The sequence below is a fragment of the Bufo gargarizans genome, chromosome 2 (assembly GCF_014858855.1).
Source record: "Bufo gargarizans isolate SCDJY-AF-19 chromosome 2, ASM1485885v1, whole genome shotgun sequence".
In the NCBI taxonomy this organism is placed as follows: Eukaryota; Metazoa; Chordata; class Amphibia; order Anura; family Bufonidae; genus Bufo; species Bufo gargarizans.
This window is the reverse complement of record NC_058081.1, coordinates 414,421,605-415,412,495: the sequence shown is the minus strand read 5'-3', so window position 1 is coordinate 415,412,495 and position 990,891 is coordinate 414,421,605. Positions and strand designations below refer to the sequence as shown.

At 44.5% G+C, this 990,891-nt stretch overlaps 1 protein-coding gene across 5 annotated transcripts; it reads left to right on the top strand.

Moving 5' to 3' along the window:
• Positions 1–16,447: 16,447 nt before the first annotated feature.
• LCP2 (lymphocyte cytosolic protein 2) lies at positions 16,448–543,494 on the top strand. Of its 5 annotated transcripts, XM_044280884.1 has the most exons (21): positions 16,448–16,697; positions 17,235–17,297; positions 77,238–77,284; positions 173,115–173,180; positions 173,511–173,581; positions 205,336–205,376; positions 277,564–277,738; positions 282,178–282,266; positions 313,709–313,766; positions 334,775–334,849; positions 356,732–356,757; positions 384,141–384,166; positions 386,687–386,764; positions 455,843–455,873; positions 462,032–462,044; positions 470,985–471,090; positions 476,816–476,877; positions 477,983–478,065; positions 500,393–500,470; positions 516,748–516,897; positions 542,813–543,494. In XM_044280884.1, exons 1-21 carry the CDS (start codon positions 16,620–16,622, stop codon positions 542,939–542,941), a joined length of 1,545 nt encoding a protein of 514 aa, XP_044136819.1. In that variant the 5' UTR covers positions 16,448–16,619; the 3' UTR covers positions 542,942–543,494. The 5 variants fall into 5 exon arrangements, with proteins under 5 accessions (XP_044136819.1, XP_044136821.1, XP_044136824.1 ...); XM_044280886.1 differs by lacking the exon at positions 173,115–173,180; XM_044280889.1 differs by lacking the exons at positions 173,115–173,180; positions 173,511–173,581.
• The last annotated feature ends 447,397 nt before the right edge of the window (positions 543,495–990,891 follow it).

Genomic DNA, 990,891 nt, shown 5'->3' with positions numbered 1-990,891 from the left:
TAAGAAGGCTTTATTGAAAATCAAGCTGTCAGGCAAAAGTCCAAACGGATGGCTAAACCGAAGCAGGGTCTTGCGAAGCCAGAGGTCAGGAACCAGAAGGGTAGTCAGACGAAGCCTGGATCAGGAACCAGCAGGGTAGTCAGACGAAGCCAGGATCAGGAACCAGAAGCAGCAGCAGTCTTAGAAGCATGTGAACACAGGAGGACCAAGCAAGGAACTGAAGCCACAGACCTCCTATATATATGAGCTAGGCATCCAGCTCCTCCCAGTGGGAAGGAGAAGCCGCAGGGTGGGAGGTTACAAGAAACCCAGAAACCAAGATGGCCGCCAGCACATGTCAAACGAAGGAGAACAGCAAGAAGGTAAGACCATGACACCTGGCCTCTGCTGTTGCCAAAAACCTCCCTCTGAGTCACTTCGAAGAGACTGGCCTGAAAGTGCTAAAAATGACCCCTCTTCCTCCTCCTCCTCCTCCTCCTCCTCCTGGGCCACCTCCTCTTCCATCATCGCCCTAAGTGTTTTCTCAAGGAAACATAGAAGTGGTATTGTAACGCTGATAACGGCGTCATCGCCACTGGCCATGTTGGTGGAGTACTCGAAACAGCGCAACAGGGCACACAGGTCTCGCATGGAGGCCCAGTCATTGGTGGTGAAGTGGTGCTGTTCTGTAGTGCGACTGACCCGTGCGTGCTGCAGCTGAAACTCCACTATGGCCTGCTGCTGCTCGCACAGTCTGTCCAGAATGTGCAAGGTGGAGTTCCACCTGGTGGGCACGTCGCATATGAGGCGGTGAGCGGGAAGGCCGAAGTTACGCTGTAGCGCAGACAGGCGAGCAGCAGCAGGATGTGAACGCCGGAAGCGCGAACAGACGGCCCGCACTTTATGCAGCAGCTCTGACATGTCGGGGTAGTTGTGAATGAACTTCTACACCACCAAATTCAGCACATGCGCCAAGCAAGGGATGTGCGTCAAATTGGCTAGTCCCAGAGCTGCAACGAGATTTCGCCCATTATCACACACCACCAGGCCGAGCTTGAGGCTCACCGGCAGCAACCACTCGTCGGTCTGTTGTTCTATACCCCGCCACAACTCCTGTGCGATGTGGGGCCTGTCCCCCAAACATATGATTTTCAGAATGGCCAGCTGACGTTTACCCCGGGCTGTGCTGAAGTTGGTGGTGAAGGTGTGTGGCTGACTGGATGAGCAGGTGGAAGAAGAGGAGGAGGAAGCCGAGAAGGAGGAGGTGGCAACAGGAGGCAAAGAATGTTGCCCTGCGATCCTTGGCGGCGGAAGGACGTGCGCTAAACAGCTCTCCGCCTGGGGCCCAGCTGCCACTACATTTACCCAGTGTGCAGTTAGGGAGATATAGCGTCCCTGGCCGTGCTTACTGGTCCACGTATCTGTGGTTAGGTGGACCTTGCTACAGATGGCGTTGCGCAGTGCACACTTGATTTTATCGGATACTTGGTTGTTCAGGGAAGGCACGGCTCTCTTGGAGAAGTAGTGGCGGCTGGGAACAACATACTGTGGGACAGCAAGCGACATGAGCTGTTTGAAGCTGTCTGTGTTCACCAGCCTAAATGACAGCATTTCATAGGCCAGTAGTTTAGAAATGCTGGCATTCAGGGCCAGGGATCGAGGGTGGCTAGGTGGGAATTTACGCTTTCTCTCAAATGTTTGTGAGATGGAGAGCTGCCGTGGAACGCTGCCGTGTGACATGGTTGAGACGCTTGGTGACGGAGGTGGTGGTGGTGTTGGTGGTACATCCCCTGTTTGCTGGGCGGCAGGTGCCAACGTTCCTCCAGAGGCAGAGGAAGAGGCCGAGGCGGCAGCAGCATAGGAGGTAGCAGGGGGAGCCTGAGTGACTTCCTTGGTTTTAAGGTGTTTACTCCACTGCAGTTCATGCTTTGCATGCAGGTGCCTGGTCATGCAGGTTGTGCTCAGGTTCAGAACGTTAATGCCTCGCTTCAGGCTCTGATGGCACAGCGTGCAAACCACTCGGGTCTTGTCGTCAGCACATTGTTTGAAGAAGTGCCATGCCAGGGAACTCCTTGAAGCTGCCTTTGGGGTGCTCGGTCCCAGATGGCGGCGGTCAGTAGCAGGCGGAGTCTCTTGGCGGCGGGTGTTCTGCTTTTGCCCACTGCTCCCTCTTTTGCTACGCTGTTGGCTCGGTCTCACCACTGCCTCTTCCTCCGAACTGTGAAAGTCAGTGGCACGACCTTCATTCCATGTGGGGTCTAGGACCTCATCGTCCCCTGCATCGTCTTCCACCCAGTCTTGATCCCTGACCTCCTGTTCAGTCTGCACACTGCAGAAAGACGCAGCAGTTGGCACCTGTGTTTCGTCATCATCAGAGACATGCTGAGGTGGTATTCCCATGTCCTCATCATCAGGAAAACATAAGTGGTTGTGCGTCAGTGCATTCTATGTCTTTCACCGCTGGGGAAGGGCTAGGTGGATGCCCTTGGGAAACCCTGCCAGCGGAGTCTTCAAACAGCATAAGAGACTGCTGCATAACTTGAGGCTGAGACAGTTTCCCTGGTATGCATGGGGGTGATGTGACAGACTGATGGGGTTGGTTTTCAGGCGCCATCTGTGCGCTTTCTGCAGAAGACTGGGTGGGAGATAATGTGAACGTGCTGGATCCACTGTCGGCCACCCAATTGACTAATGCCTGTACCTGCTCAGGCCTTACCATCCTTAGAACGGCATTGGGCCCCACCATATATCGCTGTAAATTCTGGCGGCTACTGGGACCTGAGGTAGTTGGTACACTAGGACGTGTGGATGTGGCAGAACGGCCACGTCCTCTCCCAGCACCAGAGGGTCCACTAACACCACCACGACCATGTCCACGTCCGCGTCCCTTACTAGATGTTTTCCTCATTGTTATGGTTCACCACAACAACAAAAATATTATTTGGCCCAATGTATTGTATTCAAATTCAGCGGGATATAAATTTGAGGCCTAGTATTTAGGCGCTGGGTGACCAGTATGGATTTAGTGACAGAATTTGACTTGGAAATGCACAGTAGCGTGTGTGTGAAGTTATTCTGAATGACCCTATGCGCACCTTGAATATTATATACCCTTTTAGGGATAGATTTCAAATAGCTCTGATATAGCAGAAACCACTAAATTATGAAATTGCTAAATTGGGAATTGTATTTCAACCCTGAACAAAAAATGTGCTTTGACGGACACTAAATAACTTGCCCAGCCACAACAGTACAGCGGTAACGACAGATGTAGCGGGATATAAATTTGAGGCCTACTATTTAGGCGCTGAGTGACCGGTATGGATTTAGTGACAGAATTAGACTTGGAAATGCACAGTAGCGTGTGTGTGAAGTTATTCTGAATGACCCTATGTGCACCTTGAATATTATATACCCTTTTAGGGATAGATTTCAAATAGCTCTGATATAGCAGAAACCACTAAATTATGAAATTGCTAAATTGGGAATTGTATTTCAACCCAGAACAAAAAATGTGCTTTGACGGACACTAAATAACTTGCCCATCCACAACAGGACAGCGGTAACGACAGATTTAGCGGGATATAAATTTGAGGCCTACTATTTAGGCGCTGGGTGACCGGTATGGATTTAGTGACAGAATTAGACTTGGAAATGCACAGTAGCGTGTGTGTGAAGTTATTCTGAATGACCCTATGTGCACCTTGAATATTATATACCCTTTTAGGGATAGATTTCAAATAGCTCTGATATAGCAGAAACCACTAATTTATGAAATTGCTAAATTGGGAATTGTATTTCAACCCAGAACAAAAAATGTGCTTTGACGGACACGAAATAACTTGCCCATCCACAACAGGACAGCGGTAACGACAGATTTAGCGGGATATAAATTTGAGGCCTACTATTTAGGCGCTGAGTGACCGGTATGGATTTAGTGACAGAATTAGACTTGGAAATGCACAGTAGCGTGTGTGTGAAGTTATTCTGAATGACCCTATGTGCACCTTGAATATTATATACCCTTTTAGGGATAGATTTCAAATAGCTCTGATATAGCAGAAACCACTAAATTATGAAATTGCTAAATTGGGAATTGTATTTCAACCCAGAACAAAAAATGTGCTTTGACGGACACTAAATAACTTGCCCATCCACAACAGGACAGCGGTAACGACAGATTTAGCGGGATATAAATTTGAGGCCTACTATTTAGGCGCTGGGTGACCGGTATGGATTTAGTGACAGAATTAGACTTGGAAATGCACAGTAGCGTGTGTGTGAAGTTATTCTGAATGACCCTATGTGCACCTTGAATATTATATACCCTTTTAGGGATAGATTTCAAATAGCTCTGATATAGCAGAAACCACTAAATTATGAAATTGCTAAATTGGGAATTGTATTTCAACCCAGAACAAAAAATGTGCTTTGACGGACACTAAATAACTTGCCCATCCACAACAGGACAGCGGTAACGACAGATTTAGCGGGATATAAATTTGAGGCCTACTATTTAGGCGCTGGGTGACCGGTATGGATTTAGTGACAGAATTAGACTTGGAAATGCACAGTAGCGTGTGTGTGAAGTTATTCTGAATGACCCTATGTGCACCTTGAATATTATATACCCTTTTAGGGATAGATTTCAAATAGCTCTGATATAGCAGAAACCACTAAATTATGAAATTGCTAAATTGGGAATTGTATTTCAACCCAGAACAAAAAATGTGCTTTAACGGACACTAAATAACTTGCCCAGCCACAACAGTACAGCGGTAACGACAGATGTAGCGGGATATAAATTTGAGGCCTAGTATTTAGGCGCTGGGTGACCGGTATGGATTTACTGACAGAATTAGACTTGGAAATGCACAGTAGCGTGTGTGTGAAGTTATTCTGAATGACCCTATCTGCACCTTGAATATTATATACCCTTTTAGGGATAGATTTCAAATAGTTCTGATATAGCAGAAACCACTAAATTATGAAATTGCTAAATTGGGAATTGTATTTCAACCCAAACAAAAAATGTGCTTTGGCGGACACTAAATAACTTGCCCATCCACAACAGGACAGCGGTAACGACAGATTTAGCGGGATATAAATTTGAGGCCTACTATTTAGGCGCTGGGTGACCGGTATGGATTTAGTGACAGAATTAGACTTGGAAATGCACAGTAGCGTGTGTGTGAAGTTATTCTGAATGACCCAATGGGCACCTTGAATATTATATACCCTTTTAGGGATAGATTTCAAATAGCTCTGATATAGCAGAAACCACTAAATTATGAAATTGCTAAATTGGGAATTGTATTTCAACCCAGAACAAAAAATGTGCTTTGACGGACACTAAATAACTTGCCCATCCACAACAGGACAGCGGTAACGACAGATTTAGCGGGATATAAATTTGAGGCCTACTATTTAGGCGCTGGGTGACCGGTATGGATTTAGTGACAGAATTAGACTTGGAAATGCACAGTAGCGTGTGTGTGAAGTTATTCTGAATGACCCTATGTGCACCTTGAATATTATATACCCTTTTAGGGATAGATTTCAAATAGCTCTGATATAGCAGAAACCACTAAATTATGAAATTGCTAAATTGGGAATTGTATTTCAACCCTGAACAAAAAATGTGCTTTGACGGACACTAAATAACTTGCCCAGCCACAACAGTACAGCGGTAACGACAGATTTAGCAGGATATAAATTTGAGGCCTAGTATTTAGGCGCTTGGTGACCGGTATGGATTTAGTGACAGAATTAGACTGGGATATGGCCAAAAAATAACCACACTATTGCTGGTTAAATGCACTTGGTGTGACATCTTGACCAATCACACTACTGAGGGTTAAATGCACTTGGTGACGGGCGCAGCTTGCCCCTGATGTAGTATATGGCCAAAAAATGAACAGACTATTGCTGGTTAAATGCACTTGGTGTGACAGCTTCACCCTGATGTAGGCTTTAGCCAAAAAACAACCACACCATTGAGGGTTAAATGCACTTGGTGACAGGCGCAGCTTGCCCCTGATGTAGTATATGGCCAAAAAATGAACAGACTATTGCTGGTTAAATGCACTTGCTGTGACAGCTTGACCAACCACACTACTGAGGGTTAAATGCACTTGGTGACGGGCGCAGCTTGCCCCTGATGTAGTATATGGCCAAAAAATGAACAGACTATTGCTGGTTAAATGCACTTGGTGTGACAGCTTGACCAACCACACTACTGAGGGTTAAATGCACTTGGTGACGGGCGCAGCTTGCCCCTGATGTAGTATATGGCCAAAAAATGAACAGACTATTTCTGGTTAAATGCACTTGGTGACGGGCGCAGCTTGCCCCTGATTTAGTATATGGCCAAAAAATTAACAGACTATTGCTGGTTAAATGCACTTGGTGTGACAGCTTCACCCTGATGTAGGCTTTAGCCAAAAAACAACCACACCATTGAGGGTTAAATGCACTTGGTGACAGGCGCAGCTTGCCCCTGATGTAGTATATGGCCAAAAAATAAACAGACTATTGCTGGTTAAATGCACTTGGTGTGACAGCTTCACCCTGATGTAGGCTTTAGCCAAAAAACAACCACACCATTGAGGGTTAAATGCACTTGGTCGCAGCTTGGATGCACTTGGTCGCAGCACCGCAGAAGACACAAAATGGCCGCCGATCACCCCAGAAAAAAGTGACTGACAAACGGTCTGGGCAGCCTAAAAACTGTGAGCATTTGAATTTCAGCAGCTCAATGATGCACAGCTGCAGATCGATCGATTAATCAAGTCCTTTGGAGGAGTTAATCTGCCTAATCTCGCCCTACTGTCGCAGCCGCAACCTCTCCCTACGCTAATCAGAGCAGAGTGACGGGCGGCGCTATGTGACTCCAGCTTAAATAGAGGCTGGGTCACATGGTGCTCTGGCCAATCACAGCCATGCCAATAGTAGGCATGGCTGTGATGGCCTCTTGGGGCAAGTAGTATGACGCTTGTTGATTGGCTGCTTTGCAGCCTTTCAAAAAGCGCCAAGAAAGCGTCACAAAAGCGCCAAGAAAGCGACGAACACCGAACCCGAACCCAGACTTTTACGAAAATGTCCGGGTTCGGGTCCGTGTCACGGACACCCCAAAATTCGGTACGAACCCGAACTATACAGTTCGAGTTCGCTCATCCCTAGTTATATTGTTACGTCTTTTTAAGAACAGTTATGTATCTGCTATCATATATGTTTTAGGGACATATATTCCTATAATGTATTCAAAACAGCTTAAGTATGGGCTTTGTTAATGAGTATCTGTGAAGATGTGGTACCATTGGTATAGCAGGGGAGGCAGGGATATCTCTGTGAGAAAACAAAGTTTATTCATATTATTATCAGTCTTATAAGTCAACAATGTGGGAAACATTCAAAAGGCGTCTAAGAGTCTGTCTCTAATTGGTAAGAAGTGTTAATATTTATCAGTTAGCTTTAATTTAGGCTTCCAAATACCAGGTGTGTATAGTGAAATATAGTCAGATTTACATAATTAACTCTTTGGGGCATGAAGCGTGTGACTTATACAACAGTGCCACCTTGGTATGAGTAGGTAACACTACACCAGTAGCAAAAGTGCATTCTGGGTGGTGTCATGACGTCACACCCCTTATCAATGTGCACGCCCATCCAATAGTGATTGGAAAGTTCCAAACTGGAGGGGTGTGTTTATCTGATAAGTTTTTGGTTAAAAAAACACATACGAGAAAAAGGAGGGGGGGAGAGAGAAAAAGAAAAGAAGTACAAAGAAAGAAAGGGAGATTCCTGGAAAAAACTCTGGATTATCGGGAAAACTCTTGAGAGCAGACTCTGCACATTACTTGATCCTTGGGTAATGTATATTTTGTTTCATGTAGTATTGGTATAGATTAATTGGCTTAGTCAAACCCCGCTTATTGCGGACGAATAGTGTTAGTACCTCATCAGTATCAGCAGATTCAGTGAAGATGCATATCACTGAATACAAGATCTGATATTGGTAACAATAGAGCTTCTCTGTTGGGAATCTTTATATTCCCTAGTTTGATATCAAGCTGATAATTTATAAGTTTCGTTGCAATACTACTTATACAATCTGAGATTGGTCATCGTTTTGGGCAGAGCAAGGGCTTGTATCTCTCATTTTCATAAGTGATTTTCTGTGTATAATCAATTCATATATATATCTCTCTCATAATTTTAAGCAGCATTGCATTCTTGTACTGATTGAATAATAGATTGTGAGACACTGGTCTTGGTGTTAAAGTTGTGTTCTGTTGGCTCCATCTAGTGGCAGATGTGGGGTGCTACAGTTTTCTTTTATAATTGGTTTTCTATTCATTGTTATTGATTGTATTTTAAATTATTATATGATAAATCATTTTTGCATAGACGCTTGTACCCTGTTTTACTGATTGCACAAAATAATTAGGTTCTCAATCGAACTCTTGGAGGAGGATCAATATCATTCATATAATTTTTCTTTTGATCCGTTATTTTTTTTTAAATATAAAGCATTTGCTTTATATACCTGACAAACCTGAACCCCATTGAAGTCAGCTAGAGGCTAGAGGGCTGCAAATGGCATCAAAATGTGGTTAAGAGCATGGCAAGTGCTCTGCAACCAAATGTGGATAGGGAAATGACTTTAAATAACATAAAATACGTAAAAATCAAAAATAATAATCTTGATCGAAGAGGACGAGGTCAATATGGAGTAGGGAGTTGAGGATGCAGTGGATGTGGCAGTGTAGGTGGAAGCGGAGGTGGAGGAGGAGGTAGCGTACACTAGTTTTTGGTTTAAATTTTTATTTTATTTTTAAATTAGGGTACACCCCAAAACATTGGGGAATATAACCTGTGATAACCCCCTCCAGTCGTGCTAAACACACATTCAGACAATACAATACACTGGCTGCAGGGCAGGCCAGCACCTCCAAGGCGCAAAGGGCAAGCTCAGGCCATGTGCCCAATTTCGAGACCCAGAAGTAGCAGGGGGCAGACCCATCAGTCAGTTCGTGTAGGCGTGTGCACACACACTGCCCCACCATGCCGCATGTCCGCATGATGTTCATGATCCAATTGGATATCTGCTCTATCAATTTTCGATATTCTTTTCTGCACCTACCATGTTGATCACGGATAGGGTTCCATGCCGGAGAGGGAGCATGAAAAAGAGAGACCACATCCAAGGGAGGTTCATTTTTTTAAATTAAATATCATCAAGCGGAAAAGTGGGACAAATTATTAAAGCGCAAATGTGGGACAAGTTGATAAAGTTTAAGCATTGAATAAAAGGAGAGGGCGCACATCAATTAAAGAAGAATTTTTTACATTTAATTTCCTGTCACCTATGCAGAGCAGTGGTTTGTATACGGCAAAATTAGTAAAATGTCACCTTGTAACAGACGATTTTTTTAAATTTATGTCCCTATCACCTATGCAGAGCAGGGGTTTAATCACGGCAAAAATGGTCAAATGTCACCCAAGAATGTAACAGACAAATTAGTGAAATAATTTTACCTGTCTACTAGGTATAGCAGGGGTATATCACAGCCAAAAATTGGTGAATTTCACCCGAGAATGTAACAGACAAATTAAATGTTACCTGTCTACTAGGTAGAGCAGGGGTATATCACTCCCAAAAATTGGTAAATTTCACCAGAAAATGTAACAGACAAATTAGTGAAATGACATAAAATAAAATACGTACAAATAAAAATAAAATAAACTTGATTTATGAGGTGGAGGTCCATATGGAGTAGGAGTTTGAGGAGGCGGTGGACGTAGCAGTGTAGGTGGAAGCGGCGGTGGAGGAGGACGAGGAAGCCAACACTGGTTTTTGGTTTTAATTTTTTCATTTTTAATTAGGGTACACTCCAAAAGAGTGTGAAATATCCAAAATACAACAATGAGCAATTGCGCTGTAGTATTACAATGGCTGGTAAAGGCCGGTATACATGTCTATTCTGCACAAGGTATAGACAAGTCCTGTGGGAACAAAGCATAATTCATTTTAATGAACGTGAGCTTGTCCACATTGGCTGTGGACAGACGGCTGCGCTTGTCTGTGATAACGCCCCCTGCCGTGCTAAACAAATGTTTAGACAATACACTGGCTGCAGGGCAGGCCATCACCTTCTAGGTGTAAAGGGCAAGCTCAGGCCATGTGCCCAATTTGGAGACCCAGAAGTTGAAGGGGGCAGACCCGTCATTCAGTACGTGTAGGCGTGTGCACACATACTGCTCCACCATGTTCCTGAAATGCTGCCTCCTGCTAAGACTTTCCCTATCAGCTGGTAGTGCTGGTTGTTGTGGCGTGCTGACAAAGCTTTTATACATTTCGGCCATGCTAACCCTGCCTTCTGAGTTGTTGGCGGTGCCCCAGCTGGCAACCTCTTCCTCGTCCTCTGCCTTCACCTTGTGCTTCCACCTTGCCCCCGCTGTGAGGTGGGAATGCCACCAACAGCGCATCTACCAGCGTGCGCTTGTACTCGCGCATCTTACGATCACCCTCCAGTGATGGAATTAAGGATGGTACGTTGTCCTTGTAACGGGGATCCAGCACCATGGACACTCAGTAATCAGCACAAGTTAGAATGTGGGCAACTCAGTGGTCGTTGCAGAGACACTGCAGCATGTAATCACTCATGTATGCCAGGCTGCCCAGAGGCAACAAAAAGCTGTCCTCTGTGGGAGGTGAATCATCTGTGTCATCTGTATCCCCCCAGCCATGCACCAGTGATGGCCATGAGCTGGTTTGGGTGCCACCCTGGTGTGAACATGGTTCCTCCTCCTTCATCTCCTCCTCCTCATCCTGCACCTCGTCATCCTCCAGAACTGTGCCCTGGCTGGACAATTGTGTACCTGGCGTTTGTGGGTGCAGGAACCCACCCTTGGAGCCACTTGTGAATGACTGGCCGGAAACCCTATGAAATGATCCCTCTTCCTCCTCCTCCTCCTCCTGTGCCACATTCTCTTCCATCATCACCAGCAGCGTTTTTTCAAGGAGGCATAGAAGTGGGATAGTAATGCTGAGAACAGCGTTATCTGCACTGGCCAAGGTGGTGGAGTACAGCGCAACAAGGAACACAGGTCTCGTATGGAGGCCCAGTCATTGGTGGTGAAGTGGTGCTGTTCCGCAGAGCGACTCACCCATCTGTACTGCAACTGAAACTCCACTATCGCCTGCTGCTGATTGCACAGTCTGGCCAGCATGTGCAAGGTGGAGTTCCACCTTGTGGGCACGTCACATATGAGGTGGTGAGCGGAAAGGCCAAAGTTACGCCGCAGCACTGACAGGCGAGCAGCAACAGGATGAGAACACCGAAAGTGCACACATACTGCCCGTACTTTCAGCAGCAGCTCTGACATATCGGGGTAATTTTTAAGGAACCTCTGCACCACCAAATTCAGCACATGCGCCAGGCAAGGGATGTGCGTCAAACCGGCTAGTCCCAGAGCTGCTACGAGATTTCGCCCATTATCGCACACCACCAGGCCGGGCTTGAGGCTCTCTGTCGCCAACCACTCATCGGTCTGTTGTTCAAGGCCCGTCCACAGCTCCTGCGCGGTGTGGGGTTTGTTCCCCAAACAGATACGTTTAAAACTGCCTGCTGTCATTTACCCCTGGCTGTGCTGAAGTTGGTGGTAAAGGTGTTACGCTGACCAGATGAGGAGCCGGGCCCAGGCCCCAAAGGTTTTGTCCCAGGCCCTGAATGTCCTGCCTGCCTGCTAGATACAACTGTATTGCCGTACACAGAACGGCAATACAATTGAATCTTACACTGGGAAGAGGTGAAAGACCTGTGGTGACATCACAGGTCATGTGATCAGCAAAACAGGCTGTGATAGGATGACCTGGATGATGTCACCATCATGTGACCAGTGCAGGATTGGACCGAAGTGAAGAGGAGAAGGAGCCTAATGGTGATGTCTGTACATGAGGAGAGGTAAGTTAAGGGGGAGGCAGATGCTGGGAGTTGTAGTTATTTAACTGGGATGTATGTTAGGGCTGAAGGGAGGGATGTTATTGACATGGAACTGTGTGCTTGAGGTGGCTGGGGGAGGGAGTGATGTTATTTACATGGGACTGTATGTGGAAAGTGAATGGTGGGGGAGAATGATGTTTATGTACAGGTGTGAAAGTAGCCTTAGGGGGTGATGTTTAGATGGGATTGTGCATTGGAGGCGGCTGGGGAGGAGGTGATGTTATTTACATGGGACTGTATGGTGGAGGGAGGATTACAACTGCAGGGGGCACTGCAGATCCAGGAGACATTATAGGCAGTCTTATTACTACTGGGGGCTCTATAGGAGGGTCTTATAGATCCGCCTTATTTCTACTAAGCGCACTATGGGGGTCTTATTACTACTGAGGGGTCTGTAGGGAGCTTTATTACCACTGGGGGAACAATAGGGGGCCTTATTTCTACTGGGGACTCTGTGAGGGTATTATTAATATGGGAGGGCTCTTCTACTAATGGGGGCATTGTTGAGGAGCATTATCATGGTTGGGGCAGTGTTACTAATGAGGGCATTCTAGAAGGGAATTACTATTGGTGGGACTATGAGGAGCACTATTACTATGGGGGGCAGTAATGTTTTTTCAGGATAGTATTTGGGGGTATTGGGGGGCAGGGGTGTAACTAAAGGCTCATGGGCCCCGGTGCAAGAGTTCAGCTTGGGCTCCCCTTCCTTCAGTGCTTTATGTGTCTTCTTATGCGGCACAAGTGTCTTTGGGCCCCTTCAGGCTCCTGGGCCCGGTAGCGACTGCTAGCTCTGCACCCCCTATAGCTACACCCCTGGGGGGGGGGAGGGCGCAGCAAGCAGCAGGATAAGACTATGGGGACTCCAGTTGGGGGATAATGATAGAATGTGAGGAAGCTAAGATATCTGTGTGTCACACTCTGCAGAGACGAGGCGGCTGAAAGAAGTGTCCAGACCGAGTGGAGAAGATCTACAGAGAAGATGATGACAGAGAGGAGACGTCACCTGGAGGCCCTGGATATGACAGGTAAGTACTGCTGTATAGCAAGTACAGCAAAGTGTGTGTGTGTGTGTGTGGGGGGGGGGGGCAACATATTTATTGGGGCTTGTGCCCCGGATCTTTTGAGACCCTAGCAATGCCCCTGCAGACAGGAGATACTCACCAAGCTTGGCTGAGCTATGGCATTTTTGGGCCTAATGTACCTGTAAACCGTGTACCGGGGTGGGCTCCCCAGGATACAGCGGAGTCATAAACAAGGAAAGCAACTCCAACACCAGCTTTTGCCAAAACAGAATTTTACTGACATGTGATATAAACACAACCACAGATGCTGAGAACATAAAATTAATTTACATACACCCAGCCTAAAGGCTGAAACCCCTCTTTTGCACAGCATGGCTCCCTCTGATGGATTCCAGCAGAAATCTTGTGGTATTTTACCTACTGGCGGGCACAAGTAAAACTGCCTCGCTGTACCTACTATTACCCTGAAACAAACACGAACAATTGGTTGGGTGCTTAGTATGAGCTAGCCTGTGGTGTAACACAACAGTTCACAATCTTACTGTGCTCTATATTATTCCCCCTCCCATAACTAGTCTGGTAGCACGTGCCTGATTATTACTCCTGAGCAAAATGCTAAAGTGGATAGAGTTCGTGGGGGTGTTTATCAGCTCCCAAATGTGCAATGTCCCTTTTAGTAATGGAGTCCTTGTACTACCAGTAGTAACTCTTTAGACCTGACACAAAGCAGAGACCCTAACTAGCTAACTAGAGGCCTGGTCTAAGTCTCTAGGCACCAACACTGCAGTGCGATGCGTGCACGACATTACCGACCCAGGTCTGCTCTTTATCCACTGATGTCTCTGAACAGAACAGCCAGTCTCTCCAGAAAACATGAGGTCCCACAGGGTATGCAGCTTGTTCCTTAGATTTTGTCAGCCTTTCTGGAAACAATCCTCCTTTCCCCGGACAGGACCTGGGTCTTAGACAATGATCAGCTTCACTCAGCTGCAGCTGTGGTCACAGAGGAGGTCCTCTCACTCCTGGATCCATTAGCTTCTCTGCTCACACACCGTTCCTTAGCTCTCAGCTCGCTCCTAAGATGGCTGCAGCTCCTTCTTCATGCTCTGAAGAATCACACCTCTCATGAATATAAAAATATACATGCAGTCAGTCAGCTGTGCCTAGGAAACAGCAGCATCTTGTGGCCAACAGTAGTGATGAGCCTCAGGGGCAATATTTGCAAATATTTGGTAGAATATTCGTCATATATTCGCAAATTCAAGAGTATTTTCTTGATAATGAAAAATCGGCAATATAATATTCGAGTAATGCGCACTAAATACAGGTGCGCACTAAATACAGGCGTGGGTCACGATAGCTAAATTTTTCAAGCTGCTAGAAGTTTCCCGAGACTGGAGAAAATGGTTGGCATGGCAGAACATTACAATAGCTTTATATGCAGATAGAGTGCTCCAATATATTTGCTATTGCGAAATCGGCACTAATGATGCGAATATTTGCAATACATGCAACTTCACATTTTAACAGGTCTGACTACTTATTAGTGATTGGTGCAAGTATTGTTGTGAACTTGTGACATCACAGCACTATGTATGTATGTACAGTATGATAGACCTGATTGCGGTTTTTGTTCATTTTCTTTTCTATTTTTAATTGCTACCTTATAATCCTTTTTTTATGGCTCAGGCATACAAATGTGTGCGGCCTGTGCTGCGGACCGCAATGCACGGACACCAACTGTGTGTCCACCGTTTGCGGACATGAACCCATTCACTTAGGGACACATTTATTAAGATCAGTGTTTTAGATGTTGGTCTTAATAAAGCCCTAAATAGGCGGTCGATCCTCCGAAGTTTTGAAGAGGAGCAGGCTTCTCCATAACTTTGGTGCATCCAATGCCAGTTCTAAATGTAGGACAGCTTCCGAGCTGTCTTACATTTAGACCCTTTTCTATGCCTAAACAGGCATAGAAAATGGTGAATGAGATGGGTCTGCCTTGCTGGTCTGTCCCCTTCCCGTCCACAATTTTATATCTGGCATGAACTGGGCGAAGTCGTAGATAGCAGCGCAACTAACTGTTTTAATTTAGTAAAGACCCCATTAGTTTGTTTTTAACATAGTTTGCAAGGCTGAAAAAAGATGTCTATCCAGTTCAGCCTGTTACTGTAACTTGAATCCGTAAGATTCACTCCACACCACAAAGAAATACATGTTCTATTTTTTTGTAGTGTGGAAGCATGGACCGAAATCCCCCAGAGGTGCTCCGAAAATTTAGACTAGCACATCCATAGTCACCGGTGCACATCCATAAAGCTAGCATGCAGACAGCAAACAAAAAAGTATGGCAGCACACCATTACACGTACAAACAATAGAACTAGGGATTCGGGATTATTCTGAATTAAAGTGATACTATACCTACCATCCATAAAAAATGGAAGCTCTTTGCGCACATTTTTGATCAAACCTGTGTTGGGCCCAGGAGAGGTAGTTCTGTTAGGTACCCATCTGCGTAAGCCACCTTGATGATGGTAGATGGGCCTGACACACGTTTGATAAAAAATGAACGCAAAGAGATTCCATTTTTTATGTATAGTAGGTATAGTATCACTTTAATCCAGAATAATCCCTAATCCCTAGTTCTATTGTTTGTATGAGTAATATTGTGCTGCCATACGTTTTCACTTGCTGTCTGCATGCTAGCTTTATGGATGTGCACCTGTGACTATGGATGTGCTAGTATAAATTTTCTTGTAGTATATATTGAGGGTAACTCCCTCCATTAGATTGAGCACTCCCCGTCAATCTGCCCAGGGCTTTTGAGTAGAGTATAAATATAGCTGGTTCCTACACTGCCCTGAACATTGTAGGCTTAGGTTAGGCCCAGAAGAGGCAGTTCTGTTAGTGTTAGGTACCCATCTGCAGAAGCCACCTCAACACCTGGTAGACAGGCCCGACACACGTTTGATCAAGAATGTGCGCAAAGAGCTTCCATTTTATATGTATAGTAGGTATAGTCCCACTTTAATTCAGCATAATCCCTAGTGCTATTTTTGCATGTGTAATGGTGTGCTGCCATACATTTTTGTTTGCTGCCTAAGGTACTCTGTTATAAAGTGCTTGTCATATTTTTTTGAAACCCAATAAACATATTAAAATGGCAATGTTGCATATGCAAATAGTCACGAAAATAGACATGTCCGCAGAGGTGACAGGTTCTCTTTAAATGTTTATTAGTACATTAAATCAATTGTGCTACTTTAGTTCTTCTAGTTCAACAAGTTGAGCATATAAAGAAACAGTTATACTTGCAGTTTATTCAGCAAATGAGGAAGTGGTAAAGGAAATATGCTGTTGGCTTTTTCTGAGAACTGTGAACCAGTAAAGTGGAGGAAGTTGCAGCTTTTTTTTTAGAAAATGTGTCAACCTACTACTGTTTTTACTACAGTTTTTAAGCCTATATCCTGGGTACTTGTATAATCTCCATACTTCATCGTCCTACTAAATAAGCAATTCAAGATTACACAAAGAAAGTTTTAGTTTTGGAACTTATTACTTATTGTCTGTTATGAACTGAACTTCAAAGCTTTTTATTAATCAAAAGTCAAATGGATTTTCGGAAGGTGCCATCATGCACTGAAGTGAGCTTGTGGAGTCCTGAGGTTCTTATTGATTATTTTAGAAGGGTAAGTACTTTTTGAATATTGCTAATATTAACATACTGCAGTTGCCCAGATGTTTTAGCTCATTGTACTGTATCCCTATAAATCACATAGCAATGCTAGAAAAGTGTTAATTTAGTTTATTGCCTCATCTAAATTTTTTCAATGTTTTATTTGGTTGACAAAAGGAAAAGCATGACTAGCACCCTACGCAGGGAATACTTACAAATCATATCATGATATAGTGCATTCAATAAACAGGGTATAAAGAGGAGGGTGACATTACAAATATAGTAAGATATATAAACATTCAGAACGTTTAATTTAAACTTAATTCATGGGTTAAAAAAAGCCAGAAAATATAAATTAGAGTGTAAAATAACTGAACAACAGCTCCTAGTTTTAATATACATTTTCTGAATAAAAAGCTATTTTATAAATCATGAATTTTATAAATCAACACGATCAAGTATTTGAGTGTATTTTCCCCTTTTTTCATGTACTTTCTCAGCATTTTTTTTGTGTGAATAGTCTGTACTAAAACTATGTTTTTTTTTCTAGTGCAACCTTAAGGATTGTGAGAAGTTGGTTAAAAAGCAAGGAATTGATGGAAAAAGGTTTTTGGTAAGCTTTTAACCTAGTGTGGTCTAATATACAGTATATCAAACACAATAGAACATGGCAACTTTAATCTATTTTTGATACGCTCTGTTTGCATACCTTTTGTGAACTACAGTACATACGTTCAGCATATGCTGGAAAATATTACTGGTGGACATGGTAAAGAAATCCATATGGCCCAATTCTTCACTTGTACTTGACCCATATACATTGGCAACCATTTTTTATTTTTTTTTACTATATAGAATTAATCAATTCTATACCTTCATTAGAGGACTCAAACAGTAAGTAGACAGAGACTAAAGCAGAAAAAATTGTTTTCTAACTGGTTAAGCTTCTTTTTTATGTTATGAACAGAAAATAGTGCCATTCAATATGAGAATTTACCATGCTGTAACTTTGAACTTTGGTAACAGCCTGGGGTAGCCAGTATACTCCCAAAATTTTGCTTACAGAACAGTAGTAAACCAGGTTGAGCAGGGAGCTCAGGCCAGCAAAGTTTCTTATAAAAAAATAAATAAGAATCAAATAAAATATACATAAAAGTATACAGCGCCAATGATTGTTTCAGCTGCAGGCTGTTGCCTTCGTCAGGCACATGCAAACACTAGCTTGGCGGGAAGTACAGCAACCAGGAAGTCAAAATAACAAAGTGACAATTTTACAACAAGCAGACAGAGAGGATCAGAACAATAACACAACAAATGTATAAATGTATGTCTGCAAATAAATACATAATAGAAATAAGGGTAAAAGAAAATAATAATAAATAAACTAGTTGTTCAAAAGCATATAGTTAACACCCTAGATGTGTAAAAGACTATGAAAGGGGGGGGGGGGGGGGATAATATCTGATCTCAAAACATGATTCATTCAGAAAAGGGAGGGGTAAAATAATGATCAAAAAGTGAAGGGAAACCTATATTCAATAAAAAGATGTAAATGACTAAAGCCTCATTCACACATTGGTTGCTATGACGCTGTGCGCTTCGTCCCTCAGCTGCTGTACAGTAATACACTCGTATGATCTATATGAGTGCATTACTGTACAGCGGCAGCTGCACGAAGCGCACGGCATCATAGCAATCAATGAAGCTGTGCACTCATTAGGATGGTCAGTGAAAATCCATGTATGTGAGAGTTCACATCAGATCTGAAAAACTGGAAAAAAAAACAGGATCATGTAAAAAAAAAAAAATGGAGTGCTCTGCTTTTAAGGATTACTACAAGTTCATAAGGGATACTGAAGTTTAAGGCACTGAAGTGACTTAAGTGTTACTCTAAAACTTGTCTAAAAATTGACATGGAAATTTTTGGAATACTGAAAAAAGGGGAAGCTAGTAATCACCTAATGTGAAAATGAAACCAAAAATAAAAGCAAAAATGTTAAATTAAAACAATTGGTTAAAGATCAATTTAGAGAGAAAAGGCAATACCCTAAATGAAAAAAAAAAAACACATTTAAAACCCCCAAAGTAAGGGAAAACGTTAAATAGGCACAGATACTGTAGGTGTTTTGGTGAGGTGGCAAAGGTGGTATGAAGGTACATCTCTCACAATACCATATATTAAGGAAAGTCACGTAAAGCTGTTCAATAATGAAACCAAGTTCGTCTGTTCCGTGCATTGGGGTCCGCAATTTGTAACGGGCAATGTCCGTGCGGCGGTCAGGTCAGATCGATTCAACTTGAATGGGTCCGTGATCCGTCCCCACTGCAAAAAAATACTTCTATTTATTTGTGGTGCGTAGGCACGGACAGAAACACCACGGAAGCACTCCGTAGTGCTTCTGTGGGGTTCCGATCTGTGCTTCCGTTCCGCATCTCCGTGATTGCGGACCCATTCAAGTGAATGAGTCCACATCTGTGATGCAGAGTATGCGGGCCGCAATTTGGCCACGGGCACACAACGTTTGTGTGCAAGAGGCCTTATAAGGCCTCTTTCACACGGGCGTCAGTTTTTTTGCCCGGATAAGAGGCGGGTGCGTTGCGGGAAAATGCAAGATTTTTCCGCGCGAGTGCAAAACATTGTCATGCGTTGCACTCGCATGAGAAAAAACGCGCATGTTTGGTACCCAAACCCGAACTTCTTCACAGAAGTTCGGGGTTGGGATTGATGTTCTGAAGATTGCATTATTTTCCCTTATAACATGGTTATAAGGGAAAATAATAGCATTCTGAATACAGAATGCATAGTAAAACAGCGCTAGAGGGGTTAAAAAATAAATAAAAATCATTTAACTCACCTTAGTCCACTTGATCACGAAGCCGGCATCTCCTTGTGTCTCCTCTGCTGATGAACAGGACCTGGGGTGAGCTGCTGCATTAAATAGAGGTTAAGGACCTTTGATGACGTCACTCCGGTCATCACATGGTACGTCACATGATCTTTTACCATGGTGATTCACCATGGTAAAAGACCATGTGATGACCGGAGTGACGTCATCAAAGGTCCTTAACCTCTATTTAATGCAGCAGCTCACCCCAGGTCCTGTTCATCAGCAGAGGAGACACAAGGAGATGCCGGCTTCGCGATCAAGTGGACTAAGGTGAGTTAAAATTTTTTTTATTTTTTTTAACCCCTCTAGCGCGGTTTTACTATGCATTCTGTATTCAGAATGCTATTATTTTCCCTTATAACCATGTTATAAGGGAAAATAATAATGATCGGGTCTCCATCCCGATCGTCTCCTAGCAACCGTGCGTGAAAATCGCTAAGCATTTGTACTTTCTTGCGGATGCTATGCGATTTTCACGCTTCCCATTCACTTCTATGGGGCCTGTGTCGCGTGAAAATCGGACAATATAGAGCATGCTGTGATTTTCACTCAACGCACAAGTGATGCGTGAAAATCACCGCTCATGTGCACAGCCCTATAGAAATGAATGGGTCAGGATTCAGTGCGGGTGCAATACGTTCACCGCATGCATCGCGCCCGCACGGAAAACTCGCCCGTGTGAAAGGGGCCTAAGGATTTAGATCTTACTTAGTATGTTTATTAGTTTCATTAAGCCCACTGGAGTGCAGTGTCTGGAACTTGAAGATCTAAAAAACATTTATAGCTGTGGGTAAACGTATGGTTGACATTGTTAACTAAAAGCGTGTTTAAAAACATACTACACCATCTCATGTGTTATGCTTTTTTCATATTAGAAAGCTTCCAAAAATTGTGCCTTATCAGAGGTAGATGTGTTTTTATACATATGGTGTTATGGAAAAAAGACACTGTGGACCCACTGTGCGAACGAAGCAGTTTGGCTTTGGGCTAAATCTAAGGGCGTTGTCCTGGCAGTTCCCTGTTATTCACCCTTTAACCCCTGTACAGGAAACAGGGTTTGGCCACAAGGAACTAACCAGGCAGCTATCTCCTGTAGTAGTCCTGGTATCAGTGGCGTACCTACCATGGTGCGTGGCATGGGGGGCCCAAAGCACATAAAAAGCCCCGTCCCCTACATCTGCAGACAGTTTATCGGGCATTGAGGCAACCTGCACACTTGTCCTCCATTCAGTCCTGGCCGGGCCCTGTTTGCTTCCCCTATGCTCAGTCAGGGCCGAACCTCCCTCGTCCCCCCCATTCTGTACACAAAGGGAGCACATGCTGCGGATGTCCCGACCGTCCCTGTCAGGCTCAAGAAGACAGAACTTGACCGGCCACGTCCACATCCATGAAGCCCCGCCCTGCCCTTGAATTCCCGCCCCCACCGCCAGACGGGAAAGAATCTCAGGTAGGAAACTAGATGTCTGCCACCTCCCTCTATCCTGCTGTTGTTGCCTATTATCTCCCTCCTGGCCCCCCAAAAAACTCTCTTGTATGCCCCTCTACTACTCTCCCCACAGAATAGCTGCAACCATCTATGGCCTCCAGCCACTATCATCTTCTATGTTCCCTGAAATTCCCAGAGACTACTTGCCACCTTCTGTGACCCAAAGAACCTGTACCAGTTTCTGTGCCCCGTTCTCATAACAGAGCCCCTGCCACCTTTTGTATTCTTGGTCACCACCACCCACTCACAAAGCCCATGGAACCCTCTGTCCTCCTCCAATCTGTTTCTGTCCATCCATCTGTAACTGAGCACCTATCACCTATTGGACTTGATGTGCCCAATCCCTTAGCACAAAACCCATTTCAACTTCTGCCCCCTGATCTAACAGAGTCCATGCCACCTGCTTCTTTCCCCTTTCATATAAAAGAGCCCATGCCAGCTGCTGCTAACCTCCCTCTAATAACAGATCTTCTTCATCTCCCTTTGTCTTTTATGTTCACTCCCCTCATAGAGCCTCTAGCAGCTTCTAATCTCCCACCCACAGCAGTGTCCCTGACATCTGCCTCCTCTAACAGTGGCACTGTCTCTGTGGCAATTATGGGACAAAATTGCTAATAGCTGCCCTGTTCCACTGTGTACAGGATATGGTGGCTTTGTCTGTGCACATTGTATAAGGGTCCATTCAGGTGTCCGTTGAATGGGTCTGGATCCGTTCTGCAATTATGCGGAATGGTTGCAGACCCATTCCTTTTGAATGGGGCTGGAAAAGATGCAGAAAGCACACAGTGTGCTTTCCGCATCTGCATTTCCGGTCCACTGCCCCGAACTTCTGGTCTGCGGCTCCGGAAAAAAATATAGCATGTCTTATTTTTGTCCACAGCTGCAGACAAGAATAAGAATGATCTATTAAGTGCCGGCCATGTGCAGCGTCAGTGTTTTGCGGTCCGCAATTTGCGGACCGCAAAAGACTATGGATGTCTGAATGGACGCTTAATAGGATTATTTATCTGTATAGCATATTATGTTATTATTTGTGCATAGTGTATGGGAGAAGCACTATATGGTGGAGTTACTGGTGTGTGCAAGGTCTAACAACATTATTGGTGTGTAACGTGTAATATATCATGTTTTTTGTGTATAAAGTATGACGTTCACGCTTTTATTTCTTGCACGTTATGACAACAATATCAACTTATACTCTAAAGTCATTATTCATGATAAATGGCTATTTTTTCTCATGGTAAACTAAGCATCAGCAGCAAGGAGTTAAAGGGGTTATCCAAACCCTATAATGCCTCCCAAAATGCCAGGGAACCTCATACGGCTAATACTTATCCCAGTCCCGGCACCCGCGTCATTGATGTTCACACGGCTGCCACTGCATCCACCCCGTCACATGAATTAAAACATCTAGAGACATGGGGGGCAGCTAATAGCAGGCCAAAATGGGAACGAGCCTCCTTAGCATCATGGGTGACGCTAGGGAGGCTTGTTTCCTTCATGGCCTGCTATTGGCTACACCCCCCGAGCATAAGTATAAGGCTGCGTTCACACTTCAGTTATTTGGTCAGTTATTTCGATCAGTTATTGTGAGGCAAAACCAGTAGTGAAGCCTACACAGAGATCAGGTGTAATTTTTTGACCTGCACCTGTTCTGTGTTTTTGACCCACACCTGGTTTTGGCTCACAATAACTGATGGAAATAACTGATCACATAACTGAAGTGTGAACGCAGCCTTACCTGTATGCGGTGGCCAGACATTTTAGGGGGCATAATAGGGGCTGGATAACCCTTTTTACAGTTAGGATACCAGAGGTTTTTTCATTTTTGCATTTTCATTATTCTTTCCTATCTTCCTTGAGCCATAACTTTTTTTATTTTTCCGGTCACATATCCATATGAGGGCTTATTTTTTGTGGGACAAGTTGTACTTTCTAATGCCACCATTTAATATGGCATACAATGTTGTGGAAAGCGGGCAAAAAATTCCAAATGGAGTTGAATTGGAAAACTAAAAACCGCAATTCCTCCACCATTTTACGGGCTTTGTTCCTACGGCATTCCCTTTGTGGCAAAACTGACCTGTGCCTTTTATTCTCTGGGTCAGTAGGAATACAATGGGGATGTGGCAGGGGAGGAGCCAGGGCAGGTGGTAGGATGGGCCAGGGATGGGTAGTGGGTGGAGTTAGGGGTCCCAATTAAGATTCTTGCTATGGAGCCCAATGATTTCTATGTATGCCTCTGCCTGGTATAGTTGGCTGCTGACTCATGGGGATCAGAGACTCTGATGCAAAGCACCAAGGACACAGGCAAAAGCGTAGTCTGAACACAGTCCAATAGTCAGGGCAGGCGGAGTACTTGTGTATTCCAAATAGCAGTACCAAGGTGAGGGAAGGCTGAGTACATGTGTAATCCAGGTCACAGTTCCAAGGTCAGGGCATGCAGCAAGGAGCGGAATCGGAGGATAAACAAGGTTTGGTACATGTATATTTAGACGATCACCTTCACTGGTACTAGCAAGGAATAACCTCAAAGTTCAGGCAAGGCGTTGGAACCACAGCCCAGCTAAATAGGGAGACTGATCAGCAACTTAACCAGCACATGGACAGGGGCAGGGAGCATTAACTCTCTCAGTACTGGAAGAAAATTTACTCTAATCCCAATTCACACAGGGAGAGCAGAGCGATGTCCACGCCTGCCCGGGACAGCAAGACCGCGGCTGTCACAGACCACCAGCATATCAACAGCACAGTGTCATCATGGCAGCAGTAGCAGCCATGCACAATAGAACATGGTGATAGGAAAGCAGACAGCACAGTGGCATGATGGCAGCAGCAGCTATATGGTTTGGAACATGATGGTAGGCAGGCAGATAGTGGCAGTGGCAAGATGGGGCAACATCACCGAGGGCAGATCTATTTCTCAGCCACACCCTGAGGAAACAGAAAATCCTTCCTAATCCCTGCCTTGTTCTTTTTTGACAAGAATTCTGTTTTGGACACTGGCGGATGATAACTTGGTCCATTTGGGAGGCACAGCGCCCTTTGTCGTGCTGAAAATCCCCTTTGAGATGATACTGGAGGCTGGGCAAGAGAGAACAGAGAGAGCATACTGAGTCAGTTCAGGCCACTGTTCAAGTGTAGCTGCCCAGAAGCCCATGGGGTCAGGGAGCAAGGTATGCACTGGAGAGACTGAACTTGCGCATTGAGGTGGTAGGTCTCTGTTTGCTAATTTGCCCCCACCTTGCACAGCACATTGAAACATTTCTCTATCATGTTGATGATAATGAACTGCTTGCTGCTGCTTCTGCTGTTTTTGGTAGTGAAGAAAGCAAGAAAGCAGGAGGTGGGTGACCCTGTAAAGGGGGAGGGGAATGGGGGGGGGGGTGTCAGGCGCCTGCTCACCAAAAACTGTGACTAGCTGCATTCAGAATGTTTCCTGGTAACAAAGTGATTTGGCCACCCTTTTAGCAGGAGGGTAACATTCCCCCATTTTGCTTTTATAGCGAGGGTGTCACGGAAGGTGTACAGAAAACTAGAAGACACAACATGAAGATCCGACTGACTGGATCCAAAACTAAGGAACCAAAGGGTAAGCCCTGTAACAGACCTGGCTCTCTCCCTAACTGCTCAGCCTATGCAAAAATCTCAATGGTAGATGATCGCATATCCTCGTTCCTCGACTGTATAACACCTGAACACCCTATAATAGTGAGGGGACACGACCACCGGCTCCCTACACTTGATACGGAGGGAGTCAGGGTCACCTGGGATCCAGCAAACAGGAAAACACAAATGAATGAACAAAACTTATCTGTAGAAGACTCAGTAGTAGCATCCAGCATGCACACACTCCAGGAAGTTGCATAAACCGCAAAGTGATGCAGTATGGGAAGGGATTTAAAGGGATGCAATCAGTGCAACTACATGAAAGATGAGAGATGCTAACGAGATGAGAAAACGAAAGCAAAAAAAAGGAACCTCAAGGAGGAGGTTCTGAAGAACGTCTGTCAGAGCTTCTCAGATGTCTGGTGGTGACAGAGGGTCCAAAAGCATGGCTGGCCTATAAACATCAAACTGCTTCTTGTAAATGATAAGTCTGTGAGGACATGAAGGCATACAGCTTACCATTCTGGCCAGCATGCCTGGGGACCCAGTTCATTCATCCCCACAAAGAGAAGCTGTCATCGTGGTTGGTGTTATTATCATCATTATCTCCCTGCCCCTCCACCATCAACTCCTCCATTTCCTCCTCCAGTGGCAGCTCCTCATCCTATTCTACTTCCATGGGACTTTCTCCTTGTGTGTCCCCAACATATACAGGATGGACAGCAAGGTACATACGTAAGCTGTCCCTTTGTCGCATCAGTATGGAAGATAGGAGGGATGAATGCAGCATAAACTATCAACATTTTTTGGCCTCTTCAATGGCTTCAGTATGAAACTGGTGTCTCTGATGAGCTGCCACTGCCTGACCTTGAAGAAATACATACACCCTGCTGAGATGGTCTGGTGCATGTGCAACGGGCGACCTCCCCCTAGGGCCCTATATATATATTATGACATGTCCCAGGTGTAGGAATGCCAAGTGCTATATTGCGGCCTAAAATGTATTTTTGTGTGTGTCATGGTGCTCCTACCTGGATACGGCTGGACCTCAGGATTTGGCTCCGAAGCAAAAAATAGGAGGAATAGCTGAGGGTTTTGAAAGAATAATTGAAAACTGAGGGATTTGAAAGAATAATTGAGTCAAGACCCTGTATAAAGTTGAACATCAGCTTTACTTTGCATAAACATTAATCAGAAACAGTCTTCAAGCCTTGTCTTGGTCCCAGCAGGATTTAGCATTAAACTTTGCTTTCTCTCTTACACTGCTGTACTGACAGGCTTGCTGAATACTCTGCTTTCTCTGTATGCTGCATCACACTTTGTAGTCTGACTCTAGGCTAGGTCAGGGAATTTTCCTCCTGGCTCCTGAGGCTTCAAGCTTTGGGCTCACTGGCCAGCAGAGCTAAAGGTGCCCTGGCTGGGGTGGGCACGTTCAGCAGAGATGTGCCCTGCCCACTTTTCTCCTAGCAGGGGTAAGCTAGACTAACTAGAAACTGGGCCCCACCTTTCCTGTAGTAAGTGTTACAAGCCCACTCCCCTACAGAGAGGGGTTAGAATGGAATGGAAAGCTCAATTGCACCTAAGGATAGCTCTGCCATTTACGCTGCCACTTGCTGGTGAACCAGGTGCATTACACGAACAGTTACATAACAGGATTAGGAATGCACATTGTGGAGGACCTGGAATACATAACATTACTTTTTGTTAGCCAATTAAAAACAGTAGCAAGGTGCAGAATTGGTAACACCACTCATGACAAAATCATTCATAGCTTTAAGCTGCTCATACATATATAGCAAGTGGAATTCAAGAAAGTTAGGACGTCATGGAGTTGGTGGGGAGACAGCCAGCAGGTAGTTTGATGCGCTTTAGCAAGTGATCAGCTGTGCAGCTACTCTTGCACATGCAGAACAACACTGCATGGCAACACTTCACTTTACACGTGTGAGAGGAGGGAGGAGAAGTGGGAACAAAGCTCTGCTCTGCTGCTTTTGAGGACAGGAGCATGACCATGGAGGAGGAGGTGAAGAAGGTAGTTAAGTGGCAAAATCACAGTTCTGATCGATACGGATATCAGAAGTCCAAATTTTTCACTAGTGTCATTTTAATCAAAGAAGTCACAGAGCACCTTCACCAGTAAAAAAACGTAACCTTTAGGCCTCATGCACACGACCGTTGTTTTGGTATATATCAGAGCCGCAGTTTTTACGGCTTGGATGTGGACCCATTCACTTCAATGGGGCCGCAAAAGATGCGGACAGCACTCCGTGTGCTGTCCGCATCCGTTGCTCCGTTCCGTGGTCCGCAAAAAAAATATAACCTGTCCCATTCTTGTCCGTTCTGCGGACAAGAATAGGCAGTTATATCAATGGCTGTCCATACCGTTACGCAATTTGCGGAACGCACAACACACTACGGTCGTGTGCATGAGGCCTAAATGGTATTTGTTAAAAATACGTGGATGGTGATTTTATTTTTTAAACTTAACTTTTATTTAGGTATTTATATAGAATATAGTCCCTGAATGTCCCTTAATGAAAAGAGAAAAAAAGGGTGTATGATGACACCAGGGATATGGATAAGTGCGCTGCGACGCCTTTGATATATACAAGAACAGATGTGCACAGCAGCACTTTACAGGCAACCAATGGTCCTACCATGTGAGTCAGGAACCTCTTGTCACCTAGAATGTTCAGTGGCTTAAATAAGCTGAAATAAGGAGCGGTTAAACCTGGACGAGGGGTATTGGTTAGAGTATGGACCCTAGACAGCCCTAATATAGCGGTGCTGGCTCAGCCCTAACATCCTAACACGGAGCACCCGTTCTGATAAGAACGACCCCGTCCGGAACCTTGCCCTTATTTTCTACTTGGCCCTATTGTGCCTTAGTGTAGCTAATCCCTACACGCATGTTTCGTTTACAGTACTCGTCAGGGGATTTTAGGCATATACAATCGGGCAATATATTGAAAACTATGGTGTTGACTTTCTTGTCAACAGTCAACACATATAGATATATTTATACACAGTTACTTTTAGCCGTGTATGACACAAGTGGTACCTTAGCAGCGGAGGCCCTTTGTCCGGGCTCCTCTGGCGTACCTGGGCGCAAATTCTGCCTGATGGTATTCTGGCAGTCTGTAGGATCCAATCTGGGTGATGTTCGGGTTCAGGTCCTGGAGCTCAGCGTTGTGTCAGGAGGCCGTGATGTGACCTGTTATCCCGTTAGCGCTGGCTCCTATTTAAACATCCTCTAGCCTCAGATTGAGGCTTGAGACGCAGCGCGATGACGTCAGACGCACGTACGGCGTCATCGCGCATGCGCCAGTGTTTAATGAATACACTTAGCCTTTTGATATGAGTCTACTCTTGTGCGCCGCATCGGTGACGTCAGCGGAGCTGCCAACGTCATCGCGCATGCGCAGATTGTGCTGTGGATAGACAGCAAGTCAATTGATGTGATCAGGGATAGGTACGTCATTTTTAGTGGCCGAGTATTGGGTAATAAGCCCAGGACCTTGTTGTTATTGGCGGCCATTAGTTTACATCGTTGCCTGGTTACCGGGACATCGTCAGGCAGCCTTGATATGTAGTTACCGTTTATAGCAAAATACGGTTATATTAATTAAAGTGGCATTTTTTTGCAGTCTTATCGCAATAAAATCGATATATTCTGGTTGGTTTGTCTTGAACACGGGTGCATGTGGAGGCATATAGATAGTTAAATACTGCTCTTAGTTTACATGGTTGCACTCTTTACATACTTTATTATGAATCTATAAGATATGTATAATGAGGAATTTTTGGAAAAAGGGTGCCTACTGGCTGTACTGCCTCTTCTAAATCCCAGAGATACATTTATTAACTGGGGTTAGATCAAGATATAGCCCCTTATGGGTAGAAGCCTGTTCTTACCTACTTGGGGGGCTACAGGCTATACTGCTTTTTTTACATCCAAGAGATACTGTTATTAGCCAGGTATGCATCAGGATGTTCTCCTTTGTAGGTAAAGGCCTGAAAAGTGGTTTCTAGTCCTTTTCAGGTAAAGGATATCTATGACACAATTGGTCAATACATCCAGTTTTTTAGGGGGGTTATTCATAGATGTAGGCCATAGCCTTATTCCATTTTTGCCTGCTCACCGGAGTGATCAGTATTCTTTTGTACTAGGGTGTGCAGAGACTGGATTATGGGATGACAAGGATTATTGCTTTGACGTTCTTGGTCTATGTTGGTGTCCTTGATCCAAGCTTGTGTGGGTCTAAATTGGAGCACATGACACTTAAATGGCTGAATCTAGGTATCCCATGTAAGTGGGTCTCTCCTCTTATGTTTTCAGGAGGCCCAGGCAGCCCTCAAATGAAGCAAGCGAAGCAGAGTTGTTCGTTAAGACCCTTTGGTGCCTCCGTACGCAGGGTATGGATCCAGCGTGCTTCATGTTGTAGGAGAGTTCGATCCCAGTCTCCTCCACGTGGTGGTTGTGTGACTGCCTCAATGCCCATGGCTTTAATGCTTCGTGGGTTTCCCTGATGATATTCGTGCATATGATGTGACACGACTGTGTCCCTTTTATTTTTAATGTCCCCGAGGTGTTCTCCCAGTCGTCTGCGTAATTCTCGTTTTGTTTTACCGATATATTCCAAGGGGCAGTCACATGTGAGTCTGTAAATGACACCACAGTTTATGAAATCGTTGATTTTAAAGGTTTTTCCCAGGTTGATGCTCACAAAGGTTTTGCCTGTTTCTATTGTGTTGCATGCAATGCATCCGCTACATTTGAAGCACCCTTGTGGTCTTCTGTCCAGCCACGTTCCCTTTGCCGCTGTTTTATGATGGCTGTGTACCAGCATATCCTTTAGGCTGCATCCTCTTCGGAAGGTGATCTGGGGGTAATCAAAGATCTTATCTTTAATATCTGGATCCATCATCAGGATCGGCCAATGTTTCTGAAGGATATTTCTCACATCATTGGCTGCCTCGTCATACGTGCCAATGATTCTTGTCTTTGGATTGGTGTCTGTTGGTTTGATTTTGGGTACCAGAAGTTCCGTCCGTGAGGATCTCATAGCCTGTTGGTATGCTGACCTTAGTACTCCATCTGGATAACCCCTGGAGAGGAATCTGTTCCTCAGTATCCCTGCTTGTTTCACAAATTCTGTTTTGTTGGAGCAGTTGCGTCTCAGACGTAGATATTGTCCTCTTGGTATTCCTCTCTTGAGAGGTAGAGGGTGGCTGGTGCTCCAGTGTAGTACAGAATTTGTTGCTGTAGGCTTACAAAATATTGTGGTGGTGAGCTCCTCACAATCATTTCTCTGAATCCTTATATCAAGGAAAGGTAACGTATTTTGATTAGTCTCATATGTGAAGTGGAGGCCCAGGATGTTGTCGTTCAGTTTGCCCACAAATGTTGTGAATGCTGATCCCGAGGCATTCCAGATGATAAATATGTCATCTATGTACCGAGCCCACAAAGCAATGGGCCCGGTACATGACGACATCTCCTCACTGAACACATTATTGGTCTCCCACCAGCCCAGGAGCAAGTTTGCGTACGATGGCGCACAAGAGCATCCCATCGCGGTGCCCCTGAGCTGGTGGTACCACTTCCCATTAAAGACAAAAACGTTGTGTGTCAGAATGAATTTGAGGAGTTTGAGGACAAACTGGTTATGCTCCCCAAATTGTTGACCTCTCATGTTCAGATAGTACTCCACTGCTTGAAAGCCTGCCTCATGCGGTATTGATGAGTACAGAGCCTCCACATCTATACTCGCTAAGAGGGATTGTTGATCTAGTGTAATACCGTCTATCCTTTTTAGGAGGTCCATACTGTCACGTGTGTAAGAGGGCAGAGAGGTAACAAAGGGTAATAGTATCTGATCCACATATTTGCTCAGGTTTTGACATATGCTCCCTATCCCTGATACTATTGGTCGTCCCTTCAGGGGATTTGTCCCTTTGTGTATTTTAGGGAGACTATAGAATGTTGCTGTCAGCGGGAATTTTGGATACAGGAACTCATACTCGGTTTCAGAAATAATCCTATTTGATTTTGCCTCCAATAGGATATCTCGGAGCTCAATCAGATAGGGGGCAGTCGGATTACATGATAAAGTGCTGTAATTCTGTTTATCTTTCAAGAGTTGTAAACACATTTTAATGTATTCCTCTGTATCCATAATAATTATGTTACCCCCTTTGTCCGAGGGTTTGATGATGACCGTTTCATCCTTTTGTAAGTTGGAAATAATTTTCTGCTCTTTGTTAGAAAAATCATTAAGTGACCCAGCACCTGCTAGTTCACGTAGGTCCCTCGTTACTAGTTGGGAAAACACATCTAGGCAAGATATGTCCCCTGGCGGGGGCATCTTTTTGCTTTTTGCCCTTAGGGAGGTAAAAGGTCCTTTTCCTTCCTCTAGATTATTGCTGTCGGATAGACTGTATAATAGTCTAACGTCCTCCAGTATATCTACAGGCATTGGCATTTGTCACCTAGTTTAAAGCATTTATGCCATTTCAGCTTTCTAATAAATAGGTTCAGGTCTTTTACCCATGTAAATTCATCGAAGCGTTTATTGGGGACAAAGGACAGGCCTTTACTTAAGACCGCCATTTCTAAGGATGAGAGTGGCCTTTTTGATAGGTTAATTATTTCTGTTGTTCCCGTTGTTTGGAGCGGGTCCTCACGGGGTAGGAGATCCCCTGATCTAAAAAATTAGATGGAGCCCCACCTGATTGGCCTCTTCCTCTATTGCCTCTGCCCCTCCCTCTTCTGTAGGAGTTTCTGGATTTGTTTCTGTTCGGCAGTTCGCGGTCGCTGTCAGAGACGTCTGTCTCTGTGGTTGAAAGGTCTGAGACTGCCTCTCTTGTGGTGGGTTTCTCCCTTAGGACGCAATATGCTTTATTTTCTTTAAACTCCGCCAGATCGTGATTAAATTGTCTGTGTTTCCTATCTCGTAGGAAAAACTGGAATTTTTCCACAGACGTCTGAAGTAGTTTTTCGGAGTTGTTTTATTGCGATAAGACTGCAAAAAATGCCACTTTAATTAATATAACCGTATTTTGCTATAAACGGTAACTACATATCAAGGCTGCCTGACGATGTCCCGGTAACCAGGCAACGATGTAAACTAATGGCCGCCAATAACAACAAGGTCCTGGGCTTATTACCCAATACTCGGCCACTAAAAATGACGTACCTATCCCTGATCACGTCAATTGACTTGCTGTCTATCCACAGCACAATCTGCGCATGCGCGATGACGTTGGCAGCTCCGCTGACGTCACCGATGCGGCGCACAAGAGTAGACTCATATCAAAAGGCTAAGTGTATTCATTAAACACTGGCGCATGCGCGATGACGCCGTACGTGCGTCTGACGTCATCGCGCTGCGTCTCAGGCCTCAATCTGATGCTAGAGGATGTTTAAATAGGAGTCAGCGCTAACGGGATAACAGGTCACATCACGGCCTCCTGACACAACGCTGAGCTCCAGGACCTGAACCCGAACATCACCCAGATTGGATCCTACAGACTGCCAGAATACCATCAGGCAGAATTTGCGCCCAGGTACGCCAGTGGAGCCCGGACAAAGGGCCTCCGCTGCTAAGGTACCACTTGTGTCATACACGGCTAAAAGTAACTGTGTATAAATATATCTATATGTGTTGACTGTTGACAAGAAAGTCAACACCATAGTTTTCAATATATTGCCCGATTGTATATGCCTAAAATCCCCTGACGAGTACTGTAAACGAAACATGCGTGTAGGGATTAGCTACACTAGGGCACAATAGGGCCAAGTAGAAAATAAGGGCAAGGTTCCGGACGGGGTCGTTGTTATCAGAACGGGTGCTCCGTGTTAGGATGTTAGGGCTGAGCCAGCACCGCTATTTTAGGGCTGTCTAGGGTCCATACTCTAACCAATACCCCTCGTCCAGGTTTAACCGCTCCTTATTTCAGCTTATTTAAGCCACTGAACATTCTAGGTGACAAGAGGTTCCTGACTCACATGGTAGGACCATTGGTTGCCTGTAAAGTGCTGCTGTGCACATCTGTTCTTGTATATATCAAAGGCGTCGCAGCGCACTTATCCATATCCCTGGTGTCATCATACACCCTTTTTTTCTCTTTTCATTAAGGAACATTCAGGGACTATATTCTATATAAATACCTAAATAAAAGTTAAGTTTTAAAAATAAAATCACCATCCACACCTTCTTATACAAATATTTGAATTTCTGGTGATTAAGTCATAAACCAAATAGATAGCTCTCCTTAGCTATTTGTTAAAAATACCCAAATTCGTGCCTAAAATCTCTATCCACTTAGGCTGGGTATATATGGACTATTGCTGGGGAAAGTAAAATTATCTGACCCTCCAGCTTGCCCTATAATCTATTAACCCTGTCTACAAAACGGAATAGCTGCCCGATAGGGGCGATCCCGTGTCAGGATCCTCCTAATCACCCTGTATGGCCCTGACAAGGGATAGATACCACCACCTACAGAGACCCACTGTATAACTGTCAGGTGTCAAACATAAGTGGTCTAAATGTACATCAAAAACAAAACAGATGAATAATGATGTTTCATCAGAAAATTATAGTTTCACACAAACTCCATATATATTGGTATGCCCAGTAACTTCATATATATAATACTGTGTCCATGATGTAACAGTCTATATCCCGACGCGTTTCCTTGATACGTTTTACAGGTATCAGTTAATCAGTTAATAAGTTTGTGTTGACCTCACTGATTATTTTGCCCTTCCTCGGAACTGTCAGAACAATAACCCCCGAAAAACGGATCCTGTCTGTTGGGCATCCGCCTTCATTCGGTCAGAATTTGGTCAGTAATAGAGATGGCTTTGCGGTTCGCCCAGCGGTCGTTTCGCGGTGATCTTTGCTCGTTTACGATTCGCCCGACATGCAAACATATGGCGATATTTGCACACGCCATTTCTTTTTGCATAGAGCCGAACTTTGACCCATGACACATCCATCAGGTGGGACAGAACAGTCAATTGAGACATTTCAGTACATGGACACACCCCCTACCCTAAAAATAAACCTGATCTGGCAGCCATTTTACATTCAGTTTTTTGCCAGTGTAGGGAGAGGTTGCTGTGTGGAGCAGGGACAGGCTGTTAGAGACATCAAACGCTAGCTCATAGGGCCATAAAAGTCCTTTTAATAGGTGTGCTATCGATAGGTGTGACATACTGAGGGGTGTGATATACCTATAATATACCTTCTAACATAGAAAGTATATTATAGTGCATTTGTATTGTACAGCAGTTGCGTGCGGTTCTGCTAAGATGCTGCAGCTAGATAGAGGGACAAACGCTATTGGAATAACTAATTGCAACTGGTGTGATATAACTGTCGCCCCAAAAATGCTAATTAAGGGGTGCGGTATACCTGCTTCCACAAAATAGTGATTAAGGGGTTTGATATACTTGCTTCCACAAAATACTGATAAAGGGGTGTGAAACACCATCTTTCACTAAATATTGATTGAGGCCTGCGAAACACCGGCTTCCACCAAATATTGATTAAGGGGTTTAATAAACCTGTTTCCACAAAATACTGATAGAGGGGATTGATATACTGGTTTCCACCAAATATTGGTTGAGGCCTGCGATACACCAGCTTCCACAAAATATTGATTAAGGGGTTTGATTTACCAGCTTCCAGCAAATACTCATTAAGGGGTTCTATATTCCTGTTTCCACAAAATATTGATACAGGGGATGGATATACCAGCTTCCACCAAGTATTGATTGAGGCCTGCAATGCACCGGCTTCCACAAAATATTGATTGAGGCCTGCAATACACCAGCTTCCACAAAATATTGATTAAGGGGTTTGAATTTTCGGCTTCCAGTAAATACTCAATATGGGGTTCTATATACCTGTTTCCACAAAATACTGATAGAGGGGATTGATATACCAGCTTCCACCAAATATTGATTGAAGCCTGCGATACACCAGCTTCCACCAAACATTGATTAAGGGGTCTGATGTACCAACTTCCAGCAAATACTCAATAAGGGGTTCTATATACCTGTTTTCACAAAATACTGATAGAGGGGATTGATATACCGGCTCCAACCAAATATCGATTGAGGCTTGCGATATATCGGTTTCAACCATATATTGATTAAGGGGTTTGATTTATCGGCTTCCAGCAAATATTCATTAAGGAGTGCTATATACCTGTTTCCACAAAATATTGATACAGGAGATTGATATACCGGCTTCCACCAAATATTGAATGAGGCCTGCGATACACCAGCTTCCACCAAATATTGATTATGGGATTTGAATTTTCGGATTTCAGCAAATACTCAATAAGGGGTTCTATATACCTATTTCCACTAAATACTGATAGAGGTGATTGATATACCGGCTTCCACCAAATATTGATTGAGGCCTGCAATATAACTGCTTCCACAAATACTGCTCTTCTATAGGGACTTTGTCACAGGGGAAAGTTGGATAAGGTGCGTGCTATTACGTCAAAGGATGCACCAGTTGGTTGAGTGGCTCGCTCAGCCTTCTGTTTCTGCACCCTTCTCATCCTCTGCATCTGCACCCTCCTCACTCTCTGCTGTGTGCACCCCCAAAGATACCACCACCACCACCACTATAGCCCCTCCACTTGAGTCAGAGGAATTATTTTCCCATCCATTCCCAGACCTTACCAATGCGCAGCAATTTTTGGCATCGGATGAGGAATTTGAGGTAGCAACGGCCGCCACCCAGTGGTCTGACGACAGTGCCCAGGTCAGCCCAAGGAGGGGGGGTCCCCACTGTTGCTGCCTACTCTGAGATCTCTAATGTCAGTGGTGATGAAAGTGAAGATGATGACGTGTCCATGGATGTCATGTGAGTGCCCAAAAAAGAGGAAGAGGAAGGGAGTTCAGAGGGAGAGACAGAGCAGCACATAGGGGGTAAAAGGATGAGAAGCAGGCAGAACTCGCATTGCACAGGAGGCAAAAAGCAGACTGCAAATGTATCTGGAGCTAGCCATCCACTATGCGCGGTCACATCTGGCGCTCCCAGGACGCTGGCACATGGCTCCGCAGTGTGGGCTTTTTTTAACGTATCAGCTGCTGACAATAGTGTTACCATCTGCAGCCTGTGCCGTCAACGCATAAGTCGCGGTAAGCCCAACACTCACCTAGGGACAACCGTTTTACCATGCAGGCCTGCCTCTTCTTCTCCTACTCCATCCTCCATCTCCTCCTCAGCTGACTCCTTTTCCACTGCTACCGCCTCTTTCGCTGCACCCCCTAGCTCCCCAGAATCTATTTGACAGGCCAGGTGAGACGTTGCCAAGCTGTGCTGTGGCTGCTGTGCCTTGAAGACAAGAGCCACTTTCAGATCTGCGGTCACAGGCTGGTTAGTGGCTAACCCTGCTCAATTTGACAGTTAGCAAAGTGGTGTGTGACAACGGTGCCAATCTGCTGAGCATGCTGAAACAGGCACACGTGCCGTGCATGGCTCATGTCCTGAACTTAGCCGTGCAGCAATTCGTTGCCAAATACCCCGGGGTCCAGGACATCTTGCGGCACTGTGGAGGTCACTGTCAAAGGGGCGGGCACTGTGGAAGTCACTGTGAAAGGGGCAGGCACTGTGAAGGTCACTTTTAATGGGGCGGCCACTATGAAGGTCACTGTTAAAGGGGTGGTCAATTTTAAAGGGGTGGCACTGTGGAAGTCACTGTTAAAGGGGTGGGAACTGTGGAAGTCACTGTCAAAGGGGCGGGCACTGTGAAAGTCACTGTTAAAGTGGCGGCCACTATGAAGGTCACTGTTAAAGGGGTGGTCAATTTTAAAGGGGCGGCACTGTGGAGGTCATTGTTAAAGGGGGCGGGCACTGTGGAGGTGACTGTTAAAGGGGCAGACAATCTGGAGGTGGCTGTTAAAGGGGTGGGCACTGTGGAAGTCATTGTTAAAGGGGGGTAACTATTAAAGGGATGGGCACTGTGGAAGTCACTGTTAAAGGGGCGGGTACTGTGGAGGTCACTGTTAAAGAGGCAGCCACTATGAAGGTCACTGTTAAAGGGGTGGTCAATGTTAATGGAGCGGCCACTGTGGAGGTCACTGTTAAAGGAGCAGGCACTGTGGAGATCACTGTTAAAGGGGTGGGCACTGTAGAGGTCATTGTTAAAGGGGCGGTTACTGTAGAGGTCACTGCTATGGGGGAAAATGTTTATATCTTTTTACGACACACGGAAAGCCGGGTCCTTCTGCTAGTATATTTTTATGTATAATTATACATATATATATATATATATATATATATATATGTATAAAAAAGTAGACACCTTAAAACTTGTACTATCAGGCCACAATTTCACACCAACTCCATAATTTAGCATTAATGGATATATGTACATGTAATAGAATTTGAGCACCCTGTATTTATCAGGCTGCAATTTCACTCCAGAATCAAGGATGAATAGATGTAGTTAAATAGAAAAATATTAAACACCCGCCAAAACATGTAGTATCAGGCCGCAATTTATTTATATATAATACAACTTGAGCACCCTTAAATCTGTAGTCTCAAACCTCAGTTTCACCCCAATTAGACAATCAAGGATTAACGTATTGAATTATATATAAAAGAACATGAAGACTAGGGATGAGCGAACTCGAACTGTATAGTTCGGGTTCGTACCGAATTTTGGGGTGTCCGTGACACGGACCCGAACCCGGACATTTTCGTAAAAGTCCGGGTTCGGGTTCGGTGTTCGTCGCTTTCTTCGCGCTTTTGTGACGCTTTCTTGGCGCTTTTTGAAAGGCTGCAAAGCAGCCAATCAACAAGCGTCATACTACTTGCCCCAAGAGGCCATCACAGCCATGCCTACTATTGGCATGGCTGTGATTGGCCAGAGCACCATGTGACCCAGCCTCTATTTAAGCTGGAGTCACATAGCGCCGCCCGTCACTCTGCTCTGATTAGCGTAGGGAGAGGTTGCGGCTGCGACAGTAGGGCGAGATTAGGCAGATTAACTCCTCCAAAGGACTTGATTAACTGATCGATCTGCAGCTGTGGATCATTGAGCTGCTGATCCTCAATTGCTCACTGTTTTTAGGCTGCCCAGACCGTTTGTCAGTCACATTTTTCTGGGGTGATCGGCGGCCATTTTGTGTCTTGTGGTGCGCCAGCACAAGCTGCGACCAAGTGCATTTAACCCTCAATGGTGTGGTTGTTTTTTGGCTAAAGCCTACATCAGGGTGAAGCTGTCACACCAAGTGCATTTAACCAGCAATAGTCTGTTTATTTTTTGGCCATATACTACATCAGGGGCAAGCTGCGCCTGTCACCAAGTGCATTTAACCCTCAATGGTGCGTTTGTTTTTTGGCTAAAGCCTACATCAGGGTGAAGCTGTCACACCAAGTGCATTTAACCAGCAATAGTCTGTTTATTTTTTGGCCATATACTACATCAGGGGCAAGCTGCGCCCGTCACCAAGTGCATTTAACCCTCAGTAGTGTGGTTGGTCAAGCTATCACACCAAGTGCATTTAACCAGCAATAGTCTGTTCATTTTTTGGCCATATACTAAATCAGGGGCAAGCTGCGCCCGTCACCAAGTGCATTTAACCAGCAATAGTCTGTTCATTTTTTGGCCATATACTACATCAGGGGCAAGCTGCGCCCGTCACCAAGTGCATTTAACCCTCAGTAGTGTGGTTGGTCAAGCTGTGACACCAAGTGCATTTAACCAGCAATAGTCTGTTCATTTTTTGGCCATATACTACATCAGGGGCAAGCTGCGCCCATCACCAAGTGCATTTAACCAGCAATAGTGTGGTTATTTTTTGGCCATATCCCAGTCTAATTCTGTCACTAAATCCATACCGGTCACCCAGCGCCTAAATACTAGGCCTCAAATTTATATCCCGCTAAATCTCTCGTTACCGCTGTCCTGTTGTGGCTGGGAAAGTTATTTAGTGTCCGTCAAAGCACATTTTTTGTTCTGGGTTGAAATACAATTCCCAATTTAGCAATTTAAAAATTTAGTGGTTTCTGCTGTATCAGAGCTATTTGAAATCTATCCCTAAAAGGGTATATAATATTCAAGGTGCACATAGGGTCATTCAGAATAACTTCACACACCCGCTACTGTGCATTTCCAAGTCTAATTCTGTCACTAAACCCATACCTGTCACCCAGCGCCTAAATACTAGGCCTCAAATTCATATCCAGCTAAATCTGTCGTTAGTGCTGTAGCTGGGCGAGTTATTTAGTGTCCGTTCAAGCACATTTCTTGTTCTGGGTTGAAATACAATTCCCAATTTAGCAATTTCATAATTTAGTGGTTTCTGCTATATCAGAGCTATTTGAAATCTATCCCTAAAAGGGTATATAATATTCAAGGTGCACATTGGGTCATTCAGAATAACTTCACACACACCCGCTACTGTGTATTTCCAAGTCTAATTCTGTCACTAAACCCATACCTGTCACCCAGCGCCTAAATACTAGGCCTCAAATTCATATCCAGCTAAATCTGTCGTTAGTGCTGTAGCTGGGCGAGTTATTTAGTGTCCGTTCAAGCACATTTCTTGTTCTGGGTTGAAATACAATTCCCAATTTAGCAATTTCATAATTTAGTGGTTTCTGCTATATCAGAGCTATTTGAAATCTATCCCTAAAAGGGTAGATCATATTGAAGGTGCACATAGGGACATTCAGAATAACTTCACACACCCGCTACTGTGCATTTCCAAGTCTAATTCTGTCACTAAACCCATACCTGTCACCCAGCGCCTAAATACTAGGCCTCAAATTTATATCCAGCTAAATCTGTCCTTAGTGCTGTAGCTGGGCGAGTTATTTAGTGTCCGTTCAAGCACATTTCTTGTTCTGGGTTGAAATACAATTCCCAATTTAGCAATTTCATAATTTAGTGGTTTCTGCTATATCAGAGCTATTTGAAATCTATCCCTAAAAGGGTATATAATATTCAAGGTGCACATTGGGTCATTCAGAATAACTTCACACACACCCGCTACTGTGTATTTCCAAGTCTAATTCTGTCACTAAACCCATACCTGTCACCCAGCGCCTAAATACTAGGCCTCAAATTTATATCCTGCTAAATCTCTCGTTAACGCTGTCCTGTTGTGGCTGGGAAAGTTATTTAGTGTCCGTCAAAGCACATTTTTTGTTCTGGGTTGAAATACAATTCCCAATTTAGCAATTTCATAATTTAGTGGTTTCTGCTATATCAGAGCTATTTGAAATCTATCCCTAAAAGGGTATATAATATTCAAGGTGCACATTGGGTCATTCAGAATAACTTCACACACACCCGCTACTGTGTATTTCTAAGTCTAATTCTGTCACTAAACCCATACCTGTCACCCAGCGCCTAAATACTAGGCCTCAAATTTATATCCTGCTAAATCTCTCGTTAACGCTGTCCTGTTGTGGCTGGGAAAGTTATTTAGTGTCCGTCAAAGCACATTTTTTGTTCTGGGTTGAAATACAATTCCCAATTTAGCAATTTCATAATTTAGTGGTTTCTGCTATATCAGAGCTATTTGAAATCTATCCCTAAAAGGGTATATAATATTCAAGGTGCACATTGGGTCATTCAGAATAACTTCACACACACACGCTTCTGTGCATTTCCAAGTCTAATTCTGTCACTAAATCCATACCGGTCACCCAGCGCCTAAATACTAGGCCTCAAATTTATATCCCGCTAAATCTCTCGTTACCGCTGTCCTGTTGTGGCTGGGAAAGTTATTTAGTGTCCGTCAAAGCACATTTTTTGTTCTGGGTTGAAATACAATTCCCAATTTAGCAATTTAATAATTTAGTGGTTTCTGCTAGTATCAGAGCTATTTGAAATCTATCCCTAAAAGGGTATATAATATTCAAGGTGCACATAGGGTCATTCAGAATAACTTCACACACCCGCTACTGTGCATTTCCAAGTCTAATTCTGTCACTAAACCCATACCTGTCACCCAGCGCCTAAATACTAGGCCTCAAATTTATATCCTGCTAAATCTCTCGTTAACGCTGTCCTGTTGTGGCTGGGAAAGTTATTTAGTGTCCTGTCAAAGCACATTTTTTGTTCTGGGTTGAAATACAATTCCCAATTTAGCAATTTAATAATTTAGTGGTTTCTGCTATATCAGAGCTATTTGAAATCTATCCCTAAAAGGGTATATAATATTCAAGGTGCACATAGGGTCATTCAGAATAACTTCACACACCCGCTACTGTGCATTTCCAAGTCTAATTCTGTCACTAAACCCATACCTGTCACCCAGCGCCTAAATACTAGGCCTCAAATTTATATCCTGCTAAATCTCTCGTTAACGCTGTCCTGTTGTGGCTGGGAAAGTTATTTAGTGTCCGTCAAAGCACATTTTTTGTTCTGGGTTGAAATACAATTCCCAATTTAGCAATTTCATAATTTAGTGGTTTCTGCTATATCAGAGCTATTTGAAATCTATCCCTAAAAGGGTATATAATATTCAAGGTGCACATTGGGTCATTCAGAATAACTTCACACACACCCGCTACTGTGTATTTCTAAGTCTAATTCTGTCACTAAACCCATACCTGTCACCCAGCGCCTAAATACTAGGCCTCAAATTTATATCCTGCTAAATCTCTCGTTAACGCTGTCCTGTTGTGGCTGGGAAAGTTATTTAGTGTCCGTCAAAGCACATTTTTTGTTCTGGGTTGAAATACAATTCCCAATTTAGCAATTTCATAATTTAGTGGTTTCTGCTATATCAGAGCTATTTGAAATCTATCCCTAAAAGGGTATATAATATTCAAGGTGCACATTGGGTCATTCAGAATAACTTCACACACACACGCTTCTGTGCATTTCCAAGTCTAATTCTGTCACTAAATCCATACCGGTCACCCAGCGCCTAAATACTAGGCCTCAAATTTATATCCCGCTGAATTTGAATACAATACATTGGGCCAAATAATATATTTGTTGTTGTGGTGAACCATAACAATGAGAAAAACATCTAGTAAGGGACGCGGACGTGGACATGGTCGTGGTGGTGTTAGTGGACCCTCTGGTGCTGGGAGAGGACGTGGCCGTTCTGCCACATCCACACGTCCTAGTGTACCAACTACCTCAGGTCCCAGTAGCCGCCAGAATTTACAGCGATATATGGTGGGGCCCAATGCCGTTCTAAGGATGGTAAGGCCTGAGCAGGTACAGGCATTAGTCAATTGGGTGGCCGACAGTGGATCCAGCACGTTCACATTATCTCCCACCCAGTCTTCTGCAGAAAGCGCACAGATGGCGCCTGAAAACCAACCCCATCAGTCTGTCACATCACCCCCATGCATACCAGGGAAACTGTCTCAGCCTCAAGTTATGCAGCAGTCTCTTATGCTGTTTGAAGACTCCGCTGGCAGGGTTTCCCAAGGGCATCCACCTAGCCCTTCCCCAGCGGTGAAAGACATAGAATGCACTGACGCACAACCACTTATGTTTCCTGATGATGAGGACATGGGAATACCACCTCAGCATGTCTCTGATGATGACGAAACACAGGTGCCAACTGCTGCGTCTTTCTGCAGTGTGCAGACTGAACAGGAGGTCAGGGATCAAGACTGGGTGGAAGACGATGCAGGGGACGATGAGGTCCTAGACCCCACATGGAATGAAGGTCGTGCCACTGACTTTCACAGTTCGGAGGAAGAGGCAGTGGTGAGACCGAGCCAACAGCGTAGCAAAAGAGGGAGCAGTGGGCAAAAGCAGAACACCCGCCGCCAAGAGACTCCGCCTGCTACTGACCGCCGCCATCTGGGACCGAGCACCCCAAAGGCAGCTTCAAGGAGTTCCCTGGCATGGCACTTCTTCAAACAATGTGCTGACGACAAGACCCGAGTGGTTTGCACGCTGTGCCATCAGAGCCTGAAGCGAGGCATTAACGTTCTGAACCTGAGCACAACCTGCATGACCAGGCACCTGCATGCAAAGCATGAACTGCAGTGGAGTAAACACCTTAAAACCAAGGAAGTCACTCAGGCTCCCCCTGCTACCTCTTCTGCTGCTGCCGCCTCGGCCTATTCTGCTGCTGCCGCCTCGGCCTCTTCCTCCGCCTCTGGAGGAACGTTGGCACCTGCCGCCCAGCAAACAGGGGATGTACCACCAACACCACCACCACCACCACCTCCGTCACCAAGCGTCTCAACCATGTCACACGCCAGCGTTCAGCTCTCCATCTCACAAACATTTGATAGAAAGCGTAAATTCCCACCTAGCCACCCTCGATCCCTGGCCCTGAATGCCAGCATTTCTAAACTACTGGCCTATGAAATGCTGTCATTTAGGCTGGTGGACACAGACAGCTTCAAACAGCTCATGTCGCTTGCTGTCCCACAGTATGTTGTTCCCAGCCGGCACTACTTCTCCAAGAGAGCCGTGCCTTCCCTGCACAACCAAGTATCCGATAAAATCAAGTGTGCACTGCGCAACGCCATCTGTAGCAAGGTCCACCTAACCACAGATACGTGGACCAGTAAGCACGGCCAGGGACGCTATATCTCCCTAACTGCACACTGGGTAAATGTAGTGGCAGCTGGGCCCCAGGCGGAGAGCTGTTTGGCGCACGTCCTTCCGCCGCCAAGGATCGCAGGGCAACATTCTTTGCCTCCTGTTGCCACCTCCTCCTTCTCGGCTTCCTCCTCCTCTTCTTCCACCTGCTCATCCAGTCAGCCACACACCTTCACCACCAACTTCAGCACAGCCCGGGGTAAACGTCAGCAGGCCATTCTGAAACTCATATGTTTGGGGGACAGGCCCCACACCGCACAGGAGTTGTGGCGGGGTATTGAACAACAGACCGACGAGTGGTTGCTGCCGGTGAGCCTCAAGCCCGGCCTGGTGGTGTGTGATAATGGGCGAAATCTCGTTGCAGCTCTGGGACTAGCCAATTTGACGCACATCCCTTGCTTGGCGCATGTGCTGAATTTGGTGGTGCAGAAGTTCATTCACAACTACCCCGACATGTCAGAGCTGCTGCATAAAGTGCGGGCCGTCTGTTCGCGCTTCCGGCGTTCACATCCTGCTGCTGCTCGCCTGTCTGCGCTACAGCGTAACTTCGGCCTTCCCGCTCACCGCCTCATATGCGACGTGCCCACCAGGTGGAACTCCACCTTGCACATGCTGGACAGACTGTGCGAGCAGCAGCAGGCCATAGTGGAGTTTCAGCTGCAGCACGCACGGGTCAGTCGCACTACAGAACAGCACCACTTCACCACCAATGACTGGGCCTCCATGCGAGACCTGTGTGCCCTGTTGCGCTGTTTCGAGTACTCCACCAACATGGCCAGTGGCGATGACACCGTTATCAGCGTTACAATACCACTTCTATGTCTCCTTGAGAAAACACTTAGGGCGATGATGGAAGAGGAGGTGGCCCAGGAGGAGGAGGAGGAGGAGGAAGAGGGGTCATTTTTAGCACTTTCAGGCCAGTCTCTTCGAAGTGACTCAGAGGGAGGTTTTTGGCAACAGCAGAGGCCAGGTACAAATGTGGCCAGCCAGGGCCCACTACTGGAGGACGAGGAGGACGAGGATGAGGAGGAGGTGGAGGAGGATGAGGATGAAGCATGGTCACAGCGGGGTGGCACCCAACGCAGCTCGGGTCCATCACTGGTGCGTGGCTGGGGGGAAAGGCAGGACGATGACGATACGCCTCCCACAGAGGACAGCTTGTCCTTACCCCTGGGCAGCCTGGCACACATGAGCGACTACATGCTGCAGTGCCTGCGCAACGACAGCAGAGTTGCCCACATTTTAACCTGTGCGGACTACTGGGTTGCCACCCTGCTGGATCCACGCTACAAAGACAATGTGCCCACCTTACTTCCTGCACTGGAGCGTGATAGGAAGATGCGCGAGTACAAGCGCACGTTGGTAGACGCGCTACTGAGAGCATTCCCAAATGTCACAGGGGAACAAGTGGAAGCCCAAGGCCAAGGCAGAGGAGGAGCAAGAGGTCGCCAAGGCAGCTGTGTCACGGCCAGCTCCTCTGAGGGCAGGGTTAGCATGGCAGAGATGTGGAAAACTTTTGTCAACACGCCACAGCTAACTGCACCACCACCTGATACGCAACGTGTTAGCAGGAGGCAACATTTCACTAACATGGTGGAACAGTACGTGTGCACACCCATCCACGTACTGACTGATGGTTCGGCCCCATTCAACTTCTGGGTCTCTAAATTGTCCACGTGGCCAGAGCTAGCCTTTTATGCCTTGGAGGTGCTGGCCTGCCCGGCAGCCAGCGTTTTGTCTGAACGTGTATTCAGCACGGCAGGGGGCGTCATTACAGACAAACGCAGCCGCCTGTCTACAGCCAATGTGGACAAGCTGACGTTCATAAAAATGAACCAGGCATGGATCCCACAGGACCTGTCCGTCCCTTGTCCAGATTAGACATTAACTACCTCCCCATAACCATATATTATTGGACTCCAGGGCACTTCCTCATTCAATCCTATTTTTATTTTCATTTTACCATTATATTGCGAGGCTACCCAAAGTTGAATGAACCTCTCCTCTGCCTGTGTGCTAGGCCTAAATATATGCCAATGGACTGTTGCAGTGGTGGCTGACATGAAGCCTGATTCTCTGCTATGACATGCAGACTAATTCTCTGCTGACATGAAGCCAGATTGTCTGTTACGGGACCTCTCTCCTCTGCCTGGGTGCTGGGCCTAAATTTATGACAATGGACTGTTGCAGTGGTGGCTGACGTGAAGCCTGATTCTCTGCTATGACATGCAGACTGATTCTCTGCTGACATGAAGCCAGATTGTCTGTTACGGGACCTCTCTGCTCTGCCTGTGTGCTAGGCCTAAATATATGCCAATGGACTGTTGCAGTGGTGGGTGACGTGAAGCCTCATTCTCTGCTATGACATGCAGACTGATTCTCTGCTGACATGAAGCCAGATCGTCTGTTACGGGACCTCTCTGCTCTGCCTGTGTGCTAGGCCTAAATATATGCCAATGGACTGTTGCAGTGGTGGGTGACGTGAAGCCTCATTCTCTGCTATGACATGCAGACTGATTCTCTGCTGTCATGAAGCCAGATTGTCTGTTACGGGACCTCTCTGCTCTGCCTGTGTGCTAGGCCTAAATATATGCCAATGGACTGTTGCAGTGGTGGGTGACGTGAAGCCTCATTCTCTGCTATGACATGCAGACTGATTCTCTGCTGACATGAAGCCAGATTGTCTGTTACGGGACCTCTCTCCTCTGCCTGTGTGCTAGGCCTAAATATATGCCAATGGACTGTTGCAGTGGTGGCTGACGTGAAGCCTCATTCTCTGCTATGACATGCAGACTAATTCTCTGCTGACATGAAGCCAGATTGTCTGTTACGGGACCTCTCTCCTCTGCCTGGGTGCTGGGCCTAAATTTATGACAATGGACTGTTGCAGTGGTGGCTGACGTGAAGCCTGATTCTCTGCTATGACATGCAGACTGATTCTCTGCTGACATGAAGCCTGATCCTCTGTTACGGGACCTCTCTCCTCTGCCTGTGTGTGTGCTGGGCCTAAATATATGCCAATGGACTGTTGCAGTGGTGGCTGACGTGAAGCCTCATTCTCTGCTATGACATGCAGACTGATTCTCTGCTGACATGAAGCCAGATTCTCTGTTACGGGACCTCTCTCCTCTGCCTGTGTGTGTGCTGGGCCTAAATATATGCCAATGGACTGTTGCAGTGGTGGCTGACGTGAAGCCTCATTCTCTGCTATGACATGCAGACTAATTCTCTGCTGACATGAAGACAGATTCTCTGTTACGGGACCTCTCTCCTCTGCCTGTGTGTGTGCTGGGCCTAAATATATGCCAATGGACTGTTGCAGTGGTGGCTGACGTGAAGCCTCATTCTCTGCTATGACATGCAGACTGATTCTCTGCTGACATGAAGCAAGATTCTCTGTTACGGGACCTCTCTCCTCTGCCTGTGTGTGTGCTGGGCCTAAATATATGCCAATGGACTGTTGCAGTGGTGGCTGACGTGAAGCCTCATTCTCTGCTATGACATGCAGACTGATTCTCTGCTGACATGAAGCCAGATTCTCTGTTACGGGACCTCTCTCCTCTGCCTGTGTGTGTGCTGGGCCTAAATATATGCCAATGGACTGTTGCAGTGGTGGCTGACGTGAAGCCTCATTCTCTGCTATGACATGCAGACTAATTCTCTGCTGACATGAAGACAGATTCTCTGTTACGGGACCTCCCTCCTCTGCCTGGGTGCTGGGCCTAAATATATGCCAATGGACTGTTGCAGTGGTGGCTGACGTGAAGCCTCATTCTCTGCTATGACATGCAGACTAATTCTCTGCTGACATGAAGACAGATTCTCTGTTACGGGACCTCTCTCCTCTGCCTGGGTGCCGGGGCCTAAATATCTGAGAATGGACTGTTCCAGTGGTGGGTGACGGGAAGCCAGATTCTCTGCTATGGAACCTCTCTCCAATTGATTTTGGTTAATTTTTATTTATTTAATTTTTATTTTAATTCATTTCCCTATCCACATTTGTTTGCAGGGGATTTACCTACATGTTGCTGCCTTTTGCAGCCCTCTAGCTCTTTCCTGGGCTGTTTTACAGCCTTTTTAGTGCCGAAAAGTTCGGGTCCCCATTGACTTCAATGGGGTTCGGGTTCGGGACGAAGTTCGGATCGGGTTCGGATCCCGAACCCGAACATTTCCGGGATGTTCGGCCGAACTTCTCGAACCCGAACATCCAGGTGTTCGCTCAACTCTAATGAAGACCCTAAAATCTGTAGTATCCAGCTGCAATTTCACCCCTAATTAGACAATCAAGGATTAACAGTTTGAATGATATAAAAGAACGTAAACCTCACAAATTCTGTAGTATTAGACCGCAGTTTCACCCCAATTGCAGAATTAAGGATTACTGGAATTGCTGATGTATCAAAGAATGAAAACAACCTAAAATCTGTAGTACTAGATCACTTTTTGTAACCCCAATTAGTGCAGCAAGGTGTAATAGAATAGCCCCTATTAGCCAGGCTTTACACAGTTCAATTGTCCCTGCTCTCTTCCCTATAGTGCGGAAAATGCCTTCCTATTATATCCCTACACTATTAATTAGCTGTCCCTGAACTGCTCAATAGTAATTTTTTTTTATAATAAAGCATTTCCTAAACACTGTCCCTAGTGCCTATAATGTCTCTCCCTGCACTAAGTTCACTTAAAAACCTTTTATAGGGCTGTGAAATCACAGGGGCTGGCTATCCTCTGATTGTCTGCATGGCATTATGGGTGCTCCTTCATTCCCGTGCTTCTTACTTCCTCTTTCTAACACGTGCAGCTGCCATTTTAGGAAAAATATGATTTGTTACCATGAAGTGCAAGAAAATTTGACTTCGGGACAAATCAAATTTTTCCTGAAAAATCGAATTCCACTTTGTCAACTTTGATTTGTTCATCTCTAATCATAATACATACCTAGCTGCTGTATAACCTCATAATACACACTTCAGCTGCTGTATAACCTCATAATACACACCTTAGATGCTGCAGACCATAACAATACACACTTTAAATGCTGCTGAACCTCATCCTACACACCTAAGATGATGAAGCACCTTATCATACACACCTCAGATGCTGCAGAACCTCATAATACACACCTCAGCTGCTGTAGAACCTCAATACACACCTCAGATGCTGCTGATGACCATAACAATGCACACCTCTGATACTGCAGAACTTCATCCTACACACCTCAGATGCTGCAGAACCTCATCCTGTACACCTCAAATGCTGCAGAACCTAATCATACACACCTCAGATGCTGTGTAACATCATAACAACAAATAAGGAACAAATATGAGGGAAGGTCATACAGCTCACCACTGAACCACTATGCAAGGTCCAAATGCAGGAAAAATGTGACGGTGCATGGAGAAGCCACTCCGGAAACGGTCCAGTACTGATACGAAAAAACCAGCACTGTGTTTCAATAAAACAATTCTTTATTGGTTACATCCTAAAAGATCCGTATAGTGCAAATTCACATGCCATACGTTTAAGATGGATGCATGAAGGACACGTGTTACCCACTGTTTTACCATTTAGCGCGTACTAGTGACATGTATTTTTCCTTCCCATGTCCCTACTTTATTAGTGATAAACCTCAGTTGCTACTTCTCTGCCCAAGCCCCCTTTCTGTCCAGATGTATCTGTAGCAGTATAATGTCATCGTTTGTGCTAATTACCTGTCACGGCTGAGGATGGGGAAAACCCTCAGCCGTGCGATGCCAGAAGATGGTAGGTCGCTACTTGGCCAGGACCACAGAATTTGGGAGCAGGTCACCTCCTAGAGCTTCCCTAATCTGACCCTGACTCCTAGCTACATGAGCCGACCTTGAAGGTAGGAGCGCCTATGCTCAGGAACCTCGGATCCCTACTCATCCTCCGCAGATCCCTGAGCTAGGAGCTGGGTAGATAGCCCGTTCCTCCTGGACGCGGAGAAACAGGAGTCTAAAGTGGCCAAGCTGCAAGGGGATAGGATATGGCAGGAGGATGAAAAGAACTTCCACACCTACCTGCCACAGACACACTGACTGGATCCCGTGCAATAGAAAACTAGTGTCCACACCCAAACATAAATGGAAACAGCACACACACAAACACACAGGAACCCAGATACATAGGTGCATAAAATATGAAAAGGAAAACAACCTCAACTAAACATCACATAAAACATTTATGACCACAAGGGTGGCGCTCACTGGCAGATTGTATAAAGTAGGAGGACGACTCCAGCAGACCATGGCTGAAGTACCCCTCTGACTACTGCTCTCAGCAGAGGCTATATAGGCCCAAGTAGCCACACCCACACAGAAGGGATTTAACCCTTCCTACACCAGGCATGAGAAAACAGCCACATAAAGGGGAAAGTGCACACATAACTAAAACCCTGTGCACACCAGACATACAAAAGACACACCTAACAAAGACAGGTTGCCAGGTGCAACCGCATGCACATTGCAGCAAGCTGCCTAGCTGCTATACTGCGACACACAAAATAACAACTTGTTGCCCGCGGCAACCACAAGTGAGGCAACATACTAGCGGCCCTCACCTGTGGTTGAACAACCAAACCAAACCGCAGGCAACAGCCTGCGGTTCAGGAGTCACGACCATGACCATGGTCGTGAAATTACCTTACACAGTTTAGTATTGTCTTAAAAAAAATATATTTTTTTTTTTCTGTGCAGCCCCTCTACAAGATCATGAAAAAATACATTGAGGAGAATAGGGCCCAATACGGACCCCTGAGCTACCCCACCAGAGTATACACTGTTCATAACCACCCTCTGTTTTCTATCACTGAGCCAGTTACTTACTCATATACATGCATTTCCTCTCAATCCAAAGGTTCTTAATATATGTACTAACCTTTTATGTGGTATAAAAATGTTTTGGAGAAGTCCAGATATATGACATCCAATGACTCACCCCAGTCCAGTCTAAAACTTACCTTCTCAAAGAAACTTCTAAGATTAGTTTGACAGGACCGATCCTTTATAAACCAGTGCTGAAACTGTGTTATACACTTATTTTCATTGAGATACTCCAGAATAGCATCTCTTAAAAACCTTCAAACAGTTTACCCACAACAGATGTTAGACTTACCAGCCTACTGTTTCCAGGCTCTATCTTTGACCCCTTTTTGAATACTGGCACCACATTTGCTAAACGCCAATCCTGTGGAACAGACCCTGTAATTATACAGTTCTTTAATATCAGAAACACAGAGGTGTATGCCATCTGGGCCCGGTGATATGTCTATTTTATTATTTTTAAGATGCTGCTGAGCTTCTTCCAAGGTCAAGCATGCCACATTTAATGGAAAATTTCCTTTGATACTCTGCCTTTATTCTGACATTTAATTTTCATTGGTGAATACAGTTAAGAAATATGTCTTTAAAAATGTAGCTTTCTCCTCATCACTCTCTACAATTCCTCCCTCATCACTCCTTAAAGGGCCAATGCCTTTAGGTTTAAATTGTTTACCAGCTATATAATAGAAGAACGTTTTAGGGATAGTTTATTCCTTTTGGCAATAAGTCTGTCTCCAGCTTGGCTGCCTTTATCTGTCTTTTACATATTCTAATTTGCTCCTTGTATTTTTTTTAGCACTTCCTTAATGCATTCCTATTTTAGTAATTTAAATGCTTTATTTTTGTCATGTAGTGCCCCCTTTACATTTCTATTTATCCACATTGTTTTTTTAAGTGTTCTTGCATAGCAAGACCACTTAATGTTATCTCATATATATTATTATTCTTATTATTATAGCCAAATTTGCCACCCTAACTCCTCCCACAGTTTTTACACTACATAGACAAAAATTTACCAAAACGTGCAGATTGTTCCCGATCGGATTGCTATTACTTTGTGGAACGTTTCGCTGAATGGTTCACGGAATATCGTGGTTCTTGTGGCGAAAGTTGTCCCATAGGAATGAATGGCAAAGCTAGAGTGGGCCACACAGAACCAATCAAATTCTCCCCATTGACTACAATGAGACGTTCAAATTGCTACTCCTCCCACAGATTTAGGAGTATGAATACCGAACTTTGCACTCTTGGTCGGCACATACCCGAGTATCTTGCTTGTGCTTTGTTAACCGATCCCTCCCTCCGGGCCCCTGGGGCGGGCCCCCGAAAACCTCTTTTTTTCTCCCATAGAGTTTTATTGGAAAAATGCAAACGTTTGTCGCTCATACAGCTTCGGAGTGAAACTCACCAAACTTGGGTCACTTAGTCATGGGGTCAACCTGAAAATTTCTGTCACATTTTGGGGACATTAAAAAGTGGACGGAGCTACAAACAACCAATCAGATTTTCCCTATTGACTTTAATGAGAAAATTTTAAATTGCTGCCATTTCAACATTGTTAATGGCAGGGTTGTTAAACTTAATATATTCGGTTAATAGGTGACTAGAATTCAAATGGTTTAAAGTGGGCGGAGTCTACATCGGCCAATCAAATTTCAGCTATATGCTTTAATGGGAAAATTTAAAACTGCCGCTGCTCTTAGACTGTTAATGGCTGGATCCCCAAACTTGGTACAGTTGGACAATTTAGGATTAGGATTAAAATTCAGAAAAATGGGCGAGGCCAAAAATAACCAATCAGATATCTTTGATTGATTTCAATGTGAAAATTGAAAAATGCTGAAAATTGAAAAATGCTGCCATTATTGATGTCAGGGGCTTCAAATCTCAGAAATCAGGTCATAGATTACTTTGGCTTCAAAAATTGAAAAAGTGGGCGGAGCCAACAACAACAAATCAGATTTTCGCTATTGACTTCAATGAGAAACCTTAAAATTGCTGTCATTCTCACAGTATTTAAGCCAGAATACCCAAACTTGGCACCGTAGGTCATTGGGAGACTGGAGTAAAAAAAAAATTAAAAAGTGGGTGGGGTCTACAACGGCCAATCACATTTCAGCCATTTGTTTAAATGGGAAAAATTCTAACTGCCGCTGCTCTTAGACTTTTAATGGCAGGGTTCTGAAACTTGGCACAGTTGGTCACTGGAGGACTGTGCCAATGTATATCTAATTTTGGGGACGATAAAAAGTGGGCGGAGCCACAAACAACCAATCAGATTTTCCCTATTGACTTCAATAAGAAACCTTTCATTAGGTGCACCCACCCCAACGATTAGGTGCACCCACCCCGACCCTTAGGTGCACCCACTCCGACCCTTAGGTGCAACCACCCCAACGATTAGGTGCACCCACCCCGACCCTTAGGTGCAACCACCCCGACTTTTAGGTGCAACCATCCCGACCCTTAGGTGCACCCACTCCGACCCTTAGGTGCAACCACTCCGACCCTTAGGTGCAACTACCTGTCAAGGAACCATGAACCAGACGTACAACAGAGATAAGTGGAAGTAAGAAGGCTTTATTGAAAATAAAGCTGTAAGCAAAAGTCCAAACGGATGGCTAAACCGAAGCAGGGTCTTGCGTAGACAGAGGTCAGGAACCAGGGGGGTGGTCAGACGAAGCCTGGATCAGGAACCAGCAGGGTAGTCAGACGAAGCCAGGATCAGGAACCAACGGGGTAGTCAGACGAGGCCAGGATCAGGAACCAGAAGCAGCAGCAGTCTTAGAAGCATGTGCACACAGGAGGACCAAGCAAGGAACTGAAGCCACAGGCCTCCTATATATATGAGCTAGGCATCCAGCTCCTCCCAGTGGGAAGGAGAAGCCGCAGGGTGGGAGGCTACAAAAAACCCAGTAACCAAAATGGCCGCCAGCACATGTCAAACGAAGGAGAACAGTGGAAGGTAAGACCATGACAGTACCTCCCCCTCAAGGGCCCCTCCTCCGCGGAGTAAGGAACGGTTTCTGAGGGAAGAGTGCGTGGAAGGCTCGGAGCAAAGCAGGAGCATGGACATCTGTGGAGGGAACCCAGGAACGCTCCTCTGGACCATAACCACGCCAATGGACCAAAAACTGCAACCGACCGCGGACCAGGCGTGAGTCCAGGATATTGCTCACCTCATATTCCTCACGATTGCCCACTTGGACCGGACGGGGCCGAGGAACCGAGGAAGTGAAACGATTACACACCAATGGCTTCAACAGGGAGACATGAAACACGTTGGAGATCCGCATGCCAGGAGGAAGCGCGAGGGCATAGGCTACAGGGTTTACCCTGCGAAGCACTCGGAAGGGACCAACAAAGCGAGGCGCCAGCTTGGGAGTGGGCACTCGAAGGTTGAGGTTGCGGTTGGACAACCATACACGGTCTCCGACCTGGTAGGAAGGAGCGGGCGCTCGTCTGCGATCAGCCTGGAGTCTCTGGCGCTGCGCAGAGACCTCAAGGGACCTCTGGATCTGTACCCAAGAAGCACGTAGGACGGAAAGGTGATCCTCCACAGCCGGAATATCCTGGGGAGAGAATACCTCCGGTAACACGGCAGGTTGGAACCCATAATTGGCCATGAAGGGAGACGTCCCAGAGGAAGAGTTCACCGCCGTGTTCCTGGCAAACTCAGCCCAAGGCAGGAGGTCAACCCAATTGTCTTGGTGATCGGAGACATAGCAACGAAGGAATTGCTCCAAGGCCTGATTGGATCGTTCTGCGGCCCCATTGGACTGAGGGTGGTAGGCCGAGGAGAAAGAGAGATGAATCCCCAACTGGGAGCAAAAGGCGCGCCAGAACCTGGACACAAACTGACTCCCCCGATCCGACACAATCTCCTTGGGCAAACCGTGCAACCGGAAGACCTCCCTGGTGAAAATCGTGGCCAACTCTTGTGCAGAGGGTAACTTCTTGAGAGGAACACAGTGGCACATTTTGGAAAACCGATCCACAATCATGAGAATGACCGTATGGCCTCGGGATGCAGGGAGGTCCACAATGAAATCCATCCCCAGGTGTGACCATGGGCGCTCCCCGGTGGCTATGGGTTGCAAAAGGCCCAACGGAAGGTGCCGGGTGGACTTACTCTGGGCACAAACGGAGCATGCCGCTACATATGCGGCGATGTCGGAACGTAGAGAAGGCCACCAGAACAGACGTGAAACAGCCCAGGACAGCTGATTCTTTCCAGGATGCCCCGCGGCCTTGGAGTTATGGTAGGTTCGCAACAACCGAGTGCGCAACTCCTCAGGCACAAAACACCTGCCGTTGGGTCTCCCAGAGGGAGCACCAGATTGAGCCGCCAAAATCTGCTCACCCAGGGGAGAGGTCAGGCTGGTGCGAATGGCGGCCAGGATCTGATTCGGAGGTATGACCGTAGTCGGAATCGACTCCTCCCCGGACAGCTCGGAGTACTGCCGTGATAAGGCATCCGCTCTGATGTTCTTGGAACCGGGTAGGTAGGAGACCACGTAATTAAAACGTGACAAGAACAGAGCCCATCTGGCCTGACGTGGTGTCAATCTCTTGGCCTCAGAAAGGTAGGTCAGATTCTTATGGTCCGTCAGGATGAGAACCGGAACCACCGAACCCTCGAGCAAGTGCCTCCATTCTTTAAGGGCCTGCACGATGGCCAATAACTCCCTGTCACCAATCTGATAGTTGCACTCCGCGGAAGACAGTTTCCGGGAGTAAAACCCACAAGGAAGCAGAGGACCCTCTGGTGTTCTACGCTGAGACAGAAGGGCGCCTACTCCCGTCTCAGACGCGTCCACCTCGAGGACAAAGGGCAACCCAGGGTTGGGATGCGACAGAATCGGAGCCGACACAAAGGCGGACTTTAGAGCCTCAAAAGCTCGGATGGCCTCGAGCGGCCAGACCTGGAAATTACTGCCCTTCCTGGTCAGATCCGTGAGAGGCTTGGCTAGCATAGAAAAGTCCCTGATGAACTTCTGATAATAATTGGCGAAGCCCAAAAAGCGCTGCAGGGCACGGAGACCACTGGGCTGGGGCCACTGTAAGACAGCCGAAACCTTCTCAGGATCCATGGAGAAGCCCTCAGCGGAAATGATGTAACCTAAGAAGGTTACCTGGGATCGGTGAAATTCGCATTTCTCAAGCTTACCGAACAGCCTGTTCTCTCGTAACCGTTGCAACACTCGTCTGACATCCATAATGTGGGCCTCCATGGATTCAGAATATACCAAGATGTCATCCAAATAGACCACCACACACTGCTGCAACAGGTCACGGAAAACATCGTTGATGAATTCCTGGAAGACTGCGGGCGCATTGCACAACCCAAAGGGCATAACCAAGGATTCATAATGACCGGTCCTGGTGTTAAACGCGGTCTTCCACTCATCGCCCGCCTTGATCCTTACCAGGTTATATGCCGCCCTCAGGTCGAGTTTGGTAAAGACCGTGGCCCCTTTGAGGCGATCGAACAGCTTGGAAATCAAGGGTATCGGGTAAGCGTTCTTGATCGTGATGCGATTGAGACCCCTGTAATCGATGCAAGGCCTCAACTCACCGCCCTTCTTTTTCACAAAGAAAAATCCAGCCCCTGCCGGGGACGAGGATTTGCGAATGTGTCCGCGTGAAAGCGCCTCCCTCACGTACTCCTCCATGGCTTCATTCTCCGCTACCGACAGTGGATAGACTTTGCCACGAGGAGGAACGGCACCAGATTGTAACTCTATGGCACAATCGTATGGGCGGTGCGGAGGTAGGGCAACCGCGCGCACCTTATCGAATACATCCCGGTACTCTTCGTATTCAGGAGGCAACAGAGGGTCCGAGGAAGTACACAGCAACTTGACAGGCCCATGGATGCAACTAGCCCCACACTGCGGTGACCACGAGAGGATCTCGGCCGATCTCCAATCGAAAGTCGGATTATGCTTCTGGAGCCAGGGGTACCCCAAGACCACCGAGTAGTGTGGAGACGAAATCACCTGGAGACAGACCGACTCTCTGTGAACGGCACCAATGGCTATCCCCACTGGAAGGGTCTCATGAGTCACGTGTGGCGGCAGAAGGGGTCTGCCGTCTATCGCCTCAAGAGCCAGTGGGGAACCTCGAGGCTGCAGAGGAATGGAATTGGCGGCAGCGAACACACTATCAATGAACAAACCACCAGCACCAGAGTCCACCAACGCCTGGGTCGTCACCGAGCCCCCGACCCAGGAGAGGACAACAGTGATCAGTGGTTTGTCAACACGGGAAACCAGGGACGAGGAGACTCCAACCAAGATCTGCCCCCGACAGGATCTCAGGTGCGAGCGTTTTCCTGGACGGTTCGGACATGCCAACCGAAAATGCCCACCGAGACCACAGTACATGCATCGGCCCTCGCGTCTCCGGAGTACCCTCTCCCCCTCGGACAGGCGAGCAAACCCCAGCTGCATGGGTTCACCCCCAGACAAGTCATCCCCAGGAGGCGTGGGAGGAGAGGGAGGCACGGGTGGGACAGCAAACGTAGGCGCCAATCTGTTAGAAGACCTCCGCAGGCTCTCCTTAAAGGAAGGTCTCTCCCTGAGTCTGGTGTCAATCAAAATCAGGAAAGAAATAAGAGACTCGAGCTCCACTGGTAGGTCCTTAGCTGCAACCTCATCCTTCAAGGCATCCGAGAGACCATGAGAGAAAGCAGCGACCAGAGCCTCATTATTCCAGCCCACCTCTGCTGCCAGGGTACGAAACTCAATGGCGTATTCAGCTACGGATCGTGAACCCTGTCTGATGGACATAAGGAGCTTCGCAGCAGAGGCAGCACGAGCCGGCACATCGAATACCTTCCGAAGAGAAGCAACAAAACCAGAAAACTCGGCAACCACCGGATTGTTGTTCTCCCATAAAGGGCTGGCCCAGGCCAAGGCCTTGTCCGAGAGCAGCGAGATCAAGAAGCCCACCTTTGATCTCTCAGTAGGAAAGGCATGTGGCAGCAACTCGAAATAAATGCCCACCTGGTTAAGGAAACCTCTGCACTGAGTTGGCTCTCCCCCAAAGCGCTGTGGAAGGGGGGCAGAACCGGTCATACCCCGAGACACCGCAGGCGCAGCAACAGGTGTCGGGGTAGACTCTGGCGCAACAACCGGAGCGGCAGTAGGAGCGGGCCCAGGAGCGACAACCGACCCATCGGCAACGGAGGCGAAATGAGCCGTGCGTTCAAGCAGGGTTTGCAACGCCACAGCGAACCGACCCAACAGGTGATCCTGCTGATCAAGTCTGGCAACCAGCGTAGGTAGCGAGGATGGCCCTGTACCGTCAGAATTCATGGCTTGGTCCTAATGTCAAGGAACCATGAACCAGACGTACAACAGAGATAAGTGGAAGTAAGAAGGCTTTATTGAAAATAAAGCTGTAAGCAAAAGTCCAAACGGATGGCTAAACCGAAGCAGGGTCTTGCGTAGACAGAGGTCAGGAACCAGGGGGGTGGTCAGACGAAGCCTGGATCAGGAACCAGCAGGGTAGTCAGATGAAGCCAGGATCAGGAACCAACGGGGTAGTCAGACGAGGCCAGGATCAGGAACCAGAAGCAGCAGCAGTCTTAGAAGCATGTGCACACAGGAGGACCAAGCAAGGAACTGAAGCCACAGGCCTCCTATATATATGAGCTAGGCATCCAGCTCCTCCCAGTGGGAAGGAGAAGCCGCAGGGTGGGAGGCTACAAAAAACCCAGAAACCAAGATGGCCGCCAGCACATGTCAAACGAAGGAGAACAGTGGAAGGTAAGACCATGACACTACCCCAACGATTAGGTGCACCCACCCCAACCCTTAGGTGCAACCACCCCGACTTTTAGGTGCAACCTTTCCACAGTTACTCCAGCCAATCCAACCACACAACACTTACTCAAGCCACTCCACCCAGTTACTCTGCCCACTCCAGTTACTGGTGGAGGCAAGAACACTTCACACAATTTCCCCAGAAATTGTACCTTTTCTAGTTTGTTCTTGAACCTTTTATTCCCATAAGGTATGTACTTCTCACAATGAGACTTTAGACACTCACAATTAGTCAGGCTGATGTACTCTCTAAGCTTGTCAAATTTTGCTTTCAGGTTTATGATGCGGCTAATAATAGAAGATCTGCCAACTTTGTCCACTAATTACGGTTGCCCTCAGGGTCCATGGTGTTTTCATCCAGCACCATTGCGTCTCAGTTGATGACTAGGGTTGAGCGAACCCGAACTGTAAAGTTTGGGTTCGTACCGAACTTTAGGATTTTTATACCCCCGGACCCGAACCCGAACATTTCAGTAAAAGTTTGGGTTCGGTGTTTGGCGCTTTTTTGGCGCTTTTTAAAAGGCTGCAGATTAGCCAATCAACAATCACCAATTAACTGTCTGACCTTAGAAGCCATCACAGCCATGCCTACTAATGGCATGGCTGTGATTGGCCAGTGTAGCATGTGAGCCAGCCTCTATATAAGCTGGAGTCACGTAGCGCTGCACGTCACTCTGCCGTGTTTAGTGTAGGGAGAGGATGCTGCTGGTGATTTCAGGGAGAGAATAGGAGAGACTCTTTGCTCCAAATCAGAATCTAACTCAGCGATCTACTTACATTGTGCTTTGTGGGTGCAGGGTACATTTTTTTTATCCTGCCCTGAGCCCAGTGACCCCCAAAAAATAACTTTAATAAGTCAGTTAGGTGGGCGGCGGCCATTTTATGCAAGCTCAGTGCACCAGCACTGCATCTGAGCTTTTGGGACATTGAAAATCCCAATTTTTTGGGACAACATACAACATCTGAATTAGTCAGTGTGCAATTTAAGATAGAAATACAGCCATCATTTTCTAGGGTTTTAAAAACACACTTTTTTTGCAAAATTTTTTTATTTTCCTGATCTGCAAGTGTTAAATTCAAGTTTAATATATACAGCTTTCATATTCTGTTACCAAAAAAAACCCACTTTTTTTTTGGCAATATACAACATCTGGATTAGTCAGTGTGCAATTTAAGATATAAATACACCCATCATTTTCTTGGGATTTAAAAGCACACTTTTTTGCAAAAAAACACTATTTTCCAGATCTGCAAGTGTTAAATTCAAGTTTAATATATACAGCTTTCATATTCTGTTACAAAAAAAAAAAAAAAACTTTTTGGACAATACACAACATCTGGATTAGTCAGTGTGCAATTTAAGCTAGAAGTACAGCCATCATTTTATGGGGTTTTAAAAACACACTTTTCTGTCAAAAAACACTATTTTCAGGCCTTGCAGCATCAGCACGTGTGAAATTACAGGCTTATATACTGCTGTCAAATTCAGTTGTTAAACAAACACTCGTTTGTGCAAAAAAAAAAAATAGTTGGCAGCCTTTGATGCAGATGTCATTGTGAGATACACCCTTAATACATTTGGGTTAGATTCAGAGATTTGAAATACTGCCATTTGGTGCACCAATCTTTAATTCAGGCCTACTGTGTGTCAGGCCGTGTGAGATACACCCTGTATATACAGGGCTTATATTCTTTCATTAATAAAATACAATTTTTGGGTCAAAATACACAATATTTCAGGCCTTGCAGCATAAGCACGTTTGAAATTCCAGGATTATATACTGCTGCCATATTGAGTTATTAAACAAACACCCATTTGGGCAAAAAAAGTTTATTTGGCAGCCTTTGCTGCATATGTCATTGTGAGATACACCCTTAATACATTTGGGTTAGATTCAGAGATTTGAAATGCAGCCATTTGGTGCACCAATATTTTATTCAGCCCTACAGTGGTTCAGGCCGTGTGACATACACCCTTTACATACAGGGGTTTGATTCAGGCATTTGAAATACAGCCATTTTGGGCAAAGAAATCTTTAATTGAGGTCTATAGTGGTTCAGGCCGTGTGAGATACACCCTTTACATACAGGGGTTTGATTCAGGCATTTGAAATACAGCCATTTTGGGCAAAAAATTTTTTAACTGGGGCCTACAGTGGGTCAGGCCGTGTGAGATACACCCTTTACATACAGGGGTTTGATTCAGGCATTTGAAATACAGCCATTTTGGGCAAATAAATCTTTAATTGAGGCCTACAGTGGTTCAGGTTGTATGAGATACACCCTTTACATACAGGGGTTTGATTCAGGCATTTGAAATACAGCCATTTTGTGCAAAGAAATCTTTAATTAAAGCCTACAGTGGTTCAGGCCGTGTGTGATACACCCTTTACATACAAGGGTTTGATTCAGGCATTTGAAATACAGCCATTTTGGGCAAAGAAATCTTTAATGGAGGTCTACAGTGGGTCAGACCGTGTGAGATACACCCTTTATATATGGTGGTTTGATTCAGGCATTTGAAATACAGCCATTTTGGGCAATTTTTTTTTTTAATTGGGGCCTACAGTGGGTCAGGCCGTGTGAGATACACCCTTTACATACAGGGGTTTGATTCAGGCATTTGAAATACAGCCATTTTGGGCAAATAAATCTTTAATTGAGGCCTACAGTGGTTCAGGTTGTATGAGATACACCCTTTACATACAGGGGTTTGATTCAGGCATTTGAAATACAGCCATTTTGTGCAAAGAAATCTTTAATTAAAGCCTACAGTGGTTCAGGACGTGTGTGATACACCCTTTACATACAAGGGTTTGATTCAGGCATTTAAAATACAGCCATTTTGGGCAAAGAAATCTTTAATGGAGGTCTACAGTGGGTCAGACCGTGTGAGATACACCCTTTATATATGGTGGTTTGATTCAGGCATTTGAAATACAGCCATTTTGTGCAAAAATTTTTTTTATTGGGGCCTACGGTGGGTCAGGCCGTGTGAGATACACCCTCTACATACAGGGGTTTGATTCAGGCATTTGAAATACAGCCATTTTGGGCAAATAAATCTTTAATTGAGGCCTAGTCTGGTTCAGGCTGTGTGATAACACCCTTTACATACTGTTGTTCTATTCTACTTCTATTAATTAAACACCCATTTAGTACAAGATCCTAAATTCGAAAAATATGAGGAAAGCGTCAAATAAGGGACGTGGCCCAGGTCGTGGTTCTACTGGTGGAGTTTCTGTTGCGGGGAGAGGATGTGGTTGATATGTGCCAGCTACACGCACAAGTGAAACCCCTTCCTCAGGTGCGAGTAAGCGACAGAACCTGTAGCGGTATTTAGTCGGGACTAATGCGGCTCTACGAATGGTGAGGCCTGAACAAGTACAGGCGATAGTAGATTGGGTTGCTGACAGTGGATCCAGTTCCTTCACTTTGTCTCCCACCCAGTCTCCTGCTGAAAAACCACAGTTGGCACCTGCAGCCAATGTCCATCAGTCTTTCACCTGACCCCCTTCACCTGACTGCCCTGCAGCCAGTGTATTAACTGAACGTGTGTTTAGCACGGCATGGGGCGTCATCACAGACAAGCGCAGCCGCCTGTCCACAGCCAATGTGGACAAGCTCACATACATTAAAATGAACCAGGCATGGATCCCTCAGAACTTGTCCGTACCTTGTGCAGAATAGACATGTATACTGGCACTAACCATCCATTGTTATACTGCAGCGCAATTGCTCATTCTTGTATTTTGGAAATTTCACACTCTTTCAGAGTGTACCCTAATAAAAAAATAAAAAAAATGTAACCAAAAAACCTGGGTTGCCTACCTCGTCCTCCTCCACCGCAGCTTCCACCTACACCGCTATGTCCACCGCCTCCTCAAACTCCTATTCCATATGAAACTCCACCTCATAAATACAATTTTTTTTAACGTATTTTATTTCATATCATTTCACTACTTTGTCAGTTATATTTTCTAGTGAAATTCAGCATTTTTTGGGTGTGATGTACCACTGCTATACCTAGTAGGCCGGTTAAAAAAAATAATAAGTCATTTACATTTTTGGGTGAAATTCACCAATTTTTGGGTGTATAGTACCACTGCTATACCTAGTAGACCAGTTAAAAAAAAAAAATTGTCATTTACATTTTTGGGTGAAATGCACCAATTTTTGCGTGTTTAGTACCACTGCTATACCTAGTAGGCCGGTTAAAATAAAAAATTGTCATTTACATTTTTGGGTGAAATGCACCAATTTTTGGGTGTATAGTACCACTGCTATACCTAGTAGGCCGGTTAAAAAAATAAATTGTCATTTACATTTTTGGTGAAATTCACCAATTTTTGGATGTATAGTACCACTGCTATACCTAGTAGGCCAGTAAAAAAAAAAAAAAAAATTGTCATTTACATTTTCGGGTGAAATTCACCAATTTTTGGGTGTATAGTGCCACTGCTATACCTAGTAGGCCAGTTAAAAAAAATTAAAAAAATTCATTTACATTTTTGGGTAAAATTCACCAAATTTTAGGTGTATAGTACCACTGCTATACCTAGTAGGCCGGTTAAAAAATAATAATTGTCATTTACATTTTTGGGTGAAATGCACCAATTTTTGTGTGTATAGTGCCACTGCTATACCTAGTAGGCCGGTTAAAAAAAAAACAATTGTCATTTACATTTCTGGGTAAAATTCACCAATTTTTGGATGTATAGTACCACTGCCATACCTAGTAGGCCAGTTAAAAAAAATAAAAAATTGTCATTTACATTTTTGGGTGAAATGCACCAATTTTTGGGTGTATAGTACCACTGCTATACCTAGTAGGCCGGTTAAAAAAAAAAAAATTGTCATTTACATTTTTGGGTTAAATGCACCAATTTTTGTGTGTATAGTGCCACTGCTATACCTAGTAGGCCGGTTTAAAAAAAATTATTGTCATTTACATTTCTGGGTAAAATTCACCAATTTTTGGATGTATAGTACCACTGCTATACCTAGTAGGCCGGTTAAAAAAATAAATAAAAATATTGTCATTTACATTTTTGGGTGTATAGTACCACTGCTATACCTAGTAGGCCGGTTAAAAATAAAATAAAATAAAATTGTCATTTACATTTTTGGGTGAAATTCACCAATTTTTGGGTGTGCCTAGTAGGCCGGTTAAAAAAAAAAATTGTCTGTTACATTTTATGGCGAAATTCACCAATTTTAGTGTGTGATGTACCACTACTATACCTAGTAGGCCGGTTAAAAAAATAAAATAAAATTGTCAGTTACATTTTTAGTTGAAATTCAACAATATTTGGGTGTGAAGTACCACTGCTATACCTAGTAGACCGGTAAAAAAAAAAATGGCAGTTACATTTTCTGGTGAAATTCTGCAGTTTTCTGGTGTGATGTACCACTGATATACCTATTAGACCGGTAAAAAAAAAAAAAAAAACATTTGTCAGTTACATTTTAGGGTCAAATTAATCAATGTTTGGGTGTAATTATACCCCTTTCTCTACCTAGTTGACAGCTTAATACATTTCAATAATTTTTATTTTACATTTTCTGGTGACAATAAACAATTGTTTTCTGTCATAGACCCCTGCTCTACCAAGTAGACAGGTTAATACATTTCTGTAATTTTCTGTTACACTCTTGGGTTGACATTATACAATTTTAGACGTGAATAAACCCCTGCTCTGCTTAGGTGACAGGGAATAAAATTTCTGAAATGCTTCTTTAACCGCCTCCGGACCGCCTAGCGCAGATGTGCGGTCCGGAGGCGGCAGCCCTGCGCAGAGTGACGCATATACGCGTCATCTCGCGAGGGCCGAGATTTCCTGTGAACGCGCGCACACAGGCGCGCGCGCTCACAGGCGCGCGCACTCACAGGAAAAGAAGGTAAGCGAGTGGATCTCCAGCCTGCCAGCGGCGATCGCTTGCTGGCAGGCTGGAGATGTGATTTTTTTTTAACCCCTAACAGGTATATTAGACGCTGTTTTGATAACAGCGTCTAATATACCTGCTACCTGGTCCTCTGGCGGTCCCTTTTGTTAGGATCGACCACCAGAGGACACAGGCAGCTCAGTAAAGTCGCACCAAACACCACACTACACTACACCCCCCCCCTGTCACTTATTAACCCCTTATGAACCCCTGATCACCCATGATCACCCCATATAAACTCCCTGATCACCCCCCTGACATTGATCACCCCCCTGTCATTGATCACCCCCCTGTCAGGCTCCGTTCAGACGTCCGTATGATTTTTACGGATCCACGGATACATGGATCGGATCCGCAAAACACATACGGACGTCTGAATGGAGCCTTACAAGGGGGTGATCAATGACAGGTGGGTGATCACCCATATAGATTCCCTGATCACCCCCTGTCATTGATCACCCCCCTGTCATTGATCACCCCCCTGTAAGGCTCCATTCAGACGTCCGTATGATTTTTACGGATCCATGGATACATGGATCGGATCCGCAAAACACATGCGGACGTCTAAATGGAGCCTTACAGGGGGGTGATCAATGACAGAGGGGTGATCACCCATATACACTCCCTGATCACCCCCTGTCATTGATCACCCCCCTGTCATTGATCACCCCCCTGTAAGGCTCCATTCAGACGTCCGCATGTGTTTTGCGGATCCGATCCATGTATCCATGGATCCGTAAAAATCATTCGGACGTCTGAATGGAGCCTTACAGGGGGGTGATCAATGACAGGGGGGTGATCACCCATATACACTCCCTGATCACCCCCTGTCATTGATCACCCCCCTGTAAGGCTCCATTCAGACGTCCGTATGATTTTTACGGATCCATGGATACATGGATCGGATCCGCAAAACACATGCAGACGTCTGAATGGAGCCTTACAGGGGGGTGATCAATGACAGAGGGGTGATCACCCATATACACTCCCTGATCACCCCCTGTCATTGATCACCCCCTGTCATTGATCACCCCCCTGTAAGGCTCCATTCAGACGTCCGCATGTGTTTTGCGGATCCGATCCATGGATCCGTAAAAATCATACGGACGTCTGAATGGAGCCTTACAGGGGGGTGATCAACGACAGGGGGGTGATCACCCATATACACTCCCTGATCACCCCCTGTCATTGATCACCCCCCTGTAAGGCTCCATTCAGACGTCCGCATGTGTTTTGCGGATCCGATCCATGTATCCATGGATCCGTAAAAATCATACGGACGTCTGAATGGAGCCTTACCAGGGGGGTGATCAATGACAGGGGGGTGATCACCCATATACACTCCCTGATCACCCCCTGTCATTGATCACCCCCCCTGTCAGGCTCCATTCAGACATTTTTTTGGCCCAAGTTAGCGGAAATATATATATTTTTTTGTTTGTTTTTTCTTACTAAGTCTTATATTCCACTAACTTGTGTCAAAAAATAAAATCTCACATGAACTCACCATACCCCTCACGGAATCCAAATGCGTAAACATTTTTAGACATTTATATTTCAGACTTCTTCTCACGCTTTAGGGCCCCTAAAAATCCAGGGCAGTATAAATACCCCACATGTGACCCCATTTTGGAAAGAAGACACCCCAAGGTATTCCGTGAGGGGCATATTGAGTCCATGAAAGATTGAAATTTTTGTCCTAAGTTAGCGGAAAGTGAGACTTTGTGAGAAAAAAAACTAAAAAAATATCAATTTCCGCTAACTTATGCAAAAAAAAAAATTCTATGAACTCGCCAGGCCCCTCATTGAATACCTTGGGGTGTCTTCTTTCCAAAGTGGGGTCACATGTGGGGTATTTATACTGCCCTGGCTTTTTAGGGGCCCGAAAGTGTGAGAAGAAGTCTGGGATCCAAATGTCTAAAAATGCCCTCCTAAAAGGAATTTGGGCACCTTTGCGCATCTAGGCTGCAAAAAAGTGTCACACATATGGTATCACCGTACTCAGGAGAAGTTGGGCAATGTGTTTTGGGGTGTCATTTTACATATACCCATGCTGGGTGAGAAAAATATCTTGGTCAAATGCCAACTTTGTATAAAAAAATGGGAAAAGTTGTCTTTTGCCCAGATATTTCTCTCACCCAGCATGGGTATATGTAAAATGACACCCCAAAACACATTCACCAACTTCTCCTGAGTACAGCGATACCAGATGTGTGACACTTTTTTGCAGCCTAGGTGGGCAAAGGGGCACACATTCCAAAGAGCACCTTTCGGATTTCGCAGGCCATTTTTTACACATTTTGATTGCAAAGTACTTCTCACACATATGGGCCCCTAAATTGCCAGGGCAGTATAACTACGCCACAAGTGACCCCATTTTGGAAAGAAGACACCCCAAGGTATTCCGTGAGGGGCACGGCGAGTTCCTAGAATTTTTTATTTTTGTCACAAGTTAGCGGAAAATGATGATTTTTCTTTTTTTTCTTTTTTCATTACAAAGTCTCATATTCCCCTAACTAGCGACAAAAAAATAAAAAATTCTAGGAACTCAAAATGTGTAAAAAATGGCCTGCAAAATCCGAAAGGTGCACTTTGGAATATGTGTGACCCAGCTGCAGTTGCTGTCCTCACCATTTACTAGGGAGGAACTTCTTTAGGCTGTACATCTGTCCCCAAACATCTTTTATAACTCCAAAGCTCAAAAGATTGCTCTAGTCCTTCTCAGCATTGATGTTGAAAAGGCATTTGACAATGTCAGATGGGTTTTTATGTGTAAGGTACTCCATCAATTCTGCCTCCCTGAACTCTTTGTAGAAGCGATCTTCTCAATGTACACCAATGCCTCGGCCTTGATTGGGGTGAATGGAGACCTGTCTTTGCCTTTCTGGATAACAACTAGGACAAGGCAGGGTTGTTTGCATTGATGCAGGAGCCCTTATTGCATATACTCCGGACATACCATCAAATTAGGGGTGTCTCTCTTGGAGATCAGGAGCACAAGACTGCGGCTTTTGCCGACAATCTTATGGTCATGAATCATGATCACCAATCCAGAGATATCTAACAATAAAATATATCAACATTTATGATTATAATACTAACAAATAACTCTTCTTAACCAACTCAAATCCGGCATCCAGCTCAATAACCAGTCCCACCAGGAGGATGAATCAACATCCGTCTTAATATTATTGGCTATGTCATGTAACGATTGAATATGGGATTGTATTGATCTGGAATGGTCAGATAAATTAAAACAACACATTCCTTTAAAATCCTGACACCCTACATCAGTGATGGCGAAGCTATGGCACGGGTGCCAGAGGCAGCACTCAGAGCCCTCTCTGTGGGCACCCACACCCTGGAATAAGTCTATGGTCTACCAATATGCCTTAGACTTTTCCTGCCATTCATCAGCGCAGGCGCACTATGAACAGCACAGGCAGAGCACTGAATGTAGGCAGGCTATTATAGCTAAATGATAAAGTACATAGAGGATATACTATGCTGGCACTTTGCTATAAATAAGTGGGTTTTGGGTTGCAGTTTGGGCACTCGGCCTCTAAAAGGTTCGCCATCACTGCCCTACATTATGTTTCAGCAACAAATAATCTACAGCAAATCTGTTTTCCAGCACTGCTCCTTGTAGTCCTTGTAGATCTAATAGTATGTCTGATAAGGCGATAGAGGTATGATTCAAAGATTTGGCCAGGTCACATGCGATAGAATTTATAGTGCGAGTATTATATATAGCCAATGCAGGCACTCCTATTATGGAGACGCCCAAACTCATATATTCTGCATGACTGAGAAGGGGTAGTGTAGAGTTACAGTCTTCTGATAAAGTCTTGGTAACTGATCTACAAGCTCTCCTGTTAGGGGGTCGACTGGGAAGGGCTAAAGTCAGCCGGGATAACGCACAGGGACCTCCAATAACATTGGCAGGGATGTAATTGTAAGTACTGTTACCACAAGACAAAAACCATCCCTTAGGGAGCATGATATTATAGATAAAACTAGGTGTCACAATGGTTTTGTTACAACTCATGGAATTATTCAGGGAGCTAGCAGGTCTACTATTCTTTTTACAAGTGTCATCAATGTAATCATATACACTATTCTTAGGTAATCCTTTTTTTATACCTTTATCGTCACAATATAAAGTCATGTCTTGGGAAAAAGTAAAACAGGTTTCTGCTGCAGTTACGTTAATAGTAGTTATTCTAATATTATCCATGCCGTCTTCTAATTTCTGAGACTCCCCACAGAAATCATACAAAGGAATAAAAGATTGTGTATTGTTAACCATTGACCAGACTTCAAGGAGGGATTCATCGGGTGTAGGCACAGCAATAACACATGTTTGTATAAGATCCCGTGGGCTCTGTAAGTCTTTAAGGTACAATGAGCTAACATTTAAGGCCTTCACTCGCCTGATTATACTATTTTGGTCAGAATAAGAAGGGCCAGGAACAAAAGGATCTTGCTCTTGAGCTCTTTTAGAGACTGTATGATTATTTGGTGCACCACATAATAAACTTATCTCCTCTGGATGATAAATACAAGTGGCAATGAGTCCGATTGGCAAGAAAACACAAAGATTAATAATCAACAGCAGACAAACAAATCTCCCAGAATATTGTGGGGTCCTCATCTTCAGCCTGTGGCAAGGCTTCTTCTGAGCTCCCCTCTTTGTTCAGGGATTTAACCTGCTTCACCCTCTTTGTCTTTGTTGGACACCGGAGAAGAAGCCTCAGGAACCCTTTTCACTCTGCTAGCATGAATCCAGATCGGAGCCTCCTCTGTGAGAATCGCTGTTCTAGTGACTGCTACCACCGTTGTAGGGGGTCCGAATGTCAGCTCCTTGGGATCTTTTCCTTTTCGCAGTACCCTGACCACCACTGTGTCCCCAGCCCGGAAGGGGTGCGTGGGTGCCTGTGGAAGAGAGGGAGACTTACAAGCCACTTTTTCTTAAGTTTTGCTAAGAACTTGGAAAAGGCCTACCCATAAGGATTTCAAAGGGTGACAGTCCTAACCTTTTATTGGGAGTCATTCTTATTTCTGCCAATATAATAGGTAGGATTTGTTTCCATTTCTCAAAAGTACCTGCTGTGGCTTTCCTAATTTTGTCTTTAACTGTTCGATTCATGCGTTCTACAATTCTGGAGCTTTGGGGGTGATACGGGATATGAAATCTCCATTCCACTTGTAGCAATCTGGCTATTTCTCTATTTAACTTGGATGTAAATGCTGGCCCCCGATCTGATTCAATGACCAGGGGACATCCCCATCTCGGAATTATCTGCTGAGTGATAATCCTTGCTGTGGTCTTGGCATCTTCTGCCTTTGTAGGGAATACCTCTGGCCATCTAGAAAACATGTCCACTATGACCAGAGCGTATTCTTGCTTACCCTTTGTCTTGGGGATATGTGTGTAGTCAACCTGTAAATGGGTGAATGGAGTCGTGGGATAATCAAGATGTTGGTGTAATATCCTATGTGGATTACCAGGATTAGCTCTAAGGCAGATCAGGCATCTGCCTATGTAGTCTGCAACCAAACGTTGCATGTCTGTTATATAGAAATTTTGGCTCAAAAGGGTGCATGTTGTTTTGATGCTGTTGTGCCCTACTCCATGAAAATGTGCTATGAAAAGTACAGCGCTGTGCTGGGGTATACATGGTTTCCCGTTCTAGTAGATCAATCCAGTTTGTGGATTTTTCTGCAAAACAGGGTAAACCCAGTCTTTTTCCTCTTCCTCTGTGGCATATCTTTGGAGCTCTGTCAGCATATGTGTGGAGCTTAACCCCTTCCTGACCTATGACGTGTATACTCGTCATGGAGCACTGCTAGTTAGTGCTCCACGACGAGTATAAAGACATGGCATTAAACTGTCACCATGTCTGCAGACATGGTGACAGGGCTGAGTGCCGACTGTTACACACAGCCAGGCACCCAGGGTCAATGCCAAGGGGGGTCCTGTGACCCCCCCGTATCGGCGATCGCTTCAAACCACAGGTCAATTCAGACCTGCGGTTTTTTAGCGCTTTATGTAGTTTCTGATCCCTGCGGTCCCTGACCGCAGGGATCAGAAACTTTAAAATTCCCAAAATAACGTTTTTTTACCCCCCCCTGCACCCCTGAATGGTATTATGTGGGCGGGTGTTGCAGGGGGAGGATTGCGGGCGGTGCAGGGCGGTGCGGGAGGCGTGCGGTGCGGCAGGCGGGATAGCGATCCCCCGCCTCCCCTTCAATAATCGTTGGTTTCTAGTGGGTATACCAGGGTGCCAGCACATTGCTGGCACCCTGGTATAAACGGCTGACATCGTTGATGTGATGTCAGCCGTTTAACCCTTTCCGTACAGCGGTCCGTACGGACCGCTGTATGGAAAAGGTTAACAGCGCAGGGGGCTCCCTCCCTCTCCGATCGGGGGGCTGCTGTGCCTTTGCAGCCCCCCGATGGGAGAGGTAGAGAGCCCCCAGACAGCCCCCCGACACCCCAGTCCTCACCCTTCCTCGTCTGCGCAGTTGTGACAGACGGGGAAGGTTCCCATGGCAACAGGATGCCTTCTCAGGCATCCTGCTGTCCATGGTGCTGAGCAGATCTATGCTGAAAGCATAGATCTGTTCAGGCAAACTGTAAGTAAAATACAGTACAATACTGTATAGTATATTGTACTGTACTGTATTATACAGACATCAGACCCACTGGATCTTCAAGAACCAAGTGGGTCTGGGTCAAAAAAATGTAAAAAAAAAGTGAAAAAAGTAAAAGATAAAAATAAAACATTTATCACTGAATAAAATTAAAAAAATAAAATACACTACACATATTAGGTATCGCGGTGTCCGTAACGACCTGATCTATAAAACAATCATGTTACTTTCCCCGCACGGTGAACGCCATGAAAATAAAAAAATAAAAACTATGAGGAAATAGAAATTTTGCCCACCTTACTTCCCCAAAAAGATAATAAAAGTGATCAAAAAAGTCGCATGTACGCCAAAATAGTGCCAATCAAACCGTCACCTCATCCCGCAAAAAATGAGCCCCTACATGAGACAATCGCCTAAAAACTGAAAAAACTATAGCTCTCAGACTTATATTATTGTGTAAAACCTAGATAAATTAAAAAAAGGTAGACATATTAGGTATTGCCATGTCCGTAGGAACCTGTTCTATAACAATAGCACATGATCGTACCTGTCAGATGAACGTTGCAAATAATAAATAATAAAAACAGTGCCAAAACAGCTATTTTTGGGGAAATTTTCCATTTTAATCCATTTTTTCCCGTAACAAAGCAAGGGTTAACAGCCAAATAAAACTCAATATTTATTGGCCTGATTCTGTAGTATATATAAATGCCCCATATTTGTTCGTAAACTGCTGTATGGCCACACGGCAGGGCACAGAAGGAAAGGAATGCCATATGGTTTTTGGAAGGCAGTTTTTGCTGGACTGGTATTTTTGACACCATGTCCCATTTGAAGCCCCCCCTGATGCACCCCTAGAGTAGAAACTCCAAAAAGTGACCCCATTTTGGAAACTACACCCCTCAAGGTATTCAAAACTGATTTTACAAACTTTGTTAACCCTTTAAGTGTTCCACAAGAGTTAGTGGCAAATGGAGATGAAATTTCAGAATTTCTATTTTTTGTTACTTTGCCTCACAAAAAGTGTAATATAGAGCAACCAAAAATCATATATACCCTAAAATAGTACCAACAAAACTGCCACCTTATCCCATAGTTTCCAAAATGGGGTCACTCTTTTGGAGTTTCTAACCTAGGGGTGCATCAGGGGGGCTTCAAATGGGACATAGTGCCCAAAAAAACTGTCTAGCAAAATCTGCCTTCCAAAAACCGTATGGCATTCCTTTCCTTCTGCGCCCTTCCGTGTGCCCGTACAGCAGTTTGCGACCACATATGGGGTGTTTCTGTAAACTACAGAATCAGGGCCATAAATAATGAGTTTTGTTTGGCTGTTAAACTTTGCTTTGTAACTGGAAAAAAAATTGTAAAATTGAAAATTTGCCCAAAAATTGAAATTCTGAAATTTCATCTCTATTTGCCAATAACTCTTGTGGAACACCTAAAGGGTTAACAACGTTTGTAAAAACAGTTTTGAATACCTTGAGGGGTGTAGTTTCTTAGATGGGGTCACTTTTATAGAGTTTCTACTCTAGGGGTGGATCAGGGGGCTTCAAATGGGACACGGTGTCTAAAAACCAGTCCAGCAAAATCTACCTTCCAGAAACCATATGGCGCACCTTTTCTTTCTGCGCCCTGCCGTGTGCTCGTACAGCAGTTTACAACCCCATATGGGGTGTTTCTGTAAACTACAGAATCAGGGCCATAAATAATGAGTTTTGTTTGGCTGTTAACCCTTGGTTTGTTACTTGAAAAAAAAAAAAAATGGAAAATCTGCCAAAAAAGTGAAATTTTGAAATTGTATCTCTATTTTCCATTAAATCTTATGCAACACCTAAATGGTTAACCATGTTTGTAAAATCAGTTTTGAATACCTTGAGGGGTGTAGTTTCTTAGACGGGGTCACTTTTATAGAGATTCTACTCTAGGGGTGCATCAGGGGGCTTCAAATGGGACATGGTGTAAAAAAAACTGTCCAGCAAAATCTGGCTTCCAAAAACCATACGGCGCACCTTTCACTCTACGCCCCGCTGTGTGGCCGTACAGTAGTTTATGGCCACATATGGGGTGTTTCTGTAAACGGCAGAGTCAGGGAAATAAAGAAACAGTCTTGTTTGGCTGTTAACCCTTGCTTTGTTAGTGGAAAAAATGGGTTAAAATGGAAAATTTGGCAAAAAAATGAAATTCTCAAATTTCATCCCCATTTGCCAATAACTCTTGTGCAACACCTAAAGGGTTAACAAAGTTTGTAAAATCTGTTTTGAATACCTTGAGGGGTGTAGTTTATAGAATGGGGTCATTTTTGGGTGGTTTCAATTATGCAAGCCTCACAAAGTGACTTCAGACCTGAACTGGTCCTTAAAAAAATGGGTTTTGGAAATTTTCCAAAAAATGCTTCTAAACTTCTAAGCCTTGTAACGTCCCCAAAAAATAAAATGTAATTCCCAAAATGATCCAAACATGAATTAGACATATGGGGAATGTAAAGTCATCACAATTTTTGGGGGTATTACTATGTATTACAGGAGTAGAGAAACTGAAACTTTGAAATTTGCTAATTTCAGTTGACGTCCCACAAAGGAAAAAGCAAAAAGGAGTCGGGTACTCTTATTAACTGGGACTGAGAAGAAAGCATTCTTCAAATCAATCACGCTAAAACAGACGGCTTCTGCAGGGATGGAGGCAAGGAGAGTTGTGACATCAGGAACTACCGGGGCTATGGGCACAATGAGATTGTTGATTGCCCTCAAATCCTGGACAAAGCGGGTAGTACCATCTGCCTTTGTCACAGGATTGATAGGGGTGGAGTAAGGTGAAATCACCTCCTCGAGGATTCCTTTTTTCAGAAATTCTTCTATCATTGGCCGTAGCCCCTCAATCTTTTCCTTGGACAATGAGTATTGCTTTTGATGCACTGGTGTGGCACCGGGTTTAAGCCCGTGTCATAGTCGCCCTGTGACCATAGTGCAGGGTTTATGTCTCCTAGCTCAGGGTACTCCTGTAAACTAACAAAAGTACATATAGCCGGGGTCACTATGGGCATAGTGGCTGAGTGAATACTTAGTCCGTCATTTTTTACTGTCACCCCCAAGTCCAACTTCACAAACAGGTCCCTTCCTAATAAACTTACAGGGCAATCCGGTATGATGCTGAAAGTATGGTCAGTGATGTATTCACCGTCCACTGTCTCTATTGGGAGGGCACTTGTTTTATATGTTTTAGTTAATACCCCGTTAATTCCCATAGAGGGGTCAGACTTTCTTAAAGGTCCCTTGTACATATCTTTGTTTAGCACACTGGAGGTGGAGCCGCTGTCTACCATGAATCCTACCTTCCTTCCCGCAACTTTAAGCAAAATAATCGGTGTATCTCTCCAGTGGGTGGTGACCTGTGTGAAAGCTGGGGTGACTCCCTCCGGGCCCCGTCAGTAGGGTTGTTGATTATTCCAATCAATGGGGAACCTGGGCTGAGTCTGTGTACCCTGTCTATCTGTATTCTGTCCTCTTTGTGTCATGGGCTGTTGTTGGCTGTGTGCTCCCCGATTCTTCCTGTCTCTCCTGGGCATTGTGCACTGTCTAGCCCAATGTCCCTCTTGTCAGCAGTTATAACAGCGGTTATTCATAGTTTGGAAGTCTTGGTTTCTATCATTTGATCTATGAAAGTTTCCTGCTGTCTTTCGCTTATTTCTCCCTCTCCCTCTGTTCCCTGCATACGCATATGTGAGGGCAGTGGATCTACTAATGTCAAAACACCCTGCGGCTTCCTTTTCATAAAGGTGTTTTTCAAATTGATCTATGCTGTCTGAAGTCCACGTGGAGACGTTTTGTTTTACTGTAAGCATTAGTCTATCAGATAGATTGTTAATAAATGTGGAAATAATTAAACTGTCATTCTGAAGAATCAGTAGTCCTGCCTCCAATTTCCAGTAATCCATAAATCTCCTCCAGAAATCAGTAACGCTTTCTGAGGGTTTTTGCTTACATGCTACGGCTACTGGGAGTGAAGACTTTTGTTTAAATACCTCTATCATGTGTTCTTCTATCTCTTTCCATAATAACTGTTGTCCGTGGTCAGTGTTACAAATATAGTCCTTTGCGTTAGTATTAGGGTCTATTTCTGATACTGTTGTTACCTTTTTCAAATCCCATGAACTGTGGGAACCCACTATTCCATCAATTATGAGTCTAAGGTCTTCTTGGGTGAAATTCCTCCCCTTACAGGCTTTTTTTAAAATAAGCCACTGTGCCAGACGGAGCCACAGTAGGCTTGGGGCAGTGTTTAATAATTTTATTAAGGTCATCTATGTCCAAAGCCTTTTTCATTAGTTGATTACCAACCGTCAAAAAAGGCATGGATGTCTCAGGTCCCCTGGTCTCACTATCTTTTTACTCTTTTTCCTTCTTCCTTAAATTATATCTCAATACGATTGGGGGTGTGGGTTATTTACGCGCTATTATGTGACTGGCTGCTATTAAATCCTCTTCTTCATCATTTTTATATTGCTGTAAGGACATGTAGAGAGGGAGCAGTGTGTGTGTGTGTGTGTGTGTGTGTGGGGGGGGGTGATAGGGGCGCTGAACAGTTCATTTTATGTACATACGATGGTGGGGGATATATCTGATGTTTTTTTTTATCATTTTCCTTCTTAGTCTGTATCTCATGTAATTTTCTATCGTCTTTTGATCTTTTTAAACTTTTTGTCTTGCACATGTTGGGGTCATACCAGTGGGGAGCTATTTCTAGCCATTGTTCTCCTCCTTTCTGCATATAATCCATATCCCATGAAGGATCAGGTTCAAAATATGGCCAGGCGGCAGTGTCGCCTAAGCATAGACCCTTGACCATGTCCATGGGATTTATGCTATTGTCTCCTTCCCTGGGAAAGGGGTCTACCGCTTCCATTGCCTCTGTCCACCCTGTCAAATTATCTACCCATGGGTTAACAAGGTATTACTTTGTAGGACTGACTCGGGCAACATATTGTTTACATGTTTCTCCTGGTTCTGGTTTAGGGTATTCTGTCTTAGATGTTTGACTACCCATTATCAAAACTTATTTTCTTACAAAAAGAATTCAAAATAGTAATAGCAAAAAACAAAACAGAATGTTAGTCTTGGGACGACAGCTGTACACTTATGACCCAGCCTGTCACTTCCCCTTATTAAACTGTTTTTAGACAAAACAACTTATGCAAAACTTCTTCAATTATCAAACAACCTATCATGCAAAACTTCTACAATTATCAAACAACTTATCATGCAAAACTTCTAAAATTATCAAACAACTTATCATGCAAAACTTCTACAATTATCTTATTAAGAATCAAATCAAGCTGTAAAACCTTCTGTTCCCTGAACAGATCATTTACGGGGCTCCCTGAGCCCTCTGAAGTGCACTTTTCTTGTTACTGGACTCCCTGAGTCCTGTCTGTTCCCGGAACAGATCTTTTACGGGGCTCCCTGAGCCCTCTAAAGTGCACTTTTCCTGTTACTGGAGTTATGCTTACTGTATCCCTGACACAGTACTTCACCCAAAGTCTATCTAATGGTCTCTTATGTACTTACTTGAATTGAGATGTGGCCAGTGCCCCCGGAATGGCCAGAGGACAAAAATCTGTGTCTCTTCTCACCAAACCTGAGGATGACCTTCCCAATCCCGGACAAGAGCCCCCAAGTTGTAAGGAATATTCTTTACGTTCCCCCTTATGTGTACCCCTGGTACAAGACTTCCGTTTTCAGCTTGGTTTGACTCTTATCTGGCCAGAGAGAGCGATAATGAAGCAAGACACACTTCTGTGCAGTTCAAAATCACTCTGCATCTTTATTGATCTCATGAGACATATATAGTCCAAAATGACATGATGTTTAAGTTAACCAGTAACACGCGTCTTAGTCAGCTACGCATTTAAGTTATCTTATGGTTTATTAGAGTCCAAGGCTATATATGATATGTGAGCAAAACCTCTTAGTAGCAGCTTTTCAAGAACTTTGACCGCTACGTGTTCCTGTGTGCGTAATGTATTAATGTATAGATCATGATGAAATATAAGCTTATATAAAAAATAGGCTTTGGACTGTAATAGAACCCTTCAATTGTACTGTGTGATTTTATCGAGCAGGAGGAGGTTTTGGTTGGCAATGGCTAGCTGCAACAGGGTTTAACAACTCTGTTCCATCCCTCCTGAGAGAGTGGACAGCTGAGCTAGGGAGGTTCCTCTCCTGCTAGAGAGTGCGGAAGTAGCTCATAGAGCATCAACTCCCCTGAATCAAAGTAAGGACTCAAGTAGAGTCTTGGGATCAGAGACAGCAGAGTAAAACAAAGGCATCCAGCTTCTGCTGACCCTGCTGTGATAAAGAATGGGCCAAAGACGTCCTCATCACCAATAGGCCACTAGGCCAGTAACATCTAAGTGCAGAATTGCAGACATCTCATTTGCCACCATACCTCCTTAGCTGGTGCCAGAAAAGAATTGCACTAAAGTCTGCTGCTTCTGTTTGTATTTGCAAGTTCTGTGTTGCACTTACTAAAAGTACCTTGTTACGTTCAAGTCTTGCCTCATTCTTCATTGCTACTACTTCCGTTGCAACAGAAATGTATGTAGAGCACTGTAACAGTACAACACTACACCAGGGCCACTACCATTCCTTGACACCAGCTCCCACTATTTGCAGCTACAATTCAGCCTAGCAGTTCTACATTACATTAATATTTTTCTATTTACAGGATATGTCTGAAAATGACATGCAGAAATTCCCTAAAACAACAGTACCGTGAGTATACAACGTTCTTTGTATTTAAAACCCTTAAAGAGGACCTTTCACCTGGAAAAACATTGTGAACTAAGTATGCAGACATGTAGTGCGGCGCCCGGGGATCTCACTGCACTTACTATTATCCCCGGGCGCCACTCCGTTCTCCCGTTATGCCCTCCGGTACCTTTGCTCTGTAAGTTATAGTAGGCGGTGTCTGTCCTGTGGGCGTCTCCTTTCTCCCAGGCTGTGAGCTCTGCGCTGCGATTGGCCAGCGCTGCAGCCTAGGAGAAGTAGACGCCCACAGGACAAGGGCAGACACCGCCTACTATAACTTACAGAGCAAAGGTACCGGAGGTCATAACGGGAGAACGGAGCAGTGCCCAGGGATAAAAGTAAGTGCAGTGAGATCCCCGGGCCCCGCTCTACATGTCTGCATACTTAGTTCACAATGTTTTTCCAGATGAAAGGTCCTCTTTAAGGTACCTTACACAATGTGGATTACACACGGATTTTCAGCTCAGATTTACATGCAGCAAAATTACAGCGTATTAGGCCTCATGCACACGACCGTTGTGTGCATCCGTGGCTGTTGTGTCGTTTTCCGTTTTTTTTCGCTGACCCATTGACTCTCAATGAAAACTCAGATCCGACAGTATATTCTAACACAGAGGCATTCCCATGTTAATGGGGACGCTTCAGGTTAGAATATACTAAAAGAACTGTGTACATGTAGTTAACTCGTTGGTGACCAGCCCCCCTCCCTCCCCTGTAGTTAATTAGTTGGTGACCAGCCTTCCCCTCCCTCCCCTGTAGTTAACTCGTTGGTGACCAGCCCCCCCTCCCCTGTAGTTAACTTGTTGGTGACCAGACCCCCTCCCTCCCCTGTAGTTAACTCGTTGGTGGCCAGTGGGCCCTCCCCCCTCCCTACCCCTCCTAATTAAAATCTCCCCCCCTATTATTGGTGGCAGTGGAGTGTACCGATCGGAGTCCCAGTTTAATCGCTGGGGCTCTGATCGGTAACCATGGCAACCAGGACGCTACTGCATCCGGAGTCATTATTATTCCGGAGTCCCCGGAATAATAATGGACGGACGATACGTGCCACCAGAGGTCCTGGCCTCGGTGGAGTAAAAACCGGATCATTGCGGTTACAGCGGCGAATGCTGCTGGCGCAGCGTGTCCGGGCCGGTTCTTACTGGGAACAGGTAAAGAGTGGGGGGGTGCCTGTTCCCCACGGCCAGCCCAGGTTTTTGGTGGAGCTGGGCCTTTAAGAACCCAGCCTGCGGATAATGGGGGTGGGGTGTGTCTTGCTGTGCTGGAGATTTCCACAGACAGAGTGAGTGCTGGTGAAGGAGAGTCTGGGGGCAGCACACATTGAAGGATAGCCCTGGGACCTGTGGTGCTACGAGCCGAAGGGGCTCTGGCCTGAGGGAGACAAAGGCAGATAGCCTAGAAGCCTGCAGAACTGCTGTGGTCTGTCCAAAACAAGGTGACTCAAACCTGCTGTTTATTTTCTATGGAAGGACTTTTGTTCTATGCACTATGTGGATATGCACCTGTGTGGTCTGCACATTGCCTGTTATGCCGTTGGTGTGAATAAAGTCACAGTGTATCACAAAGACTGTCTATGATTGCCTCAATACTGCCGCCGCTACCGTAGCCTACCACGAGCACATCCCCACAATTGGTGGCTTGGAGCAGGCATTCCTGCAGTGAGGCAGGCCTGAGGCAAAAGTTGTGTTGGACTGCATGTCATATATCAGGCCTGCAAGTTTTATGGTTCCTGACAAGATGGAGGAGGCCATTAAGCACCTGATTCAGAGTAATGTACAGCAGCAACAGGCATTGCAGGCTCAGAGGGAAAGTAATGAGCTACAGCAAAAAAGACATGAGGAGGCTATGTGTGCACAGCAGCAAACAAACACTCTCCTAAGGCAGCAGCTGGTAGCCATGCAAGAGTCGGTGCGAACATCCCTGCAAGGAGTTTTAACTGCGACAACCCCGACTGTGTCTACCGCCAGGGACAAAGTCCGATCCGCCCTGAGGAAAATGGGTCCGGGAGATGATATAGAGGCATTCCTGATGGTATTCGAAAGAACCGCGGAGCAAGAGAGGCTGCCGTTGGAGCAGTGGGCCGAGGTGGTGGCGCCTTTTCTGGTGGGGGACGCACAAAAGGCCTATTTTGACCTCAGCTGCGATGAGGCCAAGGACTATGAGAGGCTAAAAGCTGAGGTGTTGGCCAGGTTGGGGGTAAACACCTATGTGCGAGCGCACAGGGTGTATCAGTGGGTGTTTGCCGAGTCCCGACCCGCCCGGTCACAAGCCTATGACTTACTTCACCTAGTAAAAAAATGGCTTCAGCCTGAGATATTGAGCCCTTCTCAGATGGTTGAAAGGGTCGTGGTCGACAGGTTCGTGCGTACCCTCCCGAGAGCCATACAGCGCTGGGTGGGACAAGGTGATCCAGGCAACCTGGAACAACTGGTTAGCCTGGTGGAGAGGTATATGGCCACTCAGGATTTGGGGCGGGACTCAGCGGTACTACTGAAGTCACGTCAGCCCCCGCTGCCGACCCGGGATCCTGAAAAAGGGATCCCACCACATAAGGAGGGGAGTGGATCTCCAGTCCGTGGGAGGAATACCCTGGGGAGGAGGGAGGCTGCGAGGATCAGATGTTGGCATTGTCAGGACTGGGGACATGTGGCATCCAACTGCCCTAGGGCATCCGAACCCATGGATGGCGGGTTCGCTCGCCGGTCCTCTTTTTATGCCCAACCGGTGTATATAGCTGACCCCCTGCTGGCGGCGGACAACCCTCCGGTGTGTGATTTCGTTGTTAATGGACACTCCGTGCAGGCCCTGCTGGACTCTGGGAGCCTGGTAACTCTGGTCCATGAGTCGCTGGTAACGGAAAAACTCCCAGAAAGGCGAACCCTTACCATTGTCTGTATACATGGGGATCGCAGGGAGTATCCCACCACTAAGGTTACCCTGGCAGTGTGTGGAAAAGAAGGTACCACATGTCGTCGGGGTGGGGAGACGGCTCCCTTATGCCGCAATATTGGGGAGGGACTTTCCCCTGTTCTGGACTTTGTGGAGGAACGGGTTGCCTACCTATGGGGAAGGAAAATGTCCAGGTCCCGAGCCCGAGGACCCCGAGGCAGGGACCCCAGCTGTAGGGGTCACCGTAGAGGAGGTAGAGTGTAACCCTGACCGGTTTCCCCTAGAAGTATTGGCGGGTGAGACAGTAGAAAGTTCGTCCATCCTGGATCTGGAGGTACCCCGAGAAACCTTCGGGACCGCACAGCTCCAGGATTCGACGTTATTGCGGGCTAGAGAAGGTGTGTCGGTGGTTAATGGTGTTGCCCAGCGTCCCGGCGCCGATACCGTATTTCCTCACCTGGCCTATAACCAGGACCTGTTATATAGGGTAGACAAGGTGAGGCAGGAGGTGGGGGAACAACTGGTGGTGCCCCAGCCTTACCGGCGAATGGTCTTGGATTTAGCGCATGCGCATGTGTTGGGTGGTCATCTGGGGGTTAAGAAAACGCTGGAGTGAATTCTACAACGGTTCTATTGGCCTGGGATATATGAGGAAGTCCGGAGGTTCTGTCAGTCCTGTCCAGTGTGTCAGCTGACTAGCCCCCAACCTCACTATCGCAGTCCACTGGTACCTATGCCCATTATAGAGGTGCCCTTCGAAAGGATCGCCATGGATCTGGTAGGCCCCATTATTAAGTCAGCCCGAGGTCACCAACACATCCTGGTAGTGTTAGACTATGCCACTCGCTATCCGGAGGCGGTCCCATTGCGCCATACGTCGGCCAAGGTAATAGCTAAAGAGCTCATGAGTATGTTTGCCCGGGTGGGGATACCAAAGGAGATTCTGACGGACCAGGGGACACCCTTTATGTCCAAAATAACAAAGGAATTGTGTAAGCTATTAAATATTAAACACCTGCACACGTCCGTCTACCATCCCCAAACCGATGGGTTAGTAGAACGGTTTAATAAGACCCTGAAGTCCATGCTAAAAAGAGTCGTGGCTAAGGACGGGAGGGATTGGGACTTACTGTTGCCCTATGTTTTGTTTGCGGTACGGGAGGTGCCCCAGGCGTCCACGGGGTTCTCGCCCTTTGAGTTGGGCGACATCCCCGTGGGCTACTGGATATCGCTAAGGAAGCATGGGAGCAACAGCCTACGCCTCATAAAAGTGTGATAGAGCACATAGGAAAAATGCAGGACCGAATAGGGGTCGTGTTGCCGATCGTCCGTGAGCACATGGAAGCGGCACAACTGGCCCAGAGTCGGGTATATAACCGAACCGCCCGGGTAAGGACATTTCACCCGGGGGACCGGGTTCTTGTACTCGTGCCCACGGTCGAGAGTAAATTCTTGGCCCGGTGGCAAGGACCCTATGAAGTTAAGGAGAAGGTGGGCCCAGTTGATTACAGGATATACCAGCCAGGGAGGCGGAAGCCCGAACAGGTATATCATGTGAATCTACTAAAACCTTGGAGAGACAGAGAGAATTTGTTTGCAGACAGCCCGCCCTCTGTCGGGACGTCAGGGAGTGACCCGGGGTCACCAGGTGTTCCGGAGAACGCCGCTGGGGTGACGATAGGGGACGGACTGTCGACCAAACAAGCACAAGAGGTGAAAGAATTTGTTAGTCGGAGTAGGGACGTATTCTCTGACCTTCCTGGACGTACCACCTTGATCGAGCATGACATTGTCACCAAGCCCCGGGTGAAAGTCCGCCTAAGACCATACCGAGTACCGGAGGCTCGGCGACAGGCCATTTCGCAGGAGGTAAGATCGATGCTACGTCTAGGGGTCATAGAAGAGTCAAAGAGCGAGTGGGCTAGCCCGATTGTCCTTATTCCCAAACCGGATGGTTCATTACGGTTCTGTAATGATTTTAGGAAATTGAATGAGGTATCAAAATTTGACGCCTATCCCATGCCTCGGGTAGACGAGTTGATAGAGCGGCTGGGAAAAGCCCGGTATTTTTCGATCCTAGATCTCACGAAGGGCTACTGGCAGGTACCTCTGACGGAGGCGGCAAAGGAGAAGACGGCCTTTGTCACCCCGGAGGGGCTTTTTCAGTATAGGGTGTTGCCTTTTGGGTTGCATGGCGCTCCGGCTACGTTCCAGCGTCTGATGGATGTCGTCCTCAAGCCCCATCACCAGTATACCTCCGCGTATCTGGATGATATAGTCGTGTTTAGCCCAGACTGGGAGGGTCATTTGTCAAAACTTCAGGCAGTGATAGATTCTCTAAGGAAGGCGGGGTTGACTGCCAACCCAAAAAAATGCTCGGTGGGACTAGAGGAAGCTCGCTATTTGGGGTATGTGATTGGACGCAGAGTCATTAGGCCCCAAGTAAATAAAGTTGAAGCAATCCAGAATTGGCCCAGGCCTCGTACGTCCAAGCAAGTACGGTCATTTTTGGGCCTGATTGGGTACTACATGAGGTTCATTCCCCATTTTGCCACCTTGGCAGCCCCGTTAACCGGCCTCTTGAAGGGTAGAAAGTCGGTGATGGTTCGCTGGGGGGAGAAGGAGGAGGAGGCGTTCTCCCGTTTGAAGTCGGCCCTATGTGAGTCCCCAGTTCTGGTGACGCCCGACTTCAAGCGGGAGTTTGTAGTTCAAACAGATGCCTCGGGAGTAGGACTAGGGGCTGTGCTTTCCCAAGAGCTCAACGGGGAAGAGCACCCCGTGGTTTTTCTAAGCCGCAAGCTTACCCCAGCAGAAACCCGATATAGCATTGTGGAGAGAGAGAGTGCCTCGCCATCAAGTGGGCACTCGAGTCTCTCAGATATTACCTTCTGGGGAGAAGGTTCCGTCTGGTGACCGACCACTCCCCTCTCCAGTGGATGAGTCGGGCTAAGGAGGGGAGCGCTCGGGTTACCAGGTGGTTCTTGTCCCTCCAGAACTTTAAGTTCACTGTTGAGCACAGGGCCGGCCGCTTACAGGGGAACGCAGATGCCCTGTCCCGGGTACACTGCTGTGCATGTGTTCACCCCCTCAGGCTTGAACAGTATGTTCAAGCCCTCAGGGGTGAACAAAGGGGGGGGGATATGTAGGAGAGTCCCCGGAATAATAATGGACGGACGATACGTGCCACCAGAGGTCCTGGCCTCGGTGGAGTAAGAACCGGATCATTGCGGTTACAGCGGCGAATGCTGCTGGCGCAGCGTGTCCGGGCCGGTTCTTACTGGGAACAGGTAAAGAGTGGGGGGGTGCCTGTTCCCCACGGCCAGCCCAGGTTTTTGGTGGGGCCTTTAAGAACCCAGCCTGCGGATGATGGGGATGGGGTGTGTCTTGCTGTGCTGGAGATTTCCACAGACAGAGTGAGTGCTGGTGAAGGAGAGTCTGGGCGCAGCACACATTGAAGGATAGCCCTGGGACCTGTGGTGCTACGAGCCGAAGGGGCTCTGGCCTGAGGGAGACAAAGGCAGATAGCCTAGAAGCCTGCAGAACTGCTGTGGTCTGTCCAAAACAAGGTGACTCAAACCTGCTGTTTATTTTCTATGGAAGGACTTTTGTTCTATGCACTATGTGGATATGCCCCTGTGTGGTCTGCACATTGCCTGTTATGCCGTTGGTGTGAATAAAGTCACAGTGTATCACAAAGACTGTCTATGATTGCCTCAATACTGCCGCCGCTACCGTAGCCTACCACGAGCACATCCCCACAATATATATATATTACTACAGTTTTTGCACACATGCACGATCTGTGTGCGTGCATGCAGCAGAGCAACAGTAGCGTGCTCATTCGCATCTGCACATTTATTTTTATATATATATATATATATATATATATATTGTAAGAAGGTACAAGGAATCATCGTGGATGATAGGTACGTACGTGTCACCAAGGTTCCTGGCCTTGGTGAAGTAAGAGCTGGTTTTTATGTGTCAGCAGCAGTTGCTGTTTAACACCTTAATACTTAGTATGGCTGTATAGCTGGTCCGGGACGGCTCTTACTGGGAGTAGTCAAAGTGATGGGTGGGTGACTACTCCCCATGTTCCAGGCTGAGTTTTGCCAGGCCTAAAAACCAGCCAGCACTGCTAGGTGAGGAGGATTACCTCAGTCTGACAGTGGAGCTCAGGGGGTATGTGTGCTGGAGTCTGAGGTTTGTGCAGTGCTGGAGGGCTGAGACCCGTCTGTAAGAGAAAATGGCCCCCTAAAAGCCTGCTATGGACTGATGGAGACAGAACAGCCAACAAGGTGATTTTTGCTATGTGGACTTTGGGGCGCTCTGCAATTCGGGGAGGTAGTGACGATAAATAACAATACAGACTCATAAGATGCCTTGTTATTTAAATGATTAATAAAAAATTATAGGGAATGTCACTGGGGTATTTTGGATTTGGAAACGATAGCCAGGAGAAACCCTGCTGCCACTTTGTTGACTCTAGATAACTTCTGCCAGAGAGGGAGCGTGAGAAAGAGAGACCACGTCCAAGGCAGGTATAGCAGTGGTATATCACACCCTATCACACCCAAAAATTGGTGAATTTCACCCGAAAATGTAACAGACAAATTACAGATTTTTTTTAACCTGTCTACTAGGTATAGCAGTGGTATATCAAACCCAGAAATTGGTGAATTTCACCCGAAAATGTAACAGACAAATTAGTGAATTTTTGTATCTGTCTACAAGGTATAGCAATGGTGTATCACACCCAAAGATTTTAGAATTTCACCTGGAAATTTAACAGACAAATTGATGATTTTTTTATACCTGTCTACTCGGTATAGCAGTGATATATCACACCCAAAAGTTGGTAAATTTCACCCGAAAATGAAACAGACAAATTAGTGATTTTTTTAAACTGTCTACTAGGTATAGGACTGGTATATCAGACCCAAAAATTGGTGAATTTCACCCGAAAATGTAACAGACAAATTAGTGACATTACATAAAATAAAGTAAAATACGTACAAAAATGTTTTTGGATTTATGAGGTGGAGGTCCATATGGCGTAGGAGTTTGAGGAGGCGATGGACGTAGCAGTGTAGTTGGAAGCAGCGGTGGAAGAGGACGAGGTAGCCAACACTGGTTTGTAGTTTTACATTTATTTATTTTATTAGGGTACACTACAAAAAAGTGGGAAATATCCAAAATACAAGAATGAGAAATTGCGCTGGCTAAGGCCGGTATACATGTCTATTCTGCACAAGGTACGGACAAGTCCTGTGGGATCCATGCCTGGTTCATTTTAATGAACGCAAGCTTGTCCACAGGCCAGCACCTCCAAGGCGTAAAGGGCAAGCTCAGGCCAAGTGCCCAATTTTAAGACCCATAAGTTGAAGTGGGCAGACCCTTCATTCAGTACGTATAGGCGTGTGCACACATACCGCTCCACCATATTGGTGAAATGCTGCCTCCTTCTAAGACGTTGCATATCAGCTGGTGGTTCTGGTTGTTGTGGCATGCTGACAAAGCTTTTCCACATTTTTGCCATGCTAACCCTGCCTTCTGAGGTGCTGGTGGTGCCCCAGCTGCGTTGGCGACCTCTTCCTCCTCTTCTGCCTACGCCTTGTGCTTCCACTGTGCCCCCGCAGTCAGTTGGGAATGCCACCAGCAGCGTGTCTACCAGCGTGCGCTTGTACTCGCGTATCTTACGATCACACTCCAGTGAGGGAATTAAGGACGGTACGTTGTCCTTGTAACGGGGATCCAGCAGCATGGCCACCCAGTAATCAGCACAAGTTAGAATGTGGGCAACTCGGCGGTCGTTGCGGAGACACTGCAACATGTAATCGCTCATGTGTGCCAGGCTGCCCAGAGGCAACGAAAAGCTGTCCTCTGTGGGAGGTGTATCGTCTGTGTCCTCTGTATCCCCCAGCCATGCACCAGTGATGGCCATGAACTGGTTTGGGTGCTACTCTGCTGTTAACACGGTTCCTCCTCCTTCATCTCCTCATCCTCCACCTCGTCATCCTCCAGAACTGTGCCCTGGCTGGACAATTGTGTACCTGGCGTTTGTGAGTGCAGGAACCCACCCTCGGAGCCACTTGTGAATGGCTGGCTGGAAACCATATGCAATGATTCCTCTTCCTTCTCCTGTGCCACATCCTCTTCCATCATTGTCAGCAACGTTTTTTCAAGAAGGCATAGAAGTGGGATAGTAACACTGAGAACAGCGTTATAGGCACAGGCCATGTTGGTGGAGTACTCACATGGAGACCCAGTCATTGGTGGTGAAGTGGTGCTGTTCCGCAGAGCGACTCACCCGTGCGTTCTGAAGCTGAAACTCCACTATTGCCTGCTGCTGCTCGCACAGTCTGGCCAGCATGTGCAAGGTGGAGTTCCACCTTGTGGGCACGTAGCATATGAGGCAGTGAGCGGGAAGGCTGAAGTTACGCCTCAGCGCTGACAGGCGAGCAGCAGCAGGTTGAGAACGCCGAAAGCACGCACAGACGGCACGCACTTTATGCAGCAGCTCTGACATATCGGGGGAATTTTTAGGAATCTCTGCACCACCAAATTCAGCACATGCGCCAGGCAAGGGATGTGTGTCAAACCGGCTAGTCCCAGAGCTGCTACGAGATTTCGCCCATTATTGCACACCACCAGGCCGGGCTTGAGGCTCACTGGCACCAAACACTCATTGGTCTGTTGTTCAAGGCCCATCCACAGCTCCTGCGTGGTGTGGGGTTTGTCCCCCAAACAGATACATTTTAAAACTGCCTGCTGTCGTTTACCCCTGGCTGTGCTGAAGTTGGTGTTGAAGGTGTTACGCTGACCAGATGAGGAACCGGTAGAGGATGAGGAACCAGAGTAGGAGGAGGGAGCAACAGGAGGCAAACTGAAGCGCCCTGCAATCCTCGGTGGTAGAAAGACATACGCCAAACTGCTATCCGCCTCAGGTGCAGCCGCCACTGCATTTACCCAGTGTGCTGTTATTGAGATATAACCCTGACTGTGCTTACTGGTCCACGTATCCGTAATGAGGTGCACCTTGCCACAGATGGCATTGCGCAGTGCACACCTGATTTTGTCCCCCACTTGGTTGTGCAGGGAAGGGATGGCATGCCTGGAAAAATTGTGGCGGCTGGGTACGACGTACTGTGGGACAGCCACCGCTATTAGGCTTTTAAAACTCTCCGTCTCCACCAGACGGAATGACAGCATTTCAAATGTCAATTTTTAAATGCTGGCATTCAGGGCCAGGGATCGATGGTGGGTAGGGGGGTACTTCCTCTTCCGCTCCAGTGTTTGGGAGATGGAGAGCTGAACGCTTCCGTGGGACATTGTGGAGATGCTTGGTGACCCAGATGGTGGTGTTGCTGGCACATCCTCTGTTTGCGGGGTAGCAGGTGGCACTGTCACTCCAGAGGTGGATGACGAGGCAGAGACTGCAGCAGAAGAGGAAGCAGGAGGAGCCAGAGACCTTTCTTAGTTTTTGAGGTGTCTACTCCACTGCATCTCGTGCTTTGCACTTAGATGCCTGGTTATGCAGGTTGTGCTCAGGTTGAGAACTTTTATGCCTCGCTTCAGGCTCTGAATGCACAGCATGCAAACCACTTATGTCTTGTCATCAGCACATTGTCTGAAGAACTGCCACACCAGTGAACTCCTTGGAGCTGGCTTTGGTGTGCTTGGTCCCTTGCTGAGGTGGGCAGTAGCAGGGGTACTGTCTAGGAGCCGGCAGCTCCGCTTTTGCACCCTGCTCCCTCTTCTGCTGTGATTGTGGCTCTGTGCGACCACTGCCTCTTCCTCCGAACTACACAAGTCACTGGCATGACCTTAATTCCATGTGGGGTTGAGGACCTGTGTTTTGTCATCATCCGAGACCTGCTGTGATGGTCCTCCTATGTACTCATCTTGAAACATAAGTGGTTGGGCATCAATGCAGGGTAGGGTGTCACGACCCTTGGTCATGGTTGTGACTCCTGTAACCGCATGCAGTTGCCTGCGGTCTTGGTGTTGTTGTCAATCACAGGTGAGGGCTATAGTATGTTGCCTCACCTGGCAACATTGTGTATGGGGCAGTAGAGCAGCCTGAGCAGTGCTAGGCAGCTTGCTGCAATAGGCATGCGGTTGCACCTGGCAACCTCTCTTTATAGGTGTGCCTTTTATCAGTGTGCACGGGGTGTTATATGTGTTGTGTGCACTTCCCCTTTAAGTTGATGTCTTCCCTTCCCTGGTGTTGGAAGGGTTAACTTCCTTCCTAGTGTGTGTGTGCACTGGGTGTGTCTCACTGTGGGTGTGGCTACTTGGCCCTATAAAGCCTCAGTGAATAGCAGTAGACAGTGGCGGTTCTTCAGCCATGCTTGCTGGAGACATCCTCCTGGTTACTTACCATCTGCCAGTGAGGGCCACTCTGGTGGTCATACTGTCACGGCTGCGGATGGGGAAAACCCTCAGCTGTGCGGTATCAGCAGATGGGTGATCAGAGCATGGCCAGGACAGGAATAAGGGAGAAGGTCACCTCCTGCACATCCCTAATTCTGACCCTGTCTCCTATCCGTATGAGCCAACCCTGAAGGTAGGAGGGCTCATACTCAGAAACCTGATATTCCTGCTCACCCTCAGGGTGGCCCTGGACTAGGAGCAGGGTAAGATGACCCATTCCTCCTAGGCACGGAGGAACAGGAGTCTCACTGGCCAAGCTGCATAGAAAGGGGAACATAAACAGACATATGGCAATGACAGATAAGTGAGACTAGTACCACACTAACCTGCCAGAGACACACAACCTGGAACCCACGTGCAAGTGCTGCTATCCACAACCAACATATAAGGACACAGCACACAACAGACATCACACGGGAACCCAGTAAACCATATGCTGCAATAACAGATAAACCATAAACTAACACCAGACATAACGTTTATGACCACCAGGGTGGCCCTCACTGGCAGATGGTAAGTAACCAGGAGGATGTCTCCAGCAAGCATGGCTGAAGAACCCCCACTGACTACTGCTATTCACTGAGGCTTTATAGGGCCAAGTAGCCACACCCACAGTGAGACACACCCAGTGCACACACACACTAGGAAGGAAGTTAACTCTTCCAACACCAGGGAAGGGAAGACATCAACTTAAAGGGGAAGTGCACACAACACATATAACACCCCATGCACACCGATAAAGAGAGGTTGCCAGGTGCAACCGCATGCCTATTGCAGCAAGCTGCCTAGCACCGCTCAGGCTGCTCTGCTGCCCCATACACCATGTTGCCAGCGGCAACCACAGGTGAGGCAACATACTATAGCCCTCACCTGTGATTGACAACAACACCAAGACCGCAGGCAACTGCATGCGGTTACAGGAGTCACAACCATGACCAAGGGTCGTGACACAGGGCTAGATAGATGGCCCTGGGAAACCCTGCTAATAGAGTCATCAAAAAGCAAAAGAGACTGCTGCATCACTTGGGGCTCAGACTGCTTGGCTGGCACAGATCAACCAAGTCCTCTCCCTGCAACAGGAGCTCCACCAGCAGCACCACAACTGGGGCCACGTCCTTTATTTGACGCTCTCCTCATATTTCTCAAATTTAGGATCTAGCCCAAAATGGGTGTTTTTTTTATAGTGGAATAGAACAATATGTAAAGTGTGTATCTCACAATAAAATATGCAGTAAAGGCTGCAAAATTAATTTTTTTGCCCTAAATGGGTGTTTTATATTAGTAGAATAGAACAACAGTATGTAAAGGGTGTATGTCACAATGACATATGCAGCAAAGGCTGAAAAATTTATTTTTTTCCCTAAATCTGTGTTTTTCCAATAGCAGATTAGAACCACAGTACCTAAAGGGTGTATCTCACATGTATAGATGCAGACTAGGCTGCTATTTAAGATTTTTGCCCAAAATGTGTGTTTTTTTTTATAGCAGAATAGAACAACAGTATCTAAAGGGTGTATCTCACAATGAAATATGCAGCAAAGGCTGAAAAATTTAGTTTTTTTGCCCTAAATGGATGTTTTTCTAATAGCAGAATAGAACCACAGTATCTAAAGGGTGTATCTCACACGTACAGATGCAGACTAGGCAGCCATTAAAGATTTTTGCCCAAAAAGGGTATTTTTTTATATAGCTGGATTTCTAGCTTAAATTGCACACTGACTAATGTGGCAGAGGCACAAAATGAAGTTTATTGCCAAAAATGGGTGTTTTTTTATAACCCCGAAAATTATTGAAGTATTTCAAGCTTGTTTTTAACAATCACAGATGCAGCAAAGGTTGTAATATTAAGTACTTGGCCCCAAAATGGGTGTTTTCAGAATAACAGAATATATTAGCAGTATATAATGCTTGAATTTTGCACGTACAGATGCAGCAAGGGCTGTAAAATTTAGTATTTTGCTCAAAAAGTATGTTTTTTAAAACCCAGAAAATTATAGCTTTATTTTTAGCTTAAATTGCACACTGACTAATGCGGCAGAGGCCCCAGATGGAGGGTATTGCCAAAAATGGGTATTTTTTCAAAGCCAGAAAATTATTGAAGTATTTCAAGCTTGTTTTTAACAATCACAGATGCAGCAAAGGCTGCAATATTAAGTATTTTGCCCAAAAAGGGTGTTTTTTTTACTAACATAATATGACAGCAGTATATAACGTTTGAATTTCACACGTGCAGATGCAGCAAGGGCTATAAAATTTTATATTTTGCCCCAAAAGGGTGTTTTTTTTAAACCCAGAAAATTATAGTTGCATTTCTAGCTTAAATTGCACACTGACTAATGCTGCAGAGGCCCCATATGGAGGGTATTGCCAAAAATGGGTGTTTTTTCTAAGCCAGAAAATTATTGAAGTATTTGAAGCTTGTTTTTAACAATAACACATGCAGCAAAGGCTGCAGTATTAAGTATTTTGCCCAAAAAGGGAGTTTTTTAAAACCCAGAAAATTATAGTTGCATTTCTAGCTTAAATTGCACAAAGAAAAGTCCAGCTCACCCAATTATTCCACCACCTGCGTGCACGGAAAAGGCCGGCAAGCCCGTATATTCTTGATATGAAAGCACAATGAAATTCCAGCACTCACGATTTTGGTAGCTAAAATCTTCGTCTTTTATTCAGGCAGTAGACATATAAACAGGACATCCACCCACAAGTGCAGCAACCTTGACGCGTTTCGAACAGTAGTTCTTAGTCGTAACAACTTTGTTACGACTAAGAACTACTGTTCGAAACGCGTCAAGGTTGCTGCACTTGTGGGTGGATGTCCTGTTTATATGTCTACTGCCTGAATAAAAGACGAAGATTTTAGCTACCAAAATCGTGAGTGCTGGAATTTCATTGTGCTTTCATAGCTTAAATTGCACACTGACTAATGCTGCAAAGGCACCAGATGTAGAATATTGCCCAAAAAGGGTATTTAAAAAAAAAAAACTAGATTATTATTGCAGTATTTCAAGCTTGTATTTAAATGTCACAAAAGCACATATGCAGTGCTGGTGCACTGAGCTTGCATAAAATGGCCGCCAGCGCTCACCTAACTAACAGACAGATAAAAGTTATTATACTCTGTCACTGGGCTCAGGGCAGGGTAAAAAGATTGTGCACTGCACCCACACAGCAAAATCTATGTAGATCAATTGGAGTTCTGATTAAAGATTCTGTCCTATTCTCTCCGTTACAGCAGCAGCATCCTATCCCTACACTAAGCACAGCAGAGTGACGTGCAGTGCTACGTGACTCCAGCTTATATAGAGGCTGGGTCACATGCTGCACTGGCCAATCACAGCCATGCCATTAGTAGGCATGGCTGTGATGGCTTCTAAGGGCACAAAGTTAAACGCTTGTTGATTGCCTTTCAAAAAGCGCTAAGAAATCACTGAACCTGAAATTTTACAGAAATGTTCGGTTTCGGGTCCGGGGTCTAAAAATCTTTACAGTTCGGGTGCGCTCAACCCTAGTTGTGACTTAGATGAAGCTCAGATCACATTTTATGACCAATTTGTGCAGAAATCCATATAATTCCAAAGAGGTCACATACGTTTTCTTGCAACTGAATGTATGAGCAAGGTCTGGATTTAAATTTTGTGAGTGATTTATCTCATTTGCATAATTGAACACAGGTTGATCCAATTATGTGTCACATGTTTTTCAGCCTATATATACTGCTCACTTTGTTTAGTAATTTTGCTTGAGAAAGGCTCATACTGAGCTGAAGCGTTGCTTTGTCACATGGGTTAATAAAGTCTTGCATATTTTTTCACCTTTACCTTGGAGTGCTGTCTGCTTTTGGAATATATATATATATATATATATATATACAGTACAGACCAAAAGTTTGGACACACCTTCTCATTCAAAGAGTTTTCTTTATTTTCATGACTATGAAAATTGTAGATTCACACTGAAGGCATCACAATTATGAATTAACACATGTGGAATTATATACATAACAAAAAAGTGTGAAACAACAGAAAATATGTAATATTCTAGGTTCTTCAAAGTAGCCACCTTTTGCTTTGATTACTGCTTTGCACACTCTTGGCATTCTCTTGATGAGCTTCAAGAGGTAGTCACCTGAAATGGTTTTCACTTCACAAGTGTGCCCTGTCAGGTTTAATAAGTGGGATTTATTGCCTTATAAATGGGGTTGGGACCATCAGTTGCATTGTGAAGTAGTCAGGTGGATACACAACTGATAGTCCTACTGAATAGACTGTTAGAATTTCTATTATGGCAAGAAAAAAGCAGCTAAGTAAAGAAAAACGTGTGGCCATCATTACTTTAAGAAATGAAGGTCAGTCAGTCAGAAAAATTGGGAAAACTTTGAAAGTGTCCCCAAGTGCTGTCACAAAAACCATCAAGCGCTACAAAGAAACTGGCTCACATGCAGACCACCCCAGGAAAGAAAGACCAAGAGACACCTCTGCTGCAAAGGATAAGTTCATCCGAGTCACCAGTCTCAGAAATCGCAGGTTAACAGCACCTCAGATTAGAGACCAGGTCAATGCCACACAGAGTTCAAGCAGCAGACACATCTCTAGAACAACTGTTAAGAGGAGACTGTGTGAATCAAGCCTTCATGGTAGAATATCTGCTGGGAAACCACTGCTAAGGACAGGCAACAAGCAGAAGAGACTTGTTTGGGCTAAAGAACACAAGGAATGGACATTAGACCAGTGGAAATGTGTGCTTTGGTCTGATGAGTCCAAATTTGAGATCTTTGGTTCCAACCACCGTGTCTTTGTGCGACGCAGAAAAGGTGAACGGATGGACTTTACATGCCTGGTTCCCACCGTGAAGCATGGAGGAGGAGGTGTGATGGTGTGGGGGTGCTTTGCTGGTGACACTGTTGGGGATTTATTAAAAATTGAATGCATACTGAACCAGCATGGCTACCACAGCATCTTGCAGCGGCATGCTATTCCATCCGGTTTGCGTTTAGTTGGACCATCATTTATTTTTCAACAGGACAGTGACCCCAAACACACCTCCAGGCTGTTTAAGGGCTATTTGACCATGAAGGAGAGTGATGGGGTGCTGCGCCAGATGACCTGGCCTCCACAGTCACCGGACCTGAACCCAATCGAGATGGTTTGGGGTGAGCTGGACCGCAGAGTGAAGGCAAAAGGGCCAAAAAGTGCTAAGCATGTCTGGGAACTCCTTCAATACTGTTGGAATACCATTTCATGTGACTACCTCTTGAAGCTCATCAAGAGAATGCCAAGAGTGTGCAAAGCAGTAATCAAAGCAAAAGGTGGCTACTTTGAAGAACCTAGAATATGACATATTTTCAGTTGTTTCACACTTTTTTGTTATGTATATAATTCCACATGTGTTAATTTATAGTTTTGATGCCTTCAGTGTGAATATACAATTTTCATAGTCATGAAAATAAAGAAAACTCTTTGAATGAGAAGGTGTGTCCAAACTTTTGGTCTGTACTGTATATATATATATATATATATATATATATATATACACATATAAACACATACAGTCCTGATCAAAAGTTTAAGACACCTTGAAAAAAGCCAAAAAAATCATAATTTACATTGTTGGATCTCAACAAGGTTCCAAGTAGAGCTTCAACATGCAACAAGAAGAAATGAGAGTGAGACAAAACATTTTTTGAGCATTCAATTAATTGAAAATAATGATTAAACTGAAACAGGCTGTTTTTAAGCTGATCCAAAATTTAGGACCACATGCCTTTATAAGGCCAAATCTGTGCAAAGATGTGGATTCATTGTCATTTTCTGTCAGGTAGTCACACATTGTGATGGCAAAGGCAAAAAAACTCTCCCTTTTTGAACGTGGTCGGGTTGTTGAACTGCATAAGCAGGGTCCCTCACAGCGCAGTAAGACAGTCATTTGGAATTTCTTAATTGATCCTGAGGGTTATGGAACAAAAAAGTCAAGTGGAAGACCCGAAAAAATGTAATCAGCACTGAGCCGGAGGATCTAATTGGCTGTCCGTCAAGACACTGGACGATCCTCGACCCAAATTAAGGCCCTTACTGGTGCTGACTGCAGCACAATAACCATCAGATGGCACCTGAGGCTGAAGGGCTTCACAAACAAAAAACGCCTTCAAAGACTTAGTCTCTTTGAACGCCACAGAACTGCTCGTTTGGACTTTGCAAGAGAGCACCAAACATGGGACATTCAAAGGTGGAAGAAAGTTTTATTCTCTGATGCAATTTATTTTTAACCTTGATGGTCCTGATGGTTTCCAACGTTTCTGGCATGACATACAGATCCCACCTGAGATGTTTTCTATGCGCCACAGTGAAGGGGGTGCCATAATGGTCTGGGGTGCTTTTATCTTCAGTGGAACAATGGAGCTTCAGGAAGTGCAGGGGCGTCAAACGGCCACTGGCTATGTCCAGATGTTGCAGAGAGCATTCCTCATGACTGAGGGCCCTCATCTGTGTGGTAGCAACTTGGTTTTTCAACAGGACAACGCTACAGTACACAATGCCCGCAGAACAAGGGACTTCTTCCAGGAGAATAACATCACTCTTTTGGCCCATCCTGCGTGTTCCCTGATCTAAATCCAATTGAGAACCTTTGGGGATGGATAGCAAGGGAAGTTAGCAAAAATGGACACCAGTTCCAGACAGCAGATGGCCTTCGTGCGGCCCTCTTCACCACTTGGAGAAATGTTCCCACTCACCTCATGGAAATGGTTGCATCAAGCATGATGAAACAATTTTTTTTTCGGTAGGTAGCCGAGAGGAGGGTGACCCTGTCCTCCCGGCCTGCCTCCTCCCTCCTCTCTGCTACCTACCGAGCGCTTGTAGTTGTAAGTAATACAGATGCTGATTATGCAATTATATACATAATTAACTATTACAGATACGATTATACAGTGAGCGGGGCCCGTGTAGTAGAATACAGTCACTGCACGGGCCCCGCTGTCATTTTAAAAGCAGATGCTGGCCCCCAGCTGCTCCTCCCTCACAGCTGATACACCCGCCGCGCGGCATCGCGGCGGGTGTATCATTGAAAATTCTTCAAAATCAGCAGCATTCGCCCCATAAGAAGCACTGCTATTTTCCCCCCACTTTTGGAGGGGGGAAAAGTGCGTCTTATAGGGCGAAAAATACGATATACACAATTATTTACATATTTATACAGTGAATTTAAAAGTCTACACACCCCTGTTAAAATGTCAGGTTTCTGTGATTTAAAAAATAGAATAAGATAAATCATTTTAGGACTTTTTCGACCTTTAATGTGACCTATAAACTGTACAACTCAATTGAAAAACAAACTGAAATCTTTTAGGTAGAGGGAAGAAAAAATATAAAAATAAAATAATATGGTTGCATAAGTGTGCACACCCTTAAACTCATACTTTGTTGAAGCACCTTCTGAATTTATTACAGCACTCAGTCTTTTTGGGTATGAGTCTATCAGCAAGGCACATTTTGACTTGGCAAGATTTGCCCACTCTTCTTAGCAAAAACACTCCAAATCTCCTGTGCACAGCCCTCTTCAGATCACCCCACTGATTTTCAATGGGATTCAGGTTTGGGCTCTGGCTGCGCCATTCCAAAAATGTAATCTTCTTCTGGCGAAGCCATTCCTTTGTTGATTTGGATGTATGCTTTGGGTCGTTGTCTTGATGAAAGATGAAGTTCCTCTTCATGTTCAGCTTTCTAGGAGAAGCCTGAAGGTTTTGTGCCAATATTGACTGGTATTTGGAACTGTTCATAATCCCCAGTTCCAGCTAAAGAAAAACAGCCCCAAAGCATAATGCTGCCACCAGCATGCTTCGCTGTGGGTATGGTGTTCTTTTATCTTTTAGAATTATGGCCAAAAAGTTCAACTTTGGTTTCATCAGACCATAATACCTTTTCCCACATGCTTTTGGGAGACTTGTGTGTTTTTGCAAAATGTAGCCTGGCTTGGATGTTTTTCTTCGCAAGAAGAGGCTTTAGTCTTGCCGCTCTACCCCATAGCCCAGACATATGAAGACTAAGGGAGATTGTCATCACATGTACCACACAGCCAGTACTTGTCAGATATTCCTGCAGCTCCTTTAATGTTGCTGTAGGCCTCTTGGTAGCCTCCCATACCAGTTTTCTTCTTGTCTTTTCATCAATTTTGGAGGGACGTCCAGTTCTTGGTAATGTCACTGTTGTGCCATATTTTCTCCACTTGATGATGACTGTCTTTATTGTGTTCCATGATATATCTAATGCCTTGGAAAAAAAATTGTACCCTTAGGCCTCTTTCACACGGGCGTCAGTTTTTTTGCCCGGATAAGAGCCGGGTGCGTTGCGGGAAAATGCGCGATTTTTCCGTGCGAGTGCAAAACATTGTCATGCGTTGCACTCGCGTGAGAAAAATTGCGCATGTTTGGCACCCAAACCCGAACTTCTTCACAGAAGTTCGGGCTTGGGATTGATGTTCTGTAGATTGTATTACTTTCCCTTATAACATGGTTATAAGGGAAAATAATAGCATTCTGAATACAGAATGCATAGTAAAACAGCGCTAGAGGGATTAAAAAATAAAAATAAAATTTTAACTCACCTTAGTCCACTTGATCGCGAAGCCGGCATCTCCTTGTGTCTCCTCTGCGCTTAACAGGACCTGGGGTGAGCTGCTGCATTAAATACCGGTTAAGGACCTTTGATGACGTCACTCCGGTCATCACATGGTACGTCACATGATCTTTTACCATAGTGATTCACCATGGTAAAAGACCATGTGATGACCGGAGTGACGTCATCAAAGGTCCTTAACCGGTATTTAATGCAGCAGCTCACCCCAGGTCCTGTTCAGTGCAGAGGAGACACAAGGAGATGCCGGCTTCGTGATCAAGTGGACTAAGGTGAGTTAAATTTATTTATTTATTTTTTTAACCCCTCTAGCGCTGTTTTACTATGCATTCTGTATTCAGAATGCTATTATTTTCCCTTATAACCATGTTATAAGGGAAAATAATAATGATCGGGTCTCCATCCCGATCGTCTCCTAGCAACCGTGCGTGAAAATCGCACCGCATCCGTACTTGCTTGCGGATGCTATGCGATTTTCACGCTTCCCATTCACTTCTATGGGGCCTGCGTCGTGTGAAAATCGGACAATATAGAGCATGCTGCGATTTTCACTCAAGTGATGCGTGAAAATCACAGCTCATGTGCACAGCCCCATAGAAATGAATGGGTCAGGATTCAGTGCGGGTGCAATACGTTCACCGCACGCATCGCACCCGCACGGAAAACTCGCCCGTGTGAAAGGAGCCTTATACTGACTGATTCCTTTTAACAATGAGATCCCTCTGACGCTTTGGAAGCTCTCTGTGGACCATGGCTTTTGCTGTGGGATGTGACTAAGAACATTTCAGGAAAGACCAACTAGAGCAGCTGAACTTTATTTGGGGTTAATCAGAGGCACTTTAAATGACGGCAGGCATATGCTGACTCCTATTTAACATGGTTTTGAATGTGATTGCTTAATTCTGAACACAGCTACATCCCTAGTTATAAGAGAGTGTGCACACTTATGCAACCACATATTTTTTTTTCTTCCCTCCACCTAAAAGATTTCAGTGGTACAGTTTATAGGTCACTGTGGGGGTTTAGCTCTTCTTCGGGGTCATTCTCACAGATACGGCTTCAGGACACCAGGTTTCAGGTCCAAACAGTGCATTTATTGCGCCTCAGCAAACCAAACATAAATACAAAATAAACACCTGCCCGGCTGGGCTCTAGCTAAACATAAAGTTCCTGACTCACCTAAGTCCCAGTCCACACTCTCTGAACCCATGCGGCTTTGTCAGCCAATGTCCCACAGCCTCCTGGCTGCTCCCACAACAATGTCTCCTTGGGGATAGAGGTCTCTCAGCCCTCTCGGCTCAGACCACACAGAGCCACTCCAGCCTTCTGTGTGCAAGTCCCCACCCCCTCTCACTCTGAGGATTCCTTTATCCCCAGGTGATTACTGCACCTGGTCTTTCTTCAGACCTGGCGATTCTGAGGGAAGACACAGCAAATCCTGCCATATATCTCCCCTAACAACCATGAGGCATGTCCCTGCCTCACATACCTCCCCCCTTTGTTCAAGCCTGTAGGGCTGAACACTAGCATCAAATCCAGATGCACGTGAACGGGCATTAACCTGGCCTACAGTCTTCCCCTTATTCTGCCAGACCCAGGATAACAGCGCTTGGTTTGTCACCCTCATGAGTTTATTACAGAGCTGACAAGGCCTCTGGGTATATCTTGTCCATCTCATGAGCAGGTACTGTCTTTTTATATTTCCTGGCTTCTGCACAGGCCCCTCACGTCCTTTCTTTGACTGCAGCAACTCTTGACTGAACTGGTCCCAGTCATGGTCGTGTCCCAACCCTTTCTCGTTTGCCTTGCAGGGCTCCTTCAGCAGAGCAGGTTTCTTATGTCTCGCTCCTTTTCCACGCCTCTGGACCCCTTTACTATTATTCTCAGCAGGTGTTTTGGAGCCAGCTTCAGAGTCTTCTGTGTCTCCAGTGGCTTTTCCCACTTCAGCAGTCACTCTTTCCTCCCTAACCTTGGTCTCTGGGACATCCAAAGTTTTCTCCCATTTCAAGAGCTCGGCCTTAGTTCCTTGGCCTCTGTCTCTTTGGCCTTTACTTTATTAGCCTTCTCCCCATTCAGGGACATGGCATCATATCCTTGGTTTCTTAATTCCTCCTTCCCTTTCGCATCAAGGTTGGAGGCACTGGGGTCTTCAGCATACTTCTTGTCTTCTGGTGTTTTCCCCAGGACACTGGTCTCCTTTTGGGGAGGAGTCAGGAGAGACAGCCCATCGCAATAGCCCGGATCTGCATACTGGTCGTCCGTCTCCTCATATTTCTTCCCCAGCAGGCAGCTGGCTACTTGGAAGGCCTTGTAGGCGGAGGGGATGTCTTTTGCGACCTGGTCCTGGTCATGAGACTCTTGGCCTCTGCATCGACATCAGCCCTATCAACTGGTTCAGCTGATACCTTTTCCACCTTCTCTGCCTTGGCCAGTACCCTGGCACCACCATCTCCAGACCCACTCTTACCAGGCTCTGACTTCTTGGCACCTTCCAGAGGATCTTCCTCTTCTGGTTTCTCACTTTCTTCCACCTGCTGTGCAGGAGCACACTTAGGCTTCTCCACCTCATAGATGGCATCTTTTGAGCTCATGAGAGCTTCCATCTTTGCTCTGAGTTGCTTGTTCAGCCTCTCTAATTCATTTCGCTCCTCAAGCACTTCTTCAAGGGCACTAGCCAAGGAGAGGGTCTTGGACTCTTTCTCCCAAGCATCAGCCTCCGCTCGGTCGCGTTTTTCGGCATATCGAGCCGATATGTATTTCTCTTCAACCAAGAGCTGGTCATACTTCTTTTGTTTCTTCTCCAATCTAGACACAGTTTGTCTCTGGTGGTCCAGGTCCACCATGCGATCACATAACTCTTGATCAAGTTGAGCCATCCTGGCTTCCAAATGTCTTTTCTCCTCCAAGAGAGCAGATTTTTCTGAGGCGCTGTTTAGAACCTCATAAGCCAGCTCATCTCTTTCCTGCTCTGCATGAAGTCTGGATTGCTCAGAAACTGCAAGTTCCTCTTGAAGTTGGAGAATTTCCGCTTCTATTAGTGACTCTAGTTCCTTCAGTTCATTCATCTCTTTCTGTGACTCCTCTGGAGATTCCTGCAGTTGCTCTGCGAGAACCGCTAGCCCCGTCTCTAGTGTATCTAGGGACTGTGCAGAGCGAGCGAAAACATCAAGTTTGTAGCTGTACTGTCCTGTCAGGTCATCTACAACTGTCAGGATATGAGCTTCAGACACTAGGCTGTCACCCGACTGAACTCTCGTCTCGTCAGATATAACTGTCACCTGGTTGCTACTAGTAACGACTTTAGTTTTGCTGGGTCCTGACATGGTAGCCTCACTCTCGGAGTTGCTAACTGTCACGGCACATAGGCTACTTATACGGCTCGTGTCATTATTAACCCTGGCCTCTAGGGGCACCCCTGAGTTAATCCCCACCTGGGACATTTTATTAATCATAGAAACCTGTGGAGACTGCACATCCACCTCTGGTCCGTGTGGTACACCCTCTAGCCCCGCCACGTTGTCTACAGTGGGGTCTCCTAGCGGTGTTTCTTCAACATTTATCAACACTTTTATATCAGACACATGTTTACCCACAGGGGGAGCTTTTTCCCCAATCACAGCCTACAAAATAAAAGGCATGTCATTATTATCACATATTTCATATGACATCACATTTTCCTTAGGCATTTCCGCACTTTTGTCACCATCACTTTGTATTTGACCAGCACCATTGTTTCCAATGGCCAATATGCTTTTTCCATGCAGGTCAAAGTGCAGCTCCCTTAGATCCTCACTTAAAGGTACAGGTACAAGTTCTGCAGGAGTTTTTGCACTCTCTGCAGAATAGTCCGTCACAAAGGTCAGTGACACCGTAGTTTTTGTCTCTGGCCCCCTTGTTACAAAGTCCAGAATTACAGGCAGGACTCGAGACACTTGCTGGCGGGAGTCTAGAATGACCCCCAGCGGGATTCCGCCGATCACTAACTCGCAGGATTTCTCCCACGGGCTATACCATTTTGCAGCCATTTCCACTGATCAGTCTCTTTTACTCGACTACTGGCCCTTTAAGTCCTGCACTGTTTGTACCACAGAAAAAAAAACGTCCAGTTTAACACCAGCAGTCTCTGCTCTGCAAACTAGCCGACTTCCAGCACTTTTACTTATCAGCAGGGACACCTGCCCGCATCCGACACCAATTGTGGGGGTTTAGCTCTTCTTCGGGGTCATTCTCACAGATACGGCTTCAGGACACTAGGTTTCAGGTCCAAACAGTGCATTTATTGCGCCTCAGCAAGCCAAACATAAATACAAAATAAACACCTGCCCGGCTGGGCTCTAACTAAACATGACGTTCCTGACTCACCTAAGTCCCAGTCCACACCCTGTGAACCCATGCGGCTTTGTCAGCCAATGTCCCACAGCCTCCTGGCTGCTCCCACAACAATGTCTCCTTGGGGATAGAGGTCTCTCAGCCCTCTCGGCTCAGACCACACAGAGCCACTCCAGCCTTCTGTGTGCAAGTCCCCACCCCCTCTCACTCTGAGGATTCCTTTATCCCCAGGTGATTACTGCACCTGGTCTTTCTTCAGACCTGACGATTCTGAGGGAAGACACAGCAAATCCTGCCATATATCTCCCCTAACAACCATGAGGCATGTCACTGCCTCACAGTCACATTAAAAGTGGAATAAGTTCTGAAATGATTTATTTTCGATCACAGAAACCTGACATTTTGTGTAGACTTTTTTTTATATCCTCTGTATATATATATATATATATATATATATATATGTCTACACACACACACAGTGAGGAACTGAAGTATTTGAACATCCTGCGTTCTTATAGGAGCCGATGTCCCGTGCCCGGATCATTCAGGGTCAGGGAGAGCGGACAGTAGGCAGGGACAGATAGCGATTTTCTGGAAATTCACAGATTTTACTCCAAAAAATACTATTGAAAGACAAAACAGTCCTCTTAAGTACTACAGTGTGTGTTTGACAGCAGTGCAGCACCATTCACATTTTTCTTTGCCAGGGGTTAAATTCAGCAGTATCAAGGACATGCGTCTTCAGGCAGGGACAGACAGTGTAGGGCTGGAAAATCACTTTTTTAAGTACCCAAATGCTTTTAAAAGACAGAAAGATTTGATATTAGTGAGATCTACAGTACGCCATCAGAAAGCAGTGTGTTTAGCAGACATTATAAATAGGGGCTTATTCACTAGAGTGTGTCTGCAAGTGAGATCTACAGTACGCCATCAGAAAGCAGTGTGTTCAGCAGACATTATAAAAAGGGGCTTATTCACTAGAGTGTGCCTGCTAGTGAGATATACAGTACGCCATCAGAAAGCAGTGTGTTTAGCAGACAATAAAAAAGGGCTTATTCACTAGAGTGTGTCTGCAAGTGAGATATACATCACGCCATCAGAAAGCAGTGTGTTTAGCAGACATTATAAAAAGAGGCTTATTCACTAGAGTGTGTCTGCAAGTGAGATCTACAGTACGCCATCAGAAAGCAGTGAGTTTAGCAGACATTATAAAAAGGGGCTTATTCACTAGAGTGTGCCTGCTAGTAAGATATACACCACGCCATCAGATACATTTTTCTTCTGGGGAAATTAGCCTAATTTGTGCCACATCTGTGTGTGCGTTCAATCCGCAACCGTTATGTTCAGTATTCCAGCAGAGAATTATTTATATTTTGGGCAAATTTAACTACTTTGGGCACATCTGTGTGTGTGTGTGTGTTTAGGCCGCAACCATATATACAGTATTCCAGCACAGAATTATTTGTATTTGGGACAAATTTAACTAGTTTTAGGCACATCTGTGTGTGCGTTTAGGCTGCAACCGTATATACAGTATTCCAGCAGAGAATTATTTGTATTTGGGACAAATTTAACTACTTTTGGGCACATCTGTGTGTGCGTTCAATCCACAAACATTATAAATAGTATTCCAGCAGAGAATAAATGTTTTTTGGGACAAATTTAACTAGTTTTAGGCACATCTGTGTGTGCAATTAGGCCGCAACCGTATATACAGTATTCCAGCAGATAATTATTTGTATTTGGGACAAATTTAACTAGTTTGGGGCACATCTGTGTGTGCATTCAATCCACAAACATTATAAATAGTATTCCAGCAGAAAATTATTTTGCTGGGGGCAAATTTAAATAAGTTGTCCAACATCGATTGAATAAACCATTTAAAATGAAGAAGGCGAGCACTAAGGGACGGGGAAGTGGGCGTGTTGCTGCCGGTTCAGGCAGAGGCCATGGCCCTGGTCGCAATGAAACTGTGCCAGCTGCCGGTGAAACTGGAAAAAAGAAAAATCCACCATACCCAGTTTCACTTCACAGATAACTGGGCGTCGCAGGACAACACTGTCCAAGTCGGACCAGTGTGACCGGGTTTCTCTTCCACCAAGACCAGTCTATCAAGCTTGATAGTGTCCGTAGGATCCAGGATCGTTAATCTGGCTCTGTGATGATACTTTGTGGACAAAATAGCACTTTTTATATGCACTGATGATACCGTGTCTATATATGTGATTGCACTAGTACTTTATTTATACGAATGGTAACTGCCACATACCCGAAGTCTGATGGTTTATTTTAAATGTTCTTAATGTCTGTGAGGCCAGCAATGGTCATAACTCTGTGTACCAATAAATAAAATTGATGATTATTTAGAAGCAATTGTGATGGAGTTATGATTTGTTACTCAATTTGATCGATGTATCTGTGATTGGTTATGTTAATGGTGATACTGGATCATTAATATAATAAGTTTAAGGGAAATAAGTGTTGGTTGTTCATCCACAGCTTCAGCCACTCTGTCAATTCTGCAACAGAGCTTGGGGCTTCAAGCTCACCAACTGTTGTGCGTCGTGAGCACGCGCTGGAACTCTACGTTCTACATGTTGGCCATGCTTTGTGAGCAGCAGAGGGCAGTTGTGGAATACCAGTTGCAACAAAGTCGTTGCCTTTTGAGTCAACTTCCACTATTCACAAGCGAGGAGTGGGCATGATGGCAGACCTCTGTGAGGTTTTAAGAAACTTTGAAGAATCCACACAGATGTTTAGTGGCGATAACACTATAATCAGCGTAAGCATCCCACTTCTGTGTCTACTCAAATGATCGCTGCTCGCAATTAAGGACGACGCTCTGAATGTGGCAGATGTGGAAATGGGGGAGGACTTTAGTGTGGGTGATAGCCAGACCACCCACATTTCGTCTTCTCAGCGCGAATTGGACCATGAGGAGGAGGAGCTGGAGATAGTTGCCTCTGCTACAGAGGGTACTACCGACAGAACTTTAATTCCATCAGTTCAAAGTGGATGGGCACAGGGGGATGAGGAGAAGGATGAGGAGATGGGGAGTCATCCTGACGTCGACATAGACGTCTTGCCTGTTGGTACTCTGGCACACATGGCTGGCTTCATGTTAGGATGCCTTTCCCATGACCCTCGCGTTATACGCATTTTAGATAACACGGATTACTGGGTGTTCACCCTTCTCGACCCCCACTACAAAGAGAACTTCTCAACTCTCATTCCTTTGGTGGCGAGGGCAAGTAAAATGGTGCAATACCAGAAGGTCCTTGTTGAGAAATTGCTACAAACATTTCCATCTGACAAAGCTGGCGGCAGAGTCCGTACTTCCATAGGCAAATGAGGAAGACGGACAACGGGAACACACTCCAGTTCCAATAAAGGCAGGGCAACACTCTCCAAGACATGGGACACTTTCATGACACCCCGCCAGCAACCGCACCCTGAAGCTCGGCCTACTGTCCCAAGGAGGGAAAAGTTTTGGAGATGGTGAAGGAATATACAGTCCTGATCAGAGTTTAAGACCACTTGAAAAATGACAAAAAATCATATTTTACATTGTTGGATCTTAACAAGGTTCCAGTAGACCTTCAACATGTAACAAGAAGAAATGAGAGTGAGACAAAACATTTTTTGAGCATTCAATTAATTGAAAATAACGATTAAACTGAAACAGGCTGTTTTTCAGCTGATCCAAATTTTAGGACCACGTGCTTTTAAAAGGCCAAATCTGTGCAAAGATGTGGATTCATTGTCATTTTCTGTCAGGTAGTCACACGTTGTGATGGCAAAGGCAAAAAAACTCTCCCCTTTTTAACGTGGTCGGGTTGTTGAACTGCATAAGTAGGGTCTCTCACAGCGCGCCATCGCTGCTGAGGTGGGATGCAGTAAGACAGTCATTTGGAATTTCTTAAATGATCCTGATGGTTATGGAACAAAAAAGTCAAGTGGAAAAAAATCCTCGACCCAAATTAAGGCCCTTACTGGTGCTGACTGCAGCCCCATAACCATCAGACGGCATCTGAGACTGAAGGGCTTCAAAAACAAAAAACGTCTTCAAAGACCTCGTCTCCTTGAACGCTACAGAACTGCTCGTTTGGACTTTGCAAGAGAGCACCAAACATGGGACATTCAAAGGTGGAAGAAATTTTATTCTCTGATGATTTTTTTTTTTTTACCTTGATGGTCCTGATGGTTTCCAACGTTACTGGCATAACAAGCAGATCCCACCGTGGAGGGGGCGCCATAATGGTCTGGGGTGCTTTTTCCTTCAGTGGAACAATGGAGCTTCAGGAAGTGCAGGGGCGTCAAACAGCCGCTGGCTATGTCCAGATGTTGCAGAGAGCATTCTTCATGACTGAGGGCCCTTGTCTGTGTGGTAATGACTGGGTTTTTCAACAGGACAACGCTACAGTACACAATGCCCGCAGGACAAGGGACTTCTTCCAGGAGAATAACATCACTCTTTTGGCCCATCCTGCGTGTTCCCCTAATCTAATTCCAATTGAGAACCTTTGGGGATGGATAGCAAGGGAAGTTTACAAAAAGGACAACAGTTCCAGACAGCAGATGGCCTTCGTGCGGCCCTCTTCACCACTTGGAGAAATTTTACCACTCACCTCATGGAAACGCTTGCATCAAGCATGACGTAACAAATTTTGGAAGTGATAAACAATAACAGCGGAGCTACTCATTACTGAGTTCATGTTTGGAAGTTGGATTTCTGTTTTGGGGCGTTTAGTTTTTTTTTGGAGGTGTGGTTCTAAACTTTTGATCAGCTGAAAAACTGCCTGTTTCAGTTTATTCGTTGTATTCATTAAATTGAATGCAAAAAATATGTTTTGTCTCACTCCCGTTTCTTCTTGTTGCATGTTAAAGCTCTACTTGGAACCTTGTTAGGATCCAGCCATGCTAAATATGATTTTTTGCCATTTTTAAAGTGGTCTTCAATGATCCCTTGGTGCCTTACAACTACTGGGTGTCCAAGCTGGACACGTGGCACGAACTTGCGCTCTATGCCTTGGAGGTTCTGGCCTGCCCTGCAGCCAGCGTATTGTCTGAGCGTGTATTTAGTGCTTCTGGTGACACTATAACAGGTAAGCGTATCCGCTTGTCTACTGACAATGCTGACAGGTTGATAAAAATGAAAAAGGCCTGGATTGCCCCTGACTTCTCCACTCCACCAGAGGAAAGCTGAGCTAATGAGGAACAAAAACGCAATTTAAATGTATGTTTTATAATATACTAAAAAAAAAGGGTATATGTTTGAATCTCGTTTTCTCATCCTCCTCCTCCTCCTCTTCCATACAGTATATATGCCCCCACTACAATGTTTTATAGGGCCTGCTCACCTTCAGGCCATCACCTCCACTGTTTTATATGGTCTGCTCACCTGTAGGCCCTCACTACAATGTTTTATAGGGTCTGCTCACCTTCAGGCCCTCACCTCCAATGTTTTATACGGTCTGCTCCCTGGTAGACCCTCACCTCTAATGTTTTATAGGGTGTGCTCACCTGTAGGCCCTCACTACAAATTTTTATAGCGTCCGCTCACCTCTAGGCCCTCACCTCCAATGATTTATACGGTCTGCTCACCTGTAGGCCCTCACCTGTAATGTTTTATGCGGTCTGCTCGCCTGAAGGCTCTCACATATAATGTTTTAGAGCTTCAGCTGAACAGTAGGCCCTCACATATAATGTTTTAGAAGGTCAGCTCAGCAGTAGTGATGAGCGGGAGGTGCCATATTCGATTTCGCAATACTTCGCGAATATTCGATTGAATATTTGTCTTATATTCGTCGAAATCGAATATTCATCATTTCATATAACATGCGATTTAATTAATCGCGTATTGCAAATTGTTTTATAAGACAACGTTCGACTAAATTACTATGGATAGGCTAATATGTGTATTTTGCGAATATTCGTAATATTGCTCTAACTTCGTCTTTTAGAATATTCACAAAATACACATATAGATTGTAATTTAGCTAATTTACTGCTATAGTAATTTTTTTAATAGTTTTACAAAACTGAAGTTCAGAAGAGGCAAAAATATTAGACAAAAAAAAAGGATTATAGAACTATATTAGCTAAATTGCAATCTATATGTGTATTTAACGAATATTCGTAATATTGTTCTAACTTCGTCTTTTAGAATATTCGTAATATTCTAAAAGACGAAGTTAGAGCAATATTAAGAATATTCGAAAAGACGAAGTTAGAGCAATAATATTCCACTTTAACATACTGCTCCCCGGAGTCCCTGACAAGCGTCACCGTAACCATGGGAACGCTTGTGGGTTAGAATATACCATCGGATCTGAGTTGCAGGAGAAACTCAGATCCGACAGTATATTCTATCTTTCGAAAAACTGTACTTTAAATATATATATATCGATTCCTCCCTGCCCAGTGCCCTGCCCATTCGCGCAAGAAGAAGGCTTGAATCGATCATTAAATTCGAATATCCGTATCAACTGAAAATCAGGACGTTATGAAATTATCGCGTTACTTCGTATGTGATCGTACGAAGTTACAGTGTCACGTGACTTGGTTTCGTTTTCTATGCCGGATTCGAACATAGTGCCACAAATATTATCGGCTAGCGAAAGATGGTGAAAAGATACTTTAAAGAGGATGAGGAAGGATTCCTCCTGACTGTAAGTAATATTGTATCACAGCATTTCATTTTTTTTATTACATACTGCATGTATGACAAATAGTTTATATGTATGTGGAGTGTTTCAACAACATATTCGTAAATCCGAATATTTTCATTATTGTTCCGAATTATTCTTCCCGACCTCCCACTAAAGACTAAACTAGGGGAGCTGAGGTGGTTAAAGAATCTGAATATTAACAGATGATGTAGAAACGCATTTTCTGTCATTGTGTTGATTGCTCTCATATGGACTTTTAAAGTATTTGGTTTGAGCCCTTTCTGGAAACTATCTTGCAAAAATTGGAGAACAGACGAGATGTTAATGTCTGTATATTTAGCTTCAGTCAGACAGGATGCAAACATTTTCCAAATTTTCACATATTTTAGATTTGTCGAATCTTTGCGAGAACAAAGTAATGTGTCCTTTTTCTTCTAATCTTGATTTTTCAGTCTCCAGGCTGTAAGATGAAGTCTGTCCAGATTCTGGTGATATAAGCTGTCCTGTAACAACAGGTCGGGGGCTAGAGGAAGTTTCCAATATTCTCCTCTGGATAACTGGAGTAAAAGGAGGAACAGCATCTCCGGGGCCAAAAAGGAGTTATTAGTATAGCTTGAGGTTTTTCTGCTAGTATCTTCTGAAGAACCCTCGTTATAAGAGGGACTGGAGGAAAAATGTAAACCGATAGGTGTTTCCAACTGATTGAGAAGGCATCCACCACTGTAGGTTTATTGAATTTGTTTAGGGAGCAAAACCTGAGTAGTTTTTGTTCCGCCTGGATGCCATAAGATCCCAGGTTGTGCTGCCCCATTTGGTTATTATTTGCTGAAAATAACGTGGATTCAGTTCCCAATCTGACGGGCTGATCTTTTTCCCACTCAGATGATCCGCTCGAATATTGCAGCAGCCTTTGATATGCATCGCTTTCAGATCTAGAAGATGCAATTCTGCCCAAGCAAAGATTTCTTTGCATAGCTTCAGAAGGGAATTGCTTCTTGTTCCACCTTGCTTCTTGAGATAAAAAACTGTAGGAAGATTGTCTGATTGAATAATCACTGACTTCCCCAACAACTGTATATGAAAATGGTGTAAAGCCAGTTGAACTGCTTTTAGCTCTGAAATTCGATGACTGTTGCATCTCCTGGAGGGACCACTGGCCTTGAATCCATCTCTCTTGAAGATGAGCTCCCAACCTAGGGCTGATGCATCTGTGGTAATCATTATAGGAGAAGAAAAGTGGAACTCCTTTCCTTTGGTAAAAAAAAATTCTCTGAGACCACCATCTGAAATTTTGCACTGTGGATAATCTCTATTTTATTCTTGCTCCCAAATTGTGATGACTGTAACGCCAGACTTGTAACATGTTCTGTTGTAGATCTATCATATGAATCATCGCCCACGGGACTGCATCTATTACTGATGACATATGACCAAGAGTTTTTGTCACCCTGCGAACTGTGGGTTAACGTGATAAGATTAGTGTTTTCACCTCTTTCTTCAGAACCTTGATCTTTGGTGTAGGTAGATAAAGGGTCATAGTACGTGTGTTTTTTAGGAAACCCAGAAACATCTTGACGGTTGAAGGGCAAATATCTGACTTTTCCCAATTGATCAGGAATCCTAGAGATTGGAGAAGTTTGCGGACTTTTAGAAGATGTAGATTTAGAAGATCCTTGGATGGAGATACTATAAGCCAGTCGTCTAGATGAGGGAATACCTGTAAGGTCTGTAGACGAAGATTCACTGCTGCTATGACTCGTAAAAACCCTGTGTGCGGAGCAGAGACCGAAGGGTAATGCTTTGAACTAGAAAGGTATTAACTTTCCATCTTTTAGAATAGCCACTCTCAGGAATCCTCTTGAATATTGTCTTATTGGTATGTGTAGATACAGTCAGGTCCATAAATATTGGGACATCAACACAATTCTAACATTTTTGGCTCTATACACCACCACAATGGATTTGAAATGAATCAAACAAGATGTGCTTTAACTGCAGACTGTCAGCTTTAATTTGAGGGTATTTACATCCAAATCAGGTGAACTGTGTAGAAATTACAACAGTTTGCATATGTGCCTCCCACTTGTTAAGGGACCAAAAGTAATGGGACAATTGGCTATTCAGCTGTTCCATGGCAAGGTGTGTGTTATTCCCTCATTACCCCAATTACAATGAGCAGATAAAAGGTCCAGAGTTCATTTCAAGTGTGCTATTTGCATTTGGAATCTGTTGCTGTCAACTCACAAGATGAGATACAAAGAGCTGTCACTATCAGTGAAGCAAGCCATCATTAGGCTGAAAAAACAAAACAAACCCATCAGAGAGATAGCAAAAACATTAAGTGTGTCCAAAACAACTGTTTGGAACATCGGTGAGGAATGCATCGGTGAGCTCAGCAACACCAAAAGACCCGGAAGACCACGGAAAACAACTGTGGTGGATGACCGAAGAATTCTTTCCCTGGTGAAGAAAACACCCTTCACAGTTGGCCAGATCAATAACACTCTCCAGGAGGTAGGTGTATGTGTGTCAAAGTCAACATTCAAGAGACTTCACCAGAGTGAATACAGAGGGTTCACCACAAGATGTAAACCATTAGTGAGTCTCAAAAACAGGAAGGCCAGATTAGAGTTTGCCTAACGATATCTAAAAAAAGCCTTCACAGTTTTGGAACAACATCCTATGGACAGATGAGACCAAGATCAACTTGTACCAGAGTGATGGGAAGAGAAGAGTATGGAGAAGAAAAGGAACTGTTCATGATCCTAAGCATACCACCTCATCAGTGAAGCATAGTGGTGGTAGTGTCATGGCGTGAGCATGTATGGCTGCCAATGGAACTGGTTCTCTTGTATTTATTGATGATGTGACTGCTGACAAAAGCAGCAGGATGAATTCTGATTTGTTTTAGGCAATATTATCTGCTCATATTCATCCAAATGCTCATTGGACGGTGCTTCACAGTGCAGATGGACAATGACCCAAAGCATACTGCAAAAGCAACCAAAGAGTTGTTTAAGGGAAAGAAGTGGAATGTTATGCAATGGCCAAGTCAATAACCTGACCTGAATCCGATTGAGCATGCATTTCACTTGCTGAAGACAAATCTGAAGGGAAAATGCCCCAAGAACAAGCACGAACTGAAGACAGTTGTAATAGAGGCCAGGCAGAGCATCATCAGGGATGAAACCCAGCATCTGGTGATGTCTATGCGTTCCAGACTTCAGGCTGTAATTGACTGCAAAGGATTTGCAACTAAGTATTAAAAAGTTAAAGTTTGATTTATGGTTATTATTCTGTCCCATTACTTTTGGCCCCTAACAACTGGGAGGCACATATGCAAACTGTTGTAATTCCTACACCGTTCACCTGATTTGAATGTAAATACCCTCAAATTAAGGCTACTTTCACACTTGCGTTAGGAGCGGATCCGTCTGGTGTCTGCACAGACGGATCCGCTCCTATAATGCAAACGCTTGCATCCGTTCAGAACGGATCCGTTTGCATAACTGTTTATTTCAGATCTGATTTTTCACTTCGGAAAACTCAGATCCGACAGTATATTCTAAACACAGAAGCGTTCCCATGGTGATGGGGACACTTCATGTTAGAATATACTGAGAACTGTGTACACGACTGCCCCCTGCTGCCTGGCAGATGCTGCCAGGCAGCAGGGGGCAGACCCCCCCCCCCTCCTGTATTTAACTTATTGGTGGCCAGTGCGGCCCCCCCTCCCTCCCCAGTATTAAATATGACCAGTGCGGCCTCCCCCTCCCTCCCTCCCCAGTATTAAATATGACCAGTGCGGCCCCCTCCCTCTATATTTATTGGTGGCCGGGCCAGTGCGGATTCCAAGTATTGTGAGCAGTGCGGCCTCCCCTCTCCCCCCCTAATTAAAATCACCCCCCCCCCCCATCATTGGTGGCAGCGGAGAGTACCGATCGGAGTCCCAGTTTAAATCGCTGGGGCTCCGATCGGTTACCATGGCAACCAAGACGCTATTGCAGTCTTGGCTGCCATGGTTACTTGGCAATAAATACAAGCATTATACTTACCTGAAGAGCTGCGATGTCTGACCGGCCGGGAGCTCCTCCTACTGGTAAGTGAAAGGTCTGTGCGGCGCATTGCCTATAGCACAGACCTGTCACTTACCAGTAGGAGGAGCGCCCGGCCGGTCAGACATCGCAGCTCTTCAGGTAAGTATAATGCTTGTATTTATTGCCAAGTAACCATGGCAGCCAAGACTGCAATAGCGTCTTGGTTGCCATGGTAACCGATCGGAGCCCCAGCGATTTAAACTGGGACTCCGATCGGTACTCTCCGCTGCCACCAATGATGGGGGGGGGGGTGATTTTAATTAGGGGGGGAGAGGGGAGGCCGCACTGCTCACAATACTTGGAATCCGCACTGGCCCGGCCACCAATAAATATAGAGGGAGGGGGCCGCACTGGTAATATTTAATACTGGGGAGGGAGGGAGGGGGAGGCCGCACTGGTCATATTTAATACTGGGGAGGGAGGGAGGGGGAGGCCGCCGCACTGGTAATATTTAATACTGGGGAGGGAGGGGGGCCCGCACTGGCCACCAATAAGTTAATTACAGGAGGAGGGGGGGTCTGTACACAGTTCTCAGTATATTCTAACATGAAGCGTCCCCATCACCATGGGAACGCCTCTGTGTTAGAATATACTGTCGGATCTGAGGTTTACGATGTAACTCAAATCCGATGGTATATTCTAACATAGAGGCGTTCCCATGGTGATGGGGACGCTTCAAGTTAAAATATACCATCGGATCGGAGAAAACTCCGATCTGATGGGGACTCCTGACTTTGCATTGAAAGTCAATGGGGGACGGATCCGTTTGAAATTGCACCATATTGTGTCAACGTCAAACGGATCCGTCCCCATTGACTTGCATTGTAAGTCTGGACGGATCCGTTTGGCTCCGCACGGCCAGGCGGACACGAAAACGCTGCAAGCAGCGTTCAGGTGTCCGCCTGCTGAGCGGAGCGGAGGCCAAACGGTGCCAAACTGATGCATTCTGAGCGGATCCGCATCCACTCAGAATGCATTGGGGCTGTACGGATCCGTTCGGGGCCGCTTGTGAGAGCCTTCAAACGGAACTCACAAGCGGAGCCCCGAACGCCAGTGTGAAACTAGCCTAAAGCTGACAGTCTAAAGCACATCTTGTTTGTTTCACTTTAAATCCATTGTGGTGGTGTATAGAGCCAAAAATGTGAAAATTGTGTCGATGTCCCAATATTTATGGACCTGACTGTATGCATCTTTTAGGTCTAACGAGACCATGAATTGACCTTTCTGAAGTAAGGCTGTGACCGATCTTATGGTATCCATCTTGAAGTGTATCTTTTTCATATAGCGATTCAGGTAACGAAGATCTATGATCAGCCTTGATTTCCCCCCTGGTTTGGGGACTGGAAATAATCTGGAGTATACTCCTGACCCCTTTTGACTTTTTGGTACTGGCTCTAATGCTCATTTTTGCAGGAACTCTTCTACTAGTTAAATAATTTGTGGATCTTTTTTGTTTACAAGAAATCATTCTTTTGGGCGATGATCAAATTCCAGAACATATCCTTCTCTTATAATTTCCAGCGCCCACTTGTCTGACGTAATCTGTTGCCAATTTGAATAATACTGAGTAAGCCGACCTCCTACTCGCTTCTAGCGTCAAAACTCTGGTTTGGGTGGCTTAAACTCTTCCAATTTTTTTCTTGATCTTTCTAATAATGCTGTACGGAATCTACAATAGGTTCTTCCTCTGCTAGACTGTCCGCAAAAACCACGTCTTTGGTAATTTTGTCTTCTATAGGGGCGAAAAATCCTAGTTCGAACCTTAAAATTTAGAGCTTTTTCATCTATATTAGCTTCAAGTAGCTTGTCCAGATGAGAACCAAACAATTTCCCTGGTTCAAAGGGTAGGGAACATAGGTTGCTTTTTGATACCGCATCAGCTGACCACAATTTCAGCCAGATAGATCTTCTGATGGAATTAGCAAGAGCCATGTTCTTAGCGAGAATCCTTAAGGAGTCTACTGAAAAATCACAGAGGAATTCAGCTGCTATCTTTAAAGTTGGCAATTGTTGAAGTAGTTCTTCCCTAGGAACTCCATCCTTAATATCTTTTCCCAGATGACTAAGCCAGACTCTAAGTGCATGTGCTACTGGAACTGTAGCCATAGCGGCTTTGTTGAGCGAAGCAAGGTAGGTATGTAATCTTTTCGAGAGATTATCAGCTTTTTTCTCCATCGGATCTTTGAGGAGAGTGGAGTCGTCTAGTGGAAAAAAGGATCGTCCAGTAAGTCTAGTAACTGCAGGATCAACTCTGGCAGGCGTCTCCCAGCTTGCTGATTCAGAAGGATCAGTTTTGTACATAATTTTGAATCTAAATCCTAAGTCCATCTTTTTAATGGGATACTTCCATTCTTTTTGAATTATGGATTATAATACCGGATGGCTGGGAAAGACACAAGCTCTCTTTTTTGGGAAGTAGAAGAGACTCTCTCCTGATCAGTAGTAGATTCCTTTTTCGCCTCCATAATCTTTTTTACCTCCTTAATTTATTGGTTTGCGTCTTTCTTTTGAATAAAAAGTTATCTTCTGTAAATTTCATCCTCAGAATCTGAAGAAATTTCTCATTCTGATCGTACAGATTCTTGTGAAGAAGCTGATGATAGATATTGCTTTTTTTTTTTTTTTTTGCCATTTTTGTTTTCTTCTGGTACTGCACCAGAAATGATTTAAAAAGTGCAATAATCTCTTTCTTTCTGTCTCAGAGATTTCCTTAGGCTAAGTACAATCTGCACAGATATTTCAGGTATAATCCTCTGGAAGTGACTGAATACAAGAGATACACAAAGTTTGTTTTAACTTATGTTTCTTTGAGGGCCTAATGGGAGAGGATCTCTGGGAATGGGCAGATACTTCAACATCACACGCCACACAGTGATCACCCAGGGATTCATCAGGAAGAGGTTGTTCACACGAACGACACAGCCTGTGTTTGTGTCTTTTGTATCTTTTTCCCCCTTTGCTGGACTGACTAGACATCTGGTTAGAAAAAACAGGATCCAATTACTAAACACAAAAAAACACTTTTAGAATGTCACATGAGAAATAAATCCTGACCACAAAAAGTATTGTACCTTGCAAACTGCAAGAGCTCGGCTGCCAGGCACATCAGGCACCCTGCTCTGCCTTTTTCTGCTTTAAATACTTAACTTTGGTGCCAGAACGGGAGCAAGAGGCAGTGCTTGATGACGTCAGATGCTGCAGACGTCTGAGTTCCACTTGTGCGTTTCCACATATGAACCGGAAGTTCGGGCCAAGACTTCCGCATATTTTTTCAACTGAAAAACGTATCCCCTGGATAGAACTGCCTTATCAAAGCACAGAAAAGCGGAACAGAGCAGCGCAAAGGACACACCGATAGCAACGCTGAACTCTGGCCTTTTTACCTGGGATACACCACAGTATATGCGACCGACACAACAGGTGGGCTTCTGAGGACAATAAAAAAACACAGAGTTGACTTGAGAAGGCGTGTTTATATAGTACCTTTTCAAATTTGATTGATTGATTAATTAATTAATTCATCTAGGGGGCGGTCCAAGGAAAGGAATGATACAAGTTAACCCATAATGTGCTGCCGAGGACGAAAAGGGAAACTTTAAATATAGTGCATTTTTAATTTGCAAGAGTTGTGTGCGGTTCTGCTGAGATTCCCCAGCTATAAAGATGGACAAACGCTATTGGAACAAATATTTCAACTGGTGTGAAATACCAGTTGCCCCCCCCAAAAAACTGATTGAGGCAGGGATGTGATATACCTGTAATATAATTTCCATATAGTACATTTCTAATTTGCAGGAGTTGTGTGAGGTTATGATGAGATACCACAGCTATACAGAGGGACAGACGCTATTGGAACAAATAATTTCAACTGGTGTGATATACCAGTTGCCCTCCAAAAAAACTGATCAATAGGTTTGATATAGCTGCTTCCAGGAAATAATCATTAAGTGGTTCTATATACCTGCTTCTACAAATACTGCTCTTCTATAGGGAATTTGCCATAGGGTCATTTTGAAAATGACAGGTAGGGGAAGAGGCCGGCCATTCCGCAGGGGGTGTAGGGGTCGGGCAGGTGCACCAGGCCAGAGCCTAAGTGAGAAGTTGGAGAAGGTGCATGCGATTGCGTCAAAGGACGCACCAGAGTTGGTTCAGTGGCTCACTCAGCCTACCTCTTCTGCACTCTCCTCATCCTCTGTATCTGCACCGTCCTCATTCTCTGCTGTGTGCACCCCCAAAGACACCACCACTACCCCCACCATAGCCCTACACTCGAGTCAGAAGAATTATTTTCCCATTAATTCTCAGACCTTACCGATGCACAGCCATTCTTGACATCGGATGAGGAAGATTAGGTAGCAACGGTCGCCACCCAGCGCTCTGACAACAGTACCCAGATCAGCGCAAGGAGGGTGGTTCCCGCTGTTGCTGCCTACTCCGAGATCTCTAATGTCAGTGGTGATGAAGGTGACGATGATGACGTGTCGATGGACTTCACGTGGGTGCCTGCAAGAGAGGAAGAGGAGGGGAGTTCAGAGGGAGAGACGGAGCAGCAGATAGGGAGGAGAAGGAGGAGAAGCAGGCAGAATTCGCAGTGCACATGAGGCAAAAAGAAGACTGCAAATGTATCTGGAGCGAGCCATCCACCATGCACCATCACATCTTGCGCTCCTAGGATGCCACCACATGGCTCCACAGTGTGGGCTTTTTTTTAACTTGTCAGCTGCTGATAATAGTGTTGCCATCTGCAGCCTGTGCTGTCAACGCATAAGTCTCGGTAAGCCCAACACTCAACTAGGGACGACCACCTTAAAAAGGCACCTGTCCTCCCATCACCAAGCCCAGTGGGAGCAAGACCGTCAGGACCCATAAAGCCACAGTCCTGGTGCTCCAGTCCTGCCTCTTTTCCTTCTCCTCTCTGCTCCCATTTGTCCTCCACTCCCACTTTCCACCGCGCCATTGTCGTGTTCATCTGGCACAAGGTAGCCTTCCGTGGCCCAAATGTTCGAGCGTAAAAAAATGATGACGCTGTGTAATCCTGTATATGGGGCCTGTAATCTAACTGGCCAACAGTAAAATTGCAATATGGTGACGGCCTAATTTACCTCCAGCTACATTATCAATTGTGCTTTTCTGTATGGTGATTGAATAATTTTTGGGGCCTGTAGTCCACTGGACTGCACTAAAATTGATATCCATTGACCGTCTAATAAATCTCCGGCAACATAATCACTTGATTATTTATGTACGTTGAATGCATAATTTTTGAGGCCTGTAATCTAACTGGCTAACAATAAAATAGTTCTATTTGTACTGGCCTGCAGTAAAATTGATATCCAGTGACCATCTAATATACCTCCAGCCACATAATCAGTTGATGTTTTCTGTTAGTTGAATGCCTGATTTCTGGGGCCTGTACTCCAGTGGCCTAAAATAAAAAATTTCTAGGCTCCAGCGGGCCACCTTTCTGACAGTTTCCCTATAAGATGTATAAAAATGGCCCCTGAAAAAAAAATAAAAAAAAATTGTGGGAATTTTTGCCATGGATCCCCCTCTGGTATGTCACTGTCCATGTTGCGGGATGATTTGCGCACTTCTTGTAAGTATTTGGTGGCTGCAATAATGACCTGAAAGTTTTTCAGGCTCGCCTGCTATTAAAGTAAATGGGGCCCGCCGCGAACTTGCGGTTTGCGAACATTTGATCGCGTTTGTGCGTTCGTCCATCACTACTCAGTAGCCAAGAGTCTGGTCAACACAATCCTCGTCCTGATCCTCCTTCCTCCCACCATGGAGAGTCTTGCCAAACAAGTGATCCCACACTCAGATATTCTGAGGAGTTCTTTTCAGCGCCATTCCTTCATTTGAACCTGTCCGCTTGAAGCACCGTAATAGCTGGGCCGAACGCCTGGGTCCACAATCTGTGTCTGCGGGTCACACCACTGCTTCCTCTTCCCCTGTGTTACGTGCTGGTCAATCCCCTGTCGAAGGTGCAGGTCTGGATGCCTCCCGCCCTGCACCTGGACCTTCACAATCACCATCAGCAACCACATCCACTTTCCTGTCCCAGCGCAGTGTACAAATGTCCTTAGCCCAGGCATTTGAACGCAAGCGCAAATACCCAGCCACCCACCCACAGGCAATAGCACTAAATGCGCACCTTTCCAAATTGCTGGCCCTGGAAATGTTGCCATTGCGCTTGTTGACAATGAGGCCTTCTGCAGCTTAATGTCGTCTGCCATTCCTCGTTACGCAGTCCCCAGCCGCCACTATTTTTCACAGTGAGCAGTGCCCGCCTTACACCAGCATGTGTCCCGTAACATCACCCATGCCCTGACCAACACAATTACTGGGAAGGTCCACTTAACCACTAACACATGGACAAGTACTTTCGGCTAGGGACGCTACATTTCCCTGACGGCACATTGGGTGAACTTTGTGGAGGCCAGGAGCGAGTCTTATCCTGGGATGGCATAGGTGCTACCAACGCCAAGGATTGCAGGCCCCAATTCCTTCAGGGTTTATGCCACCACCTACATTAGTGGCTCCAACCCCCACTTCTCCTCCTCCGCCTCCTCCTCCACTTCTACCTCAGAATTATCCTCTTACAGCACCAGTCAACCATCAGTCGGTAGCTGGAAGCAGTGTACACTGCAGTGTGGAAGCATCAACAGGTCGTGCTTAAGCTGATCTGCTTAGGTGACAACCAGCCCACTGCCTCAAAGCTGTGGCAGAGGATAAGAGACCAGACTGAGCCTTGGCTCTCTCCACTGAACCTAGAACCAGGCATGTCTGTGTCTGATAATGGCCGTAACTTGGTGGCGGCTTTGGAGCTCGGCAAGCTCACACACATCCGATGCCTAGCCCACGTCTTCAACTTAGTGGTTCAGCATTTTTTTCAAAACCTACCCCAATTTGCCTGAGCTACTGGAGAAGGTGTGTCGGGTGTGTGTCCGTATGTCCGCAAGTCATCGACAGCTTCCGCTGGTCTGTCAACGCTGCAGCAGTGCTTACAGTTGCCAGCTCACCGACTGTTGTGCGACGTGAACAAGCGCTGGAGCTCGACGTTCCACATGTTGGCCAGACTTTGTGAGCAGCAGAGGGCATTGTGGAATACCAGCTGCAACATGGTTGTCACCTTTATAATCAGCTTCCGCTCTTCATAAGCGAGGAGTGGGCATGGATGTCTGACCTCTGTGAGGTTTTAAGAAACTTTGAGGAATCAAGACAGATAGTGAGCGGTGATAACGCTATTATCAGTGTCACCATTCCACTTCTATGTCTACTCAAACGCTCGCTGCTTACAATTAAGGCCGACGCTTTGCATGTGGAAGAGGTGGAAATGGGGGAAGACATTACACAGGGTGATAGCCAGACCACCCTCAGTTCATCTTTCCAGTGCAAATTGGATGTAGATGATGAAAAGGAGGAGCAGGAGAGGGTTGCCTCCGCTATACAAGGTAGTACCCATGGAAGTTTAATTTCATCGGTTTAGCGTGGATGGGCAGAAGAGGAGGAAGAGTATGAGGAGATTGAGTCCTCCTGATGACGACAGCAGCAAAGTCTTGCCTGTTGGGACTCTGGCACAAATGGCAGACTTTATGTTAGGCTGCCTTTCCCATTACCCGCGCGTTTTACGTATTTTGGACAACACCGATTACTGGTTGTTCACCCTTCTCAACCCCTGCTACAAACAGAACTTCTCATCTCTCATTTCTGTGGTAGAGAGGATGAGCAAAATGATGCAATACCAGAAGGTCCTTGTGGAAAAATTGCTTCCAAAATTTCCAGCTGACAATGCTGGCGGCAGAGTACGTAGTTCCTTGGGCAACCAAGGAGGGGAGGGGAACACACAGCAGTTACAACTAAGGTAGGACAACACTCTCCAAAGCCTAGGACAGTTTAATGACACCCCGCCAGCACCTTCACCCTGATGTGCGGCCTAGTGTCACAAGGAGAGAAACATTTTGGAAGATGGTGAAGGAGTTCGTAGCAGACCGTGTCTGCTTCCTCAATGATCCCTCTGTGCCTTACAACTACTGGGTGTCCAAGCTGGACACATGGCACGAACTGGCACTCTACGCCTTGAAGGTGCTGGCCTGCCCTCCTCCTCTTCCATCATATCAACATGCTTATTAGTCTGCACTCGCTACTAATGTTGTAGAGGGTCAGCTCACCTGCAGGCCCTCACATATAATATTTTAGAGCAGCAAGGCTCAATCTGTGGCCCTCCAGCTGTTGCAAAACTACAAACGCCCCTTTAACAATGACCACCCCTTTAAAAGTGACTTTCACAGTGACCACTCCTTTAACAGTGACCGCCCTTTTAACAGTGACTTTTACAGTAACTGCCCCTTTAACTATGACTTTCACAGTGACCGTCCTTTTAACAGTGACTTTCACTGTGACCGCCCCTTTAACAGTGACCGCCCCTTTAACAGTGACTTTCATTGTGACTGCCCCTTTAACATTGGCTTTCACAGTGACCTCCCCTTTAACAGTGACTTTCACAGTGACCTCCCCTTTAACAGTGACTTTCACTGTGACTGCCCCTTTAACAGTGACTTTCACAGTGACCTCCCCTTTAACAGTGACTTTCACAGTGACTGCCCTTTTCTCAGTGACTTTCACAGTGACCTCCCTTTTAATAGTGACTTTCACAGTGACTGCCCCTTTAACAGTGACTTTCACTGTGACTGCCCCTTTAACAGTGACTTTTCACAGTGGCCGCCAATTTAACAGTGACTTTCACAGTGACCGACCCTTTAACAATGACCTCCACAGTGCCCGCCCCTTTAATAACAGTGACCTCCACTGTGCCAGCCCCTTTATAAACAGTGACCTCCCCAGTGCCCGCCCATTTAAACAGTACAGAAAAATGGCTGGGTTGTTATGGAAACCTGGAGCAATACTGTGTTTATGGCAGTTGGGATTTGAAGAGAAAGACTTTCAGGCTTGTATTGGCTACTGTGGGTCATTTTTGGGGAATATCTCAAGAACGATACGTCCTACAGAGCCGGTCTAAAACCTTTCTGAAACCCTGATGTACCTGTGTGCCAAATCTGGTGAAGATCGGTCCAGTTGTTTGGTCGCGTATAAAGAACATCTAGACAGACAGACAGAAACTCACTTTTATATATATAAGAGACTAGCAGAAGCACCCGGCTTCGCACTAGTATATTTAATCTATTTCATTTTATGTTTCCGTGTGTCGTAAAAAGATATCAACAGTTTTCCCCACAACAATGACCTCTATAGTACCCGCCCATTTAACATTGACCTCCACAGTACCTGCCCCTTTAACAGTAACCTTCACAGTGCCCATCCCTTCAAGTGATTTCCACAGTGCCCACACCTTTATCAGTGACTTCCACAGTGCACACCCCTTTAAAAGTGACTTTCACAGTGACTGTCCCTTTAATAGTGACTTTCACAGTGACCAACCCTTTAAAAGTGAATTTCACAGTGACCACCCTATTAACAGTGACTTCCACAATGACTGCCACTTTAACAGTAACCACCCCTTTAACAGTGACTTTCACAGTGACCGCCCCTTTAACAGTGACTGCCGCTTTAACAGTGACTTTCACAGTGACCACCCCTTTAACAGTGACTTTCACAGTGACCACCCCTTTAACAGTGACTTTCATAGTGACCTCCCCTTTAACAATGACTTTCACAGTGACCGCCCATTTAACAGCGACTTTCACAGTGACCACCCCTTTAACAGTGACTTTCACAGTGACCGCCCCTTTACAGTGATTTTCACAGTGACTGCTCCTTTAACAGTGACCGCCTCTTTAACAATGACCAACCCTTTAACAGTAACTTTCACAGTGACCGCCCCTTTAACAGCGACTTTCACAGTGACCACCCCTTTAATAGTGACTTTCACAGTGACCGCCCCTTTATAGTGACTTTCAGAGTGACTGCCCCTTTAACAGTGACCGCCGCTTTAACAGTGACTTTCACAGTGACCACCCCTTTAACAGTGATTTTCACAGTGACCGCCCCTTTAATAGTGACTTTCATAGTGACCTCCCCTTTAACAATGACTTTCACAGTAACCGCCCGTTTAACAGCGACTTTCACAGTGGCCACTTCTTTAACAGTGACCGCCCCTTTAACAGCAACTTTTACAGTGACCGCCCCTTTAACATTGACTTTCACAGTGACCGCCCCTTTAACAGTGACCGCCCCTTTAACAGTAACTTTCACAGTGACCGGCCCTTTAACAGTAACTTTCACAGTGACCACCGATTTAACAGTGACTTTCACAGTGACCGCCCTTTTAACAGTGACTTTCACAGTGACCGCCCATTTAACAGTGACTTTCACTGTACCAACTTCTTTAACAGTGACCGCCCCTTTAACAGCGACTTTCACAGTGACCGCCCCTTTAACAGTGACTTTCACAGTGACCGCCCCTTTAACATTGACTTTCACAGTGACCGCCCCTTTAACAGTGACCGCCCCTTTAACAGTGACTTTCACAGTGCCAGCCTTTTTTAACAGTGACCGCCCCTTTAACAGCCTCCCGACCGCCTAACGCAGGAATGAGTCCTGCGGGCGGCCGGGTTATTCCTCCTTGACGCGTCGGTGCGTCATCTCGCGAGACGCGAGATTTCTTGTGAAAGCACTCACAGGAGTGCACTTTCACAAGATTGCAAGGTAAGCGAGTTGATCTACAGCCTGCCAGCGGCGATCATTTGTTGGCAGGCTGTAGATGCAATTTTTTTTAACTACAAAAAAGGTATATTAGACGCTGTTTTGTTAACAGCATCTAATATACCTGCTACCTGGTCCTCTGGTGGTCCCTTTTGCTTGGATTGACCACCAGAGGACACAGGCAGCTCTGTAAGAAGCACCAATCACCACACTACACTACACCCCCCCTGTCACTTATTAACCCCTGATCACCCCATATAGACTCCCTGATCACCCCCCTATCATTAAAACCCCCCCCCCCCCCCCCCCCTGTTAGGCTCCATTCAGACGTCCATATGTGTTTTGCGGATCCGCAAAACACGGACACCGGCAATGTGCTTTACGCATTTTGTGGATCCGCACATTGCCAGAACTATATAGAAAATGCTTTTTTACGCAATTGCGGACAAGAATAGGACATGTTCTATAGGCTCTACAAAAAACGCAGTGTACGCCTGATCAGGCCTGATCTTGTGCGCACAATTGCGTTCAGTCCGCCCCACTGCAGTGACAGAATGTTTTTTTCTGATCACTGCAAAAACACTAACATCGCTGCGGCGCTATAAAGATCACTTTTGAGGGGCATGGAGAGTTCATCGATTTTTGGCACAAGTTAGTGGAAATTGATATTTTTTTTTTCTTACAAAGTCTCATATTCCACTAACTTGTGACAAAAAATAAAATCTTACATGAACTCACCATACCCCTCACGGAATGCAAATGCGTAAAAATGCCCTGTGAAATCCTAAAGGTACTCATTGGAATTTTGGCACCTTTGCGCATCTTGACTGCAAAAAAGTGTCACAGATGTGGTATCGTTGTACTCAGGAGAAGTAGGACAATGTAGTTTGGCATGTAATTTTACATATACCCATGCTGGGTGAGAGAAATATCTCAGTAAATTGACAACTTTGTATAAAAAAATGTAAAAAGTTGTCATTTACAGAGATATTTCTCTCACCCAGCATGGGTATATGTAAAAGTCCACCCCAAAACACATTGCCCTACGTCTTCTGAGTACGGTGATACCACGTGTGTGACACTTTTTTGCAGCCTAGGTGTGCAAAGGGGCCCAAATTCCAATAAGTACCTTTTAGGAGGGCATTTTTAGACATTTGGATTCCAGACTACTTCTCACGCTTTAGGGCCCCTAAAATGCCAGGGCAGTATAAATACTCCACATGTGACCCCATTTTGTAAAGAAGACACCCCAGGGTATTCCGTGAGGGGTATTGTGAGTTCATGTAAAATTTTATTTTTTGTCACAAGTTAGTGGAATATGAGACTTTGTCGCTAACTTGTGACAAAAAATAAAAACTTCCATGAACTCACTATGCCTATCAGCAAATACCTTAGGGTGTCTACTTTTCGAAATGGTATCATTTGTGGGGTGTTTCTACTGTCTGGGCATTGTAGAACCTCAGGAAACATGACAGGTGCTCAGAAAGTTAAAGTGCGTAAATAATTTTTTTTTGCACCATAGTTTGTAAACGCTATAACTTTTACCCAAACCAATAAATATACACTTATTGCATTTTTATTTTATCAAAGACATGTAGAACAATAAATTTAGAGAAAAATTTATATAGAAATTGAGTTTTATTTGAAAAATTTTACAACAGAAAGTGAAAAATTTCATTTTTTGCAAAAATTGCAAAAAGTGGACTGGTCATTAAGGGGGTTTAAGCTAGGGGGGCTGAAGTGGTTAACAGTGATTTTCACAGTGACCTCCCCTTTAACAGTGACTTTCACAGTGACCGCCCCTTTAACAGTGACTTTCACTGTGACTGCCCTTTCAACAGTGGCCGCCCCTTTAACAGTGACTGCCCCTTTAACATAGACTTTCCCAGTGACCACCCCTTTAACAGTGACCGCCCCTTTAAGAGTGACTTTCACAGTAATCGCACCTTTAACAGTGACTTTAACAGTGACCGCCCCTTTAAAAGCGATCGGTCCAGTCGTTTGGTTGTGCATAAAGAACGTCCAGACAGACGTCTAGACAAACAGACAGAAATTCATTTTTATATATAAGAGACTAGCAGAAGGACCCGGCTTTGCACAGGTATATTTCATCTATTTAATTTTATGTTTCCGTGTGGCGTAAAAAGATATCAACAGTTTCCCCCAAAACAGTGACCTCTACAGTGGCCGCCCTGATAACAGTGAACTCAGCAGTGCCTGCCCCTTTAACAGTAACCTCCATAGTGGGAAACACAATGGTGAAAATTAATATAGTACTTTAATACTTTAAAAACATACCCCTAAAAAATACATAAAAAACACACATATGCCGTGTGATTGGCGTGGTAAATACACTCCTGCACAGAAATGAAAATAAAATAAAGACATGCTAAATAGCATACATCAATAACTGGGAACATGATAACTGGGAATATGATTCAATGTAGCGGCAATGTCCCAATCCAATCAATCGTAAGGTGGCGTACCAGCAATGTCCCAATAAGAGTCCTATTCCCGTTAGATATAGTCCTGCTGATATAACAATGGCACTATGGCCAAAACCAGGTGGAGCAGTAATAGTATTGCAACAAAATTCCAGTGTCCAATAGCATAAATTGAGGACATTCAATGGTGGATATAAATTACGGTAACTATTCCTCACTTCACAATAGGACTGATAGTGTCATTACTCACAGTCTCTTCATGCGGCTTGTAGTGCTCTTATGAGCCCGGTCTTACCCCTCTTCACTGCCTCTCCGCAGCGCTGTTCCCAGTTGGCCGTACACTCGCAGCATCCCATGTGGTGTGCTTGGCCATACGTGGCGTCCCACGTGACCTGGTTGCTTAGGGGACCGGATAGATGATAAGCTGACGTCACTACTCCGCGACTGCTACTCCAGTTCTTTGATTCAAGCAGATCTTGTATGCTTTTTTCCTTTGGTGTCAGGCTTCCTTTATCCTTTTTATAAATCCACGCTCACTCTGTATGCCACATAGTGTGGCGTAGGACTCTTATTGGGACATTGCTGGTACGCCACCTTACGATTGATTGGATTGGGACATTGACGCTACATTGAATCATATTCCCAGTTGTCATATTCCCAGTTATTGATGTATGCTATTTAGCACATCTTTATTTTATTTTCATTTCTGTGCAGGAGTGTATTTACCACGCCAATCACACGGCATATGTGTGTTTTTTATGTATTTTTTATCTTTTTAAAGTATTAAAGTACTATATTAATTTTCACCATTGTGTTTCCCTCTTGAGTGTGCCCCCTTATAATTGCTCTTACCTCATTTATCTTTGTTGGTCCTGAGGGTGGGCCCTGAGGGTGAGCACCTTATCCATACGGTGAGGGGGTGAGCCGCTGTAATTTTTTACAGTAACCTCCATAGTGCCCGCCCCTTTAACAGTGACCTCCATAGTGCCCACCCCTTTAATAGTGACCGCCACAGTGCCCCCACTTTAACAGTGACCTTCTCAGTGCCCACCCCTTTAACAATAAACTCCACAATGTCCACCCCTTTAACATTGGCAACCCCTTTAACAGTGCCCTTCATAATGGCCACCCCTTTAACAGTGATATCCACAGTGCCCATGCCCACATGTTTCCGTTTGTTGTAAAAAGATATCAACAGTTTCCCCCATAATAGTGACCTCTACAGTGCCCGCCCCTTTAACAGTGACCTCCATAGTGCCTGCCCCTTAACAGTGACTTCCACAGTGCCCGCCCCTTTAACAGAGACCTCCACAGTTCCCACCCATTTAACAATGACCTTCACAGTGCCCACCCCTTTAACAGTGCCTGCTCCTTTAAAAGTGACCTCCACAGTTCCCGCCCCTTTAGCATTGCCCAACCCTTTAACAATGTCCTTCATAGTGGCCGCCAGTTTGACAGTGACCTTCACAGTGCCCGCCCCTTTAACAGTGAATTCTAAAGTGCCTGCCCCTTTAACAGAGACCTCCACAGTGCCTGCCCTTTTAAAATTGACCTTTACAGTGACCGCCCCTTTAACAGTTACTTTCACAGTGGCCACACCTTAAACAGTGACCACCACTTTAACAGTGACTTTTACAGTGACTGCCCCTTTAACAGTGACTGCCCCTTTAACAGTGACCGGCACTTTAACAGTGATTTTCATAGTGACTGCCCCTTTAACAGTGATTTTCACAGTGACCTCCCCTTTAACAGTGGCCGGCCCTTTAACAGTGACTTTTACAGTGACCGCCTTTTTAACAGTGACTTTCACAGTGACCTCCCCTTTAGCAGTGACTTTCACAGTGACTGCCCCTTTAACAGTGACTTTCACAGTGACCGCCCTTTTAACAGTGTCTACCCCTTTAACAGTGGCATTCACAGTGACCCCCCCTTTAACCACTTCAGCCCCGCTAGGTGAAACCCCCTTCATGACCAGAGCACTTTTTACACTTCGGCACTACACTCCTTTCACAGTTTATCGCTCGGTCATGCAACTTACCACCCAAATGAATTTTACCTCCTTTTCTTCTCACTAATGGAGCTTTCATTTGGTGGTATTTTATTGCTGCTGACATTTTTACTTTTTTTGTTATTTATCAAAATGTAACGATTTTTTTTGCAAAAAAATGACTTTTCACTTTCAGCTGTAAAATTTTGCAAAAAAAACGACATCCATATATAAATTTTTCGCCAAATTTATTGTTCTACATGTCTTTGATAAAAAAAAAATGTTTGGGCAAAAAAAACCGGTTTGGGTAAAAGTTATAGCATTTACAAACTATGGTACAAAAATGTGAATTTCCGCTTTTTGAAGCAGCTCTGATTTTCTGAGCACCTGTCATGATTCCTGAGGTTCTACAATGCCCAAACAGTAGAAAACCCCCACAAATGACCCCATTTCGGAAAGTAGACACCCTAAGGTATTCGCTGATGGGCATAGTGAGTTCATAGAACTTTTTATTTTTTGTCACAAGTTAGCGGAAAATGATGATGATTTTTTATTTTATTTTTTTCTTACAAAGTCTCATATTCCACTAACTTGCGACAAAAAATAAAAAATTCTAGGAACTCGCCATGCCCCTCACAGAATACCTTGGGGTGTCTTCTTTCCAAAATGGGGTCACTTGTGGGGTAGTTATACTGCCCTGGCAATTTAGGGGCCCAAATGTGTGAGAAGAACTTTGCAATCAAAATGTGTAAAAAATGACCGGTGAAATCCAAAAGGTGCACTTTGGAATATGTGCCCCTTTGCCCACCTTGGCAGCAAAAAAGTGTGACACATCTGGTATCGCCGTACTCAGGAGAAGTTGGGAAATGTGTTTTGGGGTGTCATTTTACATATACCCATGCTGGGTGAGAAAAATATCTTGGTCAAATGCCAACTTTGTATAAAAAAATGGGAAAAGTTGTCTTTTGCCAAGATATTTCTCTCACCCAGCATGGGTATATGTAAAATGACACCCCAAAACACATTCCCCAACTTCTCCTGAGTACGGCGATACCAGATGTGTCCACTTTTTTGCTGCCAAGGTGGGCAAAGGGGCACATATTCCAAAGTGCACCTTTCAGATTTTGCAGGCCATTTTTTACACATTTTGATTGCAAGGTACTTCTCACACATTTGGGCCCCTAAATTGCCAGGGCAGTATAACTACGCCACAAGTGACCCCATTTTGGAAAGAAGACACCCCAAGGTATTCCGTGAGGGGCATGGCGAGTTCCTAGAATTTTTTATTTTTTGTCACAAGTTAGCGGAAAATGATGATTTTTTTTTCTCTTTTTTCCTTACAAAGTCTCATATTCCACTAACTTGCGACAAAAAATAAAAAATTCTAGGAACTCGCCATGCCCCTCACGGAATACCTTGGGGTGTCTTCTTTCCAAAATGGGGTCACTTGTGGCGTAGTTATACTGCCCTGGCAATTTAGGGGCCCAAATGTGTGAGAAGTACTTTGCAATCAAAATCTGTAAAAAATGACCGGTGAAATCCGAAAGGTGCACTTTGGAATATGTGCCCCTTTGCCCACCTTGGCATCAAAAAAGTGTCACACATCTGGTATCGCCGTACTCAGGAGAAGTTGGGGAATGTGTTTTGGGGTGTCATTTTACATATACCCATGCTGGGTGAGAGAAATATCTTGGCAAAAGACAACTTTTCCCATTTTTTTATACAAAGTTGGCATTTGACCAAGATATTTTTCTCACCCAGCATGGGTATATGTAAAATGACACCCCAAAACACATTGCCCAACTTCTCCTGAGTACGGCGATACCAGATGTGTCACACTTTTTTGCTGCCAAGGTGGGCAAAGGGGCACATATTCCAAAGTGCACCTTTCGGATTTTGCAGGGCATTTTTTACACATTTTGATTGCAAAGTTCTTCTCACACATTTGGGCCCCTAAATTGCCAGGGCAGTATAACTACCCCAAAAGTGACCCCATTTTGGAAAGAAGACACCCCAAGGTATTCCGTGAGGGGCATGGCGAGTTCCTAGAATTTTTTATTTTTTGTCGCAAGTTAGTGGAATATGAGACTTTGTAAGGAAAAAAGAGAAGAAAAAAAAATCATCATTTTCCACTAACTTGTGACAAAAAATAAAAAATTCTAGGAACTCGCCGTGCCCCTCACGGAATACCTTGGGGTGTCTTCTTTCCAAAATGGGGTCACTTGTGGCGTAGTTATACTGCCCTGGCAATTTAGGGGCCCAAATGTGTAAGAAGTACCTTGCAATCAAAATGTGTAAAAAATGGCCTGCGAAATCCGAAAGGTGCCCCTTTGCCCACCTTGGCTGCAAAAAAGTGTCACACATGTGGTATCGCCGTACTCAGGAGAAGTTGGGGAATGTGTTTTGGGGTGTCATTTTACATATACCCATGCTGGGTGAGAAAAATATCTTGGTCAAATGCCAACTTTGTATAAAAAAATGGGAAAAGTTGTCTTTTGCCAAGATATTTCTCTCACCCAGCATGGGTATATGTAAAATGACCCCCCAAAACACATTCCCCAACTTCTCCTGAGTACGGCGATACCACATGTGTGACACTTTTTTGCAGCCTAGATGCGCAAAGGGGCCCAAATTCCTTTTAGGAGGGCATTTTTAGACATTTGGATCCCAGACTTCTTCTCACACTTTCGGGCCCCTAAAAAGCCAGGGCAGTATAAATACCCCACATGTGACCCCACTTTGGAAAGAAGACACCCCAAGGTATTCAATGAGGGGCATGGCGAGTTCCTAGAATTTTTTTTTTTTGCATAAGTTAGCGGATATTGATTTTTTTTTGTTTTTTTCTCTCAAAGTCTCACTTTCCGCTAACTTAGGACAAAAATTTCAATCTTTCATGGACTCAATATGCCCCTCACGGAATACCTTGGGGTGTCTTCTTTCCGAAATGGGGTCACATGTGGGGTATTTATACTGCCCTGGCTTTTTAGGGGCCCTAAAGCGTGAGAAGAAGTCTGGAATATAAATGTCTAAAAATGTTTACGCATTTGGATTCCGTGAGGGGTATGGTGCGTCCATGTGAGATTTTATTTTTTGACACAAGTTAGTAGAATATGAGACTTTGTAAGAAAAAACAAAAGCAAAAACAAACAAAAAATTTCCGCTAACTTGTGCCAAAAAAAATGTCTGAATGGAGCCTTACCAGGGGGGGTGATCAATGACAGGGGGGTGATCAATGACAGGGGGGTGATCAATGACAGGGGGGTGATCACCCATATAGACTCCCTGATCACCCCCCTGTCACTGATCACCCCCCCTGTAAGGCTCCATTCAGACATCCGCCTGATTTTTTACGGATCCATGGATACTTGGATCGGATCCACAAAACGCATGCGGACGTCTGAATGGAGCCTTACAGGGGGGTTATCAATGACAGGGGGTGATCAGGGTGATCACCCCCCTGTCAATGATCACCCCCCCTGTAAGGCTCCATTCAGACGTCCGCATGTGTTTTGTGGATCCGATCCATGTATCCATGGATCCGTAAAAATCATGCGGACGTCTGAATGGAGCCTTACAGGGGGGTGATCAATGACAGGGGGGTGATCAATGACAGGGGGTGATCAGGGAGTGTATATGGGTGATCACCCGCCTGTCATTGATCACCCCCCTGTAAGGCTCCATTCAGACGTCCGCATGATTTTTACGGATCCATGGATACATGGATCGGATCCACAAAACACATGCGGACGTTTGAATGGAGCCTTACAGGGGGGTGATCAATGACAGGGGGGTTATCAATGACAGGGGGGTGATCAGGGAGTGTATATGGGTGATCACCCGCCTGTCATTGATCACCCCCTGTAAGGCTCCATTCAGACGTCCGCATGTGTTTTGCGGATCCGATCCATGTATCCATGGATCCGTAAAAATCATGCGGACGTCTGAATGGAGCCTTACAGGGGGGTGATCAATGACAGGGGGGTGATCAATGACAGGGGGTGATCAGGGAGTGTATATAGGTGTCCACCCAGAAGAGCAGGACCGCCGGCAGGACGCAATCCTGCGTACGGCGGTCCTGAGGTGGTTAACAGTGACTTTCACAGTGACCGCCCTTTTAACAGTCACTTTCACAGTGACTTCCCCATTAACAGGGACCTTCATAGCACCCGCCCATTTAATAACAGTGACCTCCACAGTGCCCGCCCATTTAATAACAGTGACCTCCACTATGCCCACCCTTTTAAAAACAGTGACCTCCACAGTGCCCGCCCCTTTAAGCAGTAAAGAAAAATGGCTAAGTTGTTATGGAAACCTGGAGTAAAACTGTGTTTATGGCAGTTGGGATTTGAAGAGAAAGACTTGTAGGCTTTAGGGTTACGCAAACCCGAACTTTAGGATTTCTCGACCCCAGACCTGAACCCGAACAGTTCAGTAAAAGTTTGGGTTCGGTGTTCGGCGCTTTCTTGGTGCTTTTTGAAAGGTTGCAGAGCAGCCAATCAACAAGCGTTTAAAGAGGACCTTTCACTAGTATACAAACTAAAAACTAACTCTATGGCCTCATGCACACGACCGTTGTGTGCATCCGTGGCCGTTGTGCCGTTTTCCGTTTTTTTTCGCGGACCCATTGACTTTCAAGGGGTCCATGGAAAAATCGGAAAATGCACCGTTTTGCAGCCGAGGCCGTGATCCGTGTATCCTGTCCGTCCAAAAAATATGTCCTGTCCGTCCCAAAAATATGACCTGTCCTATTTTTTTTGACGAACAACGGTTCACAGACCCATTCAAGTCAATGGGTCCGTGAAAGAACACGGATGCACACAAGATTGGCATCCGTGTCCGTGATCCGTGGCCGTAGGTTGCTTTCATACAGACGGATCCGAAGATCCGTCTGCATTAAAGCTTTTTCAGATCTAAGTTTTCACTTTGTGAAAACTCATATCCGACAGTATATTCTAACACAGAAGCGTCCCCATGGTGTTAGAATACACTACAAACTGTGTACAAGACTGCCCCCTGCTGCCTGGCAGCACCCGATCTCTTACAGGGGGCCGTGATCAGCACAATTAACCCCTTCAGGTGCGGCACCTGAAGGGGTTAATTGTACTATCATATCCCCCTGTAAGAGATCAGGGCTGCCAGGCAGCAGGGGGCAGACCCCCCCCTCCCCAGTTTGAATATCATTGGTGGCCAGTGCAGCCAACCCCCTCCCTCCCTCTATTGTAATAATAGCTTGGTGGCCAGTGTGCGCCCCCCATCGGGCCCCCCCCTTCCTCCCTCTATTGTAATAAATCGTTGGTGGCACAGTGTGCGCCCCCCTTCGGCCCCCCCTCCCTCCCTCTATTGTAATAAATCGTTGGTGGCACAGTGTGCGCCCCCCATCGGCCCCCCTCCCTCTATAGCAGTAACAACATTGGTGGCCAGTGTGCGGCCTCCCATCCCCCCCCCCCGATCATTGGTGGCAGCGGAGTTCCGATCGGAGTCCCAGTTTAATCGCTGGGGCTCCGATCGGTAACCATGGCAACCAGGACGCTACTGCAGTCCTGGTTGCCATGGTTACTTAGCAATAGTACAATAGTAGAAGATTCATAGTTACCTGCTTGCTGCTGCGATGTTCGTGTCCGGCCGGGAGCTCCACCTACTGGTAAGTGACAGGTCTGTGAGGCGCATTGCTAAAGAACAGCCATATACAGCTATATACAGCTTTCATATTCTGTTACCAAAAAAACACTTTTTGGGCAATATACAACATCTGGATTAGCCAGTGTGCAATTTAAGCTAGAAATACAGCCATAATTTTCTGAGTTTTTAAAACCACACTTTTTTGACAAAACCACTATTTTACACATCTGCAAGTTTAAATTCAAGTTTAATATATACAGCTTTCATATTCTGTTAAAAAAAACAACAACACTTTTTTGGCAATATAGAACATCTGGATTAGTTAGTGTGCAATTTAAGCTAGAAATACAGCCATAATTTTCTGGGTTTTTAAAAACACACTTTTTTTTTGCCAAAATCCACTATTTTTCTGGCCTTGCAGCATCAGCACGTGTGAATTTCAAGGGTTATATACTGCTGTCATATTTAGTTATTAAACAAACACAAGTTTGGGGAATTTTTTTTGGGGGGAAGCCATTGCTGCGTATGTCATTGGGAGATAAAGCCTTTTACATAGTGTGGTTCTATTAACTTATTTGAAGTAAAGCCATTTTGGGCACAATTCTTTAATAGCGGCCTAGTGTGAGTCAGGCCGTGTGAGATACACCCTGTATATACAGGGCTTATATTCTTCTATTAATAAAACACCCTTTTTTGGGCAAAATACAAAATTTTTCTAGCCTTGCAGCATCAAGACATTTGAAATTCCAGGGTTATATACTGCTGTCATATTCAGTTATTAAACTAACACCTGTTTGGCCAAAACAAATTTAGTTGGCAGCTTTTGCTCCAGATGTCATTGTGAGATACACCTTTTAAATACAAGGGTTCTATTCAGATATTTGAAATACGGCCATTTTGTGCACAAATCTTTAATTGCGGCCTAGTGTGGATCAGGGCATGTGAGATACATCCTGTATATACAGGGCTTATATTCTTCTATTAATAAAACACATTTTTTTGGGCAAAATACGCAATTTTTCAGGCCTTGCAGCATCAAGACGTTTGGAATTACAGGGTTATATACTGCTGTGATATTCAGTTATTAAACTAACACCTGTTTGGGCAAAAAATAATTAGTTGGCAGTAGAGTTGAGCGAACACCTGGATGTTCGGGTTCGAGAAGTTCGGCCGAACTTCCCGAAAATGTTCGGGTTCGGGATCCGAACCCGATCCGAACTTCGTCCCGAACCCGAACCCCATTGAAGTCAATGGGGACCCGAACTTTTCGGCACTAAAACGGCTGCAAAAGGCAGCAACATGTAGGTAAATCCCCTGCAAACAAATGTGGATAGGGAAATGAATAAAAATAAAAATTTAATAAACAAAAATTAACCAAAATCAATTGGAGAGAGGTCCCATAGCAGAGAATCTGGCTTCCCGTCACCCACCACTGGAACAGTCCATTCTCAGATATTTAGGCCCCGGCACCCAGGCAGAGGAGAGAGGTCCCGTAACAGACAATCTGGCTTCATGTCAGCAGAGAATCAGTCTTCATGTCATAGCAGAGAATTGCATGATTTTCCTATTCTATGACGTAAAGTCATGATTTTATTAAAGACACGGAGGCGAGTATTGCATAACTCTTTCTTTACTCAAAACCACAGCAGCAAAGAATTTACATAAAAAATTAAGGACAACCCCCAGTAGAACCCCTCCCATTGGATAGTCCATAAATAGGCTCTCCTCATCCATATCATCCTCTTTCTTTGATGTGATCAGCCGAACCATACACGAACACTGGAACCAACTCCCACCATCACGGAACAAACTCCAAACCGGAACCACGAACCGGCCTCCAGAACCCGAGCTCAACCGGAGCAGATGATAACCGAAAACGAAAAGGCATGGGAAGGACACCTCCAACCTAGAGTGCAGTCAGGAACACCGGACCAGGAATCAACCTACGAGAAGAGAAAACAGGAGAGTACGGGTAATACATAGGACTCGAAACCCATCAGAGTAGCTGAATAGGAAAGAACAAAGTCAGCAAACATAAATATTATGATATAATGCGGAAGAAACATATACAAATCAACACATATACACTCGAGTACCTGGAACTGGTCAATAAAAGGGAGGGAGAAGAAAAAAGGGGGGGCAATACTCGCCTCCGTGTCTTTAATAAAATCATGACTTTACGTCATAGAATAGGAAAATCATGCAATTTTATAACAAGACACGGAGGCTTCGTATTGCAAGTTTAAAGTGACGAAATAACCGAAGAAAAAGCATGACGGGGAGGTCTGAAATAAAACTCCCTAAAAGTGGAGGCTCTAGACCAATCAGCTAACCGCAGCACATCCTCCAGGCGGGCCCCTGCGACAGTCATGGAGGTAGCGGAAGCTCCCCTAACCGAATGCGCCGTGAATACCGAAGTATCCACACCGGCCAAGGACAGAACCCACTTCACCCAACGGGATAAGGTGACAGCAGCAACCGGAAGAAACGGTCTGCGGAAGGAAATGAACAATTGAAAAGCCGAAGCGGAACGCAGAGAGGACGTACGTTCCAAATATTCTTTCAAACATTCCACCGGGCAAAGAGCCGGATTATCTGGGAATGTTGGATAGGACACCGACCGGATATTAGTCTTCGTGCGGCGAGAGATGTTAAAGGACACACCATCTGGGGTAAAAGATAGTGCGTCAAAATCCAAGGCTCGAACATCCGAAACCCTCTTGCAGGATATCAGACACAGCAAGGTGACCAGCTTAGCAGAAAGCTGGCGCAGAGACAAGTCCGAATTGTGAGGCCAACCAGAGAAAAACTGCAGAACCAAAAGCACGTCCCAAGTGCTAGTAAAGCGGGGTCTCGGAGGACGAGACAAACGTGACCCCTTGAGAAGTCGACACACCAGGGGATGCTGGCCCGCTGGACAGCCCGCAAAACCCAAGTGACGAGAAGAGATGGCTGACCTAAAAAGGTTTATCGACCGATAAGCCTTGCCCTCATCAAACAGAGAGGACAAGAAATCGAAAAACAATATATGTATATCGAATATTCATAAATTGGACAGTAATAAGCCCCACAAGGAAAATACGAATTGTACAAGAGCACTGTACAAAGTAAATACAAGTACTTATCTGCTGGGCAGCAGCAAAGAAAGAGGATGATATGGATGAGGAGAGCCTATTTATGGACTATCCAATGGGAGGGGTTCTACTGGGGGTTGTCCTTAATTTTTTATGTAAATTCTTTGCTGCTGTGGTTTTGAGTAAAGAAAGAGTTATGCAATACGAAGCCTCCGTGTCTTGTTATAAAATCAGGCTTCACGTGTCTTGGCCAATTTAGGTTTAACCGTGACGCTGTTGCATGCAGACTGGTTGCCGGGGGCAACGTGTAGGTTTCTGTTTGCACGTATACTTTTCCTTTATTTGGTGCTTTCCCCGTTTTGGTTGTCATGGGGTTAATTTAGGTGTGAATGGGATTGTGTTATTGCAGCCTATGGTCCAGGGTTCCTGTGTGATGTCTGGTGTGTGCTGTGTCCGTTGTTGTCTTGTACTTACAGCACCTGCACATGGGTTCCTGGTTGTGTTGTCTGTGGCAGGTGAGTGATGAGTTGTTTCCATTTGCCTACCACTGCCATAGCTGTTTTTGTATCCCCCTGTGTTGCTTGGCCGTTGAGACTCCTGCTCCTCCGTGTCTAGGAGGAGCAGGTCGTCTTACTCTGTCCCCTAGTTCAGGGCCGACTTGAGGGCTTGTAGGGACTTTTAGGTTCCGGCGTATGAGCCCTCCTACCACCAAGGTCGGCTCATACAGACAGGAGACAGGGTCAGCGTTAGGGACGCTATAGGAGGTGACCTGCTCCCTAACTCTGTGGTCCCAGGAGAGCGTTATAGGGGATCACCGTTAACGGCACGGTTGGTGGCTTTTTCCCCGCCACCTAGCTAACCGTTGTCCGTGTTGGTGACCCCTCGTCCCTCTCAGGGTTCCTATCTCTGGTCGTCTGCTGGCAGCTTTCCTTTGGTGTTCCGGCGGTGTGCTGGTTGGGGAGTGGCTGCCGGCCGCGTCTGACAAGCGGATAGACCGGAGAGGGGACCGGGCAGAGGAAAGAGGTTCTCCACCATTGCTGAACGCATTGTCATCAGGCCTAGGGCGTAGCAGGGATAGCAGGGTCCTAGGTTGGTGAGCATGAGCCCCCTTACCTTATGAGGCGGCTCATGTGCTAGGAGTCTAGGGAGAGCGTTTAGGGTTACGTGAGGAGGTGACCTGCTCCCTGTTCCCTGCTATCTGGCGTAGCAGCCTCAGCAATTGCACGGTGGGGGGTTTTCCCCACTCCCCGCCGTGACATCACGTCACCCACCACTGCAACAGTCCATTTTCATAAATTTAGGCCCAGCACCCAGGCAGAGGAGAGAGGTCCCGTAACAGACAATCTGGCTTCATGTCAGCAGAGAATTAGTCTGCATGTCATAGCAGAGAATCAGGCTTCACGTCAGCCACCAATGCAACAGTCCATTGTCAGATATTTAGGCCCAGCACCCAGGCAGAGGAGAGAGGTCCCGTAACAGAGGATCTGGCTTCATGTCAGCAGAGAATCAGTCTTCATATCATAGCAGAGAATCAGGCTTCACGTCACCCACCACTGCAACAGTCCATTTTCATAAATTTAGGCCCAGCACCCAGGCAGAGGAGAGAGGTCCCGTAACAGACAATCTGGCTTCATGTCAGCAGAGAATCAGTCTTCATGTCATAGCAGAGAATCAGGCTTCACGTCACCCACCACTGTAAGAGTCCATTTTCATAAATTTAGGCCCAGCACCCAGGCAGAGGAGAGAGGTCCCGTAACAGACAATCTGGCTTCATGTCAGCAGAGAATTAGTCTGCATGTCATAGCAGAAAATCAGGCTTCACGTCAGTCACCACTGCAACAGTCCATTGTCAGATATTTAGGCCCAGCACCCAGGCAGAGGAGAGAGGTCCCGTAACAGAGGATCTGGCTTCATGTCAGCAGAGAATTAGTCTGCATGTCATAGCAGAGAATCAGGCTTCACGTCACCCAACATTGGAACAGTCCATTGGCATATATTTAGGCCCTGGTACCCAGACAGAGGAGAGGTTCATTCAACTTTGGGTAGCCTCGCAATATAATGGTAAAATGAAAATAAAAATAGGATTGAATGAGGAAGTGCCCTGGAGTCCAATAATATATGGTTAAGGGGAGGTAGTTAATGTCTAATCTGGACAAGGGACGGACAGGTCCTGTGGGATCCATGCCTGGTTCATTTTTATGAACGTCAGCTTGTCCACATTGGCTGTAGACAGGCGGCTGCGTTTGTCTGTAATGACGCCCCCTGCCGTGCTGAATACACGTTGGCCGCCGGGCAGACAAAACGCTGGCCGCCGGGCAGGCCAGCACCTCCAAGGCATAAAAGGCTAGCTCTGGCCACGTGGACAATTTAGAGACCCAGAAGTTGAATGGGGCCGAACCATCAGTCAGTACGTGGAGGGGTGTGCACATGTACTGTTCCACCATGTTAGTGAAATGTTGCCTCCTGCTAACACGTTGCGTATCAGGTGGTGGTGCAGTTAGCTGTGGCGTGTTGACAAAACTTTTCCACATCTCTGCCATGCTAACCCTGCCCTCAGAGGAGCTGGCCGTGACACAGCTGCCTTGGCGACCTCTTGCTCCTCCTCTGCCTTGGCCTTGGGCTTCCACTTGTTCCCCTGTGACATTTGGGAATGCTCTCAGTAGCGCGTCTACCAACGTGCGCTTGTACTCGAACATCTTCCTATCACGCTCCAGTGCAGGAAGTAAGGTGGGCACATTGTCTTTGTAGCGTGGATCCAGCAGGGTGGCAACCCAGTAGTCCGCACAGGTTAAAATGTGGGCAACTCTGCTGTCGTTGCGCAGGCACTGCAGCATGTAGTCGCTCATGTGTGCCAGACTGCCCAGGGGTAAGGACAAGCTGTCCTCTGTGGGAGGCGTATCGTCATCGTCCTGCCTTTCCCCCCAGCCACGCACCAGTGATGGACCCGAGCTGCGTTGGGTGCCACCCCGCTGTGACCATGCTTCATCCTCATCCTCCTCCACCTCCTCCTCATCCTCGTCCTCCAGTAGTGGGCCCTGGCTGGCCACATTTGTACCTGGCCTCTGCTGTTGCCAAAAACCTCCCTCTGAGTCACTTCGAAGAGACTGGCCTGAAAGTGCTAAAAATGACCCCTCTTCCTCCTCCTCCTCCTCCTGGGCCACCTCCTCTACCATCATCGCCCTAAGTGTTTTCTCAAGGAAACATAGAAGTGGTATTGTAACGCTGATAACGGCGTCATCGCCACTGGCCATGTTGGTGGAGTACTCGAAACAGCGCAACAGGGCACACAGGTCTCGCATGGAGGCCCAGTCATTGGTGGTGAAGTGGTGCTGTTCTGTAGTGCGACTGACCCGTGCGTGCTGCAGCTGAAACTCCACTATGGCCTGCTGCTGCTCGCACAGTCTGTCCAGCATGTGCAAGGTGGAGTTCCACTTGGTGGGCACGTCGCATATGAGGCGGTGAGTGGGAAGGCCGAAGTTACGCTGTAGCGCAGACAGGCGAGCAGCAGCAGGATGTGAACGCCGGAAGCGCGAACAGACGGCCCGCACTTTATGCAGCAGCTCTGACATGTCGGGGTAGTTGTGAATGAACTTCTGCACCACCAAATTCAGCACATGCGCCAAGCAAGGGATGTGTGTCAAATTGGCTAGTCCCAGAGCTGCAACGAGATTTCGCCCATTATCACACACCACCAGGCCGGGCTTGAGGCTCACCGGCAGCAACCACTCGTCGGTCTGTTGTTCTATACCCCGCCACAACTCCTGTGCGGTGTGGGGCCTGTCCCCCAAACATATGAGTTTCAGAATGGCCTGCTGATGTTTACCCCGGGCTGTGCTGAAGTTGGTGGTGAAGGTGTGTGGCTGACTGGATGAGCAGGTGGAAGAAGAGGAGGAGGAAGCCGAGAAGGAGGAGGTGGCAACAGGAGGCAAAGAATGTTGCCCTGCAATCCTTGGCGGCGGAAGGACGTGCACCAAACAGCTCTCCGCCTGGGGCCCAGCTGCCACTACATTTACCCAGTGTGCAGTTAGGGAGATATAGCGTCCCTGGCCGTGCTTACTGGTCCACGTATCTGTGGTTAGGTGGACCTTGCTACAGATGGCGTTGCGCAGTGCACACTTGATTTTATCGGATACTTGGTTGTGCAGGGAAGGCACGGCTCTCTTGGAGAAGTAGTGGCGGCTGGGAACAACATACTGTGGGACAGCAAGCGACATGAGCTGTTTGAAGCTGTCTGTGTCCACCAGCCTAAATTACAGCATTTCATAGGCCAGTAGTTTAGAAATGCTGGCATTCAGGGCCAGGGATCAAGGGTGGCTAGGTGGGAATTTACGCTTTCTCTCAAATGTTTGTGAGATGGAGAGCTGAACGCTGCCGTGTGAGATGGTTGAGACGCTTGGTGATGGAGGTGGTGGTGGTGTTGGTGGTACATCCCCTGTTTGCTGGGCGGCAGGTGCCAACGTTCCTCCAGAGGCGGAGGAAGAGGCAGAAGAGGCCGAGGCGGCAGCAGCAGAAGAGGTAGCAGGGGGAGCCTGAGTGACTTCCTTGGTTTTAAAGTGTTTACTCCACTGCAGTTCATGCTTTGCATGCAGGTGCCTGGTCATGCAGGTTGTGCTCAGGTTCAGAACGTTAATGCCTCGCTTCAGGCTCTGATGGCACAGCGTGCAAACCACTCAGGTCTTGTCGTCAGCACATTGTTTGAAGAAGTGCCATGCCAGGGAACTCCTTGAAGCTGCCTTTGGGGTGCTCGGTCCCAGATGGCGGCGGTCAGTAGCAGGCGGAGTCTCTTGGCGGCGGATGTTCTGCTTTTGCCCACTGCTCCCTCTTTTGCTACGCTGTTGGCTCGGTCTCACCACTGCCTCTTCCTCCGAACTGTGAAAGTCAGTGGCACGACCTTCATTCCATGTGGGGTCTAGGACCTCATCTTCTTCTGCATCGTCTTGCACCCAGTCTTGATCCCTGACCTCCTGTTCAGTCTGCACACTGCAGAAAGACGCCGCAGTTGGCACCTGTGTTTCGTCATCATCAGAGACATGCTGAGGTGGTATTCCCATGTCCTCATCATCAGGAAACATAAGTGGTTGTGCGTCAGTGCATTCTATGTCTTCCACCGCTGACCCTATGTGCACCTTGAATATTATATACCCTTTTAGGGATAGATTTCAAATAGCTCTGATATAGCAGAAACCACTAAATTATGAAATTGCTAAATTAGGAATTGTATTTCAACCCAGAACAAAAAATGTGCTTTGACGGACACTAAATAACTTGCCCATCCACAACAGGACAGCGGTAACGACAGATTTAGCGGGATATAAATTTGAGGCCTAGTATTTAGGCGCTGGGTGACCGGTATGGATTTAGTGACAGAATTAGACTTGGAAATGCACAGTAGCGTGTGTGTGAAGTTATTCTGAATGACCCTATGTGCACCTTGAATATTATATACCCTTTTAGGGATAGATTTCAAATAGCTCTGATATAGCAGAAAATACTAAATTATGAAATTGCTAAATTGGGAATTGTATTTCAACCCTGAACAAAAAATGTGCTTTGACGGACACTAAATAACTTGCCCAGCCACAACAGTACAGCGGTAACGACAGATTTAGCGGGATATAAATTTTAGGCCTAGTTTTTAGGCGCTGGGTGACCGGTATGGATTTAGTGACAGAATTAGACTGGGATATGGCCAAAAAATAACCACACTATTGCTGGTTAAATGCACTTGGTGTGACAGCTTGACCAACCACACTACTGAGGGTTAAATGCACTTGGTGACGGGCGCAGCTTGCCCCTGATGTAGTATATGGCCAGAAAATGAACAGTCTATTGCTGGTTAAATGCACTTGGTGTGACAGCTTGACCAACCACACTACTGAGGGTTAAATGCACTTGGTGAAGGGCGCAGCTTGCCCCTGATGTAGTATATGGCCAAAAAATGAACAGACTATTGCTGGTTAAATGCACTTGGTGACGGGCGCAGCTTGCCCCTGATTTAGTATATGGCCAAAAAATGAACAGACTATTGCTGGTTAAATGCACTTGGTGTGACAGCTTCACCTTGATGTAGGCTTTAGTCAAAAAACATTTGATTTCAGCAGCTCAATGATGCACAGCTGCAGATCGATCGATTAATCAAGTCCTTTGGAGAAGTTAATCTGCCTAATCTCGCCCTACTGTCGCAGCCGCAACCTCTCCCTACGCTAATCAGAGCAGAGTGACGGGCGGCGCTATGTGACTCCAGCTTAAATAGAGGCTGGGTCACATGGTGCTCTGGCCAATCACAGCCATGCCAATAGTAGGCATGGCTGTGACGGCCTCTTGGGGCAAGTAGTATGACGCTTGTTAATTGGCTGCTTTGCAGCCTTTCAAAAAGTGCCAAGAAAGCGTCACAAACGCGCCAAGAAAGCGACGAACACCGAACCCGAACCCGGACTTTTACGAAAATGTCCGGGTTCGGGTCCGTGTCACGGACACCCCAAAATTCGGTACGAACCCGAACTATACAGTTCGAGTTCGCTCATCCCTACTCTTAGACTATGGAAACACTAAAACATGATTTTTTTGGTTTCAGAAATTAAATCATTGTGTAAAACTTACATAAATAAAAATAAAGTATACATATTAGGTATCGCCGCATCCGTATCGACCGGCTCTATAAAAATATCACAAGACCTAACCCCTCAGATGAACACTGTAAAAAAAGAAAAAAAGAAACATGTAAAAAAGCCATTTTTTGTCATCTTATGTCACAAAAAGTGTAATAGCAAGCGATCAAAAAGTCATATGCACCCCAAAATAGTGCCAATAAAACCATCATCTCATCCTACAAAAATGAGACCCTACCTAAGATAATTTTGTTTTAAAAATGAAATAATTGTGTAAAAATTACATAAATAAAAAAATTGTATACATATTAGGTATAGCCGCGTCCGTGACAACCTGCTCTATAAAAATACAACATGATCTAACCTGTCAGATGAATGTTGTAAATAACAAAAAAAACAGTGCCACAAAAGCTATTTCTTGTTACCTTGCCTCACAAAAAGTGTAATATAGAGCCACCAAAAAGTCATATGTACCCTAAACTAGTACCAACAAAACTTCCACCCTATCTCGTAGTTTCTAAAATGGGGTCACTTTTTTGGAGTTTCTACTCTAGGGGTACATCAGGGGACTTCAAAGGGGACATGGTGTCCAAAAAAACTGTCTAGCAAAATCTGCCTTCCAGAAACCGTATGACATTCCTTTCCTTCTGCACCCTGCCATGTGCCTGTACAGCAGTTTAAGACCACATATGGGGTGTTTCTGTAAACTACAGAATCAGGGCCATAAATAATGAGTTTTGTTTGGCTGTTAACCCTTGCTTTGTAACTGGAAAAAAAATAGTAAAATGGAAAATGTGCCCAAAAATTGAAATTCTGAAATGTCATCTCTATTTGCCAATAACTCTTGTGGAACACCTAAAGGGTTAACGACATTTTTAAAATCAGTTTTGAATACCTTGAGGGGTGTAGTTTCTTAGATGGGGTCACTTTTATGGAGTTTCTACACTAAGAGTGCATCAGGGGGGCTTCAAATGGGACAAGGTGTCAAAAAAACTGTCTAGCAAAATCTGCCTTCCAAAAACCGTATGGCATTCCTTTCCTTCTGTACCCTGCCATATGCCAGTACCGCAGTTTACGACCACATATGGAGTGTTTCTGTAAACTACAGAATCAGGACCATAAATAATGAGTTTTGTTTGGCTGTTAACCCTTGCTTTGTAACTGGAAAAAAAAATTAAAATGGAAAATTTTCAAAAAATGTAAATTCTGAAATTTCATCTCTATTTGCCAATAACTCTTGTGGAACACTTAAAGGGTTAACAACGTTTGTAAAATCAGTTTTAAATACCTTGAGGGGTGTAGTTTCTTAGATGGGGTCACTTTTATGAAGTTTCTACTCTAGGGGTGCATCAGGGAGGCTTCAAATGGGACATGGTGTCCAAAAAAACAGTCTAGCAAAATCTGCCTTTCAAAAACCGTATGGCATTCCTTTCCATCTGTGTCCTACCGTGTGCCCGTACAGTGGTTTACGACCACATATGGGGTGTTTCTGTAAACTACAGAATCAGAGCCATAAATATTGAGTTTTGTTTGGCTGTTAACCCTTGCTTTGTAACTGGAAAAAAATATAAAAATTGAAAATCTGCCAAAATAGTGAAATTTTGAAATTGTATCTCTATCTTCCATTAATTCTTGTGGAACACCTAAAGGGTTAACAAAGTTTGTAAAATCTTTTTTGAATACCTTGAGGGGTGTAGTTTTTAGAATGGGGTCATTTTTGGCTGGCTTCTATTATGTAAGCCTCACAAAGTGACTTCAGACCTGAACTGGTCCTTGAAAAGTGGGTTTTTGAAAATGTCTTAAAAATTTCTAGATTTGCTTCTAAACTTCAAAGCCTTGTAACATCCCCACAAAATAAAATGTCATTCCCAAAATGATCCAAACATGAAGTAGACAAATGGAGAATGTAAAGTAATAACAATTTTTGTAGGTATTACTATGTATTATAGAATTAGAGAAATTGAAACTTGGAAATTTGCAATTTTTTTCACATTTTTGGTAAATTTGGTATTTATTTATAAATAAAATTTATATTTTTACTTCATTTTACCAGTGTCATGAAGTACTATATGTGCCGAAAAAAACTAACTCAGAAGGGCCTGGATAAGGCAAAGCGTTTCAAAATATCACCACATAAAGTGACACTGGTCAGATTTGCAAAAAATGGCCTGGTCCTTAAGGTGAAAATGAGCTTGGTCCTTAAGGGGTTAATACAAGAACAATGTTGTCCCTAAATTATATTAATATGATATTATATCCCACTCAGGAATCAGACTATGGAAATATAATTTTCCAGAGTTTTTCTTCAAATCAGACAATGTCTAATCTCCCATTAGCAATATGCATCTTTGCTAAGAGGGCAACTAGCATTAGGGAGGTGTTTAACACTATACGTTCCCACAGTTTGGGAACTCTTGACTATATGCTGAGAGGAATATCTTAATAATATCACAAGCAAAAATATAACATACGTTACCAAGTCAAGGATGGACAGAGTTTCGGATGGGACCAGTTCTCAGGAGTTCGCTAGTGGTCAAAAATATAATTCAAGTTTCCTTTGATATGCTTTCTTATTATCTGATGATCTGATCTGATGGTTTGATCTGATGGTTTTGATCTCAATCCATGCTCCTATCCAGCAGTACTTATCCCCTCTGATATCTTACGTTACCTCCTCCTGGATTATGATCTCCCAATCAACTGAGGAGGGTGTAACATATGTTAATACTACTATGATGTAATCTTAACCCTTGATATGCTGGAGAAAACAAGTTATAAAATAATGTACTATTGTCCATCTGCCTCTAGATGGCACTGTTGTACCACATAAAAATTTCAACATTAATTCTAAATACCTAATAATATGTTCACATGACCTTATTAACCTCTCCAAAATGCATCAGGGTTTCTTCCTGACATTTTAATTACCCCTAATCTAGACACGGAGTCAGCATCTTCTACTGTTTCTTCAGGGACAATGGACAATGGGCCCTTTTTTTTTTTTTTTTTTTAATATATTTTATTAATTTATAATACAAAAATTTATATCCATATTACAATTATAAAATCCTACAGTCCGTAAAATTTGTAATTTGCAACATGATTAAGAACAATTTCATACAAGTATCCATGCTTATGGAGACAACAAGAATACAAATGGAGATCTCACTTGCTGGGGGAAATGCGGGATACGTCCGTCATCCACAGCCTAATACGGCAAAACAACCACACAAAACATCCCACTTGACATGTTGTTGTCTATACAGGGGGAAAAAAAAAAAAAAAAAAAAGAAGAAAAAAAAAAAAGGTAAGGGGCCCGCAGCCCGGGCGGCCTCCGGGGAGCGAGCACGTGCCCCGCGCTCTCTCCCCCGATCATGGGCAAGAAATTGACAGAATTGACAGCCATATCACCATTCATCCGATACTCACATTGACCGTACGTAGCGGGCCTGCTGCAATCTTTGATCGCAAGCATTTCATGAAACAAATTTGGGGGTCCAGCAGTCTTCTTTCGCAGTAGAAAAGAAAACTCTTACATATTTTGCTACCTCATCCCCATACAATGGGCCCTTTTACTTGACATCCGGATTCATTAACTTGCCCACATGGCTGGTTAATAATATTCAGCTCTCCTCATGAAATCCAATTAGTAGGAAGACATCTTCAATACTTTCTAAACCTTAAAAAGTCTATATGGTCAGTGGGATACACACAGCATAAAATATATATTCTAAATTATATATATATATATATATATATATATCAACACACTGTTATACATAGATGACATATTATATAAGTCATTGGTTAAGATATGTTGCAAATTTAAATACACCACACAGGAATATATACAATATAATTATGAAGACATGAATGGGACATTTACACACCCAATGTTTCTATTTTCTATAAGGCCGACTTCCCTTATGACTTTGTAATGAAGTAAAATAATACATTGCTATTCAAATGGTTCTCTCTCACAGACACATGTCTGTAGGACCCATCATAGCATTAACATATATGCCACATCTGCTCATAATAATTTTAAGAGACAATACACTCTATGCAGGGCCGATGCAAGGATTTTTGCCAACACAAGCAAAGCTACATTTTGGCGCCCCCTCACAGCTAACCTGACCCATTTCCCATCTGCAGCAGCTGGCTTCTCTTCTGTGTGGTCCTGGTATCTTCTCTCTGCTTCAGACAATCGCTGGTTTGAGGACCGCATTGTTTGCCCTCTAAGACGCACCAGCCTATAAGACGCACCTAGGTTTTAGAGGAGGATAATAAGAAAAAAATATTTTCCATTGCACCTCAGTTCAGACCAGAAATCAGACCCCCAATGTTAATTAAACCTCAGATCAGCCCCCCAATGCCTCAGATCAGCCCCCCCATGTCAGCCATCATGCCCCATGTCAGCCATCATGCCCCCATGTCAGCCATCATGCCCCTATATCAGCCATCATGCCCCCGTGTCAGCCATCATGCCCCCATGTCAGCCACCATGCCCCCGTGTCACCCACTATGCCCCTGTGTCACCCACCATTCCCCCATGTCACCCACCATTCCCCCATGTCAGCCATCAGCGCAAATAAAATAAAATAAAATAACTTACCTCTCCCGCTCCTGGACGCCGCCGCTCCTCACCACCAGCGCTCTCTCTCTTTACAGTAAGGTCATGGTGTGCAGCCCTGCACAGCAGACAGACGAGCAGAGGACCACGAAGCAGTGCGTACAGATCCTTCACTGCTTCCCTGTCCTCCAGTACTAATGAAGCGCTTCCAAAATGGAAGCGCTTCATTAGTATTTTCCCCATAAGACACAGGGGCGTTAGTATTTTTCCCCATAAGGCAGCCGCTTAGTTTGCCTTATTATAGCGCCGACCATGACTCTATGTCCCTACAAACATTTTACCCAAACTGAACTCAGCATAACCTCTTCTCGGCCTGTTTCAATCCTATAGAAAAGATTTTAGACTCTGGTTCAGTCTGTGATTACACTTAAAGGCAATGAGCATTGAAATGTAGACTATAATATCTTCAGATAAAATTATACACTTATGAAAATGCATGACAACAGGAGGTGACCCCATTGACTTCTATGGGAGAGTTTCCTAGGCATGCTGTGCAGAGGTCATTGTACAAGGAAAGAATAGATACGACTGTGACAATCACCTATTGTGAACGGTGGATCCTGTCTTATCTAGTACTCTAATCCTGCATGCAATTATATCACCTATGTGTACAGATATACAGGTAGCTGAAGTAAAGAGATCTGTATGGACCAACATGTGGCATCCTATTATTAGGCTTAGTGGCCATTGGGAAAACTGTAGAATTTAATGTTTTTTTGTTTAATATAGATATTGACTTGGAAAATTAAAAATAGTTGCAATAGCGGCTGCTGTGCATCGCTGTTCCCCTGCTTACCGCTGCAGTCCCGGGCGTCGTGTTCAGTGGTGATCTGTGCCCAGTGCTTCCCATTCACCTCTGCAGTCCTGGGCTCTGTCTGTGTTGGTGCTGCTGTTCTGGGATCCGCTCCACAATTTGCTCTTAGCCCTGGCCACAGCATGCTTGCTGTTTGTTTCCTGCATCACTTCCTTAAGGGCCAGTGCGTGTCACTTCCTGGTCTTTATGAGTTACGTCATGTGACCTTGCTGACCTATCCTAGCCCTCCTGCGCATATATAAGAGGCTCAGCCCCCTTCCCAGATGCCTCAGTGTCAAAGTCCTTGTGTCCTGCTAAGGTTCCTGTTTTCAGCTTGTGCTTCTGACTCGTATCTGTATTCCTGAACTCTGCTACCTGTTATATCCCTACCTGCTGGCCTTGACTCTCCTGTTGCTGACCCGGATTGCCTGTTGCCTGACCTGTACCTGTGCCACCTGCCCTGACCTTTTGCTTGTCTGACTACGCCTCTGCCCCATCTTTTGGTCCTGCACCTTTGGTACCTTCCTCAGGTACCTCCTGGTCCGCCTGGACCAGCTGCCTCTTGTGCCTATCCTCCTCAAAAGGTCTATCCCCATCATCAGTGGTACTGTGAAGATCCAGGGATTCACTTAGACAACGTGCTTAGAGGAGGTAGGGCACATGGCACAGTGGGTTCACACCCGCTGGTTTGTGACAATAATATAATCTAAAATTCTTTAGAAATATGTTAAAGATGAAAATGATTTAAAGGGAACCTGTCATGTGGATATTTGATTATAATCTAACTAATTATATACAATCATTACTAAAAAGTACCTTAGATGTATTCACTTACTGGTGTGACAGATGGTTACCTCATAATATACACACAAAGATGCCGCATGCAGCATGCTAATGAGCTGATTTGAGTCCAGTAAATTGTCTGTTATGGGTCGTAGTAGTGGTGGATGCATAGCTTTAACACTGGTGGCAGTAGGAGATTTGCAATATGATGTAGGAAGTAGCAGGATGGCCGGAGTCATATGGAACATGATGGTAAGCAGATAACATAATAGACAGTCAGACAAAAGCAGTGGCATGATAGGGCACTGTCAGCAAAACCAGATCTATTCATTGGCCTCAGCTGGAGGAGTGTGAAAATCCTCTCGGATCCATGCCTGGTTCATTTTGACAAAATTGATGTTTTGGGCACTGGCAGAAGACAACTTGGTACGTTTGGGTATCGCTACTCCCCCTGCCATGCTGAAAATCCTTTTTGAGATGAAAATGGATGCTGAGCAAGAAAAAAAATACAGCATACTGAGCCAATTTGGTCCACAGTTATAGTCTGCCTGCCTAGAACTGCATGGGATCAGTGGACAGGGTATGCACCAGAGACAGAGCAGAATCCAGGTAGGACTGAACCCTGGTGTTGAGGTAGTAGTTCTCCGTTTGCTTATTTGCCTCAGCCTGGTGTGGCACATGGAAAAAAAAAAATTCTAGCCTGGCCCCTGCTGTATCCGCCGGCATCGCTGTACAAGCCAATGCCGGGGATTAACCCCTTCTATGCCGCGATCAGTGCTGACCGCGACATAGAAGGGATTTGAGACGGGTGAGGGAACCCATCGAGTCCCTAGGCTGCTGTGGCGGGGACCGATGGGTGAGAAGGCAGCCTGATGCCATGCAGAGGCTGCCTAATGCCCTGCACGGCATCAAGACCTGCCTTCTACAGGTTCCCAGGAGATCCAGCCTCAGTGTAATACACACAGGCAATGCATTACAATGCAGATGTATTGTAAAGGCATTGCAGAGGGGATCAGACCCCCAAAAGTAAAGTGGGACAGAAATAAAGTTTAAAAAAAGTTAAAAAAAATAGTTTTTAATAAAAATAATAACGTTTCAAGTAAAGAAAGAAAAAAACACCCCTTTCCCCTGATTTTATATTTAAAAAAACACACACATATTAGGTATCGCCGTGTCCATAACGACCGGCTCTATAAATATATCACATGATCCACCCCATCCAATAAACACCGTTAAAATATATATATATATATATATATATATATATATGTTTTAAAAAAAGCAATTTTTGTCTCTTTACATCACAAAAAGTGCAACACCAAACAATCAAAAAGACATATTCCCCCAAAAATGGTACCAATCAAACCGTCACCTCATCCCGCAAAAAATGAGCCCCTACCTATGACAATCGGTCAAAAAATAAAAAAGCTATGGCTCTCAGACTATGGAGACACTAAAACATAATTTTTCTTTGTTTCAAAAATGCTATTATTGTGTAAAACTTAAATAAATAAGAAAAAGTATACATATTAGGTATTGCCACGTCCATAACGACCTGCTCTATAAAAATATCACATGACCCCTCAGGTGAACACTGTAAAAATAAATAAATAAAAACTGCCAAAACAACCAATTTTTTGGGTCACCTTGCCTCATAAAGTGTAATAATCGATGATCAAAAAATCATATGTACCCTAAAAAAGTAAACTCTTCATGCAAAAAATGAGCCCCTGCACAAGACGATTGGCAGGAAAAAAAAAATGGTGCTCAGAAAATGGAGACGTGCTTTATTATGTAAAACTTAAACAAACAAACTAAAAAGTAGACATATTTGATATCACCGCATCAGTAACCACCTGCTCTATAAAAATAGCATATGATCTAACCTGTCAGATGAACGTTGTAAAAAATTAAAAATAAAAACAGCGCCAAAACAGCCATTTTTTGTTTACCTTGCCTCACAAAAAATTTAATATAGAGCAATTAAAAATCATATGTACCCCAAAATAGTACCAATAAAACTGTCACCTTATCCCCTAGTTTCCAAAACGGGGTCACTTTTGGGAGTTTCTACTGTAGGGGTGCATCAGGGGGGCTTCCAGCAAAATCTGCCTTCCAAAAACCATGCGGCAGTCCTTTCCTTCTGCGCCCTGCCACGTGTAAAACGGGTAATAACGGGTAATAAATGTTGAGCTTAGTTTGGTTGTTAACCCTCGATGTGTTAAAGAATTTTTTTTATTAAAATGGAAAATCTGCAAAAAAAGTGAAATTTAGACATTTTATCTCCATTTTCCTTTAATTTTTTGTGGAATACCTAAAGGGTTAACAAAGTTTGTAAAATTAGTTTTGAGTAACTTTAGGGGTGTAGTTTCTACAAAGGGGTCATTTATTGGGGGTTTCTATTATGTAAGCCCTACAAAGTGATTTCAGACCTGAACTAGTCCTTAAAAAGTGGGTTTTGGAAATTTTCTTAAAATTTTTTAGAATTGCTTCTAAACTTCTAAGGCTTCTAACGTCCCCAAAATATAAAAATATATTTAAAAAAATTATACAAATATAAAGTAGACATATGGGGAATGTTAAGTAATAAATATTTTATGAGGTATCACTTTCTGTTTTAAAAGCAGAGAAATAGAAATATTGAAAATTGCGAATTTTTCTACATTTTTGGTAAATTTGGGATTTTTCATAAATAAAGGTAAACTGTATTAACTCAAATTTATGACTGTCATGAAGTATAATGTGTCAGAGAAAAAAATCTCAGAATTTCTTGGATAAGAAAAAGCGTTCCAAAGGTATTACCACATAAAATGACACATGTCAGATTTGCAAAAAATGGCCTGGACAGAAAGAAGATAACTGACCTGGGGTAGAAGGGATTAAATGACCAATGTTGTTATTTAATTCTTGCCTGAGCAGACAGTGACTCTGTATGTCTACTAGAGGGTGCTCTGCATGTACACATTTCCAACAGCTAATACAGCCGCTGATCAGATCAAGTTTACAATTCCAATAGATGGCACTGTGACAGTAAACTCTTAGTACTGTGCTGAACGCATAGGATAAGATTATGAATCTAATAGATAGCACCCTCTTTTTGAGGAGTGAATTATACTATGATTATATCATCAACTCTGCTCCACTGTTAATGCCCTAGAAGCCTTGGGGAGCATCGGGCAGCGTTGGCAGAAGAAAGGAACTATTGGTTTCCTGTCCCTCCATTCCAGGCATTTCTCTGGGACATTACACTAGAGCAGAACTGCCAGAAGAGGCCTTTCTGCATCGCTGTATGATTATTGTGGGAGTGCACCAGGTCAGGTATGAGCTATAACAGTGGGTACAGATATTCAGTATATATAGCCAGGCTCGGACTGGCCACAGGGGTACAGGGGAAACCCCCGGTGGGCCCCTGAGCAAGGTGGGCTCCTAGTCTCCCACCCCCTGCACAAGTGGCACAGAACAGATAAAATTTACTGCACTACATACATATATTCAATATACAGCACGTCCACCAGCCTATAGTCATATAACAAACTTGTTAGATTATTTATTATATTTGAATGTATCTGTAGGGTGGGCCTCCAAAATAAATTTTACTGGTGGGCCCTAGGTACCCCAGTCCGACACTGAGGTATGATGTAAAATTTATAGTGTAACTCACATATCAGTACACTGCTGTATTTACTATAAATCTGTAGCCACTGCATCTATTATGCCTCTTTGTGTATACTATGCGACTATGTGTCAGGTGTGAGGTATAAAAGATACAATGGGTACAGATATGTATAGACAGTCATATATAATGGTCACTGTGTGTGAGGTACGTGAGATATTGGGGGTTGCAGGTAAGGTTAGGTCAGTATTAGGGTAAGTATCAGAGTTTGGTCGGTAAAAAGTTTAGGGTTGGTTTTAGGGTTAGGATTAGGTTTAGTATATTAGAACCAGTATTAGGTTTAGGGTCATTATTAAGGTTATGATTAATATTATGGTCAGTATTAGGGTTACTGTCATTATTAGGGGTAGTATTACAGTTAGGAGTCAGTATTGGGGTTATGAATAGTAATAAGGATTAGTAATAAGGTTTGGATCAGTATTATGGTTAGGCTCTGTGTTAGGATTAGGGTTATTATTATAGTTAGGGTCAGTATTATGGTAAGGGGTCAATATTACAGTTTGGATCAGTATTAGGGCCAGGGGAAGGTTTTCGGGCACATGAACAGAAAAGGGGAGTGCAGTCTCTACTCACCTGTCCCAGCGGGGTCGCAATATGATCATGCAGTGATGCAGACAGGCCTCTTCTGGCAGTTCTGCTCTGGTGGAATGTCTCAGGCGGTGCAATGACATTGCCTATGTTACAGAGAAGCGCCCAGAATGGAGGGACAGGAAACCAATAGTTTGCTTCTTTCGCCGGTGCTGCCGGATGCTCAATTGTATTTGCGTCCAGTGGACAAAGAGACAATTGAGTGCACGGTCTCCAGAAACCAGGCGAATTCACCTGGTGCCTGGGGCCAGTGTCGAACTGGGGTGCCTAGGGCCCACCAGAAGAACTGATTCTGGGGTCCACCCTATAGCTACATGGAAGTATTATGGTACAACATGTCACATTGGACATAAACGCTATAGATTTGCTACACACAAATATGTGGTGGCAGGTCCACAGAGTTTACATGTTAGTAAAGTGGATACAATTTTAAGGGGTCTCAGCCACATGTTATGAACAAGGTTCACTGCACAAATTTCACTGTGGTGTGGATTTTAATTCAGTGGCATGATTTGCTGTGGATTTTTCTGCTGCAGATTTACAAAAGGACGGACCCTCACCTGTTCTTTTTTCAGGACTTCACACACATGAAGACTGCACCACACAGAACTGTACTGTGCACTGCCATATATCAATATCGTAGGCTGTGATTTTTTTTAAAAAGTCACTGATTATGGCGCACAGCATTTTTGTACAATAATTTTTGACTTTTTAAGCTTCTTGGCACTTTAGTGAGGATGTGGTGGCTGTTGCTCCACAAAAGTATGACAGCGCAGATTAACCCCATAGATTATGCAGGGCGATTAGGGGGTTAACAGGGCAGCAGAGTTGATGATATAATCATAGTATAATTCACTCTTTAAAAAGAGGGTGCCATCTATTAGATTGATAATCTTATCCTATGCGTTCAGCACAGTTCTAAGATTTTACTGTCACCGTGTCATCTATTGGAATTGTAAACTTGATCGGATCAGCGGCTGTGTTAGCTGTTGGAAATGTGTACATGCAGAGCACCCTCTAGTAGACATACAGAGTCACTGTCTGCTCAGCCAAGAATTTAAATACATTTGAATGTTAGCATATTGTTAAAATGAAAATGGAAATGGACTTTCCTTTTCATATGACTTTTGGTGGGGAAAATGCCTGCAAGAGATGCAATTGAAATCTCAATCTACCATTTTAAACTTCTACTTGGTGTTTTCATTTGATTTATGATTTTGACATGAAAAACCATCTGACTATAGAAAGTGGATATATCATTGAAAAAGTGAAAATTTAAAATGAAATACGCTATTTACAGTATTTTTTGGCACATATGACCCACGCTGGAGTTGGAAAAAAAATTCTAATGGAGGAATTTAATTTTCTTTTTAATTTTGGCATGCATTTTTGCAGACTTTAGATAAAATTGAAATCTTAAAAACACTATTTTAATTTTATGTTTTTCAATGTCATAATAATTTTGGCAGGTTTCATCTCCCATACAGCAAAGCCATTGTCACTGAGCACCTTTTTTAGTTGGAGTTAACAGGGTGACAGCTAGTGAGATTTGTTGCTGTTTGCTGTACTTTAGCAAGTGAACAGCTTTGTGGCTGCTCCTGCCATGTCATCTCCAAAATGCTTGACACATGTGATAGGAAGGAGTGGGAGTGATAGCGATGCTCTAACCTGCTGAGGTTGGGAACAAGAGGATGTCCAGGGGGAGGAGGAGTTAGAAATGGTGGATAAGTTCTTGGTATGGGAGGCCAAGGTGTCAACAGGATGTGGCCTTGCTGCTGGCTACCTCCACTGCCATGAAGAATATTAACCCAGTGGGTCCTGAAACACAAACTGCCCCTGATCCAGCTGCTCCAGGTGTCCACAATGGCATGCACCTTGTTTTGCTGCCCATAACTTACTTTACTTTTGCAGATCTTGCACAGAACAATGCTTTTGCCTTGAGGCAGCTTGGAGAACTGCCAGATGGGAGAAACTCGGGAGATACTCGCACAGACCTAGCAGCAGCTGAGCTTGGCTTAGCTCTGGCATATTTTGGGCCTACTGCTCCCACAGTATCAGTGGCCAGTTCTCAAAAGGATATGGCCCTGGCAGTTCTTTGAGAGATTCTGGCCATACACCGACGAGCCAAAGGTTAACAATGTTTTGAACTTTTGACTTTCAGGCTCCATATCTCACCATTCATTACAGCTTCGAACGTGAGATTGCTATCATTTTATAGACAATCATCTTGCTGACATGCAGTTCTCTTAGGCTACTTTCACACCTGCGTTTAGTTGCGGATCTGTCTGGTATCTGCACAGACGGATCCGCACCTATAATGCAAACGCTTAGATCCGTTCAGAACGGATCCGTTTGCATTACCATGAACATTGTTCATGATAATGCAAACGGATTAGTTTTGACTTACATTGAAAGTCAATGGGGGACGGATCCATTTGAAGATTGAGCCATATTGTGTCAACTTCAAACGGATCCGTCCCCATTGACTTACATTGTAAGTCTGGACGGATCCGTTTGCCTCCGCACGGCCAGGTGGACACCCGAATGCTGCAAGCAGCGTTCGGGTGTCCGCCTGCTGAGCGGAGGCCAAACGGTGCCAGACTGATGCATTCTGAGCGGGGCCGCTTGTGAGAGCCTTCAAACGGAACTCACAAGCGGAGCCCCGAACGCTAGTGTGAAAGTAGCCTTAGCTTATTGGAGCTGGCAGAAGCTGGAGCCGCTCCGCTCAGCTAATCCTGGCATAGTACATGGGTACAGTGTACCCATGTGCTATGCCAAGAGTTAGTAATAGTCCAGGAAGCACGGGCAGGAGCATCAATGTGCACTCCTGCCAGTTCCAACAGCGCTGCTGCGGCCCAATTGACAAAATGTACTTCATACTCAGCAGTGTACAGAGAACAGAGAAAAAGAAAATTCATTAATAAAGTATATTGGAGTAAGTTTTATTAGGGCATTATTAGGGCATTAGGGAGCACATATTAAATGTTTAGATAAAGGTTTAGTTGCTTTTTAAACATAAACCGAATCTATAATGTGAAAGCACAGAAACTGTTTTGATATATTGCTCATAAAATATACTTCCCTTCACATGTGCACAAATAGAAAGTTCTTTTGTTTTTAGATGAGGAAGGATGTACAAACCACAGATAGAAAATGTCAGAACAAGTTAAGATGCAACAATATAAAATGTTTGCTGATATACATTTCCTTCAGTGTAAGGCTTTTTAGTAATAAGATTTATATACGGGGAAATCGCATGAGGAATTGCAAGAGTCGTCAAACAGTGGCCCAGTCACAGAGTGGTGAGAGTGGGAATCATATGAGGAATCGCATGAGTCGCCAACACAGTGGGACAGTCACAGAGTGGTGAGTGTTGGAAACCATGAGGAATCACATGAGTCGCCAACACAGTGGCCCAGTCACAAAGTGGTGAGGCTGGGAATCGCATGAGTCATCAGCACAGTGGCTCAGTCACATCAGTGGTGATCACTATTTGAATATTCACGCTCAACACTATTCCTCAATCACTCCTAGCTCTATCATCCTTTTGATCTCTTGTGACATAAATTCCTTACGAGCCTCAGGGATTCTATAGGGTTTTATGTTTACCCGAACATGTGGTTTTGTTCGAACCTCATTCTCAATAAGATTAGTAAGGCCTGGCAAATCTAATAACAGGTCCCTGTTCTGTTGTAGCAGTTCCTTGCACTGCTGATTTTGTGATTTGGACAGGGTCTCTGCAATTGTGACATCCTGACTGTTACTTTTTGCCTCTAACACCAAATAGGTTGTGTAGGAGAGTCCCCGGAATAATAATGGACGGACGATACGTGCCACCAGAGGTCCTGGCCTCGGTGGAGTAAGAACCGGATCATTGCGGTTACAGAGGCGAATGCTGCTGGCGCAGCGTGTCCGGGCCGGTTCTTACTGGGAACAGGTAAAGAGCTGGGGGGGTGCCTGTTCCCCATGGCCAGTCCAGGTTTTTGGTGGAGCTGGGCCTTTAAAGAACCCAGCCTGCTGATGATGGGGGTGGGGTGTGTCTTGCTGTGCTGGAGATTTCCACAGACAGAGTCAGTGCTGGTGAAGGAGAGTCTGGGCGCAGCACACATTGAAGGATAGCCCTGGGACCTGTGGTGCTACGAGCCGAAGGGGCTCTGGCCTGAGGGAGACAAAGGCAGGTAGACTAGAAGCCTGCAGAACTGCTGTGGTCTGTCCAAAACAAGGTGACTCAAACCTGCTGTTTATTTTCTATGGAAGGACTTTTGTTCTATGCACTATGTGGATATGCACCTGTGTGGTCTGCACATTGCCTGTTATGCCTTTGGTGTGAATAAAGTCACAGTGTATCACAAAGACTGTCTATGATTGCCTCAATACTGCCGCCGCTACCGTAGCCTACCACGAGCACATCCCTACAATTGGTGGAGGATGCGGGTATTCCTGCAGTGAAGCAGGCCTGAGGCAAAAGTTGTGTTGGACTGCATGTCATATATCAGGCCTGCAAGTTTTATGGTTCCTGACAAGATGGAGGAGGCCATTAAGCACCTGATTCAGAGTAATGTACAGAAGCAACAGGCATTGCAAGCTCAGAGGGAAAGTAATGAGCTACAGCAAAAAAGACATGAGGAGGCTATGTGAAGGAGAGACAGACTCATTAGCTGGCCTAATTCATTAGCTGCAAGTACTACCTTCAAGTACTACATTAAGTACAGTGAAGAGATATTGCAGAAGATAGTCAGGAGGTAGGCTGGAAGGTGGAAACAATACAAAAAAAGGTAAGATTTGTTTGATTTAAATTTACAAATTTTTATTTATTTTTTCCTCTTTAAAATGGCAGACTTGGTTCAGTGCAGGAATTGTTGTGCATTTATTTCATGTTCCACTCTTTGGAGATTCGGATGCTGTCAGATCTGTAGACAGTTCTCCTTACTGCAGCAGGAAATTGCATTTTTGAAATCTGAGATATTTACATTATCTGTTAAACAAACTCCAGCTAGGACTGCTGCAATGCCACTGCCACAGAGGACCCCCGGAAATGGCAGATGGGTTACTGTAGGTTCTGGAAGACTTAGAGTGGTGGATAGAAGACATGTCCCACAGTCGGTGGTTCTCCATAATTCATTTGCAGCACTCTCAGAATGTAAGGACAACATGGATATGGACCCAAGCACAGAGGGTGAGAAACCATCGACTCCTATGTCTAATGTATGCAAGACTGCAGCCAAGGACAAAAAAGATAAAGTGAAGTCTCAAAGGAAGCAGCTGTTGCTGGGTGATTCAATCATAGGAAGTGTGGAGCTTAAAGAAAATGGTTTTGTGAGATGTCTCCCTGGGGCTACTGCTAGAAGAGATAGAAGACGTATTATTAATATTGTTAAGCAAGCAAAGCAGGAAGGGGACGTGGATGTTCTTGTCCATCTAGGGACAAATGACCTGGCTTGCAATAAAGTGTCAGAGGTGAAAAAATCTTTTATCACACTTGGTAATGACGTACAGGATTTTGCATCAACCATTTCATTTTCTGAAGTTCTGCCTGTGCATAATGTTCAGAATGATAGGCAGAGGCGCATAAAGGAGTTCAACATATGGCTTGGTAAATGGTGTCAAGAGCAAGGATTTGGCTTTGTTTCTCATGATAGCTCTACTTGGAATAGAAAGGAACTGTACAAAAAAGATGGTTTGCATCTTTCTCTCAAAGGAACAAATGTACTTAGTGAACAACTCCAAGAATTTGCGAAAGAGTATTTAAACTAGGAAGGGGGGGCAAAAGAGTGAAAATAAAAGAGTCCAATTGCCCCCCGAAACAATGCCAGAACAGGTCAGAAGCACAGAGGTTAAGAAATGATAAGCTCAGAGTCCTGTCTACAAATGCTCGCAGTTTAGGTAAAAAAATCTATGAACTTGGGGGTCAATAATGGCATCTGAGAATGTAGATTTAGTGGCTGTTACGGAGACATGGTTTAATGAAAGAAATGACTGGGACATAACCATACCAGGGTACTCTTTATACAGAAGAGACAGAGAAGGCAAGAAAGGAGGAGAAGTGGCCCTGTATGTGAAAGATAGCATTAAATCTAACCTAATACAAGTTGGTGAGGCCAACATAGAGTCAGTTTGGGTTACGTTGCAGTTTGCTAATCATGCAGTAACTCGTGTAGGTGTGATATATAGACCACCTGGTCAAGTTAAAGAACTAGATGATCTACTAGTTGAAGAAATAGCTAAAATGACAATGAAAGGAGAAGTTATCATTATGGGAGATTTCAATCTTCCAGATATAAACTGGAAAACCAAAATAGCAAGTTCTACCATGAGTACAGATATTCTAAATTCCCTACTGGGATTATCCCTACAACAAATGGTTGAGGAGCAAACCCGGAGGGAGGCCATTTTGGATTTGGTATTCACAAATGGGGATTCGGTATATGATGTCATTGTAGGCGAAACCTTGGGATCTAGTGATCACCAGTCAGTGTGGTTTAATATAAGAACTGTGAAAGAGTCCCACCACACAAAAACAAAAGTTTTAGATTTTAGAAAAACAGACTTTTCAAAAATGAAATTAGTCATAAATGAGTCCTTATCAGACTTGAATGGATTACATGGAGTCCAGGAGAAATGGGACTACTTAAAAGGTGCATTATTGAAGGCAACAGAAAATTGCATTAGACTTGTCAGTAAAAGCAAAAAAAGGAAGAGACCACTGTGGTACTCAGCAGAAGTGGCCCAAATCATTAAAAATAAAAAGCTAGCATTTTGTAATTATAAAAAACCCCAGAGCAATGAAGATAAGGAAATCTACAAGATTAGGCAGAAAGAGGCCAATCAAGTTATAAGAACTTCTAAAGCGCAGGCAGAAGAAAAACTAGCTCAGTCTATGAAAAAAGGGGATAAGACATTCTTCAGATATATAAATGAAAAAAGGAAATTAAAACAAGGAATAACTAAATTAAAAACAAAGGACGGAAGGTATGTAGAAGAGAATAAAGGGCTAGCCGACTGCCTTAATGAATACTTCTGTTCAGTTTTTACAAAAGAAAAAGAAGGAGAAGGACCTCCACTAGAAAGGATGACTAATAAATCGTTTGATGCATGTGTCTTTACAGAGGAAGATGTTCTAAGTTTGCTGTCGAAAGTGAAGACAAATAAGTCACAGGGGCCTGATGAGATACACCCAAAATTATTAAAAGAGCTTAGTGGTGAGCTGGCAAAACCGTTAACAGATTTATTTAACCAATCATTAGTAACAGGAGTCGTCCCGGAAGATTGGAAATTGGCAAATGTCGTGCCCATTCACAAGAAAGGTAGTAGGGAGGAATCGAGCAACTATAGACCAGTGAGTCTGACATCAATAGTAGGCAAATTAATGGAAACCCTATTAAAGGATAGGATTGTGGAACATCTAAAATCCCATGGATTGCAAGATGAAAAACAACATGGGTTTACTTCAGGGAGATCATGTCAAACAAATCTTATAGATTTTTTTGACTGGGTGACTAAAATAATAGACGGTGGAGGTGCAGTAGACATCGCATATCTAGATTTTAGTAAGGCTTTTGACACTGTCCCACACAGAAGACTTATCAATAAACTGCAGTCATTGAGCATGGACTCCCATATTGTTGAGTGGATTAGGCAGTGGCTGAGTGACAGACAACAGAGGGTTGTAGTCAATGGAGAACATTCAAAACAAGGTCATGTTACCAGTGGGGTTCCACAGGGATCTGTACTGGGACCAATTTTGTTTAATATCTTCATAAGTGATATTGCAAAAGGCCTCGATGGTAAGGTTTGTCTTTTTGCTGATGACACAAAGATATGTAACAGGGTTGATGTTCCTGGAGGGAAACGCCAAATGGAAAAGGATTTAGGAAAACTAGAAGAATGGTCAGAACTCTGGCAACTGAAATTTAATGTGGATAAGTGCAAGATAATGCACCTGGGGCGTAAAAACCCAAGGGCAGAATATAGAATATTTGACACAGTCCTGACCTCAGTATCTGAGGAAAGGGATTTAGGAGTAATTATTTCAGAAGACTTAAAGGTGGGAAGACAATGTAATAGAGCAGCACGAAATGCCAGCAGAATGCTTGGATGTATAGGGAGAGGTATAAGCAGTAGAAAGAGTGAAGTGCTTATGCCGCTGTACAGAACACTGGTGAGACCTCACTTGGAGTATTGTGCGCAGTACTGGAGGCCATATCTCCAGAAGGATATAGATACTCTAGAGAGAGTTCAGAGAAGAGCTACTAAACTAGTACATGGATTGCAGGATAAAACTTACCAGGAAAGGTTAAAGGACCTTAATATGTATAGCTTGGAAGAAAGAAGAGACAGAGGGGATATGATAGAAACTTTTAAATACATAAAGGGAATCAACTCGGTAAAGGAGGAGAGCATATTTAAAAGAAGAAAAACTACCACAAGAGGACACAGTTTTAAATTAGAGGGGCAAAGGTTTAAAAGTAATATAAGGAAGTATTACTTTACTGAGAGAGTAGTGGATGCATGGAATAGCCTTCCTGCAGAAGTGGTAGCTGCAAATACAGTGAAGGAGTTTAAGCATGCATGGGATAGGCATAAGGCTATCCTTCATATAAGATAGGGCCAGGGACTATTCATAGGATTCAGATATATTGGGCAGACTAGATGGGCCAAATGGTTCTTATCTGCCGACACATTCTATGTTTCTATGTTTCTATGTGTGCACAGCAGCAAACAAACAATCTCCTAATGCAGCAGCTGGTAGCCATACAAGAGTCGGTGAGAACATCCCTGCAAGGAGTTTCAACCGCGACAACCCCGACTGTGTCTACCGCCAGGGACAAAGTCCGATCCGCCCTGAGGAAAATGGGTCCGGGAGATGATATAGAGGCATTCCTAATGGTGTTCGAAAGAACCGCGGAGCAAGAGAGGCTGCCATTGGAGCAGTGGGCCGAGGTTGTGGCGCCTTTTCTGATGGGGGATGCACAAAAGGCCTATTTTGACCTCAGCCGCGAAGAGGCCAAGGACTATGAGAGGCTAAAAGGTGAGGTGTTGGCCAGGTTGGGGGTAAACACCTATGTGCGAGCGCACAGGGTGTATCAGTGAGTGTTTGCCGAGTCCCGTCCCGACCCGCCCGGTCAGAAGCCTATGACTTACTTCACCTAGTAAAAAAAATTCTTCAGCCTGAAATATTGAGCACTTCTCAGATGGTTGAAAGGGTCGTGGTCGACAGGTTCGTGCGTACCCTCCCGAGAGCCATACAGCGCTGGGTGGGACAAGGCGATCCAGGCAACCTGGAACAACTGGTTAGCCTGGTGGAGAGGTATATGGCCACTCAGGATTTGGTGTGGGACTCAGTGGTACTACCAAAGTCACGTCAGCCCCCGTTGCCGACCCGGGATCCTGAAAAAGGGATCCCACCTCATAAGGAGGGGAGTGGATCTCCAGTCCGTGGGAGGAATACCCTGGGGAGGAGGGAGGCTGCGAGGATCAGATGTTGGTATTGTCAGGACTGGGGACATGTGGCATCCAACTGCCCTAGGGCATCCGAACCAATGGACTGCGAGTTCGCTCGCCGGTCCTCTTTTTATGCCCAACCGGTGTATATAGCTGACCCCCTGCTGGCGGCGGACACCCCTCCGGTGTGTGATGTCGTTGTTAATGGACACTCCGTGCAGGCCCTGCTGGACTCTGGGAGCCTGGTAACTCTGGTCCATGAGTCGCTGGTAACGGAAAAACTCCCAGAAAGGCGAACCCTTACCATTGTCTGTATACATAGGGATCGCCGGGAATATACCACCACTAAGGTTACCCTGGCAGTGTGTGGAAAGGAGGTACCACATGTCGTCGGGGTGGGGAGACGGCTCCCTTATGTCGCAATATTGGGGAGGGACTTTCCCCTGTTCTGGACTTTGTGGAGGAACGGGTTGCCTACCTGTGGGGAAGAAAAATGTCCGGGTCCCGAGCCCGAGGACCCCGAGGCAGGGGCCCCAGCTGTAGGGGTCACCATAGGGGAGGTAGAGTGTAACCCTGACCGGTTTCCCCTAGAAGTATTGGCGGGTGAGACAGTAGAAATTTCATCCATCCTGGATCTGGAGGTACCCTGAGAAACCTTCGGGACCGCACAGCTCCAGGATTCGACGTTATTGCGGGCTAGAGAAGGTGTGTCGGTGATTAACGGTGTTGCCCAGCGTCCCAGCGCCAATACCATATTTCCTCACCTGGCCTATAACCAGGACCTGTTATATAGGGTAGACAAGGTGAGGCAGGAGGTGGTGGAACAACTGGTGGTGCCCCAGCCTTACCGGCGAATGGTCTTGGATTTAGCGCATGTGTTGGGTGATCTGGGGGTTAAGAAAACGCTGGAGCGAATTCTACAACGGTTCTATTGTCCTGGGATATATGAGGAAGTCCAGAGGTTCTGTCAGTCCTGTCCAGTGTGTCAGGAGACTAGCCCCAACCTCAGTATCGCAGTCCACTGGTACCTATGCCCATTATAGAGGTGCCCTTCGAAAGGATCGCCATGGATCTGGTAGGCCCCATTATTAAGTCAGCCCGAGGTCACCAACACATCCTGGTAGTGTTAGACTATGCCACTCGCTATCCGGAGGCGGTCCCATTGCGCCATACGTCGGCCAAGGTAATAGCTAAAGAGCTCATGAGCATGTTTGCCGGGTGGGGATACCAAAGGAGATTCTGACGGACCAGGGGACAGCCTTTATGTCCAAAATAACAAAGGAATTGTGTAAACTATTAAATATTAAACACCTGCACACGTCCGTCTACCATCCCCAAACCGATGGGTTAGTAGAACGGTTTAATAAGACCCTGAAGTCCATGCTAAAAAGAGTCGTGGCTAAGGACGGGAGAGATTGGGACTTACTGTTGCCCTATGTTTTGTTTGCGGTACGGGAAGTGCCCCAGGCGTCTACGGGGTTCTCGCCCTTTGAGTTGTTATATGGGCGACATCCCCGTGGGCTACTGGATATCGCTAAGGAGGCATGGGAGCAACAGCCTACGCCTCATAAAAGTGTGATAGAGCACATAGGAAAAATGCAGGACCGAATAGGGGTCGTGTTGCCGATCGTCCGTGAGCACATGGAAGCGGCACAACTGGCCCAGAGTCGGGTATATAACCAGTCCGCCCGGGTAAAGACATTTCACCCGGGTGACCAAGTTCTTGTACTCGTGCCCACGGTTGAGAGTAAATTCTTGGCCCGGTGGCAAGGACCCTATGAAGTTAAGGAGAAAGTGGGCCCAGTTGATTACAGGATATACCAGCCAGGGCGGCGGAAGCCCGAACAGGTATATCATGTGAATCTACTAAAACCTTGGAGAGACAGAGACAATTTGTTTGGAGACAGTCCGCCCTCTGTCGGGATGGCAGGGAGTGACCCGGGGTCACCAGGTGTTCCGGAGAACGCCGCTGGGGTTACGATAGGGGACGGACTGTCGACCAAACAAGCACAAGAGGTGAGAGAATTTGTTAGTCGGAATAGGGACGTATTCTCTGACCTTCCTGGACGTACCACCTTGATCGAGCATGACATTGTCACCGAGCCCCGGGTGAAAGTCCGCCTAAAACCATACCGAGTACCGGAGGCTCGGCGACAGGCCATTTCGCAGGAGGTAAGATCGATGCTACGTCTAGGGGTCATAGAAGAGTCAAAGAGCGAGTGGGCTAGCCCGATTGTCCTTATTCCCAAACCGGATGGTTCATTACAGTTCTGTAATGATTTTAGGAAATTTAATAAGGTATCAAAATTTGACGCCTATCCCATGCCTCGGGTAGACGAGTTGATAGAGCGGCTGGGAAAAGCCTGGTATTTTTCGATCCTAGATCTCACGAAGGGCTACTGGCAGGTACCTCTGACGGAGGCGGCAAAAGAGAAGACGGCCTTTGTCACCCTGGAGGAGCTTTTTCAGTATAGGGTGTTGCCTTTTGGGTTGCATGGCGCTCCGGCTACGTTCCAGCGTCTGATGGATGTCGTCCTCAAGCCCCATCACCAGTATACCTCCGCGTATCTGGATGATATAGTCGTGTTTAGCCCGGACTGGGAGGGTCATTTGTCAAAACTTCAGGCAGTGATAGATTCTCTAAGAAAGGCGGGGTTGACTGCCAACCCAAAAAAATGCTCGGTGGGGTATGTGATTGGACGCGAAGTCATTAGGCCCCAAGTGAATAAAGTTGAAGCAATCCGGAATTGGCCCAGGCCTCGTACGTCCAAGCAAGTACGATCATTTTTGGGCCTGATTGGGTACTACATGAGGTTCATTTCCCATTTTGCCACCTTGGCAGCCCCGTTAACCGGCCTCTTGAAGGGTAGAAAGTCAGTGATGGTTCGCTGGGGGGAGCAGGAGGAGGAGGCGTTCTCCCGTTTGAAGTCGGCCCTATGTGAGTCCCCGGTTCTGGTGACACCCGACTTCAAGCGGGAGTTTGTAGTTCAAAAAAATGCCTCGGGAGTAGGACTAGGGGCTGTGCTTTCCCAGGAGCTCAACAGAGAAAAGCACCCCGTGGTTTTTCTAAGCCGCAAGCTTACCCCAGCAGAAACCCGGTATAGCATTGTGGAGAGAGAGTGCCTCGCCATCAAGTGGGCACTCGAGTCTCTCAGATATTACCTTCTGGGGAGAAGGTTCCGTCTGGTGACCGACCACTCCCCTCTCCAGTGGATGAGTCGGGCTAAGGAGGGGAGCTCTCGGGTTACCAGGTGGTTCCTGTCCCTCCAGAACTTTAAGTTCACTATTGAGCACAGGGCCGGCCGCTTACAGGGGAACGCAGATGCCCTGTCCCGGGTACACTGCTGTGCATGTGTTCACCCCCTCAGGCTTGAACAGTATGTTCAAGCCCTCAGGGGTGAACAAAGGGGGGGGGATATGTAGGAGAGTCCCCAGAATAATAATGGACGGACGATACGTGCCACCAGAGGTCCTGGCCTCGGTAGAGTAAGAACCGGATCATTGCGGTTACAGCGGCGAATGCTGCTGGCGCAGCGTGTCCGGGCTGGTTCTTACTTGGAACAGGTAAAGAGCTGGGGGGGTGCCTGTTCCCCACGGCCAGTCCAGGTTTTTGGTGGAGCTGGGCCTTTAAAGAACCCAGCCTGCTGATGATGGGGGTGGGGTGTGTCTTGATGTGCTGGAGATTTCCACAGACAGAGTCAGTGCTGGTGAAGGAGAGTCTGGGCGCAGCACACATTGAAGGATAGCCCTGGGACCTGTGGTGCTACTAGCCGAAGGGGCTCTGGCCTGAGGGAGACAAAGGCAGGTAGCCTAGAAGCCTGCAGAACTGCTGTGGTCTGTCCAAAACAAGGTGACTCAGACCTGCTGTTTATTTTCTATGGAAGGACTTTTGTTCTATGCACTACAGTCATGTGAAAAAATTAGGACACCCTTTGAAAGCATGTGGTTTTTTGTAACATTTTTAATAAAAGGTTATTTCATCTCCGTTTCAACAATACAGAGAGATTAAAGTAATCCAACTAAACAAAGAAAACTGAAGAAAAGTCTTTTCAAGATCTTCTGTAAATGTCATTCTACAAAAATGCCTATTCTAACTGCGGAAAAAGATAGGACACCCTTGCCCCTAATAGCGAGTGTTACCTCCTTTGGCTGAAATAACTGCAGTGAGACGGTTCTTGTAGCCATCTACCAGTCTTCGACATCGGTCTGAGGAAATTTTACCCCACTCCTCAATGCAGAACTTTTTCAGCTGTGAGATGTTTGAGGGGTTTCTTGCACGTACAGCCCTTTTCAAGTCACCCCACAGCATCTCAATGGGATTCAAATCTGGACTTTGACTTGGCCATTCCAGGACTCTCCATTTCTTCTTTTTCAGCCAATCTTTGGTTGATTTACTAGTATGTTTTGGGTCATTGTCATGTTGCATGGTCCAGTTCCGCTTCAGCTTTAATTTTCTAACTGATGGTCTCACATGTTCTTCAAGCACCTTCTGATACACAGTAGAATTCATCGTGGATTCTATGATGGTGAGCTGACCAGGTCCTGCTGCAGCAAAGCAGCCCCAAACCATGACACTTCCACCTCCATGCTTCACAGTTGGTATGAGGTTCTTTTCTTGGAATGCTGTGTTTGGTTTACGCCAAACATGTCCTCTGCTGTTGTGTCCAAATAATTCAATTTTGGACTCATCTGTCCAAAGAACATTATTCCAGAAGTCCTGGTCTTTGTCAACTTTATCTCTGGCAAATGTCAGTCTGGCCTCGATGTTTCTCTTGGAAAGCAAAGGTTTCCTCCTTGCACACCTCCCATGCAAGTTAAACTTGTACAGTCTCTTTCTGATTGTAGAGGCATGTACTTCTACATCAACAGTAGCCAGAGCCTGCTGTAGTTCTCGAGATGACACTTTAGGGTTTTTGGAGACCTCTTTTAGCATCTTGCGGTCTGCTCTTGGGGTGAACTTGCTGGGGCGACCAGTCCTGGGCATGTTGGCAGTTGTTTTGAAAGCCCTCCACTTGTAGACTATCTTCCGGACAGTGGAATGGCTGATTTTAAAATCTTTTGAGATCTTTTTAAATCCCTTCCCAGACTCATAGGCTGCTACAATCTTTTTTCTGAAGTCCTCTGACAGCTCTTTTGCTCTCACCATGGTGCTCACTCTCACTTCAACAGTCAGGAGCACACCAAACTAAATGTCTGAGGTTTAAATAGGGCAAGCCTCATTCAACATGCAGAGTAACGATCTACTAATTATGTGCACCTGGTGTGATATACCTGTGTGAGATCTGAGCCAATTTAAGAGGGAATACATGTGAGGGTGTCCTATCTTTTTCCTCAGTTAGAATAGGCATTTTTGTAGAATGACATTTACAGAAGATCTTGAAAAGACTTTTCTTCAGTTTTCTTTGTTTAGTTGGATTACTTTAATCTCTCTGTATTGTTGAAACGGAGATGAAATAACCTTTTATTAAAAATGTTACAAAAAACCACATGCTTTCAAAGGGTGTCCTAATTTTTTCACATGACTGTATGTGGATATGCACCTGTGTGGTCTGCACATTGCCTGTTATGCCTTTGGTGTGAATAAAGTCACAGTGTATCACAAAGACTGTCTATGATTGCCTCAATACTGCCGCCGCTACCGTAGCCTACCACGAGCACATCCCCATAATTATTTTGATCTTTACATGGTTTTAACAAGTTCACATGATACAGCTGGATAGGTCCTCTTTTCCCAGGCTGGTGAACTTTATAGTTAACTTCCCCAACTTTCTCAACAACCTCATAAGGCCCATGCCACTTAGCTAGGAATTTGATTTCCACAGTGGGTACTAAAACTAGCACTCGGTCCCCTGGACTGAATTGCCTAACCTTGGCTGCCCTGTTATACACTCAAGCTTGGTTATCTTGAGCCATCATGAGATATTCTTTTACTATGGGCATGACCTTAGATATCCTCTCCTGCATTTGTGCAATGTGTTCAACCACACTTTTATAAGGGGTGGTCTCATTTCCCCAGGTTTTCTTCACCACATCCAGCAACCCTCGAGGGTGCCGAGCATATAATAGTTCAAAAGGTGAAAACCGAGTGGAGGTTTGAGGAACCTCTCTAATAGAAAAAAAGAAGGTAAGGTAGCAGACAGTCCCAATCACGACCATCCTTCTCTTACACCTTTTTTTAACATACTCTTAAGTGTTTTATTGAATTATTCTACTAGACCAGTGGTCGGCAAAGTGCGGCTAGCGAGCCACAAGCGGCTCTTTAGAACCTTCACTGCGGCTCTTTGGTGCTCAAGCTGCTTGCAAAATGTTCGTCATGCGCCTCCTGCCCCGTCTATCTGCTCCTTCCACTTTATGAATGAAGCAGGCAGGCAGGGCAGGAGGCGCATGACGGAGGGAGAGATGTCACGCTGCGCACAGCAGCAGAAGGGCGGGCAGCGGCGCTCTAGTTCGGCTGCCCACTGCCGGCCATGTGAGGAGTGGTGAAGAGGCCGCCGCTCAGGAGGAGTGAAATGTCCTGCAGCAGAAAGGTAGGAGCTGACCCCGGTGTGTGCACAGCGCCAGGCACTGCACCGGCCCCGCCGCAAGTGTCCCTGCCTCCTTCCTTCCCCCCACTAATACATTACTTTACTTACTAGAAGGCACTTATGGGGGATATCTGTGGAGGGCACTTATGGGGGATATCTGTGGATGACACATATATAGCATCTTCTGCTATATATGTGTCATCCACAGATATCCCCCATGAGTGCGTCATCCACAGATATCCCCCATGAGTGCGTCATCCACAGATATCCCCCATGAGTGAGTCATCCACAGATATCCCCCATGAGTGCGTCATCCACAGATATCCCCCATGAGTGCGTCATCCACAGATATCCCCCATAAGTGCGTCAACCAAATTACATCCCCCATAAGTGCGTGATCCACATTACATCCCCCATAAGTGCATCATCCACATTACATCCACATCTGCAGACAAGTTTAATAAAAGTGAAAAATGAAGATAAAATGAAATAATAATCAAGATCCAAATAAAAGAAAGTACATATAAAAGTATGTAAAAACACACTCTGGGCTCATGCCCACGAATGTAAGGGCGCCGTGCCTGTGCTGCGGACCGCAAATAGCGGTCCGCAATGCACAGACACAGACCATGGGGCAGCTGCATAAGGATCGCGGACCCATTGGGGTTCGCAATCCGCATCCGACTGCCTGCACCGCAAAAAAGTACCGCATGCTGAAGTGAATGGGTCCATGATGCGGGCTGCACACAAAAAAGTAGTGCATGCACAACTTTTTTGCGGTGCAGAGGCACAGCCAGAAGCACCACGGAAGCACATACATCCCAGATCCTGGACCCATTGAAGTGAATAGGTCCTTGATGCGGGCTGCATACGGCCAGTGCCCATGTATTGCGGACCCGCCATATGCGGCCTGCAATACGGCAACGGTGGGTACATGGTCGTGTGCATGAGCCCTAATAGTCCTCACTGGTACTGTTGATGCAATATTTTAGGTTTTAAAAATGTGGCTCTCGAAAAAAAATCTATCGTGGTTTTGGCGATATTTGGCTCAGTTGACAAAAAAGTTTGCCCACCACTGTACTAGACCATCTGTCTGCGGATGATATACTGATGTTCGCAGTTGTTTAATTTTCAACATCCGATACAACTCTTTCATGACCTTAGACATGAATGGTATTCCCTGATCAGTTAATATCGCTTTAGGTATACCTGTTTTGGCAAACATCTGGAACAACTCTCTCGCTATGTTTTTTGACGAGGTATTCCTTAAAGGGACTGTTTCCGGGTATCTGGTGGCATAGTCTACTACCACCAAAATATACTGCTGACCTCTAGCTGACTTTACTAGGGGACCTACGAGATCCATTATAATCCGTTCAAATGGGGCTTCAATGATTGGCAGAGGGACCAAGGGACTTTTGAAATAAATGACAGGGGCTGTTAACTGGCAGGTGGGACACGACTGGCAATAGTCTGCTATTTCCTTGTAACACCTAAGCCAATAGAATCTATGCAGGATGCGTTCTTGGGTTTTACCTTCCCCCAAGTGTTCCCCTATATATAATAAAGTCACAAAGTGGTGAGGATGGAAATCGCATGAGTCGTTAGCACAGTGACTTAGTCAGAGTGGTCAGGGTGGGAATCGCATAAATCATCAACACAGTGGCCCAGTCAAAGAGTGGTGAGTGTTAGAAACACATGAGGGTGGGAATCGCATGAGGAATCACATGAGTCATCAGCACAGTGGCCCAATCTCAGAGTGGGCCATGCTGATCGTCCTCCGGTGGCTTGATGAAAAATTCCCACACCGCCAAGTATGGCATTCCCCCCCCACTACATGCTGACTGCATGCTATCACTAACTCCATGGACCCATGCACCGCTAATTCTTTCCAGGCAGGTAGGCTCCTGAGTAGCAGGCGGTCTACCCCGGGAACGTTTGGCTACAGATCTCACACTGCTGCCACCCTGCTGACTCATGGCCACGATGCCACCTCTTCTCATGATGATCCGCCACTGTCTGCACGTCACTGATGTCACCTTCACCAGTCTAATGGCCATGTGCCTGACCTCTCGCAACAGTAGCTCCCATGCGACTCTCATAGTCGCTACTTGCCCACCTATCGGAAGAAGCAGCGGATCTCTCCTCCTCACCTGTCTGTCGGACATACTGTACTGTAACATTAACTGCATGGGTAAAAGATCAGGCTGCAATTTCATGCCAACTCCGCAACTACTGATTGACGCTTCAAATTAAGTGTAAAAGAACACCCTAAAATGTGTAGTATCAAACAAGGTTTGGGTCAAAAACACAGATCAGGTGCAGATCTCTACATTAGGCTTCACGGTTTTGGCTCACATAAAAATGATGGTAATAACTGATCAAATAACAGAAGTGTGAACTCACCCTAAAGTGTGTAGTATCAGTCCGCTATTTCAGACCAACTCCACAACTACTGATTGAGGTATCGAATTAAGTGTAAAAGAATTTGACCACCCTAAAAGTGTTCTGCTTCGGTAAACGGCAGCCTCGGTGGCTAACCCTTTTCGGTTATCTGTTCTCGGCCTTTATACCTCTAGTATCTAGTTTTTCAACCTATATAATCCCATTAGCAGACCGGGCTTATATCAAACGAGAAGCTGGTGGCAGCATAGCCGGGCTGAGAAAGCGCTGTTTCACTGGGGCAGTGAAAAGGCTCTCAGCTTGTTGCCTCTCTGTGCCCGCGTGGAAAGGGGTTGTCTGTGTAAACTGTATAAAGCTGACCTTACCTGCTCCTCCAGGAGGGCGTAACGTCACGCCTTGGTAACTAGTGACCATACTGTGTCTCGCTGGCTCTACGTATTTGACATCCAACGTCAGTCAGAGTACGATATTCATCACAGTAGGATTAAAAGAAAAAGGGGAAAAAACAGAAGTGCCCTACAATGAAGTAAAAACACAGTCCCAACCCCCCAACTTTGAGCACCCTCCTCACCCAAAAATATGAGAAGAGCTAGCTAAATACAGATCAGATGTGCCAGTCTCATACCACTATAGCAAAGGAAGAATGCCAGCAAATAACACCTGGTTAATGGCAGAAGATTTCTTGCGAGGGATTCCAGTAAGCTTGCAACCAACTATAGAAAAAAACTCTCACTCTAGAAAGAGATCCACAGGAGATGATGATTATTGCCTGGACCAGACCAGATTTAGGGCCAAAGAGCAGTGTTGTGTGAATTTCAGAGTCAGTATCTGTGTTTTGGATTACAAGGTAAAGTCTTATGAGAAAGTGTCTTAACTTAACACAGCATGTTCTATAAAAATAAATGCCGCAAAAATGCATATAAAAACACTTGAAAAGTAATAGGGGCAGATTTACTAATCCTGTAGGTGGTGTAATGTATCAATACACAACTTTTTGTCTGTTTGGCATGGCTGCTTAGTTTGAAGACATTTTTATAAAAAAACAAAATAGGCAAAATCACTACACTTTTCTAGCAGTGTGCTTGATAAATTACTCCCTTTGACAGTATGTCTAGACAGGCGCCAAGTTCATCACAAATGCTTATGACAGATGATAAATTTGGTGTATGACTAGACACTTTTGGCTAACTTTATACCAAATCTTGGTTGCCTCACTTTGCACCCAAATTTTATAACAGAATTATGTGGTGCAATCATGGAGCAACACGTTGCATCTTTGACTACTTTCCTGAGATGCCATACCCCTTCACAGTGATTTTTCTAAAAACTAGATCTGCCAAATCATGCCAATTTGCACAATATGTGCACTCACAGTACTAAATGTTGACAATAACATTTTATCCTTGGATTTTAAAACACAGTAAAAGGTGTGTGTGGAGGAGGGTGGATGGGGAAGCAAAGAAAATTATTTTAAATGTCCTTTAACAATCCCATCCATCTTTTTTCTTTTTAGAATGTTAATAAGAATTCAACAAGAAATCATTAAAAGGGAAGAAAAAAAAGGATTTTTTCCATTAAGGTAATTTTTTAAAACAAAATCATATTTATTTATTTGACAATTAAAAAAGGCATACTAAACAAGCTCTTGGCTGCTTTTGGAATTTTGATTTACGAATATGTGGACATTTTTACATTTCACATGGCAAAACAAATCAAAACAAAAACAGAATAGAAAATGAAGAAACATAGCTAGTTATAATTCATAGCTAGTATAAATAGGTGGCCAACAAAAAAGAGGCGGGCCAAAGGGTGTGGTCAATAGGTGGAGTCAAGGAGGGTGGCAAAATAAGGTTTTGACAATCAGTTGTGGATAGTAGCTCCAGCTCATGCAATTTTTTTTACATTACAGGTCAGAAACACAGAAAGGATACCCGACAGGAAAATTGCACGTACCTTATCAGCCATCAAGTCATGACACATGTGAGTTTAGCAGCTATAGTTGTTTTATATGGTTTAAAAAATCTTTATATCTGTTTTTTCATATATTTAAACCATTTTAAATAAAATAAAATAAAATTTCTGTAAAACATTGTGTGAGTTACTGTTAATGTAAATAGTCACTCTAGCAATGCATTCGGAAATCCTTCAAACCCTTTTACTTTTTCACATTTTATTAAGTTAACACCTTATGCTAAAGTAAAAAATGCATGTTTCCCCATCAAGCTGCACTCAATAGCCCATCAACATGAACAAAATGTTAGATGCTAATTTATTGAAAAGGAAAAACAAAAATTTTACATGGACACTTGACATTTGAAATTTAGCTCTGGGGCCCTTGAATTTATCTTGATCATCTTTGGGGTATATCAAGTCCCCCTGTGGTAGATTCAGTTGATTGGACATAATTTGGAAAGACACACCACTGTCTATATATGGTTTTGCAGCTAACAATGCACGGTCTCCATCCAACGAGACAGAGGATCTGCAGAGAAGAATGGCAAAAGTCCAATCATTGTTGAATCATACCTACGAAAACTGGAGGCTATAATCGCTGCCAAAGTTGCTTCAACTACGTACTAAGTAAAGGGTAATACTTAATACTTACTTGTATGTCAATGCAATATTTTAGTTTTATTATTTCAACTAATTTGCTAAATTCAGAACAATCTGTTTTCACTTTGGCATTATGGGGTATTGAGTGCAACACAATGGGAAAATTTTGATTTTCTTTTTATTTCAGCACAAGGCCCCAACATACTAAAATCTGAAAAAAGTGAAAGGGTCTAAAGTATGAGCGAATTGATTATAAATAAATAAGATTCATTACAAATTTCACAAAAACGTTACCACAAAACGATTCCAAAGATTTTGGATTTGTTTCAGACGAATCACGTAAAACAGAGCGCAGCACCATTTTACTGTCAATGTTGGCGGGGAAAACCACAAGGGAGAAAGGCGTCACAGTCATCACATGATCTTTTACCATGGTGATGGATCATGTGATGACTGTGACGTCACCAAAGGTCCTTGTTGCTATGAAAAGCTAAGATGAAGACAGAAGGAGATGCTGGCTACGAGAGCAATTTTTCTATGCATTCTGTATTCAGAATGCTATTATTTTCCCTTATAACCATGTTATAAGGGAAAATAATACAATCTGCAGAACATCGATCCCAAGCCCGAACTTCTGTGAAGAAGTTCGGGTTTGGGTACCAGACACGCGCGATTATTCTCACGCGAGTGCAAAACGCATTACAATGTTTTGCACTCACGCAGAAAAATTGCGGGTGTTCCCGCAACGCACCCGCACATTTTCCACATTTTTAGCAAATCTCACATGTGTCACTTTATGTGGTGATAACTTTAAAACGCTTTTACTTATCCAGACCAATCTGAGATTGTTTTCTCGTCACATATTGTACTTCATGACAGTGGTAAAATTGAGTGAAAAAATGTCATTTTGATTTATAAAAAATAAAAATTTACCAAAAATAAAAAAAATTGCAAATGAGCAAATTTCTATTTCTCTACTTTTATAATGGATAGTAATAACTCCAAAAATAGTTATTACTTTACATTCCCCATATGTCTACTTGATGTTTGGATAATTTTGTGAATGTCATTTTATTTTTGGGGGATGTTAGAAGCCTTAGAAGTTTAGAAGCAATTCTTGAAATTTTTCTGAAAATTTCCAAACCCCACTTTTTAAGGACCAGTTCAGGTCTGAGGTCACTTTGTGAGGCTTACATAATAGAAACTACCCAAAAATGACCACATTTTAGAGACTAAACCCCTCAAGGTATTCAAAACTGATTTTTACAAACTTTGTTAACCCTTTAGGTGTTCCACAAGAATTAATGGAACATGCTTTTTTGGCAGATTTTTCATTTTAATCCACTTTTTCCAGTAACAAAGCAAGGGTTAACAGTCAAACAAAACTCAATATTTATTGCCTTGATTCTGTCGTTTACAGAAACACCCCATATGTGGTTGTAAACTGCCATGTCACATTTGAAGACCCCCTGATATACCCATAGAGTAGAAACTCCCAACAAATTACCCCATTTGTCCTCAATAATACTTTTTGTGAGGCAAGGTAACAAAAAATAGATGTTTTGGCACTATTTTTATTTTTTGTTAGTTACAACATTCATCTGACAGGTAGATCATGTGGTATTTTTATAGAGCAGGTTGTTACGGAAGCAGCGATACCTAATATGTATACTTTTTTTATTTATTTAAGTTTTACACAATAATATAATTTTTGAAACAAAAAATAATCATGCTTTAGTGTCTCCATAGTCTTGGGTAGGATATTATCTTGGGTAAGGTATAATTTTTGAGGGATAAGATGATGGCTTGATTGGCAATATTTTGTGGTGCACATGACTTTTTGATCACTTGCTATTACACTTTTTGTGATGTAAGGTGAAAAAAATGACTGACACCTTTTTTTTTTTTTTTTTTTACGGTGTTCACCTGAGGGGTTAGGTCATGTGGTATTTTTATAGAGAAGGTCGTTACGGACATGGCAATACCCAATATGTATACTTTTTATTTATTTTAGTTTTACACAATGATATCATTTTTGAAACAAAAGGAAAAATTGCTTTTTTGACACTATTTATTTTTTTACGGTGTTAACCTGAGGGGTTAGGTCATGTGGTATTTTTTATAGAGCAAATTGTTACGGAAGAAGTGATACCTAATATGTCAACCTTTTTTAATTTTTTATTTAACACAATAAAAGCATTTATGAAACAAAAAAAAATCATGTTTTAGTGTCTCCATAGTCTGAGCCATATTTTTTATTTTTTTGGGGCGATTGTCTTAGCTAGGGGCTCATTTTTTGTGGGATGAGGTGACCGTTAGATTGGTACTATTTGGGGGGGGGGGCATATGCCTTTTTGATCGCTTGATGTTGCACTTTTAGTGATGTAAGGTGACAAAAAATGTTTTTTTAATATAGTCATGTGATATTTTTATAGAGCTAGTCAATATGGACACGGCGATACCTAATATGTCTATTGCCCAATTTTTTACAATTATTTTTACTTTATTTTGGGAAAAGGATGTTTTTTTTTACTTGAAATTTTAATTTTTTTGTAAAAGTTTATTTTTTAAACTTTTTTTTCCTTTTTTTTATGGGTCTGATCCCCTTTACAATTCATAATAATACTTCTGTATTATGGTGCATTTGCTGTAAGTGTATTACACACTGTAATACACTTCACCCTGCTTTACTGTGAGCTCCAGGGGGCTGGAGCTCACAGGCTCTCCCGGAAGGCAGCCACAATGCCTAAGGAAGGCATCGGGCTACCTTCCTTGCCATCTGGTCCCCGTCACAGCACACAGGGACCCAATGGACACCCTGCACATGTCTGAAGCCCGCAGGTGCCCCGGTCAGCACTGACTATGGCAGTGCAAGGTTTAATGCGCCGGCAACGGTGATTTCACTGAGGCCAGCGCATACAGCAAGGGTCCGGCTATCACTGACTGCAGGAACCCTGCCGCAGATCAGGAAGGTGCAGCTCCTGCACCCGCCCGATCAGCGCGCCGTACATGTACGGCGCTGGACGTTAAGTCACGTCCATTTGCTCTGCACAATTACCGTGCTGGGCGTTAAGGGGTTAATAAAACCTTTGACTTATTATTTAGTATAATAATCATAATACAATTTCAGAAAAATAGAAGAGTGCAAAATGAAAACCCATGCCTCATCCTCCCAGAATTAGAATGTGGGTAGCAGTACCATCCATCCAGTAGTAGTAATAGACCACAGTTCTCTCTGGCTTCTGAAAAGGCAACATTATTATTGAGGACAAGGAGGATGAGATTGTGGATTGGATGGCTCATTCCTCCTCTCAGTCACGGCAGGATGACATAAAGGTCACCTCTGAGTTTGACACCATGTTTTGGAGCCAGGGGTCACAGCATTCCTCCTGCTGCTCCATCTTGCAATCGCAGAGAAGCCTTTCATTTGTATTCTCTCTGTCAACACTGCCATCTCCCAGTGGGCTGCCTTCTTTTTTTAGACTAAGAATAGGCAATTAAGGCCCATGACACACTACAGAAGATAGTGAAAAGATTATTCCTGGTGATGAGTTGTGTGAGAAGAGTCAGCATTTGGCCTGCCATGAGGAGGGGTTTGCAATAGGGGGGGGGGGGGGGGGGCAGGGGACTCCATGCATATGTAAAAGGTTTATCTATCAAATGAACACTCTGCATTTATTGTACTTACTGAATATTAACATATTTGTTGATTTATGCAGAATACTGTTGAACATTATGGTTCTTTACTTGGAGGTAGGGTGGTGTCAGGACTTGAACCTAGGCAGCTGCTCTTCCAACTGAGCTATTCAGCTTTCCGGACCGCTCCTGTGCTGATCTAAAGCCTAGTTCCCTGTGCCTCTTGTTCTGTTCCCGCCTTTCTGATTTGCTCCACCTTGTTTCCTGATTGGACAACCTATTTAAACCCAGCCTTGCACTTCCTGCTTTGCGAGATTATTGTGCTCTCAGCCTGTAATCAAGATATGCTCATCCTGTGCATCAACCACTGGCTTCCTCCTGACTACGGTATTTGCCTACTCCTCTAATACTAACGCTTATCCTGTGCATCGACCACTGGCTTCCTCCTTCCTCCCAAGTAGTCACAATAAAAGACTCCAAACCAGACCTGGACCGTTACAGAATAATCCCACCCAAAAATGGAGACTGCTGTGACCACCTTGAGGCAACAAGTGGCTGAGCTTCAAAAATTTGATTCTACTTACAAAGAAACATTTTCTAAGTTACAAACCCTGGTGCTGGAACAACAACAAGAAATACTCCTTATTTCTATTACACAGGCACTTGCACTCGCAGTTACTAATGCTGCGGTACTGCAGCGATATTGCCACTGCTGCTATTCACAAGTTACACATATATTCTATATTCAGGTACTGCGCGATGCACTCCCTGTCCACCTTCACTGTCTGAACAAAAAGATCAAAAAACAGGAGAATAATAATAAAGAGGGAGAGCCTTTTGAAATACCGCCGATCATCACGCAATATAATGGCCAGACAGGAATATTGAGGAAGATCATCCAAAAACACTGGGAGACACTGAAAGAAGATAAAATAATAAATACATAAAATAATAGGGGGATCATATCCCAAATAACCCCAAATTCATATATAGAAAGGCAAGAAATGTGGGCAGTCTAGTAGCCCCCACAAATAAATGTGTAAGCAAAAAGAGCGAGAGTCAGACAATAAGTGGGGGTACAAGAGTAAAACCACAAGCAGGCTGTTTCCCATGCGGCGCATGTGGGGCGTGTAAAAAATTGAAAATAAGTAGGAAACAACATACGGATATGCAAATAAAAAATGAATGGACAGCAACCTTGGCAACATATAAGATACGAGACCACATCACTTGCAGAAGCCAGGGGGTCATTTATTCAATAATATGCCCATGTAAAAAACTATATATAGGTAGTACAAAAAGAACCCCAAGTAAGAGAATAGGGGAGCATATCTATAATATTCGGAGAAAATACGAAGGTCATCCTTTTTTAAGACACTACAAAGTGAAACATGGGAGAAATAGTAATGGTACTACATTCAGTGGAATAGAGATGGTTAATAAAGATAAAAGAGGGGGCATTCCATTAAAATAATGTCCAGAGCAGAGACCCGCTGGATCTTCAATCTGAAAACACTAGTACCATCGGGATTGAACTCAGAAATCGAGCTGTTCGCCTTTGAATGAATGAAAATCAAAGTGCAAAAGATATGAGGGGGTTAAATGAAGGAGGAGATATGGACCTATATAAACAACACTAGGAGACCGAACTAGCATCCCCGACGAAGAGTAACATTTAATTTGAAACACGTTGGAGCAACTTTGGTCCTCCTAGCTATCCGTAGCTCTTACTGTGACGTCACACCGCGCTCCGTGTGAGCATGAGCGAGCATGCTTTTAAAACAGAGCTGTGCCGTCGGCCGGGGCAAGCTCATTATAAGTAAAAGTAATAAAGTTTAGCCTCCCAAATCCCCTCCCAAAAAAGACACAGGATATACAGCCGAATAGACAAGAACTCAGAAACAGGTAATTACCAATATGAAGATAGCTACTGTATATTGTGTGTTCTTGGGCACTGACAGACAGTGAAGGTGGGTAGGGAGTGCATCGCGCAGTACATGAATATAGAAACAACAAGAAATAATTGAACTTCAAAAACAACTTCTGGATATGAGCAACTCAGGCTCAGATTTAAGTACCCGTAAAATCCATGCCAATTGATATGAAAACTGTTGATGGATCACCTTTAGCATCTGGACCTGTAACTCATGAGACAATTGAACTTGGAATCTGTATTGAACCTGATCATCATGAAACTATTAATTTTCATTTGATTTCTTCTCCCAAGTTTCCAGTTATTTTAGGAAACTGGGAATAAGGGTCTGTTAAATTTCCTTCTGAATACTGCAAGGACAATTGTTATATAAGTTCATCCATCCAAAAACAAATAAAAGTTTCTGAAATTCCTCATCAGGGTTAGGATAAATTGGCACCTCAATATCAACTGTTTCTTAAACAATAGTTTAGTGATATCAACTACAGATGTAGCGGTGCTAGCGATCACAGTAGAATCGCGTGAGCACAGAGTGATATCCTGTTTCAGTAGCTAATGAAGCGTGTAAAAAGATAAGTGAGAAAATTCAGGGTGCAATTTGGGTTTGTAAACAGCAGATGGCGCAGGGAACTGCAGTTTCATATGCTAGTATTTCTCAGTATTAGTATTTGAGGCAGATTATTTCCCCTGTCAGTGTCCCACCCACTGAAGATGTCCAGCTGGCAGGATTACGTGGATATGTTGATGGATGATGGTAGCTGCCAGGACACGCATCCTACCCGCACATCCCAACTGCACATCGGGAGCAGCACTCTGAAGAGACAGTACCCTCATCACCAACGCCGATAGACTAGTCTGGCAGAAGTTGCCAACTACATGAGGGCTCCAGCCATGAAAGGGACCCAGCTTACACTGGTATACTCTGCGCGATATGCCTCTTGTCAAGCTACCCGTACCCCGCACGCCTCACCTGAGCCTGTGCCCTTCATTTGTCTGACAGATCCACCAAAATGAATAAATGGCCGGCTTTTTATATCTAATATATCCACATTTATTTTCCAGAATGTATATAAAATACCATAAACTTATATAAAAACACTACATAAAAATAAACATAAGCTATAGTATAAAATATATAGTATAAAATGTGGATATATTAGATATAAAAAGCCGGCTATTTATTATTTATTGAATAAGCAGCTAAGTGGTATAGCAGCCCCAGCTATATTTCAGTGAGCTCCCTTTCTTGATATTGTTACTGTAGATCCACCAAAACTGCTCGCACACTACCAGATCTGCCCAATAGTGTAAGCGAGCATGCTCGGCTGGATACCTGTTCATCTCGAGCCATGCTTGAGTCACCCCCCCGCACATTTCGCGGCTGCTAAGCATCAAATAAACATGCAGGTAAGTACTGCCATCACTGTAAGGCCAGTAGCTATATAGCACCCGATGATGTGGGTCTGGCTCATTGCGAGTCAGGGAGAGCTGCGCTTAGGAAGGGACAGATAGTGTAGGGATGCATTTTTTCGGGTCCATGCTATTTTTCACTAGTTCCTCCTCTCTCCGTCGGATGTTCCAATTACGCAAGAACGAGTGGGATACTGTATTCTCCAAATATTCCTCATTCCACTACAGCTCCTGTAGGAAAAGCACACCAATAGTGTAGCACTGTATATGTTCCTCACCTGCACTTTTCCCTATTATACTCACAGGGGCAGGTGGAAATAGGGCACCTCAGACACAATGGACACAATAGACTATTCCATCCAACTACAATTCCTCCGATGTTCTTTTTCCTTTACGGTTCTATGTAACATAAAAGCTCCAACAGTGAAGAGCTGCTATTCAAAAGATAAAACTATTTTTATTATACTCACAAATGTAGATGGACACATAAGCGGATACAACAAATAGCAGCCTATTGCTCCTGCCCAACCTGGATTTCACTCCAAAGCTTCATCAGGGGCATAACCTAAAATCCCACATGCCGTCTTTAAATACCTCCTCCCTTCCCCCATCTCCACCTAAAACACTAAAAAGACAATATTCTTCATAATTCTTCCTCTCTCCTTTTAAGACCAACTATCCACATTAATCTCTTGTCTAAAAACTGCAATTTCTCTAATTATTCCTTTCATCCATCCACGAATATTCTGTTGTACGCATCGGTCCAGATCACATGTTCCTTTACTTTCATTCATTCCCACAGGTTAAACACACCAGTCAAGGTCACTTGTCCTATTCTAACCTATCCTATACCAGCCGGCACACACACCCTCTCCAGCTTACTCCATCATTCATTCATGAGGAGTCCAGCTCTAGTCTCAGCCATAGGTGACGTAACTCCTACCTAGCTACAAGGTATGTATTTGCGGGATCTTCCTTGGTGTGGAGAAACTTTGCTTCTATAGTCTTCATTCTATCCACAAGACAGTGTGTGAGATTGAATTCCACATTAAGACCCGTTGGTTGAAATGTGTCTAATTCGTAAATGCATTTGACTTCGCACTGATCTATCTTTGCTACGATATTCCCTCCTCTCCAATTGCTTTTCACTACTTCCATCCCCATAAATGTTAACCCTTTCTGTCTTTTCTGCAAAAGATATTAATAAGAAAGAGAAGAAGTTGGAGGATATGTTTAAGGAATTAGAAAGAGCTCTGGTTAAGGAAATTAGAACTTCATGGGATATATTGTCTCTAGAAAAATATCAGAGGACAAAATCCCAGAAGGTCTAAGGTGGCATCTGCCACTAAATTCTGATGAAGCAGATGATTTTAGAAATTGGGAAAACCTGATGAATGACTGTGGTTTTCGAGTGATGAGATTTATGATAGGTATTTGGAAAAATACATTAAAAAGTATTAGTAAAAATATGGAGAGATTGCAACTATTATTAGAACCATTTAAAGTATAGAAAGAGTATATAGATTTAAGCATCAGGTGTAAAACAAACTTGGAAAAAATTGAAATGAAGGTAAAAAGTAAGAAGCAGAAAAAAATATATTAAAGTATGTGAAGGATTTATAAATGGAAAGGGAAAAATGAATAAAAAGTAAAAAATTTAAAAAGTAGAACCAGAGGATTGCAATGCAAGCACAGGAGTATGTAGGGGAGATGCTTGAAACCAGATTCACAGACCATTTTATGACACACGGAGGAATGGGTGAAATTTTGTACCACAAAAAGAAGAATATCAAGGGCATAAATATAGACCCCAGATGAGTACCTACGGGGGTCAATATCGGCCCAATTTTAGATCTAACGGTGGTTTTAGACAGGAAGGTTCTTATCAACAGAATAGGAATTTTGTTCCTATTCTGGATGGAGACCACATTTTGAACAGTACCGTCCACAATATGGGAATGTGAACACGCACCAACAGGGCCAATTTAGATATGAACAATGCAGAGGAGGAAGGGAATATCAGCAGAGGGGATATAGGGAATATGGAGGAGATTATGTTAGGAGAGATAATGAAGTACAGCAACATAATCAAAGAGAGACAGCTCCAGAAAAACAGAATTTTCCCCAACAAGGAATGGAAGGGATACAGAGAAATGAAAAGATAGAAAGAAAGGGAGAAGAGACATTATTAAGAGGAACACCACAGAAACGGGGACATATAGAGGAAAAAGGGGAGGAATTAAACACAGGCCAGAACCCCCAAAAAAGCAAAGAGGAGAGACAGGTATCTTCAATGTAGCCATACTCTCTAAGAACAAGAAACAAGGGTACTCGGGAGAGGCCTTAAGTTTGAATTTGAGGCCTTTTTGGACGTCCACCAATACATCAGAAAATTTAATTTGGTAAAATATTTTGTGAATAATCAAACCCGGCACTAAAAAACTCAGGTAATGGCAAACCAAGTAATGGCATAATTCACACACAGTTACATGAAAAATCTATGTTTTGTGCCAAAAATAAAAATAACAAGTGCATTGAAGCATTTAAGAGGGGGGAATTAAGAGCAATAGAGAATATAGATGTGAAACCGGGGAAGTATAATTTAACAAGGGAAGACAAACTGGCACTTGATAATTTAGAAAAAAAACAAGACAGATAAGGGAGGGGTGGTGGTAACATAGTAACATAGTACACAAGGCCGAAAAAAGACATTTGTCCATCCAGTTCGGCCTGTCATCCTGCAAGTTGATCCAGAGGAAGGCAAAAAAAAAAAACTGTGAGGTAGAAGCCAATTTTCCCCACTTTAGGGGAATAAAAAATTCCTTCCCGACTCCAATCAGGCAATCAGAATAACTCCCTGCATCAACGATCCCTCTCTAGTAGCTATAGCCTGTAATATTATTACACTCCAGAAATACATCCAGGCCCCTCTTGAATTCCTTTATTGTACTCACCATCACCACCTCCTCAGGCAGAGAGTTCCATAGTCTCACTGCTCTTACCGTAAAGAATCCTTTTCTATGTTTGTGTACAAACCTTCTTTCCTCCAGACGCAGAGGATATCCCCTCGTCACAGTCACAGTCCTGGGGATAAATAGATGATGGGATAGATCTCTGTACTGACCCCTGATATATTTATACATATTAATTAGATCTCCCCTCAGTCGTCTTTTTTCTAAAGTGAATAGCCCTAATTTTAATAATCTTTCAGGGTACTGTAGTTGCCCAATTCCAGTTATTACTTTAGTTGCCCTCCTCTGGACCTTCTCCAGCTCTGCTATGTCTGCCTTGTTTACAGGAGCCCAGAACTGTACACAGTACTCCATGTGTGGTCTGACTAATGATTTGTAAAGTGGTAGGACTATGTTCTTATCACGGGCATCTATGCCCCTTCTGATGCAACCCATATATGGGTGATAATGGACAAAATAAAATATGAGGCTGAATTAAAGAGACTATTGGGGGACAGGGAAACCTACCTTCTATTAAAGAGAAACCCAGTCCAGAAATGCAACGATTTGTGGTGAAGGCACCGTCCTATTTAAAAGATACTGAGAGCACTATCAAATTAATAAATTAACTGGGACTATGTGGTGACAATGTGTCGCTGGCGACAGCTGATGTCACCTCCTTATATACCATCATCCCCAAGGATTTGGGCTGGAATGCAGTCAAGGAAGAACTAGATATAGATCCAAATATGTCTACACTACAAGGGAATTGTATTATCGAATGTATTGAGTACTGTTTGACTCACAATTATTTCTGGTTTAATAGAGAATTTTAGTTGCAGAGGATCGGTACGACCCCAGTTTCGCAAATATTTTCATGACAGCATGGGAAAAAAGGAACATTGACCCAATCCTTTCCAAATGTAAGCAGTGGGGGACTTTAAAAGTATGGCGAAGATATATTGATGACTGTCTGCTAGTGTGGGAGGGAAGTAAAGAAGGTTTGGAAATGTTCATTGGTAATCTCAATATAAACTATTGGAATTTAAAATTCACCAGTAGTATCAGCAATAAGGCCATCCATTTCCTGGATCTAACCATATTTGTCGAGGATGGAAGATTTAAGACTAAAACGTTTTTTAAAGAAACAGACGTAAATGGGTACATAGATATACAAAGCTCCCATCATAAGCCCTGGTTGAGAAATATTCCAAAAGGCCAAATTAAAAGAATTTATTGGAATTGTACGGATGTAACTACCTTTAAAGAACAGAGTATGGTGCTACAAGATAGGTTTATGGAAAAAGGTTACAAGAGGGAAGATCTTCGTATATGTAGCCAGGAAATAGAAAAAGGTGGCAATAAAGCAAAAAAGAGGGGGTTAAAAAGAAGGATTTTAGATATTCTTTTATAACTCAATATACCATACAAGCTGGACTGGTGAAGAACGCATTAAAAAGAACTAGGGAGTACTCAAAAATGACCCTGTGCTAGGGAAAGAAATACATGATTGTCCAGACATTATCTTTAGAACAGCACCCAAATCTCTTAATCATTTGGTCCATAGTGCTATCCTATTGGAAGGTAAGGAGAAAGGACAAGAGAAGTTCACATGGTGCGGTTTCTGCCCTCCATGTAAAAATAGAATTAAAAAAGGCAGGTATGTGTCAAGAGTATATTCAAACGTAAGAAATAAGGACTTTAAAGTTAAGAGAGTGGTTTACATGCTGGAGTGCCCGTGTGGCCTCCAGTATGTGGGCCGAACAACTAGGAAGCTCAAAGTTCGGGTGCAGGAGCACATTCGAAACATAAAGAAGGGCCCTGAATCTCACGGGGTATTGCTGCATAAAAAAAAAAATGTGGATAGTTGGTCTTAAAAGGAGAGAGGAAGACTTATGAAGATTATTATTGTCTTTTTAGTGTTTTAGGTGGAGATGGGGGAAGGGAGGGGGTATTTAAAGATGGCATGTGGGATTTTAGGTTTACGCCCCTGATGAAGCTTTGGTGCAAAACCCAGGTTGGGCAGAAGCAATAGGCTGCTATTTGTTGTATCCGCTTATGTGTCCATTCTACATTTGTGAGTATAATAAAAATAGTTTTATCTTTTGAATAGCGGCTCTTCACTGTTGGAGCTTTTATGTTACATAGACCCATAGAGGAAAAACAACATCAGAGGAATTGTAGTTGGATGGAATGGTCTATTGTGTCCATAGTGTCTGAGGTGCCCTGATTTCCACCTGCCCTTGGGAGTATAATAGGGAAAAGTACAGGCGAGGAGCATATACAGTGCTACACTATTGGTGCGCTTTTCCTACAGGAGCTGTAGTGGAAAGAGGAATATTTGGAGAATACGGCATCCCACTAGTGCTTGCATAATTAGGAGGAACTAGTGAAAAATCGTGCAGACCCCAAAAAATGCATACTGATATTGTGAATTGAGCCCACTTCACTTCTGGGACCCGCAGCGGTAAAACCATTGTGATACCACGAATTCGGACTTTTGTGATATTTTCTTGAGATAAGGTAGGGAGTTTGTGAGCACAATTTATTCAGTTTTGAAATGTTTCAAAGACCCAAAAGTCCTTTCAAGGACTATTGTGTATGGTGGCAGCAATTTAACCCCTGTTTTCACCGTCCTGCCCAGGCCATTTTTTGAAAATCTGACATGTGTCACTTTATGTGGTAATAACTTTAAAATGCTTTTACTTATACAGGCCATTCTGAGATTGTTTTCTCGTCACATATCGTACTTTATGACAGTGGAAAAAATGAGTAAAAAAAATACCAAATTTACCAACAATTTAGAGAAATTAGCAAATTTCAAAATTTCAATTTCTCTTTTTTTATAATAGATAGTTAGTTAGTTGGTTAGTTTTGGGAGTTAGAAGGCTTAGAAGATTAGAAGCAAATCTTAAAATTTTTAACAATATTTCCAAAACCCAAATTTTTCAGGACCAGTTCAGTTATGAAGTCACTTTCTGGGGCTTACATATTAGAAACCACCCATAAATCACCCCATTTTAGAAACAACACCCCTCAAGGTATTCAAAACAGATTTGACTAACTTTGTTAACCCTTTAGGTGTTCCATGAGAATTATAGGACAATTGGAATTAAATGTCAAAATTTCACTTTTTTTTAGCAGATTCTAAATTTCAATCTATTTTTCTTCAACACATAAAAGGATAACAGCCAAAAAAAACTCATAATCAAATAGAGGTGTCGCCAGTCCCTAGGGGGATTACACCTGTCATGCAGTTGTCATTTTCTTCACCTGGTCCATCAGCAGCGCCTATACTAGTGAGTACTTCACTTACGGTCTGTGAAGCCTAGGATTTGCTCCGCACGGTTCTTTAAACCTCTGCTGGTATTATCAGGGTTCCCCCCCCCCCTCTCTTCCCTCCTGTTCGTCTGTGGTCTTGTCCTAGTATACGTCTTCTGTTGTGTAGTTTACGTTTGAGCTTTATATCCATATATTCTCCCGTAACTGGGATCTTGTGATTTCTTTACAATGGAAGCTGGATTCCCGAGTTATATTCTGGTACTCATTTTACTACAATGAATCTGCGTACATGTATTGTGATTGTCTGAAAGTATACACAGCCTCGATTTGCAATCAGGCTGTTTTCATTGTATTGCTACTATATTGGCTCTTCTAATAAAATAATTTGAACCACAAAAAAAACTCATAATCTATTACCCTGAATCTGGGGTTTACAGAAACACCACATGTGTGCGCGGAAACTGATGTATGGTGCACAGCATGCTTCAGAGTGGAAGGAGCATGTGGCTCTTGGAGAGCGGATTTAGCTGGAATGGTAATTGGGAGCTATGTCGCATGTGAAGACACCCAGAGATGGGCCTACAGTGGAAACCCCCAAAAAGTCACCCCATTCTGGAAACTACATCCCTCAAGAAAGATTTCAAGGTGTATAGTAAGCACTTTGACCCATCGGGCGTTTCACAGAATTAGGAAACTCTTGGCTGTGAAAATGAAAAATTATTTTTTTTTTCCAGAAAAATAAAATGTAGGCCCAAATTCTTCCCTTTCACAAGGGGGAACTGGAGAAAATGTACCCCCTAATGTATTGCCCATTTTGTTCTGATTACAGCAATACCCCATATCTGCTTGTGTACCGCTATATGGGCGTACCACGGGGGTCAGAAGGAAAGGAGCACCAAATGGCTTCTGGAAGGCAGATTTCGCTGAAATAATTTACAGGCTCCATCTTGCAATTGAACACACCCTGAGGTAACCCTAGAGTGGAAACCCCAAAAAAGTTACCCCATTCTGGAAACAACACCCCTCAAGGAATATTTCAAGGTGTTTAGTGAGCACTTTGACCGATCAAGCGTTTCACAGAATTAGGAAACGCTTGGCTGTGAAAATGATAAAATGACATTTTTTTCCCCAAAAAGTTGCTTTACACAAAAAAAAAATCACTTTTGCAAGGGGTAACAGGACAAAATGCACCCCATATTTTGTTCCCCATTACCCCCGAATATGCCACCACCCAATTTGTGCTCATAAAATGATGTATGGGTGCATGGCAGGGTCCAAAAGGGAAGTAGCGCCGTAGGGCTTTTGGAGGACAGATTTTGTAGGATTGGCTTTTAGGAACTATGTTGCATATAAAGACACCCTGGGGTACCCCTAGAGTGGAAATCCCTAAAAAGTGACCCCATTCCAGAAACTACAGACCTCGAGGAATATTTCAAGGTGTGTAGTGAGCACTTAGACCCATCAGGCGTTTCACAGAATTAGGAAACGCTTGGCTCTGAAAAAAATAATAATAACATTTCGGAAAGAGCACCCCGTACGAACATTTTAAGTGGTGGAAAGGGTACTTTTTACCAAACAGGTGTCTCACAGAAGGCAGAAATACTAGAGAGAGGATTTCAAAGCACACATTTGTAAAAATGAAAAATTACTAGCAGACCCCAATTTTTCACTTTCACAAGGGGTTAAAGGAGAAAATGCACCCCAGTATATATACTCCATTTTCTCATTATTTCGTGAACACCCCATATGTGCTCGTAGCCTGCTGTATTGGCGCACAGCAGGCCTCTACAGGCAAAATGCAAAATATGTATTTTGCAGCCCCGAGATGGCAGACATGGATTTTAGCTGCCATGTCATATTAAAAAATATTTCCTGAGGTCCCCAGAAATGAAAAACTCCAAGAAGTGACCCCATTTCGGAAAGAGCACCCCCATACGAACATTTGAGTGGTGGAAAGGGTACTTTTTACCAAACAGGTTTCTCCCAGAAAAGATTATGCAGTGGTTGTTGGAAAGTGGGTATGCAAGAGATATGGAAATATTACAGGGTGCATAAAGGATGAAATTAAAAATCCATGGATGAGTAGTAGGTTCGGAAGCATTCTTTCATGCTGAGGCCTGGTTTATCAGGACAGGTGTCGCACTGATAAATGGTGTCCTTTCGTATTCTTCTTTTGTAACAAACCACACTTTTTTGGGTCTTTCCCCTTTTTGCTGTTTGTGGCACTTCACCAGGGAAATGTTGTCCTGGTACACCACAGGCACCATATCCTTCAGAAGTACTCGGGCCCTCCCCTTCCTGACTTTGGAAAATTAGGGCCTTGATTACCGCCTCTTGGAACTGAAGGAAAGTTCCTGTGTGGCCTACAGTTCGATGTAAAATGTACGCATTGTACATAGCCATCTGTACAATGTATACGGCAAGCTTTTTGTACCACACCTTAGTTTTACGCATGGCACTGTAGGGCTTCAGAACTTGATTGGACAGATCAACCCCTCCCATGTGCCTGTTGTAATCAAGGATGCAGTCTGGCTTATTGACAGGGGTAGTGGTACGTTGCACTTGAGCAGGATAACTGGTGTTTGTGTGAATGGTGGTTAGTACAAGGACATCCCTCTTGTCCTTGTACTTAACCACCAGCATGTTCTCATGGCGGAGAGCCTTACTGTCACCTTTTCAGTGTAGTTGCCCTACCAGGGATCTAGGGAGCCCTCTCAGATTTTTTTTTGCACTGTGCAACAAGCCACAGTACCTTGGGCTTTTAGCGACATAAATAGGGGGATGCTGGTGCAATATTTATCTACATAGAGGTGATTATCCAGCAGTGGGTGCAGTAAGTCCCACACAATCTTGCCATTAACTCCTAGGATGGGGGGGCATTCAGGGGGTTGTATCCAGGAATCTTTCCCCTCATAAACCCAGAACCTGTAGGTGTACCCGGAAGTACTTTCGCACAGCTTGTAAAAAAAAATTCCGTACTGTGCCCGCTTGCTGGGTAGGTACTGGCAACATTAAACCCTTCCTTTAAATCTACAAGGGACTCGTATATGCTAATTTCTTTTTCTGGGGTCAACACCTCTATAAATTTTGAGTTGAGGTGCTCCAGGAGGGGTCTTATTTTGAATAGACAGTCAAAATTTGGGTAATTTTTTTTTTTTTTTATGGATTCAAATCTTGAGTGGGCCATATTGTAAATTGGAGTGTGGTACAACTGAACTCCAATATTGTCTCATTTAGTTTTTTTACCAGGCCCATATGCAGGAACAGTCCCCAAAACTTCATGATGTCTGCTGCATTTACAGGGGTGCAACCTAGGGGTCTAGCATACGAGGATGTCAGGTTTTGAGCAATAAACTGCTGGGCGTACAAGTTTGTTTGGGTCACCATCAAATTTATGAGATCGTCAGAGAAATATATTTTGAAAAAATCTATTTCTGTGAAGCCCGTGCAGTCAATCTGAATTCCAAAGTTTCCCACAAACTCAGGAATTTGGGCTCATAATCCTCAGGCGGTGTGGTCCAAAGGGGATCAATGGGGGCTACTTCATCTCTCCTGGGGTGTCTTCTTGAGGGTCCCTCATCACCAGACGACGATGATGATGGAGTAGAGGACTAGAGAAATGTGGCATCCTCTTCTCCCTCACTTGCAGACTCCGTTTCAGAGGCAAGGATGGCGTATGCCTCTTCGGCAGAGTACATTCTTTGGGATGAATTGGACATTTTTATTGGTGTATGTAAACCAATACCTAACTAAAATTTACCCCCACAAGGAATTGCACCCGCGTTTAATGTGTGCTGATTTTTTCTTTTTCTCTCTCTCATCTCTCTCTCTCGCTCTCAATAAATATATATATACAGTACAGACCGAAAGTTGGGACATACCTTCTCATTCAAAGAGTTTTCTTTATTTTCATGACTATGAAAATTGTAGATTCACACTGAAGGCATCAAAACTATGAATTAACACATGTGGAATTATATACATAACAAAAAAGTGTGAAACAACTGTAAATATGTCATATTCTAGGTTCGTAAAAATAGCCACCTTTTGCTTTGATTACTGCTTTGCACACTCTTGGCATTCTCTTGATGAGCTTAAAGAGGTATAGGTCAATTGACCCTCAGCTAAAACTTACATAAGTGACGCTGTAGCAATAATGCACCTCCCATCCTTTTTTGACTAATCGTATGGGCATTTTTACCATTAAATTAAATATTTAATTGCTTAAACTTATATTGCATATCTGTATCAAGATTGTTTAACTTTACACGCACCCTGCAAACAGCTATTCATCACCAGCTATTTATTATCAGCCACGTAATCAACTGGCGCCCCTCTTATATATACAGTTGCAAGAAAAAGTATGTGAACCCTTTGGAATGATATGGATTTCTGCACAAATTGGTCATAAAATGTGATCTGATCTTCATCTAAGTCACAACAATAGACAATCACATTCTGCTTAAACTAATAACACACAAAGAATTAAATGTTACCATGTTTTTATTGAACACACCATGTAAACATTCACAGTGCAGGTGGAAAAAGTATGTGAACCCCTAGACTAATGACATCTTCAAGAGCTAATTGGAGTGAGGTGTCAGCCAACTGGAGTCCAATCAATGAGATGAGATTGGAGGTGTTGGTTACAGCTGCCCTGCCCTATAAAAAACACACACCAGTTCTGGGTTTGCTTTTCACAAGAAGCATTGCCTGATGTGAATGATGCCTCGCACAAAAGAGCTCTCAGAAAACCTACAATTAAGAATTGTTGACTTGCATAACGCTGGAAAGGGTTATAACAGTATCTCCAAAAGCCTTGCTGTTCATCAGTCCACGGTAAGACAAATTGTCTATAAATAGAGAAAGTTCAGCTCTGCTGCTACTCTCCCTAGGAGTGGCCGTCCTGTAAAGATGATTGCAAGAGCACAGCGCAGACTGCTCAATGAGGTGAAGAAGAATCCTAGAGTGTCAGCTAAAGACTTACAAAAGTCTCTGGCATATGCTAACATCCCTGTTAGCGAATCTACGATACGTAAAACACTAAACAAGAATGGATTTCATGGGAGGATACCACAGAGGAAGCCACTGCTGTCCAAAAAAAAACATTGCTGCACGTTTACAGTTTGCACAAGAGCACCTGGATGTTCCACAGCAGTACTGGCAAAATATTCAGTGGACAGATGAAACCAAAGTTGAGTTGTTTGGAAGAAACACACAACACTATATGTGGAGAAAAAGAGGCACAGCAGACCAACATCAAAACCTCATCCCAACTGTGAAGTATGGTGGTGTGGACATCATGGTTTGGGGCTGCTTTGCTGTGTCAGGGCCTGGCCGAATTGCTATCATCGAAGGAAAAATTAATTCCCAAGTTTATCAAGACATTTTGCAGGAGAACTTAAGGCCATCTGTCCACCAGCTGAAGCTCAACAGAAGATGGGTGTTGCAGCAGGACAACGACACAAAGCATAGAAGAAAATCAACAACAGAATGGCTTAAACCGAAGAAAATATGCCTTCTGGAGTGGCCCAGTCAGAGTCCTGACCTCAACCCGATTGAGATGCTGTGGCATGACCTCAAGAAAGCGATTCACACCAGACATCCCAAGAATATTGCTGCACTGAAACAGTTCTGTAAAGAGGAATGGTCAAGAATTACTCCTGACCGTTGTGCACGTCTGATCTGCAACTACAGGAAACGTTTGGTTGAAGTTATTGCTGCCAAAGGAGGTTCAACTAGTTATTAAATCCAAGGGTTCACATACTTTTTCCACCTGCACTGTGAATGTTTACATGGTGTGTTCAATAAAAACATGGTAACATTTAATTCTTTGTGTGTTATTAGTTTAAGCAGACTGTGATTGTCTATTGTTGTGACTTAAATGAAGATCAGATCACATTTTATGACCAATTTGTGCAGAAATCCATATCATTCCAAAGGGTTCACATACTTTTTCTTGCAACTGTATATATATATATGTTTACATTTTTATTTTCATATTTTACAATTGATAGTTGTTTATATTTTTATTACTATTATTTTTTATTATATTATATATATATATATATTTTTTTTTTTATGGACATCATGGTATTCACATATACACTCACCTAAAGAATTATTAGGAACACCATACTAATACAGTGTTGGACCCCCTTTTGCCTTTAGAACTGCCTTAATTCTATGTGGCATTGATTCAACAAGGTGCTGATAGCATTCTTTAGAAATGTTGGCCCATATTGATAGGATAGCATCTTGCAGTTGATGGGGATTTGAGGGATGCACATCCAGGGCACGAAGCTCCAGTTCTACCACATTCCAAAGATGCTCTATTGGGTTGAGATCTGGTGACTGTTGGGGCCATTTTAGTACAGTGAACTCATTATCATGTTCAAGAAACCAATTTGAAATGATTCGAGCTTTGTGACATGGTGCATTATCCTGCTGGAAGTAGCTATCAGAGGATGGGTACATGGTGGTCATGAAGGGATGGACATGGTCAGAAACAATGCTCAGGTAGCCCGTGGCATTTAAACGATGGCCAATTGGCACTAAGGGGCCTAAAGGGTGCCCAGAAAACATCCCCCACACATTACACCACCACCACCAGCCTGCACAGTGGTAACAGGCATGATGGATACATGTTCTCATTCTGTTTACGCCAAATTCGGACCCATTTGAATGTCTCAACAGAAATCGAGACTCATCAGACCAGGCAACATTTTTCCGGTCTTCAACAGTCCAATTTTGGTGAGCTGGTGCAAATTGTAGCCTCTTTTTCCTATTTGTAGTGGAAATGAGTGGTACCCGGTGGGGTCGTCTGCTGTTGTAGCCCATCCGTCTCAAGGTTGTGCGTGTTGTGGCTTCACAAATGCTTTGCTGTAACCTCAGCTGTAAGGAGTGGTTATTTCAGTCAACGTTGCTCTTCTATCAGCTTGAATCAGTCGGCCCATTCTCCTCTGACCTCTAGCATCAACAAGGCATTTTCACCCACAGGACTGCTGCATACTGGATGTTTTTCCCTTTTCACACCATTCTTTGTAAACCCTATAAATGGTTGTGTGTGAAAATCCCAGTAACTGAGCAGATTGTGAAATACTCAGACCGGCCCGTCTGGCACCAACAACCATGCCACACTCAAAATTGCTTAAATCACCTTTCTTTCCCATTCTGACATTCAGTTTGGAGTTCAGGAGATTGTCTTGACCAGACCACAACACTACATGCATTGAAGCAACTGCCATGTGATTGGTTGACTAGATAATCGCATTAATGAGAAATAGAACAGGTGTTCCTAATAATTCTTTAGGTGAGTGTATATGTATCCATTCATCCATTTATATCTACATCCAAATCTAAGCTTGACGGCCATATTATTATTACTACTATTATTATTACTATTATCCCTTTTTATATAATTTGTATGATTGTATGTAGATGTTTTTAGACTTGAAAAAGGGGTCCACAGAACCCCAAAACGTGTTGTCACGATAACAAAAATAATAAAAAAAACTATTGGTTTGAAACAAACTCTGGTTGTGTTTTGCGCCTATGGTCCACTGTCCAGAGTCCAGTGGATACATACTTCATCAATAGATAATGGGAGAGATCTCTGTATTGACCCCTGATATATTTATACATAGCAATTAGATCTCTCCTCAGTCGTCTTTTTTCTAAAGTGAATAGCCCTAATTTTGTTAATCTTTCAGGGTACTGTAGTTGCCCCATTCCAGTTATTACTTTAGTTGCCCTCTTCTGGATCCTCTCCAGCTCTGCTATGTCTGTCTTGTTCACAGGAGCCCAGAACTGTACACAGTACTCCATGTGTGGTCTGACTAGCGATTTGTAAAGTGGTAGGACTATGTTCTTATCACGGGCATCTATGCCCTTTTGATGCAACCCATTATCTTATTGGCCTTGGCAGCAGCTGCCTGACACTGGTTTTTGCAGCTTAGTTTGCTGTTTATTAAAATTCCCAGATCATTTTCCATGTCAGTGTTGCCAAGAGTTTTACCATTTAGTATGTAGGGGTGACTTGCATTATTCCTTTCCATGTGCATAACTTTACATTTGTCAGTGTTAAACCTCACCTGCCACTTATCTGACCTAGCCTCCAATCTATTCAGATCCCTCTGTAGCAGTATACTATCCTCGTCAGTGTTAATTACTTTACACAGTTTAGTATCATCTGTGAAAATTGATGTTTTACTATGCAAGCCTTCTACAAGATCATTAATAAATATATTGAAGAGAATAGGGCCCAATACTGACCCCTGAGGTACCCCACTAGTGAGAGTGACCCAATCTGAGTGCGTACCGTTAATAACCACCCTCTGTTTTCTATCACTCAGCCAGTTACTTACCCACAAAAAGATGTTTTCTCCCAGTCCAAGCATTCTGATTTTATATACTAACCTTTTATGTGGTACAGTGTCAAATGCTTTAGAGAAGTCCAGATATACGACATCCATTGGTACACTGCTGTCAAGTCTAGTCCTCATACAAACTGATTAAATTAGTTTGGCATGACCGATCCCTCATGAAGCCATGCTGATATGGCGTTATTTGCTTATTTACGCTGAGATGCTCTAAGAAAGCATCTCTTAGAAAATCTTCAGTTTACCCATAACAGATGTTAAACTTACCGGCCTATAGTTTCCAGGCTCTGTTTTTGGACCCTTTTTGAATATTGGCACCACATTTGCTCTGAGCCAATCCTGTGGAACATTCCCTGTCAGTGTAGAGTCTGCAAATATCAGAAATAAGAGTATGGCTATGACATTACTTAAAGGGAACCTGTCACCGGGATTTTGGGTATAGAGCTGAGTACATGGTTGCTAGATGGCCGCTAGCACATCCGCAATACCCAGTCCCCATAGCTCTGTGTGCTTTTATTGTGTAAAAAAAACGATTTGATACATATGCAAATTAACCTGAGATGAGTCCTGTCCCTGACTCCTCTCACATACAGGACTCATCTCAGGTTAATTTGCATATGTATCAAATCGGTTTTTTTACACAATAAAAGCACACAGAGCTATGGGAACTGGGTATTGCGGATGTGCTAGCGGCCATCTAGCAACCCATGTCCTCAGCTCTGTACACAAAATCCCAGTGACTGGTTCCCTTTAATTCCCTTAGGATACTGGGGTATATGCCATCCGGTCCTGGTGATTTGTCTATTTTAATCTTTTTAAGTCTCTGTTGTACTTCTTCCTGGGTCAGACAGGACACTTTTAATGGAGAATTTATTTTTAAATTCTGCATTTCATCTGACAGTTTATTTTCCTCAGTGAATACATTGGAGAAAAAGATATTTAAGAGCTTTGCTTTCTCCTCGTTGCTCTCTGCAACTCCCCCGTCATTACTTTTTAAAGGGCCGACACCTTCAGATTTATACTTTTTAACATTTATATAATTGAAGAACATTTTAGAGTTAGTTTTACTCTCTTTGGCAATTAATCTCTCGGTCTCTAGTTTGGCCGCTTTTATTTGTTTTTTACATGTTCTATTTTTTCCTTATAGTTTTTCAGTGCTTCCTCGCTACCCTCCTGCTTTAGTGATTTATATGCTTTCTTTTTGTCATTTATTGCTTTCTTTACAGTTATTTTTATCCACATTGGTTTGTTTTTGTTCCTTATACTTTTATTCCCATACGGTATGTACTTCTCACATTGAGATTTTAGGATGCTTTTAAAGATATCCCATTTTGTGGCTGTATTTTTATTTTTGAGGACTTTGTCCCAGTTAGTTAGGCCTATGGCCTCTCTTAGTTGGCTACATTTTCCTCTTTTGAAGTTTAGTATTTATGTTCCTCCCCGTAGAAACACTCTTTAGAATGATAATTGGAAGGTTATTACTTTATGGTATTTCCCAGGTGTCCCCCAACCTGCACGTCTGTTGTTCTGTCAGGCCTATTGGTTAATACTAAGTCCAGTATGGCTGTCCATCTAATCGGGTCCTGAACCTGTTGGGATAGGTAATTGTCTTTGGTTATTGCCAAGAACCTGTTTCCTTTATGGGATGTACAGCTTTCAGTTTCCCAGTCTATATCTGGGTAGTTAAAGTACCCCATAATAACCACCTCATTATGATTAATTGCCTTATCTATCTCATTAAGTAGTAGATTTTCTGTGGACTCTGGTATATTAGTTGTTTTTTAGTAAACTCCTATTAGTAATTTATTATTGTTTTTAGCTCCATGTATTTCTACCCACAGTGACTCCACATGTTCATGTCCTTCACTTTTATCTTCCTGGAGTGTGGGCTTTGGACAGGACTTTTACGTAAAGGCAGACCCCTCCCCCTCTCCGGTTTTGACGATCCTTTCTAAACAGACTGTAACCTTGTACATTAACTGCCCAGTCATAGCTATCATCCAGCCATGTCTCAGTTATTCCCACTATGTCATAGTCCTCCTCACACATCACTAATTCCAGTTCCCCAGTTTTGTTAGTCAGGCTTCTGGCATTAGTATACATACATTTGAGAGGTTTATGTATATTAATTATGGCCTTAGTATAGAAACATTTGAGATGTTTATATATATTATTATATATACCCTACACCTTGCCTTCTGAACTGTTCTAGTCCTTCCTTCCATTCCTCCCCCAGTCTCACTACCTTGCCCCCGGTCTCTATCTGCACTATCTTCCCCTCCTATAATGTCATGCCATGGCAGTGTGCACCTGCTCATTGGGAGGTGCTGACTAACCCCCTTTTCTTTGCAGCCCCATGTGAATTGTCACATCTGTGCTGCAATAGCATGTGTGTGTGTCCGGGCCAGATAATGGGAAAAATATTAGAGAAAACAATTATATTTTTTCCATAATTTATCCACATTTTTCCTATAAACGGTCCCTGCAGTGAATTGTCACATCTGTGCTGCAATAGCGCCTGTGTTTGTCAGGCCCAGATATTGGGAAAAAAATTAGCAACAACAAATATTTTTTTTCCATAATTTATCCACATTTTTCTTATAAATGGTCCCTGCAGTGAATTGTCACATCTGTGCTGCAATAGTGTCTGTGTGTCAGGCCCAGATATTGTGAAAAATATTGTCGAAAACTATTTTATTTTTCCAATAATTTATCCACACTTTGCCTATAAACTGTGTATGCAGTGAATTGTCACATCTGTGCTGCAATAGCGCCTGTGTGTCAGGACCAGATATTGGGAAAAATATTAGCGAAAACAATTATATTTTTTCCATAATTTATCCACATTTTTCCTATAAATGGTCCCTGCAGTGAATTGTCACATCTGTGCTGCAATAGCGTCTGTGTGTCAGGCCCAGATATTGGGGAAAATATTAACGAAATCAATTATATTTTTCCCATAATTTATCCACACTTTGCCTATAAACTGTGTATGCAGTGAATTGTCACATCTGTGCTGCAATAGCGCCTGTGTGTCAGGCCCAGATATTGGGAAAAATATTAGCGAAAACAATTATATTTTTTCCATAATTTATCCACATTTTTCCCATAAATGGTCCCTGCAGTGAATTGTCACATCTGTGCTGCAATAGCGTCTGTGTGTCAGGCCCAGATATTGGGAAAAATATTAACGAAAACAATTATATTTTTCCCATCATTTATCCACACTTTGCCTATAAACTGTGTCTGCAGTGAATAGTCACATCTGTGCTGCAATAGCGCCTGTGTGTCAGGGCCAGATATTGGGAAAAATATTAGTGAAAACAATTTAATTTTTTCCATAATTTATCCACATTTTTCCCATAAATGGTCCCTGCAGTGAATTGTCACATCTGTGCTGCAATAGCGTCTGTGTGTCAGGCCCAGATATTGGGAAAAATATTAACGAAAACAATTATATTTTTCCCATCATTTATCCACACTTTGCCTATAAACTGTGTCTGCAGTGAATAGTCACATCTGTGCTGCAATAGCGTGTGTGTGTCAGGACAAAACATAGTAAAAATATAAGTGAAATCTATTTTCCTCTTTCCATAGTTTTACGTACTATTTCCATATACTTTGCTTGCTGTGACACTCGTGCCACATCTTGTGTGTCAAGCGTGCATATAATATTTAATATGAAGAAGGCAAGCATTAAGGGACGGGGAAGTTGGCGTGATGCTGATGGTGCACGCAGAGGCAGTGGTTCTGGGCGCGTTGAAACTGTGCCTGCTGCCAGGACGCTAGAAAAACAATCATCCAATATACCTAGCTTCATGTCCCAGTTTACAGGGCGGCACAGGAGACCACTCTTGAAGCCAGCCCAGTGCGAGCAGGTGGTCGGTTGGATTGCAGCAGATAGTACTTCCAGTCGGTTAAGCACCACCCTGTCTTCCACCAAGTCCAATCTCAGTAGCCAGGCGCCTGGTCCACTAAATCCTCACCCTGATCCTCCTTCCTCCCACCATTTACAGTCTGGCCAAACAAGTGATCCCACACTCGCCATTAAAAGATTTTGCCCTCTCGCCAAGAACGCTTGAAGAGGGATCTGATATCTTTTTCCCCCGATTCACAACCTCTTGAGCATCCAGAGTCACAAGAACATGACGCTGGGGAAAGTCAATTAGTGTTTAATGAGGTGGATGATGATGAGACACAGTTACCAATGACAACTGCAATTACTGTCTCAAGAGGTTGAGGAAAAGGATGACACACAGTTGTCAATCACTGAGGTTGTGGTTAGGTCAACAAATCAGGAGGATAATCAGAGTGAGAAAGTGGAAGAGGAGGTGCTGGACGACAAGGTCAATGACCCAACCTGGGACGGTGGCAACAAGCCGAGCGAGGAAAGCAGTACAGAGGGGGAGGTGTCTGCAGCAGGCTGGAATAAGCAGTGGGGTGGCAAAAGGTAGAAGACAGGCACCCAACTGTTCCATGGAGCACCCCCTTGCGTAAATCTCCATTTTTTTGAGGAAGACAAAAGAATAGTAGTTTGCAACCTGTGCCACATCAAAATTAGCCGGGGTGTGAACACTATCAACCTCACCACCACCACCATGATCCGCCACATGTCATCAAAGCACCCTAATAGGTGGGCTGAACGCCTAGGTCCACTTAACCACGGACACATGGACAAGTGCTTTCGGCCAGGGATGCTACATTTTCCTGACGGCACACTGGGTGAATGTTGTGGAGGCCGTGAGCGACTCGTACCCTGGGATGGCACAGGTATTACTGAAGCCAAGGATTGTGGGCCCCAATTCCATCAGGGTTTCCGCCACCACCTACATTAGTGGCTCCAACACTCACTTCTCCTCCTCTGCCTCCTCCTCCACTTCCACCTCAGAATTATCCTCTTATAGTACCAGTCAACCATCAGTCGGTAGCTGGAAGCAGTGTAGCACTGCAGTGGGGAAGCGGCAATAGGCCTAGCTGAAGCTGATCTGCCTAGGTGACAAACAGCACACCGCTGCAGAGTTGTGGCAGGGCATAAGAGACCAGACTGAGCTGTGGCTCTCGCCACTCAACCTAGAACCAGGCATGGTTGTGTCTGATAATGGCAGTAACTTGGTGGTGGCTTTGTAGCTGGGCAACCTTAGACACATCCCATGTCTTGCCCACGTATTCAACCTTGTGGTTCAGCAGTTTCTAAAAACATACCCCAATTTGCCTGAGCTACTGGTGAGGTGCGCCGCGTGTGTGCACATTTCCACAAGTCACCGACGGCTTCAGCCGGCCTGTCAATGCTGTTATCAGCATTACCATCCCACTTCTGTGTGTTCTCAAATGTTCGCTGTTCACAACTAAGGACGACACTTTGCATGTGGAAGAGGTGGAAATGGGGGAGACATTACATAGGTTGATGATAGCCAGACCACCCTCAGTTCGTCTTCTTAGCGTGAATTGGAGGCTGAAGAGGAGGAGGAGCAGGAGACGTTTGCCTCCGCTACAGAGGGTAGTACCCATGGAAATTTAATTCCATCTGTTCAGCGTGGGTGGGCAGAAGAGGATGAGGAGATTGGATGTGATCCTCCTGATGACGACAGCGAAGTCTCGCCTGTTGATACTCTGGCACACATGTCTGACTTCATGTTAGGCTGCCTTTCCCACGACCCGTGCATTATATGCATTTTAAACAACACGGATTACTGGTTGTTCACCCTTCTTGATCCCCGCTACAAAGATAACTTTTCATCTCTCATTCCTCTGGTGAAGAGGACGAACAAAATGGTGCAATACCAGAAGATCCTTGTTGAAAAATTGCTCCAATTGGATCCGGTTGTATTATGTCTTCTATAGCCATGACGGATCCGTCTTGAACACCATTGAAAGTCAATGGGAGACGGATCAATTTTCTATTGTGCCAGAGAAAACGTTTGGCTCCGCTGCAGGCAGCGTTTTGGTGTCCGCCTGAGCAGAATGGTGACTGAACGGAGGTAAACTGATGCATTCTGAGCGGATCATTTTCCATTCAGAATGCATTAGGGCAAAATTGATCTGTTCTGGACCACTTTTGAGAGCACTGAACGGATCTCACAAACGGAAAACCAAAATTCTAGTGTGAAAGTAGCCTTAGAGAGAGGAGCTACATGTGACTGAGGAGTTTTTTTTTCTTGTCAGAGAGAGCAGCTGAGGAGAGTGACTGAGAGGACGGCACCAGAGCTGTTAGGCCCACACAGGCGAGAATTCCACGCGGTGCAATGCTTGAGAATGCGCAATTACATGAAATCCATAAGGAGTGTTGCATAATGGGGTTACTTCTCACAAGTTTCCACTGTATTGGTCTCTTTAAAAGCAACATGCTACATGTAAACTAATCTATCACAATCCACACTAGAAAAGCCAAAAAGTGCTCCTTCTTTTTAAGCCCTGCATTGTGTCCATACAGCATTTTATACCCACATGTATGGCCTTTACACATCCAGTAGAACCCATATAGCAATTTAAAGGGTATGAGAGTCTCTTATAGTGCAAGCTGGGCATAACATATTGGGAACTGTATTGTCGTATCTGTGGGATATTTGCAATTTTCATTTTGCACTGCCTGCTGTGCATTTTCCTGTGTTTAGGGGATGAACAATCACTAGTGCAATCTCTTGTCCTCAAAAAGATTATTTGTTTATGGACAGCGGATGCATGCTGAAGATCTGCTGCCCAGAAGAAATTATTTTGTGAGCCAGCCAGACGATATGATCACCCAAAGAACAAGCAAACTTGGGGTTATTGCCAGTACCTTTACACTTGGCAATTATCGAGAATAAGCATTTCTACAAACAACCATCCCTGATAATGATCGGTCCATGTAAAAGGATCTTAAAGGTGTGTTCCCATCTGGGATATTGATGGCATATTGCTAGGATGTGCCATCAATGTCAGATAGGTGTGGGTTCCACCTCTGGGACCTGCTTTTTTTTCCAAAACAGGACCCCCAAAGTGAACAGAGAGCAGCCACCCTTGTTCACTACTATGGGACTTCTCGGAACTCCCATAGTGATGAATGGAGAGCTCTCATATCACTTTGGGATCCCTGTTCTCTAGAAAGCACTTCCCGACAGGTATGCAGGCATACATGTACAGGTCCTTCTCAAAAAATTTGCATATTGTGATAAAGTTCATTATTTTCTGTAATGTACTGATAAACATTAGACTTTCATATATTTTAGATTCATTACACACCAACTGAAGTAGTTCAAGCCTTTTATTGTTTTAATATTGATGATTTTGGCATACAGCTCATGAAAACCCAAAATTCCTATCTAAAAAAATTAGCATATCATGAAAAGGTTCTCTAAACGAGCTATTAACCTAATCATCTGAATCAACTAATTAACTCTAAACACCTGCAAAAGATTCCTGAGGCTTTTAAAAACTCCCAGCCTGGTTCATTACTCAAAACCGCAATCATGGGTAAGACTGCCGACCTGACTGCTGTCCAGAAGGACATCATTGACACCCTCAAGCAAGAGGGTAAGACACAGAAAGAAATTTCTGAACGAATAGGCTGATCCCAGAGTGCTGTATCAAGGCACCTCAGTGGGAAGTCTGTGGGAAGGAAAAAGTGTGGCAGAAAACGCTGCACAACGAGAAGAGGTGACCGGACCCTGAGGAAGATTGTGGAGAAGGACCGATTCCAGACCTTGGGGGACCTGCGGAAGCAGTGGACTGAGTCTGGAGTAGAAACATCCAGAGCCACCATGTAAAGGCGTGTGCAGGAAATGGGCTACAGGTGCCGCATTCCCCAGGTCAAGCCACTTTTGAACCAGAAACAGCGGCAGAAGTGCCTGACCTGGGCTACAGAGAAGCAGCACTGGACTGTTGCTCAGTGGTCCAAAGTACTTTTTTCGGATGAAAGCAAGTTTTGCATGTCATTCGGAAATCAAGGTGCCAGAGTCTGTAGGAAGACTGGGGAGAGGGAAATGCCAAAATGCCTGAAGTCCAGTGTCAAGTACCCACAGTCAGTGATGGTCTGGGGTGCCATGTCAGCTGCTGGTGTTGGTCCACTGTGTTTTATAAAGGGCAGGGTCAATGCAGCTAGCTATCAGGAGATTTTGGAGCACTTCATGCTTCCATCTGCTGAAAAGCTTTATGGAGATGAAGATTTCATTTTTCAGCACGACCTGGCACCTGCTCACAGTGCCAAAACCACTGGTAAATGGTTTTCTGACCATGGTATTACTGTGCTCAATTGGCCTGCCAACTCTCCTGACCTGAACCCCTTAGAGAATCTGTGGGATATTGGGAAGAGAAAGTTGAGAGACGTAAGACCCAACACTCTGGATGAGCTTAAGGCCGCTATCGAAGCATCCTGGGCCTCCATAACACCTCAGCAGTGCCACAGGCTGATTGCCTCCATGCCACGCCGCATTGAAGCAGTCATTTCTGCAAAATGAATTCCCGACCAAGTATTGAGTGCATAACTGAACATAATTATTTGAAGGTTGACTTTTTTTGTATTAAAAACACTTTTCTTTTATTGGTCGGATGAAATATGCTAATTTTTTGAGATAGGAAATTTGGGTTTTCATGAGCTGTATGCCAAAATCATCAATATTAAAACAATAAAAGGCTTGAACTACTTCAGTTGGTGTGCAATGAATCTAAAATATATGAAAGGCTAATGTTTATCAGTACATTACAGAAAATAATGAACTTTATTACAATATAAAAATTTTTGAGAAGAACCTGTATATGCATGGGACATTTACTCAGCATACAAAGGCCTCATGCACACGACCGTTGTGTGCATCCGTGGCCATTGTGCCGTTTTCAGTTTTTTTTCGTGGACCCATTGACTTTCAATGGGTCCGTGGAAAAATCGGAAAATGCACCGTTTGGCAGCCGCATCCGTGACCCGTTTTTCCTGGCCGTGAAAAAAATATGACCTGTCCTATTTTTTTCATGGCCAACGGTTCACGGACCCATTCAAGTCAATGGGTCCGTGAAAAATCACGGATGCACACAAGATTGGCATCCGTGTTCGTGATCCGTGTCCGTTTTTTCCTATCATTTCAATGGCAAACTTGACTTAGATTTTTTTTTCATTTTTCATGTCCGTGGATCCTCCAAAAAACAAGGAAGACCCACGGATGAAAAAACGGTCACGGATCACGGACCTACGGACCCCGTTTTTGCGGACCTTAAAAAAAAACGGTCATGTGCATGAGGCCATAGGCTGTGATATAAATAAATAAATATATATATATATATATATATATATATATAAAATAGAAAAATGATGGGCAGCACTCCAAGAAATAAAATTAGCAAAAAAACTTTATTTACCCCAATGGAGCATGCTCCATTGGGGTAAATACAGTATTTTTTTGCTATTTTTATTTCTTGGAGTGCTGCCCATCTTTTTTCTATTTTGTATTTATCGGATTGGCTTTAATCCATTTTGGGCTAGTTGCACCCACCATTTTACATTAGGGACGGTGCTGCCACTGCTTTTCTTTTTTATATATATATATATATTTGCTAAAAATAAAACTTCCATAGTTCGTTCTCCTTCTTATTACTTTCTCTTTTCATATTTCTTCCTTAAAGGCCAGTCTGAAAACTGGGATGGAACAGACTCTGACTCATTTGTGAGTATTTTCTTTATATTATTTTTATATAATGAATTGTTATTTCATTACTGCAGGAATCTTTGAAAGTCTTCAGCTGCTTCAATCTCTGCATTGCAAAGGACATGGATTGTGGCTTGAAAACTCTCAGCGCAATTCAGTTTAGGATTTTTCCACAGTGTGTGGATGAGATTTCTGACACTTTGCTGATATTGTAAACTCTGTGGATTTACCCACACGTAATTCTGTGGGGGGCCACCAGCAGCATTTACTCCATGTGTGGCAATACTATTTTAGTTTTAATAGACTTAAAAAAGTGAATATACAACTGATGAAAGGAACATCAAATTTCAGCATTCTCTATGACAGATACCTGTATAATATACTAAACTAATTTTTTCACAGTATACCTTCTACTTAATAAAAAAAAACACAGAGAGAATGCACCAAACAGATATAACACTGACTATGCTGGCAAGACATAAATGCAGGTATTAAAAGCTGAGACTTTTGCCAATATGTTCCAGTCATGGAGATATCGGAGCCCATCATGCACCACGTCACGGTTCTCAGCATGGCAAGGGGTCCTAACCACTGCTCTAACTATGGTGTGAACACGGTCTGGGGGTGATATAATTCAGCTCACAGCCAAGCTCCCCACAATTGCCCAGCATGAATACTGCGGTTGTACAATGTGGATGAAGCCAGGCCGTGAGCCACACCCACATCAGACCATGTGATGGAGGTTACCAGGTGCAAAAGAGTGTTTGAATGCCAGGTAAAGGCAAACACACTCAAATCTAGCAAGGCAGAAAATGAAAAACAAAAAAATTGTGGCAATTCTGGAGGAGCTGCTCAGCCCATGACACTGTGGCGTGTCTTTGATTAGGGGAGCAGCCCGACCGCATGTGGACCGCAGTAATCGACTAACCTCAGCAAAATATGCATACAATGGAGGATATCGGCGCGGTCCACATGGACCACAAGAGCAAACTACACAGAATGTAGCAATCATATGAAACACACAGAGAGAATGCACCAAACAGATATAACACTGACTATGCTGGCAAGACATAAATACAGGTATTAAAAGCCGAGACTTTTGCCAATATGTTCCAGTCATGGAGATATCGGAGCCCATCATGCACCACGTCACGGTTCTCAGCATGGCAAGGGGTCCTAACCACTGTGGACACGGTCTGGTGGTGATATAATTCAGCTCACAGCCAAGCTCCCCACAATTGCCCAGCTACATTCTGTGTAGTTTGCTCTTGTGGTGCATGTGGACCGCGCCGATATCCTCCATTGTATGCATATTTTGCTGTGGTTAGTCGATTACTGCGGTCCACATGCGGTCGGGCTGCTCCCCTAATAAAAGACACGCCACAGTGTCATGGGCTGAGCAGCTCCTCCAGAATTGCCACAATTTTTTTCATTTTCTGCCTTAATAAAAAAAAAGAATAGACCAGAACTTAGAATGATCTCAATATAAAATATATATTATACGCTTTTTATGTTTCTCTATAAACATCCCCTGTGGGATGGAAGCATGATGCGTCCCCGAGCTGGACGCTTAGTTACATGCTGCTTTTGGTCACATCGCCACTGAGGCCCGTGAATGGCCACAGGGGACCAGAAGCAGTAGGGATAGCGATGATTTGTTCTGAAATGGAGTTCTGGTCAATAGTTGAGCTGGCTTCTTTATTTTAACTCCATAAGGACACAGCCATATTTCACCTTAAGGACCAGGCTATTTTTTGCAAATCTGACCAGTGTCACTTTAAGTGGTGATAACTTTAAAACGCTTTTACTTATCCAGGCCATTCTGAGATAGTTTTTTCGTCACATATTGTACTTCATGACACTGGTAAAATTAAGTAAAAAAAAAATCAATTTATTCAAGTTTAAATTTATCTACTTCTATAATACATAGTAATACCTCGAAAAAATAGTTATTACTTTGCATTCCCCATATGTCTACTTCATGTGTGGATCATTTTGGGAATGACATTTTAGTTTTTGGGCACGTTACAGGCTTAGAAGTTTAGAAGCAAATCTTGAAATTTTTCCGAAATTTTCAAAAACCCAATTTTTAGGGACCAGTTCAGGTCTGAAGTCACTTTGTGAGGCTTACATAATAGAAATCACCCAAAAATGACCCCATTCTACAAACTACACCCCTCAAGGTATGCAAACCTAATTTTACAAACGTTATTAACCCTTTAGGTGTTCCACAAGAGTTAATGGCAAATGGAGATAACATTTCAGAATTTCGATTTTTTTTTGCCAATTTTCCATTTTAATCAATTTTTTCCAGTAACAAAGCAAGGATTAACAGCTAAACAAAATGCTATATTTATTGCCCCGATTCTGTAGTGTGCAGAAACACCCCACATGTGGCCGTAAACTACTGTACGGGCACACAGTAGGGGGTAGAGGGAAAGGCAGATTTTTGGAAGGCAGATTTTGCTGGACTGGTTTATTTACACCATGTCCCATTTGAAGCCCCCCTGATGCACCCCTAGAGTATAAACTCCATAAAAGTGACCCCATCTAAAAAACTACACCCCTCAAGATACTCAAAACTGATTTTACAAACTTTGTTAACCCTTTAGGTGTTGCACAAGAGTTATTGGCAAATGGAGATGAAATTTGAGAATTCACATTTTTTGGCAAATTTTCCATTTTAATCCATTTTTTCCAGTAAGAAATCAAGGGTTAACAGCCAAACAAAATGCTATATTTATTTCCGCAATTCTGTAGTTTGCAGAAACACCCCATATGTGGCCGTAAACTACTGTACGGGCACACAGTAGGGCATAGAGGGAAAGGTGCGCCATATGGTTTTTGGAAGGCAGATTTTGCTGGACTGATTTATTTACACCATGTCCCATTTGAAACCCCCCTGATGCATCCCTAGAGTAGAAACTCCATAAAAGTGACCCCATTTTGGAAACTACGGGATAAGGTGTCAGTTTTGTTGGGACTATTTTTAGGGTATATATGATTTTTGCTTTATCTATATTACATTTTTGTGAGGCAAGGTTACAAAAAATAGAAATTCTGAAATTTCATCTCCATTTGCCATAAACTGTTGGGGAACACCTAAAGGGTTAATAAAGTTTGTAAAATCAGTTTTGAATACCTTGAGGGGTGTAGTTTCTAAAATGGGGTTGTTTTTATGGAGTTTCTACTCTAGGGGGTGCATCAGGGGGGCTTCAAATGGGACATGGTGCCCCCCCAAAAAGGCCATGAAAATCTGCCTTCCAGAAACCATATGGCGTTCCTTTCCTTCTGTGCCCTGCCGTTTGGTCATGCAGCAGTTTACGACCACATATGGGGTGTTTTTGCAAACTGCAGAATCGGGGTAATAAATATTAAGTTTTGTTTGGCTGTTAACACTTGCTTTGTTACTGGAAAAAAAATGGATTCAAATGGAAAATTTGCCCCAAAATTGCTTTTTTGGCACCGTTTTTATAAAATCTTTTGACCGTTTTCATCTGAAGGGTTAGGCGGGGTATTTTTGTAGAGCAGATTCTTACGGATGCAGCAATACCTAATATGTCGTTTTTTAGCTGATTATTCTATGTAGGGGCTGATAGGACGGTTTTATTGGCACTATTTTGGGGGGCATATGACTTTTTGATCGCTTGCTATTACAATTTTTGTGATGTAAGGCGACAAAAAAATACATTTTTTTTGAACCATTTTTATTTTATTTTTGACTGTCTTCATCTGAGGGGTTGGGGGAGTATTTTTATAAAGCAGATTCTTGCAGACGCGGCGATACCTAATATAAACAAAAAAAAGCATTTTAGTATCTTCTCCATAGTCTAAGAGTCATAATTTTTTTGCTTTTAGACGATTATTTTATGTAGGGGCTCATTTTTTGCAGGATGAGAGGACGGTTTTATTGGCACTATTTTGGGGGGCATATGACTTTTGATAGCTTGCTATTACAATTTTCGTTATGTAAGGTGACAAAAAAATACCTTTTTTTGCACCGTTTTTTTTTTTTTATACCGTGTTCATTTGAGGTGTTGGAGGGCATTTTTATAGCGCATATTCTTACGGATGCGGCGATACCTATTATGTAAACTTTTTTTTTGTACCAAATAATATTTTGGAAAAATTTTTTTTTGTTTTAGTGTCTCAAGTCTGAGAACCAGTTTTTAATCCAATTGTCAGTGGCTAAATTGGGATATAAATTTAGTACTCCATCGAAGTGTGGTACTCCCTGAAGCAACCAATAATGCAGAGGCCCGGATGATCGGGGCACGTGTCACACTGAGTAGTGATGTCCTTCCGCATCCCCATCCTGTGACACACTCTGCACCTTTTTTGGGTCCGTCCCTTCTTTCGAGTATGGGGGACCACATCTGGAAAGTGTTGGCCAGGGACGATCCGGGCGCCTCCAGTTCCCGAGGTACTCCGGTCTGCTCTTTCCTAGTCAGAAAATATCAGGTCCTTGAGGACTGTCTCATTGAACTGAAGAAATGTCCCTATGCTGCCAGCGCTCTGGGACAGCACAAAAGAGTTGTACAAGGCAACCTGTAACAAGTAGACCGCAACTTTTTTGTACCATGCCCTGGTTTTGCACATGGCATTATATGGCTTGAGGACTTGATCAGAGATATCAGCTCCTCCCATATACCGATTGTAGTCGATGATACAATCGGGCTTGAGGACCGTTGCCACAGTACCTTGCACAGAGACAGGGGTGATGCCGTTATCATGAATTGTGGACGGTACAAGGACATCCCTCTTGTCCTTATATCTGACCAGCAACAGGTTTCCACTGCTAAGGGCATGGGTCGCACCCCTGGGGATAGGTACCTGGAGGGGGTGGGTAGGGAGGCCGCGATGATTTTGCCGCACGGTCCCACAAGCGGACGTGCATCTGGCGGCGAGGGACTGGAACAAGGGGATACTAGTATAAAAGTTATCCATGTACAGGTGGTAAGCCTTATCTAGCAGTGAGTGCATAAGGTTCCACACAAGTTTCCCGCTAACACCCAGAGTGGGGGGACATTTTGGGGGTTGAATACGGGAATCTCGCCCATCATACACACAAAACTTGTAAGTGTACCCTGAGGTATCTGTAAAGAATAAATCAAGGCAACTGGACTTACTGTAGATTTCTTGAAAACGTTTCACTCATTCTTCCAACGGGCTTTCCCTATTCTGAGTGACTGTACAAGAATTTTCTGGGAATAAATGTGTAACTGAATCAACATCTGGTAATTATACCCAGCATGGGGTCAGAGGTCATTATACCCAGCATGGGGTCAAAGGTGTTGATTCCATTATCCTAATTGGAGTCAGTAGGTGATAATAACCTCTCAGAAAAAGGTGTCAAGACAACATTGTATGTGGTAGACAATAGATGTCTAATCCCCCCACCTCTATTCAAGCTTGGCTTCTCCATTTTTACGTAGGTGGCCTCCTTCACACCTCGTTTGTACTAATCGGCCTCTTTATCCAAAACACATACTTGACTGTCTTCAAAGGTGTGACCTGTTTCTTTTAGATGTAAGTACACGGCTGAATCTTGACCAGAGGTTTTGTCTCTTCTATGCTGCACCATACGCTGATAGTTGTTATTTTGTTTTGCCGATATACAGTTCTGAGCATTCCTCATTGCACTGGACTGCGTACACAATGTTGTCCATCTTGTGCTTAGGTGTTGGGTCTTTTGAGTGAACCAGTTGTTGCCTCAGTGTGTTGCTGGGTTTAAAGCAGACAGGGATGTGAAGTTTATTTAAAATCCTTTTGAGTTTCTCAGACACCCCAGCTACATATGGGATAACCATATTCTTGCGTCTGTTATACTTCTCGCCCGAGGTACCCTGAGGTACTCTCACAAAGTTTGTACAGTTTCACTCCATACCTCGCCCGCTTAGAGGGAACATACTGGCTGAAAATGAGTCTCCCCTTGAAAGCAATGAGAGACTCATCAACCGCAACCTCCCTTCCAGGTACATAGGCCTGTACAAATTTGGCCCCAAAGTGATCGATGACCGGCCTGATTTTGTACAGGCGGTTATAGGCAGGATCACCTTGGGGGGACACGCTGCATTATCTGAATAATGGCCTCAAACCGGGAGCGTGTCATGGCGGTACTGTAAAGTTGGGTCTGGTAGAGGATGTCCCCACTCCAGTAATGCCTGACACTAGGTTTCTTGACTAGGCCCATGTGCAGCACGAGACCCCAAAACATCCTCATCTCAGTTGCACTGACCGGAGTCCAGCCACCGGGCCTAGCCAAAAAGGAGCCCGGGTGTTGAGCAACAAACTGTTGGGCGTACAGGTTTGTTTTCTCCACCAGTAGAGTTACAAAATGGTCACTGAAAAAAAGACTAAAAAGTCGTATTCAGTGAAGCTCACTGTGGAAATTCCTGGTTGGCCTACAAACTCAGAAATCACAGGCTCAAAACGCTCAGGAGTATACCATGCAAGTTCACCGGCAGGGGGCTCCGGTGGACTTAACTGATGGGCTGTAAACTAGTACGAGCCCCAGAGCTGCTCGTACTAGGGTGGGCCACAGGGTCCCTAGCAGGCCGGTCCCCTTGCTCCGCCTGGCGGCGTTTTGCGCTGCCTTGGGGGCTCATAATCATCGCTAGATGATGATGAGGATGCCGATGACAAAAGGAAAGTGGGGTCATCCTCATCCTCACTGGGACTCTCGGAGTTGGGGGCAAGCTGGGCGCATGCCTCCTCGGCCGAGAACATCCGGTGGGCCATAGGGGAGTGTGTGTGTGTATGTGGTGCGTGATAATCTTTATTTGGTGTGCGTGTGTGTGGGGGCACCGGTGTTCGCAAACTTACCCTAAATCTAACAGACCAAAAAATATATAAAAATAACTAAAAAAAGGGCAAAAAATAAAATTAAAATTAAAATCACTGGTCTGAAGTTGATCAGCAGTGGGGTGTGCAATGCTCTAACAGTGGCCGGACGCTAAGAGTAACAGCTACAGTCAGCGTACGCATAAAAAAAACAAAAAACTGCTTGTGCCCCAAAAAAAGTTGTGGGGGGGGGAATGGGGGAAAGCTGCAGCACCCCTGGGGGGTCTAGGGTCACACAGCTGTGCTGTGGACCCCAGACACCCGTTTTAGGGTGATGCAATAAAACAAAAATTATTTTCTTTTCTCACCAACTTTTCCTGAATATCCCTGCCTAACCTAACCTGTTCCTAACCTTTCCCTAAATACCTGGGGCACAGATGGCATGCTGGCTAACGATCCTTGCAAAGATGGCTCTGCGATTCACGTGCAGCACTCCTCTCTCCTCGACTCCCGGACTGAAAAGGAGGAGGAGAGGAGCGCTGCAGTAATTTGGATGACCAGCCCGCCCAGCCGACCAATGAGAGCGATCCTGAGAGGTGATGTCACCATCACCTCTCAGGATCTAAGGATGGTGATTGGTTGTGTATTATCACCATCCTGTTCCGGGTTATCGGGTCCCCAGAGACCCGAATAACCCGGAAACGCAGCCAACCGCAGGTCTGAATTGACCTGCGGTTTGCGGAGATCACCGATACGGGGGGGTCACAGGACCTCCCGGCACATTCAGATCAGAAGAAGAGTCAAAAAAATGATGTAAACCAGGCCAAAAAGGCAAAATAGTTGCCCAGTCATAAAATGGGGAAGGTGGGAACAGCATGAGAAATCCACAGAGTGGCCCAAAGACAGAGTGTGGAGGTGGCAGCAGCATCTGGAGACTACAGAGTGGCAAGGTGATATAGTGTGGAGGTAGCAGCATCAGGAGACCACAGAGTGGCACAATGACAGTGTGTGGAGGTGGCAGCAGCAGCATGAGGATGCCACAGAGTGGCAAGGTGACATAGTGTTGAGGTAGCAGCAGCATCAGAAGACAACAGAGCGGCAAGGTGACATAGTGTGGAGGTAGCAGGAGTATCAGGAGACCACAGAGTGGCAAAGTGACATAGTGTGGAGGTAGCAGCAGCATTAAGAAACCACAGAGTAGCAAGGTGACATAATGTGGAGGTGACAGCAGCATGAGGAGGCCACAGAGTGACAAGGTGACATAGTGTGGAGGTGGCAGCAGCTGTAAATGGCAAATAATATATATTTTTTGCCACCAATACATGCCAAAATAGGCTATAATTTTCTCACTACACTACACAACAGATTATAAGCCCTTTTTATTTTTCCCCGACTAATACATGCCAAATAAAGGCTTTGCCTTGAATGGCAAATATAGTTTTTTTTGCCACTAATACACACCAAAAAGGGCTTTAATTTTCTCACTTCACCACACAATGGCTAGTAAACCCGTTTTCTTTTTCCCCACTAATACAAGCCAAAAAAAGGTTTTAGGACATATAACTGCGGCTGTGAACGGCAAATAATATACAGTGGGATGCGAAAGTTTGGGCAACCTTGTTAATCGTCATGATTTTCCTGTAAAAATCATTGGTTGTTACGATAAAACATGTCAGTTAAAAATATCATATAGGAGACACACACAGTGATATTTGAGAAGTGAAATTAAGTTTATTGGATTTACAGAAAGTGTGCTATTATTGTTTAAACAAAATTAGGCAGGTGCATAAATTTGGGCACCACAAAAAAGAAATGAAATCAATATTTAGTAGATCCTCCTTTGGCAGAAATTACAGCCTCTAAACGCTTCCTGTAGGTTCCAATGAGAGTCTGGATTCTGGTTGAACATCTTTAGTTCATTCAGATTTGATGGCTTCCGAGCATGGACAGCTCTCTTTAAGTCACACCACAGATTTTTAATTATATTCAGGTCTGGGGACTGAGATGGCCATTCCAGAACGTTGTACTTGCTCCTCTGTATAAATGCCTTAGTGGATTTTGAGCAGTGCTTAGGGTCATTGTCTTGTTGAAAGATCCAGCCCCGGCGCAGCTTCAGCTTTGTCACTGATTCCTGGACATTGGTCTCCAGAATCTGCTGATACTGAGTGGAATTCATGCGTCCCTCAACTTTGACAAGATTCCCAGTCCCTGCACTGGCCACACAGCCCCACAGCATGATGGAACCACCACCATATTTTACTGTAGGTAGCAGGTGTTTTTCTTGTAATGCTGCGTTCTTTTTCCTCCATGCATAACGCCTCTTGTTATGGCCAAATAACTCAATTTTAGTTTCATCAGTCCACAGCACCTTATTCCAAAATGAAGCTGGCTTGTCCAAATGTGCTTTAGCCCACCTCAAGCGGCACTTTGTGTGCTGTGGGCGGAGAAAAGGCTTCCTCTGCATCACTCTCGCATACACCATCTTCTTGTGTAAAGTAAGCCGAATGGTTGAACGATGCACAGGGACTCCATCTGCAGCAAGATGATGTTGTAGGTCTTTGGTGCTGGTCTGCGGGTTGACTCTGACTGTTCTCACCATTCGTCGCTTCTGTCTATCCAAGATTTTTCTTGGTCTGCCACTTCGAGCCTTAACTTGAACTGAGCTTGTGGTCTTCCATTTCCTCAATATGTTCCTAACTGTGGAAACAGACAGCTGAAATCTCTGAGACAATTTTCTGCATCCTTCCCCTAAACCATGGTGGTGAACAATCTTTGTCTTCAGGTCATTTGAGAGTTGTTTTGAGACCCCCATGTTGCTACTCTTCAGAGAAAATTAAAAGAGGAGGGAAACTTATAATTGACCCTCTTAAATACTTTCTCATAATTGGATTCACCCGTGTATGTAGGTCAGGGGTCACTGAGCTTACCAAGCCAATTTGAGTTCCAATAATTAGTTTTAAAGGTTTTGGAATCAATAAAATGACAACAGTGCCCAAATTTATGCACCTGACTAATTTTGTTTAAACAATTATAGCACACTTTCTGTAACTCCAATAAACTTTATTTTACTTCTCAAATATCACTGTGTTTCTCCTATATGATGTATTTAACTGACTTTTTTATTGTAACAACCAACGATTTATACAGGAAAATCATGACGATTAACAAGGTTGCCCAAACTTTCGCATCCCACTGTATATTTTGTTGCCACTAATACACGCTAAAAAGGGGCTTAATTTTCTCACTTTACCACACAACGGCTAATAAGCCCTTTTTCTTTTTCCCTACCAATACACGTCAAAAAGAGGCATTAGAACATATAACTGTGGCCATGAATGGCAAATATATATTTTTCTGCCACTAATACACGCCAAAAAGGGCTTTAATTTTCTTCACCATACAATGGCTAATAAGCCCCTTTTTTCCCCCAATATTTTTTTTGCCACTAATACTGTACATGCCAAAAAGGGCTCTAATTTTCTCACTTCACCACACAACGGCTAAGAAGCCCCTCCCCCCCACTTATACATGACAAAAAAAGGCTTTAGAACATATAACTGCCGCCGTGAACAACAAATAGTTTTTTTTACCACAAATATGTACACACCAAAAAGGGCTTTAATTTTCTCAATTCTCCACACAACAGCTAATAAGCCCTTTTTCTTTTTCCCCACTAATACACGCCAAAAAAGGCTTTAGAAAATATAACTGCGGCTGTGAACTGCAAATAATACTTTTTTTTTACACTAATACACGCTAAAAAGGGCTGCAATTTTCTCACTTCACCACACAATGGCTAAAAAGCACTTTTTCTTTTTCCCCACTAATACACACCAAAAATAGGCTTTAGAACATATAACTGCGTCCGTGAACGTCAAATAATGTTTTTTGCCACTAATACACACCAAAAAGGGCCGTCGTTTTCTTACTTCATCATACAACGGCTAATAAGCCCTCCCCCCCCCCCCCCACTAATAGACGAAAATAGAGAAAAAAAGGCTTTAGAACACACATATATATATATATATATATATATATATATATATTAAGCAAAGACCTTTGCTGTATTTGTGGGAGGGGAGGCTGATTACAAGGCTACTTATATGCACCTGTGGGCCCAGGCTGGCTGGTTACTAGGCTATTTATAGGCACCTGTGGGCCCAGGCTGACGCCGATTCAGCTCATTTCACCCACCCACCCACACCATCTTACAGTCACTTCATATTAGGGTGGCCCTCTTTAGGCTTCCCTACTGCAGCAGTTATGGCACAATTCTACTGCTTGTTGTAGATAGGGTTAGATAGGTTAGGTACACCTTTCTGATAGCCGATCCGACCACAAATATATATATATAACTGCACCATACAAGGGCCGATAAGACCCACAATAACAAGAACGGTTTGCTGGAATTACAGAGGTATAAACTTGAAATGAACAGCAGTATAATGGTAATTTGGATCCTCAGTCAGTGCAGCAAGGTGTAATAGAGTTGTTCCTATTACCCAGGTTGTACACTCCCCTGTAGGACCCTGTTCTGAATCAATAATGTGGAATAATTCCTCCCTATTAGCGTTGAGTGGACACCTGGATGTTGGGGTTCGATGGGTTCAGCCGAACTTCACAAAAAAGTTCGTGTTCGGGACCCGAACTTGACCCCGAACCCGAACCTCATTGAAGTCAATGGGAACCCAAACTTTCGAGCACTAAAAATGTCATGGAAAGGGCTAGAGGGCTGCAAATGCCAGCAAAATCTGGTTAGGAGCATGGCAAGTACGCTGCAAACAAATGTGGATAGGGAAATTACTTCAAATAACATAAAATACATAAAAATATATATATAATCTTGATCTAGGAGGACGAGGTCCATATGGAGTAGGAGGTTGAGAAGGCAGTGGATGTGGCGGTGAAGGAGGAGGTAGCCTACACTGTAATTTTGTTTTAAATTTTATTTTTTATTTTTTAAATTAGGGTACACCCCAAAACATTGGGAAATAGAACCTGTGATAACCCCCTCCAGCTGTGCTAAACAAACGTTCAGACAAAACATTGGCTGCAGGGCAGGCCAGGACCTCCAAGGGCAAGCTCAGGCCATGTGCCCAATTTGGAGACCCAGAAGTTGCAGGGGACAGACCCATCAGTCAGTTTGTCTAGGCGTGTGCACACATACTGCCCCACCATGTCGCACGTCCCCGTGATGTTCACAATCCAATTTGATATCTGCTCTATCAACTTTCAATAATATTTTCTGCGCCTACCATGTTGATCACGGTTAGCGGCGAATCAGGGTCCCACGACGGAGAGTGAGAGTGAGAAAAGGATAGCACATCCAAGGGAGATCAATGGATGAACTTTAATTGTGATCGAGTGGAAATGTGGGAGAAGTTATTAAAAAGGGCGCGTGGCAATTACCCACTCTTGACTTGGGGAGATAGTGATGATAAATAACAATACAGGACTCTTAAGATTGTTATTGGAACGTTTAATAAAAATGTATAGGGAATGTCACTAGGGTATTTAGGATTTGGAAATGTTAGACAGGATAGCCCTGCTGCCGCTTTGTTAACTCTAGATAACTTCTGCCTGATCGCACGACACTGTGACGTCCACAATCCATTTGGATATCTTCTCTATCAACTTTCGAAGTTCTTTTCTGAGCCTACCATGTTCATCACGGTTATCGGCGAATCAAGGTTCCATGCCAGAGAGGGAGCGTGAAAAAGAGAGAACACATCCAAGGGAGGATAATTTTTTTAAATTAAATATGATCGAGCTTAAAAGTTGTTAAAGTTTAAGCATTGAATGAAAGGAGCGGGCGCGCATCAATTAAAGAAGAATTTTTGAAATGTAATTCCCTATCACATATGCAGAGTAGGGGTTTAATCATGGCAAAAATTGTCAAATGTCACCCAAGAATGTAACATACAAATTAGTGAAGTGTGTTTACCTGTCTAGGTACAGCTGGTGTATATCACTCCCAAAAATTGGTGAATTTCACCCGAATATGTAACAGACAAATTAATGATTTTTTTTTTTTTTTACCTGTCTACTAGGTACAGCTGGGGTATATTACACCCAACAAATTGGTGAATTTAACCCGAATATGTAACAGACAAATTAGTGATATTTTTTTGACTGTCTACTAGGTATTGCAGTGGTATATCGCACCCAAAAATTTGTGAATTTCAACCGAAAATGTAACAGAAAAATTTGTGAAATGACATAAAATAAAATACATACAAATAAAAAAAAAATAAACTTGAATTATGAGGTGGAGGTCCATATAGAGTAGGAGTTTGAGTAGGCGGTGGACATAGCAGTGTAGGTGGAAGCGATGGTGAAGGAGGATGAGGTAGCCAACACAGTTTTTTTATTTTAATTATATATTTTTTTAATTAGGGTACACTCCAAAAGAGTATGAAATATCCAAAATACAACAATGAGCAATTGCGCTGTAGTATAACAATGGCTGGTTAAGGCCGGTATACATGTCTATTCTGCACAAGGTACGGCCAAGTCCTGTGGGATAGATGCCTGGTTCATTTTAATGAACGTGAGCTTGTCCACATTGGCTGTGGACAGGCGGCTGCACTTGTCTGTGATAACGCCCCCTGCCATGCTAAACACACGTTCAGACAATACACTGGCTGCAGGTTGTTGTGGGGTGCTGACAAAGCTTTTCTACATTTCGGCCATGCTAACCCTGCCTTCTGAGGTGCTGGTGGTGCCCCAGCTGCGTTGGCGACCTCTTCCTCCTCCTCTGCCTTCACCTTGTGCTTCCACTGTGCTCCAGCTGTCAGGTGAGAATGCCATCAGCAGCACATCTACCACCGTGCCCTTGTACTCACACATCTTCCGCTCACACTCCAGTGACGGAAATAAGGACAGTACGTTGTTTGTAACAGGGATTCAGCAGCGTGGCCACCCAGTAATCAGCACAAGTTAGAATGTGGCCAACTCGGCGGTCGTTGCGGAGACACTGCAGCATGTAATCGCTCATGTGTGCCAGGCTGCCCAGAGGCAACGAAAAGCTGTCCTCTGTAAGAGGTGTATTGTCTGTGTCCTCTGTATCCCCCCCAGTCACGCACCAGTGATGGCCATGAGGTGGTTTGGTTGCCACCCTGCTGTGAACACGGTTTCTCCTCCTCCATCTCCTCCTCCTCATCCTCCACCTCATCATCCTCCAGAACTGTGCCCTGGCTGGACAACTGTGTACCTGGCATTTGTGGGTGCAGGAACCCACTCTCGGAGGCACTTGTGAATAACTGGCCGGAAACCCTATGAAATAATCCCTCTTCCTCCTCCTCCACTGCCACATCCTCATCGCCAGCAGTGTTTTTTCAAGGAGGCATAGAAGTGGGATAGTAACGCTGAGAACGGCATTATCGGCACTGACCATGTTGGTGGAGTACTCGAAACAGCGCAACAAGGAACACAGGTCTCACATGGAGGTGAAGTGGTGCTGTTCCGCAGAGCGACTCACCTGTGCGTGCTGCAGCTGAAACGCCACTATCGCCTGCTGCTGCTTGCACATTCTGGCCAGCATGTGCAAGGTGGAGTTCCACCTTGTGGGCACGACGCATATGAGGCGGTGTGTGGGAAGGCCAAAGTTACGCTGCAGCACTGACAGGCGAGCCGCAGCAGGGTGAGAACACCGAAAGTGCGCACAGACGGCCGGCACTTTCTGCAGCAGCTCTGACATATCGGGGAAATTTTTAAGGAACCTCTGCACCACCAAATTCAGCACATGTGCCAGGCAAGGGATATCCGTCAAACCAGCTAGTCCCAGAGCTGCTACGAGATTTCTCCCATTATCACACACCACCAGGCCGGGCTTGAGGCTGACTGGCACCAACCACTCATCGGTCTGTTGTTCAAAGACCGTCCACAGCTCCTGCGCGGTGTGGGGTTTGTCCCCCAAACAGATAAGTTTTAAAACTGCCTGCTGTTGTTTACCCCTGGCTGTGATGAAGTTGGTGGTAAAGGTGTTACGCTGACTGGATGAGGAAGCGGAGTAGGAGGAGGAAGCAACAGGAGGCAAAATGAAGTGCCCTGCAATCCTTGGTAGTGGAAGGATATGCGCCAAACTGCTATCCACCTTAGGCCCAGCCGCCACTGCATTTACCCAGTGTGCTGTTATTGAAATATAACATACCTGACTGTGCTTACTGGCCCACATATCCGTAGTTAGGTAAACCTTGCCACAGAAGGTGTTGCGCAGTGCACACCTTATTTTGTCCCCCACTTGGTTGTGCAGGGAAGGGATAGCACGCCTGGAAAAGTAGTGGCGGCTGGGCACGAAGTACTGTGGGACAGCCACCGCCATAAGGCTTTTAAAACTCTCCGTCTCCACCAGAGGGAATTACAGCATTTCAAAAGAACAGTAATTTTGAAATGCTGGCATTCAGGGCTAGAGATCGTGGGTGGGTAGGGGTGTACTTCCGCTTCCACTCCAGTGTTTGGGAGATGGAGAGCTGAACGCTTCCGTGTGACATTGTGAAGATGCTTGGTGACCCAGGTGGTGGTGTTGCTGGCAAATCCTGTTTGCGGGGGGGGCTGGTGGCACTGTCAATCCAGAGGTGGATGAAGAGGCCGAGACTGCAGCAGAAGAGGAAGCAGTAGGAGCCAGAGACCTTTCTTGGTTTTTGAAGTGTCTACTCCACTGCAGCTCATGCTTTGCACTTTAGATGCCTGCCACGCCATGGAACTTCTTGGAGCTTGCTTTGGTGTGCTCGGTCCCTTGCTGTGGTGGGCAGTAGCAGGCGTACTGTCTAGGGGATGGCCGCTCCACTTTTGCACCCTGCTCCCTCTTCTGCTGTACTGGTGGCTCTGTGCGACCACCGCCTCTTCCTCCAAACTACACAGGTCACTTGCATGACCTTGATTCCATGTTGGGTTGAGGACCTCATATTCCTCCATATCATCTTCCACCCAGTCTTCACCCCTGCCTTCCTTGTTGGTTTGCACACTTTCGAAAGCCACAGCAGTTGGCACCTGTGTTTCGTCATTATCCGAGATGTCCTGCGGTGGTCCTCCCATGTGCTCATCTTGAAACATAAGTGTTTGGACATCGGTGCACTCAATCTCTTCAACTTCTGGGGCAGAGCTAGGTGGATGGCCCTGGGCCCTGCTAGCAGAGTCATCAAAAAGCAGAAGAGACTGCTGCATGACTTGGGGCTCAGACTGCTTGGCTGATTTGCAAGGGGGGGTGAGGTGAAAGACTGATGACATCGGCTGCAGATTAGGGATGAGCGAACTCGAACTGTATAGTTCGGGTTCGTACCGAATTTTGGGGTGTCCGTGACACGGACCCGAACCCGGACATTTTCGTAAAAGTCCGGGTTCTGGTTCGGTGTTCGTCGCTTTCTTGGCGCTTTTGTGACGCTTTCTTGGCGCTTTTTGAAAGGCTGCAAAGCAGCCAATCAACAAGCGTCATACTACTTGCCCCAAGAGGCCGTCACAGCCATGCCTACTATTGGCATGGCTGTGATTGGCCAGAGCACCATGTGACCCAGCCTCTATTTAAGCTGGAGTCACATAGCGCCGCCCGTCACTCTGCTCTGATTAGCGTAGTGAGAGGTTGCGGATGCGACAGTAGGGCGAGATTAGGCAGATTAACTCCTCCAAAGGACTTCACTTGATTAATCGATCGATCTGCAGCTGTGCATCATTGAGCTGCTGAAATTCAAATGCTCACTCACTGTTTTTAGGCTGCCCAGACCGTTTGTCAGTCACTTTTTTCTGGGGTGATCGGCGGCCATTTTGTGTCTTGTGCGGTGCTGCGACCAAGTGCATCCAAGCTGCGACCAAGTGCATTTAACCCTCAATGGTGTGGTTGTTTTTTGGCTAAAGCCTACATCAGGGTGAAGCTGTCACACCAAGTGCATTTAACCAGCAATAGTCTGTTCATTTTTTGGCCAAATACTAAATCAGGGGCAAGCTGCGCCTGTCACCAAGTGCATTTAACCCTCAATGGTGTGGTTGTTTTTTGGCTAAAGCCTACATCAGGGTGAAGCTGTCACACCAAGTGCATTTAACCAGCAATAGTCTGTTCATTTTTTGGCCATATACTAAATCAGGGGCAAGCTGCGCCTGTCACCAAGTGCATTTAACCCTCAATGGTGTTGTTGTTTTTTGGCTAAAGCCTACATCAGGGTGAAGCTGTCACACCAAGTGCATTTAACCAGCAATAGTCTGTTCATTTTTTGGCCATATACTAAATCAGGGGCAAGCTGCGCCTGTCACCAAGTGCATTTAACCCTCAATGGTGTGGTTGTTTTTTGGCTAAAGCCTACATCAGGGTGAAGCTGTCACACCAAGTGCATTTAACCAGCAATAGTCTGTTTATTTTTTGGCCATATACTACATCAGGGGCAAGCTGCGCCCGTCACCAAGTGCATTTAACCCTCAGTAGTGTGGTTGGTCAAGCTGTGACACCAAGTGCATTTAACCAGCAATAGTCTGTTCATTTTTTGGCCATATACTACATCAGGGGCAAGCTGCGCCCGTCACCAAGTGCATTTAACCAGCAATAGTGTGGTTATTTTTTGGCCATATCCCAGTCTAATTCTGTCACTAAATCCATACCGGTCACCCAGCGCCTAAATACTAGGCCTCAAATTTATATCCCGCTAAATCTCTCGTTACCGCTGTCCTGTTGTGGCTGGGAAAGTTATTTAGTGTCCGTCAAAGCACATTTTTTGTTCTGGGTTGAAGTACAATTCCCAATTTAGCAATTTCATAATTTAGTGGTTCCTGCTATATCAGAGCTATTTGAAATCTATCCCTAAAAGGGTATATAATATTCAAGGTGCACATAGGGTCATTCAGAATAACTTCACACACACCCGCTACTGTGCATTTCCAAGTCGAATTCTGTCACTAAACCCATACCTGTCACCCAGCGCCTAAATACTAGGCCTCAAATTTATATCCCACTAAATCTCTCGTTACCGCTGTCCTGTTGTGGCTGGGAAAGTTATTTAGTGTCCGTCAAAGCACATTTTTTGTTCTGGGTTGAAATACAATTCCCAATTTAGCAATTTCATAATTTAGTGGTTTCTGCTATATCAGAGCTATTTGAAATCTATCCCTAAAAGGGTATATAATATTCAAGGTGCACATTGGGTCATTCAGAATAACTTCACACACACCCGCTACTGTGTATTTCCAAGTCTAATTCTGTCACTAAACCCATACCTGTCACCCAGCGCCTAAATACTAGGCCTCAAATTTATATCCTGCTAAATCTCTCGTTACCGCTGTCCTGTTGTGGCTGGGAAAGTTATTTAGTGTCCGTCAAAGCACATTTTTTGTTCTGGGTTGAAATACAATTCCCAATTTAGCAATTTCATAATTTAGTGGTTTCTGATATATCAGAGCTATTTGAAATCTATCCCTAAAAGGGTATATAATATTCAAGGTGCACATAGGGTCATTCAGAATAACTTCACACACACACGCTACTGTGCATATCCCAGTCTAATTCTGTCACTAAATCCATACCTGTCACCCAGCGCCTAAATACTAGGCCTCAAATTTATATCCCGCTAAATCTCTCGTTACCGCTGTACTGTTGTTGCTGGGCAAGTTATTTAGTGTCCGTCAAAGCACATTTTTTGTTCTGGGTTGAAATACAATTCCCAATTTAGCAATTTCATAATTTAGTGGTTCCTGCTATATCAGAGCTATTTGAAATCTATCCCTAAAAGGGTATATAATATTCAAGGTGCACATAGGGTCATTCAGAATAACTTCACACACACCCGCTACTGTGCATTTCCAAGTCTAATTCTGTCACTAAACCCATACCTGTCACCCAGCGCCTAAATACTAGGCATCAAATTTATATCCCGCTAAATCTCTCGTTATCGCTGTCCTGTTGTGGCTGGGAAAGTTATTTAGTGTCCGTCAAAGCACATTTTTTGTTCTGGGTTGAAATACAATTCCCAATTTAGCAATTTCATAATTTAGTGGTTTCTGCTATATCAGAGCTATTTGAAATCTATCCCTAAAAGGGTATATAATATTCAAGGTGCACATTGGGTCATTCAGAATAACTTCACACACACCCGCTACTGTGTATTTCCAAGTCTAATTCTGTCACTAAACCCATACCTGTCACCCAGCGCCTAAATACTAGGCCTCAAATTTATATCCTGCTAAATCTCTCGTTACCGCTGTCCTGTTGTGGCTGGGAAAGTTATTTAGTGTCCGTCAAAGCACATTTTTTGTTCTGGGTTGAAATACAATTCCCAATTTAGCAATTTCATAATTTAGTGGTTTCTGATATATCAGAGCTATTTGAAATCTATCCCTAAAAGGGTATATAATATTCAAGGTGCACATAGGGTCATTCAGAATAACTTCACACACACACGCTACTGTGCATATCCCAGTCTAATTCTGTCACTAAATCCATACCTGTCACCCAGCGCCTAAATACTAGGCCTCAAATTTATATCCCGCTAAATCTCTCGTTACCGCTGTACTGTTGTTGCTGGGCAAGTTATTTAGTGTCCGTCAAAGCACATTTTTTGTTCTGGGTTGAAATACAATTCCCAATTTAGCAATTTCATAATTTAGTGGTTCCTGCTATATCAGAGCTATTTGAAATCTATCCCTAAAAGGGTATATAATATTCAAGGTGCACATAGGGTCATTCAGAATAACTTCACACACACCCGCTACTGTGTATTTCCAAGTCTAATTCTGTCACTAAACCCATACCTGTCACCCAGCGCCTAAATACTAGGCCTCAAATTTATATCCTGCTAAATCTCTCGTTACCGCTGTCCTGTTGTGGCTGGGAAAGTTATTTAGTGTCCGTCAAAGCACATTTTTTGTTCTGGGTTGAAATACAATTCCCAATTTAGCAATTTCATAATTTAGTGGTTTCTGCTATATCAGAGCTATTTGAAATCTATCCCTAAAAGGGTATATAATATTCAAGGTGCACATTGGGTCATTCAGAATAACTTCACACACACCCGCTACTGTGTATTTCCAAGTCTAATTCTGTCACTAAACCCATACCTGTCACCCAGCGCCTAAATACTAGGCCTCAAATTTATATCCTGCTAAATCTCTCGTTACCGCTGTCCTGTTGTGGCTGGGAAAGTTATTTAGTGTCCGTCAAAGCACATTTTTTGTTCTGGGTTGAAATACAATTCCCAATTTAGCAATTTCATAATTTAGTGGTTTCTGCTATATCAGAGCTATTTGAAATCTATCCCTAAAAGGGTAGATCATATTGAAGGTGCACATAGGGTCATTCAGAATAACTTCACACACACCCGCTACTGTGCATTTCCAAGTCTAATTCTGTCACTAAACCCATACCTGTCACCCAGCGCCTAAATACTAGGCCTCAAATTTATATCCCGCTAAATCTCTCGTTACCGCTGTCCTGTTGTGGCTGGGAAAGTTATTTAGTGTCCGTCAAAGCACATTTTTTGTTCTGGGTTGAAATACAATTCCCAATTTAGCAATTTCATAATTTAGTGGTTTCTGCTATATCAGAGCTATTTGAAATCTATCCCTAAAAGGGTAGATCATATTGAAGGTGCACATAGGGTCATTCAGAATAACTTCACACACACCCGCTACTGTGCATTTCCAAGTCTAATTCTGTCACTAAACCCATACCTGTCACCCAGCGCCTAAATACTAGGCCTCAAATTTATATCCCGCTAAATCTCTCGTTACCGCTGTCCTGTTGTGGCTGGGAAAGTTATTTAGTGTCCGTCAAAGCACATTTTTTGTTCTGGGTTGAAATACAATTCCCAATTTAGCAATTTAAAAATTTAGTGGTTTCTGCTGTATCAGAGCTATTTGAAATCTATCCCTAAAAGGGTATATAATATTCAAGGTGCACATAGGGTCATTCAGAATAACTTCACACACACACGCTACTGTGCATATCCCAGTCTAATTCTGTCACTAAATCCATACCTGTCACCCAGCGCCTAAATACTAGGCCTCAAATTTATATCCCGCTAAATCTCTCGTTACCGCTGTACTGTTGTTGCTGGGCAAGTTATTTAGTGTCCGTCAAAGCACATTTTTTGTTCTGGGTTGAAATACAATTCCCAATTTAGCAATTTCATAATTTAGTGGTTCCTGCTATATCAGAGCTATTTGAAATCTATCCCTAAAAGGGTATATAATATTCAAGGTGCACATAGGGTCATTCAGAATAACTTCACACACACCCGCTACTGTGCATTTCCAAGTCTAATTCTGTCACTAAACCCATACCTGTCACCCAGCGCCTAAATACTAGGCATCAAATTTATATCCCGCTAAATCTCTCGTTACCGCTGTCCTGTTGTGGCTGGGAAAGTTATTTAGTGTCCGTCAAAGCACATTTTTTGTTCTGGGTTGAAATACAATTCCCAATTTAGCAATTTCATAATTTAGTGGTTTCTGCTATATCAGAGCTATTTGAAATCTATCCCTAAAAGGGTATATAATATTCAAGGTGCACATTGGGTCATTCAGAATAACTTCACACACACCCGCTACTGTGTATTTCCAAGTCTAATTCTGTCACTAAACCCATACCTGTCACCCAGCGCCTAAATACTAGGCCTCAAATTTATATCCTGCTAAATCTCTCGTTACCGCTGTCCTGTTGTGGCTGGGAAAGTTATTTAGTGTCCGTCAAAGCACATTTTTTGTTCTGGGTTGAAATACAATTCCCAATTTAGCAATTTCATAATTTAGTGGTTTCTGATATATCAGAGCTATTTGAAATCTATCCCTAAAAGGGTATATAATATTCAAGGTGCACATAGGGTCATTCAGAATAACTTCACACACACACGCTACTGTGCATATCCCAGTCTAATTCTGTCACTAAATCCATACCTGTCACCCAGCGCCTAAATACTAGGCCTCAAATTTATATCCCGCTAAATCTCTCGTTACCGCTGTACTGTTGTTGCTGGGCAAGTTATTTAGTGTCCGTCAAAGCACATTTTTTGTTCTGGGTTGAAATACAATTCCCAATTTAGCAATTTCATAATTTAGTGGTTCCTGCTATATCAGAGCTATTTGAAATCTATCCCTAAAAGGGTATATAATATTCAAGGTGCACATAGGGTCATTCAGAATAACTTCACACACACCCGCTACTGTGTATTTCCAAGTCTAATTCTGTCACTAAACCCATACCTGTCACCCAGCGCCTAAATACTAGGCCTCAAATTTATATCCTGCTAAATCTCTCGTTACCGCTGTCCTGTTGTGGCTGGGAAAGTTATTTAGTGTCCGTCAAAGCACATTTTTTGTTCTGGGTTGAAATACAATTCCCAATTTAGCAATTTCATAATTTAGTGGTTTCTGCTATATCAGAGCTATTTGAAATCTATCCCTAAAAGGGTATATAATATTCAAGGTGCACATTGGGTCATTCAGAATAACTTCACACACACCCGCTACTGTGTATTTCCAAGTCTAATTCTGTCACTAAACCCATACCTGTCACCCAGCGCCTAAATACTAGGCCTCAAATTTATATCCTGCTAAATCTCTCGTTACCGCTGTCCTGTTGTGGCTGGGAAAGTTATTTAGTGTCCGTCAAAGCACATTTTTTGTTCTGGGTTGAAATACAATTCCCAATTTAGCAATTTCATAATTTAGTGGTTTCTGCTATATCAGAGCTATTTGAAATCTATCCCTAAAAGGGTAGATCATATTGAAGGTGCACATAGGGTCATTCAGAATAACTTCACACACACCCGCTACTGTGCATTTCCAAGTCTAATTCTGTCACTAAACCCATACCTGTCACCCAGCGCCTAAATACTAGGCCTCAAATTTATATCCCGCTAAATCTCTCGTTACCGCTGTCCTGTTGTGGCTGGGAAAGTTATTTAGTGTCCGTCAAAGCACATTTTTTGTTCTGGGTTGAAATACAATTCCCAATTTAGCAATTTCATAATTTAGTGGTTTCTGCTATATCAGAGCTATTTGAAATCTATCCCTAAAAGGGTAGATCATATTGAAGGTGCACATAGGGTCATTCAGAATAACTTCACACACACCCGCTACTGTGCATTTCCAAGTCTAATTCTGTCACTAAACCCATACCTGTCACCCAGCGCCTAAATACTAGGCCTCAAATTTATATCCCGCTAAATCTCTCGTTACCGCTGTCCTGTTGTGGCTGGGAAAGTTATTTAGTGTCCGTCAAAGCACATTTTTTGTTCTGGGTTGAAATACAATTCCCAATTTAGCAATTTAAAAATTTAGTGGTTTCTGCTGTATCAGAGCTATTTGAAATCTATCCCTAAAAGGGTATATAATATTCAAGGTGCACATAGGGTCATTCAGAATAACTTCACACACACGCTACTGTGCATTTCCAAGTCTAATTCTGTTAGTAAATCCATACCGGTCACCCAGCGCCTAAATACTAGGCCTCAAATGTATATCCCGCTGAATTTGAATACAATACATTGGGCCAAATAATATTTTTGTTGTTGTGGTGAACCATAACAATGAGAAAAACATCTAGTAAGGGACGCGGACGTGGACATGGTCGTGGTGGTGTTAGTGGACCCTCTGGTGCTGGGAGAGGACGTGGCCGTTCTGCCACATCCACACGTCCTAGTGTACCAACTACCTCAGGTCCCAGTAGCCGCCAGAATTTACAGCGATATATGGTGGGGCCCAATGCCGTTCTAAGGATGGTAAGGCCTGAGCAGGTACAGGCATTAGTCAATTGGGTGGCCGACAGTGGATCCAGCACGTTCACATTATCTCCCACCCAGTCTTCTGCAGAAAGCGCACAGATGGCGCCTGAAAACCAACCCCATCAGTCTGTCACATCACCCCCATGCATACCAGGGAAACTGTCTCAGCCTCAAGTTATGCAGCAGTCTCTTATGCTGTTTGAAGACTCCGCTAGCAGGGTTTCCCAAGGGCATCCACCTAGCCCTTCCCCAGCGGTGAAAGATATAGAATGCACTGACGCACAACCACTTATGTTTTCCTGATGATGAGGACATGGGAATACCACCTCAGCATGTCTCTGATGATGACGAAACACAGGTGCCAACTGCTGCGTCTTTCTGCAGTGTGCAGACTGAACAGGAGGTCAGGGATCAAGACTGGGTGGAAGACGATGCAGGGGATGATGAGGTCCTAGACCCCACATGGAATGAAGGTCGTGCCACTGACTTTCACAGTTCGGAGGAAGAGGCAGTGGTGAGACCGAGCCAACAGCGTAGCAAAAGAGGGAGCAGTGGGCAAAAGCAGAACACCCGCCGCCAAGAGACTCCGCCTGCTACTGCCCGCCGCCATCTGGGACCGAGCACCCCAAAGGCAGCTTCAAGGAGTTCCCTGGCATGGCACTTCTTCAAACAATGTGCTGACGACAAGACCCGAGTGGTTTGCACGCTGTGCCATCAGAGCCTTAAGCGAGGCATTAACGTTCTGAACCTGAGCACAACCTGCATGACCAGGCACCTGCATGCAAAGCATGAACTGCAGTGGAGTAAACACCTTAAAACCAAGGAAGTCACTCAGGCTCCCCCTGCTACCTCTTCTGCTGCTGCCGCCTCGGCCTCTTCTGCTGCTGCCGTCTCGGCCTCTTCCTCCGCCTCTGGAGGAACGTTGGCACCTGCCGCCCAGCAAACAGAAGATGTACCACCACCACCACCACCACCTCCGTCACCAAGCGTCTCAACCATGTCACACGGCAGCGTTCAGCTCTCCATCTCACAAACATTTGAGAGAAAGCGTAAATTCCCACCTAGCCACCCTCGATCCCTGGCCCTGAATGCCAGCATTTCTAAACTACTGGCCTATGAAATGCTGTCATTTAGGCTGGTGGACACAGACAGCTTCAAACAGCTCATGTCGCTTGCTGTCCCACAGTATGTTGTTCCCAGCCGCCACTACTTCTCCAAGAGAGCCGTGCCTTCCCTGCACAACCAAGTATCCGATAAAATCAAGTGTGCACTGCGCAACGCCATCTGTGGCAAGGTCCACCTAACCACAGATACGTGGACCAGTAAGCACGGCCAGGGACGCTATATCTCCCTAACTGCACACTGGGTAAATGTAGTGGCAGCTGGGCCCCAGGCGGAGAGCTGTTTGGCGCACGTCCTTCCGCCGCCAAGGATCGCAGGGCAACATTCTTTGCCTCCTGTTGCCACCTCCTCCTTCTCGGCTTCCTCCTCCTCTTCTTCCACCTGTTCATCCAGTCAGCCACACACCTTCACCACCAACTTCAGCACAGCCCAGGGTAAACGTCAGCAGGCCATTCTGAAACTCATATGTTTGGGGGACAGGCCCCACACCGCACAGGAGTTGTGGCGGGGTATAGAACAACAGACCGACGAGTGGTTGCTGCCGGTGAGCCTCAAGCCCGGCCTGGTGGTGTGCGATAATGGGCGAAATCTCGTTGCAGCTCTGGGACTAGCCAATTTGACGCACATCCCTTGCTTGGCGCATGTGCTGAATTTGGTGGTGCAGAAGTTCATTCACAACTACCCCGACATGTCAGAGCTGCTGCATAAAGTGCGGGCCGTCTGTTCGCGCTTCCGGCGTTCACATCCTGCTGCTGCTCGCCTGTCTGCGCTACAGCGTAACTTCGGCCTTCCCGCTCACCGCCTCATATGCGACGTGCCCACCAGGTGGAACTCCACCTTGCACATGCTGGACAGACTGTGCGAGCAGCAGCAGGCCATAGTGGAGTTTCAGCTGCAGCACGCACGGGTCAGTCGCACTACAGAACAGCACCACTTCACCACCAATGACTGGGCCTCCATGCGAGACCTGTGTGCCCTGTTGCGCTGTTTCGAGTACTCCACCAACATGGCCAGTGGCGATGACGCCGTTATCAGCGTTACAATACCACTTCTATGTCTCCTTGAGAAAACACTTAGGGCGATGATGCAAGAGGAGGTGGCCCAGGAGGAGGAGGAGGAGGAGGAAGAGGGGTCATTTTTAGCACTTTCAGGCCAGTCTCTTCGAAGTGACTCAGAGGGAGGTTTTTCGCAACAGCAGAGGCCAGGTACAAATGTGGCCAGACAGGGCCCACTACTGGAGGACGAGGAGGACGAGGATGAGGAGGAGGTGGAGGAGGATGAGGATGAAGCATGGTCACAGCGGGGTGGCACCCAACGCAGCTCGGGTCCATCACTGGTGCGTGGCTGGGGGGAAAGGCAGGACGATGACGATACGCCTCCCACAGAGGACAGCTTGTCCTTACCCCTGGGCAGCCTGGCACACATGAGCGACTACATGCTGCAGTGCCTGCGCAACGACAGCAGAGTTGCCCACATTTTAACCTGTGCGGACTACTGGGTTGCCACCCTGCTGGATCCACGCTACAAAGACAATGTGCCCACCTTACTTCCTGCACTGGAGCGTGATAGGAAGATGCGCGAGTACAAGCGCACGTTGGTAGACGCGCTACTGAGAGCATTCCCAAATGTCACAGGGGAACAAGTGGAAGCCCAAGGCCAAGGCAGAGGAGGAGCAAGAGGTCGCCAAGGCAGCTGTGTCAATGCCAGCTCCTTTGAGGGCAGGGTTAGCATGGCAGAGATGTGGAAAACTTTTGTCAACACGCCACAGCTAACTGCACCACCACCTGATACGCAACGTGTTAGCAGGAGGCAACATTTCACTAACATGGTGGAACAGTACGTGTGCACACCCCTCCACGTACTGACTGATGGTTCGGCCCCATTCAACTTCTGGGTCTCTAAATTGTCCACGTGGCCAGAGCTAGCCTTTTATGCCTTGGAGGTGCTGGCCTGCCCGGCGGCCAGCGTTTTGTCTGAACGTGTATTCAGCACGGCAGGGGGCAGCATTACAGACAAACGCAGCCGCCTGTCTACAGCCAATGTGTACAAGCTGACGTTCATAAAAATGAACCAGGCATGGATCCCACAGGATCTGTCCGTCCCTTGTCCAGATTAGACATTAACTACCTCCCCTTAACCATATATTATTGGACTCCAGGGCACTTCCTCATTCAATCCTATTTTTATTTTCATTTTACCATTATATTGCGAGGCTACCCAAAGTTGAATGTACCTCTCCTGTGTCTGGGTGCCGGGGCCTAAATATATGCCAATGGACTGTTCCAATGTTGGGTGACGTGAAGCCTGATTCTCTGCTGACATGAAGACAGATTCTCTGTTACGGGACCTCTCTCCTCTGCCTGTGTGTGTGCTGGGCCTAAATATATGCCAATGGACTGTTGCAGTGGTGGCTGACGTGAAGCCTCATTCTCTGCTATGACATGCAGACTGATTCTCTGCTGACATGAAGCCAGATTCTCTGTTACGGGACCTCCCTCCTCTGCCTGGGTGCTGGGCCTAAATATATGCCAATGGACTGTTGCAGTGGTGGCTGACGTGAAGCCTCATTCTCTGCTATGACATGCAGACTGATTCTCTGCTGACATGAAGACAGATTCTCTGTTACGGGACCTCCCTCCTCTGCCTGGGTGCTGGGCCTAAATATATGCCAATGGACTGTTGCAGTGGTGGCTGACGTGAAGCCTCATTCTCTGCTATGACATGCAGACTGATTCTCTGCTGACATGAAGACAGATTCTCTGTTACGGGACCTCCCTCCTCTGCCTGGGTGCTGGGCCTAAATATATGCCAATGGACTGTTGCAGTGGTGGCTGACGTGAAGCCTCATTCTCTGCTATGACATGCAGACTAATTCTCTGCTGACATGAAGACAGATTCTCTGTTACGGGACCTCTCTCCTCTGCCTGTGTGTGTGCTGGGCCTAAATATATGCCAATGGACTGTTGCAGTGGTGGCTGACGTGAAGCCTCATTCTCTGCTATGACATGCAGACTGATTCTCTGCTGACATGAAGACAGATTCTCTGTTACGGGACCTCCCTCCTCTGTCTGGGTGCTGGGCCTAAATATATGCCAATGGACTGTTGCAGTGGTGGCTGACGTGAAGCCTCATTCTCTGCTATGACATGCAGACTGATTCTCTGCTGACATGAAGCCAGATTGTCTGTTACGGGACCTCTCTCCTCTGTCTGTGTGTGTGCTGGGCCTAAATATATGCCAATGGACTGTTGCAGTGGTGGCTGACGTGAAGCCTCATTCTCTGCTATGACATGCAGACTAATTCTCTGCTGACATGAAGCCAGATTGTCTGTTACGGGACCTCTCTCCTCTGCCTGGGTGCTGGGCCTAAATTTATGAAAATGGACTCTTACAGTGGTGGGTGACGTGAAGCCAGATTCTCTGCTATGGGACCTCTCTCCAATTGATTTTGGTTAATTTTTATTTATTTAATTTTTATTTTAATTCATTTCCCTATCCACATTTGTTTGCAGGGGATTTACCTACATGTTGCTGCCTTTTGCAGCCCTCTAGCTCTTTCCTGGGCTGTTTTACAGCCTTTTTAGTGCCGAAAAGTTCGGGTCCCCATTGACTTCAATGGGGTTCGGGTTCGGGACGAAGTTCGGATCGGGTTCGGATCCCGAACCCGAACATTTCCGGGATGTTCGGCCGAACTTCTCGAACCCGAACATCCAGGTGTTCGCTCAACTCTACTGCAGATGCCAAGTCTGATCTTTCAGCAGGAGACTGAGTGGGAGACAATGTAAAGGAACTGGAGGCACTGTCAGCAACCCAATCTACTATCGCTTGTACTTGTTCTGGCCTCACCATTTGTAGAGCCGCATTAGGCCCGACCAAATGCCGCTGAAGGTTTTGTCGCCTACTTGCACCTGGGGAAGGTGTTTCACTTCTGCGTGTAGCTGGCACAGATCGACCACGTCCTCTCCCTGCAACAGGAGCTCCACCAGCAGCACCACGACCTGGGCCACGTCCCTTATTTGACGCTCTGCTCATATTTCTCAAGTTTAGGATCTTTCCTAAAATGTTTTTTTTTTATAACAGAATAGAACAACAGTATCTAAAGGGTGTATCTCACAATGACAGATGCAGCAAGGGCTGAAAAATTGAGTATTTTGCCCAAAAAGGGTGTTTTTTAAAACCCAGAAAATTATTGCTGTATTTCTAGCTTAAATTGCACACTGTCTAATGCGCAGGCGCCCAAGACGGCTCTGTGGTCTTCTCATGCTGCTGCCGCATCACCACTCTGTGGTTTTCTCATGCTGCTGCCACAACACCACTCTGTGGTTTCCTCATGCTGCTGCCACATCACCACTCCGTTTCCCTTCTCATACTGCTGCTACCTCAACACTATGTCACTGGGTCACTCTATGGTCTCCTCATGCTGCTGCCACCTTAGCACTCTGTTATTGGGCCACTCTGTGGACTTCTCATGCTGTTCCCACCCTCTCCACTGACTAGGCCACTATTTTGCCTTTTTGGCCTGGTTGACATAATCATTTATTTTACCTTTCTTCTGGTCTGTCAGAAGGAAGGAAAAATGAAACGCACAACGCATTGTGTCAGCTGTAAGGCCTGTATGACATGGTCCCTATTTTGCACCAGAATTGGCTTATGATTTGGTAGCCAAAAGCAGGAGTGGTACAAAACACAGAAAACATCCAAATATTCCATTTATGTGTCATCTCTGTTTTGGATCCACTCCTGTTTTTTTTTTTGCTTTAGTAATATTGATGGATTACTGACCAAATTCTGACCGAGTGAAGGCGGATGCTCGACATGATCTGTTTTTTTGGGGGTTATTGTTCTGACGGATCAGAGGAAGGGCATAATAATCGGTGACATCAACACAAACTTACTGCTGACACCCTCTCCACTCTGTCAGATGGGCTCTACTTGTATAAGCATTTAATAGAACAGGTTCGGTAGACATCTATGTGGAATCAACTGACAATGGTGTAAAAAGGGTGCGCTCTTTCACACTATAGTAGGATCTTGGGCCTCCCCCCGGGTTTTTATATCTGGCACTAACATTGACCTGTAAGGCTGAGTTAACACTTAAGTTATTTGGTCAGTTGTGGCCCCATAACTGCCCAAATAAGTGTGCAGTAATTCTATCCATTCACACGTCCGCAAAATGGGTCTGCATCCGTTCCGCAATTTTGCGGAACAGGTGCCGACCTATTCATTTTCAATGGGGCCGCAATGTGCTGTCCACATCCGCATTTGCGGATCCGCATCCGCATTTGCGGATCCGCACTTCCGCATCCGTGCTTCCGTTTCCGCCAAAAATTAGAACATGTCCTATTCTTGTCCGCAATTGCGGACAAGATTAGGCATTTTCTATTATAGTTCCGGCGATATGCGGTCTGCAAATTGCGAAATGCACATTGCCAGTGTCCGTGTTTTGCGGACATGTGACACTTACGGACATGTGAATGGACCCTAAGAGCAATGTCTGTCATCTGCGCGTCATATTGGCTCACAGTATTGTTTCACTACCACAGCAGACTCCCTATGCGTGTTTCTGCAAGGCACAGTGTTCTACACTAATATACAGGCTCTCTGTAGCTGTTTTTTAATTACAAACCGTATTCCAAAAAAGTTGGGACACTAAACAAATTGTGAATAAAAACTGAATGCAATGATGTGGAGATGGCAAATGTCAATATTTTATTTGTAATAGAACGTAGATGACAGATCTAACGTTTAATCCGAGTAAATGTATCATTTTAAAGGAAAAATACGTTGATTAAAATTTTCACTGTGTCAACAAATCCCCAAAAAGTTGGGACAAGTAGCAATAAGAGGCTGGAAAAAGTTAATTTGAGCATAACGAAGAGCTGGAAGACCAATTTACACTAATTAGGTCAATTGGCAACATGATTGGGTATAAAAAGAGCTTCTCAGAGTGGCAGTGTCTCTCAGAAGCCAAGATGGGTAGAGGATCACCAATTCCCACAATGTTGCGCAGAAAGATAGTGGAGCAATATCAGAAAGGTGTTACCCAGAGAAAAATTGCAAAGACTTTGCATCTATCATCATCAACTGTGCATAACATCATCCGAAGATTCAGAGAATCTGGAACAATCTCTGTGCGTAAGGGTCAAGGCCGTAAAACCATACTGGATGCCCGTGATCTCCGGGCCCTTAAACGACACTGCACCACAAACAGTAATGCTACTGTAAAGGAAATCACAGAATGGGCTCAGGTATACTTCCAGAAACCATTGTCAGTGAACACAATCCACCGTGCCATCCGCCGTTGCCAGCTGAAACTCTACAGTGCAAAGAAGAAGCCATTTCTAAGCAAGATCCACAAGCTCAGGCGTTTTCACTGGGCCAGGGATCATTTAGAATGGAGTGTGGCAAAATGGAAGACTGTTCTGTGGTCAGACGAGTCACGATTCAAAGTTCTTTTTGGAAATCTGGGACGCCATGTCATCCGGACCAAAGAGGACAAGGACAACCCAAGTTGTTATCAACGCTCGGTTCAGAAGCCTGCATCTCTGATGGTATGGGGTTGCATGAGTGCGTGTGGCATGGGCAGCTTGCATGTCTGGAAAGGCACCATCAATGCAGAAAAATATATTCTGGTTCTAGAACAACATATGCTCCCATCCAGACATCATCTCTTTCAGGGAAGAACCTGCATTTTTCAACAAGATAATGCCAGACCACATTCTGCATCAGTCACAACATCATGGGTGCGTAGGGGAAGGATCCGGGTACTGAAATGGCCAGTCTGCAGTCCAGATCTTTCACCTATAGAGAACATTTGGCGCATCATAAAGAGGAAGGTGCAACAAAGAAGGCCCAAGACGATTGAACAGTTAGAGGCCTGTATTAGACAAGAATGGGAGAGCATTCCTATTTCTAAACTTGAGAAACTGGTCTCCTCGGTCCCCAGACGTCTCTTGAGTGCTGTAAGAAGAAGGGGAGATGCCACACAGTGGTGAAAATGGCCTTGTCCCAACTTTTTGGGGATTTGTTGACACCATGAAATTCTGATTCAACATATTTTTCCCTTAAAATGGTACATTTTCTCAGTTTAAACTTTATTTTCCGTGATTTATGTTCTAATCTGAATAAAATATTAGAAGTTGGCACCTCCACATCATTGCATTCAGTTTTTATTCACGATTTGTATAGTGTCCCAACTTTTTTGGAATCCGGTTTGTAGATTCCCCACTAATAAATTTGGAACTAATAGAATCTTTTCATAAAATACGGCTAACTGACTGAATTGAATTTTTTAAACATTCGCTCATGTCTAGTTGTGATATACCGTGCCTTACCGAGCCTCTCAATCAGTTCATCCTTTGTGGACGTGGGATAAGCATCACATTTTGATAGCTCTTAGATTTATCTTCTAAGTCATTGCAAAGCCTCCATTCACCATTCGGCTTTGGGAATAGCACAATTTAGTTAGACTATTCACTTCTAGACTCTACCAAAATAACCAAGTCAAGCATTCACTTGACCTCAGAGGACACCACCTCTCTGCGTTCTTCTGGTATCCTGTATGGCTGGCTTTATGTTTAACTTTCTATTAGGATCAGTCTTTATAAAGTATCATGTTTAATAGGTCTGTTTCTCTGAAAGAACTCCTAACTCTTGCCACTCATGGCCTGACAGTGACTCACCTATTTAGTTAAGAGGAATTGGTTATAACACATCGCTAACCACAGTATTTGTGGCTACCAATGATCGCCTGTCCTTCCAGGGCTTAATTAGGTTTACATGATACAACTGAAAAGGCTTTCTTCTATCTGGCTGGTGCACTTTTTTAATCTTTCCAACTTCTTTTCCACAATTTATAGAGGCCCTGCCACTATGCCAAGAACTTACTTTGCTCAGTAGACATTAAAATAAGGACTCTGTACCCTTGATTAAAACTTCACACTGTTGCAGATAGATGATAAAATCTGCTTTGAGCCTCATGGGCTCTTTGTAGATGCTCTTTTACAATAGGCATGACTGTAGCTATACAATCCTGCATCTGTGCCACATACTCAATTACACTTTTATAGGGAGTATACTCTGTCTCACAAGTTTATTTGGAAATATCTAGCAAACCACTTAGGTGATAGCCATAGAATAATTCGAATGGGGGGGGGGGACGGGGGGGGGGGGGGACATATAGAGGCTTGAGGCACCTTTCTTCTAGAAAACATTAGTTATGGTACCAGGTAGTACCAATCATTGCAATCCTCCTCTCTCAGTTTGTAGGTTGTACACAGAGGTATATATGTGCAATTGCAAACAATTTGCATAACTCTTTCATAATCTTTGACATAAAGGGTGTACTCTGGTCAATTATTTCTTTAGGAATCCCTGTGTGGGAGAACATGTAAAAATTCCCATGCAATATTTTTGGAAATCGTTTTTCTTACAGGCACAGCTTTAGGGTAACAAATGACATAATCCATAACAACCAAAATATACTGGTGTCCTCCGGCTGTTTGATTGGGACCCTCTAAATCTATAGCAATCCCCTTGAATGGCACTTCAGTGATTAGAAGTGCAACCAAGGGGCTACATAAATATGTTAGGGCACTTATCTGGTGTTTGGGACATGACTTACAATAGTTCTTCACTTCCTGATACAGTATACTCTAGGCAAGTAAAACCTTTGGAGGACTCTCTCTTTTGTGTTTTACTGGTCCCCAAATACCCACCAAGTGCATGATTCTGTGCTGTCTCATTTACCAAACATCAGGCTTTGGTACCATATTCTGCTTCACAATTTCACTGTTAATTTGGGTGATTCTGTACAAGAAATAGGTATTCATAACAAAATGTGGAAATTTCTGGTCAGCATCCGATACCTGTGGTACACCATTTATCACTATAATTCTCTCTTGAGCATTTACTAGAGTGTCGTCTCTTATTATGCAGTACCAAAATTATCACTAGACACTTCTAAATCATGCAGGAGGAACTTTAAACTCCCCAGCTTCCAGCTCAGTGTCTAGCCCTTTTGAAGCCACAAAAATGATGAGCTGGTTTGCATTCTTAGGATCTCCATGCCCAATCCAGCATTACAACTCAGTAGGTAAAATTCAGATGTAACGGTCCAACGCCACCTTCTCTACGATCTGTTCAGGTGTAGAGAATTCTGATTCCAGCCACTTTCTAAACAAGTGGATGAGGTCATACATTTGACACCTGGCAGGCTTTTCTTTGCCGTACTTCCAGTTGTGAAACCTCCAAACACAAATAGCTAATGTAACCCAATGTGAGCCAGGATCTTGCTTTTATTTTGGTATAGTCCCAAATATGCTCTAAACTGAGGTCATAGAAGGCCTTTTGGGGATCAGCCATAAGAAAGAGCAACATCCCTTCTGCCCATTCGACAACTGGCAGTCTCCCTCTATCTGCCACTTTCTCAAACATAGTGAGGAAGGCATTGACATCATCATCTGGTGTCATCTTTTGCAAGGCCTACTAAACAGCACTTCACACATTAATATTCTCTGTAGGCCTTCCCTTCTCTCCTGGTAGACAGGATATAACAGCCTCCTTATGTAGAGCTATTACAGGGTCTTGCAGGGACAGTGTGCAGTCATGGCCAAAAGTTTTGAGAATGACACAAATATTAGTTTTCACAAAGTTTGCTGCTAAACTGCTTTTAGATCTTTGTTTCAGTTGTTTCTGTGATGTAGTGAAATATAATTACACGCACTTCATACATTTCAAAGGCTTTTATCGACAATTACATGACATTTATGCAAATAGTCAGTATTTGCAGTGTTGGTCCTTCTTTTTCAGGACCTCTGCAATTCGACTGGGCATGCTCTCAATCAACTTCTGGGCCAATTCCTGACTGATAGCAACCCATTCTTTCATAATCACTTCTTGGAGTTTGTCAGAATTAATGGGTTTTTGTTTGTCCACCCGCCTCTTGAGGATTGACCACAAGTTCTCAATGGGAGAGTTTCCAGGCCGTGGACCCAAAATGTCAATGTTTTGGTCTCCAAGCCACTTAATTATCACTTTTGCCTTTTGGCACGGTGCTCCATCGTGCTGGAAAATGCATTGTTCTTCACATAACTGTTGTTGGATTGTTGGAAGAAGTTGCTGTTGGAGGGTGTTTTGGTACCATTCTTTATTCATGGCTGTGTTTTCGGGCAAAATTGTGAGTGAGCCCACTCCCTTGGATGAGAAGCAACCCCACACATGAATGGTCTCAGGATGCTTTACTGTTGGCATGACACAGGACTGATGGTAGCGCTCACCTTTTCTTCTCCGGACAAGCCTTTTTCCTGATGCCCCAAACAATCAGAAAGAGGCTTCATCAGAGAATTAGACTTTGCCCCAGTCCTTAGCAGTCCATTCACCATATTTTCTGCAGAAGATTAATCTGTCCCTGATGTTTATTTTTTTTTTGGAGAGAAGTGGCTTCTTTGCTGCCCTTCTTGAAACCAGGCCATCTTCCAAAATTCTTTGCCTCACTGTGCGTGCAGATGCGCTCACACCTGCCTGCTGCCATTCCTGAGCAAGCTCTGCACAGGTGGCACTCCGACCCCGCAGCTGAATCCTCTTTAGGAGACTATCCTGGCGCTTGCTGGACTTTCTTGGACGCCCTGAAGCCTTCTTGACAAGAATTAAACCTCTTTTCTTGAAGTTCTTGATAACATAGTAACATAGTACATAAGGCCGAAAAAAGACATTTGTCCATCCAGTTCGGCCTGTCATCCTGCAAGTTGATCCAGAGGAAGGCAAAAAAAAACTGTGAGGTAGAAGCCAATTTTCCTCACTTTAGGGGAATAAAAATTCCTTCCCGACTCCAATCAGGCAATCAGAATAAATCCCTGGATCAATGATCTCTCTCTAGTAGCTATAGCCTGTAATATTATTACGCTCCAGAAATACATCCAGGCCCCTCTTGAATTCCTTTATTGTACTCACCATCACCACCTCCTCAGGCAGAGAGTTCCATAGTCTCACTGCTCTTACCGTAAAGAATCCTCTTCTATGTTTGTGTACAAACCTTCTTTCCTCCAGACGCAGAGGATGTCCCCTCGTCACAGTCACCGTCCTGGGAATGAATAGATGATGGGATAGATCTCTGTACTGACCCCTGATATATTTATACATATTAATTAGATCTCCTCTCAGTCGTCTTTTTTCTAAAGTGAATAACCCTAATTTTGATAATCTTTCAGGGTACTGTAGTTGCCCCATTCCAGTTATTACTTTAGTTGCCCTCCTCTGCACCCTCTCCAGCTCTGCTATGTCTGCTTTGTTCACTGGAGCCCAGAACTGTACACAGTACTCCATGTGTGGTCTGACTAATGATTTGTAAAGAGGTAGGACTATGTTCTCATTACGGGCATCTATGCCCCTTTTGATGCAACCCATTATCTTATTGGCCTGCCTGACCATTGGCAGCTGCCTGACACTGTTTTTTGCAGCTTAGTTTGCTGTTTATTAAAATTCCTAGATCTTTTTCTATGTCAGTGTTACCGAGCGTTTTACCATTTAATAAGTACGGGTGACTTGCATTATTCCTTCCCATGTGCATAACTTTACATTTTTCAGTGTTAAACCTCATCTGCCACTTATCTGCCCAAGCCTCCAATCTATCCAGATCGCTCTGTAGTAGTATACTGTCCTCTTCAGTGTTAATTACTTTACACAGTTTAGTGTCATCTGCGAAAATTGATATTTTACTATGCAAGCCTTCTACAAGATCATTAAAAAATATATTAAAGAGAATAGGGCCCAATACTGACCCCTGAGGTACTCCACTAGTGACAGTGACCCAATCTGAGTATTTACCATTAATAACCACCCTCTGTTTTCTATCATTGAGTCAGTTACTTACCCACTTACAGACGTTTTCTCCCAGTCCGAGCATTCTCATTTTATATACAGTATAATTATATACTGATCCTATAAATTGTTGATTGAGGTGCAATCTTAGTAGCTACAATATCCTTGCCTGTGAAGCCATTTTATGCAACACAATGATGGCTGCACGCATTTCTTTGCAGGTCACCATGGTTAACAATGGAAGAACAATGATTTCAAGCATCACCCTCCTTTTAACAGGTCAAGTCTGCCATTTTAACCCAATCAGTCTGACATAATGATCTCCAGCCTTGTGCTCGTCAACATTCTCACCTGAGTTAACAAGACGATTACTGAAATTATCTCAGCAGGTCCTTTAATGACAGTAATGAAATGCAGTGGAAAGGTTTTTTTTTGGGATTAAGTTAATTTTCATGGCAAAGAAGGATTATGCAATTCATCTGATCACTCTTCATAACATTCTGGAGTATATGCAAATTGCTATTATAGAAACTTAAGCAGCAACTTTTCCAATTTCCAATATTTATGTAATTCTAAAAACTTTTGGCCACGACTGTAGAGTAGGGGTGGCCAACCCGCGGCTCTTTGCCTCTTCAAGTGTTACTCTAGCGGTGGAGCTGGGAAGCAGTCAGACCGATGCACTCTCCACTAGTAATGGACGAACATCGGCCGCGTTCGCGATCAAATGTTTGCGAAATGCGCGTTCGCATTACGCCCATTGACTTGAATAACAGGCGAACATGAAAAACCATCAGGTCATATTTTCAGCCACCAAATACAAACTATGAGTGAACAAATAGTCCCACAAAATGGACAGTGCTATACCAGAGGGGGATCATTGGAAAAATTCCCACAAAAAATATGTATTTTAATCAGGGGCCATTTTTATGACCGGATAAAAGGGTATAAGAGGGCACAGTACAGGGAATGACTAGGGACACTGCACATGGTGTGGTAAGAGGGCACAGTCACATGAACCTGTGACATAAGAAGGGCCTAATGGTGAATGTGGTTCATACTCCACCATAATGAGAGGCAGAGGAGTGAGACAAGGGTGTAATTATGTGGCTAGAGATAAAAAAATTTAACTGTCGGCCAGTACAGGCCCCAAAACGTAGGCAATAAGCATTCACCTGACAGCAAAGAACTTTGGATTCTGTGGCTGGAGGTACTAGGTACATTAGGCAGTCACAGGATAAATATGTAACTGTCGGCCAGAACAGGCCCCAAAAATTATGCAAAAGGCATTCACCGGACAGCAAAGAACTTTGGATTCTGTGGCTTGAGGTACATTAGGCAGTCACAAGAAAAATTTGTAACTGTCGGCCAGTACAGGCCCCAAAAATTAGCCAATTGGCATTCAACTAACAGATAAGAACTTTGGATTCTGTGGCTGGAGGTGCATTAGGCGGTCACAGGATAAATATGTAACTGTCGGCCAGTACAGGCCACAAAAATTAGGCAATAGGCATTCACCTGACAGAAAAGAACTTTGGATTCTTTGGCTGGAGGTACATTAGGCGGTCACAGGATAAATATGTAACTGTCGCCAAGTACAGGCCCCAAAAATTAGGCAGTAGGCATTTAGCTGACAGCAAAGAGCTTTGGATTATGTGGCTGGAGGTACATTAGACGTTCACAGGATAAATATGTAACTGTCGGACACTACAGGCACCAAAAATTAGATAATAGGCATTCACCTGACAGCAACGAACTTTGGATTCTGTTACTGGAGGTACATTAGGTAGTCACTGGATAAATATGTAACTTTAGGCCAATACAGGCCCCAAAAATTAGGCAATAGGCATTCAACTGACAGCAAAGAACTTTGGATTCTGTGGCTGGAGGTACATTAGATGGTCAGAGGATAAATATGTAACTGTCACCCGGTACAGGCCCCACAAATTAGGCAATAGGCTTTCACCTGACAGCAAAGAGCTTTGGATTCTGTGGCTGGAGGTACATTAGGCGGTCACAGGATAAATATGTAACTTTAGGCCAATTCAGGCCCCATAAATTAGGCAATAGGCATTCACCTGACAGCAAATGACTTTGGATTCTGTGGCTGGAGGTACATTAAACGGTCACAGGATAAATATGTGACTGTCGGCCAGTACAGGCACCAAAAATTTGGCAATAGGCATTCACTTGACAGCAACGAACTTTGGATTGTGTGGCTGGAGGTACATTAGGCGGTCACAGGATAAATATGTAACTTTACGCCAATACAGGCCCCAAAAATTAGGCAATAGGCATTCACCTGACAGCAAAGAACTTTCGATTCTGTGGCTGGAGGTACATTAAGCGGTCACCAGATAAATATGTAACTGTCGGCCAGTACAGGCACCAAAAATTTGGCAATAGGCATTCACCTGACAGCAACGAACTTTGGATTCTGTGGCTGAAGGTACATTAGGCGGTCACAGGATAAATATGTAACTTTACGCCAATACAGGCCCCAGAAATTAGGCAATAGGCATTCACCTGACAGCAAAGAACTTTCGATTCTGTGGCTGGAGGTACATTAAGCGGTCACCAGATAAATATGTAACTGTCGGCCAGTACAGGCCCCAAAAATTAGGCAATAGGCATTCAACTGACAGCAAAGAATTTTGGATTCTGTGGCTGGAGGTACATTAGGCGGTAACACGATAAATATGTAACTTTTGTCCAGTACAGGCCCCAAAAATTAGATAATAGGCATTCAACTGACAGCAAAGAACTTTGGATTCTGTGGCTGGAGGTACATTAGGCGGTCATAGGATAAATATGTAACTGTCGGCCAGTATAGGCCACATAAATTAGGCATTCACCTGACAGCAAAGTACTTTGGATTCTGTGGCTGAAGGTACATTAGGCTGTCACAGTATAAATATGTAACTGTCGGCCAGTATAGGCCCCGAAAATTAGGCAATAGGCATGCTCCTGACAGCAAAGAACTTTGGATTCTGTGGCTGAAGGTACATTAGGCTGTCACAGTATAAATATGTAACTGTCGGCCAGTATAGGCCCCAAAAATTAGGCAATAGGCATTCTCCTGACAGCAAAGAACTTTGGATTCTGTGGCAGGAGGTACTTTAGGCGGTCACAGGATAAAAATGTGACTGTCGGCTAGTACAGCCCCAAAAATTAGCCAATAGGCTAATTGCTAATTACAGTTAGTTACATTTTTATTCTGCGACCGCCTAAAGTACCTCCAGCCACCTGACAGCAAAGTACTTTGGATTCTGTGGCTGGAAGGACATTAGGCGGTCACAGGATAAATATGTAACTGTCGGCCAATACAGGCCCCAAAAATTAGGCAATAGGCATTCACCTGACAGCAAAGAACTTTTAGATTCTGTGGCTGGAGGTACATTAGGCAGTCAGAGGATAAATATGTAACTGTCAGCCAGTACAGGCCCCAAAAATTTGGCAATAGGCATTCACCTGACAGCAAAGATCTTTGGATTCTGTGGCTGGAGGTACATTAGGTGGTCACAGGATAAATATGTAACTGTCGTCCAATACAGGCCCCAAAAATTTGGCAATAGGCATTCACCCGACAGCAAAGAACTTTTAGATTCTGTGGCTGGAGGTACATTAGGCGGTCACAGGATAAATATGTAACTGTTAGCCAGTATAGGCCCCAAAAATTAGGCAATAGGCATTCAACTGACAGCAAAGAACTTTGGATTCTGTGGCTGGAGGTACAGTAGAAGGTCATTGGATAAATATGTAACTGTCAGCCAGTACAGGCCCCACAAATTAGGCAACAGGCATTCACCTGACAGCAAAGATCTTTGGATTCTGTGGCTGGAGGTACATTAGGCGGTCACAGGATAAATATGTAACTTTTGTCCAGTACAGGCCCCAAAAATTAGGCAATAGGCATTCAACTGACAGCAAAGAACTTTGGATTCTGTGGCTGGAGGTACATTAGGCGGTCATAGGATAAATATGTAACTGTCGGCCAGTATAGGCCACATAAATTAGGCATTCACCTGACAGCAAAGAACTTTGGATTCTGTGGCTGAAGGTACATTAGGCTGTCACAGTATAAATATGTAACTGTCGGCCAGTATAGGCCCCAAAAATTAGGCAATAGGCATTCTCCTGACAGCAAAGAACTTTGGATTCATAGAAACATAGAATGTGTCGGCAGATAAGAACCATTTGGCCCATCTAGTCTGCCCAATATGATTCTGTGGCTGGAGGTACTTTAGGCGGTCACAGGATAAAAATGTGACTGTCGGCTAGTACAGCCCCAAAAATTAGCCAATAGGCTAATTGCTAATTACAGTTAGTTACATTTTTATTCTGCGACCGCCTAAAGTACCTCCAGCCACCTGACATCAAAGTACTTTGGATTCTGTGGCTGAAGGTACATTAGGCTGTCACAGGATAAATATGTAACTGTCGGCAAATACAGGCACCAATAATTAGGCATTCACATGACATAAAAGGCCTTTTTTGCTGCTGTACATACATAAGGCAAGGACCATTCTTTGTTCTAGGTGGTGGCGGAAATGTGTCGGCTGGCATGAGGAAATTCAATTACACAAGGTCATCACAGGTGTTGAATTCCTCAGAGATCCATGCCTCATTAATTTAAAAAAATGTGAGGTGGTCCACACTGTTGTGAGCTAGGCGAGTGTGCTTATCGGTCACAATCCCTCCTGCTGCAGTGAACGTCCTTTTGGACAGGACACCCGACGAATGGCAAGCCAAGAATTCCATGGCAAATTGTGCCAACTCTGGCCACAGGTCAAGGCTGCACACCCAGTAGTCAAGGGATTCCTTGCTACCTACAGCGTCAGCATTGGCCATTAACCTGATGTAGTCAGACACCTGTTGGTCTATGCGTTCCCTGAGGCTGGATCTGGAGGGCGGCTGTCGATGGGTTGGCTGCAAGAATGATCTCATATCTGAAGTGACGAAAACACATCTTCAAACCGCCTTCTTTTTGCAGACACGGTAGGATTGGTACGCGCTTCTGTTTCGCTGTGGGTGGAAATTCCTCTGCCAGTGCCCGCAACAGCAGAATGCAGCATCTCTCACAGCAAGGCCTGGAAATGCTGCATTCTGACAGCCCTCTGTGATGCTGGTAACATGTCTGCCATTTTGTGTTTGTACCGGGGGTCCAAGTATGTTGCCACCCAGTACTGGTCGTTGACCTTTATGCTTTTTATACGTGGTTCCCTCTTCAAACACTGGAGCATGAAGGCCCCGATTTGCACTAAATTAGTAGTGGTGTAGCGCCCTGGCTCCTGCTCATCGCCCAGGAGAATTTCATCCTCGGTCTCCTCCCCCAGCCACGGACAACACCAGGGATCCCTAAAAAGTTTAAAGCCTGCTCTTCTTGCTCCTCCTCCTCCCTCATCCCCCCAGCCACCATCCTCCTCTGACTCCTCTTCAAACTCCTGCTGACTTGTCTGAGATGGAGTATCTCCCCCTGGGAATTCATTCAGTATTGTGACTTCCTCATATTTCTGCTGATGCTCCTCAATGGCTTGATCAATGACACTTCACAATGCACGCTCCAGAAAGAAGGCGTAAGGTACGATGTCACATATGGTGCCCTGGCTGCGTCTGACCAGTTTGGTGATCTCATCATATGGCCGTAGAAGTCTGCATGCGTCACGCATGAGCAGCCACTGGAGCGGTGAAAAGAAACCAAGCTCCCCAGAACCTATCCTGACGCAGAGTTCGTACAGGTAGTCATTACCGGCACGTTTCTGCTGGAGTAGCCTATCAAACATATACAAGATGGTCCAGCACATTGGGTAATCACAAATTAGATGTCTGACAGGCAAGTGTTTTTGACGCTAAACATCAACAAGGCGAGCTATGGCCGTGTAAGATCTTCTAAAATGGCCAGAGATTTTCCTCGCCTGCCGTTAGACCTCCTGGACCCTGGGGAATTTGGCAACGAATCGCTGCACGACCTGTGCCATGCATGACACGTGTGTAATTTTGTCCTGTTTCAGCGCGCTCAGCAGATTTGCACCATTGTCACACACCACTTTACCAACTTTCAAATTGAGCGGGGTTAGCCACTGAACAACCTGTGACTACAGACTTGAAAAGAGTGCAGGACCGGTGTGGCTCTTGTCTTCCAGGCACAACAGCCGCAGCACAGCATGGCAACATCTCACCTGGCATGTCAAATAGGTTTGGGGGAGCTTGGGGGGGTACAGCGGAAGTGGCGGTAGCAGTGGAAAAGGAGGAGTCAGCTCAGGAGGAGACGGAGGATGGAGGAGGAGAAGAGGAGGCAGGCCTGCATGTTATCCATGGCGGTAACACCAAATCCACATGGGTGCCACGGGTTACATGCTTGAAGGCCGTCAGTAGGTTCACCCAGTGGGCAGTAAAAGTTATGTACCTTCCCTGCCCGTGTTTGCTAGACCACGTGTCTGTGTTCAGATGTATCTTGGCACCGACACTGTGTGCCAGAGATATATTAACTTGCCGCTGAACGTGCCCATATAGTTCAGGGATGCCCTTGTGGGAGAAATATTTCCTTCATTTGAATCACGAAAGCCTGACTTGTTCCAGATCAATGCTACAATGGCACGGTGGAAGGTGGAGTGGAGTACAAATGGGAGGAGAGAGGAGAAGGAGAAGAGGAAGGACTTGGAGTGCCAGGAGTGTGGCTTTCTGGGTTCATTGCTCCCACTGGGCTCGGTAATCGGAGTCCAGGTTTCTTCTTAAGGCAGTTGTCACTAGTTGAGTGTTGGGCTTACCGCGACTTAAGCGTTGACAGGCTGCAAATAAAAACACCATTATCAGTAGCTGACGCGTAAAAAAAAGCACACACTGTGGAATGTGACACCCTGGGAGCGCAAGATGTGACTGTGGATGGCTCGCTTCAGATACCTTTGCAGTCTGCCTGCTTCTCCTCCCTATCTGCTGCTTTATCTCTCCATCTGAACTCTGCTCCTCTTTCTTTCTTGTGGGCACACAGGTGACGTCTATCGACACAATATCATCATCACCTTCACCACCACTGACATTAGAGATCATGGAGTAGGCAGCAACAGCGAGGGACCACCCTCCCTGGGCTGATCTTGGTACTGTCGTCAAACCGCTGGGTGGTGGCCATTGCAACCTCCTCTTCCTCATCTGATGCAAAAAATGGCTGCGCATCGGTAAAGTCTAGGAATGGATGGGAAAATAATTCCTCTGACTCTAAGGGAGGGGCTATGGTTCGGATGGTGGGGGTGTCTTTGGGGGTGCACACAGCAGAGATCGAGGAGGGTGCAGATACAGAGGATGAGGAAGGTACAGAAGAGAAAGGATGAGTGAACCACTGAACCAACTCTGGTGCGCCCTTTGAAGTTATCACACACGCTTTCTCCAATTTCTTCTTAGGCTCTGGCCTGGTGCACCTGCCTGGCCACTACCAACTCTGGGTCTTCCTCTGCCTAACATTTTCTAAATGACCCTCTGCCTAAGTCAGTATTTGTGGAAGAAGGTATATCGCAGCCCTTAATCAGTATTTGTTGAAAAAAATATAGAGCAATAGTACCCCTCAATCAGTATTTTGTGGAAGAAGGTATATGGCACCCCTCCATCAGTATTTGGCGTTAACAGGTATATAGCACCCCTCAATCAGCATTTTGCAGAAACAGTTACATAGCACCCCTCAATCAGTATTTGGCAGAAACAGGTATATGGCACCCCTCAATCAGTATTTTGTGGAAGCAGGTGTATCGCGGCCCTCAATCAGCATTTGGTGGAAGAAGGTATATGGCACCCCTCAATCAGTATTTGGCGGAAACAGGTATATAGCACCCCTCAATCAGTAATTTGTGGAAGAAGGTATAGTAGGTATAGTATTTGGCGGAAACAGGTATATGGCACCCCTAAATCACTGTTTTGTGGAAGCAGGTGTATCGCAGCCCTCAATCAGCATTTGGTGGAAGAAGGTATATAGCAATAGCACCCCTCAATCAGTATTTTGTGGCAGAAGGTATATAGCAGGCTTTAATCAGTATTTGGCGGAAACAGGTATATAGCACCACTCAATCAGTATTTGGTGTAAATAGTTATATAGCACCCCTCAATCAGTATTTTGTGGAAGAAGGTATATAGCACCCCTCAATCGGTATTTGGCAAAAACAGGTAGATGGCACCCCTCAATCAGTATTTTGTGGAAGAAGGTATATAGCACCGCTCAATCAGTATTTGGTGGAAACAGGTATATGGCACCCCTCAATAAGTATTTTGTAAAAGCAGGTGTATCGCGGCGCTCAATCAGTATTTGGCAGAAACAGGTATATAGCACCCCTTAATCAGTATTTGGTAGAAACAGGTATATGACACCCCTCATCAGTATTTGGCAGAAACAGGTATATGGCACCCTTCAATCGGCATTTTGTGGAAGCAGGTGTATCGCAGCCCTCAATCAGTATTTGGTGGAAGAAGGTATTTAGCAATAACAACCCTCAATCAGTATTTTGTGGAAGAAGGTATATAGCAGCCTTTAATCAGTATTTGGCGGAAACAGGTATATAGCACCACTCAATCAGTATTTGGTGTAAATAGGTATATAGCACCCCTCAATCAGTATTTTGTGGAAGAAGGTATATAGCACCCCTCAATCGGTATTTGGCAAAAACAGGTAGCTGGCACCCCTCAATCAGTATTTTGTGGAAGAAGGTATATAGCAGCCCTTAATCAGTATTTGGCGGAAACAGGTATATAGCACCACTCAATCAGTATTTGGTGGAAACAGGTATATGGCACCCCTCAATCAGTATTTTGTAAAAGCAGGTGTATTGCGGCACTCAATCAGTATTTGGCAGAAACAGGTAAATAGCACCCCTCAATCATTATTTTGTGGAAACAGGTATATGGCACCCCTCAATCAGTATTGGGCAGAAACAGGTATATAGCACCCCTCAATCAGTATTTGGCAGAAACAAGTATATGGCACCCCTCAATCATTATTTTGTGGAAGCACGTATATCGCAGTCCCCAATCAGTATTTGGTGGAAGAGGGTATATAGCAATAGCACCCCTAAATCAGTATTTGGTGTAACAAGGTATACGGCACCCCTCAATCAGTATTTGGTGGAAACAGGTATATAGCACCCCTAAATCAGTATTTTGTGGAAGAAGGTATATAGCAACCTTAATCAGTATTTGTCAGAAACAGGTATATGGCACCCCTCAATCAGTATTTTGTGGAAGAAGGTATATAGCAGCCTTAATCGGTATTTGGCAGAAACAGGTATATAGCACCCCTCAATCAGTATTTGGCTGAAACAGGTATATGGCACCCCTCAATTAGTATTTGGTGGAAGAAGGCATATAGCAATAGCAACCCTCAATCAGTATTTTGTGGATAAAGATATATAGCATTCCTCAGACAGTATTTGGCGTAAACTGGTATATAGCACCCCTCAATAAGTATTTGGCGGGAATTAGGATTTTGTGGAACAAGTTATATGGTAACCCCTCAATCAGTATTTGGCATAAACAGGTATATAGCACCCCTCAATCAGTATTTGGTGGAAACAGGTATATGGCACCCCTCAATCAGTATTTTGTGGAAGCATGTGTATCCCAGCCCTCAATCAGTATTTGCTGGAAGAAGGTATATAGCACCCCTCAATCAGCATTTGGCGGAAACAGGTATATAGCACCCCTCAATCGGTATTTGGCAGAAACAGGTATATGGCAACCCTCAAATCAGCATTTTGTGGAAGCAGGTGTATCGCAGCCACCAATCAGTATTTGGTAGAAGAAGGAATATAGCAATAGCACCCCTCAATCAGTATTTTGTGGAACAAGGTATATGGCACCCCTCAATCAGTATTTGGTGGAAACAGGTATATAGCACCCTTTAATCAGCATTTTGCGGAAGAAGGTATATAGCACCCCTCAATCAATATTTGGCAGAAACAGGTATATGGCACCCCTCAATCAGTATTTTGTGGAAGAAGGTATATAGCAGCCCTTAATCAGTATTTGGCAGAAACAGGCATATAGCACCGCTCAATCAGTATTTGGCAGAAACAGGTATTGTCACCGATGTAGTAGGGTAGAACACCAAAAGAGAACAAGAATGAAGGGGAAAGACAATAGGCCGCACCGCTAGGGAAGGAAAAGGATCACCACCTATAAAACCCTGCTCCTGGCCCTAACGCCTATCCGTATGGGCACCTCTCGATGGTAGAGATGCCCATACACGGGAACCTAGAAAACCCTGGTGGCCCTTGGATGCCCTAATGGTAATGACAGGGTAGAGACAACCAGCTCCTTCCCTGGTGAAGGAAACAGCGTCTCGCTGAGGCCTAGTAAACAACAAAGGGGGAAATACAAAATACAACAAGCGGAACACTTAACTTCTGAGGATGATGGATGAACAGGACTTCAACTAGAACCACACTCCAGCTCTTCCAAAAACCAAATGAAGCTATCCAGAGCAAGGAGTGATGGGTAAAGTCAGACTAAATAGGGAAAGGTAAAGGTCACAGGATCCACACCTGAACAGGAGGTGTGGACATACCAGCAACACACAGACAAAGTGAAACCAAAAGAGGCTGTCAGATAACTAACGTACAGATAATCTTTCAGACCTTCTCAAACCTGTCACCAGTGTGACAGGTATATGGCACCCCTCAATCAGTATTTTGTGGAAGCAGGTGTATCGCAGCCCTCAATCAGTATTTGGTGGAAGATAGTATATAGCACCCCTCAATCAGCATTTGGCGGAAACAGGTATATAGCACCCCTCAATCAGTATTTGCCAGAAACTGGTATATAGCACCCCTCAATAAGTATTTGGCGGAAATAGGTTTATAGCACCCCTCAATCAGTATTTTGTGGAAGCAGGTGTATCGCAGCCCTTAATCAGTATTTGGTGGAATAAGATATATAACACCCCTCAATCAGTATTTGGCGGAAACAGGTATATAGCACCCCTCATTCAGTATTTTGTGGAAACAGTTATATGGCAGACCTCAATCAGTATTTTGTGGAACCAGGTGTATTGCAGCCCTCAATTAGTATTTGGTGTAATAAGGTATATAGCGATCAGTATTTTGTGGAAGAAGATATATGGCACCCCTCAATCAGTATATGGTGGAAACAAGCATAAAGCACCTCTCAATCAGTGTTTGGCGGAAACTGTTATATAGCACCCCTCAATCAGTATTTGGCGGAAAAACAGGTATACAGCAGCCCTCTTTCAGTATTTGGCAGAAACAGGTATATGGCACCCCTCAATCAGTTTTTGGTGGAAACTGGTATATAGCACCCCTCATTCATTATTTGGTGGAAACAGATATATAGCACCCCTCAATCAGGATTTTGTGGAAGAAGGTATATCGCAGCCTTCAAGCAGTTATTTTTGGGGTAACAGGTATATTACACCCGTTGTAATTAGTTACTTCAATAGTGTTTGTCCCTTTATCAAGCTGCGGTATCGCAGCAGAATTGCTGCACAATACAAATACACTATAATATATTTTCTATGTTAGAAAATATATTATAAGTACATCACACCCCTCTATATCACACCTTTCGAAAGCACACCTATACCAGTCCTTAAAAGGACTTTTGTGGCTCTATTATCTAGCGTTTGGTGTCCCTAACTATCCCTGCTCCAAAATATGGCATGTGCGAATATCGCCATATGTTCGTATGAGCAAAGTTTGTCGTGAAACGACCGTAGGGCGAACCGCAAGGCTATGTCTACTCTCCACCCCATGCTCGGAACTCCTTTCCTGATCGGGCACCGTTACTACTCTGCAGCTTCAGCTCACTCGCCACTATGTCCTGATGTCAGAACGTTGTAGGTGGAGCATCAGGTTAAAGTGGAGATGTGTCAGACCTGCAGAGTAGCAGTTGCCCGATCAGGAGAGGTAGACGATTTCTTTAAATTATAGTACTGAGCATTGGGGTGTGATCTAAGCATGTAAGGGATCTTATCTGAGCAATGGGGGTCTGATATAAGCGTTGGGGGTCTGATCTGAGCATGGGAGTCTGGTCTGAGCATGGGGGTCTAGTCTGAGTATGGGGGGTCAGATTTGAGCATAGGGCATCAGATCTGAGCATGGGGGTCTGATCTTAACATGGAGGGGTTTGATCTAAGCATGGGGGGGTCTGATCTGAGCATAGGGGGTCTGATCTGGGCACGGGGGGTCTGATCTGAGCACGGGGGGGTCTGATCTGAGTATGGGTGGGTCTGATCTGAGCACGGGGGTCTAACACTGGGAGTCTGAGCTGAGCATTTGGGGTCTTATTTTGGGGGTCTGATTTGGAGTTCTGATGAGGATTGGGGATCTTATTTTAGTTCAGATGAGCATTGGGGGGTCTGATGAAAAATAATGTATTTCTTTTCTACTGTGCTAATGAAAAAGAAGAACAAAAAACTCTGATCAGATGAAAAATATTGTGTTTCTTATTTATCTCTGCTAAACCTAGGTGTATCTAATAAGGTGAATAATACGGTGACTTGTGTGTAAATGTATAGCTTGTGGCTCCTCGTAGTCATACTTTTTTTTTCTGGCTCTTTGTTTCTGTAAGGTTGGCCACACCTGGTGTACAGATTGTGAAGCTGATATAGTTAGGTAGACTGAGTTACTTTGTAGAAAGTTAGGTTTTATAATTAAGGAAAGAATAGAGTGAGTTAGTTTTGTGTGCCTTACAGTAAGGGGTGCTGTTCACAAATCCTTGCAACTTTCTTCCTCTTTTCTATGTAATCAATCACCAGTATACATTACTTCTGACAGCCTTTTTTTCCCTGCCTCATTCTCACTTTTCACACTAAATAAATGCTTAATTACTGCAATTGTTAACCCACAACAGACCAAACTGCAAACATCCATTTAGGTCCATATACACATTACTTGCAATATAATTCCAGTTTCTTTCTCTACAAGTAGAGCATACCATTCCTCTAGTTTAATCATGGTGGGGAACAGTTATTTAATTTTATAATACAAAATATGGATTGTAAATTATGCTCCTAATTGCCTCCTGTATCAGTTTATATACTCTCTTTATAGCACTTGTAACATATCCATCCTGCCATCACGTGCTTCAGCAAAATGTCTTGAAGCAGCTGACATCAGGCTTCATGTCACAGCAGAGAATCAGGCTTCACGTCACCCATAACTGGAACAGGCCATTGTCAGATATTTAGGCCCCGGCACCCAGACAGAGGAGAGAGGTCCCATAGCAGAGATTCAGGCTTCATGTCATAGCAGAGAATCAGGCTTCATGTCACAGCAGAGAATCAGGCTTCACGTCACCCAACACTGGAACAGGCCATTGTCAGATATTTAGGCCCTGGCACCCAGACAGAGAAGAGAGGTCCCATAGCAGAGAATCAGGCTTCATGGCATAGCAGAGAATCAGGCTTCACGTCACCCACCACTGGAACAGGCCATTGTCAGATATTTAAGCCCCGGCACCCAGACAGAGGAGAGAGGTCCCATAGCAGAGATTCAGGCTTCATGTCATAGCAGAGAATCAGGCTTCATGTCATAGCAGAGAATCAGGCTTCATGTCATAGCAGAGAATCAGGCTTCATGTCATAGCAGAGAATCAGGCTTCACATCACCCAACACTGTAACAGGCCATTGTCAGATATTTAGGCCCCGGCACCCAGACAGAGGAGAGAGGTCCCATTGCAGAGAATCAGGCTTCATGGCATAGCAGAGAATCAGGCTTCATGTCACAGCAGAGAATCAGGCTTCACGTCACCCAACACTGGAACAGGCCATTGTCAGATATTTAGGCCCCGGCACCCAGACAGAGGAGAGAGGTCCCATTGCAGAGAATGAGGCTTCATGGCATAGCAGAGAATCAGGCTTCATGTCATAGCAGAGATTCAGGCTTCACGTCACCCACCACTGGAACAGGCCACTGTCAGATATTTTTAGGCCCCGACACACAGACAGAGGAGAGAGGTCCCATAGCAGAGATTCAGGCTTCATGTCATAGCAGAGAATCAGGCTTCATGTCATAGCAGAGAATCAGGCTTTAAGTCATAGCAGAGAATCAGGCTTCATGTCATAGCAGAGAATCAGGCTTCACGTCACCCAACACTGGATCAGGCCATTGTCAGACATTTAGGCCCCGGCACCCAGACAGAGGAGAGAGGTCCCATTGCAGAGAATCAGGCTTCATGGCATAGCAGAGAATCAGGCTTCACGTCACCCACCACTGAAACAGGCCATTGTCAGATATTTAGGCCCCGGCACCCAGACAGAGGAGAGCGGTCCCATTGCAGAGAATCAGGCTTCATATCATAGCAGAGAATCAGGCTTCACGTCACCCACCACTGGAACAGGCCATTGTCAGATATTTAGGCCCCGGCACTCAGACAGAGGAGAGAGGTCCCATAGCAGAGATTCAGGCTTCATGTCATAGCAGAGAATCAGGCTTCATGTCATAGCAGAGAATCAGGCTTCAAGTCATAGCAGAGAATCAGGCTTCATGTCATAGCAGAGAATCAGGCTTCACGTCACCCAACAATGGAACAGGCCATTGTAATACATTTAGGCCCCGGCACCCAAACAGAGGAGAGAGGTCCCATTGCAGAGAATCAGGCTTCATGTCATAGCAGAGAATCAGGCTTCACGTCATAGCAGAGAATCAGGCTTCACGTCACCCAACACTGGAACCGGCCATTGTCAGATATATAGGCCCCGGCACCCAGACAGAGGAGAGAGGTCCCATAGCAGAGAATAAGGCTTCATGTCATAGCAGAGACTCAGGCTTCAAGTCATAGCTGAGAATCAGGCTTCATGTCATAGCAGAGAATCAGGCTTCACGTCACCCAACACTGGAACAGGCCATTGTCAGATATTTAGGCCCCGGCACCCAGACAGAGGAGAGAGGTCCCATAGCAAAGAATCAGGCTTCATGTCATAGCAGAGAATCAGGCTTCATGTCATAGCAGAGAATCAGGCTTCACGTCACCCAACAATGGAACAGGCCATTGTCAGACATTTAGGCCCCGGCACCCAAACAGAGGAGAGAGGTCCCATTGCAGAGAATCAGGCTTCATGTCATAGCAGAGAATCAGGCTTCACGTCACCCACCACTGGAACAGGCCATTGTCAGATATTTAGGCCCCGGCACCCAGACAGAGGAGAGCGGTCCCATTGCAGAGAATCAGGCTTCATAGCATAGCAGAGAATCAGGCTTCACGTCACCCACCACTGGAACAGGCCATTGTCAGATATTTAGGCCCCGGCACTCAGACAGAGGAGAGAGGTCCCATAGCAGAGAATCAGGCTTCATGTCATAGCAGAGAATCAGGCTTCATGTCATAGCAGAGAATCAGGCTTCACGTCACCCAACACTGGAACCGGTCATTGTCAGATATATAGGCCCCGGCACCCACACAGAAGAGAGAGGTCCCATAGCAGAGAATAAGGCTTCATGTCATAGCAGAGACTCAGGCTTCAAGTCATAGCAGAGAATCAGGCTTCATGTCATAGCAGAGAATCAGGCTTCACGTCACCCACCACTGGAACAGGCCATTGTCAGATATTTAGGCCCCGGGACCCAGACAGAGGAGAGAGGTTCCATTGCAGAGAATCAGGCTTCATGTCATAGCAGAGAATCATGCTTCATGTCACCCACCACTGGAACAGGCCACTGTCAGATATTTTTAGGCCCCGGCACCCAGACAGAGGAGAGGTTCATTCAACTTTGGGTTGCCCCGCAATATAATGGTAAAATGAAAATAAAAAAAGGATTGATTGAGGAAGTGCCCTGGAGTACAATAATATATGGTTAAGGGGAGGTAGTTATAAATGTCTAATCTGCACAAGGGATGGACAGGTCCTGTGGGATCCATGCTTGGTTCATTTTTATTAACGTCAGCTTGTCCACAATGGCTGTAGACAGGCGGCTGCGTTTGTCTGTAATGACGCCCCCTGCCATGCTAAATACACGTTCAGACAAAACGATGGCCGCCGGGCAGGCCAGCAGCTCCAAGGCATAAAAGGCTAGCTCTGGCCACGTGCACAATTTGGAGACCCAGAAGGTGAATGGGGCCGAACCATCAGTCAGTACATGGAGGGGTGGGCACACGTACTGTTCCACCATGTTAGTGAAATGTTGCCTCCTGCTAGCACGTTCCGTATCAGGTAGTGGTGCAGTTAGCTGTGGCGTGGTGACAAAACTTTTCCACATCTTTGCCATGCTAACCCTGCCCTCAGAGGAGCTGGCCGTGACACAGCTGCGTTGGTGACCTCTTGCTCCTCCTCTGCCTTCGCCTTGGGCTTCCACTTGTTCCCCTGTGACATTTGTGAATGCTCTCAGTAACACGTCTACCAACGTGCGCTTGTACTCGCGCATCTTCCTATCACGCTCCAGTGCAGGAAGTAAGGTGGGCACATTGTCTTTGTTCAGGGATCCAGCAGGGTGGTAACCCAGTAGTCCGCACACGTTAAAATGTGGGCAACTCTGCTGTCGTTGCGCGGCACTGCAGCATGTAGTCGCTCATGTGTGCCTGGCTGCCCAGAGGTAAGGACAAGCTGTCCTCTGTGGGAGGTCGTATCGTCATCGTCCTGCGTTTCCCCCCAGCCACGCACCAGTGATGGGCCCGAGCTGCGTTGGGTGCCACCCCGGTGTGAACATGCTTCATCCTCATCCTCCTCCACCTCCTCCTCATCCTCGTCCGCCTCGTCCTCCAGTAGAGGGCCCTGGCTGGCCACATTTGTACCTGGCCTCTGCTGTTGCAAAAAACCTCCCTCTGAGTCAATTCTAAGAGACTGGCCTGAAAGTGCTAAAAATGACCCCTCTTCCTCCTCCTCCTCCTCCTCCTCCTGGGCCATCTCCTCTTCCATCATCGCCCTAAGTGTTTTCTCAAGGAGACATAGAAGTGGTATTGTAACGCTGATAACGGCGTCATCGCCACTGGCCATGTTGGTGGAGTACTCGAAAATGCGCAACAGGGTACACAGGTCTCGCATGGAGGCCAAGTCATTGGTGGTGAAGTGGTGCTGTTCTGTAGTGCGACTGACCCGTGCGTGCTGCAGCTGAAACACCACTATGGCCTGCTGCTGCTCGCACAGTCTGTCCAGCATGTGCAAGGTGGAGTTCCACCTGGTGGGCACGTCGCATATGAGGCGGTGAGCGGGAAGGCCGAAGTTAGGCTGTAGCGCAGACAGGCGAGCATCGGCAGGATGTGAACGCCGGAAGCGCGCACAGATGGCCCGCACTTTATGCAGCAGCTCTGACATGTCGGGGTAGTTGTGAATGAACTTCTGCACCACCAAATTCAGCACATTATCGCACACCACCAGGCCGGGCTTGAGGCTCACCGGCAGCAACCACTCGTCGGTCTGTTGTTCAATACCCTGCCACAACTCCTGTGCGGTGTGGGACCTGTCCCCCAAACATATGAGTTTCAGAATGGCCTGCTGACATTTACCCCGGGCTGTGCTGAAGTTGGTGGTGAAGGTGTGTGGCTGACTGGATGAGCAGGTGGAAGAAGAGGAGGAGGAAGCCGAGTAGGAGGCTACAGGAGGCAAAGAATGTTGCCCTGCGATCCTTGGCGGCGGAAGGACATGCGCCAAACAGCTCTCCACCTGGGGCCCAGCCGCCACTACATTTATCCAGTGTGCAGTTAGGGAGATATAGTGTCCCTGGCCGTGCTTACTGGTCCACGTATCTGTGGTTAGGTGGACCTTGCCACAGATGGCGTTGCACAGTGCACACTTGATTTTATCGGATACTTGGTTGTGCAGGGAAGGCACGGCTCTCTTGGAGAAGTAGTGGCGGCTGGGAACAACATACTGTGGGACAGCAAGCGACATGAGCTGTTTGAAACTGTCTGTGTCCACCAGCCTGAATTACAGCATTTCATAGGCCAGTACTTTAGAAATGCTGGCATTCAGGGCCAGGGATCGAGGGTGGCTAGGTGGGAATTTACGCTTTCTCTCAAATGTTTGTGAGATGGAGAGCTGAACGCTGCCGTGTGACATGCTTGAGATGCTTGGTGACAGAGGTGGTGGTGTTGGTGGTACATCCTCTGTTTGCTGGGCGGCAGGTGCCAACGTTCCTCCAGAGGCGGAGGAAGAGGCCGAGGCGGCAGCGGCAGCAGCAGCAGAGGCTGAGGCGGCAGCAGCAGAAGAGGTAGCAGGGGGAGCCGGAGTGACTTCCTTGTTTTTAAGGTGTTTACTCCACTGCAGTTCATGCTTTGCATGCAGGTGCCTGGTCATGCAGGTTGTGCTAAGGTTCAGAACGTTAATGCCTCACTTCCGGCTCTGAGGGCACAGCGTGCAAACCACTAAGTTATAGCAATATAGAGAATATTCGAATAAAATCGAATATAGAGCAATTTAGCTAATATAGTGCTATAATCTTCTTTATCTAATAGTTGTAAGTTGAAAAATTTGCAATAAAAATTTGAATCCGAAAATTCGAATTCCGAAAATTCGCATAGTATACAATCATTACCTTCCCGATTTTTTTCAAGCAAAAAAAATCGTGAATTTTCGAATTTTCAAATATTCGACGAATATTCTAAAAAATATTTGTGAAATATCGCGAATTCGAATATGACCCTTGCCGCTCATCACTACTGGGGAAGGGCTGGGTGGATGCCCTTGGGAAACCCTGCCAGCAGAGTCTTCAAACAGCATAAGAGACTGCTGCATAACTAGAGTCTCAGACAGTTTCCCTGATATGCATGGGGGTGATGTGACAGACTGATGGGCTTGGTTTTCAGGCGCCATCTGTGAGCTTTCTGCAGAAGACTGGGTGGGAGATAATGTGAATGTGCTGGATCCACTGTCGGCCACCCAATTGACTAATGGCTGTACCTGCTCAGGCCTTACCATCCTTAGAACGGCATTGGGCCCCACCAAATATCGCAGTAAATTCTGGCGTCTACTGGGATCTCAGGTAGTTGGTACACTAGGACGTGTGGCTGTGGCAGAACGGCCATGTCCTCTCCCAGAACCAGAGGGTCCACTAACACCACCACGACCATGTCCCCATCCGCGTACCTTACTAGATGTTTTCCTCATTGTTACCGTACACAACAATAAGAAAAAAATTATTTGGCCCAATGTATTGAATTCAAATTCAGGCCTTTTTTTACAGGCACCTAACACTATCTGGCTATCTATTTAGGTACCGTATTACACTAATACAGGCACAGCAGTAACCACAGATTTAGCTGAATATAAATTGTAGGCCTAGTATTTAGGCCCTGGATGACAGGTATATGTTTACGGACAGAATTAGACTTGGAAATGCACGGTAGCGTGTGAAGTTGTTGAGGATGACCCTATCAGCACCTCCAATGTAATATACCCTTTTATGGATAGTTTTAAACTTGGCCTGCTACAGCGGGAAACCACTGATTTAGGGAATTGCTAATTTGGGAACTGTATTTCAACCCAGAAAAAAATATATCCTTTGCCAGACAGCAGACAGTATTACAATTGGCTAGCCACAGCTGAAACACCAGATTTAGGGTACTGCTATTTTGGCAATTGTATTTCACCCCTCAATAAAATAGTAAGCACAGCCAAGCCCCTGATATAGGATACAGGTCCTTCTAAAAAAATTAGCATATTGTGATAAAATTCATTATTTTCTGTAATGCACTGATAAACATTAGACTTTCATATATTTTAGATTCATTACACACCAACTGAAGTAGTTCAAGCCTTTTATTGTTTTAATATTGATGATTTTGGCATACAGCTCATAAAAACCCAAATTTCCTATCTAAAAAAATTAGCATATTTCATCCGTGCAATAAAAGAAAAGTGTTTTTAATACAAAAAAAGTCAACCTTCAAATAATTATTAACACCATAAAGGTCTCTAGTTCAAGAGGTACACTCCTCAAAATTATGAATTTACACACACAGAAAGGAGTGCAACCACATCAATATTCAGGGATTAAAACAACAATATTTTATTTATAACTGGTAAAAGACACATGTATTCAAAGTACATAAATATGTGTACACGGGGACAAATCACAGATATAAATCACCTATTCCACAGACCCATGGCACTAATTATGCCGAGACCAGCCCCCTTGCTTTGTACTCTCCGGAAAACTCCCGGCAAATTGGATCATGTTGGGGGGATCTGGATCAAGGCAAGCAGTTTGATTGCACGCATGCTATCTATGTAAAATTATGCCTTACTTATACGGCTCTAATCTGCAGATTTAAAAGAAGCCGAAAAGGTGCACTACATAGCGATATTACCTACCAAATGCAGGGGCTGCGGGCAAGGTGAAGTTACTCCTCAACGCGCGTTTCGCGTATCGTTTGCTTCCTCAGGAGGTGTCTTCAAATAATTATGTTCAGTTATGCACTCAATACTTGGTCGGGAATCCTTTTGCAGAAATGACTGCTTCAATGCGACGTGGCATGGAGGCAATCAGCCTGTGGCACTGCTGAGGTGTTATGGAGGCCCAGGATGCTTCCATAGTGGCCTTAAGCTCATCCAGAGTGTTGGGTCTTTCTCTTCCCAATATCCCACAGATTCTCTAAGGGGTTTAGGTCAGGAGAGTTGGCAGGCCAATTGAGCACAGTAATACCATGGTCAGTAAACCATTTACCAGTGGTTTTGGCACTGTGAGCAGGTGCCAGGTCGTGCTGAAAAATGAAATCTTCATCTCCATAAAGCTTTTCAGCAGATGGAAGCATGAAGTGCTCCAAAAACTCCTGATATCTAGCTGCATTGACCCTGCCCTTGATAAAACAGAGTGGACCAACACCAGCAGCTGACATGGCACCCCAGACCATCACTGACTGTGGGTACTTGACACTGGACTTCAGGCATTTTGGCATTTCCCTCTCCCCAGTCTTCCTCCAGACTCTGGCACCTTGATTTCCGAATGACATGCAAAATTTGCTTTCATCCGAAAAAAGTACTTTGGACCACTGAGCAACAGTCCAGTGCTCCTTCTCTGTAGCCCAGGTCAGGCGCTTCTGCCGCTGTTTCTGGTTCAAAAGTGGCTTGACCTGGGGAATGCGGCACCTGTAGCCCATTTCCTGCACACGCCTATACACGGTGGCTCTGGATGTTTCTACTCCAGACTCAGTCCACTGCTTCCGCAGGTCCCCCAAGGTCTGGAATCGGTCCTTCTCCACAATCTTCCTCAGGGTCCAGTCACCTCTTCTCGTTGTGCAGCGTTTTCTGCCACACTTTTTCCTTCCCACAGACTTCCCACTGAGGTGCCTTGATACAGCACTCTGGGATCAGCCTATTCGTTCAGAAATTTCTTTCTGTGTCTTACCCTCTTGCTTGAGGGTGTCAATGATGGCCTTGAGTAATGAACCAGGCTGGGAGTTTTTAAAAGCCTCAGGAATCTTTTGCAGGTGTTTAGAGTTAATTAGTTGATTCAGATGATTAGGTTAATAGCTCGTTTAGAGAACCTTTTCATGATATGCTAATTTTTTTAGATAGGAATTTTGGGTTTTCATGAGCTGTATGCCAAAATCATCAATATTAAAACAATAAAAGGCTTGAACTACTTCAGTTGGTGTGTAATGAATCTAAAATATATGAAAGTCTAATGTTTATCAGTACATTACAGAAAATAATGAACTTTATCACAATATGCTATTTTTTTTAGAAGGACCTGTATATATATAAAAAAAAAAAAAAAAACACTATTGGTTAACTGTACTTGGTGGCAGCCTGTGCTGGCGCACCACAAGACACAAGATGGCTGCGGATCACCCCAGAAAAAAGTGACAGAAAAACGCTCTGGGCAGCCTAAAAACAGTGAGCATTTAAATAGCATAGGTTGAATGATTCACAGCTGTAGATTGATCACTTCATTAAGTGTTTTGGAAGAGTAAATCCCTGCCTAATCTCGCCCTAACAGCAGCAGCTGCATTCTATCCCTACACTGATCAGAGTGACGTGCGGCGCTACGTGACTCCAGCTTAAATAGAGGCTGGGTCACATGGTGCTCTGGCCAATCACAGCCATGTCAATAGTAGGCATGACTGTGATGGCCTCTTGGGGTAAGTAGTATGACGCTTGTTGATTGGCTGCTTTGCAGCCTTTCAAAAAGCGCCAAGAAAGCGCCGAACACCGAACCTGAACCCGGACTTTTACAAAAATGTTCGGGTTCGGGTCCGTGTCACGAACACCCCAAAATTCGGTACGAACGCGAACTATACAGTTCGGGTTCGCTCATCCCTAATTGTGAGCCAAAACCAGTAGTGAAGCCTACGCAGAGATCAGGTATGATGTAAAGATCTACACCTGTTCTGTGTTTAGAGCTGCACCTAGTTTTGGCTCAAAGTCACTAATGGAAAAAGCTGATCAAATAACTGAAGTGTCAGCTTAGGCCGAATGCACACGGCCATGTTCCGCGGCCGTGAGCGGTCCATGGTAACATGGCCTGGATTCCTGCTGAGAGCAGGAGTGCACGGTGTCATTGGTTGCTATGACGCCATGCGCTTCATGCCACCACTGCACTACAGTAATACACTCGTATAGATCATAGGAGTGTATTACTGTAGTGCAGCGGCGGCACGAAGCGTACGGCATAGCAACCAATGACGCCGTGCGCTCCTGCTCTCAGCAGGAATCCAGGCCGTGTTACCACGGACCGCTCATGGCCGCGGAACACGACCGTGTTCATTCGGCTTTATACTCACGCAGCATGCAACTCGCTCCTCTGAAAGCAGCCTAACTGATAGAAATATCTTGCCAAATAACATAAGTGTCAACCCAGCCTAGGGCCCCTTTCACATGGGCGAGAATTCCGTGAGGCGTGAGGTGAACGCATTGCACCCGCACTGAATCCGGACCCATTCACTTCAATGGGGCTGTGCAGATGAGCGGTGATTTTCACGCATCACTTGTGTGTTGCGTGAAAATCGCAGCATGTTCTATATTCTGCATTTTTCACGAAACGCAGGCCCCATAGAAATAAATGGGGCTGCATAAAAATCGCAAGCATCCACGAGCAACTGTGAATGCGGTGCGATTTTCATGGTTGCTAGGGATGATAGGGATGAGCAACCTCAGACCTCATTAAAGTCTATTCACTGTATTATTTTCCCTTATACCATTGTTATAAGGGAAAATAATAGCATTCTTAATACAGAATGCTTTGTAAAATGTGCCTTGAGGGGTTAAAAAATAAAACTAATTAACTCACCTCATCCACTTGATCGCGCAGCCGGCATTGTCTTCTTTCAGGACCTGCAAAAGGACATTTGATGACGTAATCGTGCTCACCACGTGGGGAGCGCGGTGACGTCAGCGCAGGTCCTTCTTAATGAAGATAGAAGATCCTTCTATCTTCATTTAGCAGGACCTGCGCTGACATCACCACGCTCACCATGTGGTGAGCGTGATTACGTCAAAGGTCCTTTTGCAGGTCCTGAAAGAAGACGAAAGTAGACGATGCCGGCTGCACAATCAAGTGGATGAGGTGAGTTATGTTTTTATTATATTTTAACCCTCAATTGACATTATACTTAGCATTCTGTATTAACGAATGCTATTAAAAATAATAAAATCTACAGAACACCTTACCCAAACACGAACTTCAGTTTTTTCTCACGCACGTGCAAAACGCATTGAACTCGGAACGCAATCGCAGACAAAACTGACTGTAATTGTGTGCCTACTCGCACGGCTTTCCCACAATGCACCCTGAACGCATCTGGCATTCACCCGTAATGCCCGTGTGAATAGGGCCTAAGGGTCCATTCACACGTCCGTAAGTGTTTTGCGGTCTGCGAATTGCAGATCCGCAAAAAAAACACAGATACCATGTTTATTCCACATTTTGCGCACCGCACATGGTCGGTCCTATTATAGAAATGCCTATTCTTGTCCGCGATTGCTCTATCTTTTTTGTAGGTCTGCGGAGCGGAACTATGGATGTAGACAGACACAGTGTTTTTATGCGGCCCCACTGAAATGAATGGGTCTGCACCTGTTCCACAAAATTGAACTACCCAGAACTACGGACATATGAATGGACCCTAAGCCAGTTGAACAAATCAAAGCCAAGCGAATTGTCTTCAATCCTAATTTCAGGAAAAATTCAATTTGCCGCAAAGCCGAATTTCCTCCCACTTCATCCAGAAATGTCAGTAAAAAAATATGTATGTATATATATATATATATATATATATATATATACTCACCTCATCCATTTGCTCACGAAGAGGCCGTTGCGGTCATCTTGATTAAAGATACCGCACAAAATCTCGTGAGGGGTGACATGTGATGTCATCACGTCACTACGCCAAATTTTGATGGCCTCTCTGCAAGCAAATGGATAAGGTATGTATTTTACTTTAACCACTGAAAGGCCTCAATTGTACCATCAGATGCTGCGATCAGTGATGAAAGTGGTATCTGAGTGGTTCAATGATGGGGAGCCTCTCCGTTCCCCATCATTGTGCCTGTGTAAAGGGGGGCTATTAATCACCAATATTAACCACTTCAGCCCCGCTAGGTGAAACCCCCTTCATGACCAGGCCACTTTTTACACTTCGGCACTACACTACTTTCACCGTTTATCGCTCGGTCATGCAACTTACCACCCAAATGAATTTTACCTCCTTTTCTTCTCACTAATGGAGCTTTCATTTGGTGGTATTTTATTGCTGCTGACATTTTTACTTTTTTTGTTATTAATCAAAATGTAACGATTTTTTTGCAAAAAAATGACATTTTTCACTTTCAGCTGTGAAATTTTGCAAAAAAAACGACATCCATATATAAATTTTTCGCTAAATTTATAGTTCTACATGTCTTTGATAAAAAAAAAATGTTTGGGCAAAAAAAAAATGGTTTGGGTAAAAGTTATAGCATTTACAAACTATGGTACAAAAATGTGAATTTCCGCTTTTTGAAACGGCTCTGATTTTCTGAGCACCTGTCATGTTTCCTGAGGTTCTACAATGCCCAAACAGTAGAAAAACCCCACAAATGACCCCATTTCGGAAAGTAGACACCCTAAGGTATTCGCTGATGGGCATAGTGAGTTCATAGAACTTTTTATTTTTTGTCACAAGTTAGCGGAAAATGATGATGATTTTTTTTTTTTTTTTTTTTCTTACAAAGTCTCATATTCCACTAACTTGCGACAAAAAATAAAAAATTCTAGGAACTCACCATGCCCCTCACAGAATACCTTGGGGTGTCTTCTTTCCAAAATGGGGTCACTTGTGGCGTAGTTATACTGCCCTGGCAATTTAGGGGCCCAAATGTGTGAGAAGAACTTTGCAATCAAAATGTGTAAGAAATGACCGGTGAAATCTGAAAGGTGCACTTTGGAATATGCGCCCCTTTGCCCACCTTGGCAGCAAAAAAGTGTCACACATGTGGTATCGCCGTACTCAGGAGAAGTTGGGGAATGTGTTTTGGGGTGTCATTTTACATATACCCATGCTGGGTGAGAGAAATATCTTGGCAAAAGACAACTTTTCCCATTTTTTTATACAAAGTTGGCATTTGACCAAGATATTTTTCTCACCCAGCATGGGTATATGTAAAATGACACCCCAAAACACATTGCCCAACTTCTCCTGAGTACGGCGATAGCAGATGTGTCACACTTTTTTGCTGCCAAGGTGGGCAAAGGGGCACATATTCCAAAGTGCACCTTTCGGATTTTGCAGGGCATTTTTTACACATTTTGATTGCAAAGTTCTTCTCACACATTTGGGCCCCTAAATTGCCAGGGCAGTATAACTACGCCACAAGTGACCCCATTTTGGAAAGAAGACACCCCAAGGTATTCCGTGGGGGGCACGGCGAGTTCCTAGAATTTTTTATTTTTTGTCACAATTTAGCGGAAAATGATGATTTTTCTTTTTTTTTTCTTTTTTCCTTACAAAGTCTCATATTCCACTAACTTGCGACAAAAAATAAAAAATTCTAGGAACTCGCAGTGCCCCTCACGGAATACCTTGGGGTGTCTTCTTTCCAAAATGGGGTCACTTGTGGCGTAGTTATACTGCCCTGGCAATTTAGGGGCCCAAATGTGTGAGAAGAACTTTGCAATCAAAATGTGTAAAAAATGCCCTGCAAAATCCGAAAGGTGCACTTTGGAATATGTGCCCCTTTGCCCACCTTGGCATCAAAAAAGTGTCACACATCTGGTATCGCCGTACTCAGGAGAAGTTGGGGAATGTGTTTTGGGCTGTCATTTTACATATACCCATGCTGGGTGAGAGAAATATCTTGGCAAAAGACAACTTTTCCAATTTTTTTATACAAAGTTGGCATTTGACCAAGATATTTTTCTCACCCAGCATGGGTATATGTAAAATGACACCCCAAAACACATTGCCCAACTTCTCCTGAGTACGGCGATACCAGATGTGTCACACTTTTTTGCTGCCAAGGTGGGCAAAGGGGCACATATTCCAAAGTGCACCTTTCGGATTTTGCAGGGCATTTTTTACACATTTTGATTGCAAAGTTCTTCTCACACATTTGGGCCCCTAAATTGCCAGGGCAGTATAACTACGCCACAAGTGACCCCATTTTGGAAAGAAGACACCCCAAGGTATTCCGTGAGGGGCACTGCGAGTTCCTAGAATTTTTTATTTTTTGTCGCAAGTTAGTGGAATATGAGACTTTGTAAGGAAAAAAGAAAAAAAAAAGAAAAATCATCATTTTCCGCTAAATTGTGACAAAAAATAAAAAATTCTAGGAACTCGCCGTGCCCCCCACGGAATACCTTGGGGTGTCTTCTTTCCAAAATGGGGTCACTTGTGGCGTAGTTATACTGCCCTGGCAATTTAGGGGCCCAAATGTGTAAGAAGTACCTTGAAATCAAAATGTGTAAAAAATGGCCTGCGAAATCTGAAAGGTGCCCCTTTGCCCACCTTGGCTGCAAAAAAGTGTCACACATCTGGTATCGCCGTACTCAGGAGAAGTTGGGGAATGTGTTTTGGGGGGTCATTTTACATATACCCATGCTGGGTGAGAGAAATATCTTGGCAAAAGACAACTTTTCCCATTTTTTTTATACAAAGTTGGCATTTGACCAAGATACTTTTCTCACCCAGCATGGGTATATGTAAAATGACACCCCAAAACACATTCCCCAACTTCTCCTGAGTACGGCGATACCAGATGTGTGACACTTTTTTGCAGCCTAGATGCGCAAAGGGGCCAAAATTCCTTTTAGGAGGGCATTTTTAGACATTTGGATCCCAGACTTCTTCTCACACTTTCGGGCCCCTAAAAAGCCAGGGCAGTATAAATACCCCACATGTGACCCCACTTTGGAAAGAAGACACCCCGAGGTATTCAATGAGGGGCCTGGCGAGTTCCTAGAATTTTTTTTTTTTTTGCATAAGTTAGCGGATATTGATTTTTTTTGTTTTTTTTCTCACAAAGTCTCACTTTCCGCTAACTTAGGACAAAAATTTCAATCTTTCATGGACTCAATATGCCCCTCACGGAATACCTTGGGGTGTCTTCTTTCCGAAATGGGGTCACATGTGGGGTATTTATACTGCCCTGGCTTTTTAGGGGCCCTAAAGCGTGAGAAGTCTGGAATATAAATGTCTAAAAATGTTTACGCATTTGGATTCCGTGAGGGGTATGGTGCGTCCATGTGAGATTTTATTTTTTGACACAAGTTAGTGGAATATGAGACTTTGTAAGAAAAAACGAAAACAAAAACAAACAAAAAATTTCCGCTAACTTGTGCCAAAAAAAATGGCTGAATGGAGCCTTACCAGGGGGGGAGTGATCAATGACAGGGGGGTGATCAATGACAGGGGGGTGATCACCCATATAGACTCCCTGATCACCCCCTGTCATTGATCACCCCCCCCTGTAAGGCTCCATTCAGACATCCGCATGATTTTTTTACGGATCCATGGATACATGGATCGGATCCACAAAACGCATGCGGACGTCTGAATGGAGCCTTACAGGGGGGTTATCAATGACAGGGGGTGATCAGGGTAATCACCCCCCTGTCACTGATCACCCCCCCTGTAAGGCTCCATTCAGACGTCCGCATGATTTTTACGGATCCATGGATACATGGATCGGATCCACAGAACGCATGCGGACGTCTGAATGGAGCCTTACAGGGGGGTTATCAATGACAGGGGGTGATCAGGGTAATCACCCCCCTGTCACTGATCACCCCCCCTGTAAGGCTCCATTCAGACATCCGCATGATTTTTTACGGATCCATGGATACATGGATCGGATCCACAAAACGCATGCGGACGTCTGAATGGAGCCTTACAGGGGGGTTATCAATGACAGGGGGTGATCAGGGTAATCAGGGTGATCACCCCCCTGTCACTGATCACCCCCCTGTAAGGCTCCATTCAGACATCCGCATGATTTTTTACGGATCCATGGATACATGGATCGGATCCACAGAACGCATGCGGACGTCTGAATGGAGCCTTACAGGGGGGTTATCAATGACAGGGGGTGATCAGGGTAATCAGGGTGATCACCCCCCTGTCACTGATCACCCCCCCTGTAAGGCTCCATTCAGACATCCGCATGATTTTTTACGGATCCATGGATACATGGATCGGATCCACAGAACGCATGCAGACGTCTGAATGGAGCCTTACAGGGGGGTTATCAATGACAGGGGGTGATCAGGGTAATCAGGGTGATCACCCCCCTGTCACTGATCACCCCCCCTGTAAGGCTCCATTCAGACATCCGCATGATTTTTTACGGATCCATGGATACATGGATCGGATCCACAAAACGCATGCGGACGTCTGAATGGAGCCTTACAGGGGGGTTATCAATGACAGGGGGTGATCAGGGTAATCAGGGTGATCACCCCCCTGTCACTGATCACCCCCCTGTAAGGCTCCATTCAGACATCCGCATGATTTTTTACGGATCCATGGATACATGGATCGGATCCACAGAACGCATGCGGACGTCTGAATGGAGCCTTACAGGGGGGTTATCAATGACAGGGGGTGATCAGGGTAATCAGGGTGATCACCCCCCTGTCACTGATCACCCCCCCTGTAAGGCTCCATTCAGACATCCGCATGATTTTTTACGGATCCATGGATACATGGATCGGATCCACAGAACGCATGCGGACGTCTGAATGGAGCCTTACAGGGGGGTTATCAATGACAGGGGGTGATCAGGGTAATCAGGGTGATCACCCCCCTGTCACTGATCACCCCCCCTGTAAGGCTCCATTCAGACATCCGCATGATTTTTTACGGATCCATGGATACATGGATCGGATCCACAGAACGCATGCGGACGTCTGAATGGAGCCTTACAGGGGGGTTATCAATGACAGGGGGTGATCAGGGTAATCAGGGTGATCACCCCCCTGTCACTGATCACCCCCCCTGTAAGGCTCCATTCAGACGTCCGCATGATTTTTACGGATCCATGGATCCATGGATCGGATCCGTAAAAATCATGCGGACGTCTGAATGGAGCCTGACAGGGGGGTGATCAATGACAGGGGGTGATCAGGGAGTGTATATGGGTGATCACCCCCCTGTAAGGCTCCATTCAGACGTCCGCATGATTTTTACGGATCCATGGATACATGGATCGGATCCGTAAAAATCATGCGGACGTCTGAATGGAGCCTGACAGGGCGGTGATCAATGACAGGGGGTGATCAGGGAGTGTATATGGGTGATCACCCGCCTGTCATTGATCACCCCCCTGTAAGGCTCCATTCAGACGTCCGCATGATTTTTACGGATCCATGGATACATGGATCGGATCCGTAAAAATCATGCGGACGTCTGAACGGAGCCTGACAGGGGGGTGATCAATGACAGGGCGGTGATCAATGACAGGGGGGTGATCAGGGAGTTTATATGGGGTGATCAGGGGTTTATAAGGGGTTAATAAGTGACGGGGGGGGGGGGGGGTGTAGTGTGGTGTTTGGTGGGACTGTACTGACCTACCTGAGTCCTCTGGTGGTCGATCCTAACAAAAGGGACCACCAGAGGACCAGGTAGGAGGTATATTAGACGCTGTTATGAAAACAGCGTCTAATATACCTGTTAGGGGTTAAAAAATTCGGATCTCCAGCCTGCCAGCGAGCGATCGCCGCTGGCAGGCTGGAGATCCACTCGCTTACCTTCCGTTCCTGTGAGCGCGCGCGCCTGTGTGCGCGCGTTCACAGGAAATCTCGCGTCTCGCGAGATGACGCGCCGATGCGTCCAGGAGGAGAAAAGCAACCACCTTCCGGACGCATCGGCGCGTTAGGCGGTCCGGAGGTGGTTAAAGGGGGAAATATTAATCACCAATATTTATGCAAATATTAATAAACACTAAACTAGCACTAAACTACACTACACAGTTCCCAAATTCCACCCACAAACTTACTATACAATACACTCACACAAATATTAGCAGCCCACCCACCTGGTTCTACTTACTGTCCCTATGGGGTACGACGAGGGTTAGCGGTGGCGCTGCAAGCGTGAATGCAGGCCACAGACACAGAATGCAAGGGTTAATACCCTGCAAGTGAATAGTGGGGGGTTAGGATCAGGGAGAGGGACGATGGTGAGGGTGAGTAGGGTGTGTGGATATCGTTGGTGGGACAGGGTAGATAAGGGTTAATCAGGGGGAAATCGTTGGCCCTTTGTCCCATCCGTCTTATATGCCGCTATACTCAGAAGATCCGATGGTATATTCTAACCCCCAGGAGTTCCCATCGTGACGGGGATGCTTGCCTGGGGGTTAGAATATACCATTGGATCTGAGGTTTCACGATCTCAGGCACGCCGCTCACAGGAGTACATTTATAAACTAATCAGTAACTTTAACTTTAATCATTGCTGATCTCTTTACTTGTATACCTTACTCTGTCTTAGCTCCGGTAACAACAGGCAGTGCGGGCGGGCGGCGCTCACTCACTGATGTCACGCGCCTGCTCCTCCCACTAGGCGGCGCAGGCGCGTGACGTGAGTGAGTGAGCGCCGCGGGCACTGCCTGCTGTTACCGAAGCTAAGACAGAGTAAGGTATCCAAGTAAAGAGATCAGCAATGATTAAAGTTAAAGTCATTGATTAGTTTATAAATGTACTCCTGTGAGCTTCGGGGAGGGGGATCGGTGGATATTACTGCTTAGGGGAGGGGCATCTGTGGATGGCACTATTTAGGGGGGAGATCTGTGGATGGCACTGTTTAGGGGAGGGGGATCTGTGGATGTTACTGTTTAGGGGAGGGGGATCTGTGGATGTCATTGTTTAGGGGAGGGGGATCTGTGGATGGCACTTTTTAGGGGGGAGATCTGTGGATGGCACTGTTTAGGGGAGGGGGATCTGTTGATGGCACTATTTAGGGGAGGGGGGTCTGTTGATGGCACTGTTTAGGGGAGGGGGGTCTGTGGATAGCACTGTTTAGGGGAGGGGGATCTGTGGATGGCACTGTTTAGGGGAGGGGGATCTGTGGATGGCACTGTTTAGGGGAGGGGGATCTGTGGATGGCACTGTTTAGGGGAGGGGGATCTGTGGATGGCACTGTTTAGGAGGATTTCAGATGTAAATGGTCAAAAAGCATGCAAATTGAGCATAAGGCCCCTTTCAGGAAGTCAGTATTTGGTCAGTGTTTTGCGTCAATATTTGATCAGAATTAGTAATCCAAAAGCAGAAGAGGGTCCAAAACAAAGATGAGATGTGTGACAACGTCTGTTGTCCGCTGATGTTCTGCTGCTTACTGCTGTGGTTCTAAGCTCCATGTTCACTGGTGAGCTGCTGAAAGAGTTTCCCCATTCACCACTGCAGTCCTGGGTCCTGTTCTTGCAGGCATTGTCTGTCCCGGAATCCACAGTTTCCTTCCAGCCCTGAGCACAGCATGCTTCCAGCTTCTCTGTAACACTTCCTTTAGGGCTGGTGTGTTGCTGTGATTTATGGGTTAGCTTATGTGACCTTGCTGACCAATCCTAGCCCTTCTGCACATATACTGTATAAGTGGCTCAGTCTGCAACAGGCCACCTCCCCCCAGGGCCCTCTATATCGCGTCACAGGTTTAGTAGGAACACAGAGTGGTGTAGTGCGGCCTAAATGTCTCTTTAAATGTGTCACGATGCTCCTACCTGGATACCGCTGGACCACAGGCTTTGGCTCCAAAGAAATAAAAAGGGGGAATAATTGAGGGATTTATCTGTAAAATGAGAACCTTCACAGACAATTGATGGATTTGGAAGAATAACTTGAGTCCAGACCTTGAGATGAAGTTCATTTGCAGTTTTACTTAAATAAATGTTTCTCCAAACAGTTTTCAGGCTTTGTCTTGGTTCCAGCAGGCTTTAGCATGAACTGGCAGGCAAACTCAACTCTGCTTTATCTCTTTCTTTTTGCGCGTACTGACAAGCTAGCTTAGTAACTTTGATTCTTTATGCTGCACTTCACTCTTTAGTCTGACTTAGTTTCAGCCAAGTAACAGGTTAGTGTACTGTCAGCTCAACCAGAACAATATAGAACTGACACACTTCCTTCTGGTAGCAAGCAGGACTGGCCCACTTCTGCCCAAAAGGTAGAAGCTAATTTTCCTCATTTTAGAGGGGGGAAAAAATCCTTCCTCACTCCAATCAGGCAATCAGACTAATTGTCTGGATCAACAACTCTTCTCCAGAAATCTAATAAAAATAACCTGTAATATTATTCTAGAAAGGCATCCAGCCCCCCTTGAACTCTTTTACTGATTTAACCATCACCACATCCTCAGGCAGAGAGTTACATAGTCTCACTGGTCTTACCGTAAATAATTCTCATCCTCTTCAATGTTTGTGTAGAAACCTTTCCTCTAAACAAAAAGTATGTCCTCTTGTCACAGTCACAGTCCCGAGTATAAATAGATGATGGGAGAGATCTCTGTACTGACCTCTGATATATTTATACATAATTATTAGATCACCCCTCAGTCATCTATTAAAAAAACTAAATAACCCTAATTTTGATAGTGTTTCTGAGTATTGTAGTACACCCATTCCAGTTATTACTTTAGTTGCTCTCTTCTGAACCCTCTCCAGCTCTAGTTCACAGAAGCTCGGAACTCTACACAATACTCCATGTTCATTCTGACTAGTGATTTGTAAAGTGGTAGAGTATCATAACATGCATATATGCACCTTTTAATGAAAGTGAATGGGAGCGCACCACGCACGTGCGGCCCCTGCTCCCATTCATTTCTATGGGGCAGATGGAAATAGCCGAACCAGCGCTCGGCTATTTTTGGCGTCCCCATTGAAATGCATGGAGGGTGGCTGCGCATGTGGAGTGTGCCATCCATTCATTTCCCTGCTCCAGAGGTGGGACCTGCATCTATCAGACAATGGGGGCATATCCTAGTAATATGCCCCCATTGTAAGTGATAGTAAAACCCCTTTAATTCTCTTAGGATACAGGGGTGTATGCCATCTGGACCCTTACATTTTAATCTTTTTACGACGACGCTGCACTTCTTCCTAGGTCAGACACTTTTACACTTTGCATTTCAACTCACAGTTCTTTTTCCTCAGTGAATTCAGTGGGGAATTCTCTCTCAATAAGTCCTCCCTCATCAGTCTGTAAAGGGCCAACACTTTCAGGTTTAAATGTTTTACCATTTATATAATTGAAGAACATTTTAGCATTAGTTTTACTCTCTTTGGCAATGCTTCTCCAGCTTGGCTGCTTCATCTTTTACATATTCCTGTTTTTCCTTATAGCTTTTCAATGCTTCTATGCTACCTTTCAGTTTTTTATTGATTTAAATGTTTTCTTTTTGTCATTTACTGCTCCCTTTACATTTATATTTATCCACATTGTTTTTTTCTTGTACCTCACCCTTTTATTTCCACAAGGTATGTACCTCTCACAATTACAGTTTAGGATGCTTTTAAAAATATCTCATTTTGTGGCTGCATTTTTATTTTTGAGGACATTGTCCCAGTTTGTGAGGCTAATGTCCTTCCTTAGCTAGTCAAATTTTGCGCCTCCCTGAAGAAACACCCTTTTGAATTATCATCACAATTTCTTTTTTGTCAGGCGAATGCCATTATTTTTGGGGCCTGTACTGGCCCACAGTAAAAGTTTTCACCAGTGGCCGCTTAATGTACCTCCAGCAGAGCACATTTTTGAGAGTTCCCCTTCAAGACGCATGAAAATGGCCCCTTATTAAAATACACATTTTTTGTGGGAATTTTTGCCAATGATCCCCCTCTGGTATGTCACTGTCCATGTTGTAGGACTATTTGTGCACTTCTAGTAAGTATTTGGTGGCTGAAAATATGACCTGAAGGTTTTTCAGTTTCGTCTGCCATTAAAGTCAATGGGGCCCACCAGGAACATGCGGTTCACGCACATTTGATCGCAAACATGCATTTGCGAACCGTCCAGGGTGATGTTTGTCCATCACTATTGGTCAACAGGTTTTACTCTCTGCGTGGTGTGTGTGAGAGAGAGATTATATATGTGGTTGATTAATTGGTAAAACTACAATGATACAAATAGCATGTATAAGTATTAACTATAAGATAGCATGTAGTATAACATTTATATTAACAATGAAGGCACATGGTGAAATGGCTGCCTATACATATGATTGCATGGCTCGCTAACAGTAGTAACTCCCTGAGTAACAATTACAAACTGACTAAACAGCTCAGCATTACACAATATCCCTGAAACAGAGGTAGATCTCTTACCAGATATGCATTTTCAAGGATAGTGGAGTTTGAGAAGGAGTCACGCATAGGACCGCTCTGATGATACTGTATGTCATGGAGGTTTCTCTTTCTCAGAATGCTTTGCAATAAGCCACAATGCAGTAGTCCTGTAACAAGAAAACAAAGAAAATAAAGTATAATAAAACTTAACATTGCTAGATGGTGCTATAATCACACTGAACACTCTGAAATACCCTGACTGGCAGAAGTAGACTGCAATGATTTTCTAACCCTGTTGGGCAGAACAGGGGATAATTATTAGACCCCTCTATTATACCCCACTATTAGATCCCAGTGGTAGGACTCCCACTGATCATGAGAACAGGGTACCCATACACCCTGCAGCCCCACTGAAATGAATTGAGTAGCCAGTCACACATGCGTGCTCCTGCTCTATTCATTTGTATGGGAGTTCCGTAGATAGCCGAGTGCATCACTATCTCTAGAACACTCAAAGAAATGAATGGAAAGGTTGCATGCATGTGTAACTGGATGCTCCGTTCATTTAAGGAGGCTGCATGTGGTACAGGGCCCTCATTCTCATGATTGTGGGGGTCCCAGCTTTGGGAAGGGGATAACTTGAAAATCTGGAGTCCCTTTTAACTTCTCTTTTTTACATAACCATGTCCTTAACTAGTCACCAGTGCAACACACAAGAGACTGAAGTACTGAGAAAACCAATATACTAAAAATGCAAAAATATACCCCACAATTTACTCTTAGCTGCTATGCAATAAACATGACAGCAAAACAAGTTATAATGTATAAGCTATACTATACTGCTCTGACTTGTTATAAAGTACAATACAGTCAGGCACAAACACACTTAGCAATGCACACAGATAACCTAACAGGCCTTACAGATACTCCCTCATTTATCCTAAGTCATACACTTAAGACAAACACACACTTGCAAAAAAAAACGCTCGCACACGCTCACAAACTCGCATTTTCAGTCTGCTTATATAGTTACGACTCCCAGACAACTCAAAACCAGATTGCTGATTTTTATCCCCTCTGGATTCCATAATCCATGTATTTATTATTTAAGGATAAATTACTCACTTATTGCTATCTTTATCTTCTTTCTCCATACTTATATATAATATAATCCATAATTTAGGATGATGATGACTATGAGGATCCAGATGAGCCAGAGAAAAATGCAGACTATGAATCCCCAGCTCCAGAAGATGAAGACAGTGAAAACAGTGATGGTTATGAACCACCTCCAACTAATAATGATATTCTACCAATTAGCGCTCCAAAAAATAGTTCTTCCAACCAAGATTACATTGGTAAGTTATTTTAGTATATATGTATATTACTCTATGAGTTCTTAGTTACAATTTGCATGAGGATAGTGAGGAATATGGCATATGGCTCAAAATTAGTTAAAGATAAATAATAGAAAGTATTTTGGTTATAGAAAGTTATCCCCTATCAACAGGGTAGGGGAAAACTATCAGATCTTTGAGGGGCTAACCACAGGGACCCACTCCAATCACGAGAATGGGGGAACCGTACCCTGTGGAGCCCCCTGAAGTGGACAGAGAGACTGGTTGGAAAAGAGTGCTGCAGCTCCATCCATTTCTATGAGAGCACTGGAGATAGCAAAACACTCCAATAGAAATCAATGGAGTAGTGACGCGCTTTTCCAACCAGCCTCTCCGTCCATTTCAGAAAGGCTTTGCGGGGTCCAGGGTACCCATTGTCATGACTGGTGGTGGTCCCATTGGGAGGACACCCATCAATCTGATAGTTATCCCCTATCCTGGGGATAGGGGATAACTTTCTAAAACCTGAATACCCCTTTAACTGAACATGCTTACAGAATGAAAGTTTATCATCAGACGCCAATTCAAGGGTAACAAAGTATAGTAGAGTCATACCATACTAATGTGTATTACTTTGGAATATAGTAAAAAAAATGTGAGTCAGAGATACCAAAGAACATTAGATTATGTTTCAACACTTCGGGGCACATCTTTAAATTGCCTCAAATTTATGATCACTTAATAAATAAGCTTTATCATATTTGGCTTAAGTCTGACTTCTAGTGGTTGTTTTCTTGTAAAACAGGTTCAGAAGTTGCACAAATTCCCCCTCAAAACATATCAGAAAAATAAGGCTGGTCAGGAATGGAGTACAAATAAGGCTACTTTCACACTAGCGTTCGGGTTTCCGTTCGTGAGCTCCGTTTGAAGGAGCTCACGAGCGGACCCGAACGCAGCCGTCCAGCCCTGATGCAGTCTGAATGGAGGCGGATCCGCTCAGACTGCATCAGTCTGGCGGCGTTCAGCCTCCGCTCCGCTCGCCTCCGCACGGACAGGCGGACAGCTGAACGCTGCTTGCAGCGTTCGGGTGTCCGCCTGGCCGTTCGGAGGCGTGCGGATCCGTGGGATCCGTCCAGACTTTCAATGTAAGTCAATGGGGACGGATCCGTTTGAAGATGCCACAATGTGGCTCAATCTTCAAGCGGATCCGTCCCCCATTGACTTTACATTGAAAGTCTGAACGGATCCGCGCAGGCTACTTTCGCACTTGCGCACTTGCGAATTTTTTTAAAGTTATTAATGCAGACGGATCCGTACTGAACGGAGCCTCCGTCTGCATTAATATGAGCGGATCCGTTCAGAACGGATCCGCCCGAACGCTAGTGTGAAAGTAGCCTAAGAATTCAAGTGCAAAAAAAGGTGCGCCAAGATATATACATCGTAAATAAGGGGCAAAACAAACACAACTCGAAGAATTAGATGAATAAGGCGTAAATGCCTCCTAAACAGGTGCAAAATCAGTTGAGACTTAAATAAGACACTCTAAAACAGCTTTTTTACTCCAGAAAAACAGGCACAGACACTACAGTAAATGTGTCCCAGTAGCTTCAAGGCTTGGACTTTGCTGTAAATGTTCCCCATTTTAGACCACAGGATATGCCATAAATTGCCTGATATATGCAGATCTCACCTCTGGTAGTCACACCTCTCTTTAAAGTGGGGTTCCACTTATTCCTGTCCTACCTGGTGAATGGACCGAAGTTTGCCTTATTCAGGCAGAGAGGGAATAGAGAGATGGCAATGCATAGTTGTTTTTTTTCCATTTACTTCTATAAAAATCATGGCTTAGATGCTCTCCATAACTCCCGTCAAAGTAAATGGTGAGAGCCATGCACATGCACTACCACAATGTTGAAGCTGTGTGGCTCCAGAGGGAGCTATAATTCCCAGGGATCTTTCTTAAACTACTGACCTAGAATCTTTGATTTAAGGCTGACAAATGAATCTGTAAAACAAGATTGTGGTGCTAGCCCCTATGAAGCAGGTTCCAGTGAGAGCTATAGGAATGGGAGTGCTGCAGTGGTCGCCAGAGAACAAGGGCAGTGTTCTTGACTCTGAAGACAAAGTAGTGGGAGCACTTATTGGTTAAATAGCTAAAGGGGCACCACTGGCAGATTAAATCCTGCCTGTTATGTATATCTCCAGGTTACGAGAATGCCGTTTTTAAACCTCCCTATCACACTTTGAAATCTGCCAGTTATGCCCCCTTTAGCTGTTTAAAGGGAATCTTTCACATAAAATCTCCATTACAGAACACTAACATCAGGATCTACATTACATTCCCCATATTGCTGTCCATCTCCGATTTTCTCAGAAAAACACTTTTATTAAATATGTTAATTGGCTTCTGAAGGTGCCCAGGGGTAGCGTTCATGAGGCCGTTGCCCAGCCCCTCGTCGCTTTTCATACGAAACCCCTACCCTTTCACCCCTCTGTCCCGCCCTAGGTTCTTCTGATTACGTCCTCCTCTTAGTGAGAAATCCAGCACCAGCGCCGTTCAACAGATTCGCTGCCCCTGCACACTTCATTCCCCATTATGGGCAGAGGCACAAGGCCAGCTAGATCGGGATGTATGGGCTGGCACATGCGCATTAAGCGCTCTTAAGTGCCTCTAGCCATAATGGGGAAAGAAGTGTGCTGGTGCGGCGAATCTGTTCAACGGCGATGGCGCTGGATTTCTCACTAAGAGGAGGACATAATCAGAAGAACCTCGGCCAGAGGGGTGAAAGGGGAGGGGTTTCATCTGAAAAGCGACAAGGGCCCTTGGGAACGGCGCCCCTGGGCACCTTCAGAAGCTAATTAACATATTGAATAAAAGTGTTTTTCTGAGAAAATCGGCGATGGACAGCAATATGGAAGGTAGCATTCTAATATGGGGAATGCAATGGAGATCCTGATGTTAGTGTTATAATGGTGAAAGACTCCCTTTAACCAATAAGCACTCCAAGCATCTTATCTTCAGTGGCAGGAATGTTGCTGAAGTGCTCCCTATCCCATCACATGATGATGAGATTACACCATGCCTCCTCCTATTCTTGAGATGAACGGTGGGAGATGATGAGCACGCTGCAGCTTAAAACAAGCCTGAATCAGGTGAGAATTGCTGTCATATGCAAATTGTCACTATGCTCCGCATTAGGCTGCCAGGAGCCTGAGGCCTAGTAACAACCAACAAGGAAGGGAAAACAAAACACAAACAAACGCGACACTTAACTTCTGTAGTGAGATGGACAAGCAGGAACTCTAGCTCTTCCAAAACCAAATGAAGCTATCTTACCGCACAGTCAGAAGGGTGGGGTAAGACTAAATAGGGTAGAAGTAATGACTACTAAGCTGAAACAAGGAATGTGGTAATTAACAACAACAACACTGAATCAAGAGTAAACAAAGAGGCTGTTAAATTCATCCACACTCCACCAGTCTGCTTGATCTCCTGACATCTGTCACAGGAGGGACTGTGACGATGCCACTGAATGTATTTGAAAACAATTTACTACAAACTCTGGCATCAAACAGTAATTAGTGTTGAGCAAACTTGTGTTTTCATGTTCGGCATACAAGGTTCAGGTTATCTCAGAATTCCGTTATGGGTTCCGCTAACACAGACCATTAGTTATGGTTCGTGGTAGTGGAATCCATAACAGAATTCTTAGATAACCCGAACCTTGTACATCAAACTTGAAAACACAAGTTTGCTGATCCCCTACAGTAATCTAGGAAGCTAAGAAAAAGGTCTCATGCACACGGCCGTTGCCCGGCCATGGCCGTATTGCAGCCCGCAAACAGCGAGACTGCAACATGCGGGCACTGGTCGTGTGCTCCCTGCATCACGGATGTGGACCCATTCACTTGAATAGGTCAACCATCCAGAGCTGCGGTGCTGAACGGAGGCATGGGACCCACAGGAGCACTATGGAGTGTTTCCGTGGTGTTTCTGTCTGTGCCTCAGCACCGAAAAAAATAGAACATGTTCTATTTTTTTGTGGTGTGGATGGCTCATGGACCCATTCAAGTTGAATGGGTCTGGATCCATCCCGGCCACTGCACGGACGTTGTTTGTTGCAAATTGCGGTCCCCAATGCACAGAACGGCCGCACAACGGCCGTGTGCATGAGGCCAAACAATGATGTTGCATTGAACATTAATAATACAATAATTTAGGAGACTAGTGTATGATGGCAGAGAATATTTGTGATAATTTTAATCTGGTTAGGCTAATTTCAAACCTGTGGCCAGGTGTTCCAGCCGGCAGACAATGCTGGGAGTCTGCAAAAACTGCTGCATGTTTGCCATGTAGAGGCCAGAGAACTATTTTTATGCTGAAGATGTTAGACTAAACTTTGGTGTCATTCTCTTTTCATTGCTTCTTTTCTATAAAATTGTGATTTCTTATATTTCAGACAGGCCAGTCCCAAGTGATTCTGTAAGATATCCTCCAAATCCTCCTACAAGAACTGGAGTGTCCACTTTTACATCACATGGCAACACTGTATGTATTTTTATAATGTAAACAGATAACCGTGACTATTTGAACATATATCATAGAGGAAGCTGATGATTATGTGTAATACTGACATATACTGTACATCATCTGCAGACTGTGTCTTTTTGCGTAAATTCTAATAATCAGTGCCACATGTATTGTCTATAGTGTGCGTTTAATACACATCTGAGACATATACAGTACTCCACCCGAAAACTGTTTCTTTAGCGTGAATTTCAATAATATGGGCCTAATCTAGTGTCCATAGTGTATTGTTTTCTGTGACATATACAGTACGCCATCCGAAAACTGTTTCTTTAGCGTAAATTTAAAGAATCAGGGGCCAGCCCTCATCTACTGTCTCTGTAGTGTGTGCGTGTAATACATATCTGTGACATATACAGTACCCCATCCGAAAACTGCTCTTTTAGCGTAAATTCCAATAATCTTGGCCTAATCTAGTGTCCATAGTGTGTTGTTTTCTGTGACATATACAGTACGCCATCCAAAAACTGTTTCTTTAGGGCAAATTCCAATAATCTGGGCCTAATCTAGTGTACATAGTGTGTTGTTTTCTGTGACATATACAGTACGCCATCCGAAAACTGTTTCTTTAGCGTAAATTTAAAGAATCAGGGGCCAGCCCTCATCTACTGTCTCTGTAGTGTGTGCGTGTAATACATATCTGTGACATATACAGTACCCCATCCGAAAAAACTGCTCTTTTAGCGTAAATTCCAATAATCTTAGCCTAATCTAGTGTCCATAGTGTGTTGTTTTCTGTGACATATACAGTACGCCATCCGAAAACTGTTTCTTTAGGGCAAATTCCAATAATCTGGGCCTAATCTAGTATACATAGTGTGTTGTTTTCTGTGACATATACAGTACGCCATCCGAAAACTGTTTCTTTAGCGTAAATTTAAAGAATCAGGGGCCAGCCCTCATCTACTGTCTCTGTAGTGTGTGCGTGTAATACATATCTGTGACATATACAGTACCCCATCCGAAAACTGCTCTTTTAGCGTAAATTCCAATAATCTTGGCCTAATCTAGTGTCCATAGTGTGTTGTTTTCTGTGACATATACAGTACGCCATCCGAAAACTGTTTCTTTAGAGCAAATTTAACTAATCTGGACTTAATCTAGTATCCATAGTATGTGGATTTATGTGACATATACAGCACATCATCTGAAAACTGTTTCTTTAGCGTAAATTTAAATAATCAGGGACCAGTCCTCATCTACTGTCTCTGTAGTGTGTGTGTGTGTAAAAGACATTCGTGACATATACAGTACCCCATCCGAAAACTGTTCCTTTAGCGTAAATTCCAATAATCTTTGCCTAATCTAGTGTCCATAGTGTGTTGTTTTCTTTGACATATACAGTACGCCATCCGAAAACTGTTTTTTTTGTGGATGGGCTCCATAAGAGGAGAGCTGAGCTGATGATGAACATAAAGGCAATTTCAATCTATCATTTATAATGTACTCAATCTACTGTAGTGTATTCCCATGCACCTTTTCCACCACAAAAAAAGAGTATTTGGTTGAATCTTGTTTTCTCCTCCTCCTCATCCAGATTGTATATATTCCCTCCACTCAAATTTTTTTTAAATAGGGTCAGCTCAACTGCAGGCTCTCAACTCAATTTTTTTTAAGGGGTCAGCTGAACAGCATGCTCTCGCATATAATGTTTTAGAGCGTCAGTTGTACAGCATGCACTCACATATAATGTTTTAGAGTGTCATTTGAACAGCATGCACTCGCATATAATGTTTTAGAGCGTCAGCTCACCTGAAGGCACCCACAAATAATGTTTTAGAGAGTCAGCTGAACAACATGCACATGAAAATAATGTTTGAGAGCATCAGCTTTACAGCATGCACTTGCATATAATGTTTTAGAGCATCATTTGAACAGCATGCACTCACATTTAATGTTTTAGAGCGTCAGCTCACCTGCAGGCACTCGCATATAATGTTTTAAAGCATCAGCTGAACAGCATGCACTCACATATAATGTTTTAGAGCGTCAGCTGAACAGCATGGACTCACATATAATGTTTTAGAGCGTGAGCTCACCTGCAGGCACTCGCATATAATGTTTTAGAGCATCAGTTGAACAGCATAAATTTGCATATAATGTTTTAGAGCGTCGGCTGAACAGCATGCACTCACATATAATGTTTTAAAGTGTCAGCTCACCAGCAGGCCCTCACCCCTAATGTTTTAGAGGGTCAGCTCAGCAGCAGGCCCTCGCCCCTCATGTTTTGGATGGTCAGATCAGCAAGACCTTGCCCCAAATGTTTGTGAGGGTCACCAACAGCCCACCAATCATAATTTTTCAAGATTGTGTATGATGCCCTCCTTCATGTGTAATAAAGGGTGTATTGTAGTGCCCGTTTCTTGTAATTTTTGACAGCCCTTTCACTAAGTGCATAGGCTTCATGAGTGTAGGAGTCCCACTACCTGAACAATTATACAACAATGTGAATGAGGCCCTCCTTTATGTGATATACGGGCTGTTTCGGAGTGCCTCTTGCTTGTAATTTTTTGAAGCACTTGCACTTTATATACAATTGAATATACAGGAAAGAATGTTTCCTAACAATATTTCCTGTACAATAGATTTTTTGGAGGGTTTTGTGCGTATTTTTGTCAGTCTGAAAAAGTGGCATACAACTCGGACAACATGGTTCCCAGCAGCGACTTGGGAGTCCAAGATGCATCCAGACATCGTCCCCATGCAGTTCTCGATCCATTTAGGTGGAGTTTCTGTCAATTTCTGTTCTTTTCCAATGGACCAGGCACCCTCCCCTCTTCAGAGCAGGGGGTGCCTGGTTGTCCCCAATTCACTTCCATTATGCTCGGGTACGAATATAGCAATGTGTTCGGGCCGAACACCCAAATACTTTGGTGCTCCATCATCACTAGTCTTAACCCCTCAGATGAACACCGTAAAAAAAAAAAAAAATGAAAAATGGATTAAAATGCTAAATCTACCAAAAAGTGAAATTGTGAAAATTCTATTTGGTATTTTTTTTATAAATAAAAAAGAAATATTTTAACTCAAATTTACCACTGTCATGAAGTACAATATGTGACAAGAAAACATTCTCATAATGGCTTGGATAAGTAAATGCGTTTTAAAGTAATCACCACATAAAGTACAAACCGGATTCCAAAAATGTTGGGACACTATACAAATCGTGAATAAAAACTGAATGCAATGATGTGGAGGTGCCAACTTCTAATATTTTATTCAGAATAGAACATAAATCACGGAACAAAAGTTTAAACTGAGAAAATGTACAATTTTAAGGGAAAAATATGTTGAATCAGAATTTCATGGTGTCAACAAATCCCCAAAAAGTTGGGACAAGGCCATTTTCACCACTGTGTGGCATCTCCCCTTCTTCTTACAGCACTTAACAGACGTCTGGGGACCGAGGAGACCAGTTTCTCAAGTTTAGAAATAGGAATGCTCTCCCATTCTTGTCTAATACAGGCCTCTAACTGTTCAATTGTCTTGGGCCTTCTTTGTTGCACCTTCCTCTTTATGATGTGCCAAATGTTCTCTATAGATGAAAGATCTGGACTGCAGACTGGCCATTTCAGTACCTGGATCCTTCTCATACGCAGCCATGATATTGTGATTGATGCAGAATGTGGTCTGGCATTATCTTGTTGAAAAATGCAGGGTCTTCCCTGAAAGAGATGATGTCTGGATGGGAGCATATGTTGTTTTAGAACCTGAATATATTTTTCTGCATTGATGGTGCCTTTCCAGACATGCAAGCTGCCCATGCCACACGGACTCATGCAACCCCATACCATCAGATATGCAGGCTTCTGAACTGAGCGTTGATAACAACTTGGGTTGTCCTTGTCCTCTTTGGTCCGGATGACATGGCGTCCCAGATTTCCAAAAAGAACTTCGAATCGTGACTCGTCTGACCACAGTACAGTCTTCCATTTTGCCACACTCCATTTTAAATGATCCCTGGCCCAGTGAAAACGCCTGAGCTTGTGGATCTTTCTTAGAAATGGCTTCTTCTTTGCACTGTAGAGTTTCAGCTGGCAACGGCGGATGGCACGGTGGATTGTGTTCACTGACAATGGTTTCTGGAAGTATTCCTGAGCCCATTCTGTGATTTCCTTTACAGTAGCATTCCTGTTTGTGGTGCAGTGTCGTTTAAGAGCCCGGAGATCACGGGCATCCAGTATGGTTTTACGGCCTTGACCCTTACGCACAGAGATTGTTCCAGATTCTCTGAATCTTCGGATGATGTTATGCACAGTTGATGATGATAGATGCAAAAGTTTTTGCAATTTTTTGCTGGGTAACACCTTTCTGATATTGCTCCACTATCTTTCTGCGCAACATTGTGGGAATTGGTGATCCTCTACCCATCTTGGCTTCTGAGAGACACTGCCATTCTGAGAAGCTCTATTTATACCCAATCATGTTGCCAATTGACCTAATTAGTGTTAATTGGTCTTCCAGCTCTTCGTTATGCTCAAATTTACTTTTTCCAGCCTCTTATTGCTACTTGTCCCAACTTTTTTGGGATTTGTTGACACCGTGAAAATTTGAATCAACGTATTTTTCCTTTAAAATGATACATTTACTTGGATTAAACATTTGATCTGTCATCTACGTTCTATTACAAATAAAATATTGACATTTGCCATCTCCACATCATTGCATTCAGTTTTTATTCACAATTTGTTTAGTGTCCCAACTTTTTTGGAATCCGGTTTGTATGTTTGTGTGTTTTTTTAGCCTAATAAAACTTTTGCATTGCTTTTATACTTGCTGGATGTGCATTTTCTTGGGGTTTTCTTGGGCCATGTGGCCAGTGTTTGTTACTAGAGTTGTTCATCCCCTAGTCCTGGAAGCTGACAAATAAAGTGCCCTCCTCAAAGTACCCGAGCAAATGGCAGGTGTTAGGCATGAGCTGCCACGGACTAATGTTGAAGTCACAAAGAGGAGTGCTCCTGTCCGCCTGCATCATCAAGAAATTGTTTACTGCCTTCCTTTACTCATACAGTCGGTCCAATATGTGGAGAGTGGAGTTCTAACAGGTTTAAACATCTCATATCAGGCGATGTTGGGGTACACTACTCTGTCTTTATAGCTCAAGGAGGGCATGTTTTGCAGGGTAAGAGTGGTAAAGTGCATGCACAGTTTCCTGGCCATTTTCAGGATGCTTTGCAGTTGGGTGGAAGACTTCAGGAACTGCTTTTCAACTGGATTAAAGATGTGTGCCATGAACATCTGACAAAAAGATTAAAAAAACACTGAAGCAGCAAACTTTGTGATAACCAAAATGTTTCAGTCTTAAAACTTTTAGCCACAGCTGTACAATAGTGCTTGAAAGGTTATGAACCCTATATTTTCTATATTTATGCATACATTTGCCCTAAATCTATATCAAGTTCTAAAAATTATAGATGAGCGAATCGAATCTGATGAAGTGGAATTCGATCCGAATTTCTGAAAAAATGTGATTTGCAACGAATGCGAATTTCCTTGCGATTCGTGGTAACGAATCGCAATTTTTCCTAAAATGGCGGCTACACATGTGAAGACATGGTGCAAAGAACTCTGGGAAGGTTGGCTGACCCATAATGCCATGCATGCAGCCAATCAGCAGCCAGCCAGACAGCTCTGTGATGTCACAGCCATATAAATATGGCGGCCATCTTAGATTTAGACATTTTCCAGTGTTCTGACTGCAGGGACAGACGTGAGAAGGGACAGTAATAGGAAAAACGCTCATCTCTACTAAAAATTCTTAAAGTTAAGATAAAGTCAAAAATAATAGACTTGGTCATTTATTTGAGATAAATTATCCAATATTATATATTTGAGTTCCAAAAGTATCTGTTACGCTGAGCGCTCCGGGTCCCCTGCTGGCCTCAGAGAGCTCACAGCGTATGCCCCCAGGCAGCACTCTAGTGTCTCGGCGTGTGCGTCCTCGCTCTTAATTAGGCTGCACCTGTGCACTGCCCATTTATACCTTCTCCTCCCACAGCTTCCTGCCGGATCTTTGTGCCTTGTGCCTCAGAGAAAGCGTTCCACTGTGTTAGTCTGCCTTGTCTGTTGCCGAACCAGTTGCTACCGTCTACCCGCCTTTGAACCTTGCCGCCTGCCCTGACCTCTGCTACGTCCGACTACGCTCTTGCCTTCTCCCTGTGTACCACGCCTTATCAGCTGCCAGAGAGGTCGAGTTGTTACTAGGGGACACGACCTGGTAGTTACCGCCGCAGCAAATCCATCCCGCCTTGCGGCGGGCTCTGGTGAAGACCAGTAACTGCTTAGAACTGGTCCTTTAGTACAACCCGCGCCATCGCCTCTCTGGTCCAGAGGATCCACTACCTGTCCTGCCGGTACGTGACAGTAAGATCCGGCCATGGATCCCGCTGATGTTCCCCTGCCAAGCCTAGCGGACCTCACCACTATTGTGGCCCAGCAGGGTCAACAGCTGGCCCAGTTGACCGCTATGTTGCAGCAGCTCCTGCCTTCTCAGCAACAGCCAGCTCCTCCGTCTGCTCCTGCTGCATCACCTCCGCCTGCAGTTGCCACCGGTTCCAGAATCCATTTGTCCCTACCAGACAAATATGACGGAGATCCTAAGCAGTGCCGTGGGTTCTTGTCGCAGTGCTCTCTCCACCTCGAGCTTCTGTCCGACCAGTTTCCTTCTAAGCGAGCCAAGGTAGCCTATATTCTCAGTTTACTATCTGGGAAGGCCCTGGCCTGGGCTACACCACTATGGGACAGCGCAGATCCTGCCACCGCTTCCGTCCAGAGCTTCTGCCTAGAGTTCCGGAATGTTTTTGAGGAGCCTGCCTGGGTTACCTCCGCAGAGACTGCCTTACTAAATTTGACCCAAGGAGGTTCTTCCGTGGGTGACTATGCCATTCAGTTCCGCACCCTGGCCTCTGAGCTGAACTGGAACAATGAAGCCCTTTGCGCCACCTTCAAGAAGGGACTTAACAGTGAAGTAAAGGACGTTCTGGCTGCACGTGAGCTTCCTTCCACTCTTAGTGACCTCATCTTGCTGGCCACTAGGATAGACAAACGTTTCGCCGAAAGACAAGAGGAACTCCTCCTTGAAAAGGAAAAAGCTCGTCCTAGACGCTTTCCTCGTCTGGCTCCCGTTTTTCTGCGTCCACCTCAACCCGCTACTGGGTTTTCCGCCGTGGAAGCCATGCAGGTGGATCGGTCACGCCTAACTCTGCAAGAACGAAGCCGCCGCAGAAACGAGAACCTGTGTCTGTACTGTGCCAGTACCGAGTGCTTCCTTAGAGATTGTCCTCTCCGTCCACCGCGTTCGGGAAACGCTCGCACCTAGTAAACGTGGGAGAGGCGTTGCTAAGTGTGGATTCTTCCTCTCCACGTCTTATACCCGTGCAGTTGATCATCTCTTCCAAGTCCTCTTTCTCCGCAGCCGCCTTCTTGGATTCCGGTTCAGCTGGCAACTTCATTCATGCCTCCTTGGTTGACAAATACCGTATTCCAGTAATCCGTCTACCCAAGCCGTTTTTCATCTCTACTGTTAACGGTGAGAGACTCTCTGCCACAGTGCAGTTCCGTACCCAGCTTCTGCAGATACCGAGACTATAGAGTTCTTTGTCCTTCCCTTCTGTTCCTCCGAACTCCTCCTGGGTCTGCCGTGGCTTCAACGTCATAGTCCTGTCCTGAATTGGTCCACCGGTGAGATCCTGCATTGGGGTTCCTCCTGTTCGGACCGCTGTCTCAAGCCTGCGCTGGTCAAACAGAACCCGCAAGTTTCTCCGCCTTCTGGGCTGCCCAAGCCATACCATTCCTTCCATCTTCACAAAATTGGACCTTCGAGGGGCCTATAATCTGATCCGTATCCGTGAGGGAGACGAATGGAAGACCGCCTTTAACACAAGGGACGGCCATTTTGAGTATTTGGTGATGCCCTTCGGCCTCTGCAACGCACCTGCTGTCTTCCAGGAATTCGTCAATGATATTTTCAGGGACTTACTTTACACCTGCGTGGTCGTATACCTGGATAATATCCTCATCTTTTCCTCCAATTTGGATCAACACAGGGTCCATGTGCAACAAGTTCTTACTCGTCTTAGGAGAAATCGCCTGTACGCTAAACTTGAAAAATGTCTTTTTGAACGGACCTCTCTGCCTTTCCTGGGATACATTATCTCAGCCCAAGGACTTCAAATGGACCCAGCCAAGCTCTTGGCGGTTCTGGATTGGCCACGCCCCTCTGGTCTCCGAGCCATACAAAGATTTCTGGGCTTTGCGAATTACTACAGGCAATTCATCCCTCACTATTCCACTCTGGTAGCTCCTATCGTGGCCCTCACAAGAAAAGGAGCTAACCCCAAATCCTTGCCTTCCCAAGCCGAGGAAGCCTTCCAGTCCCTGAAATCCGCCTTTGCCTCTGCACCCGTTCTCTCTAGACCAGATTCTCTTCCCGGGGCAAGACTTCTAATTGTGGCTTCTTTTCAAAAACATTCTCTTCCGCAGAGAGAAATTACTCCATTGGGGACAGGGAACTGCTGGCTATTAAATTGGCACTGGAGGAATGGAGACATTTACTCGAGGGCGCCACACATCCTGTGTACATCTTCACGGACCACAAGAACCTGGCTTATCTCCAGTCTGCTCAGAGATTAAATCCCCGTCAGGCTCGTTGGTCTCTGTTCTTCGCCCGCTTTAATTTTGAGATCCATTTCCGTCTGGCTTGTAAGAACATTAGGGCAGATGCTCTGTCTCGCTCCTCTGATGTGGGTGGGCGACGAGTTAACACCTCGATATATTATTCCTCCAGAACGCCTTATTACAGTCGCTCCCGTGGACCTGCGCCTTCTTCCTCCTGGCAAATCCTACGTACCGCCACGTCAGCGGCTGCGAATTCTCAAGTGGGGCCATGCCTCCCCTTTTGCCGGTCATCCAGGGGTGCAAAAGTCTCTCCAACTAATCTCCCAAAGGTACTGGTGGTCTTCTCTGGAGAAAGATGTCTCGGACTTCGTCCAGGCCTGTATGATTTGCGCCCGGGATAAATCGCCTCGCCAGAAACCAGCGGGTCTACTCTTGCCTCTACCTGTTCCTGAAGTTCCCTGGTCTCACATCGCCATGGACTTTATTACAGATCTTCCCTCCTCCCATGGCAAGTCCGTTATTTGGGTCGTGGTGGATCGCTTCTCCAAGATGGCTCACTTTGTACCCCTGCCCGGTCTACCCTCTGCACCCATGTTGGCCAAACAATTTTTCCAACACATCTTCCGTCCTCCATGGCCTTCCCAAACATATTGTTTCGGATCATGGGGTACAATTTGTCTCCAAATTCTGGAGGGCTCTATGTGCTCAGCTCGGGATCAAATTGGACTTTTCTTCTTCGTACCATCCCCAGTCTAGCGGCCAAGTAGAACGGGTGAACCAAATTTTGGGTGACTATCTGCGTCACTTTGTATCCTCACGCCATGACGACTGGGCTGATCTACTTCCCTGGGCAGAGTTCTCCAACAGCTACAAACAATCCTCTGCCTCTAACAAGTCTCCTTTCTTTGTAGTTTTTGGCCGTCATCCTCTTCCACCTCTGCCGCAGTCTCCCACTCCTTCTTCTGTACCTGCCGTTGACAGTCTTGTACAGGATTTTTCCTCCATCTGGCGAAAAACCCACGCTGCTCTCCTCAAGGCTTCCGCCCTTATGAAGGTTCAAGCTGACAAGAGACGCAGATCTCCTCCGGAATTTTGCCCGGGTGACAAGGTGTGGCTCTCCTCTAGGTACATCCGATTTAGGGTCCCAAGTTACAAGTTGGGCCCTCGTTTCTTGGGACCCTATAAAATCAAGAGTCGTATCAATCAAGTTTCTTATCAGCTCCATCTTCCTCCCTCCCTCCGAATCCATAACTCCTTCCATGTCTCCCTTCTTAAACCTGCTGTCTTTAACCGTTTTTCTCCCAAGCTTGTTTCTCCCACCCCTGTCGCCGGTACCTCTGATATATTCTCTGTCAAGGAGATCTTGGCGACCAAGATCTCCCGGGGGAAAATATATTTTTGGGTCGACTGGGAGGGCTGCAGTCCTGAGGAGAGGTCATGGGAGCTGGAGGAGAACATCCTGGACCGCAGTCTCATCCGCAAGTTCTTCGGTACCAAAAAGGGAGGGAGACCAAAGGGGGGGGGGGGTACTGTTACGCTGAGCGCTCCGGGTCCCCTGCTGGCCTCGGAGCGCTCACAGCGTATGCCCCCAGGCAGCACTCTAGTGTCTCGGCGTGTGCGTCCTCGCTCTTAATTAGGCTGCACCTGTGCACTACCCATTTATACCTTCTCCTCCCACAGCTTCCTGCTGGATCTTTGTGCCTTGTGCCTCAGAGAAAGCGTTCCACTGTGTTAGTCTGCCTTGCCTGTTGCCGAACTCATTGCTACCATCTACCCGCCTTTGAACCTTGCCGCCTGCCCTGACCTCTGCTACGTCCGACTACGCTCTTGCCTTCTCCCTGTGTACCACGCCTTATCAGCTGCCAGAGAGGTCGAGTTGTTACTAGGGGACACGACCTGGTAGTTACCGCCGCAGCAAATCCATCCCGTCTTGCGGCGGGCTCTGGTGAAGACCAGTAACTGCTTAGAACCGGTCCTTTAGTACAACCCGCGCCATCGCCTCTCTGGTCCAGAGGATCCACTACCTGTCCTGCCGGTATGTGACAGTATGTGATCCTTTAAGATTACCAGATAATTTGAAGATTAAATTCGAGTCAGGTGTTTTCAATCATTGGGATGACAATCAGTTGGGAGACCTGTTTTATTTAAAGAACAGGATGTGTATTATGGCACAAACAAAGGAGATTTCCAAATCCCTCAGAATTGTGGTAGGGGCTGAGGTGTACATTGGCGTGAAGTCGGGAGGGATGCCTATCACCCTCCAAGATCTATCTGGCTGAACTGTGCCTGAAGCCAGTGCGGGGTAGGCCTGGATAAGTGGGCCACCCAAGAGAGTGGAATGAAAGAAAGAAGGGTCGGGAGGGTGGGGCATGAAGCAACCGTCCTCAAGGTGAGGACGCGTGGGGAACATATAGTCAGCAGCCCCTCCCACAAATGCAGGCTGTAACCAGCCTTAATACTTGTGGTAGGGGCTGAGGTGTACATTGGCGTGAAGTCGGGAGGGATGCCTATCACCCTCCAAGATCTATCTGGCTGAACTGTGCCTGAAGCCAGTGCGGGGTAGGCCTGGATAAGTGGGCAAGAAGACTACCCACGCTGTAGGAGGGAAATAGTTAATTGAACCGACCGACACGGGAGGTAACAAGGGCACGAGTGATTCAGGCCGGAGCTGGGCTGTTAAATGACCTGAGCGAACCGGGAAGGCAGTGGGTAGTTAGTGACGTGACTGTCCAGGTGACGGCGGAAGAGCAAGCTGGGCGATCCAGGATGTGAGAGGCAACATGGGCCTGGGCGACCCAGGATGAGAGAGGCAACGTGGGCCTGGGTGACCCAGGAAGACTGAGGTAGAGCGGGCCTGGGTGATCCAGAATGACAGAGACAGAGCAAGCCTGGGCGATCCAGCATGACCGAGGTAGGGCGAGCCTAGGGGGAGCAGAGCGAGCCTGGTCGATCCAGGGAGACTGGAGCAGAGCGAGCCTGGTCGATCCAGGGAGACTGGAGCAGAGCGAGCCTGGGCGATCCAGGGAGACTGGAGCAGAGCGAGCCTGGGCGATCCAGGGAGACTGGAGCAGAGCGAGCCTGGGCGATCCAGGGAGACTGGAGCAGAGCGAGCCTGGGCGATCCAGGGAGACTGGAGCAGAGCGAGCCTGGGCGATCCAGGGAGACTGGAGCAGAGCGAGCCTGGGCGATCCAGGGAGACTGGAGCAGAGCGAGCCTGGGCGATCCAGGGAGACTGGAGCAGAGCGAGCCTGGGCGATCCAGGGAGACTGGAGCAGAGCGAGCCTGGGCAACCCAGGGAGACAGGAGCCGAGCGAGCCTGGGAGATCCAGGGAGACAGGAGCAGAGCGAGCCTGGGAGATCCAGGGAGGCAGGAGCAGAGCGAGCCTGGGCGATCCAGGGAGACGGGAGCAGAGCGAGCCTGGGCGATCCAGGATGACAGAAGCAGAGCGAGCCTGGGCGATCCAGGATGACAGGAGCAGAGCGAGCCTGGGCGATCCAGGATAACAGGAGCAGAGCGAGCCTGGGCGATCCAGGATGACAGGAGCAGAGCGAGCCTGGGCGATCCAGGACGACAGGAGCAGAGAGGGCCTGGGCGATCCAGGACGACAGGAGCAGAGCGAGCCTGGGCGATCCAGGACGACAGGAGCAGAGCGAGCCTGGGCGATCCAGGACGACAGGAGCAGAGCGAGCCTGGGCGATCCAGGACGACAGGAGCAGAGCGAGCCTGGGCGATCCAGGACGACAGGAGCAGAGCGAGCCTGGGCGATCCAGGACGACAGGAGCAGAGCGAGCCTGGGCGATCCAGGACGACAGGAGCAGAGCGAGCCTGGGCGATCCAGGACGATAGGAGCAGAGCGAGCCTGGGCGATCCAGGACGACAGGAGCAGAGCGAGCCTGGGCGATCCAGGATGACAGGAGCAGAGAGAGCCTGGGTGATCCAGGACGACAGGGAAGACAGACAAAAGGCGTATACCTGATACCTGAAGAATTCGGGAAGCTGATGAGCCGCTACTTCTGATCGGGAGGGCTGAATAAACGACAGCACCGCAGCCCTGTTTGTTATAGAAAAGATTGCCCAAAATGGTACATTAGGAAACCGGAAAAATGGCACAGTAACAAAAACCCCACGACTAAAACGACATCCATGGAGTTAGCTACCCCGGAGGGGATAACCTGTATTACATCTGGTAGCAGCAGTGGAAGGTGCAGTTTCTGGTTCCAGTCGAGGAGGCAGAGAGCGATTGTGCAGCGATTAAAAGGCATTTGTGGGAATAGGGGTCCACTGGAGGTTCGAACTTACTTAACCTGGGCCAGCGGTAGCCTAGACGATGGGAACCAGAATCGCAGTTCCAGACCCCTGCAGCAGCGTCCGCAAGGCAGCACCTTAATGATCACACCGGCGTCTGGTCTCTCCGCTGCGTTCCTGAAGCTTCTTTTCTCTTTTTTTTTTTTTTTTTTTTTTTAATCGAAATGGAGAAACAGGCCGGCCAGCCCCGTGCCTGCTAACCACGGCTTCTCGGCTGGAATGTACTGCAAAATAAATGAAAAAATAGAAACAATACATGCAATTATACCTGATTACAGTTGTAGATACCCCCAGGTCCGGTGTACTAAAGAAGAACTTGTACCAATTGGCTTTAATATTATCATTATTCTTAAACATCGCTTTAGGAGAGCAGGGAAGAGAAAGAGGATGCGGGACCGGAGGACCGGGCGGGGAGCAAGGAAGGATGACAGAGGCAGTGTGGGCCTGGGTGATCCAGGATGACAGAGGCAGAACGAGCCTGGGTGATCCAGGATGACAGAGGCAGAACGAGCCCGGACGATCCAGGAAGACAGAGGCAGAACGAGCCCGGGCGATCCAGGATGACAGAGGCAGAACGAGCCCGGGCGATCCAGGATGACAGAGACAGGAACGAGCCTGGGCGATCCAGGATGACAGAGACAGGAACGAGCCTGGGCGATCCAGGATGACAGAGGCAGAACGAGCCTGGGCGATCCAGGATGACAGAGACAGGAACGAGCCTGGGCGATCCAGGATGACAGAGGCGGAACGAGCCTGGGCGATCCAGGATGACAGAGGCGGAACGAGCCTGGGCGATCCAGGAAGACTACGGATGATGTGTGCGAGCGAGATAAGAAGCATGGAAAACAGACCCAAGTATAGACAACAAGCAATAATCAGCACCTAGGTGTAACACGGCGGTGCCATACGTATGTGCCCAGGAGGGCCGCACGGGACAGCTGTGCCAAACCTGAGCATGCGAGGACGGCACTACAATGGTGCCAGACGCATGCGCACGGCCGACACGGCCGCCAGACACGTGTGCACAGGACGGCAGCCCCAACGCCGCTGCGCCATGAACAAATGCACCGGGGCCACCTGCTTAAGAAAATATCCACATCTCTCAGAGGACATTGTGGAAACAAACATTGTAAAAAATGACAACCTATGAAAAACAGTGCAGAGCATTGTCTGATGTTGGGGGCGGAAGACATATGGTGAGATGCATGAGCACGGAACAAGGGTGGAATTCGCAAATGCAGTGGATACAGCGTATCTATCATGTGTATCGCGTGTTATCCTGGGTATATCACGTATATGATATGTAGGACTGTAGGAGTGTTGAAGCATGATTACACTGCACTATAATTGTTTATTTGAAGCAATGTCAACTCGATAGTTCTGTGAGAGGGTATGCATGCATAATAAAACCATGCTTGAGCAGGTGTCGGCGTGCGTTCCACGCTGGAACGCACGCCTATCCGACCACGAGAAGCCCGGAACAAGGGGGCCCGGACAGGGAGTTGCGGTGAGGAGGGACCCGGTGGGGACAGAGCTTACCTGCCCTGGGGGCGCTGCCCTGGAATCGTCTGGCCTGAGTGAGGGATCCGGCGCGCACTCCGAGCAGGTGACCGAGGGCCCGGGCCCGGCCGGATTCCGGCGTGCGCTCCAAGCTGGAACGCAAGCCGATCACGTGACCGGAAGCCCAGGCCCGGCCGAGAAGCTCCGGCGCGCGCCCCCCGCCGGAACGCACGCCGGCCTGGGACAGCGCCCAAGCCAGAGGATGGGTGAGACCCAGAGGAGGGGGTAGCCCGCAGGCCGGACCCTACCCGTCCCGCCGACGCGTGGGGGAGGCGGAGCGCTCGGGTCCAGAGTGCAAGGAGCACGTGACCGCCGCTCGGAGGAGCCCCGGAAGTGACGCGCTGCGAACCGGAAGTGACGGGACGGATCGACGAAGCTGCATGAAGCAACCGTCCTCAAGGTGAGGACGCGTGGGGAACATATAGTCAGCAGCCCCTCCCACAAATGCAGGCTGTAACCAGCCTTAATACTAGTTGCTGATGCTCAGGCTGAAAAAAGTTAGAGTCTGGATTTCACTAATCCACAGTCAGACACATTATGTACTAATGGAGGAAATTCAAGACCATTATTGCCCTCCCCAGAAGCGGTCGACCAAAATAGATCATGCCAAGAGCAAGGCGTGTAATAGTCTGCGTGGTCACAAAAGAACTCAAGACAATCTCTAAGCAACAAAAGATTTTTCTCACATTATCTAATATTTATGATTTTTCCATCAGGAGGACACTTAACAGCAATAGTGTGCATAGAAGGAATGCCAGGAGAAAATTGCTGCCCATCTGGAGTTAGCTAAAGATCACCTGGACTAACCAAAAGCCTATTGGTCCAAAGTTCTATGGATGGATGAGAGCAAAATAGAACTTTTTGATTTAAATGAAAAGCATTATGCTTGGAGAAAGGAAAACATTACATTCTAATAGAAGAACCTGATCCTCATCTGTGAAACACAGTAGTGGTAGTATCATGGTTTGGGCCTGTTTTGCTACATCTGAGCCAGGATGGCTTGCTATCATTTATGGAACAATGAACTCTGAATTATACCAGCAAATTCTAAAGGCAAATGTTAGAACATCTGTCCATGAGCTGACTCTCAACAGAATGTGGGCCATGCAGCAAGATAATAAGCGTAAGCACACAAGTCATTCTACCAAAGAATGGTTAAAGGAGTTGTCCTTTGTCTTATATTATGACCTATTCTCAGGATAGGTAATTAATATCAGATTGGCAGAGGTCCGACTTCCAGCACCCACGCTATTCCATTCAAGTAAATATTGATGACCTATCCAGGGTACTTATCTCCGCATAGAAACTGATTAGATTAGTTTGACAGGACAGAATCCCTCATTAACCCACGATGAAACTGCGGTAGCATCTCTTAGAAAACCTTCAGTATACCTATAACAGATGTTAGACTTACTGTTTATAGTCCATGGGCTCTGTTTTTGACCCCGTTTTAAAAATTGACACCACATTTTTGCTTAATGCTAATCCTGTGGAACACTCCCTGTCATTATATTGCATATGATGTACTTGGAAGCAGGACCTGATAGGAACTTCACTGCAGCAGGCCTTTAGAAGGCTAAGGCTGCCATAGCAACCAATCAACTCCCTTGATCTCGGTGCATGGAAGTAGTTGACAATGGCATCTGAGGGGTTAAATGTCAGAGATCAATAGTATTACCACTGCTGTGCAAATCTTTATATTCCATAAATGTACAGCACAAGTCATAAAGGGATTAAAGCACCATTGATTTCAGGTTACAGGTTTAGGAACATAACAAGCTAAAACCAGTACAATACACATTAATTCAGTGGGGGTCATTTATTAAAGACTGGTATTTTTCACCAGTCTTTGATATCCCCAACTGGAAGATGCGCATAATTTTTGACGAGTCACAATTGTCATTTACGCCAGGAAACTGGTATAAATGATAATGAATTTGCCAATGTTCCCCAGTGGCAAGGTTGGTAGGTTGACCCAGTTAGTGCCAGCGTCATCTTCTGGAGGAGAACACAGTGGGAATAGTCCATATATGACCAAAAGTAAAGTGCAAGTGCAATAATTATCAATAGTAAAATCTGCAGGACAAGAAGCAATTGCCCATACTGTGTCTCCTCCGGGATGGCGCCAACATATATGGACATACAGTATATGGGCTATTCACACTGTGTTCTCCTCCAGCAGATGATGCTTTTCTCTGCACCTATACTTGTTTTTAACTCATGTATTTATACAGTTACTAATACAAAATTACAAAGATTGCAAACGGTCTGGCATCTATCTTATAGGTATTAGTGTAAATGTTGCCTTTGATCAGTCTGCTGCCTAGTGTAAATGCTACAGTTGGAAAGTGCTCTAGTAGACTGCATTATTGTTGTCCCAATTGTTGGGAACAATTGGCTCGTATAATTGAGCAGCCGATGAAAGAGCTAACGCTCCTTTGTCGACTGATGGCCACCTTTCATTAGTCAGTTTATAGTGTAGGGCAGTGGTGGCACTCAGAGCCTTCTCTGTGGGCACCCTGGAAAAATTATATAATGTACCAATATGCCTTAGACTTTTCCTGCCATTCATCAGCACAGGGTGCACTATGAACAACACAGGCAGCACATTAAATGTAGGCAGACTATTATACTGTAGCTAAATGATAACGTCCATGGAATATATATTACGGATGTAGCAAGGGTAACACACATGCTTTATGAGACATGTTATCTAAACTAAATGCGTTAAGCAATTGCTTTTCAATAGCTTTTGTTTCAAGATAACGCAATGATTTAAAGAATCTGAGTTAAGAGTGTGTGTGTTACCCCTGCTACATCTGTATATTGAACTGTAGTATTTAGGTTAAATTGCCCTGTTGACACTTTGAAATAAATAAGTGGGTTTTGGGTCGCAGTTTGGGCACCTGGTCTCTAAAAGGTTCTAGGGTAAACTAGGTATTGGTCAGTTTGCACTCTAGTGTGTGTGTTTTCATGTTTAACATGCAAAAGTCTTTATTTTTTAATTAGTGACAAACGGTAAGTCATTTAACTTCTGGGTGACTCTAATATGGTTCTATGTTACAAGTGGATTCTGCAGAAAACTAAACATTTCAATCAGTACATTGGAAGCTTTGCTGCAATATATTAAATTTGATGGGCATTTGAAAATCTGCATTTTTTAACCCTCCACCTTTCTTAATTCAAAATGTGTTAGAAATAAATTTTCAGGTTCCTATTCAGTAAATATATAGTATCTCACAAAGGTGAATACACCACAAACATTTTATTATATCTTTTTATGGGGCAACACTCAAGATATGACATTTTGATACACTGTGTTAGGAATATGGATTATTACAAGAAAGTTCAAAAGATTGCTCCAGCACCGCAGTATATGATATGAAAATCCCAATCTTTATTGACACCATGAAATCCAGGTGAGTACAGCAATAGATAACAAACACTAGTGATCCCAGGAGCCCCGGATCTACGCGTTTCGAACTGTTAGGTTCTTAGTCATGATCCTCAATATGGATTATTGTTCAATGTCAACCATGTTTCCAAACCAGCTATCAGCTGTCAAATAGCAAAGGTAGTGAACTCCACAGGGGGGCCCTGCTTCAAAGCCCAGCCAACTGGCAAAGAACCTCTAGCAGGCCACCATTGTTTACAATTTCTCCCCTCCATTCAGCCAGCCAGGAACCCATCTAATGGAACAGGAAAAACCCATATGCAGGATTCATGAATCGCTCGTCCATCACAGACATAAACTAGATGCATATTTGTGTCCCTTTGGTCACGATGAACAGGCCCGTGGTCATAGTTTGGTGGTGGGATGCCAGGGAGGGGAGATGTACATATTTTCCCACAGAAACAAAATAACGGTACAATGCTTGAACTCTACTGGTAGCCGTAACTCAGGCGGATGTATTGGTCCCAGAACCACCTCCCTGCGACATTCTGGTCTGAAGCCATGAGCCCTCATTGGTTTTGTGGATCATGTGCTGCCATCCCAGCAGAGGGAGAGTGGACCCAGAGGCCAGGAGGGGAGGGGCCGGCTGCTGGTTAAAAGACTTGTGCCAGCAAGCGGACCATTGTGCCATGTGTTTCGAGAGGGAACTTCAACCAGCTGACATGACTTCTTCCCTTATGACCACAGCTAAGAACTCATCACAACCCAAAGGACTCCTATACCTGGTAAACTGACTTTGGGTTCTGCTTAACCCTGCTGTACCACGCCATCTGTATTTGTAACCTCAGACCACTGTATATGTTCTTTGTGTGTATAGTGTTATTTCTAGTGAGCCCTTAAGGCGATTAAATATCTAATTTAGTCTTGTGCTGTCTTGTATCTCGATCGCGAATCCCCGCGTCCGTGTTTCGGCCTAGTAATATGCTACAGCGGGTTGGTTTCTTACCCTATATAATCTCATTTGCAGACTGGGCTTATATCAACCAAGAAACTGGTGGCAGTATACCCAAGCTGAGAATGTGCTGTTTCACTGGCGCAGTAAAAAAGGCTCTCTCAGCTTGTTGCCTCTCTGTGCCCGTGTGGACAGGAGGAGTCTGTGAACACTGTTCCAAGTGGACCTTACCTGCTCCTCAGGGACAGTGTAATGTCACGCCTTGGTAACCAGTGACCATACCGTATCTTGCTGGCTCTACGTATTTGACGTCCGACGTCAGTCGGGGTACGGTATTCATCACACAATGTAAAGTATCCAATGTACAACTTGTATAACAGTGTAAATTTGGTGTACCGTCAAAATAAAAACACACAGCTGTGAACCAAGAGGAAGGCAGGTGGCTTGGGCTCCGCAACCAGAAAAGAACGCACATGCAGTGGTCAAGTTCAAGAAACATGTATTTACTACAAGTTAATAAAGGCAAGTTAAAGGGGAAAGAACAGGGAAAAGGACAAGCAAAATGCACAGTATAGTATGAACATTTCAAGGCAGGTTCTGCAATAGTTTCCACTTTTACTGCGTCCGTTTCTGTAGTACGGACACGAAATGAGCAATATTCCCCAAACTATCCCTAACTGACCCTAACTTCACAGTTGGGTGCACACACCCCTTTTTCCCCGTGGACCACTTATAGTCCATAAAAGCACACGCAGTGGGGCCCAATGTCGTTCCTTTCTTTGATGCCAAAGCATCCTCTCCTCATGGTTATCACAATAGCTGAAGCAATGAAATCCTCCTCAGCAGACAGGGAAACCAAATGGATGCAATGGAGTCCAACAGCAAGTATCACTCAGCACACTGACAGTCCTGCAGAATCAGTACACTGAGATGTGATATAAACTGGGGTTTGGCAGTTACTGTCCAGCACTGCGAGTCTCTAACTTTGATGGCAATATTCACAGCCAAAATATCGGTTTCACCAATTAGCCACTGAGCACAGTCCCTTCAGCGTAGCCCCACTAAACACACTGTCTCTTTACACTCTGTCCACCTTTGTACTGAAATCCATACAGCTATCTCCACACACTCTCAATAAAGCACAGACGCCTGTCTTTTCTCTTGCCAAGATGGCTGCTGCTCTCTGTCTTGTCACAGCCTGCTTCTCTTCTCACACACTGGAAAAACATCATCATTGGGGGCGTGTTACTCCAGCCTATATTACAATAGTTGCTGTCTTAAAGGACCAGAAACACATAAACATATATACATTTAACTTTACCACAGTTTACACAGATTAATGAAACTTGGGACATCATTGGGCTGTTTCTTACATATTACCCCCCCCCCCCCCACACACACACATACACACACACACTTTAAGATTGGCTGACTGAATATCAAGAAAGCGAGCCAATTCAATAGGCACCATAATTTGGTATCGAATGTCGATTTCAGAATGTAGATAGATCTTTCGGCATAGCACTCCATTTTTCATCTCCAACTTCTCCCACTGACTCAGAACTGATAATATCTCACGTGTCAGTTGTTCTCTTTTCTCTTTACAGGGCTTCTTGCCTTCCTCAACACACTTGATCATTTGTGTCAGCCCCTCAGGGACCCTCTGTATCTGTGCCCATTCCTGACGTGAGAAGCCAAAGAAAGGAGCCATTTTAGTCCCTTCAAATAGTGAGAGAATTTCTCTGTCATGGCCCATACCAGTGCCAACAGCTCCAACTTAAATGTACTATAATTCTCGGGATTTCTTTCAGAATCCCACAAAGGCCATCTGGTGTATGCTATGACACGCTCCTGGCCATCCTGAAACTGGGAAAGCACCGCTCTGAGACCATACAGGCTTGCATCCATATATAGTTGGAATGGCAAGTGGCAATCAGCATACGCCAAGATTGGGGCTGTTGTCAGAGCATCCTTCAAATCCCGAAGGCTTGTTTCTGTTCAGGTCCCCATTTCACGGATCGGTTCTTCGGACCACCGGATTTGCCTCGTAGGAGAGCATTAAGTGGTGCTGCTACCCTGGTGAAATCCTTAATAAACCGTCTATAGTAACTGGCTACCTCAAGGAACACCCTCACTTCTCGCAGGGTAGTCGGTATCTTGTCCCTCGACGGTCTCGCCTCTTCTCCTGATACGCGATGAGCTAAGTAATCAATTTCAGATTGAAACAACCTACATATACTGGGTTTCAATTTGAGCCAGTGTTTCCACAATCATTGAAATACATACCCCAACTGGTAGAGATGGCCCTCAAAGTTCGCAGAATACACTATAATGTCATTCAAGTAGATGAGAGTAAACTCAAAATTGAAATCACCAAGACATTTCTCCATCAATCGCTTAAACGTTCTGGGGGCATTTGTCAACTCAAAGGGCAAAATTTGTCAACCCAAAGGGTTAAATTTGTATAGCCCAATGGGCAAGATGAATGCTGTCTTCTCCTTGTCTTTCTTGGCCATCGGCACCTGCCAACACGCACTAGCCAGATCTAGCGAGGAGAAGTACTGGGCTCTCCCTAGAGCTGAGAGGCACTCCTCAATCCAGGGTAAGGAGTAGGACTCTCGTATGGTGTAGACGTTCAATTTCCGTTAGTCTACGCAAAACCGGATGGACCCATATTTTTTTCTTACTAACACCACCGGAGCTAACTTTGGCTTTCTTGGATGATCCCACACTGCAACATCTTAGTCAACGGGATTGGATGGGTTTCTCCTGTGGGAATCTCATGGTATATCCCTGTCGTACATCCAAAATCTTTATCATGACGTGCAAAGGTTGCTCGGTTCTGCCACAACAGTTCATCTACCTTCTGGACCTGTTCAAGGGAACACAAACAAGCCTCCATCTTCATCTGTTTTTGAATTGCACAGCCATTCCATTGAGAGGTGGGGCCCTCATCTTCTCCCATGGACACAGTTACGGTCCACTCATCCCTTTCAGCCAGCTTCAGCTGCATCAAAGTTACTTTCCTTACTTCCTCCGGAGTCACATAGATATCAGCCAGCAACCTTCCTGGGGTCAGGTCTACACTCTGGTCCTGAGTGTTTACACATCGGAGTGGTACTCTCCCATTGCAAACTACTGCCAAGGAATGGTTTACTAGTAGAACAACACCCCCTTCAGCTGCCTGCAGTGGTACTACCAACACAGCTATGCCTTCTAGTTTCCGACAGGTGCCTACAGACATGGACACTATTATAGAAACATAGAATGTGTCGGCATATAAGAACCATTTGGCCCATCTAGTCTGCCTAATATACTGAATACTATGAATAGCCTCTGGCCCTATCTTATATGAAGGATGACCTTATGCCTATCTCATGCATGCTTAAACTCCTTCACTGTATTTGCAACTACCACTTCTGTAGGAAGGCTATTTCATGCATCCACTACTCTTTCAGTAAAATAATACTACAATTCCACTGGGTGGAAATGTAACTTTTGTATGCAAAGAGACTGAAATTCGAGCCATTGGACGCTGTGCATCTAAACTTTTCTGTAAGCCACATGTCCGGATCAACCTCTGAAACGCTGTTTGAGTCGGCCGATGGGTGGTGGTTTCTTTCCAATAACCGTGACCTTTCTTTTCAAAGAGAATCTGATCCAATTTTTTTAACAATTTCATCCCCAAAATGACAGGGGCCTTTACTTCATGTGACTCCCGTACCACCACAATGCCTTTCTTCACTAGATCTTGATCACATAACCGGACATTCATCCAGGCCACTACCACCACCGGGACTAGTAGCTGGTTAGCTGCGATCACTCGTACGAATGTATGGGGATCATATTCCACATGTTGCCGAAAGTACCATTCATAACAGTCTCTACTCAGAGTGGTTACTTGGGAACCCGTGTCAATCATCCAGGTAACCGATATATGATGGGACTTGCAGCGATTAGGTCCTCATCAGGGCATTCTCACCACATAGTCTCCTTCCCAGTCTCCCCTACTACACGCCCTACAGCCACAGGGGACTTAAGTTTTAACGGCGCTCTCTCATAAGCTTGTCGCTACTCTGGACATCTAGCAGCAACGTGGTCCATCCATCCACACTCCCAGCAGCATATCTCCCGTCGCTCTGGCCATCGGTTTGGGCCCCTTCGGTTTCTCTTGAATGCTATACTAAATTATTTGGACCCTTTTGGTAGGTTCTGTCCTCATCCCTCAAGTGGGGTTGTGGGTGATTCTGACTTTCTTTGTGTGGATGGCCCGCCCCTTCGTCTCTAGTTTTATGGAAGTCTGCTATTCTCATAGAATTTTCAGCACAACTGGTTTGCAGGGGTTCCATTTGCTCTTGCAATTTCTGCATTACTGTGAGAATTTCTTTAACCGTCCCTTTTTCTACTGTTTCTGGTCCAGAGCTAGCCCCCTGCGACAAAATGACTCCAACTGCGGTCTGAGGCTTCAGGACCATACTATTGGCATGTGAGATGGCCTCTATCTGTACGTCATGAAATTTTGCATCAGTCTCTAGTCGTATAATGTCCTGCATGGTAACAGTCAAACTGGCGTCATGGATCCCTAGGATAAACTGGTCACGGAGAGTCCGATCAGGGTTACAGAAGGCTGGCGAGCTCTCTCTGTCCTTCCGCGTTTCAGAGTTGGCTACGACTCCTTCATCAGTGGCACTGATGAAGGAGTCGTAGCCAACTCCGAAACGCGTTTGGTGAGAGAGGATCCCATAAGACTAGATATGCAGCTGGAACATTGAAGCGCTTCAAACTAACCACAAGGAGAGGGATCGGTATTAAAAAGAATTGGCAGGAGAAAGCAAACTCTGATTGCCGGAGTAAGAACAAACCTGCAGCTTGATTCAAGCACCTGGCAGTGATTTTCACATACAAACCTTTATCTACGGCACCCCTGCAATTCACTACCGAAGATCCCTGGATCCACACTCAGGAAGCGATACCGCTGACTGCAAGCGGACCATACGTGGGACGCCACGGTAAACCGCAACACAGCCAGCATAAGTGTGAGTAGACAAATAAATGTCGAATTGATATACACACAGAAAGTGATTCAAGTAAAAAGAAATATAAGTAACAAAATTACCCTTCTATTACATTGAAACTGCTCTGGGAACTTTACTTTATGCGGACTGAGGAACTAAACTTGCGATATTAATATTACAACTTGGAGAAATACTTAGTGAAAAGACTCCTCTATTTAGGATTACTCTGTCCAGTGACATTTTGTATTTTTTAAGCGATTTTACTTTTTATCTACGCAGTAACCGCATGCTAATATTTGTTTAATTTGTTTTTATGTGATATTATTATATACTGTTGTATGAATAAATGTATAATAAATCTCCTATGTGTACCCAACTGTAGGTGTGCCCTACTATTTTTTCTATATTGTTACCATTTTTGAAGATTGGGTGAAATCTTTTCTGTAGGTGCACCCATCCTACTCATTGTTCAGGGAGTGAGCCACCTCTATACAAAACTCTGAATACTTTTATTTTTTCCCTATTTTTTTTTTTTTAAAATTAACTTTATTTTGGATGCTTTTTTTTTACTTGAAACTTTTTTCACTTTATTTTTTGTCCCACTCTGGCACTTCCACTTTTGGGGGTCTGATCCCCTGTACAATGCATTACAAGACTTCTTTATAGTGTTGAGAGAGCATGCTCGGCCGAACTGCTGTTCGGCTCGAGCATCGCTATGCTTGGCACATGGCGGTACTCGGCCGAGTACCGCATGTGCCCGAGCGTCATGCTCGATTCTCCTTCCCGCACGTTTTGCGGCTGATTAGCAGACAATAAACGTCGAGGTAAGTACTGGCTTCACTGTAATTCCAGTAGCCATGTTGGCTACTGGCATTGCAGTGATTGGCTTGCTGCAACACGCCATCAGGTGCTATATAGCACCCGATGACGCATGTTCGGCTCATTTGTAATCAGGGAGAGCTGCGCTTCGGAAGGGACAGATTGTGTAGGAAGTGTAATCGCAATCTATTTAGTATAAAAATGTTCCAAGGACCCAAAAGTCCTTTTAAGGACTATTGTGTGGTGGCAGGCTGTCAGTATTTTACAGTTACAGTACCCAAAAATTTTTCCAGCATTTTCAATACTTTTGTGTCCAATACCTTCTGTGTAATCACAGGGTACCACCTGCCATAAAACGTAGCCTAAATTGTACAATACGTATAAAATAACAAACTCCTATAAAGACAAACACAAAAAGAAAAATTGACACTTCATGAGTGGATATGCAGATATTGCGCTCTGAAGAATCATTTCTGTTTCTCAGTGAGATACCTAAAGAACACTTTATTCTAGGCAGGATAATGGCAAGGGGGTGAGGTGAAAGACTGATGGACATCGGCTGCAGGATCCAAGTCTGATCTTTCAGCAGGAGACTGGGTAGGAGACAATGTGAATAAACTGGAGCCACTGTCAGCAACCCAATCTACTATCGCCTATACTTATTCAGGCCTCACCATTCGTAGAGCCGCATTAGGCCTGACCAAATACCGCTGCAGATTTTGTCGCCAACTCGTACCTGAGGAAGGGGTTTAACTTGTGCGGGTAGCACAACCTGCAGCGGTATTTGGTCGGGCCTAATGAGGCTCTACGAATGGTGAGGCCTGAATAAGTACTTGTGCGGGTAGCTGGCACAGATCGACCACGTCCTCTCCCTGCAACAGGAGCTCCACCGGCAGCACCACGACCTGGGCCACGTACCTTATTTGACGCTCTTCTCATATTTCTCGAATTTAGTATCTTGCCCTAAATGGGTGTTTAATTAATAGTAGAATAGAACAACAGTATGTACAGGGTGTATCTCACACGCCCTGAAGCAGACTAGGCCTCAATTATTTGTTTGCCCAAAATGGCTGCATTTCAAACACCTGAATAGAACCCCTGTATTTAAATGGTGTATCTCACACGCCCTGACCCACACTAGGCTGCAATTAAAGATTTGTGCCCAAAATGGCTGTATTTCAAATACCTGAATAGAACACCTGTATATAAAGAGTGTATCTCAGACGCCCTGACCCACAGTAGGCCGCAATTAAATATTTATGCACAAAATGGCTGTATTTCAAATACCTGAATAGAAGCCCTGTATTTAAAGGGTGTATCTCACAAGCCCTGACCCACACTAGGCCACAATTGAAAAATTCTGCCCAAAATGGCTGTTTCAAATACCTGAATAGAAGCCCTGTATTTAAAGGTTATATATCACATGTCCTAACCCACACTAGGCCACAATTAAAGATTTGTGCACAAAATGGCTGTATTTTAAATGCCTGAATAAAAGCCCTGTATTTAAAGGTTGTATATCACATGTCCTGACCCACACTAGGCTGTAATTAAAGATTTCTGCCCAAAATGGCTGTATTTCAAATACCTGAATATAACCCCTATATATACAGGGTGTATCTCACACGCCCTGAACCACACTAGGCCACAATTAAAGATTTAATTTATAAAATACAGGATGTATCTCACATGAGATCTTGTGCCCTGATAACCAGCCTCTTGAGCATCCACAGTCACAAGAACGGCAATTAGTGTTTAATGAGGTGGATGATGATGAGACACAGTTGCCAATAAGTCAACTGCAATTACTGTCTCAAGAGGTTGATGAAGCGGATGAGACAGATTAGTCAAATCACTGAGGTTGTGGTTAGGTCAACAAATCAAGAGGAAGATCAGAGTGAGGATGTGGAAGAGGAAGTGGTGGATTATGAGGTCACTGACCGAACCTGGGAAGGTGGAATGCCGAGTGAGTACAGCAGTACAGGAAGGGGGAAGGATCTGCAGCACCGCAACAGGCTGGAAGAGGCAGTGGGGTGGCAAAAGGGAGAAGGCGGGCCACACCAAAAAGGCCAACAACTGTTCCATGAAACACCCCCTTGCATAAATCTATCTTGCCAAGGGGCAGGTGTTCCGCAGTACGGCGCTTTTTTGAGAAAAGTGCAGATGACAAAAAAATAGTAGTTTGCAACCTGTGCCACACCAAAATGAGTGAGGGCATGAATACTAGCAACCTTACCACCACCAGCATGATCCGCCACATGGCATCCAAGCACCGTAATAAGTGGGACGAACGCCTGGGTCCACAATTGGTGTCTGCGGGTTGCACCACTGCCTCCTCTTCCCCTATAGTACGTGCTGGCCAATCACCTGTTGAAGGTGCAGGAGAGGATGCCTCCTGCTCTGCACCTGGACCTTCGCAATCACCATCAGCGACCACATCAACTTCCCTGTCTCAGCGCAGCGTCAAAATGTCATTACCCCAGGCATTTGAACGCAACCGCCAATACCCAGCCACCCACCCGCAGGCCATAGCACTAAATGCGCACCTTACAAAATGACTGGCCCTGGAAATGTTGCCATTTAGGCTTCTGGACACTGAGGCCTTCTGCAGCCTGATGTCCCGCGATACGCAGTCCCCATCCGCCACTCTTTTTCAAGGTGTGCTGTGCCCGCCTTACACCAACATGTGACCCGAAACGTCACATGTGCCTTGACCAAAGCAGTTACTGGAAAGGTCCACTTAACCATGGACACATGAACAACTGCATTTGGCGATGGATGCTAAATTTCCCTGACAGCACACTGGGTGAACACTGTGGAGGCCAGGAGCGAGTCGTACCCTGGGATGGCACAGGTGCTACCGACGCCGAGGATTGCGGTCCCTAATTCCATCAGGGTTTCCGCAAGCACCTAAGCGAGTGTCTCCAACCCCCACTTCTCCTCCTCCACCTCCTCCTCCACTTCCACCTCCGAATTATCCGCTTGCAGCACCAGTCAGCCATCAGCCATTAGCTGGAAGCAGTGTAGCACTGAAGTGGGGAAGCGTCAACAGGCCGTGATGAAGCTGATATTCTTAGGGGACAAACAGCATACCACTGCAGAGCTGTTGCAGGGGATAAGGGAACAGATTGAGCTTTGGCTCTCGCCACTCAACCTACAACCAGGCATGATTGTGTGCGATAATGGCCGTAACTTGGTGGCGGCTTTGGAGCTCGACAACCTCACACACATTCCATGCCTAGCCCACGTCTTAAACTTAGTGGTTAAGCAGTTTCTCAAAACCTACCCCAATTTGCCTGAGCCGGTTTGCCAACGCTGCAGCAGTGCTTTAACTTGCCAGCTCACCGACTGTTGTGCGATGTGAGCACGCGCTGGAACTCCACATTCCACAGGTTGGCTAGGCTTTGTAAGCAGCAAAGGGCAGTAGTGGAATAACAGGTGCAACATGGGTGTTGCCTTTCCAGTAAGCTTCCGCTAATCAGAAGCGAGAAGTGGGCATGGATGTCTGACCTCTGTGAGGTTTAAAGAAACTTTGAGGAATTAACACAGATGGTGAGCAGCCATAACGCTATTATTATAAGCAGAACCATCCCACTTCTGTGTCTACTCAAACGCTTGCTGCTCACAATTAAGGACAATGCTTTGCATGTGGAAGAGGTGGAAATGGGGGAAGAAATTACACAAGGTGATAGCCAGACCACCCTCCATCCGTCTTCTCTGCACGAATTGGACGATGAAGAGGAGGGGGAGGAAGAGGAGAAGGAGCAGAAGCTGGTTGCCTCCGCTACAGAGGGTAGTACCCATGGAAGTTTAATTCCATCTGTGTAGCATGGGTGGGCAGAAGAGGAGGAAGAAGATGAGATTGACAGTGATCCTCCTGCTGACGACAGTGAAGTCTTGCCTGTTGGCACTCTGGCACACATGGCTGACTTCATGTTAGGCTGCCTCTCCCGCGACCCATGTGTTATATGCATTTTAGACATCACAGATTACTGGGTGTTAACCCTTCTTAACCCCTGCTACAAAGAGAACTTCTCATCTCTCATTCCTCAGTTGGAGAAGATAAGCAAAACTGTGCAATACCAGAAAGTCCTTGTTGAGAAATTGCTCCAAAAATTTCCATCTGACAACGCTGTACTTCCTTGGGCAACCGAGAAGGGGAGACAAGGGGAATACACAGCAGTTCCAACAGAGGCAGTGCAACACTTTCCAAGGCCTGGGACAGTTTCATGACACCCCGCCAGCACCCTCACCCTGATGCGCGGCCTAGTGTCACAAGGAAGGAAAAGTTTTGGAATATGGTGAAGGAGTACGTAGCAGACTGTGTCAGCGTCCTCAGTGATCCTTCAGTGCCTTACAACTACTGGGTGTCCAAGCTGGACACGTGGCACGAACTGGCGATTTACGCCTTGGAGGTGCTGGCCTGCCCTGCCGCCAGCGTTTTGTCTGAGCTGGTATTTAGTGCTGCTGGTGGCATTATAACAGATAAGCCTATCCGCCTGTCAACTGAAAATTCTGATAGGTTGACTCTTAAAAAAATGAACAAGGCCTGGATTGCCTCAGGCTTCTCGACTACACCAGAGGATAGCGGATGAACAAAGGCACTTTAAATTGTTGTTTAATGTACTCAATTCACTGTATTCCAATGCACGCCTTCCACCACAAAAAAGGGTATATGGTTAAATATTTTCTCATCCTCCTCCTCCTCCTCTTCCATCATATCAACATGCTTATTTGTTGCATATAATGTCCTTGCATATAATGTTTTACAGGGTCAGCTCACCTTCTGATGACAACAGCGAAGTCTTGCCTGTTGGTGCTCTGGCACACATGGCTGACTTCATGTTAGGCCGCCTTTCCCACGACCCGCGCGTTATATGCATTTTAGACAACACGGATTACTAGTTGTTCACCCTTCTCAACCCCCACTACAAAGAGAACTTCTTATCTCTCATTTCTCTGGTGGAGAGGACAAGCAAAACAGTGCTATACCAGAAGGTCCTTGTTGAAAAATTGCTTCAAAGTTGATAGGGCAGAAATCCAAATGGATTGTCGCCGTCACAGGGACGTGCGATCGCCTAGAAGTTATGTAGAGTCAGTTAAGTGGCAGCAGGCCCTCACGTACAAGTCCAGTCTCAGTAGCCAAAAGTCTGGTCAACACAATTCTCACCATGATGGCACACTGGGTGAACGTTGTGGAGGCCCGGAGCAAGTTGGCTGCTGGCACCAGACTTACCCTCCAATAGATCCTCATTAACGGAAAGTGTACTCATTCCAATAACAGGGCCTCTTAAGGCTGTATTGTTATTTATCGTCACTACCTCCCCGAGTTGGGAGTGGGTAATTGCCGTGCACCTGCTGCCTTCCTTGGATGCTTGTGCTTTAATTACTTTAACCACCCTCTCTGGGTGGTTCACAATTACAAAAAAAAATGGACAATGTAACAGCCAATCAGATTTTAGCCATTGACCTCCCTTGGATGTGGTAGCCGTTTCTCAGGCTCCCTCCTCGGCAACGGTATCTCCGTTACCCGTGATCACCATGGTAGGCGCAGAAAAGAATATCGAAAGTTGAGATGGCAGACATCCGAATGGATCATCGCCATCATGGAGACGTGCAATCGCCCAGAGGTTATCTGGAGTCACCAATGTGGCAGCAGGCCCTCGCCCCTAATGTTTTAGATGGTCAGATCAGTAGGCCCTTACTCCAAATGTTTTTGAGGGTCACCAGCAGGCCATCAATCTTAACAATTTTTCCTCTAAAATTGTTTTTTTGGTCGGTTTTGTGCATATTATTGTCAGTCTGTAAAAGTGGCGTACTACTCTGACAACATCATTCCCAGCCGCGACCTGGGAGTCCAAGATGCATCCAGACATTCTCCCCATGCTGATCCCGAACCATTTCGGTGGTGTTTCCATCAATTTCTGACATTTTCCTATGAACCAGGCACCCTCCCCTCTTCAGTGCCTGGTTTAATGCTCGTGTTCTCCTATTGACTTCCATTTTACTCGGGTGCTCGGACCATCGGGTCCCCGTCACAGCAATTCGGGGTCCCGATGGACACCCTGCACCCGGCAGGATACCGCATGTGCCGTGACCGCGGCAGTGCATGGGTTAATGGGCCGGCATCGGTGTTTTCACCAATGCCGTTGCATACAGCAGGGGTCCGGCCGGACCCCTGCAGCTGATCGAGCGGACGCAGGAGATCAGAGCGCTGTACGGCGCTGGGATTTCTATCCCAGTTTCCAGCGCCGTACATGTAAGGAGCTGGTATCCTACGGGTTGAAGAGCCCAGAGATATGCTACTTTAGCACTGTAATAAATGCTTATTTAACTTGCTACACCACACAGATCAGATCAACTATGGGGTCTATGACATAGTCTACAAACCTCTAACATAAATTATTACAGTAGTGTTAGTTGTAGTAATAGTAGTAGTAGTAGTAGAACCAGGAGCCTGCAGCAACCAGTCACCACCCGGCAACACTACAAACTAAATTCCGGTAGGTGTCTCATTTGCATTCACGTCGCTGCACTGGCTAACTAGCACAATGTTATCTGCTGTGACTGTGCACAGGAGTAAAGCAAGAGTGCTGCTCCTACTGACTACAACTCTACTTTTATGGTACTGCACAATGTATTGATATAACTGTCCCTACATGTACTGTATATCAACAGGATGCAATTGTGAACAGAAATAACAGGATCATATGTGAAAATAATACTACTATTTTTATACAGTTCCCAGGATTCCAGTCTTCGAGTCAAGATGGTCCTAAGCTCCCAAAGTCAACAAAATGTATGTGGTATATCTTATTTACAACAACAACACCAGACGAATGCCATATTGGTCCTAAAATATTTATATGTTTGGTTTTGTAAAGTACAAACCGGATTCCCAAAAAGTTGGGACACTATAAAAATCGTGAATAAAAATGGAATGCAATGATGTGGAGATGGCAGATCTCAATACTTTATTTGTAATAGAACGTAGATGACAGATCAAACGTTTAATCCGAGTAAATGTATCATTTTAAAGGAAAAATACTTTGATTCAAAATTTCACAGTGTCAACAAATCCCCAAAAAGTTGGGACAAGTAGCAATAAGAGGCTGGAAAAAGTAAATTTGAGCATAACGAAGAGCTGGAAGACCAATTAACACTAATTAGGTCAATTGGCAACATGATTGGGTATAAAAAGAGCTTCTCAGAGTGGCAGTGTCTCTCAGAAGCCAAGGTGGGTAGAGGATCACCAATTCCCACAATGTTGTGCAGAAAGCTAGTGGAGCAATATCAGAAAGGTGTTACCCAGCAAAAAATTGGGTAAAAATCATCCGAAGTTTCAGAGAATCTGGAACAATCTCTGTGCGTAAGGGTCAAGGCCGTAAAACCATACTAGATGCCGGTGATCTCCGGGCCCTTAAACGACACTGCACCACAAACAGTAATGCTACTGTAAAGGAAATCACAGAATGGGCTCAGGAATACTTCCAGAAACCATTGTCAGTGAACACAATCCACCGTGCCATCCGCCGTTGCCAGCTGAAACTCTACAGTGCAAAGAAGAAGCCATTTCTAAGAAAGATCCACAAGCTCAGGCGTTTTCACTGGGCCAGGGATCATTTAAAATGGAGTGTGGCCAAATGGAAGACTGTTCTGTGGTCAGACGAGTCACGATTCAAAGTTCTTTTTGGAAATCTGGGACGCCATGTCATCCGGACCAAAGAGGACAAGGACAACCCAAGTTGTTATCAACGCTCAGTTCAGAAACCTGCATCTCTGATGGTACGGGGTTGCATGAGTGTGTGTGACATGGGCAGCTTGCATGTCTGGAAAGGCACCATCAATGCAGAAAAATATATTCAGGTTCTAGAACAACATATGCTCCCATCCAGACGTCATCTCTTTCAGGGAAGACCCTGCATTTTTCAACAAGATAATACCAGACCACATTCTGCATCAATTACAACATCATGGCTGCGTAGGAGAAGGATCCGGGTACTGAAATGGCCAGTCTGCAGTCCAGATCTTTTACATATAGAGAACATTTGGCGCATCATAAAGAGGAAGGTGCAACAAAGAAGGCCCAAGACGATTGAACAGTTAGAGGCCTGTATCAGACAAGAATGGGAGAGCATTCCTATTTCTAAACTTGAGAAACTGGTCTCCTCGGTCCCCAGACGTCTGTTGAGTGTTGTAAGAAGAAGGGGAGATGCCACACAGTGGTGAAAATGGCCTTGTCCCAACTTTTTGGGGATTTGTTGACACCATGAAATTCTGATTCAACATATTTTTCCCTTAAAATGGTACATTTTCTCAGTTTAAACTTTTGTTCCGTGATTTATGTTCTATTCTGAATCAAATATTAGAAGTTGGCACCTCCACATCATTGCATTCAGTATTTATTCAAGATTTGTATAGTTTCCCAACTTTTTTGGAATCCGGTTTGTAAATAAAGATGAACTTTTACTTGTTACTATAATAAAATAGATACACTACACCAAAAATACATAAAAGATAAATTAAAGTAAATTACATACTATATGGTCCCCTAGATCGGAACCATGAGGCAATACAAGGCCCATAAAACACAGCAAGGAAAAATGGAATAATCTCACCAATCTAGACGCCTTGGTGTACTTCATTAGATGTACACCGACACCAATCCCAAATGGCTATTGGACAGTTTCTGACAGTTTTTCTAGTACCTTGGTGCACTTCAATGGATGCAATATGGGCATGCAGAAGGGTAGCTCTTATCCTCTTATATAGTTAGGACATCAGGAACAACTGACCCTAGAACACCCTATTAGTGGGAAGGGGGCTAGGAATACCCTGCCTATCTATGCAGAGCTGTATAGATAGGCAGGGCATTCCCAGCCCCCTTCCCACTAATAGGGTGTTCTAGGGTCAGTTGTTTCTGATGTGTTAACTATACAAGAGGGTAAGAGCTACCCGTCTGCATGCCCATATGACCTTTTAAACAGACCTTGAGACATAATGTAGGGTTATAGCTGCCTTCAAATAGTTTGTACCAGGGGCACAGATTTATTTTCCCATTTGGAAAGAGCTATTTTGCAGAACTTTCAACCAGTATTGCGTCACCTAAGACTCCTTAAACCTACAGGGAATTCTCTGTAGGATTTGTTTTTACATCTAAAATAACGGATCTCAAATGGAAATGGCTAAAATAGATGAAAAATGTGCATAAGGCTCATGCACATGACATGCACATTTGGCATTTTGCAGAATGGAATGTCTTGCCAGCTGTAGAACAGTCCTATCATTGCCCTTAATACGGACAAGCATAGGACATGTATATTTTTGTGGGTGTGGACATATGAATGCGGAGAGTACGTGGTGTATTGTCCACATCTTTTGTAGCAACATTGAAGTTAATGAGTCCACATCCAACTCTCAAAAAATGCGGATCAGGTGCGGACAAACAATACGGTTGCAGGTCCGTGCCCATATTGCAGTCAGCAAACAGCTGGTGTGCAATATTTGGGCACTGGCTGTGTGCGCACCGTATCACAGATGAGGCACAATCTGGAAGACATGGTGCGGAACGGAGGCACGGATCGGAAGCCCGTAGAAGCACTAGGAGGACTTCTGTGGGTTTTCTGTCAGTATCTCCGCACCGCAAAAAAAAATTTGCAGTGCAGACCGTTAGACGCGGATTGCGGTCGCCATTCAAGTGAATAGTTCCGCATCCGCAGACAGTGGGCACACATTTAGTGCCCATGCATTGTGGACCTCAATTTGAGGCCTAACCAATGTTTAAATTAATACAGGATTTGTTTTCTATTTTCCTGTTTTTCTGATCAGAAGAATCGAAAACAAAGCGGTGATGTGATCCTGGTTTAAACTGCTTCTCTCTTCTCTGTACTGATGAGGGCAATCACCATGAAACAGCTGTCTGCAGATGAGTGTCTTGCTTAGTTATAAATCTTAAGCTATGGGGGTCATTTATTATACTGAAATACGCCTATAAGATGGCGACGCAATGGTTAGTTGTGCCACTATCTGCGACTATCTTCTACCTGCCAGTCAGTCCCCTTCCTCGCCCACAATTTTAAAACTGGAGTGAGCGGGCGCAGGGAATGGCCGGCAGGCCTGTCTCATTCATCATTTTCGAAGGCCCCTTTTACGGCCTTTCTAAGGCCCCTTTATAACCATGTTATAAGGGAAAATAATAAAATCTACAGACCACCTAACCCAAACCAGAACTTCATTGAAGAAGTCCGGGTTCGGGTCTGGGGACTACATTGTTTTTTATCACGTGCATGCAAAACGCATTGCACCCGCGCAATAAAAACTGAACAATGCAATGCAAAGAAAACTGACTGAAATTGCGTGCGCACTTGTCTGGGGTTCCTGCAATGCACATGCAACGCATCCGGAGCAAATCCAGAATGCCCGTGTGAAAGAGGCCTAAGCCTGTTTTAGGTTGAGAAGGATGAATGTTGACTCAGAGGATAGCCACCTTACAACAAGTAGAACCAGATCTATCGATTTTCTTCTTTGGAAAGAGTGCTAATTTGCATACAATTATTGCTTTTCAAAACAAACTACTTTTTTCAATTAAATTGTGCACCAATGTGGCCTTATGGAGGCTTGTTTTAGAGTAACTTTCAGTTCACTTTTATTAACTGTTCCTGGGAGTGACGACAAAGCAACACTTTTTCCCCATTGTTTCATTACATTTGCCGGGCAGCATAAATAACTAACCTTTAAGGCCTCATGAACACGACCATGTCTACAAACCACAGATCCACAATATACAAATGCGGTCAGTGTGCATGCTACATTTTTTTGCAGACCCATTGACTACAATGGGTAAGTGATTCGCACTTTGTGGACAAGTATAGGACATGTTATATCTTTTCTGGAACGGACACATGGATGCGGAAAGCACACAGATGACTTCCATGTGATTTCCGCATCCGTGTGTTGATACTGCAAACGATGGAACATGTCCTATATTTGTCCGCAAAGTCCGCAAAGTGGATACCAATTGTCTGCAAAATGAACATGGTTGTGCGTACAGCCTTATTATATGGGTCAAAAATGATTATGCAATACCAAATCTATACCTTTTATATCTATAACTAACCTATAATTTTTCGATGGAGCTGTGTGAGGGCTTGTGCTTTGTGGGCCAAGCTGTTTTTATTGGTACAATTTTGAGGCACATATGACTAACTAATGACTTTTTATTGCAATTGTTGGACACAAGAGGAAAAAAAGATAGCAATTATTTTTTTAGTTTTTAATTATTTATCCCCAGTGCAGGATAAATAATACATTTGTTTTATAGTATATATCGTTATGGATGCAGAGATAATTTTTCATAGGAAAATGATGTGTTATAGTCTTAAACATTCTGATTTTATTTATCTTTTTTCAGTATAGTCCCACTATAGGGCTTGGCTACTAGGGGGCTTGATCACTTATAATACAGTGCATGATTCTATATTATGCAACACGGACATGCATTCTATTACACCCTGCCTCTAGCAACCTGTGCCCTTTTGATTCCATAACAGTATGCTATATCATGTTATGGCCAATCTGACTATAATAGTTGGAGATGAGCAAGGTTCTAAAAAACAACAAAATAATGGTTATGTGGACATTGCCACTTATGGCGTTGTGCAGCGCACACCTGATTTTCTCCACCGCTTGTTTGTGAAGGGCAGGGATGGCCCACCTGGAAAAGTAGTGGTGGCTGGGAGCTATGTCAGCCATCGTCCTCAGGTTTTTAAAACAGTCCGTCTCCACCAGATGGAATGGCAGCATTTCAACGGCCAGGAATTTTTTTAAATACTGGCATTCAGGGCCAGGGCTAACAGGTGGGTAGCGGGTACTTCTTATTTCTTTCCAGTGTTTGGGGGACCGTCAGCTGAACTCTTCCATGGGACAGTAAGGAGATGCTTGGTGACACTGCTGGTGAAGGTGGTGGTGTTGCCGTCACATCCTTTTTTTGCGGGGTGCCAAGTGGCCCTGTCACTCCAGAGAGAGAGGAAGAGGCTGAGACTGCAGCAAAAGAGGGAACAGGAGGAGCATCAGATCTTTTGTGGTTTATCAGGTGTCTACTCCACTGCAGCTCATCCTTCGCAGTTAGATGCCTGATCATGCAGCTGTTGCTTAGGTTTAGAACATTTCTGCCTCACTTCAGGCTCTAATTGCATAGCGTGCAAACCACCCATCTCTTGTCGTCAGCACGTTGCCTGAAGAACTGCCATGCCAGGGAGCTCCTTTGAGATGGTTTTCGAGTCCTCTGTCCCTTGGCACGGTGGGCAGTAGCAGGCATTCTGGCTAGGAAATGGCCAGTGTGGTTCTGCACCCTGCTCCCTCTTTTGCAGTGTGGCTGGCGCTGTGTGACCACCACCTCTTCCTCCAAACTTCACATGTCACTCGGAGGACCTTGATTCCATGTGGGGTCTAGAACCTCATTATTCTCCACATCATCTTCCACCCACTTCTCACCTCTGCCCTCCTGCACACTGCAGATAGCCACAGCAGTTGACACCTTTGTTTTTGTCTTCAGAGACGTGCTGCGGCGGTCCTCCAATGTCCTCATCCTCAGACATAAGTGGTTGGACATCAATGCACTCAATCTCTTCCACTTCTGTGGCTAGGTTAGTTGGATAGCCCACGGAACCCCCGCCAACAGAGACATCAGAAAGCATAAGTGACTGCTGCATGACTTGCATGGGGTTGATGTGGAAGACAGATGCCCATGGGCTGCCGGTGCCAACTCTGCACTTTCAGCAGGGGACTGCGTGGAAGACAATGTGAAGAAACTGGAGGCAGTGTCAGCCATCCAAATCACCACCTCATCTACTGGCCTCAACATTCATACGCCTACAAAATAATGCAGAACGCCCTGTCGTCTGCGTGCACCAGAGGAAAGTGTTTCATTTGGGCGCGCAGCTGACACAGATTGACAACATCCTCTCCCTGCAGCAGGAGCTCCACCATCAACACCACAACCACATCTCTTATCTGATGCTGTCCTAATTTTTTTAGGTCGCCCACAAAACTGACAGACGAACAATTGTTCAAATGAGGTGTTTTGCACTCTAAAAAATGGCTATAGGTCACTTTCAGAATTAACAGCTAGATTAAGCATTGTATTTCTGTGTCAGGCATGAAAAGGAGGTGTTTTGCACCCCCAAAAATGGCTTTATGTCACTGACACAATTAACAGACTCATTAACAATTCTATTTGTGTGACGGATGCAAATGCAGTGTTTAGAACTAGAGATGAGGGAATCAAAGCTGACTTGGAATTCGATCTGAATTTCAGGAAAAATTTTATTCGCACCGAAGCCGAATTTCTCGGGATTCGTGGTAACGAATTGCAATTTTTCCTAAAATGGTGGCTGCACGTGTGAGGACATGGAGAAAAGAACTCTGGGAAGGCGGGATCACTCATAATGCCATGCATGCAGCCAATCAGCAACACCCTGTGATGTCACATCCCTATAAATAGCGTCAGCCATCTTAGATTTTGCCATTTACCAGTGTATTTAGTGCAGGGAGAGACGTCAGCAGGCGCTAGGGACAGCGTTAAAAAAAACTTCATTGTGCTAATAAAAAATGATTTACAAGTGCAGGGCAAGATTATTCAAAGTGTAGGGAAAGGATAGGGAGGAATTATTCCACAGGATTTATATTGAACAAGGTTCAGTAGGGGAATTTCACAGCCTGGGTAATAGGAACAATCCTTTTACACCTTGCTGCACTGCCTGGGGATCCAAATTGCCATTATACAGCTCTATAATTCCAGCAAACCAATCTTATTAGGGTGCAAGTGCTGTTTAAAACAAGCATTAACGGGGTTTATTACGGGGAAATTTTTCTACTTCCTATTTATTTTTTGGCTTGTATTAGTGGGAAAAAAGAGCTTATTAGCCGTTGTGTGGTAATGTGCTAAAATTACAGCCCTTTTTGTTGTGTATTAGGGGCAAAACTAGAATATATTTGCCGTTCAGCGGTGCAGTTATATGTTCTAAAGCCTTTTTTGTTGTGTATTAGTTGAAAAAGAAAAATATATATTTTCCGGTCAGTGATGCAGTTATATATTTCAAAGCCTTTTGTGGCGTGTATTAGTGGAAAAAGAAAAAATATATTTGCTGGTCAGCGGTGCAGTTATATATCCTAAAGCCTTTAGTGTCGTGTATAAGTGGAAACAAATAAGGGCCTATTTGCCATTCAGCGGTGCAGTTATATGTTCTAAAGCCCTTTTTGGCGTGTATTAGTGGCACAAAAAAGGGGCTTATTAGCCGTTGTGTGCTGAAGTGAGAAAATTACAGAGTTTTTTGGGATGTTTTAATTTCCTTTTTATTTATTTAATCTAACAGTATGTCAGACAGAGAAGTGCAAGGCCCTGCACAGGGGAGTGGCAGAAGCCTAAATGTTTCTGACACAGGCAGAGGTTGCAGCAGAGTAAGGGGTCGTGGCAGCAGGAGTCGCAGTGAGAATCCGGTGTCTAGCGGTTGTGTCTTGACCTGCAATCTAGTGGTTCTTGAATGATTGACTTGGTCATCTCTGTTTTGGATCCACTCCTGTTTTTTTTTGTCATTAGCAATACTGATGGATTACTGATAGAGTTAAGCGGACACCTGGAAGTTCGGGTTCGACGGGTTTGGCTGAACTTTGCAAAAAAGGTTTGTGTTCGGGAGCCGAACTTGACCTGAACTTGACCCCAAACCCCATTGAAGTCAATGGGGACCCGAACTTCGAAGCACTAAAATAGCTCTAAAAAAGTAATGGAAAGGGCTAGAGGGCTGAAAAAGGCAGCAAAATGTGGTTAAGAGCATGGCGAGTCTTGATCTAGGAGAACGAAGTCCAAATGGAGTAGGAGGTTGAGCAGGCGGTGGATGTGGCGGTGTAGTTGGAAGCAGTGGTGGAGGGAGCAGGAGGTCGCCTACACTGCTTTTTGGTTTTAAATTATTTTTTATTTTTTTAAATTAGGGTACACCCCAAAACATTAGGAAATTTAACCACTCCAGTCGTGCTAAACACACGTTCAGACATTACACTGGCTGCAGGGCAGGCCAGCACCTCCAAGGCATAAAGGGCAAGCTCAGGCCATGTGCCCAATTTAGAGACCCAGAAGTTGCAGGCAACAGACCCATCAGTCAGTTCGTGTAGGAGTTTACAAACATACTGCCCCACCATGTCGCATGTCCCCGTGATGTTCACGATCTAAATGGATATCTGCTCTATCAACTTTCAATGTTCTTTTCTGCGCCTACCATGTTGATCACGGTTAGCGGCGAATCAGGGTTCCACGCCGGAAAGGGGGCGTGAGAAAGGAGTAGCACATCCAAGGGAGATCAATGGATGAAATTTAATTGTGATCGAGCGGAAATGTGGGAGAAGTTATTAAAACTGAAGAATCGAAGGAAAGGAGGGAGCGCGTGGCAATTACCCACTCCCGACTTGGGGATATAGTGACGATAAATAACAATGCAGGACTCTTAAGATGCCCTTTTATGGGAATGATTAATAAAAAATGATAGGAAATGTCACTGGGGTATTTTGGATTTGGAAACGTTAGACAGGTGAGGCCCTGCTGCCGCTTCATTGACTCTAGATAACTTCTGTCTGATCGCACTTCCCCGTGACGTCCACGATCCATTTGGATATCTTCTCTATCAACTTTCAATGTTCTTTTCTGAGCCTACCATGTTGATCACAGTTAGCAGTGAATCAAGGTTCCATGCCAGAGAGGGAGAGTGAGAAAGGGATACTACATCCAAGGGAGGTCAATGGCTGCAATGTGATCGAGCTGAAATGTTGGACAAGTTATTAAAGAAGAAGGATCGAATGAAAGGGCCAATTAAAGATGAATTTTACAAATTGAATTCCCTGTCACCTATGCAGAGCAGGGGTTTTTCATCGCCAGAAATGGGTAACCCACCAATGGAACAGATGATTTAAAAAAAATTTGGTCCTTGTCACCTATGCAGATCAGGAGTTTATTCATGGCAAAAATGGTAAAATGTCACCCAAGAATGTAACAGAAAAATGTGTGAAATTTATTAACCTGTCTACAAGGTAGAGCAGGGGTATATCTGTCACGAGGGTGTCAAGAGCCACGCCTGACTCCGTTGTACCCGGGGTCAGGAGGTCGCAGCGGTTGGCTGCACGCTCTATGTCAGATAGGGAAGTTTCCTTATTGTAGCTTTCTGGGTTTGCTTTACAAACCCCTTTGGCTCACTCAGGGATCCGTAGCTCCTTCTCTCAGCTGTTCCTTGTCCAGCACTCCCAATCCTCCTTATATTCCCCTCTCACACTTCTCTGGTTGCCAGATATAGAGCTTCCTGCCTGGACATCTATTCTGACCCACTGGAGCTGTGTTGCTGCGTTCTCTGAGTGTTGCCTTAGAACGCTACCCTCCGGATCCCTGTTGGACCTTTGTGGACAATTGTTGCCGTCCACCTGGGTGTTTGTGTTTGTCTGTGTTTGTCTGTCCTCTCCCTGGTGTTTCCCTCTTAGTGCAGTGGTGAGGACTAGCGATCCCACCGGCCCGTTCATTATCTAGGGCTCATTTCAGGGAAAGCCAGGGTTTAGGCACGTGATCGCCGCACGGGTGAGGAACCCGTCTAGGGACGACAGGGCAGGCAGGTACCAGCTGCAAGGTGAGTTAGGGGTCACCACCTTTCCCTCTCCCTTGTGCAGGGCTTTCCCTGTTTTCCTCCCTGTGTGTGTTGCCGGTCATTACAATATCACAGGCAAAAATTGGTGAATGTCACCCGACAATGTAACAGAAAAATTTGTGAAATTTATTAACCTGTCTACTAGGTAGAGCTGTGGTATATCACACCCAAAAATTGGTGTATTACACCTGAATATGTAACAGACAAATTAGTGAAATGTTACCTGTCTATTAGGTAGAGCAGGGGTATATCACACAAAAAAATTGGTGAGTTTCACCAGAAAATGTAACAGACAAATTAGTAATTTTTTTTTTACCTCTCTACTAGGTACAGCCGGGGTATATCACAATCAAAAAGTGGAGAATTTCACCCGAAAATGCAACAGACAAATTAGTAAAATGACATAAAATAAAATACGTAAAAATTGAAAAAAATAAACTTGATTTATGAGGTGGAGATCCATATGGAGTAGGAGTTTGAGAAGGCAGTGGACGTAGCGGTGTAGGTGGAAGCGGCGGTGGAGGAGGACAAAGTGCCAACACAGTTTTTTTGTTTTCATTTTTATTTCATTTTTATTAGGGTACACTCCAAAAGAGTGTGAAATATCCCAAATACAACAATAAGCAATTGTGCTGTAGTATAACAATGGCTGGTAAAGGCCGGTATACATGTCAATTCTACACAAGGTACGGACAAGTCCTGTGGGATCCATGCCTGGTTCATTTTAATAAATGTGAGCTTGTCCACATTGGCTGTGGACAGGCGGTTGCACTTGTCTGTGATAACGCCCCCTGCTGTGCTAAACACACGTTCAGACAATACACTGGCTGCAGGGCAGGCCAGCACCTCCAAGGCGTAAAGGGCAAGCTCAGGCCATGTGCCCAATTTGGAGACCCAGAAGTTGAAGGGGGCAGACCGGTCATTCAGTATGTGTAGGCGTGTGCACACATACTGCTCCACCATGTTGCTAAAATGCTGCCTCCTGCTAAGATGTTCCATTATCAGCTATTGGTGCTTGTTGTTGTGGCGTGCTTGTTGTTGTGGCGGAAAGCTTTTCCACATTTCGGCCATGCTAACCCTCCCTTCTGAGGGGATGGTGGTGCCCCAGCTGCGTTGGTGACCTCTTCTTTGTCCTCTGCCTTCGCCTTGTACTTCCACTTTGCCCCCGCTGTCACGTGGGAATGCCACCAGCAGCGCGTCTACCAGCGTGCGCTTGTACTCGCGCATCTTACGATCACGCTCCAGTGACGGAATTAGGGACGGTACTTTGTCCTTGTAACGGGGATCCAGCAGTGTGGCCACCCAGTAATCAGCACAAGTTAGAACATGGCCAACTCGGCGGTCGTTTCGGAGACACTGCAGCATTTAATCACTCATGGCTCCCCAGAGGCAGCGAAAAGCTGTCCTCTGTGGGAGGTGTATTGTCTGTGTCCTCTGTATCCCCCCAGCCACGCACCAGTTATGACCATGAGCTGGTTTGGGTGCCACCCTGCTGTGAACACGGTTCCTCCTCCTCCATCTCCTCATCCTCCACCTCGTTATCCTCCAGAACTGTGCCCTGGCTGGACAATTGTGTACCTTGGGTTTGTGGGTGCAGGAACCCACCGTCAGAGCCACTTGTGAATAACTGTCCGGAAACCCTATGAAATGATCCCTCTTCCACCTCCTCCTCCTGTGTCACATCCTCTTCCATCAACAGAAGCATTTTTTCAAGGAGGCATAGAAGTGGGATAGTAATGCTGAGAACAGCATTATCGGCACTGGCCATGTTGGTGGAGTACTCGAAACAGCACAACAAGGAACACAGGTCTCGCATGGAGGCCCAGTCATTAGTGGTGAAGTGGTGCTGTTCAGCAGAGCGACTCACCTGTGTGTGCTGTAGCTGAAACTCCACTATCGCCTGCTGCTGCTCGCACAGTCTGGCCAGCATGTGCAAGGTGGAGTTCCACCTTGTGGGCATGTCGCATATGAGTCAGTGAGCTGGAAGGCCGAAGTTACGCTGCAACTCTGACAGGCGAGCAGCAGCAGGGTCCGAAAACAAAAAGCGTGCACAAACGGCCCGCACTTTATGCAGCAGCTCTGACATATCAGGGTAGTTTTTAAGGAACCTCTGCACCACCATTTCAGCACATGCACCAGGCAAGGGTTGTGCCTCAAACCAGCTAGTCTCAGAGCTGCTACAAGATTTCACCCATTATCGCACACTACCAGGCTGGGTTTAAGGCTCACTGGCACCAACCACTCATTGGTCTGTTGTTCAAGGCCCGTCCACAGCTCCTGCGCGGTGTGGAGTTTGTCGCCCAAACAGATTAGTTCTAATACTGCCTGCTGTCGTTTAGCCCTGGCTGTGCTGAAGTTGGTGGTGAAGGTGATATGCTGACCAGATGAGGAGGCTGTAGAGGATAAGGAAACGGAGTAGGAGGAGGAAGCAACAGGAGGCAAACTGAAGTGCCCTGCAATAATTGGTGGTGGAAGGACATGTGCCAAACTGCTATCTGCCTCAGGCCCAACCACCACTGCATTTACCCAGTGTGCTGTTATGGAGATACAACGTCCCTGACCGTGCTTACTGGTCCAAGTGTCCGTAGTTAGGTGGACCTTGCCACAGATGGCATTGCGCAGTGCACATCTGATTTTGTCCCCAACTTGGTTGTGCAGGGAAGGGATGGCTCACCTGGAAAAGTAGTGGCGGCTGGGCACAACGTACTGTGGGACAGCCATCGCCATAAGGCTTTTAAAACTCTCTGTCTCCACCAGATGGAATTACAGCATTTCTAAGGACAGTAATTTTGAAATACTACTAGTGTAAGTTTTTTGTGCCATCAGGCACAAATCAGTGTATTTCGGTGAGGTAGTGAGAGGTAGATTAGGCAGGCATAGTGAGGGAGAGTTAGGGGAAATTTTTATTTTTTTTTTAATTGTGGTCTAGCACCCGGATCGAGTGTCTGGGGTCTACAGCACTCAGTTGTGTGAACTTAGACCCCCCAGGGGTGCTGCAGCTTGCCCACCCCCACAGACACAATTTTTTGGGGCGCAAGTGTTTTTTTTTGGTTTTTTTTGCATGCGTTGACTGGGGCCGGCACTCTTAGTGGCCGGCCACTGTTAGCGCATTGCCCACCCCCCCAGCTTCGTACCGCTGATAAGCGCGTTTGAATCTTTTATTTATTTATTTTTTATACTTTTGGGGATTTTCTAATTTATTTTGCTCGTTTATTTAATTTTTTTCTGTTCGGTGTAGGGCAAAGTACGCAAACACCCCTCCCCCACACACACGCACAGTGAATAAAGTTTTCCACGTGCGCACACACACGCACAGACACACTCCCCTATGGCCTGCCTGACGTTCTCGGCCAAAGAAGTATACGCCCTGCTTGCCTCCGAATCCCGAGTCCCAGTGTGGATGAGGATGACCCCACTTTCCTCTTGTCATCCGCGTCCTCCTCATCATCTAGCGATGATGATGATGAGCCCCCAAGGCGGCGGAGCAAGGGGACCGCCATGCCAGGGACCCTGTGGCCCACACTAGTACGAGCAGCTCTGGGGCTCGTACTAGTTTTCCAGCCCAGCAGATAAGTCCACCTGAGCTCCCTACCGGTCAACATGTCTGGTGTACCCCAGAGCATTTTGAGCCTGTGATTTCTGATTTTGTTGGCCAAGCAGGAATCCAGATTCCCACAGTGGGCTTCACTGGATATGACTATTTTAGTCTTTTTTTCAGTGACCACTTTGTGAATCTGATGGTGGAGCAAACTAACTTGTACGCCCAACAGTTCATTGCTCAACACCCGGACTCTTTAGGTTAGGGCCGGTGGCTGGACTCCGGTCAGTGCAGCCGAGATGAGGACATTTTGGGGCTGCACATGGGCCTAGTCAAAAAACCCAGTGTCAGGCATTACTGGAGTGGGGACGTCCTCTTCCAGACCCCACTTTAAAGTACGGCCATGACATGTACCTGGTTTGAGGCTATCCAGAAATGCCTGCATTATGACGGTCAGGCCGGTCATCGATCACTTCGGGGCCAAATTTTTGGAGGCCTATGTACCTGGAAGGGAGGTCGCGGTTGATTTTCCGCCAGTATGTTCTCTCTAAGCGGGTGAGGTATGGCGTGAAGCTGTACAAACTTTGTGAGAGTACCTCCGGGTACACTTACAAGTTTTGTGTGTACGAGGTGCGAGATTCCTGTATTCAACCCCCAGAATGTCCCCCCACTCTGGGTGTTAGCAGGAAATTTGTGTGAGACCTTATGCTCCCACTGCTAGATAAAGGTTACTACCAGTACGTGGATAACTTTTATACTAGTATCCCCTTGTTCCAGTCCCTCGCCGCCAGATCCACGTCCGCTTGTGAGACCGTGCCGAAAAATCAACGCAGCCTCCCTACCCACCCCCTCCAGGTACCTATCCCTGGGGTGAGACCCGTGCCCTTACCAGTGGAAACCTGTTGCTGGTCAGATATAAGGACAAGAGAGATGTCCTTGTACTGTCCACAATTCATGGCAACGGCATCACCCCTGTCCCTGTGCGAGGTACCGCAGCAATGGTCCTCAAGCCCGATTGTATCGTTGACTACAATCGGTATATGGGAGGAGTTAATCTCTCTGATCAAGTCCTCAAGCCATATAACGCCATGCGCAAAACCCGGGCATGGTACAAAAAAGTTGCGGTCTGCTTGGTGCAGGTTGCCTTGTACAACTCTTTTGTGCTGTCTCGGAGCGCTGGCAACACAGGAAAATTCCTCCAGTTCTATGATATGAGGCAGTCCTCAAGGCCCTGATCTTTTCTGACCGGGAAAGAGCAGGCCGGAGTACCTCGGGAACTGGAGGCACCTGGATCGTCACTGGCCAACACTTTCCAGGTGTGGTCCCCCATACTGGAAAGAAGGGACGGTCCCCCAAAAAGTGCAGAGTGTGTCACAGGAGGGGGATACGGAAGGACACCTCACTCTTAGACTATGGAGATACCATAATGTTTTTTTGTTTGTTTATAAAAGGATAATATAGTATAAAACTAAACTAAATAAAAAAAAGACATATTAGGTATCACCGCGTCCGTAAGAATCTTCTCTATACAAATACCCCATGACCTAACTCCTCAGATAAACATGGTCAAAAAAATAAAATAACAACAGTGCAAAAAAAGGTATTTTTTTGTCACCTTACATCACAAAAAGTGCAATAGCAAGCAATCAAAAAGTCATATGCCCCCCAAAATAGTGCCAATAAAACCGTCCTCTCATCCCACAAAAAAATGAGCCCCTACATAAGATAATCAGCTAAAAACTAAAAAATAATCTGACTCTTAGACTATGGAGATACTAAATGTTTTTTTTTTTTTTTGTTTATAAAAGGATAACATAGTGTAAAACCTAAATAAAGACATAGACATATTAGGTATTGCCGCGTCCGTAAGAATATGCTCTATAAAAATACCCCATGACCTAACCCCTCAGATGAACATGGTCAAAAAGTAAAATAATAATGGTGCCAAAACAGCAATTTTTGGGCAAATTTTCCGTTTTAATCAGTTTTCTTCCAGTAACAAAGCAAGGGACAAACAGACAAACAAAACTTAATATTTATTACCCTGATTCTGAAGTTTACAGAAACACCCCATATGTGGTCGTAAACTGTTGTATGACCAAACGGCAGGGCGCAGAAGGAAAGGAACACCGTATGGTTTCTGGAAGGCAGATTTTGATGGCCTTTTTTTTTTTTTGCACCATGTCCCATTTGAAGAACCCCTGATGCACCCCTAGAGTAGTGACCCCATCTAAGAAACTACACCCCTAAAGGTATTCAAAACTGATTTTACAAACATTATTAACCCTTTAGGTGTTCCTCAACAGTTTATGGCAAATGGAGATGAAATTTCAGAATTTCAATTTTTGGTAACCTTGCCTCACAAAAATGTAATATAGAGCAACCAAAAATCATATGTACCCTAAAAATAGTCCCAACAAAACTGCCACCTTATACCGTATTTTCCAAAATGGGTCACTTTTATGGAGTTTCTACTCTAGGGATGCATAAGTGGGGCTTCAAATGGGACATGGTGTAAATAAACCAGTCCAGCAAAATCTGCCTCCCAAAAACCACACTGCGCTCCTTTCCCTCTATGCCCTACTGTGTGCCCGTTCAGTCGTTTACAAGCACATATGGAGTGTTTGTGCAAACTACAGAATCAGGGCAATAAATATTGAGTTTTGTTTGGCTGTTAACCCTTGCTTTGTTACTGGAAAAAATTGATTAAAATGGAAAATTTGCCCAAAAATTTAAATTCTGAAATTTCATCGCCATTTGCCAATAACTCTTGTAGAACACCTAAAGAGTTAACAAAGTTTGTAAAATCAGTTTTGAATACTTTGAGGGGTGTAGTTTCTTAGATTGGGCCACTTTTATGGAGTTTATACTTTAGGGGTGCATCAGGGGGGCTTCAAATGGGACATGGTATAAATAAACCAGTCCAGCAAAAACTGCCTTCCAAAAACAACACGGCACTTCTTTCCCTCTATGCCCTACCATGTGCCTGTACAGTAGTAGATTAAAATGGAAAATTTGCACAAAAAAAATCAAAATTCAGAAATGTTATCTCCATTTGCCATTAACTCTTGTGGACCACCTAAAGGGTTAACGATGTTTGTAAAATCAGTTTTAAATACCTTGAGGGGTGTAGTTTCTATAATGGGGTCATTTTGGGTGGTTTCTATTATGTAAGCCTCACAAAGTGACTTCAGACCTGAACTGGTCCTTAAAAAATTGGGTTTTTGAAATTTTCTGAAAAATTTCAAGATTTGCTTCTAAACTTCTAAGCCTTGTAACGTCCCCAAAAAATAAAATGTCATTCCCAAAATTATCCAAACATGAAGTAGACATATTTTTGGAGGTATTACTATGTAATATAGAAGTAGAGAAATTGAAACTTAGAAATTTGCTTATTTTTCTAAATTTTAGGTAAATTTTGTATTTTTCTGTAAAAAAAAATTCTTTTTTTTTTTACTTCATTTTACCAGTGTCATGAAGTACAATATGTGATGAAGCAGCTATCTCAGAATGGCTTGGATAAGTCAAAGAGTTTTAAAGTTATCGCCACATAAAGTGACACTGGTTAGATTTGCAAAGAATGGCCTGGTCCTTAAGGTGAAAATGAGCCCGGTCCATAAGGGGTTAAGCCTCCTGCACATGACCATATTCATTTTTGTGGTTCACAAATCACGGATATACAAAACATGAGTACTGACCGAGAGTCTGCTGTGTTTTTTTACTCCTTCAGCAATGTCCTATCCTTGTCCCCAAAATGGACAAGAATAGGACATGATTTTTTTTTGCAGAGTGCAGAATGAATTTACGAATGCGGACAGCACACTGCTGTGCTGTCCACATTGTTTGTGGCCCGTTGCGATAAATAAGTCTGCATCCAATGCACAAAAAAAACTGATTGGATGCAGGCCAAAACTACAGCTTTGTGTATGATACCTCACTCTCAGGAGCACTGCTGGCTGGGCAGAATTATTTTTGGGGGCACTGTGTGGTAATAGTTATTGAAAGAGGAATGTTCTGTTTGGTACTGGTATTTTCGGGGTAGATATCTTTTTCTGCAGTATAGTATTGAGATGCACAGTATTTGGGACTTTAAAAAGGTGGGCAAACTCTGTAGAGATGAGTCATGGCTGAAAGAAGTCATTGTGGCGGTCCATTCTCCGAATGCAGAAGATGAGGATAGAGAACATGTAGATAAGAGGAGACATCACTTGATGTAATAGATATCTAGCGCTGTATTCTCCTGTATGTTTGGTAGTGTGGAATATAACAGGTAAAGTCATTCATCAGGAGTTCTAATGTGGTGTCTGTTATTTTGACAGGAAGATTAGTGCTGCATGTTGCGCTATTCTTTCTGACAAATCTGAAGGACTTGCAAACAAAGGCTCAGAATAGAGCCTTTAACTGCAAGGTAAAAATAGCCTTATTATTATAATGTTTATCACTATCGCATCCACAGAAGTCAGTAGCGACTATGGCATCTAAGCAGTTAGAGAGAGGAAGGGGTTCCCTCTGCCCTCTGATCAGAGAACCTGTGACAAAATCACAGGGCTTAGATCCAAATCCAATGCTATGATAACAGTAGTTTGTTGCAGTCTGAGGTACAAGCAATAAGAAGATTGCATATTCAAGTTCTCTACGGAAATACAAATTTAGGTGATTTATTTTAAAGTGACCCCCACCCCTCCAGTTCAAGAAAAAAAAAAAATCACATTAAATTAGGAACAGAAAAAACAATACATGCTGACTTTGTCTTCAGTTTTCACCTTTTTAGCAGCAGATCTACAAATTCTAGGGGTTCTCATCTGCCATCCAAGATGGCTGCACCACTTCTTAGTCTATCTGATGCACACTGTTCATCAGCATCCCTAGACACTCCCAACTTCTCAAGCCCTGCTATTGAATTGGCCAACATAGTTCATGTGAGCAGTAGTAGCTAATCCAAAGGCAACAGGAAGTGTATTGGGCTATGAAATGCACAATATGTATAAGGCACTCTGAAAAGCCACCTGGTGTGATTATCTTGGATTGCAGAAGAGTAGAAAAAATGGAGGCCTCCCTGAAAATGTTCTGTTTCCCAGTTAACATGAACACTGTATTAAATATTGAAATCGCCCTCTTTCCCTAGTGACATATAATAATAATAATCAATAAAAATCAACATAATAGTTAGCGCTGTGTCCAAAAATGTTCAAACTATTAAGAGATATATAAAAAAAAATTTTTTTTTTGGTCACCATTCCCCCTAAAAAATTTTAATAAAAAGTTATCAAAATGGCATATTTACCCCAAAATTTTACCAATAAAAACTACAGCTTTCCCTGCAAAAAACAAGCCCTACAGTTTTGTAGATGAAAACATGAAAAAGATATGGGTATCAAAAAATTCGGATGCAAAGAAAAATGGTACTTATTCCAAGGGTTTATTTTTTAAAGGTAGTAAAACAAAATAAAACCTATGTAAATTTGGTATCAGTATAATCATTATGACCCACAGAATATGTTTGTCATGTTATTTGTAGGTTGAAGTGAATGCCATAAAAAGAAAGCTTCTAAAAACATGGTGGAAATGCATTTTTATTTTAGAATTTTTTTCTTCAATTTCTTTCTTTGAAGTTATAGTAAATTAAATGGTGCCATTAAAAAATACAAACAAAAAAAGTTGCTAAATAGTAAAACAATTTTTATTTATGTATTCCATCAACTCAAAGCTTACTGATTTGTACCCTAAAATGATGCCTAAACGTTTCCAACTCATTTTGCAAACAAGACATTAAAGTTAAGTATTTATTTATGTACAGTAGATATAAAAATAAAAAGTCTGACTATAAGGAGGCAAAAATGAAAGGAAAAATCAAATTAAGGCTCCATTCACTTAGTCAGGCCTAGTTCACACTTCAGGATGGAGGTTACACAGAGGTATAATGGAAAGATTTGCACCTGTTCTGTTTTTGACCCACACCTCAGTGATTGAAATCACTGACCAAATCACTAAAGTAGATGTATATAGATAAGGACAGCACTCCTAGTGAAAAGGTGAAGGGTGCAAGTCTCCTAGGAAGGAAGTCAGCTTCTTTAAAGGGGTTGTGCGAGTTATTTTTTTTGTCCTTTGTATGTTTCTAACTAGGCACATGTAAAGGCTTTACCAAGCACTTACTGCATCTACAGTTGTTGCTTTCTCAGATTTCACTGAGAGTCACATGACCTGTGATGTCAGCTTCTCTCTCTGCTCTGATGAGGTTTTGTGCACAAGCCTGAGAGAGCAGATATGTGTCTGTACACGAGACGTCACTGTGCTGGCTACAAACCCCTGAACTGCCGTCTGCTCTCTCCATGGATTCTTCAGGAAAAACTTTAACCCCTTCAGCAGCACAGACTCAGGGCGGAACACTCGGGGCCGGATTCGGAATTAATGCATGTTAATAGGAGAAAATGCCGGATCCGTCTCTCCGGTGTCATAAGGAAAAACGGATCCTGCATTTATATTTTTCACATTTTTTTCACATTCCTTTCCCGAAAAAAATAGAACATGTCCTATTCTTGTCTGCAACTGCGGACAAGAAAAGGCATTTTCTATTATAGTGCCGGCGATGTGCGGTCTACGAAATGCAAAACACCTACGGACGTCTGAATGGACCGTTACTTTGACCTTGAAATCAAAATCAGACATCACTTCAATTTATCATCTATCTATTTTCTGTCGGCTACTTTGTCTTGAAATCCTAAACCTTTGTGTTTAAGAAATAGTGGCTTTACCATTGAACCAAAGGCTAAGCTATTAAGATGGGATTTTCTATGGCTATATCTCTATGTAGCAAATACAAAGTAAAGTACATGTGAAACTGATGGTGAAGTATGTAAAACAAGTGAGAAAAGTCAGACATTACATTCAAACATTTGAATTTGTCATCTAGCTAGTATATTTTTTTAAAACAACATGTATCCAACTTTTCTGCTGGCATGCTTTTAACCCCAAACGTACTAGATATGAACAAGATGCATTACCATTAAAAAAGCTTTATGAGACTTTAATACTGATCATCAGTATCTGATCAGTGGGGATCCAACACCTGGGACTAGGAATGAGCAAATCGACTTCCGATGAAACATCTAAAGGCGATTCACATAAAACTATACTGTACGGCGTGAGTGCTCCGTACAGCATTAGAATGTATTGGCTCAGATGAGCCGAAGTTATTACTTTGCGAAGACTTCGGGTAATAACTTCAAAAATTAATTTCTACTGTTAAAAACCTTTTCCCAAATCCAGATTCGGTTCCAAGGTACCAATGAAGAATGTGTTGTTACTGACCTAGGAAAAACAGTAATATATAATATAAGTGTCAGAGTCAGATATCAGAGTGAGAAGTCGGAGGTCAAGCAGAGTGATTTGCCTCAAACTGACATTATTCTGATATGAAACTATGATCCTAAAATGGACACTGTTCACCAATCAAACACTGACTATGTGAAATTGGCCTAAGCTGGCATGCTACAGAATTGAAATTCATACCACAGGTATGATGTTTTTTTTTTTTTTATCCTGTTTGCATGTACTCTTAATGTGCTTATACATTTGTTTACTCTTCTATTATAGCACTAGCTCCAAGTGTAGACAGAACAACCAAGCCAAGTATTCAAGCAAATGCTGGTAAAGTGTCTTCCACTTCAGGTCAGTGAACAAAAATGTGCTTAACTGTTTATACTTATGCTATAAAGCTTCTTTCACACATGAAAGGGAAATCTGTCAATTGGTTTGCACCATTTTTGTGTGATAAAAAAAAAAAAAGTGGCCTCAGAGGCTATTGGTTCCCTGGCAGCAGTGATATGCATGTCATGTTACATTTCCAATCCTACAGGGACTGGAAGCAGAGGAGAAGAGAACTTGCTGCTGGACCTAGAGTGCCAGTGAAAACTTGTTTCATACTTTTAGCACCCTGATTTGGAATATTATCTTGACAATGGAGATAAAATTATTATACCCAACCCTACCATAATCCAGGACTAACAGTTTCCATTCTGAAACTAATTTCATAATCCATTATTCTTGGTTCAGGTAATGTCTGTTAAACAGCAGAAATAAATGATTTGCCGCTTCCCAGTAATCAATGATATACAGTACAGCAAATGGTGGTGATAAAAAAAGAATCAATGGCATGGCTTACTGTAAACTTTTTCATGATTATTTAACATGTACAATAATCTGATTGGACATGCTTAAGACTACCAAACTGCCATATTATTGAATTGGCCAAAAAAAAAAAAACCTGAAAGGTGCAATGGCGGTGAGAATAAAAGTACTCTGATAAAAAATCAGCATGGACAAGAAAGTATTTAAAGGCTATATACACCTTCAGGGACATTTATTTTATGATTGCATTGTACTTATTTTGGGCTACAAATCATATTTTCCCTTACGCTTCCTCAACAGCACTAACATGAGGATAGACCTGCCCCGAGGATTGGAAGAAAAACACAAATGCCCACAATAAAAATAATCTCCTCCTCTAGCTTCTTCAGTTATTATTTCCTGTCTCTCAGGAGGCTTGGAAACCTTCTGCCAGTGGGTGCTACTGTTTCTTTACTCTGGAGTGCTCTCCCTCTTCGTTCCTTGGTATAAGTCCTTCCTATAAGACAACCTTGGCTGGTAATAGCATTCCTGACATGTGGGATTGGCGCAGCATGGCAGCCCAAGCAGTCAGGATTCTCTAAACGCTTCTGGTGAGCTCCTTCCGGCACAAAGACTTACTTCCAGCACATGGAGATCCCAGCCTCAGCATGGGGGCAGGAGATAAAAAAATTCTGGAAATCAATAGTGTTTATCTCGCAGTTCATCCTGGAGGCTGCTACTGTGTGCTCCTATTACTGGAATGCTAATACCATATCTAGACGATATTGGCCCTTCATATTCAGATGGTAATCCAGATCCTGTCTTCTCTTGGTTGGTTAGTAAACAGAGAAATAGAGGACCTGTTACCCAGCCAACAAAAGATCTTCCTAGGAGTCTTTTTAGATGCCCACCAGTTCAGAAAAACTTTCTTACCACAGGAATAAAAAGGACTATTATGAGAGTCTACTCACACTGGACAAGAAAATTCAACTTCCCTACTCATTGAAGAGTTCCTTCAGCTGGTGGCTAATAAGAAAGCACCTTCAACAGGAAGTCCAATGATGATAGGTAGATCAAATTGTGATTACTACAGATGGCAGCAGCAAAGGTTGGGGAGCACATTCCTCAGAAACAAGGGTCTAGGGGATCTGGAATGAGGAATTGTGCCAGAGCTCTTCAAACCTACAAGCAGGCACCTGGGTTCACTACCCCTTCGGATAGGAATGCTTTGAAGCATGGTCAGACCCCGATAGAAGTGTTCCCAACCCTAACATTTCCTGTGGGTTGCAGAGGTCATTAGCATACCTTCTCTCTGGTACCAGGGAGATGTGAAGTCCATCACTACAACACCCACTAAGTAATACAACACACACTGACTAATAGAAAAAACACATTGACCAGATATGTACAAAATCATAGGAAAATGACAGTCCACTCTGACAATCTCCTCATACAATATCAAGGCAAAAACAAGGGACTGGCTGCAAACAAATTGTTTATTGCTGGCTGGATTGCACTAGCTATTATGTCATGGATGAAGTTGCAGATAGCTGGAACTTATAAATAAACGACCGACTGGCTTGATCCCAAACTAAGGAGCATAGAGGTGAGCCCTATAAAACCCTAAGAGCTCTCCCTGACTGCTATGCACATTGAGAAAAAAGATTTTTATCCCATAAGGAGGCGCCACTCTTCCGTTAGTAGTCAACAGAAATTCTAAATTTATAAAATTCTAAATTCATAAAAATTCTTTATAAAAGGTGATATTCATAACATGATTTTATCAGACTATAGATAAAATAAATTGTAAATATTCAGCCAGTAGTATGTAAACCAAATCTATAATAAAAAACTTGGTTTATACTCACTTCACCCAGGAGGAGAGATGGGGGATAAACTCAAAACACCCCCAAACCCTTCCTCCTGCGCCTGGCTCGCTTCTAGAAAGTCAGGAAATAAACGGCAGTCCTTCAACTGGAACTTCTTGTTAATTCCTTTTATTGAGTAGTCAGGGTGGGGTGAGGAGAAGGCTCAACGCGTTTCGGGGATATATAAGTCCCCTTCATCAGGAGCATGTCTAATGGTGAAGAAACTAGCTTATTTAAATCAAATATGGCGCCAAAAACGGGTAGCACAGCGTCACTTCCGGTTTGCGTCCACCCCATGCGTTCCAGCACGTAGTCCTATTATCTGCGTTCCACTAACCGGAAGTGGGCGGGGATTCGGATTTAGCATCGATGTCGATGCACTACATAGTCACTCGTTTTAAGTATTTTTATCTTTAGTTATCATCCCCTATGTCCCTAAAGTCTCACCATGCATGTTTCATGTAAATTCTTATGGGTTATAAGCCTCCGGGAGCCGGAAGACCGGGGGTGACGTCACTTCCGGTCCCGGACCTGCAGCCGGCGGAGGACAAATTAACCAATGTGTGCCGATTGTTTGTAAGATATTCCTGTTTACCGTGACACACTTGTTATAGCCGAATACTGGCTAAGTATTATGATGAAGTTGTCATTGTTTGTCTGCATTTTCGGTGGGCGCTGGCCTTCACTTCCGGTTTGCGTTCCACGCTGGAACGCATGGGGTGGACGCAAACCGGAAGTGACGCTGTGCTACCCGTTTTTGGCGCCATATTTGATTTAAATAAGCTAGTTTCTTCACCATTAGACATGCTCCTGATGAAGGGGACTTATATATCCCCGAAACGCGTTGAGCCTTCTCCTCACCCCACCCTGACTACTCAATAAAAGGAATTAACAAGAAGTTCCAGTTGAAGGACTGCCGTTTATTTCCTGACTTTCTAGAAGCGAGCCAGGCGCAGGAGGAAGGGTTTGGGGGTGTTTTGAGTTTATCCCCCATCTCTCCTCCTGGGTGAAGTGAGTATAAACCAAGTTTTTTATTATAGATTTGGTTTACATACTACTGGCTGAATATTTACAATTTATTTTATCTATAGTCTGATAAAATCATGTTATGAATATCACCTTTTATAAAGAATTTTTATGAATTTAGAATTTTATAAATTTAGAATTTCTGTTGACTAGTAACGGAAGAGTGGCGCCTCCTTATGGGATAAAAATCTTTTTTCTCAAACTGCCTATGCCTGTCTGTCATGGAACCATGAACCAGACGTACAACAAGAGATAAGTGGAAATAAGAAGGCTTTATTGAAAACCAAGCTGTAAGGCAAAAGTCCAAACGGATGGCTAAACCGAAGCAGGGTCTTGCAAAGCCAGAGGTCAGGAACCAGAAGGGTAGTCAGACGAAGCCTGGATCAGGAACCAGCAGGGTAGTCAGACGAAGCCTGGATCAGGAACCAGCAGGGTAGTCAGACGAAGCCAGGATCAGGAACCAGAAGCAGCAGCAGTCTTAGAAGCATGTGAACACAGGAGGACCAAGCAAGGAACTGAAGCCACAGACCTCCTATATATATGAGCTAGGCATCCAGCTCCTCCCAGTGGGAAGGAGAAGCCGCAGGGTGGGAGGCTACAAGAAACCCAGAAACCAAGATGGCCGCCAGCACATGTCAAACGAAGGAGAACAGCAAGAAGGTAAGACCATGACAGTACCTCCCCCTCAAGGGCCCCTCCTCCGCGGAGTAAAGAACGGTTTCTGAGGGAAGCGTGCGTGGAAGGCTCGGAGCAAGGCAGGAGCATGGACATCTGCGGAGGGAACCCAGGAACGCTCCTCTGGACCATAACAACGCCAATGGACCAAAAACTGCACCCGACCGCGGACCAGGCGGGAGTCCAGGATATTGCTCACCTCATACTCCTCACGATTGCCCACTTGGACCGGACGAGGCCGAGGAACCGAGGAAGTGAAACGATTACACACCAGTGGCTTCAACAGGGAGACATGAAAAACGTTGGAGATCCGCATGCCAGGAGGAAGCGCAAGGGCATAGGCTACCGGGTTTACCCTGCGAAGCACTCGGAAGGGACCAACAAAGCGAGGCGCCAGCTTGGGAGTGGGCACTCGAAGGTTGAGGTTGCGGGTGGACAACCATACGCGGTCTCCGACCTGGTAGGAAGGAGCGGGCGCTCGTCTGCGATCAGCCTGGAGTTTCTGGCGCTGCGCAGAGACCTCAAGGGACCTCTGGATCTGTACCCAAGAAGCACGTAGGACGGAAAGGTGATCCTCCACAGCCGGAATATCCTGGGGAGAGAATACCTCCGGTAACACGGCAGGTTGGAACCCATAATTGGCCATGAAGGGAGACGTCCCAGAGGAAGAGTTCACCGCCGTGTTCCTGGCAAACTCAGCCCAAGGCAGGAGGTCAACCCAATTGTCTTGGTGATCGAAGGAATTGCTCCAAGGCCTGATTGGATCGTTCTGCGGCCCCATTGGACTGAGGGTGGTAGGCCGAGGAGAAAGAGAGATGAATCCCCAACTGGGAGCAAAAGGCGCGCCAGAACCTGGACACAAACTGACTCCCCCGATCCGACACAATCTCCTTGGGCAAACCGTGCAACCGGAAAACCTCCCTGGCAAAAATCGTGGCCAACTCTTGTGCAGAGGGTAACTTCTTGAGAGGAACACAGTGGCACATTTTGGAAAACCGATCCACAATCATGAGAATGACCGTATGGCCTCGGGATGCAGGGAGGTCCACAATGAAATCCATCCCCAGGTGTGACCATGGACGCTCCCCGGTGGCTATGGGTTGCAACAGGCCCAACGAAAGGTGCCGAGGGGACTTACTCTGGGCACAAACGGAGCATGCCGCTACATATGCAGCGATGTCGGAACGTAGAGAAGGCCACCAGAACAGACGTGAAACAGCCCAGGACAGCTGATTCTTTCCAGGATGCCCCGCGGCCTTGGAGTTATGGTAGGTTCGCAACAACCGAGTGCGCAACTCCTCAGGCACAAAACATCTGCCGTTGGGTCTCCCAGAGGGAGCACCAGATTGAGCCGCCAAAATCTGCTCACCCAGGGGAGAGGTCAGGCTGGTGCGAATGGCGGCCAGGATCTGATTCGGAGGTATGACCGAAGTAGGAATCGACTCCTCCCCGGACAGCTCGGAGTACTGCCGTGATAAGGCATCCGCTCTGATGTTCTTGGAACCGGGTAGGTAGGAGACCACGTAATTAAAACGTGACAAGAACAGAGCCCATCTGGCCTGACGTGGTGTCAATCTCTTGGCCTCAGAGAGGTAGGTCAGATTCTTGTGGTCCGTCAGGATGAGAACCGGAACCACCGAGCCCTCGAGCAAGTGCCTCCATTCTTTAAGGGCCTGCACGATGGCCAATAACTCCCTGTCACCAATCTGATAGTTGCACTCCGCGGAAGACAGTTTCCGGGAGTAAAACCCACAAGGAAGCAGAGGACCCTCTGGTGTTCTACGCTGAGACAGAAGGGCGCCTACTCCCGTCTCAGACGCGTCCACCTCGAGGACAAAAGGCAACCCAGGGTTGGGATGCGACAGAATCGGAGCCGACACAAAGGCGGACTTTAGAGCCTCAAAAGCTCGGATGGCCTCGAGCGGCCAGACCTGGGGATTACTGCCCTTCTTGGTCAGATCCGTGAGAGGCTTGGCTAGCATGGAAAAGTCCCTGATGAACTTCCGATAATAATTGGCGAAGCCCAAAAAGCGCTGCAGGGCACGAAGACCACTGGGCTGGGGCCACTGTAAGACAGCCGAAACCTTCTCAGGATCCATGGAGAACCCCTCAGCGGAAATGATGTAACCTAAGAAGGTTACCTGGGATCGGTGAAATTCGCATTTCTCAAGCTTACCGAACAGCTTGTTCTCTCGTAACCGTTGCAACACTCGTCTGACATCCAGAATGTGGGCCTCCATGGATTCAGAATATACCAAGATGTCATCCAAATAGACCACCACACACTGCTGCAACAGGTCACGGAAAACATCGTTGATGAATTCCTGGAAGACTGCGGGCGCATTGCACAACCCAAAGGGCATAACCAAGGATTCATAATGACCGGTCCTGGTGTTAAACGCGGTCTTCCACTCATCGCCCGCCTTGATCCTTACCAGGTTATATGCCGCCCTCAGGTCGAGTTTGGTAAAGACCGTGGCCCCTTTGAGGCGATCGAACAGCTCGGAAATCAAGGGTATCGGGTAAGCGTTCTTGATCGTGATGCGATTGAGACCCCTGTAATCGATGCAAGGCCTCAACTCACCGCCCTTCTTTTTCACAAAGAAAAATCCAGCCCCTGCCGGGGACGAGGATTTGCGAATGTGTCCGCGTGAAAGCGCCTCCCTCACGTACTCCTCCATGGCCTCATTCTCCGCTACCGACAGTGGATAGACTTTGCCACGGGGAGGAACGGCACCAGATTGTAACTCTATGGCACAATCGTATGGGCGGTGCGGAGGTAGGGCAACCGCACGCACCTTATCGAATACATCCCGGTACTCCTCGTATTCAGGAGGCAACAGAGAGTCCGAGGAAGTACACAGCAACTTGACAGGCCCATGGATGCAACTAGCCCCACACTGCGGTGACCACGAGAGGATCTCGGCCGATCTCCAATCGAAAGTCGGATTATGCTTCTGGAGCCAGGGGTACCCCAAGACCACCGAGTAGTGTGGAGACGAAATAACCTGGAGACAGACCCACTCTCTGTGAACGGCACCAATGGCCATCCCCACTGGAAGGGTCTCATGAGTCACGTGTGGCGGCAGAAGGGGTCTGCCGTCTATCGCCTCAAGAGCCAGTGGGGAACCTCGAGGCTGCAGAGGAATGGAATTGGCGGCAGCGAACACACTATCAATGAACAAACCACCAGCACCAGAGTCCACCAACGCCTGGGTCGTCACCGAGCCCCCGACCCAGGAGAGGACAACAGTAATCAGTGGTTTGTCAACACGGGAAACCGGGGACGAGGAGACTCCACCCAAGATCTGCCCCCGACAGGATCTCAGGTGCGAGCGTTTCCCGGACGGTTCGGGCATGCCAACCGAAAATGCCCACCGAGACCACAGTACATGCATCGGCCCTCGCGTCTCCGGAGTACCCTCTCCCCCTCGGACAGGCGAGCAAACCCCAGCTGCATGGGTTCACCCCCAGACAAGTCATCCCCAGGAGGCGTGGGAGGAGAGGGAGGCACGGGTGGGACAGCAAACGTAGGCGCCAATCTGTTAGAAGACCTCCGCAGGCTCTCCTTAAAGGAAGGTCTCTCCCTGAGTCTGGTGTCAATCAAAATCAGGAAAGAAATAAGAGACTCGAGCTCCACTGGTAGGTCCTTAGCTGCAACCTCATCCTTCAAGGCATCCGAGAGACCATGAGAGAAAGCAGCGACCAGAGCCTCATTATTCCAGCCCACCTCTGCTGCCAGGGTACGAAACTCAATGGCGTATTCAGCTACGGATCGTGAACCCTGTCTGATGGACATAAGGAGCTTCGCAGCAGAGGCAGCACGAGCCGGCACATCGAATACCTTCCGAAGAGAAGCAACAAAACCGGAAAACTCGGCAACCACCGGATTGTTGTTCTCCCATAAAGGGCTGGCCCAGGCCAAGGCCTTGTCCGAGAGCAGGGAGATCAAGAAGCCCACCTTTGATCTCTCAGTAGGAAAGGCATGTGGCAGCAACTCGAAATAAATGCCCACCTGGTTAAGGAAACCTCGGCACTGAGTTGGCTCTCCCCCAAAGCGCTGTGGAAGGGGGGCAGAACCGGTCATACCCCGAAACACCGCAGGCGCAGCAACAGGTGTCGGGGTAGACTCTGGCGCAACAACCGGAGCGGCAGTAGGAGCGGGCCCAGGAGCGACAACCGACCCATCGGCAACGGAAGCTAAATGAGCCGTGCGTTCAAGCAGGGTTTGCAACGCCACAGCGAACCAACCCAACAGGTGATCCTGCTGATCAAGTCTGGCAACCAGCGTAGGTAGCGAGGATGGCCCTGTACCGTCAGAATTCATGGCTTGGTCCTAATGTCATGGAACCATGAACCAGACGTACAACAAGAGATAAGTGGAAATAAGAAGGCTTTATTGAAAACCAAGCTGTAAGGCAAAAGTCCAAACGGATGGCTAAACCGAAGCAGGGTCTTGCGAAGCCAGAGGTCAGGAACTAGAAGGGTAGTCAGACGAAGCCTGGATCAGGAACCAGCAGGGTAGTCAGACGAAGCCTGGATCAGGAACCAGCAGGGTAGTCAGACGAAGCCAGGATCAGGAACCAGAAGCAGCAGCAGTCATAGAAGCATGTGAACACAGGAGGACCAAGCAAGGAACTGAAGCCACAGACCTCCTATATATATGAGCTAGGCATCCAGCTCCTCCCAGTGGGAAGGAGAAGCCGCAGGGTGGGAGGCTACAAGAAACCCAGAAACCAAGATGGCCGCCAGCACATGTCAAACGAAGGAAAACAGCAAGAAGGTAAGACCATGACACTGTCTAGGTACACTTTCCTAGCTAGTTATATCCCGTCGGCAGCCTTCTTTTCAACTTGCATAGATTCCAAACCACTTAGATTCTGGTGGTCATTGTATTTTACTACCTTATGTTTTAAACATTTTTTTACAGTTCTAGTAAAAGTTTGTCGTATTTATACCTATTGGCGCCCTGCGAGTTAAGTTTCCTGATCCTCTTTCAGAGAAGTCAGGTGATTAACCCCCTCTTTTTTCTTTTCTGTCCCTGTGCTATGCACATGCAAGGGTCTCAATGGTAGACAATTGCATGCCCACGTACCTAAGACTATGTGACACCTGAAAACCCTATAATAGTGAGGGGACATGACCACTGGTTCCCTGCACTTAATACGGATGGAGTCAGGGTCACCTAGAATCAAGCTAGCAAGGAAACACGATAAAGTAAAATACTTATCTGAGCAAACAGCAGCAGCCTCCAGCAGTGAACACTTTATCCAGGAAGTAGTATAAACTGCAAAGTGAGGCAGTATGGGAGGGAATATAAAGGAAGACGATTAGTCTAAATAAGTGACACCTGGCAGAAGGAAAAGAGATGACAAAGTGAAACCAAAACAAAGAACATCATACAAGAGGTAGAGAAGAACGTCTGCCAGACCTTCTTACAGAACTGGCGGTGACATATTACTGCTTGTTATCAGGAGAAAAAAGTTTCTCCTCCTCCAGGGCTTAGGGCTCACTCAACTAGAGCTATTTTCAACTCCTCAGCAGCAAAGGCATCAGTCTTGTTTGAAAAAAAATTCTGAGGTGGCACTTGGTCAAATCCTTTAACCTTCTTCAAACCTTATAAGTTAACCATTCTTATGAATTGGGATTTGTTGTTTGTCCGTCCTTTTGGCAGTAGTCCCTCCTGAACTTGATTCTTCTCTGTAAATCTTCTTTTAGTGCCATTGGGAAGCCATTTAGAAAGATGATAATTACTCTTACCGGCAATTGGATTTCCCATAGCTTCCACATCAGCACTGGGCATTCCCACCCTAATTTTGTTTTGCCTTTTGTTATTGTATATTGTTGGTTATTTAGAATTATTCATATTTTTTTAGCATCTCTTGGTCTCTGTCATTAACTGAAGTATATAGAGGAGGAGATTATTTTTATTGTGGGATTCTGCATTGTTTACTGTCCTTGGTAGTTGGGGGTTAACCTTCTGTCAGTGCCGTTGAGGAAGCTATGGGAAATCCAATTACAGTATTTTTCGCACTATAAGACACACTGTTTTAGCCCAAAAGTGGGTGGAAAATGGCAGTGCATCTTATGGGGTGAATGCTGCAGTTTACACTGATACACCGTGTATCAGGGTGGAGGGAAGAGGGGCTGGGGGCCAGAGTCTTGTTTTGTAATGGCAGCGGGGCCCAGTGCAGTCACTGTATTCTATTGCACCGGGCCCCGCTCGCTGTACTAATCGTATCTAACTGCAGGCAATGTTTAACTATAGAATATCTTCAATTCAGCAGTCTGTACTTACATCCGTAGCAGGCAGGAGGCTGGGCGGGCAGGCACTGGCAGCGTAACTCACTATATCGCGCACCTGCTCTGCCCACTTTATGAATGAAGGAAGCGGCGCAAGTGCGTGACGTAGTGAGTTACGCTGCCAGTGCCCGCCCGCCCACTCTCTTGCCTCCTGCCTGCTATGGACGTAAGTACAAGCTGCTGGATTGAAGATATTCTATAGTTAAACATTGTCTGCAGTTAGATATAATTAGTACAGTGAGCGGGGCCTGGTGCAATAGAATACAATGACTGCACTGGGCCCTGGTGCCATTACAAAACTACTGTAGATGACAGTCCCCACCCCCTGTATTGGCGGTCATTCACAATACACAGGGACACTGTTATGGGAGGGATCTGTGAATGACACATAACATAACATGCAATTTATCTGTCATCCTCAGATCCCCCCATAGCAGTCATGCCATCCACAGATGTCCCCACCATAACAGTGTCAACCACAGACGCCCATAACAGTGTCAGCCACAGATCCCCATAATAGTGTCATCCACAGACCCCCATAATATTGTCAGCCACAGACCCCCATAACAGTGCCTGCCATCCACAGATGCTCATAACAGTGCCATCCACAGATGCTCATATCAGTGTAAGCCACAGATCCCCCATAACAGTGCATCATCCACAGATCCCCCATAATAGTGTCATTCACAGGCTACCATTAGTTCAAAGCCCACCAAAAGCATACCTTTTGGCTCAAAATTTTTTTTTTCTTATTTTCCTCCTCAAAAACCTAGGTGCGTCTTATGGGTCGGTGTGTCTTATAGGGCGAAAAATATGGTACTTTTGTTTCTGAGATAAAAGAGAAAAAAAAAAATCTGTCTGTGCGTTGTGTTTTCTTTGAATCCCATCATCTCACAGCACATGTGTAGTTCTTATCTTTGTTTTGCTGACTTCATAACATAGTAACATAGTAAAACCATAACATAAGGGGTCATTTTTTAATCTTATGCCAGGTCTAAATAAGTGGACATGGCATGGGTGGGGAAGGGGATGGGCCGGAAAGCTCATCTGATTTACCATTTTCTATAGCTAGGAAGCTGTTGTACATTTAGAATTGACGCTGGATGTGCTGAAGTTATGGAGCGGTGACTTTTCATAACTTCGGCAGATCAACAATCAGCTATTGGCCCTTATTAAGACTGGTGTCTAAAACGCCGGTCTTAATAAATGTGCCCTATAGTTTATAAAGCTAAAAATAGACATCTGTCTATCCAGTTCAGCCTGATATTCTGCAAGTTGATCCGAAGGACTGCAAAAAAAAAAAAAAAACCTTGTAGGGTAGAAGCCAATTTTCCTCACTTTAGGGGGAAAAATTATTTTCCGACTACAATCAGGCAATCAGAATAGCTCCTTATATCAACAACCCATCTCTAGTAACTATGACCTGTAATATTATTACACTTCAGGAATACATCCAGGCCCCTCTTCAACTCTTTTAGTGAATTCACCATCACCACTTCCGCAGGCTACATGCACACGAACGTTGTTTGTTTCCGTGTCCGTTCTGTCTCAATGGGTCCGCAAAAAATGTGGACAGTGCTGTCCACATCCGTATGTCCGTTCCATAGCCCCGCAAAAAAAATAGAACATGTCATATTCTTGTCCATTTTAGGCATCCACAATTTACGGACCTCAAAACACATACGGCCGTGTGCATGTAGCCTAAGGCGGAGAGTTCCATAGTTTCACTTCTCTTACAGTAAAGAATTCTCTTCTCTGTTTCTGTAGAAACTTTCTTTCAGAGGATGTCCTCTCGTTACAGTCCGGGGTGCAAATAAATCATTGGAGAGATCTCTGTACTGACCCCTGATATTTATACATAGTTATTAGATCTTCCCTCAGTTGTCTTTTTTCTAAACAATAATTATAGCTCAATTCTTATCAACCAGATAAGACTGTGGCCTAAATGTGTTTATGAGGTCATTAGGTCAGAGATAAGAACTACACATTAGCCATTCAGAAGAAAACACAGAGAGACAACTTGCATCTAATATTTAAGAAACTCCTGAATATTTTTAGACCAAATGAAAAAATTATTTGTAGCCCAAAAGGAGTAAAATGCAGTCATAAAATAAATTTGAATCATTTCAATGTATTGTCAAAATTTGAGAAAAAATATTGGGGTCATTTATTAAACTGGTGCAGCGTAGAACTAGCTTAGTTGCCTATAGCAAAAAATCAGATTCCACCTTCCATTTTACAAAGGAGCTGCCAAATATATAGACCTGATAAAAGAAGCTTGCCAACGCACATGATAGCAGCGGTGAAGCTATTAATCACAATGAAATGGAGAGAAGTGGAGCCTCTGACCATAGCTATGTGGTATGAGAAAATGAATGATCTCTGTCACATGGAGGAGCTAGTTGGGTGGGAATGCAATTGCAGAGAACACTACCTGAAAACTTGGCAACCTTCACATGAAGAAGAGATATCTTTCAGGAGACAGTACCATGACAACTGTCACGAACAGTAGTTAGGAAGACCTAATCCAGATGGTGGGATACACTAGTACCTATAAGTGTATCTGTAGATACGCCTATCATAATAATATTACATCTAAAGATGCAGATATTATAAGAAGCAAATTAGAGCTGGAGACGACACCCCTACCCCAACATATATGTTAAATACATCTTGTAGCCTCACCTTCAATTCACTATGCTTTAGTATCACTACAGAAGGCTATAGTTACACCCTACGTATTATGATGGGCAGGAACCCCAGACAAATAAGACTCTCACACTGTCTCATTGTGTAACAGAATTTATTTTGTATTAATGTACAGTTTTCTAATGCATAATCTACTACTTGGAGATGTATTGTTTGTTTGTACACTCTTATTTGTGTTAACCTTTATATATAATGTAACGAAATCTGAGGGGAATAGACAGATAGATCTCATATTCTCCTAAACTTACATTATCAATAGCTAATTGTATAGCAGTGGCTAATTTATCTATTAAGCTAATGCAAATGGTGCCTTTAGATGCCAGCCCATCTGATGACTAGGTGAGAAACTCCACATTCTCAGAGGAAACCCCCATTTAGCACAGGCCCGCTAATTGCAAACCATTTGGGCATCCTAATGAAGACCTAGGAGGGGGATACTTAAAATGCACAGCCACCCTAGACATGTTGGCTGCTAGACGAGTGAGTGGTCTAACCCATTCAGTAGATGAATGAAATAATATCAGAAGCCATAACTCCAACCTCATGGCACCCACAGCCTCAGAACCCTAATAATTGTGTTCAGCCTGGCATGGGCTTTGGGCAGAGTCTATGCGCGCCATACTGGACAGGAGGCATTCATCACATTTGGTGTCTATATGACCGGGACAAAGCGACCCAGATTATGGGATCATACATGTACCCGCAGTCCCTGTCATACAGCGAGGAATCGCCGTGATTCATATTGCCACCTCAGTCAGTCTTCTGGGAAGGTGGGGCAGAAACCTGAATGATATCAGATGTCCCAGAAGGCCGGACCGAAAGGAGGGAGGTTGCCTCACAGCCCACCCCTCGGCTGAGGAAGGGATACAAATGGGTGTTTGGGAACAGGTAACTGTTAGCCTTTTTGGGGATCCACATCGTTTGGAGTGAATGCCCATATCTTCAGCTGTCCCCACAGCTGGAATATAACTGATGCATCTCGGTAAGCCAATATTCTGCATTTTACCCCTTTTATTTTATCTGTTCACTGCATTGTTATTGTATGTATATTTTGTTTTTATCTGACAATTTCTTTTTGTATTGCACTGCACTATTGTGTATTAAATGTAAACATTAATAAGTCCCTTCCTTGTTACCAGCAGTGTTTCAGAGGATTTTAGGTCCCATATAGATTACTTGTGTTAACAGTTTTAAATTTGGGTTAAGAGAATACCTGAGTATAGGCCCCTATTGCCTTATAGTATAGGTGGTGGCAGCTATTGGGGTGTTAGAATCTAGGGGAGTAAGTTAGAATAAGTCGGTCATCTAGAATAGGTGGGTGGGAATTTCTGTGCTAACTTGATGAGCTCACTAGTATAATTCACCCCAGTGACGTGACCTATTAGTAGGGATCCTGACACATAATAAAAAGAGATTTAACAACAACATCAAAAATGAAAGGTGAAATCTGATTGGTTGCTAGGGGCAACTAAGCCAGTTCTACTTTACATCAGTTTGATATATGACCCCATATGTGCTTCTTTTTCAGAAACAGGGGCACTTCTGTCCAATGGCACTTTAAATTAGGAAAAAGTTTAAATACATTTTGGGTCCAAATTGAACAAATTGATCTGTAGATTTGAGTACAAATAGGTAAGGCTGGTATCAGCCTGCATTTGTGGGAGGGGCGTCTGGCCATATATACCTCTCGCTTCCGTTCAGCCAGGCGCCCGAGCTTCACGCATTACTGCGGCTTCACGCTCCCTCCTTCAGTGTCGTCACTTCCGGGTTACCGCGGTCACGTGCCGCTGTCGTCAGCTTCGCCGCTAGCCTGCCAGGTAATCGGGGTACAGCGTCCCCGCTCCAGCCTAGTTTTACGTCCGGCCTGGTCTCTGGCTCTGGGGGTTGCCCGGTGGGGATGCCGCTCTCCCCCAGTACGTTCCGCCCACGCAGTCACAGGCGGCTGGGTCGGGGGAGCGGTGTCCTAGCTTAGTGCGCTTCCGTCTCATGCCGCTCAGCATAAGGGTCATGAAGGATTTAAAGGGCCAGTGAGTCAGGGCGAGGCTATGTTTGTGATTTTCGAAACAGTGCTTTCAGCACTGAAAGGGTTGACAAATTCTGGTATTATGGTGCAGGGGTTCTCCTGTGTCCAGGGGGGGCATAGCTTCATTTATGCCTCCTAACCCCTCCAGCAGGTTACCGGCGGGTTTATTATACCATACGTGTGCCCGTTTTCAGAGCAGCAATGCTGGCTGGTTTTAAAAAAAAAAAAAAAAAAAAAGGGGGGGGGAGTTGTGTAAAAAACTAATAATGATAAATTCATGCATATATTTCAGTGTTAAAATCCTACAGCATCATAGTGCCAGAATTTGCGGTCTAGTCGAGAGGGAGTTTTCACGTTACTGTTTTAAGTCAGCGGTTTTTCTGTTGCATTTTGCTTCTGGCTCCCGGTCGTTCCCTTTTCTGGGTCCCTGGATCGCCCAGGTTGTCAATGTCCCTGGATCGCCCAGGTTGTCAATGTCCCTGGATCGCCCAGGCTGTCAATGTCCCTGGATCGCCCAGGCTGTCAATGTCCCTGGATCGCCCAGGTTGTCAATGTCCCTGGATCGCCCAGGTTGTCAATGTCCCTGGATCACCCATGTTGTCAATGTCCCTGGATCGCCCAGGTTGTCAATGTCCCTGGATCGCCCAGGTTGTCAATGTCCCTGGATCGCCCAGGTTGTCAATGTCCCTGGATCGCGCAGGTTGTCAATGTCCCTGGATCGCCCAGGTTGTCAATGTCCCTGGATCGCCCAGGTTGTCAATGTCCCTGGATCGCCCAGGTTGTCAATGTCCCTGGATCGCCCAGGTCGTCAATGTCCCTGGATCGCCCAGGTCGTCAATGTCCCTGGATCGCCCAGGTCGTCAATGTCCCTGGATCGCCCAGGTCGTCAATGTCCCTGGATCGCCCAGGTCGTCAATGTCCCTGGATCGCCCAGGTCGTCAATGTCCCTGGATCGCCCAGGTCGTCAATGTCCCTGGATCGCCCAGGTCGTCAATGTCCCTGGATCGCCCAGGTCGTCAATGTCCCTGGATCGCCCAGGTTGTCAATGTCCCTGGATCGCCCAGGTTGTCAATGTCCCTGGATCGCCCAGGTTGTCGGTGTCTCCCGGTTATTCAGGGGGTTTGTATATGTTCTGTCGTTGTATTGTTCCTCCCTTTAGATTGAACTTTAGTTGTACGTGTTCTACGTTTTCGGCCAGGCAATTCCGGGGCGCTCTCTGGTAAGTCAGTTCATAGATGGTTATCAAGGCAGGGTTAAAACTTCGGTTCTACTCAGGGTCATTTTCCTTTCATTAGCTCCATCGTTAGCATTTGGGGTTTTGGAGCCGTGCTTCCAAATCCATTCGTGTCCTACCAGGTAGGTTGCTCGTCCGATGGGCATTTTTACTCACCTTTATTGTTTCTCACAATTCTTCCGTCCGGCCTCTTCGCATTCGTCTGTATCGTTTCTTTTTCTAGGTGTACTTTACTCATCTTTTTTCTCAGGTCAAATATGTCTCATGTCTCCTCCGATATGGACGATAACGTCTCCATGCCTGGTACTCCCGTCTCAGGGCGCGACAGTGGTACATCATTGAGAAGCTGGACGGTGCCAAGATTGGTCGCCGAACTTAACCGCAGGGGGATACGGCATCCGGCGTCTGCCCGCAAGGCTGAATTGTATCGCCTGCTGATGACGGCCCCGGCCCCGATGGCGGACCATTCCAACCTGGATTCTATACAGCTGGCCCTAGCTCAGATTCAGTCGTCCATCACTGGTCTGGCTGGCTCGGTTTCGGACATTCAGGCTAGGGTAGCGGTTTTGGAATCCAGGCCCGCGGTTCCACCGCAATTTCCAGGGTCGGCAGCCACCCCTGCCATTCCGCTGGACGTTGCAGGTAGGCCTTCTGTCACACCTCAGATCGCCCCTTCCCACTTTGTCCCGGAGCATATTAAAAAGGATATCCTGGCGGGCAAGGACATGAACCTTGCATCCATCCTTATTGCCTCCCAGGATATTTCAGAGAATCGGGTCATTAACTGCGGCGAGGTTTCCGTGGTGTTGAAAGCTAAGGATGCTCGGCTTAATAGGAAACTTTCCATTTCTGAGTTTGTCCTGGCTTTCAGCCTCTATAGGGACGTGGTGTGTTCCGCTCAGCCAGATCGCAGGGAAGAGCTGGACACTTACTTGTACCGGATTACGGACTTGGGGCACAAATACGGTGGCACGGCTTTTTACGATTATCATCGTTCTTTTTCGGCCAAAGCCGCGGCCGCTCTGAGTCAGTTCCAGTTCGTGTCTAGCTGGGCGGATTTGGATATGGAATTGTTTTGCCGGCATTTTGCGGGTCTCAAGGCCCCCCTCTGTGCTACCTGCCAGTCCATTTTTCATTCCACCGACTGGTGTCCCAATCCGGTGCAAGCCCCACAGTCAGCTCCTTCGGCAGGTCCTTCTGGGTCCTCCAGGTCTTCCCCGTCTTTAGATAAACTGGGCAGACCCATTGTGTTCCTCGGTAGCAACCAGGTTTGCAATAATTTTAATGCCAAGGGATGTGCCTTCAATTCCTGCCGGGCGCTCCATATTTGTTCCCTTTGTTTTCGGGCCCATCCCCGTTCCTCCTGTCCCAGGAGGGCAGCCAAGGATTCCTGACTAGCCGACATTAATTTGGGGTTACTGGCTGCTCCCCTGCGGGACCACCCTGATCGGCTTTTTGTCTCCTTCTTGTTGGATGGGTTCAGAGAGGGTTTCCATACTGGCCTCATTACACTCCCGCAGGGCTGTTGGACGGGCCCTAACCTGTTATCTGCGGCCAGCGATCCTGAGGCAGTCACCTCTCTCATCCAACTGGAGGTCGACAAGGGGTTTGTCATCGGTCCTTTTTCAGACATTCCTTTCCAATCATGGCGCATCAGTCCCATTGGTCTTGTTACGAAACTTTCATCTAATAAAAAGCGTCTCATTTACGACCTCTCTGCGCCTCATATGTCGGCCATCCCGAGTCTCAATTCACTCATCCCATCCGAGGAATATTCAATGCAATATTCCTCGGTCGACGAGGCCATTCAGTACATTTTGCTTGCAGGGGCCGGGGCTTGGTTGGCTAAAGTAGATATAGCTGATGCTTTCAAGCAGCTTCCTATCCATCCACAGCTTTGGAAGTATTATGGCTTCAAGTGGGCGGATAATTACTACTTCGCCAACCGTCTCACTTTCGGGTCTAAAAGTAGCCCGTGGCTTTTCGATCAACTGGCCAAAGCACTACACTGGATCCTCATCCATCATGGCGGGTTATCCATGGTCGTTCACTACCTGGATGACTTCCTTATGGTAGAAAGTCCTAGTCAGGTCCCATCCATTCCTCACACTCTTTTGGATATTTTTGCCCGTCTTCAGGTCCCTGTCGCTGCCGCCAAGAAGGAGGGTCCGGCCACCAGGGTCACCTTCTTGGGCATAATTCTGGATACAGTTAAGATGGAGGCCAGCCTCCCCAGCGAGAAATTGCACCGATTCGATCAGCCATCTCTCAAGCGGTCCGGTCCCACTCTTTGACCAAGGTCGAGTTGCAATCCTTGCTGGGGATGCTTAATTTCGCCACCAGAATCATGCCTCAAGGCAGGACCTTTCTCGCCAGATTATTATGTCTGTTGCCCTCCGCTCCAGAGCAGGATTCTGTTGTCCATCTCGACGGTCATGCCATCGTGGACCTGTGCATGTGGGACAGTTTCCTGTCCAATTGGAATGGCATTTCGCTGTTTGTGCCACAGTGGGGTTCAGCTTCTCCTCTCGTCTTTTCCGATGCCGCGGGGTCATTCGGGTTCGCTGCCATTTTCAGGTCCCATTGGTTGGCCGCCGGATGGCCGCCAGAATTGGCCTCAGATCCAGCTGCTCTTAAATCCTCTCCCCTCCTGGAACTATATCCCCTCGTGGCGGCAGCCCAGGTTTGGGGCCACCTTTGGTCTAATTCTTCCGTGTCCTTTGTTACGGATAGTCAGACCTTGGTGGACATCGTTAACAAAGGCAGGGCCCAGTCATTCAAGATCATGGCATTTTTGCGCAAGCTAGTCTGGCTGTCCCTCCGCCACAATTTTCATTTCCGGTGCATACATATATCAGGCGAGCAGAATAGGGCCGCGGACGCTCTTTCCCGCTTTAATTTTCCGTTTTTTTTCCAGGAAGTGCCCGACGCGGATCGGTCAGGAGCGCCCGTGCCCCATTTCAGCACCCTCACCCTGGGCTAGATGTCCTCATAGACGAAGCCAAGGGTCTGGTCAGAAAGTCTCTGTCGCGTAATACGGCGAGGAATTACCAGGCCGGCTTGAGGGCGTTTGATAAATTCTCCAGAACTCATCCAAGGGGTCATCATTCCGAAACTGCTCACATCATGGCCTTTTTAGCCCATTGTCACTACCAACTGGGGCTGTCACACAATACCATCAAACTCTATTTAGCCGGGCTTCAACACCACTTCATGCTGGATGATCCACACCGCGGGTCCTTTTTCTCTGTTCAGGCCATTAAGGCCACCCTTCGGGGTATTCAGAAAGAGGGTAAGGGGTCCCGTAGCCGTAGGCAACCCGTGTTTAGCGAGTTGTTTAGGGCTCTCTCCTCGTCTTTGGACGGTTATCCTTTTGGGCCCTCCACTAGCTTGGTCTTGAAAGCAGCCATGTACCTCATTTTTTATGGGTTTCTTAGGCCTGGGGAAGTTTTAGCCGGGCCGAACCGTCAGGGTCACCCGTTGAAACAGCATCTGTCTTGGGGCCGAGGTTGCTACACTCTCCTCCTACCCTCTACCAAAACCAGTCAGACGGGTCCCCCTACCGCAATCAGATTTTATCCGACCTCCAACATATGGTGCCCAGTTCAGGTGCTGCACCAATTATTATTACACATCCGGGTCGGTTCTCCAGACAGTCCTCTCCTGCCGCACGCCGGCAAACCCCTTACTGCCACACGGTTCATTTCCTGCATCCGTGCTCTTGCCCAAGGCCTAGGATACGACCCCAAAGTTATATCAGGGCATTCTTTCCGCATAGGGGCAGCTTCAGCCGCATCACGACATCAGGTGCCAGCTCACGTCATTCGGAGCATGGGGCGGTGGCGGTCCTCTTGCTACACTAGATATATTCCTAATCCTCAATTAGAGATCTCTCGTGCCTTTTGTTCTTTGGCTTTGTAAATCATGTAATAAAATGTTGTTACTAATGGTTGCTTTTGCCCCCTTTTCTTGGTGTACCCTCGCCGTGGCTCCCGGCATAATTCAGCCACCTTGCTCAGGGCGGGAGTCTCTGCGTACGCTGACGTTTCCTAGCCCTGACCATAAATAGGTAAGGCTGGTATCAGCCTGCATTTGTGGGAGGGGCGTCTGGCCATATATACCTCTCGCTTCCGTTCAGCCAGGCGCCCGAGCTTCACGCCCCTCCCCCCCGCCCCTTTTTTCAAGGTTTCACTGGGTATGCCCCCTTTTCTTGGTGTACCCTCGCCGTGGCTCCCGGCATAATTCAGCCACCTTGCTCAGGGCGGGAGTCTCTGCGTACGCTGACGTTTCCTAGCCCTGACCATAAATAAATTTGACCCAAATCAAAAGTGTTCAAATTGCTATGCAAAGTTATGTATGACATTCAGACAGGTAGCCAGTGACCAACATTTTTCAAGCTCTTAAACCTTATCCAAGCTCTTCAATACCAAGACAGCACAAGTGACAGTGAGAAATATGACTGTGGTACATGCATGGTAGCTGATTTTTTTAACAAAAATTGTCCCTTTTTGTAGAGTGGCAACAGGTTTGTTGTTATATTAAGTAAAATACAAACATATATAATATATAGTCTATCTCTACAAATTTCACTGCCGCAAATACATGTGCTGGTGACACTGAAGAAGCAATGGCTTTTGTTTTTACCAAAATTGTCCATACAAAAATTCTGCCTTTTTAGGGAGCAGCAGCAGTACAGTATAGGACCAGATAAATAAGGCAGGAGATGTTTGGCTGTGTAGGGGTAGTAGTAGTGGCAGCTGTAGCAGTACAGATTGGAACCTAATGGACAAGGCAGGAGATATACGGCCATGTAAGGGTAGTAGTAGTGAAAGCCGGGATATTAGTGGCTGCAATGGCAACAGTACAATATGGGACATCATAGACAGGCTGACAGTGGGATCATTGGGCTAGTGTTATAGTAAGTAGCAGTTCCCACTGTCAACAACGTCAGGTCTATTAATTGGCATCCGTCAAGGTATATGAAAATCTGTATACTATCAGCATCAGGGTTAATATTGTAAAAGATGGTAGCAAATAGGAATGAGCCACACCGAGTAGTAAAAGTGAAGAATCCTATCTAATATATGACCTAGTGAAATGTCTTTCATCCTGTAGCTTTCTGGTAGTGATATAGTTTTGTCTAGTAGCAAATTCTAGAAATGCTGTGGCAACTCAGATGCCACTAGTACACAGTAGACCTACCAGCAGCTGGAGAGCCAAATGCAGGGTAGCTTTCAAGTAACTGGTTGGAAAACAATGGTCTGGGTAACTGTTACGGTTGGGAACAGTAAGCCCTGAACTCCACCAGCATCACTGCCCCTACCTACTTGTACAATCCATTCTAAACAACGGCCCGCAACTGGAGAGCAATCCCTACTTAACTAAGTGCAGGGGTCTAAGCTGGAACAAAGCACGGAGGTGTACGGTACATTTTCCCACTCCGTCTTCTGAATGGGCATTCTTCTCCAGGAGTGAAATTCCATACTGTAAGAACTATGCCCTTTTTCTACTGTTGTATACTGTTCATCCATCATTAGAATATGTTCACACATTTTTGTGGTTTATTATGTTTTATGTTTTGACAATTGTTCATGTTTTTTCTTCAGGAAAAAATCTCTCAAGCCAAGCAAAGGTAATTATAAAATAAAGTCCCTCCAAAGCAAGCATTGTTTTATATATATATATATATATATATATATATATACATACAAACCGGATTCCAAAAAAGTTGGGACACTATACAAATTGTGAATAAAAACTGAATGCAATGATGTGGAGGTGCCAACTTCTAATATTTTATTCAGAATAGAACATAAATCACGGAACAAAAGTTTAAACGGAGAAAATGTACCATTTTAAGGGAAAAATATGTTGAATCAGAATTTCATGGTGTCAACAAATCCCCAAAAAGTTGGGACAAGGCCATTTTCACCACTGTGTGGCATCTCCCCTTCTTCTTACAACACTCAACAGACATCTGGGGACCGAGGAGACCAGTTTCTCAAGTTTAGAAATAGGAATGCTCTCCCATTCTTGTCTAATACAGGCCTCTAACTGTTCAATCGTCTTGGGCCTTCTTTGTTGCACCTTCCTCTTTATTATGTGCCAAATGTTCTCTATAGGTGAAAGATCTGGACTGCAGACTGGCCATTTCAGTACCCGGATCCTTCTCCTACGCAGCCATGATGTTGTGATTGATGCAGAATGTGGTCTGGCATTATTTTGTTGAAAAATGCAGGGTCTTCCCTGAAAGAGATGACGTCTGGATGGGAGCATATGTTGTTCTAGAACCTGAATATATTTTTCTGCATTGATGGTGCCTTTCCAGACATGCAAGCTGCCCATGCCACACGCACTCATGCAACCCCATACCATCAGAGATGCAGGCTTCTGAACTGAGCGTTGATAACAACTTGGGTTGTCCTTGTCCTCTTTGGTCCGGATGACATGGCGTCCCAGATTTCCAAAAAGAACTTCGAATCGTGACTCGTCTGACCACAGAACAGTCTTCCATTTTGCCACACTCCATTTTAAATGATCCTTGGCACAGTGAAAACGCCTGAGCTTGTGGATCTTTCTTAGAAATGGCTTCTTCTTTGCACTGTAGAGTTTCAGCTGGCAACGGCGGATGGCACGGTGGATTGTGTTCACTGACAATGGTTTCTGGAAGTATACCTGAGCCCATTCTGTGATTTCCTTTACAGTAGCATTCCTGTTTGTGGTGCAGTGTCGTTTAAGGGCCCGGAGATCACGGGCATCCAGTATGGTTTTACGGCCTTGACCCTTACGCACAGAGATTGTTCCAGATTCTCTGAAACTTCAGATGATGTTATGCACAGTTGATGATGATAGATGCAAAGTCTTTGCAATTTTTCGCTGGGTAACACCTTTCTGATATTGCTCCACTATCTTTCTGCGCAACATTGTGGGAATTGGTGATCATCTACCCATCTTGGCTTCTGAGAGACACTGCCACTCTGAGAAGCTCTTTTTATACCCAATCATGTTGCCAATTGACCAAATTAGTGTTAATTGGTCTTCCAGCTCTTCGTTATGCTCAAATTTACTTTTTACAGCCTCTTATTGCTACTTGTCCCAACTTTTTGGGGATTTGTTGACACTGTTTGATCTGTCATCTACGTTCTATTGCAAACAAAATATTGACATTTGCCATCTCCACATCATTGCATTTAGTTTTTATTCACAATTTGTTTAGTGTCACAACTTTTTGGGAATCCGGTTTGTATATACAGTTGCAAGAAAAAGTATGTGAACCCTTTGGAATTATATGGATGTCTGCACAAATTGGTCATAAAATGTGATCTGATCTTCATCTAAATCACAACAATAGACAATCACAGTCTGCTGAAACTAATAACACACAAAGAATTAAATGTTATCATGTCTTTATTGAACACACCATGTAAACATTCACAGTGCAGGTGGAAAAAGTATGTGAACCCTTGGATTTAATAACTGGTTGAACCTCCTCTGGGAGCAACAACTTCAACAAAACGTTTCCTGTAGTTGCAGATCAGACGTGCACAACGGTCAGGAGTAATTATTGACCATTCCTCTTTACAGAACTGTTTCAGTTCACCAATATTCTTGGGATATCTGGTGTAAATCGCTTTCTTGAGGTCATGCCACAGCATCTCAATTGGGTTGAGGTCACGACTCAAACTGGGCCACTACAGAAGGCGTATTTTCTTCTGTTTAAGCCATTCTGTTGTTGATTTACTTCTATGCTTTGGGTCATTGTCCTGTTGCAACACATATCTTCTGTTGAGCTTCAGCTAGTGGACAGATGGCCTTAAGTTCTCCTGCAAAATGTCTTGATAAAATTGGGAATACATTTTTCCTTCGATAATAGAAATCCGTCCAGGCCCTGATGCAGCAAAGCAGCCCAAACCATGATACCCACACCACCATACTTCACAGTTGAGGTTTTGATGTTGGTGTGTTGTGTGTTTCTTCCATACAACTCAACTTTGGTTTCATCTGTCCACAGAATATTTTGCCAGTACTGCTGTGGAACATCCAGGTGCTCTTGTGCAAACTGTAAATGTGCAACAATGTTTTTTTTGGACAGCAGTGGATTCCTCTGTGTTATCCTCCCATGAAATCCATTCTTGTTTAGTGTTTTACTTATCGTAGATTCGATGTTAGCATATGCCAGAGACTTTTGTAAGTCTTTAGCTGACATTCTAGGATTCTTCTTCACCTCATTGAGCACTCTGCGCTGTGCTCTTGCAGTCATCTTTACAGGACGGCCTCTCCTAGGGAGAGTAGCAGCAGTGCTGAACTTTCTCCATTTATAGATAATTTGTCTTACCGTGGACTGATGAACAACAAGGCTTTTGAAGATACTATTATAACCCTTTCCAGCTTTATGCAAGTCAACAATTCTTAATCTTAGGTCTTCTGAGAGCTCTTTTGTGTGAGTCCTCATTCACATCAGGCAATGCTTCTTGTGAAAAGCAAACCCAGAACTGGTGTGTGTTTTTTTATAGGGCAGGGCAGCTGTAGCCAACACCTCCAATCTCATCTCATTGATTGGACTCCAGTTGGCTGACACCTCACTCCAATTAGCTCTTGGAGATGTCATTAGTCTAGGGGTTCACATACTTTTTCCACCTGCACTGTGACTGTTTACATGGTGTGTTCAATAAAAACATAGTAATATTAAATTCTTTGTGTGTTATTTGTTTAAGCAGACTGTGATTGTCTATTGTTGTTACTTAGATGAAGATCAGATCACATTTTATGAACAATTTGTGCAGAAATCCATACAATTCCAAAAGGTTCACATACTTTTTCTTGCAACTGTATATATATATATATATATATATATATATATACAGTATTCAACAGTGTAAAACAGTTTGTATTTCCAATAAATCTATAAATAGTGTTTGCCAGTGGTATAGCATGGAGGAGCCAGGGAGGGTGGTTGCCCTGTCTGCAAAACTACCGGGAGCTCTCGGCCACCAGGGCATTGTCAAACTAATACCCAAGTCCGGTCTTCTAAAAAATAACTGTACTGATGATACGAAATGACTTAAAGGGGTTGTCTCACTATAGTAAGTCGCATGTATCATGTAGAGAAAGTTAATACAATCACCAGCCTCTCTGGTGGCCAAGATTATGGGAACCTACATTGGCTGGTGCTTATTCTATAGTGTAATTTGAATTAAACCAAAATTAGGCCGCACTGCTGCGTGAGGTTCCCCGGATGGGTGCTCTCAGCCAACAGATTTACCCAATCTATAAGCTAAACCAATATAACAAAGAAGGGGCTGGGCACTCTCTATATCTGGAGTGAGTAGTACTTTATTGCATAAAATCTTATAATTATAGTTATTACTCCTAAAATTACAATACACTCAATAACAGGTCTGGCCAGACTAAAACGTAATACACAATACCTTAGACAATGCTAATATTACAACAATCCTAAATTAAAAACAAGGTGCTCCTATAAAACTTATTGGTTAGTTTTTGATCCAATGTTCAGATTCACATAAATAATCGCATAATTTGAGAGTGACATTAAATACTCGAGATTTTCCTATAGAACTTGTGTGCTAATATTTAATCCAATGTCCAGATTTTTACATAAGTAATCGTGAAATATTCGAGATTGCTCCGAATTTCCTTATATAGTTTATAGTCTATTAGTGGATAAATCGAGAAATGTCTTATAGTATATTCGAATAGGACTGTGTGTCGATTAAATTCCCATCGCAAATACTTATTCCATCTCTAAATATGTTGTCTACTCATGAAACAGATCTACATAGGCGGATCCAATGGACGGTCTGCGGCTTCCCGCGTGGTGATTCAAGCCCAATCTTCCGCTGCTGCTTATTCACGTGAGTATCGACTTCAACAAGGAATAGTAATATACGACTTTGCTGAAATATTGGGAGTATCTCGACTAAAGATGTCATTTGCCTTTCACTTCAACTGGTTAGACTTTCACTTACTTCCTTTATGTGTTTACGGTTCCACAGGCTTATGCGGTATATTCTCGATAATTTTTCTTCAGAGAATTCAAAGCTTTAAAAAGCTGGTAGTCTTTATGTTGAATAGGGGGGTCCAATACCAAACGCGTTTCGAGGCTCTCAGTGGCCCCTTCCTCAGTGGTTGACCTTTCCTCCATAATGCTTGTCCTTATATAGGGGAGTTAGAGACATGCAAAATGGGAAATGGATCTGGTTTTCTTTAAACACTGTAATGGATTTTGTCTGGATCAAACATTGCTCTTTTCTTTAGTATGAATACTGTATTTTTCATAAATTTTCATCATGCATATTCAACAAGCTCTATAGATTATGTTTCATCAAAAAACGCAAAATATCGAAAAAACACATGTGCGATATTGGTGCGTTTTCATTGCGTTTTCCATAAAAACATAAATTTCAACAATATGAATACATATATACCCTATATATATCACTAAAATGTATATAAACATATAAAAATATATATAAAAATAACATATAATTGATACCTTCATGTCGATAAAACAATATCCCCTGAAAATGCTTTATGAAACCATCGATAGGGTCCGAAACATGGATAGGAGACTCTTTTTCGATGATATTACTGAATTTCAAAAAAGGAATGTAGATGATCAAGTTAGGATGATATTGCCATACAACGAACAATATGTGAAAATTCAAAAGAACATCAGAAAACACTGGCACATGGTCCAGAAAGATAAGATCATTGGGGCCATGATGCCAGAGAACCCATTCATTTCTTTTACGAAGGCCCCAAATCTGGGCCTCAAGGTTGCCCCATCTATTAAATCTAGAACGAAAAAACCACAAATTATACAAAAATGGGCAGACATTAAGGGGTTTTTCAGGTGTGGACAGTACAATAACTGTAAGTCCACGACCTTTCATAAAAAAAACAATGGTAATAACATCCACTTCAAATGGGTATAAACATATGAGAAAATAATTTTTATCTTGTGATTCAAGCAACGCAATTTATATCATTGAATGCCCTTGTAGACGACAATACATCGGCAGAACCAAGAGGCTATTGAAAAAAAGAATAGCAGAGCATATTTCTAAGATCAAAAAAGGGTTTCGAGAATCATTCTCTCTTGAGTCACTTTAAAAGTGTGCACAACCAGGGTCCCTCAGGTCTCAAGTTTGCTGCCCTTGATACAGAAGGATTGGAGGGGAGGGGACCACATTGGCAGGATGTCGAGAGCGGAGACACAGACATTTTTTTAATTCGACACACTCCTGCCACTGGGGCTGAACTCCAAATTTGAACTTTTTGGCTTCCTGTAAGGGTGAGCTGGGGTGGGTGCCACCGGCCGACTCCAGACTGTGCCATAATTAAACGTGGCCGGTCCCTCCTTGGCCGATGGCACTCACCTTTACTATACAACATTCTACCTTTGATAAATATAGAAAATATGGAAACAATTCTAAAGCTTTTAGCTAGCAGGAAGCCATTTTATGTCCATTTTTTATAGTTTTAAAGGAACACCTCATTCTTAATTAAAGTAGATTTCAACGGTGATATCTCCTCACCGATGTACAGGATAAGACTACAGGACCCACAATTTATCGACATGAAGGTATCAATTATATGTTATTTTTATATATTTTTATGTTTATATACATTTTATATACATTTTAGTGATATATATAGGGTATATATGTATTCATGTTGTCGAAATTTATGTTTTTATGGAAAACGTGATGAAAACGCATCAATATCGCACATGCGTTTTTTCGATATTTCATGTTTTTTTGGTGCAATATAATCTATAGAGCTTGTTGAATATGCATGATGAAAATTTATGAAAAATACAGTATTCATACTAAAGAAAAGAGCAATGTTTGATCCAGACAAAATCCATTACAGTGTTTAAGGAAAACCAGATCCATTTCCCATTTTGCATGTCTCTAACTCCCCTATATAAGGACAGGCATTATTGAGGGGAGGTCAACCACTGAGGAAGGGGCCACTTAGAGCCTCGAAACGCGTTTGGAATTGGACCCCCCTATTCAACATAAAGACTACCAGCTTTTTACAGCTTTGAATGCTCTGAAGAAAAATTATCGAGACTATACTGCATAAGCCTGTGGAACCGGAAACACATAAAGGAGCTACTGGTGCCAGTAGGTGAAACTCTAACCAGTTGAAGTGTACGGCAAAGGACATCTTTATTCGAGATTTTCCCAATATTTCAGCAAAGTCGTATATTACTATTCCTTGTTGAAGTCGATACTCACGTGAATAAGCAGCAGCGGAAGATTGGGCTTGAATCACCACGCGGGACGCTGTGGACTGTCCATTGGATCTGCTTACGTAGATCTGTTTCGTGAGTAGACAACATATTTAGAGATGGAATAAGTATTTGCGATGGGAATATAATCGACACACAGTCCTATTCGAATATACTATAAGACATTTCTCGATTTGTCCACTAATAGACTATAAACTATATAAGAAAATTTGGAGCAATCTCGAATATTTCATGATTATTTATGTAAAAATCTGGACATTGGATTAAATATTAACAAACAAGTTCTATAGGAAAATCTCGAGTATTTAATGTCACTCTCAAATTATGCGATTATTTTTGTGAATCTGGACATTGGATCAAAAACTAACCAACAAGTTTTATAGGAGCACCTTGTTTTTAATTTAGGATTGTTGTAATATTAGCATTGTCTAAGGTATTGTGTATTACGTTTTAGTCTGGCCAGACCTGTTATTGAGTGTATTGTAATTTTAGGAGTAATAACTGTAATTATAAGATTTTATGCAATAAAGTACCACTCACTTCAGTTATAGAGAGTGCCCAGCCCCTTCTTTGTTATATTTGTTTTTCTATAGTGTGCAAGCACGGCCACTGCTGATGGATTGCAGGGTGGTCATAACCATGGAAACGAACAATGTATAATATGATGGAAAAATTAATCCAGCCAATAATCGAAGCAATATGGACAATCGCAATACATTAATAAGTGCCTCGTATTAATTTTCTCTACATAACAAATGCAATTTGCTGAAGTGAGACAACTTTAGCTTTAGGGACTTTAGGAAGAGACTATATTAAAGGGGTTGTCTGAGTTATTTTTTTATACTTTATATGTTCCGAACTAATCAAATGTAAGTAGTTTGCAATGCACTTACTTAATCTACAGTGGCTTTCTCAGATTTCACTGATGGTCACATGACCTGTGATGTCAGCTTCTCTCCCTGCTCTGATGATGTCTCCTACACAAGCCTAGTCTGTGTTTGTGCATAAGTCCTCACTTTGCTGGCCACACCCCCTGCACTGCAATTTGCTGCTGTCTGCCCTGTGTCTACCTCCCACTGGATTCTTCAGAAAAGTTTAACCCATTCTGTAGCATCGGGGCTGGAGGCTTTGCTGAGGAGAGACAGGATCTGCCCTCCTCATGCTGCAGACACAGAGCTAACAGACTGGATGAGTTCTGCAGAGCATTGCAAGAAAAGGTGGGGGAACATCCGGTGTGTATCTGCAGTGTCATTGTACAGTTGGGACTTGTAGTCCCACACATATAACATGCTGCTGACTATCCCAACAGTCAGACATTTCACTCAGGGCAGCACTGTTATTCACTCCATTTGCAGAGCAGGTGGAGGGGCACAAATATTCACAAGGAAAACATCAGAGATTGTTGTTATTGCAGGTAAAAAGAGGGCAGAAGAGAACTAGGGAAAAGAGAAAATAGATAAAAAAATTTGACTAAAACTTTTTAGCTTATGTATATATTGTTGACCATCAGAATTACAGTGCTATATATATATATATATATTTTTTTTTACATAACTCGGACCACTCCTTTAACCTCTTAGGGACCGGGCTAGTTTTCACCTTAAAGGGACTCTGTCACCAGTTTCTAACCCCCCCTTTTAAAACTATTGTTCTCTCCATGGTGCCCTTGTCATTACAAAGCTGTTGTTATAAGATAAATCCGGCTTGTAGTTTTGATAAAAATCGCTTTTATCTAACCTGTCAATCCTCTGGATAAGGTGCCCAGGGCGTTTCTGAAGGTCTGAATCTGCCGCTTTTCGCCGCCGCCGTTGGTGCCCAGCTCCTCCCATGATCCTTTCAGCGCCACCTCGATGTAATGAAATCCGCCTCCGGCTATCCTCAGTGCCCCCTCCTCCTTTTCAAAGATCTCGCGCGTGCGCACAGGCCTGTGCCTGATGCGCCCATGCGGACTTTTAGATTCTGCCTCGTGGAGCGAAGTGCGCATTCGCGCATATTCGCGCGCGTTCGCGCATTCGCGCGCGTTCGCGCATGTGCGCGCGCATGCGCACTTCGCTCAACGAGGCAGAATCTAAAAGTCCGCACGGGCGCATCAGGCACAGGCCTGTGCGCACGCGCGGGATCTTTGAAAAGGAGGAGGGGGCACTGAGGAGAGCTGGAGGCGGATTTCATTACATCGAGGTGGCGCTGAAAGGATCATGGGAGGAGCTGGGCACCAACGGCGGCGGCGAAAAGCGGCAGATTCAGACCTTCAGAAACGCCCTGGGCACCTTATCCAGAGGATTGACAGGTTAGATAAAAGCGATTTTTATCAAAACTACAAGCCGGATTTATCTTATAACAACAGCTTTGTAATGACAAGGGCACCATGGAGAGAACAATAGTTTTAAAAGGGGGGGGTTAGAAACTGGTGACAGAGTCCCTTTAAGGACCAGGCCATTATTTGCAAATCTGACCAGTGTCACTTTATGTGGTGATAACTTTAAAACGCTTTGACTTATCCAGGTCATTCTGAGAATGTTTTTTCGTCACATATTGTACTTCATGACAATGGTAAAATGGAGTAAAAAAAAAAAAACAACACTTTTATTTATAGAAAATACAAAATTTACCAAAAATTTTGAAAAATTAGCAAATTTCCAAGTTTCAATTTCTCTACTTCTATAATACATAGTAATACCTACAAAAATAGTTATTACTTTACATTCCCCATATGTCTACTTCATGTTTGGATCATTTTGGGAATGACATTTTGACATTTTATTTTTTGGAGACGTTGCAAGGCTTAGAAGTTTAGAAGCAAATCTTGAAAATTTTCAAACATTTTCAAAAACCCACTTTTTAAGGACCAGTTCAAGTCTAAAGTCACTTTGTGAGGCTTACATAATAGAAACCACCCAAAAATGACCGCATTCTAGAAACTACACCCCTTAAAGTATTCAAAATTGATTTTAAAAACGTTGTTAACCCTTTTTTTTGGGCAGATTTTCCATTTTAATCATTTTTTACCAGTTACAAAGCAAGAGTTAACAGCCAAACAGTATTTATGGCTCTGATTCTGTAGTTTACAAAAACACCCCATATGTGGTCGTAAACTGCTGTATGGCACACGGCAGGGTGCAGAAGGAAAGGAATGCCATACGGTTTTTAGAAGGCAGATTTTGCTGGACTGATTTTTTGACACCATGTTCCATTTGAAGCCTCCCTGATGCACCCCTAGAGTAGAAACTCCAAAAAGTGACCCCATTTTAGAAACTACACCCCCAAGGTATTCAAAACTGATGTTATAAACTTTATTAACCCTTTGGGTGTTCCACAAGAATTAATGGAAAATAGAGATCAAATTTCTAAATTTCACTTTTTTGGCAGATTTTCCATTTTAATATTTTTTTCCAGTTACAAAGCATACGCCTTTTTGATCACTTTGTGTTGCACTTTTTGTGATGTAAGGTGACAAAAATGGCTTTCTTTTACACCGTTTTTATTTTTATTTTTTTATGGTTTTTATCTGACAGGGGGATCATGTGATATATTTATAGAGCCGGCTGTCACGGACGCGGCAATACCAAATATGTCTATTTTATTTATTTTTTCTTATTTTTAATATTTTTTTTTAATTACTTAATTGTGGAATTTTTTTTACATGTGAGACATTTTTTTCAATTTTTTTATAAAACCCTTTTTTCTCTTTTTTATTCTTTCTTACACTTTGTGTCCCTCATAAGGTCAGGGGACATTTGACTTAATTTTTTTTACTCTATTGATTTTTCCTGTAACTGGGTCTGACATAGTTGCCCCAGTTACAGGGGAAATACACCCCCCAGAGAGGCTGTACAGCACTATACTGTGCTGTACAGCCTCAGTGCAGGACTGATTGAGTTCTATGAAAGACCCGACAGCTCCTGCACTCTCCTGGCCCCGGCAGTCACGTGAGCACTGGGCCGGAGCAGGAAGCGCATAGCTCAATTTAGTGCTGTGTATACAGTGTTCTAGAAGGCAGGGACACCTGGGAACTGTCCCTGCCATCTCTCTGGGTTGCCCTGATGTCACTGACAGCGGGCAACCCGCTCTGTAGATGCACGATTAGCTTGCAGCTGCAATCTCTGAATGGTCGTTCCAGAACGTCCATTCAAAGTTAAATAATCACCCATAAGAAGTTTATATCCTATGGGTGGATGTGAAGCGGTTAAATTCCTTTGCTTTTAAGACAGTGATTAGTGTTGAGCGAAGCTAGCTTTGGAAGCTTCATCCGAAGTCGCTTTGTTCAAAAACTTCAGAATAGTACTGTAGGGAGATCCGTCTCTGTACAGTATTAGAATGTATGGGCTTCGATGAGCCAAAGTAAGTTATTTGCGAAGTTGCGTGACTTCGTTAAATAACTTCGGTAGTTGATTTTAGCAATTGAAGCAGGTTTGGTTGAAAGTTTTAAAGAGGTTTTCCACTTTAAAAATCAACTACTGAAGTTATTCAATGAAGACACGAGTGACTTTGCGCATAGCTTACTTCGGCTCATGGGGGCACATACATTCTAATACTGTATGGAGATGGATCTCTGTACAGTATTATTCTGAAGTTTTGAATGAAGCGACTTCGGATGAAGCATCCAAAGCTTGCTTCGCTCAACACTAATAATGATACCTTACAAAATTATTCAATTAACATTCATTGTATGTCTACTTTACATTGGGATCATTTTGTAATCAATATTTTATTTATTTAGGCTGATAGAAGACTTAGAATTTTAGAAGCCATTTTCCAAATTTCTAGAAAATTTCCCAAATTTACTTTTTACTTGACCAATCCAGTTTTGAAGTGACTTTGAGTCCATAATAGACACCTCCCACAAATTAGCATGTTTTAGAAACTACATCCCTCAAACTATTCTATAGTGTTAGGCGCAAATATTCATATTGCGAATTTTCATCGTGAATATTGCCACTTTTAGAATTTGGGAATATTTTTAATTTAGTGTTATATATATTCGGATATTCGCAAATATTCTAGATTTTTTTTTACTTGAACACATCATCCTGCCCTGCTTCTTTCTTGTGGGCCAATGAGAAGGCTGCAATGTCTTTTTCAGAGCTTAGCAACATTCCTAGCAACCAATAGAAAAGTTGCCTTCCCCTTTACTATATAAGAACCTCCCTTGGCTCCCCAGCTATTTTCAGCAATTTTTTGCATTCATGAGAGAGACAGCAATGTCATTGCTGTGCTCTGTGCTTTGATGTGTCAAACTCATTACATTAGATAGTTAGCTGTGATAGGTTCTGTTGTCCATACATACATGCTACAGACATAGTTCTGTGATCTCACAAGTTCACAACAATATTTAGTGCACCAATCAGTAATATGTAGTCAGACCTGCTAAAATGCGAAGTTGCACGTATGGCGCAAAAATATGCACATCATTAATCTGCTGATTTGACCTTATTTTAGGAACTACACCCCTCACAGAATTTTATTGAGTGTAGTGAGTGTTTTGTTCCCATAGACGTTTCACAGAATTTAGAGACACTTTGCTGTGAAAATTAAAACGTTCAATTTTCCAATAAAATGTTGTTGTTGTTTTACCCCAGATATTTAATTTTCACAAGGGCTAACAGTTTCCCATTTTTTCCTAAATATGGCAAAACTCCATATTTGGTCTTAAACTGTTGGGTGGGCACACCACGGGGCTCAGAAGGGAAGAACCACATTCAGAGGGAAGATTTCGCTAGAATTTTGTCACATTTGAAGATTTTCCTGGGGTACCAATACAGTATAAAATCCAATTTTTGAAACAAAACCCTTCAAGGACTTGACTTAGGCGTATAGTGATTGGCTTTACCTCACAGGTGCTTCATGGAATATTTTAATATTGGGACATGAAATGAAAAATAATATCATATTTCAATTAAATGTAGTTTTAGAAGCAAATATTACATTTTCACAAGTGATAACATGATTAATAGCACCCCCAAATTTTGTTGCATAATTTTTGTCAAGTACAAAAATACCCCATATGTGGTCATAAACTGCTGTGCACAAACTGCAAGGTCAAGAATAGAAAGAGCACCATGTGCATTTGAGGCCTAGTTTAATGATTTATACAGCACTGGCCGACAGCTGAAGAGCCTTTGAGGTGAAAAAAAAAAAAAAAATTATCCACAGCAGATGGTGAAAAGTGAAAATTGCTATTTCAGTGGCATGTGTGCTGGCATGAAAAAAAAATAAAGTGACCAAATTTTTGGAAGCTACGCCCCTCATTTAAGTGCTGGTATAAGCATTTTTATGCATTTTACAAAAAATAAAGCACAGTAAACGGTGCAAAGTGAAAATGCCATTTCAGTGCCTAATATGTTGTGCCCATTATGTGTAGTGATGAGCGGCAGGTGCCATATTCGAATTTGCGATATTTCACGAATATTTAGCAAAACATTCATGATATACAGTATTCGCTAATTCGAGACTTTGTTATATTCGTACAATGCTATTCTATTGCTAAAAACCATCATTGAAATATTCGTGTGCGCATGCGCATTTTTCGCATAAGATAAACTATATTAAATAATGAAGAATATTCTATTCTAGCCTTCTCACATTGGACCACAAGTAATGGCCCATTACCGGCCTGCTTTTTGCTTTTGGTCTAATGTGAGAAGGCTAAAATATCTTAGTCAGTACTGAATTTGAATATTCTTCATTATTTCATCGAATCACGTAAGGGCGTTAAGCAACTTTCCTATTGGGTTGGCTTGGTAGAATTGTCGAATATGTTGAATATAGTGCTATATTCGCAATATGAATATTCATTTTTATTTATTTATTCATCTGAACCCATCACATTTACTATCACTAATGGGTTCAGATGAAAAAATAAAAGAATATCAATATATTCTAAATATTTGTGAATTATCGAAGTGCCGATATTCACGAGAAAAATTTGCTATTCGAATATTCGCGCTAAACACTAATCATATGCCAGTTTGAAAACTAATAAGTCTTATAATTATGCTTTGTTTTCTGGTTTTAACAACACCCTAGTTGTGGCCCTATTCTTTTGCCTGAATGTATGAGAGGCCTCTGGAGTATAAGAGCACCGTGCACATTTTGAGGCCCAATGTCGTGATTTACACTGCTTGTACTGACAACTGTAGAAGCTCTAGAGTGCAATAAAAAAATCACTAGGAAGAAACCCCACCTTGGAAACTCTGCCCCTCATAGGAGTGTAGTGAGTATTTGACACCACAGGTATTTTTCTGAAATTAAAGGTCATGCAAATTGAAAATAATTTTTCCACAGATATGGCATTTCAATGCCCAATATGTTGTGCCCAGCTCATGCCATTTGAGATTCTCACCACACTTCTTGAATTTTTGCTACTGGTAACTGAAAGGCCATAAATATGGATGTAAGTTGCTGCATGGGCATGGTTGGACTTAGAGTGGAGTCCCAGTTGACTTTTGGAGTGCATATTTTGCTAGAATGTTTTTTGGGTGCTACATCACATTTGCGGAGGTACCCGCACAGGGAAAAACCCCAATAAGTTTTCCACTGATACAGCATTTCAGTCGCCAATATTCTGTGCCCAGATTGTGCCATCGGAAACATACCACACTTCTTAATTTGTTAGGGGTTTTTATTGGCTAAAAAAATTCCATAGATGTGGAGGTAAATAGGTGTTTGGGTATGCTACAGGGTTTAGAAGGGAAATACCACTGCTATTTTCTGATAACCATGCATTTTTTTTCTCTACAGAGCTATGTGAGGGCATAATTTTTGCAGGTCGAGTTGCCATTATCATTGTTAGGGCTCAAGCACACGGCCATTACCCTTGCCGTGGCCATATTGCGGCCCACATACAGCGGGTCCACAATACACGGGCACCGGCCATGTTCACCCCGCATCCGGGAGATGCGGTGCGGAACGGAGGCATGGATCGGAAGCCCACAGAAGCCCTATGGAATGCTTTTGTGGGTTTTCTGTCAGTGCCTCGGCACCACGGAAAAAGTAGTGCATGCACTAATCTTTGCCGATGTGGACTGTTTGATGCGGATTGCGGACCCCATTCACGTGAATGATCTGCATGCGGCGGCCCCACGGTCAGTGCACGTGCATTGCGGTCCACAGCATGGGCCCAGCCAGCACACGGTTGTGTGCATGAGCCCTTACTATTTTAGGGTACATATGACTTTTAATCGCAGGATAATGAAAAGGCAGCAATTTTGCCAATGCTTTTTGGGGTTTGTTATTTCTGAGTACACCATGCAGGAAAAAGGATATACTACATTTACGGGTCAAGCACAAAAAAGTATTTTCAGCTTCCATTCCGTTTTTTTTGCGGACTGTATGCGGAACCATTCACTTCAATAGGGCTGTATAAAATACAGAAGTTACTCCGTGTGCATTCCGTTTCCGTTTGTCCGCATGACCGTTCCGTAAAAAAGCCGTGCATGTCCTATTATTGTCCGCAAATCACGATCTGAAGCCCCATTCAAGTCAATTGGTCCTCAAAAAATTCAGAACGCACACGGAACACATTCGTATGTCATCCGTATTTCATCCGTATTTTGCGGATCCATACTGTAGAACTTATACAAAGTTGTCAATTTACTGAGATATTTCTCTCACCCAGCATGGGTATATGTACACATACACCCCAAACCACATTGCCCTACTTCTCCTGAGTACGGCGATACCATATGTGTGACACTTTTTTGCAGCCTAGGTGTGTGCAAAGGGGCCCAAATTCCAATGAGTACCTTTTAGGAGGGCATTTTTAGACATTTGGATTCCAGACTTCTTCTCACGCTTTAGGGCCCCTAAAATGCCAAGGCAGTATAAATACCCCACATGTGACCCCATTTTGGAAAGAAGACACCCCAAGGTATTCCTTGAGGGGCATGGCGAGTTCATAGAAGTTTTTTTTTGGGCACAAGTTAGCAGAATTTTTTTTTTCTCACAAATTCTCCCTTTCCGCTAACTTGTGACAAAAAGTTCAATCTTTCGTGGACTCAATATGCCCCTCAGCGAATACCTTGGGGTGTCTTCTTTCCAAAATGGGGTCATTTGTGGGGTGTTTGTACTGCCCTGGCATTTGAGGGTCTCCGCAATCATTACACGTATGGCCAGCATTAGGAATTTCTGCTATTCTTCTTATATTGAGCATACGGGTAATGAGATTTTTTTTTCCGTACAGCCTCTGGGCTGAAAGAAAAAATGAACGGCACAGATTTCTTCATTTGCATCGATCAATGTGGATGAAAAAATCTCTGCCAAAAAATGTGCAAAAAAAAAAAAAAGAGGGGAAAGGCGTATGCCAGGACATAAAAAGCTATTTTTGTCACCTTACATCACAAAAAGTGCAACAGCAAGCGATCAAAAAGGCTTATGACCCCCAAAATAGTACCAATCAAACCGTCACCTCGTCCCGCAAAAAATGATACCCTATTTAAGACAATCGCCCAAAAAATAAAAAAGCTATGGCTCTCAGACTATGACCTAACTCCTCAGATGAACGCTGTAAAAATAAATAAATGAAAACTGTTCCAAAACAGCCAATTTTTGGGTCACCTTGCCCCATAAAGTGTAATAATGAATGATCAAAAAATCCTATGTACCCAAAAATGGTACCAATAAAAACGAGCCCCTGCACAAGACGATCGGCAGAAAAATAAAAAACATATGGCGTTCAGAAAACCAATCCAGCACAATCTACCTTCCAAAAACCGTATGGCATTCCTTTCCTTCTGCGCCCTGCCGTGTGCCCGTACAGCAGTTTACAACCACATGTGGGGTGTTTCTGTAAACTGCGGAATCAGGGTAATAAATATTGAGTTTTGTTTGGCTGTTAACTCTCAATGTGTTAAAGAAAACAAATTATAAAATGGAAAATCTGCCAAGAAAGTGAAATTTTGAAATTTCATCTCCATTTTTGTGATGACCGGTGTCACGCACAGGGAGGAAAACAGGGAAAGCCCTGCCCAAGGGAGAGGGAAAGGTGGTGACCCCTAACTCACCTTGCGGCTGGCACCTGACTGCCCTGACATCCCTAGACGGGTTCCTCACCCGTGCGGCGATCACGTGCCTAAACCCTGGCTTTCCCTGAAATGAGCCCTAGATAGTGAACGGGCCGGTGGGATCGCTAGTCCGCACCACTGCACTAAGAGGGAAATACCAGGGAGAGGACAGACAAATACAGACAAACACCCAGGTGGACGACCACAGCAGTCCACAAAGGTCCAACAGGGATCCGGAGGGTAGCGTTCTGAATCAACAGTCAGAGAACGCAGCAACACAGCTCCAGTGGGTCAGGATAGATGTCCAGGCAGGAAGCTCTATCTCTGGCAACCAGAGAAGTGTGAGAGGGGAATATAAGGAGGTTTGGGAGTGCTGGACAAGGAACAGCTGAGGAGAAGGAGCTACGGATCCCTGAGTGAGCCAAAAGGGTTTGCAAAGCAAACTCAGAAAGCTACCATAAGGAAAACAGCCCTATCTTAAATAGAGCGTGCAGCCAACCGCTGCGACTTCCTGACCCCGGGTATAACGGAGTCAGGCGTGGTTCTCGATACCCTCGTGACAATTTTCCTTTAATTCTTGTGGAACGCCTAATGGGTTAACATAGCTTGTAAAATCAGTTTTGAGTAACTTGAGGGGTGTAGTTTCTACAATGGGGTCATTTATGGGGGTTTCCACTATGTAAGCCCCACAAAGTGACTTCAGACCTTAACTGGTCCTTAAAAAGTGGGTTTTGGAAATTGTCTTAAAAATTGTAAGAATTGCTTCTAAACTTCTAAGCCTTCTAACGTCCTAAAAACATAAAATGACATTTCCAAAATGATGCCAACATAAAGTAGACATATGGGGAATGTTAAGTAATACATATTCTATTAGGTATGACTTTCTGTTTTAGAAGCAGACAAATTGAAATTTGGAAAATTGTGAATTTTTCAAAATTTTTGTTTAATTTGGGATTTTTTCATAAATAAAGGTGAAATATATTGACTCAAATATATGACTATCATGAAGTACAATGTGTCACAAGAAAACAATCTCAGAATGGCGTGGATAAGTAAAAGTGTTCCAAAGCTATTACCACATAAAGAGACACATGTCAGATTTGTAAATTTTGACCTGGACACTGGGGCATCAAAGACCCTTGGCCATGAAAGGGTTAAATAACATAAAATACGTAAAAAAAAAAAATTATAATCTTGATCTAGTAGGACAAGGTCCATATGGAGTAGGAGGTTGAGGAGGCGGTGGATGTGGTGGTGTAGGTGGAAGTGGCGGTGGAGGAGAAGGTAGCCTACACTGTTTTTTTTGTTTTAAATTTGATTTTTTAAATTAGGGTACACCCCAAAACATTGGGAAATATAACCTGTGATAACCCCCTGCAGTCGTGCTAAACACACGTTTAATTTAAGGGAGATAAATTTATTTAAAAAATTTGGGATCGAGCAGAAATGTGGAAAAAGCTATTGAGGCGCAAATGTGGGACAAATAACAGAAGCCCAAATGTGGGTCAAAAGAGTCAAGCGGAAATGTGGGAAAAGCTATTAAGGCACAAATGTTGTACAAATAACAGAAGCCTAAATGTGGGCCAAAAGAGTCAAGCGTAAATGTGGGAAAAGCTATTGAGGCACAAATGTTGGCCAAAAAAGTATAGCGGAAATGTGGGACAATTTATTGAAGTGCAAATGTGGTACAACTTGTTTAAGTTTAAGCATTGAATCAAAAGAAGGTGGAACGCATCAATTAAAGAAGCATTTCAGAAATGTTATTCCCTGTCGCAGGGGTTTATTCACGTCTAAAATTGTATAATGGCAACCCAAGAATATAACAGAAAGATTACAGAAATGTATTAACCTGTCTACTTGGTAGAGCAGGGGGTCTATGACAGAAAACAATTGTTTATTGTCACCCAAATAATGTAAAATAAAAATTATTGAAATTTATTAAGCTGTCAACTAAGTAGAGGAGGGGTATATTACACCCAAAAATTTGTGAATTTGGCCCTAAAATGTCACTGACAAGTGTTATATTTTTTTTTACTGGTCTAATAGGTATAGCAGTGGTACATCACACCAAAAAATTGTTAAAATTCAACTGAAAATGTAACTGACAATATATATATATATATATATATATTTTTTACCGGTCTACTAGGTATAGCAGTGGTACTTCCCACCCAAGTTTTTTTAAATTTCAACTGAAAATGTAACTGACAATTTTTTTCCCATCTACTAGGTATAGCAGTGGTACATCACACCCAAAAATTGGTGAATTTCACCCGAAAATGTAAATGACAATTCTTTTTTTTTTTTTTTTACCTGTCTACTAGGTATAGCATTGGTACTATGCACCCAAAAATTGGTGAATTTCACCAGAAAATGTAACGGGCATTTTTTTTATTGTTTAACCTGTCTACTAGGTATAGCAGTGATATTTCACACCCAGAAATTGTTGAATTTCACCCGAAAATGTAACAGACAAATTATAGATTTTTTTTTGCCTGTCTACTAGGTATAGCAGTAGTACATCACACCAGAAAATGTAACTGGCAATGTAATTTTTATTGTTTAACCTGTCTACTAGGTATAGCAGTGGTACTTCACACCCAAAAATTGGTTAATATCAACAGGAAATGTAAATGACAAATTTCTTTTTACCTGTCTACTAGGTATAGCAGTGGTACTATACACCCAAAAATTGGTGAATGTAACTGAAAAAGTAGTGAAATGATATCAAATAAAATATGTACGAATAAAAAAAAAAATGATTTATGAGGTGGAGTTCCATATGGAGTAGGAGTTTGAGGAGGCGGTGAACGTAGCGGTGTAGGTGGAAGCGGCGGTGGAGGAGGACGAGGTAGCCAACCCAGGTTTTTGGTTTTAATTTTATTTTTTAAAATTTGAGTATACTCTAAAAGAGTGTGAAATATCCAAAATACAAGAATGAGCAATTGCGCTGCAGTATAACAATGGTTGGTTAGTGCCGGTATACATGTCTATTCTGCACAAGGTACGGACAAGTCCTGAGGGATCCATGCCTGGTTCATTTTAATGAACGTGAGCTTGTCCACATTGGCTGTGGACAGGCGGCTGCGCTTGTCTGTGATGACGCCCCACTGCCGTGCTAAACACACGTTAGATGATACACTGGCTGCAGGGCAGGCCAGCACCTCCAAGGTGTAAAGGGAAAGCTCAGGCCATGTGCACAATTTGGAGACCCAGAATTTTAAGGTGGCAGACCCGTCATTCAGTACGTGTAGGCATGTGCACACATACTGCTCCACCATGTTGCTAAAATGCTGCCTCCTGCTAAGACGTTCCATATCAGCTGGTGGTGCTGGTTGTTGTGGTATGCTGACAAAGCTTTTCCACATTTCGGCCATGCTAACCCTGCCTTCTGAGGTGCTGCGTTGGCGACCTCTTCCTCATCCTCTGCCTTCGCCTTGTGCTTCCACTGTGCCCCCGCTGTCAGGTGTGAATGCCACCAGCAGCGCGTCTACCAGCGTGCGATTGTACTCGCGCATGTTACGATCACGCTCCAGTGAGGGAATTAACAACGTTACGTTGTTCTTGTAACGGGGATCCAGCAGTGTGGCCACCCAGTAATCAGCACAAGTTATAAGAATGTGGGCAACTTGGCGGTCGTTGCGGAGACACTGCAGCATGTAATCGCTCCTGTGTGCCAGGCTGCCCAGAGGCAATGAAAAGCTGTCCTCTTTGGGAGGTGTATCGTCTCTGTCCTCTGTATCCCCCAATCCCCCAATTATGTACCTGGCGTTTGTGGGTGCAGGAACCCACCCTCGGAGCCTTGTGAACTTGTGAATGACTGGCTGGAAACCCTACGAAATGATCCCTCTTCCTCCTCCTCCTCCTGTGCCACGCTGAGAATGACGTTATCGGCACTGGCCATGTTGGTGGAGTACCCGAAACAGCGCAACAAGGAACACAGGTCTCGCATGGATGCCCAGTCATTGGTGGTGAAGTTGGACTGTTCCACCGAGCAACTCACCCGTGCGTGCTGCAGCTAAAACTCCACTATCGCCTGCTGCTGCTCGCACAGTCTGGCTAGTATGTGCTTGGTGGAGTTCCACCTTGTGGGCACGTCGCATATGAGGCGGTGAGCGGGAAGGCCGAAGTTACGCTGCAGCTCTGACAGGCAAGCAGCAGCAGGGTGAGAACGCCGAAAGCACGCACAAATGGCCCGCACTTTATGCAGCAGCTCTGACATATTAGAGTAATTTTTAAGGAATCTCTGCAACAGCAAATTCAGCACATGCACCAGGCAAGGGTTGTGCGTCAAATCGGCTAGTCGAAGAGCTGCTACGAGATTTCGCCAATTATCGTACACCACCAGGCCGGGCTTGAGGCTGACTGGCACAAACCACTCATCGGTTTGTTGCTCAAGGCCCGTCCACAGCTCCTGCGCGGTGTAGGGTTTGTCCTCTAAACAGATACGTTTTAAAACTGCCTGCTGTCGTTTGCCCCTGGCTGTGCTGAAGTTGGTGGTGAAGGTGTTACGCTGACCGGATGAGGAGCTGGTAGAGGATGACGAAGAAGAGTAGGAGGAGGAAGCAACAGGAGGCAAACTGAAGTGCCCTGCAATCCTCGGTGGTGGAAGGACATGCGCCAAACTACTATCCGCCTCAGGCCCAGCCGCCACTGCATTTATCCAGTGTGCTGTTACGGAGATATAACGTCCCTGACTGTGCTTACTGGTCCACGTATCCGTAGTGAGGTGCACCTTGCCACAGATGGAGTTGCGCAGTGCACACCTGATTTTGTCCCCTACTTGGTTGTGCAGGGAAGGGATGGCTCGTCTGGAAAAGTAGTGGCGGCTGTGCATGACATACTTTGGGCCACCGCCATAAGGCCTTTAAAACTATCCGTCTCTACCAGACAGAATGACAGCATTTCAAAGGACAGTAATTTAGAAATGCTGGCATTCAGGGCTAGGGATCACGGGTGGGTAGGGGGGGGGGGGTACTTCTTCTTCCTCTCCAGCGTTTGGAAGATAGAGAGCTGAACGCTTCTGTGGGACATTGTGGAGATGCTTGGTGACCCAGGTGTTGGTGTTGCTTGCAGATCCTCTGTTTGCGGGGTAGCAGGTGGCACTGTAATTCCAGAGGTGGATGAAGAGGCCGAGACTGCAGCAGAAGAGGAAGCAGGAGGAGCCAGAGACCTTTCTTGGTTTTTGAGGTGTCTACTCCACTGCAGCTCGTGCTTTCCACTTTAATGCCTGGTTATGCAGGTTGTGCTCAGGTTCAGAACGTTTATGCCTCGCTTCAGGCTCTGATTGCACAGCGTGCAAACTACTCATGTCTTGTCGTCAGCACATTATCTGAAGAACTGCCATGCCAGGGAACTCCTTGGAGCTGGCTTTGGTGTGCTCGGTCCCTTGCTGCGGTGAGCAGTAGTAGGTGCGGCCGCTCCGCTTTTGCACTCTGCTCCCTCCTCTGCTGTTCTGGTGGCTCTGTGCGACCACCACCTCTTCCTCCGAACTACATAGGTCACTCACATGACCTTGACCCATGTGGGGTCGAGGACCTCATCGTCCTCCACATCGTCTTCCACCCAGTCTTCACCCCTGCTTTCCTTGTAGTTCTGCACACTTTTGAAAGCCCCAGTAGTTGGCACCTGTGTTTCGTCATCATCTGAGATGTGCTGCGATGGTCCTCCCATGTACTCATCTTGAAAGATAAGTGGTTGGGCATCGGTGCACTCAATCTCTTCCACTTCTGGGGCAGGGATAGGTGGATGGCCCTGGGAAACCCTGCTAACACAGTTATCAAAAAGCAGAAGAGACTGCTGCATGACTTGGGGCTCAGACTGCTTGGCTGATTTGCAAGGGGGTGAGGTGAAAGACTGATGGACATCGGCTGCAGGTGCCAACTGTGGTATTTCAGCATGAGACTGGGTGGAAGACAATGTGAAGGAACTAGATCCACTGTCAGCAACGCAATCTAGTATCGCCTGTACTTGTTCAGGCCTCACCATTCGTCGAGCCGCATTTGGCCCGACCAAATACAGCTGCAGGTTCTACCACGGACCATAATTCTATGACAGCGGTTGTCACTACTTGTAAAAAAAAAATGAAAAAAAAAAACTCATTCTGGTTACTTCATGTGGACAGGTCCATTCCACAGTTGATACTTGTTTCTTCTTATACCAACGTTGTGTCCCATTTCTGGTAAGGTCCTCTCTCCTAGACGTTACACGTTTCTCTGCTTTTCGCACACCTCATTTCCGTTATGCCTCAGCTGTCAGGTTGTCACCAGGGTCGGCTTCTCTTTCTTGCATGACGGTTTCTGCAGTGGCGGTGGTGGTGTCAGTTCACGGGTGTTGGTCCGCCGGTCACTAAACTGTGATGGTGACGTTCCGCCAATTTTGCTTGTTTTAACAGTCTGGTCATGTCTCACGTATCGGATGTCGTGGATGCTTCTGGTGAAGACTTTGGCTCCAGGGTATCTGAATCCGGGTGTATTCCTTCTCTACGCAATTGGGCTGTGCCCAAACTCATGTCCGAATTAAATAAGAGAGGAATTCCTTTCCCGGCTGCTGCCCGGAAGGCGGAGTTATATCGGCTACTGGTGTCCACCCCTGTAGAACCTAGTCAGCAAGAAGTCTCCGTGGCTATGGTTCAGACCTCCTTGACTCAACTCCACATCATGCTCAATAGTCTGACCTCCTCTGTGTCTGGTGTACAATCCAGGTTGGAGTCAGTGGAGTCCAGGGTCGCTGGCTTATATTCACCCGCTACACTGTTACCAGTCGCACCTGCACCTGTGGCTAGTACATCAGGTAACTTTGTTACAGTGCCCAATGTCACTCCAGCCCATTTCATTCCGGGCAATATCAAAAAGGACATCCTCAATGGCAGAGACGTGAACCTAGCCGCCCTGTTTATTGCCACTCGTGACCTATGGTACAAAAGGGTCATTGCGTGCGGCGATGTCTCTGTCGTCCTGAAGGGTCACGATCTTAGGCTTAGTAGGAAGTTGACAGTACCAGAATTTGTACTTGCCTTTAGTCTGTACCGAGATGTCATCTGTTCTGTGCGGCCTGATAGGAGGGAAGAATTGGACCTATACCTGTTTAGGGTCACGGAGCTAGGCTACAAATACGGGGGCTTTGGGTTTTATGATTATCATTGCCCGTTTTCCGCGAAGGCTGCAGCGGCGCTCAGCCAGTTCCAGTTTACCACCAACTGGGCGAATATTGATACAGAGATATTCTGTAGACATTTCACAGGGCTAAAAGCTCTGGCATGTTCATCATGCCAGTCTATCTATTACACAAGCGATTGGTGTCATAATGCTGAGAATTCCCCGAGGTCCAGTCCTTCTGCTCCTATCCCAGGCCCGTCGGTTGTTGCCCAGCAGAATTCTGCTGTAGACAAACTCGGCCGTCCTATCAAGTACCTGGGCAGGTCACAAATCTGCAACAACTATAATTTTTCAGCTTGCAATTATAGTCAATGCCGTCTGTTGCACATTTGCGTCAACTGCTTCCGGGCTCACCCGTAGGTTGCCTGCTCATTAAAAACTGATAAACATTGCATGAGCGTCGTGAATGTGGATCTCCTGGATTTTTACTTGCAGGGGCACGAGGATGCTTGTTTTCGCGGCTTTCCTGTGTCAGGTTTCACTAGCGGTTCCCACACAGGCCTTGTGGCTTTACCGGATGACACATATGAGTGTAGAAACCTGCAGTCCGCCTTATATAACCCTGGGGCCATAGATAGACTCCTACACTTGAAGTTAGACAAGGGTTACATTATCGGCCCCTTTTTAACATCCCCGTTCGAAAGGTGGAGGGTCAGCCCTATAGGGGTGGTCACGGGAAAATTTTGTAACAAAGAAAGACTGATTTTCGATCTATCGGCACCTCACGGTACACATGCACCCAGTCTGAATTTACTCATACCAGCTGAGGAGGTCAGCATGGTATACGCCTCCATTCATTCTTGCCGCAGGTCCCGGGGCGATTCTGTCGAAAGCGGACATATCAGACGCCTTTAAATTAATCCCAATCAGGCCAGAACTTTGGTGATGGCATGGGATCAGGTGGAATAATTATTATTATTTTGCAACTAAGTTGACCTTTGGATCCCGTAGCAGCCCTTGGAGTCATTGGAATGGCGTGTCTATGTTTGTTCAGGCAGTCTCGCATAACTCCCCTATTATAGTTTCTAGCGGCAGGGTAAGCACTGGTTTTGCTGCTATTTTTGGCCCCCATTGGCTGAATGGGACATGGCCAGGGGAGATGTTCGAGGCCACAGGAGTTTTCCAACTAATGAAGGCAAGGGACTTGTATCCCATGGTGGCTGCAGCTTGTGTTTGGGGTAGCCGTTGGACAGGCCGTACCGTGATTTTTTCCTCTGATAGCTCCTCCACCATGACTATCTTTGACAGTGGCAAATCCAGGTCTCAACTGGCCATGTCCTTTATGAGGCGTCTGGTACAGTTGTCGCTCGTGCATATTTTCCTGTTCTGTGGCTCCCTTATACATGATGCGCAGATGGTAGCAGTTGACGCCCTAGCTAAGCGTAACTACTCTTTGTTTTCTCCGGTTTGCCCCGAAGCCGATACGTCAAGAACCCCGTCTCCTCATCTTGCCTCACTAATCCTCAAGTAAACAAATACTTAGCCACGGCCCATGGGCTGTTTTCCAGGTCTCTCTCGGCCAATACCACCAGAGCGTACAACACCGGCTGGCGGTTGTACTGTAAATTCCAGCAGGAACACGCCCGAGGCGGTCTGGGTCATATTGACTACATACTGTCTTTCATCGGGTACTGTCATGTGCACATGCACCTTTCACATGGCACAGTCAGAACTTACCTGTCAGGGGTCCAACATCATTTGGCCCTCTCCCATCCAGAGAGAATATCGTTGTTTTCCAGTCATGTGGTCAAGGCCATGTTGAAAGGTTTACAGAACAGTGCCCCAGGTGTAAGCTCCCGTAGACAGCCCATTTCCGGCCCGTCGTTCAGAGGTATGTCTGATTTGTTAGAACCCCTTTCGGGTTCTACAAAGCTTGGTACTTAAATCTGCCATCTATTTGGCATTTTACGGCTTCATGAGGCCAGGAGAGTTCACCTCTTTGTCACCTAGTAGCCCATTCCTAGCCCGTCGGTAATTGATCCCCAGCTCAGAGGGCTTTGTCCTGTCGGTACACGTGACCAAGACCTCCCAGTCAGGTCCCCCTACCAAAATTTAATTCTTCCGTACGTCCCACAAATGGTGTCCAGTCCACGTCTTGCTGGAATTGTCAGAGGCACTGGCCGACCGCTGCACCAACACCCCTCTGTTACCCTTCAGGGCAGCAGCTTTGTCCACCTCCCAGTTCATCTCGCATGTGCGTATACTGGCGGTCAATTTAGGTTTAGACCCACTCACTGTGTCAGGACATTCGTTCAGAATAGGGGCAGCGTCAGCCGCTTCCAGGAATAAAGTCCCGACACACATTTTTCGTAAGTTGGGCCGGTGGCGCTCGTCTTGTTTTAATCAATATGTTCCGAACCCTGTTGGCAAAATTTCATGTGCCTTTCAGAATTTGGCGCTGTAATCTGTCAATAAACATGTTTTGTACTTCATGCTGGGTTTTTGGCCTCTTTCAGGTGTACTCTCGTCGGAAGCGGTTATGGCACAACTCAGGCCGTTTACATCTGTTATGAGTGAATGAGGGGGTAGGTTCTTTCACATATAGCCCCAGTCCCAAGTATCAAGGCCGATTTATTGGCCTGAATTTGTGGGAGGGCCGCCCTGGCCTATATCTGCTGCTCACCTCTCACTCAGGGGACAGACGGCAGCAGCGTTCCCCGCCCGGGCCGCCCTTTCTCTTTACTCTCCCACAGGGTATGCCCTCTTTCAGGTGTACTCTCATTGGAAGCGGTTATGGCACAACTCAGGCCGTTTACCTCTGTTATGAGTGAATGAGGGGGTAGGTTCATTCACATATAGCCCCGGTCACAAATATATATATATTTTTTTTATACATTTTTAATACATTTTTATATTTTTTTCAATGTGTACTACAATAATATGAATGGAACATACTAATCTATGAACCTATACTGCCATGGAGCTATTTTTATTTTATTTTTTTAATAATTACTAAGATGAACATTACTAACTATTTATAGTTTATAGTCTTTTGCCAGTGTAGGAAGAGGTTGCTGTGTGGAGCAGGGACAGACTGTTAGGGACACCAAACACTAGCTAATAGGGCCACAAAAGTCATTTTAAGGTGTGCTATCGATAGGTGTGACTTATTGAGGGGTGTAATATACTTATAATATACTTTTGGTGGCTGCAAATATGAGCTGAAGGTTTTTCGGGTTCGCCTGCCATTAAAGTGAATGGGGCCCGTCCATCACTAGTCAGAATATGGCGATGCAAAAAATATATTTTTTTTCCAAGTTTTTTTTATTTTATTAAAACATAAGAAAAACAATAAAAAAAATGTGGTATTGCTGTAATCATACTAGCCAGAAAATGAAGGCAAGAAGTTAGTTTTAACGCATAGGGAACACGTAAAAACAAAACACATAAAACTGTGATGGAAAATCACTGTCAGGAAGGGGTTAATTATTGTGGATAATAAACAGAATGAGGAGCTTCAGGGGAGAGAACCCCTCACTAGACATAGGACTGCTTTTTTGAATGTACATGAAGACCTCACCATTGTAGATTCCATTTAAAGCTCAACAACTAATTAACTGTGATATCTTTGTACTAGGCTGTCACACTTCCTGCAACGATAAGGTAAATGATTTTACTATAAGCATGTGCATTGCCATTCAGACATTACAGGGGTTAATAAAATATGTCTATCAATATGGAAAGTAGTTCAATTTTTAATCCAATTTGTAGTATACATCACCAAGAGTACAGCTTCTTTTCCGTTGCACTCTAACACTCTAGCACACACAGAAAGGAGAGTTGCATGCATTTAGATGTATGTCTTACCATACACTGTATAACACATTGCTGCTTTCAATGATATAAAGTGAGAAACATAATAAGGACTCAGTATGTGTGATGTCCAATATTTTCCTATCATTGTCCATCTGGCATGTCAGTATAGTGTGCATAAACCATACACATCCTAGTTTGCTTTGCTTGTCTGTCTGTATATATATATATATAGGATCTAACACATTAATTACCATATGTCTACCAAATGATTCACAGTTCTTGGTAAGGCATGTAAAAACATATGGGCATGTATTTTCTTTGACAAATGCAAATTACATTGCACGTGAGCTGAGTGCTGTCCCCAGCCCAGTGCTAAACCCACTGGTAAGCCCAGCCCAATGCTCCCCAAGCCTTGATTCATGGAACAAGCCTTTGGCGATATCACAGAATAAATAAATACAGACCATTCCAGCGGTTCTTTACTTCATAAAATGCACCGTCTCACTTAGATACAGCCATTCGCCTCTCATTGCTAGGAACAGCCTCACTCCTCAGTCTGCTCTGTCATTCCATCCTGAAAGGACAACAGGGAAAAGGCACGCACCTGGTGAAGTACCACTTGCACAACGCTTTTTTGGCAGATTTATTATATTCACAAGCTCAGGCACATTGATAAAATCACATCACTCCATAGGTCTACCCGACCTACTATAGGTTTCACAAAATATTTGTCAGGGGGCACTTACTGTAGTAATCTTGCACATGTGCTGTTTGTTCTGGGCCCATTCACTGCATGGCCAAAGAGGAGATGTTGAGCAAGGTTTCTCAATGATGGATGGGAGTACTTGCAAGGGTAGGAAGTAAACATATTTTTTCTGCAATCAAAGCTCTGTGATGAGCAAAGAAGATACATGCCCACATCTTTCTAAGCACTCTACCAAGAATTAGGGTGATGGCACACAGTGCAGTTCTCACATGCATTCAGGATTCAAGCTGAAATTCCCACAATGCAGAACACCAGGTTTAATGAAGCTGCATCCTGGATGCATGTCAGAACTGCACTGTGTGTCAGCACCCTTTAGGCCTCTTTCACACTACCATTTTTTGTTTCCGTTTTGCGGGCCGTTTTTTGCGTTCCGTATACGGAACCATTCATTTCAATGGTTCCGCAAAAAAAAAAACGGAATGTACTCCATATGCATTCCGTTTCGGCATTTCCATTTTTCCGTTCCGTTGAAAGATAGAACATGTCCTATTATTGCCCGCAAATCACGTTCCGTGGCTCCATTCAAGTCAATGGGTCCGCAAAAAAATGGAACACATACGGAAATGCATCCATATGTCTTCCGTATCCGTTCTGCTTTTTCTGAACCATCTATTGAAAATGTTTTGCCCAGCCCAATGTTTTCTATGTAATTACTGTATACTGTATATGCCATACGGAATAAGAGAACGGAACAACGGAACGGAAACGGAAACACAACGGAAACAAAAAAAAGAATAACGGATCCGTGAAAAACGGACCGCAAAACACTGAAATAGCCATACGGTAGTGTAAAAGAGGCCTAAGACTCATTCACACGTCAGTTCTCCACAGACAGCACACGTCACTATTCATTTTAATGTGTGTATTCAGACATCAGTGTTAGCACGGTTCTGGGTCCGTGTTTTCAGCACGGATGCATGATCTATTTTGTCCATGTTCACAGATCCATCGCTTCCATTATAGTCTATGGTTCCGTGAAAACCACGGATGCAATCACGGATCATTAGGAAGAGATGCTTTGAAAATTATTTTTCAGCTGTTCAGTGTCAGTGAAACACGGATCCTTGTTGATCCTTCACAGACAACTTCACGAATGCATCACTGACCACCTTCCCACTGATTTGAGCACGGACACGGACGTGTAAATTAGGCTTTACGGGGGAATTTATGAGGGGAAAATTTGAAGTCAGTTTTGCTTGAGTCTACATTGGAGTACTTTATGACACATCCTGAGACCTACCACTACTTCCTACTCCACCATCCTCCCAGAGTGAGACTGCAACTTTTTTTTGCGACAATGTTTTTTTTTTTTAAGTTTCAATAATAAATCTGGAGTGAAGCTCATTAACATAACTAACCAGACCCACTTTTCCACCCATGTTACAAAACTGTATAAATGCAAAAAGTTGCTAAATTTTGCACAAGCGCTTAAGTTTAGTGCAAAAAGTAGCAAATATTTCTACGACTTTTTGATGCCAGAATTCTGGAGTGAAGTTATAATAAATCAGGGCTATGAGTCATTAAGTAGGCATGATTTGTCAGTCTCACTTTAATGAATTCAATTTGTATGTGCAAACAACTGTAACAAATGTAATCTTTAGACCTCATGGAAAGCCAGATCCTTTGAGAAAACCTGCCCTGCCAAGTCAGTCTTCAGCCACAAAGTCCAGCTTTCCAAGGTAAGAATGATTCTGAAAGACATTCAGTAGGAAAGGCCATCCAGCTATAATTAAGCTTTGACATGGCCCAGATCTACTACTCCTAAAATGTAAAAAACCCACACCAGATTTATCACAGTTGGCATACTTTGAGACAGATTTTATGCCAGAATAGACAAGATTTTGTCACAAAATAATGCATCTTATGCCCTGCCCCTTCCAGTGAAGCATCACTCACTTTCTAGAAAGCCCCACCTCTTGTCAAGCATGTCAGAAAAAAAGTGTACAAAGATGCACCAATTTGCACTGTTTGCAATGTTTTGACAATTGTTTACATAGTATGGCACCATGTGGTGTTCAAAGTGTATAGCAATGTGCAGATCTATCTACTGTTCTGAGTGCCGGTGGACACTGCTAATAGCCCTCTGTTCACTGCAAAGCAGTACATTTGTACGAATCACAGCCCCATGTAAAGATGCCCAACGATCAGCCAACTAATGAGTGTTTGCTTCTTGGTTGGATCTCTTATGTGATTATGGCTCTTCCCTGAATAACCCCAAGTTTTACAATCTCTTTTGGTATAGCAATGCACCTATTTGTTTAATTACCTTGATTACCTTTCTCTGCACCTTCTGTTAAGACACATCCTTCTTATAAACTGGGGACAAAAACTATGCAGAATGTGGTCTGACCAAAACTATATGCTTGTGCATCTACTATATGCCTCTTGTTATGTATCCCATAATTTTATTTGCCCTGTTAGCAGTTGCTAAGGCACTGATTACTAAGGTGAATTTTGCTGCCCACAATTGTCTTTAAATGGAGCTGTGCTTTCTGTTGAATTAAAGTGCTAGTCCCAACATCGGAGGATGCAGGGAACGGTGGGGGTGTGTAGTGTCAGAACCTCACTGATCAGATATTATTGACCTATCCTAATGATAGATCATCAATATCAGGAGCCTGGAAAACCCCTTTAAAGGGCAGAGCACCATCTTCAAATCTGGCACGTCACTTTATGTGGTAATTACTTTGGAATGCTTTTACTTATCTACGCGATTCTGAGATTGTTTATGTTCACAAAGAGTAGTTTTTGTTAGTGCTAAATTTTGATCAATATTCTTTGTTTTTATTTATAAAATATTTTTAAGGGTTCAATTCAGTTCTGAAATGACTGAGAGGCTTAAATATTAGAAAACCCCACATGAAATACTCCCTTGTTTAACTGTATCCTCAATGTATTCAAACTTGCATTTAGGAAGTTGTTTAGGAAGCCCAAATAAAATTACTGACACTGTTGGCTACACTCCTCCCTCCCTATATACAGAGTGAACAACAGCATAGCACACTGCTCACGGTTACAAGATTGGCTTACTGTATGGCCAGATCAATGTGACTGCTGCATCCCTGCTGTGTGCTTGCACTCTTCCTCGTCGTTGGTGCATACACCGATACACAATATGCTTCTGCTCGTTGGAGCCACCCTGGCCGGCGGCAAACTCCAAAACGAAAATTAAACTGATTGTTTACTAGCTAGTTCCAAAATAAGAATCTACACTGTTTATTTTAGGACATGGTAAGATATCATAGTTAGAGATGAGAGAAATTTCCCAAAACTTGATTCAGTCATCATAAAATTTCCTTCAATCCGAATTAATTTGTCACAAAGTCAATTAAATCAGGTCTATCCCGGCCTGCTATTAAACTTTAGGAAGAATGTATTCTGGTGTACATCACTGCAGTGCAGCAACATGCATAATAGCTATTCCTTTCTGGCAGCGAAACAATTACTGTGCATCTGAATGAAAGGCAAGTCACATATATTGATGCGCGCATCATCGTGCAGGCTACCAACATTCCTAGCTAACCCCTAGCTTAAAAAAAATAAAATGCTGTGTGCCCCTGCAGGTGTCCCAATGAATCTTTAGTGCAACAAAATAAAGACATGGAGGCAGCACCAATAAAGTAGTGGAGACATTTATTTTTTTATTTTTTTCCGTGTTGTAGCAGTGCAAACACATGACTTTGAATCCCTTTTGTTAGATACAGAATGACTGTGCATCACTATTAGGCTTAGTTCACATTTCACTTATTTGGTCAGTTATTGTCAGATGCAGATTTATTCATGAACCATATTTACCCAGTGGGCTGTAAAGAACATACTGTCCTTGACCATAGTTACAGCTCCACACTTCAGTGCTGGCATAAACTGTACCAGACACAGACAGGCTCAGGAACTGAACCACCTTCTGCTCAACATAAGTGTGCAGGGCTGGTACAGCTTTTTTAGAGATGTAATGATGACGGCTTGGGACTCTCCACCTTGGGTGGGCACAATCCATCAGTTCTCTGAAAAGTCCATGATATGGAAAGGGAGGGACTGTAGTACCAGCAACTTGGCCAGGTGCACATTCAGCTTCTGCTACTTGCTACTTCTCTCTCTCTATACTTATTTCACAGTAAAATGGTGGTGACCGGGTGGGATGAACCTTTATATAGGGCTGTGACATCACAAAGGATGGCTATTTGCTGAGTGGCTGGCTGCACGGCATTATGGGTTATATCGTGTTCCCAGGCTTCTTACTTTCACTTTGTAACATGTTTAGCCGTCATTTTGGGAGAAAAAGCTATTTGTTACCACGAAGTGTGAGGAAATCTGGATTTGCGGCAAATCAAAATATTCCTGAAATTAGGATCGATTCAGTTTGGTTTACTTCGATTCACTCAACATAAGTCATAGTCAAATATCAGAATAATGTCAATTTGAGGCAAAATACTTATCCTAATAGCTGACACTGACATCTGAGTTTGACTGATGTCTGACTTTCTTCGTTGGTCAAGGTCAAAGTCCTAGTAATAAGTATTCCTATACAGCAGAAGTCTCATATTTAATTTTTTTAGTAACTGACCATGCAGCTCTATAGTGTAGTGGTTAAGGTTCTTGGCTGTAATGTAGAAGGTTATGAGCTCAAATCCCGTCAGAAACTTTTCAGAAAAAGAGGATACATTTAATTTAAACATATATCTATACGTTTTTTACCATAATATATTTACTAGTGCTCTGGCCAAACACATCGGGATGCTTGGGTGCTCTACTGAGCACCCAAGTATAATGGAAGTCAATGGGAGAACCCGAGTATTAAACCAGGCACCCCCTCCTCTGAAGAGGGGAGGGTGCATGGTTAATCGGAAAAGGTCAGAAATTGATGGAAACAGCACCGAAATGGTTCGGGAACAGCATGGGGAGGATGTTTGGATGTATCTTGGACTCCCAGTTTGCTGCTGGGAACCATGTTGTCCGAGTAGTACGGCACTTTTACAGACTGACAATAATATGCACCAAACCGAAGATAAAATTGATTTCAGAGGCAAAATTTTTAGGAAACATTCTTTCCTGTATATTTACTTGTATATAAACAGCAATTGCTGCCAAAAATTACATAGAAGAGGCACTCAGATACAAGCTGTATATCACATAGAGGAGGGCCTCATTCACATTGTGGTACAATTGTTCATGTAGTGGGACTCTCTTAAAGCCTATGCATTAAGTGAAAGGGCTGCAAAAAATTACAAGGAACCGGCACTCCAAAACAACCTTCGCTACACATAAAGAAGGGCATCATGCAAAGCCTTGAAAAATTATGATTGATGGCCTGCTGGTGAGCCTAAAAAACATTTGGAGCAAGGGCCTGCTGATCTGACCATCTAAAACATTATGGGCGAGGGCCTGCTGCCGCTTTATTGACTCTAGATAACCTGGAGCTGATCGCACATCCCCATGATGGCGACGATGTCTACCCTATCAACTTTCGATGTTATTTTCAGTGCAAATCATGGTGACTATGGGTAACGGGGAACCATGTTTCGATTCCTGAGAGTGAGCCTAAGAAATAGCTACGGCTACCACATAAAAGCAAGGCAGCATGCGCGCAAATTACCTATTAGGTACAATTAGGTAAGGGCCTGTAAGTGAGTTGACCCTGTAAAAGATTGTAGGTGCGGGCCTGCAGGTGAGCTGACCCTGTAAAAAATTCTATGCGAGGGCCTGCTGATGAGCTGACCCTGTAAAACAGTATATGCAACAAATAAGCATGTTGATATGATGGAAGAGGAGAAGGAGGATGAGAAAAGGAAGATTCAACCATATACTCTTGTTTATGGCGGAAGGGGTGCATGGGAATACAGTGTATTCAGTACTTTATAAACAACACATTTAAAGTGCCTTTATGTTCATCAGTTTTCCGCTGGTGGAGTCGAGAAGTCATGGTCAATCTAGACCTTGTTAACTTTTATAAGAGTCAACCTGTCAGCATTTTCAGTTTACAGGTGGATACGCTTATCTGTTATAATGCCACCAGCAGCACTAAATACCCGCTCAGACAAAACGCTGGTGTCAGGGCAGGCCAGCACCTTCAAGGCATAGAGTGCAAGTTCGTGCCTTGTGTCCAGCTTGGACACCCAGTAGTTGTAAGGCACTGAGGGATCATTGAGGACTTCTATGTACTTCTTTCCCATCTTCCAAAAAATTTCCCTCCTTGTGATACTAGGCCACGTATCAGGGTGAGGGTGCTGGTGGGGTGTCATGAAACTGTCCCAGGCTTTGGAGAGTGTTGCCCTGCCTCGTTTAGAACTGCTGTGTGTTCCCCTTGTCTCCACTCCTCGGTCGGCCAAGGAAATACGGACTCTACAGCCAGCGTTGTCAGATGGAAATTTTTGGAGCAATTTTTCAACAAGGATCTTCTGGTATTGCACTGTTTTGCTCATCCTCTCCACCAGAGGAATAAGAGATGAGACGTTCTCTTTGTAGCGGTGGTTGAGAAGGGTGAACAACCAGTAATCCATCTAAAATGCATATAATGTAGCTGGCCAGCTAAGACCTGGGTTGCTAGTATAGCTTATATGTGTATACAGCTAAACCTGCTAATAACCCTAATACAGTTCCTATGTTTATGTGTTAAAGACAAAATCAGAGTTATTTACTGTGACATCATGTTTTGGATGTCATATAACTGTTATATTTTGTGTTCACAGAAGCAGAAAAACATAATATATGCCTTTAAGAATGATTTTGTAATGTAAGGTAAGCTCAGTGACACAGCAGAAACAACAGAAAGCATAGTTTTAATCTATTGTTGCTGGGCAGAAGTCTAGACCAATCACAGCCAGCTTCTAACACAGCAAGAGTTTTCACCAATCACAGCCAGCCTCACGCACAGCCTGTCTGGAAATTCCCCTAGCAGGAGCTGCTGGAATCATTACTCACCAGAGATAGGAGCTGAAGAGACATTCACTCCACTGAGAGCTGTGTTTTATGGGAACAAGAGGCCAAAATAGGTAGTTAGAACAGTTATATAATGTTTGTATTGTTAGTATTGTGATTAGAACTGTATACTGAACCAGTTATATATGTGTTTACTTACAGTTCCAGCAAATATAAATTGCAAATACAAATTGCAAGCATACAAACCAGATTCCATACAAATTGCTAACAAACTGCAAACTGCTCATACGAGCAGAACTATTAGTTAGACCTCAGATATACCTCTTAGAGAGATCATAAAGTGCTTAAATAACTTAAAGTGAGAGTATAGATAGTCAAGAGATAAATATATCCATTTTATGTTGAATGACAAGATTGAACCACCATCATAATCATTCCGCCATTTTGTGAGATCTTTTCAACACGTGTTATGTATATGGACTATCTGCTGCGGAGGCGGCAGTGTTATATGAAGAAAATTTGAAGTTAATAAATAAGTTATTTCAGGCATTTGGTGTGCTCTTTAAACCTACTGTTTCCATAGAACGGTGCTAGAGGAATTACAGAGTAATAGACAGTCTGGTTAGACTAAAAGTCAGAGATACCAAAATTATTCTAGTGCCACAGCGCAAAAGGCACTTCGTAGTGCTGCGCCTGCCACAGTGGAACTATTGCCCTAAGAGAGCGAAGCTATAGCACTCCTCAACTTGCACAGTAAAGAGCACATTAGAGCAGCGGAGAGCCAGCATATACCGCCATGCAGCAACTATTCCTTGAGTGAGCAAGCAAAGACATCTCAGCGGAGCTACCATAAAGGCTATAGAACGTGTACATTAGTCAAACTGCAGTCGACTCTTAAAGTGGCAGAACGGCAAAGGCAAAATAGTCAGAGAAAGAGTGCCAACCCTCCTGCGATCCCTAGAGAGAGAAAGAGACGTATAGTGGGAGGCCAAAGTCCAGAGCTAGAGTGCCTGCTATCTACAAAGAGATCACATACTGCAGCCAGCTAGTTTCCTGCCACTCAGCCCAAAGCCTGCAGCAGCGTATCCAAGCCAGAGCATTGCAAGTCTGCACAGAGCATTGCAAGTCTGCGCAGAGAATTGCATCATATCAAGAAAAGACACGTCTCCCTTAAAATTGACATTTGTTTCTGCTCTTCAGAATATAGTCAGAGCTTTCCTTTTATTACTTATCATTGCATATAGGCTTTGGCATAAAGAGACATTTTTTGTGTTCAGAAATATGAAACTTTAAATAAAAACAAAGGACATTTTGTAGTACACGGACATTTAAAGTGAAAGTCATTTATTGCCTGCATTAATCGCCGTTGTATTTAAAGTGACAGTCATTTATTTCTGCATTTGTCAGTATTGCATTAAAAAACTGAAAGAACTCTTAATATTCATATTGATTGTCAGCATTGCATTTAAAGTAGAATTACCATGCCCCTGGTAAAGGATACAAAGATAGAGTAGAAAGGGACGAGACAGGGAACCTGTCTGAGGTAGAAGAGTCTGATGTAGAATTAGTCTTGCCTCAAACAAATATATCCCAAACAGATGAACTAATACGTTCATCACGTGCCAGTGAGCTTAGATCTGACCAAGGATCTAATTTTGTTGGAGCAAAGAATGAATTGAAGGAAGCGCTAAAAGAGATTGACAAAGAAAAAGTATTTGTTAGAGAAACAGTGTGATTTTCACATGAATGCTCCACATGCAAGCCATGCAGGAGGAGATTGGGAAATACAAATCAGAACTGTGAGAAATGTGTTAAGTTCAGTGTTGAAAAAGAACGCAGGAAGAATAGATGATCACTTAGGACCCTATTCTATGAAGTAATGTCACTTGTTAACAGTCATCCACTTACAGTTGATAACATCATCGATCCAACATCTACTTTAGCTTAATTCTGATTACATACAGCCACCGCCTGGCAAGTTCACCAAAGATGATTTATATGCTAAAAGGAGATGGTGAAGAGTTCAATATCTATCAGAACAGTTTTGGAATAGATGGAGAAAAGCGTACTTAGTCAATCTTATGCTAAGAAGTAAATGGCAAACACCCAGAAGAAATGTCTAAGTTGGTGACATAATGTTAGTAAAAGAAGAAGATTTACCTAGAAGTCAATGGAAATTGGCCAGAGTTCTAGAAGTTCAAAAGGATGAAGACAAACTAGTAAGAAGAGTGTTGTTACAAATAGGAAACTCAAAACTTGACAAAAAAGGAATACGTGTCACTACTCTACTCAAGTTTGAACGTCCTATACAGAAGTTAGTTGTTCTACTTGAGAGTGATAAAAGACACTTGGAAGTTGAGAACCTGATAGAAAATTCCTCAAATTCATATTTAAGTCCTACCACTAAGAACATAGAATTATAGGTAATTTTGGTTGGACTGTAGCTGGCCAGCTAAGACTTGTCCTAGGTTGCTAGTATAGTTTATATGTGTATACAGCTGCCCCTGCTAATAACCTTAATATAGTTCCTATGTTTATGTGTTAAAGACAAAAGAAGAGTTATTTACTGTAACATAATGTTTCGGATGACATATAACTGTTATATTTTGTGTTCACAGAAGAAGAAAAATATAATATATGCCTTTTAAGATTCATTATGTAATGCAAGGTAAGCTCAGTGATACATCAGAAACAGAAAGCATAGTGTTAATCCGTTGCTCATACCAGATCATAAGCAATTGCATACTGCAAACTGCAGACCAAATTCAGCAAGCAGAACTATTAGTTAGACCTCAGATATACCTCTGAGTGATCATAAAGTGCTTAAATAACTTAAAGTGAGAGTATAGATACTCAAGTGAGAAATATATCCATTTTATGAATAAGTAGAAAAGCGGCATTCACCAAATGTTCACAACTCACAGCTTCATTATCGGTTAAAGCACATCAGATGCAGGTCACCGATGCAGAAATGTAAGGCAACAGCCATTTTGCACTAGATAGCACTTTGTCAAGCCCACTGTGACATGGTGGAGGAGCGCCGTAAATACCTGTCTCCCCTCAACACGTCACAGCTAGACAGGTGAATCAAGAGGGAATTTAAAATGTGCATGAACAATATGAATGCAAATTAAATCTGTGCACTACACTGTTGTGATATTAGATCACCAGGTGTATAAAATGGAAGTATTCTCGATGTTGGAGGATACCACCACCTATCATCCACTGGCTTGCGACCCCCTCCCCACATATCAGAAACTTCTATTACAAATACTACAAAAAGAGTTTTCTCTTGGTATTTTGTCTCAGAAAGAGATTGATTATATGCTTGTTAAATATCCTATTACTGCCATCTTTCATGCCCTACCTAAAGTGCATAAGAAGGGATTCTCCCCACCCATGAGACCTATTGTTGCAGGCATAGGTGCGTATTCAGAGTGCTTTGGTGAGTGGGTGGACTCCCTTATGCAACCATTGATTTCATCCATCCCGGGTTATATCAAGGATACTAATAGAGTCTTACAGTCATTTATGGATTTCCAGTAAAAAAAAGGGATATACTTGGTTCACTGCAGATGTAGTCTCTTTATATACACATATGCCACACGATAAGGCAATTGTGGCACTGCAGTGGTTTCTTCAAGTATATAGCCACTATACATCAACACTCCAGGAGTTTATCTGCATAGCAGTGAAGTTTCTTATGAAACATAATTATTTAATGTTCACCAATCAACTTTATTTGCAGATCTCCGGAGTGTCGATGGGGGTGAAATTTTCTCCATCTATTGCAAACATTTATATGGCATGGTTGGAAAAACAATTCTTGTATACTGATCTCAATCCCTTTTTCCATGCCATTAAATGGTTCAGGAGATATATTGATGACTTGTTATTTGTTTGGTCAGACGATGCTCACTATATATCTAGCTTTAAGGACTACCTTAATAGTTGCTGCAGTTCGCTTTCATTTAGTTTGCATTCTGACGCAAGTACTATCTCCTTCCTTGATCTCATACTGACAGGCAATGAAACTAATGTGAAGGTTAGTACTGAGACTTTTAGAAAGGAGACAGCAGGGAACACACTATTGTCCTTGCGACATCATGTCATCCCCCACATATCAGAGAGAATATACCCAAAGGTGAATTAATTAGAGCAAGGCGGAATTGCTCAAACATTGATATCTTTGTATCTGAGGCAAAACATATAAAAGAGCGACTTTGTCGCAGGAAATATACCGCACAGTCTGTACAGAGGACACTCAATCAGACACTTCGCTTGGATAGACGCTCTCTGATTTTCCCTGGGGAACGATCAAAACAGTGGAAGAATACACACTCCAAACATAACCAAGTTACTTTTGTCATGCAGTTTAGTAAAGAATATACAGATATTTGTTAGATTATAAAAAGACATTTACCATTGCTCAACTTCGACAAAGATTGGAATGGAGTAGTATCTGATGGCATCAGGTGTGTTGCCCGCAGGGCACCCAATCTAGGTCAAATTTTGAGCCCAAGTCTTTTTTATGATCGTCCCACTACAAAACCCAGCTGGCTTAAAACTATTGGAAGTTATAAATGCGGGGGATGCACATCTAATGCACTAAAAACAAGACTGCGTAAACACATCTCTGATACACCACACTACAAAACAAGAAATGTTTCAGCAGTGAGTACACACTTTGCTGTAACGCATCAAGGCAATACATCAGGTCTTTATGTACAGGGAACTGAAAGGGTAACTGCACCAATAAGAGGAGGAGACCATAAGAAAAAACTTTTAAACAGAGAAGTTTTTGGATGTAGGAGCTTAGCACCTGTGTCCCGAAAGGGTTAAATAGGAGACAGGATTTGATCCTACAATATTGATGTCATCTATCCCTCTTGCCATTTTTTGTCAGCATATGTGCCATATATTTATGGTCTTTCTTTTTTAGGGTATTTCATTTTTAGATTTTTTCATATTAAGCGTTAACTGTTGGTGATTGTCTAGTTTTTCACGCCAGGTGAGCAGTATCATCTGCCCCTTCTCCCGAGGGGGAGGTGTGTAGGTTCATTATAATATACATAAAGATAAAACGTAACCTTTAATAATTTTACTACAAGGGGCCATTCACACGTCCGTAAGTGTTTTGCGGATCTGCAAAACAAAGACACTGGCAATGTGCATTCTGCAATTTGTGGACCGCACATTGCCGGCACTATAATAGAAAATGCCTAATCTTGTCTGCAATTGCGAACAAGAATAGGACATTTTCTATTTTTTTGCAGATCGATGAATCCAGGAGGGAAAGCAAAAAACATCTATCCTTGGGCTAGATGATGTGGTATTGAAAGACAGGGTGGGCAAAGAACTGTCCCTGATATTGCCCTACAGGGGGGTGCTATTCTGGCCCTGATAGCCTAACCACAGAGCACCCGCCCTGATAAGAGTGACTCCACCCGGAACCTTACCCTATAGAAAAATGGCCCTAGTAAGCCCCTAGCCCCTAGGCCCCTAACTTCCAGGTGATCACTTCACCATATAGATCTATGTGTTTTTGACTCATTATAAAAGTATATTATGAGTATTTCGCACCCCTCTGTGTATCACACATATAGATAGCACACCTATACTAATCCTTAAAATTACTTTTGTGGCCCTGATGTCAGCGGCCGTGTCTCGTTACGCAGTCCCCAGCCGCTACTATTTTTCAAGGTGTGCCATGCCAGCTTTACACCAACATGTGTCCCTTAACATCATGTGCCCTGACCAACGCAGTTACTGCGAAGGTCCACTTAACCACGGACACGTGGACAAGTGCTTTCGGACAGGGATGCTACATTTACCTGACGGCACACTGTGTGAATGTTGTGGAGGCCGGGAGTGACTTGAACCCTGGGATGGCACAGGTGCTACTGACGCCAAGGATTGCGGGCCCCAATTTCATCAAGGTTTCCGCCACCACCTACGATAGTGGCTCCAACCCCCACTTCTCCTCCCCCACCTCCTCCTCCAATTCCACCTCAGAATTATCTTCTTACAGCACCAGTCAGCAATCAATCGGTAACTGGAAGCAGTGTAGCACTGCAGTGGGGAAGCAGCAACATGCCGTGCTGAAGCTGATTTGCCTAGGTGACAAACAGCACACTGCCACAGAGCTATGGCAGGGGATAAGAGACCAGAATGAGTTGTGGCTCTTGCCACTCAACCTAGAACCAGGCATGGTTGCGTCTGATAATGGCCGTAACTTTGTGGTGGATTTGGAGCTGGGCAACCTTAGACACATCCCATGCTTTGCCCAAGTATTCAACCTTCTAATTCAGCGGTTTGTAAAAACATACCCCAATTTGCCTGAGCTACTGGTGTAGGTGCGCCGCGTGTGTGCACATTTCCGCAAGTCACGACCGCTTCAGCTGGTCTGTCAACGCTGCAGCATAAATTGCCTGCTCGGCTGTTGTGCTATGTGAGCACGCGCTGGAACTCCACGTTCCACACGTTCAACATGGTCGTCGCCTTTCTAGTCAGCTTCCGCTATTCACAAGTGAGGAGTGGGCATGGATGTCCGACCTCTGTAAAGTTTTACGCAACTTTAAGGAATCAACACAGACGGTGAGCTGCGATAATGCTATTATCAGCGTCAGCATCCCACTTCTATGTCTTCTCAAATGCTCGCTGCTCACAATTAAGGACAACGCTTTGCATGTGGAAGAGGTGGAAATGGGGGAATACATTACCCAGGTTGAAGATAGCCAGACCACCCACTGTTCATCTTCTCGGCATGAATTGGAGGCTGAAGAAGAGGAGGAGCAGGAGACGGTTGCCTCCGCTACAGAGGGTAGTACCCATGGAAGTTTAATTCCATCTGTTCATCGTGGGTGGGCAGAAGAGGAGGAAGAGGATGAGGAGTTTTGGAGTTATCCTCCTGATGACAACAGCGAAGTCTTGCCTGTTGGTACTCTGGCAGACATGGCTGACTTCATGTTAGGCTACCTTTGCCGCGACTCATGCGCTATATGCATTTGAAACAACACAGATTACTGGTTGTTTACCCTTCTCAACCCCCGCTACAAAGAGAACTTCTCATTCCTCTGGTGGAGAGGACGAGTAAAATGGTGCAATATCAGAAGATCCTTGTTGAAAAATTGCTCCAAAATTTTCCATCTGACAACGCTGGGGGCAGAGTCCATACTTCCTTGGCCAACCGAGGAGGGGAGACAAGGGAAACACACAGCAGTTCCAAAAGAGGCAGGGCAACACTCTCCAAAACCGTGTACATTTTCATGACACCCCGCCAGCACCCTCACCCTGATGTGTGGCCTACTGCCACAAGGAGAGAAATTTTTTGGAAGATGTCCTCAATGATCCCTCAAAGCCTTACAACTACTGGGTGTCCAAGCTGGACATGTGGCACGAACTGGCGCTCTACGCTTTGGGGGTGCTGGCCTGCCCTGCCACCAGCGTTTTGTCTGAGCGTGTATTTAGTGCTGCTGGTGGCATTATAACAGATAAGTGTATCCGCCTGTCAACTGAAAATGCTGACAGGTTGACTCGTATAAAAATTAACAAGGCCTGGATTGACCGTGATTTCTCAACTCCACCAGAGGATTGCTGCTGAACATAAAGGCACTTTACATGTGTTGTTTTTAATGTAGTTAATAGACTGCATTCCCATGCACCCCTTCCACCACAAACAAGGGTATATGGTTGAATCTTTATTTTCTCATCCTCCTCCTCCTTTTCCATCATATAAACATGCATTGCTTATTCGTCACATATAATGCCCTCGCATATATGGCCTTCGAATATAATTATTTTGAGGGTCTGCTCACCAGCAGGCCCTCACATATAATTTTCACCAGGGTCCGCTAACCAGCAGGCCCTCACATATAATTTTTTAGAGGGTCAGCTCACCTGCAGGCACGCAACTTAAATCTTTTACAGGGTCAGCTCACCTACAGGCCTGCAACTCAAATCTTTTATAGGGTCAGCCCACATGCAGGCACTCACATACAATGTTTTAGGGGTCAGCTATGCTGCAGGCCCTCTCACCTAAAATCTTTAACAGGGTCAGCTCAATTGCAACCCATGCTGACTTGCTTTTAAGTAGTAGCTGTAGCCATTTATCAGGCTCCCTCTCCGAAATCGAACAATGATTCCCAGTTACCGGTGGTCACCATATTAGGAGCATAAAAGATCATTGAAAGTTGATAGGGAAGATATCAAAATGGATGGTGGATGTCACGGGTGCACCTCTGCATAGGTGACAGTAACATAAATTTCAAAAAATCGTCTGTTACATTGCCAGGTAGAAGAAGAAAAAAGGAAAAAAGAGGAGATTAGGGAACCTTTGGACAGAAGAAATCTTTTGAACAGAAGGTATCTCACTCACAAGGCGCCAACGGTGATGGGACTATTGTTCAATTGTTGGAAAAAAAGGAGAGTACAAACAACCACAATAGGGGAGGCTGCTACAAAGTAGCTTTAGCACCAGGCTAAACGCTTAAATCATCACAGGGAAAAATACGTGTAAGATTTTTGGTCTATAATGGTCTTGACCTTCTAAATTAATTTGTAATTACAGAAAAAAGCGCCTAATCCCCACAAACATTAATAGTAAAAATCAATAAAATGTCGCAAATTTGCATTATAAAAAAACATCAACACTGTGAGAATTCCTACTCACTTCACTGAGGGGCTGTCAAACATACATTTGCCTGAGACAGTACCCCCTGGCCAAGGTCACTTAAAGAAATCACACCAGATCTTGAATGGACATGCAATGTGGAAATAATTCTTACTCACTTCACTGGGGGCAGGTATGATGATACAATGCCTGAGACAGTATTCCCCAGCCAGGTTCGCTTGTAGTATATCAGAGGTCGAAGTCAGCACACATCCAGACCAGGCTAATCTTCATTCTTTTTATTCAATTGGGCTCAACGCGTTTCGGGGTGTACATAAAAAAAACCTTCTTCAGGAGCAAAATATTAAACAATGCATACATGTATCTTACCCGCTTTTATGCTCCCACATCTCCACCGCATCTCACTCCCGCGCCTCGGCTGTTTAAAAAAACAGGAAGTTGCGGATTTGCTGCGACTTCCGGTCTGTTGGAACGCAAAGGGAAGTCTCGTATTGGCTGCTCGTGGAACGCACAGCGACAGAAGCCGGAAGTTTTGTGTTGGCTGCGACTTCTGATCCTGTGGAACGCACGACGGCTAGATATGAAACGCATGCCGTCTGTAAAGGAGCGTCATTTCCGCCTCAGTGCGCTCCATGAGTGAAACGCACTCTTATGGAAAATGACCAGAAGAGAGGCCCATATATATCACCCCCTCAATATAAATCAAATTAAAAAATATTAGTATCTAGCACTGTCAGGATTTAATATTAGTGCTTTTATAACAATTATTGTTTTGTATTTTCATACAATGTATGTCAGGGAGAGTCCTGCACTTAATGGCAGTGCATACAACCCTGAATGAGGTGTGTATACATATGCACACACACTAAGATCCTGGGATCCATTCTAGCGGGGTGACTTTTAGGCCTTTTGGGTCCCCATCGTGATATATCGAGAAATGTTTGGATACACTGTGTGTAACAATCTTCCGTCTAATATTGGAACAGTGCTTATTCATACGCTCCCTCAAAGTTTGTATGGTGCGTCTTATATATAATAACTTGCAAGGGCATTCCAGCAAGTATATTACATATGTAGTGTTGCAATTCATTGCATGTTCTAGGAGGGTAGATTCTTTTGTTGGTGGTAAGATGAATATCTTACCACAATGTATCATCTTGCAACATTTGCATTTTTTTTAACCACATTTCGATGAGCCTAACTCGCTCTTCGGATCTTTCCGAACAAATGATTCAACTTTTTGAGGTAGTTATGGACATGAAGGTGCTAACATGTTTTTTAGCGTTTTGGCTCTGCGAAAAGTTAAAATTGGGACTGGCGGGATGTTTTTTTTTCCATAATTGGATCCTTTAATAGGATTTTCCAATGTTTATTTATTATTTTTCTAATATCTGTATGTCTACTATTGTAACCAGTAATTAAATTTATGTTAGTATATTTTTGTAGGGTTTCCTTTTTTGGGGCACTTTTGAGGCTCTCTTTTTGACTCTCTCTTAGGATCCTATTTTCGGATTCCGACATTAATTTATTACGGTAACCCTTTTCCTTAAATCTCTCTTTCAAGATACCTAACTGTTATTTCATAATATCATTATCACTACAATTTCTATGGATCATTTTAAATAACTATTGGTGTCTATTTTTTTAAAATGGGTTTTTGTGGTTATTTTATTATCAATAGTTTTTATATGTAGAGCTAAAAATATGGCTTCTGTATTATGATGGTCTATGGTAAATTTTAAGTTCCACCTGTTTGTATTTATTTCGTCAATATAAGTAATCAATTCGTTCTCCCCACCATCCCATATTAGGATGATATCATCAATATAACGCCTATAAAACCGAATATTGGGATGTGTCAGGAGCCCATTCTCTCTCAAACCCCCCACATAAAAAGATTTGCGTATGCTGGCCCGAATTTAGTCCCCATTGATGTTCCTTTTCTTTGTTGGTATATTGTATTTTGGAAAGAAAAATAATTATGTTTAAGAATAAATTATATTGATTTCAATGCGAAAGATGTGTGTGTAATTTGCATTAGGGGATCTGAATCTAAAGCTTTTTTTATTTTGGTAATGCCGAGATCATGTGGAATGTTACTGTATAATGAGCATACATCAAGTTTAGCCTATCGGAAGTGTTTCTCCCATTTTAACGTTTCTAAAATCTCAAGAAGATGTGAAGTATCTCTCAAATAGGATGTTAGATTTAGAACGTATTTTTGTAAAATACCATCCACATACTCTGAGAGATTGGCAGTCAATAATCCTATGCCCGAAATAATAGGTCTACCGGGGGGTTCTGTTAAAGATTTGTGGAGTTTTGGCAAGAAATAGAATCTTGCCGTAGAAGGGTAATTGGTCTTTAAAAAGTTTCTTTTTTCTTTAGAATACCTTCACGGATTCCATCCTCTACTAATGTTCCCAATATCTTTTTATATTCTGAGGTGGGGTCATGTGGTAAAACCTCATAATACTCTTTATCTGAGAGGATGCGCAAGGCTTCCTCTTTACAGTAGCTGGAATTCATGATGACGATGCCCCCTCTTTTGTCCGCGTATTTCAACACAATCTCCCAAGACCATTATAGACCAAAAATCTTACACGTATTTTTCCCTGTGATGATTTAAGCGTTTAGCCTGGTGCTAAAGCTACTTTTTAGCAGCCTCCCCTATTGTGGTTGTTTGTACTCTCCTTTTTTCCAACAATTGAACAATAGTCCCATCACCGTTGGCGCCTTGTGAGTGGGATACCTTCTGTTCAAAAGATTTCTTCTGTCCAAAGGTTCCCTAATCTCCTCTTTTTTCTTCTTCTGCCTATATTCATAACAATGGATTTGAATCATTTGTTTAAAAGAGTAAAGGGTGAAATAACAAGAACTATACCTACAGAGTATGCAGAAAAACTAAAGACATCACCTAACGGGACCTGGATGGATATCAAAACACAAAGGAATGAAGATAACACAATAGGTAATGGAGTGGACTTTTTTCAAACATTAAAGACTTCATTCATAATGAGATAGATGGGTATTTTATATCGGTCTACCTTGCACTGAATGTAATCCCTAGGGGTCTTAGACTCTCATTGAAACCCACCTTCTCGGATGACATCTTTCGTAAAAGGTGGTTGGAATACAGTGACGAGTGTTCTTTCAATTTTATGAAAGCACTCATCACTAAACGCAAAGCTATGTGCACAGCCTTAGTCAAAAAGTTAAAAAATCACCCTCTATACAAACAGTGTAATTCCGAGTTCCTGAGGAGTAGAAGAACACACCTTAGGATTTCGGAATACAATGAGGTGCGTAAAAAATGTGAAAAATTAAAGAGAGACACCACCGACTATCAAACTGGGAAAATAAGGGTGTGGGAACGTAAAAGATTCAATTACAATAGTGACAAAGAATCCATTCATTCAATGAAAAGAAGAAGGCCCCTTTTGGGAACTCACGAACCACAGATCATTAATAGTAAAACACAAACTAATGTTACCAGAACTATATATAACAGCAATAATTTGGGTAAATTAATAACAACAAAAAATATGGTACATCCACAAATAAAACTACAGTTACCCAGTTGGAACAAACAAAAAAAGAAATAAGGAAAAGATGTCCTCCGGGAATCTCCCAGACTAACCCGATTACATCTATAGTATCAGATTCAATTCCATCCACCTCATCTGAAATACCAAGGGTAGTTCCGGTTAGTACAACTAATATGACCAATCAAATTCTCGAATTAGGAAAAACCAATACTATGTCTAGAGATTCAAGACTCACATTCAGTGTCCCCCTTAAGCCCTGAAAATAATTTTCGGGCACTCCCAACAAACCTGTCAGGAAATTCTATTTTAGATCAGGTTCTGTCCACTCCCAACAAGGGTCCGCCATTACCACCAGCAAGACAGATACTTACAAGCTTTTTAGCCCAAAGTCCAGTCAGCCACCAGAACGAGCCCCCCCCCCCAGTTAAATACCCCAATAGTACCTCGATCTCTGAAAATAACCCACTTCTATACCCCAGTGTCATCCTTGAAAAAGAAAAGAATAAACGAAGATCCAGAGGATGCAGAGGTGGGAGAAGAAAGCGAGCCATTAAACAAAAAACTAAAACCAAAACACTAATTGGCACAAAAGATCAGGAAAAGATTGGCATTTTCAATCTATCCAAGTATATTTTAAAACAAAATGAAATAAAACTTTTAGCGAAAGGTTTATCTTTTTGTCCGACTAGCCCACCAGATTTATTCGAACTATTCGTCGACTTAAACCAATTTGTTCGTAAATTAACCCTACACAGACATTTTACTATGAAAAATTTCCAACAGGTAGATATTCAACCCGGACGTCAAACCCTAGTATCTGAAGAAACAAATATGAATCTAGATCAAGTACCAATCGTTCCAATTGTGCCCAACATTAGAATGAAATCAAACTTCTACCTGCTGTACAGTAGAGGTCCGCACATTGAAACTTTTTATAATTTTGTAATGTCTGACTTTAGGGAAAGTTTTTCTAGATCCCTGTTAAATATTGGGGCCAATAACCAAAATGAAAGTGAAAAGAGAGCCTTGAAAACCCTTACCAACAATAGGGAGATTGTGTTAAAAAACGCGAACAAAGGAGGGGGCATCGTCATCATGAATTCCAGCTACTATAAGGAGGAAGCCTTGCGCATCCTCTCAGATAAAGAGTATTATGAGGTGTTACCACATGACCCCACCTCAGAATATAAAAAGATATTGGGAACATTAGTAGAGGATGGATTCCGTGAAGGTATTCTAAAGAAAAAAGAAATAAACTTTTTAAAGACTAATTACCCTTCTACGGTAAGATTCTATTTCTTGCCAAAACTCCACAAATCTTTAACAGAACCCCCCGGTAGACCTATTATTTCGGGCATAGGATCATTGACTGCCAATCTCTCAGAGTATGTGGATGGTATTTTACAAAAATACGTTCTAAATCTAACATCCTATTTGAGAGATACTTCACATCTTCTTGGGATTTTAGAAACGTTAAAATGGGAGAAACACTTCCAATGGGCTACACTTGATGTATGCTCATTATACAGTAACATTCCACATGATCTCGGCATTACCAAAATAAAAAAAGCTTTAGATTCAGATCCCCTAATGCCAATTACACAAACATCTTTTGTATTGAAATCTATAGAATTTATTCTTAAACATAATTATTTTTCTTTTCAAAATACAATATACCAACAAAGAAAAGGCACAGCAATGGGGACTAAATTCGCGCCAGCATAAGCAAATCTTTTTATGGGGGTTTTGAGAGAGAGAATGGGCTCCTGACACATCCCAATATTCGGTTTTATATCATCCTAATATGGGATGGTGGGGAGAACGAATTGATTACTTATATTGACGAAATAAATACAGGTGGAACTTAAAATTTACCGTAGACCATCATAATACGGAAGCCATATTTTTAGATCTACATATAAAAACTATTGATAATAAAATAACCATAAAAACCCATTTTAAAAAGATAGACACCAATAGTTATTTAGATTTTTAAAGTTGCCATCATCAGAGATGGAAAACGAACATACCATATGGACAGATGAAAAGGATCCGTAGAATTGTAGTGATAATGATATTATGAAAGAACAGTTAGGTATCTTGAAAGAGAGATTTAAGGAAAAAGGTTACCCTAATAAATTAATATCAGAATCCGAAAATAAGATCCTAAGAATACAGTGACGAGTGTTCTTTCAATTTTATGAAAGCACTCATCACTAAACGCAAAGCTATGTGCACAGCCTTAGTCAAAAAGTTAAAAAATCACCCTCTATACAAACAGTGTAATTCCGAGTTCCTGAGGAGTAGAAGAACACACCTTAGGATTTCGGAATACAATGAGGTGCGTAAAAAATTTGAAAATTAAAGAGAGACATCACCGACTATCAAACTGGGAAAATAAGGGTGTGGGAACGTAAAAGATTCAATTACAATAGTGACAAAGAATCCATTCATTCAATGAAAAGAAGAAGGCCCCTTTTGGGAACTCACGGACCACAGATCATTAACAGTAAAACACAAACTAATGTTACCAGAACTATATATAACAGCAATAATATCCCTCTTATAAATAAAAATCAGGAATATGTAGGAACAAAGATTAATAACAACAAAAAATATGGTACATCCACAAATAAAACTACAGTTACCCAGTTGGAACAAACAAAAATAGAAATAAGGAAAAGATGTCCTCCGGGAATCTCCCAGACTAACCCAATTACATCTATAGCATCAGATTCTACCCTCCTAAAACATGCAATGAATTGCAACACTACATATGTAATATACTTGCTGGAATGCCCTTGCAAGTTATTATATATAGGACGCACCATACAAACTTTGAGGGAGCGTATGAATGAACACTGTTCCAATATTAGACGGAAGATTGTTACACACAGTGTATCCAAACATTTCTCAATATATATCACGATGGGGACCCAAAAGGCCTAAAAGTCACCCCGCTAGAATGGATCCCAGGATCTTACCAAACATTATCTAGAAAATTAATGTTTTGGATTTATAAATTGAATACACTCACACCGTTCGGACTCAATGAGGCCTTAGAATATGCAAACTATTGATTTCCGAACTGTGTGAATAAATATCTCCATGGCTTCTTGTGTGCTCTTTGGTTCAAATACATGTATCGAGTTAGGCGTATATTCTGATATATAGCGATATATATTTATATGTATTTTACTTGACATATTTATATATTTTTTTATACCTGTAGGTCTTAAAATATATATATATATTTTAATATTTTATATATATATATATTTAAATATATGTATCTTATTATTTGATACAATATTTTTTGATGTATTGTATTGTGTTTTAATATATTCACCATTGCTCGTTTTTGTGCTCCTTCGCTTCCACGTATTATCCCTCTATTTCTAGTCATCCGCACCTATGAAATCACTGATGGTTATTCATATAACATAGGAATATATTTATTTGTGTACGTGTGTCTGCACCAATGCGGTACTCGTAAGGTGGGTGCTGTCTTGGTGTGTGCAAATGTATACACACCTCATTTAGGGTTGTATGTACTGCCATTAAGTGCAGGACACTCCCTGACATACATTGTATAAAAATACAAAACAATAATTGTTATAAAAGCGCTAATATTAAATCCTGACAGTGCTAGATACTAATATTTTTTAATTTGATTTATATTGAGGGGTGTGATATATATGGGCCCCTCTTCTGGTCATTTTCCATACGAGTGCGTTTCACTCATGGAGCGCACTGAGGCAGAAATGCGTTTTATATCTAGCCGTCATGCGTTCCACAGGATCGGAAGTCGCAGACAACATGAAACTTCCGGCTTCTGTCGCTGTGCGTTCCATGAGCAGCCAATACGAGACTTCCCTATGTGTTCCAACAGACCGGAAGTCGCAGCAAATCCGCAACTTCCTGTTTTTTAAAACAACCAAGGCGCGGGAGTGAGATGCGGTGGAGACGTGGGAGCATAAAAGCGGGTAAGATATATGTATGCATTGTTTAATATTTTGCTCCTGAGGAAGGTTTTTTTTTATGTACACCCCGAAATGCGTTGAGCCCAATTGAATAAAAAGAATGAAGATTAGCCTGGTCTGGATGTGTGCTGACTTCGACCTCTGATATACTACAAGCGAACCTGGCCGGGGCATACTGTCTCAGGCATTGTATCATCATACCTGCTTGACAGTCCCCCAGTGAAGTGAGTAAGAATTATTTCCACATTGCATGTCCATTCAAGATCTGGTGTGATTTCTTTAAGTGACCTTGGCCGGGGGGTACTGTCTCAGGCAAATGTATACCTGTTTGACAGCCCCTCAGTGAAGTGAGTAGGAATTCTCACAGTGTTGATGTTTTTTTATAATGCAAATTTGCGACATTTTATTGATTTTTACTGTTAATGTTTGTGGGGATTAGGCACATTGCCAGGTGACATTTTACAAATTTTGCCGGATAGAAACCCCTGCTCTGCATAGGTGACAGGGAATAAAATTTCTGAAATTCTTCTTTAATTGATGCGCACCACCTCCTTTCATTCAATGCTTAAACTTTTAAAAGTTGTTCCACATTTGCGCTTCAATAGTTTGTCCCACATTTCCACTCTATCATATTTAATTTGAAACAATTAACCTGCCTTGGATGTGGTCTCTCTTTCTCACATTCCCTCTCCGGCGTGGAACATTGATTCGTCGATAACTGTGATCAACATGGTAGGCTCAGAAAAGAACATCGAAAGTTGATAGAGCAGATATCAAAATGGATGGTGGACGTCACAGGGACGTGCGATCAGGCAGAAGTTATCTAAAGTCAACAAAGCGGCAGCAGGGCCTCTCCTGCATAACGTTTCCAAATTCAAAATACCACAGTGACATTGCCTGTAATTTTTTATTATTCATTCCAATAACAGGGCATCTTAAGAGTCCTATATTGTTATTTATTGTCATTACCTCCACGAGTCGGGAGTGTGTGATTTGAGACATGCCATCAGAACCAGGTTAACTAGAGTTACCAAAGCGGCAGCAGGCCACCGCCCATAATGTTTTAGATGGTCAGATCAGCAGGCCCTTGCTCCTAATGTTTTTGAGGGTCACCAGCTGGCCATCAATCATAATTTTTAAAGGGTGTGTATGATGTCCTCCTTTATGTGTAACTAACCTTTGGTTTTGTGCGTATTATTGTCATTATGTAAAAGTGGTGTACTATTTGTAGCGACCAGTGAGTCCAAGATGCATCCATACATCCTCCCCTTGCTGTTACAGAACCATTTCGGAGGTGTTACCAACAATTTCTGACATTTTATTATGTCAGTCGAGCACATGAATATGACAATGTGTTTGGCCTGAGCACCCGAGCACTACGGTACTCGATCAACACTAATGACCATATCTTTCATTAAATTTTTGCCAAGCTTGCCTGTAGGCTTCTTCGTCTTTTCTATAAAAGTTACCTTCAAGAACTTCCTTAGCTTATCCACCAACATATCTCTGAAGGTAGAATAATTTGTCAACTAGACTGAAGCAATGATGCTCAATGATCATCTCAAAATTTTGCCTTCCACTCTATGAACTTCAGTATGTCTCCTGAAAATACAGTAGGTTCCGGAACAGGAAGTCTAGCTAGGACTGTTCTCTGTGGTCTTGCTGGGTCAATGGTTGTAACATTCTCCTGAGCACTGCCGTGGCATCTAAGAATATAATCATCCGGTTCTATTTTCTCACTTTTCCGGTAGAGAGAGAGTGTAAATTCACACACCTTTTTCCTAACATTGGACTAGGTCTCTCTCTCACTACAAGCTGGAGATTTCCTTCCATCTTCAGGGGCGTATGAAGGAAAGTAGGAGTCTGTTTCATCATTTAGTACAGATTTGAACCTATGACTACTCTGACTCATATCCTCCTCATGTACTCTGAGTCTGGCTTCTATGATCTTAACTTCTTTCTGCCTTTCCAGACTTTTCATCTGATGGTGCTGTGCTTCCATTTCAGATTCCATCTGATGGCATTGTGCATCCATTTCAGCTTCCATCTGATGGCGTTGTGCATCCATTTCAGCTTCCATCTGTTGGTGTTGTGCATCCATTTCAGTTTCCTTTTCAGCCATCAGTTGGTGCTGCGCTTCGATGGCAGCCTCCGTCTCAATCTCTGCTCTCTTGACAGCAAGTTGTTCCACTGATTCCTTTATTTTGGCTGACGTATTTGAGGACTCTGATATGTGGGTGGCACTTCTGCTAGCGAAGGAAGTCACACTTGCGACTGTGGTACCACCTAAGGACCTAGCATAGTCTCTTATAAAAAGCTCATTCATTCTACTTCTTGCTTTAACTTCATCATAGTTTTCTGCAGATGATAGTTATCTCATGAGCTTTACCAAATCTTTAGTGACAGCAGTACATGTGTCCATGTTCCTTACAATTTCCTGGGAAGGTGTCGTAAACGACCACAGGTTGACATATGCTGCCATAAGCTCTGATTGAGATTCTTCTAGCCTCTCTACCATATCACTCAAGATCCTTTTTATACTTTCTTTTTTAACTTTATACAAATGTCTTTATTGTATGATTTCCACCTATCATAAATCCGGGTGAACATCTTCTCTTTTAATACTGCTTCGTGCTCCAAATTTTACAGCATCTTTGAGTTTGGTTTCCTGGAACGTGATGAACATCTTAGTTCATCTGTTTGGGCTATATTTGTTTGAGGCAAGACTAATGCTGCATCAGACTCTTGTACCTCAGACAGGTTCCATTGCTCTTCAACTTCTACCCTATCTATCTTTGTATCCTCTAACAGTGGCATGGTTATACTAGGCTCAGAAATTTTACTTTCAATGCTATCACAATCAATGCAAATAATAAGATGCCTTTCACTTTAAATACAATACTGACAAATGCAGAAATAAATGTCTTTCAGTTTAAATACTTTAGAGTCAATATACTACAAACTGTCCTATGTTTTTACTTTCAAATCTCTTATTTCTCTACACAAAAAATGTCTCTTTATGCCAAAGCTTATATTCAATGATAAGTAATAAAAGGAAAGCTTTGACCTTATTGTGAAGAGCAGGAACAAATGTCAATCTTAAGGACATGTGTCTTTTCTTGATGATGCAATGCTCTGTGCAGACTTGCAATGCTCTGTGCAGACTTGCGATGAGCTGGCTTGGATAGGCTGCTGCAGACTTACGTGGCCTCTTCGTGGATGGCGGTGCGCGCACTATAGCTCTGGACTCTGGCCTCCTACCATGCGTCTTTCTCTCTCTGGAGATCGCAGGAGGGTTGGCGCTCTTTCTCTGACTATTTTGCCTTTGCCATTCTGCCACTTTAAGAGTCGGCTGCAGTTTGACTAATGCACACATTCTATGGCCTCTATGGTAGCTCCGCTGAGGTGTCTTTGCTTGCTCACTCAGGGAACAGTTGCTCTAATGCGCTCTTTACTGTGCAAGTTCAATCTTGTCATTCAACGTAAAATGGTGGATATATTTCTCTTTTGAGTATCTGTACTCTAACTTTAAGTTATTCAAGCACTTTATGATCTCTCTGAGAGGTATATCTGAGGTCTAACTAATAGTTCACTTGCTGAATTTGGTCGCAATTTGCAGTATGCAGTAACTATTTGCAGATCGGTTAAGTATGATCTGGTATAGTTGCATGCAATTTGGATTGCAATATGGAATTTTAATTTGGATTGTGAACTTTGTAGTTTGCAATTGGTGGAACTGTAAGTAAACACATATATAACTAGTTGAATATACAGTTCTAATCACTATATTAGCAGTAGGAACATTATATAACTGTTTTAAATACCTATTTTGACCTCTATGCTTTCATAAAACACAGCTCTTAGTGGAGTGAATGTCTGTTCAGCTTCTCTCCTCTGTCGTAATGATTCTAGCATCTACTGCTAGGGGGATTTCCCACACAGACTGTGTGTGAGGCTGGCTATGATTGGTAAAACTCCTGCTGTGTGTGAGGCTGGCTGTGATTGGTCAATACCCCTGCCCAGCAACAACAGTTTAACTCTATGCTTTTTGTTGTTTCTGCTGTGTCATTGAGCTTACCTTGCATTATATATTGAATATTAAAGGCACGTTATCTGTTTCTGCTTTTGTGGACACAAAATAACACTATTACATGACATCCAAACATAAAGTCACTATAAATAACTGCTTTTGTCTTCAACACACAAACATAGGAACTGTATTAAGGTTATTGTCAGGTCTAGCTGTATAAACACACAAGCTATATTAGCAACCTAGGACAGGTCTTAGCTGGCCAGCTACACTGCTCATTTTTGTATGGCAGTGGAAGAAGTATAGAGAAGGGGTAAAGCTCAACCACAAATCAGGCGCTAGTCACTTGAACGGAGTAAGGTCAGGTGAGAGAGTGGATTGAAAAAGTGGGTAGTAGTGGTAGATAATAATAATAATAATAATAATAAGTGGTCCGGGTAAATGAGAAAAAACGCATATAATAAACTAAAGGCTATCAGTGCCACCCTAAAATATATATGGTATGCATTAATATATATATGGTAAAATTCACAATTAATGCATACCAGTGAGCAGAACTTTAAACGAATATGTTTAAAAACATATATAAAAATTGTGTTGTAGAAATATTAATAGTAGAAATCCGCTTGCATCAGACTTTGTGTAAGGAAAGGTAAAAATCTCAACCGCAGTCATAGTCAGACAAAGGTGTTTTCATGTTCAGTTCTGCTGAGGAACTGCCCTGCTCCTGCCCAGTCTGTACACTTTTATTGCTTACTCACAAAAGGTGTAACAATAGAAAAGGGGCTGACCCATCACCCGACCACTTAATGTAACAAGGATGCAGGAAGTGATGACATACAGAAAGTGATGAAATAGGAAGACAAGACACCATCATTTATAATAACATAGCCAGCTAACAAACATATGTATCCTATAACTACTGGAGTTAAATTTATCCAGCCTTACTCAGTGATCAATGCCAGATTACTATGCTAGTTACTATGATCCTCATGCATGTTAATTTACAGGACAATGTTATTATCTCCAGTGGATGATCAGGCGCACTAGAGACAACAAACGCACGTTCCTTTCATATATTGTTCTCTTAACAAATGCATCCACGCCAAGCCAATAAATCTGCGTCTTGTGCGGGGGCCCTAGCCGGCGTCCATACATCAGCCAACAAAACACTGCTCTGCTGAAAACATCAGTCTCCCCCGGCCCACAGCTCAGTGCTTAGCACATGGACCATTTGCGCCCAGCAGCTGTGACAGGACAAACACAGGAAGATATCCACTCCAATTGTTTACCCTGACAGACATGATGACAATACACAATATATTAGAAACACATCCTAATAAAATTTCCACAACAGTCCCTCCTCTTTGTCATATGCTCCTCAGTGTCCCTCAATGAATCTCGATCTTCTTCTTTGAAAAAAACAGTCTTGCCTACGAAAAGTCCTGAATCCATAAAACAAAACAGATGATGGAAAACACAAAGTCAATCTGGACACGTAGCTCAAAAAAAAATTCTTTTCTTCGGGAGCTGACTCAGAAGGTGGTGTTTCATGCTGGTTGCCGGCTGGTTTGGCATCCTCTGCATCTGGTCCATGGTTTGGTCTTCAGGGCATCTTGTCTGTTTGGGCTTCGGTAACTCAGTCAATTAGACATCAGGAACATTTCACTCCGGCGTATAGAAGGAATTGAAGCAAAAAAAAGGAAGTACATGTCCTATTTCCTTTCCCCCGGATCCAATGGAAAACCAGTGAGCCCCAAGACCTCCCAAAGTTTTTAAAAGAATTCCGACCCTCACTAGTAATAGCTCTGCTTCTGCCCTGCTCCTGTCAGTATGGGCCTGACCCTTGTCAATGGTGTCTGCTAGCCAGGCATAACCATCATGAAATTCACAGAAACCCTCCTCTGGACCCTCTACTGATGTTTCTCGGGGATCTCTCTCACTGCCTCAATGGTTTCTTTGAACATCTCATCCACTATGGACGAGAAATTGTTCAATCGCTTCATAAGTCCAACTCCCCATCCCATCCAGCCAGAAAACAAATCCCTTTGTCAGGGATCCGATTCCACCCTCAACCCTTGTCCCTGCTTACTTACACTACCCGCCCTAGGTGATGGGGCGTAACTGGGCAATGGTCCCTTACTTACGTGAGTGCACAGAGGAAAGATGAGGAAGGTCAACAAGCCAATGGTCAGAACCAGGAGAAGCGGAAGTACAAATGGAGCCGGCAAATGTAAGGTTAACCGTCAGAGCCGAGGTCAATCCAGGAGAGCAAATACGTACAAAGGATGAGACGAAGTCGAGGTCAAAGAACAAGCCGAGGTCACAAGGTCAGGAGGTCAATCAGATCAAGCAGCCGCAGACAAAAAATTAAGGAACAAGGAATCACCAATGGAACAGTATCACTGGCAACCTGTAGCCAGCAGGTTGTCTGTATTTATAGTGTGGAGTGAGGGTCATGTGACGTGGCCAGCGTCACATGACCAACAGACAGACATGTTGAGCACCGAGTGATCAGCTCGGCGCTTAATGCAGACCTAGGAGCAGGGAGTCTCCCAGCTAGCAAAGCCGCCCTGGGAATGAGGCTGAACACAGATCCTCGCTCCCGAAGCTAAGCAGCAGGTCTGCAGCTGATGGGAGACCAATTGTGTCTTCGGTGCCCCATTACACCCTTCCAGCTCTCCCTGCCCTTCTTACCTCCTTCCACACCATCAGTTTCTCCCAATCGGCTATAGGGACAAGATTCACCAGGACACGTGAACCTCTGACATTACGGGGAATTACCTTATAAGCACTAACCCGCATAGGAAATAGTACGGACCCGTTAACTCCACACAAGAACTTCTGACAGTCACAGGTTTCCAGTACTAACTGAGATCGGGGGTTTCATTAGCAAGGTTGACCATACCTTCCTCACAACTGGAGGATCCCACAAACGTATGCCCTTTACCACATCTACGAGCCGCCTAACTGCCCAGACACCCATACAGGATTAACAAGTGAGGAGCAAGAGCCAGAGCTATTATTAAACCTATAGCTGATTGTAACGGATCTCCTGGCACCCCGACTAGGTACCTCCGTCGGTAGATGCTCCTAGTGCTTTCCGAGGACTCCAAGCACTCCACTTGACACCGTACGCACTGCAGACCCCACGAACCGCCAAAGCTTGGTTGAGGTCTCACCGCCTCCTACTCACCCTGGACCTACAACAAGGCTCCAGTCTCCAGTGGGTGAACCTCTCCTACATCCAGAGAGCAGGAACAGCTCTTACAAAAGCTAGCAGTTATGCCAGGGGAGCATAGCAAATCTTCAGCTTATAGCAATCCCCCAGTGTCGATCAGTTACCCAAACACCAGCCTCAACTTGGTAAAGGGTAAAACAGGAACTCTTTATTTGGACACACAAGCATTGATTTATACACATCTTCCAAAAAGGTTACCACCCACAGGGTTTTGTAAAAACAGCCAATCACATGCATTTACAGTATTGAAACCTTCCCAGCAATTGTACACAAAATCCCATTCCCTCTGTCTGTAACGTAATCAACAAAATACAATGAGCATTGTCTGTGACGCAATTAACTAACACACTGGCATTGTCTGAGACGCAATTAACTAACACACTGGCATTGTCTGAGATGCAATCAACAAAATACAATTGCCACTCACAGACAGAAAACACAAATTTTTTCCCAAAACACAGAAAACCCCCCAAAACCCCACATATCCCCATAATGTACAGTACAGACCAAAAGTTTGGACACACCTTCTCATTTAAAGAGTTTTCTTTATTTTCATGACTATGAAAATTGTAGATTCACACTGAAGGCATCAAAACTATGAACTATGAGTGTGTAAAGCAGTAATCAAAGCAAAAGGTGGCTACTTTGAACCTAGAATATGACATATTTTCAGTTGTTTCACACTTTTTTGTTATGTATATAGTTCCACATGTGTTAATTCATAGTTTTGATGCCTTCAGTGTGAATCTTCAATTTTCTTAGTCTTGAAATTAAAGAAAACTCTTTGAATGAGAAAGTGTGTCCAAACTTTTGGTCTGCACTGTATACATCCATGGATAGCTCTGATCTGGGTGAACAACATATCCAAAAATAACCCAGATGCGAGCAGGGGTTCCCGAATTCCATGGAAGTCACATTTGGCTGGCAGCAAGCATGACTTTCCTGCCCAAAACAGTTCCACAGATTTAAGCTGTCCGGCCGGTCTGTCTTCTCCTTCAAAGATAGTATGGGCCATAATCCTGGGGCAAGAGGCTAGTAGCCAGGCCCCTCCAAAACCCAGTTGCGAGGTTGGTTTCGCCACACTGATATTACCCTCTAGGAATGTAAAACCAGTGCTATCAACAAATGTCTCCTTGTGGCCCTTGCTAGTTTGAGGTTTGTTTCCCTCCCTAAAAATTAAACTAAACAAATAAACAAGTGATACTCTTCATTCTTTGACTTAGTTGAGCAGTTTCTTGCAGTGACCGGTGTGGATCCAGTTGTCTCGTCCCTTGACCTTCCGAAGGGTTGACGTCATCAGCAGCACCGGGAATGGCCAAAGATATCTCGGCTCTAGTCCCGTCCTCGGATGTTTCTTCAGTGCAACCCAATCGCCTGGTTGACTAGAATGAACGCTGGTTATTGAGTCTGGGTACGGGAGAGACTCCCGAATCCGGTGGTGGACATCGGGTGACAACCTGTGGGGCTGCCTGGGGGCATTCCTGATGGAATAAATGGTTACACTCGACTCGAGTCGATTGGGACTGCAGCTCTAGATCCAACGTCTTCCCCTGACCGCAGTGTTTTGTGTCTAGACCATCTGAACGTCATAAGAAGTATATTCTGGAAGATGGCTGTATTTTGAGCAGGACCGTTATCTGACGGGTCACTAAAGCACATTGCAACATGTGTTCCTGACATACTGTATGGCGGACACACGTGGAAGAGATACTCCTGACTGATTGCAATCTCTGAATTGTGAACATCATAACTTAGGCTACTTTCACACTAGCGTTTCACGGATCTGTTTGAAACGCAATGGAAATGGAGCATACCGCTAGGATATGCCCATATTGTCTTATAGGTGCGGGTCCTACCACCCGGTACCCTCACATATATTGAAAATGGAGCCAAGAAAGTGGATGAGGGCGCACTGAGCCACCGCCCTCCATTCATTTCTATGGGAGAGGCAACGATTACCGCTTTGTGGTGGACGTACCACAGGAAATTTGTGGTCCTCCAGCAACAGTGCTTCCCGCTCCATTCTCAATATAGGTGCGGGTCCTACCAATGGAACCCACACCTATCAGACAATGGGGGCATATTGATGCGAAATCCCCCCATTGTCTATGTGAATATCCCTTTAACAACTGTATTTCCCTTGCGGTAATCACACTAGTTATATTAGAGCGTCATCGGGAAATCATTAAACTGTAAAATTACAATTTATTAATAAAATCCTGATGATGGTGATGGACCGTGACTCCCACAAGGGCTCATATGAAAGGGCGCAAGATTGAGCAATGAACAAGCATTTGCTTGTTCATGTGCTAATCATAGGGTCTACGATCAATAAAGAGCCAAAAGATAGCTGATTATTGATGGTCATGTTCATGGTTCTTCCAACATTGGCACTAATGCTGTTTTGAAATAAAAACTACCAAGGGTGTTACAAAAAATGCACAGTAGTGAGACTAGGGTAGTTTTAATTTCAACGCAGCTGTAGTGGCCAAGGTTACCCTTTACAGGACAATAAAAACACAGACACAGTGAAGTAAACTATTTTTTTATTATTTTTTTATTAAAAAATAAAATAAATATAAACATAAAATGTATTTACAATTGTTCGTAATGGTGAGGGGAGGTGGACTGTCATGGGGTTGATAGTCTGGGACTGGCAATTGTAGCCCCCCTGTCCTGGCAATCTACTGAGATGAAACTACGGGCCACAGGAAAGGATGCCAGGCGTAATTGTGGGGTGTGGAGAAAGGAAGGGTCTGAGGAGGAGGGAACCCGAGCATGTGTAGAGGTAAAGGGAGTTTGGAAAGAAGTAGAAGCCTGAGCGACTGGGGAAGGAGCACCGCCTGTGTTCCCATTTCCGCAAGTCATCGCCAGCTTCCGCCGGTCTGGCAACGCTAAGCAGCAATTGCCAGCTCACCGACTGTTGTGCGATGTGAGCACATGCTGGAACTCCACGTTCCACATGTTATCCAGGCTTTGTGAGCAGCAGAGGGCAGTAGTGGAATACTAACTGCAACATGGCCATCACCTTTCAAGTCAGCTTTTGCTCTTCACAAGTGACGAGTGGGCATTGATGTCGGACCTCAACACAGATGGTGAGCGGCATTAATGCTATTATAAGCATAACCATCCCACTTCTGTGTCTACTCAAACGCTCGCTGCTCACATTTAAGGACGACGCTTTGCATGTGGAAGAGGTGGAAATGGGGAAAGACAGTACACACTGTGATAGCTAGACCACCCTCAATTCGTCTTCTCAGCGCAAATTGGATGATGATGATGATGATGAGGAGAAGAAGGAGACGGTTGCTTCCACTACAGAGGGTAGTACCCATAGCAGGTTTATTCCATCTGTTCAGCGTGGATGGGCCGAAGAGGAGGAAGAGGATGAGGAGATTGAGAATCATCCTTCTAATGAGGACAGCAAAGTCTTGTCTATTGGGACGCTGGCACACATGGCTGACTTAATGTTAGGCTGCCTTTCCTATGACCCTCACATTGTACGCATGTTGGCCAGCACAGATTACTGGTTGTTCACCCTTCTCGACCCCCGCTACAAAGAGAACTTCTCATCTCTCATACCTGTGGTGGAGAGGACGAGAAAAATGGTGCAATACAAGAAGGTCCTTGTGGAAAAATTGCTCCAAAAATTTCCAGCTGACAATGCTGGCTGCAGAGTACGTAGTTCCTTGGCCATTCGAGGAGGGGAGACAAGGGGGACACAAAGAAGTTCCAACAGAGTCAGGGCACCACTCTTCAAGGCCTGGGACAGTTTTATGACACCCCGCCAGAACCCTCAACCTGATGCACAGCCTAGTGTTACAAGGAGTGAAAATATTTGGAAGATGATGAAGGAGTATGTAGCAGACAGTTTCCAAGCTGGACATATGGGTGTCCAAGCTGGACATGTGGCACGAACTGGCGCTCTACATCTTGGAGATGCTGGCCTGCCCCGCCGCCAGCATTTTGTCAAAGCGTGTATTTAGTGCTGCTGGGGGCATAATAACTGATAAGCGCATGTACCTGTCAACTAAAAATGCTTATAATAATGAACAAGGCCTGGATTGCCCCTGACTTCTCTACTCCACCAGAGGAAAGCGGCTGAACATAAAGGCACTCTTAATGTGGCTTTTATGGTGTATTGAATACACTGTATTGCCATGTACCCCTTCCACCACTAAATGGTTCAATCTCCCTTTTCTCATCTTCCTCCTCCATCATATCAACATGCTTATTAGACTGCCCTCACTCCTAATGTTTTAGAGGGTCAGCTCAGCAGCGGGCCCTCACCCATAATGTTTTAGAGTTTCACCAGCAGGACCTCACCCATAATGTTTTTGAGGGTCACCAGCAGGCCCTCAACCATAATGTTTTAGATGGTCAGCTCGGCAGCAGGTCCTCACCCACAAACATTTTTAGATGGTCAGCTCGGCAGTAGGCCTTCACCCACAACATTTTTTAGATGATCAACTTGGCAGCAGGCCCTTGCCCACAACATTTTTTAGATGGTCAGCTCGGCAGTAGGCCCACACTGACAACATTTTTTAGATGGTCAGCTCAGCAGCAGGCCCTCGCCCACAAATTTTTTTAGATGGTTAGCTCGGCAGCAGGCCCTCGCCCAAATTCCTTGTAATTTTTGGCAGTAGTGCATAGGCTTTGAGTATAGGAGTCCCACTACCTGAACAATTGTACCACAATGTAAATGAGGCCCTCCATTACGTGATATATAGGTTGTATCGGAGTGCCTCGTCCTTGTAATTTTTGCCAGCACTTGCACCTTATACACAAGTAAATATACGGGAAAGAATGTTTCCTAACAATTTTTCCTCTAAAATCGATTTTATCTTCGGTTTGGTGCGTATTATTGTCAGTCTGTAAAAGTGGCGTACTACTCGGACAACATCGTTCCCAGAAGCGACCTGGGAGTCCAAGATGCATCCAGACATCCTCCCCATGCTGTTCCCGAACCATTTCAGTGGTGTTTCCATCAATTTCTGACCTTTTACTATGAACCAGACACCCTCCCCTCTTCAGAGCAGGGGGTGCCTGGTTTAATGCTCGGGTTCTCCTATTGACTTCCATTGTGCTCAGGTTCTCGGTAGAGCACCCGAGGATCCTGAGGTGTTCTATTCGAGCACTTTGGTCCTTGACCAACACTAATATTTAGTTGTATTGGAAAAGATTAAGTAATGCTAGTGCTAGTTTCACACTAGCGGCAAGGGACTCCGGCAGGCTGTTCCGGCAGGTGAACAGCCTGTCGATTCATCCTGCGGGCTAGTGAATGCGTGCCCCCGGACTGCTGCTCCAGCCCCATTGACTATAAATTGCGGCAGCAGCACATGCCGAGAGGCCACCGGAATGAAAGTACGAGATATCAGTGATTGGCAGCCTTCCCTCTGTCATATATCTTTTATTTAAAAAGAATCTTTATATAAAAGAGAGGATAAAAAAAAACATACAAATTATATTATCCTTCAGGCAGACATAAACACGCCTCTAAGTTCTTTTTATCAAGTATCTTAATTTGATTTGTGCAAGCAGTGAAATAAAGGGACAAATGTATATGCAAAAATATATAATTGTTTATTATAAAAACAAAGAATATAAAAACAATACAATTGCAAAACAAATGATGAAGTTACAAAATAATGCCCAAAATGTACCACACGGTGGTGTTAACACATCCCTATCTGATCAGCACAGTGTGATTTAGTGATTTATGAAAACCAGTGTCATACTTTTAACAAGCATACTCATATACCAAGAGAAACTTAGGATCTTCTATTTATAAAACAGGCTATAACAATAAAACATGGATTATACAGGAAAATAACTGTTATCCCTTGACTCTGTTTTCCTATGACCAATCAAAAATATATGATATTAATATGATAAAATATTCAGCTCGGCAATCAGACTAAGGAAAATAACTTTCCAAGGGTGTAGTCCTCTTTTCAAATAATGTCAGATCTTCCATAAACAATATGCATCTTTGCTAAGAGAATAATCAGCATTATGGAGGCACCTAACACTATATACTATATATTCACACAGTATGGGAACTCTTGGCTATATATCGAGAGAAATATCTTATTAACCACTTGACATCTGGGCCATTTGCCCCCTTCCTGACCAGGCCTAATTTTGCAAAACTGACATCTCACTTTATGTGGTAATAACTTTGGAACGCCTTTACTTATCCAAGTCATTCGGAGACTGTTTTCTCGTGACACATTGTACTTCATGATAGTCATAAATCTGAGTCAATATATTTCACCTTTATTTATGAAAAAATCCCAAATTTACCAAAAATTTTGAAAAATTCGCAATTTTCTACATTTCAATTTCTCTGCTTTTAAAACAGAAAGTGATACCTCATAAAATATTTATTACTTAACATTCCCCATATGTCTACTTTATGTTGGCATCATTTTGGAAATGTCATTTTATTTTTTTAGGACGTTAGAAGGCTTAGAAGTTTAGAAGCAATTCTTAAAATATTTAAGAAAATTGCCAAAACCCACTTTTTAAGGACCAGTTCAGGTCTGAAGTCACTTTGTGGGGCCTACATAGTGGATACCCCCATAAATGACCTCATTGTAGAAACTACACCCCTCAAGTTACAGGGGGGGCGGAGCTAGCCGTGAGCCGAGATGGCCGCTTAGTCTCAGAGCTCCTCACAGACGCCGCTGCCTTTCCAGCATAACGGGTGACAAAGCCCATTGAAATGGTGAAAACTACCAAGGACAGAAGCGACTCTGCCTCAGGCATACAGAAATCGAGCCACACTCAAGCAGAGATGGACCGTTTTCTTAAAAAGAGAAGTTTCTCCCCGGCACACAGATCCAAGATGGCGCCGGAGGGTGCCAGAGCTGCCGCGCAAACCGAAGACTCGGATGGAGAAAGCTCATGCGCCATGTCGGAAGGGGCAGAGAATGTGGATTTACCGCTGTCCAGAGCCTTCTTCAAGAAGACACTGTATAAAGCGCTACAACCCCTGCATAAAGACATCTCGGACATTAAGACTGAGGTAAAACAGATCGGGGGGCGCGTCTTAGCATTAGAAGAGGCTCAGGCAACGCTCGTTTCCCACGGGGAAGCTGTCCGGAAAGTCCTTCAAGGCCACAACTCCTATATTACTTCTGCTCTTCTCCAATTAGAAGATCAGGAGAATAGAAGCAGACGAAAGAATGTCCGAATAAGGGGGGTCCCTGAAACCGTTCTTCCTGGAGAGATCTCTAATGCGGTTACTGCCATTTTCACTTCTCTAGTGGGAGAGGAAAAAGCCTCCCAGATTATAATTGAGAGAGCCCACAGGGCCCTGAGGTCAAAGCCGTCGGAGAATGGCCCCCCAAGGGATATTATCTGCGGACTGTTGAATTATTTGGACACTGCAGCTATATTGCGGGCCGCAAGAGAATCGAAGGAGACTTTATACAATGGTGCCCGAATACAGTTTTATCAAGATTTGGCTTCCAGCACGTTAGCGAAAAGAAGAGCTCTTAAACCTGTTACGGAAGCGCTTAGGTCGCATAAGCTCCCAGTGAGATGGTTGTTTCCCTTCGGCCTGGCCACTTCTAAAGCGGGACAACAGATTATTATAAGAACACCGCAGGACTTAGCGGATGCATGGGAAAAGCTTGAGATCGATCCTGTGGAGGTTCAACCCTGGATGCCTTTACCTGAAGACCTGGGTATTCCTGACCTGCCGGAGATTCCTACATGGCAGGTGGTAAAGAAGCCGAAATCTCCAAAGAACAGGAGGGTCACATGAGAATTTATACAGTATTCTTTCGCTTTTCCTCCTCAAACCCATGGTCACCTAGTTCTGTTGACCGCTAAGGGTCATTTGACGACCCTTTAATAATAATAATGATACCTGTTTCAGAGACCCATGTTTAGGTCTTAAGGTTATGTAAGAAAGTTTTTCTGTACTCACCTAGTGTCGCTGATGGTGGGGTATGTATCTAGGCCTATGATTTCTTCAGACACATTTGCCATCAATGTAGGTGGTCGGTGGGTCTGAGTTTGTTTTCATACTCCACCCTCAGTGTCCTGTGTTTTATTATTTGCAACAGTCTTGTCACTTACAATGGCTTTTCGTATTCTTCCAGATCCTTGGTTTTTCTCTACACTTTTCTTTTGATTTTACCACCCGTTTATATTTGAGGTGCTTTAATGATAATCAGATGTAAGGCAGTCAGTCTAGATGCCAGAGGTTATCCCCCCCTCCCGGCCGGGGTGTGGTGTTTCTGCGGGGCGACCCTGCCTTCCGAGGACCTTGTCTGGGGATGGCGGGGTTTGGCCCAAGGAAACGTTATCACCTCAACTTCAGAATATACTACTTGGGCACACTTACATTAGGTTTATTGCTGATGTTTTTTGTACAAATTGGTTCACCTTAGTTATTCTTACCCTTATGGCGCTTAAAATACTAAAAATGTCATTGGTATTGATGCAGAATGGCTAGCCTAAAAGTTTGGTCTCATAATGTGAATGGTCTCAACGCCCCCCAAAAGAGAAGACAGATCATCAACTTGCTTTATAAACAGAGGGCTGATATAATTTTATGGCAGGAAACCCATTTTCGTCATAACCATATCCCCCATCTCCCCGAGTCCAAATACTCCCAATGGTTCCATGCCACTCACTCTTCTGCCTCTAGAGGAGTTTCCATAGCTATAAGCTCTTCTATACCTTTTCACCCTGTCAAAACCTACTCTGACCCAGAAGGTCGTCTACTTATGATCCAAGGTACCATTTTCAATTTTAAGATCACAATAGCTAACATCTATGCCCCCAATTCTCGCCAGATCCCATGGCTGATCAAAGCTTTTAAGAGAGTCAAAGATTTCTCTGAAGGCATGCTGGTAGTGGGCGGAGACTTTAACATCTCGCTTGACGCCCCCACGAATAAATCCTCCAGCCACAATAGAAAGCGAGCAGTGAAATTAATGACTGCCTTAGCGGAGTTGCACCTGATTGATGTCTGGAGGACTTTGCACCCTACAGAGAAAGATTTTACTTTTTTCTCCCACGTCCACAACTCATACAGTAGGTTAGATTACCTTTTTGTGCCGGACTCCTACATTCAATGTGTTCAGAATTCTGAAATAGGGAATATAGTGGTCTCGGACCATGCCCCTACCCATATGACTCTGTCCCTACAATGCCTCCCACATAAGGTATGGTCGTGGCGGCTAAACACCACATTATTGGAATCCCAACACCACCTTGATGCTTTAGGGGTCAAACTAGAGAACTACTTCAAATATAACACCACTCCTGATATCTCCACCCCAATACTGTGGGAAGCCCATAAAGCCTACATAAGGGGAGAACTAATAGCACTAGGCTCATATGTTAAAAGGAAATCGACAAAGGAACTATTATCCCTATTATCTCAGATACAGACGCAAGAAAAATTGCATAAATTAACCAACTTAGAAGTTTACAAAGAAGCTCTGACAATCCTTAGACGGAAAGTTAAAGACCTTCTCAATATTAAAGAGACCAAATCCCTCTTACGCTTAAAGAGCAAAATTTATGAACACGGAGATAAAGGGAATAAAATGATGGCCCGCCTAATCAAGAAGAGAAGAGATAAGACCTTCATCTCATCGATTAGATGCGATTCCTCTTCAAAGGTCTCTTCCACCCCCCTCATAGCTAAAGCTTTCCAGACTTTTTATTCCAATCTATATAATCTTTCTGACCCAAACACTGGCTCGAACCTCACTGGAGGACCAAACAGCAGCCTCATAGAAAAATTTCTGTCCTCACTTAGAGTTCCCACGCTTTCAGAAGAGGAACAGCGGGCGCTCCTTGAACCCTTTTCTGCAAATGAGGTGGAAAAGGTACTTGGCTCTATCCCCATAGGGAAGAGCCCAGGTCCAGATGGCCTTCCCATCATTTACTACAAGAAGTTCAAGGATCGGTTGCTCCCCCATTTTACAAATCTATGCAACTCTCTGTTGATGGGTGCGTCTCTGGCTCCTCAGGCCTTAAGGGCCCATATAACTATCCTTCATAAAGAGGGGAAGGACCCTGAGGAATGCGGGAGCTATAGGCCTATCTCATTATTGAATTGCGACTTGAAGTGGTGGTCTAAATTGCTAGCTTCCAGGATTTCCCCTCTTCTTAATAAACTTATTGACCCAGAACAGGTGGGGTTTGTCCCAGGGAGGGAGGGGAAACATAATATTTGGAGACTGATCCACCTGATTCACAATTCCCAGTACACAAGAACACCCATGCTATTATTGGGTACTGATGCGGAGAAGGCATTCGATAGGGTTAACTGGGATTTCATGAGAGCCTCCTTGCAAAAATTTGGTTTCCCACCTATTTTTGTCTCGGCTATTTTTTCGCTATACTCATGCCCAACGGCACAAGTGCTGGTTAATGGGACCCTGTCGGATGCCTTCCCCATTAAAAATGGGACCAGACAAGGATGCCCCCTCTCCCCCTCTCTTTTTATTTTGTGCCTGGAAATGCTCCTTCTTAAATTTAGACAATCAGACAAGATACGAGGCATATCTTTAGGTCAATTTCAACATAGGTCTGCAGCATTTGCAGATGACCTATTACTGGTAATCTCCAACCCGGAAGAAGCTCTCCCTACCATTATGTCCTTGTTTGATGAATACAGTGCAGTGTCCAATTTTAAGATAAATTTTACTAAATCTGAGGCCCTTCCTATTAATATACCTAATAACGTTCTATCCTCACTTAAACGCTCCTCTGTGTTCAAATGGCCCACATCATCAATTAAGTTCCTAGGGGTAAATGTCCCTGCAAACTTGCACCTACTTTTTAAACTTAACTATACCCCATTATTCTCTAAAATTAGGACCTTTGTCTCCTCTTTAAAAGTACCATATATGTCGTGGTTTGGAAGGAAGAACCTCCTTTCCACATTTGTCCTTCCGCAATTTCTATATATGTTCCAGGCCCTTCCGATACATATACCAGCTTCCTATTACGCCCAAATCAGAAGCTTATTTTCTGCTTTTTTGTGGAACACTAGGAGACCCAGACTAGCTTATTCCATCCTTTCCCAGAAGAGATATAGAGGAGGTATATCACTGCCGGATATGGCACTGTATCACAGAGCCATCCAATTAGCTAGGTGGGCGCTTCTGGTCAATGATAAAATAAACAACCCCTTCCTTGATATTGAGAGAACATTACTTGGGATACACAGAAATGCGATCCTATGGTCACAAGAAGCCCCTATCTCTCTTTGTCCAAGGATGAGCGTGCTCACTAAAAGTATGATTTTAAGTCATCGCAATTCTCCCTGGGCTCCTCCTAAAGGGAACAATTTATCTAAACTAACCCCACTAGATGTCCTTCCATATCTCTTCGGTAAAATGGGTGGAACTAGTAAGAGCTGGTGGCACTTACTGGGAAGTATTAAAATAGGGGAGGTGTTGGAATCTAACCGCATGCTACCGTTAGAGGACATATTCGCTAAGTTGGGTAATTCGCTCCCTTCCCCAATTCAAAGTTGGGATTTTAAAAATACATGTAAAAGAATTGAGAAGGATTCAGGTTTTATGCTCTTGGAACCGACATGGTTGGAAAACTTATCTTTATTACCTAATCCTCTGAAGAGGCCTTTGTCTATCATTTATGACAGTCTGTTAAAATTGTCTAGCAGAACTAAGCCATATTTCATACGCCTATGGGAGAAAGACTTAGGGAGAAGTTTCACGGATTCTGAAACTTCCCAAATTTTATCTCATGCCAATGGCTTTTCCACATGCACTCGCTTTCAAGAAAACTCCTATAAAACTGTCACAAGGTGGTACAGAACCCCAGCTTACTTGTTCGCCATTGGTCTTTCCCCTAGTGACAAGTGTTGGAGATGTAATGCGGAATGCGGGTCCATGGTTCATATTTGGTGGTCTTGCCCCCTAATAACACAATTTTGGAAGGAGGTTGAAAATTCCATTAATAGGATCTGTGCCACCTCTATAACACTCTCCCCTGAGTTAGTATTGCTGTGGGTCCCTACTACTGATCTACGCCCTTCTAAACACAATCTCCCTACACATATGATTGCCACAGCTAAATTACTTATCCCCACTAAATGGAAGGACACCAACCCTCCTGATATTAAGTTGTGGTATGATAGAATGCACCAATTACATAGGTTGGAAGAATTGATGAGCTGGGCTAGAGGTAATAGAAACAAATATCTGGAGGTTTGGTTGCCATGGAAAAAAGCACTTGAGGAGAAGGATACTGAGGTTTTGAACCAGTTGGGGTCTGATACGCCCCATTAGGGGTTGCAAGACTTCACATTGTTGGGAACAATAAAATGATTTAGCCTTTCTCTCTATCTGCCATTAATGCCATTGTAACCTTATGAAAGTATCAAACCCTTTTCTGGGTTGGTCATTTGCTTGATTTCTAGCGCCTTCCTTCCCCCCCTCCCCCTGTCTCATTTTCCCTCCCCGCTCACTATGTTATCCCCCTTGTTCAACATTACTCTAAGGATGTCTGATATTCATGATATGTTCTTTCCATGTATTGCATATTCTGTAATACTGACACCGAATGCCTTTGCAACTGTTATGGATTGTCATATTGTGAAACCTTTCTCTTTGATATGCTGACATAATAAAAAGAGATTTGTTAAAAAAAAACAAAAAACGATTTTACAAACTTTGTTTACCCTTTAGGCGTTCCATAAGAATTAAAGGAAAATGGAGATCAAATTTTTTAATTTCATTTTTGGGGCAGATTTTCCATTTTAATCCATTTTTTTCTTTAACATATCGATGGTTAACAGCCAAACAAAACTCAATATTTATTACCCAGATTCTGCGGTTTACAGAAACACCCCACATGTGGTCATAAACTGCTGTATGGGCACACAGCAGGGCGCAGAAGAAAAGGAACTCCACGTGGTTTTTAGATGCCATGTCCCATTTGAAGCCCCCTGATGCATCCTTACAGTAGAAACTCCCAAGAAGTGATCCCATTTTGGAAACTAGGGGATAACGTGCCAGTTTAATTGCTACTATTTTTGGGTACATATGATTTTTTTATCATTCATTATAACACTTTATAGGGCAAGGTGACCAAAAAATGGATTGTTTTAGCACAGTTTCTATTTATTTATTTTTACAGCATTCACCTGAAGGGTTCAGTCAAGTGACATTTTTATAGAGCAGATTGTTACGGACGTGGCGATACCTAATATATATACTTTTTCTTATTTATTAAAGTTTTACACAATAATAGCATTTTTGAAACAAAAAAATTATGTTTTAATGTGTCCATGTTCTGAGAGCTATAGTTTTTTTTTTTTTTTTTAGAGATTTTCTTATGTAGGGGCTCATTTTTTGCGGGATGAGGTGATGGTTTTATTGGTACCATTTAGTGGGACGTACGCATTTTTGATCACTTGGTGTTGCAATTTTTTTGAAGGTGACAAAAATTGCTTGTTTTGACACAGTTATTTTTTTTTTTTACGGTGTTCACCCGAGGGGTTAGGTCATGTGATATTTTTATAGAGCTGGTTTTTACGGATGCGGCAATACCTAATATGTATACTTTTTTTATTTGTTTCACTTTAACACAATAATAGCATTTTTGAAACAAAAAAAATGATGTTTTAGTGTCTCCATGTTCTAAGAGCTATAGTTTTTTTTATTTTTTGAGAGATTTTCTTATGCAGGATGAGGTGACGGTTTTATTGGTACCATTTTGTGGGACATATGCGTTTTTGATCACTTGGTGTTGCACTTTATGTGATGTAAGGTGACAAAAATTGGTCGCTTTGACACAGTTTTTTTTTTTTTTTTTACGGTGTTCATCCGAGGGGTTAGGTCATGTGATATTTTTATAGAGCTGGTTTTTACGGATGCGGCAATACCTAATATGTATACTTTTTTATTTGTTTCACTTTAACACAATAATAGCATTTTTGAAACCCAAAAAATTATGTTTTAGCTTCTCCATGTTCTAAGAGCTATAGTTTTTTTATTTTTTGAGAGATTTTCTTATGTAGGGGTTAACTTTTTTGCGGAATGAGGTGACGGTTTTATTGGTACCATTTTGTGGGACATGTGCGTTTTTGATCACTTGGTGTTGCTTTTTTTGTGATGTAAGGTGACAAAAATTGGTCGTTTTGACACCGTCACATGACCACCGGGCCGGAAAAGGAAGCGCATAGCGCTTCCTGCTCTGCATATATAGCACTCGGCGAGCGCTGTGTATGCAGCGATCTAGAAGGCAGGGACACCTGGGCACTGTCCCTGCCTTCTCTTAGGGTTGCCCTGCTGTCACTGACAGCGGGCAACCCGATCAGCAGCTGCACGATTAGCGTGCAGCTGCAGTTTCTGAACGGACGTTTTAAAACATCCATTCAGAAATAGAGATCCACCTCCAGGACGTTTATATCCTATGGGCGGACGGGAGGTGGTTAATATCACGAGTAGTAAACAAAATATACGTTACCGGGTCAAAGGTAAACAGAGTTCAGATGGGACCAGTTCTGAAGAACTTTCCTAGTAATCCCCCCAAAAAATATCCAGATTTCTTCTGGTAAAGTTTTTCTTTTTGATTGAATGAATGAATGGATCTATGGCTTAATATGGATCCATATGGATTTTTCAGGATCTCTGGATCTATGGATATATGGCTTCCCCTTGCTACTCCGCACACGAGTAATTATTCCCCCCTTATCGAAGAATCATCCCCTTTAGATTAGGGATTCCCAATGAGGTAAGGTGGGTGTATTCGCATGCTAATAACATAATGATGCCATATTCACTCCTAATATGGTATAGAACAAATAATGAAATAATATAATGCAGATGAAACAACTTTTAAGCATTAAAATTAAAGGGACTCTGTCACCAGTTTCTAACCCCCATTTTTAAAACTATTGTTCTGTCCATGGAGCCCTTGTGATTACTAAGATGTTGTTAAAAGCTAAATCTGCTGGCTCGTTTTGATAAAAAAAACCTTTTATCTGACCTGTCAGTCATGTAGATAAGGTGCCCAGGGCGTTTCTCATGGTCCGAAGATGCCGCCGCCGTTGGTGCCCAGCTCCTCCTCCGCTCTGATCAGCGCCGCCTGAATGTGAAGAAATACTCCTCCGGCTCTCCCTCAGTCCCCCCTCCTTATTTTCTACGATCCCGCGCATGCGCACAGGCCTGTGCCTGATGCGCCCATGCAGGCTTTTCGATTCAGCCTCATTGAGCGAAGTGCGCATGCGCATGCGCACTTCGCTCAATGAGGCTGAATCGAAAAGCCTCCCCTTCGATTCAGCCTCCCCTTCAATAATCGTTGGCGTCTAGTGGGTATACCAGGGTGCCAGCACATTGCTGGCACCCTAGTATAAACGGCTGACATCGTTGATGCGATGTCAGCCGTTTAACCCTTTCCATACAGCGGTCCATACGGACCGCTGTATGGAAAAGGTTAACGGCGCAGGGAGCTCCCTCCCTCTCCGATCGGGGGGCTGCTGTGCCTTTGCAGCCCCCGGGTGGAGAGGGAGAGAGCCCCCAGACAGCCCCCCGAAGCCCCAGTCCTTACCCTTCCCCGTCTGCGAAGTTGTGGCAGACGGGGAAGGTTCCCATGGCAACAGGACGCCTGCTCAGGCGTCCTGCTGTCCATGGTGCTGAACAGATCTATGCTAAAAGCATAGATCTGTTCAGTGTAAGTAAAATACAGTACAGAAACCTATATAGGGTTCTGTACTGTATTTTACAGACATCAGACCCACTGGATCTTCAAGAACCAAGTGGGTCTGGGTCAAAAAAATGTAAAAAAAAGTGAAAAAAGTTAAGATTAAAAAAAAACATTTATCACTGAATAGAAATTAAAAAAATAAAATACACTACACATATTAGGTATCGCCGCGTCCGTAACGACCTGATCTATAAAACGGTCATGTTACTTTCCCCGCACGGTGAACGCCATAAAAATAAAAAAATAAAAACTATGAGAAAATTGAAATTTTGCCCACCTTACTTCCCAAAAAAGGTAATAAAAGTGATCAAAAAAGTCGCATGTACGCCAAAATAGTACCAATCAAACCATCATCTCATCCCGCAAAAAATGAGACCCTACTCAAGATAATCGCCCAAAAACTGAAAAAACTATGGTTCTTTGACTATGGAAACACTAAAACATGATTTTTTTTGTTTCAAAAATAAAATCATTGTGTAAAACTTACATAAATAAAAATAAAGTATACATATTAGGTATCGCCGCGTCCGTATCGACAGGCTCTATAAAAATATCACATGACCTAACCCCTCAGGTGACCACCGTAAAAAAAAAAAAAAAAAAAAAGCAATTTTTTGCCATCTTACGTTACAAAAAGTGTAATAGCAAGCGATCAAAAAGTCATATGCACCCTAAAATAGTGCCAATCAAACCGTCATCTCATCCCGCAAAAAATTAGACCCTACTCAAGATAATCGCCCAAAAACTGAAAAAACTATGGCTCTTAGACTATGGAGACACTAAACTATTTTTTGGCTTTAAAAATGAAGTTATTGTATAAAACTTACATAAATAAAAAAAATTGTATACATATTAGGTATCGCCGCGTCCGTGACAACCTGCTCTATAAAATTACCACATGATCTAACCTGTCAGATGAATGTTGTAAATAACAAAAAAAAGTGCCAAAAAAGCTATTTCTTGTTACCTTGCCGCACAAAAAGTGTAATATAGAGCAACCAAAAATCATATGTACCCTAAACTAGTACCAACAATACTGCCACCCTATTCCGTACTTTCTAAAATGGGATCACTTTTTTGGAGTTTCTACTCTAGGGGTGCATCAGGGGGGCTTCAAATGGGACATGGTGTCAAAAAAACAGTCCAGCAAAATCTGCCTTCCAAAAACCGTATAGCATTCCTTTCCTTCTGCGCTCTGCCGTGTGCCTGTACAGCAGTTTACAACCACATATGGGGTGTTTCTGTAAACTACAGAATCAGGGCCATAAATAATGAGTTTTGTTTGGCTGTTAACCCTTGCTTTATAACTGGAAAAAAAATATTAAAATGGAAAATCTGCCAAAAAAGTGAAATTTTGAAATTGTATCTCTATTTTCCATTAAATCTTGTGCAACACCTAAAGGGTTAACAAAGTTTGTAAAATCAGTTTTGAATACCTTGAGGGGTGTAGTTTCTTAGATGGGGTCACTTTTATGGAGTTTATACTCTAGGAGTGCATCAGGGGGCTTCAAATGGGACATGGTGTCAAAAAAAACTGTCCAGCAAAATCTGGCTTCCAAAAACCATACGGCGCACCTTTCACTCTACGCCCCGCTGTGTGGCCGTACAGTAGTTTACGGCCACATATGAGGTGTTTCTGTAAACGGCAGAGTCAGGGCAATAAAGACACAGTCTTGATTGGCTGTTAACCCTTGCTTTGTTAGTGGAAAAAATGGGTTAAAATGGAAAATTAGGCAAAAAAATGAAATTCTCAAATTTCATCCCCATTTGCCAATAACTCTTGTGCAACACCTAAAGGGTTAACGAAGTTTGTAAAATCAGTTTTGAATATCTTGAGGGGTGTAGTTTATAGAATGGGGTCATTTTTGGGCGGTTTCTATTATGTAAGCCTCGCAAAGTGACTTCAGAGCTGTAGTGGTCCCTAAAAATTGGTTTTTTTTTGTAAATTTCAGAAAAATTTCAAGATTTGCTTCTAAACTTCTAAGCCTTGTAACATCCCCAAAAAATAAAATATCATTCCCAAAATAATTCAAACATGAAGTAGACATATGGGGAATGTTAAGTCATCACAATTTTGGGGGGTATTACTATGTATTACAGAAGTAGAGAAACTGAAACTTTGAAATTTGCTAATTTTTCCAAATTTTTGGTAAATTAGGTATTTTATTATGCAATTTTTTTTTATTTTTTTGACTTTATTTTACCAGTGTCATGAAGTACAATATGTGACAAAAAAAACAATCTCATAATGGCCTGGATAAGTCAAAGTGTTTTAAAGTTATCAGCACTTAAAGTGACACTGGTCAGATTTGCAAAAAATGGCCTGGTCCTTAAGGTGAAAATGAGCCTGGCCCTTAAGGGGTTAAAGGCAATGAGATGAGCATTCATTTTGGTTATAATGTCATTAGATAATATTGTATAGGTATGAAAATGCACAACACCTCTATAAATATGCATACACAAATAGTGTCAATCACTGATAGAATTGCCTCCTTGACTTTAAAACTCAGAATTAGCAGGAATTTCAATTCATAAATTCATGCAAGTTATACTGAATAATTTCTCCCCAAAACTAAACCTTTATATCAATCTGTTTAGCCCTATAACCTGCTGAGTGCAGATTATGTCACATTTTCATGGTAACAGGTTCCCTTTTAAAAAATGAATAATTTGTTTTTGTATCACTGTATTCTTAAATTTTTTGGGGGGAAGAGTTGTAGGTTCCTTTAGTACAATCTTTTTTATGTACAAATGTCCTTTTGATCACTTTTTTTTCCTTTTTCTTGGAGGCAAGGTGGCCAAATAATAGCTGTCAATGATTTTTCATCATATGGGGTAAATAACAACTTTATTCTGCAGGTTGACTATGATTCCAAATGTATGTTATTTTTTATTGCTCTTGCATCATAAAATCTCTTAAAAATAACAAAAAATGTTATGGTAAAGTAAGTTTATGGTGTAAAAGTAAAAATAACTATATAAAGTTGGTACCGTGCTAATCCTACAAATCAGCAGATTAATTTTTCATGTTATTTATCCCACATATTTAATCAAATAAAAATATCACTCAGAAAATTGCTAGTATTTGGCCACATTGCATCCCTAAATATGGAACAAAGAGTGATTAAAAAGCCATATGTACCCCATAATGATACCACAAAAAGCTACTGCCCATCCTGGCAAAAAATAAATAAAATAAAAGTTCTCACATAGCTGTCACAACAGAAAAAAATTATGTTACCTATTGGTGTTAGAATATAGCAATGGAAAATATTTATATTTTACGTGATTTTACAATGCAAGAAGAAAAACATGAAAAAATATATACATTTGGTATTGTCATAATTTTATCAACCAGCATAATTAAAAGGGTTCTCTGGGAATTAAGAAAATGAAAATATGCAAATATTCCTTTATTATAAATATTACAAAATACCTCTCACTAGTTATAATGGCTCATTTTATCTAGGGAGCAATGATTAGTAGAGATGTCGTGAACATAACATTTTCCGTTCGCGAACGGCGAACCAGATGTTCGCGAACGGGCGAACCGCCATAGACTTCAATAGGCAAGCGAATTTTAAAACCCACAAGGACTCTTTCTGGCCACAATAGTAATGGAAAAGTTGCTTCAAGGGGACTAACACCTGGACTGTGGCATGCCGGAGGGGGATCCATGGCAAAACTCCCATGTTAAATTACGTAGTTGATGCAGAGTCGGGTTTTAATCCATAAAGGGCTTAAATCACCTAACATTCCTAAATTGTTTGGAATAACGTGCTTTAAAACATCAGGTATGATGTTGTATCGATCAGGTAGTGTAAGGGTTAAGCCCACTTCACAGTGACAGACCAAACTCCCCATTTAACGCACCGCAAACAACCGCAAACAGTCCATTTGCACAACCGCAAACTCCACATTTGCACAAGGTTGGATACCAAGCTAGCAATGTCCCGTTCCTTGTCCTCACTGACGTCATTGAAGGTCTCTTCCTCCACCCAGCCACGTACAACACCAAGGGTCCCCGAAAGGTGACAACAAGCCCCTTGGGACACCTGCTGCGGTGGTCTTCCACCTCATCAAAGCCACCTTCCTCCTCTGACTCCTCTTCTTCAGACTCCTCTCTCTGCATTGCCGCAGGTCTAGCAATCGACGACGACAAGGCTGCTTCTGGTGGTGATCGTGGTCACAACTCTTCCTCTTCATGCTCATCTACGGCCTGATCCAGCACTCTTTGCACGGCACGCTCCAGAAAAAACACATATGGTATGAGGTCGATGATGTTGCCTTGGGTTTGACTGACCAGGTTTGTCACCTCCGCAAAAGGACGCATGAGCCTACAGCCATTGTGCATGAGCATTCAGTAACGCGCCCAGAAAATACCCAGCTCCGCAGAGGCTGTCCTCTTTTTTTTTTTATTAAAAAAATCTGTTCTTACCAGTTTAATCTCAGTTTTGTCCCCTATCAGGGGCCATTGTATGGAATAGATTTTAGGAACTGGGAGATGGAAAAAGATGCTTGGTCGGTCCTCTTACTTCCAATTTGGGGCACTGCGCGTGCGCCGTGCAGTGTACTGTGCCACCCTATATGAGTGGTATGTTAAGTAGCACTATTCCTATCAGTTTAATCCCTGTTACATCCCCTATCAGAGGCCGGTTTATGGAATAGATTTTAGGAACTGGGAGATGGAAAAAGATGCTTGTCACGAGGGTGTCAAGAGCCACGCCTGACTCCGTTGTACCCGGGGTCAGGAGGTCGCAGCGGTTGGCTGCACGCTCTATGTCAGATAGGGAAGTTTCCTTATTGTAGCTTTCTGGGTTTGCTTTACAAACCCTTTTGGCTCACTCAGGGATCCGTAGCTCCTTCTCTCAGCTGTTCCTTGTCCAGCACTCCCAATCCTCCTTATATTCCCCTCTCACACTTCTCTGGTTGCCAGATATAGAGCTTCCTGCCTGGACATCTATTCTGACCCACTGGAGCTGTGTTGCTGCGTTCTCTGGTAGTTGATCCAGAACGCTACCCTCCGGATCCCTGTTGGACCTTTGTGGACAGTTGTTGTCGTCCACCTGGGTGTTTGTGTTTGTCTGTGTTTGTCTGTCCTCCCCCTGGTGTTTCCCACTTAGTGCAGTGGTGCGGACTAGCGATCCCACCGGCCCGTTCATTATCTAGGGCTCATTTCAGGGAAAGCCAGGGTTTAGGCACGTGATCGCCGCACGGGTGAGGAACCCGTCTAGGGACGACAGGGCAGGCAGGTACCAGCTGCAAGGTGAGTTAGGGGTCACCACCTTTCCCTCTCCCTTGTGCAGGGCCTTCCCTGTTTTCCTCCCTGTGTGTGTTGCCGGTCATTACATTATATCTGGCCCTTATTTTTGTGTAGGTAAAAAAAAAAAAAAAAAAAAAAAAAAAAAAAATTTTTTTACCTACTTAGAATCCAGTATGGATCCAATTGCTGCTCTGTCCGAACAATTTCATGGCCTGTCTTTGGAGGTGGCAGGATTGAAGGCGTCGGTCCTCCAGCAACAGCAGCAATTACAACAGACCGCAAGCCCAGCGGTTGCTACTGGTAACCAGGTTGTTGCGGAACCCAAGGTCCCTCTCCCTGACAGATTTTCTGGGGGAAGGGACAAGTTTTTGACGTTCCGTGAGGCCTGTAAACTATACTTTAAACTGCGTCCTTACTCCTCTGGTAATGAAGAACAGCGGGTGGGTGTTGTTATTTCCCTGCTGCAGGGGGACCCGCAGTCCTGGGCGTTCTCTTTACCTACTGATTCCCAGGCTCTTCGGTCAGTGGATGAGTTTTTCGGGGCCTTGGGTCTCATATATGACGACCCTGACCGAGTCGCACTGGCTGAATCAAAATTACGGAGACTCCTACAAGGAGAGCGGCCGGTAGAGGAGTATTGCTCTGACTTCCGTAGGTGGGCTACGGATACCCAATGGAACGACCCGGCTCTCAGGAGTCAGTTCTGCTCTGGGTTATCCGAAAGGGTTAAGGATGCACTTGCATTGTATGAGACCCCCTTTTCCCTTGATGCAGTTATGTCCCTTTCTATCCGTATAGATAGACGCCTTAGGGACAGGTTGAAAAAACCGGAGCCATTGATAACCCCTCCCAAGCAGCAGTTAGTCTGTACGGACATAGACGAGCCTATGCAGCTAGGAGGAACTACTCGTCAGGTCCGTCCTCCTGAGGTTCGCCGTAGGCGTGGGGGTTGTTTTTTTTGTGGGGAGAGGGGTCATTTCATTAACGTCTGTCCTTCTTTCCTCAGAAACAAAAAAACCGTCGGAAAACTACTAACCCCAGGCTGTGTGGAGGATGTCAGCCGGGGGGTATACGTTTCCTCCATACGTACATCGCAATTTTTGTTGCCAGCGGTTATTGTTTTTGGTGATAAGACAGAGACTGTTTCTTTCTTTCTAGACAGTGGAGCAGGGGTAAATTTGATAGATGCCCATTTTGCCCGCACTATGGGTTTGTCTCTCTGTACGTTACAGAGACCTATTCCCATATTTGCTATAGATTCTGCTCCTCTGTCTCAGAGAAACCTCACCCACATCGTTCATAATTTACACCTTCGGGTAGGGGACCACCATAACGAGATGCTTTCATGTTATGTTCTGGAGGGGCTTCCCACTCCGGTGGTGCTGGGCCTACCCTGGTTGGTAGCGCACAATCCAGTGGTGGATTGGCAGGCCAGGGAGATATTGGAGTGGAGTGAGCAGTGCAGAGAAAATTGCTTAAATAGCAATTGCTTAGTCGCCTCCATAACTACCCTACCTACATTTGTTTCGGACTTTGAGGACGTTTTTTCTGAAAAGGGTTGTCAGAAGTTACCACCTCATCGTCCTTATGATTGCCCGGTTAACCTCATTCCCGGCGCAAAATTACCCAAGACCAGGTTATATAATCTTTCAGGTCCAGAGAGACAAGCCATGAAGGATTATATCTCCGAGAGTTTGGCTAAGGGACACATCAGACCCTCTTCTTCACCCGTGGCTGCAGGGTTTTTCTTTGTTAAAAAGAAAGATGGGGGCCTGCGTCCTTGCCTAGATTTTCGTGAATTAAATCGGATAACCATCCGAGACCCATACCCTCTTCCTCTCATTCCTGACCTGTTTAACCAGATTGCGGGTGCTAGGTGGTTCTCCAAACTCGATCTTAGGGGGGCCTACAATCTGATTCGTATCAAGGAGGGGGATGAGTGGAAGACAGCTTTTAACACCCCTGAGGGGCATTATGAAAATCTAGTTATGCCTTTCGGCCTGACCAATGCTCCTGCCGTCTTTCAACATTTCGTTAATGACATTTTTAGTCATCTAATCGGCAGGTTTGTGGTAATATACCTAGATGATATCTTAATTTATTCGTCTGATCTGAAGACACATGAGGAGCATGTCAGACAAGTACTACAGGTCCTACGGACGAATGAATTATATGCTAAAATTGAAAAATGTGTTTTTGCCGTTCAGGAGATACAATTCCTAGGTTATTATTTATCTGCGTCAGGTTTCCGTATGGATCCTAGGAAGGTCCAGGCAATTTTGGATTGGGATCTTCCTGAGAACCTCAAAGCACTACAACGGTTCTTGGGCTTTGCGAATTTCTATAGGAAATTCATTAAAGATTATTCGGTGATCGTAAAACCCCTTACTGACATGACTAGGAAGGGGACTGATTTTTCTAAATGGTCTGACGCCGCTAAAGTTGCTTTTTCCTCTCTAAAAGAGAGGTTTACCTCAGCACCTGTACTAGTCCAACCTGATGTCTCTCAGCCTTTTATTGTTGAAGTCGATGCATCAGAGGTGGGAGTGGGGGCTGTGCTGTCTCAGGGTCCGTCTCCTGGCAAATGGCGTCCTTGTGCTTTCTTTTCTAAAAAACTATCTGCAGCGGAACAGAACTACGATATTGGCAATAGGGAACTGTTAGCTATTAAACTTGCGTTTGAGGAGTGGCGTCACTTTTTAGAGGGGGCAGTCCACCCCGTCACTGTGTTTACGGACCACAAAAATCTGCTGTACCTCGAATCAGCTAAGCGTCTCACCCCTAGACAGGCTAGGTGGTCGCTATTTTTTACCAGGTTTAACTTTGTGATTACCTATCGTCCTGGGGTAAAGAATACCAAGGCTGATGCACTATCTCGTTGTTTCCCTGGAGGGGGTAATGTGAGTGATCCGGTACCCATTCTACAAAGAGGAGTGGTTGTCTCTGCTGTACACTCTGCCTTGGAGGGGAAGGTGTTAGAGGCCCAGGGGGACGCCCCGGTCTCTTGCCCTTCAGAGAAGTTGTTTGTACCGTTGAACCTACGTCTCGAATTATTAAAGGAACATCATAATTCGGCACTTGCTGGGCACCCGGGTAGTAAAGCAACCTTAGAGCTATTGTCTCGTCGTTTTTGGTGGCCAAGGTTGCGTCAGGATGTATTGGATTTTGTGTCTTCTTGTTCTACCTGTGCGCGCGCAAAAGTTTCACATACACGTCCTGCAGGGTCTCTATTACCACTCGTCATTCCCAATAGACCATGGACACATCTGTCTATGGATTTTATCACTGACTTACCTTTGTCTGCGGGTAAAACAGTGATTTTGGTAGTAGTGGACAGGTTTAGCAAAATGGCACACTTTATTGCGTTACCCGCACTACCTAATGCTAAAACTCTTGCTCAGGTATTCGTCAGTGAGATCGTGAAGCTTCACGGGGTCCCCTCCGATGTTGTTTCGGACCGGGGAACCCAGTTTATTTCTAAATTTTGGAAAGCTTTTTGTTCCCGTTTAGGGGTTCACTTGTCCTTTTCCTCAGCTTTCCATCCTCAGTCGAATGGACAGACTGAGCGCACCAACCAAAACCTGGAGACATATCTAAGATGTTTTGTGTCTGAAAACCAAGAGTTGTGGTCGTCATATTTACCGTTAGCTGAGTTTGCCATAAATAATCGCCGTCAGGAATCCACTGGCAAGTCACCTTTTCTTGGTGCATATGGTTTTCATCCCCAATTCTGTACTTTCAAAGAGGGGGGGTCTTCTGGGGTTCCCGAAGAGGAACGGTTTTCGTCATCTCTTTCTTCAGTATGGCAGAAGGTGCAAGCTAACTTGAAAAATATGGGAGGTAAATACAAATGCATGGCTGATAAGAGACGGTCGCCAGGTCCGGACCTAGGAGTGAATGACTATGTGTGGCTGTCTACAAGGAATATCAAGTTGAAGGTTCCCTCTTGGAAACTGGGTCCTAGGTTTATTGGTCCTTACAAGATTGTAGCCATCATCAACCCCGTGGCTTTTCGCCTGGAGTTACCTCAGACTTTTAAAATCCATAATGTCTTTCATAAGTCGTTACTCAAAAAATATGTTCCACCTCTAGAACCGTCACCGCTGCCACCCCCTCCTGTTGTCGTGGATGGTAGTTTGGAATTTCAGATATCCAAAATTGTTAATTCTCGTCGGGTCCGCCGCTCTCTCCAATATCTGGTGCACTGGAGAGGTTACGGTCCCGAGGAAAGAATGTGGGTTCCTGCGTCTGAGGTAAACGCCGACAGGCTAGTCCGGATTTTTCATGCCTCTCATCCTGAGAGACCTGGTCCTGAGTGTCCGGAGGCCCCTCGTAGAGAGGGGGGTACTGTCACGAGGGTGTCAAGAGCCACGCCTGACTCCGTTGTACCCGGGGTCAGGAGGTCGCAGCGGTTGGCTGCACGCTCTATGTCAGATAGGGAAGTTTCCTTATTGTAGCTTTCTGGGTTTGCTTTACAAACCCTTTTGGCTCACTCAGGGATCCGTAGCTCCTTCTCTCAGCTGTTCCTTGTCCAGCACTCCCAATCCTCCTTATATTCCCCTCTCACACTTCTCTGGTTGCCAGATATAGAGCTTCCTGCCTGGACATCTATTCTGACCCACTGGAGCTGTGTTGCTGCGTTCTCTGGTAGTTGATCCAGAACGCTACCCTCCGGATCCCTGTTGGACCTTTGTGGACAGTTGTTGTCGTCCACCTGGGTGTTTGTGTTTGTCTGTGTTTGTCTGTCCTCCCCCTGGTGTTTCCCACTTAGTGCAGTGGTGCGGACTAGCGATCCCACCGGCCCGTTCATTATCTAGGGCTCATTTCAGGGAAAGCCAGGGTTTAGGCACGTGATCGCCGCACGGGTGAGGAACCCGTCTAGGGACGACAGGGCAGGCAGGTACCAGCTGCAAGGTGAGTTAGGGGTCACCACCTTTCCCTCTCCCTTGTGCAGGGCCTTCCCTGTTTTCCTCCCTGTGTGTGTTGCCGGTCATTACAATGCTTGGTTGGTCCTCCTACTTCCAATTTGGGGCACTGCGCGTAGATTTTTAAATAGATTTTAGACGACCGCAAAGAATTGTCAATAGTTGACACACTCATGACATACATTTGAAAGACCCTATTTGCACAAGGTTGGATGCCGAGCTACTCATGTCCCGTTCCTCGTCCTCACTGATCTCATTGAAGGTCTGTTCTTCCCCCCAGCACCGTACAACACCACATGTACTAGATAGGTGACAACGAGCGCCCTGGGATGCCTGCTGTGGTTGGTCTTCCTCCTCCTCAAAGCCACATTCCTCCTCTTCCTCAGACTCCTCTTCCAGCGTTGCCGCAGGTCCAGCAAGCGATGCTGATAAGGCTGTTTCTGGTGGTGATGGTGACCACAACTCTTCCTCTTCACGCTCATCTACGGCCTGATCCAGCACTCTTCGCAGGGCACGCTCCAGGATGAAAACAAATGGGATGATGTCGCTGATGGTACCCTTGGTGCGACTGACTAGGTTTGTCACCTCCTCAATAGGACGCATGAGCCTACAGGCATTGCGCATGAGCATCCAGTAACGTGGCAAATAAATACCCAGCTCTGCAGAGGCTGCCCAAGCACCCTGGTCATACAAATACTCATTGACTGCTTTTTTTTGTTGGAGCAGGCGGTCGAACATTAGGAGTGTTGAATTCCAACGTGTCGGGCTGTCGCAAATCAAGCGCCTCACTGGCATGTTGTTTCGCCTTACTGAATATCGGAAAAGTGGGCCATGGCCGTGTAGGACCGCCTGAAATGGCCACACACCTTCCTGGCCTGCTTGAGGACGTCCTGTAAGCCTGGGTACTTATGCACAAAGCGCTGTACTATCAGATTCAACACATATGCCATGCACGGCACATGTGTCAACTTGCCCAAATTCAATGCCGCCAACAAATCGCTTCCGTTGTCACACACCACTTTGACGATCTCCAGTTGGTGCGGGGTCAGCCACTGATCCACCTGTGTTCAGGGAGGACAGGAGTGCTGGTCCGGTGTGACTCTCTGCTTTCAGGCAAGTCAACCCCAAGAAGGCGTGACACTGTCATATCCGGGATGTGGATTAGCCCCTGGGGAGCTAGGGGGGTGCAGTTGATGTGGAGCAAGACGCAGCAGCAGAAGAGGACTCAGATGAAGAGGTTAGCGAAGAGGATGGAGTAGGAGGAGTAGAGGAGGTGGCAGCAAACAACTCCTCTGCAGAGCCACGCATTCCATGCGTGGCAGCCATCATCAGGTTTACCCAATGCACAGTGTCCTTGATATACCTGCCCTGACCATGCTTTGCAGACCAGGTATCAGTGGTCAGATGGAACCTTGCCCCAACACTGTGTGCCAGACATGCCATGACTTCCTTTTCCACAATAGAGTACAGGTTGGGATTGCCTTTTGTGAAAAAAAAATTCTGCCGGGTACCTTCCACTGCGGTGTCCCAATAGCTGCAATTTTTTTTAAGGCCTCAGACTCCACCAGCTTGTATGGTAAAAGCTGGCGGGCTAACAGTTCCGAAAAGCCAGCTGTCAGACGCAGGGCAAGGGGGTGACTCTGTGACATTGGCTTCTTACGCTCAAACATTTCCTTGACAGACACCTGACTGTGAGCAGATGAGCAGGAACTGCTGAAGGTGAGAGGTGGAGTGACGGGTGGTTGAGAGGAGGCAAGGAGGACAGCAGTGGTTGACGTGGCTGAAGATGCCGTACCAGGTGGAGGATGGTGGCTTTGAGTTTGTGTGCTGATTGCACTCATCATGTGTTGATCCCATAGGCGTTTGTGATGTGAGATCATGTGCCTTCACAAAGCAGTTGTACCTAGGTGGGTGTTCGACTTCAACTCGGTTTCTTTTGGCACAGGTTGCAAATGGCATCGCTGTTATCAGAGGCAGACACACAAAAAACATGCCACACTGCTGAGCTTTGCAATGACGGCATTCTGGTGGTGGCAACAGCATGCGTTGATTGGCATGCTGTCTGGCTGACCACAGGTGCCGATACATGCTGTCTGACTGTGCCACTAGCTCCTTGCGACAACCTCCCCCTGCTTCCAACTCATCTCCTCCTCCTCCTCGCTGTCTCCCGATCTGCACTTTCCCCCTGCTCTTCTTCTCTTCGAGCGGGCACCCACGTGACATCCACGGACACATCGTCATCATCAACCACTTCACTTGTATCTGACAACTCAGCAAAGGAAGCAGCAGCAGGTACAACATCATCATCATCATCACACTGTACGTCCATGTGTGTAATGCTGCCTGACTGAGACATATCCCTGTTATCTACATCCTCTGGCAATAATGGTTGCACATCACTCATTTCTTCCAACTGATGTGTAAATAACTCCTCTGACAGATCACTGATGTGTAAATAACTCCTCTGACAGATCAACTGTTTGCCGGTGAATAATTCGGGACATCTCTAATGATTAGAAGAAATAAAATGGTTGTCGTCCTACTAATACATACAAAGCCTGTCCTAATCACACAGGAGGACAAGTTACTTCACAACAGGGAATATTTTTCCCCTAAAGTGAGGAAAATTGGCTTCAACCTCACATTTATTTATTTTTTTTAACTGGATGGACAGATGTCTTTTTTCAGCCTTATAAACTGTTACTATAAACTATGTTACTAACACTGAGCCAAAGAGCTGCCTCATCCTCCTCTCCTACTTCTCACGGATTATGGTCCTGAATACAGCTGATAAGATCTTCAGCTGAGTCTCTGTAGGAAAAGAGTTCATGAGGAGACATGAAGTACAGAGAGGACGGACAGGACAGACTGTGGTGATGTGGGACTGTGATAATGGAGACTGAAGACAAGTGCTGCTGCTCACTAGCCATATCTGCTCATGAACTCAATTCCTACAGAGATTCAGCTGAAGTTCTTATCATCTGTATTCAGGATCACAATCTTTGACAAGTAAGAGAGGAGGATAAGGCAGCTCTTTACCTCAGTGTGGTGAAGTAACATGTCCTGCTGTGTGATTAGGTCAGGTTTTGTGTGGACTAATAGGACAGCGGCCATTTTATTTCTCCTAATGATTGGTCCCCAGACAAAAAGAACCATTATGAGTAATGTAAGGTATTTGGGAATATATTTATAATCAAGCAATATTTAAGTATTTTCATTTTCTTAATTCCCAGAGAACCCCTTTAAATTGTCATTGATGCAGCAATTTGTGTCCACCTAAGCTTCAAAATAAATTTAGTAAAATGCATTCAAAAAGCCATGTACCCCAAAATGGTACAAATATAAACTACACCTCATTTAATAATAAACAAGCCCTCATACAGCTCAGAAAGCAAAAATTAAAACATGTAAAATATGTAAATATAACATTGTTTTTAACCACTTCCCATCTGGGCCATTTGCCCCCTTCCTGACCAGGCCTAATTTTGAAAATCTGACATATCTCACTGTATGTGGAAATAACTTTGGAATGTCTTTACTTATCCAAGTCATTCAGAGATTTTTTTCTCGTGACACATTGTACTTCATGATAGTCATAAATTTGAGTCAATATATTTCACCTTTATTTATGAAAAAATCCAAAATTTACCAAAAATTTTGAAAAATTCGCAATTTTCTAAATTCCAATTTCTCTGCTTTTAAAACAGAAAGTGCTACCTCATAAAATATTTATTACTTAACATTCTCCATATGTCTACTTTATGTTGACATAATTTGGGAAATGTCATTTTACTTTTTTAGAACGTTAGAAGGCTTAGAAGTTAGATTAGAAGAAAATTGCCAAAACCCACTATCACGATCGGCGTGACTATCACATACGTGACACAGAGGGAGGGAAAGAGGAAGGCCCTGCCCAAGTGAGAGGGAAGGTGGTGACCCCTGACTCACCTTGCGGCTGGCACCTGGCTGCCCTGACGTCCCTAGACGGGTTCCTCACCCGTACGCCGATCACGTGCCTAAAACCCTGGCTTTCCCTAAGATGAGCCCTAGATAGTTAACAGGGCGGTGGGAACACTAGTCCGCACCACTAGCTCTAAAGGAAAACACCAAGGGGAGGACAGACCATACAGACTAAACATATAATCCCAGGTGGGCGACAACAGGAGACAACAAAAAGCCCAACAGGGATCCGGAGGGTAGCACTCTGGAACAACAACCAGGATTCACAGCTCCAGTGGGTCAGTATAGAAGTCCAGGCAGGAAGCTCTATAACTGGCAACTAGAGAAGTGTGAGAGGAGAATATAAGGAGGTTGGGAGTGGCAGACAAGAAACAGCTGAGGAGGAGAAGCTACGGATCCCTGAGAGAGACAAAAAGGATTGCAAGGCAAACACAGAAAACAATCACTAAGAAACAACGTGATCTTTAGACATAGAGCGTGCAGCCACCCGCTGCGACTTCCTGACCCCGGGTATAACGGAGTCAGACGTGGCTCTTGACACCCTCGTGACAGTACCCCCCCTTTCACGAGGGGCCTCCGGACACTCAGGACCAGGTCTCTCAGGATGAGAGGCATGGAAAGCCTGAATTAACCTGTTGGCGTTTACCTCTGACGCTGGAACCCACATTCTTTCCTCAGGACCGTAACCCCTCCAATGCACCAGATACAGAAGAGAGCGGCGGACCCGACGAGAATCAACAATTCTGGATATTTGAAACTCCAGATTACCATCCACAATAACAGGAGGAGGTGGCAGCGGTGATGGTTCTAGAGGTGGAACATACTTCTTGAGTAACGACTTATGGAAGACGTTATGGATCTTAAAAGTCTGAGGTAGCTCCAGGCGAAAAGCCACAGGGTTAATGACGGCTACTATTTTATAAGGACCAATGAACCTAGGGCCCAGTTTCCATGAGGGAACCTTCAACTTAATATTCCTAGTAGACAACCACACATAGTCATTCACTCCTAGGTCCGGACCTGGCGACCGTTTCTTATCGGCCATGCATTTATATTTACCACTCATATTTTTCAAGTTAGCTTGCACCTTCTGCCATACAGACGAAAGAGATGAAGAAAACCGTTCCTCTTCGGGAACCCCAGAAGACCCCCCCTCTTTGAAAGTACAAAATTGGGGATGAAAACCGTATGCACCAAGAAATGGTGACTTGCCAGTGGATTCCTGACAGCGATTATTTATGGCAAACTCGGCTAACGGTAAATATGATGACCACACCTCTTGGTTTTCAGACACAAAACACCTTAAATATGTTTCTAGGTTTTGGTTGGTACGCTCAGTCTGTCCATTCGACTGAGGATGGAAAGCTGAGGAAAAGGACAAGTGTACCCCCAAACGGGAACAAAAAGCTTTCCAAAACTTAGAAATAAACTGGGTTCCCCGATCCGAAACCACATCGGAAGGGACCCCGTGAAGCTTCACGATTTCACTGATAAACACCTGAGCAAGAGTCTTAGCATTAGGAAGTGCGGGTAGCGCAATAAAGTGTACCATTTTGCTAAACCTGTCTACTACTACCAAGATAACTGTTTTACCCGCAGACAACGGTAAGTCAGTGATGAAATCCATTGACAGATGTGTCCATGGCCTATTGGGGATGAAAAGTGGCAATAAAGACCCTGCTGGACGTGTATGAGAGACTTTCGCGCGTGCACAAGTAGAACAAGTAGACACGAAATCCATTACATCCTGACGCAAACTTGGCCACCAAAAACGACGAGACAATAGCTCCAAGGTTGCTTTACTACCCGGGTGCCCAGCAAGTGCCGAATTATGATGTTCCTTTAAAAATTCAAGACGCAGGTTTAACGGTACAAACAATTTCTCTGAGGGGCAAGAGGCCGGGGCGTCCCCCTGGGCCTCTAACACCTTTCCCTCTAGAACAGAGTGTACAGCAGAGACAACCACTCCTCTTTGTAAAATAGGTACCGGATCACTAACATTACCCCCTCCAGGGAAACTACGAGATAATGCGTCTGCCTTGGTATTTTTTGCCCCAGGACGAGGGGTGATTACAAAGTTAAATCTGGTAAAGAATAGCGACCACCTAGCACCCGCAATCTGATTAAAAAGGTCAGGAATGAGAGGAAGAGGGTATGGGTCTCGGATGGTTATCCGGTTTAGCTCACGGAAATCTAGGCAAGGACGCAGGCCCCCATCTTTCTTTTTAACAAAGAAAAACCCTGCAGCCACGGGTGAAGAAGAGGGTCTGATGTGTCCCTTAGCCAGACTCTCGGAGATATAATCTTTCATGGCTTGTCTCTCGGGACCCGAAAGATTATACAACCTGGACTTGGGTAATTTTGCACCGGGAATCAGGTTAACCGGGCAATCATAAGGACGATGAGGTGGTAGCTTCTGACAACCCTTTTCAGAAAAAACGTCCTCAAAGTCCGAAATAAATGTAGGTAGGGAAGCTATGGAGGCGATTAAGCAATTGTTATTTAAGCAATTCTCTCTGCAATGCTCACTCCACTCCAATATCTCCCTGGCCTGCCAATCCACCACTGGATTGTGCGCTACCAACCAGGGAAGACCCAATACCACAGGAGAGGGAAGGCCCTCCAGAACGTAACATGAAAGACACTCATTATGGTGGTCCCCTACCCGAAGGTGTAAGTTATGGACAATGTGAGTGAGGTTTCTCTGAGACAGAGGAGCAGAATCAATAGCGAATATGGGAATAGGTCTCTGCAGCGTACAGAGAGACAAACCCATAGTGCGGGCAAAATGGGCATCTATCAAATTTACCCCTGCTCCACTGTCTAGAAAAAAAGAAATAGACTCCGTCTTAACACCAAAAACAATAACCGCTGGCAACACAAATTGAGATGTTCGTATGGAGGAAATGTATACCCCCCGGCTGACATCCTCCGCACAGCCTGGGGTTAGTAGTTTTCCGACGGTCTTTTGTTTTTGAGAAAGGAGGGACAGACATTAATGAAATGACCCCTCCCCCCACCTACGGCGAACCTCAGGAGGACGGACCTGACGAGAAGTTCCTCCTAGCTGCATAGGCTCATCTAAGTCAGTACAGACTAACTGCTGCTTGGGAGAGGTTACCAATTGCTCAGGAATTTTCGATCTCTCCCTAAGACGTCTATCTATTCTGATAGAGAGGGACATAACAGCATCAAGGGAAAGGGGGGTCTCATACAGCGCCAGCGCATCCTTAACCCTTTCAGATAACCCAGAGCAGAACTGACTCCTGAGAGCCGGGTCGTTCCACTGAGTATCCGTAGCCCACCTACGGAACTCTGAGCAATATTCCTCTGCTGGCCGATCTCCCTGTAGGAGTCTCCGTAACTTCGACTCAGCCAGGGCGACTCGGTCAGGGTCATCATATATGAGACCCAAAGCCCCAAAAAATCCCTCCACTGACCGGAGAGCCTGGGAACCAGGGGGTAACGAGAACGCCCAGGATTGCGGGTCCCCCTGAAGCAGGGAAATAACAATCCCCACCCGCTGTTCTTCATTACCTGAGGAGTAAGGGCGCAGCTTAAAATATAATTTGCAGGCCTCACGGAACGTCACAAATTTGTCCCTTCCCCCAGAAAATCTGTCAGGAAGAACAACCTTGGGTTCTGTAACAACCTGGTTACCCATAGCAACCGCTGGGCTTGCGGTCTGCTGCATTTGCTGCTGTTGTTGGAGGACAGACGCCTTCAATCCTGCCACCTCCAAAGACAGGCCTTGAAGCTGTTTTGCCAAAGCAGCAATAGGATCCATATTGGATTCTAAGTAGAGAGAAAAAAAATTATTATTTTTTTTTCTCCCAAAAAATAAGGGCTAGTTATAATATCACGATCGGCGTGACTATCACATACGTGACACGGAGGGAAAGAGGAAGGCCCTGCCCAAGTGAGAGGGAAGGTGGTGACCCCTGACTCACCTTGCGGCTGGCACCTGGCTGCCCTGACGTCCCTAGACGGGTTCGTCACCCGTACGCCGATCACGTGCCTAAAACCCTGGCTTTCCCTAAGATGAGCCCTAGATAGTGAACAGGGCGGTGGGAACACTAGTCCGCACCACTAGCTCTAAAGGAAAACACCAAGGGGAGGACAGACCATACAGACTAAACATATAATCCCAGGTGGGCGACAACAGGAGACAACAAAAAGCCCAACAGGGATCCGGAGGGTAGCACTCTGGAACAACAACCAGGATTCACAGCTCCAGTGGGTCAGTATAGAAGTCCAGGCAGGAAGCTCTATAACTGGCAACTAGAGAAGTGTGAGAGGAGAATATAAGGAGGTTGGGAGTGGCAGACAAGAAACAGCTGAGGAGGAGAAGCTACGGATCCCTGAGTGAGACAAAAAGGATTGCAAGGCAAACACAGAAAACAATCACTAAGAAACAACGTGATCTTTAGACATAGAGCGCGCAGCCACCCGCTGCGACTTCCTGACCCCGGGTATAACGGAGTCAGACGTGGCTCTTGACACCCTCGTGACACCCACTTTTTAAGGACCAGTTTAGGTCTGAAGTCACTTTGTGGGGCCTACATAGTGGATACCCCCATACATGACCCCATTGTAGAAACTACACCCCTCAAGTTACTTAAAACCGATTTTACAAACTTTGTTAACCCTTTAGGCGTTCCACACAAATTAAAGGAAAATGGAGATCAAATTTTTAAATTTCACTTTTTTGGCAGATTTTCCATTTTAATAATTTTTTTCCACTAACAAAGCAAGGGTTAACAGCCAAACAAAACTCAATATTTATTGCCCTGATTCTGTAGTTTACAAAAACACTCCATATGTGGTTGTAAACTGCTGTACGGGCAGACGGCATTGGCAAAAGGAAAGGAATGCCATATGGTTTTTGGAAGACAGATTTCACTGGGATAATTTTAAGCTGTAATGTCGCATTTTTTTCTTTAACACATCAATGGTTAACAGCCAAACAAAACTCAATATTTACTACCCAAATTCTGCGGTTTACAAAAACACTCCACATGTGGTCATAAACTGCTGTATGGCCACACGGCAGGGCGCAGAAGAAAAGGAACTCCAAATGGTTCTTAGATGCCATGTCCCATTTGAAGCCCCCCCTGATGATGCACCCTTATAGTAGAAACTCCCAAGAAGTGATAAGGATAAGGGGCTAGTTTTAATGGTACTTTTTTTGGGTACATATAATTTTTTGATCATTCATTATAACACTTTATGGGGCAAGGTGACCAAAAAATTTGTTGTTTTAGCACAGTTTTTATTTATTTATTTATTTATTTTTTATTTTATTTTTTCTATTTATTATTATTTTTTTATTCCTTACTTGGGCATATGGTGTTTATCGGACTGGGTCGATTATGTGATATATTTATAGAGCTGACCGTCACAGACGCGGCAATACCAAAAATGAATTTTTCATTTTTATAGTTCATTGTTAATTTTATGAAACATCGGTGGGGTAAAAACCATCACTACATCCCTACCTGAATTCCTGGGGCAGTGTAGTTTTAAAAATGGGGTAATTTCTTTGGAGTTTCAACTATATTAGTACCTCAGAGGTATTGCAAATGTGACATGGTGCCTGTAACCCATTCCACCAAAATCTGCACTTCTAAAGTCAAATGGCACAGCTTCTCTTCTGAGCCCTGCATTTGTCTAAACTGCTGTTTATGACTGCATATGTGATTTCCATACCCAGGAGAAATTCATTTTCATGTCCCATTTCTAAGAAATTCTATGGAACACCTGTGGAGTTTAAATGTTCTGTACACTCATACATGATACATGAATACATTGAGGGGTCTAGTTTCCAAAATTGGGTCTTTGGGGGAGGAGGGTTATGTTTTGACCACTCAAGGCTTTGCAAACCTGAAATTGAGATCTCAAAATCCATAAGGTGCACCTGCATTTATGAAGCCATTATTGAGTCAAGTAGAATTCAAGGGCCAAATATTGAATATTTATAAAAAATTAAAAATGCAAAAATAGGGCAATGAACATGGAATTTTATTTTACAAAAAAGTGGATAAAAAATTAAAAGCTTCAATAAAATACAGACATTTTTAAATTTCACCCCTGTTTTAAATGAATTCCTGTGAAACAGCTAAAGGATTACAAAAACTTCCTTAGGCCTCATGCACATGGCCATTGTGCGGCAGTTGAGTGCATTGGGGACCGCAATTTGTTGTCCCCAATGCACGAGCAACGTCCGTGTGGCGGCCAAGACAAATCAAGACTCATTCAACTTGAATGGGTCAGTGATCCATTCGCACCGCAAAAAAATAGAACATGTTCTACTTTTTTTTTTGCGGTGCGGAGGCACGGACAGAAACATCACAGAAGCACTTCGTAGTGCTTCCTTGCCTCTGTTCTGTACCACAGCTCTGGATTGCAGACCCATTTAAGTTAATGGGTCCGCATCCGTGATACAGGGAGCACACGGCCGGTGCCCGCATATTGCGAGCCGCAATACGGTTATGGCTGAGCAACTGCCGTGTGCATGAGGCCTAAATGCCATTTTGAATACTTTGCAGTTTTAAATTGGGGTGATTTGCGGGGGTTTGTAATATTTAGGCCTCTCAGGCAGTTCACAACAGAATTAGTCACTTTAAAAAATAGATGTCAGAAATTTTCTTGAAAATTTGATAAATTGCTGCTAAACTTATAAGCCTGTTAATATTTCGAACAATAAAACTGCATTTAAAAAATAATGCCAACATAAAGTGGATAATTGGTAATTATTAACGAATTATTAACTATTTTGTGAGGCATGACTGAATTAAAAGCAGAGGAATCCAAATTTGACAAATTGCACATTCTACACTAACAAAATATTATGGGGAGATTTATCCAAATCAGAATCAGATTCCACCTTACAAATTTGAATCTGGTTGCTATGGGCAACTAAAACAGTTTTTCTTTGCTCCAGTTTTGATAACGCTCCCCCTATGTGACACAAAAAAAAGGTCTCAGAATTGCTTGGGTAATAATATTCCAAAGTTATTACCACATAAAGTGACACATCAGATTTGAAAAATTAGACTGTCCTCAAAGGGGTTCTCTGGGAATAATGTTTTTTTCTGGACCACCTGCTTCTGTAAATAGAAGATCCATACTTACCTGCTCCCCACCCCACTTTGGTCTGCTGCTCTGGATCACGCATGTCCTTTTTTCAGTCCGGACTGTTTACATCTGGCGGTGCATCGGTGTAGTCACATGCTCTGTTGCAGCCAATAATCAGTCCTGGGACCAAACCATAGACATGTGGGGGCCAGCACAGAGGACCAGAGCAGATGGGAGCATATAAATATATCAAGAAAAAAATGAATGAATGCAGCAAAACCCCTTTAAAGGTTTTGTGCATCTTAAATTTTTCTCATTTTGGGAAAAAAAAAGTTTTTTTCAAATAGCCTTTATTAAAAATGGTCAACATTTCTTCTCTATGGTGTACACTTTCACATCTACAGACGATTGCTTTCTGTTTTAGGCCTCATGCACACAAACGTTGTTTTTGCGGCTTGGATCCGGACCCATTCACTTCAATGGGGACACAAAAGATGTGGACAGCACTCCGTGTGCTGTCCGCATCCGTTGCTCCGTTCCGTGGTCCGCAAAAAAAGAAATATAACCTGTCCTATTCTTGTCCATTTTGCAGACAAGAATAGGCAGTTATAATAATGGCTGTCCGTGCCGTTCCGCAAATTGCGGAACGCACATGGATACCATCTGTGTTTTGCAGATCCGCAATTTGCGGACCGCAAAACACACAATGGTTGTGTGCATGTAGCCTTAAATTGAATCTGCCAGAGCTTTTGGCTCAATCTGTAGCTTTTTAAGTCCAAGACTGGCTTATTCCTTAAAGGGACACTGACAGGCTGAATAAGCATAATTAGCTGTATATATGTATGCACAGATCTTCTATTGTGTAATAAAAACATATAAGTCTAACCCCTGTCCACCTTATGAATACTGTAAAATGATGTTTTATAACCTGATAGAATTGATCGTCTTTCTGCACAAGGGGCGGCGTTTCAGCTTTACTTCTGCCCAGGCAGCCTCCCCCCAACCGCCGTTCTGAAGCGCCGCCCAGCTCATCAATATTCACTTCGCTGGGCGGCTTCTGCGCGGCTGAGAAAAGTGCCCGGCGCAGTCGCAGAACGCAGAGGCTGAAGCGGCCTCAAAGCAGAGGGGACGCAGGCGCGGATCTCGGAACGTCGGGGACAGCAGAAGCAGCCCAGCAAAGTGAATATTGATGAGCTGGGCGGCGCTTCAGAGCGGCGGTTGTGGGGAGGCTGCCTGGGCAGAAGTAAAGCTGAAACGCCGCCCCTTGGGCAGAAAGACGAGCATTTCTATCAGGTTATAAAACATCATTTTACAGTCTTCATAAGGTGGACAGGGGTTAGAATTTTTTTTTATTTTTTTATTACACAATAGAAGACCTGTGCATACATACAGTGGGCAGGTTTGGGCAACCTTGTTAATCGTCATGATTTTCCTGTATAAATCATTAGTTGTTACGATAAAAAATGTCAGTTAAATATATCATATAGGAGACACACACAGTGATATTTGAGAAGTGAAATGAAGTTTATTGGATTTACAGAAAGTGTGCTATAATTGTTTAAACAAAATTAGGCAGGTGCATAAATTTGGGCACTACAAAAAAGAAATAAAATCAATATTTAGTAGATCCTCCTTTTGCAGAAATGACAGCCTCTAAATGCTTCCTGTAGGTTCCAATGAGAGCCTGGATTCTGGTTGAAGGTATTTTGGACCATTCCTCTTTACAAAACATCTTTAGTTCATTCAGGTTTGATGGCTTCCGAGCATGGACAGCTCTCTTTAAGTCACACCACAGATTTTCAATTATATTCAGGTCTGGGGACTGAGATGGCCATTCCAGAACGTTGTACTTGTTCCTCTGCATAAATGCCTTAGTGGATTTTGAGCAGTGTTTAGGGACGTTGTCTTGTTGAAAGATCCAGCCCCGGCGCAGCTTCAGCTTTGTCACTGATTCCTGGACATTGGTCTCCAGAATCTGCTGATACTTTGTGGAATCCATGCGTCCCTCAACTTTGACAAGATTCCCAGTCCCTGCACTTGCCACACAGCCCCACAGCATGATGGAACCACCACCATATTTTACTGTAGGTAGCAGGTGTTTTTCTTGGGATGCTGTGTTCTTTTTCCTCCATGCATAACGCCCTTTGTTATGGCCAAATAAATCAATTTTAGTTTCATCAGTCCACAGCACCTTATTCCAAAATGAAGATGGCTTGTCGAAATGTGCTTTAGCCCACCTCAAGCGGCAATTTTTGTGCTGTGGGAGGAGAAAAGGCTTCCTCTGCATCACTCTCGCATACAGCATCTCCTTGTGTAAAGTGCGCCGAATGGTTGAACGATGCACAGTGACTCCATCTGCAGCAAGATGATGATGTTGTAGGTCTTTGGTGCTGTTCTTTGGGTTGACTCTGACTGTTCTCACTATTCTTCGCTTCTGTCTATCCGAGATTTTTCTTCGTCTGCCACTTCAAACCTTAACTTGAACTGAGCCTGTGGTCTTCCATTTCCTCAATATGTTCCTAACTGTGGAAACAGACAGCTGAAATCTCTGAGACAGCTTTCTGTATCCTTCCCCTAAACCATGATGGTGAACAATCTTTGTCTTCAGGTCATTTGAGAGTTGTTTTGAGACCCCCATGTTGCTACACTTCAGAGGAAATTAAATGAGGAGGGAAACTTATAATTGACCCCCTTAAATACTGTTTCTCATAATTGGATTCACCTGTGTATGTAGGTCAGGGGTCACTGAGCTTACCAAGCCAATTTGAGTTCCAATAATTAGTTCTAAAGGTTTTGGAATCAATTAAATGACAACAGTGCCCAAATGTATGCACCTGCCTAATTATAGCACACTTTCTGTAAATCCAATAAACTTAATTTCACTTCTCAAATATCACTGTGTGTGTCTCCTATATGATATATTTAACTGACATTTTTTATCGTAACAAGTAATGATTTATACAGGAAAATCATGACGATTAACAAGGTTGCCCAAACTTTCGCATCCCACTGTATATACAGCTAATTATGCTTATTCGGCCTGTCAGTGTCCCTTTAAGGCCTCATTTACGCGACCGTATGGCTTTTTCAGTGTTTTGCGGTCAGTTTTTCACGGATCCGTTGTTCCATTTTTGTTTCCGTTATGTTTCCGTACATGTTCCATTTTTTTGCGGACCCATTGACTTGAATGGAGCCACGGAACATGATTTGCGGGCAATAATAGGACATGTTCTATCTTTCAACGGAACGGAAATATGGAAATGGAATGCATACGGAGTACATTCCGTTTTTTTGCGGAACCATTGAAATGAATGGTTCTGTATACGGAACGCAAAAAAACGGCCCATAAATAGAAAAAAAAAATGGTTGTATAAAAGAGGCCTAAGGGTCTAATACATAGATTAGGTCACGTTTACCAATAAAGTAACAAAGGGGCCATTTTGGGGCCCTATGCTTTTAAATCTGAGTATGCTCCTTTATTTATTATAAAAGTTCTCTTTTCTTGTAGTCATATTCCAGATAGTGAAGACATTCTTTTGGTAAGTACCTAATTTAGGGTTAAATGAAGTTGATTGATTATGTAGACTTGGTACTGTATCTTTTTGTTCAGAAAAATGTGACAAACCTGCAGTGTAAAAACATACAGTTAGGCCTCATGCACACGGCCGTGCTGTTTTTTGCGGTCCGCAAACCGCGGATCCGCAAAAAACGAAAGCCGTTCGTGTTGCCTTCCAATTTGCGGAAAGAAACAGGCCCCAGCAATGTAAATGCCTATTCTTGTCCGCAAAGCGCAGACAAGAATAGGACATGTTATATTTTTTTAACGGGGCCGCGGAATGGAGCCACGGATGCGGACAGCATGTGGAGTGCTGTCCACATATTTTGTGGCCCCATTGAAGTGAATGGGTCCGCATCCGAGCTGCCAAAACGGTGGCTCGGATGTGGACCCAAACAACTGGCGTGTGCATGAGGCCTTAGGGTACTTTCACACTAGAGTTATTCTTTTCCGACATTGAGTTCAGTCCTAGGGGCTCAATACCGGAAAAAAACTGATCAGTTTTATCCTAATGCATTCTGAATGGAGAGCAATCCGTTCAGGATGTCTTCAGTTCAGTCTTTTTGCCTTTTCAGGACGGAGATAATACCGCAGCATGCTGCAGTTTTATCTCCGTCCAAAATACCACACTTGCCGGTATGCCGGATCGAGCATTTTTTCCCATTGACATGCATTAAAGAGGACCTTTCACCGATTGTTACACTGTGAACTAAGTATACAGACATGTAGAGCGGCGCCCGGGGATCTCACTGCACTTACTATTATCCCCGGGCGCCGCTCCGTTCTCCTGCTATGCCCTTCGGTATCTCCGCTCACTAAGTTATAGTAGGTGGAGATTTCAGTCACTAAGTTATGGTAGGCGGAGTCTGCCCTTGTTCTGCTCTAGCGCTGGCCAATCGCAGCGCAGAGCTCACAGCCTGGGAGGTTATTTTCTCCCAGGCTGTGAGCTCTGCAATGCGATTGGCCAGCGCTACAGAAGAACAAGGGCAGACTCCGCCTACCATAACTTAGTGACCGGAGATACCGGAGGGCATAGCAGGAGAACGGAGCGGCGCCCGGGGATAATAGTAAGTGCAGTGAGATCCCGGGCGCCGCGCTACATGTCTGTATACTTAGTTCACAGTGTAAAAATCGGTGAAAGGTCCTCTTTACTGCATATTGTTGAATGGATTAGGCAGTGGCTGAGGGACAGACAACAGAGGGTTGTAGTCAATGGAGTATATTCAGACCAAGGTCTTGTTACCAGTGGGGTACCTCAGGGATCTGTTCTGGGACCCATATTGTTTAATATCTCTATCAGCGAAATTGCAGCAGGCCTCGATGGTAAGGTGTGTCTTTTTGCTGATGACACAAAGATTTGTAACAGGGTTGATGTTCCTGGAGGGATACACCAAATGGAAAAGGATTTAGGAAAACTAGAGGAATGGTCAACAATCTGGCAATTAAAATGTAATGTTTAATGCAAGATAATGCACCTGGGGAGTAAAACCCCAAGAGCAGAATATAAAATCAGTTATACAGTCCTAACCTCAGTATCTGAGGAAAGGGATTTAGGGGTCATTATTTCAGAAGACTTAAAGGTAGGCAGACAATGTCATAGAGCAGCAGGAAATGATAGCAGAATTCTTGGGTGTCTAAGGAGAGGAATTACCAGTAGAAAGAGGGAGGTGCTCATGCCGCTCGGCAGAGCGCTAGTGAGACCACATTTGGAGTATTGTGCGCAGTACTGGAGACCATATCTCCAGAAGGATATTGATACTTTGGAGAGAGTTCAGAGAAGAGCTACTAAACTGGTACATGGATTGAGGATAACACTTACCAGGAAAGAGTAAAGGACATTAACATGTATAGCTTGGAAGAAAGACGAGACAGAGGGGATATGATAGAAACTTTTAAATACATAAAGGAATCAACAAGGTAAAAGAGGAGAGAATATTTAAAAGAATAAAAACTGCTACAAGAGGACATAGTTTTAAATTAGAGGGGCAAAGGTTTAAAAGTAATATCAGGAAGTATTACTTTACCGAGAGAGTAGTGGATGCATGGAATAGCCTTCCTGCAGAAGTGGTAGCTGCAAATACAGTGAAGGAGTTTAAGCATGCAAAGGATAGGCATAAGGCCATCTGCGCATGCTCAGACCGAAAAAGATATGAAAACAAATAAATGGCGGATCCGTTTTTCTGGATGACCCCGGAGAGACAGATCCGGAATTTCAATGCATTTTTTCAGACTGATCATCATCCTGATCCGTCTGACAAATGCCATCAGTTTGCATACATTTTGACGGATCCGGCAGGCATTTCCGGCGACGGAACTGCCTGCCGGAATCCTCTACCGCAAGTTTGAAAGTACCCTTAAACATACAGAATATTTTGATATAAAGAGCACCAAAACAATTACTGTGGCAGTATTTGTTATTAACCCTTTCAGGACCCTGCCATATTTCACCTTAAGGACCACTTTATGTGGTAATATCTTTGGAATGCTTTTACTTATCCAAGCCATTCTGAGATTATTTTATCGTGACACATTGAACTTCATGTTAGTGGTAAACTTTGTTCAATATTTTTTTTTATTTTAAAAAAATCCCAAATTTACCCCAAAATTTGAATGTCTCTGATTTTAAAACAGATAGTGATATCTCATATAATAGTTATTACTTTACATTTCCCATATGTCTACTTTATGTTTGGATTGTTTTGTAAATGCCATTTTATTTTTTGGGGACTTTAGAAGGCTTAAGTTTAAAAGCAAATTTTGAAATTTTTCAAAACCCACTGTAAGGACCAGTTCAGTTATGAAGTCACTGTGGGGCTTACATTATAGAAACCACCCATAAATGGCCCCATTTTAGAAACTACACCCTTCAAGGTATTCAAAAGAGATTTTGCAAACTTTGTTAACCCTTTAGGTGTTCCACAAGAATTAAAGGAAATGTAGAGGAGATTTCTGAATTCCACTTTTTGGGCAGATTTTCCATTTTAACCTGTTCCGGACACATGATGTACCGGTACGACATGATGTTCCGGTACTTAAGGACACATGCCTTACCGTCATGTGTAGTTCCGATCACCGCCGCCCGGCGGGCGGTGATCGGAACGAGGTGCCTGCTCAAATCACAGGTCAATTCAGACCTGCAGTTTGCGGCTTTTACATGATGCGGCGGCGGTTGCATCGGATCACCGTGTGGATGTAGGGGGACCCGATGGCATGGAAGGCAGCGCGATGCCTCCCTTAGACATTAGCGCTGCCTTCCTGTGACGAACCTATGAGATCCAGGCCCCTGGATCTCACAGGCCGGAAGCTGTATGAGTAATACACACTGTATTAATCATACAGCCAATGCATTCCAATACAGAAGTATTGGAATGTATTGTAAAGGGGATTAGACCCCCAGAAGTTGAAGTCCCAAAGTGGGACAAAACATAAAGTGAAAAATCTATTTAAAAAATAAAATCCCCCCCCCCCCCCAAAAAAAAATTGCAAGTTTCAAGTACAAATAAACAAAAATGTCATTTTTCCAAATAATGGGAAAAAAATTGGTAAAAATAGGAAAAATAAAAAGTAGACATGTTAGGTATCGCCACGTCCGTATCGACCGGCTCTATAAACATATCACATGACCTAATCCCTCAGATGAACACCTTAAAAATAAAAAAATAAAAACTGTGTTAAATAAACCATTTTTGTCACCTTACATCACAGCAAGCGATCACAAAGGCGCATGCCCACCAAAATAGTACCAATCCAACTGCCTACAAAGTCCTGTCAGACTTCTGATCCAGTATTCAGGATTTGGGGCCTCAATTTCAATTTTTACCATGGCCACACTTTGTCTAAAACCGTCCCTGGCTCTGTAGACCGATATATAAAAAGTTATGGTTGCCCAAAGATGGTAATGCAAAGAAAATTTAGATTTTTTTTTCAAAAGTTTTTATTTTTAAAAAGAAGTAGAAAAAAAATGTGTATATAGCAGTTTGTTATCGCAGCATTCGTATTGAGCTGCAGAATAAGGACATTATGTCTTTTTTTAGTGCACAGTGAATACTCTGGTGTCAAAACCCCCAAAACCTTGGCGGAATTGGAGATTTTTTTGAATTTTACTCCACAAAGATTTGTTTCCCCCATTTTCCAATAACTTACATGGTAAATTGAATGGAGCTCTTAAATAGTACAAATTATCCCCCAAATTATAAGCACTCATATGCCTATATGAATGGAAAATGTGAAAAGTCATGGCTATTGGAACATTAGGAGAAAAAAATATATATGGGCCCCGTATTATCTGCTCTAAAAACAATACAAACAATGAAGAACTTTCAAAAAACGACTAAGAATAAATAAAACATGTACACATTAAAACTGTAAATGGTTGTGTTCTGTCACATGGAAAACTACTGAAAGAACAGAATTTTTTTTAACCCTGTAGACATGAATCCCTTAAAAAAATACTGATTTCCATATTTCAAGTGTACCATCTAAATATATACTATGAACTGAATGGTATTCTGCTTTAACATGTATCACAGTTAATACCAGATGGGCCGAACATGGTGGATGGATCCAGCCCATCCACCATCCCTGTACAGACTAGCCAATCAGAGGATTTAATCGCCGGCAAAAGGTTCTGTCCCCACAGTTTGTGACTGTGGGGATCAGACCCTTGTGAAAAGTATGAATGACCCTCAACCTCCCCCCCCCCCCCCCTTCAGAGGCAGGAGCCCTCCCAGAGGCAGTAGCCCGATCAGGCTTAGTGTGAGTGACAATATACTGTAGTACACTATACGGTGTATTGCATTATATTGTACAGCCTACAGACCCACTAGATCTTCAAGAAACAAGTGGGTCTGGGTGCAAAAAGTGTTAAGTGAAAAAAAAAATTAAAAAAATTCGTATCACTGTGTGTTTATATGTGGTTAAATATGAAAAAAAAATTGATGCACTACACATGTTTGGTATCATAGCATCAATAACAACCTGATATTCAGAAAGATCATGGTACTTTTACCACATGGTGAACACCACAAAAAAAAAACAACTGATGGAATTGCAATTTTTTTTTAATGCTTTTATTGTGTACAACCAAAATAAATTAAAATACACATTGGGTATCACTGCAACTGTAACAACTTGCTCTATAAATATATAAACTCTAAACTGTCAGGTGAAAATGGCAAAAAGCATAAAATACTAACTATGCCAGAACCACCATTTTTTGGTTACCTTGCCTAACAAAAAGCGTAATATCAAGCATTCAAAAATCATATGTTCCCCATAATATTACCAATAAAACTGTAACCTTATCCCGTGGTTTGCAAAATGGACTCACTTTTGCGTGTCATCTCGCGCAGTGTAATTACTGATGCTGGTCTCATTTATGCGAATGGAATGAGCAGTTGTAATTACCTGACGTCACCTCTACAGGCGAGATGAGGTGCAGGTACTTAAAGGGCTTCGTACCTGTCTTTAATCGGCGCAGGCGCACTGAGAGGCGGCCGGTCTGTTGGCCGCTCCATCCTCAATGCGCCTGTGCCGGGTGTAGATGTGACGTCATCGGCGCAGGCGCATTGAGGATGGAGCGGCCGACAGAACGGCCGCCTCTCAGTGCGCCTGCGCCGATTAAAGACAGGTACGGCGCAGGCGCGATATTTTGAATTCAAACAGAGCCAGCAGAGAACGATCCCGTTCCCTGGCCCTGTCACTCACACAGCGGAGGGGGCGTCATTATGAGAGGAGGATGCGGCTGCTACCAGCAAGTAGCCGCCCTACTTGCTGGTAGCAAGGTAATTTACATATTATAAAAATAGCTTTTTAACAAAATCTACTGAACAGCATGAATATTCAGCATGTATAGGGAGCTCGCAGTGTAGGGATTATTATTAACCAAAAAAAAAAAAAAAACGGTTTAGTGGGCTGACAGAAGCCCTTTAAGAAGCGGAAGTAGTGCTTGCATATTTTACAGGAAATTAACTTGTTATATTTTTGTTTTCTTTTAAAATATTTGTTTATTAACATTTTCAAAATGAAAAAGAGTAAGTTAGAGTTATATTACACATGTGGTGATACATTGTAAATGTCACAAGTTAGATTTTCCATATGCGGTACAAGCTAACTTTTGCACTGTTCTATGCTTTTTTTCAGCCAGAAGAAAATGGTAAGTGTGGCCTTTGTTTTAAGCATACTCATGTGTCTTTGTGTAATAACAGTTTCAGTCAAGGAATTATTTCAGCATTTAAAGGGAATGTATAACGAAGCCGGCCAGCCCTCAATCGAACCCCACAAGTACCATACAAAAAATCCCAGCAGCAGTGTCTTCATAAATATATATACTTTATTCTTTGGTGAAATCATATGTCCCAAACAACCAGGATGCATTTCGGCAATATGCCTTACTACCCCCACCAGCATTTTTGTATTGTTCCTTCTGTGTGTTTTTTACCTCAACCTTGTGACCTCTTGGCTTCAGACTCCGGATTGTGTTTTGACTTCATCATCGGATTGCTCCCTGTATACCTGTGTGACCTCCTAGCTTTAACTTTGGCATGTCTGACTCTGTTAGGGTACTTCTGTTATCTTCTTAGGCCCCTGCATATATTTAAGCGGTAGGGGGATAGAAAGAGATGAGTGAACAGATGTAGGGGGGTGCAGCACTGTGAAGAGCTTTGTGGGTGAGAACAAGCAGTTTAAATTGGATTCTATACTGTATGGGCAACCAGTGCAATGACTCGCACAAAGTGGAGGCATCGGAGTAGCGGTTAGACAGATAGGTGACCCTGACTGCTGTATTAAGGATAGATTGGAGAGGGGACAGTCTGGTGAGTGGGAGGCCAATTAATAGTGAGTTACAGTAATTGAGACCGGCATGGATCAGGGCAACAATGAGAGTTTTTGTTGTTTCCATACTGAGAAAGGGGCGGATTGTAGAGAGATTTTTGAGGTACAGGCAACATTAGCAGGCGAGAGATTGAATATAGGGGATTCAAGAAAGATCTGTATCAAACATAACACTAAGACAGCGGGCGTGCTGCTTATGGATTATGGTAGTGCCACACACTAAGAGGGAGATATCCGGTTTATAAGGAGAGAACACAAGAATTTTTGTTTTTGAATGATTGTTTTATATAGAGAGAAGACATGATGTTCAAGGCAGCAAACAGACAGTCACTGGTGTTCTGTAATACAGTAGGGGTGATGTCAAGGGATGAAGTGTATAGTTATAGAGATGGTACTGGAAACCAAATCTCCTGGTGGTCTGTAGTGTTGGTCGAGCACCAAAGTTCTTGTGTGCTCTGGTGCTCGAGTAGGACACTTCCTGATGCGCGGGTGCTCTACAGAGCACTCAAGCACAATGGAAGTCAATGGGAGAACCTGAGCATTAAACAAGGCACCCCCTGCTCTGAAGAGGGGAGGGTGTCGGGACTCTAGTTCGGCTTAGGTGTCCCTGCTCTGACTCTATATATAGCTATGTACATATATGGAGTCAGTGCATGGCCAGTTACTTTAAAAGTGTTGGCCACTATATAAGTACTTTCCACTATATAGTGGGAGGCAGGGTAAAAAAGCGCATGCCCAGTCTGCCCCTGCCACTGGCGTGCTCCCTGCTCCGACTCTGTCTCTACAACCAGCTTATTCCTGTCAGAGTTCAGAGCGGGAAGAAAAGTAAGAGCGTGTTGGGGATCAGATTCAATCTTACTTTTCTTCCCGCTCCGAAATCTGACAGGAATAAGCCGGTTGTAGAGACAGTCAGAGCAGGGGCAAAGCAGCGCATGTGAAGTTATAATAAAGCGTGCAGCCATGGACGAACTGGCTGCACGCAGAGCGGGGCTGAGAAGGCGGGGCTCATTATAAAAACATTACCATTCAGATTTTTTTTTATAAAGTATATTAGGAAACTCTTTTTTACCCTACCTCCCACTATATAGTGAAAAGTACTTATATAGTGGCCAACTTCTTAAAAAAAAAAATATATATATATATATATATATATATACAGTCCTGATCAAATGTTTAAGACCACTTGGAAAATGGCAAAAAATCATATTTAGCATGGCTGGATCTTAACAAGGTTCCAAGTAGAGCTTCAACATGCAACAAGAAGAAATGGGAGTGAGACAAAACATTTTTTGAGCATTCAATTTAATGAAAACAACAAATAAATTGAAACAGGCTGTTTTTCAGCTGATCAAAAGTTTAGGACCACATGCCTTTAAAAGGCCAAATCTGTGCAAAGATGTGGATTTGTTGTCATTTTCTGTCAGGTAGTCACACGTTGTGATGGCAAAGGCAAAAAAACTCTCCCTTTTTGAACGTGGTTGGGTTGTTGAACTGCATAAGCAGGGTCTCTCACAGCGCGCCATCGCTGCTGAGGTGGGACGCAGTAAGACAGTCATTTGGAATTTTTTAAATTCTTAAATGATCCTGAGGGTTATGGAACAAAAAAGTCAAGTGGAAGACCAAAAAAAATGTCATCAGCACTAAGCCGGAGGATCCAATTGGCTGTCCGTCAAGACACTGGACGATCCTCGACCCAAATTAAGGCACTTACTGGTGCTGACTGCAGCCCCATAACCATCAGACGGCATCTGAGACAGAAGGGCTTCAAAAACAAAAAACATCTTCAAAGACCTCGTCTCCTTGAACGCCACAGAACTGCTCGTTTGGACTTTGCAAGAGAACACCAAACATTCAAAGGTGGAAGAAAGTTTTATTCTCTGATGAGAAAAAATTTAACCTTGATGGTCCTGATGGTTTCCAACGTTACTGGCATGACAAGCAGATCCCACCTGAGATGCTTTCTATGCGCCACAGTGGAGGGGGCGCCATAATGGTCTGGGGTGCTTTTTCCTTCAGTGGAACAATGGAGCTTCAGGAAGTTGCGGGAGCGTCAAACAGACTGGCTATGTCCAGATGTTGCAGAGAGCATTCCTCATGACTGAGGGCCCTCGTCTGTGTGGTAACGACTGGGTTTTTCAACAGGACAACGCTACAGTACACAATGCCCGCAGGACAAGGGACTTCTTCCGGGAGAATAAAATCACTCTTTTGGCCCATCCTGCGTGTTTCCCTGATCTAAATCCAATTGAGAACCTTTGGGGATGGATGGCAAGGGACGTTTACAAAAATGGACAACAGTTCCAGACAGTACATGGCCTTCGTGCGGCCGTCTTCACCACTTGGAGAAATGTTCCCACTCACCTCATGGAAACGCTTGCATCAAGCATGCTGAAACAAATTTTTGAAGTGATAAACAATAATGACGGAGCTACTCATTACTGAGTTCATGTTTGGGGGTTGGATTGCTGTTTTGGGGGGGTTTAGTTTTTTTTGGGAGGTGTGTTCCTAAACTTCTGATCATCTGAAAAACAGCCTGTTTCAGTTTATTCGTTGTTTTCATTAAATTGAATGCTCAAAAAATGTTTTCTTGTTGCATGTCGAAGCTCTACTTGGAACCTTGTTAAGATCCAGCCATGCTACATATTTTTTTTTGCCATTTGTCAAGTGGTCTTAAACTTTTGATCAGGACTGTATGAGACTTCTGCTGTATAGGAATACTTACTAGTAAGCACTCCTATACAGCAGAAGTCCAATTTTTTTATTTTATTTTTAAGTAACTGGCCATGCAGCTCTATAGTGTAGAGGTTAACATTCTTGGCTGTAATTTAGAAGATTGTGAGTTTGTATACCACCAGAAACTTTTCAGAAATAGAGGCTAAATTAAATTTAAATACACTGACACGAGCATCGTGCTCGAGCACATGCGATATTCAGCCGGACACAGCAATGTGCCGAGCATAGCGATGCTTGAGCCGAACTGGTGTTCAGCCGAGCATACTCGCCCACACTAGTGGTCTGTCCAATTGGGGCTGTGTAGAGAGAGAAGAAGAGAAGACCAAGGACTGAACCCTGAGGACCCCCAACAGCAAGAGGAGAAGAAGCAGAGCCAGCAAATGATACACTGAAAGAGCAGTCAGAGAGATATGAAGAAAACCAGGAGTAGGGCAGTGTCCTTTAGGGCTCATGCATATGAACATATTTTCTTTCCATGACAGTTCCTTTTTTTTTTTTTTTTGCGGATCGTATGCAGAACCATTCATTTCAATGGTTTAGCAAAAAAATGGAAGTTACTGCATGTGCATTCGGTTTCCATATGTCCATATGTCCATCCCGCAAAAAAATAGAACATGTCCTATTATTGTCCACATTACGGACAAGGATAGTACTGTTCTATTACGGGCTAGCTGCACACAGACATCATCCGTATTTTTTGCAGATAATTTTTTTTGCGTACAGAAAAATACATACGCTCGTGTGCATGAGCCCTTAGGCGGTTAGATTTAAGCAGGGTCGGCTCATACGGATAGGAGACAGGGTCAGAATTAGGGATGTGTAGGAGGTGACCAGCTCCCTAATTCTCTGTCCTGGCCTTGCAGCGAATCCATCTGCTGATACCGCACGGCTGAGGGTTTTCCCCATCCTCAGCCGTGACAACCTGACCCTGTAAACATTATATGCGAGGGCATGCAGTTGAGCTGACCCTGTAAAACATTATATGCGAAGGCCTGCAGTTGACCTGACCCTGTAAAACATTATATGTGAGGGCCTGCAGTTGAGCTGACCCTGTAAAACATTGTATGCAAGGACCTGCTGCTGAGCTGACCCTCAAAAACATTAGGGGCGAGGGCCTGCTGGTGAGTTGATGCTCTAAAACATTATATGTGAATGCATGCTGTACGGCTGACGCTCTAAAACATTATATGCAAGTGCATGCTGTTCCTCTGACCCTATAAAAAAAAATTTGAGTTGAGGGCCTGCAGTTGAGCTGACCCTATTAAAAAAATTAGAGTGGAGGGAATATATACAATCTGGAGGAGAAAACAAGATTCAACCGTATACACTTTTTTTGTGGTGGAAAAGGTGCATGGGAATACACTACAGTAAATTGAGTTCATTATAAATGATAGATTTAAATTGCCTTTATGTTCATCATCAGCTCAGCTCTCTTTTGGTGGAATTGAGACGTCAGGGGCAATCCAGGCCTTGGTCATTTTTATCTGAGTCAACCTGTCAGCATTGCCAGTGGACAAGCGGATACGCTTATCTGTTATAATGCCACCAGCACCACTAAATACACGCTCAGACAAAACGCTGGCCAGCGCAGGCCAGCACCTCCAAGGCGTATAGCGCAAGTTCGTGCTACATGTCTAGCTTGGACACCCAGTAGTTGTAAGGCACTGATGGATCATTTAGGATGCTGACAAGTTCTGCTATGTATTCCTTCACCATCTTCCAAAACTTTTCCCTTCTTGTACCACTAGGCCGCGCTTCAGAGTGAGGTTGCTGGCGGGGTGTCATGAAAGTGTCCCATGCCTTGCAGAGTGTTGCCCTGCCTTTGTTGGAACTGCTGTGTGTTCCTCTTGTCTCCCTTCCTTGGTTGCCTAAGGAAGTACGGACTCTGCCGGCCGCGTTGTCAGATGGAAAATTTTGGAGCAATCTCTCAACAAGTACCTTCTGGTATTGCACCGTTTTACTCATCCTCTCCACCACAGGAATTAGAGATGAGAAGTTCTCTTTGTAGCAGGGGTTGAGAAGGGTGAACACCCAGTAATCTGTGTTTAAAATGTGTATAACGCGAAGGTCACGGGAAAGGAAGCCTAACATGAAGTCAGCCATGTGTGCCAGAGTACCAACAGGCAAGACGTCGATTTCAACATCAGGATAACTCTCCATCTCCTCATCCTCCTCTTCTGCCCATCCACGCTGAACAGATGGAATTAAAGTTCCGTGGGTACTACCCTCTGTAGCAGAGGCAATTGTCTCCAGCTACTCCTCCTCTTCATGGTCCAATTCACGCTGAGAAGACGAACTGTGGATGGTCCTCCCCCATTTCCTCGTCTGCCACATTCAGAGCTTCGTCCTTAATTGTGAGCAGCGATCGTTTGAGTAGACATAGCATTGGGATGGTTACGCTGATAATAGCATTATCACCACTAACCATCTGTGTGAATTCTTCAATTTTTTTTAAACATCACAGAGGTCTGACATCAATGCCCACTCCTTGCTTGTGAATAGTGGCAGTTGACTCGAAAGACGATGACCATGTTGCAGCTGGTATTCCACAACTGCCCTCTGCTGCTCATAAAGCCTGGCCAACATGTGGAAGGTAGAGTTCCAGGCAGTGCTCACGTCGCACAACAGTCGGCAGGGTCGGCGCCACTTAGGCAGCCGCATAGGGCGCAATTTAGCAGTGGGCGCCGGAACTGTGCGGTAAAAAAAAGAATTTGATTAAGTGGCCGGCGACGCCCCTCATTAGTGTGACAACTGACAGCATTTGTAGACGAATCCGGGTGCAGATCCGTCTACAAATGCATTGCAAGCCCGGATCCGTCTCTTCTCTTGTCATGCGGATAGACGGATCGGTCTTGCAGTCTTTTTCACAGTTTACCCTGTATGCGCATGCGCAGACCGGAAGGACGGATCCGTCCTTAAGTTGTTTTGCGATGCCGGATCCGGCACTAATGCAAGTCAATGGGAATTAATGCCGGATCCGGCATTCCAGCGACTGATCAGGCATTTTGGACGGACATAATACAGCAGCATGCTGCGGTATTACGTCCGGCCAAAACGCCTGACAGTGACTGAACGGAAGGCATACTGATGCAAACTGAACGGATTTCTATCCATTCAGAATGCATGGGGATATGCCTGATCAGTTCTTTTCCGGTATTGAGCCCTTTTGATGGAACTCAGTGCCGGAAAAGAAAAACACTAGTGTGAAAGTACCCTTAAAATCAACACACACATATATATATATATATATATATATACATATATATATCTATACCCACCTCTTCAGACAAGCCTACAACCATTGACCCTGCTGCCTCTATACCGCCATTACCAACTTTACCCTCTCCTACTGTGTCCTTCTCCTATATACTATGTAGATTGTAAGATTCTATTACTTAAAAAAAAAGCACAGATGCTAAACAGTGGTTTACGGACTAAGCAGGCGTCCATAAAAAAAAGGACGGGGGGAGGGCTGGGAAGGGACGGGGATAGAGGGTGGTTTCAGGATCTGGAACAGCTGCAAATGAAAAAAAAATAATCAGTGCAGCAATTCCAGATGTTTTTCTACTTTTCTTCTTTCAGCAGGAAAAGCTCAAAACACAGTGGTGGCACACCACAAGTCCCAGCAAGCTAACAAGCAGCACAGAGAAGCACAGAACCTCTCTGCATGCAGTCACCAGCTAGAATGGCTGAATGCAGGGAGGTTCAGCCCTTTCCTGTGCAGCTATAGCTTTCAGCACTATTCACTACATATAACATCTGGCTGCTTTATTACTTAAAGAACCTCACAGGAATGCACTCCATTCCAAAAGTAGCTCAACTGTATATTACATATGCATTTTATTTTTCACATTTTATTTATTACAGATTAATTTGTAAAACAGAAATACACTATAGCAATGACTAGCACACAGGAATCTATATTCTGTATATTTTATGAGTCACTTTCAAATATGATGGCAGAAGATGCTGAGCAAAACTAAAAAGTAGAAGGCAAGTAGTAGGGAGTATTAGGGAAGATTCTTAATAAATATATGGCCTAGTGCACGAGTACTAAATTCATTTTTGTAAAGGATTCACATACCTGTCTGCTGTAGGATGAAGGTCCGAGCTGCAAAAAATAAATAAAAGTAAAGCACAAAAAGTCCACAAGACGTGGCACTTACCATAAAAGTATCCTTCTTTATTGTTCCATTAAAAACAGCATGTTTAAGATGCAGTGTAGGCATGAGGAAACAGCCATTTTGCGCAGCTTTGTGCTTTCTCAAGTGCAAAGCCTACACCACGTCTTGAACCTGCAGTTTTAAATGGAACATTAAAGGAGAATACTTTTATGGTGAGTGCCCCATTTTATGGACTTTTTTAGTGTTGAGTTAATCAAAGTATCCAAAGTGGAATTTGATCTGAATTTAAGGAAAAATTTGATTCGCCGCAAAGCCGCATTTACCACGCCGCTTTGTGGTAACTAATCAATTTTCCTTGAAATAGTGGTAAAAACAAAAAAATACATACTCACCACATTCATGTGTGCGCATAGAGGCTGCTGCGGCCATCTTGATTGAAGATACTGTGCAAAATCTTGCACGCGGTGACGTATTACTTCATCGCACAATATTTTGCACGGTGTCTTCAATTAAGATGGCCGCAATGGCCTCTATGCGATCAATTAGAAGAGGTTTTTTTTTTTTTTTTTGCAGGATTAACCCCTGAAATCCCTCAAAGCAGCATTTGAGGGGTTCAATGACGGGAAGTGGCGCAATCGCCATTGCCCGTCATTGCGCCTGGTACATACAAAGAAATGCATTTTGTGATGAAGTAATTCGGTTTTGATTTTGGAGCATATTTATGCTGTGCACCACCGGTAACCTCTTACTGAGATGGGTGTGTCCTAACTCTGCCGCTGCAGTGGTGATACATGGCTCAGTAGTGCCAATCATTTGTGTTACTTTTGTTCGGAAAAAAAAATGCAAGGAGGGACAACACCAGTCGTGTGTAGCGCTGCATTATATATGGCCAACATAATCTCCTTTCTGCCGACCAAACAGTAAGAATGCACCCTAACAATAATGATGCCCCTTAGTGCCCCTTATATAGTATGATATCCCTTTAGTGGACCCACAGAGTATGATACCCCCAAGTGCCCCTACATATTGCAATGCCTTAGTTACGCCCCCCTCATAGTTATTCTCTCCTCACAGACCAGTGCTTCTGGTGTAAAAACTCACCTATCCCACCTTCGGTTGTCGAACAGAGCCACGTCGCTCTTTGCTCTGCTGTCTGTGGCTAAGTGCAGCGGGCGTGATGATGTCACCTTATCACACCTGCATGCGCTGAACTATTGGCAGCGGGGAATGGTGAGGCAGAGAGCTGAGGTTTTACCATTCTGTTGAATCAGGAAACAATTCTCTGTAGTTTTGGTTGCCACCAACAGTTGGAGAACCCTATATGACACTGGTACTGCTCTATACGAACTATACTATCAAACTGTTTATTTCTGTCTATTTATTTCATTGTTTAATTATTATAGTTCCCAGAAGATTGTATACTCCTCACCAGTCAAACACATTTCCTTCAAGATCACCAAAACCCTCGATCAGAAATATGGGATCAAACACTCTACATACTACAGATATGTAAGTATATTTATATTTGTATATATTTTTTTCTCTAGCATTCATGTGTTTTCAGATTAGGTTTCGTATTACTGTATTTTTTTATCAGTTTGTAGTGGGTTTATAGCCTCCATATTCTTTTTATGGCTTAAATTCTCTAAATGGGTGGCACCTTCATTATTTTCTAATAGAGGATAATAAAAATATGTTCTGGTCACGTGATAAAACACAGAGTATTACTGTGCATCTATTTAATGCGGGGCAAAAGGTGCAGCTGCCCCGGGCCCACTTGCTCCTGGGGGGCCCAAGGCAGCTCTGTGTCCCGACTCCTGATCCTATCCTTCATTATGCGAGCGGCATGGCTCACATAGTCAAGGACTTACTTGCTCCTCCTCATCCCGACCTCCCCGACCCTGCCCTTGCATATGCCGTTCCTGTGCCACATCCTCCCACCTCGACTTGTAAAGGTAAGCGAGGCTGCGTCACCAGTCACTTCTATGAAAGTCTCTGGACTGCTGGCAGTGGCAGGGCATGCTTTTCTTAAGGAATGGAATGGCTGTAGTGGCATATACTGCGTCTGCTGATAAAGACCTCCGTCATCTCTCATCTGACTGCCATATGTGAACATACTGGTCCTGTGAGGCTGCGAGGCAGGGGTGTTGACTCCTGAGAGCATGTGCCTCCTACAGTCCCTAAATAATACTGCCAAAGAGCAACCATACACTACTGCTGCTTAATGTCCACATATAACCCCATACAGACGTGTTCACATGATACTGCCATATTTCCAACACCAACATAATACTGCCACATAGTAGGTACATAATGCTTCTATATAATACCCACATATTACTTTCTCCATAACAAGTTCACATGCTATACTGGCCGCCACCATCCCTATTGATCTAAACAAGGGAATGGCTTTATGGTATTTCCCAGCTACAGACGTTTATCACCGATCCTCAGGACGACCGTGGCTTGGAAGAGCTTAGATAGAGTAGGGGTAAAGCATTCTTCCTGCACCTCTATTTAAACGCCATGATGCTGATGGAAATGCATAGGGCCCTGAAAGATTGAATAGTTAAATCACTGGAGGTCTAGGGCAGTGATGGGGTTAAAAGTGAAATCCTTCAGAAACCTAATAGAAATGTAATGATCACAGATATCATACATCCCGACTGATAGTGGCTCCTGTTACTTTCCTGTATGCTGTGTACTGCCTTCTACATGTACCAGGATGACCAGCACCTTTGTATCCTGGATAATTTGCGAGACACATAGGGCACGACAATGTTTATAAAGAAATTCTATGGTAATAGTCTACTCTATGAGGTGTGTGGATTTTTTTTTTGTGTGTTGTGGAGGAGGGCGTGATTGCATGCTAGGGTGTGGGAAGGCGGGATCCAGGGGGCCCAAGTAAATTATTGTCCAGGGTCCAATCAATATTAAAGGCGGCCCTGCATCTATGTGACCATTAGGCTAGGTCTACATGACGACATTTATCGCGCGACAGATAGGGCACAACTACACTGCAACATTTGTCACGTGACATTTTGTTCCACCAATGTCGCGCGACAATTTTTATAATGGCAGTCTATGGTGTCGCACTGCAACCTGTGACATGCTGCGACAGCGACGCGACAGTCGCAGAAAAATCCATCTTGAATGGATTTTCTGCGACTGTCGTGTCGCAGTCGCAGCATGTCGCATGTTGCAGTGCGACACATATAGACTGCCATTATAAAATTGTCGCGCGACATTGGTGCAACAAAATGTCGCGCAACAAATGTCATCGTGTAGACCTAGCCTTACATGAGCAGGGCAGACCTTGATACCCTGGAAGTAAATATGGAAGACTCCTAGTGAATGACTACTAATAGAGATACAGTGGGATGCGAAAGTTTGGGCAACCTTGTTAATCGTCATGATTTTCCTGTATAAATCGTTGGTTGTTACGATAAAAAATGTCAGTTAAATATATCATATAGGAGACATACACAGTGATATTTGAGAAGTGAAATGAAGTTTATTGGATTTACAGAAAGTGTGCTATAATTGCTTAAACAAAATTAGGCAGGTGCATAAATTTGGGCACCACAAAAAAGAAATGAAATCAATATTTAGTAGATCCTCCTTTTGCAGAAATGACAGCCTCTAAATGCTTCCTGTAGGTTCCAATGAGAGCCTGGATTCTGGTTGAAGGTATTTTGGACCATTCCTCTTTACAAAACATCTTTAGTTCATTCAGGTTTGATGGCTTCCGAGCATGGACAGCTCTCTTTAAGTCACACCACAGATTTTCAATTATATTCAGGTCTGGGGACTGAGATGGCCATTCAAGAACGTTGTACTTGTTCCTCTGCATAAATGCCTTAGTGGATTTTGAGCAGTGTTTAGGGTCGATGTCTTGTTGAAAGATCCAGCCCCGGCGCAGCTTCAGCTTTATCACTGATTCCTGGACATTGGTCTCCAGAATTTGCCGATACTGAGTGGAATCCATGCGTCGCTCAACTTTGACAAGCTCCCCAGTCCCTGCACTGGCCACATAGCCCCACAGCATAATGGAACCACCACCATATTTTACTGTAGGTAGCAGGTGTTTTTCTTGGAATGTTGTGTTCTTTTTCCTCCATGCATAAGGCCCCTTGTTATGGCCAAATAACTCAATTTTAGTTTCATCAGTCCACAGCACCTTATTCCAAAATGAAGCTGGCTTGTCGAAATGTGCTTTAGCCCACCTCAAGCGGCACTTTTTCTGCTGTGGGTGGAGAAAAGGCTTCCTCTGCATCACTCTCGCATACAGCATCTCCTTGTATAAAGTGCGCCGAATGGTTTAACGATGCAAAGTGACTCCATCTGCAGCAAGATGATGTTGTAGGTCTTTGGTGCTGGTCTGTGGGTTGACTCTGACTGTTCTCACCATTCGTCGCTTCTGTCTATCCGAGATTTTTCTTGGTCTGCCACTTCGAGCCTTAACTTGAACTGAGCCTGTGGTCTTCCATTTCCTCAATATGTTCCTAACTGTGGAAACAGACAGCTGAAATTTTTGAGACAGCTTTATGTATCCTTCCCCTAAACCATGATGGTGAACAATCTTTGTCTTCAGGTCATTTGAGAGTTGTTTTGAGACCCCCATGTTGCTACTCTTCAGAGAAAATTAAAAGAGGAGGGAAACTTACAATTGACCCCCTTAAATACTGTTTCTCATAATTGGATTCACCTGTGTATGTAGGTCAGGGGTCACTGAGCTTACCAAGCCAATTTGAGTTCCAATAATTAGTTCTAAAGGTTTTCGAATCAACAAAATGACAACAGTGCCCAAATTTATGCACCTGCCTAATTTTGTTTAAACAATTATAGCACACGTTCTGTAAATCCAATAAGCTTTATTTCACTTCTCAAATATCACTGTGTGTGTCTCCTATATAATATATTTAACTGACATTTTTTATCGTAACAACCAACGATTTATACAGGAAAATCATGACGATTAACAAGGTTGCCCAAACTTTCGCATCCCACTGTATGAAAGCAATGAGAAATACTGTTTATACAGTGCCTTCAAAAAGTATTAATATTTTTCCAAATGTTTTACGTTACATACAAACAAATACATTTTATTGGGATTTTATATGATAGACCAACACAAAGTACCAAGTATGTGTGAAACACCAAAAAAGAGAAAATAGGGCTCGCACTAAATAGTATTATGAATATATAAATTTTATTAGTGTCTCCATATGAGACAAATCACAATTAAAACACATAGGAAACAATGGATGGTGAAAAATGAGCACACAGAATGACATGGAGCACGACCAAATTACTAAAAATGGCAAATAGATACAAAAATGAGTATATAAATATAGCACTAAGTGTGCATGTAAATCAAATAGAATGTTAGTAATACATATAATCAGGCAAAGCTATACAGGCTAGGTAATGATATCATACATAGTGAAACCAAAGTCTGCATATAAAGTGACCAGTGCACATAATCAGAATGGATATATAGCCAACGCTGAGTAAATCATTATAACGCCATAAACCAACTACCTGTATAGTGCTCCAGTGGGGTTGCTGGAGCACTATACAGGTAGTTGGTTTATGGCGTTATAATGATTTACTCAGCGTTGGCTATATATCCATTCTGATTATGTGCACTGGTCACTTTATATGCAGACTTTGGTTTCACTATGTATGATATCATTACCTAGCCTGTATAGCTTTGCCTGATTATATGTATTACTAACATTCTATTTGATTTACATGCACACTTAGTGCTATATTTATATACTCATTTTTGTATCTATTTGTATCTATTTGCCATTTTTAGTAATTTGGTCGTGCTCCATGTCATTCTGTGTGCTCATTTTTCACCATCCATTGTTTCCTATGTGTTTTAATTGTGATTTGTCTCATATGGAGACACTAATAAAATTTATATATTCATAATACTATTTAGTGCGAGCCCTATTTTCTCTTTTTTGGTGTTTTACCACACGTGCTGGCTCTGCACGGGTACTCACTTTTGTGAGTCATTTTGGTGCTCAAGTATGTGTGAAGTAAACAGAAAACAATACATGGTTTTCAAAATTTCATTACTTTGTATGACCAACATTCTCTGCATTTACAGTCTTTTGGGGTATGTTTCTACCAGCTTTGCACATCTAAAGGCTGAAATGTTGTCCATTCTTCTTTGCTAAATAGCTCAAGCTCAGGTAAATTGGATGGAGAGAGTCTTTAGGATTTAGGTCTGGACTTTGACTAGGCTCCATCTATCTTCCCAACTGACCAGTTTCCGTGTCCCTGCTGAAGAAAATAATTCCCACAGCATAATGCTGCCACCACCATGTTTCACAGTGGTGATGGTGTGTTCAGGGTGATATGCAGTGTTAGTTTTCCTCCACACATCATTTTGCAATATAGGTAAAAAAGTCCAACTTTGGTCTTATCTGACCAGTGCACCTTTTCCCCCATGTTTGCTGTGTTCCCTACATGGCTTGTGGCAAACTGCAAGTGGGACTTTGTATGGCTTGCTTTCAAAAATGACTGGGTCACTTCTTGCCTCTCTTCCATAAAGGCCAGATTTGTGGAGTACATGACTAATAGTTGTCCTATGGAGAGAGTCTCCCACCGGAGAAGTGCGTCTCTGCAGCTCCTCCAGAATAACCATTCACCTCTTGTCTGCTTCTCTAATTAGCGCGCTCCTTGCCTGAGTTGTCAGTTTAGGTGGACGTCATGTTTGGTTTGGTTTGCAGACACAACTTTATCCCTACCAGTCTGGTGTGTTCCTTGGTTTTCATGATGCTGTTTGATCACTAATGTTCACTATCAAACCTCTGAGGCCTTAATTTACTAATTAGGTGACTTCTAAAGACAATTGGTCACACAGGATTTTATTTTGGGGTATCAGAGTACAGGGGGCTAAATACAAATACAACTTAAGATTTTTATTGATTAAAAAGTTTGAAAACCGTATAGCATTTTTACTTTACATATACTTGCTACTTTGTGTTGGTCCATCACATAACATCCCAATAAAATACATTAAGTTTGTAGATGCAATGTGAAAAAATTTGGAAATGTTCAAAGAGTATGAGCACATTTTCAAGGCACTGTATAAGGTCTGGACCATAGTCACCAGAACACAATGGAGAAAATAACATGCCTGTGTTGTTATTGTTGTTTTAGAGAGGTAATAAGCAAATCAATTAACATTTAGAAATGTAAATATGTTTTACAGCTCCCAAACAGCTGGACCATTACAAATGCCAGGAGGCCTTTCATATTCTCCTTATAAGCCAGGTAAGCTGCAATGAAAATCTGTACATGCAGTACCCCAGAGAAAGGAGTACTTGCAAACTGTTTTGTTAATTTCTGTTATGTAATTGTATGCGTTGTATCCCCAGTATGGTAATGTATGGGAGTGAGAGAGAACCATCTGAGGCCCGGACCCTAGGGTAGCTCCACCCCTAAATCAAACAAATAAAATAAAATTCCCCATTGCATTGCCTGTTCGTAGCTCTGCATGTCTCAAGGTGGAGAGGGTTCAAATCACACTGTAAGTCAGCAATTCACAGTAAAGACCGCGCTTCCCGAATTGGCCAGTAGGCATCCGGATTATAATGGAGTCAGGTACAGAATTCCAAAGCCCCTGACAAAGTGAAAGCAAAACCTAGGTTGGGCAAGGACACGAGGGCTAATGGTTTTTGATATGCCTATTTTCTGTTAACCTTTGTGAGTACAATAAATTATTTATCTTACCTTTATTGGTGGTTCTTCACTATCTGTGCTACCTTTTGGCCCCTACAGACGGACCAAATTCGAAGTAGAAGGGATTTCTGCTGGTGTATCCGATATTCGTCTATATCTGAATTCTGTACCTGATTCCATTATAATCCGGACGCCTACTGGCCAATTCGGGCAGAGCAGTCTTTACTGTGAATTGCTGACTTACAGTGTGAATTGAACCCTTCCCACCTTGAAACATGCTCCATGCGACCATTGCACACCTTACACACCCTGCCTTACACCCATGCAAACATTATCAGCATGGGCACCTCACAATACCAGCAGGCAGGAATCCTAACAACAGGCAGTGGCCCGAGGGAAGAAATGGAGCATCCTTCTTTTACTGCACTGCCCTAAGGGGCAATAGTGTGAGGAATGGCACTGTGATAGAATTTCTACAGCCATAGCCACTACCACTCCCATACTCCACTCCGGCTCCTCAGGATCTTACTGCATATACAGTATAAGGAGGGGGAAGCCACAGCACAGTTTTTTCATACTATCTCAATTTCTTGAAGTACCACAACTAACATTCATCAGCACAACAACAGCAGAATGTCATAACAGTAATAACATTACATGTATGAATTGGAATAACTGAGTTTTTTTTTATCTACAGATAACCAATTTTCTGACATATTACCTAATGGTAGACAACCAGTGCCAAATCCTATCATTAATAACTCAACATCTGGAAATGAAGTAAGACCATTATATTATTCTTATTAAATATACATGTAGTATTGTTTTCAACAAGGCCTTGATTCTTATTGTATTTTGATTTAAGTGTAAACTGAACTTGGTAGAATTTAGCATTTGAATTTAAGGATAACAATAAAATAAATGTACAGCCTGTTAGCCAGCTCTCTCCCTGGTTAATATTGGATGCAGGAGAACAAGTGCACAGTTAGGCCTCCTGCACACGACCGTTGTGTGCACCCGTGGCCGTTGTCCCATTTAACGTGTTTTTTTGCGGGCCCATTGACTTTCAATGGGTCCGTGGAAAAATCGGAAACTGCACCGTTTGGCAGCCGCGTCCGTGATCCGTGTTTCCTGGCCGTGAAGAAAATAGGACCTGTCCTATTTTTTTCACGGCCAACGGTTCACGGACCCATTCAAGTCAATGGGTCAGTGAAAATCACGGATGCACACAAGATTGTCATCCGTGTCCGTGATCCGTGTCCGTGATCCGTGTCCGTTTTTTCCTATCATTTCAATGGCAAACTTGACTTAGATTTTTTTTTTTCATTTTTCATGTCCGTGGATCCTCCAAAAATCACGGCAGACCCACGGAAGAAAAAACGGGCACGGATCACGGTACAACGGAACCACGTTTTGCGGGACGTTAAAAAATACTGTCGTGTGCAGGAGGCCTGATGCTGATACCCAGTCCCAGCTGTACAGAGAGTTGATTGAAAGTAATCCAGCCATAATTTGCAAATATAGTATAATATGAAATATATATGTATCAGGGAAATAGAGGGAAATATTGGAAAAGGGGCTAAGTAGAGAGGGATAGGGATTTCTCCAACAGAGAGTATAAAAGTAATCTTAGTCAAAATTTAAACTAATACCAATGCAATATGATTAGTTAAAATCAAATATTGCTATTGTACAATCCTAGTCTAAATATAGTGTGTGGTGGGACTCTCACAATAAATATTCTACAAATGTATGTACTGCTAAATATTAAAAAATTTACTGCATATATTCTCACCACCTGTGTTACAGGCAAAATGTCAGAATTTTCAAATCCTGACAAAATTCCAATCTAAAACAGTGTCACAACGGTCACTTTTATAGTTGCTCTGTCTCCGCATAGACTGCATAGAATACCTGCATTGGTATTCACAGATGTGCTTACTCAGTACTATATATTGTATGTTGTAACACATAGAACCATACGAATGTCTTTCTTGTTTCTCAAATTGGAGAGTGATGAATGCCTGTCTGTGGCATCGGAGTTTGGCGATAGCTCATATGTGCATGCTGTAGTAACTCAAAGTTTATGCTGCTTCCCAAAAAAACTAAATAAAAGAGACCAAACAGTTGTATGTACCCCAAAATAGAACCAATGATGATGGAAACCCATCCTGCAAAAAAACAAAAAAGCCCTCACAGAGCTAACCGAGAGAAAAATAAATAGATGGTTCTTAGCTGTTTGGTTCAATAGTCAAAACCAATAACCAATGTGGCCAAACAGCAGTTTACATCCAAATTTATGGCATTTCAGCACCCTGTAGAACCTGCCTAACAATTTAAATGGTGCGAGTTGTCTCAGATCGCACAACATATACTGGGCACAGAAATGTCATATCTGTGGCAAACGTGCAATTTTAATTTTTCAGTCTCTTGCTCTTTAATTTCTACAAGACACATGTGTGGGTCAAAATGCTCACTCCATCCCTTGATAAATACTTAAAGTTTCCGATATTGGGTCATTTCTTAGGGATTGCATTCATTACTTCACCCCAGAGCCTCTATAGTCAGCACAAGATTCATAAATCACTGCAATGGGACTCAAATGTACATGGTGCTCTTTTACTCCTGAGCCTTATGGTATGTCCAGCCACGACAGATTGAAGCGGGGTGTTATATAACAATATACTTTCATAATAGTGTATTTGGGTACTGCAGAAATTTAGCTTCTTTCTCTGAGTTACCTCTGCTTCACACAGTGACAATCGTTACTGGAAAGAAATTATTATAACTGGTGTGATAGACCAGTGCCCCCCCCCCCCAAAAAAAACGACAGATTGAAGCTGGGTGTTATATAACAATAGTAGGGCAGGAACACCAGGCCAGAGCCAAAGTGGGAAGTTGCAGAAGGTGCGTTTGATTACGTCAAAGGACGCACCAGACTTGGTTGAGTGGCTCATTCAGCCTTCCGCTTCTGCACCCTCCTCATCCTCTCTATCTGCACCCTCTTCACTCTCTGCTGTGTGCACCCCCAAAGACACCACCACCATATACCCTCCGCTTGAGTCACAGGAATTTTTTTCCGATTCATCACAAAACATTTTCGATGCGTGGCCATTCTTGGTATCGGATCAGGAAGAGGAGGTAGCAACGGCCACCACTCAGCAGTACCCAGATCAGCCCAAGGAGGTTGGTCCCCGCTGTTGCTGCCTACTCCGAGATCTCTAATGTTAGTGGCAGGGAAGGTGACGTTGATGATGACGTGTCTATGGATGTCACGTGGGTGCCCACAAGAGAGGAAGAGGAGGGGAGTTCAGAGGGAGAGATGGACCAGCAGATAGGGAGGAGAAGCAGGCTGAACTTACATTGCACAGGAGGGACAAACCAGACTGCTAATGTATCAGGAGCGACCCATCAACCATGTATGGTCACATCTGGTGCTCCCAGGACGCCGACACATGGCTCTGCAGTGTAGGATTTTTTTTACGTGTCCGCTGCTGACAATAGTGTTGACATCTGCATCCTTTGCAGTCAACGCATAAGTCGCGGTAAGCCCACCACTCACCTATGGACGACCGCCTTAAGAAGGCACCTGGCCTCCCATCACTGAGACCAGTGGGAGTAACGCAATCAGAACCCACAAAGCCACACTCCAGGCTCTCACCGTCCAGCCTCTTCTCTTTCTCCTCTGTCTGCACATTTGTCCTCCACTCCACCTTCCATCATGCCGTCCTCACGTTTTTCTGGAAAAAGGCAGACTTCCGTGGCACAAATGTTAGAGCGTACAAAAATGATGAAGTCAGATAACCCTCTTGCCCAACGGTTGACGTTGGCTTGTCGGAACTGATAGCCCGCCAACTACTGCCATATAAACTGGTGGACTCGGAGGCCTTTTCGAAAATTTGTGGCCATTGGAACACCGCAATGGAAGGTCCCACGAAGGAAATATTTCTCGCAGAAGGGCATCCCAGAGCTATATGTCCACGTTCAGCGGCAAGTGAATGTTTCTCTGGCACAAAATGTTGGTGCCAAGATACATCTGACCACAGACACATGGTCTAGCAAACACGGGCAGGGAAGGTATATCACTTTTACTGCCCACTGGGTGAACCTTCTGACGGCCGTCAAGCATGCAACCCGTGACACCCGTGTAGATTTGGTTTTACCGCCACAGATTGCATGCAGGCCTGCTTCTTCTTCTCCTCCTACTCCATCCTCCCTCTCCTCCTCGGCTGACACCTCCTTTTCCGCTGCTACTGTCTCTTCCGCTGCGCCGCCCAAGATCCCCAGAACCTATTCGACATGCCAGGTGAGATGTTGCCATGCTGTGCTGCGTCTGTTGTGCCTTGAAGCCAAGAGCCACACTGGTCCTGCACTCCTTTCAGCTTGGCGTTCACAGCCACATCAGTGGCTAACACCGGTCAATTTGACAGTTGGTGAAGTTGTGTGAGACAATGGTGCCAATCTTCTGAGCACGCTGAAACAGGGCAAAATGACACACGTCCTGAACTTGGTCGTGCAGCGATTAGTTGTCAAATACCCTGGGGTCCAGGAAGTCTTGGGGCAGGCCAGGAAAATCTATTTCAGAAGATTTTTCACGGCCATGGCTCGCCTTGCTAACATTCAGCGGCGACACATCCTGTCCGTCAGACGTCTTATTTGTGACTGCCCGACATGATGGAACTCGACCTTGTATATGCTTGATAGGCTGCTCCAGCAGAAACATGCAGTTATCGACTACCTGTACGAACTCTGCGGCAGGACAGGTTCTGGGAAGCTTGTTTTTTTTTTCACCATGCCAGTGGCTTCTCATGCGCGAAGCATGCAGATGTCTGCCGCCCTTTGATGAGATCACCAAACTGGTCAGTCGCAGCCAGGGCGCCATCAGTGACATCGTACCTTACGCCTTCTTTCTGGAGCATGCATTGCGTCGTGTCATTGATCAAGCTGTCGAGGAGCAGGAGGAAGTTGAGGAAGTCGCAATGCTGGATGAATTCCCATGGGGGGCTACTCCATCTGAGACAAGTCAACAACAGGAGTCTGAAGAGGAGTCAGAGGAGGATGGTGCCAGGGTGGATGAGGAGGAGAAAGAAGAGCATGCTTTAAACCTTTCTTGGATCCCTGGTGTTGTCCATGAATGGGGGGAGGAGAACGAGGACAACCTTATCCTGGATGATGAGCAGGAGCCAGGCCACTACACCGCTTCCAGTTTAGTGCAAATGGGGCCTTCATGCTCCAGTGTTTTAAGAGGGACCCCCGTATAAAAAGCATAAAGGGCAAGGAACAGTACTGGGTGGCAATGTACTTAGACCCCTGGTACAAACAAAAAATGGCGGAAATTTTACCACCATCACAGAGGGCTTTCAGAATAGTGGGAGATAGTTAGTGTAGGACAGGCATGTCCAAACTGCGGCCCCCCCAGCTGTTGCAAAACTACAACTCCCAGCATGCCATAATAGCTGTAAGCTATCCAGGCATGCTGGGAGTTGTAGTTTTGCAACAGCTGGAGGGCCACAGTTTGGACATGCCTGGTGTAGGAGGTTATATCCTGATATAGCGTAGCTGATATGTTCTGCTGACCATACATACATGCTACAGACATAGCGCTGTCAGATAGTTAGTGGGAGATAGTCAGTGTAGGTTATCCTGAGGTTCTGCTGTTCATACATACATGCTACAGACATAGCGCTGTGATGTCAGAACAATACATAGTTTACCAATCAGTAATATGTAGTGAGACCTGCTAAAATGTGAAGTTTCACGTATTGCGCAGAAATATGCGCATCATTACTTGCTGATTAGCGCAATCACTAATATATTGGAGCACTTGATCTGCATATGAAGCCATGTTGTGCCATGCCAACCATTTTCTACAGTCTCAGGAAACTTCTAGCAGCTTGGAAAATGTAGCAAAAGTGACCCATGCCTGTATTGCGCACGCTTTATGCGAATATTACATTGCCGATATTTGCAATCAAGAAAATAATCGTGAATTTGATTATTGCCCCTGCCGCTCATCACTATCCATTATCTTTTTTCTTCATCCATTACAATCTGGTTTTCGTACCCTACATTCTACAGAAACTGCCATTAACAAAGTGATAAATGACCTCCCGACAGCTACTGTAAATACAACAATTACTACTCTCTACTAATTATCCTCAATCTCTCTGTATTTGACACTGTAGACCACCAACTCCTCCTCACCATGCTCCAATCTATCGGGCTTAAAGGGTTGTCTCACTTCAAACAAGTGGCATTTATCACGTGGGCAAAGTTAATAGAAGGCATTTACTCAGGGCTTTTTTTCTCACCCACCCTCCCACCCACCCTCCTACCCACCCTCCTCTGGCCACGCCCCTACCCACCCCTAGGACCGCCCCCCTAAAACCGCCCCTTTAGAGAACAGGGATGCAAGTAAAATTGCCAGTGACGGTCGTGACAGCCAGGCTGCCAGTGCCCACGGCCACGGCCGCCCTAGTCCACACATGGGCAGCGCAGCCTGGCCTGGCCCCTTCCTTCCCTGTTCCTGTTCCCCTAATTGGCCAATTCAATTTTTTTTTTTTTTTATGAAATAAATGAAAAATTACCTTTTTCCTTTTGTTTCCTTTTCCTGCCTGGTGCCGCTCTGCCTCCTGACTCCTGCTCGTGCCGACACCCACGACACTAAACTGCCGCCCGCGCCTCCAGCAGCCGCCCTGCCTGCTGGGCGGGCCTGTCAGTGGATCTGGAGGCGGGGGGTCCCGGGTCTGGGGCTGCAGACAGCAATTGCTGCAGACGGCAATGGAGTCGGCCTGGGGGCGGGGTTTGGGGCCACAGAATCGGCGTCTCCTCTCTCACTCTCTCCGCCGCTGTCAGTGGTGGGCGGGAGCTGGGCGGGCCTGAGCCAGTGGAGAGCCGGAGGTGCCGGAGGCTGCAGGGACTGAGCAATCATGTAAACTTTAAGTAAGCAGCCTAAGCAGCGGGCCGGCTGGGCCCAGTAACTAAAGGGGGTGGGGCGAGTCGGCAGAAAATAGGTGGCGGAATGCCTTTCTGGGGCGTTCAGCCAGACAAAAAAAGCCTGCATTTACTAATGTATTGTTTTATCCATATTGCCAACTTTGCTTACTTAGTTCATTTTTCCATCACAATATACAGTGTACACGGCTTGTATCCAGGGGTGCTCGCACACTACAGGAACTCTGGTGGCCTGGACTGCATAAGTGCGCAAAGGCCACCGCTTTTTCCTATTGCATGAAACCACCTCAAAACCATATCTAGAATTGACCTCTTTCTTACTATGGAAGTAACAAAAACTCTCATTGTTGTCCAGATCCACTCCCATCTCAATTACTGTAATGTGAGTGGTGGAAACCAGGTGAATATGGGCATGTTAGGTTGTAATAATGTCTAATAGACTTCACCGTTTCCAGTCAATCCCCAGAAATAGCGCTAGTCCCCTTATGGATGGATAAAGAAAAAATTGGGACTCTTAGTGAGTATTTATTTATTTGTTAAAACGGGTGAGTCAATGGTCCAAAGAATTACTGTAACTCATTATTAATTGATCTTCTCATCACTAGTATTGATTGAGCATACTCAGCCGAACACCAGTTCGAGTCTCCTCCCCGCACTTTTCTTGGCTGCTACGCAGCCAGTAAACATGCAGGGAGGTGCTGGCACGCACTGTAATGCCATAGCCATGTTGGTTGCTGGCCAGGACGCATCATCGGGTGCTATAAATCACCCGATGACACGTGTTCGGCTTAATCCTAGTAAGGGAGAGCTGAGCATAGGAAGGGCCAGACAGTGTAGGGAGTGTTATTGGAAGATTTTTATTTGAAAAACTTTTCAGAGACCCAAAAGTCCTTTTAAGGACTACTGTGGGTGACAGCAGCAATATATATTTTTAGCGTATTCTGCGCTAAATAGCGTCTGATAGGCTGTTGTGGACAGTTAAATTATGAGCGCCACATCTCTGGTGTAAAGTGTGTGCATCCAAAAAAATATGAATGACATCCAGTGTACTTTTTCCATAGATGGTGTCTGCTGGGAACAGTGACATTAGTTGCACCACATTTCCAGTGTAAAGTGTGCGCATACAAAAACTATCTGTGACATAGTGTACTTTTTCAATAGACAGTATCCGCCTCTGACAGTGACATAACCAGTGCCACATCTGCAGTGTAACGTGTGCGCTTCAAAAATGTATATGTGACATAGTGTGATTTTTCTGTAGCCTGTGTCCGCAACTAACAATGACCTTACCAGGGCCAGATCTGCAGTGTAACATGTAAGCTTCAAAAATGTATCTGTGACATACAGTGTACTTTTTTGCGTAGACGCTGCTGACAGTAACATTACCGTTGGTACTTCTCCTGTATAATGTTCTCTCATCCCAAACACGTGTGACATTCCCTGTAATTTTTAATTAGCCGCTGGTGACAGCATTGACATTATCTGCTGGTTATCTCCTGTGTGACGTTTCCATGTCCAAAATACCTTTTTAAATATGTTTGGTCGGTTGTATTGCAGCAGATAATGCTTCCAGTCGGTTAAGCACCACCCTGTATTCCAACAAGTCCAGTCTCAGTAGCAAAGAGTCTGCTCAACCTAGTCCTCACCCTGATCCTCTTCCCTCCTACCATGGAGAGGCTGGGCAAACAAGTGATCCCACACTCGGATATTCCGAGGAGCTCTTTTCAGCGCTATTCCTATTTGGCCCTCTCGTCAAGCACGCTTGAAGAGGGACAGATCTTGTACCCTGATTCACAAACTCTTGAACATCCACAATCACATGAAGATATGATGGGGAACGGCAATTAGTGTTTCATGAGGAGGATGCTAATGATGAGAAACAGTTGCCAATAAGTCAACGGCAATTAGTGTCTCAAGAGGTTGATGAAGAGGATGAGACACAGTTGTCAATAACTGAGATTGTTGTTAGGTCAACAAGTCAGGAGGATGAGCAGAGTGAGGAAATGGAAGAGGAGGCGGTGGACGATGAAGTCACTGACCCAACCTGGGAAGGTGGAAAGCTGAGCGAGGACAGCAGTACAGAGGTGGAGGGATATGCTGCACCACAACAGGCTGTAAGAGGCAGTGGGGTGGCAAAAGGGAGAAGGCGGGCCACACCAAACAGGCCCGCAACTGTTCCATGGATCACCCCCTTGCAGAAATCTCCCTTGCCAAGGGGTAGGTGTTCGGCATTCTGGCGCTTTTTTGAGAAAAGTGCAGACGACTAAAGAAAAGTAGTGTGCAACCTGTGCCGTGCCAAAATGAGCCGGGGCGTGACCACTAGCAACCACATGTCATGGATGGTGCTGCAGAAAACTAGAAGACAACAAATGAAGATTCGACTGACTTGATTCCAAACTAAGGAACATAAGGGTGAGCCCTGTAAAAGCCCTAGCACTCTCCCTGACTTCTCAGCCCATGCAAAGATCTCTATGATAGATAATTGCATGACCTCGTGCCTCAACTGTATGACACCTGAACACCCTATAATAGTGAGGGGGCACGACCACCGGCTCCCTACACTTAATACGGAGGGAGTCAGGGTCACCTAGGATCAGGTCAACAGGAAAACACAAAAAAGGAACATACTTATCTGTAGAAGCATCAGTTGTACATCCAGCATGAGCACAATCCAGGAAGTTGTATAAACCGCAAAGTGATGCAGTATGGGAGGGGATTTAAAGGGAAGCAATCAGTGCAACTTGATGACAGCTGAGAGAGGAAAACGAGATGACAAAACGAAAGCAAAACAAAAGAACCTCAAGCAAGAGGTTCTGAAGAACGTCTGTCAGAGCTTCTCAGATATCTGGCGGTGACAGTACCCCTCCTTCTACGAGTGGACTCCAGACACTCATGGCCCATCTTCTCAGGATGGGACCTATGGAAAGCCCTGATGAAATGAGTAGCCTTAATGTCCGTCACTGGGACCCACATCCTCTCCTCAGGACCATAAGCCTCCCAATGAACGAGATACTGGAGAGAACCGCGGACAATACGAGAATCCACAATCCTAGAGACCTGAAATTCAAGATTACCATCAACCACAATCGGAGGAGGAGGCAAAGAGGAGGGTACAGTGGGTTGGATATAAGGTTTTAGTAGGGACTTATGAAAAACATTATGGATCTTCCAAGTCTGAGGAAGATCAAGACGGTAGGCAACAGGATTAATGACGGACAAGATTTTGTAAGGCCCAATAAACTTAGGACCCAACTTCCAGGAGGGAACCTTCAATTTGATATTCTTAGTAGACAACCACACTAGATCACCAGCATTCAGGTCCGGACCAGGCACACGTCTCTTATCCGCCACACGCTTATATCTCTCACTCATGCTCTTTAGATTATCCTGAACCTTTTGCCAAATAGATGACAAAGACGAGGAGAATCTCTCCTCAACAGGTAAACCAGAAGACCCCTCTCCAGAGAATGTCCCAAACTGCGGATGCAACCCATATGCACCAAAAAATGGTGACTTATCAGAGGACTCCTGACGACGGTTATTTAATGCAAACTCAGCAAGGGACAAAAAAGAACACCAATCCTCCTGATTCTCCGCCACAAAACAGAGCAAATATGTCTCCAGATTCTGATTGACGCGCTCGGTCTGGCCATTCGACTGCGGGTGGAAAGCAGAAGAGAATGGCAACCGAACCCCCAAGCGAGAACAGAAAGCCTTCCAGAATCTGGAAACAAACTGCGTGCCCCTATCAGAGACTATGTCTGAAGGAATACCATGCAATTTGACAATGTGATCAATAAATGCCTGCGCCAGTGTTTTAGCATTGGGCAACCCAGGAAAAGGAATGAAATGCGCCATTTTGCTTAAACGGTCCACCACCACCAGAATCACAGTCTTCCCCGAGGAACAAGGCAGGTCCGTAATGAAGTCCATGGACAGATGTGTCCAAGGACGGGAAGGAATGTGTAACAGGAGGAGAGGACCTGATGGCCGTGAATGAGGGACCTTGGCACGAGCGCAGGTCTCGCAGGTTGCCACAAAACTCTCAACCGACTTACAAAGAGCCGGCCACCAGAATCTCCGAGCAATGAGATCAACTGTGGCTCTACCCCCCCGGGTGCCCAGCAAGGACAGTGTCGTGGTGCTCCTTAAAAACCTTGTGTCGTAAACCGAGAGGCACAAACAACCTCCCAGGAGGACAAAGATCAGGAGCCTCGGCTTGTGCTGCCTGAACCTCTGCCTCCAGTTCAGGATAAAGAGCAGAGACAACTACCTCTTCAGCCAAAATGGGACCCGGGTCTTCAAAGTTCCCCCCTCCCGGAAAACAACGTGACAGGGCATCCGCCTTCACATTCTTAACCCCAGGGCGGAAGGTGACAACAAAATTTAACCTTGAAAAGAACAAAGACCATCTGGCCTGTCTCGGGTTCAGACGCTTGGCTGACTCCAAGTAGGCCAGATTCTTATGGTCGGTAAAAACACGGTAATAGGGTGTTTGGCTCCCTCTAGCCAATGGCGCCATTTTTCAAAAGCTAACTTGATGGCCAACAACTCCCTATCTCGCACATCGTAATTCCTCTCTGCGGAGGAGAGTTTCTTTGAGAAAAAGGCACACGGTCGCCATTTGGCAGGAGAGGGACCCTGAGACAAGACCGCACCCACACCCACCTCAGAAGCGTCCACCTCAACAATGAAGGGCAGAGAGATATCAGGTTGTACCAAGATGGGAGCGGAAGCAAAACTCTCCTTGATACTAGAAAAGGCCTTACGTGCCTCTACCGACCAGGAGGAAAAATCTACCCCTTTTTAGTCATATCAGTGAGTGGCTTAACAACAGAAGAATAATTCAAAATGAACTTCCTGTAATAATTGGCAAAAACCAACAAACGCATCAGCGCCTTCTGATTCTCAGGAAGCTCCCAATCAAGCACAGCGTGGACCTTCTCGGGGTCCATGCGAAAACCAGAAGTGGAGAGAAGAAACCCCAGAAATTGAATTTCTGGAACCGCAAACACACATTTTTCCAGTTTAGCGTACAATTTATTCTCCCGCAGAATGAGCAAGACCTGACGTAGGTGGTCCTTATGAGTTTTGAAATCAGGAGAAAAAAATCTAAATGTCATCTAGATACACCAGTACAAATTTCCCCATTAAATGATAAAAAATGCTGTTCATAAAATGTTGGAAGACGGCTGGAGCATTCATAAAACCTAAGGGCATAACCACATTCTCAAAATGGCCCTCAGGGGTATTGAAGGCCGTCTTCCATTCGTCCCCTTCTCTGACCCTGACCAGGTTGTATGCCTCTCTTAAATCCAACTTGGAAAAAACTTTAGCCCCAACAATCTGGTTAAACAGGTCCGGGATCAGAGGAAGCGTATAAGGGTCACGAATTCTGATACTGTTCAGCTCCCTGAAATCCAGACATGGTCTTAAAGAACCATCTTTTTTCTTAACAAAAAAAACCTAGCGGCAACAGGTGACTTTGAGGGTCGTATGTGTCCCTTTCTCAGATTCTCAGAGATATAAGTACGCATAGCGACCCTTTCAGGTTGGGAGAGATTGTATAAACGAGACTTAGACAGCTTGGCGCCTGGGATGAGATTAATAGGGCAATTGTGAGGGGGCAACTCCTGAACACCACTCTCAGAAAACACATCCGAAAATTCAGAGAGAAAAGATGGTACAGTCTTAGTAGAAACCTCTGAAAGAGACGTTGAGAGGCAATTCTCTCTGCAAAAGTCACTCCAACCATTTATTTGCCTCGCTTGCCAATCAATGGTGGGGTTATGTTTAGTGAGCCAGGGTAGGCCCAACACTAGAGGAGTAGGTAATCCGCTTAGGACGAAACATGACACATCCTCAACATGAGCATCACTCACAGTCAAACGGATATTGTGAACTATGCCCTTCAACGATTTTTGAGAAAGTGGAGCGGAATCAATAGCAAAGACAGGTATGTCCTTTCCCAAAGTGCATACCTGGAAACCATGTGTTACAGCAAATTGACTATCGATGAGATTTACAGCTGCTCCACTATCTACAAAAATCTCACAAACAATGTTCTTGCTCTCTAGCGCCACCCTGGCAGGTAGGACAAACGGGAATTACAAGTAAACGGAAAAGCTTCAATTTCCGCATCAACCTTGCCAATGGTAACAGATGGAAATTGTTTTGAGGATTTCTTTCTTTTTGTTTCTTTATTACCCTCAAAACTCCCCCTGGATCTTCTAGAGGGGAAAACATTTGCCAAATGATTTATACCTCCACAACAAAAACAAACCCTCCTCGGAGAGCTGAATCCTCTATTATTAGAGGCAAGCAAAGCCAGCTGCATGGGCTCCTCCTCAAAGGGAATTGAGAGAGACTGAGACCCCTGTGCACTGAATGAGACAGACCCACTGTCCTTGGACTGAATATGACAGGAAGGAGTGATCTCTCCTCTCTCTCTCTAAGACGCCTGTCAATACGAACAGCCTGAGACATGGCAGACTCCAAGGAGGCAGGTCTCTCATTAAATGCAAATGCATCCTTCAATCCCTCTGAAAGCCCATAGCAAAATTGACTTCGGAGTGCAGCATCATTCCAACCAGTATCAGCTGCCCATCTCCGAAATTCTGAACAGTATATCTCTGCGGACTGTTTACCCTGGCATAAAAGAGGCAGTCTATATTCAGCCAGAGCAATACAATCCGGATCATCATATATCTGACCCAGGGCTACAAAAAATTCCTCCACTGAACGGAGGGGCCGTGCCCCCGCCGGCAGCGAAAAGGCCCAGGACTGAGCGTTATCCCTGAGTAGCGAGATGATGATCCCCACCCTCCGCTCCTCATCATCAAAGGAATGGGGAAGTAGGCGAAAATGGAGTTTGCAAGCCTCTCCAAAATGAACAAAATTCTCACTACCCCCAGAGAACGTATCCGGAAGCGAAATTTTAGGCTCAGAACAAATTCCATGAACGCAAGCAGAAACGGTCAGCTCAAACACTGAGAGACAGTTTTCTGATCTGCTACCTCCAGTGAAAGACCCTGCATGCGCTCAATAAAGGCTGAAACCGGATTCATGCTTAAGACGGTTTTGGCGGTTTATAATGTCACGGATGGTGTTGCAGAAAACTAGAAGACAACAAATGAAGATCCGAATGACTTGATCCCAAACTAAGGAACATAAGGGTGAGCCCTGTAAAAGCCCTGACTTCTCAGCCCATGCAAAGATCTCTATGATAGATAATTGCATGCCCTCGTGCCTTGACTGTATGACACCTGAATAAGTGGGATGAATCCACAATCTGTGTCTGCGGGTCACACCACTGCCTCCTCTTCCCCTATGTTACATGCTGACCAATCCCCTGTCGAAGGCACAGGCTCAGATGCCTCCTGCCCTGCACCTGGTCCTTTGCAAGCTCCATGAGCAACCACATCCACTTCCCTGTCCCAGCTCAGCGTACAAATGTCCTTACCCCAGGCATTTGAATGCAAATGCAAATACCCAGCCACCCACCCACAGGCTAAAGCACTAAATGCACAGCTTTTCAAATTGCTGGCCCTGGAAATTTTGCCATTTGGCTTGTGGACACCAAGGCCTTCCGCGGCCTGTTGTCAGCGGCCATCTCGCAGTCCCCAGCCGCCACTATTGTTCAAGGTGTGCCGTGCCCGCCTTACACCAACATGTGTCCCGTAACATCACACGTGTCCTGACCAACACAGTTACTGGAAAGGTCCACCTAACCATGGACACATGGACAAGTGCATTCAGCCAGGGATGCTACATTTCCCTGACGGCATACTGGGTGAATGTTGTGGAGGCCGGGAGCGAGTTGTACCCTGGGATGGCACAGGTGCTACCGATACCAAGGATTGCGGGCCCTACGTCAATCAAGGTTTCCACCACCACCTACGTTAGTGGCCTCAACCTCCCATTCTCCTTCTCTTCCTCCTCCTCCAGTTCCACCTCCGAATTATCCGTGTGCAGCACCAGTCAGTCATCAGTCAGTAGCTGGAAGCGGCAACAGGCCGTGCTGAAGCTGATATGCTTGGGGACAAACAGCACACCGCCGCAGAGCTGTGGCAGGGTATAAGAGACCAGACTGAGCTGTGGCTCTCGCCACTCAACCTAGAAAAAGGAATGGTTGTGTCTGATAATGGCCGTAACTTTGTGGCAGCTTTGGAGCTCGGGAAGCTCAGATACATCCCATACCTAGCCCACATCTTAAACTTAGTGGTTCAGCGGTTTCCCAAAGCCTGCCCCAATTTGCCTGAGCTACTAGTGAAGGTGCGCCACGTGTGTGCACATTTCCTCAAGTCATCGACTGCTTCAGCCGGCTGTTGTGCAACGTGATCACACCCTGGAACTCGACATTCCACATGTTGGGCAGGCTTTCTGAGCAACAGAGGGCAGCAGTGGAATACCAGCTGCAACATGGGTGTCACCTTTCCAGTCAGCTTCCGCTATTCACAAGCAAGGAGTGGACATGGATGTCTGACCTCTGTGAGGTTTTAAGAAACTTTGAGGAATCAACACAGATGGTGAGCGGTGATAACGCTATTATCAACATAACCATCCTACTTCTGTGTCTACTCAAATGCTTGCTGCTCACAATTAAGGACGACGCTTTGCATGTGGAAGATGTGGAAATGGGGAAAGACATTACATTAGGTGATAGCCAGACCGCCCTCAGTTCCTCTTCTCAGCGCGAATTGGACGATGAAAAGGAGACGGTTGCCCCTCACTAGCAGGCCCTCGCATATAATTTTTTGCAGGGTCAGCTCACCAGTAGGCCTTCACCTACAATCTTTTACAGGGTCAGATCACCTGAATGTACTTGCATATAATTTTTTAGAGGGTAAGCTCACCAGCAGGCCCTCGAATATAATTTTTTAGAGGGTCAGCTCACCAGCAGACCCTCGCATATAATGTTTTACAGGGTCAGCTCACCAGCAGGACTTCACCTACAATCTTTTGCAGGGTCAGCTCACCAGTAGGTCTTCACCTACAATCTTTTACAGGGTCAGATCACCTGAAGGTCCTCGCATATAATTTTTTAGAGGGTCAGCTCACCAGCAGGCCCTCACATATAAAGTTTTATAGGGTCGCTCACCAGCAGGGCTTCACCTACAATCTTTTACAGGGTCAGCTCACCTGAAGGCCCTTGCATATAATTTTTTTTAGAGGGTCAGCTCACCAGCAGGCCCTCACCTACAATGTTTTACAGGGTCAGCTCACCAGCATGTCTTTGCATATACTTTTTTAGAGGGTCAGCTCACCCAGCAGGCCCGCACCTAAAATCTTTGGCACGGTCAGCTTATCTGCAGGCCTGCACCTAATTATACCTAATAGGCAATTTGCCTGCATGCTGCCTTGCTTGAAGGTGCTAGCCGTAGCCGTTTCTCAGGCTTCCTCTCCTGAATCAAACATTGATTCCCCATTACCTGTAGTTACAATTGTTTGCACTAATAATATCAAAAGTTGATAGGCCAGACATACAAATGGATCGTCGCCGTCACGGGGACGTGCGATCGGCCCCAGGTTATCTAGAGTCACCAATGTGGCAGCAGGCCTTCACCCATAATGTTTAAGATGGTCAAATCAGCAGGCCCTTACTCCAAATGTTTTTGAGGGTCACCAGCAGGCCATTAATCATAATTTTTCAAGGCTGTGTATGATGCCCTCCTTTATGTGTAACAAAGGGTGAATTGGAGTGCCGGTTCCTTGTAATTTTTGGCAGCCCTTTCACTTAGTGCATAGGCTTTATGAGTGTAGGAGTTCCACTACATGAACAATTGTACTACAATGTGAATGAGGCTCTCCTTTATGTGATATACAGGTTGTATTGGAGTGCCTCTTCCTTGTAATTTTTGGCAGCACTTGCACTTTATATACAAGTAAATATATAGGAAAGAATGTTTCCTAACAAATTTTCCTCTAAAATCGATTTTTTTTTCTTCAGTTTTAGGCCTCATGCACATGACCGTTGTGTGCATCCGTGGCCGTTGTGCCGTTTTCCTTTTTTTTTCGCGGACCCATTGACTTTCAATGGGTCCGTGGAAAAATCGGAAAATGCACCGTCGCACTGCCAGGCAGCAGGGGGCAGACCCCCCCTCCCCCCCTGTAGTTAACACATTGGTGGCCAGTGCGGCCGCCCCCCCCCCACCCTCCCTCCCCTGTAGTTAACTCATTGGTAGCCAGTGGGTCCCCCCCTCCCTCCCCTGTAGTTAACTCGTTGGTAGCCAAATCCCCCCCTCCCTCCCCTGTAGTTAACTCGTTGGTAATCAGAGGGCCCCCTCCCTCCCCTGTAGTTAACTCGTTGGTGGCCAGTGGGCCCCCCCCCCCCTCCCTCCCTCTCCTAATTAAAATCTCCCCCCCCTATCGTTGGTGGCAGTGGAGAGTACCGATCGGAGTCCCAGTTTAATCGCTGGGGCTCCGATCGATAACCATGGCACCCGGGACGCTACTGCAGTCCCGGTTGCCATGGTTACTTAGCAATTTGTAGAAGCATTATACTTACCTGCGAGCTGCGATGTCTGTGTCCGGCCGGGAGCTCCTCCTACTGGTAAGTGACAGATCATTAAGCAATGCACCACACAGACCTGTCACTTACCAGTAGGAGGAGCTCCCGGCCGGACACAGACATCGCAGCTCGCAGGTAAGTATGATGCTTCTACAAATTGCTAAGTTACCATGGCAACCGGGACTGCAGTAGCGTCCAGGTTGCCATGGTTACCGATCGGAGCCCCAGCGATTAAACTGGGACTCCGATCGGTACTCTCCACTGCCACCAATGATAGGGGGGGAGATTTTAATTAGGAGGGGGAGGGAGGGGAGAGGGCCCACTGGCCACCAACAAGTTAACTACAGGGGAGGGAGGGGGGCCCACTGGCCACCAACGAGTTAACTACAGGGGAGGAAGGGGGGGCCCACTGGCCACCAACAAGTTAACTACAGGGGAGAGAGGGGGGGCCACTGGCTACCAATGAGTTAACTACAGGGGAGGGAGGGGGGCCCACTGGCCACCAATGAGTTAACTACAGGGGAGGGAGGGGGGGCTGGCCGCACTGGCCACCAATTAAAAACAGGGGGGGGGGGTCTTCCCCCTGCTGCCTGGCAGCAGGGGGCAGTCATGTACACAGTTTTTTTTGTATATTCTAACCTGAAGCGTCCCCATCACCATGGGAACACCTCTGTGTTAGAATATACTGTTGGATCTGAGTTTCACGATGTAACTCATATCCGACAGTATATTCTAACATAGAAGCGTTCCCATGGTGATGGGGACGCTTCAAGTTAAAATATACCATCGGATTGGAGAAAACTCCGATTCAATGGTATAAAAGGGACTCCTGACTTTACATTGAAAGTCAATGGGGGACGGATCCGTTTGCAATTGACTTGCATTATAATTCAGGACGGATCCGTTTGGCTCCGCACGGCCAGGTGGACACCAAAATGACTTTTTTTTTCATGTCCGTGGATCCTCCAAAAATCAAGGAAGACCCACGGACGAAAAAACGGTCACGGATCACGGACCTACGGACCCAGTTTTTGCGGACCATGAAAAAATACTGTCGTGTGCATGAGGCCTTATGCGTATTATTGTCAGTCTGTAAAAGTGACTTACTACTCGGACAACATTGTTCCCAGCAGCGGCCTGGGAGTCCAAGATGCATCCAGACATCCTCCCCATGCTGTTCCCGAACCATTTCGGTGGTGTTTCCATCAATTTCTGACTTTTTACTATGAACCAGGCACTCTCCCCTCTTTAGAGCAGGGGGTGCCTGGTTTAATTCTCAGGTTCTCCCATTGACTTCCGTTATACTCGGGTGCTCGATAAACACTACTCATCAGCAAGTGTTCCCCTCTCCAATCTATCCTTAATACAGCAGCTAGATTGATTTATCTAAGTACTGCTCCTGATGCTTCTGCCCTTTGGCAGTCATTGCACTGGTTGCCCATACATTATAGGATTCAATTTAAGCTGCTAATTCTCCCCATACAAGCTATTCACAGTGCTGCACCCCCTACATCCATCTTATTTCTGTCTATCATCCTATCTGTGCTCTCTGTTCAGCCAATGACTTATGACTAACATCCACTTTAATCTGAAACTCTTGCTCCCGTCTTCAAGACTTGCTGCATCAGAATGTCCTACCCCAAGTAATTAGGTTAATTGACAACATGCACAGTTTTAGGCACTCCCTAAAAGCACATCTTTTTAGGTTGGCCTATAGCATCCCCTGATCTAACCCTTCTTAATTCCCTGCCCCCCCCCCCCCCCCCCTTCAGAATTATTCCTCTGAACCTGACCCATCACCCCATACACTCAGAAGCACTACAGATATTGGCTGGTAACTGGCTCATACAGCTTTATATCTACTCCTGTATTGTGTTAAGATGGCAGGATAATTATACAAAACAAGCACTTGTTGCCTTCTGTGTCACCCCATCTACTCATAGAATGTAAACTCTCACAAACAGGGCTTTTATTCCACATGTTTTAACCCTTTCGTTACCAGTGCTGTACACGTACAGTGCTGGAGCAATAGGCAAACATGGTTGGCGCTTGCACGTGGATATATTGCCAATCGCAGTAACTAAACCCTTTAGATGCCATGTTCAAGTGAGATCATGGCATGTAAAGGATGAAAAACCCAGAATCTCACGCTTCTGGGTTTCTTACTGACATCCTCTGTGGCCAATGAGGATGCTGGTAATTGGTTTCAATGTGCCCAGCCTCGCTGAAGACGCTGAGGGCATTGCAGCTGCAATTCTTATTTTGGCCACCAGGTGGCAGGCCAACATGATAAATGAGCAATAGTCATTAATAAATGCATTTTAAAAATCCATGGTTGTTCAAAGTAAAAAAATAAAAAATTGATTTTGTACGCTCAAATAAGAGCTTCATAATCATAACAAAAAAGTTTAAAAAAAAAAACTTTTAAATCAACCCCTTTCTGTATAATAAAAAAATAATAAATGTCTGTACTGTTAAAATAGAAAAATATTTTTCCAATAACATAGCGGGAAAAAAAGGATCAAAATTTGTCATTTTTTCATTTCTTGTCTCAACCCAATTTTTTTAAATAAAATGTGATCAAAAAGTCACACACACTCCACAATGGTATCAAGGTTTTAATTTATTTTTACACTATTTAGACATAAAAAACATATACATATGGGGTATCGTTGCAATCGTACTGACCCAGAGAATGAAGGGCATGGGTCAGTTTTGCTGCAAACAGAACAAAGCCTGTAAAATTGTGGAGGAATTGGCATTTTTTTTACAATTCCACCCCATTTGAATTTTTTTTCTGCTTCCCACCACATTGTATGCCATACTTATTGGTGGAATTAGTAAGTACAACTTGTCCCTCAAAAAAATAAGCCCTCGTACTGCTATATGAAGATAGATTGATCAGATAACTTTACCTATGATTAAATGATACTGGCATACACCGTAAAATCGAAACCCATATTGTTTAGTTTTTTTTGTTGTTTTTTTTATTTCACCTCATTTGGATATTATCCCAGATTCCAGCTTACATCATATGTAATATTATGCAGTGCCATTAAAAAGTACAACTTGCCCTGCAAGAAACAGCAATCATATGGCTATGTGAACAGAATGAAAAGGCTCCTGGAAGGAATTGAGTAAAAAAAAAAAAGAAAAAAATTAAGAAAACGGAAATTGTTGCATTAGGAAGGGGTTAAAATTGACAGTTGGAAACAATGCATCAACTGACAGACATAAAAATGAAGGAGGATGTGCAGTATAAACATGTGAACCTGTCACATTGAACATGGTGTCTGAGCTGCAGGCAACATGTTATAGAGCAGGAGGAGCTGAGCAGATTGATAAATAGTTTTATGGGAAACATATTTATGTTAAACTTGTATTTTATACAGTTAAAAGCCTGCTCATTGTGGGTTTTGAAGTCAAGGAGGTGGTCCCATCAGTGATTGACAGCCTTCCCTTTATGTGCATACAGAGATAGCCAGCAATCACTGATTGGACACAGTTTTACTGAATCTTTTCCAATAAAACTATAAATCAATCTTCTCAGCTCCTCCTGCTCTTTAACATGCTGCCTGCAGCTCAGACACCATGTTCCATGTGACAGGTTCCCTTTAACAGGACCCCAGTGATGATAAGGCTTGAATAATATGAGTATACTGTACATCCCATGCTGCCTCTAGCTTAGGTTGCATTCTCATGGTGACAGGTTCCCTTTAATATCCTGCAGGCAGTAGTCATCATCTTAAAATTACAGTTTTTGATGCTATTTAGTCTTAAACATGGCTCATCATAGCACTGCTACATAGCACAGGCTATGGCCTAGTATTGAAAAGAAGGGTATCTCTGTAATGCTGCCATTTAGGCAAATGAGACTAAAGTAGCATGAATACCTCCAGGAGATCTTAGAAAGGCAGTAATACAGAGATCAGATGTACAAATGTACAGATCTCATTGGGAACCATAGCAAAACTTAATATAACCCCATCAACACCATGAGATTTCTGACAAATTTTCATTTTTCTTAAGTGGAGAAAATCTTTAATGAAATAAAAAAAAAAATATGCATTGTGCCCCTCTGCCTTCCACAACCAGTGATAGTCAGTGCATAGGAAGGTATACAGTTACAAAGCAGCAACCGCTAGTATCAGCTATAGTGCCATGGTGCGAGAGTACTTTGGACTGTGGACATTTCTGGACATTTGCCCCTATTACCATTACGCAAAACCATGAACTCACTAACTTAGTGCACTTGGAAGGTTAAAGGGACACTGTCACCTGGATTTCACCTACTGAGCTAATAACATCATCACATCAGTCTCCACGATTTACATTACAATATACTAGTATTACTGCCCTGTGCCTTGTAATTTGTCTATAAAATCGGTTTTATTAATATGCAAAGTACCTCAATAAGGAGCCCAGCCGCGCCTATTACTTTGGAGTCCAGCACCACCCCACTGCTAATTTATTCACTCCTCTTCGCCAACGTAATTGTGCAGCGGCCATAATCCCGCACATGCGCCCTGGATACACATGTCAGCGCCCGCGCGGTGACCTGGCATCGGCCTCACAGAAGTCATTGCGCATGCGCCAAGAGGAGTGAAGAGGAATGTATAAATTAGCAGTGGGGCTTTGCTGGGCTCCGAAGTAATGGGTGCGGCTGGGCATCAACTGCCGGAGAGACATCCTCTTGGGCTCCTTATTGAGGTACTTTGCATATTAAATAAAAACGATTTTATAGACAAAATAAAAGACACAGGGCAGTAATACTAGTATATTTTAATGTAAATCGTGGAGACTGATGTGGTGGTTATTAGCTGAGTAAGTAAAATGCAAATGACAGTGTCCTTTTAACTGGCACTATGATTTGTCGTTGTTTACACATACTGTTTTATATTGTTGAACCTTGTTGTTATCTGTCGAATCCGGCTCATCTGTCATTTTCGTTGTTCTGCTGCTTTTATCGAGTGGAACAATGTAAACTACAAATGTTGATGTGAACATGGCCTTATACAGTATGAACAATTGGCATGACAATCTATCACTGGTCGAAGTAGAAACAGCAGCACAGATCATACATAGAATTTCAACAGGTACCCAAAAAACTGATGCCAAGGGAAGGATATCCCTTTGTATTAGTTGTAAATAAACTTTAGTGTTAAGAAAAAACATGCCCGTCACAGTTCGTTTTTTTAACAGAAAAGTCTATCATGTTTTTGTTTCCAGCAAAAAAATGGCCAGTGATGGATGTCTTTTTTTTTAACATTAAAGTCCATGTATAATGGATGCAAACGGATGCCCTTCTATTTGAATCAGTTTTTTTTGATAACTGTCAATCAGATCTGCTAGGTTGAAGATAGAAACATGATGTGACACCAGTCAAAAGAGCTGTGGGCTGTGAAAATGGTGGCACAACTTGATGAATTTTGCTTGATATCCATTTTTTATGATGATGCATTTCATAATATGGCTTTGTACAGTATATGAAAACCTTTACAAACTACAATAAATAATGCATTATTAGGCTTAGGTAACCTGCTCTTGAGCCAAACGTAATCTCTAGCTCTCTATTTTCAAATAGGTATAATTTTTTAATACTGTGTTGCCGATGCACAATAATCTGTACACTTTATATTTTAGGGTATTTATTCAGAACAGTGGTATTTGGGTAATATATCAAGAAAGGATGCCGAAAATGCTTTACGATCTATCAATAAGGTAAGATTATGGTTTATTTTTCTATAATTTTAAGAATTATTTATATAAAGAATACAAGTATTTACTAAAACAGACATACGTACCAGGTGATCTCATAGGTCTACTTTAATGCAGAATACTTATTTTATAACGTTCCTGAAAAAGTGATATGAATAGATATAAATAATTCTCTATCCATAAATATAGTTTCTTCCAGAAAAAACACTAGTAAGTGAAAGTTGGTACTGTAAACATCTCAAAATGTACCTGTTAAGGACCATGCACGTGCTGCAATCTGGTCAGGTGCCCACCTGTCAGAGACACTTCTATTTGTCTTCTCTAATTCCTCTTACATGACACTTACTGAGAATTTGTTAAAGGCTGCTTACCAAAATCACAGCATACAAAAGTCACAATATGAACGCCACGCCTTCTAAAACAGCTGATCGGCAGGGGGTAACCGGTGTCACAGACCTTATTTTTATCCACAAAATAGCTTTTCCTTGCAGAATAATAAAAATGGTACAGCACATTTTAATCCCGTAAAATGCCTCCATAGGAGAATAGGATATGTCTAAACATGGTGTCAGTCAAGTGAGCTGTCATGTGTCATCAATATTATGTCTGTCACTGTGTATGTAGAAGCAGATCTGTGTGTGGTGTCTTTTTTTTTACACTAAGCTTTATTAACAACATGACAACCTCACCTAGAGACAGGCAGACATTTTACAACATCACCTAGAGATAGGTGGCCATTTAAATGCACACAGTGATGTTGTTACTGTCATGCCATGTTTCAGTTCGGACATGGATACATTACACATGACTGATACATGGCCTATACCATTCTACTGCAAATAGGGGTCAACTATCTGATATAAGAAAAGTATGTGTGCAGAATTTTATAGGGGTTTTCTAATACTATTCTACTGATGACCTTTCCTCTGGATAGGTCATAATATCTGACTGGTTGGGCCCTGACTCATTTGACCCCTGGAAATAAGCAGTTGGTGAGAAGGCACCACCACCCGTAGTAGCATAGCAGCCTTCTCTCAGCTGTATCTAGGTCATGTGATGTCTTGTTCATGGGTCAAGTGGCCTAGGTGCGGGTCAGCCCCATTAAAGTGAATGGGGATGAGCTGCGATGCAGGGTACTCTGAGCAGTCGTGCCTTCTCAAATAGCTGATTGATGGGGGCCCCAGGTGTCGGACCCCCACCGATCAGATGACATGACTGTTAATGTTGAGAGCTGAACTTGGACATATCCCCTTCTTCCCCCAATCAGCCCCTCTGACATGATCATCGGAACATTTCATGCTCCGATACTCTCCCTTGCCTTGAGCTGAATTGTACAGGGCAACAGCTTTTTCTGCAGATCCGGTGACGTCGCCAGATCTCCAGAATAATTCTCAAGATTTAGAGCAAGGTAAGGGAGAGCATTGGAGCATGAAATTCTCCGATGCTCATGTGAGAGGGGCTGAGTGGGGACAACCCGGACAACCCCTTTAACTCTGCTATATATATATATATATATATTATACCACAAATATTTCAGCAGCACAGTCAGAAGTTGTGCACTGGGTGCAAAAATTCCTCACAGAGGCTGGCTTCTCCTCCAAGATATATATTCAACGAATGAAGAGGCAGCACTTCCAGCTTTTGGTGATAGGGTAACGACCCCAAACTTTATTCCCTGTATGTATGTATATATATATATATACAGACGTGGACAAAATTGTTGGTACCCTTTGGTCAATGAAAGAAAAAGTCACAATGGTCACAGAAATAACTTTAATCTGACAAAAGTAATAATAAATTAAAATTCTATAAATGTTAACCAATGAAAGTCAGACATTGTTTTTCAACCATGCTTCAACAGAATTATGTAAAAAAATAAACTCATGAAACAGGCATGGACAAAAATGATGGTACCCCTAACTTAATATTTTGTTGCGCAACCTTTTGAGGCAATCACTGCAATCAAACGCTTCCTGTAACTGTCAATGAGACATCTGCACCTCTCAGCAGGTATTTTGGCCCACTCCTCATGAGCAAACTGCTCCAGTTGTGTCCGGTTTGAAGGGTGCCTTTTCCAGACTGCATGTTTCAGCTCCTTCCAAAGATGCTCAATAGGATTGAGGTCAGGGCTCATAGAAGGCCACTTTAGAATAGTCCAATTTTTTCCTCTTAGCCATTCTTGGGTGTTTTTAGCGGTGTGTTTTGGGTCATTGTCCTGTTGCAAGACCCATGACCTGCGACTGAGACCAAGCTTTCTGACACTGGCTAGTACATTTCTCTCTAGAATTCCTTGATAGTCTTGAGATTTCATTGTACCCTGCACAGATTCAAGACACCCTGTGCCAGACGCAGCAAAGCAGCCCCAGAACATAACAGAGCCTCCTCCATGTTTCACAGTAGGGACAGTGTTCTTTTCTTGATATGCTTCATTTTTTCGTCTGTGAACATACAGCTGATGTGCCTTGGCAAAAACTTCGATTTTTGTCTCATCTGTCCACAGGACATTCTCCCAGAAGCTTTGTGGCTTGTCAACATGTAGTTTGGCATATTCCAGTCTTGCTTTTTTATGATTCGTTTTCAACAATGGTGTCCTCCTTGGTCGTCTCCCATGTAGTCCACTTTGGCTCAAACAACGACGGATGGTGCGATCTGACACTGATGTTCCTTGAGCATGAAGTTCACCTTGAATCTCTTTAGAAGTCTTTCTAGGCTCTTTTGTTACCATTCGGATTATCCGTCTCTTAGATTTGTCATCAATTTTCCTCCTGCGGCCACGTCCAGGGAGGTTGGCTACAGTCCCATGGATCTTAAACTTATGAATAATATGTGCAACTGTACTCACAGGAACATCTAGTTGCTTGGAGATGGTCTTATAGCCTTTACCTTTAACATGCTTGTCTATAATTTTCTTTCTGATCTCTTGAGACAGCTCTTTCCTTTGCTTCCTCTGGTCCATGTCGAGTGTGGTACACACCATATCACCAAACAACACAGTGATTACCTGGAGCCATATATATAGGCCCAATGGCTGATTACAAGGTTGTAGACACCTGTGATGCTAATTAGTGGACACACCTTGAATTAACATGTCCCTTTGGTCACATTATGTTCTGTGTTTTCTAGGGGTACCATCATTTTTGTCCATGCCTGTTTCATGAGTTTATTTTTTTACATAATTCTGTTGAAGCATGGTTGAAAAACAATGTCTGACTTTCATTGGTTAACATTTATAGAATTTTAATTTATTATTACTTTTGTCAGATTAAAGTTATTTCTGTGACCATTGTGACTTTTTCTTTCATTGACCAAAGGGTACCAACAATTTTGTCCACGTCTGTATATACACACATACATACACACACACACTGTATATGTGTATATATATATGTGTATATATAAAGTGTGTGTGTCTGGGATTCTGGCTCGGGCTGTTAGTCTGTGATCACTCTCTTTAGGGCTTCTGTATTTCGGATGTTTCATTTTACTTAAACAGGATAAAATAAAGATGTGATTATTGAACTTTGATGCCATATAAGTCTTCATTCACATCTCTGGTGAATGGTATCTGGTAGAGAATATCCTGCCAGAGTTCACCAAATCCAGCATTGCTGGATTCTGCCCTTCACCAGTAGGACAGTTTTTGTCAGGCCAAAACCATGCTGGAAAGCATCTGGATCCTATTATAGTCTATGGAAGGAAATCTTAACCTGCTGTTGCAAAACTGCCCTCCAGCTGTCGCAAAACTGCAACTCCCAGTATGCCTTAGCTATAGGTTGTCCAGGCATGCTGGGAGTTGTAGTTTTGCAACAGCTGATCCATCAGAAGAGATAAATAAACAAAATGCAGATCCCGTTATGCTCAGTTATGCACATTTTGTACCCTCTTTAGCCATTTCTGTCTGAGATCAGTTTTTTTTGTTAATGGAAAAAAAAAGTCCCAATTCAGATTCTTGATATGGGGCCCAATGAATTCTATGTATGTCCCTGCTTGTATTGTTCATGCAGAGGCACAATGACTGGAATAATTATGTTATTCAAGTAGTATGGGTATGACTGTACCAGTGACAAAGTCTATAGAAGTTCTGTATTGAGTAGACACACCTGCCCACACTGTAACACCGCCATCACTAATAGCAAATAGTGGCTGATTCATAGCGCTCTCCTCTCCAACATCGTTGGTGGCTATCATTTATGCTCAGCGTGAATCGACTTTCATCGGTTAACAGCACTGACGCCCACTGGTCCCTCATCCAGTGTAGATGCTCCGTAGCCGATGCAAGATGATAACGCCTATAGTCTGGTACCCTAGCAAGTCATCTAGCATGCAGACCACGCTGATGTAAATAGTTTCGGATGGTCTGAAATCACACTTGGGTGCCTCTCACCTCCCTTAAATGTGCCTGGAGCTGTGTGGCATTCATCATCCGGTTCCACGGGTCACTGTTCACAATGAAACGGTCATCAGTGTCGGATGTGGCCAAAGGACGTCCACTTCTATGCTTTTCTGTGTCACTCAGTATCTCTGTTGTACCTTGTAATGACCGGTGTCACGCACAGGGAGGAAAACAGGGAAAGCCCTGCCTAAGGGAGAGGGAAAGGTGGTGACCCCTAACTCACCTTGCGGCTGGCACCTGACTGCCCTGACGTCCCTAGACGGGTTCCTCACCCGTGCGGCGATCACGTGCCTAAACCCTGGCTTTCCCTGAAATGAGCCCTAGATAGTGAACGGGCCGGTGGGATCGCTAGTTCTCACCACTGCACTAAGAGGGAAACACCAGGGAGAGGACAGACAAACACAAACACCCAGGTGGACGACAACAACTGTCCACAAAGGTCCAACAGGGATCCGGAGGGTAGCGTTCTGAATCAACAGTCAGAGAACGCAGCAACACAGCTCCAGTGGGTCAGGATAGATGTCCAGGCAGGAAGCTCTATCTCTGGCAACCAGAGAAGTGTGAGAGAGGAATATAAGGAGGTTTGGGAGTGCTGGACAAGGAACAGCTGAGGAGAAGGAGCTACGGATCCCTGAGTGAGCCAAAAGGGTTTGCAAAGCAAACCCAGAAAGCTGCCATAAGGAAAACAGCCCTATCTTAAATAGAGCGTGCAGCCAACCGCTGCGACTTCCTGACCCCGGGTATAACGGAGTCAGGCGTGGTTCTCGATACCCTCGTGACAGTACCCCCCTCTCTACGAGGGGCCTCCGGACACTCAGGACCAGGTCTCTCAGGATGAGAGGCATGAAAAACCCGAACTAACCTGTCGGCGTTTACCTCCCATATTTTTCAAGTTAGCTTGCACCTTCTGCCATACCGATGAAAGAGATGACGAAAAACGTTCCTCTTCGGGAACCCCAGAAGACCCCCCCTCTTTGAAAGTACAGAATTAGGGATGAAAACCATATGCACCAAGAAATGGTGACTTGCCAGTAGATTCCTGACGGCGATTATTTATGGCAAACTCAGCTAACGGTAAATATGATGACCACAACTCTTGGTTTTCAGACACAAAACATCTTAGATATGTCTCAAGGTTTTGGTTGGTTCGCTCAGTCTGTCCATTCGACTGAGGATGGAAAGCTGAGGAAAAGGACAAGTGTACCCCCAAACGGGAACAAAAAGCTTTCCAAAATTTAGAAATAAACTGGGTACCCCGATCCGAAACAACATCGGAGGGGACCCCGTGAAGCTTCACGATTTCACTGACGAATACCTGAGCAAGAGTCTTAGCATTAGGTAGTGCGGGTAACGCAATGAAGTGTACCATTTTGCTAAACCTGTCCACTACTACCAAAATAACTGTTTTACCCGCAGACAAAGGTAAGTCAGTGATAAAATCCATTGACAGATGTGTCCACGGTCTATTGGGAATGACGAGTGGTAATAGAGACCCTGCAGGACGTGTATGTGAAACTTTTGCGCGCGCACAGGTAGAACAAGAAGACACAAAATCCAATACATCCTGACGCAACCTTGGCCACCAAAAACGACGAGACAATAGCTCCAAGGTTGCTTTACTACCCGGGTGCCCAGCAAGTGCCGAATTATGATGTTCCTTTAATAATTTGAAACGTAGGTTCAACGGTACAAACAATTTCTCTGAGGGGCAAGAGACCGGGGCGTCCCCCTGGGCCTCTAACACCTTCCCCTCCAAAACAGAGTGTACCGCAGAGACAACCACTCCTCTTTGTAGAATGGGCACCGGATCACTCACATTACCCCCTCCAGGGAAACAACGAGATAGTGCATCAGCCTTGGTGTTCTTTGCCCCAGGACGATAGGTAATAACAAAGTTAAACCTGGTAAAAAATAGCGACCACCTAGCCTGTCTAGGGGTGAGACGCTTAGCTGATTCGAGGTACAGGAGATTTTTGTGGTCCGTAATCACAGTGACGGGGTGGACTGCCCCCTCTAAGAAGTGGCGCCACTCCTCAAACGCAAGTTTAATAGCTAATAGTTCCCTATTGCCAATATCGTAGTTCTTTTCTGCTGCAGATAGTTTTTTCGAAAAGAAAGCACAAGGACGCCATTTGCCAGGAGACGGACCCCGAGACAGCACCGCCCCCACTCCCACCTCTGACGCATCGACTTCAACAATAAAAGGCTGAGAGACATCAGGTTGGACTAGTACAGGTGCTGAGGTAAACCTCTCTTTTAGAGAGGAAAAAACAACTTTAGCGGCGTCAGACCATTTAGAAAAATCAGTCCCCTTCCTAGTCATGTCAGTAAGCGGTTTTACAATAAGTGAATAATTTTTAATGAATTTCCTATAGAAATTTGCGAAGCCCAAGAACCGTTGTAGTGCTTTGAGGTTCTCAGGAAGATCCCAATCTAAAATTGCCTGGACCTTCCTAGGATCCATACGGAAACCTGAAGCAGATAAAAAATAACCCAAGAATTGTATTTCCTGAACGGCGAAGACACATTTTCCAATCTTAGCATATAATTCATTCGTTCGTAGGACCTGCAGTACTTGTCTGACATGCTCCTCATGTGTTCTCAGATCAGACGAATAAATTAAAATATCATCTAGGTATATTACCACAAACCTGCCGATTAGATGACTAAAAATGTCATTAACGAAATGTTGAAAGACGGCAGGAGCATTGGTCAGACTGAAAGGCATAACTAGATTTTCATAATGCCCCTCAGGGGTGTTAAACGCTGTCTTCCACTCATCCCCCTCCTTAATACGAATCAGATTGTAGGCCCCCCTAAGATCAAGTTTGGAGAACCACCTAGCACCCGCAATCTGATTAAACAGGTCAGGAATGAGAGGAAGAGGGTATGGGTCTCGGATGGTTATCCGATTTAATTCGCGAAAATCTAAGCAAGGACGCAGGCCCCCATCTTTCTTTTTAACGAAGAAAAACCCTGCAGCCACGGGTGAAGAAGAGGGCCTGATGTGTCCCTTAGCCAAGCTCTCGGAGATATAATCTTTCATGGCTTGTCTCTCTGGACCCGAAAGATTATATAACCTGGTCTTGGGTAATTTTGCGCCGGGAATAAGGTTAACCGGGCAATCATAAGGACGATGAGGTGGTAACTTCTGACAACCCTTTTCAGAAAAAACATCCTCAAAATCCGAAATAAATGTAGGTAGGGTAGTTATGGAGGCGACTAAGCAATTGCTATTTAAGCAATTTTCTCTGCACTGCTCACTCCACTCCAATATCTCCCTGGCCTGCCAATCCACTACTGGATTGTGCGCTACCAACCAGGGAAGACCCAGCACCACCGGAGTGGGAAGCCCCTCCAGAACATAACCTGAAAGCATCTCGTTATGGTGGTCCCCTACCCGAAGGTGTATATTATGAACAATGTGGGTGAGGTTTCTCTGAGACAGGGGAGCAGAATCAATAGCGAATATGGGAATGGGTCTCTGTAACGTACAGAGAGACAAACCCAAAGTGCGGGCAAAATGGGCATCTATCAAATTTACCCCTGCTCCACTGTCTAAAAAGAAAGAAATAGTCTCCGTCTTATCACCAAAAACAATAACCGCTGGCAACACAAATTGCGATGTACGTATGGAGGAGACGTATACCCCCCGGCTGACATCCTCCACACAGCCTGGGGTTAGTAGTTTTTCCGACGGTCTTTTGTTTCTGAGGAAAGAAGGACAGACATTAATGAAATGACCCCTCTCCCCACAAAAAAAACAAACCCCACGCCTACGGCGAGCCTCAGGAGGACGAACCTGACGAGTAGTTCCTCCTAGCTGCATAGGCTCGTCTAAGTCCGTACAGACTAACTGCTGCTTGAGAGGAGTTACCAATTTCTCTGGTTCTTTCAACCTGTCCCTAAGGCGTCTCTCTATACGGATAGAAAGGGACATAACCGCATCAAGGGAAAAGGGGGTCTCATATAATGCAAGCGCATCCTTAACCCTTTCGGATAACCCAGAGCAGAACTGACTCCTGAGAGCCGGGTCGTTCCATTGGGTATCCGTAGCCCACCTACGGAATTCAGAGCAATACTCCTCTACCGGCCGTTCTCCTTGTAAGAGTCTCCGTAATCTTGATTCAGCCAGTGCTACTCGGTCAGGGTCGTCATATATCAGACCCAAGGCCCCGAAAAACTCATCCACTGACCGAAGAGCCTGGGAATCAGTAGGTAAAGAGAACGCCCAGGACTGCGGGTCCCCCTGCAGCAGGGAAATAACAACCCCCACCCGCTGATCTTCATTACCAGAGGAGTGAGCGCGCAGTTTAAAATATAACTTACAGGCCTCACGGAATGCCAAAAACTTGTCCCTTCCCCCAGAAAATCTGTCAGGGAGAGGGACCTTGGGTTCCGCAACAACCTGGTTACCAGTAGCAACCGCTGGGCTTGCGGTCAGTTGTAATTACTGCTGTTGCTGGAGGACCGACGCCTTCAATCCTACCACCTCCAAAGACAGGCCATGAAATTGTTTGGACAGAGCAGCAATTTGATCCATACTGGATTCTAAGTAGGTAAAAAAAAAATATAAAATATATATTTATTTATTTTTTACCTACACAAAATAAGGGCCAGAGATAATGTAATGACCGGTGTCACGCACAGGGAGGAAAACAGGGAAAGCCCTGCCTAAGGGAGAGGGAAAGGTGGTGACCCCTAACTCACCTTGCGGCTGGCACCTGACTGCCCTGACGTCCCTAGACTGGTTCCTCACCCGTGCGGCGATCACGTGCCTAAACCCTGGCTTTCCCTGAAATGAGCCCTAGATAGTGAACGGGCCGGTGGGATCGCTAGTCCTCACCACTGCACTAAGAGGGAAACACCAGGGAGAGGACAGACAAACACAAACACCAGAGGTGGACGACAACAACTGTCCACAAAGGTCCAACAGGGATCCGGAGGGTAGCGTTCTGAATCAACAGTCAGAGAACGCAGCAACACAGCTCCAGTGGGTCAGGATAGATGTCCAGGCAGGAAGCTCTATCTCTGGCAACCAGAGAAGTGTGAGAGAGGAATATAAGGAGGTTTGGGAGTGCTGGACAAGGAACAGCTGAGGAGAAGGAGCTAAGGATCCCTGAGTGAGCCAAAAGGGTTTGCAAAGCAAACCCAGAAAGCTACCATAAGGAAAACAGCCCTATCTTAAATAGAGCGTGCAGCCAACCGCTGCGACTTCCTGACCCCGGGTATAACGGAGTCAGGCGTGGTTCTCGATACCCTCGTGACATACCTGCTGATGACACTCTGTGACACTCTAAGCTCAGTGGCCTTCTGTTTGAGAACATCCTGCTTGAATTTGAACGATGACGAGGTACTGTTGATCAATTGTTAGGTGTCATCTTGGTCTCATGATGTCAAAATGTGAACAGCATGACTAGAAGGACTGTTTAAATATCAATTCTAATTGAACCAGGAAATGTATTAGGTGATTCATGGATCAAACACTTGTTGTGAATTTGGCTGTTAAGCTCCTTTCTAGAGAACAGCAAGTTGTGCATAAAGTACTGAAACATTGAACAGGTGTATTCAAAAGTTTAGAGTACATCACATTAAGTTCACCTGTAAAGGTTAGAGTGCATTTTAGGTTCATCCTGAAATTTCACCCACAAGCCATATATCCCTAACTTTTAGTGAGTAGCGTATGCTTCAGGTCATTGTGTTGCTGGAACACTGTACTGTGTACGAAGTAACTCATGTTGTAGGATACTCACATATAGCTCAGCAGTGAGACCACCATCAATCCTGGTCAAATATCCAACGCCTTTGGCTGTGATACAAACCCCATATTATCAGGCTTCCTCCACTGAACTTGATAGTTCCCTCAATCTCTCAGTCAATTAGACCCCTTTTCCTTTATTTCGTCCAGAACCATTTCCACCCATCAGAACCCAGTCTATTGACTTTCTTCTTATTGCTCCAAATCACCCATTTCCAATCTTCTACTGTCCACTAATCATATTTTTTTGCAAACTTATAACGATATTGAAATTGAGGCTTCTTTGCCTTTTTTTTCTTGCCACCATTTCAGACTTCTGTAATGTGCATCACACGGTGGATGCATGGAGCATACAAGCCACCTCCACTGCCGTGTTTGTCGCCCAGAACTGATAGGCTTTGGAATGGATGTACAGACTTCATTTCTTATTCTTCCAACTGTCATGGCACTCACAAAATGCAGATTGACAATTTTCTTGGCTGAGATACCGCTATTGATGAGCTGGATGATGCTGTTTCTCTTTTCTTGGGAAATCTTCTTCATGGCGGCTCCTGCATTCAAACTGGTGACCTTTCGTCTGGGAATCAAACTAATAACACACTAAGTGTAACGGCACCCCGGGCATAAAAGGGGCTAAAAGCTATTGCCTTACACAATGGGTTAATGCAATTATCACAGGCAGGAAAATACACAGTTTTACACAATATTCATAACTTTAAAAGTATGCATCGCTTTCACATAAAACATACATTTACAGAATCGGCATACTCCAAATACAAACATACGTCAAAATCATACAACTTAGTCTAGTGGGTCAAAAGTTAGATCGAAGTCCTTTGTGACCAAAGGAAGCATGGCTTTCTAGCCCAAACCAGTTTCCACAGAGTCTTCTGTCCTGGAGATAATTGGGAAATAATCCAATTTACAGTGGGATGCGAAAGTTTGGGCAACCTTGTTAATCGTCATGATTTTCCTGTATAAATCGTTAGTTGTTACAATAAAAAATGTCAGTTAAATATATCATATAGGAGACACACACAGTGATATTTGAGAAGTGAAATGAAGTTTATTGGATTTACAGAAAGTGTGCTATAATTGTTTAAACAAAATTAGGCAGGTGCATAAATTTGGGCACTGTTGTCATTTTATTGATTCCAAAACCTTTAGAACTAATTATTGGAACTCAAATTGGCTTGGTAATCTCAGCGACCCCTGACCTACATACACAGGTGAATCCAATTATGAGAAAGAGTATTTAAGGGGGTCAATTGTAAGTTTCCCTCCTCTTTTACTTTTCTCTGAAGAGTAGCAACATGGGGGTCTCAAAACAACTCTCAAATGACCTGAAGACAAAGATTGTTCACCATCATGGTTTAGGGGAAGGATACAGAAAGCTGTCTCAGCGATTTCAGCTGTCTGAACATATTGAGGAAATGGAAGACCACAGGCTCAGTTCAAGTTAAGGCTCAAAGTGGCAGATCAAGAAAAATCTCGGATAGACAGAAGCAAAGAATGGTGAGAACAGTCAGAGTCAACCCACAAACCAGCACCAAAGACCCACAACATCATCTTGCTGCAGATGGAGTCACTGTGCATCGTTCAACCATTCGGCGCACTTTACACAAGGAGATGCTATATGAGAGTGATGCAGAGGAAGCCTTTTCTCCGCCCACAGCACAAAAAGTGCCTCTTGGGGTGGGCTAAGGCACATTTGGACAAGCCAGCTTCATTTTGGAATAAGGTGCTGTGGACTGATGAAACTAAAATTGAGTTATTTGGCCATAACAAGGGGCATGGAGGAAAAAAGAACACAGCATTCCAAGAAAAACACCTGCTACCTACAGTAAAATATGGTGGTGGTTCCATCATGCTGTGGGGCTGTGTGGCCAGTGCAGGGACTGGGAATCTTGTCAAAGTTGAGGGACGCATGGATTCCACCCAGTATCAGAAGATTCTGGAGACCAATGTCCAGGAATCAGTGACAAAGCTGAAGCTGCGCCGGGGCTGGATCTTTCAACAAGACAACGACCCTAAACACTGCTCAAAATCCACTAAGGCATTTATGCAGAGGAACAAGTACAACGTTCTGGAATGGCCATCTCAGTCCCCAGACCTGAATTTAATTGAAAATCTGTGGTGTGACTTAAAGAGAGCTGTCCATGCTCAGAAGCCATATCAAACCTGATGTTTTGTAAAGAGGAATGGTCCAAAATACCTTCAACCAGAATCCAGACTCTCATTGGAACCTACAGGAAGCGTTTAGAGGCTGCAATTTCTGCAAAAGGAGGATCTACTCAATATTGATTTCATTTCTTTTTTGTGGTGCCCAAATTTATGAACCTGCCTAATTTTGTTTAAACAATTTTAGCACACTTTTTGTAAATCCAATAAACTTCATTTCACTTCTCAAATATCACTGTGTGTGTCTCCTATATGATATATTAAACTGATATTTTTTATCGTAACAATCAACGATTTATACAGGAAAATCATGACGATTAACAAGGTTGCCCAAACTTTCGCATCCCACTGTATCTCCAAGGGCAGAAGCAAAACTCCATTAGCCACATGGTAGCAAAAGAGAATAAAATACATAAAAATATATAACAGTGCAGCTATTGCATAAAACAGGTACATTCAACATATCCACAGATAGCTTGGAACTGAGCACACATTATTACTCAATGGTGCTCAGATCACATACATTACAGTTTAATTGCCATGGAGCCAAATTCTTTCACATAGTCTTCAGTTATCCGATTGGGCTCCATGGCATAGCTATCTGGGGTATCACTTTTTCAAATAGGGCAAGTACCAAATGACCCGGCTTTCATGTCTTTGCAGGGGAAAAATCAAGCGTTTCAACATGGGGCCATAGTCTAAAGGGAGCAGGCGGGCAACCAGGCTTCTCCAATGCAATGTGGCGATATTGGTCTCGTCACATCTCTTCCTTTTTCCAAACAGAGTAACGGGGTATCTGACTTCCTGCCAGTCAGTGCCCTTGTTAGTCCAGCAGCCCACCCACAAAACAGAAACAGCAGTACAGCCCACCCACAAGAAATGGTTACTACACCTGAGCAAGGGAGAAACTTGTCCATGTCCCTCACCACGGCTGTGTGGGGGACTGGTAGACTTGGTGGGTTACTGACTGGGCAGAGACCAGCTGTACTTTGCCCTGGTTCCAGCGCTACCATGGAAGAAGCCTGGTTGGAGCCTGTTTGTTGGAGGGGGAGACCGACTGTCTCCCCTTTAGATACACCACTCTGCTGCTGGAGGGGGAGACCGACTGTCTCCCCTTTGGCTAAACAGCCCTGTTGCTGGGGGACAGGATCGACTGTCCCTACCACCTGTGCCACAAGTGCAGAGACCACGGTCCCATCTGAACTGTTGTGGGGCTTACTGTCTCCCCCTGGTACGTTAAGCTGCCACTGGGGAGAGGGGGTAACAAGCTCCTCTCCCATACATAATTCCAGCCGCTGGGAAGGGCGACCAACCGTCTCCGCTCCCAATACAGTGTCCTGCTGCTGGGGAAAGGAGACTGGGCTCTCTATTCCCTGCTGGACACTCTGCCGCTGGGGTGGGAGGACAAAGGTCTCCTCTCCCAATAAAACGCTCTTCTGCTGGGGGACAGGACCGACTGTCTCTGCCCCCTGTAACTCAGCCTGCCGCTGGGGAATAGAGACTGGGCTCCCAATTCCCAATAAATCACATTGCCGCTGGGGAGAGGGGGTAGCAAGCTCCTCTCCCATACATACTTCCAGACTCTGGGGAGGGAGACCGACTGTCTTCGCTCCTAATACAGTGTCCTGTTGCTGGGGAAAGGAGATTGGGCTCTCTATTCCCTGTAGGACACTCTGCCGCTGGGGACAGGACCGTCTGTCTCTGCCCCCTGTAACTCAGCCTGCTGGTGAATGGAGACTGGGCTCCCAATTCCCTGCAGGACCGGTGGAGAGACCTTGGTCCCATCTCCACCGGCCACCTGGGGTTCTTCCCAGTAAACCTCCACAATATCTTCCCAGCTGAAGGGGTCTGGCTCTGGGTCTGTCACTCTGCTCTCCTGCTAAGCCTTCTCACTGGAGTGGAACAGCTACTGGTAGCCCTGTTCCAGCTCCATCTCCCGGGTCACCAGGTGGACCAGGTCCTGCTCAATCTCATGAGTGTCATCCCAGTCATACCTGCTCTCCCTCCATTCAAAGAGATCACGGAACCGGGCTTGTGTAGGGCTCCCAAACTCCAGCTCTGAAAAAGTCTCCCATAACAAGCCAGGACCATCAAACTACTGTCCCTCTGGCTTGTAATGCTCAGCTGTCCTGGGTAGATACTGTGCCCCATACCACCAGAGCGCCTGGTAGGCATCTTCCAGCCACAGCTCCTGCCATACTAGGTGTTCCAATTTCTTTACCCATTCCTCCCGGGGCTGCTCTCCCAGGAAGGGCATCCGCAGGGCTACTCGCTTCTGCAACCTTTGGTCTTCCGTGGGGAGTCTCTCGTCCCGCAGATACTTCCCAATACCCAGTGCCTGGTACCAAATGCCTTTGCGGACTGCATCTCGGTCATCCATGACACCCTCATCGTACTCCACTGCTGTTTCCATTCTGTTTCACTTAGGGTCGCTGTACTGGGACATGCGTTGCCCCCAACTGGTAAATCCACAAAATGGTGTCTCCTATAGCTGTCCCTCTAGCTGTGTGAACGATCCCACAGCTTGCCACCAATTGTAACAGCACCCTGGGCATAAAAGGGGGTAAAAGTCGTTTAAGAGATATTCCCTTTCCAGATGCAAAGCCACCTACTAAAGACACCAATCTCCCGAACTGGAAACCATATAAATGCTGCATACAGCCGAATAGGAAAAACCATATGAAAGGTTTACACTCCTAGCAGTCGAACTGGAACAGCATACAATAAATCCCCCCTGAAGAACGAGACAAGGCGTCGTGTTGAGGGTCAAGCAGTGGTCAGCCAGAGCTGTGGGTTTATTGTTCTTATATACACATTCTTAAACATTAGTATCACCCACAGGGTTTTGTAAAAGAACCAGTAACCACGTACAATACACTCAGACACTCCCACCCAAAATCCTCCCGTCTACCTGCGATACAATTACCTTACACAATAGGTTAATGCAATAATCACAGGCAGGAGAATACACAGTTTTACACAATATTCATAACTTTAAAAGTATGCATCACATTCACATAAAACATACATTTACAGAATCGGCATACTCCAAATACAAACATACATCAAAATCATACAACTTAGTCCAGTGGGTCAAAAGTTAGATCAAAGTCCTTTGTGACCAAAGGAAGCATGGCTTTCCAGCCCAAACCAGTTTCCACAAAGTCTTCTGTCCTGGAGACAATTGGGAAGTAATCCAATTTATTTCCAAGGGCAGAGGCAAAACTCCATTAGCCACATGGTAGCAAGAGACAATAAAAGACATACAAATATATAACTGTGCAGCTATTACATAAAACAGGTACATTCAACATATCCACAGATAGCTTGGATATGAGCGCACATTATTACTGAATGGTGCTCAGATCACATACATTACAGTTCAATTGCCATAAAGCCAAATTATTTTACAGTCTTTTGTTATCCGAATGGGCTCCATGGCATAGCTATCTGGGGTATCACTGTTCAAATAGGGCAAGTATCAAATGACCCAACTTTCATGTCTTTGCTGGGGAAAATCAAGCGTTTCAACATGGGGCAATAGTCTAAAGGGAGCAGGCGGGCAACCAGGCTTCTCCAATGCAATGTGGCGAGATTGGTCTCGTCACACTAAGCTATTAGGGAATGTGAGAACAGGTTGTAATTTATAGTACACAAGAAGACAATGATTGTTCCATCACCAGGAGCAAAACAGTAACAATGCAGTTACATGACAAGAATCTACATAACTAATCATATGCTAAATAGTTGCAAGTCCAGTTTATGTCTGAGATAACCAAGATAATTGTCTATAAAATGATGGTAGTCTCACGTTCAATGCTGTAGTGGATGGTAAGATATGGAGCCTGAAAGTCAAAAATTCTAAATATTGTTACCCTTTTGCATGTCAGTGTATTTAAAATAGTTTTATGTCTAAAATACTGAAACGTTTTTTTTTTTTTGTCATAGGATGGCACATTCTTGGTGAGAAATTGTTCCCAATCAACGACGTCCCAACCATATGTTCTCATGGTGTTATATAAAAATAAAGTCTATAATGTACGGATTCGTTTTCACCAGAAAAATCAAGTTTACCTTTTGGGATCAGGAGGGCATGAGGTATAGTATTGAATGGAATATTGTATCCAGTTTTACTGTATTTAAAGTGGTTATCCAAAGATCTAAATTTACATGAGTACTTGTTTTTGCAGGACGAGTTGTAATGTTTTAATGGCACCTTTTTGTTGGGTTTCAGTTTTATAGTGTTCATTGTGTATAAATAACATTTTAACTTTATTTTGTGGGTCACTACGATTATGGCAATAAGTTTATAAACTCTTTTATACTTTTCATTCAATTGGTTGGGAGGTAGGATATACCAAAAACAGAAATTCTGCCTTTAAAAGCTTTCACCATGTGGGCTCAGGCTGTTACAAATTTCTGAGCTTGCACCTATCTGTCTCTTTATTACCACCAATACATGAACAACGTGACGTTTGGGTGTCCATAAATGGCGTGGGCTACCCACAGTATATGCTGATTGTCAGACTGCACTTGTACTTGTTCTGGTTTAAATTTCAATCTAGATGCACCCTGGCAGTTATCTGCATGTAGTTATCGCAGTCAGGCTAAGCCATGTATGGGCAGCCTTTATCATGTGTACCATACCTCCAGATGAACACTAGTGGAAAATTAAAAAAGAACACCTGGAAAACTTAATATGACTGAGCCGAGATTGACAAAGTATAAACTGCTAGCAGTGCTTGGACAATGATCACACAACAAAGATGATGCACCCCTTATTTTACGTTATGTAGCAGGGTATATGTTGAGTCAGGGTCACATTTAATAATGGGTAGCATCTCCCCTTGCTGCGATACAGTCTACCACTCTGGCATGATAACATCATACAGATGCTGGATATTCTCTTGTAGTATGTCATTCCAAGAATTTTTAACATGGACCCTGTAGTTTAGCCACTGTGGTTCTCGGTTATGCATCCAGTCCCGGATATTCTCGAAGGAGGAGAAATATTGCTGTCATGCTGGCCAGGGGAGATACTGGTGTTATTTCTTGCTTGAATTCTTGTGGACATCAGGCCAATTAGGTCTTCCATCATTATCTTTTTCCACAGGACGGACAGAGACTGTCAAATCACTTGATATCAGTGAGCATCCCATTGTGGCTAATTGAACAGATGTACATTATTTTATTGTATTATTGTTTTATGCATTTTAGCTGATTAATTATATCAGGTTTTCAATAAATGTATGCCAATTGTGAGAGTGCTCGTCCTCACATTCTTTTTTGAAAATATGGTCGGATGGAGTCTAACAAGCTTCCAGCATAGCCGGAATGCAGCGAGATCCAGCAGGCTATTCCCTGGTGGAACAGCCTGCCAGATCTCTAGCACTAGTGTGACACTAGCCTCAGCTTTCAGTTCTTGTGATCCATCAGAAGAAAATAAAAATAAAAACATGGATCAGTTATTTTTTATGCAAACTGATACTAGCTGAGCATAACCGATCCTCAAAGATCCGTTTTTTTTAATTTCGTTTTTTTCTGTCCTTCTGACGGATTAGAAGAACCATCAAATGTAACTGATCTTTGATGGAATTGACACAAAATGAGGCCCGTTGCCGTATTGCGAACCGCGTTTGCGTTTCCGCAATGCACGGGTGGCATTCCGTGGGCATTCCACATCACAGAAATCCAGAATGGAATCCTATGGAAGCATTACGGAGTGCTTCTGTGGGGTTTCGTCCCATACTTCCATTCCGCAAAAAGATAGAACATGTCCTATCTTTTTGCGATCCGCTGCGGCTGCATTTTGCGGCCCACAATACGGCAACGGGCCGCACACGCCAGTGTGAAAGAAGCCTGATGCAAACTGATCATAACAGATGCTCAAAAAAAGATGGATCAGTTATTTTTAGTACAAACTGATACTAGCTGAGTTGATCAAAATTTTTATTCTTTTTTTCTGTCCTTCTGATGGATTAGAAGAACAAAAAGCTTAAGGGGCATTATCATCTCAGACAATGGGGGCATATCGAGGTGTGGGCAAAGTGGTGGCTGGAGGACTCCGGTCTGGCCACCACCAATCGCTCTCCCCATAGAAGTGAATGGGAGCACCCTGCGTATGCATGGGCCTCGCTTCCATTCACTTCTATGGTCCAGACGGAAATTGCCAAGCCAGCACTCGGCTAGTTTCGGCAGTCCCATAGAAATAAATGGAGCACAGCGGTGCATGCACACTGCACCCTGCGCCACTTTTGGGGCTCTGTTTAGGAGATAAGTGTGGGTCCCAGCAGGGTCTAGATGAGAAAAAGCCCTTGTCTGGGTTTGTTTTTCATACTTTAAATAAAGCTTGTTGAAAGGTTGCAGTTTAGCCAATCAACAAGTGATTAAGCTGTGGGCACTTGGAGGCCATCACAGTCATGCCTAGTATTGGCATGGCTGTGATTGGCCGGCGTACCATGTGACCATGCATGCAGGCAGGGAGAGTGTGCTGGTGAACTGTAGGCATAATTGATGGGTACAATACAGCTTCTTTGCACCAGTGAGACATACTTAATCGTGCTGTTCAGTCTGAGGGTGAACTGTTAGCATTCTTTTCGGTGTAATCCAACTGCTTTGCACAAGTGCCAGGGAAATATAATAATCAGTCTGTTGATTACTTGCTACTGTCACAGGGATATATAATAGTTATTCAGATGGTTAATTGGGTCGATGAGCTCTACCTATTTTTTTTGTTTAAAAAAACACTGTACTTACCACTGTCGCAGGGATATATAATAGTTATTCAGCCGGGTAATTGGGTCGTTGTGACCTACCTTTTTTTTTGTTGAAAAAACACTGTATTTGCCACTATCACAGGGATATATAATAGTTGTTTAGCTGGTTAATTGGGTCGGTGTGACCCAGTGGCATAACGTGGGTTGCCAACCCCCCCGGTGGAAGCCAATTATTGTGTCCCCTCCCTCCCCCGTCCTATGACGGATCTCAATAGTGGAATTGAAAACGCTAGTGTGAAAGAGGCTTAACACAGTGATAACTCTGAGTACAGATAATCTAGTAGATCGATTAGAGGCCCTAGAATTTAGAACATGCACAGTATGACCTGAAGTCCTCCCCCCCCAAACTTACCATCAAATAAATGTGGATGGACATTACATATATTGGTATAAAAATACACGAGAATACAGCAGCACATACCTCTTACATCCAGTCACGCCTCCTACACTCTTTCCCCAATGTCTTAATTCGTAGATAAGACCTCCATAATAACTTCTTTCAGCCGCGTCTCATCTCTGCAGAGTTTATCACAGAATTTTTTTTTTATTCCTCACTTTACTATCGTCCTCTTGCTCCTGGTGCCTCAACACTCATCCTGCTGCTACCTCCAATACTTTGCTAGCGCGTGTATATTATTTTTCACCTAGGCCCCCAACAATAATAATCCTCCATCATTAAGCGTCTTAATAAGCCTTTCCTTATATTTCTAACATGTTCACCTATCCTTACTTTTAATTTCCTCAGGGTTCTACCCACGTATTGTAATTTACAGGGACATTCGAGCACATATTACTCCTATATTTTCACAGGATATGTGTCCTTTTATCTTAAAGTCTTTATTCCCCACATTACTTCTAATCAGACCCTTTTTCTGGTATTTTTATCTCTTCTTTAGTACGATTCTTACAAGCGGCACAAGAGCTGCACCATGTGAATTGTCCATGAGGTAAAAGAGTCTCTACGGAGTGAGCTGTGGACTAATTTCTCCTTAATAATAGGTGCTCTTCTAAATATGAACTGAGGATTATTCAGAAGGATATTGCCCAATATTGGATCGTTGTGCAATAGTCTCCAATTTTTTTGAATAATTTGCTTTAGCGATTGACAAAGACTTGAATACTTGGTAGAGAAGGCAATCTAATAGCCTTCATCACTATTATTATCCCTCAGACTCTTTTTATTTATTTCATTTTTATGTTGTGTCCCTTTTATATCATATTTCTGTGTAACTTCCGCTTTCTCTTTTACTAGCCTTTCTCCATAAACCTCCACTGAATGATCTCACTTTGTTTGATATACGGTAATCACTCTTCCTGGTACAATTCCTCTGGATCCTTTAAAACTGCTCACTAGGTGAATTGTCTATCCATGGTTTAAAGCTATTTTTTTCTATATATCCGTTGCGGTCTGTGGGTTTAAAATACTTTCTTGTTTTGATTAGTCCCTCTTCTACAAATATTTCTAGATCCAAAAAAACACACTTTTTATTTACTGGAATTCACTGTAAATCTCAAATTCCAGTTGTTATCATTTAGGAACGCTATCAATTGTCCCAAACCTTCTTCTCCTCAATTCCAAATAAACACACAATCATCAATATATCTTTTCCATACACAGAGGGATCGATCTTTTTCTCCCTGTGTGAGCAATGAAACCAATAAATAGATACTCCCAATATGCCATAAATAGGTTTGCCAGGCTCGGTGCGAATTTCGCATCCATCGCGGTACCGACCTTCTGTAAATAGTACACCTCATTAAACCAGAAATAATTATGTTCCAAACAGTACTCTATGCATTTTAAAATAAAATGTTTTTGTTCACCCTCCATTCCTATATCTCTATACAAATAAAACTTCACTGCCTGTACTCCAATGTCTTTGGGAATAATGGTGTACAGGGAAGCAACATCGGCCATAGCAAGTATCATATCTTCCTCAAAGATTTTGTTCTCCCTTAATAACTTCAAGACATCACTAGTGTCGTTGAGAAAGGAAGGTGTTTCGCTCACATATTATTGCAGGAACACATCAATATATTCAGAGACTCTACTAATGATAGATTCTATACCAGAGACTATTGGTCTTCCCAGTATTTTTTTTTTTTGGTCCTTATGGATCTTTGGGAGGAAATATATAACTGGGGTCCCAGGATGGGGGTTGTTAAGATAGTCATATTCTTTTTTTTATCAAAATCCCCTTCTCGAAACCTTCTTTTAATAGGACTAGCAGTAATTTTTTATATTTTGCCATAGGGTCCCCTCAAAGTTTTTCATATGTTATAGCATCATTTAAGATTTTCAACATTTCTATTTCATAATGCTGCCTGTCATATAACACAATGCCTCCACCCTTATCTGCCAGCTTAATTGCGATTTTATCATTCTTCTCCAGGTTAGTTAATATCTCTTTTTCTTTCTTAGTTAAATTATATTTTCTCCCACATTTCTCATCTATACATTCCAGACCTTTCAGGAGACCTCTTTAAAAATGCCTCTATGCATTTCTTTATTTTTCAGATAGAATTTAGATTTATTTTTTAAAGTATGTTTGTATTTTTCTCCTTGATAATTTTTCATTGGGCCAGATGTATTGTTATTCATGTATTTCAAAATATTAAATTTTCTGACAAATGTATGTACATCTAGATATGTCTGAAATGTATTGCCTGCATAGGTGGGGGAGAATTTGAAACCTTTGTTTAATACTCTTATTTCCTCTTCCGATAGATGATATGAACTCATATTATACAGTATATACCCTCATCGTTTACTTTCCCTTCTTGGCTACGGGACTTTTGTTTAGCCTTTCCCCTCTGAAAGTTTACTTTTTCCATAAATATTTCCTTGTTGTTTCTGATCCATCGTTTCTCTCTCTATTATTACTCCTTTGGTCATCTAGTGTGGAAAATTTTCTTCCCTAACCAATGCGTGAGTGTTCTTATTTGCGACTTTTATTTATTTCACCTTTTTCTCATCATATTTGTTATTTGGTTTCTTGTCATTTTGTTCTGCTCGGCCTTCCTCATCTTTTCTATGCACAGGTTTCTGTATTGGACTATTGTATAGCGATCTAAATTCCCTGTCTGGGTACTGGTGTATATAATTTGATCTATATCTGGGGTTTTAATTGTCCCTATATCCTGCAGGATAATTTTCTTTATATCCCTGAATAGATTCATATCCCCTTCTCCCATATCCATATTGTGGGTAAAACCTCCTATATGGTGTATCTCTCCTATAGTTGTTTTTGCCCTAAATCTGTACGGTCTCCTTTCTGTATAGGGACCCCAATGTGTTTTTCCCTGGTGCTGCCTGTTTTCTCCCTGATAGTCCCCCATTCTCCCTTGCTCGGGTAAGGCTTCAGACACCCCTACATTCACATGAATTTCTTCCACCATCTGTTCTTTTCTTTCCTTCCATTTGTAGACTCTATCTTTATAATCATCTAATACTTTAAAAAATATATATGTTTTTTCTTTTTAACTTCTTGTTCCACTTTCATAATCTCTTTCTGGCATTTTTGGGATAACTCTATATATTCCTCCATCTGTTTAAATGGTTCAAGTTTCATTTTTATTTCTTCAATATGGGTGCATATACAGTATTTGCTCATTTTTGTTTTCTCTTACCAATAATAAATCTTATTGCGCCCAAACCACATTCATTTAGAAATTTTTCCCAATAATGCAAATCATCTGTTTTGTTGGAATTAAAAGGTAATTGCCAGCGCAAACCATCAGGGATTTTCTCTTCTACCAGATATCTTTCTAGTGAGAAGATCCCGGATAGTTCTGATTTCCTTACTCATCAGCTGTTCCAACTCACTAAATATATCATCTAGATCATTGGACTCGCTTGTTTTTTCCTGAACTGCATATTTTCTCTAAACACAAAAATGTCCATCTTCACACTAGATTGAGATATCACGAGATTAATCAGGAATACAAATAAATAAGGCTTCATGCACACGACAGTGTTTTTTCACTGTCAGTGATTTGGCTTCAGTGGTCCGTGTCCGATTTTGCTTCAGTTGTGTTTCCTTGTGTCTTCCTTTTTTTTGTTTGACAGGGGAAAAAAAGGAAGGTTAAGAAAAGTGCAATTTTATTGCACTAAGGTCTTGTAGAAAAAAAACGGACATGGACGCGGACACGGATGATATACCAGTTGTGCATCCGTTTTTTTTGACGGACCCATTGACTTGAATGGGTCCGACCTCCGTTTTCCACTGACAAGAATAGGACAGGTTATATATTTTTAAAGGACTGCAATCATGGATCATGGACACAGAGAAAAAACTGAGGACTATCAGTTTTTTTTCACAGCTCCATAGAAATGAATGGGACCTCCGCTAAACTGTGAAAAATGACGGAACGGACATGGATGCACACAACGGTTGTGTGCACGAGGCCTAAGATTGATATCCAATCCAGCATATGTGAAATGTAGCGGAAACTATAAAGAGTAATCCCGGAACTCCACTTGTAAAACCACAGAAAAAATAGAGTAGTTCCGAGCAGTCACTACTTATGGTTAGTCAGTCATTGCATGTGATGTGCAATCTCACAGAAATCCTTCCTCATGTACGTCTTTGAGATTGTGCGGTTTTTCTTTAGCCCTCGGGATTCTTCAGATCCAAATGTTATAGCCTTTCCTCAATGCCGAGTGATCCTCTAGGTGTTCAATACTTTTATCCACTTCAGCAAGAGGTCCTATAAAAGGATATAAGCATAGTGCTCACCATCTGTGTCTGGTGTAAGTACTTTTAAACCTCCTGCTTGCAGCATCGCATCCGCCTACTTCCTTCCTATTCACATAATACACTTTATATGTTTAAAAATATATAAATATCCATCTAAAATGGTTTACAAATATACATTCCATTACACTTAATTTAAATACTAAAACATTTAAACACAGTTTGCCACCATGAACTCATCACTGATTTTAAAACTGTCATGTAGTGCTTTTCAACAGGTAGCTCATTCACCTTTTGTTATGGAGTATCCCTTCAACAGGCAGCTCATTAACCTTTTGTTTCCTAAAGAAGAGAAAAAATTACTGAAAAGGGTCTGATTAGAATTAATGTGGGGAATAAAGACTTTAACCCCTTCCCGACATATGACGTAATAGTACGTTACGGTGGCAGATGCATTCCAGCATTTTGATGTACATGAACACCATGGTGATCTGGCGGGCACCGGAGCGCTCGTTCACTACGGGGGTCCGGAAGTCCCTGATAGCCAGACCTCTGCTTTATCCGCCGGCAATGCTGTACAAGCCAATGACAGCAGATTAACCCCTTCTATGCCGCGATCAGCGCTGACCACCATATAGAAGGGATTTGAGGCGGGTGAGGGAGCCTATTGGGTCCCCGCGCTGCTTTGGCGGAGACCCGATGGGTGAGAAGGCAGCCCGATGCCGTGCAGAGGCTGCCCAATGCCCTGCATGACATCATGACCTGCCTTCTACGGGTGCCCAGCAAATCCAGCCTCAGGCTTGGTCTCCTAGGCATCTTGTTAGTGTATTACTCAGTGTAATACATTAACAGGCAATGCATTACAATACAGATTGTATTGTAATGCATTGCAGAGGGGATCAAGCCCCCAAAAGTAAAGTCCCAGAGTGGGACAGAAAGAACGTTTTTAAAAAAGTCAAAAAAGAGTTTTTAATAAAAAAATTATGTTTCACGTAAAAAAAGAAAAAACGCCCCTTTCCCCTGCTTTTATAGAAAAAAATGAAAACACACACCACACACATATTAGGTATCCGTAACGTGTCCGTAACGACCGGCTCTATAAATATATCACATGATCCACCCCATCCGATAAACACCGTAAAAATAAAAAATAAAAACTGTCACTTTAGATCACAAAAAGTGCAACACCAAGTGATCAAAAAGGCGTATGCCCCCCAAAATAGAGCCAATCAAACCATCATATCATCCCGCAAAAAATGAGCCCATACCTAAGACAATTGGTCGAAAAATAAAAAAGCCATGGTTCTCAGACTATGGAGGCACTAAAACATAATTTTTTTTTGTTTAAAAAATGCTATTATTGTGTAAAACTTAAATAAGAAAGTATACATATTAGGTATTGCCACGTCCGTAACGACCTGCTCTATACAAATATCACATGAACGCTGTAAAAATAAATAAGTAAAAACTGTGCCAAAACAACCAATTATTTTGGTCACCTTGCCTCATAAAGTATAATAATGAATGATCAAAAAAATCATATGTACCCAAATATGGTACCGATATAAACGTCAACGATTGGCAGAAAAAAAAAAATATGGCATTCGGAAAATTGAAACACAAAAACATATTTTTTTCAAAAATGCTTTATTATGTAAAACTAAAACAAAAAAATATAAGAAAGTAGACATATTTGATATCGCCACATTCGTAACAACCTGCTCTATAAAAATAGCGCATGGTCTTACCTGTCAGATGAAGGTTTTCAAAAATAAAAAATAAACTGTGCCAAATCAGCCATTTTTTGGTTACCTTACCTCACAAAAAATGTAATACAGAGCAATTAAAAATCATATGTACCCCAAAATAGTACCAATAAAACCTTATCCCCTAATTTCCAAAATGGGGTCACTTTTGGGAGTTTGTACTGTAGGGGTGCTTTAGGGGGGCTTCAAATGGGACATGGTGTCTAAAAACCAGTCCAGCAAAATCTACCTTCCAAAGACCATGCGGCAGTCCGTTCCTTCTGCGCCCTGCCATGTGCCCTTACATCTGTTTATGCCCACATGTGGGGTGTTTCTGTAAACCTCAGAATTAGGGTAATAAATGTTGAGTTTTGTTTGTTAACCCTCGATGTGTTAAAGAAAAAAAATGATTAAAATTGAAAATCTGCCCAAAAAGTGAAATTTAAACATTTTATCTCCATTTTCCTTTAATTCTTGTGGAACACCAAAAGGGTTAACAAAGTTTGTAAAAATCAGTTTTGAGTAACTTGAGGGGTGTAGTTTCTACAATGGGGTCATTTATGGGGGGTTTCTATTATGTAAGCCCCCACAAAGTGACTTCAGACCTGAACTGGTCCTTTGGAAATTTTCTTAAACATTTTAAGAATTGTTTCTAAAATTCAAAGCCTTCTAACGTCCCCAAAAAATAAAATTACATTTACAAAATGATGCAAATATAAAGTAGACATATGGGGAATGTTAAGTAATAAAGATTTTATGAGGTATCACTTTCTGTTTTTAAAGAGAAATTAAATTTTTTGAAAATGTTTGGTAAATTTGGGATTTGTTCATAAATAAAGGTGAACTATATTGACTCAAATGTATGACTTTCATGAAGTACAATGTGTCACGAGAAAACAATCTCAGAATGGCTTGGACAAGTAAGTGTTCCAAAGTTATTACCACATAAAGTGACATGTCAGATCTGCAAAAAATGGCCTGGGGTAGAAGGGGTTAAGATAAAAGGACACATATCCTGTGAAAACATAGGAGTAATATATGTGCTCGAATGCCCCTGTAAATTACAATACGTGGGTAGAACCCTGAGGGAATTAAAAGTAAGGATAGGGGAACATCTTAGAAATATAAGGGGGGGCTTAGAGACACACAGCATATCAGCGCATTTTAAAAAATGCCATTAAAGCAATACGGCAGAGAGCGGGGCGTGGCCTGAGCGAGCTCGATGGCGGCAGCTTGAGAACAGAGCTCCTGCCACTAGATCCCGTCTCAGCACTTTTCTAAGCACCACCGGAATGAAAAGATGAAGATTCAGCCGAAGGAGTCTTACAGAATCACCGGAGAGCAGAGGGGAGAAATTCCGCAGCGCACAGACATGGAGAAGTATCTCCAAAAACCGGCTCCTCAGACACCAGCACGCACAAGCAAAATGGCGCCGAAGCGCAGCGAGGAGGAAGAGGCGGCCGGAGACGCTTGTGGAGCAGCAGCACTGGACGAAGCTTGTGAGGTGAGCAGATCGCACGCAGGGGGAGACCCGGCGGCTCTCACCAGAGATTTTTTGGAGAGTGCTCTGCAAAAGGCCCTGGCTCCAATCGCGGCCGATCTAACTACCATAAAGGAAGAGGTACGCCATATTGGGGACAGAGTGGAATCCCTTCAGCAAGCCCAAGACACCATAGTTGTCTTTAATACGGCAGTCAAAAGCTCATTAGGCTCACACACTAGAGCCATGAACAGCCTGCTACTCCAGATGGAGGACCAGGAAAACAGGAACAGAAGGCGCAACATAAGAATCAGGGGGCTCCCTGAAGCAGACGCCAGTGAGAATTTGTTCGTAGTTATGGACACACTATTCACTTCTATACTGGGCTCAGAACGAGCCAAGGGCATTGCAATTGAGAGAGTCCATAGGGCGCTGAGGCCCAAGCCGGGACACTCTGAAAACCCCAGAGACATCATTTGTGGTTTACTAAGCTACAGGGATACAGAGGATATACTGCTCAAGGTGCGGGAAAAAGGAGAGTTAACACTACAAGGGAGGAGTATACAGATCTTCCAAGATTTGGCGGCCTCCACACTGCAGAAAAGAAGGTTACTAAAACCGCTGACAGACCTCCTACGTTCCTCAAAGATCCCATACCGATGGTTATTCCCTTTTGGCATATTGATATCTGCAGGGAACCGTCGTTTTACAGTCCGCACTCCGGCAGATCTGATACCGTTTTGGGAAATGACGGACATATCGCCTGTTGAAGTTCCATCATGGTTACCTGTGGCATCTGAGGAAGAGTTACCACCCTTACCAAAATTATCGCCGTGGTCAAAACCAAAGCAACAGAGAACAGGCCGAAACAGGAAGGCGGTGACCAGAGGAATGGACACTGGACCATGAGATAGAAAGCTGCTGGTTTGCTTTATTTGCTTTATTTGCTTTATTTGCCTTTGCCTTACTCGTTGTCATGCTGTTCATTCTCTTGCTTGAACAACCATTATGCAGATACATCACTTTACCGTTATGTGCTAGTTCAGTATTCCGTTATACACTTACTAGGCTTTATGATGTTATTGATGCCAGGTGAAAATGTCTTACAAGCATAAGCTAATTTTACTTCTTTGGGCTGGGTCTGATTCAAGAAGTTTGAGAGGGGTTGGAGGATAGACATGAGGTGGTTCATCGCTACTGACATGTAGCCATTCAAATCGGGCTGAGAGGGGAACTAGGCCGATCAGGATATACTATTGTCAACTGATCACCCCCCCCAACCACCGAAAGGAATTACGCCTTGGACAAGGCAGTTATTGGAATTGTCATGAGGTTCCTATTTGGTTTATTGTTGGTTAACCTTTTTCAAGTATTTACTGTTTTGCTCCATTCTAGGTCACACAGGTCACATGCACTGCAATTTAGCCGCATAATCCCGAATACAAAGATAAAATGGCGCCATTAGCATTTAATATAGCTACTTTTAACGTACATGGCTGTAATGGCCCTGTCAAAAGGTGTCGTACGTTCCGAATAATAAAAAATGCTGCAATTGACATAATAATGTTACAGGAGACTCATTTTACGTCCCGGGGTATACCCAACTTGAGCAGTTCTTCGTTTCTCCATTGGTATCATGCATGCTCAGATAAACCAGCTTCCAAAGGAGTTAGTATAGGGCTGAAAAAGGGATTACCTTTCACGTTTCATTCCCAGCTGATAGACCCAGAGGGCAGGTTCATACTAGTGAACTGTGAGATAGGATACACAAAAATTACATTATGCAATTTATATGCACCTAATGTGAAACCAGTGAGTTGGCTGTTAGAGATTCTGGACAAGATTGCTGCTTTCTCTTTTGGGTGGATATTGATAGGAGGCGACCTGAACCTAACCTTAAACCCACTATTAGATTCTTCATCAAAGAGATCGGCTGTCTCGTTCAGGGCTCTTAAAGCTCTGAAAACGCGTCTGAATGACCTACACGTTGTGGACGTATGGCGTTCATTGCACGGAGACAAAAAGGATTATACCTTTTACTCAAATCCTCACAAGTCATATCAAAGACTTGATTACCTGTTTATTCCTGAACAGCAACTAACCCTAGTCAAGTCAGCAAATATCGACAGCATAACGATCTCTGACCATGCCATGATGCACTGTGCCATTGCGCTTCCGGAGGTAGCTGGGAGAGAGTGGTCGTGGAGGCTGAACCACACGCTGCTAGATAAAAAAGCACAAGTTGATGGTATCTCGAACAAACTGAGAGATTATTTTGAGATAAATGTAAATCCGGAGACGAAACCCGCGATCGTCTGGGAAGCGCATAAGGCGGTGATTAGAGGTGAATTTATTGCTTTAGGTTCACATCTCAAGAGAGGACGCACGCAACAGGTGGTGGACTTATTGTCCAGGATCTCTCAGCTGGAAAAATTGCATAAAAGGTCATTGGCAGTGAAGGAATTTGATGCACTAGTAACCCTTAGACAAGATTTGAAGTCCCTGCTTAATATACGATCCGCTAATGCGTATCTAAGAATCAAACAAAAACATTACATACATGGGAATAGGGGTAGCAAAATACTCTCGGCAATGATCAAAAAGAGAGCAGAGCAGTCATTTATTAAACAGATGAAAACAGCAGATGGTACCCTTACTACAGATGACAAGGAAATATCTGAAGTGTTCACAAGTTTCTATCATGATTTGTATAACATAAGAAAAGATGAGTCAAGAGAGTTTTCAGCAGAAAACTGTAATAAGATAAAAACCTATTTGAATAATCTTAATCTACCCATGCTGTCTGAAACGGACAAAGAAGCGTTGACCGCGCCAATAACATTAAATGAAGTGGAGAAAGTGCTAAAAACTATTCCCAAAGGTAAGAGCCCGGGACCAGATGGTTTAACAATAGCATATTACAGGAAATTTTTTCCCTTATTAGGCTCCCATCTGGTCTCCCTCTTCAATGCCCTTTTACAAGGAACACCTTTGCCGAGACAATCTCTTGAGGCGCATATTACGGTATTACCTAAACCAGGCAAGGATCCGGCCCTACCCGCTAGTTATAGGCCAATATCACTGCTTAATGCAGATATAAAACTCTGGGCTAAGATACTGGCACATAGAGTCGCGGCCTTGCTCAAGATATTGGTTTCCTCGGATCAGTCTGGGTTTGTGGGGGGTAGAGAGTGCAGAGACAGTACATTCAGGGTACTACAAGCTCAACAATTCGCTCTGTCGCAAGGGAAGGGGCTCCTAAGCACAGATGCTGAAAAGGCTTTCGATAGGGTAGATTGGAAGTTCATGGAAGCCACTTTACATAGATTTGGCTTTCCTCCTCAATTTGTGACCGCTGTGCTGTCTCTGTACTCCTCCCCCACGGCTAGGATACGCATCAATGGAAAACTCACGCCCCATTTTGAAATAAGAAATGGAACCCGACAAGGTTGTCCGTTGTCGCCTACCCTGTTTATATTGTGTTTGGAGACCTTCCTGCAAGCAATAAGACAGGATGGGGATATACAGGGGCTTAACATAGGCTCTCAGACCCATAAAGTCGCAGCATTCGCTGATGATATGCTTCTGTTGGTGTCCAATCCATCACAGGCTTTCCCAGCCTTACTGAAACAGTTAGAGGTTTTTGGGGGTTTATCTAGTTTTAAAATTAATCTATCCAAATGTGTAGCTTTAGGAATTAATATCTCCCAAACTACCATAGCTCAACTTAAGGCCAATTTTCCATTTCAATGGCATCCGGATAGTATTTGTTACTTAGGAGTAAATATAACTAGAAACCCTGATCAACTGTTTATGCAAAACTATCCCAAGTTACTAACTGACATTAAAACCCAATTAAAAGATCTGAAAGTACCTTTTTTAACTTGGTTAGGGAGAAAGAATGTACTGAAAACGTATGTTCTCCCGAAATTCTTGTATTTGATGCAGACTTTGACTATAGCTCTACCTAGTAACTATCTAGCGCAAGTAAGGAAAACTTTTTCCACGTTCATCTGGAATCAGGCGCGACCCCGATTAGCATATAGGAGACTGACATTACCCAGGCATAAGGGAGGCTTTGGATTGCCGGATATCAGCAGTTATTACGGAGCAATACAAATGAGACTCCACTCAGAGGTAACAAACCCCCGAGGTACTAAATTAGGTTGTCAGATTGCTAGAAAGATTTTAGGGCCATGCAATTTAGCAGTATTATGGAACCCAGATAAGAAGTCCTTACGCGGGAAAAAGATCCCCTGCTCACTAAAGGGTATGATGGACAGTTGGCTTAGATGGGGGAAACATTTACATCCCTCCAGTTATCTATCTCCCTTTATCCCTATTGGATATATTCCTTATTTATACCAACCCAACTTTCAAGATGATACAGGGCTATGGGCATCATTAGGGGATAGAGCGATCGGAGATATCTTAGAGAACAGAATAGTCCCTTCTATCCAAACATTGAGAGAGAAGTTCAAACACGTCCCATGGGCTGCAACCCATTACTCGCAGTTCCAGAAGGTATGTGAATGGTATTTGTCACATTCCACATGTAACTACACACTTACGTGGTATGACGCAATATGGAATCAATCAATTCACAAGAAGGGAGTCATTTCGACATTATATAATAAAATATTAGAGATTAGCTCAGACTCTATACCTTCATTTGTAGAACAGTGGGGTAAAGATCTGGGAATGGCTTTGGATGATGACATTGTTAAAGGAATACTAGCTCATTCTCATGGTTATTCTAGATGCATCAAGATTCAGGAGAACGCTTTTAAAATAGTCACGAGATGGTATAAAACTCCAGATAAGTTGCATTCCATTTCTTCGTCAATTTCAGCCGATTGCTGGAGGTGTGGGGAAACCACGGGCTCAATGTATCACATATGGTGGTCGTGCCCTCAAATTAAAAAGTTTTGGGATTCAGTGTCAACAGAGGTTCAGAAGATATGCAAGATCAGTTCTCCCATCAATCCATTAGTGGCCCTGCTCAACATCCCTGATAGACATTTTAAATTGGCCAAGAATTCTTTACCTGCTCAGCTGATAGCAGCAGCAAAGCTACTTATTCCAAAATATTGGTTGTCCAAGGAGATTCCTAGTCTGAGAGAATGGGTGTTCAAAGTAAGAGAGATTTATCAGTTAGAAGAACTGACCAGTTGGGAGACGCTCTCTCACGACAAATTTATTTTAGCCTGGGAGGGTTGGTCTGATTGGTATAAGAATTATAGGGGCTGAGAGATTAGCGAGTGAATGTTTCTTTTTGTTCCTTCCTGGAGTGCAAGGAAGCTGACAGAAGCAGAATGGGTTGGGATAGTAGGATGTCCATTTCGCTCATGAGTCATAATGCACATTTCATGTACGACACAAGGGCACAATGGTGCTGGATTACCATACATCTATAATATTAGAGGCGTCGGTGGTCTCTTTTGCAATGTATGTAATGACCTTAATTGTACCTGACAAAATATGTGTGTCATCTTAATGAATGGAGTATACTATTTTATACTATTCTATACTTTATTTTACTATATTTTACTTTTATGTTCATGTTTACACCACTGCAATTGTCTTATTGATTGATGATGATATTGTCAAATTTAAAATAAAGATTTGAGAAAAAAAAAAAAAAAAAAGCAATCCGGCAGGTATTACATTTACTGGTGTGGAGTTAGTGAGAAACAATGGAGAGGCGGAGATCCAATTGAGTATATAAATACAAAGAAGATGGAGAATGGATATATCAGATGTGGACACTGCAACCTTCAGCTCTGAATATAGAGTGGGATGGGAAAGCAGTTTCTATGTATTAAACACAGTGTCCCAATACAGAAGTATTTCCCGTGGCAACGCTAACTGTAAGAGGCAATACCTCATATTATAGCATAGGTTCTGATTAATACATATAGATTTAGGGAGCACATGCAATTTCCATGTATTGGAGGAGTGTTACGTAGTAGTTAGAATACGTAGAGATTGTGAGAGTGGTCACTCCCTGTCTCGAATACTCTATGTCCAGGAAACAAAGGGTAAATGAGCTGCCTGTTGAAAAGACTACACAATCGTTTTTGAATCAGTCATTCCCTGTCCAGAAAACAAAAGGTGAATGAGCTGCCTGTTGAAGGGATACTCCCTGTTCAGAAAACAAAAGGTGAATGAGCTGCCCGTTGAAGGGATACTCCCTGTCCAGAAAACAAAAGGTGAATGAGGTGCCTGTTGAAGGGATACTCCCTGTCCAGAAAACAAAAGGTGAATGAGCTGCCTGTTGAAAAGCACTACATGACAGTTTTAAAATCAGTGATGAGTTCATGGTGGCAAACTGTGTTTAAGTGTTTTAGGTTTAAATGAAGTGTAATGGAATGTATATTTGTAAACCATTTTAGATAGATATTTATATATTTTTAAACATATAAAGTGTATGACTTAATAGGATGGAAGAATTTCCTCCGTCTATTCCCACTAACCTGCCCCTTCAATAAACCACACTGACACCGTCCTGTTTGGAGAAATTGACCATGACGGCCGAACTTTATTATTCACATATAATAATAATATAACAATAATAATAACAACAGGCACTTTAACACAACCTTCAATGTTATGACCCACTGCACTGTAACAAGGATCCTGGAGGGCAACCCAAACCAGCGGCCTCTTCCTTAACCGTCTCACCTTGTACTTCAAGCTTACCCTCGGCCGCACTCACCGACCCAAGAGCACCAACTCCTTGAAGTATCCAAGTATCTCCTCCTGTAGGCCTTTTAGCCCAAACAGGAGCCCCCATCCTCGGCATTCACAAACCACATGAGATGCAGGCTCCAACATGTCCCGCATCTCTTAACCATTGAATCGCTCCCCCAGGATCCCATAACAATCAGCCCCCCCAAACGCAATCCAAGACATCACATAAAAAAGGGGTGGGAGGGTGGGAAACGCACTTGCTCTACACTAGCAACTGACCGACGCTCCACCTCCTGCCAATATATGCAGCCCGCGAATTTGCTAATCCGCCCCTTCCTCCCTTAAACCAACCCCTAAGCAAGCATACAGATATTAACCCTTCACTATCCTGCGGTCTTCCCCCTAAGTCAATCCGCACTACATTATGGCTGCGCCTCATTCCGTTGCTTTCATGACTTAATAGGATGGAAGAATTTCCTCCGTCTATTCCCACTAACCTGCCCCTTCAATAAACCACACTGACACCGTCCTGTTTGGAGAAATTGACCATGACGGCCGAACTTTATTATTCACATATAATAATAATATAACAATAATAATAACAACAGGCACTTTAACACAACCTTCAATGTTATGACCCACTGCACTGTAACAAGGATCCTGGAGGGCAACCCAAACCAGCGGCCTCTTCCTTAACCGTCTCACCTTGTACTTCAAGCTTACCCTCGGCCGCACTCACCGACCCAAGAGCACCAACTCCTTGAAGTATCCAAGTATCTCCTCCTGTAGGCCTTTTAGCCCAAACAGGAGCCCCCATCCTCGGCATTCACAAACCACATGAGATGCAGGCTCCAACATGTCCCGCATCTCTTAACCATTGAATCGCTCCCCCAGGATCCCATAACAATCAGCCACCAGAAGACCACCGGTGACACCTCACCTGTGGGCGTCCTGCCACACCCTCAGGGCCGTCTCCAAACCCTCCTGAATGCCCAAAGCCCACATGTCAATACCAACATCATTAAGGTGCACTCCATCAGCTCTCAAGAACTGAGGCGACGCCGCCTCCAATTCCCGATGGCGCACAACTATCCCACCTTGCCTGCGAACAAAGCGCCCCACCTCCTTGTTCAATTTAGCCCGCGCCTTGTTAACCCGCTCCACAGACCTGGCAAACCTCCAGCTACTTCTTGCCACCACCTCCGACCAAACCAACAACATCTCAGGAAAATCCGCCAGCAAACGCAATACATCCAGCTTAATATCCCGGATGACATCCCGGGACCGACGGACCCCCAAATCATTTCCGCCGACATGAAGAACCAACACATCCGGCGGACGATCCAACCTAACATTCAAATGAATCTCAGGCAAAACCCTCCCCCAAAGAAGCCCCCGCAAACCAATCCACCTAATCTGCATGTCTTCCGCCGAAAAACCCAATTGTCGTCCGTTCCGCCTGACGTCCGCACGCAAGGCCCCCAATGGACATACGAGTGCCCGAAGATCCAAGCCAAACAAGGCGCCGATCCTGCAACAAAACAAACAAAATTAAACCACAACCAACACTGCCAGATAATCAGCAACATCCCACCCCACCTAAGCCCCAAACCAGACATTCACAACAAATGGGGGCGGATATATGATCGAAAACAATCCGACTCCCAGCGTCCGATACGCCGAATAACCTCCTCCCCTAGGCCCCACCGAGCCGCCTCGGTAGCAGCCCCAATACGAAAAGAGTGAGATGCATACTCCCTAGCAGGCAAACCCGCAGCCAACAAGCACTTCCTGAAAACCGCAACAAATTGGAAACGAGACAACCGCGAACCGTCCTGATGGATCAACAATGTCCCCCTGCCACCTGGCCTAACATCCAAGAACTCCTCCACACACCGCACAGGACAAAGTACGGACCCCCCCCAAGGGCCTCAACCACAAAACAACCCCTCTACCCTCCTGATCCGTTTTAGACCTGCGAATGCAACACCGCAAGACACCATCCACCAAAACAACGTCCTCCCATAACAAACACCCCTCGCCTGAGCGACTCGCTGCCACCAACTCCGAGATGCGAAATGCTCCAAAAAAGGCCAAAGAAAAGGCCGCCCTAAACAGACATACTTCAAACGCCGACACACAAACTGATCCCGCCTCCATCCACAAAGTCTGCAACACCGCAAACGAAACCGGCCTACGGTTGTCCCTCCGTACCCCGCAACGGCGGTAACCCTTCAAGGCCTGCCGCACCATAAAACACTTAGACACATCGGCCATGCCTCGCAACCGCAACCAAAAAGCAACCGCCGCTAACCTCTTTGACGCCACCGAAAAAGACAAACCCGCAGCATAAAACGTTCCTAACCAAAAGACCAATAGCGTCCGAAAATCCTCCAGCGAGCTACAACCTTCCACCTGCTCAATCAAACCCTCCCACAAAGACCACACAGAAGAGTAAGCAGCCCACGTACCGTGACTAAGTGACCGCCTAATCAGGCCCGCTGACACCCCAAGGCCACGCTCCAGAGCCACTGGGGACAGGGCAACCCCCGAACTTCGGCCCCCGGCGCCAAGCCGCGGAAACGCTCCCACTGAAAACGAGAAAGGGAATCGGCAAGTGAGTTATCTACTCCCGGGACATGAACCGCAACAAAACATGCATTCAATCGCAAACCCCTCAACACCAAGTGCCTCAGCAAATTCAACACCGGCGGTGAGTTAGCCGACTGACTGTTAATTGCCTGAACCACACCCATGTTATCGCAGTAAAAACGCACCCGCCGATTCCTAAGCCAGTCCCCCCACAACTCAGTAGCCAGCACAATAGGAAAAAGCTCCAACAACACCAAGTTAGAATGTAAACCCGCCTGCCGCCATTCAGCCGGCCAAACCCCTGCACTCCATTGACCCCGACAAAAAACACCATAACCACACGAACCAGACGCATCCGAAAACAACTCCAAGTCCACATTACTAACCACCGCTTCCATCCAGACCGACCATTATAATCCAACAAAAACTTTTCCCACACCACCAAATCATCCTTCACAGCCACCGGCAACCGCAAATAATGAAAAGGAGCTGTAACGCCCGCAGTCGCCAAAGCCAAGCGGCGGCAAAACACCCGTCCCATCGGCAAGATGCGACAAGCAAAATTCAATTTTCCCAAAACCGACTGAACCCGCTTAAGCTGCACCTTCCTAGCCTTCCGCAAAAACACAACCTCGTGCAAGAGATCAAGCACCTTATCCTCAGGCAAACGACACTCCATAGCCAAACTGTCGATCTCAATACCCAAGAACTTGATGACCGTGGCCGGGCCTTCCGTCTTATCCGCCGCCAACGGGATTCCAAAACGCGCCGCCACCCTTTCCATCGTATGCAGCAAAACCGCGCACACCCTGGATCCAGCGGGACCCAGAAACAAAAAATCATCCAGGTAGTGCAAAACCGAGCTCCATCCCGCCTCCTGTTTCACCACCCATTCAAGAAAACAACTAAACGACTCAAACAAAGAGCACGAGATCGCGCACCCCATAGGCAGACAACAATCAACATAAAAACAACCCTCCCACTGAAAACCAAGCAAACGCAAACTGTCAGGGTGAATGGGCAACAATCGAAACGCAGCCTCAATATCAGTTTTAGCAAGCAGGGCGCCCTGCCCGAAACGTCGCACCCAACGCACTGCCTCATCAAAAGACGTATAGGACACCGAGCATAACTCGTCCGCTATCCCATCATTCACCGACCCACCAAGCGGATAGGACAAATGATGAATGAGCCTGAACTTATTGGGCTCCTTCTTAGGAACTAAACCTAACGGGGACACCCATAAATCTGGCAAAGGACACTCCGCAAAGGGGCCAACCACCCTGCCAGCCGCAACCTCCTTCACAATCTTATCCCTCACCACATCAGGGTAGCGCAAAGCTGAAGACAAATTCCGAGACGCAACCCTCGTCCCGACCAAACTACACGGGATAACAAACCCCACAGTAAACCCCTCCAACAACAACCGAGCCGCCTCCCTATTTGGGTACATCCTTAAATACGGCTCCATCTCTTCCACCCTCACCGGCGTCACCCCTTTTTTGCATAACCTCGGATCCCTTACCCTTCCCCCTCCGGAAGCACCGAGACAGGCTATGGGAACCTCCGCAACCGGAGCACTCGTGCTTAAATCTGCAGTCGGACAAGAACCGGCAATGTCCTTCATTGAATTGCCAGCAACAACCCCTTCTGCCCCCAACCTGAGACTCCGCAGCCGAGGCACCCCCGGCCGCTCCACAAAAGGGCTGAGACCCCCCACCCTGAGGAGCCGCCATCAATCGCATCCACAGACCAATATCCTTATGGTCCCAACGAATGCTAGGCCTGACCGCCTTCCGCTGCCGGAACTGCTCATCGTACCTAAGCCAAGCCACACCCCCATACGTCCGATGAGCCTCCCCGATAGCATCCATATAGCAAAAAAGGGCTGAGCAGTGCTCGGGCGCCTTTTCCCCAATGACGCTGGCCAAAATCGCAAAAGCCTGCAACCAATTCTGAAACGTGCGCGGAATTAACCTAAACCTCCTCCTTTCCTCCTCTTCCTTCTTACTCTCGTCCAGCTTACCCCTATCCAAATTAAATTTTTCCAAAGGAAGCAACAAGAAAATTTCCACATATTCATCCTTCCAGATCTTCTCCCTGACCTCCTGCTTCAAATGAGCCCCCAGCGGCCCCTCAAAACACACATAAATCTCCCCCTTCGCTGAATCCGCCAACCGAACACCGTCCACCACATCACCTCTCACCCCCGCCGCCAACCCAGAACCACAGGCCTGCCCACTAGCCGCCGAGCCGCCACTCTCCCCCAGCAAACCCTGCACCGCCCCTGGAACCAGTGCCAAATCCGGAGCCGGCGACCACACAGCCGCCGGGGACCCAGCAGCACCCGGGCCCAACCGTGATAACAAAGCGCGCATACCCGACAATACATCCCTCACCAAAGCCTCAGAACTCCCCCCACTATGTAACAATGAAGTCCCAACCCCCCCCCACAGGAACCTGACACGTCGGTCTCTCACCTGGCCGTCCCCGGACGACGTCGCCGGCAGCCGCAGACCTCCCTTCGGGTACCGCAAACGAGACGTCACTCCCGGATGGCCCAGCGTCCACACCGCCAGCCGCCGACTCTTCTCCTGGATCCACTTCACCGTCCTCCAGCTGCGACAACTCCCCCTCCGACTCCGGTTGCATAGGGCTGACATCCGCAGCCCCTTGTGAAGCAGAGGCCCTCACACCTGGCCGCAAACCCCTCATCCCGGCGACACCCAGCAAAGCTGGCTCCACAGCAGAGGCACTGTGAGCCGCACTCTCATGCCGCAGCTCAGGGGGCTCATTCACCGCCGCAGCTCCTGATAAGGCGCAATGTCGCCGGCCCACCGCCAGGGGGCGCGACGCACTCTCTCTCCCAGCACCGCCGCTCCCACCATGATGACGTCGCCGATCAGAGGAGAACGACCGCGACGCAGGCAAAACTCCTTCACCGCCGTCCAGAAGGCCCAGGCCAGGAAGCGACCCGGCCGCAGAAACACCTCCATACTCCGCAGGTACGTCCGCCCCGACTCGCCCCCCCCGCCGAGACTCACGCGGGGAGACAGCCGCGCGCACCTGCCCTCTCCCTCTCAGAGACCGCGAGACAGAACCCGAACCCGGCCGTCCCTCTACCGCCGGCCCGCCATGTCTCGCTGCCGTCCTCCCGCTGCGTCTGCGAGCCGATTCAGAAACAGGCCGAGCAGACTGCGGCGGAGGGCTCCTGGGGGGGCTCCGCAATCGCCGGCGCAAACGAGGAGTAGACTCAGGGCTCAGGCGTTCCGGGGGAACCGAACGCCTAGCCCTGCAGGGACGCGCAGCCTCAACGGACACAGAAGGGGGGTCCAGGACCAACTGCACGGTCTCACGCAAACGTGCAGCCCCGTGTACCTGCACAGCCGCCCTAACCGCCTCCAATAAATCCTCCAGCGACGACATCGTGACTGCTAAACGCACTTGCTCTACACTAGCAACTGACCGACGCTCCACCTCCTGCCAATATATGCAGCCCGCGAATTTGCTAATCCGCCCCTTCCTCCCTTAAACCAACCCCTAAGCAAGCATACAGATATTAACCCTTCACTATCCTGCGGTCTTCCCCCTAAGTCAATCCGCACTACATTATGGCTGCGCCTCATTCCGTTGCTTTCATTATGTGAATAGGAAGGAAGTAGGCGGATACGATGCCGCAAGCAACAGGTTTAAAAGTACTTACACCAGACACAGATGGTGACACACCCCTGATGAAGCGGTGCGAAACCTGGGTCGGGCTATGAGTTAAGAAATTTTATGTCAATAAAGCAAGTCTTAAATCTTGTAAGTACAATAAAAACCAGTTTTAATATCATAAACAAAGTGAGTACTATGCGTATATCCTTTTATAGGACCTCTTGCTGAAGTGAAGAAAAGTATTGAACACCTAGAGCAGGCATGTCCAAAGTGCGGCCCTCCAGCTGTTGCAAAATTACAACTCCCAGCATGCCTGGATAGCTTACAGCTATTAGGGCATGCTGGGAGTTGTAGTTTTGCAACAGCTGGAGGGCCGCAGTTTGGACATGCCTGACCTAGAGGATCACTCGGCATTGAGGAAAGGCTATAACATTCGTATCTGAAGTACTTTGAGGGCTAAAGAAAAACGGTGAAATCTCACAGACGTACATGAGGAAGGATTTCTGTGAGATTGCACATCACATGCAATGACTGACTAACCATAAGTAGTGACTGCACGGAACTACATTTTTTTTTCTGTGGTTTTCAAGTGGAGTTTGGGGATTACTCTTTACAGTTTCCGCTGCATTTCCCAGATACTGGATTAGATATCCGACTTCTTTATTTGTATTAAATGAAAGATTGACTTTTACTTTATCTGATTTGTCAACTCTCCTGATGCCTTCTTGATAATGTTGCCCCGCCTCTGATATCATGTACAGTAGTGTCCTTATCTGGACCTTTGGTGCGAGAAGCACCTTCCTTCGGTGACATACATCTGTCATCGTATCTTGGATACTGTTATTTTGGGTTTATCATTATCCTTTGAGTTAACCCCTTTCTTTTATCCTTGTTTATCCTTGTTTAACATTTGCTGTCTCCCTCTAAAACTTAGTTGCTAGTATTAGTATTCAATGCTTTCGTATATATGCCCCTCCAGCACTTCTTATTTGCCTCTGCGCTTTGTATCAATGGCTTGCGGCGTGTGCTTTCCACACGTGCTTTCCATTTGCCGAAAGTCACGTGTTGCGCTCCATCCTTGCGTTCCATCTCACCAGAAGTAACTTTCTCGGCTTGCGGAAGTTCCACATGTTTCCTAGCAGTTAAATTCTGAGCGCTGGCATCCACTCACTAGCCACATCAGCTCCTTATTGTCAGTATGGGATCTGCGTCTTCACTGCAGGGTGGCAGATCGCTGTCTACACATCACAGCACTATGGGTCCCAGTACTGGCTTACTTTGAAGGAGACGCAGGTGCCCGCCAGCATACCGCCACATCCGTCCTCTCTGCCAGGTGTCATCTGATGTGCTATAGCACGCACCTCTCCCTTTCTTATAGGAGTAGGCAGCTGGTTCCGGATTACCATCCCCACCGGAGGCGGGTCTCTTTGTATTTAAGGCAGCTTCACTCATCATGAAGTACCAAAGTGTGGTTGTTGTACCTCTTGACTCCCGCTGAAGCATCCCACTGTGTCTGTTTATTGGATTTCCTGGATTCTGACCTCCGCTTCATTTGACTACGCATCTGCCTGCCGTCTGTTTATTGGATCACCTGGATTATAGACCTCTGCACATGTCAGATTCTATAAAAATGGCCTGGTTCTTAGGGTGAAAAATGTCTGGGTCCTTAAGGGGTTAAACTGCAGCATGGCACCTGAAAGCCATACCAGCAAAATCTGCATTCTCAAAGCCAAGTGACAGACTTTCCCTTCTGAGCCCTGCTGTGTGCCCACAAAGAACCTAGGAGAAAAAAGGGCATCCATGCATAAATGTGGCACATCCTCTGAATGTGATTATGATGGGCTTACATAGAGAATCTTACTCATGGTAAGACTGCAGGTCACATGATCCAGCAGAGGCAGGAAATGATGTTCTTTTATCCTACAATAAAGCATTTGGTGATGTGTTTCACTTTTATAGCCTCTCTGTTGTGACGTTTCCAAACAGGGCCACAGCTGCTTGAAGGGGTCTTGGTGGTCGTGTGAGCACTGTGTCCTCTTCACTATTTACCTGTACCTGTACGCCATCTCCCTTATAGCAGAGGTGCAATGTAATTACAACTGCTCATCCCATTAACTTGAATGTTAAAACACATAGGGGGAGATTTATCAAAACATTTGTAAAGTAGAACTGGATTAGTTGCACATAGCAACCAATCAGATCATAGCTTTCATTTTTCAGAATTACTTTGGAAACTGAAAGGTGGAATCCAATTGGTAGCTATGGGCAAGTAAGCCAGTTTTCCTTTACACCAGTTTGATAAATCTCCCCCATACTGTTTAATATCAGCAACACAAATTAATTTACTTTATATTTTATTGTTTTTCTTAACAGACATTTGACTCTGTGTCTGAAATAATTGACTACTTCCGGAAAACTCCTCTTCTTCTTATTGATGGAAAAGACCGCGGTTCAAGACAACACTGCAAGCTTACATATATTCCTGACAGAAGTTTTAACTAAATCCGTTAATTTTTTTAAAGGAGTTTTCTGGGACTTAGATATTGATGACCTATCTTCAGGGCAGATTATCAATATCAGATATTGGGAGGCCGTCCGCTGGCATCACTACCAATCAATTTCAGCAGCTACAATTGTGGAAATAATAGAGGATGGAACTGAAAACAGGAGGCTTTGTCCAGGGTCCCATGCTACAGTTCAGCTCCCATTCTCTTGAATTAGAACTGAGCTGCAGGACCCCGGGCACGGCCACTACACAGTAGACTGATCTTTCTGTTTTTGTCCCCATACACTATATAGTTTCCGGTGCTGGTGGCTGCCCGGTGGATGTCGATAACCCACAATCTGTTATCCTGAGGATAGGTCATCAATGTCTAAATCCTGGAACACCCCTTTAAGCCATGTTGTTTCACTTTTGTTAGCTGCACTATTAGGCCCATTTCACACGGGTGAGAATTCCACGAGGATACAATGCGTGAGGTGAACGCATTGCACCCGCACTGAATCCGGACCGATTCACTTCAATGGGGCTGTGTTCACTTGTGCGTTGCGTGAAAATCGCAGCAAGCTCTATATTGTGCATTTTTCACACAACGTAGGCCCCATAGAAGTGAATGGAGCTTCGTGAAAATCGCAAGAAAGTGCGGATGCGGTGTGATTTTCACGCACGGTTGCTAGGAGACAATCGGGATGGGGGCCCAATCTTTATTATTTTCCCTTATAACATGGTTATAAGGGAAAATAATAGCATTCTTAATACAGAATGCTTAGTAAAATGTCCATTGAAGAGTTAAAAATAATAAACAAATTTAACTCACCCCATCCACTTGATTGCATAGCGGATCTCCTCTTTCTACTTTCTTCAGGACCTGGCTAAAGGATCTTTGATGACGTCACTGCGCTCATCACATGGTCCATCACATGGTCCATCACCATGGGGCTACTGTGAGCACCACTGCCTTCTCCAGCAGCTGATTTTGGAGGTCCAGGGTGTGGGGTCCCCACCGATCAGATACTGATGACGTATCCAGAGGATAGGTTAACAGTTAAAAAAAATCTCAGAAAACCCCTTTAAACTCATAATTAACCCTATTCTTTGTAGACTAAAGGCCAGCTTATTGTACCCTAAAGTCATAGTTATTCATCAATTAACAAGCACACAGGATACTAGCAAGCACACAGGATACCATTCATATTTTTATATAGATGCAGTCATATTACAGAAACAGTAATTTGCATTTTATTGTTTAGTTGCACACTTTACGTAAATGGAGTATTTACATAAAGTCAAGTTTAAAGGGCTTTTGCCTTTAAAATCTGTGCCAGTTACAGTATGCACATAATCTAGTTGTTCCTATAACTCTAATGGACATTTCTTCAAAGCAGAACTGGTAAAAGTATTTAAATGGCGACTCTTTTTAGGCTCCTTTCACACCTGCGTCCAGGTGTCCGCTCGTGAGCTCCGTTTGAAGGGGCTCACAAGCGGCCCTGAACGCAGCCGTCTGGCCCTAATGCATTCTCAGTGGAGGCGGATCCACTGAGAATGCATCCGTCTGCCAGCGCTCAGCCTCCGCTCCACTCAGTGAGCGGACACCTGAACGCTGCAAGCAGGGTTCGGGTGTCCGCCTGGCGTGCGGAGGCGAGCGGATCCGTCCAGACTTATAATGGAAGTCAATGGGGACGGATCCGCTTGAAGATGACACCATATGGCTCAATCTTCAAGCGGATCCGTCCCCCATTGACTTTCAATGTAAAGTCTGAACGGATCCGCTCAGGCTACTTTCACACTCAGAAATTTTTCTAAGTTATAATGCAGACAGATCCGTTCTGAACGGATGCAAACGTCTGCATTATAGGAGCGGATCCGTCTGATAAAACATCAGACGGACCCGCTCCGAACGCTAGTGTGAAAGTAGCCTTAAAAGAATTTAGCAGCTTGGAGAACAAATCTGGAGATCAGAGTCAAACAGAAAAATCTGAGGGAAGATTATTGTCTAATGTTATGAAGCAGTGTGTATTGCTATAAGACCCCTTTCACACAGGTGTGAACGCATTGCACCCGCACTGAATCCGGACCCATTCATTTCTATGGGGCTGTGCACACGAGCAGTGATTTTCACGCATCACTTGTGTGTTGCATGAAAATCACAGCAAGCTCTATTTTGTGCGTTATTCACGCAACGCAGGCCCCATAAAAGTGCACGGTTGCTAGGAGACGATGGGGATGGGGACCCAATCATTATTATTTTCTAAAAAGTTAATTAAATGAAGTGGCTCACTGCTGGTAGTGGGTGGTACGGTGCTGCAAACTCAGTTTGGGGACGCCCCACCTCAATGGAATAAGTAAATGTAGAAATAAGGGAGCGAGCACTCACCTATGGCATACACTCAGATTTAATAATAAAAATTGCTATGACAAATTAATCAAACAATAATTCAATAACACAATTAAAATACTATAAAATATTACCAAGGTATAAAATAATGGTCGACCATATATGCGCCACTAATTGATGGGAGCAATACACTGATGCATATATGCGGTCCAATGGTGTCCACAATGAATGTTAAATAAAGTGACAGTGCAATAATAAAGATTGAAAATAACAGTGCTGATAACTTGAAATAATAAATATCAATATCCTGGTGAAAGATAAAGTGATGAATGGGTGCGACAATTTTATGAAAAAATAGGGGACACCGTATAGGGCCTGGCAGTATAGACTTGTATTCCTTCCTGTAGAGATTGAAGTTCGATATAAAGTCCGCAATCAACCGCAGTTAACAGTCCAAAAGTTGCTTGTATTCAATTAATAATATATTCTGTAAACGCAGTCTATATTAGCTGTGTAATTCTCACCTCTGTCTGGAGGTTATTCCTTGCTAGGAGTAGAGAGTCTTACCTCCTATGTTGGCGTGTTGCACGGTCTGTTTCTTAATGCGCTGCAGGAGTTCAGCTGGAGACGCTGTTACGTCCTCACAGCTCTTTGTTGGAACCTCCACAAAGAGAACTCCTAGCATGGCCATGCTATAAAGACAGAAAGATTTAAAGACTGCAACCTTGTAACCATTGCAACTTTGTAACAACCGAATCGCCCTGTACACAGTGAGTGCGGAGATCGGACTGCTGTCCCACCCGTAATACCGCGAGATTTGGGCTAGGTTACTAGAGTTTGGGAGCTGCGAGGACGTAACAGCGTCTCCAGCTGAACTCCTGCAGCGCATTAAGAAACAGACCGTGCAACACGCCAACATAGGAGGTAAGACTCTCTACTCCTAGCAAGGAATAACCTCCAGACAGAGGTGAGAATTACACAGCTAATAGAGACTGCGTTTACAGAATATATTATTAATTGAATACAAGCAACTTTTGGACTGTTAACTGCGGTTGATTGCAGACTTTATATCGAACTTCAATCTCCACAGGAAGGAATACAAGTCTATACTGCCAGGCCCTATACGGTGTCCCCTATTTTTTCATAAAATTGTCGCACCCATTCATCACTCTATCTTTCACCAGGATATTGATATTTATTATTTCAAGTTATCAGCACAGTTATTTACTTCAACTCTTTATTATTGCACTGTCACTTTATTTAACATTCATTGTGGACACCATTGGACCGCATATATGCATCAGTGTATTGCTCCCATCAATTAGTGGCGCATATATGGTCGACCATTATTTTATACCTTGGTAATATTTTATAGTATTTTAATTGTGTTATTGAATTATTGTTTGATTAATTTGTCATAGCAATTTTTATTATTAAATCTGAGTGTATGCCATAGGTGAGTGCTCGCTCCCTTATTTCTACATTATTATTTTCTCTTATAACATGGTTATAAGGGAAAATCATAGCATGCTTAATACAGAATGCTTAGTAAAATAGGGCTGGAGGGGTTAATAAAAAATGAAAAATAATTTAACTCGCCTTAATCCACCTGTTTGCTTAGCTCGGCTTCTCTTCTGCCTTCATCTGTGAGGAAAAGGACCTGTGGTGATGTCACTGAACTCATCACATGTTCCATTACCATGGTGCTGGATCATGTGATGGACCATATGATGAGCGTAGTGACTTCACCACAGGTCCTTTTCCTCACACATAAAGGCAGAAGAGAAGCCGGGCTGCGCGAACAAGTGGATTAAGGCCAGTTAAATTATTTTTTATTTTTTTTAACCCCTCCAGCACTATTTTACTAAGCATTCTGTATTAAGAATGCTATTATTTCCCCTTCAAACCATGTTATAAGAGAAAAGAATACAATCTACACAACACCTAACCCAAGAAGAAGTGTGAAGAAGTTTGGGTTTGGGTACCAAACATGCCGATTTTTCTCACGCGCGTGCAAAACACATTAAAATGTTTTGCACTCGCGCGGAAAAATCGCACATTTTCTCGCGACGCACCTGCATCTTATCCGGGCCAAAAACATGACGCCTGTGTGAAAGAGGCCTTACTACACAGTAAGTGAAAATACTGTTGCTTGTAAGGTGCTGCTCACCTAACTATCTTTAATAATAGATAACTCTATTAATTTTCATTTCTATTTTTGACTGATAAAATCATCCAGATAAGGCTATTTTAACACTGCTGTTTTGGTTTCCGTTTGTGAGATCCGTTTCAAGGCTCTCACAAGCGGTCCAAAACAGATCAGTTTTGCCCTAATGCATTCTGATTTGATAAGGATCCGCTCAGAATGCATCAGTTTGGATCCGTTCCGCCTCTATTCCGCTTTGGTGTCCATCTTACGATACTAAGCCAAATGGATCGGTCCTGACACACAATGTAAGTCAATGAGGACGGATCCATTTTCACTGACACAATATGGCACAATAGAAAATGGATCCGTCCCCCATTGACTTTCCATGGTGTTCAAGATGGATCCATTTGGCAATGTTGAAGATAATACAAACAGATCCGTTCTGAACGGATGCATGCGGTTGTATTATCGGTGCGGATCCATCTGTGCAGATCCATGATGGATCCGCACCAAACGGCAGTGTGAAAGTAGCCTTAATTCTCTGTAATTATTATTCTATCTACAAACTAGAAGGGTACTTTCACACTAGCGTTAGTTTTCCGATATTGAGTTCCGTCACAGGGGCTTAATACCGGAAAAAACGCTTCAGTTGTATCCTAATGCATTCTGAATGAAAAACATTCCATTCAGTATGCATCAGGATGTCTTCAGTTCAGTCCCTCTTGGCCAGAGTATTTGGCCAGAGAAAATACTGCAACATGCTGCAGTATTTTCTTCAGCCAAAATTCCTGAACACTTGCCAGAATGCTGCATCCGGCATTATTTTCCATTGAAGTGTATTAATGCCGGATCCGGTACCAAGTGTTCCAGAAAACTGAATCCGGCTTTCTAGGTCTGCTCATGCGCATACCTTTAAATCTGTGAAAAAAATAAATACCGGATCCGTTTTTCCAGATAACACTGGAGAGACTGATCCGGTATTTCAATAGATTTGTCAGACGGATCCGCATCCGTTTGCATACGGATTTCTGGATCCGGCAGGCAGTTCCGTCAGTATCCTAAGGCTAGTGCTACACGGTAACATATGTCATGCAACTTCTTGTTGCTGAAAGGTTGTGCAACACTTTTGGTAATGATGACACATGTCTGCGTGCAGCCCCAGCCTTACAGAAGTTGTTGCAATAATAAGGGTCAAAAGAATGCTGGAAAAAATACTGGATCCATATCTTTTAACCACACAGCAGGTAAACAATGCTTGTAAGATACTGCTTGGCTGACCACCATTAATATTAAAAAACTTGTAAAAACTAAGATTTATTGTCTATTGTCTTTTTGGCTGATTATCCAGTTAAATGTAATTCTCATTCTTCCTACAAACCAGTGGAAGAGGATGTGCAGTAATAATGTAAAAAAAAAATGCTGGATCCCAATTTTTTAACTCTTTCAAGACACAACCTGTTTTTATGTTTTTCATTTTCTTTTTTTCCTTTCAAACTTTCAAGAGACCTTTTTTCTTTTCCTTTCAATCTGAGGTCTTGTTTTATGTATTGTGTATTTTAAGTATTGTGCATTGGCATCTTTTAATTCACCGTATCTTGTAACAGGAAAGTAATTTTTTGTAGCGTAAAATTCTGCCATTGTTTTTTAGTTTTATTTTTTGTTTGCTAAAAATGACATGACTAATAATGACCTTATGAAAACAGCAAAAGACAAGAGATGTTTTGAAAAATTTGATTTGGATGATTAGCTGAACTACGTCAAGAAATGTTATTTGTTCCGAATTAATTCATCACAAATCGCAATAAGTCTTGTATACCCAGGCCCCTCTGCCTAATCATATTCATCCTACTTGGTGGCCCAATCTCAGTGTGAAGGTTTGGAACTTAAACTGCAGGGAGAGGAAAGGATATGGACATATGCATGTTTTATGTTTTGCAAGTACTGTGCCATCAGCATTACAGGCAGTTGTAATGTATTGCCATCTACATTACTGTGCATGGCACCAAGATTCATAGCTGATAGCCGTCAAATTACTGTGCATTAGCATTACAGGTCAATGTTAGGGTACTTTCACACTAGCGTTTTTCTTTTCCGGTGTTCCGTGATATTTCCCCTACTCGTGAAATTTCCCCACCCTCGTCACTTCCAATTGTGACGCAGCTGCACCGGACATGATGTTCCCAGCTTTGGACATGATTCAAATATAGTTATTGAACAGATACGATTCTAAGACTATGCAATTTGGAATACCAGAACATTGATTGTGGAAACGTATAGACTTTTTAAATGCGAACATTACCTTATATTGCGATTTTTATATCGATAGATGGATATGCTGCAGTAAGATTCGTTTTATGATTGATCCCTCCTATAATTCCTCATCTATTCCACACTGAGATAATATTGGAGTGGATTGCTATATTTTAAAGTCTGGCCAGACTATGTATTATTGTGTTTTTATCTAGTTTACTGTTTATTGATTTTATTTGCGGCTGTAGGGGGGACCCGATGGCATGGAAGGCAGCGCAATGCCTAAGGAAGCATTGTGCTGCCTTCCAGTGATGAGCATGTGAGATCAAGCCCCCTGGATCTCACAGGCTGGAAACTGTGTGAGTAATTCACACATTATTACTCATACAGCCAATGCATTCCAATACAGAAGTATTGGAATGCATAGTAAAGGACCCCCAAAAGTTCAAGTCCCATAGTTGGACAAAAAAATAAAGTAAAAATTTTTTTTGAAAAATATAGTTTTCCCCCCAAAAATTTAAAATTTCAAGTAAAAATGAACAAAAATGTAATTTTCCCCAAATAAAGTTAAAAGAAATTGGTAAAAATTAGGGGGAAAAAATTAATTATACATATTAGGTATCGCCACGTCTGTATCGACCGGCTCTATAAACATCTCAAATGAACACCATAAAAAATAAAAACTGTGCTAAATAAACCATTTTTTGTCACCTTACATCACAAAAAGTACAACAGCAAGAGATCAAAAAGGTGTTTGCCCACAAAAATAGTACCAATCTAACCGTCACCTCATCCCGCAAAAAATTAGCCCCTACCTGAGACAATCGCCCAAAAAATAAAAACTATGGCTCAGAATATGGAGACACAATAAAAGCTTAAAAAAGCTGTTATTGTGTAAAACTTACATAAATAAATAAAAAGTATACATATTAGGTGTTAAGATATATGACATTTTCTTTATATGCCCTTATACAGCTTATCTATTGATCTACAGTCATATGAATATGTTGTCTGTTTGTTAACCAGAAAGTGTTTAAATAAAGTTGTACACACAGAGAAAAAAAAAAAAGAGAAAAGAGGCTGCACAGTAAGCAGCAGTGTGTGTTCCTGAGGAAACAAAAGCATGGTGTCTGTGTAAATTTTGTCCTCCATCAGAGAGCTGCTGTAATCCACAAGATAAGTTCAGAAGCAACTTAATCCGGTTATCCTGTCTCTTAAATAAAGAAATGGCAACAGGTTATGGGCCCAGGAGAGAAGGAACAAGCCGATGGAGCAGGCTACTTTTCGATGGAGATGAGAAGAATTATGAGCTGTGGGAGACAAAATTCCTAGGCCATCTGCGCTTGATGAACCTTAAAGAAACCATCCTGCGTGAACCAGCAGATGGAGTAGACCCTATGCAAGATAGGAATAAGAATGAAGAAGTTTATCGCTGATACTGCCCCCTATGGGACCATCAAGAGAATGAGGTCAGACAATGGTACCGAATTCACATCGAATGACTTCCAGTCACTACTCATAAAGAGGAGCATAAGACATGAGACTTCAGCACCTTACTCACCGCATCAAAATGGAACGGCTGAAAGAAACTGGAGAACACTGATAGAGATGGCAAGATGTATGCTAATAGAGAGCAAAGTACCAAAAGAGTTATGGACATATGCAGTGATGACAGCAGCTATGATTCGAAATCGATGCTTTAACAGTCGTTTGAAGCAAACGCCGTACAACATACTGACAGGGAAGAAACCAGACTTTTCAAAAATGAAGATTTTTGGGTCAGAATGTTTTGCATACAAACATGATAAGAAAAAGCTGGATCCAAAATGCACAAAAGGAATTTTTGTAGGATATGACAAAAATAGTCCCTCTTACCTGGTGTATTACCCTGAAACTGGCAAAGTCTTCAGGCACAGACTAGTAAAATTCATTGAAAAGGAAGTAATCGAGAAACAAACTCAGACTGAGCTGTTGGACAATAATGATGATGACTATGAGGAAAGGAGTGTAATTCCTGTATCGAGTCCAATGACTAAAGAGACCCCAGATTCTTTAGTGGAGATTGCAGAGGACAAAGATAATGACCAGGGTACAAGATACCCTACAAGAAATAGAAAAACTCCTCAGTATTTAAATGACTATGTACTAGAATCTGTTCATGATGATCAGGTACTGATGAATATAGATTACTGCTATAGAGCACATGATGTACCCCAGACCTTCAGAGAAGCCATGGAAACACCCCAGTCACAAAGTTGGTTAGATGCAATGAAAGAAGAGATGGAATCACTAAAGGAGAATGATACCTTCACATTGACCACATTCAGGGGAGCACCCAGGAATTTTGTCTAGGGGGGGTCCGAAAGGCAAAAAAATGTGGCATGTGTAGTGCGCTGTGCTAATTCAATTTTTAAAAGCCCCCTTTATATTTAAAACTGCAGGGAGGGGGTGTAGTGTGTTGTGCTGATTCTTTTACTTGGCGATCCTAAAAGCTCAGCAGGAAATCAATAATTTTTTGGCCCCGCCCATTATTAAAAGCCCCTCCTACATATAATAGGCCACTCCCAACAAACACTGTACAGCTGACATAGTTGCGGCCTGTCTCTACACACCATATGGAGAGAGGGGGAGGGTCTGTCCTGGCTGCACTGCCTGCTTCACATTATACAATAAACAGCAGACTACAGCCAGAAAGCTCCTCCGCTCTCCTCCCTCCCCAGACCCTGCTCAAGGCCTGTGGCCCCCCCCACCATCTGCCACCCGCCCGTGGACTGCTGCCCCCTTTGGCCGTCCTCACCCAGCTCTGAATCCTCCTTCTGCAAATGGCAGGGGGAGGACCCGGAGCATCTTATCTCCTACATAGCACCTCATACCTCTTACATCCAGTGATGTCACCTTTGTTGTAGACGTTCTCTTTCCTCATCTTCTCCATTCAGACCAGACCGCCATGATGATATTTCAGCCATCTCCCGTCTCTGCAGAGATTAACAAACAGACATTAGTTTCCCACATTTCCATCATCTTCTGAACACCCTTTCCTGCCACCCCCAATACTGTGCCCGCTGTGCCCCCAATACTATACTGCAGAAACAGTCCCCTTGGAAATACTACTACCACACAGATAGTGCCCCCTTCAACAATTATTGGCACACAGTGCTCTAAAAAAATAACTGCGCCCAGACACTAATAGTATAAAGATAATGTCCCCCAAAAATTATTGTGCTAAGCTGAAACGTGGCAGGGTGCCCCCAAAGTAACAGGGCTCCCCAAAATAGAAATAATTCTCTGCCAGAGCACACTTAGTAGTAATAATGCCCCTATAGTGCCCATACTAGTAATCATGTTCCTCATAGCCCCCCAGTATTAGCAAAGCTCCGCATAATACCTCCTAGTACTAATAATTCTCCCTACAATATGACAGTACATGAAATACCCCCGCTTAGTGCCCGCTGTTGAGCTAATGTCCCCATAATGTATGCCAGTATAAAATACCCCTATATAGTGCCCCAGTAAATGCCCTCATAGTGCTCCTCTCCCCCTTCCCCATAGTGTCCCCCATAATATGCCAGTAAAAAATGCCCCTTCTAAGTGCCACCATATGCCCCAATAGTGCTCCTCTCCCCCATAGTGCCTACCATAATGTGCCAGTAAAAAATGCCCCCTTAGTGCCACCAGATGCCATAATGCCCCCATAATGTGCCAATAAGAATAAAGGCCCCTTTAGAGCCCCCACTTCCCCTTAGTGCCCCCAAATAATGCCCCTATAGTGCCACCAGATGCCCCATAGTGCTCCTCTCCCCCATAATGTGCCAGTAAGAAGTGCCACCCAAAAAAAAAGTACCACCAGATGCTCCATAGTGCCGTTCTCCCCTTTAGTGCCCCCATAGTGCCGTTCTCCCCTTTAGTGCCCCCATAGTGCCAGCTCCCCTTTAGTGCCCCCATAGTGCCGTTCTCCCCTTTAGTGCCCCCATAGTGCCAGCTCCCCTTTAGTGCCCCCATAGTGCCGTTCTCCCCTTTAGTGCCCCCATAGTGCCGTTCTCCCCTTTAGTGCCCCCATAGTGCCGTTCTCCCTTTAGTGCCCCCATAGTGCCAGCTCCCCTTTAGTGCCCCCATAGTGCCGTTCTCCCCTTTAGTGCCCCCATAGTGCCAGCTCCCCTTTAGTGCCCCCATAGTGCCGTTCTCCCCTTTAGTGCCCCCATAGTGCCAGCTCCCCTTTAGTGCCCCCATAGTGCCGTTCTCCCCTTTAGTGCCCCCATAGTGCCAGTCTCCCCTTTAGTGCCCCCATAGTGCCGTTCTCCCCTTTAGTGCCTCCATAGTGCCGTTCTCCCCTTTAGTGCCCCCATAGTGCCAGCTCCCTTCAGTGCCCCCATAGTGCCGTTCTCCCCTTTTGTGCCCCCATAGTGCTGTTCTCCCCTTTAGTGCCCCCATAGTGCCAGCTCCCCTTTAGTGCCCCCATAGTGCCGTTCTCCCCTTTAGTGCCCCCATAGTGCCGTTCTCCCCTTTAGTGCCCCCATAGTGCCAGCTCCCCTTTAGTGCCCCCATAGTGCCAGCTCCCCTTTAGTGCCCCCATAGTGCCAGCTCCCCATTAGTGCCGTTCTCCCCTTTAGTGCCCCCATAGTGCCAGCTCCCCTTTAGTGCCCCCATAGTGCCGTTCTCCCCTTTAGTGCCCCCATAGTGCCAGCTCCCCTTCAGTGCCCCCATAGTGCCGTTCTCCCCTTTTGTGCCCCCATAGTGCCGTTCTCCCCTTTAGTGCCCCCATAGTGCCGTTCTCCCCTTTAGTGCCCCCATAGTGCCGTTCTCCCCTTTAGTGCCCCCATAGTGCCGTTCTCCCTTTAGTGCCCCATAGTGCCGTTCTCCCTTAGTGCCCCCATAGTGCCAGCTTTCCTTTAGTGCCCCCATAGTGCCGTTCTCCCCTTTAGTGCCCCCATAGTGCCAGCTCCCCTTTAGTGCCCCCATAGTGCCGTTCTCCCCTTTAGTGCCCCCATAGTGCCAGCTCCCCTTTAGTGCCCCCATAGTGCCGTTCTCCCCTTTAGTGCCCCCATAGTGCCAGCTCCCCTTTAGTGCCCCCATAGTGCCGTTCTCCCCTTTAGTGCCCCCATAGTTCCAGCTCCCCTTTAGTGCCTCCATAGTGCCGTTCTCCCCTTTAGTGCCCCCATAGTGCCAGCTCCCCTTCAGTGCCCCCATAGTGCCGTTCTCCCCTTTTGTGCCCCCATAGTGCTGTTCTCCCCTTTAGTGCCCCCATAGTGCCAGCTCCCCTTTAGTGCCCCCATAGTGCCGTTCTGCCCTTTAGTGCCCCCATAGTGCCGTTCTCCCCTTTAGTGCCCCCATAGTGCCGTTCTCCCCTTTAGTGCCCCCATAGTGCCAGCTCCCCTTTAGTGCCCCCATAGTGCCAGCTCCCCTTTAGTGCCCCCATAGTGCCAGCTCCCCTTTAGTGCCCCCATAGTGCCAGCTCCCCTTTAGTGCCGTTCTCCCCTTTAGTGCCCCCATAGTGCCAGCTCCCCTTTAGTGCCCCCATAGTGCCAGCTCCCCTTCAGTGCCCCCATAGTGCCGTTCTCCCCTTTTGTGCCCCCATAGTGCTGTTCTCCCCTTTAGTGCCCCCATAGTGCCAGCTCCCCTTTAGTGCCCCCATAGTGCCGTTCTCCCCTTTAGTGCCCCCATAGTGCCAGCTCCCCTTTAGTGCCCCCATAGTGCCGTTCTCCCCTTTAGTGCCCCCATAGTGCCAGCTCCCCTTTAGTGCCCCCATAGTGCCAGCTCCCCTTTAGTGCCCCTATAGTGCCGTTCTCCCCTTTAGTGCCCCCATAGTGCCAGCTCTCCTTTAGTGCCCCCATAGTGCCAGCTCCCCTTTGGTGCCCCCATAGTGCCAGCTCTCCTTTAGTGCCCCCATAGTGCCAGCTCCCCTTTGGTGCCCCCATAGTGCCAGCTCCCCTTTGGTGCCCCCATAGTGCCAGCTCCCCCCCCTCCAAAAAAACAACAACAAAAAATACACTGATACTTACCTCCAGCAGCCTCTTCCGGTCTGTGTCCCTGCTGTGTGCTGCCCGGCTCAGGCAGCACGATGATGACGTCATCGCGCTGCTAGAGCCGGCCTCTGATAGGCTGCAGGCATTAGTGCCTGCGGCCTATCAGAAGAACAGGGGAGGGACACGCCTCTCCCTCCCCTGCTCTGCCGCAGCACAGCCATCTATATCGCTGTCCTAAGGACAGCGATATAGATGCATTAGATATGGAGATGAGCGCTTCCACAATGGAAGCGCTCATCTCCTACGGCCCCCCACCACCGCCGCCGCAAATGCCCTCAATTTACATCCAGGGCCGCGCCGCCTGTGGTGCGGCCCTGGAGGATGAAAAAAAAATATTTGGGCTGGTTGTTCTAGGGGGGGTCCAGACCCGCTGGACCCCCCCTGTAGGTGCGCCACTGACCACATTACCAGAAGGTAAAAATTCAGTGGGGGTTAGATGGGTATATGTGATAAAAAGCAATGCAAATGGAACTGAAACGTACAAAGCCAGGTTTGTGGCAAAAGGTTATAGTCAAGTAAAGGGAACTGACTACATGGAAACTTTTTCTCCAACTGCAAATTTTACTTCATTACGCATTTTGATGCAAATGGCAGCACAATATGATTTAATTTTGCATCAAATGGATGTGAAGACAGCTTACTTGCATGCCCCAATTGATTGTGATATATATATAGACCAACCAGAAGGTTTTGAGATCAAAGATGACACAAATAAAAAGCTAGTTCTCAAACTAAAAAAGTCACTGTATGGTCTTAAGCAATCGGGAAGAAACTGGAACAAGATGCTACATGATTATCTATGTTCAAATGCATTTATACAAAATTCTGTAGACCATTGTGTATATGTCAAACAGAAAGGCAATGAACAAAAATTAGATTTCGACGACAAAAGCGAACTTGCAGATGTAAAAAGCTATCGGGAGATAGTAGGCAGTTTGATTTATGTGGCTACGTGTACAAGACCGGATTTGAGTTGGACTATAAGCAAACTGTCACAACATTTTTCACAACCAAGTGTACAACACATGATCACTGCCAAACACGTACTGAGATACTTGAAAGGAACTGTCAATTTTGAACTATGCTACAGAAAATGTAAAGAGAAATTAAAACTAGAGGCGTATAGTGATGCCAGTTGAGCCTCAGACCAGATTGATAGGAGGAGCACAACAGGATATTGTTTCAGCCTGACTGAAAATGGATCTCTGATTTCTTGGAAGTCAAAGAAACAACCAACAATAGCACTATCTTCCTGTGAAGCTGAATATATGGCATTAGCCGCAACCACACAGGAGAGTCTATATCTTGCACAATTGCTAAGAGAATTGGACAGTGAATGTCAGTATGAACCAGTAAAGATTTTTGAAGACAATCAGAGTGCGATAGCTCTCGCAAAGAACCCAGTTTACCATCAGAGATGCAAACATATTGACATTAAATTTCATTTCCTTAGATCTGTTCTGAGTGAAGGCAAGATAGATCTTGAGTAGGGATGAGCGAACTCGAACTGTATAGTTCGGGTTCGTACCGAATTTTGGGGTGTCCGTGACACGGACCCGAACCCGGACATTTTCGTAAAAGTCCGGGTTCGGGTTCGGTGTTCGTCGCTTTCTTGGCGCTTTTGTGACGCTTTCTTGGCGCTTTTTGAAAGGCTGCAAAGCAGCCAATCAACAAGCGTCATACTACTTGCCCCAAGAGGCCGTCACAGCCATGCCTACTATTGGCATGGCTGTGATTGGCCAGAGCACCATGTGACCCAGCCTCTATTTAAGCTGGAGTCACATAGCGCCGCCCGTCACTCTGCTCTGATTAGCGTAGGGAGAGGTTGCGGATGCGACAGTAGGGCGAGATTAGGCAGATTAACTCCTCCAAAGGACTTCACTTGATTAATCGATCGATCTGCAGCTGTGCATCATTGAGCTGCTGAAATTCAAATGCTCACTCACTGTTTTTAGGCTGCCCAGACCGTTTGTCAGTCACTTTTTTCTGGGGTGATCGGCGGCCATTTTGTGTCTTGTGCGGTGCTGCGACCAAGTGCATCCAAGCTGCGACCAAGTGCATTTAACCCTCAATGGTGTGGTTGTTTTTTGGCTAAAGCCTACATCAGGGTGAAGCTGTCACACCAAGTGCATTTAACCAGCAATAGTCTGTTCATTTTTTTGGCCATATACTAAATCAGGGGCAAGCTGCGCCTGTCACCAAGTGCATTTAACCCTCAATGGTGTGGTTGTTTTTTGGCTAAAGCCTACATCAGGGTGAAGCTGTCACACCAAGTGCATTTAACCAGCAATAGTCTGTTCATTTTTTGGCCATATACTACATCAGGGGCAAGCTGCGCCCGTCACCAAGTGCATTTAACCCTCAGTAGTGTGGTGCGTCAAGCTGTGACACCAAGTGCATTTAACCAGCAATAGTCTGTTCATTTTTTGGCCATATACTAAATCAGGGGCAAGCTGCGCCCGTCACCAAGTGCATTTAACCAGCAATAGTGTGGTTATTTTTTGGCCATATCCCAGTCTAATTCTGTCACTAAATCCATACCGGTCACCCAGCGCCTAAATACTAGGCCTCAAATTTATATCCCGCTAAATCTCTCGTTACCGCTGTCCTGTTGTGGCTGGGAAAGTTATTTAGTGTCCGTCAAAGCACATTTTTTGTTCTGGGTTGAAGTACAATTCCCAATTTAGCAATTTCATAATTTAGTGGTTCCTGCTATATCAGAGCTATTTGAAATCTATCCCTAAAAGGGTATATAATATTCAAGGTGCACATTGGGTCATTCAGAATAACTTCACACACACCCGCTACTGTGTATTTCCAAGTCTAATTCTGTCACTAAACCCATACCTGTCACCCAGCGCCTAAATACTAGGCCTCAAATTTATATCCTGCTAAATCTCTCGTTACCGCTGTCCTGTTGTGGCTGGGAAAGTTATTTAGTGTCCGTCAAAGCACATTTTTTGTTCTGGGTTGAAATACAATTCCCAATTTAGCAATTTCATAATTTAGTGGTTCCTGCTATATCAGAGCTATTTGAAATCTATCCCTAAAAGGGTATATAATATTCAAGGTGCACATTGGGTCATTCAGAATAACTTCACACACACCCGCTACTGTGTATTTCCAAGTCTAATTCTGTCACTAAACCCATACCTGTCACCCAGCGCCTAAATACTAGGCCTCAAATTTATATCCTGCTAAATCTCTCGTTACCGCTGTCCTGTTGTGGCTGGGAAAGTTATTTAGTGTCCGTCAAAGCACATTTTTTGTTCTGGGTTGAAATACAATTCCCAATTTAGCAATTTCATAATTTAGTGGTTTCTGCTATATCAGAGCTATTTGAAATCTATCCCTAAAAGGGTATATAATATTCAAGGTGCACATTGGGTCATTCAGAATAACTTCACACACACCCGCTACTGTGTATTTCTAAGTCTAATTCTGTCACTAAACCCATACCTGTCACCCAGCGCCTAAATACTAGGCCTCAAATTTATATCCTGCTAAATCTCTCGTTAACGCTGTCCTGTTGTGGCTGGGAAAGTTATTTAGTGTCCGTCAAAGCACATTTTTTGTTCTGGGTTGAAATACAATTCCCAATTTAGCAATTTCATAATTTAGTGGTTTCTGCTATATCAGAGCTATTTGAAATCTATCCCTAAAAGGGTATATAATATTCAAGGTGCACATTGGGTCATTCAGAATAACTTCACACACACCCGCTACTGTGTATTTCCAAGTCTAATTCTGTCACTAAACCCATACCTGTCACCCAGCACCTAAATACTAGGCCTCAAATTTATATCCTGCTAAATCTCTCGTTAACGCTGTCCTGTTGTGGCTGGGAAAGTTATTTAGTGTCCGTCAAAGCACATTTTTTGTTCTGGGTTTAAATACAATTCCCAATTTAGCAATTTCATAATTTAGTGGTTTCTGCTATATCAGAGCTATTTGAAATCTATCCCTAAAAGGGTATATAATATTCAAGGTGCACATTGGGTCATTCAGAATAACTTCACACACACCCGCTACTGTGTATTTCCAAGTCTAATTCTGTCACTAAACCCATACCTGTCACCCAGCGCCTAAATACTAGGCCTCAAATTTATATCCTGCTAAATCTCTCGTTAACGCTGTCCTGTTGTGGCTGGGAAAGTTATTTAGTGTCCGTCAAAGCACATTTTTTGTTCTGGGTTTAAATACAATTCCCAATTTAACAATTTCATAATTTAGTGGTTTCTGCTATATCAGAGCTATTTGAAATCTATCCCTAAAAGGGTATATAATATTCAAGGTGCACATTGGGTCATTCAGAATAACTTCACACACACCCGCTACTGTGTATTTCCAAGTCTAATTCTGTCACTAAACCCATACCTGTCACCCAGCGCCTAAATACTAGGCCTCAAATTTATATCCTGCTAAATCTCTCGTTAACGCTGTCCTGTTGTGGCTGGGAAAGTTATTTAGTGTCCGTCAAAGCACATTTTTTGTTCTGGGTTTAAATACAATTCCCAATTTAACAATTTCATAATTTAGTGGTTTCTGCTATATCAGAGCTATTTGAAATCTATCCCTAAAAGGGTATATAATATTCAAGGTGCACATTGGGTCATTCAGAATAACTTCACACACACACGCTTCTGTGCATTTCCAAGTCTAATTCTGTCACTAAATCCATACCGGTCACCCAGCGCCTAAATACTAGGCCTCAAATTTATATCCCGCTGAATTTGAATACAATACATTGGGCCAAATAATATATTTGTTGTTGTGGTGAACCATAACAATGAGAAAAACATCTAGTAAGGGACGCGGACGTGGACATGGTCGTGGTGGTGTTAGTGGACCCTCTGGTGCTGGGAGAGGACGTGGCCGTTCTGCCACATCCACACGTCCTAGTGTACCAACTACCTCAGGTCCCAGTAGCCGCCAGAATTTACAGCGATATATGGTGGGGCCCAATGCCGTTCTAAGGATGGTAAGGCCTGAGCAGGTACAGGCATTAGTCAATTGGGTGGCCGACAGTGGATCCAGCACGTTCACATTATCTCCCACCCAGTCTTCTGCAGAAAGCGCACAGATGGCGCCTGAAAACCAACCCCATCAGTCTGTCACATCACCCCCATGCATACCAGGGAAACTGTCTCAGCCTCAAGTTATGCAGCAGTCTCTTATGCTGTTTGAAGACTCCGCTGGCAGGGTTTCCCAAGGGCATCCACCTAGCCCTTCCCCAGCGGTGAAAGACATAGAATGCACTGACGCACAACCACTTATGTTTCCTGATGATGAGGACATGGGAATACCACCTCAGCATGTCTCTGATGATGACGAAACACAGGTGCCAACTGCTGCGTCTTTCTGCAGTGTGCAGACTGAACAGGAGGTCAGGGATCAAGACTGGGTGGAAGACGATGCAGGGGACGATGAGGTCCTAGACCCCACATGGAATGAAGGTCGTGCCACTGACTTTCACAGTTCGGAGGAAGAGGCATTGGTGAGACCGAGCCAACAGCGTAGCAAAAGAGGGAGCAGTGGGCAAAAGCAGAACACCCGCCGCCAAGAGACTCCGCCTGCTACTGACCGCCGCCATCTGGGACCGAGCACTCCAAAGGCAGCTTCAAGGAGTTCCCTGGCATGGCACTTCTTCAAACAATGTGCTGACGACAAGACCCGAGTGGTTTGCACGCTGTGCCATCAGAGCCTGAAGCGAGGCATTAACGTTCTGAACCTGAGCACAACCTGCATGACCAGGCACCTGCATGCAAAGCATGAACTGCAGTGGAGTAAACACCTTAAAACCAAGGAAGTCACTCAGGCTCCCCCTGCTACCTCTTCTGCTGCTGCCGCCTCGGCCTATTCTGCTGCTGCCGCCTCGGCCTCTTCCTCCGCCTCTGGAGGAACGTTGGCACCTGCCGCCCAGCAAACAGGGGATGTACCACCAACATCACCACCACCACCTCCGTCACCAAGCGTCTCAACCATGTCACACGCCAGCGTTCAGCTCTCCATCTCACAAACATTTGATAGAAAGCGTAAATTCCCACCTAGCCACCCTCGATCCCTGGCCCTGAATGCCAGCATTTCTAAACTACTGGCCTATGAAATGCTGTCATTTAGGCTGGTGGACACAGACAGCTTCAAACAGCTCATGTCGCTTGCTGTCCCACAGTATGTTGTTCCCAGCCGGCACTACTTCTCCAAGAGAGCCGTGCCTTCCCTGCACAACCAAGTATCCGATAAAATCAAGTGTGCACTGCGCAACGCCATCTGTAGCAAGGTCCACCTAACCACAGATACGTGGACCAGTAAGCACGGCCAGGGACGCTATATCTCCCTAACTGCACACTGGGTAAATGTAGTGGCAGCTGGGCCCCAGGCGGAGAGCTGTTTGGCGCACGTCCTTCCGCCGCCAAGGATCGCAGGGCAACATTCTTTGCCTCCTGTTGCCACCTCCTCCTTCTCGGCTTCCTCCTCCTCTTCTTCCACCTGCTCATCCAGTCAGCCACACACCTTCACCACCAACTTCAGCACAGCCCGGGGTAAACGTCAGCAGGCCATTCTGAAACTCATATGTTTGGGGGACAGGCCCCACACCGCACAGGAGTTGTGGCGGGGTATTGAACAACAGACCGACGAGTGGTTGCTGCCGGTGAGCCTCAAGCCCGGCCTGGTGGTGTGTGATAATGGGCGAAATCTCGTTGCAGCTCTGGGACTAGCCAATTTGACGCACATCCCTTGCTTGGCGCATGTGCTGAATTTGGTGGTGCAGAAGTTCATTCACAACTACCCCGACATGTCAGAGCTGCTGCATAAAGTGCGGGCCGTCTGTTCGCGCTTCCGGCGTTCACATCCTGCTGCTGCTCGCCTGTCTGCGCTACAGCGTAACTTCGGCCTTCCCGCTCACCGCCTCATATGCGACGTGCCCACCAGGTGGAACTCCACCTTGCACATGCTGGACAGACTGTGCGAGCAGCAGCAGGCCATAGTGGAGTTTCAGCTGCAGCACGCACGGGTCAGTCGCACTACAGAACAGCACCACTTCACCACCAATGACTGGGCCTCCATGCGAGACCTGTGTGCCCTGTTGCGCTGTTTCGAGTACTCCACCAACATGGCCAGTGGCGATGACACCGTTATCAGCGTTACAATACCACTTCTATGTCTCCTTGAGAAAACACTTAGGGCGATGATGGAAGAGGAGGTGGCCCAGGAGGAGGAGGAGGAGGAGGAGGAAGAGGGGTCATTTTTAGCACTTTCAGGCCAGTCTCTTCGAAGTGACTCAGAGGGAGGTTTTTGGCAACAGCAGAGGCCAGGTACAAATGTGGCCAGCCAGGGCCCACTACTGGAGGACGAGGAGGACGAGGATGAGGAGGAGGTGGAGGAGGATGAGGATGAAGCATGGTCACAGCGGGGTGGCACCCAACGCAGCTCGGGTCCATCACTGGTGCGTGGCTGGGGGGAAAGGCAGGACGATGACGATACGCCTCCCACAGAGGACAGCTTGTCCTTACCCCTGGGCAGCCTGGCACACATGAGCGACTACATGCTGCAGTGCCTGCGCAACGACAGCAGAGTTGCCCACATTTTAACCTGTGCGGACTACTGGGTTGCCACCCTGCTGGATCCACGCTACAAAGACAATGTGCCCACCTTACTTCCTGCACTGGAGCGTGATAGGAAGATGCGCGAGTACAAGCGCACGTTGGTAGACGCGCTACTGAGAGCATTCCCAAATGTCACAGGGGAACAAGTGGAAGCCCAAGGCCAAGGCAGAGGAGGAGCAAGAGGTCGCCAAGGCAGCTGTGTCACGGCCAGCTCCTCTGAGGGCAGGGTTAGCATGGCAGAGATGTGGAAAACTTTTGTCAACACGCCACAGCTAACTGCACCACCACCTGATACGCAACGTGTTAGCAGGAGGCAACATTTCACTAACATGGTGGAACAGTACGTGTGCACACCCCTCCACGTACTGACTGATGGTTCGGCCCCATTCAACTTCTGGGTCTCTAAATTGTCCACGTGGCCAGAGCTAGCCTTTTATGCCTTGGAGGTGCTGGCCTGCCCGGCAGCCAGCGTTTTGTCTGAACGTGTATTCAGCACGGCAGGGGGCGTCATTACAGACAAACGCAGCCGCCTGTCTACAGCCAATGTGGACAAGCTGACGTTCATAAAAATGAACCAGGCATGGATCCCACAGGACCTGTCCGTCCCTTGTCCAGATTAGACATTAACTACCTCCCCATAACCATATATTATTGGACTCCAGGGCACTTCCTCATTCAATCCTATTTTTATTTTCATTTTACCATTATATTGCGAGGCTACCCAAAGTTGAATGAACCTCTCCTCTGCCTGTGTGCTAGGCCTAAATATATGCCAATGGACTGTTGCAGTGGTGGCTGACATGAAGCCTGATTCTCTGCTATGACATGCAGACTAATTCTCTGCTGACATGAAGCCAGATTGTCTGTTACGGGACCTCTCTCCTCTGCCTGGGTGCTGGGCCTAAATTTATGACAATGGACTGTTGCAGTGGTGGCTGACGTGAAGCCTGATTCTCTGCTATGACATGCAGACTGATTCTCTGCTGACATGAAGCCAGATTGTCTGTTACGGGACCTCTCTGCTCTGCCTGTGTGCTAGGCCTAAATATATGCCAATGGACTGTTGCAGTGGTGGGTGACGTGAAGCCTCATTCTCTGCTATGACATGCAGACTGATTCTCTGCTGACATGAAGCCAGATCGTCTGTTACGGGACCTCTCTGCTCTGCCTGTGTGCTAGGCCTAAATATATGCCAATGGACTGTTGCAGTGGTGGGTGACGTGAAGCCTCATTCTCTGCTATGACATGCAGACTGATTCTCTGCTGACATGAAGCCAGATTGTCTGTTACGGGACCTCTCTGCTCTGCCTGTGTGCTAGGCCTAAATATATGCCAATGGACTGTTGCAGTGGTGGGTGACGTGAAGCCTCATTCTCTGCTATGACATGCAGACTGATTCTCTGCTGACATGAAGCCAGATCGTCTGTTACGGGACCTCTCTGCTCTGCCTGTGTGCTAGGCCTAAATATATGCCAATGGACTGTTGCAGTGGTGGGTGACGTGAAGCCTCATTCTCTGCTATGACATGCAGACTGATTCTCTGCTGACATGAAGCCAGATTGTCTGTTACGGGACCTCTCTGCTCTGCCTGTGTGCTAGGCCTAAATATATGCCAATGGACTGTTGCAGTGGTGGGTGACGTGAAGCCTCATTCTCTGCTATGACATGCAGACTGATTCTCTGCTGTCATGAAGCCAGATTGTCTGTTACGGGACCTCTCTGCTCTGCCTGTGTGCTAGGCCTAAATATATGCCAATGGACTGTTGCAGTGGTGGGTGACGTGAAGCCTCATTCTCTGCTATGACATGCAGACTGATTCTCTGCTGACATGAAGCCAGATTGTCTGTTACGGGACCTCTCTGCTCTGCCTGTGTGCTAGGCCTAAATATATGCCAATGGACTGTTGCAGTGGTGGGTGACGTGAAGCCTCATTCTCTGCTATGACATGCAGACTGATTCTCTGCTGACATGAAGCCAGATTGTCTGTTACGGGACCTCTCTGCTCTGCCTGTGTGCTAGGCCTAAATATATGCCAATGGACTGTTGCAGTGGTGGGTGACGTGAAGCCTCATTCTCTGCTATGACATGCAGACTGATTCTCTGCTGACATGAAGCCAGATTGTCTGTTACGGGACCTCTCTGCTCTGCCTGTGTGCTAGGCCTAAATATATGCCAATGGACTGTTGCAGTGGTGGGTGACGTGAAGCCTCATTCTCTGCTATGACATGCAGACTGATTCTCTGCTGACATGAAGCCAGATTGTCTGTTACGGGACCTCTCTCCTCTGCCTGTGTGCTAGGCCTAAATATATGCCAATGGACTGTTGCAGTGGTGGCTGACGTGAAGCCTCATTCTCTGCTATGACATGCAGACTAATTCTCTGCTGACATGAAGCCAGATGCTCTGTTACGGGACCTCTCTCCTCTGCCTGGGTGCTGGGCCTAAATTTATGACAATGGACTGTTGCAGTGGTGGCTGACGTGAAGCCTGATTCTCTGCTATGACATGCAGACTGATTCTCTGCTGACATGAAGCCAGATCCTCTGTTACGGGACCTCTCTCCTCTGCCTGGGTGCTGGGCCTAAATTTATGACAATGGACTGTTGCAGTGGTGGCTGACGTGAAGCCTGATTCTCTGCTATGACATGCAGACTGATTCTCTGCTGACATGAAGCCAGATCCTCTGTTACGGGACCTCTCTCCTCTGCCTGGGTGCCGGGGCCTAAATATCTGAGAATGGACTGTTCCAGTGGTGGGTGACGGGAAGCCAGATTCTCTGCTATGGGACCTCTCTCCAATTGATTTTGGTTAATTTTTATTTATTTAATTTTAATTTTAATTCATTTCCCTATCCACATTTGTTTGCAGGGGATTTACCTACATGTTGCTGCCTTTTGCAGCCCTCTAGCCCTTTCCTGGGCTGTTTTACAGCCGTTTTAGTGCCGAAAAGTTCGGGTCCCCATTGACTTCAATGGGGTTCGGGTTCGGGACGAAGTTCGGATCGGGTTCGGATCCCGAACCCGAACATTTCCGGGATGTTCGGCCGAACTTCTCGAACCCGAACATCCAGGTGTTCGCTCAACTCTAATCTTGAGTATTGTTCTACGGATAAAATGGTAGCTGATGTTATGACTAAACCAATAACAAAGTTTAAGCTTGATAGGTTTGTTAGTTATATTTTTGGAATATAGATAGTAAAATGATGTAACTGTACCAAACTATTTCTCATAAGCAGTATAAGAGCAAGTGGGGGTGTTAAGATATATGACATTTTCTTTATATGCCCTTATACAGCTTATCTATTGATCTACAGTCATATGAATATGTTGTCTGTTTGTTAACCAGAAAGTGTTTAAATAAAGTTGTACACACAGAGAAAAAAAAAAAAGAGAAAAGAGGCTGCACAGTAAGCAGCAGTGTGTGTTCCTGAGGAAACAAAAGCATGGTGTCTGTGTAAATTTTGTCCTCCATCAGAGAGCTGCTGTAATCCACAAGATAAATTCAGAAGCAACTTAATCCGGTTATCCTGTCTCTTAAGTAAAGAAATGGCAACATTAGGTATCACCGCGTCCGTATCGGCTCTATAAAAATATCACATTACCTAACCCCTCAGATGAACACCATAAAAAATTGAAAATAAAAACTGTGCTAAATAAACCATTTTTTGTCACCTTACATCACTAAAAGTGTAAAAGCAAGCTATCAAAAAGTCACACGCACCCCAAAATAGTGCCAATAAAACAGTCATCTCATCCCGCAAAAATCATACCCTACCCCTAAACACTAAAACATGATTTATTTTTGCTTCAAAAATGAAATCATTGTGTAAAACTTACATGAATAAAAAAAGTATACATATTAGGCATCGCAGCGTCCGTAATAACTTGCTCTATAAAAATATAATCACCTAACACCTCCGGTGAATACCGTAAAAAACAAACAAAAAAAAGTGTAAATAAAAAACATTTTTTGTCACCTTACATCACAAAAAGTGCAATAGCAAGTGATCAAAAAGTCACAAGCACCCCAAAATAGTGCCAATAAAACCATCATCTCATCTCGCAAAAATAATACCCTACCCAAGGTAATCGCCCAAAAACTGAAAAAATTACAGCTCTCATCTTATGGAAACACTAAAACCAGATTTTTTTGTTTAAAAAAAGAAATCATTGTGTAAAACCTACATACATTTTAAAAAGTATATATATTAGGTATCGCCGCATCCGTGACAACCTGGTCTATAAAAATATTACATGATCTAACCTGTCAGATGAATGTTGCAAATAATAAAATATAAAAACGGTGCCAAAACAGCTATTTCTTGTTACCTTGCCTCACAAAAAGTGTAATATAGAACAATCAAAAATCATATGTACCCATAGGCGTGCGCAGCCTATTGCATTAGGGTGTGCACCCTAAATTACAAACACACACGACCCGCGCACGTGTGTGTATATATATATATATATATATAGTAAACCGGAGAGCACTCCAGATAAAAATAAGTGGTTTATTCACCCATGTGGTGTAGGCAACGTTTCAGCTCATACAAAGAGCCTTTTTCAAGCAGCCTTTGTATGATCTGAAACGTTGCCTAAACTTTTCTTTAGAGTTTAAAGCAGTTTCAGCACTATAATAAAATAATTTACTTACAAAAGAAGCTACTCAGTCGTCTGCTGTGCCGTCCTCTGCTTGCTTCCGTGGATCTTCCTCTCCTTTCAGTCTCTCCATAGTGCGCGGGTGCACTGTTATGGGGGATCTGTGGATGACACAGTGTTATGGGGAATCTGTGGGTGACATAGTGTTATTGGGGATCTGTGGGTGACACAGTGTTATGGGGGATCTGTGGGTGACACCATGTTATGGGGGATCTGTGGGTGACACAGTGTTATGGGGGATCTGTGGGTGACACAGTGTTATGGGGGATCTGTGGGTGACACAGTGTTATGGGGGATCTGTGGGTGACACAGTGTTATGGGGGATCTGTGGGTGACACAGTGTTATGGGGGATCTGTGGGTGACACAGTGTTATGGGGGATCTGTGGGTGACACAGTGTTATGGGGGATCTGTGTGTGACACATTGTTATGGGGGATCTGTGGGTGACACATTGTTATGGGGGATCTGTGGGTGACACATTTTTATGGGGGATCTGTGGATGACACACTGTTATGGGGGGCCTGTGGATGACATATGACTGAGGAGGGCTATCAGGGGACATTATACAGGGGTAATTTAACTGAGGGGTATCAGGGTAAATTATACAGGGGGTAATATAACTACGGGGTATCAGGATACACTATACAGGGGTAAAAAAACTGAGGAGGGCTATCAAGGACATTATGCAGGGGTAATATAAGTTATATTACCTCAGCATAATGTCCGCTGATAGCCCTCCTAAGTTATATTACCCCTCTATAATAATGTCCCCTGATACCCCTTAGTTATATTACCCCGCCCTGTATAATTTAACCTGATACCCCTCAGTTATATTATATAACTGAGGGGTATCAGGGTACATTATACAGGGGGTAATATTGTAGTGTCCCACTAGGTAGGGGTGGGCACTACACAAGGGTCAATTGGTGTGCGCGTTACTCCTACTCACAGGGAACAGAAATGTCATATTTAATTCTGCATTTAATGTATGTTTTAATGTGTTGTTATATGCAGTGTACCTCTGTGTGATGTAACAGCAGGCCTAGTTGGGTGTAGTTAGACATCCCAGACACTAGAGGGAGATAGGGAGCCCCTAGTATAAATGTCCAGGCCTAGACAGGGAGTGTTAGTGCAGAGTCAGGAGTCTGAGAAGACAGAGGTTAAGAAGCCTGCTCCTGACATGCAGCTGGATAGCCCTGGCTGCTAGTGATGTCCAGGAGGCTGTTGAGAAGCTCCAGCCTGCCTGAGAACAAGAGAGCCTAAGTTAGCTCTGAAGATACCCCAGTTGCAGGATCTAACCTCCTGGGAGAAACTTACAGTTATCCACCTTATAGGAGAAGGCGACCCAGGGTAAGCTAAGTGACCCTGATGGGCAGAGGACCTTAGAAAGTGTAGCAAGAATCTAATACCTGAGGAGGAAAGTAACCAAGGATTTAAGCCACGCTTTTAGGCATCCGGGCCTTGGGAGATAAAAGCCAGAGCAGGAGTTCTAGAAAGGACACTGTACATTGATTCTGAGGAAAGGTACAACCTGCTGCTGAGTGCTTGTGAAGTTTACCCTCTGCGTATCTTGCATATATACATTGCCTGCCATTTTGTGAATAAGCCTCCTTGTGGAACTGTGTATGAGAGACTGTACGACTACCTGCTGTACAAAGTTGGAATTGTTCAGTAAAGTTACGTTTGGTTCACTATATACTTGTGTACCTCCATCATTCCAACCACCAACCGGCGTGCCACCGTCCAAAGGCACTGGCGTCACGAATACCACAGGGTCCTTGCCCCAGGCACACAAAATACCTGTAACATCCAGGGCACCTCATCCACCATCAGGCCTGGTCCCTATATACAGAGCGTGCCCCAGAGGAACCGTGTCTACCTCTCCTTCACTGCCACGCGCCTGCCCAGGGTTCTTCAAATATAGTGAGTACCCTCGATTGCCCATAACCGTGACCTCACTTCGTCATACCCTGCAGGTCTGGCGTGTTGCAATATAACTAAGGGGTATCTATCAGGCTACATTATACAGGGGTAATATAAGTGAGCAGGGCTATCAGGGACATAATACAGGGGTGAGGGGTAAGATAAGTTATATTACCCCTGTAAAATGTCTGATAGTAGCCTAGCCCTCCTCAGTTATATTGCCCCTCATGTACCCTGATACCCCTAGTTATATTACCCCCAGTATAATTTACCCTGATATCCCTCAGATATATTATATAACTGAGGGATATCAGGGTAATACAGGCGACAACAGAGGATTCGTAGTACTGTGGGACAGGGGGGGTACATAACATACTTCTTTTTTTATATGCCCTCACCTCTCCAGCTAGCAAGGGGCCTGGCGCGCCGGGTACTCTGATGCGACGTGACGTCAACTCAGCCTGCGCCACGCCGCACAGCACGCTTTCCCTCTCTGCCTCCGCCGGGTCCGGGACTCCGCCCCCCTATTTGAATACTAGCCACCGCACCCCGGCAGCACACAGCCAGGTATTGTAAATTAATTGACAGTGCGGCAGCAGCCAGCAAAGCAGACAAGGGGAATCAGCTGGGGGGCAGTGCGCACGGAGGTGACGAACCTATTAGGGTGTGCCCAGGCACACTCGGCACACCCCGTGCCCACGCCTATGTATGTACCCTAAACTAGTACCAACAATACTGCCACCCTATCCCGTAGTTTCTAAAATGGGGTCAATTTTGGGGAGTTTCTACTCTAGGGGTGCATCAGGGGGGCTTCAAATGGGACATTTGGTGTAAAAAAAAAAACAGTCCAGCAAAATCTGCCTTCCAAAAACCGTATGGCATTCCTTTCCTTCTGCGCCCTGCCGTGTGCCCGTACAGCAGATTATGACCACATATGGGGTTTTTCTGTGAACTACAGAATCAGGGCCATAAATATTGTTTTATTTGGCTGTTAACCCTTGCTTTGTTAATGGGAAAAATTAATTAAAATGAAAAATTTGACAAAAAAGTGAAATTTTGACATTGTATCTCTATTTTCTATTAATTCTTGTGGAACACCTAAAGGGTAAACAAAGTTTGTAAAAATCAGTTTTGAATACCTTCAGGGGTGTAGTTTATAGAATGGGGTCATTTTTGGGTGGTTTCTATTATGTAAGCCTTGCAAAGTGACTTCAGACCTGAACTGGTCCCTAAAAATTAGGTTTTTGAAGATTTGAAGATTTGTTTCAAAATTCTAAGCCTTGTAACATCCCCAAAAAATAAAATTTCATTCCCAAAATTATCCAAACATGAAGTAGACATATGGGGTATGTAAATTAATAACTATTTTTTGGAGTTATTACTATGTATTGTTGAAGTAGAGAAATTGAAAGTTAGAAATTTGCTATTTTTTCCCAAATTTTAGTAAATTTTGTATTTTTTTATAAATACAAATGAATTTTTTGACTCAATTTTACCAGTGTCATGAAGTACAATATGCGACGAAAAAACAATCTCAGAATGGCTTGGATAAGTAAAGCATTTTAAAGTTATCACCACATAAAGTGACACTGGTCAGATTTGCAAAACATTGCCTGGTCCTAAGGTGAAATAAGGCTCTTTCAGACAGTTAGTCTTTGATCAGTGTTTTGCATCAGTATTTGATCCATATTTGTAAGCTGAAACCAGGAGTAGGTCCAAAAAAGAGATAAAATGTAATGAAATTATTTGCATCTCATCTGTGTTTTGGGCCCACTTCTGCTTTTAGCTTAAAAAATTTGGATCAAATACTGACTAAATACTGACCGAGTGAAAAAGGCTGAACAAATGCTTGAAGTACAGGATTCTTTTTTTTCCCTGACGGTTTAGAAGAATGGAAAAACAAACTATGATGTCAACACGGGCGAACAATGACAATAGTGGCCCCATAACAGAGTGGCTATGGGGGGCCAACAGCAGTGGCAGTAAGGCCTCTTTCAGACGGGCGTTGCGGGAAAATGTGCGGGTGCATTGCAATGCGTTTTGCACTCGCGTGAGAAAAATCGCACATGTTTGGTACCCAAACCCGAACTTCTTCACAGAAGTTCGGACTTGGGATCGGTGTTCTGTAGATTGTATTATTTTCCCTTATAACATGGTTATAAGGAAAAATAATAGCATTCTGAATACAGAATGCATAGTAAAATAGCGCTGGAGGGGCTAAAAAAATAAATAAATAATTTAACTCACCTTAGTCCACTTGATCGCAAAGCCGGCATCTCCTTCTGTCTTCATCTTAGCTGTGTGGAGGAACAGGACCTGTGGTGACGTCACTCTGGTCATCACATGATCCATCACATGATCCATCACCATGGTAAAAGATCATGTGACGGACCATGTGATGACCGGAGTGACGTCATAACAGGTCCTTTGACTGCAATCAGCAAAGAAAGAGACAGGAGAGATGCCGGTTACGCGAGCAAGTGGATTAAGGTGAATTAAATTTTTTTTTATTTTTTTTAACCCCTCCAGCGCTATTTTACTATGCATTCTGTATTCAGAATGCTATTATTTTCCCTTATAACCATGTTATTCACAGTGTTATCCATCACTGTTATAAGGGAAAATAATAATGATGGGGTCTCCATCCCGATCGTCTCCTAGCAACCGTGCATGAAAATCGCACCGCATCGCACTTGCTTGAAAAAAAACTTGAAAAACGCACAAAATAGAGCATGCTGCGATTTTCACGCAACGCATAAGTGATGCGTGAAAATCACCGCTCATGAACAGCCCCATAGAAATGAATGGGTCGGGATTCAGTCCGGGTGCAATGCGTTCAACTCATGCATCGCATCCGTGCGGAATTCTCGCCCGTGTGAAAGAGGCCTCATGACAGAGTGGGGAGGGGGAGCAACAGCAGTGGCATACAGTGCAAAATGGTGGCAGATCACAGTAGTAGCAGAACCTAACAACAGCAGTGTAAAAGCAAGGCCCAGTGGCATGCATAGCCTTTAAAAAAAATAAAAATTTACATAACAGTAGGCCAGAAAGTCCCCTTGTAATAATGGCAGTAGGCACAGCAAGCGGGTGGCATCACGCTGTTGGCTACATCAGAATGATGGTAGCAGCACGTTTCCCAGAAGCAACTGCCCATTTTGCATAATATTCCGGTGTGCCACACACTACAGCATGATCATAAGTAGCAGAATGATCTAATCTGTTTCATCAGGCACTGGTGTCAGGAAATCCTGGTTGATTCACACCTGATTCATCTTTATGAAGGTTAGTCTTTCAACATTTTAGGAGCTAAGGCAAGTTCTCTTAGAGGTAACTATGCCCCTTATAGCCTGAACACCCACTCTGGTGCTGCTCCGGCCCCCCCCCCCCTCCACACCTTCAGTCTTAGCAGTGGAGCATGAGCGCATAGTGTCCCCCCGGTCAGACCTATGTGAGGACAGGCTATGGTGCTGTCAGGTTTAATAAGGCTGAGTTCCTCTCAGAAGGTCTAAAAAAATGGGAACGTATAATAATATGGATAGCAAATAGTCATCCATCTGCTGAATTCTGACAATGCAGCTGTCAGTAAGTATATAAGAAAGCATGTATCTGGACGTTTACGAATGCGACTCAGAAGGCCTCCATCTCCACTGCTTACTGCCACAGTCTGTTGGGGTCTGTGCCATCTTCATGGTCACCCTCCAGCTCCTCATGCTCCTCTCCTATTTCTTGGGCACATAAATCACCTAGGTCCGTATAGAATTCTTGGGCGTTTATGTCCCTGTCCTCATCCTCCCCAGGGCTCAGGTGGCCATGTCAGCACCTCCTCCAGAACATGAAGAAGTAGAATGAAATCATTTATCCTATAGTTCTGCCGACAGTCAAAAAAAGTTGCCTCCTCAAAGAGCCTGAGCAAATGACACATGTCATGCATGAGCTGCCACCAGCTAATGTCAAAGTTACACTGGATAGTAAACCTGTTCGTCTGCTGCATTAAAAAATTGTTCACTGCCTTTCTCTGCTCATACAGTCGGTCTAATATGTAGTGTAGAGTTCTAATGTATAGAAATGTTGCATATCAGGCAATGTTGGGGAAGAGCATTTTGCCTTTTCAAGGAGGGCATGTTTTGCACGGTAACGGTGGCTGAAGTGCATGCACGGTGTACATTTTTAACAGCTCTTGTGGTTCAGTGGAAGACTTGAGGAACCGAGTGACAGCCAGATTTAAGACATGCGCCATGCAGGGCTTATGGGTTAGCCCTCCCTGATGCAGAGTAACAATGGTTCCTATCTCTAGTTGGTGAGGAGACAGCTAGTGTTTGATTTCTTTATTGATGACACTTAGCAGTTCCATCATTAGGGAACGGATGCTGGAGTTTGGGGTACCTCAAATGTAGTGGCCTGCACTTTCTCTAGACTTGAATCCCATTGAAAACGTATAGAATAAGCTGAGTCGCCATGTAGAGACTCGTAACTCTGTACCCCAGAACCTCAATGACCCGAGGGCCACCCTTCAAGAAGAGTGGGATGACATGCCTCAGCAGACAATAAGTTGACTGTTAAGGCTACTTTCACACTAGCGTTCTGCTGTCCACTCGTGAGCTCCGTTTGAAGGAGCTCACGAGCGGAGCAGAATGCTTCCGTCCAGCCCTGATGCAGTCTGAATGGATGCGGATCCGCTCAGACTGCATCAGTCTGGCGGCGTTCAGCCTCCGCTCCGCTCGCCTCCGCACGGCCAGGCGGACAGCTGAACGCTGCAAGCAGCGTTCAGCTGTCCGCCTGGCCGTGCGGAGGCGTGCGGATCCGTCCAGACTTACAATGTAAGTCAATGGGAACGGATCCGCTTGAAGATGACACCATATGGCTCAATCTTCAAGCGGATCCGTCCCCCATTGACTTTACATTGAAAGTCTGAACGGATCCGCTCAGGCTACTTTCGCACTTAGAAATTTTTCTAAGTTATTAATGCAGACGGATCCGTACTGAACGGAGCCTCCGTCTGCATTAATATGATCGGATCCGTTCAGAACGGATCAGATCAAACGCAAGTGTGAAAGTAGCCTAAGGCAGCGGGGTACTGTGAGGTCACTGTTAAGGGAGCGGGGTACTGTGGATGTCACTGTTAAGAAAGCAGGGTACTTTGGAAGTCACTGCTAAAGGGGCAGTATGCTGTAGAGGTCACTGTGATGGATAACACTGTGAATATCATTTAACCTCACGCACAAACATTAAATGAAATAGACAAAATGTACCCATGATAACAGAATGCTGCAGCCAAAAAACATATATCAATATTTTTTTGTGAGTAATATATATATATATATATATATATATATATATATACAGTACAGACCAAACGTTCAAAGAGTTTTCTTTATTTTCATGACTATGAAAATTGTAGATTCACACTGAAGGCATCAGAACTATGAATTAACACATGTGGAATTATATACATAACAAAAAAGTGTGAAACAACTGAAAATATGTCATACTCTAGGTTCTTCAAAGTAGCCACCTTTTGCTTTGATTACTGCTTTGCACACTCTTGGCATTCTCTTGATGAGCTTCAAGAGGTAGTCACCTGAAATGGTCTTCCAACAGTCTTGAAGGAGTTCCCAGAGATGCTTAACACTTGTTGGCCCTTTTGCCTTCACTCTGCGGTCCAGCTGACCCCAAACCATCTCGATTGGGTTCAGGTCCGGTGACTGTGGAGGCCAGGTCATCTGGCGCAGCACCCCATCACTCTCCTACATGGTCAAATAGCCCTTACACAGCCTTGAGGTGTGTTTGGGGTCATTGTCCTGTTGAAAAATAAATGATGGTCCAACTAAACGCAAACCAGATGGAATAGCATGCCGCTGCAAGATGCTGTGGAAGCCATGCTGGTTCAGTATGCCTTCAATTTTGAATAAATCCCCAACAGTGTCACCAGCAAAGCACCCCCACACCATCACACCTCCTCCTCCATGCTTCACGGTGGGAACCAGGCATGTAGAGTCCATCCGTTCACCTTTTCTGCGTTGCACAAAGACACGGTGGTTGGAACCAAAGATCTCAAATTTGGACTCATCAGACCAAAGCACAAATTTCTAATGTCCATTCCTTGTGTTCTTTAGCCCAAACAAGTCTCTTCTGCTTGCTGCCTGTCCTTAGCAGTGGTTATCTAGCAGATATTCTACCATGAAGGCCTGATTCACACAGTCTCCTCTTAACAGTTGTTCTAGAGATGTGTCTGCTGCCAGAACTCTGTGTGGTATTGACCTGGTCTCTAATCTGAGCTGCTGTTAACCTGCGATTTCTGAGGCTGGTGATTCGGTTGAACTTACCGCATTTTTCGCCATATAAGATGTACCGGCCCATAAGACGCACCTAGGTTTTTGGGGAGGAAAATAAGAAAAAAATATATTTTTAACCAAATGGTGTGCTGTGTGTTTGGTGGGTTTGGAACGAATGGTGGTCTGTGGATGGCACTATTACTGGGGATCTGTGGATGACGGACACTGTTATGGGGGATCTGTGGGTGACTGACACTGTTATGGGGGGGATCTGTGGATGATGTACACTGTTATAGGGGGATCTGTGGATGATGTACACTGTTATGGGGGGATATGTGGATGACTGACACTATTATGGGGGATCTGTGGATGACTGACACTGTTATGGGGGGATCTGTGGATGACGGACACTGTTATGGGATGGGGGGATCTGTGGATGACGGACACTGTTATGGGTGGGATCTATGGATGACAGACACTGTTATGGGGGGGGATCTGTGATGGACACTGTTATGGGGGGATCTGTGGCTTGCACTGTTACAGGGGGATCTGTGGCTGGCACTGTTACAGGGAGGGATCGGTGGATGGCACTGTTAGAGGGGGGATCTGTGGGTAGCACTGTTATATATGTGCAATCCACAGATCCCACCACCCCATAACAGTGCCATCCACAGACCCCCCAGCCCATAACAGTGCCATCCACAGACCCCCCCAGCCCATAACTGTGCCATCCACAGATGTCCCCCATAAAAATGTCATCCACAGATCGCCCCCCCGGCCGCTCCAGTATACAAATATAAGATGTCTTATTCAATTAATAGTTGTTAAACATGCCCCCCAACTCCTAATAGTACCTTACATCCTAACCGCTTCAGTACAATGGAGGCAGGCAGGCCGGGCGGCCGGCGCGTCACTCACTGACGTCACTTGCCTGCGCCGCCTGCTTCATTCATAAAGTAGGCGGCGCAGGCACGTGACATCAGGGAGTTACGCTTCCGCCCGTCCGGTCTGCCTGCCTGCATTCTACTGAAGCAGTTAGGATGTAACGTAATAATAGGAGTGAGGGGGCATGTTTAATAACTATTAATTGAATAAGACATTTTATATTAGTATACCGGAGCGGCGGGGCTATAGTACAGTGACTGCACCGCCCCGCCGCTATTGCTGGCCCCCAGCTCCTCCTCCCATTCCCTTCCCGAGTCCCCGCTCGCTCGTACATCGCAGCTTGCGATGAAAAACTGGCAGCATTCGCCCCATAAGACACAGGGGCATTTCCCCCCCCATTTTGGGGGGGAAAAAAGTGTGTCTTATGGGGCGAAAAATACGGTATCCTCCGCAGCAGAGGTGACTCTTGGTCTTCCTTTCCTGGGTCAATCCGCATGTGAGCCAGTTTCTTTGTAGCGCTTGATGGTTTTTGTGACTGCACTTGGGGACACTTTCAAAGTTTTCCCAATTTTTCAGACTGACTGACCTTCATTTCTTAAAGTAATGATGGCCACTCGTTTTTCTTTACTTAGCTGCTTTTTTCTTGCCATAATACAAATTCTAACAGTCTATTCAGTAGGACTATCAGCTATGTATCCACCTGTCAGGTTTCTGTGATGTAAAAAAGATACATTATTTCAGAACTTTTTCCACCTTTAATGTCACCTATAAACTGTACAACTCAATTGAAAAACAAACTGAAATCTTTTAGGTAGAGGGAAGAAAAAATATATAAATATAAAATAATAAGGTTGCATACAGTACAGACCAAAAGTTTGGACACACCTCATTCAAAGAGTTTTCTTTATTTTCATGACTATGAAAATTGTAGATTCACACTGAAGGCATCAAAACTATGAATTAACACATATGTAATTATATACATAACAAAAAAGTGTGAAACAACTGAAAATATGTCATATTCTAGGTTCTTCAAAGTTAGCCACCTTTTGCTTTGATTACTGCTTTGCACACTCTTGGCATTCTCTTGATGAGCTTCAAGAGGTAGTCACCTGAAATGGTTTTCACTTCACAGGTGTGCCCTGTCAGTTTTAATAAGTGGCATTTCTTGCCTTATAAATGGGGTTGGGACCATCAGTTGCGTTGTGGAGAAGTCAGGTGGATACACAGCTGATAGTCCTACTGAATAGACTGTTAGAATTTGTATTATGGCAAGAAAAAAGCCTCAGAAATCGCAGGTTAACAGCAGCTCAGATTAGAGACCAGGTCAATGCCACACAGAGCTCTAGCAGCTGACACATCTCTAGAACAACTGTTAAGAGGAGACTGTGTGAATCAAGCCTTCATGGTAGAATATCTGATAGGAAACCTCTGCTAAGGACAGGCAACAAGCAGAAGAGACTTGTTTGGGCTAAAGAACACAAGGAATGGATATTAGACCAGTGGAAATCTGTGCTTTGGTCTGATGAGTCCAAATTTGAGATCTTTGGTTCCAACCACCGTGTCTTTGTGCGACGCAGAAAAGGTGAACGGATGGACTCTACATGCCTATATCCCACCGTGAAGCATGGAGGAGGAGGTGTGATGGTGTGGGGGCACTTTGCTGGTGACACTGTTGGGGATTTATTCAAAATTGAAGGCATACTGAACCAGCATGGCTTCCACAGCATCTTGCAGCGGCATGCTATTCCATCCGGTTTGCGTTTAGTTGGACCTTCATTTATTTTTCAACAGGACAATGACCTCAAACACACCTCCAGGCTGTGTAAGGGCAATTTGACCATGAAGGAGAGTGATAGGGTGCTGCGCCAGATGATCTGGCCTCCACAGTCACCGGACCTGAAACCAATCGAGATGGTTTGGGGTGAGCTGGACCGCAGAGTGAAGGCAAAAGGGCCAACAAGTGCTAAGCATCTCTGGGAACTCCTTCAAGACTGTTGGAAGACCATTTCAGGTGACTATCTCTTGAAGCTCATCAAGAGAATGCTAAGAGTGTGCAAAGCAGTACTCAAAGCAAAAGGTGGCTACTTTGAAGAACCTAGAATATGACATATTTTCAGTTGTTTCACACTTTTTTGTTATGTATAGAATTCCACATGTGTTAATTCATAGTTTTGATGCCTTCAGTGTGAATCTACAATTTTCATAGTTATGAAAATAAAGAAAACTCTTTGAATGAGAAGGTGTGTCCAAACCTTTGGTCTGTACTGTAAGTGTGCACACCCCTAAACTAATACTTTGTTGAAGCACCTTTTGATTGTATTACAACACTCAGTCTTTTTGGGTATGAGTCTATCAGCATGGTACATTTTGACTTGGCAATATTTGCCCACTCTTCTTTGTAAAAACACTCCAAATCTGTCAGATTGCGAGGGCATCTCCTGTGCACAGCCCTCTTCAGATCACCCCACAGATTCTCAATTGGATTCAGTTCTGGGCTCTGGCTGGGCCATTCCAAAACTTTAATCTTCTTCTGGTGAAGCCATTCCTTTGTTGATGTGGATGTATGCTTTGGGTCGTTGTCATGCTGAAAGATGAAGTTCCTCTTCATGTTCAGCTTTCTAGCAGAAGCCTGAAGGATTTGTGACAATATTGACTGGTATTTGGAACTGTTCACAATTCCCGCTAGCTTAACTAAGGCCGCAGTTCCAGCTAAAGTAAAACAGCCCCAAAGCATGATGCTGTCACCACCATGCTTCATTGTGGGTATGGTGTTCTTTTGGTGATGTGCAGTGTTGTTTTTGGGCCAAACATATCTTTTGGAATTATGGCCAAAACGTTCAACCTTGGTTTCATCAGACCAAAACACCTTTTCCCACATGATTTTGGGAGACTTCAGATGTGTTTTTGCAAAATGTAGCCTGGCTTGGATGTTTTCTTCGTAAGAAAAGGCTTTCATCTTGCCACTCTGCCCCATAGCCCAGACATATGAAAAATACGGGAGATATTACCAGATTCCTGCAGATCCTTTAACCCCTAAGGGACTGGGCTCATTTTCACCTTAAGGACCAGGCCATTTTTTGCAAATTTGACCAGTGTCACTTTATGTGGTGATAACTTTATTCCTGCAGATCCTTTAACCCCTTAGGGATCGGGCTCATTTTCACCTTAAGGACCAGGCCATTTTTTGAAAATCTGACCAGTGTCACTTTATGTGGTGATAACTTTAAAACACTTTGACTTATCCAGGCCATTCTGAGACAGTTTTTTCGTCACATATTGTACTTCATTTCACTGGTAAAATGTCAAAAAATACTTTGAGGGGTGTAGTTTTTTAGATGGGGTAACTTTTATGGAGTTTCTACTCTAGGGGTGCATCAGGGGTTCTTCAAATGGGACATGGTGCCCCCAAAAAAAGGCCATCAAAATCTGCCTTCCAGAAACCATACGGTGTTCCTTTCCTTCTGCACCCTGCCGTTTGGTCATAGAGCAGTTTATGACCACATATGGGGTGTTTCTGTAAACAGCAGAATCAGGGTAATAAATATTATGTTTTGTTTGGCTGTTAATCCTTTCTTTGTTACTGGAAAAAACGTTTTAAAATGGAAAATTTGCCAAACAATTGTTGTTTTGGTACCCTTTTTATTAAAAAATTTTGACCGTGTTCATCTGAGGGGTTAGGTCATGGGGTATTTTTATAGAGCAGATTCTTACGGACGCAGTGATGCCTAATATGCCTACTTTTTTATTTTTATTTTATTTTTACAAAATATTTTTGAAAAAAAATGTTTGGGGTTTTAGTCTGAAGTCTGAGAACCATAGTTTTTTTTTCTGATTGTCTTTGGAATTTCCCTGTGTTGCCAGCGCTCTGGGACAGCACAAAAGAGTTGTATAAGGCAACCTGTCCAGGTTTTGCGCATCACATTATATGGCTTGAGGACTTGATCAGAGAGATCAACTCCTCACTTATTCCGATTGTAGGCTTGAGGACCGCGGTACATCGCACAGGGACAGGGGTGATGCCGTTACCGTGAATTGTGGACAGTACAAGGACATCCCTCTTGTCCTTATATCTGACCAGCAACAGGTTTCCACTGGTAAGGGCATGGGTCTCACTCCTGGGGATAGGTACCTGGAGGGGGTGGGTAGGGAGGCCACATTGATTTTTCCGCACGGTCCCACAAGCGGACGTGGAACAAGGGGACTGGAACAAGGGGATACTAGTATAAAAGTTATCCACGTACAGATGGTAACACTTATCTAGCAGTGGGTGCATAAGGTCCCACACAAGTTTCCCGCTAACACCCACAGTGGGGGGACATTCTGGGGGTTGAATACCGGAATCTCGCCCCTCTTACACACAAAACTTTTTATACAGCTTCAAGCCATACCTCGCCCGCTTAGAAGGAGCATACTGGTGGAAAATGAGTCTCCCCTTGAAAGCAATGAGAGGCTCATCAACCGCGTCCTCCCTTCTAGGTACATAGGCCTCCAAAAATTTGGCCCCAAAGTGATCGATGACCGGCCTGATTTTGTACAGCAATAGGAGAAGAGAAAAAAGAGGTTGAGTGATTCCACCAGGGTTATTAGCCCTGGGAAAAAGGCGCCAGAGGAATGGAGAAGATGCTGGTGTGTATAAAGAAAATTAAAAATAAAATAGCACCACCGTCTATGTGCCGTTCTGTAACTATTAAGGGAAGGCAGCACAAGTGTTATAGGGAAGTGAAAACATTTTTTTTTTCCAATCCCAACAGACAAATACCAGTAATGGATGAATCTCGTCTGGTGGTTCCAGCCCAACTGAATGGATCCAACCGGACGTGACTCAAAAAGAAAACACTATAGTAGGCGCCACTCCCAGGAGTATGGAGGAGATAGGTATGGTAAGTAATACCCCGTTATACCAGATGATGGTGATGATACAGAATAATCTCCTAACAGGAGGTTGGTGATTCTGAAGGTTTGAGTACTCACTTCACAGGGGGTTAGTCACAGGATAAAGCTCAAGACACCCGTGACCAACTGCCCCCCTAGCCAGGATCGCATATCAGATGGTATCAATTGATGGCCGCCAAACGATAAGGCTTCTGATCAAATGCAGTTTATTTCAGTAGAAAATACAGTTATTCCAATGCGTTTTGGAGGTCTCACAACCCTCCTTCTTCTTTTGACAGAGGTCTCCAGTACTTCAGGAGGAGATAGTCCCACTAGTGGATGTAGTCAGCCCTCCAGTCCAGATTCCGGAGGCTGTGGATTCCACTGCGGCTGCCGAACGCCCAACCCATATTGCCGCCAAGATGGACCCCGCGCACTAGCAGGAGGCATCGGCCACCTGGTTGCGACATCAGGTTGTAGCAGTCCCGCTCCCTGATTCCCCGGTCCAAACCGTAGCTGCCCCTGCATCGCACCCGGTGGTCCCCGACACCTTTGCTAGGCCTGGAGAGGCCCCACTCCACATGCCCACTGGCATGGTGGAGGCAGCTGGAGTTTCCACTCCGCCGCCCAGACTGGACAGCCCCAAACCAAGTCACCTTAACACCGAAGTGTCCCTCAAAATTACCTGTCATGCCCAGAGCCAGTGGGAATATAAGACAGCAGTTGAAGAGTGGGTTAAGCAAGTCTTGGATGACCCCCGGCCCAGCAATCCTAAACTCGCCCGGCGCACTGGATCAGTGTTATGGTTCTCTGTGGAGATGGGAGTGGGCTTCCTTCAAGATAATTATTCGGGAGCCGAAATATTCGTGGGCCGCAGCTCTGTTAAGCGGGAACTATCTGCCGCAGGCCCGCCACAACTTATATGTCAGGGATCAGGTGGAATACACCATGATGCGGTCTGTACAAAGCCCCTTTGCCGCAGGAGTGACCCATTTGGCCAAGCCATTAACCCCTGCTTCTACCCCAGAGTCCTGGCAGGAAGATTTAGGCTCTGCAGGGAGAGTCCGATGCTTACAAGAAGCCCCGGATGGCCAATTGCGTTTCAGGGAACGGGCACAACCTGAGCCAGAGCCCCTCATCCCTGACCTGGCAGCACCCCCGATGTTACGGGTGGGTCAGATCAATAACTCAGTTCTAACTTTTAATCCCAGAGTACAACCCTATGTACTACCCTGGAAGCTCCCACAGGCACCCCCAGTTTGCCTTCCAGAGACTCTTCAGTCAGAGGTTTTGCCCACCTCTGCACCGGCTAGGGATTCTGGCTTGCAGCAGGTCACTGCAGCATTCAAGAGGCTGACTGCTCAGCCAAATCCTTCTCTAAAAATGCCTCTTTACCTTAATAAAGAACTTATGGGAGCCACAGTGTGGACTGGTCCTGAAATCTGAGAGAATGTTGGCCAGTTTTGTTTACTCCATTGCCGTTAGTTACAGCATCAGCTGGATGGCCATGTTTGTCAGGACTCCCCCCATCTTCAACAACTGTTTACATCCCAGTTTGCGTATTGTTTGTTTTATCCCCTTTCTCAGGGTCCTTGAGAGCCTCACGGAACTATGGTTCTAATTTTTGCTGCTATTTTATGTGCTTTTATCTACTGTTTTATACTGTTCCTTAGATTACAAATATACCTCCTAATGGATTACAATTAACTCTATTTCTGTTCAGTACGGCTAAGCGAGTTAATACGATTCCTAATAACAGCAGTGGAGGTGTGGCAGGACTACTATCTTTTAGGGCAGCCTAAAGTGGGCCAACCTAGGTATAAAAGTTTTCAGAAAATGATAAGAAATTAAAAGGGGTATGGGTGGGTAGGTACTACGAATGCCGTAGGGCTGTGCGTATCGAGAGTGGAGGAGACCCGCAGCTATACATATATATAGCTCGCATGGGTGCCTCCCCTCTCACAAATATCGCAAATAACATTTGCTTTACACTTGTGTTCAGTACGGCTAAGCGAGCGAATATGATTCCTAATAGCAGTGGAGCTGTGGCGGGACTGCTATCTGTTAGGGCAGCCTAAAGTGGGCCAAAAAGACAAACAAATAATTACAAAATATTCGTATGTGTTTAATTACGTTATCTTCACTATAACAATTGCTGAAAAGCCTGAGACATTTCTACACAAGGATTGGGAATATATCTGGCATAGCATGAAGATTTCCATCTATCCAACCTTTTGATAATGTGGACAGGTATATTATTCTTGGACGCCGCAGACGCGGCCCCTATTCTGATAGAATGACTAGTTATCGTCAAGGGGTCGACCCCGAGTGATGACAGCAGAGTGCAGATGTATTTAAGGAAAGTTTGGATACTAAGAGGAGCTGCTTCATGTGTCAATAAGGGGGACTGAGCTGGGGCAGAGTTATTAACATCCAACCACCTAAACAGAAGAGCTACTGGACACCATTAGTTATTCGTTGGGAAGTAACTGATTTCTACCATCTCGCCTGGCCGTGAGGTTTTAGAATGTACTAAGGTGAGGACGAACTTGTTGCCTACCCATTTGAGATGTTCTTTCCTAATAACCGAGGTAGACGAGGCCGCGCAAGTAAATTCCCCTGGTCTTAGAAAGCCGTAAAAGCTTAGGTATAATGCTGTTTTAATCAATAGGCTAGTATAGCGGCCAAAAGGTTCCTTATCTAACATATTGGATAAATCTCGGAACATTGAGCCTGCAAGAGGTTGTCTTTTGATTTTTGGTTTTGAAGTGGTATGTTGAAGGCCCTTCAATATAGCCTTGACGGGATATGCAGAAAACAAGGATGGCTTATCGGGATATAGAAGATATCAATGATGTTGGATGCCTGCTAAGTATACTTTAATGGTATTATATGATAGCTTCAGATTGGTGTGGCAAAAACCAACAAAAGCAAGTATATAAGAAATGTCCCCTAAATCAGACCGAGGGTATGTTTCTTTGAATTTAATAAACCTAGCCCAGGCTGTGTTGTAATTTCTCCACGTATTAATCAAGAGAGATTTGTTGATCAGTGACCTGGCAGTTGCCTAGTGTGCCATCAGTCTATGAACAGCAGTTTGTGATGTGGCGTTGGTGTTTGCAGTTGATCTGCTTCGGGGGAGATCTGAAAAAAAAGTTCAAAGTTAAGCCTGGACAAGGCGTCTGCTGCTGTATTTTGTTTGCCAGGTATGTGTGCACACTCAAAATGGAAATTACACTGTAAAGCTATCCATACTAGTCTCCTTACTAAGGACCTTACTTCGCTAGAGGTGGATCTGCCTTTGTCATGCCACTGCTGCTGCAACTATAGGGTAAACTTCGAACAAAGGAGAAGAGTGAGAGAAACCTGGAATGTCTGCTACTTCAGACGGCCAGGAACTAGCCAACCAGTGATTCCCATGTATAGCTGCGAAACCCACTGATGCCGAGGCGTCTGTATGAATAATAGGGGACTCACTGGACACCGGAGGGACAAAAAATAACACTCCATTCCAGTGGGTTAAAAAAGTGTCCCACATGGCTAAATCTGCGAGTGCTGGTCTATCTAATTGGATGATGCTGTCATAGTCTGGGGCTGAATGCAGTAAACTAAGCAACCTGGAAATTGAAGATCTCCCTTGTGGAATTATCTGCATTGCGAAGTTTAGCATTCCTAGAAGACTCTGAAGTTGGGCCCTATTGGTCATTTTACAACAGGCTGACCTCTGCACTGCTTCCTTAATTCTAGACAACTTATCCACGGGTAAGCTGGCCTGTAACTTCACCATGTCTAACGGCACACCTAAGAAAGTCAAAACTTTACTGGTAGGTGTGCCGGCATACATACATAATTCCTCTGGGTAGCCATCTTATATGCTTCTGGCATATGTAAAAAAACGGTGAACTCTCATCTTCCTGAAGCCTGGGTCGCCTATGATATAGATGGACACTTTTATTACCACTACTCTTTGAGGCCAGCTATAAAAGGGTCATAAAGGCTATACCAGGCCCAGCTCATCCTGTCCTTTAAGATAAGATTAGCTCGCTGTCAAGCCTGGCTGGAGCATGACGTCATTAATTTCCAGGTCTGGTTTGAGGAGAGCTAATAGCCCTTAATTAGCTCTGGGCATAAAACCAGTCCACTTTCATATTTCATTTATGAATCAACTTATGCCCTTTCTGACACCAGATCCAGGCTCTACAGAGTATTGTGGTTAATTGGGTATCAAATATGACTAGAGGATGTGATTCCTTAGCTGACCTATGGGTGGTAGAAGAACTACAGGTCCCAGCATTACCGTGTGTGGTCTCATTCTGTAGGTAAATAAATAAGGATCGCAAATATGTATTCTGTATAAAAATATGCCGATGTATCAAGGAGATACGGGCTTAAGTATAATCCTCATTGTAGGAACTGAACTTTGATGGGGTGATAAAACACTTGGGGGCCATCCCTAGTATTGACAGTCACTCTGCTGCCATTGGCTGACAGGAGTAAGTCTCCTGCCCATGGGAGAGTTCATAAAAATCCATGCACAAGGACAGAGGAGAGAGACCCATGGAACATCACCAGACACTTAATTGGACATTGACGGCATATCCCTGTATCAGAAGAAATTTGAGGGTCTCCCCTGATACATACTGAAAAGGGGTTTGCAAGGATTCAAAAAGGACATATGAACGACCATCTGAAACCCTCCAGAGAAACTAAGTATTCTTTCATCTTTTTCCCTTTCATTTGAACTGTCGTGATTATTTATATTGTTATTATTATTCGGTAGATTTATAGTAATTTTCATTAGACTTGTATGCACTGCTTTTTACCTCTTATTAAAGATTATAAAATCTAAATGGCCAAGTCTTCCATATTCTAAGCTGCTGAACAACGTACCTTGCCTTTGAAGAGACGTTACCAGGTCAGTGGCGTACCGCCCATAGAGGCAGACCACGCCACTGCTATGGGGCCCGCGGCACTGGGGGGCCCGTAGCGCAGATAAGGCCCCGCCCACTCATGACCTGCAGCCGGCTATGCGGCTGCTTTTCTCCCCAGGGCCCCCCCCATGTTTAGCTGAATCGCCTCCCAGAGGCGCGGCTAAGGCCCTAGACACCCGCCCCCCTCCTCAGCGCCGCGCTCTGACTGCAAATACCCGATCTTCCTCTCGTCGGCGTCCCAAATCCCGCGCAGGCGCAGTGCCGGCGATTGCCTGCGCCTGCGCTCTGATAATACGGCTGAGGGCAACAGCTTCAACATCGTCACTGGGCATGCGCCGAGCCCAGTGACGATGTTGAAGCTGTTGCCCTCAGCCGTATTATCAGAGCGCAGGCGCAGGCAATCGCCGGCACTGCGCCTGCGCGGGATTTGGGACGCCGACGAGAGGAGGATCGGGTGTTTGCAGAGCGCAGCGCTGAGGAGGGGGGCGGGTGTTGAGGACTTAGCCGCGCCTCTGGGAGGCGATTCAGCTAAACATGGAGATGTTAGAGTTTTCATATTTAGGCGGGCACGGCACTTCAGAGGGGCACCGTTCCTGTATTTGCATATCCTAAGAATCGATTTTTAGAAGAAAGGACAAGACTGACATGGAAAAGAAGAACACAGATGGAAAAAAGGTACTTTATTAAACATGGATCCATGAGTACCTTTTTTCCATCTGTCTTGTTCTTTTGATTGTGAGTCTTGTCATTTCTTCAAAAAATCGATTGTTATGATATGTAAATGACGCTGTAAGGAGCCCAGAGGGGCGTTATTCTTTCTCCACGGTGCCCAGGAACGCCCCTCTGAAGTGCCGTGCCCGGCTAAATTTGAAAACTAATAACGCCTCCAAGTTCATCTAAATCGCCTCCCAAATCCGATCCTCCTCTCGCTGGCATCCCAAATCCCGCGCAGGCGCAGTGCCGGCGATTGCCTGCGCTATGATAAGATGACTGACGGCACTGCGCCTGCGTGGGATTTGGGATGCCGGCGAGAGGAGGATCGGATTTGGGAGGCGATTTAGATGAACTTGGAGGCGTTATTAGTTTTCAAATTTAGCCGGGCACGGCACTTCAGAGGGGCGTTCCTGGGCACCGTGGAGAAAGAATAACGCCCCTCTGGGCTCCTTACAGCTTCATTTACATATCATAAGAATCGATTTTTTGAAGAAATGACAAGACTCACAATCAAAAGAACAAGACAGATGGAAAACAGGTTCTCTGTTAAACATGGATTCATGAAAAAAAAATTGGGGGTAAATTGCTAGTGACAGATTCCCTTTAAGGCAACTTTCACACTTGCGTTCAGAACGGATCCGTTTGCATTAACATGAACAAAAAAAACTAACATTTTTTTTTTTTGTTCATGATAGTGCAAACGGATCCGTTTTGACTTTACATTGAAAGTCAATGGGGGACGGATCCGTTTGAAAATTGAGCCTTACTGTGTCAACTTCAAACTGATCCGCCCCCATTGACGTCCATTGTAACTCTGGACGGATCCGTTTGCCTCCGCACGGCCAGGCGGACACCCGAACGCTGCAAGCAGCGTTCAAGTGTCCGCCTGCTGAGCGGAGGACAGACGGAGCCATACTGATGCATTCTGAGCGGATCCGCATCCACTCAGAATGCATTAGGGCTGGACGGATCCGCTTGTGAGAGCCTTCAAACGGAACTCACAAGCGGAGACCCGAACGCAAGTGTGAAGGTAGCCTAACATGGCACCCCAAATAAGGAGACCTGCAGGCTGCAGCAGATATCCCATGTGACAGGTCACCCCCAGGAAACCCCTAACAGTTTCTGTAGGTCATGTATAAATTTATTTAATGGGGGTGTGGCATGGGAGGAGCAAAGTCAGGAAGTGGGAGGGGCCATGGTGGGTAGTGGGCGGGGTTAAGGGGCCCAATTCAGATTTTTGCTATGGGGCCCAGTGATTCCTATGTACGCCTCTGTACCAGGTAGTTAGTTAAATTGCATTTAGGATTTGTAGCTGGGGGTGATTGACTGCGGCTGGTCAGTAAGTGATATCCGGTTCATCCACTGATCTGTGTGATAGTGAATTACCCGGATAGTCGGCTCGTGGACCGGGAACCCACTTGGTGGCAGTTACCGAAGTATAGTGGGGGGGGGTGTTAGCCGAATGGTAATACCCCGGTCACGTGAGGTCTCTGTGTGTGTGCAGACTCCGTCACAGACCCCTACGTCACAGCTGTGGGATCCGGAGCGCTTGGATCCATAGTTCGTGACAGTAGGGATGAGCGAACCCGAATTGTATACTGGTTCGTACTGAATTTTGGGGTGTCCGTGACACGGACCCGAACCCGAACATTTTTGTAAAAGTCCGGGTTCGGGTTCGGTGTTCGTCGATTTCTTGGCGCTTTTTGAAAGGCTGCAAAGCAGCCAATCAACAAGCGTCATACTACTTGCCCCAAGAGGCCGTCACAGCCATGCCTACTATTGGCATGGCTGTGATTGGCCAGTGCAGCATGTGACCCAGCCTCTATTTAAGCTGGAGTCATGTAGCGCCTCACGTCACTCTGCTCTGATCAGTGTAGGGAGAGGTTGCAGCTGCGACTGTTAGGGCGAGATTAGGCAGTGATTAACTCCTCAAAAACACTTAATTCAGTGATCGATCTACAGCTGTGGATCATTGAACTGCTGCTATTTAATTGCTCACTGTTTTTAGGCTGCCCAGACCGTTTTTGTGGTGCGCCAGCACAAGCTGCCACCAAGTCCATTTAACCATCAATAGTGTGGTTATTTTTTTGCTATATCCTACATCAGGGGCTTGGCTGTGCTTGCTATTTTATTGAGGGGTGAAATACAATTGCCAAAATAGCAGTACCCTAAATCTGGTGTTTCAGCTGTGGCCAGCCAATTGTAATACTGTCTGCTGTCTGGCAAAGAATATATATTTTTGTTCTGAGTTGAAATACAATTCCCAACTTAGCAATTCCCTAAATCAGTTGTTTCTGCTGTATCGGGCCAACTTTAAATCTATCCATAAAAGGGTATATTAGATTGAAGGTGCAGATAGGGTCATTCTCAATAACTTCACACGCTACCGTGCATTTCCAAGTCTAATTCTGTCCGTAAACGTATACCTGTCACCCAGCGCCTAAATAATAGGCCTCAAATTTATATACAGCTAAATCTGTGTTTATTGCTGAGGCTGGTCAATTCATTTAGTGTCCACCAAAGCACAGTTTTTGTTCTGGGTTGAAATACAATTCCCAACTTAGCAATTCCCTAAATCAGTTGTTTCTGCTGTATCAGGCCTCCTTCAAATCTATCCTTAAAAGGGTATATTAGATTGAAGGTGCAGATAGTGTCATTCTCGATAACTTCACACACACGCTACTGTGCATTTCCAAGTCTAATTATGTCCGTAAACGTATGTCTGTCACCCAGCACTTAATTATAGGCCTCAAATTTATAGTCGGCTAAATCTGTGGTTATTGCTGTAGCTGGTCAAGTTATTTAGTGTCCGCCAAAGCACAGTTTTTGTTCTGGGTTGAAATACAATTCCCAACTTAGCTATTCCCTAAATCAGTTGTTTCTGCAGTATCAGGCCTACTTTAAATCTATCCATAAAAGGGTATATTAGATTGAAGGTGCAGATAGTGTCATTCTCAATAACTTCACACACACGCTACTGTGCATTTTCAAGTCTAATTCTGTCCGTAAACGTATACCGGTCACCCAGCGCCTGAATAATAGGCCTCAAATTTATATTCAGCTAAATCTGTGATTATTGCTGAGGCTGGTCAATTCATTTAGTGTCCGCCAAAGCACAGTTTTTGTTCTGGGTTGAAATACAATTCCCAACTTAGCAATTCCCTAAATCAGTTGTTTCTGCTGTATCAGGCCTACTTTAAATCTATCCTTAAAAGGGTATATTAGATTGAAGGTGCAGATAGTGTCATTCTCAATAACTTCACACACACGCTACCGTGCATTTCCAAGTCTAATTCTGTCCGTAAACGTATACCTGTCACCCAGCGCCTAAATAATAGGCCTCAAATTTATATTCAGCTAAATCTGTGTTTATTGCTGAGGCTGGTCAATTCATTTAGTGTCCGCCAAAGCACAGTTTTTGTTCTGGGTTGAAATACAATTCCCAACTTAGCAATTCCCTAAATCAGTTGTTTCTGCTGTATCAGGCCTACTTTAAATCTATCCTTAATAGGGTATATTAGATTGAAGGGGCAGATAGGGTCATTCTCAATAACTTCACACACACGCTACCGTGCATTTCCAAGTCTAATTCTGTCCGTAAACGTATACCTGTCACCCAGCGCCTAAATAATAGGCCTCAAATTTATAGTCAGCTAAATCTGTCGTTACTGCTGTACCTGTATTAGTGTTAGGTGTCTGTAAAAGAAGGCTTGAATTTGAATTCAATACATTGGGCCAAATAATATTTTTCTTATTGTGGTGAACGGTAACAATCAGGAAAACATCTAGTAAGGGACGCGGAAGAGGACATGGTCGTGGTGGTGTTAGTGGACCCTCTGGTGCTGGGAGAGGACGTGGCCGTTCTGCCACAGCCACACGTCCTAGTGTACCAACTACCTCAGGTCCCAGTAGCCGCCAGAATTTACAGCGATATTTGGTGGGGCCCAATGCCGTTCTAAGGATGGTAAGGCCTGAGCAGGTACAGGCATTAGTCAATTGGGTGGCCGACAGTGGATCCAGCACTTTCACAATATCTCCCACCCAGTCTTCTGCAGAAAGCGCACAGATGGCGCCTGAAAACCAAGCCCATCAGTCTGTCACATCACCCCCATGCATATCAGGGAAACTGTCTGAGCCTCAAGTTATGCAGGGTTTCCCAAGAGCATCCACCTAGGCCTTCTTCAGCGGTGGAAGACATAGAATGCACTGACGCACAACCACTTATGTTTCCTGATGATGAGGACATGGGAATACCACCTCAGCACGTCTCTGATGATGACGAAACACAGGTGCCAACTGCTGCTTCTTTCTGCAGTGTGCAGACTGAACAGGAGGTCAGGGAGGAAGACTGGGTGGAAGACAATGCAGGGGACGATGAGGTCCTAGACCCCACATGGAATGAAGGTCATGCCACTGACTTTCACAGTTCAGAGGAAGAGGCAGTGGTGAGACCGAGCCAACAGCGTAGCAAAAGAGGGAGCAGTGGGCAAAAGCAGAACACCCGCCACCAAGAGACTCCGTCTGCTACTGACCGCCGTAATCTGGGACCTAGCACCCCAAAGGCAGCTTCAAGGAGTTCCCTGGCATGGCACTTCTTCAAACAATGTGCTGACGACAAGACCCGAGTGGTTTGCACTCTGTGCCATCAGAGCCTGAAGTGAGGCATTAACGTTCTGAACCTTAGCACAACCTGCATGACCAGGCACCTGCATGCAAAGCATGAACTGTAGTGGAGTAAACACCTTAAAAACAAGGAAGTCACTCAGGCTTCCCCTGCTACCTCTTCTGCTGCTGCCGCCTCAGCCTCTGCTGCTGCTGCCGCCTCGGCCTATTCCTCCGCCTCAGCAAACAGGGGATGTACCACCAACACCACCACCTCCGTCACCAAGCATCTCAACCATGTCACACGGCAGCGTTCAGCTCTCCATCTCACAAACATTTGAGAGAAGGCGTAAATTCCCACCTAGCCACCCTCGATCCCTGGCCCTGAATGCCAGCATTTCTAAACTACTGGCCTATGAAATGCTGTCATTTAGGCTGGTGGACACAGACAGCTTCAAACAGCTCATGTCGCTTGCTGTCCCACAGTATGTTGTTCCCAGCCGCCACTACTTCTCCAAGAGAGCCGTGCCTTCCCTGCACAACCAAGTATCCGATAAAATCAAGTGTGCACTGCGCAACACCATCTGTGGCAAGGTCCACCTAACCACAGATACGTGGACCAGTAAGCACGGCCAGGGACGCTATATCTCCCTAACTGCACACTGGGTAAATGTAGTGGCGGCTGGGCCCCAGGCGGAGAGCTGTTTTGCGCACGTCCTTCCGCCGCCAAGGATCGCAGGGCAACATTCTTTGCCTCCTGTTGCCTCCTCCTCCTCCTACTCGGCTTCCTCCTCCTCTTCTTCCACCTGCTCATCCAGTCAGCCACACACCTTCACCACCAACTTCAGCACAGCCCGGGGTAAACGTCAGCAGGCCATTCTGAAACTCATATGTTTGGGGGACAGGCCCCACACCGCACAGGAGTTGTGGCGGGGTATAGAACAACAGACCGACGAGTGGTTGCTGCCAGTGAGCCTCAAGCCCGGCCTGGTGGTGTGCGATAATGGGCGAAATCTCGTTGCAGCTCTGGGACTAGCCGGTTTGAGGCACATCCCTTGCCTGGCGCATGTGCTGAATTTGGTGGTGCAGAAGTTCATTCACAACTACCCCGACATGTCAGAGCTGCTGCATAAAGTGCGGGCCGTCTATTCGCGCTTCCGGCGTTCACATCCTGCCGCTGCTCGCCTGTCTGCGCTACAGCGTAACTTCGGCCTTCCCGCTCACCGCCTCATATGAAACGTGCCCACCAGGTGGATCTCCACCTTGCACATGCTGGACAGCCTGTGCGAGCAGCAGCAGGCCATAGTGGAGTTTCAGCTGCAGCACGCACGGGTCAGTCGCACTGCGGAACAGCACCACTTCACCACCAATGACTGGGCCTCCATGCGAGACCTGTGTGCCCTGTTGCGCTGTTTTGAGTACTCCACCAACATGGCCAGTGGCGATGATGCCGTTATCAGCGGTACAATACCACTTCTATGTCTCCTTGAGAAAACACTTAGTGTGATGATGGAAGAGGAGGTGGCCCAGAAGGAGGAGGAGGAAGAGGAGTCATTTTTAGCACTTTCAGGCCAGTCTCTTCGAAGTGACTCAGAGGGAGGTTTTTTGCAACAGCAGAGGCCAGGTACAAATGTGGCCAGCCAGGGCCCAGTACTGGAGGAGGAGGAGGACGAGGATGAAGCATGGTCACAGCAGGGCGGCACCCAACGCAGCTCGGGCCCATCACTGGTGCGTGGCTGGGGGGAAACACAGCTTGTCCTTACCTCTGGGCAACCTGGCACACATGAGCGACTACATGCTGCAGTGCCTGTGCAACGACAGCAGAGTTGCCCACATTTTAACGTGTGCGGACTACTGGGTTGCCACCCTGCTGGATCCACGGTACAAAGACAATGTGCCCACCTTACTTCCTGCACTGGAGTGTGATAGGAAGATGCGCGAGTACAAGCGCATGTTGGTAGACGCGCTACTGAGAGCATTCCCAAATGTCACAGGGGAACAAGTGGAAGCGGAAGTGGAAAAGTTTTGTCAACACGCCACAGCTAACTGCACCACCACCTGATACGGAAAGTGTTAGCAGGAGGCAACATTTCACTAACATGGTGGAACAGTACGTCTGCACACCCCTCCACGTACTGACTGATGGTTTGGCCCCATTCAACTTCTGGGTCTCCAAATTGTCCACGTGGCCAGAGCTAGCCTTTTATGCCTTGGAGGTGCTAGCCTGCCCGACGGCCAGCGTTTTGTCTGAACGTGTATTCAGCACGGCAGGGGGCGTCATTACAGACAAACGCAGCCGCCTGTCTACAGCCAATGTGGACAAGCTGACGTTCATAAAAATTAACCAGGCATGGATCCCACAGGACCTGTCCATCCCTTGTGCCGATTAGACATTAACTACCTCCCCTTAACAATATATTATTGTACTCCAGGGCACTTCCTCATTCAATCCTATTTTTATTTTCATTTTACCATTATATTGCAGGGCAACCCAAAGTTGAATGAACCTCTCCTCTGTGTGGGTGCCGGGGCCTAAATATCTGACAACGGACTGTTCCAGTTTTGGGTGACGTGAAGCATGATTCTCTGCTATGACATGAAGCCTGAATCTCTGCTATGGGACCTCTCTCCTCTGTCTGGGTGCCGGGGCCAAAATATCTGACAATGGACTGTTCCAGTTTTGGGTGACGTGAAGCCTGATTCTCTGCTATGACATGAAGCCTGATTCTCTGCTGACATCGAGCCTGAATCTCTGTTATGGGACCTATCTCTTCTGTCTGGGTGCCGGGGCCAAAATATATGACAAAGGACTGTTCCAGTGTTGGGTGACGTGAAGCCTGATTCTCTGCTATGACATGAGGACTGATTCTCTGCTGACATGAAGCCTGAATCTCTGTTATGGGACCTCTCTCCTCTCTCTGGGTGCCGGGGCCTAAATATCTGACAATGGACTGTTCCAGTGTTGGGTGACGTGAAGCATAATTCTCTGCTATGACATGAAGACTGATTCTCTGCTGACATGAAGCCTGAATCTCTGTTATGGGACCTCTCCCTTCTGCCTGGGTGTCGGGGCCTAAATATATGACAATGGACTGTTCCAGTGTTGGGTGACGTGAAGCCTGATTCTCTGCTATGACATGAAGCCTGAATCTCTGTTATGGGACCTCTCTCCTCTGCCTGGGTGCCGGGGCCTAAATATCTGACAATGGACTGTTCCAGTGTTGGGTGACGTGAAGCATGATTCTCTGCTATGACATGAAGACTGATTCTCTGCTGACATGAAGCCTGAATCTCTGTTATGGGACCTCTCTCCTCTGTCTGGGTGCCGGGGCCTAAATATATGACAATGGACTGTTCCAGTGTTGGGTGATGTGAAGCCTGATTCTCTGCTATGACATGAAACTGATTCTCTGCTGACATGAAGCCTGAATCTCTGTTATGGGACCTCTCTTCTCTGCCTGGGTGCCGGGGCCTAAATATCTGACAATGGACTGTTCCAGTGTTGGGTGACGTGAAGCATGATTCTCTGCTATGACATGAAGACTGATTCTCTGCTGACATGAAGCCTGAATCTCTGTTATGGGACCTCTCTCCTCTGTCTGGGTGCCGGGGCCAAAATATATGACAATGGACTGTTCCAGTGTTGGGTGACGTGAAGCCTGATTCTCTGCTATGACACGAAGACTGATTCTCTGCTGACATGAAGCCTGAATCTCTGTTATGGGACCTCTCTCCTCTGTCTGGGTGCCGGGGCCTAAATATATGACAATGGACTGTTCAAGTGTTGAGTGACGTGAAGCCTGATTCTCTGCTATGACATGAAGACTGATTCTCTGCTGACATGAAGCCAGATTTTCTGCTATGGGACCTCTCTCCAATTGATATTGGTTAATTTTTATTTATTTTATTTTTATTTTTATTCATTTCCCTATCCACATTTGTTTGCAGGGGATTTAACTACATTTTGCTGCCTTTTGAAGCCCTCTAGCCCTTTCCTGGGCTGTTTTACAGCCTCTTTAGTGCCGAAAAGTTTGGGTCCCCATTGACTTCAATGGGGTGCGGGTTCGGGCCGAAGTTCGGGCCAGACACTGTTCATAGCAGCAGCGCTTCAGGCGCATGCGCATGAGGCAGAGGCTCGGGGACGCAGGCAGGGTGTGTACACAGGCGCGATCTAACCACCGCGGGGCGCAGGCACAGAAGATTACACACGAACGATGCCAGGAGGATTCGATTGCCCATGCGCAGGATCGTGACCTGGAGAGTTGTAGCCGCCGCCCAGCGAAGTGAATATTGATGAGCTGGGCGGGGCTTCAGAAAGGCAGTTGGGAGCAGCTGGCTGGGCGCACTTTCAGATGAAACGCCGCCCCTTGGGCAGATTGGAGACCGGACAAGCAGGTTATAAAACTTTATATTTCCGTATTTATAAGGTGTGCAGGGGGGATACTTACATGATTCTAATACACTTTATATGACCTGTACTGTGATATATATATAACTTAATATGCTAATTGGGCCTGTCAGTGTCCCTTTAGTCATGCTGGATAGGATCCTTTCTGTGGGCATGCTGTTCTAGGGTGTGCCCTGAAGCAAATAGTGCAAAGATGTAATAGTCTGCACTGATTATAGAAACAACCTAAAGCATTAAAATGATTGCATATTTGGGACTTTCCCAGAAATTTGATAGGTCGTCCTAGTTTGTCTAACCCTGGGACCATCTTCACTAGAGGAATGTCGGGCGTGTTTCTAGGCTGTGTGCTGGTTGACGGTAAGCTATTAGCGGCACACCAGTCGGCCGAATGGGAATACAAACTGCAATTAATGCATGCCGGAGATTTCAGATCAGCAAAATGGCGACATAATAACTCAGTATCAATGACTGACCAGTCAAGAGTGTGCTGGAATTGGGCTAACATGGCTGCTGCTTTAGCTGAATATGAACGGTGATACTCATAGAAAGCATAACCTCCGTATTCGTGACCTAGATCGACTACTTCATATAAATATAAATCAGGTTCCTCTCTACGATTGGGAGCTACCGAGCATACCATGTCCCTATATAGACTAAATGCGAGAACAAATTCTGTGATGCTGAGCTTCCTATTTAATCTGGTGTCCCTGGATTTCAAGATGACGGAAACTTCCCCGCGAGCGATAGTTTTATTATCTGGCACTTCATGGGTGGCGATAAGTAAAGAAGCCAGATTAATGTCCTTACAGTCTAATATAGCTTTCCTTATGTTGGCTGGGATGATGTGCGAAGGAGCTATATTCGGATGGTTAATTGAAGAACTCGTACTGTAGGATACAGGGGTAACTGAGACAGTTGGTTGTTGAGTACCTGCACTGGACGTAGAGGCCCTACTCTCGAAACTAGATATAGAAGAGGCCATGCTGTTAATTGCAGCGTGCAGTTGGGTCAAAGAGGTCTGAATAGTGCACATAGAGACTGAATCTGAGTTAGGGCCTGCAGTCTCTGAGTTAAGGAGCCGGAAAAGTTCAGCCTTTTGGGCAGATGCTGGGTACAGTATCCCCCTCTTTGACAACTCTGCTGTGAATCTTGGTACTGTCCACGATCTCAGGGAAGTAGCTGTCTCTCTTTCAGACTGCAGGTCCACACTACCCTGTGAAGATGCTGAAGCTTGAGGAGTACCGTCCTGAGAGGGTTATATCTAAAAGTAACAAGTGGATATGGTGAGCCGCTAACCTCAAGTGGAAGTGAATGCAATATCGTGGGGAATTTTAATTAGTGCTCTGACCTAAAACTCACCCAACCGTGACCACCAACGTTGTGATTACAACTGCGTTAATAATGGGAACTGAAAATTTAGCTGATGATGATAGGTCATGCGTGCTCAAGTGCATGTGTCTTGCTAAAATGGAATCTATGTAAGTGCAAGATTCCAATTATGCATGCCTGAAGTCGTGACAGAACTTACATCGAGTCTGTAGACTTATTCCCTAACATGGTAGCTCAGGTATAATCATGAAACCTCACGCCAAGTGATGTAAAACCTACCTACAACATCGTCTTATGTACCTGTATATATGCTGTCAAAACTCTCTATAAGGAATTGTCCGAATCGAATAATTCAGAGATTCATTGAACCTGTTGCAATGATTTATAAAACTTAAAAAGACCTTTAATATGTACATGTAAATGTTTTAACTAAAATAAGCCATGCAGACCCCAACATGACCACCAGGTGTCGCTGTGGTACAAGAATTATCCTACTCACAATGCCTATGAAATAGTGAGCCTGCCGATGCGCTGAATCACCACTGGGTGTCACTGTTTAAGTAGAAAGTTGTTTGTAGGCCTGAATAGACGAGCTGTGCGTTCTGATGCACGAGCTGCCTAAACGGAACAAAAAGGAAGCTATGCGAATTGAAAGTAAAGAGTTTGTCTTACCTGATGTGCGTACCCTACCCCCTGGTCACCACCACGCCAATTCAGACACCATACCTCCGATATTACCCCACTGATGTTTTCGAAAATGCCGCGCTGGGAACCACTAGTGATGTCACTTCCACCGCCGCTCCGGATTCCACGAATGCCGTAGGGCTGTGCGTATCGGGAGGGGAGGAGGCCCACAGCTATATATATAGCTTGTATGGGTGCCTCCCCTCTCACAAATATCGCAAATAACATTTGCTTTACACTGTTTTCCATGGATTACTTGTTGTATTATGTATCAGCCAGACAGCCAGGTTTGTCTTTTTTTGTACTGTTTTGTGTAATATTGTGAATGAGGCCAGTTGCACCATACTTGCTTGGAATGGACTGTGTTTTGTGTGCCAATAGCACCCGTCTATCACAGGAGATAGAGATCTTGTGAGCTAATCCCGTTACATATGGTGGAGGCAATGCTGACACAAAAATCCAGCAAGTTCTATGTCCTGGGTTATGTCTGCTGGTCTTGCAAAACCAAACACTGCAGACATGGAAGATGTTGTTAAACAGCTGATCCAGGATAACATTCAGCTCCATAAAGGCACATTTTTTGCAGGAGTGAAAGAATGCATAAAACCAATCTGTTGCTCATAGTGTCTACACAAGCTGTTTTTTTCAGAGAACAGCAATCAGTTAAAAAAAAGTCTGGCGGAGCAGATAAAGATGAGGGCTGAAAGGCCCTTAGGCCTCTTTCACACGGCGAGATTTCCTCACGGGTGCAATGCGTGAGGTGAACGCATTGTACCTGCACTGAATCCGGACCCATTCATTTCTATGGGGCTGTGCACATGAGCGGTGATTTTCAGGCATCACTTGAGCGTTGCGTGAAAATCACAGAATGCTCTATTTTGTGCGTTTTTCACGCAACGCAGGCCCCATTGAAGTGAATGGGGCTGAGTGCGATTTTCACACATGGTTACTAGGAGATGATCGGGATGGGGACCCGATCCTTATTATTAGCATTATAATAACATTCTTAATACAGAATGCTTAGTAAAATAGGGCTGCAGGGGTTAAAAAAATAAAATAAAAATGTAACTCACCTAATCCACTTGTTCGCGCAGCCCGGCTTCTCTTTTGTCTTCTTCTTTGCTGTGCAGGAGGAAAATGACCTGTGGCGACAACACTGCGCTCATCACATGGTCCATCACCATGGTGATGGATCATGTGACGGACCATAGGTCCTTTTCCTCCTGCACAGCAAAGAAGAAGAAAGGAGAGAAGCCGGGCTGTGCGAACAAGTGGATTAAGGTGAGTTAAATTATTATTTTTTTTAACCCCTCCAGCCCTATTTTACTAAGCATTCTGTATTAAGAATGCTATTATTTTCCCTTATAACCATGTTATAAGGGAAAATAATAAAATCTACACAACACCTAACCCAAACCTGAACTTTTGTGAAGAAGTTCGGGTTTGGGTACCAAACATGCAGATTTTTCTCACGCCCGTGCAAAACGCATTAAAATGTTTTGCACTTGTGTGGAAAAATCGTGCATTTTCCCGCGACGCACCTGCATCTTATCCGGCCCAAATCCATGACACCTGTGTGAAAGAGACCTAAGTCTGGGAGTAATCTGTCTCTGCTGGTAGGAGAGTTCAAGCTTCCCTTCAGAAAATGACCCCAGAGGATGATGTGGAGACATACCTCACCAATTTTTAAATAACCGCGGAAAGAGAGAAACTTCCGGAAGAAGAGGGGGCGGATACCCTTGATCCATTCCAAAGTGGGAAGCTGTAGAAACCCTACTTTTATTTAAGTGAGCAGCATGCCCAACAATACCACAAACTGAAAGCAGAAATTCCTTCCATCTGCTATCAGAGCCCGGCAAGTGCACAACTGGACTTTCCAACTGGATAAACCAGAGAGGTCTCAAATGTATGATCTTTTCCTCCTGGCTAAAAAGTAGCTGCAGCCTGAGGTCTCTACGATGGCTCAGGTTGTTAAAAGAGTGGTCCTGGACTGATTTGTTCATGCTTTTCCAGTTCTGATGCAACACTGTTTGGAACAAGCGACCCCAGATATGCAGATCAGCTGGTTGCCCTAGTGGAGCAGTATGTGAACACTGAGGAGTATTTCCAAGACCTCTCTTACTCGGCTGACCCCAAGAAGCCAGAAGACCTCTGATCTGGGTAAGACTGTTCCTAATCTAAAGGAGGACCATAAAGTAGGAACTGGGTTATACCTGTTAGCCTGGCCTCCAAAGCCAGTTAGCCCTAAACAGCCTTTGGCTGTCAAAAACATAGTTTGCTGACGTTGTCAAGGACTGGGTTATGCGGCTGCCAATTGTGCTCTGGTGGATGAGCCTATGGAGTGTGACAGTGGGTGGAGAAAATCACTTTTTGCTAGACCCGCCTACTCTGCCTTGCTGATACAAAATACAGAGCGACAAATTTGCAGCTTGGTTGTTGAATTACACTCATTTAGAGCTCTGTTGGACTCAGGTAGCCTAGTGATTGCTGCAAGAGTGACAGATGGGAGTCATCTGCATATATGGTGATACAAAAGACTACCCTACTGCTGTAGTGTCTTTTGAAACCACATACAGAAAAGTAACCTATATAGTGGGTGTTGCAAAGGGTCTGAGGCATAATGTCATTATGGGGTACAATTTTCCTCTGTTTTGGCAAATGTGGAAAATGCTTGAAAAATGTTTGTGTTCTGATGTAGAACCTCTCCCACTGGCTTAACCATAAAATGTGCAAGCAGTAGGAGTGTAGGAAGTGAAACCAATAGTTTTCATTAAGAAGTGTTTGCAGGAGATATTGATGAAGATATCTCTTGAAATCAAATCAATTCATGGACTCTACATTAACCCATGCACAAGAAAGTGTAAAAGCAATCAATGGGGTGTCTCAAGAACCTCAAGAAAATAAACCCTTGTATAGAGTTGATGAGCTGAATGGTCAAGTTGTGGAGCAATTTGTGGTCACAAAACCGCACCACCAAAAGGTGATGGATCAAGCTCATTCACATATGCTAGGGGGGTACTTGGCTTATGAACAATCAAAGACCCTATTTTGCAGTAGTTATTGGCCAGGTCAAAAATATATAAAAGAATACTGCAATTCTTGTCCAGATTGTCAGTTACACAACCCTGTAGGCAGTGGCAGACATAGAGAAGTAAGGGCCCCATAGTAAGGATCAAACCAGCCCCCCCCCCCCCCCCCCCACACACAGGACAAACCCTAAACCCCTTTACATTTTTACCACTGCCTCATTTGCTAAAAGTTGTTCCTTTTAGAGGGTAGAGTCCTAGCCAAGTTTTCACCTCCAGTAGAAGAGTGTCATGGACGTTCCCGTGGCAGGTACTAGGAGATCAGAGAGACTGGCAACTCGTGGGTTAAATTGACAAGTTCACTGTGGATCTTTTTGTGTCTGTGTTTTGGTGAATGCCACACCCCTTGCTTCAGGTGTTGCTTGTTGGTAATTTACTTTTCCCATAAGTAGCTGCTTCTCACTGTTGGAGGTGTGGTTTATAGATCTTCTTCCTGCCTTCAAAGTAGCTGGTTGGTTCTACTCTGTGGTGCTTCTGGAGTTGCCAGTTTTCTACTTTCAGATGAGTCTCGTCTTTTCTTAAGTATTTTGTGTTTGCTATATTCTCTGTTGTTTTTATCTGGGCCTGAGACAGAGACTTCCATTCGTCCATCTGGGAAGGAATGGTTTGTCGCTGGTCCTATCCTCATTGTAGGGCCTTATAGGGATATAATTCCTTTATTCATATTGATAGGTAGTTAGGGCCTGGATTAGGGTTGTTTGGGCAGGTGACCTATTCCTTCCCTAGTTTCCAGGCCCAGTTACTGTTTCCCTTCCCTCCTGTGTTTAGTGTGGAGTTTTTCCCCCACACTGATTGTGACATTATAAACCGCAGAATAACCGTCATTTTGTAGCCTGTATCAGTTCATAGATGTTATCGCTGCACTGACCGGACAGCTACAGGGGTTGTCTCTGGAGGTGGATGACCTCCGCACGATCGTCTCACAGATGCAGAGACCACTGTTGGCTGATCCTAGTAGTGGTTACCTGACCTGTCCTGAACCTAAAGTTGTTCTCCTGGATAGATTCTCGGGGGTGGGGGGGAAATGATAATTTTATTTGGTTCAGAGAAGCATGCAAATGGTACTTTAAGCTGTGTCCACACTCATCTGGGGACAAGAGCCAGAGAGTAAGTGTGATTATTTTGTTGCTTAGAGGGGACGCCCAGTCTTGAGCTTTTTCTCTGCCGACCGAATCACAGTCTCTCCGATCAGTAGATGCATTTTTCGGAGCTTTAGATCTCATCTATGATGACCCAGACCGAACCTCTCTGGCCGAGACTAAATTATGCGGCCTACATCAGGGAGAGCGGTCAGCTGAGATCTATTGTTCCGAATTTAGGAGGTGGGCTACGGATACTGAGTGGAACAATCCAGCTCTCCGTAGCCAGTTTTTTCAGGGATTATCTGAGAGGCTGAAGGACGCTTTGGCCTTTCATGAGAATCCTGAATCTTTGGACGCTGCTATGTCTTTGGCTGTACGTATTGATAGACACCTGAGAGAGAGAGATCTAAGGGCCCACTCTCTCAGGACATTCTATTACATAACGTACCATATTCCTTTGACTCTTTGGGTGAATAGGCTCCTGAGCTCATACCTGGGGATGAACCCATGCAATTAGGGGGAGCGATCTCCGGGATCTGCTTGCAAAAGTAGGAGTCGCAAGCAGGGAGTATGTTTTTTCTGCGGCCAAAGGGGACATTTTGTCAATATATGTCCAAGCATTCAGCGGCAAAAAGAGAAACAAAAAGGGTGTCTAAATCCCATCTGACTATCAGAGGTGTGAGTGGGGAGTCAGAGAATGTGCATTTGTTCTTTGCTAGTAGTACCCGATTTCTCCTGACTGCCGAGGTGGCGCTAGAGTCAAAAACTGTGGGAATTTAAGTATTTATCGTCAGCGGGGCTGGGTTGAACCTGATTGATGCTCAATTTGTCCGCATGCACGGGTTATCACCAAGTATATAAAAAAAGACAGTCCTGTATTTGCCATCGATTCTGGCCTTCTTACTCAGAAAACAATAATGGATATGAGGGAGTTTAAAATATAACTTTTACTAATATACCTTTTAAGAGAAAAAGGGCCACGTACAGATAATGAGGATATGGCTTAAAAGGTATAGAACAATTTTACCATTCCGACGCAACCCTAATAGGGATCAACCGAGCGCGGTGGAAGAAATACACCTGGGCCGGTTGTTGGATGTGGTCATTGGTTGTTTGGAGATGTAGACAGTGCAGGGAACCAATATTCCTAGTGATCCTTAATTGGGGATGGGGGCATTGCTATTGTGCACCTGCCTGTCTATGCAGAGTTCCGTCCCCGCAAGGGGCGGCCCTGTCCAGATATTTTACCCTAGGATAGGGAGGTATCCCTATTATATAGAATAATTCCCGACGTGTCACCTTTCAAGTGGTCTATCATCAGGGGAAAAATCCAAAATATGCAAAAGGCAATCCTGCAGGAAGAATATAGTCAACATGAGGATCTAGACAAGATAGAAAGAGGTTCACATGAGCTGAGAACTATGAAGAGACAAAACAGGGACATACCTTAGATCAGCACCCCTATCTAACTACCACTACCCTTACACATGTTTTTTCCCCACGCCTCCACAACGGCACTTACCTGGAGGTTGGCCCGCCTTCTCAGGGACAGGAAACAATTAGCGACATCAGCCAATAAAGGGCCCCCTCCCTCTTACCTCTCCAGTTGTTTCCTGTCCCTCAGAAGGTCAGGATCAGCAGCTCGTGCGGCCTTTATGTGAGTATTCTCGGCTCTGCCGGAGGGCCGTTGCAGGAGGAGGGTTCGCGGGATGTTGCCTTGTTCCATCCCTCCCTCCTCTTGGTGTAAATCCGGCGGACGCTGGTGACCCCGGGCTCTTTATCTCCCGTGTCCTGGACTCCGGACCGGCAGATTTCTGGGCAGCAGGGGGCGTTCCTGGCCAGAGAGACGCTTCCCCATGTGACTCCTCCGTGCGCCGTGCTAATTGGGCAAAGTTACGTCGGCACAGCGGCACGCACGGGGGCGAGGCTATGATGCAACCCGGAACCAGGAAGTTTAAATACAGAGCGGGCTGCCGGCGTTTCTAGCAGCCATCAAGCTCTGTCCTCCGGCAGCATGTCCCTGCAAACTGGATCCGAGGCCCCTGACAAGTCCACAGATGTTCCCAGGCCCTCAAGCCCGGTAAGCCTCCTCCCTATTACTATTAGTATTGCTTAAGGGACACTCAGGTGTAATTTTCTTGACTCCCTCTACACTTCTCTTTGGTGGCGTTTTTTTTTAAGTATCCCTCAAATACTTACTATGGCACTTTAATTTGTGTCTCATAGGGGAGAGACATCTCAAAAAAGGAACAGTCTATCAAAAACAAGTGTCCTATCTGCAAAAAAGCGCTTTCTAGTTCTCACAAGAAGACCTTATGTCAAAAGTGCTGTGATAAGGTGGTTTCAGATGAATCCCCTTCACTTATTGAGAGTCTAAGAACCATTATTAAAGAGGAAGTGGGGGCTGCAGTAGAAGCAAAAATGTCTACTGTTCCGCCAAAACCCTCTACGTCAAGTACTTCCATTATTGAGCAAGATTCGGATGTAGACGAAGGGGAAATCGCAGCCTACTCATCTATCTCTGGCGACGTCTATAGGAAGCCTCTCTGTTCTATTGAAGAGACAGATTCATTACTAAAAAACATCCGGGCCACAATTAATTTAGAGGAACCTAAGGAACCACTATCGGTGCAGGACCAGTTGTTTGCAGGCTTGGCGGACAAGAAAAAATGTGTCTTTCCGGTCCACAGCAGAATTAAGACCTTAATTCTTAACAAATGGAAAGATCCTGAGAAACGACAGGCGGCATCAAGGATTTTTAAAAGAAAATGTCCCTTTTCGGAAGAGGATTCAGCTACCTGGGACAAGACCCCTAGGGTGGATGCACCAGTGGCAAGAATCTCTAAGAAGACAGCACTGCCCTTTGAGGATTTGGGCTTACTCAAAGACCCAATGGATAAAAAATGTGAGAGTCTGCTTAAAAGTACATGGGAGTCCTCTACTGCGATTCTAAGACCTGGAATTTCGGCGACTTATACGGCCAGAACCTTATCCTTATGGTTAGGTCAGTTGGAAGAACACATTAAGGCAGTCACCACAAGAGAAGATATTGTAGCCTCTATCCCCATGTTGAAACAGGCCGCAAACTTTATGGCGGACGCTTCTGCAGACATAGTTAAACTGTCAGCCAGAACAGCTGCCTTGTCCAATGCCTCTCGTAGAGCCATCTGGTTGAGAACCTGGTCGGGGGATACGGCATCAAAGAATAAGTTATGTGCCCTACCTTGCGAAGGGGATAGAGTGTTTGGCATGGCACTCGATGATATATTGGAGAAAGCATCAGATAGGAAAAAAGGCTTTCCCACGGAATCAAAGTTCTTTTATCAGAGACGTTCCTTTTGGCCCCAGAGACGTGGTAGACCTGATCAAAAGAAAAAAGAATCAGGGGCGCCGTGGCAGTCATCTAAATGAAGAGGGAAGGGCTTCCTATTTAATCCCAAAAAGTCTTCCAGGGCCACTACTTCCCAATGACGCCAGAGGAGCAGTAGGGGGAAGGCTAATGCATTTCTATTCAGCTTGGGTAAAAATCCAGGCCTCCCCTTGGGTACTGGGGGTTATAAAAGAAGGCTACTGTCTGGAATTAATCCGCATCCCCCCAGACTGTTACATGGAAAACTCCAGACTCAAGGGAAAAAATCAGGAAGCAATGGACCAGCAAATATTGCTCCTCCTGGAGAAAAGAGCCATTATTCCGGTACCAGTCGGGGAACAGAAGAAAGGTTTCTACTCTCCCATATTTCTGGTAAAGAAAACAAACGGTACCTTCAGGGTGATAATAAATCTAAAGACCCTAAACAGATACGTGGTTTACAAAAAATTCAAAATGGAGACAGTGAGGTCGGTGATCAATCTTCTACCAAAAAATTGCTATATGGTGACAGTAGACCTGGCGGATGCCTATTATCACATCCCAATCCAGTAGAAAGACCAGAAGTTTCTGAGAATAGCGGTTTAGTTCCAGAGATCTCATCATTATCAATTTCAAGTTCTCCCATTCGGCCTCAGCTCTGCCCCGAGATTGTTTTACAAAAGTCATGGCGGAAGTAGCTAAATTCCTTCACCTAGCAGGAATTTCCTTCATACCATACCTAGACGACTTTTTAATTACAGCCCCGTCAGAAAGTCTTCTTCGGTGCCACCTTCAAACAATTATTTTTACCCTAGCCGACCTGGGTTGGATAGCAAATCACCAGAAGTCTTCTCCCCTCACAAGGAAAAAAATTCTGGGTGTTCTACTAAACTCACGCCTTATGATCTCTTTTGTGCCGGAGCAGAAACAAAGCAATTTAATTTCCAGTAACAAGAGTTTCCAAAGACAAAGGATATCCTCCTTCGGGGAAATAATGACAATATTGGGACTCATGACGTCAACGATTTCATGTGTAAAGTGGGCTCAGCACCACTCAAGGTCACTCCAAGCCTTCCTTTTAGAGAATTGGGACAAAAATCAATTATCTCTGAACAAGAAGATAAAAATCCCATCATATCTAAAGATGAACCTAACCTGGTGGACGAAACTGTCAAACTTATCCCGAGGAGTACAGTGGAGACAGACGGACTTATTAGTCATCACTACGGATGCCAGTCAACAGGGCTGGGGTGCCCACATGAATGGGAAAATGACACAAGGGTCCTGGAAGACACAGCTACAACAAGCTTCATCGAATATGAGGGAGCTAAGTGCAGTCTGGGAAGCCATAATAAATTTTTCCCCTTATATCTGTAACGGGGTTTTGAGGGCGCCCCCTAGTGTCTTTGGGGTCCCTAAACCTAGTTAACTCACTATGCCTGACAGGCGGATCCTGAGCCTCCGCTATCTGGGAGCTGGGGTACATGTCTGCGGCAGTGCCTCCACCCAGTGGAGCATCCGGGGTAGGGATGTGGGGTCCCACTGGGAACATACTTAGTGCAATGAGACTGACACAGCCTAACTGGAATTCACTTTATATAGTAAGCAGCAAATTAACCAACATACATAAGAAAATACAATAGAGTAATACAGGTAACAATGAAATGTGGATTTTCCTCACCCACCCACAAGCACGCCTGTATCCCACCCCCTTATCTTCGCCCTAGTGGCCGTTGGTGCACATAGGAGAGTTGGGGCCCTTATAAGTCCTGCTCTGCAGGGTCACTGAAGCAGCCTGAGCTGTGTAATGTCCGTCACTGGACCTCAGAGTCTTTACTGTGAGTGAGGAGACAGGTGCCCTGTGGTGATACAGGGAGAGGTTTGGCTTACCCTCACAACACGATTAGCCAGGTCAGTCAGCAGCAGTCTCCTCTCACTGGATTCACCATACGTCTGGACTCAGTGCTTGTCTTTGCCAGCAGGTCCCTCTCTCAGCAGGTGTGATCTTGGGTGAAGCAGGTTCTCTCAGCAAGGTTCCATCTCTGTGCTGCAGTCTCTCACAACATGTCCTTTCTCTGGCTGAGCATGTAGTAACTTCTAGAAAACTTCCAGGACCTTCGATGATGTCGCAATCATGTGACCAATGCTCAATGTTTTATTAACAGCATACTGAGTCCATCTGACATCTACTGGGCATTTCAGATAATGCAGCCTGTGTTGCTTCACAGGGTTACATATCCATCTGAAAAACGTGAAAATGTTATCGGACAATTCTACCACGGTAGCTTACCTAAACAAGCAAGGGGGAACGAGAAGCCCCTCCCATGTCCCTAGTCGCAAGGAAAATTCTAGATTGTGCCGTGAAAAACCTAAACTCTCTATCAGCAGCCCACATAAGAGGGAGAGAAAATCAATTGGCGGACTTCCTAAGCAGGGATCGACTACAACCGGGGGAATGGAGCCTGAACCATCAGATCTTTGCCCAGATTTGTGCCAGATGGGGCACTCCAAAAATCAATCTATTTGCGACAAGGAGAAACAGACAAGTCGCAGGCTTCTTTTCCCTATCCTCTCTAGACCGACCCCTTGCAGTGGATGCCCTTTCATCACCCTGGCCTCAGGATCTTCTTTATGCGGTCCCACCCTTTCCTCTAATACACAAGGTCATTTCCAAGATCCTGGAAGAGAAGGCTCACATTCTCCTGATCACACCCTACTGGCCCAGGAGAACGTGGTTCTCTACACTGAAAAACCTAGCAGGAGAAGAATACTGGTTGCTACCACCCCGACCAGATCTGCTTCTCCAGGGACTAGTAATGCATCTCAGAGTCAGCCAGCTTTGCTTGATGGTCTGGAAACTGAAAGAAGCATCCTAAGAGGAAAAGGGTTCTCAGAGTCGGTAATCTCCACGCTGTTGCAGAGTAGGAAACCTGTAATGTCTAAAATCTATTTAAGGACCTGGGAAACCTTTTTACGTTTTGGGAACAACAAGTGGGATCCCTTCAGCGAGCCAGAGGTGACCCTGATCTTAGACTTCCTTCAGACAGGGCTTGTTAAAGTATCATTCGAGTCCAAGTAGCAGCTTTGAGTGCTTTTCTAAATATCAAACTTTCAGATTTGAGTGTAGTCAAAAGATTCCTTAAAGGGGCAAGTAGAATTCGCCCTAGACTTAGATCTTCTGTCCATCCTTGGGACTTGAATCTGGTCCTATCCAGGCTAATGCATCCACCCTTTGAACCCCTCTGAGAAATCTCCTTGAGAGCATTAACACTCAAAACAGTTTTCCTATTAGCAATCACCACTGCAAGAAGAGTAGGAGAAATCCAGGCTTTCTCTATTTTGCCTCCATATCTTACGGTCTTAGACGATAGGATTATATTAAAACATGCTCCAGAGTTCCTTCCCAAGGTAGTATCCAGGTTTCACTGTCAACAGGAAATCACTCTCCACTCCTTTTGCTCCCAGGCGACATCAGATAAGGAAAAATTGTTTCATCATTTGGATGTTAGATGGTGCGTACTTCAGTATTTGAGTGCAACGGAAGTTTTGAGGAAGTCGAACCAGTTGATAGTACAATATCTGGGACTTCACAGAGGCGAAGCAGCCAGCAAAACCTCCATCTCCAGATGGATAAAGGCATGCATTACGTTAGCCTACGAAACTGAGGGGATCGCTCCACCTCCTTCACTGAAAGCTCACTCCACCAGAGCATTGTCACCATCCTGGGCTGAAGGTGCCTCTGCTTCATTGGAAGAGATCTGTCGAGCAGCGACATGGTCCAACCCGTGTACTTTCTTTAAGCAGTACAAGCTGGATGTTTCCACCAATAGAGACTTGTCCTTTGGCCACAAAGTCTTATCTGCGGTAGTCCCACCCTAGTTAGGTATCCTATGTTATTCCTCCAGGTAAGTGCCGTTGTGGAGGCGTGGGGAAAAGACATAAATTACTCTTACCGGTAATTGGATTTTCTATTAGCCTCCACAACGGCACAGGATTCCCACCCGAAAAAGTGTCCAGTATGTAGATAGTTCTACATATGTTTTTGCTTTATACTCTTTTGATGAAATAGGAGTAGTTACCTTTTTGTTTTTAGAACACTATGAAGTTTTGAAGTGCTTCTATTTTGAGTGAGTTTATCTCTGTTGTTTATGTGTATACCTCATTAAATTACTCCTTGTTTTCATGCCTATTATGAGTCCTAGGTTATTAACTGGAGAGGTAAGAGGGAGGGGGCCCTTTATTGGCTGATCTCTCTAATTGTTTCCTGTCCCTGAGAAGACGGGCCAACCTCCAGGTAAGTGCCGTTGTGGAGGCTAAAGGAAAATCCAATTACCGGTAAGAGTAATTTATGTCTTTTTCCTTCTTACTCAGAGGTGCTTGTTGCAAGTTTTGCATGATGTCAGATTAAGAGTGGGTGACTTTCATCAAGAAGTTATCTCATCTTTTGTCTTCGAAGGTCTCCCTGCACCTATGGTTCTGGGTTTACCGTGGCTTGCCAAACATAATACAACTATCGATTGGCAAGCTAGGCAGATTCTTGATAGGGAGGACTATTGCATTGATAATTGTCTCAATACATCCTTTTCAGTGGTTACTACTAAGGCTGTACCCTCTTTTATATCCAAGTTTACCATGTGTTTTCTGAGAGCGGATGTCAAGATTTACCTTACCATCGGGAATATGATTGCCCTGCCAATCTTATTCCTGGGGCTAAATTGCCTAAATCTAGGTTGTATAATCATTCTGAACCAGAAAAGCAGGCCATGAGAGATATATTGCCGAGAGATTGAAGAAAGGGCACATAAGACCTTCCAAGTCTCCAGTGGCTGCAGGGTTCTTTTTTGTATAAAAATAAAATAAAAAATATGGAGATCTTTGGCCATGTCTGGATTTTAGTCAACTCAATCAGATTACTATCCGTGATCCTTACCCTCTTCCTTTGATTCCCGATTTGTTTAACCAGATTATTGGTGCCAAGGTGTTCTCCAAGTTAGATTTAAGGCGGGCATATAATCTGGTTAGGATTAAGGAAGGGAATGAATGGAAGACGGCCTTTAATATTCCTAAGGGGCACTTTGAGAACCTGGTCATGCCTTTCGGGTTGACCAATTGCACCAGCGGTCTTCCAACATTTTGCGAATGATATCTTTCATCACCTGGGGGGAGGTTTGTGATCGTGTATTTGGATGACATTCTTATTTATTCTCCTGACATGGAAACACATCAGAATCATGTGAGACAGGCATTACAGATTCTAAGGGATAATAAATTGCTTGCAAAATTAGAGAAATGTGTTCTTGCGGTACACAAGGTGCAGTTCTTGGGCTACCTGCTGTCATCTTCGGTTTTCGAATGGATTCTGAGAAAGTCTGTGCTGTATTGCTCTGTGATTGACCCGAAAATTTGAAGGCTCTTATGCTGTTTTTAGGATTCACCAGCTATTACCGAAAATGTATTAAGAATTATTTGACAATAGTAAAACTCCAAACAGACATGACTAAGAAAGGGACGGATGTCTCTGTATGGTCTGATTCAGCGTTGCAAGCCTTTTCTGCGATTAAGGAATGCTTCTTTTCTGCTCCCATATTGGTGCAGCCAGATTTGTCACAACCTTTTATTGTGGAAGTGGACGCATCCGAGGTGGGGGTAGAAGCAGTTTTTTTACAGGGCCCATCAACCGGTAAATGGCGACCATGTGCATTTTTCTCGCAAAAAAACATCCCCCGCTGAGAAAAATTATTATGTGGGTAACAGAGAGCTGCTGGCTATAAAATTGGCTTTTGAGGAATGGTGTCATTGGTTGGAAGGGGCGATTCATCCGATCATGGTTTTCCCTGACCACAAAAATCTGTCTTATCTGGAGTAATCGGCGAAACGACTGAACCAAAGACAAGTCACATGGGCCCTGTTTTTCACCAGATTCAATTTCACTGTCACCTATCATCCTGGGATTAAAAATGTCAAGGGGGACACCTTGTCACGTAGTTTCCATAGAGGTGGTGATTTTGAAAACCCCAGTCCCATACTGTCTAAAGGGGTGGTGATATCCGCCCTCTACCCTGACCTTGAGGTGAAGGTGTTAGAGGCTCAGGGAGACGTAGCGGACTCGTGTCCCTCTTGGAAACTACTTGTGCCACGGGAATTGTGTCACAAGGTGTTGGAGGAACATCATTGTACGGTTCTTACAGGACATCCTGGGAGTAGGTCCACTGCCAAATTTGCCAACCTCATATCTCATAGATTCTGGTGGCCAGGGTGGCGTAAGTGTGTGAAGGACTATGTGTCAGCCTGTACTACCTGTGCACGTGCCAAGGTGACACATACTTGACCTTCTGGATCTTTACTTTCATTACCCATTCCGTCCAGACCATGGACTCATGTATCCATGGACTTTATCACTGATCTACCTAATTCTTCAGGAAAGACAGGTATTCTGGTGGTAGTTGATTGCTTTAGTAAAATGGCAATTTTTTTTTTGCATTACCAGGCCTACCTGATGCTAAAACCCTTGCACAGGTATTTGTTGACAACATTGTGAAACTTCATGGCATTCCCTCTGACGTGGTCTCAGATCGTGGGACTCAGTTTGTTTCCAGATTCTGGAAGGCATTCTGTATTAGTCTAGGAATTCAACTGTCCTTTTCATCCTCAGTCAAACGGACAGACGGAGCGCACATCAGAGTCTGGAGACTTTTTTTTATTTTTTTATTTAAATCTTTTTATTTCCATTTCGTACAATAAATACTTCCGTAACACAACATTATCCCAACAATACATATGAAAAAGTTATTAACAAATGGTGGTTACAGTTCATCTTTCATTTCTATTCTTTTTCTTTCTTTCACCCCATTCCCAACCACCTCCCGACACCCACCCTCCCATTGCCCCCCGCGTGGAGAGAGAAAGAAAAAAAAAAAAAAAAAAAACCTAAAGTACCCAATTTTTCCAGACCTGGTCGAGGTTTAAAAACGTTTTAGTATAATTCTGCATCCCACGTTCTTCTTTAATTAACTTGTCTATTGTTTTCCTCCACTGTTCCACCGTCGGTGGATCTGCCTTTATCCATTTCCTAAGTATCAGGATTCTAGCCTGAAATAATACTTTATTTAAGAGTAGACCAATCGTATATTTTTATTTAATTTCAAGTGTTCAGTTGCCCCTAAAATACAGATTACTGGGTCATTTGGTACTCGGACCTTCAGTAACAAAAACACCGTTTCCATAATTTCTGTCCAGTATCTATGAAGCTTGGGACACCTCCAAAAACAGTGTATCAAATCAGCTCTCTCTTCCTGACATTTTAAACATTTATCTGTTGGTCTCACCCCCATTCTTTTTAACATCCATGGAGACCGATGCAGTCTGTGTATTATAAAAAATTGTGAGATCTTATGCGAACCCCTATCCGAAATTGTCGCGTAATTTCTAAGAGCATCGCTCCATTTTTCCTCCGTGAAGGAAACCAAGTCTTTCTGCCATTTCTTCGCGGCAAGCATTGTAGTTGTTTTTCTTTTTTCCTCCATCAAGATCTTATATCTCCTTGCAGTTATTCCACCTCCTTCCCCAGCTGCAATAAACTTATCTAATATATCTGATGTTTCCCTTCGGTATCTATCCCCCTGTACCGCTATCCGCAATGCATTCCTAAGCTGGAAATATTTATACAGGTCCCTATGGGGGATCCCAAATTCCGACACCATTATATTAAAGTCCTTCAGCTTATCTCCCGCAAAAATCTGTTCTAGGTATTTCACTCCTTTTTTTTCCCAATCTATATAATCCCTTATTGTTTCCAATTCCTTTAAATTAAGATTCTTCCATATCGGTGTATATTTCAAAAACCCTTTAATCTCCAATAGTTTCTTAATTTCCCCCCATACATATTCTAACAGGTTAAATATCCTATTACTAGTATTTTTTTTCCCAAAAAAACCTGACTCCAACACCTCTAAGTGATTGAATTTTCTTTCCATCCCCATCTATTTATTTCTTGTCTACCCACCTGACTATCTAAGCTATCCTTTATATTCCCGTATTGTGTTATTAAGTAGTAGAAAAATAGATTAGGGAGCGCTAATCCTCCTTCTTTCACTGGGAGCTGAAGGACTTCCTTCTTTATCCGAGGGATCGCACCCTTCCACATAAAATCCCCCATTAATCTATCAAATAGTTTAAAAATATTTTGTGATATTCTTACTGGGGCATTTTGCAATACATAAAGTATCTTTGGGAGGAAGACCATTTTTATTAAATTTACCCTACCCTGCATTGACAGTGGTAATCTTTTCCATATGTGTATTTTAGTTCTTAGTTCTTTTATTAAAGGGAGAATATTTAATTTTTCATATTCTTCTATGTTCCCGGAGATTTGTATACCAAGATATTTAAAATTTTCGTGCCTTTTTAAAACATGCACCCGTGTGTCTCTCTGTAGTTGCCCCTCTCCTAATAGTAACATGTGTGATTTACCCCAATTAATATTTAAACCGGAGTAGAACCCAAACTTATCTATTATCTCTACTATTTTATTAAACTGTTCCCCAGTGTTTTGCAAAAAAAGTAAAATATCATCTGCATACATCAACAATTTGTAAACATATATAACATATGTAAAACTTTTAATCTCCCTGTCATTTCTTATTATATTTGCCAGGGGTTCAATTGCAATTGCAAATAGCAATGGGGAGAGAGGGCATCCCTGCCTTGTACCGCGTGATAGAGCAAACGAAGGGGATAAGCTCCCATCCACAACCACTCTAGCCCTGGGGTTACGATAAATTAGCTGAATCCACCCTATAAATCCTTCTCCTATGCCAAATCTCCTCAATACTGCCCATAGATACTCCCATTCGATGCAATCAAACGCCTTTTGGGCATCCAATGAGAGTATCGCTTTTTCCCCTGCATCTGATCTATTAGCTTCAATATTAAGGAATAGTCTTCTTATATTGGAGTATATTGTTCTACCCGGTATAAAACCTGTTTGATCTTTATTTATTATTTCTTTAATAACCTTAGAGAGCCTGTCTGCTAGAACTTTTGCCAAAATTTTTACATCTGTATTCAAGAGGGATATAGGCCTATATGAGCCAGGGTCTGTTTGTTCCTTCCCCTTTTTTAGAATTAATGTAATAATTGCTTCCTTCATAGAGTTCGGTAGCTCACTTAATTTTTGGGCCTCATCCAATGTTATTTTTAATTCTGGAACTAATACCTGTGCGAAGGCTTTATATATTTCAAAGGGCAATCCATCTCCACCTGGTGCTTTCTCGGATTTTACCTTGCCCAATGCTGAATTTATATCTGCCACAGTTATTTCTTTTTCCAGAAATTCTTTTTGTGCCTCAGAGATCCTATTAAAAGCAATCTTATCTAGATAGGATTCTAACTCTTGTTTTGAGTATTGTACCCTGGACTTATATAACTCTTGGAAGTAATCCCCAAACACTTTTTTTTTATATCTTCAGGTACCGTGAGTAGTTTTCCCATTTTATCTTTAATCACTCCAATCCATGATTTCCCTTTTTGGTTTCTAACTATATTTGCTAATATTTTTCCGACTTTTTCACCTTCCACGGCCAACTTAATCCCCTGAAGGAGCAATTCTTTCCTACTTTTTTCTAGTTGATATAGCTTCAACTTTTCTTGTTCTTCCTCCCAAACTCTCTTATTAAGTGCAGTAGGGTGTCTCATACATACCATTCCAGCCTCTTGTAATTTTTTTTCCAATGCCTTCCCATTCTCTCTAGTATTTTTTTTCCAATAATTTACTTTTTTAAACAATAATCCCCTCAAAAAAGCCTTAAAGGTGTCCCAAACCACAAGTCTACCGGCAGAACCATTATTTTCCATAAAAAAGAGTTTCAGCTCTTCTATTATACTCTCTTTATCTGAGATTAATAATAACCAATGGGGATTGAACTTAAACAACGGCAAAGTATTATTTTTATTCAGATCCAGCTCCATTACCATTGCACTATGGTCCGATAAAGCCATGGGTATATACTTTATCCTAATCCTATTTTGAGATATTAAATTTTTATTTCCCAGAATCATATCTATTCTCGACCAGGTTTGGTGTGTTTTTGAGTAACAAGAATAATTAATTTCATCCGGGTTCTGCACCCGCCAGACATCTACCCAATTAAATTCGTACACTAGTTTGCGTAACTCTACATTTTGTGCTCCTCCCCTTCCGCTAGACATCCTATCCTTGAGTGGATCCATAACCGCATTAACGTCTCCGACCGCAATCAACATACATTCCTGTTTATTCAGCATAAATCTATACAGTTGATACAAAACATCAGATTTATAAGGTGGTGGAATATATATATTTGCAAGTACAGTTTTTTTCCCCTCTACATAGCAATATAGAAAGAGGTACCTGCCGCGATCATCAGCCTCACATGCCAGAGCCTCAAACTTAATTTTATTATGTATCAAAATCGAGACCCCTCTAGAGTAGGTAGTGTATACCGAATGATATCCCACCACCATCCATCTCCTCTCCAACCACCTGACTGATTCTTTGTCTAAATGCGTCTCCTGGAGGCAGATGACGGCTGGCAGGAACCTCTTGATCCACTCAAGGATAGCAAACCTTTTAACCCTCTCGCGGAGCCCTCTCACATTCAATGAAAGAACCCTGACCATCTATCCAGATAGAGAAAAAAAAAACAAAAAAAAAAATTAATTCTCTCCACGCCCCACCCCCCACCCCCCCCCCCAACCCCTCCATAATAGTCCCCCCTTCTGCTGGTCGGCAGTCCGGGCGACTCCATATCTTAGCATATTGGCACCTATTGCCTCCTCCCCCCAACCTCAGAGACCCTCCCCGTCTGCCCACTCGCTAACCTCCTCCGGAGTCTGGAAAAAAATGAACTTGCCATTGTGTTCTACCCTTAATTTTGCTGGAAAAAAAAGGCTATACTTTTTACCTGCTTCCCTTAATCTTTTTTTTACCGATATGAACTCTCTTCTTTGTGCATTAGTACTGAATGAGTAGTCTGGAAAAAGTTTAATCTTTACCCCCTGTATGTGATATCTTTCCGAGGTTCTAGCGTCGGCTAATATTCCATCTCGGTCCTTAGATAGTAGACATTTCACCAATATCGGTCTGGGATAGTCTCCTGGTACCCTATTTTTTGTGGGGATCCTGTGTGCTCTTTCGATGGAGAACAGGGGAGAGAGAGTACCTTCTCTACTGTTTTCCCTTAACCATCTCTCCATAAAATCGGTACAGTTATCTCCCCCTCCGCTCGTTCTGGAATCCCCACACATCTTATATTTGACCTTCTTGATCTGTCCTCCTGGTCTACCAATTTTTGTTCCATCTTAGCGTTTGTCTGTTTTAAAGCTATCACTTCCTTCTCTAATTTCTGAACAGATTTCTCAAGGGGGGGGATCTTTTTTTCCATCTCTTGCAACCGTTGTCTAACTTTTTTCATCTCCGCTCGTATAACCATAACATCTGTCTGTACTGCCCCAACCTGGGTTACTAGATTGCCCATTAAATTCTCCATCCGTGAGACCGTACAGAGTATATCCTGCACCATTTTTACATCTGTTTCTGTATATGTCACTGGGGTTCCCCTCTCTCCCTCTCCCCCGTCAACTGACGTCTCATGTGTAGGACCCTGCGGTCTAGAATCCACAGTTTTTTCTTTTTGTGGGGATCTTGGCCCTGGTGAGTTCGGAACCAGATATTTATTTAGGCCCGGTTGTTTAGACCCACTTTCCAAACCTGCGGCTAATCTCCTAGCGGTACTTCCCGCAGGGCCACGCGGTTCCTCCCTTTTCTTAGACGGCATTTAAATTCTCCACTTTTTTTTTTTTTTTTATTTCCTCCTTTCCTTTCCTCCCTCTTCTCCCCTTTTTTTTTTTTTTTTTTTTTTTTTCCCCTCTTCTCCCTCCCTCTCTCAATACCAGGGCAGGTTTAAAGCCTGAAAGAAACAAATATAACCCCCTTCTTATCACAATCAGAATATAAACAATAAATTACTTCTATATTTGAATCATTTTAGATACGAAAAGTCAATCCAATAGTGAGAAGATCAGTTCAAAGTCGATCCAATAGTGAGAAAATCAATTCAAAGGGGGAAAAGTTAGTGATGTTAGTAATGTTAATCAGGACTTTTGACCGAGAGAGGTGGATTCCTTACGGAGTTGTAACACAGGGCATAAGGTCCAGGCGTATCGGAAGGTACAGATAGTTAGTTCTTTAAGTCGGGGAGACACAATGTCGTTAATTATGAAACCTGGGAGAAGACAGGGTTGTATAGCGTTTTTCCTCAGTCCGCAATAGCCTCATGCTGCATACCCATCCTCACAGCCACAATTACCGTGGAAAAAACAGACCCTCTATCAGCTGCCATCACTGGGGATATCACCCCTTCTACTTGTACACCTTCACAATGGGGGCAGACCTAAGGGCAAAAATTGAGCATGGGTTGCAGTGGGAGGCAATACAAACTATACCCCCTGAGTTAATCACCCCTGGTGATCTTGTGTCCAAGTTTAAAGGACCTGTCGTACGACACTGCGGTCAGGTCATCCAGGTCAACCTCTCCCACGAGGGCAACAGGGATCCACAACAGGCAAAACCTCAGGCTCAAACAGCAGGCTCTAACGGCAGCATCCCGAGCGCCTTTTTTTTTTTCAGCACGCCAGCTCCTCCACTCATAGTTCTCTCCCACAACACAGCCGATGTTGCGACTCACCACCTGGCGAATCCTTGCGTCGCGGAGCGGGGGTCAGGATACCAGCACCGGCGTCAAGAACAGGGCAGCCTCAGCATTGCGGCGTCTCGGACTCCCGGCCCATCAGCTGTTCAGCTGTTCCGGCAGTACGGGCTGCCAGCGAGCGGCGGTGGGGCAGGGGCAGAGGCAGGGGAGGAAGCGGAGGCGGAGCCCTAGCGTCCTACGTCAGACGCTCTCTCATGCTCCGAGCCCTCCGAGTCTGGAGACTTACTTGAGATGTTTTGTATCTGAGAACCAGGAGGAGTGGTCTTTCTTTTTGTCTTTGGCAGAGTTTGCCATAAACAATCATATTCAGGAGTCCACTGGTGAGTCACTGGTTTTTGGGGCCTATGAATTTCACCCACAGTTTGGCACATTTTCTGGTTCTAATACTTCTGGTATCCCTGAGGAAGAACGCTTTTCATCATCAATATGGCAAAAAATTCAAAATAACTTGAAAAATATGGGCAAGAAATATACGTTTTCTGTCAGCCACATGTTTATAAGTGGTCCGGACCTACTGTCCACAAGAAACATTAAGTTGAAGGTACCTTCCTGAAAGTTGGGTCCAAGGTTTATGGTGCCATATAAGATCACAGCCATTATAAATCCTGTAGCTTTTTGTCTTGAGCTTCCTCAGGCCCTGAAAATTCATAATGTGTTCCATAGGTCTTTGTTGGAAAAATATGTAGAACATATCTTCCTTGCTCCCGCTCTGGTCATGGTGAATGGTAATTTGGAATTTGAGATCGGGAAAATAGTTGACTCTTGAGTTCTCCGTGGATCCCTTAAATTTCTTGTCCACTGGAAAGGTTATTGACCGGTGTAGAAGATGTGGGTGCTGGCATCTGACGTTAATGCCAATCGTTTAGTGAATGCCTTTCATAGATCTCACCTGGATAAGGTCGGTCCTGGGTGCCCGGAGGTCACCTGTAGAAGGGGGGGTACTGTCACGGACGTTACTGTGGAAGGTACTAGGAGATCAGAGAGACTGGCAACTCGTGGATTAAATTGACAAGTTTACTGTGGATCCAATTGTGTCTGTATTTTGGTTCCACACCCCTTGCTTCAGGTGTTGCTTGTTGGTAATTTACTTTTCCCATAAGTAGCTGCTTCTCACTCTTGGAGGTGCAGTTTATAGATTTTCTTCCTGCCTTCTAACTAGCTGGTCGGTTGTACTCTGTGGTGCTCCTGGAGTTGCCAGTTTTTGTTAAATAATATGTGATATAATATTAATTGATATTTAATATAAAGTATGTATTACATTACACGCCATTTATAGTAATACACTTGTAAATGGGAGGTCTGTATGGGAACGTCAAGACCTATATTTGAAGTCTACCATATATGACAATGTATAAGCCCATACATTAGTAAAGACACGCCTGTATGTATGATATAAATGACTGACAGGGACAGACAAGGGGTGGTCTTCTTACACTCACTCTCAAGTCTGTTGGGGGTTGTTGTTTTGCTGGCTAGAGATGAAGACACATGGAGCCTGAAGATTCCTAACCTTCAACAATGATACTTCAAGGACATTAAGACTTTTCCTAAACTATTTCTGTAAGTAATCAACTCTTATGGAGACTAAAAATAAATCGCATTATTCATTTTTTTTTTTTTATATATAACTCTTGTTGAATCCTGGTGATGAGTCCTCTGGGTGTTCTTTACTCCAAATAAGCATACATTAGATTTGGAGAGGATTACCAAATTTGGTTGATATATTTTTCATACATAAATATTTTACATTTGGAGACATATTACAGTTTTCTACTTTCAAATAAGTCTTGTCTTTTCTTATTGTTCTGTGTTTGTTATATTCCCTGTTGTTTGTATCTGGGCCTGAGACAGAGACTTCCATTCATCCATCTGTGGAGGAATGGGTTGTCTCTGGTCCTATCCTCATTCCATGGCCTTATAGGTATATAAGGGCCTAGGTATCCAGCATATGAATATTCCTACCTTCAAGGTCTATTCATATTGATAGGTAGTTAGAGCCCGGATTAGGGTTGTTTAGGAGGTAAAGAAAAAAATCCAGCTCACCAAATCTCCACCATGCAACGGACGAGCCCAGGCCAGCTCTATGCAATAAACCTTGAAAGAAAAACTTCCAGCACGTAGTGAGTATAAAAGATTGCTTCGCCTTTATTCCATAGCACTCGCAACAAACATAACCTCCCGATGCCTCCCGTTAGATCTACATGTTTCGAACCATAAGGCTCTTACTCATGATCTGTTGACTGACTGAGTTCGAGTACCTTTATGGAGGGCCACTCCAATCAGGTGTGTGGGGAGGAGGGAAGGGGGAGCTCAAATGAGGGAGGCGAAGAGGGGAAAAAGGAACGAAGGAAGCACACACCCTGAAAAGGGAGTGAAAACCCCTAAAGCACCCAAAACAAAATAAGTCCCCACGTTACATATATATAAAATCACCATAACATAATAATCTCCAGTGCGATAAAATCTCAATTAAAAAACATACACAAAGAACAAAACATTATACTTATGTTGGATAGCGAACAGACTGTATAGTATAACATCAGACTAAAGATTATATAAACCGTACAATGTGTATGTAGTTAAATGAGAACTTGCCAAACATGAAAAGGGAGAAAGCATACAGAAAATCTCTCATGCATATTTTATCAAAACCCCCCACATCCAGACAGACAACTACTATATAAATATAATCCACAGCATCAATAAAAGTACATTAACTCTTTTTTAAGATTCAATCCATATGTCATTCTGGTATTAAGCCTGAAAAGCCAGTATGCTTCTCGCAAGAGGATTTTCTTTTTGATATCACCTACTCTTGCAGGAGATATGATCTTCTCAATGGCAAATGTACACAGACTATCAATAATACGATTATGTAACACAACAAAATGATTAGCTACATTGAATATATTGGTAGCTCGTGGGTTTGCTATGTAATTAAGATGTTCGCGGAATCTTGTTTTGAAATGACGGCTCGTACTTCCCACATACATTAGGTCACATGCAGTGCATCTAATAACATAGACAACACCGCATGTGTTACAATTGATGTAATTTTTTTATAGAAAAAATATCAGTGTGTGAAGAATTTTCAAATTTGGTAGTCTGTACTGCAAATTTACAGGTTTTACATGGGTTACCACCACACTTGGCAAAACCAGTACATTTGCGCCAAGTATTCCAATATATAGTGGGGGCATGGGAAAAGAATGAAGGGGACAGAATATTGGCCTATATCTGGGGTCTCCTAGACACTATACGACAGCCATGCTTCAGAGTATAAAACAAAATACTGTTGTTTAGGAGGTGACCTGTTCCTTCCCTAGTTTCCAGGCCGAGTTACTGTTCCCCTTCCCTCATGTGTTTATTGTGGAGTTTTTCCCCCACACTAATCGTGACAAAGAGGAGATAATCCCAGCTAGGACTGGGCCCCCTCTTCACCTGGGCCTCATAGCAGCGGGAGATTATGGAGGTTAACAAGTGGCTCAAGAACTGGTGTAGGAAGGAGAGGGTTGGGTTCCTGGAGAACTGGGATGACTTCTCTGTGGGCAACAGGCTCTAGAGTTGGGATGGGCTGCACCTCAATGGAGAATGGGCAGCTGTGTTGGGGGAGAAGATGGCTAGAAGGTTGGAGGAGTGTTTAAACTAGGGACTGGGGGGAGGGTAATTACGTTATAGGATGAGAAGATAGTGCAGGTAGAGACCGGGGGCAAGGTAATGGGACTGGGGGAGAAATGGAAGGAGGGACTAGAACAGTTCAAAAGGAAAGGTATAGGGTAAAAAATATACATAAGTCTCTTAACTGTATGTATGCTAATTAGAGATGAGTGAATTTCTCAAATTCGGTTTGGCCGGTTAGCCGAATATTTTTGAAAAAATTAGGTTAGATCTGAATCTGAATTTATTCACAGCGAATCGCATTTAAAAACTGCTATTTCCTGGCTGCAGAGAGCCTTTATAGTGGTGTAAAACACTGTGCCTTGCAGTAACACGCATAGGGAGTCTGCTGTGGTAGTGAAATAATATTGTGAGTCAGTATGACATGAAGATGACAGGCGTTGCTCTTAGAATCACTGCACACTTCACTTATTTGGGTAGTCACGGGGACAAAACTGACCAAATAACTCAAGTATGAACTCAGCCTTACAGGTCAATGTTAGCATCAAGAAGAAACGCACTCCTTTTACACCCTAGTCAGCTGATTCCACATAGATGTCTTAAGAACCTGTTCTATTAAACGCTTATACAAATAGAGCCCCTCGACAGAGTGGAGAGGGTGTCAGCAGTTAGATTGTGTTGATGTCACTTATTATTTTGCCCTTTCTCTGATCCGTCAGAATACGGATCCTGTCTGTGGAGCATCCGCCTTTACTTGGTCAGCATTTGGTCAGTAATCCATCAGTATTCAATTGTCCCTGCAGTGGAGGCTGAGGACACGGTGGAGGATGAGGAGATAGAGGAGGACATTGTCGCAGGACCAATGGCGTAAGAATGTGGAGGCGGAAGCGGCATCACCTGGCTGGTGTGGCTGGTCAGGAACCACATTTACCCAGTGGACCGTAAAGGGCATATATTGTCCTTGACCATAGTTACAGCTACCGACTAATTTTCCCCAAAAAAGGCTGTATCACAAACAAATTTCACCATTGAATGACAATGTAAATTCACAGCAGAACGGCTAATAATACTCACTTATTTTTCCCATTAATACACCCCAATAATGGCTGTATAACAATGTCCGTTCACTGCACACCGACTAATAAGACAGATTCAATCACAATTCACTGCTGAACAGCAAATACATTTTTCTTTTTACACTTATACACGCCACAAAAGGGGCTGTAAAACATATAACTGCACCGATGAACGGCAAATATATTTTTCTTTTGCCACTAATACATGACAAAAAGGGTTGTAATTTTCTCACTTCACCATACAACGGCTAATAAGCCCTTTTTTCCCCACTAATACAATCCAAAAAAAAACTTAGAACATATAACTGCACCGCGCAAGGGCAAATAAGACATATATTTCCTTGCAATAAACCCTGTTAATGGCTGTATCAAACAGCACTTACACCCCAATAACAAGAACGGTTTGCTGGAATTACAGAGCTGTATAATGGCAATTTGTATCCCGAGTCAGTGCTATCCTTTCCCTACACCTTGAATAATCTTTCCCTGCACTTGTAAATAGTTTTTTCACACAATGAAGTTTTTTTCTAACACTGTCCCTAGCGCCTGCTGACATCTCTCCCTGCACTAAGTACAGGGGCGGACATAATGCCTGTGCAGCCGGTTCAGCTACACAGGGGCCCCGCGTGGGAGGAGGCCCTCCACAGGATGCAGATAGCTGATTCTAATGGTGAAGCAGAGAGCCGCCCGCTCCCAACTTCACCTTTCATAACTCCATCCAGCATGTAGATGGGCCCCCCTGGCATTGTGTCTCACTGTCTTGAGTCTGAGGACGTGCTGTGCCGTCCACAGCTCTGAGAAGCAGGGCCTGGGCAGCCTGTCCTGAGCTGTATCTGTGATCGCCCTGCCTCCTTACAGCCGAGTCCTGCTGTGTGGGGGGCACTGGGGCAGTCATGAAGAGTTAAAAAATGAGCTCAGCCAGGCCTGTGCTGAGCCACTTCTTGGTGTCAGTAGCTCCGCCCCCATCTTGTGCTGATGGTAGCTCTGCCCCATCTAGTGTTGATGGTAGCCCCCCACGGTAGCTTCACCCACATCTGGTCCTCTCCTAGCTGCTCAGCACCTCAGAGTTGGTGCTTAATGTGTCAGGAGAAAGTGAGTGAGGACTGGAGGTTGCCCCTGCGCCCACTGTCCCTGCCAGACACTGAACTTGACACTTGGTATGTTATTTTTTTTTACTAAACCCATCACCCCTGTTCCCCTCTGGCCCTCCTGTGACTGGCCCTGGCCCACGCTCATGTATTTTGAGATTCATGGATCGGCAAGCTATGTATGTATTCCATGTGCAATCCGCATATTTTTGCAGACCCATTGACTTAAATGGGTCTGCAGTCTGCATTTTTTAATGGACATAAGGATATGGAAAGCATATAGAAGTAATTTGTTTTCTGCATCTGTATGTCTGTTCCCCAAAGGATAGAAAATGTGACATGTCCTATACTGGTCCCCAATGTGCAGGCTAGTTAATGGGTCTGCAAAATAAGGTAGATGGCACATGCTCGTCATCCGTAATTTGCAGATTACATTTTTTTCTTTGTAGTATATATTGGAGGCGTGGCAATCTCCAAGCAGTCATGCACACCTGACCAGTTTGTCTGCCCTGGAGGCTGGTTTTAAAGTCAGTATAAAACTGAGTCTTCTTATATAGCACCTACCAGTAGCCATTTGGCTCCAGGAGAAGTATATAGTGGGCTCAGAATGCATGTTGGTACTTGCATCCCTGGATCCGATGAAAGCTGTAATGGCACCGGACAGGGTTAAAAGCAGAGTGTGCTTGGTGAGCATGTTGTACCTGCGCTCCCTGGACTTTGTGTGGCTGTCATGGCCCATAACAGGTAGGAACTAGTGTTAGGGACCACTCATGGAGGCGACCTTGACGTGGTGAGTGACTTATTACGCTTTGGCCAAAATGTACACCAATGCCTCATTCAACATCCAGCATAGAGGCAGGGCAGAGTCCTGGTTGCAGAGTGCGATTGCATTTGTGTTTTTGCATTTGTATCTGTATTTTGCTATAGCAATGTGCACCTGCATACAGGGTTGAGCGGGCTGAACCACCCACATTTTTTTCTTTGTAGTATATATTGGAGGCGTGGCGATCTCCAAGTAGTCATGCACACCTGACCAGTTTGTCTGCCCTGGAGGCTGGTTTTAAAGTCAGTATAAAACTGAGTCTTCTTATATAGCACCTATTAGTAGCCATTTGGCTCCAGGAGAAGTATATAGTGGGCTCAGCATGCATGTTGGTACTTGCATCCCTGGATCCGATGAAAGCTGTAATGGCACCGGACAGGGTTAAAAGCAGAGTGTGCTTGGCGTGCATGCTGTACCTGCGCTCCCTGGACTTTGTGTGACTGTCATGGCCCATAACAGGTAGGAACTAGTGTTAGGGACCACTCATGGAGACGACCTTGATGTGGTGAGTGGCTTATTACGCTTTGGCCAAAATGTACACCAATGCCTCATTCAACATCCAGCATAGAGGCAGGGCAGAGTCCTGGTTGCAGAGTGCGATTGCATTTGTGTTTTTGCGTTTGTATCTGTATTTCACCATAGCAATGTGCACCTGCATACAGGGTTGTGCGGGCTGAACCAAAATGCATTTGGTTCGTGTCGTGTAAATGGGTTAAAAGTGTTGCTCAGACACTCAGGGGGTCATTTATTAAGACCAGCGTTTTAGACCCCGATCTTAATAACCCCTATATCTGGCGGTGCTTCCGCCGAAGTTATGGAGAGGCGCTGGCCTCTTCATAACTTTGGTGGATCCTCTGCCAGTTCTACATGTTCTAGATATTCCAGTTCTAGTTGTAGATCATTTTCTACCCCCAAACCAGGCGTAGAAAATGGTGAATGAGACAGGCCTATAGGCCCCTCCCCTTCTGTGTTGTTCTTTTCAAATTAAATTCCTGCACTGTATTATTATATCTTCTTTCACTATGTTGTTACCAACGTATTGTTCTCTGCTGCCATCTGCTGGCCGGAATTCGTATGCTGCACGCCTTGTTCCTTGTCTATAAAGTTTTTCTTTCTGGGCGTGGTTTTAGCAGCCTTGGTCCTTGTCACTTCCTGTAGCCATTTTCAGTGCTGCACTCCTTGTGACTGGAGACTACACCATGGCTTGTGAAGGCATCCGTTTTTGACCAGCAGTTGCCTCAGCAAAGACATCCACATCACAGCATCTACTGCATCCTGTACTGCATCACTGTATGTCACTGCTCTGGATCAAATAAACCCACGTTTGATTGCATCCTCATGTCTGCGTCTGGGTCCATTTAACCTGAGCATCTGCCGGTCCGGTCTGCTCCACTGCTTGGATACGAAGGTAGGACAGTCACAAGGTCATTATCAGTTACACCTTCATTCGCCTTCATGTGGGGACAGAACACCTTCCCCGTCTACTTTTTTAGATATGGCGTGAGCGGGGCAAAATCGCAGTTTACGGCGTCTGTGTAACACCCCAGAGTTGTGTTATGAAACTCTTTTACCTCGCTAAAACCTGTTAAGGGCATGTACTTTGTCATCTAATGTAATTTCACATCATATTCTCACAAATGTGCATTATAAGCCTTTTACATGTATATTGCTGAAATTTCTATGTTCACCAGCAGGTGGCAGCAATGTGTTAGCAGGGACTTAAATAGGACCTTTCATTACAATAAAAAACTAAGTATGCTGACATGGAGAGCGGCGCCCAGGGATCTCCCTGCACTTACAGTTATCCCTGGGCACCGCTCCGTTCTCCCGGTATAGGCTCCGGTATCTTCAGATTTTCAGCTCAACTGGGAGGAGCCTGCTCTTGTTCTCCTGAAAGTCTCCTTCTCCTGACCAATCGCAGCACTCAGCTCATAGCCTGGGAGGAGACACCCAGGAGTACAAGAGCAGGCTCCTCCCAGTTGCGCCGAAAATCTGAAGATACCGGAGCCTATACCAGGATTACGGAGCGGCACCCTGGGATAATAGTAAGTGCAGGGAGATCCCTGGGCGCCGCTCTCCATGTCAGCAAACTTAGTTTAGATTTTTAATTGTAATGAAAGGTCCTCTTTAAGCCAGTTTAGTGTTTCTGAACTGGAATAGTACTTTTTCTTTTTTGGGCACTATCATGTTCATATTTTATATTTTGTCACGTCTAAATTGATGATTAACATAGATTATGTATTGTATACACTTTTTTGGTTTTTTCATAGGATATATGTCCCATAACTATGGGTGGTTCAGTCCGCCCTTAGGTGGACAGCTGGCCCATACATTTGTTATTTTTTATGAGGCTGTGGTGTAACCCACCCCCCATTGCGCACGGCAGATGGGTCAACTCCAGTTGGTGGATTGGCTTCTCTGCTGTAGCCCACTGGGAGGTGGGTGCACCAGCAGCATTGTACTCAGCACCAGTTTGGGAAATCAAAAGGCATACTGTCTATCTGATGGGGGACTGGGCCACCTAATAGGTGGGTCTGTTCCATCCTCATTTGGACATGAGCCTCACTCACTTGTATTTGGGACGGATCTGACCCACCACTGGCGGTTGCGGCACGGTTGATTCCCAATTTTCCCTGGGATCAGTCGCCCTGCAGCCAGCTATTAGGAGTTGGATCCGCTCACTATGTAATACATTTTTTCATATTTTGGTAATAATTATTGACATTAAATGTCACTGTGCTCATATAAGCTATTTGAGCACACATGCACTTTATTCTTCTGCACAGAGGTTTTGGCTAAATGTAAAGATCATGTATCCATTTAGTGATTTAGATTTTTGCCTTCCCTGTATAAATGGATGAGAGGATGGTCCCCCCCCCCTCCCCTTTCCTTCTCCCTACGACTTAATCATGGTAATTTAAATATATATTCTGCTATGAAATGATCTTGAGATTATATTTGTATTTGAATTTACCTATGAGCTGAAATGAAGATAATCGAGAGGTATGCTGAGTTATGGATAGCTAGCTTTAGTTAAATGATTGGTAGTTGTTTTATAATAGCTGTATTCAGGACCTGGGAGTACTTTTAGCTATGGTTGAAGGACCTGGGAGATGGTGTCATGGTCTTACCTCCTTGCTGTCCTCCTTCGTTTGACATGTGCTGGCGGCCATCTTGGTTTCTGGGTTTCTTGTAGCCTCCCACCCTGCGGCTCCTCCTTCCCACTGGGAAGAGCTGGATGCCTAGCTCATATATATAGGAGGTCTGTGGCTTCAGTTCCTTGCTTGGTCCTCCTGTGCTCACATGCTTCTAAGACTGCTGCTGCTTCTGGTTCCTGATCCTGGCTTCGTCTGACTACCCTGCTGATTCCTGATCCAGGCTTCGTCTGACTACCCTGCTGATTCCTGATCCTGGCTTCGTCTGACTACCCTTCTGGTTCCTGATCCCTGGTTTCGCAAGACCCTGCTTCGGTTTAGCCATCCGTTTGGACTTTTGCCTTACAGCTTTATTTTCAATAAAGCCTTCTTATTTCCACTCATCTCTTGTTGTACGTCTGGTTCATGGTTCCTTGACATTAGGACCAAGCCATGAATTCTGACGGTACAGGGCCATCCTCGCTACCTACGCTGGTTGCCAGACTTGATCAGCAGGATCACCTGTTGGGTCGGTTCGCTGTGGTGTTGCAAACCCTGCTTGAACGCACGGCTCATTTAGCTTCCGTTGTCGATGGGTCGGTTGTCGCTCCTGGGCCCGCTCCTACTGCCGCTCCGGTTGTTGCGCCAGAGTCTACCCCGACACCTGTTGCTGCGCCTGCGGTGTTTCGGGGTATGACCGGTTCTGCCCCCCTTCCACAGCGCTTTGGGGGAAAGCCAACTCAGTGCCGAGGTTTCCTTAACCAGGTGGGCATTTACTTCGAGTTGCTGCCACATGCCTTTCCTACTGAGAGATCAAAGGTGGGCTTCTTGATCTCGCTGCTCTCGGACAAGGCCTTGGCCTGGGCCAGCCCTTTATGGGAGAACAACAATCCGGTGGTTGCCGAGTTTTCTGGTTTTGTTGCTTCTCTTCGGAAGGTATTCGATGTGCCGGCTCGTGCTGCCTCTGCTGCGAAGCTCCTTATGTCCATCAGACAGGGTTCACGATCCGTAGCTGAATACGCCATTGAGTTTCGTACCCTGGTAGCAGAGGTGGGCTGGAATAATGAGGCTCTGGTCGCTGCTTTCTCTCATGGTCTCTCGGATGCCTTGAAGGATGAGGTTGCAGCTAAGGACCTACCAGTGGAGCTCGAGTCTCTTATTTCTTTCCTGATTTTGATTGACACCAGACTCAGGGAGAGACCTTCCTTTAAGGAGAGCCTGCGGAGGCCTTCTAACAGATTGGCGCCTACGTTTGCTGTCCCACCCGTGCCTCCCTCTCCTCCCACGCCTCCTGGGGATGACTTGTCTGGGGGTGAACCCATGCAGCTGGGGTTTGCTTGCCTGTCCGAGGGGGAGAGGGTACTCCGGAGACGCGAGGGCTGATGCATGTTCTGTGGTCTCGGTGGGCATTTTCGGTTGGCATGCCCGAACCGTCCGGGAAACGCTCGCACCTGAGATCCTGTCGGGGGCAGATCTTGGGTGGAGTCTCCTCGTCCCCGGTTTCCCGTGTTGACAAACCACTGATTACTGTTGTCCTCTCCTGGGTCGGGGGCTCGGTGACGACCCAGGCGTTGGTGGACTCTGGTGCTGGTGGTTTGTTCATTGATAGTGTGTTCGCTGCCGCCAATTCCATTCCTCTGCAGCCTCGAGGTTCCCCACTGGCTCTTGAGGCGATAGACGGCAGACCCCTTCTGCCGCCACACGTGACTCATGAGACCCTTCCAGTGGGGATGGCCATTGGTGCCGTTCACAGAGAGTCGGTCTGTCTCCAGGTTATTTCGTCTCCACACTACTCGGTGGTCTTGGGGTACCCCTGGCTCCAGAAGCATAATCCGACTTTCGATTGGAAATCGGCCGAGATCCTCTCGTGGTCACCGCAGTGTGGGGCTAGTTGCATCCATGGGCCTGTCAAGTTGCTGTGTACTTCCTCGGACTCTCTGTTGCCTCCTGAATAGAAACGAGGAGTACCGGGATGTATTCGATAAGGTGCGTGCGGTTGCCCTACCTCCGCACCGCCCATACGATTGTGCCATAGAGTTACAATCTGGTGCCGTTCCGCCTCGTGGCAAAGTCTATTCACTGTCGGTAGCGGAGAATGAGGCCATGGAGGAGTACGTGAGGGAGGCGCTTTCACGCGGACACATTCGCAAATCCTCGTCCCCGGCAGGGGCTGGATTTTTCTTTGTGAAAAAGAAGGGCGGTGAGTTGAGGCCTTGCATCGATTACAGGGGTCTCAATCGCATCACGATCAAGAACGCTTACCCGATACCCTTGATTTCCGAGCTGTTCGATCGCCTCAAAGGGGCCACGGTCTTTACCAAACTCGACCTGAGGGCGGCATATAACCTGGTAAGGATCAAGGCGGGCGATGAGTGGAAGACCGCGTTTAACACCAGGACCGGTCATTATGAATCCTTGGTTATGCCCTTTGGGTTGTGCAATGCGCCCGCAGTCTTCCAGGAATTCATCAACGATGTTTTCCGTGACCTGTTGCAGCAGTGTGTGGTGGTCTATTTGGATGACATCTTGGTATATTCTGAATCCATGGAGGCCCACATTCTGGATGTCAGACGAGTGTTGCAACGGTTACGAGAGAACAAGCTGTTCGGTAAGCTTGAGAAATGCGAATTTCACCGATCCCAGGTAACCTTCTTAGGTTACATCATTTCCGCTGAGGGGTTCTCCATGGATCCTGAGAAGGTTTCGGCTGTCTTACAGTGGCCCCAGCCCAGTGGTCTTCGTGCCCTGCAGCGCTTTTTGGGCTTCGCCAATTATTATCGGAAGTTCATCAGGGACTTTTCCATGCTAGCCAAGCCTCTCACGGATCTGACCAAGAAGGGCAGTAATCCCCAGGTCTGGCCATCCGAGCTTTTGAGGCTCTAAAGTCCGCCTTTGTGTCGGCTTCGATTCTGTCGCATCCCAACCCTGGGTTGCCGTTTGTCCTCGAGGTGGACGCGTCTGAGACGGGAGTAGGCGCCCTCCTGTCTCAGCGTAGAACACCAGAGGGTCCTCTGCTTCCTTGTGGGTTTTACTCCCGGAAACTGTCTTCCGCGGAGTGCAACTACCAGATTGGTGACAGGGAGTTATTGGCCATCGTGCAGGCCCTTAAAGAATGGAGGCACTTGCTCGAGGGCTCGGTGGTTCCGGTTCTCATCCTGACGGACCACAAGAATCTGACCTACCTCTCTGAGGCCAAGAGATTGACACCACGTCAGGCCAGATGGGCTCTGTTCTTGTCACGTTTTAATTACGTGGTCTCCTACCTACCCGGTTCCAAGAACATCAGAGCGGATGCCTTATCACGGCAGTACTCCGAGCTGTCCGGGGAGGAGTCGATTCCGACTTCGGTCATACCTCCGAATCAGATCCTGGCCGCCATTCGCACCAGCCTGACCTCTCCCCTGGGTGAGCAGATTTTGGCGGCTCAATCTGGTGCTCCCTCTGGGAGACCCAACGGCAGGTGTTTTGTGCCTGAGGAGTTGCGCACTCGGTTGTTGCGAACCTACCATAACTCCAAGGCCGTGGGGCATCCTGGAAAGAATCAGCTGTCCTGGGCTGTTTCACGTCTGTTCTGGTGGCCTTCTCTACGTTCCGACATCGCCGCATATGTAGCGGCATGCTCCGTTTGTGCCCAGAGTAAGTCCCCTCGGCACCTTCCGTTGGGCCTTTTGCAACCCATAGCCACCGGGGAGCGTCCATGGTCACACCTGGGGATGGATTTCATTGTGGACCTCCCTGCATCCCGAGGCCATACGGTCATTCTCATGATTGTGGATCGGTTTTCCAAAATGTGCCACTGTGTTCCTCTTAAGAAGTTACCCTCTGCACAAGAGTTGGCCTCGATTTTTGCCAGGGAGGTCTTCCGGTTGCACGGTTTGCCCAAGGAGATTGTGTCGGATCGGGGGAGTCAGTTTGTGTCCAGGTTCTGGCGCGCCTTTTGCTCCCAGTTGGGGATTCATCTCTCTTTCTCCTCGGCCTACCACCCTCAGTCCAATGGGGCCGCAGAACGATCCAATCAGGCCTTGGAGCAATTCCTTCGTTGCTATGTCTCCGATCACCAAGACAATTGGGTTGACCTCCTGCCTTGGGCTGAGTTTGCCAGGAACACGGCGGTGAACTCTTCCTCTGGGACGTCTCCCTTCATGGCCAATTATGGGTTCCAACCTGCCGTGTTACCGGAGGTATTCTCTCCCCAGGATATTCCGGCTGTGGAGGATCACCTTTCCGTCCTACGTGCTTCTTGGGTACAGATCCAGAGGTCCCTTGCGGTCTCTGCGCAGCGCCAGAGACTCCAGGCTGATCGCAGACGAGCGCCTGCTCCTTCCTACCAGGTCGGAGACCGCGTATGGTTGTCCACCTGCAACCTCAACCTTCGAGTGCCCACTCCCAAGCTGGCGCCTCGCTTTGTTGGTCCCTTCCGAGTGCTTCGCAGGGTAAACCCGGTAGCCTATGCCCTTGCGCTTCCTCCTGGCATGCGGATCTCCAACGTGTTTCATGTCTCCCTGTTGAAGCCACTGGTGTGTAATCGTTTCACTTCCTCGATTCCTCAGCCTCGTCCGGTCCAAGTGGGCAATCGTGAGGAGTATGAGGTGAGCAATATCCTGGACTCACGCCTGGTCCGCGGCCGGGTGCAGTTTTTGGTCCATTGGCGTGGTTATGGTCCAGAGGAGCGTTCCTGGGTTCCCTCCGCAGATGTCCATGCTCCTGCCTTGCTCCGAGCCTTCCACGCACGCTTCCCTCAGAAACTGTTCCTTACTCCGCGGAGGAGGGGCCTTTGAGGGGGAGGTACTGTCATGGTCTTACCTCCTTGCTGTCCTCCTTCGTTTGACATGTGCTGGCGGCCATCTTGGTTTCTGGGTTTCTTGTAGCCTCCCACCCTGCGGCTCCTCCTTCCCACTGGGAAGAGCTGGATGCCTAGCTCATATATATAGGAGGTCTGTGGCTTCAGTTCCTTGCTTGGTCCTCCTGTGCTCACATGCTTCTAAGACTGCTGCTGCTTCTGGTTCCTGATCCTGGCTTCGTCTGACTACCCTGCTGATTCCTGATCCTGGCTTTGTCTGACTACCCTGCTGATTCCTGATCCTGGCTTCGTCTGACTACCCTTCTGGTTCCTGATCCCTGGTTTCGCAAGACCCTGCTTCGGTTTAGCCATCCGTTTGGACTTTTGCCTTACAGCTTTATTTTCAATAAAGCCTTCTTATTTCCACTCATCTCTTGTTGTACGTCTGGTTCATGGTTCCTTGACAGATGGTCACATGTCCATGATGTCAGGACCATGTGACTGGTTAGCGATCATGTGATTGGGGATGACGCGGCTGGAGCATGCTCTGTATGACTGCCACCCGGAAGTGCTGGAATCAAGTCGCAATTTGATGACCCGGGAGCGCTGAAGGAGGCAGTCTTGCAACATGAGCGGTTTGTGCCGAAACATATCGCCAGTACAGATGATCATGGTGAGTGATAATTAATCCCTCCTCTTTAGCCTTTATATGCCCAAGTTTGTCTTGGTGTGTTTATACCTCCTGACGAAGCCTACTTGGCGAAACATATGTCGAGGTTGAAGCAGTAGGGGAATCGTGTCACCATTCCACAGCAGCAACATGGGTAGGTATCCTATGGTCAGATGCTGTGAACATGAGTCAGGTAGTTGTTCAATACTAGGGATCAGCACTTGCACCCGCAACCACACCTTTGTTCACGGCCTCTGTTTAATTGCTGTTTCCTGCTGTTTATGGTCACATCATCCCCCATTGTGATTCTCCACATTGAATAGCCCCTTGTGGCCCAGTCTCCATGTCCTGTCCCTTTTGAGCATTACCTGTAATGATCATGTGATTTATATTAAATAAAATGAGATTTTTTTACCTTGCATAAATCCGTGCTCTTTTTTTGTACAAGCTGCAGTAGGTTGGGGAGTGAGGTTCTGTTTTTGGGTTATTGTAGGCTTTAATTAAATACAAATGCTTGTGTAACAGTGTGATTACTCCCGCCTTTCTCCCTTGGGAGGGTGAGCCATATACCTGCCCTACCCATAGTTTGCAGAGTCTCCCGAAGTCCTGGTCTTCTAGATGAGTCTCCTGGAGGAGGGCCATATCAGCTTTAAGCTTCAACAAATGTCTCAATACACTCGTGCGCTTATACTGGGAGCGCAATCCCTTTACATTCCATGTGACAATCTTCATGATAATTTTATCATGCGGCTCACTCCAGGGGGAGCTCCCCCCCCCCCCCCGAACGGCTCCAGGGTGGTAAGACTGATTGACTAGACATACCTCCCAACTTGGACAAAGTTAGTGGTATACCATTTCCAAACCCCACCCACTTCCCCTCCAAATAACCAAAACCCCAGCTTTAAAAACAAAATGAAGAAATTACTTCTTCTGACTTTTTTTCACGCAATGATAAACACACTGAACAGTACTTCTCATCGTACACATTTTTAGAACCAACATCCCTTCTGCTCCTTTTCCTCCCTTGCCCTGTGGATCAGAGCAAAACTCAGAGACAAAAAATCCCCAATACGAGAACCCTCCACCCCCCAGTATTCGTTTTTTTTAAATCCCCAAGAGGGAACTAGTTTTAGACAGGAGTCCCCCTGGGCCGCCACTAGCTATGGAAAGACTAAGGCTACATAGTGCCCCAAAACATCTCACGTTAGTCCTCTGTGCTTGAAATGAACGCTTCAGTCCCAGTCTGATACTTCATTTGGGGGTCTCACTGATGTTGTGTTGGCTCCGATGCTGTGTCTTGGGGATCCGCAACATCCTACCAGCTTGTCTCGTCTTCCTCTCCCAATTGAAGAAACCCGTTGTGGTGAAGAGGCTTGGGTTACGTAAGGATCACAGTCTAGATCCAGTGCCTCCGCTGCCTCTTTCGGGGTGAGAAAAGTTTCAACTGTGCCATCCGGCTGGAAGATTCACACAGTGGCCGGATAGATCAGAGCAAACCGTGTCTTTTTCTGGACCAAGGAGGTGCAAATGGTCGAGAATGTTCGCTGCCGCCTTGTGACATCCATAGAGTAATCGCTGAACAATAGCACCTTGTTGTTGTTAACTAGCAGCGGCTGAGAGGATTTCTTATAGGCGTTCAAGATAGCTTCTTTTGCCGCATAGTTTAGGTATTTCACAATAACAGACCGCGACCGAGGGGAGCCCAGTGATTGGTCATGCCGAGCCGGAGGCCCGAACCTGTGCGCTCTTTCAACAGTGAATTTTCCCTGTAGGCTCAAGGCTTGTGGTATGTTCTGAGCACATAGCTTAGCTAGTTGGCTTGGAGCGACTGATTCAGGCAAGCCCACTCTCCGCAGGTTGTTCTTCCTGGAACTATTTTCTAAGTCATCGACCTTGTTCCTCAGAACTTTTTTGGGCCTGCAGTATGTCCCTGATCTGTATATGGGCCTTTTCCACTTGTTCCTCTACTTCCACTATAACCACTCTGTTCTCCAAATCAGTTATCTGAGCCGTATGCTGCTGTACTTCTGATTAAAGTTGCTTCATTGCAGAAGATACTGTGACTTCTAATGTGGCCTTTATATCTGGCGCTAATAGTTTGGCGACCCTATCTCCATGTTTCTGCATGAGATCAGGATTAGGTCAGCTGATAGGGAGCCCCCCTCCTCCACCTGTACTGCAGCCTCCGAGTCTGCGTGGTTTTGTGGGGGCTGGGAGGCTGATCTTGTTTGCCAGCTGGCTCTGTCTGCCGCCACAGCAATCTTGCCTCGCTGTCTTCTCTCGGGTGTCTGGGAGCCGCTGTGCAGGAGAAATCTTTCCATGCGGGTACCCTGGCCGTGTTGGTAAGTGCCGGGGTAGGTAAAATTCACTCAGACGAGTGGTCCCCCTGGTCCGGAGCTTCTCCCGCTCGTGTCTCTACATTGTGCGCGCCGGAACCGGAAGTCTATGCTGTGGCTGTTGTGCCTGGAAGCCAAGAGCCACACTGGTCCTGCACTCCTTTCAGCTCTGCGGTCACAGGCCGATCAGTGGCTAACCCTGCTCAATTTGACAATTGGTATAACGGTGTGCGACAATGGTGCCAATCTGCTGAGCGCGCTGAAACAGGGCAAAATAACACACGTGCCGTGCATGGCACACGTCCTAAACTTAGTCGTGCAGCAATTCATTGCCAAATACCCCGGGGTTCAGAATGTCTTGTGACAGGCCAGGAAAATCTCTGGCCATTTTAGAAGATCTTACACGGCCATGGCTCGCCTTGCTGACGTTCAGCGGTGACACCACTTGCCCATCAGATGTCTGATTTGTGTCTGCCCGACGCGCTGGAACTCCACCTTGTATATCCTTCATAGGCTGCTCCAGCAGAAACATGCCATTAACGACTACCTGTGGCTGCTCAAACTGGTCAGTCGTGGCCAGGGCTCCATCAGCGACATCGTATCTTATGCCTTCTTTCTGGAGTGTGCATTGCGTCATTTCATTGATCAAGCCATCGAAGAGCAGGAGCAGGAAGTTAAATGCTAAATGAATTCCCTCCACTTGAGACAAGTCAGCAGGAGTCTGAAGAGGAGTCAGAGGAGGATGGTGCCTGGGGGGAGGAGGAGGGGCAAGAAGAGCAGGCTTTTAACTTTTCTGGGATCCCTGGTGTTGTCCGTGGATAGGGGAGGAGACTGAGGACAACATTCTCCTGGGTGATGAGCAGGAGCCAGGCCGCTCCACCGCTTCCAATTTAGTGAAAATGTATAAAAAGCATAAATGGCAAGGCCCAGTACTGGGTGGCAACGTACTAAGACCCCCGGTACAAACACAAAATGGCGGACATGTTACCAGCATCACAGAGGGCTCTCAGAATGCAGCATTTCCAGGCGTTGCTTCGAGAGATGATGCATTTTGCTGTTGTGTGCGCTGGCAGAGGAATTTCAATCCACAGAGAAACAGTTGCGGGTACCAATCCTACCGCTCATGCAAGAAGAGAGCAGTTTGAAGTTGTGTTGGTCACTTCGGATATGAGATCATTCTTGCAATCAACCCAACGACAGCCACCCCTCCGGATCTAGCCTCAGTGAATGCCTAGACTGACAGGTGCTGTCTACATAGGGTTAACGGCCGATGTGGACACTCTGAGAAGCTGGGTGTGCAGGCTTGACCTGTGTCCAGAGCTGGCACAATTTGCCATGGAACTCTTGGTTTGCCCCTCATCGAGTGTCCTGTCTGAAAGGACATTCAGCGCAGTAGGGGGGATCGTGACCGATAAGTGCATCACCTAGCTCATGACAGTGTGGACTACCTGAAAATGAATGAGGCATGGATCTCGGAGGAATTCAACACCTGTGACAACCACATTTAATTGAATTTCACCTATTACTATTGTTTTTTTTTTTTTCAAGAGGGGGGATTTCGTTAGCCATGTTTTTAATCTAATTTTATACTTTTAGTTCTTTTAAACATAAGTATTTGACATTTATTTGTACTGGCATTCAGTAAAATTGATATCCAATGACCGTCTAATATACCTCCAGCCACAGAATCACTTGATGTTTTTTGTCCGGTGAATGCCTAATGTTCGGGGCCTGTAATCTAACTGACCAACAGTAAAATTGTTATACGGTGACCGCCTAATGTACCTCCAGCCACATAATGACTTGATCTTTTCTGTATGTTGAATGCATAATTTTTGGGGCCTTTAATGTAACTGGCCAACAGAAATATTGTTATACGGTGACCACCTAATATACCTCCAGCCACATAATCACTTGATGTTTTCTGTTCGGTGAATGGCTAATGTTTTGGGCCTGTAATCCAGTGGCCTGCAGTAAAATTGATATCCAATTGTAAGGGTCAGCCCCTAGAAACACCAATTTACATTTCGCTGTATTGCTAAAGATAAGGTTTCACACAGACTGTGGTGTCTTCCTCCAGCGACAAGAGGTCGCTGTGTCGTTGAGTAAGAGAGAAATGAAGTTGTTCGTTCCAGAGGATGTAGGAGGAGTTTCAATTTCCCGGGCTCAGTTTGGTGTGCGTCTTTCTGGCTGGAGTTAGTATTTTCTGGCTGATATGAACAGAGACTGTAAGGTGATTCTTCCAGGCTGCTGTGGGACAGAACAGAGACTGTAAAGTGATTCTTCCAGGCTGCTGTGGGACAGAACAGAAACTGTAAAGTGATTCTTCCAGGCTGCTGTGAGAGCCGAACTATGTGATGCAGGTACCTGCAATCTAGACAGAGAGAGGAAAAGACCATGCTGGGACAAGCAAGCGACCAGATCAGGATCCAGACTACACCCGCCTCCACGTACCAGACCAAGACATGCAGCTGCCCACAGAACTGTGAGTGTGCACCGGTGCTAATCTGTGATAGGTCATAGAACAGGACACTGTAGTCAGTGCGTAGTAGCAACGTGTCCTGAGTAGCAGAGTTCAGACAGGAATATAGTAGAGGAGAGTAGCCTGTATTTTTATGTGCTTGCTGGTTGGGGCACAATTTTTGGATGCAAAGTTCAGTTATTCTTTCTGTAAATTTATGTAAACTTGTTATCACTGTTCCTGTCATTTGTCGATTGCACCCCTGGTGCATCAGCACAATACTGTTAATCCGATTTTCCGGCCGTTATATTTTATTCTTTAATAAAGCCGGTATCTGCTTCAGCCTCCTTGTCTGCTGTACTATATTTGAACCCTGCCCTGCGGTCTCTTCCTCCTCTGACCGCTACAAGTGGTGCTGCGAGCAGGGTACAGTCACAGAGATGGAGGCAACTGAAGGTAATGTGCATGATGCTAATGTGAGTACCTCAGGGCCCTCCCTATGGACATGCTGTTTAACTTGCTGCCAAAATTTGATGGCCAGAACATGTCACTCACATGTCTCCCCGGAAGATTTTTTAAAGCCAGAACAAAAGAGCGTATCTTTTTTAAAATCCATTCCCAATTTCTAGTAGGACAGGATTATATTGTAGGATATTGTAGGAAAATTATATAAATGTGGAGACAAATATTCAGATGAATAATGGTGTTGTTTATAACTTTTATTGACCAGGAAATTGAACAAAATATTGGAAATTAAACTATAGACATGAAAGATATCACATCACATTCAAATAATATTTGGCTATCCACTTGTTAAACTATGTACCGTAACTACATAAACAAGTGCTGCAGATTGCAGAAAACTTCTTCACAACAGATTTCTCTTCATTTCTTCAGGTTGACTGCATTCTAAATTCAACTCACACAGCAATAGGTGGGATTTCTCTGCCAAACAAAACATTAACTATTACACTAAATAATTATATACATCATATTAAAGGGGTTGCACATAAAAAAAAAAAAAAAACAGTTGGTATGATGTGTTGAAAAAAATTAAACAAATTCTAATTACCAGTTCAACCCCTATCTGCTCAAGCTCCACTGTTCTGATCCTCCCAGCCAGGTGTTGTTTAGACAAAAAAGACATATACTGTACATAAGACTTGGAACGGACTGAACAGTTTTTAAATCTTTTATGCGATTAGTATGCATTTTTTCTCAACACTCCCAAAGTCCGTATTACTTCTCCTCCAGATAAGCTTTGTCTCCAAATGAAGTCAGGGCTGAACCACACCAAGCTTTCCTTTGTCTCCACGTTTCTGTCAGTGGCTGAGGAACACAACCCCCCTTAGCAACCACTTCAGCAGCTGATGTTGGCGGCTTTGCTTTGTATTAGGCTACTTTCACACTAGCGTTCGGCTGTCCGCTCGTGAGCTCCGTTTGAAGGGGCTCACGAGCGGACCCGAACGCTTCCGTCCAGCCCTGATGCAGTCTGAATGGATGCGGATCCGCTCAGACTGCATCAGTCTGGCGGCGTTCAGCCTCCGCTCGCCTCCGCACGGACAGGCGGACAGCTGAACGCTGCTTGCAGCGTTCGGGTGTCCGCCTGGCCGTGCGGAGGCGTGCGGATCCGTCCAGACTTACAATGTAAGTCAATGGGGACGGATCCGTTTGAAGATGCCACAATATGGCTCAATCTTCAAGCGGATCCGTCCCCCATTGACTTTACATTGAAAGTCTGGACGGATCCGTCCGAGGCTATTTTCACACTTAGCTTTTATATGCCAATATAATGCAGACGGATCCGTTCTGAACGGAGCCTCCGTCTGCATTATTATGATCGGATCCGTTCAGAACGGATCCGATCGAACGCTAGTGTGAAAGTAGCCCTAGAGGGGCCTTTCCAGTGCTTCTCCCTCTCTCCTCTCTGGAAGGATTTTTCTGTGTGGAAACTCAAGACGAACAAACGTACGGAGACCACAGGTAGAATTGTCAGTTAAAAAAGACACTCTAAAGCAGGCATCTCAAACTCGCGGCCCTCTAGCTGTTGCAAAACTACAACTCCCAGCATGCCCGGACAGCCTACAGGTATCAGCCTACAGCAGGGCATTGTGGGAGTTGTAGTTTTACAACAGCTGGAGGGCCGCGAGTTTGAGATGCCTGCTCTAAAGCCTCATTCACATGTCAGTTCTTTGGTCAGTGAATGTGAGCCAAAACCAGTTTTGGAGCTTCCACAGACATAAGGTATAAGGGAAAGATCTGCACCTGATCTGTGTTTAGAGCCATACCTAATTTTGGCTCACAATTAGGGATGAGCAAACCTGGACCAGAATGTTCGGGTTCTTACATTACTGTGTCCGGGTACCCAAACATGGACATTAGTGCAAAAGTCTGTGTTTGGTGTTCAGATTTAAATAAAGCTTGTTGAAAGGCTAGCTAAAGAACAAGCTTTTGCACTGTGGGCACTTGGAAGCCATCACAGTCATGCCTAGTATTGGCATGGCTATGATTGGCTGGTGCAGCATGTCACCCAGCATGCATAAATGCCAGATCACGTGTTGAACCACTATTCTGCTCTAACTAGTGTAGGGACAGGATGCTGCTGGAATGAGCGACAGTGTAAGGCTTTTCTCTATCTGTTAAGTCTGTGGGTGACCTGTAGGCATTTTTTATCAGTGCAATACACCTCCTTTGCACCAGTGATACAGAAATACAATACTCAATTGGGCTGTTCTCAGGGAATTAAGAAAATACTTAAATATTGTTTATTATAAATATATTCCCAAATACCTTTCATCAGTTATAATTGCTAATTTTGTCTGGGGAGAAAGCATTATGAGAAATAAAATGGCCGCCGTCCTATCAGTACTAGAGATGTCGCAAACATAAAATTTTCCGTTTGCGAACGCGAATTTCTGCAAATGTTCACAAACCGGGCGAACCGCCATTGACTTCAATAGGCAGGCGAATTTTAAAACCCACAGGGACTCTTTCTGGCCACAATAGTGATGGAAAGGTTGTTTCAAGGGGACTAACACCTGGACTGTGGCATGCCGGAGGGCGATCCATGGCAAAACATGAATTAACCCCTCAGGTGAACACTGTAAAATGTTTTAAATAAAAACGGTGTAAAAAAAGCAATTTTTGTCACCTAAATCACAAAAAGTGTAATACCAAGCAATTAAAAAGCCATACACACCCCTTGCACCCCTTATCCCCTTTAAAATGCTTTACAATAGTTCTGTATTGTAAAACAGTGGTCCCCAAGCTTTTTTGCACCAATGACCAATTTCATGCAAGACAATTTTCTCAGGGATTGGGTGGGATGGGGGGTTCTGGGGCGGGGTTTAGGGGGTGCTGGTTGGTGCTGACAGATTCACGCGCATAACAAAACACAAAGTGCATATTAAAATATATAACACTATACAGGTCCTTCAAAAAAAATTAGCATATTGTGATAAAGTTCATTATTTTCTGTAATGTACTGATAAACATTAGACTTTCATATATTTTAGATTCATTACACACCAACTGAAGTAGTTCAAGCCTTTTATTGTTTTAATATTGATGATTTTGGCATACAGCTCATGAAAACCCCAAATTCCTATCTCAAAAAATTAGCATATTTCATCCGACCAGTAAAAGAAAAGTGTTTTTAATACAAAAAAAGTCAACCTTCAAATAATTATGTTCAGTTATGCACTCAATACTTGGTCGGGAATCCTTTTGCAGAAATGACTGCTTCAATGCGGCGTGGCATGGAGGCAATCAGTCTGTGGCACTGCTGAGGTGTTATGGAGGCCCAGGATGCTTTGATGGCGGCCTTAAGCTCATCCAGAGTGTTGGGTCTTGCGTCTCTCAACTTTCTCTTCCCAATATCCCACAGATTCTCTAAGGGGTTCAGGTCAGGAGAGTTGGCAGGCCAATTGAGCACAGTAATACCATGGTCAGAAAACCATTTACCAGTGGTTTTGGCACTGTGAGCAGGTGCCAGGTCGTGCTGAAAAATGAAATCTTCATCTCCATAAAGCTTTTCAGCAGATGGAAGCATGAAGTGCTCCAAAATCTCCTGATAGCTAGCTGCATTGACCCTGCCCTTGATAAAACACAGTGGACCAACACCAGCAGCTGACATGGCACTCCAGACCATCACTGACTGTGGGTACTTGACACTGGACTTCAGGCATTTTGGCATTTCCCTCCCCCCAGTCTTCCTCCAGACTCTGGCACCTTGATTTCCGAATGACATGCAAAATTTGCTTTCATCCGAAAAAAGTACTTTGGACCACTGAGCAACAGTCCAGTGCTGCTTCTCTGTAGCCCAGGTCAGGCGCTTCTGCCGCTGTTTCTGGGGAATGCGGCACCTGTAGCCCATTTCCTGCACACGCCTGTACACGGTGGCTCTGGATGTTTCTACTCCAGACTCAGTCCACTGCTTCCGCAGGTCCCCCAAGGTCTGGAATCGGTCCTTCTCCACAATCTTCCTCAGGGTCCGGTCACCTCTTCTCGTTGTGCAGCGTTTTCTGCCACACTTTTTCCTTCCCACAGACTTCCCACTGAGGTGCCTTGATACAGCACTCTGGGAACAGCCTATTTGTTCAGAAATTTCTTTCTGTGTCTTACCCTCTTGCTTGAGGGTGTCAATGATGGCCTTCTGGACAGCAGTCAGGTCGGCAGTCTTACCCATGATTGCGGTTTTGAGTAATGAACCAGGCTGGGAGTTTTTAAAAGCCTCAGGAATCTTTTGCATGTGTTTAGAGTTAATTAGTTGATTCAGATGATTAGGTTAATAGCTTGTTTAGAGAACCTTTTCATGATATGCTAATTTTTTTAGATAGGAATTTTGGGTTTTCATGAGCTGTATGCCAAAATCATCAATATTAAAACAATAAAAGGTTTGAACTACTTCAGTTGGTGTGTAATGAATCTAAAATATATGAAAGTCTAATGTTTATCAGTACATTACAGAAAATAATGAACTTTATCACAATATGCTAATTTTTTGAGAAGGACCTGTATAACTAGGTATGAGCGAACCCGAACTGTATAGTTCGGGTTCGTTCCGAATTTTGGGGTGTCCGTGACACGGACCCGAACCCGAACATTTTAGTAAAAGTTCGGGTTCGGTGTTCGTCGTTTTCTTGGCGCTTTTTGAAAGGCTGCCCCAAGAGGCCGTCACAACCATGCCTACTATTTGATTGGCCAGTGCAGCATGTGACCCAGCCACTATTTAAGCTGGAGTCACGTAGCGCTGCACGTCACTCTGCTCTGATCAGTGTAGGGAGAGGTTGCAGCTGCGACTGTTAGGGCGAGATTAGGAAGTGATTAACGCCTCCAAAAGACTTAAGTCAGTGATCGATCTACAGCTGTGGATCATTGAACTGCTGCTATTCAATTGCTCACTGTTTTTAGTCTGCCCAGAGCGTTTTTCATTCACTTTTTTTCTGGGGTGATCGGCAGCCATTTTGTGTCTTGTGGTGCGCCAGCACAAGTTGCCACCAAGTACATTTAACCATCAATAGTGTGGTTATTTTTTGGCTATATCCTACATCAGGGTCAAGCTGTCACCAAGTGCATTTAACCATCAATAGTGTGGTTACTTTTTGGCTATATCCTACATCAGGGTCAAGCTGTCACCAAGTGCATTTAACCATCAATAGTGTGGTTATTTTTTGGCTATATCCTACATCAGGGGCTTGGCTGTGCTTGCTATTTTATTGAGGGGTGAAATATAATTGCCAAAATAGCAGTAGCCTAAATCTGGTGTTTCAGCTGTGGCCAGCCAATTGTAATACTGTCTGCTGTCTGGCAAAGGATATATTTTTGTTCAGGGTTGAAATACAATTCCCAACTTAGCAATTTCCTAAATTAGTGGTTTCTGCTGTTTTAGGCCTACTTTAAATCTATCCCTAAAAGGGTATATTAGATTCAAGGTGCAGATAGGGTCATTCTCAATAACTTCACACACACGCTACTGTGCGATTCCAAGTCTAATTCTTTCTGTAAACGTATATCTGTCACCCAGCGCTTAAATACTAGGCCTCAAATTTATATTCAGCTAAATCTGTCGTTACTGCTGTGCCTTTATTAGTGTAATACGGTACCTAAATAGAGAGCCAGATAGTGTTAGGTGTTTGTAAAAATAAAAAGGCCTGAATTTGAATTCAATACATTGGGCCAAATAATATTTTTCTTATTGTGGTGAACGGTAACAATGAGGAAAACATCTAGTAAGGGAAGCGGACATGGTCGTGGTGGTGTTAGTGGACCCTCTGGTGCTGGGAGAGGATGTGGCCGTTCTGCCACAGCCACACGTCCTAGTGTACCAACTACCTCAGGTCCCAGTAGCCGCCAGAATTTATAGCGATATTTGGTGGGGCCCAATGCCGTTCTAAGGATGGTAAGGCCTGAGCAGGTACAGGCATTAGTCAATTGGGTGGCTGACAGTGGATCCAGCACGTTCACATTATCTCCCACCCAGTCTCCTGCAGAAAGCGCACAGATGGCGCCTGAAAACCAAGCCCATCAGTCTGTCACATCACCCCCATGCATACCAGGGAAACTGTCTGAGCCTCAAGTTATGCAGCAGTCTCTTATGCTGTTTGAAGACTCCGCTGGCAGGGTTTCCCAAGGGCATCCACCTAGCCCTTCCCCAGCAGTGGAAGACATAGAATGCACTGACGCACAACCACTTATGTTTCCTGATGATGAGGACATGGGAATACCACCTCAGCACGTCTCTGATGATGACGAAACACAGGTGCCAACTGCTGCGTCTTTCTGCAGTGTGCAGACTGAACAGGAGGTCAGGGATCAAGACAGGGTGGAAGACGATGCAGGGGACGATGAGGTCCTAGACCCCACATGGAATGAAGGTCGTGCCACTGACTTTCACAGTTCGGAGGAAGAGGCAGTGGTGAGACCGAGCTAACAGCGTAGCAAAAGAGGGAGCAGTGGGCAAAAGCAGAACACCCGCCGCCAAGAGACTCCGCCTGCTACTGACCGCCGCCATCTGGGACCGAGCACCCCAAAGGCAGCTTCAAGGAGTTCCCTGGCATGGCACTTCTTCAAACAATGTGATGACGATAAGACCCGAGTGGTTTGCACGCTGTGCCATCAGAGCCTGAAGCGAGGCATTAACGTTCTGAACCTTAGCACAACCTGCATGACCAGGAACCTGCATGCAAAGCATGAACTGCAGTGGAGTAAACACCTTAAAAACAAGGAAGTCACTCAGGCTTCCCCTGCTACCTCTTCTGCTGCTGCCACCTCGGCCTCTTCTGCTGCTGCCGCCTCGGCCTCTTCCTCCGCCTCTGGAGGAACGTTGGCACCTGCCGCCCAGCAAACAGAGGATGTACCACCAACACCACCACCACCTCCGTCACCAAGCATCTCAACCATATTAAACGCCAGCGTTCAGCTCTCCATCTCACAAACATTTGAGAGAAAGCGTAAATTCCCACCTAGCCACCCTCGATCCCTGGCCCTGGATGCCAGCATTTCTAAACTACTGGCCTATGAAATGCTGTCATTTAGGCTGGTGGACACAGACAGCTTCAAACAGCTCATGTCGCTTGCTGTCCCACAGTATGTTGTTCCCAGCCGACACTACTTCTCCAAGAGAGCCATGCCTTCCCTGCACAACCAAGCATCCGATAAAATCAAGTGTGCACTGCGCAACGCCATCTGTGGCAAGGTCCACCTAACCACAGATATGTGGACCAGTAAGCACGGCCAGGGACGCTATATCTCCCTAACTGCACACTGGGTAAATGTAGTGGCGGCTGGGCCCCAGGCGGAGAGCTGTTTGGTGCACGTCCTTCCGCAGCCAAGGATCGCAGGGCAACATTCTTTGCCTCCTCCTCCTACTCGGCTTCCTCCTCCTCTTCTTCCACCTGCTCATCCAGTCAGCCACACACCTTCACCACCAACTTCAGCACAGCCCGGGGTAAAAGTCAGCAGGCCATTCTGAAACTCATATGTTTGGGGGACAGGCCCCACACCGCACAGGAGTTGTGGCGAAGTATAGAATAACAGACCGATGAGTGGTTGCTGCCGGTGAGCCTCAAGCCCGGCCTGGTGGTGTGCGATAATGGTCGAAATCTCGTTGCAGCTCTGGGACTAGCCGGTTTGAGGCACATCCCTTGCCTGGCGCATGCACTGAATTTGGTGGTGCAGAAGATCATTCACAACTGCCCCGACATGTCAGAGCTGCTGCATAAAGTGCGGGCCGTCTGTTCGCGCTTCCGGCGTTCACATCCTGCCGCTGCTCGCCTGTCTGCGCTACAGCGTAACTTTGGGCTTCCCGCTCACCGCCTCATATGCGACGTGCCCACCAGGTGGAACTCCACCTTGCACATGCTGGACAGACTGTGCGAGCAGCAGCAGGCCACAGTGGAGTTTCAGCTGCAGCACGCACGGGTCAGTCGCACTGGGCCTCCATGCGAGACCTGTGTGCCCTGTTGCGCTGTTTCGAGTACTCCACCAACATGGCCAGTGGCGATGACGCCGTTCTCAGCGTTACAATACCACTTCTATGTCTCCTTGAGAAAACACTTAGGGCGATGATGGAAGAGGAGGTGGCCCAGGAGGAGGAGGAGGAGGAGGAAGAGGGGTCATTTTTAGCACTTTCAGGCCAGTCTCTTCGAAGTGACTCAGAGGGAGGTTTTTTGCAACAGCAGAGGCCAGGTACAAATTTGGCCAGCCAGGGCCCACTACTGGAGGATGAGGAGGATGAGGAGGAGGTGGAGGAGGATGAGGATGAAGCATGGTCACAGCGGGGTGGCACCAAATGCAGCTCGGGCCTATCACTGGTGCGTGTCTGGGGGGAAACGCAGGACGATGACGATACGCCTCCCATAGAGGACAGCTTGTCCTTACCCCTGGGCAGCCTGGCACACATGAGCGACTACATGCTGCAGTGCCTGCGCAACGACAGCAGAGTTGCCCACATTTTAACGTGTGCGGACTACTGGGTTGCCACCCTGCTGGATCCACGGTACAAAGACAATGTGCCCACCTTACTTCCTGAACTGGAGCGTGATAGGAAGATGCAAGAGTACAAGCGCACGTTGGTAGACGCGCTACTGAGAGCATTCCCAAATGTCACAGGGGAACAAGTGGAAGCCCAAGGCCAAGGCAGAGGAGGAGCAAGAGGTCGCCAAGGCAGCTGTGTCACGACCAGCTCCTCTGAGGACAGGGTTAGCATGGCAGAGGAGTGGAAAAGTTTTGTCAACACGCCACAGCTAACTGCACCACCACCTGATACGCAACGTGTTAGCAGGAGGCAACATTTCACTAACATGGTGGAACAGTACGTGTGCACACCCCTCCACGTACTGACTGATGGTTCGGCCCCATTCAACTTCTGGGTCTCTAAATTGTCCACGTGGCCAGAGCTAGCCTTTTATGCCTTGGAGGTGCTGGCCTGCCCGGCGGCCAGCGTTTTGTCTGAACGTGTATTCAGCACGGCAGGGGGCGTCATTACAGACAAACGCAGCCGCCTGTCTACAGCCAATGTGGACAAGCTGACGTTCATAAAAATTAACCAGGCATGGATCCCACAGGACCTGTCCATCCCTTGTGCAGATTAGACATTAACTACCTCCCCTTAAGCATATATTATTGTACTCCAGGGCACTTCCTCATTCAATCCTATTTTTATTTTCATTTTACCATTATATTGCGGGGCAACCCAAAGTTTAATGAACCTCTCCTCTGCCTGGGTGCCTGGGCCTAAATATCTGACAATGGACTGTTCCAGTGTTGGGTGACGTAAAGCATGATTCTCTGCTGACATGAAGTCAGATTCTCTGTTACGGGACCTCTCTCCTCTGCCTGGATGCCGGGGCCTAAATATCTGACAATGGACTGTTCCAGTGTTGGGTGACGTGAAGCATGATTCTCTGCTATGACATGAAGACTGATTCTCTGCTGACATGAAGCCATATTCTCTGTTCCGGGACCTCTGTCCTCTGCCCTCTGCCTAGATGCCGGGGCCTAAATATCTGACAATGGACTGTTCCAGTGTTGGGTGACATGAAGCATGATTCTCTGCTATGACATGAAGCCAGATTCTCTGTTATGGGACCTCTCTCATCTGCCTGGGTGTCGGGGCCTAAATATATGACAATGGACTGTTACAGTGGTGGGTGACGTGAAGCCAGATTATATGGGACCTCTCTCCAATTGATATTGGTTAATTTTTATTTATTTTATTTTTATTTTAATTAATTTCCCTATCCACATTTGTTTGCAGGGGGTTTGCCTACATGTTGCTGCCTTTTGCAGCCCTCTAGCCCTTTCCTGGGCTGTTTTACAGCCTTTTTAGTGCCGAAAAGTTCGGGTCCCCATTGACTTCAATGGGGTTCGGGTTCGGGACGAAGTTCGGGTCGGGTTCGGATCCCGAACCCGAACATTTCCGGGAAGTTCAGCCGAACTTCTCGAACCCGAACATCCAGGTGTTCGCTCAACTCTATATATAACGACTATATAAACTGACTAGGGCCTCTGCTGCACTGTACCATATTTTTTGCCCTATAAGACCTACCTAGGTTTTAGAGGAGAACAATAAGAAAACTATATTTTACATTACACCTCAGGTCAGATCAGCAATCAGATCCCCAATGTTAATCAGACCTCAGATCAGACCCCCAATGCCTCAGATATACCCCACAACCTTCAGCCAGCCATCAGCCCCCATTTCAGCCAGCCAACAGCCCCCATTTCAGCCAGCCAAGAGCCCCCATGTCAGCCAGCCATCAGCCCCCATGTCAGCCATCCATCAGCCCCCATGTCAGACAGGCATCAGCCCCCCTTGTAAGCCAGCCATCAGCCCTCATGTCAGCCATCAGCGCAAATAAAATAAACCACTTACAGTACAGACCAAAAGTTTGGACACACATTCTCATTCAAAGAGTTTTCTTTATTTTCATGACTATGAAAATTGTAGATTCACACTGAAGGCATCAAAACTATGAATTAACACATGTGGAATTATATACATAACAGAAAAGTGTGAAACAACTGAAAATATGTCATATTCTAGGTTCTTCAAAGTAGCCACCTTTTGCTTTGATTACTGCTTTGCACACTCTTGGCATTCTCTTGATGAGCTTCAAGAGGTAGTCACCTGAAATGGTTTTCACTTCACAGATGTGCCCTGTCAGGTTTAATAAGTGGGATTTCTTGCCTTATAAATGGGGTTGGGACCATCAGTTGCGTTGTGGAGAAGTCAGGTGGATACATAGCTGATAGTCCTACTGAATAGACTGTTAGAATTTGTATTATGGCAAGAAAAAAGCAGCTAAGTAAAGAAAATCGAGTGGCCATCATTACTTTAAGAAATGAAGGTCATTCAGTCTGAAAAATGGGGAAAACTTTGAAAGTGTCCCCAAGTGCAGTCACAAAAACCATCAAGCGCTACAAAGAAACTGGCTCACAGGCGGACTGCCCCAGGAAAGGAAGACCAAGAGTGACATCTGCTGCGGAGGATAAGTTCATCCGAGTCACCAGCTTCAGAAATCGCAGGTTAACCGCCGCTCAGATTAGAGACCAGGTCAATGCCACACAGAGTACTAGCAGCAGACACATCTCTAGAACAACTGTTAACAGGAGACTGTGTGAATCAAGCCTTCATGGTAGAATATCTGCTAGGAAACCACTGCAAAGGACAGGCAACAAGCGAAAGAGACATGTTTGGGCTAAAGAACACAAGGAATGGACATTAGACCAGTGGAAATCTGTGCTTTGGTCTGATGAGTCCAAATTTGAGATCTTTAGTTTCAACCACCGTGTCTTTGTGCGACGCAGAAAAGGTGAACGGATGGACTCTACATGCCTGGTTCCCACCGTGAAGCATGGAGGACGAGGTGTGATGGTGTGGGGGTGCTTTGCTGGTGACACTGTTGGGGATTTATTCAAAATCGAAGGCATACTGAACCAGCATGGCTACCACAGCATCTTGCAGCGGCATGCTATTCCATCCGGTTTGCATTTAGTTGGACCATCATTTATATTTCAACAGGACAATGACCCCAAACACACCTCCAGGCTGTGTAAGGGCTATTTGACCATGAAGGAGAGTGATGGGATGCTGCGCTAGATGACCTGGCCTCCACAGTCACCGGACCTGAACCCAATCGAGATGGTTTGGGGTGAGCTGGACCGCAGAGTGAAGGCAAAAGGGCCAACAAGTGCTAAGCATCTCTGGGAACTCCTTCAAGACCGTTGGAAGACCATTTCAGGTGACTACCTCTTGAAGCTCATCAAGAGAGTGCAAAGCAGTAATCAAAGCAAAAGGTGGCTACTTTGAAGAACCTAGAATATGACATATTTTCAGTTGTTTCATACTTTATTGTTATGTATATAATTCCACATGTGTTAATTCATAGTTTTGATGCCTTCAGTGTGAATCTACAATTTTCATAGTCATGAAAATAAAGAAAACTCTTTGAATGAGAAGTTGTGTCCAAACTTTTGGTCTGTACTGTACCTCTCCTGATCCTGGAGACCACCGCTCCTCAAGATCACGATCCTCTTCATCCTGTTGTCGGCTGTGTATTGCGGGTGCGGCGCACAGTGTGAGGTCACAGTGCGCCCTCATGCTGTGCACAGCGACAGCCAAGTCGAGGACCAGGAAGCAGTGATTACAGATCCTTCGCTGCTTCCTGATCCTTCGGTACTAATGAAGCGCTTATATAATGGAAGCGCTTCATTAGTACTGCATTAAAGACAGCCCTGATTGCCGCGGTACAGCGATTGGCGACCGCTATTGTAAAGCATTGGCTGTAAGTGTATTACTGAATGTAATACACTTCAGCCTGCTTGCCTGTGAAATCCAGGCGGCTGGATCTTACAGGCTGTCACGGAAGGCGGCTACAATGCCTAAAGAAAGGCATTGGGCTACAATCCCTGCTGTCGTGTCCCCATCACAGCAGCGAGGGGACCTGATGGCTGCTCCGATCCCCGCAAGGACATCGCACGTGCCGTGGTCAGCGCTGACCTCGGCACATCAAGGGTTAATGCGCCGGGATCAATCTTTTTCAATGCTGGCGCATACAGCAGGGGTCCGGCAATCAGTGACTGCCGGACCCCTGCCGCGGATCGAGCATGTACAGCGCTTGGCGTTAAGGGGTTAAATGATGTTATATCAACAAAATTCATAATGGAAGAATTATATGGTACATTAAATTGTGCTATTCAGAAATACCACTTGTCTCACAAAAAACAAGTCCTCAATGGTGCAATGTAAATGGAAAAATATAAGGTTATACATCAGGGAAGGTCGGCGTCAAAAAGGTAAACGGACTGTGTTAGGAATTAATCATTAGAGGAACTTGCAATTTTCCGGTTTTGTTTTTCATTCCCCCTTCCCAGTACCATATCTTTTTTTATTTTTCCATTCTTACAGCCTTATGAGGCTTATTTTCTGCAGACCAAGTTATACTTTCTAATGGCACTATTTAATATTGCATATGATGTAGTGGTGATATTGGTGAAAAAAAACATCACAATTCTGTAATACATATATATATATATATATATATATATATATATATATTTTTTTTTTTATTTTTTTTTTACGGCGTTGTAAAATTGACCTATTACCTTTATTTTCCAGGTCAGTATGACTACAACAATACCATATTGGTACAATTTTTTTTTCTTTCCATATTCTCCATATACTGACCTCTATAACTTTTTTGTACAGTAGTTCTAATTAGAGATGAGAGAATCGATGCTGACAACATGGAATTCATTCCGAATGTTGTCATTCCGAATGTTCAGTTCCGGAGCTGGGGGTGTGGTTGGAGCGGCGCAACAGGGAGTAGCGGATAAGAACGGTGAAAAAGTAAGGGACGGGGCAAAGGAGAAGGATGGTGAGGAGCCGCGTTTAAATGACGCAGCAAAAGGGGAGGTTTATGTGTGCTTTGAGGGGCCGCTGGGGGCGCACTTGGAGCACGAAGTTAGGGAAAAAATTTGGAAAGGGGAGTACATGGATATATTTTCGCTGCTTACCCTGGAGCGATTTAATTTGGACCGTGATAGGCGGGATGATAGGAAAAAGGAGGAGGAGCATAAGCGGCGTTCTCGTTTGATTGCGCGGACCTTTTCAAACTGGTTACAGGCTTTTGTGATCTTGGCCAGTGTTATCGGGGAGAAAGCGCCGGACAATTGTTCGGCACTTTTCTGTTATCTGGATGCAATAGGCGAGGCATACTGAGTGTATGGGGATTTGGGGTGGTTGAGGTACGATGAGAAGTTCAGGCAGCGGAAGGCGGTCTGGCCTAGTATGCACTGGGACCATAAAGACATTGGCCTGTGGATGCGGGTTATGACTCCGGCCAGGGCTGGGCAGCCCTTTCTGGGGGGGCGCCGGGGGTTCGGGGCAATCGGAGCGCTCGGCGGCCTCAGTTAAGGGACTCTGTTTTTTGTTCAATGAGGGGGGATGCAAGTACTGGGACAAGTGCAAGTTCAAGCACGAGTGTTCCTTTTGCTGGGGAAACTACGGAGCGCAGCAGTGATTCAGGGGGCGCAGGGGTAAGAGTGGGGGTGATGCGGCTGGAAACGGGGCGGACACCAATACGGGTAACCGAGATGGAGCGTTTTCTTAATGAATACCCTGATGTGGAGGCGGCAGAATTTTTGCTTGCTGGTTTTCAGGAGGGTTTTCGGATACCATATGTTGAGGGGGTTGGTGGGTCTGGGGGAAAACATTTACGTTTTGCGGCGGAACTTCCTGGAGTGGTGACCGAATAATTGCGGAAAGAGGTGGAGTTAGGTCACATGGCAGGGTCCATTCGGGACTTGCTGATGCAGGATTTGCGCGTGTCTCCGTTGGGGGTCGTACCTAAGAGGGAGCCGAATACATTTCGCCTTATACATCACCTTTCTGTCCCAAAAGGGAACTCGGTTAATGATGTGATCGCGCCGGAATTGTGTTCGGTTGTATATACGTCGTTTGATGAGGGTTAGGTTGTATGGGCAGGGGACGCTGTTCGCCAAGGTTGACATTGAGGCGGTGTTTCGTCTTTTGCCGGTACACCCGGAGTGTCAGGACTTGTTGGGATTGTTTCTGGGATGGAGGGTATTTTGTTGACCAGTGTTTACCGATGGTTTGTTCGGTTTCGTGCGCTTATTTTAAAAAGTTCAGTACTTTTCTGGAGTGGTTTGTACGCAAGCGGTCAGGTTGGGGTTCTATCATTCATTATTTGGATGATTTTTTTATTTATCGGGCCGCCATGTTCTAATGGCTGCTCAGTGATGTTGCATTCTTTTGAAGCCATGTCTCACCTTTTCGGTGTTCCTTTGGCGTCTGGAAAAACGGAGGGCCCTACAATGCGGTTGAGTTTTTGGGGGATAGTCATTGACATGGTGGCTATGGAATGCAGGTTGCCTGAGGATAAACTTGTGGCGGGAGGTGTCTGTGGCTTGCGGCAAACGCAAAATGCGGCTCCGCAAGTTGCAGTCCCTATTGGGCAAGCTCAACTTTGCATGTCGCATAATGCCCATGGGACTGATTTTTTTGTAGAAAATTGGCTAGGGCAACCCCGGGAGTGCGGTCTCCCCACCATTTTGTTCGGGTTACCCATGAGTTGCAGGACGACTTGACGGTGTGGGCGTCTTTTTTGGAGACGTATAACGGGCGGTCCTTGTGGATGGCGGACGGAGTGTCGCCACCGGATTTAGACTCGTTTACGGATGCGGCTGGGGTCGGGGTTTTGGGGCGTATCTGGGGGGCTGTTGGTGTGTGGGGGAATGGCCGGAGGTATGGAAGGAGGAGGGCTTGTTGACAAACTTGGTGTTACTGGAACTTTCCTCATTGTGATGGCGGTGTCCATTTGGGGTGGAATTTTTCGGGATCAGAAGGTATGTTTTCATTGCGATTAATATGGGGGTGGTTGAGGCCATTAATCACAATTCCGCTTCGTCGCCACCGGTTGTGCGGTTGCTTCAGTATTTAACGTTGGGTATCTATCCTTGAACGCGTGGGTGGTGGCGTCTCATGTACTGGGGGTTAGTAACTCAATTGCGGATGCTTTGTCTCGTTTCCAGTGGGATCGTTTTCGTGCATTGGTACTGGAGGCGGAGACGGAGGGGACCAGCTTTCCACCGGGACTGTGGAATCTGCCATTCGGTCGGTTAAGGATTTGGTGTGGGGTTCTTTGGCGGCGGGGACCTGGGCGGCGTATGAACGGGCGTGGGTCCTGTTGGAGGCCTGGAGGCGGCATTTGCAGGGTTGTGGGTTGGAGAATAGCGCGTTGATGTTGCTTTGGGTGGGGCACTGTAGGGCGGAGGGGTGGTCGTATTCCAGGTTGACTAAGTTTATGGCGGGTGTGGCTTTTGGTTGTCGGGGGGTGGGGGATGTGACAAAGTCTTTTTGGGTTGCGCAAGCTTTACTGGGTTGGAGGAGGCTGTTTAAGCTGGCTTTTTTGCCCACCTTTTTTGGGGCCTTGAGGATCGGGGAGTTGGTTAGTCTGAGTAAGGGGCGGGCTGGGGGCCTTTGTGGGCAGGATGTGGAATTATTTGATGACCGATTGGAATTCTGCATTAGACGATCAAAAACGGACCAACTGGGTTGGTGTTGTCGGGTGGTGTTGTTCAAGGTAGAGGGATCGGTCACATGCCCGGTTCGATGCCTGAGGGAGTTTTGGGGATGGGGTGGGACAGGGAGAGCGGGCACTTTATTACCTTTATTAGTTCATGGAGACGGGTCTTATCTTTCTCGTTTCCAGTTTATAGCGGTCCTGCGATCATGCTTGTTGGGCTTGGATAAGGATCCCTCTTTGTATGGGGGACATTCTCTTCGGATCGGGGTGGCCACGGAGGCTGCCAGGGGGGGCGCATTGGCCGTTGGGAGTCTATTCAATTTCGGTCATATGTGAGGCCAGTATGGGTATAAGGAACTTGCGGGGGAGAGGGGGCTGGGGGCAGGAGGCTGTGTTTGGTTGACGTTTTTTCTTTGCTTGGTTTGGATTATGGGGCACTCCTACATGTTCTGGGGAGCGTTGCGAGCAGCAGTCAGGCCGGACAGGAGGCAGTTATCGTTTTCGAGAGAGGTGGCGGTGATTCGTTGTATTGGGATGCGAGGGATGCTGTGGAGTCGGGTTCTTCCTGAGTTTCAAAGGTTTGCACGGTTGGATAGGCCTCCTGGTGTTTTGGTGTTACATGTAGGGGGGAATGATTTGGGGGCGCACCCCTTCAGGGAGTTAGCGAGGGACATTAAGTTTGACTTGCTACGATTGTGGGTGCAATATCCGTGACTGGTGACGGTTTGGTCAGATATGGTGCCGCTCCAGCATTGGAGGGAGGTGAGGTCTGTGGAGCGGCGTAATAAGGCGCAAATTAAGGTGAACAGGGAAGTTGGTAGGTTTGTTGCATGTAACGGTGGCATTGCTGTTCAGCATAGGGAGCTGGAGTCCGCTGAGGGGGCGTTTTGGAGAAGCGATGTGGTGCACTTGAACGGGGTGGGGATTGATCTCTGGTGTTCTTGTTTGCAGGACGGCATTGAATTAGCGCTGCGAGTGTGGTGGGACACCTTCTTGAGTCGTGGGCGGTGGTGGGTCCTTGGAGTTGGTGGTTATGGTGGCTCTGGGGTGGTGGGGAGGGGGCCAAAGGAGGCTCTGGACTCCCCAGGTACTGGTTTAAGGTGTGATATGGCGGGTAGCGGCCCAAGTTGGTTGCCCTTGGTTACCGGTTCCTGCCTCTGAGCTGGCGTTTATCGGCTAGAGGTAATTTAACTGAGGGCAAGGCCAATTATCAGTCATTTATGGGGCTCCAAGGACCCTCCCCGTGTTGGCATTCATGGGTTCTTGGTAAGGTTTTAGGGCGGGGCTTTCAGGTGGGAAGGTCAAGGGGTAAGTTATGTATTTATGATATTTATTTGTATTTATGTTATTAATAAAAGGCTGCTGTGCCCATATAATCCACTTGCTGAGTCTGTGGGGGGGAGTGGAGTTTAAGAGGTAAGCGACTCGACAATACGCCAGTCAAGTTACCGTCAAGTTACCCCTTGCTGCACTGACTGGGGATCCAAATTGCCATTATACAGCTCTGTCATTCCAGCAATCCGTTCTTGATATTGGGGTGCAAGTGCTGTTTGATACAGCCATTATTTCAAGGAAATATTTCTACAGTATATCTTATTTGCCCTTGTGCAGTGCAGTTTATATATATATTGTGACGCCCTTTTTGCTGTGTATTAGTGGCAAAAGAAAAATATATTTGCCCTTATGCCATGCAGTGATATATTCTACAGCCCTGTTTGCTGTGTATTAGTTGCAAAATAAAAATATATTCACTGTTCATGGTTGCACTTATCTGTTGAAAAGCCTGTTGTGTTGTGCAAAAGTAGAAAAAAATTAGGGCCTATTGCTGTTTGCCATGTATTAGTGGTGAAATGAAAATATATTCGCCATCCAACGTTGCACTTATAGGTTGAAAAGTCTTTTGTGTTGTGTACAAGTAGAACAAAATTACTGCCTAATTGACGTTCAGCGGTGCAGTGATATATTCTACAGCCCAGTTTACCGTGCATTAGTGGTGAAAAAAAAATATATTCGCTAGCCAGTGTTGCACTTATCTGTTGAAAAGCCTGTTGTGTTCTGCAAAAGTAGAAAAAAATTAGGGCCTAATTGCCCTTGTGCGGTGCAGTGATATACTCTAACGTCCAGTTTGCCATTTATTAGTGGCAAACTAAAAAATATTTGATGTAACATTTGTATTATTTGATCTAACAGTATGTCAGACACCCCCAGCCAAGATGCATGGCCCTGTGCCCCTACCAGTCCAGAACCTTCCCCTGTCATTTTCAGTTCCCTCACCGCGAGAAGTGAAGTATTATATGCCTTAGGCTCGGCTCCGGAGAGGAAGAGCTACTAGACGACAGTCAGCAGCTACTGCCCAGCCAAGATCTGGAGGAGACATCCGCCGCTTCCTCCGGTAGGCGGGCAAGTAGTGATGAGGAGAGTGGCTTGGGAGCTGGTGTTGCGAGCGGTCAGGCTCCTGACCCAGACACAGTTAAGGAGGACATCAGTGACGTGCAAACACTACTCGATGATGATGATGATGATGTTGTTGATCGCATTTGGGAGACGGGTAATGAAGGGGCTTCATCAGCATCCGGAGAAGAGGGTGGAAGCTTGCCGTGAGCCAGCGGTGGAGCCAGCAAGTGGGTGGGAGTCAGCAGGGTGGCATCAGTGGGAAGTCGGGAGCCAAACGTACCCGGGGTAGACCACCCACTTAGTGGGAGCCTACCTGCCAGGGAAGTAGCGATGCAGGGGTTTAAGGCGACAGCAGCAGTAGCAGTAGTTAGTGAGAAGTGTTGGGGGTAAAATCACCTACTCGGCGGTGTGGCAGTTTTTTGTTAAGCCGCCGGAGGAGGTAAACGTGGCCATATGTAGAATCTGTGGGCAGAGGGTGAAGCGTGGCCAGGGGGCGCCAATGTTAGCACTATGGTCCTGTATCAACATATGCAGCATCGCCATAAAGTGGCCTGGGAGAACCATGGCTCTGATGTGGTAGTCCAGCCTGCATCACCCAGTGGCACGCACCTGGTTTCAGGCACTCAAGGCTCCACCACCTCAGCCGAAGGAAGCTGTCTGTCCTTCCCATCATTTTCTGGTCCTGACGCTCCTGCCCCTCTTCCTCCTACTCCTCGTCACTCATTCCATCAGCGATTGATCACCGAATCAATTGCCAAGAGACAACAGTATTTGTGCACTCATTTCTTTGCCAAAAAGGCAGTACCAGCCCTGCCCGCACATGTAGAACAGAATTTGGGCCAGTCCTTGAGCCATTCGGTGTCTGCCAAAGTGCACGGCAGTGCTGACGTGTGGAGCTGTAACTACAGTCAGAGACAATACATGTCCTTTATGGCCCACTGGGTGAATGTCATTCTTGCACAGCCACACCAGCAACTTGGCCATGTGACGCCGCTTCTGTCTCCACATTGCCAAGCCATTGGTCCTGCGACAATGTCCGCCTCTGCCTCCTCATCCTCCACCGTGTCCTCAGCCTCCACTGCAGGGACAATTCACAATGCCCCTCCAACATACCACATACGCAGGGCAGAGCAGTGTCACGCTGTTCTGCACCTCATTTGCCTAGGTGAACGGAGTTACACAAGGGAGGAACTGCTCTGTGTCCTTCAGCAAGAAATCAAATCCTAGCCTTCTCCGTGACAACTGAAAGTCGGAACCATGGTGACCGACAACGGGAAGAACATTGTGTTGGCACTGCGTCAAGGAGGGCTGAGCCATGTGCCCTGTATGGCACACATGTTCAATCTGGTTGTCAAGTGGTTCCTGAAGTCTTCCACCCATCTGCAAGACATCCTAAAAATGGACACAAAACTTTGCATGCACTTCAGCCACTCGTACACCGCAAAGCACACTCTCCTTGAGCTGCAGAGGCAGAAGGTCATCCCCCAACATAGGCTGATATGCGAAATTTCCACCCCGTTGGAATTCCATCCTCCATATGTTGGACCGACTGTATGAAAAGAGAAAGGCCATAAACTATTTCCTGATGATCTAAGCGGAAAGGAGTACTCCCCTTTGTAACTTCGATGTCAGCCAGTGGCAGTTTATGCGTGAGAACTGCCGTTTGCTCAGGTCCTTTGAGGAGGCCACGTTATTTGTCAGTCACCAGGACTGGGGGATGAACTATGTCATTCCATTGCTTCATATTCTGGAACAGATGCAGGTAAATATGGCTGGTCAGGGGACTGGAGACGTGGCGCCTAGATCTCACGGCCACATGAGCCATGTGGGGGCTGAACTGGAGGAAATAGAGGAGGAGGACATGGCAGGACAAGCAATGTGTAGCAAAATGGGTAATTCTTCTACATAGATGACAGAAAAGGAGGAGCAGGACCAGCTAGAGGAGCTACAGGGAGATTAGGCAGAGGACCCAGACACACCGTTGCAGTATGCAGTTGAGATGGAGGCAGGGAGTCCCTCCAAGTCACTTGCGCAAATGGCCCGCTGCATGTTCACTTGCTTGGGTAGTGACAGCTGAATTGTCACCATTCGGCAGAGGGATGACTTCTGGCTCTCAACTTTGTTGGACCCTCGCTACCGGTCCAAAATGGGGTCCTTTTTTACACCCGTTGAGAGGGAGGACAAACTGAACTACTATAGAGACATCCTATGCAGTCAGTTGGCCACTGCCTATCTGCGCCATCGTCCATCCTCTCGCAGGTCTGACTGGGGGGGCCCTCTGCCCTCACGTTCCACTGCTATGACTGCTGGGGAGGGGTAGGTTGGCAGGAGCAGTACCAGCTCCAGCAGCAGCAGCTTGATTCTAGAGTCGCTGATGAGCAGCTTTATTCACCCACATAGTGAAGGAACTACTCACCAGCAGCAGCATCTAGACCTGGAGCAGAACATGAACCAGCAGGTGGTGGCATACTTGGAGTGGTCCCATCAGACTTGGCTTATGATTTGGTAGCCAAAAGCAGGAGTGGGTGCAAAACATACAAAGACATACAAATATTCCGTTCACGTGTCATCTCTGTTTTGGATCCACTCCTGTTTTTGTTGGCATTAGCGATACTGATGGATTACTGACCAAATGCTGACCGAGTGAAGGCGGATGCTCCACAGACAGGATCCGTTTTTTGTGGGTAACTGTTGTGACGGATCAGAGAAAGGGCAAAATAATCAGTGACGTCAACACAAACCTACTGCTGACACTCTCTCCACTTTGTCGGGGGGTCTACTTGTATAAGCGTTTAATAGAACAGGTTCTGTAGACATTAATGTGGAATCAGCTGACTATGGTGTAAAAGGAGTGCGCTTCTTCTTGGTGCTAACATCGACCTGTAAGGCTGAGTTCATACTTGAGTTATTTGGTCAGTTTTGGCACCAAAATCTGAAGGTGTCGGCCCTTTAAAGAGTAATGAGGGGGAAGTCGCAGCGAGCGATGAGGAGAAAGCAAAGCTGTTAAATATTTTTTTCTCCAATGTATTCACTGAGGAAAATAAATTGTCAGATGACATGCAGAATGCAAAAATAAATTCCCCATTAAAAGTGTCCTGTCTGACCCAGGAAGAAGTACATCAGCGACTTAAAAAGATTAAAATAGACAAATCGCCAGGACCGGATGACATACACCCCCGTATCCTAAAGGAATTAAGTAATGTCATAGCCAGACCCTTATTTCTGATATTTGCAGACTCTATACTGACAGGGAATGTCCCACAGGATTGGCGCATGGCATATGTGGTGCCAATATTCAAAAAGGGGCCAAAAACAGAGCCTGGAAACTATAGGCCGGTAAGTTTAACATCTGTTGTGGGTAAACTGCTTGAAGGTTTTCTGAGAGATGCTATATTAGAGCATCTCAACAGAAATAAGCAAATAACGCCATATCAGCATGGCTTCGTGAGGGATCGGTCATGTCAGACTAATTTAATCAGTTTCTATGAGGAGGTAAGTTCTAGACTTGACAGCGGCGAATCAATGGATGTCGTATATCTTTGGACTTCTCCAAAGCATTTGACACTGTACCACATAAAAGGTTAGTATATAAAATGAGAATGCTCGGACTGGGAGAAAACATCTGTATGTGGTTAAGTAACTGGCTCAGTGATAGAAAACAAAGGGTGGTTATTAACGGTACACACTCAGATTGGGTCACTGTCACTAGTGGGGTACCTCAGGGGTCAGTATTGGGCCCTATTCTCTTCAATATATTTATTAATGATCTTGTAGAAGGCTTGCATAGTAAAGTATCAATTTTCGCAGATGACACTAAACTGTGTAAAGTAATTTACACTGATGAGGACAGTATACTACTACAGAGGGATCTGGATAGATTGGAGGCTTGGGCAGATAAGTGGCAGATGGGGTTTAACACTGATAAATGTAAAGTTATGCACATGGGAAGGAAAAATGCAAGTCACCCGTACATACTAAATGGTAAAACACTCGGTAACACTGACATGGAAAAGAATCTAGGAATTTTAATAAACAGCAAACTAAGCTGCAAAAACCAGTGTCAGGCAGCTGCTGCCAAGGCCAACAAGATAATGGGTTGCATCAGAAGGGGCATAGATTCCCGTGATAAGAACATAGTCCTACCACTTCAAATCGCTAGTCAGACCACACATGGAGTACTGTGTACAGTTCTGGGCTCCTGTAAACAAGGCAGACATAGCAGAGCTGGAGAAGGTCCAGAGGAGGGCATCTAAAGTAATAACTGGAATGGGGCAACTACAGTACCCTGAAAGATTATCAAAATTAGGGTTATTCACTTTAGAAAAAAGACGACTGAGGGGAGATCTAATTAATATGTATAAATATATCAGGGGTCAGTACAGAGATCTATCCCATCAGCTATTTATCCCCAGGACTGTGACTGTGACGAGGGGACATCCTCTGCGTCTGGAGGAAAGAAGGTTTGTACACAAACATAGAAAAGGATTCTTTACGGTAAGAGCAGTGAGAATATGGAACTCTCTGCCTGAGGAGGTGGTGATGGTGATTACAATAAAGGAATTCAAGAGGGCCCTGGACGTATTTCTGGAGCTTAATAATATTACAGGCTATAGCTACTAGAGAGGGGTTGTTGATCCAGGGAGTTATTCTGATGGCCTGATTGGAGTCGGGAAGGAAGTTTATAGTCCCCTAAAGTGGAGATAATTGGCTTCCACCTCACAGGCTTTTTTTTTTTTTGCCTTCCTCTGGATCAACTTGCGGGATAATAGGCCGAACTGGATGGACAAATGTCTTTTTTCGGCCTTATGTACTATATTACTATGTTACCATGACTGCCCAAATAAGTGAAGTGTGCTGTGATTCCAAGAGCGATGCCTGTCATTTGCATGTCATACTGATTCACAGTATTATTTCACTACCAAAGCAGACTCCCAATGAGTGCTACTGCAAGGCACAGTGTTCTACACCACTAAAAAGGCTCTGTGCAGCCAGGAAATAGCTGCTTTTTTAACATACTGTAATTCGCCGCAAATAAATTCAGATGGAACCAAATTTTTCCCAAAAATTTAGGCGAACTGGCGAATGCAATTTTTTAAAAATTCACTCATCTCTAGTTATAATGTGCAGAGCTGTATGAAGGCAATCTGTACTTTTCAGTGATACCAATTTGAAGTGTGCATGCTCTTCTGATCACTTTTTACAAAAAAAAAATTGGGGAGAGGTGAAGTGACAAGGCGAAAAAGGCAAGCTCAGGCCATGTGCCCAATTTGGAGACCCAGAAGTTGAAGGGGGCCGACCCATCTGTCAGTACGTGTAGGCGTGTGCACACCTACTGCTCCACCATGTCGCACGTCCCCGTGATGTCCACGATCCAATTGGATATCTGCTCTATCAACTTTCGATGTTCTTTTCTGCGCCTACCATGGTGATCACGGTTAGCAGCGAATCAGGGTTCCACACCGGAGAGGGAGTGTGAGAAAGGTATACCACATCCAAGGGAGGTTAATATAAATAAAATTAAATATGATTGAGCAGAAAAGTGGGACAAATTATTGAAGTGCAAATGTGGGACAAGTTGTTAAAGTTTAAGCATTAAATGAAAGGTGGGGGGGCGCGCGTCATCTAAAGAAGAATTTTTTAAATTTAATTCCCTGTCACCTATGCAGAGCAGGGGTTTGTATACGGCAAAATTGGTAAAATGTCACCAGACGATTTTTAGAAATTTATGTCCCTGTCACATGCAAAACAGGGGTTTAATCACGGCAAAAATGGTCAAATGTCACCCAAGAATGTAACAGACAAATTACTGAAATGTTTTTACATGTGTACTACCGTAGGTATTGCAGGGGTATATCACAGCCAAAAACTGGTGAATTTCACCCGAGAATGTAACAGACAAATTAGTGAAATTTGTTTACCTGTCACCTAGGTATAGAAGGGGCATATCACACCCAAAAATTCTTCAATTTCACCCAAATATGTAACAGACAAATTAGTGAAATGTTTTTACCTGTCAACTAGGTATAGCAGTGGTATACCACAGCCAAAAATTGGCGAATTTCACCTGAAAATGTAACAGACGAATTTGTTATATTATTTTTTTTTACCTGTCTACTAGGTAGAGCAGGGGTATATCACAGCCAAAAATTGGTTAATTTCACACGAATATATAACAGACAAAGTCATGATTTTTTTTTTTTACCGGTCTACTAGGTATAGCAGTGGTATATGAAACTCCAAAATTAGTGAATTTCACCCGAAAATGTAGCAGGAAAATCTGTGAAATGTTTTTACCTGTCTACTAGGTAGAGCAGGGGTATATTACACCAAAAAATTTATGAATTTCACCCGAATATGTAACAGAAACATTTGTGAAATGTTTTTACCTGTCTACTAGGTAGAGCAGGGGAATATCACACCCAAAAATTGTTGAATTTCACCCAAATATGTAACAGACAAATTAGTGAAATTTGTTTACCTGTCACCTAGGTATAGAAGGGGCATATCACACCCAAAAATTCTTCAATTTCACCCAAATGTGTAACAGACAAATTAGTGAAATGTTTTTAACTGTCTACTAGGTACAACAGTGGTATATCACACCCAAAAATTGGTGAATTTCACCCGAAAATGTAACAGACAAATTAGTGAAATTACATAAAATAAAATATGTACAAATAAATAAAAAAAATCTTTGCTGGTGAAGTGGTGCTGTTCCGCAGCGCGACTCACCCGTGTGTGCTGCAGCTGAAACTCCACTATCACATGCTGCTGCTCGCACAGTCTGGCCAGCATGTGCAAGGTGAAGTTCCACCTTGTGGGCACATCGCATATGAGTCGGTGAGTGGGAAGGCAGAAGTTACGCTGCAGCGCTGACAGGCGAGCAGCAGCAGGGTGAGAACGCTGAAAGCGCGCACAGATGGGCAAAGGGCAAGCTCAGGCCATGTGCCCAATTTGGAGACCCAGAAGTTGAAGGGGGCAAACCCGTCATTCAGTACGTGTAGGCGTGTGCACACATACTGCTCCACCATGTTGCTGAAATGCTGCCTCCTGCTAAGACATTCCATATCAGCTGGTGGTGCTGGCCGGTGGTGCTGGTTGCTGTGGCGTGCTGACAAAGCTTTTCCACGTTTCGGCCATGCTAACCCTGCCTTCTGAGGTGCTGGTGGTGCCCCAGCTGCGTTGGTGACCTCTTCCTCCTCTGAATTCGCCTTGTGCTTCCACTGTACCCCCACTGTCAGGTGGGAATGCCACCAGCAGCACGTCTGCCAGTGTGCGCTTGTACTCGCGCATGTTACGATCACGCTCCAGTGACTGAATTAGGGGTGGTACGTTGTCCTTGTAACGGGGATCCAGCAGGGTGGCCACCCAGTAATCAGCACAAGTTAGAATGTGGGGAACTCGGCGGTCGTTGCGGAGACACTGCAGCATGTAATTGCTCATGTGTGCCAGGCTGCTCAGAGGCAACAAAAAGCTGTCCTCTGTGGGAGGTGTATCGTCTGTGTCCTCTGTATCCCCCCAGTCATGCAGCAGTGATGGCCATGAGCTGGTTTGGGGGCCATCCTGCTGTGAACACGGATCCTCCTCCTCCATTTCCTCCTCCACCTCATCATCCTCCAGAACTGTGCCCTGGCTGGACAATTGTGGACCTGGCATTTGTGGGTGCAGGTACTTACCCTCAGAGCCACTTGTGAAAGACTGGCCGGAAACCCTATGAAATTATCCCTCTTCCTCCTCCTTCTCCTGTGCCACATCCTCTTCCATCTTCGCCAGAAACGTTTTTTCAAGGAGGCATAGAAGTTTAATAGTAACACTGAGAACGGCGTTATCGGCACTGGCCATGTTGGTGGAGTACTCGAAACAGCGCAACAAGGAACACAGGTCTCGCATGGAAGCCCAGTCATTGGTGGTGATGTGGTGCTGTTCGGCAGAGCGACTCACCCGTGCATGCTGCAGCTGAAACTCCACTATCGCCTGCTGCTGCTCGCACAGTCTGGCCAGCATGTGCAAGGTGGAGTTCCACCTGGTGAGCATGTCGCATATGAGGCAGTGAGCGGAAAGGCCAAAGTTATGCTGCAGCGCTGACAGTTGAGAAGCAACTGGGTGAGAACGCTGAAAGCGCGCACAGATGGCCTGCACTTTATGCAGCAGCTCTGACATATTGGGGTAATTTTTAAGGAATCTCTGCACTACCAAATTCAGCACATGCACCAGGCAAGGGATGTGCGTCAAACTGGCTAGTCCCAGAGCTGCTACAAGATTTCGCCCATTATCGCACACCAGCAGGCTGGGCTTGAGGCTCACTGGCACCAACCACTCATCTGTCTTTTGTTCAAGGCCTGTCCACAACTCCTGCGCGATGTGGGGTTTGTCCCCAAAACAGATACATTTTAAAACTGCCTGCTATTTTTTACCCCTGGCTGTGCTGAAGTTGGTGGTGAAGGTGTTACGCCGACCGGATAAGGAGCCAGTAGAGGATGAGGAAGCATAGTAGGAGGAGGAAGCAACAGGAGGCATACTGAAGCGCCCTGCGATCCTTGGTGGTGGAAGGGCATGCGCCAAACTGCTATCCACCTCAGGCCCAGCCACCACTGCATTTACCCAGTGTGCTGTTAGGGAGATATAAAGTCCCTGACCGTGCTTACTGGTCCAAGTATCCGTAGTTAGGTGGACCTTGCCACAGATGACATTGAGCAGTGCACACATGATTTTGTCCCCCACTTGGTTGTGCAGGGAAGGGATGGCACGTCTGAGAATGTAGTGGCGGCTGGGCACAACGTACTGTGGGACAGCCACCGCCATAAGGCTTTTAAAACTCTCTCCACCAGACAGAATGACAGCATTTCAAAGGACAGTAATTTTGAAATGCTGGCATTCAGGGCTAGGGATCGTGGGTGGGTAGGGGGGTACTTCCTCTTCCTCTCAAGTGTTTGGGAGATGGAGAGCTGAACACTTCCGTGGGACATTGTGGAGATGCTTGGTGACCCAGGTGGTGGTGTTGCTGGCAGATCCTCTGTTTTTGGGGTGGCAGGTGGCACTGTCACTCCAGAGGTGGGTGAAGAGGCCAAGACTGCAGCAGAAAGGAAGCAGGAGGAGCCAGAGACCTTTCTTGGTTTTTGAGGTGTCTACTCCACTGCAGCTCATGCTTTGCTTAGTAATGCAGGTTGTGCTCAGATTGAGAATGTTTATGCTTCGCTTCAGGCTTTGATTGCACAGTGTGCAAACTACTCATGTCTTTTCATCAGCACATTGTCTGAAAAACTGCCCCGCCAGGGAAATACTTGGAGTTGGCTTTGGTGGGCTCGGTCCCTTGCTGCGGTGGGCAGTAATAGGCATACTGTCTAGGGGATGGCCGCTCTGCTGTGCTGGTGGCTCTGTGCGACCACCGCCTCTCCCTTTCGAACTACACAGGTCACTTGCATGACCTTGATTCCATGTGGGGTCGAGGACCTCATCATCCTCCACATAATCTTCCATCCGGTCTTCACCCCTGCCCTCCTTGTCGGTCTGCACACTTTTAAAAGCCATAGCAGTTGGCACCTGTGTTTCGTCATCATCTGAGACGTGCAGTATTCCCAGGGCCGGTGCCACCATTAGGTGAACTAGGCATTCGTCTAGGACAACGGCCTGCTGGGGGCACTCTGGTGGGCTCCCCCTGTCTGGGGCTGCAGACCTGGGTTAGCGGCTCTTGAGCCTCCCCCAGCACCGTTAAAAGGGGACCAGGAGGTGGAGGTCCTTCTTAAATATGGTAGAGCAGGCATCTGCTTACCCTGATGGCAGGTGCCTGCTCTGCCAGTAAATTACCGGAGGAAAAGAGGTGGGCGGCAAGGGACGCTGTTCTAGCAGCTCCCCACTCCTCCCTCGCGCTCCCTCTGTGATGCCGGAATATGACGTCATTCTGGCCACGGCATACTAAACGGCACGCTGGAGGACTAAGGAGCTGTACCACACTGGACCCCAGGGAAGTGAGTCTTTGAGTGTCTGCCTGTGTGTGTCTGTCTGTCGGTCAGTAAATGTATGTGTGTCTGTCATTGAGTGTCTGTGTGTGTATGTCATTGAGTGAGTATGTGTATGTCAGTGAGTGTGGATGTCTGTCGGTCAGTAAGTGTCTGTGTGTTTGTCAGAAGTGTGTGTATGTTTGTCAGTGAGTGTCTGTGTGAGTGTATATGTGTGTGTTTGTCTGTCAGTGAGTGTGTGAATGAGTGTGTCTGTCTTTCAGTAAGGGTCCATTCACACGTCCGCAACGTGTTTTGCGGATCCGTGGATCCACAAAACAAGGACAGTGGCAATGTACGGTCCGCATTTTCCGGACCGCACATTGCCGGCACTATAGAATATGCCTATTCTTGTCCGTAATTGCGGAGGTGAGCCAGATGAAGAGGGGGTGGCATTATCATCATGTGAGGCGGGTGAGGGTGGAAGCAGGTCCATGAGAACGCAGCAGGGTGGCAACGTGCTAATGAGCCCGAAGGGTGGAAGCAGTAGAGCAGTAGATATGGAGCCAAATGCGCCCAGGGTAGTCCATCTTTTACTCAGGAGGCTACCTGTCAGAATACAACTATCAGTGCACTAGTTTATAAAGGCAGCGGCAGGCAGTCAGCAGGGAGTAGTGGGTGTAAAATGTCATACTCGTGGGAATTGTTTTATTAAGTTGCTGGAGGATGTTAGCATGGCGGTATGCAGGATACAGTATGTGGGCAGAAAGTAAAGCGTGGTCAAGGTGTTAATGTTGACACCACGGCCCTGCGTGAACCGTTGGAGCATCACCATAAAGTGGCCTGGGAAAACCATGGCACAAATGTAGTGATAAAGCCTGAAGTAGCAACCTCCTAGTGGCCCACACACTTTCTCTAGCAGTCAGGACACCTCAATGTCAGCAGGAGGAAGCTGTCATTCCTTCCCGTCGTGTATTGCTCCTGATGCTCCTCCTTCTTCTTGTCATGTGTTTCACCAGCAATCGATCACCACTCATCCAGTGGTGCAGAGGCTGAATGTGCACCTGGCCAAGTTGCTGGTACTACAGTCCCCCCCCCCCCCCCCCCCCGCATATCGTGAACTCTGAACATTTCAGAGAACTGATGGTTTTTACCTACCCAAGGTGGAAAGTCCCAAGCCGTCATTAATTCTCTAAAATAGCTGTACTAGCCCTGCACACATATTTTGAGCAGAAAGATGGACAATTTTTGAGCCTGTCAGTGTCTAATACAGTTCATGCCAGTGCTGACAGGTAGAGCTGTAACTATGGTCAAGTACAATATATGTCCTTTACTGCCACCTGGGTAAATTTAGTTCCAGCCCAGGCACACCAGCAACTTGGCCAATTCTGCACCAATGTCCTCCTCATTCTCCACCTAGTCCTCAGCCTCCTCTGTAGGCACAGTTCAGAGTGGTCCTCCAGAATACCACCTATGCAAAGCACGGCGTTGTCAATCAGTTCTGAACCTGGTGAGCCTGGGCGAACTGAGTCCCATGCTTTGCCTCATTAACCACAAAATCGAATCCGCGCTGGAGATAGGAACCATGGCCACAGATAATGTGTAGGACATTCTGTCTGTGGTGCATCAGGGAGGGATAACCCATATGTCCTACTTGGCACAGGTCTTCAAACTGCTTGTCACCCAGTTCCTGAATTCTTCCACCCAGCTGCAAGATGTTTTGAAAATGTCAAGGAAACTGCATGCACTTCAGCCATTCTTACCATTCAAAACACATCCTCCATGAGCTGCAAAGGCAGAATCGTTTTCCTCTACATCACCTCATATGCAACATTTCCACACGTTGAAACTCCATGCTCTGAATGTTGGACCGACTGTATGAGCAGAAGAAACCCATGACCGATTTCTTGATGATGCAGACAGAGGACTACTCTCTGGTGCAACTTTAACTTTAGACAGTGGCAGTTCATGTGTGATACCTGCTGTTTCAGGCCCTTTGAGGAGGCCATTTTATTTGTCAGTCACCAGGACGATAGGATGCATGATGTCATTACACTCCTTCACATGCTGGAGGAGATGCTGATAAATCTGACTGGCAAGAGGACAGAAGACATGGCGTCAACATCTCACGGCTACCTGAGGCTTGTGGAGGCTGAACTGGCACAGGAGGAGAATGGAGAAGGAGGACATAAATGCCCAGGAATTCTATACACAACTAGGTGGTTTATCTGCCCAAGCGACAGTAGAAGAGCAGGAGGTGCATGGGGAGCTAGAGGGTGAAAACGCAGATGACCCCGACAGACCATGGCAGTATGCAGTTGAGATGGAAGCAGGAAGTCCCTCTCTGTCCCTTGAGCAAATGGTCAGATATATGCTGAGTTGCTTGCGTAGTGACAGCCGCATTATTACCATTCGGCAGAGGGATGACTACTGGCTTTCCACAATGTTAAACCCTCTCTACCAGTCCAAAACGGGGGCCTTTTTTACACCTTCTGAGAGGGATGAATAACTCAGCTACTATTGAGACATCCTTTGTAGTCAGTTGGTCGCTGGCTATGTGCACCATTGCCCATCCTCATTAAAGCCTAACACTGGGGTGACCCTCTGAGTTCACACTCAACATCAGCCACAACTTTAAGGGTTTCTGCCACCAGATTTAACCCTATTAAGCTAGCTGACATTAGCTTGGTTCTCCCACCTTTGTCGCCTCAAAAGGTGTGAGAACGGAGCCTCTAGGAGCAGGAACAATGCCCCCCCCCCCCCCCCCGTTCCTAGAGGCTAATTAGCATATTATAAAAGTTAGATTTCAGGCTTAACGGGGGCATAGATAAAAATAGGAATAGGCTAGTTAGGTTTAGCTGACATTAGCACATCGCTAATGTCAGCTAGCTTAATAGGGTTAAATCTGGTGACAGAATCCCTTTAAAGGGAACCTGTCATGTGGATATTTGATTATAATCTAACTAATTATATAAAATCATTAACTACTAAAAAGTGCCTTAGATGTATTCACTTACTGGTGTGACAGATGGTTACCTCATAATATACACATAAAGATGTTGCATGCCAATGAGCTGATTCGAGTCCGGCGTGATGTCATTGAGTCCAGCGTATATTTAATTCAGAGCTATAGCCACTCCCCTGCCCACCTGCTGCTGATTCATATGGTAAAAAAAAACTGTCATTCAGCAGCAGGTGGGCGGGGAGAGTCAGGAGTTCATGAATATTCATGACTCATCATTATGAGCTGGAGCTTTTCAATACAAGATGTTGGCAGATTGACTGGGTCAATTAAAGAAAGTGACCCAGCATTTTGCGAATCAGTCACTTATTTATGTTGCCCTTAGTTAGGACACCATAAAAATGGTGACAGGTTCCCTTTAAGTCTTGAGTCTCTGATGAGCACTTTTCTCACCCACCTACTGAAGAAACCAGACAGGAGTAGCAGGACTTGGAGCAGAACCTGAATCAGGTCGTGACATATTTGGACTGGACCTACTGGACAGCCAAACTTGAATTATGGCTGCAAGTGGCCGAGTTTTCCCTAGGCAAGCTTTCCTGCCTGGCCAGTGGTGTGGCTTCAGAGCAGGTGTTTAGTACTGCGGGTGGCATAGTTTCTCAAAAGAAAACTTGCCATTGAACACAAAATGTATAAAGATGAATCAGGCGTGGATCAGCCAGAATTTCCACATGCCTGATGCATCACACTACAACATTCTGGCAGTAATCTTTATAAGTCATGGATTGGGGGGCACACTAGAATTATAGTGGAGTGCACAAGCGGTTCAAAACAACACATAATTATTAACCAATGGGCCAACTGACCCAAGAGAACCCCAATAAAGTGTACATCCACAAATATAAAAGCATATGAATATATTGAAGCACAAAGACACACAAACAGCTTAAAAATTGTATACAATGAACCAAGTGCTGGTACACAAGTGCCAGACACAAACAACCCCCACCAGAGTCCACAAATAAGGACACAATATGTATAGTCCAGGTTTAACAATAACAGGTAGTACAAAAACAGAAGGGTCAGATAATAATTTACCATATAATAGTGATAATGTGGCATCAAGACACCTAATACCTGTATGACATACAGCAAGTCAACCTGGAATAACATAAGTGGGCCTGTGGTAGACAAGCAGTGCCCCATGCATATCGCCGGTAGTGTCCGGCTTCCTCAGGGGTGCACCATATCTGTTATTACCCTGTTGATTAAATGAGTGCTCAGTATGGGGTTTCTGCTGTGCAACACAGCAGCTTACAATCTTACCAACTCTAGAATACCTCCCCTCCCATAATTAGTCCAGGAACCCATATCAGAGTATTGTTTCTGAGCAATGCGCTGGATTGAATTGAAGTTGTGGACAGGTTGTTAGCTCTCAATTGCACAATGTCTCTTTTAGTTATGGAGTCCTTGGAGCAAACGTGGCAAATAGTTCTACCCTTATATAACACAGTCCCTATCTAACTAACAGACCTAGCCTCAGTCTCTTAGGCGCCAATCTGCAATTTGGTGCATGCACAATTTTACTGACCCGGGTCTTGTTCTGTATCCAATGATGTCTTTAAACTGAACAGCAACAAGTCTCTTCAGCAACCATAAGGTCCTGCAGGCTAGGCAGCACTCTGTTCCAAAGCTCCTAACAGCCCTCTTAGAAACAATCCTTTGACTCCGGACAGGATTTGGGTATAGGAAAGCGATCAGTCCCTCTCTGCTGCGACTCCGGCCACTCCAGGACCCCCTGACGCCAGGATGCGACCGGATTCTGTTCCAGACATCCCAACCTGCAAAATCTCATTTCAGGGAGGTGCACTTCTCATTTCCGGAAGGTTTTCTTTTTTTTTTCTTTCACAAACTTTGTATTAGATTTTCCAAACATATGCAGTATCTGCACACTTTACTCTATGGTGTGGAGGACTGGGCTCATTACCCTGCCCCAAATGATCATATTTATGTATATGATTAAAGGGATTCTGTCACCACCTATAAGCCCTGTGAGCTAAACATATGCTCATGTCCAGGGTAGCATTCTGATTTCTAAGGTGGCCTTATAAAAATCTATTTGGGGCTTTATTCTGCGGAAAAACACGTTTTACTAACCTGTCAATCATTGAATTAAGGTGCCCAAGCAGGGGAGGTCTGTGGATGCATGGTGCCAGGCCGCACGCATCGCCGTTTGTGCCAGCGCAGCTTTCTACTCCTCAGTGCCGCCTTTCCCTCCCTCCCCCGCTCCTCCTGCTTTGAGATCCCACGCGTGCGCAGAGGCTCAGCCTGATGCGCCGTTGCGGACTGCTGGCATCGGCTTCTTCTTGCACTGTGCACATGCGCTGAGAAGGGGACACTGCTACAGGTTGCCGGAAAGGTTTACTGCGAATAAACCTTTCCGAAATATATTGTTTCACATGCGGGCGTCAGGGAGCTGCTATCTAATAGCGGGAAACTCCATGAACATCCGGGAGACTTGAGATCCCTGCTGTTCACACACAGTCCTTCCCTGTTCCTCTCGAGATGGAGGCCACAGCTTCCTGGTTCTCCTTCAGACTGTCCAATCCCACCTCCCATGAATATTCAAACACTTGCAATATGTTAGCTGTGTTAAGAAACAGTGACATCTTGTGGTTAAAAAACAGAATGACAGTGCTAATGAATCAGTATTCATATACACATTATTCAGACAATGGTGACTGTTTCTCCATCTCACATGATGACCTCATCACATGCCGTGCAAGATTTTGTGCTGGATCTTTAAGCGAGATGGCTGTGGCGACCTTTTCGCAATCAAATGGATGAGGTAAGTATGATATATATATTTTTTTTATATGCAAACATTAAACTGCCTTAATATGAATATCAGATGCCGCAAAGTAGTTCATCACAAAGCAAATTTCTTCTTACAATTCGGCAAAGCAGCCGAATTGAATTTTAGAGAACTACGCTCATCTCTAGTGAGGACCCTGCCCACGGAGGCTTACAATCTACTAAGCAAGGGAAAGGAAACAGTAGATGAGAGTAAAAGCTGCTCATCTAGCTATGTAGTGGCAGAATGCTTTTAGCAGGCTGTAGGCTTTTCTGAAGAGGTGGGTTTTCAGGCTGCTTATGAAGGACTGGGTGTTGGAGTCTGATATGCTGCGGTAGTAAGTTCCAGAGAGTAAGGGAGATGCAAGTGAGGATGAGGACAGGAAGGAAGAAAAGAAAAATGACATAAAATGCCAATCATATCCTACACAATATGATAAACAGATGATATGCAGATGTACATGGCCTCAATGTTTGCAGTGTTGGGTGGGCACAGATATTTCTTGATCAAAATATATTTGCTAAGAACCTCATGTTTATTAATCATATCAAATGCCATATTAGTTCATAGATTATTTATATAGTACTTTGAGAGTGCTTTTATGTTGTCTTTTTCTTTAATTGTTGCCACTTACATCTGCATATCTATTTATCATATCATGTAGAATGTATTCATCAGTTTTGTGTCTTTTTTTTTTTTTTGTAGTACATACTTGGAGGTGTGGCCGCCTCCAAGTCTGAATGCACCCCTATTATCCCATCCATTCCAAAGGCTCATTTTAATTAGTGTGAGATATATATAGCTAAGTCTGCTCTTTATCTCATTGGATGCCTGATGGCACACAGAGGTATCAATTGTAGCAATACAGGATATGTACGAGTTCTGCTCTCCTGATGACCATACAGCATAGAGAAAGGTATTAAATAGAGTATGGACTGAGGTCACCTTGCCATGGTAGATGGGCTCAGATATTTTTTGATCAAAATATAATTAAGAACCACATGTTTATTTATCATATCAAATGTTGTATTAGTTTATATATATATATATATATATATATACTTTTTTTTTTCTCAAAGTAATGATTGCAATCCTAGAAGTGACAGACCGTTAAAATCAGTGGGTCTGTCAGTACACTATGCTGTCCTCAGTGAGGATAGCATAGTTTAGGTGATAGGTTCCCTTTAACAATATAGGTTTAAAATAAATGGAAACATAGAATGTGTCGGCAGATAAGAACCATTTGGCCCATCTAGTCTGCCCAATACACTGAATACTATGAATAGCCCCAGGACCTATCTTACATGAAGGATGGCCTTATGCCTATCCCATGCATGCTTAAACTCCTTCACTGTATTTGCAGCTACCACTTCTGCAGGAAGGCTATTCCATGCATCCACTACTCTCTCAGTAAAGTAATACTTCCTGATATTACTTTTAAACCTTTGCCCCTCTAATTTAAAACTATGTCCTCTTGTAGCAGTTTTTCTTCTTTTAAATATTCTTTCCTCTTTTACCTTGTTGATTCCCTTTATGTATTTAAAAGTTTCTATCATATCCCCTCTGTCTCGTCATTCTTCCAAGCTATACAACATAACAGGACAGGACTTTCTTCAAAGATTTCTACTTACCAGTGAGCTTTTTCAGATCAAGCGAAATTCTGTCAAATATCTTAATCATTTCTTTAAGGTCAAATTGCTTAATATCTGATTCTGAATTTTCCTCAAGCATCTGAAAAATATTTTTAAAAAATGTTTACTACTGTGAAACAATACAGTATGGCTGGGTTAACATATGTGTAGAGTTGAGCGAACCCGAACTGTAAAGTTTGTTTTTATACCAAACTTTAGGTTTTTCGGCACCCGAACATTTAAGTAAAAGTTTGGGTTTGGGTTCAGTGTTCGGCGCTTTCTTGGCGCTTTTTGAAAGGCTGCACAGCAGCCAATCTACAAGCGTCATGCTACTTGCCCCAAAAGGCCATCACAGCCATGCCTACTAGTGTCATGGCTGTGATTGGCCAACTGCAGCATGTGACCCAGCCTCTATTTAAGCTGGAGTCACGTAGCGCCGCCCGTCACTCTGCTCGGATTAGTGTAGGGAGAGGCTGCATCTGCTGTGAGGGAGAGATCAGGGAGAAATCTTATGAAGAACAGTTTTTTTACTCAGCAAATGTGTTTTGTGGGTGCAGTGCACAATTTTTTTAAGCCTGCCCTGAGCCAACTACTACTGAAAACGAACTTTTTTTTACTTCAGTTTGTCATTTTCAATACATAATCGGCAGCCATTTTATGCAACGATAGTGCACCAGCACAGGATATCTGCATGTCTGCAAGTCCAGAAATACAGATTTTTGCTTACTGGGGTTAAAAAAACAACTTTCATATAGTGCACATCTGGGATTAGACATGCATAAGTGAGTGTCACATTTAGGCCAGAAATACAGCTTTTTGCTTACTGGGGTGAAAAACCCTCTGATATACTGCACATCTGGGATTAGACATGCATAAGTGAGTGTCACATTTAGGCCACAAATACGGCTTTGTGCTTACTGGGGTGAAAAAACCCTCTAATATACTGCACATCTGGGATTAGACGTGCATAAGTGAGGCTTACATTTAGGCCACATATAGAGTAATAAAAAAAAAAAAAAAAAAAAAAAAATCTGGGTTTTTATTGGCGGTTAATTATTTTTAACAGACTTAACCACTTTTTACTTTGCTTTGTGAACGCTAACTATGAGGCAAACATCTAATAAGGGATGCGATCATGGTGGTGGTGTTGGTGGAGCCTCTGGTGCAGGGAGAGTATGTGGCCGTTCTGCCACAGCTACACGTCCTACTGAACCTACTACCTTAGGTCCCAGTAGCCGCCAGAATCTACAGCGATATTTGGTCGGGCTAATGCCATTCTAAGGATGGTAAGGCCTGAGCAAGTACAGGCGCTAGTCAATTGGGTGGCCGACAGTGGATCCAGCATGTTCACATTATCTCCCACCCAGTCTTCTGCAGAAAGCGCACAGGTGGCGCCTGAAACCCATGCCCATCAGTCGGTCACATCACCCCCGTGCATATCGGGGGACCTGTCTGAGCATCAAGTCATGCAGCAGTCTCTTATGCTGTTTGAAGACTCTGCTGGCAGGGTTTCCCAAGGGCATCCACCTAGGGAATACCACCTCAGCACATCTCTGATGATGACGAAACACAGGTGCCAACTAATGCGTCTTTCTGCAGTGTGCAGACCAAAAAGGAGGTCAGGGAGGAAGACTGGATGGAAGACGATGCAGGGGCCGATGGGGTCCTAGATCCTACATGGAATGAAGGTCGTGCCACTGACTTTCAGAGTTTGGAGTAAGAGGCAGTGGTGAGACCGAGCCAACAGCGTAGCAAAAGCGGGAGCAGGGTGCAAAAGCAGAGCAGCCGTCGCCAAAACAGTTTGCCTGCAACTGGCCACCATCACCAGGGACCGAGCACACCAAAGGCAGCTTCAAGGAGTTCCCTGGCATGGCACTTCTTCTCACAATGTGCTGATGACAAGACCCTAGTGGTTTACACGCTTTGCCATCAGAGCCTGAAGCGAGGCATTAACGTTCTGAACCTTAGCACTACCTGCATGACCAGGCATCTACATGCGAGACACGGGCTGCAGTGGAGTAAGCACCTTCAAAACCAAGAAAGGGCTCAGGCCCCTCCTGCTCCCTCTTCTGCTGCTGCCTCGGCCTCTTCCTCCACCTCTGGAGAAACGTTGGCACCTGCCGCCCAGCAAACAGAGGATGTGTCACCAACAACACCACCTCCGTCACCAAGCATCTCCACCATGTCACACGGAAGCGTTCAGCTCTCCATCTCACAAACCTTTGATAGAAAGCATAAATTCCCACCTAGCCACCCTCGATCCCTGGCCCTGAATGCCAGCATTTCTAAACTACTGGCCTTTGAAATGCTGTCATTCAGGCTGGTGGAGACGGACAGCTTCAAACAGCTCATGTCGTTTGCTGTCCCACAAGCCCGGCCTGGTGGTGTGCGATAATGGGCGAAATTTTGTTGCAGCTCTGGAACTAGCCGGTTTAACGCACATTCCTTGCCTGGCGCATGTGCTGAATTTGGTGGTGCAGACATTCCTTCACAACTACCCTGACATGTCAGAGCTGCTGCATATAGTGCGGGCCGTCTGTGTGCTCTCCGGCATTCTCATCCTGCCACCGCTCGGCTGTCTGCTCTACAGCGTAACTTCGGCCTTCCCGCTCACCGCCTCATATGCAACGTGCCCACCAGGTGGAACTCCACCTTGCACATGCTGGAGAGACTGTGTGAGCAGCGGCAGGCCATAGTGGAGTTTCAGCTGCAGCACTCACGGGTGAGTCGCACTGCGGAACAGCACCACTTCACTGCCAATGACTGGGCCTCCATGCAAGACCTGTGTGCCCTGTTGCGCTGGCCAGTGGCGATGATGCCGTTATCAGCATTACAATACCACTTCTATGTCTCCTTGGGAAAACACTTAGGGCGATGATGGAAGAGGATGTGGCCCAGGATGAGGAGGAGGAAGAGGGGTCATCTCTAACACTTTCCGGACAGTCTTTTAGAAGTGGCTCAGAAAGAGGATTTTTGCAGAGGCAGAGGCCAGGTACAAATGTGGCCAGCCAGGGCCCACTACCGGAGGACGAGGAGGAGGATAAGGAGGAGGAGGAGGAGGATGGGGATGAAGCATGTTCACAGTGGGGTGGCATCCAACGCAGCTCGGGCCCATCACTGGTGCGTGGCTGGGGGGATAAGGAGGACGCAGACGATACGCCTCCCACAGAGGACAGCTTGTCCTTTCCTCTGGGCAGCCTGGCACACATGAGCGACTACATGCTGCAGTGCCTGCACAACAACAGCAGAGTTGCCCACATTTTAACGTGTGCTAACTACTTGGTGGCCACCCTGCTGGATCCCTGTTACAAAGACAATGTGCCGTCCTTAATTCCCTCACTGGAGCGTGAGCGGAAGATGCGTGACTACAGGCGCGCGCTGGTAGACGCGCTGCTGAGAGCATTCCCGACTGACGCCGGGGGACAAGGCGAAGGCAGGGGAGGAGGAAGAGGTCGCCAATGCAGCTGTGTCAGCGCCAGCACCTCAGAAGTCAGGGTTAGGATGGCCGACATGTGGAAAAGCTTTGTCACCTCGCCGCAACAACCGGCCCCAACTGCTGATATGGAGCGTGTTAGCAGAAGGCAGCATTTGAACAACATGGTGGAACAGTATTTGTGCACACGCCTACACGTACTGACTGATGGTTCTGCCCCATTCAACTTCTGGGTCTCCAAATTGTCCACATGGCCAGAACTTGCCCTATATGCCTTGGAGGTGCTGGCCTGCCCTGCAGCCAGTGTACTCTCTAAACGGCAGGAGGCGTCATTACAGACAGACGCAGCCGCCTGTCCACAGCCAACGTGGACAAGATCACGTACATTAAAATGAACCAGGCTTGGATCCCTCAGGACTTGTCTGTACCTTGTGCAGAATAGACAGTTCTAACAGCCTCAACCATCCATCCTTGTACTCAAGTGCACTTACGTGTATTCCTTTTTTTATTTTTTATTTTGGGGGATACCCCTATGTAAAAATGCAAAATAGCACACATCTGTGTGGGCTACCTATTCCTCCTTCGCCGCCGCTTCCACCTAGACCGCCACGTGAGCCTACACGGCCACATCCACCCATTCGCCTCCTCAACTTCTTCCTCCTACATCATTCCTAATTTTTATTTTTTTAAGGTCTTTTATGTTTTTTTTATTCATTTCTCTCTTCACATTTGTTTGCAGAGCATTTGCCATGCTCTTAAAGGGGTATTCCCATCTTAATGATCACTGTTAAATCTGTTAATGATTTAACAGTGATCATTTTTCTAAATATATTTAATTAACAAATTCCCACCCCTTAGAAGAAAATAAACATATACTACCTGACTGTTGTCTTCCGTCTCCCCTGGTTACGGCCACCGCTCTTCTCAGGAATCGCGGTGGCCGCGCGTGCGCAAACGACTTCTTCTCTTTTCCCGGCCGGCCGTGCGCTGTACTGAACGCACACGCCGAGGCTTCGCATGCGCTATGGTGATTTCTTCCTGGTCAGTATAGTATACTTGCCAGGAAGAAGTCACCAGGGCGCATGCGCGGCCTTGGCGTGCACGTTCAGTACAGTGAGCGGCCCGGCCGGGAGAAGACATCAATGCAGATGGAGCTCGCCCCCTGCCGAGTGCCGAAACCAGGAAGTGGACAGCGCGCCGGGAGCAGGTAAGTATCAAATAGCGTGTTGATAATACCCCTTTAAGCACATTTTGCTGGCTTTTGCAGCCCTCTAGCTCTTTCCATGACATTTTTACAGACATTTTAGTGCTCAAAAGTTCGGGTCCCCATTGACTTCAATGGGGTCCGGGTCAAGTTCGGGTCCCGAACCCAAATTATTTTTTTCACGCGTCCGCTCAACTCTACATATGTGGTAATTGTGAAGGGAAGAACCACAGCATTATTGCACTTTAAACCCCTTCAGTTTCTGCATATTTAGGCAGGGTCTGTAAACCCCCTGAACCTCAGAGCTCCATATGGCTATAGTTTATAGTTGCACCTATGAAGCAATTGTTATGACTCACACAACATAAAAAAAGAAAAGTAACATATGGTTTTATGTTCAAAACTCACTCCCAGAAAAATGAAAAATAAAAAACTATTTTTCTTAAGAGGTTAATGTGGTATGCAATTTAGGTGGGTAACTTAGTATAACGACATGGGGGGGGGGGGGGGGGGGGGGCTTATTTATCAAAAGGGTAATACTTGAAGTCAGTTTTGATTGAGTCTGTGTTAACGCACTGTACTTTATGCCTCATTTATCAAATGCCACATGTTGGGGATATATTTGTCTCTTCTTTAAATCTAACACTTCTGTCTAGAAAAGGTACTCCAGTTTTTCTACTCCACCCTCCTACTGGAGTAAGATTTTGACTTTTTTTGCAACTTTTAAAAAAAGTTTCAGCGATAAATCTGGAGTGAAACTTTAACATATCTAACCATGCCCAGTTTTCCAACCATATTTTAAAATTGGAATGAGTGGTGAAAAAAATGCAATAATTGGAATGAGTGGTGAAAAAAATGCAATATTTTAGCAAGTGAGTCCAAAAAGCCCAATTTTTTTACTTTTAGGTGAAGGCATGATAAATCAAGACCATACTCCTAGAAAACTTGGGTACAGTATTATTCATTGCATATACTACTAATTCTCCTCAATCTCTTAGCAGCATTTGACACTGTAGACTACGATTTTCTCCTCACCATGCACCAATCCATCAGCTTTAAGTACACAGTTCTCTCTTGGTTATCATCCTATCTCTCTGAACACTATTTCAGTGTATCATGGCTGTTGGGACTTTTTAGGGTTCAGTAGTAGGTACTCTCCTTTTTTCTCTCTACATAGCCCATATCAGCAGATTTGGTTTCCAGTACATTTCTATGCTGATGACACCTAACTATATGCTTCTTTCTGTGGCATCACTCCTGCTGTGCTCACTGGCGTAACTAGAGTGTTATTGGCCTCAGGGCAAACTTTGAATCAAGCTACCCCACACACACACCGTGCTCGGTCACACCCTCTTTGACGATAAGCATTACACCCCTGGTCCCTGATCCCCCAGTAATGACCCCAGTAATGTCTCTCGCTGCCCCAAGTAATGTTCCCCACTGCCCCCCGTAGTGTCCCCCACTGCCCAAAGTAATGTCCCCTACTGCCCCCAGTAGTGTCCCCCCTACTACCCCCAGTAGTGTCCCCCACTGCCCCCTAATGTTTCCCACTGCCCCCAGTCTTCAATCACATGTAACGGGGTCCAGCATTGTCACTGTACTTCAAGCCGGGCCCTGTCAGAGCGCTCAACTCACCTGCATCATATGTGCTCCAGGCCTCGAGCATCAGGCCCGATGCTTCCCTACTAGAATTAGTCACAAATTAAATGGGTGGGTGGAGCCTGACTAACATCAGTTAGGCTCCTCCCACCTGCTTAATTTGTGATTCATAAAAAAAATGCTTCTTTTTAGGTTCGCCTAATTTGCCGCCATTCACTATCCCCACCCCTTTCATTGTTCTGAACCTGATTCATCCGTGTCCACCATACCCCATGCACTCAGAAGCACTACAGATATTGGCTGGTGACTGGCTCATGCAGCCTTATAGCTACTCTCCTATTGTGTTAAGATAGCAGGACCATTGTACAAAACATATACTTACATGCTCTACCCCATCAGGTGAAAAACTTAAAGGATAACTGTCACATTTAGACCCTAATTTAAATTTTCATATATGTAGTTACTAACAACATGATATTCCAGAATCAGTTACTATTAGACTGACTTACCCCATATTTAATAAGATTCAGCCCTTAGCAATCAGTCTGCATAGACTGCAGGAACTAACACCCCCAAACCTTAACCCCATGTCTTCCCACCAATAAAAACCACACAAGACCATGATTTTGTTGGAATGAGGGTCGGTCACAGCTTTATTTAACCTGTTATTTTTCTTTAACATTTTCAACTCAGATTTCTTTCCAACACCACCAGGGCCGTCTTTAACAAGGGGTAAAAGGGGCAGCTGCCCGAGCGGGGGGGCGGAGCTAGCGCCAGACCGAGATGGCAGCTTAGTCAGGAGTAGAGTTGAGCGAACACCTGGATGTTCGGGTTTGAGAAGTTCGGCCGAACTTCCCGGAAATGTTCGGGTTCGGTATCCAAACCCGATCCGAACTTCGTCCCGAACCCCATTGAAGTCAAAGGGGACCCAAACTTTTCGGCACTAAAAAGGCTGTAAAACAGCCCAGGAAAGGGCTAGAGGGCTGCAAAAGGCAGCAACATGTAGGTAAATCCCCTGCAAACAAATGTGGATAGGGAAATTAATTAAAATAAAAATAAAATAAATAAAAATTAACCAATATCAAATGGAGAGAGGTCCCATAGCAGAGAATCTGGCTTCACGTCACCCAGCACTGTAACAGTCCATTGTCATAAATGTAGGCCCCGGCACCCAGGCAGAGGAGAGAGGTCCCGTAACAGAGAATCTGGCTTCATGTCAGCAGAGAATCAGTCTTTATATCATAGTAGAGAATCATGCTTAACGTCACCCAGCACTGTAACAGTCCATTGTCATAAATTTAGGCCCCGGCACCCAGGCAGAGGAGAGAGGTCCCGTAACAGAGAATATGGCTTCATGTCAGCAGAGAATCAGTCTTCATATCATAGCAGAGAATCATGCTTCACGTCACCCAGCACTGTAACAGTCCATTGTCATAAATTTAGGCCCAGGCACCCAGGCAGAGGAGAGAGGTCCCATAACAGAGAATCTGGCTTCATGTCAGCAGAGAATCAGTCTTCATGTCATAGAAGAGAATCATGCTTTACGTCACCCAACACTGGAACAGTCCATTGTCAGATATTTAGGCCCAGGCAACCAGGCAGAGGAGATAGGTCCCGTAACAGAGAATCTGGCTTCATGTCAGCAGAGAATCAGTCTTCATATCATAGCAGAGAATCATGCTTCACGTCACCCAACATTAGAACAGTCCATTGTCAGATATTTAGGCCCAGGCACCCAGGCAGAGGAGAGAGGTCCCGTAACAGAGAATCTGGCTTCATGTCAGCAGAGAATCAGTCTGCATGTCATAGCAGAGAATCAGGCTTCACGTCAGCCACCACTGTAACAGTCCATTGTTATATATTTAGGCCCAGGCACCCAGGCAGAGGAGAGAGGTCCCATAACAGAGAATCTGGATTCATGTCAGCAGATAATCAGTCTGCATGTCATAGCAGATAATCATGCTTCACGTCACCCAACATTGGAACAGTCCATTGTCATATATTTAGGCCCCGGCACCCAGACAGAGGAGAGGTTCAATCAACTTTGGGTTGCCTCGCAATATAATGGTAAAATGAAAATAAAAATAGGATTGAATGAGGAAGTGCCCTGGAGTACAATAATATATGGTTAAGGGGAGGTAGTTAATGTCTAATCTGCACAAGGGATGGACAGGTCCTGTGGGATCCATGTCTGGTTCATTTTTATGAACGTCAGCTTGTCCAGATTGGCTGTAGACAGGCGGCTGCGTTTGTCTGTAATGACGCCCCCTGCCGTGCTGAATACACGTTAAGACAAAACGCTGGCCGCCGGGCAGGCCAGCACCTCCAAGGCATTAAAGGCTAGCTCTGGCCACGTGGACAATTTAGAGACCCAGGGGTGTGCACACGTACTGTTCCACCGTGTTAGTGAAATGTTGCCTCCTGCTAACATGTTGCGTATCAGGTGGTGGTGCAGTTAGCTGTGGCGTGTTGACAAAACTTTTCCACATCTCTGCCATGCTAACCCTGCCCTCAGAGGAGCTGGCCGTGACACAGCTGCCTTGGCGACCTCTTGCTCCTCCTCTGCCTTGGCCTTGGGCTTCCACTTGTTCCCCTGTGACATTTGGGAATGCTCTCAGTAGCGCGTCTACCAACGTGCGCTTGTTCTCGCGCATCTTCCTATCACGCTCCAGTGCAGGAAGTAAGGTGGGCACATTGTCTTTGTAGCGTGGATCCAGCAGGGTGGCAACCCAGTAGTCCGCACAGGTTAAAATGTGGCAACTCTGCTGTCGTTGCGCAGGCACTGCAGCATGTAGTCGCTCATGTGTGCCAGGCTGCCCAGGGGTAAGGACAAGCTGTCCTCTGGGAGGCGTATCGTCATCGTCCTGCGTTTCCCCCCAGCCACGAACCAGTGATGGACCCGAGCTGAGTTGGGTGCCACCCCGCTGTGACCATGCTTCATCCTCATCCTCCTCCACCTCCTCCTCCACCTCCTCCTCATCCTCGTCCTCCTCGTCCTCCAGTAGTGGGCCCTGGCTGGCCACATTTGTACCTGGCCTCTGCTGTTGCAAAAAACCTCCCTCTGAGTCACTTCGAAGAGACTGGCCTGAAAGTGCTAAAAATGACCCCTCTTCCTCCTCCTCCTCCTCCTCCTGGGCAACCTCCTCTTCCATCATCGCCCTAAGTGTTTTTTCTCAAGGAGACATAGAAGTGGTATTGTAACGCTGAGAACGGCGTCATCGCCACTGGCCATGTTGGTGGAGTACTCGAAACAGCGCAACAGGGCACACAGGTCTCGCATGGAGGCCCAGTCATTGGTGGTGAAGTGGTGCTGTTCCGCAGTGCGACTGACCCATGCGTGCTGCAGCTGAAACTCCACTATGGCCTGCTGCGGAAGGCACAGCTCTCTTGGAGAAGTAGTGCCGGCTGGGAACAACATACTGTGGGACAGCAAGCGACATGAGCTGTTTGAAGCTGTCTGTGTCCACCAGCCTAAATGACAGCATTTCATAGGCCAGTAGTTTAGAAATGCTGGCATTCAGGGCCAGGGATCGAGGGTGGCTAGGTGGGAATTTACGCTTTCTCTCAAATGTTTGTGAGATGGAGAGCTGAACGCTGCCGTGTGACATGGTTGAGATGCTTGGTGACGGAGGTGGTGGTGTTGGTGGTACATCCCCTGTTTGCTGGGCGGCAGGTGCCAACGTTCCTCCACAGGCGGAGGAAGAGGCTTTTGCTATGCTGTTGGCTCGGTCTCACCACTGCCTCTTCCTCCGAACTGTGAAAGACAGTGGCACGACCTTCATTCCATGTGGGGTCTAGGACCTCATCGTCCCCTGCATCGTCTTCCACCCTGTCTTGATCCCTGACCTCCTGTTCAGTCTGCACACTGCAGAAAGTTGCAGCAGTTGGCACCTGTGTTTCGTCATCATCAGAGACGTGCTGAGGTGGTATTCCCATGTCCTCATCATCAGGAAACATAAGTGGTTGTGCGTCAGTGCATTCTATGTCTTCCACCGCTGGGGAAGGGCTAGGTGGATGCCCTTGGGAAACCCTGCCAGCGGAGTCTTCAAACAGCATAAGAGACTGCTGCTTAACTTGAGGCTCAGACAGTTTCCCTGATATGCATGGGGGTGATGTGACAGACTGATGGGGTTGGTTTTCAGGCGCCATCTGTGCGCTTTCTGCAGAAGACTGGGTGGGAGATAATGTGAACGTGCTGGATCCACTGTCGGCCACCCAATTGACTAATGCCTGTACCTGCTCTGGCCTTACCATCCTTAGAACGGCATTGGGCCCCACCAAATATCGCTGTAAATTTTGGCGGCTACTGGGACCTGTAGGTAGTTGGTACACTAGGACGTGTGGATGTGGCAGAACGGCCACGTCCTCTCCCAGCACCAGAGGGTCCACTAACACCACCACGACCATGTCCGCGTCCCTTACTAGATGTTTTCCTCATTGTTATCGTTCACCACAACAACAAAAATATTATTTGGCCCAATGTATTGAATTCAAATACAGGCCTTTTTTTAAAGACACCTAACAATATCTGGCTATCTATTTAGGTACCGTATTACACTAATACAGGCACAGCAGTAACCACAGATTTAGCTGACTATGAATTTGAGACCTAGTATTTAGGCGCTGGGTGACAGGTATACGTTTACAGACAGAATTAGACTGGGATATGCACAGTAGCGTGTGTGTGAAGTTATTGAGACTGACCCTATCAGCACCTTGATTCTGATATACCCTTTTAGGGATGTATTTAAAGTAGGCCTAATACAGCAGAAACCGCTAATTTAGAGAATTGCTAAATTGGGAATTGTATTTCAACCCAGAACAAAAACTGTGCTTTGACGGACACTAAATAACTTGCCCAGCCACAGCAATAACCACAGATTTAGCTGACTATAATTTTGAGGCCTAGTATTTAGGCGGTGGGTGACAGGTATACGTTTACGGACAGAATTAGACTAGGATATGCACAGTAGCGTGTGTGTGAAGTTATTGAGAATGACCCTATCAGCACCTTGATTCTAATATACCCTTTTAGGGATGTATTTAAAGTAGGCCTGATACAGCAGAAACCACTAATTTAGAGAATTGCTAAATTGGGAATTGTATTTCAAACCAGAACAAAAACTGTGCTTTGACGGACACTAAATAACTTGCCCAGCCACAGCAATGACCACAGATTTAGCTGATTATAAATTTGAGGCCTAGTATTTAGGCGCTGGGTGACAGGTATACGTTTATGGACAGAATTAGACTGAGATATGCACAGTAGCGTGTGTGTGAAGTTATTGAGAATGACCCTATCAGCACCTTGATTCTGATATACCCTTTTAGGGATGTATTTAAAGTAGGCCTGATACAGCAGAAACCACTAATTTAGAGAATTGCTAAATTGGGAATTGTATTTCAACCCAGAATAAAAACTGTGCTTTGACGGACACTAAATAACTTGCCCAGCCACAGCAATAACCACAGATTTAGCTGACTATAAATTTGAGGCCTATTATTTAGGCGCTGGGTGACAGGTGTACGTTTACAGACAGAATTAGACTGGGATATGCACAGTAGCGTGTGTGTGAAGTTATTGAGAATAATGATGTATGATAAATGTATGATAATACATTTTTAGATCTTTACTTTGGTCTGAAGCCTTAATCTCAAACCCTATTCCCCCTAAGAAATTAATCTCACAACTCTTCAAAAGGCTAAACATCCCACCAATCCCCACTAAGCCAGCGTTTATCCGCCATTAGGAAAGGGATTTAGGAAAGGAGCTCTCAAGCATCACAATCCCAGACATATTATCTTCTCCACACTACTCATCCAGATGTGTCCGCATACAGGAAAATGGGTACAAGATCCTAACCAGGTGGTACAAAACCCCCGATACAACCTCACTGTATTCGGCAACAGCTTCTGACCTATGCTGGAGGTGCAGTATTAGTAGGGGAACTTTTTTCCCCAACTGGTGGGGTAGCACGGTGGCTCAGTGGTTAGCACTGGTCCTAGGTTCGAATCCGACCAAGGGCAACATCTGCATGGAGTTTGTATGTTCTCCCCGTGTTTGCGTGAGTTTCCTCTGGGTTTTACCGGTTTCCTCCCACACTCCAAAGACATACTGATAGGGACCTTAGATTGTGAGCCCCATTGGGGACAGTTGGATGATAATGTCTGTAAAGCGCTGCGGAATTAGTAGCGCTATATAAGTGTGTATAATAAATAAATATAATAAATAAATAAACAATTAAAGCATGGTGGGAAGAAATATTCCAGATTAGCAATTCAATATGCAAGACCAAGGTGCAAATGTCTGCAAGTAAAGCCCTACTGAACCTCGATTTAGATAAGGCAACTCACCCTATGCCTTTCCTCTTCAAACAGCTTCTGATAGCAGCTCGACTTTTAATCCCAAAATGTTGGCTGTCATCTACCCCTCCTTCCATAGAGTAATGGAAAATAAAAGTGGATCAAATTTTTCGCTTTGAAGAATTATCCTCATGGGAAGCTAGGAATGATCCTAAATTTAAACGCCACTGGCATTTATGGCAAAAGTATAGGCAACCGAGCTACACATAAGGTCTTGCTCTACATCCTGTCAGACAGGAATGTCCTCTAAGGTTTTTCTTGGGCCTACTGCGGAGGAAAATAAACCACACATCATCGGCCCTATACAGGTGACCCGGTTATTGGTGTTATGTCATCTATGGTTAAACACTAATGCTATAAGTAAATGTAACTCTGATATAATGAGAATGTCAAACATTTATACCTGTGAATTTACTCTTCATTATTAGTATCTGATGTGTACCACATGTATTAACATTTCTATAAGTGCTGCACGCCTTGGAAGGTGTGTAAGCGCGTATTAATGTACCTTGTTACGTTATAAAAATAAAATAAAAATTTAAAAAAATAATAAAATAACTGTCCAGCAAAAAAAAAAAAAAAAGGGGCAGCTGCCCCGGGCCCAGTTTAGCCTGGGGGGCCCAAGGCAGCTGCCTCTTGAGCCCTGCTAGCCACTGCCCTGGGTGTCAGGCTGTCAGCTACACAGGGGGTGCTGCCATGCCATGCCTGTCGGCACTCCAGGCAGCGTACTGTGAGAGCTGTGATTCTCTAGGACCTTAGATGACATCATCACCATGTGACCAGTAACTTAGCAATATTGCTGGTCACATGGCTATGAGGTCATCAAGATCTTTTCTACCAGGAGTGTTGCTGTAGAAGTTTGCCTTAGCTGTGGAGCTTTTGTTTGTGAAGATTACATCAGAAAAAGGTGACAGGGCTGTTATGCTAATATACTGTAAACTACTGTATAGTGGGGTGCTGTATAGTGTGGGGCCTGTATCCTGTGGGGGGCTGTATACTGTGGGGGCCTGTATACTGTGGGGGGCTGTATACTGTATACTGTGGGTGCTGTATATTGTGGAGTGCTATACTACTGTACTGTATAGTGTGGGGGCTGTATACTGTGGGGGGCTGTATACTGTATCTGCGGGTGCTGTATATTGTAGAGTGTTATACTGCTGTACTGTATACTGTGGGGGGTTCTATACTGTGGGTGCTGTATATTGTGGAGTGCTATACTGCTGTACTGTATAGTGTGGGGGGCTGTATAGTGTGGGGTGCTGTATTGTGTATAGTTTGGGGTGCTGTATACAGTGAGTTGCTATACTGCTCTACTGTATACTGTGAGGTGTTGTATACTGTAGGCTGCTATACTGCACTACTATATACTGTGGGTACTGTATAGTGTGGGGTGCTATTCTGCATACTGTGAGGTGTTGTATACTGTGGGCTGCTATACTGCACTACTATATACTGTGGGGTACTGTATAGTGTGGGGTGCTATACTGCATACTGTGTGGTGTTGTATACTGTGGGCTGCTATACTGCTGTACTGTATAGTGTGGGGTGCTATACTGCATACTGTGTGGTGCTGTATACTATAGGGTGCTATACTTAATACTGTGGGGTATTGGGGTGCACTGTAACGCTAGGGTGAGCCGAGCCCTGGTCTCCTTCCTGCAGAGCGGTGCCCACTTCCAGCCTGAGCCCAGCTGCCCAGAGCACTGATCCTGAGCTGCTGGAGTCTTTAGAACTGGAAGTATTTACAATCATTCACTGTACTCTACCAGATGGATTTTTTGTGTGTGTGTGTGTTGTGGTGGAGGGCGTGATTTCCTGCAAAGGTGTGGCAAGGCGGGATCCAGGGGGCCCAAGTAAATTTTTGCCCAGGGTCCAATCAATATTAAAGATGGCCCTGAAGACCACAACCACTTCAGGAGTGTGAGAAGCGATATGCCACTACTGCACCCCAGTGGGCAAGTCCGCCTTCTACTCCCTCTTAGTATATTCTTTTAAACCGACCTCCACGGAGGAGCCCGTGTAAACCTACACAACGCTCTGACCCCCACCCAACAAAAACAAGGCCTGCTCCACCGCATCTTGAAGGCCAGAAAGGCCAATATAATTTAAATGCACTCCATCTGGGCGCATAAGGCGCTGATTGTCCCCTTCTAGCTGATGGTGACGTAGCACAACTCCCACCCTGGAGCGAACGAAAAGAAATTCTGGCATTAACAGTACGCCTGGCTCTCTCGATCGCACCAGCGTCTCTAGGGCCCTGCCAAGTAACCCTCGAGACAATCTCCGACCAAACCAAAATCACTTCTGGAAAGATGGACGGGATTCTCTCCAGTTTGGCTCTGATGAGGGTATTGAGCTCAGCGACCTTGAGCGTACATAGATCGTTCCCTCCAGCGTGAACTACTAAAATAACCGGCGTTTGTAACACCTGGCTGAGCTGAACAGCCTCTGGGAGGACCTGCGACCAGCAAAGCCAGACAACCCAGGCTTCTGCCACCCGGACGGAACTAAGCTCTGTGGCCAGCCCAGAAAATATACGAATGCCCCAGAAAACACACGGTGGGGCGGGGGGAGTCTAAAAAGAAAATCAATATAATCATAACAATAAATCAGGGCACTTCCACCTGCCAATGCGCTGTACCTCAGAATCTGGCAACCCTGCCCTGGAAGCCTCCATGGCCGCCCCTATCCGAAACTAATGGGAACCGTACTCCGAGGGAGCAAAACTGAAAACGAGTGAGAGGAAGGCCGGAGACATGGCACAAAAAAGAGGAGCCACCGGGCCGAGAGGCAGCGTAATTAACCACGGCTCCGTGAGAGCAAACCGGACCATCAATGGGATACAAGGGGACCCATGAGCCAACTGAAAAAACGTCAGTTTTAGACCGGCGAATACAAATGCGGACAGATGCGTCAGAAATAGATACATCAGAGGGGGAGAGACCGCCTGGCCGGTGTTGGGACTGGGGAAGAAGCTCGCCGATCCGAAACGCGCCGAAAAAAGCGAGTCTAAAAACTGAATAAGGTAAGTGAGGATCTGGTAAGAAATGGGGTGCCGGCGCTCTTTGCGAGCGCACTCTTTTCTCCAGCCCTTAAAGGGCTTGGCGAACTATAAAGAATTTGGTGACATTCGACCATCTGCACAAATGAAAGTGAAAACCGATTCCCGACAGCCGACGCTGCGCGATGACCGCTGATACCCCTGCAGTGCGTAATCAATGGTAATTCGAAGACAAGCGGACACACAAGTATGAACCAGCTGATCAGCTGCCAGCAAAACCCATTCCGACCATGTCTTACCATAACCAGACCAGGTCCCAGGCACCACAGAAGCCCGGGCAAGAGGCATCAGACGTTCAACGGAAGTTCCCAAAGCTGAGGAGGGCACGGAAGACCCTAGAGCGCAGCATCCGGCACAAGCTCCTGAAATTCCTGCAGAAGAAAATGTGAGAGAGAGTCAGCAGCCACATTGTTAACACCTGGGACGTGGGAAGCCCTGAAATAGATGTTTAAGGACAGACAGCGAAGAACAAAGTAGTGTAACAAGGACAAAACTGGAGGAGAGGAAGATGTTAATTTGTTGATGCAATAAACCACTGCCATATTGTCCATCCAAAAACGGACGTGCCTGTTCTGCAGCCGTGAACCCCACAATTCAATGGCAACAATTATGGGAAACAATTCTGGGAGAGTGATGTTGGAGCAAAGACCAGCAGTGCGCCACTGGGACGGCCAGGGAGCAGCACACCATTCTGAACCCAAAATTGCACCAAAACCCGTTGAACCCGCGGCATCAGTGAAAAGGGAGAGGTCAGGGCTAGAAATATCCCACCATACCATGAGGTCAAGTTTTAACTGCCGGGTTAAACACACGTGATGATGATGTTTACGAACACCACGTGTGGCCAAAGATAGTCGCCTAGAAAAAACCCTGCCCATAGGCATGACCCGGCATGCAAAAACCAATAAACCAAGGAGAGACTGGAGCTCCTTGAGGGTGCACTGCGCAAAACCCCTTAATAAGGCCTAGGAGTTTTGATAGCTTATTTTGGGGGAGCCTGAAAACCATTAGAGAGGAGTCTATCTCAATGCCTAAAAAGGTAATGGAGGTGGACAGACCCAAGGTTTTTCCTCAGAAAGGGGAACACCAAAACGGGACATAAAGAAACAAAAGGAGTTCAAAAGGTCTGTTGACTCTGGGAAGAACCACCAGGGGAGACAAAAAGAAAATCGTCAAGATAATGAATGATTGCGCGGGAGCCTGTTTCATAGCGGATTACCCATTCCAAAATGGAACAACTAAATAACTCAAAATAGTTACATGAAATGGCGCAACCCATGGGGAGACAGGTATCGTAATAATAATACCCGTCCACCATGCAACCCAGCAGATGATAACAATCTGGGTGCACCGGAAGAAGCCGAAAGGCAGATTCTATGTCCGATTTTGCCATCAGCGCCCCTCTGCCTGCCTCTCTGACTAATGTGACTGCCCTATCAAAGGAAACATAGGAAATGGAGGCATCATCTTTTGAAATGCCATCGTTCACTGAGGTTCCCTTAGGGAAGGAGAGATAGTGAATCAGGCAAAACTTCCCAGCTTCCCATTTGGGAACAATGCCCAACGAGGAAACCCGGAGGTTGGAAAAAGGCTGCAATGTAAACAGACCGGCAATTCTACCCAGTTCAACTTCCTTTTGAATTTTGGCACGCAAAACCTCTGGCTGGCGCCTTGCGGAGGGCAGATTATCAGCATGGCGGGCGAACTAGAAAAATAAAAGGGGATGAAAAAAACTAAAGCAAAACCACTGCGGAATTGAGTGGCGGTGCTTTTATTGGGGTACAGGTCGAGGTATGGGGACATCGCGAGAACGCTCACCGGAGTCTCTCCCAACTAATGTGAGCTGGGGGTCTGTGAGGTGGCTGTCGGGAACTGCAGATGGCTGCGTGGGTTCCTCCGCATACAGAACATTCATGTCTATATTTGCACAATGCGAAAAATTTGCAGTGGCCCTCATTATAGAGCCAACAAGCTCCTGGTCTGCGAACGGCCCCTGGCCCCTGACCGCTGGAAGAGGCAGGGTCCCTGGCAGGCAAGACAGAGGAAGTCCCAGGCAGCACGTTGGATACAGCACCCCCCTGCTTACAGGACTTAGCTTCTCTTCTAGTAGAGGAGGGTGGCTGGGGCTGAAATGGCATGGTGGGAGGGTACACCGGGTAGTCCGTCTTCCACCACCCGAGCGAGATGCTGGAGGAGCAGGAGGGGGCTCCTGCAGCCCTGATAGAAAACGGGACAAGAAGCCTGGTCCCTCAGATTGAACTCTGGCAGAGATGGCTGCCAGGATTGCCTTTTCGTCAGCCATACCTGAAGCAAACTGCTTGAAGGTGCCGGAGAAAAGAGCGGGGAGAAGGTAAGCCCCCCTTTTTAATCACTCTAGGGGAGGGGCAGACCGAACCAACCATGAAAACCCTAGGAGGGGGAAGGCACGAGGGAGGCAGCATAACTTACCCCCCCCCCCTCCCCGCGGGACAAACTAAATCAACCAGGCAGAAGACATGGAGATTAACCCCTCGGGCTCCCAATCTCTGTCTCTGCAGTCAAAAATGCCCTCGCTATGCGCTGTGGCATTAATAAAAACTTCAATTTGACTATTCAGTTAAGATGGCCACCACTGCCCTCACCCTGAGGCTAATCCCGCCTGCCCTCACTAGCCGGTAACAATAGCCCCCCAAAAGTGTCAGTAACCGGATAATTTATACACTGAGCAGATGGCAGATCTCCCTTCCCTGCTCTGCGCTGCTTCCACTCTGCATTCTCCAGCTCTGCTGAGTGAGGGAGCGTCTGCCAAGCACAGGGACAGGGAGAAGTGCACTCAGCCCAGGCACTGTTATCAGCTGCTGGGGAGGACCTGGCTTTAATCATTTACTTACAGTCCCTGGCTGTCAATAATGTGACCTTGCACGCAGCCTGCTTCTCCATCCTCCGTCCTTCAACAGATAGACGGACCATGCTTAGCAACCCTATAAGCACAGGTAAAAGTAGGCAGTACATGGACCAAAAATGTGGAATTAAGAGGTAATTAAATACACAGTGAAAAGTTGAAATAGGGCCACCAAGGTGATATTAATCACCACAATCCAATACTCCAAAAAAAAATAAAAAATCTGACAGTTATACTTAGGCAAAGTGACAAGGTTTTTTTTTTTTTTTAAACAAAAAGATTAATATCGAGGAAATGGACCTTACTAGTGATGATCGAGCATGATCTGCCGAGTATCGGTTCGGCTTGAGCATCGCTATGCTCGGCAGATCCGAGCGCTCTGCCGAGTACCACATGTGCTCAAGCGCCATGCTCGAGTCTCCTCCCCGGACATTTGGTGCCTTCTAAGCAGCCAATAAACATGCTGGCAAGTATTGCCATCACTGTAATGCCATTAGACATGTTTTCTACTGGCATTACAGATTGGCTGGCCGGAACACACGTCATCGGGTGCCATATAGCACCCGTTCACGCGGGTCCGGCTCATTGCGAGTCAGGGAGAGCTGCTGTTAGAAAGGGACAGAGCGAGTGTAGAGTGAATTTGATCTCAAATGTTTCAGAGACCCAAAAGTCCTTTTAAGGACGATTGTTAGAGGTGGCAGCAAAATTTATTTTTGGGGAATTATTTTTTTGTGTCAGGGCGACCGTTAGTGACATTCATTTTCTGCATTTTACAAACGCTGCTTGCTGTGACCAGTGAGAAGCAAATCAGCACTGATATCTAGGCCGTGTGTGACGCCTATATTTAATCCAAATTGCAGTTACAGTCAGTTTCAGTATTAAATAAACTCTGCTTGCTGTGACCAGTGAGAAGCAAATCAGTACTGATATCTAGGCTGTGTGTGACGCCTATATTAAATCCAAATTGCAGTTACAGTCAGTTTCTGTATTATACAAACTCTGCTTGCTGTGACCAGTGAGAAGCAAATCAGCACTGATATCTAGGCCGTGTGTGACTCCTATATTTAACCTCTTCAGGACACATGACGTACCGGTACGTCATGTCGTCCTGGTACTTAAGGACACATGACGTACTGGTACGTCATGTGTCCTTAAGAGGTTAAATATAGGCGTCACACGCGGCCTAGATCTCAGTCATATTGTCCTGGTACATAAGGACACATGACGTACCGGTACGTCATGTATGGTTCCGATCACCACCGCCCGGCAGGCGGTGATCGGAACCCGGTGCCTGCTCAAATCAATGAGCAGGCACCTTGGCTAGATGCGCCGGGGGGTCCTGTGACCCCCCCCCCATGTCGGCGATTGCAGCAAACAGATTCAGACCTGCGGTTTTCTGCTCTTTCTGCAGTTGACCGCGGGGATCAGAAACTTTAAAAACTTGATTTTTTTGTTTTTGTTTCAAAAATGAAATAATTGTGTAAAACTTACATAAATAAATAAAAAGTATACATATTAGGTATCGCCGCGTCCGTAATTACCTGCTCTATAAAAATATCACATGACCTAACCCCTCAGGTGAATACTGTAAAAAAAAAAAAACGGTGTAAAAAAAGCTATTTTTTTGTCACCTTACATCACAAAACGTGTAATAGCAAGCGATCAAAAAGTAATACGCACCCCAAAATAGTGCCAATCAAACCGTCATCTCATCCTGGCAAAAATTATACCCTACCCAAGATATTTGCCCAAAAACTGAAAAAACTATGGCTCTCATTGTGTAAAACTTACATAAATAAAAAAAATAGTATACATATTAGGTATCATCGCGTCTGTGACAACCTGCTCTATAAAAATATTACATGATCTAACCCAGTGAAGACTAACCTTGGCACTCCAGCTGTGGTGAATCTACGACTCCCAGCATGCTCCATTTATTTCTACAGAGTTATGAGAGCAGCCAAGCAAGGGGGGCATCTTGGGAGTTGTAGTTTTACCACAGCTGGAGTTTCAAGGTTAGCCATCACTGATCGAACCTGTCAGATGAATGTTGAAAATAACAAAAAATAAAAACGGTGCCAAAACAGCTATTTCTTGTTACCTTGCCTCACAAAAAGTGTAATATAGAGCAACCAAAAATCATATGTACCCTAAACTAGTACCAACAATAGGGGTGCATCAGGGGGGCTTCAAATGGAACATTGTGTCAAAAAAAAAAAACGGTCCCGCAAAATCTGCCTTCCAAAACCGTATGGCATTCCTTACCTTCTGCACCCTGCCGTGTGCCCGTACAGCGGTTTACGACCACATATGGGGTGTTTCTGTAAACTACAGAATCTGACCCATTACTATTGAGTTTTGTTTGGCTGTTAACCCTTGCTTTGTAACTGGAAAAAAATTCTTAAAATGGAAAATCTGCCATATAAGTGAAATTTTGAAATTGTATCTCTATTTTCCATTAAATCTTGTGGAACACCTAAAGGGTTAACAAAGTTTGTAAAATCAGTTTTGAATACCTTGAGGGGTGTAGTTTCTTAGATGGGTCACTTTTATGGAGTTTCTACTCTAGGGGTGCATGAGGGGGGCTTCAAATGGGACATGGTGTCAAAAAAAGCAGTCCAGCAAAATCTACCTTCCAAAAACCATACAGCACACCTTTCGCTCTACGCCCTACTGTGTGCTCTTACAGTAGTTTACGACCACATATGGGGTGTTTCTGCAAACTACAGAATCGGAACAATAAATATAGCATTTTGTTTGGCTGTTAACCCTTGCTTTGTTACTGGAAAAAATGGATTAAAATGGAAAATTTGCCAAAAAATCTACATTCTGAAATTTTATCACCATTTAACATTAACTTTTGTGGAACACCTAACGACATTTGTAAAATCAGTTTTGAATACCTTGAGGGGTGTAATTTCTAGAATGGGTCATTTTTCGGTGGTTTCTATTATGTAAGCCTCACAAAGGTACTTCAGACCTGAACTGGTCCCTAAAAAGTGGGTTTTTGAAAATTTCTGAAAAATTTCAAGATTTGCTTCTAAAGTTCTAAGCCTTGTAACATCCCCTAAAAATAAAATATAATTCCCAAATTGATCCAAACATGAAGTATACATATGGGGAATGTAAAGTAATAACTATTTTTGTAGGTATTTCTATGTATTATACAAGTAGAGAAATTGAAACTTGGAAATTTGCAATTTTTTACAAATATTTGGTAAATTTGGAATTATTTTTAGAAATAAAAATTACTTTTTTTTACTTCATTTTACTAGTGTCATGAAGTACAATTGGTGACGAAAAAACAATCTCAGAATGGCCTGGATAAGTCAAAGCGTTTTAAAGTTATCAGCACTTAAAGTGACACTGGTCAGATTTGCAAAAAATGGTCCTTAAGGTGAAATATGGCTGTGTCCTAAAGTGGTTAATCCAAATTGCAGTTAGTCCGTTTCTGTATTAAACAAACTCTGCTTGCTGTGACCAGTGAGAAGCAAATCAGCACTGATATCTAGGCCGTTTGTGACGCCTATATTGAATCCAAATAGCAGTTACAGTCAGTTTCTGTATTATACCAACTCTGCTTGCTGTGACCAGTGAGAAGCAAATCAGCACTGATATCTAGGCCATGTGTGACGCCTATATTTAATCCAAATTGCAGTTACAGTCAGTTTCTGTATTATACCAACTCTGCTTGCTGTGACCAGTGAGAAGCAAATCTACATTTATTTCTAAACATTGTGTGAGGCCTATATTTAATCCAAATATCAGTGACAGCCAGTGTTAATATAAAGAAGGCGAGCATTAAGGGATGGGGAAGTGGACATGATTCTGATGGTTCACGCAGAGGCCGTGGCTCAGGGCGCGTTGCAACTGTGCCTGCTGCCAGAGCACAAGGAAAACAGTCATCCACGATACCTAGCTTCATGTCCCAGTTTGCAGGGCGTCGCAAGACAGCACTCTTGAAGTCAGACCAGTGCAACCAGGTGGTCGGTTGGATTGCAGCAGATAATGCTTCCACTGGGTTAAGCACCACCCTGTCTTCCACCAAGTCCAGTCTCAGTAGCCAACAGTCTGGTCAACAACACAATCCTCACCCTGATCATCCTTCCTCCCACCATGTAGAGTCTTGCCAAACAAGCGATCCGGTACTCGGATGTTCCGAGGAGCTATTTTCACCCCCATCACTTAATTTGGCCCTCTCCCCAAGCACTATTGAAGAAGGACATGCGATCTTGTGCCATGATTATCAACCTCTAGAGCCTTCACACATTAACAAGATGATGTGTTTAAGGAGGTGGATGATGACGAGACACAGTTGCCATCAAGTCAACCACAATTACTGTCTGCAGAGGTTGATGAAGAGGATGATATACCGTTGTCAATCACTGAAGTTGTGTTGGGGTCAGAAAATGAGGAGGATGATTAGAGTGGGGAAGTTGAAGAGGACTTGGTGGATGATGAGTTCACTGACCCAACATGGGAAGGCTGAAACGCGAACGAGGACAGCAGTTCCGAGGGGGAGCGATCTGCAGCACCAGCAACAGGGAGAAGGCGGGCCACGCCAAACAGGCCCGCAAGTGTTCCACAGGGCACCCCCTTGTGGAAATCTCCCTTGCCAAGGGGTAGGTGTTACGCGGTATGGCGATTTTTTGCGGAAAGCGCAGACGACAAAAGAATAATAGTTTGCAACCTGTGCCACACCAAAATTGCGGATTTTGGGCCCTACTTCCATCAGGGATACCACCAGCACCTATGTAAGTGGCTCCTCCACCTCCTCCTCCACTTCCACCTCTGAATTCTCCGCGTACAGCACCAGTCAGCCATCAGCTGGTAGCTGGAAGCAGTGTAGCACTGCTGTGGGAATGCGTCAACAGGCCGTGCTGAAGATGATTCGCTTAGGGGATAAACAGCACACCGCCGCAGAGCTGTGACAGGGGATAAGAGACCAGACTGAGCTGTGGCTCTCGCCACTCAACCTGGCGGCTTTGGAGCTCGGCAAGCTCACACACATCCCATGCCTAGCCCATGTCTTTAACTTAGTGGTTCAGGGGTTTCTGAAAACCTACCCCAATTTGCCCGAGCTACTGGCGAAGGTGTGCCGCGTGTGTGCACATTTCCGCAAGTCATCAACAGCTTCAGCCGGTCTGTTGACGCTGCGGCAGCGCTTGAAATTGCCAGCTCACGTGCTGTTGTGCGACGTGAGCATGCTCCGGAACTCCACGTTACACATGTTGGCCAGGCTTTGTGAGCAGCAAAGGGCAGTAATGGAGTACCAGCTCCAGCACTGTCATCGCCTTTCCAGTCAGATTCAGCTCTTCACAAGCGAGGAGTGGGCATGGATGTCTGACTTCTGTGAGGAGTTAAGAAACTTTGAGGAATCGACACAGATGGTGAGCGGCGATAACACTATTGTCAGTGTAACCATCCCACTTCTGTGTCTACTCAAACGCTCGCTGCTCACAATTAAGGCCGATGCTGTTCGTGGGGAAGAGTTGGAAATGGGGGAAGAAGACATGACCCTGGGTGATAGCCAGAACACCCTCAGTTTGTCTTCTCAGCACGTATTGGAGGAGGAGGAGGAGCAGGGGAAGGTTACCTCCGCTACACAGGGTAGTAGCCATGGAACTTTAATTCCATCTGTTCAGCGTGGGTGGACAGACGAGGAGGAAGAGGATGAGGAGATGGACAGTCATCCTCCTGATGACGACAGTGAAGTCTTGCCCACTGGTACTCTGGCACACATGGCTGGCTTCATGTTAGGCTGCCTTTCCCATGACCCCCGTGTTATACGCATTTTAGATAACAGGGAGTACTGAGTGTTCACTCTTCTGGACCCCCGCTACAAAGAGAACTTCTCATCTCTCATTCCTCTGGTGGAGAGGACAAGCAAAATGGTGCTATACCAGAAGTTCTTTGTTGACAGTTTGCTGCAAAAATTTCCATCTGACAGCGCTGGCAGCAGAGTCCGTACTTCCTTGCTCAACCGAGGTGGGGAGACAAGGGGAACACACAAGGTTGTTGCCTGCACGCCATCCCCTGAAGAAGCCGTTGATATGGCAAAACATGTAGGGATGCAGGAGTAAAATTAGTTTTAGTTCAGAATCGGAGAGAAGGGAACCCCAACAGGGGAGACAGTATACACAGCGAAATAAACAGCTGGCATAGAAAACAGTCTGATTGAAAGGAGTAGGACACATGAAAAGAAGGGGGATAGCCCTGAGGAGATATCAGGCACCCCAGCAGGGAATAAGTCCATGTATTAGCAATAGATACAATTCCCATCCCTCCAAGTTCTGAGGAATTTTAAATCTTAGTTATTTAGAGTGGAAATAAATATTTTAAAATGAATCATTAAAATGTATGTTTTATTAAAATAATTTGTCAGCGAGGTGACAAAAAGCCACACTTTGGTCCCAGTGACCGCTGAATCTTACATATAAATAAATATAGTGTGGCCACCTCCTGAAGGACCCAAAAGTCTGTTGAATAAAAAAAGGGGAACACACAGCATTTCCAGCAAAGGCAGGGCAACACTCTCCAAGGCCTGGGACAGTTTTATGACACCCCGCCAGCACCCTCAACATGATGCACGTCCTGGTGTCAAAGTTTTGAAAGATGGTAAAGGAGTATGTAGCAGACCATGTCAGCGTCCTCAATGATCCCTCAGTGCCTTACAACTAGTGGGTGTCCAAGCTGTGCGCGTGGCACGAACTGGCGCTCTACGCCTTGGAGGTGCTGGCCTGCCCTGCCGCCAGCGGGTATTTAGTGCTGCTAGTGGCATTATAACAGATAAGCGTATCCAGCTGTCAACTGAAAATGCTGACAGGTTGACTCTTATAAAATGGCCTGGATTGCCCCTGACTTCTCAACTCCACCAGAGGAAAGCCACAACTGAACATAAAGGCACTTTAAATGTGTTGTTTAGAATGTACTGAATGCTCTGTATTGCCATGAACCCCTTCCACCACAAAAAAGGGTATATGGTTGAATCTTCATTTTCTCATCCCCCCCCTCCTCCTCGTCCATCACGTATATGTCTTCTCATAATGTTTTAGATGGTCAGCTCACCAGCAGGCCCTCACCCATAATGTTTTAGATGGTCAGCTCACCAGCAGGCCCTCACCCATAATGTTTTACACGGTCAGCTCAACGTCTATTCCTGTTCCAAGTTCATTATCATCAGATGATAGTCTGGTCAGCACAATCGTAATCACTGGGGGCCACGTAACTAATTAGCATGGAGGAGTGTCTTTGGTTATCGGAATGAACCACACAAATCGACTCGATCCACACGCTCAAAATGGCCATGCACCACCACCCACAGAATCGTGAAATAGGTATCAATCTGTCAATCCTTTCTGTGTCTGGGCCAGGTAAGGCTTCCCGTGCGTAGTCAAATTAAGCCGCAGTCTCCTTTCCTGGTGGTGCCCTCCCATCAATTAGTTTAAGTTTCAACTTTGCAACCATACTCCCCCCGGAACCCAAAGACTTTAGTTTCCCAGAAAATGCTTGGCGGGAAATGGGAATAATGCTGCCGGGGATCGTCTTCGAACCTCCAACTTAAGTTGTTGATTAATGAAAATGTTCTCTACAGGTACAATACGGATGCCACCGGCCATTCCTCTTCCAATGAGTTCAGTTTGATTGTCCAAGAGTCCGGTCAACACAATCAAAACCACCGGCCGTCCCTCTTAGTCATGGCCCCAGTTCCGAAAATCACGAAGATTTTTGTCTGAACTTGCGCTTTATATAAAATTAAATATACAGGAAAGAATGTTTCCTAACAATTTTTCATCTAAAACGCTTTCGCCTTCGGTTTTGTGAGTTTTATGGTCAGTCTTTAAAAGTGGTTTACATCTCGGGCAACATCGCTACCAGCAGCGACATTGTAGTCCAAGATGCATCCAGACATCCTCCCCATGCTGTCCCCGACCCATTTCAGGGGTGTTTCCATCAATTTCTGACCTTTTCCTATGAACCAAGCACCCTCCCCTCTTCAGAGCAGGGGGTGCATGGTTTAATGCTCAGGTCCTCCCATTGACTTCTATAGGGCTCGTGTGCTCAGTAGAGCATCGGGGTGCTCAATCATCACTAGACCTTACCACCCATTATATGGATTTGTACAGACATAATTTTCCTCCCATATATAGAGAAGTTAGAGAGCTGCTCACCAAATGGCATACACTCTCTATACCCTTTATCGATCTTGTACCTGTTTGAGACGCTACCCATTCCTGTTTCCCTCAGGAATTTGCGGTCAATCCAGTCCCAGCTCTTCAGATTCATTTGGGCCGAAAAATGTGACAGGATCCCTAGGTCAGTACTCTGGTTTAGCAAGTATCAGGGTGGTTTGGGAGTAACTGACCTGACCAAATATTACTGGGCAGCTCAGCTGCGCTGTGTCACAGCATGGGCATCTCTGAAACCTTATTCTATATGGATGCAAATAGAGAGACTCTGGTTGGCGCCCATCCATCCTAATTCTCTGCTATGGTCCAGCTACCTATAGTGTATCATCCTCTAGGGAACTCCTGGGTCCCATGGCCTGCACCAAATCCATATGGCAGATCTGTAGTAGTAGTAGATACCCCCTGGCCTCCCACCACTCCTCTATGACTTCTTTCCTACATCACCCACTACTTCCAGCTAGTCTTACCACTTCAGCGACAAGACTGTGGTTTCAGTGCGGTGTCTTCCAATATACGCGGACATAGTGGACCTATTTACCGGAGACCTATTATCTTTTTCAGCTATCCAGAACAAATGCGACCTTTCCTCTTTGACTAATTACTTCTATGTTCAGATTAGACATTTTGCCTAATCTGTCTTCTCTGGGTTAACTGTTTCCCTCTAGACAGCATTTCAACGCCTCTGTAGAAGAGAAGTACATATTAGGGGGTAAATATCTGAGATTTACGCTATTCTGTTAAACCCTTTCCCAGAACGGGTTACTAGACATTCTTATATGGTTCACTGGGAGGAATATTTGGGAAGAACTCTCCCTGACGCAATGTGGCGCCTTATATGGAGGAGATCGGCAAAGTCCTCAATGTCAGTTCTGTCTCAGGAGAACCAATATAAGATACTAATGTACTGGTACCACACTCCCGATCTTCTCCATAGATTGAACTCAGCAGTCACAGAGGTTTGCTGGAGATGTGGGACATCTCAAGGAACGCTTCATCATGTTTTCTGGGACTGCTCGATGATACGTCCCTTCTGGTCTGGGGTCAGCACCCTTCTGAGTGATCTCTTCGGATATAGAAGACCCCCTGACCCCATATCCTTCCTACTCAATATCACACCTGCACATATTAGGAAACATTCACTTAAATTGTTAATACAAGTGCTGACTGCAGCCCTCTGTTTCATAGATAAGGTGGACCTATTTCACGCTATTTAGGAAGTATGTGATGTTTATTGGACTACAAGACAACCCTGAGATGAGCCCTAGAGGATATTATGCCTCCTTTCTCCCCCCCATCTCCTAATGTGTCTTTCTCCATATTGTCAATGTTTCAATTTTTTTCTCTTTTATATAGTTACCTACTTTTTGTCTGTAATGTTCTGATAAGGCCTCATGCACACAACCGTTGTGTGCACCCGTGGCCGTTGTTCCGTTTTCCGTGATTTTCTGCAGATCCATTAACTTTCAATGGGTCAGTTGAAAACTCGGAAAATGCACCGTTTGTCATCCGCCTCCGTGATCCATGTATCCTGTCCGTCAAAAAAATAGGACCTGTCCTATTTTTTTGACGGACAACGGTTCACGGACCTATACAAGTCAATAGGTCCGTGAAAAAACACGGATGCACACAAGATTGGTATCCGTGTCCGTGATCCGTGGCCGTAGGTTACTTTCATACAGACGGATCCGAAGATCCGTCTGCATAAAAGCTTTTTCAGAGCTGAGTTTTCACTTCGTAAAAACTCAGATCCGACAGTATATTCTAACACAGAGGCGTTCCCATAGTGATGGGGACGCTTCTAGTTAGAATATACTATGAACTGTGTACATGACTGCCCCCTGCTGCCTGGCAGCACCCGATCTCCTACAGGGGGCTGTGATCCGTACAATTAACCCCTCAGGTGCCGCACCTGAAGGGGTTAATTGTGCGTATCATAGCCCCTTGTAAGAGATCCGGGGCTGCCAGGCAGCAGGGGGCAGACCCCGCTCCCTCCCCAGTTTCAATTTAATTGGTGGCCAGTGTGCGGCCCCCCCGGCCCCCCCTCCCTCTCTCTATTGTATTTATAACATTGGTGGCCAGTGTGCACCCCCCCGGCCCCCCCTCCCTCTATTGTATTTATAACATTGGTGGCCAGTGTGCGGCCCCCCCTCCCTCTATTGTATTTATAACATTGGTGGCCAGTGTGCGGCCCCCCACGGCCCTCCCTCCCTCCCTCTATTGTATTTATAACATTGGTGGCCAGTGTGTGCCCCCCCCCCCGGGCCCCCCTCCCTCCCTCTATTGTATTTATAACATTGGTGGCCAGTGTGCGGGCGCTACTGCAGTCCTGGTTGCCATGGTTACTTAGCAATATTAGAAGCATCATACTTACCTGCTGGCTGCTGCGCTGTCTGTGACCGGCCGGGAGCTCCTCCTACTGGTAAGTGACAGGTCTGTGCGGCACATTGCTTAATGATCTGTCACTTACCAGTAGGAGGAGCTCCCGGCCGGTTACAGACAGCGCAGCAGCCAGCAGGTAAGTATGATGCTTGGTGGCACAGTGCGGCACCTGAGGGGTTAATTGTGCTGATCACAGCCCTCTGTAAGAGATCGGGTGCAGCCAGGCAGCAGGGGGCAGTTATGTACACAGTTTGTAGTATATTCTAACTAGAAGCTTCCCCATCACCATGGGAACGCCTCTGTGTTAGAATATACTCTCGGATATGAGTTTTCACAATGTAACTCAAATCCGATGGTATATTCTAACATAGAGGCATTCCCATGGTGATGGGGATGCTTCAAGTTAAAATATACCATCGGATTGGAGAAAACTCTGATCCGATGGTATAAAAGGGACTCCTGACTTTACATTAAAAGTCAATGGGGACGGATCCGTTTGCAATTGCACCATATTGTGTAATTCAGGATGGATCCGTTTGGCTCCGCACGGCCAGGCGGACACCAAAAAAAAACTTTTGTGTGCATGAGGCCTAAGACATAGTTCAGATCATACCCATCCTATTATTATAATCTAAGTAGCTATCTCCACAGGAGCATTTTCTTTATGATGGGACACCGTTGACATTTGTCCCTTTTTCTTTTTGAAAATACTCAAATACATAAATTGCTCTTGATTTTAGATGCTTCATTTATGTTTCTTCTGCCCAATGCTTTGTACACATTGTCTTGCTCACTTCACCTTGTACATTGTACAAAAGATGAAGCAAATATGTACTGTTGTATTTCAATAAAAACACTATTATATAAAAACATACCGAGCAATCAAAAAATTCTATGTACACCAAAATGGTACCAATAAAAACATGAACTTATCCCACAAAAATAAGTCCTCATACAAGACCATCATCTGAAAAAAAGGCTCTGAGGCTCTGAGAAAATGTAAAAAAAGGTAAAAATAAAAAAAGGTTTTATTGTGAAAAACTGAAAACTAGGCATTTTAAGGGTCTGCATACATAATGCATAAAAAAAAAGGATTATGTATTGCTGCATCCTTAATGACCTCCTTTATAAAATGATTACTTATGATGATAAGCGTCAGAAAAAAATAATAAGAACAGTGCCAAAACAACCATCTTTGGTCACCATGCAAAACCACAATATTAAGCGATCAAAATCTACCTCAAAATTGTACTAATGAAAATGTCATGTATAGAGATGAGCGAATCAAAGTTGATGAAGTGGAATTCGATCCAAATTTCATGAAAAATTTGATTCATCCCGAAGTCGAATTTCCTTGCGCTTTGTGGTAACGAATCATATTTTTTTCCTAAAATAGCTGCTTCACATGTTAGAAAGAGGAAGTAAGATACCCGGGAACAAGGGTTCACCCATAATGCCATGCAGATAGCCGATCAGCAGATAGCCAGCCCCTGTGATGTCACAGCCGTATAAAAAATCTCTGCCATTTTCCAGTGAACTTAGTGCAGGGAGACGTTACAGGCACTCGGGGCAGTGATTAGGAAAGGGAAATTAGGGAGGCATTGTCCACACTGTTGCTAGAGAGCAGGGACCAATTGAACAGTGTAAAGCCTGGCTAGTAGGAGCTAGTCTATGACAATTTGCTGCACTAATTGGGGTTAAAAAGTGATCTAATATTGCTGATTTTAGGGTATTTGCATTTTTTTATACATAAGTAATTTCATTAATCCTTGATTCTGTTATTGGGGTGAAACTGCAGCCTGATACTACAGATTTTGGGGAGTTCACATTCTTTATATATAATTCAGTCTGTTTGTCCTTGATTGTGTAATTTGGGTGAAATAGCTGTTTTATAGTAAATTGTAAAAAGTGGTCTGATACTACAGATTTTGGGGTGTTAACATTCTTTTACACATAAGTAAATCCGTTAATTCTTAATTGTGTATTTGGAGTAAAATTCCGGTTTGATACTAAAAATTTTGGGGTGTTTACATACTTTTTCAAATAATTCAATTATTTAATCCCTAATTGTGTAATTGGGGTAAAATTGTAGCCTGATACTACAGATATTAGGGTGCTCCCGTTCTCTTATATTTAAGTAATATAAGTAAATCCATTCATCCTTGCTTTGAGGATAAAATTGCAGCCTTACGCTACTGCTATTTTACACTTGCAGTTACTGTCACAGTACAGTATGTCAGACAGACAGGTGCAAGGCCCTTCTAAGAGAATGGGCAATGGCCAAAATGTAACAGCATAAAAAGAAAGGGGGGAGTGGTAGCAGCAGTCGCAGCGACAGGCCAGAGCTGCCACTGTCATCCTGCGGTTGTGTTTCGACCAGCAACCCAGCTATCTTTTGAATGGTTGACTCGGTCTTCAACCTTATCTTAAGTGACATCAGACACCCCCAGTTCCAACTAAGTGGCATGGCCCAGGAACAAGCTCTGGACCCCCACCTGTCCTGAACCTGCCTCTTTCATTTTCTTTTTCTTCTGTTATATGAAAGAAAAAAATTAAGTACTTATTTTGATAAAATAGACAGCATTGATGAGTTTAACACATCATACAAAAATAAATAACTCTGTTCCCTGCCAAATTACCAATTTACAACACATGGTGTACCAGATTAGATATAGGTATTCTTCCAGAACAGTACTACTACAAACAGGGAATTTGATCGATAATCAAATTAGTCAAATAACTATAAAGGCATTTACACCCAAAAACCTGCTTCTGCACTTTACAGAGGATAACATTTCAATAAATGAACAGTAAAGATTTTATCTATATTCAGTAACAAAAAGGATTTTTTCAGGAATATATTTTTATACATAAACCACCCTCTTGATTACGCGTGGTACAGCATTCGTACCTATTTACAAAGTACACAATAGACTATAATTTGATTCAAAGAGAACATAACCAATCACAAATCATAAATGTAGGGTTTGTGCTAGACATGCAGTATCATGCAATAGATGCTGTGTATTAAAACTAATGCATTTTTAAACTACTGTATTATTAATTATATCTTTATCTCTCATGGTTATAACTCAACTGGAACTTCCTGCCAGATGGTTTTGCTTCAATAAGATTATTCAGGGAACCAAATGAAAAACCTAATTTTCAAACCTGTTCAAATCTTTATCCGGGGGAGGAAAGATAACCTGACGAATTGCCCACATTGAGATCTGCACCTTTCCTCTATCTTAACAACATTTATTAAATACTCGTGTTGAATTATACTGATTTTCTCTCTAAAATAAGGTTCAATATTAACAACTTCTCTGCAACAGATTGATTCCACTTCTGTTGGCATCTGTTCACAATTTCTAAACATACATCATCTATTGTTGACAAGTCTGTTGCTTGACTGTCGGCTGCAATGTTATCTTTATTGGTGGGTGATCTCCTGGGATTCTCAGAAAAGCACAGTTCAGAATCACTGGGGCTTCCATATTTCCTCTTAGTCTCCTCTTAGTCCTCTAAGTATCAGCTTTAGCCATTTAGCCGTTCCCTCTTCTGCTGCAGTCTTGGCCTTTTCCTCCTCCTCTGGAGCGACAGGGACACCTGGCACCCCACAAAGAAAGCATGTGACAGCAACACCACCACCACCAGCTATCTATCCCCCAATCACTGGAGAGAAAGAGAAAGTACCCTCCTACCCGCCCACGAGCCCTGGCCCTGAATGCCAGCAGTTCAAAATTCCTGGCCTCTGAAATGCTGTTATATCTCCCTAATTCCCCACTGGGTAAATGTCGTGGTGACTGGTCCTGAGGTGGAAAGAGGTTTGGCGCATGTCCTACCGCCACCGAGGATTGCTGGGCATTTCTCGGTGCCTTCTGTTGCCTCCTAGTCCGCTTCCTTATCCTCCTCTACCACCTCCTCATCTGGTCAGCGTAACACCTACACCATCAACTTTAGCACCGCCAGGGGAAACTGTCTGCGCTGCAGCGTAACTTCAGCCTTCCCACTCACTGCTTCATATGCGACATACGCACAAGGTGGAACTCCACCTTGCACATGCTGGAGAGACTTTGTGAGCAGTAGCAGGCTATAGTGGAGATTCAGCTTCAGCACGCACTGGTGAGTCACTCGGTGGAACAGCACCACTTGACCACCAACGAGTGAGCCTCCATGCAGGAAGTGTGTGCCATGTTGCGCTGTTTCTAGTACTCCACCAAGATGGTCAGCACCGATGACGCTGTCCTCAGCATTACTGTTTCACCTCTATGCCGCCTTGAAAAAACGTTTCAGGCGATAATGGATCGAGATGTGGCACAGAAAGAAGAGGAGGAGGAAGAGGGATCATTCCCACGGTTATCAGGCCAGTTGTCCTTGGAGGGTGGGTTCCTGCACCAACAGCGGCCAGTTACACAACTGTCCAGCCAGGGTACAGTTTTGGAGGAGGAGGATGATGAAGAGCAGGAACCATGTTCACAGCAGGGTGGCACCCAAATCAGGTCACGGGCATCAATTGAGCGTGGCTGGGGGGATACAGAGAACACAGAAAATACACCTCCCACCAAGGACAGCTTGTTGTTGTCTCTGGGCAGCCTGGAACACATGAGCAACTACATGATGCAGTAATGCATGTGCACTAAATGTCGAGTTGCCCCCATTGTTATCAGTGCTGATTACTGCATGGCCACCCTGTTGGATACCTGCTACAAGGAAAACATGCGTGAATACAAGCGCACGCTGAAAGGCATGCCACTTACGGCATTCCCACCTGACAGCGGGGCTCAGTGGAAGCACAAGGCAGAGGAGGACGTCACCAATGCAGCTAAGGCACCGGCACCACCTTAAAAGGAAGGGTTAACATAGCTGAAATGTGTCAGCACGCCACAACATCCAGCACCACCATCTGATACGGACCATCTTAGCAGGGGGCAGCATTTCAGCAACATGGTGGAAGAGTACGTGTGCACACGTCTGCATGTACTGACAGAGGAGTCTGCCCCATTTAACTTCTGGGTCTCCAAATTGGACACATAGCCTGAGCTTGCCCTTTACACCTTGAAGGTTCTGGCTTGCCCTGTGGCAAATGTATTGTCTGAACGGGTGTTTAGCACAGCAGAGTGTGTAATCACGGACAGGCGTATCAGCCTGTCCACAGCCAACGTAGACAAGCTTAAGTTCATCAAAATAAACCAGGCATGGATCCCACAAAACTTGTCTATACCTTGGGCAGAGTAGAGAAATATTCCATCCGCACTCAGCCATTGTTATACTCCAGCACAGTTTATGGGTTCTGTTTGCCATTTCCCAATATGTTGGGGCCTTCCCAATAAAAAAAAATAAAAAAACACTAAGAAAAAAAAAAGTGTTGGCTTCTAGTGATGAGCAGCATAGGCGATATTCGTTTTCATGATATTTTGCAAATTTTTGGCCTAATATTCACTATACCGTATCACGGGCAAACTGAGTATAAGATAATGCGTCTCTAGAATGGGGAAAATTACGGAAAGAAAAGGAGGCGCTAAAAACTAACACTTTGATCGATATGCATTAAAAAGGGAAAAGGACTCGTGAATCCCTTGGACAAGACTATAAGTGGAAAACACATATAATGACACACAGAGGACTATAATATGTGAGTCTTGAGTGTCAAGGGTGAAAATTGTGTTTAAAACATCACCACCCCCCTGTTATTACCACAGGTGGAGTGTATTGGCTGAATAATATTTCTAAGCTGTGAGTCCGGGGTGTGTCAACTATGCACTAGACTACACACAGGGGCCAACAAGCTAGAAGGTAAAAGTCCAAATTGCAGCAAGAGACCATTTCACTGCAGAGCCATCATTAACTCCTTAGTTGCTGGGGAAAGTACAGACAAGTGTAGGAAAAAAAAGAACACCTGAGGCTCTGTTGATACAGTGAAGCGGACATGCCTCCTTAGTGCAGATCCACAAGGGTGCCCCACTTACACTGGGGAATTTGTATGCACCCTCTCAGTGGAATATACGGACGGAATCCCTCACCATCTGCTTAGTGAATGATTTTGAATGCAGATAAGGGGACCAGTCCTCTGCACTAGCGAGGCATGGATACATTCAATAGCTCAGCTAGTAAAGGTATGGCAGCGCGTCCTAGCTCAACGCGTTTCTTCGAATTAGAGTCAACAGGAGCTTAGACTGCCTAAAGGAATGCGGAGTATTAGCTGACGTGGTGACAGCATCCGTGCTAGTTTGGCCGTGAAGCGGCGACCAAACGCGCTCATATTTAAAGGCAAGGTCCCTCCCCTACTATGACGGGGGATCCACGCGGACAAATCAGGGGACAAGGGGCGGCACACACCACCTGTATACCCCCAGTGCTATATGATGGGGATGCCCATAATCGCAAGATAAATAATTGATGGAGGCTGTAGCAAAACTCCTGGCACCCTGACTGGGTACCTCCGTCGAATGATGCTCCTAGTGCTTCCCGAGGACTCCAAGAGCTCCACTTGACACCGTAAGCGCTGCAGACCCCACGAACCGCCGAAGCGTGGTTGAGGTCTCACCGTCTCCTACCCACCCTGGACCTATGACAAGGCTCCAGGCTCCAGTGGGTGAACCTCTCCTACATCCAGAGAGCAGGAACAGCTCTTACAAGAGCTAGTAGTTATGCCAGGGGAGTATAGCAAATCTCCAGCGTATAGCAATCCCCCAGTGTCGATCAGTTACCCAAACACCAGCCTCAACATGGTAAAGGGTAAAACAGGAACTCTTTATTGAGGGCTACCCACCCGTATTTATGCAGGTCCCCATCTGGTGGACACGCCCCTAGGGGACTAGAAGGAAGACTGTGACACAGGACAGATATGCAGCAATTCAGGATACACAGACACAATACATTCCCACAATGCATCATGGTTTCCTACTCTCTGCCCTGGAGACACCTGAGAAGCAATTCAATTATCTCTCAGGACAAAGGGAAATCGCCAATACACATGTGGCGACAACAGGACAGAAATCACCATTTAAACATACAATGTCACAACCCTTACAGTAAACACAGACATTTAACATATCCCCAGATAGCTCAAGTCTGAGTGCATATTATTAGTTGAATGGCACTCAGACTACACATATACACTAGAAATTAGCTATCTGGGTACCCTCACATAACATACAATAAAATTCCAAAGACAGAAAAATACATGAACTTATATAACTATGGCGCTATTGCATAAAACCGGTGCATACAACATGGGACCGTAATCATATGGTAAGAGGCTGGCAAGTAGTCCTCTCCAAGCACTCGTGGCAACCTCAAAAGAGGGGAGTTTGTCACAGAGGCCATATATACAGCAGGGATAATTTCCTACATCAGAAACAATATCAGGGACATTTATTGTTACAGAAAGGAATAGGCTGACGTCAACCACAGGGGGACGATCAGAGGAAGGGGAGCAAAAATAGAATGACATCAGGGGCCAGGGGGCCAGGGGGAGGCACACACCAGCTGTATATCCCCAGCATCGCGATCCAGCGCATATGATGGGGATGCCCACGATCGCAAGGTCATATATACAGCAGGGATAAATTCCTACATCAGAAGGAATATCAGGGACATTTATTGGTACAGAAAGGAATGGGATGATGTTACCCACAGGGGGACATTCAGATATTTACAATAAATTAGCAAATTCTAGAATTTGTGATCTCCAGTCATTATTTTCTTGATTGCGAAAATTGACAATGTAATATGCGCGTATTGCGCGTGCAATACAGGCATGGGTCACTTTTGCTACATTTTTTAAGCTGCTAGAAATTTCCTGAGACTGGAGAAAATGCACAGTACAGTAATTCCTATCACACTACCTAACACCCTGCACTGGAACCAGCTACACTATATGCAACACGCCAGACCTGCAGGGCACAGCGAAGTGAGGTCACGGCTATGGGCAATCGAGGGTTGCTCACTGTATTGGAGAACCCTGGGCAGGCATGTGGCAGTGAAGGAGAGGTAGACACGGTTCCTCTGGGGCACACTCTGTATGTAGGGACCAGGCCCGATGGTGGATGAGGTGCCCTGGATGTTACGGGTATTTTGAGTGCCTGGCGCAAGGTCCCCTTAAGGTTCATGACGCCAGTGCCTTTGACGGTGGCACAATGGTTGATAGTTGGAATAAGTGAGGTACACAGGTGGTATAGTGAACCAAACGTTGCTTTACTTAACAGTCCAACTTTGTACATACAGATGGTAACACAGTCTTTTAGATCACAGCTTTACAAGCAGGCTTATTCCACAAGATGGCAGGTATTGATTATGCAAGATACTCAGAGGGTAAATCCACAATGCACTCAGAATCAGGTTGTACCTTTCCTCAGAAATAGCGTACACTGTTCTTTCTAGAACTCCTGTCTGGCTTTCTATCCCAAGGCCCGGATGCCTAAATGGTGGCTTAAATCCTTGGTAAAAACGATATCTTCCTCTGGTATTAGATCCTTGCTTTACTTTCTAATGCATCTGCCCATCAGTGTTACTTATCTTTGCTTGTAATATCCTGACTTGTCTGGTGAAGGACTGTGGGTTTCTCCCAGGAGGTTCTGTCCTGCTACTGGGGTATCTCAACTGAGCTAAGCTTAGCCTTAGGAGCTTCAGGCTGACGAGGTAACTCTTCTAGTCCCCTGGAATGAACTAACTCTCCCCTGTCTGGGCCTTCCTATATATATATATATATATATATATATATATATATATATATATATATTTATAGGGCTCTCTAGCTCCCTCTAACCTCTGGGAGGCTAAATTACACCCTGACAGGCCTGACACCCAGATAACACAGGGAAAACCATGCATATGACATTCAATACAATGAAACACATTAACCTGTGTAGTGCCCACCTTTACCTAGTGGGACACTACATATATCACTATTTAACTTACACTGACTATCTCCCACTAATTATCTGTATTATATACTGTATATGAGCTAACTATCTAATGTAATTGACTCAGCATAGTAAATGACTAACCAAAGCACAGAGCATAGCAATGACACTGCTCTCTATCTCTCAGAACCACAAAAAACAGCAGACAATGGCTGCTTGGGGAGTTTCTTATATAGTAAGGGGTAGTCAACTTTTCTATTGGTTGCTAGGGATGTTTCTAAGCTCAGACAAAGATATTGCAGCCTTCTCATTGGCCCAAAGCAAAAAGCAGGAGGGTACTGATAAAAAAAAAATCTAGAATATTCGCAATTACGAAGATATAGCACTATACTCTAAATCTTTACAAATTGAAGTGCCGATATTCACAATAAAAATTTGCGATTAGAATATTTGTGATCAACACTATTGGCTACCTCCTCCGCCTTTTCCACCTAAACCGCCACATCCACCTTGTCCCCCATTCAGAACTCCACCTCCTGGCTCAATATTATTATTTCTTATATTGACAGAGTAGAGAAGTATACCGGCCACTCCGAGCCATTGTTATACTCTAGCACAGTTTGTGCGTTCTGATTGCCATTTCCCAATGTTTTGGGGGAAAAAACTAAAACTGTGTTGGCTCCCTCCTCCATCTCTTCCACCACTGCCTCTGCACCTCCTGGTTCAAGATTATTATTTGTTATAGTGGCAGAGTAGAGAAGTATACTGGCTGCACCCCAAAAAATGGCTATAGGTGACACACAGAATTAACAGACAAATAAAAAGTAATAATAAAATAAAAATTTGTGTTGGCTTCTTCCACCTACATCGCCACATCCACAGCCCCCTCAACTTCCTAATCCACATTGGCCTCCACCTCCTGGTTGAAGATTATTATAATTTTTTTAAATGTATTCTTTGTTAATAATTTCCCCATCAACATTTGTTTGCAGGGCAATTGTTCTGCTCTTACCCGATTTTGCTTCCTTTTGCAAACCACTATCCCTCTCTATTATGGCTCATGCACATGACCGTGTGTATTTTGCGGTCCACAAAAAACGGATCTGCAAAAATACGGATGACATCTGTGTGCATTCCGTATTTTGTGAAGCAGAACAGCTGGACCCTAATAGAACAGTACTATCCTTGTCCGTAATGCGGACAATAATAGAGCATGTTCTATTTTTGAACGGAAATATGGACATACAGAAATGAAATGCACTTGGAGTAACTTCAGTTTTTTTTGCGGACCCATTGAAATGAATTGTTCTGCATATGGTCCACCACCCAAAAAATTTATGGACACAGAAAGAAAATTTGTTCATGTGCATGAACCCTTACTATTATACAGCAATTTTTCTGCCGCAAGGTTCAGGCTCAAGTTCGGGTACTCAAACCTAACTTTGAAACAAAGTGCGGCCGAACCCGTCGAACGCCAAGCAGTGGCCAACCAACAACACAGTATGTCTCTATAGTAGTCTATTTTTGCATCCCTTTTAGAAGGTCTAAAACATTCACTCATTTATGACCGGTAGCGAGGGTCTAACTATGTGGATAGCCAGCAGTCATCCCTCTGTTGAATCCTGACAATGGGGCTATATCTACACAAACAAAAACACATGCATTTGGCGATTTGCGCAAGGGAATCAGAGGGCCTCCCTGCCTCCATCTCCACTGCATACTACCACAGTCTGTTGTGGTGATCTGCATCATCCTCCTCCGGTATCTCATGCTCCTTTCCTGTTGCTTGGGCTGATAAACCACCTAGTTGTGTATAAAATTCCTGGGCATTTATGTCCTCCTCATCATCTTTCTCATCTACTAGTTCATCCTCCTCAGGGCTTAGGTGGCTGTGAGATGTAGGTGTCTCGTCTTCTGTCCCCTCACCAGTTAGATTTATCAGCATCCTCTCCAGGATGTGAAGGAGTGGAATGACATTATTAACAGGGGAGTATACCTGTCTGTCTGCAGCATTAAGAGATTGTTGACCACCTTCCTCTGCTCGTACAGGCAGTCTAACGTGGAGTTTCAACAGGTGGAAACATTGCATATCAAGCAAAGTTGGAGAAGAACATTTTGCCTTTGCAGCTCAAGGAGGATGTGTTTTGCAGGGTAAGAGTGGCTGAAGCAAATGCACAGTTTCCTGGACATTTTTAACAGCTCTTGCAGTTCAGTGGAAGACTTGAGGAATGAGGTGACAACGAGATTGAAGACATAAGCCATGCAGGGCGCATGGGTCAGCTCTCCCTAACACAGCGCAGACAAAATGTTCTTCCAGTTATCAGTAACCATAATTCTTATCTCTAGTTGGCAAGGAGACAGCTGGTGTTTGATTTCTTTATCGATAACGCCAGACAATTCCTTCCCGGTGTGTCTCAGTTCACCAGGGCTGATCATGTGCAGTACTGGCATGACAATGCCAAGATTTGCATAGGTAATAAGATGGAGGACCACTATGAACTGTATCTAGAGGGGAGGGTGAGGACAAGGTGGAGAATGAGGAGGCAGAAGAGGAGAAGAGGACATTGGCACAGAAGTCCCAGCATTACATTGTGTAGGTGGCATAGCCATCACCTTGCCAATCTGCTGGTGTGCCTGGGCCGGAACCACATTTACCCAGTGGGAAATGACATACAGTATATAGTCTATGACCATAGTTACAACTCTATATGTCAGCATTCTACCAGACACTGAGAGGCCCAAGGACTGGTCCACAGTTCTCTGAAATGTGCAGGGTAAAGGATGGGACTTAGTACCAGCAACTTGGCCAGGTGCACATTTAGCTTCTGTACCGTTGAATGAGTGCAGGCTTATGGGAGTTGTAACCTGCCAAAATTAAAATTACATTGAAAAACCTAAAATTATAAGTAAAATAATGTTTTAACATTTTAATTTCATCTAAAGTATGCAAAATGCATGCCAAAATTAAGAAGAAAATTCAGCGTGGGTCATATGTGCCAAATATAAATGTAAAAATAAATCGCCTAATTATCCTCTTCCTATAGTGGGTTTTTGCATGTCAAAATTCTAAATCAAATGAAAACACCAAGTAAAAGCTCAATAATAGTGTATTAGTTAGATGCACAGGATGGCTGATGCACCAAACAGGGTGCTCTCAGTCTTGCAGCGTCACCCCGCTGCTAAAAAGAACAGAAATATAAAAGAAATGACTGGGCACACCTAAGATATTAGTAGCTAATATTTATTGAAATAGAATAGTTTAAAACATAAATTTGAAATAGGGATATGTGGTACCAAAGTATAACTTAAATCACTGCCACACTATTTGGCAGCACTCAAAATAAAAATTCTGTGTATTTGTGGTTGGGATGAAGCTGAGTTGGTCACTCGCAATTGTTATTGTGACCTAACAGCCTCACTTCAATCCCAGCATAAGCAGAAAAGTGGAGTACATGAAATATAAGGTACATTCAGTGAAATTAAAACAATGAAGTTAAAACAGTATATTAGCGGAAAAAATGCAATAATAATCCAATGGCAGTGGGATATAAAATCAGGTGACAATAGGATATAAAGTCAGGTGACGATGGGATAAAATAAGAATTCGCTTGACCTGAGAGGTTCTGAATATCCAAATGTAACAAAGGTGCCCACAAATACTTGTTGCCAATTTGAAGTAGCAGAATGATATTATATAATGTATTTGCAGCAGTGGAGTATATTGGTTTACTTTCGGTCCGGAATCAATCCAACAGTAAGACAGTAGTTAATAAAGGAACACTATTACCGATGTTGGAGGTTTTCACATTTGGGAGAAACCTCTGCCGTCTATCGAAACTTATTCCCGGTTTTCTTATTGCGGTCAGGTGAATCTCGCGGTTGATAGTATGGATCACCTGTTACCAGTTAGGTCACTGCACAAGGTCCCGCTTGTTTGGATCCAGATGAAGTGTCCCAACCTTCCGGGTAGAGGTTTCAGACTGGCTGCGCTTTATAAGTCGGTTCAGAGTTGTTCCTGAGTAAGGTCGATGCGGTGACCTCGCATGAAGTTATACTTGGGGGATCAGACCAGACGCGTTTCGGGGTTAGAGCATCCCCTTCCTCAGTGGCTATCTGACCTCCCCAAAAGACCATTATTTTGTGCTCTACAAAGGAGCTTTGCAAAACCCGGTTCGGACTCTGGTTCCGGAAGTCCTGTAAAAGTCATTGTCCAGTCGGGAAATATTTCCCTTATTAGTATCACATTGCCGCTTTTCTTATTCTGTTTGTTTGGAATATTATTAGTGTGTATCCACATCTCTAAATTCATAGTCTCTTGTAGGCTTGTTTCGATAAATAAAAACTGTATAGTATCATTGCGATTCACTTGCGTTTTTTGTTGTCACCACAAACCGCCCAAATGGTGGCATATTGAATATTACATATATAAATAAATAGTGTATCATATATAGAGAACATTTCAAGGGTATTTTCAACATATATATATATATATATATATATATATATATATATATGTATTTAACCGCTATATTCAAGAAATCTCTTGAATGGAAAGAGGAAAGTTACCCCAAAGTTTCTTTTGACGTTTGCAAGGACATTCTATCATATAGATGACATTTTCTGTACTACAGGTTAAGAATTCTTTTATAATGTGTTTGTGTCCATTTGTGGTTGCAATTATTTCTTTTGTTTGTTTTGTGAATGATGTTAATTTGCAGTTACCGCATTGGCCACACCTGAAAAAACCTTTAAAATCCATCCATTTTTGTATTGATTGAGTTGTCCATCCTCCTTGACTGTGGGAGCTATCTTGTTTCCTAATGTAGGTGCTTTAGTAAAAACAATCAAGGGTTTTAGTGGGATTGTTGTGCCTATAGTTTTTTCTTTTTTGATAATGTCCCAATGTTTATGTATAATATTCTTTATCTTACCATGTTCACTACTATATGGTAATATTATTTTAATTTGATTATCTATTTATCTTTACGGTTATTAGTTTTACCATTAAAAAACTCCTTTCTATCTATTTTAGTGACTTTGTCTAATGCCAAATTTAAAATTTCCTTTGGGTATTCTTTTTTTTTAAATTCTGATTTCATTTTCTCCGCCTCTATTTCAAATTGGTCCATCATTGTGCAATTTCTTCTTAATCTCTGGAATTGGCCCTGCGGAATATTAGTGAGCCAACTTGGTAGGTGGCAACTATTAAATAAAATATAACTATTCCGCGTTGAGGGCTTAATGAACGTACATGTTTTAAGTACATTCTCATCTACATAAATTTTCAAATCTAAAAATTCTAAAGTTTCTTTGCTATTAGTTCCCGAAAATTTAAGATTAAAATCATTATGGTTAATATCATCTAAAAACTGCTTGAGTGATTCAGGGCCTGATTGCCAAATAAAAAACACATCATCGATGTATCTCTGCCAGAGCACCAGGTCCGTCCCCAGTCTGGAGGCCACAAAATTTTCTTCCCAATTTGCCATAAATAAATTAGTATAATTGGGGGCGAACCTGGTGCCCATGGCAGTGCCCCGAATCTGCAAATAAAAGGATCCATTAAAATAAAAATAATTGTGATTTAAGATAAAATCAATTCCATCAATTAAAAAATCTATCTGTTTCTCTGTTAATCTACCCTCTGTTACAATTTGTTCTCTTATTGCATTTTTGCCTTGTTCATGGTCAATGACCGTATACAAGGATTGGGCATCTAAAGATGCCATTATCCAGTGTTTTTCAAATTGCATATTTTCTATTTTATTTATAATTTGCGTTGTATCTTTTACTTTAGTTTGAAGTAAAATGTCAATATACATTGAGAGATTTGCTGTTAATGATTCGATCCCTGAGATAATGGGGCGTCCAGGTGGATTTGATTTATCCTTATGCATTTTTGGGATGCAATAAAACGCCGGTATTCGTGGGTATTTATTTAAAATGAAGTCCTGTTTCTCATTATTTAAAATTCCAATATCCATTCCTCTTCTACAAAGATTCCCTAAATCTATATAAATTTGATCAGTTGGGTCGTTTTTTAAAATTTGATATGTACTAGTGTCCGCCAGTTGACGTAAGCATTCCGCATTATATTTTTCAGTGTCTTGAATCACTATGGAGCCTCCTTTGTCCGCTGGACGGATTATAATATTGTTCTCCTTTTGTAAATGTTTGAGTGCTGTAATTTCTTTTTGTGTCAAATTATTGCGTTTATACTTCGAATTACTTTTTATCTTTTTTACATCCTTCATCACACATTCTTTAAATGTGATCAGTTCTTGACTGAGTTCATTTCGCGGATATTTTTTTTTGATTTGTTTTTCAAAGAGGTGTGTATAATTGAATCATTATTTGTAGAGGGAGTAGTTTCTCGATTCACTGGGTTTTTTAGGAAATATTTTTTTAAACATAGTTTCCTTATGAATTTTTCCACTCCAATAAAAGTTTCAAACTTATTGAGTGGTTTCGTTGGCGGGAATTTTAAGCCCTTATTGAGAAGCTGTTTCTGTGTGTCTGATAGGGTTACTGAACTTAGGTTAATGATGGCATCGTTTGTGATTATGGGTGATATCTGTAGTGATGGTGTCTTTTTTCTCCTTGTTCCTCTTCGTGTCTTAATGTCTCACTCTGTGTGTGTTATTGTGATTGTGATATTTGTCTTGTGAGTTGTGTCTCCTCATATTTGGGGTCTTGTGGGTCTGTGACGCATTTTGGGTTTTGTTTCTCAGATTGTATTGGTGATCTGTGTGCAGGTTTTTCTGTGTAATTTGTGTTTTCGGTGGGGGTGATCTTTGTCTTATACATGAGCGGTGATGTGGGGGAGTGCGATCTAAAAAATTATTTGTTTCTTCTAACATTTCAAATCTATTATATGTGGGTATGTTAAAGTGTTCATTTCTTATTAATCCTTGTTCAATCGTGTCTGTTTCTTTTTCCGTGTTACTAGTTGCTCCTATCATTGGTACGTGCTCCTCACGTCCTTCCCTATTAATAATTTCCCTATCTGTTCTTCCTCTTCTCTTGAAATTCAATTTCTTTACCTTTTTCTCTATTATTTCCTGTTCTATTCTAAGTTTTTACATATATTAGTCTGGATTATGTTAATTTCTTCATTCCTAGTAAATTTATCTATTATTAGTCTTAGGTCGGAGATACGTTTGGTAGTCTCCTCCAGTATCTCTGTACGTCTTTTAATAATTAGTTTTGTACATGCGATTGACTGTTCATGGAGTAAGTCTTCCCATTCCTTCTTAAATTCAACACTGCATAGATCTTGTGCAGGATTTTTGGTAATCATTAGTCCTTTGGGGATTTTATCAATTTCAATACATCTTCTTAGTGTTTTAATTTCCCACCGCTGTTTTAACTGGCGGATTAATAATGTTTCCAATTCTCTAAAGGCATTAGTGATACATTTCGGAATTGGGAATATCTATGTTGATATTGTCAAAGAGAAAATTGTCAACTTTTAGTTTTTTGATCTCCATATGATCCCAAATATCCATGGTGGATCAGCCAACCGTGCTATCTACTAGGGCAGTGATGGCGAACCTATGGCACGGGTGCCAGAGGCGGCACTCAGAGCTCTCTCTCTGGGCACCCGCACCCTGGAAAAAGTCTATGGTGTACCAATATACTCTGGACTTTACCAGCCATTCATCAGCGCTGGGCGCACTATGAACAGCACAGGCAGCGCACTGAATGCAGACAGGCTATTATAGGTAAATGATAAAGTACATGGAAGATATACTATACTGGACTGTAGTATTCAGGGTAAATTGGCGTTTTGGCACTTTGCGATAAATAAGTGGGTTTTGGGCTACAGTTTGGGCACCCGGTCTCTAAATGGTTCGCCATCACTGTACTAGGGTGACGGAGGTAAAATTCAATAATAGTGTATTAGTTAGATGCACAGGATGGCTGATGCACCAAACAGGGTGCTCTCAGTCTTGCAGCGTCACCCCGCTGCTAAAAAGAACAGAAATATAAAAGAAATGACTGGGCACACCTAAGATATTAGTAGCTAATATTTATTGAAATAGAATAGTTTAAAACATAAATCTGTAATAGGGATATGTGGTACCGAAGTATAACTTAAATCACTGCCACACTATTTGGCAGCACTCAAAATAAAAATTCTGTGTATTTGTGGTTGGGATGAAGCTGAGTTGTTATTGTGACCTAACAGCCTCACTTCATTTCCAGCATAAGCAGAAAAGTGGAGTACATGAAATATAAAGTACATTCAGTGAAATTAAAACAATGAAGTTAACCGCCTCCGGACCGCCTAACGCAGATGTGCGGTCCGGAGGCGGCAGCTCTGCGCAGAGTGACGCATATACGCGTCATCTCGCGAGAGCCGGGATTTCCTGTGAATGCGCGCACACAGGCGCGCGCGTTCACAGGAACTGAAGGTAAGCGAGTGGATCTCCAGCTTGCCAGCGGCGATCGTTCGCTGGCAGGCTGGAGATGCAATTTTTTTAACCCCTAACAGGTATATTAGACGCTGTTTTGATAACAGCATCTAATATACCTGCTACCTAGTCCTCTGGTGGTCCCTTTTGTTTGGATCGACCACCAGAGGACACAGGTAGCTGTGTAAAGTACCACAAAACACTACACTACACCCCCCCTGTCACTTATTAACCCCTTATGAACCCCTGATCACCCATGATCACCCCATATAGACTCCCTGATCACCCCCCTGTCATTGATCACCCCCCTGTCATTGATCACCCCCCTGTCAGGCTCCGTTCAGACGTCCGTATGATTTTTACGGATCCACGGATACATGGATCGGATCCGCAAAACACATACGGACATCTGAATGGAGCCTTACAGGGGGGTGATCAATGACAGGTGGGTGATCACCCATATAGATTCCCTGATCACCCCCTGTCATTGATCACCCCCCTGTAAGGCTCCATTCAGACGTCCGTATGCGTTTTGCGGATCCGATCCATGTATCCGTGGATCCGTAAAAATCATACAGACGTCTAAATGGAGCCTTACAGGGGGGGTGATCAATGACAGGGGGTGATCGCCTTATATGCAATCCCTGATAACCCCCTGTCATTGATCACCCCCCTGTAAGGCTCCATTCAGACATTTTTTTTTGGCCCAAATTAGCGGAAATAGTTTTTTTTTGTTTTTTGTTTTTTCTTACTAAGTCTCATATTCCACTAACTTGTGTCAAAAAATAAAATCTCACATGAACTCACCATACCCCTCACGGAATCCAAATGTGTAAAATTTTTTAGACATTTATATTCCAGACTTCTTCTCATGCTTTAGGGCCCCTAAAATGCCAGGGCAGTATAAATACCCCACATGTGACCCCATTTCAGAAAGAAGACACCCCAAGGTATTCCGTGAGGGGCATATTGAGTCCATGAAAGATTGAAATTTTTGTCCCAAGTTAGCGGAAAGGGAGACTTTGTGAGAAAATACAAAAAAAAAACAATTTCCGCTAACTTGCGCCCCAAAAAAAAATTCTATGAACTCGCCAAGCCCCTCATTGAATACCTTGGGGTGTCTTCTTTCCAAAATGGGGTCACATGTGGGGTATTTATACTGCCCTGGCTTTTTAGGGGCCCGAAAGCGTGAGAAGAAGTCTGGGATCCAAATGTCTAAAAATGCCCTCCTAAAAGGAATTTGGGCCGCTTTGCGCATCTAGGCTGCAAAAAAGTGTCATACATCTGGTATCGCCGTACTCAGGAGAAGTTGGACAATGTGGTTTGGGGTGTCATTTTACATATACCCATGCTGGGTGAGATAATATCTTGGTCAAATGCCAACTTTGTATAAAAAAATGGGAAATGTTGTCTTTTGCCAAGATATTTCTCTCACCCAGCATGGGTATATGTAAAATGACACCCCAAAACACATTCCCCAACTTCTCCTGAGTATGGCGATACCAGATGTGTGACACTTTTTTGCCGCCTAGGTGGGCAAAGGGGCACACATTCCAAAGAGCACCTTTAGGATTTCACAGGTCATTTTTTACACATTTTTATTTCAAACTACTTCGCACACATTAGGGCCCCTAGAATGCCAGGGCAGTATAACTACCCCACAAGTGACCCCATTTTGGAAAGAAGACACCCCAAGGTATTCCGTGAGGGGCATGGTGAGTTCCTAGAATTTTTTATTTTCTGTCACAAGTTAGCGGAAAATGATGATTTTTTTAAAAACAATTTTATTTATTTTTTCTTACAAAGTCTCATATTCTACTAACTTGTGACATAAAATAAAAAATTCTAGGAACTCGCCATGCCCCTCACGGAATACCTTGGGGTGTCTTCTTTCCAAAATTGGGTCACTTGTGGGGTAGTTATACTGCCCTGGCAATTTAGGGGCCCTAATGTGTGCAAAATAGTTTGAAATCAAAATCTGTAAAAAATGGCCGGTGAAATCCTAAAGGTGCTCTTTGGAATGTGTGCCCCTTTGCCCACCTAGGCTGCAAAAAAGTCTCACACATGTGGTATCGCCGTACTCAGGAGAAGTTGGGCAATGTGTTTTGGGGAGTCATTTTACATATACCCATGCTGGGTGAGATAAATATCTTGGTCAAATGCCAACTTTGTATAAAAAAATGGGAAAAGTTGTCTTTTGCCAAGATATTTCTCTCACCCAGCATGGGTATATGTAAAATGACACCCCAAAACACATTCCCCAACTTCTCCTGAGTACGGCGATACCAGATGTGTGACACTTTTTTGCCGCCTAGGGGGGCAAAGGGGCACACATTCCAAAGAGCACCTTTAGTATTTCACAGGTCATTTTTTACACATTTTGATTTCAAACTACTTCGCACACATTAGGGCCCCTAGAATGCCAGGGCAGTATAACTACCCCACAAGTGACCCCATTTTGGAAAGAAGACACCTCAAGGTATTCCGTGAGGGGCATGGCGAGTTCCTAGAATTTTTTATTTTTTCTGTCACAAGTTAGGGGAAAATGATGATTTTTTTTTATTTTTTATTTTTTCTTACAAAGTCTCATATTCCACTAACTTGTGACAAAAAATAAAAAATTCTAGGAACTCGCCATTTAATGTTTTCATTTTTTTTTTACTTTTCCTCTTTCCATTCCTCTTTTTATAGAGATTTCTTGAATATAGCGGTTAAATACATATATATATATATATATATATATATATATATATATGTTGAAAATACCCTTGAAATGTTCTCTATATATGATATACTATTTATTTATATATGTAATATTCAATATGCAACCATTTGGGCGGTTTGTGGTGACAACAAAAAACGCAAGTGAATCGCAATGATACTATACAGTTTTTATTTATCGAAACAAGCCTACAAGAGACTATGAATTTAGAGATGTGGATACACACTAATAATATTCCAAACAAACAGAATAAGAAAAGCGGCAATGTGATACTAATAAGGGAAATATTTCCCGACTGGACAATGACTTTTACAGGGTCCGTGGAAAAATCGGAAAATGCACCGTTTTGCAGCCGAGACCGTGATCCGTGTTTCCTGTCCGTCAAAAAAATATGACCTGTCCTATTTTTTTGACGGACAACGGTTCACGGACCCATTCAAGTCAATGGGTCCGTGAAAGAACACGGATGCACACAAGATTGGCATCCGTGTCCGTGATCCGTGGCCGTAGGTTACTTTCATACAGACGGATCAGAAGATCCGTCTGCATAAAACCTTTTTCAGAGGTGAGTTTTCACTTTGTGAAAACTCAGATCCGACAGTATATTCTAACACAGAGGCGTTCCCATGGTGATGGGGACGCTTCAGGTTACAATATACTGAAAAACTGTGTACATGACTGCCCCCTGCTGCCTGGCTGCTGCCTGGCAGGTGCTGCCAGGCAGCAGGGGGCAGACCCCCCCCCCTGTTTTTAACTCATTGGTGGCCAGTGCGGCCGCCCCCCTCCCTCCCCTGTAGTTAACTCATTGGTGTCCAGTGGGCCCCCCTCTCTCCCCTGTAGTTAACTCATTGGTGTCCAGTGGGCCCCCCTCCCTTCGCTGTAGATAACTCGTTGGTGGCCAGTGGGCCCTCTCCCCTCCCTCCCCCTCCTAATTAAAATCACCCCCCTATCATTGGTGGCAGTGGAGAGTACCGATCGGAGTCCCAGTGTAATCGCTGGGGCTCCGATCGGTAACCATGGCAACCGGGACGCTACTGCAGTCCCGGTTGCCATGGTTACTTAGCAATTTGTAGAAGCTTCATACTTACCTGCGAGCAGCGATGTCTGTGACCGGCCGGGAGCTCCTCCTACTGGTAAGTGACAGGTCTGTGCTATAGGCAATGTGCTGCACAGACCTTTCACTTACCAGTAGGAGGAGCTCCCGGCCGGTCACAGACATCGCAGCTCGCAGGTAAGTAAGAAGCTTCTACAAATTGCTAAGCAACCATGGCAACTGGGACTGCAGTAGCGTCCCGGTTGCCATGGTTACCGATCGGAGCCCCAGCGATAACACTGGGACTCCGATCGGTACTTTCCACTGCCACCAATGATAGGGGGGGCAAATTTAATTAGAAGGGGGAGGGAGGGGAGAGGGCCCACTGGCCACCAACGAGTTATCTACAGCGGAGGGAGGGGGGCCCACTGGACACCAATGAGTTAACTACAGGGGAGGGAGGGGGGCCCACTGGACACCAATGAGTTAACTACAGGGGAGGGAGTGGGGGCCCACTGGCCACCAATGAGTTAACTACAGGGGAGGGAGGGGGGGCGGCCGCACTGGCCACCAATGAGTTAAAAACAGGGGGGGGTCTGCACCCTGCTGCCTGGCAGCACCTGCCAGGCAGCAGGGGCAGTCATGTACACAGTTTTTCAGTATATTCTAACCTGAAGCGTCCCCATCACCATGGGAACACCTCTGTGTTAGAATATACTGTTGTATCTGAGTTTCACGATGTAGCTCATATCCGACAGTATATTCTAACATAGAGGCGGTCCCATGGTGATGGGGAATCTTCAAGTTAAAATATACCATCGGATTGGAGAAAAATCCAATCCGATGGTATAAAAGAACTCCAGACTTTACATTGAAAGTCAATGGGGACGGATCAGTTTGAAATGGCACCATATTGTGTCAGCGTCAAACTGATCCGTCCTCATTGACTTGCATTGTAATTCAGGACAGATCCGTTTGGCTCCGCACGGCCAGGCGGACACCAAAACGTCCGTGGATCCTCCAAAAATCAAGGAAGACCCACGGACGAAAAAACGGTCTCGGATCATGGACCTACGGACCCCGTTTTTGCGGACCGTGAAAAAAAACTGTCGTGTGCATGAGGCCTTACTGTTGGATTGATTCCGGACCGAAAGCGGGACGCCGCTGGGTCAATGACTGAGTAAACCAATATACTCCACTGCTGCAAATACATTATATAATATCATTCTGCTACTTCAAATTGGCAACAAGTATTTGTGGGCACCTTTGTTACATTTGGATATTCAGAACCTCTCAGGTCAAGCGAATTCTTATTTTATCCCATCGTCATCTAACTTTATATCCTACTGTCACCTGATTTTATATCCCACTGCCATCGGATTATTATTGCATTTTTTCCGCTAATATACTGTTTTAACTTCATTGTTTTAATTTCACTGAATGTACTTTATATTTCATGTACTCCACTTTTCTGCTTATGCTGGGATTGAAGTGAGGCTGTTAGGTCACAATAACAATTGCGAGTGACCAACTCAGCTTCATCCCAACCACAAATACGCAGAATTTTTATTTTGAGTGCTGCCAAATAGTGTGGCAGTGATTTAAGTTATACTTCGGTACCACATATCCCTATTTCAGATTTATGTTTTAAACTATTCTATTTCAATAAATATTAGCTACTAATATCTTAGGTGTGCCCAGTCATTTCTTTTATATTTATTTTATATTTCTAACCAAGTAAAAGCTGAGAACGGTAGACTGAGATTTCAATGTCATCTCTTGTAGGCATTTTCCCTGCCAAAAGTCAAATGAAAAAGAAAGCCTATTTGAATTTTCATTTTAGCATTGTCCTAACATTCAAATTCATTTAAATGACTAGTAGTGGGCATAGTGCAGCATGCAAAATGCTATTATTTAATTTTTGACTGAATAGACAGTGACTCTGTACGTCTACTAGAGGGCGCTCTGCTTCTACACATTTCAAACAGCTAACACACAGCTGCTAAAATCTTAGCACTATGCCAAATGCATAGTACTAGATGGCGCCCTCTTTTTGAGGAGTGAATTATACTATGATTATATCATCAATTCTGCTGCCCTGTTAACCCTCTAGATGCTGTGGTGCCTAATAGCCCACAGCATCTATGGGGTTAATCTGCTCTGCCATGCTTGAATAAAGACATGGTGGCCATTGCTCCAGAACAGTGCCAAGAAGCATAAATAGTCAAAATTATGGCACACATATGGCGTGCACAATAATTTGTGACTTTTTTACATCACTATGGTGGCTTAAAATGATTAGTAAATGTCGTCCATTGTGTCTGTGTAACCAAAAATCGGGGTGCCTGACTTGCAGAAATGCGGATCATCACTGTTCTGATTAGTGAGAGACCTAGAGTTCAGACCCCAATGATCAGTATTGATGGCCTACAACAGCGCTCAGCAAACTTCGGCATGCCAGCTTCTGTGAAACTACAACTCTGAGCATGCATATTTAGGGCTCATGCACATGACAGTTGTTGTTTTGCAGTCCGTTTTTCACAGATCCGGTGTTTCGTATCTGAGTTTTTTTTTAAATCTGATTTAAGTCCTCTTCCGTTCTGTTATTGCACAAAACATATCCGTATGGTTTCCGTATTTGATCCGTTTTTTGTGTTTTGGAACACATGAGCAATATGGGTTGGGCATTGCATTTCTACAGTATGGATCCGCAAAATATGTACCCTCAAAATAGTACCAATAAAACAGTCACATTCTGTAGTTTCCAAAATGCAGTCACTTTTTAGAAGTTTCGACTATAAGGATGCATGAGGGGTTCTACATATGCGACATGGCAACTTAAAATTATCGCAGTGACATCTGCCTTCCTAAATCCATATGTTGCTCCTTCCCTTCTGCACCCTGCTGTATGTCCATACAGAAGTTTACCACCACATATGGTGTGTTTCTGTAAACTCCAGAATCAGGGTAATAAATATTGAGATTTGTTTGGCTGTTAAACCTTGCTGCCTTAGGCCTCTTTCACGCAGGCATCATGTTTTTGGCCCGGATAAGATGCGAGTGCTTTGCGGGAAAATGCACGATTTTTCCATGCAAGTGCAAAACATTGTAATGCGTTTTGCACGCTCGTGAGAAAAATCTGCATGTTTGGTACCCAAACCCGGACTTCTTCACAGAACTTCGGATTTGGGTTAGGTGTTGTGTAGATTTTATTATTTTCACTTATAACATGGTTATAAATGGAAATAATAGCATTCTTAATACAGAATGCATAGTACAATAGGGCTGGAGGGGTTAAAAATAAATAAATATTAATAATAATTTAACTCACCTTAATCCACTTGTTTGCACATCAGACAGATATCCCAATAGGCAGGCGGCCGCCCAGCTCCGCGTTGTTTTTTTCGTTCGGGTTTTTTATCCCTTTTGTTCTCAACCGTTCCCTGTTTTTTTTCAGATAACCTGAAGTCAGCACGAGACCTTCTGGAGGTTCTCAGGGAGAAGGTTAATAAAGAGGTTTCCCTGGGTCGGATTAGAGGTCCGTTCATTGACATACCGTTCCCTAATCTACAGGTTTCCCCGTTAGGCATGGTCCCAAAAAAAAGAGGTCGGGAAATTCCGGTTGATACTTCATCTCTCCCACCCTAAGGGTTCATCCGTGAATGACGCCATCAGTCCTGAGGATGCTTCGGTGTCATATGTCTCTTTTGACAGGGCGGTTGCGCTGGTCAGGGAGGCAGGCAGAGGACATCGAATCAGCTTTTCGTCTTCTCCCTGTTCATCCCGATTGTTTCCATTTGTTAGGTTGCTGCGTAGATGGCCAGTTTTACTACGACACAGGTCTCCCCATGGGTTGTTCCATTTCATGCCATTACTTTGAGATGTTTGGGTCCTTCTCAGAGTAGATCGTTCGCTATGAGGCAGGCTCTGCATCAGTTTTACATTATTTTGATGATTTTCTTTTTGTCTCCCCCAGGAAGGATAATGGTTGTTTATCCCTGTTGAATATTTTCTTGGAGAGGATGGCCCAGTTTGGGGTTCCCATTTCGGCGGAGAAAACAGAGGGCCCGGCCACACAGCTGTCGTTTCTGGGTATCGAAATCGACACGGTGGACATGGTTTTTCGGTTGCCGCGCAAGAAGCTTTAGAAACTCCTTAGATTGATTGATGTTTTTTAGTGGTCAAAAAGGTAACCCTTCATCAGCTTCAGTCCCTTTTGGGCCTTCTTTGTTTTGCATGCAGGATAATGCACATGGGCTGAATTTTTTCACAGAGTTTGGCCATGCGGGGTGTTAAAGCTCCCGGACACCGCATTCGGCTTTCCAAGTCCCTAAAAGAAGAAGACTTGGGGATCTGGAGGGCTTTCTTGCAATCCTACAATGGCCATACATGTTACATGGCTAAGGAAGTCTCTAATTCCGAGTTGTCCCTGTTTTCCGATGCTGCTGGATCCTGTGCTTTTAGGACCATATTTCGGAACGAATGGTGTGCATCCCCATGGCCTGATTTGTGGCGTTCCTTCGGGTTATGTAAGAACCTCACTTTACTCAAGCTGTTTCCGGTTATTGTTGCAGTGGAATTATGGGGGGATAGGTTGTCCAACAGGCATGCGTCTTTTTGGACTGATAATTTGTCAGTGGTCTACGGTGTCAACAGCTTATCTTCCTCGTCCCTCCCGGTCTTGGCCTTGCTGCAGTACTTGGTGCTTTGGTGCCTCGAGCTCAATATTTATTTCAGGGCCCGGCATGTCCCGGGGGTTGACAATAAAGTTGCTGATGCCTTTTCCCGTTTTCGTTGGCAGGATCTTTGGTCCTTTCTTCCGGAAGGAGGGCAAAGAAAGCCTGCAGCACCTGAGGGATTTGGTGGACAGCAACTAATGTCGTTGGTCAGATCCTCTGTTTCCCCTGCTCCTTGGCAGGCTCATGGTAATGCGTGGGAGAAATGGTGGAGGATAGTGGGTGTCCGGGACGTGTGTTCCAGTGTGTTCTGCACTTTGAGGTTACTATCGAATGGTTATTACATTTACGATCCAAGGGCGTTTCTTCAGGGGTTGCGCAGCGACGGTTGTCGGGTATCTCTTTCCATTTTCGGTTGCGTGGGTGGCCGGATGTTACTAAGCAGTTTGTTATCTGGCAGGCGTCACGGGGTTGGAGAAAAGAGCTTGTCTACCGTGAGAGTCGGCGTATCGTATCGTTCAGCCTCTTAGGAAGGCTTATCGCGAAGCTTCCTGAGGTATGTGCATCTCTCTTTGAGGTTCCGCTATTCTCAAGGAGTTTTAGTAAAGCCTTTTTTGCGGCCCTGCGGGTCAGTGAGTTGGTAGCCCCCTCCTGTTGGAAGCTGAGGGGTCTTTCTTGTAAGGATGTTGCCTTCGGGATGTTGGGTTAGCCATTCCAAGACAGACCATTTCGGTAGGGGCCCTTGGATCCCTCTCCACCCGGTTCCTGGTGTAGCCTGCCCGGTACAACTGACATTAAAATGTAGTTCCCTTCAGCCTGCTGGTCATAATTTCTTAAAGGGTTAATGGGAGCGGGGGTTAATGTGGGTATTCCGGCTGTGGCAGGGAAGAGGCGGGCAGTAGAACAGGGCATATATACCCTGTCCCACCTCTTCTCTTCCTCTGGAGCGGAAGCGCCGTGTCCCTCCCTTATAATGTTCAGGTTTGGATGTAAGTTCTCTGTTTATGGGTTCTCATAATTTTGAATGTTATTAAGCTCTAATGTGAGTAGGGTACTAACCCTGGTTGAATATTTTGTAAAGTCACAGCTGGCGGCAGGTAAATAAAATGAAGGTGTTGGAGGCAAAATTGGCATAACTGCCCGCTGGGAGGCCAGCGGCTGGCAGATCGCAAGGTTTGGTTTATGGTTATGCCGTTAAGAAATAGCTGTGGCCAACTACCATCCAACAATAACAATAAAAGTACATAAGGAGAGAATTGGTGTCAATGTCGTTTATTATTGGGTTGGTATTGAAGGGGCCAGAAGTGTTAAAGGGGGCTTACCCTTCGCCCTCCCAGTTCCTAGGTAATTGCCGACAGTCTGTAAGCAGATTTGTACCTATGAAACTGGCTGACCTGTTGCATGTGTGCTTGGCAGATGAAGGCACCTGTGTTGGTTTCGTGTTCATATATGGCCGCATTGCTGAGAAAAATGATGTTTTAATATATGCAAATGAACCTCTAGGAGCAACAGGGGCGTTGTCATAACTCCTAGAGTCTCTGCAACTGCTGGGCGCCTCTGAACTTTGGTTGAAAGGGCTAGGCACAGTAAACGGGATGTGCAGAGGGCGTGGCAGTTGAAAAGAAAGCTGAGCCTCTAGGTGTAATGGCAACGCCCCCATTGCTCCTAGAGACTTGCATGCATATATTAAAACATCATTTTTTTCAGCAATGCAGGCACATATGAACATGAGATACCTTCAGCTATCAAGTGTACATGCAACAAATCAGCTAGTTTTATAGGTACACATCTGCTGACCAATGCCATTTAACCCTTGCTTTGTTACAGCATAAAATGGATTAGAATGGAAAATGTACAAAAATATAAAAAAGTGGAATTTTGACATTTGACATTTCACCTCTATTTTCCATTATGGGGTTAATAAAGTTTGTAACATCAGTTTTGAATAATTTTAGTTATAAAAAGGGGTCATTTATGGGTGATTTCTAGTTTTGTAAGACACTCAAAGTAACTTCAAAACTGAACTGGGCCTTAAAAAAATTAGGTTTTGGAAATTTTCTTGAAAATTTAAAAAATTTGTTCCAAAATTCCAAATCTTCCAACGTCCTAAAATAATAAAATGACATTTGCAAAATAATGGCAGCATAAAGTAGACATATGGGGAATGTTAAGTATTAACTATTTAATTAGGTGTCACTATGTGTCTTAGGGTCCATTCACACATCCACAAGTGTTTTGCGGTCCGCAAATTGTGGATCCGCAAAGCACGGACACTGGCCATGTGTGTTCCGCATTTGTGGACTGCTCCTGGCCGTCCATTTGATAGAAATGCATATTTTGTACATGAGTGCGGACAAGAATAGGACATGGAACCGAAAAAAGAAAGAAGGCCTCACTTTAATACCGTAAATAGGGGCAAACAGAGAACCAATCATATAAACCTATAAATGCTGCTATAAAAACAACCATAGAATGCCCAGTAGAAATATAAATACTTTATTAGATCATCAATGGATCACAAAAATTCATAAAATATTTTTTACACAGATTTGCTATGGAGAATAATCAGCAAAACAGACTGGATGCAATAGTCCCCCCCGTCGGTGCCTCAAACACCCGCCAAGCAGATGAAAAACATGTCAGTGTAATATGCAGTGAGGTGATTCACCAGTAGAAAATGTCAGTGAACATCCACTACAAGTGTCTGTGATATTCAACTCACTGCACAACCCAGGGGAAGATTATTGTATGAAAAAATGCAGCCCAAAAATAATGATACAATGGAGCACAAAGTCACATGACATCCATCAAATACATCCAGATGCAATCTGCCCATATACAATAAATCAAGGATACCAGGCTGTAAGATCAAACTCCCACACAAAAAATATCCACTGGGGACGTGAACATACCCACAGACATGATGAAGGGTGGAGGCACCGAACACAGGGCTGGAAGGAACCCCGACGCGCGTTTCGCCTCAGCTTCGTCAGGAGGTTAATGTGAGTGTGGCCATGGCTCCCCCTTTATACCCCTCATGCAGCTACACCTTTAATTAGTATAATTCAGCTGATACCTATTTATCGAGCGCTTGTGCCCGATGATGCACGCCGAGGACATCATGGAGACGCCGCATTCATCAGGAGGAGGGGTGGAACGCAAACGTGCGTTCCAGCCCGCCTCCCAAGGAAACGTAGCTGCGTCTCCACGTGACCCGGCGCGCAGCGCATCCTGGCCAAGCGCTATATCAGCCTATACGGCAAACCTGCCAAACGGCTCAGAAAGTACCAGAGCCCATCCGAATATATGGCGAATAGTCTTAACCCTTAATGGGATTTGCATAAGGTGTATAAAGTCCGGAAAAAACCTTAAGACCGCTGAATATGCATGGCTCATGATAGGGATACAAACAGGGGGGGAAAGAAGAGGGAATGAAGGTGAAAAAGAAGTCGAGGAGAAGAAAAATAAATAAAGATAAATCAACAAAAAATAAACAAAAGAAGATAAACACAAAATCTGCACTGACAATACTATAAACATGATTCCATAATTTCATATTTTCATACAAATATTCATGAATTTCACACCATGATTTAGTATATAAAATGTAACATGATTTCTTATAGATTGCACCCCATGATTTTATAAAAACGGATACACAAGAATTTTACAAATTTATATGTCAGGAATAACATGATTTTTTATGAATTAGATCCCATAATTTTTAACAATAAATTTACGTATCCATGACATCATGATTCCATATTTAATTACAAAAATTTATAATGAGCAGACTTTATGTACATGATTATATAAGATGATATTTAATATATATTTCCTCTAAGACATGGTATATGTATATCAATTATGTATATATACAGGAAGGAGCAATATTTTTCAGAAAAACGAATTTTAATATTATGTTCTCGCCAATATTATCAAGAATAAATGTAAGTAACCCGTGCAACGATGATTATGTAGGTATGGGCCCTAACCAGTAGAGATCCCATCCTATCTAGCCCATTCAAAATAAAACTACATAGACCTATTTATTTCTGTGTGGTTGGTTCCATAGTTATCTGATAAGGAATCTGCTATGATATATGGGCTAGATTATTGGTGAATGAATTTGTATGGAGTATAATTGGAATGTGATGTTGTTTTAGGACTTTATGTACATCATTGGGTGATGTTGTGCCCGATTAGGCTGGTATAACCATGATTGATGGTACCCAGCTGGTTTTGGACACACCCTCACCCTCCAATATGAATAATCAACTTTATGAATATCTATGATTAGGAGTTTTGGAATTTTCATTCATTTAGTCAATATTTTCTGCACAGGTTAGGTCGCTGGAGGGTGTAATATAGTCTGTGCTGGGAGATATTATTGACCAGCACGGTCTTCTTATATAAGTTCACAATTTTGGTTCTGGATAATTAATTATGCACATGTTGGGTGCTGGAAGATATTATTGACCAGCACGGTCTTCTTATATAAACTCACAATTTTGGGTTTAGGATAATTGACTATGTACATTTTGGGTGCTGCTGGGGTGTGGCGATGGGCCTGACTGCACTGAACCCACTAGGTTAAGGTGGGCCCAGTGACACTCGGGTCCATCGATCATCCCCCGCAATACTTCACATCAATTATGAATGAAAACATTTTTTTCCCCCTTCTTAACGTTGGTGGAACCTGTTTACGATATGTGTGAATTGAACGGATCACTTTTTTTACTTTGGAAATATTTAAGCGGTAGTATAATTTCACAGGGTCTATGTAGTTTTATTTTGAATGGGCTAGATAGGATGGGACCTCTACTGGTTAGGGCCCATACCTACATAATCATCGTTGCACGGGTTACTTACATTTATTCTTGATAATATTGGCGAGAACATAATATTAAAATTCGTTTTTCTGAAAAATATTGCTCCTTCCTGTATATATACATAATTGATATACATATACCATGTCTTAGAGGAAATATATATTAAATATCATCTTATATAATCATGTACATAAAGTCTGCTCATTATAAATTTTTGTAATTATATATGGAATCATGATGTCATGGATACGTAAATTTATTGTTAAAAATTATGGGATCTAATTCATAAAAAATCATGTTATTCCTGACATATAAATTTGTAAAATTCTTGTGTATCCGTTTTTATAAAATCATGGGGTGCAATCTATAAGAAATCATGTTACATTTTATATACCAAATCATGGTGTGAAATTCATGAATATTTGTATGAAAATATGAAATTATGGAATCATGTTTATAGTATTGTCAGTGCAGATTTTGTGTTTATCTTCTTTTGTTTATTTTTTGTTGATTTATCTTTATTTATTTTTCTTCTCCTCGACTTCTTTTTCACCTTTATTCCCTCTTCTTTCCCCCCCTGTTTGTATCCCTATCATGAGCCATGCATATTCAGCGGTCTTAAGGTTTTTTCCGGACTTTATACACCTTATGCAAATCCCATTAAGGGTTAAGACTATTCGCCATATATTCGGATGGGCTCTGGTACTTTCTGAGCCGTTTGGCAGGTTTGCCGTATAGGCTGATATAGCGCTTGGCCAGGATGCGCTGCGCGCCGGGTCACGTGGAGACGCAGCTACGTTTCCTTGGGAGGCGGGCTGGAACGCACGTTTGCGTTCCACCCCTCCTCCTGATGAATGCGGCGTCTCCATGATGTCCTCGGCGTGCATCATCGGGCACAAGCGCTCGATAAATAGGTATCAGCTGAATTATACTAATTAAAGGTGTAGCTGCATGAGGGGTATAAAGGGGGAGCCATGGCCACACTCACATTAACCTCCTGACGAAGCTGAGGCGAAACGCGCGTCGGGGTTCCTTCCAGCCCTGTGTTCGGTGCCTCCACCCTTCATCATGTCTGTGGGTATGTTCACGTCCCCAGTGGATATTTTTTGTGTGGGAGTTTGATCTTACAGCCTGGTATCCTTGATTTATTGTATATGGGCAGATTGCATCTGGATGTATTTGATGGATGTCATGTGACTTTGTGCTCCATTGTATCATTATTTTTGGGCTGCATTTTTTCATACAATAATCTTCCCCTGGGTTGTGCAGTGAGTTGAATATCACAGACACTTGTAGTGGATGTTCACTGACATTTTCTACTGGTGAATCACCTCACTGCATATTACACTGACATGTTTTTCATCTGCTTGGCGGGTGTTTGAGGCACCGACGGGGGGGACTATTGCATCCAGTCTGTTTTGCTGATTATTCTCCATAGCAAATCTGTGTAAAAAATATTTTATGAATTTTTGTGATCCATTGATGATCTAATAAAGTATTTATATTTCTACTGGGCATTCTATGGTTGTTTTTATAGCAGCATTTATAGGTTTATAAGAATAGGACATGTGTATAAGTGTTGTTTTTTTAATTTTTTTTATTAGATGGCACAATACAGGAAAGAAGAACTGTGGGGGCATCTAGGGGCATTTTTTTACTGGCACATTACAGTGGCACTATGGGGACATCTGGTAGCACTATAGGGGCATTTTTTTACTGGCATATTATAGAGGGGGGCACTATGGGGGAGAAGAGCACTATGGGAGCATTTTTTACTGGCACATTATGAGGGCATCTGGGGCACTAAGAAGGGGCTTTTTTACTGGCACATTATGGGGGCACTACAGGGAGTGCGGCAGAATTATTAGGCAAGTTGTATTTTTGAGGATTAATTTTATTATTGAACAACAACTATGTTCTCAATGAACCCAAAAAACTCATTAATATCAAAGCTGAATATTTTTGGAAGTAGTTTTTAGTTTGTTTTTAGTTTTAGCTATTTTAGGGGGATATCTGTGTGTGCAGGTGACTATTACTGTGCATAATTATTAGGCAACTTAACAAAAAACAAATATATACCCATTTCAATTATTTATTTTTACCAGTGAAACCAATATAACATCTCAACATTCACAAATATACATTTCTGACATTCAAAAACAAAACAAAAACAAATCAGTGACCAATATAGCCACCTTTCTTTGCAAGGACATTCAAAAGCCTGCCATCCATGGGTTCTGTCAGTGTTTTGATCTGTTCACCATCAACATTGCGTGCAGCAGCAACCACAGCCTCCCAGACACTGTTCAGAGAGGTGTACTGTTTTCCCTCCTTGTAAATCTCACATTTGATGATGGACCACAGGTTCTCAATAGGGTTCAGATCAGGTGAACAAGGAGGCCATGTCATTAGATTTTCTTCTTTTATACCCTTTCTTGCCAGCCACGCTGTGGAGTACTTGGACGCGTGTGATGGAGCATTGTCCTGCATGAAAATCATGTTTTTCTTGAAGGATGCAGACTTCTTCCTGTACCACTGCTTGAAGAAGGTGTCTTCCAGAAACTGGCAGTAGGACTGGGAGTTGAGCTTGACTCCATCCTCAACCCGAAAAGGCCACACAAGCTCATCTTTAATGATACCAGCCCAAACCAGTACTCCACCTCCACCTTGCTGGCGTCTGAGTCGACTGGAGCTATCTGCCCTTTACCAATCCAGCCACGGGCCCATCCATCTGGCCCATCAAGACTCACTCTCATTTCATCAGTCCATAAAACCTTTGAAAAATCAGTCTTGAGATATTTCTTGGCCCAGTCTTGACGTTTCAGCTTGTGTGTCTTGTTCAGTGGTGGTCGTCTTTCAGCCTTTCTTACCTTGGCCATGTCTCTGAGTATTGCACACCTTGTGCTTTTGGGCACTCCAGTGATGTTGCAGCTCTGAAATATGGCCAAACTGGTGGCAAGTGGCATCTTGGCAGCTGCACGCTTGACTTTTCTCAGTTAATGGGCAGTTATTTTGCACCTTGGTTTTTTCACACGCTTCTTGCGACCCTGTTGACTATTTTCAATGAAACGCTTGATTGTTCGATGATCACGCTTCAGAAGCTTTGCAATTTTAAGAGTGCTGCATCCCTCTGCAAGATATCTCACTATTTTTGACTTTTCTGAGCCTGTCAAGTCCTTCTTTTGACCCATTTTGCCAAAGGAAAGGAAGTTGCCTAATAATTATGCACACCTGATATAGGGTGTTGATGTCATTAGACCACACCCCTTCTCATTACAGAGATGCACATCACCTAATATGCTTAATTGGTAGTAGGCTTTCGAGCCTATACAGCTTGGAGTAAGACAACATGCATAAAGAGGATGATGTGGTCAAAATACTCATTTGCCTAATAATTCTGCACTCCCTGTATATGGGAGAGGAGCACTATGGAGGCATGTGCTGGGGGCACTAAGATGGGGTATTTTATACTGGCACATTATGGGGCACTATGGGGAAGGGGGAGAGGAGTACTATGGGGGCATTTACTGGGGGAACTATATAGGGGTATTTTATACTGGCATACATTATGGAAGCACTATGGGGACATTAGCTCAACTGCAGGCACTAAGAGGCGGTGTTTCTTGTACTGTCATATTATAAGGAGAATTATTACTATTAGGGGGCATTATGGTCACCTTTACTGCTACTATCGGGTTAAGGGGAACATAATTACTAGTATGGGCACTATGGGGACATTATTACTACTAAGGGTACTTTCACACTAGCGTTATTCTTTTACAGTATTGAAATCCGGTAAAGAGACCAAATTTCCATAACACTACCACACTTTCCATTGAAATGTATTAATGCTGGATCTGGTACCAAGTGTTCCGGAATTTGCCGAATCTGGTTTTCCGGTCTGTGCATGCGCAGCTTTGAAAAAATTAAATACCAGATCCGTTATGCCAGATGATACCGGAAAGACAGATCCGGTATTTCAATTAATAATTCTAATGGATCCGTAACTGGATCCAGAAAAAAAAAAAATCAGTTTGCATACAGATTTCCAGATCTGGCAGGCAGTTACGGCAACGGAACTGCCTGCCGGATTCTAACAACACTAGTGTGAAAGGGTCCTAAGTGTGCTCTGGCATATAATTATTTCTATTGGTGGGATTTTGAGGAGCACTATTACTGTGGGGGGGCGGGGGGGTGCACCCTGGCACAATATCAGCTTAGCACAATTATTTTTGGGGTACATTATGTTTATACTATTAGTGTCCGGGATACTATTTGCTGGGCGCAATTATTATTTTTAGCGCACTGTATATAGGATTGGGGAGCACAGTATTGGAGGTGGCAGGATGGGGTGTTCAGAAGTTGTGAGGATCATGGAAAAGTGGGAAATTAATGTCTGTTTGTGAATCTTTGTAGAGACAAGAAATGGCTGAGAAATCATCATGGCGGTCTGGTCTGAATGGAGAAGATGAGGAAAGAGAATGTCTATATCAAAGAGGACATCATTGGCTGTAAGAGGTATGTGGCGCTATGTAGGAGAGGAGATGCTCTGGCTCCTCCCCCTGCCATTTTGAGAAGGAGGATTCAGAGCTGGGCAGCTATAAACGTGGTGGTGGCTGCAAATGTGGCACCGGGCTTCGGCCTGGTGAGGAAAGGCCGAGGAGGACAGCAGGCTAATGGCGGGTGGCGGATGGTGGAGAGAACCACAGGCCATGAGCAGGATCTGGGGAGGGAGGAGCTTCCTGGCTGTAGTCTGCTGTTGTCTATTGTATAATGTAAAGCAGGCAGTGCAGCCAGGGCAGGCTCTCCCCTCTCTGTATGATGTTTAGAACTGGGCTCCTCCACCCGGATCTGTGCACCTTAAATATTGTGCAGCTCCTCCTCCACTCCTCTTTTGGTGCCTTTAGGACTAGGAGGGAGGAAGTGAAGCTGCAACAGCTCCTGCCACGCAGCCACATGGTGGGCAGTTTGTTAAACAGACCTGGATGGTGATTCCTGTCACAGGGAGGGAAAAAGAATAGTAGCTTAGTTGGGGCCCTGAGTATTAAGTACAGTGTGTCTACGTAGGATGAGGGGCTTATAGCAATGGGCAGGGCCTAACATTTTGCACTTCACACCGGATTTTTTTATACTTGGACCCCACCTAGATAAAATGTCTGGGTGCTTCCCTGCTCAAGGCAGAAACTAAAAATGAATCCTTTGGTCAAAGTCATGGAGCTACACATGCTTCCAAAGTTCATTACGTCACCTGAATAGTTTCATTGCAGAGATCCCCTGCTGTTCCCTACTAGGCCTCAGCTGAAGCCTGTGCTGTCCTGAGCCACCTCAGGGTCAGTATAAGAATTATACACCAGACATAATAAGGCTTGGATAAAGTTAAGAAGTAAAATTACCTCAGGTTTATGTCTGTCGAGCTCCATGACACATCATTCACACTCCAGTTTCACACTTTCACTTCTGTGGGAGGGGCTTAGTTGTGTGCAGCTGCCTATTGACATCCATGTACTGAGAGGTAACTGCTAGTGTTGATCGCAAATATTAGAATCACACATTTTTATCGTGAATATCAGCACTTCGAGAATTTGCGAAAATCTAGAATATAGTGCTATATATTCATTATCTCAAATATTCTATTTTTTTTTTCATCAGTACTACTGCTTCTTGCTTGTGGGCCAATGAGAAGGCTGCAATATCTTTTTTCAGAGCTTAGCAACATACCTAGCAACCAATAGGAAAGTTGCCTACCCCGTACTGTATAAGAACCTCCCCAGCAGCCATTCTGGGAGAGAGAGCAGTGACATTGCTGTGCTCTGTGCTTTCATCTGCATCCTATTCCTTATCCAATTACATTAGATAGTTAGTTAGCTCATATACTGTATATAATACAGATAATTAGTGGGAGATAGTCAGTGTACGTTAGATAGTGATATAGTGTAGCTGATAGGTTCCAGTGCAGGGTGTTAGGTAGTGTGATAGGAATTACTGTTTCTCTGCTGTCCATACATACATGCTACAGACATAGTGCTGTGATGTCACAACAATACTGAGTGCACCAATCAGTAATATCTACTCAGACCTAATAAAATGTGAAGTTGCATGTATTGCGCAAAAAAATGTGCATCATTAGTGCCAATTTGAGCAATTGCTAAAATAATGACTGGAGATCGCGAATTTTAGAATTTTACGAATTTATTGCAAATATTATGTGAAAAATTAGCAAAATATCGCAAAAACGAATATTGCCTATGTCGCTCTCGACTAGTAACTGCTATATAGCTGACTCAGTTACTGATCTTCAGTTCATAGGGTTAGACTTGTCATAGACCGGCGCCTAAACGGAAAACTACTGCAGCTTCGAAGAGCACCGAGCATAGGGTCAAAGAGCATTATGGGGCACCATGTACAGTGTCCCACTCTGTGTCAGTAGTGGGGCCCTGTATATGTTTGGGTATTTGCACAATGTAATTACCTTATATGCATGTTTATTCCTGTAATTCCTTTTAAAAGGCTGTTTATATCCTGCATGTCATTACATTCATATTCACCCCTGGGTGGTGCTGGCTCGGCTTCGCTCAGCTATATTTAATCTATTTCATTTAATGTTTGTGTGTTGTTAAAAGATATCAACACTATCTACTATAACAGTGACATCTACAGCACCCTGCCCCCAAAACAGTGACCTCCACAGTCCCCCACCCCTTAACATTGACCCCCCCCCCCCCCCAAAATGCCATGTCCCTTAAAATTGGACCCCCACATTCATTTTTATTCATTGCTGTAGTTAAGCTTTAAAGGGGAAGGGTGCTGTGGATGACACTGTTAAGGGAGCAAAGTGCTGTGGAGGTCACAGTTCAGGGGCAGGTAGGGTGGCCATTCAGGCCACCAATAAAAGAAGGACTTAAAACCCCCGCCTCCAGGTCCCGCTAAGCCACGCCCCAACCCAGTTAAGCCACACCCCTCCCACTCCTCAGGTCACGGGAGTTGAAAAAATGAAGGTAAAAATCAACTTCTGTCAGCTGCAGGGGGTGACTTTCTCCCTGCAGCTCACGCTCAGTGGGACACAGTGTTCAAAAGGACATCCCTGTGTCCCTCCAGCCCCTGTTCTGGACGGAGGACAGGGAGTCTGAAAGCCGGACTGTCTGGCCTAAAACCGGACCTCTGGCCACCCAAGGGGCAGGCTGCTGTGGAGGTCACAGTTAAGGGGACTGTCCGCTATGGAGGTCAGTGTTATAAGGCAGATTGCTGTAGTGGCCACTGTTAAGCGGACGGAGTGTTGTGGAAATCACTGTTAAGGAGATGGGGTACTGTGGAGGTCACTAATAAAGGGGTGAGCTGCTGTGGAAGACATTGTTAAGGGGGTGGGATGCTGTGGAGGTCACTGTTAAAGGGGTGGGCTGTTGTGGAGGTCACTGTTAAGGGGGCAGGGAACGGTGGAGGTCACAGTAAAGGGGCAGGGAATGGTGGAGGTCACAGTTAAAGGGGCGGCCACTGTTAAAGGGGTGGCCACTATGGAGATCACTGTTAAAGGGGCAGGCACCATGGAGATCTCTGTTGAAGGGCGGACACTGTGGAGGTCACTGTTAAAGGGGTGTGCACAGTAGAGGTCACTGTTAAACAGGCAGTCACTGTTAAAGGTGTGGGCACTGTGAAGGTCATTGTTAAAGGGGCTGCCACTATGAAAGGGGTGATCAGTGTTAAAGGGTCGGCACAGTGGAGGTGACTGTTAAAGGGGAAGGCACTGTGGAGGTCACTGTTAAATTGTCGGGCACTGTGGAGGTCACTGTTAAAGGGGAGGGTTATGTGGAGATCACTGTTAAAGGGGCGGGCACAGTGAAGGTCACTGTTTAATGGACGGGCACTATTAAAGGGACGGGCACTGTGGAGGTCACTGTTAATGGGGCAGGCACTGTGGGGGTCACTGTTAAAGAGGCGATCACTATTAAAGGGACGGGAAATGTAGAAGTCACTGTTAAAGGGGCGGGCACTGAGGAGGTCATTTTCAAAGGGGCGGGCAGTGCAGAGTTCACTGTTAAAGGGGAGGCACTGTGGAAGTCACTGTTAAAGTGGCGGGTACTATGGAGGTCACTATTGAAGGGGCAGCCACTGTGAAGGTCACTGTTAAAGAGGTGGTAAATGTTAAAGGGGCAGGCACAGTGGAGGTCACTGTTAAAGGGGCGGTCAGTGTGGAAGTCACTGTTAAAGGGGCATCCACTATGAAGGTCACTGTTAAAGGGATGGTCAATGTTAAAGGGGTGGGCACTGTGGAGGTCACTGTTAATGGGACACGCACTGTTAATGGGGCGGGTGCTGTTAAAGGGGCGAGTACTGTGTAGGTCACTGTTAAATAGGCGGGCACTTTGGAGGTCACTGTTAAAGGGGCAGCCTCTATGAAGGTCATTGTTAAAGGGGTGGTCAATGTAAAAGGGACGGGCAGTGTGGAGGTCACTGCTAAAGGGGCGGGCACTGTGAGGGTCACCGTTAAAGGGGCAGGCACTGTGCAGATCACTTAAAAATCTGTTCATAGTTAAAGTGGCGGGCATTGTGGAGGTCACTGTTAAAGGGGCAGGCACTGTGGAGGTCAATGTTAAAGGGGCAGCAACTGTGGAGGTCAATGTTAAAGGGGCAGGCAAGGTTGAGGTAATTGTTAAAGTGGCAGGCACTGTGCATGTCACTGTTAAGGATGCGGTCACTGTTAAAGGGGCGGGCATTGTGGCAGTCACTGTTAAAGAGGCAGACACTGTGGAAGTCACTATTAAAAGGGCGGGCACTGTGGAGGTCACTATCAAAGGGGCAGCCACTGTTAAAGGGGCGGCCACTGTGGAAGTCACTGTAAAAGGGGTGGGCACTGTGAAGGTGACTGTTAAAGAGGCAGCCATTATGAAGTTCACTGTTAAAGGGGTGGTCAATGTTAAAGGGGCGGGAACTGTGGATTCAGCTGATCTCACTGTATATTTTTAGCTAAGTAAAAATGGGAAATTTTTATCGTAAGAAGGATCCCAAAAAGTAACTGAATTTTAAGTTTAGAACTTAAAATAATGTCTCCTAAAAATGAATTGGGGGGAAATTCCAAAAATGTTTAGGTGTTTAGGTCTATTTATACTGATCCTTGGGTTGATAATATGTGTAAATGGACAGAAGGAATGAGATATACTGACCCGTTCTCAAAAGAAGGGTCTTTTTCAGACTTTCATATGGTCATGATCAAGGGCCTATGTCTGAATGACATAGACACTTTTCCATGGTACAGAGGAGACCCTCACTGGAAAAAAATGTATATGAAAACATGTGGACAAGCTTGGATATCAGTGCAAACGTTTTGGACTGATTTGTGCAGTTCATATACAAGACAGCAAAGTAAAATCCCCATTGTGGACTCCAACTCCTGCCCCACCCCCATATGTGCCATTGTACCATGTAGTAACTAAATTAACATCAGAATCTGGCTTTACAGAACCTGAGGTACAGGATTTCTCTGAGCATGCTAATCAACCTATTGTAAAGTCTGCTAATCAACCTATTGTAAAGTCAGTAGAACAATATATGCAAGGGCAGCAAAGATTAAGGGTTTTGAACTAGGAGATACCCCTCCCATAGCAGCTGAAGCATTCCCTATTGTAATAATGGGGAATCAAATGGTAATGAAACCATTACCATCCACTGTTTTAAATGATAGAAGCTTTTGAGATCTTCAAAATGTATCTTGTTTCAGCCCCTGCATTGGGCATTCCACAATACAATGTACCATTTCACCTGTATGCACGTGGAAATTATAAAACCATAGCTGCTGTGTTAGCTCAAAACCTTATATATCCAAACTACTCCCAGTCACTGTGCAGGGCATGCCACCGTGTCTCAGGACCTTGGCAGCATGTGCAATAGCTGTAGAATTGACAAGCTTGATCACTCTGGGACACGATACCACACTGCACACATCACACTCTGTCCTACACATTTAAAAAATATCTGTCCATAAAACACATGACTGCCCAAAGGTTGGCAGGATATGATGTTATTCTTACCACCGCCCGAGGGCTCCAGGTCCATTATTGCGCACCAACAACTGCACCAATGCCGTTTTTGAACTATAGTCATCCTATGCTTTTATATATATATATATATATATATATATACACACAAGGCTTTAGATGGAAGTGATCCCGTTATATATATATATATATATATATATATATATGAAATGAGGCAGCACAGTGGGTTCAATCAGTAGAAGGGTGCACGGCCCAAAGGATAAGCAGTCCTTGTATACAAAATATCAAAAAAAGGCAGCACTCCAAGGATTAAATGAAAAAACAATCACCTTTTATTCACCCATGTGGGAAATATATATATATATATATATAAAAGGAAAACAATGGCGGCACCGGAATACAAAAAGGGTGCTATGTCCAGGGATGTAGCAGCTTACCCCATCAATAGGAAACGAAAAAAGGACAGCACTCCAAGTAAAAGTGATGATGATTTAATCACCCATGTGCAGGCAACGTTTCAGCTCATACAAGAGCCTTTGTCAAGCAATGAACACAATAAAAGAAGGGGCATATATAGGCCAACCCCTATGACATCACAAAATAATCAATTAACAATAAAGTGCAAATAGTGCATCAATAATGTATAGAAAAAATACACAAAAATGTGAGACAATGTAAAATACAATGACCAATCAATAATATGTCCAATACATCATACAATAAATGCATAATCGCACATAACTGTATAAAGATAAATTGATTGGACAATACATATCAGGTGTATAAGGTATATACTAAGTGAAAAAGACTGAACGATGCTGCAAAAAAGGAGGAGGAGCGATAGCCTACCCTGTGTTGCCAGCCATGTCACACACGCCATGTATCGCCATTACGGCGTTCAGATGGATCCAGTGCGCAAGCGCCAAGTCATGTGAACAGCAAGATGTAACTTCCGCAAATGACGCAGCCCAGGCATGCGCATAGAGGTAAAGAGCTGCGTCGGCCATCTTGGAAATGGTACAAAACCTCAGATGTAGACAAAAGGCGCAAATAATGAACCAAATTGTACATATGATAATCGTATGGCGAAAATATGCGCAAAGAAGTAAAGAAACAATATTGTTAAGCAATATGTAGTTATTCACCAATGTGTGTGCGCCAGCCTGATAATGGACAGAATAGCGCTAAACGGAAATAATGCCGTTTGCCTGTTAGTGTGCCCATGGGGAACAAGAAAGGGGATGCATACATGAGATGCAGCCCATTTCAAAAGGCACCAACTGGAACAAAAACCCGCAACACAGCTGCAGGTATGTCGCAAAAGGGCCCATAGTTCCCAATGGACACACAATCATTGAGGACACACAATGAACAACATAATGCATTGGATAAGGAAAAAATGCATCCAAACTATAAAACATGGACAATGTTTCAAGACATGTGGGCAATTGTGGAACACATTGGGTACGCTTCACCTCATCAGCCTGCAGCATCATTCTTGTCTGTGAAAAAAGGAAGAAAAAGAAGAAAATGAGAAACTGGCTTAATAGTGTTCATAATATACTAAGTATCCCCAAGAGAAGCACATAACGCATATATGACAATTGTGGGGCAAACTAACACTCTAAATATATAACCCCGGATTATAATCCGCATTGAGCCCATTGGGTCTCAGACTATTGAGGGTATAGATCCAGAAAAGCTCTCTTTTCCTCAGAATCAATACCCTATTGCCCCCACGTCTGGGCATGGGAATGTGGTCAATGGCCCAACATTTAAGATCTCTTTCGGAGTGTTGGAACTCCGTGAAGTGTTTGGCAATAGGGAGGTCTTTTCTTTTTTTGCGTATGGACAATCGATGATTGTTCAATCGCGTTCTGAGGTCCGTCGACGTCTCACCCACATATAGTAATTTACACGGGCAAATCAAAACATAAATCACAAAGTTTGAACTGCATGTGAGGTGGAATCGAATAGGATAAGAAACTCCAGTAGTTGGATGGACAAAGGCAGGTCCCCTGCCCATATACTTGCAGTCAATGCAACATAAACAGGGGAAACTGCCTTTGCCATGTGTAGTTAAAGAAGTTTGGACAGATTTGGACCTAGGTCCAATGTCCGCTCTAACGAGTTGGTCACGTAAATTGCGAGATCGACAAAAGGAGAAAAGGGGAGGGGATCTAAATTCAGGGATCTCACTGTGGCAGCCACCCAGAATCCCCCAGTGTCGCTTGATAATGCGATTGATGGTCTCGCTTTGCTCCGTGTATTTGGAGATGAAGGGTATCCGACTGACAGATCCGTCCGACACCCTTCTCTCCAAAGTACTGTTCCTATCTGTATTACGAACTTTAAGTATGTGAGAATCAAGGAGCTGGGTGGGATACCCCCTACTCTGGAATTTCCTGGACATGTTGTCCAAAGCCAGGTCAACCTGATCCGGTTCAGACACAATGCGTTTCACCCTTAGAAACTGTGAAAATGGCAAACTTTTAAGCATACTACGAGGATGCCCACTATTAAAACAAAGAAGGGTATTTTTGTCCGTGGGCTTGGTGTATAACCGAGTATGAAGCTTACCCTGATTGTAAATGACTGAGGTGTCTAAGAACTGCAATTCAGTCTCAGAGTGGACCAAGGTAAACTGAAGGTCTCTATTAATACTATTAAGAAACTGATGGAATTCATCAAGTTGGGCAACACTTCCTGTCCATATGAGGAAGATGTCGTCGATGTATCTCCACCACCGCAGCAATCGGCTGCGGTGGTGTGACACATGGACGACATCCTCCTCAAAGCACCTCATGAAGATATTCGCATACGTAGGTGCTACGTTAGAGCCCATGGCCACACCCCTTTGCTGTTGAAAAAACGCATCCTGAAAAAGAAAATAATTGTGTCTTAAAATGATCTGTAAAAGATCAATAATAAACTGTCTAGCAGCCATAGAATACGATGAAGAGCCCAGCATACGTTCAATGGCACCAATACCCAAATCATGATCGATCGAGGTATATAGCGAGGTGACATCGAACGATGCCAAGTGGACCTCATGGACACCAGTAAAATCAACCTCATTCAATTTACAAAGAAAATCCGTGGTGTCCTGTATATAGGACTCGGCCTCTGTAGCAAAGTCATGCAGGACTTTATCAAGGAAAATGGCGATGCAACTAAAGATGGAATCCGAACCGGACACAATTGGTCGTCCGGGCGGATCCTGGAGAGACTTGTGCACTTTCGGGAGAACGTACAAAACAGGTGTGACCTGATGGTCAACAGTTAGAAAGGTGCACAAGTCATCATCAATAGTGCCAGCCAACACGGCCTCAGCCAAACATTCCCTGATAAGTCTAGCAATCCCAAATTTGGGGTCAGTCTGGAGGACAGAATAAACATCCCTGTCATCCAGCTGACGTAGAATCTCACTAATGTATTTACTGGTGTCCATGACGACGACAGCGCCCCCCTTATCAGCAGGTTTAATAGTCAACGAAGGATCACGCCTAAGTTGGTCAAGTGCCTCAGCCTCCACTTTGGAGATATTAGGGTGTTTAAAAACATAATCCCTAGATCTCAATTTATAAGCATTAATATCAGATGTAACAGCGGAGATAAACGCATCAACAGAGGCCTCATTGACAATGGGTGTGAAATGGCTCTTAATGGACAGATCAAGGCGTCTCAGAGAGAATTCACTAGTCTGAGGCGCCGTGATCCGTGCCCTAGTATTGAACCAAACTTTTAACTTGATTCTGCGGAAAAATGCAGACAAATCTGTATCCAGGTCAAACCAGTTAGGAGAGGACATAGGGCAAAAGGAAAGTCCTTTGTTCAGAACACTCACTTGAGATGGAGTGAGTATCTTGCTGGATAAATTGATGGGCCCTTTTGCGACATACCTGCAGCTGTGTTGTGGGTTTTTGTTCCAGTTGGTGCCTTTTTGAAATGGGCTGCATCTCATGTATGCATCCCCTTTCTTGTTCCCCATGGGCACACTAACAGGCAAACGGCATTATTTCCGTTTAGCGCTATTCTGTCCATTATCAGGCTGGCGCACACACATTGGTGAATAACTACATATTGCTTAACAATATTGTTTCTTTACTTCTTTGCGCATATTTTCGCCATACGATTATCATATGTACAATTTGGTTCATTATTTGCGCCTTTTGTCTACATCTGAGGTTTTGTACCATTTCCAAGATGGCCGACGCAGCTCTTTACCTCTATGCGCATGCTTGGGCTGCGTCATTTGCGGAAGTTACATCTTGCTGTTCACATGACTTGGCGCTTGCGCACTGGATCCATCTGAACGCCGTAATGGCGATACATGGCGTGTGTGACATGGCTGGCAACACAGGGTAGGCTATCGCTCCTCCTCCTTTTTTTGCAGCATCGTTCAGTCTTTTTCACTTAGTATATACCTTATACACCTGATATGTATTGTCCAATCAATTTATCTTTATACAGTTATGTGCGATTATGCATTTATTGTATGATGTATTGGACATATTATTGATTGGTCATTGTATTTTACATTGTCTCACATTTTTGTGTATTTTTTCTATACATTATTGATGCACTATTTGCACTTTATTGTTAATTGATTATTTTGTGATGTCATAGGGGTTGGCCTATATATGCCCCTTCTTTTATTGTGTTCATTGCTTGACAAAGGCTCTTGTATGAGCTGAAACGTTGCCTGCACATGGGTGATTAAATCATCATCACTTTTACTTGGAGTGCTGTCCTTTTTTCGTTTCCTATATATATATATATTTTTTTTTTTTATATATATAATATATATATATATATATATATATATATATATATATATATATAAAAGTTGGGATCAATGGTTGGGTTGAAAGGGATTTTTCATAATTTTACTATTGATACATCACAGATTATACATAGATTATACAAGTCTCATCTCTTGTGGAATGCAGTACCCAAAATTAGCACATCTCACACCCTTTGCCAGTTGCTGGACACAATAGCAGCCCAATAGCAAAAGGGTTATTTAAAATCACACCTCACATACAATGACAGCAACCTGTGACAAGTCATTCACTGTATTAGCATGTAGAGTAAACCTGCTCAACATGTAAAATAACCCTTTTCATGTATTGTATATAGCAGATGCCAGTATTGTTTAACAAAGTTTCAGTTGTATCTTGACACTATGTTCACACCCCCAAATGCCTTTTAAGTATGTGCTGTGAAATACAGATTTCAGATATTTAACAACCTGAGTTCAGTCTGGGCTGTTTATTTATCTCCTGATCAAAGCAAATCGGATATTCGTTGTACAGGGAAATATTCACGGGTCAGAGGTCTGATGCCTCATCATATAAGCAGCATAAACCTGCCAGAAGAAAAACCACTAACAAGCACTGACGTGTCCAGAAATTCTTCTTCTTAGTTCCTGTATTGTTTTGCCCACATATAACTTTGGACAGGTGCACTTTGCCACGTACACAATGCCGCTACTGCGGCAATAAAAAAATTCCCTGATAGTGTATTCCCGACCATCTACTGGGTTCCTGATTTTTTTTTTATATTCTGGATAAGTATTTGCAAAATGTACAGTTACCAAACGGGAATGAGCCCTGTATCTTTGACTTCAACCATAATGCATTATCCGTATGTATTTTAGGCAGAAAGCTATGAACCAAATGGTCCCTGACATTCTGCCCCCATCTATATGTAATACTTGGATATGCTGGCAAGACCCTCCTAAGATCAGCGTCACTCGTAAGTATTCTCCAATGTTTTAAAAAAAATCCCCATCATTTGTTGGTGGTGACTATCAAAGGTGCCGATACATCTAATTATCTGAGTTTTTTGGGAATTATCCTTGATGTTTTTTGATATTATCAACTACTCTCTTTTTTGATTTTTTGCTCTGTTGTATGCTTTTTTCAGGGGTTTGCGTGGGTAACCCCTAGCCCTGAAACGGCTATAGAGTTCCCCCTGCCTCTTTTTCAAAGGCTTCCTCTGTACTGCAATTTCTTTTAGCTCTTAAATACTGACCAACTGGAATCCCATTTTTCTATGCTTTCGGGTGCTAGCTGGACCAGTGGAGGAAACTATTGTGGAAGTTTTTCCTAAAAATCTCTGCTTGCATGTGCTCATTTTCATCTTTGCTGATTTTTAAATCCAGGATGCAAATTTCCTGCAAATGGATTTCGCTTGTGAAGTGCATGCCAATTGTTTTGACATTCAGTTTCTCAACAAAATCAAGGAACAATTGTAATTCCCCATCCCAAAATATAAGGACGTCATCAATGAATCTGCCGCTAAATAAAATGTGCCTGGTAAATTGTGAAAAAGTATCATAAAAAATTATATGATCCCCCCCCAACCCTAAAAATAAATTTGCAAAAGTAGGTGAACATGTCGTACCCATAGCGGTACCTTTCGCCTGATGGTAAATGGTACCTCTATGGATAAAATAATTATGTGTCAGTACAAATCTCAATAAATCCAAAACGAAACAATTGTTTAAAAAAAAAGTGCTCTTAGTATCCAGATAGGATTTTGCTGCCCTGATGCCTATTTCATGTTCTATGTTGCTGTATAGCGCCTCAATGTCAAGACTGGCTAGATACGCCAAGGCTGGTAATGTGATGTCATTGATTTTCACCAGTGTGTCACTGGTGTCCTTTAGATAGGAAGGTAATGATGTAACAAAAGGTCTTGATAGTACACCTATATATTCACTGGCTGGTTGCGTGAGGGAATCATTGCCTGAAACTATTGGTCGTCCTGGTGTAGGAGTCTTGTTCTTGTGGATTTTAGGGAGTGCAATGGTGGGATGTTTATTAAAAATAAAGTCAAATTCCTCCTTTGATATAAATTTGCAGTCCCTAGCTTTTGTAAGGATAGTGTGTAATTCACTGAGATATTTATCCGTAGGATTTTCCAGTATGATCTAATATGTTGTATCATCTTTTAATAATCTCTAAGATGGCACAACATGTACAGGTATGCCCTGTGTCCGTAAGAGGTTAACAGTGGCCGACCCATTAACAGTGACTTTCACAGTGACCATAACAGTGACTTTCACAGTGACCACCCCATTAACAGTGACTTTCACAGTAAACTCCACAGTGCCCGCCCCTTTAACAGTGACTGCCTCTTTAGCATTGACCACCCCTTTAACAGTGACCTTCATATTGGCCGTACCGTTCTTGAGATATTCCCAAAAAAATGACCCACAGTAGCCAATACAAGCCTGCAAGTCTTTCTCTTCAAATCCCAACTGCCATAAACACAGTTTTATTCAAGGTTTCCATAACAACCCAGCCATTTTTCTTTACTGTGTAAAGGGGTGGTCACTGTGAAAGTCACTGTTAAAGGGGCAGTCACTGTAAAAGTCACTGTTAAAGGGGCAGTCACTGTGAAAGTCACTGTTAAAGGGGCGGTCACTGTTAAAGTCACTGTTGAAGGGGCAGTCACTGTGAAAGTCACTGTTAAAGGGGTAGTCACTGTAAAAGTCACTGTTAAAGGGACGTCACTGTGAAAGTTACTGTTAAAGGGGCGGTCACTGTGAAAGTCACTGTTGAAGGGGCAGTCACTGTGAAAGTCACTGTTAAAGGGGTAGTCACTGTGAAAGTCACTGTTAAAGGGACGTCACTATGAAAGTTACTGTTAAAGGGATGGTCACTGTTAAAGGGGCGGTCACTGTTAAAGGGTCGGTCACTGTTAAAGGGGCAGTCACTGTGAAAGTCACTGTTAAAGAGACGGTCACTGTTAAAGGGGCGGTCACTGTGAAAGTCACTGTTAAAGGGACGGTCACTGTGAAAGTCACTGTTAATGGGTCGGCCACTGTTAACCTCTTACGCTCTGATGTCCGAGTCCTTTTAAAAAAGAAAATTAATCTCTATTTCAATTTCATAGAGACATCTACATATATAACCAAAAAAACACATCAATCCAACAATAGAAAAAGTCCATATTAACAATTAATAATTACAATTTGTCTTTATTCTATACCCACCCACCACCCATAGGGAGAGGGAGGGGGACGTGAAAAAGAAGGAAAAAAAAACAAAAAACAAAAAAACACAACCTCCAGCCCTAGAGTAACCATTTTTTCCATACTTCGTCAGGATTTTGTGATTTTTTACTATAGCTCTCCATCACTCGTTCTTCTTTAATAAGTTATCTATTGCTTTTCTCCACTGTCCCACTGTCGGAGGATCTACCTTTACCCATTTCCTAAGTATAAGGAGTCTGGCTTGGAATAATACTTTATTCAGGACCAATCGTATTTTTTCAGTTGCCCCTAATATACAAATCATTGGATCGTTGGGCAGTTGAACCTTCAAAAGTAGAAATACGATCTCTGCTATTTCTGTCCAGTATCTAAAGAGTTTGGGACATCTCCAAAAACTGTTTATTTAATCTGATTTCTCTCCCCAACACCTTGGACACTTATCTGAGGCTCTCACACCCATTCTTTTCAACATCCATGGGGATCGATGTAGTCTGTGAACTATGAAAAATTGTGAGATCTTGTGCGAACCCCTATCCGAGACCCTCACATAGTTTTAGGGCATCTCTCCATTTGTCTTCCGTTAAAAGATTCTAGTTATTTCTCCCATTTTTTCGCGGCAAGCATTGTAATCCGTTTTCTCTTTCCCTCCATCAAGATCCCATATCTCCTTGCAGTTATTCCTCCTCTTTCCCTTCCGCTAGTAAATTTATCCAGCATATCTGATTTTTCCCTTGTATACTTATCATCCTGCTCCACTGTCCGCAGCGCATTCCTGAGCTGAAAATATTTATACATATCCCTATGGGGAATCCCAAATTCCACTACCATTGTATTAAAGTCCTTCAGCTTATCCTCCTCAAAGATCTGATCTAAATATTTCATTCCTTTTTTTTTCCGAATCTATATACGTCCTGATCGTTTCCAGTTCCTTTAAATTAAGATTTTTCCAGATCGGTGTGTAGTGCAAAAACCCTTTAATCTCTAATATTTTTTTAATTTCCCCCCATACATATTCCGCTAAGTTTAGTATTCTATTACCTATAATTTTTTTCCCCCAAAATACCTGATTCCAACACCTCTAAGTGATTCCATTCCTCTTTCCATCCCAATCTGTTTATTTCTTGGCTGCCCACCAAACTGTCTAAACTGCCCTTTATATTCCCATATTGTGTTATTAGATAATAGAAAAACCAATTGGGAACCGCTAATTCTCCTTCCCGCACTGACAGCTGAAGCACTTCTTTCTTTATCCGAGGGATAGCATCCTTCCAGATAAAATCCCCCATTAGGCTATCAAGTAACTTAAAAATATTCTGCGATAGTCTCATTGGGGCATTTTGCAAAACATAAAGTATTTTTGGGAGAAAAAACATTTTTATTAAATTTACCCGACCCTGTATTGACATTGTTTTTTTTTTCCAAATATGTATTTTGGCTCTAAGTTCTTTTATTAAGGGGAGGACATTTAATTTTTCATATGCTTCTATATTTCTGGAAATTTGTATGCCTAGATATTTAAAATTCTCGTACTTTTCAAGGACATGGACAAGGATTTTTGGTGGCTCTATATTACACTTTTTGTGAGGCAAGATAACAAGAAATAGCTGTTTCAGCACCGTTTTTATTATTTGTTATTTACAACATTTATCTGACAGGTTAGATCATGTGATATTTTTATAGACCAGGTTGTCACGGATGCGGCGATACCTAATATGTATACTTTTTTTTATTTATGTAAGTTTTACATAATGATTACTTTTTTAAAGCAAAAAAAAATCATGTTTTAGTGTTTCCATAGTCTGAAAGCCATAATTTTTTCAGTTTTTGGGTGATTACCTTGGGTAGGGTATGATTTTTGCGGGATGAGATGACGGTTTTATTGGCACTATTTTAGGGTGCGTGTGACTTTATTGCTTGCTATTACACTTTTTGTGATGTAAGGTGACAAAAAATGGTTAATTTAGCACCGTTTTTATTTTAAATTTTTTACGGTGTTCATCTGAGGGGTTAGGTCATGTGATATTTTGATAGAGCCGGTCGATACAGATGCGGCGATACCTAATATGTTGACTTTTTTTTATTTATGTAAGTTTTACACAATAATATCATTTTTGAAACAAAAAAAAATCATGTTTTAGTGTCTCCATATTCTGAGAGCCATAGTTTTTTCAGTTTTTGGGCGATTATCTTAGGTAGGGTCTAATTTTTTGTGGGATGAGATGACGGTTTGATTAGCACTATTTTGAGGTGCATATGACTTTTTGATCGCTTGCTATTACACTTTTTGTGATGTAAGGTGACAAAAAATTGTTTATTTAGCACAGTTTTTATTTTTTATTTTTTACAGTATTCATCTGAGGGGTTAGGTCATGTGATATTTTTATAGAGCCGGTCGATACGAATGCGGCAATACAAAATATGTATACTTTTTTTTATTTATGTAAGTTTTACACAATAACAGCTTTTTTAAAACAAAAAAAATTATGTTTTCGTGTCTCCATATTCTGAGCCATAGTTTTTATATTTTTTGGGAGATTGTCTCAGGTAGGGGCTCACTTTTTTGCGGGATTAGGTGACGGTTATATTGGTACTATTTTGGTGGGCAAATGCCTTTTTGATCGCTTGCTGTTGTACTTTTTGTGATGTAAGGTGACAAATAAATGGTTTATGTAGTAGTTTCTATTTTTTACGGTGTTCATCTGAGGGGTTAGGCTAATTGATGTGTTTATAGAGTCGGTCGATATGGACGCGGCGATAGCTAAATACAAAAATATACTTTTTTTCCCCTATTTTTTACCAATTTTGTTTAATTTAATTTTGGGAAAATGATGTTTTTGATTATTTTTGGGGGAAAACTTTATTTTTTCAACTTTTTTTTTTCCGCTTTAATTTTTGTCCCACTTTGGGAATTGAGCTTTTGGGGGTCTAATCCTTTACAATGCATTCCAATACTTCTGTATTGGAATGCATTGGCTGTATTAGTAATACTGTGTGTATTACTCATACAGCTTCTGGCCTGTGAGATCCAGGGGGCTGGATCTCACAGGCTCATCACTGGAAGGCAGCGCGATGCCTTCCATGCCATCGGGTTCCCCCTACAGCTGCATGGGGACCCGATGGCACCCCCGATCACCGCCACAACCGCAGGTAAAAGCCGCAAACCGCAGGTCTGAATTGACCCACGGTTTGCGGCGATCGCCGACATGGGGGGGGAGGGACGGGACCCCCCCCACGCATTTAGCCAAGGTGCCTGCTCAATGATTTGAGCAGGCACCAGGTTCCGATCACCGCCCGCCGGGCGGCGGTGATCGAAACAACACGTGATGTACCGGTACGTCATGTGTCCTTAAGGACTCGGGAAGCATGTCTCAAGTCCTTAAGGGGTTAAAGGGGTTATCCCATCTTAGACAATATGGGCATATCACTAGACTATGCCCCCATTGTCTGATAGGTGTGGGTCCTACCTCTGGGACCCGCACCTACAAGGAGAACGGAGCCGGGAAAGTTGTGGCTGGAGGACCCCGGGTTTCCCGCCTTTCTCATTGAAGTGGATGGGAGTGCACCACGCATGCGCGGCCACTGATCCTATTCATTTCTATGGGGTCGGCGTAAATAGCCAAGCCAGCATGCGCAGTGCGCCCTCCTCCACTTTCTCCGCTCCGTTCTCCTTGTAGGTGCGGGTACCCGCCCGAAGTAGGGTCCTTCTACTAGTTTCCTATATATATATATATATACAGTACAGACCAAAAGTTTGGACACACCTTCTCATTCAAAGAGTTTTCTTTATTTTCATGACTATGAAAATTGTAGATTCACACTGAAGGCATCAAAACTATGAATTAACACATGTGGAATTATATACATAACAAAAAAGTGTGAAACAACTGAAAATATGTCATATTCTAGGTTTTTCAAAGTAGCCACCTTTTGCTTTGATTACTGCTTTGCACACTCTTGGCATTCTCTTGATGAGCTTCAAGAGGTAGTCACCTGAAATGTTCTTCCAACAGTCTTGAAGGAGTTCCCAGAGATGCTTAGCACCTGTTGGCCCTTTTGCCTTCACTCTGCGGTCCAGCTCACCCCAAACCATCTCGATTGGGTTCAGTTACAATGACTGTGGAGGCCAGGTCATCTGGCGCAGCACCCCATCACTCATAGCCCTTACACAGCCTGGAGGTGTGTTTGGGGTCATTGTCCTGTTGAAAAATAAATGATGGTCCAACTAAACGCAAACCGGATGGAATAGCATGCTGCTGCAAGATGCTGTGGTAGCCATGCTGGTTCAGTATGCCTTCAATTTTGAATAAATCCCCAACAGTGTCACCAGCAAAGCACCATCACACCTCCTCCTCCATGCTTCACGGCGGGAACCAGGCATGTAGAGTCCATCCGTTCACCTTTTCTGCATCGCACAAAGACACGGTGGTTGGAACCAAAGAACTCAAATTTGGACTCATCAGACCAAAGCACAGATTTCCACCGGTCTAATGTCCATTCCTTGTGTTCTTTAGCCAAAACAAGTCTCTTCTGCTTGTTGCCTGTCCTTAGCAGTGGTTTCCTAGCAGATATTCTACTATGATGGCCTGATTCACACAGTCTCCTCTTAACAGTTGTTCTAGAGATGTGTCTGCTGCTAGAACTCTGTGTGGCATTGACCTGGCCTCTAATCTGAGCTTCTGTTAACCTGCGATTTCTGAGGCTGGTGACTCGGATGAACTTATCCTCCGCAGCAGAGGTGACTCTTGGTCTTTCTTTCCTGGGGCGGTCCGCATGTGAGCCAGTTTCTTTGTAGTGCTTGATGGTTTTTGTGACTGCACTTGGGGACACTTTCAAAGTTTTCCCAATTTTTCAGACTGACTGACCTTCATTTCTTAAAGTAATGATGGCCACTTGTTTTTCTTTACTTAGCTGCTTTTTTCTTGCCAAAATGCAAATTCTAACAGTCTATTCAGTAGGACTATCAGCTGTGTATCCACCTGACTTCTCCGCAACACAACTGTTGGTCCCAACCCCATTTATAAGGCAAGAAATCCCACTTATTAAACCTGACAGGGCACACCTGTGAAGTGAAAACCATTTCAGATGACTACCTCTTGAAGCTCTTCAAGAGAATGCCAAGAGTGTGCAAAGCAGTAATCAAAGCAAAAGGTGGCTACTTTGAAGAACCTAGAATATGACATATTTTCAGTTGTTTCACACTTTTTTGTTATGTATATAATTCCACATGTGTTAATTCATAGTTTTGATGCCTTCAGTGTGAATCTACAATTTTCAAACTTTTGGTCTGTACTGTATATATTTATTTATATAAAAATGAATTTCTGTCTATTTAGACGTTTCTTTATGAGCGAACAAATGAATTGACCGACCTTCACCAAATTTGGCACACAGGTATATCAGGAAGGTTTTAGACTGGGTCTCAGCTCTCTAGGATTTACCGTTCCTGAGATACCTGTATTCCCAAAAAATTATCTGCATTAGCCAATAGAAGCCAGCAAGCCTTTCACTTAAATCCGAACTGCCATTTACACGGTCACATGTCCCTAATTAGCCAATAGAATTGCGCAGGTCCTACTCCAGGTTGCCATAAAAACTGATCACAGGTTTTAGCAGTTTGAAGGTCCTTAAATATTCAGTCATACGACGTTTGACGGCACAACTACTCTGCTACATGCATGGGGAGCAGGGGCCACTTTTAAAAGGACGGGTGCTGTGGAGTTCACTGTTAAAGGGGCAGACACTGTGGAGGTCACTATTAAAAGGGCGGGCACTGTGGAGGTCTCTGTTAAAGGGGCAGGCACTTTGGAAGTCATTGTTAAAAGGGCAGGCACTGTGAAGGTCATTGTTAAAGGGATGGCCACTATGAAGGTCACTGTTAAAGGGGTGGTAAATGCTAAATTGGTGGGCACTGTGGAGGTCAATTTTAAAAGGGCGGGCACTGTGGAGGTCACTGTTAAAGGGGCGGGCACTGTGGAGGTCACTGTTAAAGGGGCAGACACTGTGCAGGGCACTATTAAAGATACGGTCACTGTTAAAGGGGCAGGCACTGTAAAAGTCACTGTTAAAGGGGCGGGCACTCTGGAGGTCACTGTTAAAGGGGTGGGCACTGTGGAGATCATTGTTAAAAGGGTGGGTACTACATAAAGGGGAACCTATTATTTGGAACACTGTGTACAGAAATATCAAAAGGTCGACCGTCTCACCCGCTCATGAATGGATTCTTTTGAAAATCATACACCGCCTCTATTACACACCAGCATTATTGCATACCATTTATAAAGATTGGAAATAGAACTGCTATAAATATAACAAAGACAGAGGAGATTATAAACATCTGTTGTGGGAATGCCCAGGGATAAATGAATATTGGATAAAAATATTTCGGAAACTGCAGGACTATTCCCCTATGAAGTATCAGGCATGCATTGATTATGCCATCCTGGGTTTACTCCCAGAGACAGATGAAAATAAAACAGAGCAGATACTGTGGTTTCGGGGCATCGCACTAGCCAAAATAATAATTGTGAAACACTGGGGCACCAAGAAATACCCCAGTTTTCAGGAGTGGTCGGAGTGGATGAACAGAGTTAGGCAGTATGAACACACTCTAGCCCAAACAGCAGGAAAAAAGGCAGTCTGGCAGCGGATCTGGGGTAACTGGAAATAACGACAGTCGATGTAGATGCGGCGGCTTTGTGGAGCAGAAGGGGGGGTAACTGGCAACTGGAAACAATAACAATGATAAAGATGCAGACACGGCAGCCCCGCGGAAAGAAAAAGGGGGGGGTGGAGGGAGGGAGGGAGGGATAGGGGGGGCTTATAAATAAAATGGAATCTTAGTATAGGTTTAGACGAAATTATTAACGCACTCTCACTTTATTGCTTTGTGATATTGAAATAGAAGATTGTTATACATTATTTTTTGGAAAATAAAATTATTTATAAAAAAAAAAAAAAAAGGGTGGGTACTGTAGAGGTCACTGTTATGGGGGAAACTGTTGATATCTTTTTACGACTCACGGAAACATAAAATTAAATAGATGAAATATACCCATGTGAAGCCAGGTCCTTCTGCTGGTGTATATATATAAATGAGTTTCTGTCTGTCTGTTCTTTCTGAGCGACCAAACGACTGGACCGATCGTCACCAAATTAGGCACACAGGTACATCAGGTGTCGGAAAATGTCTCAGCTCTCTAGGACATGCTGTTTCTGAAATATCTCCCAAAAATAGAAGCTTGCAAGTCTTTTACTCATATCCCAACTGCCATACAAACGGTCATATGTCCTTTATCAGGCAATAGAAGCTCGCAGGCCTCCACATACACACAGTTTTACTCCAGGTTTCCATAACAACCCAGCCATTTTTCTTCACAGCTCTAGGTCAGCTTTAGGCTAGGGCTACACGACAACAATAAGTCTCACGACACTTAGGGCACAACTATGTTTTTTTTTTTCCCGAGTCACTTCGCAGTCGCAGCATGTCACTTGCCAAAGTGCTACAACATGGCCTATCATTATAAAAAATAACTTTTGTGGAACACCTAAAGGGTTAACAAAGTTTGTAAAATCAGCTTTGATTACCTTAAGGGGTGTAGTTTCATAGATGGGGTCACTTTTATGGAGTTTCTGCTCTAGGGGTGCATCAGGGGGGCTTCAAATGGGACATGATGTAAATAAACCAGTCCAGCAAAATCTGCCTCCCAAAACCACACGGCGCTCCTTTCCCTCTATGCCATACCGTGTGCCCGTACAGTCGTTTATGACCCCATATGGGGTGTTGCTGAAAACTACAGAATCAGGGCAATAAATAATGAGTTTTGTTTGTCTGTTAACCTTTGCTTTGTTACTGGAAAAAATTGATTAAAATGGAAAATTTGCCAAAAAGTTGAAATTCTTAAATTTAATCTCCATTTGCCAATATCTCTTGTGGAACACCTAAATGGTTAACAAACTTTGTAAAATTAGTTTTGAATACCTTGAGGGGTGTAGTTTCTTAGATATGGTCACATTGGTGGAGTTTCTACTCTAGAGGTGCATCAGGGGGGCTTCAAATGGGACATGGTGTAAATAAACCAGTCCAGTAAAATCTGCCTTCCAAAAAACACACATCGATCCTTTCCCTCTACGCCCTACCGTGTGCCCGTACAGTATTTTACGACCACATATGAGGTATTTCTGCAAACTGCAGAATCAAGGCAATAAATATTGAGTTTTGTTTGGCTGTTAACCCTTGCTTTGTTTCTGGAAAAAAATTATTAAAATTGAAAATTTGCCCTAAGATTTTAATTCTTACATTTAATCTCCATTTGCCCGGGCATCACATGTGCATTAGGATGCTGCCTGTGGATGTAAATAAAGGCACATTCAGACTAGGAGTATCTACACCTCCAAAAAATTCTAAATACAAACTACAAATAGTTTGGTATTAAAAAGCAGGAAGTGCTCAACCCCACATGCAGTGATGCATCTATACCGGGGGGGGGGGGGGCAGATCCTGCACTTGTGGTCCGCTGCTAATGGCAATCCCCAGCAAAAATACAGACAATCTAGGATACCTGCAGTGGACCACAAGTACCACAATGGACATCCTACGCAGGATAGTAAATGTGTGGATGTGATAAACAGTAAAAATAATATAAGAAAAACAAAGACAGGTGCACTCTGCGGTCCTACTAACCCTCATACTGGTGTAAAATTGAGAATTAGCAAACATATCCTGCTTGGAGGACATGTCTGAGCCTGAGCAGCGCGCCAAAGTTTCTCAACCTATAAGTCAGTCTTGAGTTGGGCTCAGAGCTCTCTGGAGGTTACTGGGAGATTGCTTTGAGTCTGACCTTGCGCTCCTGTAATTCGCCCACTGGCTCCCGGTATTGCCCATATGGCCCAGGTAGGTTTAGCGTTAGGTCCCGAGCTACTTGAGAAACCTTGGTGCGGTGCTCAGGCTCAGACATGTCCTCCAAGCAGAATGTGTTGGCTAATTCTCAATTTTACACCAGTACGAGGGTTAGTAAGACTGCAGAGTGCACCTATTTTTGTTATATTATTTTTACTGTTTATCACATTTGCTATCCTGTGAAGGATGTCCATTGTGGTACTTGTGGTCCGCTGCAGGCATCCTCCATTGTATGCATTTTTGCTGGAGATTACCATTAGCAGCGGACCACAAGTGCAGGATCTGCCCCCCCAGGTATTGATGCACCACTGCATATGGAGTTGAGCACTTCCTGCTTTTTAATACCACGCCAATTTGTAGTTTGTATTTTGTGGAGGTGTAGAAACTCCTAGTCTGAATGTGCCTTTATTTCCATCCACAGGCAGCATTCTGGTGCACATGTGAAGCCCGGGCTATATTAGCCAGTCTTGGGTGGTGCTCAGAGCTCTCTGCTCTCTCTTTTATAAATAAAAATGAATTTTTGGGACTCCATTTTACCAGTGTCATGAAGTACAATATGTGATGAAAAATCAATCTCAGAATGGCTTGGATAAGTCAAAGTGTTTTAAAGTTATCACCACATAAGGTGACACTGGTCAGATTTTAAAAAAAATGGTCCGGTCCTTAACCGCTTCAGGACACATGACATACTGGTACGTCATGATATCCTGGTACTTAAGGACACATGACGTACCGCTACGTCATGTGTTGTTCCGATCACTGACGCGGGGATCAGAAACTTTATAATGCCCAAAATATATATGTTTTTCCTCCCCCTGCACCCCTGAATGATATTATGTGGGCGGGTGGTGCAGGGGGAGGGTTGCGGGCGGTGCGGGAGGCGGGTGGTGCGGCAGGCAGGATCGCGATCCCCAGCCCGCCTCCCCTTGAATAATCGTTGGCGTCTAGTGGGTATACCAGGGTGCCAGCACATTGCTGGAACCCTGGTATAAACGGCTGACATCGTTGATGCTAAAGACATAGATCTGTTCAGTGTAAGTAAAATATAGTACAGTACTATATATTATACAGTACTATTTATATTTTTCATTTTTAATCAGTGATAAATGTGTTTTTTGATTTTTACATTTTTTTCACTTTTTTTACTTTTTTTTTACCCAGACCCACTTGTTTCTTGAAGATCCAGTGGGTCTGATGTCTGTATAATACAGTACTATATATTGTACTGTACTGTATTATAAAGTGAAAAAAAAAGTAAAAATCAAAAAACACATTTATCACTGATTAAAAAAATAAAAAAAATTCCTACACATGTTTGGTATCGCCGTGTCCGTAACGACCTGATCTATAAAACTGTCATGTTACTTTACTCGAATGGTGAACGCCATAAAAATAAAAAATTAAAGACTATGATGAAATTTAAATTTTGCCCACCTTACTTCCCAAAAAAAGGTAATAAAAGTGATCAAAAAAGTCGCATGTATGCCAAAATTGTAACAATCAAACGGTCATATCATCCCGCAAAAAATGAGACCCTACTTAAGATAATTGCCCAAAAACTGAAAAAACTATGGCTCTTAGACTATGGAGACACTAAAACTTTTTTTTGTTTTAATAATGTAATTATTGTGTAAAACTTACATAAATAAAAAAATTGTATACATATTAGGTATCGCCGCGTCCGTGACAACCTGCTCTATAAAATTACCACATGATCTAACCTGTCAGATGAATGAACTGTGCCAAAAAGGTATTTCTTGTTACCTTGCCGCACAAAAAGTGTAATATAGAGCAACCAAAAATCATATGTACCCTAAACTAGTGTCAACAAAACTGCCACCCTATCCCGTAGTTTCTAAAATGGGGTCACTTTTTTTGAGTTTCTACTCTAGGGGTGCATCAGGGGGGCTTCAAATGGGACATGGTGTAAAAAACAAACAGGCCAGCAAAATCTGCCTTCCAAAAACCGTATAGCATTCCTTTCCTTCTGCGCCCTGCCGTGTGCCCGTACAGCAGTTTACGACCACACATGGGGTGTTTCTGTAAACTACAGAATTAGGGCCATAAATGATGAGTTTTGTTTGGCTGTTAACCCTTGCTTTTTAACTGGAAAAAAAATATTAAAATGGAAAATCTGCCAAAAAAGTGAAATTTAGAAATTGTATCTCTATTTTCCATTAAATCTTGTGCAACACCTAAAGGGTTAACAACGTATGTAAAATCAGTTTTAAATACCTTGAGGGGTGTAGTTTCTTAGATGGGGTCACTTTTATGGAGTTTCTACTCTAGGGTGCATCAGGGGGCTTCAAATGGGACATGGTGTCAAAAAAACAGTCCAGCAAAATCTGGCTTCCAAAAACCATACGGCGCACCTTTCACTCTACGCCCCGCTGTGTGGCCGTACAGTAGTTTACGGCCACATATGGGGTGTTTCTGTAAACGGCAGAGTCAGGGCAATAAACATACAGTCTTGTTTGGCTGTTAACCCTTGCTTTGTTAGTGGAAAAAATGGGTTAAAATGGAAAATTAGGCAGAAAAATGAAATTCTCAAATTTCATCCCTATTTGCCAATAACTCTTGTGCAACACCTAAAGGGTTAACAAAGTTCGTAAAATCAGTTTTGAATACCTTGAGGGGTGTAGTTTATAGAATGGGGTCATTTTTGGGTGGTTTCTATTATGTAAGCCTTGCAAAGTGACTTCAGACCTGTAGTGGTCCCTAAAAATTGGATTTCTGAAAAATTTCAAGATTTGCTTCTAAACTTCTAAGCCTTGTAACATCCCCAAAAAATAAAATATAATTTCCAAAATAATTTAAACATGAAGTGGACATATGGGGAATGTAAAGTCACTACAATTTTTAGGGGTATTACTATGTATTACAGAAGTAGAGTTACTGAAACTTTGAAATTTGCAAGTTTCACAATTTTTGGTAAATTAGGTATTATTTTGCGCAAGAAAAAAAAAAATTACTTCATTTTACCAGTGTCATGAAGTACAATATGTGACGAAAAAACAGTCTCAGAACGGCCTGGATAAGTCAAAGCGTTTTAAAGTTATCAGCACTTAAAGTGACAGTGGTCAGATTTGCAAAAAATGGCCTGGTCCTTAAGGTGAAATAAGGCTGTGTCCCTATGGGGTTAAGGTAAAAATGAGCCCAGTCCATAAGGGGTTAATGCTCGGGTTCTCCTATTGACTCCCATTATACTCGGGTGCTCGGTCGAGCACCCGAACATCCCGATGTGTTCAGCCCGAGCACCCGAGCATTACGGTGCTCGATCAACACTAATGATGAACAGAGCAAATGCTCAAAAATGAATCATGCACACCAGTTTAAGAAAATTCTTATACTCGATAGTTGACAAAGTCCTAGGGCGAATAAGTGTTCCATGCTGGTTGTCCTCATCAGGATCAGGCCAGAGAACAGTAGCAGGTAAAGGTAACAGTCGAGTATAAACCCTACACATAGCTTGGCTTATTTCAGCAGGAACAGACAGGAGCAGATTCTTTGTTTTCAGCAGGAATGTGTTCCCAGGAATAGGCCCCCGTCAGACCGGGGCAACACCATAAATAAACTTCGACACCTCTGATAGCAGCAGGTTCTTTGTTTGCAGCAGGAATGTGTTCCCAGGAATGGGGCCCCACCAGACCGAGGCAACACCAAAAATAAACTTAGACACCTCTGACAGCAGCAGGTTCTTTGTTTGCAGCAGCAATGTGTTCTCAGGAATGGGCCCCCACCATAAAAACATAGAAACATAGAATGTGTGGGCAGATAAGAACCATTTGGCCCATCTAGTCTGCCCAATATACTGAATACTATGAATAGCCCCTGGCCCTATCTTATATGAAGGATGGCCTTATGCCTATCCTATGCATGCTTAAACTCCTTCACTGTATTTGCAGCTACCACTTCTGCAGGAAGGCTATTCCATGCATCCACTGCTCTCTCAGTAAAGTAATACTTCCTGATATTACTTTTAAACCTTTGCCCCCCTAATTTAAAACGATGTCCTCTTGTAGCAGTTTTTCTTCTTTTAAATATTCTCTCCTCTTTTACCTTGTTGATTCCCTTTATGTATTTAAAAGTTTCTATCATATTCCCTCTGTCTCGTCTTTCTTCCAAGCTATACATGTTAAGGTCCTTTAATATTTCCTAGTAAGTTTTGTCCTGCAATCCATGCACTAGTTTAGTAGCTCTTCTCTGAACTCTCTCCAACGTATCAATATCCTTCTGGAGATATGGTCTCCAGTACTGAGCAAAATACTCCAAATGAGGTCTCACTAGTGCTCTGTAGAGTGGCATGAGCACCTCCCTCTTTCTACTGGTAATGCCTCTCCTTAGACACCCAAGCATTCTGCTAGCATTTCCTGCTGCTCTATGACATTGTCTGCCTACCTTTAAGTCTTCTGAAATAATGACCCCTAAATCCCTTTCCTCAGATACTGAGGTTAGGACTGTATCACTGATTTTATATTCTGCTCTTGGGTTTTTACGCCCCAGGTGTATTATCTTGCACTTATAAACATTAAATTTTAGTTGCCAGATTTTTGACCATTCCTCTAGTTTTCCTAAATCCTTTTCCATTTGGTGTATCCCTCCAGGAACATCAACCCTGTTACAAATCTTTGTGTCATCAGACAAAAGACACACCTTACCATTGAGGCCTTCTGCAATTTCTCTGATAAAGATATTAAACAATATGGGTCCCAGAACAGATCCCTGAGGTACCCCACTGGTAACAAGACCATGATCTGAATATACTCCATTGACTACAACCCTCTGTTGTCTGTCCCTTAGCCACTGCCTAATCCATTGAACAATATTAGAGTCCAAGCACAAAGACTGCAATTTATTGATAAGCCTTCTATGTGGGACAGTATCAAAAGCCTTACTAAAGTCTAGATAAGCGATGTCTACTGCACCTCTGCCATCTATTATTTTAGTCACCCAATCAAAAAAATCTATAAGATTAGTTTGACATGATCTCCCTGAAGTAAACCCATTGCTGTTTTTCATCTTTCAATCCATGGGATTTTAGATGTTCCACAATCCTCTCCTTAAGTATGGTTTCCATTAATTTCCCCACTATTGATGTCAGGCTTACTTGCCTATAGGGAACTATATAAATATGTACTCGTTTACCATTTTCATATTAAATTATATTTTTTTATGGTTGAGATGACTATAATTACTAATAATTGTATTTTACAACTTTGGGATTACATCCTTTAATTGTTATATTGCAGAATATGTTGGAAAAGGGGTACGATAACCGAAATTGTCGGGGAGAAAAACAGGCAATTCTGAGGAGAATTGGCCAGGCATTATGGAACAAAAATGGAAAGAGGCATTCCAAAAATGCTTATCTTAAAAAATGGTCCGACCTAAAAAGGCATCGGATGGACCGCGTCAAAGAGGTCAGAGACAAAAATTGTCCAGGTACGATGCTTACATTAATTTTCTATCACCCACCTATTGTTATTTATGTGTTCAGTTATGCAAATAAGTATTTCTATCCCTTTACAACTGATTACTTAGTTCAGTGGTGTCGAACCGATGGGACGGGTGCTAAAGGCGGCACTCAGAGCCCTCTCTGTGGGCCGCATACCCTTGAAAAGGTCTAAGGCGTACTAATCGGCTTTAGACATTTCCTACCATACAGCTTCGCAGGCACACTATTAACAGCACAGTCAGCATATTGAATGTAGGCAGGCTGTTACAGCAAAATGATAATTGTGTGGAAGACAGACTATACTGGTATTCAGGTACAATGGGAACGTTTGAAATTTGCAATAAATAATTTAGTTGGGTTTCTCTTCTGCCTAAAAGTTCTCCAGCACGAATTTGATAAATGTTGGGACACGTAGCTGATTATCCCTTTACAATATATACATACACTCACAGCGAGATACAGATATATGATGTAAACCCTTATCCAATGTCAAAACAGTTGACTTGGTCCACCTCATTGGAATAACCCGGCAACAGTACCTTGCGAACCAATACCCCCCGGTACCTCATCCTAGCTATTAACGTACTCAACTGTAAACCATCTGAAAGACTTCATTCATAGTTTCATCGAACACCAAATCATGTGAAATCAAACATAGGGGTAATCATGATCCCATCCAGATCCCACCATAGATTAATTTGTGTACCGTTAGCTTTTTTTTTTTTTTTTGCTTTGCTTGTTTATCTTGGAATTTTTGTAACATTTGTTCATTACAGGGGCTACTCTTCCAAAAGTGCGCCCTAAGCGCTCCAACAAGAAGGTGGTGGAAGAGAAGGCGATGGCGGAGGAGGATGAGCTTGAAGAGGAGCAGCCAGGACCATCAGGGCATCAGGCCCAGAGCCCACCGGAGGCAGATAATGTCCAGGAGGATGAGGAGGAGGAGGAAGATGAGTTGGTGACCACCCCCCCCCCCACCCCCCGCCAGGAGGGTAAATATATTCTGTTGATGTTTTAATTTAAAAAATGTCCCCACACACATACAGGTGTCAGTTTAGTCTTCACCACAGGCAGATTTGATTCAAGAAAACAATTATATACAAGTTCAAGTTCAACCTCTAATTGTTATTCAGACTTCAGATATTGCATAACCTAAAGTCCCACACTTTGCGTTCGCTCCAAGCAGTGTAACAAAAATATTAGTATATCAGAAATCTTTAGGGTCTGCCAGAGACCATCCTCATTTCTCTGCAGGTTCAGTTTTCACATCTCCTGTCCACACTTGAAAAGAACAGCATTTTTAATCCAAACTTTATTAAAAAGGCTTGATGGAGTACGGGAGTGACCTGTGCCACTATATCTGTCTGGGCTCAGTACAAAAACACGGACCCTAATTAAATACTCATAATTTTTTTTTTACAGCTAGCTGATGTTACTGGTGTACTGATTTCCGTAAAGTATCTAAACAAGGCATACTGTTTAATATTGGATGTAGCGAGCATCCAAAATATAACATTTTTCTTAGACTAAAAAATTAAAGTGCACAAAACCATATTAATATTTATCTAAAAAATTGTGTAAAAACTATGCAACTGTCAACAAAGAACGTACAACACACAACAGTAATATAAAACATGAACACTATATAAGTAATTAATCTACATAAAAAGCATCAACTTAACTACTAAGTCCATAACCCTAAAGTCTAAAGAACTATTATTAATCCTAACTAAACCAATATATAATGGATTAACATAGTAACATAGTATAAAAGGCCGAAAAAATACATTTGTACATCCAGTTCGGCTTGTTATCCTGCAAGTTGATCCAGAGGAAGGCAAAAAAAAAACCTGTGAGGTAGAAGCCAATTTTCAACACTTTAGGGGAATAAAAAATTCCTTCCCGACTCCAATCAGGCAATCAGAATAACTCCCCGGATCAACGACCCCTCTCTAGTAGCTATAGCCTGTAATATTATTACGCTCCAGAAATACAGTCCAGGCCCCTCTTGAATTCCTTTATTGTACTCACCATCACCACCTTCTCAGGCAGAGAGTTCCATAGTCTCACTGCTTTTACCGTAAAGAATCCTTTTCTATGTTTTTGTACAAAGCTTCTTTCCTCCAGACGCAGAGGATGTCCCCTCATCACAGTCACAGTCCTGGGGATAAATAGCTGATGGGATAGATCTCTGTACTGACCCCTGATATATTTATACATAGTAATTAGATCTCCCCTCAGTCATCCTTTTTCTAAAGTGAATAACCCTAATTTTGATCATCTTTCAGGGTACTGTAGTTGCCCTATTCCAGTTATTACTTTAGTTGCCCTCCTCTGGACCCTCTCAAGCTCTGCTATGTCTGCCTTGTTTACAGGAACCCAGAACTGTACACAATACTCCATGTGTGGTCTGACTAATGATTTATAAAGTGGTAGGACTATGTTCTCATTACGGGCATCTATGCCCCTTTTGATGCAACCCATTATCTTATTGGCCTTGGCAGTAGCTGCCTGACACTGGTTTTTGCAGCTTAGTTTGATGTTTATTTAAATTCCTAGATCCTTTTCCATGTCAGTGTTACCGAGTGTTTTACCATTTAGTATGTACGGGTGACTTGCATTATTCCTTCCCATGTGCATAACTTTACATTTGTCAGTGTTAAACCTCATCTGCCACTTATCTCCCCCAGCCTCCAATCTATCCAGATCCCTCTGTAGTAGTATACTGTCCTCTGTAGTATATATACAGTATACTGTCCTATGTAGTATATATATATACAGTATACTGTCCTCTGTAGTATATATATACAGTATACTGTCCTCTTCAGTGTTGATTACTTTACACAGTTTAGTGTCATCTGTGAAAATTGATACTTTACTATGCAAACCTTCTACAAGATCATTAATAAATATATTGAAGAGAATAGGGCCCAATACTGACCCCTGAGGTACTCCCATAGTGACAGTGACCCAATCTGAGTTTGTACCGTTAATAACCACCCTCTGTTTTCTATCATTGAGCCAGTTACTTACATACATACAGACTTTTTCTCCCAGTCCGAGCATTCTCATTATATATACTAACCTTTTATGTGGTACAGTGTCAAATGCTTTGGAGAAGTCCAGATATACGACATCCATTGATTCGCCGCTGTCAAGTCTAGAACTTACCTCCTCATAGAAACTGATTAAATTAGTTTGACATGACCGATCCCTCATGAAGCCATGTTGATATGGCGCTATTTGCTTATTTCCATTTAGATGCTCTAACATAGCATATCTCAGAAAACCTTCAAACAGTTTACCCACAACAGATGTTAAACTTACCGGCCTATAGTTTCCAGGCTCTGTTTTTGGACCCTTTTTGAATATTGGCACCACATTTGCCATGCACCAATCCTGTGGGACATTCCCTGTCCTTAAATATCAGAAATAAGGGTCTGGCTATGACACTACTTAATTCCCTTAGGATACAGGGGTGTTTGCCATCCGGTCCTGGCGATTTGTCTATTTTAATCTTTTTAAGTCGCTGATGTACTTCTTCCTGGGTCAGACAGGACTTTATCTGCTTTATACACCAAACAATGATTGTCTTTTAAAGTACATTTACATTTTTTATTTCCTTTACTTTTACAGCGACCAACAACTTGATTAGAAATATTAAAAAAGTGCAGTGGGAGCAGCTCGAAAGGATGAAGACATTAAGGGTGCTGCAGATGAGAAAGATGAGGGAGATGAAGCTCCAATTCTCACATGAGCTCACCCAGATGGAGGAGCAGTGGCGTATCTATCACGAGGCAAACAAGGCATTTGCCTAGGGCGGCACTTGCCAATGGGGCGGCAAAATGCCTTGTTTGCTCCTTGTCCCATCAGTTTCATCTGCCTCCGGTATACTCAGAAGATCCGATGGTATATTCTAACCCCAAGGCGTTCCCATGGTGACGGGGACGCTTGCCTGGGGGTTAGAATATACAATCGGATCTGAGTTTTCACGCTCTCAGTAAGAGCGTGAAAACACAAATCCGATGGTATATTCTAACCCCCAGGCGTTTCCATGGTGACAGGGACGCTTGCCTGGGGGTTAGAATATACAGGGCCCCGCCGATCACAGGAAAACATTTAAAAACAAATCAGTAACCTAAACTTTATTCATTGGTGATGTCTTTACTGTATACCTTACTCTGTCTTTCAGCTCCAGTAACAGCAGGCAGTACGGGCGGGCGGCGCTCACTCACTGACGTCACGCGCCTGCGCCGCATAGTGGGAGGAGCAGGCGCGTGACGTCACTGAGTGCGCACCGCCCGCCCGTACTGCCTGCTGTTACCGAAGCTGAAAGACAGAGTAAGGTATACAGTAAAGACATCACCAATGAATAAAGTTAAGGTTTCTGATTTGTTTTTAAATGTTTTCCTGTGAGCGTCGGGGGGAGGAATCTGTGGATGGTACCGTTTAGGGGAGGGGGGGGAATCTGTGGATGGCACCGTTTAGGGGAGGGGGGGAATCTGTGGATGGCACCGTTTAGGGGAGGGGTGGAATCTGTGGATGGCACCATTTAGGGGAGGGGGTGGAATCTGTGGATGGCACCGTTTAGGGGAGGGGGTGGAATCTGTGGATGGCACCGTTTAGGGGAGGGGGGGAAATCTGTGGATGGCACCGTTTAGGGGAGGGGGGGATCTGTGGATGGCATCATTTAGGGGAGGGGGATCTGTGGATGGCACTATTTAGGGGAGGGGGATCTGTAGATGGCACTATTTAGGGAAGGGGGATCTGTGGATGACACTATTTAGGGGGGAGATCTGTGAATGGCACTATTTAGGGGAGGGGGATCCGTGGATGGCACTGTTTAGGGGAGGGGGATCCATGGATGGCACTGTTTAGGGGAGGGGGATCCGTGGATGGCACCGTTTAGAGGAGGGGGATCTGTGGATGGCACTATTTAGGGGAGGGGGATCTGTGGATGGCACTATTTAGGGGCGGGGGATCCGTGGATGGCACTATTTAGGGGAGGGGGATCCGTGTATGGCACTATTTAGGGGAGGGGGATCTGTGGATGGCACTCTTTAGGGAGGATCTGTGGATGGCACATAGGAAGGGGTGGGGTTTAGAGAGAAAGGGGTTTGGCCTTGACAGGAAGGGGTGGGTCAAATTTATATTAGGGGGTGCTCGAGTTTAGTCTCGCCTAGGGCAGCACAAAACCAAGATACACCACTGTGGAGGAGGCCAACCAAAAGGCCCTTGATGACCTGCTCCAAGAGCTGAAAAAAATGAAACATTTTCCATAATTTTTTTCATTAGAATTTTGTGCCTTCTGTTATTTGTTATTAATATTTTTATTTATTTAAAGATTGTTCTATAAAACTTTATTGTTCTATAAAATTGGTTGTGTTTTGTTTTATTGTAACCAATGGGGTTACAGTACGGACAATTTAGTCTGGGCCAAAGTAATAATTCATTATCATTACATACAGCAGCCGCAGTTACATGGAAACAGGGTAATAAACATGGCGCCGCTTATGGTCGCACCACTTATTCACTATTTTCTTGTGCCGGTGGTCATGTGTGTGCCACAATTCAAACCAAATACTGCGGATTGTGGCGCTCTTAGCAGCACGCGCGACGGGACCAGGTCCAATCATAGACCTTGTACAACATGCATACATGTAATCAAAAACTTTGAAAATACAAGTATTTGTACTTAATGTGATCGTGTCATCAAAATTTTTAAAAAATTATGGCTATAAATGGAAAAAAATTGATTTTAGGTTACCATTATAACATTACATTGTGTGTGGGGTATGAGCAATGGGGTATTGGCCAATGGCCATTTGAGGAGAGGTGTACCTGTGTAGTGAGGTAACGGTACGGTATGGGGTGTACAGCTGGTTCGCCTCTACGTGGTGCACCCTGGGTTATGGTAAATGAACCAGCGAATATTGAAATACTGGAGGTCAATCATTACTTCTCATAAACTGTGTGTAAGTGAGGAGGTGGGGGGGACATGATGGAGGAGGGTTTAAGGTGTGGAGGGTTTAAGGGAGAGGGGAGCTTGGTGTGGGTTTTATAGCGTGGGATATACAGTGTGTAGCACGTAAATAGAGGTGCTATGTGCATATGAGAGACATTTGTCTGCTATCCATACATACATGTTACAGACATTGTAGTGTGAGGTAACTACTTTAATTTGTGCCATAATCATTTACCGCTTCACACCCAATGACGTAGCTATACTTCATCCAGCAGAATAATTAAACATAGCTCAATCCTTATGCGGGCGCCGTGGCCACCTGCTTTGTGTGGCTGCATACACCCACGCCTAATGTCCGTGACCACCAGTAATACCGATGGTGGACATCTAACCCATAAGATGTAGTGGTCACTTGTTAACTATAACAATACCAGCAATACAAATATTTTAGCAATAGTGTTGAATTCGAAATGCAAATAATTTTTATTGCATTGCAATTCCAGCTTGGGAGATTTTGCTATAGGTGGTATTGGTAGAATTAACTAATAAAACAAATATAGTACTGTATGTCAGAATAGTGCATTATAAAAGTTGGATTCACAATGTGGTTACTAATAATAGCAAATATTATCACATTGCGATTAAAAATTAGCACTGCTAGATTCAATATCAGTTAAGTTCGTTAATTCTAGACCCATTCCATTAGAGACCCAGCAGCAGCGTCAAGTTGAAATCGCAATGCGAACGACGCTGCATTATGTATTTTAGCTAACTAACTATATAATGTACAGAACACCCTGCACTTGAACCTATTAGCTATACTATTCGCTAACTAATCTACACTGAGTATCTTCCACTAACTATCTGTATTATATAATATATGAGCTATCTAATGTAATGAGTCTGACACAGCAAAGAACAGAAATGACACTCCTCTCTCTCTCACAACTTCAAAGAATAGCAGGAAATGGCTGCTGGGGAGGTTCTTATATAGTGATTGGATAGGCACCTTTCCTATTGGCTGTTAGGGATGTTGCTAAGCTCTGACAAAGATATTGCAGCCTTCTCATTGGCCCACAAGCTAGAAGCAGGGAGGGATTATGTGTGCTGGTAAAAAAAAAATCTTGAATATTCGCGATTACAAATATATATCACTATATTCTAAATATTTGCGAATTCTCGAGGTTCCGATATTCGCGATAAAAATTTGAAATACGAATATTCGCGCTCAACAATAGTTTCCATAACAACCCAGCAATTTTTCTTCACTGCTGTAGGTCAGCTTCAGGCTAGGGCTACACGACGACATGTGTTGCTTAACAATATTTCTCATGACACATAGAGCAGAACTACACTGTGACATTGATGTCGCATGACAATTTTTATAATGATAGTCTATGGTGTTGCACTGCGACATTCGACATGCTGTGACTGTGATGTGAGAGTCACAGAAAAATCCATCTTGGATGGATTTTTTGCCAGTGTCATGTCGCAGTCGCAGCATGTCGCAGTGCGACAACATAGCTTAACAGCTGCTGTGGAGGTCACTATTAAGGGGTAGGGGCCACTATTAAAAGGGCAGCTGCTGTGGAGCTCACTGTCAAAGGGACCAAGGCCATCTTTAACAAGGGGCAAAAGGGGCAGCTGCCCCGGGCCCAGTTGCACCTGGGGGGCCCAAGGCAGCTGCTTATTGAGCCCTGCTGGCCACTGCCCCGGGTGTCAGGCTGTCAGCTACACAGGGGGGTGCTGCCATGCCTGCCTGCCAGTGTTCTGTGAAATTATGGTACCTGTTTTATCTGGTACCCTCGTCACTTCCGGTAGTGACATAGGCGCACCGGAAGCTTCAAAAGCAGGTGTGATCTTAGAGCCTGTCACCACCAACCTGGGTACTGTCATTTTTCATGCTGCACCTGTGAACGTGCACAGGGAAGGAGGGAGGGTACCTTTGATTTACGGGCTTAAAAGAAGATGTGTTGGCGCCTGTGCACAACCAACTTGGGCACCGTAATTTTACATGCAGCGCCTGTGAATGCTCACAGGGAGGGAGGGAGGGTACCTTTGATTTACGGGTCACCGTGCATGCGCAAACCAGATTGCCTTGTGACACAGACAGGGGAGGGGGGGAGGGTAACTTCGATTCTGGTTCTCGCATGCGCGGTGGCCCGTAAAGATAATAAAGATAAAGGATACAACAGTAAAGATAAAGGATACAAAAAACATGCACTGCAGTTAAAAGAACGGTTACTACGAAGAGGTTATCCTGAGAAATTATTAGATGAGAAGATGGAAGAGGCAGGAAAATTCTCCCAGGATGAGCTATTAAGGGGTAAAAGGGAAAATAATGTGAGAGGACAACAGAAGAGTAAAAGTAGTAATACCTGGCAACCTCAGGAATTTTTTTAATGCGACATGGCACCTAAAATCCATGTCTGTTTATTCCAGCCTGCAAAAAACATATTTTGTACTTTGTCTCTAGAGCCCTGCTCTGCGCCCATACAGCAGAGTACAAGCACACTTGTTTGCTGAAAAGTACCCTTTCTACCACTTAAAATAGCTCTTTCCAAAATGGGGTCACTTCTTGCGGTTTTTAATTTCTAGGGACCTCAGGAATCTTTTAAACGTGACATGGCACCTCCACGAAACAAACAAAAACTTTTTGTCTTCTACTGGGCAAAACCATTTGTCCTATACTAAATCGAGTGTGCGGATTACAAATCTGAAGACAGCATTGTTGTAACACATCACAAAATTTTACTGTGCATAAGTATGCCTAAATGAATTTATGGTCAGGGCTAGGACAACGTCGGCGCACGCAGAGACACCTGCCCTGAACATAGTGGCTGAATTGTGCCGGGAGCCACGGCGCGGGTACACCAGTGAAAAAAGGGGGCATACCTGAAGGGAGTTTAGAGAAAAAGGGCGGGAGGGAGGGGCGTGAGGCTCGGGCGCCTGGCTGAGCGGCAGGTAGGGGGATAAATAGCCAGACGCCCCTCCCACAAATGCAGGCTGTTAACAGCCTTATTATTTATGGTCAGGGCTAGGACAACGTCGGCGCACGCAGAGACACCTGCCCTGAACATAGTGGCTGAATTGTGCCGGGAGCCACCGCGCGGGTACACCAGTGAAAAAAGGGGGCAAAAAACATCAGTTAGCTACAACACTTTTTTGCAAACTACAAAGCCAGTGATCGAAAGGCGCGAGATATCTCTACTCGAGGATTGGGTATATACTTAGTAAAGCAGGAGGGCCGCCACCGCCCCATGGACCGGATGACATGAGCTGGCACCTGATGCCGAGAAACAGCGGAGTCTGCCCCTAGCGACATGAGTGGCCTGAATTTACCCTGGGGTCATAGCCTAGACCCTGGGCGAGGGCACGGATGAAAGATATAAATTGAGGGTGCTGAGAAGCTTGCCTGCGTGTGGCAGGAGCGGGCTATCTGGTGATGAACCTTGGATGAGGCCTAGCAGTTGATGCAGCACCTGAACCGGGCACCAATCGTTCAACGTGGGATAGAATTTACCTCGGAAGGGGGTCCCGTCTGAATGGTTTTGGTGGAAGGTAGCAGGGGAGTGCAATGGCCCTGGCCCCGTAACAGATGCTGCTTCAGAGGATGGTTATGGCGATTTGAACCCGCCAGAACCTCACCGGGCCGGAGGAATCCATAAAAGGTGAGATACATGGCCGCTTTCAAAATCAGGTTAGTGAAGGGCCCAAAAAGGATTACCATCCAATGACGAAAAAGATCCCTGCACAATTTACCGGACACAGGTTGCCTATGGCTCACGGACCCCTTCCCCTCCTTTTGAATACCCCGAAGGGTGGCTTTTAGAAAACTAAGACAGAACCTGGGTGATCCAGGAACGCTGACCACCTGGGCGATCCGGGAATGCTGATAACCTGAGCTGATCCGGGAACGCTGACAACCTGAGCGATCCGGGAACGCTGACAACCTGAGCGATCCGGGAACGCTGACAATCTGAGCGATCCGGGAACGCTGACAACCTGAGCGATCCGGGAACGCTGACAACCTGAGCGATCCGGGAACGCTGACCACCTGGGCGAAGCGGGAACGATGACCACCTGGGCGATCCGGGAACGCCGACCACCTGGGCGATCCAGGGACGCCGACCACCTGGGCGATCCAGGGACGCTGACCACCTGGGCGATCCAGGGACACTGATAACCTGGGCGATCCAGGGACGCTAACCACCTGGGCGATCCAGGGACGCTGACCACCTGGGCGATCCAGAGACGCTGACCACCTGGGCGATCCAGGGACGCTGACCACTTGGGCGATCCAGGGACGCTGACCACCTGGGTGATGCAGGGATGCTGACCACCTGGGCGATCCAGGGACGCTGACCGCCTGGGCGATCCAGGGACGCTGACCGCCTGGGCGATCCAGGGACGCTGACCACCTGGGCGATCCAGGGACGCTGACAACCTGGGCGATCCAGGGACACTGACAACCTGGGCGATCCAGGGACACTGACAACCTGGGCGATCCAGGGACACTGACAACCTGGGCGATCCAGGGACACTGACAACCTGGGCGATCCAGGGACATTGACAACCTGGGCGATCCAGGGACACTGACAACCTGGGCGATCCAGAGACACTGACAATTAAACGAAGAGAGAACCTGGGCGATCCAGGAATGCTGACCACCTGGGCGATCCAGGGACGCTGACAACCTGGGCGATCCAGGGACACTGACAACCTGGGCGATCCAGGGACACTGACAACCTGGGCGATCCAGGGACACTGACAACCTGGGCGATCCAGGGACACTGACAACCTGGGCGATCCAGGGACACTGACAACCTGGGCGATCCAGGGACACTGACAAACTGGGCGATCCAGGGACACTGACAACCTGGGCGATCCAGGGACACTGACAACCTGGGCGATCCAGGGACACTGACAACCTGGGCGATCCAGGGACACTGACAACCTGGGCGATCCAGGGACACTGACAACCTGGGCGATCCAGGGACACTGACAACCTGGGCGATCCAGGGACACTGACAACCTGGGCGATCCAGGGACATTGACAACCTGGGCGATCCAGGGACCCTGACAACCTGGGCGATCCAAGTACCCTGACAACCTGGGCGATCCAAGGACCCTGACAACCTGGGCGATCCAAGGACCCTGACAACCTGGGCGATCCAAGGACCCTGACAACCTGGGCGATCCAGGGACACTGACAACCTGGGCGATCCAGGGACACAGACATTTAAACGAAGACAGAACCTGAGCGATCCAGGGACGCTGGCCACCTGGGCGATCCAGGGACGCTGAAACAACTGCCCAATCTAAAAGAAGGAACAACCGACATCAGAATAGGTGTAAAACCCTAGAAAAAAAGGGGACAACACCTGGGTGATCCAGGAACACTGACAACCTGGGCGATCCAGGGACACTGACAACCTGGGCGATCCAGGGACGCTGACAACCTGGGCGATCCAGGGACGCTGACAACCTGGGCGATCCAGGGATGCTGACAACCTGGGCGATCCAGGGACGCTGACAACCTGGGCGATCCAGGGACACTGACAACCTGGGCGATCCAGGGACACTGACAACCTGGGCGATCCAGGGACACTGACAACCTGGGCGATCCAGGGACACTGACAACCTGGGCGATCCAGGAACACTGACAACCTGGGCGATCCAGGGACACTGACAACCTGGGCGATCCAGGGACACTGACAACCTGGGCGATCCAGGGACACTGACAACCTGGGCGATCCAGGGACACTGACAACCTGGGAGATCCAGGGACAGTGACAACCTAGGCGATCCAGGGACATTGACAACCTGGGCGATCCAGGGACCCTGACAACCCGGGCGATCCAAGTACCCTGACAACCTGGGCGATCCAAGGACCCTGACAACCTGGGCGATCCAAGGACCTTGACAACCTGGGCAATCCAGGGACACTGACAACCTGGGCGATCCAGGGACACTGACAACCTGGGCGATCCAGGGACACAGACATTTAAACGAAGACAGAACCTGAGCGATCCAGGGACGCTGGCCACCTGGGCGATCCAGGGACGCTGAAACAACTGCCCAATCTAAAAGAAGGAACAACCGACATCAGAATAGGTGTAAAACCCTAGAAAAAAAAGGGGACAACACCTGGGCGATCCGGAACACTGACAACCTGGGCGATCCAGGGACACTGACAACCTGGGCGATCCAGGGACACTGACAACCTGGGCGATCCAGGGACACTGACAACCTGGGCGATCCAGGGACACTGACAACCTGGGCGATCCAGGGACGCTGACAACCTGGGCGATCCAGGGACGCTGACAACCTGGGCGATCCAGGGACGCTGACAACCTGGGCGATCCAGGGATGCTGACAACCTGGGCGATCCAGGGACGCTGACAACCTGGGCGATCCAGGGACACTGACAACCTGGGCGATCCAGGGACACTGACAACCTGGGCGATCCAGGGACACTGACAACCTGGGCGATCCAGGGACATTGACAAAAAGGTCGCGTGACCGAATCCGGATACCTATTGCTTTAATGACGTTCTTGCTTGAGCCGTGTATCACTATGTGATCTATTACAATAACATGACAGTATGGTCACTTGCCTCCTAAGTGTACTGTGGACTGTCCAGGACTATATTCTGCTGGCTTCCTTCCTTCCATTCTCTATATTACATGCTTGAAGTTTTAAATGTGGACAGGATGAAAATCTATCATGTGCACGAGCCTGAAGCTTATCGCAATCGCGACAGGCTATATGTAAAGTTATCTAGTCTGATGTATATAATTCCATAACATTATCTAATCTGATGTATATAATTCCATTGAGTGGCATGAAGTGACACATGTACAAAAATGTAGCATTTTGTTGTGATAATTGTATGTATTATATTTCCCATCAGTATATAACATTGTATTATATAATATACCATTATATGATGGGATTTTACACCTGCAATGCTGTGATCCCCCTCCAGACCTGTCACATATGTGGGATACCAGTTGCTGCTCTGTCTGATGCTTCAAGTGTCTCTGCTGGTAGAGGAAGGGGGCGCTTGAAGACTTCAGAGCCGGCTCACCTTCCAGCTGCCTGCCTGTGAGCATCTCCTGATCATCTTATTCCCGAGCTAGACTCCTGAGAATAGGAGATCACAATGAGAGCCGTGTGATCAATGGGCTGGGGTGCAGAGGAGGACATCTGAGAGGCTGCACCTGGCTCCTCAGCTCATCTATGGGGGGTTTGTGGAGTCACCAAAGCAGCAAGTAGCCTGACAACAGCTGAGGGCAGTTTAACTCGCTGAAATATTCATGACCTGGCAATAGGAACTGCTGGCTCTTAGTGCTCCTCAGCTCAGAGGTCTCCTGTGTCTCCGCATGCTCTCCTGGAAGCCTCACACCAGCTGGACCCGGCCGGACGCGATACACCGTTGGAGCGGGGCCAGCTGCACCCCGATTACCTGACTGGCGTGTGGCGAGGCTGACGTCGGCGGCACGTGACCACGGTAACCCGGAAGTGACAATACTGACCGGAGGAGGGAGCGCGATGCCGCAGTACTGTGTGAGGCTCGGGCGCCTGGCTGAGCGGCAGGCAGGGGGATAAATAGCCAGACGCCCCTCCCACAAATGCAGGCTGTTAACAGCCTTATTATTAAGCACTTGGAAAGCATTGAATAATTTTGAACAGAATTAGTTTTACTCCAACAAATACCTGATCCACATCAAAGTTTGTGTAGTAAACAGTTTATGAAAATGTAATGGAATAACAAAATTTCAAAAAGTCTTGTTTTTCTGTTTAAAAGTCTTACTTGAGCAAGGCCCAGTACTGTTAAAAGTGCTTCAGGCATCTGCTTTTGCTCTTGTAAACGGTCATATTTTCCCATTGCAAAAACCTGCATTAGTCCCCCATCATGTTGGGATTCCAGCGGCCTTGATACCTGTTCTCCATTGTAGAAATATCTTTTGGAACCGCTCTCCATGTTTGTCACTTACATGTCCCAAATTGGGTGGTAAAATGTGGATGGGAATGTAAGAAATGCACTTTAAAGGGAGTCTGTCAGCAGATTTACCCCTTTTTAACAGTTGCCATTATGCTGTAGCCGCAAAACAGACGATTAACACGGTACCTTTAAACGCTTTGGTGGACTTTTAAATCTGCCAAAAACGAACTTTGATGAGGGCTCGCAAGTGCCCAGGGCGGAGTCCACCGTGTTGGAGCCCAGGCAGCTCTGCCTCTTCGGCTCTTATCCCCGCCCAGCCTCCTCCTCTGCTCGCCTATCTGTTGTCTCTCCCCCTCAGCGAGATCCCGCGCCGACGCGATGACTTCCTTGGTCGGGGCATGCGCATAAGCTACTGCGATGCCGTGTCAGCAATGGGCATTGCAGTGCGCATGCCCCGGCCAAGGAAGTTATCTCGTCGGCGCGGGATCTCGCTGAGGGGGAGAGACAACAGATAGGCGAGCAGAGGAGGAGGCTGGGCGGGGATAAGAGCCGAAGAGGCAGAGCTGCCTGGGCTCCAACACGGTGGACTCCGCCCTGGGCACTTGCGAGCCCTCATCAAAGTTCGTTTTTGGCAGATTTAAAAGTCCACCAAAGCGTTTAAAGGTACCGTGTTAATCGTCTGTTTTGCGGCTACAGCATAATGGCAACTGTTAAAAAGGGGTAAATCTGCTGACAGACTCCCTTTAAATGACATTCGGCAGCCAAGTTGTTCATATGCTGTAAGCGTGTTGTCTACTAATTCAGCATAGTTTGCAGCTCGTCTGTTCCCAAGTTCTGCACTACTAGCACAAATGCATCCCAAGCTGCAAGTTCAAGAGGGTTGAGTTTTGTTCTGAATGTGTCATCATGCATTAGTTTGTTGATTTCGGGGCCAATAAATATTCTGGCCTTCATTTTACCATCAGTTTTCAGTGTGCTAAACTTCTCCTTCAAATACTGGAAACCATTTCCATCACGATCTCGTGCAATTACAAAATTTTTAATTAAACCAAGTTTAATGTGAAGTGGTGGAAGATAAACTTGAAGTGGATCGACCAGTGATTTGCGTTGTACATTGTACTGACCAACTGTGTGCTCGACTCTGAGAGGTCTGTTTTTGTAATGATTGTTGTCATCATGACTGTTCCATAGGCACAAGAAGCACGTACCCTAACTGTAGACTAAGCAGCAGTGCTGCCACTTTCAGGTCAGCACAAATTTTCCATTTATGTTCTGAGTATTTGTATTTTAAAAATTAACTCCATAGAAGCATGGTTCTCTTTCATTCCAACCGCATGAGCCAATGGAACAGATTGCTTTTCGTTACCATTGTGCAACACGACAGCTTTCAAACTTGTTTTGCTAGAGTCTATGAATAGCCTCCATTCATCGGAAACATGTGTACAATCTAACTCAATCATAAGACCATTTAAATCAGTACAAAAACAGACATCGCTTTCCATTGCATAGTATGCAGCTAACTTGGTGTGTCGATGATCAAAGTGTGAAGTTGTGGTGCCTTGTTGTAGAAAATTCCATTCCTGAAGTCTACAAGCTAGCAGTTCTGACTTTTCTTTAGATAAAGACAGATCTCTTACCAGATCATCTAAATCTGATTGGCTCAGCAAGTGCGGCTGACCCTCCAGTTATTCTGGATCAGGAAATACATTGTGACCATCAACATCTTTTTCATCAGGATCAGAACCGTCTGTTTCAATTGCCGTATATGCTGTGGGAGGGGCAGGCACTGGATTCTCTACATCATGTGGTACTGGTTTAAGAGCAGACTTACAAGATACACAATTTGTGACTTGTTTCTCTTTGAATAACCAGCGATTTTAGTCATGCAAAAGTAACAGTCTGAATGGTGATTTTTCAGCTCACGCCAAACCATAAGCACTGCAAAAGACATTCCTTTCCTTTTACCATTCAACCACTGGGATAGCCCAGAGTAACACACAGTGCAACAAACATGAGGTGCCCAGCTTTTATCTTGATCTCTAATTTTACAGTCAAAGTAATACTTGTAAGCAAGAACCACTCGCTTTGTCTGATTCTTTCGCTGATCATGAGGGGTAGAGACCACTATTAAAAGGGCAGCTGCTATGGAGCTCACTGTCAAAGGGGCCGTCTTTATACATAAGTAGTGTATATGTAGCAGAAATTGCCTGGATCATTAACACATTTGCGTTTATCAATCTTAAGTTTCAAAACTGATAGCACTATAACAGATCACTTTATAAAAATTTATCCAGATTGCCTTATATACTTACTGCTGATATCAGTCTGAGAGCGTTCGGACAGGTCTGGACATGTCCATTGGAATATTTTCAATATAATGCATTAATATAACTGAATAGGCTTTGCGTGTATAACTTAAAATCTAGATGTGGCAGGCAAATTTTGAGTTCATATTTGGAATCAGGGCGCTCATTTTAGTATAAATCGCATGTTTTTCTCTCAGTAGCAAAATCATTGTTGCGCGATGAAATCAATGTATGCCAATTCAGGTCATGAAAATCCATATTTTTCTGTTTATATCTAGAGCCCTGCTGTGCGCACATACATAATTTTTTTTTAGCACAAATGGGGTTTTGTCGTATTCTGGGGAAATGGGTAGCAAAATGTGGGTGCATTTTTTCCTGTTACCCCTTGTGAAAGTGAAAAATGTGAGTGTAAAGCAAAATTAGATTTTTTTTTACGGAGTGCAAAAATATAGAATATGCTCTATCTTTTTGCGGAACAAAAGGATCGCGGACCTATTCAAGTGAATTGGTCGACTATCCCCATGCGTCTGCCCCACGGACGTTGCCCGTGCATTGCGGACCGCAATTTGTGGTCCACAGTACGGGCACGGGCTTCACACGTTCGTGTGAACGAGCCCTAATTCTGTGAAACGCCTGATGGGTCAAAGTGCTCACTACACACCTTGAAATATTCCTTGAGGGGTGTAGTTTTCAAAATGGGGTCACTTTTTGGCATTTTCCACTGTAGGGCCACCTCAGGGTGTCTTCATATGCGACATAGCTCCCAATTACCATTCCAGCTAAATCTGCTCTCCAAAAGCCATATGGTGCTCCTTCTACTCTGAAGCCTGCTATGTGCCCATATATCAGATTTGAGTACACAAGGGTTGTTTCTGTAAACTCCAGATTAAAAGAAAGTTTTGTTTGGCTGTTAACCCTTGATGTGTTGCAGAAAAAAAAAATATAAAAATTTCAAATCTGCAAAAAAAATTGAAATTTTGAAATTTCATTCCCATTTTCCTTTAATTCTCGTGGGGCACCTAAAGGGTTAACAATGTTTGTAAAATCAGTTTTGAATACCTTGAGGGGTGTAGTTTATAATATGTAGGCCCCAGAAAATTACTTAATAACTCAACTGGTCCTGAAAATAATTGGGTTTTGTATATTTTCTTGATAATTTTAAGATTTGCTTCTAAAGCCTTCTAACGTCTAATGTCATTTTTAAAATGATCCAAACATGAAGTAGGCATATGGAGAATGTAAAGCAGTAACTATTTTTGGAGGTATTACTATCTATTAAAACATCAGAGAAATTGAAATTTGGAAATTTGCTATTTTTTCTAAATTTGGGGTAAATTTGGTATTTTTTATAAATGAAAATAAAATATTTTGACTACATTTTACCACTGTCATGAAGTACAATATGTGACAAGAAAACTATCTCAGAATGGCCTGGATAAGAAATTGTGTTTTAAAGTTATTACCACATAAAGTGACACATCAGATTTGCTAAGGTCCTTAAGGTGAAAATTTGCTGGGTCCTGAAGGGGTTAAGCCGCTTCTGATCCCTTGGATGACAAACTCTTTTAAAGTATTTTTGGGTAAGTCTTTATTTATATCCTGGCCAAATAGTCAATGATTAACATATGCCCTCCTAGGTGCTTCTGACCTTGTCTATGAAACTGCTGTTTTGTTTGTGAGAACACAAAGCAGGAGTGGACACCAACTTTCTACTTTTACAGCTGGCAAAACAAGTCATGTTATTTGTTGAAACGTGTGGATCTTCTGAAATAAATGACACTATTCTGAATATTTTCTTAGTAGTAAATAGGAGCTCAGTGTTGACAATGATAATATTATATTTTAAAATATATTTGTATTTCTGTATTTTGTAGATCTCATTGCACTTATATCATGCTTTCTTCCAGAGACTTCTCATTCCTCTTCAACCAAGGAAGGATATTGTTCTGGACATGGGATTTTTACAATTATTTAACGTCACCTGGATTATGAGTTTTATCTACATGGGGCATAAAATAATATTTCCTTGAACCCGGATTATTGAAGCCTTCTGATGGAGACGCTGACCACCATGGAAATCTAGCTTTGCTGTACTGTTGTAATGGATAATCTGTAAGGCTATGGATTTATGAAATTTATCTTGTCCTCTTCACTTGAATTATATTTTACAATACTAAAGACTTTCCAGGATTACTATAATCATAATCCAAATAGATAATATATGTATAATCTGTCTAGCAATATATACAGTAGGAATCTAAAACTACAGCAAAGCCCCATTTCATTCTAAACTTTTGTGATAATTATTGTTCCAGTAAGACTGAAATGTGATTATTATAAATAATAATATTAGTGATACCTATATTTCTGTTGGTATCATATTTGTAAATAGCTTTGGGGGTAGTGAAAATAATTAGATTACATTTAGCTATTTTGTATTAGGGCTGAAAGTGCGTTTAAGTTAAACTGTTACCCAAAGATATTTCCATTTACCATACAGATATTATGTATTTAAGTGCATTAGATTTTTAGCTTGTAGTGATTTGTACATCGGTATGAGTTCACCATGACTAGGGTAGGTTATTAGCTTCTGGACAATAGTGTTTTCTGGCTCTTATAGTAAGCAGACATCTTGAAAATGAATGGAAACTCAAAAGTATATAAGAAAGTTGCTCAACTTTACTTTGATTGATTTATTTGCATAAAACACTGATTCTTTCTACACTTTTTCTAAAGATGAGCTTAGATCCAGCTCCAATGGTGCTCTAGACACTCAACTAACACAGAAATACTAAGTCTTCTTCAACAAAGCAAACAGATCCATACAGTAGTGCATGGAGACTAGTGAATTGTAATAAAGACTCCTTGACATTTTATATGCTGCCCTATGATGTCCCTGCCAGGCTCCCGAATCTCCCTTAGAGGCAATGCTTCTAGGGAAGAACACCTGCAACAAATAAGCTGCATATGAATATACCTTTAGCTATTACTTTTAGTAACTGGTTGTCAGCAATAGCAGTCCCATCTATATACAGACTATAATAGCAACGGACTGGACCAGAGGTTTGACAATACATATAGAAGAAACAGGGCACAGACGGATTAAATCTATAGGGAATACATTAGGAAATGTATTAGGAAAACTTTCACTATTGTCTAAAGAAGAAGATTTTATGCAAATTCATAAGGTGTTGCCCATTTTAAATGTGCAGCATTAAATATATTAGGCTTGCATAATATATCACATAGGTAAAACAAATAATAAACAATTTAATAATTATTATAGTCTAATATTATTTATAGGTGGGATAATAATATTGTATTATCTATATTTGTATTTTATTGATATACAGTATCACCTCATTGGACATTTTGTAAGTATCAGGAAAAACCTTTTATACTATTTACTATTGGGCTTGTCTTTTGGGGCAAAAAAAAAAAATTCCATCAGTTTCATATTACTTGTGCAGATTTTTTTTTATTTTATTTTGTAAACGTTATTAAAAGACAATAATTAAATGGGTTATCCAGGAATAGTAAAACATGTCTGCTTTATTCCAAAAACAGCACCACATAGAAATGTAAAATGTATTCTTCGTGTGAACCGAAGTGATTGAATTAAATGTTGAACCATTTCGTACCATGTGTGTAAGTCACTGTTGTCCTCCTTTATATACCAGAATTGTTATACCCGTAAATTAATGTAAAATATATATGGCAATTTTCAGTATAGAGGATAGGAAAAATCCAAAATTATCCAAATGTTCAGTCCAATGTCAGAAATATGCCATATACAAAAAAACACTGATGATATTCGGAATTTCAATAGAAATAGTTGATCCAATATACTAGGCTCTAATGCAGAGACTAGTAGCCTGTTTAATTGTAATCGTGGATTCGATTATATTTGCACAGTTCAAGGTAACAGCGTTAACTTCCAAATTAATTATTTGTTGATTATATTTTTGTTCAGTCTACTCACATAATAGATGTACTTAGGCGGCTCAGATCAGCAATCCGCGGCGTCCCGCGTAATGGTCAGGGTATGATCTCCGCTTGCACGTGTGAGCCTCGACTTCACAATAAGGTGGTATATGATAGCCCCCAGTAGATTTCGCAAAGGGTTTTTGACAAGCTGTTTTTCAATTGAACAATCAGAGTTCCTCACTTACTGGCACCAGCAGTATCTTTATAGTCCACAGCTCTGTAGATACACGATCAACCTTTGGTGTATTTTCTCCAAGAAGGGTCAGAACTGCAAGAATTGGTGGTCCTTAAGTCCAATCGGGGGGTCCAGTACCAGACGCGTTTCGGGGCTCTTAGTGGCCCCTTCCTCAGTGGTTGACCTCCCCTCCCTAATGTCTCTCCTTTTATAGAAGACTTCAGTAATCAATCAAACTTGGGAATAGACCAGGTATTCCTGAAATTCTGAGATGGATCGGGTTCTCCTCAAAATCTGTGGAGGATCTCAATGTTGGGATCTCTTCAAATCAAACACTATTATAATTTTCAATAAAACATAATATCCTCCATAATCCTTTCCATAATTTTCTTTAGCTATGCATACTATTTGTAAATCAGGATTGTATATGTCAAGGATACACCAGATATAAAAACCGCAAATGCGGTATTGGTGCGTCTTTTTTGCGTTTATGTTAAAAAAACAATCCAGGTTTCATAACTTTATGGATCCCTCATATACATATATACAAAAATATATAAACATCAGATAATTAGTCACCATCGTGTTGGGCTATGTTATATAGCCTTGTTATGATGTACAGAAGATTGCAAAGAGCCCCGAAACGCGTCTGGTACTGGACCCCCCGATTGGACTTAAGGACCACCAATTCTTGCAGTTCCAACCCTTCTTGGAGAAAATACACCAAAGGTTGATCGTGTATCTGCAGAGCTGTGGACTATAAAGATACTGCTGGCGCCAGTAAGTGAGGAACTCTGATTGTTCAATTGAAAAACACCTTGTCGAAAACCCTTTGTGAAATCCACTAGGAGTTATCATAGACTATTCCACTGTGAAGTCTAGGCTCACACGTACAAGCGGAGATCATACCCTGACCATTACGCGGGACGCCGCGGATTGCTGATCTGAGCCTCCTAAGTACATCTATTATGTGAGTAGACTGAACAAAAATATAATCGACAAATAATTTATTTGGAAGTTAAAGCTGTTACCTTGAACTATGCAAATATAATCAAATCCACGATTACAATTAAACAGGCTACTAGTCTCTGCAATAGAGCCTAGGATATTGGATCGACTATTTCTATTGAAATTCCGAATATCATCAGTCTTTTTTTGTATATGGCATATTTCTGACATTACTCTGAACATTTGGATAATTTCGGATTTTTCCTATCCTCCATATATGCGAATTATTGGCCACATCCGACTTTTTTATATATTAAATAGGTCCTTTTTACCATTGTGTTGCAGTGACTATATATATATTAGGTACTTTTATTACTGATATGTATGTATATGTGTTTGAATATGTGGTTTTATTAATATAAATTTTATCTTACTCAATAAAGTACCACGGCTACCAGATATAGTGAGTGCTCAGCCCTTTCTTTTGTATAATTTTTTGTGAAATTGTAATGTAATGTAATGTGAAATAAGCAGGCAGAAAAGCTGTTGATTGTATACATTAATTTACATTTTACATGATGTCCCCCAATTCTACTGCGGAATGCTGTGTAAAATGTAAATAAATGTAAATACATTTCACATATCACATGCTGAAAGTGAGACATTAGAACTTGATGGCAGCAACGCATCTCAAAAAAGGGACAGGGCTATGTCTACCATTTTGTGTGGCATCCCCTCTTCTTTTAACAAAGGTCTGTAAATGTCTGGGAAGTGCGGAAACGAATTGCTGGAGTTTTAGGAGAGGAATGTTGTCCTCTTCTTTTTTTATGTTCTGTATTCTAGATGCCCAACAGTCCTGGATCTTCTTTGCTGGTTTTTTCATTTCATGGTGTGCCAAGTGTTTTCTGTTGATGAAAGGTGTGGACTGCAGGCAGGCCACTTCAGCAATTGGACTCTTAGGCTACTTTCACACTAGCGTTCGATCGGATCCGTTCTGAACGGATCCGGTCATATTAATGCAGACGGTGGCTCCGTTCAGAACGGATCCGTCTGCATTATATTGTCAAAAAATGTCTAAGTGTGAAATTAGCCTGAACGGATCCGTCCAGACTTTTACATTGAAAGTCAATGGGGGACGGATCCGTTTGAAGATTGAGCCATAGTGTGTCATCTTCAAACGGATCCGTCCCCATTGACTTACATTGTAAGTCTGGACGGATCCGCTTGCCTCCGCACGGCCAGGCGGACACCCGAACGCTGCAAGCAGCGTTCAGGTGTCCGCCTGCTGAGCGGAGCGGAGGCTGAACGCCGCCAGACTGATGCATTCTGAGCGGATCCGCGTCCACTCAGAATGCATTGGGGCTGGACGGAAGTGTTCGGGTCCGCTTGTGAGCCCCTTCAAACGGACCTCACAAGCGGACAGCCGAACGCTAGTGTGAAAGTAGCCTTATTCTGTGAAGACTTGATGTTGTGATGGATTCACTGTGATTTAGCATTCTGTTACTGAAATACGCAAGGCCTTTCTTGAAATAGGATAGGAGCATATGTTGTTCTAAAACCTCTATATATATAGTTCAGCATTGACAGTGCCTTTCCAGATGTATAAGCTGCCCATACCAAAGGCAATAATGCAACCCCGTACTACTTGAAATGCAGGCTTTTGAAATGTGCAAGCAATTTCAAAAATAATTTTAAATTTTAATTAATCTGACCACAAAACAGTTACTTCATTTTTCCTCAGTCCATTCTAAATGAGCTTTGGCCCAGAGAAGATTGTGGCATTTCTGGATCGGGTTGACAAATGGCTTCTTCTTTGCATGATACAGCTTTAACTTGAATTTGTGGATTGCACTTCGAACTGTGTTCACAGACAATGATTTCTGGAAGTGTTCCTAAACCCATGTAACCATTTTCAGTGCTGAATTATGCCTGTTATTAATGCAGTGTCACCTGAGGGCCCATAGATCCCAAGCATCCAATATTGACCACTGGCTTTTTCCCTTTGGATTTCTCCAGATTATTTGACTCTTTGGATGATATTATGAACTGTAGATGGTGGGATACTCAAAGTCTTCATAATTGTACATTGAGAAACACCTTTCTGAAATTGTTCCACAATTTGTGACTCATGTTTTCATAAATTGGTGAATTTATGCTCATCTTTGGTTCTGAAAGACGCTGCTTCTCTAACTTGTTCTTTTTATACTCAGCCATGTGACTTAATAGCAAATTGCTCCTCTAGGAGTTTTTTTTTATTATTTTTTTTTAAGAGGACCACTTACTTTTCTAGCTTCTTGTTGTCCCTGTCCCAACTTTTTTTCAGATGCATTGCTGCCATCAGGTTTAAAATGAGTTAATTTTTGTCATGAATTAGTAAAATAATCATTGCATTCTGTTTTTATTTACATTTATTTTGCACAGTGTCCCAAGAGACACACCACTTTTCAATATAGTCTATGTTTATGGAAGAAAAGTGAGTTTAGACCTGGATTATGACACATTTATTGTCAGCAACACTTGAAATATCGCAGAAAAAAGTCACAAAAAAGTTGCATCCTATGCCAGGCAGCCCCCCTGGTGTATTTTGTAAAACTGTCATGAAACACAGTGCAGTTGCACCAAATAAATAAAAACTGTGCACCATTTCATAAATTTGGCACAACCACACAAAGTTAACCAAACTTAAAATGACCCTCATAAATGACCCTCATAATATATACGCTCTACGAATGGTGAGGCAAGAACAAGTACAGGCGCTAGTAGATTGGGTAACTGACAGTGCCTCCAGTTCCTTCACATTGTCTCCCACCCAGTCCTCTGCTGAAAGATCAGAGTTGGCACCTGCAGCCCATGGCCATCTGTATTTCACCTCACCCCCTTGGAAATCATCCAAACAGTCTGAACCCCAAGTCATGCAGCAGTCTCTTCTGCTTTATGATGACACTGTTAGCAGGGTCATCCACATAGCCCTGCCCCAGAAGTGGAAGAGATTGAGTGCACCGATGCCCAACCACTTATGTTTCAGGATGAGTACATGGGAGGAACACCGCAGCGCGTCTCGGATGATGATGAAACACAGGTGCCAACTGTGTGCATTTCTGCAGTGTGCAGACCGACAAGGAGGGCAAGGGTGAAGACTTGGTGGAAGATGATGTGGAGGATGATGAGGTACTCGATCCTACATGGAATCAAGGTCATGCGAGTGACCTGTGTAGTTCGGAGGAAGAGGCGGTGGTCGCACAGAGCGACCAGCACAGCAAAAGATGGAGCAGGGTGCAAAAGCGGAGCGGATGTCCCCTAGACACTACGCCTGGTACTGCCCACTGCACAAAGGGACCGAGCACACCAAATCCAGCTCCAAGGAGTTCTTTGGTATGGCAGTTCTTCAGACAATGTGCAAACGACAAGACACGAGTCGTTTGTACGCTGTGCAATCAGAGCCTGAAGCAAGGCATAAACGTTCTAAACCTGAGCACAACCTGCATGACCAGGCATCTAAGTGCAAAGCACGAGCTGCAGTGGAGTAGACACCTCAAAAACCAAGAAAGGTCTCTGGCTCCTCCTGCTTCCTCTTCTGCTGCAGTCTCAAACTCTTCATTCCCCTCTAGAGTGACAGTGGCACCTGCCACCCTGCAAACAGAGGATGTGAGAGCAATGCCACCACCTTGGTCACCAAGCATCTCCACAATGTCGCATGGAAGCGTTCAGCTGTCTAACTCCTAAACACTTGAGCGAAAAAGGAAGTACCCCCCCTACCCACCCACAATCCCTGGCCCTGAATGCCAGCATTTCAAAATTCCTGGCCTTTGAAACGCTGTAATTCCATTGGGTCGACATGGACAGTTTTAATAATCTAATGGCGGTGTCTGTCCCACAGTACATTGTGCCCAGCCGCCACTACTTTGCCAGGCGAGCCATCCCTTCCCTGCACAACCAAGTGGGGGGAAAAAATCAGGTGTGCACTGCGCAACTCCATCTGTGGCAAGGTCCACCTAAGTACAGATTTGTGGACCAGTAAGCACGGTCAGGGACGTTATATCTCCCTAACAGCACACTGGGTATATGCAGTGGCGGCTGGGCCTGAGGCGGATAGCAGTTTGGCGCATGTCCTTCCACCACAGAGGATTGCAGGGTGTTTCTCTTTGCCTCCTGTTGCTTCCTCCTCCTACATCGCTTCCTCATTCTCTACCGCTTCCTCATCCAGTCAGCATAACGCCTTCACCACTAACTTCAGCACAGCCCGGGGTAAATGATAGCAGGCAGTTTTGAAACATATCTATTTGGGGGCAAACCCCACACAGCACAGGAGCTGTTATAGGCATGGAACAACAGACCAATGAGTGGTTGGTGCCAGTGAGCCTCAAGCCCGGCCTGGTGGTGTGCGTTAATGGGCAAAATCTCGTAGCAGCTTTGGGCCTAGCTAGTTTGATGCACATTGCTTACCTGGCGCATATGCTGAATTTAATTTAATAACTTGACCCACCGTCTCCACCCAATCAGATTTCAGCCATTGACCTACCTTGGATGTGGTATCGCTTTCTCAGGCTCCCTCTCCGGCATCGAACCCTGATTCCCCGTTACCCATGATCACCATGGTAGGCGCATAAAAGAACATTGAAAGTTGATAGGGATGATATCCAAATGGATTGTGGATGTCACGGGGAAATGCGATCAGGCAGAAGTTATCTAGAATCAACAAAGCATCAGCAGGGCCTCTCCTGTATAGCGTTTCTTAATCCAAAATACTGCAGTGACATTCCCTATAATTTTTTATTACTAATTCTAATAATAGGGCATCTTAGGAGTCCTGTATTGTTATTTATCGTCACTACCTCCCCGAGTTGGGAGCGGGTAATTGCCACGCGCCTCCTGCCTTCCTTCTATTTTACTGCTTTAATAACTTGTCCCACATCTCCACCCAATCAGATTTTGGCCATTGACCTCCCTTGGATGTGGTATTCCTTTTCTCAGGCTCCCTCTCCGGCATGGAACCCTGATTCCCTGTTAACCGTGATCACCATGGTAGGTGCATAAAAGAACATCAAAAGTAGATAGAGAAAATATCCAATGGGATCGTGGACGTCACGGGGACGTACGACATGGTGGAACACACGTACTGACTGATGGGTCTACTCCCTTCAACTTCTGGGTCTCCAAATTGGGTACATGGCCTGAGCTTGTCCTTTACACCTTGGAGGCGCTGGCCTGCCCTGCAGCCAGTGTATTGTGCGAACGTTTGTTTAGCACGACAGGAGGGGGTTATCACAGACAAGCGCAGCCACCTGTCCACAACCAATGTGGATGGGCTCACGTTCATTAAAATGAACCAGGCAGGGATCCCACAGGACTTGTCCGTACCTTGTGCAGAATAGACATGTATACTGGCCTCACCCAGCCATTGTTATACTCCAGCGCACTTTCTCTTTGTTTTATTAAAATTAAATAATAAAATAAATAACATAGTAACATAGTACATAAGGCCGAAAAAAGACATTTGTCCATCCAGTTCGGCCTGTCATCCTGCAAGTTGATCCAGAGGAAGGCAAAAAACCCCTGTGAGGTAGAAGCCAATTTTCGTCACTTTAGGGGAATAAAAATTCCTTCCCGACTCCAATCAGGCAATCAGAATAAATCCCTGGATCAACGACCCCTCTCTAGTAGCTATAGCCAGTAATATTATTACGCTCCAGAAATACATCCAGAAAAGCAAAAAACAGTGTTGGCTACCTCCTCCACCGCCGCTTTCACCTACACCGTCACATCTACCGCCTCCTCAACCTCCTACTCCATATGGACCTCCTCCTCCTAGATCAAGATTATTATTTTTTATTTTTGAGTATTTTATGTTATTTTAAGTAATTTCCTTATCCACATTTGTTTGCAGGGCACTTGCCATGCTCTTAACCACATTTTCAAGAATTCAGCGGCTCACCCCCTCACCGTATGGATAAGGTGCGCACCCTCAGGTCCCACCCTCAGGTCCTCAGAAAACAAGAGGCGGTGTAAGCAATAAGAAGGGGCACACTCAGAAGGGAAACACAAGATAGTATGCCGTACAGAGTGAGCGTGAACAAAGAAAAAGGAAGCCTGGAACCAAAAGAAATAAGAAATAAAGTAAGAAAACCTGCTTGAATCCAAAAGCTGGAAGAGTAATCCAAAAGCTGGAAGAGCAGTTGCCAAACAGTGACGTCATTAAAGCGTCTACTCGGTCACCCGGACAACCAGGTTACGTGGGATGCCACGTACGGCCAGCACATCGCGTAGCACGCTGTGAGTGCACGGCCGCTTGGATACAACTCTGCGGAGAGCAGTGAAGAGGGGTAAGACTGCGCTCGTTTGCGAGCATTACAGAATCTATGAAGCAAGCATAAGTTATATCTAATCAGTTGCACTGTGGAGTGAACACTTTGGATTTAGCTGACACTTGGAACCAGTTGTGTCTCTTACACGCTACGGAATCCAGCGCAGCATAAACATTGTGCACTGTGGTTTCGGTATAAGAGCAGCATCCACGTTTATCCACATATATTTATAGGACATTGCTGGCACGCTGTTGTATACACAGAATTTTGGGACTTCAATACACCCATGAAAATTCCTCCCTATTGTAGTTTCACATCATTTGCATAGGTATATGTGTGTCTACATGTATGTTTTTATATATTTTTTAGGGGTTTTGCTTTTAGACTAATAAAGTCCATTATTCGTTACTATCTTTCCCTTCTGAGTGTGCCCCTTCATATTGCTTACACCTCCTCTTAACCACATTTTGCTTTTCAGCCCTCTAGCCCTTTTCATGACTTTTTTAGAGCCATTTTAGTGCTCCAAAGTTTGGGTCTCCGTTGACTTCGGGGTCAAGTTCGGGTGCCGAACGCAAATTTTTTTGCAAACTTCAGCCGAACCCGTCAAACCCGAACTTCCAGGTGTCTGCTCAACAAATAAGACATAACACTGTTCTAATCATTAATCCCAACTTACTTTTCACTCCAGTTCTGAAAGTGTCGAGACTCACCAAATATCGCAAAATTTGGGCAAGTGTTGCATAAATATGTACAGCATGATGCACAGAGCATCATTTGCAACGTTTTATGCCACAACACCGGCCTAAGAATTGATAAATGACCCCAATGTGTTATTTTTTTGTGATACACAAAATATGCAGATTTATTAAGCCTGAAAATGTTGTACATTTGCATAAATATTAATGCACATTCCTGCAAATATTATCAAATATACTAGAGGGAACAAAGAATTGGAAGGGACTCTGTCAATAGTGACCTCCCTTACCAATTGTTTGCGTAGACACAAAGCTGTGGTTCACACTAGGGAACATTTATATTTGTGGCTGTTTTTGTGTCAGTTTTAAGTCTGTTTTTGCACCAAATTTATAAAAAGTTGATCCTTAATAATATATTTGGTGTGAGTGCAATCTGGTTTACACCTATATATGTGTACGTAGGTTGCAATTTTTTTGCCACTTTTTTGTCACTGCCATAATGCAGGTCTAATCTCACATTTTGAAAATTGGCGAAGATCATCAAATGTCACAAAATTTGACAAATGTCTTAGAAAGCACCACAATCGCGTTGACTTGCGACTTTTTTAAGCTACAAAACAGACATCTGATTTGATAAGTGTCCCCTACTGTTTTTCACAAAGAAATTACTTAATCACAAATCACATTTCTTTGTATCTAGCAGTTGCAATGACAGGAAACGGTGATCGCGCTGCCCCTGTCATTGAACCCCTCAGATGCTGCATTCATTGCTGATCGCAGCATCTAAGGGTAACATTTAAGCTTTTCAGGGGTTAATCAGGGTAAAAACTAAAACCTTATTCATTTGATCCCATAGAGGCTGTTGTGGCCATCTTGATTGAAGACACTGCACGAAATCTCACGTGGTGACATGATGACGTCATCACACTGGCCAGCGTGGTCCACGTCATACGGCATCGCGTGCGAGATTTTGAGCCTCTTCTCATGCAAATAGATGAGGTGAATGTGTATTTTTTTTGTTGTTTTTTTCAGGGAAAATTGATTCGTTACCACAAGTGTGAGGAAATTCGGATTTGCAATTAATCCATTTTTTCCTGAAATTCTTTTGACTTTGATTCACTCAACTCTAGTTTTGCAAATTAGGGCTTTGGTGCAATGAGGATGCCACCATTGCTCTTGTTGCATCCAAGTTCCACTCATTTCTGTGGCTACCCCTCCCCCTTTCATTCGAACTGGCTACTTTGATTCACAGGACCAGGCTTTAGCAGTGCAGCCGGGGGGGGGGGGGGGGGGGGGGGGGGGGCTGGCCACAGAAAGGAATGTAGCTTGGGTACAACAAGAGAAACATTGATGTCCTCACTGAACCAAAGCCCTCATTTTCATATTAGGAAAAAGTATCATAATTCAGGAACAGTGTTTTACTCAGATAAACCACAGCTATGTGCAAACAGTTTGATAGGAAGGTTCCCTTGAATGTGGCCCATGCTGTTTAACTGTGGAGCCCAATGGTTACCCCTGCTGTGTGCTGTATCCTTTTCTGTGCCATTAGTTTTTGCATTATACCTGTACTGTGTGCATATTAACTGCATATAACACGTTAGTCTAGAAATGTTACTCCAGTTTCCTACACCACCCCCCTACTGGAGTGGCTTTGGCACCTTTTTGTGACTTAAAAAGGCCCAGTGATATATCTGGAGTGAAACTCATTAACATAGCTAACCACCCCACTCTCACACCCACTTTTAAAACTTGAGGGAGTGATGTAAAAATTCAAAAAGTCCTAACATTTTTGCGCAAAGGACAAAAAGTTTCAAAGGCCCTATTTTGTCAGTTTTTTAAGACAAAATTTCTAGAGTGCAGGGTGTGATAAATTCCCCCAAAGTCTCTGTACTGGGACATCAATGTGAATATCATCTTCATACTTTATGATACTTATACACATATACTGTACACATTTTCACTGGTTTAACAATAATATGTCCTATAACATTCCTGTAGCAATAGACCTTTTTGAACACAAATAAATGTACATATTTGGACACTGCAGCCATAGAAAGTTACAATTTGTATGGTAGTTTAAGTTTTCAAAGTCACATTTTAATAATTTTTTATTATATTTGGTGACATGATACAGTTAAAGTTAGTTGAAGAGAAAATTATATTGTCAGGATTGTTCAGATATTTCCTTTTGCCTCTGGCACTAACACCTTGTCCTTTTATTCATGGAACACCCATGTCTACTTGTATTTACACAAAATAAAGGAAGCCTGTGTGCCTCATAGTATGCGGATTCGAGTCAAGGGTATGATGGCATTACCCAGTTCTAGCAGGAAGGAAGCCACTCATAAGTATGTGAATACTGAGTTCATATAAGTTTAAGTACCAACATGTTGTATGTACAGTACCAACATTCAATGTTTATCACTCCAGCTGCTCTTTCTATGTTGATGGTGATAAGCTTCTTCCCAAAACAATATGTCCTGTGTTATGATTTTATCCAGCACTACTTTGAAGACCTTACAAATATGCACACTTAGAGAGACATAGGGGGTCATTTAAGAAATCCGATACGTCGATTTTGTATTATAAGAAAGTCACAAGACATTGCAACTGTGACATTTCAATGGGAACTGCAACGTTTTTGTGACATTTCGTGATCCTCGTCACTTTTCACAGTGGTCTATATTTAAGAGCTAGAAAGTGAGATTAGTCCTGGATTATGGCTCATTTACCGTGTGCGACTTTTGCAAAAGTTTTACACCTTATGTGCAAACCACATTACACTTGCCCCACAAATGATTGAGGTGCACCAGTTCATAAATTTGGTACAAGCACACAAACCAAAGCCAGACTTAAAACTGACATAAACACAACCTTAAGTATAAATGACCCCATAGACCCTAAATTTATCAAGACTGGTGTGTGCTATGCAGGCTTTGATAGGTCCGGAGCAGCTAGAGGAGGCATGTAATTTATGACGAGTCTCAGGCCTAAAAAAGATGAAGTTGCTGGGTCCCATGGCCCTGTCCTCACAATATCCTCACTCTACCTTTACCATGCCCCCTTTTCATAATTTTGGCAAGGAGAGTATAAAATGCAGATTGCAACTAGAAAAGTCACGAATTCATTGAAAAGTTTGTTTGCCTGTTTTGTTTTGCACCCTCCTGTATGTAGTTGAATCAAGCATTGGATCATCATGCTTTACGATCTCCATTGTAACCCAAGTTAATAAACATATGTATGTATGTAATTGAATTCATGTTCCACCTCTTGTGAGATCCCAGCTGTACTTGCAAAGCATACATTAGGCTCAGGTCTAGATTTATGTGGGCCTTTGGGCCATAAAGTCACACTGATGGCCCACAGATAATACTGTACACCAATAATACTGCCAATTGATTTTGTCACCTAAAATTTAGAATTCAGACTCCCAAGCTCCATCAGCCTCAGATCAGGCCCCCAACCTCTATCAGCCTCAGATAAAACCCCTATCAGCCTCCGATAAGACCCCCATCAACCTCAGATAGGAGTCCCATCAGACCTCAGATCAGACATTAAAAAATAAATAAACTTACCTCATTTGCTCTGGACGGCGCTGCCACTCTGCAGATTCAGGACGCATTGCTTCCTGGTCTTCTTTTGGCCCAAGCTGCCCTGTGACCTAATGTCATATAGCATCAGGTTCTAGTGTGCACCATGCTGTCAGGACATAGTGCAGAATGGAGCCCAGAAGAAGACCAGTGTAACCTGCAGTATGTGGACCCACTGTGCCAACTAACCAGTTTGGCCTCTACATAACTACAGCATATCCCTACCTTGTACATTAGAGGCAAGGATGTTAACCACTACACCATACAGCTACATGTTAACCTGCACAGATATATAAAATAAGTCTTCTGCTGAGGTTTTACTAACACAGTTTAGCATGCAGCTTTATAGCTGAGTGGATAAGGTCTTTGCCTCTAATGTACAAGGGGTTGGCAGTTAAAATCCTGGCAGAAACTTTTCAGAAATAGATGCTAAATGACATTTAAATACACTGGCTCGAGCACACGCGGTGTTCGGCCGAACTCCGCTATTTGCAAAGCATAGCGATGCTCGAGCCGAACTGGCGTTTCGCCAAGCATGCTCGATCAACAATAAAGCTGACCTAAACACTCTGAGTGATTGGGCATCCACTTGGCAAATGAGGTTCAATGTGGATAAATGTAAAGTTAAGCATCTTGGTAGTAAATAATATCCGTGCATAATATGTCCTAGGGGATTTAACACTGGGAGAGTCACTTATAGAGAAGGATTTGGGTGTCCGTGTAGATGGTTGATTTAATAACAGCATACAATGTCAATCAGCTGCTTCTAAGGCTACCAGGATATTGTCATGCATTAAACGAGTCATGGACATTTGTATCGTGCAGCAGTTGTTTGCGGTTCTGCAGCTATACAGAGGGACAAACGCTATTGGAACAACTAATTGCAACTGGTGTGATATACCAGTTGCTCTCCCAAAAAACTTTGATATACCTACTTCCAGCAAATAATCATTAAGGGGTTCTATATACCTGCTTCCACAAATACTTCATAGGACTTTGTCACAGGGTCATTTTGAAAATGACAGGCAGAGGAAGAGGCAGCCCATTCCGCAGAGGTGGTAGGGCTCGTGCAGGTGCACCAGGCCGGAGCCTAAGTGGGAAGTTGGAGAAGATACGTGCAATTACGTCAAAGGATGAGTGGTTGAGTGGCTCACTCAGCCTTCTGCTTCTGCACCCTCCTCATCCTCTGTATCTGCACCCTACTCACTCTCTGCTGTGTGCACCCCCAAATACACTACAACCACCATAGTTATTCTACTTGAGTCAGAGGAATTATTTTCCCATCCATTATCAGACCTTACCGATGTGCAGCCATTCTTGGCATTGGATCAGGAAGAGGAGGTAGCACCCAGCGGTCTGATGACAGTACCTAGATCAGCCCACAAGAGAGGAAGAGGAGGGGAGTTCAGAGGGAGAGACAGAGCAGCACATAGGGGGTAGAAGGAGGAGAAGCAGGCAGAACTCCCAGTGCACAGAATGCAAAAAGCAGACTGCAAATGTATCTGGAGCGAGCCATCCATCATGCACTGTCACATCTGGCGCTCCCAGGACGTCGGCACATGGCTCCACAGTGTGGACTTCTTTTAACGTGTCCGCTGCTGACAATAGTGTTGCCATCTGAAGCCTGTGCTGTCAATTTATAAGTTGCGGTAAGCCCAACACTCACCTAGGGATGACCTCCTTAAGAAGGCACCTGGCCTCCCATCACCGAGCCCAGTGGGAGCAACACTATCAGAACCTACAAAGCCATGTGTCCTGCCTCTTCTCCTTCTCCTTCTCCTCTCTCTTCCCATTTGCCCTCTACTCCACCTTCCACCATGCTGTCGTCACGTTCATCTGGCAAAAAAAGGCAGGCTTCCGTGGCCCAAAAGTTCGAAAGTAAAAAGTTGATGATGCCGGATAACCCTCTTGCCCAACGGCTGACCGCCGGCTTGTCGGAACTGCTGTTGGAACTACTGCCAACTGGTTGACTCGGAGGCCTTTACAAAATTTGTGGCCATTGGCACAACGCAATGGAAGGTCCCCGGAAGCAAATATTTCTCCCAAAAGGGCATCCCAGAGCTATATGGCCATGTTCAGTGACAAGTGAATGTATCTCTGGTACACAGTATCGGTGCCAAGATACATCTGACCACAGACATGTGGTCTAGAAAACACGGGCAGGAAAGGTACATAACTTTAACTGCCTACTTGGTGAACCTTCTGACAGCTGTCAAGCATGAAACCCGTGGCACCCGTGTGGATTTGGTGTTACCGCCACGGATTGCATGCAGTCCTGCCTCTTTTTCTTTTTCTCCTCCTCCTCCTCCATCCTCCATCTCCTCCTCTGCTAACCGCTCCTTTTCCACTGCTACTGCCTCTTCCGCTGCACCCCCCCCCCCCCCCAGCTCCCCAGAATCTATTCGATGTGCCAGGTGAGACATTGCCATGTTGTGCTGCGGCTGTTGTGCCTGGAAGTCTAGAGCAACACTGGTCCTGCACTGCTTTCAGCTCAATTTGACAGTTGGTAAAGTGGTGTGCGACAACGGTGCCAATCTGCTGAGCGCAATGAAACAGGGAAAAATGACACACGTGCTGTGCATGGCACACGTCCTGAACTTAGTTGTGCAGCAATTCGTTGCCAAATACCCCGGGGTCCAGGATGTCTTGCGGAAGGCCATTAAAATCTCTGCCCATTTTTGAAGATCTTACATGGCCATGGCTCGCCTTGCTGACATTCAGCGGTGACACTACTTGCCTGTCAGACATCTGATTTGTGAATACCCGACGCTCTGGAACTCCACCTTGTATATGCTTGATAGGCTGCTGCAGCAGAAACGTGCCATTAACGAATACCTGTACGAACTCTGTGACAGCTTTTTTTTCTTTTTCACCGCGCCAGTGACCGCTCATGCGCGACAAATGCAGACTTCTGCTGCCATTTGATGAGATCACCAAACTGGTCATTCGCAGCCAGGGCACCATCAGTGACATCATACCTTACGCCTTCTTTCTGGAGCATGCATTGCGTCGTGTCATTGATAAAGCCATCGAGGAGCAGGAGGATGAGGAAGTAGCAATGCTGAATGAATTCCCAGGGGGGCTACTCCATCTGAGACAAGTTGGCAGGAGTCTGAAGATGAGTCAGAGGAGGATGGTGCCTGAGGGGAAGAAAGAGGAGGAGAAGCAAGAAGAGCAGGCTTTAAACTTCTATGGGAACCCTGTTGTTGTCCGTGGATGGGGGGAGGAGACCGAGGACAACATTCTCCTGGGCGATGAGCAAGAGCCAGGCCACTCCACTGCTTCCAATTTAGTGCAAATGGGGGCCTTCATGCTCCAGTGTTTAAAGAGTGACCCCAGTATAAAAAGCATAAAGGGCAAGGACCAGTGCTGGGTGGCAACGTACTTAGACCCACAGTACAAACACAAAATGGCAGACATGTTACCAGAATCACAGAGGTCTGTCAGAATGCAGCATTTCCAGGCCTTGCTTTGAGAGATGCTGCATTCTGCTGTTGCGGGCGCAGGCAAAGGAATTTCACCCACAGAGAAACAGTTGTGGGTACCAATCCTACCTCGCATGCAAGGAGAGGGCGGTTTGAAGATGTGTTGGTCACTTCGGATATGAGATCATTCTTGCAGCCAACCCATCGATAGTCGCCCTCCGGATCCAGCCTCAGGGAATACCTAGACCGACAGGTGTCCGACTACATATGGTTAACATCCGATGTGGACGCTCTGAAAAGCGAGGAACCCCTTGACTACTGGGTGTTAGGCTTGACCTGTGGCAAGAACTGGCACAATTTGCCATGGAACTCTTGGCTTGCCCCTCATCCAGTGTCCTGTCCGAAAGGACGTTCAGTGCAGCACGGGGGATTGTGATCAATAAGCACACTCGCCTAGCTCACTACAGTGTGGACTACCTCACATTTCTAAAAAAATGAGGCATGGATCTCAGAGAAATTCAACACCTGTGACAAATTTCAACACCTGTATTTGACATGTATTTGTACTGGCCTGCAGTAAAATTGATATACAATGAAGGTCTAAAATGGTTGACCGAACCCGAACTTCAGGATTTTTGTACCCCGAACCCGAACATTTCAGTAAAAGTTCGGGTTCGGTGTTCGGCGATTTCTTGGGGCTTTTTGAAAGGCTGCAGAGCAGCCAATCAATAAGCGTTTAACTGTGTGACCTTAGAAGCCTACTAATGGCATGGCTGTGATTGGCCAGTGCAGCATGTGACCCACCCTCTTTATAAGCTGGAGTCACGTAGCGCTGCACGTCACTCTGCTGTGCTTAGTGTAGGGAGAGGATGATGCTGCTACTGTGAGGGAGAGAATAGGACAGTCATCAGTATTTCACCTCGCCTCCTTGCAAGTAGTCTGAGACCCAAGTCATGCATCAGTCTCTTCTGCTTTTTGATGACTCTTAGCAGGGTTTCCGAGGGCCATCCACCTATCCCTGCCCCAGGAGTGGAAAAGATTGAGTGCACCGATGCTCAACCACTTATGTTTCAAGATGAGTACATGGGAGTTCCGTCACAGCACATCTCGGATGATGACGAAAAACAGGTGCCAACTGCTGGGGCTTTCAAAAGTGTACATACCGACAAGGAGGGCAGGGGTGAAGACTGGGTGGAAGATGATGTGGAGGACGATGACGTCATCGACCCCACATGGAATCAAGGTCATGCGAGTGACCTGTGTAGTTCGGAGGAAGAGGCGGTGGTCGCACAGAGCGACCAGCACAGCAGAAGAGGGAGCAGGGTGCAAAAGTGGAGCGGCCGTCCCCTAGACAGTACGCTTGCTAAGGCCCACCGCAGCAAGGGACTGAGCACACCAATGCCAGCTCCAAGGAATTCCCTGACGTGGCAGTTCTTCAGACAATGTGCTGACGACAAGACAGAAGTGGTTTGCATGCTGTGCCAATAAGAGCCTGAAGCGAGGCATAAATGTTCTCAACCTGAGCACAACCTGCATGACAAGGCATCTTAGTGCAAAGTACGAGCTGCAGTGGAGTAGACACCTCAAAACCAAGAAAGGTCTCTGGCTCCTCCTGCTTCCTCTTCTGCTGCAGTCTCGACCTCTTCATCCACCTTTGGAGTGACAGTGCCACCTGCCGCCCCGCAAACAGAGGATCTGGCAGCAACACCACTATCTGGGTCACCAATTATCTCCACAATGTCCCACGGAAGAGTTCAGCTCTCCATCTCCCAAACACAGGAGCGGAAGAGGAAGTACCTCCCTACTAGAGTTGAGCGAACACCTGGATGTTCGGGTTCGAGAAGTTCGGCCGAACTTCCCGAAAATGTTCGGGTTCGGGATCCGAACCCGATCCGAACTTCGTCCCGAACCCGAACCCCATTGAAGTCAATGGGGACCCAAACTTTTCGGCACTAAAAAGGCTGTAAAACAGCCCAGGAAAGGGCTAGAGGGCTGCAAAAGGCAGCAACATGTAGGTACATCCCCTGCAAACAAATGTGGATAGGGAAATGAATAAAAATAAAAATTAAATAAAAATTAACCAAAATCAATTGGAGAGAGGTCCCATAGCAGAGAATCTGGCTTCCCGTCACCCACCACTGGAACAGTCCATTCTCAGATATTTAGGCCCCGGAACCCAGGCAGAGGAGAGAGGTCCCGTAACAGAGAATCTGGCTTCATGTCAGCAGAGAATTAGTCTGCATGTCATAGCAGAGAATGAGGCTTCACGTCAGCCACCACTGCAACAGTCCATTGGCATATATTTAGGCCCAGCACACAGGCAGAGGAGAGAGGTCCCGTAACAGACAATCTGGCTTCATGTCAGCAGAGAATCAGTCTGCATGTCATAGCAGAGAATGAGGCTTCACGTCAGCCACCACTGCAACAGTCCATTGGCATATATTTAGGCCCAGCACACAGGCAGAGGAGAGAGGTCCCGTAACAGACAATCTGGCTTCATGTCAGCAGAGAATTAGTCTGCATGTCATAGCAGAGAATGAGGCTTCACGTCAGCCACCACTGCAACAGTCCATTGGCATATATTTAGGCCCAGCACACAGGCAGAGGAGAGAGGTCCCGTAACAGACAATCTGGCTTCATGTCAGTAGAGAATTAGTTTGCATGTCATAGCAGAGAATGAGGCTTCACGTCACCCACCACTGCAACAGTCCATTTTCATATATTTAGGCCCAGCACCCAGGCAGAGGAGAGAGGTCCCGTAACAGACAATCTGGCTTCATGTCAGCAGAGAATCAGTCTGCATGTCATAGCAGAGAATGAGGCTTCACGTCAGCCACCACTGCAACAGTCCATTGGCATATATTTAGGCCCAGCACACAGGCAGAGGAGAGAGGTCCCGTAACAGACAATCTGGCTTCATGTCAGTAGAGAATCAGTCTGCATGTCATAGCAGAGAATGAGGCTTCACGTCACCCACCACTGCAACAGTCCATTTTCATAAGTTTAGGCCAAGCACCCAGGCAGAGGAGAGAGGTCCCGTAACAGACAATCTGGCTTCATGTCAGCAGAGAATTAGTCTGCATGTCATAGCAGAGAATGAGGCTTCACGTCAGCCACCACTGCAACAGTCCATTGGCATATATTTAGGCCCAGCACACAGGCAGAGGAGAGAGGTCCCGTAACAGACAATCTGGCTTCATGTCAGTAGAGAATCAGTCTGCATGTCATAGCAGAGAATCAGGCTTCACGTCACCCACCACTGCAACAGTCCATTTTCATAAGTTTAGGCCAAGCACCCAGGCAGAGGAGAGAGGTCCCGTAACAGACAATCTGGCTTCATGTCAGCAGAGAATTAGTTTGCATGTCATAGCAGAGAATGAGGCTTCACGTCACCCACCACTGCAACAGTCCATTTTCATATATTTAGGCCCAGCACCCAGGCAGAGGAGAGAGGTCCCGTAACAGACAATCTGGCTTCATGTCAGCAGAGAATCAGTCTGCATGTCATAGCAGAGAATGAGGCTTCACGTCAGCCACCACTGCAACAGTCCATTGGCATATATTTAGGCCCAGCACACAGGCAGAGGAGAGAGGTCCCGTAACAGACAATCTGGCTTCATGTCAGCAGAGAATTAGTCTGCATGTCATAGCAGAGAATGAGGCTTCACGTCAGCCACCACTGCAACAGTCCATTGGCATATATTTAAGCCCAGCACACAGGCAGAGGAGAGAGGTCCCGTAACAGACAATCTGGCTTCATGTCAGTAGAGAATCAGTCTGCATGTCATAGCAGAGAATCAGGCTTCACGTCACCCACCACTGCAACAGTCCATTGGCATATATTTAGGCCCAGCACCCAGGCAGAGGAGAGAGGTCCCGTAACAGACAATCTGGCTTCATGTCAGCAGAGAATCAGTCTGCATGTCATAGCAGAGAATGAGGCTTCACGTCAGCCACCACTGCAACAGTCCATTGGCATATATTTAGGCCCAGCACACAGGCAGAGGAGAGAGGTCCCGTAACAGACAATCTGGCTTCATGTCAGTAGAGAATCAGTCTGCATGTCATAGCAGAGAATCAGGCTTCACGTCACCCACCACTGCAACAGTCCATTTTCATAAGTTTAGGCCAAGCACCCAGGCAGAGGAGAGAGGTCCCGTAACAGACAATCTGGCTTCATGTCAGCAGAGAATTAGTCTGCATGGCAAAGCAGAGAATGAGGCTTCACGTCACCCACCACTGTAAGAGTCCATTTTCATAAGTTTAGGCCCAGCACCCAGGCAGAGGAGAGAGGTCCCGTAACAGAGGATCTGACTTCATGTCAGCAGAGAATTAGTCTGCATGTCATAGCAGAGAATGAGGCTTCACGTCAGCCACCACTGCAACAGTCCATTGGCATATATTTAGGCCCAGCACACACACAGGCAGAGGAGAGAGGTCCCGTAACAGACAATCTGGCTTCATGTCAGCAGAGAATTAGTCTGCATGTCATAGCAGAGAATGAGGCTTCACGTCACCCACCACTGTAAGAGTCCATTTTCATAAGTTTAGGCCCAGCACCCAGGCAGAGGAGAGAGGTCCCGTAACAGAGGATCTGGCTTCATGTCAGCAGAGAATCAGTCTGCATGTCATAGCAGAGAATCAGGCTTCACGTCACCCACCACTGCAACAGTCTATTTTCATAAGTTTAGGCCAAGCACCCAGGCAGAGGAGAGAGGTCCCGTAACAGACAATCTGGCTTCATGTCAGCAGAGAATTAGTCTGCATGTCATAGCAGAGAATGAGGCTTCACGTCACCCACCACTGTAAGAGTCCATTTTCATAAGTTTAGGCCCAGCACCCAGGCAGAGGAGAGAGGTCCCGTAACAGAGGATCTGGCTTCATGTCAGCAGAGAATTAATCTGCATGTCATAGCAGAGAATGAGGCTTCACGTCAGCCACCACTGCAACAGTCCATTGGCATATATTTAGGCCCAGCACTTAGGCAGAGGAGAGAGGTCACGTAACAGACAATCTGGCTTCATGTCAGCAGAGAATTAGTCTGCATGTCATAGCAGAGAATCAGGCTTCACGTCAGCCACCACTGCAACAGTCCATTGGCATATATTTAGGCCCAGCACCCAGGCAGAGGAGAGAGGTCCCGTAACAGAGGATCTGACTTCATGTCAGCAGAGAATTAGTCTGCATGTCATAGCAGAGAATGAGGCTTCACGTCAGCCACCACTGCAACAGTCCATTGGCATATATTTAGGCCCAGCACTTAGGCAGAGGAGAGAGGTCCCGTAACAGACAATCTGGCTTCATGTCAGCAGAGAATTAGTCTGCATGTCATAGCAGAGAATGAGGCTTCACGTCACCCACCACTGTAAGAGTCCATTTTCATAAGTTTAGGCCCAGCACCCAGGCAGAGGAGAGAGGTCCCGTAACAGAGGATCTGACTTCATGTCAGCAGAGAATTAGTCTGCATGTCATAGCAGAGAATGAGGCTTCACGTCAGCCACCACTGCAACAGTCCATTGGCATATATTTAGGCCCAGCACCCAGGCAGAGGAGAGAGGTCCCGTAACAGACAATCTGGCTTCATGTCAGCAGAGAATCAGTCTTCATATCATAGCAGAGAATCAGGCTTCACGTCACCCACCACTGTAAGAGTCCATTTTCATAAATTTAGGCCCAGCACCCAGGCAGAGGAGAGAGGTCCCGTAACAGAGGATCTGGCTTCATGTCAGCAGAGAATCATTCTGCATGTCATAGCAGAGAATCAGGCTTCACGTCACCCAACATTGGAACAGTCCATTGGCATATATTAAGGCCCCGGCACCCAGACAGAGGAGAGGTTCATTCAACTTTGGGTAACCTCGCAATATAATGGTAAAATGAAAATAAAAATAGGATTGAATGAGGAAGTGCCCTGGAGTCCAATAATATATGGTTAAGGGGAGGTAGTTAATTTCTAATCTGGACAAGGGACGGACAGATCCTGTGGGATCCATGCCTGGTTCATTTTTATGAACGTCAGCTTGTCCACATTGGCTGTAGACAGGCGGCTGCGTTTGTCTGTAATGACGCCCCCTGCCGTGCTGAATACACGTTCAGACAAAACGCTGGCCGCCGGGCAGGCCAGCACCTCCAAGGCATAAAAGGCTAGCTCTGGCCACGTGGACAATTTAGAGACCCAGAAGTTGAATGGGGCCGAACCATCAGTCAGTACGTGGAGGGGTGTGCACATGTACTGTTCCACCATGTTAGTGAAATGTTGCCTCCTGCTAACACGTTGCGTATCAGGTGGTGGTGCAGTTAGCTGTGGCGTGTTGACAAAAGTTTTCCACATCTCTGCAATGCTAACCCTGCCCTCAGAGGAGCTGGCATTGACACAGCTGCCTTGGCGACCTCTTGCTCCTCCTCTGCCTTGGCCTTGGGCTTCCACTTGTTCCCCTGTGACATTTGGGAATGCTCTCAGTAGCGCGTCTACCAACGTGCGCTTGTACTCGCGCATCTTCCTATCACGCTCCAGTGCAGGAAGTAAGGTGGGCACATTGTCTTTGTAGCGTGGATCAAGCAGGGTGGCAACCCAGTAGTCCGCACAGGTTAAAATGTGGGCAACTCTGCTGTCGTTGCGCAGGCACTGCAGCATGTAGTCGCTCATGTGTGCCAGGCTGCCCAGGGGTAAGGACAAGCTGTCCTCTGTGGGAGGCGTATCGTCATCGTCCTGCGTTTCCCCCCAGCCACGCACCAGTGATGGACCCGAGCTGCGTTGGGTGCCACCCCGCTGTGACCATGCTTCATCCTTATCCTCCTCCACCTCCTCCTCATCCTCGTCCTCATCCTCGTCCTCCTCGTCCTCCAGTAGTGGGCCCTGGCTGGCCACATTTGTACCTGGCCTCTGCTGTTGCCAAAAACCTCCCTCTGAGTCACTTCGAAGAGACTGGCCTGAAAGTGCTAAAAATGACCCCTCTTCCTCCTCCTCCTCCTGGGCCACCTCCTCTTCCATCATCGCCCTAAGTGTTTTCTCAAGGAGACATAGAAGTGGTATTGTAACGCTGATAACGGCGTCATCGCCACTGGCCATGTTGGTGGAGTACTCGAAACAGCGCAACAGGGCACACAGGTCTCGCATGGAGGCCCAGTCATTGGTGAAGTGGTGCTGTTCTGTAGTGCGACTGACCCGTGCGTGCTGCAGCTGAAACTCCACTATGGCCTGCTGCTGCTCGCACAGTCTGTCCAGCATGTGCAAGGTGGAGTTCCACCTGGTGGGCACGTCGCATATGAGGCGGTGAGCGGGAAGGCCGAAGTTACGCTGTAGCGCAGACAGGCGAGCAGCAGCAGGATGTGAACGCCGGAAGCGCGAACAGATGGCCCGCACTTTATGCAGCAGCTCTGACATGTCGGGGTAGTTGTGTATGAACTTCTGCACCACCAAATTCAGCACATGCGCCAAGCAAGGGATGTGCGTCAAATTGGCTAGTGCCAGAGCTGCAACGAGATTTCGCCCATTATCACACACCACCAGGCCGGGCTTGAGGCTCACCGGCAGCAACCACTCGTCGGTCTGTTGTTCTATACCCCGCCACAACTCCTGTGCGGTGTGGGGCCTGTCCCCCAAACATATGAGTTTCAGAATGGCCTGCTGACGTTTACCCCGGGCTGTGCTGAAGTTGGTGGTGAAGGTGTGTGGCTGACTGGATGAGCAGGTGGAAGAAGAGGAGGAGGAAGCCGAGAAGGAGGAGGTGGCAACAGGAGGCAAAGAATGTTGCCCTGCGATCCTTGGCGGCGGAAGGACGTGCGCCAAACAGCTCTCCGCCTGGGGGCCAGCTGCCACTACATTTACCCAGTGTGCAGTTAGGGAGATATAGCGTCCCTGGCCGTGCTTACTGGTCCACGTATCTGTGGTTAGGTGGACCTTGCTACAGATGGCGTTGCGCAGTGCACACTTGATTTTATCGGATACTTGGTTGTGCAGGGAAGGCACGGCTCTCTTGGAGAAGTAGTGGCGGCTGGGAACAACATACTGTGGGACAGCAAGCGACATGAGCTGTTTGAAGCTGTCTGTGTCCACCAGCCTAAATGACAGCATTTCATAGGCCAGTAGTTTAAAAATGCTGGCATTCAGGGCCAGGGATCGAGGGTGGCTAGGTGGGAATTTACGCTTTCTCTCAAATGTTTGTGAGATGGAGAGCTGAACGCTGCCGTGTGACATGGTTGAGACGCTTGGTGACAGAGGTGGTGGTGGTGGTGTTGGTGGTACATCCCCTGTTTGCTGGGCGGCAGGTGCCAACGTTCCTCCAGAGGCGGAGGAAGAGGCCGAGGCGGCAGCAGCAGAAGAGGCCGAGGCGGCAGCAGCAGAAGAGGTAGCAGGGGGAGCCTGAGTGACTTCCTTGGTTTTAAGGTGATTACTCCACTGCAGTTCATGCTTTGCATGCAGGTGCCTGGTCATGCAGGTTGTGCTCAGGTTCAGAACGTTAATGCCTCGCTTCAGGCTCTGATGGCACAGCGTGCAAACCACTCGGGTCTTGTCGTCAGCACATTGTTTGAAGAAGTGCCATGCCAGGGAGCTCCTTGAAGCTGCCTTTGGGGTGCTCGGTCCCAGATGGCGGCGGTCAGTAGCAGGCGGAGTCTCTTGGCGGCGGGTGTTCTGCTTTTGCCCACTGCTCCCTCTTTTGCTACGCTGTTGGCTCGGTCTCACCACTGCCTCTTCCTCCGAACTGTGAAAGTCAGTGGCATGACCTTCATTCCATGTGGGGTCTAGGACCTCTTCGTCCCCTGCATCGTCTTCCACCCAGTCTTGATCCCTGACCTCCTGTTCAGTCTGCACACTGCAGAAAGACGCAGCAGTTGGCACCTGTGTTTCGTCATCATCAGAGACATGCTGAGGTGGTATTCCCATGTCCTCATCATCAGGAAACATAAGTGGTTGCGCGTCAGTGCATTCTATGTCTTTCACCGCTGGGGAAGGGCTAGGTGGATGCCCTTGGGAAACCCTGCCAGCGGAGTCTTCAAACAGCATAAGAGACTGCTGCATAACTTGAGGCTGAGACAGTTTCCCTGGTATGCATGGGGGTGATGTGACAGACGGATGGGGTTGGTTTTCAGGCGCCATCTGTGCGCTTTCTGCAGAAGACTGGGTGGGAGATAATGTGAACGTGCTGGATCCACTGTCGGCCACCCAATTGACTAATGCCTGTACCTGCTCAGGCCTTACCATCCTTAGAACGGCATTGGGCCCCACCATATATCGCTGTAAATTCTGGCGGCTACTGGGACCTGAGGTAGTTGGTACACTAGGACGTGTGGATGTGGCAGAACGGCCACGTCCTCTCCCAGCACCAGAGGGTCCACTAACACCACCACGACCATGTCCACGTCCGCGTCCCTTACTAGATGTTTTCCTCATTGTTATGGTTCACCACAACAACAAAAATATTATTTGGCCCAATGTATTGTATTCAAATTCAGCGGGATATAAATTTGAGGCCTACTATTTAGGCGCTGGGTGACCGGTATGGATTTAGTGACAGAATTAGACTTGGAAATGCACAGTAGCGTGTGTGTGAAGTTATTCTGAATGACCCTATGTGCACCTTGAATATTATATACCCTTTTAGGGATAGATTTCAAATAGCTCTGATATAGCAGAAACCACTAAATTAAGAAATTGCTAAATTGGGAATTGTATTTCAACCCAGAACAAAAAATGTGCTTTGACGGACACTAAATAACTTTCCCAGCCACAACAGGACAGCGGTAACGAGAGATTTAGCGGGATATACATTTGAGGCCTAGTATTTAGGCGCTGGGTGACCGGTATGGATTTTGTGACAGAATTAGACTTGGAAATGCACAGTAGCGTGTGTGTGAAGTTATTCTGAATGACCCTATGTGCACCTTGAATATTATATACCCTTTTAGGGATAGATTTCAAATAGCTCTGATATAGCAGAAACCACTAAATTATGAAATTGCTAAATTGGGAATTGTATTTCAACCCAGAACAAAAAATGTGCTTTGACGGACACTAAATAACTTTCCCAGCCACAACAGGACAGCGGTAACGAGAGATTTAGCGGGATATAAATTTGAGGCCTAGTATTTAGGCGCTGGGTGACCGGTATGGATTTAGTGACAGAATTAGACTGGGATATGGCCAAAAAATAACCACACTATTGCTGGTTAAATGCACTTGGTGACGGGCGCAGCTTGCCCCTGATATAGTATATGGCCAAAAAATGAACAGACTATTGCTGGTTAAATGCACTTGGTGTCACAGCTTGACCAACCACACTCTGAGGGTTAAATGCACTTGGTGACAGGCGCAGCTTGCCCCTGATGTAGTATATGGCCAAAAAATGAACAGACTATTGCTGGTTAAATGCACTTGGTGACGGGCGCAGCTTGCCCCTGATTTAGTATATGGCCAAAAAATGAACAGACTATTGCTGGTTAAATGCACTTGGTGTGATAGCTTGACCAACCACACTACTGAGGGTTAAATGCACTTGGTGACGGGCGCAGCTTGCCCCTGATGTAGTATATGGCCAAAAAATGAACAGACTATTGCTGGTTAAATGCACTTGGTGTCACAGCTTGACCAACCACACTACTGAGGGTTAAATGCACTTGGTGACGGGCGCAGCTTGCCCCTGATGTAGTATATGGCCAAAAAATGAACAGACTATTGCTGGTTAAATGCACTTGGTGTCACAGCTTGACCAACCACACTACTGAGGGTTAAATGCACTTGGTGACGGGTGCAGCTTGCCCCTGATGTAGTATATGGCCAAAAAATGAACAGACTATTGCTGGTTAAATGCACTTGGTGTGATAGCTTGACCAACCACACTACTGAGGGTTAAATGCACTTGGTGATGGGCGCAGCTTGGCCCTGATGTAGTATATGGCCAAAAAATGAACAGACTATTGCTGGTTAAATGCACTTGGTGACGGGCGCAGCTTGCCCCTGATTTAGTATATGGCCAAAAAATGAACAGACTATTGCTGGTTAAATGCACTTGGTGTGATAGCTTGACCAACCACACTACTGAGGGTTAAATGCACTTGGTGACGGGCGCAGCTTGCCCCTGATGTAGTATATGGCCAAAAAATGAACAGACTATTGCTGGTTAAATGCACTTGGTGTCACAGCTTGACCAACCACACTACTGAGGGTTAAATGCACTTGGTGACGGGCGCAGCTTGCCCCTGATGTAGTATATGGCCAAAAAATGAACAGACTATTGCTGGTTAAATGCACTTGGTGACGGGCGCAGCTTGCCCCTGATTTAGTATATGGCCAAAAAATGAACAGACTATTGCTGGTTAAATGCACTTGGTGTGATAGCTTGACCAACCACACTACTGAGGGTTAAATGCACTTGGTGACGGGCGCAGCTTGCCCCTGATGTAGTATATGGCCAAAAAATAAACAGACTATTGCTGGTTAAATGCACTTGGTGTGACAGCTTCACCCTGATGTAGGCTTTAGCCAAAAAACAACCACACCATTGAGGGTTAAATGCACTTGGTCGCAGCTTGTGCTGGCGCACCACAAGACACAAAATGGCCGCCGATCACCCCAGAAAAATGTGACTGACAAACGGTCTGGGCAGCCTAAAAACAGTGAGCAATTGAGTATCAGCAGCTCAATGATCCACAGCTGCAGATCGATCAATAATCAAGTACTTTGGAGGAGTTAATCTGCCTAATCTCGCCCTACTGTCGCAGCCGCAACCTCTCCCTACGCTAATCAGAGCAGAGTGACGGGCGGCGCTATGTGACTCCAGCTTAAATAGAGGCTGGGTCACATGGTGCTCTGGCCAATCACAGCCATGCCAATAGTAGGCATGGCTGTGATGGCCTCTTGGGGCAAGTAGTATGACGCTTGTTGATTGGCTGCTTTGCAGCCTTTCAAAAAGCGCCAAGAAAGCGTCACAAAAGCACCAAGAAAGCGACGAACACCGAACCCGGACTTTTACGAAAATGTCCGGGTTCGGGTCCGTGTCACGGACACCCCAAAATTCGGTACGAACCCGAACTATACAGTTCGAGTTCGCTCATCCCTACTCCCTACCCATCCTCGATCAAAATTACTGGCCTTTGAAATGCTGTCATTCCATCTGGTGGAGACAGAGAGTTTTAAAGGCCTTATGGCGGTAGCGTCGTGCCCAGCCGCCACTACTTTTCCAGTCGAGTTATCCCTTCCCTGCACAACCAAGTGGGGGACAAAATCAGGTGTGCACTGCGCAACGCCATCTGTGGCAAGGTGCACCTCACTACGGATACGTGGACCAGTAAGCATGGTCAGGAAAGTTATAGCTCCATAACAGCACACTGGGTAAATGCAGTGGCGGCTGGGCCTGAGGCAGATAGCAGTTTGCCCCATGTCCTTCCACCACCGAGGATTGCAGGGCACTTCAGTTTGCTTCCTGTTGCTTCCTCCTCCTACTCTGCTTCCTCATCCTCTACCGCCTCGTCATCCGGTCAGCGTAACACCTTCACCACCAACTTCAGCACAGCCAGGGGTAATTGATAGCAGCCAGTTTTAAAACTTATCTGTTTGGGGGACAAACCCCACACTGCGCAGGAGCTGTGGACGGGCCTTGAACAACAGACCGATGAGTGGTTGGTGCCGGTGAGCCTCAAGCCCGGTCTGGTGGTGTGCGATAATGGTTGAAATCTCGTAGCAGCTCTGGGACTAGCCAGTTTGACGCACATCCCTTGCCTGGCGCATGTGCTGAATTTAGTGGTGCAGAGATTTCTTAAAAATTACCCCAGTATGTCAGAGCTGCTGCATACAGTGTGGGACGTCTGTGCGCTCTTTTGGCGTTCTTACCCTGCTGCTGCTCACCTGTCAGCGCTGCAGAGTAACTTTGGCCTTCCTGCTCACCGCCTCATATGCAACGTGCCCATAAGGTGGAATTCCGCCTTGCACATGCTGGCCAGACTGTGCGAGCAGCAGCAGGCGATAGTGGAGTTTCAGCTGCAGCATGCGTGGGTGAGTCGCTCTGCGGAACAGCACCACTTCACCACCAATGACTGGGCCTCCATGCGAGACCTGTGTTCCTTGTTGTGCTGTTTCGAGTATACTCCACCAACATGGCCAGTGCCAATAACGCCGTTCTCAGCGTTACTATGTCACTTCTATGCCTCCTTGAAAAAACACTGCTGGTGATGATGGATGAAGAGGATGTGGCACAGGAGGAGGAGGAGGAAGAGGCATCATTTTGTAGGGTTTCCAGCCAGTCTTTCACAAGTGTCTCCGAGGGTGGGTTCTTGAACCACAAATGTCAGGTACACAATTGTCCAGCCAGGGCACAGTTCTGGAGGATGACAAGGTGGAGGATGAGAGGAGGAGATGGAGGAGGAGGAGGAACCATGTTCACAGCAGGGTGGCACCCAGACCAGCTCATGGCCATCACTCGTGCGTGGATGTGGGGGATACAGAGGACACAGACGATACACCACCCACAGAGGACAGCTTTTCGTTGCCTCTGGGCAGCCTGGCACACATGAGCAATTATTTGCTGCTGTATCTCCACAATGACCGCAGAGTTGCTTACATTCTAACTTGTGCTGATTAACTGGGTGGCCACGCTGCTGGATCCCTGTTACAAGGACAACGTACCGTCCTTAATTCCTTCACTGGAGCGTGATCGTAAGATGCGCGAGTACATGCACACGCTGGTATACGCACTGCTGGTGGCATTCCCACCTGACAGCAGGGGCACAGTGGAAGCACAAGGCGAAGGCAGAGGAGGAGGAAGAGGCCGCCATCTCAGCTGGTGCACCGCCAGCACCTCAGAAGGCAGGGTTAGCATGGCCAAAATGTGGAAAAGCTTTGTCACGCCACAACAACCAGCACCACCAGCTGATATGGAACATCTTAGCAGGAGGCAGCATTTCACCAACAAGTCTCCAAATTGGGTACATGGCCTGCCCTTTACACCTTGGAGGTGCTGGCCTGCCCTGCAGCCAGTGTATTTTCTGAACGTGTGTTTAGCACGGCAGGGGGCGTTATCACAGACAAGCGCAGCAGCTTGTCCACAGCCTATGTGGACAAGCTCACGTTCATTAAAATTAACCTGGCATGGATCCCACAGAACTTTTCTGTACCTTGTGCAGAATAGACATGTATACCGGCCTTAACCAGCATTGTTATACTACAGCGCAATTGCTCATTCTTGTATTTTGGATATTTCCCACTCTTTTGGAGTGTACCCTAATAATAAAATAAATGAAATCCAAAAACCAGTGTTGGCAAACTCGTCCTCATCCACCGCTGCTTCCACCTACAATGAAATGTCCACCGCCTCCTCAAACTCCTACTCCATATGGACCTCCACCTCATAAATCAAGTTTTTTTTGTACGAATTTTATTTTATTTTATTGTAAGTCATTTCACTAATTTGTCCATTACATTTTCTGGTGAAATTCACCAATTGTTGGGTGTGATATACCACTGCTATACCTAGTAGACAGGTAAAAAAAAATAAAAAATCACTAATTCGTCTATTACATTTTTGGGTGAAATTCATCAATTTTTGGGTGTGATATATTACTGCTCTACCTAGTAGGCAGGTTAAAAAATTAACTTATTTGTCTGTTACATTTTTGGGTGAAATTCACCAAATTTTGGGTGTGATATACCACTGCTCTACCTATTAGACAGGTTAAAAAAAAATCACTAATTTGTATGTTACATTTTCAGGTGAAATTCGCCAATTTTTGGGTTGTGATATACCACTGCTCTACCTAGTATACAGGTTAAAAAACAAACAAACACTAATTTGTCTGTTACATTTTCGGGTGAAATTCACCCATTTTTGGCTGTGATATGCCACTGCTATACCTAGTAGACAGGTAAAAAAGATTCACTAATTTGACTGTTACATTTTTGGGTGAAATTCACAAATTTTTGGGTGTGATATACCACTCCTCTACCTAGTAGACAGGTAAAAAAAAACATTAATTTGTGTGTTACATTTTTAGGTGAAATTTGCCAATTTTAGGGTGTGATATACCACTGCTATACCTAGTAGACAGGTTAAAAAATTCACTAATTTGTCTATTACATTTTCTGGTGAAATTCAACAATTTTTGGCTGTAATATACCCCTTCTCTACCTAGTTGACAGCTTAATACATTTTATTAATTTTTCCTTTACATTTTCGTGTGACATTAAACAATTTTGGCCTGGGACAGGACCCTGTTTTACCTAGTAGACAGGCTAATAAATTTCACAAATTTTTCTGTTACATTCTTGGGTTGACATTTTATAATTTTTGATGTGAATAAACCCCTGCTCTGCATAGGTGACAGGGACTGAAATTTTCAAAAATAATCTGTTCCATTGGTGGGTGACATTGACCCATTTCTGGCGATGAAAAACACCTACTCTGCATAGTTGACAGGGACTTAAATATCTAAAATTCATCTTTAATTGGCCCTTCTTTCGATCCTTCTACTTTAATAACTTTTTCCATATTTCCGCTCGATCAAAATTAAATTTCATCCATTTATCTCCCTTGGATGTGGTCTCTCTTTCTCACACTCTCTCTCCGGCGTGGAACCCTGATTCGCCGATAACCGTGATCAACATGGTAGGCTCATAAAAGAACATCGTAAGTTGATAGAGAGGATATCCAAATAGATGGTGGACATCACGGGTGCACCTCTGCATAGGTGACAGGAACATACATTTCTAAAAATCGTCTGTTACATTGTCAGGTGACATTTTACCAATTTTGCCAGATAGAAACCCCTGCTCTTCATAGATGACAGGGAATTAAATTTCTGAAATTTTTCTTTAATTGATGCACGCCACCTCCTTTCATTCACTGATTAAACTTTAGCAACTTGTCCCACATTTGCAATAGTTTGTCCCACATTTCCGCTCTATCATATTTAACTTGAAACAATTAACCTTCCTTGGATGTGGTCCCTCTTTCTCACCCTCCCTCTTCGGTGTGGAACCCTGATTCGCCGATAACTGTGATCAACATTGTAGGCTCATAAAAGAACATTGAAAGTTGATAGAGAAGATATCCAAATGGATGGTGGACGTCACAGGGACGTGTTATCTAGTTATCTAGAGTCAACAAAGCAGCAGCAGTGAACTCCCTTTATGTCCGGGGCTATGAAGGATATGTGCAAGCTATTCAAAATTACGCAATTACGCACTTCGGTGTATCACCCACAGACTGATGGCTTAGTCGAAAGATTTAATAAGACGCTAAAACAGATGTTGAATAAAGAGGTAGAGAGGGATGGCCGAGATTGGGATTGCCTACTACCCTACCTCATGTTCGCAAACCGGGAGGTACCCCAAGCCTCTACAGGGTTTACCCCATTTGAGTTAGTATATACCCGCGGACTTCTTGACATAGCCAAAGAAACGTGGGAAGCCGAGACTACTGCTTACAAAAGTGTTATTGAACATATGCAAGAGCGTATTGAGACGGTAATGCCCTTACCCTGGGTTCACACCTGAGCGTTTTACAGCGCGTTCAAGCGCGCTGTAAAACGCTTAAGACATGAAAACCAATGCTTCCCTGTGGGAAGGGTTCACACCTGGGCGTTTTACAGCGTGTACGAACGCGCTGTAAAACGCCCGACGCTCAAACAAGTACTTGAGCTTCTTTGGGGCGTTTTGACGCGCGTTTGTGGCCATAGGACACTGCAGTCAATGACACAAACGCGCGTCAAACGCGCGTTTACTATTACAAAAAACGCGCATAAAAACGCGCGACAAAAACGCGCGTAAAGCGCGCGTTTGAGGAACGCTTAGGTGTGAACCCAGGGTCAGTGAAAGAGCATTTGCAGAAGGCCCAAGCCTCCCAAAGTAGGGTGTATAATCGCTCTGCAAGTATTAGGAGTTTCAACCCTGGGGATAGGGTCTTGGTATTAGTTCCCACAGTGGAAAGTAGGTTTCTCGCCAAATGGCAAGGTAGTGGGGAAAAAAAGCGGCGGAAAAGAAAGCCTTTCCAGGTGTATCATATTAACCTTCTTAAACCCTGGAAGGGAGTCCCTATTGGCAGAAGTTCCCCAAAAATTTGAGAAGGAATCCCACCCCATTCCTCCTGTGAAAATAGGTAAGACCCTGTCAGGGAAACAACAAGAGGCAAAAGAGTATTTGCAACACAATCTGGATTAATTTTCTGATCTACCAGGATGAACCCATCTGATTAGCCATCAGATTATCACTGAACCCAGTAAGATCGTAAACCTAAAACCTTCCCATATCCTGTATGCCTGTAGGAAGGCTGTGTCAGGGGAGGTAAAGAGAATGTTGGAGTTGGGAGTGATAGAAGAATCTAGGAGTGAGTGGGCCAGTCCTATTGTCTTAATCCCAAAACCCAATGAGACCTGGAGATTTTGTAATGACTTTAGGAAACTTAATGAAATTTCAAAATTCGATGCATACCCCATGCCTAGGGTGGATAAACTAATTGAAAGTCTAGGGAGGGCTAGATTCATTACAACCTTAGAACTTACCAAAGGTTATTGGCTGATCCCATTAACACCAGAGGTGAAAGAGAAAACAGCATTCCTAACCCCAGAGGGTTTATTTCAGTATGTGGTAATGCCGTTTGGGTTACACAGGGCTCCAGCTACTTTCCAGAGATTGATGGATAGAATCCTGTGACCACATAGAGGATATATAGCTGCATATCTGGACGATGTGGTCTTTTATAGAGCAGATTGGCAGAGTCACTTAAAAACGGTGCAAAAAGTTCGGGACTTTATAAGTGACGCAGGGCTAACCATCAACCCCGAGAAATGTACCTGGGATACATTATTGGCCAGGGATTGATTAAGCCCCAATTAAATGAGGTGGAAGCAATTCAAAACTGGCCCTGACCTCTGACAAAGAAACAGGTCAGGGCATTCTTAGGCATCGCCGGGTACTACCGGAGGTTAGTGAAAAATTTTGCGTCCATTGCAGACCCCCTAACATGGATGAAACAAAACCGGGAGAGAAATGCGAAACCTAAATAAAAAAAATAAAAAAAGGTATACATATCAGGTATTGCCACGTCCTTAAGAACCTGGTCTATAAAAATGACCTAACCCCTCAAGTGAACACTGTAAAAAAAACTAAAAACTTCACAAAAAGTGAACTAGCAAGCGATCAAAAAGTCATATGCACCCCAAAATAGTTCCAATCTAACCGTCGTCTCATTCCGCAAAAATGATACCCAACCTGAGACAATTGCCTAAAAACTGAAAAAAAAAAATATGGCTCTCAGACTATGGAGACACTAAAACATGATATTTTTTTGTTAAAAAAATTATATTATTGTGTAAAAGCTAAATAAACTAAAAAAAGTATACATATTAGGTATCACCGCGTCCGTAAGAACTAGATATATAAAAATAGCACATGATCTAACCTGTTAGATGAATGTTGTAAATAATAAAAAAATAAAAATGGTGCCATTTTGGGGAAAATTTCCCAATTTAATCAATTTTTTCCTGTAAAAAAGCAAGGGTTAACAGCCAAACAAAACTCAATATTTATTGCCCTGATTCTGTAGTTTACAGAAATGCCCCATATGGGGTCGCAAACTGCTGTATGGCTACACGGCAGGCGCAGAAGGAAAGGAACACCATAAGGCTTTTGGAAGGCAGTTTTTGCTGGATTGGTTTTTTTACACCATGTCCCATTTGAAGCCCCCCCCCTGATGCATCTCTAGAGTAGAAACTCCAAAAACTTACCCCATTTAAGAAACTACACCCCTCAAGGTATTCAAAACTGATTTTACTGACTTTTTAACCCGAGAGTTAATGGCAAATGGAGATGAGATTACAGATTTTCTATTTTTTGTTACTTTGCCTCACAAAAAGTGTAATATAGAGCAACCAAAAATCATATGTACCCTAAAATAATAACAGCAAAACTGCCACCTTATCCCGTAGTTTCCAAAATGGGGTCATTTTTTTTAAGTTTCTACTCTAAGGGTGCATCAGGGGGCTTCAAATGGGACATGGTGTCTAAAAACCAATCCAGCATAATCTGCCATCCAAAAACCATATGGTGTGACTTTACTTCTGCCATGTGCCCATACAGTAGTTTACGACCACTTAGGCCTCATGCACACGACCGTTGTGTGCATCCGTGGCCGTTGTGCCGTTTTCAGTTTTTTTTCGCGGACCCATTGACTTTCAATGGGTCAGTGGAAAAATCGGAAAATGCACCGTTTTGCAGCCGAGACCGTGATCAGTGTATCCTGTCCGTCAAAAAAATAGGACCTGTCCTATTTTTTTGACGGACAACGGTTCACGGACCCATTCAAGTCAATGGGTCCATGAAAGAACACGGATGCACACAAGATTGGCATCCGTGTCCGTGATCCATGGCCGCAGGTTACTTTCATACAGACAGATCCGAAGATCCGTCTGCATAAAAGCTTTTTCATAGCTGAGTTTTCACTTCGTGAAAACTCAGATCCGACAGTATATTCTAACACAGAGGCGTTCCCATGGTGATGGGGACGCTTCTAGTTAGAATATACAACGAACTGTGTACATGACTGCCCCCTGCTGCCTGGCAGCACCCGAGCTCTTACAGGGGGCCGTAATCCGTACAATTAACCCCTCAGGTGCTGCACTTGAAAGGGATAATTGTGCTATCATAGCCCCCTGTAAGAGATCCGGGCTGCCAGGCAGCAGGGGGCAGACCCCCCTCCCTCCCCAGTTTAAATTTCATTGGTGGCCAGTACAGCCCCCCCGCCCCCCCTCCCCCCCTCTATTGTATTAATAACATTGGTGGCACAGTGTGCGCCCCCCCTTCCCTCAATTGTAATAATAGCATTGGTGGCACAGTGTGCGCCCCCCGCCCCCCCTCCCTCCCTCTATTGTAATAATAGCATTGGTGGCACAGTGTGCGGCCCCCCTCCCTCACTCTATTGCATTAACATTGGTAGCAGTCTGCGCCCCCCCCCCCCCTCTATTGCAGTGTGCGGCCTCCCCTCTCCCCCCCCCCAGATCATTGGTGGCAGCAGAGTTCCGATCGGAGTCCCAGTTTAATCGCTGGTAACCATGGCAACTAGGACGCTACTGCAGTCCTGGTTGCCATGGCTACTTAGCCTTAGCAATAGTAGAAGATTCATACTTACCTGCTGGCTGCTGCGATGTCTGCGTTCGGCCGGGAGCTCCTCCTACTGGTAAGTGACAGCAATGCGCCGCACAGACCAGAGATCGCAGCAGCCAGGTAAGTATGATGCTGCTACTCCGCTGCCACAAATGATCGGGGGGATCCACCAATGCTATTATTACAATAGGGGGAGGGAGGGGGAGCGCACACTGCCACCAATGCTATTATTACAATAGAGGGAGGGAGGGGGGGCGCACACTGCCACCAATGCTATTATTACAATAGAGGGAGGGGGGCGCACACTGGCCACCAACGAGTTAACTACAGGGGAGGGAGGGGGGGGGCCCACTGGCCACCAATGAGTTAAAAACAGGGGGGGGGGGGTCTGCCCCCTGCTGCCTGGCAGCACCTGCCAGGCAGCAGGGGGCAGTCATGTACACAGTTTTTCAGTATATTCTAACCTGAAGCGTCCCCATCACCATGGGAACGCCTCTGTGTTAGAATATACTGTCGGATCTGAGTTTCACGATGTAGCTCATATCCGACAGTATATTCTAACATAGAGGCGTTCCCAAGGTGATGGGGACGCTTCAAGTTAAAATATACCATCGGATTGGAGAAAACTCCAATCCGATGGTGTAAAAGAACTCCAGACTTTACATTGAAAGTCAATGGGGACGGATCCGTTTGAAATGGCACCATATTGTGTCAACGTCAAACGGATCCGTCCCCATTGACTTGCATTGTAATTCAGGACGGATCCGTTTGGCTCCGCACGGCCAGGTGGACACCAAAACGACTTTTTTTTTTCATGTCCGTGGATCCTCCAAAAATCAAGGAAGACCCACGGACGAAAAAACGGTCACAGATCACGGACCTACGGACCCCGATTTTGCGGACCGTGAAAAAATACTGTCGTGTGCATGAGGCCTTATGGGGTGTTTCTATAAACTACAGAATCAGGGCAATAAATATTGAGCATTGTTTGGCTGTTAACCCTTGCTTTGTTACTGGAAAAAACTGATTAAAATGGAAAATTAGCCAAAAAATTGAAATTTTATCTCCATTTGCCAATAACTCTTGTGGAACACTTAAAGGGTTAACAAAGTTTGTAAAATCAGTTTTGATTACCTTGAGGGGTGTAGTTTCTAGAATGGGGTCATTTTTGGGTGGTTTCCATTATGTAAGCCTCACAAAGTGACTTCGGATCTGAACTGGTCCTTAAAAAGTGTGTTTTTGAAAATTTCTGAAAAATGTCAAGATTTGCTTCTAAACTTCCAAGCCTTGTAACATCCCCAAAAAATAAAATGTCATTCCCAAAATTATCCAAACATGAAGTAGACATATGGGGAATGTAAAGTAATAACAATTTATTTTTGTAGGTACTACTATGTATTATAGAAGTAGAGAAATGAATACATAAAAATTTGCTAATTTTTCCCAATTTTTCTTTTTTTTTTTACTCCATTTTACCAGTGTCATGAAATACTATATGTGACAAAAATGCAATCTCAGAATGGCTTGGATAAGTCAAAGTGCTTTAAAGTTATCACCACATAAAGTGACACTGGTCAGATTGGCAAAAAATGGCCTGGTCCTTTACAGCAGCCACCCCCTTTAACAGTGAGTTTAACAGCACACCACCCTCTTGACAGTGACCTCCACCGGGCCTGCCCCCTTAACAATGGCCAGAGGTCCAGTTTTAGGCCAGACAGTCCGGCTTTCAGACTCCCTGTCCTACGTCTGGCGTAGGGCCTGGACGGACACAGAGATGTCCTTTTGAACAGCTCACTCTCAGACAGCAGCATTGTGCTGTCTGAGCGTGAGCTGCAAAGAGAAAGTCACCCTCACTCCGACCCCTGCAGCTGACAGAAGTTGATTTTTAACTTCATTTTTTCAATCCCTGTTGGCTAAGGAGTGGGAGGGGGCATAACTTAACCAGATCAGGGGTGTGTCCTTTAGAACAGCTCATTCTAAGACAGCAGCACTGTGCTGTCTGAGTGTGAGCTGCAGGGAGAAAGTCAACTTTCCCCCACCTCTGTAGCTGACAGAAGTTGATTTTTAACTTCATTTTTTGAATCCCTGTCATCTGAAGATTGGGAGGGGGCGTGGCCTTACCAGGTCGGGGGCATGGCTTAACAGGACCTAGGAGTTGATTTTTAACTTCATTTTTTCTATCCCTGTTGGCTGAGAAGTGGGAGGGGGCATGGCCTAACCATATCATGGGCATGTCCTTTTGAACAGCTCACTGTAAGATAGCAGCACTGTGCTGTCTGAGTGTGAACTACAGGGAGAAAGTCACCGTCCCTCCCATATCTGTAGCTGACAGAAGTTGATTTTTAACTTCATTTTTTCAATCCCTGTCAGCTGAGTGGGTGGGGGAGGAGTTTAACCTGATTGGAGGTGTGGCTTAGCGGAACCTTTGGCGTGGCCTAATGGGGTCAGGGGAATGGCTTAGCAATTCCTGGGGTCGGGGTTTTAAGTCCATCTTTTGAGGGTGGCCTGAATGGCCACCCTACCTGCCCCCTGAACTGTGACCTCCAGCTCCCTTTAGGTCCCTTTCACACGAGCGTGATTTCCGCGCGGGTGCCATCCGTGACGTGAACGCATAGCACCCACACTGAATCCGGCACCATTCATTTCAATGGGGCTGTGTACATGAGCGTTTTTTTTCATGCATCAGTTCTGCAATGCTTTGAAATCGCAGCATGTTCTATATTCTGCGTTTGTAACGCAAGACAGGCCCCATAGAAGTGAATGGGGCTGCGTGCAAAACGCATTGCATCCGCAAGCAAGTGCGGGTGCGATGCGTTTTTCACTGATGGTTGCTAAGAGACGTTGTTTGTAAACCTTCAGTTTTTCATCACGCGCGTGAAAAACGCATCAAAACGCATTGCACCCGCGCGGAAAAAACTGAACAACTAAATGCAATCGCAGATAAAACTGACTTGTTTTAGTGCCAAAATCGCAGCATTTTCACTGAACGCACTCTGAACGCATCCGGATCAAATCCATCACGCCCGTGTGAAACCAGCCTAACAGTGTCTTCCACAGCACCCTGCCCCTTTAAATCTGACCTGCAGAATTGAAGTAAAATGGCAGAGTTGTTACGGAAACCTGGTGTAAAACTGTGTCTATGTGGAGACGAAGGACCTGCGAGCTTCTTTTGGCTAATAAGGGACATGTGACCGTGCAAATGGCAGTTAGAGACTTGCAAGCTTCTATTGGCTAATGCATGTCATTTTTTGGTAATATCTCAGGAACGGTAAAAACCTTCCTGAACACCTGATGTACCTGTGTGCCAAATTTGGTGAAGATCGGTCCAGTCATTTGGTCGAGCATAGAGAACAGACAGAAAGAAACTCATATATATATATATATATGTATATATATATATATATATATATATATATATATATATATGATGTTAATAATTATTTTATAGGCCAATATATGCGTCATGCTTCAGATGCTTTTATTTTCTTTTGCACTTTGCAAATATGATCTTGTTACACATCACAGTATACAAAAATATTTACAGGCGAAACCCGAAAAATTTGAATATCATGAAAAGTTCATTTATTTCAGTAATGCAACTTAAAATGTGAAACTAATATATGAGAGACTCATTACATGCAAAGCGAGATATTTCAAGCCTTTATTTGTTATAATTTGGATGATTATGGCTTATAGATTATGAAACCTCACAGTCTCAATTTGGAGGTACCCTTTGCTCAGGGGGTATGGATTAATTAGCTGACTAGAGTGTGACACTTTGAGCCCAGAATATTGAATCTTTTCGCAGAATTTCGAATAACTTACATTGCTGAAATAAATTGACTTTTGCTTGATATTCTAATTTTTTCGAGTTTCACCTGCATTTGCATCTGTAAGCCATTTCCAGCATTGTGATGAAGGCGTCTGGGCAGAAAATGTTCCATTAATTATATGCTGGAAGTCCACACAATAAAGAGTGAAATACTATACACAATTAAGTGGATTACTGGAGTCGTTATTTAATACTATCCTCAGGAAAGATCATTAATATCAGATCGGTGGGGCCAACTCCAGCATGTGTGTGACTGCATCATGCTCCTGCTGGGGAATGCCAAATGTAAGGATATAATCAGATCATCAGGGAAACATGCGAGTATTGTGTTTTATATTTCTTTGTTTTTTTAAACTTTATTAATGGAACTGGCACAATGTGGACAATACTACTGTGTGAATAACATAAGTACTGTATAGGGACACAACGTGGGTATTACTACTGTGAAGGGGCATAATGTGGATATTACTACTATGAGGGGGGCAGAATTTGGATATTAGTACTTTGAGGGGACACAATGTGGGTATAGATACTGTGTGCTACTAAGGGAAAAGCAATGCCATAGATTGCCCTCTTATACCATTGGGATGGCTAGATCTTACAGGGCCAGCACAGCTCCCGCTGCTGTGAATTTAACAGGGACCGTTACAATCCTTTGTTTATGTGGTTATTCTTTTTTTTCACTGTTCCGACAGTGACCTAGTTCCAGTTCCAGTGGACATCATGCTGGGCAGGCCAGTTGGTTCTTTCAGTTATCACAAGCTATATTGGTACCACCGTGTATCCTGTGACAGCTTTTACCATATTGGGGGTTATTTACAAAGACCAGCTTTTTACTGTATGTCAATCTTTGTTTCCCCTCTGCACTGCCAGAGGATTAGCCGAATTTATGTATTAGGTGCTCCTGCAGCCGTCCGTACTCCTGGAGTAAAATCTACTTGGGCCCCTGACTGGAGTATTTTTTACCCCTCTTTTACACCTGATAATAAGTTTGTCGGGCCCAGAGTTTCTAGTCCCGACCCCCATCACGCTCGCACCACTCCTAAATAGTTGCAAAAAGGTGGTTTGCAACTATTTTTACACCTAAACAAGGTCTAAAAATATTGGTAGGAATATTATTAAGGCTACTTTCACACTTGCGTTCGGAGCGGATCCGTCTGGTATCTGCACAGACGGATCCGCACCTATAATGCAAACGCTTAGATCCGTTCAGAACGGATCAGTTTGCATTACCATGAACAAAAAAATATATATATATTATTTTATTTTTATTTTTTGTTCATGATAGTGCAAATGGATCCGTTTTGACTTTACATTAAAAGTCAATGGGGGACGGATCCGTTTGAAAATTGAGCCATATTGTGTCAACTTCAAACGGATCCGTCCCCATCCGACTTACATTGTATGTCTGGACGGATCCGTTTGCCTCCGCACAGCCAGGCGGACACCCGAACGCTGCAAGCAGCGTTCAGGTGTCCGCCTGCTGAGCGGAGCGGAGGCCAAACGCTGCCAGACTGATGCATTCTGAGCGGATCCGCGTCCACTCAGAATGCATTAGAGCTGGACGGATGCGTTCGGGACCGCTTGTGAGAGCCTTCAAACGGAGCTCACAAGCGGAGCCCCGAACGCTAGTGTGAAAGTAGCCTAACAGTTAAGTTTTCAGATATTTACCCTAAGAGGACTGGGTGGGAGTGGGTGATTATAGTTATGCATTGTGCATAGTTAGAGTCATAGCTTAGTATAAAAAAAAATTGTTGCATCACTGATATTATCCCTCATTCTGATCTAATTGCACTGTTTTCCCCTGTTTTCACTCTTACACACGGGCGGATGCAATGCGTGAAGTGAATGCATTGCACCCGCACTGAATCCGGACCCATTTATTTCTATGGGGTTGTGCACATGAGCGGTGATTTTCACGCATCACTTGTGCGTTGCGTGAAAATTGCAGCATGCTCTATTTTGTGCGTTTTTCACGCAACGCAGACCCCATAGAAGTGAATGAGGCTGTGTGAAAATCGCAAGCATCCGCAAGCAAGTACGGGAGCGGTGTGATTTCCACGCACGGTTGCTAGGAGATGATCGGGATGGAGACCCGATCATTATTATTTTCCCTTATAACATGGTTATAAGGGAAAATAATAGCATTATGAATACAGAACACATAGTACAATAGGGCTGGAGGGGTTAAAAAATAAAAATAAAATTTAACTCACCTTAATCCACTTGATTGCACCGCCCGGCTTCTCTTCTGTCTTCTTTTTTTCTGTGTACAGGAAACGGACCTTAGATGATGTTACCGTGATCATCACATGGTCCGTCACATGATCCATCACCATGGTAAAAGATCATGTGATGAATCATATGATGAGCGCAGTGATGTCATCAAAGGTCCTATTCCTCAAAGAAGAAGACAAGAGATGCCGACTGAGCAAGCAAGTGGCTTAAGGTGAGTTAAATTTTTTTATTTTTTTTTTAACCCCTTCAGCCCTATTGTACTATGCATTCTGTATTCAGAATGCTATTATTTTCCCTTATAACCATGTTATAAGGGGAAATAATACAATCTACACAACCTTGAACCCAAACCTGAACTTCAGTGAAGTTCGGGTCTGGGTACCACATTGCGTTTTTTATCACGCGCGTGCAAGACGCATTGCACCCGCGCGATAAAAACTGAACAACGGAACGCAATCACAGTCAAAACTGACTGCAATTGGGTACCTACTCGCGCGAGTTTGCCGCAACGCATCCGGACCTTATCCGGACATGCTCGTGTGAAAGAGGTCTAAGGCTACATGCACACTACCGTGGTGTGTTTTGCGGTCCGCAAATCGCGGATATGCAAAACACAGACGGTGTCCGTGCGCGTTCCGCAATTTGTGGAACCGCACGGACAGCCTTTAATATAACTGCCTATTCTTGTCTGCAAAGCTCGGATAAGAATTGAACATGTTAGAATTTTTTTTTTGCAGGACCACGGAACGGAGAAACGGATGCGGACAGCACACGGAGTGCTGTCCGCATCTTTTGCGCCCCCATTGAAGTGAATGGGTCCACATCCGAGCCACAAAAACTGCTTGGATGCGGACCAAAACAACGGCTGTGTGCATTTGGCCTAATAGTGTGAAAGCATCTAATAGTGTAATAGTGTAAAAAGTTGAGTGGTAAGAGCTGTACACCTCTGATGTAAGTTATTACACTTTCAGAGTGAAAGCATACGTTTATTGGGGAAAACAGTACAATTGAAAGAGGGCTCTAGTACCCTGTTGGGCCTTCTCTAGCCTAGATACAAGATAGAGTTGGGAATGGAGACATACGGGTTCTGTATGGTATCCTACAACACATTTGCCCACAGATGTTGTAGCTCAGCCTGAAGATCCTGCACACTCATAAGTTGCTGAAGCTGTCCCATAAACGCACTATTGGAAATAATTCTGGAGACATTCCTAGGAAACCCATGCTGTTTGTGGACAAGCATTATTCTGAAAAATGCTAGTTGGAAGCCCTGCCATGAGAGGTAACATGTAGCTGCAGCATGTTCTGCACACATTGCTGAGCTGTTATTGTCCCTCATATAACTACTAGGGGTTACCAACTGTCCTATGGGATTGCAGCCCAGATCATCACACCAACAGATGGAGCAGTGTGTCACTCCACAGCAACGACAGGACTGAGGTGCTCACCGCAAACAAAACCTGGAATTGTTGCTAAAGTTGATAAATAGCAGTCCAGGTTTCTTGTTCACAAAACCACTGCAAACAAAAGCGACATCGGCCGTCTGCAAATGGCAGGACACATAATGTGTGACGTGACACCACCAGCTGTAAACTCCTCTTCCTGATGTGAAATCACAGCATTTTCATGCAACCACCACTAGAGGGCGCTCAGTGCAAACAGATTATTACAGCTTCTAATGCAGTCAATAGTTTCTACATAAATTCTGATGCACTATGCTCACTCCTAGTGCTGGCTGCCAGGAAATTCATCAATGTATTTATGACACACGTCTGATGTGCATACATTGAGAAACGTGGTCATCAGAATGAGTGCGCTTTTTCTGACCCATAAATTGGATGAAGTGAGTGAGACCAGATTTGTTTTATTACAATGTGTTTTTCATTAAAGTATCTTCTGGCTAATTAGAAAAAAAAAATGTGCATGAATGCACTTTGCATTCTGCATTGCCTGGGAGTTATTGACACACGCATACAGGGAAACTGGGTGGGAAAGGGGGACCCATGCTAAATTTTGTTATGGGACACAATGAGATCGGTGCATGTCCCTGTAGAAAGCTTTAAAGGGAACCTGTCACCGGGATTTTGGGTATAGAGATGAGGACATGGGTTGCTAGATGGCCACTAGCACATCCACAATACCCAGTCCCCATAGCTCTGTGTGCTTTTATTCTGCAAAAAAAAAAAAAACACGATTTGATACATATGCAAATTAACCTGAGATGAGTCAGAGCTTGAAAATATGACTCTTCTCTGGTCACACAAGTAAGATATGACTCTTTTATGTTAATTTGCATATGTATCAAATCATTTTTTTTACACAATAAAAGCACACAGAGCTATGGGGACTGGGTATTGCAGATCTGCTAGCGGCCATCTAGCAATCCATGTCTTCAACTCTATACACAAAATCCCAGTGACAGGTTCCCTTTAAATGAAGTATACTGTTACTGCACTCCACTGTTATTTAATTATCAGTTGGAAATCAAGGAACCCTTATACTGTTCTTGCACAGGGACCCACTGTTAGTGTTCTGATGCAATACGAATCCACATAAGCTAACCAGGTCTTTGCTATTTCAAACAGCAGAGGCCAAGGGCTGATGTTTGTGACTGGTGATATTGCGGATTGCAAACATTTAACCCTTTAGATGTTGTGGTCAAACATGACCACAGCATCTAAATGCTGAAAAAAAACTGAAGCTTGCATTTCCAGGTCAGACTGACTCCCCCATGCAGAAAGAGACCCAGCGTATTACAGACCCATTGTATCAGAGCTGTAGTTCTTATGGAGGCCTGCAGATGGCAGGGCAGGATAACAGCAAATGGAGTTTACATTGTAATTCTGTTAAGCTACAGTGTAAATTAAGAGTAATCTGAAGATCATATATTCAAGCCTCCTGGTGAAGGACATAAAACATTTTTTTTAAAGTTTAAAAAAGTTTAAGAAATATATACAATTTTGAATCAGCACCTTTTTCCCAGAATTAATATAAAAGTAAATAAACAATAAAAACCATAAAGATCATAGGCATCGCTGCATCCAGGGTTGCCAATCAGAATTATTTTTTTCTGGACAACTTATCCCAAAATCAAGGACAGCCAACTTTTTTATGGGCAGATTGGAAAACCATAATGATAAAGATTATAAGTAATATATATATATATATATATATATATATATATATATATACTGATAAGAACTCATTATTAGCATTTATTGTGAACTGTAAAATGATGATAGATACTGACAAAATATTCTAGTCCGGTACCATCAACCTAAAAGTAAAAAAAAAAATCACAAACACATGTATTTTTTTTTTTACGGACACAGGAAAAAAGTTGCTTGTTTTTACGGACTGTCCAGAAATTTCTGGATGGTTAGCAACCCTGGCTACATCCCAAAATGCCTGGTAAATTAACGTGAACACAGGGGACAATGATACCTGATGTGTTGGATCAGTGTTCCCGACTTTTGTCCAAGTCTTCACTTCAATTACTTGTGCCACTTTCTTGGAAATGCTTGTGTTGTGTTACTGCTGCTTTCATATACAGCCCTTATCTTTACCCTAACAAAATGAATAAAATATGATCAAAAAGTCACACAAACTCCAATATGGTATTAACAAAAACAATAGAATGACCCCCCCCCCACACACACACACACACACACACTATAAAAATGCTATGGGGTCATAATATGGAACAAAACGATATAAATGATCCAGAGAATGAAAGGCACAGGTCAGTTTTACCGCATAGAGACAAAACCCGTAAAACTGTAGTGAAATTGCATTTTTTTTTTGCAACTCCACCACATTTGGATTGTTTCCCCGTCTTCCACTACATGCATCGTATGCAATATCAAGTAGTGCCATTAGAAAGTACAACTTGTCCTGCAAAATATAAGCCTTCATATGGATATGTGAATTGAAGAATACAAAATAATTATGGCTCCGGGAAGTCAGAGAGGGAAAATTAAAACTCAAAAATGAAAAATACTCTGGGACTGCCACAAATGCTAGGCATTAAACTGACTGAGAAAATAAAATATTAGACAGTCTAATGCATGTCCATTTCCCTAAAAGTTTTCTCCAAAAATAGAATACTTGTATTGTTTCCGAATCCTTATGATTAATTCAGCCTGTTGATTAAAGCAGATTTCCAACATGTAATTTAAATTGTGGCCACAAGGTAGCAGATCAGTCTATAAAATAGAAATTTCTGAACTAATACTCGCTTCAGAATTCTGTTGTAGCTACTCCAAAAATAAACCCTAGATAAATTTTATATTTATGGAAGTGTGGGTGATTCAGCAGCTCAGGAGCGCTCACTAACGGCTCCTGAGCAGTGATGGCCAGTTCGCAGTGTTCGCCGACAAACACATGCGATCTGCCATCTTCACTCTCAAGTCCGGCAATGCAGAGGTAAGTCCTTACCTATGCCTGCGCCGCAAGCTGCTCTGAAACACATGAGGTCACCGGGAGCAGGCAGGACCTCGGCGCCGTAAATCCTCGCTCTCCCAGTTGACCGGGAGGCGGGCAGGAGTTACAGCAGCGCCGGCTGCCAGAACTTAGCCTTCAGTGAAGCCGCTAGCCCGCGCATACATCTCGGCTGGCGGCTTCACTAAATGCAAAATTATGCCGGCAGCCGCACTTCCATCTACCGTACGGGTACATCGCTGGGTGGGCTGGACGGCTTCTCTACTCTGTACTGCCGCCAGCCAGCCCGTTTTAACAATGAGGCAGCAGGAGGATGGCCCTCTCCTCTCTGCTACCTGGAGCTGGAGGTGCTGATTGGTAGTGAGAGCATCCTGCTCCCTCCCCTGCCTCCACAAATCAGCATCCTGTCATCTCTCGCGCCGGATCTCCCTCGTTTTTTGCTCAAGCATAAATGTGTGATTCTTGTTCATGGAGCCAAAATAATCCCTACCCCGATAATAAGCCCAAACCATTTTTTCGGAGAAAAAAATAATATAAGACCCTGTCTTATTTTATGAGAAACACGGTAGATCTCCTTTTGGAGAACACATTAATAGGGGTGAGGAGGCTTATAGGTCATACAAGCTCCTCAGGAATTCTGGGAGGAAAGTATGCAAATGATCCTTAGCAAGTTCTGCCTCTAATGCTATCAGATGTGCCATAACTATCCTATACTGTAAGTCAAAGTTCAATCTTTTAAAAAGCCTTGAGACATGACTTGGATAATAATAAATCTAGCTTCTCATTTGCAGACAGCTGTTTTGGGGTGATTGCTCTCATTAGTGCAGAGAAGAAAGTACTGACTCTAATGGCTAAGAGACCTAGGTCAGGATTTGGGGGGCATTGTGTTTCCTTACGGAGAGCGCCTTAATCTGCGTGAGAATTCAGAATTCTAGAGAAGCATGTATGGCCTATAAAGCCTCAAGCCAACTAAGGTGCTCTCCATAATGAGATAGTATCTCCCAAATCCTGATCTAGGCCTCTCACCCAGTTAAGTTAGTACTCACTACTCTGCATTAATAAGGTGTGATAACCCCAAAACAGCTGTCTGCAGATGAGGTGCTGGCTTATTTATTATAAAGTCATGTCTCAAGGACAATTTAAAGGGTCAAACTTTGACTTTTAGGATAGCCACCTTACGTCTGGTAGCATCAGAGACAGAGCTTGCTAAGAGCTAATTTGAGATCCTTCTATACTGGTCATTATTATTTACATCTGACGTTGGGTATAAATCCATTACCATTACTATGTAGTTCCTTTTCATCCCTCTCTGTACCTGCATTGATATCTGCCTATAGAAATTAGATTCTTCTGGTAATAATTCATGTAATTATTCCAGAAATGTTAACCTGTTAAATAACGATATCTAATGCCTGAAAGTAAATTTTCTCCATATTAAAGTACAACCTGAGAATAAAATGAATGGAAGGTATTAGATACACAATAGGGAGGGGGGTGCAAGCAAGGCACATTTCCCAGGTGGGTTGAGGGGGCATCCAGATAGTTGATTTCACAGTTCACTGCACTCCAGTCACGCTACTAGAGTGAACAAGCTCTGGAATCAGCCTTCTACTACACAGCCAAGCAGAGGGAAGTGTGTGTGAGACCACATTATGCTGCTGCTTTGTAAGGATATTATTAAAAGTTATGTTTTAAGCTATTCACCCATAACCCTAAGGGGACTGGGTAAGTATGGTTATGTTTTGGGAACAGTCAGAGACATGGCTTAGTATAAAAAATTATTTGCCGCAACAGGATGTCCCTTTTTCTGATTTACTAAAGTTGAGAGCTATGTCTGGATGTATGGGGGTGGGGAGATAGATTGCTACCATACTGAATCCTTGCCCAGGGTGCAGCTACACCTCTGGCTTACCTACACTTTTATTAGAATACTAAGCTCTGCGTGCTATCTCTAGTATTTGTTAAAATGTTTTACACCAATTTAAAATGATATGCCATTGTTTAACCTTATTACACCCGATTATATATTCATATGGTATTGTGGTAATTCACTTCCTGGCAGTTATTCAGTAACACTGGATTCCACGTAGGACTTTCAGGTTTCAGTGCAACCAAAGGAGGCAGTATAAGTAATATAATGGCAAAAGCAGTCAAGGGAGGGAACAGTGGAAATTTTACATTCTCTTCAATGTTATGGGTTGGCAGCCACTCCTAGATGATACACAGGTCACCGTCATCTCTTCTGTTTTAAGTGTAAACAAGAAAGTGCTCTATGCTGTCATTTAAAATATAACTGAAACTCAGAGCAGATTATTCCTGTTCAAACCATCTACGGACACACTGCCTACCACGCGTGTATGTTTACTATAAAACACTGTTAATGAAAGCTGGCAAGACATGCAATGCCTTTCTGGGAACATTAAACATTAATAGAAAATAATCTTTATGCTTATGTGGCAATTTCTCTTCCTCTTGAAATGTCAGCACACAGAGGACAGGCAGATTCGTTCACATAGTGCACCCTTTGTGTGGATTAATAAAGGGTAACTGCTGTTAGAAGATAGAACTGCCATGTATCATGTCAGAAGTTTTGATCAGTGAGATTCAGTTATACTTGGGGCTAAGTGATGTACCCCTTTGACTGTAACTGAATTTCGCTTTCTGTGGCTGGGCTACTCCATGCTGTGCTGCTAGAAGCATAAAGCTGATCTGCCTCTTCATTCCCACAGCCGATAGGAGGCTTCAGTACCTGGACCCCCACCAAGCAAAATATCTGCCAGGGAGATGCCCCAATGGGCCAGTGTGACAGGACAGAGCCCTAGTCCCTCCACCTCCTGCGCAAGTGGCACAGTGGCACAGTACACTGACTACACTATATACAGATAGTATACAGCACCTCAATTTGCTATACAGAACAGTCTAAGCAGCAGGCTACTACCGAAAATAGCTGTGTGCTGGTGCTGTCTAAGAGATTTAAGAACAGGGTACAGGTAAAATTTTCATGTATGGTGAAACCTCAAAACTAACTATACTGGAGGGCCCTAGGCACCCCAATTGTTCTTGTCCTGATTGGTCAATATTCTTTCATGTAAATGACTGATAGAGTGACAAACAATCGATTAAAATTTCAATCTGTATGTAGGTTTTTAGTCCAGGAGCCGGACATAGCCAGAACTTTATAGGGTGCTCAGAGACTCAAAGCTTAAAAGCTGGTTTCAGTCTGATGTCTCAGACCATCATAAGGCAAATCACAAAGAAACAGAAACCTTAACCCTTTTGCTGCCTGGAGTGTTTGGACATTTTGCACCTCTTGTAGCCAGGACAATTTTCGCAGTTTTGACATGTACAAATTAGGCTACTTTCACACCAGCGTTAGGTGCTGATCCGTCTGGTGTCTGCACAGACGGATCCGCACCTATAATGCAAACGCTTGTATCCGTTCAGAACGGATCCGTTTGCAAACGGGTCAATTTTGACTTACACTGAAAGTCAATGGGAGGTGGATCTGTTTTCAATGGCACCATATTTTGTCAGTGAAAACGGATCCGTCCCCATTGACTTACATTGTAAGTCAAGCAGCGTTTTAGTGTCCGCCTCCAGAGCGGAATGGAGGCTGAACGGAGGCAAACTGATGCATTCTGAACGGATCCTTATACATTCAGAATGCATTGGGGCTGAACTGATCCATTTTGGGCCACTTGTGAGAGCCCTGAAACGGATCTCACAAGCAGACCCAGAAACGCCAGTGTGAAAGTAGCCTTAGAGATAAGCAAACTTCTTATAATTCACTGTGTACGATTCAACTAATTTTAAGTACAGTTCGGAAATGAATCAATTCGTTGTATATTGAAGTTGCTCCAATTGCCCTGAAAATTTGTGTGTACTGTATGTTTTGCTTTATAAGGCCTCATGCACACGAATGTATTTTGTTTCCGTGTCTGATCCGTTTTATTTTTTTAGCGGATAGGATGCGGACCCATTCATTTCAATGGGTCCGCAAAAAACGCGGACAGCACACCGTGTGCTGTCCGCATCAGTATGTCCGTTCCATTGCTCCACAAAAAAAAAATAGTGCATGTCCTATTTTTTTCTAGTTTGCGGACAAGGATAGGCATTATTACAATGGATCCGCAAAAAAAACGGATCCGCAACAAAAAAAAAAAAAACTGATGCCATACGGGACGTCATCCATTTTTTTGCGGATCCGCAATTTGCAGACCGCAAAACACATACGGTCGTGTGCATGTAGCCTAAGACACACTTTTACCCCAAAAGTGGAGGAAAATGGCAGTGCATCTTAAAAAGTGAATACTAATGGACGCTTCCATTATAGAAATGCTCACTGGCACACAGTAGGACCGGGTAGCATTGAATACAGTACCCCTGATGCTGGCTTTATTCAACACTCCCTGGTCTCCTACTGGCGTCGTGCGCTGCTGTGTCCTGACTGCATCCAACATCAGGACGTAGTGCAGTATGACCTGAGACTTTGCAATGTCAGGTTCTAGTACAGCGCTGTTGGAAGAGCGCACTTTGGATCTCCTGAGTGGTGGCGCCATCTGGAGTAAGACAAGTAAGTTCTTTATTTTTTGTCTGATATGAGATTTGAATAACATTGAGAGTCTGATCTAAGGACTGATTAACATTGGGGGGTCTCATCCTAGGTCGGATTAACATTGAGGGTCTGATTTGAGGACAAATTAACATTGGGGAAGGGGTCTGATCTGAGATCTGATTAGCATTGGAGGAGTCTCATCTGAAGTCTGGTTAACATTGGGGGACTGATCTACAGTCTGATTAATATTGGGGGGGGGTGATCTGAGGTTGGAATAACATTAGGGGGGAGATCTGGTCAGAGGTCTGATTAACTTTGAGGGTCTGAATTGAGGTCTGATTAATGTCGGGGAGGGGTCTGGTCTGAGGTCTGATTAAAATTGGGAGGGGTTTGATCTGAGGACTGATTATCATGTGGGGTCCAATTAACTTGTCGGATCTGATCTGTGGTCTGATTAGCATTGGGAGGGTCTGATCTGAGGTCCGATTAACATTGGGGGTCTGATTAAAAACATATATATTTTTTTATTTCCCTCCTTTAAAACCTAGGTTTGTCTTTTGGTCCGGTGTGTCTTATGAAACGAAAATTATGGTAACTCTCTCTCGTCTCCTATGACAGATTTTTTTAAACAGATGTTTATTTATTTAATTTATTTACAAATGTTTGCTCTTTAACCCCCCCCCCCCCCCCCCCGAACATGTCTTATCCTTTTTGATATTTCTATGAGGAAGCAAGTTCTAGATTGACAGCAGAAAATCAATGGATGTGGTATATCTGGACTTCTCCAAAGCATTTGACACTGTACCACATAAAAGGTTAGTATATAAAATGAGAATGCTCGGACTGGGAGAAAACATCTGTATGTGGGTAAGTAACTGGCTCAGTGATAGAAAACAGAGGGTGGTTATTAATGGTAAATACTCAGATTGGGTCACTGTCACTAGTGGGGTACCTCAGGGGTCAGTATTGGGCCCTATTCTCTTCAATATATTTATTAATGATCTTGTAGAAGGCTTGCATAGTAAAATATACATTTTTGCAGATGACACTAAACTGTCTAAAGTATTTAACATGGAAGAGTACGGTATACTGCTACAGATGGATCTGGATAGATTGGAGGCTTGGGCAGATAAGTGGCAGATGGGGTTTAACACTGATAAATGTAAAGTTATGCACATGGGAAGGAATAATGCAAATCACCTGTACATACTAAATGGTAAAACACTCGCTAACACTGACATGGAAAAAGATCTAGGAATTTTAGTGAACAGCAAACTAAGCTGCAAAAACCAGTGTCAGGCAGCTGCTGCCAAGGCCAATAAGATAATGAGTTGCATCAAAAGGGGTATAGATGCCCGTGATGAGAACATAGTCCTGCCACTTTACAAATCATTAGTCAGACCACACATGGAGTACTGTGTACAGTTCTGGGCTCCTGTGAACAAGACAGACATAGCAGAGCTGGAGAGGGTTCAGGAGGGCAACTAAAGTAATAACTGGAATGGGGCAACTACAGTACCCTGAAAGATTATAAAAATTAGGGTTATTCACTTTAGAAAAAAGACGACTGAGGGGAGATCTAATAACTATGTATAAATATATCAGGGGTCAGTACAGAAATCTATCCCGTCATCTAGTTATCCCCAGTACTGTGACTGTGACAAGGGGACATCCTCTGCATCTAGAGGAAAGAAGATTTGTACACAAACATAGAAGACAATTCTTTATTGTAAGGGCTCTTTCACACTTGCGTTCTTTTCTTCCGGCATAGAGTTCCGTCGTCGGGGCTCTATGCCGGAAGAATCTGGATCAGTTTTATCCTAATGCATTCTGAATGGAGTGAATTCCGTTCAGGATGCATCAGGATGTCTTCAGTTCCGGAACGGAGCGTTTTTTGGCCGGAGAAAATACTGCAGCATGCTGCGCTTTTTGCTCCGGCCAAAAATCCTGAACACTTGCCGCAAGGCCAGATCCGGAATTAATGCCCATTGAAAGGCATTGATCCGGATCCGACCTTAAACTAAACGTCGTTTCGGCGCATTGCCGGATACGACGTTTAGCTTTTTCCTCAATGGTTACCATGGCTGCCGGGACGCTAAAGTCCTGACAGCCATGGTAAAGTGTAGCGGGGGAGCAGTATACTTACCGTCCATGCGGCTCCCGGGGCTCTCCAGAGTGACGACAGGGCGCCTCAGGCGCATGGATGACGTGATCGCATGGCACGTCATCCATGCGCATGGGGCACTCTGACGTCATTCTGGAGCGCCCTGGGAGCCGTGCGGACTGTAAGTATGACGCTCCCCGCTCCTACTATGGCAACCAGGACTTTAATAGCGTCCTGGCTGCCATAGTAACACTGAAAGCATTTTGAAGACGGAGACTATGGAACTCTCTGCCTGAGGAGGTGGTGATGTTGTGTTCACTAAAAGAGTTAAAGAGGGGCCTGCATGTATTTCTGGAGTGTAATAATATTACAGGCTATAGCTACTAGAGAGGGGTCGTTGATCCAGGGAGTTATTCTGATTGCCTGATTGGAGTCAGAAAGGAATTTTATTTTAGAGGGGAAAATTGGCTTATATCTCACTTTTTTTTTTTTTTTTTGCCCTCCTCTGGATCAACTTGCAGGATAACAGGTCGAACTGGATGGACAGATGTCTTTTTTCGGCCTTATAAACTATGTTATTATGTTACTATGTAAACCTTCCAAAAATTGTCTCTTATTGAGGGCAGATGATACTGTGGGAAAAAAAATTGTGGCTTGTTGGGACCAAATGTCCAAAAATTATGCTTCAATGGCAGGAGTGCACCACTGATGAAGTTAAGCAGTGGCCTCAGGCGGTTCTCTGCTAAGACTGCAGAGGGATGGCAATTTAGCATCCAGCACTGTACTCTTGCATAGCCCTGAATATAGTTATGTCACGTAACTGTATGCAGAGCAGCAGGGGTGCATTTGCCATAGACCCTACAGGGAAATTTCCCAGTGGGCTGATGCCCAGCGGGCCACCCAAGCTCTCCTGATGGCTGCAGGCCAGCTACATAGTGATTGATACTCAACAGCCACAGTTGCCCTCCTGAACTCAACTGTATTACCGTTCTCAACTGTATTACCGTGATATATTTGAATACTTGGAGAGGGCAGCAGTATTTTGCGCTGCACTGTGGTATTTGATTCTGCTGGGGTGGTAGTATGTGCTGCACTATGGTATTGCAGGCCCTGTCTACTTCTGTTGGGCCTTCCTATTTATGTTACCCCGTCTTCTCTCAATTTACTTCTCTCAACATGGGGCCACTATAAAAAAAAAAATCAGTGCCACTTTCAGTTTGCAATCCAGCCCTGCAGGGCAGTGCAGGTTTGGGGGCAGAATTGTGGGATTTATTGTACATAGAAGCTTTCTCACTTTTTTGCCAGAATTTGTGGCAAAAATGTGACAAAACCGCTATACACAATAATCCTAATATCACTGTATTCAGGAGATGCTAAAATACCTTTGTAATGGATCACATGTGTAGATCACATGATCAAAGATCCATAAAGGGGTAGTATCACTTCAGCAAATGGCATTTATCATGTAGACAAAGTTATTACAAGTCAATAATTTATTATGATTGTCCCTATTGCTTCCATTGCCGGCTTGATTCATTTCTATTGTGAAGGGTGCACATCTGCACATAACTATTGTGAAGCGGGGACATCTGGGCCTTATTAGTGTGAAGGGAGCACATCTGGCCATAACTGCTGTGAATAGGGCACATCTGGGGATTACTACTATGAATAGGGCACATCTGGGCATAACTTGTGAAGGGGGCACATACCTAGGCATAACAAGTGTGTAGGGGGCACATATCTGAGCATAACTAGTGTGAAAGGGGCACATATCTTGTCAGAACTATTGAATAGGAGCACATCAGAAATTACTATTAAGAAAGGGACACATTTGGGCATTACTAATGTAAAGGGGGACATTGGATATTAGTATTGTGAAGGGGAACAGTGTGGGTATAACTACTGTGAAGGGACACATGTCTGGGCATAGCTACTAGGAAGGGGGCAAATATCTGGGCATAGCTAATGTAACAGGGCACATCTGGACATAACTATTGTGAAGGGGCACATCGGGGCATAACTACTACGAAAGGGCACATCTGGGCATAACTACTGTGAAGGGGAACATATCTGGAGTTAGTTTGAAGGGGCACATATCTGGGCCTAACTAGTATGAAGAGGCACACATTTGGGCCTAACTAATGTGACTAGTATGAAGGGCACATATATGGGCAGAACTACTGTGAAGGGGGCACAGTGTGGGCATAAGTACTGTTTCACATCTGAGCATAACTACAGTGATGGGGCATATCTGGGCATAACTTGTAAAGGGGCACATATCTGAGCTTAACTACTATGAAGGGACATATGTGGACATTACTACTGTGAAGTGGAACAGTGTGGGCATAACTTGTGAAGGGGGCACATATGTAGGCATAACTATTGGGAAGGGGCACATCTGAGCATAACTGTTGTGAAGGGGACACATATCTGGGCATAACTACTGTGAAGGGGGCACATATATGGGCACAACTATTTTGAAGGTGGCACATATCTAGGCATTACTATTGTGAAAGGAGCACATTTGTAACTACTATGAAGGGACATATGTGGACATTACTACTCTACTGTGAAGTGGGGCACGCCTGATTATAACTGTTGTGAAGGGGGCACATCTGCACATAACTATAGTGAAAGAGGAACATCTGGGCCTAACTAGTGTGAAGGGAACACATCTGGACATAACTATTGTGAAGGGGGCATGTCTGGGGAAAACTACTGTGAATAAGGCACATCTGGGCATAACTTGTGTAGGGAGCACAACTAGTGTGTAGGGGGCCCATATCTGAGCATAACTAGTGTAAAGGGGGCACATATCTGGGCAAAACTATTGTAAAGGGGCACATCTGGGAATTACTATTGTGAAGGGGGCATATATCTGGGCATTACTATTGTGAAGGGGCACATCTGCACAGAGCTACTGTGAAGGGACACATCTGGGAATTACTATTGTGAAGGGGGCACATCTAGGTATAATTACTATGAAGGGGTTCATCTGGACATAACTATTATGAAAGGTGCATATAAGTTGAGGCTATTGTGAAGGGGCAAATTGTGAGCACTACTACTGTGAAGTGGACATTATGGACAACCTTCTCATTGGCCCACAAGCAAGAAGGCTCGCCTCCTCAGCACTCCCTCAGTGCGCCTGCGCCGATGATGTCACCGAAAGAGAAGACGTCATCGGCGCACTGAGGGAGTGCTGAGGAGGCGAGCCTCTTTCTCTCAGAGCGCCTGCGCCGAATCAACACAGGCGCGCGATTTTTGAAATGCTGACAGGGCCGGCCGGAGGAGGAGATCGCGGCTGGCCCTGTCAATCAACACAAGGAGGGGGCAGTTTTCTGCGGCTGCTACCAGCAAGTAGACGCCCTACTTGCTGGTAGAAAGGTAATTAGCATATCATAAAAGTACGTTTTTGGCAAAATCTACTGAACGAAAATTATTAATAATATAATGTATGGCAATATGGCAGGATAGGGATTATAAGTAGACAAAAATAAAAATATGCGTTTAGTGGGGTGACATAAGCCCTTTAATGTGTAAACTGTACCACTCAATTCAAAAACTTAAATCTTTTAGGTAGAGGGAAGAAAAAATATAAAAATAAAATAATATGGATGCATAAGTGTGCACACCCTTAAACTAAATACTTTGTTGAAGCACCTTTTGATTTTATTACATCACTCAGTCTTTTTGGGTATGAGTCAGCATGGCACATTTTGACTTGGCAAGATTTGCCCACTTTTCTTTGCAAAAACACTCCAAATCTGTCAGATTGCGAGGGCATCTCCTGTGCACAGCCCTCTTCAGATCACCCCACATATTTTCAACCGGATTCAGGTCTGGGCCATTCTAAAACTTTAATCTTCTTCTGGTGAAGCCATTGCTTTGTTGATTTGGATGTATGCTGAAAGATGAAGTTCCTCTTTATGTTCAGCTTTCTAGCAGAAGCCTGAAGATTTTGTGCCAATAGTGACTGGTATTTGGATCTGTTCATAATTCCCTCAGTTCCAGCTGAAGAAAAACAGCCCCAAAGCATGATGCTGCCACCACCATGCTTCACTGTGGGTATGGTGTTCTTTTGGTGATGTGCAGTGTTGTTTTTGCTCCAAACATATCTTTTGTAATTAAGGCCAAATAGTTCAACCTTGGTTTCATCAGACCATAGCACCTTTTCCCACATGCTTTTGGGAGACTTCAGATCTGTTTTTGCAAAATGTAGCCTGGCTTGGATGTTTCTCTTTGTAAGAAAAGGCTTTCGTCTTGCCACTCTACCCCATAGCCAGACATATGAAAAATACAGGAGATTTTTGTCACATGTACCACACAGCCAGTACTTGCCAGATATTCCTACAGCTCCTTTAATGTTGTTGTAGGCCTCCTGGTAGCCTCCCAGACCAGTTTTCTTCTCGTCTTTTCATCAATTTTGGAGAGATATCCAGTTCTTGGTAATGTCACTGTTGTGCCATATTTTCTCCACTTGATGATGACTGTCTTCACTGTGTTCCATGGTATATTCTTTTGTACCCTTCTCCTGACTGATACCTTTTAACAATGAGATCCCTCTGATGCTTTGGAAGCTCTCTGTGGACCATGGCTTTTGCTGTGGGATGTGACTAAGAACATTTCAGGAAAGACCAACTACAGCAGCTGAACTTTATTTGGGGTTAATCAGAGGCACTTTAAATGATGGCAGGTGTATGCTGACTCCTATTTAACATGATTTTGAATGTGATTGCTTAATTCTGAACACAGCTACATCCCCAGTTAGAAGAGGGTGTGCAACCACATTATTGTATTTTTATATTTTTTCTTCCCTCTACCTTAAATGCACCTGGGGCTTAAAAACCCAAGAGCAGAATATAAAATCAGTGATACAGTCCTAACCTCAGTATCTGAGGAAAGGGATTTAGGGGTCATTATTTCAGAAGACTTAAAGGTAGGCAGACAATGTCACAGAGCAGCAGGAAATTCTAGCAGAATGCTTGCGTGTATAGGGAGAGGCATTACCGGTAGAAAGAGGGAGGTGCTCATGCCGCTCTACAGAGCATTAGTGAGACCTCATTTGGAGTATTGTGCGCAGTACTGGGGACCATATCTCCAGAAGGATATTGATACTTTGGAGAGAGTTCAGAGAAAAGCTACTAAACTAGTACATGGATTGCAGGACAAAACTTACCAGGAAAGATTAAAGGACCTTAACATGTATAGCTTTGAAGAAAGACGAGACAGAGGGGATATGATAGAAACTTTTAAATACATAAAGGGAATCAACAAGGTAAAAGAGGAGAGAATATTTAAAAGAAGAAAAACTGCTACAAGAGGACATAGTTTTAAATTAGAGGGGCAAAGGTTTAAAAGTAATATAAGGAAGTATTACTTTACTGAGAGAGTAGTGTATGCATGGAATAGCCTTCCTGCAGAAGTGGTAGCTGCAAATACAGTGAAGGAGTTTAAGCATGCATGGGATAGGCATAAGGCCATCCTTCATATAAGATGGGGCCGGGGCTATCCATAGTATTCAGTATATTGGGCAGACTAGATGGGCCAAATGGTTCTTATCTGCCGACACATTCTATGTTTCTATGTTTAAAGAATTCAGTTTGTTTTTCAATTCAGTTGTACAGTTTATAGGTCACATTAAAGGTGGAAAAAGTTCTGAAATGATTTATCTTTGCCTCATTTTTTTACATCACAGAAACCTGACATTTTAACAGGGGTGTGTAGACTTTTTATATCCACTATATATATATATATATATATATATATATATATACATACACACACACACACACACACACACACTATACACCGACGAGCAAAAGGGTAACGATGTTTTGAATTATTGACTTTCAGGATCCATATCTCACCATCCACTACAGCAGGGGTACTCAACTGGCGGACCGCGGTGCCACAGTCCATGAGCAATGAGCGCTACCATCAATACAGATGGAAGCGTTCATTGCTGAAGCGCTAGAAGCTGGGCATCATTATTGTTAGGGGGCACTGAAAGGACATTCTTACTGTTTGGTCAGCAGAAAGGAGATTAGGTGGGCTTGGTGGAGTGGATTATTGTAAAAAAATAATCATAATGCAGCGCTACACGCCAATGGTGTTGTCCCTCCTTATATATATTTTTGTTTTGCAACTCGGACCCGCATCCTACGGCAGACTCGGGTATGTAGACCTTTACAAAAAGTACTTGAGTACCCCTGCACTACAGCTTTCAATGTGAGACTGCTATCATTTTACAGAAAATAATCTTGGCTATCTCATACATAAACTGGACTTGCAACTATTTAGCATATGATTAGTTATGCAGATTCTTGTCATGTAACTGCATTGTTACTGTTTGCTTCTAAAATTCTAATTTTTTTATTTTTATTATTTTGTTTGGTTTTCAACACTGCCTGAATCCTTCTGGGCTTGCTCTCAATCAGATTCAAGCATGTCTCGACCGAAATCTGATCCCAGCCAGGTCTCTTCCATATGTTCCCAATGTTGACGCATAATGGTCGGCTCACTTGGATACAAATACAGCTTTTTCTTCAACTCTACCCATACGTGTTCGATTGGGTTGAGGCCTTGGGAGTGTGGGGGCCAATCCAACACCTCTACTTCATTGTCATTGAACCATTTCTTTGCCAATCTCTATGTATGCTTCTGGTCATTGTCATGCTGGAACACTGTCATCCTTTTCATACACATAGTACTCGAGTGTAGAGATGGCCTTGCAGTTCACCCGGCGGTCGTTTCACGGCGAACTTTGAGTGTTCGCAATTCGCCAAACACGCAAACATATGGAGAAATTCGCACCCTCCATATTCTTTTACATTATGAAGAACTTTGACCCATGACACATCCATCAGGTGGTACAGGACAGCCAATTGAGACGTGTCAGCACATGGACATGCCACCTACCTTATAAATAAACCTGATCTGGCCGTCCTTTTACATTCAGTGTTTTGCCAGTGTAGGGAGAGGTTGCTGTGCGGAGCAGGGACAGGACACCAAACGCTAGCTAATCGGGCCACAAAAGTCATTTTAAGGACTAGTATAGTATAGGTGTGCTATCTATATGTGTGATACACAGAGGGGTGTGATACACTTAGAATATACTTTTATAATCAGTCAAAAACACATAGATCTATATAGTGATCACCTGGAAGTCAGGGGCCTAAGGGCTAGGGGCTTACTAGGGCCATTTTTATATAGGGTAAGGTTCTGGACGGGTTCGCTCTTATCAGGGCGGGTGGCCTGTGGTTAGGCTATCAGGGCCAGAATAGCACCCCCCTGTAGGGCAATATCAGGAACAGTTCTTTGCCCACCCTGTCCTTCAATACCAGATCATCTAGCCCAGGGATAGATGTTATTTTGCTCTCCCTCCTGGATTCATCGTGCACTGAAACCCCCCGGATTGTGGCAAGACATATGGTTTCTTGTTAGTGCCTACCACAGCTATGCTTTTTGCTTAAAGGGGTTCTGCACTTTGTTTTAACTGATAATCTATTAGTTAAAGCAAAGCGCCGCTGCCTTCTCAAACAGCTGATCAGCGGGGGGCCTTGGTGTCGGATAGAGGATAGATCATCAGTTAAAATAAAGTGCAGCACCCCTTTAACTTTAATAATTTTATTTTTTTTTCATTTTGAGGGATATCTTTTCCATTCACACGTCTGTAAAATGGGTCCGCATCCGTTCCACAATTTTGCGGAACGATTGCAGACCCATTCATGTTCAATGGGGCTGGAATGTGCTGTCCACATCCGCATTTGCGGATCCGCACCCACATTTGCAGATCCGCATCTGCATTTGCGATCCGCACTTCCGCATCTGTGCTTTTGCAGACAAGATTAGGCATTTCCTATTATAGTGCCGGCGATGTGCGGTCCACAAATTGCGGAATGCACATTGCCGGTGTCCGTGTTTTGGCCATATACAGTACTTACATGGCTCTGTAGCACACCTATACAGGATTGTAACGGTACCTTTGTTCTTTTCTTTAGACTTGCACAAGCAGGAAAAACAGAGTTTAATTCATATGCAAATGAGCACTCGACAAGTGCCCAGGGGAGGAGTTCAGTGTGTAGGTGCCCAGGCTGCTCTGCCTTCTTTTCACTTTACTCCTCCCCAGCCTCTGCCTTTGCCCGCCCTCTAAGTCTCTTGCCTCATCAATAGGGCAAAGGCAGTATATGGCCATATGGAGGTGACAGGCTCCCTTTAAAAGTTTTGTTTTATCTTTATGTATATTCTAATGAATTGCCTTCCTTGTACAATTTTATAATATACTTTCTATGTTAGGAAGTATATTATCGTGCATTTGCATTGTGCGGCAGTTGTGTGCGGTTCTGCTGCGATACTGAGAGGGACAAGCGTTATTGGAACAAATAATTTCTACTAGTGTGGTATACCAGTGGCACCCCAAATAAACTGATTAAAGTGGGGTGTTATATACCAATATACGTTCTTTATAGTGCATTTGGGCATGCGCGTACGGAAAAATTTTTATTGCCGAGATTTTGCATTGAAAAAATAATAAATGAAGATCGCAACTTCGAATAATACATCTGGTATGTCACTGCCCATGTTGTGGGACTATTTGTGCACTTCTAGTAATTATTTCTTGGCTGCAAATATGAGCTGAAGTTTTTCAGGTTTGCCTGCCATTAAAATGAATGGGACCCGCCACAAACTTGCGGTTCGCGAACCGTCCCGGCAGATGTTCGTCCATCACTACTCGAGTGTACAAAGTAACTCGTCTTGTAGGATACTCACATATAGCTCAGCATTGAGACCACCATTGATCCTGGTCAATCATTCAATGCCGTTGGCTATGAAACAACCTCATATCAGCAGGCTTCCTCCACTGAACTTGACAGTTGCCTCAATTTCTTGATCCGTTAGCCCCCTTTTCCGTTGTTTCTTCCAGACACATTTGCACCCGTCAGAGCCCAGTCTATTGATTTTCGTCTGATTGCTCCAAATCAAGCTTTTCCAATCTTCTACTGTCCACTGACATACTTTTTTGCAAACTGGAGCCGACGCTTCTTATGACGACATTGAAGTTGCGGCTTCTTCACCTTTTTACAACTTGTGTAATCCGTGTCGCACAGTGCTTGCATGGATGTCTGTGATCTCAGTATTATGAAGCAAACGAGCCACCTGTTCGCTGCCATGTTTGTCACGACAGAATTGATAGACCTTGTGATGAGCCGATTTTGTTGACTCTGATATTTTGCCTGGACGTCTATCTCTTGGCTTTGGAATGGATGGAAGGATTTCATTTCATATTCTTCCAACTGTCATGGCACTCACATGATGTAGTTTGGCAATTTTCTTCATACAGTTATCAATGAGAGTTGGATTTCTTTCAAAGGTGCCCAGGAGGCAAATCCATACCCTTGTTTGTTTTTGTTTTTTTACAGGGAAATCGCTAGTAGCCCAATATATACCCCAGCAGTTACACAATATTTAACAGTGACCTCTGCAGCACCCCACCCCTTAACTGTGACCTCCACAGCACCACCCTCCCCATTAACATTGACCTCCATAGTAACCCACCCTCTTAACTGTGATCTCCACAGAACCCCACCACCTAACAGTGACCTGCCCCCTTAAAGGGAACCTGTCACCGGGATTTTGTGTATAGAGCTGAGGACATAGGTTGCTAGATGGCCACTAGCACATTCGCAGTACCCAGTCCCCATAGCTCTGTGTGCTTTTATTGTGTAAAAAAAATATTTGATACATATGCAAATTAACCTGAGATGAATCCTGTACGTGAGGTGAGGACATCTGTTACATGTACATACAAAATCGCATAAAATCTATACATGTGTATAAAGAGGAGTACTCTAATCGATCCCTGCAACATTGAACTCCAAATTGAGTCCATAAGGCTGCATTGATCTTAGAGTATATATCCATTTAAGTTATTTTTTCCTCAATATTTTGTCCTTATCACCCCCTCTTCTGAGTGTCCCCACTGAGTCTATTACCCGGAACCGAAGCTGATTGATAGTGTCCACACTCAACGAAATGCCTCGCCACGGGTTTGTCCAGAATCTTCTTCCTAATTGTATTAAATAAGGAGAGAAAAGAAGAAATGAATCGCACATCCACTGCTAATGCTATGATCTCATCCCTGCGTTCCTGCAGGAGACAGCACTAAATAGCGCATGTGTACCACCTCCCAGCTACATGCTAAATGAGGCATTTGTGTGCATTTTGATCAAAAGGCAGTGGGTCCTAACCTAAAATTGTCCCGGCGCTACACGGCGACCACCAGCGCTGTGGCGCCATCCCGGCCGGCGGCAGGACCCAGTGGCCAAACAGCACCCCTGCTGCTTGACCATGCCATACCTAGCTCTGGGCCCCACCAACCAGCCAGAAAAACAGCACAGTGGCCCCCATGCAGCACCGCACCATGTGAACAGTTGTCAAAGCTCACCTGCTCTGAAGCTCACAGGAACTCCAACTGAGAGCATGATAGGCTAATTTAACCCCTACTACTGAATACTAGGCTAATTAAAATCACCTGGCTAGTGGAAGGAGTGCAGATCCAGGGACAGAATTCTATGTATTAAATAAGGAGAGCAGGGATGAGATCATAACATTAGCAGTGGATGGGCGATTCATTTCTTCTTTTCTCTCCTTATTTAATACATAGAATTCTGTCCCTGGATCTGCACTCCTTCCACTAGCCAGGTGATTTTAATTAGCCTAGTATTCAGTAGTAGGGGTTAAATTAGCCTATCATGCACTCAGTTGGAGTTCCTGTGAGCTTCAGAGCAGGTGCGGTGCTGCATGGGGGCCACTGTGCTGTTTTTCTGGCTGGTTGGTGGGGCTCAGAGCTAGGTATGGCATGGTCAAGCAGCAGGGGTGCTGTTTGGCCACTGGGTCCTGCCGCCGGCCGGGATGGCGCCACAGTGCTGGTGGTCGCCGTGTAGCGCCGCCTCACTCATAGAGGCAACCTTGGCGTGGTGAGTGGGCTTATTTCCTTTTGATCAAAATGTACAAATGCCTCATTTAGCATGTAGCTTGGAGGTGGTACACATGCGCTATTTAGTGCTGTCTCCTGCAGGAACGCAGGGATGAGATCATAGCATTAGCAGTGGATGTGCGATTAATTTCTTCTTTTCTCTCTTTATTTAATACTTCTTCCTAATTGTGCCCTTGTGTTTATTGATCCGTTCCCTGATCTCCATCGTGGTCTCGCCCACGTATATGAGACTACAGGGACATTGGATCATATACACAACATATTTCGATCTACAAGTGAAAAATCTATTAATTGGGAATTTTTTGCCACTATATGGATGCAAAAATGCATTCCCTTTCATGATACTACTGCAATTGCAACAGGACAGACATGGAAAATTGCCGTTCTTCCTAGGGGCCAAATACATTTGTTCACTCTCATGTGGCTCCTCTACAGCCATCTTAACCAATTTATCACGTAAATTTGTATTTCTCGCAAGGAAATAGGGGAGAGAATTCCATTTGTATCTGTATATGGACAGGATAGTGGAGATATTGCCAGAATCTTGAGGAAGGATTGGCATATTTTGCAGAAGGGATTGCCTGAGATTAAAGAATTTAAGGTTCCTCCAATGATGGCATTCAAAAGAAATACTAATTTACGTGATAAAATCTTGGTATCTATGGTAGCTGATCGCACCATAGTGTACCGCAAGGGTCGCTCCAGCTGTCATTATTATGGATATACATGGATTGTGCGTTATTTTTTTCCCTCTTTTGTGGGATCTGATTGCACTTAGTAACCTGCGAGTGTTGTGTCCTTGGCAACATGATGCGGCGTGACGTCAGGCGAGTGGGAAGAATGAGCTGTTCGCAACACATAGGTCAGGTGACCATGATGATGTCTGGTGATGCGGAGGTATGAACATGTGAGTGCGAACGAGATCTCGCTGATTCCCGCGATTCTAGACGTGCACGCGATGTTGCCATGTACACACAGGACGCTTTGCAGTCAGGCATGCGCAGTAGCCATTGATGGACACCAACATGCAGCTGGAATGTATTGTGACATGATTACTCCTTGGAGGTAAGAACTCAGGTGCGATCATCTACTATGCAAAGCAAGCATTGGGATTTCTGCCCAATGGGATGTTTTTGCTTGGGGAATAGGTATCTACCCACACACTGATGATTGGAGTGGATTGTTGGGGGCGCTATAAGTATTTTACTATTTACGTACATTGTATGCTTGACAAAGGCTGAGGACAGCTGCAACGTTGCATTGTCGGTCTGCACATATGCTTTGAAATACCACAATAAAGGAGATTGTTGGAGATGCTGCTGTAACATATTTTTCTTCAATTGTTCTGTGTCCATGTGGGATCCGTGGTGTTGGATACAGCTGTTGCATTCCACATACAAGCTCTGGGATACCGTTGTGTGCTGATTCTACTTACCTTGATCCACTCCCTTAACAGTGACTGCCACAGCATGTCACTCAGGGCACTTTCTATGTGTCTCGGTTTTTGTGAAAAATGAACTTTTATTTTGTGGAAATTAGACTCTAGGACAGTGGTTCTCAACCTTTCTAAAGCCGTGACCCCTTAATACAGTTCCTCATATTGTGGTGACCCCCAACCATTACATTACATAACTAATTTTGCTACTGTTATGAATTGTAATGTAAATATCTGATAAGCAGGATGTATTTTTATTGCTACAAATTGAACATAATTAAAGCAGAGTAATTAATCACAAAGACAAAATGTTGGTTACCCCCCAAATAAATAAATCAGCGGGGCTCAGGGTCCCCCAAATAAATAAATCAGCGGGGCTTCAGGTATCCCCCAAATAAATAAATCAGCGGTGCTCAGGGTACCCCCAAATAAATAAATCAGTGGTGCATCAGGTTTCCCCCAAATAAATTAATCAATGGTGCTCAGGGTCCCCCAAATAAATAAATCAGCGGTGCTTCATGTCCCCCCAAATAAATTAAGCCTTGCTTATCCAAATAATTAAAATAAAATTAGCCAGGCTCAATTAAATCATTGGTGGCAGTGGTGGTGTCATTAACGAAAAAACTCGGACCTCAGCAGACAGGCGTCAGGCTCCTTCAAGCACAGGCAGTGATAGGACATCACTTCCTGTGCGCGAGGATAAGGGGCCGCTGCCGTTGTGCAGGCAACCCACAATAGGAAGCCTCAGGCGACCCCCCCCCCAGAAAGGGTCGATCGACCCCCAGGTTGAGAACCACTGCTCTAGGAGCAATAGGGGTGTTGCCGCTTGACAGTGACACATAGGATGATGTGAACACTTAATCAGTGCTCCTAGAGGCTCACTTCCATAACATAAAAGTTCATTTTTCACAAAAACAGAGACACACAGAAAGAAGGGACAAAGAATGTTAGCTTCAGCCAGTTTAATAACCATACTCCTGATAACAGAAGCCCTTAAAGTGTAATAGTAATTTTTGCTAATGTATAGGGACAGGGATAGGGAATAGTAATGGACAAACATCTGTCGGGACGGTTCGCGAGCGCGATCAAATGTTCAAGAAAAGCAAGTTCCCAGCGGGTCCCATTCATTTTAAACCTTCAGCTCATATTTTCAGCCAAGAAATAATTACTAGAAGTGCACAAATAGTCCCACAACATGGACAGTGACATACCAGATGTATTATTCAAATTTGCGATCTCCATTCATTATATTTTTCAATGCAAAATATCGGCAAAATATTATTTTCGCACACGTGCATGCGCAAATGCACTATACAGTACCCAAATGCACTATAATGAAAGCATATTGGTATATAACACCCCGCTTCAATAATTTTTTTTTTGGGGGGGGGGACTGCTATATCACACGAGTAGAAATTATTTTTTTCCAATAACGCTTGTCCCTCTATATACCTGCAGTATCGCAGCAGAACCGCACACAACTGCTGCACAATACAAATGCACTATAATATACTTTCGAACATAGAAAGTATATAATAACATTGTACAAGGAAGGCAATTCTTTAGAATATGCATAAAAATAAAACGTAACCTTTAATGTTACTATGAGAGTCCATTCACAAATCCGTAAGTGTCCGCAAAACACGGACATCGGCAATGTGCATTCCGCAATTTGTGGATTGCACATCGCCGCCACTCTAATAGAAAATGCATAATCTTGTCTGCAATTGCGGACAAGAAAAGGACATGTTCTATTTATTTGTGGAAAAGGAAGCACGGATGAACGGATGCGACCCATTTTGCGGACGTGTGAATGGAAAAGATATCCCTCAAAATGAAAATAAATAAAATTATTAAAGTTAAGCAAAAAAACATAGATGTGTTAGGCAATAATAAGTGCTCGGCGGCACTAAATTAGATGCTCGGCGGCACCAAATCAGAAATCATATGTCCTACCACAATCCGGGGGGTTCCAGTGCAAATCGATGAATCCCGGAGGGAAAGCAAAAAACATCCATCCCTGGGCTAGATGATGATGTGGTATTGAAGGACAAGGTGGGCAAAGAACTGTCCCTGATATTGCCCTACAGGGGGGTGCTATTCTGGCCCTGATTGCCTAAACACAGACCACCCGCCCTGGTAAGAGCGACCCCGTCCAGAACCTTACCCTAAATAAAAATGGCCCTAGTAAGCCCATAGCCCCTAGGCCCCTGACTTCCAGGTGATCACTATATAGTAACATAGTAACATAGTACATAAGGCCGAAAAAAGACATTTGTCCATCCAGTTCGGCCTGTTATCCTGCAAGTTGATCCACAGGAAGGCAAAAAAAACCTGTGAGGTAGAAGCCAATTTTCCTCACTTTAGGGGAATAAAAATTCCTTCCTGACTCCAATCAGGCAATCAGAATAACTCCCTGGATCAACGATCTCTCTCTAGTAGCTATAGCCTGTAATATTATTACGCTCCAGAAATACACCCAGGCCCCTCTTGAATTCCTTTATTGTACTCACCATCACCACCTCCTCAGGCAGAGAGTTCCATAGTCTCACTGCTCTTACCGTAAAGAATCCTCTTCTATATTTGTGTACAAACCTTCTTTCCTCCAGACGCAGAGGATGTCCCCTCGTCACAGTCACCGTCCTGGGAATGAATAGATGATGGGATAGATCTCTGTACTGACCCCTGATATATTTATACATAATAATTAGATCTCTTCTCAGTCGTCTTTTTTCTAAAGTGAATAACCCTAATTTTGATAATCTTTCAGGGTACTGTAGTTGCCCCATTCCAGTTATTACTTTAGTTGCCCTCCTCTGGACCCTCTCCAGCTCTGCTATGTCTGCTTTGTTCACTGGAGCCCAGAACTGTACACAGTACTCCATGTGTGGTCTGACTAATGATTAGTAAAGTGGTAGGACTATGTTCTCATCACGGGCATCTATGCCCCTTTTGATGCAGCCCATTATCTTATTGGCCTTGGCAGCAGTTGCCTGACACAGTTTTTTGCAGCTTAGTTTGCTGTTTATTAAAATTCCTAGATCTTTTTCCATGTCAGTGTTACCGAGTGTTTTACCATTTAATAAGTACGGGTGACTTGCATTATTCCTTCCCATGTGCATAACTTTACATTTGTCAGTGTTAAACCTCATCTGCCACTTATCTGCCCAAGCCTCCAGTCTATCCAGATCCCTCTGTAGTAGTATACTGTCCTCATCAGTGTTAATTACTTTACACAGTTTAGTGTCATCTGCGAAAATTGATATTTTGCTTTGCAAGCCTTCTACAAGATCATTAATAAATATATTGAAGAGAATAGGGCCCAATACTGACCCCTGAGGTACTCCACTAGTGACAGTGACCCAATCTGAGTATTTACCATTAATAACCACCCTCTGTTTTCTATCATTGAGCCAGTTACTTACCCACTTACAGACGTTTTCTCCCAGTCCGAGCATTCTCATTTTATATACTAACCTTTTATGTGGTACAGTGTCAAATGCTTTGGAGAAGTCCAGATACACGACATCCATTGATTCTCCGCTGTCAAGTCTAGAACTTACCTCCTCATAGAAACTGATTAAATTTGTTTGACATGACCGATCCCTCACGAAGCCATGCTGATGTGGCGTTATTTGCTTATTTCCGTTAAGATGCTCTAACATAGCATCTCTCAGAAAACCTTCAAACAGTTTACCCACAACAGATGTTAAACTTACCGGCCTATAGTTTCCAGGCTCTGTTTTTGGACCCTTTTTGAATATTGGCACCACATTTGCCATGCGCCAATCCTGTGGGACATTCCCTGTCAATATAGAATCTGCAAATATTAGAAATAAGGGTCTGGCTATGACATTACTTAATTCCCTTAGGATACGGGGGTGTATGCCATCCGGTCCTGGCGATTTGTCTATTTTAATCTTTTTAAGTCGCTGTTGCACTTCTTCCTGGGTCAGACAGGACACTTTTAATGGGGAATTTATTTCAACATTCGGCATGTCATCTGACAGTTTATTTTCCTCAGTGAATACATTGAAGAAAAAAATATTTAACAGCTTTGCTTTCTCCTCGTCGCTCTCTGCGACTCCCCTCTCATTACTCTTTAACGGGCCGACACCTTCAGATATATACTTTTTAACATTTATATAATTGAAGAACATTTTAGGGATAGTTTTACTCTCTTTGGCAATTAATCTCTCGGTCTCTAGTTTGGCCGCTTTTATTTGTTTTTTACATGTTCTATTTTTTTCCTTATAGTTTTTCAGTGCTTCCGTGCTACCTTCCTGTTTTAGTGTTTTATAAGCTTTCTTTTTGTCATTTATTGCTTTCTTTACAGTTCTGTTTATCCACATTGGTTTCTTTTTGTTCCTTAACCTTTTATTCCCATACGGTATGTACCTCTCACAATTAGATTTTAGGATGCTTTTAAAGATATCCCACTTTGTGGCTGTATTTTTATTTGTGAGGACTTTATCCCATTTAGTTAGGCCTATGGCCTCTCTTAGTTGGCTAAATTTAGCTTTTTTGAAGTTTGGCATTTTTGTTCCTCCCTGTAGAAACGCTCTTTTGAATGATAATTGGAAGGTTATTACTTTATGGTCACTATTTCCCAGGTGTCCCCCGACCTGCATGTCTTTTGTTCTGTCAGGCCTATTGGTTAATACTAAGTCCAGTATGGCCGTCCCTCTAGTCGGGTCCTGAACCAGTTGGGAGAGGTAATTGTCTTTGGTTATTGCCAAGAACCTGTTTCCTTTATGAGATATACAAGTTTCAGTTTCCCAGTCTATATCTGGGTAGTTGAAGTCCCCCATAATAACCACCTCATTATGATTTGCCGCCTCGTCTATCTCGTTTAGTAGTAGTTATAGAGCTATGTATTTTTAGATCATTATAAAAGTATATTATAAGTATATTACACCCCTCAGTATGTCACACCTATCGATAGCACACCTATACCAGTCCTTAAAATGACTTTTGTGGCCCTATTTGCTAGCGTTTGGTTTCCCTAACAGCCTGTCTCTGCTCCACACAGCAACCTCACCCTACACTGGCAAAACACTGAATGTAAAATGGCAGCCAGATCAGGTTTCTTTATAAGGTAGGGGGTATGTCCATGTGCTGAAACGTCTCAATTGGCTGTCCTGTACCACCTGATGGATGTGTCATGGGTCAAAGTTCTTTACAATGTAAAAGAATATGGCGGGCGCAAATATCTCCATATGTTCGCATGTTCGGCGAATCGCAAACACGCAAAGTTTGCCGCGAAACGACCGCCGGACGAACCGCAAGGCAATCTCTAATAGAGAATGTTTTTCTAATATACTTTATCTAGGGAAAACCTTTATTTATAGTAGAAAACTTGGGCCCCTGACTTCCAGGTGATCACTATATAGATCTATGTGTTTTTGACTGATTATAAAAGTATATTCTAAGTATATCACACCCCTCTGTGTATCACACATATAGATAGCACACCTATACTATACTAGTCCTTAAAATGACTTTTGTGGCCCTATTAGCTAGCGTTTGGTGTCCTGTCCCTGCTCCGCACAGCAACCTCTCCCTACACTGGCAAAACACTGAATGTAAAAGGGCGGCCAGATCAGGTTTATTTATAAGGTAGGTGGCATGTCCATGTGCTGACACGTCTCAATTGGCTGTCCTGTACCACCTGATGGATGTGTCATGGGTCAAAGTTCTTCATAATGTAAAAGAATATGGAGGGTGCGAATTTCTCCATATGTTTGTGTGTTTGGCGAATCGCAAACACGCAACGTTAACCGGGAAACGACCACCGGGCGAACCGCAAGGCAATCTCTAATAGAGAATGTTTTTCTAATATACTTTATCTAGGGAAAACCTTTATTTATAGTAGAAAACTTGGGGTGAAATGTCCTATAGCAATGGTCATTTTCAGAGCTGTTGCTAATGGACATCCAACTTTCTAACAGTGCAGTGCTGTGCTGACTAGGAAGATAGAGAGATGGGCTGGGAGCTCGTGGGTGTCTGCCCTCACTGTTCTCTCAAATAGTGGGGTTGATATAATAACTAGTTTGAATATACATCAATATATAAATAAATATCTACACTTCATTCCTGCTCACTGACTAGCGTGGCCTGTGCTGTCAGTGAGCTTTCCCTCTGTACTGTGTAATGAACCAGCCACAGGGAGCGATGCCTGTGCATGTGGTAAGTAGTGCACACCACACAGTCAGAGAGCGCACCACACACAGTCAGAGATCGCACCAACATCCTCACGCTGTGCACCGGTCTCAACACAACATGTGGAGCCCTGCAGGAGAAGATCAAGAAGCGGTGTGTACAGATAGAGTTGACACCTTTTCTTCAAGCCAAACCCGAACACTTTAGCAGCTCGCGGCAAGTTTTTGGGAAAATATACACTATGCACATATTTTGTAATTGGATAATATTGTAGGTAATCACAAGGTATCACAATACATATGGAGTTAATCACAACTTTCTAAATTTTGTACTTGTGCTTTGATGGACTCCTATCTCTATCTCTATCTCCTTTTGTGTCTGATGGCTGCAGTGACTGGAAGAACCTCAGCAGTCGACTGAGTATTCATGAAAATTATTCTGACCATTTAGAGAACATTCTTAAATGGATGGAATCTGAGAAAAGATTAAGATGTGGGAAAACTATTGTTGCATCAATGCAGAAGCAAATACTGCTTGAAAAACAGCGTTGGCGGGAAAGTCTAGAAAGGCTTCTAGCCACAGTGCAGTTTTTGGCGTCTCACAACTTATCATTTAGAGGTCACAGGGATAATTTAGAAGAAGAGAGAAGTTTACATTTTATAGATCTAATTAAACATTGTGCAAGATGTGATTCTGTTCTTCGTGAGCACTTACAGAGGATAAACGTGTACACAACCATTACTTGGGCAGAAACATCCAAAATGAATTAATTGCACTAATGGACAAACTTGTCAAGCAAACAGTTATTGAAAAGATTCTCCAGGCAAAATATTACTCAATCATTCTTGATTGCACTAGTGACATCAGTCACATTGAACAGATGACTGTGATATTGCTCCATGTTAATGCAAAGTCAGGAGACATTGAAGAACATTTAATTGGATTTATACCAGTGGAAAAAACGACATCTGAAGAGTTGCCAAAAACCATACTCCTGGAAATTGAACAATCTGGTTTGGACATCAAAAACTGTAGAGGGCAGGGATATGATAATGGTGCTAACATACCTGGAGAGTGGTAAGAGTGGTTGTCAAAACCAGGATATTAAATATAAATCCTTTAGCCTGTTTACACCCAGTGGATGTCGCAGTTGGAATTTGGTACTTGGTGATGCAGTTCATCTTGTTCAAAAGCGAATTTTTTTTTGGGTTTTGCAACGACTGTACACATTATTTTCTGGCTCATCCAATAGGTGGGCTGCTTTAAAAGAGAAGGTTACTATTACCCTCAAGCCATTATCTGACACTAGGTGGGAATGCAGAGTTGAGAGTGTAAAGGCTGTTCGTTACCAACGAAAAGAAATCGCTGAGTGTCTGGAAGAGATGGCACAGAAAAACAATGATCCTACATTCTGCAGTGAATGTAATTCACTACAAGAATAAATTTTGTCATACGAGTTTGTACTATCATTAGTTGTGTGGTATGAGATTTTGGTAAAAATTTACATGATCAGAAAGGTATGGAAAAGTCTAATTTGCAGTTAGATACATCATTGAAGCATTTGGAAGAATTCCTTTGCTGGTTGGAAGATTATAGACAAAATGGCTTTACTTCTGCAATTGTTGCTGTCAGCAAAATAACTGAAGAATTGGACATTCCAAAAGAATTTCGACAGAGTTGGATACGCAGGGCCAAAAGAATGTTTGACTATGAGGGCCCAGATGAACCACTTGTTAAACCCGCAGACAAATTCAGAGCAGAATACGTCAACAATATGCAGCCAGCCAGTAGCGCAGGGGCAACACGTGAGGTGCACGGTGGACCGATGAGGGGCCAAATTGTAACACACAGTTCATCAGTTTACTCACGGTTAGCAGAAAGCCTCCCTGGGCTAGCAGCACAATGCTGAGGTGGACAGCACAAAATCCTCCAGGGCACACTCTGTGGTAGGGAAGCATCAGCCAAGATGGTGGTTGAGGTGCCCTTGATGTTAGGGGTGCTTAGGGTGCTTGTTGCGGCTGAGTCCCTTGATGGTTTCTGTCGTGACTCCAGTACCGTTAATGGTGGTACAACCAATAGTGGTAATAATGAGGTAGACAGTGGTAAGATGCAACTCACAACTTTTACTGTTGACGGCTTTGGTTATAGCAGTACAAAAATGCAGTCTCTTGATGTTAACAGAGTTGATTCTGCAAATCCACTGTTTCTAGGCTTTTTAGGTTTGACTTGGACTTACCCGGATATTTTCTATGTCAGTGTAATTTAGTGAGGTGGCCGGAGGCTATGGTATCCTTCACCTGAATATCCCAAAGGTCCTTAATGCCTGATTTGTGGCTTTTATCCTTTGGATAGATAAGTCCTTTTTCCTTGTCCCTTTCTGGACTAGACTTTCATCTGAACATAAGTGCTAGATCTGCACTCTCTCACTCTCAGCATCAGTCTACTACTCACTGCTCTCCACACTGACCTGTCTCCACTGAGAGATCTCAACTGACTAACTAGGCCTGAACTAGGTATATATAAAACCTAAGTTATATCCCCATCTATATCCCCCATGTATAAATTGCACCTAATCTGCCTGGTAACAGGGATTTTGCAGATACATTAGTACAAAGTCATGCAATACCGCACAATACAATTGTTAAGATAAAAAGTGCTTTTAAGCAGTGCCCACACACACGTAGTGGGACGCTGCAATTATTGTTGACAAGATTTGCACTAGTGCTGCGCCTTGGTTTGAAGGTTTAAAAGGCTATGCTAACAATTTTGGTTTCTTATATGACATCTCATCTTTATGCATGAAATCTGATGAAGACCTTTTACAAAACTGCAAAGAACTGGACACACGACTTCCTTTACCCAATTCTTCTTATTCTGACATACGGGATCTAGAATTGTACGAATGTGTACTTGTACTATACCTCATAAATTCCATATATGCGGGTCTTTAAAATACCTCATTGATAATAACTTAATTGATGTTTATCCAAACATTTATGTAGCATTTAGAGTCATCTTAAAGGGAACCTGTCACCGGGATTTTGGGTATAGAGCTGAGGACATGGGTTGCTAGATGGCCGCTAGCACATCTGCAATACCCAGTCCCCATAGCTCTGTGTGCTTTTAATGTGTGAAAAAAACAATTTGATACATATGCAAATTAACCTGAGATGAGTCCTGTCCCTGACTCATCTCACACAGGACTCATCTCAGGGTAATTTGCATATGTATCAAATCGTTTTTTTTTATACAATAAAAGCACACAGAGCTATAGGGACTGGGTATTGCGGATGTGTTAGCAGCCATCTAGCAACCCATGTCCTCAGCTCTATACACAAAATCCCGGTGACAGGTTCCCTTTAACAATTCCAGTTACTGTTGCATCGGCAGAGAGGAGCTTTTCAAAACTAAAATGAATAAAAACCTACCTCAGCTCAAGAGAGATTATCTGCCCTGGCAATTTTGTCCATTGAACATGATTTGGCTTTAAAATTGAATTATTCAGATGTGATGAATGAATTTACAACAGCAAAATGTAGGAGGATGTTTTAAATTTCAGCTTGTGCTGACTCAGAGATGTGGTCCTTTTAAAGTTTACAACTGTTAACACCTCAAGGAGGCCTGTGTATGAGCCCCAACTGTGATTTAGCACATACTGTATTTTGTGATAATTTTTTAAAACTCAGGGATTTTCCCCCCTTTTACGTCTTATGTTATTTATTGTTGTATATTGTTATTTAAGTTTGTTACGCTGCTGGAAAATTTGAAACTCAGTTTTTTTATGCTTGGTATTTTAAGTTATTGATATTCTATCTTGTTAAAGGAAACTGTGGTACTTTAATTGTTATCCCCTATCCACAGGATAGGATATAAGTGTAGGGGAGAAACTGAGTTATTTATTTAAGGTATTTGAAACATTTTGCACTTTGTACCTGTTCTGCTGACAACAAACTAGACCCTATCTAGAAAGGGTTTATTATAAATCAACAAATATAGCCTGTTTAGGGTACTTTCACACTAGCGTTGTTTGAATCCGGCCGGCAATTTCGTCGCCGGAACTGGCCGCCTGATCCGGAAAAAATTTGTGAAAGAAAAATGCTACTGTGAAAGTACCCTTAGGCTATTAACCTCGCTTGTCCCAAATATTAAAACTGAACTTTTATTGAATCTGCTAAGAGTTTCTAAGTGCAAAGAAAGTGAGCTACGGAAAGGGTTAAAATTATCTGATGCCTTGTCAGTGCTGCAGCATGTGTATCCTATCTACAATGTGAGCCGGGGGTGCACTTCACACACTTCAATACTGTTTTAGAAGCCCTATACAGCACCGTCCTGACTGTATCGCTATAGAGGATTCTATGTGCAAACACTGTTCAAACTTGGACATGCTCTGCTAATCATACTTGTAGCTGGAACTGACAACGGACCTCGGTCTAAAACACTAAACTGTCCCCCAACATGTTTTGCCAGCTAATCTGGCTTCATCAGGGGTAATGGACAGAATTAAATAAAGACGCTGTTTGAGGACCTTATAAGGACTGTCTCCACATTGGGAACAGACTAAATGGGCCAATAGTTACGAAGAATACGAGTGGGTAAGTATCCATTAAACCCTGGCACCAATAGACAACCTGCAAGTAGCGATGACACTGCACCACCGTCATCCAGGTGGGAGTGTTCAGGTGAGTCAGATGTGCATCCAGTACCTGCGCCAGAACTTACCTCTCTGGAACACCACTGGAAGAGACTGCGGCTGCGCAAAAACTTAAATGTACCCGAAGAGACTCTTATCATAGTGCGCCTGCTCGTACACTTAGACTCCGACAGCATTGCTCTGTCTCACTGCGCCTGCGCATACACTTAGTCTCAGAGTTTGTTTCTCTTCATCACTGAGGCTGCGCGCTGACTTAGTCTCACAGTGCTGCATCTTAACAGGTATTATCGCCATCTCTGCAGTGTTTCGGTTATGTGAGCCCTAGATGATACAAGGGAACACCATAGCTAGATTTACACTCATTGGGATGAGATCATACTTTTAAATCGTATCTCACCCGAAATGGTATCATGTGGGCATAAAAAACATGATCAGCACTGACAGGGCATCAGATAATTTTAGCACTTTCTGTAGCTCACTTTCTTTTCACTTAGAAACTCTTAGCAGATTCAATAAAAGTTAAAGGGATTCAATAAAAGTTAAAGGGAACCTGTCACCAGTTTTATGGTGTCCTAACTAAGGGCAACATAAATAAGTGACTGATACGCTTAGCAAAATGCTGGGCCACTTTCTTTAATTGGCCCAGTCAATCTGCCAACATCTTGTATTGAAAAGCTCCAGCTGATAATGATGAGTCATGAATATTCATGACCTCCTGACTCTCCCCTCCCACCTGCTGCTGAGTGACAGTTTGTTGCCATAGGAATCAGCAGCAGGTGGGCAGGGGAGTGGCTATAGCTCTGAATTAAATATACGCTGGACTCAGTGACATCACGCCGGACTCGAATCAGCTCATTAGCATCTGGCATGCGGCATCTTTGTGTGTATATTATGAGGTAACCATCTGTCACACCAGTAAGTGAATACATCTAAGGCACTTTTTAGTAGTTAATGATTGTAGATAATTAGTTAGATTATAATCAAATATCCACATGACAGGTTCCCTTTACTAAAAAGTGCCTTAGATGTATTCACTTACTGGTGTGACAGATGGTTACCTCATAATATACACACAAAGATGCTGCATGCTAATGAGCTGATTCGAGTCCGGCGTGATGTCATTGAGTCCAGTGTAGTGCAGTCTTAGTTAGGACACCATAACAGGTTCCCTTTAAGTTTTAATATCTGGGACAAGCGAGGTTAATAGCCTAAACAGGCTTTATTTGTTGATTTGTACCTGTTCTGTTCCTTGCACTGTTGAGCCAGTATAATACCTTACATTTTTCTATGTTTTACTGTTTGCATGTTCATCCAAAGAAAGGTGATTTATTCTTAAAATTGTTTACATAGTAATTGCCATACTAAACATGTTAAATACACACATATGTTGTAAGAGTATTTATTTTCCCTTAAAACAATGCTGACAAATGTATTGCACATTTAATAGACAGACTAAGGATACTATACCAAGTGTTTTTGTTTGTAGTTGATCTTTATTATTGCTTGCATATTCGTGGGGGCCTCATGTTCGAGTTTCGCCTGAGGCCTCACAAAGTCTAGAGCTGCCTCTATGTACCAATGAGCGGTTTCATAATGGAAGTGCTCATTAGTATTCACCTAATAAGACGTCCTGACAAAAGAAGTGAGTCCTAGAGGGTGAAAAATACGGTATATATTTTACTCTATAAGTAAGTGAATTTCAGATAGTGTCAGCTCAGATTTGAAACACGAAACATCTGCTTGTGTGCGTCTTGCAACCTCTGAGTACCAATCAGTACTTTCAATTTTTCATGCATTAAATTTTTGTGTGTGCAAATAAAAGAAAAAAAATAAATAGTAGTTAGGGGGTTTGTTTACAGTATGTGTGTGTGTGTGTGTGTGTGTAATATATATATATATATATATATATATATAAATTTGTATTAAGAAGGTACAAGGAATTATCGTGGATGATGATAGGTACAGTACGTGTCACCAAGGTTCCTGGCCTCGGTGGAGTAAGAGATGGTTTTTATGTTTCAGCAGCAGTTGCAGTTTGACACCTTAATACTTAGTATGGCTATATAGCTGATCCGGGATGGCTCTTACTGGGAGTAGTCAAAGTGCTGGGTGAGTGACTACTCCCCATGTCCCAGGCTGGGTTTTGCCAGGCCTAAAACCCAGCGAGCACTGCCAAGTGCCAGTCTGACAGTAGAGCTCAGAAGGTGTGTGTGCTGGGATCTGAGGCTTGTGCCGTGCCGGAGGGCTGAGACCCATCTGTAAGGGAAACGGGCACCCTAAAAGCATGCTATGGACTGCTGGAGGCAGAGCTGCCAACAAGGTGATTTTTCCTATGTGGACTTTCCATTGTGTGTGAACGAGCACCAAGACTGCAAAGTGACGTTTTGTTTTTGCTTTATGTTTGAATAAACACGGAAGTTTGATTTAAGAACTGGTAATTTGCCTCTGTACTGCGTCCGCACACCCTGTCTACCCTGTCTGAGTGAATCCCCACAATTGGTGGAGGATACGGGCAACAGCAGTGAGACTGGCGTGAACGCCGGTATTTTTGGGTTCTGCATTTTTCCAGGCACGGTTGTATGTCGTACAGCTGTATTATAACCAGTTCCCCACGACAAAATGGAGACTGTTGTGAAAACCCTCATGGAGGCTAATCTGCAGCAGTGAAAGACAAACCTGCATCAACGCGAGGCTAATAAGCAGCAGCAGGAGACCAACCAGTTGCTGCTACAACATGTGATGAAACCTACCTGGGGATCTATGAGAAAGTGGCCCTCAGGGAGAAGCTACCCCGAGACCTAGTGGGCTAAGGTCGTCGCTCCATTCTTTGCATCCAATTCCCAGCGACTGTATTTCGACTTGCCGGACGATCAAGCGTCCGACTACCAAAAAGTAAAGGGTGAGATTTTGGCAAGACTGGGGGTGAATGTGTTGGTCCAGGCCCAGCAGGTACATCAGTGGAGGTTTTGGCTGGTGGAGCCTGCGAGACCCCAGTATTATGACTTATTCCCCCTCTTGCCACCCCCTCTCCAGCACTGGATCTGCCGGGTGTCTCCTGGCAATGCCATGGAAACTATAAGAATCTTACGGGGGTTCTTTTGGGAGGGAGGCAGTCAAACCCTGTAAATCTCCATCCCAAACCCGGCGACTTGTACCAACCAAACCCACTCGGGATGTACCCCCTACGAACCTTGCTCTGATGGCGGTATCAGCACAAGGTTGGATACCAAGCTAGCCATGTCCTCCTCTCTCTACGTTGCCTCTCTCTGCGTTTATTATAAGGTGTGTTAAGTAGTACTATTCCTATCAGTTTAATCCCTGTTACGTCCCCTATCAAGGGACGTGTATATGGCATAGATTTTAGGAACTGGGAGATGGAAAAAGATGCTTGGTCAGTCCTCCTGCTTCCAATTTGGGGCACTGCGCGTGCAATCTAATGTGCCACCAGATATGAGTGGTGTGTTAAGTAGTACTATTCCTATCAGGGGACGTGTATATGGCATCGATTTTAGGAACCGGGAGATGGAAAAAGATGCTTGGTCGGTCCTCCTACTTCCAATTTGGGGCACTGCGCATGCAATCTACTGTGCCACCAGATAGGAGTGGTGTGTTAAGTAGCACTATTCCTATCAGTTTAATCCTTGTTATGTCCCCTATCAGGGTGCGTGTATATGGAATCGATTTTAGGAACTGGGAGATGGAAAAAAATGCTTGGTTGGTCCTCTTAATTCCAATTTAGGGCACTGCGCGTGCGCCGTGTAATATACTGTGCAATCCCAATATGTGTGGTGTGTTAAGTAGTACTATTCCTATCAGTTTAATCCCTGTTACGTTCCCTATCAGGGGATGTGTATGGAATAGATTTTAGGAACCGGGAGATGGAAAAAGATGCTTCGTTGGTCCTGCAACTTCCAATTTGGGGCACTGCGCGTGCAATGTACTGTGTGTGCCACCAGATATGACAGGTGTGTTAAGTAGTACTATTCCTATCAGTTTAATCCCTGTTACGTTCACTATTATTATTATTATTATTATTATTATTATTATGTGTGTTAAGTAGTACTATTCCTATCAGGGGACGTGTATGGAATTGATTTTAGATAACCGCAAAGAGTTGTCAATAGTTGACACACTCATGACATAAATTTTATACCTCTATGCATCAATCTTGGTGTAGTGATGACTGTGCTCGTGCGCACGTTTGGGTGATTGCAGGCGATGGGGTTTTTTCTAAACCTATGGTCGTGCTGAGGTAGTTCAGTGACAGTTAAGTGACCCAGAAAACAATGATTCTGCAGTGTGGGCCCAATGTTGGCCTAGTAGGCTTTAATGATCACCTTAGATTCATTTTTTTTCTATGCAAAATTATCCAGCCAATCGCTTTTGGTCTGTTCACTACGAAGCAACAACCTTATCATCTGGGGTGTGCTAACATTGCCATTGCCAACACACTCATAGAGGTGGTTGCTTCATTGTGATACGCAAGCCCCTTAACCACAACAAAGTAACGATCACGAAGGGGAATTGACACATGTACAGTATGTGCCTTTTTTTTGTTTGGTTTTTGAAGCCACAGTGAAGCACCAGAGGCCAGAAAAATTAGGCATGTACACATGCCTGAAAAATGATGTATTGTTGCAGCCGCTGCTGTAGCAGCAGCCAGAAAAATTGATGTTTCCCAGGCAGAAAGTGCCCTAAAACATTGCGGCTTGAACCCTAGTTGGTGGCAGATAAGTCACTCAAGTCATCCAGCATTCAGAGATAAAATATAGCAGTGTGTGGACCATTTTTAGCCCAAGGCAGCTCATCTCATCAGGACTTTTTTAGTCGAATGTATCGCCCACTGTCATTCCCTTCGGGATCCATCCCTCATTCATCTTAATAAAGGTTAGGTAATCTAGACTTTTTTGACCTAGGCGACTTCTCTTCTCAGTGACAATACCTCCTGCTGCACTGAAGGTCCTTTCTGACAGGACACTTGAAGTGGGGCAGGCCAGAAGTTCTATTGCAAATTGGGATAGCTCAGGCGACAGGTCAAGCCTGCACACCCAGTAGTCAAGGGGTTCATCGCTCCTCAGAGTGTCGATATCTGCAGTTAAGGAGAGGTAGTCTGCTACCTGTCGGTCGAGTCGTTCTCTGAGGGTGGACCCCGAAGGGCTGTGGCGATGCGTAGGACTTAAAAAGCTCTGCATGTCCTCCATCAACAACACGTCTGTAAAGCATCCTGTCCTTGCCGGCGTGGTCGTGGGAGGATTACTTTCACCTCTTCCCCTGTTAGATTCCTGTTGTGCTGTTACATCACCCTTATACGTTGTGTAAAGCATACTTTTAATTTATTTTGGAACTGCTGCATCCTTTCCGACTTCCAGTAATTCGGTAACATTTCAGGAACTTTCTGCTTATACTGGGGGTCTAGTAGCAAGGACACCCAGTACAGGTCGTTCTCCTTCAGCCTTTCTATACGAGGCTCCCTCAACAGGGACGACAGCATGAAAGACCCCATTTGCACAAGGTTGGATGCCGAGCTACTCATGTCCCGTTCCTCGTCCTCAGTGATCTCACTGAAGGTATGTTATTCCCCCCAGCCACGTACAACACTATGGGTACCAGATAGGTGACACAAGCACCCTGGGATGCCTGTTGTGTTTGGTCTTCCTCCTCCTCCTCAAAGCCACATTACTCCTCTGACTCCTCTTCCTCACACGCAGGTCCAGCAAGCCATGCTGATAAGGCTGTTTCTGGTGGTGATGGTGACCAGAACTCTTCCTCTTCACGCTCATCTACGGCCTGATCCAGCACTCTTCGCAGGGCACGCTCCAGGAAGAAAACAAATGGGATGATGTCGCTGATGGTGTCTTCGGTGTGACTGACTAGGTTTGTCACCTCCACAAAAGGATGCATGAGCCTACGGGCATTGCGCATGAGCGTCCAGGAACGTGGCAGAAAAATTCCCAGCTCCACAGAGGCTAGCACCCCGGTGATACAAATACTCGTTGATGGCTTTTTCTTGTTGGAGCAGGCGGTTGAGCATTAGGAGTGTTGAATTCCAACGTGTCGGGCTGTCGCAAATCAAGCGCCTTACTGGCATGTTGTCTGAAAAGTGCGCCATGGCCGTGTAGGAACGCCTGAAATGGACACACACCTTCCTGGCCTGCTTGAGGACGTCCTGTAGGCCTGAGTACTTATGCACAAAGCGTTGTACAATCAGATTACACACATGTGCCATGCACGGCACATGTGTCAACTTGCCCAAATTCAATGCAGCCAACAAATTGCTTCCGTTGTCACACACCACTTTGCCGATCTCCAGTTGGTGCGGAGTCAGCCACTGATCCACCTGTGCATTCAGGGCGGACAGGAGTGCTGGTCCGGTGTGACTCTGCTTTCAGGCAAGTCAACCCCAAGACGGCGTGACACTGTCGTATCCGGGATGTGGAATAGCCCCTGGGGAGCTGGGGGGGGGGGGTGCCGTTGATGTGGAGCAAGATGCAGCAGCAGAAGAGGAATCAGCCGAGGATGTTATGGAAGAGGATGGAGTACGAGGAGTAGAGGAGGTGGCAGCAGGCCTGCCTGCAAGTTGTGGTGGTGTCACCAACTCCTATGCAGAGCCACGCATTCCATGCCTGGCAGCCGTGAGCAGGTTTACCCAATGCGCAGTGTAGGTGATATACCTGCCCTGACCGTGCTTTGCAGACCAGGTATCAGTGGTCAGATGGACCCTTGGCCCATCACTGTGTGCCCGACATGCCATGACTTCCTTTTGCACAATCGAGTACAGGTTGGGGATTGCCTTTTGTGCAAAGAAATTTTGGTCGGGTACCTTCCACTGCGGTGTCTCAATAGCTACAAATTTTTTGAAGGCCTCAGACTCCACCAGCTTGTATGGTAAAAGCTGGCGGGCTAAGAGTTCAGACTAGACAGCTGTCAGACACCGGGCAAGGGGGTGACTTTGTGACATTGGCTTCTTACGCTCAAACATGTCCTAACCTCAGTATCTGAGGAAAGGGATTTAGGGATCATTATTTCAGAAGACTTAAAGGTAGGCAGACAATGTCACAGAGCAGCAGGAAATGCTAGCAGAATGCTTGGGTGTATAGCAAGAGGAATTACCAGTAGAAAGAGGGAGGTGCTCATGCCGCTCTAGAGAGCACTAGTGAGACCTCATTTGGAGTATTGTGCTCAATACTGGAGACCATATCTCCAGAAGGATATTGATACTTTGGAGAGAGTTCAGAGAAGAGCTACTAAACTGGTACATGGATTGCAGGATAAACTTACCAGGAAAGATTAAAGAACCTTAACATGTATAGCTTGGAAGAAAGACGAGACAGAGGGGATATGATAGAAACTTTTAAATACATAAAGGGAATAAACAAGGTAAAAGAGGAAAGAATATTTAAAAGAAAAACTGCTACAAGAGGACATAGTTTAAATTAGAGGGGCAAAGGTTTAAAAGTAATATCAGGAAGTATTACTTTACTGAGAGAGTAGTGGATGCATGGAATAGCCTTCCTGCAGAAGTGGCAGCTGCAAATACAGTGGAGGAGTTTAAGCATGCATGGGATAGGCATAAGGCCATCCTTAATATAAGATAGGGCCAGGGGCTATCCATAGTATTTAGTATATTGGGCAGACTAGATGGGCCAAATGGTTCTTATCTGCCGACACATTCTATATTTCTATGTTTCTATGTCCTTGACAGACACCGGACTGTGGGCAAATGAGCAGGAACTGCTCAAGGCGAGAGATGGAGTGGCGGGTGGTTGAAAGGTGGCAAGGAGGACAGCAGTGGTTGATGTGGCTGAAGATGCTGGACCAGGAGGAGGATGGTGGCTTTGAGTTTGTGTGCTGCTTTTACTCAGGTGTTGATCCCATAGGCGTTTGTGATGTGAGCTCATGTGCCTTCGCAAAGCAGTTGTACCTAGGTGGGTGTTGGACTTCCCACGACTCAGTTTCTTTTGGCACAGGTTGCAAATGGCATCGCTGTTATCAGAGGCAGACACACAAAAAAAAAAATGCCACACTGCTGAGCTTTGCAATGACGCCATTCTGGTGGTGGCAACAGCATGTGTTGATTGGCGTGCAGTCTGGCTGACCACGGGTGCAGATACATGCTGTCTGACTGTGCCACTAGCTCCTTGCGACGACCTCCCCCTGCTTCCAACTCGTCTCCTCCTCCTCTGTCTCCCCATCTGAACTTTCCCCCTGTTCTTCTTCTCTTCGAGCGGGCACCTACTTGACATCCACGGACACATCGTCATCATCAACTGCTTCACTTGTATCTGACAACTCAGCAAAGGAAGCAGCAGCGGGTACAACATCTTTATCATCACACCGTACGTCCATCTGTGTAATGCTGCCTGACTGAGACATATCCCTGTTATCTACATCCTCTTGCAATAATGGTTGCGCATCACTCATTTCTTCCAACTGATGTGTAAATAACTCCTCTGACAGATCAAGTGAAGCGGCTGTGGTGGCGGCAGGCGGGCGAGTGGTAACTTGAGAGGTGCCCAAAGCTGAGCTGGAGGAGGATGGTGCGTCAAGGTTCCGAGCGGAAGCTGTAGAAGATTGGGTGTCCTGTGTTAGCCAGTCAACTATGTCCTCAGAACTTTTCGAGTTCAGGTTACGTGTCCTCTGAACACTGGGCATTATTCTAGGGCCAAAGGGAATAGCAGCACCATGACCACGATGGCCCCTGCGGGGTGGCCTGCCTCTGCCTGTAATTTTTTTTAGATTTGTTAAGTTGTACTATGCGTGCAAGTTACTGTGACACCAGATATGAGTTGTGCTGAAGTGACACTATGGACTTGCAGATGGGCCTTAAACACACAAACAGGTGTGCAACTGACTGCTATTTATTCACAGTCAAAATTTTTCTTTTTCTTTAAATATAATCGAATGTGACACCAGATATGAATGGCGCTGAAGTGACACTATGCACTGGCACTGGGCCTTAGACACACAAACACGTGTGTGCAACTGACTGCTATTTATTCAGTCCAAATTGTTGTTTTTCTTTAAATGTATTCGAATGTGACACCAGATATGAGTTGCGCTGATGACACTATGTACTTGCAGGGCTTTGAGCCTGACGCACACAATGGCAGGCAGGCAACTGCAATTTGATTACACAGAAAAAAAAAGAAAAAAAAAAAGCCGACTGATGTTCTAGCCCTAAAAAGGGCTTTTTGCGGTGCTGTCCTTACAGCAGAGATCAGATGAGTCTTTCAGGACTGTAGTGAACACTGAATACACTAGCTTAGCTATTGATTTCCCTATTAAATCAGCAGCAGCTACACTGTCCCTCCTCTCACTAAGAATGCAGATTACGAATGAATCTAAAATGGATGCTGTCCAGGAGGTGGGAGGGTCTGGGAGGGAGGGTCTGCTGCTGATTGGCTGGAATGTGTCTGCTGATTGTGAGGTACAGGGTCAAAGTTTATTCAATGATGATGAATAGGGGCGGACCGAACATCGCATATGTTCGCCCGCCACGGCGAACGCGAACAAGCTTTGTTCACCGGCGAATAGTTCGGGACATCACTACTGCCGGGACAGTTTACGAATGCGATCGCGCCAAAGCGATCAAATGTTCGCGAACCGCAAGTTCACTGCGGGTCCCATTCATTTTAATGGCAGACGAACCTGAAAAATGTTCAGCTCATATTTGCAGCCAAGAAATAATTACTAGAAGTGCACAAATAGTCCCACAACATGGACAGTGACATACCAGATATATTATTCGAATTTGCAATCTCAATTCTTTTTTTTCCCATTGCAAAATATCGGCAAAATATTATATTATAAAGAAAGTATATTGGTTTATAACACCCCACTTCAATCTGTTTTTTTGGAGGACAACTGGTATATCACACCAGTAGACATTATTTGTTCCAATAACGCTTGTCCCTCTATATACCAGCAGTATCGCAGCAAAACCGCACACAACTGCCGCACAATACAAATGCACTATAATATACTTTCTAACATAGTATATTATAACATTGTACAAGAAAAGCAATCCATTAGAATATACATAAAGATAAAACGTAACCTTTAATAATTTTACTATGAGGGTCCATTCACGCGTCCGTAAGTGTTTTGCGGATCCGCAAAACACGGACACCAGCAATGTGCATTCCGCAATTTGTGGACCGCACATCGCCGGCACTGTAATAGAAAATGCCTAATCTTGTCTGTATTTGCGGACAAGAATAGGACATGTTCTATCTTTTTGCAGAAACGGAAGCACAGATACGGAAATGTAGATCCGCAAATGCGGATGTGGATTCGCAGATGTGGATGCGGACAGCACATTCTGGCCCAATTGAAAATGAATGGGTCTGCACCCGTTCCGCGAAATTGCGTAACGGATGCGGACCCATGTAGCGGACGTGTGAATGGAAAAGATATCCCTCAAAATTAAAAAAAATTAAAATTATTAAAGTTAAGCAAAAAAGCATAGATGCGGCACTAAATCAGGTGCTCGGCGGCACCAAATCAGAAACCATATGTCCTACCACAATCTGGAGGTTCCAGTGCAGATCAATGAATCCAGGAGAGAACGCAAAAAAACATCTATCCCTGGGCTAGATGATGATGTGGTATTGAAGGACAAGGTGGGCAAAGAACTGTCCCTGATATTGCCCTACAGGGGGGTGCTATTTTGGCCCTAATAGCCTAACCACAGACCACCCACCCTAGTAAGCCCCTAGCCTCTAGGCCCCTGACTTCCAGATGATCACTATATAGATCTATGTGTTTTTGACTCCTTTTAAACGTTATTATAAGTATATCGCACCCCTCTGTGTATCACACATATCGATAGTACACCTATACTAGTGCTTAAAATGACTTTTGTGGTCCTATTAGCTAGCGTTTGAGTCCCTAACAGCCTGTCCCTGCTCCACCCAGCAACCTTTCTCTACACTAGCAAAACACTGAATGGCGGCCAGATCAGGTTTATTTATGAGGTGGGTATGTCCATGTGCTGAAATGTCTCAATTGGCTGTCCTGTACCACCTGATGGATGTGTCATGGGTCAAAGTTCTTCACAATGTAAAAGAATATGGCGGGCGCGAATTTCTCCATATGTTCGCATGTTTGGAGAATCGCGAACACGCAAAGTTCGTCACAAAATGACCACCAGCCGAACCGCAAGGCCATCTCTACATCTGACCATTTGCACAAGAGAATACTGCCAAGGTGTGTCAGGGTTATCTGCCTGGTCTACCTCATCACCCTCCAGCTCCTTAGGCTCCTTCTGTTCCTCTCTTGGGTTGCCACTTGCGCAGATAAACCACCTATTTCTGTATATAATTTCTGGGCATAAATGTCCTTCTCCTGCTCCTCCACCAGTTCAGCACCCACAAGGCTCAGGTGGTTGTAAAATGTAGGCACAAAGAATTGTTAGGTCAGCACTACTCACTGGGGTCCCAGTATTCCGATCCGTGGTGGTGCCTGCAGCGTTGGATCCCGGTCTGGGGGTTCCCGTAATAGATAGCAACAAATGAAGAAGCCGCGGCACTCAGATGGATCAATCCCAATTTCTTTTATTTCACCTCTTGTGGCTAAATGTAAAATGTAGGCACCATGTCTCCTCAAAGAGCCTGAGCAAACGGCAGAAAGTGTCAAGTATGAACTGCCATGTCCAAGTTACACAGTGGAGTACCCCAGTCCACCCGCACCATCAAGAAATCGGTCACGGACTTCCTCTGCTCATATAGAAGATCCAACATGTGGATGGTGGAATTCCAACGGGTGGAAACATTGCATATGAGGAACACCATCCTGCATTTGCTGCTCAAGGAGGGCTTACTTTGCAGGGAAAGAGTGGCTGAAGTTTCCTGGCCCTTTTCAAGACTTCTTGCAGTTGGGTGGAGTATTTGAGTAACCGCTTTACAACCAAATTAAAGGCTCGCGCCATGCAGAGCGCATGGGTCAGCCCTTGACGCAGCTCCTTTATCTGTGTCCATAGTTCCAATCTTCAGTTGGTGAGGAGACAGCGAAGATTCAATTTCTTGGTTGATGACTCCGAGCAGTTCCTCCCCAGTGTGACACCACAGTGCCCTGCATAGGTGGTATGCTGGAGGACCAGTCTGATCTTGCCAACAGTGGATGCCAAGGACAAGGTGGAGGATGAGGAGGCAGAGGAGGACATTGGCGCTGCAATCACAGCATGAGAATGTGGAGGCGGCATTGCCATCACCTGGCCAAGCTGCTGGTGTGCCTGGGCCGGAACTACATTTACCTAGTGGGCCATAAGGGACATATATTGTCCTTGACCATAGTTACAGCTCCACATGTCACGGAGTGGCCTACCTGCTGTATGTATGTATGTATGTAAGGAGAGCTGGTATTGCTTTTTTAGAGAAGTAGTGATGACTTGGGACTCTTCACCTTGGCTTAGCACAAGCCATTAGTTCTCTGAAATGGTCAACCACATAGAAATGGAGGGACTGTAGTACCAGCAACTTGGCAAGGAGCAGGTCCGGCTTCTGCACTGTTGGATGAGTGTATGCATACTGTTGTCTCTTTGCAATCGCCTCCATGATCGATTGCTAGTGAAACGCGTGGCGATGAGTAGGCAAGGAGGAGGAGGAGCATCAGGACCAGCAGATGATGGGAAGGAAACACAGCTCTCTTTTGCTGAGGTGGTGGACCCCTGACTGCTAGAGAAGAGGTGGCAGCTGCTGGGAGATGTGTCAGGCTGTACCACTACATTAGAACCACGGTTTTCCAAGACCACTTTATGATGACGCTCCATGTGTTGACGGAGGGCCGTGGAGCCAACATTGGCACCCTGGCCATACTTCACCTTCTGCCCATAGATACTACATTTGGCCACATTGATGTACTCAAGTGACTTGAAATATTCCCACACGGGTGAGTATGGCATTTGCAAAAAAATCACAGAAAAAGCAAACGTTATATATATGGACAAAGTCCTCACTCTGATATGATAAAATCTGAGACACTTAGCCAAGTGTGGTCTCAGGTCAGGCAGGTCCTACGCTAAACCTACCTAAGCCATTGGGCTTCATATGACATTTGGCCTGAGCCCCGGATGTTTTGTTCCAGGCCCCAAATGTACTGCCTGCCAGCTAGATACAACTGTATTGCCATCCTCAGGACGGCAGTACAATTGCATTTAATGCACCAGAAAAGATGAAGGACCTGTGATGACATCATAGGTCATGTGACCAGTAAAACAGGTAGTGGTTGAGGACCTGCGATGATGTCACCAGTGCAGGAGAGGACATCAGTGAAGAGGAGATTATCACGATCGGCGTGACTATCACATACGTGACACAGAGGGAGGGAAAGAGGAAGGCCCTGCCCAAGTGAGAGGGAAGGTGGTGACCCCTGACTCACCTTGCGGCTGGCACCTGGCTGCCCTGACGTCCCTAGACGGGTTCATCACCCTTACGCCGATCACGTGCCTAAAACCCTGGCTTTCCCTAAGATGAGCCCTAGATAGTGAACAGGGCGGTGGGAACACTAGTCCGCACCACTAGCTCTAAAGGAAAACACCAAGGGGAGGACAGACAATACAGACTCAACATATAATCCCAGGTGGGCGACAACAGAAGACAACAAAAAGCCCAACAGGGATCCGGAGGGTAGCACTCTGGAACAACAACCAGGATTCACAGCTCCAGTGGGTCAGTATAGAAGTCCAGGCAGGAAGCTCTATAACTGGCAACTAGAGAAGTGTGAGAGGAGAATATAAGGAGGTTGGGAGTGGCAGACAAGAAACAGCTGAGGAGGAGAAGCTACAGATCCCTGAGTGAGACAAAAAGGATTGCAAGGCAAACACAGAAAACAATCACTAAGAAACAATGTGATCTTTAGACATAGAGCGCGCAGCCACCCGCTGCGACTTCCTGACCCCAGGTATAACGGAGTCAGACGTGGCTCTTGACACCCTCGTGACAGAGATGTAGTGGGGAAGAAGCTGTGGTGAGGTCTGCTACATGAGCAGAGGTAAGTGAAGGGAGAGGCGGAGGAATGCTAGGAGTTGTGGTTATTTAACTGGGACTGTATGTTAGGGCTGAAAGGAGGGATGTTATTTCCATGGGACTAAATGTGGAGGGGGTGATGTTATTTACATGAGACTGTATGTTGAAGGTGGATGTGGGAAGGAGGGATCTTATTTACATGGCACTGTATGTTGATGGGGGCTGTGGGAGGGAGTGATGTTATTTACATGGGACTGTATGTTGATGGCCGCTGTGGGAGGGGATGATGTTATTTACATGGGACTGTATGTTGAAGGCAGATGTGGGAGCAAGTGATGTTATTTACATGCAACTGTTTGTTGCTGGAGACTGTGGGAGGGAGGAATGTTATTTACATGGGACTGAATGTTGAGGGGGGAAGAATCTGTGGTGAGATCTGCTACATGAAGGGAGAGGTGGAGGAATGCTGGGAATTGTAGTTATTTAACTGGAACTGAATGTTAGGGGTGAAAGGAGGGATGTTATTTCCATGGGACTAAATGTTGAGGGGGTGATGTTATTTACATGAGACTGTATGTTGAAGTTGGATGTGGAGGGAGTGATCTTATTTACATGGGACTGTATGTTTATGGCGGCTGTGGGGCAGGGTGATGTTATTTACATGGGGCTGTATGTTGATGGTGGATGTGGGAGGGAGTGATGTTATTTACATGGGAATGTTTGTTGATGTCGGATGTGGGAAGGAGTGATGTTATTTACATGGTACTCTGTGTTGAAGGCTGCTGGGGGAGTGATGTTATTTACATGGGACTGAATGTTAAGGGGGTGATGTTGTTCACAATAAATTGCATGTTGGAGGTGGCTGGAGAGAGAAGATATTATTTACAGTGGACTGTATATTGGAGGGGCTGAAGGGAGAGAAGTGACGTTATTTACATAGGACTGTATATTGGAGGGGCCTAGAGAGATGGTGTGATGTTATTTACATGGGACTCTACGGCGGAGAGAAATAGTGTTATTTACATGGGACTGTATGTGTAAGGCAGTTGTGGGAGGGGTAATGTATATTAGGGAAGAAGGGAAGGGAGTGATGTTATTTACATGGGACTATATGTTGATGGAGGCTGTGGGAGGGAGTGATGTTATTTACATGGGACTATATATTGTAGGGGCTGTATATAGATAGGGATTTTAGTTACATGGGACTGTATATTGGAGGGGCTGAAGGGAGGGAAGTGGTGTTATTTACATTGGACTGTATTTTGGAGGGGGCTGTAGATAGAGAGGGATGTTATTTACATGGGACTGTATATTGGAGGGGGCTGGAGAGATGGTGTGTTGTTATTTACATGGTACACTTCAGGCAGAGCATTTTAACAGTAGGGGGCAGAATAAATACTGGGGGCACTTCAGGGCAAGCATTATAACAGTAGGGGGCAGTATAGATAGTGGGGGACTGTATGGGCAATTTAAATCCAGGGGACATTCTAGGCATTCTTATTACTAATGGGGGCTCTATAGGAGGAATTTATGGATCCGCCTTATTTCTACTAAAAGCACTATTGGGGGCCTTATTACTAATGAGGGGAACAATGAGGGGCATTATTTCTACTGGGGGCTCTGTGAAGGCATTACTAATACTGGAGAGCTCTTCTAATAATGGTTGCACTCTTGGGAAGCATTAGCACTGTTGGGGGCACTGTAGGGGGAAGTATTACTAATGAGGGCATTCTAGAAAGGATTTACTATTGGTGGGACTTTGAGGAGCACTACTACTATGATGGGACTATCTTTATGGTACTATTTTTTCTTCAGGATATTATTTGGGGGTACTGGGGAGCACAGCGAGCAGCAGGATAACACTGTGGGGACTCCAGATTGGTGGATGATGACAGAAAAGTAAGCTAAGGTGTCAGTGTGTGTCCCACTTTCCAGGGACGAGGCGCGCCTGAAAGAAGTTGTCCGGACCGAAAGATGATGACAGAGAAGATCTACATCAAAGGAGACGTCACCTGGGAGGCCCTGGATGTGAGAGGTATGTGGTGCTGTATCGCTAGTACAGTAAAATGCAGTGTGCAGGGGGAGGTTGACTTAGAGAATTGGGCCATATGCATTGGGGCTTGGGCCTCAGATCTTTTGAGACCCCAGCAATGCCCCTGGCTCAGGGGCGCGTGCCCCGTCTCTCCCACATACACACAACACCCCTGCATAAAGGGGTTAATAACGTATGCAATGCTAAAAAAAGATACATATGCTGCAGCACTGAGAGCACTAGCTATGAAACCAGATACAATAATTCTATAATTTGCAAAAAGGGTTATATAAACTTTAGAAAAAAAGTTTAGAGAGTACAAATAGTGAGAATTGCACAAAAACAATGTTTAAATGGCATTTTTGCATTTAACAGTTTAAAAAAGATTGCAGTTTACATATACGAATAACAATGTCAACACTCACTTAATTTTTCTCTTTTTTTTGGTCTCCGGACTCTCATTCAGATGGGGCCAACTCCTGCGCAATTCCTCCACCTCTTACACAATTTTGTGCAATGATTAGTTTTACAACTTTAAATTATGTCATTTTCACGGACACTCCACACAGGAACACAGCTTTCCCAGGGACTAAGGCACATGTCAGAGGGCAGGCCTTATTATATTTATTTATTTTTAATTATTTTACACAATTATGCATTGACCACAATGGGACCACGGACTGCAATTTTCAGAAAATAGTAGAACATGTTTCAAAACTGAATGGAACGGAAGTACTGATGTGGACAGCACATGGTATGATGTCTGCACATTTTGCTGAACCATAGAAATGAATGGATCAGCATCCAATCTGCAAATAATGATGCAGAACAAATGCGTAAAAAATATACGGTCGTGTGAATGGACACTGACTGTGTATACAGAAATATCTGGCAGTCACTAATAGGACCTCCTCCTTGACTTGAAAGCCCGGAATGAGCAGGAATTTAAAGAACATCTGTCAGCAAATTTGCACCTGCAGCATAAGTGGAGAAGGAAGTTAGAGTCAGTGTAGCCTCCCCCTGCTAGGGGAAGACTGTGTGATAGCATTCGGGAGAACCCCTTCATAGGGAAGACAGCAATGTTCTTGTCCCAGCTGAGACTGTATCATATTCCCAGTCTGAGCACCTGCAGCCTTAGCTGGATGAAGAAGCAGAAACAACAGACAATCTCCAGAGTTCCAGGAGGAAAGCATCCCCTAAGAAATCATCTGTGAGTTAAATCCAGAGACCTAGGAGAAGCCATTCCTCCTCAGCTAGTCTGTCCCCAGAAAGAAGAAGTTATAGAAAAGTGCAAAAGATTACTTCCTGACACAATTACAGAGCTACCAAGCAGACAACTTATCCTGCAAGCACACATTTAAAGCAGAAGTATTTATTCCTGCCAAGCATTGCCAAAATCTGCTGGGACCAGAGACCAAAGCTGTATACTGCTTGGTTACAAGTTGCCTTCAGTAAAGAAACAGTTGAAGTTCATCTAAAGGTCTGGACATCATTTTTGCTGTCAAATTGCTCTATTACTCCAACTATCACTACACTCAAATTTATTGCAAGTGACCCAGGAGTCCAGCTGTACCCAGGTAGGAGACACCGTTGACACAATTATCACTACCCTATAGAGACATTATAAGCCATTACACCACTCTAGCTTTCCTAATCTGGGATGTGCGTTATAACACCTTGGAAGGGTTCTGGGGTAGTAACCCTGAGAATGCTGCAATTGGTGTCACAACAAATACAGGACATTAACAACCCAGTCCTGGCCACTGCACATCTGTGTAGGTCCCATGTTTATATAGTATGTGCTCACATTGTTTAAAAATATTAATGTTTTTATTTATTGCAAATTAGCCTTATAGGGGTTGTCTCACTTCAGCAAGTAACATTTGTCATGTATAGAAAGTTAATACAAGTGACTTACTAATGTATTATGATTGTCCATATTGCCTCCTTTGCTGGCTTGATTCATATTTCCATCACATTATACACTTCTTGTTTCCATGGTTACGGCCACCCTGCAAACTGGCAGCTGTGGCCATGCTTGCACACTATAGGAAAAAGCCCCAGCCTAGGTACACTCCTGCAGTCACAGCCACCAGAGAGACTGACAATTTTTTCGACAAGCAGGGCCACTGCTCATGGATTGCAGAGTGATTGTAACCACTGGTTATAAGCAACATATAGTGCAGTAAAAAAGATTCCAGTCAGCAAAGGATGCAAAATGGACAATTATGTTTAGGGTCATGCAAACCCGAACTGTAAAGTTTGGATTCAAACCGAACTTTAGGATTTTTGGACCCCAGACCCGAACTTTTCAGTAAAAGTTTAGTTTCGGGTTCGATGTTCGGCGAGTTAATGGCGCTTTTTGAAAGGCTGCGGAGCAGCCAATCAACAAGCATTTAACTCGTGTGACCTTAGAAGCCATCACAGCCATGCGTACTAATGGCATGGCTGTGATTGGCCAATGCAGCATGTGACCCAGCCTCTATATAAGCTGGAGTCATGTAGCGCTGCACGTCACTTTGCTCCTATTAGTGTAGGTATAGGATGATGCTGCTGTGAGGGAGAGAATTGGAAAGAAACTTTAATCAGAAGTGCTTGTTAACTTAGCGATCTACATAAATTTAGTTTTGTGGGTACAGTGCACAATCTTTTTACCCTGCCCTGAGCCCAGTGACACAGAAAAATAAATTTTATCCATCTGTTAGTTAGGTGGGCGGTGATGGCAATTTTATGCAAATTCACTGCGCCAGCACTGCATATGTGCTTTTGTGACATTCAAATCCAAGCTTGAAATACTGCATTAATAATCTGGTTAAAAAAAAACAACCATTTTTGGCAAGACCCTACATCTGGGGCCTTTGCAGCATTTGTCAGTGTGAAATCCAAGGTTGAAATACTGCAATAATTTACAGGGATTAAAAAACACCCGTTTTTGGCAATACCCTAAATCTGGGGCCTATGCTGCATTTTTTTTTTGTGTAATAAAACAAGTTTGAAATACTGCAATAATCTGGGTTTAAAAAACACCCATTTTTGGCAATGTCCTACATCTGTTGCCTATGCTGCATTAGTAAGTGAGACATACAAGCTAGAAAAACTACAATAATATTCTGGGTTTAAAAAAAACACCCATGTTGGGCAAAAAACTAAATTTGCAGCCTTTGCTGCATCTGTTAGTGTAAGATACAAGGGTTAGATACTGGTGTTCTATTCTGTTATTAAAAAAACACCCATTTTGGGCCAAATACTAAATTTGCGGACTTGGCTGCATCTGTCAGGGTGAGATACAAGCTAGAAATACTGCAATAATATTTTGGGTTAAAAAAACACTAATTTTAGGAAAAAAAACTAACTTATTAGCCTTTGTTGCATCTGTCAGTATGAGATACACGTGTTAGATACTGGTGTTCTATTCTGTTATTAACAAAGCAACCATTTTGGGTCAAATACTGAATTTGCGGCCTTGGCTGCATCTGTCAGTGTGAGATACAAGCTTGAAATACTGCAATAATATTCTGTTAATAAAAAAACACCCATTTTGGGCCAAATACTAAATTTGTGGCCTTGGCTGTATCTCTCAGTGTGAGATACAAGCTTGAAATACTGCAATAATATTCAGGTTAAAAAAAACACCCATTTTTGGCAATACCCTACATCTGTGGCCTATGGTGCATTTGATAGTGTGACAAACAAGCTAGAAATACTGCAATAATATTTTCGGATGAAAAAAACCCACCCATTTTGGGCAAAAAACAAACAAATTTGCAGCTTTGCTGCATCTGTCAGTATGAGATACACGCGTTAGATACTGCTGTTATATTATGTTATAAAAAAAACACCCATTTTGGTAAAAAAAAGCTAAATTTGCAGCCTCTGCTGCATCTCAATAGAACACCTGTGTTTTCTGGGTTAAAAAAACACCCATTTTAGGCCAAATGCTAAATTTGTGGCCTTGGCTGCATCTGTCAGTGTGAGATACAAGCTTGAAATACTGCAATAATATTCAGGGATTAAAAAAGCACCCATTTTTTACAATGCCCTGATCCTCCGCAGCAGAGGTGACTCTTGGTCTTTCTTTCCTGGGGCGGTCCACATGTGAGCCAATTTTTCGAACTGACTGACCTTCATTTCTTAAAGTAATGATGGCCACTCGTTTTTCTTTACTTAGCTGCTTTTTTTCTTGCCATAATACAAATTCTAACAGTCTATTCAGTAGAACTTTTAACTGTGTATCCACCTGACTTCTGCACAACGCAACTGATGGTCCCAACCCCATTAATAAGGCAAGAAATCCCACTTATTAAACCTGACAGGGCACACCTGTGAAGTGAAAACCATTTCAGGTGACTACGTCTTGAAGCTCATCAAGAGAATGCCAAGAGTGTGCAAAGCAGTAATCAAAGCAAAATGTGGCTACTTTGAAGAACCTAGAATATGAATGAGAAGGTGTGTCCAAACTTTTGGTCTGTACTGTACAAGCTAGAAGTACTGCAATAATAATCAGGGTTTAAATTTGCTGTATCTGTCAGTGTGAGATACACACATTAGATACCGCTGTTATATTCTGTTATTTAAAAATATTAACAAATTAAAACTTTTTGTAAAAAAACTAAATTTTCACCCTTTGCTGCATCTGTCAGTGTGAGATACACACAATAGATACTGGTGTTCTATTCTGTTATTTAAAAAACACCCCATTTGGACCAAATACTAACTTTGTGGCCTTGACTGCATCTGTCAGTGTGAGATACAAGCTTGAAATACTGCAATAATATTCTAGGTTTAAAAAAAAAACACCTATTTTGGGCAAAAACTAAATTTGCAGCCTTTGCTGCATCTGTCAGTGTGAGATATATGCGTTAGATACTGCTGTTCTATTCTGTTATTAAAAAAAACACCCATTTTGGGCAAAATACAAAATTTGCGGCCTTGGCTGCATCTGTCAGTGTGAGATACAAGCTAGAAATACTGCAATCATTTTTCCTGGTTTAAATAAAAGAACCATTTTGGGCAAAAAACTAAATTTGCAGCCTTTGCTGCATCTATCAGTGTGAGATACACCCGTTAGATACTGCTGTTATATTCTGTTATGAAATAAACACCCATTTTGGGCAAAATCCTAAATTTGAGAAATATGAGGAGAGCGTCAAATAAGGGATGTGGCCCCGGTCTTGGTGCTGCTGGTGGAGCTCCTGTTGCAGGGAGAGGACGTGGTTGATCTGTGCCAGCTACACACACTAGTGAAACACCTTCCTCAGGTGCGAGTAGGCGACAGAACCTTCAGCGTTATTTGCGGCTCTACGAATGGTGAAGCTAGAACAAGTACAGGCGATAGATTGGGTTGCTTACAGTGCTTCCAGTTCCTTCACATTGTCTCTCACCCAGTCTCCTGCTGAAAGATCAGAGTTGTCCATCATTCTTTCACCTTACCCCCTTGCAAATCAGCCAAGTAGTCTGAGCCCCAAGTCATACAGAATTCTCTTCTGCTTTTTGATGACTCTGCTAGCAGGGTTTCCCATCCACCTAGCCCTGTCACAGAAGTGGAAGAGATGGAGTGCACCGATGCCCAACCACTTATGTTTCAAATTGAGTACATGGGAGGACCACTGCAGCATGTCTCGGATGATGACGAAACACAGGTGCCAACTGCTGGGCCTTTCGATAGTGTGCAGACCGACAAGGAGGCAGGGGTGAAGACTGGGTGGAAGATGATGTGGAGGACTATGAGATCCTCGACCCCAAATGGAATCAAGGTCATGCGAGTGACCTGTGTAGTTCGGAGGAAGAGGCAATGGTCGCACAGAGCCACCAGCACATCATAAGATGGAGCAGGGTGCAAAAGTGGAGCGGCCGTCCCCTAGACAGTACAGCTGCTACTGCCCACCACAGCAAGGGAGCGAGCACACTAAAGCCAGTCGACAGACAATGTGCTGACGACAAGACACGAGTGGTTTGCACACTGTGCAATCAGAGCCTGAAACGAGGCATAAACGTTCTAAACCTTAGTACAACCTGCATGGCCAGGCATCTAAGTGCAAAGCATGAGCTGCAGTGGAGTAGACACCTCAAAAACCAAGAAAGGTCTCTGGCTCCTCCCGCTTCCTCTTATGCTGCAGTCTCAGCCTCTTTATTCACCTCTGTAGTGACAGTAGCACCTGCCATCCCGCAAACAGGATCTGCCAGCAACACCACCACCTGTGTCACCAAGCATCTCCACAATGTTCCGCTGGAGCGGAAGAGGAAGTACCCCCCTACCCACCCGCGATCCCTGGCCCTAAATGCCAGCATTCAAAAATTCCTGACCTTTGAAATGCTGTCATTCCATCTGGTGGTGACTTAGAGCTTTAAAAGCCTTATGGCGGTGGCTGTCCCACAGTATGTTTTGCCTAGCCGCCACTACTTTTCCAGGTGAGCCATCCCTTCCCTGCACAACCAAGTGGGGGACAAAATCAGGTGTGCACTGCACAGCGCTATCTGTGGCAAGGTCCACCTAACTACGGATACGTGGACCAGTAAGCACACTGGTTAAATGCAGTGGCGGCTGGGCCTGAGGCGGATAGCAGTTGGGCGCATGTCCTTCCACCACTGAGGATTGTAGGGCGCTTCAGTTTGCCTCCTGTTGCCTCCTCCTCCTACTCTGCTTCCTCATCCTTTACCGGCTCCTCACGCAGGAACTGTAGACGGGCCTTGAACAACAGACTGATGAGTGGTTGCTGCCAGTGAGCCTCAAGTCTGGCCTGGTGGTGTGTGACAATGGGCGAAATCTCGTAGCTCTGGGACTAGCCGGTTTGACGCACATCCCTTGCCTGGCCTATGTGCTGAATTTGGTGGTGCAGAGGTTCTTTAAAAATTACCCCGATATGTCAGAGCTGCTGCATAAAGTGTGGGCCATCTGTGTGCGCTTTCGGCGTTCTCACCTTGCAGCTGCTCACCTGTCAGCGCTGCAGCGTAACTTCGGCCTTCCCGCTCACCACCTCATATGCGACGTGCCTACAAGGTGGAACTCCACCTTCCACATGCTGGCCAGACTTTCCGAGCAGTAGCAGGCGACAGTGAAGTTTCAGCTGCCGCACGCACGGGTGAGTCACTCTGCGTAACCGCACCACTTCACCACCAATGACTGGGCATCCATGCGAGACCTGTGTTCCTTGTTGCACTGTTTCGAGTACTCCACCAACATGGCCAGTGCCGATGGCACCGTTCTCGGCATTACTATCCCACTTCTATATCCTTGAAAAAACGCTTCTGGCGATGATGGAAGAGGATGTGGCACAGGAGGAGGAGGAGGAAGAGGGATTATTTCATAGGGTTTCCAGCCAGTCAGTCACAAGTGGCTCTGAGGGAGGGTTCCTGCACCCACAAACGCCATATACACAATTGTCCAGCCAGTGCACAGTTCTGGAGTATAACTAGGTGGAGGTGGAGGAGGAAGAACTGTGTTCACAGCAGGGTGTCACCCAAACCAGCTCATGGCCATCACTGGTGCATGGCTGGGGGGATACAGAGGACACAGACGATACACCTCCCAAAGAGGACAGCTTGACATTGACTCTGGGCACCCTGGCACGCGAGAGAGATTACACCCTGGAGTGTCTCCGCAACGACTGTCGAGTTGCCCACATTCTAAATTGTGCTGATTACTGGGTGGCCACGCTGCTGGATCCCCATTACAAGGACAACGTACCGTCCATAATTCCAACACTGGAGCGTGATCGTAAGATGCGCGAGTACAAGCTCTGCTGGTGGTATTCCCACCTGACAGCAGGGGCTCAGTGGAAGCACAAGTCAAAGGCAGAGGAGGAGGAAGATGTTGCCAACGCAGCTGGGGCACCACCAGCACCTTATAAGGCAGGATTAGCATGACTGAAATGTGGAAAAGTTTTGTCAGCATGCCACAACAACCAGCACCACCAGCTGATAAGGAACGTCTTAGCAGGAAACAGCATTTCAGCAACATGGTGGAACAGTATGTGTGCACACGCCTACACGTACTAAATGATGGGTCTGCCCCCTTCAACTTCTGGGTCTCTAAATTGGGCACATGGCCTGAGCTTGCACTTTTATGCATTGGAGGTGCTGGTCTGCCCGGCAGCCAGTGTATTATCTGAACGTGTGTTTAGCACGGCATTGGGCGTTATCATAGACAAGTGCAGCCGCCTGTCCACAGCCAATGTGGACAAGCTCATGTTCATTAAAATGAACCAGGCATTGATCCCACAGGAATTGTCCGTACCTTGTGCAGAATAGACATGTATAACGGCCTTACTCAGCCATTGTTATACTGCAGCGCAATTGCTCATTTTTGTATTTTGGATATTTCCCACTCTTTTGGAGTGTACCATAATAAAAAATAAAAAAATAAAATTAAAACCAAAAACCAGTTTGGGCTACCTCGTCCTCCTCCATCGCCGCTTCCACCTACACTGCTATGTCCACCGCCTTCTTAAACTCCTACTCCATATGGACATCCACCTCATCAAGATAATTTTTTTGTATTTGTACATATTTTATTTTATGTCATTTCACTAATTTGTCTGTTACTTATTCGGGTGAAATTCACCATTTTATGCGTGTGATATACCCCTGCTCTAAGTAGTAGACAGGTAAAACAAATCACTAATTTGTTACATTTTCTCCTCATTCATTTTCAGTGGGGACAAAACAGAACAAACCAGAACAGAGTGCACCAGAGGGTATTCCGTCTTGTTGCGTTCCCATGATGCAAACAAAACCGCTGCAAGTAGATCCGGCATGAAACACAATGTAAGGGCCCTTGCACACAACCATATGCCCTCCGAGACATACGGTCCGTTAGCAGGGCATATGTCCCGAAGCGGCATTGATCGTGCACATGGGAGTACATAGCATAAAATATTACAATGATGCACGTTGGGCCCCCCCGCAGGGGTTTGTCCCGCACTCATAAAATCATATGCATGCAGGACAATAGCAACATGGGCGGCACAACCTCCACAGCTCAAATGTAATATATGATGCTGTGTACTCCTGTGCGCGCGATCAATGCCACTCCAGGACATATGGCACACTCACGGACCGTACGTCTTGGAGGGCATACGATCTTGTACAAGAGTCCTAAGTCAGTGGTGCCGGATCAGTTTTTCTGTCTTGTTCATTTTGGAGATAATACAACTGGATCCATTCTGAACGGATGCAGACAGTTGTATCATTGTCCGGATGTGTTTTTCTGATCCCCTGACAGATCCAGCAAAAACACTGATGTTAAAGTAGCCTATGTGACAACCTAAACCAAAAATACAATAGACTTTTGCTGCAAATTTCTTGTGAAAAATCAAACAACTAATAGTATCACGATCGGCGTAACTGTCACATACGTGACACGGAGGGAGGAAAAGAGGGAGGCCCTGCCCTAGTGAGAGGGAAGGTGGTGACCCCTGACTCACCTTGCGTCTGGCACCTGGCTGCCCTGTCGTCCCTAGACGGGTTCCTCACCCATACGCCGATCACGTGCCTAAAACCCTGGCTTTCCCTAGGATGAGCCCTAGATAGTGAACAGGGCGGTGGGAACACTAGTCCGCACCACTAGCTCTAGAGGAAAACACCAAGGGGAGGACAGACAATACAAACTAAACATATAATCCCAGGTGGGCGACAACAGGAGACAACAAAAAGCCCAATAGGGATCCGGAGGGTAGCACTCTGGAACAACAACCAGGATTCACAGCTCCAGTGGGTCAGTATAGAAGTCCAGGCAGGAAGCTCTATAACTGGCAACAAGAGAAGTGTGAGAGGAGAATATAAGGAGTTTGGGAGTGGCAGACAAGAAACAGCTGAGGAGGAGAAGCTACGGATCCCTGAGTGAGACAAAAAGGATAGCAAGGCAAACACAGAAAACAAACACTAAGAAACACCGTGATCTTTAGACATAGAGCGCGCAGCCACCCGCTGCGACTTCCTGACCCCGGGTATAACGGAGTCAGACGTGGCTCTTGACACCCTCGTGACAGTACCCCCCCTTTCACGAGGGGCCTCCGGACACTCAGGACCAGGTCTCTCCGGATGAGAGACATGGAAAGCCTGAATCAACCTGTTGGCGTTTACCTCTGACGCTGGAACCCACATTCTTTCCTCGGGACCGTAACCCCTCCAATGCACCAGATACTGAAGAGAGCGGCGGACCCGACGAGAATCAACAATTCTGGATATTTGAAACTCCAGATTACCATCCACAACAACAGGAGGAGGTGGCAGCGGTGATGGTTCTAGAGGTGGAACATACTTCTTGAGCAACGACTTATGGAAGACGTTATGGATCTTAAAAGTCTGAGGTAGCTCCAGGCGAAAAGCCACAGGGTTAATGACGGCTACAATTTTATAAGGACCAATGAACCTAGGACCCAGTTTCCAAGAGGGAACCTTCAACTTAATATTCCTAGTAGACAACCACACATAGTCATTCACTCCTAGGTCCGGACCTGGCGACCGTTTCTTATCGGCCATGCATTTGTATTTACCACTCATATTTTTCAAGTTAGCTTGCACTTTCTGCCATACCGATGAAAGAGATGAAGAAAACCGTTCCTCTTCGGGAACCCCAGAAGACCCCCCCCTCTTTGAAAGTACAAAATTGGGGATGAAAACCGTATGCAGCAAGAAATGGTGACTTGCCAGTGGATTCCTGATGGCGATTATTTATGGCAAACTCGGCTAACGGTAAATATGATGACCACACCTCTTGGTTTTCAGACGCAAAACACCTTAAATATGTTTCTAGGTTTTGGTTGGTACGCTCAGTCTGTCCATTCGCCTGAGGATGGAAAGCTGAGGAAAAGGATAAGTGTACCCCTAAACGGGTACAAAAAGCTTTCCAAAACTTAGAAATAAACTGGGTTCCCCGATCCGAAACCACATCGGAAGGGACCCCGTGAAGCTTCACGATTTCACTGATAAACACCTGAGCAAGAGTCTTAGCATTAGGAAGTGCGGGTAGCGCAATAAAGTGTACCATTTTGCTAAACCTGTCTACTACTACCAAGATAACTGTTTTACCCGCAGACAAAGGTAAGTCAGTGATGAAATCCATTGATAGATGTGTCCATGGTCTATTGGGGATGAAAAGTGGCAATAAAGACCCTGCTGGACGTGTATGAGAGACTTTCGCACGTGCACAAGTAGAACAAGTAGACACGAAATCTATTACATCCTGACGCAACCTTGGCCACCAAAAACGACGAGACAATAGCTCCAAGGTTGCTTTACTACCTGGGTGCCCAGCAAGTGCCGAATTATGATGTTCCTTCAATAACTCACGACGCAGGTTTAACGGTACAAACAATTTCTCTGAGGGTCAAGAGGCCGGGGCGTCCCCCTGGGCCTCTAACACCTTTCCCTCTAGAACAGCGTGTACAGCCGAGACAACCACTCCTCTTTGTAAAATAGGTACCGGATCACTAACATTACCCCCTCCAGGGAAACTACGAGACAATGCGTCTGCCTTGGTATTTTTTGCCCCAGGACGATAGGTGATTACAAAGTTAAATCTGGTAAAGAATAGCGACCACCTAGCTTGTCTAGGGGTGAGACGCTTAGCCGATTCTAGGTACAGAAGGTTTTTGTGATCCGTAATTACCGTGACGGGGTGGATGGATTGCTCCCTCTAAGAAGTGACGCCACTCTTCAAACGCCAGTTTAATCGCCAACAGTTCCCTATTTCCAATATCATAGTTCTTTTCTGCTGCAGATAATTTTTTGGAAAAGAAAGCGCAAGGACGCCATTTGCCAGGAGACGGACCCTGAGACAATACAGCCCCCACTCCCACCTCCGACGCATAAACTTCAACAATAAAAGGCTGGGAGACATCAGGTTGAATTAGAACAGGTGCCGAGGTAAATCTCTCTTTTAGAGAGGAAAATGCAATTTTAGCGGCGTCAGACCATTTAGAAAAATCAGTCCCCTTCCTAGTCATGTCAGTAAGGGGTTTAACGATCACTGAATAATTTTTAATAAACTTTCTGTAGAAATTTGCGAAACCCAAAAACCGTTGTAGAGCTTTAAGGTTCTCAGGAAGATCCCAATCTAAAATTGCCTGGACCTTCCCAGGATCCATACGGAAACCTGAAGCAGATAATAGATATCCCAGGAATTGTATTTCCTGAACGGCGAAGACACATTTTTCAATTTTCGCATATAATTTATTCGTCCGTAGGACCTGTAGTACTTGCCTGACATGTACTTCATGTGTTTTCAGATCAGCCGAATAAATTAAGATATCATCTAGGTATATGACTACAAACCTGCCGATGAGATGACTAAAAATATCATTAACGAAATGTTGGAAGACAGCAGGGGCATTGGTCAGACCGAAAGGCATGACTAAATTTTCGTAATGCCCCTCAGGGGTGTTAAAAGCTGTCTTCCACTCATCCCCTTCCTTGATACGAATCAGATTGTAGGCCCCCCTAAGATCAAGTTTGGAGAACCACCTAGCACCCGCAATCTGATTAAAAAGGTCAGGAATGAGAGGAAGAGGGTATGGGTCTCGGACGGTTATCCGGTTTAGCTCACGGAAATCTAGGCAAGGACGCAGGCCCCCATCTTTCTTTTTAACAAAGAAAAACCCTGCAGCCACGGGTGAAGAAGAGGGTCTGATGTGTCCCTTGGCCAGACTCTTGGAGATATAATCTTTCATGGCTTGTCTCTCGGGACCCGAAAGATTATACAACCTGGACTTGGGTAATTTTGCACCGGGAATCAGGTTAACCGGGCAATCATAAGGACGATGAGGTGGTAGCTTCTGACAACCCTTTTCAGAAAAAACGTCCTCAAAGTCCGAAATAAATGTAGGTAGGGAAGCTAAGGAGGCGATTAAGCAATTGTTATTTAAGCAATTCTCTCTGCAATGCTCACTCCACTCCAATATCTCCCTGGCCTGCCAATCCACCACTGGATTGTGTGCTACCAACCAGGGAAGACCCAATACCACAGGAGAGGGAAGGCCCTCCAGAACGTAACATGAAAGACGCTCCTTATGGTGGTCCCCTACCCGAAGATGTAAGTTATGGACAACGTGAGTGAGGTTTCTCTGAGACAGAGGAGCAGAGTCAATAGCGAATATGGGAATGGGTCTCTGCAGCGTACAGAGAGACAAACCCATAGTGCGGGCAAAATGGGCATCTATCAAATTTACCCCTGCACCACTGTCTAGAAAAAAAAGAAATAGACTCCGTCTTAACACCAAAAACAATAACCGCTGGCAACACAAATTGAGATGTTCGTATGGAGGAAACGTATACCCCCGGCTGACATCCTCCGCACAGCCTGGGGTTAGTAGTTTTCCGACGGTCTTTTGTTTTTGGGAAAGGAGGGACAGACATTAATGAACTAAACATATAATCCCAGGTGGGCAACAACAGGAGACAACAAAAGCCCAACAGGGATCCGGAGGGTAGCACTCTGGAACAACAACCAGATTCTCAGCTCCAGTGGGTCAGCATAGATGTCCAGGCAGGAAGCTCTATAACTGGCAACAAGAGAAGTGTGAGAGGAGAATATAAGGAGTTTGGGAGTGGCAGACAAGAAACAGCTGAGGAGGAGAAGCTACGGATCCCTGAGTGAGACAAAAAGGATAGCAAGGCAAACACAGAAAACAAACACTAAGAAACACCATGATCTTTAGACATAGAGCGCGCAGCCACCCGCTGCGACTTCCTGACCCCGGGTATAACGGAGTCAGACGTGGCTCTTGACACCCTCGTGACAAGTAGGCAGTCTACATCAAGACTGTCTAAGCGTCAGCTGCTTTGATAAATAATTTCCATCATTAGACTGTGTAGTTTAAATTGTCTAAATCTTAAACAGTGTTAATAAATCTGCCCCAATGAGATATCCAAGCTAAGGAATGCAAAGAAATCTTATTTGGAGTAAAAATGATGTATGACTCTTACCTTGCATTGGAATGCATTTGCATACAAATTCAAAATATCAGCTTTATACGACTTTTCAACTCAGATTAAACATTACAGTAAATGATGAGTTTTTTCTGGAGAAAACATGTGCCAATATTTACTCCCACCAATGTGGTAAAATTCCAAGCTTGTTGTAATGGATACTTCACATGTATTAATTGTGAGGATATTGTTACAGATTTGACCACAAAATAGGGATTTGCCACTTTGTGGAGTTACTTGCCCAAACATTTAGCAACTTTTTATATTTTTATACTACTCACACCAGTTTTAAAAAGTGGGGAAGTGGGTGTGGTTAGTTACGTTAATGTGTTTCACATCAGCTTTATCACTGCGACTTAAAAAAATAAATAAAAGTTGCTTAGTTGTTCCAGTAGGCGGGTTGCATAAGAGAACTGGAGTAGCATTTGTATATAAAAGTGTTAGGTGTAAAAATTTGCCAAATTTAACAATATGTGACATGTGATAACTTTAGCATAAAACATGTTATTGCAGAAAAACTAGCTTCAAACATTAACCTCATGATATATTCTTCCCATATAATTTAACAAATTATATTTCTTGTGTTGTGTAATATCTATTTATTTACAGTATAAATAGTATGTGGTCAGTTTATAACATAACTGTCCATGTGGCTACTGTGTTGGCTGCAGGGAAATATTTTACACTCTGTATAATAAATTTAGGAAGATCTTTCTAATGCTAAAAAGGTACTTAAAGGGTTTGTCTGGTTTCAACAGAAAATCCATCAAATAAAATTAATAGTAGAGATGGCCTTGTGGTTCGCCCGGCGGTCGTTTCGCGGGGAACTTTTCTCATTCGTGGTTTGCTGAACATGCATACATATGACAATATTCACCAGCACCATATTTTTTTGCATAGCGCCGAAATTTGACCCATGACACATCCGTCAGGTGGGACAGGACAGCCAATTGAGACGTTTCAGCACATGGGCACACCACCTAAACTATAAATAAACCAGATCTGGCAGCAATTTTACATTCAGTTTTTTACCAGTGTAGGGGAAGGTTGCTGTGTGGAGAAGCAACAGACTGTTAGTGACACCAAACGCTAGCTAATAGGACAACAAAAGTCCATTTAAGGACTGGTATAGGTGTGCTATCGATAGGTGTGACATTCAGAGGGCTGTTATATACCTATAATATACCTTCTAACATAGAAAGGATATTATAATACATTTGTATTGTGCAGCAGTTGTGTGCGGTTCTGCTGAGATACCGCAGCTAGATAGGGGGACAAACGCTATTGCCCCCCCAAAAAAAACTGATAGAGAGGTGTGATATACCTACAATATACCTTCTAACATAGAAAGTTTATTAAAGTGCATTTGTAATGTGTACCAGTTGTGTGCGGTTCTGCTGAGATACCGCAGCTATATAGAGAGAAAAACGCTATTCGAGTCTCTAAACGGGCAAGTTGCAACACTGAGAGGCATTGACAATTTGCAAAAGAGCAAGCACTCTTTGGGGTAGGTGAGGGGGAGGGTGACAGAGAGGAGGCTGAGGAAAGTGAGGTAGCTAGCTGGGTAACAGTTAGAAAGTGAGGTAGACGGAAGAGTGCTAGGGAGGCTAGCCCTGATCTGACACACCCCAACAAGTTTGCATGTTTGGCAGATGAGGGGGATGTCAGTCCAGGGACGGCACTGCTGCAGTTCAGCTCCAGTAATCAGGGAACCAGGAGAGCAGGGTAGGCCAGACAGGTGCTTGTAGTGGGAGACTCCATTATTAGGGGAACAGATAGGGCAATCTGTCACAAAGACCGTGATCACTCAACAGTTTGCTGTCTTCCTGGCGCTAGAGTTCGACACATCGGGTTGACAGATTACTGGGAGGGGCTGGAGAAGATCCAGCGGTCATGGTCTATATTGGAACAAATGACAAAGTTAGAGGTAGGTGGAGAGTCCTTAAAAATGATTTCAGGGATTTAGGTCAAAAGCTTAGGTCAAATACCTCCAAGGTAGTATTTTCCGAAATACTGCCTCTACCACGGGCCACACAAGAAAGGCAGCGGGAGATTAACAAGTGGCTCAAGAACTGGTGTAGGAAGGAGGGGTTTGGGTTCCTGGAGAACTGGGCCGACTTCTCTATCGGCTACAGGCTCTATCGTAGGGACGGGCTGCACCTCAATGGTGAAGGGGCAGCTGTGTTTGGGAGATAGATGGCTAGAAGGTTGGAGGAGTGTTTAAACTATGGATTGGGGGGGGAGGGAAATTACATTATAGGAGGGAAAGATAGTGCAGATAGAGAGTGGGGGCAAGGTAGTGGGACTGGGGGAGGAATGGAAGGAGGGACTAGAACAGTTCAGAAGGAAAGGTGTAGGGTAAAAAATATACATAAGCCTCTCAAAGGTATGTATACTAATGCCAGAAACCTGACTAATAATACTGGGGAGCTGGAATTAGTAATGTGTGAGGAGAACTATGACATAGTGGGAATAACTGAGACATGGCTGGCTGATAGCTATGACTGGGCAGTTAATGTACAGGGTTACAGCCTGTTTAGAAAGGATCATTAAAACCAGAGAGAGGGAGGGGTTTTCCTTTATGTAAAGTCTTGTCTAAAGCCCACACTCCGTGAAGATATAAGTGAGGGACATGATTATGTGGAGTCACTGTGGGTAGAGATACATGGAGCTAAAAACAATAATAAATTACTAATAGGAGTTTACTATAAACTACCTAATAGATCAGAGTCCACCGAAAATCTACTACTAAGCGAGATAGACAAGGCGGCAAATCATAATCAGGTGGTTATTATGGGGGACTTTAACTACCCAGATATAGACTGGGAAACTGAAACTTGTATATCTCAAAGGAAACAGATTCTTGACAATAACCAAAGACAATTACCTCTCCCAACTGGTTCAGGACCCAACTAGAGGGATAGCCATACTGGACTTAGTATTAACCAATAGGCCTGACAGAACAACAGACGTGAAGGTTGGTGGACACCTGGGAAATAGTGACCATAAAGTAATAACCTTCCAATTAACATTCAAAAGAGCGTTTCTACAGGGAGGAACAAAAATACCAAACTTCAAAAAAGCTAAATTTAGCCAACTAAGAGAGGCCATAGGCCGAACTAACTGGGACAAAGTCCTCAAAAATAAAAATACAGCCACAAAATGGGATATCTTTAAAAGCATCCTAAAATCTCATTGTGAGAGGTACATAACCGTATGGGAATAAAAGGTTAAGGAACAAAAAGAAACCAATGTGGATAAACAGAACTGTAAAGAAAGCAATAAATGACAAAAAGAAAGCATATAAATCACTAAAACAGGAGGGTAGCATGGAAGCAAAGAAAAACTATAAGGAAATAAATAAAACTTGTAAAAAACAAATAATAGCGGCCAAACTAGAGATCGAGAGATTAATTACCAAAGAGAGTAAAACTAACCCTAAAATGTTCTTCAATTATATAAATGTTAAAAAGTATAAATCTGCAGGTTTTGGCTCTTTAAAGAGTAATGAGGGGGGAGTCGCAGAGAGCGACGAGGAGAAAGCAAAGCTGTTAAATATTTTTTTCTCCAATGTATTCACTGAGGAAAATAAGCTGTCAGATGACATGCAGAATGTAAAAATAAATTCCCCATTAAAGGTGTCCTGTCTGACCCAGGAAGAAGTACATCAGTGACTTAGGCTACTTTCACACTTGCGTTAGGAGCGGATCCGTCTGGTGTCTGCACAGATTGATCCGCTCCTATAATGCAAACGCTTGCATCCGTTCAGAACGGATCCGTTTGCATAACTGTTTATTTCAGATCTGATTTTTCACTTCGGAAAACTTAGATCCGACAGTATATTCTAAACACAGAGGCGTTCCCATGGTGATGGGGACGCTTCAAGTTAGAATATACTGAGAACTGTGTACATGACTGCCCCCTCCTGTATTTAACTAATTGGTGGCCAGTGCCCCTCCCTCCCCAGTATTAATTGTAACCAGTGCAGCCCCCCTCCCTCTATATTCACTGGTGGCCAGTGCGGATTCCCAGTATTAAATATGACCAGTGCGGCCTCCCCCTCCCTCCCTCCCTCCCCAGTATTAAATATGACCAGTGCGGCCCCCCTCCCTCTATATTCATTGGTGGCCGGCCAGTGCGGATTCCAAGTATTGTGACCATTGCGGCCTCCCCTCCTCCCCCCCCTAATTAAAATCACCCCCCATCATTGGTGGCAGCGGAGAGTACCGATCGGAGTCCCAGTTTAAATCTCTGGGGCTCCGATCGGTTACCATGGCAACCAAGACGGGGGCAGTCATGTACACAGTTCTCAGTATATTCTAACATGAAGCGTCCCCATCACCATGGGAACGCCTCTGTGTTAGAATATACTGTCGGATCTGAGTTTTACGATGTAACTCAAATGAGATGGTATATTCTAACATAGAGGCGTTCCCATGGTGATGGGGACGCTTCAAGTTAAAATATACCATCGGATCGGAGAAAACTCCGATCTGATGGTATATTAATAGGGACTCCTGACTTTACATTGAAAGTCAATGGGGGACGGATCCGTTTGAAATTGCACCATATTGTGTCAACGTCAAACGGATCCATCCCCATTGACTTGCATTGTAAGTCTGGACGGATCTGTTTGGCTCCGCACGGCCAGGTGGATACGAAAACGCTGCAAGCTGCGTTCGGGTGCCCGCCTGCTGAGTGGAGCGGAGGCCAAACGGTGCCAAACTGATGCATTCTGAGCGGATCCGCATCCACTCAGAATGCATTGGGGCTGTACGGATCCCGCTTGTGAGAGCCTTCAAACGGAACTCACAAGCGGAGCCCCTGTCATAGCCAAACCCTTATTTATGATATTTGCTGACTCTATACTGACAGGGAATGTCCCACAGGATTGGCGCATATGGTGCCAATATTCAAAAAGGGTCCAAAAACAGAAACTATAGGCTGGTAAGTTTTAACATCTGTTGTGGGTAAACTGTTTGAAGGTTTTCCAAGAGATGCTATCTTAGAGCATCTGAATGGAAATAAGCAAATAACGCCATATCAGCATGGCTTCATTCTAATTTAATCTGTTTCTATCAGGAGGTAAGTTCTAGACTTGACAGCGGAGAATCAATGGATGTCGTGTATCTGGACTTCTCCAAAGCATTTGACACTGTACCACATAAAAGGTTAGTATATAAAACGAGAATGCTCGGACTGGGAGAAAATGTCTGTATGTGGGTAAGTAACTGGCTCAATGATAGAAAACAGAGGGTGGTTATTAACGGTACACACTCAGATTGGGTCTCTGTCACTAATGGGGTACCTCAGGGGTCAGTATTTGGCCCTATTCTCTTCAATATATTTATTAATGATCTTGTAGAAGGCTTGCATAGTATAGTATCAATTTTCGCAGATGACACTAAACTGTGTAAAGTAATTAACACTGAAGAGTATAGTATACTACTACAGAGGGATCTGGATAGATTGGAGGCTTGGGCAGATAAGTGGCAGATGAGGTTTAACACTGAAAAATGTAAAGTTATGCACATGGGAAGGAATAATGCAAGTCACCAGTACATACTAAATGGTAAAACACTCAGTAACACTGACATGGAAAAGGATCTAGGGATTTTAATAAACAGCAAACTAAGCTGCAAAAACCAGTGTCAGGCAGCTGCTGCCAAGGCCAATAAGATAATGGGTTACATCAAAAGGGGCATAGATGCCCGTGATGAGAACATAGTCCTACCACTTTACAAATCATTAGTCAGACCACACATGGAGTACTGTGTACAGTTCTGGGCTCCAGTGAACAAAGCAGACATAGCAGAGCTGGAGAGGGTGCAGAGGAGGGCAACTAAAGTAATAACTGGAATGGGGCAACTACAGTACCCTGAAAGATTATCAAAATTAGGGTTATTCACTTTAGAAAAAAGACCACTGAGGGGAGATCTAATAAATATGTATAAATATATCAGGGGTCAGTACAGAGATCTATCCCATCAGCTATTTATCCCCAGGACTGTGACTGTGACGAGGGGACATCCTCTGCGTCTGGAGGAAAGAAGGTTTGTACACAAACATAGAAAAGGATTCTTTACGGTAAGAGCAGTGAGACTATGGAACTCTCTGCCTGAGAAGGTGGTGATGGTGAGTACAATAAAGGAATTCAAGAGGGGCCTGAATGTATTTCTGTAGTGTAATAATATTACAGGCTATAGCTACTAGAGAGAGATCGTTGATCCAGGGAGTTATTCTGATTGCCTGATTGGAGTCGGGAAGGAATTTTTTTATTCCCCTAAAGTGAGGAAAATTGGCTCCTACCTCACATTTTTTTTTTTTGCCTTAATCTGGATCAACTTACAGGATGACAGGCCAAACTGGATGGACAAATGTCTTTTTTCTTCCTTATGTACTATGTTACTAATAACTAATAGAAACTGGTGTGATATACCTGTTGCCCCCCCCCAAAAAACTGATTACGGGGTGCGATATACCTGCTTCCTCAAAATACTGATTGAGGGGTGTGATACACCGGCTTCCACCAAATATAGATTAAGGGGTTTGATATGCCTGCTTCAAGCAAATACTCATTATTAGGTTCTATATACATGTTTCCACAAAATACTAATAGAGGGTATTGATATACCGGCTTCCACCAAATATGAATTGAGGCCTGCGATACACGGCTTCCATAAAATATTGATTAAGGGTAATTTTCCAGTTTCCAGCAAATAATCATTATTGGGTTCTATATACCTGTTTCCACAAAATACTGTTAGAGGGGATTGATATACCGGCTTCCACCAAATATTGATTGAGTCCTGCAATACACTGCTTCCACCAAATATTGATTAAGGGATTTGATATACCTGCTTCCAGCATATATTCTTATTATTGGATTCTATATACCTGTTTCCAAAAAATACTGATACAGGGTATTGATATACCAGCTTCCACCAAATATTGATTAAGACCTGCGATACACAGGCTTCCACCAAATATTGATTAGGGGTTTGATTTACCAGCTTCCAGCAAATACTAATTATTGGGTTCTATATACCTGTTTACACAAAATACTGATAGAGGGTATTGATATACCGGCTTCCACCAAATATTGATTAAGGGATTTGATATTCCTGCTTCCAGCATATACTCATTATTGGGTTCTATATACCTGTTTCCACAAAATACTGATACAGGGTATTGATATACCGGCTTCCACCAAATATTGATTAAGCCTGCGATACAGCTGCTACTACCAAATATTGATTAAGGGGTTTGATATACCTGCTTCCAGCAAATACTTATTATTGGGTGTTATATACCTGTTTCCACAAAATACTGATACAGTCTATTGATATACTGGCTTCCACCAAATATTGATTAAAGTCTGCGATACATCGGCTACCACCAAATATTGATTATGGGGTTTGATTTACCAGCTTCCAGCAAATACTCATTATTGGGTTCTGTATACCTGTTTCCACGAAATACTGATAGAGGGTATTGATATACTGGCTTCCTCCAAATATTGATTGAGGCCTACGATACACCGGCTTCCACCAAATATTGATTAAGGGGTTTGATTTACCTTTATCCAGCAAATACTCATTATTGGGTTCTATATACCTGTTTTCACAAAATACTTACAGTCTATTACTATACCGGCTTCCACCAAATATTAATTAAAGCCTGCGATTCATCAGCTACCACCAAATATTGATTAAGGGGCTTGATTTACCAGCTTCTAGCAAATACTCATTATTGGGTTCTATATACCTGTTTCCACAAAATACTGATAGAAGATATTAATATACCGTCTTCCACTAAATATTGTTTGAGGTTTGCGATACACCAGCTTCCACCAAATATTGATTGAGGGATATGATACACCGGCTTCCACCAAATATAGATTGAGGACTGCGATACACCGGCTTCCACCAAATATTGATTAAGGGGTTTGATATACCTGCTTCCAGCAAATACCCATTATTGAGTTCTATATACCTGTTTCCACAAAATTCTGATAGAGGGTATTGATATACCGGCTTCCACCAAATATTAATTGAGGCCTGCAATACACCAACTTCCACCAAATATTGATTGAGGGATATGATACACCGACTTCCACCAAATATAGATTGAGGACTGCGATACACCGGCTTCCACCAAATATTGATTAAGGGGTTTGATTTACCGGCTTCCAGCAAATACTCATTATTGGGTTCTATATACCTGTTTCCACAAAATACTGATAGAGGGTATTGATATATATATTTTTTTTTACCATGCCAGTGGCTGCTAATGCGCGACACATTCAGACTTCTGCGGCCATTTGATAAGATCACCAAACTGGTCAGTCGTAGGCAGGGCGCCATAAGTGACATTGTACCTTACGCCTTCTTTCTGGAACGTGCATTGCGACGTGTCATTGATCAAGCCGTCAAGGAGCAGGAGCAGGAAGATGAGGAAGTCACAATGCGGAATGAATTCCCAGAGGAGGGCTAATCCATCTAAGACAAGTCAGCAGGAGTCTAAAGAGTAGTCAGAGGAGGATGGTGCCTTGGGGAGGAGGAGGAGCAAGAAGAGCAGGCTTTAAACTTTTATGGGATTCTTGATGTTGTCCGTGAATGGGGGGAGGAGACATTCTCCTGGCAATGAGCAGGAGCCAGGCCGCTCCACCGCTTCCAATTTAGTGCAAATGGGGGCCTTCATGCTCCAGTGTTTGAAGAGGGACCCCCGTATAAAAAGCATAAAGGGCAAGGACCAGTACTGGGTGGCAACGTACTTAGACCCCCGGTAAAAACACAAAATGGCTGACATGTTACCAGCATCACAGAGGGCTGTCAGAATGTAGCATTTCCAGGGTTTGCTTCAAGAGATGCTGCATTCTGCTGTTGCGGCCTCTGGCAGAGGAATTTCCACCCACAAAGAATCAGTTGCGGGTATCAATCATAAAGAGCATGCAAGAAGAGGGCCGTTTAAAGATGTGTTGGTCACTTCAGATATGAGATCATTCTTGCAACCAACCCATTGACAGCCGCCCTCTGGATACAGCCTCAGGGAACGCCTAGATTTTTTCATGCCAGCCTACACATATTTGCCACAACAAGGAACAAAGAATGGTCCCTATCTTATGTAAATAAAGCGGCATAAAAGGCCTTTTCTCTCCAGTGAATTCCTAATGTTTGGGGCCACAGAGAAATTCAACATCTGTGACGACCACGTGTTATCGAATTATACCAATTATCATTTTTTTTTTTTAAAGAGTTTTTTTTTTGTTAGCCATGTTTTTAATCCAATTTTATATTTTTAGTTCTTTTAAACATATGTATTTGACATGTATTTGTACTGGCCTTCAGTACAATTGCTATTCAATGACCGTATACTATACCTCCAGCCACATAATCACTTGATGTTTTCTGTAAGGTGAATGCATATTTTTTTGGGCCTGTAATCTAACTGGCCAACAGTAAAATTGTGATACAGTGACCGCCTAATGTACCTCCAGCCACATAATTACTTGTTCTTTTCTGTACGGTGAATGAATAATTTTTGGGGCCTGTAGTCCACTGGCCTGCAGTAAAATTTGTATCCATTGACCGTCTAATATACCTCTAGCCACATAATCACTTGATGTTTTCTGTACAGTGAATGCAAAATGTTTGGGGCCTGTACTCCACTGGCCTGCAGAAAAATGTATATCCAATGACCGTCTAATATACCTCCAGCCACATAACCACTTGATGTTTTCTGTCTGGTGAATGAATAATTTTTGGGGCCTGTTGTCCACTGGCCTGCAGTAAAATTGATATCCATTGACCATCTAATATACCTCTAGCCACATAAACACTTGATCTTTTTGTACAGTGAATGCACAATTTTTGTGGCCTGTAGTCTAACTGGCCAATAGTAAAATTGTTATATGGTGACTGCCTAATGTACCTCCAGCCACATTATCAATTGTTCTTTACTGTACGGTAAATACATTTTTTGGGGGTCCTGTAGTCCACTGGCCTGCAGTAAAATTGATATTCTTTGACCACCTAATATACCTCTAGCCACATAAACACTTGATCTTTTTGTACAGTGAATGCACAATTTTTGTTGCCTCTAGTCTAACTGGCCAACATTAAAATTGTTATACGGTGACTGCCTAATGTAACTCCAGCCACATTATCAATTGTTCTTTTCTGTACGGTGAATTAATAATTTTTGGGGCCTGTAGTCCACTGGCCTGCAGTAAAATTGATATCCATTGACCGTCTAATATACCTTGAGCCACATAATCCTTTGATGTTTTCTGTACAGTGAATGCATAATGTTTGGGGCCTGTACTCCACTGGCCTGCAGTAAAATGTATATCCAATGATATTGGGGGCCTGTACTCCCGTGATATAAAATAAAAAATTCTAGGCTCCAGCAGGGCATATTTTTGACAGTTTCCCTTTAAGACGCATAAAAATAGCTTCTGATTAAAATACATATTTTTTGTGGGAATTTTTGCCATTGAACCCCCTCTAGCATGTCTCTGTCTATGTTGTGGGATGATTTGTGCATTTCTAGTAAGTATTTGGTGCCTTTAAATATTACCTGAAGGTTTTTCATGTTCGCCTGCCATTAAAATAAACAGGGCATGCAGCGAACTTGCAGTTCGCGAACATTTGATTGCGTTGGCGTGATCGAGTAGGCGAATTGTCTCGGGCGATGTTCGTAGAAAAACGCCCCACTTATAATGTGTGCAAGTACAAAAAATGCCCCGTTGTGTCAGTTAAAAAAAAAAAATCTCTTAGTTCCCCCAGTAGAGCTAATGTCCCCAGAATGCTCTCAAGTGTTCCAATGACCCGTACTGTGTGCCACTAGCCCCCAGTTGAGCTTAGGTGCCCATAGTGCCCCTATAATTTGTGCCAGTATAAAATACTCCTATATAGTGCCCCCAGAAGATGCGCAATAGTGCTCCTCCCCATCCCCATAGTGTCCTCCATAATGTGCCAGTATAAAATGCCCCTTTAGACTGCCCCACATAGATGCCCCCATAATGCTCCTCTCGTCCTTCCCCATAGTGGCACCAAAATGGGTGCCAGTATTAAATGCCCCTATATAATGCCCCCATAGTGCTCTTCTTCCTCCACTTCTCCATAGAGCCCCCATAATGAGTGCCAGTATATAGGGCCCCCAGTAAATGCCCCCATATTGCTCTTTCCCCCCCCCCCACTTCTCCATAGAGCCCCCCAATAATGCGTGCCAGTACATAGGGACCCCAGTAGATGCCCGCATAGTTCTCCTTCCCCTCTTCTCTATGGTGCCCCTGTAATGTGCCAGTATATAGGGCCCCCATAGTTCTTCCCCCTCTTTTCTATAGTGCCCCCCATGTTTTGGCAGTATATAGGGCCCCCACAGTGCTTCCCCCTCTTATTCATAGTGCCCCTCATATTTTGGCAGTATATAGGGCCCCCATAGTGCTTCCCCTCTTCTCCATAGTGGCCTCCATAGTGCTTCCCCCTCATCTCCATAGTGCCCCCCCATATTGTGCCAGTATATAGGGACCCCATAGTGATTCTCCTCTTCTCCATAGTGGCCCCCATAGTGCTTCCCCCTCTTCTCCATAGTTTCCCCCCCATATTTTGGCAGTATATAGGGCCCCCATAGTGCTTCCCCCACTTCTCCATCGTTCCCCCCATATTGTGGCAGTATATAGGGCCCCCATAGTGCTTCCCCTCTTCTATATAGTGCCCTCCCATATTGTGGCAGTATATAAGGACCCATAGTGCTTCCCCTCTTCTCCATAGTTGCCCCCACAGTGCTTCCCCTCTTCTCCATAGTACCCCCTCCATATTGTGTCAGTATATAGGGCCCCACCCCCCTTCTTGCCACAGTATACTATAAATAAATAAAATAAAAACAATAAACACATAAACTTACCTTATGCTGCTGTCAGCAATGCGATGCAGGCCTTTTCCAGCCTGTGTCCCGCGCTGTACGGCTTAGGCTACAGCCTAGTGGCTGCAGCCTATAGGAGGCCAGTGCCGCCTATCAGAGGAGTGGGAAAGGGAGACGCCTCTCCCCTGCCCCGCACTGTTTATCTGTATCGCTGTCTTGAGGACGGCGATACAGATGAATATGGAGATGAGCGCTTCCACAATAGAAGCACTCATCTCCACTCCTGCTGCCTCCGGAGAGGAAAGGGCCCCCCTACGGCGCTGGGCCCTGATGACGGCGCCCCCCTCTTCTGTCCTGAGTGATGCACCCCGTGCAGTCGCACTCCTCACCCGGATGTAGAAACGGCCCTGCCAATACCATCCCAATGGACAATAACAGCAGGAATTATACATTTGACTGTAATTGATGTCCCTCGCTGAAAACCCTTGAATGTTTGAAACTCCTGAAAAGAATTTAGTAACATCTATCACTCCATTAGCTTTGAACCAGAATGATAAAGCTGAGACTTGAATAGTGATGGACGAAAATCGTCCGGGACGGTTCGCGAACGCAATCAAATGTTCACGAACCGCAAGTTCACGGCGGACCCCATTCACTTTAATGGCAAGCGAACCTGAAAAACCTTCAGCTCATATTTGCAGCCACCAAATACTTACTAGAAGTGTACAGTCCCACAACATGGACAGTGATATACTAGAGGGGGATCAATTCCACCTAAAAATATGTATCTTAATCAAGGAAATTCTCTGAAATGTGCCTTGTTGGAGCCTAGAAAATTTTTATTTTAGGCCACGGGAGTAGGGGCCTTAAAAATTAGGCATTCACCTGACATAAAAGAAATTCTGATTATGTGATTCGAGATACATTATGCGGTCAGTGGATGAAAATTTTACTGTAGACCACTGGACTACAGGCCCCAAACATTAGGCATTCACTGGACAGAAACGATCAAGTGATTATGTGGCCGGAGGTATATTACACAGTCAATGGATATCAATTTAACTGCAGGCCATTACAAATACAGGTCAAATGCATATCTTTAAAAGAACTAAAAATATAAAATTGGATTAAAAACCTGGCTAACGAAATCCCTCATCTTGAAAAATCCCCTAATGATAATAGTTGAAATTCAATAACACGTGGTTGTCACTGGTGTTGTATTCCTCCGAGGCCGCAACAATTATTCATTCACCGTACAGAAAAAAAACAAGTATGTGGCTGGAGGTAGATTACACGGTCATTGGAAATCAATTTTACAGCAGGACAGTGTAATAAAGGCCCAAAAAATTATGCATTTAGCGTACAGAAAAGAACAAGTAAGTATGTGACTGGAGGTAGATTACACAGTCATTGGATATCAATTTAACAGCCGGCCAGTGTACTACAGGCCCCCAAAATGATGCATTCAGCCTACATAAAAGAACAATTAAATATGTGGCTGGAGGTAGATTACACGGTCATTGGATATCAATTTTACAGCAGGCCAGTGTACTATAGGCCCCAAAAATTATGCATTCAGCATGCATAAAAGAACAAGTAGGTATGTGGCTGGAGGTAGATTACATAGTCATTGGATATCAATTTTACAGCAGGCCAGTGTACAACAGGCCCCATAAAGTATGCATTCATCGTACATAAAAGAACAAGTAAGTATGTGGCTAGAGGTAGGTTACACGGTCATTGGATATCAATTTTAAAGCAGGCCAGTGGACTACAGGCCCCAAAAATTATGCATTCAGCGGACAGAAAAGAACAAGTTAGTATGTGGCTGGCTGGAGGTAGATTACACGGTCATTGGATATCAAATTTACAGCCGGCCAGTGTACTACAGGCCCCAAAAATTATGCATTCAGCGTACATAAAAGAACAAGTAAGTATGTGGCTGGAGGTTTATTAGATGGTCAATGGACATCAATTTTACTGAAGGCCAGTACAAATAATGGTCAAATACATATGTTTAAAAGAACTAAAACTATAAAATTGGATTAAAAACATGGCTAACGAAATCCCCCCTCTTGAAAAAATCCCTAATGATAATAGTTGAAACACGTGGTCGTCACAGGTGTTGAATTCCTTGGGGGTCCAAAACATTATGCATTCAACAGACAGAAAAGGCCTTTTATGCCGCTGTATTTACCTAGGATAGGGACCATTATTTGTTCTGGGTGGTGAGGGATATTTGTGGGCAGTCAGGAGGAAATTTAATTAAACGTGGTCGTCACAGGTGTTGAATTCCTCCGAGATCCATGCCTCATTAATTTTTAGAAATGTGAGGTAGTCCACACTGTCGTGAGCTAGGCGAGTGCGGTTATCGGTCACAATCCACCCTGCTGCGCTTAACGTCCTTTCATACAGGACAATGGACGAGAGGCAAGCCAAGAGTTCCATGGAAAATTGTGCCAGCTCTGGCCACAGGTCAAGCCTGCACACCCAGTAGTCCAGGGGTTTCTCGCTTTTTAGAGCGTCCACATCGGCCGTTAACCCGATGTAGTCAGACACCTGTTGGTCTAGGCATTCCCTGAGGCTGGATCCGGAGGGCGGCTGTCGATGGGTTGGATGCAAGAATGATCTCATATCCAAAGTGACCAACACATCTTCAAACCGCCCTCTTCTTGCATGTGCTGTTGGATTGGTACCCGCAACTGCTTCTCTGTGAGTGGAAATTCCTCTGCCAGCGACCGCAAAAGAAGAATGCAGCATTTCTCAAAGCAAGGCCTGGAAGTGCTGCATTCTGACAACCCTCTGTGATGCTGGTAACATGGTAACATGTCTGCCATTTTGTGTTGGTTCCGGGGGTCTAAGTAGGTTGCCACCCAGTACTGGTCCTTGCCCTTTATGTTTTTTATACGGGGGTCCCTCTTCAAACACTGGAGCATGAAGGCCCCCGTTTTCACTAAACTGGAAGTGGTGGAGTGGCTTGGCTCCTGCTCATTGTCCAGGATAATGTCATCCTCGGTCTCCTTCCCCCATCCAGGGACAACACCAAGGATCCCAGAAAAGTTTAAAGGGTTTCTGTCACCCCAGTTTTTGCTATTAAACAGGCTGACATTATAGATTTGAAAATGTCACCTGAATTTAACTCAGCATTTCTTTTATTTAAGTATGCCCCAGTTTTCGTGTAATTTAAACGTTTATTATATGCAAATGAGCCTCTAGGAGCAGGGGGGCGTTGCACATGCTCCTAGAGGCTCCTTTCACCCACCTCATTTCCACGCCCTTCTGTCTTGATTGACAGGGCCAGGCCAGCGTTGGTTCTCCTTCTGGCCCCGTCTGCCGTGTAAATTTCGCGCCTGTGCTGTACCGGTGTATCAGTGTTCAGCTCAGGCGCAGTGAGAAAGCCTCAGTAGTCAGCTCAGGCGCAGTGAGAAAGCGGGCAGCCGGCTTTCTCACTGCGCCTGCGGCGAATACTGAACGGGATGGCCCAGTCGCGAGATTTACATGGGGACAGCAGGAGAACCAACGCGGGCCTGGCCCTGTCAAATAAGACAGAAGGTGGCCTCTAGGAGCAGGTGCAATGCCACCCTGCTCCTAGAGGCTCATTTACATATAATAAAAGTTAAAAATACACAAAAACGGGGGCATACTTAAATAAAAGAAATGCAGAGTTAAATTAGGGTGACATTTTCACATCTATAATGTCAGCCTGTTTAATAGCGAAAATTGGGGTGACATAAACCCTTTAAAGCATGCTCTTCTTGCTCCTCCTCCACCCTTACACTCCTCTTCAGACTCCTGTTAACTTGTCTCAGCTGGAGTAGCCCGCCCCCGGGAATTCATCCAGCATTGCGACTTCCTCATCTTCCTGCTCCTCAACGGCTTGATCAATGACACAACGCAATGCACGCTCCAGAAAGAAGGCGTAAGGTACAATGTCACTGATGGTGCCCTGGCTGCGACTGACTAGTTTGGTGATCTCATCAAATGAACGCAGAAGTCTGCATGCGTTGCGTGTGAGCAGTCACTGGCGCAGTGAAAAAAGAACAAGCTCCCATCACCTGACCTGCCGCAGAGTTCGTACAGGTAGTCGTTAACTGCATGTTTCTGCTGGAGCAGCCTATCAAGCATATACAAGGTGGAGTTCCAGCGCATCGGTCAGTAACAAATCAGATGTCTGAAGGGCAAGTGGTGTCGCTGCTAAACGTCAGCAAGGCAAGCCATGGCCATGTAAGATCTTCTAAAATGGCCAGAGATTTTCCTGGCCTGCCGCAAGATGTCCTGGACCCCAGGGTATTTGGCAATGAATCACTGCACGACTAAGTTCAGGACGTGTGCCATGCACGGCACATTTGTCATTTTTCCCTGCTTCAGTGCGCTCAGCAGATTGGCACCTTTGTCGCACATCACTTTACCAACTGTCTAATTGAGCGGGGTTAGCCACTGATTGGCCTGTGACCGCAAAGCTAAAAGGAGTGCATGACCGGTGTGGCTCTTGGCTTCCAGGCACAACAGCTGCAGCACAGCATGGCAACATCTCACCTGGCAAGGCATAGAGGTTCTGGGGAGCTTGGGGGGCGCAGCGGAAAAGGCAGTAGCAGTGGAAAAGGAGGAGGAGATGGAGGCCTGCATGCAATCCGTGGAGGTAATGCCAAATACACACGGGTGCTACGGGTTGAATGCTTGACAGCCATCAGAAGCTGTCTGGTTTTTGCCTCCTGTGCATTGTAAGATCTGCCTGCTTCTCCTCCTTCTTCTGCCTATCTGCTGCTCCATCTCTCCCTTTGAACTCCCCTCCTCTTCCTCTCTTGTGGGCATCCACTTGATGTCCATCTAAACGCCATCATCGTCACCTTTGCCACCACTGACATTAGAGATCTCAGAGTAGGCAGCAACAGTGGGGACCATACTCCTTGGGCTGATCTGGGTACTGTCGTCAGACTGCTGGGTGGAGACCGTTGATACCTCCTCTTTCTGATCCGATGCCAAGAATCGGTAAAGTATTGGAATGAAAGGGAAAATAATTCCTCTGACTATGATATGGTGCTGGTGTCTTTGGGGGTGCACACAGCAGAGAGTGAAGAGGGTGCAGATAGAGAGAATGAGGAGGGTGCAGAAGCGGAAGGCTGAGTGAGCCACTCAACTAAGTCTTGTACGTCCTTTGACGTAATTGCACGCACCTTCTGTGACTTCCCACTTAGGCTCCGGCTTGGTGCACCTCCCCGACCCTTACCATCCCTGCGGAATGGCCTGCCTCTTCCTCTGCTAGTCATTTTCAAAATGACCCTGTGATAAAAGTCCCTATAGAAGAGCAGTATTCGTGGAAGAAGGTCTATCACACCCCTGCCTCAATAATTCTTTGGGGGGCAACTGGTATATCACAGCAGTAGAAATTATTTGTTCCAATAGCGTTTGTCACTCTGCGTAGTTGCGGTAAAGCAGCAAAACCACAAACAAATGCTGCACTACCGAAATGCAGTATATAGAAAGTATATTATTTGTATATAACACCCCTGCTTCAATAAAAAAAATTGGGGGGGCAACTGGTATATCACACCATTCGAAATGAGCGTTTGTCACTCTGTGTAGCTGTGGTAATGGAACAAAACCGCAAACAAATGCTGCACTACCTAAATGCACTATATAGAAAGTATATTATCGGTATATAACACCCCTGCCTCAATCATTTTTATGGGGTAGGCAACTGGTATATCATACCAGTAGAAATTATTTGTTCCAAAATCGTTTGTCACTCTGTGTAGCTGCGGTAACTATTTCACACTTGTGACAGATAAGTAGGTAGACGTTCCTAAATACTAATAGATTCACAGCCTGATGAACGTTTAAAAATAAAAAAAACAAAACCTTTATTTAAAGTCTGTTTAAAAAGGGGGCAAAAAGCCTATATATCACAGTCTGTGACCATCAGGCAACCAGTCTCAAAAGATGCACAGAGACGGGTAATAAATAAATCCTCTGTACAGTTGAGGGACTGGGCTAGAAGTCTGACTTGCTAGCTGGTAGTTGCTAATAAGTTGCAAGTCAAAAATTAGGGCACGGTAATCAGTATAGATGGACACTAGTGTGTTTGTAGCAAGTGACCCTATTGGATGTATATGCAGGTCTGGTTGTACCACCTAGTTCATAGGTCGCGTAATGCTGGGTACAGTTGGTCGCACTACCACTACTAGAGTGAAGTCTCTGTGGACATATATGCACTCTAATGCAGTGCAGTGCTCAGACCAGCCTACTTATATAGCTTGCGGCCAGTATATGTGTCACAGTCATTCACCTGCAGCCAGTATATTTTGTCTGTATCCAGTCACTCGTAGCCAGTATATTTTGGCTCCATCCACACATCTATAGCCAGTATATTTTGGCTCCATCCATTCATCACATACACACTTTAAGGCTTTAGGGTAGAATATCGCATCTGGTGCAACCCTGCCTAAAGAGCCGTACCCTAATTAATAACACCAGCTCTACGCGTTTTTCCACGTGACATGTGGTCGTCACGTATCTTCAGGAGCTTATTATGTGCCTATGTCAGGACAAACATGCCGCACTGTAGCGTGCTATGGCTCCGGCGCTGTAATGGCCGCACGCAGCCAAAAGAACGCCGACTTCATATGGCCAAAGCCCTGCCTATCGGGAGGGGTGTGCTGGTACCACTACCAATCGGAAATAGAGGCGGACTAAATAGTTCCGCCCTCTGACCGGAGGATGCCGTAATGATTCTTACCCTTCCCAGCGAGTATAGCGCATAGCGCGATTCATGGAGGAATATCAGTCGCGGCCCATGTATTATCAGTTGATACAGAATGTGTACGCTGATCGGGACCCACCAAGATGTTAATAAGCCGAAGAAGCAGGTACCGATCCCCATCTGAGTTGTATATCACCAGCGAGGAGGGGCATCACCACTCAAAGCAGGCTATTACCGTGCCACTGCAACTCGCAGCTAAGCATATCCAGTATATAGCCAGTATACATTACTGTCTATAAGCATGTACATAGATAGATAAGCGGAAAAATGGAAAAGGTAAATAAATAAATAAATACTGTCATAAAACAGCACATCAAAAGAAAACGCGCAACTCATATGTAGGATAAAGCACATCCTGCTATTTGTAGTTTGGCTGATACATCAGATAAAGCTGGCATATGATATGGCCTCATTAAGCCCTTGCGGTTGAACTGTCTGCAGCTTATAGGTCCACATTGCTTCTTTGCGTAAAAGGGGTATATCGATATCACCTCCACGGATTGATATCTTCACTTGTTCAATCCCCTGTACTCTCAACACATCAGGGTTACCGTCATGCATCTCACATACATGACGTGCCACTGATGTGTCCTGCTTATTCCGGATGTCAGACATATGTTCACCAAATCTGCGTCTCAATTCACGTCTTGTTTTATCAACCTATTGTGACCCACATTGGCAGCTAATCAAATACACAATACCTATAGATGTACATCTGACGAATGAGCGTATGTTATACCTTTTTCCAGTTGTGTGGCTAGTAAAAAATCCACCTCTCAGGATACTCTTACAGATGATACATGAGCCACAGGGGAAGGTACATTTTAAGGTATTCTTCAACCAGGTTTCAGACTTAGGTTGTGTGTATAAGCTGTGTACCAAATGGTCACGTAGATTAGAACTACGTTGGTACGTAATTGAGGGGTGGTCCAGAATTAGCTCCCCAATACCTGGGTCTGATTGCAAAATAGACCAATGATTTTGTAAGATGTCACGGACATTTTTATGGGCCTTGTCAAAGGTTGCGACAATTCTGGGTGTGGGGTCCTCACTGCTTCTTGGTTTTAGAACCAGGAGCCGGGTTCGATCTGTACTCATCAAGTGATGGAACGCACTTTTCAAAGTGTATTGTGGGTACCCCCGATTCATGAATCGGCCTCTTAAGTTAGATGCAGCGGCTCTAAAATCACCTAGTTATGAACAGTTCCTCCTGGCCCTCAGGTACTGTCCTTTCGGAATACCTCTTTTGAGGGCCAGTGGATGACCACTTTCCCAATGCAGGAGATTATTGGTCGAAGTTTTCTTCCTGAATAGGTTAGTGGTGATCTTTCTGTTAGTACCAATGGTGATCATCAGATCCAAGAACGCGATCTGTTGCTCTTGTACCTCAGATGTGAAGAACAACCCCATTTGATTCACATTTAGTGCTGCCACAAATGCCATAAAATGGTCTCGTGTCCCTTTCCACAGTATCAGCACATCATCGATGTACCTTATCCACAGTTGCACGTTTGATGTATACTGCTCCATGGCATCACCAAACACAACTTCCTTCTCCCACCAGCCCAGGTACAGGTTGGCGAACGTTGGGGCACAGGGACTGCCCATAGCGACGCCCCTGAGCTAGTAGTAAATGTGTTGATCAAAAAGAAAGACGTTGCGGGTGAGGACAAAATCCAACAGTTGTATCAGGAAGATGTTATGCTGGCGACAATGTTCTCCCCTCTGTTGGATGAAGGCCTCGACAGCCCTACACCCAGATTCATGGGGTATACAGCTGTACAAGGCCTCAACATCCAAACTAGTCAGGAGAACACCCTCCTCACACTGAATGCCCTCCAGGCGTTGTAGTACATCCATCGTGTCTCGGGCATAGGACGGTAATGACGTAACAAATGGACGCAAAATTCTGTCCAAGTATGTACTCACATTAGCAGTGAGGCCGCCTATGCCCAAGACAATGGGTCTGCCCTTCAACACCGGTCCTGATTTGTGCAACTTGGGCAGACTATAAAATGTAGCTACAACTGGGGATTTGGGAAGCAGATATTCCAATTCATTTTTGCTAATTAGTCTGTCCTCAAAGGCCTTATTCAGTAGAGTCGCGAGCTTGTGCCTGAATATAGAGGTAGGGTTAGTTGAGAGACGCTTATAGGTTTTGGTGTCCTCCAGTAAACGGAGACACATGGAACGATAGTCCTCCTGCTCCATCACGACAATATTGCCTCCTTTGTTAGAGGTCTTGAAGACAATAGACATGTCCCTCTCAAGTTCCTCCAAAGACTGTCTCTCGCCTGATGTCAGGTTGTCCCTTCCCAAAGTTATATCCTCTAGTTTTTGGAGGTCCCGTGTTACTACATATAGGAATGTATCAATTGGGGTACTATCACTGACCGGGGGGAATATTTTAGATGGGTTCCTCAGATCCGTAAAAGGACCATCCCCTATCCTTCTATCTCCCTCTTCTGATAATCCTGCCAACAGTTGAACATCCTTAAGATCCTCTACCTCAATACCTAACTCCTGACATCTTCTCCTGTCATGAATTTTAAAAAACTTTTTCCATTTAAGTCTCCGTGCAAAAAGCTGCAGATCTTTAACCCAATTGAATATGTTGAACTTTTGTAGGGGTACAAATGAGAGTCCACTCTTAAGGAGCCCCATTCCTGTGGTGGAAAGTGCACGTTTGGACAGATTGATGACTTGTAGTTCATCTACTTGGGGACCTCGGGGGCTTTCTTCTGGCGCAATAGATAGTCGGACACGGTAATAGCCTGCTTTGAGTGGCACGGTAATAGCCTGCTTTGAGTGGTGATGCCCCTGCCCGCTGGTGATATACAACTCAGATGGGGATCGGTACCTGCTTCTTCGGCTTATTACCATCTTGGTGGGTCCTGATCAGCGTACACGTTCTGTATCAACTGATAATACATGGGCCGCGACTTATATTCCTCCATGAATCACGCTATGCGCTATACTCGCTGGGAAGGGTAAGAATCATTATGGCATCCTCCTGTCAGAGGGTGGAGCTATTTAGTCCGCCCCTATTTCCGATTGGTAGTGGTACCGGCACACCCCTCCCGATAGGCAGGGCTTTGGCCATATGAAGTCGGCGTTCTTTTGGCTGCGTGCGGCCATTACAGCGCCGGAGCCATAGCACGCTACAGTGCGGCATGTTTGTCCTGACATAGGCACATAATAAGCTCCTGAAGATATGTGATGACCACATGTCACGTGGAAACGCGTAGAGCTGGTTTTATTCGTTAGGGCACGGCTCTTTAGGCAGGGTTGCACTTGATGCAATATTCTACGCTAAAGCCTTAAAGTGTGTATGTGATGAATGGATGGAGCCAAAATATACTGGCTATAGATGTGTGGATGGAGCCAAAATATACTGGCTACGAGTGACTGGATACAGCCATAATATACTGGCTGCAGGTGAATGGCTGTGACCCATATACTGGCCGCAAGCTATATAAATAGGCTGGTCTGAGCACTGCACTGCATTAGAGTGCATATATGTCCACAGAGACTTCACTCTGGTAGTGGTAGTGCGACCAACTGTACCCAGCATTACGCGACCTATGAACTAGGTGGTACAACCACACCTGCATATACATCCAATAGGGTCACTTGCTACAAACACACTAGTGTCCATCTATATTGATTAAAGGCTTTGTTTTTTATTTTTAAACGTTCATCAGGCTGTGAATCTAGTAGCTGCGGTAACGCAATAAAACTGCAGAAAAATACTGCACTACCTAAATGCACTATATAGAAAGTATATTATTGGTATATAACACCACTGCCTCAATCATTTTTTTGTGGGAGGCAACTGGTATATTATACCAGTAGAAATTATTTGTTCCAATATCGTTTGTCACTCTGTTTAGCTGCAGTAACACAGCAAAACCGCAAACAAATTCTGCACTACCAAAATGAACTATATAGAATGTATATTATTGTTATTTCACACCCCTGCTTCAATCAGTTCTTTTGGGGTGCAATTGATATATCATACCATTTGAAATTATTTGATTTCAATAGTTTTTTTCACTCTGTGTTGCTTCTGAAATGCAGCAAAACCGCAAACAAATGCTGCACTACCTAAATGCACTAAATTGAAAGTATTTTATTGGCATATCTCACCCCTGCTTCAATCAGGTTTTTTTGGAGGGCAACTGGTATATCACACCAGTAGAAAGTATTTGTTCCAATAGTGTTTATCACTCTGTGTAGCTGAGGTAACGCAGCAAAACTGCAAACAAATGTTGCACTACCTAAATGCAATATATATAAAATATATTATTGTTATATCACACCCCTGCTTCGATCAGTTTTTTTGGGGGGCAATTGGTATATCATACCATTTGAAAGTATTAGATTTCAATAGAGTTTTTCGCTCTATGAAGCTGCAGTAATGCAACAAAACCTGCAAACAAATGCTGCACTTTTTTTTTTTTGGGGGGGGGGGGGGGACTGGTATATTATACCAGTAGAAATGATTTGTTCCTACCTAAATGCACTAAATTGAAGGTATATTATTGGTATATCACACCTGCTTCAATAAGTTTTTTTGTGGGGCAACTGGATTATTGCAACAGTAGAAATTATTTGTTCCAATAGCGTTTGTCACTCTGTGTAGCTGCGGCACTACCTAAATGCACTAAATATAGAAAGTATATTATTGGTATTTCACACCCTTTCTTCAATCAGTATTTTTGGGGTAACTGGTATATCACACCAGTAGAAATTATTTGTTGCAATAGCATTTGTCACTCTGTGTAGTTGCAGTAACGCAGCAAAACCGCAAACAAATGCTGCACTACCTAAATACACTATGTAGAAAAGTATATTATTGGTATATAACACCTCTGCTTCAATCAGTTTGTTTGGGGGTATCTGGTATATCACACCAGTAGCAATAATTTTTTCCAATAGCGTTTGTCACTCTGTATAGCCGCTGTAACACAGCAAAACCGCAATCAAATGCTGCACTACCTAAATATACTATATAGAAAGTATATTATTGGAATAATAGACCACTGCTTCAATACGTTTTTTTGTGTGGGGAAACTGCTATATTATACCAGTAGAAGTGATTTGTTCCAATAACGTTTGTCACTCTGTGTAGCTGCAGTAATGCAGCAAAACCGCGAGCAAATGCTTCACTACCTAAATGCACTATATAGAAAATGTATTATTGGTATAAAACACCCCTGCCTCAATTATTTTTTTCGGGGGCAAATGGCATATCATACCAATAGAAATAATTTGTTCCAATAGCGTTTGCCACTCTGTGTAGCTGCGGTAACACAGCAATACCGCAATCAAATGCTGCACTACCAAATTGCACTTTATAGAAAGTATATTATTGTTATATCACACCCATGCTTCAATCAGTTTTTTGGGGGGCAATTAGTATATCATACCATTTGAAATTATTTGATTTCAATAGCGTTTTTCACTCTGTATTGATGCAGAAACGCAGCAAAACCTCAACCAAATGCTGAACTACCTAAATGCACTGTATAGAAAGTATAGTATTGGTATATCACACCCCTTTCTTCAATCAATTATTTGGGGGTCAACTGGTATATCACACCAGTAGAAATTATTTGTTCCAATAGCGTTTGTCACTCTGTGTAGCTTCGGTAACACAGCAATACCGCAAAAAAATGCTGCACTACCAAAATGCAATATATAGAAAGTATATTATTGTTACATCACACCCCTGCTTAAATCAGTTTTTTGGGGGGCAAGTGATATATCATACCATTTGAAAGTATTTGATTTCAATAGTATTTTCTGCTCTGTGTTGCTGCGGAAATGCAGCAAAACCACAAACAAACGCTGAACTACCTAAATGAACTGCATAGAAAGTATATTATTGGTATATTACACCCCTGCTTCAATCAGTTTTTTTGGAGGGCAACTGGAATATCACACCAGTAGAAATTATTTCTTCCTATAGCATTTGTCACTCTGTGTAGCTGCGGTAATGCAGCAAAACCACAAACAAATGCTGCACTACCTAAATGTACTATATAGAAAGTATAATATCGGTATATAACACCCCTGCTTAAATCAGTTTTTTGGGGGTGCAACTTGTATATCACACTAGTAGAAATGATTTGTTTCAATAGTGTTTATCACTCTGTGTAGCTGCGGTAAAGCAAGTAAACCACAAACAAATGCTGCACTACCTAAATGCAATATATAGAAAGTATATTATTTGTATATAACACCCCTGATTCAATTAGTTTTTTGGGGGGAGCAACTAGTATATTACACCAGTAGAAATGTTTTGCTTCTAAAGCATTTTTCACTGTGTGTAGCTGCTGTAATGCATCAAAACCGCAAACCATTCTATACTACCTAAATGCACTAAATATAGAAAGTATATAATTGGTATATCACACCCCTTCTTCAATCCATTTTTTTGGGGCAACTGGTATATCACACCAATAGAAATTATTTGTTCCAATAGCGTTTGTCACTCTGTGTAGCTACGGTAACGTATTAAAGGGATTCTGTCACCTCCCCTCAGCCAAAAAACGATTTAAAAGCAGCCATGCAGCACAGCTTACCTGGATTAGGCTGTGCTGTTTTATCTTGAAATCCGTCCAGCAGTTACTTCAAAAAACGACTTTGATCAATAAGGAAATGCGTCCTGAAGGTGCCCAGAGGGGCGTTTTTTTCTTCCTAGTGAGCCCAGTACCGCCCCTCTTTCAGTGCCCAGCCCGCCTTCCTTGTATTTTCTAACCGCCGCCCCCAGCCTGCCACAGCCTCCCCTCCCTCTCCTCCCCCTCCCTCACGCCGAACGAAGTCTTGCACAGGCGCAGTACCCACTGAGGGCTGCGCCTGTGCGATCAGCAGGAGACTGAAGGCGGCAGCTTCATCCTCGTCACTGGGCATGCGCCGAGCCCAGTGACGTCCGATGCTCGCTCTTCCCTCAGTCACTCGGATCTCTATAAGAGATCCGAGGCTGCCAGGTAGCAGAGGGCAGACCCCCTCTCTCCCCAGTTTAAATTTCATTGGTGGCCAGTGCCGCCCCCCTTCCTCCCTCTATTGTAATAATTCGTTGGTGGCACAGTGTGCGCCCCCCTGTCCCCCCCTTCCTCCCTCTATTGTAATAATTCGTTGGTGGCACAGTGTGCGCCCCCCCTTCCTCCCTCACTGGCACTGGCCACCAATGATATTCAAACTGGGCAGGGGGGGTTCTGCCTCCTGCTGCCTGGCAGCCCTGATCTCTTACAGGGGGGTATGATACGTACAATTAACCCCTTCAGGTGCGGCACCTGAGGGGTTAATTGTGCTGATCACAGGGAACGCCTCGTCCCCATCACCATGGGAACGCCTCTGTGCTAGAATATACTGTCGGATATGAGTTTTCACGATGTACCTCATATCCGACAGTATATTCTAACATAGAGGCGTTCCCATGGGGATGGGGACGCTTCAAGTTAAAATATACCATCGGATTGGAGAAAACTCCGATCAGATGGTATAAAGGGACTCCAGACTTTACATTGAAAGTCAATGGGGGACGGATCCTTTTGCAATTGCACCATATTGTGTCAACGTCAAACGGATCCGTCCCCATTGACTTGCATTGTAATTCAGGATTTGTTCCAATAGCGTTTGTCACTCTGTGTAGCTGCGGTAAGGCAGCAAAACTGCAAAATAAATGCTGCACTACCTAAATGTGTTATATAGAAAGTTTATTATAGGTATTTCACACCCCTGCCTCAATCATTTTTTATGGAGGGGAAACTGGTATATCACACCAGTAGAAATTATTTGTTCCAATATTGTTTGTCACTCTGTGTAGCAGCAGTAATGCAGCAAAACCGCAAGCAAATAATGGACTACCTAAATGCACTATTTAGAAAGAATATTATTGGTTTATAACACCCCTGCTTCAATAAGTAATTTACTGGGGTTAACTGGTACTGTATATCAGACTAGTAGAAATTATTTGTTCCAATAGCGTTTTGTCACTCTGTGTAGCTGAGGTAACGCAGCAATAACACAAACAAATGCTGCACTACAAAATGCACTTTATAGAAAGTATATTATTGTTATATCACACCCATGCTTCAATCATTTTTTTGGGGGGCAACTGGTACATCACACCAGGACAAATTATTTGTTTCAATTGCGTTTGTCACTCTTTGTAGCTGCGGTAATGCAGCAAAACCGCAAACAAATGCTGCCCTACCTAAATGCACTATATAGAAAGTATATTATTGGTATATCACACTCCTGCTTAAATCAGTTTTTTTAGGGGGGGGGGGCAACTGGTATATCACACCAGTAGAAATTATTTCTTCCAATAGCGTTTGTCACTCTGTATAGCTGTAGTAACGCAAAACCGCAAACAAATGCTGCACAACCAAAATGCACTATATAGAAAGTATATTCATTTTATATCACACCCCTGCTTCAATCAGTTTTTTTGTGGGACAACTGGAATATCACACCAGTATAAATTATTTGTTCCAATAGCGTTTGTCACTCTGTAGCTGCAATAATGCAGCAAATCTGCAAACAAATGCTGCACTACCTAAATGCACTATATAGGAAGTATATTATTGGTATATAACACCCCTGCTTCAATCAGTTTTTTTGTGGGACAACTGGAATATCACACCAGTATAAATTATTTGTTCCAATAGCGTTTGTCACTCTGTAGCTGCAATAATGCAGCAAATCTGCAAACAAATGCTGCACTACCTAAATGCACTATATAGAAAGTATATTATTGGTATATCAGACCCCTGCTTCAATCAGTTTTTTTGGGGGGTCCACTGGTATATCGCACCAGTAAAAATTATTTGATTCAATAGCGTTTGTCACTCTGTGTAGCTGCGGTAACACATCAAAACCTCAAACAAATGATGCACTACCCAAATGCAATATATAGAATGTATATTATTAGTATATCACATCCCTGCTTTAATCAGTTTTTCAAGGGGCAACTGGTAAATCACACCAGTGGAAATCATTTGTTCTAATAGCGTTTTTCACTCTGTGTAGCTGCGGTAACGCATCAAAACCTCAAACAAATACTGCACTACCCAAATGCATTATATAGAAAGTATTTTATTGGCATATCAAACCCCTGCTTCAATATTTTGTTTGGGGGGGGGGGGGGGGAGAAAACTGGTTTATCAATAGTAGAAATTATTTATTTCAATAGCGTTTGTCACTCTGTGCAGCTGCAGTAATGCAACAAAACCGCAAACAAATGCTGCACTACCTAAATGCACTATATAGAAAGTATATTATTTGTATATCACACCCCTGCTTCAATCAGTTTTTTTGGGGGGCAACTGGTATATCACACCAGTAGAAATCATATGTTCCAATAGCTTTTGTCACTTTTTGTAGCTGTGGTAAAGCAGCAAAACCACAAACAAATGCTGCACTACCTAAATGCACTATATAGAAAGTATATTACTGGTATATGAGACCCCTGCTTCAATCACTTTTTTGGGGGGGCAACTGGTATATCATACCAGTAGAAACAGTTTGTTCCAATAGCGTTTGTCACTCTGTGTAGCTGCGGTAATTCAGCAAAACCGCAAACAAATGCTGCACTACCAAATTGCACTATATAGAAAGTATATTAATGGTATATCAAACCGCTGTTTTAATAATTTTTTTTGGGGTGGCAACTGGTATATCACACCTGTAGAAATTATTTATTCCAACAGCATTTGTCATTCTGCAGTAACGCAACAAAACCACAAACAAATGCTTCACTCCCAAAATGCACTATATAAAAAGTATAATATTGGTATATAACACCCCTGCTTTAATCAGTTTTTTGGTGGGGCAACTGGTATATCACACCAGTAGAAATGATTTGTTCTAATAGCGTTTGTCACTCTTTGTAGCTGTGGTAACTCAGCAAAACCGCAAACAAATACTGCACTACCCAAATGCACTATATAGAAAGTATATTATTGGTATATCACACTCCTGCTTCAATCAGTTTTTCTAGGGGGCAAACTGGTATATGACACCAGTAGAAATTATTTGTTCCAATAGCGTTTGTCACTCTGTGTAGCTGCAGTAATGCAGCAAAACTGCAGACAACTGCTGCACAATATAAATGCACATAATATACTTTCCATGTTAGAAAATCTATTATAAGTATATCACACCCCTCAGTAAGTCAAATCTATCAATAGTACACCTATACCAGTCCTTAAAAATACTTTTTTGCCCTATTAGCTAGCGTTTGGTTTCCCTAACAGCTTGTCCCTGCTCCGCACAGCAACCTCTCCCTACACTGGCAAAAGACTAAATATAAAATGGCCAGATCACATAGGGGGAATGTCATAAAAGAGTTCAAGAGGGGCCTGGATGTATTTCTGGAGCGTAATAATATTACAGGCCATAGCTACTAGAGAGTTGATCCAGGGAGTTATTCTGATTGCCTGATTGGAGTCGAGAAAGAATTTTTATTCCCCTAAAGTGAGGAAAATTGGCTTCTACCTCACAGGTTTTTTTTGCCTTCCTCTGGATCAACTTGCAGGATGACAGGCCGAACTGGATGGACAAATGTCTTTTTTCGGCCTTATGTACTATGTTACTATGTATGTGCTGAAACATCTCAATTCGCTGACCTGTAGCACCTGATGGATGTGTCTTGCGTCAAAGTTCTTCACAATGTAAAAGAATATTGCGCTGGCGGACATTGCCATATGTTCGCACAGTCAGCGAACCACGAATGAGCAAAGTTCGCCGTGCAACGAACGCCGGGTGAACCGCAAGGCTATCTCTACTCCCGACAGATGCTCCTTGGAAGGTCATGGAGCGTCCCAGTCATCCAACATCTATATGCCCCTCTGAAGGATTATTTTGAAAGTGTGTAGAAGCCGACACGGGGACAACCCGCTGCAAATTTGGAGACACTGGATTTTACCATAATAAATTATTATTTTGTGCATTAGGATTACTGATAGATTATTGACCAAATGCTGACTGATTGAAGTCGTATGCTCCCCAGACAGGATCAGTTTTTTGTGGGTTATTTTTCTGATGGATCAGATGAAGGGCAAAATAATCAGTGAGGTCAACACAAACTTACTGCTGACACCCACTCCACTCTGTCAGGGGGGCTCTACTTGTATAAGCGTTTAATAGAACAGGTTCTGTAGACATCTATGTGGAATCAGCTGACGACGGTGTAAAAGGAGTGCACTTCTTCTTGACGCTAACATGGACCGGTAAGGCTGAGCTAATACTTGAGTTATTTGGTCAGTTTTGTCCCTGTGACTGCCCAAATAAGTGAAGTGTACAATGTTTATGTTTTGGATTTGGTCAAGATACCAGGTAGGTTTATGTACTGCTCCAAATTAGCAGATATTGTCTTTACGTGCACGGAGGTATTAAGCAAAGACACACATGCTTTGGTCAAAGCAAAATCTCTAGTTTATTGTGAGTGTTCACACAGAATATACCACCCCCCCAGGTGGGAGGTGACTAAATGTGGTGCATTTTTATTGGTTACTACGAAATAATAGCCAGCATTTAATTGGTTAATCTTACACTTCTTTTTCATGAGGCTGACTTAAAGGGATTCTGTCATGAGATTTGAGGCCTATAACCTAAACATATAGCCAGGTCCCTACTAATACCCTGAATCCGAAACTGACCTTATTAAATGTGCCTGTGGCTCTATTAGCAAATAAAACAGGGTTTTATAACCTGTCATTCACGTATCTAATGTGTCCAAGGGGACGTCTCATAATGCAGGGTGCCCGGCTGCAGCCATCTCGGTCTGGTGCCTAGCGCCGCCTTCCGACTAGAAATCGCCACCCTCCCTTTCAATAGAGCCGCCTACCTCACCTCATCGCTGCCTCCCTCACCTCAGCGCCACCTCCGAAATCGTCCGCTCTCCTCAGCCAGATCCCGCGCGTGCGCACTAGGTATAACCTGATGCTCCAGTGCGGACTCCTGGCAGTGGCTTCGTTGAGCGAAGTGCGCATGCGCCGGCCGGCGCACTTTGCTCGAACCTGCCTTGACCGCCCTATTGCAGCCATCCAACCTCTTACAGCCGGGTGCAAAGCTGTTCGGAGGTTCGGAGCTCACAGGCTGCTTTTATACAGAGGCTCCCTTTTGATCTATTTATATTCAATACGGTATATAAGGTATATCCACTAATAACGCACGGGAGCATCAGGTTATACCTAGTGCGCATGTGCAGGATCTGGCTGAGGAGAGCGGACAATTTCGAAAGGCGCGCTGAGGTGAGGGAGGCAGCGATGAGGTGAGGAAGGCGGCTCTATTGAAAGGGAGGGCAGCGATTTCTATTCGGAAGGCTGTGCGGGGCACCAGACAGAGGTGGCTGCAGCCGGGCACCCTGCATGATGAGACGTCCCCTTGGGCACATTAGATACGTGAATGACAGGTTATAAAACCCTGTTTTATATGCTAATAGAGCCACAGGCGCATTTAATAAGGTCAGTTTCGGATTCAGATTATTAGTAAGGACCCGACCATATGTTTAGGTTATAGGCCTCAAATCTCATGACAGAATCCGTTTAAGATATCAGCTTCATAGCGAAGCTCCGCAACCCCCTCATGTACCTATGAACTTGGAATGTGATACTTCTCCCCTCCCATCTTTAAGATAGTGGAAAAGCTGTGTGCGCCTGGTACATCCAAGAAGCAGGATTTTTCTACTAAGCGGGGTCTGAGCAGTGCAATGCAAGTGTATATAGAACAAGCAAGTATCCATACTGTTTAAGTAGTCCATAACAGTCCCCCCTTTGAAACTTGATTGTAGGCTATCCCTACCTAACGAATCCACTGGGCATACCCTTCTTATCCTCTTCACCTGCACTGGCGAAAACTTACCTCTAATAGATAAGCTCCCGGTTTCAGGGCTAATGATAGTACCCCGGGATTCATCTTACCCTATCTTTGCACAGCATCATAGTTGGAAGGGGGAGCCGTGTTGAATGGCGTTTTCTTTTGTTCTTCCTCATTGTAGAGAAGCTTGATTTGTTGCTCATCAGTTTTCTTCATTCTTTTTGAAAGGTCGGGTCACACAAGTAAGAACAAGCTGAATATACTGTATATCACCAATATTATTAGGGCTACCTGTAATATTCCTTGGACAATTCCTATAAGTCAACCCCCAATACCTTTAAACCAGTTGGCAGGGTTAAGGAAGGAGAAGGTATCAGACCACCATGTATGTTTATCAGCTTTATGTGCGTCCAGCCATTTATCCATTAGATCCGCCATTTTCTCTAGACCCACCTTAACTTGCAAATTACCCTGCGGGTCTATGTATTGGCAACAAGCGGGTCCCACAACCTGGCAAATACCTCCATCTTTAGCTGTAACATAGTCTAGAACTAATGTGTGTTGGTTGGTGATAATGATCAACTGGTTCTGCACAATGTTTGTGGTATTCATAAGTCTCATCACTTCCCATATTTAAATGTAAAAAAGGTGACGCACAGGATTGATGCAGACAACAGTGGAGGTGCTCTCAGTACAGAGGTCTCACCCTTCCTCTAGTCAAGGTTAAATTTAGTTAAAGAAATACTGGGCACTCTCTCAATATATGTAACCACACAGTTTATTAATCACACAATATAGTAATACAATGTATTATTTGCAGTGCGCGTCGGGTCCTGAATAAATCGGGGTAAATTTCGGGTCTTTACAGTGCTTCAGCGTAAGTTCTCGATATCCATTTAGGGGGGATCTTGGGGGGTGCCAAGATCCCCCCCAAATGGATATCGAGAACTTACACTGAAGCACTGTAAAGACCCGAAATTTACCCCGATTTATTCAGGACCCGACGCGCACTGCAAATAGGACACTAGCCGGAGTGCAACACGTGCACCCATTCACAAACGAGGTCCAGCGGGAAAAGAGGTGAGCCTGTACACTCAGCAAGTGCCGGCTCTCATACTCACGGAGCGGCATATAAGAGTGAGAGAGGGGAAAGGGACTAGTGCGTTAAAGGTCCGAACTGGACCAACAAGCATATTAATCAAAGAGGAGATTTCTAAAGAGCCAATTCAGCACAGCGGAACAGTGAGTACAGTGGGACGCCGCACCAACCAACCACTGTATCTAATAGCTGTGTTGTTACTGTGAGTACACTGGATAAGGAACCCTAACAGTGGGGCTCATTTTGCTATGGTCCGTCCCTCTTCAATCCAACTGCATTGATGGGGATATAATAGAACAGGAGGACTGCCTTGCCGAACCCCTAGGGGATCACTGTTGGTGCACAGAACATTTTTATTTTCACAGTTTTATTTTCACAGTTTTAGAGATTATCATTGCAGCTAGTCTATCCGGATTTTTATGATACTAAGAGATATTAATGTGTGTTCATATTAATGTGAATTATTGTTCATAGAATTGAGATATATTGTATTACTATATTGTGTGATGAATACAGGGAGTGCAGAATTATTAGGCAAATGAGTATTTTGACCACATCATCCTCTTTATGCATGTTGTCTTACTCCAAGCTGTATAGGCTCGAAAGCCTACTACCAATTAAGCATATTAGGTGATGTGCATCTCTGTAATGAGAAGGGGTGTGGTCTAATGACATCAACACCCTATATCAGGTGTGCATAATTATTAGGCAACTTCCTTTCCTTTGGCAAAATGGGTCAAAAGAAGGACTTGACAGGCTCAGAAAAGTCAAAAATAGTGAGATATCTTGCAGAGGGATGCAGCACTCTTAAAATTGCAAAGCTTCTGAAGCGTGATCATCGAACAATCAAGCGTTTCATTCAAAATAGTCAACAGGGTCGCAAGGAGCGTGTGGAAAAACCAAGGCGCAAAATAACTGCCCATGAACTGAGAAAAGTCAAGCGTGCAGCTGCCAAGATGCCACTTGCCACCAGTTTGGCCATATTTCAGAACTGCAACATCACTGGAGTGCCCAAAAGCACAAGGTGTGCAATACTCAGAGACATGGCCAAGGTAAGAAAGGCTGAAAGACGACCACCACTGAACAAGACACACAAGCTGAAACGTCAAGACTGGGCCAAGAAATAGCTCAAGATTGATTTTTCTAAGGTTTTATGGACTGATGAAATGAGAGTGAGTCTTGATGGGCCAGATGGATGGGCCCGTGGCTGGATTGGTAAAGGGCAGAGAGCTCCAGTCCGACTCAGACGCCAGCAAGGTGGAGGTGGAGTACTGGTTTGGGCTGGTATCATCAAAGATGAGCTTGTGGGGCCTTTTCGGGTTGAGGATGGAGTCAAGCTCAACTCCCAGTCCTACTGCCAGTTTCTGGAAGACACCTTCTTCAAGCAGTGGTACGGGAAGAAGTCTGCATCCTTCAAGAAAAACATGATTTTCATGCAGGACAATGCTCCATCACACGCGTCCAAGTACTCCACAGCGTGGCTGGCAAGAAAGGGTATAAAAGAAGAAAATCTAATGACATGGCCTCCTTGTTCACCTGATCTGAACCCCATTGAGAACCTGTGGTCCATCATCAAATGTGAGATTTACAAGGAGGGAAAACAGTACACCTCTCTGAACAGTGTCTGGGAGGCTGTGGTTGCTGCTGCACGCAATGTTGATGGTGAACAGATCAAAACACTGACAGAATCCATGGATGGCAGGCTTTTGAGTGTCCTTGCAAAGAAAGGTGGCTATATTGGTCACTGATTTGTTTTTGTTTTGTTTTTGAATGTCAGAAATGTATATTTGTGAATGTTGAGATGTTATATTGGTTTCACTGGTAAAAATAAATAATTGAAATGGGTATATATTTGTTTTTTGTTAAGTTGCCTAATAATTATGCACAGTAATAGTCACCTGCACACACAGATATCCCCCTAAAATAGCTAAAACTAAAAACAAACTAAAAACTACTTCCAAAAATATTCAGCTTTTATATTAATGAGTTTTTTGGGTTCATTGAGAACATGGTTGTTGTTCAATAATAAAATGAATCCTCAAAAATACAACTTGCCTAATAATTCTGCACTCCCTGCAAACTGTGTGGTTACATATATTGAGAGAGTGCCCAGCATTTCTTTAACTAAACTTCCCATATTTAATCGTCTAGATAATCAGTTGCTACCACCAAATGATCACTATAAAGGTGGCAGAAGTAAGCCTGGCAATGGTGCACAGTCCTGTGACATTCCCGGATAACCATTTGTACGCTTTGTGTCCACAAAATAAGCATATGTCTTCTGGAACTGCCACTGCTATGCTATTGAATAATTGGGTAATTAATTTGGCTAATTGTTCCTTTTGCCAGCTCATATCCTTTTAACTAAACTTCGGTGGTGTTGGCTAATATACCAGTGATAAGGTCCTGTACAGTATGGTGGATACAGGGTAGGTCTTTTCCATTCACACCATCTACACCAATACGCTGCACGTGGCTGTCTGAGTGTATGTGTCGACTAGGAAAACATGTGACATTAGCCCAGTATCGCTCTTGCCAGGGGTAGAACTAGATCTTTCGAGGTTTCTGATCTGTTTATCATGAGCCATGGGCCATCTGCCCACCCTGTGCCAGGCAAGGACACTTCCCTGTCCTTGTCTTTACTGGATTTAACTTGGTATATGGGTCAAAGTCATGATAAGTAGGTGGATCCTCATGGCTTATTGTTCCGGGGTCGTCAGGACGGCCTTTACTCTTTTACAATGTGAGGCGTGGATCCAGGTGGGTCTCGAGTCTTTGAGTTTCACGGAAGTTAGGGTAGTCAACAGCACTTGGTAGGGTCCCTCATATCGTGGCTCTAGGGCGCTACTGACTTGTTTCTTAACTACCACCCACTCTCCAGGCTTCAGAGTGTGGCTTCCTTCTAGGGAGTCAGGATCTGGAATGGAAGAGAGAACTTGTGAATATATGTTAGACAATTGTTTGCTCAATGCTATCACATATTTAGCAACAGATTCATAATGCATTTGTAGCTGCTGCGGAAAATACTGTCCGATTCTTGACCCTGTCCCAAATAAGATCTCATATGGGGTCGGTAAGGGGTGTGAAACGTTAGGTGTGACCCTACCATCTTCCAGACCTCATCGGTTAGACTTTCAGTGAATGCTGGGCCCTGATCACTCTCAATGACCTCAGGTGCTGTCTGGTTTCGGACGGGGTAGGCTTCTGGCCACCCAGAGAACAAGTCTATCACTACTAGCACATATTGAAACCCTTGGCACATTAGCATTCGGATGTGGTCGATTTGGATCCTTGGAATGGGGACATAGCTCTGGAAAGGCATTTGTGGGCGTGGCTTCAGTCTGGCCAGGGTTGCACTCGACACACATGAGGCAAGACTGGGTATGTCTCACCAGGACGGGGGTTATTCCTGGGGCCACCCATATTTTGTGAATTAGTTCTTTCATGATGGTTTTGGATTGGTGGGTGGGCCCATGAGCCACTGAGGCTATTAAGGGATATAGGGCTCTGGGTAGGCACACTCTCTTTCCTTGTGTCCAGAGTCCAGATTCTAATTTGAGGGCTGACTCTTTCAACCAGGTTTCCTTTTCCATGGGGTGGCCTTTTTCTGCATTTGTTTCAGTAGGTCCCATGTGACTTCTTTTTGTTCCAGGTCTTCCTGTGCTACCATAATCTGGTCTGACTGGACTCTTTCCTCTTCCGCTGCTGCTTTCTTGGCTGCTTGGTCAGCCAGGGCATTTCCTCTGTCCGCCACGTACTGCTCAGGTGAGCAGTAACCCTTTGGGACACTTGCATTATGTCCCATCATCTCTCGCACCTACTGGAGCCATCTAGAAACCTCTGTATAGAGTAATCACTCGACCTGATCAACTGAGTCCCTGCCCAAGCGACTTCTGGGCTGCCGCGGACCACTCTCCCCCTTCTGTGATCGAGTCAGACAACCGGGCTGCACTCCAATACAGGCAAATCGGAGAACTCTCAGTCAGTGATACTTTTCAAGAGTCTTGACAGTTTTTAACACAGTACATCAAGACTTTAAAACACATGGGGTTCTTACTGTCATGCCTTCGAGGACGCCCCAAGCTGACACGGCACCCTTCCCTCAGACAGGCACAGAGGTATATGGAGGTAAAATAAGACAGTTTTCAATTCTAATAGCGACGCCTGTCATCTGCATTTCATACTGACTAACAGTTTTATTTCACTACCCCAGCACACTCCCTATGCGTGTTACTCCAAGGCACATTGTTCTACATCCATATAAAGGCTCTATGCAGCCTGGAAATAGCTGTTTTTTATCGCGATTCATCGCAGATATATTCGGATCTAAGCAAATTTTCGCCGAACCAGCCAAATCAATTTTTTTTGAAATTCGCTCATCTCTAATAATGTCCCCTAGACTGCCCCCAGTAATAATAACACCCTATATTGTGCTCCAGGTAATAATCCCTGTATAGTTTCTCCAGAAATCATAAAATTGCCCCTACAGTGCCCCCCAATAGCAACGCCCCCCATGCTTCCCCAATATAGTAATTTCCCTGACACGGCGCCCCCCATACAAATCCCCCATGGTAATTTGCCCCCACACACAGTAATTTCCCCCACACTGCCCCCATATAGTAATTTGGGCCACACAGTAATTTCGCCCATACTGCCCCCATACAGTCGTTTCCCCCACACTGCCCCATACAGTCGTTTCCCCCACACTGCCCCATACAGTCGTTTCCCCCACACTGCCCCAATACAGTATTTTACACCACACTGCCCCCCACAGTAATTTCTCCCACACTGCCATCATACGGTAGTTTGCTCCACACTGCCCCATACAGTAGTTTGCCTCACACTGCCCCCATACAGTAGTTTGCCCCACACTGCCCCCCCACAGTAGTTTCCCCCACACTGCCCACATATAGTAATTTGCCCCACACAGTAATTTCCCCCACACTGTCCTCATACAGTAGTTTCCCCCACACTGCCCCCACAGTAATTTCCCCCACACAGTAATTTCCCCTACACTGCCCCCACACAGTAATTTTCCCCACACTGCCCCCACACAGTAGTTTCCCCCACACTTCCCCATACAGTAGTTTCCCCCACACAGCCCTCCCCATAGTAATTTCCCCCACACTGCCCCCACACAGTAACTACTCCCACATTGCCCCATATAGTAATTTGCCCCCACATAGTAATCCCTTCCATAATAGTTTACCCCCACACAGTAGCCCACCATAATATTTTTCCCCACATAGTAATTTGCCCCCATACTGCAATTACTGTGTCCCCCCATGTCCCCCAAAAACCCCAAAAACTAAAAGCTAAATACTCACCTATGTCCAGGCTCTCGATGGCAGGCGCGCACACTTCATTGTGCTCCGTCCTGGCACAGGCACGCGCGATGACGTCATCATGCACGCCTGCGCTGGGATTTCACTACAGCATAGGCCTCAGGCCTACAAGGCCTGAAGCCCATGGTGGTGATCGGCGGCAGGGCAGGGAACTATGCGCTCTCATGCCCCGCCGCAGTATGTTGGCGTCAGCGCTCGAGCAATGAGAGCTTCCATCTGTATTGATGGAAGTGCTCATTGCTTCTGACACCCCCCTGAGAGCTGGCACCCGGGGCCATTCCGTTTTGATGCGTCTTAATAGAAGTCTACCTGCAATCATAACGGATCCATCTGGTTCCCGTTATGCAAGACGGAAAACAAAGTCCAAAGTCTCCATTCTGCATAACGGAAAGGATTATCACGTTATGATTCCCGTAGACTTCTATTAAGACGGAATGCCTTTTGAAGGCTTCCGTTTTGCATTCCTTCATAATACAAGTCTATGGGCAGCAGAACGGATCCGTCCTTCTGTGACGGACTGAACTGTCATTGGGGCTGCTGGAGAGGCCTGAGGGCTAGCCTCCTTCCTATGGACTATGGACCCAGAACTATGGAGACCCCCCTCCCGACTCATTATTCTACACAGGTAGGGTACTTTCTGCCTGTGAGTGATTAAGTTATCCCATTGTGTTGATTAATTGTATTACATTTGTGTGTTTTCTGCCTGTAACTGCATGTGATTGGTTTATGTAAGAAACTGTCTCAGTCTTCCACAAGGTCCCCATGGGAGTGTCCCTTGCTGGAAGACCTGCATAAAAGGCTGACATGTTGCCTCATTAAATGCCCTGTTCTACCCTTCATGAAGTCTGAGCTCATATTTGGAGGATTGGAGAACTACACTGGGGATTGCTATAATCATTACACTCTCCAGAGTATAATCCCTAGCTCTTGTAAGAGCTGTTCCTGTTTCTGTTTCTGTTTTGTTCTCAGGACTAAGGAGAGGTTCGCCCACTGGAAGCTGGAGCCCAGTCTTGGGTGGAATACGGCAAAACCCCAAACCAAGCTGCAGAGGTTCGTGGGGTTTGCTGTGGTTATGGTGTCAAGGGGAGTGCTTGGAGCCCTTGGGAAGCACTAGGAGCATCCATCAATGGAGGTACCCAGTCGGGGTGCCAGGAGATCCGTTACACCTTCCGTCTTATGGATTCTGTTATTTTCCTTTATACCCATGTTATAACTGAGAGCCATAATGGAATCCAGAATGCAAATGTGAACCCACCCTTACACTTTGCTGCACTGAGATACAAATTGCCATTATACAGCTCTGTAATTCCAGCAAACCGTTCTTATTAGGGTGCAAGTGCTGTTTGATACAGGCATAAACAGGATTCATTACAAGGAAATATTTCTACGTTTTATTTGCCCTTGTGCGGTGCAGTTATATGTTCTAAAGCATTTTTGGGCTTTAATTAGTGGGAAAAAAGGGCTTATTAGCAGTTGTGTGGCGAAGTGCGAAAATTACAGCCCTTTTTGTTGTGTATTACTGGCAAAAGTAAAATATATTTGCGCTCAGCGGTGCAGTTATCTGTTTTAAAGCCCTTTTTTTGCTTGTATCAGTGGAAAAAGGAAAAATATCTTTGCCGCTCAGTGATGCAGTGAGATATTTTACAGCCCACTTTGCCGTGTATTAGTGGCAAAATACAAATATATTCGTCATTCATAGTTCTATTTATCTGTTGAAAAGCCTTTTGTGTAAAAATAGAAAAATATTAGGGCATAATTGCCGTTTAGTGGTGCAGTGAGATATTTTACAGCCCACTTTGCCGTGTATTAGTGGCAAAATACAAATATATTCGTCATTCATAGTTCTATTTATCTGTTGAAAAGCCTTCTGTGTAAAAAATAAATAAAAAATTAGGGCCTAATTACCGTTCAGCGGTGCAGTGAGATATTTTACAGCCCACTTTGCCGTGTATTAGTGGCGAAATACTAATATATTTGCCATGTACTTATCTGTAGAAAAGCCTTTTGAGTAAAAATAGAAAAAAAAACTTGGGCCTAATTGCCGTTTAGCTGTGCAGTGAGATATTTTACAGCCCAGTTTACCGTGTATTACTGGCAAAATACAATTATATTCGCCTTTCATCGTTGCACTTATCTGTTGAAAAGGCTTTTTTTGTAATAACATTGAAAAATTAGGGCCTAAATGCCATTCAGCAGTGCAGTTATATGCTGTGAAGCACTTTTCGCGGTGTGGACCGAATTATGTAGTGATTACATTTTTTATGTGAAACAGGCTTGTTTGGGGAAAATTGCTGGGTGATAGTACACTTTCTTCTGTATGAACCAAATTCCAATATCTTTTCATTGGTGAAATTTTGAATTTCAACAATGTTTTCTTCTGGAAAATTAATGGGTGATTGTATAACTCCTTTAGCTGTATGGACCAAATTACGTTGTGGTGATTTTTTTTTATGTGAAACAGGCTATTTTTGGGAAAGTAGATGGGTTATAGTAGACTTTCTACTGCATGAACCAAATTCCATTATCCTTTCTTTGGTGAAAATTTTTATTTCAACCAATTTTTCTTTGGAAAAATTGATGGGTGATTGTACACCTCCTTTTGCAGTATGGGACGATTTATGTTGTCGTAGGTCCTGCAGTAAACATTAGTGATGAGCGAGAATGCTTAGCCGAATACTTGTTCGGCTCGAGCATCGCTATGCTCGGCACATGTCGGTACTCGGCCGAGTACCACATGTGCTTGAGCGCCATGCTCAAGTCTCCTGCCAGCACATTTCACAGCTGCTAAGCATCCAATAAACGTGCAGGTAAGTACTGCTATTACTGTAATGTCAGTAGTCATGTTGGCTGCTGGCATTACAGTGACTGGCTGGCCGGAACGCATCATCGGGTGCTATATAGCACCCAATGACGTGGGTTTGGCTCATTGCAAGTCAGGGAGAGCTGCGCTTAGGAAGGGACAGATAGTCTAGGGAGATTGTGATCGCAATATATTTCAGTGAATAACGTTTCAAAGACCCATAAGTCCTTTTTTTTAATACTTTTCGAAATAGCGATTATTTTGCTATATAGAAGGTGTCTGCAGTGTGTCAGGGGCAGAGATAGGAAGAATATTAGTGAAAAAATGTGGTTGTCAAGCATAGATATAGCTAAAACATTTCAAATACAGAAAAACATTTTTCTCCCATAATCTATCCACATTTTTGCTGTCAATAGTGTAATCTGTGAATTGTGTGATCTGCCCTTCAATACCTTGTGTGGTTGTCAGGCCTAGATATAAAGAAAACATTTCAAATACATAAAAAAAAAAAAAAATCTCCCATAATCTATCCATTATTTTTGCTGTCAATAGTGTAATTTGTGAATTGTGTGATCTGCGCTTCAATACCTTGTTTGGTTGTCAGGCCTGGATATACGGAAAAATATAAACTACATCAGAAAGCAGTGTCTGTACCGCAGATTCCAATAATCTGGGCCTAAAATAGTGTCCATATTCTGTGGTGTTCTGTGACATATACAGTACGCCATCCGAAAACTGTTTATTTAGGGCAAATTCCCAAAATCAGGGCCTAATATAGTGTCCATATTCTGTGTGTTTCTGTGACATATACTGTCCTGCATCAGAAAACTGTCTCTTTAGCGGACTGCAAAAAAATCTGCGACACATCTAGTGACAAAACCATTAATATGAAGAAGGTGAGCACTAAGGGACAGGGAAGTGGGCATAATGCTGATGGTGCACGCACAGGCCGTAGCCCTGGGCGCAATTAAACTGTGCCTGCTGCCAGTGCACAGAAAAAAAACGTAACCAGCTTTATGTCCAACTTAGGTCCCTTTCACACGAGCGTGATTTCCGCGTGGGTGCAGTGCATGACGTGAGCGCATAGCACCCACACTGAATCCTGACCCATTCATTTCAATGGGTCTGTGCACATGAGCGTTTTTTTCACGCATCAGTTCTGCGTAGCGTGAAAATCGCAGCATGTTCTATATTCTGCGTTTTTCACGCAGCCCTGGCCCCATAGAAGTGAATGGGGCTGCGTGAAAAACGCATTGCATCTGCAAGCAAGTGCGGGTGCAATGCGTTTTTCACTGATGGTTGCTAGGAGATGTTGTTTGTAAACCTTCCGTTTTTTATCACGCGCATGAAAAACGCATCAAAACGCATTGCACCCACGTGGAAAAAACTGAACAACTGAATGCAATCGCAGACAAAACCGACTGAACTTGCTTGCAAAATAGTGCGAGTTTCACTGAACGCATCCTGAACGCATCTGGACCTAATCCGCAACCCCCGTGTGAAAGGGACCTTAGCTGGGCGGCTCAGGACAACACTGTCCAAGTTGGACCGGTGCGAACATTTGGTCGGTTGGATGGCTGAAGATAATGCTTTCAGTCAGTTAAGCGCCACCCTCTCTTACACCAAGTCCAGTCTATGTAGCCAAGAGTCTGGTCAACTAAATCCTCTCTGATCATCCTTCCTCCCACCATGGAGAGGCTTGCCAAATGAGTGATCCCAAACTCGGATATTGCGAGGAACTCTTTCCAGCACCACTATTACATTTGGCCCTTGCGCCCAGCACACTTGAAGAGGCACCTGAGATATTGTGCCCTTTTTCCCAACCTCTTGAGCCTTCACAGTCACAAGTAGATGACGGTGGTGAATGGAAATCATTCGTTCACGAGGTGGATGATGATGAGACACAGTTACCAATCACTGAGGTTGGGGTTAGGTCAAGTCAGGAGGAAGAGCAGAGTGAGGAAGTGGAAGAGGAGGTGGTTGACGAAGAGGTCACTGACCCAACATGGGAAGGTGAGAAGTCGAGCAAGGACAGCAGTACAATGGGGGAGGGATCCGCAGCACCGCAACAAGCTGGAAGAGGCAGTGGGGTTGCAAAAGGGAGAAGTTGGCCCGCAACCGTTACACCGAGCACCCCCATGCGTAAATCTACCTAGCCAAAGGGTAGGTGTTCCGCAGTATGGCGCTTTTTTGAGGAAAGTGCAGACGACAAAAGAGTGGTAGTTTGCAACCTGTGCCATACCAAAATGAGCCGGGGCGTGAACACTAGCAACCTCAACACCACCAGCATGATCCGCCACATGTCATCCAAGCACTCTAACAAGTGGGCCGAATGCCTGGGTCCGCAATCTGGGTCTGCGGGTCACACCACTGCCTCCTCTTCCCCTGTGTTACGCACTGCTGGCTAATCCCCTGTCGAAGTCGCAGGCCAGGGTGCCCCTCACCTTGCACCTAGACTTTCACATGAACCATCAGCAACAACATCCAGTTCCCTGTCCCAGCGCAGCGTCCAAATGTCCATAACACAGTCATTTGAACGCAAGTACAAATACCCACCTACCCACAGGCCATAGCACTAAATGCGCAACTTTTAAAATTACTGGCCCTTGAAATGTTGCCATTTGGACACTGAGGCCTTACTCAGCCTGATGTCAGTGGCCGTCCCTTGGTACGCAGTCCCCAGATGCCACTATTTTTCATGGTGTGCCGTGTCCGCCTTACATCAGCATGTGTCCCAGAACATCACCCGTGCCCTGACCAACGCACTTCTTGGGAAGGTCCACTTAACCACGGACACATGGACAAGTGCGGTTGGCCAGGGACGCTACATTTCCCTGTCCGCATACTGGGTGAATGTTGTGGAGGCCGGGAGTGAGTCGTAGCTTGGGATGGCACAGGTGCTACCCACACCCAGGATTGTGGGCCCTACGTCCATCAGGGTCTCCTCCAGAAGCTATATTACTGGCTCCAACCCTCACTTCTCCTCCTCCACTTCCACCTCCAGCAGCAGTCAGCCATCAATCGCTAGCTGGAAGCAGTGTAGCACTGCTGTGGGTAAATGTTAACAGGCCGTTCTGAAGTTGATCTGTTTAGGGGACAAACAGCACACTGCCGCAGAGCTGTGCCAGGGTATAAGGGACCAAACCGAGCTGTGGCTCTCGCAACTCAACCTACAACCAGGCATGGTTGTGTCTGACAATGGCTGTAACTTGGTGGCAGCTTTGGAGCTCGGCAACCTGACACACATCCTATGCCTAGTCCACGTCTTAAACTTAGTGGTTCAGCGGTTTATCAAAACCTACCCCAATTTGCCAGAGCTTCTCGTGAAGGTGCGCCGCGTGTGTGCCCATTTCCGCAAGTCATCCACAGCTTCAGCCAGTCTGTCAACGCTACAGCAGCGCTTGCGGCTTCCAGATCACCAACTGTTGTGCCGATGTGAGCACGCGCTGGAACTGTATGTTCCACATGTTGGCCAGGCTTTGTGATCAGCAAAGAGGGTAATTGTAGAATACCATTTGCAACATGGTTGTCGCATTCCGAGTCAACTGCCATTATTCACAAGCAAGGAGTTTTTCCTATAACATCATTTTTTTTTTTTTTTACTTTGGTTTTGTGCGTAAAACCTTAATTAGATTGTGGGCCTGGTGGTCACTTCAAGCCCTTTTAAGCTGCATCAGCAGCAGCATGGTGATAAAAATGAGTGGCAAGGTGACATGGTGTGGAGATGGCAGCATGAGGAGGCCACATAGTGGCACAATTACAGAGTCTGGATAAAAGATAGTTTATAAATAGAGTTGAGCGAACACCTGGATGTTCGGGTTCGAGAAGTTCGGCCGAACATCCCGGAAATGTTCGGGTTCGGGATCCGAACCCGATCCGAACTTCGTCCCGAACCCGAACCCCATTGAAGTCAATGGGGACCCGAACTTTTCGGCACTAAAAAGGCTGTAAAACAGCCCAGGAAAGAGCTAGAGGGCTGCAAAAGGCAGCAACATGTAGGTAAATCCCCTGCAAACAAATGTGGATAGGGAAATGAATTAAAATAAAAATTAAATAAATAAAAATTAACCAAAATCAATTGGAGAGAGGTTCCATAGCAGAGAATCTGGCTTCCCGTCACCCACCACTGGAACAGTCCATTCTCAGATATTTAGGCCCCGGCACCCAGGCAGAGGAGAGAGGTCCCGTAACAGAGAATCTGTCTTCATGTCAGCAGAGAATTAGTCTGCATGTCATAGCAGAGAATGAGGCTTCACGTCAGCCACCACTGCAACAGTCCATTGGCATATATTTAGGCCCAGCACACACACAGGCAGAGGAGAGAGGTCCCGTAACAGAGAATCTGGCTTCATGTCAGCAGAGAATCAGTCTGCATGTCATAGCAGAGAATCAGGCTTCACGTCAGCCACCACTGCAACAGTCCATTGTCATAAATTTAGGCCCAGCACCCAGGCAGAGGAGAGAGGTCCCGTAACAGAGAATCTGGCTTCATGTCAGCAGAGAATCAGTCTTCATATCATAGCAGAGAATCAGGCTTCACGTCACCCACCACTGTAAGAGTCAATTTTCATAAATTTAGGCCCAGAACCCAGGCAGAGGAGAAAGGTCCCGTAACAGACAATCTGGCTTCATGTCAGCAGAGAATCAGTCTTCATATCATAGCAGAGAATCAGGCTTCACGTCACCCACCACTGTAAGAGTCAATTTTCATAAATTTAGGCCCAGAACCCAGGCAGAGGAGAAAGGTCCCGTAACAGACAATCTGGCTTCATGTCAGCAGAGAATCAGTCTTCATATCATAGCAGAGAATCAGGCTTCACGTCACCCACCACTGTAAGAGTCAATTTTCATAAATTTAGGCCCAGAACCCAGGCAGAGGAGAAAGGTCCCGTAACAGACAATCTGGCTTCATGTCAGCAGAGAATCAGTCTTCATATCATAGCAGAGAATCAGGCTTCACGTCACCCACCACTGTAAGAGTCAATTTTCATAAATTTAGGCCCAGAACCCAGGCAGAGGAGAAAGGTCCCGTAACAGACAATCTGGCTTCATGTCAGCAGAGAATCAGTCTTCATATCATAGCAGAGAATCAGGCTTCACGTCACCCACCACTGTAAGAGTCAATTTTCATAAATTTAGGCCCAGAACCCAGGCAGAGGAGAAAGGTCCCGTAACAGACAATCTGGCTTCATGTCAGCAGAGAATCAGTCTTCATATCATAGCAGAGAATCAGGCTTCACGTCACCCACCACTGTAAGAGTCAATTTTCATAAATTTAGGCCCAGAACCCAGGCAGAGGAGAAAGGTCCCGTAACAGACAATCTGGCTTCATGTCAGCAGAGAATCAGTCTTCATATCATAGCAGAGAATCAGGCTTCACGTCACCCACCACTGTAAGAGTCAATTTTCATAAATTTAGGCCCAGAACCCAGGCAGAGGAGAAAGGTCCCGTAACAGACAATCTGGCTTCATGTCAGCAGAGAATCAGTCTTCATATCATAGCAGAGAATCAGGCTTCACGTCACCCACCACTGTAAGAGTCAATTTTCATAAATTTAGGCCCAGAACCCAGGCAGAGGAGAAAGGTCCCGTAACAGACAATCTGGCTTCATGTCAGCAGAGAATCAGTCTTCATATCATAGCAGAGAATCAGGCTTCACGTCACCCACCACTGTAAGAGTCAATTTTCATAAATTTAGGCCCAGAACCCAGGTAGAGGAGAAAGGTCCCGTAACAGACAATCTGGCTTCATGACAGCAGAGAATCAGTCTGCATGTCATAGCAGAGAATCAGGCTTCACGTCAGCCACCACTGCAACAGTCCATTGTCATAAATTTAGGCCCAGCACCCAGGCAGAGGAGAGAGGTCCCGTAACAGACAATCTGGCTTCATGTCAGCAGAGAATTAGTCTGCATGTCATAGCAGAGAATCAGGCTTCATGTCAGCCACCACTGCAACAGTCCATTGGCATATATTTAGGCCTAGCACACAGGCAGAGGAGAGGTTCATTCAACTTTGGGTAGCATCGCAATATAATGGTAAAATGAAAATAAAAATAGGATTGAATGAGGAAGTGCCCTGGAGTCCAATAATATATGGTTATGGGGAGGTAGTTAATGTCTAATCTGGACAAGGGACGGACAGGTCCTGTGGGATCCATGCCTGGTTCATTTTTATGAACGTCAGCTTGTCCACATTGGCTGTAGACAGGCGGCTGCGTTTGTCTGTAATGACGCCCCCTGCCGTGCTGAATACACGTTCAGACAAAACGCTGGCTGCCGGGCAGGCCAGCACCTCCAAGGCATAAAAGGCTAGCTCTGGCCACGTGGACAATTTAGAGACCCAGAAGTTGAATGGGGCCGAACCATCAGTCAGTACGTGGAGGGGTGTGCACACGTACTGTTCCACCATGTTAGTGAAATGTTGCCTCCTGCTAACACGTTGCGTATCAGGTGGTGGTGCAGTTAGCTGTGGCGTGTTGACAAAAGTTTTCCACATCTCTGCCATGCTAACCCTGCCCTCAGAGGAGCTGGCCGTGACACAGCTGCCTTGGCGACCTCTTGCTCCTCCTCTGCCTTGGCCTTGGGCTTCCACTTGTTCCCCTGTGACATTTGGGAATGCTCTCAGTAGCGCGTCTACCAACGTGCGCTTGTACTCGCGCATCTTCCTATCACGCTCCAGTGCAGGAAGTAAGGTGGGCACATTGTCTTTGTAGCGTGGATCCAGCAGGGTGGCAACCCAGTAGTCCGCACAGGTTAAAATGTGGGCAACTCTGCTGTCGTTGCGCAGGCACTGCAGCATGTAGTCGCTCATGTGTGCCAGGCTGCCCAGGGGTAAGGACAAGCTGTCCTCTGTGGGAGGCGTATCGTCATCGTCCTGCCTTTCCCCCCAGCCACGCACCAGTGATGGACCCGAGCTGCGTTGGGTGCCACCCCGCTGTGACCATGCTTCATCCTCATCCTCCTCCACCTCCTCCTCATCCTCGTCCTCCTCGTCCTCCAGTAGTGGGCCCTGGCTGGCCACATTTGTACCTGGCCTCTGCTGTTGCAAAAAACCTCCCTCTGAGTCACTTCGAAGAGACTGGCCTGAAAGTGCTAAAAATGACCCCTCTTCCTCATCCTCCTCCTCCTCCTCCTGGGCCACCTCCTGTTCCATCATCGCCCTAAGTGTTTTCTCAAGGAGACATAGAAGTGGTATTGTAACGCTGATAACGGTGTCATCGCCACTGGCCATGTTGGTGGAGTACTCGAAACAGCGCAACAGGGCACACAGGTCTCGCATGGAGGCCCAGTCATTGGTGGTGAAGTGGTGCTGTTCTGTAGTGCGACTGACCCGTGCGTGCTGCAGCTGAAACTCCACTATGGCCTGCTGCTGCTCGCACAGTCTGTCCAGCATGTGCAAGGTGGAGTTCCACCTGGTGGGCACGTCGCATATGAGGCGGTGAGCGGGAAGGCCGAAGTTACGCTGTAGCGCAGACAGGCGAGCAGCGGCAGGATGTGAACGCCGGAAGCGCGAACAGACGGCCCGCACTTTATGCAGCAGCTCTGACATGTCGGGGTAGTTGTGAATGAACTTCTGCACCACCAAATTCAGCACATGCGCCAAGCAAGGGATGTGCGTCAAATTGGCTAGTCCCAGAGCTGCAACGAGATTTCGCCCATTATCACACACCACCAGGCCGGGCTTGAGGCTCACCGGCAGCAACCACTCGTCGGTCTGTTGTTCAATACCCCGCCACAACTCCTGTGCGGTGTGGGGCCTGTCCCCCAAACATATGAGTTTCAGAATGGCCTGCTGACGTTTACCCCGGGCTGTGCTGAAGTTGGTGGTGAAGGTGTGTGGCTGACTGGATGAGCAGGTGGAAGAAGAGGAGGAGGAAGCCGAGAAGGAGGAGGTGGCAACAGGAGGCAAAGAATGTTGCCCTGCGATCCTTGGCGGCGGCAGGACGTGCGCCAAACAGCTCTCCGCCTGGGGCCCAGCTGCCACTACATTTACCCAGTGTGCAGTTAGGGAGATATAGCGTCCCTGGCCGTGCTTACTGGTCCACGTATCTGTGGTTAGGTGGACCTTGCTACAGATGGCGTTGCGCAGTGCACACTTGATTTTATCGGATACTTGGTTGTGCAGGGAAGGCACGGCTCTCTTGGAGAAGTAGTGCCGGCTGGGAACAACATACTGTGGGACAGCAAGCGACATGAGCTGTTTGAAGCTGTCTGTGTCCACCAGCCTAAATGACAGCATTTCATAGGCCAGTAGTTTAGAAATGCTGGCATTCAGGGCCAGGGATCGAGGGTGGCTAGGTGGGAATTTACGCTTTCTATCAAATGTTTGTGAGATGGAGAGCTGAACGCTGGCGTGTGACATGGTTGAGACGCTTGGTGACGGAGGTGGTGGTGGTGGTGTTGGTGGTACATCCCCTGTTTGCTGGGCGGCAGGTGCCAACGTTCCTCCAGAGGCGGAGGAAGAGGCCGAGGCGGCAGCAGCAGAATAGGCCGAGGCGGCAGCAGCAGAAGAGGTAGCAGGGGGAGCCTGAGTGACTTCCTTGGTTTTAAGGTGTTTACTCCACTGCAGTTCATGCTTTGCATGCAGGTGCCTGGTCATGCAGGTTGTGCTCAGGTTCAGAACGTTAATGCCTCGCTTCAGGCTCTGATGGCACAGCGTGCAAACCACTCGGGTCTTGTCGTCAGCACATTGTTTGAAGAAGTGCCATGCCAGGGAACTCCTTGAAGCTGCCTTTGGGGTGCTCGGTCCCAGATGGCGGCGGTCAGTAGCAGGCGGAGTCTCTTGGCGGCGGGTGTTCTGCTTTTGCCCACTGCTCCCTCTTTTGCTACGCTGTTGGCTCGGTCTCACCACTGCCTCTTCCTCCGAACTGTGAAAGTCAGTGGCACGACCTTCATTCCATGTGGGGTCTAGGACCTCATCGTCCCCTGCATCGTCTTCCACCCAGTCTTGATCCCTGACCTCCTGTTCAGTCTGCACACTGCAGAAAGACGCAGCAGTTGGCACCTGTGTTTCGTCATCATCAGAGACATGCTGAGGTGGTATTCCCATGTCCTCATCATCAGGAAACATAAGTGGTTGTGCGTCAGTGCATTCTATGTCTTTCACCGCTGGGGAAGGGCTAGGTGGATGCCCTTGGGAAACCCTGCCAGCGGAGTCTTCAAACAGCATAAGAGACTGCTGCATAACTTGAGGCTGAGACAGTTTCCCTGGTATGCATGGGGGTGATGTGACAGACTGATGGGGTTGGTTTTCAGGCGCCATCTGTGCGCTTTCTGCAGAAGACTGGGTGGGAGATAATGTGAACGTGCTGGATCCACTGTCGGCCACCCAATTGACTAATGCCTGTACCTGCTCAGGCCTTACCATCCTTAGAACGGCATTGGGCCCCACCATATATCGCTGTAAATTCTGGCGGCTACTGGGACCTGAGGTAGTTGGTACACTAGGACGTGTGGATGTGGCAGAACGGCCACGTCCTCTCCCAGCACCAGAGGGTCCACTAACACCACCACGACCATGTCCACGTCCGCGTCCCTTACTAGATGTTTTTCTCATTGTTATGGTTCACCACAACAACAAATATATTATTTGGCCCAATGTATTGTATTCAAATTCAGCGGGATATAAATTTGAGGCCTAGTATTTAGGCGCTGGGTGACCGGTATGGATTTAGTGACAGAATTAGACTTGGAAATGCACAGAAGCGTGTGTGTGAAGTTATTCTGAATGACCCAATGTGCACCTTGAATATTATATACCCTTTTTGGGATAGATTTCAAATAGCTCTGATATAGCAGGAACCACTAAATTATGAAATTGCTAAATTGGGAATTGTACTTCAACCCAGAACAAAAAATGTGCTTTGACGGGCACTAAATAACTTTCCCAGCTACAACAGGACAGCGGTAACGAGAGATTTAGAGGGATTTAAATTTGAGGCCTAGTATTTAGGCGCTGGGTCACCGGTATGGATTTAGTGACAGAATTAGACTTGGAAATGCACAGAAGCGTGTGTGTGAAGTTATTCTGAATGACCCTATGTGCACCTTCAATATTATATACCCTTTTAGGGATAGATTTCAAATAGCTCTGATATAGCAGAAACCACTAAATTATGAAATTGCTAAATTGGGAATTGTACTTCAACCCAGAACAAAAAATGTGCTTTGACGGACACTAAATATCTTGCCCAGCAACAACAGTACAGCGGTGGGTAACGAGAGATTTAGAGGGATTTAAATTTGAGGCCTAGTATTTAGGCGCTGGGTCACCGGTATGGATTTAGTGACAGAATTAGACTTGGAAATGCACAGAAGCGTGTGTGTGAAGTTATTCTGAATGACCCAATGTGCACCTTCAATATTATATACCCTTTTAGGGATAGATTTCAAATAGCTCTGATATAGCAGAAACCACTAAATTATGAAATTGCTAAATTGGGAATTGTACTTCAACCCAGAACAAAAAATGTGCTTTGACGGACACTAAATATCTTGCCCAGCAACAACAGTACAGCGGTAACGAGAGATTTAGAGGGATTTAAATTTGAGGCCTAGTATTTAGGCGCTGGGTGACAGGTATGGGTTTAGTGACAGAATTAGACTTGGAAATGCACAGAAGCGTGTGTGTGAAGTTATTCTGAATGACCCAATGTGCACCTTCAATATTATATACCCTTTTAGGGATAGATTTCAAATAGCTCTGATATAGCAGAAACCACTAAATTATGAAATTGCTAAATTGGGAATTGTACTTCAACCCAGAACAAAAAATGTGCTTTGACGGACACTAAATATCTTGCCCAGCAACAACAGTACAGCGGTAACGAGAGATTTAGAGGGATTTAAATTTGAGGCCTAGTATTTAGGCGCTGGGTGACAGGTATGGGTTTAGTGACAGAATTAGACTTGGAAATACACAGTAGCGGGTGTGTGTGAAGTTATTCTGAATGACCCAATGTGCACCTTCAATATTATATACCCTTTTTGGGATAGATTTCAAATAGCTCTGATATAGCAGGAACCACTAAATTATGAAATTGCTAAATTGGGAATTGTACTTCAACCCAGAACAAAAAATGTGCTTTGACGGACACTAAATATCTTGCCCAGCAACAACAGTACAGCGGTAACGAGAGATTTAGCGGGATATAAATTTGAGGCCTAGTATTTAGGCGCTGGGTCACCGGTATGGATTTAGTGACAGAATTAGACTTGGAAATGCACAGAAGCGTGTGTGTGAAGTTATTCTGAATGACCCTATGTGCACCTTCAATATTATATACCCTTTTAGGGATAGATTTCAAATAGCTCTGATATAGCAGAAACCACTAAATTATGAAATTGCTAAATTGGGAATTGTACTTCAACCCAGAACAAAAAATGTGCTTTGACGGACACTAAATATCTTGCCCAGCAACAACAGTACAGCGGTGGGTAACGAGAGATTTAGAGGGATTTAAATTTGAGGCCTAGTATTTAGGCGCTGGGTCACCGGTATGGATTTAGTGACAGAATTAGACTTGGAAATGCACAGAAGCGTGTGTGTGAAGTTATTCTGAATGACCCTATGTGCACCTTCAATATTATATACCCTTTTAGGGATAGATTTCAAATAGCTCTGATATAGCAGAAACCACTAAATTATGAAATTGCTAAATTGGGAATTGTACTTCAACCCAGAACAAAAAATGTGCTTTGACGGACACTAAATATCTTGCCCAGCAACAACAGTACAGCGGTGGGTAACGAGAGATTTAGAGGGAATTAAATTTGAGGCCTAGTATTTAGGCGCTGGGTCACCGGTATGGATTTAGTGACAGAATTAGACTTGGAAATGCACAGAAGCGTGTGTGTGAAGTTATTCTGAATGACCCAATGTGCACCTTCAATATTATATACCCTTTTAGGGATAGATTTCAAATAGCTCTGATATAGCAGAAACCACTAAATTATGAAATTGCTAAATTGGGAATTGTACTTCAACCCAGAACAAAAAATGTGCTTTGACGGACACTAAATATCTTGCCCAGCAACAACAGTACAGCGGTAACGAGAGATTTAGAGGGATTTAAATTTGAGGCCTAGTATTTAGGCGCTGGGTGACAGGTATGGGTTTAGTGACAGAATTAGACTTGGAAATACACAGTAGCGGGTGTGTGTGAAGTTATTCTGAATGACCCAATGTGCACCTTCAATATTATATACCCTTTTAGGGATAGATTCCAAATAGCTCTGATATAGCAGGAACCACTAAATTATGAAATTGCTAAATTGGGAATTGTACTTCAACCCAGAACAAAAAATGTGCTTTGACGGACACTAAATATCTTGCCCAGCAACAACAGTACAGCGGTAACGAGAGATTTAGAGGGATTTAAATTTGAGGCCTAGTATTTAGGCGCTGGGTGACAGGTATGGGTTTAGTGACAGAATTAGACTTGGAAATACACAGTAGCGGGTGTGTGTGAAGTTATTCTGAATGACCCAATGTGCACCTTCAATATTATATACCCTTTTTGGGATAGATTTCAAATAGCTCTGATATAGCAGGAACCACTAAATTATGAAATTGCTAAATTGGGAATTGTATTTCAACCCAGAACAAGAAATGTGCTTGAACGGACACTAAATAACTCGCCCAGCTACAGCACTAGGGACAGATTTAGCTGGATATAAATTTGAGGCCTAGTATTTAGGCGCTGGGTGACCGGTATGGATTTAGTGACAGAATTAGACTGGGATATGGCCAAAAAATAAACAGACTATTGCTGGTTAAATGCACTTGGTGTGACAGCTTCACCCTGATGTAGGCTTTAGCCAAAAAACAACCACACCATTGAGGGTTAAATGCACTTGGTGACAGGCGCAGCTTGCCCCTGATTTTGTATATGGCCAAAAAATGAACAGACTATTGCTGGTTAAATGCACTTGGTGTGACAGCTTCACCCTGATGTAGGCTTTAGCCAAAAAACAACCACACCATTGAGGGTTAAATGCACTTGGTGACAGGCGCAGCTTGCCCCTGATTTTGTATATGGCCAAAAAATGAACAGACTATTGCTGGTTAAATGCACTTGGTGTGACAGCTTCACCCTGATGTAGGCTTTAGCCAAAAAACAACCACACCATTGAGGGTTAAATGCACTTGGTGACAGGCGCAGCTTGCCCCTGATTTTGTATATGGCCAAAAAATGAACAGACTATTGCTGGTTAAATGCACTTGGTGTGACAGCTTCACCCTGATGTAGGCTTTAGCCAAAAAACAACCACACCATTGAGGGTTAAATGCACTTGGTCGCAGCTTGTGCTGGCGCACCACAAGACACAAAATGGCCGCCGATCACCCCAGAAAAATGAGACTGACAAACGGTCTGTGCAGCCTAAAAACAGTGAGCAATTGAGGATCAGCAGCTCAATGATCCACAGCTGCAGATCGATCAGTTAATCAAGTCCTTTGGAGGAGTTAATCTGCCTAATCTCGCCCTACTGTCGCAGCCGCAACCTCTCCCTACGCTAATCAGAGCAGAGTGACGGGCGGCGCTATGTGACTCCAGCTTAAATAGAGGCTGGGTCACATGGTGCTCTGGCCAATCACAGCCATGCCAATAGTAGGCATGGCTGTGATGGCCTCTTGGGGCAAGTAGTATGACGCTTGTTGATTGGCTGCTTTGCAGCCTTTCAAAAAGCGCCAAGAAAGCGTCACAAAAGCGCCAAGAAAGCGACGAACACCGAACCCGAACCCGGACTTTTACGAAAATGTCCGGGTTCGGGTCCGTGTCACGGACACCCCAAAATTCGGTACGAACCCGAACTATACAGTTCGAGTTCGCTCATCCCTATTTATAAACAATCTGTGGAGCTGTATCATGGTCACCTGCAGATGAATCCAGACCAGGGCCGTAGCTATAGGGGAAGCAGGGGGAAGCTGCAGCTTTGGGGCCCTGACCCAGAAGTGGCCCATCCAGGAGGAGGAGGACTAAAGGATTTGGTCAGGACCCCCTCAACAGTATTACACAATGAAATGATATACAGTGACAGTATAGACAGTGTATAAAACTGATGGAACAGCTGCCAGCCCTGGTCTGAGAGAGCGATCTTTACTAGTCACAGGAATGGGGGCGACATGAAAGGAAGGGGTCGCTAAAAAGTTTCTGTGGGATGGAGCCCTATTCAAAAATTCGCTGTGGGGCCCAGTCAATTCAGCATGAGGAGGCCACATAGTGGCACAATGACTGAGTCTGAATAAAAGACTAAGGCCACAGATTGCTTATAAACAATCTGTGGAGCTGTATCACGGTCTCCTGCAGATTAATACAGCCATCAAATTCAAGTTGGGTTTGTCAGTTCCACCTCAGCTCACCAGCACAGGCCCGCACCTAAAATCTTTTACAGGGTCAGCTCACATGCAGGCCCTTGCATAGAACTTTTTAGAGGGTCAGCTCAGCTGTAGGCCATCGCATAATTTTTTTTACAGGGTCAGCTCACCAGCAGGCCCGTACCTAAAATATTTTACAGGGTCAGCTCACCTGCAGGCCCACAACTCCTGCTGCCGTGCTTTGATGTAGTAGCCGTAGCCGTTTATCAGGCTCCCTTTCCAAAATCGAACAATGATTCCCCGTTACCAGTGATCACCATGGTAGGCGCATAAAAGAACATCGAAAGTTGATAGGGAAGATATCCAAATGGATTGTGGAGGTCACAGGGACGTGCGATCCAGCAGAAGTTATCTAGAGTCAACAAAGCGGCAGCACGGCCTCTCCTGTATAATGTTTCCTCATCCAAAATACTGCAGTGACATTCCCTGTAATTTTTTATTACTCATTCCAATAACAGGGCCTCTTAAAAGTCCTGTATTGTTATTTATCGTCACTACCTCCCCGAGTTGGGAGTGGGTAATTGCTATGTGCCCTTTGCCTTCCTTCAATTTTTCTGCTTTTATAACTTGACCCACCCTCTCCACCCAATCAGATTTCAGCCATTGACCTCCCTTGGATGTGGTATCCCTTTCTCAAGCCCCCTCTCCGGCATCAAACCCTGATTTCCCGTCACCCGTGATCACCATGGTAGGCGGAGAAAAGAACATCAAAAGTTGATAGGGCAGACAATTGAATGGATCGTCGCCGTCATGGGGACATGCAATCGCCCAGAGGCTATCTAGAGTCACCAATGCGGCAGCAGGCCCTTTCTTCTAAGGTTTTAGATGGTCACCAGCAGGCCATCATTCATAATTTTTCAAGGGTGTGTATGATGCCCTCCTTTATGTATAACAAAGGGTGTTTTGGAGTGCCTGTTCCTTGTAATTTGTGGCAGCCCTTTCACTTCGTGCATAGGCTTTGTGAGTGTAGGAGTCCCACTACCTGAACAATTGTAACACAATGTGAATGACGCCTTCCTTTATGTGATATACAGGCTGTTTCAGAGTGCCTCTTGCTTGTAATTTTATTGCAGCACTTGCACTTTATATACAATTGAATATACAGGATAGAATGTTTCCTAACAATTTTTTCCTGTAAAATAGATTTTTTTGGGGGGGTTTTGTGCGTATTTTTGTCAGTCTGTAAAAGAGGCGTACAACTCGGACAACATGGTTCCCACCAGCGACCTGGGAGTCCAAGATCCATTAATGTACACCTCCTTTTGTGGTATGGACCTACGTACTTAGTGGTGAAATTCTTTCTGTGACACTGGCTCTTTTTGGAAAATGTATGGGTGAATGTACACCTCCTTTTGCGGTATGGAACGACTTACTTAGTGGTGAAATTCTTTCTGTGACACTGGCTTTTTTTGGAAAATGTATGGGTGAATGTACACCTCCTTTTGCAGTATGGAACAACTTACTTAATGGTGACATTCTTTCTGTGACACTGGCTCTTTTGGGAAAAATGTATGGGTGAATGTACACCTCCTTTTGCGGTATGGGACGACTTACTTAGTGGTGAAATTCTTTCTGTGAAACTGGCTCTTTTGGGGAAAATGTATGGGTTAAAGTACACCTCCTTTTGTGGTATGGACCTACATACTTGGTGGTGAAATTATTTCTGTGACACTGGCTTTTTTTCGGAAAATGTATGGGTGAATGTACACCTCCTTTTGTAGTATGGGCTGAATTACGTAGTGGTGAAATGTGTTATGTGAAACATGCTTTTTGTGGGAAAATGTATGGGTGAATGTACACCTCCTTTTGCAGTATGGACCTATGTACTTAGTGTTGAAATTCTTTCTGTGACACTGACTTTTTTTCGGAAAATGTATGGGTGAATGTACACCTCCTTTTGCAGTATGGAACGACTTACTTAGTGGTGAAATTCTTTCTTTGACACTGGCTTTTTTTTTCCGGAAAATGTAATGGGTTAATGCATTTTAAATTTCAAAGTAAACTCCGCTGCTCTGTATCTCTTGTGAAGTAAATGTCTCAAGTAATGCCCCTCTCATGATTTACACCAACCAGCGTCAAGGATGGCTGTGCCATGCGCCCTGCATGGCACACGTATTCAATCTGATTGTCAAGCGGTTCTTGAAGTCTTCCACCCATCTGCAAGACATCCTAAAAATGGCCAGGAAACTTTTCATGCACTTCAGCCACTCGTACAGTGCAAAGCACACCCTCCTTAAGCTGCAACGGCAGAACGGCATCCCCCAACATGCGGCAGAGTTTAATACGTTTGGCTGTCAATATCTCTGTTTACAGTCAGTGAACAGGAACATAATTTATCAATAGGATATGCAAACACCAACCAATGGGGTGTTAACCGCCAGAAGTAGGTAATGAAGGAGCAGTCATTTCACAGCTTGAGGTATCCTCCCGGAAGTTTGACTTCTGCACATTGAAGGTCTGCATTGCGTCTCGTAGAGACGTGGTTACAAAGAAACTTTGAAAGTTGTTTCGGTAATCTGGTGATCAGTTCTCAGGACCTTATGTGGCTAGCAGCTATGTGGACGGGGTATGATGTGTCTGGATCAGTGTCGGCCACAGAGCTTGTTTTCTCTGTGCTCATGGAACCTCGCATGTACATTTCTTATGCCATCCACGCAGAGGACTTCAAGACTTTATGGAATGATAGTCATAAATCAAAGGACAATGTCTTTACTCGCATTTCTTCAGACACTTTAGAATCCACTTATCAGCAACCCAGCTCGTCACGGAATGAGCTCGAGTCAGCTTGTTTGCTGGACTGTCCTCCAGTTATCAGCCATAACATGCAACATGCAACTATGTAACATGCAACTATTCCATTCACGTGTCATCTCTGTTTTGGATCCACTCCACACTTTATTGGGCATTAGCAATACTGATGGATTACTGACCAAATTCTGACCAGATGCTCAAAAGACAAGGTGCGTTTTTTGGGTGTTGTTCTTATAACAGATCAGATGAAGGGCAAAATAATCAGTGACATTAACACAAACTTACTCCTGACACCCTCTCCACTCTGTCATTACTTGTATCAGCTTGTAAAAGAACAAGTTCTGTAGACATCTTTGTGGAATCAGATGATGGCGATGTAAAAGGAGTGTGCTTCTTCTTGGCGCTAACATCGACCTGTAAGGATGAGTTCATACTTGAGTTATGTGGTCAGTTTTGACCCTGTGACTGCCCAATAAGTAAAGTGTGCAGTGATTCGCCATCGTCATGCCATCTGCATGTCATATGGACTCACAGTATTATTTCACTACCAAAACAGACTCCCTATGCGTGTTACTGCAAGGCACAGTGTTCAACACCACTATTAAGGCTCTCTGCAGCCAGGAAATAGCAGTTTTTTTTACCATAATTCGCCGCTAATTTATTCAGATCAAAACAAATTTTTTGGTTAAAAAAAAAAAATTGGCGAACCGGCAAATCACATTTTTCCAAAATTCACTAATTTCTAGTCACAAAAATATTAATCCTGGCAAAGAGAATTTATTTTTTATTTTATTGTGACAGAATGAATCTGTCATCTATACTAATTTGACATGAAATACAGTAAATCTGCTTTGAATGCAGCAGACAAATAATCCACATAATCTTCCAAACTCTCATTTTCCTTTGTGCTCTCTTTGTGATGGCAGATTGCCTTGCTTATTGATGCTAAAAAGCGGTAAGGGAATATAAAACAATGCAACACAACATGTAGAGGCAGATCGACCTTCTCCTTTTTAGCATACATCTTACTATTTCTGTTACCTAATACACCACAAGTAGCCAACCTTGCTCTGATTTTACAGCTTTACTTCCATTCTGCAAAAAAGATTTGTCTATAGATAAATAAAAAACGTTTGTATGTGGATTAAATGATTGTGGATTATGAGCTGATTTGCAACGTACTATAAAATGGACCCTTCTTGTGAATGGCAAACATTCCTGGAATTTTATTATACACTTAACATTGCTGATCTCCATACAAATTTCATTACTTTGTATTGTGAAAACAATAGGCATGCTGTAATAAAACTCCACAAAATGTCTTATTACCACTGTTATTAAAATAGTTGAGCTTAAATACTAGTGTCTCTTCCAAAGTTTCATTAAACTCTAGAATAATAATTAGTGACTATATTCTGTAAGACACAGAACAAAGCTGTACAACACAAAAAGGTTGTGTATTATTTGCTCAATAAAGAGAACCTGCTGTACAAGAGTGTGCAAATTCACTTTTAACCCTTTAGTGATTATCCAGTTTTGGGCCTTATAGTGACCAAGCAAATTTATTTATTATTATTATTTTTTCATTTTTTTTATCTTTGCATTCCAAGATCCATAACTTTTTTCCCATTGATAGGGGTGTATGAACGCAAAAAATATACTCCGTATATTTTCCGTTAAAACCTTTTTTAAGGAAAAGGGTGATTTGTTTTAACTTAAAAAAAAAAACTTTTTTATTTTTAGAAATTCTCAGACAAATATTCTACAGTATTTGGATGTGCCTCTGGAATTTCCTAATAGGCACACACAGAAGGTAGACCTGAGGACCATCATCAGGTAAAGTGGTACCTCCTCCACTTGGCATAAGCAACCGATGTCAGACTAAACCTGTATCGCCATAAAAAGGTATATGTAACAGGTTTAAAGGTGTTTTCTGTTTTACAAAAATATTCTTTAAATAATCATTTATGAAGGTAGCTGTTATTTTGTAACATATTTATTTTACTTGTATTGCTCCTATCTACTTTTCTGGGCTGTGTCACAGCTCTTTCTTATTTCCTGTAATGTTATGTCCATGGTGGTGTTAAAGCAACACAAGGGGTAATGACAGGAAAATGTACATGTAAATGCAGTGTCCTGAAACACACTGCTTAAAATTGTGATTGTGTTTCATGAAAATATGAGTAGTGAAACGTCTATATTATTCGTCAAAAAGTGACAGGTACCACGCCCCTTTTATTGTTTACCAAAATCCCTCTCGTAAACACGCACCTTTCGTCCTCTTGACAGGTCCCCCACCCCTTTGCCTCCTCCCTCCTAAATCTGAATAATGCATGCCTGGACATGTCTAGAGACCGCGTTATATTATTATGGTAGATGGCGACCTCCACCCCGCCCATATCTTTATGATTATAGGTTTATTAAAACATTATGAATTTGTTAATTTCTCACCTACACCTCAATCTTTTATGAATGTATTAATATACAGTATTATGAATTAGTCAATCTCTCAGTTGTGACCCATATGTATTTATTAAAACATTATTGAACGAGTCCACAAAACAAAGGGTCAATTCCAGCTTCTGACGTATAAAATAGTTTGTTCTTTATTTGGCTTCCAAAATTTAAGATCCAACATACATCACATGGAAAGACACAAAGTAATTGTCACAATTACTTTGTGTCTCTCCATGTGATGTATGTTGGCTCTTAAATTTTGGAAGCCAAATAAAGAACAAACTATTTTATACGTCAGAAGCTGGAATTGACCCTTTGTTTTCTGGACATTTCAAGTGTGGCTGGGTTCAAGCCTTATCTTCCGTGCTTCACAAGGGGAGTGATCAGAGATGAGAGCTTCAAATTTGTTTTTCATTATTGAACAGATGTATGACACACCTCTCATACCACGTACAGCAGCCCATACAGCGACATAGGGTGTCTGGACATGTCTAAAAATGTCTAAAAAGCACAACCTGCACATGTCTAGAGACCACATTATATTATTATGGTAGATGCGTGCCTGGACATGTCTAGAGGCCCGCACAGCGAGCCCCTTATTGACAGTAAACGAATTTTGAGCAGATAAACAACTTGCAGAAAAGCGGCAATACAAAAATAAGTTTAGCTCGGTTACAATATACATTACATTAATAATATCTACACATAATCAGTATTCACAAGCTTAACCAAGAAGATTGTAACATTGGCGATGTCCTTCTTTTAGGTAACAGACTACCCTGTCTTATACCCATAGGTGTGGAGGGGGTTGTCAGGAGAGTGCGATTAGGTGCAACACTTACAGACGACCCATTCAAGTTAGTTTTTAAACCGTCCAGAATCTCTCTAGTAGCTGAATTACCCACAACAGTAGACGGCATATTTATGTCTGCCATGGCAGGCATAAATGCAACCCAGCCTGGTGGGTTTTTGTTTTTTTACCAGTCTTTGGTTTTGTGTCGCATTCCACACAAGATCCATCATGTTAGAACCAGGAATAACATCACCCTTATAAATAAATTTACCTTTATCATTCCTCGTTGTAAAACTGGCATTCTGCTTCATCCTGCTTAACAAAAGTTCAGCATTATTCTTAAAACGGGGTGTTACATGTGTTACAATTTCAAGGACAGAATCGTATTTACCAGCGGTTGTATTTGGCTATTGTTGATGAGCGGGATCAGATTGGTTAACAAGGTTTAAAGTCGTTAGCTCTTTAGTCTTCTGTTTGGCTAGAATCAAGTATCTTTGCATTATATCGCTGTATCTTTTCATTTTCACATCATCCGGCAAGCCAGAGCTGTGTAAAATACCATTAATTTTATCATCCACGCATTGTATCACGCTCTGCCTTACACCAGTCGGTGGTGTAAAGACCTGACTCATCCTCTTGAGCTCGTGTTTTGGAACCAAATACATTTTCTCTGCATGATCTATTATTTGTTAAAAAGCAAACTCGTTATTAATGGAATTGCAAACCCCAATAGCGGTCCTATAAAACCACCTGTCTGATTCACTAAGCACTTCTTTTTCATTATGGGGATTGTTTTATCACACAGCCGCCTAATAGCCTTACGCCACTTTTTTTGTATCTTTTTCTGACGTTCCTTTAGCAGAATTTGTCCTTTTAGGATGTTTAAGGCGATCTCACCTATGGCGGCTATTAAATCATCGCTCGCATGGCGCAAAATAGATTTTCTGACTGACAAGCATTTTTAAGAGAGCCCAATTATGGCGTAATCTCTGCTGTGTAAACGTCCTAGAATGCGCGTAACCTTCTAAATCTCACTTTTTAAAACTATTTCTCTTCTGGATATACACAGCCAGCAATGCTGGTGGTAAGAACCCCAACTTTAAATGAAGTTGCTCATGTAGTGGCCCTTAAATCTACTAGCAGGTGGCCATAAGGATCCCGCATAGCGTCCTCAAAAGCATCCAAGAAGAAATGTGTTTTCCCAGGATACATTTGTCTTGCTAATGTTAGAATTTTCCTATTTATCACACGGATTATTAAAGAGAACCATGTACTTGGTGTTTAAATTTATCATTCTACTCTTTTTACCCTGACAAAATATGTTCTGCACCAGATACAATATACTTAGATTTCTATGATGCATGTACTTGGTGAATACCTTTTCAAGCCCGCTGTTTTCACTAGCGGAATCCATGAGATCATTAACAATAGTCAAATTTACCTTGTCGGTTGGGAATAACTCATCATCTACAAACGTATGTGGCAGGTCTTCAATAAACCTGATGTGTGGAAAGCATAGAGAAAACATAAAGCATAAAACCAAACAATATTATCGGGTTTGTATGATAAATGCGTGTCAGTATTTTCTAACAGTTTTTTTTACAAAATAACTCTTTCCAGAGTTAGACGGTCCTGCAAAAATGCATGAAAAAGGGTGTTGTAGGCGTTTGTCCATGGTATTGAAAACCGAACGCTCTCGTTGTAAAATTGAGTGATGGCAGCCTTTCAAAAACAGGATCCAGGACCGTCTTAAAAAGAGCAACTAATTCACCTGAAAAAAGAATGGTGTAACTGTGTCATAACGTTATTAGAACCTGAAAGGTAGCATGGTAAAATCGTCTTGCTGACGCCTTTTTGTGTATACACACATTTTGTGCAATGGTCTTGTTTCAATCTGCCACAACTGCTTATTTCTAACAAAACCTGGTTGCACCACAGATATAAATTTCTAACATTCAAGATCACTGTTTAGGATATAATCCAGAACTAAATCCTTTAGACTGTTAAAATTAATATCCCTAGCATCAGCAACATTTAGTGTGATCCCCTTAACCTTTAAAACCGTCTTACCTGTCTTCAGTTTGTACCCGTACGATTTTGGACCCGTAGATACAAATTCTGTGATGTATGCGTTATCTGGTATTTCGCTGGTTAGTTCGCCCAAATAATGGCCTAAAGGGGGGAGCCAGTCACCTTCACGATGAACAAAAATGACAGAATCCGTGTCGTGATAAAGACACCCTTCCTGCAGTCTGTCCAGAAGGGAGTAGAGTTCTAGTCTGGCGTAGGCTGTTATAAAACATGCTATAAAAATGTTTGTGTTTTTGTTGACTGTGTGGTGGTTTTTTGCATATTTCCAATTGATCGATGCGGTTTGATCATCAATAAAATTTGGCTCAGAAACCTTGTAGTATGGGAGAAAGACATAGCGAAAGAGCTCATCAGGGTTATTCACAATGCTGGTACAGGGTAAATTAGATCACTGCACAAACTTTCCCCATAACAAATTTAAGAAAAGTTTAGAGATCTGTCTTTTTGCCAGGTTCACAGCGATATTTGCAGGGTCTAATTGTACACCTTCTTTTTCAAGAAATGTGTCACCAGCGCGGATAGCCCGATGCCTCCTGCTTGTCCTTGAGATGAAGCTCGATGTAAGGTGCAAACAGTGCGTCCATCGTGTCGGGAAAATGCCACACCTCATAGACCTCTGCGATCCTGTATCCCTTTTCCAAAGCTAGCTCTAACTCTATCGTACACCATGTACCTGTCAGAGAACGTTGTTTATCGCTATGCGTACAAACACCCGTCAATGAGTTTGCGGTGCATGTGTTGCAAAGGGGGAACATTAATTTATTGTTCATTATCACCGGTAGGACTGGGAAAAACAAGTCTCTCGGTGGATGAACCATAACCCTGGAAATGCCAACGTAATTTTTTATGTAGCCAAAATTGTCATAAATAGGGATGAGCGAACTCGAACTGTATAGTTCGGGTTCGTACCGAATTTTGGGGTGTCCGTGACACGGACCCGAACCCGGACATTTTCATAAAAGTCCGGGTTCGGGTTCGGTGTTCGTCGCTTTCTTGGCGCTTTTGTGACGCTTTCTTGGCGCTTTTTGAAAGGCTGCAAAGCAGCCAATCAACAAGCGTCATACTACTTGCCCCAAGAGGCCGTCACAGCCATGCCTACTATTGGCATGGCTGTGATTGGCCAGAGCACCATGTGACCCAGCCTCTATTTAAGCTGGAGTCACATAGCGCCGCCCGTCACTCTGCTCTGATTAGCGTAGGGAGAGGTTGCGGCTGCAACAGTAGGGCGAGATTAGGCAGATTAACTCCTCCAAAGGACTTGATTAATCGATCGATCTGCAGCTGTGCATCATTGAGCTGCTGATACTCAATTGCTCACTGTTTTAGGCTGCCCAGACCGTTTGTCAGTCACATTTTTCTGGGGTGATCGGCGGCCATTTTGTGTCTTGTGGGGCGCCAGCACAAGCTGCGACCAAGTGCATTTAACCCTCAATGGTGTGGTTGTTTTTTGGCTAAAGCCTACATCAGGGTGAAGCTGTCACACCAAGTGCATTTAACCAGCAATAGTCTGTTTATTTTTTGGCCATATACTACATCAGGGGCAAGCTGCGCCTGTCACCAAGTGCATTTAACCCTCAATGGTGTGGTTGTTTTTTGGCTAAAGCCTACATCAGGGTGAAGCTGTCACACCAAGTGCATTTAACCAGCAATAGTCTGTTTATTTTTTGGCCATATACTACATCAGGGGCAAGCTGCGCCCGTCACCAAGTGCATTTAACCCTCAGTAGTGTGGTTGGTCAAGCTGTGACACCAAGTGCATTTAACCAGCAATAGTCTGTTCATTTTTTGGCCATATACTACATCAGGGGCAAGCTGCGCCCGTCACCAAGTGCATTTAACCCTCAGTAGTGTGGTTGGTCAAGCTATCACACCAAGTGCATTTAACCAGCAATAGTCTGTTCATTTTTTGGCCATATACTAAATCAGGGGCAAGCTGCGCCCGTCACCAAGTGCATTTAACCAGCAATAGTCTGTTCATTTTTTGGCCATATACTACATCAGGGGCAAGCTGCGCCCGTCACCAAGTGCATTTAACCCTCAGTAGTGTGGTTGGTCAAGCTATCACACCAAGTGCATTTAACCAGCAATAGTCTGTTCATTTTTTGGCCATATGCTACATCAGGGGCAAGCTGCGCCCATCACCAAGTGCATTTAACCCTCAGTAGTGTGGTTGGTCAAGCTGTCACACCAAGTGCATTTAACCAGCAATAGTCTGTTCATTTTTTGGCCATATACTACATCAGGGGCAAGCTGCGCCCGTCACCAAGTGCATTTAACCCTCAGTAGTGTGGTTGGTCAAGCTGTCACACCAAGTGCATTTAACCAGCAATAGTGTGGTTATTTTTTGGCCATATCCCAGTCTAATTCTGTCACTAAATCCATACCGGTCACCCAGCGCCTAAATACTAGGCCTCAAATTTATATCCCGCTAAATCTGTCGTTACCGCTGTCCTGTTGTGGCTGGGCAAGTTATTTAGTGTCCGTCAAAGCACATTTTTTGTTCAGGGTTGAAATACAATTCCCAATTTAGCAATTTCATAATTTAGTGGTTTCTGCTATATCAGAGCTATTTGAAATCTATCCCTAAAAGGGTATATAATATTCAAGGTGCACATAAGGTCATTCAGAATAACTTCACACACACGCTACTGTGCATTTCCAAGTCCAATTCTGTTAGTAAATCCATACCGGTCACCCAGCGCCTAAATACTAGGCCTCAAATTTATATCCCGCTAAATCTGTCGTTACCGCTGTCCTGTTGTGGCTGGGAAAGTTATTTAGTGTCCGTCAAAGCACATTTTTTGTTCTGGGTTGAAATACAATTCCCAATTTAGCAATTTCATAATTTAGTGGTTTCTGCTATATCAGAGCTATTTGAAATCTATCCCTAAAAGGGTATATAATATTCAAGGTGCACATAGGGTCATTCAGAATAACTTCACACACACGCTACTGTGCATTTCCAAGTCTAATTCTGTCACTAAATCCATACAGGTCACCCAGCGCCTAAATAGTAGGCCTCAAATTTATATCCCGCTGAATTTGAATACAATACATTGGGCCAAATAATATTTTTGTTGTTGTGGTGAACCATAACAATGAGGAAAACATCTTGTAAGGGACGCGGACGTGGACATGGTCGTGGTGGTGTTAGTGGACCCTCTGGTGCTGGGAGAGGACGTGGCCGTTCTGCCACATCCACACGTCCTAGTGTACCAACTACCTCAGGTCCCAGTAGCCGCCAGAATTTACAGCGATATATGGTGGGGCCCAATGCCGTTCTAAGGATGGTAAGGCCTGAGCAGGTACAGGCATTAGTCAATTGGGTGGCCGACAGTGGATCCAGCACGTTCACATTATCTCCCACCCAGTCTTCTGCAGAAAGCGCACAGATGGCGCCTGAAAACCAACCCCAGCAGTCTGTCACATCACCCCCATGCATACCAGGGAAACTGTCTGAGCCTCAAGTTATGCAGCAGTCTCTTATGCTGTTTGAAGACTCCGCTGGCAGGGTTTCCCAAGGGCATCCACCTAGCCCTTCCCCAGCGGTAAAAGACATAGAATGCACTGACGCACAACCACTTATGTTTCCTGATGATGAGGACATGGGAATACCACCTCAGCATGTCTCTGATGATGACGAAACACAGGTGCCAACTGCTGCGTCTTTCTGCAGTGTGCAGACTGAACAGGAGGTCAGGGATCAAGACTGGGTGGAAGACGATGCAGGGGACGATGAGGTCCTAGACCCCACATGGAATGAAGGTCGTGCCACTGACTTTCACAGTTCGGAGGAAGAGGCAGTGGTGAGACTGAGCCAACAGCGTAGCAATAGAGGGAGCAGTGGGCAAAAGCAGAACACCCGCCGCCAAGAGACTCCGCCTGCTACTGACCGCCGCCATCTGGGACCGAGCACCCCAAAGGCAGCTTCAAGGAGTTCCCTGGCATGGCACTTCTTCAAACAATGTGCTGACGACAAGACCCGAGTGGTTTGCATGCTGTGCCATCAGAGCCTGAAGCGAGGCATTAACGTTCTGAACCTGAGCACAACCTGCATGACCAGGCACCTGCATGCAAAGCATGAACTGCAGTGGAGTAAACACCTTAAAACCAAGGAAGTCACTCAGGCTCCCCCTGCTACCTCTTCTGCTGCTGCCGCCTCGGCCTCTTCCTCCGCCTCTGGAGGAACGTTGGCACCTGCCGCCCAGCAAACAGGGGATGTACCACCAACACCACCACCACCACCTCCGTCACCAAGCGTCTCAACCATGTCACACGGCAGCGTTCAGCTCTCCATCTCACAAACATTTGAGAGAAAGCGTAAATTCCCACCTAGCCACCCTCGATCCCTGGCCCTGAATGCCAGCATTTCTAAACTACTGGCCTATGAAATGCTGTCATTTAGGCTGGTGGACACAGACAGCTTCAAACAGCTCATGTCGCTTGCTGTCCCACAGTATGTTGTTCCCAGCCGGCACTACTTCTCCAAGAGAGCCGTGCCTTCCCTGCACAACTAAGTATCCGATAAAATCAAGTGTGCACTGCGCAACGCCATCTGTAGCAAGGTCCACCTAACCACAGATACGTGGACCAGTAAGCACGGCCAGGGACGCTATATCTCCCTAACTGCACACTGGGTAAATGTAGTGGCAGCTGGGCCCCAGGCGGAGAGCTGTTTGGCGCACGTCCTTCCGCCGCCAAGGATCGCAGGGCAACATTCTTTGCCTCCTGTTGCCACCTCCTCCTTCTCGGCTTCCTCCTCCTCTTCTTCCACCTGCTCATCCAGTCAGCCACACACCTTCACCACCAACTTCAGCACAGCCCGGGGTAAACGTCAGCAGGCCATTCTGAAACTCATATGTTTGGGGGACAGGCCCCACACCGCACAGGAGTTGTGGCGGGGTATAGAACAACAGACCGACGAGTGGTTGCTGCCGGTGAGCCTCAAGCCCGGCCTGGTGGTGTGTGATAATGGGCGAAATCTCGTTGCAGCTCTGGGACTAGCCAATTTGACGCACATCCCTTGCTTGGCGCATGTGCTGAATTTGGTGGTGCAGAAGTTCATACACAACTACCCCGACATGTCAGAGCTGCTGCATAAAGTGCGGGCCGTCTGTTCGCGCTTCCGGCGTTCACATCCTGCTGCTGCTCGCCTGTCTGCGCTACAGCGTAACTTCGGCCTTCCCGCTCACCGCCTCATATGCGACGTGCCCACCAGGTGGAACTCCACCTTGCACATGCTGGACAGACTGTGCGAGCAGCAGCGGGCCATAGTGGAGTTTCAGCTGCAGCACGCACGGGTCAGTCGCACTACAGAACAGCACCACTTCACCACCAATGACTGGGCCTCCATGCGAGACCTGTGTGCCCTGTTGCGCTGTTTCGAGTACTCCACCAACATGGCCAGTGGCGATGACGCCGTTATCAGCGTTACAATACCACTTCTATGTCTCCTTGAGAAAACACTTAGGGCGATGATGGAAGAGGAGGTGGCCCAGGAGGAGGAGGAGGAGGAAGAGAGGTCATTTTTAGCACTTTCAGGCCAGTCTCTTCGAAGTGACTCAGAGGGAGGTTTTTGGCAACAGCAGAGGCCAGGTACAAATGTGGCCAGCCAGGGCCCACTACTGGAGGACGAGGAGGACGAGGATGAGGAGGAGGTGGAGGAGGATGAGGATGAAGCATGGTCACAGCGGGTTGGCACCCAACGCAGCTCGGGTCCATCACTGGTGCGTTGCTGGGGGGAAAGGCAGGACGATGACGATACGCCTCCCACAGAGGACAGCTTGTCTTTACCCCTGGGCAGCCTGGCACACATGAGCGACTACATGCTGCAGTGCCTGCGCAACGACAGCAGAGTTGCCCACATTTTAACCTGTGCGGACTACTGGGTTGCCACCCTGCTGGATCCACGCTACAAAGACAATGTGCCCACCTTACTTCCTGCACTGGAGCGTGATAGGAAGATGCGCGAGTACAAGCGCACGTTGGTAGACGCGCTACTGAGAGCATTCCCAAATGTCACAGGGGAACAAGTGGAAGCCCAAGGCCAAGGCAGAGGAGGAGCAAGAGGTCGCCAAGGCAGCTGTGTCAATGCCAGCTCCTTTGAGGGCAGGGTTAGCATGGCAGAGATGTGGAAAACTTTTGTCAACACGCCACAGCTAACTGCACCACCACCTGATACGCAACGTGTTAGCAGGAGGCAACATTTCACTAACATGGTGGAACAGTACATGTGCACACCCCTCCACGTACTGACTGATGGTTCGGCCCCATTCAACTTCTGGGTCTCTAAATTGTCCACGTGGCCAGAGCTAGCCTTTTATGCCTTGGAGGTGCTGGCCTACCCGGCGACCAGCGTTTTGTCTGAACGTGTATTCAGCACGGCAGGGGGCGTCATTACAGACAAATGCAGCCGCCTGTCTACAGTCAATGTGGACAAGCTGACGTTCATAAAAATGAACCAGGCATGGATCCCACAGGATCTGTCCGTCCCTTGTCCAGATTAGACATTAACTACCTCCCCTTAACCATATATTATTGGACTCCAGGGCACTTCCTCATTCAATCCTATTTTTATTTTCATTTTACCATTATATTGCGAGGTTACCCAAAGTTGAATGAACCTCTCCTCTGTCTGGGTGCCGGGGCCTAAATATATGCCAATGGACTGTTCCAATGTTGGGTGACGTGAAGCCTGATTCTCTGCTATGACATGCAGAATGATTCTCTGCTGACATGAAGCCAGATCCTCTGTTACGGGACGTCTCTCCTCTGCCTGGGTGCTGGGCCTAAATTTATGAAAATGGACTCTTACAGTGGTGGGTGACGTGAAGCCTGATTCTCTGCTATAATATGAAAGCTGATTCTCTGCTGACATGAAGCCAGATTGTCTGTTACGGGACCTCTCTCCTCTGCCTGGGTGCTGGGCCTAAATATATGCCAATGGACTGTTGCAGTGGTGGCTGACGTGAAGCCTGATTCTCTGCTATGACATGCAGACTGATTCTCTGCTGACATGAAGCCAGATTGTCTGTTACGGGACCTCTCTCCTCTGCCTGGGTGCTGGGCCTAAACTTATGAAAATGGACTCTTACAGTGGTGGCTGACGTGAAGCCTCATGCTCTGCTATGACATGCAGACTAATTCTCTGCTGACATGAAGCCAGATTGTCTGTTACGGGACCTCTCTCCTCTGCCTGGGTGCTGGGCCTAAATATATGCCAATGGACTGTTGCAGTGGTGGCTGACGTGAAGCCTCATTCTCTGCTATGACATGCAGACTAATTCTCTGCTGACATGAAGCCAGATTGTCTGTTACGGGACCTCTCTCCTCTGCCTGGGTGCTGAGCCTAAATTTATGAAAATGGACTCTTACAGTGGTGGGTGACGTGAAGCCTGATTCTCTGTTATGACATGCAGACTGATTCTCTGCTGACATGAAGCCAGATTGTCTGTTACGGGACCTCTCTCCTCTGCCTGTGTGCTGGGCCTAAATATATGACAATGGACTGTTGCAGTGGTGGCTGACGTGAAGCCTCATTCTCTGCTATGACATGCAGACTGATTCTCTGCTGACATGAAGCCAGATCCTCTGTTACGGGACCTCTCTCCTCTGCCTGGGTGCTGGGCCTAAATTTATGAAAATGGACTCTTACAGTGGTGGGTGACGTGAAGCCTGATTCTCTGCTATAATATGAAGACTGATTCTCTGCTGACATGAAGCCAGATTGTCTGTTACGGGACCTCTCTCCTCTGCCTGGGTGCTGGGCCTAAATATATGCCAATGGACTGTTGCAGTGGTGGCTGACGTGAAGCCTGATTCTCTGCTATGACATGCAGACTGATTCTCTGCTGACATGAAGCCAGATTGTCTGTTACGGGACCTCTCTCCTCTGCCTGGGTGCTGGGCCTAAACTTATGAAAATGGACTCTTACAGTGGTGGCTGACGTGAAGCCTCATTCTCTGCTATGACATGCAGACTAATTCTCTGCTGACATGAAGCCAGATTGTCTGTTACGGGACCTCTCTCCTCTGCCTGTGTGCTGGGCCTAAATATATGCCAATGGACTGTTGCAGTGGTGGCTGACGTGAAGCCTCATTCTCTGCTATGACATGCAGACTGATTCTCTGCTGACATGAAGCCAGATTGTCTGTTACGGGACCTCTCTCCTCTGCCTGGGTGCTGGGCCTAAATATATGCCAATGGACTGTTGCAGTGGTGGGTGACGTGAAGCCTCATTCTCTGCTATGACATGCAGACTAATTCTCTGCTGACATGAAGCCAGATTGTCTGTTACGGGACCTCTCTCCTCTGCCTGGGTGCTGGGCCTAAACTTATGAAAATGGACTCTTACAGTGGTGGCTGACGTGAAGCCTCATTCTCTGCTATGACATGCAGACTAATTCTCTGCTGACATGAAGCCAGATTGTCTGTTACGGGACCTCTCTCCTCTGCCTGGGTGCTGGGCCTAAATATATGCCAATGGACTGTTGCAGTGGTGGGTGACGTGAAGCCTCATTCTCTGCTATGACATGCAGACTAATTCTCTGCTGACATGAAGCCAGATTGTCTGTTACGGGACCTCTCTCCTCTGCCTGGGTGCTGGGCCTAAATTTATGAAAATGGACTCTTACAGTGGTGGGTGACGTGAAGCCTGATTCTCTGCTATGACATGCAGACTGATTCTCTGCTGACATGAAGCCAGATTGTCTGTTACGGGACCTCTCTCCTCTGCCTGTGTGCTGGGCCTAAATATATGCCAATGGACTGTTGCAGTGGTGGCTGACGTGAAGCCTCATTCTCTGCTATGACATGCAGACTAATTCTCTGCTGACATGAAGCCAGATCCTCTGTTACGGGACCCCTCTCCTCTGCCTGGGTGCTGGGCCTAAATTTATGAAAATAGACTCTTACAGTGGTGGGTGACGTGAAGCCTGATTCTCTGCTATGACATGAAGACTGATTCTCTGCTGACATGAAGCCAGATTGTCTGTTACGGGACCTCTCTCCTCTGCCTGGGTGCTGGGCCTAAATATATGCCAATGGACTGTTGCAGTGGTGGCTGACGTGAAGCCTCATTCTCTGCTATGACATGCAGACTAATTCTCTGCTGACATGAAGCCAGATCCTCTGTTACGGGACCTCTCTCCTCTGCCTGGGTGCTGGGCCTAAATTTATGAAAATGGACTCTTACAGTGGTGGGTGACGTGAAGCCTGATTCTCTGCTATGACATGAAGACTGATTCTCTGCTGACATGAAGCGAGATTGTCTGTTACGGGACCTCTCTCCTCTGCCTGGGTGCTGGGCCTAAATATATGCCAATGGACTGTTGCAGTGGTGGCTGACGTGAAGCCTCATTCTCTGCTATGACATGCAGACTAATTCTCTGCTGACATGAAGCCAGATCCTCTGTTACGGGACCTCTCTCCTCTGCCTGGGTTCCGGGGCCTAAATATCTGAGAATGGACTCCAGTGGTGGGTGACGGGAAGCCAGATTCTCTGCTATGGGACCTTTCGCCAATTGATTTTGGTTAATTTTTATTTATTTAATTTTTATTTTAATTCATTTCCCTATCCACATTTGTTTGCAGGGGATTTACCTACATGTTGCTGCCTTTTTCAGCCCTCTAGCCCTTTCCTGGGCTGTTTTACAGCCTTTTTAGTGCCGAAAAGTTCGGGTCCCCATTGACTTCAATGGGGTTCGGGTTCGGGACGAAGTTCGGATCGGGTTCGGATCCCGAACCCGAACATTTTCGGGAAGTTCGGCCGAACTTCTCGAACCCGAACATCCAAGTGTTCGCTCAACTCTAGTCATAAATGATGTTGGGGTGTCCTACCAGATATGTTTTTGTTTTGTTGACAAAGGGATACAGACTCGTGAAATCGTAGTAGTGTATAGCTTCCCCTTCAGCCTGTTTGTGATAGAGCTTTATGGCGTTAGTCCTACCGCCATAAAGAGCATCATGAGGATCTAGCGGTGTTGGGAACCACATGTTAAGGAGGTATGCTTGAAGTCTAGAATCTTTCTCATGTTCCCAAAGCACACGCACTACATAGCCACAGCTCTGTAGAAAATGTTTTTTAATGAAGAATTTGTGGTACAACTGTCCATAGCTGGTGTTTGTAACACTATTGGTGTCATTTTTGTTATAGCAGACGGGGCATCCGTGGTAAAAGCACCCCTGAAATTCATACGCTATGTGGCATATCCATGTAGAAAATATCTGCCTACTTGTTTCTCACCTCCTCTCAAACCATACTGAATGTCAACGTTTTCAGTGTGTGCAACATACATGAGCCACTGAATAGCCGGTGATGAGTAACGCTTTTTAGTTTTGTGGTAGTTGTCGGCTGGTAGAATGGCTATGGTATTTTTGGGGAGGAACTTAAACCTGTACATAGCCATACATACAGATGCCAGGGTGATAAGCTGAAAAGGATTGATGCTCTGGATAGTTACAACATCTCTCTTTTGTCGTTCACAGTATTTTGTTATCTTTTTTTCTATTCATCTCCATCACATGCTCTCTGTAATGCTCACAGGCCTGTCTCAAATCATTGACGTCCTGCATACAGTATGATTTTAACTCGGCCTTAAAATCAAAAGTAGTGCCACTCCAAGAAATCCTTTTTATCACTAGGCATCATATATTCAACCCGTAATACTCAACAGACGGTAAGGGTCCCACATAGTTTTGATTTTCCTCAGTGTTGAAGAAATGGGGAAAATTACTCTTTGAACCCGAGAATCCTAATGCGTCTGGTAAGCGACTTAATCTTATTGGTAGGAAGTTAAGGGAATCTATGAACCTTAATTTTAAGTCAGGCAGCGTCACACACAAGAGTAGCCCACCTTGAGTAATCATTTTTATGCACAGCTTTTCCTTAATCAACTCCTTAACAATAAAGTACCTGTCATACCTGCCAGCATTATGAGCTATCAAAGTGTATCCGGCAAATTTACCACTGGTAAAGAAACTAACAAATTCCTGCGTACAAGTTTTACCCACAAACTCCCAGGAATTAGCGCCGTACAACGACGTGGCATAAATGTAATTGGGCACGTGCGTCCCCGTCTCCTGCATGCATTCAAAGTCATAGAAAACATATAGATCCGACTCTTTCTTTACTTTGTAAGGTTGCATATAGCAAAGATGATCGAATTTAGACATGAGATCCCCACAAATGCTGCATTGCAAACCGTTACACTTGTGCTCTTCCTCTCTATTGTACATAAAATGACAACGATCACAAAGCGTTTTAAGCCTACAAAACTCAGGCTTATCTCTAGCCAACAGGTTGTGATGATCTAAACACGCGACTGAAGGACAAAAAGCACGACAAGTGGGACATCGTGGTTGTTGGTGAACACACTCAACACAATCGTTTCTTTGACAAGCTCTACAGAAATATTGACATGAGCGGTTGTCTTTGTGGTGATACACTGAACTACACTTTTCACAGAAGTATGCCTCTCCGATAAACCCCTTCACATTTTTGATATAATAGTAATGCCCGTCATGATACAGAATATACACAGTTTTTTCCGTAGACTTTTTTCCAGTTTCAAAATAGCGCCAATAACCACTACTGTGGTACAAGGCCTTAATCACAATGTCAAGCTGGCTCTCAAAAGCATCTATACCGCTGAAACTGACCAACTCATTATCAGGGATACTCAAATCAGCGTGTATCTGTCTAGCCTGTGACAATAAAGTGCGCATAAGCTGGCAGCAAGACGCAAATTAGAGTCGGTATTATTAAAGTCATACAACCACCGCTTTTTCTGCTGAATAATCTTACTGTATAAGATGGATTTCAAACAGCGTTTCACCCCACTAAGTCGATTTCTAATGACAATAGCCACAAGTTTGAGCTGTTGTGAAGAAAGGATTTCAGCGTTACTCTGGAGCGCAGCCGCAACCGCATTGAGAAACTTCTCTGCGTTAAAGACCTCTCGCAACTGCTTTGTAGAATAAACAGCGTCTAAGGCGTGACCACCTTCAAGTCTTAACTGAACAAAATCACCAGGGTAAATATCTCTGAAGACTCTGTCCAGTAAAGACTGGATGGCAGCATGCCCTGCCACCAGAGCATCTACAAACGAATGTATACGATCTAAATTCTTAAACCTAAAGTGATCGATATACTCAACACCGTTAAAGCCTGGTAGACATCTCTCATTGTGAAACTGATGGTCTAGTACAGTGATGGGCAAACTGCTGCTCTCCAGCTGCTCTCCAGCTGTTGTAAAACTGCAAATACCATCATGCCCTGCTGTAGGCTGATAGCTGTAGGCAGACTGGGCATACTGGGAGTTGTAGTTTTACAACAGCTGTAGAGCAGCAGTTTGCCCATCACAGGGATGTCTACCGATTGAAGAATGTTGTCTGGTGATCGTAATATTGGGCCGGATGCAGGATGTACAGATCTGTCTGATGGCGCCCTCTGTGTACGGGATTGTGTGGAACGTGAGGTAGTATCGAAGTCTTCTAGAGGAGCATCATAACCACGTGTACCAATCTCGTGTGTGTGTACTCTATTATTCAAACCTGCACCGCTAGGGCCTTCTAAGGGATCGTCATAGTGTTGTTCGTGTTGTTGCATTATTGGCTGTTGCGCTGTGTCTGGCGCTTTTGCTCTGTTAACCCTTCTGCACTTCCTGGTTGCTAAAAATCTCTTAGAGACCGACAACATTTTCAGCGCCCTTTTTACAGACTTTGGACTTTTAAAAAGGAGCTCTTTACATTTAGACATTTCATTCAAACCGCCACCGACCATATGTAGTCATAATGTACTACCAGGTCTTGCCAGCGCAGTCTGGAATGGAAACGGCGTCTCTGGGGTTCTCAGGAACGGACTCTCAGGCCTTCTCAGAGATGTCTCGAACAAAGAAGCGATATTCTGCTTCAACTCAGACAATTGATTCATTTTATCCTTGTCTGGCATGGATAAACTTAATTCTGAGTGGATATTTACTAAATAATTCAATTGGTTGCGCAAATTGGTTAAGTAGAGACATACACCAGACAGTTCACTTAATGTGTACAGCGACTCTCGCGGCCATTGCCATGGTTACGAAATGGTGACCACTCACTACATGGTGTAGGTGTTGTGTGTGAATGAGTGTTTGGCAAAAGTTGATTGTGGCAAACCCGATTACAGTCTGAATTTATGACTTGTTGCTTACCGATGTTGTCTCCATCGCCTATGCTTTCATCCACTTCAGGTATCGTAGCTAGCATAGTAGGGTTATTACCAGTGTTTTGCTTGTGGAACAATGATTGTGAACAAAGGGGCTCCTTCACTCCTTCACTGTACTAAGCGTAATATGTCACTTGTGATGTTTAGCTGTATGTGTAGCGTTGTTTTTGCCTGCGATGCATACTCTTGATAAGTATATACTCTGGATAGGTGTAGATTCATCGTGATGGCGACAGCACTGGGATGCTCATTTTCATTGGCGTGTCCTTGTACGGATGTGTCAATGGGTGACTGTGTGGCGGTGATTTACCTTTTCCTGTTATTACACCTAAAAGAGAAAGAGTCAGACTTTGTATCATGTATGAATTAAAAACAAACGCTAAAACATACTGCAGAACCGACACCTCGGGAAATAGCAATTTACCTATGGGCAAAACTAAAACAGATGCTGGTCTTGAATCCACGCGGATAACAACTCGGCCGTTTTTTTTTAATTATATGTATAGCACAGGCTAATTATATATACTTAGAAGACTGGGTTGCTGTGCTAGGACCCGGTGTTTCACAATTGTACGCTGCTGGGTTGGGGTGTATGTTCTCTTTAAAACTGTTCTTTCTTGATTTTGTAAATTTCCACTCTGCCAACACAATTCAAAATGGGTAAATATATATATAGTAAACTTATTTTACTATCACCCACATTTTATTTTAATTTTAAACTACAATATGCAATAGTACCTTTTTTAGCCTGGGAGTTAGCTGCTGTCGTCTTTTTCCGTGCGTCCTGAGAATAACAGGCATTCAGCGCTACCGGCGTCACGTCTACGCTAGATAAATTACCCGCTTTATAAAATCAGCAAATAATGTTAGATTTTTGCATGCGTTTTGTTAGATGTTTATGTATATTTATGAAAATTACTTGAGGAACGGTTCCAAAATAGCATCGGCGATACTGGTCTGAACCTTCGTTACGCCGCAATGATCCATTGCTAGGTGTTATTCATCAAGGGAGATTTCAAAAGCCTCAACTTAAAAAGAATACAGATTACCAGCCATGTATAGTGTTTGTGTGTGTGTGTGTGTGTGTGTGTGTAAAAGCATAAAACTGTAAATAAACTCTATTTACCTAGTTGAGAATCCGTCATTCCAGAAAACAAATCTTCAAAATCACAGTGATTCAGTTGCGACATCTAAAAATGAGTATTTTAATAAAATACGTTTACTACAGTGCACGCATCATGAGTTAACTTTCAAATATTACTGAAAGTAAAACAAGTAGCATGTGTGTGGATATTTGATAATACCACAGTGGTTCACGAATATATAGGATAACAACGCTAAATGCTATGTTTCAATACATTTCTAGTGCAGGAAAAAGACAGCTATGCTATATACTATACAAATCTCAAGCTCTACTAAAAAAATTGAGTAAGCTGTATAGTATCGGGGCACAGACTATCTGGCAAAATATAAATATCAAGATAATAAAATACATGGCCCCCCTGCCCCCCCCCCCCCCCCGGCGTGCAGCATGACGTAGGACGTGCTGCAGGCTCCGCCCCCTGCTACTTTGAGCTGCCCGTCTCTCCTCTCTCCTCGCTCCCAGCTGACTGACTGCTCCACGGTGGCTCTGGAGGATCTGTGGCGTGGTGTGAGCTCTGGACCAACTGGTGTACTATCTCCGTCTGCTATCTGGTGACCGGGACAAGCCGTTGGGGAGTTCTGTGGTGTTCAATGGGGTGTACAGCAAGCGGTGAGAGGGCATTGCGGTTGACCTGTATGGCGCATGAACTTCCAAATGAACTCCAGGCAGGTGTGTCACATGGACGGGGCATACTGCGAGCTGTGAGAGGGCATCGCAGGTGGCCTGTGCGGCGCATGAACTCCCAAGGGAGCAGCAATTTGGCTTGCTGTATGGACGAGGCATACCATGGGCTGTGAGAGGAGATAGCAGCCGACCCGTGAGACCTATGAACTTTCATGAACTGCCGAGGAACTCCAAGCCGGTGCATCGTCCATGTGCAGTCTCCGCAAAGCAGCAGGCCATAGAGACGTCGGTGAAGGGGACTACATTAACCGCTTTTGACCTGGAACCACTTTGCTGACCCTGACCCATCGTCTGATTGATCCTAGGACTGTGCCATTAACATCTAACTAACTGAACCTTAGGCCAAAAGGCCATTAATTGTGGGGGTACACCAGTTAGCTTACTAACAACATTAACAAGTTGAATATTGCTGAATGGCCTGAGTGACTCCCTGGGCTCAGGCAGAAGGGTCTATCAATATATGTTTTAAGGGTCACTTTGAAGGATCTGTGGAGCTGGGGGGGGATCTTTACAGCTTAGGTAAAATTGTGTTTTTGGCGATTTAACCTTATGTGATAGATCATTGTGGTAGTTTAAAAGTGGGAACATGGCCCCTAAAACACAAAATAGGAAATCTTTGGGCACTACATCCCCAAAAGGTTTAGAAAATAAAAGTCCTAAACCAAATATAGAGAGGTATTTAAGATCCTCCCCCACAAAAACAAGAGGTACACTCAAACCCCTTGCCCGCCCAGAGGAAAAGGAAGAGTCTAGAAATGCTGTAACGCTTCCCGATAATAGCGATAAGGAGGCTATGGATAACCGGATACATATGCGTATGGAAACAATCGAGCAAAAATTGGGGGACATTCTGGAAACCTTAAAAATTACCAACCAAGCCTTAGGAACACTGACAACCACTGTGTGCTCAATGCAAACTGATATCTCTCTCATCAGGGACGATATGGATAAAATACGCTCCAGGGCTAATGAAACGGAACTATCCCTAATTGCTACTAAAAATGAAGTCTCTTCATTGGGGAAAAAAATGGAGACGATTGATCTAGAACATAAGGCCCTTAAGGAAAAACGAACTGACTTCGAGGACAGGTCATGCGGGGAAATATCCGACTGATAGGCTTCCCTTAAGGATCAGAGGGGGACGACCCAAAGGGGTTCATTCAGAAATGGCTGATGGACTCCCTGGGCCGAGAATCTTTCTCATCATTATTTATGGTTGAACGGGCACACAGAGTCCCAAATAAAAAAACGCCTGTTGGTGGCCCCCCACGCAGCTTCCTTGCTAAAATTCTGATCGGGACAAAGTATTGAGGCGAAAGAGAGAACTAGGAGATTTGATGTATAATGGAAACAAAATCTCGATTTACCCTGATTATTCTTTCTCTACTCAACTTAAAAGAAGGCAATTTGGGGAGATTAAGAAACGTCCTATAAATGCCAACGTTAAATATTCGATGCTGTAAGGACTCTGTTATTTATTTTACAAGTACCGAGGAAGCCTCTGCCTGGCTGGATGCAAGAGGGATATGAGAATCTTAGTTGGGTGGTTTCTCTTTCTCTTCTCTCTGTGTTTAGGTCTACCTGTCTTTTCTAATTCATACTTTCTGGGTCTCTGTTGTCTCCCTCACCGTATATATAGCATGAAAGAAACCGTTTGGAGTGGTGGGGAGAGAGAGGGGGATTTGGGGGGCGTAAGGGGATGGAGGTTTAAGCGATGTGTAAGAGGAGCATGGGTCTTTATTACCTTGTGCACCATGGGGAGGTTTTTTTTTCACTGCTGCGGGTCCTGATGTAGAACCAGAAAGGGAGCGGATAACCTTGACCATCCACCATTATTGTGTAAATGCCACGTATCTTGACATGGAATGTCTGCGGACTGGCGGACAAGTTTAAATGGAGGGTGGTCTATGATACCATCTCCAGACATCTACCTGCTATTGTGGGGTTGCTTGAGACTCATTTAACTGCTGAAAAACTGTATTATATGCAAAAATCTTGGACGCAGTACGAGTACCACTCCCACTATTCGGCCTATTCGCGAGGAGTAAGTGTTTACATTCATAGAAATGTAGATTATGACCCATATGACCAATGGATTGACAAGGAGGGAAGATTTCTATTTTTAAATGGCCGATGGATGGGACTGGTATGCGTACATGCGTTTGTAGATATCTCTCCCCCTTCTCTTCTGAGTTTTTGAGAAAACTTGCGGAATATGTCTGTAAGCGGGATCCGTGTCCCATATTAGTGCTGGGAGATTTTAATTCCGTTATAGACAATAAGGATATGGTATCTGTGATTAGTGGAGGGGGGAGCGTTAATGATCAGCCCATGATCCTTAGTGGGATCTGCCAGGAGATGGGCCTCACGGATATGTGGCAGTTTCTGTATGGGAAAAAAATTGCCTTCTCCTGTTCTATCAGATCTTGCAAGGCCATGTCTAGGATAGATTTATCCCTGGCGAGCCCAGAATTTCTGGAACGGATACAAAAAATGAAGTACGAGCCACATGGCTTATCTGACCATACTCCAATGCTGCTGTCGACGGCTGACTCTGTGTCTTTAAAAGGGAGAAAACCTTTTTAGGTTAAATTCACACTGGATCCATGTGGTCGGTGACCAAGAAAGGATCGGGGAAGAAATTTTTGAATTTTGGGCACTAAACTATGGATCCACACATATATATTTTGTTTGGAACTCCCTGAAGGCTATGATAAGAGGGGTATACTGTACGAGGATTAGAAAAAAAGGGCAGAATACGCTAATATTGAAAAGGAACTGGCAGAGAGGGTTGGGGATTTGGAGGTAGAGCTGGCCAGACAGAATGGGGAAAATGCCTGATTATTATTAATGGAGGCTAAGAGGAAATATCAGACCTTCCTATATGAAAAAGCGCAACACAAGTTTTTTTTTGCTGGACAGCAAGCCTTCTTTGAAAAAGGCAAAACAGGTAGAATGCTGGCATCTGTAGTCGCTAATCAAAAGATCCAAACCCCAATAAAGCAAATTAAGTTGCCCTCTGGTGTTCTAACCAATGACTATTTAAATATGAAATCTTCCTTTATAGAACATTTCACTAAACTATACCAGTCGGATCTCGGGGTGGATGACGGAGCCCTGGCTCCGATCAAGATCGCTCCAAATGAAATTCGCCAATTACTCTTAAAGAGTTGGAGTCGGTCGTCGATAGCATAAAAAGCAATACGGCTCCGGGCCGAGGCGGCTTACCCTTTGAACATATAGAGCATATCGTAAAACGGTATTGCCTCTACTTCTTCAAATGCTTAATGAATCTTGGAGGAGTGGTTTACTCCCTCCTTCCTTGAGGCAGGCTTCCATTTCTTTAATTTTAAAGAAGGATAAAGATAAGACTGAAATTGGGTCGTATCGCCCAATTTCATTACTTAATACTGACTACAAGATACTAGCTAAATTGCTTGCTAACAGGTTGTGGGGGATCATTCACTGTCTGATCCATCTGGATCAGACAGGTTTCATTCCAAAACGAAATATACAATCTAATATCCGTAGAGCTTTTCTTAACATATATGTTGGGGATGGGGAGCACCGCTCCATCCTGTCTTTGGATGCCGAGAAGGCTTTTGACAGGGTGGAGTGGCCCTTCCTGTAGGGAACTTTGAACAGAATGAACCTGGGTGAACACTTTATTAAATGGATACAATTGCTCTATTGTGGAATTGTGGATCTACTGCCAGTGTTAAGATAAATGGGATTAACTCTGAACAGTTCTCCCTACAGCGAGGCACTAGGCAGGGATGTCCCCTCTCACCTCTGATATTTGACCTGGCGTTAGAACCCCTTGCATGCAGAATCCGACAATCTAATGAGATTGTTGGTTTCGGAGGGAGAGAAGAGGAAGATAAAATGAGTCTGTACGTGGACAATATTCTTGTTTTCTTGAGGCCGGGTTGGAAAGCTGTTCCACCTGTTATGAATATCTTGGAAGAATATGGTTCACTATCAGGGTATAAAGTAAATTGGGATAAGTCTGAACTTCTCCCCCTTGTTCGAGCACCCCCCGATGGCTCTTTAGGTATCAGGCCACATGGACCCACTGACTCTATTCGATATCTTGGTATTAGAATTAGTGTGGATTTGACTAGATATAATCTTCTAAACATAATTCCCATGATCAATAAGGTGAAGGAGAAGATCTGCACTTGGCAGAAGTTGCCTTTGTCACAGGTAGAAAGGATTGCATTGGTCAGGATGGTGGTCCTCCCTATCGCTCTATACCCCTTGACAGCGTGTCCGATATGGATTGACGACTCATTCTTTGGGCTGCTGGATAGCCTGCTAAATGAGTTAATCTGGGGGAGGGGAAGGGTTAGGATCAAGCAAAAATATATTTGGCTCTCCGAGAGAGATGGCGGTCTTTCCCTTCCCTTCTATTCCTTCAGGGATACTACATTGTAGCTCAGATAATGTGGTGGGTGGGATGGGGGGGGGGGGGGGGAGGGAACTACTAGTCTGCCTTGCTGTTAAGTATTCTATCAAGGGACTTTCAGGGGCCATATGGGGATTTTTTTTCTATTTTGGAAACTGGGCACCTGGGGAAAAGAAAAAAACTGTGTTTAATTAGCGATACGTTAAATAGGGTCTGGAATAAGATTAAAAAAATACTGGGTGTAATATGCCCCACTCACTTTACCCCACTTTGGCACAATTATAATTTAAAAGAATTTATGTCAATTGTAGATTACAAATACTAGAATTCACGCGGTATTAACCGCTTAACCCATATAATATCACACAGTGGTATTATCCCTTTAGATGAATTAATCTGTCACTTTTTTAGATAGATACACACAAATTAGTCATGCATTTCTGAGCACTCAGGATAAAAGCCTTTTGAATATTAGGGCAAATCCCTTTTTGGATTATTGTTTCAAATTTAAGGATACACAACTCACCCTCTCTCAAATATATCACAGATTTCGGGACTGTCAAAGGGAAATAACAACATTTAAAAGTGAGGGAGGCTGGGAAGCTGAACTGGGCGATGGGAGCATTTTGGATTGGGATATAGTATATCAAAACATAAGAAAAGTATCGATTTCCCAAAAATATAGATTGATGCAGTTCAAGATTGTACATCGCCTATACTACTCCCCCACCATCCTCGCCAAAATATATAAGGAAAAAAAGGACACGTGTTGGAAGTGCTCGGCAGAAAATGCTGATCTAAGTCACTTATTATGGAACTGTCCAGAACTAAGTGGTTTTTGGACCAGTATCTATGAGGAATTATATAGAAGATATAAGATTAAATTGAATCAATGTTTTATGCAGGCAATATTATGTCTCTTTTGTCCTACTGATTTAACGCCCTACCAGATATGAATTTGTCTGGAGGGTTTTATGGCCGCAGAGGCCTTGATTGTTAAATACTGAGGCACTAAAGATAGCCCTAGCGTCCCCGAGTGGAGGGCTCGAATAGACACCATTGATGCCTATAGAAGAATAGCAAGAAAATCAGAGCAATGTTAGAAAGGGTAGGTTTTTCGCTCCAAAAATGTCGGTCATTGGTAGGACTGGAAACTGAAACCAAAGTAGCAAATAAGGTACAGTCGGACCCCGCAGCAGCGAATTAAAGGGGGGGGGGGGGGAATAGGGTCAATTGTATTAATCTGTGTATAATTCTTTGTTATTCTCAAATTGTATGCAATGGAATTTTATATACTAGTCTTAGAAAACAATAAAGAAATAAAAAAACAAAAAAACAATAGCGGTAAAATGATACATAAAAATGCATGATAAAAAGTACTTACATTTATGTATGGTCCGCCGTGCGGTTGTGTGTAAATTAACAAGTATCTTGTGCGTCTGAAACAGATTACTGTTGGTTGGTCTGTGCTGATCATAGACTGAGAGAGAGAGACGCCTCTTCTATAACTTGTAACAGGTCACACCCACTAGGGGTGATAGTGATCAAACATACACGTCCCCTCCCTCCAGAGCTCTACACATGGTATTAATTTATCAATAGATTATGCCTCTATAGTGTAAAACTGTATATTAAGTTGTGTTAGTATATACTCTGTGATAGCCTCGCTGATTTAGCACACGCGTAGGAAATAAACACGCATAAGAAGGTTTCTTCACGACACTTGGTACAATCATGACGATGACGCAGTCTGAAAAATATTTTCAAAAGACATATTTTAATCCTAAAGCACCCGGATCTTTTGCGGGTTTAGAGAGTTTATACAGATCTGTTAAAAAATCCGGTATAAAAAGAAGGACTATAGCCACGTGGTTAAATAACCAAGACGCGTACACACTGCATAAACCCGTAAGATTTTTTTTTTGTGAGAAATAAGGTCATAGTGGCGACCTGTGTGATATGCCAAAGAAAATTACGGTATAAAATATATTTTAACCGTGATGGATCTATTATCAAAATATGTGTGGTGTGTTCCCCTGAAAGATAAGACAGGTTCCTCTGTAGCGAAAGCCTTTGAATTGATTTTCAAGAATGATCAGCGTGTACCTAAAAAGCTACAGACGGATCGAGATCGGGAATTTATGAACAATGCTATGAAGCGGCTTTGTAAAGCGCGCAATATCCACCATTTCTTTACTACAAACACAGTGAAAGCCGCTATAGTGGAACGATTTAACAGACGGTTAAAAAATAAAATGTGGAAATTTTTAAATAGATGCAATACATTTCATTATATAGATGCTCTAAGTAATTTTTTATACAGCTATAATCATACATACAACAATATAATCCTGTGCAGACCTGTTGACGTAACAAAAAAGAATATGGACAAACATTTATGGCAAATGCATGAGTCTTAAACCAGCGAGACCTACTTTAAAAATTGGAGACCATGTAAGAATTAGTCAGTAGGGATGAGCGAACCCGAACTGTATAGTTAGGGTTCGTACCGAATTTTGGGTTGTCCGTGACACGGACCCGAACCCGAACATTTTTGTAAAAGTCTGCGTTCGGGTTCGGTGTTCGTCGCTTTCTTGGCGCTTTTTGAAAGGCTGCAAAGCAGCCAATCAACAAGCGTCATACTACTTGCCCCAAGAGGCCATCACAGCCATGCCTACAATTGGCATGGCTGTGATTGGCCAGTGCAGCATGTGACCCAGCCTCTATTTAGGCTGGAGTCATGTAGCGCCGCACGTCACTCTGCTCTGAACAGTGTAGGGAGAGGTTGCAGCTGCGACTGTTAGGGCGAGATTAGGCAGTGATTAAATCCTCCAAAACACTTAAGTCAGTAATCGATCTACAGCTGTGGATCAGTGAACTGCTGCTATTCAATTACTCACTGTTTTTAGGCTCCCCATAGCGTTTTTCAGTCACGTTTTTCTGGTATGATCAGCGGCCATTTTGTGTCTTGTGGTGCGCCAGCACAAGCTGTCACCAAGTGCATTTAACCATCAATAGTGTGGTTATTTTTTGGCTATATCCTACATCAGGGGCAAGCTGTCACCAAGTGCATTTAACCATCAATAGTGTGGTTATTTTTTGGCTATATCCTACATCAGGGGCAAGCTGTCACCAAGTGCATTTAACCATCAATAGTGTGGTTATTTTTTGGCTATATCCTACATCAGGGGCAAGCTGTCACCAAGTGCATTTAGCCATCAGTACTGTGGTTATTTTTTGGCTATATCCTACATCAGGGGCAAGCTGTCACCAAGTGCATTTAACCATCAATAGTGTGGTTATTTTTTGTCTATATCCTACATCAGGGGCAAGATGTCACCAAGTGCATTTAACCATCAATAGTGTGGTTATTTTTTGTCTATATCCTACATCAGGGGCAAGCTGTCGCCAAGTGCATTTAACCATCAGTACTGTGGTTATTTTTTGGCTATATCCTACATCAGGGGCAAGCTGTCACCAAGTGCATTTAACCATCAGTACTGTGGTTATTTTTTGGCTATATCCTACATCAGGGGCAAGATGTCACCAAGTGCATTTAGCCATCAATAGTGTGTTATTTTTTGGCTATGGCTGTGCTTGCTATTTTATTGAGGGGTGAAATACAATTGCCAAAATAGCAGTACCCTAAATCTGGTGTTTCAGCTGTGGCCAGCCAATTGTAATACTATCTGCTGTCTGGCAAAGGATATATTTTTGTTCAGGGTTGAAATACAATTCCCAACTTAGCAATTTCCTAAATTAGTGGTTTCTGCTGTATCAGGGCTACTTTAAATCTATTAATTAAAAGGGTATATTAGATTCAAGGTGCAAATAGGGTCATTCTCAATACCTTCACACACACGCTACTGTGCAATTCCAAGTCTAATTCTGTCTGTAAACATATACTTGTCACCCAGTGTCTAAATAATAGGCCTCAAATTTATATTCATCTAAATCTGTGGTTATTGCTGGGGCTGGTCAAGTTATTTTGGGTCCGTCAAAGCACAGTTTTTGTTCTGGGTTGAAATACAATTCCCAACTTAGCAATTCTCTAAATTAGTGGTTTCTGCTGTATCAGGCCTACTTTGAATCTATCCCTAAAAGGGTATATTAGATTCAAGGTGCAGATAGGGTCATTCTCAATAACTTCACACACATGCTACTGTGCAATTCCAAGTCTAAATCTGTCTGTAAACATACACCTGTCACCCAGCGCCTAAATAATAGGCCTCAAATTTATATTCATCTAAATCTGTGGTTATTGCTGTGGCTGGTCAAGTTATTTTGTGTCCGTCAAAGCACAGTTTTTGTTCTGGGTTGAAATACAATTCCCAACTTAGCAATTCTCTAAATTAGTGGTTTCTGCTGTATCAGGCCTACTTTAAATCTATCCCTAAAAGGGTATATTAGATTCAAGGTGCAGATAGGGTCATTCTCAATAACTTCACACACACGCTACTGTGCAATTCCAAATCTAATTCTGTCTGTAAACGTATACCTGTCACCCAGCGCCTAAATAATAGGCCTCAAATTTATATTCAGCTAAATCTGTGGTTATTGCTGTAGCTGGTAAAGTTATTTTGTGTCCGTCAAAGCACAGTTTTTGTTCTGGGTTGAAATACAATTCCCAACTTAGCAATTTCCTAAATTAGTGGTTTCTGCTGTATCAGACCTACTTTAAATCTATCCATAAAAGGGTATATTAGATTCAAGGTGCTGATAGGGTCATCTACAATAACTTCACAAGCTACCGTACATTTCCAAGTCTAATTCTGTCCCTAAACGTATACCTGTCATCCAGCGCCCTAAATACTAGGCCTCAAATTTATATTCAGCTAAATCTGTCGTTACTGCTGTGCCTTTAATAGTGTAATACGGTGCCTAAATAGATAGCCAGATAGTTTTAGGTGTCTGTTTAAAAAGGCCTGAATTTGAATTCAATACATTGGGCCAAATAATATTTTTTTTATTGTGGTGAACGGTAACAATGAGGAAAACATCTAGTAAGGGACGTGGACGCGAACATGGTCGTGGTGGTGTTAGTGGACCCTCTGGTGCTGGGAGAGGACGTGGCCGCCCTGCCACAGCCACACGTCCTAGTGTACCAACTACCTCAGGTCCCAGTAGCCGCCAGAATTTACAGCGATATTTGGTGGGGCCCAATGCCGTTCTAAGGATGGTAAGGCGTGAGCAGGTACTGACATTAGTCAATTGGGTGGCCGACAGTGGATCCAGCACGTTTAAATTATCTCCCACCCAGTCTTCTGCAGAAAGCGCACAGATGGCGCCTGAAAACCAAGCCCATCAGTCTGTCACATCACCCCCATGCATACCAGGGAAACTGTCTGAGCCTCAAGTTATGCAGCAGTCTCTTATGCTGTTTGAAGACTCCGCTGGCAGGGTTTCCCAAGGGCATCCACCTAGCCCTTCCCCAGCGGTGGAAGACATAGAATGCACTGACGCACAACCACTTATGTTTCCTGATGATGAGGACATGGGAATACCACCTTAGCACGTCTCTGATGATGACGAAACACAGGTGCCAACTGCTGCGTCATTCTGCAGTGTGCAGACTTAACAGGAGGTCAGGGATCAAGACTGGGTGGAAGACGATGCAGGGGACGATGAGGTCCTAGACCCCACATGGAATGAAGGCCGTGCAACTGACTTTCACAGTTCGGAGGAAGAGGCAGATATGAGACCGAGCCAACAGTGTAGCAAAAGAGGGAGCAGTGGGCAAAAGCAGAACACCCGCCGCCAAGAGACTCTGCCTGCTACTGACCGCCGCCATCTGGGACCAAGCACCCCAAAGGCAGCTTCAAGGAGTTCCCTGGCATGGCACTTCTTCAAACAATGTGCTGACGACAAGACCCGAGTGGTTTGCACGCTGTGCCATCAGAGCCTGAAGCGAGGCATTAACGTTCTGAACCTGAGCACAACCTGCATGACCAGGCACCTGCATGCAAAGCATGAACTGCAGTGGAGTAAACACCTTAAAAACAAGGAAGGCTCCTCCTGCTACCTCTTCTGCTGCTGCCGCCTCGGCCTCTTCTGCTGCTGCCGCCTCGGCCTCTTCCTCCGCCTCTGGAGGAACGTTGGCACCTGCCGCCCAGCAAACAAGGGATGTACCACCAACACCACCACCTCCGTCACCAAGCATCTCAACCATGTCACACGCCAGCGTTCAGCTCTCCATCTCACAAACATTTGAGAGAAAGCGAAAATTCCCACCTAGCCACCCTTGATCCCTGGCCCTGAATGCCAGCATTTCTAAACTACTGGCCTATGAAATGCTGTCATTTAGGCTGGTGGACACAGACAGCTTCAAACAGCTCATGTCGCTTGCTGTCCCACAGTATGTTGTTCCCAGCCGGCACTACTTCTCCAAGAGAGCCGTGCCTTCCCTGCACAACCAAGTATTCGATAAAATCAAGTGTGCACTGCGCAACGCCATCTGTGGCAAGTTCCACCTAACCACAGATACGTGGACCAGTAAGCACAGCCAGGGACGCTATATCTCCCTAACTGCACACTGGGTAAATGTAGTGGCTGCTGGGCCCCAGGCGGAGAGCTGTTTGGCGCACGTCCTTCCGCCGCCAAGGATCGCAGGGCAACATTCTTTGCCTCCTGTTGCCTCCTCTGCCAAGCCCAAGGCCAAGGCAGAGGAGGAGCAAGAGGTCGCCAAGGCAGCTGTGTCAATGCCAGCTCCTCTGAGGGCAGGGTTAGCATGGCAGAGATGTGTAAAAGTTTTGTCAACACGCCACAGCTAACTGCACCACCACCTGATACGCAACGTGTTAGCAGGAGGCAACATTTCACTAACATGGTGGAACAGTACGTGTGCACACCCCTCCACGTACTGACTGATGGTTCGGCCCCATTCAACTTCTGGGTCTCTAAATTGTCCACGTAGCCAGAGCTAGCCTTTTATGCCTTGGAGGTGCTGGCCTGCCCGGCGGCCAGCGTTTTGTCTGAACGTGTATTCAGCATGGCAGGGGGCGGTATTACAGACAAACGCAGCCGCCTTTCTACAGCCAATGTGGACAAGCTGACGTTCATAAAAATGAACCAGGCATGGATGCCACAGGACCTGTCCATCCCTTGTGCAGATTAGACATTAACTACCTCCCCTTAACCATATATTATTGTACTCCAGGGCACTTCCTTATTCAATCCTATTTTTATTTTCATTTTACCATTATATTGCGGGGCAACCCAAATTTGAATGACCCTCTCCTCTGTCTGGGTGCCGGGGCCTAAATATCTGACAATGGACTGTTCCAATGTTGGGTGACGTGAAGCATGATTCTCTGCTATGACATGAAGACTGATTCTCTGCTGACATGAAGCCAGATTCTCTGTTACGGGACCTCTCTCCTCTGCCTGGGTGCCGGGGCCTAAATATCTGACAATGGACTGTTCCAGTGGTGGGTGACGTGAAGCATGATTCTCTGCTATGACATGAAGACTGATTCTCTGCTGACATGAAGCCAGATTCTCTGTTACGGGACCTCTCTCCTCTGCCTGGCCTAAATATATGCCAATGGACTGTTCCAGTGTTGGGTGACGTAAAGCATGATTCTCTGCTATGACATGAAGACTGATTCTCTGCTGACATGAAGCCAGATTCTCTGTTACGGGACCTCTCTCCTCTGCCTGGGTGCCGGGGCCTAAATATCTGACAATGGACTGTTCCAGTGGTGGGTGACGTGAAGCATGATTCTCTGCTATGACATGAAGACTGATTCTCTGCTGACATGAAGCCAGATTCTCTGTTACGGGACCTCTCTCCTCTGCCTGGGTGCCTGGGCCTAAATATCTGACAATGGACTGTTCCAGTGTTGGGAGACGTGAAGCATGATTCTCTGCTATGACATGAAGACTGATTCTCTGCTGACATGAAGCCAGATTCTCTGTTACGGGACCTCTCTCCTCTGCCTGGGTGCCGGGGCCTAAATATCTTACAATGGACTGTTCCAGTGGTGGGTGACGTAAAGCATGATTCTCTGCTATGACATGAAGACTGATTCTCTGCTGACATGAAGCCAGATTCTCTGTTACGGGAACTCTCTCCTCTGCCTGGGTGCCTGGGCCTAAATATCTGACAATGGACTGTTCCAGTGTTGGGTGACGTAAAGCATGATTCTCTGCTATGACATGAAAACTGATTCTCTGCTGACATGAAGCCAGATTCTCTGTTACGGGACCTCTCTCCTCTGCCTGGGCCTAAATATATGACAATGGACTGTTCCAGTGTTGGGTGACGTAAAGCATGATTCTCTGCTATGACATGAAGACTGATTCTCTGCTGACATGAAGCCAGATTCTCTGTTACGGGACCTCTCTCCTCTGCCTGGGTGCCTGTGCCTAAATATCTAACAATGGACTGTTCCAGTGTTGGGTGACGTGAAGCATGATTCGCTGCTATGACATAAAGACTGATTCTCTGCTGACATGAAGCCAGTTTCTCTGCTGACATGAAGCCAGATTCTCTGTTACGGGACCTCTCTCCTCTGCCTGGGTGCCTGGGCCTAAATATCTGACAATGGACTGTTCCAGTGTTGGGTGACGTGAAGCATGATTCTCTGCTATTATATGAAGACTGATTCTCTGCTGACATGAAGACTGATTCTCTGTTATGGGACCTCTCTCCTCTGCCTTGGTGCTGGGGCCTAAATATATGACAATGGACTGTTCCAGTGGTGGGTAACGTGAAGCATGATTCTCTGCTATGACATGAAGACTGATTCTCTGCTGACATGAAGCCAGATTCTCTGTTACGGGTCCTCTCTCCTCTGCCTGGGCCTAAATATCTGACAATGGACTGTTCCAGTGTTGGGTGACGTAAAGCATGATTCTCTGCTATGACATGAAAACTGATTCTCTGCTGACATGAAGCCAGATTCTCTGTTACGGGACCTCTCTCCTCTGCCTGGGTGCCTGGGCCTAAATATCTAACAATGGACTGTTCCAGTGTTGGGTGACGTGATGCATGATTCGCTGCTATGACATAAAGACTGATTCTCTGCTGACATGAAGCCAGTTTCTCTGCTGACATGAAGCCAGATTCTCTGTTACGGGTCCTCTCTCCTCTGCCTGGGTGCCTGGGCCTAAATATCTGACAATGGACTGTTCCAGTGTTGGGTGACGTGAAGCATGATTCTCTGCTATTATATGAAGACTGATCCTCTGCTGACATGAAGATTGATTCTCTGTTATGGGACCTCTCTCCTCTGCCTTGGTGCCGGGGCCTAAATATATGACAATGGACTGTTCCAGTGGTGGGTGACGTGAAGCATGATTCTCTGCTATGACATGAAGACTGATTCTCTGCTGACATGAAGCCAGATTCTCTGGGATTTGAAATACAGCAAAGAAATATTTACTTCAGGCCTACACTGGTTCAGACCGTGTGAGATACTCCCTCTACATACAGGGGTTTGATTCAGGGATTTGAAATACAGCCATTTGAAATACAGCCATTTTGGGCAAAGAAATATTTACTTCAGGCCTACACTGGTTCAGGTACTGTTAGATACCCTCTCTACATATAGGGGTTTGATTCAGGTATTTGAAATACAGCCATTTTGGGCAAAGAAATATTTACTTCAGGCCTACACTGGTTCAGGCCCTGTGAGATACTCCCTCTACATACAGGGGTTTGAAATACAGCCATTTTGGGCAAAAAATATTTACTTCAGGCCTACACTGGTTTAGGCCCTGTGATATACTCCCTCTACATACAGGGGTTTGATTCAGTGATTTGAAATACAGCCATTTTGTGCAAAGATATATTTACTTCAGGCCTACACTGGTTCAGAACGTGTGAGATACCCCCTCTACATACAGGGGTTTGAATCAGGCATTTGAAATACAGCTATTTTGTGCATATAAATATTTACTTCAGGCCTACACTGGTTCAGGCCCTGTGAGATACTCCCTCTAAATACAGGGGTTTGAATCAGGCATTTGAAATACACTAATTTGAAATACAGCCATTTTGTGCAAAGATATATTTACTTCAGGCCTACACTGGTTCAGAACGTGTGAGATACCCTCTCTACATACAGGCGTTTGAATCAGGCATTTGAAATACAGCCATGTGAAATACAGCCATTTTGTGCATATAAATATTTACTTCAGGCCTACACTGGTTCAGGCCCTGTGAGATACTCCCTCTAAATACAGGGGTTTGATTCAGGGATTTGAAATACAGCCATTTGAAATACAGCCATTTTGTGCAAAGATATATTTACTTCAGGCCTACCCTGGTTCAGACAGTGTCAGATACCCCCTCTACATACCGGGGTTTGAATCAGGCATTTGAAATACAGCCATTTGAAATACAGCCATTTTGTGCAAAGAAATATTTACTTCAGGCCTACACTGGTTCAGACCGTGTGAGATACCCCCTCTACATACAGGGGTTTGATTCAGGAATTGGAAATACAGCCATTTAAAATACAGCCATTTTGTGCAAAGAAATATTTACTTCAGGCCTACACTGGTTCAGACCGTGTGAGATACCCCCTCTACAGACAGGGGTTTGATTCAGGGATTTGAAATACAGCCATTTTGTTCCAAAAAATATTTTATTGAGGGCTAGTCTGGTTTAGGCCATGTGAGATACACCCTTTACATACTGTCATTCTATTCTACTATTAATTAAACACCCATTTTTATTTTTTATTCTTTATTCATTACTTTTGTTAATAAGGAAGTGTAAGTGGGAGGGTGAAGGAGGGGAGGGAAGGTGAGGTAAGGGGATCTTTAAAAATGCCACCTAAGAAAAAGGAGGAGCAGCGTGCCCCTACTGGTGGTAGTTGTAGGAGATCGGTTACAGGGCTAGAGAGCGGGTCCAAACAACAGGGTTTAAATACATTTTTGGTTCCGACCTCGCCAGGCTCCAGATCTCCAGAAAAAGAAAAAAACACAGAAGTAGGGTCCCACGGTTTTACACAAGAGAATGGGGCTACAGGTGGAGGGGGAGAGAGGGGAACCTCGGTGATATGTACAGAAATAGATGCAAGAATGATGAAGGACATATTTTGAACTGTCTCGAGGATGGAAAATGTAATGGGCAATATAGTGACGCAAATCAGGGCAGTGCAAATGGATATCAGTGTGATATGGGCTGAGATGGAGAAAATAGGAGGAGCCATTATGCTAAGATATGGAGTCGCCCCAACTGCTGGTCAGCAGAGAGGGGGGCTATCTAGGGTGGGGGGGGTATTTACGGGATGAGGGAGAGGGGACGCTGTTTTTTTTTGTTTGTTTTTCTCTTCCCTCTCGGCTAGATGATTAGGATTCTTTCCTTGAATGTGGGAGGTCTACGAGAGAGAGTAAAGAGATACGCTATCCTTGAGTGGATGAAGAGGTTCCTGCCAGCCATTATCTGCCTCCAAGAGATACATCTGGATAAGGAATCTCTAAGGTGGTTGGAGAAGAGATGGATAGTGGAGGGGTACCACTCCGTATATGCTACCTATTCTAGAGGGGTCTCAATTTTGATACACAATAAGATTAAATTTGAGTGTCTTGCATATGAGGCTGATGACTATGGCAGGTACCTCTTTCTATACTGAAATATAGAAGGGGTTAAAATGGCAATTGCAAATATATATATCCCACCACCATATAAGCCAGATGTCTTATATCAATTGCATAGATTTATGTTGAATAGACAGGAATGTATAATGATTGCGACAGGAGACTATAATGCTGTAATGGATCCACTCAGGGATAGCATGTCTAGCAGAGGGGGAAGAACACAAAAAGTAGATTTTGTTAAACTAGCCCAGGAATTTAACTGGGTCGATGTATGGTGCCTCCAGAACCCGGATGAAACCATGTATTCCTGTTATTCCAAAACATATCAAACTTGGTCAAGAATAGATATGGTCCTGGGAAATAAAAATCTAATGGCCCGAAAAAGGATTAAGATAAAATATTTGCCCATGGCCTTATCAGACCACAGTGCAGTAGTAATGGAATTGGACCTGAATAAAAAGGATGTTTTGCCACTGTTTAAGTTTAATTCCCACTGGCTATCGCTGATTCCAGATAAAGAGAGCATAATGGAAGAACTAAAAAAAATAAAAATCTGGAGAATAACGATTCCGTTAGTAGGCTAAATGTTTGGGATACTGCCAAGGCATATTTAAGAGGATTGCTGTTTAAGAAGGTGAATTACTGGAATAAAAATACTAGAGAAAGAGGTAATGCATTGGAAAAAAAACTACAAGAAGCAAGAATAACATGTATAAGGTATCCTGCTGATTATAATAGGAAAGTATGGGAGGAGGAACAGGAAAAGTTAAAAGTATATCAACTGGATAGAAGTAGGAAAGAACTACTTTTTCAAGAAATCAGGTTAGCCTCAGAGGGGGAAAAGGTTAGTAAAATTTTGGCAAATATAGTAAGAAACCAAAAAGGGAAATCCTAGATTGGGGCGATTAAAGATAAAAAGGGCATAATAATTAGTACACCGGAAGAAATTAAAGAAGTGTTTCTGGAATATATATCCAGGAACTATATAAGTCTAGGGTACCCAATACCCAAAACAAGAGCTGGACCTATATCTAGACCAGATTTCTTACAGAGAGATATCCCAGGCCCAAAAAGAATATTTAGAAAATATTATTATATAAATATCAATGGTAGAAATAAATCAGGTTCTGGGGAAAGTAAAACCTGAGAAAGCACCAGGATGCGATGGGCTCCCCTTTGAAATATATAAAACCTTTTCTCAGGTGTTAGTACCAGAACTAAAAATAACATTGAATGAGGCCCAAAAAATAGGTGATCTACCAGATTCCATGAAAGAGGCAATCATCACACTAATCAAAAAAAAAATGGTAAAGAATAACTAGATCCCAGGTCGTATAGTCCAATATCTCCTTTAAATACTGATGTTAAAATTTCGGCAAAGGCTGTCGAAGGTGATTAAAGTGGTAATAAATGAAGATCAGACAGGTTTTATACCAGGTAGAACGATATACTCAAATATAAGAAGGCTGTTTCTTAATATTGAAGCCAATAGATCGGAAGTTGGGGAGAAAGCGGTACTTTCAGTGGATGCTCAAAAGGCATTTGATTGTATTGAATGGGAGTATTTGTGGGCAGTATTAAAAAGGGTTGGTATAGGGGAGGGATTTATAAGATGGATCCACTTAATATATAATCCAAGGGCTAGAGTGATGGTGGACAGGAGTTTGTCCCTGCCACTTGCCCTCCATCGGGGCACTAGGCAGGGATGCCCTCTCTCCCCATTACTATTTGCTATTGCGATTGAGCCCCTGGCAACTATAATAAGAAATGATAGGGAGTTTAACCACCTCCGGACCGCCTAACGCAGATGTGCGGTCCGGAGGTGGCAGCCCTGCGCACGACGACGCATATACGCGTCATCTCGCGAGGGATGGGATTTCCTGTGAACGCGCGCACACAGGCGCGCGCGCTCACAGGAACGGAAGGTAAGCGAGTGGATCTCCAGCCTGCCAGCGGCGATCGCTCGCTGGCAGGCTGGAGATCCGAATTTTTTAACCCCTAACAGGTATATTAGACGCTGTTTTCATAACAGCGTCTAATATACCTCCTACCTGGTCCTCTGGTGGTCCCTTTTGTTAGGATCGACCACCAGAGGACTCAGGTAGGTCAGTACAGTCGCACCAAACACCACACTACACTACACTACACCCCCCCCCCCCCGGTCACTTATTAACCCCTTATAAACCCCTGATCACCCCATATAAACTCCCTGATCACCCCCCTGTCATTGATCACCGCCCTGTCATTGATCACCCCCCTGTCAGGCTCCGTTCAGACGTCCGTATGATTTTTACGGATCCACGGATACATGGATCGGATCCGCAAAAAGCATACGGACGTCTGAATGGAGCCTTACAGGGGGGTGATCAATGACAGGCGGGTGATCACCCATATACACTCCCTGATCACCCCCTGTTATTGATCACCCCCGTCATTGATCACCCCCCTGTAAGGCACCATTCAGACGTCCGCATGATTTTTACGGATCCATGGATACATGGATCGGATTCGCAAAACACATGCGGACGTCTGAATGGAGCCTTACAGGGGGTGATCAAAGACAGGCGGGTGATCACCCATATACACTCCCTGATCACCCCCCTGTCATTGATAACCCCCCTGTAAGGCTCCATTCAGACGTCCGCATGCGTTTTATGGATCCGTAAAAAATCATGCGGATGTCTGAATGGAGCCTTACAGGGGGGGTGATCAGTGACAGGGGGGTGATCACCCTGATCACCCCCTGTCATTGATAACCCCCCTGTAAGGCTCCATTCAGACGTCCGCATGCATTTTGTGGATCCGATCCATGTATCCATGGATCCGTAAAAAATCATGCGGATGTCTGAATGGAGCCTTACAGGGGGGGTGGTCAGTGACAGGGGGGTGATTACCCTGATCACCCCCTGTCATTGATAAGATAACCCCCCTGTAAGGCTCCATTCAGACGTCCGCATGCGTTTTGTGGATCCGATCCATGTATCCATGGATCCGTAAAAAATCATGCGGATGTCTGAATGGAGCCTTACAGGGGGGTTGATCAGTGACAGGGGGGTGATCACCCTGATTACCCTGATCACCCCCTGTCATTGATAACCCCCCTGTAAGGCTCCATTCAGACGTCCGCATGCATTTTGTGGATCCGATCCATGTATCCATGGATCCGTAAAAAATCATGCGGATGTCTGAATGGAGCCTTACAGGGGGGGTGATCAGTGACAGGGGGGTGATCACCCTGATTACCCTGATCACCCCCTGTCATTGATAACCCCCCTGTAAGGCTCCATTCAGACGTCCGCATGCGTTTTGTGGATCCGATCCATGTATCCATGGATCCGTAAAAAATCATGCGGATGTCTGAATGGAGCCTTACAGGGGGGGTGATCAGTGACAGGGGGGTGATCACCCTGATTACCCTGATCACCCCCTGTCATTGATAACCCCCCTGTAAGGCTCCATTCAGACGTCCGCATGCGTTCTGTGGATCCGATCCATGTATCCATGGATCCGTAAAAAATCATGCGGGTGTCTGAATGGAGCCTTACAGGGGGGGTGATCAATGACAGGGGGGTGATCAGGGAGTCTATATGGGTGATCACCCCCCTGTCATTGATCACCCCCCTGTCATTGATCACTCCCCCCCCTGGTAAGGCTCCATTCAGCCATTTTTTTTGGCACAAGTTAGCGGAAATTTTTTGTTTGTTTTTGTTTTTGTTTTTTCTTACAAAGTCTCATATTCCACTAACTTGTGTCAAAAAATAAAATCTCACATGGACGCACCATACCCCTCACGGAATCCAAATGCG

What these genes read in the sequence shown, in the direction of transcription:
- LCP2 (XM_044280884.1), top strand. Translation starts at nt 16,620, where the DNA reads ATGGATTTTCGGAAGGTGCCATCATGCACTGAAGTGAGCTTGTGGAGT. An exon ending in ATCTCTCAAGCCAAGCAAAG is followed by an intron (nt 356,758 to 384,140) that starts GTAATTATAAAA and finishes TCTTTGTACTAG; the next exon opens with GCTGTCACACTTCCTGCAAC. An exon ending in ACACTTCCTGCAACGATAAG is followed by an intron (nt 384,167 to 386,686) that starts GTAAATGATTTT and finishes TGTAATCTTTAG; the next exon opens with ACCTCATGGAAAGCCAGATC.